The following is a 1,087,500-nucleotide window of genomic DNA, read 5'->3' as shown; positions in this document are numbered from 1 at the left end:
ACGACAGGTTGAATCGCTGATTCTGTCCAAGCAGCTATAGTCGGCCGCGCGGATACCCAGGTATCGATCCGGTACTGGTGAGACATCTGTCACGTTCCGTCCGCCAACCAAATAAACGCCTTGGTGTGACGTGTGAGCTTATATTGACAGCAGCATAGTATATAAACCTCGTCTCGCCCAGTTCTGAGGGAGTTACACCGCGTAAATAAAAATAGCGCTATTTTTATACGCACCTGAGAAATACGCGTTAATGTCTTTTTTTTTTGTGCCGTGTTTTGTTATCCTTCCTCAGCACATTTTTTCCCAGAGCTTTTCGAAGCCTCCTCTCTGGTTGACGGTACACCAGGTTTATTTTTGCTTTCCTCTAAGTAAAGCTTTTTTACCTGTTTGCATTGAAGTGACTCTTATTTTCTTTACGCACACGCAGTACACAGAGCACTGTCTTTGAAAAAATCCTGCTATCGATGCAAGCATCAATAAGGCTAAGGCGCCGAAAGTTTCATATTAGTGCTGACAGAGGTGGCGGTTATATTCTTTTGTGCAGCCTGCAGATGAACGATGAAATGTAATTCTCTTGAAACTGCTGTTACCTTCAAAGCTGCGCTAAAGTAAAATGGTTATACCGTGTTCCATCAAGAGGGAGCAAAACTTTGACGTTCACGTGTTTTTGCTCTCGTACTTTTCTTTTTTTTTCTTAGCTACCTACAGAAAAAAGTGCTTTATTCGGGCAGTATTTTTGCATTTTATAGAGATAGTGTTCATGCAGTGGTACCTGGTCTGCATACCATTGTGTGGTTTTTGTCCTAGCGGTAGCGCACTAAATTATACTTAGCATAAAACATCCCGACTAGAAGTTATTAATGGCTTTTGGTGCGAGCAATCCTGGGGGCTGCATTGCGTTTTAAGATTATTAATGGTGCGAGCGTCCCGTAGTTTGCTTTTTTTGCTGCGATATTCCTTCTTTGTCCCTACATCGAACAAAAGTCTCCATAATCTTTCTGCCCAGAGTAATTTTATGCTCTGGCCATGTGAGCCATCGCTGTGACGATGTATAGTTATGTAGTGTTATGCGGAAAACTTATCGTTTTGGTGGTTGTCGGCAATTTAGGGCGCGAAGTAATGTTTTCGCAATAACCGTCCCTGAATAAGTGTTGGCCAAGAGTCCCGTATCATTAATCTTGGTGGCGATGCGTCTACTTGAATTAAATACACACGATGGTCCGAATCGCTGGTTTAGTACGTACGTGAGCACAACGTGGCTGAATTCCTAACGAATCGCACCGTTGGGCGATTGTTTCTGGCACCCTTGTGTGTCGATTGAGTTAATCGGCTGTACTGAAGCACTCCTTGTTTGTCAGCAGACTGAATTAGTGATTTTTTTAGTGGCACGAGCAGCGAGTGACACTCTTGTTCATCTTGGAAGGATATCTGGCTGAGCACTTTCGGTTTTCCGAATATTCATAAATATTCTTCTAAAAAATAGAAATCGATGGTTCTGGTTCAGGCTAAGACTTATATTGAATACATAGGAGATCGGGCATGACTTAAAGGGGCCCTGCAACACCTTTCTGAGTTATACTGGAGTAGTCTCATTATTGACGTATGACTCTTCACGAGTCATATGCCGCAAACATTTTTCGAATCCGTCAAGTCTAAGTGGTGTTACCAAATTATAGAAATCACGTTCCGCAGCTTTCTCCCTCTGCTCAACGCCGCCAGCGCGCGGAAGAGAGAAAGAGATTCTTTATTTGGGAAAATTAGGTGAATAGTGGGGGTGAGGGACGCAGTAACTGTCTCTCAGGCGAGGACACCACAACCGCGACACCTGGGGGAAAGGGGAGAAAAGTATAGGGGAAGTTAGAGTTATAGTGGAGGAGGAGGCCTGGGGGAGTTAAACACATCACTGGGGGGAGAGGGGGAAAAAGAAAAAAAAAGGGGGGGGGGACACACGCGATAAACACATGACTGGGAAAAAAAAAAAAAAAACACGGAAGTTCCGTTTGTTGGGGGCTTGGTCGGCGTGGTTCAGAGAAGACGGTCGGCCAGTTGCGCGGCTTCGATGTAGTTGAGGACCGCGCGCAGGGCAGGGCGCACGCGATGGGCTGATCCTACCGGGTGCAGAATGTCATCTACCGTGGCAGACGGAAGTCCCAGCTGCTTGAAGGCACGAGCGAGCGCTTCGCGGTGGGTGGAGAGGGCGGAGCAGGAAAGGAAGAGATGCGCCACGGTTTCCCTCTCTCCGCAGTCACTGCAGAGGGGCGAGGGCGCACCGCGGAGGCGGTGCCGGCGCTCAGCAGGCCAGACGGAACCTGTCCGCAGTGCGAGGAGGAGGGACCGCTCTTTCCTGGTCAGCACGTTTTCCGATAGAATGCGTGGTGGAGAGCCGGCGGCCGTGCGCTTGTCGGGGTGGTTTCGCACGAGCTCTCGCCAAAGGTTTCGGCGCGCTGAGTCCACGGAGTCCGCGCACGTTGTCAGTGGAACAGCTGGGTCGTGTGCTGTCTTTGCCAGGTCATCGGCAGCCTCGTTCCCTGCGATGCCAACGTGCGACGGTATCCACTGGAGAGCCACGTCGCATCCGTGTTCGCGCAGACTGTGGAGTGACCACGCCACACGTTGTGCGAGTGGGGGGGGCGCGTTCCTCTTTGGCGAGCTGGCGGAGGGCTGACCTCGAGTCAGTGTAGATTGTCGCGCGTGTGACTTGCGGCGTTTCGCGGATGAGGTCGGCAGCAAGGTGTATTCCTACCAGCTCAGCCGTGGTGGAGGAGGCGCGGTAGGCGAGCCGGCATTGGCGCTTCAATGCCAGCTGTGGTGCCGCGCAGGCAGCGGCCGCAGAGTGGTCCCGAAGCACGGAGGCATCAGTGAAAAACTGTGTCCTTCCATCAAGGTCCTGGTCCATTCTGGCTGCGGCTTCCTGCGCGATAGCACAGGCCGGTGTGTTGCGCTTCGAGCGCACGCCTGAGAGCTCGAAGCCGATGGGGAGGGGCACTCGTTGGTGAGGGGGGGGCCACGGGGGAATCTCGGGTGCGGAGTCCACGACGATAGAGTCGAACGTGTCGAATAGTGTTCCGACACGCGAGTTGGGCAGTGCCCGCAACTGGGACAGGATGGCGGCCCCATCCGGTGCACGTTGGAGGCGCTCGAGGTGGTAGAGCGCGCGCAGTTCGCCTGTGAGTGACGCCGGCCAGGCGCCTGTCTCCGCGAGCGTGGCAGCCACTCTCGAACCGCGCGGGAGTCCGTGACACATGCGGAGAACTCGGCGATGGTCAGCGTCGATGGCACTCCACTGTATGGGGCGAAGGCTGCACAGAGGAAGCGCGTAATGCACTTTGGACATTGCCATGGCCTCGTAGATGTTCATCGCGAAGGAGGCCGGGCATCCGGCTCCTCGCGCGAGAATCCGTCGGACCGCACCCTCGACACGGCGTGCTTCACGTCTCACACGGCTCACCTCCAAGTTCCACTTTAGTCTATGGTCTATGGTGATACCAAGATAGCGGACGTGGGTTTTCCAGGGCAGCGGAACACCGTGGAGTGTGATGGGGCGGGTTGTACGCCGTTCACTGGCACGCGGGTGGACGAGGAGTGCCTCTGTTTTGGCGGCCGAGATGCGCAGTCCTATGCTGTCCAGGAACCCGGCGACGGCCTCTAGGGCGTTCTGGAGGCACTTACGCACCCTGGCGAGGCATCGGGTGGGGCCGCGCACATACAGGGCGATGTCGTCCGCGTAGGTGACCGCGTGCACAGTGAAAGCGTCTTGTTTGGGAAGGCACTCGGTGAGCGGTGCTAGAACCAAGTTAAAAAGAAACGGGCTCAGCACGCTTCCTTGTGGCACTCCGGTGGTGACAGGGCGGCGCGTACTGTTCGCCTTCCCCACACGGACAGTCAGTGAGCGGTCCGCGAGGAAGGCTTCAATGTAGCGCAGGAGTTTGCCCTGCACACCAAGCGCACAGACCGCCTGGATGATCGTCGTGTGGGGGAGACAGTCAAAAGCTGACTGCACGTCGAGCAGAAGTAGCAGGGCTGTCTCCCGGTCGTGTAGCGCTTGTTCCAGGGTGCCAACAACCGCGGCAATCGCGTCAGCCGTGGCGCGAAGGGCGCGAAAGCCGCACTGTTGTGGAGGGAAGGTGCCGCTCGCAGTGGCTATCCATTGGAGGCGATGAAGCGCCATTGCCTCCATGGTTTTCCCCGGCACCGATGTCAGGGATATCGGCCGGTATGAGGCGAGGCTGCGCGGTGGCTTCCCGCGCTTCAAAACCGGCACGACCAACGCTGTACGCCAGGTATCCGGGAGGGAGGCGCTGTTGAAGACCTCGTTGAAGGCGACGAGCAAGAGTTGGCGCTGGTCGTCGTTGAGGTTCCGCAGCATGCTGTGTGTTATGCCGTCCGGCCCCGGCGCGCTGCGGTGACGTCTGCGGTTGAGCACACGAGCGAGTTCGTGCTCAGTGAACTCGGCGTCGCACAGGCAAGCGAGTTGCTGCGAGACGGCCGCGTCTGTCGGCGCAGAGGGCGATAAGGTCGGACGGTGGCCTCCGAGAGTGCCGGCACTCACGCTTGGAGGCGCAGGGAGGGCTGGGGTAAAAGCGTCTGCTAAGAGCTCTGAAAGTTCCAGCTCCGTGATGCCGCGAGCCACCGCAATCGCGAGCACAGGGTGGCGAGGGGCCCTTGGGTTGAGAAGGGGGCGTGGAGGGAGCGAGCGCGGAGGTGCGAGGAGGTGCCCAAGAGTTACGTCAGCGCCGGCGGAATTTTTTTTCTTCATTTTTTTCTCTCTGGCGTCTGGGCGCAACCACGTGGTCTGTGGCGCCACTTCCGGTCGGCTTGCGTGGTCCTCGTCGAGCGGAGCCCATCGTACCGTGTATCGCGCGTGCTTGAAAACTGCGAGTCGGTTTGGTAATGTTGGGTGTGCACCTCGAACTGCCGTAGTGTTTTCATCGCTCTGCCAACCAAGGACGCAAACATGCGTGCTCGTTTGGAACGAATGACGCAAACATGCGTGCGCGTTTGGAACGAATGACAGCTGAGATGGGTTTCGACCCACACTCCGATACACCACCTCGTCGCACTGCTCGCGCTTGAATCGTATTCAACACGGCAAAGCTGCGTGCACCCTTCTCCCAGTGGCGGTACTGGATTGACAGCATTTAAGCCGGTGGGTGGGCACTTCGATGCTGTTTGCTCTTCGAATGCGGGCGCACGGCGAGTGCGGGCTGACAACAAAGAACTAAAGACTAGAAGAAAGGATCGTGGGGCATCGGGCTGGCGCGGACCCATCCCCCGGCTGCCTGCAGCTACCGTGAAAATGCGAGTCTGCTTGGTTGCTGTGTCGCGGTTTCTCAGGAACGTGAGACTACGGGGAGGATACGCCGAGGTACGGCTCGATGACATACTGAACAGACAGCGAACAGGACTCTCGCCATACAGCGAACACAGGTATCCTAAACTAGCCGGCGCCAGCATTGTTATCGGAAAAATGCTGCACCCCTGCCTCGGTCGGTCGTGAGAACGTTCCGACGACGCAGTTTTCAGCTGACGAGGCCACACTCGAACGGCTGCCACTCTCAACTGCAACCGGATATGGTCAAAAGCACAGAAATATTCACGATCTCGGCACTGCGCATGGTGAAGAAAACGCAACTACGAGCAGACGAGCTGTCGGTGAGACCGGAAGTGCTAATAATAATGTTTGTTCGGTGTTTTAACGGCATAACACAATATAAACATATATATTATCTACTTATTGAACTCAAAATTAACAACGAAGGTAATAATGAGGGTGTCATCGTGATTATAACATCAGCCAATGGTGGAACTGCCGACGATCGCGTCATATTTTGAGGACTAATACATCATTTGTCGAGAAAAGAGGGAGCGGTTTTCAGCTGACTTTGAGAATTTATTGTAAATCCAGACCGCTCGCTTCGCTATAATATTTGGCTCGTGTGTTCTCGGGAGCCTCGACTACCGATTGGCAGAGCTTTTTGAACCCTGCTCAAAAAGTGTTGCTGGGCCCCTTTACGATAAGGGCCAAGCATTGAATAATGAAAATAAATTGCTGGAGTTCATTGAACGATCGTGAGCAGTTGGGATTGCTGCGGAACCTGGCGGCGCAGACCTCAAACAAGCGCGCCTTTCTACGTGGCCTCAGAGATCCCCTTCATCAACACGAAGTTAACCCAAGGAAAACACCAGGACACACGAACGCCGACGTGCAGGTCGCCTCCCGAATTTTGAGAGCGCCGCTCTTGGGCGCCCGTTCCTGCGTTGAGCGGCGTCGCCGTCGGTGGCGTCACCGATAGACACGAAAAAAAATTACACCATCTCCCGCTAAAGGGGACCATGAGGCGATGCGAAGCCGGAGCACTTGCACGATCGCGTTCCGTTGGCGTTTGTTGGGCATGCTACCGACCTCGCGTCGTGGAATGCGAAGAGGGACGCTACGCGCGTCGTATCTTCCATCTAGCCTGGCCGTTAATTCTCACAGGGCGAGCGGGGAACGCGGTCGACAGGCGGGCGAGAGGGGGGCAGCGTAGGAGAGGAGAGAGAAGGGGAGGGGACGCGCATGCGCTCGAGCTCATCGCTGCGTTGCGCAGGAGAGAATTTCGGCATGTCTAGCCTGCGTTTGAGAGGATGAGTGGAAAGGGGGAGGGGAGAGGGGTATGGGAGAGGGAAAGTGGAGAGGGCAAGGGGAGAGGGAAGGCGGAGAGGGGAAGGGGAGAGGATGAGTGGAGAGGAGGTGTGTGGAGAGGGTATGCGCATGCGCAGTAAGGGTGGTCACGCCGCACACCACCACCACCACCACCACCGGATTGAGCTCCGCCTTAAGATACTTCGCATCTAAAAATAAAACGAGAAAGAAATACTCACGATCGAATGGGATTTGAACCGGGGCCCTCTGCGTGGCAGTCGAGTATTCTACCACAGAGCCACACTGGTGCTTGGGACTCATTTGCAAGAAGACCCTATACCGTCGTCATGCCGGGCAAGGAATCGCGTTAACCTATGTAATATAGCGTGGCAGAAGATTAATGTAACAACCAGTCATCACACAATGCTAATTGCGCAACAAGTGTGTGGTTTAATGCTTCCCACCTACTGCAAAGTGCTCAGCCATAATTCTTCATCGTCATTCAGCCACATGCAGCATCAACAAAGTGCACATAATACCTCACAGAAGTGTAGAGCTCGCTTATCCGCAGAAAGACGAATAACGGCGTAGTGGGGGCACAAAAATTATGATTTATGACGTAGTCAATACCTTGCGGAAAGCCAAAACTTAAAACACAGTTGGCCTTGCCCCAACATGAAGCATCGCTTAGAATTCGCATTAGGCAGTATCGTAATCGTCGGTGAATTTTCTTAAGAGAGCAAATCTTTGGGCAAGTTGGTGATCCATTATGTGACTAACAGCGCAAAAAATGGACAAAGGACTGTGCGCATGACCACCGCAAGTGATGTGGGCTGATAACACTGTGTTGTTTTTTTGCAAATAGTGCTTTGCAATCTCTTTTGTTCGCGTGCCGTTTCCTTATATTCTGTCTCGTTTCGGAAATAAACTTCAGTTGTAAGTTCAGCGCTCGTCTGCGTTTCTTCATTGTCATTTGTCCTTTCTTGCGCTGTTAGTCACATAGTGAATTTTCTGCTTCGTGTGAATACAGTGACTAGGAATTACTTGTCAAACGTATCTTCATAATTGATTCTGTCGATGAAAGCGAATTATTTGGTTCAGTAAAGGCCGCCTTTCCAGTATACTATTTGTACCCGCCAAGGTGGTCTAGTGGTTATGGTATTCGACTGCCGACCCACAGGTAGCGGGATCGAATCCCGACCATGGCGGCCGCATTTTATATGGAGGCGAAAATGCTTGAGGGCCGTGTACTTAGATTTAGCTGCACGCTAAAGAACCCCAGGCGGCCTAAATTTCCGGAGCCCTTCACTACGGCGTGTCTCATAATCATATCGTGGTTTTGGGACGTTAAACCCCAACAATTATTATTATTAGTATACTACATGTGGTGCACGAAATTGCAATGCTTAGCTTACTATTCTCCGTCTCGTGCATAGCGTGCAACGCTGTGGGGGCCGGCGAGACTTGCAGAAGCTGCGTTCGCAACAAGAAATGGTTCGGTGTTTTTACGAACAAATACGGAAAATCGTTCTCATTTACGTTGCGTAACGAACGAAAACAGTTCGCTACCTTAAACAGAAACGAACTGCTGTGTTATGCGATTGTTGGTACATTGTTTCTTGAAGATTTTGTCCTTTTCAGGTTCTTACTTAGAAACCTATCGAGGCGCCTCACGCAAGGGCACGCACGAGCATTCGCAGTCAAGAAAGCTATACTTTTCGCTCACCAAACTTCTTGCGTAGCTTGCACAGCGTCGCACGCTTTGTGTGAAACGAAGTATAGGTCGCAGTTAATTGACATTTCCTGCACACAACTGCACTGGAGCGTCTTCTGCTGTACAAATGTATTGGCCAGCTCAGAGACCTCAATGGGAAATTATTATACTCTAATTTTATAAACTGTCTCGCAGAGCTTCCCGGGCCACGTTCGCAAAACTTTTCCTTCTTAAGTGACTGACATTATGGGTTTGAACTTTTAAATCAGCTCTCAATATATTTGGAAAGTAGTGAAGGGCTGCGAGTAAATATTGGCGACATTATTTGTTAACGTGCATCTATATCGTAATGGGCGAGCGTTTTTTTTTTCATTTTCTTTCTTTTTTTTATACCGCCATCGAAATGTGGCCGCCGTGGCCACGATTCGCAGCTGCGACCTCGTGCTAAGCTGTGTATCGTAAACAGGTGAACTGATGAATAAGTGAACTTAGTATAATTATACTGAGGGACACTGGTGGTTTATAGCCCACCAGCAGGAAGACCGTGCATGTGATCCACTGTTGGCCTAATTGGCATATAATTCTTCACTAACGTAACGTTTTATTGAGGGTTAAATATTATACTATAGTAGGTTTGATGTCGTGAGACATTGCATCTAAAAAACCTCAAGCTTTTCGAGCCCAATATCTCTGCTATCTTTCGTGAGAGCCGCTTATTATATCTTTATTTGCCGCCTTTTTGAAGCTATTTATGTAGTTTTAAAATGTCATCCATAGAAATAGACAAGCACGAAACATCACACACAGAGAATAAGCGGTCCACTAGTGTATTTCAGACGACTTGCTATTTTTCCTAAGCAGACTCTGCTGCGACGCGCCTTTTTTTCAAAGTTCGTCACGTGAACTTCGGCCTGATGTAACACAGTGGCAGCATTTCCTGCACGTTCGGTGCACCCAGATTCGATATCGCCTGGATTGGGGCCTTTAATTTCGATTATTAATATCGCAAATCACGTGTTTTTTGGAATTTCTGAAGAATGAGTACACTATAGATTGTCACGTCCTGCAATGTTTCCATACAAACAAAATCCCCCAGGTTAATGATTCAGAAGTTAATTAACAAGTTTTTGTTAAGTAATCATTTCAATGTAACTTTAGACGCGGCAAAGTATTGCCGCCTCGACGTAGAGTTTGTGTGCGAAGACGGGATGTGCCTGACTATAATAGCATTCTTATAAAAAATATGCGGTGTCTAAAAAAAAAAATGCGCTGTATATGCAGGGCTGGGCAAAGATACTTTGAAATTGTATCGCGATACGATACAAGATACTCAGGCTAGAAGTATTTGAAATACAGATACAAGATACCACAACGCTGATTGTATCCGATACGATACATTCCAATTGTATCTTAAGATACTTCGATACATTCGGAAATTTGTTATTATATATCTGTATATACGGTAATATAGCATTAAGCGTCGATGTACAAAAATGTCCGCTTAAAAATTCATTACCTACGACCAATTTTGTTTCATCTGAATGAAATGCCTGTTAGTATCTCAAAAGCTTTGTATTCCTTTCTGAAGGTGTATTACCTTCGTTTAGAAACAACTTATTGAGGTAGCTTAGATGCTTAACATGACGGCTCTTTATACATTTCGCTGATAGCGGTTTTTGCTTGTCGCTTTTGTAATTGGGTGGAGTCGCTTCTCTGCTTGCCGATCAGCTAGCGGGTTGCCACCTAATCCCAAGAACTTCAATAAGGAGCATCCGCACAATGGTGCAAAAACCGCTGTGGAGTTCTACCTTGCCCGAAAACGTACCACGGTTTCTGCAATACCCGATCAACGGACAAGTGTACGTCAGCAAGAACGCTGGTAGCGACATTCTTTGCGACGCATGGCGTTTACGTAGAGGACATTAAACTGCAATGACTTTTATATTCTACTTATCTGTTGGCGAAAAGCGTTCGTTAGCGATGTACTCAGTAATGCGCGATCCTTTAACAATTTTTCTTCTATGAGAAAACACCTGCAGTATAGAAAACGTGTCAGACGTATTCTATAGTTGCACAAGGCGCCGAAAGACACCGCTGCTATTCACACTATCATTGCCATTTAGAGCTCCGATTACTTCGTGATTAGTGACAATAAAAATATTCAGGGAAGAATAAAAAAGAAGAACAAATATAACTAAGTAAAATAGAAAGGCGGTTCCGTATCAAACACCGCGAATAAGTATAGAAGCACGGTACAGGCGGCACCCCCAGGACCTAATAATAATTGTTGCGTTTTACGCCTAAGAAACATATGATGATAGAGCCGTAGTGCAGGGCTCCGGATATTTCGACCACGTCGTGTTCTAAAACCTAAATACAAACACACGGGCATCGAAATGCGGCCGCCGTTGCCTACGGGTTAGCAGTCCCGCACCATAACCACTGGGTCACCGCGGCGGGTAACCCCTAAAAGCTATGATAATTAGCCGTTTAGGGTAAGACCACAGAAATTCATTGCCTGTGTAAAATAGCGTAAACCGGCTCATTGGAACGCTCATTACACAAACGGAGCATTTTGTATAACAATGTTTCTGCAATCTCTTTGCTAACATCTTTTAGACGGTTCCTAATAATTTGTTATTATCATTAGAACTCAATTTGGCTATTTTACTGAGCAGTAAGCAGAATTTTTGTTACTGTATACTCCAAGCACGTGCAGATTATTATATACTTGTTCTCCCCGTCGCCTTGACATATCAGTAAACTCAAATGGTGTATAAGCTTGTAAACCGCAGCAGAAATTATGCAGATAAGTAATAGTAGGAATAAAACAGCTTACCTTGCCAGCACGTTAAAGGCACACTGCCGAAATCAGAACCCCCCCCCACCCCCCCCAAAAAAAAATAGATACAGAGACATAGATAATGTATGAGATGGAAAAGGACAGCTTAGAGAGAACTTGTGCTAGCCATCAAATTATGATTTTGAAAACTCACTGAATAAATGAAGAATAGACGTTCGCCAAGACAGCTTCTGGTTAACTAAATGCTTGTTCTGTTAGATTCAGCATCGGTACCGGTGGTATAACTGTTCCAATCTTGTTTGTATATAAGTCAATCTCATTGCATGTGAGTCAAACTTGCATCGACGAGGTCCTTCAATTCGCTGATGTGTGCTAGTCACAAGACGCAAAGCAATCCCTTTTCTTGCATTCTGCAGACTTCGTAACGAAGCACAACGCAAGAGAAACGTCGACAACGACGCTACAGCGGCATCAGAATTTGTGCGCACGCATTCGAGTACGCGGCACAAGACAGTGTCAAAGAGCCAAGTGTCATAGCGCTGACACAACTAAAGAGAAAAAAGAAACCGTGAAAACGAAAGGTCGTCTCGGCGTAGACGTTCGCGCGTTTGTCTGTCGAGACGACGCGAGCGCCACCACGTGACTCAGCTCCCTCAAAAGGGACGCTCAGATATCATCGCCTGCCGTCTCTGGAAAACTCTAGCGGAAAGATAAAATCATGTCACTGTCTTTAGTTTTAATCTGGTGGCTTAGTGGGAGCAGTACCAGCCTGAGAAGCCGAGATCAACCAACGTTTATTGTTTCGCAACGTGGCTTGCGATCGCAGTATCTTGTATCTTAAGATACACGATACATTCTTCAATGTATCGAAAATACAGATACTGGTACACGTTTTGCGAGACGTATCGCGATACAGATACAAGATACCCAAGGAGTATCTAAGATAGTATCTAAGATACATGTATCTTCGATACTACCCACCACTGTGTATATGTATGCGAGTCGTAGGCCCAATAACGCTACCGCATTCTACTCCTAAAGTGGAAGCTTAGGCGTCCTACAAGCCTTTTTTTTTACTTTCGCATCAGTTACGTCTAGTCGTGTCTTCATGCGTGTTCTAGGTACCCTAGTTCAGAGTAGAATTCCTGTACTGACCTTATTATCCTTCATATATCATCGATATTTCTGATTATGTTACTTTATCTTAACAGCATACTTCATTTTTTCTAACGGTCAGAACTAGGCACCGTTCTTGCTGATCTGGTAGTCAATATTTGCGTTGTATATTACATATTCCGGGTGTTGCTAACTTATCCCTTGTTTAACAGATTCGTCAGATGAGCGAATTAATATTCAATGGCCTCACGAAAAGCTAACAACAGCAACAACGACGACGACGACAACAAAAAGTCACGTCATATCCACGAAGTGAATGATATTAGAGGAGCTTGCTCGGAGATGATCGGGTAACCCGTGAATGCTCCGTACAAATTCCTATATCGTCATATAAAGACGTGACCACGTTGTTATGTATATACACATTATATACACAATGTTTCTTGGGTGTTCATGCTGAGTAGCTGTAGCGAAGTGCACTGAGTGAGCTCCCGGCGAAGAGAAAGAAAGCGCGCCGGGAGCAAGCGCTGTATATGGGCGCGGCCCTCTAGCAGTCACCTATCTAGCGAGAGCACGCGCCGAGTGTGCAGCGGAGTGTGCGGCGCCGCCTGAACGGCGACGCGCCATCTAGTGAGCGCGCTTGAATCACCGGAGAGAGCACAGCTGCGCCTCTAACGGGAGCTACGGCGCGATGGACAAGGCGCGAGCATGAGAAGCTTGGCGAGCTCCTAAAAGCGTGTACATCTTTGGTAGCCAGCCAGGTAAAGTAGTTAAAGAATACATTTATTTACGTCACTTCGTCGCAGTAGATCGATATTGTATAGGAACGAAAGCTCCAGACAAGTAAAAGTGGGCGTGCAACACACATGGAGGTACTGCAAAACGCTAAGCTAGGAGATAAAGGTTTCCACGGTAATCCGTGTATTCAGCCAGTACTGCCTCTCTATACCGATACCTGGAAACTTGAGACAAAGTATGAGGACCACGAAACGAAGTATGCAGTGGGTAAAAAACGGACATCACGCTAGGGGCCAGGAAGCGGGTTGTATGGATTGGAGAAGCCAAAGGGAGTAAATTCTAGCTAACTTGGAGAGTAGGAAATGAGGCTTGGCAGGACATGTACCACGTTAATGTATATAAGCAGTGTACTGTAATAACAAAACCAAGTGCCAACAGAAGGAAAATGCAGCCGAAGGCAACAGAGGATTAGGCAGTGCGATGAATTTTCGAATATCGCTGTAATTGAACGGACGTGGTGTATGCGAAACAGCGGTTAACAGGGATTGTTGTAGATGCCTTCCTCCTAGTGCAATGGGCATAAAACGGACTGTTATGGCCAACCATTGTTGTTGATGTTATTGTTGATGACACGACCACTTGCGGTGTCTGTCTCCTCTTGGCAGAACCTCTCAACCCGGGTACTTGGAGAATCAATCAATGAGTCAGTCAGTCAGTCAGTCAGTCAGTCAGTCAGTCAGTCAGTCAGTCAGTCAGTCAGTCAGTCAGTCAGTCAGTCAGTCAGTCAGTCAGTCAGTCAGTCAGTCAGTCAGTCAGTCAGTCAGTCAGTCAGTCAGTCAGTCAGATCAGTCAGTCAGTCAGTCAGTCAGTCAGTCAGTCAGCAGTCAGTCAGTCAGTCAGTCAGTCAGTCAGTCAGTCAGTCAGTCAGTCAGTCAGTCAGTCAGTCAGTCAGTCAGTCAGTCAGTCAGTCAGTCAGTCAGTCATCAGTCAGTCAGTCAGTCAGTCAGTCAGTCAGTCAGTCAGTTCAGTCACGTCAGCAGTCCAGTCAGGTCAGTCATCAGTCCAGTCATTCAGTAGTCAGTCAGCAGTCAGTCAGTCCAGTCAGTCGTACGTCAGTCAGTCAGTCAGTCTTAGTCAGTCAGTGCCAGCTCAGTCAGTCAGTCCGTCAGGTCAGTCAGTCAGCAGTCAGTCAGTCAGTCAGTTCAGTCAGTCAGTCAGCGTCAGTCAGTCAGTCAGTCAGTCAGTCAGTCAGTCAATGTCAGTCAGTCAGTCAGGTCAGTCAGGTCAGTCAGTCAGTCAGTCAGTCAGTCAGTCAGTCAGTCAGTCCAGTCAGTCAGTCAGTCAGTCAGTCAGTCAGTCACTCCAGTCAGTCCAGTCAGTGCCAGTCAGCAGTCAGTCAGTAGTCAGTCAGTCAGTCAGAGTCAGATCAGTCAGTCAGTCAGATCAGTCAGTCAGTCAGTCCGTCAGTCAGTTCAGTCAGTCAGTCAGTCAGTCAGTCAGCATCAGTCAGTCAGTCCCCAGTCCCCCCAGTCAGTCAGTCAGTCAGTCAGTAGTCAGTCAGCGCAGTCAGTCAGGTCAGTCAGTCCGTCAGTCAGTCAGTCGTCAGTCAGTCAGTCAGTCAGTCAGTCAGTCAGTCAGTCAGTCAGTCAGGTCAGTCAGTCAGTCAGTCAGTCGTCAGTCAGGTCAGTCAGCTCAGTCAGTCAGTCAGTCAGTCAGTCAGTCAGTCAGTCAGTCAGTCAGTCAGTCAGTCAGTCAGTCAGTCAGTCAGTCAGTTCAGTCAGTCAGTCAGTCAGTCAGTCCAGTCGTCGTCAGTCAGTCAGTCAGTCAGTCAGTCAGTCAGTCAGTCAGTCAGTCAGTCAGTCAGTCAGTCCGTCGCAGTCAGTCAGTCAGTCAGTCAGTCAGTCAGTCAGTCAGTCAGTCAGTCAGTCAGTCAGTCAGTCAGTCAGTCAGTCAGTCAGTCAGTCAGTCAGTCAGTCAGTCAGTCAGTCAGTCAGTCAGTCAGTCAGTCAGTCAGTCAGTCAGTCAGTCAATGGACCTTGGCTAGATGGCGCTGCTTTGTCTGGCTGACTGCATACAGTGCTCTGTTCTCACGTGTTCCTGGCCCGGTACAGGGCCCCACCCGGCTCTGGACAAGCTCACTATTCCTTTTAGTAGGCATCCACGACACGTGGACACCATACGAGTCCCGATCCGACCCCAGGCTGGCACCCCAGGCCCCTTCAGAAATCCGAAGCGGCGCGGCGCCGCGCTAACCCTAACGCGCCGCGCCTGCACCTCCGTAATGCAGCGTCTCGCCGAGCCTTCGGTACCACCGACAACAAATGATGCCCCACTGGTAAGCCCAGCCTCCTGTTGAGCCACTGCCGCTGCCGTACCTGCGCTGTCATTGTCTGGCGACGTCAGCAGACCCACGCCGACAACCGTCGATCAACCAGCAGCGTTCCCCAACAGCGCGCACGCTCCAGCAACGTGCAACGCTGGAAGCGTCCTTGAGACTCCCAGCTTAACCACGCTACCTCCGGATTCCAAGAGCGTTAATACTGCGTCGGCGTCGCAATCGGCCGCGCATGATGCTGTTCCCACCGTATCTACGCCTGGAATGCCCAATGAAAATTCTCTGTGTGCCGACAAGTCCGTTTTGCAGAGCGGCGTTCCTCTCGTCCCCACAGTTTTGCCCTCCACTATTGCGGCTGACGACTCTTCGACAGAAATGGACTTCACGGCATCCCAAGGAAACGAAGATAATACCTCAAACCCTGAAGGCAGCTGGAACACCGTGAGGGCCAACCGGAAACCTGCTTCGACCGCCCGACCTCGCACCGAGCTCATCACCGTCGGTATCCAACTTCCACCCGGGACACTCACGCCCAAACTACATCTGTACGACTTGCTTGCTTCCATCATCGCCGCCGCAAATCTCTCGCCCAAGACCAGCGCGGAAGTCACCCTTCAGGCCAAACCAGCTCAGAGCCTTGTGTTCCTGAAAGCACACTTCCCTCTCAGTGCCCACCTCCTCCTCTCTCTTACGAATATGGAACTTAACGGTAAGCCGATCACCATCAAGCCATATGCACCCAATCCTCCCATCTTATGCCTCGGCGTCATACACAAGGTCTGTGGTCATTTCACATCAGCTCAGCTCTTGCATGACCTCGAATCTTTCACTACTGACATACTCGCTGCACGTATGATGGGCTCCACTGAATCCGTTCTCATAACATTTGCTGGAACCGTCATCCCTCGCTTTGTATATTTTAAACGCGTCTCTTTCCGATATCGCCCACATAAACCTAAGCCCCCTACTTGTACCTGGTGCCTTGCTATAGGGCACCGTGCTCACCAATGCCCTCAGCACAGCGTTGCGGCCAAGTGCCGCCGCTGTGCAGCGCTTCTGCCCGCAGATCCTTCTGCTAACGTTTGTGCCCAACCCTGGTGCATCAAGTGGCAAGTCAATACTCATTCATCTCTCGACTCCACCTGCCCTTTCCTCCTTGCTAAGCAGCGGGAGTGTGCCAAAGCCGCTTTTCTCTGTCGCACAGCCTTGCGCCGAACCACCCAGCCATGCCCGCCCTCCTCTTCGACGCATGAATTCCGTTCACCCCCCGCAACATCCACCCCGGGATCCTACGCCGCTAAAGTGAAAGGCGCGTCAACGCTGTACCCTCCTTCCTCTAACAACACACCCTCACCATCCATGGGAAACGAGAGCCGTTCCTTCGATCTCCGGCTCGCAATGCTGGAACGCAATCAGCGCGAGCAACAGCGCGTCTCAGATGAGTTACAGCAGAAAATCCACGCTTTGACGCAGATCCAAGAAACCACTACCTCTTTTACCTCCGAACTCGCGGAGTTGAATAAGCAACTCGCCACGCTCACCACCCCGACCTCCGACTTCCATGTAGCCAAACTGGCTGACATGGTCGAAACCAACACCGCCGCACACCACACTCATTTGGTTCAACTGGAAACCTCGATTGTCCGGATTCTCTCAACCCTCGAAACCCAATCCAAGCGATTGGAATCCTTCACTTCTATGCTCAACTCCCTGCAAGACTCACTTCCCCGGCAAAAAAGAAGGAACGCGGTCGCACAAGCGCCTCCGCCACTGCAATGACTTAGATGGCGCGTGGACAGAACCTCGAGATTTTGCAGTGGAACTGCCGCAACTTTCGCCATAATAGGACCCCTCTCCACCAATATATGCTCACCCGCCCTTTCCTACCCCATTTTCTTCTTCTCCAGGAGACTCAGACGGCCCACACCCTCCCGGGCTACCGCGCCTACCATGCTACGACGGGCACGCCACTTGCGTCCATTTATGTACGCACCGACATTCCCGTCAAACCACTTGACATCCCCTCCACTCTCCTTAAATATTTAGTTGGTGTGGTCTATTACCAACCCTCTTCTCGTATCTTGCATGTCTTTTTACAATCCCCCTGCCACATCTTTGTTCAATGCCCTTGGCAAATTCCTCCACTCTCTTCCTTTGACTACCCATATCCTCCTTGGGGGTGACTTCAATGCTCCTCACAGGTTCTGGGGTTACCCCCAGACACTCAAACCAGGCCGCCTTCTGTACTGTCTTGCCCAGGAACGTCACCTCACCCTTCTTAACACTCCTGATACCCCTACTCGAGCGGGCACTGCCTCACAGCGCTTCACTACACCCGACCTCACTTTCTCTCGAGGTTCGCTTCCTTTTCATTGGCAGGTGTCAGCCGAAAACTTTTTCAGTGACCACTTTCTCAGACACATCACCACTTCCCTTTCCCACATGACTCGGACACACCAAGTCGTTCACACTGACTGGGAGGCATTCCGCACTAATCTCCTTTCTGACTCATATAAAAGTCACGACGACTGGACATCGCGGATCTCCACAGCACTGGCATCCAGCAGCCGTCGCGCTCGTTTTCGACACCCCATTCCTGACCCTGATCCTCACTTTCTCCGTTTATGGCGTCGTCATAAACGTTTGCAACGCTCTTTCCGCTCCCAGCCGCATAACGTCCAACTCTCCTCCCGCATTGATGCTCTACGTGCTGAAATCGTGGCTTACGGCGCATCCCTCGAGCACTCTCGTTGGAACGTGCTGTGTGACGGCCTCGACTCCGCATTGCACTCGCGATCCACATGGTCTCTTTTTAGATCTCTGTTAGGTACTAAGCCTGCCCTTGCTCCCACCCTAGCTAAAGCGCTTACTCACGGGACTCTGTCTGATGTCTTTGACAATTTAAGCTCTCTGTATCTCCCGCCTCCCTTAACACCTATCTACCCAGATTACTGTGGCGATACTAACCCAGACCTAGATCGCCCATTTACCCTCAGGGAGCTTGAAGCTGCCCTGGCAACTCATTCTAATCGCTCGGCTCTCGGCGAGGATGAGATAACATATACTACACTCCGCAATCTTCCCGACAACGCTAAAGAATTCTTCTTAAAAACATTCAACGAAGCATGGGACAGCGGCTGTCTTCCGAGCTCTTGGACATCCTCTCTCATTTGCATGATTCCGAAGCCGGGCAAGCCTCCATCCCTCTCTAACCTTTGCCCTATCTCTTTGACGTCGTGCGTAGGCAAGACCTTTGAGCGAATGGCCCTGACTCGCGTGTCTGATTTTATTGAGGCGAGAGAGTTCTTCCCCCATTCTTTTATCGGCTTCCGACGTCGCGCCTGTGCGCAGGACATGTTCCTCGTCCTCCAGCACACATTTCTCTCACCTTCTCGCAATCAGATTCATGGTCTTGTAACCGTTGATGTCCGTAAGGCATTCGATGGTGTTTGCCATGACCACATATTGGCTCAGCTCTCCTCCCTTTCATGTGGTTCCCGCATGTATTCTTACATCCGGTGCTTCCTTTCTAATCGAGTAGCTCGCTTTAGAGCGGATACTTATCTGTCCAACCCGCACTCCCTCACCCCCGGCACTCCTTAAGGTGCCGTACTATCTCCTACCCTATTCAATATGGTTATTGCCCCTCTTGCCTCCCAACTATCCGAAAATCCTGACCTACATCATATTTTTTATGCCGACGACATCACTCTCTGGTGTACGTCTGGATCTACCGGACAAGTGCAGGATACGTTACAGCGTGGCCTAGATCTTATCGCTTCCTTTCTTTCCACTGCTGGCCTGTCTCCTGCTCCAGAGAAATCTGAGCTGCTTTTGCTCAATCGCTCCGCTTACCAGCGCTCCTACAATGATTTCATCTCCCTGCATCTTTCTGGCTCTCCCATTCCTACCGTTCAACAATGCATAGTTCTTGGCTTCCCTTTGCATGCGGCCAAGAACGCGCAGGCCCTCCATCACGCTGTCAGGACCTGCCACTCGGTAACTCACCTCCTGCGACGTGTTGTCACTCGGCAGTCGGGTCTCCACGAGGCTCATGCGTGCCGTGTTGCCCATGCGCTCGCCCTCAACAAGTTCTTGTACTTTATACCTTACGTTCAATTGACCCAAACCCAACTTAACACCCTCGAAAGAGCTCTGTTAGGCCTCTACAAGGCAGCTCTCAACCTCCCTATCACTACCTCTACCACTAAGCTCTTTGCCACTGGCCTCTTCCATCCACTACATTCTCTTCTTTCGCTCCACCACGACTCTCAGATTGCGCGTCTTTCTCTTACCCGTCAGGGTCAATGGCTATTGGTCCAAGCGGGTATCCCTCACATTCCAGTTCCCGTTGCCACCTTGCCTCCTCCCGCGTGCACCCCTGCTCCCAACCTTCGTATCCTTCCTCTCGCGTCCAACATGTCCCCCATTCTGCACGCCGGCCGTCGTCACGCGGCAGCGCAGCATCATTTCCCTCCTTTTAAAGACGATAGTCTTTCTTGGGGAACTTAAACGCCTAAATTTTGGTCTGTCTTTCTGTTTGCCGGCACGTCCCTCGATTCAGCCACCCGGCCAAAGTTGAACCACTTGCCCAAGGGCCAGCCACCTTGAACGGATGACTAGGTTCATACTTGTGTACATTGTTGATCAAAAAGCAAACATTACGCATATCTGAGGCGCAACATCACTAGGTAAGTATTAGGTGCTGTGTTCATTTAATAGAAAATACATAGATACGTAATTCTAGAGACCCTAGTTTCTTAAGCTGCGCTGAAAATGCGACTGCGCTGAAACTTGTCTTTCTCCGTGCCCTCTGCACGAGCTCATTGTTGTGTTTCGGTTTCGGTTCCGTATTGCACTGTATGAATGCCATGGGGTGACGCTCTGGCATTCCTGTTTTACTCAGGCGACGTGTAAATAAAAGAGTGCGTGGAGAGCACTCGTTGAGTGCGGACGTTCCTTCTGCTTCGGCGCTTCCCGCCAAACCGCGTGTTCGGGCTGGCTGGCGTCCCCGCCGGTCGCGTTGCTGCTGCGCCGGGACTTCCAGCCCGCAACACAGCACTCATGTTTCCCGACGTATTGCCAGATGGCGTCCATATCTCACGCAGAGCATCTTCTGTCGTCTTTAGACGACATTTGCAGCGACGCACGCAGATACGCGGCCAATGTTTTCTACACAGGGAGTCGCCTATACGGATGCCTCGTTCGTGGCTCTTCGGGGTTAATGCGGCTACGCTATCTACCGTCCACACCTTTTGACACCTGAAACCCACACCAGCGGGCCATACCTGCACCCGGCCGATGTACTTTCGCTCGAGGTCCTTTCCATTGTCCATGCCTTACAGTCATTTTCTTCCCTCCCTTCACTCCCCGAGTACACGATATACTCTGACTCTTACGCCGCCATCCGTAACATACAGCACCGCACATTACCCCCATCTCTTCAACAGGAGGTTGAGCGAGCTGTCTATGCACTGCAACCTTCCCCTGTCTTCCTACGCTGGGTTCCTGGGCACTCGGGGATTGATGGCAATGAGCTGGCTCACCGGCTCGCCCGTGATATATTGCACCGGGCACCGTTCATTCCCTGGCCCACACCTTCGGAAGACAGTGGGAGCTCCGTCAAGAATGACGGGAAGATCTCCCTGCGCCGTACTATCAAGGAGGTATACCTACAGCTCCGACTCGACAAGCGTCTTTACCCTCCTCCTCATCCATCGCTCACTCTGCTAGAGGCTCGAATTCTACGGCACATCCAAATGAATTTCCTGATCACCCCCTCTCGCCTTTTTCTTTATAAATATAGATCGGACCCCTGCTGTCCCAATTGCCCATCAACATATGCAGACCTGTCACACTGCCTTTTCTACTGCCCAACTGCTCAGCAATCCAGCTCTTATCCTCCCCCTTCCTTTTCTATCACCACCTGGCTCTACTGGATCGGCGATGAAGGGGAAAAAGAACAGCGTCGACTGATCGCGCAGGCGGTCGAAATGCTCGGCCTATGAATTTGGCTGAATAAAAGTCTATTACTACAATAAATAAATAAATAAATAAATAAATAAATAAATAAATAAATAAATAAATAAATAAATAAATCAGTAACGTCCTCAGTAACACGTGTAATTTTTCTTCGTAATTAAAGCCATTATATTAGTTTCAATGATCGACATATGCAAAAGCAAAGTCCAAGCAGCACTCTTTCTTCTAAAGTAGACACGACGGCGTTCCGTAGAACGTCCAGCAGTATAACTTCGCTACAAAAACAAAGTAATGTGACACGCACTCTTCACGGTATTTTTGTAACACGAGTGCGCTCACTTGTGAAGGCACGCTCTTTACACACCGTAAATAGAGTGCGAACACTATACGTAGTCGATTTAGTCTCAGTAATAAAGCAGCGCTTTTGCAAAACATCCTAACCTTCATACTGTGCAGGCTAAGGACGAGTATATTGCCCTGCTTGTTCCTGCAAGAAAAATGACCCCCAAAGCCTTTCATCTTTATATTGTACATAGGTCCCGCTAGCCGAAGCACGCTGATGGGTGTTTCGTCTAGACAAGTCTGGGACAAGAAGTACGTCGTGTACTTTCATGACGAAACCAGCACTCTTTGAAAACTCTTAGCTGGCTTAATTCCGGCCATAGTCCGTTGAATTGGGTAACCCGAGACGGGACCTCGACATTCTTTCTCGACGACTAAGCAGCTTTGAACGCTGTAAAAACAAAATTACGCTCGATTGCACAGGACGCAAACGCTAGTGCTTTCCGTTTCGCAACGCGAACAAATGAACGCAGTTTATTCTCTAAATACCGGGGAACAAAATCGTGGACCTGAGTGGGCACACGTGGAGACTTGATAGATATTTGAGAAGCTGCTTAATATATATAAATATATAGTGCGTTGAGAGCTTCGTATAGGAAACTTGAATCACTGAGTGTTGTTTGAGCGATGTTATACGTCAGTAACGAGGGAATGAAATCGGGAGCGGAACATCACTTGCAATATGCTCGTGTCAACGATAAATGACTCCTTAAGAGAAGAGAAGGAAAGAAGCAAAATGTGACGCAATATTTGAGAGGACGCAGCTAATAACTTGCGGAATCGGTCCTTCGAAACTACTGCCGTATGTCTGTGTATTGGTGGCGTTCTAGGCCCCGTGGCTGACTGGCGTCTGAATGACAACCTATTCTTGCGTTGCTCTAGAGCATACAAACATCCCACACTGCTAATGTTACACGGCTACTTTCCTGCTCTGCTTGCACTGCTATATTACTGGTCCTCTTTACGGCTGCGCGGCTACGTCTACGTATACGAGCGGCTATGTTGTCTTGATTTCATTTAACGTGGCCAAACCGGCTCTTAGTATTTCTACGCTTATTCTTCGCATTATCTAAAATACCCCGACAAGTGGGTTTTTGCGTGGGCGGTTGGAAGCAGACATATCTTCAGTTTTCTACTCCAGTTACTCTATCTCAGATACTTTTCAGAGTATTCTGGTATTTTGAAAATATCTTGACGCAGAAGCATTCCTCGTACAACTGAAATGAACTTCTGAGCATCTTGCACTCAGTATGTTAAATACTTAGTAGGAAAATCCAATCTTTTAGGAAGAAAAATTGCCGCACCTTGCACTAAGTCGCACAAGGCTCGGTCACAGCATAGCTAGCTGGTGGGCACGTTTCAGCTTATCTTGTTAACCAAAGAGAGAGAAGAGGAAGGCAGGGAGGTTAACCATAAGATAGTATCCAGTATGCTAACCTGCACTGGGGTTGGGGAATAGGGGGTTGAAAGAGAGAGAGAGATAAAAAAACATGGCTGATCCCTCCGTCATAGGAATCGGTATAACACGAAAGTTAAACGTGTCTTCACAGAAGTAGTGCTTATTGTGTAGTGATACATGAGAGCTTGTACAATGTCTATTCGTGTTTGGCAGCTATAGCACCGTTTGACGTGGATGCACCCATGTCGACAGCATGTCTCTATCGCGACGACTAACGCCCATGATCATTATTAAACCGTTGTGGTAGCTGACGATGTGATATTTGGACACAGCGAATCGTGAATCCCGCGTAAGGATGATATCAACAAGCTCATAATCAACACTGGTACCCGGTATGCACTTCTTCAAAGCGTCGTCAATTATGGAGAGAAACGGCACGGTGTGCGCTTTCTAATAACGGGTAGCCGACGCCTGTGCTCATGCATACATAACACACACTGCGCTTCAGCAACACGGGAGGTAGAGGTTCGTAGCCTGAGCCGCAAACGCGTGCGTCCCGCTGGCCTCTGTCTCGCAGGCGCTGCTCTCGCTCCACCAAGGCACGACATTCGCCCGTCGAAATCGCGTCCTTTCTGCAACGCATATTGCAGCAGTTTTGTTAGTCGGTGCTCTCGCAATTGAAGCAGTCGGCCGCGGAGAAATCCCGTTGGTGCACGTGGAAGCTACTCCGATGAGCCGACGCACGCTAACACGAAGCCAAAGGCAAAGAACGTAACTGCGTCAAGCGTGCCTCGGCGACGGCAGCGCGGCCAGTCTACCTCTCTGGTATCGAGACGCTTTAACCATTACCTCCGATATCGCGTACAATCTCGGAGGAAGCGCTAGTAAGTGTCGATCGTGAAGCATTACTTCTTTTCACACCTCACAGACGGCGGCACCGCCCCGCTCCGCCCGCCGCGAAAGAGAATGTGCGAAAGATATAACGCGCGTTCGCGCCGTGTCCAGCATCTCCCGAGTTAGCTTCGAAAGATATAAGGCGCGTTCGCGCCGTGTCCAGCGTCTCCCGAGTTAGCTTACTCGGTAGCGCGTCGGGCGCTTGCCGTCGCGGCCGCAACGTCCTGGGTTCAATTCCCAGCGGGGTATATTTTTCTTGGTTTTTTTCTTTCTCACCCGTTGGCGTCCATTTTATCAACGTCATATCCGTGACGGATGTACTTGGTGGACCCCGGCATAAAACACTTTCGTGTTAAAAATAAATAAGGGGGGGGGGGGACAATCCCAACCACACACGCAGAATGCTTGGGCGGTCATTGATCGAGTGCCGGTTCATGATGATGATAATTTTCTATCTACGACACACGGCAAACCTCGACCATAACAGCTCTGTTGTAAAAGCACAAGACCAAGCCACCTGGCTCCTACAGGCACCATTCATTTGTTCAACATAAACCGGCTGTAAGGCTGCGTATAGACATTTTCACAGGAGCAGCCTCGAACCAGTGAGCTGCAGGGGTAGAGGGTATGCTCTCAGTGTTGCCATCGTGCTTTGGGCTGTGCCATTGCTGTGTTTGTGTTGCTTCGGTATGCGTTTGTGTCACTGTGTTATGCGCCTGTCTCCGATACGAAGTGACTGTCATTGTGCTGCTCATCCGCTGCCCTAGGTTCTGAAAACGCAACTGTGCCCTTCGCCGTCATCTGGCCCAACGCGGATCATCGTCTCAGAACACTGGGCAGCTACGTCACGAGGCAGGGTGTGGCAAGAAGATCTTGAGTTGAGCGGAGCTGAGTGCAGCGGCTGGTCGCACGCCACTGCCTTTTACGGCTAGAACTATGTAATCGAACTATATAACCAAAATATGTAACTGAAGAAAAAGTATAATCCGTTTATTGTAACTGCTGTACTAAATTAATTAAAAGTTTTGATAGCAAGTTCTGTCGTTATCTGCCAGGAACGAGGGTGTGCTTAGACTTCGTCGAGCGCTGCCTTCCAGGCCTGAACAGTAAAAGGCAAGGCTTCTACGCTTCGGACGCCAACGCGCAAAAGGCAAGACTTCCACGCTCCGAATGCCATTGCACGCTTGTGGACGTCAACGGGGCCTGTCGGACGCCTACGCAACGCACGCCAGCTGAGGGATACGTCACAACGGCAAGGTATTTCGCTACTTGTCCATGAGAATCGCCATCAGCAAGCACGGTGCACGCAACAGACGTCCGAGCTCCCGACGCGCAAGCAAAGCAAGGTGGGCTGACATTACGATCCCCGGGTGAAAACGCGCTTTCGAGCACGCGCGCTGAGCTGGAAGAGCACGCTGTATAATCAGTCGACGCCAACATGATCACGAAACCAACGCTCGAGGCAGCAGGCGCCGGTTAAACACTGAGTCCGGCGCTCGACCGCGGCGAGGTGCTCCTCTTTCTTTAAGGGCCAAAGAGAACTACGAGGCCAACCGTGAGAAATACTGCACAGAACTAGACGCAGCATGGAAGAGAGTGGAGCACGGTATGCGGGAGCTTTCGGCCACGGATAAGAAAGATGTTCAGACGGCCAAGAATACACTGCGCGATTGTTTCGAGCAGTACAAGGACGTGTTCGCCAGATACGAAGCCTTCTTGGTCAAGACGAACTGCCCCGAAAGTCGACAAGAGCTGGATCAACGAAGACAAATTGAGGAGGAGCGTCGCGTTCTCGTCACGAGGAGCCTAGGGGAGAGGAGTGAAGATTTAGGCGTTAGAGACGAGACAACATCGAGACGTTCATTCTCGGTCCACTCCACACGCTCTTCGTCATCACGGCTCACCAGTTCAACGATCAGCCTAGCTGCCGTACAAGCTCGTGCGGAAGCCGAGGCCGCCAAAACGAGGGCTCACTTCGGTCGCAAGGAGGCAGCTATGAAGCTAGAGAGGGCCAAGGTCGACGCCGAGCTCGAAATCCTTCGTCATGAAAAGGAGGTAGCTGCCTCAGAGGCGCATGCTGGTTCTCTCGAAGCAGCCGTGGTCCAGCATGGCGGGGAGAGCTTGCACGCACTACCGCTGCTACATCCCGATCAGCGCACTGCGGATTACGTACAGAGCCAAGAGGCCGCACACGCGCCAGCGCATCGACATTCTGAGCTTCATACAGAAGACAACGCTCCCCGTGATGACCTCAACAGCAGGCGGAACGACGGTGCACATGTTCATGACCACCAGACTGTCCAGCAGGTTAACCAGCTGTCCGTGAACACTACGGCCTCAAGTGACGCAAGTTCCGATCTGACCGGAATACTGAAGTTCCTCAGCCGAAGAGACCTCTCTACGAGCCTCACTAAATTTGATGACTGTCCGGCCAACTTTCGAGCATGGAAGTTATCATTTAGAGCAACAACGCGTTGCCTTGAACTTTCTGCTCAGGAAGAGCTTGACTTACTCATTGCTTGGTTAGGCCCGGAGTCATCAATGCAAGCTAATAGGCTAAAGTCAGTGTACATACATGACTTCGAAGCAGGGCTGAAGGCTGTCTGGAAAAGATTGAACGACACCTTCGGTAGCCCTGAAGTCGTGGAGGATGCGCTGATGAAACGCTTAGAAGCTTTCCCACGGTTATCGGGAAAAAATGTGAAGCTTCGAGAACTCGGCGACCTGCTACTTGAATTGGAGGCAGCGAAAGCGGACCCGTACTTGGCAGGACTGAAGTACTTTGATACTGCGCGAGGCGTGAACAGCATTGTCTTAAAGCTCCCACCGGGCCTCCAGGAGAAATGGATGACCGAAGGCTCAAGGTACAAGAAAGAGAACGAAACGGCGTTCCCACCATTTTCTTTCTTCTCGAAGTTAGTGAGAAACGAGGCTGAGGTGACGAACGACCCTAGCTTCTTTATATGTACAAACGATGCCTTGCCGGATCACCATCCGAAAAAAGGAAATCAGGTTCCTAGAAACTCCTGCGGTGGAGCAGTGTCAGCGAGGAAAACCGAAGCAGACGTCATTCCAGAAAAGAATGATACAGGGCCGTTGAGCGTCAACAGTGCTAAGGAATCAGGGGGCTTAAACAAGTGGTGTCCATTCCACAACAAACCCCATTCCCTCGAAAGTTGTCGTGCGTTCGCCCAGAAAAGCTTCGATGAGAGGAAGGATTTCCTCAAGAGGCAAGGAATTTGCTTCCGTTGTTGCAAGTCGACAAGCCACAATTTAAGGCAATGTGACATCCCTCTGAAGTGCTGGATATGTAATTCGGCTAAGCACTACACAGCGCTTCATCCATCAGACACGAGCACCTGCGATCCATCTGGAGCCGCGGAAGACGAGGCCAACGCTCAAAAATCTTCAGGGAACGTCACCACCACACGTACTGAAGTATGCAAAAGTGGTGATGAGAGCAAATCGTGCGCAAAGATCTGCCTTGTGAAGGTAACTCACAAGTCTCAGCCACTGAGAACGGTCAATGTCTATGCCATTTTGGACGACCAAAGTAATCGGTCACTGGTCAGATCTGAGCTCCTGGACGTCTTCCGTGTAGAAGGGTCTCGGACCAACTACACCTTGACAACGTGCTCAGGAACTACCGAAATCACCGCAAGACAGGCCGAAGGATTCTCAGTGCGGGGCGTTACAGAAGAAATCAGCCTTGAGCTTCCGCCATTTCTGGAGTGCAACGACATTCCTGACAACAGAACTGAAATACCAACTCCTCAAGCTGCCAAATGTTACCCACATCTGAGTCCCATAGCAGACTATATTCCTCCTGTGGATCCTCGAGCACAGATATGGCTTCTTCTCGGTCAGGACGTTATTGCAGCACACAAGGTGCGCGAGACACGCAACGGGCCACGGAATGCTCCGTTCGCTCAGAAACACGACCTCGGCTGGGTGATCGTTGGGAACATTTGCATCGGCCGTGCACGGAGGCCCAGCACTGCAAGTGTTCTGAAGACTCATATGTTGAGTAGTGGTCGACCATCCATCCTAGAGCCTTGTGAATCTCACTTTACTGTAAAGAAGAGCAGAGTTCTTCAGCCTCAAGGTGGACCATGGTCTGGGTAGAGTGCCTTATCGGTAGCGGAAGTCAGAGACAGGTTTGCCGAAACGCTGTTCGAAACAACTAAAGAAGACAACGAACTTGCACTGTCCATAGAAGATAGAAAGTTTCTTGAGATCATGGATAAAGAGTTCGTTAGAGATCGTTCGAACAGCTGGGTAGGTTCTCTTCCATTCCGCACGCCAAGGTGCCGCCTTCCGAACAATAGGCAGCAAGCTTGGTCTCGCCTCCTGGGTTTGCGTCGCACATTGTGCAAGAACCCCGAAATGAGGGAACATTTCGTAGCTTTCATGAAGGACTTGTTCTCGAATGACTACGCTGAGGTAGTTTCACCGCTCGCTGACTTGAGGGAATGCTGGTATTTGCCCATATTCGGTGTCTACCACCCGCAGAAGCCTGGGAAGATCAGGGTTGTGTTTTACTCCAGCGCGGAGTACAAGGGAGTTTCGTTGAACAATGTCCTTCTAACGGGACCGGACTTCACCAACAGCCTCATCGGAGTGCTAATACGCTTCAGAAAGGAGCAGGTAGCGGTGATGGCGGACATACAGCATATGTACTGCAACTTCCTTGTCCGAGAAGATCATCGCGATTTCCTCAGGTTCTTGTGGTTCAAGAACAATGACATATCGGAAGATATTGTGGAATGCAGAATGACAGTGCATGTCTTTGGAAATAGCCGCTCCCCAGCCGTAGCCATGCATGGGCTTCGACGAACAGCCCGAGAGGGCTCACGTGTGTTCGGAGAGAGGGCAGCGAAGTTTGTGGAGAACGATTTCTGTGTCGACGAGGCACTGAAGTCCGTTCCCACGGAGGAAGAGGCAGTCGAGCTACTGCAGAAGGCACAGAAATTGATGGAAATGGCGAACATACGGCTACATAAAATTGTCTCAAATAATGAGAATGTACTTCAGGCTTTTCCCGTTCGCGACCGCGCGGCAGACCTTCGGGAAATTGACTTCACCAAAGACACATTGCCTGCGCAACGTAGCCAAGGGCTACTGTGGAACGTGCGCGACGACACGTTCCTTTTTCGCACTCCACCTGAAGACAAACCATGCACACGTCCTGGTGTTCTCGCAACGGTCAACGGCTTGTATGACCCATTGGGTTTTGTGGCTCCGGTGACTGCACGAGCCAAGCACTTTCTACGCGAGATAACAGCCGACGGATGTGACTGGGACAAACCGTTACCACTTCACAGAGAGCAAGAATGGGAAGACTGGAAAAGCTCTATTCAAGCGCTGGAGAGTCTTCAAGGAGATCCACATTTTCTGCGATGCATCAACACAAGCTGTCGCAGCCGTGGCGTACCTAAAGGTCACCGACAATAGAGGAAGACATCACGTCGGATTCCTAATGGGGAAAGTAAAGTTGGCCCCCCTAGCTGAGCTTACCATTCCGAGACTGGAACTGTGTGGGGCGGTACTCGCAGTCGAATTGGCTGAACTTATCCAGGGGGAACTGGATCTGCAACCAGACATGCTGAAGTTCTACATCGACAGCAAGGTCGTGTTAGGCTACATACACAATGAAAAAAGGAGATTCTACGTGTATGTGGCAAATAGGGTGCATCGCATTCTCAAAACGACGACGCTAGAGCAGTGGAACCACGTTCACACTAATCAGAATCCTGCACACCATGGTACAAGAATGGTCTCGGCGACGAAACTCGGACACACATCGTGGTTGAATGGTCCTGGCTTTCTTCGACAGGGTGAAGAAACTGTGTTGCAGCCATCGACTTTCTGCTTGGTGTCTCCAGATGAAGATAAAGATGTGCGCCCAGAAGTTAACACCTTGACAACATCGGTTGTGACAAAACAGGGGCTTGGGGCTGAGCGATTCAGCAGGTTTTCGAGCTGGGAGAAACTCGTCCACGCTTTAGCACTTCTTTTGAGAATTGTTCATCGTGTTAAGGGTTACGTTAAGCGGACGGATGCGGTCGAAGATCTTTCCACAGCAATAGAGTCTGTGTTTCGCGCCGTTCAGCAAGATTCCTTTTCTGAAGAGATAAGCGCTCTTGAAGACAAACGACCTGTTTCCAGGAGAAGTCCACTTCGGAAGCTGGATTCATTTCTTGATGAGAAGGGCCTTCTACGCGTTGGTGGCCGCTTGCGCAGAAGTGATCTGCCGGAAGACGAAAAGCATCCTTTCATCATTGCAGGCCGGCACCACGTTGCGAAGCTTCTCATACGTCACTACCATGAACAAGTACAACATCAAGGCAGACATTTCACGGAAGGAGCAGTAAGATCAGCCGGGTTGTGGATTATCGCTGGAAAGGGACGCATCACATCCATAATAGGAAAATGCATCTTGTGCAAGAGATTTAGAGGTCGACAACAGGAACAGAAGATGGCTGATCTGCCAAATGACCGACTAACCACCGATCCCCCGTTCACCAATGTTACAGTCGACGTTTTTGGTCCATGGATGGTCGCTGCCCGCCGCACAAGAGGCGGAGTGTCTAACAACAAGCGTTGGGCAGTGTTATTCACATGTCTGAGCATTCGCGCAGTGCACATCGAAGTCATTGAAAGCTTGGACACATCCAGTTTCATAAACGCATTGCGGCGTTTTCTCGCGATACGAGGGACCATCAAGCAAATTCGCTCCGACCGCGGCACAAACTTTGTGGGTGCTTGCAGGGAACTAAACATCAGCCCACAAAACATAGATCGTTCGCTGCTGGCGAAGTTCCTATCTAAAAGGGGCTGTACTTGGGTCTTCAACCCACCACACAGCTCTCACATGGGCGGAGTATAGGAAAGGATGATAGGAATCGCACGTCGGATCCTCGACTCGATGCTGCTGCAATCCCACACTCATCGACTGACACACGATATCCTGACAACGTTCATGGCCGAGGTTTCCGCAATCATAAATGCTAGGCCCCTCATTCCCGTGTCTTCTGATCCGGAAACGCCCGTAACTTTGACCCCAGCGGCAATCCTGACACAGAAGTTGGGATGCACGACGTCAGGTTTGGAGGACGTTGCAATTGGCGACCTCTACAAAGGCGAATGGCGTAAGGTCCAGAATTTAGCGAGCCAGTTCTGGAAAAGATGGCGCACCGCCTATTTGACCACCAGCCAACAACGAAGAAAGTGGCAAATCAACAGACCAATCCTCAAAGTCGGCGACTTGGTGTTGCTCAAAGATAAGCAAGTCGTTCGTTTTGAGTGGCCAGTCGGCGTGATCGTGCAATGCCTACCTAGTGCAGACGGCAACGTCCGGAAGGCTGAAGTGGAGACGGCAAAGAATGGATCTGTTAATACGTTTGTTCGTCCCATATCAGACCTTGTGCATCTGATGACTCCATGAAATGATGGTGGCGCCCACAATGTGAATCGCCAGACGGGGAGTGTGCTGATCATCCGCTGCCCTAGGTTCTGAAAACGAAACTGTGCCCTTCGCCGTCATCTGGCCCAACGCGGATCATCGTCTCAGGACACTGGGCAGCTACGTCACGAGGCAGGGTGTGGCAAGAAGATCTTGAGTTGAGCGGAGCTGAGTGCAGCGGCTGGTCGCACGCCACTGCCTTTTACAGCTAGAACTATGTAATCGAACTATATAGCCAAAATATGAAACTGAAGAAAAAGTGTAATCCGTTTATTGTAACTGCTGTACTAAATTAAACGTTTTCATAGCAAGTTCTGTCGTTATCTGCCAGGAACGAGGGTGTGCTTAGACTTCGTCGAGCGCTGCCTTCCAGGCCTGAACAATCATGGCAGAAAATTTACTGCATTCGCATAGCAAGATATCTGGCCATGACTGTGTCGTGTACGGGTGAACGAACAAGCAGCAGAATAGAAATATTTTAGGTGCAATCGTGTGTCCGCAGCACAGTACGCCACGCGATGAGTGCAAGTGTGGCATGTTCACACTGAATTGTTTTCCTTCGTCGCCTGAATTGCGGCAGCAGTGGGTGGTTTCAGTAAATCTTCCGCGTCACACCTCTGTTCCCGGTATTTCGTTGGCGGCAAGAAAACCGACTAGAGCAACGTTGCCGTGTAGCATCCTGGACAGGAAAGAAAGGTACGCAAGCCACTGATTACTCACCTAGTAACTCGTTAAGAATGTTGCGAATTCGTACTTAATATCGCCCATAACACAGCGGCCGACACGGCTGCAAACTCCGCCTTGTCCGGTTACGCATGTGCAGCCTGCGCGCGCCGTACTTCATCTGAGGACCTCGAAGAAACCCACGCGCGATGGGGCCTACTGTTCACGGCTTGCGACGGTGTCACATTTCCCTTCACCAGCACGACTTTTTCCTTCACATTGTGCGCCAGCGGCTGACCCACCCAGTCAGACTGCACGTAGCTGTGCGGCCCCAGTGCCTCGTAGTTGCACACTTGGCGAAGACCCCACGCATTCGCCTCAACGAGATATAAGCAATGTTCACTCGCCCTATTTCTGGCCACTCACACGTGTCCTCGACCTAGTCTTCGACGTCGTCGGGGTGAATGTAGGTCAAGGTATCTGTGAAGAAGAAGGATTGTGCGGTGCTTACAGTTTACGGCTGACAAACTGCGCGCCGCAAACGAATATGAGCGGTGGTGTGAAAGTGATGGATAATGCGTAGACTTTTAGTGCGCCAATAAAGGAAATTGGTAGACAGCTGCAAGAACGCTGTAGTTACCGATTATTAACACTTCACACCGTGATCGACCTGGTACTGCGCTTGCTGCTACTGGTACCGACGACGAAGCACTGCCTTTCGCAGACGCGGAGCTCATTCTTGCGTCGCAAGCGCGAACAGTTCGCGCCAGTTGCCAAATCTAGCAAGCAGTACAGGAAACGTAGATATACGTAAAAACAATCACTCAAATGTCGCACTGCGTCGGTACGCTTTTGTAGTAGAAGTGTTGGTCTAAGAGTTGCCTAATCCCAAGTCAGAGCTCTGAAAATTTACCTTGGATCCTGAAAGGCGAGAAGCATTTAACACAACTACATCTTCGTTCCCGACGGCACATAATTGACGCGAACACTGATGTAAATATTGACTCACAAAAAATAAACCTTGAAGATGGCGCAAAAAAAAGCATATTTAGAGGTCGTTTGCAAAGCCCAAGCTAACGACTCGTATACAAGTCGGATCGGTGCTTGGACGTTGTTCTATTAAAATAGAGAAATGGATAATGTGATCGAAAAACTTATGAAAAAAAAGCTATTGCACACGGTGCAGTGCAAGTTCGCCATTGCACAAAAGAAACCGGGAAAAATATTATGCAGCAAGATTTCGCAAATCAAATATATCCAGTAAAGGAAGAGTCGGTCAAGCATATATAAGGCTGTGGTTACACATGCACATCGTATGAAGTGAGCAAGCCCTCCAGGGTTGCCACCTTCCGTTCCATTAATCTTTTTTTTTCTCTCACAATAGAAAGAAACAAGAGGCAAAACAATAGACGATTGCGAACCCTCGATTCTTGAATATAGCCACATTTTGAGGCTGCGACAATAACCACAACCAAAGTCTATTCTAACATAACCGGAGAAACAACCTCGAGCTGTCTCTAAGAAATTGTTCTGTGTTGGAAAAAACACTCATCTCTATTGGTAACCACTCTTTACCACGGAATTTACGGCACATTACAAATTATTTGCAGGACACCTGATGGCGGGGATCTTGCACCGCGACTTCGATGACAAAAGGGCAAACACCCTTAAAAACTTCGGCAGGTGTTACACTCTTGTAACACAAGAAATCGTTAGCCTCGCTGCGCTCATGTAAGGCAAACGAGCCGCGACAAGCAAGTACATGTTTTGCAATAAATCGACCTTTTGAACCCCTCATACGATCACTTTTGTCGGTGTATGTCTTTTTCAGAGGTGTGCACACATTAGCGAAGTACTCGCTACGCGTCTTTAAGACAATACGCGCACCTACGTAACTGCGCGCTTTGTTGATGCTGTGGCTGACGATGACGATGACGATTTTTGCTGAGCCCTTTGTAAATGGGTGGGGAGATTTATATTGCTAGGCGCGTTCATTGCTTTATTTTGATGTATTCGGGTTTCGCCCACAAAAACTGTTAGCAACGTTCGGCGCAGACCGCGCCGCAATGTTTCGGAAGCTTAGCGATTGTTTGAGATCATTTTGTTCAGATTACGCATATGAAGCGAATACTCAAGATTCGAGAGCTTACGCGAGCACCATCGATAACGCTGGGAGGTTCAATCACTGATGTATAAAATGCGACCCGTTCCACCGATGGTCAGATTACTCGACGGCCGACGCTGTTCTCGCCGCGATTAGTGTACAGCTTGAATTGATTGCACTTAGACCTTTCAATTTCCGGGCACAAGTTCACCCAAATGAAGAGCTCCATATTTCTGAGTCCTGCTGGAGCCTTCTTCACCGTCCCGGCCACGTAACAATATGCACCACTCAATTGTTACGCAATTCACATAGTGAAGTCTTGTGCTATACCACGCTTCTGCCACGCAATATTACCTCTGTTAACGTCGCTCCTCCCTCGACGTGACGCCTCTATAGGGTCTTTTTTCAAAGCAGTTTCCAGCACTGGCGTGGTTTTGTGGTAGAACACTTGACTGCCCCGCAGAATGCCTAGGTTCGATTCCGGCACCAAACCTGGCTTTTATTATACTTTTTATTAAGGTCACGCGAGTTTTTTGTACTGCGCGCCAGGCTTTCAAAGCAAGCTTATATTTGGGACTTAAGGTTTTCCACTTATTACTTACAATATTGAAACTTGCGCATTACGACTAAGACGGGTAAACAAAGTTAAGAAACGTAAGGTGGTTAAAAGGAACATAAATCTACGCGGTTGAGACCAAAGAATGAGGGGTCTTTAAGGTAGAGAGGAAAGCAAAAAAAAAAAAAGTCTAACGGAAGGAACGTCGAAGATGAAAGCCAAGGTTACTGAGCCCGAAGAGCGTTTTTATCGTAGCGGAAGTGACAGTCGTAACGAATTCATTTCTCAGCTCTCTCGTTTAAACCTGCTGCGTATACACGGAGACCGTATTCGTCGAGAAAGCGGACACGACGGGGTGGGAGAGAAAGAAAGCGCACACAAATATGGGCCTGGAGAGAAGAAAAAAGCAGAAAAAGTAGGTAGCTACGAAGTGGTAAGCGCGATACTCGTCGCAGAAACAAGCGAAGGGAAGAACTTTGACTAAGTCGCCGACTGCGGAGGGGGCGTGTCTCCTTATACCGACTCGGTCGTTGGCGTGGTCGTCGTCGTTGTGGCGGGGCGGTCGCGCCGTTGCGGCCCATGTCTGGCGAGCCGTCGTGGTGCGGTGAGCAGCCCGAGTAAGGGATGGCTTTCCTCATTTGCTTCCGATGCCGCCCTTTGATTAATTATAAAAGCGCTACGCCCCGCCATATCTCCTTCTTGTTAGTGTGTCAGTGCTGCTGTCGGCCTACTGCTGTCCTCCCCCCCTCTTTCTACCAAACTCTGTCGCGGACACACGGCGCCCCCCTCATGGTCTTAGCTTGCGTGAGCCGTTACGTTCCATCTTCTTTGTTCCTTACCTTCAACGGCACATCTCCTTTTGAAGTGACTCTTGGGAAGTAAGCCAACAAACAGAGAAAAGACAGAGGAATACAACAATAGAGACGTGCAGATAGGCATAGAGAAAGAGAGAAAACGTTGGGCTTTCGTGGGATACAGCAAAAGAAGCACGCGAGGGGAGACTTCAGTTCCGGCGCTTTTATTATTTTTGTTCGTCGCGTGTTTCATTTTCTCCGTTCTTGGGTGCGTTTTGTTATCTTTTGGAAAACAGGACAGTCCTCATTTTATACGACATACCAGGACCTTCATCTTGTAAGTTCTGGTCTAGGCACCGGGACTGCGTGTAGTCTCCTAATCTTCTTAGTTACTAGAAGATGATCGAATACATAGATTAAGTTACCTTGGTTAAAACATGCAATTAGGTTAGCATCTCAGACCCCAAAAAAAAAAAAAAAAGAAACAACTACCCCTACGGTCTTGTTTTCACTTTGTATGCCTTGTTTGTTTTGTTAGACCATAACTTGCACCCTTGGTGGTTTTAATTACTTAGTTATTTGTTTGCGCTCCTTAACTACCAAGGGGCACTGCCGCACTCTTCATTCTGCTCGCATGCGTGTAATTGCAGCTATACATCATGAAAACGGATCGGGCGGGTCTTGGCTATCTTGAAATTTTCACTAAAAGTACACCTCCCCCCAAACACACACACCTCAGCGCCTACAAAGCGCATGCAAAGACTGCAACGGTCGCCTTATAATTTCGCATCAGCCTCGTATACGGCAAGCACTGGATTTGCATGCTGGTACTGCCGGAAACTCTAGAGTTTTAATAGTGTTTAAAGGGGCCCTGCAATACTTTTTCAGCATGGTGAGAAAACGCTGCGGATTGGTAGTCGAAATTTCTGAAAACATGTGAGCCAAACACTATATAGCGCAGCACGCGGCCTGAAATTTACAGTTGATTCTCAAGTCAGCTAGAAATCACTCTCTTTTCTCTCGACAAATGATGCCATAAACCCAAAGTCCACAGAAATTGCTGTATTTGAGCATCTTGAGCTGTATATATAGTTACCTTGGCCGCCACGGGATGCAGTGACGTGCCCGCACGCTCGCTCGCGATCACACTGAAAGCAAGCAGCGCGTTCCAAGAAAACAAAGAAAAGAAAAGAAACTGCTCAAGGTCACGACGCGCGCTGACGAACGGGTGTATCCTCTTGTCTAATTGTCATGTAGAAATTTCTAGGCGTGGTCGATGAGGGCACCCCCTGTCCAGCCATGGCCTGCTATATGAAGTATTCGACGCTGCTGTAGGAGGCAGATTACAGCTGCTGCCGGATATCTACAAGTAAAATAGGTACAAGCGCACTTCCAGCCGGTTGCTTGACCATTATGGGGCCTCAGCGCTTGGGAAAGGGTGTTCCACAGCAACACCAGGGCGGCCCAACTGATAGGCGCTTTGGGACGCCACATGAGAAACTGCCTCCATGAGAACGGCCTGGACACCTCGCAACATCTACCTCGTCCGGCTCTAGCCATAGCCGATGGCATGCTCCAAAGAACGCAACGAAATACCCATTAACGAAGTGCTTCTCAAAGTATTTGCTATCAGCAGCAGTCGAAGATTATTGCTGACGGGATGCTTTGAACTCCCCCATTTGACCCAGACGTTGCTGGCTTTCTGCCACCCTCATGGAAGCATAACGTTTTTTTCAAGTCTCTTCGGCATGTTTACAGGCGACTTGGAAGACAGTGAGCTGGACTGGTTGGTACGTATTCATGTTAAAAGAAAGGGCAGTAGACAAGGGCGTGCAAACACGGACACAAGAAAGACGTCTTGTCTTTTTGTCTACTGCCCTTTCTTTTAACATGTTACAGGCGACGTTACTCGGTCAACCATTCCTCGCAGAGAATTGGTTTTGAAGGTTCTGCAGCGCCCTGTGAAACGCCGCCGGAAGATGAGCAAGAAAAAGCGGAAGAATTCGGCACACCAGCGCCAGTGCTCACTCCTCTTATACCTCGTCTGTGGCGTTGGTACGACGTCAACGTCTCCTTGACCAATCGGATGCACAAGTGAAACCCTTCTTCCCCGGGGACCTACTTTTCATAATCTCCCCTCGCCCCCTGGTTATACTCTTGCCACCCCTGGATGCCTCTCGTCTCTAGGTGTGACGTCACTCTGTTAGATACGAAAAACATCTCACAGAGGTAAAGAACGCCCGTAAACTTTATAGCATCAGAGCGCCCGATAGGCCTTAAGCAGTACCGGGACACGTGGAACCCAATAAGGAAGACCAGCTGAGCCTGAAAAGGTCACTCCTTCACCAAACCAGGAATTAGCCTCCCTTGCGGATTATTTACCTCTTTCATGAAAGTCGTAAGTCGCAATATATCATACAGGGTGTTTTTTTAAACAATACACATATTTTATAAAAATAATATGAAAGTGAGGCTGCTGTTGTTTTAGCACACGAACTCTATGTCGAGGTGGAAGTACTTTTCCGAAGCTAAAGTGACAATTTCGTGAATAATTAACAGACTCGTTAATTAAGTTTTTAATTATTGACTTGAGGGCCCTTGTTTGTATGGGAAAGTTGTAGGCCGTCGCAATTCATGGTGTACAATTTTTTTAGAAATGAAAAAGGTTGCACGTAATTTCAGGTATTCGTCATCGAATTTTAAGGCCGATACCGAAACTGACCACACTCGGGGCGCCGGAAACGCGACCGCTCTGTTAGGTCAGACCCGAACTAATCCTGACGAGCAAGTGACGAAATTTTAATTAAGGTGCGTCGAAGCAGAATCTGGTCAGGAAAAACGGCAGGTCGTCTGAAATACACAAGTATAGGCCGCTTATTATTTGCGTCCGATGTGTGGTGCTTACCAGTTTCTTTTAAACTACAAACACGAGCAAAAAGCTCTTTCGCCTGTCTGCAAGAAGCATCACCCCAGTGGCTGCCCTTGAGTGCCTGAGTTTTATACTGTACAGAGCAAGAAAAGGTGGATACTGCGATTTTCTTGCGCGCAGCGTGAAACAGAGAAGCACCAAACACCACGCGCAAAGGAAAGGCCATCACCTGGTCCAAGTGCCTGGCCACTTTCCACAACGCCATCCCCTGGTCCAAGTGTCTGGCCACTTTCCACAACAGGGCGGTGTGCCACCCCCATGGCTACGTCACTGTTTTCTCGTCATGGGAAGTTCTGGTGTGACTTAAAAGAGTGGCCGCTATCCCAGCGCGCTGGGTGCGGTCAGTTTCGGTGTCGGCCTTAAAATTCGATTATGAATATCTCAAATTACATGCAACTTTTGTCATTTCTAAATAAACGTGTATGCACAAATTGCGACTGCCTACAACATTCCCATATAAAAAAGGACCCTCAGGTCAACAATTAAAAAGGTAATTAACGAGATTTTGTTCATTATTCTCCTCAATGTCACTTTAACTGCGGCAAAGTATTTCCGCCTCGACGTAGAGTTCGCGTGCTAAACAAGAGGAGCGTGACTGTCATAGCACTACTATAAAAAATCTGTATTGTAAAAAAAAAAAAACACCCGCTATAACAAACGGCCACCTTTTTATTGCGATAGCAATTATATGGACAGTCTCGACGGGTTTTTGCCGTCGCCGTCGCCGTCATGTTCCTTTCGCATGAAGTCAAAATTGATAAGATCCCCCCGCGTATCGTATGTTCTACCGCGGGTAAAAGCGCGCGAGCGGGGGCGACGAACGCGGCCGAAGCAGAGATCAAACGAGCCGGCCCATTTCTGTCGCTCGGAGAGTGCATGCGATAACATCATCCCGCTCGGGAGGCCTGCCGTCGAAGCAGACAGGAAACGCCCCGCCCGTCTCTAACGGGCCTGACAACACGCGAAGGGGGGGGGGTCGCGCGAACAGCAACTTTGAACTTTGAATCTAAGGGCGCGGTATCTCGACAGCCATCACAGCGGGCGGCTCGTATACCCTTCTACGTGCTGCGCTCTCAACGAGAAGTGACTATGCGGAGAGCATCTCTCCCTGGAGCGGCCGTATTCTCTTACACCACCGTTTTGTAGTTACGCGAGACCGGATACAAAAAAGTTCGCTGCCAGCCTCACTTCGTATAACACTACAGTTTGTTGCCATCGCATTCATTGCTTCGCCCTTGCGGTGAAACTGTGACTGTTCTTTAGCGGTGATAGCTGGCCTCAAAGAAAACTATAAATTTGACTTCTGTTTCTCTGAAGCTGGCCACCGTTACCCAAATGACCAAGTGTGCTATTCTGGACCTTGTCAAATTCCGCCATTGGTCAACTCTGATTGGCCCAGAGGGCTGCTACGGCCTCTTTGATTGGCTTAAAATGCCGCCATTACGAAATTTGATAATATGGCTGAATTTGACAGTGTCGTGAATAGCACCCCAAGTTTTAAACGTGCAACGAATAGGGGAGCAGAATAGTGGTATGAGAGACATGAGAGAAACAGTGGTATGTCGGGACAGAATTGCTCTGGAAGAAGCAGACTCGACGTCCGTGTTTTTGTCGGTCACAAGAACTTTAGAGTTCCATAAAAAATCACATACAATTATGAAACTCCGCAATGCGAAATTAGAACGCAACAGGATTAGAGCGCAGCCTCTGCTCGAGAAAATAAACTAGAACTGTACGTGCGCTCTGCGTTGGCTTTTGAATTCGAAGCATGTCTTAGCGAAACAAAGACACTTTGAACGCATCTATCTATCTATCTATCTATCTATCTATCTATCTATCTATCTATCTATCTATCTATCTATCTATCTATCTATCTATCTATCTATCTATCTATCTATCTATCTATCTATCTATCTATCTATCTATCTATCTATCTATCTATCTATCTATCTATCTATCTATCTATCTATCTATCTATCTATCTAGCCGTGTACGTGTTGGCACTCTCGTGGTCGTCTCCTTAGCTTGGTACACACCAAAATTGATATAGGAGGATAACGTATGACGAACACAATTCTGAGGTCATGACATGAATAACGCGGCTTCCCTGTTGCGTACGCCATGAAATCTTTTCCACCAGTGACCAGTCACGTGCGGCGCATACCCGCATACCGCGGCCCATGGTGTGTGGGTATGCACCACAGGTGATTCTTTCTTTGTTTCGTACATTCATTGCTATTTTCTTTCTTTCTTGACATTGCCATTTGTTTGTGTGCCAACTATTGTAACACCGCGAAAGGAACGAACCGACCTTAACACGGAAGTTAAGCGTTTATCGAAGTAGGTTAATTATCCTCGCGTTGCATTAGCTGTTTTATCAAAACGCTTGAAGAAGTTCACCATTTCTTCCTGTTCTGACATGGTTGCAGAAAGCAATCAGAACAAGAAGACAGTTGCGGATATTTCGCGCATTCATTCATTTCGCACAGATTAAAGAAATTATGGTGTAGGGTTGCCAACATGCTTAAAGGGACCGACAACTGCCCAGAACACGAAATGAGATGACTGCACTGATGGAAAGATTGTCCGTCGCATTGACTCAAACCAACCCTGTTTATCTCGTGAGAGGTGGATTTGTATTTTTATTTCTTCATTGAAAGTCGCGAAAAGTAACCTTTGACGCATCTGGCGGCAAAATTATAAAAGGTCCGATGAAGGCGGTCACGTCACCATTGGTTGGTGTATGCGTTCGATGACTTTTCTGTTAGTACTGAAATATTGTTCATTTATTTATATTAAAAGGTATTACTCCATAAAAATGTACATATAGGCCTGCGTTAGTTGTATGCAGCAAAGTGGCGCTGCCTTCGCTTGGCGTAATGATCCCATGCCGGGGCAAGCCATCCATGTCACAGGCGCAGGCAACCTTGGGCGCAGGCGCACACAACGCTGTACAAATACCGAGAAGGTGTGTAAAGCCACATCATCTCATTGTAACAGCTTGCTATTTTCAAAAATGGTTGGAAAGCTCAAAATAAAGGTGGTTAAGCATAGTTACAGTAACTCCTGCGAAAGCAGAACAACGGTAGCTTTCACAAGGGCTAGCGGCATCGCTATCAATTCTCAGCGTTGCTGGAGCAAGCCTTCATGCGTGTTTGGAGCCTTTCAGATAGAAAAATACTGCTTATAAAATAACTACGTGCTTTTAGGATAAACCACTGCAGCTACAAACGCTACGAAGGGTAAGCTTCCTGTCGCGCCGTGAAAAACTGAGTCGAGAAAATCAGTTGTCGGTCCCTTTAAGAGGTTATGCGCTGCCGCGTGGAAGAGAAAACAGAAAACAATTGATGAACGACAAAAGGCCTAACATGTATTGTGCAATACACCTCAAGTCTTCTAAATGTCACACAGACACAGCTTATAACGTTCATTCTAGCTTTAGCTGCGATCGCCTCTATAGACGATTTTAAGTGAGACACATGGACGCCGCCACCTTGGGCTGTTAAACGAATGTTTTCTTTTTTGGTGTGTGTGTATCGCGACGTGAATGAATAAGGTCATGAAATGTTGAATGCACCTACGCAACCGTTTTTATGCGTATGCGTCTACCGGAATACTAATCGGTTAGTCGTTAAAGATGCAAAACGGCAAGGCTACAGCCCAATAGTGCGGAACTAAAACCCATCCGTAAAATAGTCTATACGCATGACAAACAAGCTATTGTACAATTAGCAGATAATTGAGCTTAGGAAATCATTGATGATTGGAGGAACATCGTCTAATTTTTCTTTTGAAAGGCTTTTGGTGTAGCGCGAAAGGAAACACGGACACGAGAAGGCACACAAGAACACCACACAGCGCTACAGAGCGAGGGGCGTATTAGGTTTTTAGACTTAAGTCTCGTTTGTTCTGACAACCAGCTATGCTGGGGCTACGAACCACGTGCTCAAAAAGCTTTACTCCCATTTGATTCGAATCATTCGAAACTAACCAAGTGAGGTATCGCAACGATGTGCCTCAGCAACGCTTTGAACAAATCTTGTGGCCACCTAACGAAGCATAGCGTCCAGAACCAGATTTCATGCCTGAAGGAATCTGGCTATCCAGATCATGTTTTAGTATCTGTCGCAGAGAAACAGTTTAAAAGAAGTCGCAGAACTTCAAGCCAGTGTAACGCACAAGGCCGCGTAACGACAGAAACGAGACGCACTGCTGTAATCCCCTATGTTCACCAGCTGTCACATAATCTCAAGAAGGTGGCACTTCGCGATAATATTAGGGTAGTCTGTTCAGTGCCCGATAAGCTCGGGAAACTGTGCGCCATGACAAATCCAGTTAGAGCAGAAAAAGTTGGTTGCACAAAAAAGCATGCAAACAAATTTGTTGATTGCAAGTGTTTTGTAATTTATCGTGTTCCGCTTTCTTGTGGAAAGCAATACGTTGGCCAAACCAGCAGATGTGTCAATGAGCGATTAAGAGAGCACCATTACAAATGGAATAGAGTGGCGCCTGATGGGTTTCTAGCACTCCACGTTCATGCATGCGGTTGCCGACCATTGTTTCATAACACCGTCATTGTTGGTCAACATAAAGAAGAGATCACCCGTCTTATAGTTGAAGCCGAGCTTATCGATGCGCTTGGTGAGTTGTGTGTGAGCAAGCCACCGATAACACTGTCACCTAAAGAGTTGGGGTTCTTGCGAAAGCGGTGATTTACAGTTTTATTCTGTCATGATTTTGCTTAGTGAAGTGGTTTTTTACGCATTATCTGAGTGATCCCACGTGTTCAGCTGTCTGCCTGATTTTGATGGTATATAAGCGGTCTGGTTCTTGAAAATAAACATGTTGTTGCTAGTAGCGCTGTGTGGTGTTCCTGTGTGCCTTCTCGTGTCCGTGTTTCCTTTCGCGCTACACCAAAAGCCCTTCAAATGAGTAACCAACAAGCCCACGTTGCAACCCTATAATTTTTCGTTGCCCTGTCACATGTAAGTGCACTCTAAAATTTAATGAAAGTTCGGTTTTACTCAGAAATAAGAACGAAGAAGCTCATCTTGAGGATGAAGCTTGGCATACCAACAATAGCGGAAGTTCAAGTGGCAGTACAAGAGCGTGCGTCTTAGCCGGTCTGCGATGAAATGTGACGCTTCAATCTTTTGCCTAGGCCCGCGAGTGTTGATGATCGACGGGTATCGCTGCCGGTCCTGAGCATGCGCAAACAAGTTTTGCGTCTACCTTCTGTTATTCTTGTCACCGTGCTACCTTTTAGTGCTTTCAGTTGATAGATGACATTTGTGTAGTCCGTGACCTTTCGCTTTTGTCCGTGCCTGCACGCCTAATTTATTTAGGCGAAAGCGTCATATGTCTCATGAGTAAAAAAGTCCGGCATCCGGTGTTGACAGCATGAACGATATCAAAATGAAGTCCGATCACGTCAGTGATCAGATTACATCTGTCACGGACAACAGCTGTCACGGACTATACCTTTTTTTTCAGCCCTAAATCTAGCGGGTTGCTTCAGATGGCGAAAGCGGAAATGCGGCGAGTACTCTGGTGATAAAATTTGATTCGCAGGAAACGCCGAATTCCTTGGCTGAGCGCGCTGCTGCTGCCAAATCAGACCGCACACGAGTACGCCGCGGGCGAACTGCCATACAGGCGACAGGCGTTGCAGCTTGTCACGCTTGCCTGTAGATTGCACGTACTATCGCGCTCAGTATGAGCTACATCACGCGAGCGCGTGGCCGAGCGCTCTGCAAAGTTGTACAGTGGCGCCTATCATGGCATATTTTCAAGGTATCAGGAGAGAGTTTGGCTGCTCGTGCGAGCGCCCCTACTTGCTTGCTTGCAAGTAGGGGCGCATGACATATCCACAGGCGTTGATGGTGCCTGTGGATATGTCATGCTGTAGAGTGCTGTGTCGGGTTTAATTTTCCCGTTATCTTGCCGCGACTCAAGTGAATCTTGCGTCGCACCTTATATGCTGATTGTTTTCTTGCGATAGCAATTATATGGACACTCTCGACGGGTTTTTGCTGTCACAGTTGCCGTCGCCGCCATGTCCCGTATAAAGTCCAAATTGATAACATACCCCGTACATCGTATGTTCTACCACGGGGAAAAGCGCGCGCGCGAGCGTGGGCGACAAACGCGGCTGAAGCAGAGGTCAAACGAGCCGGCCCATCTCCGTCGCTCGGAGGGCGCATGCGATAACATCACCCCGCTGTCGAAGCAAAGAGGAAACGCTCCGCCCCGAGCATGAAAAGACGCCCCGCCCGTCTTTAACGAGCATGAAAAGACGCAAGGGGGAGGGGTGGTGTCGCTCGAGCATCAACTTTGAACTTTGATTCTAAAGGCGCGGTCACGATCGCTGACGCGCGCGCTATCTCGGCAGCCATCATCGGGCGGCTGGTATACCCTTCTACGTGCTGCGCTCTCAACGCGAAGAGACTGTGCGGAAAGAGCATCTCTCCCTGGAGCAGCCGTATTCTCTTACACCAGCGTTTTGTAGAGTTACGCGAGCTCGGACCCAAAAGAGTTTTCTGCCAGCCCCACTTCGTATAACATCGCAATTTGTTGCTATGGCACTCGTTGCTTTGCCCTTGAGGTGAAACTGCGACTTTTTTACTAGAATTCCTTTCGGTAACCTTTGTGCGAGCACGCCTGTTTGTTTTCGGGCATATTTGTACTTACGTGCGCTTTTTTACGCTGCATCTTTGCACTCTCAATAGATGGATGGATGGATGCTATGAGCGTCCCCTTTATAACGGGGCGGTGACAAGTGTGCCACCAGGCCCGACAAAGAAAAAACCTTTACTCTTCTTTTTCTTAATGTTGGCCTAGTGTCTTTACTTCAATTAAAACTATCTTACTCCAGAAAAAAAAAACTTAAGTTTTCAGCTCCGTTCTCTTCCCTTTACGGCAGGATGTCCTTATTTTTTTCCAATATTTTTTTTTTCAATACAGGATGGATGCTATGAGCGTCCCCTTTATAACGGGGCGGTGACATGTCTGCCACCAGGCTCGAAGGCGAAAAAAAAAAAAGAGAAAGAAGAAAAAAAGCTTCCTTGTTTCATGTTGTCCTAATGCCTTATCTACATTGATTAAATCTATGTTATTATACCCTTTTCATAAATACGCCACCTGACGGTGGGCTTTTCGTCAGTTTCGCTTTGCGAAGGAGCGTGGGATAGCCAGCGCCATCGTGAGGGCATGGGAAGCGAGCCGTCAAATGCGTGAGTGCTGTGATGTTTGTCTTGGCGGCTAGTTCTCCGTGTCATCCGCTGAAATCTCACCGTTTGTGTGCTTGAACGAGCTCTTAGTACTCTCCGTTGGTCTTTCTGAGGTCTTCCGCTGCACAATGAGCAACATTTTGTACCCTTCAACGGGCTGGACGAGCAGTTTGGCTCGACTGCCGCGGTTGCGGGACCGTGACCACAGCCAACTCGCGTGCGCGCCCGGACCGGGAAAAAAAGGCTCGCCGAAGCTACAAACTTCTCACCGAAGGAAAAGGACGTCACTGTCGCGGAACTATGCGACCGCAACCGGTGAAAATCCTGTCTGCCGCAAGCCACACCACGCAACTATTTTCCGGACGCCACGCGTTGGGTATATTTGTATGCAGTGGCGTGCCAGGGGGGGAGGGCACACCGGGCCCGTGCCCCCCTCCGAAAATTTTTTTTGCCATGGCACACAGCACAAATGACACTCGACCACATCTGCCTGTCCGGCCCCCACTTCAAATCAAGGTGGTTTGAAACCCGCCCCCCCCCCCCTCCTCCGGAAAAAATTTCTGCCTTTGCCCCTGTTTGTCTATACTAAAAAATGTTGACACGTGGCTTACGATATGCGAGTACTGTCGCTACTAAATGAACGGTACGCAACTTAATTTTTATTTTTCTGACTGGCCTTATGAACCCTCGCAGTATTTCTGCACAAACAATCTATCGCAATTCACCGCATGCAGGCACTCGGGAGAAGACTATTCATTCGTAAAAACAAGGCTACACATGGCGCTGTGAAATAAGCACGTCCGTTTCCGTAGCGCGTTTACAAAACGGCGCCCTTCCGCACGTCAGTTTGACATCACGTACGGAGAGAGAGCACGTGTGTTTGTTGTTCACGTTTTATCGCGTGCCTTAACGCTGTTCTCGTCGCGATATCCTCGATGGTGGCACAAGGGAACGCAGCACGTCTGCACCATTGCAGCACGCCGTCTCTACGAAAAACGTTGATGACAGTTCACGATTCGGCGGTGCTGAAATGTCACGCACTGACACGTTGCCGAAGCCTGCGTCGTCTGCTGCGGTGCCCTCACAATGGCGGCAGACTGTAGTTTGCGTGCGCGGCGCTAGGGGCGCCCTTTTTCGAAAAGGGTCTATAAGCGTTTTGACTCTTGACAATAAGCGTTTTGAATCTCAATAAGATTTTTGTCACTGAAAGAAAGGGAAGCGCGGCAAAAGGGGCAAGGGGTTATAATTTTACATCTCGAAGGCGCTCGTTTCGCCATTGTTTCCATTTCTACAGCGATGCTTGTTCTGCATGCAGAGTATTCGCGCTTTCTCTTGAACAACGTGATCACGTGGTAACCTCACTCGGTGCCCTCCTGCCTGGTGTTTGTCCCTTGTTTGTTATTCCTTGGTGAGCCGCCGTATTTGCCCAGCTATTCTTGAGCGACTGCTTTCGCTTTGCTTTTTTGGGCACCTTTGTGATGCTTCGTCGTCTCTGTGTGTTAAAAAAATAGAATAAAATCTCCGCCCACACTGACACCATGGGCACGCAATGTTCGAGTTGGCCCTATCAACATTCGGGGTTCTTCTCTCTTTTTTGCTAAATGGTTATTCAGAAATAATTTGAGAGTGTGATGCAAAAGATCGTTACACAAAAATATCGCGATATTTTGTCAGTTACCAGCACAGAAAAGCACTATACTATGCTCATTGTTATAACTAATAAACATGTGTAAATGACCAGAGGTATGTGGACTGATCGCACTCTGCAGGGGGTATGTTGAAAACAAGATATTAATTGCGCGTCGACATCTTGAACACAGCAGAACACTGGACAAACGTTGACTTTGTTTTACAAGTTTTACGCTATATGTTTAAATGCTTCAAAGTATCACCACGGATACGTTTTTGGCACTTTATGCGTCATAGAAAAACAATGGGCCACTTTCCTTATACTGGATGTTTTAGCGATGGCTGTTTCGAATGGTCGAAAATAGTGGGCTTGAGAAACAGCAATAATTTTTTGAAGACTGACAAGGAAATCTTGCATTATTTAGCAGCGTGTAATGAAATATAGGAATCGCTACTTAACTTTTTACATTTATTTTGTCGCGTCGGTGTGACGGTGGAGAATGCAGTAGTGAAACCGTTAAAGGGGCCCTGCAACAGTTTCCCAAGTAATCATCGAATGGCTTCATGAAAGATGTTTGTTGCCCCACGAATCGACTGCCGCAAACATTTTTCGAATCCGTCAAGTACGAATGGAGTTACGGGGATTTGCCGCATGCTTTAAGCGCTTTCTCTCTCTTTTCGTACCCGCGAGCGCGCTGAAATCTACGCAGGGGGTATGGTAAGGGGGCAAGAAGTTATGCCCCTTCGTCAGCGCACATCGTAACCTTGAGCACTTTCTTTTCTTTTTTTCCTTCGAACGCGCGGCTTCTTTCAGTGCGAGCGCGCGCGCGAGCACGTGGCGGCATCCCACGGCGGCCGCGGTAACTATGCAGCTCGCGATGCTCTAATCAGCCGATGGCCGTGGACTCTGGGCTTATGGCATCGTTTGTCGAGAGAAGAGCAAGCGACTTTGAGAAATTATTGTAAATTCCAGGCCGCGTGCTGCGCTATAATGTTTGGGTCACGTGTTCTCAGGAGCCTCCACTACCGATCGGCAGCGTCTTCTGGCCATGCTGAAAAATTGCTGCAGGGCCCCTTTAAAGGTTGAACAATGCGGGGGGGGGGGGGTTGAACTTGTGCTTAGCAAAACAAGACTGGCAGTACAGCGATAGCGGCGACCACGTTCGTCGGTCGTCAAAAATCTTCTCTGCGGTTTAAACTCGTCGGCGCTGTGTACTACACGACTCATCGAACAGTCCAGCATAATCGTCAGTTCTCGCGTAAGTTTTAGAATGTACAGTACTCACGGATATGAACGCGAATAAGTTTAGGGCTAAGTAATGCACATACGTACTTTTGTTTCCAGCATCTACAGTTCGTGTCATATCGGCGTAATTTTGACACAGAACACTTACATCAGATCCAACGTTAGCTTTAGCGGCCAGGTTTGCAGCGACATGACGCGGTTATCACGAGCAATCGCTCATAGCAGCCGTTATATTAAAAAAAAAACCGATGCCGCGTTTTAGTCCGCGAGTATTTTACAGTGCCATCCAGTGGAGTAAATCATGGCGAGTCAGGAGGGTACTGACCCCCCTTGTGTTCAGGCTGGGATGGACTCCCCTTGCAAGTGTCCCCCCTTGAGATTTACCTTTCAAATATCATATTTTAATTGCTTGACAGTTAAGCATAACACACTCTCCTTAAAATCAACTATGAAATCTGAAGTCCTTCCAATGAGTAGAAATGAACTACAAGAGTGAAAGCTGTTTCAGATAGAAAGGCCCTGTAGAGGTCATGCTTTATGAAATGCTACGGGTGACTTCTGACGTGCCGCAAACGTTTATTATGCTGGCCTTTGAGGGGCGAAGTAAAGAATTCTCGATCATCCACCGTTATTTATTTATGTCGACAATTGGGTGGAAGCCATTGACAATGAAATATGAATGCGATTTCTCGAATTGTGTTATTTAAAAAATCAGTGGTGAATATAAACGCGCTTTACAAGAACGATTCTAGGGGTAAATCATGGGAGGCTAACAGGAATCACGGTTGGAGCTGAAGGTAAATAAAAGCATTTGCTTTACGCATTATAACAAGTGCTAGCATTTTCTGTTGATGGTTTAAGCCAAATGACATATCAGCTAGAAATATTCTAGAGCCTATACCTACGAGTTACACTTAAAAACTAACTTTGCCAACTATTCGCTGCTCAGGCCCATGCTCCTTTCCTTCTTAATTTATTTTAAAGCACGATTTTGATTTTTATATAATTAAAGAGGACGTATATTTATGAAAAAGAAGATGGCCGCCGTGGCATCAAGATTTGTGTCTCCCCTTGAGTTTTTTCTATATTTGCGCCACTGGTGCCGTCCACTTCTGCGCAGAGCCCACGAGCGGCCCGCTCTGCTCTGCACGGCGGTACCTGACGGTGGCTGATGGTTCCCAGACTGCACGTCTATATGGACATGCGCCGCCTAATCTACACATGTAGAAATGTAGAGCTGTTTTTCATGCGGGGCGACGATTACAGGCACCTTCGTTTCATCGAACATGCACTATACAGACCTGAGGGCTCTGTCAATTCATAATCATCAGCCATAGCATCAACAAAGTGTGCAGCTCCGTAAGTGCACACATTGCCCCACAGACGCGTAGTGAGTACTTCTCAACTGTAAACACTCCTAGGGTGCCTATAGGCACCCTATAGGAGTGTTTACAACAGCCAACTACTTCGCAGAGAAACAGGCACAAGTGCCCAGAAAAATGGGTGCGCGCGCACGGCGCATTGACGTCACGTTCCGTGGAGGCGGCGGTTGTCGGCGGTGCTAGTCGAAGGCGGGGAGGCGAGTGATGCAGCGTCCACCCCCTGCGGATCGCGGTCGGCAGCGCAAGTACACCACTACAGGAGAAGCTCGTGCTGCTGCGTGGGCACCAAAACGATGCCGAAGGCGAGGGGATGTCGAGTTAAGGATGCTGTGTCTGAGAAACTATTAAAGGTGAGCAAAAGTCTTCACACCTTTGAAAAAGATTCAAACACGTGCTCGCACGAGGCGTTCAGAGGGCCGATTTAATGCCTAACATATGTACTTGCTCGTTGCGGCTCATTTGTCTTACATGAGTGCAGCCGAGCTTTCGTCTTCTTGTCTTACAAGCACCTGCCGAACATCTTTCTATCCCTCATATGCGTTGTGTAGTCACTTTATTGGTTGTTATTATCTCTAATCACTGTAAACAGATGTAATTTTCTCATGCGTAGTGACGTGACAAATAGGACGTGTTATCAGCGTGCGTGCATATTTTCAATTTCCTGCAGTGAGACAGCGCCTCCGACCGTTCGCTCACCTGTCCAAACAAAAGCAGTTACAGGTATCACCTTTGGTTTAAGGCAGTGTACACAGGCCTGCACGCTTTTTAGGACGCGCATGCTCCAATGCGCAGTATCTGACTCGGCAATCACGGCAAGGCGTCGCCCCTTGGAGCGAAGCCTCTCGCGTGCTCTATGCGACAGTGTACGGCACTGTACACCGCTATTCGCGTCTCGCATGCAGTTGAAACCAATGCTGGTGGTAACTGCGTTACCGGTAACGCGTTACTTTTTTTCAGTCTCTTACTAACGTACTCGTTACCATTTCGGTACTGTAACGGGTACTTAATTACGTTACCATTTTTCGGTAACGTGAGGTGTCACATTACTCGTTACTATTTATTCCAGTTATCCCGGGAGTTTCACACAAAATTCCTTCGTCTCGTGGGAGCCGCTTTCCCACAGGCCGCCCCGACGTTATTTCGTCGCAGCGGCCGACTGCTGTCGGCCGCTGCGACGGGGTCGTTTGCTGTGCGGGGCAAATTGAAATGTGGAGCAAAAAAATTGCTGAAATTTTTTAAGTGAATCTTCTAGTTGCGACTATCTTGCTATTGAGGTTCAAATTGTCGTGGATTGTTGACGAAGCGAAGTGAAATGCAGCCCTCGAAACCATCGAAAGCGAGCTGTCGAGATTCGCTCAGCTTGTTCACATCAAGACTCGAGGTATAGCGTCCCGCCTGAGCTCCAGCACAACGGAGGATGACTTTTTCGGACAAGCCTTTTCGATGTCATCGCCAACTGAAGATGAACGACTGCCTCGGTACCTTTGGTGCCGCATGACATCGCGCAAAGTGGGCTCAAGGAAAACCTTCCGTGCGCTCCTCTTGAAAGTCAATATAGGAATACCATGTAGCGCGTCCTTCGAGCGCCTACTTAGCGTAGGTGCCAACGTATTCACTAAGAAGCGATGATGATGATGATGATCAAAACTTTATTTCTCCCAAAAGAGGGGACCGACTCAGACATCGGTTACGCTGCTTAGAGGAGGTCAGCGGGAATCCCTTGGGACGCCGCGGCCTCCAATGCGCGAAGCTGTCATCGGACAGCTTTTAAATGCATCTGTGGCTCACATTCCGTTACATTAGGAAGTTGTCCATGCAATACTATAGCACTGTTTAGAAACTTCGTTTTCAGAATTCGCTATTTAATTTTCGCTATCCGCAACTGCGACTACGTTTTTGGTTATTGAACTCATGAGCGAGCGAGGCTGGCCTTGAACACCTTAACATATACACACTCGCAATTTTTACGGTAGTTATGCAGGTTAAAATGAAAAAAATTTCCTTATGTGCACAAATACTTTTCCCCCAGAATTATGCCGTTTAAACATTTCTTTGTAATTTCGCGCATTGTCCAATGTCATGGGTAAGTTCATGCATATTCTTATGTTAGCAGGAGCACCCTTGACTCTGGGCTATCATCATGAATCGATCTGAACCGGTCGGCGCGTCAGCAGCTGCGGGTAGGGGTGGATATAGTACGGTAGTAGTTAAGCGGCATTTGTAAATAAACAAATTACCAAATGAATGAATGAATGAATGAATGAATGAATAAATAAATAAATAAATAAATAAATAAATAAATAATAAATAAATAAATAAATGAATGAATGAATGAATGAATGAAAATCACTGGGTCCCTTGTATGCATTCGCCTAGGACGGCACGAGGGTCAAAGCCATCTGGTATGGCTATTTTACCGCACGCTTTATATCACGCGAACGCCGCTTTACTATATTTGCGATAGTCACGCGAAAACTAAAGAAAAAAAAAAAGGGGGGGGGGGGGGAGTGAATGCGTAGCTTGCAATTTCAGCATTTATTTTGTTAGTAGAAGCACGCCGTTATAATTACTGCGAGTTTGTCGAGAGTTCAGCGATGTTTTCTTTGTGGAGAGTGTTGATGCTGAAATCTATCATTTTGAGTTTAATGTCTCATTGAGAAAAGTGGCTTCACCATGTGCCGCAGAGTTTGAAGCCATCACATGTAACTGTATACAGGCAAATTTAGGACACTGTAGTATTGCTAAGGTACGGCACCTTGCCTGGCTGAGCTAGCGGGACCTCAGTAACGTTCAGCTTCTGCCACTTTTGGACCACAATAAAGTTCTCACTCACTGACTTGTGCAAATTATTCTCGTTAAATCGGTATATCGGGGAAAATTGTTTTTTGAGCTAGAACATTTATGTGAAATATAAATATGAGCTTTATAAAATTGCTCTCGTTAGTTTCTGCAGCGAAGACGGACTGATTAAAATTTCTGACCATGGAGTAACGGTGACGGAATTGCGTTAACTTTTTAAGGGTAGCGTTGGTCGATAACGCGTTTGTTTTTCTTTAGAGTAACGGGTAACCTATTTAGTTACTTTTTTTTCGTTAACGCATAGAACACTGACTGAAACGCACATTGCGCCCCATGCAACCGTGAAATTGTGAACAAACCGTATTTGGTCGACAGCACGTTCCCAAGGCGGTCTGTTCCATTCAGCCAACGACGTTTGATCATTCCAAAGTTGTTGTTTGCGGCATGGCTTTCGCTAAGTGTCGCAACTTTATGGTGCGTTTGCGGGAGCTCCCAAGTACTCTGTTTCGAGTTGAAAATGAGTTCATACTCTTCGCGTTAGCTTGCTTTAAATATGGGCTGCTTTTAATTGCATCGTAGACCACACAGCCGAGTCTTGGGTCATCTTCACCGACTCAAGATCGGCGCTGCAGTCTCTGAAGTCCCCAAGCACGCAGGAACAGCTCGTAATGGACATCAAACGCCTATGCAAGAAAGCCTGCGAACTGAATCACCGCATTGTTCTACAGTGGATACCTGCCCACTGCGGAGTAAAAGGCAACGCCCAGGATGATGATGCTGCCAAAGCTGGACATGACGCCTCAAGAGAAATGGTTGAAATACCTTTCTCGAGAAAAGACGTGGCGACACTTGTATCGGCACATGCTTGGCGCTTCCAGCGATCCCTCTGGACAGATGCCAGTCACCAGTATGGGCCTATTTACAAAATTGATCCATTGTGCGCCTTCGATATGCCGCGAGACCTCAATAGACAAGAGGAAACATGCTTGCACCGCATCAGACTAAACGTCGCCTACACTCATTACTTCAAGAACAAAATCAAGTTGTCGGACTCACCGTTGTGCGTTCAGTGTAACGTCCCAGAAGACCTAAAACACGTTCTCTGTGAATGCAGGCGATAAGAAACAGAAAAACGATCTCTGAAGGCGGCCTTGCACCTTCAACGGGACTCGTGTTTAGAACTGCGGTACATTCTGGGCCCATGGCAAAGCAGCACCTGTGCGTTACGCGCCACGAAAGCGCTGTTGATTTTCTTGCGGGCCACGAGCCTGACCGAAACTTTGTAAACAGTGTAGTCTATGTATGTGTGTGTGGTTATCAGTGTATATATCATAATCATCACCCAGCACCTGGAGTATATGTCAGGCGAATAGCCAGGCAAACATCTCCAGCTTTTCATTAAAACATTTCTCTCTCTCTCTCTCTGGCTTCTGATCCATTTTTAATGCCGATTAGTTACGAGCTCGCAATTACCTATAAATGACCAGTTGGCTTTGGCGACTTAGCATCGATAACAAAAATGTAATTAGTGAATGAGGCCGCTAAATGATCTGACACTAAGTTTTACTTGATCTGCCCTCGTTGCGAAGTTTTTCCTGCAAAAAAACATTGTCGTGACTGAAGTGCGCTATTTCTGATAATTAGGGGCAGTCATCGCTGAATCGTCTAGGGCATTTTAGTCCTCGGAATATGGCACGCATCCGCTTTGTCATCAGTAAGCGTAGCGCGCTTTCAGTTCATGCCCCTTTGCTTACAAATCGTCTGTGTAAATTTAATCGAATTGCGTCATTATTCGTCTGCCATATGAATCTTTATATACGGCGCGTAGTTCATTTCCTTAATCGACATCTGTGGGTTTATATTCCGAGCTTCTCTCTCCATGTGGAGACACTACCCAAAATTTAGTTTATATATCTGAGCAGAATGGCGGCGAGAAAAGCCTTTCAGCTTAGGGAACTGAGCTTGCGCGTAAAACGGTCATTCGGGCATAAACGCGGCTCCGCTATCCTTTCGGGAAACGCAGTGAGAAAAAGAAGAAAAAAAAATATTAAAACACACCTCGAAATAATGGTTTGGTTGCGCGTACGAAAACGAAGAAAACGTCGGTGCGAATCGTTGTAATTAATCGACACGACGGCTTGGTAATAAATGAAGGCCAGATTGGGAAAAGAGCTCGAAAAGAAGATTAATGATCAAAGCATCGCTCACATCCTGCGCTAAGTGGCTTGGCGCTTTCTTTCCGCCCGCAACAAGAGCGGCTGCGCTGCAGGCGTGGCGCGGGACAACAGCTGGCTAGTCTTGGTCGCGGTACGCCGGTAGACGGTAACGTACTGCAGCGGTAGCTTGCCTTGACTGCGGCAACTAGCGAAATGAAGTCACCTTCCAAAAAGATGCAGCCTGTACCTACGCCCAGAAAAGAAGTGTGCGAGGCCGGATGAAACAAACGATTTCGCATGCCAGAACTAATTACAGCAGCGCTGTTTACTGCTGCGCTCAGCGACATTTACATTGCGCTCTATATTAGCCCAAGTTGACTCGAGCGGGGGGTCTTAGTGTCCCAATTAGATTGATTTACGATTGAGTTGGATGAACTTGGAAATGTTGACAGCTATTTTAACGTAAGCTTTACCATAGGATATAGATTATTCAGTAATTAAGGGATCGTAACGTATGACGTGACATTAGAAGCAAAAAAATAATAATAATAACGTTCCGGAAACATGACGCCTTTCTTTTGCAGACACTGTGCTACTGATATACTAGAGGATACTTCGAAGTTAAGCTAACGGCGATTTTAATGACACGATGCTAGCTACACGTAAAATGTGCTTGTACAGGTGGTGTACGTGCTTTGGTGGACATAACTAACAATTAGAGAATTGTCGAAGGCGGAATACACAAAAGCTTACTAATTTTCTTGCTATCTTGTTTTTGGCATATCTTCACAGATGAAACGTCAAGAACAATCATATTTGAGTCCAGCTTTACTTTTTTTGTCTTTTTTTACCCTAAAACGCTTCTGCTCCAAGATGTCTGTTTACAAATTAGACGCTCATTCAGCTAATTTCACATTAAGGAACCAGCCACTGATCCATTTTTTTTAATATCTCCATAGAATCGGTTATACAGAAAAAGTTAAACTGAATCTTTTTGAACGGGAATTATCCAAGTTATGCGTAACGTTATGTTTATTCAGCTTGCTTGCGCTGCTGCTGCGGCTTATGTGTATTGTATTAGACGCTGGCGCACAGGCCTTTGACAATTGACGACTTCCCATGGTAGGAGAGAGATAATTTGGTACCAACTTCCCAGAAAAAGCGTTGTCGCAAGTGACAATGTCGGTGGTGTACTGTCAATATCAACCCGAGCACTTGAAAGAACACATGTATAGCACACTAGCGTGGACCTGTTCGTCTTCTAGAAAAAGTCGCAAAAGTACACAGTCTGTCGCGGCATTTTGTGCATTCTTGGTTTGAACACAGCTCACATTTACTTTTGAATCTGTCAGCCCAAGGCAGCCAACCGGATGATTTTCTCCCACATCACCTCAGCATGTCCTTCTTTACCTCCGAGTGTGATCCTGCAGTTCACTTTTCTGCAGCGCGATGTATCGTCAGCACTTGTCGATCTTTGGTGCAACAAGTCGTTCGATCGAGCAGCAAGAACATGACGAGAGGAGGGCGAAGACGACCTTTGAGCCAGTGATATCGATTCAAGTCTTCTCTACGGATATCGGTCTATCGCCAGGTTTAGATCACACCTTCGCCTTTCAATAGCAGCTCACGTGGCACAGAGGTCATGAAAGAAACCGTTTGAGTGAGGTCTTTTGAAATTAACGCTGTATGGGTGACATCTGGCGTGGCCCGAGTCAGCAGACGCCGTGAGTCCGGCTGACACCGCAATCAAGCTCTGACCCATAGGATATCCCCCTCTTCTCCTTTATCCTCCGGGGAGGTGGCTAATGAACGGCGCCTAATTAGTCCCAATTAAGGTGGTCGGCGGCACACGGAAACGCACTGGCCACCGACCACGACCCAATTTCTGGCGCTGCGGGACACCAATTGGACAACGGGCCCCGTCCGGGCGTACAGGCACATCTCCGGCGCGGCGCTCGTCGGGTTGTTAGCAAAACGCGTCAACCGTGAGGAACGCCAACGGACGATCTTAATGGGGCGAATGGGTGAAGCGCAGGAAAGGCTCACTTTTTTTTCTTCACGTGTGTTTTGTACAGTGTTGTTCGAGGCCAAATGCCCTATTATAGGACGGAAACCCCTGCAGATTGTCACGCGACTACACCCTGACGCTATGTTGTCCTGCCTTAATCCTGGTCGCTTTGATCACGTCCTCCTAATCTAGCTTTGAAGCTACCTTTGTTATCACTTTCCATTTACGTTTGAACGTATACTGGAGTCGAGTTCGCAAAGGCTTTTCTTCGTAAACGCTCCTTGCTATTATTCGACTGCCTTCACTAATGATACGTCCACCGTCAGGCATGGCTCGAATTTCCTCTTACGAAGAAGTCTAGCCTAAGAGCATTTTGGGATTACAGGGCCTTAGGCTGAATTCACAACGTTTCTCATTAGTCAGGGATCTGTGTCATTGGCTGGCCGCTTTCGCTTGTAATATCTGGCGCCAGAATTGAGTGGAATTTTTGTTGCGAAGAATCCTAGTGTGACGATCTCTTTGTATGTGAGGTGGCGTGGTCTTTCGAATACACAGTTGGAAGAGTGCATATCTTCGAACTAAAAAGTTCAGGCAGAAACTCCCTGCTGGGACGAATTGTATAGCGCAAACGGGGTACTTGGACAGACAAAGAAAACGCGGACAGGCGCTAACTTCCAACTGATTTTATTAAACAGAATCGAACATTTATATATGACAAAACCCTGCTGGGGTTTTGTCAGGTACTATGCGTAGAATTAACATTACGCAAAATGTTTTGCGCCATCATGATTACGTACCTGCCAGACAGGAAGGCTAAACGCGCATACTGTGAGCACGCGACGCTCGCTACGCTCACCTTGGGATCGGCACAGTTTGCTTGGACATTATTCGCAAGGGGGGGGGGGGGTCGCCGATAAGGGTAGGTTTTTCCTGGAGATACTCTTGACTGTTGAGACTCTAAGCAAGAGCACCAAAGCACAAACTTGGGAAAGGAGGCAAATACATATTCACTTTACAAAAAAAAAAATAACAGTGCTCTGTATCACATATATTTGTTGCACTGAGTGCATTCAGGTACGATTTGTTTTACTGCTTCGTTCTGTAGAGAAAGTTGTAAGCCAGCACACCTATAGACGTAGCTAAGATAGGGCTATATACACGCCTCGAGTTGCACAAGAGCAGTATGATGCGTAACTTTCTTCAACTTCATCATATACCACCTTCTTCCTTCCTCTTCCCATCCTGTCCCTGCTGCTTCCCCGAATCCCTTTCCCACCGTGGAATAGCATGCTGGAGTCAAAGCACGCAGGCCGACCTTTCCGCCATTATAGTTCTGTCAATGAACGCCTTCTTGTATTATATAAATATATTTTTATAGATAAAAAATATATTTTAGTACTGCCAGGATACATTCCTTTCTGCTGGTATTTTCTTGTACTCGCATAGACTCACGTACCTAGTGTTTTCTTTCGCAACTCTTCATTTTTCTTTCTTTTTTGAGACGGACATGAAAAAGAATACCATCTTTTTCTGTTGGATCACCGTCCTCTGAACTGAAGACATAAAGCCAAGACAAGTTTCACTTGCCACAGATCTGGGACACGAAAGTGCAATTACGCTAATTAAGGTCTGTATTCTCTTGTGGTCGCTAGTTGGCCGTCTTGTTTTTTTTGTGCAATTATGCAGCGCTGCTTTTCGACTCTAGCCAGTTGATGCTTCGTTCGATTGGAAAGGTATAATGAAGAAGTTGGAAGCAACTTGTTTCTCCACTCATCCATTTTGTCAGTGCAAAGAAGCAGAATATGTTAGGAAACCTCGCGCAACACGCATTAGAAGTCATACATGTGAAAAATTGAGGCGCTACGCTTTTCTTTTTGCAATCATGAAACATTCCGTACTTTAGCGAGAGTATCTTCAGACGCGGTGTGTTAGTATCAAATTCAGCGTCGAATCTTTGATTTTACAAGCTGCATCCTTTGATCAACTTTGCTTGCTTTATCCGACGAAGCTGTCTCTACTTCACGGGCGGGTCTTTGTTGGACGGATGATGCTTTTAAGTTTTTCTTCTAACATGGACCATTGTGCACTCTTTCTCAATGTTATGAGAGGCTGTGTTGCAACATATCTACTGTTGTACCAATTTGTAATTCTAGAGGGCGTCATTAGTATGCAGAGAATCTTCGTCCATCCCACTACGAGTGACTAAGTTTGCGTTTGCTGGACCGCTTTAGGCAGCGAACACATTATGTAGATCAAAGTACCGCAACAAGCAAAGTGACGCCTGCAGCTGAGCACGCGCCAGCCACGAGAAGTTTATATGTACGTTTTGCGCTCGCACCCATATCTATCATTCGTGATGAAGGCGAGAACCCTGCTTTATATTGCGTGCGGTTGGGGGTGCTGTCGTCGTTATGTAAAAGCCGTATAGGATTGTGCAATGTCGGCTACAACTTGCGCGAGCTGATCGCAAGTGGCAATGGCGCGATGCATGTTAAAATTGTACATTTGAGAAGCAGTTTCATACAGGGGTGTGCGAGCAGCCGCGGAAGCCCGAATCTCTCCTTCATTTAATAGTTGTCCGTCCATGGAGGGGCAGGAACGTATTCGATGCTGAGGCATTACAGTCGCACAAATGTACCATGAATGAAAATTATCCGTGCTTAAACGGCGATCCTCACCAGACTTGCATACTGAAACTTTGAAACTTTGAAACTTTATTCATTCCAACATTCCATAATTTGGGATGCTGAGGGCCGGGGTCAAAAAGCCTCTTCACGGGCTTGACTAGGACCACGACCCCATACAAAATGGCAGGGATAGGCACGCGTACAGGTGTACGCGTGCCTATCCAACAAGGAAGCAAACAAGGAAGCGCGCCGCGTTGACCACGTGGTTGTGATCGTATCTGCAAAGTACGAAACAGCTACGTGGCGCGCAAACGGCTGTAACAGAGAACATCTATACGCATTTTGGCTGTATTTTCAAACAGAAGGCAGCGTGCCCTTCCTCTAGAGGGAGGCGCGCTTCGATCGAGAAGGCCATACGTAAAATGACCCCGCGGATTACGCACTGCTTGCAGCGCCACTAACCATGGCACGCAACTTCGGCGAACTATCCAATGTGGAAAGCACGCTGGCAATGTACTACGAAGCGGAATAGAAAGAGGAAAAAAGAAACGAAGAGGCGGGTTCGTAACGTAAGCCTGCCGTAGTCCCTGGGCTCCGGTATACATAAAAAAAAGCAGGGTAGGGAAGGCCTCTCACCTTAAATGAAGCAGAAGGAGGTATGGTTTTCGTTGGCATGGAAGCTCGCTTCTTATAGTGGCGTGGTAACAAGACAGTTCAATTTCTTCTAACTGCTCCAATTCCAAATCCGTATGAAACATTATTTAAGTAAAACGCTCTACAAATAGCGCCTTACAGCTTAGTGCATAACAATTTTAAGTGAGGCCTGTTGAGGGTTTGTTTAGTTAGATATGCGTAAGAAGAATATCTTGAATTGCGCCAGTTGGTTACACATATCACAGATTTTATGATTCTTAATTAAGCGTCTGATTTAGCCGGTCGGTCGCGCAGTCAGTTCGCACTGTTCCAGCAATACCGCAACGTGTATTACGATGTAATAATAAGATGAATAATTAGCGCGAGATTATTTTGAATATGCGTAAGCTTTTTCCAGCTAATTGGAAAAAGAAAGGGACAAAGAAAAGTGCCTCATGCTCCACTTAACTACGCGCCAACCTGTGAAATCAAAGCCCTGCTTTTTCCAGCACTCTTTCTCTACTATATACTGTGCTTGAGATCATGGGATATCATAGCTAAACGGAAATATCGGGCGCCGCGCTTCTCCCATGTAGTTCGACGCACCGCATTAGGATCAATGTCAGTCAACCTGCCCATTTTAAGAGCTTCGCTACGTTTAAATTCCGCGCAAACTTTAAATTGACGCACGCATGCAGAAGAGAACAATAATTGACACTGTAAAACAAAGAACCAAACGAGAGACGGCACGGCGTCTACGATGCGCCATTTGACGACGTAGACGAGTGCTGCGGGAGCACGATGCGTGTTCTGTCTCGCCGCCACTCTCTTGCTTCGTGCGGGACGCCAACCTCTACGAGACCCCTCGCGCTCGTTCCCAACCTTCTGAGGAGGAGAGCGAGGCCCGTTCGCAAAGTCTTCTCTCGTGTTGCCAGATAAGAGCCCTGATTCAGTGGGTCGTCTGGAAAACGTCTGGCTCTCGATAACCGCGTTCCTTAGTGGACCGGACGTTATAATCGCGCCGCGGGGCAATGATTGGGCCCGGCGCTTACGGAGCTGGTACAGATGTAGGTGTCGGTCCACCACGCGGTCCTTTATCGGTGCCCAGTAATGGAATTACGCGCCTCCGCAGCACCAGTCGATCGGCGACCGAGTGCGTACACGGACGCGATGCCGCTGCGGTCGTTTTTGCCCCTCCCGTGGCCGGAATGAAACAACCAGCGCGCGTTAGGCAGCAGCGGCGGGAAGGAGGTATCCGTAAGACAGCGTTGCTTCCATGTTCCCGTATTCTAGCAGAACTAAGATATATTTAGAGCGATGGAACATTTTCCGAGTCCTGCGCAAGATGGGAGGTACGGTAAGAAATATATGGCTGTAGATGTGCAAGTTATACAGGTGTATCACATTTTACGCTTATTTACAGAAGGACAGTCACGTAGTCTGCTTATCAGCGCGTGGAACTGCTGGCGCCATCTTCTCGTCGTGTTTTGGCTATGTCTCCTATCGGCTGCAGTAGAGAATGGAAAAAGAGATTCTGTTAATTTTGCTTCCTTGGTGAGACATACATGTTTCGGCTGCAAGAAATTGTCACGTATCGTATTCATTGCGTCCCAGCTATTAAGCACCAAGATTTATATAAAAAAGAGGAACTGTGTTACGCGAATAAAACTTAGTACATATTATTCCCTGTGTACTAGAGTAGAGGCTGGTAATTTTTTCGTTATTGTGATGTAGCTAGTTAATTATGATAAATCTTTAACTCAAGTAGTCACCTAATTATCAAAATGTCAATGACGTATTTGTAGGCACGTTTAAGTGACATGTAGCTGCGCTATTTCCAGCAATGTACTAATTGCTTGCTCATTTTCTTCGGCTGATAAAGCCCGCGAAACGTAAAAAAATCACGTAACAGTATTTATGGTATCCTAGTGGTTTGTGGGTCTTGATACCAGGCGGAAGAGCGTGTTGGGTGTGCCTGTGCTGTATTTTCAGTCTCTCTAATTATGTCCCCGGGGACACCACGTGCTATAGAGTTTCCTGATGGTATATTACCTCTGTGTTTGTAGTCTCCTCCATGATGTACACCGCTTGTTCCTTTGTTAATCTTCCCTGTGGTCCTGGGTAGCATTTCGTTTCCTTCTTGTCGCGTTCTAGGATGCCCGTGCATTTGCTCGGTATTCTGTCTGGTGTCACCACAAGGACGTTGACCCTGCGGCGTGATCTCGGGCAGCGGTGCGAAGAGCTGGGTTTCCCATCAGGGACGTGCGTATCGGTGTCAAGATGATCTGCGTTTCTCGGATTACTTTTCCCCTGAGCTAAATTAAGTACAGATTAATTAATTACTTTCATATTGTCTTCTGCAAGCTTCTTGTAGATACGATATCACGATAATGATGAAGAACGTCTTGTCAAATATGTCGACCGCGGCAACGAAGGGAATTCCTTCGTTGCCGTAGCATAATTAGCCTGCACGCATGCTGCGATGAGTTCCCGTTCGTGTTCGTCAGCCACACTCATTGCGCAATTTTAATACATGCGTCATGATCACTAGATTTGTTGCGTCCGTGAATCTGATGTATTCGTCGTTGCGCTTGTATGTTACCGTAGCAAGAAAGAAAGGAGAGGAAAGTAATTTATTTAGCTGCATGTAATCATAACCGTTATAAAAGATTTTGAACCCCTTATTCTCTTATCGGACTCATTTTATTGCTCTTTCACTTTCATCGCCAGAGGCACAGTGCTAATTGTTCGCGCGGTTCTTGCGCGGGAAAATGTTATTTCGTACGGCCAGAGCATTACTCACTACCATTGCAGTTACTTGCTGCGAGGTGAGAGTGCTAATACACGCACACGTGGGTGGTCATGTACCGTGACACCAACTGGGTGCAGTTCACGGCTGGCATCACATGTGGTAGGCGGTAGCGACAAAAAAAAAAGTGCCACTTCGGTTTCTAATTTTTGTTTTCAGAGTGGGCGACGGAGGCAGAAGTCGTAGCGAGCACTTCACACGGTAACGACGCACATAAATAGAGAATAGCATGATGACGAACGCCCGCCAGCAGGGCGGCTGAGTGTCTACGCCGCCGCGGCCACCGCGCCCTGCTGGCGTGCACCGTTTGCGTGTCGGGGCGAGAGAGCCAGCAGGTCTAAGCTCGCCGATAAATTAGACGCTGCTCAAATGAGTCCGCCAGCCGGGCACGTGCTGCCCCTAATGGGAGCGGTGTATCAAGGACTGCAGCCGCAAAACGCCGCGTTATGGCTTTCCTGCCGCTACTGCGCGGAACCCTTCGCGCGCCCGGGTCTGTGAGAGGCGCAGTTTTGCTTTGCTCAAGGGCTCTTTAATTCCGAGTCCTTCTCTCACCCTTTTTGTTTTTGGCACCCGCTTTACTTTTCGCGCCCGCACGCCGTAGCCGCTCGTTAACGCAAACTCACTCACGTTCGCTGGCTAGGCAGTCGCCTCCTCCGTAACGGAAAGACAGTGCGTCACGTGCGACCCGCGCGCTCTATATGCGGAACGGTGTGCTGCTCGCAGTCGTTGACACGTTTATCCATTAGACCGCCTCCCTTTTCTCGCGTCGCAAAGGAGCGCGGGCTCGTGTTTTTCTCTATTTGAGTCCGTAAAACAAGCAACAACGCTGATTCGCCGCTTTCTCTCTCTCTCTTTTGCTGCACGTGGCGCCTACCTTTTTGCACCGCGGGCAGGCATGCTGTTGCGGCCAACCTCGAATGGCGGACGCTGCTGTTTCGGCTGACTGCGGATTTCTCTCATACGTGCGCCTCTATTCCTCTACCCGATCGCCTCTTTTACAGCTCTTTTTTTTTCTTCTGCGACTCGTGCGATTTCTTACCTATAAAGTAAAATCTCGCATGACTGGTAAAGGGCAGTTGTTTCGTGCCGCGCTTCGTTTACATAAGCATGTAGTACGGTGGACTTTCACAATTAAACTGGAACGCGGCGATAACGCTGACGCTAATGAACTTTTCAGAATGCCTTTATAAAGAAAAAACATGGCTGATCCCTCTGTCATAGGAATCGGTATAACACGAAAGTGAAACGTGTCTTTAGAGACGTAGTTGAGCGTTTGTTGTGCATTCTTTCGCCCCAAGCGCGAATGAATCAATGCTTCAGCATCAAATTGTAATGTTACGCGAAGAACGGCAAGCCGCTCGAAACTTGCAATGCGCTGCTCAAGCAGAAAGGACGCGCGGAACGAACATACACAGGATGAGCGCGAACTGTCACAGTTGTAACTTACTTCTGTGTGAGCAGCGCGCTCCTTTCGCAAAAGCGGCCGCTGCAGTGAGCGAGGTGACCTTCGTGCTCTCAACGGAAACTTGCAGGCAGAGCGCAAGACGTACAAACCACTGAGATCACGAGATAAGCGCCCGCACGAGCGACCTCGCCCTGTCGAGGCGCGCGCTAATCCGCGTGGGGGACGACTTTTATAGCGCGTTCTTCGAGCTCTTCGCGCCATCTCGCTAGTGATAACGAAAACACGCTGTACCGCCGATCTCTGAGTACCGCCACCGGCAAATGGTGTACATAAATAGCTCGCCGTTAGCATAGCACAGAACATGCCGTTTGTGGCGGAGTCGTTTCGCGCTGCACGCTGGCGATCGAGAGGTCGTAAGTTCGACTCCCGGTGACGGAACTTTTTCTTTGCCATATGTTAGTCTTTATATTTTACAACGTCATATCCGTGACGGAAATGCGTCAGTGGAGCCTTGGTGGACCCCGGCATAAAACACTTTCGTGTTAAAAAAAATGCAGGTGCGATGCACTGCGGGAGAGTGAAGGAGAAAGGAATGAAGGAAGCGAATGCAGAAGGCAGGGAGGTTAACCAGGAAAGCATCCGGTTGACTACCGTACGTAGAAGGAATGGAAAAAGGGAATAGAAAGGTAAGAGAAAGAGAGGAAACAAGGAAATGAGTGGTGAATTCACTGGCGCGTGTGGAATCGCACTACTAGTCAATGTAGCAAGGCAGGAAGTTTAACCAGAGATAGTTGCGGCTGGCTAACCTGCACGTACGGAGAGGGTGCAGGGATGAAAAGAGGACAGTGAATAGAGAGAGAGAGAGGAGCACGAACTAAATAGCCGTGTGCGCTAAAGAGAGGTAGGATGCGGTGCTGTCAAAGTCTGAATGAAGACCTGTAGACCTCAGAAGCCTGAGTAGCGCGAATAAAGCTTTCTGCGCGGCGTTTCTGTGGGAGCACTATTCTTGAACATTTTTAATGCGATAGCGTTAAAGAGCCCGTGTAGCAGAAAATGCGGCGTCGGCGACGTTGGTAGTGCACCAGATGGAATCGAGATGAAATCCACATGGAAGCAAATAATAAATGTCACAGTTTCGTCGCAAAGGCGAAGGAATGAATGCGATAGCAACAAATTAGAATGTCACACGAAGAAAGGCAAGCAGCTCGATACTCCCAGCGCGCCGCTCAAGCGTAAAGTACGCAGGAAAACAACGCACAGAGGACGAGCGCGAACTAACAACGGTCACGGCTCGACACTTGCACTCGACGCTGCTCAAACACAAGCAAGGACGCTCGAAAAGGACACAAAGGTATACACAGGACGAGCCCGAACGAACAACTGTCACAATTGTTACTTCGTGTTTGAGCAGCGCGCTATAACCCAACGTTCTTAGATATTTTTATCTTTTTCTTGAAAAGTGCGGCGCGTCGAGTGATCCCTCCGCGTCTCCTGCCCCGCGGTGGAGTTCGAAGCATTGTTCACCCGGCATTGTTGCCCAGAAACCCGACGAATTGTTACCCAGAAATGGGCCACTTTTCAGTGCGCGTCTCAAGGGCAGTTTTCACTCTGAAGCAAAATCTAGGAGCGTTGCTTTAAAGCGCGCCCTTCGGGCAATCTCACTGGTGATGCAGCACACGCTGAAGCACCTCCGAGCTCGGCGTAACGCCAGCGGTAAATGGTGCATATAAATAGCTCGCCGTTAGTTTTCCAAAGAACGGATGGCGCGTGGCCTAGTTATCTAACGCGCTGCGCTGCGAAGCGAGGGGTCGCAGGTTCGAATCCCGGTGGCGCGCTTTGGAAAGTTTTTTTCTTCTGATTTATTTTTCTTTCTGGCTTTTATTTGTATATATATATATATATATATATATACATATCTGGGACATGACGGTGACGGCCGAGAGTGTCCATATAATTGCTATCGCTATAAAAGTCTAGGTTTGAACCGGCATCGAATCCATGCATTCCGCGTGGCAGTCAAGTGTTCTACCACAAAGCCACGGCAGTGCTTGAAACTGCTTCGAAAAAAGACCCGATACAGTCGTCATGGCGGGGCCAAGGAGTCGCGCTAACAGATGTAACATTTCGTGAAAGTAATGCCGAATTTGCGCTACTACACCAACCGTTAAAATGCAGAATCGCACCAGGCGTCGCACCAAGTGAACTGCGCAACGAGTGGGCGGTTGAAAGCTGCCAGCCCATTAAAAAAAGGCTCTGGTATAAATCGTGATCATATAATCAGCCACAACATCAACAACGTAGGCGCTCTATTGCCTTACAGACTGTTAGTGGATACCTCGCAAATGTAGTTGCAGTGGGCGCCCTAGGAGAGTGTACAACGGCTAATGTCACGCGCACAGACGTTTCTTTCCTCACAGCACGCTTCAGGTGTCCACTGATAAGCGAATAAAAGCAAGCGAATGAGAAGGCGATGCGAACGGGGCCTGATAACGTTATGGCAGTGCACTATTAAAGATGAAGCTTCAGCGTCCTCCATGTTTTTCCGGTATAGTGGACGACTGACGTGTTGATCGATCAGTCTCTGCGTTATACTGCGTGCACAGAGACATATAATGTGTGTGGGAATCTCTATTATTCGGAGCAGTTTGCAGGTAGCTGGCTATATGTGGTAGCATTTCGGTTTCCGCCGTTAAACCGAAACGCAGTTAGAAGATGATGTAATTAACGCGCGCGTGAAGGTGAGAACTTGCGTGCGTCACGCGAGAGTCGATGTAACGACAACGATGGCGTCAACACTTGCACGACGACTGGTCGAATAAATAAATAAATAAATAAATAAATAAATAAATAAATAAATAAATAAATGAAAAAATGCCTTTATTTTGCCTAAACAAGATGGTAGCAAAAAAGGCGTTGAATAAAAGCCAAGAAAAATGTAGCTTGACTGTGGCTAAATCTCAAACAAAACTACCTGGCAGAAAAACGAAACCCACTCAACAATCGTAGTGGTAACATAATACAAACATACAAAATTACACTTACAAGAAATAGCAGTTGAAAGAATAAACTATGACGTAGAGAGCTTTAAAATGTTTGAACATCGGCAAATAGCGTCACGTAAGGCAACATTTGCACGTACGAGTTACCATAAGTGAAGTCTTCGAGAGGTCCCTCGTCAACGGACTATATAAAAGAAAATGCATGTGCTCTGGATCCCACAAAATATTTTTTGGTTTCTTCAGAGAATAAATATATTTGTATAATTTGTTTCGAATGCGTTTAGTATTGTTCGTAGCAGGACATCCAAACTTTGATTACCATAACGCGTTCCAGTTTGAGGAACTATTCAATTTTCAGTGTACCTAGTATGAACAAATATATCATTTAAAGTTATGAGAGCAAAAAAAATCAGCAAATAAGCCTGGGGGGAACATCTCATTAAGTAAACTAGCAGATGTTTCAATGTAGTGGCAATACGAATTCTATAGCACTGAACAAATAAATCCCTAGCGTGTGCTTTATAAACAATACTAGCAATAAGCCTAACTGCCTTCTCGTTTGTTAAGGCTTAAGGGTAGCTTTTGTCATGCCCAGAACAAATGAAAGTAATTTGACATGAAAAAGTTGCGGGGTGTGACAGATTGTTAGCTTTGGTCGCGTGAAGTCATCAAATCGGCATCTAGAAAGAGAACCTATTCATTGGAACAACGTTTTTTCTTCTGCACGATTTCTTCACCGCACTGACGAATAAAAAAAAATAATTCCGAGTAATTTATTGCTTTCATTTATGCCCATTAGTTTACTGCAAAGCACAAGGTGTTTCGCAACAATCTACAGTTTGAAATAAAGCAGCTTTGTTTTCTCTTTAATGTTAATGTAAAGTCCATTTGCTTTAGACCATTCCCACAATGATTCAAGAATAAAGTCGTTTTTCTGTGTTAGCTCGTCATGGCCGTAGGTAAGTAAACTCACTCATGAGTCGACTCACTCAGACTCAGATCGAGCCGTGAGTCTTGAGTCTGAGTGAGACCGGGTGCGTAATATTTTGGTGAGTTTGAGTCCGAGTGAGTTCTGTTCAAATTTTAGTGAGCCTGAGTCCGAGTGAGTCCGATTGAGGAAACTGTTGGTGAGCCTGAGTCCGAGTGAGCCCTAAGGGCGAAATATATTACATGAGCGTGTCAGAGTGAGCTCCACATCTATTGCCGACCTATAGTCGTGACTATCGTCAGGTTAGTCTGCAAACACCTTAGACAAAATGGACTAGAATACATGACAATAAGGAAGGCTTGCAAGGACTGGTGCCAAGGTAGCCAGAAATTACACTTCTCTTCGAGCTGACGGAGTTGTCAACTATATATATATATATATATATATATATATATATATATATATATATATATATATATATATATATATATATATATATATATATATATATATATATATATATATATATATATATATGGTCATTCCATGCCAAATCATCCAGCGTTTTCCCGACCATCTCAAATATGGCTGACAAAATTTCCACGTTTTTCTTGAAGTTCGAAACTGGTTCTGCTCGTTTATTTCTGTTGCCAAAAATTTTCCCGCCCGTTTGTGAGAGTCTGTAGTTTTGCGCCAACTGAGCTAAAGGGCATCAAACAACAATTTTTTTTTCAAAGAACGTTTATGGGATGCACTCGATAAAATGGTATTTCCGGCAAGCTAATGAAGTGATGTAACTGTAAAAATAATCACTTATTTATGTATATCGATTCTTCGAGGGCTTTTCGCACGAGCAAACTTGAATAAAGTTGCAAAGTTTGATATTTTTTTACAGAAACAAGGCAAACTCAAAGGGTAGAAATGAATTATGTACTGGTGGCCTGTTCGACATACTACAAAAAAAATAATTCAGTCGTTGAAGGTGTAGCAGATTGTCTGAAAAAAAATTGCAAATTTCACTTTTTTTTTAGAAAAGCTCTGTATTCAGCATCAAAAAACTTGCCTTGGTGGTCGGACTAAAAATATGCACGATACTTCATTTGAAAGCTCTATGTATTAGCTGAACATTGGCAAAGTTACAAAAGGGTATTATTTATTTAACTTGAGAAATATTCTTTTTGAAATTTTGTATTTCCACCAACTTTTCGCCGACGTAATTCAAGCGGCATGAAGCACTCGCAACGGCAATCTTCAGTCCATGCCCACTGACCTGGGATGCAGACGTCAAACATGGTACTGTCTATAAAGCAATGGAAAAGGAAATGGGGTTGCTTTATAGACAGCACCATGTTTGACGTCTGCATCCCAGGTCAGTGGGCATGGACTGAAGATTGCCGCTGTGAGTGCTTCATGCCGCTTGAGTTACGTCGGCGAAAAGCTGGTGGACATACAAAATTTCAAAAAAATATTTCTCAAGTTAAAAAAAAATACCCTTTTGTAACTTTGCCTATGTTCAGCTAATACATAGAGCTTTCAAATGAAATATCCTGCATATTTTTAGTCCGACCACCAAGGCAAGTTTTTTGATGCTGAATACAGAGCTTTTCAAAAAGAAGTGAAATTCGCAATTTTTTTCCAGACGATCTGCTACACCTTCAACGACTGAATTATTTTTTTTTTGTAGTATGTCGAGCAGGCCACCAGTACATAATTCATTTCTACCCTTTCAGTTTGCCTTGTTCCTGTAAAAAATATCAAACTTTGCAACTTTATTCAATTTTGCTCGTGCGAAAAGCCCTCGAAGAATCGATATACATAAGTAAGTCATTATTTTTACAGTTACATCACTTCATTAGCTTGCCGGAAATACCATTTTATCGAGTGCATCCCATAAACGTCCTTTGAAAAATATTGTTGTTTGGTGCCCTTTAGCTCAGTCGGCGCAAAACTACAGACTCTCACAAACAGACGAGAAAATTTTTGGCAACAGAAATAAACGAGCAGAACGGGTTTCGAACTTCAAGAAAAACGTGGAAATTTTTTCAGCCATATTTGTGATGGTCGGAAAAACGCGGGATGATTTGGCATGGAATGACCCATATATATATATATATATATATATATATATATATATATATATATATGACGAGAGATATCAATTATGGCAGAAATTACGGAAAATAAATTATTTGTTTGATTATTTGAGAGAGAGAAACATTTTAATGAAAAGCTGGAGATGTTTGCCTGGCTACTCGCCTGACATGCTACTCCAGGTGCTGGGTGACGATTATGATATATACACTGATAAACGCTAACACATACAGCCACACACACGTAGACTACACTGTTTAAAGTTTCGTTCAGGCTCGTGGCCCGCAAGGCAAGAAAGTCAACAGCGCTTTCGTGGCACGTAGCGCACAGGTGCTGCTTCGCCATGGGCCCAGAATATGTCGCAGCTCTAAGCACGAGCTCCGTTGAAGATGCAAGGTCGCCTTCAGAGACTGTCTGTCTGATGCGTATCGCGTGCAGTCACAAAGAACATGATTCAGATCTTCTGGGACTTTACTTTGGACGCACATTGGTGAGTCCGACAGCTTAATCTTGCTCCTGAAGTAGTTGGTGTAGACAGCCGGTCGAGTTAATGGGGGAATTGGAGCTCTTCCTACGAAGAGCCCATTGCGGCTTTAAGATTTACAAAAAGCGGACGCTAGTAATTTTAGTAGAGTGATGAAATCTGACCAGTTTTGCCGGGGAAATTGAAACGTGGAAGAGCACGACTGCCATACTATTCCGAGACGCCCAGAATGAAGGAGAGTCGTACGATCGGTCGACTTCTCATCGTGCGTATGCGGGCTGTGCTTGTGATAATAGCACGCATGGCGCGCATACGTTAAGAAATGAAGAACTAACACCCCCGCAATCGTTGTCGTGAATAGTGACGTCATTCTGGTCGTCTGCTAGTTGCGCTGATCTGCGCTTCGGTTTTGGTTTCGCCGGTGGAGTTGGCCGAATTTCATTGCTCCGCAACAATTACCAGAGGCCGCTTTTTCGAAATCTCAAAGCGGCAATGGGCTCTTCGCAGGAAGTACTTCAATTCTCCGATTTGGTGTGACCACCTGTCTACAATAATTAAAAATATAACTAATTTTATTTAATTACTCCCGTAATTCATGTCTCGAGTCACCATAGGGTACCTGCAACTACAGCAAAAGTAATTATGGTGGCAGCGAGTACATATTCTATCCCCCCTATTTTTGGAATTTTCGGGCACACTTGTTGAAACACCTTGTATACACGAGTGCCCCAGCTACCTCTAGCCAGAGTTTAAAAATATGCCGACGCACTCTATCACGATGCAACCAAATGCATGTTGCTGACCATTGCCCGGAGTACATCACACTATTTTTGTGTTCTTATTAATTGCCGAATCAGGCATGTTTAATTAACTAACTTCTGAAGCAACGAAGCTGGACAAGAAGTTCCAACGAGAAAGTGGTATATCTGTTTTAACTTTATATCTGTTAAGTATTAGTGTTCTTCTGCTTACTACCAATGCCCGCGAAATACAAAAAAAAAAAAATACCACGTGAAATGCTCGCTTGCGTGCCTATGCGCGCCGTAATTACAGTGCTCCCTAACGTTCCGCGTGGAAACGATAAACAAGAGAACTCGATAAGCAGAGGCAGCGGTTATCGCTCGTGTTGCTGCTAGGAAGACGTGCGTCATCGCACAGCCACCACAATCGTCGCTGCATTCCCTGTCAAGGCGGCACACTCGGTCAAATGCTGTGGTCGTTTCCACGCGGAACGTTCGGGAGCACTGTAATAACGGCGCGCATAGACGCGTAAGCGAGCATGTCACGTGGTATGTGTTTTTATTTCGCGGGCATTGGTTGTTAAAAGAAAAACACTAACGTTTAATAAATATAAAGTTAGAAACCATCTAATCGGACGTTTTTAGAACTGATCTACAACTTTCTCATTGGAATATTTTGTCCAGCTTCGTTGCTTCAAAAGTTGGTTAATTAAACATGCTTAATTAGGCAATAAATAACAACACAAAAAAGTGTGACATACTCCAGGCAATAGTCAGCAACGTGCACTTGGTCGCGTCGTCATAGAGTGCGTCAGCATATTTTAAAGCTCTGGCTAGAGATAGCTGGGGCACCCTGTGTATAACAATGTTATGCGGAACGCAGGAAGGTTAGCCGGACGATAAATATCCAGTTTGCTACCCTGCACTGCGCAAGGGGCAAGGGGCGATAGAAAGGTAAGAAAGGTATGTGCCAAGCAGCTCATAGCATAGCCAAGTATAGTATATTATAGCAAGGGGGCAGGAAAGGAAAATGAGGGTAGGGAAGAGTAATGCGAGGGTGAGGAGGACAGAGAAAGAATGAGGGGAGAGGGTAAAACATAGCATATCCATGTACAGCATAGTATTGGCCTCGAAATCGAACAGAGTCGGCACCTAGCGGCGAGCGAACGAAACCCCGTAGTGTGGATGGCTCTTTGCGTCGTCTGCTAGCCACACCGTGTTCGCATGTGTGCGAACGGCGTGCTGCGCGTCCTCAGAGGGCAGCTTATTCCGTTGTGCTAGCACAGTATATCAAAATATTGTGTTAGCACAGTATATCAAAAGCAGTATATGTACAAGAATTTCGCCTTCCGAGGCTTGTAAGCACTCTAATAAGTGAGTGTATGCACGCGTCGTTATCGTCGCGTGTAATGATCGTGCTGTCGTCCATTCGCCAAAATCATTTAAATGTGGGTGCCACTTTGTCGTTCAAGCACATCAAATAGTGCGTTTGGCGTCGTCGTAAACGAAATAAGTACTAAATGTCGAGGTGTGAATGCAGAATTTTAGCCACACCATTTCGTGAAGTGCTGACGATTTCGAAATCCTTGTGATGCCGCAAAGCATGAACTCGCATCTGCAAAGGCCGGTTAGCGGTAAAAAAGACCCCAAGCCACGCACTTCTAAAGCGCTACACGTATACATGCAAGCGGAAAAGATGAGTGCACGAAGTTCTACCTAAACTGATTGAGCATAAATACAGACTTTTTTTATCCGCTAGAGCAAGAATTAACATTTAATTGGCTCAGTCGCGCAACACCATTGCTATTGTAGTATAGGCAGAAAACAGGCTAAACATGTACAAATAAAACAAGGAAAAACATCGAGCACAGTGCAAAAGACGACTGTCACCAAAGGCCAGCACCCTATTGATTGGCAAATTGCGCTACTCTCACACGCAATAGGAGGCTTCGTACATTAATGTGGCAATATATCACCATTAGGCTGCAGTCAACGCGCTTTATTCGCTGACAATCGGCTCGAACCGCTCACAGCGAAGCGCCGCTGTGTACATTTGGATGCGTGCCGCTGGCCGCTTATCCACACTATCGCGGCGATGGTGCTGCCGCCTGTAGCCCGATCTCACGGAAAGGGGTGGGAAAGGGAATTTAGGGTGAGGAGTAACGTGAAGATGATGAGGAGGGAAAGGAGAAGAGAGGGTATAGCATAGTGTAGCGGAGGCGAGTGGTGGAGGGAGGCTAGTTGGAGGCTGGAGATATGCAGGTGGTCAAGCGGAGAGAAGGAGGGGATGAGCAGAGAGGAGGAGCAGCGACGCAGAAGGTAGGGCGAAGTTGGGCATGGGAGGAGGCAATGTGCAGCCCGGCCGAGCGCATGTTGTTTGACGTTAGTGATGACGTCATCAACCTTCGCGACGTTAAGTCAGTGAGGCTGGCCTTTCAGCTCCGTTGTACATTGGTGTTTACGACGCTAAGTCAGTTAAAGGGGTCGTGAAAAGAAAATGAAGCTGCCCGGTTGTAATTTTCCCTGCTTTAACAAGGATTAGACATGCCGATTCCGAAATATTTCGGAGCAATATTCAGTCTGTAATTAATGACGCCCGTTTGAAATCGCAGTTTAATTGAGCTCCCAAACGACTGTGCGGAACTACCGGCCGCCTTAGACACTAACTTCTCTTATCGTGACGTCACGGTAAGGGAAGTTATAAACACTGCGTTAGCTTTGGTTTGCTCTAATGTAATAGATTTATAGAAACCTCGAAAAGAAACAAATAACAGAGCAACTTTTGCGCTCTGAGTTATATACTGTGCACACTGCACATACACCACGTGATCTGCTTGCTTCCGCTTTCAAGTACATCCGGGCTCCGTCGCGTGTGTATTCTTGGCTTCGCTCACTTGGTGCAGCGTCCCAGTTTTTTCTTTCTGGTTGCGTTGTGTTTTACGGCGTGTTTTGGGTGGCTTAGTCCTCGCTATGCCAACTGTGTGCGTCATAAAATCTTAAAGGCGTTACGGTGACGTCTTTACTGCGTATGATGCTACTGTGTGATGCTACAAACCTCGGCCAACTATGGCTCAGCAAACATCCTTGCGTCGCCATGTTTTGTCGACGACATAGACTTTTCATTGGCTGACTTAAAGTGACGTCAGCTGTATAGTTGAGGGGAACGTGAGAAGGGAATCGTAATTGTGCTTTTACAGCTATTAAATGAATCCGGATGATGAAACGAGTCGAGGTATAGTATTGAATGGACGGCCAGGATTCCGAATATACACGTAGTTGAAAATTTTCGGAATACGTTTCACGACCCCTTTAAGCCACGCATAATTTTTCGTGTTGCTGCTTTAGGTTTTGCCATGTTTGATGTCACTTATTGTTTTTCAATTTCTTTCCCCTTCCTTTACTCCTATATTCATTTCCTCTGTTTGCTCCCACCTCCCGAAAGAGTAGGCATGCATTGCGCCCTTTCTCGGTGGCTGATGTCAACCCGCTCCCTCCCTATTCCCTTTGTATCCTTGTATGTTTGTGTATGGTGACATATCAGGTAACAGTCCTGAGTAACTGCTTTTGTCTTATATTTTACGGGATAATATACTTTCTAAAGCTTCGACATTTTTGATGTCGGTTTTGATGCTCTTGCAATACAACAATTTTGTGGTATCTGAAAATATAGCGAAGACCATACTTTGTTCTGATGGTTGAAGCTAGTCTTCATACGACCCAAAATATACAGAAAAGTTGGAAGTGAAATAAGCAATTAGCTAAAAAGAATAAGTAAATAGGTGACCGCTCAAATAATAAATAAAAAAGGGACCAAATTGATAAAGTTTTTGTTTTCGTCGGAGCCATTCGGCATTGCGAGCCACTTTCGCTAACATATGCCTGAAATCAAGATTAGCTCGCCTCTGATATTATGGAAAGTTCTAGTGGAAAAATAACTGAAAAAAAAAATTAATGCTGTGGTTTCAAAAGCCAAAACAATGATATCCGCAGCAGGATTAATTTTGACAACTCAGGGTTTTTTAATATGAACCACAGGCGTTTCCGCATTTCGCCCCCACCGAAATGCGGACGCCGTGGCTGGAAATAGAACCCGCGGCCTCATGCTTAGAAGAGCAAAACAACAGCACTTAGCCATTATGCACACATCGCCAGTTTATGTTAGCAAGGACATTACTGTCCTTATAAATTGTTTGTACGAAGCAAACACTCCCAAATGCTGACAATGCGAGAAGGGATGTATTGACGAACGATTTATATTAGTTTTACATTCAGGCCACTATAGTAAACAATACAAAAATAGCCATTTCATCTCGCTGCGCTCATTGATGTCGCCTGCTGATATCGATATGCGATTCACGTTTTTCGAGCGCATCCTTGTATCTCGCTGAGGAGGAACCTGTTTCTTCGTCTATATAACTTTTCCAACGCGTGACGGCAAGGGTGAAGCACAGAAGCAGAAGAAACTTGGCGGACAGAGAAAATTAAATTTTTCCCAGGAGAGAAATCGCTATTGCATTTCTGTGTAAAGCCTTCCGGCCCGTTTTGTCTTTATTGCCGCTTCATTGCCTTTCTCTTCTTTTTCTTTTTTCGTGGAATTACCTCCGTTGTCATGACCTTGTTTTGGCTAATCCCATTTCACGGGGGCAATATCGCGGAAGCTAAATAAGGTCTACGCTTCCCTTTCTGTTCGATAGGGGGGATGATGCCACGACCGACGTTCGGATACACGAGACGGCCAGGAGAAAAGAAAAAAAAAGTCTAGAGTGCAGAATGTCAAGGGAATGGGCGCAGCGACACGTAGACACACGCACACTGCGAAGGAAATCATTGGGATAGATAACGGGGGCTGAAGACTCGAGACAAGGTCGTCTGCAGCTCTCCCTATTGCTCCCTTACATGCTACGCTCTCTTCTGATGGATGCGCGCTTCACTCACCCTTGGTCTGCTTTGTTGCCTTTCTTGCCGCGACAACGCCACACTTCTGAGCTGCGGTAAACACTGAGGATTGAATGTCACCCTCCTACGCCTCAGCTCTTTCTTGATTAATGCGCTCTCCCTATTTATTTTGTTGTCTTCGTATCTTCAGAGGCGCCGCGTGGGGCTGCAAACGTTTCCCGTTTTGGTTTCTTGGTTTCCGATTTGGCTGTGCACCGACTTGAATCAATGAGAAGAGTTAAGTTAGTTCTTTTGTGCGTTCCTCTAGTCAGCTGGCAGAACTACACTGAACAAAAATTACGGAACGTTTCGCGTAGACGAGCTGCGAAGGCAGCACGACCTGGCCGTATCTCGGAGCAACGGCAGCGTCCACGGCAGCGTGCCAGGCAGCGTGCCAGGCAATCACGAACGCTTGAAAAAAAGAAAAAAAAAAAGTGGAAAGGGCCAACAAAGAAGCCATGGGCAGTCTAGTTCCTGCATAAACACTCTTCGACATACAAGAAAAGGATTTGGTGCATCTACATCACGGAAGTTGTGCACGAATTGCGAAGGGAATGTTGGGATCTGTCGGCAAACATGACAACTTTTTAGAATGTGTGCGTGCGGCACATGGGCGTTCTTTTATGCTGTAACGAGATTGCTGTATGTACGCAGACTTTTTTTTATATGCCATGAGGACGAAGACAGAGGCGAGTATTCTGTATCATGATACGATGTTTCCATAATGCATTATGGCTCGTGCCAGCAAGCACTTTCACTTTGGACATGACATCGCAAATACCACTGCAAGCCATGTACGAAGCAAACACGATGAATATCATCCACTGCACTCGAGGGCCTCAGTCGAAGTATCACGACTGCAGGTGATCACATCCCGTGCTTTGATCGTTTTCGTTCCGTTTCGGTGGGCTTCTATGCCTTGCCGGTGTGAGCGTGCATCTAATGCTGAATTCCAATGGCGGAGTCGGAGCAAGCTTTTCTGCTCCTTTTGGAGCAAGTGTGTTCCAATGGCAGAGCGAGGACGGGAGTCAAACGTTCCTATGGGAGAGTCTATGGGAGTGGATTCAGAGCGGGAGTCACTCCGTGGAGGAGGAAAAGTTGCTCCGCCAAAATCGGCGGAGTCGACCGGAACTCGGCGTGACGTACTTCCTTTAACACGTTTGCCTGCTTGGGAGCGCTGCCGCTGTCGCGTGTTTTGACAGTAATGGCGGACGACATGGGCGTCTGGGCAAATCGTGTGGCATTGCTTCCGCTGATCGATAGCGACAGCTCCGGGTCAGAAAACTCCAGTTCCTGCATGAGCGATCCATCGGATAGTGACAGCGACGCTGAAACTGCCGCGTACGAGCGGGAATTCGACAGTGGAATTAGCAGAAGAGAATAACTACACGTAAGGTATTCTGGGCAACTCAAGCACTTCCGCTTCCTCCTTACTCCTATGCTTGCTCCGGCGGCGCGGATTGTTTTCCAATCGCGGATTCGGAGGCGTTGCTCTACGCCAGAGTCGAGTGCTCGCTCGCAGATTCCATCGGCTGCTCCGACTCTGCCATTTGAATTCAACATAAGCTTACGTCTCGTCTGACTACTAGCTGTTGTCCGAATGCTAACACATCTTGTTTAGCGCACTTGTGTGAGAATTCTTTTTTGTTTTTTATTTGTTCGTCCTGGTCTGACGCGTTTATGTATTATTGTAGTACCCGTAGTCGGGTTGAGGTGGAAATGAAAGCTGCCACGAACTCCATCTTTTTCAGATCTCGCTGTACATTTGTCGCTTAGCAATGCGCTTGCACAAAACGTAAGTCCCTGACAGAATGCGTGTGTATCGGAACTCAAAGGGTACGGTTCTACAACTCCACGAGTTGGGTATAAAAGTTAGCACGCATTCCGTAGCATTGCAATAATAATTGCAGAATTACAGACTCGCCGATTTTATGCTGGCGGAGTTCGCGTACGAGGTTTCAGGTTAGGCATTCCTATCGATAGAGGGAAAGAAAGAAAGAAAGCGGTGCCGAGCTTAGCTATTAGCACTATTAAGCAGCTTGCGCATTGCTTTATTTTACAAAGAACTGTATGCCTGCAAGACACCTGCATGGTTTCCAGGTCGAAAATGTGAGAAGCAGCCAAAAAAGTAGCCAGCTTTGCTCAGAGGCAGAAATGTACCCCCCCCCCCCCCAAAAAAAAAAAAGAGACGCGTTACGGAAACTCGTTCGATCTGCTTCCGTTGTTACTGTAAGGGCGTTATAAGATGCCAAGTTGCTTTCAGTAAACTTAAGAACACAAAAAAAAAGTTATGGAAAGCATATAAATGACTATTGCAAACAACGCTTTGATTAACACGTTATATAACTAAATATTTACCACACATAACAAATCTTTAGACAACTGCAGATGTTCGCACAACAAATGTTCACACAATCACAACTGCAGTTCAGATGTATACGTTTGAGTTCATTTTAGAAATCCTTTCTGAAGGGATATCAAGGCTGAAGTTGGTGGAGTTCCTAAGTCGCTGTCCGAACTTTATACTTATAATCGAGACTGGGAGACCATCAGACAGTCCGTGCGTAAGCTCAGTTTTGGTGAGGGTTGTCACTGAGAAAACTTGCTTGGCCTCAGCTTTTGCCTTCTCCAGCACAGGTTTTATTGCGCCCTCTGCAGAGGCCAAGCAAGTTTCTGCCGGACGAATCCTTCGGTCGTGTATTTTCATTCAAAAATCTACGACTGGTTTACACATGCTGATCCCTTCCACTTGAAGACACCGCAGCTCCTATTCTAGCTGAAGCTGTCCACATAAAAACGTTTGGATCTTTCGAATGAAATGAAATCGCCCGCGTTAGATTGGCGATGATGATGGACATGCTTGAAAAGTGCTGTGGTCGTTTAGTGCCCTAAATATTTGCTAAAGTTTGTGCATAATATGAGCTACACATGTTAGTTGTTAGCAGCGAAGCTTTTCTGAGTCGACCCTTCGCCGTTGTCGTTACGCAGCTCGGCGAAAGGAATGTGCCGATGCGGAGGAGGCGAGAGGAGGAGGCAGGGGCGTAGCCAGAAAATTTTTTCGGGGGGTTCAGCTACACTTCATGCATGATCGTGCGTGCGTTTGTATGTATGCGTGCATATATACACATGCAGAATTAAAAACAATTCGGGGGTTTGAACCCCCAACCCCCCTTCCCCACCTTGGCTAAGTCAGTGGGAGGACACGACTGATGAGAGGCACGCTGGGTGCGAGAAAGAGAGGCGCGGTGGAGACGAGGCGCCGGGCTATGGGTATAAGAGCGGGACTTTATGTGCGACGTGCCTTCTCCGTGGCTGCGCCCTTTCCGAAGATGGGTAATACATTTCGTACGCCCGAGCAAGAAGCCGCTCGTCGCGAGCGGCAGCGGGTGTCGGCACGAGAGCGCCTCGCGGTTTCGACAGCTTTCACTGCGTATAACTGGCTTTACTTTTATGGGCGATGCTCCTTAGGGTGTGGGTCGTTCCCTCCTCTGTAGTATGTATGTATGTAGCCAGCTCTAGTTTAATGAATTGCTCACTAGATGGCGTTTCATGTATTTCTTAGATTTGCTGTTTAAAGATGACAGATGGCGCTTGTATAATGCGAATGGCGCATGTCATTGGATGCCTGCGATCGTAAAAGGCGCTCGCTCTTGGCGCGCTTTCTCTTTCGCTCGGAGTCGACGGATGGAGGCAGACAAGGTGCTCGCTCTTGGCGCACTTTATCTTTCGCTCGGAGTCGACGGATGGAGGCAGACAAGGTGCTCGCTCTTGGCGCGCTTTCTCTTTCGCTCGGAGTCACCGGATGGAGGCAGACAAGGCGCTCGCTCTTGGCGCGCTTTCTCTTTCGCTCGGAGTCACCGGATGGAGGCAGACAAGGCGCTCGCTCTTGGCGCGCTTTCTCTTTCGCTCGGAGTCGTCGGATGGAGGCAGACAAGGCGCTCGCTCTTGGCGCGTTTTCTCTTTCGCTCGGAGTCACCGGATGGAGGCAGACAAGGTGCTCGCTCTTGGCGCGCTTTCTCTTTCGCTCGGAGTCGTCGGATGGAGGCAGACAAGGTGCTCGCTCTTGGCGCGTTTTCTCTTTCGCTCGGAGTCACCGGATGGAGGCAGACAAGGCGCTCGCTCTTGGCGCGCTTTCTCTTTCGCTCGGAGTCGTCGGATGGAGGCAGACAAGGCGCTCGCTCTTGGCGCACTTTCTCTTTCGCTCGGAGTCGACGGATGGAGGCAGACAAGGTGCTCGCTCTTGGCGCGCTTTCTCTTTCGCTCGGAGTCGACGGATGGAGGCAGACAAGGCGCTCGCTCTTGGCGCGCTTTCTCTTTCGCTCGGAGTCGTCGGATGGAGGCAGACAAGGTGCTCGCTCTTGGCGCGCTTTCTCTTTCGCTCGGAGTCGTCGGATGGAGGCAGACAAGGTGCTCGCTCTTGGCGCGTTTTCTCTTTCGCTCGGAGTCACCGGATGGAGGCAGACAAGGCGCTCGCTCTTGGCGCGCTTTCTCTTTCGCTCGGAGTCGTCGGATGGAGGCAGACAAGGCGCTCGCTCTTGGCGCGCTTTCTCTTTCGCTCGGAGTCGACGGATGGAGGCAGACAAGGTGCTCGCTCTTGGCGCGCTTTCTCTTTCGCTCGGAGTCGACGGATGGAGGCAGACAAGGCGCTCGCTCTTGGCGCGCTTTCTCTTTCGCTCGGAGTCGTCGGATGGAGGCAGACAAGGTGCTCGCTCTTGGCGCGCTTTCTCTTTCGCTCGGAGTCGTCGGATGGAGGCAGACAAGGTGCTCGCTCTTGGCTCGCTTTCTCTTTCGCTCGGAGTCACCGGATGGAGGCAGACAAGGCGCTCGCTCTTGGCGCGCTTTCTCTTTCGCTCGGAGTCGTCGGATGGAGGCAGCCAAGGCGCTCGCTCTTGGCGCGCTTTCTCTTTCGCTCGGAGTCACCGGATGGAGGCAGACAAGGCGCTCGCTCTTGGCGCGCTTTCTCTTTCGCTCGGGAGCGGACACTTTCCCTGCATTTCACCGATCACAAAGCGGTGATAATGAAGGGACCACGTAAACCAACAGTACAATAAAAGTTTGATGTTTAATATATACACCGTGTTTCACACCCTTTATATGATGTACTGGGCGAATTTCACGGAAGAGTTTTACGGTTTACCGATGATTCCCTCCGGAGCTTCGCCCCACTCATCATCATTCACCCCGTTGATATGCTGTGATTTTTTTTACTATTAAAGGGACACTAAAGAGCAAAACGATTTTTCTCGCATTAGTAAAGTAGTCTTCCACGATACCAGAAACACCACGCTTGCTGCGAGAAGACGCTTAATAAGCGAGAAAACGCGCAAAAATAAAATACAAGTGGCGACGCCACCTTGGAATTCCCGCACCATTTGCCGTGACGTCACATATTTTTGACGGGGCCTGCTTGCGCCTACGTAGTTCCTAATCGGTTAAATCGAAGTACATTGTCCTCTGAGGGGGCCAGAGACTTTACATAACGAGTTTGTGGAAATTTTGTCGAGCCAGTGGCGCCAAAATACGTTAAATGCTCTTGGAAATCTTTTACGTCACGAATTGCAAAGTTCGGCGCGAAATTAAAAAATGAAGCTTTTTGCTTGGTTTTCTCCTCTAATAATAAACCTATGGTGGTGAAATAAACTACACAAGAGTTCTCCGAGCACACTTTATCAAACTAAACCAATTCATTGTTTCTCTTTAGTGTCCCTTTAAAGGCCAACTCCGGCGATTTTTTTGCCATGTCAAAGTAATGGTGCTTTTATGTTCCTGAGACGCTCCTGTTACGGCCCCGATAGCAGAAATACTCGGCAAATTGGAGAATAATTTTAAATAAGCAAAAAAGCGCGACACCGAAACCGAAACCCAACCGAGTGTACTGTCTACGTATGACGTAGACGTTGTTACGAACGAACCGGAAGTCGTGCAAGGCATGCCGGTCACGCCGGGGCGGAGTATGAAAACTGTGACAGCGGGACGACCAGCGAAGCGCCGGCCAAACCAACGCTGTCTGTCGCCTTGTGCACAGCAGACGCTCGCTGTAGCGGCCTAAGCGCCGAAGTTAGCGGTGCCCTCGGCTGCGTCACTTCCGCCGCCTTGCCAACACTGACGTCACAGACGCAATGTTGCCAATAATTGTGGGAAGCCAGGAGGGCGTTTGCAGGCAATCTTTAAAATTCATTTGCAAACAATCTGCGCATGTCTCAAGCCTGTAATTTGGCATAAATGACAGAAACGTGCAAAGGAACGTACCCAGCGAATTTCACTGAGATCCATCGACCTCGAAATATCGCCGGAGTTGGCCTTTAAGTTTCGCGATAAGCCATGTGTTTAAAAGATAGCCAGAAAACTAGCCAAGGCAAAATACTCCCCCCCCCCCACCCAACATCCTGAAGAAATTAAGGCAGCATCGCACTATAGTGGTGCCAAGCCTGAAGGAAGTGCGGAGCTGGGCAGCCTTCTTTGTTTCTTTTTATTTCTCCCTTTCTTTCGCCCTCTGTTTCTTTTATTTCATCTCTCTGTTTTTTCTCTATATTTTTGTCTCTTCATTTTTCTTTCTTTCTCTCTATATGTATTTTTCTCTTTCTTGCTCTTTCTATCTTTCTCTCTTCCCTCTCCTTCTCTCTATCTATTTCTCGCTTCCTCTTTCTTCTCTTTCTGTCTTTCTTCCCTTTCTTTCTCTCCATTTCTCTCTTTCACATTATTTTTATGCTATGATATACTTTCTCCCCTCCTCATTTCCCTCATCCTCCCCCTTACTTCCCCTTCCCACCCCATTACTATGCTATACTATAATATACTATACTGTCTATACTAAACTATACTATACTATACTATACTATACTATACTATACTATACTATACTATACTATGCTATGCTATGCTGTGCTATGCTATGCTATGCTATGCTATGCTATGCTATACTATATACTATACTATACAAGACTGTGCTATGCTCTGCTAGCGTGCATGGATAGCCGAGTGGTCACGACGCTGGCCTTCAGATCGTGGGTACCCGGGCTCGAATTCCGCCTTGCCTAGAAACTTTTTTCGCCAATAAGAATTTCTCTCTTTCTCTTCTTTTCTATCTCTTTCTATCTCTCTCTCTTTCACTCTCTCTGTACTCGTTGTCTCACCCATCAGAGTTATTGGATCCCACGCCGGACATATCGGCGCACGTGTTCTGGGAGTGAATCAGAAGATGAAGAAGAGGGCGAAGAGAGCACGGGCCGGTTCGTGATGATGATAGTTTCCTGTTTGCTCTACACGGACTAACGGTTGGCTTAAACAGCTCTGCGCTTAAAAGTAGCCAATTTGGCGGAAAGTAGCCAGATCTGGCAACCCTGGCTACCTGCTAAAGGCTCATGAAGGGCAACGCTCCGCACTCGCGAAGAAAGCTCGTGCCCCATTGTCCCCGAAATACAAGTCCCGCTTCCTTGACAATAATTATCCAAGTGCTGCTAATTACCTCGCTTTCGTCGAGTCTCGAATGGCGGAAAAAATCCGTCTATTGTCACGGTCTGACCTCTTTTTCGCGCTATTTGTTTCTACCGAGGCATAAAGATATATAGAGGGAGACCTAGAGCTGTGCAGCAGTTTTCATAGATTCTCATTGCTTCCGCTTTCTTCCTTTACGACAGTCTTGAATTCCCCGTTCAATTTCCTCCTTACAAGTATTCTGTGTCTTTCTTCAGAGATTAATTTCGTGTCAGGTGATCGGCTTGGGTATGCATTGAAAGGAGCCCTGAATTGTAGCTGCCTCCCTCCCCCCCTGTCGCCTCTCAGTGTTGATAGTTTAATTAAAACCACCTAAGTTCCGCCTTCCTGTTTTACTTTCTTGCAGCCCCTACTTTCGGTATCCCACGACTAACAGCAGAGCTTTTTAAGCTCGAGGTTAGGCCGTGCAAAGCGTACAAAAAACTATCATCATTGGCCTCTACATTCTAGCGCTTCGCTCCGCCAGTGCGCGCTCTCTTCGCCCTCTTCATCTTCTAAAGACGTTGCTAATTAAGGTTAAATAAGGTTAAATGTTAATTAGGATTCTGCGATATAAGGTCTTACTAATTAAGAACGGCCAATTAAGAACGCACCAATGAAGAACATACTAATTAAGCCTTCACTTTACGTAGCCACGACGACATTTCGCCAAGCAATACAGCTCTGCGCTCTACATAAGCCTTGCAATGCCTAGCCAAACCTAGCAACGACTTAGTCGAGCTTGTAGAAGCCAACATAAGCTATGTCGGCCACAAGCTCCTCTCTCAGTCCAGCCTTGCACCACTATACTGCGTTTCATACATCAGGTGCAACGCTGTGGAGCCTAGCGTACTTCTTGCAGTAGATGCGTTCGCAAAAAGAAATAGTCCAATAATTTCGCTACTCGTAATATTTCTCGTCGTCTTTAGGCTGGGTAATAAACGACGATGCTTTGGCACCTCAGATATAAATAAACCCCGTTATACGGTTGTCAGTAAGTTGTTCTGAATCGCTTAGCTTCCTTTTGTTTTCGCTTTTTGGAGTTTCATTTGCAGCCCGTCGCGACACCTCACGCGCAGGCTTGTGCTTGACTCACACGAGCGTTTACAACGTCGAAAGGCAAACGCGAGATGCGCGGACTTGCGCATTTTGCTGACCGAAGTTCTTGCATAGCTTCCACAGCGTTGCACCTGATGTATGAAACGGAGTATAGTGCAAGGTGCCCGCATTTTTACAGCAGAGCTCTTATGCCCGCCGTTTGTCCAGTTCGCGATGTAGACAAGAAATTATCATCAGTCAAGCATAGCTGTGCCTAGTTAAGCCATCTTAATCATAGCCAAGCCTAATAAGGCCTAGTTGAGGGTGGTAATACCTAATTAGCTAAGCATAATTAGGCTAATTTAATCCATCTAATTAATCCAAATTAAGCTGAGTTGTGATTGCGGTGTGCCCATCCATGCAGAGCTCGGCAACATGAGCTGAGCTAAGCATAATTCAGGCTAATTAAGGCTGAACCTAGTTACTGCTAATTACAGTAACTATCTAATTAAGCATAGGTTGACCTGGGATGCAAGCTAATCGAGACCGAGCCTCGAATATGAAAATTAGATAAATTGAGCTAAAATCCTAATTAAGCTCATTAACAAAATTAAGCTGCTTGGCGCTGTGATTGCCAAGCGATCCTCAATCGAACCCGATCGATACATAACCAATGCTCGTGATTTACAATCTGATCACGTGAACACTTCGTGCATGGGCGTGCGAATGCAGGTGTGCAGTGCCTAGTCATGCGAGGACAAACTGAGTGCCGACCAGCTCGGCTCTGCCCCAGCTTTGCGCGACTCAGTGCAAGCTGTGCAAATTTTTAGTTGGTCGCTACATTTTGCAGTGCAGTAAGAAACTTTTGATGTAGCTTACATATAACACATTTACTCGAAGCACATAAATTGAAGTAATATAAAAAGCCAAAAAAAAAGCCTACAACGGCTTCGTTCCTCATCCAATAGTAGCTTGAGTTCGAAGAGTCCTATAGTGCAGACACGCCTGATAGTCTATAATAGCTAGCACTCTCCGGAAACGTATTCATAACAAATAACTGGTATGCCAACGTAGTTTATTTCAACGAGAGCTTCTTGAGTGAAGTGGAACTTATGAAGAAAGCGCGATACAGCGTCCGAAAAGGAAGACACTGATTAAAAACTGACTATCAGTGCGTCATATATGCCGAGACAACCATAAAGCTTCTTAATATTGAAAAACACGCAAGAGTGACAGAAAATTCCGAAATTCCTCTGCGTTGTGTCTTACAACACAGCAGTATATGTGCGTGCGAATTGGCAACCTAAGTTTTCATACTCGCTGTTTTAGAATATTTCGTTGTCAGTAAAGTATTCAACGAATGGGCTGCTTCTTGCCAGACGCATACAGCGGCTGTGTGCGCTCGAACTCCACGTTTCGCAATATACGTACATTTTGAACAGACCGCCACAGAAATATGCTTGTCAGTGCGTTTGGACATCTGACTCCTTTGTGGCAGAAATGTACTCGCATCGCTCAGAATGCGAAATGTACGATGATCATAAGCTGTGCGCCACAGTTCACACCGCGTGATTCGGGCTCTCAAACAAGTAATTTGACTGTCTCATGTACTGACCGCACGTTTTTTTTTCCCGCCTCTATGAACCTTAAGCGGCAGCCGTGATTACAGTGATAGCTCGCACTCCCAGTAAAGAGGAAAAAATGGTTGATCCTTCTTTGATGGGTATCGGTCATAACACGAGAGGGAAATGCGTTTTCGTAGTGGTTGCTGCTTTGTTGGACGTTACGAAAGACAAATGCATGCGCTTGTACCTACATAGTCTATTGGGCAAAAAAAAAAAGGCAGTAGATCAAGTGTGTACTTTTGGAATCTGCACAATGAAGTTGCTTCCCATCTTTGTCTTCCACCAAATGCTGTGCCCGACACCTATTCCTCCAACTTTCTGTAATTACTAATTGGTTATGATGTCCACAATGTCTACGATCATTTCCGACCAAATTTCTCTCAGAGGTGTTACTCAGCTTGGCTATAACGAGAACTATTTTGGTTAGCTGGAAGTGAAGCAAGACAACGGACGTTGAAATCGGAAGTGACTTAAGGAACCGGAAGTGAATGAAAATATATCTAGCGCTGGTGCTAGAGAACTTGCGTGCTGCTTTAGTAGCATAGTTTCCGTGACGAAAATGACGTCAGTAAAGTCTTGTTGGAGCTCGGCATAACACACGTGGGTATTAAAAAATAACGTTTTGTATTTTACGTGCCAAAAGAAGTATAAGATGATGAGGACTTGTGTATGTCTCCTGGTTATGTTGACCACCTGGTGGATATTAACATTTATCTAAAACACGGTACAGGGGTGTTTTTGAATTTCGCCTCTACCGGCAAAATTGCGACCACTGCACCAGGATTTCATCGTGCGACGTCGTGCTTAGCAGTTTGGCGTCATAGCTGATAAACCTCTATAGCGTGTTATCAGCAAAAAATTTTAAAAAGCCCAGTTTCTCTGCAAGTGTGCCGCAATGAATGCGATAGCAACAAATTTGACTATAATACGCAGTAAAGCTAGCAGCTTTAGGCCTCGTTATCTCCGCAAACTTGATCTAATCCGCCGATCGAACTGTCTGCTGCCCCGGCTATGCTTGCCTTCCCTTCCAATGCAATCTGTTACCTTTAATAATCATCCGTTGACTCGCTATCTTGTTAAATGTCCTGCCCATGCTCATTTATTCTTAATTTTCAGAAGGTATCATTAACACATGTTTGTTATTTTACCCATCCCGCTCTCTCTTTCTCCCATTATGTTACATCTATCATTTTCCTTTCCCTGGCTCGCTGAGCTGTCCTTAATTTAAGGTGAACCCTTTTCGTGAGCGCCTAGGCTTCTGCACCGTGGGTGAGTACCGGTGATATGCAGCTGTTATACTCTTTTTCTCTTTGCGGATACAGTTAAACTGGCGTAAATGATTTCAGAATGCCTGCCAAATGCACTCCACTCCACCCTTATTCTTCTATAGTTACATCAGTCTCATGGTTAAGATCAGCGGTCGCTGCCTGTCGTACGTATTGTATTACCACTTCCAGCACCTCGCTGCCTATCGTAAACGGCTTATCTGTGGACATTTAAGGCGGCGCTGAAGGCAAGCTTGAGCTTCACCTAGAGTGGTAGCTGGAGCACTGTGAGACATACCCTGATGCTATGACCGGGTTTCGGCGTGAACGGTCCTCCATAGATAACGTTATTAACCTGATTTCGTTTGTATAACATCAAAAAAGCCTAAAAAAGTTATCTGCGGCGATGTTCTTGGACGTGAAAGGTGCATACGATAACGTATCGCATAAAGCCATTCTGGATGTCTTGGGAAATGTTGAATTGGGAGGCCGTGTTCAGCCATGGATTAACAGCTATTTGAAGAACAGGACCTTCTTTGTACAGACCGAAGATGGTCCGACCACGCACCATTACACCTGTCGCGGCGTGCCTCAAGGTGGAGTTCTGAGCCCCACACTTTTAAATGCGAAGCATTTCTTAGCCAACTTCTGCGACTTTGAGCGTATCTATCTATCTATCTATCTATCTATCTATCTATCTATCTATCTATCTATCTATCTATCTATCTATCTATCTATCTATCTATCTATCTATCTATCTATCTATCTATCTATCTATCTATCTATCTATCTATCTATCTATCCGCCTACGACTTTGTGCTCTCCTGGTCGCTTGGTTAATCGAATGTACACCAAAATTGGTATGGCGTAACATGAATGTATGACGATCATCAATGACAAGTCATAACATGAAAATCATGACACGCATGTCATGTACAGCATGATTTACATGCCACGCTCATGGTGCCCTGGCGGCCGTTTCGCTAGCTTGATCTACCTCGAAATTGGTATTGCGCGACGTGACTGTGTGACGAACATAAATAACACACGAGTTAACATGAAAATCATGACACGCATGTCATGTACAGCATGACTTACGTGCCACGCTCATAGTGCGCTGGCGGCCGTTTCGCCAGCTTGATCTACCCTGAAATTGGTATTGCGCGACGTGACTGTGGCGAACATACAAACACGAGTTAACATGAAAATCATGACACGCATGTCATGTACAGTATGACTTACGTGCCGCGCTCATGGTGCGCTGGCGGCCGTTTCGCCAGCTTGATCTACCCTGAAATTGGTATTGCGCGACGTGACTGTGACGAACATACAAACACGAGTTAACATGAAAATCATGACACGCATGTCATGTACAGTATGACTTACGTGCCGCGCTCATGGTGCGCTGGCGGCCGTTTTGCTAGCTTGATATACACCGAAATTGGTATCTTGCGACGTGACTCTGTGACGAACATAAATAATAGGAGTTAACATGAAAACCATGATACGCATTTCCCTCAATGACATACAAGACGATGTATGCAGCTCTTTGCTGGCTGCTTCGCATTACATCGATTCCCACAATGCGTGGGATCTACCGGCTTTTTAACTTCGCGTTCCTCGGCCTCGTTGACGCACTTCCGCGGTCTGTTCATCCATAAATATATGCAGATGGAATCTGCATCTCGGCGTCAGGACTGATGCTTCTGCACGTACGTGCCAGGCTTCAGAGGGCGGTCACATTAACTTCAAATTACCATCAAGGACGGGGGCTCGAGCTGTCATCAGAGAAGTGCTCGCTTGTTACCTACACGTGCAAGGTGATGGGCCCGTATGTCATTAAAATAAACGTACACGCTATCAGTTATGAGAACACCCACCGGTTTCTGGGAGTAATAATTGATCGAGGCCTGTCATGAAGTCCTCATATCGCCTATATGAAAAAGAAGCTAATTGTGATCACCCACGTGCTAAGGTTTCTTGCTGGAAAATCGCGGGGTGCATCTGTTTCATACAAAAAAAAAAAAAAAGACGAAGACAAGAAAGTGAACACCACAAGCGCTTCAACTTCAACGAGCGATGCTTCAACTTTACACCGTTCTGTTGTTCGGTTTCATGCTCTACAGCTTACCTGTGCTTTGCAGGACTCGAAGAAAAAGCGTAAGTGTCCTCCAGTCGCTTCAAGCTCAAGCACTGAGAATATGAGTTGGCCTTCCGAGACGCACATCTACGGTAGTGACGGTCGTCATCGCGCGTGGTCATCCAGTCAACATACATCCGCGTCGATGCTTTGAGAATGTACATCAGCCATTTCGCTCGGATTCCATCGCACCATCTCGCCTCACTTCCTACGTCTAGGCCACACTCTGCATTCAGCGGTAGTGCAGCTTCTCATCGCGCAGTGCTTGCCTCGAACTTCACGCATGCAGCAAGACCGCCTTTACCGTTGTGGTGCCTACACCCACTCGAAGCCTTCCTAATTATGTAGCTATACAATAGGCCACACTACTGTTCCTCTAGGAGAAACACAGCGGACGCTTACACGGATGGTTCCGTTTCTTCTGCAAGCTCAGCGGCAGTGGTTATTTCCGCGAAGTCCGTCACCATAAAATTCAAGACCGCATTCGACATCATCGACGGCTGCAGAACTCGCCGTCATCTGTGCTTCTCTATAGTTTGTAGTTGAAGAACCTTCACAAGCATGGTCCATCTTTTCCGACTCTATAGCAGCTTTTCAATGCCTTATGTCGCCATAACGTTATGGACCTGCTGAGCAGTTAGTTGCTGATATAAGACTTCATCACCATGCAATCGAAAAACAACACAGCATAGCGTACTGATGGATAGAGAAAGAGAGAGAGAGAGAGAGAGAGAAAGAGAGAGGAAAGACAGGGAGGTTAACCAGGAATATACTACTGGCGGCGCTGACTGACGCTCCCACGTTTAAATGCACACATATACCTTATAAAGTGGACGGGGGGATGGCCGCCGCGGTAGCTCAGTTGGTAGAGCATCGGACGCGTTATTCGAAGGTCGCAGGTTCGGTCCCTGCCCGCGGCAAGCTATCTTTTCGTCCACTTTTCTTTCTTCACAATTACCTTACATTTATTACTAAAAACATCCCCTATACTTTCCTTGGCGTTATTGTCTAAAAGCATTGTGTGAGACCTGTCATAACTTTTCGTTCAGTTCGGTTTGCCGAAGAAACCGCAGCAACGCCCTTATAGCCGCTCGCGCTGAAGACCGGGTAGGATTTTGTCCTCTGTGACAGGCTGGTTGTCTAGCTGGTCCAATGCGGCTGAGAGGGCTGCTCTGTGGGTGTCAAAACGGGTGCATTTGCAAAGAAGGTGTGCGATTGTTTCGCTGCACCCGCAGAGTTCACACAATGGGCTATCAGCCATTCCAATGGTGAATGAATATAAATGCGAGAATGCCACTCCAAGCCAAATACGCACGAGCAGGGTAGAATCACATCGTGATAGGCTGCGTGCTACCTGTAATTGAAGATCTGTGTCTAAGGCATGTAGGCGTGGATTTGTAAAAGTCGGTGAATTCCACCGGTCCAGCGTTAAATGACGTGCTAGCACACGAAGGCGTTTTGCTGCGTCAGATCTTGATAGCGGGATGGCGACACTGCTGACGTCATCGTGGCTGGATCGGGCAGCTGCATCCGCTTGATTATTGTCCCGAATGCCGCAGTGGCTTGGTATCCACTGGAATATTATGTTGTGTCCTTTCCCTATGGCTTCATGGTGAACCTGCTTAATTTCGGCAAAGAGCTGCTCATGTGAGCCGTGACGTAAAGCGGAAAACAAACTTTGTATAGGGCTGCTTTGCAATCACAAAGGATAGACCACGAATTAGATGGTTCTTCTGTGACAAACTGAAGAGCTGCACGAAGGGCTACTAGTTCAGCAGCTGTGTAGTTGATGTTGCGTAGAGTATCTTCAGCTGCATTTTGACAGATATTGCCGGAATTATTACTGCGGTGGTCAACGTACGTAGCCACTGATACCCCCCGTGCGCATATTCGACACCTTGCCAGGATATCTTCCCACCATCTTGCATCGTTACCTGCAAAAAGGCCACATACGACGCTGAGTCACATTATTGCTACCAATAGCGATACACTGCCCTCAAACTACACACCTGAAGCAAGACCGTCCTCGCCTTTATGGTACCTACAGCGACCAGAACTGCGCCTTAAGATACCAGGAAGCACGAAGAAAACAAGAATGCCATCGGTTACCCTCAAGCAGGCAGCCCTACTTTATTTACATGAGGAGCACAATGATCACATCCATATCTACACCGACGGTATCGATGGATACCGGGCCATTGTCGTATATACGGTAGCGACCGTGCAGATGAGGCCGCCATATCTGCAGATGACGGTGTCCACTCTACAGCTGTACCGTTCTCCAGAACCGACGCAACTACGAGGCTCCGTTCGCTGGCACGGGAACTCACACTCGGCGGAATTCACCAACGCTCGTCTACACAGCTTGGATTCAAATCTCCAGCTCCGTCTTCCGTCAGGAATATCGCGAGCTGAGGAGACGCTTCTGTGGCGCCTGTGACTTGGCGTGGCCTTCACGAATGCCTAATCCTGTCTGATTGGAAAGGCCAACAGCTCTGCATGCAATAACTGCAGCTGTGAAGAAACGATCTCCCATCTTCTGTGTGAGTGTCCCCGTTTCAGTGCGCCAAGACAGGACAAGACAAGTGCTCTAGATAAACTTGATAATCACCGTTAAGGGTTTTGGGACCTTGGCCGAGTCCGTCCTCAGCACAGAAGGCGCTTAAAGCGTTGTTGCGCTTTTTTTTAAGGAAAACCGGCCTTAGAGACACTTTAAACACTGTCTTAATCTACTTTCTATTTTTTTTATTTTCGTTTTCTCATGGCTCTTTCTTTTCCCTGTTTAGTAGCGCCTCTTTTCACTTCTCTATCATTCCCCCTTTCCCCAGCGTAGGGTAGCCAGCTGGTCTAAGGACTGGCTAATCTGCCTGTCTTTCCGTTTGTTCCTTCCTTTCTTGTCGCATCAATACAGTGGTTCGTGCGGAATCAGGTAGACCTGAGTCTGCCCGCATGGGGCTGAACACCCACATGAAGACGCATTAAAATCTCGATATTTACCCCGCATGTTGCTGCATCATCATTCCCGATGCAGTTACATTCATAATGAATGCAGTTAAACGAGTGTTACATTCTAATTGGGCTATTACTGAGCAGTTATGTAAGCAGTGAGCATCACACGAAGCCGCAGTTCGGCCTGAAAGGCGAAGGATAGATTGCGATGTTGTATTAGTGGACAGCTGCACGAAGTACACTGCAAACGGGTTTGAGCCTTTTAGGGAGTTTTGGGCTCGTTGCGCAGCGTGCATCCTAAAGGTACTACGCAAAACCCCCTTCGAAAGGAGGTTCAAAAGGAGGGAGTGATTAGACAGAACTAAGGAGGTAAATTTGTGTTTTTATTGAACTCATTTTGAGGGCTTGAACGGAGCGCATTGGAAGTTTTTCTGGTTCTTTTGAGAGCTGTTAAAGCCTCCTTTGATACGAGGCCCTAAAGCGGTCGCGAAATGAAAAAAAATAGTATATTTTAGGCACTATATTACGTTTACCGGCCAATTTCCGCTACTATTCATCACTAGGACATAATAGAAAATGGACATCAAAGTATTTATGCACCACCATGACATTTGCATACAAGTACGCACGACACAGGAATCGAACTCGCGACCACACGCACTTAAAGCAAGCACTATAACCATTACACCACAGCGCCACCACTTGCAAGCTGGCTTTTTTCGTGGGCTTATATATGTACCAATGTATGTACAAAGCGGCTGCTAACCCGTCGGCACAACTTCGAACTTCTGTTCTTGTACCTTCGGCGTGTGCTTGCTCTTGCGGAAGGTCAATACATAATTTGTGGGGCGTCATGCAGGCCGAGCCGATCGACGTAAACACCCTCGGCTCCGAATTCTCCGGTTCACCGTGTCGTGCCGCTATAAAAATTATAAACGTGTGCCCTCTTCGCTCGCGCTAAATTCGTGAATACCAGCGTGACAAAGGTATCTTCAGATGAGCGAACGTATGTGCATTCCATGAGCGTATGCTGTGGAGCAATTTTCGTTATTTCTGCAGCTGCGAACTGCGCGCGTCCAGATGCGGCAGCGTGTTATGAGCGGTTCGAAGACCGCCTGCGTTCTCATATGAAAGTTACACACGCAGATGCCCGACTTAGAAGAACATTGTAACGCACCTACATTTTAAGTGCATTTAATGCGCGCGTACTGCCGCGAGCTGCACGCAGGGGCAGCAGCGCGCTTTGAGCAGCTGAACAAAAATCTGTTTCCGCAATTAGCGCTTATTCGCAATGCACTCTTTAGCGCGGACCGCCTGCGTTCGCATATGAAAATTACACACGCAGAAAATTCCAGAGTTACAAAGACATTGTAACGCGCCTACATAAAGTGCGTTGAATGCGCGCGTACAGCCTCGAGCTGCACGCAGCTAGGGGCAGCAGCGCTTTCTGAGCAGCTGAACGCTTATCTATTTCCGCAATTAGCGCTTATTCGCAATGCACGCTTTAGCACGGCATTCAGTGATTCTCTATAACGCATATTCAGTATTTATTTGCTTTCATACTCGGATACTACCTACATTTCTTACTAATTAGCTTTTATTGTTAAGCATCACGCCACCGCGTTAAAGCGAATGCCTAACGCGTGCCCCAATAGGGAGTTTTAGCTTGTAACGTATACTTCTTTACGTTACCGTGTTACCGGATACCGGATGGAATCTGCGCATGCGCGAACCTTTACGGAACGTAAACTACTCGCCGGATAGGCTTTACGTTTACGGCCCTATCTCGCAAATCCACCTTCGTTCGTGGCTACTCGCGATATCCGCTTTGTGGAGACTCCAGCCGCCGAGTCAAAATAAGCCGAAGTGCGAGCGCCACTTACGATCACCTTATTTCAGCCGGATTACCGAGCCTAGAGAATCCGCAAGCGCAAGAGGCCTAAAGACGCTGACAGGCTGGATAGGTGGCGCCATCTAGCGGGGCCAAGGTGTACCAGGCGAGCACAAAATTGTTATTGCAGAAACATCGGGCATTCTACTCGCAATGTAAATGCCTTGCAGCGGCATTATTACGAATGAGTTGCCTTTTTAATCATTTTTTCCCCTCGAGAACACTAAACAAAAACAAACGTGTGCATGATTGTGGTTGCGCGAAACGTCACAAGATGTCGACACCATCGCCCGGTAACCTGGTATTGCTACCACCTTCGCTTATACCGGGATACTGCACACGCTAAAAACCTCTCTTATGATTTTGCCGCAGCGTAATTCAATATTATCTAAATTAAATGTAGTTTAAATGCTGTTATCATCACCACTTAGTGGTTTGCGCAAACGTAAAGGTTTACGTACGTACGTAAAGGTTTACGTTTGGGCAGCTAAAAAACTGTACTGAAACTCGAGTTCCGGTAAAACGTTAAACGTAATCCGGCAACGGTAACGTAAAGAAGTATACGTTACAAGCTAAAACTCCCTAATGTCAAGGACAACCTCCCCAGTTTACCAGTGACAGGTCTCCCACAAAACAAAAAAGTTAATGTACTTGCACTTCTCTCTTGTGAACGTCCATGTGTACTTGGCCCTCCCCTCAGACAGATGATGCAGTACCCATTAAAAAAAAAGCATATACCCTCTTCCTCAATGGAACAGCTGTTCTTGAGAAAATATGGTTCTGTTGAATGACTTCACCACAGCAGCAGAGAGGTTGGCTTGTTTGCAATTCAGAATTTCACAATCGTAACACAGAAACGCGAGGACTGAAGCAAATATGCAGAAAACTGGAAAAAACGCCAGGCCTGCGCTAAAACCGCAGCACAGTCACAGCGAAAGCTGGAAGAGCGGCGTTTCTAGAGCCCGTTAAGCTCTCTTGGGGCTACAATACAAGTACACTAGAAAGGTACCCACTACGCCATAAATCACAATTTTTGTGAAGTTTGGAAGCACCTACTAAGCCATTATTCGTCATTCTGCGGAGAAGCGAGGCATCAGCTACACGTCTGTAAGGCATTATGTGCACTTTGTTCACGCGACGACTGATGACGATGAAGAATTATGGCTCAGCCCTTTGTAATGGGTTGGAATCTTTAAACGGCCCACCAGTTATGTAATTTGCATTGGGTGACGCCCGGTCGCTATTTCCCTCTCCCGTCATGCTGTATAACATATGTTGACGTGGTAAAGAGACGGGTGGGGGGGGGGGGGGAGCGAAGAACTTTGCTGAGACCCCGAGGAAATGGATCATACGCTTATGGGCTTCCTTGGCAACCAATACAAGTGCCCTTGCGAGGAACCCACTACGCTATAAATCATTGTAATTTTACTGAGACCCAGAGGAAGTGTATCATGCGCTTATGGGCTTCCTTGGCAACCAATCCAAGTGCACTTGCGAGGAACCCACTACGCTATAAAAATTGTAATTTTTGAGAAGTAGGCCAGCAGGCACTCTGCCATTTTTTGTCATTCTACGGAGAGCGTTGGTACCTGCTAAACCCATGTAAGGCATTATGCGCACTTTGTTGATGCTGTGCCTGATGATGAAGAATTATGGCAGGGTCCTTTGTAATGGGTTGGAAGCATTCAACAACCTGCTCGTTGCGCAATTCGCATTGTGTGACGCCTGGTTACAGAATTCGCATTGTGCTACGCTTGATGCTTATTTTACTCTTCTACCACGCTATATTGCATATGCTAATGTGGTTCCTTCCCGACATGAAGCCTGTATAGGACCTTTTAGCAAAGCAGTTTCAAGCACAGGTATGGCTCAGAGGTTGAATCCTGGGCTCCCACGCAGAGGACCCAGGTTCGAACCTCGTTCCATCCTGGAATTTTTTTCTTATTTAGTTTTTTTCTTATTTCGAGCGATGCTGGTTACGGACACCGGCGGCGGCGGCGGCGGCGGCGGCGGCGGCAGCGGCGGCGGCGGCGGCGGCGGCGGCGGACAACTACGGCGCCAAAAACGGCCGGTGAAATGATCTCATAACAGCTTTCGCTGTAAAACTATCATATGTGCACTCCCTCGTCCACCTGCACACTACGCTAAACTTTATTTATACAACAGCAACCTTCAAGTATGCTACTATTGATAAAAGATCACCCAATCTACGTTAGAACACAGTGATGACTTTCTGTCTAACTTTCTGTTGCCTATCTTCTACAACGTGTCATAATCTGTGAATCATCGGTTCAATGTGTTTGGTAATAAAACACAAGCAGTTACATTGAGCAGGCAGTGTTTCAGCAATTTGTTTTGCAAGCACAAATTCATTTCTTCAATTTGCATGCACAACAAGTAGTCATACTTCAATTGATACAAGAACCAGTGGTTGCAACATTTTATTGGAATCAAAACAGCAGCAGTTCTCGTGTCAATGTAAGGATATAGGTGTATATTTCTATCGTCGTGCACAGAACCTACTCCCAAAACTGAACACGTGGAACAACATATACAGTACGGCCTAAGCACTATACATAATTCACAGCACTAAAGCAACACGAAAGTAGGGTGTAAAATCTGATCATGATGCGCACTAACGTGTGCCCTTCACCGTGCCAGTATGTAAGTACAATCCAAAAAAATACGCTACGCAAAGAACTTGGTGTCAGCCTACACACGAAGGCAACTAATTAGTACAAGGCTAGCATCACTTTTGGGAAATATGAAACCGTGTAGACAGGCAGTTGTACAGTTTCTTATTGCATCAGTTTGCCCTATGGCATCAAAACATGTCGCACATGATTTTGGAGTTGAGTTTCCTACAAAAAAGCCCAAAATAGACCTGTGGTGTTGACTGTAGGTCCACTTACCAAGGTGCATAAAAGCATTCAGCAATGCCCACAAAATTACAAGGTTGCCTTCATTTGTTGCTGTACATATTTACTCACAGATACCTTGAAGCCATCGTAAATTTCTGGAAGTGTGCTTGAGAACTTGTCGGCATAATCACATGACTGCAACGTACCAATACTTCTATGCTTAACAAGTACAGCCATGCTTCAATGTTTTTATGCCAGCTAGTGCCATCTGTAACTCAAAAGTTCATCCTTAATTACTCACTTGACGGCTTACGCATAATTACCACATTAAAAATAATCCAAGCACCATGGCTGCAACGTCAACTTGCAATTAGGCAATCACACTCACTAAATTAAAAAATTCCTGTAAATAGTGACTGGTCGCTTTGCACATTGGATCCTAGGACTTGATATGCCATGAGGATGAATAAAAATTGACCACACATATATAGAGACTGTGAAACAGTCAGGAGTTCAGTTCATAGGTAAGGAAAACGTGAAAACGAAATCAGAACACATAGCAACAAAGGGGACGGAACGACGCACTACTAACAACTGAAGTTGAACATGTGCTTGGCTTTTTTAGTCATGTGCGTATATCTTTCTGTGGTTTTGATTACACTTCAGTTACTGGTAGCGCATTGTCCTGTCTGTCCCCTTCATTCCTCTATGGATGTGTGATTGTTTAGTCTTGTAATTTTTTCGTACTGTGTGTTTACATCTTTCTGTGGTTTCGATTAAACTTCAGTTGCTAGTAGCGCGTCATCCTGTCCTCTTCATTTCTCTGTGCTGTGATTTTTTTTGCACCCTCTTTAACTATGAATATACACCAACTCGCCCAACTGCCCCTGTTAAGACTTATGTTTGCTGAATAACACTGGGTCCACTCAGCGTCTTTTTAAACAATGCGAAATTTTCAAATGCACACGATATCAGAAAGGTTGCACGCAGTATTGCGCATAACACTCTGCATCAATACCAGTGTTGGCCTAAATGTGGTAAGATGTACGAGCTGTTCGACATAGTGTAAAGTGAGGCACATCAGGGTGTTCCCACAATCATGGGTGTCGACAGGGGTTTGCACAAAGGGCACCTGCCGCCGTCAAGACACACCAGCACTTGACCCCACCCAAGCTACACCAATGCTCTCCTGCTCACCAGGCCGACACGTTACGCCGCCTCGCACCCCCAAGGCAAAATCCTGCCGACACTCATGCCCACAATACACTTGTCTTGAACACAGACTGGTGGGCAAGCAACACTTGCTGCTTTGCCAGAAGTGTATTCCTGAAAATTACACAAAAAAGAAGTCCACTAAGATTTCTGTATACATAAAAATGAATGTCTTACCGAAGATTCGCACTTGACTATCCTTATTGCAGACATTTTGTCAAAACTCGGAAATTAATACAAAATTGAGATGCTGCTAAGTATTTCCTTGTGAGCGTTTCACTTCGTGTGCACAGGGCGAAAAACAAACGGATGTAAAAAAAATGCGAAACACCACCAGAAGTGTACTCTTGCCATGTTTACCATTATGTGGGTAGTTTTTGATGTCAGTAAAGTTATCACTATAAGTACACTTTAAAAGGGTTGTGAATGTTAGCAAGGTCTTGATTAACCGCACCTACTCTGTTTAGGAGTGAATATTGGGCAACTTGGCACTGAACCATGGCAAAAATAAAGAGCGCACTTCTAATGAGGATAAACTAAGGCCTGGGCACAATAACAGCGCTTTCACCTTGTCAAATTGTGTCAACAGTCATGATACTATGTATTGACCTTGAAAACTATGGCAACATAATGCAAAACAGCAAATTAACGAGAGGGAATAAACAAGATGATTCAACAATCTGGTTCAACAGACTCAACAGCTGACTTATGTCAATGCGATTAAATTAGCCTTGCACATCTCCTAATGGCTAAGAATATGTACATGTAACCTTGGCAAATTCCACTGTTGATACGTGACCAATGAAGTTGCATTCCTTCCATGCCGTTGAATGGTCGTTCCTTCTTTTCTGTTTTCACTGTTTTCTGATTTTCATTGTTTTCACTAGCGTAAACGTTTACCCTTTTTGATTTTGTCACTTTGCAGATGGCGTAGGTGTTTGCCTTTGAATGTGCACGTTCCTTCTGCTTTGTCTTTCCTGCTTCTTTTTGTATGCGTATATGTTTTGACTTTTAACGTGCACACGTTTCTGCTGCTCTGTCTCTCTTTTTGCTCTACTGGGCCTTGTGCACTTCTCAAGCTACCATTGTCGCTTTTCACTTGAGGCCCATTTTCTGTATTTTGCTAGAATAAACATTTATCCATTCATTCAATACCATAAAACGCATGTGCTTCACAATACACACTGCACTTAGCAGATGTCTGTCGCATGATATGGCCATCATTGTATAGCTTTAACATGATTTATTCGTTCTAGCTAAATGAATCCAAGCTAATGATGTTAATGTACCTTGATATACTATTTCACTGTTCCTTGATGCATATGTATGAAGGTACAGTGCTTATGTACCTTAATATGCTATTTCAGGAGACGGGCAGAGTGCGCAATGCAAAATTGTTGCTGAAAAGTCTTTTCACTTCCTGACAATCTGTGCTTCGGTGGGTTCTCACAATTGCATGGCGGGAGAAAGACGTCCAGGGTAGTTGACTGCATCCAAGGTAGATGCTGCAAAATGAGAGCGCACGGTCTTGTCACATGTCAATGTGCGCAAATTGACACGATGATGAAGGATTAAAACAAACAAATGAAGTTGGAGAAAAGAATAAATCGAAAACAAAGTTGTCCTTTATGCACATTCCTTCATGTGACAATGTGATAACCGTGGCCTTTTGCTCTAATGTATATTCCCTGAAAGCATCATGCCTCATTCATGCTTTATCGCAGGCAAGAAAATTATATCCTGCAAACAACTTTATCAGGGCGCACTCCTGGGTCGATTGACTGGTCGTATGAAGCATGAGTGATATTCACAGAAGTTCCAAAACAGGCATCACACATCATTGCTATCTGAGTTTAACGACTTAAATGCGAAGCATTTGTTAAACACTTCTACGACTTTGAACGGATCTATCTACCTATATATATAGCCGCCTACGACTCATAGCTCGTGTGGTTGTTTCGTTAATGGATGTATGCCAAAATTCGTGTGGCATGACACGACTGCATGAAGAACATGAATGATGGGTCTTAACTTGAAAATCATGCTATGCATTTCATTAACCACATGATTTACACGTCACTCCCTTGGTTCTCTTGCGACTGTTTCGTTAACTTGATATTTACCACAATAGGTATGGCGTCACAAGAGTGTATGACGCACATAAACGACAGTTTCTAACGTGCAAATCATGACACGCTTGTCATGTATGGCGTTATTTTGACAACATGGTCTCGGGGGCGCTAGTGACCGTTTCGCCTGCTTCATATACACCAAAATTGGTATTGTGCAGTGTGACTGTACGTCAAACATAAATGACAGCTGGCAACATGAAAATAATGACATGCAGGTCATGTACACACGCCACGCTCATGGTGCGCTCGCGGCCGGTTCGCTAGCTTGACATACACCTAAATTGATATAGCGTGACGTGATTGTGCGACGAACATAAATGACATATAGTAACATGAAAATAACGACATGTATGTCATTTACGGCATGGAGCCTGGTGCACTCATGTCCGGTTCTCTAACCTGATATCATACCAAAATTGGTATAGCGTGACGTGACTGTATGACGTACATAAATGACAGCTGGTAACATGGAAACAATGATTGACATGCGTGTAATGTACGGTATGGGTTACATGCCACGCTCATGGTGCGCTGGCGGGCATTTCGCAAGCTTGACATGCCGATTTTACTTTTCCTTTTTTTTTTGCTTTTCATTGCACTTTTCATGCGACGCAATGTGCAGAAGGTCATCTACAGGTGCATAAGCGACGATAAGGGCTCGCAAAGAGAGAGAACATCAGTATTCATCATCATCATCATCAACAGCCTGTCTACGCCCACTGCAGGGCAAAGGCCTCTCCCATGATCCGCCAATCAACCCGGTCCTGTGCTTTCTGCTGCCACGTAATACCTGCAAACTTCTTAATCTCATCTACCCACCTAATTTTCTGTCTCCCCCTCACGCGTTTGCCATCTCTTGGAATCCAGTCAGTTACCCTTAATGACCACCGGTTATCCTGCCGACGTGCTACGTGCCCGGCCCATATCCATTTCTTCTTCTTGATTTCAACTATGATGTCCTTAACCCCCGTTTGTTCCCTGACCCACTCTGCTCTCTTCCTGTCTCTTAAGGTTACACCTATCATTTTCCTTTCCATCGCTCGCTGCGTCGTCCTCAATTTAAGTTGAACCCTCTTTGTAAGTCTCCAGGTTTCTGCTCCGTAGGTAAGTACCGGTAAGATGCAGCTGTTATATACCTTCCTCTTGAGGGATAGTGGTAGATTACCATTCATGATTTGATAATGCTTGCCGAATGAGCCCCAACCCATCCTTATTCTTCTAGTTATTTCACTCTCATGGTTCGGCTCCGCGGTTACTACCTGTCCTAAGTAGACGTACTCCTTTACAACTTCCAGTGTCTCGCCACCTATCGCAAAGCGCTGTTCTCTGCCAAGATTTTTCCACATTACTTTAGTTTTATGCATATTAATTTTCAGACCTACTCTTCTACTTTCCGTATCCAGTTCAGTAATCATGAGCTGCAATTCGTCTCCCGTGTTACTCATCAATGCAATGTCATCAGCGAAACGTAGGTTACTGAGATACTCTCCATTAACTCTTATCCCTAACTCTTCCCAATCTAGGGCCCTGAAAACCTCCTGTAAACACGCGGTGAATAACATTGGAGAGATCGTGTTTCCCTGCCGTACGCCCTTCTTTATTGGGATTCTGTCGCTTTCTTTATGGAGGACTATAGTGGCTGTGGATCCGCTGTAGATTTCTTCCATTATGTTTATATAGGCTTCGTCGATGCCTTGATTCCGCAGTGCTTGCATGACTGCTGATGTCTCCACCGAATCAAATGCCTTCTCGTAATCTATGAAGGCTATGTATAGGGGTTGGTTGTATTCCGCGCATTTCTCTATCACCTGATTGATAGTATGAATATGGTCTATTGTTGAGAATCCTGTACGAAATCCTGCCTGGTCCCTTGGTTGATTGAACTCTAATGTCGTATTAATTCTGTTAGCAATTACTTTTGTAAATAGCTTGTAGACAACGGACAGTAAGCTTATGGGCCTGTAATTTTTCAGGTCCTTGACGTCCCCTTCATCAGTATTACTTACCATTTTTGTTCCTGACTGTGCCGAGCACGCAGGGTGCCCATCATCTGCTTGGTAATGCACAGCGGCACGCTCGCTTGAGTCGATAGGCCGTCGCGATTATCGCACTCGCAGCGCAGCATGTCGCACTGTCGTCAAACCACGCATATCACATCCAGCGGCGAGAACACAGTGAGGCTGCAGGCACAAAACGCGCACACACGACCGACACAGCTGATCACTTGAGAAGTGGCGTTGACAAGGCCTAGCTGGCGTAGCCGGCCTAGCTACGACGATCGCGCCGCCGCGGGAACGACTCCCTCCTCGCGTTTCTTTCTTTTTTTCTAAGTTTTTTTTTTCTTCGCGCGCGCATGCAGCGCGAAGCTTTGTCCCATTTCACTTCGGTAGCGACTCGTCTGGCTTGCTTTTGACCTGGCGGGGGCGGGCCGCAGTAGGCTGCAGCCGCCAAGGCCAAAGGGCTTCCTCGCTTCCTCTCCAGCCGTTCGGAGGGTCGCGTATATCCTTTCTCTGGGCTATCTGTGCAAGGGATTTTTAGTGCGCTGAAGCATGCCGCCTCTTTCTTTTACTTCTTTCCCCCGCACAGCTGCATACACGCCCGCCAGCACTGAGGGCATTATGGAAAGCTTCGGAAAAAATAGAGAAAACATGCCAGAGGAAATGAGATGGGAGTTTTTTGTTCTTGGAACTCCATTCGACGAATGGCGTCATATAGTGAATTTACCTCCTTTCTTCCACATAATTTCTTAACGAAGTAAAATTGAGGACGCAGAACTTTATTACACCCACCTCATTACACCCTAAGGGAGTACTGTCCAGATGAAGGTAGTATTAAGAAGGATTGTAGCCCTTAAAACGCCCAATTCGGCTAGTTTGCGTTTGCAGTGTAAGGGTACTATTCCATTAATCTACCATATAAACGTGGAAACAGTCGCTTAATAACTAAATAACGAGCATTGTGTCAGTGCGCACAGGCAAACATGACCACGAAACACAGGCGACGACCACGTACACTCGCTGTCAAAACGCTAAGGAAAGGAAACGCGGCTGCTGCAAATGCGAAATGCTAGAGGCCTGTTCACTGCGCGACGTCCGTGCACGTTAAAGAACACCACATGGTAGAAATTTCGGGAGCCCTCCTCAACGACGTGCCTCATGAGATATCGTGGTACTGGCAGATAAAACCCCGCAGATTATTATGATAAAACTGAAAAAATAACCCTTGTCTCTAAGCAAAATCTTTATTTTTTATTTTTTGCTCGGATGCTTGTAGCAGCAAACTTAGGTCACGCAGAAGCGACAATTTTCGCATCCACCTACTGGAATGTGCTCTTGAGATTCGCGCTCATTTTTCGTCGCGGAGTGACGTCTTTTGTGGAAAGATCATTCGCATACTCATAAATTTTGTATGATAATAATCTTTATGATGACGGCGATCTTTACTAGCATTTACTTTGAAACGGAATGACTACCAGTAATCATTTAGCCTGATCTTTACAATGATGTTTTACTGCACATATTACAGTCTAGCATCCTGTCTCACCTGTTTTTTTCTTCATACTAGGTTATGCTTTTTATACTGATCTGCTATCTACTCCTGTGGCGACTCCTGCTCTATCATTCTCATCCCTGCTTTTTTACACTAATATTTAAGGCAACCCTTATGTATGTCAACCATCGACTAGTTAATACTTCCATCCATTTAGAAGCCCAAAGCCTCTGAACGATTCACGCCTTCCGCGGTTGTTGCTGGGCGAATATCCTGGCATTCCGCTAGAATGTGTCTAGTATTTTCCGGATGTTTCTTGCAGCCGACGCATTTCTCCTCCTGTTGCGAATATTACAGCAAAACTCTTATGCCCGCCGTTTGTCAGGTTCGTGATGTAGACAAGAAATTATCGTCATCGTGTCGGCGTGCCACGTCAAGCCAAGCTAAGCATAGCTATGCCTAGTTAAGCCAAGTTAATCACAGCCAAGCCTAATTAAAGGAGCCCTGCAACACTTTTCCAAGTAACCATGGAATGGCGTGATTAAAGGAGTTCATTGCCTCACGAATCTGCCACCGCAAAATGTTTTAGAATCCGTCAAGTACGAGCGAAGTTAGACATTTGTGAAACACTGTAATTGTTTTCTCTCTTCTCTCGTCCCGACGAGCGCGCTGGAAGCTAAACAGGGAGTGATGGCACGGGGGAAAGAAGTTACGTCACGCGAGCGTAATGACCTTGACTACTTTTTCTTTTTTCTTCGAACGCGCGGCTTACATTCAGTCTGATCGAGAGCGCGCGCGGGGGCACGTGGCGGCCTCCCGCGGCGGCAGCGGCAACTGTGCAGCTCACGATGCTCAAATCAGCCAATGGCCGTGAATTTGGGTATATGGCGCGGTCATCTTGGCATATGGCATCATTTGTAGAGAGAAGAGGGAAAGATTTCTAGCTGACTTTGAGAAGTGCAAATTCCAAGCCGCGTGCAGCGCTATAATGTTTGGCTCGCGTGTTCTCCGGAGCCTCGACTATACCTACCGGCAGCGTTTTCCGACCATGCTGAAAAAGTGTTGCACGGCCCCTACCTATTGAGCTAACCATAATTAAGATAATTATTCCTAAGACGAGTCGCGATTCTGGTGTACCCAGTCATGCCGAGCTCGGCAAGATGATCGGAGGTAGGATTAATTAGGGCTAATTAAGACTGAGCCTAGTTAGTGCTAATTAGACTAATTAGGTAATTAAATTTATGTTGGCTTGGGATGCAAGTTAATCGAGACCTATCATAAAATATGCAAATTAGGCCAGATAAGTTAATTACCCTAATTTAGCCAATTTAGGTATAATTAAGACTAGGTTGGCTTTGGATGCAAGCTAGTCGAGACCAAGCCTCGAATCTGCAAATTAGAACAACTAAGCTAATAGGGCAAACTAAGGTTATTAAGCTGCTTGGTGCTGTCATTTCCAAGCTATTCCCAATCGAACACGATCGATACCTATAGCCAATACTCGTGATTTACAATGTGATCGCGTGAGCACTTTGTGCATAGGCGTGTGAAAGCACGTGTGCCAATAGTCAAGCCAGCGCCAGCCCAGTGCCGACCAGCTCTACTCTGCCCCATCCTCAGACGACTATGTATAAGCTGCGCAAATTTTTTTACCCTGGCATGTTTTTGTCCCCGCAGCCAGCTCGAGCTTGAAATAGCAAAGCGCTACGTTTTGTGTTATCGTACAGATTTGCCCTTCTGATTTCTTTTTTCTTTTTTTGCTGCCTTTAAAAGTCTCCATGGAATTTTTTGTTTCCATCCTTTGTGTTTGCCGTACTGTTTCTGTACTTTGTAATCACGATTATCACTGTAGCATTTTCTTCAATAGTGCCTTCTCTGTCCCCACTCAATGCACTCTGATGTTGAACACCGCCAGATCGAGACAGCTAGATCTGAAAATTTTAAATCTACGAAATTTTAAATCTACGCAGCCAGAAATAACAGGTAGGTTTCACAAGGAGCTTTGAACTTACGTTCATGTAATTGTAAAATTAACTGCATTTGCTACAATCGAAACAGCTCAGCCAGTACTCGAGTGGGTGTTTCTTGAGGCGCGCAGCTCTGTGTCATCACTTCCGCTAGACAATTTCACTATAAGCTCGGGGAAAATGTGTTGCAGGAACAACTATATGAAGCCGACAGATAGAAGTAATGTGGAAAGGCACTCTCTGTTACATCGTGCGCTGCTGGCTGGAGATTAGATTTATAGTGCTGCCGGTTTACTGCAGCATGGCAAGCTTCAGCACCCGGCGTAAAAGCATGACTATCACTGTTACCCTTCGCATATCTGCTGAAGTATACCGATGGTTCTGAGAGCTTCCGACATGCTTGTCAGGTACGATATACGGATATAGCCTGTTGGCAAAATATATTACGCGTTATTCAAACTTCTGTGACTATTTTACGGCCAGAGGGCTTTGTCGGGTGGCTGGCAGTGTCGGAGGACTGAGCGTTCATCTGCCGCGCAGCTTGTTTGTTGTTTCGAATGTAGCTTGTCTGTTGTACGGGCAGCCATGGTACGCAGCAAGAGCTAAGCCTTTTCGGGAACATCTAGAGCGTTAAATGATTGGCGAGCCGTTCGGCTGGCGTGATGGCCGTGTGTGCGATAGAGCCCAGTAGCAGCAACAGCAGCAGCAACAACAAACAAAACACGGCTTGGCTGGCGGGCGGCGTAATAAGCGACGCGTATAGTGTTTCTCACTAGCCCGGAAAGGGCAGCCGTGCAGAGACGCCAATGTTTGCACTTGCCCCCGTGTGCAAAGCCATTTTAATAAACAAACAACACACATAGTGCGGTGTTGTTGGAAGGATGCGAATCGAGCCCACAGCGCCGATCCACGTCGGGGTCCACCGTCGTCGCCATTTCAATTACTTTGCCGTCGGCCTGCCCGTGGCGGGGAGCGCGACTGTTGTTTACCCCCGTGGCACGGGTTAGCAGTCCGCCGTCGAACAGGGGGCGCGACGACGACGACGACGCCAAGCTCCCCGCGAGGCGGCTTTGCGAATGCAAATGATGTGCGCTCGCAGCTTTTTCTCGGGCCGCCGACTGCTCGCCCGCAAATGCCCGGGTGGATTTGTGCGCAATAAAGAACGCACAGTGAAGCGGCCGCATCGAATATCACCGATCGCCTCAACGCCGCCTCGCCCGTATATACGCATGACCTGGCGTGCAGCGACTGCGCCTGAAATCCCGCTTCCTTGTTCTCGGCTTCATCGGGCAGAAAAATAGCCTCGTGTACGCGACGACTTTATATACGGTTCGGGCCATGCGCTCTTGCTTACGCCGTCGGTGTTTCTCAGGGCTTACCGACGCAAGCCTGCTGACTTCATTGCGTTTTGCTGTTCTCAACGAGAAGATGCTATGGCTGTCTGTGCGATGATGATTCATGAGGGTAAATAATCACACGCTCCCGCCCGCCGATGGATTCCAAAAGTCAGAATTTGTCGTTTTCCATGTGCTTCGTGTGTGTCGCCGTTCTTCGTTCTTGTATTTCGTTCACTACAGCGCTACATTTAAGGCCATGCTTAGGCAAGGTATAAGTGCCGCATCTTTTCCAATCATTCTCTGTCTGAAAGCGTAATTTTTATACGTCTCTGAAGTGAGTGAAGTGGCTGTGACCCTACGCATACGCTAGGCAAATGCATCTATATACACTGTAAAAAATATTTTGTGAAAAAAAAAAACAGAAATTGTCTGGCAGCTCTCTTGCCACAAAATTTCTGTAAAGCTATGTTTTCTATTTTGAAGCTTTCTGTGTTTTAACAGACTTTTTCCGTTTTACTTTACAGAATTTTTCTGCATAAATACAATGTTCAGTTTTGTGTTACAGAAAAAACTTGGTTTTCTGTTTGTCTTCTTTCTGTTATTTCACTGTTACTTTCACTTTTACAGTACAGAAATTTTATGTTTAAAAACACGTTTCAGTTTTCAGACACTGAAAAAAACTGTTTTCTGTTCTCATTTATCTGTTATTTCGCTAATAGTGTCTGTTATCGTTTAAAGAAACGTTATCTATAAGTACAAGTTCGGATATCGAGTCACAAAGGTTGTGTTTTCTGTTACTGCCCTCCTGCTATTTCATTACTGCATTTTAATTCTGGAACATATTTTTTATGCATAAAGTTGAACTTATATATTTTCTTAGAAAAGCATTCCTCAGTACTAAAAAGCAGTTATGTCACTTGTACAAGCGATATGCAAAAATATTTTGTTTAGACAAATGCAATGGCAAAAATACCAATATATTGCGTTTGCATAATCCAAATATATTCCATTTAAAAAAAAATAATATCTGGGGTTTTACAAGCCAAAACCACGATATGATTATGAGGCGCATTGTAGTGGAGAGCTTCGGAAATTTCGACAATCTGGTGTTTCTAACGTGCACTGACATCGCACAGTAAATGAGCCTCTACCATTTCGCCTCCGTCGAAATGCGACCGCCGCGGCCGGGGTCGCACCCACGACTTTCGGGTAAGCAGCCGAGCACCGAGCGGACATTGTGAACTTCTTGGAGCTACACCCGCGAGATGAATTGCCTCCAGCGCTCTAGTAAATAACGCAATAAAAACAGGCACGTTTCAGTAGATTCTCCTTTCATGATAAAAGAAACAAATCTTTATTTAAGCACAAGAAATGCTGCATGTAAACAGCTTTAAAATAATGAAAACTGCGTACATGTTGTCACCGTAGATTCAAACTGGTTTGGAAATTGTGTACATATTCCGTATTTACTCAAACCTAGGCCGTTCCTGATTATAAGCCGACCCGCGAAATTCGCAAGGCCAGAAAAAAAAAAGAACTTAATCATTGTACTCGAATCTAAGCCGACCCCCCCCCCCCCCACACACACACACTCACTTTGGCACATCGTTTTTTCGAAAAAAAAAACATCGGCTTAGATTCGAGTAAATACGGTATATTCATAATGACACTGCAAATTTTGCGTTGTAACACTTAGCATTCATAGTCTCTCAGAGCTTTGATTCAGTTGGTCATTTGTGGTGTGAGGCGGCGCTGCTTCCTTGACTTCTCGACCTTGCTCCCTCTGTCAGGGTTGACTGCTGCGGCTGCCCTAAAAACGAATAATGATATTTTTAGGTTCACCAGGCTGTTGCATGACTATGCTGAACATAATGGACCACACAGAGAACAACAGTGATTATGTTGGTAGAGCGCTCAAGAAACCCTCGCATTGCCACTTTAGGGTGTGTGTGGAATCAGTTAAAAAAATAACCTCACGATCCAGATGGAGATTCATTTCTATAAAATTGCATTACGGTTCATACAATGTCACTTATTGCAGTGTAAGGACTTTAAAGGAAATAATGCTCCTCACAGAACAAGTTTCACGTGCTTTTAAACACTCACCCAAATACAAGAAAAGCTCATTAATTCGCATTTCACGGGTCCGAAAAAAACGTCTGAATTAACCGAATGCCCAATTATCGAGAGTATCAAGAAAAAAATAAACAAATGCCTATTATATCAATGCATTTTCTTTTTCTTGATGAATGCGCAAATCCGGTACCTGTTTTGCGCAAGAGTAAAAGCCACAATTTCTGTCATTAGGTTCATCGTTCACAATGAGACCGCGGCCCAAGACCCCGTGCATTAAGCCGAAACGTTTTTTGAACCCATCCCTTATTACGTACCTCCGCGAGCAACACCCCCACGCCCACGTCATGATCATTTTGTCGCCGAAAAATTGGTCGGCAACTGATCGTTTGTCCGTCGGAATGTAACAAGCGAGTTTTATGTGAACTTGCGGAGTGCCGCTGAAGGTCCTCACCTTCAGCAGCTTCCACCATGTATGAGCTTTGTGACATTGTGCGCGCATAGCCCAAAGTCGAAACAAAGCTACCATGCTATTAAACAAAACAAAGGTGTTATTAAACAATGCATGTGCTTGCTGGGACCAGAGAACACCGCCGAACTATCCGACTTTTTAAGTGCACACGCATGATTGCATGGTAGGCACTATGTGTTTGACAATTTAGATCTGCTAAAAATTACACTGAAACCATTGTAGCGCGATAGACCCGGAGAAAGTGGATGATGGGACACGAAGGGCACAATTTTCACCACGGATTTTATGGCATTGCCCCAGACAATCAGGAAAAGAACATACTCATCCTGAAGCGCATGCGTGCACATATTCTCCATTGCAAACAATAAGAGATATGATATTCTAGCCGCTTTCCTGTCTCCTTCACCGTTTCCTGTGTTCGTCTGTTTTCGGCTGGTATAATTCCTTGAAGAAGAGATATGAAAAAGTCGTGTGTAGCTATAGATGCCAAATAAACTTGTAGACGCGTTCCTGATGCAATCTGTGCCCATTTTGCTTACAGAAAATTCTCGCTTGATAGCACCTATCCTCGTCGGTCCTTTTTTATTGTCTCTCTCTCTTTCTGGCGTTGTGCTCACAATTATGGTATACCAACTAGCCCGGACACACACCTTGCTCCGGCAGCATAACTGCATAAAAAAGTGCTAGCTCTTATTCAATATAATGAAAACTGTCGTGTTACTTGGTGCCCCTTCGAAATGCTGATTAAACAGTGATAAAAATACTTCACACGTCAACCGTTCCATACACTAACGTTATTACTTAAAATCTTTCATGATCGCTCAGGATTCCCGTAGACAGTTTTACACTTAAGCTGAACATTTCCATTTAGTCATACCCTTCATCAGAACCCTCATTGACTTAGCCAAATCGGAGAGTAGTATCAGATATTGGAAATTCCCCAGTACTTGTCTACTTTTGTACTATCTAATGTGGCTTTACCGAAGTTAGTTGCGTGAATCTTGTTGAAAAAGTCAGAAAAATCATATTAAGTTTTACCTTTGTGTGAACACCAGGGTTAGGCTGACCTCCTTGCGGTGTTCAATAGTAAAGGCGCAGTGTGTAAAGAGCATCAACTTGAATGCCTGGCACCGTGTGGTGGATTCGATCACAGCATGGGTATCAATACAGATGGTAAATACCCCGGCAGTCAGAAAGTTCTCTCCTGGAACAAAATATTTCCTGTTTAGAAATATTCAGCAATATATTGCGAATATCCATAACAATACCTTTGGCAATGACGAAAGGGGAGCTCGGCACGTCTCCGACGTTATCTTCACTTGTACTTGCCTGCAATAATAAAAGTTATGAAGTTAATTATGCAATAAGTAGTCATTAAAACTCCTGTACCCTGGAGTTCAAACAAGCATACGAAGACAATTAAAAAGTTAGACAATATTTTTATTGAACTACAGACATTGTAGATGTGATATAAAATAAAAATAAATAAATATATTTTCTCAATAATAGAAGGTAAATTAAAGCAGCGAATAATTTGAGGAGCAGGCCACTGTCAAATTATTCTCTTACCTTCTGGTAGCTCGAGATGCAGCACCACCTTAGGGCACTATGACACGTTAGGGCTTCCATGACACAAAACCATATAAATCCTTTTGGACTCTTCGTTTTCTCTACAGTCCTATTTTCGTCCTTGGTATCTCGTAGCACTAGCTCAGAGAAGGAACTCTCGGAACACTTTTCTGTGCTGTTCCAATGGGCACTTCATGCAGAATAGGTTCATGTTTTTGTGCAGTGCGGCATACTTCATGAAACGTGGCACAGTCGTCTTGGTGGTGCCAGAGAGACTGCAGATATACATCGCTGAAATAAATAAAAAACTGCAATTACCGAAAGAAATAGAAAAGTCTGTTATAACGGTAAGCACTTCTGTAAAGCTCTAAAGAGAAAGGAAAGGAGGCTAATGCCTGACTGTAACAGACATTTTTGCCAATTCAGAGAGAATGAGTCTTTAACATTAAATGCTATACCTAATTGAAACATATTCCTAATGCTTTCAAGAAGCCTTTAAAGGCATGCGCATTTGCACGGACGTGAGGCTAAGCATGCAGACGAATAACACCAGAGCACGTGGGCGCGCTCAGTGAACCTCCACTGCAGAAAGTCTTTACGCAAGGAATCAACAATGCATGCACAATGACGTTCGCAATGACGGTTGCTTCGCGTCGACTATTTCATTATTTGGGCTAGCGAGCCACCAAGTTGCGATTTCTGTCACACTTTTTTCGTTAACAGGAATTCATTTATAAATGGCACGTGGTGGGGAAATTTGTCCAATGATCTGTATCAATCTGGGAAAACTTGCCACCTGAGATGGAGCAAACTGTCCTTCGTTTTATGAAAAGCAGAGGGTCAATTGGTTTATATTTTTACTGAAAAACTCCTTCAAGTTGAGCTAAGCCATTGGGCCAGAAGACGAGTTGCACTGCCTGCAGGGCCGTAGCCAGAAATTCTTTTCGGGGGAGGGGTTCAACCGCTCTTTATGTAGTATGCTCGTGCGTGCATATTTACACATGCTAAATCTAACAATTAATTGGGGGGGGGGGGTAGAACCCCCACCCTGGTACGCCAATTCCTGCCTATTACGTGCTGTAAACTATACATAGCATGAAATTTGCTTCTCCGCAAAAGAGCAACACAATATATATGTTCAAAATCTATAGAATATTGTGAATGTTTACAAATCGCAGAACATTTCTAATGAGCGATTCGCTTCATTCAAGGAGTGATGCGCTTAAAGAAGTAGATGTTATTTTTTCAGTGGTAATATTAGCGTAATTACAGTTTGTTTCGCATGGCGTCATTTGGCAGGAAACAACACCGTCAAATAAACAAAGCCCATCTGTCGCGTTAGCATGGCTCGCAAAACACACAGACCATTCCGTCATATGCCAGTCGTGTGAGCTGTTCGGGAGCCGCTGTTATCTGCCAAGCTGCTCTTTTTGTGGCCTACATGTCGATAGGGCGGAGGTATAGAACGGATGTCCTTCTAAACCTGTCGACCAAAACGTGAGCATGTTTTTTTTCAAACGCCCTAAACCTCACGCGCGACAGAACGTGCGCCTCAAAGAGCTAAAAAAATTTTCCGTTCAGCGGCGAACACATCTCGAACACACTTGGTTGCGTCATTCAAAATTTGTGTCGGAACTTTTGTTCAACGATGGAAGTGTAATAACTACTGCCGCCAAGCACTGGTGAACAAAACGGGCGAAAGCCAACGAAAGATTCATTCGCCTTTCAATACGCCACTAAAAACAAAGTCCGCCTCTCCGAAAACCGGGATTCTTTAAAGGTAGTCACGATCGATGTCCACAATAAGCCTTCACGCACGGCTAGAACAGCGGCGTCGGCGTTGGTGCTCACTGAGATCACATGTGACATGTGCCACGATTCACCGCCTGTACTACGAGCGCACTTGAGGCCACTTTCCAGAGCTGTTCACGGCTTCACGCCGTTGTGTGTAAACCACAGATAACAACCGCGTATCTAACATGAGCTTCAGCAGGGAACACGCCAATCCGAAACGCGCTGAGTTTCTCCTACCGAGGAGAAGACGTGCTCCACCGCAACGCAGGCGGAATGCGATGACGCAAGGTAGCGCGTGTACACGTCAAGCCCTAAGTGACTCTATCAAGCCCGTGCCCCATTGCCTAGTCAATCGAGGTATCAGTTTACCGAGTGGATGTGCCCCACACGTCCATTCGGTAAACTAGGTTTACCTAGGTTATCTATCTTCCGCCAGGAACTTAAAGCTTCGTAAGGAAGGGCATCCAATGATACTACGCCAAGAAGCTACGCGTTCGCACATTCCCGCCAGCAGGGGCGTAGCCAAGGGGGGGGGGGGTTGGGGGGGTTCAAACCCCCCCCCCGAAATTTTTCAGTTTTGCTTGCGTATATACACACGCACACATACAAACGCACGCACGAACGTACATAAAGTAAGGTTGAACCCCCCCCCCCCCCCCCGAAAAAAATTTCTGGCTACGCCCCTGCCCGCTAGCAATGTTCAAGATACACAGCATTATACAACCAAGCAGAACTTATCATGCAATGACCACTATAAAACACTAAACGCCGTACACCAAGCCACAACATCATTGCTCAGGGCCATGTTCACTATGCAGGAGAAAGCTACCTATTACACGTAGATAAACACACAAAAAAAGGAAACGTTTGCACTTTCACAAAAAAAGAAAGTATTATATGATCTGTAACGTCGCTCGGTTAGCTGAGTTGAGTTATACGCACTTCATTAGTTCTTAGAGGAAGTCGGTACAAGCATCAAGAAAAAAATAGGTGCAGAAACACAGAATACACAGGTTTGATGTAACAAAGAAACAAAGCGGGTAAGGTGAACAAATACCTCTCATTATTCTGTCCAGCGAAACCTCGTTATGGCTGCCCGCAGAGAACGCACATGAAGTGCGCTGCGAACGCTGTAGTATGCGCTCTGCAACCGTCCAAGTACAAATTCGCATACCTTGACGTACGCTGCCGCTAACAGCAAAGAAATAAATGGGGTACAACAGCAGGCGTTCCCTCAAGCACCCAATTACAAGACCTCTTCAGTATTTCTACGAAAGCATGGAAGGCATTCCGGCTCTCGCACAACGTTGTGGTCGCGCGCGCTGCCGACGCAGAGCAGAATTAGAAACTACGCGAGAGCGAATTTCGAAAGCGGGCAGGCATATCAACGAGTTTTTGTTGTAAGAAACCCTAGTTGGAAGCAAACCACTCACCTTTCAATGACAGACGCACAAAAAGCAGGAGCAGGACGGTGCCGTAGCCGCACTTTACACTGTAGCCATGCGTAGCCGCGCTTCGACATGAGCGGTAGCCATCTTGTAAATGTAGGGGCCCGCGAGGCATGAACGTAGAACCGCAGAAAAGGCTATGAATATTAATAAATCAAGATAGCATTGTGGGAATAACAAGAAAAACATGAAATGTTATTTCATGGACATTTGTCATCTTTGAAGTATTTAAAACTGTGGAGGTTCAATTTTGAGTCGTTTGTTTTGCTGAAGGTCACGAATAACAGGAAATTTCGGTTTCTCTTTTTAACAGATTTCCTTCATGGCACATTCGCAGAAAGTTTCTTTCGCGGTACAGAAATTTCATGTATTTTATCTGTAAATTTACAACTATTTTTTACAGTGTATGGCGGAGGAATTCATGGCACGTGTGCCCTGCACTCACTTTTAAAATTACTAGTGACGACGAACCTGGCGTTCTAATATCACATCATTTTCCCACCGTTTAGGGCAAGAAAACGCCTTTTATACATACGCGGAGTATTTTTTCACAGAATGCGCGAGAGGGATCCCAGCGTTTTTATTATTTTTGGTGCTGTACGTTCCCAATAGAACAAACATCGTGACACGAATCTTTCTGGTGCTGATATTTTATGTGCACATAAATTGTGACATTGATTCAAATCTTTTTATGCGTGTTTCTGAATTAAAAGGAGCCCCCACCCCCCTTTCCTTTACTGAAATATAAATAGTATCATGTTTTCACGAGAGAACACGAGAATAATTAGTGGTCTGCGAGCGAACGACCTTCGCTTTTTTTCTAAAAAGTAACATTAGACGAGTTTACCGTATTAACTGCTGCGATGTTTATAGACTGTACTGTACCTCATCAGGCCCTTCATATCAGCTTTATTACGTCTATCTTTTTTTATATGAATTGCCGACAGCTCTACCTACGAAGCAGCCTTGCCGGCTGTGATGAGACAATCGCGTGCCCAATGAGTCGTAAGCTGCGCGGAGAGTCGAAGTACTGTGCGTGAGACTCGGAAATATTCCGTTCCATACATCGCTAACCATGCCATATTTGTAAAGAGGTTCAGAAGGTTCCTTTACTTACCAAACGTTTACAATTCGTTCGCTTCATGTGCGTGCCAGCCTAAAAACTCTACAAAGGCTCGGCTTTGTTCAATTTCACGTTTCACTTACGGCGCCCACTGCCGTCATTATTACACCTGTTTATATGCCCACTTTATCCTTGTCGACGTAGTACGTCATTCGAGCGCGGTTCAGTTTAACTCGCTACTATGAATGTCTTTGCCAAAAAATTCAGTGCCCTCTTACGTATCGTCCGCATCTTTATTGGCTAGAACAGTCGATACCGTTATATTAGAAGGTCTGAAGCATCGCGTACGACAGTGCCCTCTGCCGGGGTTCACCGCCAAACTTTTGTCTCCGTAGATCTTGCCTGGCTACCGTGCTCTTTCTACTGTATCTGTAAGGAGAGTGCCGTCCATTCTGACGAAGGCAAGCACCGTTGTCGAGAAGTTCGCTCTAGGTTGAGACATTTATGTCGCCGTTCACCGAGTGTAAGTGAATGGATTGTTTCATCTTAACACGTCGATTAACAGTTTGAAGAAAACGACTTTTCCAAGATCCCTTTCTGAAGGTGCGAATAATCTTCTCTCTTCCAGTCAGGTCTTGACGTTGTTGATTTGGTTCGTTCTCAACCGGAGGTGCGTTCACGATGCCTTGTCTGATATCCTGCGTGAAGCAAGTAGGCTGTATATGCAAAATTGAATCTTTTTCCAGTTCTTAGTCGAAGTTTATTAATTATTAATTCACCTATACGCATGTATAGAAAAACTCGATTTCAACGTTTTCTGTAATCAGACAACTTTAATTCCTCAAAATATTTTAAAATATTCATCTTTGGGGCAGCAGCGATATTGACCGATCCGTGGGAAGAAGTGCCGCCGTTTCGTCGAGGATCAACTATAGCCCGACCAGTCGCCATCTTGCTCGCGCTTTGTCCAGGCATGTAGGCACAAACCTGTTTCGGCCACGATTGTAACCACCAGAGCCACCTTTGATTATGAACAGAAGTTCTCTAAACATTTCAATTGATTACTTTCGGGTTAATGTTCTCATTGTAAAACTGAAGTCAGCCTGTGATACAATAGTTGCTTCTTGCTTGATATTTTGTGCATAGAACAGGTTTCGAGGAACTCGGAGTAATATTATGGCATGTTACTTCTACGGGAACCCACAAAACCTTCGGTGGTTTGACCTATGAGGGACTTAATATAAGCCATGCAGTGCATAGCTATCCCACTGACCGCTATTCTGTATTGCCATTTTTTTTTTCAAAGCACCAAAACATGTTGACTAGAACAGCAGTGTATTTCTGTGCAAATATTACGCACTCATTTCTCGGAAGTGGCGCAAGGCACAGAGCTTCTAGCGAAATTTTATGGCTTAAGTAGCGACTAGTTTCAATTCTGCATTTCCAACATGCCACCCCCCCCCCCCCCCCCGTACATAAGTCTCATTTAGCAAAATGTTGCGACGTACACTCCCATTTGATGCCACATTCTCATTAATGACAAAAATCCATAAACAGGGGGCGGGGGCTCGAACCGACGTTTCGACAAGTGGATTTGCCTTCTTAAACCAGTTCCAGCCTTGAAGAAGACAAGTTCGCTTGTCGAAACGTCGGCTCGAGCACCCACCCCTTGTTTACGGATTTTTTCATCGCAAGCTTCCCTCTTCCACTTCCTGCCGTTTTTTGGATTCTCATGAATGTAACACGTATGCAAAAGAAACACGACATTTTACTAACAACAATAATGGTGTAATTTGGATTAGTCCTGTCGTGGTGCGCGAATGAGAACATGTATTTTTTTTATTGAAACGAGACATTAACCACGGTTTTCTTTCTCAGCGTAGCTCCCGGAAAGCGTGCGCTCGAAGAAATGAAGTGGTCGGGTTTTACGTGTGAAGCCTACATACAGGTCTTGGCATTGAGCGACGCAGCAGCGTGTTTAACGATTTAATTTAATCCCCCGATAAATATTCTCGAATATCTCGCGTTGCTGCTGCGCGTCGTAAAGAAGATTACAGCCTGCAACAAGTCGCTCCAGTGGCTCAACCGTTGAAGATGCACGGGCAGGAAGTGATGCATACGTGTGTGTCAGCAGCTGCCAACTTTTAAAATTGTCATTCAATGTATGTAATTGGCAATGCACGCAACTTGGTCTTTTCTTTACGCGTCCATGGTAGGTGGGAGAATTGTTGATGTCGCCCTGCTTCCCTACGTTGCGTATCATGCGTTGGCAACGTTTTTGTAGATTGTGCGGTACCGCCCGCTAATTGAACACGAAGCGGAATGCAGAAAGCGTGGTGCAACCATGCAGAGTTCTGTTGGGTTGGTCGGACTAGTAGCCGGGGTTAATTTATTGCTTTCATGAAACGTTCAGGCGAGCGCCCACGCAGGCATACGCGATCAAACGCAGATGCTTTTTAGCCTTCTCATTTCCATGCGATTGATTTTTCTCGTAACCAGCGTTTCCAAAGTCGGTAGTCTGTCATGAATTATGCAACCTTAACTGTGACGGCGTAAGAGTACTGCTCAGCCCCTATAAAACGCGGCGACGCATAAGTCACGTGAGCGCGGTGACGCAGGTTGGCAGCTCATTTTTCAGCTGATAATTGAGAGCTCCTGTCAAAAGAGCGCCGTAACAGGTTAGATTGCCATAACGAGGTGCGCGCAAATTTAATGAGGAAGCTGTCGAATGACACGCAGCTTTCATCTCCGTTTTGAGAAATTGCCCAATGTCGTGCACCGAGGCAGTAGCGCCGTGTTTGCTTGACAAGAACGCTTACTTCCATTGGCGGGAAGTGGATTCGAATCCGAGTCGCCGCTCTCTGGCCTTGTAGAGACTAGCGACGTTCCTTTAACACGATATCGTTCTGCAAGTATTGCAGTCACTTCATTGCAATCAGAACGCAAATATTCCGTGAACAGCTATTGTGACAGCTGTAAAGACGATGATGATAAAGGAAGGGATGTTGGGCACGTTGGTCATCCATATTGAAACACAGAAGACCTCAGTGCTTGTACGTGTGTAAATGCTTTATGGTGGGGCCAAATGACGTTGTTTATAATCAAATACAGAAATACAGTTGTGTGAACAGTAACAGTACTCCCGAAACTCCCGCGTTTTAATTTCGAACTGAAACGCACGAAAAACAAAAAGCAGCGTCAGTGCCGATATGCCTTTATTTTGTAATACACCTCAAACTTGGGCAAGGTGTAGATCAACAGCAGAACTAACTGTCAGGCTGTGGTGCTGTAAAGGCAAAACGCCAGTTCTACTCTCATACTTAATCTATAATGCTGCGAATTAAAACTAAACAGTTCTGGATCGTTATTAACCCCTCCCACTGTAAGTCCACATATAAGTGCGAGATAAACACAGCGCGCTCGTTCGAGAAGACAGTCATTCAGTGACTCAAATATTTCTGCTTTGCGTTCACCACCAAACACGATGACAACGTTTCAGATTTTACATTCTTTGACCGTTCACTTGAAATTACTTTTAGGCACTATTGAAAAAAGCCATTGATTCAGTAAAAACCAACTTCATCCCCAGGCATCGACGGTGCCAACGCCGGAGTTCTGACTAGCACCAAGTCCTTTTCGAGTACCAATCTGCGCCATGTAGCCTAGCTCTCCCTCTCTCTCCTGTAGCTGGTGTGGTGCGTGGGGTTGGCATGATTATCCCATCCGCCAAAAAGGGCGCGACATTTTCACGTTAAGAAAGGGAAAATAGACAACCACCCGTTTGTAGCACGAAGCCACAAGGAAATCCATACGGATTTCTCAGAAAGAAAGCCTCTTAGTTGCCGAAAAATTCGTCCTGGTCCGGGGATCGAACCCGGGACCAACGCCTATCCGGGGCGGTCGCTCTACCAATTGGTAGAGCGACCGCCCCGGATAGGCGTTGGTCCCGGGTTCGATCCCCGGACCAGGACGAATTTTTCGGCAACTAAGAGGCTTTCTTTCTGAGAAATCCGTATGGATTTCCTTGTGGCTTCGTGCTACAAACGGGTGGTTGTCTATTTTCCCTTTCTTAACCCTTCCGCCACCTTGCGGGTTTCCGCAGAACTGATTTGCAATATTTTCACGTTACTACCGTCCAATCTTAAAACAGCGTAGCGCTCGGAAGAAGGAGGAATAAACATTTTAATCGAAGGAAACAATCACTACGAAGTATGAAAGATGTCGAGATGAAAAGAGAGAGATACAGAGAGATTCTAAAATGAGAGAGAGGCAGGCAGTTCAACTGAAATCGCAGCAACGAAAAAACATTGCGCGCGAAAAAACATTGTCACGTGGTCGTGACGTCGACGAATACAGCAGCAGGCCTTTGCAGGGTGAAACTGTTCATTTGGCCGAACTTGTCGCCGGAAAATAAGAACTAGCACTACAGCAATACACGCTGTACAATGATAGCGGCGAACAGGGCGTCGTCCGTCGATCAATTGACAAGCGGTCATGCGCGTCGGCTTTTATACAGGCGCTATCGAACTTTCCAGCAATATCGCCGGTGGCGGCGTAATCTATAGACAAAGCTGGAACATTCGCGTGCGGGGCGCAACCTTAACAAACCGATCTACTACAATCGCGACGCTTCTAGAACACTACTTCGCGGACAGCGTCGAGCGTTGATAACCGTCCCTGCCGGTCAAACACGAATACATCAAAACAAGACAAGAAGTGGGCGTGGCATTGCCCGCCTCTGAAAAAGCATCGTCCCGGTGCTTGTGAAAGAACATAGAAGGGAAAAAAAAAGCAAGTGCATACACAAATAAATTACAATAACAAAGGGAAAAAATAGAGTCCCCAGGCTCGCTAACGCGCAAAAAACGGCTTAAGGCGCACGACATGGACGACTTCAGGTCGCGCGCGGCGCCGCTGAGAGTTCGTAATGCCGTCAGGGACAACCTCATAGTCGAGTACGCCGAGGCGTCGAAGTACCCTGTACGGTTCGAAGTATCGTCGAAGAAGCTTCTCACTAAGTCCCCGTCGGCGTATTGGCGTCCATACCCATACACGGTCACCGGGTTGGTATTCCATGTGGCGTCGTCGAAGCTTGTAGCGGCGGCTGTCAGTCGTCTGCTGGTTCTTGATCCGTAGTCGGGCGAGCTGTCGTGCTTCTTCGGCGCGCTGTAAGTAAGCGGCGGCTTCGAGATTTTCTTCGTCGGTGACGTTGGGTAGCATAGCGTCGAGCGTCGTCGCCGGGCTTCTTCCGTAGACCAACTTGTACGGCGTCATCTGCGTCGTTTCTTGGACGGCCGTGTTGTAAGCGAAGGTCACGTACGGAAGGACGGCGTCCCACGTCTTGTGCTCAACGTCGACGTACATGGCCAGCATGTCGGCGATGGTCTTATTTAGACGCTCGGTGAGGCCATTGGTCTGTGGGTGGTAGGCGGTGGTGCGGCGGTGGCTCGTCTCGCTGTATTTCAAGATCGCCTGAGTTAGGTCCGCAGTAAAGGCGGTACCTCTGTCTGTTATGAGGACCTCTGGGGCGCCATGACGCAAAACGATGTGCTCCACGAAGAACTTGGCTACCTCGGCGGCACTGCCTTTGGGCAAGGCCTTTGTCTCGGCGTAACGGGTGAGGTAGTCAGTTGCTACGACGATCCACTTGTTGCCGGAAGTCGACGTCGGGAACGGCCCCAGTAAGTCCATCCCGATTTGCTGGAACGGCCGGTGAGGTGGTTCGATTGGCTGCAGAAGTCCGGCTGGCCTAGTCGGCGGTGTCTTCCGTCGCTGGCAATCTCGGCAAGTGTTAACGTAGTGGGCGACGTCGGCAGGAAGGCGTGGCCAGTAGTATTTTTCCTGTATCCTCGCGAGCGTGCGGGAAAAGCCGAGGTGGCCAGCCGTCGGGTCGTCGTGCAGGGCCTGCAGAACCTCTGGTCGCAGTGCCGAAGGTACAACGATGAGGTAGTCGGTCCGGGCCGGAGAGAAGTTCTTCTTTACGAGGACGTCGTTTTTCAAGAGAAATGACGCCAATCCCCGCCTGAATACTTTTGGAACAACGGCGGTCCTGCCCTTGAGGTATTCCACAAGGCCCCTGAGTTCCGCGTCGGCTTGCTGTCGTTGAGCGAAGTCGTCGGCACTTACGGTTCCCAAGAAGCAGTCATCATCGTGGTCGTCCTGCGGCGGTGCGTCGACGGGGGCACGAGACACGCAGTCGGCGTCGGAGTGTTTTCTTCCGGACTTGTAAACGACGGTAATGTCGAATTCTTGAAGTCTTAGGCTCCACCGTGCGAGGCGACCTGAAGGGTCCTTCAAGTTGGCTAGCCAACACAAGGCGTGGTGGTCGCTCACAACTTTGAAGGGCCGGCCGTAGATGTAGGGGCGAAACTTCGATGTAGCCCAGATGATGGCCAGACACTCCTTTTCTGTTGTGGAATAGTTGACTTCTGCCTTTGATAGCGACCGGCTAGCATAACTGATCACCCTTTCCAATCCGTCCGTCTTCTGCACAAGGACGGCGCCGAGTCCTACGCTGCTTGCGTCGGTGTGGATTTCCGTATCGGCGTGCTCGTCGAAATGCGCAAGTATCGGAGGCGTCTGCAGGCGTCGTTTCAATTCTTGAAATGCCTGAACTTGCGACGTTTCCCACCTGAATTCGACGTCGGCCTTCGTGAGTTGCGTCAGTGGCTCCGCGATCCGTGAAAATTCCTTGACGAAACGTCTGTAATAGGCGCACAAGCCGAGAAAACGGCGTACGGCCTTCTTGTCGGTGGGCGTCGGGAAGTCAGCGATGGCAGCTGTTTTACGCGGGTCCGGGCGAACACCACTCTTGCTGATCACATGACCCAAGAACAAGAGCTCCTCGTACGCGAAGCGGCACTTTTCAGGCTTCAAAGTGAGTCCGGAGGTCTTGATTGCTTCAAGTACAGCTTCAAGGCGCCGAAGGTGTTCGTCGAAGTTTGGGGAAAACACAACAACGTCGTCCAAGTACACGAGGCACGTCTGCCACTTCAAGCCGGCTAGTACTGTATCCATAACCCGTTGAAAAGTCGCAGGTGCCGAGCAAAGAGCAAAAGGCATGACCTTGAACTCAAACAGGCCGTCTGGCGTTATAAAGGCAGTCTTTTCTCGGTCTCTCTCGTCGACTTCTATTTGCCAGTAACCGGTCTTGAGGTCCATCGACGAAAAGTACTTTGCATTGTGTAATCGATCCAGGGTGTCGTCTATCCGGGGAAGGGGGTACACGTCCTTCTTCGTGACCTTGTTCAGGCGACGATAATCGACGCAAAAACGGAGAGTCCCATCCTTCTTCTTCACTAGCACCACGGGGGATGCCCACGGACTCTTCGACGGCTGGATGATGTCGTCGCGTAGCATTTCGTCGACCTGTTTCTTCACGGCCTCCCGTTCCCGCGTCGAAACCCGGTAGGAACTCTGACGAAGTGGTCGAGCATTTTCTTCTGTTATAATGCGGTGCTTAGCAAGGGGCGTTTGTCGGACCCGCGATGACGACGAGAAACAGTCCTTGTTTTTCTGCAGAAGGCATCGAAGCTGTTGCTGTTGGCGAGCGGGAAGATTTGGGTTTACGTCGAAGGGTGGCTCAGCTGTTGGGGCAGTCGTCGTAGCTTCGTCGTAATCCGAAAAGGCAAATGCATCGCTGACGGCCAAAATTTCTTCGATGTATGCAATCGTCGTGCCCCTGCTCAGGTGTCTGTATTCTTGGCTGAAGTTCGTTAGCATCACGCTTCCTTTTCCTTCGTGCAACCGAGCAATGCCCCTTGCAACGCAAATGTCACGGTCTAGTAGCAAACGCTGATCGCTCTCGATGACACCTTCGATTTCTTCAGCTTTTACGGTGCTGACGGGAATTATGACGCTGGAGCGAGGCGGGATGGTCACCTGCTCTTCTATCACATTCAATGCATGGTTGCCTGGCATCGCGTGGGGCGGGAGCGCTTTGTCTGAGGTCAGTGTTATCGACTCAGACCTCAGGTCGATGACGGCGCCGTGGTCACTTAGGAAGTCCATTCCAAGTATCACATTCCTGGAGCAGTTCTGTATGATTACAAAGCTCGCAGGATAAGTCCGGTTATTGATAGTGACTCGCGCCGTGCAGACACCAATTGGCGTTATCAGATGGCCTCCAGCGGTCCGGATCTCGGGGCCTTCCCAAGCAGTCCTAACTTTCTTCAACTGTGCTGCGAACGGCCCACTGATGACGGCATAGTCGACTCCAGTATCGACGAGAGCAGTGACGATGTGGCCGTCGATCAGAACGTCGAGGTCGCTAGTCCGGCGTCTTGCGTTGCGGTTACGTCGCGGCGTCGGGTCACGGCTGCGTCGATTTGCACCGCTGCTTCCGCGTTGCGTCGTCAGGTCTGCTTCCGGTCGCAAAGTTCCGTCTTCAGGACGTCGTTCGGCGTGCGGCGGGGGCTCGGAGCTTCGTCGCGGCGTCGTCGTCGACGGCGGAGGATCTTCAGCATTTCGTTGTTCAGCAACCGCACCTCCATCGGTTGCTGCCCTTAGTTTTCCGGATACGGGCTAGGCGACCGGCCCAGATTTGGGCCAGTGTACTGCCGGCGGTGCGGTGACATGTACGGCCGGGCGATGGTGAGCGGGAAGGTCGTCGTTCTTGCCACTGTGTTCCGGTGAGGTAATCGTCGATGTCGCGAGGCCGTTCGCCTGGCTGCGGGCGCGGCGCGTTGACGGCGAATCCGCGTAGCCCCATCTGACGGTACTGGCAGCGGCGGTACGTGTGGCCGGCCTCCCCGCAGTGGTAGCAGAGCGGGCGGTTGTCAGGGGCGCGCCAGACATCGGTCTTCCTCTGGGTGTAGCGCTGGCCGACAGGTGGGCGGTAGGGCTTCGGTGGCGGCGGCGGCGCCTGGCGACGGTACTGCGGCGGTGTGTCGTCTTGGCGTGGACGTGGAGGAGGAGCATGACGGCGGGCTGCAGCAGCATAGCTCATAGCTTGCGGCTGCGGCTCTACTAGCTGAGGCGCACCGAGTGAATGCTGGATCTCCTGGCGCACGACGTCGGCGATGGAATCTACTTGAGGTTGCGACGAAGGTAGAAGTTTTCGCAGCTACTCTTCCACGATTGCTCGAATCGTCTCACGCAGGTCGGCGGATCCTAGCGCTTGAACGTCGGCGTAGCTTGTGGTCGAGAAGCTGCGGTTGTATTGCCGTGTTCGCATCTCAAGCGTTTTCTCGATTGTTGTTGCTTCGGAGACAAATTCTTGGACGGTATTCGGCGGATTCCTCATAAGGTCAGCGAAGAGCTGTTCCTTTACTCCTCGCATGAGGAAACGAACCTTCTTTTCTTCAGGCATGTTGGGGTCAGCATGGCGGAACAGCCGGGTCATTTCTTCCGCGAAGATGGTCACGTTTTTGTTCGGGAGCTGAACCCGTGTCTCCAGCAAGGTTGCGGCCCTTTCCTTTCGGACGACGCTCGTGAACGTCTCTAAAAATGCACTGCGAAAGAGATCCCAGGTTCGAAGCGTGGACTCCCGGTTCTCGAGCCATGTCCTTGCTGCTTCCTCCAGGTAGAAGTACACGTGGCGCAGCTTGTCGTCGGCGTTCCAGTTGTTAAATGTTGAGACCCTTTCGAAGGTCTCGAGCCAGGTTTCCGGGTCTTCGAATGACGACCCGCGGAAAGTTGGCGGCTCCTTGGGCTGCCGGAGAAGTATCGGCGCAGGCTGCACGGGGTCGGTCATCGTCGCTGCGGTCGGTGTTGGGACCTGGGGCTGCCTGGTGTTTTCGGGAAGGAGCCCGTACTCTGGCTGCAGTCCCTTCTGCCTGCGGCTTGTTCGACGATCCGGGTTTTCTTTGCCGTCGTCCTCCTCGCGGCTTGGGCTTGGGTCAGCGCTTCGCGGTGGCGTCCGGATCATGAAGCAGCACCTCCACCAGATGTCACGTGTTCGTGACGTCGACGAAGACAGCAGCAGGCCTTTGCAGGGTGAAACTGTTTATTTGGCCGAACTTGTCGCCGGAAAATAAGAACTAGCACTACAGCAATACACGCTGTACAATGATAGCGGCGAACAGGGCGTCGTCCGTCGATCAATTGACAAGCGGTCATGCGCGTCGGCTTTTATACAGGCGCTATCGAACTTTCCAGCAATATCGCTGGTGGCGGCGTAATCTCTAGACAAAGCTGGAACATTCGCGTGCGGGGCGCAATCTTAACAAACCGATCTACTACAATCGCGACGCTTCTAGAACACTACTTCGCGGACAGCGTCGAGCGTTGATAACCGTCCCTGCCGGTCAAACACGAATACATCAAAACAAGACAAGAAGTGGGCGTGGCAATATTAAAAAAACAAGAAAAACCCAGGAAGGTGCCGAGCGGGAGTACTACAGCCTATTCAACAGAATGAAATGAAAATTCGTGAGCTTGCTAGTGAAGACATAAAATTCTTGTGGAACGCACCAAGTTTACAGCGCACGCGACTGCACCGACTGTACCCGTGTTGTCGACTTCGGCCTCCGCCCGGACTCTCTCGACTCGAGGCAACGGGGCTTTGCCGACTGTGGCTTGGTGTCGCTTTCACCAAATCTTTTGCCTTCCGAATCAGCATGGAAAGCAGTGCTGCTTGCGACCGCTGCGGCAGCGAAGACACTATAGAGCACGTTCTTTGTCGCTGTCCTCGCTACAGCGCGCACAGACTGCCGTTGGCCCGTCTTGACGACAGACCTCTGTCGGAACAGTCAGTGCCAGAATGCCGACCCGAGCTGTTGTCGCACCAGAAATTAATTAAGGCCTTACCGAACATTTTTTTTTTGTCGAGATGAAGAAAATCAGCATTATAAAGCGCTTGTATTGTGTGGATGGTTGAGTGTATATAATTCACTCAAGTACACGAAAAAGTCTATCCTACAACAACAACAGCAACAACAACAACAACAACAACAACAACAACAACAACAACAACAACAACAACAACAACAACAACAACAACAACAACAACGACAACAACAACAACAACAACAATATTAACAATAACAATAAAAACAGCAAGAATAATAACAACAATAATGTTGTTGAATGTTCAAGCTTTTCTTTCACAGCCGGCAGGATTTTACTAATAAGCAATTAGTCCTGTGTTTTCGATCAGCTCCCTGTTGCTTTTGAAAATATTTGACATTCTTTCAGATTTATTGCATATTCTAAGCTAAATAACTGAAAATCAAACAAAATAACAGGACAACGTTTTGTGTCCCACGCGTCTACATTTTTCAAACGCTCTGCTAGGGGGCTTGCAATTTAAAGCAGCGCAAAATATATTCTACGAAAACCTTTATCATAGATTTTTCTTTCTCATCATAGACTGTACTGTTCAAAATTCCGCACAGATGTTGCCATGACGATGCCGCGCTGCGCAGCGTGTTGTGTGCACCAAAAAAAAAAAATAGAAAATTGCCCCGCGAGGAATAACGGATACGCTAATTGGATGTTGGGCAGGGGGACGTTTAACGGAAGCGTCTTTATTGACTAGCGCTGCGGCCAATGTATGCAGGCCAATCTCACGCCAGTGTAGCGCTCGCGAGGGGACAAATTATACCGCCGAGAAATGAGGACATGCATCTTTGGTCAACTTTAAGCCGATAAAACTTTGCTTCGCTGTCGATGCTCGCCTTTCCGCCACTATAATTAAATGGTAGCGCGAAAAATATTGTCCCACAAGCAAGAGCTACAGCGCGTGAAGTTCGAAATAATCGTTTTCTTTCGCAGTGTTGCCTTAGAAAGTGTTTTGTTTTCGTATACGCTACAAGAAGACGCGTTTTCAACGATGCACCGGGGTCTAAGGACTTCCGAAGAAATGATAAAATGCTTGACTTTTTTTTTTTATTCTTAAGTTCAGCATGCCTGCCACGAAGTGCAGCTGCTGCGAAAATTCCATCTTAGTTCTCATCATGTGCGGTCATGCAGAATTTCACCTAACCACATTTCCTCAAATCCATACACGTGGAAGACCAGATGGCTGAGCGAGTTGTTAAGGATTCATGGTTTTAAAGTTTGATTAAAGCTAGAAAGCACGGGCGCGACACGAACAACATGAACAACGCAAACTCCGTTTTTGTCGTTTTTGACGTTTTATCTAGCGTCTGTGCCTGCATATAGCCTTTAACATCATGAACCATAAATAGATTTGATCTCACGTAAGTAAAAAAATAGCTGAAGGTTTTCTCTTAAGAATACGCCTCAGCTGAATATTGACTAAAGTAAAAAGAAATAAAACGTGCATGATGGAAGAAGTTTCAACAACTGAAAACACTGACTTGGGCCCTTCTAATCGCTTCAGTAAGATGTTCACTGAAATTTTTCATTGATCGTGTGCGTCATGCTTTGTTAAAGAAATGCGCCACAAAAATTAAAACAGCTAGTTGGGGAGGGGGGGGGGGTTAAAGTGGAAATACAAAAGTATGGACTAATACTGTAGAACACGCGGAAAAGTCTAAAGAGTGTACGTATCAGAAACTGAAAGAAGAGAGAGCGATAATAAAACGAGAGAAAGGCAGGGAGGTTAACCAGAATTGTAGCATCCGGTTTGCTACCCTACACTAAGGGGAGGGGGAAAGGGAAAGAAAGATGGAAAGGACAGCGGAGAGAAGAGCAGGCGCGTGATAAAAAAAAAGGTATAAACAAAAGGAAGCTGTAGAGCGGGAGTGCTACAGCCTATTCAATAGGCCACTGGCACGCAAAAAGTTCAGTAAGGACCTAAATGATTTTCGCTGTGCAGACAGTTCGGGTCGGCATTCCAGCACTGCCTGTTCCGACAGGGGTCTGTCGTCAAGGCGGGCCAACACAGCAGCTAGCGACAGTCTGTGCGAGCTGTAGCGAGGGCAGCGACAAAGAACGTGGTCTATCGTTCGCTGTCACACTGGCTGCAAGTAGCACTCTCTGCCATGCCGATTCGGAAGGCAAAAGATTTGGTGAAAGCAACACCAAGCCACAGTCGACAAAGCACCGTTGCCTCGAGTCGAGAGAGTCCGGACGGAGGCCGAAGTCGACGACACGGGTCCAGTCTATGCAGTCGTGTGTGCTGTAAACTTGGTGTGTTCGACAATGCTTTTATTTCTTCATTGGCAACCTCTCGGATTTTCATCGCAGCATCCGTTCTTGATAACGGGATGGATTCTTGTACGCCGTCTTCGTGTGCAGTTCGAGCAGCAGCGTCGGCATGCTCGTTGCCCAATATGCCGCAGTGACTTGGAAGCCACTGAAAGGTGATGTCGTGTCCTTGCACGAAGAGGTGATGGAGCAGCTTTCTAATTTCCAACACGAGTTGCTCGTGAGGCCCACGGCGTAAGGCGTATATCAGGCACTGTAAAGCTGCCTGGGAGTCCGTGAACACGCTCCCTTTCTTGGGTGGTTGGTCATAAATTACTCTAAGTGCGCTACGCTGAGCAGCAAGTTCCGCAGCTGTCGATGTAGTCTGGTGGGATAGCCTAATCTTCACGGTGGTTGTTCTTGCAGGAAAGATCACCGACCCTGCAGACCCATCCACGGTAGTTGAGGCGTCAGTATATAGATGGCTATGCTCGCTGTACGTCTCGTACAACAAAAGAAGAGAAAGCTGCTTGAGCGCTGGTGACGAAAGCTGTGCTTTTGACCTTACACCTGGAACCGTGAGTCGAACTTGTGGATGAGTCATACACCATGGGGGAGTTGTAACTCTTGCTGGAGCTGTATATCCTGTTGGTAGGCGTGTACGGTAGGACAGGACTGTCTGACAAAATGAGGCACGAGGTCGGTCTTCAGGCAGAGAGGCTAAATGATGGGTAGGGGCGCGAGCAAGATGCCTCACGTGTGCTCTGAGCGCTTTCATTATAATATGCGTCTTGGCCGGGTAGTCGTTTGCAATCGCAATGGTCTCAGCTGTTGACGAACATCGCGGTAGCCCCAGACAAACTCTAAGAACCATAGCCTGAACGCTTTCGAGTGTGCGAATATTGGTTCTGCAGGTATTGGTCAGCACAGGCAGGCTGTATCGCAAATAGCCGAGAAAAAGCGCCTTGTACAGTTGCATCATTGCATGTACTGAGGTCACAATACAACTGAAAGAAAAAATGCGTTACAGACTTGCGTCGGAATAACACGCCAATATCGGTGCACGCGAGTAAGGAGGAAGTTGATTATGGTGACAAACACTGTCACAAATTAGCGTGTTATAAAGCGCGCGCGCGGCCGCTTTCAAGCAGCTGCGCGACAGAACGGCGCGAGTCGCGCGCCCAAGAAGCGCGAAAGACGAAAAAACAAGCATCAAAAGACGCCGGCGCGCCGCATTTTCCTCACCCACTCGAGCCAGACGCAGTCAACACGATCGAACGCCCGGCAAAGCCTGGATCTTTCTAGAAGGAAGGGGGGACGCAGCACCGAGCGATGCCGCCGCGATTCGAACCTACGAGAAAGCTCTCGCCCTTTCTCTAGCCTCAGCTGTACTGCACGCCGAAGAACTCTCCCGACGCTTCTAGAAACCGGGGGAGAAGGGATAAAAGCGTGCGACGACGACCAGGCAGCGGTGCAGACAGTCAGCGAAGGAGTGAGCGAGTCAGTCGGCCCGGATATGGTGAAGTTACGCTAAGTGTGGCTCCGTTAGCCAAAGAAGACGTGTTTATGATGGTGTGCGGTCAGTCGATCGTCGATTTGGAAGAATCCGATGACGACACCGTGTGAGCCGTGAGAAGTCACGACGACGGTTGAGCTACGACGATCAACGCTGGAGCTGGCGTGAGTGTTTCCTTGAAGAGAAGCATTCGATTACCGTCCAAGTATTGTGGACTGGATACGCCATTATCTATTCAGGACTTTAACTGTCGTTGAATAGTTGTAATGCATGCGATTGCATTCGTAGCGTGTGATCTGTTTGTTTAGCTCCCGTTGTGTAAACACCATCTGAATTATATTGTGAAGTTGTAACTGATACCAGCCGAGTGTGCATGTGTTTGTATTATTTGTATTGCCTTAACTGAGAATATATTTCGTTTTTGTTTGTGTTGTCGACTCTCGGCTCTGACTCGGTCTTTGTACCACAACCGGCGTTCGCTGGCGCACCAAAGGACCAACTCTAAATTGTCCGCGCTTTCGTGGTGCGTTTTCGGAGGGCCGTGACGCCAGCCCTTAGAATCCGCCCGGCGATTGCCGTCCCCATTAACGGGATCAGTGACAAACACATAAAGGGGCACTCTCTAAAAATGTAAAAGAAAATCTCGGTAGTCAAAGAACGTCATCAAGCAAGTAATTTTGTTCAAGACTTCGCTTATTTTTCTTGAAAAATGACACGTTTACCCACTGGTTAACTCTTCCTTCACCACCTACGTGGTATTGCCGTTCTTTTGTCTCTATTTTATCATTCATTATCTTAAAGGGGCCGGCAACACTCATGGTCAGGAAACGCCGCCGATCGGTAGTCGATGCTTCTGAGAACGTGTGAGCCAAATATAATAGCCCAGCACGCGGCCTGGAATTTACAATTAATTCCCAAAGTCAGCTGGAAATCGCTCGCTCTTCTCTCGACAAATGATGCCGTAATAAAAAAATGACCGCGTCATAAACACTTAGTCCCCACGGCCGTTGGCTAGGGTGGCTGTTTTGAGCATCGTGTGCTGCATAGTTACCGCGGCCGCCGTGGGATGCCGCGACGTGCCCGCGCGCGCGCTCGCGATCTCACTGAAAGTAAGCCGCGCGTTGAAAAAAAAAAAAAACAAACAAACCATAGTTGATCCCTACGTCATAGGAATCAGTATAACACGGAGGTGAACCGTGTCTGCACATGAGTATAGTCGATTGTTTCTTGTACATTGGTGTATCAGAGTTTGCACAATGTCTGTTGGAGTTTGGCAGCTTTACCATCGTTTGACCTGCCTGCCCCCACGCAGACGCCTAAGTGGCACATGTCCATCCCGACGACTAATTCTAAAGATCACGATTTAACCACTGTGTTAGCTGAAGTAGTTAACACAAACTTGGACACGGCATATGCTGAATCTCGCGCAAAGATGGCCTCAACAAACACACAGCTCGATATGCACTCATTCAAAGCGTCGTCATTTAACAAGAGAAACTCCAAAGTGTGCGCTCCACAGTAACTGGGTAATCTACATCTGTGCTCGTGCATAGACCACACCGCGTTCAGAAACGCGAGAGGCAGAGTTCGTAGCTTGAGCCATGAACGCGGGAAGGCGTTCCGCTTCCCGCTGGCGTGTCTCCCCAGCACCGAAAGGCTCCGTTGCGCTGAAACTATCGAAGTGCTCCCTGTCGGCGCTTGTTAGTGTCATGATGCAGTACTTCACTTCACTGATCCCAGACGGCGACGCCGCCCCCCGCCAACCTAGATCATTGTGAAAGGGAGTATAGTGTGTGAGGTGTAAGGCGCGTTTGTGAAGCCTCATGCATGTGCGTCGATAGCGCAGTGGATAGAGCGCTCCGCTCCTATCGGTGCGGACCGGGAGATAGTGGGTTCGACTTCCCGGCCATCCAAATCAACGAAACTTATTCTTCTGGTTTTTCTTTTTGCCATCTGTTCGTGTGCATTTTACCAACGTCACATCTGCGATGAAAATGATGTCACTGAAATATTGCTGGACCCCGGCATAAAACACTTTCGTATAAAAAAAAAGAAAAGATAGTGCTCCATATCACGACGTGCGCTGACGAACGGGCGTAGCTTCCTTCCCCTTGTCATCACCCCCCTCCCCCTCCGTAGCCTTCAGCGCGCTCGCTAGTACGAGAGGAGAGAGAAAGCGCTTCAAGCGTGCGACGAATCCCTGCAACTCCGCTCGTACTTGACGGATCCTAAAAATTCTTGCGGCAGTCGATTCGTGAGGCAATAAAATCCTTTAGTAAAGTCATTCGATGATTACTTGGAGAAGTGTTTTCCATTCCACCGGCCACTTGTCCAAACGCGTTTTACTATTATGGCTGTGCGGGTACGCAAACAGCGTTGCAAGCGCCGCTGCTGTGCATGACATACCTGCCTCGCCAAGTTTGGCGAGGTGTCATTTCATGTACACCCTCTCCACTTCCGAGCAAGCGTACAACGACCCTCCTCACCTTCTTCCCCTCCGAGTAAGCCTCTCTCGCCACTCTCGGCGAGGCGCAGCCCTTTCCCTTCCTACCGAGCCTTACTCTCGCCACACCGCAAGGCCCCGTGACCAGCGTGCCCCACTCCCTACCAGTGCCACTCTCTACTTGCCTCGGTCTCGCCACACTGCCGAGATCTGCCGAGCGTTACGACGGCTCACGGCGAAGAGTCGACTAAGAACAGCTCTGCTATTAAAAAGCTTCGCCATGAACTCAACTGTATGTATATCGCTTAAACCGGCTAGAACTCGTATATTTATTGGTTTATGCTGCCTGGAAATCTTTAAACAAACCAACGTCGATATAATGTGCAATACCGAATCAGCGCATGGCATGTGACAAGCTCTAGTAGACTTTAATGATGCTGAAGTGCTGCCCGAGTGTTCCCTGCAAAGGCAGATATGCCACCATTATCAACAGCAGCATGGAGATACGTTATAGGCACTTGTGAGGCCCTTGTACTTGAAGAGTGAGTAAGCGCGACTAGACAGGGACGAAGAAAGAAAACAGACATGGACACACACACTTTGCAAATCATGCCGGATGAAAATTTTTGCTGAAAGGCGACTCAATGACGCTGATCACGGGAAAAGTGCGTGCAGTGTTTGAAGCTCTAGGCAGCGCAGTGTCCAGATGGTTTCCTGTTGATAATCCTTACGTCTTTACACCCCCAATCAGCGCACAATTTTTATGCCACGTTCAGTGAGATGTTACTATAGGGGCGATTAGGCGGGGCGCCTTAGCAGAAGCATCCAAGAAAGTTCCGCTTCACCGGCCTGCAGGTAGAAATTGCACGAACACTTCGGAATTAAATGCCAGAGACGCCCCTTTGTATGTTTTCGGACATTAATAAAAGAAGTGCTTATCGCTCTTTAAAACAGGCAATTTCAAATTCGTGTTTATTATACAACAAAAAATGGTCATGATATTTGTGAATACATCTTGATAAAATATTTAAAATTCAAGTGTTTCTGCTTCCCTGCCGTGCTGTAGTTTGCCAATCTCTTTATTGAAAACATGCTCTGCGGTGATAACCGGAACCCTGCTAGGGTACCTCTTTGTGAACAGCAAGATACTTTCCAATACTTGACTTTCTCTTCGAGCACGTAGGCAGGATACTGCATGTTTGTGTGGGGTACTCTCCTCATTAGGTCGGCTCGCTTTTATGACTGAGCAGCTTGGTCTGGCTCCTAACATTCATATATTTGTTGGTTGGTTTCTTTATTGGGTTTTGATGTCTCAAAGCGATTCAGGCCACGAGATACGCCGTTCTGGAGGGCACCGCATCATTTCGATCGCCTGGGGTTATGTACGGACATTATGTAATTGACATTGTACAGTGCAAGCACGTTTCATTTTCATCCAAATGCGACTGCCGCTGTCGGGATCGAGCCTACGTCTTTCGGGTCTGCAGCCGAGCGCCGTCGCCACTGAGCCACCGCGATGGCGCATTCATAACTTTGTATGTGCCAGCCTCATTACAATGATTTGTCCCCTCTTTCTGACGTGTTCCAGGGTGTCAGAATTTCTAAAACTTCCAGCAGAGTACCTCACGTTAACTGCGACATGTAATATTATACTCGAGAGAATGACAGAGCAGTCCTGCGGAATCCCGCAAGGTGTGAGAGCGATTGTGAAAGGGAAAATTGGCGTCCAGCCATTTGTAGCGCAGAGTTACAAGGAAATCCTTATGGACTTCTTCGAAAGGAAAGCTTCCTAGTGGAAAAATTCGTCCTGGTTTGTAGTTCAATTAGGTCTTTTTCTTTTTTTTATTTCTTTTAAAAATGACATTTCAGATCACAAGTGAATATTGAAGTTGGGGACGATAAATTGCTGTGTAAATTAGCGGAAGAGAACTGAGTTCTCTCGATAGTCTTAACAAACGCAGTAAGCCAGCGCCAGTGAAAACAAGGGACCAGACGAGGAGGAACGACACGTAGACAGAGTCCTGTGTACGTGTCGTTCCTCTTCGTCTGGTCCCTTCTTTTCGCTAGCGCTCTTTTACCGCAAGTATGAACCAACTAGTCCAAAGATACATCTTGACTGCTAACAAAGCCGAGAGAGCGGGGACCCCGCATAGCAACGTACTTAGCGTGAGCAAAAAAAAAGTGTAAGGTTGCATCAAAGAGAATACCGAGATCATTTGATTTCACAAATATTACCCAACGATACAGAATTAACACAGTGTGAAAATGATACGCTTTCTATTTTGTGAGTGCCTGTCATGGCTTCGGCATTAGCAGTATTCATGGAGAGGTCATTCTTCTTGCACTATCCTGGAAAATAAAAGGAACCAGACTATAGGATGCGACAGTCATCAACAGTATGAATTTTCTCAAGTATTTTGTTGTCGTCGGAATATAGAAAAAAGGAAGTCTGATTGGCGAAAGAAACGTCATTACTAAAATTAAATAAAACAATCCTCAGATATTTTGTTTGTAACCCCAAACTAAATGTCATCCCAAGATTTCCCGCCCCCAAATAGAATGCTTTTTGTAAGGCGCTTTCTCCTCGCTAAGCGTAACTATAAGGTGAAGCAACCTTTACAGGACGTCAGCGACGGAACTGAGGTCACGCAATCAAATTAACAGTTCTTTCGTCGGTTCACGTTTTCTGATGCAGAAAATATCACAAAAATAGCTTAAGCTATTTTTCTATATCTGTAACATTCTCTGTAATTCACAATCATTTGCTGTTTTTTTTTCTGTCGGAGCTCCAGGATTTAGACGTCCTGAGTCATCGGCTGATTGCCAAGCCGTGCATGCATGCATTAGTGGGTAGCATGGGTCCGAACTCGCGCTTGGATACGCCCGTCTTACCCCTTTATTCATTCACGCTTTGCCTTGTCTACGGACCATCAACTACCGATACGCACTTTATTTCCCCTGCTCTCAGAGCTGAGCACGAAGAGTCTCTCTCAGGTTGACTTCATCTATTCCCAAATAGTGTTCCTGCTTCTTTTTCTTCGGTGTACTGTGGCGCACCATAAATTCGCTAAATTTACTGCTAATGGTAGCGGCGTTCTATGCTCTGCGCGAGAGCACACGTGAAATAAAATTACCCTCTAAAACATGCTCAAAAAGTCGGAGTTCATCTTAATAGTTTCTAGATAAATTAAGTTAGGTAATTGCGTTTACCAGCTTAACTCTCTTTTACAGAGTCGCGCCTCCCACGACTGTCCGAAGAGAGTGTAATAATTTCCAAAGAGAGTTAACGCGTATCTTTAAAGAGAGTTACATATGTGGCAATGCAAGACTCACCAAAAAGAGGAAGAGGGGATCTTCTTTTTTTCCTGAGCGTGTACTACATGAACTGAGCCCTTGTACTACGCTTGTTCTTTCTACCATGCATAAGAACTTCGCGTGAAAGGTTGTTCGCAGCTGACGCGTGAACGCTCTTTAGCAGCGCGTGCATGAAACAGATCAGATGAAGGTAAGATAGATAGATAGATAGATAGATAGATAGATAGATAGATAGATAGATAGATAGATAGATAGATAGATAGATAGATAGATAGATAGATAGATAGATAGATAGATAGATAGATAGATAGATAGATAGATAGATAGATAGATAGATAGATAGATAGATAGATAGATAGATAGATAGATAGATAGATAGATAGATAGATAGATAGATGGATGGATGGATGGATGGATGGACGGACGGACGGACGGACGGACGGACGGACGGACGGACGGACGGACGGACGGACGGACGGACGGATGGATGGATGGATGGATGGATATCAATTTTTGATGATATTCCCAGAGACGTAAGCCTCTTTTATCGCCTGGCTTGCTACTACAGGTGTCGGGCGATGACTATGACCACATATACACACAAATAATACGTAAAGTCATAGACACACATGTATACACAAAACAGTCATTGATAAAGTTTCGTTAAGGCGAGTAGTTCTCAAAACACCAACAGCGCTTTTGTTCTGCGCATCGCAATATCGCTGCCTTGCCACGGGCCCAGAAGGTGCCGCAGATCCAAGCTCAAGCCGCGTTGCAAATAAAGTGCTGCCTTCAGGTTCTGTCGTTCCACGTCGTACCGGGAATAGTCACACTGGACGTGTTTTGAATCTTCCCGAGTGTTACATGTCGTGCACGTATATATAGGTTAGTCTAGCTGCTTATAGAGAGAGATAAGATTCTTTAATGAAATGCCCGGGGAGGTTAGCCTGGTTTGTCACCTGGCTTGCTACTCCAGATGTCAGGTGATTATGGTATATACGATGATCACATATACACCATATACACAAAAACAGTACATACAGTCACAAACACACATATTTACATAAAAAGAGTCCTTCACAAGCTTTGGTTAAGCTGAGTGTTCCTCAAGAACGCCAACAGCGCTTTTGTGCTGCGCATCGCACCACTGCTGTCTTGCCACGGGTTGAGAAGGTGCCGCAGCTCCAAACTCGAGACGCGTTGCAAAGGAAGTGCTGCCTTCAGAATCTGTCATTCGGCGTCGTAACGGGAACAGTCGCAGAGTACGTGCTTTAGGTCTTCCCGAGTGTTACATGTGGTGCACGTGGGTGAGTCCGACTGCCTGATCTTGTGCTTGAAGTATTTCGTGTAGGCAACGTCGGGTCTCAGCCGGTGAATGCAAGTTTCATCTTGTCTGGTTAGTCCCTGTGGCATAGGAAAGCTACACGTCGGGTCTATTCTGTGCAGCGGTGTGTCTGCTTAATCTTCCGCTTAAAGTAGTTAGTATAGGCAACGTCGAGTCTCAGCTGGTGAATGCATGTTTAATCTTGCCTGGTTAGCACTTGTGGCATATTAAAGCTACACGACGGGTCTCTTCTGTGCAGCACACAGAAAGAGCGGGCGGGAGGTCAGCTGTTTTAAGCAGGGAATAAAGAAAGACAACCGAAAGTGTAGGCACACATTCGCGCGTCTGTGTGGCCCTTGTGCATGCACGTGGAAGGAGGAATTAAGTTCAAAAGTTGCGCAAGACGGGTAGCATCGGGACGGCTCATTCGATCTGTACACCGGGGTCGGAGAGCATGTCTGTGATGCGCAGCAGTGGGTGTCATTCGCACGCTTCGAATCTAGCGAGAACAGGTAAACGATCCGACGTTCTGCGCTCTATTGGCGGCAGGTCATACGCCTGCGCTGGCTCGCCCGTTTATCGACGCAGGCGGACCATAGCAACGCAAGTGCCTCGCAAGTGGACCGTGTGCGACGGGTGCATATCGCGTGCGGCTGCTGTAGTGTTGTCGGGTCCCGGACAGGTGAGCAATAAGTGGAGCGCGCGCGAAACCCGGTCGGCAAATGACGCGCCTCGTCGTCCACGTCAGCTGGCCGCGTGTACTACACGCATTCGGCCCATTATTCAGGCGGCGGAATGCGGCGGTGCCCGCGGCATTTCCATCGAAAGCCGATATTTTTCCCTCGCGAGCGTGTGTGCTCGTTTGGTCAGCACCAAGGACTCGCGTCGGCGCAACGCGAGCGTTGTTTGCCCAGTTGCCAATGACCAACCTTGGATCTCCCTAAATAGCAGAGTGCGTTAGTGCGCGTATTTAGCAACCCCCCGCTCAAAACTTCCGCGGCTCCGAGGGACGAGGGTGGAAAACTTCTGCTGGACATCGAGCGAAGAGCGCTCGTTAACGCTTTGCATGTGCGTGCTTGCTACAGATACTGGCATCGCACCGCTGGTAGCGCGCTATCACTCGAGACACTGAACACTATTATTACTGTTTAATTCCTTGTACAATGAATCGCTTGTGCGAACCTGCAGAAACTTGGTAGGCGAGGGAATGGGCGCATATGTGGTGAATTGCCGCTTGTCTCTGATCTCCGCTGCTTCTAAGGTTTGCGCTAAGTGCAGTAAAATGTCAGAGCATACCGAACACAATACAAGTTCTGTCTGAAAAGCATTCGACCATTTCTGATGTAGGCAATGCTGCAGGGGGTGAAGGTTGGCCACACAGCACGTTGTGGAAGTATGGCTCGTGATGTGTTTATCTTGTGGGTTGCGTGACTGTGATTTGGCGTCCTCTGTTTGTGTAGCAGCGGTTGCTTTGAGTACTGCAGTGCGACCTTTTTGCAGTGTTACAATGGTGAAAATGACACAAGTGAAAGAAAATTGCTGCACCATACTCTGTGCAAAGCTTGGTGATGCCGAAGCAGAAGCAAATCGAAAGATTGAAAATTCGTTTCGCGACGATCGAAGCTGTACGGGTGTGACTTGTGGTACAAACGCTTTTCGGTTTTTGGAGAGTGAGCCATGCTGCTGGACATTTTCAACTAGCAGTAATGAAGCGATTGTTGATGAAACGCAAACCTTGATAGTGCCAAATCGTTGGTTAACTGTGAGAAGAATTGCTGACCTGGTAAGCAGAAGAGGCCACGGATGACATTTTAAAAGACGCGCCCCACGCTTGACAGCAAAGCTCCTGCTCAGATTTTGGCAGAGGAGCACGATCACCGGACAACTGCAGATGAAGAATGCTCTGTTTCAGTGGCTTATGTGTTTCGATAATCATTGACAAAGCAGAATACTTCGGTGTTTGATCAAGCTCCTTTACTCAAGACCTGACCACATGTGACTGGTATATCACAGTAAAAGTGTTCTCTAGTGTAAGAAAAAAAAATCTTGCAAGAAATTTGTGGCCCAGGACACTTCTGCTCACGAAAGGACAACCCCATGATATATAGTGTCCAATAAAAAAAAGTGATACAACATGAAACTGCTTTCGTATTTGCGGAGCGGTTGATTTTACATAAGTATACTTCACATAATTTATCCATGAATCAAGCCCCGCCACGGTGGTCTAGTGGTTATGGCACTCGACTGCTGACTCGAAGGTCGCGGGATCGAATCCCGGCCGCGGCGGCTGCATTTTCGATGGAGGCGAAAATGTTTGAGGCCCGTGTACTTAGATTTAGGTGCACGGTAAAGGACCCCAGGTGGTCGAAATTTCCGGTGGTCGACACTTCTGCTCACGAAAGGACAATCCCATGATATATAGTGTCCAAAAAAAAAGTGATACAACATGAAACTGCTTTCGTATTTGCGGAGCGGTTGATTTTACATAAGTATACTTCACATAATTTATCCATGAATCAAGCCCCGCCACGGTGGTCTAGTGGTTATGGCACTCGACTGCTGTCTCGAAGGTCGCGGGATCGAATCCCGGCCGCGGCGGCTGCATTTTCGATGGAGGCGAAAATGTTTGAGGCCCGTGTACTTAGATTTAGGTACGCGGTAAAGGACCCCAGGTGGTCGAAATTTCCGGAGCCCTCCACTACGGCGTCTCTCGTAATCATATCGTGGTTTTGGGACGTTAAACCCCAGATATTAGTATTATCCATGAATCAAAACCCGAATGGCTCTGTGTTGTGAGCACTGTTGAAAACAACTTACTGCCTTAGTCAGCAAGGCGCATCCTCGTGGAAAACTGCGTCGCTATAACGTAACGCCATTTCATCTTTTACTACTACGAGTTCGGTGTAGTATGCTGTCCTCTCACAGCCGCTAACCATCCATGTTTCATGCATTATCGTAAGGGACAAACGGTAACTGCCCTGAGCCGCCCTAAGTTCGAAGGTTTGAAGTGCAGCAGCTGCCTTCGCCGACTTTACCGGGCATATAGGGAGCATACCAGCAACACGTAAGCTATGTCCTACTCCACCGCTCCACACAAACAGGGGGTAGAGCTTGCACGGCAGATTTTAAGAGGAAAGCTCTCTACGTGGAGGCCAAACTAAATAAGAAAACGGTGACAAAAAAAGAAAAAGATTTATTCACTTTGCACTACCTGCACTTATAGAGAAATTTTTAGTCCAGCGCCCACGGAATGCCAAACTGATCTTACGGACTTTTCATGGGACCATGAGACAGATGATCTTGTGGAGGAGCGTTTTTGTATTATGTTTCTAAGACGGCGGAATGCGGTGTTCTTCTCCGTGTTCACAAGCATGGTTTGCCAATTCGTCCCCATGTTCATTTACTACATGGTGGTATGAGAGATAACCGACCGAAATGCAATACCGTAATCGCGAGTTCCCCCAACGCGTGTCCGCTAAAAAGTTTTTCTATAGACTATTTTATTTCTTGCACTTTTCGCTCAAACGTTGACAAGGCAGCTCAACTGCGGACTGCGGAGATAACCCATTTACCGGGAGGCATGATCTTCCGCTTTATAAACCCTGTCCATTCCAGAATGGCGCGCACTTCCGCTGTAATTGCTGCGGTAACGCGACAGAGCTTAATAAATATGCCTTAATATCTTGTGGGTCCGTGCAGCAAAAAGACGTGCTAAACTATCCTTTGTATGCGGGCCTTATATTTGCGCGAGCTTTACTCAGCATTTTTGTTATACGTTTCAAACAACACTCATTGTACCGCAACGGCTAGTGAAATTTCGCACGTCTTTTAGATGCGAAGTATCTTATGGCGGAGTTCAATCCGGTGGTGGTGTGCGGCGTGACCACCCTTACTGCGCATGCGCATACCGTCTCCACTCACCCTCTCCCTCCTCCTCTCCACATCCACTATCTCCTTTCCCTCTCCCCCTTTCCCTCTGTACTTACCCTCTCCACTTCTCCTCTCCCATTTCTCTATCTCCCCTTTCCCTCTCTCCACATTTCCTCTCCCATCCCCCTCTCCACTTCCCCTTTCCACTCTTCCTCTGAAACGCGCGGGCTAGACATGCCGAAATTATCTCCTGCGCAACGCCGCGATGAGCATCAGCGCATGCGCGTCCCCTCCCCCTCTCTGCTCTCCTACGCTGCCCCCCTCTCGCACGCCTGCCGACCGCGTTCCCCGCTCGCCCTGTGAGAATTAACGGCCAGGCGAAAGGGAAGACAAGACGCGCGTAGCGTTCCTCTTCGCGTTCCACGACGCGAGGTCGGTAGCATGCCCAAACAACGCCAACGGAACGCGATCGTGCAAGTGCTCCGGCTTCGCATCGCCTCATGGTCCCCTTTAGCGGGAAATGGTGTAATTTTCTTTGTTTTCCCGACATTTACAAGTATTTGTATCCCTGGACATATCCATGACAACAGTGTTTCATCTTTGCTCCCCGGGAAAAAACGCTACCTGCAGCTACTCCAAATTTCATATTAGCCTAAAGCTTGATATTAGCCTAAAGCCTATGTCTCCAGCAATTTTCCCCCAGCAGAAGCTCCACCTTGATGGCCTGACAGATATGAAGGAGCACACCCTGCTACTTCCCCGCCCGCCCTCTTTTTTCCGTCAATTCATACCTTTGAAAAGCTCTATGATATGAGAAGTATGAAAATATTTAGAAGACCACCTGTTTATCCCGCACACCTCTACGTTTCCCATCATGGCTCATTTAACGTGCCCAAGATAATTTACATCCGCTCAATCCCGTAATGGTTTTCTCAAAATGATCTTTCGCGCGATTTTCTTTTTGCGCGGGCGTTTTGTGTAGCCGTTCTGGGCAGAGTTTCTAAATGAGCAGGTATTCTTGATCGCGTATATTCCCACTAACTGTTTCGCGTAGTTATATTGCACAAGCGCGTACTAAAAACTATCTACACGGCTTCACTGGCTTTTGTTGCTCTCGCAGACACCAGATACGCCTCGGTCGTTTGCAAAACTCGCACGGAGTTTGTCTCCGGCTCCTGGGATACTGCAGTGTCTGCACGAGAATACGGTATAATGTACCCGTTTTAGTTCAGAGTACGAGGCGCAAGAACATGATTTCATTATTGGACTTTTGAAAGCACTTTTTGCTTAGATGTGAACGAGAAAATGCTGTTACCTCAAGTAACTTACTTGAGGTCGAGCTGTGCCGCCGCTACGAGAGCAATATGTAGGCCATGCAGGTTGAACCAAACTGCATCACTTTTTCTCAGCTAGGGCTAGCATGTACTGGGCGGCACGCCTGTATTCTAAGGTGTGAAAGTTATCTTAGTTTGAGTCATGAAACTGAAATGCCATGCCCCTTCGCCCTCATCTTATTCAGTGGGTGCCACTCTCTGCACAACTACGTCTTTTTATTTTTTATGATACTTATCATTATAGGAGCTATTAGTTAGCACGTCACGGCTCAAACTTCTCACGAAACTTCTTTCTCTCCTTTTTGCCGTATAAGCGCACGGACGTTGTTTTGTGAAATAGACAGGAATCTCTATATATCTGCTGGCGGCTGTTGCCTTGTATGGTAGAAGCCACGCATGATTGATAATATGCGCCATCGGCGTAAGAGGACGGCGAAATTATCGAGAGCACCAGTGGCTAAGCCGCTAAACAGCAAGAAAACTAATTAGGCATTCAAGGCGCGACATGGCTGCTGGTGTCAACGCCTGCTTATTTGTGAGCGAGTCAGCGGCGTTTGCATAGCCTCGGTCGTCTATCAACTGGCGGAATGAACGCTGTTCCGCCGTCGCAACTGATTAATAACAAGTTATGTCAACGCTGCTCCTTTCGACAGAGTTCTCTGCAAAGCTTTGGTGGAGTTGAGACAACAGTGCCGGTGTGCAGCAAAAATCAGTACTTGTTTACCTACAGCGCGTCTATATTCGCAAGCAGCGTAAACTGACACTTCTTCTGCCTCTTGGTACCACACTGTCGTCATCGCAAAAACTTCACCCGCTTCTTAGTACTACCATGGCCTGAACGAACGCTTGCTTCGAATGGAGCATTCTTCCATAAGATGACCTCGCAAGTTGGCGCACATAAGCTTGCTTAATATAATAAAAGTAAAGAAAAGCAGTTGCATAAGCACTTAAGTCGCTAAGCTCAATTTCACTGTTGTCTCCGAATGTGTTCCTAATTTTTTCAGGAAATGAGCATAGCTGCAAGTTAGGCTTGGCTGTTAATCATGCAGGAAGAGGAACAAAGTACAGCAACAATAGCGTGTCGTTTGCGTTCGTTGCTTGCAAGTACACTCCATTTTCGTCCTTTCGTAGCACTCGTTTCGTAATGCTTTTGAAAGCATGAAGCGATTATCGCTATAGCGTACTGCGAGAGAACGTGCGCCGCGCGCCTTAAAAGAGAGCTTCGGTACGCTGTCATACACTAAGCGTCTCCTTTTTGTGGTCTCCTTTATTTTTAAACGAAGTTGGCAAAATTTAATAGGAAAAAATGGGTGTACCAATGTAATTCCATTTCCATGTGGTCGTCGTGTTGGCAGCATTTCTTAATGATGCGGTATTTTCCGATGCAGTGCGGATCAGTCATTCCATATTAGCATTAGGCATGTGGCAACGCATGACTCATAACGCGACATGCTGACAAGATCTTCTTTCTCACTGCCAAAGTGCACTGCCCTTACAATATGTGGAAAACTGCGCGAAAAACGTAGCCAAAAGAAGAAACGAACAACACAAGCGCATGTGCGCTTGTGTTGTTCGTTTCTTCCTTTGTCTGCGTTTTTCGCGCAGTTTTCCACATAATGGATTACCAACTCGCCCAACAGTCTGTTCTTCTATGTTATAACGCCCTAACAGGATGAAAGGAAAAAGGTGCACAAGCGACATCAGCAACTCTTGGCAAAATGTATTTGTTATCTCAAGGTGTGCAACTGAATCGGCATCATATTATTCCGTCATATTCCTGCGAGAGAAAGCAGCAAAAAGTAGCGATATCATAGGTCCTGTGTGAACCTGCGGAAAGCCAAGTTCTTTCCTTCACTTGTGCCTTGTTGGACACAAATGTCGATCAGTTTCCTTTCTTATTACTTTGCCAGGTTTCGTGGTGTAGCCTTCACCGTTAGAGCCCCCACGGGAGTGGCCTGTATAGCTCAGGCCTTCCACGTGTTTTCAGTGCGCTAGATGCAACCGTGGGGCTGCCGACAATCCTGCAAACATCCGTTGGGGAACGAATGCAGAAAGCGTGGCCGGAAGTTTGCGAGGACGTCGGTGTCCGTCGTACACTCGCGTGGCGGGGCTCTCGCATAATATCCTGATTAGATTCGCACAGCTACGACCCAACTCTCACAGAGTGCTGGGAGGCACCGTAGTTCGTCCGGCATGCCGCTGTGAGAAATAGCCGTACTTCCAAGACGGCGTAGTTGGAAAGAGGGCATCTACTTTTGCTATATGCTCGTATACAGATTGCACCCCTGCCATAGGTGTTCCTTAGAGGCGGTAGAGGTTCGCTTTCCTTTTAGCAGCATATGGATTGCGATTGCAGCAGCCCGTTCCGTGGATCCACCCAAGAGACATGTTACTTCATTCCGTGTCCGAGGTCCGACTTGTGGTCACGCGAGGGAATTGACTGACTGACGGATTGATTTTGTTCAGAAAGGTATACATAAAGAAAATGTACCATATCAACAAGATGAGGCAACAGGATACTGCAATGTCGCTTTTATGACGAGGCCTACATCGCGGGTCATGAAACGAAACAGCAGTGGTCTTGGCGGAACAATCATGAAAACGTTCTATACAGCATACAACAATGTACAAATGAAACCATCAGTAATCTTAGTCTAACTGTCACGATGACGAAGTGACAGATGAAGAATAAAACGGCGTTTAAGACGGGACGAGATGAGGGCAGAGACACGGCGCTGACCTGACAACCAGGGTTTATATCAAAACCCCTGCAATATATATAGGAAGCAGGTTATTGCGCATAACAAGGAAACATAAGCAGAAATGCACATACATGTTACAAAGGCCATACAACAAAGATGATCAGCTCGAGCTGATTATCTCTCATTGCATTGAAAGTCTACTCATTGCAATGCATCATCGCTCACATGAAGAGCTCATGGTAAAGATAAGGCAAGGCTACTATCAAAGACTAGGGAGAGGACGCACGATAACATTTCAGCTTTTGCCTAGTCATCGCGCCATTCCGGGAAATATCAAGTGAACGCAGCTGCCCGTACAAGCTTGGGCGAGTTGGCCCGATTTGCCCGCGACGGCGTCAGCTGTGTCACCATCCCTCTCTCGAGGTCCGAAGCAGCGAGAGAACTCTGCGTGTTGGTAAGTTGTCAAACACAATATTTCTGGAATTCGGCCCCGTTAACAACCACACGTCTTTACGCGTTAGACCCCATCCATAGGCGTGCGCACGGGAGGGGGGGGGAGGGAGGGGGGCGGCTGGCCCCCCTAGTCACCTAGAAGAGGGGGGGTCGCAATGTCTGCCCCATACTTTGACTTAATAGGGAGCGCTGCCACGAACCTTCGCCCCCCCCCCCCCTTCCTGAAGGGGAACCCTGCGCACGCCTATGATCCCATCTGCAACTACGTATCCCGTGCGATCTCTCACGGCGTCACTCTACTATTCTTGTCTGTCTATGACTTGGTGTGGCGTACATAAATGCTTATTTTTTTTTTAACCATGGAACGGCCACCACGTCTGCTCCTCGGTGTAACGAAAAAATAATGCGTCTGCTATGCGAGTACTCCCGCTTTAACCTCTAAAGAGCAGCCCTCTCAACCACACTAGGCAGGCTGGACAACCACCCATTCACACGAAGCAAAATTCTAGAGCACTGGCCCACATAGATTTAGCGCGATTTGCTGTAAAGGTGTGTCTGCATTTCCTTAGAGACACAGGATTGAACGCCAGATTGTAGCCGTGCATTGTTAATGCATGTGTGTTATAGTCACACATTACAATAGTCGTAATGACTTTGTGATGCCTTCACGTACTTTTCTGCTCTTTCATTATCTTTTATTCTTTCATATCCGTTTTCCCCCTTCCCAAATACAGGGTTGCCAACTGTATATCCTTGCTGGTCAACCTCCCTGCCTTTTCTGGGCCTTTCTCTCTATCTCGTTCCCAGTCCAACCACGGCGCAGATTTTCGGAATACGCATACGGTATTACTACGCTCTCACGACGATCTACTGGATCTCCAGCAGCCAAATACTTCGTGCAGACTAGATTAATAACGCAATTTATTTGAACCTTTCAGCCTCTGCGTTAGTCGAAAGACTACCGTTAACGGCAAGTTCGATCCACTTGCTAAAATAAAACGAGCCATTCCTTGCTTTGGAACTTTGACAACTTCTTGTTATTTTCACATGCTTCGATTGAGTTAAGAAAGCACACGATGCATATTCTTGAAGGGACAGCTGTTCTGTCTTTTTCACGGTGTCTGGTCTCAACACAGTGTACGCACGGCTCTTATAACAAAAGAGTGCCGCGCCGGTCTATCTTAAATCAGTATTCTATATTTGGCGCTGATTTTCGAGCGCATCGAAAGAACAATGAAAAGAGTGAAAAGGGCACAAAGACCACCACAATGATACCGAGCCAATGGAAACAAACGCACGTAAGGACAGAAAGCAGCTGCTTTGTTCTATGGCTCATGGAGAAACTTTTGCGCAATAACTTAATAACAAAGAAAGTCGATCTAATTAAAGATAACTCACTTTGGTTTATATGTCACCGAGATCCTCGAAATAAAGAGACATAATGTCTTGGCAAATTTTCTCATGTCGTGGCTTTACCACCAACTCGCTTACTATGGATGATATTTCGCCTTCTCATTTGTTCCGCGTTGCATTCTTCAAAGAATGGCGCTTGCTGTATGAAATGAAGCTATAGGCTCTGAAATAGCGGCTTCTTTGCTGCTTGTAATTCCGCAAGAGCGCTGAAAGGTCCGCTTCGTTTTCCGAACAATGAGTCAATTCTTTCCTGGGCTTCCTTTTGCTAAAATCTAAGCTTGTGTGAGTTTTTCCCGACGTCCTTTTTTCCTTGATTATTCCAGTATTGTCTCAAGACAACGACGGCGTCTTTCTTCTTGAGTGCTTTTCTGGTCCATATTTATAAGCTAGCGACTGCCCGTGACTTACCCTGCATATAATACAATACTCGATTTTCACTAGAGAAAGAGAACAGCACGAGCACTACAAAAGAGTTTCGAAGCAAATGCCATGGTAAAAAAAGAGAAAGTCGCTTGCTCAGGGAACAAAGTCGAAAAACCTTCGGGCCGCTGTTGTGTAGTGGACAAGAGCAAAGCAAAAAAGCTTATTTTAACTGTACAGAGGAGATGACACTGGCAGGATTTTGGTGATATTATCCCTATTTCCGACCTTTCTTTACTGCAATGAAAAGAAGCGCTGCAGTCGTACATTCGCTACGCCAACCTATATATATCCTTTTATTATTATTTTCTTCCCTCTTTTCTGGAATCTTTGCATCCCATTCCCCATCCTTATACAGCAGAGGTCTCAAGCTCACCTCAGCTAGCGGGCCGCAGTCACGAAATTTAGGCTAGAGGTCTTGTTAAGCGGTTATGTTTTAGGACACGATGACCGCATGGTGCGCCTCACGAATACATTGCATGAGATCCGTCACGTCTTTGTAGCTCATGAACATACTTATTAAGAAAATAAAAATAAATATGGGACAAAGACAGTCATGTGCGGGCCGGGCTGCTAGCAAGAGGTCGTCGGGCCGCATGCGGCCCGCGGGCCGGCTGTTTGAGACTGCCGCTATACGGAGTAGCATGCCAGCGGTTATATAGACGCCAGCAAAAATCTGTTTTTCTAAAAATAAAGAATCTCTCTCCCTCTCTCTCATATTCTCTTACAGGGCAGGAAGATAATGACAACAATAAACTGCAACAGTTTGAGCCGCAGCTTTAATATTTTACCGGCTACGTGACACGCGCGAAAGTCCAGAAATACGAGAAAAATAAACTGATGCGCAAAACATATGTATGCGCGAAGTAAAATGAATGAAAGAACTGTCGAAAACGGAGCCGTGCGAGTAGGCAGGCCAAACGACGTAAATCAGCAGGTCCTGACAATTCTGTGCGAAGTGAAATACTACAAAAAAAGTAAGAAAAACCACCTGCGAAGCTGTCAGAGAAGCCCCGCAACCGATGTTAGACAACCAACACAACAACTTCTGGTGTAATACATTTTTTTTACAATCTTTGCCACGTGGTTGCTTGCTATGGGGCGTTAGAACTCTAAAGTCCGAAAATTTTCTGTGAGGAACGACACAAAGCACCTCCGTTTGTGGCCATCGCGGTGGCTTAGTGTTTACGGTGCTGGGCTGCTAACCCGAAAGTCACGGGTTCGATTTCGGCCGCGGCGGTCGCGTTTCGATGGAGGCGGAATGCTAGAGGTCCATGTACTGTGCGATTTCAGTGCACGCTAAAGAGCCTCAGGTGGTCTAAATTATCCGGAGCCCTCCACAACGGCGTCTCTCATAGCCTGTGGTGTTAAAACTGACACAACCCGCTACCGTTTGTTTGCTTCTGGGATATCTACATTAAAATCACTAACTATAACAACCGGTATGCTTTTCTCTTGTCTAACGCAAGCAAAGTGTGTTCTTATAAGGTTTTTCAACGCCTACATCGGCTGTTCCTTGGTTGACATAGGTGCCGAGGTATGCGGGTATGGTTGGTAAAATGCGGCTATTGTGCAAAAATCACGAAAACAAGTCAGTTCGCAAGGAAGGGTAGTAAATGCGTCTTGCAGCCAGCGGGTCCTCGATTACGTTTTCGATGAGTGTAGCACTTTCTTTTTCTTCGCTATTTTCTCGATCGAGCTAGACCAACCAGATCTGCACACGGTGGAAATTTTGCTGAGGGCCGCTTTAGCTTTCTTGTCTTGGTTCGCAGTGTGCTGGTTTCACATAAGCCGAAGGTCCAAAATCGCGTCAATGAAATACGACCCTTCGCGTGGATTCGATGAGTAGGACACACGTGTTAAGTTTGAAATTGCCTAAGAGGCGCCATTGTCGTTGTTATTTGCCCCTCAGTGCCTTTGTGCCTGGACATGAGATTCTAACAATGTAACCGCCAGCGCACTTATCTAGAGAGAGAGGCAAAAGCGCACTTCCGCAATGTTGTTGTGCGTTAGCGTGGTCTGCAGTATGAGGCTTGTAGTTCCGATTTACTAATATGACCTATTAATCTCGAAACGAGTCTTTTTTTTTTTTAGCGAGCACTCTCTTGGGGAGAGGCCCCACTAATCGCGTTTTTGGCTGTGCAGTGAGCATTCACTTAGCTGCCGTCGATTGGCCACGTGTTGCGATAATGTATGGTGCTGCTTCAGCGAGGCTCTCGTGGCGTAGCGTAGGGGCGTATGTTACGGGGAAGCTGCGTGAGTCATTGCAGGCGCGAGAGGCGCGAGTGAGCTGAACTAGCGACTTATGATAGGCGCTTTGAGGGCAGTAGAACGCGGATAGCTGATCTATATAGATTGAAGTGGAAAGCCTGCATCTGGAAGTAATTCGGGTGTCGCTCTTTGTTTACTGTCAGTTAGACTCCCGTCACTCGAAAGCACCATACGCGTATGGAGCGTAATTCTGATGTGCATACTTTCGGCGATGCGTCGCCACATTGATTCCGCGCAAGGCTGTAATCGCCGACAAAATAAGACTTACTGCACTAGCGTTCTGATCACCCGAGCTGCTTGGTTTTCGATTGTAATGGCGCAACAGTGCAGAAGCTGGTGCGGGTGAACAGAAAAGAGAGAATGCACTTGACTTGTCTTAGGAGCGCATTGTCTCGTCTATTCACCCCTCCCGCAGTCTGTGCCGTTTAGTCATGTTACTCTACGGCGTCTCCTGGGAGCTACAGTCACATGGAACACCACTGTGTCCATACCCCCCGTTTCGTGAATATCGTTGAGCCCAGTAAGTGAATAGATGTACTTTAAGTGCGCAGACATGACGATGCCGTGCCGCAAGTGCGTCGAAAACTCTACTTTTCTGAGTTCTGTTTTTGTTTTACGCACCTGTTATCTTCGAATTTACGACATGTAATGCGACTGCATTGTCAAATCTTGGATTCGTGTATTGTTGAATCTTTAAAATTTCCACTCGTGTTTATTTCTGTTGTGTTTTTGTGGTGATGTGTTCATTTCTTCCTGCTTTAATATGTAAATGTTTCTGCAACCCCCTACTCTTCCACAATACTCCCTCCGCGGGGTCCTTGTCATTGCTGTGGATAAAGAAAATATAAAATTGAAGGTATGACGTAATCTCGTCGGGTCGGGACGGAACATAGTAAAACAAAACGAGACACCGACAACAAATAATTAGTGCAGTTGTGAAAGCAAATAATGAAAACACGCACCTTTATAAAGAATCGTTTAATATTCAGACACTCAACCGAAATTGCCCAAGTTTTTCACCAGTGTATGCTAGGTGCCCCGGACATGTCGCCAGGTAAATTATGCGAAAGCGATTGTTGTATCGCATTCAGGCTGCCGTATGAGATCGGGATCTGAAACTTTAACATGTGCTAATTGTTTTTTGCTCGAAGTTTTCTTTCATTTCATCACGTCCGAAACATGTACCGCATGGTTGCCAGCTTAGGGTTTTTGTTCTCCGCATAGCTAAACGGTCGAGTTATGGCCTTAGCCTTAATTACGGTCATGTTGCTGGTCGTTCGCTTCTTATCACTTTTACTGATGTCGGAACCAACGTTGCATAGAAAACATTAACAGCTCAGCCATCAGCTCAGATATCAGCTTCGAGACTGCCAACATGTTGAATAGTGAAGAGCGCAACGAAAATATACTTGTGGGGCTACGCTGTCTCTTCGAACCTGCTGAAATCGAAATTATTGGAGAGGGTTCATTTTTTCCTCATAACAACTTATCAGGCTGCCCGACTGCCCGATTTCAGCAAGTACATTTTACGTGGCAAAATTTTTTTTTAGTTCTTGCAGTAATTAACGTCGCTCATTCTCCTTTATGTGAGGGCTGTGGCTTTTTCGATATGTTTTATTCGTTGTTGCCGTAAATATTTGGAATGAAGTCCAGCAATGTCATTTGATTGCCCGTTGCCATTTTGAAGGTTCCATTGCAAACGTTTGATGGGTTAGGCAGCGCTTTTTGTTTGCGCTAATTATTCGCGATATTAGGCTTTTTCTGCTGAAAACACCGACGCCTTTCTCGTCATTAATAGCCTTAGTTGCGCAGGTGTGCATGCGCGCCTTCCATTTCTTCCTGTTATGTTATAAAGGGCTTTTCAGCAGTCATTTCAGCAGTCAGATGCAGGGCTATATAGTGGCCGGCAGCCGGTGTGTATGTGTGAGTTCATAAGCATTTATTGAGCTTGGATAGGCAGCATATAACTTCCACATTCACGCGGTAGCGTACCGTGTCTTCCTAATTGCAGTAAGGTCATGCGCCATTTCACTTGGACCATGCTTCATCAACGTTTCGTGCGATGGCTACTTCTGTATTCATCGGAATACAAGCATTATACAGACAGCGAATATGAGCATTTCACCGTCTCACTCAGTAATGTGGCCGCTGTTGAGATCCTCACATCTTTCACGCTTCCGTATAAATTGTACAAATGAAAAGAGATAGCAGAAACTGAAAAAAAGAAAGAAAATCTAACAGCGTTTTGATCCTCGCCAAACGCTGCTTTCACGCAGCAGTGAAGTTTTAACTAAGTACTGTAAATGCGTATGCTTTTAGATGGACGTATCCCTCGCGACGTTCCCAACATAAACTTGCTGAAAACTCAGCGGATCTTTCTAAGCAAAATTCTTTTTAGACGTTTCTCATTCAGTTAAGCTTTTTTATCGCGGGGAAGTTGAACAGATGGTGGGAAGAACAATGTCTTAAATTTCTGTGCATGTATAAAACAATTCCTCACAAAAGTTGAAGAAAAAAAAGAAAAAAAAGAAAAACACCGAGCGGTACCGTCGGTGTAAGAAATGATTTATCTCAAGAGTGCTTCAAGCATTTAACCAAGCCAGCAAAAACACAAAATTTTCTGATTAGGGGCTTTCATTCTTTTTCTTTTTATCCTCTTTTTAGGGGAAATACTTCTTCTTGAATGACAATGACAGTACTCTTACTCAGTTTGCGACGAAACGCGGCAGGGATTGAGATATTAATCGCCCACTTGGAACAATATCGTAAAGACGTACGATGAAGTATGTGCAAGAACACAGACTATTCGCTAGAAATGATTGCGAGTTAAACTTCGCGTAATCGCTTTTCTGGGAGCACAAATTTTACAAGAGAAACAAAACTAATTTTAACTAAGTGTTAAGGATACTTATTCAGCGCTGTGAACAATAACGATACACAAAATCTAACGCGTTCCCTCTTTCCCGTATGCGTAGGATGTGCGGAGTGAATGTGTGCTCGTTTCTCTCTTTGCAGCACCGTACGAAAGTGTTGTTTGTCTAAAGAAAACGAATACTTTAGACGTGAGCGCTTACTGCAGCACCATTTTCCTCTTCGTTGAAAACTACAGCGGAAGATTTTGTCATTTGACCTGGGATTTGGATTCCAAACCACTTGGACTCATAGAGAACAGAGGCAAAGGTCTGCGCGTATGCCTATTGCTTTCCTTCGCCAAAACGTTCATTCTACGATATTCTAAAAATCACCTTGACTATATTTAGCGCGCAACACACCTTCAGGCTGCAGTGATTGCTTTTTCGTTATCATGTACGGAGGGCCGACAACATTCGCCAAGTTTTTATTTGACCTCTGTAAAGCTCGTCGATTGTTGCCAGAACACAACGTCCGCGCAGAAGAGAATTCTGCTGCAGCTTCTCCGCGCGCAGAGTAGGTGATCAACGCATTGAACTCAGGATAAACTAAACTCACTTAAAGAGAAATGCTGGGTAAACGGAACGACAGTACGAACATTGCTTGACTGCCCGTGGGCGCATAGGCCAAGAACCAACTTCACCGATACTGAGGCCTCTTAACGTTCTCTTTTATTTTTGAGAACTTTCGTGAAACAGAGACGGAGCCGAAATTGCCACGTACTACATGTATTTTTATATCGCATAGAAATCTTGAAAAGTCCGACAACAATGTAAAGTAGTCCAATGTAAGCCGCAGCTGTTTTCAGCATAATTTTCAATGCCTGAGTTTCACTTTCCATGCCTCGTGACATATACTTCTTCAAAAAGCCAGAGCGCAGGAAGGAAACAGAAATGCAAAAGGAAGAGAGTTTATCCACGAAGATGTCTGGTTGGCTACCCTACGCTTGAGGATTGGGAAATGGGAATAGAAAGATCAGAGAGAGAGAGGGAGAGAGAGAGGAGGGAAGGGAAGAAAAAATCACTGCATATCCACGGGTGAATGATGAAGAGCATGAGCGAAGCTCCTGAAGCAATCATGGTTACACCGTGAAATCTTCAGTGGTTTCGCCCAGCAGTAATCAAAGCGATAGCCCAGTACATTATCAAAGACGTGACAAACACTGTATATATTTATACAAGAAATATTATTAATCGTAAGTGGTAGCTAGACGTGGCTTCCGTTCCTCCTTCATTATAACGGCTTTATGGTCGATTAAGTGATGGATCGGTGATGGGGGTAGTGGGATGTTTGCAAAGACGAAATAGTGGGCAGTTTGCAAAGGTGGTTACGCCGGACAACGGAGACGTGACAAGGTTAGATTAAGAGGAGCTTCGCCCCTAAAAACATGGCTGATCCCTCCCTCATAGGAATCGGTATAACACGAAAGTGAAACGTGTCTTCACAAAAGTAGTGCTTATTGTATAGTGATATATGAGAGCTTGTACAATGTCTATTCGTGTTTGGCCGCTATAGCACCGTTTGACGTGGATGCACCCATGTTGACGGCATGTCTCTATCGCGACGACTAACGCCCATGATCGTGACGAAACCGTTGTGGTAGCTGACGTTGTGAACATATATTTGGACACAGCGAATCGCGAATCCCGCGTAAGAATGATATCAACAAGCTCATAATCAACACTGGAACCCGCTATGCACTTCTTCAAAGCGTCGTCAGTTAAGGAGAGAAACGGCACGGTGTGCGCTCTCTAGCAATGGGTGGCCGACGCCTGCGCTCATGCATACACTACCACACACTGCGGTTCAACAACAAAGGAGGTAGAGGTTCGTAGCCTGAGCCGCAAACGCGTGCGTTCCGCTGGCCTCCATCTTGCAGGCGCTGGTCTCGTTCAACCAAGGCACGACATTCGCCCGTCGAAATCGCATCCTTTCTGCAACGCGTATTGCAGCAGTTTTGTTAGTCGGTGCTCTCGCAATCGAAGCAGTCGGCGGCGGAGAAATCCCGTTGGTGCATGTGGAAGCTGCACTGCTCCGATGAGCCGACGCACACTAACACGAAGCGAAACGAAAAGAACGTAACTGCGTCAAGGGTGCCTCGGCGACGCCAGCGCGGCCGAGACGTTTTAACCATGACCTCCGATATCACGCGCAATCTCGGAGTAAGCGCTAGTAAGTGTCGATCGTGAAGCATTACTTCTTTTCACCTCTCACAGACGGCGACACCGCCCCGCTCCACCGCGCCTACCTACACCGCCAACAAAGAGCACCGTGCGAAAGAGAGTGTGTGAAAGATATGAGGCGCGTTCGCGCCGTGAGCATTGTGTGCCGAGTTGGCTTAGTCGGTATGGCGTTGTGCGTTTGCCGTCGCGGCCGCGAAGTCGTTGGTTCGATTCCCAGTGGGGGATCTTTTTCTTTTTCTTTCTCACCCGTTGGCGTCCTTTTTATCAACGTCATATCCGTGACGGATGTACTTGGTGGACGCCGGCATAAAACACTTTTGTGTTAAAAAAAAACGTCAGTTTCGCCTCAAGGGCGAAGCAATGAATGCGATAGCAAGGAAGTGGAATGTCACAGGAAGAACGGCAAGCAGCTAGAACTTGCTGCGCGCTGCTCGAGCACAAAGGACGCAGGAAAAGAAAACACACAAGGCGAGTGCGAACTAACAACTGTCACAGCTCGACACTTATACAAAGAGCGAGCGCGAACTGTCACAGTTGTTACTTCAACTAACCCTTACTTTGGCTCTTCTGGCTAAGCAGATCGCTCCTTTCGCAAATGCGGCCGCTTCAGCGAGAAAAGTGACCTTCGTGTGGTATATAGCTTCAACTCAAATTTTGCGGTGAAAGCACTAGACATACAAAATTCCCCCTCAAGAGGTAATCGCGCGAGCACGGTCGACCACGTCGTGTATGTCAAAGTACAAGTCGAAGGCGCGCATCCCAACTCCGGCGAAACACTATAGAGAGTTTTAGAATCGGGGACCCAAGAAACATGCGAACAACCAGGGTGCATGCGCAGAATGGTAGCCACTCTCGGACCCTTGCGCTCGCGTTGTCCCAAGACCCTGCAGCGCCCTCATTTGGTTGGCAAACAAAACCGCAGAGCGCGTGACATCAAGAGAAGAAAATAAAGACAACGCTTGGCAGTGGTACGTGAAGCCACGGCTCACGTTCCCTGCGGGCGTCGATTCTGGTCACGAAGATAAAGCAACACTTCTTGCGCAAACTTTCTTAGACAACGGACGAAACAGACACGGATGGGTGCTGTTTCGTCCATTGTCCAAGAAATTTTGAGCAAGAAGTGTTGATCATGGAGTACCAACTAGCTCGAACCCACACCTTATTAAACTAAGATAAAACTTCATTTGGCTCTAGTTGGTACACATTCCTGAGGCTAAAATTGCAGCGCAAACGCACTTCTTCGTCCTTCTTACTTCTTCTTTACTTCTTTGTCCCTGCACCCATGTGAATATGAATCCATGTCTTAGCGTATGTAATACACCATCATCCTTGTTACACGTTTTGGTTTAGAGCTATTGTGTGCGCATATGCGGTAATTTAGCCTTGGGCTTATATGTGCATTGGAGTATGAAAGAGTAAAGCAGTCGTTAGTCAGCGCTTGTGTCGTACGTTTCATTCCTTCCTGGGTGTCTTCTGCGTTTGCGTTCTAATTTTAGCCTCAGGATTCTGGTCGCGGAGTAACATAAATACTAAGAAGCTGTTTCAGCCGTCTCGTTTCTTCCCTCCTCTGGCATAAGTCTACAAGAGCCAAAGTGTTCCCTCTAGCTCGCGCCACCACGAGCCACGGGATGCTCTTCTTTTTCCCTGGCCGACTGAGCACGATTGGCGTGGCACTAGAACCCCAAAATGGAAACGAGGCGTCACACACTAACACGATGCAAAAGGCAAAGCACGTACTGCGTCGTCACCGAACCCAATCACTACGAGCTCCATATTGCACCAACCGTACAGTTTCTTACAATAGACAGTTTTAGTGCCGTGCCCGAAGCAGATTCTCCTTGGGTGCGGCTGGGAGTACAAAGGAACGCAAGCGTACGTACGCAAGCCGCTTGGTTTTCCCGGCACTAAAACTCTCAATTGCAACGAAAGCCTCCGCTGCGCTGAAACTACCGAAGCGCTCCCCGTCGGCGCTCGTTAGCGTCATTGCGTGGCCTCCGCGATTAGCTCCGACAGAGCGCGCGTTGCACGAGCCAATCTCGGAGGCCACGGTCATGACGCAGTACTTTACTTCACCGCTCGCAGACTGCGACGCCGCCGCCGCCAACGAAGAACGCTGTGAGAGGGAGGGGTGAGAAATATGACGCGCGGTGATGTTTTGTATACTGCAGGCCTCAATATCACGAATATTGAAGGACGCAGATATTCGATGGCAGGAATGACAGCCTCTTAAAGGACTGGATGCAACTGCCTACCTTTCACCTTGAACGAATCGAAGAAGTGCTGTTCCAGTTGGATAAGAACGCGCGCAGCATCAATTTTTCTATCCGTTGCACCTGCGTGCAGCGAGGGATCATATTCGAAGCAGAGCACAGTAACGTCGGCTTTTCTACCACAGTAAAATTAAAACAGCCGAAGCTTTACCAATAATAGGATTGTGTTTGACTTTTGTGTCATTCGCCTATAGGAAACTTTGAATAAACGGTATACGCTTTCTTCACTGCATTCCACTTCCAGTTAAGCGTGTTCTACTATGTAGCTGAAAGCAACTGGCAGAAAAGTTTCCTGCTAATAACTTTTTAACTTACAGACCTTTCCACCATTTGCAAACATGGGCCTTGAGCGGCTATCGATTTTACCCACTGACGTAGCTCACTAACTTCAGCTAGAAAGAAAGGCAATGGCGAGTAGCAGGAGTTCGGAAAAACAGGAGCCTGCCAAATTTTCAACACTTCTCCCTGTGGATAACCACAGTTTTGAAAAGAAACATAGTCCCAAGACATGCGTAAGTCTGAAAGGGTCTTGAATCATTGTGCGCCTTTCTCTTATCTGAAAACTTGCGAAAGAGACGTTCCGTGCACTGAAACAACAGAAAGACGCTTTTTTTTTTCAGGCTGGGGCAGAAGATTCCTGGGGCCGCACGCTTGCTGTTGTTGTCACGATTATGGAACCATCGATTGCCAGCATCCTGTTAATCGAGATTGAACGTAGCGGTGTAACAAGTTTAAGAGCTGCTGTGCCATTAAAAAAAACGCGTTTATTTCTGTGGTCAATGCGTAATTTGATAAAACCTCAGAATGTGACAGCACCTACTTCAAGGTTCTGTTAAAAGGAAGGGGTCTGTGGTACAGGCACAGTAACATGACCATTGACACCCCCCTCCTACCCCCCCCCCCGCCCCCCAAACACACACTTGCCAAGAAAGAAAAGATACTTCCTGTTGACGTGCGTAAACATTGAATGAATGAGGAGACGAACGCTAAGTTTCACGCCAGCGTGAGAAATAGAGAAATGAAATCAGAACAATACCTCGAAGATAGACGTCCAGTGTGCATTCACTGTGGGTTCGTTCACTGGAGAAGGCGTGATGGGAGATAGAAAGATTAGAGGCAAAAGCACATGGAGAAGGAGAAAGAGAAAAACAAACACACTCTCACACACACTTAAAAGAGCGCAGCAGCCGTACAAATCGTTCAACTAGGTCACTTGAGTGAAGGAACTTAAGTAGCTCCTTCGTCGCCTTCTCGCGTTAGGATCGCTGAAGTGCTTCAAGACCATCTACTCAGAAAACAAGTGTATAGCCCAGGCGTATAAAAGCTGTCGCGACCGACTGTCCCTGTGTGCTGTTCGTGGACAACGGTAAAATATATTCTGGATGGTTCTCTCGTTGTCGGCACCAATGTCGACAGAGAACGCTTGCTTTGGTTTGGGATGCTCGATGCAGGGCACGAAATCGTAGAGACGAATGTAGTCTTTCCAAGAAAAAAAAAATGCTTGGTAAACGTAATCTGCAATGGAGCGCGAACGGAAAGCGAATTAAAATTTGCAGTAATATTGTTTTCATGCTCGTTAATGCGCGCGATAGTGCAACTATTTTTTCTGTTGTGCTGGTGTAAGACGTGTTTATCAACCGGGAAAGCGTCATCGCTCCATGGTCTTGTGCATACTCCTGGAAGGTGCCTAATTCGGTGTGTGATCGCCTCTCGAATGAGGCGGTGTGTTTACATAAAAAGAACCAAGGATTAAAAGAAAAAGTGGTTAAGCGCAATTGAACGAAACCAACGACATATGTTTTGCCGTCATGTGGCTCTCGTTAGGGCATTATTTATGTTGCGCTTAATTAGTTAATTAAGATCAGCTTTACAAAATTGTTAAAGTTCACTTTGGTGCCAATTGCGTTTCGTAAAGTTGTAGCTGGCACTCCAAAGCAGAGGACAGTTTATTGACAGAAAAGGGGAGTAGACGCACTTCACGTCAGCTCCGTGTTTCGTCAACGTTTTCGCAGCGAAAATCTCAGAGGATCACTGAGCTTTTGCAACCGTCTCATGCAGCAAGTTGCCGGGATTCTCCTGATACCAGTTTCAAGGTGGGAGTTCCATTTTTCGGACTTTAACGCCAAATTTTCGTCTGTGGCACACCGGCAGCCGCGGTGGCGGCCTGGGCCTAGGCCTCGGCGCACGTGAAAAAAGAACAAGAATACACGTGGCGCGCGCCCGCGCTCGCTCTAGACGGAAGAAATGGAGGTTCTCGTGCAAGGAGAGAACATTTCCCAAGAAGAATTTGAGGCCGGCACGGGCTGGAGTACCGTCGGCTCGAAAAAGCGAACCACGGAGAGACCCGCTACCAGCGATTTCGGCACCCACCCTGCCACCGGCAGTATGAAGCAGCAGCGTGAGCAGAAGCTGAAACAGCAGTTAATCAAGGCCAGCCGTATGCCATATCTACCGAAGGGTGATTTCAAAATTATCATTCGCCCAAAGGGAGGACTCAACATTGCCCAATTAGGAGCGGCCAGAGTGGCGTCGTGCGTCTACCAGGCTGCTGGTATACCCGCTGAGCACAGGGAAGACGACACTGTGTGCCTGAACGTACAACAGAACATTATCGTAGTGAGTACCCCCAGTGAATCCAACGCAGATAGATACCAAAGAGTCGAGCGTCTCGTGGTCAACGGCCAGGCCTATGAGACCAATGCGTATGAATCGGCACCAGACCTAACTTCCAAGGGAGTCATCAGGGGGATACCTCTCGAGGACTCCCCCCGGGATATCACCGCCCAAGTTGTTACCCCTAAGAATCCTACGGCAATTGCTGCGAAACGACTCAGCAATACCACCAATGTCATCGTGCTCTTTTCCGGACTGAAAGTTCCTACCTTCGTCCGCTACGGAGGCGCACTGATCAAGTGCGCGTTATACAGAAAACAATTGGACCTGTGCCACCAGTGCGGCAGACTAGGCCATCGCATGGACGTGTGCCCCAGCCCGCAGGACCGGGTCTGCAGAGGCTGTGGCACGGCCAACCCTGGTCCCGACCACCAATGCAACCCCTGTTCCCAGCTTTGCGGGGGTGAGCACTTAACGGCCGACAGGAAATGCAAGGCTCGCTTCAAGTTGCCGTATATAGTCAAACGAAGACGATGGGAAAGACAGCGACAACGGGAAGAAGAACTCCTAGCCTCGGAAGCTACGAGGGAAGCAATTGGACGCCCTTCCCGGGAGGCCAGATCCAGTTCGCGCTCTAGGGCCCGTTCAAGAACCAGACAGTCCAGATCACGGAGCCGCACACCCGCTCCGGCCCGACCCAGATCCAGGAGCCATACGCCCGGACCACCACCTCAAAGCTCCCGATCGCAGTCTCGCAGCAGAGGAAGCGGATTGGCGGCGGAAGATGCGACCTACAAGGTGGGCTGGGTAGACGTGGTCAAAGGCTCATCGCGCCGCGGCGGATCTGGGGAGACTGCAGCTTTTAGAGAAATGGCAGAAATGAGACGGGAAAATGCGCAGTTACGGGAATTAATCGCAAATCTCACGAGAGAAATTCAGGAGCTTAAGAATAATCGAAAGGCAGACGTATCCCCCCGCCCAAGTAGTTCACATGGAGGGGCCGCTGCAGAAACCCCCGATAATCGCATGGAGGAAGACGACAACCCTCCGCCACCTAAGAGAAAGGCTCCGGCAGTTATCAGCCAAACCGGATCACAGCTTACCGATCTAGGGCAGAAATTAACGGAAATGCAAAGTGCACTGAAAGACCAAGCAGAAGCCGTCGGTAATCTCACGTTGGCGATCTCGACCATAATGTCGAGACTTGACAAATTCGAAAATAACGTAGCCACCTTAAGTCTCAGGGTAGCCAAACTGCAGCCAGTTACTACTGCAGGGGCCCCCACAACTGGGGTCGCATCTAATCAATTCCAAAACGCCGCTACAAGCACTGCGGCAGTATCTGGGGTCGTTCAGTCCACCACTCCCCAGTCCTCCACCTCACGAACAGAACAAAATAGGCAAACGCGGTAAAAGAGGCGAGCTGACGATTTGGCAGTGGAATTGCAGGAGCTACGCCGCTAAAAAACGGATCCTGCAACAATACATTAAAAGCAAATCGAAACCAGACGTAATAATGTTACAAGAGACACACGGATTAGCCAAACTTCCAGGTTACCAAGCCATCGGTCCCTCCTCTGGGGAGAACCGCGCGGTAACTACTTTGGTCAGGAAAGGCTTAGTGGTCGTTCGTCATGACATTACAGTAGCGCAAGTTGAACATGTATTCGTAGAAATTATACCCAAAAGCAAAAACCAATCCAGCACGTTCATTCTCAATCTATACAGCAACCCTGCGCACATACGACAGCGCTTCCTAACCCTATTTAAGAGGGCCGCCGACCTTGCGGGCTCGCACCCTTTACTAATCGGGGGAGACTTTAACGCCCCGCACGGAGCGTGGGGTTACGCCTACACGAGAGCCAAAGGCAAGGCATTATGGCAAGACATACAGGAGACAGGCCTTACTCTCATCACCGACCCCAGCTCCCCCACAAGAATGGGAACCGGGCTGGCAAGAGACACCACACCTGACCTAACATTAGTGAAGAACACGAGAGGATCAAGTTGGAAAAACACGTTCGAAGACCTTGGTAGCGATCACAGAATTCTCGAAACTAAATTATCGGATACTTTAGAAAGAGAAACCAACAAAACGTTCAAATGGACAGACTGGGATAAGTTCCGTCAGAATAGGGCCGGAATGACGCACGAACCCATCACGGACATCAAACAATGGGCCGAAAAAATTATGGCTGACGTCAAAGATGTTACAAAGACCGTGGCGCCAGAACTTCCCATCGATAAGATAGACAGCCGCCTGGTGCACATGTGGGAGGCCAAACGATCATTACAGGCCAGGTGGCAGAAACAAAGACACAACAGGAAGTTGAGGAAACGCATTGCATTACTCAACAAACAAATTGAAGAACACTGCAGAACTCTTAGTAAACAGCAATGGGACGAGATCTGCAACACGATGGACAGACGGATTGGCACCGGTCACACGTGGCGCCTGCTCCGACATCTGCTAGACCCGACCAAGACCACGACAACACATAGGGAAACCATGCGCAGGATAATACACACACACACCAAGACCGAAGAAGAAATCCTCTCCGAGCTCTGCGACCGATACGCCCCTCAGAACCCAGTTATTCCACACGTGGAATACACGGGAAGACCCAACCCCTCTCTGGACAGAGACTTTGACGAGGCGGAAATCTGGGCCGCTCTGCAAAAGCTCAATAGCAAATCGGCCCCGGGACCGGATGGCGTAACCAATAAGGCCCTTCGTAACTTAGACAAAGAGACCATCTCCGAACTGACCAAGTACATCAACGAATGCTGGACCCGAGGATCCATACCTGACCAATGGAAAAGAGCGAAAATGGTGCTCATCCCCAAGCCCGGAAAACCCCCAAATCTTGACAACCTTCGCCCTATATCCCTTACGTCGTGCGTCGGAAAGTTGATGGAACACGCCTTCCTCAGTCGTATCAACGCACACTTGGACGACATCGAAGCGTATCCGGACACCATGCTCGGGTTTCGAGCTCATCTCTCCACGCAGGATGCAATGTTGCAAATCAAACACCAGGTACTTGACAACAAGACAAGAGGTACCAGGGCCATTCTAGGATTAGACCTCAAGAAAGCCTTCGACAACGCAGCTCACGCAGCCATACTATGCAAGATGGCCGCACTAAATCTAGGCAAGCGAGCGTACAACTACGTTAAGGATTTCCTCACTAACAGGAGTGTCTCGTTAACGCTGGGCAAACTCGCATCAGAGGACAGGAGTATGGGCAGCGTCGGCACCCCACAAGGCTCTGTCATCTCGCCGATGCTCTTTAATCTCGTTATGATCGGCCTCCCCGAACGCCTAAACGCCATAGAGGGAGTGCATCACGCCATATACGCAGACGACATTACGATTTGGGTATGCGAGGGAAGCGACGGAGAAATCGAGCAGCGGCTACAGACCGCGGTTGAGGTAGTGGAACAGTACCTCGTAGGAACCGGTCTTGTCTGCTCGCCAGAAAAATCTGAACTTCTCCTCTACCGCCCGACGCTTAAGGGAAGGCCCCCCAAGTGTTACATCCGGCATGCCGAGCACGAAGACATCTGCGTACGCACCAAAGAAGGAAACGAAATACCAAGGGTCAAGCAGATAACGGTGCTCGGACTCATCATAGAATCCAACGGCGCCAACGGAGCAACGATCAGGAATCTGGAGACTAAAATCACGAACACGATGAGGCTCATCAGAAGAATCACCAACAGACATCGCGGTATGAAGGAGGCCAGTGTCGTCCGACTCATACACTCCTTCGTCATTAGTCACATAACCTACGTGGCCGCCTACCACAACTGGTACACTGCAGAAAAGGCCAAGCTTAACACTCTAATTAGAAGAACACACAAGATGGCGCTGGGCCTTCCTGATAGCACAAGCACGGAACTTCTACTACAGCTGGGCATCCACAATACGCTCGAAGAGTTGATAGAGGCTCAACAGATCTCGCAACTCGAGAGACTAACCAGGACACGAACGGGCAGGAGCATCCTGGACAAACTGGGGATAGCCTATCACAAGCAGCACGGCGACAAGACATCCCTCCCAAGCTCGATCAGAGAAAAGCTCCAGGTGGCTAGCCTACCTAAGAACATGCATCCCGAACTCAATCAGGGTCGAAGAGAGAGTAGAGCCAGGTCTTTACTACAAGCATTCGGTAGGGACAAGGAAGCGCTGTTTGTAGACGCAGCAGAATACGCGGATCAACGTGCATTCGCAGTGGCAGTCCTCAACACTGATAAACAATTGGTCAGCTCGTGTAGTGTACGCGGAAAAAACCCTGAGGCAGCGGAAGAAGTGGCGATCGCCCTAGCCATCGTTTGCCCCGGTTGCAGGTATATAATAAGTGACTCGCAGGCGGCGGTCAGAAATTATGCACAAGGCAGAATTTCACCAGAGGCCGCGGCTATCCTCAAAGCGAACGCGAATTATATCACCTCTGAAGAGACGGAGGAACGACACATTATATGGTTCCCGGCTCATACGTCCCCCCACACCCCCGTACCCAACCTCAATGGAGAGGTCCATCGCGTAGCGCGAGGTCTCACGTTCCGCGCTCGTGTAGAAAGGTCCTCTCCAGGGGATGCAAATCCAGAGGAGGGCTGGACAGAGAGAGACAGAATGACTAGATACTGTGACATTACAAAATTTTATCAAAAATCCAGGTGTATTTATCCACCCCCAAGCCCCAAATTCGACAGGGCCCAATCGGTAGATTGGAGGCAATTACAAACCCAGACCTTCCCCAACCCCGTTCACCTCAGGAGGATATACCCAGACGTCTATTCAGACGATAACTGCAAATTATGTGGCTGGACTCACGCATCTCTTAGGCACATTCTCTGGGAATGCGCGGTTATAGGCGAAGAACATGCAATCTCCCCAGATGAAGCTGCGGCGCGGTGGACGGCCGCGCTGCGCAGCTCAAACCTGCAAGATCAACTGTGGGCCATCCAGCAAGCCCGTGAGGCGTCGAGGAGACAGGGTCTCCGGTCCTCCTCGGGGGCGGCCTAGGCCCAGGCCACGAATTTGCCGGAGTTCTGAATAAAGTTGTTACCACCACCACCACTCCAAAGCAACCGATCCAATTTTTTGTGGCAACGTACATACTGCGTGGTGATTCTTTATAGCTTTTAAAGAAAGCCCGCGATATATGAAATAAAAACACGTGACTGCGCTCGTGCACTACCCTATAGCAGCGCCCCCAAACGTGCTTCGAGCGAAACAACCGTGCGCTCTAATTAAGCGCAAGAGCTTGGAGGACGCTTAAGCTTCGCCTTCAAGAGTATATAGAACGCGATATCATAATCAGGCCCCCTTCGCATTGCCTTCTCAATCGCTAGACTGGCTTCGCTTCTCGGTGGACACCTCAACCGTGCCGCAAGAGAAAGAGCGTCTGTGCGCGTAACGTAGGCCGTTTCAAACTATCCTTCAGTGCCTACTGCAAGTACAGTGGCGAAGTGCGCACTGCACCGTAATTCTTCCTTTTGCGAATTGACCAAGTATACCCACTGCGCGTCCTAAAGGAAACACGCGCCCCTGCGCAGCTGCACACTTTGTTGATGCTGTTGCTGCTGATGACGATTAATTATGCCTGAACGCTCTTAATTGGTGGGCCTTTGAACTACCCACTCGTTGCGCCATTCATATGCTTTGGCGCAAGGAATAATTATACGCTTCTTCCACGCAATTAACACGGCCTCAGGTGCGTGCAAGGTTCCAAAAAGCCGCGATTTCAATATCGGCGTACATTAGTGAACAAGGCCTCGAGATTTCACCTCAGAAATCTGCGTTGGTCGCATTTACGCGGGAGTCAATGACAGCATATGCCGTATCAATCAATGGGCAAAATGTTTGTTACGCCAGGACTCACAGATTCCTAGGCGTCGTCATCGATAGAGACCTTTGCTGGAGTCCCCATGTGGCTGGTCTTAAGAAGCGCCTGACAGCCATCTCACATCTTTTCAAATTCCTCGGAGGGAAAACGTGGGGTACATCGGTGCACGCTGTGTTGCAATTATACCGAACTCTATTTCTCGGGTATCTGCGGTACAGTCTACCGGTGCTGACGAACACGTAAAAGCAACATACGTACACTCGAAAATGCTCAGGGTCAGGCACTCAGAGTTAGTCTCGGACTGCCACGTTGCGCATCAACAGCGGAGAGCATTGCCATTGCAAAGGAACATCCTGCTAGCATTCACATAACCTTGGAGCTGCTTAAGGCACACATTAGACACCTTGCTCGCGCACCTGCCCACCACCTAGCCTCACTTCCAGAAGATCGGCCCGGTGCCTCCTTTTGCAAGAGGATTTCGACTTTCCGAGAGTGCCTTCCAACAGGCTACACACCTCCTGAAAGAATCATGACACCCCCTTGGTGCCTGGAACAGCCTAAACTTCGTTTGACACTACCAGAGGTTCGGAAGAATTCGGAGCTCTCGTCGCCAGCTTTAAAGCAGCTGTCTCTGCTGATGCTGCACGAAGAATACGCAGACCACGTTAAACTTTACACGGATGGCTCTACAACTGTTAGGGGGTCTGCAGAAGCTGTTATCTTCCCTGCAAAAGCCGAAATCTATAATTTTTGAGCGTCTCATAGGACTACGCCGACTGCTGTGGAGCTTGCGGCACTCCGCAGTGCACTTAGAAGAATTGAACTAGCGTCATCAGAAAAATGGGGCATATTTACAGACTCGAAGTCAGCCCTGCAGTGTCTGTCATCAGCTTTACATCGTGGTGCACAAGACCAATTAGTATTAGAAATAAGACAAACCTATCAGCAATTAAAAGACAAAGGGCATTACATAACTTTTCAGTGGCTTCTAGGCCACTGTGGAATCGACGGCAACGAACATGCCGATAATTCTGCGAAGAATGCTCATGAAGGTGGCGTGAAGGAAGCCATTCCATTATCACGAACCGATGCAGCATTAAAGATTCGCTCGCTCGCACGTGATCTAGCGCATTTAATGTGGAATACGTCCGGTTTTCTGCATACCCGCCTTCACCGTCTGGATCCGTCACTTCAACTTCAAATTCCATCCGGACTATCCCGATCCGAAACAACAATCCTCTGCCGCCTGTGGCTTGGAGTGTCTTTCACGAACAGCTTTGCTTACCGAATCGGAATGGCAGACAGTGCTGCCTGTGCTCACTGTGGCAGCGAGGAAACCATTGCGCACGTCCTGTGTCATTGTCCTCACTATAGCTCCCAAAGACAACAGCTCTCAGCAACGCTAGCACGCCTCGATAACCAGCCGCTTCCTGAACAATCAATTTTGGAGTGCCGGAACGTTCTAGCTTCCAACCAGAAAGCGACGAAGGCGTTGAAGTTTCTCCGCTCGACCGGCCTCGCTAAATGACTATGATGCTCCCGTGCTTGAGTGTGTGTGCGTTTTTTTCTTTATTTATTTTTACTCTTTTTTTCCTTCCTTACCTTTCTATCCCCCCTTACCCCTTCCCCAGTGCAGGGTAGCAAACCGAAAAATTTCTGGTTAACCTCCCTGCCTTTCACTTAACCTTTCTCTCTCTCTCTCTCTCTTTCCACGCAACATCGCATGCATGCATTAAGGAGACGCCTTGCACTTGATGACATTCGTTTAGGTTTTCTTTTTTCCGAAACGGTGTCAAGCCGTTGCTTTGTGGTAAAACACCTGCTTGCAACGCAATAGGCCCGGGTTCGATTCTCATTCGAAACGAAGATTTTTATTATTTATTTATTTGCATCTATCTCAAATTTTCGTTCACGGACAACGACAATGTTTCGCTTACAACCAACAACGCCGACGTCGACAACGGAATTTCTGCAAAACGAAATCTTTAACGATATCGCGTGGATATGAAATGCACCCTAACGAGTGCCACATGACGGCAAACCACATTTCGTTGGTTTCATTCAGCTGCAGTTGACCACTTTCTTTAAAATCCTTGTTTTTTGTTACGTGAAACACCCTCAATACTGCTACGATGGCCTATATGCACTCCCTAGTACAAGTCGGGTTTCTTGCCCTCAATATCCGATTAGGCGGCCACATCTCTTTTGGGATTTAATGGTGCCCTGGTGATGTGACCCTCTATTTATCTTTCGTAGTATACTTGCAACAGCCTGCCTCATTGTATTTTGACGGCAGAAGTCGAGAATTTTTGGCTCATGATGGCGCTTTAGTTGGTATATACTGGGTTGTCGTTCGGTAATGATCACCCCGAAAGCTCTTCTAAATTCCTCGTTACCTGTTATCTGCAAATTTGACGCGCATGCATAATGTAGGCTAATATGAAATACCGCGCACTTTCTGTTCTTTTTTGAGCTGCATCCATGACGGGCCTAAATAACGAATTTTTATAGCTCCTAAACAGTTTGCAGTGTAGTGCGGGAACTTTCTAGTGGAGAGTTACGATCGGTTACTCTGCTTTTCGAGCTTCTGTAATGGTATAGAGCGCATTGCTAAAACTCTAAAGCTCACCTCAGTAAAGCGTCACCCGGCAAAGAAAAAATATCTCCTTTTTTTTTTCTAGCGCAGTCTAATGCTCCTCCATGTAGAGGTCACTGTCTGCGTACAAGTTAGTCTGACTACGCAATTATGTGGATTCTTGGAAGACGACTCGTTGCCGGAACTAACTAAGAGGTCCTAATTACCCTTTGCTAGGATCGCTCCAGGTATACAACACGTGACGCAGCCGCCGCGATTGCCTAGCGGTTACGGTGCTCGGCTGCTAACCCGAAAGTCGTGGGTTCGATGCCGGCCGCGGCGGTCGTATTTCGATTTAAGCGAAATGCTGGAGGCCCATGTAGTGTGCGATTTCAGTGCACGTTAAAGAAGCCCAGGAGGTCGATATTATCCGGAGCCTTCCACTACGGCGTCTCTCACATAGCCTGAGTGACTATGGGACATTAAAAGCAAAAAAAAAAAGAACCAACAAACAATACCCAACAATATGTGATGCAATTGCAACGAATCATTCTTGTTCGCCTTCTTCTTTACTGCGTCTGTTCCTAACTGGTGGTTACGTATACCATGAGAGTGCTATAACTTAGGAGGATTGCACAGCTCACCAGAAGCGTAACCCCGAACAATGAAAAAAAAAAAAACACTTGGCTGATCCCTCTGTCATAGAAATCGGTATAACACGAAAGTGAAACGTGCCTTCACAGACGTAGTTGAGCGTTTGTTGCGCATTCTTTCGCCCCAAAGGCGAAGGAATGAATGCTACAGCAACAAATTGTCATGTCACCCGAAGAACGGCTAGCAGCTCGAAACTTGCAACGCGCTGCTCAAGCAGAATGGACGCACGGAAAGAACATACACAGGATGAGAGCGAACTAACTGTCACATATGTAACTTATTTCTGCGTGAGCACAGCGCTCCTTTCGCAAAAGCGGCCGCTGCAGTGAGCCAAGTGACCTTCGTGCTCTCAACGCGAGACGTACAAACCGCCGAGATCACGAGATAAGCGCGCGCACAAGCGACCACGCCCTGTAGACGCGGGCGCTCGTCGCAACGGCGACGACCTTTCAAGCGCGCTCTGCGAGCCCTTCGCGCCATCTCGCCAGTGATAACGAAAACACGCTGTAACAAAGATCTCCGAGTACAGCCACCGGCAAATGGTGTATATAAAGAGCTCGCCGTTAGCATTGCGAAGAACGTGCCGTCCATGGCCGAATCGTTTCGCGCTGCGCGCTGTGGAGTGAGGGGTCGTAAGTTCGATTTCCGGTGACGGAACTTTTTTTCTTCTGGTTTTTTTCTTAGCCCACTGTTAGTCTTTATATTTTACAACGTCATATCCGTGACGGAAATACGTCAGTGGAGCCGTGGTGGAACCCGGCATAAAGCACATTCGTGCTAAAAAACAAGTTTCCAAGCCTAATTTTGCTGTGGTAAGATTTCACGAAATATGTACTTAAAAAAACATTTAATCTGGAGAAACTATCGGCGCCCCTTAACTGTTACGAACTGAAGCGTTAGTGGAAGGAGCTAGACTGAGTAATGAAAATACGGTGAATCTGTTCAAAAGCTACAAAACAAATCTGTATTCAGTAAGATGATAAAGACACCACACAAGAACTCATTCAGAAGCTCTTATTTGCAAAGGAGAGTCCTGCACGGCGGAACAAGAGGCGTTCTTTACAATTATGTATCTGGCAAAAGCAGTTGGATGAGTGCACCTGACATCTGCATAACTGTATTAAATATCTTTGAAGAGTACATTCCGAAGCCCACGGAGGAAGTAGAGCGAGAACAGGCCGATATCACCGCTGTGGCGTCTCCAATGTCGACGAGACAAGCGCTACAGCCGTTTCGTTTTCGCTGGCGTCTTTGGAATTACGCATAACTCCAGTTAAAAATCTGAAATAACCGGTTTTAAATATATGGAAAGCACTAAATAAACTTGAAATGTACGCTCGAACGCGGGCCCCATCTGTCCGGCGAATTCAATTGTGGATCGTTTGGTCTTTGATTTAGTAGAAAATACCCAGTCTTAGCAATTTCCGATTGTTGGGATAAGTATGAAACAATAATAAGAAATTTAAAATTACTGTGCAATATCTGAAATGCGTAGGTTGAATGAGAAAAGATAGATGAGAGAGCTATATTATGAAATAGTGGAAACTAAGAACGTGAAAAATCAAATCAAACCTAATTTGTTGCGAAAGCAAAAAAAAAAGGTTGGTTGATCCCTCCGTCATTGGAATCGGTATAACACGAAAGTGAAACGTGTCGTCACTGAAGTAGTTTGTTGTTTATAGTGCATTGGTATATGAGAGCTTGTACAATGTCTTCTGTTCTTTGGCAGATATAGCACCGCTTGATGGTGGACGCATCGCACTCACGTTGACGCCTAGTGGCACATCTCCGTACCGACGACAAACGCCCACGATCATGATGAAACCCTTGCGGTAGCTAAAGTTCTTAACATATACGTGAACTCCGCATATGGCGAATCCCGCGCAATGATGGCATCAACAAGCACATAATAAACTAATGTTCGATATGCACTCCTTCAAAGCGTCGTGAAATGCGAAGAGAAACGCTACGCGCGTCGTGTCTCCCCTCTAGCCTGGCCGTTACTTCTCTCAGGGCGAGCAGGGAACGCGGTGGCACAGATGTCACCGCCCCGTTATAAAGGGGACGCCCATAACATCCATCCATCCAAGGTCACTGTGAGAGGCAATTGTGAAAGATAAAAGGCGCGTTTATGTCGCCTCCGTAATGTGTTTGGCGGTAGCTCAGTGGGCTAAACGCCCGCCAGCCATCGTCGCAGACCGAGAAGTCATGGGTTCGATTCCCCTCAATGGAACTTTTTGTTAAGTTTTTTTTTCTTTGCCATCCGATCGCATTCATTTTGCTGACGTACCTCCGTGACGGAAATACGTCATGAAAGTCTTGGTGGATCTCGGCATAAAACACTTTCTTGTTAAAAAAAAACACAATATTTCAAACTCAATGTCTAAATCGAATTTGCCCTTTGAGAAAATCCTGGATGGCAGCGCGGCTTTCGCAACATGCGCGTCGTATACATCCTATCATCGCTGGAACCGTAAATCGCGTTTAATCCGTTCTTATACAAACGACAGTATTGACAGGAGAAGTAAAGAAAGCCCTAAAGGGAATGCAAAGAGGCAAAGCAGCTGGTGAGGATCAGGTAACATCGGACCTGTTGAAAGACGGTGGAGAGATTATGTTAGAAAAACTGGCCACCCTGTATACGAAGTGTCTCTCGACGGGGAGGATACCAGAATCTTGGAAGAATGCCAACATCATCTTGATCCATAAGAAAGGGGACGTCAAGGACCTGAAAAATTACAGGCCCATAAGCTTACTGTCCGTTGTCTACAAGCTATTTACAAAAGTAATTGCTAACAGAATTAATACGACATAAGAGTTCAATCAACCAAGGGACCAGGCAGGATTTCGTACAGGCTTCTCAACAATAGACCATATTCATACTATCAATCAGGTGATAGAAAAATGTGCGGAATACAACCAACCCCTATACGTAGCCTTCATAGATTACGAGAAGGCATTTGATTCGGTGGAGACATCAGCAGTCATGCAGGCACTGCGGAATCAGGGCATCGACGAAGCCTATATAAACATAATAGAAGAAATCTACGGCGGATCCACAGCCACTATAGTGCTCCATAAAGAAAGCGACAGAATTCCAATAAAGAAGGGCGTACGGCAGGGACACATGATCTCTCCAATGTTATTCACCGCGTGTTTACAGGAGGTTTTCAGGGCCCTAGATTGGGAAGAATTAGGGATAAGAGTTAATGGAGAGTATCTCAGTAACCTGCGATTCGCTGATGACATTGCATTGATGAGTAACGCGGGAGACGAATTACAGCTCATGATTACTGAACTGGATACGGAAAGTAGAAGAGTAGGTCTGAAAATTAATATGCATAAAACTAAAGTAATGTGGAACAATCTTGGCAGAGAACAGCGCTTTGCGATAGGTGGCGAGACACTGGAAGTTATAAAGGAGTACGTCTACTTAGGACAGGTAGTAATTGCGGAGCCGAACCATGAGAATGAAATAACTAGAAGAATAAGGATGGGATGGGACTCATTCGGCAAGCATTATCAAATCATGAATGGTAATCTACCACTATCCCTCAAGAGGAAGTTATATAACAACTGCATCTTACCGGTACTTACCTACAGAGCAGAAACCTGGAGACTTACAAAGAGGGTTCAACTTAAATTGAGGACGACGCAGCGAGCGATGGAAAGGAAAATGATAGGTGTAACCTTAAGAGACAGGAAGAGAGCAGAGTGGGTCAGGGAACAAACGGGGGTTAAGGACATCATAGTTGAAATCAAGAAGAAGAAATGGATATGGGCCGGGCACATAGCACGTCGGCAGGATAACCGGTGGTCATTAAGGGTAACTGACTGGATTCCAAGAGATGGCAAACGCGTGAGGGGTAGACAGAAAATTAGGTGGATAGATGAGATTAAGAAGTTTGTAGGTATAACGTGGCAGCAGAAAGCACAGGACCGGATTGATTGGCGGAAGATTGGAGAGGCCTTTGCCCTGCAGTGGGCGTAGACAGGCTGTTGATGATGATGATGACGATGATGATGATGATGATGATGATGATGATACAAACGACGTCCTTCTGCTAACGCACAACTGCAATAATCGAAGCCACCAAAGCAGTCGTAATCGGTGACATCAGGAGAGGCGAACGCAGTAACAGTGTAGTTTCACGATGAAATCTTTCCTGCATCCTCCCGCAGCGAGGGTCGTCCCGAGATCCTATAAAGCTATAATAGGTGATGGCAGCGAACTTCGAGACACAAGGGCTGAACACACAAAAGTCAAGACGGCGCTGGTCGCCTTGTTTTTCTTCGTACCTTCCGTCCTTGTGTGTGCATGATTGCACTGATTACTCAAAATCATGACCTGCCAACTAGAGCGCGAGTAAACCTAAAGCTATATAGCCAGTCACGCCGATGGCAGCACCGGCCCCTCTCCAGTGGTGTATCTGAAGGGATATACGACCAGCTTATAACTTTCACATAATGCAGGCTTCATGAAATTCTGCATCCAAAAGATTGTCCAAAAGATATCATCACAGTTTATCAGTAAAAACACACATAACAAATACGCCAATTATGATATAATTCATACATGTGCAAATTTTTATAGCTTATGCTTGTATATATACGTTCTTTGGACTCCGCAACATTTCTCGTTTCAACATTTCGCATTCAAACAAATTCTTGCACAAGGTCATTTCCTTAATGACCAGCATTCGGGATTCCCACCTCTCGTGGTAGCACTTCGGGGCGCACTGGCCCGTATTCACTAAATCCCGAAGATCTATCCTGAATGATACAGTTACTATGTTTTTTACGTTTATCTCACATAGTGTTCTTTGGTTATAACCTGCAGAGAGACGGACCGACAGATTAATGTTATGCGGAAAGCAGGGCGGTTAACCGGAAGATAAATATCCAGTCCTCGACGAGGGAAGGGTAAAAGGGAGACAGAAAGGTAAGGAAGAGAAGAATCAGTGTGTGTGTTACGCGTTTCAATAACCTGCAGAAGGCCTCATCACGGGTGGTACTTGTGTTTGCATGTATCGATCACCACCATACTTGCTTCTCGTGTCTAGAATTTTCAGTGCACATCACTCCCTACCGTTACTAAAAGCAAGATCACCAGGGTGATAATAGGGCATCACATGGGTGCCGCATTTCGATTGGCTGCGGATTCCACCGCTATAAGGCTATGCATTTCATTAAAGATAGCCTTGTTACCTTACGAGTATGTAATCGAAGAAATATTATGACTAAAGACACAGCGCAACGAAGACTGGATGCACAGAAGACACACACGGCTGCGTCTGTCTCTTCTGTTCATCCCGCCTTCGTCGCGCCTGTGCCTTTAGTCATGAATAACGAATAAACCCAGCTTTCCGCACTTTTCGACGAAATGTTGCTTCTTTAAATCGTACTGTAGACGCGTATTTTTGTAGAGACTCTCGTGGACATAAGTTTTTAACGCGCAAGTTTTAGCTTTGGCCCTTACGGACCTAGCGCGGGCGTTCTAATAGCAATTTAGGCAATGCTCAATCCATACATACAGGACATTCAGACAGTCGCGCAACGAATCACACGGACGGCGACAGATCAAGACGGGACACAGCGCTAACTAGCAACTCAGTGTTTATTGCACGTGATCACATATGTATGTACAGCCCTCACAGATTGAAAGAGGACAATTTAGGGCTAAGTAACGCACATATTTTCGTTTCCACCGTCTTCAGTTCGGGTCAGATCGGCGTAATTTCGACTCGAACGTGTAGCTCAGATCCAACATTATTTTTATAGACCAGATTCGTCGCAACATGACGGGGCTATCTTGAGCAATTGCGATTACCAGTAGTTATACTAAAAAAAAATGATGTCTCATTTGAATCCGTGAGTATTGTGCAATACCGCGCAAAGGAAAAGAGGGGGAGGAGGCACACAAAGCAGTGCTTTGTGTGCCTCCTCCCCCTGTAATTGTGTTTGAACAATGTCCTTTTGAAGTCCTGCCCGCATTTCATTCACAGAGGCTTTGATAACCAAGGCGCACGTTTGTCAGACGTGGGTTAACCATTGCATGTGTTGTCCGCTGTAGCAGGTAGCATAGTGAAGCATGTCAAGGAAGATGACCGCAATGCCAGTGACCATGTGACGCGTAAAAGAAAGAAAATTGTCTTGAAAGAACGTGAGCTTGGGCATGTTTTTCTTCCAATTTAACACCGATTGCGCACAAAAGGAACAAGGCACAGAGTTACGACGCGGACACAGCGCTAACTTCCAACAAATGATTTATTTTACGAAGCAGTACAAGTAAATATGGAAAGCAGGTAGCAACCACAGGTCGGCAAAATATGTGGCGCTCACTCAGACTCGCTCATGGAATGTATTTTGCCCTTAGGATTCGCTCGGATTCAGACTCACCAAAGTTTTCCTTACGAGGACTCACTCGGACTCAGACTCACTAAAATTTTGCTCGACTGGACTCACTCGGAGTCACACTTACCTAAATATTACTCACTCGGACTCATTCAGATTCAGACTCACGGCTCGATCTGAGTCTGTGTGAGTCTGAGTGAGTCGACTCATGGGTCCATTAGCGTTTTCAATCAGGATGTCAACGCACTTAAACGACAATATCTCACACAGTCGGTGCTCACGATACTCATTTTGACCTCCTACCTTCACATACGAGTCATCAGTGATTGCAATCAAGGACATTTTTATTAAAATATATGAATCAAGGACATTTTTATTAAAATACCGAGAACTTCCTTTGAAAAATGGGGGGGGGGGTAGGGGGGAGAAGGGGGGAGGGACGTCTAGGCACGCCTCTGTTGAATAAATATTGAGCTGGCGTATGAACGCTAGTGCGTTGAAGTAAGTGTGAGTAGAAGAGCGTATCAACGTGAGCCGTCATAAGGCTAATAGTAATGGTGAAGTTGAGTAGTTATCACGGGCACACATTGCAATTGTATTGAGGGGTGTCATAAAACATCGTCCGCAGCGTCGAGGCAATGTGCGTTATAGCGGTAGACGTCTGCATTGCTGTAGTATAGCCGTACGCCATCAGGGCACTTAGCGGCGTCCTCTTCGCTTGTCACAAAGCGACTCTGTCAATCTGACGTCATCATCTGTTAGCATGGGGAAAGCGCCCGGCCTCGTAAGAAATGAAGAGATTACTGCGTCATTCTGGCGGACCACGTGGACGAGTGGATGGTAGTCGAGCGTCTTCAAGGGGTCTTTTGTCTTCAGCTCCCTCACTTGCCTTGCGCTTCAGTGTGTATGCTCGCTGTTAATGTGTTGATTGAGACTGTGAATCATCTGTGGCGTATAACATGAACTGTGGTATGCGGGTATGCGCCACACATGAAGAAGGGAAAGGGTTTCATGACGTACGCGACAGGCATTTTGAGTTATTATGTCATGACCAGTGAATCGTGTTCATCGTACTCTGATCCCCTGCTATGCCAATTTTGGTATATTACAAGTTATCGAGACGACCAGGAGAACGTCCAGTCGTAGGTGGCTAGACAGACAGACAGACAGACAGATAGACAGATAGAGATAGAAACGACTGAGGTGCCTTAGGTTCTCTAAGATATTCTTCACATTTAAATGCCATCTTCGTCAAGTCACGCTTGGTATCACATTTAAAAAATCTAATTCCTTTTTGAAGGAAAGAAGCTGACTTTTTAAGGGCTCGTTTTTCTTTGTTAGACACAATAATAATGAGAACTAACAGACAATAATGCCGAGGAAAGTATAGAGGGTGTTATTTGTAGTAATCATGATGTAAATATGAAGAAAGTAAAGTGGACGAAACGTTAACTTGCCACCGGCAGGGACCGAACCAGTGACATTCGAATAACGCGTCCGATGCTCTACCACTGAGCTACTGCGGCGGTCATCGTCCCGTTCACTTCTGTGGGTTATATATGTGCATTTATTCCTAGGAGTGTTAGTCAGCGCCGACTGCAGCCATGGCGGCGAGTGTGTAACTCTTTTTCTGCCTGCTGGCGTCACGTAGCACGGGATCTTCTTACGAGCTGGCAGCTGACCAATAATCCCTCGCATACTACCTGAAGGCACCAAGTCTGCCAGAACGAGACCCTCGCTATGAATGAATGAAAGAAGACGACTTTTTAGGGGCTCGTTTTTCTTCGTTAGACACAATATTAATGAGAACTAACAGACAATAATGCCAAGGACAGCATAGGGAATGTTATTTGTAGTAATTCTGATGTAAATATAAGAAAGTAAAGGGGACGAAAAGGTGGTGGTGGTGGTTGTGATGTTGCAGCAGGCCGGGTTAGCCTGGCCTGCATGGCCGGCAGTTGTTCCGCCTGAGCATCTCCTGAATTGGAAGTGTCTGTCACCACGTGTTGGACAGCCCAGTGTCTCGCAGGAAGACCAGCAAAATTCCTCGTACGCTCCTCCTCGTTGCCGCGGGCCCTTCAGGACAAAATGACGTCTTCAACTGTCCGGTGCCTATGACAACCTTTTTGCAAGCTGCGGGCCATCGCTGCTCTTTCCACATCAAACTGCGGGCAAAGCCAAATAAAATGTTCAATATTCTCGATGTCACCGTAGAAGGCACAAAACGGGGAAGCGTATCGCCCAGTCTTCAATGACCAAGCCGGGGTGTATGCGGAGCCGGTTCTTATGCGGTACAACAGCGTTGCTTGTTCACAAGACCGTCCATGGATTCAAAGATAACTTGTTCAATTGAAGGCGTGCTAACACGTGCGTCTTCAGTTGAGCTGTCAAAAGAAGAATTAGATTTCGGTTTCGCCGTTGAACTTGGTTGAATTTCATTACTCCGCAATAATTACTAGAGGCCGTTTTTTCGATATCTCAAAGACGCGATGGGTTATTTGCATGGAGACCTTCAATTCTCCCATTGAACGTAACCACCTAACTCCACTAATTAAAAATTTAATTCAACTTTCTTAATTACTGTCCCAAACGATGTCTTTAACTATCTTAAGAGGCCTGTCGTTACAGAAAAATCACTTGTGAAGGCAACGAGCAAATATCGCATTTTCCTGATTTTAGAGTATTTTGGACACATTTCTTGAAACACCCGGTGTATATATGTGACCACGCACAATAAACACTGAGTTGTTAGTTAGCTCTGTGTCCCGTTTTGACCTGTCGCCGTCTGTGTGATTCTTTGGGCTACTGTCTGAATTGTGCACTACCAACTAGCCCATCAGTCTGTCCTTTAGAACACTGGGAGCTTGCGGTATGTAGTACGGAAATGGCTGTGTCTTTGGTATTGTGAGAGATGGGGACGTAGAAGAGATGGGAAAGCCAGTGAGGTTAACCATGGCGCAATGTTAGATCAAGGGATAACAACATCGTCAGTGCAAAATACAAAGAACATGCGACTAATGAGGCACTTGAACTTGTGAATATTCCAATAAGCTTTTTCGCAAGCGTACGTGTTAGTGGGAAGAAGGCGGTTATTGCTCTGTCAACTGATGTTGCAAGTTTATCTCGCGAAACACACGCACTGTCCGTCGTGGCCCTGAGCGAGTCCTTAATTCGTTTTGTTAGGCAAGCGAGCATCCTGCATCCATCTGCGTTAGCGCGATGTAACACAGGGAGTCTAATTGAGGCACACGTGCACTTAATTGTGGTGTGGTTCAGTTGGTGTGGGTTATCAGCAGGCTGGTTAAAACAGCAGAAGAAGACGTTGACCTGATTAGACTTTTCCATTGCGCTCTTTTGGCGCGTCACGGTGTTATTTCTTTGTTTTTCTGTTGTCTTTATATAGTACACTGTGTCCGTTGAATCAGAATTTTTTTTATGAGAAATTTAACGTGGGTTTGTTACCTTGTTAACAACAACCTCTCCTTGTTAACTCGACTCGACCTTGTTAACGACAACATTATTTGACTTATTGCGCGGAAGTAATATCTGTAAACGCTGTAATGCTGGTACATGCCGAATTGTCGCTAGTAATTCAATTTCGAAGCCAAATAAAACTCTAAGGTCTTACATTCAAAAAGCACAGTGTGACTAAGAACAACAGCATAGTGGGTGGCCATGTGCATGAGGTTTTAGAGGACAATGAATTCAAGTAGCTACCGTGGCAGGTTCTCTTTAAATTACGTTATCGAGTAATACATGAGGCAAGTTTTAAAATGTAATACTGTAGCAATAATAAAATTTGCACAGTATTTCTTTCATACCTCAGACATAAATTATGTCTCGTACGCTTTACGAGACACACATCGATGGTCTTAAAGTGTACCAAAATTTCTAATACGGTGGTCACTTACACAAGTGGTTTGGGTAAAACTCCGGTCGCCATTGTGCGTGGGAGGCGTGCAACCCCGTTCATAGCATTGCCACACCTGAGGCAGAACAAATCAGCGTTGTCGTTGTGCCGTACTGCCGCTAACGATGGTACAATCAGTAAATGTAACGGTGATAAAGGCTGTCCCGCTAAAAAAAATAAGAAAAAAGAGAGAGAGCGAGAGAAAGAGAAGTGTCAGTTGTCACTCACAGAAACCACTTAGCCGATGTAACAGAACTTGCTGTAGCGGCGTCAAGGATCTTTGAGTATAGTTTTTGTCCCCTTTTTCAATCACGTAAAGAACACATTTCTTTTCGGGCGAGGAACCGTTCTTGCACTGCACGTAACCAAGCAACTCAATGCTCATTTAGGGAGCAGCTAAGTGCACGCTGCGCACAGTGGGCAAGTACTTCGCTAATAGGTTGCCAGGAAAGTGCGTGCGAGCGAGAGACGTACAGCTCTCTTGGGGGGCCGACTTGGCTTTTGGAAAGATTCCTGACTGAAAGGGAACGACTTTCGCAGCCCTGTTCTCCACTCCAACCCTGTACTCTCTGCTTGGAGCTCGTATTCTCCCGCAAAACAGAGATAAGCTGCGCCAACTACAGAGACGGCAGGCGGGGGTATCCAAAACGCACGTATAGGAGGCGATAAGGAGGGTTCTTATTGGTCCGGACGTTGTCATCATTCGCGGACGCCTTCGTTATAACGTCGGGCGCTTGTGCATTATCCTACAACGCCGCCTACGAAGCAGTGCAGCCGAGCTCTTTTATCGGTCTTTGTAATGAAATTAGGGGCTCCCATAATATCTAGCTCTGCAACACACGTCGCTTGTCGTACAGGCGTTCAGCCAAGGTCAAGCTGGCGCGCTTTTGTATGAACCAGCAGTCGGGGCAATCCAGTTTGGAGTGCGGTAGCTGCAATTTTTCAGCTCAACTTAGGAACAAACAAATCCTAACAGTTGAGGAGAATTTAGAGCTGTGTGGCTAAATATGCGGCGTTTATCGAATCTATTAATTGCCTTACATTCTCAGTTGTGTGGTTTGAGCAAGAGACCGTGGCTAACGTTATTTTTGAGGGCATGACACGTAAGGTGCCCTGTGCATAACGAGCAAGTTCTCAACGCAAACGCAGATGCCGCCTCGTAACTACGCCGTAATCATGGGCTGTCGCTATTTGTTAAATAAGCGATGTGATTAATTGAGTTTTGAAGGGAAAAAGATGTGTGAGAAATCCGCATTCGAAGCCAAAAAAAGCATAAAGATGAAGAGGTGATAGCGATGGAGATGATCATATTATGTAAATGAAGCCCATAGCAAATGTCTATGAGCGAAGATTGAGTGGCAGCGGCAGAGTAAGGTGCCGCGGCGCTGCCTAGAGACACTGCAGCTTGTGTAAATTGCCGGAAACGGCGCAAAACGCACGTCCTCTGTCTGGAACGAAGTGCGCAGCGACCGCGTTAATTAAAATGAATTGCTCTACGAAGGCGGTTTCCTGCGGCAATCCCTCCTCGCAGGTCCCGCTCGAGGAGCTTGTCCCATTTCTCCTCTGGTAATGCTGGGGTGGCCATGTTTTGCACGAAATAAGTGCTGGTTGTGTAAGATGGGGTAATTATAGAAAATGAATAAAAGTACAACACAAAACCACTACGATTCCAGTGCCGCTACGATGACGTGCTAAACTTAAAATATTGCCAGTTCACCAGAAAATAGGTATTTTCAGGGACGTCGCGCGTAATTAAGCTAGGTTTGTTTTTTTTTTCGCTACCACCACAAGTTGTCAGCCTACTTTTCACAGCACAGCTATAAAGATGAAGAAATCCCTTTTGCGACGATGGCATTAGGAAACATACTTTTAGAAAATTAAAACAAAATGAGATACAATATTTTGGAAATGTAATAAAAGTAATAACCGCAGCCGGTCATACCTTCAAAAACATTTTCTGGCACGTAACTTATACGCAACATCGTACTGTAGCAATCAATAGGAGGTGTTTTAACAATGAAAAACATAGATACACATTTTTCCAAGCATGCCACCTGTCGGAGCAGTTACAAAACATCGCAAAAATTGTACCTGATGCCTTGCAGAAAATTCTTTTTTTTTAGCTTTTACTTGGAATGAGCGATACACCAGACTCCCTCGTACTTTACCGTTTTTTTTGTGTGTGTTTTGAAATTAGTTTTTTTTTTTAAATCAATACTACGCTATAATCACGCACAGTTTTTCTTAATGTTAACGTTCCTTGCATATAGTCCGTGTTTTGCATCATCATGACCGTCATACTCGGCCTATATCTTCCTTGTTTACTGCAAGACGAAGGCCTCACGCAATGATTTCCAGTTTAGCCTATCCTGCGCGAGCTGATTCTATTTTATCGCTATGAACTTCTTAATTTCAACACTTCATCTAACTAGCAACCGTCCTTGGCCTCTTTTCGCATCCCTTTATCCAATTCAATTGCCTTTTTATTTTTTTTCTCCTTGTGTTGTTTCAAAGAAAGCTTTTCCCTGTGCAGCTAATTTGTGCTCCCATTTCCGGCGTTGATTGGAATTTCTGATGTCTTGATTGAGTTTAGATTTTCCTTTTTTTTTTTTTTTTTGCAATACGTCTCCACTAATCATGTGCACATGGTCTCAGTACTGTATCCTGACTTTGGGCCCTGTTCTGCATGTTCTGCATGTTCTGCTCATGTAATCACGTTTCGAAAGCCCATAATAAGTCGAATCCGAACTTCAATCAATGTGCCTCGCATGTGAGTCTGAAGAATGTGTCGAACATCTGTTACGCAACTGTTTTCTTTAGGAGGTCCGCCCTAAGCCGACGAGAACGTTTCCTGGAACGAAAATTCCGGGGCCCGGCCGAAATCCATCGAACGCACGAAACGTTAATCGTACCTGCCTGCTTTTTTTTTTTTTTTTTGAGGAACAGTGGCTCGGCGTGTGATTGTAGCGCTGCTATGTATGTGTGCAGTGCTCACTCTCTCCCGCTCGTCCTATTTCCTGTCCTCATTTTCTTACATCCTGTGTAGGGTAGCGAATGGGATGCTCGTCTGGTTCACCTATTTTGTCTTCTTGCTTTCTCTTTCTCTCTGTCTCTCCTGACTTTGTCGTGTCATCTAGCAATTTTAGTTGGAACATCTAATAACTTCCGCGCTGCCATCAGACGTCATGCATGCTCGATCTCAATGCGTATGTATTGATAATGCTACGAACAAAAAAAACATTAAGATACGAAGGTTTTGTTTCAGCGACGTGTGACAAAAGCATAAGTCCTTGTTTATGTTCACAAGGGCCCCGCCGCGGTGGTCTACTGGATATGGCGCTCGACTGCTGACCCGAAGGTCGCGGGATCGAAACCCGGCCGCGGCGGCTGCATATTTGATGCAGGCGAAAATGTTTGAGGCCCGTGTACTTAGATTTAGGTGCACGTTAAAGAAACCCAAGTGGTCAAAATTTCCGGAGCCCTCCACTACGACGTCTCTGATAATCATATCGTGATTTTGGGACGTTAAACCCCAGATAATATTATTATAATATGCTCGCAAGGAGCTTAGCTACGTGACTGAAGCCGTGTGTACTCATGATTACAACCAGTATGTGTGCGTTACAAGTTATCCTTCAGTCTTGTTGGAGGCTCAAGCAAGTTCGCGATCATGTCGCTCACACTATGAAATGATTGCCAATGCTATGACGCCCACCTCCCGCCGCTGGATCATAAAAGGCGCTTGTGATGAGCTGGGACGATGAGCGCTTCTTTTCTCTTGTTTGGAAGTCGCGCCTCGACTGTGAATAAGTTACGAAAACCATGTCGCGAGCTGTCGACAAAATTATTACCGTCCTGTAAAGGTGGGCACGTGTCAGCTCATGTATTGCCTGTGCGGTTTTTTATTTGCCGCTGTTCGTATGCTACGTGCAATTGTTTTCCTCCCCATTGTTGTTGTTTACAGCGGAAGAGAACAGAACGCGGAAAACGAAGTGTCTCACGTATGAGCCGACGCCTGAAAGGGAAGGGCATCCAGTAAGGGGAACTGAGGCGGAGAAGGGGAGAACTGAGAACTCAGAGCCGTCATAGTTGCACTCGTTCTTCCTTTCGCGATAAACAAAAGAAACCGGCGCAAGCAGGCGATCACCAGGGGGGGGGGGGGAAGGCATGTATACGCATTATTTAAAAGCTAACAAAAAATTTAAGTCAGCTTCGTAATAGTGGCGCCAAGCCTGAAGGAAAGGCGGAGCTGGGCGGCCTTCCTTGTTTCTCTCTATTTTTCTCTTTCTTTCTTCATCTCTTTCTTTTCTTATTTTTTCTAAGTCGTCTTTGTCTCTATTTATATTTTGTTCTTTCTCTCTATATATATATATTTCTTTCTATGTCTCGTTCCTTCTATCTTTATTTCTCTCTCTCGCTCTCCATTTCTCGCTTCCTCTATCTTTCTATCTCTTTCCCTTTCTGTCTATATATTTCTCTCCCTTTCTTTGAATCTCTCTCTTTCTGTCTTTCTTTCTCTTTCTGTTTTTCGTCCCTTTCTTTCACTCTATTTCTCTCGTTTTCTTTCTATGCTATGATTTACTCTCTCTCCTCCTCCTTTCCCGCCTCCTCACCCTCTCATCTCTCCTCCTCACACTCACTTCCCTTTCCCAACCCCGTGGTATACTATACACTATACTATACAAGGCTATGTTATGCTCTGCTAGCGTGCCTGGATAGCCGAGGGGTCACGGTGCTCGCCTTCGGATCGTTGGTTCACGGGTTCGAGTGCCGCCTCGTCAAGAAATTTTTTCGCCAAGAGTTTCTCTCTTTCTCTTTCTTTCTATCTCTCTCTGTACTCGTTCCCTCAGCCATCAGAGTGATTCCATCCCGCGCCAGACAAATCGGCGCACGTGTTTCGGGAGCGAAGCACTAGATGACGAAGAGGAAGAAGAGGATGAAGATAGTGCGTAACGGTTTATGATGATAGTTTTCTGTCGCGGATTACAACCGACGACTGTCATAAAAAGCTCCGCTGTTAAAAAACTGTGGCTTCCTCGTGTCACTATGATTCCATACCCCTATAACATTTATTTAGCAGGTCCCTAAATTTTCTTGACGTCTCCGCAAAACACCAGCAACAAGTATCAGTATACATGAAGCAAACAAGACACGGGGAGATGAAAACGTGTGGTTTTCCTGAAACAGGTGACAGGTGGTAATAAATGGCGACTAACCTTCACACTGATGAATTAGAAGAACGAGTGCCACATTCTGGTTGCGATTTGATATCCACGGATCGACTGTTCAACAATGTCGCTTTGGCTGAAATGCCATGGTGGAGGGCATTCAGCTTGAAGGCGGCCGTAGAGTTGCCCTGGCCATCTGTCAGATGCGAAATTATTTAAGTTCCAAGGGCAAAATAAAGAAACGGTGCTCTGTGCCAGGCCTGAAGCACTATAGCACTTAAGTGTCCTTACAGGGCGGCGTCAGTGCAGCTTATGACAGCCACAAGTGAGACAAGATGCGCATTGATGGGCAAGAAGTATTAGCCTCGCTCTCATTGTGCTTTCCTGCCTACTCAAGACACAGTACATGCGGCGTAATACAATGCGCAGCCAATTAGCCCGGAACTTCAATCGACTTTGTCATTTACCTCTGGAGCTACCTCGCTTCACAATGAGGCCATTTTGTTGTATGTCGGTTTCCCTGAACTATGAATCGACCCAGACTTTTTTCTCGTATATCGACTTTTTCACTGCTGAAAAATCCTTGATTAACATGCGAAACGCTCCAACCAAGTGCATAATTCTTGTCTGTAACGCCGATGCTGCTAGGCAGACTTTTAGTTGCACAGGCTGCTATTGCCAAGTTCACTGAATCATTGTTTTGATGACGAAGCGGTGATACTACTGCCTCAGGGAAATATCGAATAGCCAATTTCGTTTTTGTTTTGTAGCTATATTACCGATAATATGAGAGAGAGAATAAGTCATTTATTTCAAACAAGTTAATTTGAGTCTCTAGTGGTTGGACCTCCTAGTCCGGAAGACCATTGGCTCTCGCTGCCATCCGGGCTCGGTCGACCAGGGCTTGTCGCTGCCCTGGGTCAGAGCTGGACAGCGATATCCTACAACACATTAGGCTGAGTAGACGCACTCTACCAATAATATGAAGGAAAAACATTTTTGTATTCCAATGGATGAAATAACGTGGGAAAGCATAAACACGTAGTTTTGCTGGTGTTCGGGAATCAAAATTGTGGATGCAGAATAATTAGTTTAACAACAAGTGTCCATATGTAGGATGACACAGCTAAAGGTAGCCAAAGTATCACTTGTTCTATATTTTAGTTATCTTTTCACATTAGCTAAGTTCCTGATGCGCAAAAATAGTATAGTTGGCGATAGTGGACATATGACCGAACACCGTTTACGTCTAATAACCTTATATTGTACGAGTTTTTTTCTAGTCTTTTTCTTAACACTTGGATAAACTTAGCTGGGATACCCCGCATGTTTCCGTCGAACATATATATCGGGAAATATATCAGATGGGTCCCAAATCACTGTGCTACCGGCAAAACGTGAATACGTCTATGTTATCATACTGCCACGCCCACTTCTTGTCTTGTTTTGATGTATTCGGGTTTGACCGGCAGGGACGGTTATCAACGCTCGACGCTGTCCGCGAAGCATTGTTCGAGAAACTTCACGTCTATAGTAGATCGTTCTGTTAAGATTGCGCCCCGCACGCGAACGTTCCAGCTTTGTCTAGAGATAACGCCGCCACCAGCGATATTGCTGGAAAGTTCGATACTGCCTGTATAAAAGCCGACGCGATTGACCGCTTGTCAGTTGATCGACGGACGACGCCCTGTTCGCCGCTATCATTGTACAGCGTGTATTGCTGTAGCTCTAGTTCTCATTTTCCCGGCCACAAGTTCGGCCAAATAAACAGTTTCATTCTGCAAACGCCGACTGCTTTCTTCGTCGACGTCACGACCACGTGACATCTGGTGGAGGTGCTGCTCGTTCATGTTCCGGACGCCCCCGACAAGCCTTGAACCCAGCCCACGTCGCGAAGAAGACACCGACACCATCAGCGGCAGTCGAGCCAGCCGCAGACTGGAAGGACTACCCCCACAATACGGACCCCTACCGGACAAGACCAGGATCACAACGAAGAAGACAACAGCCACAATGACAACCGCTGTGGCACCTACAACGGTCGTCATGCATCAACCGAGGGAGCCGCCGACATTCCGCGGATCACCATGCGAGGATCCAGAAAGCTGGCTGGAGGCATACGACCGAGTCTCCACGTTCAACAACTGGGACTGCGACGAGAAGCTACGCCATGTCTACTTCGCCCTTCAAGATGGCGCAAGGACCTGGTTCGAGAATCGAGAGTCCACGCTAACATCATGGGACCTCTTCCGCACCGGATTTCTCAACACCTTCACGAGCGTCATCCGGAAAGAAAGGGCTGAAACCCTTCTCGAGACCCGTGTACAGCTCCCCAATGAAAACGTCGGACTGTACACCGAAGAAATGACTCGACTATTCCGCCATGCCGATCCAGCCATGTCCGAAGAAAAGAAAGTTCGCTTCCTGATGCGGGGAGTGAAGGAAGAACTCTTCGCCGGACTTGTGCGCAACCCGCCGAAGACGGTCTCGGAATTCCTTTCAGAGGCCACCACAATCGAAAAGGCACTAGAAATCCGCACTAGGCAGTACAACCGCCGCATTCCTACGACGACCTACGGGGAGGTTCAGGCGCTGCAGTCTGATGACCTGCGTGACACCATCAGAGCGATTGTGCGGGAAGAGCTGCGCAAACTGTTACCTTCGCCGCAGCATCAAGTGCATTCAATCGCCGACGTTGTCCGCGAGGAAGTCCGGCAATCGCTTGGAATTCCCGAAGCACCGCAGGCTCAGCCGGAAGCAATGAGCTATGCTGCTGCAGCCCGACGCAACGCCCCACCCCCTCGCCCACGTCAAGACGCCGCGTCGCCGCAGCAGTTCCGCCGCCAGGCACCGCCGCCACCACCACCGACGCCATACCGCCCGCCGACAGGACAACGCTGCGCCCCCCGAAAGACCGACGTTTGGCGCACCCCCGACCACCGCCCACTCTGCTACCATTGCGGGGAAGCTGGCCACACTTACCGCCGCTGCCAGTACCGACAGATGGGACTGCGTGGGTTCGCCATCGACGCGCCGCGTCCACAGCGAGGGGAAAGACCACACGACATCGCCGACTACCTCGCGGGAACGCAATGGACGCCCCGACAACCTTCCCGTTCGCCGTCGCCAGGCCACTACGTCTCCCCCCAACGCCGACCATACACTGGCCCAACGCGAGGCCGGTCACCCAGCCCGTATCCGGAAAACTAAGGGCAGCAACCGATGGAGGTGCGGTTGCTGTACGACGAAATACCGAAGATCCTCCGCCGCCGACGACAACGCTGCAACGACATCTAAAGAACACGCCGCAAGCCGAACGAAGCCCTGACGTCGAAACTTCACGGCCCGAAGAAGACCTGACGACACAACGACGAAGCAGCGGGACAAACCGACGTAGCCGTGATCCGACGCCGCGACCAAATCGAAACGGTAGGCGACGAACGAGTGACCTCGACGTTCTCATCGACGGCCACAACGTCACCGCTCTCGTCGATACTGGAGCCGACTATTCCGTCATCAGTGGACCGTTCGCGACGAAGCTGAAGAAAGTCAAGACTGCCTGGGAAGGCCCCGAAATCCGCACAGCGGGAGGTCACCTAGTAACGCCGGCAGGAATCTGCACAGCGAGGGTCTCCATCAACAACCGGATTTATCCCGCAAGCTTCGTAGTCCTTCAGCATTGCTCCCGAGATGTCATCCTTGGTATGGACTTCTTAGGCCTTCATGGTGCAGTCATCGACCTCAGATCGAAGTCGATAACACTATCTACAGAAAAAGCATTACCGTGGTACACGCCACCAGGGAAGCATGCCTTGAATGTGCTGGAAGACCAAGTCACCATTCCCCCTCGCTCCAGCGTCATCATTTCCGTCGGCTCTCAGAAAGTAGCAGACCTGGAAGGCGTCATTGAAGGCGACCAGCACCAGTTGATTAACCGCGAGATTTGCGTCGCAAGAGGAATAGCAGAGTTGCGGGGAGGCAAAGCAACAGTGATGCTCACAAACTTTAGCAACGAGTATAAGCACGTAAGCAAAGGCACGACAGTCGCCTACATCGAAGAAATCACGGCTACGTCGATGGCTTTCACCATCGCCGATTCTTCCGAGCCAACACCGACGAACCAAGCTTCTCAACCAGTTTTCGACGTTAATCATGGCCTTCCGAAGCATAAACAAGAACAGCTCAAAACCCTGCTCTTGAAATACAGGGACTGCTTTTCGTCATCGTCAAGAATCCGCCAGACCCCAGTCGCAAAACATCGCATCATAACAGAGGAAAATGCCAGGCCACTCCGGCAGAGCCCGTACAGAGTTTCAACGCGAGAACGCGAATCCATAAAGAAACAAGTCGACGAAATGCTACGCGACGACATCATCCAGCCGTCGAAGAGTCCATGGGCGTCACCCGTGGTGCTAGTGAAGAAGAAAGACGGAACCCTACGCTTCTGCGTCGATTATCGCCGCCTGAACAAAATCACGAAGAAGGACGTCTACCCTCTCCCACGGATAGACGACACCCTGGATCGACTCTACAACGCGAGGTACTTTTCGTCGATGGACCTCAAGACCGGCTATTGGCAAATCGAAGTCGACGAGAGAGACCGAGAGAAGACTGCCTTTATAACACCAGACGGCCTCTTCGAGTTCAAGGTTATGCCCTTTGGTCTTTGCTCGGCACCTGCGACGTTCCAGCGCGTTATGGACACCGTGCTGGCTGGACTGAAGTGGCAGACTTGCCTTGTGTACTTGGACGACGTCATTGTGTTTGCCTCAAGCTTCGACGAACACCTCCGGCGCCTTGACACTGTACTACAAGCAATCAAGACTTCTGGCCTCACCTTGAAGCCTGAAAAGTGCCGCTTTGCATACGAGGAGCTGCTGTTTTTGGGTCACGTGATCAGCAAGGGTGGTGTTCGCCCAGACCCGCGGAAAACAGCTGCCATCGCTGCCTTCCCGCCCCCCACCGACACGAAAGCCGTGCGCCGTTTTCTCGGCTTGTGCGCCTACTACAGGCGCTTTGTCAAGGAATTTTCACGAATCGCCGAACCGCTAACTCACCTCACGAAGACCGACGTGCCATTCAAGTGGGAAACGGCGCAAATCGAAGCATTTGAAGAACTGAAACGACGCCTTCAGATGCCTCCTATACTAGCACATTTCGACGAATACGCCGATACGGAAATCCACACCGACGCAAGCAGCGTAGGACTCGGCGCCGTCCTTGTGCAGAAGACTGACGAGCAGGAAAGGGTCATCAGTTATGCTAGCCGGTCGCTATCAAAGGCAGAAACGAACTATTCCACAACAGAAAAGGAGTGCCTAGCGATCATCTGGGCTGCATCCAAGTTTCGCCCCTACCTCTACGGCAGGCCCTTCAAAGTTGTGAGCGACCACCACGCATTGTGTTGGCTAGCTAACTTGAAGGACCCTTCAGGTCGCCTCGCACGGTGGAGCCTACGACTTCAAGAATTCGACATTACCGTTGTTTACAAGTCCGGAAGGAAACACTCCGACGCCGACTGCCTGTCTCGCGCCCCCGTCGACCCACCGCCGCAGGACGACAAGGAGGACGACTCCTTCTTGGGAATCATAAGTGCCGACGACTTCGCCGAACGACAGCGAACGGATCCAGAACTCAGGGGCCTTGTGGAATACCTCGAGGGCAGGACCACCGTTGTTCCGAAGGTATTCACGCGGGGACTGGCGTCATTTTTCTTGCGCAACGGTGTTCTCCTAAAGAAGAACTTCTCACCGCTTCGAGCCGATTGCCTTCTCGTGGTACCCTCGACATTGCGGCCAGAGGTCCTCCAGGCTCTGCACGACGACCCGACGGCTGGACACCTGGGTGTTTCTCGCACGCTAGCAAGAATACAGGAGAAGTACTACTGGCCGCGCCTTTCCGCCGACGTCACTCGTTACGTGAAGACCTGCCGGGACTGTCAGCGACGCAAGACACCGCCCACTAGGCCAGCCGGACTTCTGCAGCCTATCGAGCCACCTCGACGGCCGTTCCAGCAAATCGGGATGGACTTACTGGGGCCGTTCCCGACGTCCAATACCGGAAACAAATGGATCGTCGTAGCTACAGACTACCTCACACGCTACGCCGAGACGAGGGCCCTGCCTAGAGGCAGTGCCGCCGAGGTAGCGAAGTTCTTCGTTGAGAACATCGTCCTGCGTCATGGCGCCCCAGAAGTTCTCATCACCGACAGAGGTACGGCGTTTACTGCTGACCTAACTCAGGCAATACTGAGATACAGCCAAACAAGCCACCGCCGGACCACAGCGTACCACCCACAGACAAATGGCCTGACCGAGCGGCTAAACAAGACCATCGCCGACATGTTGGCCATGTATGTCGACGTCGAACACAAGACGTGGGATGCCATCCTTCCGTATGTGACATTCGCATACAACACGGCCGTCCAAGAAACTACGCAGATGACGCCGTACAAGTTGGTCTACGGAAGGAGCCCGGCGACGACGCTCGACGCCATGCTACCCAACGTCACCGACGAAGAAAACCTCGATGCCGCTGCTTACTTACAACGTGCCGAAGAAGCTCGACAGCTCGCCCGCCTGCGCATCAAGACCCAGCAGCACACCGACAGCCGTCGCTACAATCTTCGACGACGCTTCGCGGAATACCAGCCCGGCGACCGTGTTTGGGTCTGGACGCCGATACGCCGACGTGGGCTTAGCGAAAAACTCCTTCGGCGATACTTCGGGCCATACAAGGTTCTTCGACGCCTCGGCGCTCTTGACTACGAGGTGATCCCGGACGGCATTACGAACTCCCAGCGACGCCGCGCACGACCTGAAGTCGTCCATGTCGTGCGCCTTAAGCCGTTTTTTGCGCGTTAGCGAACCTGCGGACTCTATTTTTGTTCCTTTGTTATTGTAATTTATTTTTGTATGCACTTGTTCTTTTTTTCTCTCTTCTATGTTCTTTCACAAGCATCGGGACGATGCTTTTTCAGAGGGGGGCAATGCCACGCCCACTTCTTGTCTTGTTTTGATGTATTCGGGTTTGACCGGCAGGGACGGTTATCAACGCTCGACGCTGTCCGCGAAGCATTGTTCGAGAAACTTCACGTCTATAGTAGATCGTTCTGTTAAGATTGCGCCCCGCACGCGAACGTTCCAGCTTTGTCTAGAGATAACGCCGCCACCAGCGATATTGCTGGAAAGTTCGATACTGCCTGTATAAAAGCCGACGCGATTGACCGCTTGTCAGTTGATCGACGGACGACGCCCTGTTCGCCGCTATCATTGTACAGCGTGTATTGCTGTAGCTCTAGTTCTCATTTTCCCGGCCACAAGTTCGGCCAAATAAACAGTTTCATTCTGCAAACGCCGACTGCTTTCTTCGTCGACGTCACGACCACGTGACAATACTTTCCTAGAGATACACTAGAGAAAACTCTGGCGCTAGTGTCTATGGGAGCTGCAACGCACGGCGCTTCAGCCAACATGGGAATGATGGGTAGTACACGGATTTGTCTGAACTTCGCTCTTTCGGCTCCGTTTGGCTCCGCGTCGCCCGCACCCGCTTTGTAGAAACACAATCGAAGTTCAGCAAAAGTCAGCAGTTCCACTTTACCACTTTAAACTTTTTAGGCTCACCACTTCTAATCTGGTCACGAAGTTCACAACAGTCCGTCCTTTTATCCGAAACGAACGCCAAAACACAGAAATAAACAAAGCCACAAGTGCGTTAGAAGCCGTAAGCACGAAGATTAGGCGAATCCGTGTACTGCCCATAATTCCCATGGTGGCTGAACGATTGCAGCGCCAGAGTTCCCTCTAGGTTTTTGTAGGAAACTCTCTGTCTGTTATAGCCAACTCGCAGTGAGAAGCCGAAGCGAAACAGCACGCACTGTTACCGTGGAAAAACACTGACCTTTATTTGTTACACTGACGTAACATGTGGCATATGCAATCTGGTAGTACACACAGCATCAACGCATCAGCGTGTGTTCCGGTGGCTATCTGTTAGTCTTTTTTTAATGTGAACATGTTTGATACGTCTGTCAACATGTCTTTTTTTTTCGGGACCAATTTGTCACCAAAAATATACGTCCATATGACTATAATAATCAACACTTCTTGGGCAAAATTTTCTCGGACAACGGACGAAACAGACACGGACGGGCGCCAACTAGCTCGAACCCACACCTTGTTAAGACTATAATGAATTGAGCCAATCTACCTGAATCAAAATATTTCAAACCTAACCACTTTACCCAACAGCTACCTTACCCTCCTACAAGCCGGATCATTTGAGGCCTAATGAAAGAATGAACAGGCACGAAATAAGTGCTGCAAATAATGTAACAGGTCACACAAAACGGGACAAAGAGATGTAGTACACATTATCTCCCCGCCCAGGCATTACAAATTCTTTCTTATTTTTTTCTTATCACTGAGTAATTTGTGCGAGTACTCCGGAACTCTTCTTTCCTGGTCTTGTTGGTGAGATTTGCTCTCCTTATACAACTTTTCCGTAATCTGACGGCAATGCACATATTTATATACACACACCCTGCGCCGTGAGCACGAGGCAACCCCCGCAAACATGAGAACAAACGCTGGCAACGAAACAGAGAGGAATTTCATGGCAGTCGACCCACGTTGCAAGGCTCTAACGAGGTTGCGTCATCTGGTGGCAGGAGATATAGCGTCGTGCCTGCGAATACTCTTAATAAATCCTTGTCTGGCCGCCACATCCGGTACGTTCCAAGTGTGCGGCCGAGAACTCTCTTCCGAGTGAGGGAAGGGCCCGGTGGCGATCGTTGACACCTTTTATTTGAATGCCTCAAGCTGATTTACGACAGACGCTTCACTGGCCGAAAGAAAAATGAAGGGAAAGGCAGGCCGGAAAGACCGGAAGGACGCAGTTGTAGTCAGCGAAGGACATTTCGTTTGCTGGCTTCGTGTGCCGTGAATAGCCATTTGCCTTAAAGTAAGTGCAGCTACATGAAAAATGAGGAGTGTAAATGCTAATTCCTTCACTAAAGCAACAATGGGGTAAATGACAAATGAACATGAAAGTTCAGGCGTTGACGATGGCTGTTGCTTATGCTGCCATTTCCCGTTTCTTAACGGAGACGCAACGCTTCCTTTTCTGCTGGTATGTGTTATCTGCGCAATATCAGACTTGAGTAACCAATAGACTCCCTCTAATACACTGAGAAGAAATGCAAGAATTTCGCAGAACATGGAGACATCAACTGAGCGATAGATGTTCCCTATATGTGCCTGCAGCCAATGTTTCGCCAGAGGCAACCGCTTGTCCTCGTCAGGAGAGCAAGTGATTTCCATGACAACGGTTTTATTACTCACTGTCACTCCTGGGGCGAAGACAACCAGCGTGTTTGAAATAGTAAAGAGTGGGTAAAAAGGATTTACTTGTGAGAGCACAATAAAAAAAAACTATGTAGATTGCACTCGCTGAGAAAATCCATGTGATCGAAGCCTTCAATACAACAGCACGAAGAACGTGACAACGAAATTGTACAAGTCTAATCCTCGCTGCGGCGGCCGCATTTCGATGGAGGCAAAATACGAAAGACCGTGTGCTTAGATTTAGGAGCATGTTAAAGAACCCTAGGTGGTCGAAATTTCCGGAGCTCTCTACTACGGCGTCCCTCATAATCATATCTTGATTTTGGTACTTAAAACCCCAGCAATTATTATTATTCAATTGTACAAGAGACGACATGCAGATTTTGATAACTGAAGCATATTTTAGTAATAGTAGTGCATAAATAAACGTCGCAGAAAGGGTTTAAGTTCTATTACGCATTAAAACGTGTTGAATCTCAAGATGACACGCGCTCAATCTTTCGAAAATGCGCTGCAGCACCGAGGCACAAAGGGTTGTACGCAGCGAACTTGGACGACGTGTTCTGTAAGTTCCATTTTAACTGAAGCTCTCGCTGGCACGCTCGTTTCTCATGTGCACTATGCGTTCTTAAATATGTGGAGGTGTTTTTGTTTTCTGTTTTTGAATCGATGTCAAGAGGCCGTTAAGAACTTAGTGAGGGTGAAAAAATACGCGCTACAGGGAATGTACCATTCTGTGTCATCAGGCAGGCGTTGCCCAGTAGATGGGATTCGTTTTCGTAGAGTGCAATAATATTTGTTTCACCAAGAGGTGTCCAGGGAAGCATAAAATGTGGTAATAGAAAAACGAAGCAATGGCTACAAGTACAAATATTTGTGGAAGGTCGATAGAGGACGAAACACTGTTCTTTCACGGCCCTCACTTTTAATCTTTCGAAGCCGCTTGATTGGCTTGATCTCCAGTACCCGGGAAAGAAAAGGGCCTAAGCTGTGTAAACACTTCCAAGAATATCGTGCCCTGACGAAGGCAAGTCTATCCGTCGAAATTTCGTCGACAGGCTTTGGATGCTCTTATGTGTCGGTGACGTTACCTGCCTGATGCATCGCTCATCTGTTGCGCTAAACAAAGAAATGTTATTCGCATTTAAAAGTAGCGGTGTATGGGGTAGATACAGGTTTCCAAAGCAACGTCGAGCGGTTCCACTGCTCTTATCGCAACTGGGGGCATCCACGGCCACTACACTGCCGCTCCCGCTTCCGCGCACGCGCAGAGCTCACGGATTGCATCAGTGGTGCGTCACAATGTAGCTATTGCTCACTAGCAGTGCTCTGGGCCGAATGAGGAGCACATGCGCGCACGTGTCCTTGCCGCCGCCGCTGGCAAATCAGGCGAGAAACCGCCTTCGCGGGCCGCGTCTGCCCCCAGTAGCGCATAGCTCAGCCGCGCGAGCATCGCGCCCAAACTTGAGCTTGGGTTCCTTATACGTAGGTGCTGAGTGCGGTATTTGTGATCAGCACCTACAGCACTGGCCGATTATTGCTTGACGTAGGTTTATATGTCGGAACAAACTGCGTTATTAGGATTGCGTGCCGCATTGTCGCTGAATCAGGCCATGCAAAAGGACACTGCAAGCGATTTGCCAATGATGAGGTTTGTTGTAGCTCAGCCACGCTACGCTTGCCAGCGCTTTAAATCAGCGATCCGGCTGGCTTACTATGTGAATCTAGATTTACCGCACTCACCAGATGACCATAAGTTTTTTTGTGTCATTCTTTGCACTTCGTATAAATATTGTATGTAGCGGCGAGCAACGTTTCATTCCTCTGAAAGACGGCAGTATAGAAAATACTGTGAATGAGACGCTACGTGTATACGTTTACATGCCTACAAGCTTGTAACAGCGTATTTCGTAGGTCAAGCCTGCAAGCTAAATTGTTAGAATTATACCATACCTTTTATGCGTACATTGCAGCTTATCCCCATATTTATAAAATAACTCAAATCTGAAGTGTATCAATAGGCTTCGAAGTGGATTTATTTCTTATATATTCGGCATATTTTGACGACAGTTGCGTTATCAGGCATAATTTTTGTCAAGCTGACTTCTCAACCTCGCATCTCTTGCCAGCACATCAGTGCTCCAGTCTGTGGCCCTACAATGCGAGATGAGAGGTCAGCCATTTAGAAAATAGCTCTGGCGTGACATCGGTTAGCGTATACAAATTAAGCCTATTTGCGAACGAGGTTGAGCACTGGAACTCTGGAATGTGTGCTATATTATTCTGTGCTGCGAGGTGCTTACCTGCACTTGTGGTTGGTTGCGTCAGTGTAATGGCCGCAGTGAACACTGGCGAGGATGAAGTGCGGCAGTTCCGGTGAGGTAACACGAGACGCGTTTGTGTGTCAGCTCATGAGCGCAAGTAATGTACGACACTGAAACGGTTCATAACTGCCTTTGAGTGCATGCTCTACCGGAGGCAACGCAATTTCCTCTAGCAAGCTGATGTGCGATGACTCCCTTTCTGTTCTTGTGAATAATTCTTACCCTGTTTCTTGTGATGTGGCACTCACAAACAAAGTCTTCCTATAGTTCTTGCTATATGAGACAAACAAGTTCTTCCTATAGTTTCGGAAAGATACGATATTAAATTCGCACTTTCGCGCTCTTTCTGAGCTTACTGTACGTTCATTGCTTGAACTCACTAATACGTATTGGCAGCGGTGTGCGAAAAGTAACGTTTAAGGTTGAATTGAATACGTATCGAGTTCTGCCAGAAGCAAATAGAATCGATTATCGGCGATTTCCCGAATAATGCGTTACCCCTTGACACCATTAATAACAATTTTCACGTTTATAGTATTGACAACTTTAGACTAAATTCTTCAGAAAAGGCGCCATTTTACGCTTTTTATGGGGCACCCTGAATGTTCCGCTGTGTAGATGTACAACCGCCAGAGATGCACGCAGAGTGACATCTGCAAAAAAAAAATACAAATAAAATACAGACAAAAACAATACACAGTGCTCTGCAATCAAAGTAAGCTTCCAAAATGCGGCTGTCTCGAATGCATTTGTCATCGTTAGCGAGAAGTGATGGAGACGAGTGAATGTAGGTGCTGTGCACGGCTGGGGTGGTGCAAGGGATTTGGCCCACGTGTGGCCGTAGCAAGCGGGTCTATTGACACGCTCGATGGGCTAGTAGAAGGTTTTGTCTGGAAGAAGTGCATTACGTTGCATAATCCTTCATCAGAGCGGGGCATCGCCGCATTCGTGAACGCGTCGAGATTATGGAGTAGATGGAACGCAAGGTGCCGCTGCGAGCGCCTGCACGCCAGCATTATGCGCGTGGGTGCCATCGAAAGGGTGCCCCCCCCCCCTTTTTTTATGTGGGAGATGAGAGGCGCGTGCGTTGTTACGAAAGACGGTGGCATCGCAGGAGAGATTGACACCTGGGAGTGCGCGGGGCGTGCATAATTTCTCCCCTTTTGTGCAAGCCGCGTGCGGTCCCCTTTGTTTACGCCATCGTCAGCTTCCATGCAACGCCCGCGGCGCGAGCGTCTCGAGTGCTGAGGGTAAAAGATGAGAAAGCGTAGCGCAAACTCGAAGTGTGTCGAAGTGTCTAATTACGTGTTTGCAGGCGGCTGAGTTTTGTTAGCCCACCTGGTTATAGGCGGGCGCGGGGAGCATACACGCAGAGCACGGTAAAAAGTAAGGGTGGCGGAACGGTACCAGGCCCTCCTATCCGGGCATAGTATAGGTGCATATACCTCATGCGAGGTTATCAGAGCCGTAACACCGGGGGCGGAGGAGGAGAGAGAAGCCAGCGATTAGAGAGCAAAGGATGTGCAAACAACTTTTCTTGTCGCGACACGAGCCGGAAACACAATGCCGAGTAAAGTGTACGTGATCGGCAAAAGAAGGACAAACGTTTAAGTTAAAAAGATTGGCGGCGAAATTTCCTAAGGGGAACTGCGGAAGTGTGCGAAATATTTAGTGGAGTGAGGGAGATGCGTGGTTGTACATACGTATTGTTTATCAAGGCGAAAACCTTATATGCCTCACTAAACAGGAAATTTTACCGTCGGCGCCCCGCGTCGTCGGCGGCGTCTCGCGTCCGTCCTGCGGCGTCGGGGAAGAGTGGTACAAAAAAATCATCATGGCGTGATGACGTCACCATATGACGTCGTCATGATGTCACAGCTCGCAAAAATTTTTGACGCCATCATGCTGTCACAAATTCTGGCGTGACGTCGTGTGACGTAACGCCACATAATGCCGTTGTAGCGCCCTGTTTTGGGCGGCGAACAAAACCGGAGTGCGCGCGAGCTCAAGAGAAGAAAATGAAGGCGGCGCTTCGCAGTGGCACGCGAAACCACAGCTCGTGTTCTCTGCTGGCGTCGATTCTGGTTCAGCCGTCTCGTTCCTTCGCTCCTGTGGCATAAGCCTACACCGTCATCACATGACATCGTAGCTTGGTCAAAGATGGGCTGATCACGGAGGCAGTGCAAAACCAGGTGAGGTGCCTCCGATCCTGGAGGCAGTGCGAAACCACGCTAGGTGCACAAATCTTTTGTAGGGCGGCGGGGCAGGATAAATACATCTAGGGAGCCTACATGACCGGCCGTTCATGTAGGCTCCCTAATACATGGACTGAGAAGAAAAAGATGACTTTCGCCTTCGAGTCGTCTTAGGTGAATACACAAGGAACCGTGTGATTTTTTACATTTTTATATCACTGGGTAGTCAACATTTTTAATTTCTTGACTTCGGTGTTCTTAGCCCTTGTTAGCTCCAAGCTGCACTACCTCTGGGATAGGCGTACGTTCTCTGCGATGGACACATTTCCTGGGGAGCTCAGCATGTAACGCTTCGCACTAAAAAAAAAAAAAAGGACGTGCGTGCAGTTTATAAGAACTGATTGACCGCTAAAGCGCGTTTTTACACATCAGCTTATTGGACATACGTAGGCTCGTACTCTTCTGGCACGCATTAAAACAGATATATGTGGAACAGAAGACTTATTTTCAATTATTGAAGGGCTTTTTGTACCACGAACTGATTAGAGTTCCGCTTCTTTTCCTGGACACTGTGACATGAATCCTACTGTAAAAATTATGTCGCTTATTTCTAGCCTGAATGGTAAGTAATCTCGAACCTTGAACAATGCTTGAAGCGGGTCTGAAGCGCAGTGGGTCAAGAGTCATTTCACGAAGTCACTGACAAGCCATCCTGTTGTAGGCCAGAGCATACAATGCAATGTGTAGCGTCTCTTGTCTAAAGCGTCGTGCACGCGACAGTTCTCTTTAGAAGTGCCTGATTTTTAAAAAAAAAATTTGCGCGGAAATCTGCACATTGGTGGTAGTGTCTGTGGACCACACTGAGCTGTATAGGGGCACTGGATAAATGTTTTGCCAAATTTCTTTTTTCGCTGAAGCTCGTTACATGACCGACTTTTTTTTTCCTACCCACAAGACTCGACGCTAACGAACGGTCCTTGTTCCGATTTTCGGGGCCATCAGAATTTTTTTTTCCATTTTCTGAGCGTTGTTCGTTGTTCAATATGGCCGCCTTCCTGGGGTGCATGATTAAAGGAGTACATGAAAGCACGTGCAGGTTTGCAGCATGCAAAGAACGTATCGCTCGTTTCACAGATTATTGTGCGAATACCTAAAGGTAAATAATGTCATCTCGGAAGATAAATTTTTCCTCTCTACGTGGCTCGGCGAGAGAGGCGATAATTGTTTTCATGTCTGTAACTTGTTAATGTGCTTCGAACACCTGCTGCTTGTAGAGTACGATGAAGAACAAGCTTCTTTAATATCAAAACCAGTTCCACCCCAAGTGAAAGCTGTACGAACTGCGGAACATTGATTAGCCTGTGTTTTCTTTGTGTTTATCTTGTGCTAATCTGCTCTTTTCTGTTCTTTTCGTGTGATTATGTGATATCTTATATCATTTTCTGTTCTTTTCTTGTGGTTATCTGATTTATTTTGCGATGATCTATTTTATGTTCTATGATCTCCATTCTACGGTTTTTGTTCTGTTTGCTGCTCCGAGCGCGGTGCGTTTAACTCCCGGCGCTGGCGTTTTGCCTCCGCTTCTCTCTTTCGTAGATCTGTGTCTAACTCCCGACGCTGGTGATTCGCTGTCGCTCCGCTGACTCGGACAGACGAATTAGCCCTTCGACGACGCTGGCGTTCACGGGCAAGCAAGCGCTGGCGTTCCAGACGGGCGGCCTGCTCGGCTTATTTGTATCAAACGTGGGACCTGCGTGACGCCAACGCGAGACGTAAGACGACGAGAGGGCGGTCCCTTAAACTGCTCCGCACAAACTAGAAGTGGCCCTCCATCGCGTTTTATCCCCCATTGATGCCGTTATGTTTGCATACCTCCCTTGCGATGGCTGGTAATGGCTGACAAAGTATGACTAACAAAATATGCCCTATCCGAGGCGTCAGCCACCGGGATGCTGGAGCCAGGAGATGTGCATCATAATTATCATGCTAATAAGGCGGCAACAGCGGCTAGTTGGTGCAATAGGGGCTAGTTAGTGGGCTTGTGGCAGCGCATCACAAGCATGATGGTTATCATGATAATCCTGTCTTATGTTCACTGCAGCTCCAACTGACGACCAACGGTTATCTGTCCGCATTATGTGGCCTGTCCAGGTTCATTATTTTTTTTTTCGTTTTTAAGGAACGTCGTGTACCCCTGTTGGTTCTCTAATCCACTGTGCCCTCTTCCTGTCTCTTAACGTTATGCCTAACATTTTTATTTGCGCGAGTAACGAGCGACATTCTTGTTTCTCTTGCAAGCACTTCCGGTCGAGCACTTCCGGTTTTCCGAATATTCACGAAAATTCGTGTAAAGAATAAAACTAGTACGAAATCGGTGGTTCTGGTTCAAGTCAGGAGTATAGTGTTGGACACATACGATATCGGAGCATATGTTTACTTAAGATAAGGGTAATTAACTGTCAGGACAATTAACGAATATTAATTGAATGAGCTCATTGAAAGATTGTGAGCAGTTGGGATCGTTGTAGCGCCTGGCGGAGCAGATCTCCGTCACGTGTTTCTTTCAACGTGGCCTCAAAGATTCGCTTCGCCAGTGCGACGAAACACTGCGTGTTTCGTCGTACCCAAGGAATACACCAGGGCACACGAACGCCGACGTGCGAGTGAAGCCACTACCAGACACCCAAGTCAAGGATTACGATCGCCTCCAATTTTATTGCGATAGCAATTATATGGACACTCTCGACGGGTTTTTGTAGCGTTAGCTATACTTGCCTAGCCGGAGCCGATTTCGCGTGGATCCTCATGAGCCGTGCTGCGCATGCGCGAGGATCAGTGATGTCACACAGCTGGCTCACCGCGCTCCGCGCTCTCCGAGACCGCGCTCTCTCTGCCACCACGAACTCGCGCGCTCTCCGCCACCGCCGCGCGCGACTCGCCGCTGCTGGTCTGCGCATTCGAGAGGAGTGACGTCGTAGCCATGGTAGAGGTGTGCGCCGCCGCCGCCGCCTGTTTTTGGTCACGCCGCTCGCGCCGCCGCCGCCGCGCAATAATTGCGGCGCGCCGCCGTTAGTCTTTTCTTTTAATTCGAATGGGGGATCTGGAAATAAAATACAGCACTTCGCCGGAGGCGCTCTTCTCGATGTGTCCATGTAATGAACTGTCAATTTCAGCGGCCGCTTAATAGCGGGAGCTCGGCGAGAAGCGCGCCCCCTGTTTCCGGTTCTTGTTCTGCAGCGATATCATCACATCACGAAGCTTTCAACCACTCTCGACACAAATGACAGGGACAGAATGTGCTTCAATGCAACGAACGCAGCCCTCAGAGATCCGATTTCCGGTGCACATGTCTTTTCATCGTGTTAGCAATCGATTTAGGTTTAATGCGGTCGCTAGTCTAACGCAGCTGTAAGGTCGGTACGCATTCCCTGCATCGTTCTCAAACATCTGGGGCACATTCATATGCAAATTCAGACTTGAAAAGTTCCTGTTTCTGTGCATTTCATCTACTCTCTTCTTACGCTAGGAATGTGCTGACCGGTTCGGTGCGGCGACGTGGTCAAGAGCGAGGGGACATCACGGCTCACCGCTTTTTCGAATCACTGAATGCGCTCTGCCAAAATGGACTGTGGACATCTACTTTGGATGAACGCATCGAGAATAGCTCCCCAGAAGTTGTAGTATCTTTTTCTTCTCCAGAAATATCACGAGTATTGCCTGACCTTAAAGGGGTACTGACACCTTTTTTCGAAGGCGAGTTTACTCTGCCATACAAATTTCCTGTATGCAGAGACGGCTCTGAGCAAGTGTGAACCTCAGTAAATGCTGATGAGATATTTTAATTTGATATTAATGTCAATTTTTCCATAAATCACCTACTGACATCGGCACTAGCTTGACGTCAGGCTGCAGTACAAATTCTGGTGACTTCACGCAGCAGTCTGGCTAGTTGTGATGACGTTAGGTACCAAAACTTCCAAGATGGCCGCCTGTGCGTCATCCAAACTTCCAAAATGGCCGCTTGTGCGTCGTCAACGGAGCCACGGTGCGGAGTGGGGCCGTGGAAACGTCACTACATATTGTGCGAGCACGTGACGAGAAGCTCATACCGTGTTGTGACGTCAGGGTACAGTAGGAACCGAAACTAGCTTTTAAAAACATACTGTAATTACTTTTTCAGGGCGTACTCGCGCATAGCACTACCTTTTCTAGGCTCTTGAGGGCTTGACCTTTCATTTGACGCAAAAAAAGATAACTGAAAATATTCGTGTCAGTACCCCTTTAACGCTGCCGCGTCCTCCAGCCTTAAAGGGCGACGACCCAACTCGCTGGAAAGCATAGTCTTGGACCTAGTACACTGTGCATAAATAAATAAAATAGATAAGTAATATATATATATATATATATATATATATATATATATATATATATATATATATATATATATATATATATATATATATATATATATATATATATATACCGGGTGTCCCAGCTATCTTTAGCCAAGGGTTAAAAAATACAATATTAGAGGCAGGCGAGTGAAATCAGTTGCAAATTGCTGACAGCCACCTTGCGCGCTACAGATAATTTTTTGTTTTGTAATTAACTAATTTGTTAATTAGGACAATTTAACTAATTTGCTAAATATTGACTTTAGGCAAGAAATGCTGCTTGCAAAGTTCGAGAGCGTCTTCAGAAACCCCAATCGCATCATTTGCGATAAAGAAAGTCTCACGTATACCATTTTTTCCAAGCTGCAAAGAAAGCCCGCGAAATACAAAAAGAACCACGTGACTAGCGCGCTCGCGCGCCGCGAGAATGCTGCCCTCAGCCGAGGTTTGAGCGAACGAAATCACCTGCGGCCGGGACTCGCCGGCTCCGTTGCAGCGGTAGGCCTATAAGTTGGCGGTGGTTTCTTGGCCCGTTGCCAGCCAGCTGCGCGCGTGACGGTGCAAGTTGTAGCGAGCGCGGGCCAAGAAACCACCTTTAACTTATCGGCCTACCGCTGCAACGGAGACGCCGAGTCGCGGCCGCAGCTGATTTCGTTCGCTCAAACCACGGCTGAGGGCAGCATCCTCGCGGCGCGCGAGCGCGCTAGTCACGTGGTTCTTTTTGTATTTCGCGGGCTTTCTTTGCAGCTTGGAAAAAATGGTATACGTGAGACTTTCTTTACCGCAAATGATGCGATTGGGGTTTCTGAAGACGCTCTCGAACTTTGCAAGCAGCATTTCTTGCCTAAAGTCAATATTTAGCAAATTAGTTAAATCGTCCTAATTAACAAATTAGTTAATTACAAAACAAAAAATTGTCTGTAGTGCGCAAGGTGGCTGTCAGCAATTTGCAAGTCATTTCACTCGCCCGCCTCTAATATTGTATTTTTTAAGCCTTGGCTAAAGATAGCTGGGACACCCTGTATATATATATATATATATATATATATTGGTGCGTTAGTACACTTTTTCCTTTCATTCTTACTCGAGTAAATCGATAAGCAAATAGAGAAGTAAAGACAATGGCAAACATAGAGTATAGCTCAGCTAGTTGGTAGGTATTCATGTTAAGAAGACATGACGTGGAAACACGGACATAAGAGAAAAGTCGAGAGAGTGAACAGCTATCTCTCACGTAGACCAATACTCGCACTTGATTGATAGGTATGGCCTCTTAAGGGGGAATGCGCAGATAAAAATTTGTGTCTACCTTCGGTTCCGCCGCTGTGTGATTTTTCATTTGTTAGCGGCGTTTCTGGTGTCTTGAGTACTCTCCTGTGTCCGTGTTTGCACGCCCTGTTTTTATAAAGGGCCCCTAACAGCCTCTGAATATACCAGAAAAAACAAAAACAACGAGCGCGTTATTCTCTCTTGGCGTTTTTTGTCTTTTGGTGCACTTCGTGATGCCAGAACAGTGATTCACGTGACATCATCAGGGTACATACCCTCGACTGGTCCATATACGCGAAATAACAGTTGTAAATAGTCTCCTATACTGCTTTGCTATGCACCCACCCACCCGCTCTTGCTTCTCTCGCATGACTATCTGCGCGATTAACTGATTTTGCTTCATTTTGTGCGTTTGCGACCGCGCATGCAGTGAGTGTATACGCAAGTGCGAAATCATGATAGGTTCAACGCTTAGTGCTGACATTGTAGGCGTGCTTTATGAAGAAATAAATGGCGAGGAGATGTCACCTGTAAGAAGGGTATTGAAGGCGAGAAAGAAACTAATGGAAAAGGCGCCGGATTATATGATTCTTCCAAGGACTCACTCGTTACAGCGGAGATGATGCAGCTTTCCAGGAAAAAGGCGAGCCCGCTTCGACGTATTTTTGTATATTTTTTATTGCGTTCGCAATTGTATGGACACTCGGGAGACAGGTTTTCACCGTCGCCGTCATGTTCCGTACAAACTCTAAATCGATAACATCGCTCCGCACATTGTATGTTCTACCCGCGAGTAAAAGTCGCGAGCGTTGGCAAGGAACATGGCTAAAGCAGAGACGAAACAAGCTGGCCATCTCCGTCACACGGAATAACATCAACCCGCGTGCGAGTCCTGCCGTCGATTGCTCCTCAAGTAGAAGGAAACGCCCCGCCCGTCATTTGCTGGGCGAAGGAGCAGGAAAGGATGTCTGGGGAGTGAGACTGCGTAACTCGAGCAGAAACTGTGAACTTTGGCTATAAGGGCGTGGTCGAGAGCGCTGGCACGGACACTATTTCGGTAGACATCCCCCAGCGAACGGCTCGTATACCTTCTATGCGCTGTGAGCGCTGTGACCTCACTGCTTCGCACTCGGATCACTGATACGACAAACTGACCGAAAACCGCTTCTCTCCCGGGAGCGACCGTATTGCCATACACCAGCGTTTTGTAGAGTTAAGTGAGATCGGAGCAAAAAGAGTTCGCTGCTAGCCCTCGTTCATGTAACATTACGGCATGCACTTATCGCATTCACTGCTTCGCCCTCCCCCCCCCCCCCTCCCCCCCGCCCCGCGCCGCCGCCGGTCCGATGAACCCCGCGCCGTTCACGCGCCTCCGCCGGAGGTGAAAACACCGGCGCGCCGCCGCCGGTGATTTTGGGTCCGGCGCACATGTCTAAGCCATGGTAGACACACTGGCGCCCACGCGCGCGCAGCTATTCGCCTTCGCTGTGCAGTCGCCGTCTGACACTGCGCTAGAGCCGATTGATAGCGCCTCTGACTGGCGTTTGCAGGTGGGTAACACCATGGAGAAGGAGAGAGCAAATGCTGTTCAACGGCGCAGGATAACCGAGAAGCTTATCTCATCGGATCCCGAAGTAGTTGCCTGACAATTAGCGGTTCAGCGTACGAAGAATGAACAGAAGAAAGCTAATAATCCTAGACAACCTGGAAAGATAAGAATAATCAGCTGAACCTTTGCTAATGCTACGTATACCATGGCATAGCCGAGCTAAGCCACGGAAATTTTTGCCGTTGCCGTCGCCGTCATGTCCTTCCGGTATGAAGTCCAAATTGATAAGATCCCCCCGCGAATTGTATGTTCTAGCGCGGGTAACAGCGTGCGAGCGGCGGCGACGAACGCGGCCGAAGCAGAATTCAAACGAACCGGCCAGGGTGCATCCGATAATATCACCCCGGTCTAGAGGCCTGACGTCGAAGCAGACAGGAAACACCCCGCCCGTTTTTAACGAGCCTTAAAAGACGCGAGGGAGACGGGGAGGCAGTGTCGCGCGAGGAGCAACTTTGAACTTTCAACCTAAGGGCGCGGTCGCGATCGCTGGCGCGCGCGCTATCTCGAAAGCCATCACAGCGGGGCGGGCGGCTCGTATACCCTTCTACGTGCTGCGCTCTCAACGCGAAGTGACTATGCGGACAGAGAGTCTCTCCCTGGAGCGGCCGTATTTTCTTACACAAGCGTTTTGTAGTTACGCGAGATCGGATACAAAACAGATAGCTGCCAGGCTCACTTCGTGTAACACTACAATTTGTTGCTATCGCATTCATTGCTTCGCCCTTGCGGTGAAACTGTGACTTTTTTCGTTTCGTTGTGCGTTGCGTGGTTCTTCACCCATTTTCACAGAGTGGAATTGTCTCCAGTGTTTTTAAAAGTCCCACTTTGTATATTAAGAGGCTGAGAACATATTACATTCTGCTTACTGGGCAATGAACCCTTGAACACCTTTATTTGTGGCAGAGGTGCCTTACAGTGAGAGTGCGAAGCGCATGATATTTAAATGAACGTACGACTGCTAATGAAAGGTGCGCTCCGGCGGTGCGCTCCGGCGGATTGAAGAGACATCGCAAGGCATTGAACAGACTCTTTCATCTTCGTTCTGTGTTGTGCTGGCGACCAGCAAAAGCATGTGTGACCATTCAAAAAGTTAAAAAATGAGGAAAAATGAACTTTACTTAGCAGCTTTCTGGCACTGTTTGTCAAGTTCGATTGCGTTGTGAGACATTTGACAAACATGCATCTATCGTAGCAAAAAAAAAGAAACAACAGAAGAAATAAAATAAAAAAAACCACCATTTCGTAAGAACGAAGGGGCCTTGCGTGCTTTTTTTCCTACGTCGACCAACTTACAGACTTTTCATACGAACAGGAAACGCGTGGCATTTGCCGGGAAGAAAATGTGTTGTGGTCTCATCGGGGACCGGCTAGCGTATAGCGCTCGAAGCTTATACCCTTGCGACGCGGCCGTCTCAGGGTCGCGGTATCGTCCGCGCCAAAAGCACACTTTGCAGCAGTGGATGGGGGCGGGTGAGTGCGGAACGATCGCTCCTTCCTGCGTGCTCCTTGCGCGCCTTATAACTTAATGCAGCCCTAACGCTTTATTAGGCAATAACGCCAGCGTCGCGGACATCCTCTGCAGAGCCGGGCGCTGCAACTCGGCGCCCCGGTGTTAATTACTCCTGCTTGCGAAGGTGAGTTGTTGGCCCAGCGTTCGGTGCGTCGCAGGGAGTGGGCGGGAGGCGCCCGGTTACCGGCGAGACCGCGTGTTGCTGGAAGAAGTTAACTTAATTAAGGCGCCACGAAAACAAGGCGACGCGTAACGGTCCCCGCGAGAACTCTCGTGTGTTTCCAGTGTTTCCAGCGCTGGAACGTGCTGTGCGCCGGCGGACAAACTACGCTGGGGGCTTCTTGTTACCTGGAAAGCACTTTTCTGCTTCGCAGCGCGCCACTGCGCGTGGCGTGAGCGCAGTGAGCTCTTTTAGATTTCAGCACGGCGCCGCGGAGTATACAGCAGAACGGGTCGGTACAGGGCCACCTCTGGGGAATGCCAAGCCTTGTTTCTTTAATGTTATCCCGGACAACGTCTTTGTCTTAAGTATGTAACTCTAGCTTTATTGGCGAATGGGGAGAACATTCCTGCTTCTAATCGTGAGAGGTGAACAAAGTAAAAGAAGTTAGCAAGAGTAAGTATAGACGATGCTTCAGAGGGGAAAATGGAGCGTACACAACAACTAATACTGCCGTAATGTACTATATATATATATATATATATATATATATATATATATATATATAATGAGACTATAAAAGCTGCTGGTTGACAGACCGACTAACTTGTCTCTTGAAGTGCCGGGATTTCGCTCATTAGTAATTTTTCACAGGTGTACATTCTGCGAGATTTAAAAATAAGATGCACAAAGTCTGGTAAGTTTCGTAAATTTGTTGTTTAGTATGAAACCTATCAATTAGGCGCTTACGGTCCGCTCTCCGTTTCACAGCGAATCAAGCAAAAGTTTCCACTGATGTGCTTCATATGAGCGACGTGAGACGTGTCGTCAACGGCCAGTATAATACTAGGAGCAGGGGGGTGGATACGTTATCATTCATCAGCTAATTATATACTGCGAGCCTGGGCTCCCCGGCTATAGGCAGGAGTGGGTATGTGTTAGTGTTATTATTGGTGAGACAAAAATACAACATAAAGCACCACCATTGCACAGCGATATAACTGAGAGTAACACTGCATTATTTACAATCACATGCATCATTCATTATACATGGAAGAAACCATGTGGCGAAGGTGATAAAAAAAAGTGGCGAAGGGAATAAATAAGCACTGCACCGGTTTCCGCAATGCGCGCAGCTTTGGCCATCATAGTTACGCTACACTTCGGACTACGGTGATCAAGGCGGGCAAAGGATATTTACTCAGACGAGCCCGCATGATCTGTTTAAGTGGCGCAGTATGGCTCAAGCTAATAGAAAACTCTTGCGCAATCTTTTTGAACTGTATTGAAGATCTTAAAAGACAGAACTAAAGCAATATAGTGCTATTCGTAACCGCCTCAGTGCAAGTCGCTGAAGAGGGAACGGAAATACAACAAAGTGCATAATTATTAATTTTTGGGGCTTTACGTGCCCAAACCACAATATGATTATAAGGCACGCCGTAGTCGAGGGCTCCGGATAATTTCGACCACCAGGGGTTTTTTTAATGTGCGCTGACATCGCGCAGTACACGGCATTTCGCCTCCATCGAAATACGACCGCCGCGGCCGAGATCGAACCCGCGCCTTTCGGGTCAGCAGCCGAGCACCGTAACCGCTGCGCCACCGCGACGGACTACAACAAAGCGATAAAAGGACGATATTTGATTGCCGATAACACCGCTTTTACCGAACGAATTCAAGAACGCTTTGCTGCAAAACATTATCAGTGTTAGAGTGTACTAGAACAGGGGAGTGCTCGGAACGGCCGCAGCACCAATGTACAGAAAGTGAAGCCCAAACAAGGTCAATCCACCTTCGGCGCTGCGATCGGTAGTCTGCAATGTGTCGTCATTTAAGAGTTGCGCGCGGCTCCTCCAATGTGGTGCAGTGGTAGAATGCCCGCTTCCCACTCAAAAGGCTCGGGTTCGAATCGCAGCATTAGATGGTGGGTTTTTATTCTTAGTGTCACCTTTTATAGCCGTGTTGGTTTTCCTTTGTTTCGTAAAACTAGCTTCTGTTGCTACGTGTTGCTACAAAAAGTAACGTAAACTGTGAAATCTCGTTTCGAGTCTCGTATTCACGAAAATCTCGGAGGCAATACTTTACGTTTTTGTTCAATCCCGGGCGGTGGCGCTGCAAACAACTGCGCTCACTGCCAAATTCTTCTATTTTACTTCACATTTTGCGTAACTTTTTGAACCAACACGTAGCAACTGAAGCTAGTTCTAAGAAACAAAGGAAAACCAATACAGCGATAAAAGGTGACACTAAGAATAAGAGCCCACCATTTACAGCTGCGATTCGAACCTGGGCCTTTTGAGTGGGAAGCGAGCATTCTACCCCTGCACCACTTTGGCGGAGCCGCGCGCAACTCTTAAACGATGACACATTGCAGACTACCGATCGCAGCGCTGCAAGCGGATTGACCCTGTTTGGGCTTCACTTTTCGAAGCTCGTTCCGGGCACTCCCCTGTTCTAGTACACTCTATCAGTGTCTCATGGCCTGTTTAAAGTCCATGAACTATGTTTTAGATAGTGTGTTTCAAACAGTAGCGAGAAAGTGATTGTTTTCCCTAACACACGCGGAGAAGAATGATGAAACTGACGCACACGAAAGTCATCTTCAGAAATTGCACTGCCACATATGCGTTGCTTTGCTTTTTGCCAGTTGTCGCTTTCATCAAGTTATCAATCTTATTCGCTTTCAATGTGAAATACACTCACTGTGCCGTTTGTGTTTGTACGCTGGTGCCGTAGCTAAAACGACAGGTGACATCTGGTTATAATACAAGCCTAACATATTTCATACTTCTTCCTTTCTCTTCAATCGGGTGGGCGTGCTGCTTTAGCAGACAACTACTAGCTCGTTTCTCTTGTGGTCTTTCTATGTGCTTACATGAACAAAAGCAAGAACAACTTGTGAATACTTGTGTAATTTCTAGAATCCACGCTGGTAACATTGTCAGCATTTGTAAGTTGTGGAGACGCATGTGCGTCTCCACAACTTACATATATTTGCCATATAACATATAACGGTCATATATTTGTACAGCGCTCGCAGTAGATCCAATGGGCATCAACCGCACAGCCAGTATGTCCATTATTGCGGCTGGGTTACTTGTTCGGTGAAATTTTTCCCGACAGTTATCTTTGTTCTTCCCACTTCGCCACCTGCCTGCTGTCCTACTCTTCGCTGCCCTGCCTGCGCTGTGCTCTCTGCCATAGAGTTTCCCACAATACTTACTAGAGGGAACTGCGGCGCTGCGATCGTTGAACCACCATGGTAATGATGGGTAGTGCATGGATTTGCCTATCTACGTGCTTGCGTCTTGGAACGCACTTGTGGCTTCGTTTATTGTTGTATTTTTGTTTTTGTTTCTGATAAAAGAATGACTCGTTGTGAACTTTGTGAGCTGATCTGAATTGGTCATCCTAAAAGGGTCAGGGTGGTAAAGTGGGACTGCTCAACTTCTGCTGAACTTCGTCTTGCGACAAGGCGGCTACAGGCCACACTGAGCCACACGGAGCCGAAAGAACGAAGATTAGGCAAATTCATGTACTATTCATGATTCCCATGCTGGCTGAAGCGCCATGCGTTGAAACTCTCATAGACACCAGCGCCAGATTTCCATCTAGTGTGCTGTTATGAAACTCTATGCTCTCTGCAGCCTGCCATAACCAGCCACAGTTCAGTCATAGTAAGCCAGCCAACTACACTACAGCCACATTCACAGTAAGCCAGCCAACAGGCAAGCTCAGTCAATGTCAGGTAGTAATACCAATCCGCATGGCTTGAATTGTGCGCTTCGTTTGAACGTACGCACATGCTTGCAAGCTTTTCTAAGGCCGCCACTAACGGTGGCGTGAACACTGCTTTTGGAATTCAAAAGAAAGTTTGGGAAATATATATAAAATTTGTCAGGCATAACACCTTGAGTTGTGACGATGTCGTAATGAGGGCCCTAAATTATTTTCTGGACCACCTGTAGCTCGTTAACTTGCGCCCAAAGCTTGGTACATGCGTTTTTTTTCTGCATTTCTACCGCATGAAAATGTAGTCGCCACCCACGGTCTGGAGACGAAGTCTCGACCCCATACTCTCTAGCGCAACGCCACAAATAAGGAGCCACTACGATGGTAATACGGGAAGGTTTACGCTGCACACGCACCCTGCACTGACAAAGGACACGTGAACATACTGCTTTCGTTAACTGTTGGTGGCCGGAGAGTTACGGAGTCGCCCTCTCTCGGACGCGCCTCGCTTGCGTGCTATGTTGGATAACATGTTGGATAACGCCGGCGCGCTCCTCGTAGGTTTGGCTGTCGGCGCTCTACGAACGCAACACGCGGACGCCCTCCTGAACATTTCTGTGAATACGTACTTTCGGAACGAGTGATGTTTTTACAGACAAAATAATTATACTGGACAAAAAGAAAGCACAGAATTGTTTACAGACGCCCTGTTTACAGGATGTGTACACTGAGAGCCCATTGTATGCGGTCGCCGTGGTGGAGTATCCCCAAATCGGCTTCTTGCGTGACAGGCAGGCAATCTCTGAGGGCGAACTATGTGTCATATGTTCTTACAGTGTCTGTATCACTAAACGGGGCTTACCAGAACGCATCTTAAATTCAGTGACCGCGCGGCCGCAACATATGAGCATTTAACTGTATAGATAAGCAACCGCTTTGCGTGGAAGTTATCAAAGTTTTTCGAAAATAAATTTTGTTAAAAATTTAGGGCAATTGGCACCTATGGCGACTTGTGTGCGCGGTCATTAAGATTCATGTTTTTCTTGTAAGTTCTTGGGCTTTTCATTATCATTATTTCTCAACCGACATCACACTGTATGTTTATCGGTTTCTTCAGATCAATTTCCCGCTGCTTTTCTTCTCTCTCTCGCTCTCCATTTCTCGCTTCCTCTTTCATTCTATCTCTTTCCCTTTCTGTCTGTATATTACTCTCCCCTTCTTTGATTCTCTCTCTTTCTGTCTTTTCGTCCCTTTCTTTCGCTCTATTTCTCTCGTTTTCTTTCTATGCTATGATTTACTCTCTCCCCTCTTCCTTTCCCTCCTCTTCACCCTCGCATCTTTCCTCCTCACCCTCACTTGCCTTTCTCGACCCCTTGCTATACTATACTGGATAGCCGAGTGGTTACGACGCTCGCCTTCGGATCGCGAGTACGCGGCTTAGAATCCCGCCTCGCCAAGAAATTTTTCGTCGAGAATTTCTCTTTCTTTCTTTTTATTTATTTATTTATTTATTTATTTATTTATTTATTTATTTATTTATTTATTTAAATACTCTCAATGCCATCGCGGCGTTACAGAGAGGAGTGGTTACAGGTTAGAGATGGCAGTCTTGAATGATGCATGATCAGGGTTGCTGGCGATGGAGGCAGGAAGGTGGTTCCATTCGGATGAAGTCTTCGGCACGAAGGAGTGGAAGTGTATGCTGGTATGGCAGAATGGCACATGGACTTTGAAGTTATGGTCGATGCGAGATGAAACGTAAGAAGGTGGCGAGAACAATGTGCGTTTTATTTCAGGATTCATGAAAAAAATTTTGTGGAAGAGAGATACGCGGGCCTGCTTCCTCCTGTTAGAAAGGGTAGGAAGGTCTAGAGAAGTTTTAATTGATGAAATGCTAGCAGTACGGGAGTAATTAGCGACAATGAAACGAGCTGAGCGATTTTGGATGGCTTCTAGTACATTAACAAGTAAACAAGAATGTGGATCTCAGATTGATGAGGCGTACTCGAGTTTAGGTGTGACTAGTGTTTTGTAAAGAAGTTTTAATGAAACAGGCGCTAATGAAAAGTTACGGCGCAAGAAGGCGAGAGTGCGGTTCGCATTGTTAATCACATAATTGATATGACTATTCCATGTTAAGTTGTTGTCTATGTGAACACCTAGATAATTGTAAATATTGACAGATGACAACTGAAAATTAGTAATGGAATAAACAGGGCTAGTGCAGTAAGTAATTCCTCGAGAGATCCTCAGTATTTTACACTTGTTGATATTCAGTTTCATTGACCAGAGTGAGCACCAAGAGGTAATGTTGTCAAGATCAGATTGAAGTAGTGATGAATCATGCGGGTTAGTTATTATGCGGTAGATGACACAATCATCGGCAAATAGCCTGATTGTTGATGTACTGCTGGATGGAAGGTCATTAATATAAATGAGAAAGAGTAAGGGTCCAAGGACAGAACCTTGCTGCACGCCAGATGTTGCGGAACAATTGCGTGAGTTATGACCGTTAGCTGTTACACGTTGGGTTCTATTAGACCAGAAGCATTCAACCTGTCATAATATGTTTGAGTCAATATTTCGCATGCTTAGTTTTAGTAGGAGTAAACGGTGAGAAACGGTGTCAAAAGCTTTTTGAAAATCAAGGAACATACTATCGATAGTAGCCAGTGTCAGATTCTGAAAATAAGTCAGCTGAGTCCGCGGATTTCTAATAAGTCCGCGGATTTCTCTCTCTCTCTGTTCTTGTTCTCTCGCCAACCCGGAGTTACTGCATCCCACGCCGCACAAATTGGCGCACGTGTTCTGGGAGCGAAGCAGAAGAAGGGGACGAAGAGAGCGTGTTCCGGTTCATTATGATGATAGCTTTCTATTCACTCTGCACGGACTAACGGTCGGCATAAACAGCTCCGTTGTGAAAACAAGGTGTAGAGACCGTATTGCAAATATTTAATCCGCAACATTTTTTTACCGAGTTCTCCAACAATGCTGGTGGCGAAATCGTGTAATAACGCAAAAGGCGTGGCACATGTCCGACAGTAATGCATACGGCTCCGTAGAAAACAAATAGGTTTGGAATGGGACAATTTCAATTATGGAGTGAATGAAACTTACTTTGAGGGCGTTAAGGAAGTGGACGACGTATGGGCCAGCTTGCGGAAGAAAAGTGTCATTAGTTGGGCAGCGAGCACGGGCGTGCTTCTCAGAGGGCGTTTGCTCCTAGCCACCAAGCATCGCAGTCCCGTGCCGAAGCAGAAACCTTCATGGCTGTACACACGAGTTGTAGCCAATGGCTGTTTACCAGTTCTAAGTTACGCAGGGGGGAGGAAGTCAAAGTGATTCCTGTGTGGAACGCTGGTTTCAGTCTCTGCGATTTTTCCCGTTTTTATTTTGTGTTTTCACAAGACGCCGTTCTTGTGACTGCGAAAATGGACGTGGAATCACCTGAGCCTCCACCCTTACCTTCCACGTCGTCTGTGGCCGCTCCAAGAAAGCGCTCCGGCCACCCGAGCGACGCCGACAGTGAGGACACTCTGATATACTCTACAGCCAGCGATGAGAGCTCGGATGAAAGCGACTTCGTGCCCGTGACAAGGCGTAAAGCGAATAGAAGGCTACTAACGACGTCTCCTTCAAAAAGTAAGGCTACCATGAATACGCAAGAGGCACCGGTTCACACTATTTTGTTTGTTCCGCTGACTGCTGCTGAAAGCATGAACCGGCTTAATCGTCGAGCCACATCTATGACTCTTGAGGCGCTCGTTCCGGGACAAATCAAAGATGTGAGAATCAATGGTCGCAAGAATGTTCTGGCGATAGACGTTACGCAACGTACTGCTCAGGACGTATTGAGCAAGGTCAATGTGCTGCGGAACATCGATGTATGTTCTTACATAGCAGACGGGAAGGACTCTACGGCAGGTGTTATTTACGATGTCGACACTTCTATCAGCGAAAGCGACTTTCCCATTCTCATCAAGCCGGTGACGGAAGGTTTTATTATCTTGCAAGCCCACCGTCTTGGGAGTTCGCGATGCGTAAAACTTGTTTTCAAGGGTGACAGTCTTCCATCCCAAGTCAGAGTTGGCCATTTTCGACACGCAGTACGGCCGTTCGTACCAAGACCTCTTCAGTGTCGGAACTGCTGTAAGATGGGACACGTCAGCGCCGTTTGCACAAATTCTGCTGTGTGCTCACTATGCTCAGAGTCCCACAGCACAGAAACCTGCCATGCAGAACATCGCAAGTGCAGCAATTGTCACGGCCCTCACGATGCGTCTCCTAAGGCGTGCCCAAACATGAAGAAAGAGATGCAAGTGCTGAGGCAGATGGTCAGGGACGGCTCCATCCACAGGGAGGCTGCTGCTAAGGTGCGACGTCGGCGGTCTCGTCGCAGGAGAACTTCTAGAAAACCTGCTACCGAGGCCAGAGATGCACGGGCTCCACAGACCGCGCACCCACCACAACAAGCGCCAATAAGTGCCAGCAATAAGCACCCTAAGAACGACACAAGAGTCAGCGGCCCACCTGACGCGTGGCCAGCGCTGCCGTCGATAAATCCGCCAGCTGAGCCGCAGCATCGTTCGTTGGAGGTTACTTCTGAACGAGTAGGTGGCGACAGTCAAGGTCAAGAAGTAATAGCCATGCTAAAAAGCCTAATGAGCACCATTCGAGTACTCCTAAATAATATTCAGACTCCGGCTGCTCGTAGTGCACTTCAAATATTGTATGCTCTAAAACCGGTGCGGTCAAGTCTGGAGAAGCATCATGGCTCCTCCTCTGCAGCCCTTCAGTAAAGAAGTGAAAGAGGCGTCAATATTCCAGTGGAATGCCCGAGGCCTTAAACCCGGCATTTCGGATATTCGGCCATTTGTGTTTAAAAATCAGTTTCCGATTATCGTCATTTGTGAGCCACGCCTTCACAGTGCGATACGATTGTCTAATACGAAGCTTTCAAGTCTGCTACCTGCAATGACAGTAGTAAAGTCATCGTTTTTATCAGGTGCGAACTCACCTATAGTGAGCATCCAGTACCACCTGATGACAGCAACCAATACGTGTGCCTGACTGCTAAACGCAATAACCTGACTTTCACACTAGTAAGTGTATATATTTCACCTTCAGGCCGCTTTGACAGTGCAAGATTAAGCGCTATTATATCGGCAACACCTGGACCGTGGATTCATTCTAAAAAGACAGGGCGTGCAAACACGGACACAAGAAAGAAGTCAGGACACCACAAACGCCGACTAACAACTGAAGAGATGCACAACGGCTGAAAAGAAAGAAGGCACGAAAACTTATCTGCGCATGCCCATGCAACAGGCGAACCTATCAATTATTACCGGCGATTTCAATGCTCATCACCCATTGCGGGGAAGCCTGAATACAGATCGTCGGGGACGACATATATCCTCGTTCGCGTCTGACCATGAACTATACTGTTTAAACGACGGCAGTCGTACGTTCTTACGGGGTCTGACGTATAGCAGTTGTCTCGACCTAACTTTTGTTTCACGTAGCCTAAGTGCCAAGGTACAGTGGTTTGCGGACAATGAAACCCATGGACGTGACCACATCTCCACCTATATTAAGATCAAGGGCCTAAGCAAGTCGCAGATCACCGTCCCTTCACGCATCGATTGGTCCAAGTACAGATCATCCACAGAGAAGCGGTGCGAGGAAAATCAAGAAGTTTCTCTTGAAAGCTTAGAAGACATAATCAAAGCGGCTACTCAAGACGCTTCATATAATTTCACATCTTCATCGCAGTTTTGCGAATACGAAGTGGAATTGGAGCGGCTCCGAGCAATCCGTCGTCGTGCTGAACGACGATATAGACGCACAAAATCCATCTATGACTTGAGGGAGGCGAGGCGCCTGCAAAAGAAGATTCAGCGTCGAATCAACGCACTCCAGTCGCTACGATGGAAATCATTGTGCGAGTCCCTTGATCCCCACAAACCCCTATCGCAAATATGGAGAATCGTCCGCGGCTTACGAACATTGCCACAACAGCATCGCCCTTTCAAATGCCTCGCTCTCCACCAAAGTCGACGCGAAATTGATGTGGCAGAAGACTTCTGCGCCAGAGTTGCCAATAAGGGGTCCGAGTTCACCCTGAGTAACCTAGGAAACGCGCCGATGTCCAGAGATTCCCGGATGGACAACCTGTTCTCTGCAGAGGAGCTTCAGGCAGCTTTGGCGGCATGCAAGCGCTCGTCATCACCAGGACCTGATGGCGTCACCTACATGGCCCTTTGTAACCTCGGACAAGCAGCTCGGCGTGCCCTCCTAGCGGTATACAACGACTCGTGGTGTAACGGATTAGTTCCTCCTTCGTGGAAGTCCAGCCGACTTGTCCCCCTGCTCAAACCAGGTAAATCTCCTCTGGACTTGGCCTCCTATCGACCCATCGCGCTTGCCAGCTGTTTTGGAAAGGTGATGGAAAAGATGATACTGACTCGCATAGAGTGGTACCTGGAGCATAACGAGATATACTCTGAAGCTATGACCGGCTTTCGGCGTGAACGGTCTTCTATAGTTAATGTTATTGACCTTGTCACGTCTGTGCAGCAACAAAAAAGCACAAAGAGATTATCTGCGGCAATGTTCTTGGACGTGAAAGGCGCATATGACAATGTATTGCATGAAGTCATCCTGGACGCCTTGGGTAACATTGGATTGGGGGGCCGCGTCTATCACTGGATTTACAGCTATTTGAAGGACAGAACCTTTTGTTCAGACAGAAGATGGTACAACAACGCAACACTGTACTTGTCGCGGCGTACCTCAAGGTGGAGTCCTGAGCCCCATACTCTTTAACCTTGCGCTCATCGGTCTTGTTGACGTTCTTCCGCGGTCTGTGCATCTGTCAATATACGCAGACGACATCTGCATCTGGGCGTCAGGGGTCACGCGTCTACACGTACGAGCCAGGCTTCAGCGAGCGGCTACACTGACGGCAAACTACATCCAAGGACGGGGACTGGAACTGTCGTCTGAGAAATGCTCAGTGGTTGCGTTTACGCGCAAGGTAATGACCCCATACGTCATCAAAATCAATGGCTGCACGATCAGCTACGTGAACACCCACCGTTTCCTGGGAGTAATCATAGATCGCGACTTGTCCTGGAGCCCCCAGATCGCCTACATGCAAAAGAAGCTCCCCATGATCACACACGTCCTAAGGTTTCTTGCGGGAAAATCGTGGGGTGCATCTGTACGAGCGATGCTTCAACTGTATACTGCACTTTTCCTCGGCTTCATGCGCTACAGTTTACCTGTACTGGGCAGGACCCGAAGAACAAACTTACGCGTACTCCAGTCGATTCAAGCTCAAGCATTGAGGATATGCCTTGGGCTTCCGAGACGCGCGTCCTCAGCAGCGACTGTCGTCATCGCTCGTGATCACCCCATCACAACACACATTCGCGTCGATGCTTTAAGAATGCACATAAGACATGCCGCCCGGATTCTATCACACCACCTCGCCTCACTTCCAGCTGCTAGGCCACACTCTGCGTTCAGCGGTATTATTGCTTCGCATAGCGCAGTGATTCCCACGAACTTCGCGCACGCAGCAAGACCGCCGTTGCCGTTGTGGTGTCTACATCCACTGGAAGCCCTAATAACCATTCCCGGTATACAAAAGAAAAAACAGTCGTCATATCTGTCCCTACAACAAGCCACTCTATTGTTCCTACATGAAAAACACAGTGGACGCCTTCACATTTACAATGACGGTTCAGTTTCTTCTACAAGCTCAGCAGGGGCAGTGGTCATACCCGAGAAATCCGTCACCATAAAGTTCAGGACGTCGCATTTGACATCATCGACGGCTGCAGAATTCACCGCCATCCGTGCTGCTCTATAGTTCGTAATTGAAGAAACGCCACAGGCGTGGTCAGTCTTCTCTGACTCCAAAGCAGCGCTCCAGTGCACTATGTCCCCATATCGTCATGGACCAAATGAACAGTTAGTCGCTGACATAAGACTGCTTCATCACCACGCCATTGAGAAACACCACAGCCAGGTATCACCACCAGGTATCAGTAGATACCGGGCCATTGCGGTATCTACGGAAATGACCATGCTGATGAAGCTGCCCGATCTGCCCATGATGCTCTCCATTGTGCAGGTATACCGCTGTCAAGAACGGACGCCGCAACAAGGCTTTGTTCCCATGCACGTGAACTGACACTGGCACAGTGGTACTCGACGGAATTTACCAACGCCCGTCTTCACAACTTGAACCCGAATCTACAACTCCGTCTTCCGTCGGGAATAACTAGAGCTGAGGAGACGTTCCTGTGCCGCCTGTGGCTCGGGGTGGCCTTCACGAAGGCCTACTCATTTCGATTTGGAATGGCCAGCAGCCCGATATGTGATTACTGTAGCTGCGAGGAGACAATCGCCCATCTTCTCTGTGAGTGTCCTCGCTTCAGTGCACCAAGAGAAGAACTGTCCAAAGTGTTAAATAGACTTGATAATCGTCCACTGTCGGAGAAACCATCCTCGGCACGGAAAGCTTTGAAAGCGTTATTGCGCTTTTTGCGCAAAACTAGTCTCATAGAAAGACTTTAAGCAGTGTCGTTTATCGTAGTATTGTTCTTTTTTTTTCTTTTTGTAACATCTCTTTTCTATCATCTTTCACTCCCCCTTCCCCTTCCCCCAGCACAGGGTAGCCAGCCGGTCTGAGAACTGGCTAACCTCCCTGTCTTTCCGTTTTTCTTCTCCTCCTCCTCCTCCTAAGTTCCGCAATCCAGGCTTCACGCAGCTTCTTGTCCAACGGACACGTCTGAAAGCTGACACCGGGCTCCGTTGCGTATACGTCCTGCACTGTGGCACCGAGCACAGACCCGCAATATAAGACGCCTTCAAAGACAGCAACTACATATAGTAGTGCTTTCAAGTGTTGTCAAGCGCACACCCGAAGCGGGAAAACCTTGCAACTTAATCAGAACCGTAGCGCCGGTGGCATTCTAAAATTTTGTTTTCAACTCGCTGCGGCGCTCGTGAAGCAGACGACGCAGCCGCTGTTAACACGTGATCCTTTATAACACATCCCACCGACAGCGGCGACAATTTTCGATCAGTGGGGGGCCTTGCCTTCAGTACAACTGCTTCTCGCCCCCAAAGCAACTGCTTATCTTAGGGGCCTTAGCTAACAACCGTAGTTCGCTATCACGATTGGTCCATGCCAAACCAGTGTAGCGTATACGAACTGATATGTGAAAACTGACTGAGAAGAATGAATACATCACCCTCCATGGATCTAATGTGCGGGTGCTACACCCACACGTAAGCATGCCGAGACAACTGCGTCTGCCAACACATATTTTAGAAAAATTATTTTCGGTGTTTATTTGATAAACGATACACCCCATGGTTGGATGCGATCATATAACTATGCGCCTAATAAGTGTTCGCATGTTAAAGGTGTACGAGCAACCTTGTTATCGCGGCCCGTCTTCATAAAAACGATGTGTTGCGCTAAATAGTTCCTAACAGAATATTTCAGCCAATCCTGACACTGGACATATCATCAGCGAAACCAGCCGGCCAATGAAAAAGAGCCCTTCCGAAAGAAGTAGTAGTAGAAACAGGAGGGAATTAGGGCGAAGGTGGGTGCATCCCCTAGTCCAGGGCCCCACTGGCCTCTGCGGCTCGCTGGGCCTGATCGAGCAGAGCTACTTGGCTCTCCCGTTCCTTGCTCGCAAGCCAAACCTACCACTGCCTCTCGAATGGGTTTCTCTCTAATAAGGGCGACTTAATTTCGGGGGGGGGGGGGGGCATGGGTCTACACGTCCACGTTATGTGGGTGAGAGATGGCCGCTCTCGACACCTCGGACATGTGTCCGGGCGTTGGTTGGATTTTGTTGAGGATTAATAGACTGGGTACGTGTTAGTTTGTAAACGGCGCCAGTCCCTAGCCTGCCCGACATCGAGTTTTGCCTTTCTTTTCTTTGTGCCCCCAGGATGTCGCGCGGGGTGACTGGAGGTTCTTCGAGGGTCTCGATCGTTGCCCAGTCTTGTATTCGGCACCTCGTATGCCCAGTGCTATAGCTGCTGACTCTGCCGTGCTAACTGTGGCGGTTCGTACGGCTGTTGTGTTTGTACTGTTTTGACTTGTGGCGATGACCGTGTATTTGTCTTTGGCTATTCTGCGCGCGTCTGTCCAGTACGCGTCTCGATTGTGTCCGAAATGCCGTTGCAAAGCTCAGGCCCTGGCCTCTCGTCTGCCTGTATGATATTTTGCACTCATGTTTTTGGGAATGGGAGATCCCATTATGTGTTCTCTGACCTCATGGGGTAGAAGAAGTGTTTGTTCTCCGCAACGTTGCGGTCTTAAGGGATACACTAGCTTTTGTAGTACGGCTCTGCCTTGCTCTGTTGAGTTGAGTCTTTCCCGCTGCGCGAGAATAAGTGACGTTGCGTGCTTTGCAAATGTGTTATGGATTCCCAGGTTTTCACGTTTGTCAGTGCTTGTATGTGTGGCAGTCCTAGGACTGTTGTGTATGCTGTGCGCATTAAAACATTTACCTGGTGGGTCTCTTTGTTTGATAGTTTATAGAACGGGAGGCCGTAAGTTACGCAACTTATGACGAAAGCCTGCACTATCCTGTTCGTTTCTTCTTCCGTGAGACCTTTATTTCTCGTGACTGGGTAGATCATGCGTGCTACGCTTGTCGTGGTTTTCCTAGAAAAGCTTTAGGAAGCCAGGCCCTGTACTTTATTTGCTATTGAATGCGCGCGTACACAAGGGACAACATGGAGACATTGCGCACAACGCTTGCAGTACTTTTGACAATGACTTCGGGAACAGGCGTTGCTTTCGACCATTTTTGAAGGTGCAAAATAATATACTAGTTATACAAATGCAACTTGAAGCCTAATAAAAGCTGTGACTAATGAAAGGGAATTTTTTTTTTCAATAAATGTTATTCGAAGTTAAGCACTCTATTTGTGTCATTTTGGGTGCTACGGGAGAATATGAGAGGTACTCGTTTAATTCGCTCTAACTACAATCGCATTGCTAGCATATCAGCCATGAAAGCCACCCTTTCTTTTCCATCTTTAAGCGCGCGTCCAAAAAATCGCCCGCTTCAATTTCTTTCATAAGATATATTATCATTCAACTCTTCACGATAAATTCATTCTTCCACCGTAGTATATGTTCCACCGTATTGATCATCGCCATAAAGTAGGCGTTCCATTTTCAAAAACGAAAACACTCTCCGAATCATTTTTACCACGCACCGCGATGGAGTGGAACCACCTTCCCGCTGAAATCGCGTCAATAACCGACAATCAACGTTTTCGCGAAGCACTAACCAACACCGTTTAAATAAAACTTTGTTTGACTTTATTGTTACTATTACTCACTGTATTTGTTTTGCTTTATGTATGCACGTTTTTTGTTCCTACCCCCCCTCTGTAATGCCTTTTGCCTTGAGGGGTAAAATAAATAAATAAATTCGTTCTTAGGTCATGACTACGCTTCAGAGTAACTTGCAGCTAGGCGGTTATTCCCCAGCCTAAACCTTATCCTGCGCAAATTTCAGCCGCAGCACTTCCTGTTCCTTCAGAGAGAAAGCTTGGGCAATGGGCCATACCCCAAGTGAGTATATTGGTGTCTTTTTTTTTTTACTTTCTGATATTCTTTACGAATACCAAAGTAGTCGCTCACACATCTTTTAGATGTCAATCTCGTTTTTTTTTTCTTCTCAGTGGAAATAAATAGTCAGCCCTGTACCCAGAATCAAATAAGTACTCTAAAAGGCTTGCGCTTTTCCCTACACCCGCTTCACAGAAAGGAAAAAAAGAAAAGAGCACGCAACGCTAGTGCGCAAGTGCGACTATGTGCCCACTAAAAAATAAAGGAAAGAAGATGGCTTTTAAGGGCTCGTTTTTCTTTGTTAGACACAATATTAATGAGAACTAACAGAAATAAGACACTAAACAAAACAAAAAAAGACGTCATGCAAATGGGTGAAATGGTCTTGGTATACCGCAAAGATTAATGACGACGGAGACGCTTCACGTGCAGACGGAGGCTCCGATCATTTGTATTCGGGTGCTTCGTACTTGCGCTGTAGCAGTTGCGGTACCGTACTTATACTACATTATGTATGCACTACATTGCACGACGCGCGCACTAGTATGGCAAATTAAATAGTTTTTCGCTAAAAGAAAGCAATCCCGATAAAAACCAACCATTGAGCACTACTGTACTGCAGGTATATAGTGCTCAGCGATTGAAATCTTTTTAGCAGCGTCGTAACCGTGCTGAATCATTTGAATGGGGTAATCTAAACTTGTATTTGTATAACGTGAAAACCCCCGAGCCAATCTATGGCGTGTTCACCTCAGCACGCTGCTCCGTAAGCAAAGAAGTACGTCAGGATAAATAGCACCGGAACGTCGCGTCGGCTGTGCAAATATTAATGCAAGCCCCGGCGCAACCAACGTCCGTATGCTCACAATAAAAATAAATGGGTTGTTTTTACTCGAACGCTTTGGTGGGGCAGGAAAGCCGAACTTTATCAACAATATCGTGCCTCAGGAGAAGCCGCATTGGAGACACACGCAGCCTCGGGGCAAAACTTTGCGAGCTGGTGCAGCTGGCATCACCGGTTTTGTCTCCATTGATTCCGAAAGCGCAGCCGTGCGTGCGTGCTTTCTCGCCGAGAGCGTCAGAGGAAGTCGGCTGGCTGCAGATCTGTTTGAGGTTATATTCAGGCGGCCCCTTGTGCTTTTGAAGGCTGTCGCGTATAGCCAGGAAGGCCGGGTGCCTGTCACGCTGGATATTGAAAAACTGTTTCAGGATGGCCCGATAGGGGAGCGCATTGAAAGCGAACGCGACCCCGGCGAGAGAGCAACGTGCGGAAGGAATTGATCCGGGACGCGCCGCGGAAGGCGCGTCCAAGGAACGCGTCGAACCGTGCAAACAGGTTGAGCTCGCTGTCTGCCTTGTTGGCTCTCTTGCCGGCGCGCCCTCTGGCGGCTCACTGGCTTGAATGTCTCGAGCTGGCGGATTTTTTCCCTTCGTCCCGTTTCAAATTGCGCCGCTTTCTACGTCTCTCTCGCTCAGGGGACCGTTGGGCTAGCCTCAGACACCGACCGGGCGACACGGGCGTCAGCTCCCGTCCGTCGCCGGCGCGAACAACAAGCGCTGCGCTTCAATTCCTCCCGTCTGCTGCTCTGCCCGCTTATTTTGGCTCGTTCTTCTTTCTTCGGGAGCAAAAGTTACGTTTCAGTGAACAATATCCTTATTTCGGGAGTAGATCAAAGAATTTCGTAAAGAAGAAAGGGCCTGGATAAGGGAGGATTTCGTTTTGAAGAGAAAGTGCTGGAAGAAGTCGCACACGTAGCAATAACAGCGAGAAGCGTGCGACTGCCAAACATACTGCGGCAATATTTTGTTCTCTAAATCTCTCTGAAGTCGTGGACGAAAAATATGAAGGACAGGTCCGGTCTTGGGCGCGGCGTGGGGTGTGCTTTTGAAGCTGCGAGTGATGAAATGAGGCGACATATTGATGAAGACCACTTGAGGCCTTTGGAATGCGCACGTTTAGTTAAGAATTAAAGCGATATTGAAACTTCTCAGCTTTGCTCAATGTTCCTCTAGAGAGGCAGAGAAAAACAAAAACAAAAGTGGGGTGAGGGAAAGAATAAATGCAAGTAGGGGAGGTTCACCAGGACTGAGCTCAGTTCGGCTACCCTGCACAAAGGAAAGGAAGAAACACTGAAGGCCACTGTTGATGTCGCCAACGTATACGATTCTGTGCTATATTTCACAGATGGTCAGTCAGTCTGGCAGCCCACAGAAATAGCAGCAGCTCTTTTGTGGCCCTTTCGTAGCTGCATTGCGCGAAAGATCATGCTCCCAAGATCTTCCTCAATGTGAAAGCTTTTTTGCGCTTAACTGATCTAGTGATTTGCGGAGATTTAGTTTTAGGGGCGAAGCTCCTTAGGGTGTGGGTCGTCCCCTCCTCTGTAGTAGTAGTATGTATGTAGCCAGCTCTAGTTTAATGAATTGCTCACTAGATGGCGTTTCATGTATTTCTTAGAGCTCTAGTTTAATGAATTGCTCACTAGATGGCGTTTCATGTATTTCTTAGAGTTGCTGTTTAAAGATGACAGATGGCGCTTGTATAATGCGAATGGCGCAAGTCATTGGATGCCTGCGATCGTAAAGGCGCTCGCTCTTGGCGCGCTTTCTCTTTCGCTCGGGAGCGGACACTTTCCCTGCATTTCACTGATCAGAAAGCGGTGATAATGAAGGGACCACGTAAACCAACAGTACAATAAAAGTTTGATGTTTAATATATACACGGTGTTTCACACCCTTTATATGACGTACTGGGCGAATTTCACGGAAGAGTTTCACGGTTTACCGATGATTCCCTCCGGAGCTTCGCCCCACTCATCATCATTCACCCCGTGGATATGCTGTGATTTTTTTTTTCATTTTCAAAGGACGCGTATTATCACCACAAGAGGTGGTCTGTACTCTACTCGATAGCGCTGTTTCTAATTCGGTAAATCGCTGTTCTTGCCGTGGCACAACATTACCGTTCGCTGTGTATATATGCGTCGTTACGAAAAAGTCTTTGGCGCTTATTATGGTGCGCTACCTCGCTTAAGTGTTCGGCTGCGTCGAGCATTGATAAAGATATGCAAAGTTCGTTTCTTCGCGTGTTCCTTCGGCTCTCACTGTCGGCTGTTTGCATAATGTTGCTCAGAAAGTTATTGGAAGACAAGCCTGTGCTAGTCTTCCACACTGATAAATGACTTGAGCACGCAAACGAGCCCAAATCTTGCTCGCGTCGAGTATAACCAGTAAATAGCGTTCATATCTCCTGCTTAGAGTTGGGCCACAATCTTGGTTTTCTTTTCGATATGACCATGTATCGCCGACTAAAACTGTTACACGAGTTATCGCTCGGCGCAAGCCTCGCCTTAATGTATCGGAACATTCTCGAATGTTTTCGATATTGTTCTAACCAGATTGCGGGGCCGACACGAACGCACGCGACCACCACCGATTGCGCTGGAATCTACCGTGACTCGAGTATAAAAGGCCGACGCCTTTAGATTGGTAGATCAGACTCTCGACGAACGCACTGCCGCTTCCACTGTACTGTGAGTCTTATCTTTTACTGGGAGCAGGTTCGCCCAGTAAGCATATATCTGTACTTACCGGCTTGTCTGCTGCGTTCTTCACCGTCACAACCACGTGACAGCATCAATGTGATGTAGCATTGAATGAAATGCGATAAATAGGAGTCCGGGAGTTCATTATAACAGTTACGAACATGGTTTGTTGATTGACTAATTGACTGTAGATGTAGATGTGGAATGGTCATAGAATTTATTGTAGATTAGTCAATTTGTCTACTGAATATAGGAGAGGCAGCGTTTAGGGCAATTTACAAGCGCCGGTCCCAACCAGCCGGTTTCGGCAGGCCTTTTGCAGATAAGACATGTTTATACAGATCAATAATTTAGAAAGGCACGTAAAAACATCGGCTAATACACTGTTAATATTTCTCTTTCTCCTGTCCTATTTTATGAGTACAGCCGTCCAAATCTTTAACTATAACGAGCGCGAGCTGCGGCGTTTCTAGTGTGTCAGCGTCATATCACAGAGCGAAGTTGCAGACAGGGTGAGGATAAGTGCATGCCCACAAAGAGCACTCAGTGGGGCCGATCGTCTGTTGGGCTGTTCGTTTTTAAGGACGTCAACCCTTATCAGCGCAATTCACACCAACAGGCACCGCGAATAGGCGAATGGTTTTGCTCGAATTTCGTGTCCCGACGGTGAACGGTGCAGCAAGCATTTGAGAAAATAAAATTTAACGATACCCCACGCGCCCCAATTCACGAGATAAGTCGAAGAACATGGTTCATCATGGTTCATCATGGTTTACAAACGGCAGTGAGATTACCATGGGAATGACTATGCAAAATTTATAAAACGTCACACCACAATTTGCCTCGATCGGTCGTATATGTTTTATTTATTTGGTCCATGACATTTATTCCACCCTAGTAAATAAGTACAACTAAAGAAATTTCGGCAGATCCCACGCCTTGTGGGAATCGGTGTCATGCGAAGCAGGCAGCCAGTAGTTCTATGCTGATTTATTTAGCTTCGAGCTAAGCGTTACGAGGTGGATCAACGTGTTTTTGTAAATGGAGGAGTTGTGTGCACACAGTGGGCTTATCAGGCACGCTGACTACACTGACATTTAAATGGTAACTTGTGGTCTGGTGTAGCATCAGCACACACTTTAGAGCACAGACATCTGTGCTATCGAAACGAAGTGCATGCTACGGTGCGATGACGCGAATATCATGCGTGACTTTCGTTAGCATATTCCCCCGGCGTCAAGCAACGCTTGGATATAGGCTGCTGAATCACAGGAACACAAATGTAATGTTTCATTAGACTGCTATGAAAGCGGAACCAACACTGGAACCACAATTGACGTTAACCCGACATGACGCCTGTATCATAGGAGTAGATATGTAGTATTTACTTCTTTGTTATAAAATTAGATAGCCAGCACAACGACCACAGTTTACGTTGCACGGACATTACGCCTTCATAGGGTCTTTTTCCAAGGTAGTTTCTAAACCTGGTGTGGCTCTGTGGTAGAATACCTGAATGCGGCGCCGAATGCTTGGGTTCGATTCCTGCTGGGATCCTAACTTTTATTCTTTGCATTTGTCGGGTCAACGCTGCCGGTGTCGTTTTTTCTTGACGCCTTCGCATTTAAATTACCAGTGTATGTTCTCGCTGTTCCTGGGTAGATGTAAACTGTCAATCACCTGTGGCGCATACCCGTACACCTTGGCCTGTGGTAAGCGGGTAAGTGCCACACGTGTCTAGAGGAAAAGTTTTGACGACGTACGCGACAGGATTTTCACGTTATTTATGTCATGACCAGACAGTTATATTCATCAAACCTTCTCACCCTCGCAAGCCAATTGTGGTCTACACTAAGGTAAGGAGGCGATCACGAGAGCACCCAGACGTAGGCGGCTAGATAGATAGATCGATGGACACGCAGATGGAAACGCTCAAAGTGCCTTGGGTTCGCTAAGAAATGCTTCGCATAAAAAAAAAAAAACCCAGGCCTGCGCTGAACCCGCAGCACAGTCACAGCGAAAGCTGGAAGAGCGGCGTTTTTTGAGCCCGTTAAGCTCTCTTGGGACTACAATACAAGTACACTAGAAAGGTACCCACTACGCCATAACTCACAATTTTTTGAAGTTGGGAAGCACCTACTAAGCCATTATTCGTCATTCTGCGGAGAAGCGAGGCACCAGCTACATGTCTGTAAGGCATTATGTGCACTTTGTTGACGCGACGACTGATGACGATGAAGAATTATGGCTCAGCCCTTTGTAATGGGTTGTAATCTTTAAACGGCCCACCAGTTACGTAATTTGCGTTGGGTGACACCCGGTCGCTATTTGCCTCTCCCGTCATGCTGTATAACATGCGTTGACGTGAGAGAGAGACGGGGGGGGGGGGGCGAAGAACTTTACTGAGACCCCAAGGAAATGGATCATGCGCTTATGTGCTTCCTTGGCAACCAATACAAGTGCACTTGCGAGGAACCCACTACGCTATAAATCATTGTAATTTTTGAGAAGTAGGGCAGCAGGCACTGTGCCATTTTTGTCATTCTACGGAGAGCGTTGGTACCTGCTGAACGCATGTAAGGCATTATGCGCACTTTGTTGATGCTGTGCCTGATGACGATGAAGAATTATGCAGAGACCTTTGTAATGGGTTGGAAGCATTCAACAACCTACTCGTTGCGCAATTCGCATTGTGTGACGCCTGGTTACAGAATTCGCGTTGTGCGACGCTTGGTGCTTATTTTACTCTTCTACCACGCTATATTGCATATGTTAATGTGGTTCCTTCCCGACATGAAGCCTGTATAGGACGACCTTTTTGCAAATCAGTTTCAAGCACCGGTATGGCTCAGAGGTTGAATACTGGGCTCCCACGCAGAGGGCTTAGGTTCGAACCTCGTTCCATCCTGGAATTTTTTTCTTGTTTCGTTTTTTTTCTTATTTCGAGCGATACTGGTTACGGACACCGGCGGCGGCGGCGGCGGACAACTACGGCGCCAAAAACGGCCGGTGAAATTATCTCATAACAGCTTTCGCTTGTAAAAAAAATCTGGAGCCCTTCCTCTACCGGGAAAATGGGGGCAAGCGAAGCTTGGTGTATGCTTGCCTGATCTACTACCTTTCTTTCTTTCTTTCTTTCTTTCTTTCTTTCTTTCTTTCTTTCTTTCTCTTTCTTTTTTTTCTTTCTTTCTTTCTTTGCGCAATGCTGCCTCCTAACTTTTCCCTTCCTCCGTGCCGGGAATCGGACCTTCATCCACGTGCTTAGCAGTGCAGCATCTCACTTGCTGCAGGCAACAACGACGGTCATGCGGTAATATCAAGGCAACAATGAAGTGTGCCAACCTGAAATGACAAGTGACCTCAATAAAAGATCACATTGCCCTATCAGAAACGGCTGATCGTGAGCATCAATCATTGGAAAACGGCGCATGCAAATACGCATGCGACCGACGCAGCTCCGAGGGCCGCATTTCTGTACACTAATCGGCGCCGGGTTTTTCGCATACAACAGCACCGCCGCCGCCGTCGCCGCTGCCGCCACCAGCGCAATCTGTAACTCATAACAGTCTTTGCTGGAAAATAAAAAGTTATATTTTACTAAGAGCACTGTACATTTCACTTTTTCATTTGTAAGATAACAGTACTTAACAAGATCTCGTCGCGTCGTCTTCTAAAAAAAAATAAAAAGAAAACAGAGCCCATATCATGCGAGTATCCCGAGCAAAGTAAACTTTTCCCAATAAGTGCGCGATCTACTAATATATATAGTGATTGTTTTGCTGCACAAAGCCGCCTGTGGAGAGTCTAAGAGTCACCGTCCATGCTGTTTCGATCATTTGTGTTTATGAGACTTACAGGGTGAGTGTTTTTACTTTCACTTAGTTACGTAGTGAAAAAAAAAAGCCTTACATTTTCGTACCGGTCACCTTTCCATGAATTTCTTCGGCGTACACACTTTTAAGTCGTTCCCATTTCTTGTACTCTAACATGTTTTACTTTTTGTTTTCTCCCATTTCCTCGGCGTGAAACAGGTTCTTGAGCAGGGATTCCCGGCAACTCATTTCTCTTCCGCCTATTTTACTTGTTTTCGTTTTCCACCTCGCGCTCAAGCCGTTCTTCTGCCCGGCGAAGAGCTCCGTCAACGCCGTTTTATCGCCCCGTCAGCGCGATGGAAATGGAGCGAACGTCGGTCCGCGCTTCTGGTCGTCTGGTCGTGTTTCAAGTGATGGATAGCCAGTTAGAATTACAGCGCCAACGTGACCTTTTATTTAGCTTTAGCTTTCCTGGCGCACTTGATGTGCATTTCATCTCTAATAAAGAAATAAAAGATGACGAAATACTTTCTTTTTTATTACTGCCCTTAGCAAGTTAGTGGGGTTACGCGGTCTCTTCGGCATGATAGCGTATGTACCAGAAATAATAAAGAAAAGACGGTGGCCGACAGAGCCCCGGTATCGGCCATGTGCAGTTCCAGGGGAAGCCGTATGGAGAGCTCACATTCCATCATGCAGCTTTATATGCCGCTGAGTAAGCAGCCGGAACGGTGCAAACAGAATAGTATATGTGGTCACTTTAGCCTTGCCTAGCAGCCTTCAACCTTGCGTTAGCAAAATATGCGCTGTCACTGCATTTTTTTAAACAGTAGACTTGCACGCACAGTGCAACACGTAGTTTATTAAACAAGTGTGTTCACGATCGGTGAACGGCAGCACCATATGTTTGAACTTGTCGTAAACGCAGCCGTTAAGGCTGCAAATGACTGCTGATACCCTTCGCACGCTTCGTAAGACTTATGCGCAATGTGTCGTTATGGACTGGCTAGTGCCACTCGTCTTCACCCGGCACGAAAGAGGACCGTAAAATCACGTACATTGAAGTTCAGTCCTCTCGCCGTATCTCTTTGTTCATCTCACTTGCATCCGACTCTGACGCGTTGACGAGTGCAAATATGACTGCATAGCAAAGCGTGTAAGGCGCCACCTCAGCTTCAGCTTCGAACTATCTCATTACTAATCTGTGCCACGATGCTAGTTCAAGTGCTGTCATTTTCAAGCAAAGTTTGCATTGACTGACCTGTGTAGCTGGTGATGGTGTTCCAAAAAAACATCCTCACCCGCAGCTGGCGCGCACCAAAGAAACAAGTAAAACAAAATAAATTTTCTTTCCGAGGCTGGGGTTAGAACCTGCGTCCCCCCCGGTCCGAAAGCTAATGCCTTGAACACTGGGCCACGCGCCCACGCTTGCCCAATGTGAACTGAACTGAATAATGCGTTCTGCCGACATTGCAGAAAATCATTTGTAAACAGTACACTTCATTGAAATATTTCGTGTTGGTGGACTAAAAGCGATCTGCTGGACAACGCGCGAGGTCGATGTTAGGAATTGCACATTTCGGAAAAATTCCCACTTCGAGAAAATTGAATTCCTAAGCCGCGGTTCCATGATCGCGTCCATTTGTTGGTCAGTTCTACAGGCTGACGAACGTTGAACGAACGTGAAAGACGCCATGCCGATTGAGCCTGAAAACAGCGTTCCGGGGACGGCCGCTACATAGAAAGAAAGAGAGACAGAGAGAGAAAAGGAGAAAAGCAGTACGTCAGGCACCGCCAAGCTTCACTTGTCCCCATTTCCCCGATCGGGAAGAGCTCCTGCATTTTTTCCTTGTACACTTCTCGCAAAAGCAATACACACACACACACACACACACACACACACACACACACACACACACACACACACACACACACACACACACACACACACACACACACACACACACACACATATATATATATATATATATATATATATATATATATATATATATATATATATATATATATATATATATATATATATATATATATATATATATATATATATAATGGTCAGTGTAGGGTAGCAGGTCAATGGGCCAGTTCGTTTCGGGTAATGGGTTATAACACAACGGAGGCGCTGTCTTCTTCAACAGTGTTTTAAATATGTACTTCGCAACAGTTTCGGGAGGGGTCCCGGCTTTCGTGCGAGAAGCGTTATGTTGGACACGCTGGGCGTTGTGTAAGTAAAACGCATTATATGCTCTTTCCTATGGTATCGTACGGTAGGTTTGACATGGTCCGCAATATTTTGCTCGCCGACTGAGGTTTGCGTACGCAAGGAAAGCGCACTCGGTGCTTCATACATTACTTCAGTCTTAACACAGAAGTAAATGCAAACCAGTACGCTGCCGAATCATCAACCAGTAGTCATTTACATATCCAAATCTCTCGCAAATTTCCTTCACAAAAATTGCTACCATTTAAATTGGCTAAACCTTAAATGAAATTAACGAAAATGTTTTAATGCAGGCGACACCTTAGGTTCACTTTCGGTATAATTCGGATTCAATTTTTTTACGGAGTAGTGGCCTATGCCACAAGTCTCCCGTTCTTCGCCTCCCCCCCCCCCCTTTTCTTTCTTTTCTTGTGTGTGCGTGTTGTTTGACACTTTATTCGGGATAATGAGGGCCGTGGTCAAAAAAGCCTCCAATGGGCTTGATTGGGACCGCGACCCCTTACCAATGGGCAGCATCGGCAATATGTTTATTATAGTAAAAATGTACAAACTGAGCAAAGAATTTTAGTGACATAGTTACCACAAATCTAATAAAGCATAAAAATTGAAAAAGAGCACATTGAAGAGTTTGTTCCAGCCGCCTGCTCCTTCTGTGTTCTTCCCGCCTGCCGTTCTTACTGCACAACGTCACAGAGCTGGATAGAATCAAGGTCCGTTCCTATACCCCGGTGGGCTCTAACGTCGTCCGCGATGTTATACACGACGTTGCCACTGCGATTCCCAGCACCGACTTGGATCTCCTTAGCGAACCAGCTAATGAAGAAAGCGTCATCGCCAATATTGCTCGCTTGGGAAACCAACGCTGCTTGAAAATAGTGTTTCAAGGAGGCTCCCTAGCTTCGTATGTAAAGCTTGACCTTTTCGATATCCTGTGCGACCTTTTATACCAAAGCCACTACAACGTCCCCACTCTATGAAGCTAGGTCACGTGAGAAGTGTTTGCGAGTATAAGACAGCGTGTTCTCGCTGCGTTCAGACCCGCAGACAATTGCGAAGGCTCTGTTGTCAAATGTCCGAACTTTAATTGATCCAACGGATCTTCATCAAAAGAGTGCCCAAAAATTAAATGGGAAGTAGGTGTATTGAAACAAATGGGAGAGTCCATTCATATCATCGTGAGGCTGCCCAAACCGTCAAAAACTGGGGCCATCGTCGCCGAATATCTCTGCATCTCCAACGCCCCTTCCACGCCCTGCTTCACAACCAACTTTGCCCGCCAGATCCTTGGCGGCCGGTACGAAGCGGAATACCATAAAAGGCACGGTTGCTGCGGATTCAGCTTGGCCAAAGCCACAGTTACACGAATCAGCGGCGGCTGGCACATACCAGAACACCTAGGAAAGCAGGGACACCGCTGACGCAGCTTGGCCTGCGTTGCCGAAGTCACAGCCACATGCAGGTTCACAGTGCACATCGGACACATTGAACTCTGGACCTCCGACTGACAAGCTGCCTGGAGAGGACAAAGAAATAATCATAGTGATTCAATCATTGTTGGGGACATCGGCAACCTATCACCATCAGCTCAGCATGACAACAGGTGCTGGATGCTCTAAATCCAGTACTTTCAAGCCTTCAGTATGCACCATTTCTTCTTTAATACTGTCATTTAGTAACGCGTCAATTTTTGCAGTGGAACGTGATACGCCCGAGATCCCATGTCTAATTCAATCAAACTCTCAACATAATCAAACTCTCAACATGCGAACCAATTCTTTTTTTTTTATTTTATGTAACTTAACTAGCAGTGTTATGTAACTTAACGCGAGTTTTACGCATGCTCAAAGTTTATCTTAATGTTTGTACAGAGTGTTACAAGGAATATGTCCGCAAATCTTCAAAATTCAGGGAAATGCGATGTTTGCTCGCTGCCTTCATAATTTTATTTTCTGTGGCGGCAGACCTTTTAAGATGGCTATAGACAATAATTACAGCATAAACCACGTAAATTACAATAACTAACATTTTAATTAGAACAGACGCATGGTCGGATCAAATAGGAGAATTGAAGTACTTATTTCGGAGATCTCACTGCCGCTTTGCGATTTCCAAGAAGCAGCCTCTGGCAATTAATGCGGGGCAATGAAATTCGGCCAAATACGCCGGAGAAACCGAAACCGAAGCGCCGATGAGCGCTAGACGATCAGAATGACGTCATTGTTTATGTATATTAATTGTTGGTGTCATAAGATCCCAAAACCACGATATGATTACGAGGGACGCCATAGTGCAGGGCTCCGGAAATTTCGACCGCCTGGGGTTCATCAACGGGCACCTAAATCTAAGTACACGGCCCTCGCCCATTTCGCCTCCATCGAAATGTAGCTGCCGCGGTCGTCATTGTTTTTGACGATTGCAGAGGTGTTACCTATTCTGCATTCGTTAATGTATACATACGCCATGTGCGCTTTACTTGCAATCTCAGCCCGCACACCCGCAAAATGAAGTAGATCGACAGTTGAAAGAATGACGCTTGCTCATTCGGGATGTCTGGAAGCGTATGGCGGTTGCGCACTTCCGAGCTGCAGTTTCGCCGGCGAATATGGTCGGATTTCATCACTCCGAAAAAATTACCTGGGACCGATTTTTGGGAATCTCAAAACGACAATGGCTCTACGCAAGTAGGGCTCCAATTCTCCTATTTGACCCGACCGCCTGTCGCCACAAATTAAAAAGTTAATTAAATGAATGTCGTCGCCAGGGCCAAAGAGGCAGCGAAGGCCAGAGGGTTCCTGGAATGAGGAGACCTCCCACCTAGGGTAGACGCGGGACTAGCACCGCGACACCGTTTCGTGCAATAAACGTTTATTCCTCCTCCTTCAGATTACTGCCGGAATCGATGTCTCTACACATGTTAAAATGTTGACCGCTACAAAAAAAGTAATTATGAATGGAGCGAAACAATTTCGCATCTCCCTTCTTTAGAAGCATTTCGGACAGATTTCTTGGAACGCCCTGTGTAATTTCATCCTTTAATGTCCTACACTCGCGATAGACAGCGAACCGGACGCGTGTCTGGTTGACCTTCCTGCTTACCTTCCTTTCCTCCTCATCATCAACTCGCAAATGTCCACTCACTCTACCTCTCTGACGTTTGGGATAAAGTAATAACTAATGAGTCAATCCATAATGTAAGCAATATCTGAAAGCTGGGCGTTAGAACCGCTACCGCTGGTCAGGACGACGATATAGAGCGAGGCTGCCGGTTAATAAATGTGGTTATGCATGGCGGTGGCGTGCTTAGCAAGTCTAAACTTATTTGGAGAACAATCCAGACCGCCGCGGTGGTCTAGTGGTTATGGCGCTCGACTGCTGACCCGCAGGTCGCGGGATCGAATCCCGGCCGCGGCGGCTGCATTTTCGATGGAGGCGAAAATGTTTGAGGCCCGTGTACTTTAGGTGCACGTTAAAGAACCCCAGGCGGTCTAAATTTCCGGAGCCCTCCACTACGGCGTCTCTCATAATCATATCGTGGTTTTGGGACGTTAAACCCCAGATATTATTATAGAACAATCCAGGTGATGCCTAATGTAGTCATAAACTATCGCTCGTTATTGTTCTGGAATGAATACCTCACTGGGAGCTGAAGACCGTTTGCCGAGCTGTTTTAGATTTTCGTTTAAACTTTAACGGATGTGAAAATTGGCGCATGACGTGCAAATGACAAATTAGGTGTTTACTAATATCTGGCGCATTTGTCGTCGTCCAAGTTTGTGCGGACGTCGACTAATCTCTGTCGATCTTTTTTGTAACTGCCTAACCACGCTTTTGCAGGTGACGACGTGGTAATCAATTATTTATCCATGTAGTGAAATAAGTCATAAGGAACACACTGCGAATCGAAACAGCTAACAGCGCAGGCGAGCCGCCGTCGCCATGGTGAGCGTAATTGTGTTCCAGCAACCGCATTCATGCTACGTCCAAAACACGTAGCAGAAAATAGCCCTCGGGACAGCATGCGCATTCAACAACTTCAGCACAACTAGAGTGTACTAGAACAGGGGAGGGCTCGGAACGGCCCCAGCACCAATGTACAGAAAGTGAAGCCCAAACAGGGTCAATCCATCTGCGGCGCTGCGATCGGTAGTCTGCAATGTGTCGTCGTTTAAGAGTTGCGCGCGGCTCCGCCAAAGTGGTGCAGGGTTAGAATGCCCGCTTCCCACTCAAAATTCTCGGGTTCGAATCGCAGCAGTAGATGGTGGGTTTTTATTGTTAGTGTCACTTTTCATAGCTGTGTTGGTTTTCCTTCGTTTCTTAAAACTAGCTTCTGTTGCTACGTGTTGCTACAAAAAGTAACGTAAAATGTGAAATCTCGTTTCGAGTCTCGTATTCGCGGAAATCTCGGAGGCCATACTTTACGTTTTTGTTCAATCCCGGGCGGTGCCGCTGCAAATAACTGCGCCCACTGTCAAATTTCTTCTATTCTACTTCACATTTTGCGTTATTTTTTGAACCAACACGTAGCAAATGAAGCTAGTTTTAAGAAACAAGGGAAAACCAATACAGCTATAAAAGGTGACACTAAGAATAAAAATCCACCATCTACAGCTGCGATTCGAACCCGGGCCTTTTGAGTGGCCAGCGGGCATTCTACCCCTGCACCACTTCGGCTGAGCCGCGCGCAACTCTTAAACGACGACACATTGTAGACTACCGATCGCAGCGCTGCAAGCGGATTGACCCTGCTTGGGCTTCACTTTTCGAAGCTCGTTCCGAGCACTTCCCTGCTCTAGAACACTCTAGCACAACTATTGCTCCTTTTGGCACAACGCTATTTCTGATAGGCGTCTTCCGATGCGTAAAGTTACCGGCCGTTATCTACAGGTAATTGAAACATTGATGTCAAGGTAGGTTCGTTGCTTACGCAAGATGACTGCTTCCCTTTGACTGGTGATTTTGTTGTCGAAGAGTTTTTGTATTTATTTGTTAGCAGGTTTCACAGATACATGGCGGCAGTTTTATGTTGCAGGGGAGCGAGACCACATCTGGCATAGATAATTGATCGGACTTGTTGTCCAACCGTCTTCACACTGCGAGTGGCTATTCTAATAAATGAACTGATTGTATTGAACATATACTGCGTGTTTATTTCTGATTATCCGAATATAGATTTACAATGACACGTGTTTTCTTTCTAACTTCAGGGAGGACACTGCAGATTGTGTCTATATTTTTTAATATGGCGAACGCAGACACTGCCAAGCGATAACTCTGTCGCCAACAATAAACGAGAGCCCGTGTACTAGGGGACCCCCCTTTCCCCCGCCCGTCTCTTTCCCCACAGTTTCACTGAACTAAACGGACGAACGAACAAAAAAGAACCGAAATAACGAGATGTGCATGGTTCAATGCACGCGCAAACTACTCCTCGGGGCCAACTTATTCACTCGTCTTCCTCGTGCACAAAGGTCACCTCTCCAAGTGACGGTAGCTCGTTATTGCTGTTTGCTTTGGTTCTCCGGCTCTCGGCCCGTAAGGCGGCTGCCCGAGTCCCCATATCGTAGCACCAAGCGCTCCACTAAATCTCGCAGCGGGCTTCAGACCTGGATGGGCGCTAAGCCCTTCCATTTCCCACGACCTTCGGCCCATAATGCGGATAAGGCTTCGCCAGAAGATCGCGCTGCATTAGGACTGCCTCCGAATTGATTCCGCACGTCAACCACCGCCTCTGCCCCAGCTGGGAACGGCGGTCGTTTATTTTTTGCCTTTCTCGCAACACAGGAGTGCTCTTCTTCTTTCTCTTCGTCTTTTCCTTTTCTTTTGCGCCAATCATCGGTACTTCAGACGGCTCGCTTTTTTTTTTGGCTCTACTCCGTCTGTCTTGGCTGGCTTCTTTCTTTTTCGTTATTTCTTGCCTGCCAGTTCCTTGTCCTTCCAACTAAAGTTGTGGTCGTGTCTCTTCCCTGTTGGGAGTATCTTCCCCGAACACTCTCTGTGAGTCTTGTGCCTCTGTCTGCCAACACGCTTCGCCTCATTCCTGATGAGCGATTAGGGATGACGATATGGAGGAAACTGTCCGTCTAGCCCAGTTACTGGGGAAGCCAGGAAATAGAGGAGACGCAGCTCGTGGTGTAGGTAATACGATTACACACGCCGCACGAAAACATTGCCTTCCGGTCTGCCATGCTACCTCGCAGAGGTGTTGACCCCGGATGCCCCGCTAGAGGAACCAAGGCCGCTGGCGAGATGGGCAGGTCGGTGAAACCACCAGCTTGAAAGCAGCGGGAAAGGGCAGGGGCCGCCTATAGTCACACGAAAGCAAGCAACAACAACAACAACAACAACAAAAAAGAAAGTCGCAAACTGACAGCAAACGCGAAAACATGATAATGCTTATCAATATTGCCGTCCGCTACTTATGTTTGACAGAGTGTTACAAGCGGGATTTTTTCCGTCTCCTCGAAAGCACACCTTGCAGTTGAACAAGAAAAAAAAAAGGTTACATGGAGCAGGATTAGTTTCTTTTGTTGTTTATAATTCACTCGCAAAATTTCTGTAAATTATGCGGAACAGGACAAATTTTGATGCAGGGAAAGAGAGAGAGAGAGGTCTTACCTTTTGGGATGCCGGCGTATTGCTGCATAGGACGAAACCCATTCGAGAAACTTTTTTAAATTATGTTGCGCGTATATGGATGGATTTGTGCGTTCTCATGTCTTTTCTACACGACCTCAAGACGCAGTCAACTCATATCGGATCATTGAAGTTGTCATTGCTGACTGCTTAGGATATATTTAAACGACCGCCTCTCTTATAGATAAAAATGCACATCAAAGACAGAATACACAGAAAGGCGCACAGATACAGCGCTGATCACACAGCGCTGAGTGTTCTGTCTTTGTTGCGCTGTTTTATCTTCCCTAAATATGAACTAACCCGCACAAGCATTCGTTTTTGCTGAGTCTCTCTTACTTTGCCTACGCTTAACCTAACTTGCAGTGTTTAATAGGTTTTGTTCGAATATAATAAATAAACTGCTTTCTCACCTGCATTCTTGGTTAAATATACCCAAATTCTCTTTCACTATACGTTCCGTCTGACAGCGCTCAGACTAGGCTCTCGTAAAAATATTGCAAGCTATAAAGAAGACACCGAAGCGCGTTTTCTGTTGAAAAAGAGCGACAGAACAAACGGGAGAGGTAAAAATGTCAGCAGAGAGAAGGCGAGGGGAGAGAACGAAAATGTTTGGAGGTTATCCTGACGCAGCACCGGTTTGATAGTCCACATAGGATGAGCGTCATACAAGGACGAAGATAGAAAATGAACACGAGGAAAACAGGCGCTGCTTCCGTACACAAGGAAACAAGCGCACTGATCTGTGAATGGACGTGGAGGCCGGCTGGTAGTAACTGTGTAGTAATGCGGCTATTTCCTTCTTCCCTTGCAACGCGCACGGCCATGGTCCTTCGTATCTGAAACCGGTCTCGAGCCTTGCGGGTCAAGGAATAATTTATAAATAAAGCCATGCCTACAGGAATCGTAAGAAACGAAGCCTCCATCTCATTCATTGAAGCCGGTAATCAAATGGGTCCTCAGTGATACATCCTTAAACACAGGCTAATGAGATGGAGCCACCAAACACGTTCTCCTTTTCTTGAGCTGCGGTCTTTCACGTCGGACAGGTCGACCTGACTTGTCAACGCAACTAGATGGCATGTCGTTAAAAAGCGGTCAACGCAAGTCCACCCGGAAAAAAAAAAATATTATATATATATATATATATGTATATACATACCAGGTGTCCCAGCTATCCTTAGCCAAGGGTTAAAATCTACAAGATTAGAGGCAAGCGAGTGGAAACAGTTGCAAATTGCTGACAGCCACCTTGCGCCCTTCAGACAAATTTTTTATTTTGTAATGAATTAATTTGTTAATCGGTACGGTTTAACTAAATTGCTAAATATTGACTTTAGGCAAGAAATGCGACTTGCAAAGTTCGAAAGCGTCTTCAGAAACCCCCATTGCATTATTTGCGATAAAGAAAGTCTCAAGTATACCATTTTTTTCCAAGCTGCAAAGAAAGCCCGCGAAATACAAAAAAAAATCACGCCATGTCCATGAAGTGAATGATGGTTGAGGAGCTGGCTCGGAGATAATCGGGTTTTGCCTGCGTTAATGTCATCATCAAGGCGCTCGAAGAACAAGAGGAAGAAGACTTCTCTTTCGCGTGAGCGTGCGCATGTTACAGTTGGCTATATGCTATATGTGGTTTTGCCGGCGTTAGTATCGTCATCAAGGCGCTCGAAGAACAAGAGAAACAAGTCTTTTCTTTAGCGCGAGCTGCGCTTGTAGCGGTCGCCTCTGGAACTAAGGTTACGCTTACGGCGTGGGACTTTACCCCAGCTTAAGAACCTGGCGAGCCAGCTCCTGAAAGAGCCGCGTGACTAGCGCATTCGCGCGTAGCGAACGTGCTGCTCTCAGCCGTGCTTTGAGCGAACGAAATTAGCTGCGGCCGCGACTCGCCGGCTCCGTTGAAGCGGTAGGCCGATAAGTTGGCGCTGGTTTCTTGGCCCGCGTCAGCTAGTTGGCGCGCGTGACGGTGCAAGTTGTAGCGAGTGCGGGCCAAGAAACTACCGTTAATTTATCGGCCTATCGCTGCAACGGAGCCGGCGCATCGCGGCCGCAGCTGATTTCGTTCCGCTTAAACCAAGGCTGAGAGCAGCGCATTCGCTACGCGCGAATGCGCTAGTCACGTGGCTCTTTTTGTATTTCACGGTCTTTCTTTGCAGCTTGGAAAAAATGGTATACGTGATACTTTCTTTATCGCAAATAATGCAATGGGGGTTTCTGAAGACGCTTTCGAACTTTGGAAGTCGCATTTCTTGCCTAAAGTGAATATTTAGCAATTTAGTTAAACCATACCGATTAACATATTAATTCATTACAAAACAAAAAGTTGCCTGAAGGGCGCAAGGTGGCTGTCAGCAATTTGCGACTGATTTCACTCGCGTGCCTCTAATATTGTATTTTTTAATACTTGGCTAAAGATGGCTGGGACACCCGGTGTGTGTGTGTGTGTGTGTGTGTGTGTGTGTGTGTGTGTGTGTGTGTGTGTGTGTGTGTATATATATATATATATATATATATATATATATATATATATATATATATATATATATATATATATATATATATATATATATATATATTGATTTTTGAGACCTGTTGTGTTCATATCGCGACAGCCTACACGTGTCGTAGTTGTCAAGTTGCGCTGATAAGTGAATGGTCGCGACTGCGCATGTGTAACCTGGAGCCATTTGTATATATTGGCGTGTGCCCTACGTTACTGTGTTCGTTGTGCTGTTTTGAGGCTGCCCGTTGGCATGCCTCAATAAAGGATTCGAAAAGCATGCCCTGGTTCTGAAGTTACAACAAGACCGTTTTCCTTTAATTAGTGGTTACCTTGCATAGTTAACGGCAAGTACGGTAGTTGATGTGTTTACTTTCGTAAGGTTAATTGTATGGACGTAATATTTATCGAATGCTATAAATGTTTTGTGCGAGTTGTGAAAAGGCACCATGTGCTTCAACACGCACGAAATAACAGGTTGCGGCCGACATTAACTTTTTAGTCTCTCGTAACTACAGTCCCCAACGGTTTTCTTATATCTTTCGATGGCTTTCGTTCTCGGTCCCAATAACTCACTAGTGACCAGTTCCCTGCGCCCAAGTGTCAGGCACCGAGCTGTTGCCTATGTTTGCTGCCTCTCTGCAAACCTCCGGGTTATTTCATTTCACTTGCTTGCCGTTGTGTGTTCAAAGTGCTCTGGAATAACCGCGTCCTTCAACCATACTGCAGAGGCTTGGGGAAATAAATCGTGCCCCCTCGGGTTGCCACAACGTTGCGTCTGACGACGGCGCATCATGTTTATTTGCTGTGTCTTGATCGGTTTCCCCTGCTTGACGGCAGGACTCGTGTTTGCTAAACAAAAAGGGCCGAACGACACCTTCCCACGGTTTTCTTTAGATTCTGTCTATGCTGTGGCAATCCACCCGTATCGTTTGGCATCGTTAAGCGGTGTATGTGGAGTCACCTGTTTGGATGAATGTCAAAAAAATTTTCTGAAGCACTATATTTTCAGCTACATTACTACGAGTTGAAAGTTATGAAGCTGCTGCAAAGTGAATGCAGTCTGGCTTTTCAAAAAAAAAAAAAAATTACGCCATCTCCCGCTAAAGGGGACAATTAGGCGATGCGAAGCCGGAGCACTTGCACGATCGCGTTCCGTTGGCGTTCGTTGGGCGTGCTACCGACCTCGGATCGTTATTAACGGTGTTATTCGCGTGCCCTTCGCTTCGCAGCTTTGTCTTGAGTGGACGCAATTGGGCTGATGCTGACGCGTGCTTGCGTCAGCCCACTCATTGACGGGACTGTTGCTTCCATCACGCTTCATCGGAAGCACCAATGGAGTCAAGCGGAGTCAACCAAAGCAAGCGCTGCACTGAACGCGCGCTGCGCTCTACCACTTGAAGGAGAGGAGACTAGAGGAGGAGAGTAGCGTATGCGCCGTGAGAGCAGAAGTGAGAACGCAGGAGAAGCGCAAGCAGGTGCTGGTAGAGAAGTGGAGAGAGTAACGCACAGCTGTCGGAGAGAGGGAAGGAGGAGAGGCGCGCATGCGTAGTGTGAGTGCGGACTACCACGGCGCGTGCGGATTACCACGCCGCGTTACATACCCCCGAGCAAGAGATGCGTCGCATCTAAAAAGAAAGAAAACGGGCCCTGCGAGTGCTTTCTGCCTGCTCTGAGTTAACATGCAACGGCCAACCTACTCTGTTTATACCGATTGTATTTGAAGCTGCCCATGAAACGTAGATTTCAGTTACACTCGGTTGTTCACAGAATTGTTTTCTCTCGCTCAAAACAGAATATGTAGGTAGTCAGCGGAAGGAAATGTGGCCTAGTCTTGAGCCTGCAAGGCAGTATTTTGAACGAACTAATTTAACTATCACGCATTCAAAATTACGAAAGCTACTTGCGCTCTCTACATAAAAGTTTATGCTACCGCGTTATTTAACATGTCTTTCCTTTATATATATATATATATATATATATATATATATATATATATATAGTTAGCCGTGGCTGGTCTACTACAGAGTCCTTAATGAAGAAAATTCGTACCTGCATGTTGTCTCGTTTGCCCATTCGCCACGTGTCGGACAGCAGCTATAGTCTCCTTCCTCTAGTGCCGGGTAGGAGATTCCATGCGCTTCTGTCTTTACTGTTTACTGTTTTCTGTCTTTACTTTGTTCTCTATCGCTTTCCTCCTCTCGTTGAAAGTTATCTTGTCTCAAGCGTTGCGCAAAGGATCTAGATGAGGATAAAATTCATTCCATCAGTACATAACGTTTCCCGAAACAAAACGCGGGATATTTCGGATATCTGTTGCTTAGACTCTGAAAGGTCAAAGCAACGCTCAAATACACAACTTCAACAAATGAACAAGATTAGAAGCCCACTCCTGTGATACTGCCACGTGGCTCACCAACTCGCTATAAATGTATTTTTTTCTTTGTCATCGAACGCAGTTGGGACCACAATTCTTGTAAGAGACTCTTTCATATCAACGCGACAGCTTGCTTATTTGTCTTCCAATGGCACCTAGGCAAAATGGTGGTGTCGTCGGGCTTTACTTGGCACGTGCTTCTCAATCAAATTAATGCGACTCCGCGCACTTGCCGACTTCAGCACGGTCCTTCGTGTTTCTCTTTTACCTTACGGGATATTCAGTTCGAGCAACACAACGAACTCTTGTAAAAAACGACGATCGTGCCGGCTACGTTTGTACAGAGTGTTTCGTAAAATTGTTTTATTAATTCCGCGGATTATTCTGCACTGAAATTGCAGCAAGACACTTTGACGGAAGCCAATAAAACTTCCGAGATGGCCCCGTAAATGTCCATGGGTGTTGTTTTCTTCAAACGACCGCCTTTCGTGCTGACAATCGCAGCTTCCACACTTCTTGCCATGTAGACAAAATATTACATAGACCCACAAGCACAAGTACTCTGATTCAAAGGAAAAAAAAACTTAATTTCGTTGTTTTAGATCGGTGCACCAAGCACTGTTTCAAAAGAGCTTGACTAGGTCGGACACGAGTTCAAAAGGACGTGTTTTTTTTACGGTATTTCACAAAGCAACGGAAACACCCAGATCACCTTTTGTACGTATTCAGTTAAGCTCTATGTAAAGTGAGTAGATCCACTTAAGCGTCGATGCCAACGACTCAAATTGAATCGCGAACCTTATGGCATTGCGTCCGTGATCCAATTGACACACAGTGTGTTAGTCGTTCTCTCCTGTAGCTTGTGATGAAAAATTCGTAAACAGGGGGCGTGCTGGCGTCGACGTTTCGACACGCGGACTTGTCTTCTTCAAGGCTGAAACTGCAGAATCAAGAATGAATTTAAAGAGACGCTGCCAAAAACAGAATCTAACGGACTGTCCCACGGACCGGAGCACCACGCTCCACACGCTACAAGCACTAGCTGCAATACACGCCCTACCGTAGCTAAGAATCTACTCAGACGGTGGACGTGATAGTAACACCACTAACAGAACCCACACTACAAGCAGAGGCAACAAATACACGCACTTCCCTTACAGAGACACCTGCGAACGCTAGCAAACAAACAGATCACAAACACTCATTGGATCAGACCTCACCGCTAACACAAAGAGTAGTGAGAAAACACCACCTGAAAACGTTGTGCCCCGGAGGTCTGCCCATCGTAATCACAAATGACTAACAAACGCCAAGGGCAGTGCAGGCAACAGTAAATATCGTTCTTTTTTCCAATCTCGTGAACTCGCCGCAAAACAAACTACAAAATGCATTGGAAGAAATACTCTAGCTACATTAAAGAAAATAAAATACCGAAAGGTCATAAAATTAAGATCAGATGTGCTCTGGGTGTCCTAGCGCCTAACTTATTAACAAAATGGAACAGTATTTTAGAAAGTGCATCTTTGTCATTATTAATATTTTAAATGAACATTGAGGAAATCAGCTTACTTTAATAATAGCATTAGGTTTTTGAAGAGGAAACTGAAGAACTTGCCAAATTTGTAGAACGTAGAGAAGATTAATTGCTCATCACGGAAAAGCGCACGAAAAGTCATGCTAGGAATTCTGCCCGGAATAATTTGATGAAAACAGCAGAAAGCTCTGCAGCCCCAGTCCAACGCCGAGAACGCAGTAGCGAAGTGGTAGACATACCACAGAGCTTAAGTCCAGTCGATATAGGGCTGGTCAAGCGCGGCCTTACATTTTGCCTCGCAAACAATGCAGTGAACGAGTACGAGTTCCACAATGATATAACTGAGTTTTCAAGACGTTTGCGCATCAAGCAATTATTTTTTGATAAGGCAGACACAGAAGACGTAAGCAATAACTCTCTGCGACTGCCAAACACTTGAGCACCAGATACAGAACAATGCCAAGAGTTAGACCAACATATAAAACTAGTCTCAAAGGAAATTCTGAAGTTAGACAGAGTCGAAAGCCGAAGAACTTAACTTATGCACAGCATGACGTCTTGAAAGAACTCGCAATCAGCAAGGACATTGTTATAAAATATGCGGACAAGGGTGGTAGTACAGTAATCTGGCCTATAGAAAAATATAAGAAACGAAGCTATTGGGCAACTCAGCAACACCCACTACCAAAATTAACCTTTGACCCGACTCAAGAATATAGTGAGACCATACAACATATAACGGATTTTCTAGCCAGGGAATTAATCGTACCTTCCGAGTACCGCTTCTTGATACCTAAAAACAAGCAAGCATGCAGGCCGCTTCTACCTTCTTCCGAAGATTCATAAGGCTTCCGTAGATGGACTACTTATCGCGCAAACCCAGGGCAAACCTATAGTATCCAACAGGAGTACACCTACTGAGCCGCTATCAAAATGTCTAAATCAGCATTTATCTAATATACCATCTACCGTTTCATCCTTTGTTCAAGATACACCTCACTTGCTTCGAATAATAGATTCCATTAACGAAACACAAACACTTTCGGATCAGGCAATTCTGGTAACATTAGATGTCTGCTCCCTGTATACGAATATACCTATCACTGAAGGGATTGAGGTGGTCTGAAAGTCACTCGTTGAAAGCAAGCAAACGCATGATGCTGAAGCTTACCTCTCGTTACTAAAATTAGACCTCACGCTAATTGTTTTGAATTCTATTTGTCCTACTACACCTACAAATTTTTAGCACTAGTATGGAAACCCCTTTAGCACCAATATACACAAACATTTTTATGAGACAGTTAGAATCAGAGCTTTTGGCATCATCTCCGGCAAAATCTTCCACATGCGTCCGCCGCTACCCTTACTATACGGAAACATGGCCATGGCATAAACGCACTATACACATTCATTGACCCTTGTAACAAATTTCACCCTAGTATTAAATTTTGATATATATATATATATATATATATATATATATATATATATATATATATATATATATGCACCATTCGTCCTATGAAATTAACTTCCTAGACACGATGGCATTTATTGAAACAGGAAAATTGAAGACGACGCTCTACAGAAAACAGATAGCCAACACTAACTAGATTACACTAGTCATCACCCGCGAAACTGCAGACAAGGAATATGTACCGGACAGGCGAGGCGTATAGGAAGAATATGTAGCGACGACGGTGACTACGTTCACCACTTAGGCAACCTAAAGAAAATATTAGTTGAAAGAAATTACCCGCACCACGCTCTAAGCAAGGTCTAAAACGAAGCATGTAGATTAGATAGGAAATCAACACTAGCTAAAAGAGACTCCGTAGCACAGCCCAACCAGCCGCTAGGATTTATAGCCAAATACTTAAATACGCTCCCAAACATAAATAATATCATCCGCAAATATTATCTAATAGTAGCAAGCGACGAACGCCTTAGAAGAGCGTTTCCCGAAGTACCAAAAGTCGTGTGTCGCCGCAATAGGAACTTTAGGGACGTGCTAGCGCATGCAAAAGTAAACCCTCATTCTACTTCCCACACAATATCTTGTTCTCGTCCAAGATGTAAGACTTCCAAACACCTTAAAAAAAGGCCTTATAGTTAAAATCACAGGAAGTGATTATGTCCATCATATAAAATCTAGTTTTACCTGCACTAGTTCAAAGGTCATATACATGATCGAATGTTCGTATTGTGACAAACAGTACATTGGCGAAGCAGGACAGCCTGTTAACGTTAGATTAAACGGGCATTGCGCGGACACGGCGAAGAAATTACCGAAAGCAGTGGCAAAGCATTTCAATGTAGCAGGTCTCAACTTCGATGATCTCAGACTTTACATACTTCAGTCAGACTTCCGGCCCCCAAGAGATAGAAAATATAAAGAGTCATATCTTATTCATAAGTTCAACACACATCAGCCTGCTGGTGTAAACGTTAAAAAGGGGCGGCTTCTGAATCCATCCGATATGGTAAATACATAACGAAAGCCAATGAGAATTAAGCCCTTTTAGTAATTTCTGGCCGCGCTTGTCCCCGTGAAATTATCATTTTCAAGTGGTGCTTCCTTCTACGCTAATTCAGCGAAACGTCTAGCCCCCCTGCCCCCGCTCTCATTCTTTTCCCGCTTTCGCAGTTGCCCTCTCTACTCCTTTGCTTAGATTGGAGCTTAGATTGGAGGAGAGGGCACGAAGCATATACACACTCGCGCTAAGGGAAACAGTTGCAGCCTTGAAGACAAGTTCGCTTGGCGAAACGTCGGCTCCTCACACCCTTTGCTTTCAAAATTTTCATCACAAGCTTCCATATTTCCTTGACTCCTGCCTGACACACACACACACACACACACACACACACACACACACACACACACACACACACACACACACACACACACACACACACACACACACACACACACACACACACACACACACGCACGCACGCACACACACACACACACACACACACGCGCACACACACACACACACACACACACACGCACACACACACACATGCACACGCACGCACACACGCACGCACGCACACACACGAAATAACGCACAGACGCGCACGCACGCACGCACGCACACACACACACACACACACACACACACACACACACACACACACACACACACACGCACGAACGCACACGTTTGCGGTAGGTGTTCATAAGAGCAGGTGTCAGCAAATCGTGATGTACATATTATTTAGAAAGGCGGTCGTCCAATGGAAAACAGCTCTCACGGACAGCAGTCTTGCTTTGTGAATAGCTTTTTTTCGGCCTCTCGTAGGGCTGTGTCTAAACGTGCGTATACAGCCGCCAGCACGCTTAACTCGAGCGCTCCGCAGCGTGGTCTGGACTGGTTTGACTGATGGCAGCCGCGAAGTGCTGGGCGCTGTTGCTGATATAATACCTCGGTATGCTTGGATAGTATTTCGGTATGTGTTGGTCACATCTTGGCAACAGAACCCAAAGCTACACGGCGCTGGCGTCAATCAAACCGTTTCAGGCCACGCTGCGGAGCTTTCGTGTTAACCGTGCTGACGGCTGTACGTGTGTATGCGTGCATGTGATTCGTGAATGTTTGTGTCTGTGTGCGGCCACATGTGTGGCTTGTGTATGCGAACGTGCGTGTATTTCTACGCAGCGCAGTGAAGGCGCAAATCTAGTACATTTTCCAATGTGATGCATCTTCATTTTTCTACCGTCTTTACAACCACTATTTCATCCATCCTAATGGAGGATAGCAAAGTGAAACTTTTCGTCCGGTTAACCTTCCTGATTTTCCGCTTTCTCATCTATAACTCTTACAAAGTGCCGCTACAATGGGATGTTGCCGAATATTATTGTTTCGTTAGCTACAAGCCGGGGTGGCGCATGTCGCGAAGCGGAGAATGCTGCACGAAAGACCCAAGTACCATGCTGCTCATTTGGAAAATTTGTGCATGCATCCTTGTGAACCTCCCGCATGCACTCCTCAGTAGTTATAGTGGTGTTTTTCAACATCCACTTTCGCAGGGCCGGGATGGCAAGTCAGTTTCTTTTTCTGTTCGTTAAACAGCCATTACAAACAGTAACAGTTATCAATTGCCCGGGAGAGCTCGCAAAAGAAGCGTCGCTTTAAAAAGGTACAATTGGTTTTAGCCTGGCCATTGGCATCCTGTTTAACAGTATTTTTCTTCTTTATCACCCTGTTTGTACGAGATGTTAACTGTACTCATTCTTACTTGGTTCACTCCTGTTTTGGCCTTATATTAGCCTGGAATATGCACAAACAAGTAGATAAATAAATGACAGCAATCCGGCCAGTCGTTCGGGTGCGGGTGTATGCGTTCGGTTGGCCTCGGTACAAGACTGGCTAGCACGTGTTGGTGTATGTAAGGGGTACTATGTGTTAACGGTCCAGAAAGGGGGCCTTTATAACAAACAAAAAATGAACAGCCGATTTGGCACCACACGACCGGTACGACGAATGGAAGGGTAGGGCCGGCCCTGTGTGATAAGTCGGGGTCCGATGAGCAGAAAGGTGTAGAAAATATTGTCGCACACGTAATAGTGGGGCAGCTGGACAACTGTATTAAAAGCGGGACGTGTCCCCCTTGGTGGGCACGGGAGCAGTGGTCTTCGCACCACTCTGATCCACTATTTCTTCACCATGGAGGCCTCACTTGCGATTATGCTGCCGTGGCTATCAAATTCCTCAGCTGGCTTGGCGCATGTAAATGCGCCGCTACCGACAGCAAGCCTCGTCAGTGGAGCCGATCAACTCATGCCGAGCATTGAAGCCTCTTGGGTACTCTTTGATGATCGACTAGACCCATCGACAACGACAGCCATCGCCACCGACAGCTTTAAGAAGGAACGCCTGGACGTCGCCGTCAGTGGGCACGGGAGCAGTGACCTTTGCACCGCTCTAAGCCACTATTTCTTCACCATGCAGGTGTGTACTCCTTCACTACACGCTAAAAAGTTCTAACCATAGAGTTTCCTACAATACTTACTAGAGGGAACTCTGGCGCTAGTATCTATGGGAGCTGCAACGCATGACGCTTCAGCCAGCATGGGAATGATGGGTAGTACACAAATTTGTCTAAACTTCGTACTTTCGGCTCCGTTTGGCTCCGCGTCGGCTGCATCCGCTTTGTCGAAAAACGAAGTTCAGCAAAAGTCAGCAGTTTCACTTCGCCACTTTAACTTCTTTAGGCTCAGCGATTCAAACCTAGTCACGAAGTTCACAACGGTCTATTCTTTTATCCGAAACAAAAGCCAAAACACACAATAAACAAAGCCACAAGTACGTTTGAAGCCGCAAGCACGAAGACTAGGCAAATTTGTGTACTACCCATCATTCCCATGGTAGCTGAACGATCGCAGCGCCAAAGTCCCCTCTAGTTAATTTTAGGAAACTCTATGGATCTAACAACCGCTGTCTACAGCTGTTCCCGCGCCGGCGGGTGTTGTGCGAGACTTTGATCGAACGTTTTTCAATGGCATATCTTTTGCTTTTTTCCTGTGACATTGAAACTAACCCGGGACCCAACACCCGCACCGCAGTGCAACAAGAATTTGACGACTTACCCAAAAAATCTGCCGGACAAATGAACGTATTATATTCCGCATGTTGAAAGGTGTGCGCTCGCGTCGTTTACAGAGCTCGAAGTGTCAGTCTGAGCTTGTTGTTGATGCCAAGGCAATTAAAACCGCACAAAGAAGCATCCACGCAGAAATTACTGGCATACGGAAGCGCCTTGACGAATTGGAAGAGAAATCTAAAAAAACTGGATGATATGAGGGAAGAACTAACAAGTATGAAAAAACCATGGAAGATAACTAACTGACGAGAATTACCATGTGCAATCTCGACTAGCTGAGCCAGAGGACAGGTCGAGAAGGGACAATTTAATATTTCACGGAGTTCCAGATTCTAAAGAAACCTGACAAGAAACCGAAGCAAAATGAACGAGTTCTATTTCTGCTGTTCTTGAGTTTTCCCAGCGAGTCGTCTCAAAGGGTGCACCGTTTAGGTAGCCACTCACCGACTAAGTGCCGCCCCATTGTCACTAAGTTCACTAACTTAAAAACAAAAGAGAAAGCACTGTCGCTGCGCAATCAACTAAAGGATAAGCACATCTCAGTCAGCGAAGATTTTCCTGTTGAAACACGGCAGGCCCGTAAAAAACTTATTGACTTTGGGAAAGCTCACCCCGGTCCATCGACACTTAAGCTGCGTTACCACAAGTTACTATCGTAATCGAGAGTTCGACGGAATACCGTCTGGTCAGGTAAAGGCATTGTTAAAGCGCAGGTCACTGACCAATGCCAAAAAACAAAACGACGTTTCGGGGTCTGTACGGATCCCTTGTTCACAATGGAATGACGGCAGAGCAGTAGGATCTTAAGCAGCGTTGAGTGCATGACGCAAAGTCCGGGAGCACACGTGGTTTAGTGTACCAGATGATCTATTGATTGTGTTACTCGTTGTATGAATTATTAGTGATTCGAGATTAAGCCTCGTTGTACAATTATTCTTCGTGGCCTTGATGCACGCGTTGTCCCAGCTTATCTCGTGGCCCGTCTTCTCGGAAGGCTCTGCTAGTGCATTTGTCACTGTGTGGCCTTGGCGACGTCATCCTTGTGCTGCTTCAAACGCCTGCAGAAATTTCCGCTTTCGCCAACGTACACTGATTCGCAGTCGGCGCATGGGATCTTGTAGACCACGCCAGGGAAACGTTGCCGAGGGAGAGGATCCTTCACATTTAGCAAGTCACCCTCAAGCTTGCTTGCTGGCACATGCGCGATCTGCACACCACGTTTTCTGAACACGCGAGCAAGGGCTTCGCTTACACCTTAAATGCACGGAATCGCTGCGCGCGGGTGTGTTGACGCTGTATCATCAATGGCTTGACTGTTTTTCTGCTGGTTATGCATGATGAACATAGTTGTCTTCTTAATAAAATGTTTAGGATATCCATTCCTGATGAGGCCATTTTCAATGGTATGGAGCTGCTTCTACAGGCTTTTTGCATCGGAACATGTGCGAATAGCTCCTTCAACTAAAGAATGAACCGCTGAGCGTTTGTGGGCTACCTGATGAACAAAGTCGTAGTCAAGGTATCTACCGGAGTGAGTTGGCTTTCGGTACACGGCGTAGTTCTCGCGAATTTCATTCCGGCGTTCCGCAAGGCTCTGTCTTGGGCCCCCTGTTGTTTCTCATTTACATTAAGGATCTCTCATCAGTTCTATCGTCTAACATTCATCTCTTGGCTGATGACTGTGTTATTTTTGGAGAAATTACTAACGATCATGACATTAACATATTGCAGCCTGACCTTAACGCTATATCTAACTGGTGTGAGAAATGGCTAATGGACCTAAACATTAAAAAGTGCAAAATCATGCGTGTATCCAGACCTTCCACTACCTCCCCTCTTTACTATCTTAATAACATTCCTCTGGATTCTCTTAACTCTTATAAGTATCTTGGAGTTCACATATCGACTAATCTAAACTGGTCACCACATATTGAATACATTATTAACAATGCTAACCGCATGCTTGGCTATTTAGGACGTAACTTTTTTAATGCTCCACATGGCTTAAAACTGCAGCTTTATAAGACACTAATACGTTCTAAACAAGAATATGCTACAGCCGTGTGGGACTCCAGCTGTGATAATCTAGTAACTTCCCTTGAACTTGTCCAGAATAACTCCGTTTTTTATTGTCTAATTATAACAGAACCGCGAACATCTCAACTATGAAAACTTCCCTTGCACTCCCTCCTTTAAATCCCGTAGAAAAGTTTGCGGTTTAACACCATTTCACAAGATGTATCACCATCCCTTCCTGCATGACCAACTACTTCTTCGCCCACAGCACATATCCCGCCGCACTGATCACCATCACAAAGTAGGCATCCCTTCATGCAACACAAAAACTTTCTTCAATTAATTTTTGCCTCGTACATCAAAGGAGTGGAACAGAATTCCCTGTGACATTGTTAGTATTAATGATAACCACTTGTTCCGTGATGCATTAGCTAACATTGTATAATAAGACTTTGTTTTTGCATTAACTGACATTATAAGAGATTTATTTGTACAATCTAACCGAATTCACTGCTTTTTGTTCAATTTCCTTTTTCTTCTTTTTTTTTGTAATAACCCCCCTCCCCCCTGTAATGCGATTTGGCTCTGGGGGTAAAATAAATAAAATCGGGTCAGCTTTTCTTATCCCCCGCTCCTCTGGGTGGAGCTGCAATCCGCAAACATAAATAAATAAAATAATATGACTTTCCATGGAAGCTGCGTGTTCCTTGTTCACTTTATGAAGATAAGCACGAAAGAACGTCCGAATATTGACGCGTTAGATGATGTAGAGTGCGAGTGTATATCTCGATAAGACTACCCAGCGTCCAGTTTATCGCGTCTGTGGACATCTGGATTTGCAGTGACTCCAAGACAACTATGTACATGTAGGCGGATCTCAGTCTTCAGAAAGCGCTCATTTCGTAAGTGATCTTTTGCCATTGGCTGCAGCCGGCTTCTCTAATGATGTGTCCACAACCACGATTGACTGAACTTCTCTCATACGAGCAATTGTAGCGTGAGGTGCTTTTGAGAAAACGGGCCCGGAATCCGTGTCAGGAATTTGGTTATAAAACTTGCAATAGTCCACTAAGGCGTTCGTGATTGCGTTTCGTTGGTTTCCTGGTTCTGGAACTGCTGAGTACATCTTGTAATGTTTTAATTCTCGCCAGTTGCAGAGCGCGGTTCCTGCCTTTGCTAACACATGTTCCCTTGTCGAAACCTTGGCCCCAGCGGCATTTGCTCGGGCCAAGCCATCTTCGCGTTAAGTTTTGTCTTCCGAATGTACGATGTGTCACATTCTCTGCATGGAACCTTGTAGATTGCAACTGCAGACTCCCAAAGTGTCTCTCATTCGTACTAGCTGTTTTCTTTTCTTACTGGTATGTGCGTAAATTTTACACCGCTTGCGACAAATAATCTTGCTAATCTGCGGCTTACACTTTGTTCGTAGCGGACCGCCCCGTGCTTCTGCTTCTCTTTTTCCGTATCCCTTTCGCGTTTACCAAAAGAAGAGCGCAGATGTGCCATCCTCAGTTTCCTACGTAGTACGTGCTACATGAGGACCTCTCGTCATAAGGGATTGTAGCTTATGATCCTTATGGCAACGGTAAGGTGTCGTACCAAAGTAGTGCGCCAGGAAATGCAATGCTCATTTCTGCCGCCTCTATACAAGCACGGCTGGTTCCGTTTTCCTAGTCTTTGATTGGTGGCTTTATGAGAAACATTACACTTCACGCATTTTTCTAGTCGTGCTTTGTACTGTTCATTACCGGCCTGTATGTGAAGCGGTGCCGTTGATTTGTGTGTGCCTGTGTGTGTGTGTGTGTGCGTGTGCGTGCGTGTGTGCGTGTGCTTGTGGATCGCAGGAACACAGCAACGCTATATCTTAAATTTTTGTTTAGGGGAATGCGATGACCCTGCAGGAAACTACAGACCCAAGTTAAACGTCGACCACACAAACATATACTTGGTGTATTGATTTTTCGGCTCTTGCCCGCGGTGTGCTTCCGAACGCATGCTACCGTGCAGGGGAAAAAAAAGTTCCCCTCACTGATAGGCTTGAGATTTGTTAGCACCGGCTCCGTCGACTTTCTTTACTGGAAGTTGGAGCACAGCACGAGTCCGGAAGCTAGCGTGGTCGCTGAAGGAACGCACTTGACCCGGGTCCCAATTAAATCGACAAAGCCACGCTTTCCGCAGGAGTGCGCGCCACTTGGGCGGTACTGGAGGGCCACTTCTTGCTCGGAAGCCGCTGCAGTGATGGCGCGCAGGAACTCAAGTGGCGATGTGCTATACTTTTCAGTCTTCGCAGCCATCTTTTTATTCTGCTTGGGTTATATATCACACGCGATTTCGTCTTCTTCACACAAACTACTTGTTCATCGAAGTATAGTATAATTTTAAAATTTTTTCTCGTTTTTTTGTGCCTATGTTTTAACGTCATCAGACCATTACAAGAAAGATCTTGTGATGATAAGTTGACTTTCGCCAAGTTCAGATATGTCTCGATAATCCAGAGCCCAGTCTAGATGGCAGTCTCGTCAAACATAGATCTTTTGCTTCGTAAAAGTGACGAAAATCAGAGCTCAACTCAAGTTCCCAAAGATTTTTCGCGCGTAACTGCTCTTTGCAATTGGCCGGCCACGATCGCTGTATACATAATATGTTCAGAATCCCAATTGGCTGGCATCTGCTCTTAAGAGAGACTCTAGTGGTGAATGTGATCACAATAAATACAAAAACTGTACATACAAAATCCTTGGGGCCGCACATGTACCCACAACCTCTGGTGGATGGCAATGTGGCTGGTGAAAAACAAATATGAACAAAGCAACGCGGTGTCAATTCGTGTTATTTTCTTCGCTTCATAAGTGCGTCCTGTTGTTAGCGAAGCGCAGAGAAGAAAAAAGACGTGTTACTGTATTTTCTTGTTACTAGAGATGTCCTTTACGCAGTAGCCACCACGCTCTGGAAACACAATGTTTGACATTTTCTGCTTTTGTTCTAATAAAATTGATGTAACATGTTTTTTCATAATATCATTCTGCAGTCCTTTGAGAACATTTTGGGGGACTTTGAACAGAATTGAAGTTGGGCTTTTTTTATTATAGATATTTGTATCGAGGAGCACTTTTGTCTTTTTGGTGTTTCGAGCATGAAAAGTTACTACTTTGAAAATTATTAGAGAAATACAAATGCAGAGGTTCATTATTAACATAAAGGCCTATTCATACTGCAAATATGAACATGCTAAGATGTTCACAGAAGTTGTCATAGCGTCCCAAATTTGACAGATTTTCGTGAATTTTTGAAAATACATAATTTTCTCAGAATTCCATGACATGATAAGAGCTATTTCCTCTTTATTTGTACTTCCGCTAAAAAGAAAGTGTAATATATAGCTTCAGTAGCTGCCAGCATGGTTCCGAATTTACGAAAACGCACTCTTCGTAAAATGGTCGTCGTCAACCAGCGACACTTGTCGAATTTTCCTGTGTTGAGAGAGAGAGAAATAAACGTTTATTTTCGAAACAGTGTTCCGAGCGATGCTCGGTATCACCCTATGGTGGGAGGGCTCCCTAGTCCAGGAACCCTCTGGCTTCAACTGCCCTCTTGGCCCTGATGACAAGTTGTCGCTGGCCTTCCAGGTCATCGAGGGCGAGCTTGGCCTCCCACGTTTCGGTTAGGTGGTTGTCGTTCGTGTTTAGTGCTGGATTGACGTCCGTCTCCGGTTGCATATTGAGGTCTACATGACACGGGCATTTCAGGAGCAAATGCGCCAGGGTGTCCGGTACGCTGCAGAGCGGGCACATGAAGCTATGTTTCGTTGGGTAGAGGCGGTGCATTAATATTCTATGTATGTGTGTGTTGCTTTGCAGGCGTCTGATGATCACGCTTTCTTCTTTAGTCAGTTTTGGATGTGGTGAGGGTACACCCGTCGCTCCAGTCTGTAGTGTTGAAGTGGCGACGAATAGGTGTTCTGTACAGCCTCCACCTCTTCAGCCATGGGTCGGGTATCCCGTGGGTCCAGGACAGCCCGGCTGACGTGCTCGCGGGCAGCGGCATGGGCCGCTTCATTTCCCTGTAGACCCTCGTGTCCTGGCACCCATATTATACAGGTGTATGGGAGTGGAGTGCTTCGCTGTTTTATGATGTTAAGTGCATCGGCTGAGATGCGGCCCTTCGCATAATTCCTGCAAGCTGCTTGCGAGTCGGTGAAGATCACCGCGGCGTCTGTACATGTGGTTGTGGCGAGAGCGATTGCCGCTTCTTCCGCTGCTTCTGCGTTGTGTGCCTTGACCGTGGCCGACGCTAACTCTCGGCCTCGAGAGTCTACGACGCTGACAGCATACGCGTTCCTGCGCGGATACTTGGCCGCGTCGGTGTAGCGGGCGTCCGGGTCTTGCTTGAACTTTCGTTTAATAGCGTCAGTTCTAGCCTTTCGTCTACTTTTGTGGAATGTCGGATACATGTTGCGCGGAATAGGCGCGATGGAGAGGGACTCTGTAACGTCCAGCGGGATGTGCTTTTTCCGGTCTGCATCGGCGATGTACGTCTCGCTGTAGTTGAGGTACCGGAGCATTGACCTCCCGGTGGGCGTGAGCTTTAGTCGTTCCAGCTGGCTGTTCTTGTGAGCTTCGGCGAGCTCTTGCCAAGTGTTGCGGACGCCCGTTTTAAGAAGACCTGTGTTGAAAAAAATTTTTATTGGAAAACGAACTGCGATTTCGTGCTGTGCAGTCATATGTGCACAACATACAAAATTATCAGGAAAATCGAAAACATCAAGTATACATCTTTTTTTTTTTTATCTTTCGTGTAATCGACCTATATGCTTTACCCCCTCCCATCTTCCTTTCCCTCCTCGTCCCCCTCAATTCTCTTACCGACCCCTTGCTATACTATACTATACATGGGAATGCGACGCAGTTCGCCTTTTTTCCCTCCTCCTTCTCACCCTCACTTCCCTTTCCCACCAGAAACGCATTCGTATGTTTCCCATAAATGCTTGTACTCTGCAGTGAGGCTTGCCTAATTCCTGTGGCACATACCCGCCAAATGGCTTTTCTAGTCCACGGACTACACCTTACGTCCGGCTTTAACAGCCCCACTATTAAAAATTTCTTCAACCCGACTATAGGATGAAGATGTACTAGAAAACTACCGCTTTATCCTTTCCTCCAGTGCTGGGTAAAACCAGACGTGCGTCTGGTAAACCTCCCTGCATTTATTACGTTTCCTCTCTCTCTCTTGCTCCCTCTCTCCCGCATACACAGACAGAAAGCTTTACACTTGAAGACCCGCCACGGTGGTCTAGTGGTTATGGGGCTTGACTGCTGACCCGAAGGTCGCGGGTTAGAATCCTGGGCCGCGGCAATCGTATTTCGATGGAGGCGAAAGGCTAGAGGCACGTGTGCTTAGATTTGGGTGCACGTTAAGGAACACCAGATGGTCGAAATTTTCGGAGCCCTCCGCTGCCGCGTTTCTCATAATCATATCGTGGTTTTGGGACGTAAAACCCTAGCAATTATTAATTATTCACACTTGAAGAACAATCCCTCCTGGTACGGGACTTGACGCCGGAACCAAGACTTTACTGTTTCTGTTGCTATGCCATGTGAGCTATCCAGGAAGCCAGCAAATCGCAGAGTGAATCTGAATTAATCGACAACTAGGAGCATATAGGCATATAGGGGCACTGAAGACTCGTATGACCTTCACTGTTCCATGGGGCTCATATGGGTTTCCTGGTAGAATCGTGCTATAGTCTAATGGAACACAATATCCTTGCGGACTTCTACAGCATTATTTGCCAAATTCTTGGAGTCTAAAGAAGTATACATGAAGTCTTAGAAACCTTTGAGGAAGCGCCCATCCCCTCTAATAAGGCTCACTGCTAGTTCGGCCATTTATTTTCGTCTTTCTGTTCTCGCTACGTAATCTCGGAGTGTTGCCAGCATCTTTGCAAAACAAAGCCTTCTTGTACTGGTGGGGTTGCGCTCTAGAGGCACGGATACAGGCGCAGAGATAAATGAACTGTAACACGCGAGTAGCAGCACTCTTGAAAGACTTCTCGGCTCCTGCTAAGTTTCAGCTTAATGTGGTTTATCGTGTGCTGGTGGAAAGTTTATAGGCTTGTTGTGATCCCAGTCGGAATGTCATCCCAGTCTCCTGCTGCTGTCGTTTATTGAAATATCAGTAATTATTTAGTGTTAAGAATTCATGACAAGCAAAGGTCAGGGCGTTATCAATATGTACCAAAGTTCAACTCTGCACTGACAATTTGTGGCTGTTATGCGCATTCGCATCAGCATGTAGCAATCAATGAAAGTCGGTTGCACAGGAAGGAGACTTTCCAAACTTACTGAAAGGAGCACAAAAATAAGCGTCGTGTGATGGTAATTCGAGATACTGTCACGTGCACGGGCTTCATCGGAAACGTAACTGGCTGCTTACAGGGTCAAAGAAACAGGGTACGTTTGCAATGAGTGGTCTTGGTACAGTTGTGTTCAAAGTACCACACTTAAGCTTTGTACTGTGAACTGAACAGGTTTAAAAGCCTTCGGGTACATAAACTAAAGGATTAGAAATACAGACGGCCCAGCGATTTACTCATAACGGGAAAGCTGTGAATGAAGCGCTGTTCATGCTCTGAACAGAACTTTCACCGAACTTGAACCGAATCATAAGCTTTGACCTACCATCGCGTCGGCATGTGAGGACTCTTCTACACCCAACGGAACCGTTAAAGATTACGAACTGTACAGACCCTTTCGAAGTTTGCAGACAGAGGCCCTGCATGGCTTCCGCTTCTAGCTATTGGTATAGAGCGCTTAATTAAGCGGGATTTCAGAAAGGTTGTGAACACCGGTGCCAAAAAGAAGGAAACACGCAGAGTTCAACCATTTTTATTGCATCCAATCAGTTTTTTTTTGCCCCTACCAGTTTTGCTCTGAGATATAAGAAAGTGAACATTAGACTTGCGGCATTTTGTGCCTCCTCACCCATTTGAAGAACAAGTAGACTTTCCAAACTCTCACCAAATTTCACAGCGTGGTGTCTTTCGCACAATAGTCGACGAAGTATACACGCGACAAGATGTTACATTCGGTAGCAGGTTCACTATTTAAACAATGCGCACTGAACTGTCTTGTACACAAGGTCTCCCAGCTATCTGGCACGAACGTTTAAAGCGAAAAAATTCGGGCAGCTGTGCACTAGCGGTGCGAAGGCTGAGGAAACGGCGGAGCTGGGGGCGCTCCCCTCCTCGTTTCCCTCCTCCTCGTTCTCACTTCCCTTTCCCACTCCTCGCTATACTATACTATACTATGCATGACTAGGCTGTGTTATGCTTCATCCTATCCCTTCCTCCTTTCCCTCCTTGTCAACCGCAGTTCTCTTTCCCGCCTCCTTGCTGCTACTATGCTATACAAAACTATAGGCTATGCTCTCCTAGAGTGCCTGGATATCCGAGTGGTTACGACGCTCGCCTGACCGAATCCCGCCTCGCCAAGAAAGTTTTTTCGCCAAGAATTCCTCTCCCTCTCTTTCTTTGTATCTCTTTCTCTCTCTGTGTACTCGTTTCGGAGCCGGCCGAACAGTCACCCCTGAGGAAGGCACCGAATCGGTCCCGAAACGTCGGGTCAGTTTATACCTTTAAAGTTTAACTTAAGCAAAGTGGCTGGAGAGTTTATTATTTTTCGTATGAATTTTCACCCAGCCAGACAGATCTCTGTCGAATATATTCACATTTAAATCAGAGTTTTTGTATCCCACGCCAGACAAATCGGCGCACGTGTCCTGGGAGCGAACCAGAAGATGAGGAAGAAGAGGATGAAGAGAGCGCGTGCTGGTTCATGATGATGATACTTTTTGCACGCGACTAACGGACCTTCTCCGAGCGTAAACAGTTCCGCTGTTAAAAAAGGATCTGCGTTACGTGAAGAAACTCTAGTACACATTGTTCCCCGTATATGTATTAAAGTAGCAGCCATTAATTTTTTTCATTAATTGCGCCTGATAAGATAATTATAATAAAGTTCGTAACTCTTCGAGTACTCGCCTAATTACCAAGCGCGCAATGGCGCATTCAGGCATTCTCAAGAGAGATGTATGTGCTGTATTTTCAGCCCACTAATTGCGTGCTACTTCTGGAAAGCGAAAGCCCGCGAAATATGTAAATATGTGCGACTACAGTGGAACGCGCATAATAAAATAGTGATCTTGAAGGGGAACTCCGGTGTAATTTTTGGTCATGTTAGGATGCTGCCGTTTTCAAATGGTATTGAGAGTCCTGCAATAGCTAAGGTGCTTCATTTTGCTTAGAGACACGTCAGTAATCTTAAGTAATCCAAAAGCGATGTGTTAAAACCGAAACCCGTTTCAACACATCGCTTTTGGGTTACTTAAAATGTCTCGACTGGTGTCTGAGAAAAACATATCAATCGTCTCACGCAGTGTCGTATAAAAGCACAGAAGAAAGCGATGCCTGCGTATTCTTGTTGACGCCATCTCAAGAACGGAAGTGCAAGCCTCGTCCCACCGAAGGCGCGCCCGCAAACGTGCCCAGACCCCGTAACGCAAGCCATGAGCGTTTGCCGCACTTGATTTGTTGACGCTCGAAATGTTCGGGATCATTCTTTACTGTTTCTGACCGACAGCGAGGCGGCTTGTCACTTCTGTCTAGTAAAATTCAACGCACGCAGTGTGGTATGCCGCCGAGCTCTCCATACGCTGCCGACCGGTAATTCGAAGAAGGCTCAAATTTCGTAGGAACAGAAAATATACACGTATTTTTTTTTATGAGCTTACATGGACTAAACAACACCTTATAAAAGCACCGACCTAGCCGACATTCTACTCAGTAAAATGTGGAGTTTCTAGTTCGGTATAAATAACGAAATAACCGTGCCAGCCGGTTCGACAATACCATCGGGCATTGTTCGTAAGTGATGCACTTTGTTTCCTTTTGCTCTAAACTTTGGCTGCTCCAGTGGTGTGCTCAAGCGATGTCGTATCATGTTCCGGGAGTACACCAGCACTGCTTTTATCATGCTTTCTTTTACGTTCGCCCGCGTTCCTGATCAATGTGAACGAATTTAAGTAGATCTTCCGGCGCGACAGCCTGAATACAGATGCAGTTAAAATATGCACGAAACACCGTGATTAAATCACGTAAATTCGACAGCGGACGTCGAGAAGTGAATCGAATGGTGAAAATTGAATTTTCTCTTGTCTTACTTAAAAACAAAATAAAACAAAGAGGGATAAAAATGTGCAGAGTTTCGCGTCAAGCTTCTCAATCGCATCATAAGAACCGTCGTCACGCTATTCACGTCTCTTGTGTAGTGTTTCGAAAAACGCATTTCAGCTACATTGATATTTTATGAAGTTCTGTAAAAGGAAAACTGGTACCATAGAGCTGTCAAGAGTTTGCCGTGGGATCACTTGTTTTTTTTTTCTGCCTCACATGACATATTGAAGAATCCGCAGTAAACCAAAACGAAGTATTCATGACCTGCGGAAGCAGCTTCCTTGACAAGTACAACCACATTTTTACGTTTTCGACAGCTTTTGAGCAGCGCGGTGAATTTTGCTCGCTCATAAATGTCCTTACACAGTAAGATAACCTGCAGAAATCCGAGGCAGCTTTCAACTTCTAGGGCTACGCTGTTATTTTTACCTTGACTATATTGGAAACAAAAACTAGACACTGGTTAATACAGACTATTGCAAGCCATTGGCTAATCCTGCATGAATATAGTAAGAGAAGTGAGCTATGTATAAGAGCGATGAAAAGGGGAGGGGGGAGGTGCTCGAAGAAGAAATGGCACGTTCAGAAACAAAGGCAAGTTGTATTGCTATCATAGTTTAAAAAGTGCCGGTTATACCGTTGTGCGATCACCGATGACGGCCTGTTTCGTTTATGAAAGTGCGGTGTGCAACAATATTACTATTTCAAGTATTAACTGGAAAGGGGTGGCCATATACGGCATATTTTAATGATTGCGTGTCCGAAAAATCTTCCCATACCTCGTTATTCGTCCAACGTATAATGGCGTTACTTGTATAAGAGTTAACCTATTTATGCTGCAAATATGTCGGCATCACATGATCGGAACATGCATGCGCTTAGAATCTTCGCCTACCGGAGCACGAGGCAAAAAGCGTTTAAGCTAATTGTATTCTTAGGGACATCATCTCATCTGTTGCAGAAATGAATCAATTTGTTAGCCTGTGTATTTTCATTAAAAAATACAGTTTTGTTTTTTCTGAACAAATAAAGACCGCGAGAGATTATGCATGAAATTGCCCAGTCACGCCATCAAGAAGCCGGGCGGTTTTAGGGCCAAACGTGAACTCCTATTTCAAACGAGCGAAGATGTTGCCAGTTTAGAAATAAAGGAAAGAAAAGTATATGGAAGAAGGCAACAAGACCTTCAGAAAGTGGGAGGAGTGTTAAGTGGTCGCACATGTGAGACTTTCCTTTGTTTAAAGGCGCGGTGCTGCTGCGGCAGGCTTCGTTTTTTTTTTTTATTCGACTCGGTCGCCGAAGAGCTCGGTCAGATGAGCGTTTTTGCATACATTAGAGAGGTCTAGCAGTGTGTCTTGTTAGACGCACGGCTGAGGTGAATAAAAAAGGTTTGGTCTTTTGGTCTTCTTGCTTTTGTGAAAACGGCTGCCCAAGACGTAAGCACCTATTTGCATGGTCGTAGCCTTGCTGCCGTGCAGTACCACAGCTGTGTTCACCTGTTATGTCTAGGAGAGCGGTATTCTGTAATGACGTGGCGTGAAGACTCTTTCAGACATGTAACGACTTCTTTAAACTTAGGGAATCCTTAAGAGTTAACGAATTTAAGGCGCTTCAAAAGTTTACGTCACACTTTGCCGACCAATTTTCATTATTTTGGTTTAGTATGTGCAGATAAAAGCAAAAATCGATGCTCACTGTAACCATAATCACGCATACCTTTACTTTTCGCGTTTCATGTCCATGTAAATGGCTTTACCCTGAGAATCTGCATTTACAAACGGTCTGTGATGTGAAAATGAATTAATAGGATATTCTATAAGCGTAGAAGGAGGCAGAGTAGCCAGGCTGAGCTTACTTGGATTCTCTGCCATGACGAAAGAGAAAAGGTGACGAAGAAATGGGAAAAGGAGACCAAAGGTTAGTAGCATGCGCACACGCTCAAGCATTCGTCACTTTTCACTCAGAGGCATTTGCACAGACTGGTTAATAATAAGAAACGCAACAGGGAGCTTTTGTATTTTTGCACGCTCACAAAGGCACGGTACTATTATGTATTACTCAGTGCAAAGCCTATTATCTGTCCGACGTTATTTGTCTGAAACTCGTAGAAGGTAAGTATACGATAATTTTCTCAACGAAGAGGCTTTTTAAGTTTTTTTTGCTGAACTACATGCGTTGCAACTGAAAATGTCCACTACTTCAATGGCGAATATCAAGAAGCTATACCGCAAGACGAACACCTCTTTGCAAACGACGCGGCAAACTTACTTTCCGTCGAGTAAAAGCAGGCGGCAGGAGTTCCGGTTCAACGCACGAGTTCATTGCATAGGCACGGGGTGAGTTTCAGTGCCCTCGGACACGAGTCAGAGATGCATCGCGCACTTTCGGTGTGCGCATTATGTCGTGAGATTGTTGTTCTGAGCGACACCACGACATACTGTCCTCAGCACCATGATCCGTCGCTCTACGGGGTTGAATGCACAAAGCATTTTTATCGCCAGTGCTACTATTATTTTTTTTCACAGCCTTTCAGAACATTCAGCCTGCGGTAATATTTGAACAGGTTATTTCAGCACGAAAAAGTTGGAGCCATTCTATTCTGCGAACGTGGGTTAGCAGCGGAGCGGACGGGCGCACTCCCGTCTCTGCCCTCGCCGGCGTTCTTCATAGGCGTGCTGCTCCTCAGGCGTTCCCACAACGCGCGGTCGACCCATACTTGCCACGCACGACCGCGCCAACGCAGAGCCTAAACTCGACTTGGCGAAACACGTATGAAACGCGTGCGGCTCCGCTGAAGCATTCTGCACCTCACGTTGTGGACGTTGCACTGCCTCCGGGATCGGCCCACCTTTGACCGATCGACGATGTAAATTGAGGTCGTCATCATGTGACGTCAGCATGATGTCACAAGATATGGTGATGTGTGACGTCATGATTACGTGACATAATGACCTGATCACGTGACGTCATCGCTCGCTCGGAGTCGCTCACGTGTTTTTTTTTTTCTATGCGATAGCAATTATATGCACGCTCTCGGCGGGTTTTTGCCGTCGCCGTCATGTTCCGTATGAAGTCCACATCGATAACATCCCCCCCGGGCATCGCATCTTCTACTCGCAAGTAAAAGCGCGCGAGCGTGGGCGACGAACGCGGCCGAAGCAGAGATGAAACGAGCCGGCCCATCTCCGTCTCTCGGAGGGCGCATGCGATAACATCATCCCGCGTGCGACGCCTGCCGTCGAATGCTGCTCAAGCAGAGAGGAAACGCCCCGCCCGTCTTGAAGGAGCATGAAAGCGCGGGTTGGAGCGGAAGGCAGAGCGGAACGGGGCTAATTTTCAATTGCCATATTCCCCCATGTTTTCCCAGGTTTGCATGCACGTGAATACCTGATAAAGTAGACGGGAGGAAGGCCGCCGCCGTAGCTCAATTGGTAGAGCATCGGGCGCGTTATCCGAAGGTTGAAGGGTCGGTCCCTGCCGGCGGCAAGTTTTCTTTTGTAGCGTTAGCTACACTGGCCTAGCCGAGCCAGTTTCGCGTGGATCCTCAAGAGCCGCGCTGCGCATACGTGAGGATCAGTTATGTCACGCACCGGAGCCGGCAACTCCCGCGCACTCCGGCGCCGCCGGTCTGCGCTTTCCAGAGGAATGACGTCGTAGCCTTGGCAGACGTATTGGCGCCGGCGCACGCGCAGCTATTCGCCTTTGCTGTGCAGTCTCCGTCTGACACTGCGCTGGAGCCGCTTGATAGCGCGTCTGGCTGGCGTTTGCCAGTGTGGTTTAGCCATGGAGAAGGAGAGCGCAAATGCTGCTCAACGGCGCAGAAGAGCGGAGAAGCTTAACTCATCGGATCCCGAAGTAGTAGCCTGGCAAAATATATATGTGCCACATATGTATACCGTGTGTGTGTGATTGGAGCAGCAGTAAGCATGATAATCAAGCTAATCCTAGACAATCAGGAAAGCTAAGAATAATTAACTGAACCTTTGCTAACGCTACGTTATCCTGGCATAGCCGAGCTAAGTCACTGCAACATTTTTGTCCACTTTACTTTCTTCACATCTATATCGCAACAATTACACTACACTTAAAACAGTACAATGAACGTCCCGTATATCTTCCTTGTCTTCATTATTTGCTGGTTTTCATCCAGGTTGCGTAGTTATATACAGCGGTTCAAAGTAACAGATGGGGACCGGCTAATGGAGGGGGAAACGTGCATACAAAAATATTTTGTGAATTTGGTTCCATGTATATATAATGACAGTTTATCTTTCAGTTTCCTGCGAGGACGCGTAGAATGTGCCGTCTAATACGCGCCTAAACATTTGAAAGCCTGCTTGATAACTTGAGTTGGGCGCCCGCTAACAGTCGCGCTGTGAAATTCCGCGAACAAACGAATACGGTTGGCCGGAATGTTGCACGAACTGGATGGAGTTAAATCCAGACGCTCTCGTGGTGATGGAAAGGGTGGGAAATAATGAACTATCTCCGTTTGCGGTAATGGGTGGGTGTTTCCAATTTCCAGTGTGAAACTGTTAAACGATATCGAGCCAGCCGTTAAAAACGTTGTGCAATTGTGCAGACATTGATATGATAGGTGTCTTCAAACGTCTGTAACGACGCATTAATCTACTAAAATTAATACACAGGAATAGATCATGGTCCGTCTAGGTGGTACGGTGGTTACGGTGCTCGGCTGCTAACCCGAACGTGGCGGTTTCCATCCCGGCCACTGCGGTCGCATTTTGATGGAGGCGAAATGCTATACTCCGTTTCATACATCAGGTGCAACGCTGTGAAAGCTAGCGAGACTACTTGCAGTAAATGCGTTCGCACCAAGGAATAGTTCAGTGATGTTAACGCCCGTAATATGTTTTTTTTTTTTGGCAGTAATAAATGAAGTTGCTTTGTGCGTCAGAAATAATCAAGCCCCGTTATTTATACGCTTTTCAAAAGGTTGTTCTGGATCGCTTAGCGTTTCTTTATTTTCGTATCGCGGCCTCCACGATCAGTTTTAGTAGCGCGCAACCGAAGCCAATCGCGGAGGCCACGTTTCCAACGACGAAATCCGAGCGCGAGACGCGCGGACTTGCACATTTTGCTGACCGAACCTCTTTCGTGGCTTCCAGAGCGTTGTACCTGATGTATGAAACGGCGTATAGAGGCCCGTGTACTGTGTTACGTCAGCGCCCGTTAAAGAACACCAGATGGTAAAAATTTCGGGAGCCCTCCACTACTGCGTGCCTCATCATCATATATATGTATACCGTGGTTTTGGCACGTAAAACCTGAGTTATTATTATTATTATTATTATTATTATTATTATTATTATTATTATTATTATTATTATTATTATTATTATTATTATTATTATTATTATTATTATTATTAATACCTTATATGTGATTTGTGGTGGTATATTCACAGTATTACATTCTCAATTGTCCATGCGGCATTCGGCGCCCGTTCTTACCAGAATCGGCGTATGGTGAACGGTCGTTTACAAATTCACTGTCAATATAAAGAGCAGGGCCTTCAGCTGCGAGTTCCCTGTGTGCCTCAACGTGCGTCTATTCGGCACCCGTTTAAACAGGGGATATACTTTCCATAGAGAAACTTTTCAGCCTTGCCTATAGGAAAAACAAAACAAAAAAAAGCAAAACAAGGATAGCACCTTATTATAGTGATTTCATTGGCACGATGCATTTCCTCCTTGCGCATTTCAGTAGAAGCCGTTTGGTAAAAGGTGGGTTCGAACAATTAAACTTTTGCAACTATTTATTTATATATTTATTTTTTTGCAGAATACCTGCGTTGCCTCAAATGCATTATCGCAGAGGAGATAGTTTGAGAACAATTTGTGATATTCTTTGCCCTAATAAACAAGAAAATACAACACAAGGTTCACATCAAGGTAATAAATAAATAAATAAATAAATAAATAAATAAATAAATAAATAAATAAATAAATAAATAAATAAATGAATAAATAAATAAATAAATAAGGTGAAACACACAATATGTTAACATTCTCAACGATAACCGAAAGTTCAAGCAAAACTAGGACAATAATACATGTAAATTTATATAATGCATGTAAATTACATAAAAAATATGTTTTTTTCCCAAAACTCTAAAAGACGAAAATAGAACGAAAAATGGTGCTGGAGAGGGCATTATATTTAATGGAATACGAGCAACACTACTTGAAAAATAAGTTCGGTAGAGCAAGTTGTAAAATATAAAAAGGTGGTTCGCTTCAGTCCGTTGCTTGGGTGCAACGCCATGTTGAAACGTGGTCAAATGTTACATGGGCGTCCGTCTTTTTGATTGCGATAAGAATTATATGGACGTTCCAGGTGCATTTACCCATCGCCGTCGGCGTCGCCATGAGGATTCTTATAAAGCCCAAGTGCGATAATATCGTCCAGCGTGCTGTATGTTCTACGTGTGAGTGAAAGCTTGCGAGGGCAGCCGGCGATCGCGGGTGAAGCGGAGATGAACGGCGCCGGCCGTTGTATGGCTTCCGGCATGAAATGTGTACTTTGAGCGTCCGGGCGCTGTCGCGCGCCTTACCTTAACTGAGATCATGAGATGGCTCATACCCTTTGAACGTTTCTGTTCTCTACGCAGAGTTTTTGTTGAGGTCATAGACACATCACGAAGATCGCTGCGCTCGCCGCAGCGGGCGCGTTTCATTAGTTACTCCAGGTCGATTTCGAAATGAGTTTGCTGTTAGCCTCACATCGTATAGCATTCCAATTTATTGATATCGCATTCAGTGCTTCGCCCTTGTGGCGAAACTGTAACTTTTTGTTCCTGTGCTGCACTGTCATAGCCAGAGGGGGGTTGGAAACCCCTCCGCTCCCCCGAAATTTTTCATGTTTGCATGGTAGTATATTGTAGGTGGTAGTATATTGTAGGCATGGTAGTATATGGCATACAAACGCACGCACGAACATACATAAGTATGGTTGAAACCCCCTTGCCCCCAAAAAAAGACAAAAAGGAAAAAAAAAGTTCTGAATACGCTCCAGCTGTGCTGCATGTGAGTTTCACTGATGCTATATTTCGGACCTTCAACAGTAGTCGAATATGTAAGTAAATGGAATATCAACTGAACCATTTGAAACAAAATATTTTTAAGGGTGAAAATGCTATCTTCATACTTTGGGCACAGAAGACAAAGTTGTATGGTTTCGCGGGAACGTCAAGCTGAGAGGTAAACATTGGCTGAAACATGGTGCTGGACTTGCCCGCCTGTTGCGTGTGCGGCCAACAATTTCTGTATTCTGTAAATGTTGCTGTTCTTACTTTTTTTGTCTTCGTTTCTCATCATCCACTCCACCGGGTGGCTGACCTCGATGCGAGTGGGGACGCGGCTTGCTCTGTTGTCTGTCTGTCTGTGTGTGTGTGTGTGTGTGTGTGTGTGTGTGTGTGTGTGTGTGTGTGTGTGTGTGTGTGTGTGTGTGTGTGTGTGTGTGTGTGTGTGTGTGTGTGTGTGTGTGTGCGTGCGTGCGTGCGTGCGTGCGTGCGTGCGTGCGCGCACCAGCCTTTCTGCTACAATCGAGACAACTTTCACTGGCGCCACTTGCGCAATCCGCACGTCTCATTAACTGGAACCGTAGAAATGGCCATCAAAGAAAGCGTCCGTGTTAGCGTTCAGTTCACTTTCCTTCTGTGCTGGCCAGACAGTCCAAAATGCCCCGCAATTGACGTCTCTCGTCGGTATCGAGCTGGTTGGAACGTATCGTCGATGCGTGCATGGCGCGCTCTTTAGCAAAAAGGAGCCAGGGAGTACGACGTTCGAGATTGTGTTGCTCCATCGAGGTTGAGCGAGCATCGCGCAAACTAAGTTTCCGTTTCTGTTTTTCAACTTTCTTCGAACTGCGTGACACAGCAGCGATCACAAGCCAGCGGTCACGAGCCACGCCGCTGTTTTGCTCGGCCAGGGAGGGAGTGAGTGGAAGGGTGAATTGGAAAGCGAAGGCGGGAGAGCAATCTTCGCTCGGTCTGCGCAAATGACGCCCCGCAGCCCGAATCGGAGCCAGTCACTAGGCGAGAAAGTTTCCGCCGGGAGGCAGCCGTTATTCAGGTGGAGAATGCGGCGAGTGGCATTTCCATCGAAAGCCGATATTGTTTCGCACCGAGGCTAGTTTTGTGTGCGTAGTACGCGCCGACAGGCGTTCTATTTGTCTAAATGCTACTGCAGAGTGTTTTCACGTTCGCAGGAAGGCAGCTAGCGTGCTTCCCGCGGTACATTTTGCGAGGACCATGAAATGCGACACGTGCAGGCACACCCGCGGGCACAACCTTCGCGCTTTGTTCTCGATTCCCGCCCGCTTGCAATTGCGGTGGAATAGGCGCCGATGTTGCCTTTTGTCGTCGGCGCCCTCCGTGGCTGCGAAAGTGAGTTTAAAGTTAACTTGATTGCTCGTGAAGCTATGACAAATCGGTCGGCGTACGGCAAAGACGTATTTTGATTTTGTTTTCCTGTGTTTTTTTTTAATTTTTGGAGGGGGAGGGGCACTAGGGGACAGTCATTGCAATGTTTCAAGTTCGCGTGGGAAAAGTAGCTATATTTGCCGCCACTTTCGCATGCCTACCTACGTAGCTCATGCCCGTTCATTTGTCTTCCAAACTAAGCGCTGCCGTATTAAGTGACATTGAAGTGAGAAATCACTTCAGCTAGGGTAATCAGAAAAGCGCGCCTGTATTTCACGGGGGGAGGTTATTTTATCTCGCCCTTTTAAACTGCACTGCGTATCGTACTTATGTGGGGCTCAACTTGGTTTCTCTGATTTAATCTGTTCCTGGAATGTCCCATAGAATCGCCAGAAAAGACCGGCCTTAGAACGTATCATTTCTTTCTATACGAATGAAGACGCGGGAGAAAGTTCCCTGAATGACAAAAGACGCTATAAGAAAGATTGGGCACCGAGGAGGCTACGGAACCTCTAGAGCAGCAAAACTATCCAAGATGAATTGATCGCACAAAAGAATTAATTTAAAGTTGGGCTGAGGAGAATCCCGCGCCAACGAAATTGATTTCGATATCTGTATTACTGACGCAGCGCGGACTCCTTTCTGCGACGGGAGGAAAAAATAAAAAGCCGAAAAGCGGAGCCAGCGTAGGAATTCGAAGGCTCCCAGCTGTTTCTTCTACACGACGCATGAATAAGAAGAGAAACCAAGGCGTGCCTTCAGTAAGATAAAGGAGACACACAAGTGCAGAAAAATTATTCCGCCGGACGGAAGAGGCGATACTTAGGAAAGCCATCGAGAGAGAAGGCCAGCTGAAGAGAGGGAGAGCTGTGAGGGTGCCGCTCTCCCTTCTCAGTACAAGACTGGATTCGGGTTCTTTCGCGCCCGGCGTTCGATTGTCGGAACAAATTTATTTCTCGATCCGCTCTTCTCCAACCTGGCCGAAGTAGGGAAGAGCGTGGATTCAGCGTAGCGAAGGGTGACTCCGAAAAAGACACGGGGTGAGACGGAATTACATGCAGCGAATTAAACACGGCAGAATGGCAGCGGACCGTCTGAATAAGTCGCGTAACGCTTCCTCTTCCTGCCGCGTCGTTTCTTCTAACGGGTGCATTTACTCTCGCTTTTCTGAACCAGCGGTGATGAGGAACGGTGGTTTTTAGCAGACTGGTTCGGCACTGATCGTCGGGTATGGCGGAAGGTGGCGAATGAATTCTGACCTCCCGTTACTGGCATCCCGACGATGGTAAAAAAAGAAAAGGGAAAAGAAAAGACATGAGTCTTATAGAAAGCATGAAGGAGAGGATCCCCCAAGATGCGTTACATTCCGTAGCTGCTTGATCTTTTCGTCGCCGCTTGATTTGATTAACTCTGCAGAGAAAACGTTTACACTGCTGTTATCGTTCGGCGTGAACAACTGAAAAAATGCTCCCGTTAGAATTTGTTTTATGAGCTTTCTTTAACCGACGACGGCAGTTCTGCAAACATCGTTACCGTTCAAATCATAATACTAGTGGTTGGGAACATGAAGGTAACTTGAATAGGACATAATATGCGGTTGCAAATATTAATCTTGCTGGTGGTTTCTATTCGTGAAAGCTATATTGATATTCTGCGTTTGGTCCATAATAGAGAAAGGGAGACGTTAGCCATGTATACGACGAAGATATCGCACATTGGTATCGCTGTCGTCGTCAGCGTCGTCCGATTGTATGCATTCGTATCACGATCGGGCAACGGAGAAAACGACTGCATACCATTCATATATCAACGTAACCATTACCCGTTACGAATGTTCCAGTCTGTTTTGTTTGAATAGCATGATTAACCGCTGCAAGTTCACATATGCTGCCGATTGCTTATACCCAACGTGCTTTTCATGTCTTTAAGATGAGTAATGTCGCTGCTTTTGTCGCCGACAAGGGGCCAGGGGAAACGTTCAGGAGATCGATCTGGATTGTAGTCCAGTCTCCGCGGGAGTAGGCGACGGTGGGCACGACGTCCGTACATGTCCCAGGAGATGATATATTGTTGCCTTTGTGGTTGGGTTGGTACAGAAAGCACATGGATTGGAAAGAAGCTGCCGACAAGACGTCCAAATCATTGAGATGACGTGTAATCGCGGCTGCCACGCGGATACTTCTGAGGATAAGTTAATCCAGACGAATTAAGGCATTACAAAAAAGTCTAACTCATGGGGACAGATGTCTGCCACCGGTAGTGCGAAAGTTTGGCTATGTCTAATACATAATCTACCTTGAGCGCTTAGAAAATGAAAAAGCAACGGCAGACGTGTCATCTCTTTTGGATGACTGAGGGAATGTCCATCATGTTGTACGGATGTAGCCAGAAGGGCCCATGGTGTTCGTCATCGACAGGTGCACTATTCGGGGGACGGGTGCATTTGAGAGTTGATATAGAAAGAGCTGGTGAGTATTCGTAGCTTTCGTGCTGCCAGCGGGGAGTTAAACGTTATATCTGGCGACATCCAGTGAATCTGAGGTGCCATGACGAATAAGCTGCCCAGTGTACTACGACCACCGACGGAGATGGAAGTGGCTCCTCTATAAAAAAGGGGGAATGTTTGCCGGACACTCTGTAGTAGGAGGCATGTGAATCGAACATAAAGGACATGACCACCAAAACCCCCGTCTACGTTTGCTTTTTGTGTCACGTAGAAAAAACGACTGCACCACTTGGACCCTTCACTTCACCTTTGCATCTCACAAGGAGAAAATATTCCAAAAGCCAGGAGAATTCATCTTTAAACTTTCAATCACCGGCGAACGTCTATCTCTTGATATGTTTTCATGTTGAGTACAGCCGGTGATTGAAAATTTTAAGATCTCACAAGGACTCCACCAATGGTTACTACCATTCTATGTCGGCTTTGGCCAGGAGCAGTCGTTAAGTATCTTCTGCTTTTCATATTAGGACCACGAAGGTTGCCAGTAATGACTGTCGTCTTTAGGAGACCCTTGAACGTGCTTTTCTGCAACCGTCATCGGTACAGTGTACAGGGACAGATGTTGGCGACTGCGCTTGGATGAGCTGACGACAGACCAGTATTAGAAGAAACGATTTTATTAAAATGCCGACCTCATAAACCATCGGAGCAGAGGGCTACGGGTGCACTATTTCAGTTCTTAGGAACAAATCTCTATAAGCATAGTTCTGATGATTCTCATCCTGTAGTACCTTTACTTGGCCGAGTTGGTTCATACTCGGAGCAATGCAGCGCGACTTAAACGAAGATAGGAAACACAGATCTAGATCGTCTGTGTCTATCTGTGTCTCCTGTCTTCGTCTAAGTCGCGCTGCATTGCTCCGAGTATGAACCAACTCGGCCAAGTCTTATACGGTGTTGTTGACAGCGGTGAGGACACGCATGTTCTCTCTTTCTATCTCCCGTGGTCCGTGTACTTTTGCTCACGAGTGTAGACTTTCACAAACAACATGTCAGGTCCTGGTGTCAACACATTTTTCTTTGTGGGCAGTGGATGTAAAGGCTCCCGAACTCGTAGCAAATTAATAGTGAAGAACGGTAGTGGTCGCCTACTGCTGTCTGCCCTAAAATGCATAAAGTTTGAGGCAGTGTGCGTCTTTGTGTGTGTGTGCGTGTTTTCATACCCTATGAATGCCCTAAATAAGTACCATACAATGTGGACAAGAAATGACACATAATCAAACAAAATGCAGAGTCCTTCCACTACTGCGAAGATGGAAGCCATTTCTAAATGTGAAGTGCCACCGATACACGACGCTAACATTACTTGGAACATAGTTTCACGGCAAAACAAAGCCATGGAAGCTCGCCGAAACCAATTTCGTCTGAAATAAAACGAAAATGTTATTTTCAGACCAAGTTTCTGAAAGCGTAATACTCGCTGCTCCTAGGATTCATGGGTTTAACCTCCCAAAACAACATTATAACATCAGTGCGCTCCGTGTGTGTCTTTTTGTGTTCCCTGTCTACATCTTTCACGCGCAACAGTTTACGATGATTCTTTAGCGTGCTTCTTAATCTAAGTACACAAATGTTTTGTCGCGTCCATCGAAGTGCTGAAGTGTTGAACAACGCCACCTGCGGGGTTGAAACATCTTAGTAGCAGTACACTTTATCAAATAAGCCACCGTGTAGGCTGCAAGCGCACTCTTCTTAGATGCTGCTGGCTGACGAGTTACCCAGCGTAATGTCTCAGTTTATGGGTCATTATGTCAACAAGCTGAGAAAGGTATTTCTTGCGCGATGTTTGCATTTCAAACTGTACAGTGGCGTTCTGTATGGGATGGGAAGTTGGTATCTTATTATGTTATTTCAAAATACCTAACAGGCACCATTTGGAGCATTGATTAAGGGGGCATGAAAGAGTAAAAAGAAAACAAATGAACCAAAAAGGTACAAGACACTAGAACTGTAAGAATGCTTGTCAACATTGTTGCAAGACAGGGTTACTAAAAAAATTCCCTGTACGCGATTTCTCTGCAAAAAAATGTTGAGTGGTATCGCACAAACATGGGGATAATTCAGTACACACATTTCTTGCCCACGAAAGATGTTTAAAAAAAGTGTATTTACGGAATGATTACGACAACGATGCTACTTAGCTGTTCTTGCATTACATTCGCTGCAAGTAGACATTATTTTTTTGCAAGGTGGCAAAATTAGGTCCTCGCTTGTCACAAAAGAGGTTGTGCAATGTTAAAGGACTTTAATGTAGTCGCGACGTAAAACGCTGTGCACAGCGAAAGCCAGCCATGGACTATGTTGTGCCAGTGAGCTCTACGCTTTCGTTCACCCGTCCGCTTCTTTAGGATAAGGAAACACTCAGGCGCAAGGATTTGAGCGCAGTAAATCTACGAATGAGCGGCGACCTCTCCGCGAGGACCACGAGCGCCTAGTTTAGTGCAACGAAACACGAGATCCTGCACGTATAGCTGCACAGTCACTGCAACTATACGTGCAAGCCGGGACCTCTTACAACACCAAGATGGCGGATCAAAATCCAAGATGGCTGCGCATTTTTGACCGGCGCCAGAGCTATTTCGCATATCCCTTATTACATTTTGAAGGAAGGAACATGACCTTTAAGGGCTCGTTTTTTCTTTCTTAGACACAATATTAATGAAAACTAACAGACAATAATGCCAAGGAAAGTAAAGGGGATGTTATTTGTAGTAATTAGGATATAAATGTGAAGAAAGTAAAGTGGACGAAAAGATAACTTGCCGCCGACAGGAGCCGAGCCTGCGACGTTCGAATAACGCGTCCGGTGCTCTACTTTCCTTGACATTATTCTCTGTTAGTTCTCATGACTATTACACTTTCACATTTAACAACATCTGCTGTGGCAGAAATTGCTGCTCTAGAAGTCGCTATAGCAGATAATTGACAAGGACGACCACAAGAATTTGGTACAGCCAGGAGACAAAGAATTATCACCATCAAGTTTTCGCGAAAGCATACGACGGAATATTTCACTGGGTACCAGCACAAACCACTATTACTCATAGTTACTTCTCCAACAACGGCGACCGGTACGTTTGCGAAGTTACTCGAGTGCTGCCGATCCCATTATCAACGACAGGCACTGCAAGACCACTTACACAAACTTAAAGGGGCCCTGCAACACTTTTTTCAGCATGTTCAGAAAACTCTGCCGATTGGTAGTCGATGCTCCTGAGAACATGTGAACGAAACATTATAGCACAGCACGTGGCCTGGAATTTGCAGTTAATTCTCGAAGTCAGCTAGAAATCGTGCCCTCTTCTCTCGATGATTGATCCCATAAATCCAAATGACCGCGCCATAAACCCAAAGTCCACGGCCATTGGCTTACTTGAGCATCGTGAGCTGCATAGTTAACGCGGACGCCACAGGATGCCGCGGGCTCGCTGGCGATCACACTGAAAGTAAGCCGCGCGTTTGAAGAAAAAAAAAGGGAGTGCTCAATATCACGATGCGCGCTGACGAACTGGCGTAGCTTTCCCTTGTCAATACACCCCTCTCCCCCTGCGTAGCTTTCAGCGCGCTCCCTGGTACAAAAGGAGAGAGAAAGCGCTTCAAGCGGGGGACAAATTCCCGTAACTCCACTCGTACTTGACGGATTCTAAATTTTTTTACGACAGTCGGTTCGTGGGGCAATAAACTCCTTTAATGAAGCCATTTGATGATTACTTTGAAAGGTGTTGCAGGGCCCCTTTAATGGTTGTCTCTAAATTTCCGAAGATATCGCCTGAAGGAACTTGATCCTCCTCCTTAAGCTGTGACTGCTATAACAGATTTCTCATTCCACTTTAACGTTTTATAGCGGCCCGGCTTGTCGTCCATCCATCTCATGTGGCGTGATCACGCTCACAGTAAAGCGCTCAATACAGGCAATAACAAGGCTTGCAGCGCTCAAACCCGGCTTGAAAGGAATGAACGAGATCTAAAATAATATAATTAACAGAAATAGCCAAAAAGTATTCGCATTAATTAACTTAATATCGCTAAAACGTTTCGGAAACATGGGGCTGGCTCCGGCGGGGCGCAAGAGAGGGCGCCACCGCCTCGCCGAGTGAGCGAATGCCCCTCCCCCTGCGCCGGCGCGGTGCTGCGTCGCTACGTGACTACATCTAGTGCGGGAAACAACCTGACGGAACTCGCTGCAGACGACCCGTATCTCAACTGCTGTATCAAGCAGGAAGTCGATTTTCTTTACTTTCCTATCTCCTTTCCTCTTTTTCTCCTCCTAACTTCCGTTCCTCTGTCTCTTCCCTCCTCCCGAAAGAGTAGGTAGGCGTTGTGCGCCTCTAGGTGGCAGTTGCCAGCTTGCTCTCTCCCTCTTTTCTCTGTGTCCTTGTGCATCTATGTATGGAAATCAAATAAATAAATAAATAAATAAATAAATAAATAAATAAATAAATAAATAAATAAATAAATAAATAAAGCGCAACAAAAGGTAGCGCACATGTCGCACACCAAGCTTGTGAATCTTCCTAACAAGATCCTGCTCGGTCCGGGGAAACCCCACATGCTTACTTCAAGCATTGGTGTCATTGATGCTTTGGTAAGCGGTGTAGTGCAAACTCTACGAACGGGAATCGCTGGATGCCCGTGCGAGGCATTTCCTCAGGTTTCACAGTAGTGGAGCTGTTTATGCCGCCTCTTGATGGACAATGCATTCACGAAGGCTCACTCGTCCCGCATCGCAATGGCTGACGCATGTGTACATGCGACTCCTACGGGACCGAAGAAAGCACTGAACATGTCAGTGCTTTTGTGCTCGCTGTGACATTCAGCACCACCCTCACAGGTCAACATTACCCTGCTGGAATCGAGATTGTTTTCAGCAGCCCCGAATCTTGGATCGCAGCCGCTTTCGTTTACGGAGCAGACGCCAAAGAAGGTACTGCTAGTGTGCCAAAAGTCGACAGGGGTCCGCGAGCACTTGTGTACATGTGGCCACCGTCAGGTGTGCGATCGATTACTGCTCTCTCTTCCCTTCTGTCTCTCTTTTCATTCCGTAGGCCTTTTCCCCCAGTGCAGGGTAGGAAACTGGATGTTCGTGCTGTTAACCTCCGTCTTTCCTTGCTTCTCTCTCTCACTGTTACACACGCACAGACACACGCACGCGCGCGCGCACACACGCACATATTTAATATTTTTTTCGTGAGCATGGAGCTCATCAGCCAGTCGCAGAGCCATCGTGTGTGACAACCGCCTTCTCCCTCATGATGTACTAACACGGATGCCCCCCGCGGGTTTCTCCCTCGTGTAAATACCCCTAAGGTGTATTCACACGAGTGCGAAATCCGCGGGGGACACGGGGGTTCAACTATCACCACCTAGCGGGTGCAGCGCTCGACACGTCAGCACACAAAAATGTGACGTGCTTCCGCGCGGTTCGCGAGCTACTGCCGAGAAGTAGGCTGCTGGAGCGAACGCGGCAAAAAAAAAAAAATGGCGGCTATGACGTCATCATAACTTGTTGCAGCCTGGTCACGTGAGGGAAGTAGGGGGTCACCGGCGGTCACTTTAGAGGGTGTCGATAGCGCAAGGGTGTCGATCGCTCACGCAAACTTCAAAATTCATTTAGAATACCTTCCAAGCTATATTCGCTGTTGATATTTTGCAGATGATATACTTATGTTCACGAAAATCTATCCCGCAGGCTATCTCGGCCGCGAAATTTTGTGTCAGTACCCCTTTAAGAGTTATGTCAGCCAATTGTGACAGGCAAATTATTGGCGAAGGTCGCCGCTCAATGGAGAAGAGCACTCACGAGCTAAAAGCATTGTATGTTCATCTCCTATAGTTGTCAGGGGTGTAAAGCGACACGCACGGCAGCATACGCCTAGACGTATAAGTTTTATTCTTTTGGGAGAGTAAACAGACGTTCATCAAACGCGCTGCAACTGAATTGTTTCAGGAGCCACCATACTACCGCCACAGGGTTTTTTTTTTTTTCTAGGGACAGAAGTTTATGCATATAACTGCACAATGAAAGCATATATCTTGTGGATAGCCACCGCCGAGGAGTTGGATGAGTAAGGAGAGTTTTCCAAAGAACCGTCTAATGAGGGGCCAGTGGCGACAGTCCATTTGCGGACGCCGCGGTCAGTGGGACAACAAATGACAATGTCAAACGCGCTCGTTTATCAGCTGGCACAGCCTGAGCGGCGTTGTAGCCCTGGCGTTTGATTAATAACGAGCGGGCTGGTCCCGGTCCTCCAAGCACAACCGTGCCTCGACCGCAAACCGATTCTTTGAAATGAGCGAATACGCGTGTCGCTGAGTACGCTGTGCGCATTGTGCGGCTTCACGACCGACGACGCCTCTCAGGTCGAGCGAGTGCTCCGCCGCGTGCCGCGCTCTGTATGAAGCTGGCCTTGGTCTCTTTTACGGCTAGCGATGCACAAACATCCCCTCCTTTGTCGCTAATTAGACCGCGGCATACGTTCGCCGCGAACACCACTGTAGCGTATGCAAAAGGGAGCTCTGTCGCAGCCTACTAATTAGAGATCTGTTCCGGGTTCGGCTCGTTTTGACCCACAGATAGGGAGAGGCGGCGCGATGTTACAGTCGTTTCAATTACTAGAGTGTTTCGCTAAAAGCCTGCGTGAGAACGTTCGGCCGACTGGTTTGGATCACATGGTGGGCATGGCGCGCACTAACCCAAGTATGGCGGCGATGTTCATTTCTCGGGCACACCAGCCTGATATCTTCTGTGATACAATAACTTGTTTCTTTCTTTTGCGGGCCGAATTACTGCTTTTTTGTGTACAGAGTTACAATTCGCTGGAACATATTTTGGTCGCTGTGATAGAATCGAGAAGTTGAGTACAGGGTTTGTTGTGGAAGTCGTTTCTCTCACGTATAAAAGGACTGTTGTCGTTGTCATTCTTCCTTGGTCTTCGCCAAGCCACTTCCTAATCCTTCCCATATGACGAAGAATGACTGCGAGCGTTTGTGATATTCGAGCACATATATTTGCAGCAACTTGCATCTGGCTTACAATGCGTGCATGCAGCTTTGCCGCTTGTTAAATTGTGCGGGGTTTGTCGCGCCATATACATATAACCTGAAGCGATAATGGCTCTGCATATAGCTTTAAGCCCATAGCAGGCTATGCTGAAGCAAACGATGACGCCGACGTCGTGCGCGTCTCATTCTTGAGAATACGGCTCGATTCCTCACCTACTCGCTTCGGTGTGTTTATGCCCGCGTTGAACAAATTGTTATCCTCTTCAGGAGCACGACGTCTGTTGTCAGAGCTCGTTGGAAGCCGTCGTAGTAAATCAGGAAGAGATCGACAGGCCCTTCACCAAGAAATGCAACCTACTATAATGCGAAGCTCTTAGTACCCCTTGTATCAATTTTTTATTTGCTCGTACGCCTACTACGCATTGTTAAAGTAAGCTTTATTCCGACAAGAGGTGTGCCAACAGTAGTTCTTGACGCAGGACATTATTTGCATTTATGAATAGTTATACTCTGTTTGAAGACAGAGTCTAGGACCGTAATAGATTCGCTATATAAAAGTTCTGGATATTGTCACATTCATAGTTGTCATTTTCCTTCGATCTTGTCGCATTCTCCGTAATGCTGTTATATGCACACAGACGCACACAAACACACACGCAAAGAAAAAAAAAACTTATTCCTAGACACCTTCTTTTATCGATGTCTCTGAGATACTTTGCATGCGGGCTATACGGTGAATGATGAGCCTGCGTCATTGTATACGGGATGTGTGCGTCGCCACGCGTTCTATGTTGTCATGTTGTACAGATAGCGTCATCTCTCTCTCTCTCTCTCTCTCTCTCCAAGATCCCCGATCAGACCTAGTGCATACGTTTTCTGCCTCTGTCGCTTGTCGGTTGCCGAACATCGCGATTTATCTACGATCATTTAGAAGGGGTGTTTATTCGACCTTTCCCACAAACTCTTTCCACGACGTAAATGTCGTCTAGTCACGCACAGCGGCATTCGATCGCCCAAGCCCGAGCATACTGCTCACTCACTGTCGCTGCTGTGTCCATCCTTATCTGCCCCATGTTTGCGGTTTTCGCTGATCGTTAGGTGCTTTTGCTGATTGAGCTGTACTTAATTTCTTCGCTTCGGGAATAAAAGTCATCGATCGCATTGCCCATGTTATAGTGCACACTTATTTGTGCAGTGAAATTCAGTTACAGTGTACAGGTGAACACCTCATTAGTATTCAAGCCCCTAAATCTAGAACGTTTATTGCTCTTCACGAGGGAAATGTCCGTTATATGGCGTCTAATTATGGCGTCGATAAGCGCAATAATATTTCTACGAATTATGTATTAAACATCAGCTTCTATGAGGTCTTGAATACTAATTAATAAAATTGATGGGGTTTAGCGTCCCAAAACCACGATACGATTGTGAGGCGTGGCGGGAGGTCTTGAATACTAATGAGATGCTCACCTTAGATGTGGACGATCCTGTACACCCTGTACAGGGTAGTTATGTAGTCCCTATCTCGTCCCCGTCTCGTAATACGAGCGCAAGAAGAAGTCATGAACCTGTACATCGGCTACTACATTTCTCTGTGATCTACACCAAACAAAGGCGTATATTAATAACAATAGAAACATAACGGACAAATTAATTAAAAAAATAATTACTGGAGTTATTTTGCAACCTTAGTGCATGTGTTCGAGCGGAATCAAAATCACCTAAAAAACACTTTTCATATCGAACATTGACAGATTATATGAAAAGCTCACCCCACAAGTGTTGGAGATATTTGTCAGGGTCTAAGTCACTAATTGTTTGTAAACAATCAGTGCAATATATTGAAGATAATAAACACTTCTACAACAATCAACATGGCTTTTGCAAACGCCTGTCAACTGTCACCCAGGTTTTCGAAACAATACACACATTCGCAACTGCACTTAACTCTAGAGAACAAAGTGATATGATCGCGATAAATTTGTCAAAGGCATTTGACGCCGTTTATCGTGCAAAACTGATCGAAAAAAGTGCATGAGATCGATGTTTGTGGAGATTATCAAGTGGGTCAATGTCAAAGCCTATTTGCATAATAGGGAGCCATTTGCAGAAATATCCGGAGCGCGGTCACACACATTGCCTGGTACGTCCGGGTTACCACAAGGTTCGGTCTTGGGACCTATTTTATTCCTGTTATATATCACCAATATTGCAAAAGATGTTGACTCTTCTGTTGATGTGGGACTGTTCGCGGATGACTGTGGGCTATTTACTTGTGCAAAAAGTGTTGCTGACCAGGTCTTGTTCAATGATGCTTTGTGTGCTGTTGACGAGTGGTGGGAAAAATGGGACATGAAAATTAATTTCGATAAGACTGCATGTATGTAGGTCTTGCGAAACGCTGTCAAACACCTACACGTTGGAATGATTACTCAAACGCACTGCATGCATATCGAATCGCGTTGAGAAGCGAAGGTCACCTTCTTTAATACATATCTACCTTCCCTTCTTTCAACTAATCCATCGAAATTTTGGAGCGCTATTCAAATAAAAAAATAAATAACATATCTCTTACAGATACTGGTGGTTGCACAATGAGCGATGAAGAATGTTGCAGGGTTCTAAATGACACCTTTGCGAAATCATTTTCTGACTGCTGTACTGACATAGTCCCGTACATGTGCAAAAAGGATTTTTTTCCCATGGATCCACTTGTTGTCGATTTTGCGGGGATTTTAAAGTTAATTCATAATTTAAAACTATCCTCTTCCTGTGGCGCGGACGAAATTAATTCCAAATTTCTAATAAATACTGCTGTGTACTCCTCTGTGATTTTTATGTACCTTTTCACCCAGTCTATTGAGTGCTCGACTTTGCCCGCAGATTGGAAGGTGGGGAAGGTGGTGCCTCTGTTGAAATCAGGTAACCCGCATTCTCCTCTCAATTACAGACCCATTTCACTTACCAGCATACCTTGCAAAATCCTTGAACATGTCATATTTTCTAATCTCGTTTCATTTCTTGAATCAAACTCTTTCTTCATTTCATTTCAGCATGGGTTTCGCAAGAACTACTCCTGCGAAACACAACTAATATCGTTTATACATAGCATTTCTTCCTCTTTAGACAAAGGCCAAGTAATTGATTGCATTTTCTTAGATTTTGCTAAAGCTTTTGACAAGGTGTCTCATCGCTTACTACTTCTTAAACTCAGTACTCTTAATATTGACCCTAACATTTTCAATTGGATAGAATGCTTTCTAACTAACCGTACTCAATTTGTAACTGCTAATAATGCTGCATCCCAGCGCTGTGACGTAAAGTCAGGTGTTCCCCAAGGCTCCGTCTTGGGCCCATTGCTATTTTTAATTTATATTAATGACTTACCTACTGTTATTAATAGTTCTATAAAACTATTTGCCGACGATTGTGTTCTATACCGTGAAATAACTAATCAGCATGATAACTTTATTCTTCAATCAGACCTAGATAACATATCTAAGTGGTGCTCACAATGGCTTATGTTCCTAAATCCCATTAAATGCAAAATCATGTCTGTTTCGCGTCGCACTGACTCATCCACTTCTTTCGGCTATGCTATCAATAACATCAACCTTGATTACGTAACTTCATATAAATATCTCGGAATACAGCTAACCAATAATCTTTCATGGCATGCGCACATCGAATACATCACTAACAATGCCAACAGATCCCTCGGCTACATACGCAGAAATTTTTCTAAAGCCCCCTGCCATTTGAAGTTAATGCTGTACAAAACACTAATTAGACCTAAGCTTGAGTATGCGTCATCTGTGTGGGACCCCGGTCAAAAAACATTATCAGCTATCATCGAGTCAGTTCAAAATCGGTCAGCACGTTTCATTAATTCAAACTATACCCGCACATCTAGCGTTTCACTAATGAAATCAAACCTTGGACTAATTGATTTGCAAACTAGAAGAAAAAATTCGGCAGATCCCACGTAACGTGGGAATCGATGTTATGCGAAGCATGCGCGGGATGGTGACTGTGGCGTATTTTTTTTACATTGAGCGACGCGTTACGGAAGGACGCTGAGAAATGTGGAAGTGGTATACGCACACTCATATGTTAAAAAGAGTCGCATATGTATTATATAACCAGTTGTTTACAGTTGCGTAACGATGCCAACAGCAACATGGGTGTTACCAACACCAGACGCGGTAAGCTGACATGTAGTGCTTATATTCTTCAATACTGGATAGCGCGAATTCTAACAGCACAAAGAAGAAACACCTATGCACAGGACAGGCGTTACTCGCAACTAAGCGTCATTCAGGAAAGTTTCCCTGGATATACACACAGCCGAGTGGCACGCGCAGACGCACTGCACGTACATTACAGTCACACTTGCAGTTGTTGCAGTTGCGCTACAGTTGTTATGCTTATACTTGTCCGTTATGACGGAGAAAGCACGCACGAACCCGTGTGTAGAAGGGGTTCTCGACAGTGCTTGAACAAGGTCATCATCACCGTGATCAGTGAGCACCAGCAGCTGAACCGGACTTGTTAATCGGATCCGTTCGTGGTCACGGCTACGAGGGGTCGAAGTGTAGTGAAGTGCGGGGTATAGCACAGCTGGTAGAAATCCTGGATGCCTCTTACGATGAAACGATCTATGTTGTCTCCGGTCCTGAACGTGGCAGCGAGCTTTCTTGATGCCCTATCCATATTCAAGCCTTCTTTCACACAGTATAAAGACCAGGCGTTGTTGGGTCTTGACAAATCAATGTTGAAGTCACCGGTAATGTTGAGAGGTCTGGTTCTCTCGGCAGGTTTATTTGTAGGAAGCACTGACCCCAGATTTTGCTTATACGGCGTGGTCCACGTTGCGGACCACGTGAACTAGTGTATGGCAGTTGAGCGTTTTCCAGGGGTCTTCAGTCTTCAGCTTCCTCACTATCCTTGCGTCCGGCGCGGTGGTGTAGCGGTTACGGTGCTCGTCTGCTGACCCGAAGGTCGCGGGTTCGATCCCGGCCGCGGCGGTCGGATTTCGATGGAGGCAAAATGCTAGATGCCCGTGTACTGTGCGATCTCCGTGCACGTTAAAGAATACCAGATGGTAAAAATTTCTGGAGCCCCTCGATACGGCATCTCTGATAATCATATCGTGGTTCTGCAGCAGAAAACCCCAACAATTATTATTATTATCAATTTCCTTGCGTGTCAATGTGTGTGTTCGCTGTTACTGTGTTGGTTGAAACTTTTTATCACCTGTGGCACATACCCGAATAACATGAACTCTGGTAAGGGGGTATGTGCCACATGTGACTGAGAGAAAGGGTTTTATGACGTACGCGACAGGTATTTTGCGTTATTCATGTCATGACCAGTGAATAGTGTTCGTCATACACTGATCCCCCACTGTGCCAATTTTGGCATATTACAAGTTATGGAGACGACGAGGAGAGCGCCCAGACGTAGGCGGCTAGATAGATAGATAGATAGATAGATAGATAGATAGATAGATAGATAGATAGATAGATAGATAGATAGATAGATAGATAGATAGATAGATAGATAGATAGATAGATAGATAGATAGAAACGCCCTAACTGCCTGAGGTTCGCTAAGAAATGCTTCGCATTTAAAATTTCTCGCCTATGTCTTTTTCATAAACTCATTTACCAAAATACTTCACTTAAACAGGAACTCATCTCCGAGCCTTCATACATATCGTCACGTCTTGACCATCAGCATAAAGTTTTTATTCCTTTCTGCCGTACTAACGTTTTTTCAGACTCCTTTCTGCCAAAAACCAGTGCCGAGTGGAACCACCTTCCCCCCTCCATCGCCTCCATTGAGGACGTGTCATCCTTCAAGACTGCACTAACCGATCATATCTTAAGCCTCGAATAACTGAGTATTGTTTGAACATGTATTCTAATTAATTTGTTGTATTATTGTGTTCTGTTTTTTACTACATTTTTGTTATATTACCCACCCCCTCTGTAACTCCTTTATGTGCCCTGAGGGTAATGTAAATAAATAAATAAATAAATAAATAAATAAATAAATAAATCAAATAAGAGCCACTGGCGTTTACGTATAAAATAAAAAAATAAGGAAGTTAAGCGATCTAGTCAGATAAATTATCTCGGCGTTACAATTACTTCGAATCTAACCTGAAACAAGCATATACAAAAAAATATTTGGGGTTCGGCAGAACGTAAGCTGCATGGGTGTTCTGAGGCGAAAGTTAAGAGATGCCATGTCTGAAACAAAGCTGATGGCTTATAAAGCAGTAGTGCGCCCAGCCCTAGAGTATGCTAGTGTAAGCTGGAATCCACATATTCAAAAGCTAGTTGATAAAGCTAATGGCAGCGAGGTTTATTTATTCGTGCTACCAGAGGACGCAATCAGTGACCGCGTTACTTCACAGAGCTAACCTTCAGAAGCTATCGACGCGCAGAAAAACCGCACGCTTGAAGTTCCTATACCAACTGTTTATTAAACACTAAACATAGATCCTACTTTGTACTTGTACCCTCCAGCCCGAGTGTCACCGCCTGTCAATCAGCCGTATGCTATTTTACCCTATACCAAAAGAATTTGTGTATTCAAGCTTTCCTTTCTGCCTCGTATAGTTATCAACTGCAGCAAGCTTGATTTCAGTGTGTTTGTTGATTGTGAATCAGCTGAAGTTTTTCAGTGACGTTTGGAACTGATTTGTACATAGTATTGTAAAATGTCCTTTCCCACCCCTGTAACAGCCCGCGCGATTTTTAGAGTATTATAAAAAAATTAAAAGAAAAGAAAGAAAACACCGGGCTTCTTGGGGGTAGAACACACAAAGGGGGCAATGAACGTTCGTTGTGCAGTGTGTTTTTTCCCTCCAGTCCGGCCGTGTCTTACTTTGCGCGATACCTCGAATGTATTTAACGCTGCATATTCTTTCTTAAGAACGACTAATGATAGAAACTTATGGGGGCACTTAAGCGAGTCTTATAACGCGTAAACGCAAGAGAATTACTTGTCGCTGAGTGCGGCGCTTAGCCATGTCCTTAAGTTTAGTACGGCTGCGTTATGTTTCAGAGTGTCATGTCGCTGCTTAAGAGGTTGCAAAAACGCAAGACGACAAACTGGCCGTATTACAATCTCTGAGTTGAGTTTTATTTGCGGAGTTCTCATTAAAGTAGTGTTTCACGGACCTTGCGCGGAGTGCACTTAGCAATGACATTACTTTTCCGAGCGGCACCATAGTGGTGACACTACATTTCTTCGTCAGTTTCGTAGGCGAACGCCACCTTGTACTCCACAGGGATGTCTTAGTCGACGTCAGACGCGTATCTTAAAGGCAGAGCGAGTGGCTGCAGATCGCGTACGGCGAGCTGCAGCGCCATCTAGTGAATCGCCCGCCAGGCAGAGTCCAACGACATGCACAGTGTCTGACAGGTTCACCGCTGTCACTTGCTTCAACAGTGCCTCCATGTAACGATGGCGCAGGGGTTAGCGCACTCGGCAACAGAGCATTAGCAGTGGTAGTGGAGCAGACAGTCAAATCCTACCGTGGACCCCTCTTTTCATTTAGATGAAGATGGCGCAACTTGTGTGCCATTTTTCTGTCATGGCTTTCTGATGACGGCGGGGTTTCACACTGAGCCGAGTAATGCCGTCGCATTAATAATTGGAATAATGATACAGACACGACACTAAAGAGTTCAGTCGACATGTATAACTTGTCCGCGACGTTATCTCAATACTCTGCACACTTCGTAGCTTTTATTCGTTCGGTCAATATTGACCTGTATGGTAGTTCTAAGCATAAATCCCAGTTTAAGTATAGCTTACAGTGCAGATGGTAAGTGCGTCACTTCGTACACAAGTACATAGATAGGACTATATTTAAAGCATGTTGATGTAAAACTGTGTGAGCCAAGAAGCTTAACACCGTTTTTTGCACCTTGGTGCATATTAGTCGTTGGCCACGGTTCAAATAATTTGTGTATTGCAAGAGGGGAGTGTGTGTGTGTGTTCCTAGTGAGCAATACTGAAGGACGTCTTGTCTAATGACAATATGCCAAAGTGTTTCGTATAATGTCGTCAGTGAAGTGTGTGGTGCGTCTTTGTTGATAGTTATTGCGCAAAAGCGTTTATTATTTTTTTCCTGTTTTTTTTTTTTCCGAAGGATGCAAGGCTACATTTCGCAGCAAAGCAACCATCTCAAACATTGCCGTCATATTTCGAACTTTTTCGGTGACAACCTGCATTAAGCATGGCCTTAATTTCTCAAGGTAATTTATCTTCTATAGGTGTTTTGTTCCACGAATGAATAATGACAGGGACTGCCTGCGCAGTTCTATTATCGAATAAGCAACATTGTAACTTTTAAATTTGTTATCAAAGAAGCATTTCGGTAACTATTTTTTTGTTCTTTGCTCTTGCGTTAAGGGTTTAGCATCGAGTCGGACTTCCTCCTGTAACATCCTCTGAATTTGTAGGAAACTAAGAGGGACAAATTTACGTTCTTTTAATAATTTTTCAGTGTTAAAGTATTTACGTTTTGTGTTCAATAAAACCGTAAATCAAATAATATACGCAGCGCTTCAAGCGCAGGGCACGTCGGTTAAAACTGAGTTTTCAATTGTTTTCACAAAGAGTGCTGTCCGCTGTGATTGCAATGGAGGGACGACGATGGCATGATAACGAGAAAATGACCACAAACAAATGATCACAGTGGTTAGAAGGCGATGAATTGACGACAGTCGCATCACAGCGGGCGTCGTGCTTCCGCTCGAACTCACGTTATGGTATTGTTAACTGCCCATCACCTGTCGCCCGAGGCGGTACGTGGTTTGCCCGATATTTGGGGCTCGGCAATTGTACACGAGAGCAGCCAGCAGCCACGAAGTGCGAAAGGCGAGGAAAAAAAGACTAAGACGACGGAACTTCGTCCGCCGCGGTGGTATAGTGGTTATACGGTGCTCGGCTGCTGATCCGAAATACGCGGGTTCGGTCCTGACGGTGGCTGTCACATTTCGATGGAGGCGTATGCTGGAGGCCCGTGTACTGTGCGATGTCAGAGCACGTTAAAGAAACCCAGTTGGTCAAAATTTCCGAAGCCCTCCTCTACGGCGCGCCTTATATTCACACGGTGGTTTGGCACGTTAAACCCCACAAATTACTATTATAATAACGACGAAACGTCGGACAGTATTACCCATCGCTTTGACATATTGGACGAGGATGTCAATGACCCGTCCCCATTCTACTGCTTGGGAGCGTTTCTTCACCGGCCCCCATTAGAGCGCCAACCTCGGATGAAAGCGGTGGGAGTGAAAAAATACCATTTTCGTGGCTACAAAATCTCCGGGCTGTACTTATGTAAGACGTCTTGCGGATGAATATTTAGGTTTAGAATAATAGAGAGCTGAGCTAGTTGGTTGGTAGCTGTAGTCCTGACTTCATTCTTGTCTTCGTGTTTGCAAGCCCAGTCTTTTAAAATGAATATTAACGTTCTGTAAATGTTTTAGGCCCCGTATTATATAAAAAAAAACGCTGGAATTGTTCGCAAGGAAAAAATGTCAGGCAATCCTCGTGCCAGACATATTAAAAACGAAGACAGCCTACTGACGGGAAAGGACTATTACGAATGACAAACTTCGTAAATTCGGCCCCAAGTTAGCACCAAGTCGCAGACTCATTCCTTCAATGGTGTTTAACAATTATTACAACCTCACCAGAAACAATCCAGGATTTGGGACTATTTCCAAAATTGTATCACGATAATACTGTTCGTAAGAGGCGCGCGAGAGCGGAATTATTACAGAGCCTTTCGTTGGTAAGTGTTGTCTGCTATTGCCCAGTTAAGAGGTTCAATTCGCAGGTCTTATCTCGCGAACAGCAGCGCAGTATTTAAGAATACATGGACAAACTAACAATGATACACACAGTAATGCTGGGATACACACAATAGTGGGGACGACAGTGAGGCAAGAAGATACGTCCGTTCGTCAGCGCGCATCATGAGCTTGACCACTTTCTTTTCTTTTTTTTTTCTTCGAGCGCCCGGCTTACTTTCAGCGTGATCGCGAGCACGTGCGCGGGCACGTGGAGGCATTCTGCGGCGGCCGCGGTCATTATACAGCTCACGATGCTCAAGTCAGCCAACGGCCGTAGACTTTGGATTTATGGCGTGGTCATTTGGGTTTATGGCATTATTTGTTGAGATAAGAGGGAACGATTTCTAGCTGACTTTGAGAAATAATTGTAAATTCCAGGCCGCATGCTGCATTCTAACGTTTGGCTCGCGTCTTCTCAGGAGCCTCTACTCCCGATCCGCAGCGTTTCCAGACCATGCTGAAAAAGTGTTGCAGGGCCCCTTTATGGACCACAGAAAGAACGATAACAGGCTAGGGTGGCTGATATTTCACTTCGTACGAAGAGCGAAAGGTGAAGTTGGGAAGCTCGTGTAATTCGTAAATTCGATAAGCTGTGGCATAGTATCGTAGCTCAATAGATGTAAGAGAGATGCATTGGAAATTGGCAAAAAATTGGATGCGCCTAGGAGGTGAGAAAATATGTCGGCATAAAAGATGGAGTCCGCTCCTGCAAGACACAGGTAATTGAAGGTGGCCAGGGGAACTTTCGCAAGGTAGTTTTCATAAATAGGCTAAATGTACCTTACTTTTAGCCTCTCCGGAAAATGCTGCTGCTGACGTCTCTCGCTGAAGAATTACTCTTTTTGCACGGCTTCTTATAGGTCACTTGGGAAGCAGGTTACTGTAACCGAGGCGACTGGCGTTAGAAATTATCCCACAGTGTTTACAAGGCTAAAGAAATTAACGAGTTAAGCTCCTTAGTTCGCGGCAGCCTCGATAACGGCCGGCCTGCGCAGAAACTTTAAGTGGATTTCGATGTATACAACTTCACCGTCCGACATTGCATTACTGAAAAAAAGAGAAGTGAATGTAACGATACTGTGTGCAGAGAAAATTGTGGATTTGCTTGTTTTGGTGGTTTAAAAAACCAGTGGAGAGGCAGAATAAGTAAAATTCCGGACAAATTTCCTTTAGTTTTAAAAGAGCCCTGTCCAAATTTTTGAACACGTGGTGTCGCTGGAGCCGACGTTTCGACAAGCGGACTTGTCTTCTTCAAGGATGCAGGTTACAGCCTTGAATAAGACAAGTCCGCTCGTCGAAGCGTTGCTTCCAGCAGCGACCCGTGTTCGCAAATTTTTCTTCTCTTCAAGCTTTCATCTCCCCCTGGACTTTTGTCCAAATTTTGCCGCTTCCAGTTTTTAAGGCATGTTTCACTGCAATAGCAATCACTATGTAAGGATGCACTCTTCGCAGGATACGCCTTGAAGAGCAAACGCATCCGCCAAACAAAACTAAGACTCACCGCATGCGGCACGTGCGTAGACAGAGTTCCTATATATGCTGCTGCATAAAGTCTCCTTTGAAGAAAGCTCCTTTCTGGTGTGCCACGGTTCCACTGGTCATAGTTCTTCCGTCGATGGCAGCTTTTGGTGAGTGAACGTTTCGCTGCACGTCTTTGCGTTGAGCGCGCTGAGCGCCCGCTGTTGCAATCCTAACAGCCTTGACTTCTTTGACGCGTTTTTGGAAGTGGAAAGACCACTTCGCGTACACAAAGCCCTTCCTCTCTTTGGCTACGTAAAAAAAAAAGACCGACCAAAGTGCGTGAACACGGCAATGCCTTAACTCTCACCAGCAACTGCGGCCGGGGGTTGTCTGATCGGGGTTCTCCAGGACCAAATAAAGTTCATTTCATCATCATCATGAGCAAAAGAAAGATACAGTCGTACATTACTCCGGTTTTTCTCCGTTTTCGTGCATCTAGCCTTTTACTTCTACTGTAGTCGTTAATGGACGAATTGACAAGGGCCACATAATGTCGTCGTCGACGTCCCCCCCCCCCCCCCCGGAGACAGTGCATACCATATGGGAACTTCTTTAGCGGAAATTATTTTTTATTTCCACGAAACGAAGGGTTGAACCGCATAACGATATTCTGTCGTTTAGGTGGATAGCCCGAAGGGGCGGAATTCGTACCGATCCCACTACCATTTATACCAATTGCCGCTTGTTGCGTGATCTTAACTAAGTGACACATCAAGATTTCGATGGTTGCCTTCTTTTTAATTGTTCGCTTTCATTTTCGCCAAGGAATGAGTGGTGTTGACAGCGAAACTGAATAGACGGACTGACTGACTGATGGACATCGTAAACTGAGTTTTGAGCTGAATATTCATATTTGCAGTGAAACATAAGCATTGTAACAAATCGATGATCTGGCTTGCTGCAGCAGTGGAAATGCATCATGGAATTGTGTTCCAAGTGCACTTTTTTCAGTCATTGAGATAAAACAAGCTGTAATCATGATTGTTGGGGTTTTACGTCTTAAAACCACGTTATGATTATGAGAGATGGAGTAGTGGAGGGCTCCGGAAATTTTCGACCACCTGGGGTTCTTTAAAGTGCACATGGACCTCTGGCATTTTACCTCCATCGATATGCGGCCGTCAAAACAAGATGTATTCTGTAAGATAATACACGCACGATTTTACAAGGAGCGTGCTGACAAGGCACATTTCAGGAGCTACTCCAGCTCAAGAGCACGGCAATCTCAAATAAATTCGGTGGAATGGAGGTCGACCTCATCTGGGACACAGGCGAGTTTAAGGATGCGACGAGTGAACAGGAGGAGGAGGAGGACGAGGGCAAGTTATAACGTTTTTGCAACCGTGTGAAAGTGACAAAGGCTGTTTTTCGCTTTTTCCAATGAAATTGAGTACTGCAGTTCAATGAAGACAAGAAGCTGAGAGCATGTACGAAAATAAAAGTTGTGTTTTTCTTTATGTAATAGCCGCACCCGCGATTTTCATCCTAAATCTCGGAAAAACGCCTGCGGCCATTACACGAGTATATACAGAATGGAAGAGCATTGTCGTTAATATAGGGTAAAACTAAAGCCTTTAGTCATAGCCTGTGCATGCATTAATGATTAATTAACGTGCTGCATATATCTAAGTTTCGGGGTCTCCGTTTAAACAGATGAATATATATGTGATATACCTATTTATTTAACAAAAAATATGCCATTGGACTGAGTCTGACACAAGATACAATGAAAACTGGGACTCCGGGCGAAACTTGGTACCATATTACAAAAAAAAAAAAGTGGTTCTCTGAAGGCTTCGACGAAAACAAAAAAACGCTAGAAAATTATGCCATACCGCATATGTATGAAGATGAATGCTCTAATGATGCGAAGTTAAAATAAAGTTGACTCACTTAACCTTGCTTTTTAATACATCTTAGTATATCACTTTTAATATATCTAGCTTCGCAAAATAAGGTAATTGGCCCTGAAGTGTATGGAGCTTTTGCAGGCCCAGCGTAATGGTAAAACATTGGTCCACAAAGATGGACGTATAGTCCTCGCATGCACATGGACGTTACCAAGTGGACCTGGCAGAAGTGCATTGCTTTGTTTCTACAAAAGTACTTGAAGTTGATCTCTCTTAACGATCCTTTTTTGGTGAAAAAGTCAGATCAGGTGCTAGATTTTTTGACAGCCAACGAAAAAGCGAATATTTAAGCATTTTCAATCGATGTCAAAGATCTTTATTACACCCTTCCTCAGGCCAACTTGATGGCGTGTGTGTCCGAAGGTATTGACAGAGTAGATGCGGTTCAATTCCAAAATGCTGCCGGTGTATCAAGTGAACAGTTTTTGGAGCTACTTTCCTTTTATCTGAACTCAACCTATGCGACGTGGAATGGGAACACTGTGAAACAAAAGAATGGAATATGCATAGGTTCCTGCATCGCCCCATACTTGAGCGACCTGTTTTTAGCAACACGAAACCAGGTTCTTGAAGAGCGTGTAAAGCACACGGATGTTGTTGCTGTTTTTAGGTTTGTAGACGACTATCTGATAGTTGCTAATAATGATCGTAACAATTTTGACGCGGTAGTTTCAGAAACTCTAACCATGTTCACGACGGAGTTATCTCCCCTAGTGCTGACGCATGAAGTAGCTAAGGACAACTTCATAAGATTTTTAGACCTCGGGCTATATTTTTCGCCGGCAGGAGTGTGCTGGAGCTATGAACCGCGAGGAAATAAACCGGTTCTTCCGTTCACATCCGCTCACTCAAAATTGGTAAAGCGTACTGTGATAAATTCCTGTTTTCAAAATGCAATGATGAAGTCCTGTCACCACAAGCTTGATGCAAGCTTGTGGGCCCAGGCTAAAAGTTTAACAGATTCTGGTTATCCCACGCGCCCGTTGACAGCCGTCGCCGAAAATGTGAGCAAGAAGGGAAGGGCAAACGCCGGGGAGCAGGCAGCCGCTACTAAGGCAGCCAAGGTTGCTGTAGTGCCCTACATGCACGCCATTTCGCATAATTTGCGAAGGATAGCGAGGAAGGCCGGTGCGGACGTGGTTTTTTCTGCTCCCGTACAATTACAAGGGATGTGCAAAAAGGCAAATGCAGAGAGTAGCGGGAAACGGAATTGTATGACGAAGCACCGGGAAAAATTTGTCAATTGCAGTCGAGGAGTTGTGTATTTTATCACTTTGACACGTGAACGCGTATACATAGGCCAGACTGGAAGATGTGTGAACAAAAGACTTAGGGAACACCAGTACAATGTGGAAAAAGCTGTATCTGGTCATTTGGGAATTCACTGTCAGAGGTGTGGTTGCGCCCCAATGTTTCCAAATACCCGTATTCTCGATAGGGCCCGCGGCAGAACCACGCGGGAAATAATTGAAGCCTACAAAATCGACAAAAGGAAAGGAAAATGTGTGAATGTGCCTTCTTTGGCTCTGTCAGCTAAAGAAAAGATGTATCTGGAATGTTCGCTTTGACGTTGGCGGGTGCAGATTGTTGTGATTAGTGATGACACGTGCATGCTTTGTGCTGTATCTTTACATGTTACATGTTGTTCTCTCGGTTTTATCGATTCACTGTTATTGTATAAAAGGCATGTGTGATCGCAAATAAAACCATTAGTTGCAAGTTCTGTCTCTGTTCTCTGTCGTGGTGCGCTACGCCATACGAATTATGAAGCATAAGAGGATCGTCGCGGATTTTACGCTCTCCTAACGTCACTGCTGCTGAATTTTTGTAAACATTCGCATTATGGGTAAACCGGCCGCCTGTCTACTTAATACTCAGTTTTCAAGCTGTAAAATTAGTGCTCCAGTGATCGTTGCTTGTAGAGTGCTTGTTTTTGTTTATTCGTAGTATATTAACTGTTGACAAGGATTTAAAGTTGAGTTTCAAAGACACTTCAAATTAGGTATAAGATTGTATTGTTTTCACAAAAGTAGAGGTATAGGATGTTCATCGAGATCGTTTCATGATGAATAGACTGTAAGCATACTTGTAAAGCTGGATTCACACGACAGTTGAAATTCGGCGCGTGACGTAACCGAGCCGCAACGAATCTCGCCGCCAGTCGCTTGCCTGCTACGTTCTTGCGGACAGAGTGACTGAGTTTCGCTATACCGCGTGATGCTCGTAAGCGGAATTTGGTCTATTGTGTAAAGCCTGCTTGGAACTAATGGTGCAAGTGTCGACGATATACGTCATGCTGACACGTGTCAGCACGCTGTAAGGCAAGGACGATGTAGAGTAAGCGAAAACCGATTAGCTACCGCAGTGCGGTTACTCTTGGAGCCGTATTTTAATTGTCTTTTTGTATTTTCAAAAGGCGTTGCCTGCCTCATCATCTCGCAGTCGTGCACTCGCAGCCGCACCCACAAGTATTGGGTCTACATGGAAAGCACGAACCTAATGTTCCTACATCGAGAGCACTGCGCCGACAGGAGAACGCCATTGTTTCTGTCGCGTTGTATCCGATATCTAGAGAGCATTGTGTCATTTTCTTGGCTATTCTTGCGCAGGACGCTGCGCGAGCATTATATTACTTTCTCGCACACGCTTATATACATACATCGCGAGGTCATTCGATACGGTGAACGAAATACTGACGACGCCCGGTCGTCCGAAGCATTCTTTTGGTACTTGAAGACGGAAAAAAACAGCGACGAGAAGAGCAATAAACAAGAAAAGCAGTCTCTGCCTGCAGGGCACAAATGCGATTTTGATGATAGAGAAGAAATGTTATCTATCGCTGGTAAAGGCTCGGCGCGGCGCCAGATTGCTTCGGCCGTGGAGATGATGGAAATGACGCCGTCCAAGCAAAAGTTGACAGCGTCAACTCGGCGCACGCACCCCAGCGACGCTGGCGGCAAACACGGCGATCGGGATCGGCCGGGGCGTCGTGGGAGGAAGAGCGGCGTTCTCCGGGAGACACATAAGCGCATTTGCCGGACACATCCGCCGGCCAGTGTTGCGCCTTCGGTAACAGCTCCCTTATGAGATTGCAGCTGCATTTGCGGGAGTGGAAGGAAAAAACAACACGCCTTCGGATCAAAAACAAAAAGACGCCCATCCGATTTCTTTCTCCGCCTCTTTCACTCTGGCCAAAACACCGACGCCGGCACCCTATCTTACCCATTCCCCGCACATTTCTGTAGCATCCATTGCACGCTCTGAAAAACAAAAAATAAAGGCGCAGGGTCAATCCGGCGACACATGGGCTGCTTCTTCCTTCTTGCCACGGGTCGCCTAACTTCTTTCGCACTCGCTCGGTTTTTGTAGACTCGCACACTTTCCTGTCGTTCTTTTTTTTAACTTCCGGTCACTTAAATTTTTTTCTTTTTGTCTTTCCGTCATGATTCTTCCAGTCGGTGTTTGGCATTCTTCGCGTCTGAGCGGAAATGCTCTCACCTCATTTACACTTCAGCGTGTTCTCCTCTCCATAGCTTTTTTTTTTTTTGCCGGTTTTCCTTGCTTTCTCCGTTCTTTGTTTATTTTTTTTTCGCATCCGTTAGTCATGCGTTGGCACATGTATTCCGGTCCGTCTTCCCAGTCGTCGACGAAAAACGAAGCTTTCGGGCGAATAGTTTTATTTGCACGATCTCTATTCCTTTCATTTCACAAAGAAAACTGCTTTGTCTGAGGGGTGCGGTTCGGTGGCGACGTCCACGTACATACATTTTGAGCTGACGAATAACATCTAGTAGGCTTTGTTTCACAGTCATCGAATACCAAAGCTTTATTTTATTTCCAACTCATGGCTTCTCGCGGCAATGACACATATCTCACGAGTGGATCTGGACGCACAAAAATAATGATGAAGGCATATCGTGGCCTTCTTTTTTCGTGATGTGCGCACCAGTGAGGTGTCCATGAACGACTGGTGTTATTCTTCGTTGAATATACCTAAGCCACCATTCTGAATGAATAAAGAATAGGCAGCTACCTATTCCCCTTCAGCTTCGTACAGCCAATGCCTTTGTATGATAAATAATCCGCTGTTTCGCAGATAGCCATCCTCACACACGGAGGAAATTAGCCACAGCGCCGGGCGGAGGTCCTGCGAAGGAAAAGTTGGGCAGCTCGACACACAAAGCCCTGGCGCTTGCTTCTTATGCACTCAAGTTTTGGGGCCGAGTTGAGTCTGTTATATTAGTTATAGGGGTGTTTGCAGTTAGTTGTCCAACTTCGTCAATAAAATGTCCAACATCACAGTTATCTGCGAACTCGTTTTACAAAACAGCTCTAGCGCAAAAAAAAAGGAAAAGAAATTAACGCAATAGAAATTTGACTCGAGTGTCTGTCTGTCTACGGTGTCGCCGTAGGCGGTGCCATGCCTTCGCGTCTCGGCACGTCGAGCCAGCTGGGCCCACGCATCGCTCGCACAATCAGCAGTGGGTGCACGCGTAAGCAAGCATTCGAGTGTTAGCGGAGAAGAAGACGGCTTGACGCACGCCGTAATCTTATAATAATAATATCTGGGGTTTAACGTCCCAAAACCACGATATGATTATGAGGGACGCCGTAGTGGAGGACTCAGGAAATTTTGACCACCTGGGGTTCTTCAACGTGCACCTAAATCTGAGTACACGGGCCTCAAACGTTTTCGCCTCCATTGAAACTGCAGCCGCCGCTGCCGGGATTTGATCCCACGACCTTCGGGTCAGCAGTCGAGCGCCATAACCACTAGACCACCGTGGCGGGGGTTGCGCCGTAATCCTGGAAGCCAAATATTGGATGCCGAACGCACATGCGCCGCATGCGTCATGTGCTGAAATCAGCGATCACGATAGCGCTGCCGGGTCATTGCGGCACCGTTACGAACGGGAGGGACGGCGAAGCAGCGCGTTCTGCCCATGAATAAGTCCAGTGTGCGTGTGCGGTTCTCAAGACGTAATGCGTCAATAACTGCGTCAAAGTAAAATACCTTTTGTCAAAAGTTCGTGTCTTTTAGCTGCCATGAGATCACTGCCCTATAGTTCTTTCGACCTCTGGTGCTGGTATTTGTCGTAGAAATTCAAGAGCGTTTTTCGACAGCTTCATGCAGAATTAAAAAAAAAACGGAGTCGCCAGGCTCAGATTAAAACATTGATGGAGCGGCACCCGAAGTTTTTACCTCTCAGCAACTTTTTTTTACGGATATATTGAATTCAGCGAGCATGAGACTGCATTCGAGTATTGCACACGCAAAGTGTAATATATTACATTAAAATGAACGTTAAAGTGAAGAGATTGAACAGCCGCTGCGGCCGGGTTAGCTAGACGAAAATACGCACGCTCCCTCCCCCCATCCCGATCCAGACATCCAGATACGATGCAGTACGCGACAGATATTTCCGAAATTTATATGAAACATCACACGGCGACGATGACAGCGGAGGTTTCCATGGTGTATTTTTTATACCACTTTAGTATTGGAATAATATATGTCCCGTACCTTCTAAGAAGATTCGCTAAGAACGAAATTTATTGCTTTATTTTGCAATGGAAGAACGCATCAATCTTTCATGAAAACAGGTTGCTTTTGCGCATCAGCAAGTGCTTACTCCGATCGATACTTGGCGAAAGAGTGCTACGTTTTCAACGTACAAAATTGCCGGCAACTATAATGTCACGGCTTCAGTTTATTGCCGAATCTGCTGCTTTTTTTTGCTTTTTGTGGCTTCTAATGTATGTCATCGAAGCTACAGGAAAGTAGTAAAATTTGTTTCCTAGAGTATCAGTGAAAATTTTCTTCATTGAGAGGCTTAGCAATGCCATTATTGTAAAAAAAAGGTCAAGAGCTTCTGTGCACTTGCATAATTTTACTTTCAGAATTTTGTCTTTTTTTTTTTTTCAAGAACAAATCAGAATCATTATTCCTTCTTCCAATAGGAATGACCCCACAGTGGGCGATTATGGTGTTAATTACATCCGGGCGATTTCTTTGGGCACGATAGAACATTCCATGAGAGGTCTTGAAGATGGCCCAATATTGCCGTCTTTTCGCATGGAACTCGGGATGCCCGGCAAAGCCCGTCTCCTTGGCCTCTACGGAATTGCGGCGTCTCTATACTTGTTGGCGGAGCCGTTACTGGTGGTTTCAGGAAGCGCACATAAAGAAGAAAGGGAGGGAGGAAGGGGGGGGGGGGGCTCGCCGCACGAAGAGCACTCTAGGCGACGTCTCGCCGTCTTTCACAACCGGGACAATGCAAGCCGTAGAGGAGCTAGACCTGCCCTAATTAATTTTGGGACCTGGAAGAAGAGAGCCTCTCTGCGTTTTCTCCTCTGCACGCGTTGCCGCGAAAGCCGGCGAGAGACTTCGCCTCCGTGCGTGCTCTCTCAGACAGAGTGCGTTTCTTGTCCGTTGCATTCTCCACGGCGACAGTGCATTCACGTATACCCGCAAATCTGCTAGCAACGCGTGCGTTTCTGGCGCGCGTGCGGCAGTGGCCCACCAACGTCTTCAGGCGCTTACCTCAATTATCTCGTCTTTTTTTTCCGTTGAAAGGAGCCAATAGGAAAGTGTGCATGTCACTGCGTGTTAACTATTCCATTTAGCTGAATTCTTGTCAAATTACACTTACATGGACACACGCGCACCTATTTATTTCTTGCAGATGGCTCTTCGAAGCTAACAAATTGCTTTAGAGCAGTGGTTATTTCGGCAGTCCCTTCGATCTCTCATCTCTTTCACCTATGACTTCAAATGATAGAATCCGCCTTGTGAATAAATTCATCGCTGCATATGTATACAAGTTGCACCGCGGTTTTAGTAGCAAAGATAAACATACTCAATGAATGGCATAAGAAACGAACAGCCAAGATATGCCGAAGATACAGGCCAAGTGAATATCGTGTTATAATAGGAAGTTGTTCCATACCTCCTTTAGGAGCTTCTTTTTTTTTTTCTTGCTAAGATTTTATAGCAGCTTTCAATGTTATTTACATAGTGCGAAAAACAACCAGAAAACGTTCCTCATCTTTTTTTTTTTTTTAACACGAAATTGTTTTATGCCGGGGTCCACCACAACTTCACTGGCGCATTTCCGTCACGGATATATGACGTCGGTAAAATGCACACTAACGGATGTTCGCGTGCATCTTACCGACGTAATATACATGACCGTCATATCCGTCGTCGCGTTTTTCAACGCGTAAGTTACTACAGAGCCGTCAACCCACTTCCAGCTTGCATCTGACATCTGGGATCAGAGTACTTACATCTCAAGTGATATGGCACATTTTAAATGGGAGCTGGAGCCTGGCGGGTGCTAGATGGCTTTGTTATAGCTCATGCGTTTAGAAATGTGGTGACAAAGAAAAGTATTAGAAATGACGCGAGAAGTTTTTCCACCGGTATAGAGTGCTGCCCCGGAGAGAACCGCTACGCAGTAAAAACAAGCTGAACAAGTACGTTAATTATTTCCATGTCTCAGTTACAAAAAGAAACTCGGCCAATATTCACAAAAACATATTAGGGAGTTTTCGAATAGGGGCCCCAAAGCACTTTGCGTGTGCTCGCTTTGGGTCAAGCAGGAGGTAAGAGTTTTCGAACAGGGTCTGCGGCGCTTTGGACACTCCACCTATTCTAGGTCACTCTAGTCTTGGCCAAGAGCCGTCGCTTCAGTGGGTGCCGTCATGTTCGTTTGACGCGAAGCTTTTGGGGCAGGCTTAGGGATTCCCGCTTATTTCGAGAAATAGAGTCCCCAACACAAAACCCAAACGCTGTTTGGGTCTCGCGCATGCGCAGTGGCTTCAACGCTGTTTATTTGGGGCCCCAAAACGATTGGGGCCCCTATTAGAAAACTCCCTATTAAGTTGAAATTGTTCGTAAGTGAAAATTTCAGCCAGTCCTGATGTACATATATCAATACCGAAGGTAACTGTGCAATCAAATATGACACTTACGAATGAACAGCTTTGTGAATTCGGATGGCATGCGCAGAAAAAAAAAGCAGAGAAATTTTTTATGCTGTCTTTCGCAGATTGTGGATACACTGACAGCTGCTAAAAAATTTAGAAAAAAATGTACTTAAAGGACGCGTGTCATAGTTTTTCTTCTGTAACTCAGATATCCCCTTTGCCAATATTTTCAGTATCTCTTGACTACTCCTTTCTTGGACCATTTATTGAGTGCCGATATGTTTACAACTGAAACGGCCGGGTAACTTGTACATATGCAGCGATTAATTTATTTGCGAGGCAGATTCTTTCGCGTAAAGCCAGAGATGAAAGATCGAAGGGGCTGCTGAACTGATTACCTCACCAGAGAAGCTTGTTATCTTGAAGAGCCATCTGCAAGGAATATGTATTCGTTGTGGCAGTGCGTATCGTGCACTAGTTGCAGAGTGGCTTGTCTCATGCCGAAAGTCAGCAAATGGAACTTGTTTCCAACTGCTAGAATGGAAGAAGCACACTTGTGGTTGCCGGAGTCACAACAAAGCAGGGGCGTAGCCAGTATTTATTTATATATCCGAGAAAGACGACATAAACGGCAACGCAAATGCGCATATGCTATATGCAGAAGCTAGAAAGAACTAAGAACAACTCTTTGGCACGCGGTATTAAAAACACCGACCTGCTGCACGACCTCCGACTTGAAGTCGCAACAATATATATATATATATATATATATATATATATATATATATATATATATATATATATATATATATATATATATATATATTGAAAGACGCAGGAAGACTTCACCAGGCAGGGCCAGCAGCAGCGTTTATTCCGCGATGTCTGCCTCGGCTCAGAACAGCAACCAACCAACCTAATGGCGATGATGATGGTTATGTACAAGTGAGAACGATGAAGTACGATAAATGTGCTTACAATATATATATATTCAAGTTTTGTGTATCTACTTGCAAAAATTGCATGTTCATCGGGTATTCTTGCATCAAACCCGCATCTTCGAGCTTGGCAGAGCGACACTTGACCTGCTAAGCTACCACGATGAGTAACCGCTACTGCTTCAAAGAACTGGAATTTCAGTCTAATTTGCAGTTGAAAAAGCTTTCTGTAACGTGTACAGACACTGATTCTGTATATTTAAGCACTATATGACAAATACTAGACCTGTCGACTGAGTCGACCGCAGGCTGTATTTACCTTACTGCTTAATCTACTTGGATCGCTTTTCTTTGTAATAATAGTGAATCTTGTTTTTCCCTTCCAATGGGAGAAACAGAGGCCAACGTTCTCAGTTTGCCCTTAAGACGTCCTTTGTGCCATAACTTTCAAGTTGTAAATTACTTTATCAAAACACCATAGCCCAGTAGAGGAGCCTGTCGTAAAGAGGTTGTAAAATTTGGAGCTTGCGTTTATCCTTGTTCTTCTCCTCCTTGGAGCTTGCAAGTGTCTCTAACTATCGAAGCGATAAATACCCCGATATTCCCCACGCTACAGCATTATATTTCTGTGCAGCTTTTCTCCTTTTTTCTTCGTTTGCGAATGGCGTGCGCTGTATTCTTGAGTTGGTCGCGATGAAAGTTTTCGGCGCGCACCGTACCTCATGCGGTGCAGTTATCAACGTATACACAAAAACACTAACCAATGGAATACGATAAGGGGCTGTCCTGTGCTTTCAGTGAAAAAGTGAAACAGATGAAATGTGGCACAATGTGAGTGTTGCAAGGTTGTCGTGATCCGCCACTGACTGCACCCAGTCTCTGCTATAAATTGACGCGCGGGCGCGCACGGCCGCGCAGAGCGCCGCTCTTCAGTCCATCGCTATCCAGGCGCAACACGTCGTAAATCCATTGGCCGAGGCAGGCCAGCCCACGCGGTCTGCTTCTTCTCTAAGCTTGTGCTTGTTAAGTGATGCGCCGTCGGCGCTTCTTAGTTTCATCGCCTGTTTGCTGCTTCGCCCAAAGTTGCGTATGCAATCTTAACTCAAGCTGACAACATTGAAAGATTCGGGGCGATGCAGCACGCGTGCACTTGATTTTATACATTGTTTCTTCCCGGAAGTTTGAAAGCGTCTCGGCGCCAGCTGCTTCTGCTTCTCGCTTATGCTTATGCCCCATTTTCTATCAGCCATCATTGTGCGCTCTCATCTCGCTGTTCTTGTTTTTGTGTCAACAAACGTGTTCGTAGCACGATGGCCTTTAAAGAAAAACTGAACGTAAATAGAGGCGCTCGTTGCGTCACAGCGCGAAAAGTAAGCACTGTAATCCGTGCAAGAACCCACGCCAAGGTAGCAGAAAATAAGGCGGCAGAGCGCGTGGGGAAATATAAAGTTTTGTTATCGAATTGATAATTAATTATGAACGACAGTAAAACATGCAACGAGCCTCATGCGCGCTGACTAGCAGACAAAGGGAGGAATGGAGAGGGATGCGAACTTGCCGGTGGTGCGCGCTAGACTCGCAAGATAATTTAAAACAGGTTAAACTGGAATAATGCTAAGGTGTGCGGAACTTCGTCCAGTTTCTCCATCGCCCTTAAAACATTGTTTTAACTACAGGTGCATTGCATAACATTCCAGGTAATAGCTACAAGCACGCAGGCCATTTTCAGGATCACAGCCGTTATGTCAGTGGTTCATTGTTCCGCATACCTATAGTCATTATAATGAACACAACTGCAATGTCATTGCACTTGAATGGCTCAAAAGTTTATAAAACTATACCGCTTGTAGCTGCTACGACGATAGAAAGAGAATGAGTGCAAGATAGTAGGCCATTCAAGCAACGACGAATATGACTTTGTAAACTTTGTAAACGCGATAACAAATCCCATCTGTAGCCAGTGAATGTAGGCGACTTTTACAGCGAAGCCGTTAAAGCCGAGTTGATTTGGGCACAAAGATGTTTGCATTTATGTGCCACAGAAATCGGGCAAGCCCCACTGCCCACCTCCGGGTGGGCACAGCGATGTTCGCAGCGTAGCCAAGCCGGGAGAGGGCGAGTGGATAGCGAGAGGGAAAGCAGCCGAGCAAGTGCATAGCCGATATTGAAGCAAATGGGTTGTATCATCGCATATATGTGATCAGCAGTGGCCAAAAGTTCATTTGTGAAATTATATGTTGAGGACTTCACGTGCCGAAATCACGACACGATTATAAGGCAAGCCACATTGGGAAGCTCCAGATTAATTTTGACCGCGTGAGGTTCCTTATCGTGTTCCTAAATCTAAATACAGGGGCACATTTGATTTCGCACCCATTGAAGTGCGACCGTCGGAGCCGGGAAGGGAACCCGCACCCTGCTGAGCAGCGCTAAGCCGTAGCTTCTAAACCGCCGTAGTGGGCAATTGATGAAAGTAATTATTTGCTAATTAAGGAAAATTCCCCATTTAGCTTTTATATAGAATAATTTCAGGTGGTTAATTATATGAGAAATTGAAGCGTGTTCTCCGTAAAACTTGTATCAGCTTTTGGATCCGCGAAGATACAAGAACCGTGGAACTGTGGCACGCCTAATTGCCGGCTCTCTGAGCGCACGAAACTGCAGGAAACCGCGCCCAAGGCACTGAAGCGCGCGTGGTGGCTGCACCTCTCAAGGCAACATATCTGATGACGTAATTGAGCAGCAAGCAGGCAGTCAGCGGTGCACCGCTTCGAGGCGCAAACGACTAACCCCCGAATAAAAGTGTACGTATAGCGATACTCGTTTATCGCGCCGCCCGAACCGACTAGCGATGGCAGACAACGAAGTCCGGTGCTTATCCGCGCCTCCGGTTTGATGGAGTGGAGTGACGTGGTTGAGCTCGCACCGTTGCCGCGGTAACAAGCGAGCGAACGTCGGTGCGCGTGTCCAGTCGACCCGCTTATTTCATTGGTTTGCTGTTTTGACTTGCTCCGGCGCCATGAAATTTGCTTGCGATCATGAGGCAGCGCCTGCGGCGATCGCGTTGACCCTGGATCCACCTATCACGGTGATCGCAGCACAATTGCCACCGTCAAAATGAGTGAACTGCAGCGGCGTGAAAAGGTGCGTGCGGCGAAAAGTTCAGGAGTGGAGAGATAAGTACAGGAGGCTTTCCATTTCTTTCTATTATTCGCGGGGGTGTATGAATGATTGGGGGAAACGCCTGCCTCTTACTGGCTGCTGTTCGATGTCGTGAGCAGCAACGAGCGGTGAAAAAGAGGGTGGACCGCGCGTGCGCGCTTCAGAATCGCCGGAATCGAAAAGCGGGAATTCGGTTCCGCGGGTAATCGCATTCTAGAGATCCAAAAGGTCATGTATAGTTTGTACGGACAACACAGAAGACACCCTAATTTTTATGTTATTGTGAGTCGCCAAGACTTATTAACTTAAAGGAGTCATGAACCACCCCTTGAGCTTGGTGAGAAAACACATCCTGCGGAAAGCAATCGTGCTCGATAAGGAAAGTTGCCATTTCCTCAGGCGCCCTCTTTTCATACACAACCTTGTACTCACTCTCTTCGGAGCAGCCCGCGCCTGCTGTTAGACGTTCTATCACACAACTTAATAAGCCTTAGTTAAGGTTAGGCATAATTAGCACTAAATAGACTTTATTTGGCTTAATTAAACTCGACTCGGTCTGTACCAATTAGTATCGTCCTGAGCTCGGCCTCACTAGCTTCACGGAGAATTCGACTTGGATTGCCCGCCTTGTGTGGCTCATACCCGTTCCTGATGATAGTTCCAATTCGAACCTCCCCCCCCCCCCCCTCCCAGGACTTCTTTTCGTTTTGCATCCGCTCCCCGCGGCATACATTTCTCGCTACGCCCCTGCCGAGAGTATTCTTGCGTGCTGTTATGTAGTACAGTAAAACCTCGTTAAAACGAAGTAGCATCGGGGCCATAAATTTGTTCGTTATATCGGATATTCGTTGTAACGATAGAAACAACTATCTTCTCAGGTAATCAGTAATTTTGCTCGCGCAAAAATCCTAGGCACAAAAACGCATTATTCTATGCCTCGAACCCTCTATAAACGAGATAATCCTTACCTGTCTCCTTGTGACATTCCAAACTAAATAAACCGGCACATGAGAAGGCGAGATTACAACAAAGCAAAGTTCGTTTGACAAAACAGTACTGCGTTTACAATTACTTGAAGGATGTGATCCCTGACTTCGTCTGGTGGCTGTTAACGCCAATTCACAAGCACGTATAAAAAAATGTAGTCGTGAGTTGTATTTCAATATTTTCTTTTTATGCTACATATTTCGAGTTTTTAGCCTCGCGCGAACCGAATGTTCATTCCTTACAGCCTATATCGCGGCAGCTATCACGTTTTAGGTTTCGTTACAGAAAGAATAAATGTCACTGAAATTAATTAAGCCGGTGACCAACCAAAATTCATATTTAATTCGCTGTAACGATAATTTGCTAGACCATTGTTCGTAATAACGAAGCTCAGTTGTACATGCGCTAGATACGAAGAGTTGGGAGATGTTATTCTATCGTTCCCCGATGTTAGAGAGCGAGATAAAGGGAAAGCACCTACACCGCGTGTTTTTTTTTTTTTTTTTTTTTACAGAACACAGAATTTTTTGAAAATCGGCTTTGGCAGATTGGATAATTATAGTCTTTCAGCTCTCGTACTCCAAACGGCGAACATTATTTGCATGAGAGATTCAAATACATAAACGGCTAATTAATAAACAACCACTAAATCTATATTTAATAATTACCTTATGACATATGTGACATATACTCTTGTATTGTACATGGTGAGTTTGCAACGTACTCGCATGGTGAAACAAGTTGTGATATATTCATCACAAAGTGCACGATGGAGGACATGGGCATTCCAGTATCTACTGTGCTTCACTGCATAAAAAAAAAAGAACTTTCTTAAGGCAACTTTGATGGCGCCTATCTCGTAATCTGAGCCTACCTCGGATTTTGTTCGAAGTCGATAAATCTTACAAACTCCCCGACTACAATTTAATTGCGATATCTACCCTAAGGCAATCAACTGAAGTGTCTAGAATATCTTCGATTATGTATTTATATTTCTGGCGCAAGTGATATCCTTCGCTTCGATAGGCGACCACAACGACAACAATAATGCGTTGTTTCAGGCTATCTTTCAAAAAATTTGTATTTTCTTAAAAAAAAGATAGCGTAGCTTGCACTGGAGGAACAATGGTAAAGAGGCAGCGAAACTGATGAGCACCTAACATGATCATAATATCAGGGGTTTAACGTCCCAAAACCACGATTTGATTATGACCGACGCCGTGGTGGAAGGCTCCGGAAATTTCGACCACCTGGGGTTCTTTAGCGAGCACCTAAGTCGAAGTACACGGGCCTCAAACATCTTCGCCTCCGTCGAAAATGGAGCCACCGCGGCCGGGATTCGATCCCGCGACCTTCGGGTCACCAGTCGAGCGCCATAACCACTAGACCACCGTGGCGGGGCACTGATGGGCACCTATGTAGTCCTGGATCTTGCTGTTTTGCTTAGTTTTGCAAATTTTCTCTTTCCTTGTTCCGCTATTTTTTCTTCTTCTCTCTTTTTCTTGTCTTTTTTGTCTGTTTATTTCTATTTATTTATTTCTCTCTCTATTCATTTCTCTTTCTTGCTCTTCCTATCTTTCTTCCTGTTTCATCCCTCTCTTTCTCGCTTGCTTCCTCCTTCTTTCTATCCTTTTTTCACTCTATCTCTCCCTCTATTTCTTTCTTTGATTCTCTCTCTTTCTCTTTATGCATTTCTTTCTATTTCTCTCTTTCTATGCTATGCTTCACTCTCTCCCCTCCTTCTTTCCCTCCTCCTCACCATCACATCTCTCCTCCTCGCGCTCACTTCCCTTTCCCACCCTCTTGCTACACATACTATACAAAGCTTTGCTATGCTCTGCTAGCGTGCTTAGATAGCTGAGTGGTTAGGATGCCCGCCTTCGGATCGAGGGTACGCGGGCTCGAATCCCGCTTCGTGAAGAATTTTTTTTCGCCAATTTCTCTTTCTTTTCCTTTATATCTCTTTCTCTTTTCTCTCTCTCTCTCTCTCTCTCTCTCTGTACTCGTTCTCTCACTCATCAGGCTTATTACAGGCCACGCCGGAAAAATCGGCGCACGTGTTCTTGGAGCGAAGCAGAAGAGGACGAAGATAAAGAAGAGGATGTAGAGAGCGCATGCCCGTTCGTGATGATTATCATTTCTGTTTCCGACAGACAAATTACGACGAGCTTAAACAGCTTCGCTGTTAAAAAAACAAAACAAAAGAAAACCTACGGACCCACCCCTAAAAGTTCGAGTAGGCTATCTCATGGCTATGCAGATGGCGGTATGCTTGCCAAATTTTCACCGAGATGAAAAGGAAACGTAATTTACGGGAACGTACATAATTTCGCGTTTTTCTCTCTGAAGGCGACGCGCTTTAGCTGAACAGATGTGCAGCTTAACCTCTCAATTAAGTTGCTTCGCACGATCGTTCCGTCTCATTGGAAATGTACAAGAGTTTTGCTTTTAAGCGCGAGTCACGAACGAACACGGCTGTGCCTAGCTTAACATGCTTTCGCACTAAGACGATTAACGAACTAATGGAATCAGTTATGGTATTCAGCGCTGCATTGGCCCCGCAATTAGCGCGCGTGCGAGTGGCGGAACATGTTTCAGTGACAACAAATCTTGTATAACATACCTCGCTCAAGCGTTCTTCAGTATCTGGTTCACGCTCCTAATGCGATTGTCGGCTCTATTACGAAGAATCACTGGAAGCGCGAAGTAGCAGCTCCCGGTAAGAAAAAAAGCTCACTCGCGTTAGTGGAGGACCGTTCGGCGTTTTCGCTGGCTTTACTTAAACGCACGCACATCATAACACGATGTAGAAATTAATCATTGACGAATACTTACTTGCGTCAAACTGTGAGCGCGTCTAACGGAGTGCTTGTTTAAATTTCTCCACTGACGAGCATGCGAGCGACCACGTTGAGTCGTATCTTTTCACTACCTGCTGGTAGTGAAAAAATGGCAAATTAAATTGTTCACCTTTAGGAATACGCCATCGTACGGGATGCATGCTTATGTTTCTGTAGCTGAACTTTCGGTATCCTGACGCTTAAATCTGTGAAAGCATCGCGGAAGCGCACCAAAACGGTGTCCAGATGTATGCTTGCACGACATACCTTTGGAATAACAGAGAGCTGAGCTAGGTTTTGGGTATTCATGTAAAGAGACAGGGCGTGCAAACACGGTCTCAAGAGAGAAGTCAAAACATTGCGTTTGTGGTGTCTTGACTTCTCTCTTGTGTTCGTGTTTGCACGCCCTGTCTTTTTAACGTGAATACCTTTGGAAGCGCGTGTCACCAATTCCAATTGCCAGTCTTTACTCTCTTTTCTGGCAACAAAGTGCTCGGCCAACAGAAGACGTTCGTCTTAAACAAGACACCGCGATTTATTATCACCATCGAGGAAAAAAAAAAGTGATAGAGCGAAGATTGCGTTGGCAGAGTCCTGTATCTAGATGTGTGTGCGTTACTATATAAGTCGTTAACATCTTGAATGAAAAAAAAATACAAATGAATCCTAACCACTTATAATGGAAAGTAGGTATAACGAGGTACACTAACCTGTGAACTTGAGAGTTATTTTGCTCAAAGCAAACCTTATGAGTCAAGGCTGAGAGGTTTTATCTTACATCGACATTAAAGACGATTAATAAAGATGTATGTATTGTGTTTATACTTCGTCCAAGCTGCACCCATCGAATGAAAATTCCTTCTCCGATTTTTGTTCGCACTGTTACAACATTAAGCGTAATACATACAAATAATTGAAGGCCTTCCTGCAGAAAGTCCCGCAAATTGTATACGTCAGAGACATTCAGCCAAGTCTTATGTCATCGCATTTGCGTCGTCACCTTCATAAACATATTCACTACGAATATGGCCTATCTGGCCGAGACACTGGAGGAGCACTTGTCGATCAATGCTGCACTTTTCGAAGTAACCTTTCGATTTTTCATCTTGACACATATTGTTCGTGTAGCGTATCAAATGCACCACATTTGGATGCGTTCAATAGTTCAACATCATCGGCCGAATCGTGTGTCAACACGATTATGGCACCGTGCTCCGCATTGCCATCGACACAAATACAGAGGTCGATGAATGGCTGTTCTGTTTCCTCGGCCACAGCGATTGGGAATACTGATAGCCCTGCGAAATCCGCCGTGCGGTAGCAATGATATATGCAGCCGTAATGGCCCAAACGTTTTGTAGGTCGTTCTGAAACGATTTTGCGCTGACAAACTCGAGAGCGCGGGTTCGACTCCCGGCCACCGCGGCCGAATTTCGATGGGAGCGAAATGTAAAGACACTCGTGTACTTAGATTTATAGGTTCACGTTAAAGAACACCACTTGGTCAAAATTAATCCGGAGCCCCCACTATATGGCGTGCCTCATAAGTATATCGCTGTTTTGTAACGTGAACGTACGCAACTGCATTGCATTGACGATATTGCGTGCTTGTCTTCTCCGCGACGCCAAGTACGCCTACGATGACGACGGTGACGACGACACGTGGGCTCACGTGTCGCGAATGCAGGATCAAATCTCTGACGCGGAGTGCCGTAAAGCTGGGCCGCCCACTTCTACATTGTCGCGATAATGCATCGCAGCTGTGCAGACACGGGCGCAGGAGAAGAGGTCGAGACAAGGTAAACGCTGACTATCAACTGAACAGGCGCACTGCCGCAAAAAGAAAAAGAAGAGAAAAAAAAAGAAAAAAAAAGGAAATAGCCGCAGAAACTTGTCTTCGCATGCGCAGGTATGAAGCGCCACCTGTTAATCCGGCGCATGTGGGGGTCTACGCGAGAGATCACTATAGTGAAATGCAAGTTAATCGACGGCTGGCTCACTGCGCTTGCTATATATATATATATATATATATATATATATATATATATATATATATATATATATATATATATATATATATATATATATATATATATATATAGAGCAAGCGCAGTGAGCTGATATGTAGTGCTTATATAGCGCGAATTCAAATATTACAGTGAAGGAACACAGATGCACAGGACAGGCGCTACTCGCAACTAAGCTTTATTCATAAATATATATATATATAGAAAAAGAAGAGAAAAAAAATTCGGCAGATCTCACGTACCGTGGGAATCGATGTTATGCGAAGCATGCACAGGAAGTTGAGTGCGTCGCAATTTTCACATTGCGCGAAACGTTACCGAATGACGATAGAGAAACGTGCAAATGGTATACGCACACACGTATTTCGCACGTGTCTTATATAAGCAGTTCTTTACAGTTGCTTAACGATGCAAACAGCAACACAGGTGTTACCAACAGCAAGCGCAGTGAGCTGATATGTAGTGCTTATATAGCGCGAATTCAAATATTACAGTGAAGGAACACAGATGCACAGGACAGGCGCTACTCGCAACTAAGCTTGATTCATAAAAGTTTCCCTAGATATATATACACAGCCGAGTGGCACACGCAGGCGCATTGCACGTATGTTACAGTCACAGTTGCAGTTGTTAAGAGTTGCGTTACAGTTGCTATGCTTATAGTTACTCATTGTGACGGAGAACGCACGCGCGTTTCACGAACCCGTGTGCATATGTGGAAGGGGTTCTTGGCAGTTCTTGAAAAAGGTCATCATCACCGTGATCAGTGAGCACCAGCAGCTGGGCAGGACGTCTTATCGGATCCGTTCGTGATCGCGGCTATACGAACGGTCTAAGTGTAGTGAAGTATGAGGTATAGTACAGCTGTTGCGAATTGTGAATGCCTCGGTCATTTCGTCGACAAATTGCCTGTCGATATAGGCCGTCGATGCTGGTAGGCCCAGATAGTGCTCCGTAGAAGAACATCAGTGGATGGCGCTTATCGTATTCGTAGACTACCTGGGCGTATGTGGCCTACGTAACCTAGTCTACAGAGCGGCTGTCAATCAATCTGGCATCATCCTCGGTCAGCATGAGGCCATCGCCCAGCCTCGTAAGAAATGAAGAGGACACTGTGTCGTTCTGGCGGACTAAGTGCACTTTACGGCGCGATGATGTGAATATCATATCGTAACTTTCGTTATTGTATTCCTCCGGGGTCGAGCAATGTTTCAATATAGCTTGCTGAATCAAAGGGATACAAATGTAATGTTGATTAGACTGCTATAAAAGCGGAGCGAACACTGGAACCACCGACGTTAATCTGATATGACGCCTGTATCGTAGGAGTACACATCGTAGGAGTATCATGTAGTGTTTGGTGCTTTCTCGCAAAATTAGATAGCTAGCACAACAACCACAACTGACGTTGCACCGACATTACGTCTGCATAGGCTGTTTTTCCAAACCAGTTTGTAGATCTGGCGTGGCTCTGTGGTAGAATACCTGACTGCCACGCAGAATGCTTCGGTTCGATTCCTGCTGGGATCCTAATTTTCATTCTTTCCATTCGTAGGGTCAGCGCTGCCGATGTTAGTTTTCCTTAACGCTCTAGCATTTAAGTTACCAATGTCTGTTCTCGCCGTTCCTGGGTAGATGTAAACTGTCAATCACCTGTGGCGCATACCCGTACACCGCGGCCCGTGGTAAACGGGTATGTGCCACACGTGTCTGGAGGAAAGGGTTTGACGACTTACGCGACAGGATTTTTACGTTATTCATGTCATGACCCGACAGTCATATTCGTCAAATCCTCTTACCCTCCCATGCCAATTTTGGTCTACACCAAGTTAAGGGGGCGATCATGAGAACACCCAGACGTAGGCGGCTAGATAGATAGATAGATAGATAGATAGATACGTAGATAGAAACGCTCAAATTGCCAGAGGTTCGCTAAGAAATGCTTCGCATTTAAAAGAAAAAAAAAGAAAATAGCCGCAGAAACTTGTCTTCGCATGCGCAGGTATGAAGCGCCACCTGTTAATCCGGCGCATGTGGGGGTCTACGCGAGAGATCACTATAGTGAAATGCAAGTTAATCGACGGCTGGCTCACGCATATATATATATATATATATATATATATATATATATATATATATATATATGTGTGTGTATGGCGTTTTTTTATACAATACCGATATTTTTATAAGAGAGAGAAAGAGCAGATGAAGGCAGGGAGGTTAACCAGAAGTTTGCATCCGGTATGCTACCCTGCACTGGGTTTGGGGAATAGGGGGTTGAAAGCGAGAGAGAGAGAGAAAATAAATAATAAGAAAAAAACAATCACAACCACACACACACAAGAGCGTTCCGCTCAGAGGCGCTCTGATAGGCCAGTGGATCGCAGGAAGGCGAGTAGTGCTTGTAAAGCCTTCTTCTGCGACGTTATGTCCGGACGATGGCGTAAAAGTCTTTCTTCTGATAGAGGCTGGTCGTCTAACTTGTTGAGAGCATGGCAAAGAGACTGTCTCTGTGTTCTATACTTCGGACAGTCACACAGAACATGCCGAATCGTTTCTTCGTCGCCGCAGTGTTCACAGGCGGTGGTGTCGGCCATCCCTATGTGAAATGCATACGCATGGGTAAACGCGACGCCCAGCCATAATCTACAGAGAACGGTGGCGTCACCTCGGCGAAGTCTTGATGGCAGTCGAAGGCTTAACGTGGGATCAAAGGAGTGTAGTCGTGCATGCATGAAATGTGGCTCATTCCAATTTGACATGGTGCATTGGCGAGCGAGCATGCGGAGCTTCCGAGCAGCGTCTGTCCTAGAAAGAGGTATTGACAGGTCGCGGTCCTCTGTATGGGCTGAACGGGCAGCTTGATCGACCCGTTCATTGCCGATAATCCCACAGTGACTTGGTAGCCATTGAAATGTAATGCAGTGTCCTTTCTCGGTGAGGTGGTGGAACATCTCGGCAGTCTCAAATGCCAACTGTTCGTGCGGACCGCGGCGTAAAGTCGACAGTAGAGACTGCAGTGCCGCCTTGGAGTCGCAGAAAATCGTCCACCTTTTTCTCATTTGGTCGTTAATGAAAAGCAGCGCGGCGCGAAGCGCTGTGAGCTCTGCTGCCGTCGATGTTGTTGGGTGAGCCGTCCTGAACTTGATAGTTGTGACGATCGTTGGAATCACGACCGCCGCTGTTGAACTGCTCGGTAGGACGGAGCCATCAGTGTAGACGTGAGTCGAGTCGTGATACTTCTCGTACAATAGAAGTAAAACGAGCTGTTTAAGAGCTGGTGCTGACAGATCTTGTTTTTTCTGGACGCCTAGTATTGTCAGGTTGATGACCGGTTGTTTCAGGCACCATGGAGGAACCGAAGGTCTCGCCGCCGGTGTGAAGCCAGTCGGTAGAGATTCGCCGTGTGTTTACTGTTCGGCAAAGGGAGGTGCGTGGTCTGTCCGCTGGTAGAAAGGCTAGGTGGTGGTGTGGTGTCCGGGCAAGATGCCTTATGTGGGTCCTCAGTACTTCAACCTCAATATGAGTCTTTATGAGGTGGTCCTTGGTGATGGCTATGGTCGCCGCTGTTGAAGCACTTTGAGGCAGACCTAAACAAATCCGGAGGGTCTGGGCCTGAACACTCTGCAGCATGCGTCGACTTGTCTTGTTTGCTTTAGTTAATGCAGGCAAACTGTATCGCAGGAAACCGAGAAACAGCACCCTGTACAGTTGTAACATAGCACTGGGCGACATTCCCCAAGTCTTTCCAGCGAAAAACTTGAAGAGGTGAGAAATGCCTGCCAACCGCTTTTTCAGGTACGAGACGTGAGGACTCCATGATAGTTCTCTGTCTATTATGACGCCCAAGAACTTGTGTGATCGACAATACGGTATACTTTGACCATTGATTGATACACTGTAGTTAGACATTGGTTTGCGCGTAATTGCCAGAAGAGCACACTTTCAGGTAGAAATTTCCAGGCCTCGATCACGGAGGTACAGAGCAACTTGAGTGGCTGTTCTCTGGATTCTCGCTCGCAGCTGCGGGCGAGTTACCGCAAATGTCCAGACGCAGATATCATCTGCGTAAGTTGATAAACAAACAGTGCTTGGCAGGTGTGCATCGAGAGCAATCAGCGTAAGATTGAACAGCACAGGGCTGAGCACACCGCCCTGGGGAACACCACGATAACTGTAGTGTAGGGAAGTGTCCCCGTCCTCCGTGATCACAAAAAAGGATCGCATGCAGAGGTAACTGCGTATCCATTTGAACATGCGACCGCCCACTCCGACGTCTTCTAGCGCGGCAAGGACGGCTTCATGAGTAACGTTGTCATAGGCCCCTTTGACGTCGAGGAACAAAGAAGCGCAAAGACGCTTGTGGCCTTTCTCGTGCTCCACGAAGGTGATTAGGTCGATGACGCTATCAATTGATGATCGACCACGGCGAAAGCCGGCCATGGTGTCTGGGTAGATGTTATTGTATTCCATGTACCACTCCAGGCGTCCGAGGATCATCCTCTCCATCACTTTGCCCACGCAACTTGCCAATGCGATCGGTCGATAAGATGCCAGTTCCAGCGGTGACTTGCCGGGCTTCAACAGTGGTACCAAACGACTGGTTTTCCAACTTAAGGGGAGTGTGCCCTCCTGCCAAGATTCGTTATATAGCTCAAGCAGAGCAAGTCTCGCGCGCTCACCCAGATGACACAGCGCTCTGTAGGAGGTTCCGTCAGGTCCTGGTGCTGACGAACGTTTGCACGAAGCGAGCGCTGCCTTCAGTTCTTGGATGGAGAAGGGGAGGTCCATGCGGGGGTCACGTGGTGGTGGACAGCTGTTCAAAAGTTGTAAACTGTCGGGTGCTGTAAGTTGTCCAGATAATCTGGCGCAGAATTCTTCTGCTACGTCAATATCTGGTCGCTTTTGGTAAATGCCTAAAGCCTTGAATGGAGACCTCTTAACGGGGGATGACCGCAAACCTCGTACCGTCCTCCATAGCTGCGATAATGGTTACGAGGGTCGAGCGACTCGCAGAAAGCAGTCCAGCGTTGGAATTCGACCTTATCCAACCGGCGCTGGATCTTTTTCTGCATACGTCTAGCAGTCCGTAAATCGTCAATGGCCTTCGTGCGTCGGTACCTCCTTTCAGCACGTCGCCGGATTACGCGAAGTCGCTCCAACTCTAGGTCGAAGTCCGTGAATTTCGAAGAGCAGGTGAAGGTACGCACAGAGTCCTGTACAGTGCTCTTGATTGCCTTTTCCAAGTCTAGTATGTGGTATTGACATTGGTCTTCCATTCGGGACTCAAATTTCGTCCAGTCCACTCTTCGTATCGTGTCGTGTATCTTGGAAGGTGACAATCCTCTAATCTTGACGTATGTGGGAATATGGTCACTCCCATGCGTTTCTATGTCCGTGAACCACCCTGCATGCCTCACTAAGCTTCGTGAAACAAAAGCCAAGTCGAGACAGCTGCTGTATGTGGAACCACGTAAAAATGTAGGACTGCCATCATTCAACAACAAAAGTTCATTATCGGAGGCGAAAGACACCAAATTTCTGCCTTTCACGTCGGTCTTCGGGCTTCCCCATAGAGTATGATGGGCGTTAAAATCCCCGATGATAACACATGGATCAGGGGCTGATGATAGGATGTCTCGTAATCTTTTATGATCAAACCGACTTGATGGTGATAGGTATGCGCCCACAACTGTAATGGTAAGTCTCTTCTTTTTCACTCTTAAACATACATATTGATTATCATCATGAGGTGGTACAGGCTGAAGGATGTGAGATCGCGGCGAATGAACACCAGAAACCAGAACACCAGAACACCAGGTCCGAAATGCAGCAATATTCAGTGGAATGCCAGAGGACTGAGATGGCGCATTGCTGATTTTTGGCGATTCGTGTACGCCAATAAGTTTCCCGCAATCGTCATCTGCGAGCCGAATTTACCCAATGCAATAAGACTTTCTGGATACGAACCTTTTATATCGTCTGCCATATTTTTATAAAAATTTTATAACAGCCAGGCGCTTGTCGTTTTCGCACATGAACACTGTGTCGAGGCGGAAATACTTTCCCGCAACTAAATGACCCTGTTGCGACTAATTAACAAAAACTCGTTAATTAGATTTATAATTATTGACTGGAGGATAGGTGTTTATATTACAAAATTGTAGTGCGTACCAATGTATGACATACCTATTCTTTAGAAATCACGAAAGTTGCACGTAGTTCGAGATATTCGTCATCGAATTGCAAGGGCGAAATCGAAACTGGTCGCGCAAGGCGCGCACGAAGCGCGACCGTTCTGTTACGTCAGACCGGAACTGCCCGTGACATGGGAGTGACGAAATTTGAATGACGGCGCGCCGCGACCGTATGCTTTCGTGAAAAGCTGCAAGTCATCTAACTTGTACCCGCGCATCGCCTTACTTTTGCGCATATAGTGTTTGGTGCTTATCTGTTTCTTTCGAACTGTACACAAGAAAACAGCAATATCAACCTTTGTCTGGGAAGCATAAAAATCAGGGGCGGCCACTGCGGCGCTTCTTCTTGCAGACAGGCTAAATAGTTTTTCGCGTCTCTTTACAGTTTAACAAACAGATAGGCACCAACCATCGCACGCAAACATTATGCTGTCTACTACTGTACTCCAGAATGCTTGCCGATTTTTGTGACCAAATTCTGCTTTGGCGCGCCTTCATTCAAATTTCATCACTTCTCTGTCACGTGTCATTCCGGTGTTCCGCCGCGCTTGGTGCGCGCCGGGCGCGATAAGTTTCGATTTCGCCCTTGAAATTCGATTATGAATATCGCGAACGAGAAACGTTTGCGATTTCTAAAAAAATAGGTATGCCATAAATTGGCACGCACTACAACTTTGTAATATAAACACCTGCCCTGAAGTCAATAATTAAGAAGATAATTAACAAGTTTTTGTTAATTAGTCCCGTCAGCGTCATTTTAGCTGCGGGAAAGTATGTCCGCCTCGAAGAAGCGTTCATTTGCGGGGACGACAGGAGGCTGACTGTCAGAGAATTTTTATAAAAAATCTATATTGTTAAAAAAAAACGCCCTGTATATATATATATATATATATATATATATATATAGTTGAAAAAAATCAAGCACGTAGGAAAAATTGTTCAGTAAAGGACTGACGTTTCGGCCGCGGGACCGGCCTTCGTCGGAGGCCGGTCCCGCGGCCGAAACGTCAGTCCTTTACTGAACAATTTTTCCTACGTGCTTGATTTTTTTCAACTTTTACTTCCGGGTCCTTTGTTAGCACTTTATTGTTTATATATATATATATATATATATATATATATATATATATATATATATATATATATATATATATATATATATATGTGTGTGTGTGTGTGTGTGTGTGTGTGTGTGTGTCCAGAAAATTTGTTTTCTTGATAATATTGTGTAGAACATACACATACAGCATATCTACTCCGCGATTGAACCATAAAACCCAAGATGAAGTCGCCGTTATTTCCTGTCATCATCTTTTGTCTGCCCGCGGTGTATCATAGGTAATTTTGGTTGCATTCAGCCATATATAGTTTTACGCAAGCACACCGGCGTTTTGATGCTGTCCTTGAACGCTTTTGCATAGGTTTTTCCGCAGACTAAGTTTCGCACATTGGTGTAGGCGTAAACGTGACGACAGAATTGCCAAGTTAAATGGTTAAATCTAATTTATTCAGAAGCGTCACCAATCTCCATGGACGGAGGCTCATAATTGAGTTACATCGAAAGCCAGACTTTGCCGCGCACGTTGACCGTTAGCATAATCGTAATCATGATCCGAATAGGGCGATTGTAGGGCCTACGGCATTCTTACCGAAGATGATGACACTAAGAAGCACGCGTTGTGACAAGACAGCAGTAGTATTACCATGTTTATTTAATAGAGATGCCTCTTCCTTTGTTTGAACATTCAGTTAATAAAGAGCCATACCAGGATGAGCCATATCAGGATAAGATTCAGAAACCCAACAATGAAAGACTACTCGAACGCATTCGTTTGTGATTCACACTTGCACGGGTACATACTTAATTATGTGTAGGGCAGTCTTCCTGCCCGAGTGAAAACGAGACGACGAAGGAAAGAAAGCGGGACGCAACTGCTCTAGCCATCCTGCGTTTTTCTTCTTTTTGCACGTGGCTGGGATTGCGAATGCATTTCTGTGTACTGCCGGAGCTTATCTGCTCTGCTGGCCGTTAGGACGTGCGAAACTGGAGGGCCAGGGGCGATCGCGCTATTAGCGCAGCTCCAGGCACGTGGGTCGCAGCGGTGGTCCCCTTTTCCTGTTCCGCCTTCGGAGCCCGGCCCGCAGAGGGATAGCGGCTGCTCCGGTTCCCGACTGCCGCCAGCCGTCTCGTTAACTACCGCCCGTTCGACGAACGCTGTTCACGATTTGTCCTGGCGTGCCTGCTGGTTGTGTTTCCCTCTTCTTGTGTGTAATGGCAGGGGAAGAAACGGACGTCCCGGCAGCCTTTCCCCACAGAAGAATCGCTTTCAACTAGCACGACGAGGTGAGCAGCCTTGTGTGGTGGGGAGGTGGGAGGACCGCGGCAACTCTGCTTGCGGTCACCCCATTTCTTTGCCCTGTTTATTCGTTGCTTTTTTCTACGTCCGACTTCCTTCTCTGGTGCGGAAGGCTTCTTTGCCGCACTTTTGTGTCATTGTCCAGTTTTTCGCTTTGTTAGCCGCGAGAAGCGCTTGAGAGAAACCTGACATGGCACGCTGACAAGAAATGAGTCGGCCAGATGAGCTTGTTTTGCGTTGTCAATATGTGTTTTCTCTGCGGCTTTCGACCTCACTTTGTTTGCGTCCTTTATCGGTCGTTGTCTTCCGGAAAGCGGGGTAGAGCAGGAGTACAGAGCGAATAGCGCAGAGTTGTGTGATTAGCCCTTACATAAAAAAAGAACTTGTACAGGTAGCGCATGCCTTTCAACTGTCCGAGATTGATAACTTTAGTACAGCATATTGCCACGCGCGCTCCTTTTTGTCATTTTTATGTAACTAGTCCGTTGCACGCGTAGCCGCCTCCTTGCGCAAGCCGCGCCATTATGTCTGGGGAGCTTCCAGATTATCTTAAAACCTTCTTATCGCTTGAGCGCGCAAACGCGAACAGTTGAGATTATTCTCGAACTAACACGGCCATCAGCGATAAGGCTCGAATGTTCGATGCGGCATGTATAAATACCGACGCTTACCGCAGGGCAGTTTATCGACGGCCGACGCCCTGTTCGCCGCTATCAGTGTACAACGTGTATTGCTGTTGTTTGAGTTTTCATTTCCCGGCCACAAGTTCATAATAATAATATCTGGGGTTTAACGTCCCAAAACCACGACATGATTATGAGAGACGCCGTAGTGGAGGGCTCCGGAAATTTCGACCACCTGGGGTTCTTTAACGTGCACCTAAATCTAAGTACACGGGCCTGAAACCTTTTCGCTCCACCAAAAATGCAGCCGCCGCGGCCCGGCTTCGATCCCGCGACCTTCGGGTCAGCAGTCGAGCGCCATAACCACTAGACCACCGTGGCGGGACCCGGCCACAAGTTCGGCCAAATCAAGAGTTTCATATTGAACACGCCGACTGCTGTCTTCGTCGATGTCACGGTCCCATGACATCTGGTGGAGGTGCTGGGTATTAATCCCAGTACCTCTCGCAGATGTCAATATAGAGCGGCCCAGGCCCTTCCGCAGTGTCTAGGTAACCACTGCGAAATTCGCTTCTCAAAGCAAAGCAGCGCTATGCCGCTCGTGTTCGTGCTCGGAACTGTTGCACAATTATGGGGCGTACTTATAGCCGTGCCTTTGGAAGAAACTGTACTGTGAACAGTGCAAAGTGACGAAAGGGCGAAAGCGAATGCAGGAGCACTGCGTGATTATCCGTTGCGCTGTCGCTGCTGCCTTCAGGTTCCTGTGTGTTTCGCCTGTTGCGGTGCGCGCGATTTCACCGAGACTGCATGGTGTGTAACGATTTCGCCAGCGATGTTTCGAAATTGCTCGCATTAAAATGGGTCGTAAAATGCGCAAGACGTTGTTTCCGTGGCCCGTGGACGAGAAAGCAGGCCTTTACGACTTTCTTCAAGTAGTCAAGCAGGGACGTCTGGATAACTGCTTCCAGCAGAGAGCGCTGACTGAGGCATTCCGGTTATTTGCCGTCACCCACTTGCTGGCGAAATCAGCCTGGTGCACGTTGTGTTCTGGGAGGACAATGCTTTGTCTCTTCCTCCTCTTAAACCAGGCTACAAGAGCACGTTGTGGCTTGACTTGGCTAAGGACTCAACTGTTTGGACATCACACCATTTCTAAATGGCATTAACCCAAGCTACTCCCTACAGTTCGGGCAAGGTTATGTGTTTGAAGACACCTACACCATGCCTTGCTGCGGTTGTCTGGCGTTATGTTTGCCTACAATGAGTGTTCGTTCTACCCGCAGTAGAACTGACACTTGAGTTCACCGTCTGTGATGAAGCAAAGTAGGATATATCCGTAACAGCTGCTAGTTTTATAAGTGAGCTGTCTTTCGCCTTCAATCAGGCGCTGATTTATCTATTCATTTTTTTCTCTATCTAGCCAGCCCAACAAGGGTTGACTAGACAGAGGAAATATAAGTCAACAGGGCTTGTTGCTGAGCTGGTTGGTTCATAACTTGAGGAAAAACGTGTCTGTCTGTTCGCGTCTTCGCTTCGTCCCCGTCTTCTTTGCGTCATTACAGTTTTTCCTCTAGACAGAGGAAGAGACGCATGGTCACACGCCTCCCCCTCTCCATCAATCTGATACCGTAAGTACCATCTATCTTGACTTCCCCTTGAGATCTTTCCCTCGTACCCATGGCGTACCGCGCGAGGGAATCACCCTACTTGTACTTTATACAGAACATGACGGCGGTGTTGGTGATTTTTAGACAGGGCGTTCCCATAATTGCTACCGCAGTCGTACTCTGAAAACGAGGCCGCTAAGAAGTTAGCTTTGAATAGATGATGAAGCGCTGGTTCAATAAAAGAGGAGCAGAATTCATCCGGCGTCATTACCTGTGTGGGGTAATGTTTTCAGGTATATAAATGGTCGGAAAAACTCCCTTACAAATTATGATGTCAATCATAAGTGGAGGCACGTATCCAGCGCTAACTCTTCCACCTTGAGAAATTTAAAGCAGCGGAAGCGGTGTGAATTATATTGTACCAACAATGCCTTATCTCACCGACATTGTGCATTGGAAATTGCAGCGTAGTGCCTATAATTTTGTGACGTTATCTGAAGCTGTGGTGACGTGCTGCTAAGCTTGAGGGTGCGGGTTCGATGTCCGGCCACGGCAGCCGCATTTTGTTAAGGGCGAAATGCAAGAACACCGGTAAACTTAGATTTAGGTGCGCGTTCAAGCTAGGACCCAATGGATGAAAAGTAATCTGGATTTCGCCACTAGAACGCGTCTCATAATCACATTTGCCACATAACACCCCATGATTTAATCAATTTAATATTGTTTATACTACTAGCCCAGCAGCAAAACGAAGTAGTCCTTTATAAGTTGTAAAGGTTTGCCACTTTGATTGCCTTACAATTAATTTTTGTCCTCTTCTTTTTTTTTTTCATTTTTTTTTTCATTCATTTAAGCTTGTCAATTTATGCCACAAGCCGGAAGATGACAGGGAAAGACGACACCTTTCAAAAGATGGCTACATTACGTTCCTAATGGTCTGTTTCCCATTTTTCTTTCATTCCGGATATTATCAGAACGTCTTCTCAGGTTGCACTCGGTCTGTTTCGCGCTTTCATAATGCATGCTTGTCTATTTCTTGCGCAAGTCACAGATAAGTACCCTGTATGCTTTGACTTAATATTTTAATACTTTCTCTTCAATGCAGCCCTTCGACACTGTATTCGTCGCGCATATCCGAGGCGAACTACAGCATGCGAACGATAAAAGTTTGATGAATGAAGAATAGCAAAAAAAAAAAAACGAGATTGTTTGGGGTAAAGCAGTGTGCTGGCTATACGACCTTTGAAAACGTAGCTATTTCCGGTGAGCAGTGTAGTCGTGGATGCGCTGACAAAAGGCTTCTCGCTTTCTATTCTTACCGTCTTCATGAGGCTTGTCATTCTGCATCTATTGAAAGGGAATAAGAAAACACCAGGAACAACAACGACTTTCTTTTTTTTATTATTTGTGTGTTGGGTTTCCTTCACTGGCTACTGTGGTTTTCTTTATTTTGACCCGCACTTTGCAGTCGCACTCCATTGTCTTCTATACCGCCAAACTGATGTCTCAAGCATTCAGAGGCAAGCTCTTCGAAAAGACCCCCCGCTTTTAGGTTCTAAACGAGGCTATGCGCGCGCCTAGAAAGCAGTGTGTTGTCTTCTCAACCAGAAGACAGATGGCGGCGAAGACAGCTTTCGGGGAACCTCAAGAAGATGCAACAAAAGGGTGCACCCATTGAATATGGCTAGACAGGAAGTCGCTATAGAAAGAGAGCCATAATATTGAGAAACAAAAAAAAAGCAAAAGGGAGAGAGGGGATGCTGTCGGGTGGGGGCTGAAGCGGACACTAGCTGGGACGTTTTTGTTCCTTATGCTAAAATGAATTGTCTTCCTGGGACGCCTCCAACACCTTGAATAGCCGTGAAAGAGACCGGCTCTCTCAATCGTATTAAGGTTTAGACAAAGGAAGCATTGGTTAACTAAGGAATATAGCGCACATCACCATGCTATCGGGCTGCTGCATCTAAATGCGTCTTGATGGCGTAAGTTTTGTCGCGCAATTGATTACTTACTTATAGCTTATTTCTGAATTACTTTTTGAGGCTATGCCACTACGATGATGAGATTTTGTGTGTGTGTGTGGGTGTATGCGCGCGCACGCATGTGCTGCCGAATTTGTGATCACCAAAAGAACAATGGTGCCTGCGAATATCTGGCAGCTCGGCATCGTCGGTGATGCATTAAATCGCTCCTTTCGCTCAGGGGGGTATTACTGTAAGCTTTTGAGATATCTTTATTCTCCTCCCTGTTCGGCACTTATCTCTCAGAAGACACAAAAGCAGTCTCAGCGGCTTAAATACTGCACTGAATGCGTGTCTTTTGTCGGGATTTCTTGAAAATGCCATTGCTAAATTATTTAGCCATGTCATTTTTGTTTAAAATTTTTCGTCCTACCGACTCTATGTGAATAAATTTCCTGTTCTTATTGACGTAATTCGGAAGCTACTCTTTCGCGTTTTCTCTTTTGTCCGAAGCCTAGGGACTTCCTGAGTACTATTTCAGTGCAGCCGAAGCTCCAAAATGGCGTGGAAAAACGCACTATGTCTAATTAAATTATTGTTTTAGCTTTAATTACGCGGATATAGATAGTCGTCAGGTGTTTCTGCCTTGTCAGTTGATGTACCGAGGATCCAGCGCTGTTTTTTTTTTTTTTTTGCAGTCTGGTATTTAGAATAAAAGAAATTAGTTGAGGTGTTTAATACGCCGACGTAAAACCTTTGAAACTATAAAATCTGGTCAATGCCGTTAGCGATTATTACGGAAGTGCGTTATACATTCGCATTGCATGTCTAGCACAAACTCATGCTCTCTTGAAAAGCGCGGAATATTTGTACGGCATGGTGACAACACTATTCAGTTGTTACTATTTACATCCAAAACATGCACTAGAAAGATTCACAAATAGTAGCACTAGCAACAGTTATGTCTAAGCTTCTGCGCTATAGCAAATATCGATGGTGTCGTCTTACAAGAACTGCGCGTGACCAGAGTGTATCATTTTCTCGGTGTTGAAGGTAACAATAACAGTTGTTGGGGTTTAACGTCCCAAAACCACGATATGATTATGCAAGAGGCCGTAGCGGAGGATCCCGCGACCTGCGGGTTTGGTGTTGAAGAGTAATGTTCTTTGACTTAATCATCGGTCTTCTTCGAACACACCGTCCCTATCCGATGATGGGACAGTTTAGTTGCGTCAGTGGTACTTATGGCACTGCCATCTTATTGGGGCAGTATAGGAGCTAGTGAAGTCATACAGAGGACAACCCTCTCATTATTTTGAATTTCGCATCGGAATGGCCGACAACCTCTTGTGTGATAAGTATGGCGAAGGTGCAACGCTTCAACGCATTCTGTTTGATTGTCTTCGCTGCCGCGTACCGACTAAGACGATCGCTCGAAATAACATTGCCTCACTTTGATTAAAAAGTAATGTCAGTGGAAGCCATTTAGACATGTCGACCTCACAAGTCATCGCAGCTGAGGGCGGCAGAGACATGGCATTGTTCAGTTATTAATGATAACAGTTCTCCACAAGCGTGGACTGACGTCTGTTGCGATATACAGGTGACCTAGTGTGGTGACCAAGTGTCGTGGTGTGTGTTCGCTGTTCTTTTTTCTCTCTCTTTCTCAACCACCTCCTCCTTTGTCCTCGAGTGTGGGGTACTGTGTCGGATTTTTCCTCTCAGTTAACTCTTTCTTTCTATTCAAAATTAGGACTGGACGACTCTGAGCAATAGTTGTCGCAAATGTCATGTTCACTTCTTTTATAGCTTCAATTTATGTTGCTCAGTTAACGCGCCTTTCTTGACACACTGTTTTCGTGTATGCGTGGAAAATCATCGCAATGATGCATTCTTTGTCCCTTTCGATATAACAACAGTTAATACCGACGCTGATTTTGTGCCACGTGTTGTGTGGTTCGCAGGAATAACGAAAGCATCCGCCACTATACACCGGCAAACAGTGGTTCTTACCATAAAGCCTTCGGCTTTGTTGGCTGAGGGGATTGAGTTGTTTGAGGACGCTATGTGGCAATGTCCGCAAACGTCCACGAAGTACACTGATAAATGTTTCTGCACGCGCCTGCATGTTTACCTCGGCACACAAACGACGACGCCGAAAGCAAGCAGAGGCTTCGCCGCATGCGGTTCCGATGGCTCTCTGCTCGCTCCGTATTCGAAGCACGACATATAATGCAAGTGCTTTTTTTTTACTGCTGGTGTTGAGATTGAAATGCGTTTACGTTCTTTTGTGGGCTACAACGTAAAATGCAACAGGCTTTTGAATGAAGGCAAACACTACAGAGAGATACCCAAATAGTTCCCACTAGCTCGTGTCTGACTTGCGCATGGATTTTACATCGAAGAGGTCGTGCACGTACACTATGAAAGATAACTTTTCTTTGTTAATGTCACCGCGATGCATAGATAGATAGATAGATAGATAGATAGATAGATAGATAGATAGATAGATAGATAGATAGATAGATAGATAGATAGATAGATAGATAGATAGATAGATAGATAGATAGATAGATAGATAGATAGATAGATAGATAGATAGATAGATAGATAGATAGATAGATAGATAGATAGATAGATAGATAGATAGATAGATAGATAGATAGATAGATAGATAGATAGATAGATAGATAGATAGATAGATAGATAGATAGATAGATAGATATGGGATTGGGGTCTACTACAATGTATCTCGTATATGTGGAAACTTCGCCCTTGGCACGCAACTTCTCATGCGAAAAGTTCTGGTTTCGGGTTAAGCAGAGCAAGTACAGTGTTGTTGCATTTAGTTTAGTTTAGGGCATAGCATAAGAACGACGATGCGACAAAAGCCCGGATCAAACCATTGTGATGACCAATATTGGTCGTGGAAACTCTGGCAATACAGACTTTCAGTCGCCATCAGAAGGATTCTCAGCGCACGGATGTCTTCTTCTCCTTCTTCTTCTTTTTTTTGTTTTTTGAAGTTGGTGTTACCTAACTAAGGAACCAGACTGAAGCTTCTTGCATTGCTTTTTTATAAATCTGCTATGTCATATGCTGACCTAACAGTTCCTTGCAGAGACACGGTTTTACATTGAGAACTGCATCACTTGTAAAACTGCACATGCAGTTTTATTCGGACCACCTCGTAACGACTGAATCAGAGCGAAAAATCCGAGATGGGCTGCTACTGCCTGACTGCTTCGCATGAAGTTGATTCCCACAATGCGTAGTATCTGACGGATTTCTTTTTTTTTTTTACATTGAAGACTGCATCACTTTGTTATGCAATTTAACTCAACATAGGTCTCGCGGAATAGGTCTCGACATGTCTGAGTATGCGTGCCACAGCGGATCTGGATGGCTTTCGTGCGATGACGGTCACCGTGTGACGTATATAGAATTTAGTTATGTTGAACTGTCCTTAACTTATTACTTTTCAATGTACCTTCAACGATATAATGGAAGAAATCATAGGTTAAATAAGAATCATTAATAAAGGTCGCAATATTAGGCTAAAACAAGAACACTAAAGCTTATATCGGGCCAAGGGGACGTAGTTTAGACGCATACGTGTTGCTGTGCGCCATTTCATTGTCGGATAATGCTTTGTAACAGCGGCACGCACACGCTCGAGGGCGCGTGTTCGATTCCCGGCCACGGCTGCCGCATGTATATATATATATATATATATATATATATATATATATATATATATATATATATATATATATATATATATATATATATATATATATATATATATATATATATATATATACGACCTTGGAATCGGTAAGAATAAGCGATGATTGTCCCAGGGTATCCTTAGTTTTAATAGCTAGCGCGATGGCTGAAGCTTCTGCGGTATTCGCGGACGCGGCTCGAGCAGTGGCACATGAACAGAAGAAGCCCTTGGCTCGCGGCCGCTCCCACGACTGCGAGGGCGTACTTGTTGGTACCGCATCGGGCGACATCTGTGTACACCGTGTCAGGAATTCCCCCGAATCGCCGCTGTAACTTGCGCGCTCGAGCGCTTCTACACGACCTTTGTGGTATTGTGGGCTCATGTTTTTGGGAAAAGCGGTTACTACGATCCTTTCACGTACCTGTTTAGCCATGGACTCGAGTTCTTCTCCCGCATACTGAGAACGATATGGGTAACCTACTCGGCATAGCAATTTTCTCCCAGGAGTGGTTAGGCTGAGCCTTTCCCGTTGAGAAATGAGCACTTCCGCGCGTAACACCTCGTAATTATTGTGTATACTGAGGGCTTCCAGACGTTCAGTGGATGTTCCGAGTGGTAGGGCGAGAGCCGCTTTGTACGATGTTCGCGTCAACGCATATAGGGCCTTTAGATCTGTTATTTTGGGGTCCTGTAAAGGAAGACTATATGTGAGCCGAGTGAGGACAAAAGCCCGAACAAGCCGGAGCGTCTCAGCTTCCTTGAAACCTTTTTGGTGATAGGTGGCTCTGTAAATCATACGGGAGATCTGCTTCACCGTTGTTCTGAGAGTGTTGAATGTGTGGTCCACTCGCTTGTTGCTTTCAAGCCTGTTGCTTTCAAGCCAGAGTCCGAGGATTCGCATTTTCTGGACCTCTCTTATCTGGTGGTCTCCTATAAAAAGAGGTTGAACGGCTTGTGAATTCGACGGCCTCGGCCTCGGATTCTGATAAATTCAGACCACAGCGGAATGATCTGCGCCCCCGATAAATCCGAGAACACTTGTAAACTTAGATTTAGGTGCACGTTGAAGAACCGCAGTTGGCTGAAACTAGTTGCCAGTCCCTAAACAACAGCGCGTCTCGTAATCGTATCGTTGTTTTGGCGCGTAAAATCCCAGAAATTATTAACAGCGGCACACGAAGACACTATTGCGATAGATGGTTAGTATAAAACTACGTGCGCGAAAAAAAACAAGCAAAGAGAGAAATGCAGTCACGTGTTGTTTTTCAAATCAAGCATCCGTAGCAGAGTCAACGTTGTCATCGCACTTACATCAGTCATCTGCGCACTATGGCGGGTCTATTTTGATCAGTTTTATCTTTTTAAAAATGTTTGAGCCATGCAATCGTTTCAGTAGCTGGTTAAAGTAACGAACAAAAGAAAAAAAACACTAATAGAACATCCATCCCATCCAAGCGCCCTTTACGTGCACCTTCCCTGTATGTATATTCATCTAGGTCTGCAGGCACCTGGCGTGGAGGTAGTACCCTTACTGCGAGTTGAGAGTCCCCTTCCTTATGCCAACGAGACTTTTGCAGGCAGAGCAGGCAGACGGCCGGGTGCACATCAGCAATATTCCTGGATGATTCGTAGTGCCGTTAATGGTCTTTTACCAGAGGCTCAAAGGTTTCTTCAGATGCAGGCTTCTCAGAAAAAGAGAAAATACGTTTTACAAGGTGCTGCACGTGCGCACAGTCAGGAATTATAACGTACTACTTTATATGCGCGAAATCATCTTTATCGCCGAGCAAACATTGCGCAAACATTTCACACCGATAGGTGTTCAATCTCGACTTTATCACGGTAATTAGAAGAATCTTAAATTGATGAGGTCTGCACCCATCACATTCAAACCTGCACGTATTACCCTATACTGCATGCACAGATGGGCAAACTTGTATTACGTTATAGCGAAGGCCAAGCGGTTTATTGCTGGTCTTCGACATCGTGCGCAAGACGCACAGCGATGCTCGACAAAGCAAAGGAAAATAGCCGAATTACAAGAAAAGCAAATGGCACCACTGGAAAAGTTGAATTTCAGCCAGTCTGTAACAATTCCAAGGACGGTGAACTTACCGATAAGGCTCCGAAGACATAGAGCGATCGGTTAGAAGATGCGTCGAACTATACCCGTACATGTGTGCTTATTTTGAGCCGATGGACATTGGTTGCTTTATATCAGAAAGCTATTGTAGCACATAGGGAAATTAAGAAATTTCTCCCCGAACATGAGATTGTTTCCTATAGCTTTAGATGTGTACCTTACAACGCAATATCATTTACTGGCCCTGAACAAGAGCTTTTACGAACAGTTGACAGAGACCCTCTGTAAATAGCGGCGCCCGTTAAATTTGTAAGAATTCTCCGCACATTATTTTGAGAAATTTCATACGGCTTTTCAAAGCAGGCTTCTTGTGCCTTTACACAATTGATCGCACAATACTTTAGAGTAATACAAGTTGAGCATGTATTGCTGCGATTGTAGGAAATTCGTTCTCTTTCGCAACCGTTACTCTACCAATATGAAATGCCTATTATATGTGCGACCGGAAACATCTCTTATTCTACGGCCATTGCCTGTACCTTAACAAATAGCTTATCTGTGTAAACGTGACGTAGGTGTATAATTTTCATAAACTGTGATTTAGGAAAGTAATGTCAATGGCGATTGTTTTATGGGGTACTCGCCTTCGTGACTTACGTCGATGAGCCTCGAGCTACATTAAAAAACAGGTAGGCGACGAGAAATTATTTGATTTTCGCAGTGCAGCAGTCGCTTCGGAATATGGACGTTGAGGTGCGGAGAGTGCTAAGAAATCAGAAATCAACTATATCAGTTCATAAAAAATTTTTGCACAGCACAAAGAGGAACCTTCTTTGTCTAAACTTCATTTTATACTTGTTCAGGGCAGTTTGTAGATCGTCCTTTTGGCATTACAAGTCTGCACGTAGTATACACGTTGACACGTCGTCCGATTATTGAAGGAAGATAGTATCGAGGGTTACTGGCGAGTTGCCACTTGAGAGAAATCAGGGCAGTGATAACAGTATCTCAGCTGGTTCGGAGCCTTCTAGTATTACACACTCTCTAGTGCTTCTCTTAAAGATTCGATACGAAACAGTGTTCTCAGCAGGTCGTCATAAGATCCCGTTCACGTGGTACAGGTAGCAGTTCTTGCATGATGCGAAGTAACGCCGGGTGCCGAACGTTCCGAGGGCTGCGGAGGCTTACAGGGCTCGTGCGTCCATGACCCATGCAACTAGCAGCCACGATGTTGTATGAAACAGTGCAAGAAATCAACAATAGTTTTCCGGTGACAACACTGTATGAATACCAAAGACCACACGCTGATGCAAGTTCTAGCCAGAATTCAAGTATACACGCTCTTCACATTAGAACAAGCGGCGAGTTGCAGTGCCTGAAAGTGAGCGAGGCGATATGTGGTCCAAGGTTCATTGAGCAATCTAAACTCGCCCGCTTTATCTGAAACTGTCCATTAAGGGGGTATTTTATACAGGCACGTAGCCAGGATTTTTTTTCGGGGGGGGGGGGGGGGGGCAAGGCCTAATTATTCGAAAGAAAGTCTTTTCATGGTAAAAAGAAAAAAAAGTTGCCCGGGAATATAAAAGGCTGGACGAACTTCGGGAGGGGGGGGGGGCGGGCCCCCCGGGCCCCCCCCCTTGCCTACGTGCCTGATTTTATATATTCCATGAAACATAGGCCTCAAACACTTGAAACCGAGGCGGCAACAGAGCCAACAAACTCATTCCTCTTGAATCCAAGATGACATTATTTGTTATCTGCACATCTGTGAGTTGTGCCCTAAGCCTTCATACCTTCTTCAGATTGGCATTCTCTAATGCTTCAGCATTTAAACACAGCTTATCGAGGTTAATACTTGCATGCATGCACGCGAGCATCGCTCAGTGCTGTTAAAGGTTTCTGCGCTGTTGGATTTAGGATCACTTCGTTGGTGTAAGCTACGAACAAGTAATGTTTATTAGTCCCGTGCAAGCGAACTTTCCGCGCGAGGTGGGAGACTTCCTCATTACAAAAAGGCCTGCCTTAGCTAACCTGCCTGTCCTTCTTCATTTCTTGTGGTCTCTCTCTCCCCCTTTACTTCTCTTTCTCCCTTTCCCGTGTGGGCACATAGTTTTGTTGATTCGACTGCCTGGTCATGTCAACAATATTGGAGAGTGCTGCTGTTGCAACTACGTTATTTCAGCCTGCAAATATGTGCTGCAGGAAATGTCATCGTGTTAATTGAAGCGAGACCTGCTCCGCAAACTCTGATTCAATAAGCGAGTTTGACATCTCAAAGGAAAACGTGGGCGATGAGTGAAAACGTAGTAGACGGTGATGTGATTTTAGTGAGCATTAATAGAAGTGCACAAAGAAAGACACACACGTGTATTTTTCTTTAAGTTCAGGTTTCCTATCACATCACGATGCAAAGCCAATTAGCCAAGAAGTACACGTTGCTGGGCTAGTCGGTTCATGTAACGAGGGAAGGGGTCCAGGGGAGCGCTCCCCTGGACCCCTTCCCTCGTTATTTCCTTGCGCAAGCACAGCCATACCTTTGTGGCTTGTACTTGAGCTATAGCCAAATCTGCCACCTTAATAAGCAACGGAAGTATCCGGCTTCATTTTGACTGTATATCTGGTTCTTTAACGCGTTTGTCAAAGTACGGTGCCCTGAGCGTTCTTTCTTCCTTTTTTTCCCTTTTCTTTTCTCTTTTTGCCTACATCGAAATGCAGCCACCACGGCCACGAAGCAATAGCGCGACCTCGTGTTCAACGGCAGGACGCCGTAGCACCTGCATAACTGATTAACGTGAAAGTTTGGGCACGTTGGTGCTTCTTTGCACAAGAAATTTACCACGCGAAAAAAAGAAACGAACGGACGAAGAGAGGCGCACGGCGACACGCGCTTGTCCGTGTCGCCTCTCTTCGTGCATTCGTTTCATTTTTTTTTCACGCTGTAAATTTCTTGCACAGTACCTGCACTGCCACGCTTGGTGATGTTAGCCAACTCTCCCGTCGAGACTCTTAATAAATGTCGATAATCGCTGGACTTCCTCCGACTTGAAAAGTAAAATATGTAAGGTCATCTTTCAATACATACGTTCCCGTGTTGGAATCGATGGTAATGAAAGAGCCGAAGCTAAAGCCAAATACTAATACTAATACTAATACTAATACTATTAATGATAATAAAGGAAGCGTTTTCCAATCAACCAACATTCAGAGCTTCATTGAGCCAGCGGTTCCGAAAGACGCAATTTGCCACCAGATTCGGCCGTTTTCTCCCGGCCACGAGATCCTTGCGCAGTAAATGGGCTTCATTAATAAAAGGCCACTGTAATTTATATGGCAAGAACATGATCAACCCACACTCAAGCGTTGGGATTAAAATCTGCGTGACCTTTCGCCATATTACGTATAGGATTAAAAAAAACTCGAGTTGCGAAACATCCAGTTTAGTTCAGCGGGCACTTCACATTGAAAGGTAGACTTTACTGAACGACTCGCAATTAAGACACTTTCTACGTTCATGTTTGCAACAGATAATTTCCCTGCCCGAGCAATCGACCGACCGAATGACCGGGCAGCCATCAATTACGTGGTTTGAATACGGGAAACCACGATAGTAGAAAAATGAATGAGCTGAGAACAGCGCGTTATTACGGCATTAAATAAAGTGTGCTGCCTTTTGCACACACTGTCACAAATTATAAGTTGCAGCTAGTCGATCCACACATGAAGAGGGCTCGCAAAGACCCACCCCACTGTTAAGAACACATGCAGCTACGAAACTTCGCCTGCTTGCGAATGTTGCCGAACGTTTCTTACGCAGCACACCAAGTTTTCTCATACACACCTCTCCTCTATCACTTTGGCTAATCTGTTGGATTTCGTCCTCCACCTGGACTGGCACGATCCAAAACAAGAACACTTCACTGACTGTCAGGTCGGTGTCGCTTTCAAAACATTCCAAACTGCGTGATGACTGCGGCATGCGACGGAATTATCGAATATGTTCTTTGCCGTTGCCTTCTATATACAGCGTACGCAGCCACTCACTCAGGGCCGCGTTGACCTTTCTCAACGACCAGCCGCTTTCAAAACAGACGACCCTAGAATGGCGGCCTAGGTGGACGTCAAACCAAAAATTGTGGAAGGCGCTGAAGTTTCTGTGTCCTGGTAGTCTACTACGCAGACTGATACTCCCAAGTGTTCTCCACGCCCCTACTTCTTCCTTGCGCATTTTTTTTTTGTAGCCTTGTAATTATGTGAAGACAAGTCGCATGAGTCAGTATATAATCTGGACCATTTTGATTCTGAAAGCCTCATACTCGTTACGCCGTGCGAGATGCACGTGCTGGATGCTGGAAAATTGTGAGCGTTACATCTGTTGGTAAGTCGGAAGCGCGACAAGGGAATAGCGATGGCAAGGCTATAGGTATATCGCACGTGGTATGTATGCGCGCGGCTGGAGCTACTCATACGTAGTGCATGAATATCGGAATATTTATTTAATTTGCGGGACCTCAGGTGCACTCACAATTTTGCTAGTTCAGGCTGAAGGGACCGCTAAATACAAGCATTAGGGACTGTTTTTTCTAAGCCCTATATTTTGAAATTTGTGACTAATACAAGTGGTAGCTCACACCGTACACATCTCTGTGTTATTCGCTTGTCTTTGCGAAGTGTCAAACTTCGCCTTCTTCAATTTAGTCATCACTGATATGGCGCGTCGTGGTTATTGATAACTAAACAGTTCTGATTACACAGTTTTGTGAGATTTAGAGCTTTGTAGCGTAGTTATAACATCTTACTACTTTTTTTGTGTGTGTGACGATGTGTTTGCCGGAGAAGGATTGGTCGACGCAGATGATGCGTAGTTTGCAAGGCCACTGCGTGAGGGTTAAGAGCACGCCGGAAGACTGTTTATTGTTGTCCGCCGCGGTGGCGCAGATGTTAGTTTGCTCGGCTGCTGACCCCGAAAGATGCGGGTTTGATCCCGGTTGCGGCGGTTGCATTTCGATGAAGACGAAATGCTAGAGGCCCGTGTACTGTGCGATGTCAGTGCACGTTTAAGAACCAGGTAGTTGAGATTATCCGGAGCCCCTCCACTGCGGCGTACACTCTTGGAAAAAGAAAAAAAAAAAGGTGGCACTTCCTAACTTTGAGGTACTAAATAATTGCCACAATATTTACTACCTACGTAGTGACTGCGAAGTTAGGAACTTTACTACCGTGACTCTTACTGCGTACAGTTACTACCTGCAGGGAAGTAGTAATACAAAGTTAGTATACTTAGTGCCTTGAAACGCTTAAATAAAAAAAGTGGCGGTATTGTCTCTTCATGTGATTACCTTTGTAAGTACACACCGCAATGACATCCTCAGATAACAATGTATACATAGAGGCATGAACGAACCATAAACGAAAACACACACACACATATAGCCACGCACAGAATATTAAGGCTTCTACGCGACACTCTGTAAAGCAACCGAAAGGACATCTATAGCCCTACTTTGGGGTGGCACACGTTGTACAGGTGAGCTAACCATGAACTCAGGCTTACATTTGATCTATTGGACCGGGATTTTTATACCTCACTACTTGCATATGGGTGCGCCATGACATCGCATAAAACTGTTATTCCAACATACTTAAGAAAATTATAATTTTGCTAAAGTTTTCATAACACTGTCACAGTTACAGCATAACATACCGCGGCCGATAAAGGTAGAAACGTTTACGAACACATCACGCACGCAAGTAGTTACTTCTACTAACCCTGACACGCTAAGTAGTAACTACAGTATTTACTACCCTCTAAAGGAGAAAACGTTAGCGAAAGGCAGTAAACACGTTAAGGAAGTATAGTAAATGCTTCAGTTACTACCTTTTCTACAACCTTCTTTAAGAGGGTACCCCATAATCATCTCTAGGTTCTGGAACGTAAAACCGTAGAAATTACATTTTATTTATTGCTGTTTCGCAATGGAATTACCGCTAGTTAAGCTGTGTACGCTCGTGAGTGCGGTGACAACAAAAGGCTTTCGCACTTGCGCCTACTGCTGGGCGTGTTGCGGCAGTGTTGAACGGGCCACCCCCGAGAATGACCATATGTCTGAATTCCCACTTTCATCCAAACGAATAATCAGCTAACGCGGCCAGTAAAAATGAAAAGCTCGTTGCCTTTATCAGACATGTTCCGGCTGAACTGTGTCCTTCTTGGGCATTTATCCTTTTATTTTCTTACTTAAATATGATAAAGCGCGTCAACTTTTTCAGCACTCGTTATGACCTTTGCTCCCGTTTGCAATTATTCCACTCTTGTTGCAGTTTTCGGGCTTCTCGTTTCCTTCCTTCTTCCGTTCCACATAGAATACGAAGAAGAGAAAAGGTCCGGGCACGAACAATGCTCGCCAGACAGCATCGTCGGCGCAGACCCTTTGTATAAACACCAAAGAAAAATGGCAGTTTCCGCCGTTGCTCTCGTGCCACTCATTAGTCTTCTTTTTGCCAGTTTTGCGAGAAATTACTCAAATAACGCATGTAGTATTCAAAAGCGTGTATGAGAGAAATGGCAAAAGGCATTCAGACTTCAGGCTATCAAGTGGCCCCTGAATCTCAGTTTATATCGCTGTAGGGAACTGAACGCTTCTAGTGGTGAACTTATTATTATTATATATATATATAACGTGGACCTGTGAGTTTTGTGAAATCTAGGAGAATAGATTTGTGGGCTAGTTGGTCCTTTGCAGTAAGTGAAGTGAGGCCATAGCGCTGAAATGACAGGGATGACGTAGAAGACGTGCCGTCGTCTTTCTCGAGCCTGTCATTTCATCGCTATGGCCGCACTTACTGTTTGTGGCATCTGCGTGCGCTTTATAAGCGCTGGTTGTCGAGCTATGATATACGTGTGGCATATGCGAGTCATGGCATACGTGTCCTTTCGTGTTCGTGTGCCTCGCAGTATGCACGCTTAAGGTGGGGCCGTTTCTGACAGTAGAGTGACGTCTGCTCGTCACTCTTGTGCCTTTCAGCTCTGAAGTCTGACAATGCGGAGAATGTTGGTGCCTATGATGTTACAGGCTCAACTTTCAACCGCAGGAGCGTTTTCGTTTGACACTCGTGACGGACGCTCTACTGCGCTGCAGCGCTCCAAGCTGGCGCCGTCTTCCCAGGCTCAGTTTCTTGACCACACTGTTGTCTCCCGATAGCGCTCCTGATGCACTACATAGCTGCAGCGCACCAAGTTCGAACCGTCATCCCGATGAAGATGATGAATCGCTTGGAGGAAGGAAATATAGTTGGCGTTGACCCGAAAAAGTATGCGTGCGGTGGTGGCCTCTTGGGTTGATCATTGTGGCTGTCGTGTTGGGCAGCAGGGATTCAATTCCTGGATCGGCACCCAGGTAGAAATTTATTTTGAAGTGTTACATAATCGGCGGCGGCAGCAGCATAGACCTACTCCCATCGCTCTCGCTCAACCTCTTTGTGAGGATGATCAAAAGGGGTCGGTTTTAGCCGCGCACGTAGATAACGAGAACTGTGTGGTTTGCACACGCTACTCCAATACGGAAAGTTATTTCAATAATACGTACTTGAATACTCGTGCACAAGGACATAACACTACTGACAGGTGAATTGAAGTAGATACTAGGGAAGTTAAATGAAATCAAAACAAATGAAAGCAAGAACAAAGCAGGCACCAAGGAGACAAGGACACATGTCTCCTGTGGATAAATGAAACACCTCTGTCGGTGATCTCGTGCTGCTGCTATTTGAGTGGCATCCTTGATGATGGAAGCTTTTCTTATATGATGACGTTGTGGATGCCTTCACATTTATAAGTATAAAATGCGAGGCACATCTATGAGGATATGGGAATGAGCCTTTTCCGGCAACCAAGTCGAAGGCTTACGAGTTGGCGAGACTGTTCCGGAGAACGGTGAAACTGTGGGATACCGCCCCCGTTAGCGTGGTGTCAAAGCTGCTAGTAACTACGCAAAAAAATGGCCTCAAAATTCGTACCTCAACAGAAACACCAATGGTAGAGACGTAGATCTCGCCCGAAGCAACATCCAAACGCTGTAGCTTAGCGGCTGTTATGTTCTACTTAGCTAGAGGTCGTAGATTCAATACCGACCACGGCGGTCGTGTTTCATTGGGAATGAAATGAAAAAGTGCTCGTGGTCCTAGATTTAGCATTATGGCAACAATTAATGCGTGGCAGTTCATTATGTAGTGTCTTATAATAAGGTTTCCGCATGTTTTGCCACAATTTTTTTTTTCAATTTTTAGCCGGACGCAAATATTGCCTGAAGTGATTCACGGTGTTGGAGTGATGCAATTTTAGTGTATAACCAAAAGAGCAGCAGCCTGTGAGCCATTTGTGGCAGGTGTGCCGATAGGCTAAGAAAGGTGACGCCCCACAACCCGAAAACCAATCTTTGGAGCGGACCTTTGGGATTCTGGGAGATCTATGCAACTTTAACAGCTACAGCACATTATAAACGGAAATTGACTGTCACTGCCACTTAATTTCGTTCTTCTTTGTGCTTATTTATTGCAGTTAACTTTTTACTCTCCTCCTGTCACCTCGTTGCTTGTTTAACATTGTTTTGTGCAGTGTGGAGAGAACTACAGCGGGGCCCACCGAGAGCAATGACATCTTGCAGCGCTCGTGGTCCTTTTTTACTATACAATGATCAGCTAAATTTTAGCCCAGATTTAGCCTTCCAAAATGAAAAAGAGAGACGAGGCACACCTTGGCAGCTCGCTTGATGTGGATTTCATTAACTTTGATATTTCACTTTATTGTGAACACGATGCGATCATGATCATGTCTTAGCGAAAACGTGGCCAAAGCTTAGACGAATAAGGCTTTCGCTTGCAAAACGTTTTTTTTTTTTTGCGTTTTCTGTCCCGTTGGTATAACCTTATGCTTGTATTGTACTACTTCTAGGTACAGAATTGTGGGTTAGATCGTGGATTCGAGGTCGTGGCTACCGTGGCAGAATTCCAACGGGAAACGGATGCGGACACGCCCACGAACCATACCTTTTGTGCTAGAAACCCAGAAGTTCGAAATTACTATGGACTTCTGCAGGCCATTCATCTACTTTCAGATTTTAAGGCCCTTAACTTTAAAAGTGGTCTGAAGAAAGTATATTTCTTAACTATACCTTCCTTGGTTTTATTGTCTGTTGGTTTCATTAGGCTGTGTCCGCAAAGAAAAACGAGCCCGTGATTCATTCTCCTTTTTTCGTTATTTCTGAACTATGTCATATTCGACGAACGCCATTATGCTGTCGGGGAGGCAACTTGACCGTGACTATACTGTCAATCCAAATTTGTTGTACGCAACGGGCGTCCTTGAGACACCGTGTTCTTAAGGCGGTATTCACACGGGGGACAAATCCTCGGGGGATAAAGGCGGAGCCTAGTGACGTCAGCTCCCAAGGAGAATCCCCCACAAGTGTCCCCCACTCAAGGGGTATTCACACGAGGGAGAAATCCTCGGAGGAGATGGGAGGATTGCGGATCACGTAACCGCGACGTCACGGAGTAGTGAGTAGGCGCGACGCCCCCGCGTCTCCTCGGGGGACACGGTGATCTTTTCCCCGACAGGACAAACCATCCCCCGGCGATGGTGGATATAGCGGAATTTCGAGCTCTTGTTTGGCCACATTGTTGCACTTGCTCCTGCAGAGAGCGGCAGTAGGTGTCCAGTCTGCAGCTGCATGATCGTCTGCAGCTCGTCGTCAGCAGCTCATCAAACGGGTGGTGCAAGCCATCCGTGTGAGAGGCTGACATTTGTGGAGACTTCTCCTCGCGAGCTGACGTCACTAGGTTCCGCCTTTATCCCCAGAGGCTTTGTCCCCCGTCTGAATACCGCTTTATATGCGTTTGTTTTTTCTCTGCCTGAAATTTGAACAGCATCGCTTCACTGTACTGACAATGTGTATGCGTGTTTAATTCGTAGCTGCATTTTCTACGAACCTGTAGGAGAGTGTTACTTCGTCCTTAAGCGAGATGCCGTGTGTGTTTCTGCTCGGATTCATATTTCTGTTACTTTTAGATTTAATTTCTCTCTTTTATTAGTTTATAACTATTTGTACTCTTCTACGTACTTTTGGGCTCGCCTTACGTCTCATTAGCGTGTGTTGGTTGTGTCAAGACGTTGGAATTTTGTGCATATTGACAACTACTTAACGTAAGATCCGGAAATGAACGTTCCCAAACTTACGCACCGATCTATCATTAATCCCGCTTCTCCCTTAGCAGTGTGGCTACCGTGCGCGCTGCAGCAGACATTTCTAGCTTACAGAAAAACGATGGGTGTTTAACCTCACTGCCATTAAAGGAGAATAATACATCGAAACAAATAAAAATCTACTATTTTCTGTATAACCTTCTTCAGAAAGTGTGCCCGCCGGCATTTATTTTGCGTTAAGTTCCCTACTCATCGTTGTACCAATAGAGGTCATTATGGATACGGCACTAGTCAATTCGGTTCCCTTTCCCTTGTAGTTTCTTGTTGCTTTCCGGGAAAGCTTTTATGCAGCAATCGAACTTGTTCTGACGAAAAAAATATCAAAAAACCGTCCACAATTAAACGATCTATATTTTTTCGTGCTTTCTATTGGCATGCGTGTGGACCATAAACTTCTCATGCGTGACTCGATGAGTGCACGTACCAGGCTGATGCGGCAGTACGTCCCTAGGAGTCAGCATAAGGCAATCTTACCCTTCTGCTGTGAAATTTTCTTCTATGTAGTTCCCCTTTGGAATTTTATTTTAATAATTGATTTCCTATTATTGGTTAAAAAGCTTAGAGGGCGCTTGAGCTTCTCTTTCAAGAGCAGAACGCGATAGCGTAATCGGACCGTGTTCGTATCGCCTTCCTAATCGCTAGCCTAGCCTCGCGTCTCGGCGGTTACCTAAACCGTGCCGCAAGGAAGACCAAAGTGCGGACGCCGTCCAGCTACAATGTCTATGCATGCGGGCCGACGAAACACGGCTACACGGCGGGGCGATGCGGTTTAAAAGCGCGCCCCGTGGGCCTTTTGCGGCGTCTCGCGGGTGATAATCAAGCCGCTGAAGAACCTTCGAGATGCGCGTACCACCAACGCTAAATGGTGTATATTACCACGCGCGCTTCTTTTGTTATTTTTATGTAACTAGTACGTTGCACGCGTAGCTGCTGCCTTACGCAAGCCGCGCCCTATTGTCTGGGAACCTTCCAGATTATGTTAGAATCTTCTTGTAGGCTTGAGCGCGAAAACACGAACAGCTGAGATTGTTCTCGAACTAACGCGGCCACCAGCGATAAGGCTCGAATTTTCGATGCCGCATGTATAAATGGCGACGCGCCTTGCTGCGGATTAGTTTTATCGACGACCTTCGCTCTGTTCGTCGTTTCAGTGTACAGTGTGTATTGACGTAGTTTGACTTTCCGTTTCCCGGCCACAACTTCGGCCAAATAAAGAGTTACATTTTGGACACGCCGACTGCTACCTTCATTGACGTCACGACCCCGTGACAATATAAATAGCCCACCGTTATCATGCTAGAGGATCTATACACGGGGGCCGAGCGGCTAAACGCATCATGCCACGGAGCGAGGGGTCACAGGTTTTAATCCCTGGTGCCCCTCGAACCAAAGATTTTTTATTATTTCTTTATTTGCATCTACCTGAAATTTTCACTCACGGACACCGCTGATTTTTCGCTCACAATCAAAGACGGCGCCTCCCACAACGCTTTCTGCGAAACGAGCTCTTTAATGCTATCGCGTTAAAAGTTTGTAGTTTCTTTCTAGACGCGTAATTAACTTTCTAATGGTATTCAGCTTGTGCTTTCTAGCAGTCATATTTTTTCGCGTATATTATCTTTTTTTTTGTCCTGGTTGTGAAAATTGATACGTTATGAAAGTTTTCAACACTGTACCTTAAGGTCGCGCGCAATCTTACGTGGTTGGCACTTGAAACTCGTAGAGGCCGTTATGAGTTTACGGGCCAATCCTGTTCGCTTGTTAGATTATTCCGCTATAAATCGCTCACGTTACGTCAACCTTTAATTAATTTACTGAGCATAACAGTTAGCGGTTCCATGATAACAGCGACGTGGGTACGTTTAAATGTATTGAAGAGATAGGGGAACATGGCTGCGGTCCGGAGAAACTGAAATAAGGTTCACTGAAGAGCCACTTTAGTTTGAAGACGTTTCGAATTTGTATGTTACACAATGTTCGACAGCGCAAAAGACAATGACGAAGCCAGACGACAAACACGACGCTTAACAACTGGAAGTTTATTGAAGAAGAACAAAATGTATCTATATACGCAAGCACACTGCGCACACCACGTAATTTCCATTCAAAACTTCATCCTCAAGAAGTGCCTATGAGCAGCCTCCCGCCCTACAGACATTTATATTGACTAGTACAAGTCATTTATACCACGGTGACAGCTGTTTGCAGTGAAGGGTAATTTTTTTAGCAGTATTTATTTCATTCCCAGCGGGGGCATCACAACCCGTGTCAAATCGAAATTGGCAATTGGAGTTTCCGAGTGAAGGGGAATGATGATTTTTATTGAGTTCTGCTACTTTTCCATGGAATGTGACGAAGTTATACGCTGCAAAAGAAAACACTAAATCCGTTGGCTGCAGCGAACGCAGACGGTATAAACTCTAGTTAATGAGAGATGCTTGTAGTATTAAGTGAAAATTATAGCGCCAAAGGACGAGTACCTGAAACACCCTGTACTGGACTCGTCTTTTTGCGCTCGTTTAATGTTTTTTTTATATTATAGTTTCCAATCGTTCGTTACTTACCAACTTGCCCAAGCAAACATTTTCACAAGAAGGGAAACTATGAATCAGTAATATGAATGGAATAGAAGGCCTCCTGCCCATCGCATAGTCATGCGAACCGATTTCGCTTCTGCAGTCGTTTAAAATATTAACTGGAGACATGCAAAAAAAAAAAGGCGGGGGGAGGGGGGACGAAATCAGTTCGTTTGGACCGCCTTTCTATAATGTGGAAGCCTTTCAATAGAACCATAAGGAAAATCTCACGCCCTCGGTTTACACATTTGGCGATGACGCCGTGCCGAGCGTTTGAACCCATAATTCATGCGTCGTTACTCTTCTAACCTAGGACGCATACCCCACTGCGTGAAGAGCAGCGTGAAATCGCGAAATCATTCGTAATTTAAAAGCAATGAAAGGCGCGACGACTGCGTCGCGCCTTTCATTGCTTTCATTGCATTTTTTGTTTTTTTAAGCCTTACATGATGGCGACGGGGATGTCTCTATGCGTCGATAACCGAGGTGTGGGCAGTTGGCGTACGAAATAAAATGCAGCTTGCGCGTATAGTACATTGTCCGGGCGATACCTACGAAGAGGAAGGCGTTCTGTTGCACCATGGAAGTGTTGTGATCGAAAATGCAGTGCCATTATTGGGGACATTTTCAAATCTCGATTAGGGCAGCGGACGAGACGCGCTTGGATTTCCATTTTCCTTCTGAGAAAGCCATAAATAGAAGGGAAAATCTATATCGATTCTCGATATGCATAATAGATCGCCGTTGGTATTCCCTGTTTTCATCCTCTTCCTTCCTAGTGAACCCTCCACGCCTGTACCTCGAACCCTCCGCTTTAAGAAGTAAAGAAAATGCTCTGAAGTTTCATTTTTGGCGACGCTCACTTCTCTTAAGACAAACGTCGAAGGATGCGAGGGAGACGCGACCACGCCAGAAACATCGAAAAAGAGCAAAAAAAAAAAATCAGTAATTGAAAAATTTTGTGCCCCTATTCCTCGGGCACATTTTTATTTGCATCTCTTAACATATATCCGCAGGCACGCCGCGTGCCCCGTTTTACCCGCCCTTTCGTTTCCCCTCCCGATCTGCCCATTTTTCCCTCGCTCCTTTCTTCCCCACCCTCTAAACCCGGCGGCGGGCCCTCTTCCCCCGGCGATGTTCCGCCGATTCGAACTGCGCGTGCGCAGCTCGAGCTTGCGCAAGCGCGAAGGGGGTCGATCTCCGAGAAGGTCTCACGTGGGTATACGGCTTTTTTCGGAGCACATCGGTGTTTGGCGGCGGAGCCAGAAGCAGGCGCGCGGAGCCGCGCAGCGCGCTCGTCGTCTCGGCGATGGAACTCTGTGGTCTCAGCTCGTGCCCGGTGTCGCGTCTTTATTTTGCCCAAAGAATGCACGCCTCGCTGCTCTTCGCGGCTCTCTTTCTCGCGCTCCCAAACGCCTGCGACTGCATGTTGTCGGCGCCGAAACATTGCGTACCGGACCGTCGTTGACGCGCCGGCGATGTGCTAACTACCCGCGCTCACGTGCCACGCGCTCGTCATCAGGCGACTTCGCCCCGTTTCCGGAAGGCGACGTTGTCTCGTCGTGTCCGCGGCGTGACAGTCTCTTATTTCTGCTCCAGACTGTGCTACATGGACAGACCTCCTGTCTGGGACGAATACTGGGAACTCTCTTGCGAAGAAAAATTATCCTCGCTGCTCTGACACTCGCGACAACCGTGCAAACTTTCGTGCGCGTGCCTCTGAAACTTTCCGAGTGCGAACTGAGTGCGGACTCTCCTCACCACCCGGTTGGGCTCCTGCTTTTCTGAACGTTCGTCCGAGACCATGGAAGCGTCTTCGGTCGGCTGGCTCCTTTGTATTCCGCTCCTTCTTTGGACAAACCTCGGCGCTGCCGGAATCGAAGGTAAGTACCGACATTCGCCTCCTCCTTGCCACCTCCACCGTTTCGCTCGCTTCTATTTTAGAAACAAGGGCCGGTTTCTCTTCAGAATGAAAGGCACGTCCAACTTTTCAAAGACGCTGGCATTGCTTTTTCTTCTTGAAACACTGTCAGCGTCTTCAGTTGGGTGTGCTAGCTTCTACCTATCGGTCAAAGAAACAAGTGAGTAAAAAAGACACACACAGTATAATCTTCGATAAAGTCACAAGAGGAACTTCGTAAACTGAAGGACTCTGGGCGTCTTTCATGATGTGCTACAGATATCGGTCTTGCAAGAGTAATAGATGCAACTCCTATATTTAATTAAAGTTGAGTATTTCGTGAAGTATAGGGCGTAAAAGACTATACTAGGAAGAAGAGATAATGGTTACACACGGCGGAAACGAATGACAAAGCATGGAAGAGTCATGTGTTCATGTCTAGTTGAAGTGGTCACACCCGATAATATAAGGAATTATTATAGTACTTTATATTATCGGTTGTCAGTGCCTAATCATTGGGCTCTGAATTGAAATGCGTAACTACGGCCCGGATTATATGCCACGTCCAAATTATTTTGCAAACTCCGCGACATGCGCCTCGCTCACGCGCCTGCGACATGCGCCTCGCCTCGCTCATGCGCCTCTCTTTGACATTCTTTACACGAACGGCGGCCAGTTAACTTGTGTGATGCTCTCCAGTATAAGTGCTCATCTCTAGTTTTCACTGGGGGCTTTCACAACGTAGCCTTGGATTTCCGAGGAGCTTTATTGGCATTATCGGCCACTTCGCAATGCAGAGTCGCTTTCTACAATACTGCAGTGTTATCTCTTCGTTGATGCGTTAGGCATGGTATTAATTTCCATCGCTGTTCACCGCAACAAAGATAACACTATATCATCTCAACGCGTCACTTTCTTATCACGAATAATACGGCACAAATGCGGTCTCAGTATGACGTCATCGTCACAGAGGCGAATGTGAACCGCGTCGCTTGCACCACATGGAAAAAACCAGTGAAGTTAACCCGCCACCCTTGTATGCTGTATTTACACATATTTTATCCTTTACACGCAGCTTAGGAGTGTCATTATGCTTAGTCAAGGATAGCCACAAGTATTTCGAATCGCTTTTACAAAACTTGACACGTCGTGTAGTATTCATTTTATAGTATACGTGCTCATATATGTAACTGCTCAGCGCTGTACGTTCACCACATTCCCTATTATGTGAGCTTGTTAGTTGCGTTACTGTTGTAGCTTTACAACAGATCACAAACTTATGCGCAAGTCTTAAAGATAAATAAACTTAAATATGGGGTTTCACGTGGCAAAACCAGGATATGATTACATTGCACACCACAGTGGGGGATTCTGCATAAGCTTTGATCACCTGGGATTCTCTATTATAACGTGCGCCTACATCTAGGTGCACGGGCGTTTTTGCGTTCCACCCCTGCCGCAATGCTGCCGCCCTGGCCGGTAACTGAACTCGCGCCTTCCAGCTTAGCTGCGCAAATACCTTAGCCACTAAGCTATCACGGCGGGTCTCACGTGCATTTCTGAATGACCTGTATGAAGTGCATTAGGTGCTGCTTATCATAAACGGATATCTTCGAGAAGTCGGCTAACTGCTGCAATTAACGCAGGTATAAATGTCAGTTCAAACCGTAGTCTCTCGGGACGTTGGGGAAGAGACGTGTACTTTCTGCTCAAGCACCATAAACTGGAGCAATATTTTGCCATCTTAAGTTGGTTAAAATAGGTTGGAGGTGATTGCTTACATTGTCAGAATAGAAATGATGTTTTACTGTATAAATAATAATAAATGTTCGGATTTTACGTACTAAAACCACGATGTGAATATCAGGGACGCCGTAGTGGAGTGCTCCGGAAATTTCGACCACCTGGGATTGTTTACCGTGCACCTAAACCTAAATACACGGGCCTCTAGCATTTCGCCTCCATCAGAAGGAGGCCGCCACGGCCGAGCTTAGATCCCGGGATTTTCGGGTCAGCAGTCGAGTGCCATAACCGCTAGACCACCGCTGCGGCTGTTTTAGTGTCTTACAAAATGTGGCGCATAAATGAAAATACAGAAGACGATCGTTGGTTAGTGCATAAATCAAGTAGCGATATTAACCGCTAGGTAAAATGCACTAAAATAGCAAAAAAAAAACAAACAAATAAATCAGAAATACATAAAAGAAATGCGTCGTGCGAAATGGCTCTCATATGCAAAATATTAATACGGATGATTTTTACGAAACAGTAGCAATAAAACCAAATACAAATAATATAGGCTATTTACAACTGAAATTTACAAGAATGAACTTGAATACACAACATTTGAGTAACGTCTGGTATGTTACGCAAAGCACCAATCAGAATTTGCTGTGTATTTGTTTGTGAAAAAAGAGAAGAAAAAATTATCCATGTATTGAAAAGGAAAATTTCCTTTTCGAAATTAGACAAAGTACAGTATTGTTTGATATGAGTCTCTAGGGGATACCAAAATGATATGCTGGAAAGTAGGTTGCTTTTCTGCCGTAATTAGATCGAACTAATGGTAAAGGTAAGCTATGACTGAAGCTAATCTAGTTGAATTATTGTTCACAAGTTCGACTCCGCTTAATATTCTATATATTGAAATATTTAGGACAGAATGACGTAAAGTCTTTTACCACAGGCATAAACATCTCTTTAAACAAAGAATGTATTCCGTGATAGCTTGAGTGATTAGCGTACGAGGTCGAATCGCTGTAAGTACGTGACTTTATATGCTCCGCTGTGCCGAACAACTTATTTATGGTCTTTAATTAGCAATTAGGCGCAGCAATGATTGAATAAGTTAATCTTGCTCATCCATATTACGCTTGCATAAATTAGATATGTCCTAATGGTAGCTAACCTAATAATAATGTTTAGTTACTACCAAAAAACATGTAAAGTTGATGCAAGTACTTTTTACGGTCTCTTTCGCGTACTGGAATAACTACTATCACTCGAAGTGCCTTTGAATCAGTGAAAAAAACAAAGGAATAAGCCTTGTGCAACACTTGAACACAGATTACGCAAAAAAAAGTGCAATGAATAGTTGGTGTCAGTAGTAATTTCCCGCAAAAAAGCAACTTGGATACTTGGGAGTCTGCACAAATCCCGTAATACTGTCTTTCTTTTCCTAAATTTTCTTCTCATCGGACAAGGCGCACCCGGATTTTGTCCAGCTATTTTTACGTGATGAGAAAGATGAGAAGATCGGAACGCGCGAAAGTGCTGAAATATACAAAAAATCGCCGACGTTGCTCAATGATTACGGTGTAGGACACGAAGAAATGTCATTGCGCTGCCTAATAAAAGCACACGTGTCGCACGTGGTGTTCTTTTAAGAACTTTAAGGAGTCTCCGCTTCCCTGTAACAACGTGGGCACCTACGTAAGCGGCGAAGCCTTTGTTCCTTTTCCGCCATCAGAATTTGCCACTTACGGATGAGGTCAACACGATCGCAGAAATCCTCTTTGTTAGTAAGGGAACAAACCGGAGAAAGAATAGAAGCTGCTGCATTATGGAACCAATATGTGGAGCTCAAAAAGGACGTCTGCCGGATTTATGAAATATTTTATTGCCAATAAAATGTGCACTCGTGCCGATTGCGCTGGCCGGCGTTCTTGCGCGGAAATGTAGCGCCATGTCTCTTTCAGGCATGGCATACGAAAGTTTCTTTTCCACATGAACTGAAGGAACGTGAAGTCGCTTAGCACGGACGCATTAGGTTGCGTAACGGGCCGGGGTTTCGAAATATGCGGAACGAAGCTCCATGCCAGTTTTCATATAGCGCTAGTAATTGCTATTCGCGCCATTTCAGCCGCGGAAGTCGAGGACACTACATTTTCACAATCCGTGCGTCCCCGAGAGTTCTCTAACATGGCACATGTCCGAAGACATGTTAAGCAAAATGAGGAACGCTTCACGCATGCCTCCCTTTTGTATTTCAGAAGCTTCGTTTGCATAATTTGCTGAACAATGACTGGCAAAGCGCGTGATTTGGCGCACACAACGCGAGTCCTATTATAAAAATGCTCCTGCGATAGTCGATGAAACTGCGCAACGCAGACTTGACGATCTGCGTTTGCATAGGTAAAATTTTCTTACGTAATACCGGTTCCTCGGGGTGACCCGCCACTCATGACACCAATCTTCATGATAACTAGACGATCGTTGAGGTAAGGGTCTATCACAGACGGCGCTGAGATGAAAAAAGTTTTGAATATATGGATATGAACATTATAAGCGTATTAGCTGTTCCTTATTACTCTAGCAGTGGTTTTTGTCTGAGCCTCAGCAGGGACGGAGTGAGACTGCGATGAAACTAAAGTAAGCTCGCAACCGATATCCCCATTCCTATATATTCGTACAAACAGGAGTATTCTGCTTCAAATTGCGGTTGTTCACTGTCCATGGTGTTCTACCACTGAATATGAAGTCGCGGGTGCGATTTGCTGTGACTACGTTCAAACAAAGCAAACTTAAAAGCAACAGAAATGTTCGACTACCTTGGTTAACTAAACGTTGTAATACCCCAAGTTGTCGAAAATAAACCCAAGTGCGCTGCTTCAGAACGTTTAACCCCACAAGTTATAATGTTCTCGTTTTGAGCAATGCAATACGCAACGTCAAGTACTAAGACAAGCCAGCAAAGGCCTTGATGAGGGAAGCTGACGCTTCATTATTGCAACTACACATGGGTGCAGTGTGCCGTTTCGCAGTGCAAATTCATCGTTGTAGCTCTTCAGAGTGTCATCCACATCTAACAGAGGAATAGCGGTATCATCTGGTGTCCACCTTATGTAAGCTAGCCGAAGCAAATGTTTGTATCAATAACAAAAAAGCCCCAACTCAACGACATGATTACGCAGCCGCAGTGAAATGTACCCTTTCGCATGTACCCCCCCCCCCTCCGCCCCCACTTTCGAATCCTACGACTGACTTCACGTTTACACGGAAAATACTGAGGACCGGTCTTAACATAAATGTGACATTTCTGCATTTCTCAGTCTCTGGTGTGACTGCAAGACATCGCGAGCTTGTAGTTCTCCGGTCTGTCAGATGTGCAAGTGGTGAATCTCCAGAAACGCAGATATCAGCAATGGGAGCATGTAGAAGGGATTGTAGTAACCAGCGTTTTCGTGAGGGCTTCAAAGGAGGCACGTGAAGTGTGTACGTTTTAGTCACGTTGCAATTTCTATATAGGCAAGCGTCGGCACGACGTATACATCTCGGTGTACTAACTCTTGGAAGCTATATAACTGGCTAATGCTCCTCTGTGCTCTCAACTCGTTAACCTAGCAGATTTGTTCATGTTGCAATACTTTAGAAGTTTAATTTGAATAGCAAAACGACTGCACACTTCTGCTATCTTAAATACGACCCACTAAAAGCATTTGTCTGAGCGCAGAAATTTCATCAAGCCATATTTTTTTGCGAGATGAAAAAGGACAGGAGGAGGGGCGTGGTCTGTGCTCGTTCGGCCTTTGGCGCTTTTAAGGTTGAAACTCAAACGCAAAAGATAAAAAAATTACACCATCTCCCACTAAAGGGAACCATGTGGGGATGCGAAGCAGCGCATGGGTCGACTTAAAGTTCCGTTCATCACGCGCACCTTGCCCGATGTTAACGCGTCCTTGCAAGTGGAGCACAGCATGAATTCACTGTAGTTGCTGTTGCTGTTACTCGTCCCGAACTCTTGTTGGAGCACGCCACGCGGGTTCATCGCGCGTCTGCAGAATCTCTTTGCCCGGCGCCATCACGTGATTGCTGAGAGAGTGTAAGGGGGAGAGGCCACAGCGTCTTACCCAGCCCCTTACACAGGCCCGAACGCGGTAACGTTCTGACTAGGATACAACGTGTTGGTTCATCGCGCGTCTGCAGAACCTCGTTCCCCGACGCCATCACATGATTGCTGAGAGAGTGTAAGGGGAAGAGGCCATAGCGTCTTACCCAGCCCCTTACACAGGCCCGAACGCGCTAGCGCGTGCCAGCACATACGGCAGCCCGGGCTCCTAAAGTGCTCTGCACGTATCATCATCAAGGCGCTCGAAGAACAACAGGAAGAAGACTTCTCCTTGGCGCAAGCGCGCGCTCAGATGGCTATGCTAGGTGGGACGGTCGCCAATGGAACTACGGACACAGCCCAGCGCGAAAGCTGCTTCGCATCTAAAAATAAATATTTTCAGGTATCTTATGTGATAGCTTCAAGCAATTTTTGTTACTTTACAACACAAGAAAGCTCATAGCGCCGTTTTTGTTCATCGCTAATGGTGGTAGTAGTAAAACGCCAGCTTCACAGCTTAGGGGCTCTTGTATGTACCCAGGTTAATTAATCAACATTCTCTTTCTTAGTCTTGTTTCTGGGGTTTCGAGCGGGCGTTGTTACGAAGAAACCTCATGTTACAAAGATACCGCGATCACTAACTCATGGCTGCTTTGCCCAGTTATAACAGCAAACGCTTCAGTAGAGTACTCTTGAAGTGAACCCGTTCAGGATAAGGCCAAGTTTAGGCAAATAATTGTTTTGCGGACGACTAGCCGTTATGAGCTCAAAAGCGTACACTGGATTCCGTAAACGTCTGCTCAAACTAATATATGGTGAAGAGGTTGCTGCAGATAGTTTCACGGTCGTAGCAGTTTTACTACATGCATTGACCGTTCAGCTCGAAATGGTTGTCTTTGCACGTTATCAGTAACGACGCTTAGCGGCACTGAACACGCGCCTTGTCTTTCAAACAGGTGTTTAAGCCGTGACGCCGGTTGTAACCATCATTTTATGCACTCAACGTGCAGAGAATTGATCGGGCAAGATCAGTGGATAGTCTTCCTACATGGGGCCCATAGCGGATACGTTTTCATACACTAGTTATTCATCGCTGGACAACCAACTGCTACCTCGGTCCTCTAATTAAGAACCTCGGAGAGCTGGCGCTGGCATCATCTATCTAACGTTCTGGCTTCCAAAAGTAACGATCATTATATATGTCGTCAGTTCTCGCATACATGAACAGTAAACGAATACGTATTCATTTCGTACCGAGTAGTCGGTATGGGACGATGGTTATTAACCATTCTTCTCCCTTCTTTTCCATTCTTTTTGCTCTTCGTCATTGGTTTGCACGTGTCAGCTACTGCAGAGATCGGCAACTCGGCAAAATAGATAGTAATACATGAATATTATCGCACAAAGAAGCCTATAAAATAGCAGCCATTTATTTAGCACCAACACGTCAAAAAAGTATAGGAAATTTAGAGCAAATTCTTTTATCGCTAGGAGGCACATTATGCTTCAAGAGAGATATATATGTGAAAGCATTCAACGAATACGCTCGTTAAAATTTTTTATTATCGTCAAAATGATGACATGACAAGCTCTCGGAGTGTACTTTGTGCAACTTATTCAACCCAGTCTATAGATGTTCACTGAAATCATGATAGAAGCGACTCGCAAAGACTGTACTACTGCAGAGCTGATGAAAAATGACTATTGTGTGCTTTCGGATGGCGCTCCGAATAAAAACTGCTTTCAGAGGACCTGAACGGGTGATATGTATCTTCACATTCATGTTCAGTGAGCCCCGGGGGAGGGCAAAATGTACTGGTGCCCCTCGTATATTGCCCTGTCAAATAAACTCCACCAGCAAGCAAGTCGCAATGCCACAGAAGAGGGTTACCGTGATTGAGATGGCTCTTGTAGCATTTCAGAGAACTTTGGTAGGTGGATCCAGTGGCATCCCGGCAGCCGAAACAATGCCCAGACGCACGTATTGCCTGAGATGACAGTCTGTACAACTCGGAGGCTCTGTGCCTGTTGCCTAATCTCGTACGTGTGCGGTGGTGCCTTAGGAATGCAGTATCATCGTTTTTTTCTTTTGGTTTTTCAAGTGTATGTGCAGGCAATGCACAAGTCATGGCTGTTCTATGAGCCTCTTAGGCTTTGCCTTTTAAATGCGGAAGCATTTCTATGCCGATTCAACGAGAAAACCGTCTGTCCCTCTGCCCACTCTGCCCGTAAGACGTACCGTCGCCTTAAAGAGATAAATGAATAAAACAAAATAAATTTTCTTGGTAGAGCTGGGTTGAACCAGTCCCCCCCCCCCTCCACCCCCGCTCCGAAGGCGGGTCTCTTAACCACTGGACTACAAGTCCACACTTGTTGCAAGATGTGCATATATCTGAACTATATGAGAATGCTTGTACCCGCGGTGAAATGTGAAAGAAAACTTTCTATCTAGGCTGCATTGAACTTCGTGGTAGCAGAATAACAGCCTTCTGCAGGACAAGGTGTAAAGCCCGTTGGAGGATTGTACACATCGGCAAAATTGCAACATTGCGAAAATTTTATGCCGAACACGCGTTTCGGTGGTCGCGGCAAGCGCGTGCCATGAGGCTGTACCAGACGCTGACGAGGACTACTAAAAAGATGAAAGACATCATGCAAATATCGCATGAAAAGCAACTTTATGAGGAAGGATACAGCCTACAATAAAACTCTACGCTTACGCATGACTTAGACAACTCCCAAAGGAGAGTTTGCGGGGATTTTTTACGCGATCAGATGAAAAAGGCCGACATGTCTTGTTAAAGTACGATTTCTTTGCAGGACTTGTTCCGGGCCAAGAAGATGCCTAAGTTAAGAGAAAATCGCATTTCAAGGGTTCGAATACCGCTAGCGCAATCCATATCACCACCTCCGAGTAAGGATGTGTGACGTCGCATACGCCATCACTGCTCGACAGCGGCGCTGCATAATTTCTATGTGAAACACAAAAACATGGTCATTATTTGAGCCGACGATATCACACGGAAGTGGCATAATCTCTTGCTTGCAGTCAAGAGGGAGTTCTGCATTCGGCTAAAGCCAGCGAAGCACCATGCGTAACTGAAATACGAGGGATCTGCCGTGGCAACTCAGCAGTTTTTGCACGTAAAACCCCATAAATTATATTATTTAGATACGTGCGCGCAGTCGACGAAACCTTTTTGGCCACATCCGTCGTCCTCGTCATTATCTTAAAGATGGCAGCCGTGAAGTGTTTCTGGCTCTCGCTATTGAACCTGTAGCTCGCAGTACCATAAATCTGTAGCGGCATCATCATCATCGCTCATGATCATCATCATCATTTACCACTTACGCACCGTGCCTCTCGCGCAGCTCATGCTCAGAGCTCGAGGCGCGAGCAGAAGAACGAGCTCACGCTCCTGGCAGTTAGGACGCTTGCAGCCGCCGCTCCGCTTCGGCAATCGCATTCCAAAATAAAGTGGCGAGACCACGACACGGCCACGTTGGCCGCCGTCACGTCTATCTCTCTCGCTACAAATCTTTCAGATTGGTTTTTCAGATTTCAGATTGGTGGTTTCAGATTGGCAGTCTTTCAGATTGGTGGCTGTCGCTCAGAGGACATCGTCACCGGGATGGGAGTTTGATTGCCACCTGGGCTAAGGTAAAAAAAAAACTATATTTACTCCAAGAATCGGATAGAAATGCAGAGCTAGCATTTTATGCCGTCTAACCATGAACGGTAGTAATCCTTTCAGCATGAGTGGTTGAGTACAAGTTATAGATTTACGCACACTGAGGAGGTCCTGCGTCATCACTCTAATGCTAGAATGTCCCGGTGAAGTCGCCCGTCGTGTCCTGCATTCACTTTTATATCTCGATTAGCAAGTCGATGTTGTTGATAACATTGAGATTTCAGTCGTACTTAAATATTTATCAGTGACTGCATCACGTGTGCAATAGAATGCCCTCAACGGGTTGTTGCTGCACTTGCTAAACTTCAAAACGGAAACGTCTGCATAAAAAGAATACGACAAATCCTGCGGGAAAATTAGATTGCACAAGAGACAGAGAGGTTGGCTGCATGTTGAATCGGCTAGAACACAGCATGCGGAAGAGATTTATATAGAGGGCGAGCTGCATCCGCTTATGCTCAGACACGCGCGCTCCTCTGTGAGGCTTTGCTCGGCGCCATTGTCGAAACTGTTGCGTGGCATTGCCGCCAGCAGATTACTTGGAATCCTGCTGTCGACAGAAGTCGATTTCATTTTTGTCGTTCCGTGATTTACAAGCACAAGGCTTCATGTTTGCTCTACAAACTCTAGAGCAATTCTGGATAAACTGGAGCTCCGCGATCGTTGGCCATTCCACGTGTGTTTAAAACGCTTTTTAGTACAGGTCACACTTGTTGGCGAAGTATCCAGACTATTGAAGGTGACCGCGAGGGAGAGAAAGAAGCAAGAAAAAACAGCGAGGTTAACCAGATGCATTTCCCGTTTGCTGTCTAGCACTGGGGGAAGGGTAAAGGGGCGAAAAGAGGGAGATTGCCAGAATCACCCGCACACATGGGGAAGCACATGAATTCCACTGGCGATCGCACAGACCTGTTGACTTCCAGTACGTCAGCTTTAAGATGACAACAAAATTTGTTCTCATCCTACCACTCCTCGCTGCTCTTTGTTTCAGTCTCTTCGCAGGTTGAATAGACGAGTAAATTATCCTTCGTCACAGAGCCGGCTAACATTTCTTATCATCAGAAAGCCGAATACTTGTAAGAAGCTACCACTATCTTACTAAAGAAAAGAAAACTGGCAACCACCCGTTTCTAGCACGAAGCCACAAGGAAATCCTTACGAATTTCTCTGAAAGAAACCTTCTTAGCTACCGAAAAATTCGTCCTGGTCCGGGGATGGAACCCGGGACCAACACCTTTCCGGGGCGGTCGCTCTAACAATTGAGCTAACCAGGAAGATAGCAATTGGACACAGAATACCGCAAGTCGGTTCTTCTGAATCCCGCAGGATAGCGGAAAGGTTAAAAAAGGAAACCTTGCCTTTCTTAACCCTTCCGCCACCTTGCGGGGACCGATTCGCAGTATCATACTAAGGACTGCAATATCACGAAGTCTTATTTCATCGAGGCAGTTAAACTTCATAAGAAACTATAAGTTGAACGTTCTTAAAAACGTGATTTATTTTTTCGCTTTAGTTTAATTGGCGTCAAAACCTAAAATGTTGACCTCCTTGAGTGCTAGGAATCCTTTTTTTTTTTACACCGACAAGAAGAACATGGAGCGCGTTACACATTGTAAAATGATTCAGGCTGGAATGGTGTGTCAACTGCAGCAGAACATAAATATTAGTTTTACCGATAGCAGCTTCAATCTATCTTCTCTGCAGAAAAGCATTCTCATCGGCTCGACGACGTAGAGTGTGACGGCATGTATCCTCGCGGCGACCCGGATGTCTAAGATCCCATTACCTGTTTCGTTTTTAGAAGTTTGTTTGGAGATGTTGACAGCCACAATCTTAATATGCGGCCACGACGCGATGCAAGCCTGAAAGCTTATTGAGCCGGAATGAAACTGTTTTGAAGAACTGAACTTCGTTGCAAGTCTCGTCTCGGTGAAACACCATCCGCGCAGCGCCGTAAGCTGCCGACGTGGTCAGAGAGCCTGGTGCCATCTCTCGAAGGAGGCGGCGCAAAACCCGCGCCGCGATACTCATGGACCGCTGGCGTAGAAAAGAGCACAAGCAACACTTTTTTTGAGCGCACAAAAGAACGGGGACGAAAAACGACGCGGACACAACGTTGACTACCAACATAAGGTTTATTTTCTACAGTGGTACATATACATATATACAACAGAAAGCAACGCACGCAGGCGCATTGTAAAGGAAGGCTTCATGTAAAACCACAAAAAACCACAAATAAGTATGAGTGCTAAGCAGTCAAACAACCGATACCGGATTCTTTCTTCTTTACAAGATCAAGAGGTCATCCCTCAACGTCACTATCGTCGAAATCTTCCTGTACAATGCGCCTGTGTGCGTTGCTTTCTGTTGTATATACAGTATATGTATACCACTGTAGAAAATAAAGCATATGTTGGAAGTCAGCGCAGTGTCCACGTCGTTTTTCGTCCCTGTTCTTTTGTGCGCTCAAAAAGTGAAACATGAATTACCAACATGCCCAAACATACGCTCTTTCAAGCACAGGTAAACCTGTCTTAGCGCCAAATGATGAAAATCAAGTGCATGGTGCCCTGTATCTGCCTTTGAAACTTCGCTGACAAGTGACACTTCAGCGTACTCGACGTTACAGCTTCAGTGATATTGTGAAAAAAAAAAAAAACATTATGAAGAACTCTGAAGCAATATTCCTGGTAACTTGTTGGGCAGTGGCTAGCGTATGTAGTGCGGTCCTGTACAAAGGGTGGGGTTCCAGAGAGCGCATTTTCTTAACTTTAGAGTGTTTGCCGGGAGGTTCTCGTCTGAGGGCTCGTATAACGACTCTGGCTTTTGGCTCAAGGTCCCTTGAAGATCGCCCACAACAGTAGTTAAAAGCATTTAGTGCTTAATAGTAGCAATGACTTCGGAAGTGCCTTGAGAACGCAGAAAAGCTGAAATTCGCCTGTTTTTGGGACCAATACACAGCGCTATACTTCAGATGACGGCAACGAGTACGCCCCTGGCATTCGCTTAACAACTACCGATTGTTGTCAAAGCAAATGCGCTAGTTCTCAAATTGACAAACCTTTCAGTTCGTAAGTTCTGTTTGCCATTGATACACCAGCTGCACTAATATGTCCGGCATCACGATTGGGGGAAATTTTCGCTTAAGGTAAAGTTTAGCGTAAGACGGCTTTTCTGTACGTGGGCCCAGCTTCTTGTCTACTTTCTTAGAAAGAGGTCAACTTATCTTTCCGCTGTTGGACTTCACGCGTCCCGCACGACTACAAAATTACCTTATATGTTGAGAACTTCGTCTTCTATCCACGGAATGGGTTTTTTTTTTCATCAAGCCCGAGTGGTTGTTTAGCGCTTCGTTAAGTTGAAGATTCAATCTTTTCAGGTATTCGGGTCTAATGTGTCTTTTCTCCAGATTCTTTTTGCTCTCCTGTAACCACAGAACCACTGCCGCGTCGTGACTAATTGCCTTAATGTTTGCTCCCTGCGAGCAAGAGTTATTTTTTAAATAAGCCCCAACATTTATGACTAAGAATGTGTTATAATTCGATTTCAATAGACAATGCCCAACAGCATTTTTGTGCGATGTTTAATACGTGTTCCTGCGATGGTGATGATGATGATGATGATGCTTCTGCTGCTGATAATAATAATAATAATAATAATAATAATAATAATAATAATAATAATAATAATAATAATAATAATAATAACAGCAAATTGATAAGCTGTTCTTGGGTGATATACGACGGCACAAAGAAAGTTATATTTTAATGCATGTAAGAAAGCAAGCCGAGAAGACAATGTGCACATGTATTTACCTCATCTTTATTCATTTCATGACTACGAAAAAAAGTTATTAGTCCGGCTAGTTATGGTGGCCCGGACCTCTTGATTATCGCAGCGTACGTCTTTTACTGCCGTTCTCTAAAGAGCAGCGACGAACGTACAATTGTTTGAATGCACACGCGCACACTAACGGACCAACAAGGACAGGAGCATGCACTCTTAGCAGCGGAGGCCTTAATAGTAGGAACGCTCGCAAATTTGAGCGGGGCCGCAAGAGTGACAAGTAAGAGGCAACACTGGCAGCGCTTCGTAGAATACGGCTTAGCGCCAGCCGTAGTAAGGGTGTCTATAGACGTTTGGCAGGAAAACAAGATAACGCCAGTCGTCAAAGGAAGGCACGAGGAGGACGCCGCGATGGGAGCGTGAAAGGCGACACACTCGAGAACTGGAGCATTCGGCGCGCGTGCTGTCGGTCCAAGCGTGTGTGACGCGTGGCGGGAGAGGCTCGCCGCCGCGCGCTCTCTCGCGCGCGCGCGTGTGTGTGCAGTGCGCCCGAGCGCCGCATCTCTTGCCGGCCGAGGGTTGTGGCGGCGCCTAGTCATGTGGAGAGCGCGGCCGCCACTCCGGCAAGCGTGGCTGGCACGCTTTTCTCGAGAACGACTCGCGGCTGGTCGAGGCAGCTTTCCGAAGTCAGGCGCACCCCCCACCCTTGTTCCCATAGCCTGCCTTTAACCCCTCCGCCCGGCGTTCACTCGTTGCTCGCCATTTCTTTCCGCTTTTACTTTCCTCTCGTCGTGTCTCCATCCTTTCCCACACACCCTTTCGAGTCCCCAGCCGCCGGCGTGAAACGCTTGGGCGGGTCGAGTTATTTGCTGCGGTTGGTGTTTGAGAGGCAGCGAAGCTGTGCGCCGCCGAAAATGCCCGAGAGGTTGCTGTGGCGAATCTCGATTTTGATTGTGAGTAGGTGATGGTGGTCGCGGTCCCCCTTCTTCTGGCGTGGTCTGGCCGTCGGAGAATCGGGAGTGCGGTACTCGGGCTCCCGCTTCGCAGTCGCCCGCTTGCTTACTTTATTATTTCATCCTGCGAGGAACGAGGAATCAACTGCCCAAGCAAAGCTCAGGAGTGCGGACACTCTCTCTGCTGTTGGTGTAGGCCGTTTTCTTACGCGGCCTAACTTGTGGGTACTGTCTGATATTCTAGGACTTCGAAAGGCACATCGAGCCCAAATGTTCGGGTCGTTTACGTAAATACGGCATATCTGCCCGCACTCTCCGAAGTAAAGTTTCTTATTCTGTTAGTCGGAGGCACTGGGCTTTCATTGTAACCAGAAGTCAATCGAAGTGTTCAGGAGTAGTTTAACATTTATTCAGACGTGATCACGAATAAAACAGCTAGAATGTGTTGTTGGTCTTCGATATTTTCTTGCATTTGTAGCAGCGGGTAACTTGATTCCTGCTTCGAAACTTACGTTTAGAAAAGCGTCAAGCTTAGAAACCGCACATAACACTGTAATGTACTTATGTATTACATAAGTTATGACAAACTTGTTTCGGTTCGCGTTTCAAATAATGATGATCGTGCGTACTCGTGTGTATCTTACGTGACATAAACCTATGGTGGCGGCCATTTAAGGAAACTGCATACAGCCAAGGTTCCACCCTCTGTACCAGCAAAGTGTTTTCAATGCGAAGCATTTCTTAACAAACCAAAGGTACTTTGACCGTTTCTATCTATCTATCTATCTATCTATCTATCTATCTATCTATCTATCTATCTATCTATCTATCTATCTATCTATCTATCTATCTATCTATCTATCTATCTATCTATCTATCTATCTATCTATCTATCTATCTATCTATCTATCTATCTATCTATCTATCTATCCGCCTACGTCCTGGTATTCTCGTGATCGTCTCCTTAACTTGGTATCTACCAAAATTGGCATTGGAGGACGTGAGTGCACGACGAACACGATTTACAGGTCATGACACGTATCACGTAGTTCCTTGTCGCATAAGTCATGAAACCTTTTCCACCAGTCACGTGTGGCATGTACCCGCATACCGCAGCCCGTGGTATTCGGGTAAGCGCCGCAGGTAATTTACGGGCTACGTCAACCCAGATTTTGGAAATCTTAACGCAACAGCGTAAAGGAGCCCGTGTCGCAGAAAATGCGCTGGCGGCGTCGGCGGCGTTGTCGATGGCTGAAATAATCTTTTTTGTTCCCCTTCTTATATCCTTTTTTTTTGTTTTCCATACTTTGGCTAGCCCACAATTATGTCTTCATCCGCTATAAAGGGCGAAGCCACACGATCATCATCATCATCATCATATTCAGATGGATGCTAATTATAAAAAATCACTGCTCGAGCCGGAATTGAACCTAATTTCTTCCGTATCGCAGTCAAGTGCAGTTAAAAACTCGATCCAACGAAACCCGACTTTATGAAGTTGCAAATCTAACGAAGAAATTTCCATTCCCCGGCAAATACCCATAGGGTTCAGTGTTGCCATCAACCCGAATTAACGAACTAATGCGGCTATCAAAACCCGATTTAACGAAGTTTTTGCCGAGTGGAAAAAGCGGTGATTTCCTTATAATTTTTGACCGAGACTGGTTTTTTATATGAGCGTGCGCTCTATAGCTATCGCGTTAAAAACATCTAGGTGCCATAGCTACCGCCCTAGCTTTTGCTTTAACGAGGCTGCAGCCGCGCCAATGCACGGAACAACGGACTTGACAGCCGGTAGCATTCTTACGTACCGGATGGCGCTAGAGGCGGCGGTGGATGCTTTGGTTATTTCATGGTTTATGTGACGGATAACACTGACCATCGCCTCCCATCTTTCTCGCTCGGCCTGTTATTATATGGACACTCCCGGCGCGTTTCTACCATCACCATCGGCGTCGGCGCTGCCGTGAGGTTCCGCATAAAGCCTAAATCGATAATTTCGCCCCGCGCGTGGTATGTTCCATGTGCGAGTGAAAACATGCGAAAACAGCCGACGATCGCGGCTCAAGCGGAGAGGAGACGCACCCGCCGCCGTTCGTCGCGCGAATAGCCCATGGGGGAAGGGGGAGCGGGTGTTGACTCAGGCCTACAAGGTTGGCACGAAGCGAACTCTGAGTAAAAAATTCATCAATTTCTATACAATGTGGGATATGCGCGTATTTAGCGAAACTCTGACGATGTGCCGTTTCATGATTTCTTTACAGCGGAACTGTTGTGCTGTTCGTTATGCCGTTACGAGTGCGCAGAAACTATCATCATCCCGAATGGCATCTACCTTTCTAACGCATGCAACGTAATAACTCGGTCGACGCGCACTCTCTTCGTCCTCTTCATCTTCAGCATCGCTCCTCGAACATGTGTGCCCGGCGCACGCTCTCCCGCTGCACCGATTTGTCCGGCGAGCGCTGCAATAACTCGGATGGGCGAGAGAACGAGTTCAGAGAGAGGGAAAGAAGGAGAGAAAGAGGGAGAGAGAGAGAAACAAAAAGATAACAAGAAAGAGGAAGAGAGAAATAGAGAGAAAGAAGGGGAGGAAAGAGGAAAAGAGTTAGAGAAATAGAGAAAGAAATACACAGAGGGAGAAAGAGATAGAAAGAAACAGACACAAAAAGGAGATAGAAAAAACAGACAGCATGACTAGGAAGAGAGAGATATAGAGATATACACAGAGAGAGAAATAGACAGAAAGAAAAAGAGACAGAAAGAAGGAAAGGAAGAAAGAGAAAAAGATAGAAATATCGAGAATGATAGAAAGAAATTGAGAGAGAGAGAGAGAAAGAAAGGAATATAAATAGACAGAGACAAAAAAGACATAGTAAAATAGAGAGAAGAGAAAAAGGAGAGAAAGACATGAAGAGAGAAAGTGAAAAAACGTGGTTGATTCCTCCGTCATAGGAATCGGAATAACACGAAAGTAAAACGCGCCCTTTCAGAAGTAACTGAATGTTTACTGTGCGTACATTGATATAAGAGAGTTTGCGCAATGTATATTGACTGCTGGCAGCTATAGCACCGCTTAACGTGGATGCACCCACTTTGTTGCTTGGTGGCACATCTCCATCCCGACTACTAACGTCCATGTTCAATGATTAAACAAACCCTTGTGGTAGCTGTAGTAGTTAATGGTAAAGGCATAATCAGAGAACGAGGTGTGATAGCCAGAAAAGCGTCGCATATTGGACGCAGAACTTCGTCGCCATCCCGGTGCATGTTAAAATGTGATTGAACACTACGGCCGGACTAGAGGAAAACGCAAAGCGCGTCGTGCCGCCCCGGTAGCCCGGCCGCGATTTTTCTCGGGGCGAGCGCGTAAGCGGGGAACGCGGTGTTACAGCGAGGTGAGGCAGGCGCACGTCGCAGAACTATTTTTGGTTTGAATTAGCGTGATGCTATGAGCGAGGCCGACGCTTTTATGACGCTTGGGCTAAGGTCGCCACCTCACAGTGTGTTAAGACATTGACAAAATTGCACTTCTATTGAAAACGCGCCGAATGGGACGGACGTGTAACGCGTTGCAGGTGCTAATCGCGGAGGCCACAGTAATGATGAATTACAGTACTTTACCACTCCCAGAGGGCAACACCACCCCGCCGACCGGGAGAGTGGGAAGGCGCGTTTGTAATGCCTCTAGAGTCTGTGACCGTGGCGCAGTGGATAGCGTGCCCGTCATCTGTCGTTGCGGACCGAGTGGTCCTGGGTTCGATGCGCGTCGACAGAACATTTTTTTCTTCGCCATGTGAGCCTGTGCATTTTTCGACGTCATTTCCATGACGGAAATACGTCACTGAAGTCTTGGTGGACCCCGGCATAAAACACATTCGTGTTAAAATGTTGGAGCGCGCTTGAGCCTCGCCTTCAAGAGCAGAACGCGATAGCGTAATCGGGCCCCGTGCGCATCGCCTTCTCAATTGCTAACCTGGCTTCGGTTCTCGGTGCATTTCTCAGCAGTGTCGTAAGGAAACGAATGACTGTGCGCGTAGCATTGGCCGTTTCAAACTATCCTAGAATGCCTACTGCGAGTACAGTTCATAAATGCCCACTACGCCGTAATTCTTCCTTTTGCGAATCAGCGAAGGGCCATATACGCGTCCGTAATGCAATACGCGAACCTACGTAGCTGCTCACTTTGTTGATGTTTTTACAGCTGATGATGACTAAATATGTCTGAGTAAAAAGCCGTTCAGTGTGTAGTGCTCGGTGACGACAGCGCAGCGCTGCAACCCTTCGTAATGCGCGCTCGCAAGCTCCAGCCGCTTCGCGCGGTACGTTGGCGCAGTGCTTTGAAGCTATGGCAAGCAGCGCTCCGCTGGATCTACGACTGAGCGGTTGTCTACCGGATGCAGTCACCACGCGTCACGAACGTTCTCGCCCACACCGTCGCCCCTACCGTCACCCTCACCGTAAGCAGCCACGCGCTTCGAGTATCCCGTTTCAATCACCTAGCACTGCACAGCTTTATTAATTATTCTTCATTCATCCATCATTTACTTTACCACTGAGGGTCCCAACAGGGACATTGCATAAAGGGCATTACCTAAAGGACGTGGACTAACATGAAACAAAAGCCAACTTTTTTATTTGTGCAAATATAAGTAAGGTTACATTTCTGTAATAACGCGTGCAAGCGAATTCCCACAGAGCAGCGTTACAACAGTCCTTTTTTATAGTAGTTGAGTGAACAGTAGAGCAAGAATAGTACCTAAATTTAAAGACAAAATGTCAAGCGATATTCTACTAATTACGAAAGTATAAAGTTGTCAATCTACAACGTTTTTTTTTAGCATCAGTTTCAAAGAAAGTGCAGTTTGGTAGGCTATTCTACGCTTCGACGACATTGGGGGAAAATGTTTTGTTAAACGCGCTGGTTTTGCCGCAAAGATGTGGAAACTCATTGACTTGAAGAGGTGAAGAGATGTCTATGTGGATGGCATTAGTATGCGACAAAAATAACGTAGGCGACAAAAGTAATGATATACCTGGTAAAGGAAACAAAGTTGCGAGATGTTTCGTCTGAGAGCTAAAGGCTGAAGTTTCATGGCGTGATTTAGCGTCACTGACACTGCAGTTTCTTCCGTAATGCTGGGCGATAAATCTGTCTGCGCGATTCTGAATAGAGTGCAGGGGCCGAATTTCCAAAAAAATATTTCGTAAGTTTAGCGTGGTTGAAAGGTCTCGTACGTATGTTTTTGGGGACTGATAGGCTAAAAATACTCTTCTGAAGTAGCCATTGGATCTTTGAAGCATTAGCACCAAGCTTCAAAATATGTTTCGACAATGTTCTTATTGTAGTGCGCAGTACTCCAACTTATCTGTATGGTTAACCCTTGCACGTATTGATACGTATGATGAATTAAACAAGCAGTCGAGAAATTGAAGGTTCGAGAAATTGTTTAAGTGATATGTCCATGAAGTTGCACTTTGAAACACTAACTTTAAGCTCAAGGAGTATCATTTATTGAACTGTTTGAACTGAGGTGGCATTATCAGATAACCTCGTCTTCACTATTGGAAATCGGACAGCGCCGAAGAGGCGATCGTCTTCAGAATCGATGGAAAGATTATATTCTCAATGAAAGTGCACTTACAAATGTCAGATAAACAGAAAGTGGACTGAGAGCAGAGCCTTGCGGTTACTTCGGATGTTACATTTGTAAAAACAGAACTCTGGATAGCGAAAACGGCGAAGTGAGCGCGATATGTTAGAAAGCAATTAATTCTCGATAAAACTAGAAGGTCAAAGCTTGCGAGATTATTCATCAGCTTATAAGGTTACGCCATAGTTTTAAGAACCCTGATCTCGTCAACGTAAAAATCGAGAGCGAGATAAAGAAAAAGCGTGTGAAATGCTTAAAACAAATCGTGAAATACTCCAAAGATTAAACATTTTCTTCACATTGCGACGCTCCTAAGCCTTAATAGCGTTCTTACAATGCACTCCAAACGACCTACGAAAGAGGCAGTTGCATTCATGAACTATTGCAGAAGTAGCCATCTCAGCTTTGTTAGTGACTGATAAGATGTTCTATTCGCCTGCCAGACTCAACTTCGGATTGTATAGAAAGCACTGTATGAGGTTCTGACCTCCTATCAGCGTTTTAGAACTTTAGTAAAAATTTCGCGAAAAAAAGCGCCTCCTCCGCCTAATTACGGTGAAAGTCGCGTTTGTCGCCAAACAAAACCTGGCTCCTAGAGAGATCAATAATAAGCGCCCGACAAGAAGCCCTCCACTTTCTGGCAGATAGAAAGAAGGACGAAGGCAAAAATTGCAAGTAATGTGTGCGCTTCTGTAAAGCAATTCTGTTTCTTTCATACCGTGCACGACGAGCTCCCCTGCTGTCGTGCTTTTTTTTTTTCTCCTGGTTTGATGGATGACTCTCCGGAGAGCGAGCGTTCGCACGGCGAAACATCCAGGAAGCAAAGTTTTCTGCATTAAACACAATGCCTTAGAAAAGACACAAGTTAGCGGTGCAGCTGTTCCATTTCCTGTTTCTTTTTCTCCCCGATCTTCACTGTATAAGCACACTGTTTTTTTGAAACAGGGGGACCCAGAGAACGACGTACCTAAAATGCACTCCTCGCCTATGTCTGACTAACGGAAAACGCGAGGAAACCGAGAAAAAGAAAAGTTCACTCACCCCCTCCTGAGGTCACATCTGTTTCCTGGCCCTGTCGTGAAACTAACTGCTAACAGCGCACGAAAACAGCATTATAATACAATTAAGCCTTCGTCATTCGCGCGTTCGCTTGTGTAGGGTGGCAAACAAAATGCCCCAGCTTGGACGAACCCGATTTGTTCGTCGCTTCGGCTAGTCCCATGGAGAAACGAAAACCTTTGCACTATATACTATATTATTTCGCTAAACTCTTTGCACATATGTTGCTTCCTCCTGTCGCCTGTAAATTAGCACCCGTGTTGTTTTCACTCGCTAAAAGAAATAATCAAAGTGCCACAATTGTCCGATATACCATTCAGCAATTCCTAAAACAATTACCTTGGATAGACAAGACACAGCGTCACGTCCACTTGTCTGAACTGGCGAGAACCTTACCGTTACAAAAGAGACCTGACCTCTCTCTTTTCATCACGTAAGATTGTCGTCCGTTTGACGTGCGCACATGAAACGCTCGAGGAGGAACGTGTTCTTAACACAATCATTATGCGATTCATTCGCAAAATACTACTAAAATTTTTCTTACTTAGTGCATTTTCTGCTAGTTTCCTGTGTTTAAAAACTTCGAAAGCGCTTACAACACAGACTTCTATCAATCATTAACAGTCCTCGAGCAAGGAATGTCTCCGAAGGCAGCATTGCTGCAAGGCGACTTGATGTTTGTCGTAACGTTGGTCACTGTTTGCCGATCAAAGCCTCAGTCACCGTGGTGTCTTAACAGCCAAAGTATACTTAGACTCAGGTGGACGGTAAAGAGCTCCAGGTGGTCAAAATTAATTCAGAGTACCCTACTAGGGCATTCGTCACAATCATATCGTCGTTTTTGCACGTTAAACTGCACAAGTTAGGGCCAATCTTATTCTCCCTGTGACTACTTCTTTTTGTAGATATACATGCGTGTGTGAGCTTGTGAAAATATGAGGTCTCGTATTACTGTGAGTTGACAAAGATTTTCATTATCTTGGGAGTAACGACGCGAGTGCGGAGGCGACTATCCATCGAAAGCGCAATTAGTGAAAAAAAAAAAAAAAAAACGTACGACATAATGTCAACTTGTCCCAGGAGAGGGGCATTACTTCTCTTGGAATATCAGACTTATTTGTGTCATGAGTAGAGGCCGGATTTTTAGGCATTCATTAAAAAAGCGCGTTTTAGGCGCCAAAAATGACCAGGCAAAACAACGTTCTGGGTGCCAAAAATAGGCGGGCAAAAGACGTTTTAGGCCTCCGACGTCGTAAATGTGGGCACAATAATTTTATACGTAGATGCAAATACTTTCAACCCAAACACGTGCCCGACCTGTATCTATGACAGGAAAGCAAAAAGTGTTATTCTTTATGATAGCACAAAGACACCAGCTGTTGAACATAGCCGTGCAATCGTCCTTCTTCCAGCGCAGTTCGCAGAACACGGTCCCTCCTTTTATTAACGCGATAACGTCATAGAGCTCGTTTGGCCGAAATTCCGGTGTCGTTGGTTCTAAGCGAAAATTTGAGATAGATGCAAAGTAATTAAGTAAAAGAATGCTTTATGTGGGTGACAATCGAACCCAGGCCTTCTGCGTGGTAAGAAGGTGTTCTACCGCGGAGCCACAACAGCGCTTGATAATGCTTCGTAGAAAAACTCTGCAAGAATGCGATGAATTGGGTGGAGTATCATCAACGCATATAATATTGCGTGGCAGAACCGCAGAATCGCACCAGGCGTCAAAACAAGTGAATTGCGCAAGGGGTGGGCTGTTATTATTGCTGCTGTTGTTGTGGTCCTCTGTGCATGGCACAGAGTGGGTGACTTGAAGCCGCCAGCCCAACGTGTGCAGCTGCGGAGAGGTCTCCGACTTCCTCGAAAGACGTCCTCTACAGTAACAAAGCTTGTTGCAATATTGCAAGCCTCAAAATTTATTGCTGAAAGCGAGCGCAGTCGCCACTGGATAATACATTCTGGCTCCAAAGGAGCACTGTGATTCATAAAGGAATTTCATTTTCATATAGATAATAGCATCATATATGAAATTCTGAAAACAATGACCATCGCTTCTCTGGCGGCTCACGAGATCTGTTTTCAATGGCTACCGAGCCACGTAGGAGTGCTAGGAAACAAGCCTGCAGACAAATTAGCTACTGCAGCGCACAAAAAGAGTACCTTGACAGCAGCGACCGTTTCCTACTCAGAGTGCAAGAATGTTCTTTCCGGCCTGTGTCACAAATTGCGCAAGGACGAATGGTTTGATGACCATGCAGGGTCTTCACTATTGTACCAAGTAGATCCGCTTCTGCGATTTACACCGAATCAAAAGATAGATCGAACCTTTGACACACTCCTGCATCGTGTACGATTAGGCGCTGCGTACACACCTCATTTCTCGTGCCGCATCAGAAGATGAACGTCCCCACATTGCGACCACTGTGATAATCCCGATGCATCAGTGGAGCATCTCATTATAGAATACCTGCATATTCAGAACAGCGTGCATGTTCTACTGAGTTATCGGCTGAACAGACTTGATAAACGACCACTCTCAATTAGCAAAGTGCTTGGACTGTGCCCACATACCGACAATCAAAGACGCGCAGTGAGTGCTGTTCGGGATTTTTTAATGCGCAGAAATTTATTTAATTGTTTATTATTATTATGTATAGGTTATTGCTTCCTTTCATAGGTATTAATGAACATACTTCATAATAATGTCATATATAAGTTCACAGAAAACTATCTGTACGGACTATATCCGCCGTAATCTATGTGACCACCTTCTAGGTATTTGACTCTGCCCTTAGACTCTGATAATTCTTTATACGCCACATCTCGCATATGCACGTAGTGCTTCTGATTATTTTTCTCTGTTCTTATCCTTTTATTTCTTCTAGTTTTCTTGTTTTGGTGTGTTTCTTCAATACTACTGCCATGTTGATTGGATAGTCGGCTCTAAAGTAGCCTACCTTCCCATGTCTTTTTTTGCTTTCATATTTAAATTTAAAAAAAAAATATGCGCGTGGCACCTTACGGACGCGCAGTGGCTACCTCGCCAATTTGCAAAAAGGAAGAATAATAGCGTAGTGGGCACCTAGCAACTGTACATCCAGTACACATACTAGGATAGCTTGAAACTGCCAATGTTATGCGCACAAATTGCGGCACGGTTGAATGCGATGTGCACAGGGCCTGATTACGTTATGGCGTTCTACTCTTGAAGGCGAAGCTCAAGCGTCCTCCAAGTTTTTCTGTAGCTAGGTGAGTCAAGTGTCCACTGTTGAATTAACACACTCCTGGGTCTCTTTCTTTTCGGCATGGCTGAGAAGGGCAGAGCTGGAGCAAGTATCCAGACCGCTAAAAGACCAGAAGGTAGGAATGCCTCGTATTGGCCGGGTCTAATCGCGTAGGGTCAATTTCTCCCTTGTCGGTGAACACCTTAAGAAGTAAATGACAACAAAACAAAAGCCGCGTGCGCATCACATTTTCTTTCCCCTGATCACTCTTCTTTCCCCTAACGGCTTTCCACAGTTTCGCATTCGCCAACCGCTCGCGCCATGTCAGCGCGGCAGCGTATGGTGGCCGACGCGTCCCATTTCAATGCTGCTAGCGTTTGCCCGGTGACATGATTAACGGCGTCAAACTGCCCTCGAAAGCGAAATTTGAGGCTAAATAGTGTTCCTATAGGCGCCGATTTTGAAAATAGGCATTTATATGCACTTATAGGCATTTAGGCAAAAACGCCAGAAATAGGCATTTATAGGCACTGTAAAAACACTATAAAAGCCCTTCTTAACCTCTAATTCTTGCTCATATATCCAAATGGGGCAATAGGAACGCCAGGAAACAAAATAGGCATTTGCCTAAAATCCGCTCTCTAGACATGAGGAATGTTTCATGCTGTTTCACAGTATGCTTAACTGCTGTCTCTGTACTGCAGCTATACGAGCTTTCTGATGCAATTTTCCATGCATACTATTCAAACGTCCAGGGGGCGAGGAAGCGGCGCTCACAACAAATGGGTCGCATTTCATGCAGTGCGGATTTCAAGGCAAAATGTTACTCGGTAAAAAACAAAAAATAAAAACCCAGCACATTGACGCCACACAGTCATGCAGGGCTGATATACTGGATATCCAAAAGAATTCTGAATAGAATGCACGAATGAAAATCGAAAGAAGCTTAATATTAAAAAAAAATAAAAAAATTTAGTCCAAGTTGAGCGTGAGATCGAACTCGCAGGCTTAGTGTTCACAGGTCTTTATTGCGCCTGTAAAGTTCTGTAAAATTTTGCCTTTTTTTTTGCAGATGACGCTTTTTATAGTATTCCACTTATTTCTAATTGACTTCAGTGAAATGTATTGATTGCGAAATATAATCAAGGTTCTCCATAACATACTCGCAGATAATACTTAATGGCTTGTACAAATCTTTTGATTTATCATGAATTCGCATTCACATAAAGTTACCTAAACACTCATCCTAAATCGGAAGATGACTGACTGATCAAATGTTGCTATACGAACAAGTCGTTACCAAAACAAACAGTGGCAGTACGTAAAAAAGACGCTGCAATATTTTTGATTAAACACCAATATCTGCTAAAGGAGAGCATGAAACAAGGAAAGCACTGACCTATTACAGGGGTGCCGCAGCGTCTCCCTTTTCCTTGCTGTCTGCCCTCGCATAAGCCTTAATCGCTTGATTTTTTTTTCTTTAAAGTGTGCATTATCGGGCGAACGGCGCATCCTTTAAAGCAAATCAACTGCCTTTGAAAACATGCAGTCTGTAGGCTGCTCTTTTGGGTAACTGGAAACTTATCTGCTTTTCAAGACGTAAGCCTTGGAATGCTACGGACTGTAGCTTGTGATTCGTACATACAGCGAAGGATGAAGCTCACGGACCGTTCTGATGCACAAACGTTTCGCATCCCGCTGCGATACGAGCTGCTAGAATTTCTGCTTTATGGGCTTGTGTAAAGACTTCAAAAAAAGTCAAAGCAAGAATCTGTAGGCAGACAGCCTCTTATATTGATCCGTTTCTATGAAAATATCCACATCCCTCGATATTATATGTCTATTTCTAACGCTTATTCATGGACGTTTGACATATATGGCAAAGACGTGCGTGGTCGATGCATCGCCTGATCTTTCTTTATGAAAGTGTACGAGACAAAGCAGGCGAATAAAAGCAGCGAACTTAAATGTTATGTCGAGATGTTGAACTCTTTATGATGTGCTAGTTATATTTTACTTTTTAGACGGTTTCGGAAGCTTGTATTGCCAACGCTTCTTGTCGTCTCGCAGCTTGTCAACATCGAGCACTGGACAAAAAAAAAAAAACTGATCCTATTTCGCGCCTTCTTGAGCTGCAGACTGGGCTTCTCGGCTTCAAACAATAAAGCATAGTTGCGCCCGGCGCAATTTATTACCGATATTGCGAAGTTCTCGTAACAAGAAATTGACACATTGAAAAACGAAGCACGGGAAATGTTTTCTCACAACACCACTGATCAATCGGAATACTAATTAAATTGCAACTCCACCGGCCATAGGCTGTGCATGCGGATAAACTGTGGTCATTTGTTCGATGTACGGCGTGAATCATGTAGGAAGAATTAGCAATGACGAGAAAAAAGCGTGAACCACTGATAAAAACTTATGGTGAATGGAAGCACAGATGGCAGTGGCGGAAGGAACGAAAAAAAAAAACTGTAATATATGCCTACTGGCGAGTTCAGAGCGCATTTCCGAACGACGAAGGCGAAAAGCCAAGCCTGTCAACACCAAACGCAGACCATCCTCTACCAGGTCAGCCAATTAACGCCGCGATGTTTCAGAAAGGTTGCCTCATTTGTCACCTTCAGGGATCGCGCTACCTACGGGCACGTCAACCTCTACCTGCCACCGCGTAGGTATACCTGACACACTACATCCACTACCGTCGTCATGGCTACATGACATTAGGGATGTGCGAATATACGTAATTTCGAATACGAATCATACATTTTCCTTATGCGAATCATATTCCATTCGAAAAATACATATTCAGATATTCCCGAATATTCGGCCACGGCCGACTATGAGGTTAAACGGGCAAATATCCGGACAAGTTCGAATGTTCGAACAAGTGACGACTTACGAATGCTACGCATTCTTATCTTTTAAAGCGAAACATCATTATACGTGCACGTTAGAGTATACGTTGTACTTCGCGGTTATTGCATACTATCGTTCAGTGCATACTACGCTGCGCTCTAAGCAGTTGGCTATGTTTTACTGTAATCACTGAGAAATACGCATGACGCACGCGTTACCTTCGTGCTACGTTTCAGTCAGTCTAGCACGCAGGTGAAAGGTGCGGTTTCTTTTTCCACCAAGCATTATTGCGCAGGTCTCTTGTACAGTAATCACGGATTGAAACAGGACAATTTAAGGATAAGTAACCCACACACTTTCGTCGACACCGTCTTGAGATTGAGTCGTGTAGGCGTAAATTCGACTCGATGGCGTAGATCAGAGCCAACATTATCTTTAGAGCCCAGATTCGTCGAGACATGACGTGATTATTTCCAGCGATTGCGAAAACCAGTCGCTATACTAAAAAATTTGATGTATCATTTCAATCCGTGAGTACTGTACATCATGTGCTGTGATTTCGCGTTCTATAAACAGATACAATAAAATAACCGTCAGAAATGTTGCCTAAGCAATGCTTATGCTTGAAAAAAAATGGCAATGTGTGGGCATCACATTGCATAAGGGAGAGGGCCTTTTTTCTTTTTCGGAGGTGTTGTTACAGCACGTGAAGAGCGTTCAACTTGTGAACATCTCAAGTAACTTTTACTGCATGGCAATTCGTAATTAGTGCATTAACAAAAGTGCCTTCAACGGGCTGAAGCCTAAGGATATGCAGCTTCATTAACTTGTCTTAAGACAGTAATGAAAGCTATTGTTACTTCTTGTTTTGTAACTTTTTAACGATCCACACGCTGCTGAGGACGGGAAAGGGTGAGTAGAGTGACGAAATTAAGAAATTCGCAGGTATAAAATGGAATCGGCTCGCGCAGGAGAGGGTGGGTTGGAGATCCTTTGTCGCGCAGTAGACATAAGATAGCCTAACGATGATGATGATGACATATTCGATATTCAAATGAGTATTCTAAGACAGTTTCTGCCTTACTTGCATTCGATTGGTATTTGAATATTTCAATATTCGCACACCCCTACATAACATAGTGTATATAAAATCTCCTCAGAAGTAAACCTCTAAGACAGAATCCTGGCTGTACATGCAAGGGTCTCGCAGTAGATATAAACCACTTAAGCTATTTCATATTATAGCACTCGGATGTTATAGATATGGACGGGAGTGAAGGTTATAATAATAATAATAATAATAATAATTTGTGGGCTTTTACGGGCCAAAACCACGATATGATTAGGAGGCACGCCGTAGGGGTGCACTCCGGATAATTTTGACCACCTGGGGTTCCTTAACGTGCACTGATATCCCACAGTACACGCACCTTTAGCTTTTTGCCTCCGTGTAAGTGCGACCGCCCCGGCCCATATCGAACCCACGACTCTCGGGTCAGCAGCCGGGCACCGTAACCACTGTACCACCGTGGCGGACGTTGAGTAAAGGTAAACGTCGTGGAGTACAGTCGAATAAATCCCTACCATAAAACTTTGCCTACCTCTGCGACTCGTGTTGGAACTGAAGTCATTGTCATATGTAGCGTCCCTCATAATCATATCGTGGTTTTGGGAAGTGAAACCCCAACAACTTTCAAGACGAAAGCCTTTAATATCTCATACTCGCGGTGTCCGTCCGTGCCCTGGAACGGTGCCAGCTGTGGTCTCTCCCCCTCGCACTCTCTCAGCAATCACGTGATGACACAGCGGTGGATAGCAACAGTTGCGCCGCCACAGCTGTGGCCTCTCCCCCTTACACTCTCAGCAATCACGTGATGGCGCGCGTGCGGCAACGCTCCTTCGTCAGACGTCTCGTTGCAGTAGTCGAGTTAGTCAGATGGCTCCGAAGCGGCCCGATGATGATTCCGCGGCAAGCGGTTCGGAGAAGCGCCCCAAGAATGTGGATTCCCCCGATACCATTGCATAGTCAGTCGATTGGCCACAGGCTCTCGCCGAACAGACTTTGTGATTTACAAAGTGTCCTTCAAGTTTATTACTGTCATATGTATACAAGGGCACGTGGTATGTGTGCGCTCTAGTATGTGCACATATGTATGCTCACATCATGTACATGCACAAACCGCTATGTGATAGAGAAACAATAGCGCTCGGTATTTTGTCCAAGTCTTTTCGCTACAGACGCTGCGAGTACGATGGCGCCTGTAATGCCGTAAGCGACGATGCTTACGTTTTGTACATAGTAGTCTTCCATGAAACAAAAAAAAATTAAACGCCGCGAGAACAACGCCAACAGCACGAGGTAGAAGTAGGTCAATTCCAACCGTGGCGCATTCCCATAATATAGGGCCCGTGAAGACAGGTGGCTGGCAGGGACCATTGAAAGAATCCATTGCGTCAATGAAAAAAAAAAGAAACACAAAGAGGACAGCACCATACTGAGAAGACTACAGAGCAACACTTACACCCACGGTATACTAATGCACAAACTTTACCCAACGGGCACGTATATGTCTGTCCAATTTGCGGCGTACCTGACATTTTGACCCACCTGATCCTCTCGTGCCCGTGCAATATACACACCGACACATCGCCTTTGCTGAATGTCTGTAACGCCAGTCAAGAAAAGCGAAGACCTTCTCGAAATGTGGGAGGCCAAGCTCGTCTCAGATGACCTGGACCAACAACGACGTCTCATCGCCAGGGCCAAGGAGGCAGGGAAGGCCAGAGTTTTCCTCGAATGAGGGGAGATACTATTTCGAAAAATAAACGTTTCTTCCGCCTCCTCCACATGGCAAGACCACAAATCTCTATATTAGAAGCGCTCAATATTTAGGATTATATGTAGATGCTAACTTAATATGTAATTTCTTCTCTTTTTGCTTTTAATTGGTGCATCATTCTCTAACTACAGTGACAACCCCCCCCCCCCCCTCTCCCCCGGCCTCCATCGCACCGATCTCTCCGTTCCTCGATACTGGGGGGAGCATAGCTATCTGGAAAACAAGGAGGCTTGCACTCGAATCAATGCCTCCACTCAGATAATTGTATTGCTATACTGTCCACAAATCATTAACCATGGGCATCGCTTAAGCCTCCTTTTCTAATTATCGCTGCTATATGAAAGCTGATAATCAAACGTTATTTGTGCAATACGAGTGCAGACTTGCGTAGACTGCCTATCTGCCAAGCTTACATCACCAATAATACAGAAGTCGGCATACTAACTGGTTATAGATAAATGAACACGTTAAAAAAGCGCAATCCCGGAACGTTACGTTCTTTGCAGCACAGAAGCTAACGCACCGATGTAGGTCAGGAAAACAGTCGAGCAACAGTAAGCCAGACATCGTCAGTCGGCGTCAGCTCTACCGATATTCCCAGCTGTACCCAATAGCAGTAAAGTGACACTTTGAAAACGTAATTGCGATGCGCTCTCTAATTAAGACGCGTTTCTTAAGATCTGTTTTCTTCCACATTTCCCGGAAAGGAGTTCATCGCTTTGCGATATCCTCACGTGCACCTTTTTGGCTACGCCGCACGCACTCGTTGGATGCCCGAGTCATTATTCTTCAGCGAGTCGCTCGACGAGCAGAAGGTACTGGCACCTGCAAGAGGCGAAGCAGGCCCTCACGCGTTCGCTTCTCGCCCGGAAAAGCGAACAAAAGAGGAGAAAGTAAGGCAGAGGCTCGACCGAAGTTGCACTTTGGCGCTCCATATATGAGGCAACCTTCACGGGCGTGTGCAACTGCGCGGGGTGGTGTTTATCGCTGGCTAACCCCTTTTGGGCGGTTCACGCGAGCGCCGGCGCAGGGACGAGGCCTTCCCCTCCTCCGGAGAACTCCTTATCATCAATTTGTGCAGACAGTGCTGGAGGCGTTGAAAGGCGAGGTGCTGGAGGTGAGCGATGGCAACGCGGGCGCGTTGCACAGTGCACGGGGCCGCGCGCCCGCAAGCACGGGTTGCGCCGCCTTGCCCGCTCCACCTACTCGTATACACGTTATACGGCTAACACCCAAAGCACCGGTGGCTGCTCTTTGAAGGATGGCCGCCGCGGGGCCCCGAGTTCGCGGGCCGCCGGCGGCTGCATGCCGCGTGTCGCGCGTGGGCCCGCTGCTGCTCATAGACGGCGTGATAAAGTGGCTCGCGTGAGGGTCGGTGCCTTTGTGCGACGCGAGGAGGCGGTGCTCCTAGTTGCTCGAAGGCCTCTTAACGTGGATTCCTTGCGTCCTTTGTAAAGTATTAAATTTGTTCAGGAGTTCTCCGAGCGTCTTGATGGCTTGGAATATACCGTTAAATTGCACGGAAAGTCTGTCTCTGCAGATGTTATGTGTCGGCTCACAGCTGCAAAGGCGTTCTTCGGAAACATCGGCTAGTACTGAAATCTCAACGCCATCCCGGAGTTCGGTTATGAAGAAACAGACCTTATGCAAGCGGGAGCCAGTGCTGAATAAACGAGTCAGCTTCGTTAATTTCTTGGGTACCGCATTACATCCACTGTCATATAACTGGGATCATTGGTTCCGAATTTCCTTTATTTAGTTGACCTCCATGTCTGTTCCCTCTTTTTCATCGCTCCATGTCTATCCGAATGCCAAGGCGTTTAATATTTCAATAAGACCTTCTGTCAAATTTCATCTATAATGCCATCCCGTAGACGCTTTGTACAACAGGAAAAAAAAATAAAAAAAAAGGTTTCGCCAACAATGCCCTGCATCTCTTCGGGGATCAGATAGGCGACAGCACCGCAGTGCTATCCTAAAGTTAATTTATGTTGTCTACTTGTTTGCTTGTTGCCCCAAGATTTTCACATGAACGCAACTGTTAGGTTACTCGCCCTTAGGTTTAAACCCTTCATTGACTTTTTTCTTCTCTGGCGACTAGAGGGCTAAACACGCGTTACGTCACATACCCAGACACTTTAGTTTGGATGCCGCGAATCACACAATCAGTCTACGTAGCTTAACGCTTAAGCAGAATACATAGCGCAGAACCGAACAGAGGCCAAGAATACGACGATGCTTATATATGCGCACAATCTGCAGTAAAAGTTTGTTGAAAGTAGAGTGGCCTAGAGTGGATAGTTAGCGCTCCTCCCGTCGTCTTCTTTTCCTGTGTTCGGTTCTGCTCTATGTATTCTGCTTAAGCGATAACTAACCAGTACGCCTAAACCTTATGCTTTCTACGTAGCCCAAGTGCGCTAATTTTTTGTCACGTGTAGTACAAGGTTTTCCGGATATGCTTAAAATATTGTCTAGGACGAGGAGGAGAGACGAAAGAAAACAAAAGGTGGTGTGGTCGCCACTGCTCAGTGCAGTGAACGATAACTACATGCGCCAAAACTTCAAGCGAGCTTCACGCACACGTACGGCACGAACCCCCCACGCAATATTAATTTCACGTAATTTTTAGCTTCAAAGCTGTGAAATAACCAGCACTAGACAGTGCTCCTCTCAAAGTAACCTCAGTATGGCGGAACCGCGGTCAGTAGATAGTAGTTTGGAAGTTCATTACTAAAGAACGTAAGCATAACACGCTGACGGAAAAGAACGAGAGACGAGAGTTAAAGTCCAACTTGTTTTAAGGCTTGTTTTGTAACTGTGTAAATAATGAGAAGTATCTCTCGTAAGTTTTGCTATGAAAGCACCACCATGTCCGCACGAAATTTTGTGCAAATACGTGATAAACACAAATTTGTCAGGCGTCCACTCCAAATCTAAGCCAGAAAATCACCAGGAAACTACGACTGAATGCAATCTAGAAGGCAAAGAATGATTTGTGCGTGGTGTTCTCACAAAACATTTATTACTGCTTACAGCAAATGATTTACATGATTAATCCGAAGAGTGGTATCAAGTCAACAAGCATTACAACACGAGAAGCAGTTGTCGATATTGGCACAATTATGGGGCTTATAGAAGACAGAAAGCTAAGGATAGTCCACGAACCGAGTACCTGTGGTCCGCTAACCCATCACAAAAACAAGCCCCTGGAGCAAGGCTGTGATGGTAAAAGAAAGAAAAGATGAAAGTATGGCGTTCTTTTTTTTTTTTCGCTATGTACGATAGTACGTCAAGCACCATGTACAACGGTGACATATATACAGCAAATTTGCCAGTTTCTTGACTGAAACAATATTTATGTGGCATACAGACTAACAGGACACACATGCCTGCGTCACTGTACTTTCCATTCTCGCAGTCCGCAGCAAAGTGACCTAATTACCTAACCAATAACCTTACTCTATTTACATTCCAGAATGTAGGGACTCCACTATACGTAAGAGCCCTTGTTCCTTACGTGAGCCATTTTCTTATAAAAAAAATAGGAATCGGAATAACACGAAAGTAAAGCGTGCCCTTACAGAAGTAAGTGAACGTTTACTGTACATTGATATAAGAGAGTTTGCACAATGTATATTGATGTCTGGCAGCTATAGCAACGTTTAACGTGGATGTGCCCACTTTGATGATTGGTGGTACATCTCCATCCCGATGACTAACGTCCCTGCTAAATGATTAAACAAGCCCTTGTGGTAGCTGTAGTAGTTAATGGTGAAAGCGTAATCAGATAACTAGGTGTGATAGCCAGAAGAGCGTCGCATATTGGACGCGGAACTTGATCGCCATCCCGCAGCATGTTAAAATGTGATTGAACACCACGGCGGGACCAGAGGGAAACGCAAAGCGCGTCGTGCCGCCCCGGTAGCCCGACCGCGATTTTTCTAGGGGCGAGCGCGTGAGCGGGGAACGCGGTGTTACAGCAAGGTAAGGCAGGCGCGCGTCGAAGAGCTATGAACGAGGCCGACGCTTTTACGACGCTTGGCTAAGGTCGACACCTCGCGGTGTGTTAAGGCATTGACAAAAATTGAACTTCTATTGAAAACGCGCCGAATGGGAGGGACGTGTAACGCGTTGCAGGTGCTGATCATGGAGGCCACAGTAATGATAAATCACTTTACTTTACCGCTCCCAGAGGGCAACACCACCCCGCCGACCGGGAGAGTGGCAGGTATAAAAGGCGCGTTTGTAAAACCTTTAGAGTGTGTGACCGTGGCGCAGTGGATAGCGTGACCGGCATCTGTTGTTGCGGACCGAGCGGTTGTGGGTTCGGTGCCCGTTGACTGAACTTTTTTTCTTTGCCATTTGATCGTGTATATTTTTTTGACGTCATTTCCGTGACGGAAATACGTCACTGAAGTCTTGGTAGATCCCGGCATAAAGCACTTTCGTGTTTAAAAAAAGCGGCTCACGTAAATCTGTCACGTTTTATCGCGTTTTCATACTACGAAAACGGCTCACAAATTCGTTATGAGAATGATATACATACACACTTTAATTTTGTAAGATAAGGAGGAAGAGTGAAAGAAGCACACTTGCACGCGCGTATGTGTTGCTAATCTTCAAGAGAAATCTTGCAGTTGCTGGGTGCACACATCATACGGCAAGCAGATTTACGATTGACAGTCATTGGCTTCGGTAACAGTTTCCCACTCTTTCCGTGGTGTGAGTCGGAAACACGCAGTTTAAGCAGTTTAAAGATGAAGGAGGCTCTCGTCCCGTAACAAAAACCGGTAATGTTCTTGATGAACTGCCGTGAATTGACCGAATGTCCAGGACACCCTTTGTGCACAAAAAGAGCTTTATCGTTTTAATAAATTCGGGAGTTGCAAGTGCTAAAACCCTAATATGATTCGGAGGCACGCCGTAATGGGGGCCTGCGAAATAAGGCTTACCACTTGGGGTTATTTAATGTGCACCGATATCTAAGTTTGCGGTTCTGCTTTTTTTCGTTTTTTTTTTATTTTTTGCAATTCGCCGTTTCCTAAATGCTGCCGCCGTGGGCAGGAATCGAACATGCACCCTCGTGCTTAGAAGGTCAACGCCACACTAAGGCGGGTCGCTGGAAAGCAACTAACAGATAAGATAGCGCGATCCTTATACAAAAAAGTTTTGTTAGCTCTTTAGTGTTCAGACCAGAAAATGGCTGGTTAAGTTCACGAAATTTATCGGAAAACCTTAGCAAAAGTTTACATCAAAAGGCTCTGTTTAAATTGCAATTTAACTGATGTCGTTATTGTTTAGGTGAATACTGGAAGAGTGCTGGGTGACGTCAAGGAAGTTGATGTAAAGATAGATGTTAATTTCTTCAGTAAACCTTCACAGAAATGGCCCTAGTCCACTGAAGCAGTTCGCCCTTGCACCAGCTTCGTACAGTTTCCACTGCACGAGCCATATGTAATTACAGGTCCCAACCGCATCGAAGCCGCGCTCTTTGTTGTATATAGAATACGGACAGCACCTACATTCACTCCAACGTGGGCGTTCAATATAGGGAGGTGTAATTCGCCAATGCGTATATGCTGAATGCAACAAGGCGAGAGAAACAGAACACTATATCTGGCATGTGAAATATTACTTTAGAAATTTCAAAACAACAAGATCTCATTCGGCGCGCGTACAACATATATAGCTTTCCCGGGTGGAAAAAACCCATCAGTGCATAATAGGTGGCGTCGTGTAGGCTTCTCGTACCTCTTGTAACTTTGAGAGTTTCGGTTTTGTTGTGAATTTTGTGTGTTGGACAGCATAGCTTAAACAAAGTAATAAGGAACACTGAGCGCACGGCGAACACTGACTGCAGCAACACCACCGCATATGATATGCTGTGTCATTCATGTTCTTTTATAGTTTTTTATTTAGTGCTGCTTTTTTTTCTGTCACTACTTGAAATTCTGGTCGGACAGGCCGCATTTAAGTGGGGGCTAAGTACAAGAATGCTCGCGCGCTTAAATTTTTGTGCACAATAAAGAACCACCAAAGGGTCAAAATTAATACGCAGCTTCATCACTATAAAACGTGCATCATAATAAGGTCATGCTTTGGACATAAACAAGCCCATAAAGCCAGGGAGATTCATCAGGCAAAACCCATATGGCCGCCTTTACAAATATCAAAAAGTGTATATGCAAGACACGTAACAGAGACAGTGCTTATTTAGGCGAGTTGCTTGCGCTAGACTTGTAGAAAGAATGTATTTGTTCTGCAAATCGCTGCGTCTTCTCCGCCCGTAGGCATGAAGCATCTTCTGATTTATTTGTACTCCTAATCAATACAAATCATCATCCTCATCATAATCATCATCCTTAGCGTATTATATGCCCACTGCAGAACGGAAGGCTGTCCCAGTGATCTCCAACTTACCCTATCTTGTGCGAGTCCATTCCATTTTATTCTTACGAACCTCTTAATTTTACTAGCCCGCATACCTCGCTGCCGTTCTCTGCTGTGTTTCCATCCTTTGGCATCCATTCTGTTTCTTTGAATGACCACCATTTATCTGTCCTAAGGACTACGTGGCCCGCCTCGGTCCATTCCTTTCTTTTTCTTTTTTTTTCTTTTTTTTTCTTTTTTTTTGGGGATAGCGTCAATGGGAACGTTGGCTAGCCCTTTTTGTTCTCTGATTCGTTCTGCTGTATTCCAATCTCTTAATTTTGCACCAATAATTTCCCGTTTCATCGCGCGCTGCATGGTCCTTAACTTTTTCTCGACTTTGCTTGTTATCCTCCGAGTTTTTGCTCCATATGTAACTACTGGCAATGGGCAATGTTATACACTTTCACCCTATGGACAGCGGTAAGTTGCCTGTCAAATTTTGGGAATGTATGCCGTACACTGTCTAGGCCATCTTTATTCTTCTGTGAATTTCCTTTCATTGAGCAGGCTCCCCGTTTGTTTTTATCTAAATATACGTATTCTTTAATAGATCCTAAAGGCTGGTTGCTAATTCTGAATTATTTTTTCATTCGACGGGCTATTGAGTATCTTTGTCTTCGGCATATTCATTTTTGCCTTACCTTAACAGTTTCTCGGCATAGGTCTTCAGCAACTTTTTTGCAATTCTTCGCCATCATTACTGAAGAGCACAATGTCATCTGCAGACCGTATGTTCCTGAGATATTCTCCGTCCATCTTTGTTCCTATTTTTTCCCAATCAAGTTGTTTGAATACTTCATGTAAGCATGCAGTGGACAACTTATGAGAGGCAAACAAGATATGAACACATTTCCTAATATTTTTTTTTCCTGTACGACTAGCGTCAGCAGAATTTTACAGTGTAGGCAGGAAGAGATCTAGCTCATATTTACTGCACATAATTTAAGGCTGACCTGATTTTTTCGAAGAAAATTTTAAAGACGATGAAACATGGAACTTCATTTCTCCTCCTGCATGGCGCCTTGTATGTAATCACCACAGTAATGATGTTATATCCTTTCTGATAGGCTTAAAGACTTTCGTGAGTAGCTTTGGAGATTTGCTCCTTTTTTTGCGTGATCGCTGTATAATTCTTCTAAGATTCAAACAGCGAGGGTTTTAGCAACGAGGAAGGAGGTGGAGGAGGGAAAAATTCGGAACTCTAAACACGAGAATAGAGGCCAGCTGGTTCGAGAATTGGGTCGCAGGGAGCGGCATTTATGGAAATTACGCCTAAGCTATTGGCCCTCGGCCGGCGCTTTAACTGGCCTCCCAGGGCTCAAGCGTCCCAGCATGGGTCACTTGATCTAAGCCTTGAGCAAAGGAATCGTTTTCCTTGGGAGTGCTTCACAAATTCCAAATGCCTATCTCAATTTTCTGTCGCCGGAGTGGTCGCTATCCTACCAAGGGAGCGCCGTCTTCCACACGAGTCTGAAGAAGAGGGCGCTTATGGGGCTTGGAACACAATAGAAATGTCGAATATCGCTCTCCTCCTAAAGTATACAATTGTGACCCTTCTCTAAGATCATGTCCCGCAATTCAGTATATAGCCAATCGAGTATATTGGCAAGAAAGATAGATTTGTTAGCCACAGTCTGTTTTCTCTAACCATCAACTCGACGATATGGTGAAAACGAGAGAAAGAAGCTTAAATGTGGGGATGCTACGGGTACGGAAAAAGAAACGTTAGAAATTAACACGCCCTTTCGGCGAAGGAAAGCCGGCCACCCAGTTATTTCGATGTTTCCAGAGAAAGCTGACAAAGCCCCCTGCAGCGTGACTGTGACCACGGGGAAACGGCAGCGTGTTTTGATGGTGGCCGGCATCTGGGCCTCTGGCTTTTGTCGAATGTCGGTGCGCATGCATACTGCTGGCCGAGTGCTGCCGAGGTGATAAATCGCCCATAAAACGCTTCAGCGACCTGGTTCACCGAATGGCCGCTTGAAAGCGACAGCAGCGCGCAATCGGTTCGTCACGTGACTTTTAATATTTCGCGGGCTTTCTTTGCAACACAGAAAAAAGAAACGCGGAAAGGAAAAAAAAAAGACTCATCGCACAGGAAACAATTCAATCGGTGATTTCCGAAGGCACTCTACAACTCTGCGACCGTATACTTTGCTTCTTCAGCCAATAATTAACAAGTTGGTTAATTAAGCATAATTAATCATTTGTTTAGGCAAACATAAAAAATAGCCTGAGTAACTACAGGCTAGCGCAAGTAGTATGCGTTCGATTCAATTCCCTTCCGACGTTTTTAAGGTATTGGCTCAAGTTACGTGCCCCGACGTCTATATCAAGCAAGCAAAACAAAAATAATACCGAAAGCTACAGGCAGCCCAGTAAGTAATCCCCACACTTTCATTTACTTCAGTCGCAAAAAAAAGGAGAAAAACGAAAGACTTATGACCTTTTTGCGTCCAGGAAAAAAAAAGTGAAGGATACACATTGGTTCAGAACAATCCAGTATCTGTACAATGGTTTGCTGTTGGTCTCAGACGACTTCAACGTACGTCGGTCTAAGATTGTTCTCGGAGAAAGAAATTGGCTCAGAGCTCTCTCAACGACCGAAGCGACTTTCCGCGTACATCAATATCGGCTCCCGCCCAATCGTTCTGCTCCCAGACTGGCCTTGCTCCCACGTAGCACAGCGCATCAGGCAGCGCCGTTTACGAAGCTCTAGAGTTTCTCCCCAGGGAAATGCCTGAAGTAAGAACTGCATTTCGCCTGGACGAAAGAGAGGCAATTGCGAGTCTTTGAGTCAGAAAATTGTGAAATGAGAACTCTGTTGGACATCTGCTCTGGTCAGTGAAGCCATGTAATATATTATTATTCTTTCAGTGACGTGGTAACTATATTTACGTTATTAGAAGAGAAAGCTGTAATGTTAGGCGCTTTGAAACAACCATCCGCTGATGTATAAGTCTGCTTGTAAAGTCGCTTGAGGAGGTTATTCAGCTCGAGTTAACGCTCATCCCTATACTGAAACGTTCCGTATGCCATTCAAGTAATTTCGTATAGTTTCCATGAGAATCGCATCGCACGGGAAACACGCGGTATTATGGGAATATAAGTACAAATATAATCCATCGAAGCTGCGAGAAGTTTTCACTGTTGAAAAATGTTAGCTTCAAATGCCAAAAATAACTATTACACTGCTGACTAAGGCTCGTTCTTTCAGGATGCCACACTAGAAAGAATAGAGGCCTAATTCACAAGGCTTTTTGTTCGTAAGTGTTCTTTCGCATTAGCTGACAGCCCTCGCTATGATGTGTGTATTGGTTTAAATGATCTCTTACGAACGATTCTTGCATAGTGTCTTTTTGTGCATTCGGGCCCAGGCGTATGAAGGCAGTTGATAACGATTCATAGTGTATGCTACCAGCCTCCTCGTACTTCTTATTGCGTATTTGATTACCTACCAACAACTTAAAGGGCCCCTCACCAGGTTTGACAATTTTGAGCTAACGAGCGCAATGCATACATTGGGCGTCCACGATCACGTCTGCCAAAATTTGCGACGCTACGCGCCGCGGAAATGGGTCAAATTTCAAGGTGAACGCTGCTTGCCCTTCCTCTCGCGGGCGCGCGCTTTAGAGAATGAGGGGATGACGTACATGAGAAAATGGCCCTATGTCGATGGTAGTGCTGTGACGTCGCTCCTCTACGTAGACGACTGTGCTCTGACATCGCCAACAGTAGCACGTGACATTGCGATAATTATTTGACACGACATGTGTAGTTTGTGTAATTTGTTGCTTGAATAGATTAATAAAACTTGAGAGAAATAATGAGACACACAAAGGGAATGTGTGCGTCTTTTTCATTTTTTTTTCGTGAATTGCAGCGACATGCGGGGCTAATGTGCCTCCCTTTCCCATGCGTTCGTGTCCCCGCGGTTAGCGCATCGAGCAGACGCCAGCCCTGGAAACGAAAGTAATGTTCTAGCGCGTTCGAGCACTCATTATGCTCGTTTATTCTACGGCGTCCAAGGAAACGTTAATGCGGCACTGGCTCATGATACCGCCACTCTCGTGCCCGTACAAATGTCTCAACTTTCATGCCCGTCCTGCAGAAACAGGCAGTACACCACAGAGAACGCCGACAAAACGCCCATGGCCGCTAGATAAAGAAAAAGGTAGCGGCCGTGCAACGCCGCTCGCGTGCTCCGGCTGGCTCGGGCACGTCATGCGCACGTGACCATGCATGTGCATGACGTGTTCATGCGTATGTGTCAAGTGAAGAGGGCAGGGAAGGGATTTGGCTTGCGAAGGCTACACGGGGCGAGTGGCAAGGGTTCGAAACCCGCCTCCTCGCATCATGGTTTCACGCCGCTACAAATTATTGTTTTTCTCAGCTCGTAATGAACCGATTTGAAAAATTCTTGCGGCATACTGCTCTTCATTCGGCACACAACAACTTCCAGCGTCTGACTAAAATTTGCTATGTGGCCTGGTGAGGGGCCCTTTAAGGGCCTTTGCAACAATGTTCTAGTGCACACAAAACATACTAAACTGTAGTTACAGTACCGTAGGCCGAAAAATTAAACAAATAATGCGAAATAGCTGTTGAAAGCATTAGCGTCAACCACATCGTGTGGTAACGTGCGCTATTAGTACCTTGCAGCGATATTAGTTGAAACGCACCATAATCACTGGCTGGTCAGACATAATTAAACACAACTTACAAGCAAGACGCGAGGCCGTGCTGAATTGGGACATGATAAACAAAAGTTAGTTTAAAACGTACACGTCAGGACACTCGCTGGCTTCCGTTCATGGAACTTGACTCTGTAACGATACCAGTAATTCAGAAAAAATACATGCGACTTGTTCCTTTCAGGTTCCTTTGAGAAGCATCTATATCATCTCAAGCGCAATTCATATAATTTCCTTCTGCAATATATATATGGCTGCTTTCCTTCTGTGCTTCGCATGTCTATTTTGTAAAGCAAGGAATGAGCTTACAGAGCTTTTCTTTCTTATAAATGGTTCTTTAGTGCCTGGCCGCCTCAGCTATTTGGGTTGTCTGAAAAGTCATGACGTGGTTGATGGCGACCAAATAAAGGCATTGATTGGGTCGAACCATTGTTACACGACACGAGATGTTACATAAACGCTGACCACCCATCGTTCAGTTCACGAACGTCTGACGAAACCGTGATACATAAGCAAGTTCGATGCGTCGGTTCCTCGTGAACACAAGTTCATCTGATGGCACGGAACATGCGACATGTTCCTTAAACGTGAGGAAAACGATCCTGTTTTGGAAGCGATTTGTAAGTGGTGATGAGAAAGAAGAAGGTCGGTGCAAAACAATGTGGTGCGCTAACGTTCGTGGTCCCTGAGGGGGGAGCCGTCTCATGCGACATCGACGTAGACCTGAGTCATACATTATGCTCTCCGTGTGGTGGGATCTTAAAGGGGGCATGCTTTTCGAGCTTGCCAAACCGGGTGCAACCTGGTAAACCTCCCTGCCTTTCTTTCGCTTTTATCTCTCTCTCTCCCTAGGAACCGAACAATCAGTTCCGAAGTGCACCGTCGGCAAATGAACACTTTGAACGAAGCCATTATCCAGAAACTGCCAGAACTCGTTAATCGGAGAGGGGTCGTGTTCCATCGCGGCTACGCGAAACCGCACACAAGGTTTGTTACCCGTCAAAAAGTTTTAAGCTCTGATGAGGTGGGCTGCCACGCCTACCATACTCGCCTGGCTTCACACCATCACACTTCGACTTGTTTCGCTCTCTGCAACAGCACTCGTCTCGTGTAGTATAACGTTCAATTACGATGACACTGTAAATAAGCACAACTTTTTATCGAATAAAGACAGGTCTTTCTAAGAACGAGTAATTCTGCAGCTTCCTGACAGATGGCTGGAGGTTATTGAGCAAAACTGGCAACATATTAATGACTGATACGTATTCTTTGTGTCGTGAAATAATTGTTTTAGAACATACGCCAAAAATGTCATGACATTTCCGACAACCCCAATTTAATGTTACGTTTGCTATCATAGTTGTCCTGAACCTGTCCTTGTGCCCCGCTATACAGGGTGTTTTAAGAAATGTGTCCGAAAATTCTCGAAAATAAGGGTGATGAAATATTTGCCCACCGCCTTCACAATTACTTATTTGTAGGAGCAGACATCATGAGATGACCAGATACATAAATTACGGCAATAATTAAACAAAGCAAATTAATTAATTGTGTAGTAAGTGCGGAGACGCAGTCGAGTTAAATTAGAGAATCGTAGCCATTCCTGCGAAGAGCCCATTGCTGCTTTGAGATGCCGAAAAAGCGGAAGCTGGTAATTTTAGTATAGTGATGAAATCTGACCAATTTCGCCGGCGAAACCGAGACCGAAACGCAGATGAACAAAACTAGAAAACGACTAGACTGACGTCACTGTTCACGATAACGACTGCAGCGGTGGTGGTTCTTCTTCATTTATTAACGTATGTGCGTCATGTGTACTATAATCGCAAGCCCAGCCCGTACACACGCACGAACCGAAATCGATCGATGGTTGATGCAACGGGTTTCACTCATTCTGGACGTATCGGAAGAGTATGGCAGTAGGGCTTTTCTGTGTTTCGGTTTCGCCGGCGAAATTGGTCAGATTTCATCGTTCTTCTCAAATTACCAGCGTCGGCTTTTTGAAAATATCAGAGTGGCAATGTACTCTTCATGGAAAGGGCCCCAATTCTCCCATTTGACTCGACCGCCTGTCTTCGCTAATAAAAAGATAATTAATTATTTTTTTAAATCACCGCCGTAATTGATGTCTGTAGTCATGTTGCTATGTCTGTCGCCACAGAAAAAGTAATTATGATGGAGCGAGTAAATCTTGCATTTCCCTTATTTTTTAGGACTTTCAGATACGTTTCTTGAAAAACGCTCTATAGCGTATGATGTGCTTTGTGTACACACAAGCGACCGAGTTCACGTATAGATTTCCGTTCATACGTAACGTTGTCGTCAACGTGTGCTATAGCTTTCGCCAATCATATGCACACTCATTGAATTAACCAAACCTTTTGTAGCGTTAGCTACACTGGCCTAGCCGAGCCAGTTTCGAGTGGCTCCGCAAGAGCCGTGCTGCGCATGCGCGAGGATCAGTGATGTCACACAGCTGGCGCATCGGAGCCGGCACCTCCCGTGCACTCCGCCGCTGCCGCGCGCGACTCGCTGCCGCCGGTCTGCGCTTTCCAGAGGAGTGACGTCGTAGCCGAGGTAGACGTACTGGCGCCGGCGCGTGCAGCTATTCGCTTTCGCTGTGCAGTCGCCGTCTAACACTGCGCTGGAGCCGCTTGATAGCGCCTCTGACTGGCGTTTGCCAGTGTGGTTTAGCCATGGAGAAGGAGAGCTCAAATGCTGCTCAACGGCGCAGAAGAACGGAGAAGCTTAACTCATCGGATCCCAAAGTAGTTGCCTGGCAAAATAAATATACATGTGCCACATAATATGTATACCACGTGTGTGTCATTGGAGCACCAGTAAGCATGATTATCAAGCTAATCCTAGACAATCAGGAAAGCTAAGAACAATCAGCTGAACCTTTGCTAACGCTACGTTATCCTGGCATAGCCGAGCTAAGCCACTGCAACATTTTTTGATTTCCGAACCGCTCTCGTCAGAGTTGCCTTCATTGAGGAACCAGACACGTATTGCTGAAAAAATAAGCTTCACATTCCTGTTAGTTAAACGAGAAATAATCTAACTTGAGGCATTCCCGCTCATGAAACATCACTCACAGCAATAGGAGCAACTGCAGGATCTCACAGCAGACAAAGCAATCAACCCAAGAACAACATTTTTGCGCTGCCAGAACGTCGTCGTCGCCAGTAACAGTGGCGCCAGCGCTGCAGCCGTCGAAACGTTCCCATACATTATCACTCTCAGAGCCTACGAAACGCGCTAAGCCTTGCGCAAATTGTCAATCGCGTATGTCTCGCGATAGCTTAGTGGATAAAGCATCCTACTACGAACCACACTCTATACTTTAAAGACAGTTATATATTGTCACATCGTCATGACGATGAAGAAAGCAAATACTTAAGCTGGTAAAGCTGAAACTCTTTGTTGGGCGAACTTGTGCCTAGAAAAAGAATGACACTCAGGTTGCAACGATATCGGCGCACACCCGTCGGTCGTCGATAAACTTCGGTCGCCGAGGCGCTTCGGCATTTATACATATACAATCGAAGGCTCCAGCGTTATCGTTGGTGGTCGCGTTAGTTCCAGAGTGAGCTTGACTGTTCGCGCTATGAGCGCAATCTTATGAGAAGGAAGAGAATAAATTGCTAGGGAAGGTTCCTAGACTTTCCGGAGCAGCCTGCGCGCAGAGAAGTGGTTACATGTGCAAAAGGCTTATTACATAAAAATACAAAAAAGAAGCGGGCGTGGCTCCTATATATATGTGTGTGTATATATAATAGTTGGAATAATGCTGTGTGGTGGAGCCGTCGTGGAAGGTAATGGAAAACATGTTGTGAACCCGGTTCCATTCCTGTTCGAGATTGTCCGCGAAGGGAAGCGTAATTAAAGATGAAATAAAATTCACACGGAATTATCTCAATGTTTCATATCTACTAAAGCTACTAAAAAAATTCGGGAAGTTTGCACTTAGTTGCGCAAAGCTTGGTACAGCGAAGCACGGGCCCGTCGCCGCTCGTACTCCCCGTCGACCGACACGTCTAGCATCGATATGCGCGGCTTCCTCCTCGAGAGTACGCACTTTCTTACGATGCCCCATGGCTGTCTCGGCACGATCGGGCGCAGCCAGGCTATGCATTGTAGAGCGGAGGTTGCGCGCGATGCGCGATGTCTCCGTCGGTGGGCGTGGCTTAGCTACCGCACGTGCGTGGTTTGGCCAGGTGGTGCGGTATGTGGTAGCGATGCTTGCTTCCTCTTTCTTTCTATATTATTTTCTCTCTCTTTTCGTCCATGGCTTTACACTGCCATGGGATGCTATGCGCGGCGGTTTCCATCGCAGAGTGCGTGCTGTGCTCGCTAGACAACGGCGTAGCGAGCTTTAGATGCGAAGTATCTTAAGGCGGAGCTCAATCCGGTGGCGGTGGTGGTGGTGGTGGTGTGCGGCGTGACCACCCTTACTGCGCATGCGCATACCCTCTCCACACACCTCCTCTCCACTCACCTTCTCCCCTTCCCCTCTCCACTTTCCCTCTCCCATACCCCTCTCCACTTTCCCTCTCCCCTTCCCCTCTCCACATTCTCTCTCCCATACCCCTCTCCCCTCCCCCTTTCCACTCTTCCTCTGAAACGCGGGCTAGACATGCCGAAATTCTCTCCTGCGCAACGCCGCGATGAGCTCGAGCGCATGCGCGTCCCCTCCCCTTCTCCCTCCTCTCCTACGCTGCCCCCCTCTCGCCCGCCTGTCGACCGCGTTCCCCGCTGCCCTGTGAGAATTAACGGCCAGGCTAGATGGAAGATACGACGCGCGTAGCGTCCCTCTTCGCGTTCCACGACGCGCGGTCGGTAGCATGCCCAACGAACGCCAACGGAACGCGATCGTGCAAGTGCTCCGGCTTCGCATCGCCTCATGGTCCCCTTTAGCGGGAGATGGTGTAATTTTTTATTTGTTATCGCGATAGCGATTATATTGACAGTCTCGGCTGATTTTTGCCATCGCCGCCGTCATGCACTATATATATATATATATATATATATATATATATATATATATATATATATATATATATATATATATATATATATATAAAGCCACAAAGAAAAAGAATTCAGAAAAACTTTCCGACGCGCGACCTCTCGCTTCGCTGCGCGCGGCGTTAGACGGTTAGGCCACGAACAGTACCGTCTTTCGGCCTGCTAACGGCGAGCTATTTATATATACCATTTACTTCAGCATGCTTTCTTAGTCACCATTTCACCAATCACTTCCTTAGTCCCACCCCTCATGTAAAACCCTGTGTACAGGGTCCTTGAGGTATTTTCCATAAATAAATAAATAAATATAGATGGTGAGAAGTGCGCGCGTGGCGCGCTTTAAAGATCGTCGCCCTGCTCCTGCGAACGCCGTTGCTCTTCGCCCTACAGGGCGTGGTCGCCGTTGTGCGCTTATCTCGAGGAAAGAAGGGGGCGGCCAGGGGGGGGGGGGAGCGGGGGGTTGTATGTCTTGTGCTTTCCCCGCGATGTCCGCGCTGAAGTCACAGAGCGTGCATGTGACTTCAGCGGCCGCGTTTGCAGCGGCGGCGTTTGCGAAAGGAGCGCGCTGTTCAAACAGAAATAAGTAACAACTGTGACAGTTTGTTCGCGCTCGTCCTGTGTGTACCTGTTCGTTCGTTTCGTGCGTCCTGCTTTATGTTTGAGCAGTGCGCTTCAAGAGTCGAGCTGTGACGCATGATAGTTCGCGCTCGTCCTGTGTGCGTTCTTTTCGTGCGTTCTTTTCGTGCGTCGTTCGGGCTCGAGCGACGCGCTGGCAATTTCGAGCTGCTTTCTGTTCTTCGCGTTACGTTCCAAGTTATTGCTATCGCATTCATTGCTTCGCCGTTGCGGCGAAACAGAGACTTTTTTTTTACTCTTTGATGGTCTCCATCGCAGAGCGCGTGCTGTGTTCGGCGGTTGCTAGGCAACGGCGCGGCGAGTTCTTTGCAACACCACTGGCCTCTTTATGGTTTGATTAACAGCTTCGCTGTTAAAGTTACGCGTGTTTTCTTTAATATCCCCACCCAATTTGTATACAAGCAACAAGGGAGGGGGAGCGCAGCCGAGGACAGCCGAGAGTTAGGTGGGGTGGTGAAATTTAAAAAAAAAGAAAGAAAATTTGGAAGCATAAAATGGAATCGAGCAGGACAGGGTTAATTGGTGATGATTGTAAGAGGCTTCGGTCCTACAGTGGACATAAAATAGTCAGATAATGATGATGGTGGTGGTGATGACAATGAACAATGCAACATGGTTAAGGAAGACCGTTTTGATCGACCGCATGACATTCCTTAAAATCTGAAATTCGAAACCTTACACTTGTTTGTTTGCTTGCAATGTAAACATAACCGTCAGAAGACTTTGACTGTGAATCTCACTGGGAAACACGGATTTCACAGCAAAATAGCTTATCTCGCTTCCGGTAGAAGCATCTAGATGGTACCAAAATCCAAACCTATAGCACAGCTTGTTTCTGTCCTTTTAAACAGACTAAGCACAAATGGCGCGCTGCGCAACGCGTGTTTTTCTCGTTTATAGAAAGAGCATAGCGCAATGTTTTGATTTTGAGACGCAGCAGATGGCGTATTATATGCGATTACAGGTTCTTCACATCTACCGCGTCTGTGCACGGTGGCCCGCAAATCAAAGAACGAACAGAAGGAACAGGCAGGCATGCACACAGAGGAAGTTAATAAGATAATGGATGAAAGTCTCGCACAATGCCTTATAAAAATTGTGAAACGTCCCGCCCAGTTATTCATAATTTCCTTACGATTCGTTTTCCCCCTGCCCGTTTACTATATGTTCTCGAATGGGGAAAGACTGAAGCCATCAGGGAGCTGCTATGTTTTAATATTTTCGGTTTTGCTGCGATGGCAATTTTTCCAGCGGTATTAGTGACTCGGACCGTGTTCACTTTCTACATTTTTCGCTTTCCCCTCACCCTCCATGTTCTGGAAGTGTTCCAAGAAGGGAATTGAAGTCTTCGCTCCCCTCGGTCGACCGGATTGAGCGGGAAGTGATTTATCGTATTCGTCGATGCGCACTGCGCCTCCGGTGTCCGGGCCGGGGAAGGATAATAAAGTTAAACGCGCCCCGCTTAAATTTGTCTGAACGACAAACCATTCGTTTGGAGTCTGGGAATCCGAACCGAAGCGTATTGACTCTTCAACAACGAGGCGTGGGCTTTTCTGCCGTGGTCGTCGTCGTGCGACCCGGTCTCTCTGGAGGGCTCCTTATCGTTATCTTTTGCCATTGCCTCGACTGATGCAGGCGCACTCGGTTGCACCACATCGTGAGTGCAAAGAGCTATTGCAGTCCCTTAATGAGCAAGAAGTGGTATCACTGTTTCTTTTTACCTCTAGGCAACGGCTGAAGGTAATTTTAAAAGTGGTTTTCGGAGATTTCTTTTCATGTTCATACATGTAGGGGTTTCTTCAAGAAATTTTCTGCATGCTGGAATCGAACTTGGGAAAACTTCACCGGCTTATCGCTTATAAGACTTTTCCAGAGTTCTTTGTTTTCTTACTGTCGTTTCGTCGGCTTCACAGCGGATGTTTCTTAACACCTAATTAGTTATTTTGCTTAATGTGGACAATAATCGGAGAACGTTCCTATTTGCAACTCTAAATTCTGCTGCTTGTGCTGGCAACACTGATCAGATAAATAGCGATGGCTACACTGTCCAGTGTTACGGCGGCTCTTTCGGTTAGCGCCGGCCATGCTGAAGTTTGTGGGCCGAGGCGTTGGATCTTGGTGTTTCTTCAAAGTCGAAAGGGTGCTTGCTGACGATCACGTTGTGTTAACCGGGCTGAAGGATTTCAGCGATGAAGGAGCGAAAATAGTTGCGCTGTGCCTGCGAATGTCCAGCTTGTTCGGCGAGCTGGACATGATTTTTTTTTGTCTTTCAAGCGAGCCGGCGGTTGAAGAAGCCGAATGTTCGTGCGTAACAGCCCTCTATAAAGGTGCAAGCATTCGTGCGGCGCGGGAGATTCTGAGTTGGGATAGCAGTCCTTCCTTTTAAGTCGTTTTCTCCCACACTGAAAATCCAAGATTTTCATGTTGTATTACCCAATCTCCATTTTACATACAAAAGGCAGCTATTAAACACGCCGTTCATATAAGAATGAGCTGTGCATTTGCGTGAGTCATGAAAGCATCAGGATTGCGTGAGTCATGAAAGCATCATTAAAACATGAGGTTTTAATAACTAATTGGTGCAAATAGCATTGTCTTTCAATTAACCGCGTTAGGTTTCCAGAAATTAGCGTTGGTTTATCTTGCCCGCATTCATTTGTATCACTATGAACGCATCACTTGGAAACGAATCTACTGCAACACAATTGAGTTGCGTGCAGTGTCGGAAAGCCAGCTAGCAGTGCGGTGCATAGGTCGAATGCTCCAAAAGCTCGAACAAGCGCTATTTGCAGTTGCTCATAAAGTTCTTCCATGCCGATAAACTGCCAGCAAGCTGAGTTGAATGAGAGTGCAACATTGCCTGCATGCAGCGCAGAACAAGAGGCAGACATAAAGTAAGCGTGTCCATCATAAATCTATTTCAGGCGCCATTACTACATTGCATGCCGACAGTACGTCAACAAAAATACTCCTGCTGTTTAATTTGAGCATCAGTAACGCTAAGGCTGGTATATAACTCAAAACATTACCGATTTTTTGCGTACTACTTGCCTAATTTGTTAAAGCGCTTGTCTAAACGAAAGTACGCTCCCCTTTTTGAGAAGTCCGCATGATATTAAAAATAACACACATCGAAATTATTTGTCTTACTCTCCGCGGGGGAAAGAAATCGTCTCGAATCAACTGTTTCAACCAAACCAGCAGTGTCAGCCCATTTTTTTCCGCCAATGCTCAAGTTGCTAATAAGGCTGCAATGGGGGCTAGTTGGTACGACTTCATCTTGTAACGCGCTGCCAGGAATCGACAAAGACCGGACCAATGCACGCACAGGCCTCGCTCATCACCCTGTGTGCGTCTTTCGCTTCCTCAGTCATTCTCAATATACCTGGCGACATGAGGATCAAGTTACCAATCCACGTCGTTCTCTACTGCGCGTCGTCTGCTTCTTTCGGGAAACGACGAAACGATGCGTTGCTGTCTTTCCACCGCAGTGACACGCACCTCGGTGCACGAGAAATGTCCCGCGATATCACTTTCTTCTTTCCCTTTTCAGGCTTGTGGGGGGTGGCATTACAACAATTTGAGAATACAGGAACCCACCGTAATGTGAGAAGTCGTGTCGCTTCAAGGTTGACGCTGTTTAAGCTGCTTCCAGCGCGCCCACCAGGTGGCGAGCGCTAAGTTGCAGTCGCGACTCGAACGCGGCCTCTCGAATCTAGCTCCGTAGCATCCACATATTTATCACTACTCTCTAATACGACCGTACCTACTCACTCGCAGATATGGAAAAACTTTAATGAAAGAAACCAAACGCACCTCACAATTGCTTACTTAGTCTAACGCTAGAGTATCGCAAGCCGGCAGTCTTCGTTGGAAGCGTCGGCATGAAGAGACTGGAATCAATCCCGTTTCCACAACATTGGTTTGTGAAAACCGAGAAGCATCGGGTTCACACCTTATCACGAAAACGCATATCGATCGTTCCTGCCTTCTCTCTAAGTGGGAATCTTTAAAAAAAATTAGAATGAAAACGCTGCGACCAATTAATGCCCGTAATGATGATGCTGATAATGAATAAGAAATATTTTAGCTTGCTTTGTCTACAACATGGCAAACAAAAGATATAGCGAGATAGCTTTCAGCTTTTCCTATGCCATGCTCAGTAGTATGGAAGGGTAGAGCAGCAAATTGAAGGTCTTCCGTTGCACATCGCTTTTGACTCCGAAACTCATACGGTGTATCAAGAGAGAGACGTAGTAGGAAGTATAAAACGAGTAAATAATCTGCCTCTCTACACTGGAGAATGGGAGAGGTTGAAATATACGAAGAAAGTAGCAGGACAGGACTACTACACACTTTCACTGTAGGGTTGGTCGATTAAAATTTTTAATCGATTAATCGTTAATCGTTAATCAATTTAGTCTTTAATCGATTAATTGCTTTCGATGGAATCTTTTAATCGATTAATCGATTAATCGACATTTTTAATGGGTGCTTTAAAACCGATATCTCTTTGTTTGAGAGGCATCGTTCGTGTTTAATATGGGCCCAAATCTTTTCATTAGACGCGCTGACAATCCAAAATTCCCACTTTCAAAAGTGTCGACGACGGGCCCCTTGTGTGCAGTGTGCGAAAATTCACACTTTCGCACACTGGACACAAGGGGCCTGTCGTCGTTGGTTGATGTCGCGGATTCAAGCATCTGTGGCTATCATCCCTGGACTATTCGGCAGCAGGTCGTATTTTCTCGAAGCCTGCCTACTCGAGCTCATCGAAACCAGAGGCGCGTTCGGGGACCACACTGGTTGGAAAGTCGCAGTTGAAACATGCAGTGTGGCGGAGGGTGAGGAAATCCCGAGAAAGGTAAAAGAGAGACGAGGAGAAATTAAATAAGACGCTCGCTCTAGTAAGCAAGTCATCTTTTCTCGGTTTGTCGGTTAGATATTGTGGAAGCCCTACATAATACTATAATTGCGGACTGACGCGATCTTTTTCTTGAGGTCACCTATGCAGAGATTACACAGAAATATACTGGCCTCAAACAGACCATCCGTACAGGCAACTGCGGGAAATAGAAGGAAAGAAGATGACATTTAGGGGCTCGTTTTTCTTTGTTAGACACACTATTAATTAGAACTAAGAGACAATATTGCCAAGAAAAAGTATAGGGGGTGTTATTTGTAATAATTGGGATATAAATCTGAAGAAAGTGAAGTGGGCGGAAAGATAACTTGTCGCCGGAAGGGACCGAACCTGCGACCTTCGAATTACTTTTAGGGGCTCGTTTTTCTTTGTTAGACACAATATTAATTAGAACTAACAGACAATAATGCGAAGGAAAGTATAGGGGAGGTTAAGGGTGTATGACAAAGAAAAACGAGCCCTTAAAAGTCACCTTCTTTCCCTCATTCATAGCGAGGGTCTCGTTCTGGCAGACTTGGTGCCTTCAGGTAGTATGCGAGGGATTATTGGTCAGCTGCCAGCTCGTAAAAAAAGGTCACTTGCTACGTGACGCCAAAAGGCAGAAAAAGAGTGTTGCACACTCGCCGCCATGGCTGTGATCGCCGCTGACTAACACTCCTAGGTTTAAATGCACATGTGTACCCTATGAAGTGGACAGGGTATGACCGCCGCCGTAGCTCAGTGGTAGAGCTTCGGACGCGTTATTCGAAGGTCGCAAGTTCGGTCCCTGCCGGCGGCAAGTTATCTTTTCGTCCACTTTACTTTCTTCACATTCATATCCCAATTATTACAAATAACATCCTCTATACTTTCCTTGGCATTATTGTCTGTTAGTTCTAATTAATACTGCGGGAAATAGTGACATGAGTTTCTGCCTCCCGGCTAGAAAAAACAGCAGCTGCGCCAGTATACTCCGCAGGTTTCACCTGATCTTTGCCGTAACACGGTGTCACTCACACCTTTTCAATTGTGCGTACATCCTGAACTGTGAGCGCTATCTAGTGTACCAGACATTACAACATAAATTGCGCGACTATCCTTTCTTGTCACAGCAGAAGACGGGGGCCTCTAGCTGAAAGCTGTATTTCTCCCTAAACATGCGACCGTATACAGTATTACTAAGTGCTACAAGGTCACTTCAATAGTAATGCACTGGATGCTAGACGTTCGTTGCGTAAAGTTGCGGATTACATAAAGGGTCCATAAGGGCATTTTCACAATTCGCGAGTGCGCATTCCTGCACTACATTTTCTCTCAACTAATGGCAGCAACTTTCGTGCTCCAAGAGAAGACGAGGCCGTAGGTGCACGTGCTGGCGTTTGTCTATTATGCGTGTTCGTGTCAAGAGAGCCGAGTTTACACTTTCCGCGTCCCAGCGCAAGCAAACCACGCTTGAACACAATGCCATTAATTGGGCTAACTGCATCGTAGGAAAGTTAGCTCAACAATTATGAAAATGGTATATATACCCTGTAAGACGGACAGTTGGGCTAGTTGGTATACAGCAAATAAAAGATGGTTACTAGCGTCGTTGTCCTCTTTACGCTAGCAAACGTATCTTATTATGTATATACGGATTACCTAATCATCTCCCCATCATCGTACTTCATCACTCTTTTTGCCCCGTTGCGTTTTCCCCGGTGCAGAGTAGCAGGCAGGGGCGCACTAGCTCAGGCCACCCTCTCTGCCTTATAATACATTTTCTCTCTCTGTTTCATTGGTAAACAATATATTTTATTTGCTAAAGAGTAAAACAGAACGGCACTAAGAACCAGTGAGTAAATAAGTAGCGCATATTACAATGCCGCACTTGCACAAGAAACGAGTAAAATCTGAGGGTTGAATAAAATAGAAAGAAAGTTGCGATTGACACTACAGGTGACGAAAACTATAGTTTTCGTCACCTGTAGTGTCAATCGCAACTTTCTCGTTTACCAAATGTAAGCAGACATGCGTTTATGCGGCAACACGGTGAAACAGCGCGGCAAAAAACAAACACGAACAAAATAAGCTACAGGACGATGCGCTGGTACGTATGAAATTTACAGAAAAGAATAAACTTCTCTTGTGAAAGTTGGCGAATCCACATGCTGCGAACCACACGCTTTTTTCTGCTGAGCGAATAAATGTCAGTTGCCCGAGATGCACGGGCGACAACCTACACCTCCTTTGGGTCGCCACACATCCAGCATGCGAAAAAAGGCGCTCGGATGCTACTGACGTTGCAGGAATTGGCAAATACTCCATTGCAACGTCAAACACATGATCTAGGCCAGTTCGCATGCTGTGCCAAGTCTCAAGTTGGTTCGGATTGGTGCGGCAATCGACTACAGGGTTACTATAGTATGTCTTGAACTGAGAAGGCATTTAGTTCATCGGATCGTACTCCAGCGCAACGCAATTGCGTAGAAGTGCGCGATCGACGGCGTCCCAAATAGAACCAGAAAAAGTAGTTGTATTCGGCTTTGCAACTTCCTGCGTCTAAGGATAGCGTTCAGGGTCTGCGTCTCAGGATAGCGCGCCTCGCAGTCATGCGCTCCGGCCAAGGGGCGAGGTTGGGGGCAGGAGTGGGGGATGCCGTAATCGATTAATCGAAAAGCACAAGTCGATTATGATTAATCGATTATTTGTGGACATTTAATCAATTAATCGATTAATCGTTCATCGATTTTACCATCCCTATTTCACTGCATAGTATTTCATCTCCCTCTTTGCCTTTGCGACCACGGGACAGTTCAGGTGCCAGCGCAACCACGAAGCAGTTACAATTCTATGCGGTATTTTATCAGCAACAATTACAACACCCAATCACGTACAGTGCAGTGACATAGAGAAAGGCTGAATTCCTGTTGTTTTGTTTATTTTTGCAGGTTCCTCTTAAAGCCTTTAAGGGTAACGTCGTTCTGCGATTTCACTCCCGCGAGGCAACGGCTGCCTTGTGAGTCGTTTGCTGTGCAGAGAGGTGTTCTATACGCCCAGAAGCTAGAACACTCATAAAAACTTACCACAGTTCCGCCCACTCTGAAACCTGTAAAAACAGCTGAGCTGTGTTTCTCCTATGTTTCCCTTGTGTTCACCGCTTCGTCCGCGACCGACGCCATCTATGGGTGCATCCGGGAACTGGAGCGTGACCAAGGCGGACACTCGCATGTCGTCATTCCCAGCCCTTGAACAGCTGCGCTGGTAAAAGGCGTATAGAACGACCTGTCGCCTTGCAAAAACTTCATATTCGGGCTTATTGTCCATCTAAGAGCCTATAATGTGAGCGTCAGCCAAAAAGGCTATAATGTGAGCGTCAGTCTGCAAAGCCTATAATGTGAGCCGAAGTTGATAGCGAAATGCCGCTATTAGTAAGTGCGTGTGTGTTTTCTTCTCTCCAGGAGCGACGTGCGTGGTCTGCGCACACGTGCACTCTTCCTCCTTGCGTGTCCTTTATTGTATTTTGTTTCGAGGTCCGCCTTTTGTGCGAGTGTCCGGATCTGGTGTCTTTGACCAGATCGGAGGGAAGTCCGTGGACCGGGCGGCCGCTTTTGTTCTTCGCCGGCCAGCCGTGTTTGTGCAGGGCACGAAAGAAGTGAGCGCCGAATGGCGTTGGCATGGCATTGATATTCCTCGACACGCGGCTGATCAAGGGCGCCTTTTGTCCGGCGCCTATCTTCCTTCCTTCACCGTCGCCGCCGTGCGCCTCTTCTTTATTCTTAGCCCAACGGGCTTCTCTTTCGGAGTCCACCTCGTGGGACGGGCTGCTTTGTTTGATCGACGCAAAAACAAAAAAGTCCCCCAATTTCGCTTCTTCACTCTGCAGGGTGGACCTGGCGGTGCTAACACGCTCTTCTAGGGAACACCTACGAGCACTCTACGAGAGTCGACGGGGCGTAAAGCAAAATCAAATTGTAGTACTCCTCGCGCGGTACGACCGACTGGCGCTGGCGAGGAAGTCCCGATGTGAGTTCCTCAAACAAAGGAGCGACTGAAAGAAGACCGCGACTCTGGATGCTGCGAGTCTTCTATGTATGAAAGCCGTGCCTGCGACCAAGTGGGCGTGACCCGGTTGCTGTACCTGCTGTAGCAGCACGGCGCACCCAATTCTTTTTTTCGTACCCTTGCATAACGAAATACCGCGTGCCAAGGAACTCTTAAATTAAACAGGGCAGTATGTTGGAAGTCTGGTACGCACAAAATGCGGACTACGGGACACATTCGCGTGCCTGTTTGTTGCAGTTCTGTGTACCACATAACAATAATAAGAAGAATTGTTGAGGTTTTACGTCCCAAAACCACGATATGGTTATGCGAGACGCTGTAGTGGAGGGCTGCGAAAATTTCGACCACCTGGTGTTCTTAATGTGCACCTAAATTTAAATATTTAACATGCACGGGCCTCTATAGCATTTCGCCGCCATCGGAACGCGGCCGCCGCGGCCGGTATTCGACCCCGCTATACCTGCGGGTCATCGGTCAAGCACCATAACCACAAGACCACTGCGGCGGTTCTGTGCGCCACAGTATAGCCCGAAATTTAGTCTTGACATATTACGAAAGAACGCGTAAAAAAATAATAGTAATGTTAACGAAACTGGAGATCATTTCTGCAAAGCAATGGTTCGTGATAAGTCTTGATAAGCTGAGTGGTCGTTGGAGAACTAGGCGAAGCTTCGAGCCGACAGATGACGATTTTTTGCTTGCATGCGCCGGTAAACCATATACCGACAACTCCTTTCAAGAAGCTCGCTGCACGTAAACACTGAATCACTGCTAAGAGTGACATCATCTCTGTGTTTTTCGTTTCCTTGGTTTTTGTCAATTCCTGGCAGTGCGTTACAAGTCGTACCAACTAGCCCCCGCTGCAGCCTTATTATAGTGACAGTAGTGGATCTCTTGTAAGGTGAGTGAGCAAAAGCACTTCGCACATACACAACCGCGCGTAACTGCGTGCGGACTAATTAGGGAATACTGTAGGGAAAAACAACGACGCAGGTGAGGAACAATTAAGGAAACAACAAATAGGTAACATGGCAAATGAACAATACACTTGGTTCTGGGCCTTATAAGGGCACAAAAAAAAACTGTGACATTAACTCTATAGAACTATGTAAGAAGAGCGCCAGGTATAAAGTGCGAGCCTGTGGTCACATACAGCGTGCGAACTTTATACCAGGAATATGCAGTCGAAGGCAGCGCCAGTAATGAAACATGAGACTAAGAAAGACGTCTCCTGCCGCTTCTGCATCCACACCAACTCACGGGCATTGGCATATGCTGCAAAGTATTCTGCAAATTAGTGCCCTAGACATACATTTTTTTTTCGGACGTGCCGAGTGCTAGACACAGGGTTAGTCGGGACTTTTGCTCGAAGCATTAGTAAGATGCATGGTTCAGCCTTCCTCTGAACCTTCTCAAGAGCAGACTTCCTTCGAAGCACCACTCGATGTGTCTTCATTCGCGGGCTATCTGTCACATAAATATTGCAGACCAAGGGAAACACGAGTCGATTACGCTCTCTTGATGCCCAGAAATACGCATGCGCACGCAGACACCGAGAATATTTGAAGGATTAAAGAATCCAAGAGAGCCATTTTTTAGTCGGGTACACTATGGCTATAGTTATCCGCTTTCACTTCACTGCATTTCAATTTTACTACGCAAGGAGTCTATAGAATATTTAAAAATTAAACGAAACACCGCATAAAGGCAGCGGCAAGTGCTTTGGCAAGCATCGCGACTGCGTGGTGAGGCGTGGCAACGAAAGAGAAATTAATTACCCGGCGCGCGAACTGAGGTGTGTGCAATGCCTGGACCCCCTGTCAATATTCACGCAGCCACCTACATACACGCAAAGGTGGAGGCGAAGAAAGGGCGCTGAAAACTGAGATGCGCCTGTTTACTAATGCAGCCGCCGACCCATGGCGTGCACATGGCCTCTGGCGAAGATTTCAAAGCGGGAGAGAAAGTTCCAATAGTGGAGCCTGTAAGCTCGCCATGAACGGGCCCTGAGCAACATCTCGCGAGCTATGAATTTTTTGGTCACGCAGGCAGGTCGACTTGCAGAGCATGAAGGAAAAGGGGCTGAAAGCTTCGCCTGTCGTTCTCTATTTCTTGCGTTTGCCTTCATTCTTGTTCAGGGAAACAAAGGGTTAACACAGGTGAATTTTTGTTTGTTTGTTCTCCAGGTTGGTTGTCGATGGCCACTACTAGACACGCCGTGAAGCCACAGTGGACTGTATAAGTATTGTGGGACGCATGCGGCTATAGTGCCACTTTGAAAGGGAAAGTTTCCGGCGCTTTGTGTGCATAGGCTGCTCGCTGAGGCTCTCTCGTGGCGGTGGCGACTGTTGCCGGATAGTTGGGCCATTCAATATTCACGCGTTGAATTATGAAGCGCTCGGCCGTTACCTTTGCCTATTTTATACGTCTATTTTGTTTAATCTTAGGATCTTGAGCTCCTACGCGTGGCAAGGCCTGCGTCCTATCGCGCGGACCTTGCGCTGAAGACGAGGTCGGCACCAAAGACCTTGTGGTGGTGGGAGTTCTCTGGGCGTACTGCGCCGCCGTACTTCGTCGAATTATTAAAGGCGCTCGACAAAAAACCGGGCTCGAATTTTGCTTGAGAAGCAGCTCTTATTTACGGAGTGCTCTGCTACCATCAGACTTAGCCTCCGCCCAAGTATTGCGACCACACAGAGCGTTCAATGTAATCGCATAGATCATGTTTCATGCACGAATAGAACGAGGTCGAGACCTTGGTTCGGTACGTTGTCTACAAGATTAACTAGCTTGCTTTGGTTTTGACGTCATTCGCTATTCCTTCTTCAGGCATGGTACTTGTTGCTGTCTATTGGAAGCTCTTCGCCACCATAGGATTACTCTGAACGCATACGATACCCATGTCGTTTTAGATGGTGGCCTCAAGGGAGGTCCGGGGTGCTTTCTTTTATGGTTTTCTTTCATCTTGGATTCCTCTGAATTATTGATGGTGTTTCACTGTTCAAAGCTAAACGGGGTTTCTAAGAAGCTTTGTAACAGATGGCACTCGATTAAATTTCGATACCATGAACTTTTTACTCTGCTGAAAGCCTTAGGCGAGCACATCTTTTCTTTTCTTGTGAATATTTTTCAGTCCACTGTGCTCACCCAGGCTATAGACATCACACACTGGACTTCATGCTCATCTGCAGAACGGTATCTTCTCAGCGAATATGCCACACACTGCTTTATTTCGAAACGGACGTTGCTTTCAAAGAACAAGGGACCGCGTTCGCAAAGCTTTTCGATCGTACGTGCACTTCGTCATTGGTCGGCTGCTCTCACTAATGACATATCCTGCATCATGACTTGCTAAAACATTCTCTTGAGAAGAATTCTAGCGTAAGACCTAATTTATGATAATGCGCCAAGATGCATACTTAAATAAATGTTGATGTCAAGGTACTACCAACTCTGCACGCGGTAACAAAAGCGTAAGAACAACGGGCCGACTTCACAAATCTATTCGTTCATGAGTTGTTTTTTTTTTTTTTGTGGGCCGGCCGGTAGCTTTCACTAATACTTTCATCGTCAGCCCTATCGGCTGGCATATATAATAACTGTTGGGAGTTTAACGTCCCAAAACCGATATATTATCAGGGACGCCGTAGTGGAGGGCTCCGGAAATTTTGACCGCCTGGGGTTCTTTAACGTCCACCTAAATCTAAGCACACAGGCCTCAAGCATTTTCGCCTCAATCGAAAATGCGGCCGCTGCAGCCGGGGTTCGATCCCGCGACCTTCAGGTCAGCAGTCGAGCATCATAACTACTAGACCACCGTGGAGGGTTTTCGGCTGGCATATGCTATTAGGAACAGTTCCTGTATCTATTATCTTTCACTCCCCCTTCCCTTTTCCCCAGCAGAGGGTAGCCAGCCGGTCTGAGAACTGGCTAACCTCCCTGTCTTTCCGTTTTTCTTCTCCTCCTCCCTCCAGTATAATTAGTGTTAAGCGAATAAGGATCAATATTATTGCTTTGTTGCAGCGAGCACTAGCTTTTGCCTATAACGATTAGGTCAAAACGTCACCAGTGTCCATCAAGAAAGTCTAGAAACTTTTGAATGCAGTCTTTCATGGATCCAGGAGACGGTGTTCGTATATAGTAAAACCTCGCTGATACGAATCTCGCGGGGTTAAAAAAAAATATTCGTATCATCCGAAATTCGTATCACCAGAAAACATGGAAAATTAGTATGCAACAAAAGAAAGTTGGCGTACATTTTAATTCAGTGTTTCTCAGGGCCGCAGCGACGTCACGAACAGCTCTGAATGATTGCCAGTAAAGTTTTTAGACGTCAACGATCATAATTGTACTCGTAAATATACGGTGCATGCGCGCGTGTGTAATTAATGAACCAGATGTGTTGTGCCCCGTGACCGCTAGTAGCCCCTTCCTAATCTTACTACGCTTTTCTGCATGACAGCAGAGTACTGCGGCAAAAGTGACTTAAGAGGCGCTTTGCACATGATAGATAGAGGCCAAGCGCCTTCGTCAAGACCGTCCGCTTCGTTTCCTGGGGTCTTCGTCCACCTTTAATGGGACTTCATGACGGACCCGCAGCCCAAGTTTCAGTCTTGTTTCAGAGAACGTCTCATTGCAGGGACATGGCAAGCACGTGTCAACACAGTACAAAGACGCTGCTGCCTCGAGCACAGGAGCACGCGTCAATGCGACGGAAAAAAAAAAAAGCGTGACGTCAACGTCATCTGTAATCTAAACGCGGAGGCGCCTAAAGGCCTCCAAGATTCGCGCGCACTATCTCGGAGGCAACGACGCACCGTCGATGGTCGCGGAGCGCGCATGCCCGCGCCCGCGTGTGACTGCCGCGTCTTCCGCGACAGCCCGGGCAGCACCTGTGCGCTAGCGTACGTTCGTATCAAACGTCGCGGTGTGCAAATAGTTTCGCTACAACCGTACTCCAGTGCTTTGCAGGCTAATGGGCTTTGGCCGGGACCACAGAAAAATTCGTATCACCCAGAAATTCGTACGAGCCGTGATCGTATCACCGAGGTTTTACTGTATTAAGCTGTGCTGCCCGCATGCTAAGCATCCTAGTTCAGTGTCCTTATTGATACATGAAGTTTAACGTCCCAAGCCAACGCTGAGGCTGATCACCTGAAGTTCTTAACCATGCATGCGCATTTTCCCGTATTCACAAGAAACGTCTTATACGCTAAAAAAAAAAAGCTCGTAGCAGAGCCGTCACCTGAGGCACCGCCATAATTATCGACGGAGGGTGGGACGGGACAGGGGTTAATCTCCCCTCTCCCCACCCCACCCGAAAGAAACTGCCGGACGGACATCAATTAAAGTTTATTCATTCAGCAGAAACTTGCAGCCAATCGTGATGCTTTCGCCCAGTCGTAAGCACATATTGACTACGCCGACTTACCAAGGGCAAAAAGTACTTACGAACTGAAAGCTTCTTGAATGCGGCCACTGACTATAAAGTTCACGTGCGTTTCCGCATTCTGCCGCCTACAGAATATATGTGGTCGCTGAATTTGAGAATTCAACCTGCTACCTCGTGTCAGCAACAGAACGCGATAGTCATACTCAGCCACCACCGGCGGGTCTAAGTTCTTTAAAGAATACATTTCGACAATATAATTTACATTACCATAGCATGTATAGAAAGAAATAGACGCGACACCTCGACTTTCAGTAGCATGAATACCGAAACTTTCCGCTAGTACGTCCCGCATTAAAATATCGCTAAAACAACGCGTGAACAAGAAGTTGGCCGTGACCTAAACAATATTCTGAATGCCCCGGGCACGTAGCCTGTGCAGCGGCACTGTCGTGACAGCAAAATTGCGATTTGTACTGGCGTAGAGTCCTCTTTCTCATTTTGTCGTGAAGCTCCGTTCCGAGTTAATGCCTCCATCGCTACCTCGTAAATTAGGTTGCTGCGCTGCACACGTTAGTACGCGCCTGCTGTGAGGTGCATGCTCGCCACGCTCCTTGTCTCTGCTGGCGCCCGTGGTTAACAATGATCGCTGCCGTGGCTGTAATCACCGCGCAGCAATACGCTCGCTCAGCAGGCGGTGACTTGCGCGCTCTGTGGGAGGCCTGCGGGCGGTGTGCGGCGGCTGAATCAGCGTCCTTGTGCACGCGGAGGCGGGCAGGTCGCGGTCTCTAATTGCTTCGCACTGTAATAATCAGCGTAACTACTTTTAAAAGAAAAAGCGTCACTGCATGCGACAGAGAGAAGTTATTTTCCAGTATGGGCGGTTGTGGTCATGGCGGTCGTTTAACTAAATGCTTGGACTGCCTATCAGTCTGTGGCAACAACTGTTCTGTCTTAAGCGTTTATTGGCGCGTCACAGGGGCATCTGCGAGAAGCCCATTGTTTTCATCGCTCATACAATTTAGAGTGGAATGTGCGACACCTTATTAGGCACTACACGCTGTCCTTGCGAAAAAGAACTGGCTTTTCTGCACACGCTTGAGGGAAGCCCCTCCTTTTGAGATTGTCTCATTGTTTGTTCGTTTTTCCATACAGCGCGGCCTGCACCATTTCGTTGCAACCAGTAAAACATGGCGAAGGAGAACGCCAGACCTTAAACGTGTACAGCGGAGTGTAGGCGGCTCTTGTTCTCCCTCTATTCTATACAAGTGTGTCTTCAGTGCGCACAAGTCTTTCTGCAACACAGCATAAAGGCGGAGCTATATCTAACACCATTGAAAAGTGACTGAGAATTGTCTCTTTGGGCGTTTGCGGTTGCCATCGGTTGCCCTCGCTGTGCGTTAGGCTCCTTGAAAACGCTCAGTTGGTAGGAGCGTCCGTTCCTATACCAACACACAACATCGTCAGCGATGCGGAGGTATCGCCTGCAACGACTTCCTTCCTTTGTTATCGCTATAATTAAGTGAATCTAGCGAATGACTGCAAAATTTTTTTAATGCGAAGCCTTTCTTAGCGAACCTATGGCACTTTGAGCGTTTCTGTCTACGTATCTATCTAGCCGCCTACGTCTTGGTGCTCTCATGGTCCCCTCCTTAACTTGGTGTAAACCAAAATTGGCATGAGAGGGTAAGAGGATTTGACGAATATTACTGTCGGGTCATGACATGAATAACATGAAAATCCTGTCGCGTACGTTGTCAAACCCTTTCCTCCAGACACGTGTGGCATATACCCGTTTACCACGGGCTGCGGTGTACGGGTATGAGCCACAAGTAATTGACAGTTTATATCTACCCAGGAATGGCGAGAACAGACATTGGTAATTTAAATGAGAGCGCGTTAAGGAAAACCGACATCGGCAACGTTGACCCGACGAATGGAAAGAATAAAAATTAGGATCCCAGCAGGAATCGAACACAAGCATTCCACATGGCATTCAGGTATTCTGCCACAGAGCCACGCCAGGTCTACATAGTGCTTTGGAAAAACACCCTATGCAGACGTGATGTCGGTGCAACGTCAGTTGTGGTTGTGGTGCCGGCTATCCAATTTTACAAGAACGCAATAAACACTACATACATATGTAACTCCACGATACAGGCATCATATCAGATTAACGTCTGTGGTTCCGGTGTTGGCTCTAGCAGACTAATAAACATTACATTTGTGTTCCTATGATTCATCAAGCTATATTGAAGCATTGCTCGACCCCGGAGGAATACATTAACTAAAGTTAGGTATGATATTCACATGATTGCAACGTTGACCCGACGAATGGAAAGAATAAAAATTAGGATCCCAGCAGGAATCGAGCACAAGCATTCCACATGGCATTCAGGTATTCTGCCACAGAGCCACGCCAGGTCTGCATAGTGCTTTGGAAAAACACCCTATGCAGACGTGATGTCGGTGCAACGTCAGTTGTGGTTGTGGTGCCGGCTATCCAATTTTACAAGAACGCAATAAACACTACATACATATGTAACTCCACGATACAGGCATCATATCAGATTAACGTCTGTGGTTCCTGTGTTGGCTCTAGCAGACTAATAAACATTACATTTGTGTTACTATGATTCATCAAGCTATATTGAAGCATTGCTCGACCCCGGAGGAATACATTAACTAAAGTTACGTATGATATTCACATGATTGCACCATAAAGTGCACTTAATTTCGATAATACTGACGTGTGTACTCTAGCGTGAGGGCTGACGTTACGTCGCACTATAAGTTACCCTTTAAACGCCAGTGTTGTCGACGTGCCTGGTAAGCCCACGATGTGCACACAGCTACTACACTTACAAAAACACGTCGATCCACCTCGTAACGCTTGACTGAAAGCGATAAAATACAACATAAAAGTACTCGCTGACTGCTTCGCATAAAACCGATTCCCACAACGCGTGGGATCTGCCAATTATTTGAAGCGACGCCTCGAAAAAGACTGCTGAAATTATTTACATTATTAACTGAGGGGGTTTTACGCGCCAGAACGCCGATCTGACTAGGCTTGTCGTAGTGATGGTGGCTCCGAATTAGTGTTGACAAATTGCGAATTCTTTAAAGGGCACCTCAGCCTACGAGCGTGAGTGAGCTCTCTTGCATTTAGTCCCCCCCGAAATGCCGTCGACCACGGCATTTCGGTGGGGACCACGTGCAGAAGATTGCTTAATCGCTGACTTTCAGTCCGATCCGACAGTTTAAAGCCATTCTTCCCGGGTCCGTTTTCCTGTCTACGAAAACGGCATAGAAACAAACCAATCGACTGCTGATACAATCATCCGGCCATTGTTGAACTTTAGAAGCTATAGTATTATTTACGTCGATAGTCTGCCCGGATGATCGTTGAAGGAGGCGCGTTCCTGAGTGAAAATGAGCGAATCGCAAGCCATTATGAAGAACGAAGTATTTCCTCCTTCTTGCACGCACAGATAAAAATTCGGGGATGCATTATAACGCTAGTGGGATAAATTTTACTTCTGCAACTAAGCTACGAAGGGCTTTTTCCCAGAACACCTGGTGCGTACAATTTCGCTGATGCCTGTATGGGCGCTAAAGACATAATTACAGTCATGCAATGGCGGCAATGGATGGCTAGATTAACAGATGCATAGTTCTGCCGGTGTTTCATCATATTTCCCTACATATAATACATGAAGGCCTTCGCAAAGGTACGCATCGTTTGTCCTGTTTTCGCATTTGTAGTTTCCAGTTTTTCGTCTCACTTTCAGTTTCATCACGATAAACAATATTAATTGTTCTCACTCACTCACCTATTTCCTCTCGCGTGCATACGCCCTTGGCGCTTAGTAGCAATTGATTTTTCGCTCATATAATCGCCATCTTTATTTAAGCACTACCGAGAGAGAGGCACGAAATGTAAGGGGGATGCTAAACCCTCGGCTGTAGCGCAATCGCTTTGAACCATACAGTTTCTTCATAGTACACCATAGGGAAATCTGGCGCTAGCGTCTATGAGAGCTGCAACTCATCACGCGTGAGCCAGCATGGGAATGATGGGTAGTACATGGATTTCCCTATACAGTGAACTCTCAATTGAGTGAACTTCAAGGGACCCAAGGAAATAGTTCACTTAACTGACAGTTCATTAAACTGAATATTCACTAGAATATGGAACAACGTTAGGCACGGCAGACATTAGAGTCAAAAGTGTGAAATGCAATTTATTTTGAAAAGAAATCTGTAATTTTCATTTGGACTGGTGCCCTTAAAGCGCAAGAAGAGACAAAGCTTTCCAGAGAGTCTACATTTCTGTGCACTGCCTCTGGCACAGCTTTTTGCTAAGACACGAAGTCTCGCAACTTTCTAACATACTCTACCGCCTCGGCTAGAGTTACAGGATTTGAACCTGCCTTAGCCGTTACGACTTCCTCGTCGCACTCTTCTTCTTCTGGTTGATGTTACAAGAGCGCACGGCGCGTGAAATGCGCTGTTGTTTCCCGAAATGAAGATGGCCGCACAATACCGATGATGCCGATGAGACAGACACAAAAAGAAGGGGCGAACTGATGCGCACGTGGCTCGTTTTCGTCACCCGCACGGCCGCTTTGCCTCGGCGGCGCCGCATGCACAAGCGATGTCGCGCCGCCGCCGATGGATGAGCGATTAAGTGGCGGCTCGCATCGGCTATGCCAGTGCTGCAGTGCACGGAACTTCGTTGAATTGATTTAAAAAATGAGCCTGGGTCAAGTTCGTTCAACTGAAAAATTCACTATTCTGAAATTCGTTTAACTGAAAGCTTTTTGCATAGAACGCATAAGAAAATCGCCGGGGATTTTCTAAAAGTTCGTTATTCTGAAATATTCGTTAAACCGACGTTCGTACAAGTGAGAGTTTACTGTACTTCGTTCTTTCGGCTCCACGTGGCTCTATGTATGACCCGTAGCCGCTTTATCGCAAGACACATTTCACCCAGAAGGTCAGCATTTTCACTTCACGACCACGACCATTTAAGGATCACCAATTCAAATCAGCTCACTAGGTTCGCAACGAGCCGTTCTTTGATACGAAAGAAAAGCCAAAACACAACGATAAACAAAGCCACAAGTACGTTCGAAGCCACAAGCACGAAGACTAGGCAAATCCATGTGCTCATAGGCGTCCGCACAGGGGAGGGGGGGGGCGGTTTGGGGGGCGGCCGGCCCTCCTAATCACCTAGGGGGGGGGGGGGGCAAAATCTGCCCCGTACATTGACTCTTCTTGTCACCTAAGAGGGGGGGGGGGGGCGCAAAATCGGCCTCGTACATTGACTTAATAGGAGGGGTGGGGGAGCTGCGATGAACCTTCGCCCCCACCCTGATGGGGAACACTGCGCATGTCTATGCATGTACTACCCACCATTCCTAAGGTGGCTGAACGATCGCAGCGCCACAGTTCCCTCTAGTAATTATTGTACGAAACTCTATGTTTTGAACCAATAGCCGAGGCACATGACTGCAGCTCAGCGGCACGCGTCATCCCTAGGGGGTGATCGGAGATCTGTTCGTTCCGCTTGTTCGTTCTCCTGGGGAAGAACAAGCGCGCTGATTGGCTGAAGCGGGAGATGCCACTCAAGGCCGGGGGGTGTCGCCATTTCTTTTTTTTTTTTTGCTTGATCTTTTCTTTTTTGGTGACGTCATATCGCGGCATAACGAGTGGGGTGATCGGAGATCTCTGTTCTGCGCCGTTCGTTCTGTACCCATTCTGGCGGCGTACGCGACTGGCCGAAGCCGGAAAAAACCACGTCTCTGAGGGACGTAGCCATTTTTCTTTTTGCTTGATCTTTTATTTTTTGGTGACGTCATACCGCGTCATAACGAACATGTCGTCTGCTACAAACGAACGGAGCGCGAGACCGTTCGCACGCGTTCTCTCGAGCGAACAAACGGCTTCGCACGGCATGATGCGGCGGTTGCGGCTGCCGCAACAGCTGATTTTGGGAAAATGGCGCTTGAGACGTGTCCTTCTCTTGCGGTTGGAGGTGCGAGATGCGTTTGAAGACATGAGCGAGTGCGGCGTCGCTTTCTGTTCTCGAAACGAACAGTGCGAACAAAATGAACGGGCCTGCCTGTGGCCTTACGCGCAGGGACTTCTTAGTTCAAAAGCGCTACCAGCTACTGCCACGTGTCGTCCCGGTCCTCACTCGTGAACGACGGCCCCAGTGGGCACGACGGCGTAGGTATCTGTGGGTGCTCTTTTATAAAAGCCAGCAGAAGCTCCTTTTGACGATTCGACACCCGGGAGCCAAGCCAGACATTCCGGTGGGACGACATCTTGAAAAACTGCGCCAACCGCTACTTCTCTTTTTTTTTTTTCGCGTGCGCGACTTCAGATAGCGAGCACGTTAGAAAAACTAACACCAATAAATATCAGCGCTCAAACCTATTGCTGTTTCAGAAACTGTTTGAGCTTGAAAAGAAAAACAATATCTTTTCATATAACAACTGTATTTATTAGAAGGCGAGAAACACTTCGTTTTGAAATATACGGTCCCCTTGCCGAGGACAAACGATGCGCGTCTACTTCCGGAAAGCTCGCCGCTCACCGCTTGACGATTGGCTGTCCTCTTCCTCTCGGCGGAATAGAGCTGCGGACCGCCCACTTTTGTGACGTAACACCGCCAGAACGAACGCGGAACGAACAGAGATCTCCGATCCCCCCCTAGGACGCTATGTCGTTCGTTCCTACTAGTATGCTGAAACCAGCCGATGGGCGAGAAACGAATCAAAAATCCCGCCTTTCTAGCTCTTCCCAGCCGGCACAAGCAGCAGCGGAAGGGAAGGCTGACGCGGCTACTTGTGGCTTCGCGGTATCGCCTTGTTTTTTTTTTTTCTTTTTTTGATAAAACGTGCTCTAGTGTCTTATCGTCTTCCCCATTTTAACCTTGCAAATCGAACTTTTCTTTTTTTCATTTATTTTCATTGCATTACGGCATTACGCCTTCGTGTCAACTTTCCAACGTCGAGAACAGATGGATATTCGATATGAATCGGCCGAGAAGAAATGAAAACGAATAAATGAAGAAATAAAGAAACGGCTTCTACAGCGCGTTCTGGTAACATCTTGCACGGTCCAAAACCTGAAATGTCAGCAAATCATCCTTTTTTTCTTTTGGGCACCGGGAGCACCCGCTACCTTCTTCCTTTACTTGTAGCATCGCTAAAAAAAAAAAAAAACGAATATAAATGCGCGCTGAGCCGTGCAATTCACAGTCGTTGCGGCTGACTGTTTTTGCAGCGGAAATAAGAGACCTTTTGGCAGATACACCTGCGTAGCATTTTTCCTTGTTTTTGCTTTTTCATATGCGCACTTTACGGTGCCGCTTTAATGATTCGGTTCCTCCGCGGCGATATTACCATAGGGCCCAGTCGTCTAAAATAGCTTTCGCTAAGCACATATGCGCACATATTCGCGCTGCGACAAACGGGGTCGAGAGGCAGCCGGTTTTGCTGTATTGGCAGAAGACGCGTACTGTTGTTACAGGGGCGGCCGCTAAACTCGCGGGATCATGCGTGCTTGCAATGGCTCAACCACTGCCTTTCGAAAGTGCCCGTTGTTTTATAATACGAAGCAAGGCAAATAAGTTCTACAGCGCACAAAAGAGGAATAACGGGACCGGTTACGAGAAGTAGCGTAAGTATAGTAAATAGCTCTTCCTTGATACTAAGCGGGTCTGCTGCGGTGGCGCAGTGGTTACGGTGCTCCGCTGCTGACCCGAAAGACGCGGGTTCGACCCCGGTCGTTGTGCTCGCATTTTGAAGGAGGTGAAAAGCTAGAGGCCCGTGTACTGTGCGACGTCAGGGAAGGTTAATGAACCCCCAGGTGGTCGAAATTATCCGGAGCCCTCCTCTACGGCGTGCCTCATAATCACGTCATGGTTCTGGAGCGTAAAAAGCGTAAAGCCCCAGAAATTATTGTTATTGATACTAAGCGAGAATGAGAGGTGCCGTTTCTATGCGACAAAAAATTAGCTAAAGACGGGCGGCCATGACACTTAGAAATCTATGCGACAGTTTCACGTAACCTCGCAAATAATGGCAACGCGCCTGCGGGCTATATTTTACCGTTGATATATCAATAAGTCTCACGTGCAAACATGCAAGGGAATTTAAGCTTTACGCCCGATGATTTTTTTCTGTGCCTTTAAGTAAAAGCAACACACGCGTGAATTACATGATGCGCGCTACGCCAAATTGGGAGAATAAATAACAGATAAGCTTTGGCTAGAAGCTTGCTTGCCCCAGGCATTCGCGGACTTTATTACAATAACTCTTTCACTTGAACTCGCCAAATGCAAGACTTTTTCTTTTAAATTTTATTTTTTACTAATAACTGAGCCGATTTAAATAGCCGTTGCTAGGAAATGGCGACAACTCAACCGCTTATTTTTATTCCAAAAAGAAAAAAAAAAAGAGGCTGAGGACGGCTCAATGAACGGTGGAACGCGAGATGATAAGCGTAACATCAAGAGAGATGGAAACGGCAGCCTGGATCAGAGAGCAAACTTGGGTAGCTGATATGCGAGCTGATAATAAGGATGCGTTGACTGGTTCGCATCTCTTGTGTCCGTGTCCCCACACCTTACCTTCTTTCGTGGTGAAGGAATGGAGTTGGGCAGCTCATGCTTGCAAAGAGCGGATTTGAATGTCAGCACACAGATAAACCATAGTCAAAAGGTGGAAGGAGGCTAGGTGTTGGGACAAGGTCAAGAAAATAGCGGGCTTATGTGATAAAGTTAGCCGTTGCAAGACGCCAGCGATCTTAGGTTTCTGGGAGGGGCCTATAGCTCCATTCTGCAGTATACGCAAAAGACGGGTGGCCGATCACGATGATGATGATGACCATGCGCCCGGTGAATCGAGTGTTAGACAGCCCAACTTGCGACTATGTTAAACCCCGCGTTATTATTTTTCTTGCACATTTATCCGTTACAGTGAGGATGTTCGGGTACCGCTTGTATTTTTACTGCGTAACCCCACAGCGACCGTGTCGTGAACTAGCTCACCTATAGAGGTAATTCAGATGGAGCTGAACATAAGGCATACAAGCCTCGAGGGGTATACGTTGTGTTATGGGCTTCTTGTTCTACAAGAAACGAAAATTTCGGTTGATCCGACTCACAGATCCCCGGGATACCATAGCTAAAATATGCTACGCATTAATGAAACCGTCGAAGTGACCTTACCATGAAGCTAAGGGACGTCTATGAGGAAATGCCTCTTACAATTAAAAGCTAATCAAGTACAAATTTGTTATGAAATATCTCTCCGTGCTGCGGATATACGTGGGCGGCAGTTCGCAAGTGGCTCTCGTTCGGCCTAATACCGGATTTCTGCTCTTCGGCGTGATTGATTTGGCCTCCGAAATTGGGGTCGTTAAAACAACGCGCACAGCCGCGCGTGTCGAGTGCACGAAGCCGCCGTCGTCAGCTTCCGAGGCGTTCTCCCGCAGATGGGCGCTCGGTCCACGTCGTTACGGCATCCTTCCCCTCGAGCCCGACTCCACCGAACCGCCGTCACCGACGCACTGTGTGGCCGCACGGCGACTCGTTGCTCAAAGCTTAAACTGGCCGCTTTGTTCTCTCAAGGAGACTGGTTTCAAGACCTTCAACAACACGGCCGGTATAAAATAGAGGCATCGCCGAGAGGATCGTCGGTCCAAGTTGAACGGGCGCGCCTTGGAGAGCTACAGGAATGTGGAAGAAAGAAAAAGAAAAGGAAGCAAGGAAAGTGCGCCGGCTGAAAACTGCAGCGCTCAGCAGCGGAACAAAGAAGAGAGACGGGCTGTAGGGGAGAGAGAGAGAGAGGGGGGGGGCAAAAACGCGAAAGCTCGGCAAAAACCGATACTCGACTCCTCCTTAGCCGTGTTGTCCTGCAGCATTGTGGTGGCCGCTACAACATTTCTTGCCTCTCTGTCTTTTCCTTTTACCGCACGTTTGTTGCCGGGGAAACAGATATGTTGTAAGTCCGATTCTTTTCCGAGTCGCAATTTCGCTTCCGCGAGGAGGAGGAACGAAGCGGGCGGGCATGAATAATGCAACAGGTATACCGCGTTGTCGCATTTCAAGATAGAAGAAGCACCGCAGCGAGAGGAGCGCCGCAAACGAAAGACGTACACGTTGCACGACGTGGTACACCGCGCACCAGGCGTAACATCTTTTAGGCCCGTCTAATCGTGTTCCGTTTTCCTTCCTCCTCCCTCTGTTGTTTGCGTAAGTATTTCTACTTAGTGCAGGCACACTGCAGCCAGTCCTGTTATAAAGGAATGTCAGGAATGGCCGTAATCATGATAGTAGAGGCATTTCCGTAATGAAGAACACGAAAGGAGGGCACAGTATTGATGTAATGTCATCGTACTTGACTGCGACAAAACAGCTCAGTTGACCGGTCAGCTATCAGTATTCCTTAACTGTTTTTTTTACTTGATCTCTGTGATCGGAAACCTATTTACCTACCACGTCATTAAGGTACAAGCACAAACAAACCATTTTAATCGAAGACGAACGACACGAGCTGGCCGTGTCTCGATTAACAAAAATTTCTAGGTCACGATATTAACTTAATGCAATCTGTTTGTATGAAAGCACATATGACCTCGCTAAGACTAATAACACAATGAAACTTCGAAATACCTTTTGTATGTTTGTACCGCGTAGTTAAATCAATGTCTCCTTTTATTCTCTAATAGCAGTTAGGTCATTCATGATCAGCGAAAACAGGAGCAATATTTATTTTTGTGCTGGACATTAACAAGAACGCGGCCCTGCATAAACGTCTTCTAACGTGTCAGATGAATTGTCATCGCAGGCTCCCTTATTAACCACTCCCTCATTAACTAAGCCCAACTTCGTTTCCCGCCTTGCCTGAAGCTAACGCAGACGCGCCGTGGTAGCTTAGCAGGCAGAGGTGTTGCGCTGCTAAGCTCAAGCCTGCGGATTCGGTTACCGGCTACGGCGGCCGCCTTTCGACGGGGGCGAAATGCAATAGCCCCCACGTATTTAAATTTGGGTGCATGCTGAAGGGTCTCTGCAACATATTTGCAAGTCATAGCCTGAGTTACTTTTGCGCCAAAAAAACCGACTTAACTAACTTTTGCAAGTAATCATCGGATGACCTAATTTTTGTAGTTGATTGCTTGACGAATCGATTGCAGCAAACGAATATCGAATCGGTCCAGTGCAAGCGGGGTTACAGGAATTTGTTGCACGCTTTAAGCGTTTTTTCTCTGTTTCGTCCCGATTAGTGCACTGGAAGCTACGTAAGGGGGTGATGACGAATAGTCGTGAAACCACGTGATGAACTTGAGCGTTTTCTCTCTCACTCTCTTTTTTTTTTTTCTTTAAACGCGTTCGCTCACTCCGGTGTAATCACGAGAGCGATAGAGCGGCGCCGGCACGTGGAGGCACTCCGTGACGGCCGTGGTAGATATGTAGCACAAGACACGGCCGCTTGGATCATCGGCGCGCGGCGGTGTTGCTACACCGCCGCGCACAAGAATGCTCGTTTGTGCGAAAGTCTGGCCGAGCTATGTTAGTACCTGGCACACACTGGCATTGTCCTGCGTCAGCTTGACCGAGGGAGCGCAGCCAAATCCAGATAGCGCATTATCAAGCGAATTCAATTAGCTAAACACCAAGGGATGTGTGGCAAGGTGTCTTGCTCGCGAGCCGCATTAAAAGACAGCGTGGAATGGCAAGCTTACCGGTGGTTTTAGAAACAACGATATGCATCGGTCAGTACTGGGGTAGTGGGCTGAGTAAAAGTTTTTAAACCAACATGGGTGTCGTCCACAAGAGATCCGTGGCGTTGGAACTTCGTAAGGTTTGAGGCCACTTTTGGTAATCAAAGCTAACTGAAGTAAATGTTATGCTGTTCGAAGGCCGACGTTAGTTTAATTAGCATTCAAACAATGTAGCGACACACTTCATTGCCACCACTGAAACGCTTCATGCAGGATCGGTAAGCTCCAGCCAGGCTCCCCTCTTGCGCTTCTCTGCGGACACGTTGCGGCAACTAGCGGCGGGCGCACGAAGTCCTCCCACTGTTCATGTGTGGCCTTCGAGATTGCATCAGTGGCGTACCGGTGCGTGCTAACGCTTAAAATTAAGAAATCGTTGCCTGTGGCATTCGCGGAGTGATGCTAAGTCGTCGAGCTGTTGTGTTCGCAAAATTCCGATGAATCGGTGTACAGAGGCTAGATCGAGAGGTCAGCAGAAATACAGGCACACAGTGGCTGCAGTAGATGGACTAGTACAGCCAATCGCATAATTATCTCAAATAACGTGCGTCGTAAAATTATGGTTGGGAGCATTACCTTCTTTTTGCCCCACAAACGCCACGTACTCTAGCAGAATTTATCCGGCCTTCGCGCGGCGATTTATCTTTGTTTCTGTTCTTCCAACTGCGTTTGGCGTCATTCCTGCCGAACCATCCTTGCAATACAGCGTAGCGCTTCCTTCTTTGGTCATTGCTTTTCTGCCGAGCGTCATTCTTTTATTTTCCATCTAGTTAGCTTCTATATCCCTCCGTCATTTTCTGGCTCTTTCACTGTACGCGTGTGTCTACGCGTGTAGGTTCTGTCCTTTGTATAGCGGCTGCAGCAGAGACGAAATTCCAGCTTAAATTGAGACCCGCCGCACGTCCCCCCACTCACTGCTGTTTTCAGCCGCCAGGTTGAAAGCACGCCCGCTCTCTAAACAGGGCGAGAGTCTCCGCTTCGCCGCGTAGAAACGTGCGAGAGCGCCTGCGTTTGATTGCTTTCGGTTCAATTTTCTGCGCTCACGCTACGCGACCGTTGAATGCATAAATAAAAGAAACTCGCAAGGGGGGAAAATGAGTCGCAAGGAAAGGGAGGCGGATGCCGGCAGTACTTATGCATACAGCGGCCGCAGTAAGGGAGTGTACCTGAGTTAAATTTAATTAGGTTTTACTGTAGCCAGGATAGGCGAATAGCATATCCTGCCACTGGTTGCGGTTCTTCAAATTTGCGTTTGCTAGTCAGGTTGGTGGAATGATGTTGGCACAAGCTTTAGAGGCAGCCACCAAGTAGAAGATCAGCACCGGCTTTACTGAAGGCGTAACTGAAGAACGTATTAAGCCTGTGCGCTGGCTCTCGGTGTTGTCTGCGGGTTTCATCTCCTTCGGTTGTGTTGGTTAGTTGCTGAAATTTTATTACATAATTAGTTGGATAGAAGTAAAACGCTGCATTCATGGAACGTAATCATGCCAAAACAGGGTTCCTCTGATATGCAACTCATATCCAACATAAGTATATCAACAGCATAGGACGTTAACATGCACTAACTGTACTCACTCATTATTTGCACTAAGAATACTCAGTCATTATATCAGAGTACGCGTCAGTGCACGGAACATTACAGTCACATTCGGGCTGAGCAGACCACATACGTATGCACATTCATTTACCCTATATTTGTTGCAGAAACTGCATCTACGAATGTGCTACAATGTGAAACCATATGTGCATGAAACCTTTGATGAAGAGGCAAACTCTTCGTTAAATTGAAATGCGAATTGAAATGCGTTAAATTGAAATAGAGCGCATGGCAATGTGCGCAAGCAGAAACCAAAATACGTACAGGCATAGAGGAAGAAAGAGAGGTAAAGCTTTACGTGCCATGCCTTTTGAAATGTGATCGCACATGCTTCGAATACTCTTAGTGCAACGAAGAACTAGACCGGACCAGCTCTGGGTCCAGCGCGTGTCCTGTCTATTGGCCGCGAGATCGAGCGGAGTCGCCGCCTGGCGTCTTCTGGCTGAACCGCGCCTAGTGTGGATTGCTCCATGCGTCGTCTGCTAGCCACGTTGTGTTTGCATGTGCGCATACGTTATGCAGGTCCTGAAAAGGCGGTTTGTTCCGTTGCGCTAGCGCAACTTTAACCGCTCGTACGTATGCCTAACACGATGTAAAAAAGCACTTGGCCTTGATCGGCTGTATATGTACTGTAATAAGATCTGTGAGTGCACTTATCGAGAGTGCTGTGTGTGGTCGTCGAACCCTCCGTTCACAAGAGTCATATCAGTCTAGGTGCAGCTCTGTGGTCGAAGCACATTGCAAAGTGAACTTGGCGTTGTCCTAAAAATGAGAAGTACTAAATCTCGTGTTAATATAGCCTTTTAGCGGCTCGGTGGTAAAAAAAGGCTCTCATGCACTTGAGCGTTGGGGTTAGGTGTATAACTTCGGGACTGTCGTTTATAGGTTACGCGACGAGCTTTAGTTACGTACGGTCCTGGTCATACTACAGAGAAATATTTCTCTCAAGTCACGTCGAACACTTCGGTACTTAAATTGTCCCCTCAAAAGAACAGAAAATGGAATCACACAGAAATCGCAAAACTGGGTTGCCTTGCGCAATTATAACTTGTGGCGAAATGCATACAAAGACACCTGTGTGCTTGCATTAAGGTACGCGTTAAAGACCCCTGATGGCCAAAATTAATCCAAGACGCATACTTTACATTTATGTCGTAGTAATTTCACGCGAAGCCACAACTTTTTTTTTACATTATCTTGAGCGTTTGTGTTACGTTGTTATAGTAGATTGACGGAAGGCAGCGGACATTATTCGCATGAAAAGAACGTACTTTGGTCCCTTGAAATAACCGGGCCTTTGTTCCATTACTGTCGTGCAAGTAATCAATCGAAGAAATTTCCGTGCTGTACAGTTACGTTTGTGTACTGTTACTGGAATAAAAATAAACGTGTGCGTGTTAAACGTCTCCGTAGCGCTAAAGCGTTGTCAGCCACGTAGCTTTCCTCAGTAAACCTATCAACAGTCCTACATTTCATGGAGAACTGAAATATAAATGCGGATGAATATTTGAGCACGCAGTATACATAGTGCTATTTGAACTCATCGTGCAGGAATACGAGCTTTCTTTTTGTGGGGAGGGGTATCCAGTTGAACAACAAGTAAATACTTAATGCAGTCGCACTACAGCAGTGCGTATAGCAGGCAGAACACAAGCTAAACATGTACAAATAAAACAAGAAAGCGTCATCCACTGCGAAAACGCCGACTGTTGCCGAAGGCGAGCAACCCGTTCGTTGGCCGAATGCGCTTCTCTCAGAAGTAATAGTAACGTTCAGTGTGCTTCGTGCATAAATTCGGGAATGAAGAGCGCACATATTACCATAAAGCTGCAGTCAACGCTTTTTGTTTGCAGGAAATCGGGTCAAATCGCTCACAACGAAGCGCTGTTGTGTGCCTTTGTATACGCGCCGACAACCGCCTATCCACACTAGCGCGGCGACGGTGCTGCCACCTGTAGCCCGATCTCGCGGCGAATAGTTGTGTTCGTTGTCCTCGTTTTTACAGCGAAGCTCTATATGAGTAAGATCCGGGATTTCCCGGCGTTCGCGTGCAAAATATCTAGTACTCTCAGGCTCCCCGAGATGGCGGTAGCCGTTCAAGCTTGAGCACGATGAAACCAGCAGCTGTCGGGTCCGCACTCAGCAAGGACACGCGCGCACCTCGGTATAGCAGCAAACAATCCAAAATTAAAAAAAAAAGTCCTAGGGCCGTCATATCTTGATATGTGACGGCTTATATTACACCTGGAAAAACGTCTTCCTAACAATGCATTTTTGTTTAGAAGTGAAGCCGACTATAAGGGGATCAGTGTTAGCTTGGGTTTTGTATCCTGGCTTGCCCAGACTTTGTGTTGCAGTAAAACCTACGCATAGAAAAAGTCGTGCACGCATGTCGCGAAGCGGAGGAGCGAATAATGCGGTCTTGTAGTTGGGCTTGGCGAGCAAACGCTGTTTAACGGGCACCTGGGTGGCGCTGTCGTCGTTCATGTGTCGCGGAAGACTTTAATGTCTGCTCAGTCGTTTGAACATTAATGGGCCCGTTCACAACCTGACCTTTCATACTGAACTGGCCTCCACCACGTCCTCTTTGCCGTCTGCTAAACAGCTTCGCTGGTCATCCACCTTCACAGAGTGGAGTGGCTCGCAGGTTCTTTCTTTTAACATGAAAGTGTTTTATACAGGAGTTCCCGAAGACTTTAGTGAAGTATTGCCGTCACGGAATGACATTGATAAAATCGACGCTTACGGATGAGAAAGAAAAAAACTGCGAGAAAAAAGTTCCCCCACCGGGAATCGAACCTACGACTCCTTGGCCGCGACGATAAGTGCCCAGCGCTCTACCGACAAAGCTACCGGGGCAGATACACGCCGTTATATCTCTCGCACGATGCTGTCTGTTGGCGGCGCTAGGCGAGGCGGGGTGGTGCCGCCGTCTGAGCGGGGAAGTGACGTAATGCGGTATGACACTTACTAGCGCCGATTGTATGATGGCTACCGATAGAGAACGATTCGGCGACGACGCAGTTAAAGCATCGCCTCGGAGACTGCGCGCCGGTGCACAGTCTTGAAGGCCATGGTTAAAGCGTCTCGATGCCAGCGAAAAACACTGGCCGCGCTAGCATCGGGGCAGTCGCCCTATACGTAGTTACGTTCCCTGCCTTTCGCTTCGTGTTAGCGTAGGACGGCTCGTTGTCAGGGTAGTGCAACTTGCACATGCACCAATGGTGTTTCGCCGCCGACTCCTTCGAGCGCGATAGCACCGGCTAATAAAACTGCTGCAGTAAGCGCTGCAGAAAGGAAACAATGTCGACGGGCGAATTTCGTGCCTTGGTGGAGCGAGAGAGGCCAGCGGGACGCGGGACGCCTGCGCGTGTTCGCGGCTCAAGCTACGAACCTCTGCCTCCCGGGTTGCTGAGGCGCAGTGTGGTAATGTATACACGAGCACAGGCGTAGGTTACCCCATTACTAGGGAGCGCACACCGTTCCGTTCCTCTCCTTAATTAACGACGCTTTGAAGAAGTGCATGTCGAGTACCAGTGTTTATTATGTGCTTGTTGATGTCAACTTTGCGCTGTATTCACGATACGCTATGTCCAGGTATATGTTAAACAGTTCAGCTACCAAAACGGTTAAATCATGTTCATGGGCGTTAGTTGTCGCGATTGAGATATGCCACTAGGCGTCAACGTGGCTGCATTCACGTCAAACGGTGCACCAATAGACATCGTATAAGCTCTCATATATATCGCCCCACAAGAAGCACTACTTCTGTTAAGACACATTTCACTTCCGTGTTATACCCACTCCTATGACGGAGGGATCAGCCATGTTTTTTTTTGTCGCTGGTTTTCTTTCATTTACTATTATGAACCAACTCGCCTAACAAACAACGTTATTGATTTGTGTGGTGTTGGCGGCGACTGTCCTAAAATTTTGAAAGAAAAACTGAACAGAACGGTAATGACCGTAAGTGCTATGGGAATGAATGATGAAAAATTTATATTGAAATGTGTAAGTTGAACTAATATGTGGTCATTTAGTTTAAAAACGAAGTGTGAAGAACCAATATTGGGCCTATATTCACTAAACTTTTCTAATTGCACTGCTCGATTCCGAAGTGATCGGCACGCTGTCGCACCGATTACTGTTATAACTGCAAGATGCCCGGTCAAACAGGAAAGTATTTTACGCCATGGAAGCCATGGGCAGGTATGCAATACAATGTATCATTTCTCATAAAAATATATTAAAGTATAAAACTATATCTTGTGTTTCATATTCAAGAGAATTCACGACTGACGAAAGTTCTGTCGTGCGTGATAGCGTAGAGTATGACCACTGGACGTTGACTTTCTCTGACCTGGATCTCTTGAGCTATCGTTGAAGTTAAGTTACATATTGATCTGTTGATCGCCTACAAGAAGGCATAATATTGTCACAAGCCATCACGAAGAAAGCATGCTCGTACAAGGCGATGAGCACGACGATTGGAATAGAGCTCCTGGTGTTGTTGTTGTCCCGCCATCTTGGGCTGCAGCTGCTTTTCCCTGTGTATATTTTGTAAACACATTTATTTCTTTCTTTTGAATACTCTTACCCCCGTCCCATGACATTTTGGTAGAGGTGTGCGTGGTCATAGCAGCAGGAATCATATTATAATTTGTCGCACAAGACTAATGCGTTTGTTACTGCTCTTTTTCATCGCATACCGCTATTCTGTAGAGTGATCAAAGTAGCCCATTCTTTTCTTTTTTTAGTCTGCTCTAGTTAAAAAACACTCGCATCGCTATCATCATCGTCATGATAATCGGCCTATAGTATTTTTCTTGCAGGACAAAGGCCCCTTCAGTGATCTCCAATTTGCCCTGTCCTGCGCGAGCCGATTCCATTTTACGCCGGCAAACTACTTAATTTCATTGCCTCGTTTAACCATTTGCCCTCGTCGGTTGCGTCTCCCACCACTTGGTACTCATTCCCTCGTTCTAACTGACCATTGGTTACCTGTCGCTCGCATTACATGACCTTCCCAGGCACATTCTCTTTTTTCTCCTAATGCCAACTAGGATATCGCATACCCCTGTTTGCACTCTGATTCACTATGCCGTATTCCTATCCTTTAGTGTTACGCATATAACTTTTCTTTCCATTAAGGCGGTGGTGCGTGCTAGTTGGTTTGAATCACTTGTAATCATATTCGTAGCGCAAAAAACCAGACGCAGACAGAAGTAAGGAACACATCCACAGGACGGGCGCTAGAGATCAACTGATGAATTACCGAAAAACAACATGAAAAACCAAAAAACCGTCGGATGTCAGCGCATGCGCACCATCACACTTCAGGTGCTTTCTCATAACAGCATCCCCACGTGTTACCACCTTACGTGTGTAAGATTTCTTTCCATCGCACGTGTCGTGGTTCTTAATTTATCTAGTTTTGTTGTTATTCTCCCAGTTTCAGCTCCATGTGTTAGTACTGGCAGGATGCCATAATCCGCCTTCTTCGTTTTCCTGTTCTGCCCTCTGCCGTATTGGTAGGGGTTTGGTAGGGGCCGGGGCAACCGGTATTGCCAGAAGCAAAGCCTCCGAGATCATGAGAGGTTTCGCGAATTTTCCGCTAGGGGAGAGCGCATGGCCGGGGCGTCGTGAAAAAGGCGGATTGTATACTTTCCGCTTTTGTGAGAGCGGTAAGTGGCCATCCATGATTTGCGAATATCTTCCGTATGCGCTCCAGCCCATACTCATTCTTCGGTTTCCTTCCTTTACATGAGAACACTTCCATGTTAGTAACTGACGTAGGTATACATACTCTTGTCCCGATTCTAGGCTTTGATTGCCAATTGCGAACACTTCGTTCTTTTGCCGGGCCTCCTAACATTACCTTTGTCTTCGACCACAGTTTAAAACCATAGTTATAGTTATAATCATAATATCAGCGTTTTTCCAACTGAACAGTGCGTTTGTGGCCTTAAGCCATTGTGTGTAGTGTGTCGCAAGGTTCATAAATACAAAATCTCCATCTCTGATCAAATCGACTCATGCCGTCTCAGCCGGCCGCTTTCCGCGGAACATGCCTTGTAGAGCCTTATAACCTCATCGACAGATACACATGGAACTTTAGTGACCTGTTCGACTTTGATTTTACTCAAGGTTGGATTGGTTGGATGTCCTGTTTTTGAACTATGCAGTTCAGAATATAATTCTGCCACCTTCACTATGTCATTGAAATTGCTTACAACATTGTCCTGCTTATCTTTCGCTGCATGAATCTTGGTTCTTCGAAAAAATTCGTGGCGGCGCTTAAAGCCTGCCCATCATTTCATCGTTTACGCATCAAGGAGTGACAGTAATTATTGCATGTCGAAAGCTAGAGAATTAAAATGACACTCGCTCGCCTAAATTAAAGAAAAGAAAGTTGTCTTTGAACGCAGTGAGAATCGGGCCATAAAAAAAGCACGGTCATTGTCACTGTGACATTTCATTAACTCGACAAAATATAAGGCGCAAGTTTCTGCTTGCGTGTTTTTAATGTGCCATTTTGAACAGTATATGAGCGAAATATTGGCCAAGAATAAAGCCCAAACGCTGTATAGAGTAAAGAGTAACAGAGGTATACAGTGGTAAGAAAACCAACAAGCAATGACCTACACATGTGCGTAAAATCACGTTGAAAAAAAGATGACGAGCGAAACCAGCGAACAGCGAGCGTGCGTGTCGGAAATATCGCGCCCCTAGCTTTTCCGAAAGAGCGCGACTTGTCTATGGAGGCATAAAACCTATCTTCGTGCGCGCTGGTTGCGCCGTTCTGGCCGGCGCCGTTCTCGCGAAGCTTCAGCCGGAAGAAAGCTGTGTTCTAAAACTTGAACCACTCTTTTTCTGACCGCCTTCTGAAGCTCGTCTTTCCTCCGCTCTTCCCATTTCTTTTAAACTATTTTTTCCGGCACTCCCTTATTTCTTCCGGTCTAGGTGGCAGTGCTGTGCTTTAGCACCGCCTTGCGCTTCTTTTTATCCTTGCTATTTTTTCCGTTGTCGTCTCCTCCCTTGTCCTGTTAGCGAAAGGACTCCTTTTTCTCTGGTGCTGCTCTCCGTTGGCAGCTCGTTTTCGGGGTCTCGTGCGCAAACCGTCGTCTACAAAAATAGAAGTCCCCTCGCTTCGCTGATGGGGATTTGCGCGTGTGCTGAACCCGCTTTAAATATTTATAGGGATACGCCTATTCTGTCCTCTTTACTGCCGGTTGAAGGAATGAAAATATGGCACTATTTTGGCCCGCAGCAACGCTGCAGGTAGCAGCCATTCTCTCTCCTCGAACCTGCCAACTTTCCTGTCGTCCCTTTCTTATTCGCTCCCGTAGAGCGTGCGCCGAGATCTCTTCATTTTCCGCTGCCATCGTTTTGTTTTGTTCCTCCAACTTCGCTGGCCGTAAATGTCCCGGGCACGCTCTTATTCTCCACTTAATCTTATCCGCACGAAAGGAGAGAAATCGACGTGAAATCAAGTCTGGCAAGCTGCTAAATGCCCGGAAAATGATCGGGCCCGAAAAACTCCGCACTCAAATGACTCACTGTGCTGTCTGTCAGTGAACTGCTCACGTCCAAATTTATCTTGTCAGAGACTTGCTTAGATAATAAAAGCTCATGAGAACTGCGCAGCCTGTCGCCTCTCTAATTTTTTGTCTCGGTTGCTATCATTTGCCCCTAGCCACCAACCGAGAACCTCCTGAAAGGTTCGTCGATGGAAGAGGGAAAGCAGGCTTTTTACAGCTTTTGCACAGATAGAACTGAAAGAGCCACATTGTTTCATTCATCCATAAGCAAACATGAACTGATGTGATGTCGAGATCCGCCTTCGTTTATTCACTGTGATCATATAGCTTCATACTCACCTTGAAAAACATTGGCCCAGGGTTTCCAGTTCAAATTTTGTCGCTTTGGGTAGTTCTGGTCTGGCATAATAGAGCGGCTACTTTTCCTGCGCTCCCGGCGTGTTCGGCTTCGTTCGACATCGTGTCTTTGAAACGATCAAGAATATCTGAAATTACATGCAATTTTTTGTATTCTTAAAACTTATTCTGCCATTCACTGGCGTAGCCAGGGAGGGGGGGGGGGTGTTCAAAATTCTCTCCCCCACCCCGACTTTTTTCAATATTGCATGTGTATATATGCACGCACACGTACAAACGCAGACAGGAACATCAACTGAGCGCAATCAACTGCACCTTCAATAGCCAGGTTTCGAAATGTTCTGGAGGCTAGATAAAGCAAGAACTACAAGTGGTTCCAAAGCAACTACAGCTGTAACTTGCGAGCGCACGTTGAAGTGCTTCATTTAAAGGCGTACTGACGCGATGTTGAGGCACCGCAAAAAGGACATATTTCGTTTCCTTGGTATGCAGGGTTAACACTCTCCACACACCAGAATCGGACAACGCGTATAAAATATTTTACTTCGATTTTAAAGTTTTCGCCGCCCAGCATCTGCAAGCCAGCACCACTGCAATGGACATTATCATGACGAGTCAACGCAGTTCCACTGAGTTAGCGAACTCTGCGTCCTTCATGCAGCGAGAAATCACTGTAGGAGTCGCATGACGACAATTCACTCACCGTTGTTTACTTTCACCACGTGAGACTGACAGCAGATGGCATAGCTGCTGCTTTAATGAAAACCAAGAAATTTTCGTTAAGGTTGTATCAAGCGAAGAAACATCCCTCAACTTTCCCTTCTTTCATTAATTCATAGCTGCTGCTAGTACGTCTAGAGTTGCTGTCTCCCCGTGAAATCAGACTGTGTTTACACGTCATTGTGAAACCACCCCTTCGATATCGAAATCGAAAGCGTTCCTTTAAGGTAACGGTATTAAAACTATATAAGTTGCGTTCCCGGGCACCACGATACTCTATTTGGGGTCATCAACAGCAATGTTTTTGTTTACAGCAACAATCCGAAAATATTTAATGTTTCTTTTTTTTTTATTGATATGATATATAAGGAGATGTGGGGCGCACGATTATGTTCGTGTCAGTACTCTTTTCCTTTAAGGCGAAAGCCTTAAATGCCTCATCAAATGTGAAAATTGCCCGTCGGCGTCGGCGGCGCCAACACGAGTGATGCAAAAGATCATCACGTGATAACGTCACCACACAACGTCATCATGACGTTACAGATCGCAAAAATTTGTGACGTCATCATGAAGTCACACAACGTGATGTCACATTATGGCGCCATTAAGTGACATCGTAGTTTGGTCAAAGGTGGGCCGATCACGGAGGCAGTGCAAAACCAGGAGTGGTTCACAAAGCTTGCAACGGCTCCCATCCTAGAGGCAGTGCAGAACCACGTTAGGTGCAGAAAGTATGTTTGCGCCTGTATTCGTCTTCTCCTATCTGTTGTGCTGTTTCTTTGCGCTACTTGCGATGATATTAGGTAAAGTGCAGAAGGCTTTCGGACCCTGTGCGTTTTTGTGAGGTGTGTGTTGGGGGGAAGGGGGGGGGGGAAGGGGGGGGGGGCAAGCCTGCGTGCGTTTTCTCTTCATTGCGTGTGTAGCAGCCAGCGTCAAAAAGGATATATAAGATCGCAATCACCAATGCTTGAGTTAATTGATTTGCGTTAATGGGCTTTTTAACATCGTTAATAACTGGTGGCTCTTTTGTGCAGACGACACGACTGCGTGTACTTTGTTTTATTGGTTCCATTAGACTTCGATTTTCCATAAATAATTTGAAATGACGCTGTAACCTTTCAAGGACTGTCTCATGATGTGCCGTTCAACCTGCACTCAAGTTAATGTTGCGGTTAATGAATACTTGCGGCGTGAGGATGTTACTCAGAGCCCATCAACGTTTCAAAACTACGATTTTGTTTTAGACAACGTATTGCATTCTATACATACCCGCGTGAAAAGTTATATCACCACATGGTTTAATGCATCTTTCTAATTAAAAATTTTGACGTCACCTGTAGAGATAAGCCATTATATGTAACGCCTCGCTTGTATTGTAGCAGGGACTCTTAGATGCCTTATAATTTCAATATTTATGTAGTTCATCACTTACTAAAATTGAATTTCGTAATAATACTTCTCAAGTGGCGAGTCAATTATGAAACACTATCAAGATAAATTTATGTTTAGTTCTGATAATACGAACGGTTGTTAATAACTAAGAGCTCAAAAGACTTTCTTCTGATTCTGATATATGCTACTTCGCTTACTTGACGAACTTCTTGCAGCAACCACGTTCCTGGGGCCAAATTCACACAGATTGTTACTCTTGAGGGTTCTTTGCCATTGGCCGATAGCCTTCGTTAATGATATATCCAGCATCTGCGTTTGCTGAAATTTCTTCTTATTGACAATCCTAACGGAACTGACTTTTGAGAATTTGGGTCCATATGTGTAGATTTGAAATGCTTCGAGATCGATCAGTGCCCTGCTTCACATCGTTACCACTGCTTCGTCCAAATCGAAACGCACGCTGGAGATATTTCAGCCACATTGAAGTAAATGTGTACGTTGGGCTTCGGAAATACAATAGAAAAAAAAAAAGATGGAACGGAAAAAAAAAGCGAGGAATGTGGAGAGGCCAAGATCCAGACGGTGGAGCTAGTGTCTCGCGCGGTGCGGGCGACAATTCATTGGTTTAGGGAGTGCGGTGTTTCTCTCCGTGTCCCCGCGGCGACAAATTGAAGCCGCCGAGCAGTCGTGATTAATTCCGAGGCGTTTGGCGCAACTCTTTTGTTCTTGCTTTCATTGGTAGCCTTTGAGAGTAATGGTTCTTTAAATTAGAGCCGCGTTCAATGATTTGTTTTGCGCCGGCTGATCGCGAACGCTCGTACGCTTCGGGAATTGATTAGGAAGAGCGCAGTTATGTATGCGTTCTACCCGTCCGTGCCGTCGTTCGTAGCACTTTGCGCTGTTGCTTTCGTCCTTTCTTCTTTGTCTTGTCCGTTGTGCTCTGGTGCACCTACGCGATCAGCGTTCGGCAATGTTCTCGATCCGTCTTCGTTGGTGCCGCTCATCTATTGTGCCTGCATGATGGCGCCGATGAAGTGCACGCTGCGCAAGGTGTCGCCCGGTTGCCCATGCATCAAACGTGGCGTGCTCGCTTGTCACACAAACTATGCGAGTGAGCAGCGCCTAGCTGTTGCTACAATTTTCTTTCTTTCTTTCTTTCTTTCTTTCTTTCTTTCTTTCTTTCTTTCTTTCTTTCTTTCTTTCTTTCTTTCTTTCTTTCTTTCTTTCTTTCTTTCTTTTTTCTTTCTTTTTTTCTTTCTTTCTTTCTTTCTTTCTTTCTTTCTTTCTTTCCTTCTTTCTTTGCGTAAACTGTCCATGTGTAAGAAACACTAAAACACAACGTGAAGCGTTGTTACTCGCCATTCTTTCTCGGTTGCGAGAAAAACAAACGCAGCTGCCATATCACGCGCGTTTCGTTAACAAAGAAGTGTCTCTGCACCTCGATGGCCAGCTCGGCTTATTATAAGCGGATTTGGACTTGTCACCCAGGCATTGTGCGAAAGTTTTCTGTTGTTTTTGTCGTGCTTTCTTTTTTTTTGCAAGAATGACAAAAGAGAAGCGATGTTTGGGTCCATCTGTTAAAAAAACACTCATGGTGAATAAACCAACATGTGTTCTCGACTGACATCTTGATCTTTGTCTTTTCCTGTTGTCAACGTTACAACAATTGTAGACGATATATTATGGTTGCTGTAGCACCGAATAAATTCATTGCCGTTCGGATAAATGAGAGTAAAAAAAAAATATATCCGCACGAGAAACGTGGCAACTTTTTTTTTTACAATTACAAGTTTCAAGCAGATTAGTTCTTGGAATGAACAACAGTTTCTGAGCAATTCCCAAAGCACGAAATTTTCACGAAAATAATTGAAAAATAATAATTGGCCAATGTTACACCTATTATCCTAAGTGGCTCATCGAAGGCAGATACCTTTGTGCGAGCATTTAATTGTTATAAAGAGTAGAAGGCGGAGATAGTGTCACTGTGTCAAAAAAAAAGGCAGGCGCAAAAATAAAACTCGCAGAGAAAAGAGAAGAACTACCACCTGAAAAAAAAATGTCACAGTTTCACCGCAAGGGCGAAGCAATGAATGTGGTAGCAACAAATTGTAGTGTTGTACGAAGTGAGGCTGGCAGCTAACTGTTTTGTATCCGATCTCGCGTAACTACAAAACGCTGGTGTAGGAGAATACGGCCGCTCCAGGGAGAGACGCTCTCCGCATAGTCACTTAGCGTTGAGAGCGCAGCACGTAGAAGGGTATACGAGCCGCCCGCTGTGATTGCTGTCGAGATACCACGCCCTTAGATTCAAAGTTCAAAGTTGCTGCTCGCGCGACCCCCCCCCCCCTTCCCCCTCGCGTGTTTTTCAGGCCAGTTAGAGACGGCCGGGGTGTTTCCTGTCTACTTCGACGGCAGGCCTCCAGAGCGGGGTGATGTTATCGCATGCACCCTCCGAGCGACGGAAATTGGCCGGCTCGTTTGACCTCTGCTTCGGCCGCGTTCGTCACCCCCGCTCGCGCGCTTTTACCCGCGGTGGAACCAGTGCTGTACACGTTCCTCTAAAACAGGAACGACAGCTCGTTCCTCGTTCCTTCTCAATCTTGGAACGAGTTCCCGTTACAAGTTCCTTCAATGCGAAAGGAACTCGTTCCAGTTACATTTCGAAAATTGGAACGTGTCGTTACATTAATGTTACATTTTAATATTTAATAAACATATAGTGCCGGATAACCCTGAAGCGACATAAAGTGAGCGATTTACAGCTAACATTGAGCTACATATATTTTACGTATTTGGCACCGCCGGCAGTAGGTTATATGTAGATAAAATGAAAGACGAATTTTTTTAGAGACCACCCGCCATGTTACAGACATGTCTATCTGCAACTTTCGTGCTCGTCTATTACAAGTCCGAGACATGGGGCCCTTTCCACGTCAGTCTTCAAATGCGTCGTCAGAATACTGCGCTTCAGATATTCAAATAGAAATTCCCACACATGCACTAATATAAATATATTAAGTTTCTTGCACAGGAAACCACATCGAAAAGAACAATACATAGCGTTTAATGAGTGCTGATTCGATATCGCAGTGTGAGTAGAAAATAATGTCCAGGATACATATTCGCAACCTAGTAAAGTCCCTCGTTCGCACTCAGCAAGAGTCGCATCTCGATGTTGGTATCCGACCGATGAATCTGTTTTCTCTTCAGCACTTGGTTGGCAATGTTGAAGAGCCGTTCCATCAAGTGCTTGATAGTACTGCCGTGTTGTACACAAATAGTGGCTTCCCTTCTCCCCTGGTGGGCGCCTTAAAGTGAAAACCAACAGCATAGTCAATTGATGGCGAGCGGTAGATTCTTGCGCCTCACGCGGTCGCCCATCCACCCTGTTTTGCATGATGCGTTGTGTGCGGGCGCCTGTTAAATGCCAAGCAGGGGCGTAGCCACGTTAGGGCACACCCGGGCCCGTGCCCCCCCCCCCCCCCCCGAAATTTTTTTTTGCCATAGCATACAGAGCAGAAAATGACACTCGACCACATCTGCCTGCTCGTCCCCACTACAGATCAAGGAGGTGCTCCCCCCCCCCCCCCCCCCGAAAAAAATTTCTGCCTACGCCCCTGATGCCAAGGAACGTTTACAGAAGGAACGCCGTTCCCTATGCCGTTCCTACGTAAACGTAACGAGTTACCGTTACAGTTCCACCGATCCTCAATGGAACGGTGGCGTTCCTCCGTTCCTCCAAAAAGGAACTAGTTCCTGGAACGTCGTTCCTTGGAACGCCGTTCCGTACAACGCTGGGTGGAACATACAATGCACGGGGGGATCTTATCAATTTGGACTTCATACGGGAGGGACATGACGGTGACGGCGCCGGCAAAAACCCGTCGAGACTGTCCATATAATTGCTGTCGCAATAAAAAATCGACAGAACGTCATGCTGACGTCACAACAAGAGGTTTCCTCTCCACACGCCGCTCGCCCGAAGAAGGTCACGTGGGTTTTTATACCACCACATTTGCCTGCCGTACGTGTTTGGCTCAAGGTCACCGCGCGACGCTTTCGCCTTAAAATTCTGTTCTGGTCGCAATCATCATAATTATGCGTTCTATATCTTTGCACGTAAAGTTCATAATCTGTTCACCATTGCTTCGCTCTTTACTAGAACTTCCTTGTGACTGCGTCAGGAGCGGTAATGACGCCTTCGAGTAGATGTTGATTTCAGTAAGCTCATGGCTTATTCTAATACAAAACGCCGGTTCCAGCAGATAATCTTGGGATTTTAAAGGGCCCCTCACCAGCCTCTTAATATACAAAAAAAAAAACCAGGGCGTCCTTCTCTCCTGGCGTTTCTCGTCATTGTAGCGCACTTCGTGACGCAAGAACAGTGATTCATGTGACGCCATTACGGTACATACTTTTCGATTGGTCCATATACGCGAAATATCAGTGGTGAATTGTCTCCTACCCTGCTTTGCCTTGCAGACACCCACCTAGCAAGACAGGCGACAAACCAGGCTAACCTCTCTGGGATTTTCATTAAAGATTATTATCTCTTTCGCTCCCTTGTCTCGCATGACTATCGTGCGTGATCAACTGATTTTACTTCGTTTTGTGCGTTTCCGACTGCGCAAACGGAGATAACAGCGTGTAGCCGACAAGCGCGAAATCTTGATAGGCTCAACGCTTAGTGCTGACATTGTACACGTGCTTTTCAGAAATAAGTGGCGAGTAGGAGATATCGCCTGTAGGAAGGGTAGCGAAGGTGAGAAAGAAACCACTCCCTCATCTTTGAACGCGGGGTGATTAGGGGCCCTTTAATAAATGAGCAATGTGCCGTGTTTTTATTTCTTAATTCTGTGATGATGAATAACAGGTCACTTCAGTTAGACTACGGTCAACTGCGCTTCGCGCTTTTGAGAACAAATGATTATAAGGATAAAGCTCTGCAAAGCTTTATTTCATAATACTCCGATGCAAGGAGCAGCCAGAAGTTCACTTATATTCAAATGGACCGTAATCTATAAAAATGAATCGATGATACTCAAACGATAGTTCTCGCTGGAGCCATGACTACAGGATGGTGACAGCAACTAGAACATTAGGCAATGTTTGGTTTAATTATTGAGATCACGGCTTAGTGGGTCTTTACATTGTTCTGGAACTTTTTCATGCAAACAGCCGTAAAGAGAACTATAAATAGGTAAGTTAAGTCAAATACTGAACATGGTGCGTTTCCACGTATAATAAATAATTCGGTATGGTAATTTACGGCTATCTGCACTCGTTAAATAACCAGTAACATAAGATACGAAAGTAAAGAAAACTCAGTAGAATCAATAATAGGATTAGCAGGTATGAAGAAAAGAATAAGAGAAGCTAGAGGTCACTTGCAGAGGCCTTCGTCTTACAGTGCACACAAATCAGGGCGATGATGATGAAATTAGACTCGAGAAAGTTTACGAAGACACATCTCGGGCCTACACTTTGTCATACATTTGGCGAATGAGAAGACTTGTGCTATGGTGGTGTATGAATGCGTGACGTATTCTAGTATTGAGGGCACACTCGTGCGATTAAGTGTGCGCGAGGAGGCAGCTTTCTGTCTTTATTGAGGAATCCACGCCCTACAAAGGGCGTCCGTATACATCAACAGACCGACACTGTATACCTGGCACGTCGTGCATGAAGGCTGTACGAGAGCCACGTGGAGCACGAACTCGCTCTTTCGTCGGAGCAATCATGGTCTCCCGGCCGCGTTTCAAAGAAGCGTTTTCTATGCCTACGACTGCTCGCCGGAATGTTTTCAGGTGCGCTCCGAGCTCTCACAGGCGGTGCGCTCAGAAGCGGCCCTTTGTTTCCACGCGCGTACCATGCTTCTTTCGCACGAGCCCTTGATGAACGCATAGATCAGTGGGTCCACGGTGAATTGCACCGCCTTGGCCAGCAATTCAGCGTCGATGTTGTGACGATGCGCACATGGGTCTATGGATGCCGTACATAGAAAACGGGACTCTCTTCAGAACTTTCTGGAACTCGCGGAAATTCATGAGCTATGGTACTCTCGGCACCATAGTTTGCGGAAGCCCGTGTCCATATCGGCATTGCTACCTCCCATCGGACAATTGGTGCCTTCGGTTCAGTACTCTGTGTGTGCGCACAGTAAACGCACTGTTCTGCGCCAGGTGCCTCGCCGTCTAAGGGCCGTTCGCGGCAATTTCTTGTACCGTAGTTCGACAGAGCTCTTGCACGGACGACTCGTTTCAATAGGCTTTCATCAGCAGTGATTTCGCGCTGATTAGGCTCTATTCAGAGAGAGTGAGTAGCGCGTGGCTTTCGTCATGCCCGCGTGTTCTCGCGGATGTTTCCATGCTATCCGGCCTGCGCCCTCCTCTTGCGGAAGATAATTCCAGGCTGACGATTATAGACAGGGTTTTGAACTTGAATTACTATAGTTTAATTAGAGCTCAGTTCATTGAATAGTACTCTTGCGAGAATATAAGCCAGCAGTTGGAGCCTAATGAAGCAACACATTGGGCGCTGTAGTCAAATGCATTGTTTTTTACCTTTATACAGACTCCTTTCAAAAGCATTTCATGAAAGTGACTGGGAAAATTTATTTTTAATGTCTAGTTAGTGGTGTTTACCACGGGAAAACCACAATATGATTATGCGGCGCGCTGTGATGGTCGACTTCGGATTAATTTTGACTACCAGGGATTTCTTAACGCGCCCCTGAATCTAAGCATACGGGTGTTTTTAACAGCGGGGCTGTTTAAGCCGAGAATTGAGCCCGTGATGGGTGAACAGAAATGACCATCACCATGAACCGGCACGCGCTCTCTTCGTCCTCTTCTTATTCTTCTGCTTCGCTCCCAGAACACGTGCGCCGTTTTGTCCGGCGTGAGTTGCAATAACTATGACGGACGGGGGAACAGCACAGATAGCGTGAAAGAGAGATTAAAGTAGATGAAACCGACGATTACGATACTGCCTAATTCTGAGCGCAGCTTCGCGATGGAGCAACGCCGACAGTGTTTGAAGTTTTGGCTATCCGCGCGATGCGAAGGTGAGCGTCCTAACCACTCGGCTATCCAGGCACGCTAGAAGAGCATAGCATGGCCTTGTATAGTATAGTACAGCAAGGAGGTGGGAAATGGAAGTGAGTGTGACGAGGAGCGATGTGTGAGTTAGGAGGAGTGAAAGGAGGAGGGGAGGCAGTAAAGCATAGCATAGAAACAATTAGAAAGAGGCAAATAGATAGATAGATAGATAGATAGATAGATAGATAGATAGATAGATAGATAGATAGATAGATAGATAGATAGATAGATAGATAGATAGATAGATAGATAGATAGATAGATAGATAGATAGATAGATAGATAGATAGATAGATAGATAGATAGATAGATAGATGCAAATAATGAAAAGAAAGAGGAAGAAAGAAGGAAAGAAAGGGAAGAAAGAGGGAGAAAGATAGAAATAATAAGAAAGAGAGATATAGAGAGAGATATATATAGCGATAAATAGATGGAAATAAACCAAGAAAAAAAGACATAGAAAGAACAGAGAGAAGAGACAAAAAGAAAGAGAGGAAGAAAGAAAGAGAAAAGTAAAGAGAAACAAAGAAGGTTGCCCAGCTCCGCACTTTCTTCAGGCTTGGCACCACTGGTGCGAAGATGCCTTAATTTTCGCCTTCCCTTTTTCTTTTTTTTTCACAGGCGTTGTGCTGCTTAGCTCGAGGTCTCCATTTCGAATCCCAGCCGCTGTGGCTGCATTTCGGTGGTGCCGAATTCCAAAGAGTGGTTGTGCACTTTGATTTCGATGCACCATTGTGAATGGCCCGAACATGACGCCATGAGACACATAACCTGAAACTATGTGGTCAAACGCCAACGATTTACATAATTTAACATGCGTCTTACACACTTCTTTCGGTGTCAAGAGTACCACCTAATATAAGTTAACGAGGTTGACTATGCTGACCAAATTATTAACTTCTGCTGCAGCGAATTCGGCATACATATAAGCATATTATTGGGGCCCCATAATATTTTGTTTATATTAACGCGAAGTTTCTTTGTCGCACTAAAGCAGTTCTCGCGGCGTGTAAAGTGTACTTATTTATTTTTCATTTTCAATACTGCTGCTCTCATCTCAGAGCGTAGCAAGAGGGCATTACAAAAAGTCAGTACAGTATATAAAAGGTTTACAGAACAATCAATTATGCAAACGAATGTAGGAAAAAGGAGGTTACAATAATATATTACAACAACAAGCAGTGGTTACATGAATACGTACGATGAACTTGCATACATTTATTAAATCACTCAAGTGAAACTGTATAAGGTCGAACACCATTTGTACAATCAAACAGTAATATCACATCCCATTAAAAGTATTTGAGACAAAGAAAAGCGGGAATTAGCCTGTATGTGTTCCTGGCTGTGCCAAGGGGAGGCAACCGACAAGTGTTAATGGAGGACGGGTGTAGGCAGTATGACATCTGAGTAGGACAATACTAGTTCTGTGTACCTTCAATTTTATTGGCGAATTCCGAGAACGATTTGGTGTTTGTGATAAATGGGTGTTGTTTATTCCATTCCCTAATGACAAGCGGAAAAAAGGAATGTTTAAAAGTTTCTTTACTATGCGAATGTTCTGTTAGTTTATTTGCATGCTTTTGAGGTGTAAGTCGAGATTCGGAAAATGAAATGTACTTCGACGCGTTTATCCTGAAGCAGTTGTTAAGAATCTGAAACAAAAATTTTAGGAGGGCTTCTTTCGCTCTTTCTGATAGCGTTTTTAGATTAGATGAGTTTAGAAGGTTAGTTGGCGAGTCTGTGCGCCTGTACCTGTTGTGGATAAATCTAAAGTCATTATTAACCCAGTGTATTTACAGCGACTATGAAGCAAAGCGAAGACTATCCACCTACATGCATGCAAGAAATGCCGACATTTTCAGGAATGAACTTCATTCGTAAGAGCTCTTGAGCTCCGAAGCACTTACGCCTGATATCACAACCTTGATGTTCTCGCGTCTTTTTTCAAGCGCCATCGTGAGCACATGTCGTAGTCTCCACGCGTATATTTAGAAGGGCAGATGACGACTAGCGGAGACCGCGGTGGCGATCACGTAACCTGCACGCTATTGGCCTAGTCGGGAGGGAGGGAGTCGCTTCTGCCCCCATTTAAAAACAAAATTCACTTCGTCCCCGTCCTTTTTGTGAAATGCCCATTTTTCTCAAGTAATGAACCAACTAGCTCAGCAACAAGCCGTGTTGTACATTTTCAACTTTGCATGTATGTATATACATATATCTACACGCACACATACAGACACAAGCACGAACATACATAAAGGTTAGTTTAACACCTTCCTCACCCCCTCAAAAGATATTTCTGGCTACGCCACTGCTGCACGGCGCTCCAAAATGTTGAGGCCTCCCGAGCGTGGCTTCGTCTCCTCGCGCCTTTCCATACCGCAGCTCGTGCGCGCCAAACAGACGCCACGCATCAGGCGACCGCATCATTTCGCTCTCCCTAGCGGCTTCGCTCGCTGACCGCACTTCGAGTGCGGGGACGGAAGCGACGGCTGCCTATCCGTTCCGCGACACGGCCGCTGCATGCTGCTCGAGAAAGAACAGCGGGGGCTCTTAGCCGCTGCGTTCAGGTTGGGAGGAGGCGGCGCGTATGTAGATTCGCCTGTCGTCTTTTGGCTCGCATCTCACGGTGTTCTCTGGCCAACATTGCCGAGATTGGCCCGGATTGTCTGAGATTGCCAGGGTGCGCCGATGGGAATCGAACCGACAAAAACGCAAAGTATTGCACGCCGCGGCACTGCGGCGCGATGGGGAACGCCGAGTGAGGGAAAATGCGCGCGTCTGCGTTCGACACGAGGCGTGCACGGGTATAGGCGAGACCGGTCGGGTGTGCCCCGCAGCAGCCAGCTGAAGGGGGGAAGCCTCTCTGCGCGACCCAGTGGCCCGCCTCGCCAACGTTTGCTGGCTTTCCCCATTTCGCCCGCAACGGCGAGGCGTCTCAGGCGCATCCTTATATGTATACGCTTTCGATGCCGGCCCGCTCATTCGAGTGCGTCGGTTTTCGATTAGCGGGTTCCACGTGAGTCTATGCTCCTGTGAAACTGTTTCTTTCAATCTGTGCCGTCTCGCAATTTTTTTTCTTCCTTTTTTTTTCGCTTACGAGGGTGCCAGTCGCCGGCGGCTGGAGCAGCACATCCGCTGCGGAGCTGTCGCCGCAGCTTTGATGGAAACGAGGTCGCTTTATTGAGGGCCCAGATTGCATCCAGGAGACAGATACTACGCGCGTCCACCCGGCCCGCGTAGCTTGCAGCATCCGGAGAGGAGCGCGCGCTTTGCGCTGCATGTGGTTGTGACCTGCAGGGGGATTGAGGGGGGGGGGGGATGGACTGCTTCCGTCTCCAGAGGCACAGCCCTTCTTCCGTCTCCTGATCGATCGTGTTCGCTGACGAAGGGCTTCTGTTTGCCGGTGGCGAACCCGTGCCCCTCTTAGGCCCCTGTCAACGTGGAGCACACTGTGTGCCATTTTATATTCGCCAACCGGCGCACTTTGTTTGCGCGGCCAATGTTTGTATTCGCTCGGCTAAGTACTTAACCGCGCGAGCCTTCAGGACCTCGATTAGTTCCTGCGTTACGATTACTTTTTCTTTCATGCTTACGTGGAATGCTCTGTAAGTTCTTTTCCAGTGACGCTTTTTCGTATCCACTTTTTTTTTTCGCCATAGCAGCGTAGTTTACACAGTGATCGACATCGATGTCAACTGTGTCACTTGTTCTGCCATGTATAGCTTATTAGGCGGATCACGCGAGTGCATACGCCCTCGTACTGCGTAAGCTGTACTATAATATGAAGGCATGAAATATTTTTCGATTGCAATACAAGCATTGGGCTCCGGGTATTTAAAAATCGTCTCTTTTAAATGTGCCACCAACAAATGCGAAATAGCGGAAGGGGCTCAAGAAACGTGAATTGGCCTACTGAATTTCATTCCATAGTGCAGCAACACTTTATACTTCGTTGCTACGGACGAAAATACGCCCCTGACCTAGCGTTCTTTTTTTTTGCAATTGAATTGAACACGCCCATTTGTCCACCCTAATATTCATGCGTTGTCCGAGTCAGGATTAAATGAAGGAGCGGTCACGGATCACGGTTTCGGAAGCGTTTAATGCATCGCTCGGGAATATTCTTAACAAGATGCTGTGGTTGAACGCGGTTAAACCAAGTTTGATGAGCGGTAGCTCGGTTTTGCTTGCTTTAGGGAAGAACGGGACCATTCGCTTCAGATATTTAACTTGATTGCATGTCTTGGTTTAGGCAAGGACAAGACTCTGCGCTCCCGAACTGCAGGATCCTGTAGACAAGCCTCCGGCGTTGAGCTGTAGCATGCCTCATGCGCAGCTGCACGTTGTTTCTGCTTGGGGACACGCATGCGAGCGCTCTTTTCCTTCAGCGCGCCTAGCGTTTCGCTGAAGCACCTTGGCCGGCGTTGCGACGGCACGCGGTGCGCACGGAACGAAGCACGTAATCAACGCGCTGACACTCTGGAGAAACGTCGGTGCGAACTCATGGGCGAGCACTTCGTGCCATCTCGCGGGTAATGTGCAAACAATTTTCTGCGCTGCTGGTGCAGCTCAGGGACGCTGGCATGACCTTGGCTGAGCTTGAAGGTAAGATTCACGGAACGAGGCGTTTCCCGGGTTTATACCTGCAGGAGTAGAGCTATCGCTCTAAAGATAGGTGTGGTAACGTACCAGCAAAACAAGCTCGTGTCCGATGTAGTAGTGGGTCTTTCACTCGGCAAACCAAATGATTATGAGAAAAGACGAACTTGTATCGTGCTGCACGTAGCGCATACCGAATGTGCGCAAAACTATGAAGCGACTCGCTGCAAACGAGCAGTAATTACCGATATAACGTTATTCTCTTAATAAATATTCAGGAAATATCTTCATATCACCTGTAGGACCTTGAAGCATGGCGATATCTACTTGGCCGAATTGACCACATAAGTGTAATGGACTATTATCGTTGGTGCGCAGTTTTTTGCTGTATTTTATCTCCAGAGCAGCAGACATATTTAAATGAGGCGGCCCACTCCGCTATGGAAGCGCATTTTGCTTTGTTTCCGAACTTGATCAGAGAAGTTAATAATCCGCATGAGCAATCGATAACCTGCCTTAATCACGTTTTCAGTCCAGGTCACTGCTCTGCGAAGGAGCAGGCGCTTCTATGGCCGTGCACTAAGGATAAGTTGAAAATCTGCTCGACTTATGTTTTCGCTCTGACTGCTTCTATACGTACTGAAAATCTCGATGGAGTCGTTATAATGCTCGAGAAATAAAACTGGCCCGTTCTCTGGTACCAAAGCTAGCTCTACGTGAAACAAGCGTTTCTTCTGGAGTGTGCTTCCGGGCATCTCTACTGCCTCCTCGCGAGCTCTTTATTTCAGCTGCCGGTAACAGCCGTCCGAGGGCAGTTTATGGCTTTCTCCCAACGAGAAACGAGAATGGGCCAGCATTGAGATGTATTAGTTGTTCACACTGACTCCAATAAACTGAAAGCTTTCCTGAAACACTTTTCCTTCGCCCCCTGGTGTCGATGCCTTGGCGCTTACGCCTGGCTTGCAATTATTTCGATCGCGGTATATTGCCGTGTGACTCAGCGGCCGTAACTGTCTTCGCCTTCCCTGCTCTCTCTTGTTTCCTTCGGTGACCTGTTTCTCATTTGAACAGATACACCCGCTGCTAAAAAAATCATTGCTTGCTTTCTTCATAACTGCTGGCACGCTCCTGCTGCCGTTGGGCGGTGACGCAGTCTGGCTGTCTCCACTCATGTTCGCAGCGACGGCTGACGGAAGACGAGAGTGTGACACCCCTCTCCCTTGGAGCTTACCGAGTTCAAGTTGTAGAACGCCTGCTGCTTATTTTGTTCTGTAGGAGCTATGTTTATCGATTTTGACTAAGTACGGAGGTACAGTGCTTTCGGATTGGAACGTTACAATATAGCGCTAAGTATAATCCACGTACTTTCATTTCCACCGTCTTCAGTTCGTGTCGTATCGCCGTAATTTCGACTCCAGCATTTGCATCACAGCCAACATTACCATTAGCGGCCAGATTCTTGGCAACATGATGCGGTTATCTCGAGCCATTGCGCGTACCACTCGTTATACCAAATGTTTTGATTTCGCGTTCCGATCCATGAGTCCCTTGCGTAGATTTAACAGGAAAAAAGGGAATGTCAGTTGGAGGATTTGTACCTTTTATTTTCTAACTCCATGTCTCTTACGGAGGCTAAAGTTGTCTGAGCGAATAAAATTTCTTAAAGGGGCTGAAAACCAATTTTTATGGTGTCTGCATTCTTTAGTGCAGTGGAAAGGTTACCGGTTAGAGTGTCTGATCATGCGCTGGAAACTCGGAAAACGCCAGGAAACATTTTTTTAGGGGCGAAGGTCCTTAGGGTGTGGGTCGTTCCCTCCTCTGTAGTAGTAGTAGTAGTAGTAGTAGTAGTAGTAGTAGTAGTAGTAGTAGTATGTAGCCAGCTCTAGTTTAATGAATTGCTCACTAGATGAGCAGTTCACTAGATATCATAATTTAGAAGACCATCTCGTAGTGTTCCTTGATTTACACTAAAAGACATACTTTGCGGGCGATATACTCTAGTGAGCTTTCAACTTTTCGTCTTAATGTACATGATAAAGAAATTATTTCTACGAAAAATACAAAGCACACCTTGAGCAAGATGTTTGGTTTTGGGACGCTTTATGTGCAGTAAACGCCGTGCATTGTTCGAAAGCGGTGATAATGAAAGGACCACGTAAACCAACAGTACAATATAAGTTTGATGTTTAATATATACACGGTGTTTCACACTCTTTATATGATGTACTGGGCGAATTTCACGGAAGAGTTTCACGGTTTATCGATGATTCCCTCCGGAGCTTCGCCCCACTCACCATCATTCACCCCGTGGATATGCTGTGATTTTTTTTATCCGAATTTTTCTATCTCAGCGCCGATGAGGTCGTACAGTCAAGACATGCGGCAAACAGTGGTAGGATAGCGCGATATTGCTTATACGCCTGCAAACAAATGATTCCCTATCGCGGCGGTTCGTGTTAACGCGCTACGATCCGCCGCGCATGCGTGCCGTGGCTCGACATAGACGACTTTCGGAACCCCTAGTTGCCGCGAAGGCAGTGCCGCTTCTCAGCGTCAACTGCTTTTACATCGTAATAAGTATAAGATAAAGCACGGATTACGCAGTAATATACAGACTAATTTTAAGTACGAATTATGGTGCGCCTATTATGTACAGCATATCATACAACTCCTTTGCCCAGTTGTAAATGGGAAAAACAGCACAAAAATTGGGGGACGCTTAAGCTTCGCCTTTAAGAGTTGAACGCGATAGCGATCACCTGCCCCTAGTGCGCACTTCGCACACTACGAGTGTTTAACAGAATGCGCGCACTAAGGTGTGTGCCTTATGTAATGGGTATCATGCTTTTAACCAGGAGCAAATATGCGCGAGAAACTTTTTCGAAGTTGCGATGCACCCACTACGTGGTCTTAAGGGAATACTCGCAGTAATGTGTGGACTTTTGTAATGGGTGATTGTCTTTAAACCACCAAGTCGTTATGATATTGACGTGGTGTGACGCCCGATGGCAATGTACGCTTGTACCACGCAATATTACTGCGACATGACATCTCGTACTGTGACACCTGTATACAGGACGCGTATTTTGGGAAGTATGAACGTTACTTTCAGTGCAGCTCCAAGCAGAGGCGTTGCTGTGTGGTAGAACACCTGCTTTCCACGCAGACGGCCTGGGTTCGATTCTCACTCGGACCCAACATTTTTATTATTTATTTTATTTGCAGCTTTTTCGATTTTTCGGTCACGGACAGATGATGATTTTTCGCTCACAACCAACGGAGCCGACGCCAACGGCGGAATTTCTGCGATACGAGCTCTTTAACGCTATCGCGTTAAAAGGAGACGAAGCACCAGCGGAGGAACGCATAGGGTGAGCGTTGTTCATTCCCTTACAAAAGTGAATTTAGACAGTGTATAGACTGTCTAAATTCATTTTTTAAGGGTTCGCTTGTGCTTCGTCTCCTTTTGCGCTGTTTTTCCCATTTACAGATTTCTGACCAATTATCCCAACGAACCACACTTCTGCAATTCCTTTTCCCAGTACCAAGCAGGTCTACTGCATGGGCAGCGCGACGTATACTGTTTAATTGAGGTAGACAAGGCATTAGGTCGGGTTAAAAGAAAATAATAATGCTAATAAATTTTTTATAGCTTTGTGGGGTTTAAGTCACCGCCCCGTCAGAGACTGGACGCTCGTAGCATTCATCCATCCATCCATGTGACTTTCAAAAGCAATTTAAAAATTCAAATCCCATTCCAGTCGTGAAAAGAATACTTGATTCTGTCACCATAATTTACTGTTTTTCCATATCTTCTAGGATCCACTCACACGCTCTGACCGATTGTCACTCCCTTTCATGCAAAAAGTAAAAAATAAAATAAAATAAAAATGTAGTACCAAGTGTCGAAACAGTCATGGAGTCTAGAAATGGGCGCGTTAAACGCATGGACGTGTTACCTCCAAAAACGTGCAGTTATGGCCGATTACTATTCGCGTCATGCTTACAGGTGGGATAAACCGTTAAAAAAGAGGCAGGAATGAAAGAAAGAAAAATTGTACGATTATGACATCACACACGAAACGCGGTATTTCGGAATGAATTGACACGAATTGCTTAATAGATGACGGTTCTGACGCAGGAGGTTATCCGCCTTTATAGGTACGACAAAAATCGGAAGAAAGCCCGCAGCGGGATTCCAGAGCTCCGGCGAGCTCATGCGCATACCAAATGGTTGCTCAAGAACTCTCCAGTAGCTACCAATGCCAGCCAGAACACTGCTGCCGCAAGGGCGGCTACGTGACCGGAGACTTATGGCTAAACAAGGACATTCGCGTGAGGGCGCATTGGTTTGCAGAAGAAAGGAGTCTCGAAGCTTTTGCTAAGATGGCAATGACGTGCCCGGATCCACACAGTGTTGTGTTCACCACGGTTTCTTCATCCCACGGGTGCATCGTAGCAACGGGCTTGTCTGCCTCTCGGCTGTTACCTTGAATATCATGTGGCTGTGACATATTGAAGATCGAAGAATCGCTTATCAATATCTGGAACAAGCTGGTCGTATTCAATCTTTTTTTTTTCTCATTGCACTCCCTTTTCTGCTCTTTTTTTTTTCAGCGCATTATGCAAATACGTGGACTTAATAAGTCGCCCCTCCATATATGAATAATATTTACGGGCAGCCAAAATTATCTGAACCTAAATCTTTACCATTGTACCACAGAAACGTGCCTCTCCTTCTCTTAGTAATGTCCACATTGGTTACTGCTCTACAGATGTGGACTTAACCGCAATTTGGTCTTCGACCGCTTACCCTCGCGTATACGAGCACACTACTGAGGAAGCAAAGGTTCATGCTATATGTCTTTAATCTTCTAAGGCTGTCTTATTTTTTCAACAAAAACTTTAATAGAACCGCATAATTTTGATGCGATTGAGGCAGGAAATTTGAGTGGTATTGGGAATTATTTTTTTTTTCTTTTTGAACAAGGAGAGATGTGGTAAGTAAGCTGCCATGTCATAACATTTTAGAATGTTCGCAACGCTAGGCTTTATTCACGCAAAGCAGAGCAAGGCGAATAAAGTGAGGTAAACAGCGATATCAGTGCTGATGGTCTTCAATCTGTCGCCCGAATAAGCTTTAGAGGCGCGTTGCGATGTATTTCTGAGTATTTCTTTTTTTCACTCCACAACAGACGATATGAAAAAGTATGTATTTAGATCTTTCACGCGCCAATTTTTCCAGTCATTCTGTAAGCACTGTTGAACCTGTCATATTTTTTTTTGTTTTAATGCATTTAATGTGCTGGACACCTTCCAGTGGCAATGTTATAAAACTTACCCTAAATCTATTACGTCTGAAAAGCGTAGGTCGCGTCTCAGTGTCCGTTAATTTAATGTATAAGCTTTTACGTATGTTGTATCTTCCTTATCCCGTAATAGTGGCTTTTCCTTACAGTCCATTTCATTTAGGGCATGAAAATTCTGATCCATTATAGTTAGGACATTGCACCGACGTCAAGGTACGGCTATGTAATCTAAGTAAATATTAAGCATACCGTATCCACTGCAAGTATAGCATCCAGTTGGGTGCCTTTCTAAGGAGCTGAGCATGAGGTAAATGCAAATTCGTAGTTTATAATATAATTCTACCGGAGCCTTCATTCTACCGTACTGTTTTCGCCACTTTGAAAAAACAACAAGGGGGTGAAGGCATGCAGACGTCCTCCTTTCCTCATGCAATCGGATATTCGGTAAACCATGTGACATCGGCTCTCCCACATCAGTGTTTGACGTCCCAGTTAGCGAGCGACTTTGCTGCTGTATGGGACACAATAATAATGAAAGGAAACAGCCATCTACAGGTTAAAAGTAAGATAAAACGAAAGTAGTGATGGTTATTAGACGCCAAAACAAGGAAGAAATTGCATTATTAACTCTTATTTACAAAGCGATGGGCTGTTGAAGGTTCCGATAACGAGGTGAGCTGTATCGAAGAGGATTTGCATATAGAATCGCAGGGCGGACAAATGCGGGACGATCAGTCTACGGGAACCCCTGCTTTATAGAAGATAACGAGGACAAGTAAACGTCCACCACCAGCAACATCAAAAAGCCAAGAATTAAAAGCAGCCACGGTATATGAGTGTGAAGTAACAAATTTGTTGTCTCTGCTGTAAAGAAGAACTCTACATTCTAATATTTGAAGTGTCGATAATGGTGCATTTCCTGGCCCACAGGAACGTAACATGCAGAAACACAGCCTTCTTCCTCTCTATTTTTGTTACAAGTGTTCTGACCTTCACCGCCACGCACTTAGGTCGGAACGATTTGCAGGGTTAAACTCGGAAACGAAATAGCACCTCAGGCATGACTCTACTGCCCTGACTTCGGGATGACGGGCCTTCAATGTCCATAAAGGAAAGTGGAGAGACACGGAGAACGGGCACTCAGATGCGGCGCCCACAGATGCTCGCCGAGACATCTGCTTGCTCGCAGAAAGAGACGGTGCGCCATTGGGTCGGCGAACTTCCCGGCAGCCGTGCGGTGCGCGTAGCGACGTCGCGCACCGCCCGAGATTAGTGCTCCGCTTCTGTCGGCCGCGCTGCTCGTTGTCGCACTTCAATGTGCCCCGGCAGCGGCCTTCGAGGATTGTCCAAGGCCCCCGGTAGCACGGGTGCGCAATCAATTTCTCTGCCATCCAGTGGCGCGGAGCCACGGGTGCGCAACCGCACTTCCTTCTTCGATTTTCGCAAACTGCTCGGTTCTCTCTCCTTCATTACCCGCGCGTACGCGGCTATAGGGACGCTGCCAGACTCAAGCGAACGGTGCACCCGCGGTGGACACCTCGTTTGGGTCCTCGTTTTCTTCACCATTGCTCCGGGAGCGGCTGCAGTCGCCGTTTTGTCCACGCTGTCGCAGTACACTGTATACGCTCGAGAAGGGCGGGGCTGTTCTGGAACGTCTGTCTGCGCCTCACTTCCTTCTACACGTTTTTTTTTTTCTCTCAGCGAGGCTTATAACATTGTTGTTTCTTGCTCATGAATAGGATTTTTTTTTATTTCGCCTGCGTTTACATTACTTGATTTTGTCAATTAACTATACGAAACGTGGTAGCAAGTAGGAAAGTCATTCATGCATATATGTATGCCGTTAGTTTCGATATTGTTAAACTCTGTCCTCGGCGTTAGTTGTTCGTTCTTTGTGTTGTGATGGGCTTCAGACTCTATAGCACATTTGGTAAGTGGTGCACGGGGGAAGCATTTGCCGGCTGCTTTTACGAGGCTAAGTCCGCCTGGAGCTTTCCTCCTTGTTGGCCATCGAATTAAAATTAGCCAGGACGCCGTTGAAGTCATCTTTCCCTCGGCGCCCGTACACGTCGGAGTGGGGCGATCTAGACGAGTACAAGTACTTTTGCACGTGGAGAATGCTTGCAGGCCTGAGCGCCAACTAAGTTACCCTGTCACCTAATGCTGCCAGATTTTATAATCGATTTTTTTTTTTTAAATATGTGACCTGACGCACAGAATGTCTGACGAAAGAACATATACAGTACACCTACATATTTAAAGTCATACAGTTGTTTCTGCTGCTTGACCCTCGACACAACGTAGCTCTAATTAGTCAAGGCGCCAGCGAAAGCGACATTTATAAATCGTGCCGTCAGTACATAAAACAGCCAGAATCGTCCGAGAACACATGTAGCAGACGTAAAAACTAAAATTTATTTCGGTTACATCTCCGAGGTCGGATTTCCGCGTGATGCGTTCAAGATAAATAAGCACGAAAAAAATGTGCGATAGTAAAGTTAACCATTCCAAGAGGAATAATGAGGGAGGATAAGCACAGCGTTATCTCGCATGAGATCTCTTATCTATTCGTTGCCTCCAATTGGTTCCCTCACCAGAGCTCTCTGTCGTAAATAAACTGCATAGTTAACATAGTGTATACAGCATCTGCTAAGGATTTCTCTCAGGATTGTGCTCGTTAGTTGCCGTAACCAAACCACGAAAACGGAACCGGAATAGCCCTGTTCTCCTCTAAACGCAGTCCACGCCACACCTGCACATCACTGCGCTTTCGAAACCAACTGCCCGAGCGTGCAGGTGTGCTCAAACCGTTTGAGAGGGTTCGCGCGCCTGGTTCTAGCGCCTATATACCAGAGTAGCGTGAAACCGCGCGCACGTACGCTTGTGGTTTCAAAGCCACGGCTTTGTGGCAAATCCCTCGTGCGCCAAACGCGCGCCAGCTCCCTCTCCGTCTGGCGGTGTTTCCTGTCTTTGTATTTCTTTCTGTAGGCCGGGAGGAAGATATGCCCGAGTGTGCGTAGTCGAGTCGTTCTTCCGAGACCGACCCGGGTAACTTCCAACACAAACCAGACGGCGTAGAGTCCCGAGTCAGGGCTGCGGGTGCAGGCACCGGCAACTGGGCGCGGAGAAGAGCGCCAGGCCATGCACGAGCGGCGCCGTCGGGGAGCGCGCGTCTTAGTGCTCGGAGGAGGCCCACTGACCGTGTCGGATGGACGGCGTCCAGCAAGAGCGCTTTCCCCTGGTGCGAGCGATAGGCACACGCGGCCGAGCAGCCCCCTTCCCTGCCTCTCAGGGCTCTTTTCTCCGGCCTATATCGCCGTCGGGATCTGGCTAGTGGAGAGAAAGCAAGCAAGCTCGACGGGCCCGCGTGCATCGGCCGTCTCGCTCGCCCCACTATCGCCTCGCTTTACGTCCCTGCTGCGGCGACGTGATTCGCGGCATTGAGGTCGATGTGCGGCCAGCGTTGCTGCCCCTTGTGTGACGGCCGCCTTTTACGCCACAGCGGAGATTGTGGACCGGGCGCGGGAAGTGTCTTTCCTCTGCGGGAAAGAAAAGGAAAGCCGCTTTTTTTCTGCGTGCGCACGTGGAAATGAATGACCGGCGCTATGACCAATATCGGAAGAAATATATGTCGCATTTCGCGGTGGATTTGACGTCGTGCCTTTTGTGAGAGAAATAAAAGCACTTCCTTGGGATCTGAACTCCACGCCCCCTAGACTCGGAAGCCGTCGCTTTGGCCAAGCACAGTAGCGGCGCATGTACACGCTTAAATGTTGGCCATTCCATAGACTTTTTAAAGCAGAAGCACTCGGCCTATGTGAGTCTACTTCTGCCAGGATTGTCCTAAGAAAGCGGATATGTCCTGATTATGCTTTTGACATATACACGTTGTCAAAAAGCAAGCGAAAGCGAGAATAAAGAAGATATGTGCGCAGTGGCTAACGAAGTAGAAGAGTAGCGTCTGTTCTTGTTTTTTTTTTCAGACTTCAAGTAGATTTTTTTTTTGTCCATGCTGTCATTCTTGCCCGACAACCAGTTTTGTTATATCCAGCTTTTATGAGAATGTCTGTGAATTGCGCTTTATCTCATCAAAATCTCTCTGTCTCCTCAGCTAGCCAGAATGCGATATGTAAGTAACGTAAGTAAGCCGACGTGACATCGCAAGTCGCCATTTTTTATCTTTTGTTAAAGAATCGAATTTATTATCTTCATGAAGAAAAAAATAACATTAAATATATACAGAAGAAAGTCTGAGAGTATTAGGCAGTAAGGCACTCTAAGAAAAAGAAGAAGAGTCCTTTGACTCTTCTTTGTGAATCCTGACTTGCCACGTGTATGAATGTTTTTTTTTTTTAAGAGACACACGAACTTTCAAATTGAATTGACTTAGTCACACAGTTACGGCCTTCCCATCAATTGAAACCATTGTCGAACCTGCGCAATCTATTGTTACATCTGTTGCGAGCATGCGCATAGGTGTACAATCGTGAGCAATATGAGCTGGAACACCGAATCGACGTTTATTCAACGATTGCTTCTAGCGTGCTCATATGAACGTGGCGTGTTGAAAGAGAGAAACGAAGAGGAAAGGCAGGGAGGTTAACCAAGCTTGGCTCGGTTAGCTGTCCTACACGTGTGGTGGAGGAAAGGGGCAATAACAGATAGGATATAGACAAGAGAGAACAAGTGTCAATAAAAAAAAGAAGAGATGAACAGTTAGCGTGAGCACACACAGCACGAACTCGCGCTAGCAGTTCACAGACGCTCGTGGTGTCCGGGCGTCTTCAAGTAACACAATAGGGCTTTCGTGGTCTTGCCGCATGCGCGCAACCGTGGGCCAAGGACCCAGGATCTTCTTTTCTGACAGTGGTATTGCATCAAGACGGCGGAGCTTGTCTCCTAGAACACGTCGTTGAGTCTGGTAGTATGGGCAGTGGCATAGAATAAGCTCAAGCGTCTCATTGCCAGAAATACCTTTCCGCTTGAGCACTTAGTGTCATGAACACTTTTGCGCTTGCCAACTACGTTTAGCCGCTATGGCGTTTAGGAGGCAATTTTGACCGTTCCAGCTCACGTTGATCGCGACTACACGTGTACGTGGGTTGTATTAGTCGTGAAGTTTCTTGACGAAGGAGTTTTCATGCAGTGAAAATAAGCAGCCAGAAGTTTTACTGTGCTTCGATCACATCCCTGTAAGTCTATAAATGATCAGAGGGGGGATGCCCAAATCCATTTGTTGCTTTTAATGTGCACTAGCTCTAATGTGCTTGCTCTCTAATCCACACAGATGCATTCCTTCTCAATTACTGTTGCACTACATGGGAATGCTTTTCGAGTATATATGCACTTGCTTTGACTGCACATTTCCTTGCTCGTGTACACTTGTGTATATTATTTAACTGTCTTCGTGCGTCTGCCAAATTACTATTCTCTACTTTGACCCACTCCTCCTTTAGCCCTATCACACACCTGGAGGGTAAATAAACAAATTTCTTGAAATAAACAAATTTCTTCAGCGATGAGCGAATAGTCACGTAAAATTTATACAAGGAAATGTTCGGTTTATGGCGAATGCTTTTTGTCTTTAACTTGTGAGGAAGCTTTCATCGGGAACGCGCGACGTTCGAGCCGTTTAAATTATTATGTCACCGCAGATTAGCGAATCTGAAATAGCCCGCGGACTTTCGTCCGAAACAAAGAAAGATGACGATAACGTTTCTGAATCCCTCGTCGTTCGCTAACCAAATTGGATTACACCTTGATTCGGTAAAAGCGTTTTCGGCCCCGCAATTTATTTGCGCTCGGCCATTCGAGTAGCTCCGGGCACTTCTATTCCTCCAAATCAGGATGGCCAATTGCTCCGGAACGAGTAACGCGAAAAGACTGGCCAAAGTCAAACACAGCGCGCGGAGGCGTTTCGTGGGAGGGGTTGGGGGGGGGGGGGGGGGGGGCGAGCGCTGAGCAAAAGGCAGAAAGTAAATAAATGAAAAGGGCGCCGCCCAGAGAGCCGAAGCGCGATAACTATAAACACACAATCGTACCCTACCCGAAAACGTTGTTTCCAATCTCCGGTAGTGGCAGCCTAGTTTGCTTTGCACTGCTGTGCTTTCCAATTTACTTTGATGAGGCATTATAACAGGGAACCGAGGGAAGAGATGGCGCGGAAGAGGAGGGGTGGCAAACCTTGAATGCCGGGCCGTAATTGCTTTTAAGCCGGGCGCGACTCTTCCTCCTGCGCACCCTTAGCCGCCCTTTCCGGCTTCCTCGTCGGTTTCTTGCTCTTCTCGCCCTTCGGCTTCCTGGCTGATTTGGCTTGATGGGAGAAGGACGTTTCCGAACGTTTTTCTCCGGCCACTCCGTGCTCTCTCGCGCCGGTATTCTGTTCCGCCACTGGCGCTTTTCTTGCGGCGCGCACCTTGGCTTTCCTCTCGGCCTCATGGATGCAGGACCACTGTGCGGCCGCGTGTAAGAGCCTGCAAAGCAGGCCGTGCAGTCGGCTCAGCGCTTGGGGTGGTGGGAGTCAAATCTCCTAATGCGTGCCGCCAGCAAGAGTTATAGGAGACGCGATAGGCAAATGCCACGCGAACCTGAGCAGATGTTTTCCCCCTTGACGGTATGGAAGCCAAAATACGTTTATGCGCGCAAACAGACCGTCGCGCTCGCTCGCAGCCTTAAGTCGCTTTAGGGCGTCTAGCCCCATAAGCCAGCCAACCTTCACTTCACATTGGAAGACCAAGCGAACTACGTCCTGGTCATCGCATATGACAGCGTCGTCACATTTAAAGCAAACTTTCTTTACAAAACTCGCCAGGCTTCACGGACCGTGGCAGCAGCTGCTGCTGCTGGTCCCGTGGTTAATCCCCGATTGATTGTGGAATCGAATCTCTGTCTTCGAACACAGCAGCCTGATGCGATAACCTTTACGTCGCTACCGCGCGCGTGCTTCTTGCTCGTCAATGCCAGCTATACTTCCTTACTCCACCGTCTTGATATGGATGGCGCAGTCATCTAGGAGCAGCGCCAAAAGTACTGCATCTTGACGCTAAACAACGCCTACAGTTAGCGCTTCGGGACTGCCTCAGGGAAGAGCTCCACCGCCGTACCGGGCCTGCATTCCTCCCGCAGGACTGTTAAGTGGAGGTGGGAAGCCGGCTTGCTCAAGCGCTGGCGAGACGCCTCCGTAACCGCTGGTGGACAGACTGAGACAGACTGGCCGCGACGGCTGAGAGCTGCACTTAGGTGTAACAGAGGGCATGGGAGGAGCTGGCCTCGCGTTGCACATGCGTTGTGCTGCCATGGACGTCGGCAGCCGCGAGGGCGCTTCCATGTGCGCATCCAAGGGAATGCCGGGCACTACGAATGGCGCAGAAGCCAGCTTGCCTCTTTGAATTCATCTAGGGTTTTTGGGTTCAAAAGTGCATTACAGTTTTTGCCATCATGAGCCTAAATGAAACCTGGCGGAGCTACAGAAAGTGGAACAAAAGAAGACTCGTGCCCAGCAGGGACGACTTCGATATGCCGGGAAACGAAGCCTCGTTGTATGCAGATTCCAAGAATGCACGTTGTATCTGCTGCCAATTTTTTATAGAACTGTGATCCGCCACCTTGTCTCAGTGACTGCGGCGTGACGCTGCGGCTGTATCTTAGTGACTATGGCGTGAATCTGCGGAGCTTGAGGTCGCGGGTGCGATCCCGGCAGTGATTGCAGAATTCTGATGAAGGCGAGACAATCTGAGCGTGCGTCTCTGGGTTAGTCCCACCACGCGGAGGTCAAAGTAACAATAGATCGTAAAAAAAAAAATGAGACGTGCGCCCTGTGTTGCAAATGATCCGCGCCATTTCAAAGGGTTGAGCTAGCCGAGGAGGCTGGCAGGTTCGCGTGACTGTCTTCGTCGTCATCCCTGAATCTCCGTGTGCCTAACGTTGCAGATCGCGGTATCTCAAGAAAAGGAGGTGCAACTCAATGCGTTTACTCCCTTGTGTTTGCGCTGTTCATCGCTCCAGCGTTGTGGAAGTCAGTGTTCGGGTTCATCGAGTGAGAAGTGTTCGTATTTGCCTGTGCGCGCACGCACCAGGCTCCTTAACTTAATTAGTTCGCCAATGTTTACTGCAATATATAGGGCAGATAAAACTACGAACCTGTCTATAGCTGCACGATGCACTGCAATCGCGATCAGTGCGTCGCCTTTCATGCGAAACTGACTTTCTCATTCCGTTATTTAAGAATATAAAGCATATGATCGCCTTAATAGTAATATGCTAGGTTAAAAGCGGAATAAAAGCTTAGAAAACGGAGCATACATTATATATATATATATATATATATATATATATATATATATATATATATATATATGTATGAATAAAAAGAAGACACACGTCGAAAAACAGAATGGTTTCTTTACGTTTGGGCCGTGGGACCGGCCTTCGTCAGAATGGTTATTCTGACGAAGGCCGGTGCTACTGTTTGTATGTTTGTTGTGTTGTATGTTCGATCCATTCAAAAACTGAGGAGTAGCCGGCGCCTTTATGTGCGCGAACGTCTCCTTCTGCATCATATCAATAAAAAAAAGCAGCACTCTTTTTATTACTTTCAACATTTCTCGCACGCAGTGAACCGATATAGTTGCGTTTAAAAATATATGTTTATTGATCAGCTGTTTACTATTTATTACTCTTGGTTTCTGCGCAAGCAGAATACTTCAATATCTAGCGCGTTCGGCGTTCTCTAGCGCGAAACACAACTGAAGTTGGTCGCAGCAGCTATTTCGAGGATCGATATACCTATCAGCCATCTTTCACAATAGCGTGATCGATGAAAGCACGATTCAGCACTGTTGAACGGCGCAGGAACACGCCAGGCGGCATCCATCAAGGAGCGGCTTCCCTGCGTATGAGGCGCGCAGCACGCACTACACTTCAACAGTCACACGGCCTCCTTTCTGGGCCCTGCTAGCGCAGCCGACGCTCCTTCCTGTACGTCCGCACCACTGCTGGGCACGTGCACAGACCCGGCTAGCCAGCGTGGTAGTCCTCAACTTGATCTCGACCACGGCCGCGGTCTAGGTCCTCTAGTGGGTCGTCGTTGCCAGCGTCCTTATCTGGCGCATAATGCTGTTTGGAGACCGTGACCGGCGGAGTGGACGAAGCCCACACGAACTTTTCCGGCGTTTCGTGACCTCGCATCGCGGCCCTGCGCGTCTCCGTACACGCGCATCGTCACGCGCTTCGGAGACGCGGGAGGAGAAGAGCGGGCGCGGGGTGTAACGGGCCGAGGCCGCAACAGCGACCATCGCCGCCACCACCGCTCGAGTGTGCTGTCGTGAAGCGTGGCTTGCGGGAGCGAGAAGGAGAGGGTTTTTCTAATCTCGAGCCCGCTCCAAAACGCACGTACCGCATATAAATTCCAGCCTCATCAAAATTGGCCACTCGCCGCACCAGTCGCACCGCAGCGGCTCTCTCGCCGGGGCTTTTATTGAGCGCGTGCTGTGCCCCGCGAGCTCTATTTATACGCCAAGTGCAGCAAGTGCGGGCACTACTGTGTAGGGGAAGGTTATCTGTCAGTCCGGCGCCAAAATAATCGCGAAAACCAAATAAAGCTGGCAGCCGAGCTTGTATACCTACGCCTATCTGCGCTGAGTCGGCGGCCGTTTGCGGTAGTGCAGGGCGCGAGGCAGAGGCCCACGTTAAAGGCTGTCGTAATAGACCTCTGGCAATAACTCGACGCACGAGCCTGGAAAGCCGCGCAATGCCGCGATATCGGTGCCGGTGGCTTTTTCGTGCCATGCGCAGGCGGCAACGCGCGGGCATGCTTCGGCTTTGTTGTTTTGTTCTGCGTCTTCTTTTTTTTTAACTCATGAAAGCTGACAGAATGTAGCATCTTCATAAGGCATCTGCGGCGCTGATTAATTAAGAAATGAGAATAAGTGCGACAGCATGGGCGTAGTAGAGAACGACATATATTTTGCTTAGAAAAGATACTTGAAGCAGAAAAATATTGTTACAGCATCAGTTACCGGAACAAATAGGCGCGCGCACACACACACACAAATATATATATATATATATATACATATATATATATATGTATATATATATATATATATATATATATATATATATATATATATATATATATATATATATATATATATATATATAAACATACAAACTCACGCACGAACGTACATAAAGTGTTGTTGATCCCCCCGAAAAATATTTCTGGATACTCTACTGGCGTGGGGTATTTTGAGATCTCTTCTGGGCCGGCGCGAAAACTCCCGACGGCGCAACACGTGTTGCACTGAAGGAAGGCATCACCTGTGCAGAACTCTCAGAAAAGGCGGCAGGCATCTTTTTTCCACAGACAAATGGTGCCACGGACGGAATTAATGCGAGGGATGACGCTCAAGCGAGAGATGACGATTTAAACCAACCTTTGACGGTTATCGAATTCGCAGACGCCTTGGGCAGAATGAACACAAGTGGTGCGCCATGCGCTGACGGAATTATGGTAGCACACATCAAGAACCTCACCGCAGGATGCAGACTGACTCTTCCAGCGGAGATTAATCGTTTATGGAAAGGTGGAAATCTTCCACTGGATTTGACCCATTCAATTGTCAAGGCTATTCTGAAAGCGAAGAAGTCGCCGAAATGTCTCAGTAATTTGAGACCGTGGTTTCTCTGACGTCATGCCGGTACAAGTTTATGGAGAGCATGGTCAATGCAAGAATAATATGGTGGTTAGAAAAAAAGTCACAGTTTCGAGGCAAGGGCGAAGAAAAGCGGCCCGTGATGGACGCGCTGCTACGCAGCAGAAACATCTGCCCCCCGGCAGCAACTACCGCGCGAGCAGACAGCGGAAGGGCAAGGTTCTCCCTGCGCAAATATTAGAAGAAGCGAGCGAGCTGGCCGACGACTTTTAAATGCGCCCGTTGCGCTCCTCGCACCATCTCGCTGGTAATGAGCAAACGCTTATAAGCGCCTGTTGTCTCTGAGTCCTGCCAGCGGTAAAGGGTGTGTATATAACGCTCGCCGTTAGATACCTGAAGTATTTGCGCTTTGTGGCGTAGTGGTTAGCGCCGCGCGCGCGCTGCGGAGAGAGAGGTCGCTGGTTTGATTCCGCGCTTCGGAAGCATTTTTCTGAAATATTTTTCTTTGGGACTTTTATATATATATATATTTTATATATTTTATATATATATATCTCGAGGGCCCGTCTCGTCCGTGTACAATCACTCCCGAGGAACTCCAGGACCACTGGGGGCGTACATGGTCAGAACGGACTGCGGACACGTCCTTGCTCTTCCGGCGAGCCCCTGCCCACACCGGCGTCGACACTTCTCGGTTCACACCAGAAGAGGTCTACCTACGCCTCCGGAAATCCGAGAACACGGCCCCTGGAGGCGACCGCCTTACGTACCACCACTGGCGGTCCGTAGATCCCGAAGCACGCTTCCTCTCGGCACTCTTTAATGCGTGCCTACATCACCGGAGAACACCCGACGCATGGCGTACATCGCGCACGGTGCTCATCTACAAGAAGGGAGATGCTCAGGTGCCCAGCAATTGGCGACCGATTGCGCTAGGCTGTACAGCCTCCAAGTTGTACGCGAAATGCCTGGCTGCTCGCCTTCAAGCCTGGATCATCGAACATGGCATTCTGTCACCCTGCCAGAAGGGCTTCCTCCCTTATGACGGAGTATTTGAGCTTAATTATATCTTCCAGCACCGCCTTGACGCGGCCCGGACCGGAGGAGCTGACCTATGCGCCGCCTTACTCGATTTTACAAACGCATACGGATCTGTTACCCACCAGGCCTTGCTCGCCGCCCTCCGAGGAGCGGGTGCTGGAGACCATTTCACCGACCTCATTGGGGACCTCTACGCCGATAACCGGACTTGCATCATCGCGGCCGATGGGACCACCCAACCCATCCCTATCCAGGCTGGGCTCCGCCAGGGTTGTCCCCTTAGCGGACTCCTCTTTAACCTCGTAGTGGATCCTATCATCCGTGAGGTGCAGGGTTCTGACGAAGATCATAACGTGCTTGCGTACGCCGACGATCTTACAGTCCTGGCGACGTCCCCCGAGGCCCTCCAGATGCGCATCGACCGTGTGGAAGAACTCTCCACCAGCCTCGGCCTCACCCTCAACCCCGGCAAGTGTTCGGCTCTGCATATGAGCGGCATCACGCCCGTCGGCATGCGCCCGATCCAGGTGACCGTCTCAGGAGTCTCCATCACCGCCTTACGGGACCACGTTCCTCAGCGGTTCCTGGGTCGCCCGGTCGGGTTCCGCCTGGTGTCTTCGGACAACACAGTCGTCGACGATGCCATCTCTCTCTCTCTCTCTCTCTCTCTCTCTATATATATATATATATATATATATATATATATATATATATATATATATATATATATATATATATATATATATATATATATATATATATATATATATGCGGCGGCAAAAACCAGCCGAGACTGTCCATATAATTGCCGTCGCAATAAAAAACAACCTTCTGCCGCACACTCAATAAGGATGCAGACTTGGTACGTTTTTCCACTGAAGATATTATGCTTCGCCTAAAGGAGAACGTGCTAGACACCTTGTCTTTATGCCCTCGCATAGTTGTTGGGGTAAGCGTCCGAAAGGCCTTCAACAGCCTTCCCCTTGCTTCAGTCATGCAAGCTGCACGCGAAATGGGCATCAAGGGCCATATGGGCAATTTTATTGCACCTCTGTTACAAGACAAAACGTTTCATGTTCAAGTTGGCAACGAGCGCAGCTCTTATCTTCACAACCGGGTTGGTGTTCCACAGGATGCCGTAATCTCCCTTGCATTATTCAAACTCTTCCTAGCAGCTCTTCCTCCAAGACTGGAGAAAACTGAAGGCATTGAGCACGCTATTTATGCCGGCGATGTGACGCTCTGCCCTTACAGAAATGTTGTGGACCGTCTATAGACTGTCTAAACACATTTTTAGAAAGTATATAGACTGTCTACATATATTTTTGTAAGGGTGGACTAGAACGGGTTCCCTAGAGGAGCAAGAGGGGGCGCTGCAAGTGACGCTAAATAGCATCGATAACTTCACCAGAGAGACTGGCCTCCAACTTGCCCGAGATAAGACCGACTTTGTTGTCATTCATGGGGGTGGAAGGTCAAAGGCAAAAGACGAAGAAAAGGCCAGCGTTCATCTCTCCATCGGACAGGCACCAGTCTTCATGAAACGCGTCATCCGCATACTCGGAATGTTCTTGGACGAGCAGTGCATATCCACGACACGGTTCAATCAAACAGTAAAGGCTACAAAGCAGGTCACTCAAGTTCTTCGCAGTATCGCCAAACGTACGAGGGGCGTGAAAGGGAAAGAAATGAGGCACTTCGTGCAGGAATTCATACATTCTCGTTTTGTGTGTGGCGCCTTCTTTCACCCAATCACTCAAACACAGTTGCATACCCTGGGGCGCCTCTATAAGCAGGACAGGAGAGAGATCACAGGGCTGCCAAAGGAAACGTCCCTCCCTGCACTTCAAAGCTGTTGTGCTTCGGGAGACATCGCTGACCTCATGTCTACGCACGAGGTGACGCAGACCACAAGACTGCAGTCTACGCTTGCAGGTAGAGCCACCCTTTCTAAAATTGGGCAGGGCGTATCTAACCTTCCTGTGCTACCGCACATATCTCCTCCTTGGGAGCACATACAAATTGCAGACCCCAAACCGCTGCCGAAGAGCATGGGAAACGAACACTCAGCAAGGAGGCAAGCCCATGCGAAATACACGCAGCAGACACGCAGTGGCAACCACCCCCATAGCACCTGTAAAGTAGTGTACGTGGACGCCTCCATCGGACAACAAGGGCAACCTTCGATGTTCGCTATGGCGTGGACCAACGGGCCACCGAAAGGGGAAGCAAGCTCCATCTAACGGGCCAGGTCATTCACACATCTACGGCGGAACTCTATGCTATCCTAGATTTTGCCAAACATGCTGAGTCCACCGCTCAGAACTACCAAGCGATAAGAAATTTCGCTACAGAGTATTTACAGACTCACAAGATGCTTTTCGCTCTTGCAAACACACGCGCACGACCACTCCTGCTGTTCAACAACTCCGTTTCTACGTGCGTCGTCTGCGGGAACATGATTTACATTTGCATTGGATTCCGGGCCACATGGGTATACTAGGAAATGAATGGGCGCACCGACTAGCACGCTCAGCCAGGCATTCAAAATCACCCGAACACATATTGTGCAACACACCAGAAGAAATGGAAGCACACAGTGATTGGTGCGATCCCAAGGAAGGAATAGCCTAGGCAAAACACTACCGGCGCAGCTATCTTCTCGAAATATCCAACCCATTGGACATACCTGCGCTTCCTTCGAACGCCGATACCCGCCGGCAGCAGGTATTGCTGCGGCAGGTACATACCGGAGCACTTCTCACCTCCTTCCTCGTACAGCATTTTCGAATCGTTTTCGCAGGGTTTTCGCAATGTTTTTGTAGTTGCGCTCATCGGAGCTTCGGTTTTGGTTTCTACGGTGAAGTTGGTTGAATTTCATTGCTCCAAAATAATTATCTGAGTCCGATTTTTCAAAATCTCAAAGCGGCAATGGCCTCTTCGCTGGAAGGACAACAATTCTCCCATTTGACCCGACCGCCCGTCTCCAATAATTAAAAAGTTAATTATTTATTTTATTTAACCACTGCCGCCATTGCTGTGCCTAGACCTCTTAAGATGTCTCCTACCACCGAAGAAGTAATTATGAAGGCAGCGAGCAAATGTTTCATTTCCCTTATTTCTGATGATTTTCGGATTTCTTGAAACGCCCTGTACATGATAGAACTCACTGCGTAAACATTGTGTGACTCATAAGACTTCGAGTAGCGTTGAGCAGTATTTCTTGGAGTGTAGGCTCCACAGAGCGTAAATCTTCATTTGAAGCCCTTCAGCGCGTTCCTGCAGGCTCACATTACGCCTGAGCGTAAGATATTGGGTTTCTGTACCAATACTGGACATTCAGGAGAAAGGTCTCCCGCCTCGTCCCGAGGTTGTTAAATGACGTGTACTTAGCTCATGATTGTTAATTATTGACATATTGATTTTAGATCTTCATGTCCGGGAGTGGACGGTTCTGCACGGCATCGTGCGCGCGGTAGCTCACAGACGGCGTGCTTGTGAGCTGTTCCGAATCGCTCTGTGCATTGTCTCGTTATTCCTTCTCGTGCTACGCTTCCGAATATATTGCAATTTGCACTATAATTTCCAGTGTTATTATTCAGAATATTTTACAGGTGTATTTTTTTCTTAATTGTTGACTACACGGAACATGTGGTAAATGCAGGATTTCAGCCAGGTATCTAATACTTTAAGTATAACCATCTGGCTGAAGTATCTCCGACTGCATATCGATGATCAAGTTCAATCTGCAGTCAAGTTCAAGGAATAAACGTTGCTTTTGTTCCGCATATTCCTGAAATCGTCCTCTATGCAGATGATACGAGCGCTTTCGTTGCTTCTCCTTGTATGCCTCCACCATTTATAAAAGTTGTGTTCAGTATAGCCGCTATAGACTCCTAACAAATCTTCACGACAGAAGAAAAAGCGCTCGCCCACTTTCCTATGCATTTCTTTCTGTTTTTTTTTTTGTAATAAAAAGTAACTTTGTTCGACTCACTCATTTACTTGTTCTTAAAAACAGCTTGGAAAGGAAAAAAAAAACAAACACTAATAATCTTTCCATTGAAGCTGTATATAGAACGCACCGCATTGAAGAGGTGCAAAAGCACGCGAGATTGCGACGGACCGCTTCCATGCTCTTGTCTAATCCCCGCAGTATCAAATCTGAAAAGCGAGCGTTCGGTATCCCTCCCAGGGAAGATGCCGTGCGGAGTTGCCAGCTCTCGCGCGTAGATCGAAATCAGTTGCCTTCTATGTCTCTTTTCGGGCCTGGGCGGCTTAATGCCTTTTCACTTTCTTGCGCGCGTTCTTTATTTATTTCTTTCGTTTTTTTAAAGACATGTTCCCGATACTCTTTTTTTTGGCAGGCGCGTCTTTAGTTCATTCGCTTAAGTTCTCTCCCCAGTTCCTTACGTCTTTTTTTTTTTTCGTGCGGGTTCCCGAAAGTTGTATTTGCCGAAAAACAAACAAGCTATGGGATTTCATTCTATACGGGCCACAGACTCTTCAAAGCGAAAGTGCGAGCCAAAGTCGCCTCTTAAAGGAAGTCGATTTGCGTCCATTGAGATGACAACCGATATCTGCGTCCGTCCGCTTACATTTCTGCTCGGAGTTCGAGACCTTTTTTTTTTTTTTTCCCTAGCGGTGTTCCCAGCTTCCTTTTGCATCATTTATAAATAAACAGTTAAACGTCAATTTCCTTTTTTCCTCCTCTCGTTCTCTTTCGCTCGTTTCAACTTTTTCGTTCGCTCGCAAGTGATAAAAAGGGCCAAAATTAAAAGGAACGTGGCCGCAATGTACTGAAGAGACTCGGATTCTGCTTCCGACCCACAGCCGAACTGCCTGACACCGTTCTTTCTTTTTTTCTTTCATACGTTTACCTTAACTTTCGGTGGTAAATAAAATCTGAAAAAAAAAAATTCTAGAGAAATCGTAACCCCGGTAAGGTATAAAGCAACGGACATTGGAACGGCATCATCCATTTTATTTTTCAGCTGAGCTTTCAAATTTCAAACTCTTCTAAAGAAGCGCCGATTTCGAATCCACACGCGCGCGAAAAGAAAAGAAGAAAAAAAAAAGAAGAAAAAAAGAGGTGCTGAACCTTTCGTCACCGCTGGATCGCCCCACTGTGACCTTTCGCGTTTCTTTTTTACTCTTCGTCAGTTGCAAAAATTTTCCTCTTGTTTACTTTGGAGCCGCTGTCGCTTTGAAGCTGCTCTTTGAGGCGCGGAGAGACGCGCTTGTTGGGCCGCACAAAAGGGATTAAAGTTTCAGTCACAAAGTGCGTAAAAAAGACACCACAGAAGAAGAAAAAGTGGAAGGCGAGGGGCGGAATAAACACAGCGCCCAATGACGATGCAGTCAAGGAAACGAAAACTTTTCAAGCTTGAGTCGGCGACTTGCTTCTCAAAGTTCTGATGCATTTCGTAGTGGTAAACTAACCGAAGCGCTGTATGTACATTCACATGAGAGTTGCTATTTTTTAACAATTTTCCTTGGTTCCCAAAGAAAACAAAACAAAATTAAAAGCCAATTTCATTATAGTTTGTGCAACTTTTGTTAGTTTTGGCAGCTAGATTTTTTTATAATGAGCGTCTATTGACATTATTAGGGTCTATTATATTATTCAGTCTACATTTCCGTTAACTCAGTTGGCGAAACGCAGCGCCATATTGAGAGAAAAAAGAGAAAGAAAAGCGCAATGAGAGAATTCTTTTTTTCGAGCCAGAGTTAAGAGGGCTCAGTGTGATTTGACCGTGTAATATGGGTTTCAACACATTTGCTCCTTCAAAAACACAGTAGATCAAGCAGAGTGCTCAAATGGTTGAACGCTTTCGCTCCGCCATTCGCTGAGCTGGCGTACGCCATGCACAGCTTTATGACTGCTTTGTGTGGATGAAACTGTTTTAACTGGACCTAGGTTTGTCATCGTTAATGATACAGATCGCCGGTCTGGCAAGGCACTGAAGTGTCTACCAGCAACACGGGCGCAATCTGTGGCACGGGTCTTCGTTTTCCTCTTCCACGTGCGCAAGCAGCTAGGGGAATCTATTCACGGTCCCGTTTCTGTGTTAGACACAATATAATGAAGCCAAGGAAAGCATAGGGGGCCTTATTCGCAGTTATTAGAAGGCTAGAATTTATGGCATAAAGGAAAATAAAACGAAAAAACAACTTGCCGTCGAACCCACAACCCCCGAATTACGCGTCCGATGCTCTACATAACACAGGGGCGCGCCTGTTTCATTACACAACTAAGTAAGCTCTAACCTACAGACAGTGCGCGACTTTTTGAATGGAGGGCGCTGATGGGTGTATGTGTGGAGCTGAAAAGAAATGGAAAGTTTGAAACGACTACATCCCACGAGTGGTCAGTTTCGCGGGCATTGCATCGAAACTTAGGGCAGACTGACATGCTTTCAGCACGTACTAGGAAATACCGATAGGTACAAGCACAAGAAAGCTACACCTATCGACTCTGGTGGCAAGAGAATTTCAGGCAGGTTAAGAACTGGTAGAAAGACCCTGTTACTTGGAAGGTTGGAAGAAAAATACTGAGAAAGAGTGAGGGGAAGTGCGAAGATGGAGGTTACTCATAAAAAAAACAACTAATCGCATCGAAATAGAAGTGGCACATAGCTGCCTCAATTATTGGACAGAAAGCGAATTTAGATTTTATTTAACATCGTGTGTATCTCAAGAGCTTTCTGAGCCTTTAGCCGCCTATGGATACCGCCCCGGCTGTTTCACTGGCTTCGTTTGGCTATGCAAATAATCCTTGCCGTGAGACCGCGGTCATGAGGAGGCAAAGGATGATTCAACAACGCAAATGGAAACGCGCCTAAGTCAAAATCGAAGTATTCTTTGCGGTGGCGTTGCGCGCCGGTGCAAGGGAGTAGCATTTGCTACAACGACATGCCGGCGTAAAGTCAACTTCTGGCGACATGGAGGCTTCACAAGGAGTTTCGTCAGTGCCTCTCCTGAGCTTTCACCGTAAGCAAGACGAAAGCAGGGCACGTATGCTTTCCAATTTCGTAAGCTTGCACAAGACTTGTGACGGTCCCCTTTCTCATTGTCTTGGCACATCGTCACACACACACACACACACACACACACACACACACACACACACACACACACACACACACACACACACACACACACACACACACACACACACACACACACACACACACACCACACACACACACACACACACACACACACACACACACACACACACACACACACACACACACACACACACACACACACACACACACACACACACACACACACACACACACACACACACACACACACACACACACACACACACACACACACACACACACACACACACACCACACACACACACACACACACACACACACACACACACACACACACACACACACACATTTCTTTCATTAATTGTTGTGCACTAGCCTTGACAGTACTAAAAACACACCCCTGTGCATGATTTGATGACATCAACGGGGATGCTAATGAGGCAGCGAGCGATGTCACTTGCTTAATGCGTGGTATGCTTATTTCAAGCTATTGTATGTACATTTCATAAACTTGCTGTATACCTGTTTTGTCCAACAGTTTAATCTCGAATGTTGTGGCGGTGTCCGCATTGCGACGAGCGACACAAAAAAGGGAGCTTAAAAACATGTCGGCGCACGTTGAGCAACCCCATGAGGGTTTCATAATATATGCGCAGTCCTACATTGAGGTCTTCCTTCTATACCCTATTCACACTTAGGCTGTGGCACTGAAAGCCCAACATTTACCATCCAGGGACATGTACAATTTCGCGGCTGAAATTAGGAGCCGTCACTAGATTTGTGCTAAAGCGATGATAGATGAGTCAGCAATGTCAAGTCAGCACACAGTTGCTGCAACACAAAAGCTCTCAAGGGTTGCCTAATCAATGTGTCTGGCATTTTCCCCGTAAACACGGCTTAATTATGCATTACAGGACTAGCACCTCTGGCTCATGTTACGAAAGGGCAGTCATTCCAAATGTCTTTTGTGTCTGCTTTGATCAAAGTGAGGAGAACAGTGAGTCTTCATCGCACTAGCTTCGAATGAGCACATATGCTTGCGTTATACGTGAACCTTCAGAACCCATGAGACTCTAGTAGCATAAGGTCGAACGAGAATTTCAGGTAACCAGGGTAATTATGAATGAAACTTTCGTTTCTTCAGGATAGTAAAGCTGAAAACATTGACATGCTTGAAAAATGAATGCAGGAATATCTTCAACAATGAAGCTTTGTGAAAAAGAACGCTTAGCTCTGCCCCTGTTTCTCTCTCTCTCTTTTGCTGATACGAGGAGATAAAAGCACCAGAGAACAGAAGCATATACAATAAAAAAAATTCCAACAAGCATGCACTTTCTCCATCGAAGCACATCCGAGTTTGACTGAAACGGCTTTAGTCTGCCAGTCTGGCACCCGGACGGCTGTATCTCAGAGGGGTTTCCCGAACGCAGATCGCAACTGAGGAAAAACTTGAAAGCGTGAAATCGGTTGGGTGGCAACGCATGAAGGTCCCGAAGTATTCAGCTGTCAGTCGCACGACATAGCGCCGCCTCTTCGCAAAGTGAATTTCGATCAGCTCAGCCGACTTTCACGAAGATATTTCGTATTCTACACTTTGACTTACATTGCTCGTGACGTCGTCCTTGCTGCAGAAGTATGAGTGGACGCACGCCTGACTATTGCGGATATTACCCGAAAATGTTCTGCCGGTTAATGCGGAAAACTGGATGCATGCTTCTTCATATGCGTGGTTGCGCCAGCGTGTCTGCCAGCCAACAAGTAAATTTTCAATGATAATAAATAGGTAATTAAAGAGTACATTTTGTAGCCTTATAAGGCGTTGCGCCATGTGACACCTCAGCCTGCTAAAGTGTATTCTTTAAATGCATTGAACAATGGCTTGGCTTTCTTGAATGGCACTACACAGTATACGCCAGTGAGAACTAGGGCAGTGCGACTGGCTGAAACTGAAGTTGTAGTAGTGTACCGCTTAAGTGGCTCTTACAAATTTTCGAATATGTATATCAGAGAGCGCACATAGGTGAAGTACATTTCTAAGGCGATAGTTGCTTTCACACGAAAATCAATGAAAGTATACCCAATATCCATTAATGGCAATCCTATTTAATACAAGACCACACATCGATTCTTAGGAATTACTGCCGATCGTTATTTATCCTGGAGCACTCATGTAGCCTGTCTAAGGAAGCGTCTACTCTCGATCAGTCACTTTTTCAAATATGTCACTGTAAAAAACATGGGGATCATCGGCGTACTTTATGCTTCAAGAAAATGCAGCGCTCTTTATGCGTTTGTTGCGCTGCAGCTGCCATTTGCTAACAAACATCAGGAAGTTGAATCTCGGAGTGCTTGAGAGCATGCAAGCCCAAGAGCTTAGAACCTGCCTTGGTCTTCTGCGACGCGTATCGACAGCTGCAGCCATCGACACCACCAGAGCACTCCACATAAGCACTCCATCAGTGCTTATGTCACCACAGATACCCCCAGAACTAATCTTCGGCACCATTCCCCCGGCTCCAGTCACAACGTCTTTCTTCTCTTATAAAAATTAGATCGGAAGCAAATCTTTCGAGCATTGCAGCATTCTACGGTTCTCCTCTTCCATCCGACCTCACGCCTGCTGCATGGTCACGTCCTCCGTGGTGCTTCCGGCAACCACAATTGGGTCTTTCCATTCCGAGTGTTAGAAGAAAGTCCGACTTGCCTGATTTTGCGCTGAAACTAGTTGTTCTCCATATACGTACCGCGTGATATGCATTCCAATCGTGTTCACATTTATACACGTGGCTATTTGACTATAACCATGGAGCTTTACCGGTGCGGTATAGTCATTCCATCAACATCAACCTGCAAGAAATTCAAGTTAAGCCACGTCACACCAACAGGCTCTAAGCTTGTCGCTCCTCGTAGAAACAGCATTTATGTTAAGCTATCATCAAGAGTTCAAGACATAGCAAGACATAGTGTTTTAGTGGCTACGTCTATATTGCAAAAATATTGGTGATAGAAAGGCCGACAAAGCTGTTCCTTGCGCACGAAGATAGAAAGAGAGAACACCTCGATACCTTTGTCGAGAACACATGCAACGCGGTGTTTCAGCGGTCTTGTCCATACCGTAACTCTAAGGAAATGGAATACTCTAGGATTCATCAAGCGGCCCCTAGACCAAGACAAACAACTGCGACTATTTCGTGGTTCTACTCGACGGCATGAAACATTGCTATGCCACCTACAACCAGAAGTTGCATTTACGAACGCCTTCTCATTCCTACTTAAAATAGCGAATAATGCCAACTGCAATACCTGTGTCGTAAAAGAAAGTGTAGAACATTTCCTGTGTACTTGTCTAGCATATAAAGATGAGAGGCTTGCCCTTTGGACAACGTTACACCGCATAAATGACAGGCCCTTAACACGAGAGACGGACTCCCTTGTGTGTCTCGATCTTTCTCTGGGGATTTCAGTTGTACTTCGGTGCAATAGAAAGGAGAAAAAAGGCAAATCGCAGAGCGCCGAGGTGACACCTGTCGCATATCAGCTCTCGGCGACACCATCAGGCTGTCGTTTTTCTAGAGGTTTCCGCTGAAAGAGACGCCACCAGACGATGAATTTTTCAAAGCCACTTGAAGAAATAAATGCGTGTCCTCGAGCTCCTCTTCTACGTCATCCGAGTTCCGCGAACAAACTTCCGGAGGAGGCGTTCATGTTTTTCGAGCATTCCCGAACGTGTGTAAACGGCACGCATGCACATCGCCTGCTGGAAATCGGTATAAACCGATGCAAACACGGCGTGCAGCTCACGATATTGGCGCCGAAAGAGTGCGAGCACACACAACGCGGAGTGCTCGCGAGCAGGTCTCGACGCCACGCACATTACCGACGTGCACTATATAACGAAATCGTATAATCCGCCATCAAAACATCACAAATCACGTCTGCCGAAAGCACGGGCGGCCCTTCATGCGCACGTGCGCTCATCTATTCTATGAGCCCTCGCTCGCACGCCCCGCCTCCACGGTTGCCGAGATGTGGCACTAGAAAATGAGAGAGGGGATGAAAAAAAAATGCAAGACAACTTCATGACAACCAGCGCACACTCCCGCCTAAATTTATGCTATTCAAAAGTTGGTCACGTAGGGAGGAAGGCAGGGGCAGGCGCATATACGCACGCACGTGAAGCGCGTAAGCCCGGCCGCGTTCGCGGGCTCAGCAGGTCGTCGTCGTCGACGGCATCGAAGGTGGCGCGCTGGAAGGAGGCCGCGGGTGAGAGAGAGGTACCGTATTTCTCGCGCTGCTCGAGCTTCAGGAACGTCGAGCTGATCGACAAACACGAAGCACAAACTTGGTGACGTTGAGCGATGACCCTTCGGTCCTCCGCAGCGCGCTGAGACGCCCCGTGAGCCGAGCGTCTTTGTTTAAGGTCTTCTATCCATGGCAGCTACTTCGGCGTCAGCAGAAAGTTTTCGATATCATGCTGATGAAGATTGGTCTCTTTCGGCCTTCTCCACCGTCGTGAAGGCCCGCTCTCGCCCCCCGCTCCGTCAATGGCCGATGTCTTTCTCCGTTCATACTGCCTTGTACGCGCGTCCTCCGAGTATGTGCTTGCGCAAGATTCACCTCTGTCCTTCGAGTGAATTATTTTAATGGGTAAAATTTATTTGTCCTTTTTTACTACCTTTAGAAGAAGCCATTATTTCGCTACGGCGTCCCCATGCTTCAATGTCCTATCCGCAGCTTAATGTGAAGCCATTCCGCGAACACGGTTATTTGCGAGAGCGTATGTTTTGCAATGAATGGCAGACCAGAGCAATGAAGTTACCAGTGAACGCGGCATCAAGCGTTTCAACGGTATCGTAATTAGCGCTTCTATATGTATGACGGCTTTAGAGTTGACTTCGAAAGCTTACTCAGCCTATTGCGATGTACTCCGCCAAGTGAATATTTTAGTATGTATGACTGAACTGAAATTTTAAAAAGAAAGCTTACTAACTTCATAGCGGAGCGGCAACTTTTTTCACATTATAATCATCTAAAAAATATTCTTTCAATGTTTAACATATAAGTGTTCCACATATGCTAGTAAAACTGTGCTTTGCCAGACACGTACTGTTGATACGTCTTCTTAAGGTCCCCACGTAAATGCTTCGTGAATTTCTTAAACGTTATTGCCAGGAGGTAGCACTGTTCCAGACCTTGTCTTTGTACTACCCAATTTATTGATATTGTTTTATAATTCTTTTTTCCTTGAGCCCTCTATTTTTGAAACTTTTGGAACTGTATGCCTAGAGCCCGCTATATGGCGACAGAACAAGTCTGGCTCAGACCAATGGGCATAGAATACTCTTCTGAAAACAAAGCACACTAAACGCAAACGATCGAAAGAAAGAACGCAACGGAAGACTAAGCATAAGAACAAACGAAGGAACGAACAAGAAAGAAAGATAAGGACGCGAGAATCATAAGTGCTTAGATAAGGACATAAGAAAACAAACAAGCATGATTACCTAATTAAGAAATAAAAAAAAATTCAGCCACATCGAACGACGCATTTAGCAGTCGCATCTTTTTTAACAGCGACGCTGTTCTAGTTCAGCGTAATTTCATGACCCAAAAACTATCATCATCACGAACGGGTGTGTGCTACAGAAATTGGGCAAATTACGCCGATTTGTCCGGCGTATAGCACAGGGGGGGGGGGGGGGGGGGGCGTGAGAGAAAAAAAGAAAGAGATGGAAAGAAAGAGGAAGAGAGAAAATCTTAGCGAAAGAAAATTCCACACGAGGTGGTGGGATTCGAACACTCTTACCCATGATCCAAAGGCGAGCATCTTAACCACTCGGCTATCCCGGCACGCTGACAGAACGTAGCATAGCCTTTTATAGTATTGTATAGCAAAGGGGTAAGAAAGAGAAGTGAGAGTGAGGAGGAGAGATATGAGGGTGAGGAGCGAGGAAATTAGAAGGGAGAGAGTAAAGCATAGCATACAAAGAAAGAGAAGAGAGAATAGAGGGAAAGAAGGAAATGAAAGGGAGAATGAGAAACAAAGAGAGAAAGGGAGAATCAAAGAAAGAGAAAGAAAGAAATAAAGAGAGAGAAAAAAGATAGAAAGAAAGAGGAAGCAAGCGAGAAATAGAGAGAGAGTGAGACAAAGAAAGGAAAGAAAGAGAAAGAGAGAGAAATAAAGAAATAGAAACAAACAGAGACAGAAAAATGCGGGAAGCTTGCACTAAGTCGTACAAAGCTTGGCACAGTGAAGATGGTCGATCCTCAAGCAAAACCTTGTTACAACATAGTAAAACCTACTTACAACATAAAAAGAACTAGCAAGAACCAGTTACAGCATAGCAGCAACCGGCGTTAGCCTAAAGACTTGAGGATCGACCAGCCTTTGCTGTGCGAAGCTTTGCGCGACTTAGTGCGAACTTCCCGCATTTTTTCCTTTGGTCTAGTTTTCTTTTGCTCCAAATATAGTAAAGATATCCACAGACTGTACAGTGCTTCTAGAGATTGGTCCCTGCAAGCTGCTTCCGAGAATAAATGGCCTTTAAATCATCGGGCAATAGGCTCGTGCAGGCTTCATACGTACGAAGGTTCGATGGAACTTCTTGCAGACAGACAGTTGGACCAAACCAAGGTCTGTATAGTGCACCTAAAGCTGATAACGACGATGTGAGGTGTGCTCAGTATACTACACTTCATTATCAGCGCTACCTGCGGCGCAAGTGATCGATATACTACTACATTAGGAGGGGATGTATGCGATAGTAGGTCACCATGACGCTGTCAGCAAGATCCCGTTCTTTGAAGAACACGTGCATCGACACCCAGCTGTTTTAAGAAAAAGCCTTAGGTGCCCCATCAAACGCTAAAATTGACCGGCGTCAACACGAGTGATGCAAAAAATCATCACCATGTGAGGACGTCACCTAATGAAGTCATCATGAGGTCATAGATCGACAAAATTTGTGACGTCATGACATGGCATCATTGCTTGGTCAAATTTGCGCCGATCCCAGAGGCAGTGCAAGACAACATTAGTTGCAGAAAGCTTTCGGAGGCAGGCGCAGGAGGTTCAATACATCGACATAGAAGAAATAAGAGGATGGCTTTCGCCTTCGAGTCGACTGAGGCGGATGCATAAGGGATCCTGCGAGTTTTATCTCGAAACGTCAGAGACATATTGTGGGCCGCGTGCGAGCCGACCCCCGCTCACGAGCGACCGCCTAGACAACGACGAATAGTGCGGTTCTTTGCGCTTGCGGCGACAACTGACAAGCAAGAATCAAGCTCCCTTGAAGGTGCCAACATTTTATGACTTCTGTGGAAGTGCACCAACCTTTGCTTTACGATTGCTTTGTGCTTTTCTTTTGGGCGGAAAGAAAGTTGCGACAATGGGAACAGATTCCCATGAGCAGTTCAATGCTTTTGATCAGCCGCGGCCGAACAATGTCGTCGTATTTTCTTGCCTAGGAAAACTTTCTTTTAAAGGATGCTCAAATGTGTATCGAGGACACTGACTACAATCTGATAGTTGATGCAAGTTAAAAATAAACGTCTTTGTTTTTCTCTCTCCTGTATTGTAAAAGGACAACCTCATTTTCTATGCCCGGAGGGTTCTTGGCCTGACCGCAATCCTGAGTCGCTACAATCTATCATTATACAACGGGACACTTGTAGCATACGTGCCGTCTGCAAATGCGCCTCCCTCATCTTACAATCTTTATGATGGCGCCGATTATTGAGATCAGTCGCCCTGTGTCTGCCACTGCATCCTTCACTCCATGTGGTATATGTGGTCTAGCTGATCCTATTCTCTGATTGGTAGACACGTGTTACGCTTATAAAAGGACTAACAATGTGACGCCCATATCACACGCTCGAACCCTCAGACAATTCGAACATATTGCAGGCTGAGAAACTGGAACTTTCAAGCATGTTTATAAAGGCGAAAGGCTCATATCGCTCATGAGTTTTTAAAAAATTTGGGGAGGGGCGAAGCATGTAGGGAAGGGTGTTTCAGCTTCACTAACGTGAAACCTGTGGTGGGGCGAAGCATGCAGTGTGCGCCGATGTTTCCCACAGCAAAGTCACTGCTAATGGGTAATGAGACAGAAGAAAGATGAAACACAGAGTCCCGCAGCCCGCTTTTATTTAACGTGCACGCTGCGAATCTTTATTGTTCAACTACGCACAAGAGAAATCTCTTACCGGCACTACATTGCAGGTCAAGATCCAGTGCCTATATATACGGGGTGGCCGGTGAACGGTTGTGCAGCGCGAGTAGTCGGTTTTGTCAAGAAAGTCGCTAACAGACGCTGCCTGCGTCGGCGTTGTCTCTCGCGGGCGAGGGCAGCTTCTCGTTCCTCGAGAGCGGGTAGGTCAGTGTTCATCGCCGTTCGCTCTCTCTCGCCACACGGTGAGCGCCGAGGCGGTCGCGCCCTCTCTTGCGCTCAAGCAAATGGACAGGACACGACGATGCAAGCAAGCAAATGGGTCACGACGATGCACGCGGCGACAGCAGGCGACGATGCACCATCGACAAGCCGAGACCCAAAGTTGCTTTGCTCCTAAAAAGTCTGCGTTCGACGTCGGCAGCGTGAACAGGAATGATAGTAAATGTCAGTAATTTAGTGAGTGCCATATGTGAGCATAGATTTCCTTCTGTGCTCTACTAAGCGTCAACTAAAGGGAATGTCAACTTTTTTCTATGAGCAATTACATGTGGCAAGGTTTTATATATGAAAGGTGACTTTTTTAACGGATGTCATCTATCGGAGTTTCTCATTCAGACTCTTCCACATTTCAACCAACATGAACGCAACACAAACTACTTAATTGAAACTACAAATTACTGAAAAGTGCGCGAAAAACGTGGACGAAGGGAGACAACAATTTTTCGCGCAGTTTTCATGATAATCGAATACGAACTCGCTCAACAGTCCATTCTTCTACAAATTACGTAGCATTATTAGTCTTTTAATTGCTATTCGTGTTTGTGCCATTTCTCAGTACCAGCAAATCCACCTTTAATGGCAGTCTATAAAATTGCAGTCCCACGATCAACAATCACCAATGCAGGCGTTTGCTTCGTTTCGTCGTTTCCACGGGCTACTGCTGATGTGTGTCACCGCGAAACGCCTTCTAAAGTTCGTCTTTGGTCATGACACTTTGTCTTGCCTGTTCACTAGAAGTATTCCTCGCCTCACGCCAAGCACATTCAAGAAGAAGCGAAGCAAAAGAAAATGTTCGTTGAAGAGAAAGGAGGCGAGGTCGGCCTGGAGAGCACTTTAAGGTACGCAGATCGGTTCCTGTCGAGCGTCGTGTCCTGTTCCTTCAATTCAAGCAAACTTAGCTTGCTATGGCGTGAGATTCGATCAGCATCCCGACTACAAGAGTCGCGTGCTGGACTCAGTAGGTCAGAGGTGGACGGATACTTATTTCGTGGTAACGCTACCAATAGCGCTTTAAGAGGATTGGCGCGTGCGTCATGTCGCATAGCAACGATTTGGTTTTGAGGGGTCCTTAACCATTGCTCGGGCTAGGCATTAGAAACCCCCGGCATGCATTTGACGCTTTTCAGAAATGTATATATACAGTCGAAAGAATTTTCCAAAAAGATGCAGTCGGAGCGTCGATACTGTGACCCTTTTATTTCCCTTTCTCATTTTCTCTCAACGCGTTGCGTTGCCACGGAGCAACGCTATGCGACGCTGTTGAAGGTCTCCTGCTCTCCGCTTTTCGTCAAATTGGTGCAACGTTGTGTTCTTTTCTTTCCGCGCATCTTAACGGTACTGACGGGCGCTGTTGGCCACACTTTCAGAGGCCTGCTTCTCGCCGTGCGCGTCGCGATCTATCTGTATTGTTTTGTTCCTCCGTTCGTCGCACGCGTACACGGGCTCGGAGGAACGTGCGCTAAACGCGCAGTAGGCGCGTATACCCTACTACGTGTGCTTGGGTGCGTCTTCGGTGCGCGGGTTGTTCTAGATCGTTCGTGTGCGTCAGCAGCAGGAATAACATGACGCCGATGATTCCCGCGCTTCCAGCTTGGATTAAACGTATATATATATGTCTCAAGAAGTGGGTTTCGGCCCTCACGGTGACAGACCACGAAGGTGTGCAACTCGTGAACCAGACGTCGACAGGGCTGTTGCCTTCAGATGAAAATGTGTCCAACTCACGTCCGTGCCCCACAACAGTTCCGGATCGTAAAGGCAGGAACTACGTGCGAAGTGCCTATCGCTAACGAGCTTGATTTCTGCGTCTCCGTGGATGCAAAGCCGATGTGCTGTAACAACCAGACAGCAAGACGTCACCTTGAGGTAGCTTATATGGGAACTTGACACCTTTTCTGTCGCTGACTTTGGGTCCGATGACAGCGCAAGACGCCGCCTGTGCGAGAACGGTAACGGTGGGAAAGCCGCGTCAGACATTTTCTGTCTATATGTAAGGTCGCGCTTGCGTGCGTGCGCGCATACTCGTGGTATGCAGCATTTTCTTGTTCATAGAAAACAATTCAAAACAAAAGCGTTCTTGATGAGGTCACAGATGACTTCAGGTAGTGGTTCTGATCCTACCGTTGAACTTGAATTTATTGGCGCAACGTCGGGGTCTCCGAAGTGAAATATATTATTCAAACTTTAAAATAGGTTAACGCCCTTTTGCGTGCTCTCTCAAAAAATTGTTAAAATTGTCAGTTATATTCCAATCCTCATGTTTCACGAGGAGCGATGCGTCGGCCTTGTTACTAAATAATCCGCTTTCAACTCGGCGCGCTCACTGATCAGCATGCACCACATCCGCAGCGTTGGAACCACAGTGGTTGGAACTCGGCGCTGCACACAAGCATCCTAAGCGTTCAGGCCACTTATCCCAATCAAAACTAATCGGAACAAACAAGGCCCATAGGCCGCGATGTCGAAAATGGAGCGTATGTGGCTAAAGATTCCGTCGAACTGAGCGGGCCCGCTCAGTGGAGCGTGGCCGCGCACGTTGACCAGACAGTTGTTTTCTGCCGGAAATGCGTCATTCATATCAACGCATAAAACGATACGATTTCAGCCTGCTTATCTAACTACAACATCTACTGTACACAGTGATAATTACAAGAAGTGCATCTAATTTCAACGACGCTCTTTATTTATATCAGCAATCGGCCAATAGCAGCAGTCTGCTAAATGACAAAAACTGGCAGCTTAGAAGAGAGTGAGGACGGGCACCTATGTGAAGAGAGGGCGCTCGAAAAGGTGGCGGCTCGGTGCTCCGCTTGTGAACTCTCCGTGCTACGCACGGCAAAAAGCTTTGGCTGAGCTGTCCATAACAGTGTTTTCTATCCGTAGAATGTGTTTTGACAACAAACCCGACTTGTGGTTCAGTACCCTTTTAAAATCCGGCAACATGTCCGCGCGCACCAGTTTCAGTTATAATGCAGAGATGGGCGTATCGAACTTCTACCGTCATCCGGGCCGGCCCAGTGGATCGTAACGCTTCTTCAGCTACAGCACAATAAATCAGCCGCCTCTGCAGTGGCGCTTGGTTACGGTGTTCGGTTGCTCAACCGGAAGGCATGGGTTCGATCCCAGTCACTACAGTCGCATTTTTATGTAGGCGAAATGCCAGAGACCCGTATACTATATATATGCGATGTCAGTGCAGGTTAGAGAAGCTTAGATGGTTGAAATTATCCGGAGTCCTTCTCTACGGCGTTCTTCATAATCATATCATAGTTCTCGCACGTAAAAACCCAGCAATTATTGTTATTATTAAATCAGTCGTCACTTCATCGCCCTCACCATCGCCTTGCTGCTATCCTCCCAAATGCGTTCCCGTAGCGCACCTAACTGCTTGCCCTATATGGACGGGTCGGTCCACACAATGAGGTCTTGCAGAACCCTGAGTAAAGATGGATAGCAAACCTGCAATTTGGTTCTAGTGACATCAAATGTCCCGGTGTGTGCCGTCCGCATAACTTTTACCACCTTTTCTTCAAGTGGATTAGTACAGTTTACATTGTAGTCAATTTGTTTGTTCGTGGTATAATTTCCTCCCCTTTTCTGCATGCTCAAGAAAGCAAGAAAGGTTCATGTCCTTTGTTTTTGTAGTTGATAAACAAGCCCTCGCAATTGCATCCACGATCTGCAAACGAGGTTGGTATGTCTTTGTCGTTTGAGTGTAGACGCCGTCGTATCTTAACATGTACTGCTATGGTCGCTAGAATTTTGTTACAAGTTAACCGTTAACCGCCGAAGAGTCCGCAGAGGATGATAACTTAAAAAAAAAAGTGAAATAACTTCCAGCCCCTCACTAGTTTGTGAACTTCAATTCAAAGCCCCCATCCACCTCACTTTTTATACAAAAAGCGCGAATGGCTCGAACGGCGTGAGCTCTGCGCCCAGCGTGTGCTCAAAGCCGGCGCGTCAAAAATTTCCGGGACTTGAGCGACGCGAGGATGGCTGCGCTATGCTCGCCAAAGAACGCGCGCGACGACTTCGCCGGCCGGCGATGCAAATGAGGAGACGACGAGGATACGCGGCCGCACCAAGGAGAGCCCGACGTGACGGCACTTCCGCCAAAAACAGCGGATGGCTTTTAGCAGGAATTCGCTGTCTGCTCGTGCGAACCGTCGCCGAGTTAAACGCTAATGATTCCTTCTTTAAACACGCGCATATACTTTCACTTTCATTTTACACCCTTCCGCTGGTGAATACAACATTTTAAGTTCTCCATGCGTGGCACTTTCTTTTCCTACTTCGTGCCTGTTATTTCTCTTACATCGCTTCATTTTCCTTTTTTTTTTTTGTCTTGGGCGCGTTCTCGCTCCTTAGGATTCGACGCACCGTGAGTACATCTTTGCACTACTCACTTCGAGTTTCTTGTTGCTTCTTCCGCCTAGTCAGTTTCTGTAAGTATACGACGATGTTAAATGCATCCGCGCTTACCCGTGAACTTTTCGTTGTTCGCTAAGAGCACAGTCGTGTCTTTCGTCCCTGATTCGCCCCGGCGGCATAAATTTTCATCTTGGCAGCTTAATTCCGCTTCGTCTCCACGGCTAGCCGCATGCAGCCGCCGACGGCGTCCTTTAAAAGCTCGGTTGGTGTCGGGGTTTAGTTCATCAGCGCTCCCGGGAGCACGCGCTGCAGTGCAGTTCTAAATTATGGGCTTAGACTGCCCCATTTTCTTTAACTCTGTGCGGCTCCTTAGTATTTCTCGAGGGAAGATCAAGAAACCGCATTTTCCACTGACGATGGAAAGTAGCTGGAGAGACTTTGATCTTGCTTCAGCCGGGTCTCCGCGTATGCGATCTAAATTTGCGCAGTTTCTGTCGTTAGCTCCGAAACGTTCATTTTGTTGAGTAACTCAGTATCATGGCTTCGGTGGGGTACCATTACATTCAGTTGGCCTAATACCGTCGTAATAGCAGAATAAATAAAAGCTCAGTAAGATAGTTCCGTTCCTGAAGTTTCAGCCAGTGTCGCAGTAATGCAGCAAGTGGCACAACACGCAAGGCATTTCAGTGGACTTAATGCACGTGACAACACACGCTGAAAGGCATTAACTAGTACAACGTGCAAATTGGCATTTATACCAGGCAAAAAAACAAAACAAAAAGAACGGGACAACAAAGGTCATACAGACGGGAACGTTGTGCCGTTTCTTGCGCTTCTTCTTACCAAGTATGTACCAAGCATGTAACTGGCCCGAACTTCTACTCTTCTAAAGTGGGATTTACACTACATATCGCATTTCTTCAGACCGCGTATACTCCTGAAGAATACCTTTTTTTCTATAAATGTGGAGAAATATGAAACTTGCATCACAAACAGAGCCGGCTATATGAAAGTCATAGGCATAAAAGGCAACCACAACAACAAGAAAGAACTATGAAAATGCAAATAACTATCAGAAATCTACACGAGAATGGCAAAGCGCTAACAGACCAAGTCATTATGTAAGGAAGGCAAAAGAAAAAAAAAGAGTTCGACTATCTGAATCACAGATGTGGGTATACAGACAATGTAAATACCTAATGAGGGAAATGGGAGCTTCAATGAAATCGCTCAGTCACGCCACAACAACGACGGGTGATGCATTCTTTTCAACGCAAGCAAATGAATGACTCTTAGTTACGTTGGCAACAGTACACACATGTGTACGATACACACATGTGTACGAGGTAATGAACTATATGAAATATTATCGATAGGTGTCTGCTTGCATGCGTGTTTGCGGAGGGTAGGATGAGGAGGAGACAGGTTTCGAAAACGGTGCAAGTGTCGTAGATACGAGCATCTTTATTTTTCTGCGCTCGCTTCATCAGCGCAAAATATATCGAACGCGGGAGCGAATGCCCGGGCACATCGCTATACGATCCCTTCGAAGAGCTGCGGATGTGGAAAAGATATAACAAGGGTGGCGTGAACGAGAAATTGCCATTCTTCGGCCTCGAAGAGCTCGCTCCTGGAAAGGCCGGTCCACTTTGTGCCCGCGGTGCTGTCGTTCGGGTTCTCATTTTTGGGAAGACCGCGAAAACAAGCCATAACTGTCCGCGATACGAAGCCGAGCGTGTACAAGAATTATAAAACGGGTATGGGCGCCAGCAACCGAGAGCACTGGAGATCAAGATCTCTGGCTCGCCCACCGGGAGATACGCGCATTTGCCCTTCCTTCTTTTTCTTTCTTTCTTTCTTTCTTTCTTTCTTTCTTTCTTTCTTTCTTTCTTTCTTTCTTTCTTTCTTTCTTTCTTTCTTTCTTTCTTTCTTTCTTTCTTTCTTTCTTTCTTTCTTTCTTTCTTTCTTTCTTTGCTCTTCCTGACGACGCTGTAAAGGCGACCGCGAATGGACGCTTGTAAAACAAGAGCGGGGACAGCCGATTGGTCGATACATTGGGCTGCAAGGGCCGTCAAATGACTAGAATCCGCGTCTTCCTTGCTTTCACTTTTGTTTGCAGGTTTTTGCTGTACTCCTTCATTTGCCTTTACTGCCACTGCGGCTTTACGAGTTTTACGAGAGACGCTCCCCGACATCGCCCCTATAACAATAAACTCGTCCTCTGAGCGCACCTTGCTCATGTCCCGGCCCGCGGCATGTCTGTCGGCGCACGCACCTCCAGCGCCTTGCAGGAGTTCAGACTCACTCTCTATAGATAGGGGCCCGTGCCCCCGTCTCGATAACGCGCCCTGATCTAAAGGGGACACGGCGCCGCCCACATCACTTCCTTATTTTACACTCGCTAGTAAATGAAAACTGCTTCAGACTTTCATGTTGTCCCTCCGTGATTTTTTTTTCTAGAATTTCCTCGAGGTTAAAGCTTTTCATTGCCTTCGTTCACCATCGCGCTATTCGTTTACTCGCACCGCCTGCAGCACCAAGCGCGCCATTTGTCTATTTCCGTTTATCGTACTATTGTTCTTTTTTTTTCTTTTTGTAACATCCCTTTTCTATCATCTTTCACTCCCCCTTCCCCTTTCCCCAGCACAGGGTAGCCAGCCGGTCTGAGAACTGGCTAACCTCCCTGTCTTTCCGTTTTTCTTCTCCTCCTCCTCCTTGTCTATTTCGGTAATAACTATCCAGATTGTACAAAAGAATCAAAAGCTTTCCAGTCTGTAGAGCGTCGCCTTTACCTTTTTTTTTACCCTTTAAAGTTAAAACCACTGCTCAAGCAATATTTCAACACTTTTTCGCTAAAACTTATGATTTCACTTGCGAATCTCAAGGAATTCAGGGCAATAGGCAGTAAAACCAGAACAAGGGAGCAAATTTTCAGAGCCTTTTTTCTTATGTGTTCCCATTGGTTGGCTGCTTCGCTAATAATACGTCCAGCATAAAAATTGTCTGGAAAGTGCTCTTGCGAATGGTTCTAGCGTAGTTGAGTACCCGCCCAGAACTAAAACGATTTGCTGTTGCGGCCGTAAGAGGTACGTGTATTACTGTTTATTTGCTTAATCCTACCTTTGTTTAAAATGAGGTAAAGGAACACAATTTTGTGGCCTATCTGTGAAGGAATAGCGCGGTGAGCGCTTGGGCACGAAGAAGCCGCAATATTTGTTTACGTCTGCTACAGTTATTTATTTCTGTTCTATAGTTCGTTTATACTGGTGAAATATAGGCGGCGAGATGTATTTTTCGTGCTTGCTTGCCGGTCTCTGACAGCGTTCGCGCATAGTTCTGTTTGTAAACGAAATTTCGAAGGAATTGCCGTTTAAACAAAACAACCCCTAAATTAGTCGGTTTCGTATTTAATTGATGTAAAATAAATTGCGAAGAAATTCCCGCAGCTCAGTGTAGACGAGTTAGCTATAATTTTTTTTTTAGATGAGAAAGAGGCAGCTTCTGATATATACCTTTTTACGACACCCGTTTTCTATTTAGGAAGTTCAACTTGAAAACAAAAAATGGGGGCCAATATTTGATAGATATCTAATAGGTTTTAGATGCTCTAAAGGTGGATGTTTTCAGTGACGCACAGGAAAGGAACAGCCGTATACAGCTTCGCTATAAAGTCTGTCCCGGTCCGGGACTTCAACCCAGGACCCACGCGCCTTTTTTGGGCCAGTAACTAGTTCAGCCAATCTGAGCTAAACAGGAGCCTAGAAGATTTCAGTACGAGAGCGAATGAATCACAAATCGAAGTGCGCTGACACAATGTGGCAATTCGGACTTTCTCTGCTCGACCACGTTTCATGCGGCCGTCGAACGGAGAAGAGCCACGCGGATTGCACCTCCCGAATGCAGAAACAAGCAAACACGGGTCAATTCAGTAGCCTTCGACCGCGCCCAAGCCACAGGACTAACTTGTAGCTGCTACATTGCCTTGCTTATGCTTTACATATGCAGAAGTGTTGAAAAGATGTACGACATTGAGTGCTATGCAGGCATTTCTGCACGAGCGAAATTCCGGTTAATCGGAAGATATTTTTGCGCCTCCTCGAGTGTTCGTTTAACGAGATTCTGTACTGTTCCGATATGCTCGGCGGTACTACTTTGCAAATGTTTAAAGGGTCACTGAAGAATCTCCGAAAAAAAAGAAAAACGAGCGCGTTATTCTCTTCTGGCGTTGCTCGTCTTTTCGACACAATTCGCGACGCCAGCAGTCTGTTCACGTTACGTCGTGAGAGAGTAAGCTCTCGATTGGTCCATATACGAGGGATTTCAGTTGTGAATTGTCTCGTGCCCGGCTTTGCCACGCAGTCGCACGCCCGTTCTGCCTTGTCTTGCATGACTGTCGTGCGTGATCAAGTTACTTCAGTTCGTTTTGTGCGTTGTCGACTGCGCAGGTGAAGATAACAGCGTTTAGCCGAAAATCGTGGAATCCTGATAGGCTTAACGCCAAGTGCTGACATCGTACACGTGTTTTATGGAGAAATAAGTGGCGAGGAGGAGATGGCGCCTCTAGGAAAGGTAGTGAAGTAGAGAAAGAAACCACCCTTTCGTCCTTGACCTCGGAGTGGTTTAGGGGCCCTCGAAAGCCACTGGTTCCAGCAGATTCTCAGTAAGCGCGCGGCATACGAACGGGCCAAATGTTTCTACCCATGTTGTGTTGTTCATTAGCCATAACGTCAAAATAATTGGGCGCTTTTTCAACGTGTACGTATTGAAATATACGCTCAGGGTATCCAATTTATGACATTAGCCACGCTATTACTAAAGGTTGGACTTCATTGTTATATAAAGTCTACAATATTTGGTCATAAATGCGCTTTCACCATTTTTCCTAGAAATCTTTTAAATTAACATTAAGCACTCTCTGCATGTTTCTAATTCGTCAAAATTCCCGTGTTTGATTTATATAACCAATATTACAAACACTGAATAGCACTAATTTTAGCCGACCTCTAAATAAATGCAAAGGCAACAACGAAAACGGCAAGGTAATGGCGGTGTTCTTGTAGTCCGTGCTCTATTGGCCTAGCGTTTTCTATAGAATCTGTGCTAACTCTATGCTAACGTCTATCACGTCAGAACTGATCGTTCGCTGGCATATGTTAGATGCTTGACAGCCTCACTGTCTGATGAGGTTGTGACCATGTTTAGAAATAACTTACTGAGGAGCTCTTTTTGCCTGGTTATCTGCCGAAAACTTCTCTTAGTGTACAGAGCAAAAAAAAAAAAAAAAGCCTACTTGTAGAGTTGCGCTTGTTGATGACTTTTTCCTCTACGCAACTATGCAGTAAAGCTGTGCAAAAATATTCGTCCCCTCATCAGCAGCACAATTCCTTTATTACGCAATAAGCTTTCTTTACAAGGGTTTCATCTTTGGTACGTCTTATTAACGCGGGTGAACCGCTAAAAGGACGACGTGGACTAGGGCGGACAAACGACAGGCGCTTACATGCAACGTCGTTAATAATGCAGCCCTCGTTAATAATGCAACACAAACTATCCCAAACTACCACCCTACTTGGTACGCCTGTTATAGCCGAGGAACGTAGCCAGCGATTCTATCAGATGTGTCTATATTCTCTCGGATGTGTGTCGACACCTGGTGGTTTCGTGATAAAATATTGCGTCCGGGTTTTGTGCGCTCGCGAATACGTGACGGGAAGTAATGCCAAAGCTTACGGTTACGGTTACTGCACCTTTTATATCGGTTACGCGCCTTTTATATCTACCACTCTCCCGGCCGGCGGGGTGGTGTTGCCCTCTGGGAGCAGTAAGGTAAAGTAATTCGTCATTACTATGGCCTCCGCGATTAGCACCTGCAACGCGTTACACGTCCGTCCCATTCGGCGCGTTTTCAATAGAAGTTCAATTTTGTCAATGCCTTAACACACCGCGAGGTGGCGAAATTAGCCCAAGCGTCGTAAAAGCGTCGGCCTCGCTCATAGCATCACGCGAATCCAAACCAAAAATAGCTCTGCGACGCGCGCCTGCCTCACCTGGCTGTAACACCGCGTTCCCCGCTCACGCGCTCGCCCCGAGAAAAATCGCGGCCGGGCTACCGGGGCGGCACGACGCGCTTTGCGTTTCCCTCTAGTGCGGCCGTGGTACTCAATCACATTTTAACATGCCGCGGGATGGCGACCAAGTTCTGCTTCCAATATGCGACGCTCTTCTGGCTATCACACCTCGTTCTCTGATTACGCTTTCACCGTTAACTACTGCAGCTACCACAAGGGTTTGTTTAGTCATTTAGCATGAACGTTAGTCGTCGGGATGGAGATGTACAACCAATCATCAAAGTGGGTGCATGCACGTTAAACGGTGCTATAAGCTGCCAGACATCAATATACATTGTGCAAACTCTCTTATACCAATGTACAGTAAACATTCAGTTACTTCTATAAGGTCACGCTTTACTTTCGTGTTATGTCGATTCCTATGACGGAGGGACCAACCATGTTTTTTTTTTTGTTTATCATCGCTAAAACAACACAAAGAAAAGAAGCTTCTTCCTTTTTTTTTCAGACAAGGAATGAAGGAAATAAAGTCCTCGTAATACACGCATTTCCCGCGTCTTTTGCTATGAGACAAAGCGCTGACTACTACTACTGCTCGGCTGTAGTTCGTCATAACAAACGGAGGCAAAGTGAGCGACCCAAAAAAGAAGTCGCTAGGATAGCAAGTGAAAGTGTATTGATAAAAAAGTGAAATTGTTTCCGAACACTGATCGGTTACTATTAAAGGCTCAAGAAATAAATGGTCTGAAGCCACGTTCAGTGTTCGTGGCTGTGATGTCCAAACACCGTAATTCTCCGCATGTCTGAGGCGATAAGCTGGTCATTAAAACAATTCCCTTTCAGCGCCATAGAACTCGCGCGGGTTTCTTAGACTGAGAAGTGGGTACACTTCATCCGCAAGGTAAAAGCAAGGCGAAAAGACGGCAACGCGAAACAAAGAACGACGCAGGACAGGCGCTGATCTTCATCGCGGGTTGCCGTCTTTTCGCGATGCCTATTTTACCGTGGAGATCAACCATCTCGCGGAGTTTTGCACGATGTCACGCTCAATCCGCTCTGATCAGCGGCTTAAGAAGAAATGGCGCTACCTGCCCTTGTTTCTTCTCGATTCCATTTTAAAATTTAGCGTCTTTCAACGAAAGCCAGCAGATGACGTGAGTATGGCAGGCATGGAAGAATCAGCACAGTGATTTTACGAGCACGCTTTTACATTGCTGGGTCACTGAAGGCACGAAATGTTAGTGTTTGTTATGTTATGTTATTGATTTATTTATTTATATTTTAACTTTATTTTGCTACTTTTTTTATGACGCTGGGGTACAGCGTTGCATCGGCGAGATTGAGAGGGCAGAATGAGGCACCTGACGTCAGCCGGCCAAATATAGGCCCGGTGTGCTTGTTCATGTGGCTTCCATGATCTGCGTGTAAGTACCGTCTAACAGACACGAGTACACGCTCGGCTCTTCAGCAGTTTTAATTGGGCGCCCGCCGCAGCTTTGTGCACGTAGGGAGCCATCGGAGGCGGCAGCGTGCGTGCACAGTACGCAGGAGCACGTCGTGCGTCCTGCGCGGTCCCGCAGTTTTTCAGGCGCTGCGTGGTGCGCGTGACACTATAGTGCGTTCTCGCGCAGCCGCGAGAGCGCATTTTTCAAGATGTCTCCGAAAGAAAGAAGCCGCGAGAGTTCCAGCGGCATCAGTAATCGGGTTCTATTCAACAAAGCAATTGACATGGACATGCCGCCGTACTTGAGCAACGTGAGCCCTCCCCACGACCGCCGGGAATGAACCCACATTGCTGTAAAAATGCAGAAAATCACGAATTGCTCACTCACTGTAGGCGACGCATGCACTTATCCGACGGTTCTCCGCAAGTATCGTGTCGGTGAGCTACACCGAACACAATCTCTCGAACCCGCTTTTAGATCGAGCAAAGAGGAGTATATGGTAGTGGCGCTGAGCAACACGCGGCCGGATCGCGCGCGTGTCGATGAGCAATCCATCACCACGGCCGTGCCATCACTTACCACCTGCGTTTGGCCAGCTGTTGCTGTTTCGTAGGTACGCGCTTCGTAACGTACGCATGCTGTCGTGCGCTGGGTTCGTGGCTGGTGACGAGTGTCCATGTAGGAGTGTTTGTTCGCAGTTAGTACGTCTGTATGACTCGGTGCTGAAGTGGCCGATATTTTACGGTATTATATATATATACAGAGTTCAAGATGTCAAACAATATCCTTCCACAAAACTCGCTACACAGAAGTTATTGCGCCAACCTGTTAGGCGGATTAATATAAGCCCCTGCCGGACGATTACCAGCCCCAGCTGTAATAGTCTAGTCAAATCGGTTACGTATTAATCATACTGGTATGTAATAACTGCACGACTGCCCGTTTGACGGAGCATACTCAAACTCGCACACTCACATTCTGCCTTGCTATGCATGTGCCAGGGACGTAGCCAGAAATGTTTTTCGGGGGGGGGGGGGGGGTTCAACCATTCTTTATGTATGTTCGTGCGTGCGTTTGTATGTGTGCGTGTATATATACGCAAACAAAATTGAAAAAATTTCGGGGGGGGGGGGGTTCAACCTCCCCATCCCCCCGCTGGCTACGCCCCTGGCATCATCTGCATATTGAGCAAACATTATATATATATATATATATATATATATATATATATATATATATATATATATATATATATATATATATATATATATATATATATATATATATATATATATATATATATATATATATTTATATATATATATATATATATATAATTTACTGTAGAGCATATCACTGACACTACCGTGCACTCCTTCGGCCTTTGTCTGCTCTTTTACTCGCTGTATAGTGGAATAAACCACGAAGGTGTGGTGAAGCAAGTCTTCACTTTTTAACTGCCTGCTGTACACATTACGTGTACGCATTATGCAGAGCAGCACAAACCAATTTCGCGATTGCCGATCAGGTTTCTCTTGCCCAAATGCCCCGTAAAAAGTGAGAAGTTGGAGTATTCTTCTGTACTGCAACTTAGGCAGTGAGTTTGCTTTGCCTAATGACGAAGCAGTTTTTTGTTTCCTTTTCAATGTTATAAATCTAGCCAGAAGGACAGTAAGTGAGCCTGCACAGAGCAGAAATGCATCCAGTTCAACTCATTCGCAGAATTTAAAAATGTAGATGCTCTACACACACATCTGTATTATCATATTTGCAGCGAGTTTTCAGCACTGCCCTTGCTATGTCTACGTCATATCATCATTTTTTTATATATCAACACTTCAGATTCTGATATCAACTGAGACTAAACAAACGTGCCCTGTTCTATAATTTTAGGTGGGATGGGCGCTCTTTAAGATCATATCATAACCATTCATAATGCTAATACAGCGCCACACGAGGCCGATGCACGAAACCATTAAATTCGGATAACATCTTAGGGATGAAGTGTCCGTCAAATCACCGACTCGAGTAATTTCTGCAGCTTGCCTTCATTTATTGACGGAGTGTCGATGCGCAGGCGTACATACGTACTTAACGAACAGAATGTGGGGTCTGCGCACTCAGGGAAAATGTGTGTGCGATGTAGCTTAAAAAAAAGCGCCCGAGTTGTAATCGGTGCGTCACCATATGGCGCAGTTTCGCTTGACATTTCGAGGGTTGTTCCTCAGTCGCAACTTCGTCCTCCCCTGTCGCCTTCTTTGTCGGCGCTCTTGTGCATCGCGTAGTGCGACTTCCATGGTTCTCAGCAAGCGAGGAACTCGCTTCACCGGATCACCTGAGCACACTCGGCGTTGCCTGTACAACTGCTTCACATATAAGATTAAACAATCGAACTACTCAACGTGCACAACATTTAATACTCGGGAAGACTTAGAACACATCCCGTGTGATTGTTCCTGATATTACCCAGAGCACAGATTCTGAAGACAGCACTACATTTGCAACGCGGCTTGAGCTTGGAGCTGCGGCACCTCCTCGGCCCGTGGCAAAGCGCCGGCTGTGCGATGCGCAACACAGAAGCGCTGCTGTCTAGAGCGCGCGCGCGCGCGTGTGTGTGTGTGTGTGTGTGTGTGTGTGTGTGTGTGTGTGTGTGTGTGTGTGTGTGTGTGTGTGTGTGTGTGTGTGTGTGTGTGTAACACGTTATTTTTTTCGGTAATTTAGTAGCGTATAATCGTTACAATTTCTTAACTGTAACGGGTAACGTACTTACGTTAACATTTTTCCGTGAGGTGCCACGTTCCTCGTTACTACCTATTCCAATTATTCCGGAAGTCTTACACACAACTCCCTCGTCTCGTAGGCGTCACATTCCCAGAGCTATCCTTATGTCGCAGCGGCGGGTCTATCCATCTAAGAAACTTTGAATACAATATCGCAACAAACCACACGGGAAACACAAGGTGATATCATCATCTTGTTAAATCTAAAGACCGCACGCTGTATGCTCAGCATGGGTCATTTGTCCTCGCACGCAAGTGCCGAGCTGGTATCGTCGATACCCCTTCGCAAACTCGTCCTGCCGTCGCTCTGCCGCTACTTTCTTCACTTCTGAAATCGATGATCCGCATCACACTAGTTTTTTACACGCAGTTGTTTTATAGTAAGGTTCATCGAACACTGCTATTTCGCTCATAGAAATGACTTCATGAAAACGGAACGCCAATAAGAAACAAAGAAATATAGTCGGAAAGAAAAATTCGTCGTGAGCGCCTTATTGAGAAATAAAACGTCTGACACCTGCGTCATGCAGCAGAGGAGGCCGGACGGGTTAACCATTAGGCCACGACCGCGTTATTAGGCCATCAAGCCAGCGCCCGAGCGCCAGCGTATTTATTTCGTTTTTCCACGCCCTTAATAGAGCGCAGCAGTCTAGGAGCGGTGCCTCGAAGTACGGCATCATGACACAAATGTGCGCCGGCGGTTAGCGCTGTAGAAGCGTCTCAGCGCGGCGGAGGCATGTTTTCTAGTAACGACGCACTTTGGCCACATGGATTCTCTTCCGCGTCATATAAGCCTATGACGCCTGGTTGGCTCTAGTTCAGTTTGGTTGGTCTAGTTCACGACCTTCGCTTCACGTAGCCCGTGATCCCTGCTACGTGACGTCATCTGGCAAAAAAACAAAAGAAGAATGTTCCCCTCGCCGCCCTGCGTATGAGTTGCGCTGGCTGACACTTCCGGGATCACGCGTACAGAAATACTCAATAAAGTGGACGCGTTACCGACCGCCGTCGTATACAGTTCGATTGTTAGAGAATCGGACGAGTAACTTGAAGGTTGTATGTTCGGTCCCCATCGACTGCGAGTTGTTTCTTCCTCTAGTTTAATTCCTTCCAATTCATGTCAGAATTACTACACTACAATTAAAAACTATGAAAAATGTTCCCTGTGATTTTGTGGGCTTCATGGCCTATTGGCTTCATTAGGTTGTCTCACAAAGAAACGGGACCCTCGATCACTTTCCATTTTTCATTCATCAAGGACAGCACAACGCACACGCGCGTACCGGACGCACACTACAAACTGCGCCTTTTGCATTTGTGAAGCTGAGCGCGTGGCAAATTACCGGCACGCCACAGACACTTCTGATTAGGGCTAGAATGTTCGTACCATGAGCGAAGCCGCTCACCAGCGGTATGCAGCGCGCCAAACGAAGCTGCAAAATGGCCCTCGACACCTAAATAGTGCGCCTTTCGTGTGCATTTCTTGGCGACGAATTCGCGAAGCGTTTTACAAACAAACACTTCATAATTGTTGGGGTTTTACGTCCCAAAACCATGATATGATCATGAGAGACACTGTGTAGGGGGGGGGGGGGGGTTCCGAAAATTTGGACCACCTGGGGTTCTTTAAGGCGCAGCTAAATCTAATTACACGGGTGTTCTTTGCAATTTGCCCCCATCGAAATGCCGCCGCCGTGGCCAGGAATCGAACCCGCGCCCTCGACCGTAGCAGCGCGACACACTACGTGCTAAGCTACAACAGCGGTTTATGGACAACCACTTTGGCTTCGCTTGTACGGTTTCCCAATTGCGGCATTTACCATCCGCAGCATCCAGCTCTTATACATCCAGCTATAACGTAAAAGTGAACGAATCTCCGTGAAGGGCTGCCATGCAGGTCACACATACTGTGCACACTGTATATCTTAAAGTAAAAAAAAAACAGCTGCAACTACTTCTATGAATAGACGCTTCACTTTGGTGTTGCTTCCGCTTCCGGTCAGGAAGCGGAAGCAACACTTTTTTTTTCATAACGGAAGAATAACCATAGTTATTTTAACACGAAAGTGTTTTAGCCGGGGTCCACGAAGACTTCAGTGATGTACTTCCGTCTGGGATATGACGTTGATAAAATGGACGCTAACGGATGAGAAAGAAAAAAAAAACTATAAGAACCGCGGGGAAGCGCCTGCCGCTCTACTGACTAGTGACGTCGAGTAATGCGGCATGACACTTACTAGCGCCGATAGAGAACGATTCGGCGACGACGCAGTCAAAGCATGGCCTCGTGGGCCATGGTCCTCGGAGGCCATGGTTAAAGCGTCTCGATACCAGCCAAAAACGCTGGCCGCGCTAGAACGAGGGAGTCGCCCTGGACTCAGTTACGTTCCTTGCCTTTCGCTTCGTGTTAGCGTGTGACGGCTCGTCGTCAAAGTAGTGCAGCTCCCACATACAGCAACGGTGTTTCCCCGCCGCCGACTGCTTCGATTGCGATAGCACCGACTCATAAAACTGCTGCAATAAGCGCTCCAGAAAGGCAAAGATGTCGACGGGCGAATGTCGCGCCTTGCTGGAGCGAGACAGAGGCCACCGGGAGGTGGAACGCCTGCGCGCGTTCGCGGCGCAAGCTACGAACCTCTGCCTCCCGTGTTGCTGAAGTGCAGTGTGGGTAGTGATAGCGATGCATGAGCACAGGCGTACGTTACCCTATTACTCGGGAGCGCACACCGTGCCGTTTCTCTTCTTAATTGGCGACGCTTTGAAGAAGTGTATATCGAGTACCAGTGCTTATTATGTGCTTGTTGATGTCATATTTGCACGGGGTTCACGATACGCAGCGTCCAGGTGTACGTTAACAACTTCTTTTACCGCAACGGTTAAGTCATGATCATGGGCGTTAGACGTCGCGATGGAGATATGCCACTGTGCGTAAACGTGGGTGCATCCACGTGAAACGATCCTATAGCTGCCAAACACCAATAGATATTGTACAGGCTCTCTTTTATCGCTACACAATAAGCACTACTTCTGTGAAGACCCGTTTCACTTTCGGGTTATACTGATTCCTATGACGGAGGGATCAGCGATGTTTTTTTTAATGCGAAAGTGTTTTATGCCGGGGTCCACCAAGTACATCCGTCACGGATATGACGTTGATAAAATGGACGCCAACGGGTGAGAAAGAAAAAAACCAAGAAAAATATACCCCGCTGGGAATCGAACCCACGACGTTGCGGCCGCGACGGCAAGCGCCCGACGCGCTACCGAGTAAGCTAACTCGGGAGATGCTAGACACGGCGCGAACGCGCCTTATATCTTTCACACATTCTCTTTCACGGCGGGCGGAGCGGGGCGGTGCCGCCGTCTGTGAGGTGTGAAAAGAAGTAATGCTTCACGATCGACACTTACTAGCGCTTCCTCCGAGATTGCACGCGATATCGGAGGTAATGGTTAAAGCGTCTCGATACCAGAGAGGTAGACTGGCCGCGCTTGCGTCGCCGAGGCACCCTTGACGCAGTTACGTTCTTTGCCTTTGTATTCGTGTTAGCGTGCGTCGGCTCATCGGAGTAGTGCAGCTTCCACGTGCACCAACGGGATTTCTCCGCGGCCGACTGCTTCAATTGCGAGAGCACCGACTAACAAAACGGCTGCAATATGCGTTGCAGAAAGGACGCGATTTCGACGGGCGAATGTCGTGCCTTGGTGGAGCGAGAGCCGCGCCTGCGAGACAGAGGCCAGCGGGACGCACGCGTTTGCGGCTCAGGCTACGAACCTCTACCTCCCGTGTTGCTGAAGCGCAGTGTGTGTTATGTATGCATGAGCACAGGCGTCGGCTACCCATTACTAGAAAGCGCACACCGTGCCGTTTCTCTCCTTAATTGACGACGCTTTGAAGAAGCGCATACCGGGTACCAGTGTTGATCATGAGCTTGTTGATATCATCTTTACGCGGGATTCACGATTCGCTGCGTCCAAATATTACATCGTCAGCTACCAGAACGGTTTAATAATGATCATGGGCGTTAGTCGTCGCGATAGAGACATGCTGTCAACATGGGTGCATCCACGTCAAACTGTGCTATAGCTGCCAAACACGAATAGGCATTGTACAAGCTCTCATACATCACTACACAATAAGCACTACTTCTGTGAAGACCCGTTTCACTTTCGGGTTATACTGATTCCTATGACGGAGGGATCAGCGATGTTTTTTTTGTTATTATTTTTTATCAAGCCTTGTACTCTGGGCGTGAGAATAGAAATGAATTGTACGAGAAGAAATTGTCAGTGTCACTTTCTCAATTGCTACGCTGCGCTACATTCGCTCGCCCACTTCGCGAGGCGACTGTAGCTGTAAACGCGTTGCAACTATAGTCGCAACACTTTAAGTATAATGCGCCGCACTCCCGTACGCGCTTGGTGATATACAGTTCCAGTGTTGCAGGCCCACTGGCGTGAGCTAGCGTGAGCGGGGCATGCTTGCTTGGGCGCTACGTTGGTCGTGCTTGCAGCCCCTATAGACTGACCGCCGGGCACATAGCGGGGCCGCTCTCTAGCCGGTGCACCTCCTGACTTCAGGAGGTTCCCTGCGGGTCCTCCGTTTCTCAGGGCCACTCGTGGCTCCCAAGCAGTTGGGCGATGCGGGCCACGCGCCGGCGCCATTTGTCCGCGCCAACAAATGGTTTCGCCAAAGTGATGGATGCGGCCGAGTGCGTCTCTCCACGAGCTTGAGCGCATGTGTCCCCTGCGCTGGACGCAGACAGGCTCGGCCGCGTTCAGCCCTCTTGTCGATGTGCTGATTAAACTTGATCCCTGTCTCTAAGTTTGCTTTTCTTTTTTTCCTTTCTCCGTAGAGCGCGGAACCCGACGAAGGAGTAGTTGAAGAATACTCGAATACATCTTCCTTTTCTTTTTGCGATGCAAGACAGGGAAGCATACGTGCGTGTCCGCCTTAATGCGCCTGGCAAACCGGGTTTAGTCTATCGTCATCTCGGCTGAGCCTTGCAATGGCATGCTGCTCCATTTCACGGCATCCAGGACACAAGGACGGTGGAGCTGTGGGGCTCCCTGGATTCTGCACATGGTGACTGCAGCAAAGTCAATAAGCTAGGAAACCCTGAAAGACGTTAAGAAAACACTTTGCGGCTCCATCTTTTCCTCCGGTCGAAAATTGGCTTTGAACGCGTGCGGAAAACCTGCACGGCTATTAAAACCATGATAATGCAACGTCGCGTTGCTTATTTACCATGAAAGTCGGGACAACAAGAGAAGCGTACACTCAGACGTCTGTGCGTTATCAATTCTCCTTTACATATAAAAAACAATTTCAGCACGGACAAAGTTTGGGATTACAAAAAAGAAAGAAAAACAAAAAAGAAACTTAGGCCGCTGTACAAAACTTCAAGCTCGCTTAAGAATTTAATTCCTTGTGAAAGCCACAATCTGGCACTCTTGCCGGCGCAAAGAGCTTCGGCGCGCCTAACTTAGATAATTATATTAAGAGTGTTATCTTTCACAAGTCCGATGATTCACTTAGAACGAGGCTTAAAGAAAGGATACAGCTTGGAAACAGGCCCACTCCGGGATATGGCTGCAAGCTTTATGTAGCGCCCCAGACGCAGCATAGGTTTTAAGTTATGCGTCGCAGCGGGCTTACTGTATGTATCGCAGACTTTTGTGTTTTAGTTAAAGGGTGACTCGTATGTGTTGCAGAGCAATGTCGGCTTTTATTCAGGCGGGCCGCATAGCCTGCAGCCTTAGCAATCTACTAAGAAAGTGTTGTTACATAGCTTTTACTTCTTCGCGAATAAATGGTAATTCATCCTGACTAATTTCGGAGCGGAACAAACAGTGCAACGACGGGACTCAGAAAAGACGAAAGGCACAACCATTATTTACTGCTATTATTATTATTATTATTATTATTATTATTATTATTATTATTATTATTATTATTATTATTATTATTATTATTATTATTATTAAACAAATGCTTCTAATTATCGCCCGATTTCTCTACTATGTGCCACATCAAAGATCTTCGAGCTGGCTCTTCACAACATATTGTCTTTTAGTGTGAAAAAATTGATTCCAAATCAACATGGTTTTCTTGCTGACCGCTCAACTGCCACAAATCTTGCTAGTTTCATGACGCAGATCTCCACTCCTATTTCTCAGAGAGTACAGGTTGACGTAATCTACTGTGACCTGAGCAAGGCTTTTGACGTAGTCAGCCACACCCTGATTCGGGTTACACTTACGCACTTTGATGTTGACTTGTCGGTTGTGAATCTCCTGCACAGCTATCTGCTCAATACATCTTGTTTTGTTGCCGTAAATGGCCAAACCTCTTCTTTGTATAAAGTGACTAGTGGGGTCCCTCAAGGGTCGGTATTAGGCCCACTCCTATTTTTAATTTATGTTAATGATGTTTCTTTTGCCATTCGTAATTCTTCTTTCCTCTTGTATGCCGATGACATCAAGATATTTAAGGAAATTCATTCAGTTAACGACTGTCGCTTGCTGCAGCCAGATTTGTGTTCTTTTTTCTGAATGGTGCAACGGCAATAACCTTTCTCTGAATACCTCAAAGACAAAATTCATGTCTATCACTCGCAAGACATCTAGCGTGTCATTTCAATACTCTGTCAATTCTGTGTCGTTATGCAAGGTTTAAGAGATCAGTGATATAGGTGTTGTTGTTGATAGCACGTTAAATTTTTCTGCTCACGTTAAGCGGGCTGCTATGCGGGGCCTTCGTTCTCTCGGATGTGTTTGCAGAATACCTTGAGAATTCAGGTCTCTATAGCCCTCCAGAAATTGTACACCGCAATATGTCTTCTAGAACTTGAGCATGCGTCCGGGATATGAAATGGCATTGCTAAATCACCATTGAACGAGTCCAGAAAAAATTCCTCAGCATATATGACCATCGCTTTGGTAGAAATCACTGTGGATCTCGTTCAAATGCTGCTGGATTATTATCATTGCCATCACTTCACTGCCGACGAAATTGTTCTGATCTGTTATTTCTTTACAAGCTAGTTCATAATAACATATCCTGCCCTGTACTTCTTGATAGTGTTAATTTTCGAATTCGCGTCAGTTAACTAGAGAGAATAGACCGTTTTATGTACCCGCCTGCTTCTTCCAACACTCTACCGTTCACAGAATACAATGTCTCTATAATGTTAATTTTCTTGATCTTGACGTTTTTCATAGTCCACAGTCTTTGTTTTTATCCGAGCTTTGCACTGTTTTCACATAGTATGGCACAATGTACAAAATCTTCCCTTCTCCGTCTTTCAGCATAGTTGTATATATGCAATCAAATTTTTCATTCACCTTCAATATTTCTCGTGTTGTCTTATTTTACTCCTCCCCTTTTGTGTTGATTTCTCTTTGTCTACGCGTTCTTGCTCTTAATATTTCTGAAGGCTGTCTGTACTGTATTGTTTATTAAATGCGAAGCATTTCTTAGCGAACCTCAGGCACTTTGACCGTTTCTATCTATCTATCTATCTAGCTATCTATCTATCTATCTATCTATCTATCTATCTATCTATCTATCTATCTATCTATCTATCTATCTAGCCGCCTACGTCTGGGCGCTCTCCAGGTCGTCTCCATAACTTGTAGTACACCAAAATTTGCATAGCAGGGGATCGGTGTATGACGAACACGATCCGCTGGTCATAACACGAATAACACAAAATACCTGTCGCGTACGTCATGAAACCCTTTCTCTCAGTCACGTGTGGCACATACCCGCACACCAGAGTTCATGTTTCGCGGGTATGTGCCACAGGTGATACAGAGTCTCAGCCAACAGAGTAAACGCGAACACACGCACATTGACACGCAAGGAAAGTGATAATTATAATTGTTGGGGTTTCATGTCCCAAAACCACGATATGATTATGCGGGACGCCGTAGGAAAGGGCTCCGGAAATTGTGACCATCTGGTATTCTTTAACGTGTACCGAGATCGCACAGTAGAAGGGCATTTAGCATTTTGCTTCCATCGAAATTCGACCGCCGCGGCCGGGATCGAACCCGCGACCTTTGGATTAGCAGCCGAGCACCGCAACCGCTACACCACCGCGGCGGCTGCAAGGAAAGTCAGGAAGCAGAAGACAGAATAGCCCTGGAAGACGCTCAGCTACCATCCACTCGTCCACGTGGTCTGCAACGTCGGCCACGTGGATTACGCAATAACCGGGATCAACGCTTCCTACAATAAATCTGCCGAAAGAACCAGGCCTCTCATTATTACCGGTGACTACAACATTGCTTTATCAAGACCCAACAACTCCTGGTCGTTATACTGCGTGAAAGACGGCTTGGATTTGGACAGGACATCAAAAGATCTCGCTGCCACGTCCAGGACAGGAGGCGCCATAGATCATTTCCTCGTACGTGAGACCTGCCAAATTTTTTCCATGAGCTGTACTATACCTCGCACTTCACTGCACTTAGACTCCTCGTAGCAGCGATTATGAACAGATCCGAATAACAAGTCCGGCCCAGCTGCTGGGGCTCACTGATCACGGTCATGATGACCTTGTTTAAGAACTGTCAAGAACCCCTTCCACACATGCACATGGGGTCGTTCGTGCGTGAGGGCGTTCGTTCTCCGTGCGCGCGCGCGTTCTCCTTCCATAACGGACAAGTATAAGCATAACAACTGTAACAACTGCAACTGTGACTGTAACGCACGTGCAGTGCGCCTGCGCGTGCCGCTCGGCTGTGTATATATCTAGGGAAACTTTCCTGAATGAAGCTTAGTTGCGAGTAACGCCTCTCCTACGCATCTGTGTTCATTCTTTGGCTTGTTCGGGTTCGCGCTATCCAGTATTGAAGAATATAAGCAGTAAATATCAGCTTACCGCGTCTGGTGTTGGTAACACCCATGTTGCTGTTGCCATCGTTACGCAACTGTAAAGAGGTTACATAATACATACGCAACTCTTCAACACATGAGTGTACGTATACCACTGCCACATTTCTCTAGCGTCATTCTGTAACGTTCCGCTCATTGTGAAAAATTACGCTACAGTCACCATCCCACGCATGCTTCGCATAACATCGATTCCCACGGTACGTGGGATCTGCCGAATTTTTTTATTGTTTTATTTTTGAGTGCGCCTGCACAAGGACGTTACGGTTGTTCCTGGGCACATTAAATAAATAATTGATTGATTGATTGATTGATTGATTGATTGATTGATTGATTGATTGATTGATTGATTGATTGATTGATTATTTGGTTTGGATACATATAAAACACGAAGACTCAAAGGAAATAGGCAGGTAACAGGCTGACAACTGCCACCTAGGAGGAGGAGGAGGAGGAGGAGGAGGAGGAGGAAGGAAATGAATGAAAGGCAGGGAGGTCAACCAGACGCGCGTCCGGTTTGCTACCCTGCACTGGGGAGAAGGGATTAAAAGAAAGAGGGAAGAAAGCACTGTGAGGGTACATGTGCGCCGGTCCATTACACTCCTACAAGCGGTCGCTTAACTCGGTCGATTTTAAAAATAGTAGCAATGCTTGCGTCGCTTTGCCGGCCTGCGACGCGTAGGGCCACGATCTGAGCATATTCTCTTCGGAAAACGGTCTGTCATCTAGCTTGTTCAGCGCATTGCGCAGAACGTTTTATTCGTTCACAAAATGTTCACAGAAACACAGTAGATGTTCTATCGTTTCGCCACCATTGCACGACTCGCATCTGGAGGTGTCTGCCATTCCTATGCGAAAAGAATACGCCTTCATGAAAGCTACTCCTAACCACAGACGGCAAAGTTGCATCATGGCGGGAGAGGGGAGATGGAAATTGGAGCTTCCTCGACGTGTCTAGTTTATGTAGGGGACGGTTCCAGACACTGGGGTCGCTCAACCAAGTTTGCGACATTGTGCCAGCGAAAGAGCGAAGGCCCCTTGCAGCGTCTGTCTTCGACAAGGGTATTGGGGCTGTCTGGGTATCCTCGTGGGCGGATCGGGCAGCATCATCAGCGAGGTTGCTACCCACAATGCCGCAATGTCCCGGCAGCCATTGGAGCACAATGTCATGTCCCCACCTAAAGGGGCACAACGCCTGCCTGCTGCTTCGGGAAGGGGAACATAGTGGCAAGAAAGACAGAAGGAAAGAAAGAGGAAAGAAAAGAGGAAAGAAAAAAAAACACAGACGTAAATACAAATAAGTATTCACATGATAAAATTTCTATAAACGCGAGGCCAAATCGGTATTTTTAAGAAAGTTAGTAGAGCTTGATGGGCCTGGTAAGGCCGAGCAGTACATCCTCCCGGGAACAGGCATTGATCAAGGTTCGTACACTTAAGACCAATAAGTCTACATTCCTTGATGAACAGTGCTCGCTGCATAACGAATGCGGGACACTAAAAAATTGTGTTCTAGTGTCTCACAGGAGCCACACGACGTACATAGACTGTCCAACCGTCCTTGACGGTATAATCGCTCACGCACTAGTACAGAGCCAACTATTAGCTTATATAAGAGTCCTGTGTCACGACAAGGCAATCCACGACCACGAATACGGAAACGTATATCGGAAAAATGAGCTGCACAGAGAAAAAAATCCGGCAGATCCCACGCACCGTGGGAATCGATGTAATACGAAGCAGCTAGCAAATAGCTGCCTATATATAGCCTTGTTTGTCTTTGAGGCAAATGAAGTGATTCATGTCATGACATCTAGTTCACTATATAGCATGTTTGTCATACGTGCATGCATGTACACTCTGGCATATACCATGTCAATGAAACGTATATTCTGGTATATACAATGTAAGTTGTAAGTTATCTTCGTCACGCACTCACGTTATGCCATACTAATTTAGCTATATATCCAGCTAACAAAACGGCCGAAAGTGCACTGAAAAAGTGTAATGTAAATAATGCCGTACATGGCATGCTTGCCATGATTTCTGTGTTAGGACCTGTTATTTACGTTCGCCATACAGTCACGTTGCACCATACCAATTTTGCTGTATAAAAAGCTAGCGAACCGGCTGCGAGTGCGCCATGAGCGTGGCATGTAAATCACACCGTACATGAAATTCATGTCATGACTTTCGTTGACACCTGTAATTTATGTTCGTCATACAGTCACGTCCACAATACCAGTTTTGATGTATATCAAGTTAGAGAAACGGCTGCGAGTCCACCATGAGCGTGGGATGTAAGTCATGCCGTACATGACAAGCATATCATGATTGTCATATTGCCACCTGTCATTTACGTTCGTCATGCAAGCACGTGGCGAGATACCAATGTTGTATATCATACTAGCGAAATGGCCGTGAGCGCACCATGAGCGTGGCATGTAAGTCGTACTATACATGACATTCATGTCATGATTTCATGTTACCACTTGTCATTTATGTTCGTCATATATCACGTCACGCCATACCTGCTTTGGTGTATATCAAGCTAGCGACCCTGCCACGAGCGCACCATGAGCGTGGCATGTAAGTCATGACGTACATGACATGCATGTCATGATTTGCATGTCAGGACCTGTCATTTATGGCCGTCATACAGTCACGCCTCACAATAGGTGTATATCAAGCTGGCGCACTGACCGCAAGCACACAATGAACGTGGCATGTAAGTCATGCCGTACGTGACATGCATATCATCATTTTCATGTTACCACCTGTCATATAATTTCGTCATACAGAAATGTCTCATCATACCAATATTGGTATATATCCATTAAATTAAACGGCCGCCAGCGCCCCGAGACCATGTCATGTAAATCATGCTGTACGTGACATCCGTATCATGATTTGCACGTTGGGACCTGTCACTTATGTTCGTCATACACTCTTGTCACACCATAGCAGTTGTGGCATATATGAAGTGAACGAAGCGACCGCAAGAGGACCAAGACTTGGCATGTAAATCTTGCCGTTCTTGACATGCATATCATGAGTATCATGTTATGACCTGTCATTTATGCTCGTCATACAGTCATGTTATGCCACGCCAATTTTGGAATACATCCCATTAACGAAACGGCCAGGAGAGCACAAAGTCGTAGGCGGCTAGATAGATGGATACGGTCAAACTCGCAGAACTTTGCCAATGCTCCGCATTTAAAGAAAAGCGTTCTGGAACAAGCCACTGCTGTCCGCGGGCCCTCGTACGTTTGGTAGGTAGCGTAATTCGCAATGTAGCAAAGATGCAGTGGGCACACCGACACATGAGTCACCTCGTTAGTGTATTTCGTACGCATCACAAATATTTTGAGCTCGTTGCTCGCGGTTTCGTCCTATGATCGTGCATCCATAGGTCGGCAAAAAATTTGGAGCTCACTCAGACTCACTCATGAAATATATTTTGCTCTTCGGGCTCACTCGGACTCAGACTCACGAAACTTTTCCTCTTCAAAATTGGCTAGCGCGAAAATCGACACGGACTAAGAAGGAACACTGATGTACAGGACAGCGCCTGTCCTGTACATCAGTGTTCCTTCTTAGTCCGTGTCGATTTTCGCGCTAGCCAATTTTGAAGATTATGAACCAACTAGCCCAACAACGTATACTCTTAAACTTTTCCTCAGCCGGACTCACTCAGACTGATACTCATGGTTCGATCTGAGTCTGAGTGAGCCTACTCATGAGTCCGATAGCGTATAATTAGATTTTCCACGATGGTGTCAAAGTTCTTTAGCACCAATATCGCGCAGAATTGGTGCTCTGCTTGGCGCCTTTTGATCTCGTACCTTCAAATGTGAGTTATCAGTGATTGCAATCCAGTAAGGACATTTTTATTAAAAGAGATGACTCACACGAGATATTTTATGAAGAACTTTCCGTGAAAGAGTTTGAGTGTGGATGTCAAGGCACCTCCTCCCCCCGCCCCCCCTCCCTTCGTAACTCGTGCATCTGATCAACAAATACTGAGCTGGCGAGCGGACGCTAGTGCGTCGAAGTATGTGTGAGTAGACGTAAGTATAAATGTGAGCCGATATAAGGCTGATAGTAATGCTGAAGATGAGTAGATAGGACCATAGGTTGGCAATAAAAGGTGGAGCTCACTCAGACTCACTCAAGAAATATATTTTGCGTTTAGGGCTCACTCGGACTCAGACTCACCAAAATGTTCCTCAACCGAACTCACTCGGACTCAGAATCACTAAAATTTTTCTCAACCAGACTCACTCGGACTCACTCACCAAACTATTATTTCCCCGGACTCACTCAGACTCAGACTCACGACTCGATCTGAGTCTGAGTGAGCCTGAGTGAGTCGGCTCATGAGTCAATTTGCCGACCTATGCGTGCATCTAAGAAAAGGTTCGTGATCGCGTTTCTTTTTTTTTTTTTCTTGCAATGATCTGCCAAAAGTCTTGCAACTTAGCCTCTAAAGTATTAGGCATGTTCACGAACACAATCATTAACACAACAGCCTGTTTGCGCAATGTAACAACACCAGCATGAAAATTGTGTCTTATAAACAACGGCACCCGTGCACTGTATAAATCTTCGCTCGTGTTTGTTTTTTATATAAGCTATTATATATTTTATTATAAGCTATTACGGGCACAGAACACTACTTTGACTCCTATTTTCCCTACAAACTGTTTCAACCGGTGGGATACCACATGCACGAATGGAATAACTGCTGTACAAGAGCGGGCGTTGTCCTGACCACTTCGATCGTTCCTGTCATCGTTATTGTTCTATCTCGTGGTATCTAATAGCCATTCTGCTATGGAAGTCAGCAATGGAAGTGGACGACCGGCTTGCTGCAGCCGTTGTATTTGGCTTAGGAAACTACTTGCCATCTTATGTTCACATGAACGGCTTAGTGCTTCTCTATAGTCAGGTTTGGGCGTTGCTGCGTTTTACGAGTTTACATTGTGCTGACGTATAGGCTAGTGGACATTTGCGTGAGTGGTTCGTTTGTTTTACCCGAGCACATTTTCCCGCTTTGTCCGCACCAGCCCAGTTCAGTGCTTTCCTGCAGTTCGTGACTACTTTAATACGTATAGGTCACGTTTGTGGAACGGAGCGGTAATTTTGTTGTAGCCCGGCTGTTTTTCGCACCGCGGCAAGTATTGTGAAGTTATTTTTTTTTCTACTTAGGAATGAGGGGAGTTGTGACTAGAGAATTGAGTCAGGGTCCATAATGACAAGTCTAAAGAGGGTGAGCTAAAATGATTTCAAATGCGTCACTTTTGTTTCTCATGGTTCTATCCCATCATAATTATGAAGGTTAGTACTCAGAAAACTCTTTTCGGGAGCCTAGTCCGCTACTGTCCAAAGTCGTGGCGACGGCCTTGTTATCATGCTTGTCGCTGTTGCCTATTATGGACACTAGGACATTGGACATTAAATAAACGCTCATGAACCAGAAATATTTTGCGCACAAGGGTCCAGGAGCCTATTTCCTATTCTAATTGCAGTTACATAGTAACTATAGTAATTATAGTTAATTAGAGTAATAGTTACAGCGCGGGCAGTACAGAGTATAGATTCATTGCCGCCACCTATACAACCGTAATACTTAAAACACTGCGCATCAGCTCAGCACCTAGATTTCAGAGATCTTGCCGACAGTGTTGTTAGCGCGGTTGTAAAGATGTATCAAGCTTACGTTAAGTAAATCATTAAAAGGAAACCAGCTAACAAACTAGGTGAAATGCGCTAATTGTGTCTACGCTATATTCCACGAGAGGCGACGGAATCCAGATTACTATTAAAAAAAAGAATGTTAGGCTGAAATATTGATGTCATTGAGTCAATGGACTCTGGGACCTATATGTCCAGAAGAGTTTCTGTGTGTCTCAGAAACTGGCCTTTTTGCAAACTCTTTAATATTAACGCCACCACGACAGAGAACAGAATGTGAATAATTAAAGAAAAATACCGGTAACGGCTCACTCGTTTCGTGCTTGTCTGCGTTCTTTCAGCATAAGCCTCAGGCACCGGTCCATCGTTTATTTCACTGCGAACGTCACACAGTTGTCGACAAGGGCTTGGGTGCTCAAGGCATACGCTAACGCAAAACGATATATTATTCACACGTTTATCGCAGTAACACCAAAGCAGAGGTGTACACCCAACATTTATCTGTGAACGGCCTTCGAGAGCGCACTCTTTGCCAGTGCACACAACAGGAAATCGCGTTACACCTCTCCCAATCATGCTTCAGCGTCGTTATTTGCCTTGATTGCCAACAATATTAATGAACTGTTTTTTTTTCCTCGTGGTATGTTATTCGTCCATATAAACTGAAAAATAGGGACGGCAGGCTTGCTGCTGGTATGAATGCCGCAGGTTAATTGAACAGAAAAAAAAGAAAGAAAACAGGAGGCGAGCAAGTGCGAGGCTTCCAGCCGCACTAGTGTGACTGAGTGCCTGTCCCTGGCAACCACATTAAACGTGGCCGGTGCACAGATGGCCACATGAGAGGAAGTTTCTGCGGAGCTGTAACCTTCGCGCATCTCCACATCTGCCCAGAAGTTGCAGAAGCGACCAGCGCGCTGGTGCGTCCAGACCATTGCGGTCAGCGATGGTAACACTGTACACTCATCCCACTTACGAGCTCAGTTTTTGTGGAGCCGCGCGTGTGGGCGTGCGCCTCGCTGCTCCCTGTCTAGCGCGCCTCCAAGAAGGGGCAGAGAAGCGAGAGGGTGAAGGCAACCGTCGCTGAAGTCTGGACGAAATAGCCTGGCGCGGGAGACGCTGTGGGCAGCGAGAGGAAGAAGGCAGGATGGCGAAGGGGGGCGTAAACGGAAGGACGAGGACGACGCGGCGGGCCTGATAAAAAATTTAGAACTGGTCGTCCAACCCGGGGCTGCACAGCACAGCGCGCGCGATGGGCGTAGGACCCGTATTCGACACTCCAGATTAGCTTGAGAGGAGCTTCGCTGTAAGTACGCAATTAGCGTCCTGCCATTTGCAGGCGCGCGGAAGCTCTTCGTTCGTCCACCTTTATTCATGGGACGACGCGGCGCCGACGAGTCGTCGCAGCACGAGTGTTTTCGCTGAGCTCGGGATTTTGGGCGTAATGCGCGCCGTTACCGAGAGACAGCCACGACGCCGCATCGCACAGGTGGCGCGCCTGCGTGAGAGGGACGCGTTGTGAAATTTGCATCGTTCCCGAGCGTTTTACGACGCTGCGCCGCGCCGGGCAACAGGCTCGGGATTAGTGAGTGCGGCTGCGTTCCGAGCGCTTGCATTACAGAACTGATCGGGTTTTTTTTCGTCTTTTTTTTGTTTTACTCTTTTATGAACAATTCATGAACGCGCGGCCGCAACGGCGCAAGTTTTTTCTCCTGGCCTCTCGACCGTAAGAGCGATCAATTATTTTGAGCGCTGAAAACGTCCGCGAACTTGTACGTCCTGTCACATTATTTAACAGTGATTGAGTCGACGCAAAGGAGCGCCGGCAAGTTAAGCACAGCGTAGCTGTTGCGGAGCGAGGCCACACACTCGCAGTTTTATTTGGGTCTGACTGCATAATGAGTCACTACGCTATGCATTTTAAATACATGAATAAGAAACGACTTACGGCAGCCGCGGCTGACGTTAAAGACTTGTCGTTTAACTTCCAGAAATACGTTAAATCTTTAAGCACGCGTGGCACTAGCCGTTAGATCTAACACACATTTTTTAAAGTGGCGTACCGTTGGGGATTACACAAGCATTCATTACTCAAGTATGATACACTTTTAACAGAAAGGATGTCCAGCACTATGAGCGCTTACAAGACAGCAAGCGAAGGCAGCAAGTGAAGTAAATAAGAATTTCAGTGTGTTTTCTTTGTTTTTGTTTTCTGTGTTTCACTGTTTTGTCTTTGTTTTACATAGACATATGAAAAAAATCCGTAAACAGTGGGTCGGTGCTCGAGCCGATGTTTCCACAAGCGGACTTGTCTTCTTCAGGGCTGGAACTGGCTGAAAAACTAAGGCAGAAACTGGCTGAAAACCCTTTCAAGGCTGAAAAACCAGTTCCAGCCTTGAAGAAGACAAGTCCACTTGTCGAAACGTCCGCTCGAGCACCCACCCACTGTTTACGGATTTTTTTTTTTCATATGTCTATGTACGATAAGCATGAAAAACAAAGAAAACACAGTGAAAGGGGGACGGCCGTTCTCATATTCGTAGCGGTCTTACAGCTCCATGTAAAGCATATAGGCTGAATATTGCAGTGAAAGTTTCAGGAAACAATTTAGTCACAATAGATTGATCGTGCTGCTAAACTTGAGACGTAAATAATAAAGAGGATTTTTCGAGAGTCATTAGTTCATAAACCTGTATTATACTGAAATGTCCAGCAGACATCGTACCCCTTGGTAGTCATGCTGCAAAAGTGATTCCGATTTTCTTTTCTTCAGCCTACGCGTGCGCATCATGCCGCGTCCTAGATTTGGCACAGCGAGGCAACACACTGCGTTCAAATTCTTATGATAGCACTCAAGGTGCCCCATAGCGCAGACAAAGTGATGACTAAAAGCCCTGTAGTGATGTAGTCTGTCCAGAGAAACGATCTTTGTCGGATTCCCCACTAATGCGTATCCGCTTCTCTCGACTTTAGTGTGAACTGTTTGCCAAAGCAGGACTTTGTTTCGCACTATTTGCAATGCCTATTAGAATAAAACGGTCTGAAATATTGTCTTTCTGAAATCAACTGAAGAGCAAATAATCGTAGTTAGAAGACAACCTACAGTTTACTTCACAAGGAAATGCGGTTTTTCTAGAAGTCACATCCACATGACCAACACAACAATATGATGATTCTGTGTTCTGTAAAAAGCAACGATATTTTTGTCCGCACTCTCCTACTAGAATGACACCCGAACTCGCAATATTTTCGCCTTCTCTACGGCCGCGAAGTTCAGACGATGTTAGACGCTATGCTTCCTTGTGAAGACGCCGATCAGTTAACGACTGACGCCGAAGAACTTGCAGAGCGTGCCGAGGAAGCTCGCCAGCTCGCACGGCTGCACATCGGTCTGCAGCAACAGGCAGATGCACGGCGCTATAACATCCGCCACAGAGACGTGTCCTACAGTCCAGGAGACCAAGTATGGGTGTGGACCCCTGTTCGTCGACGCGGCCTCTCCGAAAAGTTGCTAAGCCGCTACTTCGGTCCCTATAAAGTGCTACGCCGCGTGAGTGACGTAAACTATGAAGTGGTTCCGGACACTGCGTCGTCAACACGAACACAACGAGGACAACCGAGCTCCGACATAGTTCATGTCGTACGCATGAAGCCATATTTTGCGCGTTCGTAATTTCTCCTACCACTCCTTTGTTTGTTTTCTTTTATTTGTGTTGATGACATCGCCTCATCGTTCATTGACTGTGCGCGCTTGACATTTCACCATTATTGTACTTTCGCGTTGTCTAAGCTACTTCAATTCATTTTTTTTTCTTTCTTTACGCCTACCCTGGAGCATCGCGGCCATGCCTTTTTTTTTCGCGGAGGGGGGAATAATGCCACCTGTAGTAGTGGGTGAAATGCATGGGCGGAGGCACAGGTCACGAAAGAAAGAAGTGCGCGCGCTATCTCTCGGGAGAGCGAGCTTAACGGACGCGTTTACCAAGAGCCCTGCTGCTCTGCGACCAATAAACCTCGCCTGGACCTCTGAAGCGACGTGACAATATGCTGCACTTGATTGCCTGTGATATTTGCCCGCTCAGCTTTCTCGGCGCAGCAGAAGTAGTAGCTCTCTTAAAGTCAAGCTATCCGGCCCCCAAAATTATAGTCTCGCACATTTTAAAACATCGCGCTGAACTTCTTCAGGCGGAATTGGCAACGCAATCGTATCGTTCCTTTTTCCGGAACTACAATATGTCTATATATATATATATATATATATATATATATATATATATATATATATATATATATATATATATATATATATATATATATATATATATATATATATATATATATATATATACATATATATATATATATATATATATATATATATATATCTGTGTGTGTGTGTGTGTGTGTTTGTGTGTGTGTGTGTGTGTAAGGCCTAGGGTGGGTGGTTATTTTATTAACGTGGACGCTTCTGTTTCCCTGGAAAGCAGTCTATAACGTGAGTTTTTATATACTAACAAATTTACGTGAGAAACATCAAATTATAGGCGTAAGTAAAACGCAACTACCGTTTATTCAGCAAGAGAAAAGAACCACATAAATAGAGGAGAAACGATGGCTTCCATTGATGATTTCAACGCTGATATGGTGTCCAAGATACTCAACGCATTAGCTTTTCAAGCGCGTGTTCAGAATATCCCTCTCGCTCAGATTGGACAATAACTGCCTAAAATCGGACGTAAACAGCGCTGTTCATGCGTGCCTTTCTCATTTTCTTCTTGTATCCACTTATGCGCTGCTTCTGTCGCAGGTATAATAATAAGAGAAAAATGTATTTTTTTTCCAGTTTTGTCTTTGAAATGGTCGCTTATAGCCCGAACTGTGAGTTCCTATATTAAAGGGGCAGAGGTACACGGCTACTAGGTGATCTCTGAAAATTGCGCTAATATTTTTAACTAGACATGATTAAAACTGCTTCTTTAGCAGTTAAATAATTTGTGCGCCGAAGCGTGAGCCATATAGCGTAAAACTATTCATTCCTGTCTCCATTCCATTCTGCGCCTGACGCCAAGTTTACGCCACTGCCGCATGGGACCTAGCAGCCTTTTCTGAAGAGCCCAATCAAATGTTCCTACTGTTTGCAAAAAATTCCTTTTCCTTGAACACGAACAGCATTGCTTATTCTGACACTGTTTCTATCTCCCCGTCTGACATGAGTCGATAAGCGCACAGAAGTGTAGAAGGTTTTAGGTGAGCGAAGCTTCCAGAGCTCAAACGGAAAAACCACATCCGTCGTCCACTAGTCCGCTTCCCCTTGCTTATCTGGTGGCGGCTTGCAACGAGGCATTAAAGAGAATACATCTTCAGCAAAGAAGAATTTGCCGAGTCATGTACTATGCGCATTGAAACGGCTGGACATCGTTGTACATACGACACAATATAACTATCATGCGCAAGTAAATCCATTCGCGCCAGCAGCTAAGAGTAGCCGGTACGTGCATCATCGGTGGGCAGCCATCTACTAAGTAAGGTAAAAAGTTGGGCGAGTTGATACTTGTTCATGATGACTCAGGGGCGCGAGAAAACGGCACACAAAGAAAAGAAGTACACGGGACGACGCGCTACTAGCAACTGGAATATTTTTATTCAGGAAAGACATATTTATACCGCAGTGAAATCAAATCTAACCCAACGAGTCGACGAAAAAAATATAAAACCATATGCCCGGCATACCTACGTGAAGTAGCGTTGTAGATAGGCTATCTCCCCTTCCTGCACACTGATAGAGGGGTGACTGATGCAATCCCACCCCTCCCTCTGGATAAAGAGGGCTTCTATAATCTCCCTCTCCGCGGAGCCTCTGTGCCTGTAGATTACAGTTGTCTGCTCAAATGTAGGCTTGCAGCTACCCTGATCGCACCCTCTGCAATGCATCGCCAGATGCGTGAACAGCCTTCCTATTAAGGAACTGCCGTGCTCTCGCAAACGCACGTTGAGGCATCTACGAGTTTGCCCGATGTATGCCTTGCCGCACGACAGTGGTATTCTATACTATACAACACCACGTGCGCAAGGTACGAACTGCCCTACGTGCTTAACGGCACAACCTCTTTTTTCACACTGCTTTTGCCTACCTATCTTCCCAACGGCTGAGCAGATGCGGCCCACCTTGTTTTCTGCGGAGAACACGAGATCCACCCCATACCTGGAAGCCACTCTCTTAAGGCCGTGCGAGTGCCAGTGGACATACGGAATTTTCGACACTCTTTTTCTTTCCTGCGGTACATTCTTGGAACTGTCCCAGGCCGTTGCTTAATGGACTTTTTTATTTTTTCGCAAGTGGCAGCTATGACATTATCAGGAAACGCGGCGTCTCTTAATCTTTCCACCTGCGCGAAAAAACTTGCCTCCATAAGATGTGGGCATGACCTGTCCAACGCCGATCTTAGGCAAGTCAGCGCAATGCCGTTTTTTACCAGGCGAGAGTGCCCAGAGCTGTAATCAAGAAGCGGCTTCGCGGTCCTAGGGGAAAACATCCAACACACGTGTTTTTGTTGGAATGACAGCCGCAAATCCAGAAAACGCAGCGTTCCATTCTTCGGCATTTCACACGTGAAAGTCAAGCCCCGCCCCTTGTTACCAAACACACGTAGCACTTCATCAACCCTGCAATCAAAGCTGGCTGAGAGTGGCTTCCAGGTATGGGGTGGATCTCGTGTTCTCCGCAGAAAACAAGGTGGGCCGCATCTGCTCAGCCGTTGGGAAGAAGATAGGTAGGCAAAAGTAGTGTGAAAAAAGAGGTTGTGCCATTAAGCACGTAGGGCAGTTCGTACCTTGCGCACGTGGTGTTGTATATAGAATACCACTGTCGTGCGGCAAGGCATACATCGGGCAAACTGGTAGATGCCTCAACGTGCGTTTGCGAGAGCACAGCAGTTCCTTAATAGGAAGGCTGTTCACACATCTGGCGATGCATTCCAGAGGGTGCGATCAGGGTAGCTGCAAGCCTACATTTGAGCAGACAACTGTAATCTACAGGCACAGAGGCTCCGCGGAGAGGGAGATTTTAGAAGCCCTCTTTATCCAGAGGGAGGGGTGGGATTGCATCAGTCACCCCTCTATCAGTCTGCAGGAAGGGGAGATAGCCTATCTACAACGCTACTTCACGTAGGTATGCCGGGCATATGGTTTTATATTTTTTTGGTCGACTCGTTGGGCTAGATTTCATTTCACTGCGGTATAAATATGTCTTTCCTGAATAAAAATATTCCAGTTGCTAGTAGCGCGTCGTCCCGTGTACTTCTTTTCGTTGTGTGCCGTTTTCTCGCGCCCCTCAGTCATCATGAGCCATCTACTATTCCGCTCGGAACGGGGCACTGTCCGGCTTTACCTGGAAAGGTTGGATTTCGTTCGGCATATTAACGTGATGGCATTAAAGAGTCCGCGTCACGGAAATTCCGGTGTCGGTGTCGGATCGTTGGTTGCGAGTGCAAAATTGCGGTTGTCCGTGAGCGAAAAATCGCAGTTGAAGCAAATAATAAACATTCTGATATTTGAGCGCTAATTCTGCGGTTAATGTAGCAGTAATGTAGTTCTTTTGTAGGTCTTGGCGTAGTTCTAAGTCCCACGCTAAATCCTGCGCTAATATTGTTCTCGTGTAGGTCTTGGTGTAGTTGAGAATCTTACGTTTAATGCACCTCCACTTCCGTGAAACCTGAGCAAGTGTGTAGCACGGACAAACCAGCGATTCCCTTGGCAATCGCGCGCATGCCACCACCTCGGCAATCGCACGCTTGCCGAGGAGGTGGCGCCCTCACTTGCACGGCGCGGGTATCATCCGGATGTATCAGACGCGTTTTTCGCGATTTTATCTAAATTATTGTGATTAATTCTTGGTTATTTCTGTAGTTTAAATTATTTTAGACCTTGTCAGTTTATTCTGCACTGATTTTGAGCATTTTTATCATCCTTGTTCTCGGCCTGTATTGACCACTGCGTGACCATATGACATGAGACAGTGGATGAACGACAAGCCGGGCCCCTAAAGCTCCAAGAACATAAAATCAGAAATAATAAAATCGGGCATTCGAGCCGGAATCGAACCCAGGCATTTTGCGTGACACGGAAGCGTTCTAGCGCAGAGCCAAACGTGCGCTTGAAAGTATTTGGAAAAAAAAGATATACAGGCGTCAGTTAGTGCGAAGAGTCGCGGTAAGATATGTAATGTTGAGTGGCAGAAGCCTAGAATTGAACCACGCGTCACGCCATGTGAATCGCGCAACGAGTGGGCGGCTTAAAAGCTCACCCATTACAAAGCGCTCAGACGTAATTGATCATTACCATCCCGTACAGCATCGACATCGTGTGGAGCTGCGTAATTGTGTGTATTGCTTTACGGACGCGTATCGGTTACTTCGCTAATTCACAAAATGATGAAATATGGCATAGTGGGCACTTCTGAACTGTACTTGCGGTACGTACCCTAGGATGGTTCACAATGGTCAATATTACGCGCACGGACGTTCCTTTCCTCGCGGCCCGGTTGAGGATTCCACAGAGAAACGAAACATGGCAGGCGAATGAGAATACAAGTTTTTAATGCGCTGTTTAGTGCGCGTGCGTCATTTTGAGGCGTCTCGTGGCGTCTCGCGGCAAGCGAACGAGTGTAGCGCAGACCCAAAGTTTCTGAGCAATAGCGAAAGCCTAATGACAAGAAAGATGCGGTGTCGGAAATAATTTATAACCTCACGTTTAACCTAATCGTTTACAAGGAGCCAATATGCGATGGAACGTTTTCGTAGCTTTCGTTCTATTATGTGACACGCAAGCGTTGTGGGCACGATCTAGAAGAAAGATTTCAACAACGCGTCGAGCCGTTATGCCAGATAAGGAATAAAAACTTCACGAACCATTCCACTCCGTGAAGGTGGACGACCAGCGAAGCTGTGTAGCACGCGCCAAAGAGGTGATCAAAGGTAGAGAAAGTTGCTTTTCCATATAGCGCATGCTCCTTTAAAGTTTTACATTTCAGCAGCATGCGTCATTTTGTGGCGATATGCTTTATTTTGTCAGGCTAGCCGCATGCGCTTGGCTTTTTGTGCACAATCTTGAGTAGGCATTTGAGCAGCATGCGTCTTTTTGCCAAATTCTCCGCTTCGCGACATTTTAGTGCACCATTGATGAGTAGTGAGGTTTGCCCGATTTCTGTGGCACATACCTGCCCTAGGGGTTTTCTGTTCACATGGTTACTGTTTCTGGAGATATGACGGGACTAGTTACATACAGCTTCGCTGGAAAACGCAATTCCACCTGTATGTCCCAGCTGTTGCATAACGCCTGTAGATGGTACTTCGCCTCAAGGTGAGACCTATTGAGGGAAAGGTATCTTGTGGGAGGCAATGTGCTCAAAGGGAGAGGAAAATTGTCTAAAATTATGGAACCACAATGACAATAAGCATTTTCTGAAAATATTTTCGCCTTTACACATAACATAGGCAACGATAAAAGTACGTGAACTTATTATCTTTCTCAGTCATCTCATTAGACATGCCGCTCTTATACATTATTCCGAGCAAAGAGGTAGCCTAGTCCAAAAACTCTTGCAATGGTGATAAACGGATCACCATTTCCGGAAACCTTTGTAGCGCTGTTTCAAGAACCGATGAGTTGAGTTCTCAAGTTTGAAATAAGAGATGGAAGATATGATTGTGTAATCATCGTTAAGCAGTGCTACGGTAACTAGGTACGCAGACCTGGAATAATGGGCTGCCCATTAAACAACAACCAATATCTATCTATCTATCTATCTATCTATCTATCTATCTATCTATCTATCTATCTATCTATCTATCTATCTATCTATCTATCTATCTATCTATCTATCTATCTATCTATCTATCTATCTATCTATCTATCTATCTATCTATCTATCTATCTATCTATCTATCTATCTATCTATCTATCTATCTATCTATCTATCTATCTATCTATGAACACGCGAGTTTAGCGATCACCGAACATTTTCTTCATTTTTAGAGCCCCAGAGGTGAGTAGGGGGGCTTGCCCAATTTCTGTGGCACAAACCCGTTAGGAGCAGCGGACGCTCCGTACAGATTTTCCACTGACCTCGACCTTAAACAGCTCCGCTGTTAGAAAACTGTAGGTAGATATTAAAAAATTGGGGGACGCTTAAGCTTCGTCTTTAAGAGTTAAACGCGATAGCGATATCCGGCCCTATCCTCATCGTGCTGTGTTTCGCTTGTCATTATGTTCAGTCGCCCGGTCTCTCTCTCTCTCTCTCTCTCTCTCTCTCTCTCTCTCTCTCTCACACACACACACACACACACACACTCCACATACCTATAGTAAAGGTAAATAATGGTTTCCGCCTTCTTCAACAACACTTTTATGACAACAGTTTAACCACTATGTGTGTGTAAGAGAATGCGCGCACTAATGTGTATGCCCTTTGCAATGGGTGGCGTGCATTAAACCAGCAGCAATTACGTGCGTGATACTTTTTCGAAGTTGTGATGCACCCACTACGTGTTCGTAAGGGAATACGCGCAGTAATGTGTGTGACTTTTGTAATGAGTGGCCGGCTTTAAACCACCAAATCGTTATGCACTTCACATGGTGTGACGCCCGATGGCAATATACGCTTGTACCCCGTTTTACTGTGATATTACGTCTCGTACTGCGACGCCTGTACACAGGACGCGTATGTATGTGAAGCATTAAAGTTAATTTCAGTGCAGTCCCAAGCAATGGAGTGGCTCTGTAGTAGAACGCCTGCTTGACTCGCAGACGGCCTGGGTTCGATTCTCACTCGAACCGAAGATTTTTTTATTATTTATTTTATACAAGATGATTTTTCGCTCACAACCAATGACGCCGACGCCGACACCGACACCGGAATTTCTGCGGAACGAGCTCTTTAACGTTGTCGCGTTAAAAGATAACTGCTTTGAAAGCAAAGTCAATACTACTTACGAAAGGGCAGATGGACAACAATAAAAACTGTTACATTATGACATAAAGTAAATAAACATTCTGATCGTGCAATGCTTCGTCGGATTTGTTTGTGTGTGCATCAGTAGTTGTAGCTAGTTTCTTTACCACTATATTTCTCTAGTTTCTGTGCTTCGAGCTGATTTTCGCACAAATCATGGAGGACGAGGCGAGCAGGCAATCTGCAACACAGATAACTTCAAACTAGCTCGTGAGCCAAATGTGTGGGATCATGCCGGCGAACTCCACATCCGCCTGCGGTTGTTTCGGAGGAGCCAAGCACGTAGCCCAACAATGGTCGGCGGGTGCACCTCTTCATCAGCAGTGGTCGAGTCTGAGGCTCGCACTCACCACAGGGGCGCCGGATGCACCGCCGCTCCCGCCGACGTGGTTCTCGATTGCGCCAGCACAGTTAGTCGAGGGCAGCCGCTTTTGACTCCTAGCGATGCGGTTAGTGGCGCCACTGCGCGTGTCTCTCAGTGCGCGCCGCGCACGCTTGCAGCCCACCCGAAACAGCAGACGCATCCGAAGCAACAGCCGCTTATACTCCGAAGCGCCCTGGTGGCGCTTCTTAATGGCCTTCGTGCGCGCCGTGTCGCGTCTTCTCCGGCCGTCTCTGGGGGCCTTGTAACTGGCCGCCTCCCGGCCGCCGATCTCCTCTGGCCGCCCCCTCGGGCTCAGATGCCGTGGGCGGAGGAAGGGAGGAAAGTGCTTGTGAGCCTCTGCAAGCAACTTGCATCCGCGGAGTGGGAGCGCATCATCCATCACGCCTTCGTGGACACCGGCGACACTGCATCGCGCTGCTCTTGGCTATAAGCAAAAGTGGACTAGTGCCCGGTGGGAAGGGAAAACCGCGCTGCCGGATCGAGCTTTTCTTGCCGTTGTTTCGCCTGTTTTCTTGCTGCTCCAGGTACGGGCTTTGTGCACGTCGGGCTCTCGCTTCGCACATCAACGTTTCTGCGTGGTTTTCTTTTTATATTCGTTTTACCTTGTGAGTACCGTCTATCCTCTCCGGTCTATCCACTCTCCTGTCTCGGCGGTTCTCCATCTCTGCTCAGTATTGCGTCCTCTCGCATTTCTACCTTTGGCACTGACCAAACTTGAAAGATGAGAGCCCGCTGTCGCGGCAAGTTCTTGGGGCTCGCTTGAGGATAAGGATGGCCATCATTGGGAACAAAGTTTCTCGACACGCGCTTGCGCTGAGAGCATGGTCCGCAGGTAATCGTGGAATGATTACACCGATGCATAGTAAATATGTTGCTTAGTTCGTCCTTATTTCTTTCAACAGGGCGCCGAGACAACAACGTATCACTTTTCTTTCCTATATTTTACTGCCGTTTCTGCTCTTGCCTCATCAATAAGGCTACGTCGATACTCCCGGACCACCGTTTAGCGCGTATTTGAAAGCGTCCTCTTCATTCACGAGCATAGGTGCTAAAGCGCGCTTTGATAATCTTGAAATATATTTTAGTAGCTTGGTCATAAAATCCCGAGAGATACTGGCTGAACTACTATAATGTTTAAAATGACTGCCAGTCAGGCGTGTTTGTATACGTTCATGGTGGTAAAGCGCTACTAAGAACGCCTTAGCATCATGCATAGAATGTTTAATTTGTTCAATTTGAAGAATTGTTGATAAAGGTTGAAGAAAAATGCCAGAACCATCTTCTTTATTTCATCGAACGTTTTATCGCGAGTACCTTATCAGACACAACATAAGGTGCACCATAAGTTTATGCTCAGAGTTGTGGCGGCCCAATTTTATTTGGCTAATAAACAGAAAAGAAATCTTTTGAGTGCCCCATGTAACGTGTTTGCAGAATCTTACACAGTAATCAAATTCGTCAGCTAACCCCATGCCTAACAGGTGGCTTAACAAAACGCGTTGCGGGGCTAGTTGGTGATACATTCTTAGTGTGATGAAGACAAAAAGATAACTTGCCGCTGGCAGGGACCGAACCTGCGCAGGTTCGGTCCCTGCCGGCGGCAAGTTATCTTTTCATCCACTTTACTTTCTTCACATTTATATCCCAATTATTACAAATAACACCCCTACACTTTCCTTGGCATTATTGTCTGTTAGTTCTCATTAATAATAAGTGTTGGGGTTTAACTTCTCAAAACCACGACATGATTATGAGGGGCGCCGTAGTGGAGGGCTGCGCAAATTTCGATTGCCGGGGATTCTTTTAAGTGCACCCAAACCTACGCACTGCACACGGGCCTCAAGCATTTCCGCAGCCATCGATCTATCATTTGTTTTCTATCCTTTGCTTTTGAGCGGAGTGAAAGACAACTCATTTATGTGTCGGGCATTGCGTTCATGTTAGCTCATGAAAAACTCCTTGACCAAAAGTAGAGCGAGTGATTTATTTGGAGAAAACTGCAAATCTTGGCAAGCGTGGCACCTATGGCTTCTCCACAAATAATAAAGTGTCCAGTTATCAAAGATAAGATAAGATGAGGGATATATGAAAATGTTCCAGCTGTAAAGCTTATCCCCTATTTTCCGCAACTAAGTGCGCATCAATAGAAAATAAAAAATAATATATACACACGGGCATAACTAAGTTTGAATGCAAAGTTAGGACATCGGCTGGAATAAAGGAGGTTATTCTTTCGTATAAATTTGGCCCCATTCTATTGTATGTGCTGCAGCTGGCTGCAACATAAGCTTTGTTATCCATCCTCGCCGTTTCCGCGTGACGCATACAGGCAGGAAGGACCAGTGGGTCTTGCATAACGGTTGAGGGGAGTTTTCGCTAAAAAAGACGCACACACAGGTAAAAGGTACGAGCACATTCGCCTCGTCGTTTTTTTAAGCCCTAAGACTTATCGCACATCCTCTTGTGCATGTAATCTGAAGTATAGTAACGACGTTTACAAGCCCATCGAGCACTAGGCACACACATACCAGGGCCTTCTGCGCACTTTTGCAGCCACCCAATTGTTTAACACTTGCGTGTATACGTACTTTGCCCCTTGGTAGGTTATATAGGCGTAGGGGGGGGGCAAACAGAAGCAGCGTAACCCGCTCTTGTTCCGCGTGCCTCACCTATAATCCCACGGCTAAGAGCCGATCGGGCGCACGTGCTTTCTTTGCTCCTGCACCTATAGAGCTCGGTGTTGGTATTCGCAATGCTTTACTGCACGCTTAGTCCTTATCCAGCGGCACTTTTAGGGGCGTTTTTCTTATTTCTTTTGCTTTTTTCCTTCGAGACTCGCCTCTGTATCAACGGTAAATGAGCTCCGATTTCTTCTCTCTTTCGCGGTGGCGCAGGCTAGCGGCCGTGCTTGCAGAAACCATCACCGCCCAGCCGGGGCGACGGCAAATCCGGGAAGATCCCGGTAACGAGCCGATGTCTTATGCAGGCCGGCTCTGTGCGCGCATAGCGGAGCGGAAGAGGCGCGGCGGCACGTCCTTTGCCGAGGATTAAGGGAGCCCGCCAGACTCGGACTTGCCCTCCTTTCTTTCTGCGTCCGGCCTGATCGTCGCCCCACAAGTCCCGTCCGGCCGATCCTTTTCCCTACGCTGTCGGCCTCTTTCCGCGCCCCAAAGTGCCTCTATTATCTGAGGCTCTGTGCTCGCGTTTGTGCGCCACTGCTTTCCGCGGGGCCCGCTTATCTTCACTGGCGCCTGGCATTTGCGAGGACCCGCGGCGGGCGCATATATGAGCGTTCGTACACGCTAATAGGCGGCACCCGTCGTGCAAGCTGTATGCGAGAAGAAAGTGGCACGAACGGCCGCGGTGCTCCTGAAGGCCTCGTTACGCGTGCCCAAACATTTGCTTCGCCGTCGTGCGACAGCGGGCGCGCCCAATTAACGTTACAAAGCGAGTGCTGGGGGAAAAAAAGTTGCCTTGTTACAGGCTGCAGCCGCCGCTATGCGCGGCAACTACGGTAAGCAAATCTGTCACGCAGTAGCTTGAGTCACCTGGCTCTGATTGAAAAGTTGACAGTTAAAGTGTAACTGGGTAAAAATAAAAAGTGTTTGCCGTTTTGAAATCACATTGTGTGTACCCCGGCAATGCTGCTTTTGTCTAAAATGCCGTTTCTGATGAGGAAAGAAGACGGTGTTGTCGCTTCTGTAGTTGTATATCGATAAATTTCTCGACAGGCAGTTGCTTTTAAGCTCTGGAACTAACTACGCTATTTTAAATGTGCGCGACTATTCATTGTTTAAAGGATTTTGAGCGCTCGTGGTCTTGTTTTACACAGAGGCAGTGAACTTATTATTTTAGGAGCTGTGGAAGAAAAAAAAGAGTTAGAAGAAATTCCACCTCTATTATCGTTGTTTCGTGTATCTCTCCGGCCTTAAGCGCATAGGCGTGCGCACAGGGGAGGCAAGGGGGCGCAAAATCTGATCCATACATTGACCCCCCTAGTCACCTAAGAGGAGGGGGCGGGCGCAAAATCTGCCTCGTAAATTGACTTAGAGGGGGGGGGGCGCTGCGATGAACCTTCACCACCCCCCCCCCCTGATGGGGAACCCTGCGCACGCCTATGTTTAAGCGTATACTTTTGTTTAGCGTAAAGGCTTTTTGTTTTGGAGTGTTGGAGTTCTAAAGTCAACTTCTTAACTGTATCTAAACTATGCTTTCGCCAATTGCTTCTACTAAGCTGGCAACTTCATTCGTTCTTTTTTTTTCTTCACTTACTTCGTGAATGTAGCGAAGTAAAGGCTGTTGAAGCAATATGAATGTGAACCGCAAATGTGTTCAATTATTTGCGCCAAAAAGGAGAGGGGGAACTTGTTATATCGCGCAAACTATCGATCAAGAACTTGCAATTTGCCTCAAATGCGTTTAGGTAAATAAACGCAAAGAGGAAGCAGGTCGCGTGGGAAGTTCGTTCAAAATACTACAGCAATCATGCCTAATACTCTAAGTAAATCATAGGATATGTTTCGCCTAGTAATATCGCGCCGCTTACACGCAGTTTCGCTGCAATAGCAACACATGTGACCATCGTAGAAAACGTAATTAGAATATGCCGACCATCGTCATATAAAGATCCTACGAGTTGTAGATAGTATGACGTAGAAAGTGGGTGTTTCGCCGGTGGCAGCGCATACTACAGCATAGTATAACTTTTCGCTTTTACAAGCGTAGGGAGGTCATGACGCTCATGTATGAGATGTGAAGAATATTCTGAAACTATTAACAAAGCAACGGTTAATCTCAGAGTCTACTGCGAACATTATGAAAAGATTCGTTGTTGTTCTTCTCATATGCAAAATCTGTTTGCATGCCTTTAATGAAATCAAAAATGTGAGAGTTTCTCCGACCGCTTAATTTTTATGTCAATCATAATGACGATTATTCTGCGTTATAGTCAACAGTTTGAGTGCGCATTGATAACGTGTTTGTGTATTAGTTGGACATTGACTGTATAGTAATCATAACGACTTTGTAGTGTCGTCATACACTCTTATTTTTTTTATTATTTCATACCATTGTCATTTTACAAGTACAGGGTAGCCAGCTGGAGATCTCATCTGATCTTTCCTTAGCCTTTCTCCGTCTCTCTCTAAATAAATACCTTGTAAGCTTGCCACATTCAGCGTCACATGCAGCGTCACAACGTCCACTGCAAGGGGAATGCCTTCTCCAGCTGCCCCGCCAGCAGATATGCGACAACGGTTTTTCTTTTTCTACAAGTGTCGCCTTCATTTTTTCTTCTCGGCTACGCATTAAAGGCTGCGCGCTTGCAAAAGCTTCTTCTTTTGTACTTACTACATTCCGTCTTGAGAGTGCGTGCGCACGCAGGTATCAGCAGTATAAATATCCAAATAAAAGGGCTCAACGAGAATGTTCTTTCGGCTCTAGATTTACGGCGGGCTCTATATTTCTCTATCCGCACGCCGCACTCGTTGACGAAGAGAGGGAGAGAGGGAAAAAAAAAAGACACCAAGAGGTCAACGAAATAGCATCTGGGGACATCGCTTCATCAAAACCTCTTTAGACGGCACTGGTTGGAAAGAACGCGTCGGCGCCGACTTCCGTTTCCGCTGGGCCGTCGCCATCCCAAGCACAAGAACGTAAACACATCCATGCCGAGGCTTGGGTGGACGAATGTGCGCGCCATAACGCACCACAAGCCCTCCTCGTAATCTTTCCGACTGACCGAATGACCCCCTTGCCTCACGTCCATACGGAGCGGCGCTATCCATTGCCATCTATCCCGAGTAAAAGAGAGGGAGATAAAAAAAGGAAATTTCCACAGCTGTTTCTGCCGGCGGTGCTCGCTTGCTGTTGCTGCTTGATTACTCACGCCGCACTGCGTGTTCCTCTCTTTTCTCTTACGCGCGCCAGCTTTGCCGCTGCTCATGAAACGTCGCTGCGGCCCACTTTTCTTCAGGCCCTCCTTGTTTTCGTTTGACTCTCTGCTTGGATCACGGTGGGTCCGTTACTCTTGTTGCTTCTTGCGGGGCAGTCTTTTGTCGAGTCGTGCTTAGGAGAAGAAAAAGCAGGACTGGCAAAAGTGTGAGCGACCATGAGGAGGCGTTCTGGCGAGAGGAATACGCGAAGGGTGAGGAAGTGGGGTAAAGCATGAACGTGATAAGCTGCCGTTGTGGGGTCGGACGATTATGAAGCGTTCGTCTGTTGATGCTTGCTTTCGTGCTCGGTTGTGTTCCCTTTAACAGCCACTTATCAAAACACTCGAGAGAAGCGAAGGGTGTTCGCAGCACCCGCGGTAACATGGACATTGAAGGAAAAGGCCGAAGACGGTGAAAATAAAGCCAGCGACAATGGCGCATATATTGTGTATACAGTACAAAACGCAAAAAAAACGCGCAAAAATATACACGCTGGAAGCTGTCGAATGTCCGCGTAAAAACAATCCTTTTACTCTGCGTTTGTTCCGCTTATGCGTGTGCGAGCGAAGGCGCGTGTGTGCGCACGCGCTGTATGCGTTGTATCCACACCCTCCGCGGTTATGTAAAGCACCTGCGTTTTCCAGCATTCTTTCATATGCAAGTGTGTTTCTCGGACTCTGGCATAGCGCCGTCTCGTTTATGCCGTGCTTGTGAAACGGAGTCAAAGGCGCGGAGGAGTGAGCCGGCGCAGGTTGCGTATGCAGGCGAAGCGGAATGCGCGCGAGCCTCGCGTAGGCGGGAATGCGAAGTGACGCAGCGTCAGCGCCACTCGCGAAAGCGGTATAAGCGGACGCAAAACAATAAGGGCTGTCACCGAAACAATTTGGATACCAGACCAGGAAACGGCGTTCGTGTTACATATTGCTTCTTTTCTTTTCCTGTCTCTTTACTTTTCCTAATGTTCTCTGCTTGTTGTTTACAGCATGCAATCGCGCTCACCCCATACACAGCAGAGAACAAAGCAACATTTTTCCTTTGCTACGAGTGCTTTTCTGAACTCCGCGTCATTCGAATACCGTCTCTCGTGGTGTTCGGTATTGTTTCGTCTTTTATTTACTTATTTCTATTGCCCGTGGTGAATATTAAAAACAGTAGAGACGGAAAGCAGTCCATGGTTTCTGAGAAGTGGTTTCGCCATTCTTTTTCTCTTCTCCCAGCCAGTCTGCTTGCGAATGATTAGTGAATCGCAAACAAGATTTCTCATTCGGAACTGTGATTGATGAAGGTGTTTCTTCCTTCTTTGTCCCACTGCTATCCCCCTTTCTTTTTTTTTTCTTTTTCATGCTGCTTTGGCTCGAATTATCCGAACAATTCGTCGTGTTTTTGCGCTTCGATTCTTCTTTCTCGACTCCATGTCTCGTGTTGCTGCTCTTAATTTAGGGCCGTTAATCGCTGCGAATTAATAAACGATTCGGTAACAAAAGCTTGTTACGGTCGGGTGCCTGAATTCGGCGTGTGTGAAAGACTGTTTATCAATGTTCCACTTCCTAATTGCTTCATGGCCTCTTGTTTCGCGGCTTACACGGCTCCCATTTTGCGCGCACGTATTGCGTTTTTGCTGCGAAGCCGTCACTGCTGTCTACTCCATATGCCCATGAAAATTCATATAAAGAGAGAGCCATTCAAACTAGCGCAATTCAATTTATAGGGGATGTCGAGCGTGTCAAGAATAGTGTGTGCACTGAATAAGTGTTGAGCTAATTAGGGTAGCCGTGGGAAATTACTAAAGTTGCGTTGATTTCCCCTTGAACGTGTCGGCAAGTGTCGTTTCCGAAAGACGGGCGTAGTAATAATGAAGCTTCGCGGAAGCAGATGCCGAGTAAATTTTTTTTTCAGAACTCCACGCAGGATCTCCTTTGGGAGTTGTCTCAGTGATGCGTAAGCGTAGAGGTTTACTGTAGGAAACACGATAGTTGCGGCTTGACACGGTGTTGACGGACGGCATCGGCACAGGCGACTTCCATCTTCTTTCCAGCGCTCGTCAGTGTCTAGAATTGCTTCACGGAAGGCGCAATCCGCTATAACACCGGAACGCGTGTTTGGCATTAAATTTTCGCGAAGTCGGATTTTTCTCGATGGATACTATTCTCCATGTCGGCTTTACATCTTGACCTAGAGACAGCTTTTTATTCCGCCACCAACACCACGGAATATTTCAATGACGCTTTCATAAGAAAAATTCGGGAGCCCTTTCCCTATCGCCAAAACGGGGCACGCGAAGTTTGGAGTGTGCATGCCTGTCCATCCCCGGTGGAAGCGAAACGGCTCTGATTGGATGCGAACGTGACGTGAGAGCGCGCCTACGCAGTGGGCATCGTGCCTAATGACTCACGCAAAGCGGTTCATGTCCGGGCAACGTGAAATGACAGGTGACCTCGATAAAAGGTCATATTGCCATATCAGAAACGGCTGATCAACTACGAGCCCACATCGAGAGAGCATATATTATCGGACAACGGCACGTAAAAATAGTGATGTCACCTGCGAACCTTCGATCGAGGGCCGCATTTCGGCACCCGGCCCGTTTTTTTCGCCTACGACAACGCCGCCACCAAAATCTGGAACAAGCTTTCGCTTGAAAAGTGCTCTCATTTTACATTTGCATTGTACTGCCTACCAGGAAAGCGCATTCATGCAGTTCACATTCTGCAAGCGTGGGCGTGCAGCCCAGTGGTAAAGACACTCGCCTTCTGAGCGTGGGCTGTTCTAAACCCACCACCGTCAAGAGAACTTATTTTGTTTCACACACTTATACCTTAAGGTGATTCGTCTCACGTGACAAGGGGACGAATGAGTGGACAGTTTTCTCGTTGAGTCGGCATAAATATACTTACTAATTTAAAAATTCTAGGACGTTCGTAAATTTGAAATGACTCCTGTTCTCGCCGATGTTTTCCGCTTTCAAATTAATGGTCAGATAAAAACTAAATTTGGCAGAAATGAAAGGCGTGTTTTAAAAAAAAGATTGACAGAAAAGTCTTGGTTGTAGATGTGAAACAGCGCTGTAGGAGAGAGAGAGAGAATAAGAATAAAAGAAAGGCGGGGAGGTTAACCAGGGCTGAGCCCAGTAGGCTACCCTGCACTGGGGAATGGGGGAAGGAAAGTTGGAGAGGAGGAGGAGAGAAAAGTCACTCTTTCAGCCGACGTAAGAGTTCCGCGTTTGACATCACAAACGGCGAATCAGTCCGGTATTCTTGAGAAAACGCAACAGCGCTTTCGTTGCCTTTCGGAACTGTGATGGGCAGCCCCATGGTCCCAATATTTTCGCGACAGTGAAAGCGCTTCCGTCCATTTGATTTAGTGCAGTGCTGAGGTGAAGCCTCTCGTTTGCGTATGTCGGGCAGTAACACAAAAGGTGCTCAATAGTTTCCTCAACGGCACAGTCGTTGCACTCGGCGTTGTCGGCCATCTCTACCTTAAATGAGTAGGCGTTGTAGGACATTTGGAACTTGCATCGGGAACATTAAAAATGATATTTCGAGGAGCAGAACAAGTTTTACACTTTGGTGTGAGCCAAAGTTTTAGGATCTACATCCACATCTTCTGCAAGCAGTTGTTTCTGTGAACTAGGCTACATACCGTAATCGCGGCATCGAAACAAAATGTGTACCTTCATATGATTTGCTATAGCTACTGCAGATAAACAGCGCGAAAAGCACGGCTAATGAAAAGCAAGCACACTGCAGGACAAGCGCTGTCCTGTGTGTTTGCTTTTCATTGGCCGTGCTTTTCCGCGGTGTTAATCTTCAGTATGAATAACCAACCAGCCCAGTCAACTACACTGCTATAGCAATTTCGTCGGTGCCAGAGACAGAAAGTGTATACGGTGAATTTAATGAAATCTTTCTACAAGTCTGAAACACTGACTGACCCAACAGGTATTAACATTTCAAGTAAAACTATTGAATACATGAGCAAGCTAGCGCATAATTTCAGATTTCGGAAGCGGGCACTTGATTTCAATCACCATTGCTTCATTTAATGCACATTTTTATGCGACTGGGCCTGTCACCGTCTTCCCCGATCTGAAGAAACAATACACGATGTCGCTTACGCATTAGCGGTGCATTCACTAATGCACTCTCGCTGATAGAGTGATTGCAACGACCGATAATGCCGAACGCAAAGTCTGGCGTGGCGCAACGACTACTCAACACCTTCAGTGCCTTTCTTATGAAAGCTGAAGCCCGCCGTCTCTGACACTACGAACAAGTTACATGGAAGCCTTTTCTATAGTCTAGTGATTTATACTGGGATGATCGAAAATATACACATAACGTTACGCCTATGACCTGCAGCTCACCCGTATGGTTAAGAATTCTTCAGCGCTTTACGTGAAGTGTCCTATCAGAAGCCTACCGGAATGAGTCGCTTGCGAGTGTTGGTTGAAATGAATATATGGTGATAAAAGAGATGGTCATTAAACATTACAAGGTGTTGTTCATTGCATCTTACAGGTTGTTATTTTGTTGGTGTGCTATAATTACTATCGGATTCTGACATCGTACGCGAGCAACTGTGAAGTAAATTACGCTGGTTGAGTTTTTCTTGCTTTAATTAGCTGCCACACGGAACGTTTTCCCGCGCTTTTCGTACACGTATACTGGTCTCTCGCACGCGCCGTCTTTAACCATCCATGTACGCAATATGCAGGTGACCAATGTTCAATAGAATGAACTTTACTGCGTGCCATCCTTCCGGCGTTTGCATTATGTGCCGCGGCCGAGGGAAACAGCTTGCGGGAGGAAGAATGCAGGAACCTCAAAACAGGCGGCGAGCATTGGGGAACAGCTTTTACTCGAGATAGCATCCTCGTTGCAATGTCAGTGCTGATAGGGAAAAGCGCCGAGAGAGTTGTTTTTTTTGTTTCCTTTTTCTTTGTCTTCCTCGACCGAACAGGGCACAACAAAAATGGAGCGAAAAGGGAAACGTGCCGCCAGGCACGAGCGAAGAACCCGGAGCAACGACTCGGTAACTGGTCACCTCTTTGCATTGACGTTATACGCGTTCGCCTCACACGCAGAACGGCGCCGTTGCTGCTGTCATTGTTCCGAAAACGAGTGCATTTCGCGCGCGCGATTGGCGCTAGGTGAATATTTTTTTGCGAACAAAGAGGGAGGCGCGGACGCCCAACGTGGCTGTCAGGAGCAATCTTTGCGGATAGCGCACGCGCCCCCTTTCAAGGGGAGGCGAGGGGGCGGACCCCCCGTGACGGGCTGTCTTCCGGTAGCGTCGCCCACGCCGCAGGGCCGCGTGCCGTCGACCGGGACCCGCGTGCATTATCGGCGATGTGATTAGTGCGGCTTGGGACGATTTTGAGGCGGCGGCAGTTTTGCCCAGCCCCGGAAACGTCATTAGCAGTTCCCATTAGAGCAGGAACGGCGTCCGCTGGATTAGCCAGAGCTATCCCGTCTCCCGAGGAAAGAGAAGCGCACAACGGGACGAAGAAAAGCGAGAAGGCAAGAAGGCTTCCGGCCAACTTCCTGCCACTCGGTGTGCATGTCGATGTGAATGCGCACCGCAGGCACGCGCGCTCTACGCTGTCCCACTGTCTAACGCGAGTTGCCTGCGCGTACGATTCTCTCACGTTATGAAAGACGAATAGAGCGAAAGACGTTAGCTCCCTGTCGATTTACAAAATGCGCACCGGTGAGGTGCGTCCCCCTTTGTTTTATCGAATAATCAATAGCGCTTCCCTGTGCGCTTTCCCCACCCGTCATGTGTGGGGAAAAGAACTTTTCGCTGTCGCCTGCGTGTCGCCGCATTGGCGCACGGGCTCGGCTTAGTGTCGCCAAGCTAGCGTTAAATACTTTTCACATCATCATCATCTTCCTTGCAATTAGGACCGAAGGAGTTACCCTAACAATCTACAAATACCTCGTCCATGCTGAAGCTTATTCCGTCTTATGCTTGCATAATTCCAAATTTCCTCACACCATGCACCTACTTCACTACCGTCATCGACTGCGCTTCCGTGCCCTTGCCGTCAGTTCTGTCGCTCAATTAAACCCGTGGTGATCTGCCCTGCCCATTGCATGACCTCCTCAAAAAGGAAAATATTCCAATAACATGAGCTTGGGATAGCGTTAAGCTGTTTGTAAGGTTCGCATTCTTCGCGTCATTTTCCGCAAATCTTTGTTTCAGTGGTCAGGAGGAAAACGAGAGAGAGGAAAGACAGGAATGTTAACCAGTTTGGCATAACCGGTGTGGTCAGGGTGGCTATATTCCTATACGACGTAAAACAGCTCATGGAAGATAATCGTTGTTTAAGTTGGCTCTCCAGTGTATCACACACTCGTAATAACGTCTAGTCTCCTGAATGATTCAGTATTAAGTAGTGGGTACATAAAACTTTTTTAACGAAATTCATGGACACTAGCGGACACTGCTACCAACTTAAGCTCACGCCTAGCGTTAGTGGAGTTTGTTATCTCGGCGATTGCGAGCAGGTTTGGTCGGTTGGTTGGTTTATGGAGCTTAACGTCCAAAAGCGAATAAGGCTATGAGAGTCGCGGTAGGGGAGGGCTGCGGATAATTTTCACCTCCTGGAGTTCTTTAACGTGCACTGAAATCGCACAGTACATTGACCTCTAGCATTTAGCCTCCGTCGAAACGTGACAGCCGGGGCCGGGATCGATCCCGCGTCTTTCGGGTCAGCAGACGAGCCCTGTAACCACTAGGCCACCACGGCTGTTGCGAGAAGGATTGTTTATTTGTTTATTAGTACTTTTAATTTTAGAAAGGTCAATATAGGAACGGAAATACAGTCACTACATAAAATACAATCAAGACTCGCACACGCAGCAATGAAGATGAAGGTAGTAATAGTAAAGACAATGCTTATTTCATACATATTTACAGTATTAATGAGCCGAACGCAATGGAACTCGTCGCGACCACTGCGTGGCGTTAAACATTGGTGGATGAAATCGCCGCAAAGACCCGACCTGTAGTTACCTACGTCGGTTGTGATGCCGCATTTATAAATAGATACTATTTTGGCCTGTTTTCAAGCTCTAGAAGACGCTTATTTGCTAATGGGTGAATGAAAAATGATCGATAAATGGTTTAGGTACCAACTCAGGGTGCCAGTATAAGAGCTCATTAGTAAGGCTATCTGTATCGATACTTTGCTTAATTTTAATACGAAACGAAATGTTTAGGATGCCAGTGTATTTCATCACGATATCGTCAGCAAAAAGGACGCTCAGAAGAAACATGCAAGTTCGGTACCGTTCCGTCCTCACGAGTGAATACAGGAAAGAAAAATGAATTGAAATATTCTATGCACTCCTCCGTAGCTTTCCGATTAAGTGAATAGTGAGATTTAGGTAATGGGTTAACAGATCACCAGAAAAAACCAGATGTAGCCGAACAAAACTTGCGCAATGTCATGTTGTATAACTTGTGTCTTTCATACCCGACGAGACAAATGCGTTCCTCATTTCGCGTAGGGTGTTCGACATATCCGGGCTGAAGTTTTGGGAACTTGTCTTGCTGCAGATCTGGATTCTTCGTTTCACATAGTATTTCTCTATTAATCCATGGATGGATTTTTTTCTGCTCTCTTTTCTTCTTTGACTTGCGAATAAAATATTCAATGCAGTGGGACACCACAGGAGAAGTATTCCCAGAAACTCTCCGCACTACCCTCTGATTCCAATATTGTAGTAAACACATCAACCGAATGTTGAAAACAGTCCAATATCCTAAAATCCTCCTCGTCATGAAAATTCAACATCTGCTTCGTTAATTCCTTATAAAAAGAGGGTGGAGATAGGTTAAGAGAAAGAATAAACGTTATATGATCAGCTAAACTTTCAACAGCTTTGCATTTATTTATATAGCCAGTTAAGGAATTATGAACAACGATAAGATATAGAATTACAGATATTGCTGCCCATATTGGGCGTAGGATCATTTATAACTTGTGCTAGGTTATAACGCAATAGTAATTGTAAGAAATGCTCAGTGAGTGCCACATATGTTTCATCAGGCAAATAGGAATTCCAGTGAAGACCTTAAAGCTTAAAATATCCCCCAAAAACAACATTATTACCCTGTTTAAATTTTGAATCCATGAAGTTACGAAGATGGGGGTCTGTTTTGTCATCGTACTAGAGCCCCTGCACACGCCCGCGGTAAAGGCACTGCGATTGCTTAAGGCTTTCTTGATCGAAACTGTTTCGATCTCACTTGGGACTGCTACAGGTAGTGAACGCTATATTTTCCTAAATTAGGGTAGCGAGGCCTACGCTATACTCCGGGGGAGTAACGTCTACGTCAGGAATGCTGCTACTTAGCCGTCTCTCCATAATTACAATAAGCTACTCCTTCCCTAGACCGTGGTAGTAAACCGGGCACAATTTGGTTACCATTTGGGTCATTCCATGCCAAACGTCACAGCCCTTTTGGGGCACCATATGAAATGTATTCGAAAAAAAAATAATGATGATTTATTGCACTGAAAACATTAATTTGCTAGAATATTTCGGAGAGCGAAAAAATTTTTTTTGTCACGTGGGTGCCTTCCGAATTTTCCAGAATGTCATCTGTGTGTTGTTTGTAAGAAAATTTATTCTGAGCGTATCGCTTCTTGTTTCAATACAAAATTGGGCTTACATATTAAGCAAATGTGTTTGCGTAAGCTGTTTAAAGCTCAATAATATTAGTGCAATTTTTCTGCATATACGCCTCCAGGAATTGCGACAATCTATATTTTTAGCAGTGCTTCATGTATTTTTGTTCTCTCCTTTCGCAGGTAAGACACGACAGTACCTTGCTGAGCGGCTCCATTCTTCGATGAACCCTGTATTGTCATGGTATGTAGCTGTACTAGAAGCTTCCAGTTGTTGCGCACAAAATAACTTCTGTCTGATTTAGGTCATGGCTAAACAATTAAATACAAGCATAAACAATAACGTCAAAGCAATAAAACCCTTCAATGTTGTGGCTTCAGAACATTGTTTTGCTGTCAAAACTAGTCAAGAACATGGCTGCGAGACTCTACCACAGAAGGAGTCTATTACACTAAACAATTTAAGAGTAGTCTTCTGCTTATATGATTAAATTTAAGGCGATATTTAAGACGATAATTAAGTTCAGTTGCCTACTTCAGACCGGAACTTTAAAAACTTTTGCTGTCAGTGCAAATATTTCATCTGTTACGCCGAAGCGGTGTAGCTATTTGTTTTACATTGTTCTGTAGAGTTTCAGCGCTGTGAATGCAACTATGGGTGAGAATGTATATTCAACAGCGTATTTATTGAATTAGGCGTTAGTAAGGCATACTGCTGTTTATGAAACTGAAGGTGAAATATTAACATGAGCAACTAAATATTTTTTTATGACTTTCAATACAATACAAAGACAGGAAAGCTACAACGGGGACCTGGCGCTGTTGTAATGCGCTCACGCATTACAAAAAATAAGCGTATTTTTATGCCCAGAAGAAATGGCAAATGTAATACAAAATCGTCTGAAGCGTCAAGGCGGCAACGACATAGTTGTGTGCAAAATTAGCAGTTAGCTTAGCTACCACTTGGTTAATGATGGATGAGGTTTACACATGGTTTGAATTCTTTCTATAGAGGGGGTGAGACAACAAAATTTGCATGTGAACTTAGAAGCATTATGTTGCTCACGCGTTATTCCAAATGAACTGGAATAACACATTTCGAGCTAAGTGTTTTATCATAATAAGGAAAAAACAGCGCATGCTTTACGTGGGTGGACAGAAGGAACACGCAGCGCCTGTGCCTCGTGTTCCTTCTGTCCATGCTCGTAAAGTGTGCGCTGTTTTTGCGTTATTCCAAAGCCGTTCAATCTCTGACAAAAAGGCTATAAAGGAATTTCGTAAGAGAACCGAAACTCCAGCGTGACAAAAGAGTCACCAGCTTATCGTTCTTGCAGTATCAAATATCCCTTTCCTGTTCATGGCCTCTCGTTAATTGTTGAGCCGCTACCCCGCGGAGCTGCAGAGAATAAGGTCTCTTCCTTGCTACAGTCACATTCTCTCTCTGTCTCTCTCTCTTTTTGCTGTACTGAACTTGTAAAAGGGGTACAAAACAAAACAAGAGGTTCGTGTTTTGAAGCAGCAAGCTTTACTCAGTTAAAGCTTTCTACTTCAAAGCACCCTTAAGGAACTCCGATCCGGCTGGTCACAAACAAACACACAAACAAAACAAACAAAAACGAAGAGAGAGGTAATAAGGTTTGCAGTTTCTGTACGACCCTCAACGATTGCCTCTTTCCGAGTGGGTGTGCTTCTCGTTGCGACCAGGCTCATCGTCCCCTGCTAACGTTCCTTCACGAAAGCGACTTGGCCTCGCGTTTGTACATATTTTTTCTGTGTTTTGTCTCGTATTCTTTACTTTCTGTCTGTGTTTCCCGTCAGTTGGTCTTTCCTCTTTATTTTCTTCTATCTTTATTTCCTTTATTTATTCCATCCTCCCTAAAGAGTAAGCAGGCGTTTTGCCCCTCTCCGTGGCGGTTGCCAGCCAGCTGGCTCCATATTTCCCTCTTTGTTCTCTGTATTTGAGTTCATGTGTTTTATTGGCATGTCGGATGATATTAATAACCTGTGACAAAATCTTCTACGTTCCGACTGAAACTCCGCAGCGCTGAGTGGCTTAAGGTGCATGATCTTCTTACCTTAGCATTGAAAGAGAGCACGGAATTTGTTCCTGAAAGCGAGAAGCTAATTTTCTGTGTATTGAAAACCGTGTTTCGAAACAAAACTGTAAACCGAGTGCGAAATATCCCTTGCACGAAGCTACAAAGCACACATTCTGGACATTTGGCAGTAGCTGTGAATCTTCCAAAGGCAGATGAAAGTCTTTATTAATGACAGCGGAATTGCCAAGAAAAAGAAGATTGATGGTGCCATACTTTCTTTGTACGAAAGGTGAATATTTAACTAAACAGTGCAGGAAAATGCCTAAACAATCAACGCACTCCTCTTTGCCCGCTTGCAGCTCTTCCAGGCCTCCTCTTTATATTTTTGTCCCATCATTCTTTTCCTCAAGCGCAGGGTAGAAAACCGGACATGAGTATGGGTGAACTCTTTAAAAAGATAACGGTAAACGTAGGAATAGAAGGGGTCGTATGGAACTCACAAAGGATGAAAAAAGAAAAAAACACTTTTCAGTTAAATTTATATGCTGCGCACATCGCTTCTACTATAGAGTGCACTAGTAAGCCGGCTGATCATCCTGTTATTCTTTCTCATTAAAATCCATAATAATAGTTGGTGGGGTTTAATGTCCAAAACCACGATAGGATTATGAGGGACGCCGTAGAGGAGGGCTCCAGAAATTTCGATCACGTGGGGTTCTTTAACATGCACCTAAATCTAAGTACATGGGCCTCAAGCATTTTCGCCTCCATCGAAAATACGGCCGCCGCGGCCGCGATTCCATCCCGCGACCTTTGGGTCAGCAGTCGAGCACGGTAACCACTACACCACCGTGGCGGGGAGTAAAATTCACGTGCGCGACTTTTGAGTAAGCGAATGTAGTGCGGTCTCATGACACGGCGTCGAACTTTGAAAGCTCGTATTTTGGGGACAGATTAAGGAGAGCATTGTGTCTGTTTGGCACGATAAATTCGATGTTTGAAAGGTCAGTATAGAATGAAGCAGGAATGATCAGCACTCGTGAAAGCTAACGCGCGCTTGGACTAGTATAAGTCGATGTCATTCACAGATTAGGTGACCAGTATGCTAACTCCACCTTCGTTCTACAATGTCTTAACTTGACACTTTCATGGACTTCCAACTAAAGAAATATCTCGGTCGTAAGAGAGACTAATTCTGAATGCTCTTTCGAAGCGAAGGTAATCTGTCTAGGACTTTCTTATTGTTGTCATGTCATGAGAGCTACCAGTTCAATGCAGCGGAAGTTAATGCTAGCCACAGAGGAAAGTAAGAGAGGACGAGCCCGGCCACGCACAATATAGTTAAATGATATGCCTGAGGGCGCAGGGAAACCTCCAAATGTGCTTAAAGAGCATGTATAGGTCTCACTGGCGCTCCTATAATCACAGTGTCACCAGGAGTCTCCAACGACTCGACAGTACTTAACAACGAAAACAAATTTCTCAGAACAGGCTTCAGGCGTTGATGGTAAACTGTTAGGTTGCTGACAAGCTCAATGCATAGATTGTCAGGAAATGTGTACGGTGTTCGAACTAATCGGCTAACCAAGTGATTTTAAAGGGGCCCTGCAACACTATTTCAGCATGGTCAGAAAGCGCTGCCGATCGGTAGTCGAGGCTCCCGAGAACACTCGAGCTAGACATTATAGCGCAGCACGCGGTCTGGGGTTTACAATAGATTCTCAAAGTCAGCTAAAAATCGCTTCCTCTTCTCTCGACAAAAATGATGCTTACTGCGTCACTGACGCAGGTTCCACGCCACTGGCTCATTTGAACATGGCGCGCTCGGTAGTCACTGCGGCCGCCGCGGGAGGCCGTCACTTGCCCGCGCACACGCGCTCGATCGCACTGAAAGTACGCTGTGCGTTCGAAGAAAAAAAAAAGAAAAATGCCCAAGGTCACGAGGCGCGCGTAGCGTATCTTCTGGTCGATTTGTGAGGAAATAAGCTCCTCTATTGAAGCCATTCCATGGCTACTTGAAAAAGTGTTGCAGGGCCCATTTAACAGCGAAGCTCTTTCAGGTCGGCGTAAAGTGTCTGTCGTGACCAAAAAACGTCGCCTCGCGTTGCCTAGCAACCAGCCGCGCCGCAGCTGGAAAACCTCTGCCATAATCTCGTCAACCCATGCATGCACAAAATAGCAGCAGTTGCCCCTAAGCCACACCCACTGAGGGAGACATTGCGTGCGCCTCACATCACGTCGTCTACCAGATACCGCGCCACCTGACCAAGCCGCGCATGCGCAGTAGCTAAGCCACGCCCACCGACGGAGACATCGCGCGCAACGTCCGCTCTGCAGTGCATAGCCTATGCACGGTTGAGGCATGCACCTATAACCGAAGCAAGGCTAGCAATTGAGAAGGCGAGGCGCACCTCGCATCGCGTTACCTAGCTATCATGGCCACGTCAAAGCTTTGCGCGCAGATATATAAAAGGCTGTGCCCGATCGTGCTCAGGCAGTCATGGGGCGTCCTAAGAAAGTGCGTACTCCCAAGGAGGAAGCCGCACATCTTGAAGCTATAGGTCTCGGTCGACGGGAACGGCAACGGCAGCGACGGGCCGATTCAGCCTACTTGGCCGGGGGAAGAGCCGCGAAGAGGCGGCGACGAGCCGATCCTCACTACGCTCGACGAGAAAATTCCAGGGAGGCGGCGAGAAAGCCATTGCTCCGCGAAGACCCCGACGTGATGGAAGCCGAGTACGAGCGGCGACGGGCCCGTGCTTCACTGTATGAAGCTTTGCGCGACTTAGTGAAAACTTCCCTCATTTTTTAAAATTAATATTATTAACACAAAAGTGTTTTATGCCGAGGTTCACCAGGACTTTAGTGACGTATTTCCGTCACGGATATGACGTTGATAAAATGGGTGCTAACGAACGAGAAAGAAAAAAATGTCGCCCACATCTTCCCACGGGGGGAACTCGAGTAAATGCGTCGCAGAGTGGTGGGGGTATCGCGTGAATGTTGCGTAATTGGGTTTCGCGGAAGCGTCGCGCTGCCCGAGTGATGGATCCGCTGCCCGACGTTCACGAACGGTTGCTGCTTCTCGAGCACGACGTTCAGGATCCACAGCCCGCCGTTGCCGTTTCGCAGCTGCTTCTCGTTCCCCGAGTGAAGGATCCGCAGCCCATCGTTGCCGTCTCGCAGCAGCTTCTCGTGCACGAAGTTCCGGGTCCGCAGCCCGATTCAAACGCTTGCGTTCAGCGTCGTATGCTCGTCTCTTCGCAGCCTTGTCTTCTGCGTTGCTTGCTGTTGTTGACGCCGACGACGGTGAGGGTGGGGTAACGTTGCCTTCAACGAGTGGTGGGACGCTGATTGAAGGTATACTGTTGCTTCCATGGCATCTACTCGAGTCACGCAAAGCGTCAAGTCAAGCGAAAGCCAAGTAAAGACGCCCTTGACTGAATTCCGAACGCGCGCTCCGCCGCTTATATACAAACCGCCCGCGTTCGATCGAGAGGAGGGAGGGAGGGAGAGAGGGAGAGGAGAGGCCTGCTGCCGGCACGAGACGAGCCGATCATGCGAGGGAGGGAGAGGAGAGGCTTGCTGCCGGCACGAGACGAGCCGAGCATGCGCAGTGGAGGTGTGGACGGCGGCCGACGCCGCAGGTGCGACTAAGAAATGCTCCGCATCTAAAAAACTACCGCCGCCGGGAATCTAACGACGACCTATCGGTCCGCGACGATAGGCGCCTGGCGCTCTGCCGACTAATCTACCGAGGCACATGCGCGACACCCCACAAACGCGCGTTATTATATCTCTCACACATTCTCTCTCGCGCGGTGCTCTCTGTTGGTGGGGCTAGGCGGGGCGGTGACGCCGTCTGTGAGGGGTAAAGTGAAGTAACGAGTCATGACACTTACTAGCGCTGATAGGAAACGATTCGGCGACGACGCAGTTAAAGCATGACCTCCGAGATTGCGCGCAATCTCCGAGGTCATGGTTAAAGCGTCTCACACCAGCGAGGAACACTGGCCGCGCTGGCATCGGGGAGTCGCCCTACGCAGTTACGTTCTTTGCCTTGCGCTTTGTGTTTGCGTGTGATGGCTTGGTGTCGGAGTAACGCAGCTTACACAGTCACCATTATGTTTCTCCGCCGCCGACTGCTTCGAGTGCGATAGCAGGGACTAATGAAACTGCTGCAATAAGCGCTGCAGAAAGGCAACGAAGTCGACTGGTGAATGTCGTGCCTTGGTGGAGCGATACAGAGGCCAGCGGGACGTGGAACGCCTGCGCGCGTTCGCGGTTCAAGCTAAGAATCTCGGCCTTTCGTTTTACCGAAACGCAGTGTGGTGTGTGGTAGTGTATGCATGAGCACAGGCGTCGGTTACCCTATTACTCGGAAGCGCACACCATGCCGTTTTTCTGTGTAACTGACGATGCTTTAAAGAAGTGCATATCGACTACTAGTGTTTGTTATGTTTTGTTGATGTCATCCTTGCGCGGTATTCGCGATACGTTGTGTCCGGGTATACATTAACTTCAGCTACCACAACAGTTAAATGATCATGGGCTTTAGTCGTCGCGATGGAGATATGCCACTAGGCGTCAACGCGGCGTGAAACGGTGTTATAGCTGCCAAACACCAATAGACATTGTACAAGCTCTCATGTATCACTACACAATAAGCGCTACTTCTGTGAAGAGACGTTTCACTTTCGTGCTATACCGACTCCTATGACGGAGGAATCAGCCTCTTTTTTTTTTCTTGCTATCGGCCAAGTAGTCATTGCGTGATAATTACGTTCGTGGCGAAGGGCTCAGACGACGGAACAAGTTGCATATCTCGTATATGGTGATTTCGAACTAAAATGACGCTGTGGTGTCGTCTTTGCCTTAGCCTCCGTTTTGCGTGCGCGCTTTTTTCTTTCAGTAATGATGCACCAAGCTATCATAATTTGCTATCATAATTTACTATAAACCAGCTTTCATAATTTATTGCTTTCCCTCCAAAGCTACCTCTAGGGCCAGTAAGTGCGGCTGTCATCCAGTGCTCTTCAGTACCTGTAACTGTGTGTTCAGTCATTTTCACGCCATTTATGCATAAGCTTATTATCTTTGTTCTGCTTTTATTTCACTCGTATAAGTGGTTGTGTCGCGCGCGCAAGAGCGTACTTTTCAATATCTTTTTTAAATTACGAATGTAAGCACATTATGTAGTCTCTAGAGACCGCACGACATAACAGGACCGACAGCCCTACAGCACAGAAAGTGCAGTAGTCAAGCGCGGTTAAACCAAGCTTGTCGAGCAATAGCAACAACTCCCGCGGAAAGCATGCCGCGGCGATGTCCCGCGCGGAGGCATGAAAAATGTACCTCGTAGATGTTCCGAGTTATTAACTATAGCAGATAGCATAGGTTTTGTCGTTACTTGACTTTCTTCGCTGGTAATATGTCTAAATTCGATCACGATTATCTGGAATACGATCTTACCAAGTGTTGTACATAGCGTAGGAACTTTCCTGTTAATGCGGCGCCAGTTTTGTTACGTACGAGAATAATTTCGCGCAGTCGAAGACATTACCGCTAAAGACCGGCATGGTGGACCTGTACCTAGTTGCAACTACGTTGCGCGCTTGTGGGATGTAGGCGCAGAAAGCGTCTATTTGCTAAGAACGAATTTGTAATCTTATCCTGTGTCAGTGCTTCCTCTTTGTTTAGCAATCGATGAGTACAGCGAGCAACAAAAAAATAATAATAAAATGACAGACGGAAAGAGAAAGAGTTCGCAACTCTCACAAGGGTTGAGGCTCCGGTATTTTTCTGCAACATCCCTGCTGTTTTGTTTTTGTTTTCGTTTGCCTCGCAGACAAATGAGCCTACTTTCACGGAAGCAGGAGTGCTTAATGATTTGGCAAAAAAGGAACCCTGAGAAAATTCGAGGTTGTAGATGAGAAGAGGAAAGAAAGATGGGTTACGTCCCGGCGGGGCGCAACGACGAATGAAGGCCGTTGTTCCAGTTGACAAGAAAACAAATCTCGCAATGACACTGCTATTATCATTTTCTGTACTCGTCATCGGCTTCTGTCGTAGATGGCGGTCTTGTTTGCAGTTGACGCTTTGAGCGCGGCGCGCGAGTTTGTCGCGTATACGGCGCTTAATGCGCGCGCTGTAGGAGCTGTGAATGTAACACACACGGCGTGAAGAGAGAACGAGGCTAGCGGAGCGAGCAACGACGGCAAGAAAAGAAAGAAATGTGGAGGACGGTACATTGAAAGCTGAGGAGATCGCTTTCGAGACATAACGGAACGGGGCGGCCACTTTTTCTACCCCCGCCATTTTTCTTCTTCTTTTTTTTTCTCTTCCGACTCGGCTCACTCGTAAGACTCCGTCCCGCCAATTTCGCTCAAATCGGAGCGATTCCTCACAATCGTTCTTCAATCTCGGCGATTACACGAGAGGCAAGCCTGGTTCCCGGCCCTTCTCTCTCGAAACCGGAAAAGACAAAGAGGAGGCCTCAAATTGAGAGGCGAAAGAGAAGGGGTGAACGACGTTGCGATGAACGGCACATGGGAGAATATCAGAGGAAAACAAAGAGAGACAATGTGAACGAAGAAAGGACCAAAACCAGTGCAACAACTAATTCCAAGAAGATCTCTACGGGAGTCGCCATTTCTTGTCCTTCGCAGAGCGAGAAAGAAAAAGAAAAGATGGAGGGTGGGGGAGAATATCTCGTCTTTAATTCGTTTTGTTTCCTCCGCACGTGCCTTCTTTCGTTTCATTGCGATCATTTTTTTTTCACGTTCTTTGGGGCCCAGCCTGCGCACTCGTCTTTGTTCGCTTCCCGCCGCCGTCTCGCACTCTGTGCCTTTGTGTTATGAGCGCCAGCGGAGCTCCATTCCCTTTGTTTTATTGCCTGGCCGCGAGCGCTGCACGGTCGGTCAGAGCAGAGCTGGATGCTGGGGCGTGCGATGGGCTTTGTAGGAGCGTTAGCGCAGAGGAACTGTTAAGCTCTAATGGACGCATGGGCCATCAAAGCCCCGTTTGAACCTTGAAAACTCTCCTCGACTCCACCGGGGAAACCTGACAAGCTCTAAACGCCCTACTGCCGCCGGCTCCGTGTTGTACGTTTCAGACAAACGAGCCAAACGGCAAGTTTGGTGCTGTCGTCTCTTTTGTACTTTTATTTTTTTCGACCTTTCTCTCTTCTCGTACTCTCTGTATTTGTCGTATTTCTCTTGTAGATGGGGGGGAGGGGGGGAGAGTGAGAAGAGGTAAAGGAGGATAAAAGTGATTTTGAAGGCGGCATTTTTCACGTTGCTGCTGTTTTGCGCCACTTTTTTTTTTTCTCCCTACCCCTTCTCTCTTTCTCACCAATTTTTCGATGACATTACTCTGGTCGGTGACACTGACACTCGCCTCTCCTAATTCGGAGGAGCAGAGTCACGACCGTAATGTTTGTCTGACGCTGAACGCTTCTTTCTACTCGCCCAGGGCGGCGCTCATTTTGCGATGTTTATTTGTACTTATTCGGAATACTAAAGTTCATCTTTAGCTTTCGGAGACGACGAGGAACACGCGGTGGCATAATAAGCTGCAATAAGCTTATTTAGCAGGGTGAAGTAATTTCAAACTGAAGTCAAGGTCTTTCTTCCTAAAACAGTTTCCACCCTTGCATGATATTCAAGGTTAAAAAGACGGTAAAGAGAATCATCGAATCAGTTTCAACTGATACATTAGTATTTAAAAATTCTATTGTTGCTCGTTTGGTGATAACAGGTTTATTATCAGAAGACAAGATGAGGGTCAAAGTTTAATTTTATTAGTTTCATGACGCTTAATAAAAAATTGCGGTACTTGTCGTGTTCAATGTTTGGCCTTTTTAAAACACATTGTAGCTTGTTTTTACCAATAAGTTAACTGGGCCTGAGAAGATGTCGCCAAGATGACTGACGTCACGGGAAGATGGGGCTGGAACTTCAACGACTGTGTCATCACCCTTGTTTTATTTATTAATTTTTTGCACATCTCCTGGCTTACCAAGCGTAATGTGCAATTATGACGTAATAGTGTGCGCAGATCAGAAATGGACAAAAAGAAAAAAAAAAGAACAGACGCGGACTGGCGATGACTTTCAACTGACTTTTATTGCGAAGGCACATGAAAAAGTAATATCGCGCAGGTGATCACACCAAACTTGCCCGGCGCATGACGTCAAGGTTAATACACGAACGAAAACAGCAAGAAATTTAACCAAGTGGGATTATGACGAAGCTGCACTTGCAGATGAATCGAAGTAAGCTATTTCTTTGGCGCTGAAATCGATAGAAGCTTTACTGATCCATTCGCCTCTTGCGATAGCTGCGGCTTCGGAAGTTTCTTTTTTTTTTAACTGGAATGCATGCACATTCAGAAAAGTGAATAATTGCAAGAAAACCTACCGCTTTTTTCTGCGCTTCTTCGTCGTGTTCCTGCAGTCGTACATTAAGGCACCCACCTACTTGTCTGTCCGACGTAGGGCTGTTCGCGCGGAAAGAGTATGGTGTACACCACACCTATGGAGCAGCCTACGAATTTTCTTCTGTGCTTACTTTTGCATGAGCTCAGATTCCTGTTGACCGGACTCGTCCTAACGCACAACTCGGACAGCCTATGCGGCGCTGAAGATACAACAGAATTACCCGCCCTTTCATCTGTCTCGTTTAGCTTACGCGAGATGCCATGTTTGTATGGCATACCTGCTACATTCTTTCGCACTGTTGCTCGTAGACCAGAGCGAATGTCCGAATTTTTCGACTTCTTGCACAGTGCCTCAGAAGATGACTTCTTGCACAGTGCCACAGAAGATGGCGGGGATAACAGGCTTCCTAGAATTTAACAATCTGGGAGCAGACGCTCTCACGATTCGACTAGTAACTAGACTTAAAAAGGGTGTTGTGCCGACATGCTTGCACAATACCACGCTTGACCAGCTTCTTATGCGCCGACGCGAAACAAAAGAGAGGTTTTCCGGTGCGAGTCTCATACCTCCAGCACACGTGTTCGCCAAGAAGGGCAGTCTTAACTATAGTAACTGGAGGGAGCCGTACTGAGCACGCTCGTGTGTGAGAACGAGCGGACCATTCCTTGAATAACGGCAGTGTGCGCTCAAGGGAAGTTTCAAAGGCGGCATGGTTTCAGTCCAAAAGGACTAGGTAATCGTCCACGAAACGAAAGCTTATTACCACGTTAGTACCTGCTAATCGTGCTTTAAATGCGCTGAAAATGCGCTAGAAACAGGCTACTAATTATGGGGGCGATGCATCAACCTATGCAGACGCCTCTTTCTTTCTTTTAGTTATTTTTTACAGCGAAAGCTGTTATGAGGTCATTTCACCGGCCGTTTTTGGCGCCGTAGTTGTCCGCCGCCGCCGCCGCCGCCGGTGTACGTAACCAGTATCGCTCGAAATAAGAAAAAAAAAAACGAAATAAGAAAAAATTCCAGGATGGAACGAGGTTCGAACCTGGGCCCTCTGCGTGGGAGCCCAGTATTCAACCTGTGAGCCATGCCGGTGCTTGGAACTGCTTTGCAAAAAGGTCCTATACAGGCTTCATGTCGGGAAGGAACCACATTAGCATATGCAATATGGCGTGGTAGAAGAGTAAAATAAGCACCAAGCGTCGCACAACGCGAATTCCTTAATCAGGCGTCACACAATGCGAATTGCGCAACGAGTAGGTTGTTTAATGCTTCCAATCCATTACAAAGGGCTCTGCCATAGTTGTTCGTCGTAATCAGGCACAGCATCAACAATGTGCGCATATTGCCTTATATGCGTTTAGCAGGTACTACGGCTCTCCGTAAAATGACGAAAAATGGCGCAGTGCCTGCTGCCCTACTTCTGAAAAATTACAATGATTTATAGCGTAGTGGGTTCCTCGCAAGTGCATTTGTATTGGTTGCCAAGGAAGCCCGTAAGCGCATGATCCATTTCCTCGGTGTCTCAGTAAAATTACAATGATTTAGAGCGTAGTGGGTTCCTCGCAAGTGCACTTGTATCGGTTGCCAAGGAAGCCCGTAAGCGCATGATCCATTTCCTCGGGGTCTCAGTAAAGTTCTTCGCCCCCCCCCCCTCCCCCCCGTCTCTCTCTCACGTCATGTATGTTATAAAGCATGACGGGAGCGGGAAATAGCAAGCGGGCGTCCCCCAATGCAAATTACATATCCGGTGGGCCGTTTAAAGCTTCCAACCCATTACAAAGGGCTGAGCCATAATTCTTCATCGTCATCAGTCGTCGCGTCAACGAAGTGCACATAATGCCTTAGAGACGTGTAGCTGGTGCATCGCTTCTCCGCAGAATGACGAATAATGGCTTAGTAGGTGCTTCCCAACTTCACAAAAATTGTGATTTATGGCGTAGTGGGTACCTTTCTGGTGACTTGTATTGTAGCCCCAAGAGAGCTTACAACGGGCTCTAGAAACGCCGCTCTTCCAGCTTTCGCTGTGACTGTGCTGCGGTTTCAGCGCAGGCCTGGCGTTTTTTTTTTTAACATGAACACATACATTCATTCCATTGAGCAAAAGGAGAGGTGAGGTATACTTCAAGCAAATCAACAAAGCCGGTTACCGTTATACCGGTTTCACTCTGGAACAGGGTTGCTATTGGGTGGATTGGAAAAGGAACCAGAACTCACTCTAAAAGTAGCCAAAATAGCTATGTCATTTAATTTTATCGCCATACTTGTAGCCAAATAGAACAAAAGCGGTAATCTGAGGATAGTTTATTATTGAAAAATAAATAATAGCATATAGAATTAGAAAGACTATAGAAATACGAGCACAATTTTTTCCCTCTTGCTTGGTCTTCAACCCACAGATAAGTTGCAAATAAACGAATAGCTTATAACAAATCCCATGCGCTGGCATATAGTTTGCGTAGAATAGAGCTCTTGGCAGGTACCGAGTAATTTTAGAACATTCCAGCCAACGATCGCGCAGGGACATTAAACGTTGAAGCAGTTTTGCCTCGAAGCCGCCAACCGAATTTGATTAGAAGAGTTTACATAACACCAGTCCAGCTACAGATAGTGAAATCCGGTTGAAAATGAACAGCCAAGTTTCATTTTGCTGCCCCAAGCTGTTTTTGTCAAGTTCACACGAGAACACGCGCTGTGCGTGCTTCAACATTAGAAACTTGCGCGTAGTATCAGCATAGACGGCGGGCAGCGTGAGCAGTTTGCTAGAAATGCGTTTGCCAGCATGCATGCAACTTCGACCCTCTGTATTCGCAGGCGCGCCGCGCGTTGCGTTGGGGTGCCTCGAGGTGCACCAGCCAGCAATTGGGGGCAGGACGCGCGGGCGCATCGGCTGACACACGACAAAAAAGCTTGGAAACAGCGTAACTTATTTTCAGATAATAAGAAAAATAGCTATTAAAAGCGTAGATACAGAAGTTGAAAAGTAGCCAAAAAGTAGCCAGGCAACCAACCTGAAATTTTTGTCGCCAGACAGGGTCGTAAAGTAGCCTATTTATCGCAATGTAACCGTCCACGTGAAGCAATCTGGAACGCAATTGCGCCAGGTTCAAAAATGGCTGGTTCAGTGATACTCATAAGAGTTTTGTGTTGAATGGAATAGTATAGAGGTATTTTATGTCAATAGACACTTCCTTGTACGGAACAATATTTTGCTCATTAGGATGGTGAATGATTTGATATGAATCAGTAACTAAAAAAGGATCATCAACCTGTAATATTTTTAAGTGACATTGTAGCCTCTGTTTCTGTTTTGCGAAATTATAACGCACAAAGGCGTTCCACTCTCGTGAGTTTTAGCTTTGAAAAACATTTGTAGGGCCAGTTTCTCCTTCTTTCAAGCGTGTTGAGATTAAGCTTGGTTAATAAGAATTATGCTATTTTCTTGGCATTTTTTTGAGATCGTCATCTGACCCGGTATTAAAGGAGTGGTGACACAAAATTTGTGAACCTTTGTTTTTTGCTCTTAATCAGTGGCTACTGACTCGTTAATAGCGGCAACAAAACTCATGTGGCCCAACGAGAGGAATGTTTAATTATGTGCTTGTATGCTACGACCGGAGGCAGTTTCCATTTCGAAGAGGATTCGGGGGCCCCGTGACGTACTCGGCCTACCCGTGAACAAATACTATCAGGTGACCGCGAATACCAGTGACGTCACTGGCCACCTTCTGCCATGTTGTCAGCGCTGCTGTTTCGTCTGCTATGTTGAGCGCTACGAGTGCTTATTTCCGCGATCATCATACTACATTGCTTATTTATAGTGCGGCGATTGACGAAGGAGCTGGAAAGAGTGTAAAAATCAGTCAGAAAAGCTCGATTCACTTCGCGAATCTCACCGGTGGCTGCGATTGTGTGTTCTTGTCGTCATCGTCCAACTGAAACGACGATTTCCGTGAGGCGTGGAGCAGCCGCAATATTAGGCGTGCTGAAACAGTTTCGCTCCGATCATTTGTGAAGTATCAGCCTGATAAGTGACGAAAGAAGCCTAGAATTCACAACATTGGCGCCCTGTAACAGTGTGTATGTGTAACATGTAAATGGCGTGATGTAAGCTTTACTGACTCGTACTTAGATCGGCAATGCTGCGTTCTGAAGGCATATCTCCTGTCCCCCTCTTAGCCCCTTACCCCTTCCGCAGAGCAGGGTTGCAAACCGGATAATTTTCTTCTCGTTAACCTCCCTTCCTTTGACTTGACTTTTCTTTCTCTCTCTCTCTTTAACGTTTGCGGATACCCGGTTACCAGAGCCGTCGGCGGCAGCAGCAGCAGCGGCGCTCGCGGTGTTTTGTCCAACTGCATTATACGTATATGTGTATATATGTATTTTTTTTTCTCAGTCGCGCTGCTGTTCTTGTTGAAAAAAATTATGAGAATACTGCAAGTTGATAATTATCTCGCTGCAATGCTTTGGCTCTGCATCATCAAGTGTCGCTACCAGCGTAGTCCATCTCGTACACGCCTCCGGTAACCCGGCCACAACTCGTGACGTATGCACATTGTTTACAAGGAGTTCCCGCATGATGACCTCAACACGTATTGCTTCAGTTTCCGATTCGGTGCTTTCACAAGCTTCAAAACTCAATCAAAAGACTTTTTAGGCTGTATTTGTGGCCGATATTGTACAGATGGCACCTCTATTTTCCCATCAGTGCGATGTAACAGTCAAATTGTGTTCGAATTTCTGTGTCACGACTCCTTTAAGCATAGCATTGATGGAAGCTTGAGCTTTGCTAATGTATCACGCGTTGAGAGCAACAAGGAATCCACCTTTCTTGTCTGAGACCAGGAGTCAAATGTTGTTTCTAGTGTGGTAATACACGACTCTTACCACGGGAACGCATGTCGCGGCGGGAATATTGACAGATCACGTTAACACCTTCAAATATACGGCGTTCACCTTCATCCTCCAAAGCCCGCTTTGTTGTCCTCGAGGAAGGTGATTTTGACGAGAAAGCCTGCTCTGCTATTACCAATGTTTTTAATGAGTGTAACGATGTGTCTCTAAAAAAGATAAAACTAGAAGCGAAGCGTCTCTGCAAAAATGTAGGTCTTAGTAGTTTGTTCCGTGAAATTGACGACGCGAAGACAGATAGCCTTCAAATCATGTTTAGTGCAAAGACGCACAAACCCGAGTGCCCTTTAAGGGCAATAGTTTCAGAGATAGGGTCTTGGCAGAAGAAGTTAGCAGTTTTCTTGCAAGAAAGGCTCGGCATTCTTAATATTGACGACCCATTTTTGGTGAAGCGTTCCGAGGAAATCGTAGATTTCCTGAAGGGTAATGCAGACAAAAGCTTGTTGGCTTGCTCATTTGACATAAAGGACCTGTATTATTCCTTGCCTCAAAACAAACTAATAGCATGCGTAGAAGAGTGCATTGATGACTATGGCGCGGTGCCTTTTCAGAATTCGGCTGGGATATCAGTTCAATGCTTTTAAATGCGAAGCATTTCTTAGCGAACCTCAGGCACTTTGGCCGTTTCTATCTACGTATCTATCTATCTATCTATCTATCTAGCCGCCTACGTCTGGGCGCTCTCCTGGTCGTCTCCATAATTTGTAATATACCACAAGTGGCATAGCCGGGGATCAGTGTATGACGAACACGATTCACTAGTCATGACATCAATAACGCAACATATCTGTCGAGTACGTCATGAAACCCTTTCTCTCAGTCACGTGTGGCACATACCCGCATACCAGAGTTCATGTTATGCGGGTATGTGCCACAGGTGATACAGGGTCTCAACCAACACAGTAACCACGAAGACACACACACTGACACGCAAGTAAAGTGCTAATAATAATTGTTGGGGTTTATGTCCCAAAACTACGATATGGTTATGAGAGAGGCCGTAGCGAAGGGCTCCGGAAATTTTGACCGTCTGGTATTCTTTAACGTGTACCGAGATCGCACAGTACACGGGCATCTAGCATTTTGTCTCCATCGAAATTCGACCGCCACGGCCGGGATCGAACCCGCGACCTTCGGGTCAGCAGCCGCGCACCGTAACCGCTGCACCACCGCGGCGGACGCAAGGAAAGCGAGGAAGCTGAAGACAGAACACCCCTGGAAGACGCTCATCTACCATCCACTCGTCCACATGGTCCGGAACGTGGACCTCGTGCATTACGCAAAAACCGGGATCAATGCTTCCTATACTAAATATGCCGAGAGAATCAGGCCTCTCATCATTACCGGTGGCTTCAACATTGATTTATCATGACCCAACAACGCCTGGTCATTATACTGCGTGAAAGACGGCTTGGATGTGGACAGAGCATCAAAAGACCTCGCTGCCACATCTAGGACAGGAGACATCATAGATGATTTCATCGTAAGAGGCATCCAGAATTTACACTAATTGTACTATACCTCGCACTTCACTGCACTTAGACCCCTCGTAGCCGCGATCACGAACGGATCCGATTAACAAGTCCGGTCCAGCTGCCGGGGCTCACTGATTACGGTGATGATGACTTTGTTCAAGAACGGTCAAGAACCCATTTCACACATGCATGCGGGATCGTTAAACGGGCGCGCGTTCTCCGTCATAACCGACAAGTATAAGGATAACAACTGTAGCAACTGCAAATGTGAATGTAACGTACTTGCAGTGCGCCTGCGCGCGCCACTCGGCTGTGTATATATCTAGGGAAACCTTGCTGAATGAAGCTTAGTTGCGACTAACGCCTGTCCTCTGCATCTGTGTTCCTTTGTCTTCTTCGGATTCGCGCTATCCAGTATTGAAGAATATATGAGCACTACATATCATCTTACCGCGTCTGGTGTTGGTAACACCCATGTTGCTGTTGGCATTGTTACGTAACTGCACGTAAACAACTGGTTATAAAATACATATGCGACTCTTCAATATATGAGTGTGCGTATGCCACTTCCACATTTCTCTAGCGTCCTTCCGTAACGTTTCGCTCAATGTGAAAAATTAACCATAGTCACCAACCCGCGCATGCTTCGCATAACGTCGATTCCCACGGTACGTGGGATCTGCCGATTTTTTGGATTTGCTTCGTTGCTACCTTCGTTCGACTTTCGCCACTTGGAATGGGAAAGTTTTCCTTCAGAAGCAGGGCGTCTGTATCGGCTCCTGGTTTGGCACCGATACTAAGCGATATTTTTTTAGCCCACCCTAACAGGAATCTGGCACGCGGCCTGTCGGAGCAAAGGGTGGTCAAAGTTTTCAGGTACGTGGACGACTACCTCGTCATGTACGAGCCGAATGCACACGTATCAGTAGATGAGCTCAAAAAGGTTTTTTCTGCTAGCGTTAGTCCACTCATTCTAACAGTTGAAGAGCCGTCTGATAAGGTGCCGTGGTTCTTGGTCATTGAGCTTGAATTCACGGATCAGCACACGTGTTGGGAATATAAACCCAGAGCCAATAAACCCCTGTTGCCGTACAGGTCCGCTCACTCGAAGCTCGTTGAGAGGAGTATTGCTAATCTGTGTTTTGGAAATGCGCTGAAAAAGTCCTGCCACCATAAGATTCATGAGAGTCTAATGAATCAGTCGGTGAGGTTATCGGCAGCAGGTTTTCCGGAGTCGGTACAGGTGTCTGTTGCCGAGAGTCTTCTTAAAAGATGCCGCTTGGACGTTAACCGCCTGGACGCACAGGCGAAGAGTAAGAGCAGAGTGGCAGTAGTGCCCTATCTGCACAGAACGGCGCACAACCTGAAGAAAATGGCTAATCGTGTGAACATTAAAGTAGTGTTTTCTGCGCCCGAAAAACTGGGCAGGATATGTCGACTAACAGACCCGCATCGTAAGCCCGCTGTAGGATGTTCCAAAAACCATCGCGATCCCCTCGTGGACTGTGTACAAGAGGTAGTATACGAGCTCCCGTTGACCTGTGGAAATAAGTACATAGGTCAGACGGGAAGATGCCTTAACGACCGACTTCGCGAGCATAGGTTAAACGTTACTAACAAGAATAATTACGGTCATTTGTCTGTGCATTGTTTGGAGTGCGGTTGGGCACCATTGTATGCTTCATGCACTGTTCTGGCGAAGCACAAAGATAAAGACGTGCGGGAGATTATTGAAGCCCAAGCTATCTCTCGCAATAGCGACACGTGTGTGAGCGCACCGTCAATTGATCTTTTGGATAGGGAGAGGGCCTTTCTGGTTGGCTAGAGTGTAGAATGAGGTGGCGCACTGTGCATGGATAAATAGATTGCTGTTTGCTGGAAATAAAAGTGTTGAAGTTAGCGCATTGTGGTGTCGTCTCTCCTTCGTCCTTGTCTGCTAGCGCTGAAGATGGTTTCCAATCCCGCTTGAACACGCATGTCACCGGTTTAAAATGCTTGCGACCTGCTCACTGATGTTCATATGTAAGCTTTACGTACGGGCTAGACGCCACACACTGCACAAGTTGTTACAGTGACTATAGTAGTGCTCGAAAGCGTTATACACATGCTTTCCGGATGCTCTGAAGGAATTGAGTGATGAGTTTGAGCTTGACGGAATGGGGACTATATTAGGGAATAATGTATGGGTGAAAATAAGGAGCACCCTTTAATTATGCGCTAATTGATAATTCATAAATGCTCGTGTTCTCCACTACTGTAGAAACATGGAAGATTTGTGTGGCGCAGTTCAAGTGACGTGGTGCCAGCGCTCACTAACAACGTGCACAGGAATGAGTGACGCACTTCGTTGTGTATAGCAGGACTTGCCAACGCCCTAAGTGTGTCTCGTTTCATCTATGCGCATGGTGTGAACGCTGTTCCTATACATTATTTCAACCGTTCCCTCCCCTATAAGAGGTGATATACACTCTAAGAAAAAAAGAGTATGCGTGACTCTTTTCGGAGAGTTCTGACTTGCCACGTATAGGACTCTCTTTAAATAGTCACGGTGACTCTCTTGGTGGGCCAGGGTCGGCTCGCTCTAGGAGAGTCCCCTGACCCTCTAGGAAGAGTGCAAAGACTCTCATCGGGAGGATCACGTTACCACTCATAGGGAGTCAGACGACTCTTGCCGGTAACGTTCCTAGGGGAGTCAAGGGACCCACACCGAAGCATCAAGCGACTCCACAAGTATTTTAAGCTACTCATTTGATCCTTGCTCTACTTTTGCGCGACTACTGTTGAAAATAGTGGAGTATTCATTTTAAGCAAGTCCAATAATACTTGCCGTTCTGCCCAGCGACTGTAAAAAAGGAGTAGTTCAGTTTTAGCATTATTTTAATAAAACTCGTCAAAACAACACATATTTTCCAACAAAGTTATATAGAAAGCGCGAAAAGATGGTCTGTGATTTCCAATTAAGAAGTTTGGGTATTCCTCATTTACATGCTTCTATGAGTATAGCCAACTAAAATGTGTGACTGTGATGTGCACAGTGTCATATGGTGCTAAATGAACAGCAGAAATCGCCATCATGTTTCCATATTTATTCCTTGTGATTAAGAATAAATAAAAAAGTGGTGACGGCTTGAGGCATCAGACTTGTGGCTTGCTAGGTTGTCGCTCCTGTCCAGCGTGAGCACCACGAAAAACGGTATCTGAAAAGGGGAACGTGATATCATGATGAGAAAATGCAATTGCAGTAAAAGTTTGCAAAACCTACACAATAAGTGGTTCACACAGACATAATAAAGGCTAACAACAAAACGACAAAGCACATCCTCCGGCAGCCAGGGGCATGCCGTGAGCGGTTATTGACCGCACGTTTTACAAACGTAACCCATCCTTAAATACTCAGATAAACAGATGCGAGTACTAGGGCCCGAACGACACCCAGCGCGTGCGTACGCCGTCTACGTCGAGATCAGACATGTCATATGCTAGAATTAGCGCACATAACTCCCACAATCACGTACACTCACTCGATTCTGTTATAGCGCCCAACGTCATCGCAGTGTATGCAAACCACGAAAACAGCAAACAGAAACGAAGGAAAAGAGTGCACGCCGGCGGCCGCAACAACGCGCGCCGTCGAAAGTCTAGAGCTTTTTTCACTTTACCGGCGAGGCGTGTCCAACTTCAATGACTACCGCGTACATTCTGGAAGCCACCGTACTATATCTGCACCTCGAACTACCGTCTTTAAGCCAACAAAAACCATTACATATAGTGCGTCTGAGCGTTCTGTACACAGGCTTTTTTTTTGCGTTCCCACGCGTGGAAGCACGCCGCACACTCAAGGCCGATGGAAATGTTATTATGAAGTAGACTAAAGTGCACCTCAAAACGACATCTTGCACCTTCAGTAGTGCAGACACGACGTGCGATCAGCAAGAAATGACCCTCGATTATTGTTTGCATCGCTCACTTTATGGGAGCTTGTACAGCAACGCGCATAACGGTGGCAACTCGTTAACTGATAGCTTTAGTTGGGCATCCGCAACAGCACCGCGGATACAGGCTACTGTTGGAAATGGCGGGCAGATTCCGCAGAGCTGCAGCAGACGCCCAGCTAAAGCTGTATAATTAGTACCTACGAAAGCAGCACACTCACCGTTTACTGGCGCCCGTTGTCGGTGTCTGCAGCTCCATGAATATTCCGCCCTCCAAGCGTCACTTCGTGCACGGAGCCGGCTTCAATACCACCGAAGACGCGCAACCAACTCATCCACGCAACGCATTCCAATCAGGGTTGCCGTTGGGTAGATTCGAAAAGGAGCCAGAATTCAAGCTAAAAGTAGCCAAAGTAGCCACATCTTTTAACCTTATCGCCAAACTTGTAGCCAAATGGCAGAAAAGCGGTATTATGAAAAGAGTTTTTATTATTGAACAATAAATACCATTTTGTGCCAGCAATAAAATAGCATACGAACACAGTTTTTTTCTCCTCATGCTTGGTCTTCAAGCCATAAGCAAGTTGCAAATAAATGACCAATTACCTGCATACATAGAGTAATTGCCAGAGACAGAGTAAGATTGGAACATTCCAGCCAACCATTCAGTAGGAATATTAATCGTAAAAGCAGGTCGTGCTTGAAGTCTGCGACTTCAAGCACGACCAGCTTCAAGAAGTGATATCTGCTCGAAGATGACCGGTCCAGCTTCATTTTGTATCGGATCTCTGTTTTTGTCAAGGTCACACGAGAACACACGCTGTGCGTCAGCACTACAAAACTGGCTCGTATAGCGTCGGCACCATGGCGGGCAGCGTGAACAGCGTGCTAGCCACGCGTATGCCAACATGCGCGCAATTTCGTCAATTTTGATCTTAGGCAAAAGGCGTACTTAAATTTCATCTTTAATTTGTAAGTTACATGTCCGATTTCCTCATTTTTATTTCAATTCATAAAACCACCGAATTCTTCGCCGATCCTCCATTGTGGGTGTGAGACACTGACTAGGCGAACAAGAGCTTCATCATTCCGTCTCGGCAGGCGCACCGCGCTTTGCGTTCAGGTGCCTCGATGAGCACCAGACTCATGGTGGGGCTAGGACACGCGCATACACTGGCTGACGCGTCAGAAAAGCTTGGAAACAAAGGGTAGTCGTCAAGCTTGCTCGGTATTTTATCTGCAGATAATGAGAAAAAAATGGCTACTGAATGCGCTAAAATAGAGGTTCAAAGTAGCCAGAAAGTAGCCATGGCGCCAAACTAAAATTTTTGTCGCCAGACTGGGTCGTAAAGTAGCCAATTTGGCGCAAAGTAGCCACCAACGGCAACCCTGATTCCAATAGACCAGGAGACTGAGACGACTGAGACATGGGTGTTCTCTGATTGAGAGAGGAGAGCGGCGCGCCACCCCGGCGTCAACCCCGTCTGCGTCTGCGTCGCCGAGCAAGGCGCCACAACGGCGCCAAAGGGCAAGCGTGCGATATGTATGGCGTATACGGCGGCTCTTCCGTATACCGAAGCCAATCGAAACGCGCTTCAGGAGGGTCCAGTGACTCCTTCCCAAATGCGAACTCTTTTTTTCTGCCTGTACCTTCCAAAAGGGGTCAGATGGACATCCGAAGGGAGTCACGGTTCCATGACCCTCTTTTGACTCTCTTTTTTCTTAGAGTGTACCAAACGCTTCGAACGTTCTTCCGGTGTAACGCTACAACAAACATGAAGGCGATATTAAATTTTGGGAGAATGAAGTAATAATATTCAGGATGGCACGAGATCGAAATTTAAATAATGTGCCTGTGTTCACTGCGGAATTTGTGAAAAACCACTATGTGGCCGATTTTTCCCTACTTATATGGCGGGGTTTGTATGCCTTGTATTTTAAGACAAGATGGGGCGCTTAATTTCAAACTGTATGAGGATGAATCACTTCTAAGAAATCACTTACTTGCAACCGAATATTAAACGGTATACTAAATGCGTTCTTTATAGAAAAAAAAGTTACTTTCAAGCGAAAAAACTAGACGGCATTTTTTTTTCTTTTACGAATCGCATAGAAAGTTTAGAAGCTGTATACACTCTAAAAAAAAAAGGCGTCCTCTGACTCATTTTATACACGTGAGAGTCGCATGTGTATCACTGTCTTTAGAGAGGCACAATGACTCTCTTTAGGAGAGTCATGCATTGACTTTATTTTGGAAAGTAGTGCGTCCCACGACTATCCTAAAGGGAGTCAACGTGCCTCTCTAAAGGGAGTGCTGCACATGTGACTCTCACATGTATAAAATGAGAGTCAGAGTTCTTAGAGTGTAGGACCAACTCCTTCACGGAGTTTATATTCGTCAATATATTGTGGGCACTTTGTGCACGATTGGGGAATATGCGCGTTTAGAACAGGCTTTAATGAAGAAGAAAAATTAATACGAGTACTCCACGGCAAGGTGTTAGCTGAAAATCGGATTTTCATTTGGCAAGATTGCCAGTCTGTTGCGTTTTTCGCTTACTACTTTTCTCCAACTGTCGCACGCACGAACTGCGGTGTTTTCCTTTTTAATTTTAATTTTCCGTGCTTGTTGATCCCGTCGTAAACTCAATGTAGCGTGAGAACCAGGTACACTGTGTGAAAAAAAAACTTTCAAATCCTGTCTGCTGCGCTCACGAAAGCACGCAACGCAAACATTTTGGCGGAGATAGCAACATATTATGAACTACGAAATAAAAGAGTGAGCGCACTTTTCATGACCCCTGTCTTACTGTCCTCGTCTGCCTCCTCTCCGCCCTATAGCGGAGGGAGAACGCGCGAGAAACGGCGTATGAATATTCTGCTCTAGCTAACCTCCCTGTCTTTCCCATCCATCTCCGAGAACGAGCAGGAAGCATCTCCGCTTGTTTGCGACCGAGAAAAGGGCACCTGCCCATAATTGGTACCTTGAGTGGCCATGAAATATGGCAGACTAAAAATTATATTTCGCAGTAGCAATTTTCCACTTGCTGCTTCCCTGACGCTGTAAGTTGCGTGCAAAGTCGGGGCGCCTATATTTTAAGAGCGCTGCCCGCGCTCGCGGCATTTACTGTGGCAGATATTCCAAGCAGGCCCTTTATTAATCACGCTCATACTGGTCGTCATGCCGCTGCTTAGCGAGAATATGTGTGCTCGCCACTATTCTATATGTATAGGCAAGCGGGAAAAACGGCGGGAAAACGGAAGGGTATCCCGCCTTTTTATGGGTATTGAAACTGCGACCACTGTTGTGTTCCCAATATAGCAGATCCTCAGCTAACTCTCACACTCTCCACGAGTATTTCGTCTTTCTTTGTATGTAGGACGTTCAAACTGGCGGAGAGTACGAGGTTCGTTCTAAGGTATCCTTGCGCACGTCTACAAATATGGCGTCGTCGGCGCCCTTGCCCTTGGCGGTCGCAAGCTGTACGCAACAAAGCCTTTCTGCGCTAAACAAGGAATTCATATACCGCGAAAGCCGTAGATCGTTTAAAGAGCCCCCAAACCACTCCGAGTTTAATGACGAGAGGCTGGTCTCTTGCTCGCTTGCACTGTCCTTCCTACAGGTGCTGTCTCCTCGTCTCCACTTATTTCTTCAAAAAACACGTAGACAATGTCAGCACTAAGCGCTGAGCCTATCAGAATTTCGCAATTATCAGGTACACGCTGTAATCTCTTCTTGCGCCGTCGAAAACGAACAAAAAGAAGTGAAATCAGTTGATCGCGCACTATAGTCATGATAGACAAGGCGGAATGGGCGTGCGGCGGCATCGCAAAACAGGATAGGAGACAATTAACAAGCGATATCCCTCGTATGTGGAGCAGTCGTGAGCTTATTTCCTCACGACGTCACGAGAACAGACTGCTGGCGTCACGACTTGTGCCAAATAGGCGGGAAACGTCAGGAGAGGATAATGCACTCGTTCTTTGTATGTTCAGAGGTTGTTTAGGGCCCCTTTAAAGCGTTAAATATCAACGCTGTATGTCCGCTCGTGTCACACGTTCTCCCGTCATTGCGCGCCCCATGTTATTCACCATGAACCAACCAGCCCGACAAACCTATATTCTCGTGTTTGTAAGAGCAGAAGCAAACCAGTCCCAATGCCGGGCACATTATTAGCGAAGGTGAGCTGCCAATGGCAGGGAGCACTTATGGACAAAAGGCTTTATGACGCTAGCCCTACATCTGATTGGGCGTCCAGGGCGCAGAGACCCGTCCGCGGAGACGCCATGTCCCAGCGAGAGGACGCATCGGACACCGACGTGAGAAGGCGTTCTTTTCCATTTACGCCGGATGGTGGCGCGGCAGCTCCTACGATGTGCACACAAACCACGACCACCGCCAGTCGGGCTCCTGTGCGTCATGACGTACACCGCGCCGTAAACTGAGGCCCAGATTGTCCCTCCGGCGGAAGATGATGGGCTCCGACATTGAGGAGCACCCTTCCAGGCTCGGCATAGCTTCTCCTTCGCTGCTGACTCGCGCCGGCGTCTCGTCTTTTTTTCCCTCGTGCGTGCCATTATTTCGCTCGATTCACTTGCTTGTTTGTTTGTTTCCTTCTCTTTTATTTTCTATTTTTCTGCGTCAGCGCGCCAGCTCTGCGGCGGGCCCAGCCGTCGGATGAAAACGCCTGTCGCCACGGCGAGCTCTTTATAGCTGGGCTATCCACAGCTAGCCGAGATGTTCGCGTATGCACGATGGAGCCGTATATCTATATTTACGCACGCACTATACGTCTCGTGTCTCGGTCCTCCGGCAGTCAATTTCATCGTTATGTATATAACACTCGACGCGCCAGTGTTTTGCTGGCCCGCACAATGTCTACTTTATTTGCCCTCTCGACCCCGCTGGCGGCTGCACACAATAGCTTCAGAAGCGTGCCGCGCCTGAACCTTCCGCTTCGAGCACGATGACGCAGTTTGGCGGCTGATTTCTCTTCTTCTCCTTTTTTTTCTTTGTTACCGCGGGCGTGGCATGGGTTATTGTGAGGAACGAGCGATATTGTTTGATAGGAGTGCTATATAGTTTAGTGTGCCCGCCACTGTCGCTGCGCGCGCTACGTCCGTTGACAAGCGCGAAACATGACGCACGCGCGTATGCAGGCACATTTTCATGCATGCATACCCATGCGCTGGCGCGCATGCGCACATATAGGCGTCGAGTAAAAGTTGGCATGATACTGCGCCAACACACGCTACTGACTATTTTTCGCACCAATAGTGGTGGTGCCTTCAATAGCCAAATCACGCAAACTAGAGAACTTGCTACTACGATTATTATTTTTATTATTATTATTCATTTGTGCGTGGATGCGTCATAAGTTATTTGGCATAGAACAGTCTTAGGAGAGGACTAAATTAAACACTCTCATAAGGAAAAGCATCAAGAGAGTCCTAGGCCTTCCTGTGCGCACGACGACAGATAACCTGATGAATCTTGGAGTCCATAATACCCTTGGAGAAGTCATCGAGGCTCAGCAAATGACACAGGTCGCCAGGTTTTCAGCTACATCAGCAGGGAGAAAGATCCTGATTGACACCGGACACAACCCCCTCACGCTCGAAGTGCAAAACACGCATCTCACTGATAACATAAGATCTTGCATCAAGGTGTCTCCTCTTCCTCGAAATATCCACGCACAGTACAACGTGGGCAGGCGTGTCGCTCGAGCATCTTAGCTCACGCTCACGTCAACTCTTCGCTTGCATGCTTTGTAGATGCCGCCCAGTACGGCGCTTCTGCTCACTTTGCTGTAGTATCCATAAGGATCGAATTCTATCTTTAGCGTCGGTGCGAACCTCTTCTTCTTACAAAGCAGAGCAGATGGCCATTGCACTCGCTCTCCTTGATCCGCAACTAACTGATATTTACACTGACTCTAGATCCGCTGCTAGGGCCTTCGCTTCTGGGTCCGTCTGCAAGGAAGTTTTTAGAATTCTCGCTCACAAGGAACTTACACACCACACAATTACTTGGTTCCCTGCTCACCTTGGCTCGAAGGTCGGGAGCTTTTCCAATGTCAACGAGCTAGCCCACTCCAAGGCGCGAGGTCTCACTAACCGCGCCGGGATTTGCGCGGCTCCGACGCAGGAATCAGACCCCAGCCTCCATTTTTAAGGACATTTTGACAACTTTCAATGAGGTCACAAAACACTATCAAATGGGCCGTAGGTCCCTCCCACTCCCGCACGAAAAGTTGTCTAGGCCACAGGCAATCTCTCTTCGCATGCTTCCGACGGAGACATACCCTATCCTTTCCATTAATAGTCATTACTCCGACATATCAGCACTTTGTCCGGACTGTCAAGATCGCAGTGATTTTAGACGTATGCTCTGGAGGTGCCCCTCTTTACAGGGACGGTATCAGAATTCTCTGAAGATCAGTTCTATTCTATGATAAAGAGCCCGGTCCTACTACAACAACTCAAGGCTGTCCAGAAGGCCCACGACGCGGCGGTGAGGCTCGGCCTCCCCATCCCTATACGTGGAAGCGGCCCGCGATCCTCCCCCTATAAAACGGGGGTGGATTCCTTCGGGACCTAAATAAAGTTTTTTATCTATCTATTATTAATGAATTTCTCTTGCACGTTTGATAAAACTGTGTTATGGCTGTGACGCACTCATTTCAATTAAGGTTATCCTCTGACATAGTCATCATGAAGCTCATGCCTAAGCAATCTAAGTTTAGTTTGTGAGGAGACGCGGCCAATGAAGTTCCAACCAAATATCGGCTAAATCCGAATAAGTCATCTATACATTTATTAACTGGCTCATTCGTTACGCTCATTTCCGACGCAAATGTACGGCTGGGCATTCTAACACCCTGCTTGTTAGTGTTTCGAAAAAGGAGACAAATGAGAAGATTTATAACATGAGAACCAAAAAAATTAGTGCAGCTTGCACTGGAGGTGCAATGCTAAAGAGACAGCGAAGCTGATAGGCACTTAGACAGTCCTAGCTGCTGCTTAGAAAGTTTTGAAAGTTTATAGAAATAAAGAGAAACTTTCTCTTTATTTATTTCTCTAGTTCTGTCTTTTTCTCTCTGTTTTTTTGTGTGTCTTTTTTTGTCTCTATTTATTTGTATTTCTCTCTCCATTTCTTTCCCTTTCTCGTGCTTTCCATCTTTCTTTTTCTTCCCTTTCTCTCAATCCCTCTCACCCTCTATGTATTTCTCGCTTCCAATATTTTTCGCTGTCTTTCTTTGATTCTCTCTTTCTCTCCTTCTTTCTCTTTCTGCCTTTCGCTCTCTCTATTGCTATTTCTATTCTGTGCTATGCTTTACTCTCTATGTCCTCCTCACCCTGACTTCCCCTCCCACCCCCTTGCTATACTACGCTATACAAATATATGCTATGCTCTGCTAGCGTGCCTGGATAGCCGAGTGGATAAGACGCTCGCCTTCGGATCGTGGGTACGCGGGTTCGAATCTCGCCTCGCGAAGAAATTTCTCCCCCTAGAATTTCTCTCTTTCACTATCTTTATTTCTGTTTCTTTCTTTCACTCTCTCTCTCTGTACTCGTTGTCTCGCGTCGGAGTTATGGCATCCCGTGCCGGAGAAGTTGGCGCAAGTGTGAGACATTGCGATATTTCTATGCTTAACTTCTCTTAAGCTTTCGAAGAACGGAAAGTGGCCATGTTTATGTACCACATGCCTGTTACCAAAAGGAAAGTTCCTGTTCTGCTGTTTTATGGTATCGAATGAAATTTCACACAAATATTCACTATTTGCAAATTTCTGTCGCATTTTGCCCCGTCTTGCCCAACTGGTTAAGGAATCGACCATTATCCTTTCCATGTTTAGTACGCACACGCATATCCTCCACGTTCAACCAGCCTACTGTCATCAAAATGTAGACTAAAGAGCTCCTTCGTGCATTGCATCGCTCGAAAAAAAAAATTGAACTACAATATCGTGAAAACACCTGCCTCAGTGAGCGATTGCAGGGTCCTCCTGCTCCTCCTCCTGCATACACTCCGCGTTTCGTTACGATAGCATTTATATGGACACTCGAAGCGCACTTTTACCGTCGGCGTCGCCGTGAGGTTACGTATAATGTCCAAGGGGGATCACACCGCCCCGCGCGTCGTATGTTGTGCGCACGAGTGAAAGCCTGTGAGGGCAGCGAACAATCGCCGCTGAGGAAACGTGCACGCCGTCTTTAAGAAAAGGGGGGGGGGGGTTCCGTGACCACTTTGTCTAAATTTTACCTCCACGCTTTCCCCTCTTCTTTTCTCCAAGGAGAAGCTTCCAACATATAGCTTGTCACCTTGTCAGATCACGAAATAAAGGACACAAGTATCTTATTTTAACAATATCGTAATAAATGTACTCCTACGGATGAAACGCGCAGCTGGCCACATCACATTTAATTCTGCGCCATTCTGCTGCGTCCCTCTATGCTTCGAGCTCCAACAATATATATGGTGTTCCCGTTATCATGAGATCATTATTCTAGCAAGACGAGGAAGTAACGTCATTATTTGAAGTTTTTTTTTTTCTCTCTGATTTTATGCTATAACCTTTCAAAATATCTACGTGCTTCTGGCGCAAGAACAAAATTACGACAAACAAACAATGCGAAGTCGTTTGTGTAAGTTGTACCAGATGCAAACCATATACGTAAAGTGATCGACAATACAGGGTGAAAATGCACCCAAGGCGTTGAACCAGTGGTGGACTAAGTGCAAAGCCATCAAAATGGAAGCTCATCATGCCGTCCATTATAAATTTCCAGAGATCTCGCGATACTGACTTCACTTCAACTTTCAGAAAAGCACGCAATGAGTTTCGGCGACCGACCTTTGCTTTGACTCATAATCTTAGGTGCAGACGTGTTTTGCTTCTTTCTTCTTCTGCGTGATGGTGGGAGAGTTCGTCGTTCGTACTTAGTGCGCCGCTTTCATTTTCCTCAATTTATGCCGCGTCGAAAAGAGTAAGAAGTGAAACAATGAAACAAGAAGGCGCGAAACGAGCGCGAAGCGAGAGGAAAGGAGTGCGGGAAGAACTTTTCGCGCGACACCCTTTACGAGAATGGCTTCCATTACGCGGACCCCGGGACAAGAGAGAAGAACGTCGCGGTGATCGCACGTGTGATTAGAAAAGGAGGCCGCTCCCTCTTTCACCGGATCCGTCAACTCAGCAAATGAGGATGCGCCTTCCCGGCCGCTCCCAACAGCAGGTCTTTCTTCTTGTTTCTCCTCGGCAGGAGGCTATTCTTTGGTCATCTTTCGCCCTTAGTCGAGAAAGGGACGCTCCTGTTATTATATGTGTCTCCATTTGGGTCATCCGCTCCCTACTTCGCTCCCTTACACATTTTGTTTCTGCGTTCATTTTTTGCCCGTCCGCTCGTTTGAAGCTTTCAGTTCGTGCCTTCGCTGTTTTTGTTTGTTTGTTTTTTTCTCTCTTTTTTTTTCATACAGTTTGCCGACCGCGCAGTAATCCGGATATCGGTACTTCGATCCACGTCCTTACCTCTTCTTCTTCTCTGCGTTGGTCTTGCTTCGCCTCCCGTGTTTACGTTCGTGTTTGTTGACATCTCTTCAGCGGTACCTTATTTCCGCTCAGCAGCCTTTTCGCTCGTTCATGCGCACTTGCCTTCCACACCAGAGCAGTGTACGTATTGCTGTATTTGAATTACACCTAGGTATACAGGCAGTCTGCTGTCTCTCGTTAAGTCTGGTACTGCGCGATTACCACGTTTACCACTCTCCCGGCGGTTCGCCCATCGCGAGTTTGTGACATCGCCTGATATGGGCAATAGGGCGCACGTCTTTCCGGCCGATACTGTGTACATTCAGGTGGACCTGACCATGTTTTTCGCCACCGCTTTGTGCTTTTGCGTCGTTCTTCGCGACCAAGTAATTTCCGGGGATGCGCACTTTTCGCTCACTGCTGATCTTTCATTTCTCTCTTTTCTCTTCTCTGCTGTCTTGTCACCACACAGGCTTCTATAGACAGTTTTGCCTACTCTTTTATCAACTTCCGATCACTTCCCTATCCTCTTCCTCTATACACGCTGCCCCCCCCCCCCTCCCCCGCTCTTTGGCGCGCTCCTTGTAAAACCACCTCCTGCTTTTCGCAGTGACCTCCGTGAACATTCCTGTCTTTCCTCTCTCTAGTTTTCCTTCCGCTGCATCCTCCGCGCTGCATTGGTTAGTAGAACCGCAGCGTTATTAGTACGCAGGCTTTTTGGCTAGCACCACTGCCGCTTTCTCCGAACGAAAAACAATAAAAATTGAGCTTTTTTTTTTCTCTAAAGAAAAAAAAAGTATTTATGCGGTACCGGGAAGAAGAGTATGGATTACTTCTCAAGATACTATACAATATTGCAGGCATGCTCTTTCAATCCTTCATCCCGCCGTAGTTTACCTTTCAATGGCCTCAGAAAGGCACGGAAAGAAAGGGGGGGGGGCGGAAGTAGCGCGGCTTGCATGCGCCCTCTGCCACGACCGCGCTCTTTCGAGCCGTGGCTCTGGCTCCTCCTGCGCCATGTATTAGGTTGCCAGTGCATCCAGCATTTTTTACTGCCCGGCGGGCGCCTTTCTTTCTACGCGCTTGAGCATTGCGTATTTTTGCGCGCGTGTGTCGCTGAGTGCCGAGCCGAGACGATGGGGTATATCGCCGACGAGCCAGGGCACTCACGGATGGTGTATGGCAGGTCGATAGCGGGCACGTGAACGGTCTCGGCGTGGCATAAAGAGCAGCTGGTTCGTGAAAAAGATAGCGAGCAGAAGCGCGCACCCCCGCACGGGCAGGAAAAGACAACGCGAAAAAGCCACATATAACTTCCGCTTCGCAACAGCGGTCCCAAATACGCGAGCCCAAATAACAAAGTGGGACGTGTGCTACGGGATACTATAGGCTGAAAGGCTCCTACTCGGTCAGTTAGAGGACGAAAGCAATAATAATAGCAAAAAAATGACGGCAGTGCATCCACCTCCAAAGAGCAGACAAGCTATAGAATTCTTGTGGCGTTTGTTTGTTGTTGTTCGGTCATTACATCAAGAGCACTTCTCTGCTTTTGCTTGGGGCGTTTTTGGAAAGAAATTTGTATAGGCCGTATTTCATGTCCTCAGTTGTTGCCCTTATCGGTATCTGACATTATCGCAATATCAACATACTTCGGTGAGTAACTTAGCTTGACTACGGAGGACAGTCTTCGTGTTGTTTCTTTGCAGTAACTTTCTGTCACCAAAGAAACTGCATAGATAGGAAACAGCATCGTTCGCCGTTTTAGCTGACATAGAACGCTTGGTTATAAACATAGGACATAAAACACACCACTAAAGGTATGTTGAAGTATTTAGTCATGTATAATTCGTCTAAGCTAAATAGCACAGAATTCAGCATTTCTCTCTGTTTCGGTACATTTGTCTTTGCTTTAACAAATTTTAACTTAAGGCATCTTTTCAACGCGGTTCTTGAAAGAGTATTCGCGTGAGGGTTGGTCTTTATTTTCAAGTGGTAAATAAAACTCCTTTTCCGTTCATGTCGTGACGTTTCTTTAGTTTTTTACTCCAGCTTACAAATGTTACGATCATGAACACCCACTGGCTCGAGATGACACGCTTGAAAAATAGAAAGAAGAAGAACACTGTTTACCGAATTTGGTAACCAAGTTTTTGCGGGGGTGCTAGACGTGTACTGTTACAATGGGATTCCGTTTACGTCCCTACAGTGAAAGAAGTTTTAGCTTTTACCTTAGTTTTCGCTTATATATTGGTGTCCGTTAAAAGCCAACGAAACCATTTCCACCCAAGATTGCGATCAATCAATGGAAGTCAAAGCGTACTTGCAACGTGCGTTCTGTGCCTCCTCTGCCACTGCGCGTCGAAGCTTTCGCAATTTCTAATGCCTCTGGGGAGTGTGCAATTTGTCTTCTTTATAAATAGAGGCGCGTTACATATAGCTCATCGGAAGTCAGCGCTGGGCGCAGAAATACGGAACCGTTTCTCTTCCTTAAAAACGGCGAGTAAACCGGGTGCATTCTAACTACGACCTCCCATTTCCGACGGGATGCCGGGATTCTTGCTTCGCCACTCCGTGGCTGGACTTTCCATTTGCAATCGGCTGCTTTCTTAGGCTCTGACGATTACCAAAGGCACGGAGTGCATTAGCAATCAAGGGGGCTCCTTGCACGACAAGAGCCTCGGCGTGGTATGACCACATCTGTGCGTTTGGCAACGGGAGACAGAAAGAAACAAACAAAAAAAAACATGAAATACTGGGAGAAGATAGGTTGCTCGCAAAAGTTTTGCTTTCCTAGGCGCGCAATGTTTGGAATGGGCACTGACGGGGATATATGGCGTTCCGACTGACGCTCTTGTTCACCACCTAGTTGTGTAAACACTCGCGCTAGCGAGAGCTCCGTCCCGAAATGAATTTTTTGCTTTTATCACTTTCATTGTTGCTTTATGGCTATGCATATGTAAGGAACGCTTCCATAGTAACAATTTCTAATTTGCAAGTGTAACTACAGAGAAAGACAAAAGGTCAAGTTGAGTCTCCTTCGCTACTTTCTGGGATTAATATGAGGCATTTGTGACCTACACATTTGTCTGTCTTGATCTCCGCTTCAATGGACCTTTTTGCAAACATGCAGCGCCACACCTTCCTCTGATGCTAAGTCTGGCGAGAGGGCGCGCCGGCCAACAACCACTCCTCCCCCCCCTCCCCCCACATCACGATACTTCTCAAAATGATGTCTTACTAACTAGCCCCCCAAACACACGCTCCTTGAGTCCCCACTCCCCTCCTTTTTCCCTTCTTTCTTTGGCCGCAGTCATGCGTCCACACGATACAAAGGGTACAGCCACAGGTCATCACTGTCGTCGTCGTCCTCGTTCATACACTCTAAGAAAAAAATCGAATATTTCGGGAGTGTTTCTGTCACACAACTATAATCGTCATCTACCTCACATACTTACGTTATCACCACGGTCCCGGCATTTCCCGGTCGCTAACGGCGTGCGGCTATAAGCGTGACATAGCATTCTTGATAGAACAGCGGCGAAGAGCCGGGTTTTAAAGAAAGGAAACGCGAGCAAGTCAGATGACGATTATAATTGTGTGGCAGAAATACTCCCCAAATACTCGATCTTTTCTCAGAGTGTAGGATTGCTAAGGCATCGGACGCCTTCATGTTCATACGCCTTCACATTTCGGTGGGAAAAAAATGCACTTTTTTTCCGAAATTTTCGCCTACCTTTCGCGGTGATCGGTTGGGACACGCTATAGTCCCTATACTGTGGACCTTCGGAAAGCATTTCACGAGGATTTTACAGCCCTCGGCATGCGACAGGAGCAGGAAAAAGGTGGTCGGCGTCGGCAAACCTGTTATCGCGAAGGCTATCACCGCCCTGAAAACGGCAAAATATAGCATGGCTCTCAAACTCAGCGCGGCGATCACTGACAAATATAACTGAACAGCACCTTAACATCGAATCTTTTTTTAAGCTTTTCGTTCCGCCGTTTCACGTGACCAGCTGCGCCTAGCGCGTGCAACGCAATAACTCGGCTCGTGCGCGCTCTCTTCGACGTCTTCTTCATCTTAGGATTGACTATATATAAAATAAAGGCAGTTAGCTCTTGGCGATGTACATCCGAGAAATGAGAATAGTTATAGTACACTTTTCTGTATCGCCTAGTAATGTGGCGGATGGTCGCGGGATCGAATCCCGGCCGCGGCGGCTGCATTTTCGATGGAGGCGGAAATGTTTGAGGCCCGTGTACTTAGATTTAGGTGCACGTTAAAGAACCCCAGGTGGTCGAAATTTCCGGAGCCCTCCACTACGGCGTCTCTCATAATCATATGGTGGTTTTGGGACGTTAAACCCCAGATATTATTATTATTAGTAATATGGCGGATAATAAGACCTGTGGGCAGCACGCCCTTTGAGGTTCACACGATGGATGGGTAAGCTAGGACTTCGTTCTAAAGAAAACAATAAAGGAACGCAGAACAGATAAACTGAGGAGAAAGGAGAAAAAGAAACAGGAAATAGGCGGAGAGAGAACGAAATAGACAGGAACAGAGAGAGAGAGAGGACCTTGTTATTTAGAAGTTTGCTAATTAAGACAGTGTTAATGAGAATCTTCCTCATCAAGACCGTGCTGATTAACACCATGCTAATTAAGACTTCGCCAATAATTTAGGTCAGCCACGAGCTCCACTGTTAGTCCAGCCTTGCACGACAGCTGCCCGCATTTTTTATTGCGATAGCAAATATATGGAAAGTTTCGACGAGTTTTTGCCGTCGCCGTCGCCGTCATGTCCTTTCGGTATGAAGTTCAAATCGATAAGATCCCCCCGCGCATTGTATGTTCTACGCGGGTAAAAGCGCACGAGCGGGGGTGACGAACGCGGCCGAAGCAGAGATCAAACGAGCCGGTCCATTTCCGTCGCTCGGAGGGTGAATGCGATAACATCACCCCGCTCGAGAGGCCTGCCGTCGAAGCAGACAGGAAACGCCCCGCCCGTCTTTAACGACCATGAAAGGACGCGAGGTGGGGGGCGGGGGGGGGGGTTGTCACGCGAGCAGCCACTTTGAATTTTGAATCTAAGGGCGTGGTGGCGACCGTTGGCGCGCGCGCTATCTGGAAAGCCATCACAGCGGGCGGCTCGTATGCCCTTCTACGTGCTGCGATCTCAAAGCGAAGTGACTACGCGGAGAGCATCTCTCCCTGGAGCGGCCGTATTCTACCAGCGTTTTGTAGTTACGCGAGATCGGATACAAAACATTTAGCTACCAGCCTCACTTCGTGTAACATTACAATGTGTTGCTATCGCATCATTGCTTCGCCTTTGCGGTGAAACTGTGACTTTTTTAAAAATGGAATAATTAATTGTATTAAGTGTTACGTGGACCGATTCGAAATATCATATGCAGATTTGATGCAAATTCTGGCAGTTTTTCGCACGTCTGCGTATTTGCACTGAGACAATGTATCGCCTTCGAGAGTGGCATCCAGAAACTGGTTGAAGGTGTTGGCGACGCACCATCGAATACAAATTCCCAGTACTATCTTGTAAAACCAGGCAAGTAAGGATGCAACGTGCTACATGGCATGGTCATGACTATAATATGGGAACTTTCTGCAATTTTCGAGCACGAGCGGAGCTGCCACAAGTACAAAAGCTATCTTGCACTGAAAAATGCTTGCCCCTGCGACGAGCTTTCAGTAAGAAACGACGTAAGAAACTGCTGACTTGATGTTTCGAGCCTCTAAGCCCGATGATTGAACATTCGCACTCGTAGGAAGAAATCAGGAAGCTTGCATACTAATTGGTCATCTAAAACAGCAAGAAAACGCTTCATAATACTGGCGTCCTCATGACAGCCACTCGTATACGTGGCAGTAGCAGACGATAGCAACGCTGGTGCGCTCTCATCCGGGCTATACGGCCGGCCGTTGCTACAGGGTCCCGTGACTTCGAAAAAAAAATCCATAGGATGTTTGAATAATTTTTTTTTAGTGTCCCGGAGCCCCCAATGATATTCTTTCCTATCTGCTAGACCACCCTGTGTAATGCCGGTGCGAGTTGTCCGAAAGGCGTGATAAAATTAAAACATATAAAAATGATGGAATGGGTTAAGCCAGTGGTTGTCAAACGGGCGTCCGCGAAACCTATCCTCGAAAAAAAAAAACGTGTTTTTTGGAGGCACACCATGTCCTGTACAGCGGCCCCTTATTGTTTTTTTTTTGTGTGTATGCTTCGCCGCATAACACTTTTGTATTACGGCGGAGCTGACTTGTTTCCCCTTCTCCGTGACATAACTGTAAAGCTTTTGTTGCTGTTTTCTACAACGTATGCCGCGAGCATGCTTTTTCCGGGCTTGCATATTTGAAGAGCAAAGATAGCTAGAAACAGGTTGAATGTGACTGCAGACCGCTCCTCATACAGCGAAGCATGGCAAGCGAATGGGAAAGCAATGCGAACAGTGAAGTGGCGATAAGGCGATAACCTGTCGGTGAATTAATTAGAGAATATTACGTGGTTCTTACAGAACAACTGACGCACACTTCGTGAGTCGAGGAAGGAGTATTACTTTTAGGGAATGATGACGCGTCAAAGGGTTAATTACTGGTATACTGATGACCACATATATACGCTGGCTGATAAAGGTGAAATAATGACGCACTCAGTTTCAGTCTTAGATCCCCGCAATAAAAGCGTTCATTTTATAAAAGTTAAAGCGGGTCGCGGTATTCTATTTACACATTATCGACCTCGTCCTCCCTTTGCGAGCGTTTAAATATCGTTTAATTTCTTCTCGTAATCCGTAAATAGACGCTGTCTCAGCTGATATTTAAACCATGACACAGCAGCCGGCATATTAGTTTGCTCCCAGATTTTTCTTTCAAATTACAAAAGTTAAGCTTTTATACCCCAATCAAGTTCTCTTTGCGCTGGTTGCCGGAAAAAAAATCCCTGTACAATATATAGTTAAGGTTAGTCGCATATACCATGCCACGAGCATAAGCAAGCACTTCTGAAGCAGATTCCCCGTTAAGGCTCTGTTGTTCGTAGTTCCCTTGCGCGACGAAGATTGAGTGCGAGCAGAGTTGGAAAAATTCAGGACTGCCATCATAGCGAAGCATCATGAACGCGGCCCTTGCGTGCGCATGTTTGCGAGCCCGGCATTAGAGCAGGAGCAGCCAGACGTATGTTACTGCTATTACGGCGCCGTACTCCTTCGCTCAGCACTCTCTGTAGATGAAAAACCGCACATGAGCAGGTTCTCGCTTTTGTGGTGTCTGCGTGGCGCTTTGCTTCCAGCGTGCGAGCTCTCCTGTGCCGTGCTCGCTGCGAGCGGGAAGTGTAGGAGTGAAGCACGCACCGTCCTTAGAGTTTGAAAGCGTTCGCGCCCGACTTTCCGAGCATGTGCGCGACCTTGCGAGGACAATTTTTGTTTACCCATCCTTATACCTCTCTACCGAGTCGCCATGGAGGAGCCTGCACGAACTCGACTGGCACAAAAGATGCGAAACGCAGCCGCTCGCGTGTTTATCTAAGCCCGGCCCGCGAGGTTTGTTTAGCTTTCACAGTTTTTCAAGCGTGGCCCCCTCTGTGCACGCGCGAGTTGAGTCTCGAGTTTCCCACCGTTTGTTGGCTCAACTTCGCGCGCTCGCCCGCCCGAGATGGCGGCGCGTGCGAGCGAACGGCTCGATTTGTTTTCGGCGCTCTGCGGCAGGCTGAGTTTTAAAACTGGAACGCGCGACGTTCAGCGCGCGAGCTTTTTCCGGCTCGCGCTTTCTCTTGGGCGACAAACGCTCACGGCTTTAGGGTTGCGCTGACATCACGTAGGGAACGCCGCACACGGAGACACTGGGGAGCTCGGTGGCGAGGCCTCTTTCTCCCCCCTTTTGTCTCTTATTCGCGCCAGCCTAACGTCATTTTCTGTCTCTCTCTCGCATTTTTTTTATTTCAAAGCCGAGTCTCTCGACAGGGGAACTGGATTCGCGCGAATCGATACCGTTCGTGGGAAATCAGGCACGCGTAAAATGCAATGTGCCGCTCGGAGACACTCGATTCCGACTCAGCGCCGCAGCGGACGCAAAAGGCTCACCCCCCGGTCGGGAAAAAAAAAAAAAACTGAATGCGATGGATCCACTGGCCGGATCACGCCAGGCCAAGTGTAACACTCCGGTGCTACTGTGCAGAGAGATGCGCCGACTGGTGACGAAAAGAAATAAACAAAGGAAAAAGCTAAGACGAAGTTGGGATTCTCTGTTCGAGCAGGTGACCAATGATAACGTCTCGAGGCCCCCTCCGCGCAGCAGCCGACTGCACGCCTCATCGGAGCTGGTGAAAAGAAGTGGCAAAGGTCCCGTCCAAAAAACAAGTAAAAATACTTGCCCTGCAGATATCACGGCACGAGAGTATTCAAAGCTGGATGCGCGGTGAGACGCCAAAACGCTCGAATGACACGTCGAGTGAACGAAAGGGGGGAGGGTGGAGGGAAAAAAAGAACGCGGAAGGAAGGCGTTCGAGGATAAACATGGCCAGTGTGCTGAGAAAAAGAGCTCCAGTAATACAGCATGAAGAAATCAAGAGAGCGTTCGCAAGGGGAACAAGGAGGGGTGTTGAGCCGAGTCGACGTTACTTCTCCCAGAATGTTTTCCGCAAACCCTCTTGCGAATGCACAGTAGACACTGCGTTCTTTTCTACTGCGTCCTCCACTTCCGAATTTCATCCCCGCCGCTCGGATCAGAGGCGCCGATGTCCCTCTTCTTCTTTTGTGTTCTGCGCCAAGGGTTTTTTTCTTTTTTTTTTCTCGAATGCGAGCTAGTTTTTACTGAGTGCTCGGCCAACAGCAGCGGCAACAAAGACATAAACGAGTAAATGGAGATCAGAAAAGGAGAGAGAGAGAGAGAGAGAGAGAGAGAGAGGTGGAAGATGGTGATGCGGAGAACAGAAAGTCGGTGGCGCGATAGGGAAGCAGTGCTGGGGGACGGTGCATCGTTAACGAAAGAAAAAGGGGGGGGGGTGAGGCTGGAAGGAGGGGGGGGCGTAGTCAAGGAGGGAGAAAATGTTCTCGTACTATAGTTTTCGCATTGTTCAGATGTGCACATTGGCGGATATAAGTATAAATATGAAACGAAGAAAAAAAGCCGTAGAAACAAGCAGTTCCAAAAGAAGTGCGAAGGGACAGTTTTATTCTACGTCCTCGTAGGAGAGTCGCCGTGTGAATTACAAACGCGTTTTCTTCGCCCGGGTTTGGGACAAGAAACAGAGAAGAAAAAAAAAAATGAAACGGAGGGGCGGGGCGGCAAGAGGCTGAAAGAGGTAAGCACCTTAGCAGAGAAGTGAGACGAGACAAAAAAAAAAAAGATGCAGAGGACTAGCAGCGCGCGGAAAGTTAAAATCGCGAGTGTGAGGAGAAAAAAAAAAGAAACAGGTCAGAAGCTGCGAAAACGAGGGGGGAAAGCGGAGAGCAAGAAGCACGTAAGAATTCTTTTTTTTTTTTTCTGAAACCTGGAATTGTGTGTGTCGCTGAATTGCGGATTCTGAAATCACGCGCCCCTACCCGCGCGTATTCGGTACTTTTCTTCTTTCTTGTTACCCCGAGAATCTGTGAAGAAAGAAAGGGCGGAAGCCGACGAAAGCATGCGTAGCGAGAGAGAGAGAGAGAGAGAGTGAAAGAAAGGGCGATATGAAACGGAGGGACAGGCAACAGCGGCTCAGGCGTCGTCATAAAAACAGTTTGCCAAGAGAGATTCAAAGCTGAAATAGCAGCATCGTAAGAAACACACAAAAAAAAATATTAGGAAAAACGAAAAGCCAGTGCAGCTCTGAGAATATTTTTAGTGCCTCGCGAGTAGGGGACAACAAAATGTGAACGAGCGAAATGCTTCGAGAAATTGTAAAGAAACCTCTCTTCCTTTAACACAAAATGTTCTGGATATATCAAAAGCGTTGAGGCCGACTTAAACAGAGACCGTAACGTCCGCAGAAATTACGAGCAGGCCGCTGTAGTGCACATGCGGAAAGAAAAAAGAAAAAAAAACGCCAGTCGTCAAGAGAAGCACACACGCCATTTTATTGCATTCGTATAGTTGGCTTGCTCGCAAGGTTTCGTTTATTTTTAACTCCTTCGCATGCACTGAGTTATTTTCCCAGTGGTCGCACAGATTCTTCTTGAGCTTTTGTCGCGCGCCTTCCGCGGCCGCGTTGACGTGCGGTGCCAGAAGGCACACTTTCTGCGTGATGGGAATAATGTATCCGGGCGATAGTGTACCACACTACAAGTCCCGCTGTAAATTCGCCACCGGAGAGCAAATACACTTTGCCGCTCTCGTCGCCAGTATAGACCCGAGCAAGAAAGTTCAGTCAGACGAAGGCTTGAGGTGATCGACTGCCGTGATCGGACGTTGAATATCACTGGAAGCAACGTTTTCCTACAAGGAGCTTATTCTTTTGCTGCCTTGACGAATGGCAAACCCTCTTGAATTCGGCGACATTTCCGGTTCGGTCGTTGTTATTTACCAGTATGGAGGCGCACGCAACTCGGAGATGTCCGTCACAAACAGATCAAGCTGAATGGCATGCCGTGCAGAGACCCTGGGTGTTTCGTAGGAAATTTCTAGCGTTTCCCTTGGCATATTCCAGCGTCGCAATTAATGACCCGCGAGCGCAGTACAAACTTCGACTTCATGCGTATATATCGACGTTGAGCGTTGCCGTGGAAACGCTTTTTCCGTACCAAATAAGCTACAGCACAAACTAATTTATTGAATCTGGCTTTCCCTCACAATCAGACTTCTGAAGGAGAAGCCAGCCTGGACATGTAGTACACTGGCGTGATAATCAGCCACGGCAGTGTAACGGCTGTATTGCAGTACCTTTGCAGATCTGTAATATGAGTGACCCTCCGCCTACCTTATTAGCAGCTGCCGTCTGCGAAGGGTGGATGATTAGAAAGGAACTGAATTGATCGAAAAAGGCCCGTTACATTATACGAGTCCTCGTTTATCTCTTCAGCAAGGCCAAAAAGCTAAAGATTAAAAGAAACGAATGAGGAAATAGGAGTATGTTGTTTGCGACGCTAGAAATGAGTGGGACAGCTAGTGGCCATTGTGGTTGTTGTCATTCTTGTGTCTGCAGAAGCTACTCATCTGATGAGCACTTGCAGGTGCCATCATGAACTATACGGTGCGCCTAATTATAAATGATAAAAGCGTAAACACCTTTTCCAGCCGCGAAGTAGGCCAACACGCACGCGTAATGTGTGAATGCGAGGCTTGGTGTGAAATATAGAAATAGTATACACCATGGACTTATAGAACATGGGACATGATCATACTTAGATTTACCTATGGCTGGGAAGTAACATTTTAGAGGTGTTTTACTCCGTATATTTCTTACCAGTTCAGAGTATTATTCGCATAGGAGCGGATATATTTTTTGCAGCTATCACCATTAAGTTCATGGTAGAGTGTGTAAGCGCGACTTCACGAGGACGTACAAAGAAACAGAAACAGACGTTCTACGTCGTCGTGAAGTCGCGCTTACACACTCTACCATGGATTCTAACCAACTAGCCCGCCAACGTGTTCTGGCCTTGGTAGGAGGCCTACATAGCCGTATAAACGCATCTGCGTTAAATCGGCGCTGAAGATCAATGCAACACAAAATATTTCCCTATAACTTTGATCAGACATCGCTTTTTATGATTTCTTAGTTGATCCTGGACACCCTCTCACTCTGTCGCAATCTTTGTTCTTTTACCACTCTGGCCATTGATGCAGCATTCGATAGGAAACGGGGTCGTCATATCGCACTTCGACAAACAGGCGGGAAACGGAATAAATGTGAGCACATTCTCGCTCCATAAATAAGTTCCCGTAACGACCCGACAGAGGCCTCACCCATGTCAGCGCGTTTTATTGAGACACCGGCGGAGGCAGCGCCGTAGCCGGTGGGAAGTAAAAACGAAACACGATCAGCCGTGCCGAGAGGAACAATGGTTACGGGACCCTCGGCGAGGCGAATAGAGCGCCGCGTCAGCAAAAACAGACGCACTGCTGCCGCCAGCGACAACGCGGAGGAAAGGTCTTTTTTGGGCGCGAAGATACAGGGCCGATTCGAGGCAGGACGGTCACTTCATAGGAATCGCATTACGGCCAATCTCGGCGTCTTGTGCGACATCGATGCCGCACCTCGCGGATCGATTTGCACCGCGTTTTGTCCCCGCCTGCTCCATGGTTCTGTCGATCTCCTGCCTATGCGTGTGCCGCCTCGCAACCGGGGAAACGAGGCCGAGAAAAAAAAAAAGAAGGAGCGAAACAAAGCTGTCCCCGGGACAGGGCTTTCTCTTGTTAGGCTCGTTTATTACCCTTTACTTATCCATGTGCTGCGCTCAACGTATTTTCTTTCTTTTCTTTTTCTGCCGATCCTCCTGGATGATAGCTAGCTAGCTAGCTTTGTTGTACTGCTAATGACCCAGGTGTTACATCGGAGGGAAGGCTTGGCAACAAGCAGATAAGGGAGGAATGAGAACTTGTCTTTTCATATGATGATTTACCGAAAACAACCGCGTGAATCGAGAACTACATTCAATAAAACTCACTGCTGCAATAAAACACATCGTATCTTTTTAGAGCAAAGAAACACGAGGACGCAGCGTTACTAACAACTGTGGGTTTAGTGTCCTCGTGACTTCTTTTGCGCGCTCGTGTTTCTAACCATAAGATGACAACTGGAGCAGCAAGAAACTATTTTTAGGTATCCTCCTTCCGGTCTATGAGGCAGGCGGTGTATTTGTCTTATTGGAAACTATGAAACACATATTTGCCGCTAAATGCAAATACGCAAGAATACTTGAAACATTCTTGGCGTTGTTGTTGACGTCAGCGTTTCTACATTCCTGTGTGCGTGCTTCATGCATTTCAATATTGATTCTTGTCTACCACAACACCGTAAACAATATAATCACTGTCACGCACAATGTACTTGGTCACTCTTATTTCTATTAGCTTGGAGTCTAGCTACGTAAACCTGCTGATTCAGTAACAAGACCCTCCTAGCGAACAGTCTCCAGTGAGTGGCTGAAGTCCTGGAGCCATAAGCAGGCCCGTGGAATAGTCTATGCGTAAAGCAGCCACAAAGCCTGCATAAGGGCGCGCGTGTTGATATCCTACCTCCACTAGACGTCACTGCTCGTCCTTAGAAATTGCGCTGCTGGCCGTTTTGGCGCGCAACCTGCAGTAAAAACGCAGGATAAAAACTCTGCGAGATAATCTCTGCACCGAGTCAACCACAGCGGTACGTTGCTGCAAGCCCCGGGGCGATCACGGCGTGATGAAAGGTCTACAGCGTCCGTCTCGCAGTTGTGGGACGGACTGTAAGAAAGGAAAGCGTCGCACAGCGAGGCGAGCCGAATTGGCGCCGCACACGAAGAGCACCATGAGGCGCGGTGCCGTGCCCTCGAGGCAGGCGCCGTGCCGCAGGATCGCCAGGGCTTTCGGACGGTAGCAGTGATTACGAGGAAAAAGATGTGCGCCAACAATCCGAGGAACCACATCAGTAAACACCCAGCAAAGTCAGCGAAAGCAAAGCTCCAGGAAATACTAGCCTATAGAAAACGGCGCCGAAGAAAGGAGGAAGCGTAAAGCAAAAAAAAAACAAAGAAAGAAATCGATAGAGTCAGCAAAGAGTGCTCACTCCAGAAGCCCTGAACCATCGTGTGAGCGTGAGACGAACACATGAAAAGGAACAACGTTCTAGAATTGCAACGGAAAGCAACCACTACATATATTTAGTAGGCTATATATAGCCTACTAAATATGTTCAAGATCCCACTTTACCATATGTGGTTGCGGTGCGGTGACGTGGGCAACAGGTGACCATTCCTCCGAAGCCACACTTGCTTGCGCTATCTTATTTAAAGGCCTATATGAGCCGTTTTATAAGAGGATCGTTTCCCTCCGATTCTATACGTCCTGTACCACAGAGTAGGAAAACTCTTAAGCTAAAGTTTTTAGTAAGAGAAAAATATACGCAGTCCTGATGCTCAACCTATATAGCACTGCAAAAGCGGTCGTGCAATGGAAAATATCATTTCCTTACGAAACGCTTCGTAGATATGGCACCTGTAACATGTTTATATCGGCTCGCGTAAGGACGGGACAATGAAAAAATGAACTTTCACAGAATACACAAAGGATGTGCGCCCTTCGTGTATTCTTTTTTTTTTTTTTTGTCCCGTCCTTGCGCGCTCTGATAAGACACTGTTCCACCAAACGAGTAACCAGCTATCCCATCTTAGCGTCCTAATTAGCCCATGTACTCTATATTGATGAGAGCTTTTCTTTTTAATTTTATTTTTCACAGCATAAGCTGCTATGATCTCAGAAGAATCGATTTTGATGGCGTATATATAGCTTTCCGCCGCCGCCGATGTTTCTCGGAGCTATCGCACATGAGAAAAAAATAAACAGATAAAGGAGGGTTCGAGTGATATTTGAACCCAGGCATTCGGCATGGTAGTCGAGTATTTTACCACACAGCCATGGCGTTTTTTTTTTTATTACCTGCACTTCCACATCAAAAACTGTCATAACACAGTGCATAAACCAGTGGGGACATGGGAAAGAAGCAGTGGAAGCTCACACAATAGTTAGAATTCATTTATGCCCATAAGCGGCGCAAGTTTCGCGCGCCACTCTGGTACTGAGTCCCTAACTTTAGAATCTTCAACAAAGTTCGAGATCAGTTGGCGGAAATATTCACGAAGAGGCTGTATATTGACATCGCCATGGTGAAATGTCATTTGTTTTTTCCAAACACTGTAAAGACCGAGCCACATTATAGCATGGCAAGGCACTCCGTCGCCCTCTTCATGAACCGGTGAAAACCCAATCCCGTAGGCATGTAGAGAAATATCTTTTTTTGATAGTTCTTTGTAGAATGTCCCAAAAGAACTCGCCTTCCCAAGAGTCCAGAAAGAGGTGTTCTATGGTTTCAGGATTACGAGAGAGGAAACAGTGTGTTCCCCACGCTACAGATACACCCCTCTCTTGCATCCACGTTTTAACTTCAAGTGTATAGACATAAAAGAAAAAAAAAGATTTTGAACTAGATGGTACAGCCATTGCTTTGACTATTGCCAGTACATTTTGCCCACGTCCAGCATAATACAAACTCCTAGTAATAATATCTGCCGTTTAACGTCCCGAAACCAATATATGATGATGAGGGACGCCGTAGTGGAGGGCTCCGGAAATTTCGACCACCTGGGGTTCTTTAACGTGCACCTAAATCTAAGTACACGGGCCTCAAACATTTCCGTCTCCATCGAAAATGCAGCCGCCGCGGCCGGTATTCGATCCCGCGACCTTCAGGTCAGCAGTTGAGCGCCATAACCACTAGACCACCGTGGCAGGTCGTAATACAAACTCCTTCAGTGTGGTACCAGTAGAACAAGGTCAACAAGGACTTTAAACTCCTTATAGTCTTTTTCGTTTTACTTGCCGAGGAAGCCGCCAGGGTTCAAGGACTCCTGGCCGTCTCCTAGGCGGGGCCATCGGCCCGCCCCACCAACTCGCAGGACTCAGAATAAAGTTATTTCCTTCCTTCCGCTGAATACTCACTAGATAAACCACACAGCCAAGCCGGTGCTTGAAATTCCTTCCCAGAAAGACCATGAAATCAGAAGTGTTGAAGATTGGGCGAGTTGGTTCGTCGTACTTGAAATGGTATAGCGCATTACGGGGAAGAAGAAACGGCCTAGCAGACCGACACAAGAGGACAGAGCGCTCTGTCCTCTTGTGTCAGTCTGCTAGGCCGTTTCTTCTTCCCCGTAATGCGCTATACCATTTCAAGTACCGTGAAATCAGGCGATAAATCACGTTAACAGACGTAATATTGCGTGGCAGAAGAGTAAAATAACGCCAGGCTCGTACGACCAACACGTGTGGCTATCCTGAAAGCTTAGGCGAAGATCAATGAAGCGAATAGGAGCCGTGAGCTAGCAAACCACTTTTGCCGTACACGTCCGCACATTCCAAGCTTGTTAAGTGGGCCATTGTCAGTTTCTGCTTTAAGAATACCCTCAGAAATATAGCTGCCACGTGGTGGGCGCAAGTTTTGAGCAGCAAACTGAACGTTTGTCCTTGGCAGGGTATCCCAAACTAGTGCTGCATGGTGTCTGTCGCGGAACAAATTTTAAGAGAAGCGCGACCCTGCGCGCAAAAGCCGGTTGGTGATGTTGCTTCCGGCAAGCGCCCGAAAGTAGGTGTTGTACTCTACATGCACGGGATATCCCATAACTTGAAGAAGATAGCCCAGCGGGCAAACGTCAACGTTGTGTTTCTTGCTCCCAACAAGCTCGGGAAGCTATGGAAGCTAACTGATCCCAATGCCGTCCCGCCCGAGAAGTGCACTAAGCGGCACCGAAAGAGCTTCGTTGAGTGTACTGACAGAGTCGTGTGCAGCCTCTCACGTTCATGTGGGAAGCAATACATTGGGCAAACAGGGTGGTGCCTAAATGATCGGCTACGTGAACACCACTATAACGTAAGAAATGGCACCGGTGGTTTCTTGGCGATTCACTGTCGGGGTTGTGGCTGTCAAACTTTGTTTAATCTTTGCGCGATTGCATCCCGCGGCAGGACGCAGCTGATTCGCGAAGTCACTGCGTCGATCGCAAAATTGGGTGATAAGTGCGTTAGTTTACCTTCACTGGTTCTCACTGACAAAGAACTTGTATTCCTGGCGGCGGCACCTTCCAACTCTTAACTGTTGTTTTATTGAATGTATGCACGCATGTGCAGTCTATATTGCATCAATGTATAACCATGTACACGCATGCGTAGTCTATCCTGCGACAATATATAAACAGATTCAGTGGCACAATAAATTTAGTTGAAAGTTTGTGCTAATTTGTCTTCTTCTTTGTTGTCCGTGTATTTTTTGTTGCGCAGTCGTACTGATGCCCTGAGAGAGTTTACGAAGGGCCTTAGAAGGACCGCTCCTCCAGCTTACGCTGTGACTGTGCTGCGTGTACCGCGCAGGCCTGTCGGTTTTTTTTTTTTGTAGCGTTAGCTACATTTGCCTAGCCGGAGCCGATTTCGCGTGGAGCGTCATGAGCCGTGCTGCGTATGCGCGAGGATCAGTGATGTCACACAGCTGGGTCACCGGAGCTGGCATCTCACGCGCTCTCCGACACCGCCGCGCGCGGCTCGCCGCTGCTGGTCTGCGCCGCATTCGAGAGGAGTGACGTCGTAGACACAGTGGCGCCAGCGCGCGCGCAGCTATTCGCCTTCGCTGTGCAGTCGCCGTCTGACACTGCGCTGGGGCCGCTAGCGCCTCTGACTGGTGTTTGCAGGTGGGTAACGCCATGGAGAAGGAGAGCGCAAATGCTGCTCGATGGCGCAGAAGAGCCGAGGAGCTTATCTCATCGGATCCCGAAGTAGTTGCCTGGCAATTAGTGGTTACTGTGTTGCGGCCATAGAGGCGGCAGCGAGTTACTTCACTGACCACCGAGTCGTCTATGTGGCAACAGAGAAGCAACCTGACGTTGAGCAAAAATAAATATGCATGTGCCACATAATACGTACACCGTGTGTGTGTCATTGGAGCAGCAGTAAGCATGACAATCAAGCTAATCCTAGACAACCTGGAAAGCTAAGAATAATCATCTGAACCTTTGCTAACACTACGTTCATCCTGGCATAGCCGAGCTAAGCCACTGCAATTGTTTCTTTTCATTGGGTGTCTACATTTGCGAATTTTATGGCACCTGCTGTAATTCGTCAACAATTCGGCAATTCGTCAATTAGAAATTATTAGTGACCCCCAAGCCGATGGAACCCACTAGGTCAAAATTAATACGTGGTCCCGCACTACGTCGTGTTCCACAATCGTATCATGGTTTTGGCAGTTAGAACGGTAGCAATTACTAGTGACCACCACGCCGTTCTTTTGTACTCTCCCTGCGTTCTTTTGCTCGCCAGCAGGAGGGCAAGAACGTAATAGCAATGGAGACCCTCATGCATTAACATTACTTGTCTCGCATGAAAGCGCCATCTGAGTGCAGGCTCGGCCAACTTATGATCCTGATCACTATGACAACGACATCATTTCTGCGGCAATGGCCAGCCGCGGGACGGCGTTTTGTAGAAGAAATGTTTGTTCATGTGGAGGCAATGGTTTCCGAAGGCTAGCGAGCATAGTCGTCAGTCATCGACGACGTAGTCTGCAAATCTAAAGCATCAGCTATTTATGCATGGCTCACAATACATTCCAGTACAATCGCCGGTGGTCGCGTGCTTTCTAGACAAGCTGACCGTGGTAGTCGAATACATCCTTTTGCAAAGGTGCCTTCTACAGCGACCTCTCTTCCTCCCTTTTCTGAATATAACGAACTCATTATATGGGACTACTGAGTAAAACAAACCTTGTAATAATCTGCGTCGCCACAAGGCCTGTTAACCGCACACCATTAAGGGGTTAAGTTGCTCAATGTACTAGCATTACATATTCGAACACAATTTTCTCATGCACTCAACGAACATCTTACTGACGCCACTTGTACAGTCCCAAACACGCTACATCCAGTCACCACGTGTTCAACTCGGCGCCAAATAAACTCGCCGTATTAGACAAAAGATTTGGCTGCGCATCTAGACTAGGGCGCGAAATTACCGCCATGTCGGCCTTTCTGCAACGTACAGCGGGGGAACCGTCACGACGCGCGCCCAACATCTCTGACGGGCAACAAATTTCATCGAGTGATGAAGCAGTTACGCTGAGCTGTGCAGTCGGAGCGTCTTCATGCGTCGGCCCTCGCTCGCTTCGTTCGGCTGCCCCGTCAAGTAAAAGCTAGGAGCGCGCGCGCCAGTCGGGAGAGGTTGTTCATTATGCAAATGTCTTAGATACGTCGTTAGACAACAGCTCCCCCGAAATGCTGCCGAATTAACGACGACCCCATTTTCTGAAACGGGCGCGATCTACGAGAGGAGGCGGCGGCCGTGTCTCCTCATCCATACATGAGCCGCCGGAAAACGCGAGTCGTTACACCGATCGACGGGCGAGTTTTATGCGCGACAATCGGGGATGATCAATCTCCTTGGGCAGCGCTGTCGCGGGACGCAAATCGTACGTCGCGGAGCAGTCGTTTATAGAGCATGGGCGATGCCCGCCCGCGAGGGCCGCTGCATCGATTGAGCCGTATAGTTGGTACAAGCTGCTTTGTGTGTGCGCGGTGTGCCGCCGCTTGTTCGGGGTACCGAACCGTATACCTATCCCTCGACGGCAGCGCATTAAAATGCGAACTCGCGAGGAGACACGGAGATTCCGATGGCGCATTTTTTATGACCGGGCCAAGATTTCGAAGGGGGGTGAGCCGTCTCCACGGAGGAGCTCGAAAGGAACCACCACGAGAATAAAACTCAACGGCGGCACGAGAGCTCCATCGTTTGCGCATGCTCGGTGCGCGGATCAGGGAAGAATACTTCCCCCTTACAAGTCCATTGCGTGTTCTCGTTCGAAATTTATTCTGAACTTCGTAGGATGGGTTTCGCTTTACCGACGCTCAGTTGCTCGGATCTTGCGTTCTTTCTGTTACGTATAGCAGGCATGCAAGATCTCTACAATGCAGCGTTTCAAGCTGATCGCTGAGGGGATTTTCCATTCAATTTTTAAAGTCATGGAGGGAGCGTTGTAAAAATCGCATCTCCCGCAGACAGGCTTTATCGCTCTTTAAAGTAACCCTTAGGAGGCGACCCACCTTTGGTTGAGCAAAGACAAAACGGGGGAAAATCGCTATTTTTGAGGAGCACTGCCCTAATAATTTATTCCTGCTTTACACATTTGCCACTATCGGCAGAATCGAAATGCAACGAAATTACTCAATAACACTAATGTTTTTTTTGTTTTATTTTTTTCTGTGAACTGCATAAACGACGAAGCAGTTCGCTTTGTTGTGACTGCACAAAGCCACATAGTGTTACATGTATGCACAGAGTTATGTGGTGCTTCCTTTGACGGGGTGTTTGGTACTCGTTTGTGCGCTTACGGCTTTAAAAGAAGTCAGGCTCTATTCTTCCGCACATCGCATTCCTTGCTGTTCTGCACCAACAGCTGCCTGCGATCGAAGTCGCCAGCTAAATGAAATTCTCCTGACGGACTGTTCGCGGTGATGCGCCCCTGTATCTTGTATCTTGCGTATCTTACGTATCTTGTGTATCTTGTGTATCTTATGTATCTTGTGTATCTTGTGTAATTCCAAAGAACATAATTGACTGGATAAGCAGCTGTTTGCGAAAGCTGTTTGGCCACAAAAGAAGCAGAAAAAAAAATGAATCGTACCCTTTGGGCAGGATAGTCACGGAAACCCCTGACAAAGCTACGCTCTTGGTGTATAGTTGCATCAAAGGTACTGTTTTTTCCAATGGTTTACCAGACGGCGTCCCATCTTGTAAGCTACTGGGTAGATTTACTGCGCCTATGTCTAATAGTCTGTACAGCGCTGAGCTCAACGGAGCACTGAATCAAGTCTTTCGCCACCACTATCTCTTCATTCACGTTTTTTACGGTCTTTTCTTTTCCTCCATCCTGCATTTTGCTGTGTCTCTTGTAGACAAGTGGACTGTATTGGCAGTTGGATTCATTTCGCAAGGGGCCACTACTTATCGCACTCGTTTTCGGCATGAACGCTTTCAATCCAAGACGATTGCGCGACGAACTTCTCTTCGTGATGGGATTTTGTCTAGAGGCTCTTGTCGGTAGGTTTTTATCTTAATCCTATTTACTTTTTTTTGTTTCTTAAGAGATCGCCCTCGGAGCATGTCCAGATTGTTTTATCTTCCTCCATTGAGCTATCGTGTTTTTTTTTTTTCTGCTTCTGCCATATCAGCCCTTATACACATGCAAATACTGCTAATTGCGCATTTTTTACTTTTATACAGGCATTTACGAACTTGAAAAAGTCTTCTACGTATTATCAACCCAGAGGAGTTCTTTATATTATCGTGTACTTCGCTTTCCCTAGTTTTCATAGCCTGTTTATGATTGTGACTAAAAGAAATCGATCACGTGGGCTTCTCCCTATTCGTAAATATATTTATATAGAAGCATTTCGGGTGACCCTTTTACAAAAATGTTAGGCGTTTTAATTCTGAGGAAAAAAAGAAAAATGTCTTCAAATGTAAACTGTGAGGTGCGGCGGGCGTCCATAGGTATTAAACACTAATTTTGGTTTAATTAACTAAAATTACCTAATCTTAGGTTTAATGAGTTACCTCACGATACATATTTCAATTTATTAATTGCGACCGGTGAGCTTGCAACGCATATTCACTTAGAATCAAATGTGAGAGGAGCGCGGATTTCAAGATAAGCGCCGTCAAAGAATGCACTGCTATCCTAGTTACTTTTGGAACAACGCCCGCTTTTGTGGATCGCAGTTCAAAGGTAACAGCAACGCCCATTTATTTTGTCGCACAAATTTGGCTCGAACATCTAGAAACTAATATGACCTTAAAAATTCGTTTAAAATGAATACTCCTTGCAAACTTGCGAGCTACAACTTGTCGATTACGATTTGGCGAAAATTAATTAAATAGTTAATTAGCTAACGTTACTGAATTAACTTATTTGAACATCCATGAATGCCCACCGCACCTGATAATTTACTTTTACATAAATTTTCTTCTTTTTTTCTTGCCTCGGAAACCCCATTTTTTAGAATTTTGGCCGTCGCCGCAAAAACACCTTGTACATAATAAAGCAAACAGAAGTGAAACTGGATGAGAAATTTGCTTGCCGCGTGTGAAATCTCAACGTGGAACCTATGCATTCACATTACAAGTGCGGCTCTCTTAATATGTGGTAACTCTAGGTATTGTACGCATGCTAGGCATAATCCTGGGAAGGCTAGCCAGCTTAACGACTCAAGTTCACGGCATTCTTTCTACTGCAGGCGCCGCGTAGTAACCTAAACTCTGGGTGAAGAAAGCTGGTGAATAAGCCCTCCCATGGTATACTTAAATGCATCGAAGCTGCCCGGGTACAGACCTACGCTGTATAATGGACGAGAACGAAATCAAGAGGGAGGGGGACAACTGAAGGGGAGGAGGGCAACTTTTTTTTTTTTTTGGACGCAGGCACGTTTGTAGATTGAAACGAAAAAAGCGCGAGCTAAACAACTCGTTCTAATTGAAAGTTTTGCAGAAATAAGAACGTTAACCACTTACCTGTCTGTGGAATTTTCAGCTAAACTGGCGGCTCGTTACTACGTCAGGCTAAAAGTAAAGAACGAAGGGAATGAGTGTTTATTAAGTGTAAAGTTGGAGAGCTTCGACATGCGTCGTCCACTGTTAAGAAGATGGCCTCTCCGAATTATCTCCGACCCGTCCTGCCTTGCGTGAGCCGATTCCATTTTATGCCTCCTAATTTCTTAATTTCGTCGCTTCACCTACACCTTTTACGGCCCTCGACCGCGCCTTCCATCTGTTGGTATCCATTCCGACGCTCTATTTGGACACCGGTTGCCTGTCCTTGCCTTCCCAGGTCCATCTTTTTTCTCTTAATGTCTACAAGGACATAAACTATCCCTGTTTGCTCTCTCATCCACTCTGCTCTCTTCCTATCACTGTTACGCCTATCATTTTTCGTTCCATCACACGATGCGCGGTCCTTAATTTCTTCGAGTTTCTTTGTTATTCCCCAGGTTGCTACCCCGTACGTTGGAGCTGGTAGAAGGCGATGGTTGTACACTTTCCGCTTTAGCGGCAGTGGTGAGCTGCCCGTCATGAGTCTACTGCATGCGCGCCAGCCCATCCTTATTCTTCGGTGAATTTTAATTTACAGGAGTAGGCTCTCCTGTTGTCATTTGGCCTTAAAATACCTGCTCTTTTACTGACTGTTTGCTTTCTTGCTTTTGTGTGTCCCCGTGCCGCTTCCCTGATGCAGGGTAGCGAACCGGCTATTTGTCTTCCAGTTGCCCTCCCGGCCTTTCCGCGAACTCTCGCTCTCTCGCCGGATCACGCAGCATTTTCTTTGTCTTCTGCGTATTCCTTTTTGGACACTCCTTTCACGCTTTCTCGGTTTAGGTCTTCCACCGTTGTCTAGCAATTAGTCGCCGTCAGTGCTGAAGACTACGATATTGCAGTTGGCTAAACTTCATTTTCGTAAAACTTTCAATATTGTCACTTTATGTCGAGCATCTTGGCCTCGTCAAGGATAAATCCTGTGCACTTCTCGGTATCTTAAGCCGATACCGTGACTTCATTCAAGCGCAGAACGGCGTCACTGTCACTCCCACACCTCGACGTATCAATGTGCGATTTCTTCACGGAAGCATAAAGTCATGACAAAGGCCACGACGCAGCCGTGTTGCTATATTCAGTTTATCATTGTAACTCAAAGTAGAGAGCTCAATGTGGCTATTCACGCGCGAAAAAGGAAAGATCGCTGCACGCAAATATTAACTCGAAATTTCAGTTTAAAGGGACAGCCAACTGCTCAGAACACAAACTGGGATAACCCCAGTAATGGAAATATTGCTTATTGTATTGGCTAGAACGAAGCCTGTTTTTATAATTGAACGCGGATTTATATTTTTATTTCTTCCCTAAAGTCGCAAAAAAACGAATTTCGGCGCCCCACGCGGCAAAGAAGCGAAGATGCATATTATTCCCATCCCGTGACCTTTTACTGGAGCACGTGGTTAATTGAATCTTTATTAGTGTTGAAATGCAGTAAAACTGTTTTTATTATATAATCTTTTTCCAACTTAAAAAGTGCATATATGCCATCGTTTGTACTGAGAAGAACAGTGGCGGTGCCACTGATGCTCATGAGTGGTAGCATAAAAGTTGTTAGTGGATGGCCTAGCGGCACCTACTGACGAGTTGGAGAAGTACGAGAAGCGCCTGACTCGCGAGGCGGCAAAGGGGCTTAACGTGACTACGAGCGCTCGGAAAACTTATTCTACCTGCTTTTTACATCAAAAAACGTCTGAGAATGTCAAGATGAAGTTGTTTAGGGACCCTGCAACACTTTTCAAAGTAACCATCGAGTGGCTTCATTAAAGGAGTTTATTACCTCTCGAATCTACCGTCGCAAAGTATTTTTAGAATCCGTCAAGTACGAGCGGAGTTAGAGATTTGTCGCACGCTGTAATTGCTCGCTCTCTTCTCTCGTCCCGACGAGCGCGCTGGAAGCTAAGCAGGGAGGGATGGCCCGGGGGAAGGAAGTTACGTCACGCGTGCGTCGTGAGCGCCTCTTCTTTTTTTTCTTCGAACGCGCTGCTTACTTTCAGTGTGATCGTGAGCGAGCATGCGGCGACCTCTAGCGGCGGTCGTGGTAACTATGCAGCTCGCATGCTCAAATCAGCCAATTACCGTGAAATTCGGGCATATGGCGCCGTCATTTGGGTATATGACATCATTTGTAGAGAGAAAATGGAACGATTTCTAGCTGGTTTTCATAATTGACTGTAAATTCCAGGCCACGCTCTGCGCTATAACGTTTGGCTCGCGTGTTCTCAGGAGCCTCGACTACCGATCAACAGCGTTTTTTGACAATGCTGAAAAAGTGTTGCAGGGCCCCTTTAACCACAGTTGCACTCACTCCCGTGAAAGCTGAACGTTGAGCGTAACGAACCGTTTGCGTGGAGGGCTATTGACATCGCTATTTCTTCTCATTCTTGCTAGAGGAGGGACTTAAACTTTTTTAGAGGCTCCTCGGATCGAAAAATTTTACTTACAAAATAACCACGTGCTTTTGGAAGAAACTACTGCAGGTTCAACCACTACCCTGGGGAGCTTTCCGTTGCGCCGTAAAAAACTGGGTCGACAAAAATCGGCTGCCAATCCATTTAAAATAGCTGCCTCGCAACTCCTCCCACCAGCAGCTGCCGCCATTTCAGCACGAACTGTGTGACATTAGGAAATGCAGAGCCGCTGCTCTATAATCTGCTTGGTAACAATGTGATGTCGCACTGAACGTTTTGCTCACCACGCCCTGCCACCTAATCATAAAGCAAGAAGTTATCGTTGAATTTCGCCCACAATTCCTGTACTCGTACGATAGAAAGAATCAACAAACCGCTGAGACGCACCGGAAAAACCAAAACGGCGCATGGCGGAGGTTACGTTTGCAACAGACGTGCCGAAAAGACCAGACAAGTTCCGGGTGAACGACGTTTATTGACCCATGCTTGTGGGTTCGTGGCTACGGCAAGAAAGAGCGCCGATAGCAAGCGGCACTCCGCTTTTTAACACCTAGCGGCGCATGCGCACTTCGCAGAGTGCTCTTATCAATGGAGCGCCAGCCGACACAACACCACCTCCCCTCCTTTTTAATAACGCACACCAAGTCATTCAGAGTCCAGCTTGGAATCTATCTGGTGGGCGACGATTTCGCATGGGGTAGCGTCTTGCATCGGCGGGTGCTGGTGTTGCCTGTGGCGTAACCGGAGTCGCCCTGGATGGTTGTGGAGTCGGAGGAACTGGTGCGTCGCCAGTCTCAGGAAAAACCAGGAACTCGCTGGTCGTAGCTTCGCCAGCTGTTCCATGCGTAGGGTTAACGTCCTCTGCAGGTCTGTGCAGCAGTTGATCCTGGTGGCGACGCCAGGTGAAGGTGCCCCTCTGTGTGGTTGCACGCACTTTGAAAGAGACAGGACCTGTTTGAGCAACAATCACAGCGGGAGTCCACTTTGTTTTTCCACAATAATTACGTGCTAACACGTTGTCGCCTACCAAGAAATGACGTTCGCGACACGGACGACTTAGTGCCTGAGTGCACTGTCTGTGGGCTACTCTTTCCCCCACGGAGGGCTTTACGGCATCTAGCCGACTGCGTAAGCGTCGTCCCAGGAGCAGTGTGGCTGGTGATTCACGCGTCGTCGCATGCGGCGTGTTGCGATACGACAGCAAAAATTTATGCAGCTTTACCTGTAGTGTCTCTCCTGTGCCGTCTTTGCGGAGGGCGTTCTTTAAGGTCTGAATGAAACGCTCTGCCAGCCCATTGGAGCTGGGGTGGTAGGGAGCCGTGAGGACGTGCCGTGCCCCCATTGCCTGCACGAAGTGCTTGAACTCCTGCGAAACAAATTGAGGTCCATTATCGGAAACAATTGTTTCAGGGAAACCAAAACGTGCGAAGAGCTCGGTCAAACAACGAATCGTGCTTTCTGCAGTTGTCGAGCGCATTTCGAAAACCTCTGGCCATTTGGAATGTGCGTCGACCACTACTAAAAGCATGGTATTCTGAAAGGGTCCTGCAAAGTCTACGTGAACACGCTGCCACGGTGAAGTCGGCCATGACCACGGGTGCAGAGGTGCGCTGATTGGCGCGTTACGTTGCTCTTGACAACTAGCGCAGCTTTTGATGCGACGTTCGAGGTCCGCCTCCAGCGTTGGCCACCATACGTAGCTGCGCGCTAGTTCTTTGCTGCGCACGATGCCGGGATGGCCGTCATGGAGTTCGTCGAGAACGAACCCTTGCAGCTTTGCAGGGACGACTACTCTTGTGCCCAGCATGACACATCCCTGATGCACCGTCAGCTCGTTGCACCTGCGAAAAAAAGGCTTCAAGTGCTCATCCGTGATCGACGTGGGCCATCCAACATTTGTGAATTCCTTCCCTTGACAAAGAATTCAGTCTTTACTCGTGGCAACCGCGACATCTCGACTAGAAACAGGCAACGAGTCCAAGCGCAACGAATAAAACGCTTCTTCTGTTTCTTTGGTTTCCGCTTCACGATCTGGCAGCGGCAGACGCGAGCAGAAATCGGCTTCCGCGTTCTCGCTTGATTTCTTGAAGATAAGATTGTACGAGTACGCTGCCAACGTCACGGCCCAGCGTTGCAACCGAGCAGCCGCGATGGTGGGAATTCCAGTTGTCGGGCCCAATATTGTTTGAAGAGGCTTATGGTCTGTGACCAAGGTGAATGAGCGCCCATAAAGATAGAAGTGGAACTTCTTTACACCAAAAATGATGGCTAACGCTTCCTTCTCCAGTTGACTGTATTTCTTTTCCGCTTCGGATAGCGTTCTTGAAGCGTAAGCAATGGGTCGTGCGCTGCCGTCATCGTAGACATGAAATAGGACAGCTCCTACACCATACTGTGACGCGTCGCATGCCAGCCTAAGTTGTCTTTCAGGCTCATAATGGGCGAGCGTAGGTGGTTGCGCCAGCATAGTTTTCACTTGGTTGAACGCTTTTCGAGCATGCTCATCCCAGTGCCACGCTACCTTTTTCTGCAGAAGCCTGTAAAATGGTTTAGCTATCGTAGCTAACTGGGGCACGAACTTGCTGTAGTAGTTGATAACGCCCAACAAAGATTGAAGCTGCTTCTTAGACTTCGGCTCTGGTGCCTGGAGAAGTGCGTCAACTTTATCAGACAACGGGGATATGCCTTCAGCGCTGATTTTGTGGCCAAGGTAGTGAAGTTCGCTTCGGAAAAACGAGCACTTCTCTTTCTTTACTCTGACGCCTCGGTTTTGAAGACGCTCTAGCAGCGCTTCGAGATTGGCTAAGTGGTCCTCTGTTGTTTTCCCCGTCACCAGAATATCATCTAGGTAGCAGCAAACACCCTTGAGGCCCTTCAACATAGTGTCCATTATCCTTTGGAAAATTCCCGGCGCGGAAGAGATTCCAAAAGGTAATCTGTTGACAACGAACAATCCCTTGTGCGTATTCAAGGTTAGGAATTGCTTTGAGGCATCGGACATCACCACTTGCTGGTAAGCGCGGTTCAGGTCGATCTTTGAAAAATGTGTGCCTCCGGACAGAGCCGCGAACAAGTCATCGACCTTCGGTAGCGGATAACGGGTGACGTCAAGGCACGGATTCACTGTCACCTTATAATCGCCACAGAGGCGTATGCCACCGTCTTTCTTGATAACAGGTACCACTGGCGTAGCGTAATCTGATGTCGCAACGGCTGTTATGATGCCCATTTTTCCATCTTGGAAAGCTCAGCCTCGACCGCCTTTTGCAGCGCGAACGGCACGTTTCTTGCTTTGAGAAACTTCGGTGCCTGATTGGGCTTGAAATGCAGCTCGGCCTTTTCTTCGGTAATCATGCCTAGCTCATCTTTAAAAAGAGAGTCGTACTTTCTGTTCAAAGCGTGTAGCCTTTCTTCTAAACGACAAGAAATGGGCAGCTCTGACCTTGGCAGATGGTGGACGTTCCAGATTTTGCTCCACTCCAGCCTAATTGCCTGAAGCCATTCCCGACCTAGCAATGCCGGTCCCTCCTGGTCGACGACGTATAAAGGCAGGCGCGCCTCGTTGCCGCCGTGCTGCACCTTGACCTGTAGGACGCCTTTTGGTATCACCAGGGCTCCTGTGTAGGTGCGCAACTTGACTTCTGTAGGCTCGAGTCTGGTTGATGAAAAAAATTGGCGGTATTGTTTGAAAGGCATGACTGTGACGGCGGCACCTGTGTCTAGCTCCATAGACACTGCCACATCATTTACTTTCATCGGTACCATGATAGGCTCAATACTGGGAGCAGATACACCCTTTACGGCTACCACTTCTGAGTGGGATACCACCGCTAATGTTTTTACAGGGCTCTTGATGGGGCGTTTCCCCCGCGCCGTGCCGGAGGCGCTACGGCAGACTCGTTGAAGGTGCCCCCTTTTGTTGCACTTATAGCATTTGTCGTTTAAGTGGGGACACGCTTTGCCGAAATGTTTCGGCGACCCGCAGCGAAAACATGCCTGCGACTGGACACTCGAAGCCGCCTCTACTTTATGTATGGCGTTGGCTGCAGGCACACCCGTGCGGGCTTCAGCCGTGCTTTTAGTTGCCGCCTCCATAGCCAGAGCGCGCTCTACTGCTCTCTGAAACGTGAGTTTGCTGTCCTCAGTGAACAACACTCGCTGCATATCCTCTCTTAACAAACCGCATACGAAGCGATCCCGGAGGGATTCGTCTAACGAGCTTCCAAAATCACAGGTTCGTGCTAGCTTCCGTAGCTCGGCAACGTAATCAGAAATGGACTCGCCTTCGACTTGCTGTCTCCTGTGGAACTTCGCTCGCTCGCCTATGACCGAAGGTTTCGGCGACAGATGGTCCCCCAGGGTCTTCTTCAGTACCTCGAAGCTCTTCGTTGAAGGCGGCTCCGGGGCGACCAGCGATTTCAGAAGACTGTAGGTTCTGGGACCGATGATGCTCAGAAATGCATGTACTCTGTCACCTTCGGGAACACGGTTGACGATTAGAAACGACGTTAGCCGCTCTTCGTACGACGCCCAGTCATTCGTGGAAACGTCGAATGGTTCCATCTGGCCCAGTTGAGCAGCAAACTGCGTCGAACCTGCACTGGCTTCTTCGTTCATGATATCAGTCAGCGAATAAAATGCAGCACTCTTCAATCGTCGATACTGAACAGAGGCTGAATGCCGAGAACACTTGCCTTCCTTGACGCTGTGCAACTCTTCAAAGTCCCACCCTCGTCGCCAAGTGTTACGTTTGCAACAGACGTGCCGAAAAGACCAGACAAGTTCCGGGTGAACGACGTTTATTGACCCATGCTTGTGGGTTCGTGGCTACGGCAAGAAAGAGCGCCGATAGCAAGCGGCACTCCGCTTTTTAACACATAGCGGCGCATGCGCACTTCGCAGAGTGCTCTTATCAATGGAGTGCCAGCCGACACAACAGCGGACATGACGTATATTCAGCTCTTCTAATAAGTTACCTTTTATAGAGTGTTCAAAAACATCGCCTCACACACTGGCTGCGGTTATCCGAAAATGTGGTTGAATCGGGGGGTGTCAATTCAATTTTAATTATATCTGGGGTTTAGCGTCCCAAAATCACGATATGATTATGAGGGATGCCGTTGTGGAGGGCTCCGGAAATTTCGACCACCTGGGGTTCTTTAAAGTGCCCCTCAGTCTAAGCACACGGACCTCAAACATTTTCGCCTCCATTAAATTCATTTTCTCAGTACTCTGCGTTGCGACTCTGCCATTTTATTCTACTTGGACATTAAGAAACACGTATACCAATTTTCTACCGCACCGTATGCGCTAACATTTTTCAAGCTTGCTGCGGTACGCCTAAAGCTCAGCTTCACACAAAATTAATCCTGCAGGCTTTAACAATTTTATTCTGGCCTTCAAAAAATCTGAAGCGACGTCATAAATGGGGGGTCAGCGAACTGGGGGTCAGCGAGTCCACGTCCTTTGGTTTTTCGGTGTGCTGTTCAAAGCATAAGTATGTTTATTATTGTTTGAAATAATATTGAAGTAACAACAACGTATGCCAAGTCCCAAGTTTGAGAACCAATACTCTGCTTCCGAGGCACAATCCTTATCTTCAAATAATTTGAGAAAATGTTCGCTGAACTCATCTTGTGTTTGCGAAACCCGCGAGCAATCTTGTGGATGATTGAGCGAAGTGTATTGTATTATTTTATAATAAAGACCCAGTCATTGCAATGTCCTCGGGAATGTTGCAATTGCCGAAGCAGCACAACAGCTAGGCGGATGAGAAAGAACACCTAATATGGAGGCCTCGAAGCATTGCGCGGTAAATTGCACCATGCTCTCAGGCAGGCTTTGCCTGGCGATTGCAGAAAAAAAAAACATTATTTGAGCAAATCCGAGACCTCCAAAAATTTTTGGGCTGTTCGACCTATTCCTTCCTCGAATTCAATACCGGCGTTCGTCTCATGTAATGGCCGTAATGGCCACGAAAGTCTACTACACAGTGACTCAGTTTCGGTTATCGCACGTTGTGCTATCGTTTTTACAGCAATCGCCTTTTAGAGTTATCGTTTTATCGCTATGCGCGTCTGGAATGTTCGAGAATAGAAGAAGGCGTGAAGAACGTCTCTATCATTCAGCTCCTATTCGTCTATATGGGATTCCTTCTAGACGATATATGGCCTTTGATCGAATGAGACGGCTCTCGGTATGTATATCGGTGACGAGAACGTGGGGCGAGTCTAACCCGTCTCGCTGGAGAGTGTTTCTGTTTTTATTATTTGTGTTTAGCGTGTGCCAGTCTATAAGATGTCGCCCGGTGTGTTTGGTAACGTTGTGGAATGCGCAGAGATAAACAAATCGCGCAACAAGGGGTGAAGCAACCACCTCCTTCCGACGAGGGCGCGCCGATTCGGTGACAATGACAAACTTATTTCATGCTAGGCATTGCGCAAAGGAGGAATAAAAGCCTAAATTAGCCAACCAGGCAACACAGACATAAAAAAAAAAACGATGGCAGAACCCTTTGTCGAGATGCGCAAGCGCCTTGCCCAATTTTCAGAAGATCCGTGTCACTAAATGATGCGTTCCAAGAAACCTAAATTCTAGCAGAGACCAAGCAGTACATACAACTCTTACCCGTTTGCCCCACTCCAAAGGAAACATTGCCCACGGTGTCTTTCTATCATTGTGAGTGGCACTTTCTGTCACCTGTATTTCTGGTCACTCGAGTGAGATATTAGACATGCAATATCCGTATAAAATATTGAAAACTTGAGCTTGTTGGTGTAGCATTCCAACCCAGCGGCGGGCAATCACGACGAGGGCAAGAAGGAAGTTCCGTGGTGTGTTCGCGCTGTTTTGTGTTCTTCCTTTTTGTGCCTGTCAGGATTGCACGCTCGTGGGTTGCAATGTCGGCATACATTTTCCCTGACCACAAAGATAGTCTTTATTGCTAGAGCATATCTATTCTAACATGTATTCAAGATTTTATTATGTTTGCTAATATATACTGGGTACCGGGCACGCAGAAGTGGCATATTACAAATGAATTTTATGGCACGGCCGTGAAGATGCAGCCAGCGCACTCCCTTTTATGTGTATGAATGACGTGACACGCCGTCCATATATACGTAAATAAAACGTTTAATATTAAACTGATCCGTCTTGTACAAAGGCTTTCGGGAGGCCGCGAGCCAGAGGGCTTTATTCCGGGTATAGCCCGCCTGCAGTCACGGGTTAGTTGGCATAGACAGTACGAGTTTCGTGCTTTGACCTCGCAGTCGGAACACCACCGAAGTCTCTACTGGAAATACGACCCAGCTCATTGATATATATATATATATATATATATATATATATATATATATATATATATATATATATGTGTGTGTGTGTGTGTGTGTGTCCAGAAATGAAAGTGACTTTTCAGGGCTGGTTTTTGTTTGTTCGACACATTTAGGAGAACTCATTAAGATTATATATATATATATATATATATATATATATATATATATATATATGAAGGCAAGAAGTGTTAATTTCAAGGGCTCGTTTTCTTTGTTATACACAATATTAATGAGAACTAACAGACAATAATGCCAAGGAAAGTATAGGGGATGTTTTTAGTAATAAATGTAAGGTAATTGTGAAGAAAGTAAAGTGGACGAAAAGATAGCTTGCCGCGGGCAGGGACCGAACCTGCGACCTTCGAATAACGCGTCCGATGCTCTACCAACTGAGCTACCGCGGCGGCCATCCCCCCGTCCACTTTATAGGGTATATGTGTGCATTTAAACGTGGGAGCGTCAGTCAGCGCCGCCAGTAGCCATGACGGCGAGTGTGGAACACTCTTTTTCTGCCTTGTTGGCGTCACGTAGCACGTGAACTTATTACGAGCTGGCAGCTGACCAATAATCCCTCGCATACTACCTGAAAGCATCAAGTCCGCCAGAACGAGACCCTCGCTATGAATGAAGGAAAGAAGTGTTAATTTCAAGGGCTCGTTTTCTTTGTTATACACAATATTAATGAGAACTAACAGACAATAATGCCAAGGAAAGGATAGGGGATGTTTTTAGTAATAAATGTAAGGTAATTGTGAAGAAAGTAAAGTGGACGAAAAGATAGCTTGCCGCGGGCAGGGACCGAACCTGCGACCTTCGAATAACGCGTCCGATGCTCTACCAACTGAGATACCGCGGCGGCCATCCCCCCGTCCACTTTATAGGGTATATGTGTGCATTTAAACGTGGGAGCGTCAGTCAGCGCCGCCAGTAGCCATGACGGCGAGTGTGGAACACTCTTTTTCTGCCTTGTTGGCGTCACGTAGCACGTGAACTTATTACGAGCTGGCAGCTGACCAATAATCCCTCGCATACTACCTGAAAGCATCAAGTCCGCCAGAACGAGACCCTCGCTATGAATGAAGGAAAGAAGTGTTAATTTCAAGGGCTCGTTTTCTTTGTTATACACAATATTAATGAGAACTAACAGACAATAATGCCAAGGAAAGTATAGGGGATGTTTTTAGTAATAAATGTAAGGTAATTGTGAAGAAAGTAAAGTGGACGAAAAGATAGCTTGCCGCGGGCAGGGACCGAACCTGCGACCTTCGAATAACGCGTCCGATGCTCTACAACTGAGCTACCGCGGCGGCCATCCCCCCGTCCACTTTATAGGGTATATGTGTGCATTTAAACGTGGGAGCGTCAGTCAGCGCCGCCAGTAGCCATGACGGCGAGTGTGGAACACTCTTTTTCTGCCTTGTTGGCGTCACGTAGCACGTGAACTTATTACGAGCTGGCAGCTGACCAATAATCCCTCGCATACTACCTGAAAGCATCAAGTCCGCCAGAACGAGACCCTCGCTATGAATGAAGGAAAGAAGTGTTAATTTCAAGGGCTCGTTTTCTTTGTTATACACAATATTAATGAGAACTAACAGACAATAATGCCAAGGAAAGTATAGGGGATGTTTTTAGTAATAAATGTAAGGTAATTGTGAAGAAAGTAAAGTGGACGAAAAGATAGCTTGCCGCGGGCAGGGACCGAACCTGCGACCTTCGAATAACGCGTCCGATGCTCTACCAACTGAGCTACCGCGGCGGCCATCCCCCCGTCCACTTTATAGGGTATATGTGTGCATTTAAACGTGTGCATTTATATATATATATATTATATATATATATATATATATATATATATATATATATATATATATATATATATATATATATATATATATATATATATATATATAATCGAGCGCTCGCTCCTACACGCATTTCACATCTTCTGCCGACGAATAAGCCGAATAGGACATTTTCATATTTGAGCTCCCCTTCGAAGGGGTGCGTTAAAAGGTCTCTTCAAAGGCGTCCTATCGTTAACTGCGTTAGTGAAATGCCACGTACAGTGCGCACGTATCAAAACTTTGTTGTGCTATACAGAGAGACAGAAGATGTGTTCTTTTTTTCGCTCAGACACGACATATTCCATTGGATACAACATTCATTGACATATAACAAACTGTTCACGCTTCTTCATATAGTCTCGCGCAACAGAAATGTCTCGTTACGCAAGGAGCCATTCGGCAGAAGATATTGAGATCTTTAAGCGGTCGAGGTAGGAGACGACAGCCTGCGCTAATGGTACGAAATCAACGATGTACTGAAGAAGAAAGGAGTAAAAAAAAGAAGAAGAAGAAGAAGAAAGACAGTTCACGCGAAAGGGCGTTTTCGTTCCCTTTATTTCTTGTATGTCACTGGCAGACCCCTGCGAGCAATAACTGAAATGTGCGACAACGTAGCGGTCACCTCACAAGCGCATTTATTAGCTTCCGTCGTTTCGTAACCTCTTAGACGTTCGCATTCCAGCGGCTCAACGCTTTTGTTCCACGGTGTCCCCACGAAGCCTCTTATCACAGGAGCCGCTCACCACTTGTATGACGCAAAGTCGGAGGCGGGAAGATGTGCGACGCAGGCCACTCCGCTTCGCCATTACGGGGCACAGCATGCGGCGCCGTTTCTTCGGTAAATGTTCCGGAGGAGGCCGGCCTCGGTTATTCTCTTTCTTCCAAGCACTATAGTGCCTTTCTCATAACGTCTCCGAGAATTAACGATAGAAGTAAGGCGCGAGGAACAAAAAAATTCATAGTAACTGGTTACGCAAGCGGGGGAAAAAAAGCCATACTCCTATATAGCTGCCATAGAAAAGAAAATTTAATGATGGGAGATTGCTGGTATCACACCGTTCTTGTTCTTATTATTTGTCTGCACCTTTATTATTATTATTAATATTATTACTATTATTTGTCAGTTTTATTCTCTGTTAATTTTGTCTCGTTTTGTGTAAACTTTGTGAGATCAATGATCTCGGTGTTCTATTTGATAGCATGCTTTTCTGCTCACGCTAAGCGCGTTGTTATATGCGGGGTCTTCCTTCTGTCGCCTTTGTTTTCAGACTATCGAGAGATTTCAGTTCTCCTGTACTCTTATGAAAATTGCACACCGCAGTATGTCTTCCTCAACTTGAAAATGCGTCTGTGATCCAGAATGGCATTTCTAAGTTCAGCAGTAACACCGTCCACAAAAATATTCTCAACACATATAACCATCGCTTCGCTGGCAGTGACCCTGGATCTCGTTCTAGCACTGTTGGGCTAACTGTCGTTGCCATCACTTCACTGCCGACTAAATTGCGCTTATCCGCTATTTCTCTTCAAGCTCGTTCACGGTATATTGTAACCTGCCCTGAACATGCTCACTTGTACTAAATTTCGGGTTCCGCGTAAGATAACCAGAGAGCATAGACTTTTTCATGCACCCGACTGCTTCTTCCAACAATATACCGCACAAAGAATACGGTGTCTCTATAATGTTTAGTTTCTTGATCTCGATGTTTTTTCTAACTCACAGTCATTGTTTTCCTCCCAACATTTCACTGTTGTAAAATAGTGTCGTGCGTTGTACACATTTTTTTCTCCGTTGTCTTTCAGTAAACCTTGCACATTGCTGTATGCGATAGTATTTATCATTGTCCATCTGTATTTCTCGCGTTGTGTTACTGTATTTTCTCTTTATATATATATACGTGTGTGTGTGTGTGTGTGTGCGCGCGCCGTCTTTATTGTATAGTTCGTTATTAGCATATATTTCTTTCTTCACGCACCAGCACAAGTACCTTCCGGTTGTTCCTGGGCCCTTTAAATAAATGATTGATCATTATTATGAGATGGAACTGTAAGTTGGCGACAACACTGGAAATCTAGTCTCGTGTGTTTAGCGTTACGTTTGTATATTTTTTTAAATCTAACTTTACGCTGACGTATGTTAAACAACTAGCGTCTGACTCCCTGATAACTTGCGGTGTAGAGGCAAAGAAAAATGCTGCAAAGAAAAAAAAAAGAAATATCTTTCTTTGCACTGGATAGGCTGGAAGAAATAGGTTACTTTCTAGCGCAGCTGCACAATTTTTTTTTCCTTCGATAATATTAGCGAAGAAAAAGAAAAAGTGACACCTCAGCGGTAAAATCGAACAACCACGCTCCGCTTCGTTTCTCTTATACGCCCTCTTATTTTCGTACGTTCATTAATTCTCCTCCATTCTTCCCACTTTTCTCTTATTATTCTCCAATTATCTTTGAACAGTGTCTGGAAGCCCGCGGTTCGATAAAGAAAAGAAAGAGCGGGAGTGGGTTGCCGGGAAGGGAAGAATAAGAAAAGCTCTACAGATAGATGCACCCTCGAAAGGGGCGTATCACATCGTGGCTGCCATCAATATTTCTCAAGCCTTGAAGCGCGCGAGAAATGCCAGCAAGTAAGGCGAAGACAAAAAGCAAGAACAAACAGAAGAGAAAAAAACGCCGCAACTGAAGGTTTTCGGAATCTTTTGAATTCGCTCTTAATTTCGCTTTGCTCTCTCCCTCTCATCCCAACCTCATCGGCTGCCCGAGGCTGCCCTTTTGTGTCTCCTCTCCTCCTCTCCTCACATGGGCCTTTTGTTCATCGCAGGCACCGAGTTTCTAATTTGGCGTTCGTGTATCTCGCGCTGTTATTTCTGGGTTCCACGACGACGGGGCCCCGAGGGATGGTGCGCGAGGTATAGGAGTCCGCCCTTCGCGCTCCCTCGTTGCAGCAGCCAACAGCGCACCACGGCAAAGACGGAAGGGTGGGAGGAAAAAAAAAGGGGGGGGGGGAAGGGCGTCGCTCCTGCCTGCTTGTACATATAGTGGAGGGTAGCGAGGAAGAATCGAGGCGCGAGGCAGGTGACAGATTGCGCTGGCGACGATGCGGAGGCGCGTGGGTAGCAGCAGTGTAACGGCGCCGGGGCCATCCGCGACGACCTGCAACCTATCCTCGCCCGAATATACAGGCCACTCGCTTCGCGTCACTTGTCTCTGTCGGCGCCCCATCAGCCTTCTTCCAAGGATGTATATATATATATATATATATATATATATATATATATATATATATATGCCTTCTGTACGTACCTTTTTTTTTTTTTTTTACAAAGCGACGACAGTTACGCTCGCCTGTGACTCGACCCGTAGATCACTTACTGCGACAGACTGCACCGCTTCTCGCCGAAGCGATGTAGTGCCGGGGAAAATATACATTTCTGGTCATCCAATGTGGGACCGAATGTATAGGCGAGAAGCAAACAACTGGTGATAATAATAATAATATCTGGGGCTTAACGTCCCAAAACCACGATATGATTATGAGAGACGCCGCAGTGAAGGGCTCCGGAAATTTCGACCACCTGGGGTTCTTTAACGTGCACCTAAATCTAAGTACACGGGCCTCAAACATTTTCGCCTCCATCGAAAATGCAGCCGCCGCGGCCGGGATTCGATCCCGCGACCTTCAGGTCAGCAGTCGAGTGCCATAACCACTAGACCACCGTGGCGGGCGAAAACAACTGGTGAGTCGCTTACGCACACGCATCGTCAAGTCGCTGGTGCATGTCATGTGACTTAGGGAGGTGTGCCTACCAGTCGTGAGCCGTTGCTGCGCGCGAACGCCTTTTAGAATTTATCCTGCATTTATCAGCGTCAATGCTACCTTGCGCTAGGGTGCACTGCCTTAATTCAGAAAGAAAAAAAAAACGCCGCTTACGTCTTCATGAACTTGATAATATATTAAGGAAAAAAAAATAAAGGGACGGGGTATAACGTGCGCGAGAGTTTAACAAATCAGAGGGTCGAAAAGCTGAGCGAGTGAGTGAGAGAGAGAGCGTGTACGCAGAGCGCTAAAACGAGCGAGTAAGGGTAAAGAGTATGCAGGGGCCCCCCATATACTCTCAGAATGGAAGCAAGTAAGGTGAGAAGAATGAGCCAAAGTGCAGAAACTTTCTCGCTTCAGTGGATCGCAAGAGAATAGGGTGGAGCGGCGCGATGAAAGCCATCAAGTCACTTCCAGCTACCGTCCATCAACATCGCTGATTTCGGCGAGGGGGGCAGTATTTGGACCCTCCCGGCCCGCTCAGAGAGGAAAATAATAAAAATCCGGCCACCCTTCCCTTCATGTGTTAACAGCTCTTCTCGAGTGAATAAGAAGAGTACGGGCATAGGTGTGAGTGCTCAAAAATGATGGAAGGTCAGAAGGAGGAAACAGAGAGAGAGAAACTCCTAAAACAAAAGCTATATCAGTATACAGATTAGAAGGAAAAAAAAAATAAAGAGGAACAGGCGCGCTTAACAAGCTCGTCGCCTGGTCCCCTCCTAAGAACTGAGAGAACGAAAAAAAAAGCATAAACGAATCTAGGGAACAACGTTGCCAATGCACTGTGCGCACACTTGCCTCATTCTCTCCTCTACTTTTTTTCACACGCTCTCTCGCGCTCTCTATTTTTCCTTCACCTCGTCCTCTGTTTCGACATAATTCCCCCGTTTCTTTCTACAAGCCCTCCATTTCTGTCTCATCTCTCTCCTAGCGCCTCTTTTGGATCGTTTTATTTCCCCGACCGGCCCCGCTCCCTCGGTATCATCGTTTATATTTATTTCGCTTTTTTTTTTCCTTCCCGAAAACGGGTACTCCGCTCGACACTTTCCCGACGGCTAATTAATCCATCGCCGAATATTAACTGCAACCCCAGCCTAAAAGGGTGTCGGCTTAATGGAACTAGACGGCGCTCAGAAAAACGCCGGACGCGCGCGCGCACGAGAGGCTTGGACAGTTAGGCGATGAAGAAATAAACATCCCAGGAAACAGCGAACGACCGCTGCGGCGGAAAGCAAAAGCAAAGAGCCGTAAAGGGGAGTTAGTGACGAAGGTCCGAGAAACGAGTTTAAAAGGCTTCATTTAGGAAATGAAAAAATTAAAAAAAGAAGAGAGAGAAGGAATTGTAACGCACAAAGAGTACCGGGGTCGCCATCAAGAAAGAGGGAAGTTGGGGGGAAAAAAGTATTGCCCGGAGAAAAACGCCGAAAGATTCAAAAGAGTGACCTTATTGCCCTGCCTGAAATGAAGATTGGAACACCGTACTTAGATGGGAGAAAGCGCGAGACGTGCTAGTTTTTTAAGCTCGAGACGTGCTAGGATGGGCGTGAAAGTAAGAAATGTCTGTCTTGCGATGGAAAGCGTGGAAGTAAAGATACTACTTTGCACGCCGTGCCCATCTCTCTTTGAGGCACTTTCTCTTTTTTTGCCTAACTCTAGCGTAAAAGAAAAAAAAGAAAAAAGGATGCTTCGGCCATTTTGAGAATGGAGCCCAAAAATTAAACAACGAGTCGCGACTGTTTTTGAATGGGTGAGCAGGGAGATGCGCAGGCAGGCGCTTCCCTCGCCTTCTTTTGAGGCTGACTTTGGCCGCCGATAGCTGTTCTCATTGAGACAGGAAATGAATGCGCAGTTAACGGCCGAAACACCAAACGAAACACCTCCATTTTTGCAACCGTTGCCGTTCGCTGGATACTATACGTACAATCAACGGTGCTAATGCTCTTAAGCCTTCGACAGTCAGCTATGTAGCCCTCGAGAAGAAAGCAAAACCCAAGTGTCTCAAAAATACATTCCAGGAAACACGGGAGGCCACGGGAACAGCCCTTTTGGGATTCCTTTCTTTCTCCTAATATCGTGAGCGTCGCATTAGTTTCGAGGCAGTTCGAGAGGAAAAAGGGCCTGACGGGAAAAGGTGGCGCTCCGGAAGAGTTATTGACAAATGCATTAAGCCTCAGCGCGACGTTTGTCTTGGCGTTTCTTGTTTCTTCTCGCGCGCCGGCAGCATCTCTGCCTTCTCTCTTCATGAAGGCGGCGCAGGCAGGGTGCGCGGCGGGGATATTGGAAGGAACGTTCCAAAGCGCTCATGCGCGAGTTGCTTGTTTGCCGGCGAACCGAGGGAGCGCGGCGGCGCCAGTTCTGGCCGTTACGTAAATTGCGCACCTCGTCAAAACCTCACGACGAGCTCTGCAGCTGGCCCTGCTCAAATACGGCACTCTTTTCTTTGCCTGCAATTTTCCGCCTTCCACGGACTATATAGCGGAAAAAAGTGAAGCGTTTACTTCGTGCCACACCTGATCAATTTTTTTTTTGTCTTGGCTTGCCTGACGCCTCTAAGTGCCTGACGCCTGCGAGCTACTCAAGGTGGTAATATACAGGAGCTGGGCGCCAAGACGTCCTCGCGGTTCTCGTTCCGACAAGGGCGCGAGATGCTTCCTCTTCCCGCTCCCTCGCTATACCCCGCTCTTAAAACACCCCTTCTCCTGACTCGCGGAACGTGATCGTTTTTGGGCAGCCAGCATTGAAATCGCGAAGAGCGGACGTCGGCTGTAAACCTACTTGCCCAATTGCTTTAAGATCAGCGCTCACTGCACGCAGAGAGCTTGTGTGCCGGAATCGGCCGTTAAGCCGCATTCACACTTGGCCTCGAAGGGGGTGAAAGCGGCACAACTCACCAGAAATCTTCTTGCTTCGCCGCGTCAGCGGGCGGAAAACCAGGCGGCGAGCCTGATCGGTCACAGACCAACTTTTTCGCCACGCAATGGTGAAGCGCCATTGGGAATCCATTCTCTGGCTACACTAGGCACTAGCACAGGGGTCTCAAACTCACCTCAGCTAGCGGGACGCAGTCACGATATTTAGACCCACAAAACCCGGCGGGTCGTGGGGGTACGCACTTGGTACGCGCGCGTAAGCGTTGTCCAGATAATGGACTGAGTGCTGCCGTTACACAGAATCTGCTTAATCACGTTTACGATAGCCGCGGTCACGTGTGCACGTCCAATAACCGAACTGAGCCACTCAGGGGAGATTACCCGCTCTGTTTTCTACTGGCCTTTACTTGCGTTGGAGAAGTCGGGGGTTGATACGCTTCTGGACAAGATGAGAATAATGTAAAATAATAGGTACGCGGTTTTACAAGCCAAAACCACCGTATGATAATTAATCGAGCTGTAGTGGTGGACTCTGGATTAACTTTGATCATTCGGGGTTCCTTAGCATGCTCCTAAATCTAAGTACACGGGTTTTCTGGCATTTCACCCCCTTCGAAACGCGACCGCCATGGCCGGGAATCCAACTCGAGCTCAACAGCGCGACGCCTTACCTGCTAAACTACCACGCATGTCCGCCTCGGAGGTTCAGTGGCTTTATACGGTGCTCGGCTGCTGGCCCGCAAGTCGCATGTTTGATTCCACTCGTGGCGGTGGCGTTTCGATGAACGCGGAATGCTCGAGGCCCGCATACTGTGCGGTGTCAGTGCACGTTAGACAACACCGAATGGTCGAAGTTTCCGGAGCCCTTCACTAAGGCATGCCTCATAATAATGTCGTGGTTTTAGCATTCGAAACCCCAGATATTACTATTATTATTATTAAAGCGTTAGCGTTAAAGGGTTTCGCAGAAATTCTGAGGCGCCCACCAAGAAGCGAAACCAAGCTGGCGAATGAGAAGGCGATGCCAACGGGGTTCAATTACGCTGTCCGCTTTCTACTCTTGGAGGCGAAGCTCAAGCGTCATCCAAGTTTTTCACTGTTGGATGGATGAGAGAGAGAGATGAGGTTGAGGCTACTTCTGCCCCTCTAGAAGAGAGTATGTCTCAGCGTCCGCAGAGCGCAACTGCTGAGAAGGAGGCTCTTCTAGAGATGTGTACGAGTCACGTAGAAATATCATGATGGGTCGTGGTTTGTTCTTCACAACGCAAAAGGTCTTCTTCGAAGAATCAGCGCTGGACTGTGACTGAGGTTAAGGGCTTACGGCGCAGAAAAAGCACGGACAAAAGAGTAATGATGACAACAGACAAAGCGCTGGCTTACAACTGAAATTTATGGCAGAAATGCAACAGAATATAAATGAGATGTGACATCATGGAAAACAAAAGCAAAAGACAGGACAAGGCAAATAAAAATATCGAAGGATATGAAGAAAAATATATCTACTATTAACCTACATTATCTGTACCCGTCATGCGTACGGTACAAAAAAAAAAAAAGATGTGGCTGATCCTTCTGTCATAGGAATCGGTATAACACGAAAGTGAAACGCGTCTTCACAGAAGTAGTGCTTATTGTGTAGTGATAGATGAGAGCTTGTACAATGTCTATTGGGGTTTGGCAGTTACAGCACCGTTTGACGTGGATGCACCCACGTTGACGCCTAGTGGCACATCTCCATCGTGATGACTAACGCCCATGATCATGATTTACCCGTTGTGGTAGGTAAAGTTTTAACACGAAAGTGTTTTATGCCGGGGTCCACCGCGGCTCCACTGACGCATTTCCGTCACGGATATGACGTTGTAAAATATAAAGACTAAGATATGGCAAAGAAAAAAACTAGACGAAGAAGTTCCGTCACCGGGATTCGGACTAACGACTCCGCCACAGACGGCACGTTCCTCGTCATACTAACGGCGTGCTATTTATATATACCATTTGCCGGTGGCGGTACTCAGAGTTCGGTGGTACATCAGGATGTTTTTGTTATCACTAGGGAGATGGCGCGAAGGGCTCGAAGGGCGCGCTTTAAAGGTCGTCGCCCCACGCGTTGAGATGAGCGTGCGCCTCTACACGGCGTAGTCGCTCGTGCGCGCGCGCTTATCTTGTACGTCTTGCGCTCTCACCGCAAGTTTGCGTTGAAGTTACAGAGAGCATGAAGGTCACTTCGCTCACTGCAGCGGCCGCACATGCGAAAGGAGCGCGCTGCTCACAAACAAATAAGTTACAACTGTGACAGTTCGCGCTCATCCTGTGTATACTTGTGCGTTCGTTTCGTGCGTCCTCCTTTACATTTGACCAGCGCGCTTTAACTGTCGAGCTCTGACAGTTGTTACTTCGCGCTGATCCTGTGTATGTTCGTTCCGTGCGTCCTTTCTGCTTGAGCAGCGCGTTTCAAGTTTCGAGCTGCTTGCAGTTCTTCGAGTGACATTACAACGTGTTGCTATAGCATTCATTCCTTCGCCCTCGGGGCGAAATAATGCACAACAAACGCTCAACTACGTCTGTGAAGAAACGTTTTACTTTCGTGTTATACCGATTCCTATGACAGAAGGATCAACCATGTTTCTTTAACATATACCTGGACACAGCGTATCGTGAATCCCGCACAAAGATGACATCAACAAGCACATAATAAACACTGGTACTCGATGTGCACATCTGCAAGACGACGTTCATTAAACAGAGAAACGGCATGATGTGCGCTCCCGAGTAATAGGGCAACCTACGCCTGTGCTCATGCATACACTACCACACTGCGCTTCAGCAACATGAGAGGCAGAGGTTCGTAGCTTGAGCCGCAAACGCGCGCGGGCGTTCCGTCCCGCTGGCCTCTGTCTCGCTCCACCAAGGAACGACATTCGCCGACGATATCGTTGCCTTTCTGCAGCGCTTGGTGCAGCAGATTTACTAATAAGTCGTTACTATCGCACTCGAAGAAGTCGGCAGCGAAACACCGTTGGTGCATGGGGAAACAGCACTACTCCGACATCGAGCTGTCACACGCTAACACGGAGCGAAAGACAAATAACGCAACTGCGTCTAGGGCGACTCCCCGATGCTAACGTGGTACTATTTTTCGCTGGTATCGAGACGCTTTAACCATCGCCTCCGAGATTTCGCGCCGACGCGCAATCACGGAGGCCATGCTTAAACTGCGTCGTTGCCGGATCGTTCTCTATCGGCGCTAGTGTCATGCCACATTACTTCACTTCGCTCACAGACGGCGATACGCGCCCCGCCTCCACCCACGCCTAAGATATAGGGATTTTAGCCCCGCCTAGCCCCACCAAGAGGGAGCACCGTGCGAGATAGAATGTGAGAGGTAAAAGGCGCGTTTGTGAAGTGTCGTGCATCTGCCTTAGTAGCTTACGGTAGAGCGCGGGGCGCTTATCGTCGCAGGCCAAGAAGTCGTAGGTTGGATTCCCGGCGGGGGAAACTTTTTCTTACAGTTTTTTCTTTCTCATCCGTTAGTGTCCATTTTATTAACATCATATCCGCGACGGAAATACGTCACTAGTCATGGTGGACCCCGGTATAAAACACTTTCATGTTAAAATGTTCCTATTCACTCATTGTAACAGATGGCACACTTACGCACTGTGTACCCAATCTGGCGATCTCATTGGCCTCAAATCTCATGGGCCACTAACTCACCCAAAGAATTATCTTCCTAAGGGTGACGAAATTGCGCGGCATCGACGGGCTGTGGCAGCCCTCTACTCGTATACTGGACTTTCAAAAAGTCCAGTACAGCTCTTGTGTTGGTTCGTCCTTCGCCTTAGTCCCGTTTTCGCGCTGTTTCCCCGCAGTCTCAAAGAATGCGCTGTCCACTTTCTGCTTTTCAACCTAATACCAAGAATGCAGGAAGATTTGCCGAGTTGGTAGGTTTCTATGATAAATATAAAGCAGCACTTAACACACGGAACACAGCCTGAAGTGACATTGCGCTGACTAAGGTTTTGAAGACATCTAAGACTGTCCAGTGCTTACATCCTTACAAAACAAACATGTGACTTGACTAGCACATTTGACGTGACCGACGATTTAATGCTATGCGGCTTCGTCATTGCATTGCTCCACGAGACTGTTGCCGCCAGCGTAGCATCCACTTAACAATGATCTCTCACCCTGAGGAATTGATGTAGATTACCATATTATTGAAACAAATATTCGGAAGCTCTGCTGAACACCAGTTTCTGGAAAGAGATGGACGGAAGAAGCTGGTAAAATGTTTCGCGCATGCTTGATTGTTCTTTTATTGCGATTCGCGCGACAAACGTGAATTTTCGCCCAGAAGAGTGGCCGCGCAGCGCGAGAAGCTCCGAATACATGCCGGTAATTCCTCCCCAAAACTACGCACTTTATATGCGGTGATGAACTCAGTGGGGGGAAAAAGCGTAATAGAACCCTGCAGAATCCTGGAGGGACTGCCACGCCTCAATGTGCAACCTCCCCGGAGACCAACTTGTTTTCCATCTTTATACAACTCTGGCGGGCCCAGGAGCCGGCCCGGAAAACGGGCACGGGGACATGCAAGAGAAGAACCTCGAGAACGAGGCCGTGCCCAGAAAAACAGGGGGGGGGGGCGCTGGGGAAAGAGTTCGGGAGGCAACGAGGGCGAAACAAAAATAAAGCGGCACTTTTTCTTTAATGCTTTCTTTTTTCAGCCTCTTTTGTGAAATGAGATAGTGGACGCACATGCTGGCGGGAGTGCACTCTAGAAAAGAGACGCCTCGCGTTCCGGGACCCGCCAAGCGCGTTAGAAGAGCATCGCCGCCGTTTCTAAGCATTTGTCCCGCTACGAGATTAGGCCGTTAACATTCCGACGCCGAGGCGTGAAGTGGATTGCTTCCCTCCTTTCCCTTCCTGCGCCCTCCTGTGATCTCTGTCTTCTTTTATTTCGCGATTTCGCTCGGCTGACCCGCGGTTTTACTTCTGCCCTCGTCCTTCCTTCATCTTCCCTCCTTGCCCCGGTGTTCCCTCCTAACTCGGTTGCTCGCTCCCCTCGATATATATAATGTTTTCCTTTGCGTTGATTTTTGTAGTGCACGTGTCGCTGCGCTCACAGTTAGAGGTCGCCGTTAAGTAATTCCCTGGGTACGTTCTCCACTTGGGGAGAGGGGCAGCACGGAGAGCGGGAGGAGGAAGAAAAGGAAAGCCCGGGGAGGAGGTCTCGCCGAATGCCTGACCTCCATTGCCAAAGAAAAGGTAAAAGGAGGCCGCAAGAAAGCGGCGGCGCGCGAGAAAAAGCTCGAGAAATAGGGAACTGGGGACCTGAATGGAAAGGGATCCCGCTAACGCAAGCGCGCATTCTCGTGAAGTGCCTTAGTTTGCCTCATTACCATGAAAGATCACAGGGGAAAGCGCAGAATGAAAAAGCCATTAAACCGTCACTGGCTTCCCTCGCTTTCTTTCTTTGTATTTGTTTGTTTGTTTCGGTTCCCCATTTTCTCTCTCTTTCGCTTCCGGTCCCTCGCCCAGTTGCTATTTTCGCCGTTAGGTGGTGCTTTATGACTGCATTCGCACATATATCTCCCTTTATATAGATGTATGTACGTATATATAAATGCCTCCTCGTCGTACATTCTGCATAAAGTGTCGTCGCGGGGGCATTTAAATTGGAACCTGATTTTCAGGAAGGCTCTCACACTCTCTCTCCTACAGCACTTTTCCGGTCCGCCTCGCCATTCTATCCATTCGTTTTTTTTTTTTTCTCCCTTTTACTAATGCGCCGGTTCCTCGTGCGTGCACGCGTTATTTTAAAACCTAAATCTTCGCGCTTGCTAGTCCCTCGTTCCTTTTTTTTTCTTCTTCTTCTTTTTTTGTAGAAATGTCTTCTCACGACAGCAGGAACAAGTCTTAATGGCCGCCGAGTCTGCCATTTCAGACATTAAATTCGCGCGTTTTCCCAACTCTTTTGTTTGCCACAATTGTGAAGTCTGCACATGCTCGCGTCTTTCGTTTTCTTTTTTTTTCGCTTATTTTTACGCCGCCAATTTGTTCTTCTGCGCAAACCAGTTCGCGCTTTACGCAGCTGTACTGTAGAAGGCTTCAAGTTAAGTCGATGTTTTTCTCTCTCTCTCTCTCAAATTTTTCACTGCTGATTTTGTTTCCTCAAGCGCGTGAGACTAAGTTCGCTTTTGTGAATATGTTATCTCTCTCGGCCTGTTAGACTTCATGGCGAAGTACCACGTCGAATTCTGAGTCCAAGAATATCATGGTGCTGAAAGTACTTTTTGAATTTTCGAGCCTTCTCGTGAACAAAGCTAAAGCATGGGAAGGTACCTTGTGTACTCCGCTCGAATACGTTTCCAGAAACAAAAGCCCTTTGTTTTCGTGGCGCCGTAACGCAAGGCCTAATTCTAAAGCCATGCGTGCGTCTCCGGCACTTCCCGAAATTAAAATGTCTGGTTCACAATGACGTTAACATGGGCTGTTCTCAGTTTGTTCGTCTGGAGACTCAGATGAACGTCGTCGACGCTATTGTCTCACGTCTGCTTAGCCTATCTCCCACGTGCTCTGAAAGCACACAACTAAGTTGCCTTAGTTTTAGCTGCATACATATGCATGCAGGGTGAAGACACCTTCCTCTGGTGTCACCTGCTCCATGACACTTGGAGGCAGCTTTCAGATGTATGCATATAAATGACCGGCCAAGTCGGCATAAGTAGTTCCAATTAAGTCGAATAAATGTCTGAGCAATGAACTTTGCAAACGATTATAGTCTCGCATTCCTAAATGGAGTCACTTTCGTGAAAGCAAAGTGCAAAAAAAAAATCTAGAGGGGTAGATATATTATCAGGGTGTTGGATGGAACTTGGGGAGTGAAGGAGCTTATTATTATTATTATTATTATTATTATTATTATTATTATTATTATTATTATTATTATTATTATTATTATTATTATTATTATTATTCGGTATGAATATACACATGCAGATAGAAAAGAGGGAAATATAAAGAATGGAGGGAGCAGGTGGGTAAATTGTATCACTTCTACCGAGAGGGTCACAACCTACTCCTGCCTATCCCTTAGGAATGAAACGAACTCTCGAGCGATTCCCCTTCCTTTGTTCTTTCACTGCCCTGCGAGGAACACGGTAAGAGCAGTAAGTCGTTAGCAGTGCGTTAGGAGCCATGCCATTGTATTTGCTACGTGCACACTATGCCATCATACGTTCACGTAAGCGAGTTTTAACGCTATATGACATTGAGGCCTGGCTCGTACCTCACAAAACTTCCCGGTCATTTTTTACGTTCTAGAAAAGAATATTGTGTTAGCCTAGTGTTTAAATTAACAAAATATTTTATTCGCAAGTACTCTTAATTTGATTTGGCCGCTTCCTTAGATAATGTTATATCCAGTATCAGGGTTGACTGGTTATCCTTTTACGAAGCAGCCTAACGTCAGAGCGTTTTATTGCGGTAGCAATTATATTTAAACTCTCGACGAGTTTTTGCCGTTGCCGTCATGTTCCGTATAAAATCCAAATCGATAACATCGCCCCGCGAATCGCATGTTCTACACGCGAGTAACAGTGCGCGAGCGCTGGCGACGAACGCGGCTGAAGCAGAGGTGAAACGAGCCGGCCATCTCCGTCGCACGGAGGGCGCATGCGATAACATCAACCCGCGTGTGAGGCATGCCGTCGATTGCCCCTCAAGCAGAGAGGGAATGCCCCGCCCTTCTTCCGTCGGGCGAAGCAGCATGAAGGGACCCCTGGGGAGGAGGGGTGCGTCGCTTGAGCAGCAACTGTGAGCTTTCATCATAAGGGCAAGGTCGCGAGCGCTATCGTGGCAGTCATCAGCAAACGGCTCGTATACCCTTGTACGTGCGGTGCTCTCGCCGCTTACTTTGCGTTGAGACGACAGACAGCACGAAAACCACTTCGCTCCCTGGAGTGGCCGTATTCACTAATACTAGCATTTTGTAGAGTTGCACGAGATCAGCTCCAAAAGAGCCTTACTTCGTATAAAATTACAATTTGTTGCTATCGCATTCATTGCTTCGATTTCATTGCTTCGGCGAAACTAATTTTTTTTTTGTTAATGCCGGGAACCAAGGTTCTCAGAATGTACTTTTTTCGAGAAGTGTGGTTTCTCTTCGTTGTACAGTGTCATGTCGAGGACTCTTTTTTTTGTCACGCCTTTATTGTCGTCCAAGTGATACGAGGTACTGTGCACGAGAGACAAAGTGGTACTTAAAAAAACAGAACAGAAAACGAAGCTTGGCATGCGCCCGCCTGACCTTCTACTTTTCTTTATTTCTTCCTATCGCGTTGAGGAATACTCTTTCCTAACTTTTTCCTTCCTCTCTCCATGCCGGGAATTGGACCTTCACCAACGTGCTTAGTAGCGCCACACTTCTGTTGCGACAGGCGACAACGACGGTCATGCGTGAAGCAATGAAAAGCATCAGTGAATGGCAACAATGAAATGTGGCAACGCGAAATGACTATTGACCTGATTATAAGGTTAGATTGCCATATCAGAAACGGCTGATCGCCGAGGAGCCCATGGCACGATCGACAGAGAATCGATTACTGTAAAACTGTGCATACAAAAATGCGCATGTGGCCGACGATCCTTCAAAGATCGCATTTATGTAAACCCGCTTTTCTGGGCACTCGTCTGCGCCGGGTTTTTCGCGTGCAATGCTGCCGCAACCGAAATCTGTAACCCATATAGAAGCTTCGCTTAAAAAACTGTACAGGTTTGCCTGTAGGCATACCCATCACCGTATCCCCTTGAGGTTCCGTGCCCGCATTTGTGGATGCAACTTTTTTCCAGTTCCATCGAATGGTGACCAAGAGAAAGCATGACACATTAAAGCAGTACAGACACGAACTTTAAATATTTGCGGATTATTGCTCTAGATGAAAAAAAAAAACTGGTATCGAGAACCTTAAATAGAGTATTGTGCTGCCTGGGAATGCATCGAATGTATTTTTGATACCGCTACCTTAAAAAAACCCTTTCGGTTGCGATATCGAGGGAGCGGCTTCTCGGTGACGCGTGATTGCAGTGTGACGTCACGTGGAGACAGCAATTCGCGACGTACCAGCGGTAGACCTGTCATCTGTTCGTGATGCACCTTAGCAACGATGAGTGAATTGTCGTCAAGTGACCCTGAAAGTGATTTCTGTGATTTAGGCTGCATGAAGGACGCATAGTTCGCAAGATCAGTGGAACTGTGTTTCACTGAGCTTGCAGATGCTTAGCAGCGGAAACTTTAAAATCAAAGTAAAATATTTTATACGTGTTTTCTGACTTCGGTGTGGGGCGAGCATTAACACTACATACCAAGGAAATGAAAAATGTCCCTTTTTCGATGTTTGAAAACCGTGTCAGTACACCTTTAAGCTTCGGAGGAAATGAACTTCCTGCATATTCAATGTGTTCATGTAACTTCGAGGTACTGCGTGTTGCGGCAGACGATCCCGAAATTGCATTCTGAAGCTTGTATTACTTCATGGTAATGGAAAAAAATATTCCATGGTGTTTTCCTAAAGTGCTGCTCCAAACGCAATCTTGGTGGATATCTGCTTCTCCTCGGATCAAACATATATACATGAAAACTTGTGATCACTCAGGCATGCGCAAATGTGGAAGCATCAAGGAATGATAATTGTTTTCCGGTTAAGCCAATGACGGTGCGCTGACGCAATCTTGCCCTAACTTATCTATCGTAGCCATTTATTCATAATTATAGGGTCCTGTATCGCGCCCATTCTTATCGATTTGTTTTTAGGCAGTCTCAACAGAATCCTCTTGACTCGTCTCACTGTTTTTAGATGTTTTAGACACGTTGACGATTATCTGTTTTTTTATATATATAAAGTGTGACAAGGGTTTTTTTTTTTTAATTCTGAGGCTTCTAACCCAATAACACTTGTCAGTGACTGCCTACAGCCTCTGGTGCTGACTCATGATGTCCCTGGAGAAGATTCTTCCTTGAAGTTCTTAGATGTACGATTTTATTTCCACGACACGCATACGTGCTGGGTGTACGATCCAAAGGGAAACAAACCTTTGCTGTCGTTTTCTTCCTCCCACTCGAAATTAGTTAAGAGGAGTGTCGTGAGACACTGCCTCGAGAATGCGCTAAGCTAATCATCTCGTCATTTAATGGGGACCAGCCTTGACTGTCAAAAGGCTCACCTTGCACAAGCAGGCTACCCTGACCATCTCCTGGTGTCAGTCGCAGAATCCCAGCTCAAAAAGCCTTCAGGTTGCCAGGGGAATGCCGGCAGCGTTATGAATGTCCGAAAGAAGTTCACTACGATGCCCTACAAGATTTCCCATCACATAAAAAAAGTGGGCTCTCGGTCAAAAAAAAAGTAGCCTGATTTTCACGGCTCCAAACAAGCTGGGCAAACTGTGCAGGCGCAGGAACCAAACTGCACGCAAAGCACGCGGCTGGGATAAAAAGCACAGAACACGTCACGTGTCATGCAAGGAAGGTGTTGTGTGCCAACTGCCGCTAGCGTGTGGAAAATACTACGTAGGGCAAACGGGGCGGGGCCTCAATGACGGGCTTAGAGAGCACCGAAACAATGCAAAGGAGGGTGGCGATGGTTTGCTTTTCGCGCATTGCAGCACGTGTGGGTGTTTGCCTGTTTTAGATGCGAAGCAGCTTTTGCGCTGGGCTTTATCCGTAGTTCCTTTGGCGACCGTCCGCTTTCTAAAACCTACCATAACCATCTGTAACATATTGAGCGCGCGCTCGCGCCAAGGAGAAGTCTTCTTCGTCTTGTTCTTCGACCGCCTTGATGATGATACGTGCAGAGCACTTTAGAGGCCCGGGCTGGCGTATGCTGTCCTAGCTTGGCGTAACGCGGAAAAAACCACGTGTGCTGGCACGCGCTAGCGCGTTCGGGCCTGTGTAAGGGGCTGGGTAAGACTCTGTGGCTTCTCCCCCTTACACTCTCTCAGCAATCATGTGATGGCGTCGGGGAACGACATTCTGCAGACACGCGATGAACCCGCGTGGCGTGCTCCAACAAGAGTTCGGGACGAGTAACAGCAACAGCAACTACAGTGAATTCATGGTGTGCTCCACATGCAAGGACACGTTAACATCGGGCAAGGTGCTCGTGATGAACGAAACCTTAAGTCGACCCATGCGCTCCTTCGCATCCCCACATGGTTCCCTTTAGTGGGAGATGGTGAAATGTTTTGATGAGTGCTCGGTTGTACGCATGCACAAAGATAGAACTACGCGGTTGATTGTTGAATCGGGTACTATGCATAAGTTAGGGCAAGATTGCGTCAGCGCACCACCATTGTCATTATCCAGAAAATAATGATCATTCCTTGATGCCTCCACATTTGCGCATGCCTGAGTGACCACAATTTTTCATGTATATATGTGTGATCCGGCTTCCAGTAAATCATTGTTGAAAGTTAGCGTTTGTGTGTGTGTTACTCGCTGTCCAGTCTTCGTCATTTCAGTTCCGCACTTTACAATATGAATATGTCGCACCAGCAAGGCCAAATATCTACCCTTGCCGAATTTTTAGGCATTAAAAATGCGCGTTTTAGGCGCCAAAAATAGGCAGGCAAAACCCCGTTTTAGGCCTCCAATATCGTAAATATAGGCACAATAAATTTTTACATAAATGCAAATCATTTGAAAGGAAGACGTCCGCGACCTCTATTTCCGGCAGGAAAGCAAAAAGATGTTATTGTTTAAAGTAGTACACAGGCAAAAACGCACGCTTTGCATAACACAGTCTTTCCGCTTATTCTGTAGCATGGTGAGTCAAGTGTCCACTGCCGAATCAACACACACTTATGTGCTTTTCTTTTCGGCATGACTGAGAAGGGTAGAGCAGAAGCAGACATACAGATCGCTAAAAGGCCCGAAGGAGGGGATTCTTCCTATTGGCTGGGTCGAATCGCGTAGAACCAGTTTCTACCCTGGCGGTGAACACCCTAAAAAGTAAATTACAAACTAAACAACAGCCGCGTGCACATAACATTTTTCTTTATTCTTTTGCTCTTATTCTTTTGCTCTGCACCGGTAAGCGAAACATGAGAGAGAGAAGAAATAATAGAGAAGGAAAGGCAGGGAGGTGAACCAGTATAGGACAACCGGTTTGATACCCTACACATGGGGACAGGGTGGGGGAGATTAAAGATGGAGAGGAAAGAGAGAGAGAAAGATAGAAAGATAGCACACGACACTGCACACACAGAATCAGTCGGTCACTCTTGCGTGGTACGCGACATTTCTGTCACAGCCGCTTGTCCAAGTTCGTCTCTCTTAAAAACCTCAGCAGTGCCTTCATCGCCTTCAGCTGTTATGTCTTCTGTTGACGGCATGCAAGAACTCTTTCAACAGACATTTATCTACTGTCAAGGCGCGCTAGAACGGACGCCAGTGACTGTCTCTGAACATTATATGCCGGACAGTCGCACAGGACGTGGTGTAGCGTCTCCTCGCAACGACAGGCATCGCAAAGAGCGTTGTCGGCCATTCCAGTCCGAAAGGAATAGGACTTCGTAAATGCCACGCCTAGCCATAAGCGATAAAGCAGTGTGGCCTCTCTTCGGCGGAAGTCGGAATGTGGCGGAGTCCTGTTGGCATACAGAGATGCATCAAAGAACAGGTGGCGTTGACGATTGGTCCGGTTGGTTCGGCTGCTTGGTAGGCACCATAGAGCGAGCGTTATCTCATGTGCAAGCCCTCGAAGACTGCTGGCAGCGCCAGACTTTGAAAGTGGGATGGTATCTTCCTGTGTGCTTTCATGAGCTGCCCGAGCGGCATTATCGGCGTGTTCGTTTCCTATGACGCCGCAGTAACTTGGCAGCCACTGAAACGTCACGTGGTGCCCTTTCTCATGTGAAGTATGGAGAAGACATCGAATTTCAAATACGAGCTGTTCGTATGGCCCGCGACGCAGATAGCACAGATTGTAGGGCTGCCTTTGAGTCGCTGAAGATAGACCAATGTTGAGGTGGTTCCCGATTGACCAAACAAAGTGCAGCGCGCAGAGCAGCTAGTTCCGCCGCTGTCGACGTCGTGGAGTGGTCAGTCCTAAAGCTGATGGTAATAGCTCTTGCTGGGACAACCACCGCACTGGACGAATACTGGATGTTTGTAAAACCATCTGTATATATATGTACACTGTCTGCATACTTCTCGTGCAAAAGAAGCAGAGACAGTTGTTTCAGCACAGGTGACGACAGCTCAGATTTCTTCCGGATCCCTGGTACACTGAGTGGAACTGCGGGTCGAATAAAACACCAAGGAGGCATCGGTGGTTTAGATGCAGTGGTGAAGCCCGAGGGAAGTTTGTCTTTGTACTTGACGATATTTTTAGAGAATGATGCTTGGCGCCTCTCTGAAGGCAGTGTTGCAAGGTGATGACGGGGAGCACGTGCAAAATGTCTGACGTACGTTCTCAGGACTTCCACCGTAATGTGAGTTTGCATTGGATGGTCACAAGCAATCGCAATAGTTGTCTCTGTTGACGTACATCTGCGCAAACCAAGGCACGCTTTGAGTGCTTGAGCTTGTACTGCCTGCAGAACACGAATATTAGTCTTACAAGTATTGCTCAGCACGGGCAGGCTATATCTAAGAAAACCGAGAAAGAGCGCTCTGTAGAGTTCCAGCATTGCGTCTACTGACATCCCCCACGTCTTTCCTGCCAAGAACTTGAATAACTGGGAAATTGCTGTCAGGCGCTGCTTCAGGTAGGCCACGTGCGGGCTCCAACAGAGGTCCCTGTCAATGATGACGCCAAGAAACCTGTGAGTTCTGGCATAAGGAATGGGCCGCCCGTTGATTGAGATGACATAAGTCTTCATTAGTTTCCGAGTGAATGCCACCAGTGCGCATTTTTCTGGTGATATGCTAAGACCTTGTTTACACAAGTAGCTAGCTGTCAATGTTGCTGCTCTTTGAAGCCGCGCACGTATCTGAGGACGTGTGACTGCCGAAGACCAGACACAGATGTCGTCAGTGTATATTGAAACCTTGATGGTAGCTGGCAAGTAGTCAGCAAGCCCAATAAGTGCGAGGTTGAATAGCGTCGGGCTGAGAAATCCGCCTTGAGGAACGCCCCTGGAGGTATAGCGTGGTGTAGTTGGGCCATCGTCTGTTAACACAAAGAATGACCTTGCAGCCAGGTAACTTGCAATCCACGAAAAAATTCGACCACCGAGGCCCACCGCTGCAAGTGCATCGAGAATGGCTTCATGTAATACGTTATCGTATGCACCTTTCACATCTAAGAACAAAGCTGCAGATAGTCGCTTATGGGACTTTTCGTGCTGAACATGCGAAACGAGATCAACTACGTTGTCGATGGAAGAGCGGTCACGTCGGAAACCAGCCATGGAGCTCGGATAAATCTTGTAGTGTTCAAGGTACCACTCCAGGTGGCCAAGGATCATTCTTTCCATCATCTTTCCTACGCAGCTGGCTAGTGCGATTGGGCGGTACGAGGCGAGTTCGAGTGGCGATTTGCCCTGCTTCAAAAGGGGCACCAAGCGGCTTACTTTCCAGTCGTCGGGAACATTGCCATCCTGCCATGAGGAGTTGTAGAGGCTCAACAATTCTCTCCTTTCGGCTTCTCCCAGGTTGCACAAAGCTCGATATGGTATACCATCTGGACCCGGAGAGGTAGAACGCCTGTAAAGAGCTAGTGCCGCCTCGAGCTCCTCCATTGTGAAAGGGAGGTCCATGCGGCAGTCACGGGAATGGGGGACGTCATCTTGGGCTGGAGAATCTGGACGAGTCGTTTGGTTGGCGATCCGCGCACAAAAATCTTCTGCGACATCGATGTCTTGCCGCCCTTCAAAGTGTGCGAGCGCTTTGAATGGAAAACGTTGTTCCGGAAGGCAACGCAGACCTTGCACAGTTTTCCAAATGTGAGAAAGTGGCTTTCGGAGGTCTAGCGTCTGGCAAAACCTTGTCCAACGTTCCGACGCTAATCTATCCATGCGACGCTGAATCTTCTTTTGCATCCTCCTTGCTGCCCTAAGGTCGTGAATTGATTTCGTGTGCCGATATCGACGCTCCGCCCGGCGTCGCAGTGCTCGAAGTCGTTCCAACTCTATGTCGAGCAATTTCGATTCACGAAGATTAGCGGATATATTGAGTGTTTGTCCTGCACCATGGGTTATCATAGGAGATTTCAATGCGCACCACCCTGCATGGGGAAGTCCAAGGACAAATGCAAGAGGACGAAGATTAGTTCCGCCTACAACTGTGGCCTTACTCTCCTGAACGATGGTTGCCCCACTTCGAGGCGTGACATACGGCAGCTGCCTCGACCTTGCTTTCGTCTCCAACTCTCTCGCCAGATGTGTCAAGTGGTTTCCAGATGTTGAGACACACGGGAGTGATCACATTCCCATCTACCTTAGCATCAAAGGCTTGTCTAGATCTGGTCCACGGAAGACCATTCGAGCGACTCAATGGACCATGATAAACAGAAGGGCGCGATAAAACGGTACACAAGGAAGAAGATGGACCACCTTCAAATCTGACATGGAAGAAGCTTGCAGCGAGGGCCTACGATATGGGTTACAGCACACTATTAAGAGTACAATGCAAAACGCCACTCGCACGTTGACAATCTCTTCCACGCGAAACATGAGGTTAAATAGTGTTCATATAGGCACCAGTTTCGAAAATAGGAATTTATAGGTACTTATAGACATATGGGCACAAAGGCCAAAAATAGGCATTTATAAGCACTATAAGAACACTATAAAAGCCCTCCTTAGCTTCTAATTCATGCTCATATATCAAATTGGCGCGACAGGAGCGTAAAGAACAAAATAGGCATTTGCCGAAAATCCGGTCTCTAGTGATGACAGTGTACGTTGAAGAACCCCAGGTGGTCGAAATTATCCGGAACCCTCCACTACGGCATCTCTCATCCCCTGAATCGCTTTGGGACGTGAAGCTCCAGAAGCCTACCAACCAGCCAGATTTGCAGATAGGGAAAATTAATAACAGTTCAGCAAGAACTCCCACGACGTATTTGAGGCAGCCAAGTACCGCACTTTTTGTTTAGAAAAGCAACGAGAGCATTTCCTTTTTATTTTATCTTTTCTCTTTTTTTAACCCCAAGTCAGGTTCGAGTCCATTAGTCGTGTTTTCTTCATTATTATTCTCCCCCTCCTTCCTGTACGCTGGTGTGATTGTGCTTATCTGCTGCGATGCATCCAGAAGGTAGGCCGGCGGCTTCCGCGGATTCTGCCGAAATGCGCGTCCGCGAAGGCTGCGCAATTAGTGCCGAACCGGCGTAATTAGCCACCTGGCTTCACGCGCACTGCGGCGTGTATCTTTGTTACAGAACGCATTGAAATCTCTTTCCCGTTGCGTGGCGTTCCGAAAGAAGCCCAGAATGACTTCACAACAACGACAGCCCAGAGGCCGTTTGCCGCAGGAAAAGGCAACACCAGCATACCGAGCGCTTCAAATGAGTCGCGAAACGCGGAAACAGCTTCCGCTCTCCTTGGTTCCTTCCCTTCGTTCGATGTTCTGGTCGGGGCGCGCGTGCCGCACCAGCCTCGACGCCGCATTCCAGTTGCTTTCGAGCCTGCCCGCCGTTCGAATTTGTGTTCGCTTAACTCGGCCGAACAGCGCCACCGCCCCGCGCGAGGCGTCGCGTCGTCGGAGGGTTCGCCGACGACTCCGCGCGATTGAAATTTACGGCGCGCTCCTCCCACATTGTCGTCCGTCCGGTGCCCTCGCACGGCAGCCAGATAACTCGCCCTTCCCCGCCGTATTATTCTTGCCGCCCGTTCTCTGTGAATGAACCCATTTCCTAAATACCTTCGTGCGCTGTCCCCACTGTGATCTTTATGCGTCAATCCTTTTTTTTGTTTGTTTCCGATTCACACATGTTCGTTCACTGTCGTGTAAAGTTTGTTCAGCTCTGAGCGGCAGAAGTACATGTACGGTGCTCCGTCTGGTTGTGGGTACTGACGTTTCTCTTTTCTCGTCTCCCTCGGAAATTGCGCAACCAAAGAGTGAGAGTGCTTGCTTTCACAACCTAACGCAAGTTTGTCATAGCTGGAACCGCTGTTGAACTGCATCAGAACTTGGGCAGGTTTTATCTAATCAAGTGAAGGGCAGATATAGTGGTAACCGGGTTTTTTAAATGTGTGTTCGGACAAGCTTGAGCTGACAGATGCGTAGGGGACAAAAATGAGCAGAACAGAAGACAGCCTATCCCCACAGTATAGTTTTTCATTCAGACGCGATGCTTTTGAAGAACACAATGACATTCTTAAGAGCAATTCGGGCTGACGGCGGCCGTGACGAGAGTTTCCAGGGAATTTCGGTTTCCGTGAGTTTACGATTCTAAGCTTTGTCGAGCGTGGTACTGTAGACCTTTCTTTGTGCACCGAAGCGATGACAATAGCACAGAAGGTGAGCGATTGCTTTTTGCGCCCACATGCTTCACATTCTGGGCATCCGGCTATTTAGGTGAGGTTTATAAGAGTAGGCATTATTAAATTCTTTACTCCATGATTTAGACGACAAGTAAGCACCTTCTTCAAGGCTTAAGGCTCCACCTTCCGGATGACGTGCCCATCGTGGTAAGCCGCGCGGAATTGTGGAGTCTTAAGTGGGGATCTAGTGGTAAGATAAATATAACTAAAGGACGCTGCTTTCTGAAATCTGTCGAATTTCTTTTGGGCCAGTATAAGCTAACGTGCAAACGCGTGGTGCCTTCTTGACGTCACAGTTCTGTACATTGCGATAGCCACACAATAGGTATTACGGTACCCCGAACAATGTACCTAGGCACAATACACTCCGATATTTGAGAATCTCAGCAGGTGACTGAGGGTAATTTCTACAGCTCCTGATCTTTTCGCTCTTTTATTTAAGTGCGTAGCACTTTAGGGACGCGGCTTGTCGTCCGCCGTCTCACGTCGCATGGTCACGCAGTGGTCAAATACAGGCCTAAAGCAAGGCTGACAAGGTTCAAAACCAGTGCAAAATAAACTAACAAGGTCTAAAATAATATAAGTCATAGAAATAACCAAGAATTAGTCGCAATAATTTACCTAAAAACGCGAAACACGCTTCTGAAATATGCGGCTGATACCCGCGCCGCGCAAGAGAGAGCGCCACCGCCTCGTAAGCACGCGATTGCCGAGGCGGTGGCATACGCCATGGGAATCGCTGGGTTGCCCATGCTGCGCACTTCCTCGGGTTTCACGGTAGTAGAGCTGCATTAAACGCAGGATTTAGAACTATGGCAAGGCCTACGCGAGAACGACATTTTTTCTTTATACTCTCCAAGCAGCCGTCGCCGCTCCGCGGAAGCTTTCCATGACGTCTGCTGCGCCAGGGGATTGGCTTGTTTATATTCTTCTTTTTCGCCTCTTCTTTACGCTTTCGTAAAGAAGTGAGCGCGCAACTCAAGTGACTCGAGCCACGCTTGAGAGGATATTTTGTACCATTTCTGTGCTGACTGTGGCTTTTCCTTCAAGGCTACCTTTGCATGACACCTACAAGGTTTTCGCCTCAATAAGGCAGATGAGCATGCTTCATCTACAAAACACATGTCTTGGCTATTACACAACCATGACTATTACATAACCTACGCAGCCTTTAAGAAGAAAAACTTGTTTCCTTCCTTTTCAGTCATACAAGCGTTCTAAAGAACACGACACATCCTTACTGTTTGGTGAATGCTCGGCAGACAAATATTAACTGACAACGTATAGAGCAAAATTCGGAGCAGTCAGATCCTTCGGTTAAAAAACACAAAAAAAGAAAACTCAGATAGATAATCTCTACAGACCCGATTGCACTGATAGCACATCTGGTGGTGTCCGCATTGAAGTATCCCTTCAGCTGCAGCTATATTTTAGATGCGAAGCATCTCTTGCTCGAGGGTATGTCCCTCGGCGTCGGCCTGGTAGTACGCACTCACACTACGCATGCGCAACTCTCCTCCTTCCCTCTCTCCAACAACTGCGCGTTACTCTCTCCACTTCTCTACCAGCACCTGCTTGCGCTTCTCCTGCGTTCTCGCTTCTGCTCTCGCGGCGCATGCGCTACTCTCCTCCTCTAGTCTCCTCTCCTACAAGTGGTAGATTGCTGCGCGCCTTCAGTCCAGCGCTTGCTTCGGTTGGCTCCTCTGAAATGCGGGCTCGACATGCCGAAATTCTCTCCTGCGCAGCGCCGCGATGAGCGCAAGTTCATGCATGTCCCCTCCCCCTCTCTCTCCTCTCCTACGCTGCTCCCCTCTCGCGCGCCTGTCAACCGCGTTCCCCGCTCGCCCTGTGAGAATTAACGGCCAGGCTAGAGGGAAGACACGACGCGCGTAGTGTTCCTCTTCGCGTTCCACGACGCGAGGTCGGTAGCATGCCCAACGAACGCCAACGGAACGCGATCGTGCAAGTGCTCCGGCTTCGCATCGCCTCATGGTCCCCTTTAGTGGGAGATTGTGTAATTTTTTTCCACAATTGTCCGTTGGAAGTTATCTGCAAGCACATTCGAATAGATCAGTATTATATGGTTGTGGGCTCGCTACAACACCCCCCACCCCTTACTTTTTTGCAATGATTTGCATTATAACGTACACAGCTTTGTGGTTTCAATGGGCGATTTTAATTTTCCGAACATTGCATGGAACAGAAGAAGGAGAGAGAGGGGAGGGGGCATAAGAGGATTAAAGGCTCACAGTTGATATCCGTTCACACATACAAATATCTTGGTGTGCACATTTTTTTCTGACATAACACGGCATGAGCATGTTAATTTTGAATAAGTTAACAGCGCACACCATATGTTTCAGTGCTTTGCACTGATACTCTCCTTTAGCTCCGCTCTCATTAAAGTTAACGCTCTACAAAGTATTTATTATATCCTAACTTTCGTACGCCTCGTCATTCTGGGAGCCGGCGTCATCAGTGCTAATTTCTTCTCTTCAGACCACCTAGAACCGTTTACATTGCTTTAAAGCGAAGCTATTAGTTGTACATTGGTCAGAATTTTTCGTGTCGTTGTTCGTCAGCTCAAAATGTGGGTCTACTCCGGAGACAGCGCCATACCGGGTTGACCTACGACAGAGGTAAAGTAGGCTTTCCGTAATTTGCTCTCATTCGCCGCTCGTAGAGGCCCACATCTCTTTCATCTTTTCTTTTCGTTTTTTTTTTGACACCCTTTCGCGACACTCTTCCCGAGAGTTTATCATGCCCGTGGAATAATTACATAATGATGCGTTCACTTTCAAGAAGCAAGGGCTTACAGTGAGATTATTACAGTGCGACGACAACTATACTCGACAACTCTCTCACAATAAAGTGTATCCCTATTGCTTTCGTCAATGCACGTGCGCCTGACGACAACAAGGGCTTTTCTCCCGTTCCATTTTAAGCTTCCAGGTAAAGTGACAGCGAAAGGAGTCTCCAACTGTTGAGCACTCCCGTCTCGACGCATGGCACCGAGGAATGCGCTAAAGAAGAAAGAAAAGAAGAGAAAGCAAGTGAGAGCTGTTATCGTATCACATAGTGTCTGTCTCAGGTATTAGGCTGAAAGTGCGGGCTTTACTCAAAATTCTCGTTTCGAAAAGGAACTCATATAACAAATAGGATTTGCTACAGCCCAATACCTTTCAGTAAGAAATAGCATGAGGCAAGAATCCTTATATACGTCGTGATTTCAAGCTCAATGCCCCCTCCCCTCCTCTCCTAAAAAAAAAAAGAAGCGAGCCTCTAAGGTGATTTCTATTTTCATTATTTCACCTTCACGCAGCTTAAATTCGTTGGGCTTGTCTCCCCACATGGCGTATAAGTTCTTTATAACGGAACAGCACCGACGCTTATCGTTTGCACTTCAGCTCGCAGAAAAAGCGCACGCGAACGCGTTGGAGCGTTCGACACTGCCGAAGAAATAAGCAGCCATTATACTCAAACTTCAGAAAGACGAAGTAAAATGCACCATAGACGTGGAAGGCTGTAAATGCTAAGAAGAGGAACAAAGGTGGTGCTGTCTCGCCCGCGTGCTTCTCTCGTCTTGCTTTTTTTTTTTTTCTTCCTTCAGCGACGCGCATACCCCTTTCTCGATTGCTCGTCTCCATGGCTCGCTCAGCTCGTTTTTGAACGCCCTGTACGCGAGGTGGCGCAGCTGCCATCCATCAGCGATGGACGTGCTCGGACGGGCGTGTAAACGAATAATGTCTGGCATCCCCGACCTGCTACCGTCCGTCCGGCGTGAACCCTAGCATGTAACGCCTCGGGAGGTTTGAGAGCGCCGCGTCGGAGCACACGGCTTCGGCAACAATTCTTTAACACCGGCGCTCGGCTGTAAGCAAGAGACCAATCTTTCGCTCTTTTCCGCCCATCTGATTCTTCGCGGAGCATATTCGTTTACGCCTGCTGCTCTATCCACTTGCTGCTAGTCTTTTTAACCACTTCGTGAAAAGTTCTGTTGCACGAGCATTTTTTTTATTTCCTTTATTTCCGGCATGCCGGAAACATTTCGTTGCATGTTTTTGTGTAATATGTTGCTGTCCTCTTTCAATAAGTGGAGTATAGGCTATATGCGGGCGAAAATGTAGCAGCTGAAACAACAGACAGGAAGGATACACGGTGTCATTCCATAGTTTCGGCGCATAATAACGCGTATTGCCAAGTGCGACGCATGTCTTTTTCTCATTTAAATTGCGATAAGTCAGCCTGAGTAGAGAAGCGTATATAACTGGCACAGCGAAGCGCTCAGTCGTGGCAATCATACAAACTTTATGAAAGTACGCAAAAAGATAATTTACTTTCATTTTTCTAACCACCATTGACATTAAGAAAGGAACCTTGGATATATCTGGCAATGGCTCAGAAAGCACCTGTCATCGCGGGATTAGTGAAAATGGTACTTTCTTCAAAAGAGAGAGAGAGAGAGAAACTTGATTCTAACCGATCACGCGAGACCGCGGGCGAACTGTTCGCTTTGTGGGTCGTTATAAGATCACCACCCTTACGTGCTGTAGTCAGCAAGGATGGTGAGTTGAGCGTGTTACATGATTGGCGTATATACGCTGAACGTATAAGAGTACTCGCAAGAATGCGCTTTAGGAGAGTGCGTTGGTTGGAAGTTTGAATGCTACAACCAGATTGGAACCAACTGTGCATCCGGTATGAACCCGTTGAGCTACAAATACGATACGCCTCAGAATTTTCACGCTGTTGCCCTTTTACTCTGTTTACGCATTAACCACCGTGCCGATCTTTCTTTCTTCTTTCTTCTTTCTTTCTTTCTTTCTTTCTTTCTTTCTTTCTTTCTTTCTTTCTTTCTTTCTTTCTTTCTTCTTTCTTCTTTCTTTCTTTCCTTCTTTCTTTCTTCTTTCTTCTTTCTTTCTTTCTTCTTTCTTTCTTTCTTTCTTTCTTTCTTTCTTTCTTTCTTTCTTTCTTTCTTTCTTTCTTTCTTTCTTTCTGTCTTTCAGCGGTCCAAAAGCTGGACTGGTCGACAACCACCGCAGCTAGAATCATTGCTTCTCGATTTTTCGACGCCTTACATTCCTTCATCACACTGTCAGCTTTTTCCTTCCACCCTTTTGCTTGTAAGGCAGACGTGTTATTACTCGCGGTCACTGAAGACAATCCCGCTTTGAAAATTTATGACGAGAAACGTGACTCTGCAAAGAGCACGCGTCGCCATCGTATATTCTTTACCACGAAACACTCACTTGCCGATTTGGACGCCCTCTTGTGCCCGGTGCTGCGAACGGTCCAGTGGTTTCATATTCCTGCTGTTAGCGCTTCTATTTTATTTATTATGTCTTTTTTTTGCCGTCTCATCCGGCTTACACGTCCTCAGCGTGAAGTCAGAGACGCGAACGTCGCTCTTCACGTCGGGAGGAATGGCGCCGCAACAAATCGACGGCAATACGCGCGAGTACCTCAATTTTTCACAGAAAGAAACGAGCTCGACGCGTGTAAACCCGTACACGTCCGGCACATCAAATGCGGCCTTCACAACCGCCACCGGTCGTGACGTCGTCGTGCGAAGATGCTGTGGTCTGTCTGGGGCCGCGTTTTGAAAAACGGCCACATCTCGACCGGTGGACGAACGCCGGCCCGAGCCGGTGGCCGCTGCAGACGAGGGGCCCGTCGTCGCCTCGGCTCTGGCGCAGGCGACGCGTCGGGCCCCATCCTGGCCCCGACTGCGCAGGCTGGGTTTCACGTCGGCTCCGCCAGACGGCCCACTCAGGTGAGAGAGGAAATATTCCGCCAGAGCGAGTGGAACAAATTTACGCTCTCCCTGAGTTATGGCGACCGGGGTTGCGGGGCCCGACGTCCATATCTATATCAGTGGCCTTCGAAGGAAATGGATCCCTGTTGCGCTTCGTCGACTTTGCGATTCGCGCCATCTTTCCTGGGATCGGCCTTCTACAGCCCGCCGCTGCCGCCGTATGGCGGCCCCTGCAAGTGCCTGAGTGTCGGTGCCCCCTCCTCCCTTCTTTGGCAAGACTTTTGCGCCAGAGCTCCACGAGCCACGGGTATAGGTGTAACGAAGCTGTTCACGAGCTGTGCGCTGCCTCGAATCTGAGATGGTGATAAATTGGGAAACACCGAGATCGGCAGCACTGGTGGCGAATGAATCCACTCCTGCGTTCATCCGCTGCAGACGTCTATCGCAGGCAGCTGTGCTTTGCTTGTCTTGCAGACCTCCTGTGTGTGGAAGGCGTGAGAGCTCCTACTTCTTGGAAAGCCGATAGCTAGATTTCCATTTACTCTTTGCTTAGACCTAAGTCTGCCTTGGTGCCACAGTGAGCGTTTGTGTAAATTCGGGATTGGTTTCTCCATTAAAGCCGATATACGTATAGCGCCGAATGTAGAGCTGGATGTGGCATAAAAGATAAGTATAACATATGGAACGCAGGCCCGCATACAGTATACTCCCTTTTTTCTCTAAACTTACCCCTCCCCTTCTACAAGGTGCCATACGTGGTTCCTAAAGAGCTGGCAGAAGTTAGTGTGTCTTCCTGTTTACAATCTCTCCCTGTTCTTATTTCTCTAATAACTGAGTAGGTCTTAGTAAAATTTACCGTCTTTTTTATGTCAGCGATAGAGACAGCGCTGTAATACATTATGACGTTCCTACCAACTCGCCCAACTTTTCATACTATTACAGAACTGTAATGATTACAACAGAGAGGTTCGATTTACTTTTAGGACTGACAGAGTTTTATCTGTGACCCTGTATAGACTTTGTACCTTCAGCTGGTATTACCTGCTCTTAATGCGCTTGTGTATGTTCACGCATTAACTTTCTCGAAGAGGATAAATGAAATGGGTTGTAGATCGCTGGTTTGGGAGGTGGCTAATATGGAACACTTCATCTCGTTGTGTCCCGCGCTATGTGAAAACAAAAACGCTGCTTTATAACAGTCAGAGCAAAGGCAGTACTGCATTCTTAAGAACCATGGGGGATCATGAAAGGAGTTCTACCGCTGTTAAACTTCCTTCCTTACAGATAAACAGAGTTTGGTGAATCACTTGTGTTAACAAACTAAGAGATGCTGAGGCGAATGAACAACCGGCCAAAAAAGTCGCGCCATATACACGAAGTGAATGATGATTGAGGAGCTGGCTCGGAGGAGATCGGGAAAACCCGTGAATCTTCCGTACAAGTCCTCTACCATCATATAAAGACGTTACACACGTTGTTATATATACATTTATACACATTGCTTTATTATTTACAATTTTGATGAACTATATACACAATTTACAATTATATACACATTGATGAAGTATATATACAAGAAATACCTAAGAGCGTCTGATTATCCATTGTCGACACTTGCAGACACAACGCTCCTAATGTTCTTTCAATTTGAAAACTGCCCTCGAGACGCGCACGACAAAGTGGCCCTAAAAATAGCTGTCCGACGCTCGCCTGGCTGTCGACCGCGTTCCCCGCTCGCCCTGTGAGAATTGACGGCCAGGCTAGAGGAAAGACACGACGCGCGTAGCGGCGTTCCTCTTCGCGTTCCACGACGCTTTGAATGGATGGATGCAGGTTACGGCGTGGGACTTCGCCCCAGCTTAAGAACCTGGCGAGCCAGCTCCTAAAAATGTTGGAGGACGCTTGAGCTTCGCCTCAAGTGTACAGAACGCGATAGCGTAATCGGCTCCCGTTCGCATCGCCAGCTCAATCGGTAGCCTCGCTTCGCTTCTCGGGGAACACCCTTGTGGGTGAATTCAGCGTGAAAACACCCTTACTGCACAATCACTTTCCCTAAAAAAAATACTTTGAAAATGGGGGTCTTAACTGCTGGCGAAATTTTCTAATTGGACGCTAAGGGCGTACCGGAACGGCCGCTTTCGGAAGTGCCAGGCGCTTGTGCGTACACCTCTCAACACGAACAAGTCTAAAATATACTATTTCTGTGCTTCCAGTGACTGTGCAGCGCCAGTTTTAGGGGCAAAGCTCCTTAAGGCGGCACCCGTTCGTCCCTCGTAGTCGTAGTAGTAGTAGTAGTGCGTAACCAGTCGTAACGGTAGTACCAGATCTTGACCTCCAAGGTGGTGCCGGTGGGAGATTTTTCCTGTGCGTTGTTGAACAATAAAAAATTCGCAGCGTGCGCGTTAAGTAAAAGCCGAATTCTTCTTTCTCTCATTCCCCATTAGCAGCCATTGGCATGTTCCAGTAGGAAACGTTAGTAGAAGTGTAAGTGTTAGCTAAAAGCCGACTTCTTCTGTCTCTCATTCCCATTAGCAGCCATTGTTTACCTCCAAGGTAGTGCCTGGTGAGATTTCTCCTGTGCGTGAATAAACAATAAAACTTTTGTTCAAAACGCCGTTGATTGATGAAATAAACCAACGAAAGACGCCAGGTGTTTTCTAAAAGCAAAACGAAAGAACGCCAGATGTTTCTAAAGCAAAACGAAAAGACGCCAGCTGCTGAACGAAAGACGCCAGATGTTTTCTAAAGCAATGGTTTTCTAAACAATTCTACGCGTTGCCTCATTTTGAAACAAGGGGCAGCATAGGCCTGATTTAAACGGACAACAATGAAATTCCGAGCGCAGTACAATCGCGCCAGTTTGATTACAGCCATAAAATAAAAGCACTACATGCATTTCGAATAAAACGAGGGTTCCTAATTTTTGTATCATTCGATCCAACGAGATTCAGAATAACCGGAACACCTTTTTCTGTCCCTTCAAGTTCTTTTAAGCGGATTCTGCTGTATTACAAAAAGCGTGAAGTGTGACGCGACGGGAAAGGCCTACCTACCTGCCGACCTCCCGCAACGTTAATGGAATGAGGCGAACAGTGTTTCGCACTAGGAGACAAAGAAAAAAAAGGCTGACCTCGACAAAGAATTCTCCCACTCATAATTCACCTACTGTGCAACCTTTTGGCACTATCACGGCCAACTCTGCAATGTTTTCAAGAACAACTTATTTGCGATGTACCCGACGTCACCTTCGTCTGCTACAGTAGTGTCTGCTGTGGACTCCTAATTACGTACAGAAAGCATATGATCCCTTGTGTTGCGAGTTTGCGGTGTTCCTGCACAATTATCGATATCAAATTTATTAATGCATTTATTTAAACATGCTGCAGCCCTGTGGTAGGGGTTGGACTATGGCAGGACTGGGAACGGTAAAATAGCGTAAACGAGATAAACAAAAGCAAATAATTTGAAGAAGCTAAGCCCAAGCCCACAAGAGGAAAAAAAGTTGAGGCACAGCACGCTATATATATCTGGAACAGTCATAGAACGGTCAGTGCCGGATAAGGGAGTCCATAGTTGTGCCTCAAGCTGGAAAAAAATCTGCATTTGAACGTGTTAATGTGACAAAAAAGGCTATTAGATTAAAATCGTTTAAACTACGAGGACACTTTAGGTGCAGAAACTTCAATGATTCAATTTGGTAACGCTTCAAGAGTGGTTGGAGGTACAGGGAGCTCAATACCTCTGTCGGTGAAAAATCGTGAGTGTAATTATGGCGTAGAGAACCAACAGATTTTCTTTGTACAGATTCGGCTGTACTTATTTCGCTCTGCTTGTATGGGAACCGAACCACGGATGCGTAATGTGCGTGATAGTGCAGTAATTAACTCATCCAAATGCGTTCTGCACCAGGGAACTGAGTTCGGATCCCGGTGCGTGGCATAGGAGGGAAGTTTTGTGTTTCCTGGCCTTGCGAATAGAGTGAAGTTTACAATGAGCAGGTGGCATAACGACTACATGTACGATAAAGGCGGCATAATCACTGCGAAATAGGGCAGCCAAATAAGAATAGTTGGGGTTTTACGTCCCAAAATCACGATATGATTATGAGGAACGCCGTAGTGGAGGACTCCGGAAATTTTGACCATCTGGTGCCCTTTAACGTGCACTTAAATCTAAGCACACGGGCCTCGCGAGCATTTCGCCTCCGTCGAAATGCCGCCTCCGCAGCCGGGATTGGATTCCGCGACCTTCGGGTCAGCAGTCGAGCACCATAACCACCAGGTCAGCGTGGCGGTTGCGAATTAGTGCAACAGTTCTAGAGAACGCAGTTCGTAGCATTCGATGGCCTTGCGAGTAAACGAAACAGAAAAACCGAAATACTGATATTCGTTACACCGCGTTGGGACATTGATTGGCATTCCTGTACCATATTGTACTCTGCAGAGACTATCATTATTTAGAAGATGCCTGCAAACTAAATAGAGATGGCTTTCGTTTTTGACTTCCCTGTTTGATCAGTTGTGTTCGTTTTGGTTTTTGTTTCTCGATTGTAGGTTCTTCACGTGACCCCTCGTGCACATGAGGTATTATGTTCGGCTCGGTGAAAGGAATAAATGAGCTGCTGTTAGTAGCGTGTACCATGCCTTCTTTCTTTCTAATTTAGTGCGCTCGGCCACCTTTATACGATGATGTCACAACGGACCCACATGCGACCCCTGCATACTCTAACTTAAAGCAGGGTCCATAAATTCAGCAGAATGACGTAAACAGATAACGACAGTGGTTTCATCAATAATTTAATATCTGGCCGTAATGCTCGTGTGCGCCATTTTCTTATCTTTATTTGTCGCACTCAAGGCATGACAGAAATTCGCATTTATTTTGTACGTTTTTTTCCTCCGTGCAAGGTAGCAGAATCGGATCAGTAAGCAGAGCTCTTCACTGTCGTCGAACCTTTAATAGCGTCTGCAGTGAACGCCGGTCAACAGGACATCTAAAATCAAAGACTCTCTCTTAGTTCTACATTGCATGGTGATCTCGGGCGGAAATCACCAGAACTTTACTATGGACAATGTCTCGCAAACAACAAAACAGAAAATCAGAAAAAATAATGACTGCACGAAAACCGATCTATACGCTATGAAATGTCGAGACATAACCTGCACCCACACACGTGTTTTCAAGGAAACTAAAATAACTTCCGCTTCCGGAATTTTCAAAGGCGCTTAGCTGTCTCCGACAGCAAAGTTTCTTCCAACACTTTGAGAAAAAAAAAAGCGAGTTGAAATAAAATAAATATTTGAGCGTGACTCCAGCGGCATCAGGTGTCGACGACGTCTGGTCGATGGATTGTGCTTGGACGTGTAAACTTTCTAAAGCTGCGGAAACTTTTCGCCAAGACAGATCGCCCCCCTTCCTGTGGTTAAATTGGAATGTTCTTGTATACGCCGTCGCCATGTTTTTCTTTTTTCTTGGAGTGAATACGGCCACGATAATGTCATGATTCTATTACAGTTCTTTTTTAGTGCTTCGTAGTGGTCCGAGTGGCGAACTGCTTATGTTTTCCCGAGGATCGGCCTTTTGGTTTTGTTGTTATTGTTGCTTATAAACTGCGTACATATGTCAGAGTATGCAACATGAGAGCTGGCTACCTCATCATACAAATTGTTTTCGGTGAATTATAAAAGTAGTATCGAGTCGTCACGACATAACACCTTATTTGCATTTACTTGCGACACTTGAACAGTTGTTCATTCGTTTCTTTTCGCTTTTTTTTTTTCGTTGCCATTCCAACTCCTAACAGAACCACTCCTAACGGAAAATGTGAACCCGTGTCCTTATAGTCCGAACGCGTTCTGGTACTGCCGATGAATGTTGACTCAAATTAAAAGAAAATTGCTTGATCTGTAAACATTAATGTTGTGAAAGGTACCATAGCTAACTGTATAGTAGCGCTTATACTCGACAGTTCGATGTTTACTGAGGCAGTCCCAGACAGTCTCGCAACATTGTTGTTTGTTTTGTTCTTGTCCACTTTTTTTTTTCGTCGTGTATTCTCTGCACAGGACGAACACGCGTTCTTTGTGTTGTAAACAATTCGGGGAGTAAACGCGTGCCGCAGGCTGTTTTCATATTTGCCAAGGCGCGATCGCAAATCCCGCAATCATTATTATGGCCCGCAGATGCCTGTTGGCAAGATGTACAAGGTGGTGCACAAAGAAACGGAAGGGTGTGCACAGGACGTCCCTTATAACGGGCACATGCACAGAAGAACTCTAGTGCAGCGGCCAGCTATGGAATGTCCAAACATTCTTCAATGCTTTCCTTGGAAACAAAAAAAGCGGGGAAAAAAAACACGCCCTTATTCTACACTTGCGTGATCGCAATGCATTAGCATTACGAGTGTGACAGTCTATCAGACGATGATTAGCCTGAGAAGAAAGCCTGCCAAGAATCGCGCCGCCATTATAACAAAAATTGGGAGCCTTTTCCCTATCGGGAAAATGGGGGCAATGTGCGTGCCTGACTTTTTCTTTCTTTCTTTCTTTCTTTCTTTCTTTCTCATTGCGCAATGCTCATTCGTAACTTTTTCCTTCCTCCATGCCGGAATATGGACCTTCACTCACGTTCTTAGCAGCGCAACACTTCTGTTGCTACAGGCAACAACGACGGTCATGCGTGAGACAAGGAAATGTAACAACGAAAGGCAACATTCAAATGTGGCAACGTAAAATGACAACCCTCGATAAAAGATCATATTTTCAATCAGAAATGGCTGATCGCCAGCAAATCCACTATCCAGAAAGCACCAGATGGGAAAACGGCGCATACAAATACGCACGACACCGGCGCACTTTTGATGGCCTATTTGCGTACAACCGCATATTCCTAGCCTCGCGGGCGCCGTTTTTCGTGAACCAAGCCACCGCCACCACCGAAATCTGTAACTCATAGAAGCTTCGCTTAAAAAAAAAAATTTGCAGTGGCTTAGCTCGGCTATGCCAGGATATACGTAGCGTTAGCAAAGGTTCAGCTGATTATTCTGAGCTTTCCAGAATGTCTAGGATTAGCTTGATTCTCAGCTTACTGCTGCTCCAATGACACACATTCGGCCACATCGTTCAGAACCGGTAGACCTGGCGGCATGGCCGGGTAACGATACCCATTGGTAACGCTAAAGAGCGGAATGTTCTGCTTAACGAGAAAGTTCTTCACGTTGTACAAACCCGCGCCACGCTTTCACCCCACTCAGGCGCCGCCACTAAACTCAAAACGTTTCACGCATGGCACTACTTAGCGGCGTCAAGTCGTCTTTCATGTGCCATAGTCTTTCACACACGTCGCACATCGTATCCAAACGGATTGTTTACGAAGTCCGTCTCGAAGGTCCGAGTCGCACTGGCGACTGTCGCTAAGTTTCACAGTATAGGCAGTCGATCGGCGACCCTTGACGTCATCGACGGCGTCTTGTTGTTGCTGCTGCAGAGGTGGTCGGGCACGTCGTTCAGCATACTGGCGACGCCGCTTTGCTAGACGTTCCTCCCTTTCCTCCAGTGTCTCCGCAGAACGTTTAGCCTTCTGCTGTTCATTCTTCGTACGCTGAACCGCTAATTGACAGGCAACTACTTCAGGATCCGATGACATAAGCTTCTCGGCTCTTCTGCGCCGTTGAGCAGCATTTGCGCTCTCCTCCATGGCGTTACCCACCTGCAAACGCCAGCCAGAAGCGCTATCAGGCGGCACCAGCGCATTGTCAGACGGCCACTGCACAGCGAAGGCGAATTGCTGCGCGCGCCATGGCTACGACGTCACGCCTCTCGAATGCACAGAGCAGCAGCGGCGAGTCGCGCGCGCCGGCGCCAGTCTGTCTGCCCGGCCGACGCCACTCCTCTCGCTCTCCGCCACCAGCAGCCTCAGCAGCGGCGAACCGTGCGCGACGGTGGCGGAGAGCGCGTGAGATGCCGGCTCCGCACTCATCCTCGCGCATGCGCAACACGGCTCATGATGACCCACGCGAAATAGGCTCCGGCTAGGCAAGTGTAGCTAACGCTACAAAACACCGCCCAAGCACGCCGTATAGACATGTTGGACCAGCGAAGATGAAGCGTGCCATCACGGTGTTGGTCACTGGGTCAGTCCCGGCTGTTCATTAAAGTCTTTCTGAATTATTGGTTACGTCTGTCCAGAAATCTTAATTGTCGTTTGCCGACTGTATGTTCCCCTCTTCATTTTTAGTGTACCAGTGGTGAGTAGTGGTATTTGCCCATTCTCTGTGGCACATACGTTTTTGCCCGCGGAAAGAAGAGCAAAAGGAAGAAATAAAGGGGGCAGGAAGAATGCGACACATGCTTCAAGTCTGCCTCTAAGAAAGTCGTACGCAAGAAACGCAACAACGCTTTCAAAGCCTTCTGTGCTGAGGGCGGTCTCGGCCAGTTTCCCAAGATCTCTTCCTCCGGCGATGGGCGATTGTCAATTCAATCTAACACTCTTGAAAGTTCTTTTTTGGGCGCATGGAAATTGCGAACGGCCCGCCATATGCCATATCCGGGAGTATCCCCGCTTCAGTTTCGAGGTGTAGTTGCACATACTAACACGGCAGCAATGGTCGGGCTGATTGTGGTGCTGCAGAAGAACAAAATTAAGCCCCTTTGCACACATTGATATGACACATGCATACCGGTAAAGAAAACTCGTTGCTTAGTGTCCTCTTTCATGCTGAAACACCGCTGGCAGAATATGTCTCCTTTCTCTCTCTCTCTTTGCCAAGTAAGTTCACTTGTTCGAGGCCCCTAGCGCTCTGCATGTGCGCCACTTTCTCTCTCTCTCTCTCTCTCACCCCCTCCGCCCTTTTTCCCCTTTATTTCATAAGGTTTTGCCAATACATTATTAAATTTTTTACCCTTTTCGTGCACGTACAGTGCTCGCTGAGAAATCGCCCTGGCAGCGCGAGGCGGACAGAAAACGGCTCTCTGCGTTGGCCGATGAAGAAGGGCAGGCAAAAGAAGATCTATTTTGCGTTCCGCGAACAATTCACCGCTTGGAATATTTCGTCCAGCCGCCCGTGCATGCAAGCAGCGGCGCGTGCAGACTTCGTAGACAGAGAAACACAATAGTGGAATGGGAAAACAAGTTGCGTCGCCTTTCGTTAGCGTCAGAGTCACTTATTAAACATGAGATTTAAAAGGAAGGTGGGGAGCGGCTAAGATAAAGAATATAGCGGCTCGGAGAAACATCTTTTCTTTATTTTTTTTAAATAAAAGATAAGAAAGCCCGCTCCGCCTATGAGCGCGAGGGAATAGCGCCGAGACAGCCACTGGCGGAGGGAAAGTATAGAAATTAGAAAAGGCGAGCGAGCGATAAGGAAGATAAAACGGGGAGGTGGGGAGCCCGTCTTGAAGGAGCGGCTCGAACACCGCGAAAGGCGGGCAAACGTTTTAATTGAATCTCCCAAAACGAAAAGCCCACTTTAGGCTTTCGCTGCAACGTCGAGACCTCAATTAAGTTTTCTTCTTAGCGCGCATACGGCTTCTCTCTTCTCTCTCTCTCTCTTTCTCTCTGTCTCTGACTGCTTGTCTTTCCATTGCCCTGGCTTCGTCTACTCGTCCATCCAAGACCTCCTGGTTTCCTCCACCATATCTTCTCTTTATATTTCTCTTTTCTAGCCCCCCCCCCCCTTTTTTTTTTCTTTTTCGTCCAAGCACTCAATTCCGCTACGCTGTCGAGGTGTCTTTTCTTCGTATAGCACCGCGCTCCAGAAACCCGTCTTCCCTGTCCTGAGCGACGAAGCGCCGGACGAGACGTGGCGTCCGCCCCGAACTGTACGTGTGTGCTCTGGTTACTGCAGGCTTTACCGAAGGAGGCGCTTCTTCTGTACAAGGCGGCGGCAGACCTTTGCGGGTCCCGCGAGCGTCGTATACAGCGTACTATAGGGCGGGCGCCTCACGGCGAGCACTGTCCGGAACACAGGCGAGAGGAGGAAAGGACGGCGGTATGAGAAAATAAAAAAAAACAAGGCCTGCAGTAAGCGCGTAATTTTATTTCATTTACCGAGGCCAAACGGGCTTTATTTAGGCGAAGAACAAACGCGCAGGCGTCGGAACCTCGTTACAGGACTGAGCCCTTGGCGCAAGCGATCCGCTCACTTTGCGAAAAGAATTCTTAATTCCACGAGAGGCTTCTTCGAGGCAACCAATTATGGTGGCCTGCGGTCGACGGGCCACGGGGATAACGGTCTCTCTTCTTCGTTGATTCCTCTCTTTCCTTCTACTTCTTTTGGATTCTTTACTGTCGAGTGCGCGCGCTCTTAAGCGTTACTTCCAAGGCGCTCTTCGCATAGTCTGCTGTTCCTTCCATACCCCGTCGCGAATATCGCCTTTCTTCCCGCGCTTATGTCTAATATAGAATAATCCGAGAGCACCGAAGCGAGGTTTGACCTCCCTTCGAATGCATCCACCTTGGTAATCTGAAGGTACAAACAAGATGTACCACTTATACTATATATTCTACATATTCTTGGTTTAACCTATAGACGCTTAACGATCTTCCGAATATAGGCGGACTCGTGTCGAACGAAGATACTTGAAGAAACGTACGTATCTGGTACGAATCTTCAGTTACCTTGAATGACCATAGGTTTGTTAGCCTAATAAATGCTTCGCATTTAGTACCTTCATAGAGGAATGTGGGCAATTTCACCTGCGTTGCAATAACAGTCCTGCGAAAGTCGAGACAACCTTAAATTCTGTGTCCCTTCGATATCGTGTGACTGTAAGTAGTCTAACCTTTTTCGATGATAGCGTTTTTCATAATTCGTAAACGCGATCGATGACACAGCGATCTATTTGAAAAGACAACGACGAGCGATAATGCAGTTACACGCAGAACGGCAACGCGATATGGCCTGTAGGCAAAAAGAGTGCGCAATAAGCCATTTACGTATAGGAAACATTGAGAAATATTGCGGTATGGTTTTCTTTCGTAGCGATGGGGTGAAAAACAGGTAGACGATCATTTTCCCCTTTTAATAATAAATGCCACTCTTTCCTTAGTGCTCTTTTTTTTCTTGCGCGCAGCCAATAGAGCTCCACAACTGGTTCCATCGACGCGACTCCTTCCTTCCTTTCCCGCCCTCTAAGTTTCGCTCTTGTTTCTCAATTGCAATCAAGCTCATCATGTCCAACACAGTGCATGACTAGCAGCAATAATTTTTCGCTCACTCAACTTATGACTTCGATATTGCGTTTGCTTAGTTAGTTCAAGAAAACCATAACATTGATAACGCTGGTAGCGGTTACTTACAGAATGTTAATGGCACGTTCAAATAGATTAAAAGCGCTGGTAGCGGTTAGTTACAAACACTAAAGGCACGTCAAGTGTATTGAGTGAATTACCGATAGAACCGCTGGAGATCTTTTTTTTTTCTTTCCTGGCTTAGCATTCAGGACGTCGGTATCGTTTTAGCTAGTTTTCAATGCTCATTCTGGCCAGCGTAATTATACGTGAATGTCGTGCTACTGTTGCGTGCTGGGTGTCCGTTTCCAGGAGATGCATTGCCCTCCCACCGGCCATCACACTACGCCGGTCCATCGAGACGCGTGTGTTCACAGTGCAAACAAGGAGCGTGCGCCGCTCCACTACGTACGCCTCGGTAGAGCTATATAAGGTTCACGTCGTGTGGGTCGTCCTGGCCATGTTCGGTCGTGTAGGCCACCATGCACGGAAGTCGGCGCCTCCATGGAAACGACAGATCTGCGTCCCATACAACTACCATAGTCAAGAGAAGAGAAAAAAACTTCAAGCTCCACGATATCACCAAACAGCTTAAGAGAGAGAGATGAAAAAAAGGAAGGCCGGGAGGTTAACCAGATATTAGCATCTGGTTTGCTACCCAGCACTGGGGAGGGGAAATAGGGGCAAGAAAGAGGGTTAGAGAGAGAGAGGGAGAGGGGAAAAAAGAGGAGAAAAAAAAAAACGCACGTACACACACAAGATAAAAAAAAAACAGGGACGAAGTTCTTCTTACAATCGTTCAAAAAGGCCGGTCGATCGCAAGAAGCGCAGTAGCGCTTGCATGGCCTTCTTCTGTGACGTTGCGTCTTGTCGATGGCGTAGAATTCTTTCCTCCGACAAAGGTCGGTCGTCCAACTTGTTCAGCGCGTTGCAAAGAGATAGTCGCTGTGCACTCAAGTTTCTAACTTAAGCTTAAGTTTCTAACGGAAATATACTAACTGATCACCCCACAATTAATGACATGAATATGAGAGGCCATTATGAACGCGATCTGGTTTACTCAACACTATGGCGACGGAGGTCCTGATTTTGCGCCATATATGTTGTAATGACCCTTTCCCGCGACCAGTAGCCGGATATAGCCTACAGACTCGAGTGCAGATGCCTAAACTGCAGAATGTGGAGGAGGGGGGGGGGTCGGCCGTTGTAGATATGAAGTATGTACAGGACAAGGAAGTGACTCCTCTTCGCCGCTATTTTACAACGAAGATGCTCAATTAACTTATTTTAGAGCGACATAAAAGAAAAGCACGTCATTGGCTTACGCTGACGAAGCATTCAATAAAAAATATGTTATCGAGTACGTCTTTGTTGGACGAGATGTTGATAAGATAAACGCCGTACTTTCCATTTTTATGGAATTTTGCGCTCTCACCGCGGCTTCAGTGACGTCTATGCGATGTCAGGGACTTCATCGCAGTTACCTGTGTTACAGAAGTTTTAAGATAATTCAAATTCTCGAATTTTACATAGGAATCCTGTGGTCGGAAGACGAGGCAAGCAGGCGTAGTTTAGAGTCCTACGACCTGGTGTTCTTTAACGTGCATTCTTTGAAAAGTGCACGAGCATGTTTGCGAATCCCCCTCACCTGAATGCCGCCGCGGCTGATACCAAATCCGTGACCTCGTGCACGCTCAGAAGCACAACGCCAGCCTCTAAAGTTACCGAGGTGGGCAGTCTAGAGTTTTCACGAAAGACATGGGTCCAAAAGTTGCTTCAAAGGTGAATGTCATTTTCCTTAATTGGTGCCCACATCTAGAGCCAAGGGTATATCAAAAGCCATTAATGTCAAGCGTATATCTATCGAGAAAAAAAACGAATGTGGCAATGCCACCCGTCTTTCCTTTCTGTCTTGCGAAACCTCTAGTTTCACTCAGGAACTGAACTATTTGATATTCAAATAGTATAATCGTGTTATCTAGTTCAGCCTAACTGCTTTTTAATGTCCTTCTTAGATGTAACTAAGTTACATCTGTAGCTACAACGTATATTTAAGGAACTACTATATAGTATAGCCTTCATAGATTACGAAAAAGCATTTGATTCGGTCGAAAACTCATCAGTCATGTAGGCATTACGGAACTAGGGTGTAAACGAACCGTATGGAAGAAATCTAGCGCGGCTTCACAGCCACCGTAGTTCTTCATAAAGGAAGCAATGAAATTCCACTAAAGAAGGGTGTAAGGCATGGAGATACGGTGCCTCCAATGCTATTTATCACGCGTTAACAGCACTTTTTTCAAAGCCTTTTTAATAATTGTTAGTAATTCTCAATTAACACTTTTTAATAAGTGTTAATTGAAAATACCTTAGTAAACTGCGATTCGCTGATGACATTGCCTTGCTTAGTAACTCAGGGGACGAAGTGCAAACTATGATTACTGAATTGAACAGGCAAAGCAGATTGATGGGTCTAAAAGTTAATATGCAAGAACACTAAAGTAATGTTCAAAAGTCACGGAAGAGAACAACGGTTTGCTATAGACAACGAGGCACTGGAAGTTGTAAAGGGGTACGTCTACACAGGGCGGGTAGCAACCGTCGATCGGAACGATGAGTCTGAAGTGACTAGAAGAATAACAATGGAGTGGAGCACATTTGGCAGGTATTTTCAGATCTTTAACAGCGTGAAAAACTGGGCTAGTTGGTTGATCTTCATGGTAGGGCAGCGCAAAAAGACAGCAAAAAGACGTTCTTCGTCTCGTGTTGTCGTCTGTTTGCGCGTCTTTTACCATGATTCTCAGATCATGAATGGCAGTTTACCAGTATCCCTCAAGAGAAAATTAATAACCGCTGAAACTTGCCGGTGGTAACTACTCGGCAGGAACGATGAGGCTTACGAAAAGGGTTCAACTTAAATTGAGGACGACGCAGCGAGCCACGGAAAGGAAAATGATGTGTTACCTTAAGGGATAAGAAGAGAGCAGAATAGGCCAGGGAACAAACGCGTGTTAAGGACATCTTAGTCGAAATAAAGAAGAAATGGGCATGTAGCCAGAAGGCAAGATAACCGCTGTCATTAAAAAAGACTGCATTCCAAGAGAAGGCAAGCGTGCCAAGGGGATGCAGAAAGGCAGATGGGCAGATGAGATTAAGAAGTTTGCGGGGATATCTTGGCCGCAGCAAGCACAGGGCCGGGTTGATCGGAGAAACATTCTACAGGCCTTCGCCCTGCAGAGGGCGTAGTCAGACTGATGATGGTGATGACGCATGTTTCGACACGGGTATTCGAACATTCAGACTATGGCCAAGTTCCCGTAAACTAGAATGCACCGGCGCATAATATTGCCTTGTGACCGACGGTATGGAGTCGCACATCTGTTTGACGGCGGCATTTTGGAGTGACGCCATGAAGTACGCGCCGTAAACACGGGACGTAATTCTCTCCAGCTTTCGGCGCGTCTCTTTTTCCGGTGCGATATACCGAACAACACACGTCTTTTTCCACGGGCATTAGAGCCGATCGGTGGTCGAGCATCTCGCGGTCGGGTATGCGCCACGAGCCGCGTGTTTTGTCGGCGCCCCTCGCTGCGCCAACGACGCTGCTGGCGAACGTGATCTCCGCGCAGCGCAGTCTTCCCGCGGGACAAGCGGCGGAGCCCTGAGTGAGAAAAGCGGAGCACGAGGAGACAGACGCAGAGCAAACATGTTTCCCCGCAGCACGATGAAAAATACACAGACGTCAGCGAGCGCGGGTCCGGGCCGCGTGAGCGGTAGCGCTGGCAACGGCAAAATTCTGGCGTATCCGGGAAATGAGAAGGTGCACGAGGCATTCAAGAAAGGTCCCCGGGCGAAAATGACCCTCTTTGTGTCATGTGCGCGTCGCTGGCGTTCTCATCAACGCGACGCCTCGAAACCAGAAGCAGCCTATTGAATTGCGACTCGTTGGCGGTGTTACACGAAGCCTTCGTCGACTGCCGCTTCTCCCGACGTCGCTGTTCTCGAGCACGTGCTTCTTTTCTGGCCTCCTTTTTTCTCTGCGTTTTCGCTTGCGTAGACATGGGGAATAATTTGTGCTCAGTCAAGTGCCTGGAGTTGAGCGTGCCTTCTCGCATCTGCGTGGCCGTTCAGCGGCGAATTTCGATGCTTCCCGCGGCAAACAAGCACTGTATCATGTACCCCAGCGAAGATAGCAGACATGCTTGGCAATGAAAGTTGCAAAAATACTGTCGACTCCTCTAACCTCGGTTAAGCACTTTCTATTGCGAGCTCAGAGCATGAGCCTTCGTTTCGTTCTCGTGGTACCCAATTTTCTGCATGTTTTGAACCATTACGTTATTAATTTTGAATTTCTTTGTCCTAGAGGTTTTATCATAACGTGCAAATAATAATAATCAGTGCACATGGTTAGCACTTAAACAGATATAATCTTCGGTAGGATGACGTGCTTCTGTCGTTGCGGTGCACTTTTGAGATTTTTAAAGCAACCTCTCCGCTTATCACCGATTGTCGTTGGAAGCAGCTCACCTGAGTTAGAAGTGTCCTTTGACAACGATTCAATTTTGTTCTATGGCCTCTGGCAGGTGGCTTTTCTAATATAGCCCTCTGATACTGAATTAGAATGTTAGAATCCTGAACAATGCGCTAACAAATTCGCGCACAGAACACAACGCAATATGCGCCAAGCGTGTATCTGAAACACATGAAGTTCACTGCCCAGAATGATAAACTTTTTTATTCTAACCAGCAGCATTGTATAATCACCTCTACGCAAAATTTGCCATTCCGAAGACTTTTGGGAGACTTATTCACTCTTTAGTTCACCGAATGACCATTAGAATGACCATGTCTTTCTTTCTGACTACGCAGGAAGTCAGTAACAATACTAATACAAGAGCTGGGGAGACAGTGATGTGACGCTCAATTTCCCATACTTCTGTATTTACAGAAATCACCCACCATGGGAATGATGGTTAGCACATGAATTAAACGTGATTCTGGCTTCAAAGGCTCTAGTGACACTAGCTACTGCGCTTTAATGTCTTAAACGTTTATGCACCTTGCTTTCTAGTGTCACAGCAAGTATCTGAACACGCGTCTCATCATCGCACATTTATAACTCAATACTATGTTGAAAACGGTGAAGACGACCACCGTCAGATATATGCGCTGCCCCTCGCTCTTATGTCTGCTGAGTCGCTGTTCTAAGAGCACCCGCGCCAGAGTTTCCTGCAAAATGTTTTTCTTTTAGAAAACACGCATTTGTCGCTCCACCCAGAAGTGATCGCCATCTTGGCCACCAGTGATTGTACTATACGTTGTCGGAGTATAAAATTGTGCCTCTGGACTTGGGCAGCCTTGCTGTCATGTGGTAATGTTATATAAATTATTTATTATTGGTCAGTTATAATTTCCTAAGTGCTACTCCTCACCCTCGTTTTAAAGAACGTTCCCAACTCATTGCCGTAGCCATCAGCGACGTTGGCGAACATGAACACTTTCAACGCTAGCTAAACAAATACTGTGCACGGAAAGCAAAACGAAGGAAAGCCGCCGAAGTAAGGCAGCTCAGTTATGGAGCATCGCACGCGTAATGTGGATGACGCCGCTTGGGATACCAACTTCAATTTTCATTTTCGTGTATTTCGAGTTCACTTTTCTTTGTGATATGTAGCAATATCCTTCTCTCACGCTCGCTCACTCGCTCTCTTTCTCTGTCACTCTTGCTTACCTTACCATGTCCCTTTACCCCTTCTCAAACGCAGTGTAGCAAACTGGATCTTTGGATTAACTTCCCTGCCACCAACATGTCATTTCTCTCTCTTTCTTCTTCTCTCTTTCTTTCTGTCTCTCGCTCGGTAGAGAAGAAAAATAAGTAAGAGAGGCACCTGACGTCATCTCTTTCAAGTCGAAAGGGAAACCCCACCTTGGTGTTCCACCTCCCTTTGTCTCTAATCAGCTCACCGTGGCCAATTGGTGCGAGCTTCGAACTTGTATTGCGTTGAGGCGCTGACAGTGTGCGCTGCTGACGCTAGTCAGAACAAAACCTACCGAAATTTCTCTAACGGCTTTGAAGAATCCTACGCGCCTCTGCGTTTTTCATTTCACGTTGAAAAGGACTACGAAAACGTGCGCCGTGATTATATATGACAGGCTGTACCAGGTTCGCACTCGCAGCTCACAGACCCACAACACAGCTTTGAAGCTCACACTTGACACGACAAACCCGGGAGTCTCGTCTCGACCGCCGAAGAGAGCGGACGTGTTTTTCAGCCGGTCTCCGACAGGTTTTCGCGGAGGAGCACGCGAACGTCTGTTGAGGCGCCGTGCATTGCGGGCGCTTCCGTCCTTCTTTTTTTTTTCTTTTTTTCCCCCAGTTTTTATTTTGATAACTTTTGCGCACACCCGTGCGCTCTTTTTTTTTTCTTGTCCTCTTGAGCCACATTTGGTCTCCAGCCCTTTTCAGGGTTAACAAGATTAAGAGGAAATGTAGAGCCCCCTCATCTCCCTTTAGGTTTTTTTTTTAATGACATCGCCCCGTTCGGCCCATCGCCTCTACCATAATGGCGGACACCCCTTCTGAGGATGCCCCTGACGAGATCACCGTCCGCACGAGCCCGCACGCAACCGCAACGAGCCGCCCCAGCGCACCCAGAAAATCGCCTGCGGCCCCGATGCTGACCCGGGCACGAAAACTGAAGGCTGCTGCGAATCGTCTTCAAAAGGGCTCATCTTCCAGCACCCCAACTTCTCGGCCCCGTGTACGAGGGATCGGGAAACTCTTGACCCCGCGCCGGCGTCAGGCACCAAAAGTCAAGGCCGCCACCGCGAAAAACGCGATGCAAACGGCCGCAGCCGCAGCCGAGGAGGCCGCCGCCACCATTCCCTTGGCACCACGGCCTCCCCAACTCCATCTTGTACCCACACAAAAAGAGGGAAGCAAGGCTGAGCTGCAGGACGACCAAAAACCGGTCGCATCAACACCGGCAGGCAGCGAGGAACAGACCAGTACCGACTCCTCCTCGCCCACATCGTCTTCCTCTTGGGAGCACAACACGCCTCTGACCTCCTCCCCATCCCTGTCACCCTCCCCAAGAGCTCTGGCCTGTTTCAGAACCGGAATCTGCGCTGACAGACCGGGCCGCCAACGAGCAATACAACAGGCGTTGTTTGCAGCATCCCTAGTACACTGTAGCATCCCCCAGGCGAGCGCGCACTCACTCCGCGCCGCCGGCAACCAGTTCTTGCCCTCGCCTGCTGGCTGTACAGGCCTGCCGCGCCGGGCGTCAGGAAGACGTGTTCGGAGAGGGGTGCGCATGTGGTGCTGTCTCCCTCTTTTCGCCAGGCGAGGAGAAGCGCGTGACCTCTACTGGAAAGGCAACTTTGGACTCTCTTGCGCAAGCGGGAGTCTCCCAGTCTGTTACGGGTAACCCCACCCTCCTCGAGCCTTCTCCACTTTCTTCCGGGGACGCAACCCGTGCTCCAGATAGAGTGGCCTCTCTGCTGTCAGATGGGGTGGTTTGTTTACCTCCCACCTCCTTGCCACAACCACAGCAGCCCCCTCCACTCTCCCACTCAAAGGAGCGCACGGGCGCGTCGTCTGCTACGGCCGGAGCTCCTCCGAACTCTGCCGCCAGCACCGCGCCACCCCCTCCTTCCGCTTTCGGACCCATGCGCCCACTGACGGTGCATGCCTTTACCGAAGCAGATTACGAGGAGGCCCGACGCAAGCATCGGCAGAAAAACGGATTTCCGTGCCCGGCATCAACAGCTACAAGTGCCCCTTCCAGCAGGCAACCCGCCAGCGCAGCTCCCCCAAGCAAGGGAAAAGGGCCACGCCAGAAACCAGGTCGCCGCCAGCACCAACTCGATCTTATTGGACACCTGGTCGCGAATGTGCCCCGTGGCACCTCTGCCACCATCCTCTACCGCCCCAAGGGCAGGAAGAACAACTTCCTCTCCCTCAGCCGAGACGCAATTGCAGCACAGCTCTCGAAGGTGCCCGGCACGAACCGTGTGCGCGTAAACTTCCGTGGCAATGTTGTTGCGGTTGACACCACACCCGGAGCTGACACCTCCAGTCTCCTGGCAGTGGAAAGCATCGGGGAAGTGGCTGTCAACGCCAAGACCGCCAACAAAGGGACATGTACCGGCGTCCTTCATGGTGTTGACGCTGCTTTTGACGAGGAGGTCCTCAAAAAGAACATTGAGAGCTCCGCTCCCATCCTCTCTTGTGCCCGTACCGGACGCAATGTCCTTCTCCGATTCGCGGGTAACGCACCGCCAGCTGAGGTGGCGTTATTTAAGCAGACCCGCCCTGTGCGTGCTCGTCGTCGCCGCCCTCTCCAGTGCGTTGGCTGTGGCGCTTTCGGACACACTCATGCGACGTGCACCAGCTCCCCACGCTGTTCGCGCTGTGGCGACGACCACGCCCGCGCCGACTGCGCTGCAACCGGCCCCAAGTGCCTACACTGCGGCGGCCCCCATCCCGCTACCGAGCCCCGATGCCCTCGCTGGCAACACGAGAGGAAGGTGCTAGAAATCATGGCCTCTGCGGACCCGCCCCTCTCTCGTCGTGAGGCCGAGAGGAACCTTAAGAGCGACGGAAAAGCCGCGCCTGCTCGAGCACCGTACACTGGCATTTCCTCGGCGGTGCAACCGGGCCGATCGTACAGTGCGGTTCTTTCGCCCCCTGCTGCCGCCGAACCCTCGGCCCCCGACAGCGAGGTGCAAAAGGACATGGTGATTGGTGCCCTGGTCGCTGCCGTGCAGGCCCTCATCGGAACAATACCGAAATCCAGCCCTGTGTTCGAGCTGTGCAACGCGGCCCTGGCCGCACACGCTGCCCTCAACCAACATGGCTAGCAGCAAGGTGTTTCGGCCGCGGATTCTTCAATGGAACGTTCGTTCTCTCCGCTGCCGTCACGCCGAGCTGTCTACCCAACTCCTCCGACGCGAGTACGACGTCTTGCTGCTGCAGGAAACCTATGCCCGCGTCGGAACACTCAACCTGCCCGGCTTTGTCGGCTATCACAGCACCACGCAGTGCGAACTTGAAGAGTGTCGCGCCGTTCGGTGCAGCACTGCCTCGCATCCTCCCGGCACGTCGCGGGCTTCGGTGTATGTGCGCGCCGACCTTCCTCACGCTGTGGTGGACATCGAGGACATTGTGACACCCTCGAAGCCGTCGCCCTGACTGTGCGCATCGGGAGCACGGACACCAGTGTCGTGAGCGTGTACGTGCGCACATCGAACTACTCGGCACGCTGGGACACCAATTTCGTGTGCCGCCTCGCAGACAGCCTAAACCGCGACGCGGTCATCGGTGGCGACTTTAACTCTCACCACACCTCGTGGGGCAGTGGCGTGACGAACCATCGTGGGCGCGACCTCCTCAGTGCCGTGCAACGGGCCGGACTGCTCGTTATAAACACGAGTAGTTGTACTCTCGCGCGCCGTGGTGTGTCCGACAGTGCCATCGACCTGACTCTCGTGGGTGGTACGTGTAAATATGAGTGGCAACGTGCACCGGACTCTCAGGGCTCCGACCACTACCCCATCGTGGTCAGACCCCCCACAGCTAACATCAGGTGCACTCGTACCTACAGTGTTGTGAAGTGGCCGCGCTTCAGAGAACTGTGTGCTACAGTGCCAGTCTCTGCAGACTTCTTCACCGCGCTGGCCGAGTGCCACAACGCAGCTACCACCCGCTGCACCGTGCCTGCGGGCACCCCCGCACCGGACATCTGCCTCCTCAACCTTAGTGCTGCGCGACGCAGGGCGCAGATTGTGGCGGTGCGATCGCAAAGTGAGGAACATTGGCGGGTGTACAACTGCATTGACGCGGTATGTCGTATTCACGCCAGACGTCGCTGCAACCAGAGCTGGGGGAGCCTCTGCTCTTCTCTGGACGACCCACGGAACCACGCTCGCACATGGCGAATCTTTGCAGCCATAGTCCGCATCAGAGACCGGTCCTCTGCGTTGCGGTTGCCATGAAAATCACCACACCGGAGCTGGCTGAATTGCTGGCGGACAAGTTCGCCCCTCCGGCCTGCCCAGTTCCATCCCAAGGGCTGCCCCCTCTCCCCGCAAACAACAGGCCGGCGCTGTTTAATCCTGAGCGGTTTTTCCCCACCGAGGGCATCCTCCTCGAGATCCGTGCACTGTGCACTGAGGATTTCACACTTAGCGAGCTGACAGTGGTGCTCAACAGCCGCAGGAAGCGATCTGCCCCGGGAGCGGACGGCATCACTTACCAGGCGCTGCGGAATATTGATCATTCCATGTTGCCCCGACTGCTGGACGCCTACAACGTGGTATGGCGCACTGGACAGCTCCCTCCTGGTTGGAAAGAAGCACTCGTGGTGCCGATCCAGAAGCCGCGGAAGCCGGCGATGGAACTCTCTTCCTACCGACCGGTTTCACTCACTTCGGCTGCAGGAAAAGCCATGGAGGCCATGGCACTACGGCGCCTTCGTTGGATAACCACCGCGACCAACGCCTTTCCACCCGAGCAGAGTGGATTCCGCCCAAGTCGCTGCACTTTTGACTCGCTCGCCGACGTGGTTTCCACCCTTGAGGAGGCCCAATTCCGCGGGGAGTACGGCATTCTAGTGCTCCTCGATGTGAAGAGCGCTTTCGACAGCCTGCCCCACGCATCGATTTTGGACGCTCTTCGCGACCTCGGTGTGGGTGGGCGGATGCTATCCTACGTTGAGGGATTTTTGGGCGACCGTTCCCTTCGTGTTCGTGTGGGTTCCGTATTTAGCGGCCCTCGTCCCGTCACTGCTGGCGTCCCTCAGGGAAGCATACTCAGTCCCTTCCTGTTTAACCTGGTGCTGGCCAAGCTGCCGGATTTTATCCCGTGCGACACGCCCTGTGAAGTGCGTTCGGCGATTTACGCTGATGACATTGCGCTGTTTGCCTGCGGCCCCGGCTACCATCGTTCTGCTCTGCTCAGGTCACTCCAGGTCGCCATCGACGCGGTCGACGCATTTCTCAGTGGAATTGGACTGACGCTCGCCGCCTCCAAAACGGAGGCTCTGCTCGTACACCCGCGAGCGTCGACACGCTTCAGCACACCACGGCTCTCGCTCCGGGGACTTCCTATCGAATGGAGCAAGACGGTGCGCTACCTCGGAGTGACATTCGACAGCCGTCTTAGCTGGCGGCCCGCTGTCGACGACCTGAGGAAGGGAAACCGCAAGGTACTCATCGCAGCTCGTAGTCTCCTTGCGCGCGGCCGCGGCTGCACCCCGGCTCTTGCCCTACGCGTCTACAACGCCGTCGCTTCAGCCCGGGTTCTATACCGCGCACCGGTGGCTTCGCTGAGTGCCTGCCAGCTGGCTGCCTTGGACACCGATCATCGGAACGCCGTACGGGAGTACTACGCACTCCCTCACAACTCCCAAATGGGCCCTACCCTTGCTGAGGCAGGGGAAACGCCCATCTCTCTGCGGATCACCAAAACAGCTCTCAACCACGTGTGGCGCCTGAACAACACGGCGCAAGGGGGTCGCCTGGTCGACCGGCTCCACTCTCTCCCTCACTCATCTCTGGGGCAGCGGGTGAGGGAGTACATGTCGATCGTACCGGACACGCCTTACCGCAGCTGGCCGGCCATCCCTTCGTACCGCCACACCCCCCTGGTCATACACAAGACCCTCGCGGGCATCAAGGCAAAGGCGCGCACCCTCCTAGCAGCAATGCAGTAGGAGTGTTCCGCCCTCTTGCACGATCAGCTGGCCGGGCGGCTGCTTGTTTACGTCGACGGCTCGGTGCTCCCCGACGGCTCCGCCGCCGCTGCCTGTGTTGCGCCATCGGTTGGCGCGGTTCGCAAGTGCCGCCTGCCCTGCCTGGCCTCCTCCACGGCGGCGGAGCTCGCCGCCATCAACCTGGCAGCCGATTTCCTGCTGGAGCAGTCATCGATCAGTGCGGCAGCCATTACCTGCGACTCCCGCGCGGCCTTGGCTGCCATCTCTCGCGAGGAGGACGGTAGTCTTCTGGCGCAGAGGGTAGCCAGGCAACTGCACGCCGTGAAGCAATGCGGATGCGACCTCTCGCTGCACTGGGTCCCTTCACATGTGGGTATATCAGGGAACGAGGCAGCCGACCGAGCTGCAAAGGACGCGCACGACCCCAGCACCGCGGTCACCGACTGCGTGAGCTTCTCGGACGTCGGTCGTCTCCTAATAGCCTGCTACGTGCGCGAGCGACATCCAGATCTTCGCGTGGCAGCCGGCACGCCGCCGCGGCGGCTCCCTCTCAAGGGACTCTCGCGAAGGGACCGCGGGTTCCTTCTCCGTCTCCGCACTGGGGACAACTACACCGCCGAGCGCAAGCATCGGCACTCCGGGCGTGGCAGTCCATACTGCATCGACTGTGGCGACTTGGAGACACTCGACCACCTGCTGCTCGAATGCCCTGCTTGTGACGCGAGCAAGCAAGTGATGCTCGCCGTGTACAGCCAGCTTGGACTTCCTCGGGCAACAGCACAGCACCTTCTCTTTCCGGCGTGCCGCCGCGAGCACGTCAAGCGTGCTCTCTCTGCCCTGCTGGACTTTGTTGACGGCAGCGGACTGCGTGAGCGCCTCTAATTAGTTCTCGTTGTGTTTTTTCTTACCGGTAGACAGCCTAGTGAAGCCCCACCCCACTTTTTTTTTCTCTACTCTCGTTCCGTCCTCTCCCTTTTGTACCTCCACTCTCTTCTTTTACCTCCCCATACCCCTCCCCCTGTGCACTACTGCTGAGGTGTCCCACTTTGATGGAGACAGTTGCGGGGTGCACTTTTCTCTTCAGTTCTTTCTTACTTAAAAACCACTTCCCCCCCCCCCCCCCCCCCCCCCCCCCACTACAAACCCAGCTTGCCTGGCGAACGGAATGTGCTGCGAGAAAAGTCGGGGACAAAAACTCTTATCTTATTTCGTGAAATCCGAGAGGATCGACCACGGAGGCGAGAGCTTCACAGTCGCAGTTTCCATAAACACGTCGACGGCTGAACTGCCGTTACTATTGTTCCTTTGTGAAAAACAGCACGTGACTTCCACACCCTTCAACACAGCCGAACTTCAGGGGCCTCGCCTAAGCTTTTCGTCCTCCATGGGATGTCTACATTTCTGTGCAAGAGAACACTTATTTCCTGCAAGAGCACTTTGACTTGGGCGAGATGGTTCATTCTTGGTTACGTGCAGGGTGACAAAGATGAAGACATGTGACGCGTTGACAAATACGAGTAGTTAGTCAGCGCTCGCATGCAGTGGCGTACCAACTCGTTCGCGAGTTGCTCACTCTGTCCACCGTGTATATATATATATATATATATATATATATATATATATATATATATATATATATATATATATATATAACTAAATGAAGGGAAGGCACGACAGGTCCGGGTACTTTCTATATTGAATGAACTTGTAGGTAGCACATTTTAAAAAGGAAAAATGCCTTAACTAACGTTACGGCCGATTCAATATATATATATATATATATATATATATATATATATATATATATATATATATATATATAGAGAGAGAGAGAGAGAGAGAGAGAGAGAGAGAGAGAGAGCTGATCAGATGACTGGCTTTTCAAAACTGTTTGTTTTAAATCAAGGAAAAATCTGCACAAACAGATTGTGCAGGCGGGGCCGCCCTATACCGCGACAACACCGCAGTGTTTAATAACATTTTCAAAATATTACCGTGAAGTTTAAAACGTACACCCAAATTTAACCTGATCATCTGAGCATTCCATCAGCAAACTTCCCAGTCTTAGTTTGGTGTTGCAGATACGATGAGTATGAAATATTATGCCTAAGGGCAGACTTTCGAAAAAAAAAAAAAAGAGCCTGCTATGACTCTAGTACCTTAAATTCTCACTTATTAAACAAAACATGTGGCTGACAAAGCAATGTACTTCGCAGAAGTTTTCAGGATAAGCCTAGTGCCAATTTCTTTACTGTTCGAGCCCTCTAATGTGAAGTCTTTCTTAAGAAGAAGACGAAGTTCAGTCGATTAATACTTAAGCAAACCACATTGAACTGGTTGTGTATAGTTATAAGATTATAAATGACTACGAATTTATATACTAGGGGTCGTTTCTTGCCCTCCTACTTTTCCCAGCTTGGTTGTGGTGTGGACGGAAAAGCGGGGAAGTGGCCCTTTGCTCCTCCCCTCCGGTTCGCCCAAGTAAATAGCCTACGTAAACTGTGTAAGCTCAAATTTTCCTTGAAAAACTGTGGGCGATTATAGCGTTAAACTAACCCGCATTGTTTTCTTTCGTATAGGTCGTTAGCTGTTAATGACTGGTCAAAATTTTCTGGGTCATGCTCACAGCACCTGCTCGTAAAACGACGCAACAAATGACGCGTAAGTGATCCACCGCGTAATTGCCACGAACGCATGACTGCGTAAAAAATAATAATAATGAACCATGTTCAATAAGGTGTATTGTTCGTCATTGGTTCTTCGCTATTCATCAAAATTTTTCAATGCGCCATAAAATCGCCGCCAGTTGTTACGCGACGTCACAAGTATGCGAAAACTCACGGCTTTAAAATGAAGTGTGCACAATAAGCAGCACATTACTGTGCTGCACAATAACTCTTTTTTTTTTTTGAAATAGCCAGAGAGTGTCTCTTTCTGAACGTAATTTAAGAAGGCTGCCCGCCAATCAAATTGGCAGCGGCTGCTTATAGCAGCGAGCGAGATGGATTCATATGTGTAATCGATACTTTCAATTTTAGTATAACAATGCTGAGCTGTTTTTGCGCGTGTACAACTCTCTATGAACTCATCGTTGCTGACAAAGAGGTAGAGAGAGAAATAAACATTATTAATAACACACACAATCTTTTACAGGTAGGCAGCTTTCTTAGTCCAGAAAACCGTGGACGCTGATCATCTCCCTGGTGAGGTAAATCAAGTAACGGGGCAAACTTGAAAGCTGGGCTTCTCAATGTACTCGAGTCCACTACCTTGTTACAAGCTGCATCGATCGCTGCAGGCTACCATATGATAAGCCATGTGAAGCAGGCTAATCGGAGACTAAAGTGGGAATCTATTTTAGCTGCCCTGGCTAGGCACAACTAAAATACTGGACACTTCTGCACACTCATCAACTCACAGCAGCTTGGATATGGAGCAGTGGCGATGCTATTCGTTTTTAAAGAAACTGAATTTCCTGAATAAGGAGCATTTGATCGGGCTGTAAAACGTTTACTGGTTCCCGCCCAATATTTGTGCCACGGATTACTTAAATTTCAGGCCAGGCAGGACAAAATAAAATCATGACAGATCGCTGTAATGTTATAGAGCCCCTGCTGAGCGATAGCGTCCTCTGCAATGCTCGAGCACAAGACACAGAAGTGTGGAATAGGCAGCCCGCACCGCAGGTAGCCTACAGTGCGTGGTCATGACACACGGAGGACAGTCGTCACAGCAGAACCGTAGGACAAATTTCACTACAAAATTACGTTATTGCTGCGTTCAAGTAAAACTTTGCCTGACTAGTTAGTTTCCCAGTCTGCAGCCGACAATCACCACTGTCGAAAGTGGGGGGGGGGGGGCGGAGCCCACCCATCATTTTCACTGGGGGGGGGGGGGGCAACCCCTCCCCCCTTGCCCCTCCGGTAGATACGCCTATGCTCGCATGTGTGTACGTGTCTTTGGTCTTCTTCTCAGTTGTTCTGCATGCAACAATATTAGTTTCCATTGCGTTTTTCCTGCCTTCGCCGTCTTAGATTCTGTGGCCACAGTTAACAAAAGAAGGACCCTCGAACTAACTGCGCATTTCGTTTCATTCATTCCTGCAAGGAAAATCGTTTGACGTCTAGGACGATGCTTTGTTTCCCGGGTTTTATACACAAAACAAGATCTCTAATGATTCGCTCTCTGATGTCTATTAAAGCGACAGCGTCAAGAGATCGTCAAAGTGAGCAGCTGCGTAGGTTCACATGTTGCCTTACGGACGCGTAGTGGACCCTTCTCTGATTTGCGAAAGGAAGAATTATGGTGTAGTGCGCACTTAACAAGTGTGCTTGCACAAGAAAATTCGACGGCGCAAACCACCGAGAAGAAAAGGCGAAAAGAGAGAGCGTCAACTCGCAACTAACTTGCGGGTTAACCCGAGAATGCTTATTTGCAGTAGGCATTCTAGGATATTTTTAAACGGCTAATGTTACAAGCGCAGTCGTTCGTTTGCTTACGGCACTCTTGAGGAATGCAGCGCGAACCCAAGCTAGGCTAGCACTTGAGAAGGCGAGGCGCACGGGGCCCGATTACGCTATCGCTTTCTACTCTTGAAGGCGAAGCTCAAGCGTCCTCCAAGTTCTTTACGCCAATGTAACAGCTGATACCTGTTAAAGGGACACTAAAGGGAAGAACGATTATTCTCATATTAGTAAAGTACTCTTTCACAATACCGAAAGCACTCTGCTTGCTGCGAGAACACGCTTGGTGAGCGAGAAAGCGCGCACAGAGAAAATTCGGGTGGCGACGCCACCTTGAAGTTCCCACACCAGGTGCCGGGACGTCATAGATTTCGATGGCGTCTTCTAGTGCCTGAGTAGTTCCTAGTCAGTAAAAATGAAGTACAACGTTTTCTGAGGAAGTACTTATAATACCGAGTTTCAGGAAATTTAGTTGAGCCAATGTGGCCGAAATACGAAAAAACACGTTGATATCCATGACGTCACCATCGAAGATTTTTGGCGGGAAATTTTTTGCCATTGTTTTTTTTTTCATCTAATAATAAACCTATGGCGGTGAAATTAACCACACAAGAGTTTTCAGAGTGTAATTTATCAGTCTAAACTAACTTAATATTACACTTTAGTGTCCCTTTATTACCTGATTGGCAAAGGGACGAGGCTCAACAGCGTGCTATAATATATGACCTTGCTTGACAGGTAATGTGAACTATGGTCATATGTTATTCTCACAAATACCCAAGGCCATAAGAGCTCGGGCCCTGCGCCTTTTCCTAGACGTCCTTCACGACTACAGATAATCACCCTCTTGGTGCATTGATTCTGTGTCCACGTTAGCGTTGTAGAGTGGGAGAAATTGTAGCTCAGCTTTTCTGCTTATTACCGAGCTGAAGCAACAGTAACATAATGTATTCACAAACGTGTTCAATTTCTCAAGTTCGTTGCTTTAAATCACTTGCTTCAACTTAGGACTACTGCTATGTGATTATCGCTATTTCCATCTGCAGAGCGTAGAAGAATGTGGAATCCACGTTCGCTCATGTACACACTCGTCCAACATCCAGAAGTCGTTTGAATGTTGCCTGTAGGCTCTCATTTTGGTGATCTTTAGTTCTCGGGAATGGCTGTTCAGTCTTCCAATGGCGATCACAGAAGGAAAGAAAATAAAATGACAGTCTTCGTGCGCACAACCAGTTCCTGTCACAGGCAGCTGTCCTTGACAGCATCTAGTAAAGCGTGCTAGAAATTGGGGCCCTGCAGGCACACCCATCGTGACGGAGAACTTGAACGCAATGAGGAACAAAACTTGCGTTCCTTAGGGGTGAAAAACGAGTGCTTGGAATTTTGCGCTAACACACTGCAGGCAACTACAGCCCTTCTGCTCATTCAATAACACGAAATACGCACCGAACATTTCGGCACTGATTCTTGCAGAGTTTTACCATATCAAGCAGCTGGTTGTGCATTTTCTGAATGACGGACGAGTACAAGTATCACTGCAGATACGTGTGTGTGCACTAAAGGATAAAAAAAATTACACCATCTCCCACTCAAGAGAACCATGAGGGGATGCGAAGCAGCATTTGGGGCGCACACCAAGTTTCCATTACGTTCACTCGGCGTTTCCGTTAGTGTGTGAGGTTTGTATTCAGTGTTTGTGTTATCATTACTTTGTGCTTGTGCGTTGATTTCCGTTAGCGCCGAGTGAACGAGTGGCGCCGACGTTGACGTTACAACTCATCTGAACGGGAGCGAAGCGAGAATGACGGAAGTCGACCGAGCGCACGCGCTTATATAGACATGAAATGGGGGAGGGAGAGAAGAGAGTGAGTTACAGGCTGTATTTGGCTGCGGCGCGGCTGCATCACGTGGGAAGAGAGGCTGCGCTGCGGCTGCAGCGCGGGAGAGGAGAGAAGGCGACCGAACACCTGCGTAAATGAGGAGAGTGGGAGAGAGAGAGTAGGCGCATGCGCAGTGGAGCGCGGACGCCACCACCTACGACGGACACAGCCTCGTGCAAAAGCTGCTTTGCATCTAAAAGTGTTCATTTGATTCTATTATTCTTCCTGGGGTCCTGCCCAGGTCCTCATAAAATGAAAAGCACGCTGGTGTTCCGAGCTAAGTTTCGATATCGTTTAGCGGGCGGAAAATCTGTGTTACGTGAGCGTGACGTCGCGTACCATAATGTGCAGAGAGTTCCGGCCAAGAATGCTGGGCTAACTCCGCCTGTGGCACCCCCAATTCCACTGTCGGACATACATCATGCCTATAAATATAACTCCACAACTTCGGGCAAAGCCTTCAACGTTGCAACATAAGCACGTAAACGCTCTCCGCGGCTCTAGCTTATTCCTGCTTGCTTTTTGTGTGCGCGATGACGTAAAAGGGACACTAAAAAGAAAACCGATTTTTCTCGTATTAGTAAATTACTCGTTCAAGATACCAGGAACACCACGCTTGCTGCGAGACGACGCTTGGTAAGCGAGAAAACGCGCAAAAAGTAAATGCTGGTGGCGCCGCCACCTTGAAGTTCCCGCACCAGGCGCCGTGACGTTGTAGACTTTCATGGCCTGCATACTAGTCCCTAATCCGTAAAACTGAAGTGCAAATACATGTTGTTTGAGGAAGCCAGAGACTTATCATACCGAGTTTCAGGAAATTTCGTTGAGCCAATGTGGCCAAAATACGAAAAAAAAAACACTTTGAAATCCATGACGTCACCATCGGAGGTTTCGGCGGGATATTTAAATGTGAAACTTTCGACATTGATTTTCTCATCTGTTAATAAACATATGGTGGTGAAATTAACAACACTATAGTTTACTGGGTATAATTTGTCAATCTAAGCTAATTTATTGCTTCACGTTAGTGTCCCTTTCAGATAAACCTCGGACGCTGCGAGGTGCCGCCTAAGCATGAATACATTAATATGAATGGATGATGTAAACGCTTACCTAAAAGACGTAGGCTTGCGTGTTTCTGGCGCGAACTTTCATACTGCAAACGCCACGCTCACTTACAGGCGCCCAGGTCACACAAAAAAACTAAATTTGAAAGCTGTAATGGTAAGTATAACCCTACAATCACAGAACGTGACCGATTCCTGGCTATAATAATACAAAATATATTCACAACTAGAACATTTAGGGAGACGAAAAATCAGTGGAAGCATTCAATAGCCTTTCAAAGTTTCTGGCTTCTACAAAGGTATACAGAAGCAGATATTTTTTACTGCCGTAGATCGAATGCATTTTTAAATAACTTAGGCCTCATCATTGTCAGGAACTTACTTTTCTGAATGTCGCCACCACCTACTAAACATCAGATATAAAAAGACTCTTTCTGCCGTTGCAAGAAAAACTTTCATACGCCTCGCACAATCCAGGCTACAAATGATATCTGATTGAGTCATATTTTAGTTTCGCGTCGCTTTAGGAAAGCACTTAAGCATGACGCATTTGTAGGTTCACTTTTATTTCGAGTGAATCACGCTGAGCCGGAAAGCACGGTTCAGAAGTTTTACGCATCAGGAATCGCATTAACCGATTTGGCTTGTGTAACGTTGCTACGCTGTGTAGTGAACTACGCAGAGTCAATGCAAAACCAGAGCGCATCGTGAGATCGCCATGAAGAGTCTAGCGGGACAGACGAGGAAAACGATAATCGCTGATGAACGATGACGCGGCGGGAAAAGTGTGCGATTGAACGCTTTGCACCGAGCGTGGCGCAGACGCCATCAGAGATGAAGCGTGGAGACCGAGATGGCTGTTTTGCAAACAGTCGTTACGCCTAGAAACAAGGAATGCAAGAGAGCAGAACAATGGGGGAGGGGACGCGTTCGCCGATACCGAGGTCTAAACCACACCGTAGGCGCATGAACGAGTTGTCGTGCAATCAGAAAACCATTTCAAACTCGGACTGCGCTTGGGGCGGAACGCATTTGCGGCCGAAATGTCATTATGGGAAAACCAAACGTATACACAAGGGATAGCTATATGTAGAGCTGTGGAGAAGAGACATAAACTATAGTGAACTATAAGACCGGATACCGGGTGTAGCTCATGAGCAAAACGTTTGCAGCAAGTTGTCTCTATACTTAGAGTGGAGGTTCAACAGAAATGATACATCTTATGCTGACTGCACGCGATCGTTTCGCGCAACCAATACTCCCAAGGACCTGCCGTTTGTTTCCCACACTGAATATTCCTATATAGTCTGTAGATGTAGCTAAGTCACATAGAATAGTGCGATGACGTGGGACTCCTTGCAATGCGTCGTCTGTGTGTGGAACGCTCGCGCGCGCGCGTTTCTTTGTTTGTGTGTTTTTGCGTGTTTGTGTTTGTGTGCGTGTGTGTGCGTGCGTGTGTGTGTGTGTTTGTGATGCTATTGTAGCGTCCAGAACACAACTATACCTGCAACAAAGGCTCAAACTAACTCTCACTTGGAGTAACTAACTATCGCGCTCACTTGTGAAACAGGTACACATATGATTGGCCGTCTCTTTTGTATAGGTTGTTTCCAAATAAATGTATTACGCTTTTTTTGTTTACTTCGAAACGCAAAGAAATCATTTTTACTGAGGACTTGGGGGACTCAATTGCAAAACAAAATGTGGTGCACCAGTTTTTCGCCAAATAAGTCTTTTGCCGTCAATCCATCGTACATAGCGCATACGACATAACTTAGAGCGCTTTCAGTGGCTTCATAGACGTACCAAGAAAGGGTAACCTTCGGCGGTTTAAAATCGGGTCCGTGCTTATACAAGGAGTAAGGCGATTGGCAACAAGCAGTTTGGGCGTCCCTTCGCCCTTCTTACGCGTTAACCCGTGCGTTAGGCGCAAACAATATAGAGTCGCTCAAGCGATTAACTAGTATATTTGTGGGTGCTGCGTCTTATACGTGCGCTGCTTTATATCACAAAGTAAGGAACCCACAGAAGCCCGGACATGCTACTAGCTTCTTGTATTTTGGTTCGTGTGTGGTGTTCATCCTGGTCATCGTGCTGCAAGGATAGAAGACCCCGTTGTTTGCCGTGGGAACCAGCTGCTTTGTTTTTAACTGTACGAAAATATGTCCATCCGTCTTGTAACGTGGCCAATGCGGCAATGACTGATACAATATCTGACCAGATCAACAAGCTTACTGCCTTGTAAATGATGTACACAACTAAAGCTCAAACAAGCCGCAACGCCGTCATTAGCATGTGATTACAGCAGTTTCTCGCGGAGGTTATTTAACAGGGCCTAATTCATGAAGCGAAGGGTTCTTTCGCTTCGCCCAAGGAATCATGCTCTCTGTGTAGTTCATCGAGTCTCTTGGATTGACTCATTTGATGACGCATGAAGTATTGGAAATTTTCATCGCCGATTTTCGTACAACACTTCTTTCTGCATTTGCGATGGACCAGGGGCCACAAGTGTTATACCAACGCAATCCATGCGCTAGAGCACTTCATCAGAGCAGGCATCTCTCAATTATGACATGCAACATGATAGTAAAGGCTCCCGGTCAATGACAAGCTGTTTGTACAAAATAGAAAATATTATGAAGTCAGTCCCGCATTATTATGTGAGTAAATTGTTGATAATAACGCGCACGAGAAGGAGGCAAGATAAAATGTACGCTAGACCTCATTTAACCAATCATTTGAGATACACTGACGTGACGTCATCGTTTGAACGTCAAATGTCTTGATCGTGTGCTTCGGTTTGAAATGGCGAACGTGTTCGTCATTAATTATTTTGGATGATTATAGTAAGACGGGCGGGCTCATACACACTCAGTCATTAAAGAAGCGGTAAAAAGGAAAAAAAAAAAGAATCCTCGCTTCCATTCGCAGCGCGCTGTGGCCCTTTCTCTTCAAGGAGAGCGCACATTCGCGTAGGAGGGGAGCGCGCTTTATAGGGAGTCTCAAATCTTCAGGATATCCTCGCTGCTCCACTTTTCCTCGAAAAATGTGCGCGACGAAGAGGCCTTGTCATTCCATACACACGAGCGCTCAAGTAGGCGTTCCCACCCTGCCTCGGCCGAGAGGTGTCCTAATGCCTCTTCCGGCCGCACGGCGCGAGTAAGACAACTCGCGGGAGAATTGTCGCCTTCCGCGTCGACGTGAGTAGAATTGCGCGCGTCCCCAGGAACGTCAGCGTGTTATCTCGTTTCGGTGGTAGCGAAGAAAAGGAGGGCAGGCAGACAGACGCTCTTCAAGGCTAGCGACTGCGCCAAGTCTGCTGCTGCCCACAGGGACCGGAGAAAGCTGCCATCTCCACTTAGGATTAGAGCGCCGTAGACGTGAAGAAGTGAAGTTGCCGCCTCTTGAGGAGCGCGGAAATTAAACTGATGAGCAAATGAGGCTCGCTTTGCTTTCCTGTCCAACTACCGCGGATGAGAGAAACTAACGAATAGAAAGATGAAGAGAAAACCGGTGCCGTTTTATAGCAAAAGAGAACGTGTTTTTCCCTGTTTTCCAGCTTGTAAGCTGCAAGGAAAAAAAAGTGAAAGAGCTTCACGGCCGTGTTATCTGGTTACCGTCTTTCCACGAGAGGAAACTTCGGTAGAATGCGTTATAGAACGTACGTGTTTAATGAATCAACAGGAACCCGAGTGCTAAGTTTGAGCGAACTTATATCCCCAGTTGAACCAAATATTTTTTTCAGCCCTACAACTACTTCGCATAAAGTAGATGGTACATACTACTTCTCGTGTGCGTTTATATAGCCGGAAACAGGATAAGGAAATCAGTAGTGACACCTGCCTAAAACGCCGTGCTCAACGTTTTATGATTCGAAAAGCCGTGCTCAGACTTCCGCAGAAAGAAATTAGGACATATCCCGGGAACTAGATGAGGCTATCTCACGTGTGGTGTTTACATGTGCACGTTAGGCAATTCAGAAGCTAGAGCTCCTTGTCAAATTTAAAAAAAAAAACGGTGTCCTGCACCTTTTCATAGAGACTTCCTGAAGCGTGCCGTTCTGCATCTACTGCAAAGAGGACATTATGTACTGTGTGGATTATTTTTCCTACAACCTAGACAGCAGATATTAACAGTGTGTTCGCGTTCAAACTTTTTTTTTTCATTCTAGAGATTGGTTATGACATCAAGTCATTAACAATACTTTTCTTTTTCCTTTTCATCGAAATAATTCCCTTCAAACAATTATTAACAGTTTGAAAGCTCACTGACGGCACCTTTAGTTTACTGTTACTTGTTGTAGTCTATACGACCACTGTTAATTCTACAGTTAATCTAGATCTCTAGATGTTTCGTTCCTTCACGTTCTAGAAGGGACACTGTGGGCTGCCGACAACAATTCTTCTGCCAAGCACTCATATTAGAAGTACCCTGCTCTTTACGTGCCCCTGCAATAAAATAATTACCAGAAGAAGAATCCGCAGCTCAGAAATAAAAAGAAACGACTGGAACAAAAATAATGTAAGCAGGTCGGGCGACCCCCTCGCTTTCAGACGCAACTCTGCGCGGAGCGCAGCTGTGAGCAATAAGCGAGGACTACGAAGAGAAGCCGTCGTACGGCACACAATGAGCGCGCAACGGCTGGCTTGAGCAAAGGCTTCACCTGCAAGAATGGCTGGCCGCCACGAATTCGAACCATAAGGCGGCGCTCCTTATCATAGTATTGGCCGTCCACCTGCCGCGGCCTTTGGTCCACGTCGTTCGGGTACCGAAGGCGTGTACTGTTGAAAGAAAACGTGGAGAAGTGCGGCGCCGTCGGTTGAGGTAGCACCTTTCGTTGCAGGATTTAGAACGATAACTCACGCCAGAAAACCAATCTTTGCTCTCCTGCATTCTTTCCTCTTTGTTACCACCCTTCTTGACCCGCACCTTCCGGCTGCCCTCTTATTCGCTCTCCTGCGCACAGCCACATATTCTCGGGAGCTGAACTTACTCTCCCAGAATTTTTGTCTTGCTTTTTTTTTGTTTCGTTTGCCGTCAGCTCTGTCGACAAACTTGGCGCTGGCCGGCCAGTTCCGACATACAGTGTTTATTTTATGCGTCGTCATATATATATATATATATATGCGCGACGCCAGGTCGTAACTCCTGCCCCGGTATGGTCGCTGCGGTTTGTGCCATCTGTTCCGAACAGAGGCAAGGGAGGGAAAGAAACGGTGGCTCCTCGGCGACCTGTCGTCGCGAAGCCAGTGCCGAAATATGGCCACATGCGTTTCGGCGACAAAGATTGCAGCATGGCCTCTGCTGCGAACGTATCGATATACTTGCACAGCCGTTTCCATAGAGACGCGAACAGAAAGAATTCGGATTGTCGTCGCGACCTGCCCACGGATTTGGCCAATAATGCCTCCCAAATTATTGTCTTCCACGCGCGGTCCCGCGCACTATGGCTGTCTTGCCCTTGTGCGCTCTCGAGCCGTGTTTTGCTTTCCTGCTTCCTTTTGCGGCGCTTTGCTTTGTGTCAAGGCACCACTGCGTTCTTTCCCTTCCCGTGCCGAGACAGGCGCGGTTGTTTGGGGATTTGATCACATACATTAGATATTTCGCTCGCATTCAGCTCTTCCAACTTTTATTATTTCGTCGTCTTCAGCACGATTCGGCTGTTCCCCACGGTTCAGTCAGCATCAGTACGCAAGCACGGAATCCTATGCTCACGAGCGTTGTTTTGCCTTTTTTTTTTTGCTACACTGGGTGCTGTTTAGGCACGTTGCAATTGTATAAGAGAGTTGGCAGCCCGCACGACAAGAGAAGGAAAGATAAATCGTGTAAATCTGCGCCTGGTTGCTATACGTCTGTTCTGGTTCATCACGAAAATTTTCATTTGTCGCTTTTGTGCGTCAAATGAAAGGCCAAGCCCTCAAGAGCTTGGAAAATGTACTGGTAAGCGTCAGTGTGCCCTTGAAAATTAATTACAACATATTTTTAAAAGCTAGTTTTGGTTCCTAGTGTACCCTGACGTCACGACACGGTATGAGTTTCTCGTCACGTGCTCGCGCAAGATATCGTGACGTTTCCATGGCAGCTCCACTCCATGGCTCCGTTGGTGACGCGCAAACGGCCATTTTTTCGTACCTGACGTCACCACAACTGGTGCGTCACTCTAGGGTTAATGTCAGTAGGTGCGCACCGCGCACCTACTGATATTAAAATAAAATACCTTGTCGGCCTCTACTGAGCTTCACACTCGGTCAGAGCCGTCTGCGTATGCAGAAGATTTGTATGACAAATTTTACCAGCGCAAAAAAACGGAACACCTAGGGATCGGGACACACACACACACAGATTTGTATGGCGGAATAACATCAGCTTCGAAAATTGGTAACACTACCCCTTCAAAATGCTACGTCAGCAAACAATGTCGTCTTGTTTCTTCTTTAGCAGTATGCGTCTCTAACTTTTGGAGCACCGGATGGTCATGACTATTAAATTGGCCAGAAATCAACTCATGTCCATGGAAGTTTGCAGCAGCAGAAGTCCTGCGCACAGTGATGCCGCACACCTTGTGGAGCTGGAACATCTCTAGAACTAGCAAGGCAATGTTTTTCTTTTTATGAGTGGCGGGTAATAAATTTTATTTGGCATATGAGTTCCTTATTCGAGCCGTAAAATTCGCTCACTTACAAAATGCCTGTCTTCAAGCAGGACGACGACCACTGTTGCCGCAAAATGAACTTTTGCAGCTTCGTAACAAAAAATCCAAGATTTTCAGTCACTGCAGGTGTCACGGACTTCACAGAGTAAATATCGACTTCCCTTCTCACCATCGGAAACGCACTGGAGAATATCCAGTTTTTTTTTTGTTTTCTTTTTTTTTTGCTGATAAAGAGTCACCAACATATATGTGCCAATCTTCAACTCTGATGCCATCTATATGGTACTCGCAAAATTGGTTGTTGCGTGCGGAATAAACAATGTGATGAATGAAAGTTCTGCGACAGCGGCCGAATTATTCTTTTCAACTGCACAAGAAAAATGATCTTTCTAATACTCCATGTTTTGAGATCAAGCGAATGTAAAAGTTGTAACTACTATGCTGTAACATCAAGCCTTACGACAGTGTTTTGCAATTTATTGCTACGAGTGCCTCATCAATATTAACCTAATGAAGCCAACAGACAAGTCTTTTGGCTTTATTAGGCTGTGTACAACAAAGACACGAGCCCTTGATCCATTCCCCTTCTGTTGTTCATTAGCATTAAGGTATTTATGCCCAATGGTTTACGATTCTAGAGAGCGAAAACTTCGTCTTTTCAAGCAGGCGTAAAGAATAAATGGATTAAAAAAATAACATAACCACAGGAGTACAACCTTCGAGTACTACTGCTGCTTAACGCCTGACATTTAAAAAATGCGTATTTCGTCATCTTTGTTCCTCAAAGAAATACCTTGCTTCATATCTACGCTCTGTTATTTGCCTCTGTACGCAATTTACGTTTTTTTTCACTAATCATCTGAGACTAAAGAAAACTAAAATGTCCGTGTGCACAGCCGCCTTATAGCTGAGGGTGCAGAAGATACGGCCATTAAATGTCTGTGTTCCGTTCGATGTGAATGCCAAAATGTGGCGACGTGGCCTTAATGAGAGAATGAGGGAAGCGTGCGCTCACTCCAGACAGGCCGTTGTTAATATAATCCTTTCTTCAATTCCTCGTGCGTCGCATACCCGTGCGAATGTTGTTTTCAAGTTGACCTTCAAACATTCCATAATTTATATTACCCTCTTTCGTTCTCTCTCTCAACCTCTAGTTTGTGAGCAGGTTAGTTCTGTACTTGAGCCCATCAACTACGGCTTTAGCTCTGGGTTACATTCAAGACGATCTAATAAATATAATCCATGTCACCCAAATGCTCTACAGCACACCCACGACAATGACGCGTTAAGTCACCTCATGCACCGCCACGATGGGTCGCACGCTTTCCCCGTGTGAATGAAGCATGGGAAAATGGCTTCCGACCCACGAGGCCCCTTAGGCAAGCAAGGTTAGCACAGTGGAAGCACGACTCGACACAAAGCTTGCTTCATGAGTCATGACTGTCTTTGTTCAACGATTTTCTGTTTGCCTATGTGGCGTTGTTGGTTCTTACCACCTGTAGAGAATACTTTGCCTCAATATTATACTTATTGAGGAGAAGTTACTTTGTAGGAGGCAATGTGTTCAAAGGCAGAACAACAATGTATAGTACAAAGTTATGGAACCCCGATTAGATTAAGCACTTTAACAGCGTAGCTGTACCTAGTTAAGCCAAGTCTAATTGAGCCCAGTTGAGCATGGTAATAAATAATTAGCTAAGCATAATTAAGCTAATTATGCCAAAGTCAATAGTCCTAATTAATCCAAGGTGAGATTTTGGTGTTCCCAGTCGTGCAGAGCTCGGCAAGATGAGCCGAGATAAGCCTAAATAAATCTAATTAAGACTGAGTCTAGTTAGTGCTAGTTAGGCTAATTAGTTAATTAAGCCAAGGTTGACTTTGGGTACAAGCTAACCGAGACCAAGCCTACAATATGCAATGTAGATTAATTAAGCTAATTATCCCCATTAAACTAATTATGCTCATTAATGTAATTAAGCTACTTGGTGCTGTGATTGCCGAGCGATTCCCAATCGAACCCGATCGATACCTAGCCAATACTCGTGATTTACAATGTGAACATTTCGTGCTTCAACGTGTGAATGCACGTGGGCCCAGTCAAGCCAGGAATAGCCGAGTGCCGACCAGGTCTGCTCTGCAAGCTAAGCGAAGCTGTGCAAACTTTTGTCGAAAGGTTTCTCAGAATTACACATACCGAAGGCAATGATAAAAGTTAGCTTATTATTTGTTCAGCCGTTTGATTAAACATGCTGCATTTGTACAGTATTCCTTGCAGAAGGGTACCATAGTCTGGAAACTATAAGAAAAGGTTATATATATATATATATATATATATATATATATATATTGAACGCGACCTGTTTCTTAATGGCCTAATGATTTTTGCTGAGCGCTCTCCCGTGATCTCATACTGCCAATGAGTCTTTTCTTCAACGACCGGCGTTTCTCTCCGGTTGCAGTGGACAGTAGTCCTACGGGCAGGACTGGCGTATCGGGACCGGCCAGCGCGTTGCCTTCCGGCAGCGGATGTCGTCGGCGCCTCTCCGGGCGGCGGGCCCCGGCGGCCACGCGGCTCCTACGACGTTCGCCGCTGGTCGTAGACGACGTCGTGCTGGTGGCGGGCTCCGAAGAGGACGACCTCTTTTTGCCGCTGTCCAAAGGACTGCGTGTCATGCGCGACGTCAGCTCCGTCACGGCGCTCAAGGGCAAGTCGGTGAGCCTCGTGTGTCCGCTCTACGTCGCCGCCTGGGCTTCCGTCTCTTGGGAAAAAGGTAAGGTTTTGATACACACATATATATATATATATATATATATATATATATATATATATATATATATATATTATATATATATACAAATATATATGCAATTTGCAATATCGTGAGCGTTGTCCCTGACTGTTCTTTGCCTAAACACGTGGGGCGCGTTCGCCTCGTCACCACCTCTTATTACGTGCTTTGGCCATTCAGAGAAGAAATAATCAGCGTTAATTCCAACAACATTGTGGATGGTGACGTGCTCGTGCTACCTTACGGTCATACCCTACATCGAGGCATTCTCATTAATCCAGTGCTTATTCGCTTCTCTCACGCGTCTGCCTTGCTTGCTAGAATACATAGCGGAAAAAGGAATGCAGCACAACAATACGACAAGTTTCTGCGCTATGCATTCTGATTAGCGATGGCCAACCAACACGCCCAAACCCTATTCTTTCTGAGAGTTTTGCTGTCATACAAATTCTTTCTCGTTTAGCCCGTTCATATTTGCGCTTCTTTGCAGCTGCTTTAAACCATCTGCGATTTCCTGCGCAGTCTTCTTGTTGCTCGTGCATTCAACTATACGAGAGTTAACTCCTACGAGCGGGAAGAAATTTTCGCTGTCACACGTAGCGCAGGCAACATGCAACTGATTGTTACGAGCTGGTGTACATCATAAAAAGATCATGCTTGCTCGCAAAAACGCTTATACGCGCATGCTTCTCAATGGTAGCCGTTTCGACATGGCATTGCGCCGAATCACGGAACGGAACACTCGGTGTCACACACTCCGAGCATGTTTCCTTACATGACGCACGCTTCTTATAAGAAGCAGCTAATCTTGCCAAGCGTACTGTTATTCTAAGCGCAGTTCAGAGTTTGACTTGCCTTTGTTGCTTTTTAATGCATCCTCGCTTTGTATCGCGTTGTGGTGATAATCTTGTGGTCTTTACTTTTATTGTGCCCTTAATTTGTTCTATAGGCACCTTGAACTGAATCTGTCCACAGTTTACAGCTACGCCAAAATACATAACCAAGCTAGAGTGTACTAGAACAGGGGAATGCTCGGAACGGCCGCAGCACCAATGTAGGGAAAGTGAAGCCCAAACAGGCTCAATCCGCTTGTGGAATTGCGATCCGTAGTGTGTAATGTGTCGTCGTTTAAGAGTTGCACGCGGCTTTGCCAAAGTGGTGCAGGGGTAGAATGCCCGCTTCCCACTCACAACGCCCTGGGTTCGAATCGCAGCTGTAGATGGTGGGTCTTTATTCTTAGTGTCACCTTTTATAGCTGCATTGGTTTTCCTTTGTTTCTTAAAACTAGTTTCTATTGCTACGTATTGCTACAAAAAGTAACGTAAGATATGAAATCTCGTTTACAGTCTTGTATTCGTGAAAATCTCGGAGGTCATACTTCATGTTTTTGTTGAATCCCAGGCGGTGGCGCTGGAAATGACTACACGCTCACTGTCAAATTTCTTCTATTTTACTTCACATTTTGCGTTGCTTTTTTAAGCAACACGTAACAAGTGAAGCTAGTTTTAAGAAGAAAGGAAAACCAATACAGCTATAAAAAGGTGGCACTAAGAATAAAAGCCCACCATTTACAGCTGCGATTCGAACCCAGGCCTTTTGAGTGGGAAACGGGCATGCTACCCTTGCACGACTTCGGCGGAGCCGCGCGCAACTCTTAAACGACGACACATTGCAGACTACCGATCGCAGCGCCGCAAGCGGATTGACCCTGTTTTGGCTTCACTTTTCGAAGATCGTTCTGAGCACTCCCCTGTTCTAGTACACTCTAACCAAGCTAACGGCGGAAAGGAAATTGTAGGAACTCGATGCATCTTCATCGAGACACCTCAGAATCCTTAGCGCGAGGGGAGAGTTTTCAATGCCTGAAGCTTTCCGAGCGCCCATGCTCCGCACGAAATGGGCGCTGTCACAGTCTATGTAAGAAGTATTAACATCGCTAAGCTTGAGCTTAGCAAAGCTCGGCATGTAATTACTACACAAGCGATAAAGCAATTGGCACAAGGAACCTCAACACATTTTCTTCGCTTCCCTATATTGGCTAAATGAAAGTGGATAAATGAAAGTGTCGTCGTAGCGCCACTTTGACGCTGTAAGCTGCGTCTAATAATTTCAATTCGTAACACCCGCTTTCTATGAGTGAATCGACAAAAACTGTTGAGTGACACTCCTGCCGGCTATATATGTCACACATTTTTCTTAAATTTATTACTGGATTACTGAAGCGTCATTCTTTAGAAACCGGTTTTTCTAGCACTAAAGCCGAGCTCATTGCATGAGTGCTCTGGGATATTATTTATAAATTTGCTTGTTGTGTCGGAGATGGTCTGAAGCACTTACACGCTATAGTTTCATGTTTTTAATTAATTTAACTGTAGACAATGGATTTTACCAGCACTTCGCATCTGAGTACTCGTATCACAACTAAAAATAAAATGGTATATTTGCTCCTTTCTTAGGTATGGGCAAACTCAACGTTATGTTTCTAGGTTATCTTTGTTTCATTAGTACAGCTAATGCTAAGCATTAGTAACATTATTTGTCCTTGATGGTGCTTGCTGTTTCATGTTGCCGAAAGGAATACCCTTTGCGATTCAGTGCATATATCAAGTGTATACAGCAGTAAAATGCACTAAAATATTCTGTCCTTGCAAGCAGCACACAAGTTTTTAGTTTGCGTTACACATTTCAACCACTTCCATGCTTTTTCAACAGAATCCCTACTGCATTAACTATAGATAACCCACATGGATGCATAAGGCAGACGGTCAATAGTTTGCCGTACATGGCTTTCACGTACACTTATGATCTTTCTGCTCACGTTTCAATATGAAACACAGCACAATTGCCGAGTTAGTTGAAGCATGCACGGTGGTAAATTTTGCAGGAAGCAACAAGATTCCATTCAACCACCGGCAGCGTGTCCAGCCAGATGGCAGCCTGTCAATCAGCAACGTACAGCAAGTATCGGACGACGGCAACTACGTTTGCAGATTCACGGACTCTCGCAACCAGAAGCACACGGGAAACGTCCTTCTAAAAGTGATCGGTGAGTACTCCCACAGCGTCCGCGCGAGAACCGCCTTTCTGGAAAACCAATGCTACCACGATTTTTAAGCAGGAAGGATTCACAGATTGTGTATTGAAGAAAGCAAGTTCATTGAGCCACACTATCGCATATGTGAGTTTCAAGCTAAGTTTTTAAACACGTAATATTCTTCAGCGTGGAACTGACACGCACAACATATTCATTTAGGATCTCGCAGCCGGATATCCTTAGCGGCACAATGTCGGACAGAAGGGAGCGAGAGAAAAACGAAGGGGAAAGGCACGGAAGTCAACCACGTTTTAGCTCTGTTGGCTGCCCTACACATGGGGTGGGGGAAAGGGGGAATAATATATAGGATAGAGTAGAAAAAACAAGAGTAACTTCGTCCTTGTGGCCGAAGAGCCACCACGGTAAGACAGGGTATGATGATGATGAAATGAACTTTATTTGGTCCTGGAGAACCCCGATCAGACAACCCCCGAAGGGGGGTCCGCCGCAGTTGCTGGCCGCGCCCACGCCGGTACTGGAAGACCGTGGCCCTCCGCCCGTTCGCAGGCCTCCTGGACTGCCGACAGCTGGACTGAGAGCTCGTTGCTTTTAAGAGCCCTCTCCCAGTCCTCTTCTGTGCTGAACTTTGCGCTAAGTAACGCCGGGCACTGCCAGAGCATATGAGCGAGTGTGCAATTATCCGCCCCACAGCTAGGACATCCTGGATTTATGCCTTCAGCAAAGTGGCTAAACGTGCTGCGAGACGGGAAGGAACCTGCCTGCAGCATCCGGAGAACCGACGACTGCGGCCTAGTAAGCTTGGAATGCGGGAGGGGGTATCGCCGCCTTGACAGTTGATAGTGCGAAGTAACTTCGTTGAAGGTGCCAAGTGGATCCCTGAAGCTCTCCGTGAAGCCGCCTCCGGACCCGCCCGCACCGCCGCGGCACGTGATTTCTCGCGCACGGTTATGGGCAAGTTCGTTGACGTTGGGAACTGTCGGATGAACCCCTGAGCCCATGTGGGCCGGGAACCAGGTAATTGTGTGAAAGCCTCCTACAGCCCTCGAACTGAGAATAGCGGCAGCCTCTCTTGAGACCACACCCGAAGCGAAGGCCCGGAGGGCAGCCCTAGAGTCGGTGAATATCTCAGGACGAAGAACGTGGTGAGCTGCAAGCAGAATGAATACTCGGCCTTGCTCTCCTCTTTTCTGCACTTATTTCCAAGCCGCACTCAGCGGCTTGAAAATGACTGCGTAGTTAGGAATGAACTGTCTGAATAGCAACCATAACGAGAAACTGCTGGAAGCCTCTTGTTTTTTTCTGTAGGTAGATATTCAGTGACTGAACGAAGCTTATCGGGATTCAGCTTTAGCGTGCCGTCGTCTACAACAAAACCCAAAATATTGACTTTTCTAGTCGCGAGCCGAATTTTCCCAGCGGGGTGAACCGTTAAAGCTCTGTCGCACATGCGCTGCAATATGGCAATGAATTGCTCAAGATTCTTTTCAAATGTACGGGAGAACACAGTTATTTCATCCAGATACCAGGAAGCGTACTGAAACTGCAACCCAAAGCAGCATGTCCATCATTCGCTAATATGAGCTGGGGCTCTTACAGAGTACTCTTACAGTGCTCTTACAGAGACCAAAAGATGTGCCAAGGGACTCGTACTATCTACGCTGAGACCGAAAGAAAGTCTTTTGGCTCGTCGCTGGGCTCGACCGCTATTTGTAGATAGCCGGGAGAGCAGCAAAGAGTGGTAAAAGATTTTGCATTACCCAGTGCTTACGTAATGCTGTTAACAGCAGGTAGCGGATATAAATATCTCACGGTGACGCCGTTCGACGGCCGAATCGCTCCAGTGTTGGTCATCCCATCAAGTACTTTATCCAATATGGCTAGTTTGTGTGCGCTGAGGAGGCGTGGATTACACCACCATGGGCGCGCATTGCCTGTGTCGACGTCGTGTGCCAGCACCTTCGTCTTACCCGCTACGGCGGTATAGCGGTTATGGTGCTCGACTACTGACCCGAAGGTCGCGGGATCGAATCCCGGCCACGGCGGCCGCATTTTCACGGAGGCGAATACGCTTGAGGCCCGTCTACTTAAATTTAGGTGCACGTTAAAGAACCCCAGATGGTCGAAATTTCCGGAGCCCTCCTCTACGGTGTCCCTCATAATCATATCGCGGTTTTGGGACGTTAAACCCTAACAGTTATTATTATTAGTAGCATCTTGGTCTTCCCAGGTCGCTCGGTGACCATCTCTACGAACGGTTTTAGAACGCTGTGTAGTTGTTTCCGATTGCGAAAAATATCATGAAAGTTGTTCAGTGCCCCCATTACAGGCGCTGTAAGGGCGGACTCGAGACCTGCTACACCGCAGGGAGCTGTAGCGGCAGCTACGGTTTCTTCAGCGGGAGGACTAATTTAAGACTCCCCTTTTAGGCCGTGATCTCTTGCAGGCAACTCCATCGTAAAACCTGCATTTTTGGAAAAGTAGCAGCCGAACAGCATTGTGACAGACAAACCAGAGAAGCAAACAAAACGTGGTCTCTGTGTTTACCATTTAACCTGATGCGCAAGCGGATACACTCGCCAACCTCGGCTCTATGATTTGACGTCATTTCTAGATGACGCGTGCGTGACGTCATTTCATTTATCTTCGCTTGAACTCGTTGACGAAAAGTCACCGCAGACGCTATTCCTCAGCCGGTATCAAGAATAGCAAGGACAATCTGTCCCATAGTCGTTACGCCCGTGTTTGGTTCTACTGTCTGAACAGGTGTAATGCCACATGCTGTAGGAATGACTGTCGACTCGCCGCCTTGACTGCTTTCTTGTCTGACCTCAGCAGCGCTTCTTCGAGTAGCATTCTCGCCTTACGTGGCCCGCTACCGTAGTTAATATTCCTTATCTGCGCTTGAGAATTCTGCCTATTGCATCTGCCTGAACTCGCCGTAAAATCGCCGGCAACCTCTGGAGTCAAACCCGATACAGGAATGCATTCTGCTTTCGTCATTTGAAGGGCTTCTGTGTGCTCTAACCAGACGGGGTCCTGCTGAGTGAATCGAGTATGGAGCGAACTGTATGCACCTTGCCGTTGCTCGGTCCACTCCCATTGACATTGGCCTTCACCTGGTATGGGGTCTCCAGGCGCAACACGCAACCCCTGACTGTAGGCGAAGGTGGGGTGGCCACCGTAGCGAAGGGGTCCAGTGCGCGTGGGGAACCGGCCGACGCAGAGACGCGGCTCGTCTCGTTGTGCGCTGAGGGACAGGCAACGGGAGCTCGCCAAGGCAATTTGACCGTTCAAGGGCAGCGTTTGGCGGTGGCAGAAGCAGGTAGATGGTCTCGAATGTGCGCCTATATAAGATTGGTATAAATCAGGGGTAACTCTGTCGAATGATGCGAGCAACTTTGCCGACTTTGGGCACGTTTGGTTCCGTAATGCGATATAGTTTCTGCATTGTCCGGAAGTACTCGAGCAAGCTTCTGTCCGGATGCTGAATTCTTAATTTGATCTCACGCAAGACTCTGAGTCCGTAACCCGATGGCAGAAAATTCTTTCCCGAAGCGTGTCTCGAATTCTTTTTCCCATGTCGGGAAGAAGGCTAGAGCATCGACCAACGTCCTGCGTTTTACCGAAAAGCCAACGGCAGGAGTCGAGCCACAACATTGGCTTTGGAGGCGCCAGCGGGATTGCCGTTGAGTAGATTTGAAAGGAACCAGAACTCAAACTATAAGTAGCCAAAAGTAGCCATGCCATTTAGTTTTATTGCCATTATTGCAGCCAACTAGAACAGACGCGGTAATATGAACATAGCTTTTATTATTGATCAATAGATATCATGATTTAATCAGCGAGAACATAAAAATAAGAGCCACTATTTTTCCCTCTCGCTTGCTCTTTAAGCCGAAAGAGAAATGCAAATAAATTAATGAATTATAATAAGTTCAGTGCGCTTGCATGTAGGTTATATAGAACAGACACACTTCTTGCCAGTAAGAACCATAAACGTTGAAGCAGTTTTTTTTTAAACCGCGGACCGAAATTGGTCAGTACAGTTACCATAATACCAGTCCAGCTTCAAATATTGAAACCTGGTTAAGGATTAACTGCCCAGCTGCATCTTGTTGCGGATCTTTTTGCCATGCTCACACAGGAATTCGCGCTGTGCTATAAGCATTAGGAACTGGTGTCGGCACAGACGGCGGGCAACCTGAGCAGCGCGCTAGCTACGCATTTGCCAACACGCATGCAACTTCATCTCTACCCGCTAAGGTGGTCTAGTGGTTAAGGTGCTGGAGTGTTGACCCGCAGGTCGCGGGATCGAATCCCGGCCGCGGCGGCCGCATTTTCGGTGGAGGCGAAAATGCTGGAGGGCCGTGTACTTGGACTTAGATACACGTTAAAGAACCGCAGGTGGTCGAAATTTCGGGAGCCCTCCACTGCCGCGTCTCTCATAATCATGTCGTGATTTTCAGACGTTAAACCCCAACAATTATTATTATTATTTACTTCATCACTCCGTGTTTGCATGCGCGCCACGCACTGCATTGGGTTACCAGCCTGCTGGCGAGAAGAGGACATGAACGAGCATCGGCGGACTTAACAGAAACGCTTGGAAACCTATATATTTTATCAACAAATAAGAAGACTGGGTACTAAATGCGCCAAAATGCAAGTTAAAGGTAGCCGATTTGGTGCAATGTAGCCAGTAATGCTCCAGTGGCATTGGCGTAAGCATCCAGCTTAACGAGAAAGTCGGCCACTAAATGCGACTCACGATATCTCGGGTATTTATAATGTTCCACATGGAGCTGAATCTCTTCCACGGAAGAACATGTGTTGCACACACACACACACACACACACACACACACACACACACACATAGGGGTATGAGGTTTACACTTCAGATGAGAGTTAGGCATACACCTATCCGCTACACAGAGGTTATGTCCTTTCCTGTGAAATATTTGCTGGTAATGATAAGAACGAATGTTTCTGAAAAATTTTATTTAAAAGAAAAATATTAGGGCATATTCGCACTAATGGTGCCAAGCCTGAAGGAATAGCGGAAGTGGGCGGCCTTCCTTAGAAAATGTAGGCTGAACTTGGACTGCCAAGAAAGCGCCACGACCTGGCTAATGCAGATTACCTTCTTCGTTCAGCTTCTTCTTTTTCTTTAATCTGTCTTCCTTTCTTTCTGTGGCGCGTACCCGCTTTCTGTGGCCCCCTCCTCCTTTATTCCTACTCATCCTCACTTTCTTTTCCCACACCCTTGCTATGCGATATTATGCATGACAGTGTTATGATATCAGCTGCTCGGTACATACCCGCTTTCTGTAGCGCATACCCGTTCCTGTCCCTCTCACCTCCTCCTTTCCTTCCTTCTCACCCTCACTTCACTTCTCCTCACCCTCACCTCCCTTTCTCACCTCGCACTACATGACGCATGTATAGCGTTGTTTTTTTCGAAGCAGTGTCAAGCACTGGCTGTGACAGTTGTTAGTTCACGTTTGCCCCGTGCATGCCTGTGCGTTCATTTAGGGCGTCCTTCTTTGTGCTTCAGCGGCACGCTGCAAGTATCGAGCTGCTTCTGGTTCTTTGTGTGACGTTTCGATTTCTCGCTATCGCATTCACTGCTTCGCCCTTGCGGCGAAATTGCGACTTTTTTTCTCTGTTTCCGTTTTCTCTGTCTTTTCTTCTCTCTTTATATCTATTTATTTATTTCTCTCTATCTATCTGTTTCTTTCTCTTGCTCTTTGTATTTTTCTTCTCTTTTAAATGGGAAGCATTTCTTAGCAAACCTTTGGCACTTTGAGCGTTTCTATCTATCTATCTATCTATCTATCTATCTATCTATCTATCTATCTATCTATCTATCTATCTATCTATCTATCTATCTATCTATCTATCTATCTATCTATCTATCTATCTATCTATCTATCTATCTATCTATCTATCTATCTATCTAGCCGCCTACGTCTGGGAACTCTCATGATCGATATGCGCCACAGGTGATTGATAGTTTATATCTACCCAGGAACGGCGAGAACATACATTGGTAATTAATGCGTGAACGTTAAGAACAACGGACATCGGCAACGTTGACCCGACGAAGACAAAGAATAAAAAATCACAGCATATTCACGGAGTGAATGATGATGAGTGGGCGAAGCTGCGGAGGTTCATCGGTAAACCGTGAATCTTCCGTGAATTCTGCCCAGTACATCATCACCGACGTGAGATCGGGCGCGTTTATACTAAAGGTTCGATGAGTTATGACGACTTGCAGCTCACTTTAATTTTACATGTAGGCTGTGAATTTTCATTGTTTAGAAAACCATTGCTTTAGAAAAATCTGGCGTCTTTCGTTAAGCAGCTGGCGTCTCTTCGTTTTGCTTTAGAAACATCTGGCGTTCTTTCGTTTTGCTTTTAGAAAACATCTGGCGTCTTTCGTTGGCTTATTTCATCAATCAACGGCGTTTTGAACAAAATTTTTATTGTTTAATCACGCACAGGAGAAATCTCACCAGGCACTACCTTGGAGGTAAACAATGGCTGCTAATGGGAATGAGAGACAGAAGAAGTCGGCTTTTAGTTAACGCTTACACTTCTACTTCTACTAACGTTTCCTACTGGAACATGCCAATGGCTGCTAATGGGGAATGAGAGACAGAAGAATTCGGCTTTTAGTTAACACGCACGCTGCGAATTTTTTATTGTTCAACAACGCACACGAAAAATCTCCCACCGGCACCACCTTGGAGGTCAAAGCGTAAGACTTGTTACGGACTACGACTACTACTACTAGTACTACTATGACAACGACGACTACGAGGGACGAACGGGTGCCGCCTTAAGGAGCTTCGCCCCTAAAATCAGGATCCCAGCAAGAATCGAACCTAAGCATTCTGCGTGGCATTCAGCTGTTTGGAAGAGCAGCCTATACAGGGCGTAATGTCGGCGCAACGTCAATTGTGGTTGTGGTGCTGGCTATCCAATTTTACAAGGGGGAATACATTAACGAAATTTACGTATGGTATTCACATGATTGCCCTATAAAGTGCACTTAATTTCGATAATAATGACGTATGTACTCTAAAGTGAGTGCTGACGTTACGTGACACCATAAGTTACCCTTTAAACACCAGTGTTGTCGACGTGCCTGGTAAGTCCACGATGTGCACACAGCTACTACAGTTACAAAAACACGTCTATCCTCCTTATTACGCTTGGCTCAAAGCCATAAAATACAGCACAGAAATACTCGCTGACTGCTTCGCATGAAACCGATTCCCACAACGCATGGGAACTGCCGAATTTTCTTGCTTTTCTTTCTCTCTGTCGCTATCTCGCTTGCTTCCTCTTTATTTCTATATTTTTTTCTTCTCTCTATTTCTTTCTCTCTTTTTCTGGCTTTCTTTCTCTCTATTTCTCATTCTTTTTATGCTATGATTTACTCTCTTTCCTCCTGTTCACCCTCACTTCTCTTACCACCCCCTTGCTATACCACACCATACAAGGCTATGCTATGCCCCGCTAGCGTGTCTGGATAGCCGAGCGCTTACGATGCACCTTTTCGGGTCGTGAGAATGCGGAAGAAATTTCTTCGCCAAGAATTTCTCTGTTACTCTTGCTTTCTTTCTTTCTCTCTCTCTGTTCTCGTTCTCTCGCCCATCAGAGTTATTGCGTCCCACGCCGGACAAATCGGCGCACGAGTTCTGGAAACGAGGCAGAAGATTAAGAAGAGGACGAAGAGAGCGCGTGTCGGTTCAGGATGATGCTCATTTCTGTTCACCCGTCACTGATCAATGCTTGGCTTAAACTGCTCCGCTGTTAACATTAAACTTTTATGCACCGCCTTGCAAGACGTAGCACGGCATGCGTTGTCGTGAAATGATGTAGAAACCTGTAAATAGACGCAGCACTCTTCTTTCTTTCACACGTGCATTTACCAACTAGCACCCTCGTAATGTAACAGCGCTACAGGACTCGGCCTGAAACCAACGTTTTCTCCCTATATACTTCCTGCGCAGAAACCTTTATATATAGTAATGCGTGTATTGCACTGTAAGAATAGCAACTTGCGCTCATACATAATGTATGCATATTACTTCATTTATGATCGAATATCGGGCATATGCAGCCTACCATTGTCGAGGACATCAGCACTGTTATGGTGCTATTTCTACACTGCCCTCACTGTAGGCGTACAACCGCTCACAATTGTCAACTATATGCACGCTAATGATGAACACGTCGCTGATATACTCTGATTATCGGCTTCACAGAATGCCTGCTGCACCTAGCCCCTTCTCTGCCTCTTTTTTTTTACTAAAGGTCCCATGAAAAGCAACGCAGCGCGCCCCGTTTTCGTAAAAAAGCATCGTGATTGCATTATCAATCGAGCGCAAAGGGCAACGCATGGGCAGGGCACGCCGTTTTGAAAGGTGCCCATCGTTGTGTAGGCTGCGAGAAGAGGAGCCGCGCAGCGGCTGTTTGCCGGCGATATGGGCCGCCAAGGCGCATCCGTTTTTTGCCCCTTCGCTGAGCCCGTTTGCTTTTACTAAATGCGCCTCGGGAATCGTTAGCGGGCCTCCACGTCGACGCACTTGTGTGTGTATGTTCTTTTTTACTTGCTGAGCGAGGAAACGAATAGAAAAAAAGCCAAGAGCAGCGCGGCGAGTTAGAAGTCGATTCATCGACATTCGCCGTTCGCGAGGAGCGAGCCTTCGGTTTATGCGCTCCGGAGGTACACGGGCGTGAAAGGCACTCGGCCCGCTGAACGCAGTAAACCGGTGCGCTCAGAATGCGGACCAAGAGGCTGAGGCGCCGGGCCTATCGTCGCAACATCGCTGTTTTCATCTGCTCTCTAGCGTCAAGTACAAGAACTCAGTCTCTTCTTTAATACTGCAGTTTTCTTTTGTCGTTGCAAAGAACGGAGAAATAGAGACAAGGAACACAACTGTTCCGGGTCCGATACAAGAAGCATGTTTTATTGCCTTCTCAAGCGATTTAGAGAAATAAATAAATAAAGGAAGTAAGAAAGAAAGGCGGAGAAATGTAGATAAGCTTTTCTCGAGGGAGACCAGCGTGAATACTTCGTTGTATGCCTTTTCTTTTTCTTTTTTCTGTAGATGGCGGTACGTTGGCTGAGTCGTTAAAAACAGGGGTAAACAAGCACCTTCTGGAAGTGAATCTGTCCGTGCATAATCGCTGCATTTTGTATGCACCTATTGCTGAACGATAAAAAAAAAAAATACGAAGAAGAGAAACCATGAAAACATCACCTGTTACCATATCTTCGACGAATTCACTAATGCCCGCCGCGAAACGGGCTCAAACGATCCCATAAATACGTCGTTGTGCTTAGTACAACTTGCTATAGGAACACGTCATATTTTTGCTATAGGAATACGTCAGTAACATTTAGTAACGCAGGTGTAGCACGACTTCCTTAACAGAAAAATTAGTAAGCTTTAATAATAGTGCTTAGCTAATAGGAAACTTGGCAGCCGTTACTAATCTAGTCTACTAGCCAAAGCACGTTGGAATATCAGTGTTGTCTTAATGACAGATGACTGGTTTGCTTGAAAGAACCAAATCAGAATGTCCATGTTTCCTACTCTTTTTGAGCGCGCAGTTTCTGTGTGCCTGTGGTATCACACCATCAACTAATTTTATATCATGGTCATATCAGTAACGTCAAGTATGGTGTGACTACATCGCAGAAGCAGGAACGAAACGAGAACGGTGCATCGCTCGATACAACGAAACGGCTGCGATGCAAAATGCCTCCAAGAAACCCCTCATAATAATTACAGCGATAACTTGGGACCACTGAGCGCCTAATGTACACGTTAGCCACGAGGTGAGCATCAACGCTAATCACACAACTGTTAACCTAATGTAAAAATAGAAGCTACATTTCATCTGAATGGTGCGTTGAGTTCGCCATTAACCCGGACCGTGTTTGCGTGAAAGGTGAGACAGTCGCCTTTACATAATCTGAACCTGCATTCACAAACGCATATATTGCCAGCAAAGACAGAGATAGCTACCCAAACGTTATAATAGTTTGTGAGAGACAGCTTCTTCAGCAATTACTTTTTAGGGCGTTTTCAAATAATATCAAGCTGGCAGATAGATTTTTTTTTTTTGCACTTGCAAAGCTAGGCATATCAGGTGTTCGTTCCAATATACCTCGCTAGTATAAATTATGCCATATTCTCTGCTGAAAACATGTTTCATGCTACACAAATAACATGTTCTACGGTCGTTTCATACGTTCCCGTGAACAGCGCCGAGGAAAAATGATACGGGAATACGGGGAAAGACAAAAAACTTTCCATTTCAAGCACTCAATGTCATGATAGATAACATATAGCGTTAGTTATACAATATTTTCTGCTTAAAACACGTTTCATGCTAGAGAAATAGCATGTACTACGGTCGTTTCATACGTTCCCGTGAAGTGCGCGGAGAAGTAATGATACGGGAATACGGGGAAAGAAAGAAAAACTTTCGATTTCAAGCACTCAGTGTCATGATCGATAATATATAGCATAATTTATACGATATTTTCTGCTGAAAACATGTTTCATGCTACAGAAATAGCATGTTCTAACGTCGTTTCATACGTTCCCGTGAAGAGCGCCGATCAGAAATGATACGGGAATACGGGGAAAGAAAAAAAAGCTTTCCATTTCAAGCATTCAGTGTCATGATCGATATATATGGCAATAATTTATACGATATTCTCTGCTGAAAACATGTCTCATGCTACAGAAATAACATGTTCTAAGGTCGTTACGGGAATACGGGGAAAGGAAAAAAGCTTTCCATTTCAGCACTCAGTGTCATGATCGATAATATATAGCATAATTTATACGATATTTTCTGCTGAAACAGTTTCATGCTACAGAAATAGCATGTTCTAACGTCGTTTCATACGTTCCCGTGAAGAGCGCCGATCAGAAATGATACGGAATACGGGGAAAGAAAAAAAAAGCTTTCCATTTCAAGCATTCAGTGTCATGATCGATAATATATGGCATAATTTATACGATATTCTCTGCTGAAAACATGTCTCATGCTACAGAAATAACAGGTTCTAAGGTCGTTACGGGAATACGGGGAAAGGAAAAAAGCTTTCCATTTCAAGCACTCAGTGTCATGATCGATAATATATAGCATAATTTATACGATATTTTCTGCTGAAAACATGTTTCATGCTACAGAAATAGCATGTTCTAACGTCGTTCATACGGTTCCCGTGAAGAGCGCCGATCAGAAATGATACGGGAATACGGGAAAGAAAAAAAAAGCTTTCCATTTCAAGCATTCAGTGTCAGGATCGATAATATATGGCATAATTTATACGATATTCTCTGCTGAAAACATGTCTCATGCTACAGAAATAACATGTTCTAAGGTCGTTACGGGAATACGGGGAAAGGAAAAAAGCTTTCCATTCAGCACTCAGTGTCATGATCGATAATATATAGCTAATTTATACGATATTTTCTGCTGAAAACATGTTTCATGCTACAGAAATAGCATGTTCTACACGTCGTTCATACGTTCCCGTGAAGAGCGCCGATCAGAAAATGATACGGGAATACGGGGAAAGAAAAAAAAGCTTTCCATTTCAAGCATTCAGTGTCATGATCGATAATATATGGCATAATTTATACGATATTCTCTGCTGAAAACATGTCTCATGCTACAGAAATAACATGTTCTAAGGTCGTTACGGGAATACGGGGAAAGGAAAAAAGCTTTCCATTTCAAGCACTCAGTGTCATGATCGATAATATATAGCATAATTTATACGATATTTTCTGCTGAAAACATGTTTCATGCTACAGAAATAGCATGTTCTAACGTCGTTTCATACGTTCCCGTGAAGAGCGCCGATCAGAAATGATACGGGAATACGGGGAAAGAAAAAAAAGCTTTCCATTTCAAGCATTCAGTGTCATGATCGATAATATATGGCATAATTTATACGATATTCTCTGCTGAAAACATGTCTCATGCTACAGAAATAACATGTTCTAAGGTCGTTACGGGAATACGGGGAAAGGAAAAAAGCTTTCCATTTCAAGCACTCAGTGTCATGATCGATAATATATAGCATAATTTATACGATATTTTCTGCTGAAAACATGTTTCATGCTACAGAAATAGCATGTTCTAACGTCGTTTCATACGTTCCCGTGAAGAGCGCCGATCAGAAATGATACGGGAATACGGGGAAAGAAAAAAAAGCTTTCCATTTCAAGCATTCAGTGTCATGATCGATAATATATGGCATAATTTATACGATATTCTCTGCTGAAAACATGTCTCATGCTACAGAAATAACATGTTCTAAGGTCGTTACGGGAATACGGGGAAAGGAAAAAAAGCTTTCCATTTCAAAGCACTCAGTGTCATGATCGATAATATATAGCATAATTTATACGATATTTTCTGCTGAAAACATGTTTCATGGCTACAGAAATAGCATGTTCTAACGTCGTTTCATACGTTCCCGTGAAGAGCGCCGAGGAGAAATGATCGGAATACGGGAAAGACAAAACTTTCCATTTCAAGCACTCAATGTCATGATAGATAACAGATAGCGTTAGTTATACAATATTTTCTGCTTAAAACACGTTTCATGCTAGAGAAATAGCATGTACTACGGTCGTTTCATACGTTCCCGTGAAGTGCGCGGAGCAGTAATGATACGGGAATACGGGGAAAGAAAAATAAAGCTTTCGATTTCAAGCACTCAGTGTCATGATCGATAATATATAGCATAATTTATACGATATTTCTGCTGAAAACATGTTTCATGCTACAGAAATAGCATGTTCTAAGGTCGTTTCATACGTTCCCGTGAAGAGCGCCGATCAGAAATGATACGGGAATACGGGGAGAAAGAAAAAAGCTTTCCATTTCAAGCACTCAATGTCATGATAGATAACATATAGCGTTAGTTATACAATATTTCTGCTTAAAACACGTTTCATGCTAGAGAAATAGCATGTACTACGGTCGTTTCATACGTTCCCGTGAAGTGCGCGGAGCAGTAATGATACGGGAATACGGGGAAAGAAAGAAAAACTTTCGATTTCAAGCACTCAGTCTCATGATCAATAATATATAGCATAATTTATACGATATTTTCTGCTGAAAACATGTTTCATGCTACAGAAATAGCATGTTCTAAGGTCGTTCATACGTTCCCGTGAAGAGCGCCGAGGAGAAATGATACGGGAATACGGGGAAAGACAAAAAACTTTCCATTTCAAGCACTCAATGTCATGATAGATAACATATAGCGTTAGTTATACAATATTTTCTGCTTAAAACACGTTTCATGCTAGAGAAATAGCATGTACTACGGTCGTTTCATACGTTCCCGTGAAGTGCGCGGAGAAGTAATGATACGGGAATACGGGAAAGAAAGAAAAACTTTCGATTTCAAGCACTCAGTGTCATGATCGATAATATATAGCATAATTTATACGATATTTTCTGCTGAAAACATGTTTCATGCTACAGAAATAGCATGTTCTAACGTCGTTTCATACGTTCCCGTGAAGAGCGCCGATCAGAAATGATACGGGAATACGGGGAAAGAAAAAAAAGCTTTCCATTTCAAGCATTCAGTGTCATGATCGATAATATATGGCATAATTTATACGATTTCTCTGCTGAAAACATGTCTCATGCTACAGAAATAACATGTTCTAAGTCGTTACGGGAATACGGGGAGGAAAAAAGCTTTCCATTTCAAGCACTCAGTGTCATGATCGATAATATATAGCATAATTATACGATATTTTCTGCTGAAAACATGTTTCATGCTACAGAAATAGCATGTGCTAACGTCGTTTCATACGTCCCGTGAAGAGCGCCGATCAGAAATGATACGGGAATACGGGGAAAGAAAAAAAGCTTTCCATTTCAAGCATTCAGTGTCATGATCGATAATATATGGCATAATTTATACGATATTCTCTGCTGAAAACATGTCTCATGCTACGAAATACATGTTCTAAGGTCGTTACGGGAATACGGGGAAAGGAAAAAAGCTTTCCATTTCAAGCACTCAGTGTCATGATCGATAATATATAGCATAATTTATACGATATTTTCTGCTGAAAACATGTTTCATGCTACAGAAATAGCATGTTCTAACGTCGTTTCATACGTTCCCGTGAAGAGCGCCGATCAGAAATGATACGGGAATACGGGGAAAGAAAAAAAAGCTTTCCATTTCAAGCATTCAGTGTCATGATCGATAATAGTATGGCATAAATTTATACGATATTCTCTGCTGAAAACATGTCTCATGCTACAGAAATAACATGTTCTAAGGTCGTTACGGGAATACGGGGAAAGGAAAAAAGCTTTCCCATTTCAAAGCACTCAGTGTCATGATCGATAATATTAGCATAATTTATACGATATTTTCTGCTGAAAACATGTTTCATGCTACAGAATAGCATGTTCTAACGTCGTTCATACGTTCCCGTGAAGAGCGCCGATCAGAAATGATACGGGAATACGGGGAAAGAAAAAAAGCTTTCCATTTCAAGCATTCAGTGTCATGATCGATATATATGGCATAATTTATACGATATTCCTCTGCTGAAAACATGTCTCATGCTACAGAAAGAACATGTTCTAAGGTCGTTACGGGAATACGGGAAAGGAAAAAAGCTTTCCATTTCAAGCACTCAGTGTCATGATCGATAATATATAGCATAATTTATACGTTATTTTCTGCTGAAAACAGGTTTCATGCTACAGAAATAGCATGTTCTAACGTCGTTTCATACGTTCCCGTGAAGAGCGCCGATCAGAAATGATACGGAATACGGGGAAAGAAAAAAAAGCTTTCCATTTCAAGCATTCAGTGTCATGATCGATATATATGGCATAATTTATACGATATTCTCTGCTGAAAACAGGTCTCATGCTACAGAAATAACATGTTCTAAGGGTCGTTACGGGAATACGGGGAAAGGAAAAAAAGCTTTCCATTTCAAGCACTCAGTGTCATGATCGATAATATATAGCATAATTTATTACGAGATTTCTGCTGAAAACATGTTTCATGCTACAGAAATAGCATGTTCGAACGTCGTTTCATACGTTCCCGTGAAGAGCGCCGATCAGAAATGATACGGGAATACGGGAAAGAAAAAAAAGCTTTCCATTTCAAGCATTCAGTGTCATGATCGATAATATATGGCATATTTATACGATAGTCTCTGCTGAAAACATGTCTCATGCTACAGAAATAACATGTTCTAAGGTCGTTACGGGAAATACGGGGAAGGAAAAAAGCTTTCCATTTCAAGCACTCAGTGTCATGATCGATAATATATAGCATAATTTATACGATATTTTCTGCTGAAAAACATGTTTCATGCTACAGAATAGCATGTTCTAACGTCGTTTCATACGTTCCCGTGAAGAGCGCCGAGGAGAAAAATGATACGGGAATACGGGGAAAGAAAAAAAACTTTCCATTTCAAGCACTCAATGTCATGATAGATAACATATAGCGTTAGTTATACAATATTTTCTGCTTAAAACACGTTTCATGCTAGAGAAATAGCATGTACTACGGTCGTTTCATACGTTCCCGTGAAGTGCGCGGAGCAGTAATGATACGGGAATACGGGGAAAGAAAAATAAGCTTTCGATTTCAAGCACTCAGTGTCATGATCGATAATATATAGCATAATTTATACGATATTTTCTGCTGAAAACATGTTTCATGCTACAGAAATAGCATGTTCTAAGGTCGTTTCATACGTTCCCGTGAAGAGCGCCGATCAGAAATGATACGGGAATACGGGAAAGAAAAAAAAGCTTTCCATTTCAAGCACTCAATGTCATGATAGATAACATATAGCGTTAGTTTATACAATATTTTCTGCTTAAACACGTTTCATGCTAGAGAAATAGCATGTACTACGGTCGTTTCATACGTTCCCGTGAAGTGCGCCGGAGCAGTAATGATACGGGAATACGGGGGAAAGAAGAAATAAGCTTTCGATTTCAAGCACTCAGTCGTCATGATCAATAATATATAGCATAATTTATAACGATATTTCTGCTGGCTGAAACATGTTTCATGCTACAGAAATAGCAGTTTCTAAGGTCGTTTCATACGTTCCCGTGAAGAGCGCCGAGCAGAAATGATACGGGAATACGGGGAAAGAAAAAAAAGCGTTCCATTTCAAGCACTCAATGTCATGATAGATAACATATAGCGTTAGTTATACAATAGTTTCTGCTTAAAACACGTTTCATGCTAGAGAAATAGCATGTACTACGGGTCGTTTCATACGTTCCCGTGAAGTGCGCGGAGCAGTAATGATACGGGAATACGGGAAAGAAAGAATAAAGCTTTCGATTTCAAGCACTCAGTCTCATGATCAATAATATATAGTCATAATTTATACATATTTTCTGCTGAAAACATGTTTCATGCTACAGAAATAGCATGTTCTAAGGTCGTTTCATACGTTCCCGTGAAGAGCGCCGAGAGAAATGATACGGGAATACGGGGAAAGACAAAAAAACTTTCCATTTCAAGCACTCAATGTCATGATAGATAACAATATGCGTTAGTTATACATATTTTCTGCTTAAAACACGGTTCATGCTAGAGAAATAGCATGTACTACGGTCGTTTCATACGTTCCCGTGAAGTGCGCGGAGCAGTAAATGATACGGGAAGACGGGGAAAGAAAGAAAAACTTTCGATTTCAAGCACTCAGTCGTCATGATCAGATAATATATAGCATAATTTATACGATATTTTCTGCTGAAACATGTTTCATGCTACAGAAATAGCATGTTCTAACGGTCGTTTCATACGTTCCCGTGAAGAGCGCCGAGGAGAAATGATACGGGAATACGGGGAAAGACAAAAAACTTTCCATTTCAAGCACTCAATGTCATGATAGATAACATATAGCGTTAGTTATACAATATTTTCTGCTTAAAACACTTTCATGCTAAGAGAATAGCATGTACTACGGTCCGTTTCATACGTTCCCGTGAAGTGCGCGGAGCAGTAATGATACGGGAATACGGGAAAGAAAGAATAAAGCTTTCGATTTCAAGCACTCAGTGTCATGATCGATAATATATAGCATAATTTATACGATAGTTTCTGCTGAAAACATGTTTCATGCTACAGAAATAGCATGTTCTAACGTCGTTTCATACGTTCCCGGTGAAGAGCGCCGATCAGAAATGATACGGGAATACGGGGTAAGAAAAAAAAAGCTTTCCATTTCAAGCATTCAGTGTCATGATCGATAATATATGGCATAATTTATACGATATTCTCTGCTGAAAACATGTCTCCATGCTACAGAAATAACATGTTCTAAGGTCGTTACGGGAATACGGGGAAAGGAAAAAAGCTTTCCATTTCAAGCACTCAGTGTCATGATCGATAATATATAGCATAATTTATACGATATTTTCTGCTGAAAACATGTTTCATGCTACAGAAATAGCATGTTCTAACGTCGTTTCATACGTTCCCGTGAAGAGCGCCGAGGAGAAATGATACGGGAAATACGGGGAAAGACAAAAAACTTTCCATTTCAAGCACTCAATGTCTGATAGATACATATAGCGTTAGTTATACAATATTTTCTGCTTAAAACACGTTTCATGCTAGAGAAATAGCATGTACTACGGTCGTTTCATACGTTCCCGTGAAGTGCGCGGAGCAGTAATGATACGGGAATACGGGGAAAGAAAAATAAAGCTTTCGATTTCAAGCACTCAGTGTCATGATCGATAATATATAGCATAATTTATACGATATTTTCTGCTGAAAACATGTTTCATGCTACAGAAATAGCATGTTCTAAGGTCGTTTCATACGTTCCCGTGAAGAGCGCCGATCAGAAATGATACGGGAATACGGGGAAAGAAAAAAAAGCTTTCCATTTCAAGCACTCAAGTGTCATGATAGATAACATATAGCGTTAGTTATACAATATTTCTGCTTAAAACACTTTCATGCTAGAGAAATAGCATGTACTACGGTCGTTTCATACGTTCCCGTGAAGTGCGCGGAGCAGTAATGATACGGGAATACGGGGAAAGAAAAATAAAGCTTTCGATTTCAAGCACTCAGTGTCATGATCAATAATATATAGCATAATTTATACGATATTTTCTGCTGAAAACATGTTTCATGCTACAGAAATAGCATGTTCTAAGGTCGTTTCATACGTTCCCGTGAAGAGCGCCGATCAGAAATGATACGGGAATACGGGAAAGAAAAAAAATGCTTTCCATTTCAAGCACTCAATGTCATGATAGATAACATATAGCGTTAGTTATACAATATTTTCTGCTTAAAACACGTTTCATGCTTGAGAAATAGCATGTACTACGGTCGTTTCATACGTTCCCGTGAAGTGCGCGGAGCAGTAATGATACGGGAATACGGGGAAAGAAAAATAAAGCTTTCGATTTCAAGCACTCAGTTCATGATCAATAATATATAGCATAATTTATACGATATTTTCTGCTGAAAACATGTTTCATGCTACAGAAATAGCATGTTCTAAGGTCGTTTCATACGTTCCCGTGAAGAGCGCCGAGGAGAAATGATACGGGAATACGGGGAAAGACAAAAAACTTTCCATTTCAAGCACTCAATGTCATGATAGATAACATATAGCGTTAGTTATACAATATTTTCTGCTTAAAACACGTTTCATGCTAGAGAAATAGCATGTACTACGGTCGTTTCATACGTTCCCGTGAAGTGCGCGGAGCAGTAATGATACGGGAATACGGGGAAAGAAAGAAAAACTTTCGATTTCAAGCACTCAGTGTCATGATCGATAATATATAGCATAATTTATACGATATTTTCTGCTGAAAACATGTTTCATGCTACAGAAATAGCATGTTCTAACGTCGTTTCATACGTTCCCGTGAAGAGCGCCGAGGAGAAATGATACGGGAATACGGGGAAAGACAAAAAACTTTCCATTTCAAGCACTCAATGTCATGATAGATAACATATAGCGTTAGTTATACAATATTTTCTGCTTAAAACACGTTTCATGCTAGAGAAATAGCATGTACTACGGTCGTTTCATACGTTCCCGTGAAGTGCGCGGAGCAGTAATGATACGGGAATACGGGGAAAGAAAAATAAAGCTTTCGATTTCAAGCACTCAGTGTCATGATCGATAATATATAGCATAATTTATACGATATTTTCTGCTGAAAACATGTTTCATGCTACAGAAATAGCATGTTCTAACGTCGTTTCATACGTTCCCGTGAAGAGCGCCGATCAGAAATGATACGGGAATACGGGGAAAGAAAAAAAAGCTTTCCATTTCAAGCATTCAGTGTCATGATCGATAATATATGGCATAATTTATACGATATTCTCTGCTGAAAACATGTCTCATGCTACAGAAATAACATGTTCTAAGGTCGTTACGGGAATACGGGGAAAGGAAAAAAGCTTTCCATTTCAAGCACTCAGTGTCATGATCGATAATATATAGCATAATTTATACGATATTTTCTGCTGAAAACATGTTTCATGCTACAGAAATAGCATGTTCTAACGTCGTTTCATACGTTCCCGTGAAATGCGCCGAGGAGAAATGATACGGGAATACGGGGAAAGACAAAAAACTTTCCATTTCAAGCACTCAATGTCATGATAGATAACATATAGCGTTAGTTATACAATATTTTCTGCTTAAAACACGTTTCATGCTAGAGAAATAGCATGTACTACGGTCGTTTCATACGTTCCCGTGAAGTGCGCTGAGCAGTAATGATACGGGAATACGGGGAAAGAAAGAAAAACTTTCGATTTCAAGCACTCAGTCTCATGATCAATAATATATAGCATAATTTATACGATATTTTCTGCTGAAAACATGTTTCATGCTACAGAAATAGCATGTTCTAAGGTCGTTTCATACGTTCCCGTGAAGAGCGCCGATCAGAAATGATACGGGAATACGGGGAAAGAAAAAAAAAGCTTTCCATTTCAAGCACTCAATGTCATGATAGATAACATATAGCGTTAGTTATACAATATTTTCTGCTTAAAACACGTTTCATGCTAGAGAAATAGCATGTACTACGGTCGTTTCATACGTTCCCGTGAAGTGCGCGGAGCAGTAATGATACGGGAATACGGGGAAAGAAAAATAAAGCTTTCGATTTCAAGCACTCAGTGTCATGATCGATAATATATAGCATAATTTATACGATATTTTCTGCTGAAAACATGTTTCATGCTACAGAAATAGCATGTTCTAACGTCGTTTCATACGTTCCCGTGAAGAGCGCCGAGGAGAAATGATACGGGAATACGGGGAAAGAAAAAAAAGCTTTCCATTTCAAGCACTCAATGTCATGATAGATAACATATAGCGTTAGTTATACAATATTTTCTGCTTAAAACACGTTTCATGCTAGAGAAATAGCATGTACTACGGTCGTTTCATACGTTCCCGTGAAGTGCGCGGAGCAGTAATGATACGGGAATACGGGGAAAGAAAATAAAGCTTTCGATTTCAAGCACTCAGTGTCATGATCGATAATATATAGCATAATTTATACGATATTTTCTGCTGAAAACATGTTTCATGCTACAGAAATAGCATGTTCTAACGTCGTTTCATACGTTCCCGTGAAGAGCGCCGATCAGAAATGATACGGGAATACGGGGAAAGAAAAAAAAGCTTTCCATTTCAAGCACTCAATGTCATGATAGATAACATATAGCGTTAGTTATACAATATTTTCTGCTTAAAACACGTTTCATGCTAGAGAAATAGCATGTACTACGGTCGTTTCATACGTTCCCGTGAAGTGCGCTGAGCAGTAATGATACGGGAATACGGGGAAAGAAAAATAAAGCTTTCGATTTCAAGCACTCAGTGTCATGATCGATAATATATAGCATAATTTATACGATATTTTCTGCTGAAAACATGTTTCATGCTACAGAAATAGCATGTTCTAACGTCGTTTCATACGTTCCCGTGAAGAGCGCCGAGGAGAAATGATACGGGAATACGGGGAAAGACAAAAAACTTTCCATTTCAAGCACTCAATGTCATGATAGATAACATATAGCGTTAGTTATACAATATTTTCTGCTTAAAACACGTTTCATGCTAGAGAAATAGCATGTACTACGGTCGTTTCATACGTTCCCGTGAAGTGCGCGGAGCAGTAATGATACGGGAATACGGGGAAAGAAAAATAAAGCTTTCGATTTCAAGCACTCAGTGTCATGATCGATAATATATAGCATAATTTATACGATATTTTCTGCTGAAAACATGTTTCATGCTACAGAAATAGCATGTTCTAAGGTCGTTTCATACGTTCCCGTGAAGAGCGCCGATCAGAAATGATACGGGAATACGGGGAAAGAAAAAAAAGCTTTCCATTTCAAGCACTCAATGTCATGATAGATAACATATAGCGTTAGTTATACAATATTTTCTGCTTAAAACACGTTTCATGCTAGAGAAATAGCATGTACTACGGTCGTTTCATACGTTCCCGTGAAGTGCGCGGAGCAGTAATGATACGGGAATACGGGGAAAGAAAAATAAAGCTTTCGATTTCAAGCACTCAGTCTCATGATCAATAATATATAGCATAATTTATACGATATTTTCTGCTGAAAACATGTTTCATGCTACAGAAATAGCATGTTCTAAGGTCGTTCATACGTTCCCGTGAAGAGCGCCGATCAGAAATGATACGGGAATACGGGGAAAGAAAAAAAAGCTTTCCATTTCAAGCACTCAATGTCATGATAGATAACATATAGCGTTAGTTATACAATATTTTCTGCTTAAAACACGTTTCATGCTAGAGAAATAGCATGTACTACGGTCGTTTCATACGTTCCCGTGAAGTGCGCGGAGCAGTAATGATACGGAATACGGGGAAAGAAAATAAAGCTTTCGATTTCAAGCACTCAGTGTCATGATCAATAATATATAGCATAATTTATACGATATTTTCTGCTGAAAACATGTTTCATGCTACAGAAATAGCATGTTCTAAGGTCGTTTCATACGTTCCCGTGAAGAGCGCCGATCAGAAATGATACGGGAATACGGGGAAAGAAAAAAAAGCTTTCCATTTCAAGCACTCAATGTCATGATAGATAACATATAGCGTTAGTTATACAATATTTTCTGCTTAAAACACGTTTCATGCTAGAGAAATAGCATGTACTACGGTCGTTTCATACGTTCCCGTGAAGTGCGCGGAGCAGTAATGATACGGGAATACGGGGAAAGAAAAATAAAGCTTTCGAGTTCAAGCACTCAGTCTCATGATCAATAATATATAGCATAATTTATACGATATTTTCTGCTGAAAACATGTTTCATGCTACAGAAATAGCATGTTCTAAGGTCGTTTCATACGTTCCCGTGAAGAGCGCCGAGGAGAAATGATACGGGAATACGGGGAAAGACAAAAAACTTTCCATTTCAAGCACTCAATGTCATGATAGATAACATATAGCGTTAGTTATACAATATTTTCTGCTTAAAACACGTTTCATGCTAGAGAAATAGCATGTACTACGGTCGTTTCATACGTTCCCGTGAAGTGCGCGGAGCAGTAATGATACGGGAATACGGGGAAAGAAAGAAAAACTTTCGATTTCAAGCACTCAGTGTCATGATCGATAATATATAGCATAATTTATACGATATTTTCTGCTGAAAACATGTTTCATGCTACAGAAATAGCATGTTCTAACGTCGTTTCATACGTTCCCGTGAAGAGCGCCGATCAGAAATGATACGGGAATACGGGGAAAGAAAAAAAAGCTTTCCATTTCAAGCATTCAGTGTCATGATCGATAATATATGGCATAATTTATACGATATTCTCTGCTGAAAACATGTCTCATGCTACAGAAATAACATGTTCTAAGGTCGTTACGGGAATACGGGGAAAGGAAAAAAGCTTTCCATTTCAAGCACTCAGTGTCATGATCGATAATATATAGCATAATTTATACGATATTTTCTGCTGAAAACATGTTTCATGCTACAGAAATAGCATGTTCTAACGTCGTTTCATACGTTCCCGTGAAATGCGCCGAGAGAAATGATACGGGAATACGGGGAAAGACAAAAAAACTTTCCATTTCAAGCACTCAATGTCATGATAGATAACATATCGCGTTAGTTATACAATATTTTCTGCTTAAAACACGTTTCATGCTAGAGAAATAGCATGTATACGGTCGTTTCATACGTTCCCGTGAAGTGCGCGGAGCAGTAATGATACGGAATACGGGGAAAGAAAATAAAGCTTTCGATTTCAAGCACTCAGTCTCATGATCAATAATATATAGCATAATTTATACGATATTTTCTGCTGAAAACATGTTTCATGCTACAGAAATAGCATGTTCTAAGGTCGTTTCATACGTTCCCGTGAAGAGCGCCGATCAGAAATGATACGGGAATACGGGGAAAGAAAAAAAAAGCTTTCCATTTCAAGCACTCAATGTCATGATAGATAACATATAGCGTTAGTTATACAATATTTCTGCTTAAAACACGTTTCATGCTAGAGAAATAGCATGTACTACGGCGTTTCATACGTTCCCGTGAAGTGCGCGGAGCAGTAATGATACGGGAATACGGGGAAAGAAAATAAAGCTTTCGATTTCAAGCACTCAGTGTCATGATCGATAATATATAGCATAATTTATACGATATTTTCTGCTGAAAACATGTTTCATGCTACAGAAATAGCATGTTCTAAACGTCGTTTCATACGTTCCCGTGAGAGCGCCGAGGAGAAATGATACGGGAATACGGGGAAAGACAAAAAACTTTCCATTTCAAGCACTCAATGTCATGATAGATAACATATAGCGTTAGTTATACAATATTTTTCTGCTTAAACACGTTTCATGCTAGAGAAATAGCATGTACTACGGTCGTTTCATACGTTCCCGTGAAGTGCGCTGAGCAGTAATGATACGGGAATACGGGGAAAGAAAGAAAAACTTTCGATTTCAAGCACTCAGTCTCATGATCAATAATATATAGCATAATTTATACGATATTTTCTGCTGAAAACATGTTTCATGCTACAGAAATAGCATGTTCTAACGTCGTTTCATACGTTCCCGTGAAGAGCGCCGAGGAAAAATGATACGGGAATACGGGGAAAGACAAAAAACTTTCCATTTCAAGCACTCAATGTCATGATAGATAACATATAGCGTTAGTTATACAATATTTTCTGCTTAAAACACGTTTCATGCTAGAGAAATAGCATGTACTACGGTCGTTTCATACGTTCCCGTGAAGTGCGCTGAGCAGTAATGATACGGGAATACGGGGAAAGAAAGAAAAACTTTCGATTTCAAGCACTCAGTCTCATGATCAATAATATATAGCATAATTTATACGATATTTTTTGCTGAAAACATGTTTCATGCTACAGAAATAGCATGTTCTAACGTCGTTTCATACGTTCCCGTGAAGAGCGCCGATCAGAAATGATACGGGAATACGGGGAAAGAAAAAAAAGCTTTCCATTTCAAGCATTCAGTGTCATGATCGATAATATATGGCATAATTTATACGATATTCTCTGCTGAAAACATGTCTCATGCTACAGAAATAACATGTTCTAAGGTCGTTACGGGAATACGGGGAAAGGAAAAAAGCTTTCCATTTCAAGCACTCAGTGTCATGATCGATAATATATAGCATAAGTTATACAATATTCTCTGCTGAAAACATGTTTCGTGCTTCAGAAATAACATGTGTTACGGTTGTTTCATGCGTTTCCGTGAAGAGCGCCGAGCAGAAATGATACGGGAATACAATGAAAGACAAAAAGCTTTCCATTTCAAGCACTCAGTGCCATGATCGATAATATATAGCATGTTCGTCAACACACTTGCCTAATGGCTGCTCTTGCGAGCGGCTCTATCGTTCAGAATTCCCTTTGAATATGTTTTCTTTTTCAATTCACTAGGCAAGCCCTTGCTTGGAACTTTCCTTTCCCTCCCCTCTTCCCCAGTACAGGGCAGCCTACCGGGCTCAGCCCTGATTAAGCTCCCTGCCTTTCTTCTTTTCTTATTCTCTCTGTCTGCCAACAACGGCAGAACGGCGTGTCCAGAGGTAACTGGCCTCTGCGCACGCTTCTACAGCGGAATATTGGCCTGAAGCGGTGAGAAGTGTTCCCTAACCATTCAGCCACCGGTTCGCGTTTCTGTATTTACTTGTAGGCTGAGAGCATCATAAGGGCATCTCGCTTTTGATGATTTTACATACTTTTGTGCGCGCGCGTGAGTAAAGGTACGTGCAAGAAAGACAACTTGACTAACGACGGTCCTTGAAGATTTGAGTTTCCTTACATACTACGGTCTACGGAGTATAACACACTTTACTCCGTTCGCTTACTAAGCCGAGCTTTCTGACAGCGGACAAGTTCACCGTTTGTTTTCTGCGGTTCCGTGCCAAAGCACTCCGCTCATGATTGAAAGGTCGGCACGTGGTTCAACTAGCGTTCGATAGAGTTTTTTTTTTATTTTCTTTAAAATATTGCTGCGTTAATCAGAATTTGCCTGCTCGTACCATTGAGGCTGAAGACACCGCAATTCGCTTTGCAAACGCGTTGGTGTCGGCGGCAGGCGCTCTAGCGTCTGTCACCATCGATCGTGGCACTGGCAGCTGCATGTAGTGGCGCTGGCGAAATAGTAAGAGTGTCAGACGCCAAAAAAGCTGCTGCTTTGCTATTACGGATTCGGTATCGGCCGCTTCGTTGGACTTTTCTCGCACGCATGATGTGCTCCGTACTGCAGGAAGATCGGCAAGAGACGAACGGAGTGAACGGCGTTCTGCTCCGTTATGTCTAAATAGAAAAGTAAATCTTCGAAGAGAAATCCCAAGATATACACTGCAGGCTCTCGCTTTTGAAACCACTTTTCCTCGCGTACGTGCGAAAAAGGCCGGGCAGGCCCGCACGCGCGTACAAGTAACGTGCACAAGTAATGGCATCTTGCTTTCATAATGTTTTGTTACATGGAAAGCCCAACGCCAATAGGTTCTCCCATTGTACAGTTGACTTTAGCGGCTGTTTTTTTTTTCAGCGAAATGTCCATACATTCTTGCTTTTGGGCTAACTGTAGTGCAACCGTTCAAACTGTAGATCCATGTTTCGCAGCGGAGCCGTTCCTCGCCGCTACGCGTGTTTTATCGCCTTCCAAAAGGGCTGTGTACGCTGCACAGCAAAAAACACTAGTAGCTGTTGTTATGGGACTAAAAATCACGCCACACACAAATTTTTCTCGACTAAATGAATCCCAGCCGATAGTACAGACCGCTTTCTTGGGCGTATTATGCCGGTCTGCAGACAAACATGCTGGGGGTTGTGCACCTAACCCTGGTAAAGTTCGAAGTCCTTTCTTGTCGCTCTTCTTGAGCTGCTGATATTGCTTTACTCTAGCTTCGGTTGCTTTACTCGAGCTTCGGTGACATGAAAACTAAATTATCATTAGGAATAAACAAGCAAAATCAACTTAATGATACGAATGAGACAAGTTCATATAGCACGACAATTAAAGCGTCACTGAGAGGGGCAAGGGCAAGGCATTGGGGCCATCCGCAGTTCTCTCCCAGGTGCGCCCTTGTCTCTTGATTCTGTCACTTCGATAACTCCGCCTTATTGGATTGCTGCTGTTTAAACTAGCAACCGGAAAGGGAGAGGGCGACATGCAGACATTTGAGACTTCAACGTGAGGCTTTTCAGGAACATTAAGACGCTTGAAAATTCGAAGAACTAGAAGAACCAGGGCCAGCTACTTTATTATTAGCACATACGGTGGGCTAGTACTATTTAAAGACGAACATTTCGTATATTCGTTTAAGTTCGCGCTGATATCAGCCCACAAAGCGAAACCAGCCCCTCCTGCCGTGCACCTTTGTTAGTTGTGAAGAAAACGTCTTACGACTTCGTTCCCACAAACAAAAGACACAATGGTGGGTTGGCCCAACCTGTTTGTGCCATTCGAACAGTGCAGAAATTTCCTTATTTCTCTCAAACAAATTTCCCCACTTTGTAGCTTAACTATGGCCTGCTCCACACTACGATTGCAACGAGTCTATGAAAGAAGGCCCATTTCACAGCTACAACTGTTTCAGGGCACTCCAAAGAACTCCGTTCCAACACTGTGCATAGCTACTTACGCGTAGGATTCCTTATTGTATGACATTAAAGCTAGCGCCGTTTTGAACTCGGTCTTGGTTATTTAGGAACAGATGCGCTGCTTCCGAGCTTTCAGTTTTCCGAGGAAAGATTCGTAATGAAAGATCAAATTTTCGCCAATATGCTTGGAGCACGAAACTAGAAAGGAAAGCTTACGCGGACGTTTCCGAGAAAAAAGCTTCGCAGTTAAAGAAACATTCGTCCCTTTCCGGTATTTGAAACCGGGACTAACTAACACTTTTCCGGGGTGGTTCTGTTGTGCGGGTTTCAACAAAACTATCTGGAAATTAATATTCCGTGAAAGGGAACACTTCCACTAGTGACACCTGCAATTCAAAGTGTTCCTTCACAGCCTCAGTAAGAAAGATATTCTACACACAACCTTTTATTGCATACTGTTCCCCGAAAGGACCGCAGTAGTTAGGAGGGGCCGGATGTCTAAGACTACATATTACCTTCCTTTACTGCACGGGGTCGATCGATATTTGTTGACGCATCCTTGCTAATTAAAATCTTACGCGATGATCAGGCGGTAAAACTGGCGGCGAGTTCGACTACATTAACACAGACTCGTACATTACAATGGGAACCAATTTGGTTGCATGCAAACAGGCTACTATACCAAGGAAGCCCCTCTATGTGCAATGTCAGAATTTAAAAAAAAAAGTGAGCGGTTTTAAGAAGTATAGCTACCATTCGACAGTACCCTTCGGCAAGAAAACTGCCGGAGGATACGGAGATGAAACTACCACAAGTCTCACGACTAGCGTATGACGATGGCACAGTGATGATTCTGAAGTGACGACGATGGTATAAAGACGACAGGACATTCTTTCTCTCTCTCTCTCTCTCTGTGCGCGCGTGCGTGCGTGTGTGTGTGTAACCATCATTTAAATCTCGACGTTCCCCACATTCACGAATTTGATTCCCCACTTCATAAGAAGTTCATCCCATTGTCATTGGCTCATATTTTACGGAAACGCAATATACGCCCACGGCACGAATGCGTGAGGACAAAGGAGAAACACATGAACGGATTCCGTACAAACTCAGTGCCCCGATTCGCGCTACTTTTTTCGGTACTTGGCCTGTTCCATCAGTTGTATATTGTGCATCAAATTTAGTGCATTGCATCGAGGCCGAAAGAAGAGAAGCCTGAGAGCTCGATTATGATAGCACGCCCATTTTTGCCATGTGAAAATAGAGCGGCTACAACTCAAATTCACTTTTTAAATGATTCTCGCGGAAGAAACGCTCAGTCTGTATCACCAGTCACATAGAGGGGGAGGGAGAAACGAGGAGGAAAATGCAGAGAGCTTAACAATTCATGTGCCCGTTTGGGGAAGGGGAATCGGGGAAGAATAGATAAAGTAAAAAGAAAAAATTAAGAAAACAATAATAAGTCAGGTAATGTGAGCATACACACGAATATTTGCTAACCGACCGCACTAATTTAAAAGACGGAGCAAAAGTTCGGTCCTACTGGGCACTGCAAGTAACTGCTGCGAACCTCTGGACGTTGAGCGACAAGGCTTCTCAAACAGATCCACTGTTTAGTTGCTCTAAAACTATCGTATCGTCTGCATGGGAGTTACAAGGACCGTATTCTCGCCTGTCCAGGTTTACCTATAATTAACATAAAGGCTTCAAACGACTAAATGCCACATTGCACTCGAGAAAGGGCTTACAGCTCGGTTTTTCAGCATCCCGTAGGACAACCTCTGCTGCTGCTTTCCGCTATAGTTTCTTTGGTGCGTATTGAAACCTCTGTTCGAGAGAACGTTGGTGATTGTACAGTATAAAAAATAACCATCAACTGCTACTTTGTCGATTCTTTTTTTTTTTTTGCAAACTGAATTACAGGCTGCAACTGCATGTCACGATGACGTGACGCATTCGATGTGCGTATACAGTCAAAGCCCCTCTTTTCTGTTTCGTTAATACTTCGGTGAAGTTCTATTTCGTTCTATTTCCAACTTGAAGTTTCCAACTTAAGTACTATTTCCAACACTCGTCTTGAAGGTTGTTGCCGCCAGAGATGGAATACCGGCGCAGGCTTGATTCGCTTGCTTGGCATTCATTCAGTAATTGTCATTAACAGTTCAATGTGGACATTATAGTGGCGTACTACACACTCAACTTTGTATCTTTTTTCTAAGAATTTTAGCGCCGCCAATGGCCGTTCAATATTCCGGGAAATATAGAGACAAAGAAACCGCTGCTAGTCAGGTTTTAATTTCGTCGTCGTTATTGCAGATTAAAAATAACGCATGCAACTAAAATCAAAGCAGATTATTTTTTTTAATATCGTTTATCAGTACCAACACCCCGATATTTTTTTTCTTGCTCTAATACTGAGTGTGAGCGTGGAAGTTATTTATCAGGGAGGAAGAAAGCAAAAAAAATAAATAAACAAGTTTCCGGCGTAATGTTAACACATAGCCGTAATGCTTCCCTCGCTGCAACAATTAAAGTCGGGACGCTAAAGGTTCGCGTGTCGCGTTTGCGATTTACTTTGGAAACAGCGGCCGGGACAGGACGCATTAAGCTTTCGTTCGGTAGCGAGCTGCCACTGGAGGCGCGAATGCCTTTCCCGGGAGAAACTTCGCGCAACATTGGAGACGACTGGCGGCGACGTCGCCCAACAAGCTCCGCGATACCGCGAGGCACTCTTAGAACGGCTCGAAATCTGCACCGCTATCGAGGACGCTTTTTCGTCCTAGTCGACGTTTCATTCTCCCTCTTTTCCAGCGTCGCTAAACCCCTGCGGGCCATAATCTGGAGCGCTCACCCTTTAAGGGCAGGGTCATTAGTCGAAGACGCCGGGAAAAACACATCAGCCTAATAACCAAATTGGTAACCACTTTAGCAAAAGATACGAGGACAGCCCCCCGCGGGGGGCTAAAAAGAGCCGCCGCCGCTCCTCTTCCCGCCGGGCGAGACCTCCTCGGTGCTGCCCTCTCGGGAAGAGCAGCCATTGTTAGCCGCGGTGGCGCCTTAGCGCTTCCACCGCGGACGCTGGACGCGTCGCCTCCCGTGAGCACAGCGCGTGTGTGTAGCGTGTGCCCTATCGGTCTCATTAGAGAAAAGTGCCTCCCCGTCTTAACTACACGGCGCGCCTGGCAATGTAATTAGCACACGCGCCTTTAAACTTAAATATCTGCGAAGTGATCGCGCAAAACGGCCAGGCGACCAAGAGAAAAATGACCGGGGCGCAAGTGCGAGCGCTCAAAGATGAAAGCATCGCAGCTTCTTGCAGGGACCCTTTCTCTTCTTTATGTTCCTTGCTGCCTTTAAGGTATTAACGCATCATTAGCCATTTTCCACTACTTTGCCTCTGGAGGAGAGAGTCGTTTGTGTTCGCGCTAAAAATTGCCCTTCTGCCGTGAGCCGGCGGCGCCCGGAATGGAGGCCCACCTGTACTCGGGTCTGCCAGTGATCGGTCTCGCGCGTTGGGATGACAGGTACCTCGCTGTAAACTAAAGCTCCTGAACTTCCTTCGGCTTGTCCTTAGCATGTTTTTAGTGACCACGTGTCAGCATGAACGAGTCTTCGTGAAGAAATACATCGCGCACCTGATCCTATAAGAACCAGCAGATTATGTTGAGCAAGTGCGCATTATCTGCTGCGCAAGAATTCAGATAGAATTTTTAAAAGAAACCAACACCTATCCACGACAAAACGTAACTCGGTGGTTCGATCCGACGTTATATGCGTCTGAATAACATGCAGATACCTTGCCAGCAGTTATGCTTAATTTTGTTCTCTCTTCGAACGGCGGCTCATTTGCTCATGTTGTTCTTACTGTAGTGCATTAGTGTAGCGGTAAAGCGTAGTGATTCGTACGCATGGGTTTTTCGTTGTTTTTTATGAGAACTGGTCAACATTAATGCCGGGCCAGGTACAGGCAATCTTGCAAATTAAATATTCTTGTTACGGCGCCCGCATTCGCCGCACTTGCTCATCTCTTCCTGTCCATGATGATGATGATGATGATGATGATGATGATGTGTGTGTGTGTGTGTGTGTGTGTGTGTGTGTGTGTGTGTGTGTGTGTGTGTGTGTGTGTGTGTGTGTGTGTGTGTGTGTGTGTGTGTGTGTGTGTGTACATAATCTTGAAAAAGTAACAATGTTCTGAGCGAGTGAGCGAGGTGCGCTTAACAATGCTGCGGCTTTGCTCATGATTACTACTAATACAGCTATTATTATTATTATTATTATTATTATTATTATTATTATTATTATTATTATTATTATTATTATTATTGTTATTATTATTATTATTATTATTATTATTATTATTATTATTATTATTATTATTATTATTATTATTATTATTATTATTATTATTATTATTATGCTTGCTATGCTCCTGCCCGTTTTTCGGTAAGCAGCAGTTTTTCCGCTGTGAAAATTGCTCTAAACGTGTTCATGAGAAGTGTGTAACCTGGCCTGATGGAGAGCTGCAACTCCTGAAGTCTGGATCGCGCTCGTTTTGCTGCAATTTATGTGATCTGAGCCGTGCTGCTGGTAAGCCTAGCGAAGACAACTCGGCGGCGTGCATCGATGAGCATTGCAGCTCTCAAACCGGTTCCCTCTCCACGTGCACCCCTCCGGATGGCGATCTCGCCGGGCTGCGCCGCCTTCTCCTCGACGCTTTGGAGGGAATCTCGTTCCTCAGCGACGAGGTATCCCAACTACGCGAAGACAACGAGCGCCTCCGTAAGGATCACTCCCGCGGTGTTGAACAACAAGCCCGCGTGGTCGCCTCCCTTCGTGAAGAGGTCCGCTTCCTGCGTGAGGAGCTGACGCGCCGCACGGCCGGAGTGGCAGTGAAGGCACCTGTGATCCCCCCAGCGCATGTGATCGTTGAGCGATCAGTGACTTCCGAGCAAGCTGCCTGCTCTGAACCACCTCTCTCCAAAACTCTTTCATCTTCGAATTCGCCGCCAGCTGACGTAGACACGTCCGAGCGTGGCAGTGTGATGCCTGCGACAGCCTCTTATGCAGCGGTGACTGAGGGGGAAAGAAAGAAGAAACCCGCCTCTTTTGGAGCTATGACAACATCGAATATATCTGTAGCTCAACGGCCACAACGGCCACAACGGCCAAAGGCCATTTTTGTTACGAAGCTGAGCCCGGACACCACTGTTGCTGACATCAAAAAACATATTGCTTCATTCGATCTGTCTCCCATCTCCTGCCGGCGACTTCAAACCAAATTTCAGTCCTATTCTTCGTTCTACATCGAAGTCGACAAGGAAACACTACCACGCCTGAATGACCCTTCGATGTGGCCCCTCGGATGCCTCTTCAAGCCATTTCGTGGGGAGCTGCGCGATGACATGCTTCATCCCTCTGAGCAAGTGACTGGAATCGAAAGTGCCGTGTAACGTAGACATATTCTACCAAAATACTCGTGGTCTACGTACCAAGACACGAGAGTTTTTCTCTAATGTTCTTTCGTCTTCTTTTCCTATTATTGCTATTTCTGAAACCTGGCTAGGCGCTGAAATTCCCTCATCTGACTTTTTTCCCCCGACCTACACCACCTTCCGCAGTGACCGAGATTTCAGTGAAACCAAGCAGAAAGGCGGTGGCGTGCTGATTGCCATTGACAATTCACTGAAATCCGTTAGACGGAAAGACCTAGAAACTATCGAAGAATCCATTTGGCTAGAAACCAACCTTGAGCGCAGTGAAAAATTGTTGATTGGATGTTTCTATTTACCGCCCAGCATGTCCCCTGCCTCGTTTCATGATGTCATGTCTTCCATTGAACTTGTGGTATCTTCTCATAGTGGGCACAGAATTATTGTTCTTGGGGATTTCAATGCACCTGGAATTGACTGGAGCACGCTTACTTTTTCTCATTACAATCATTTCATAGAGAAAAGGTGCAGCCTGCTCTTGGACTTTCTGGCCTTTAATTCCCTACTGCAACATAACTCAGTCGTCAATTCCAGTGGCAACGTCTTAGACCTGTGTGTGTCAAACGATCAACCCCTTGAAGTTTCCCGCTCCGACATCTCTCTTGTACGTCCGGACAAATTCCACCCACCACTTAACGTAAGATTATCCGCATCAGCCGAAACAACGAGCTTCAGCAGTTACGTAAACAAATCTCCGAGATTTGCCTTCAAGCGAGGTGATTACACGGGCCTCTATCATCACTTGTCTACCGTTGAGTGATCACAGGTTACTGACAAACCAAATGTTGATGAGCAGGTTGATCGGTTTACGGAGCTTGTACTGAGCAGCATGCGTAATTTTATTCCCCAATATACACCTAAACAACGTAAATATCCCCACTGGTTCTCATCTGAACTTATCAGTGCACTGAAGCATAAAGATCACGCATACAGGAAATCTAAATGTTCTCCATCCAGCGAGTGGAAGGAAGAGTTCAGCTTCCTTCGAACTCTCTCTAAACGCCTATATAAACGGGATCATAGTTCGTATATTGAATTCTTAGAAAAAAGCGCCTCTGACAGGCCGGCTGAGTTTTGGAAGTATGTACGTAAACGGTCCAGCAAAAGCGGAGAGTCCTTCAGACTACTGGACTCAAATGGGGTAGAAGTGCATGCCGTCGCTGACTGTTTTGCCACGCATTTCTCATCCGTTTATAAGGCCTCAGACTCTAGCACTGATATCAGACAACAGCCCAAGGCGGTTAGCTCATCCAGTGCTTTGTCGCTGGATGAAAATCTTATCTGTGAATGCATTAAGCGCTTAAAACCATCCTTATCATGTGGGCCAGATGGCATCCCCTCCGCCATACTAAAAGCTTATGGTAGTATATTTGGCCCAGTACTAACTACGATATTTAATAACTGCCTGGACACTTCCACATTTCCAAGCATGTGGAAAACTGCTCGTGTTTTTCCAGCATTTAAGTCGGGCTCTAAAACAGATGCTTCTAATTATCGCCCGATTTCTCTACTATGTGCCACATCAAAGATCTTCGAGCTGGCTCTTCACGACATATTGTCTTTTAGTGTGAAAAACTCATTGATTCCTAATCAACATGGTTTTCTCGCTGGCCGCTCAACTACCACAAATCTTGCTAGTTTCATGACGCAGATCTCCACACCTATTTCTCAGAGAGGACAGGTTGACGTAATTTACTGTGACCTGAGCAAGGCTTTTGACGTAGTCAGCCACACGCTGATTATGGTTAAACTTGCGCACTTTGATGTTGACTTGTCAGTTGTGAATCTCCTGCAGAGCTATCTGCTCAATAGATATTGTTATGTTGCCGTAAATGGCCAAACGTCTTCTTTGTATAAAGTGACTAGTGGGGTCCCTCAAGGGTCGGTATTAGGCCCACTCCTATTTTTAATTTACGTTAATGATGTTTCTTTTGCCATTCGTAATTCTTCTTTCCTCTTGTATGCCGATGACATCAAGATTTTTAAGGAAATTCATTCAGTTAACGACTGTCGCTTGCTGCAGTCAGACTTGCGCTCTTTTTCCGAATGGTGCGACGGTAATAACCTTTCTCTGAATACCTCGAAGACAAAATTCATGTCTATCACTCGCAAAACATCTAGCGTGTCATTTCAATACTCTGTGAATTCTGTGCCGTTATGCAAGGTTTATGAAATCAGTGATCTTGGTGTTGTTATTGACAGCGCGTTAAACTTTTCTTCTCACGTTAAGCGTGCTGCTATGCGGGGCCTTCGTTCTCTCGGATGTGTTTGTAGAATATCTCGAGAACTCAGGTCTCCCATGGCCCTACACAAATTGTACACGGCAATATGTCTTCCGCAACTTGAGTATGCGTCCGAGGGCCCAGGTTCGAACCTCGTTCCATCCTGGAATTTTTTACAGCGAAAGCTGTTATGAGATCATTTCACCGGCCGTTTTTGGTGCCGTAGTTGTCCGCCGCCGCCGCCGCCGCTGCCGCCGCCGGTGTCCGTAACCAGTATCGCTCGAAATAAGAAAAAAAACTAAATAAGAAAAAAATTCCAGGATGGAACGAGGTTCGAACCTGGGCCCTCTGCGTGGGAGCCCAGTATTCAACCTCTGAGCCATGCCGGTGCTTGAAACTGCTTTGCAGAAAGGTCCTATACAGGCTTCATGTCGGGAAGGAACCACATTAGCATATGCAATATAGCGTGGTAAAAGAGTAGAATAAGCACCAAGCGTCGCACAACGCGAATTCTGTAACCAGGCGTCACACAATGCGAATTGCGCAATGAGTAGGTTATTGAATGCTTCCAACCCATTACAAAGAGCTCTTCCATAATTCTTCATCGTCATCACGCACAGCATCAACAAAGTGCGCATAATGCCTTACATGCGTTTAGCAGGTACCACGGCTGTCTGTAGAATGACGAAAAATGGCACAGTGCCTACTGCCCTACTTCTCAAAAATTACAATGATTTATAGCGTAGTGGGTTCCTCGCAAGTGCACTTCTGTTGGTTGCCAAGGAAGCCCATAAGGCTCCCATGATCCATTTCCTCAGGGTCTCGATAAAGTCAATTCTCTCTCTCTCTCGCTCTACGTTTCTCTGGTTAAAGTGTGTTATAAACCGTGGTGGACAGTTAAATAACGACCGGGCGTCACACAATATGCATTACGTAACTAGTGGGTCGTTTAAAGCTTCCAACCCATTACAAAGGGCGCAACCATAATTATTCATCGTCATAAACCGCCGCATCAACAAACTGCACATAATCGCTTACATATGGTACCTCGCTTCTCCGCAGAACAACGAATAATGTCGTGCTGGGTGCTTCCCAACTTCCCAAAAATCACGCTTTGTTGCGTAGTGGGTACGTTGCTAATGTACTTGTACTAGTAGCCACGAGAGAGTTTATAACGGGCTCTAGAAATTCCGCTCTTGCAGCTTTCGCTGTGACTGTGCTGCGCTTTCCGCGCAGGCCTGGCGTTTTTCTTATTTAGTTTTAAATGCGAAGCATTTCTTAGCGAACTTCTGCGACTTTGAGCGTATCTATCTATCTATCTATCTATCTATCTATCTATCTATCTATCTATCTATCTATCTATCTATCTATCTATCTATCTATCTATCTATCTATCTATCTATCTATCTATCTAGCCGCCTACGACTTAGTGCTCTCCTGGTCGCTTCGTTCATCGAATGTGCACCAAAATTGGTATGGCGTAACATGACTGTATGACGAACATAAATGACAAGTCATAACATGAAAATCATGACACGCATGTCATGTACAGCATGATTTACATGCTACGCTCATGGTGCGCTGGCGGCCGTTTCGCTAGTTTGATATACACCAAAATTGGTATCTTGCGACGTGACTGTGTGACGAGCATAAATAACACGTGTTAACATGAAAATCATGACACGCATGTCATGCACAGCATGACTTATGTGCCACGCTCATGGTGCGCTGGCGGCCGTTTCGCTAGCTTGATCTACCCCGAAATTGGTATTGTGCGACGTGACTGTATGATGAACATAAAAACTCCAGTTAACATGAAAATCATGACACGTATGTCATGCACAGCATGACTTACGTGCCACGCTCATGGAGCGCTGGCGGCAGTTTCGCTAGCTTGATATACACCAAAATTGGTATCTTGTGACGTGACTGTGTAATGAACATAAAAACTCGAGTTAACATGAAAATCATGACACGCATGTCATGTACAGCATGACTTCCGTGCCACGCTCATGGAGCGCTGGCGGCCGTTTCGCTAGCTTGATCTACCACGAAATTGGTATTGCGCGACGTGAATGTGTGACGAACATAAAAACACGAGTTAACATGACAATCATGACACGCATGTCATGTACAGCATGACTTACGTGCCACGCTCATGGGGCGCTGGCGGCGGTTTCGCTAGATTTATATACACCAAAATTGGTATCTTGTTACGTGACTGTGTAACGAACATAAATAACACGAGTTAACATGAAAATCATGACACGCATGTCATGTACAGCATGACTTACGTGCCACGCTCATGGGGCGCTGGCAGCGGTTTCGCTAGCTTGACCTACCCCGAAATTGGTATTGCGCGACGTGACTGTGTGACGAACATAAAAACACGAGTTTAACATGACAATCACGACACGCATGTCATGTACAGCATGACTTACGTGCCACGCTCATGGGGCGCTGGCGGCGGTTTCGCTAGATTTACATACACCAAAATTGGTATCTTGCGACGTGACTGTGTAACGAACACAAATAACACGAATTAACATGAAAATCATGACACGCATGTCATGTACAGCATGACTTACGTGCCACGCTCATGGGGCGCTGGCGGCGGCTTCGCTAGCTTGATCTACCCCGAAATTGGTATTGCGCGACGTGACTGTGTAACGAACATAAATAACACGAGTTAACATAAAAATCATGACACGCATGTCATGTACAGCATGACTTACGTGCCACGCTCATGGGGCGCTGGCGGCGGTTTCGCTAGATTTACATACACCAAAATTGGTATCTTGCGACGTGACTGTGTAACGAACACAAATAACACGAGTTAACATGAAAATCATGACACGCATGTCATGTACAGCATGACTTACGTGCCACGCTCATGGGGCGCTGGCGGCGGCTTCGCTAGTTTGATCTACCCCGAAATTGGTATTGCGCGACGTGACTGTGTAACGAACATAAATAACACGAGTTAACATGAAAATAATGACACGAATGTCATGCACAGCATGACTTACGTGCCACGATCATGGCGCGCTGGCGGCCTTTTCGCTAGCTTGATCTACCCGGGAATTGGTTTTGCGCGACGTGACTGTGTGACGAACATAAAAACACGAGTTAACATGAAAATCATGACACGCATGTCATGTACAGCATGACTTACGTGCCACGCTCATGGGGTGCTGGCGGCCGTTTCGCTAGCTTGATATACACCAAAATTGGTATCTTGCGACGTGACCGTGTGAGGAACATAAATAACACGAGTTAACATGAAAGTCATGACACGTATCTCATGTACAGCACGACTTGCGTGCCACGCTCATGGGGCGCTGGCGGCCGTTTCTCTAGCTTGATCGACCCCGAAGTTGGTATTGCGTGACGTTACTGTGTGACGAACATAAATAATAGGAGTTAACATGAAAACCATGACACGCATTTTCCTCAATGACATACACGACGATGTATGCAGCTCTTTGCTGGCTGCTTCGCATTACATCGATTCCCACAATGCGTGGGATCTGCCGGCTTTTTTTTTTAACACGAAAGTGTTTTATGCCGGGGTCCACCAAGTACATCCGTCACGGATATGACGTTGATAAAATGGACACCAACGGGTGAGAAAGAAAAAAACCAAGAAAAAGATACCCCGCTGGAAATCGAACCCACGACGTTGCGGCCGCGACGGCAAGCGCCCGACGCGCTATCCACTAAGCCATCTCGGGAAATGCTAGGCACGGCGCGAACGCGCCTTATATCTTTCACACATTCTCTTTCGCGGCCCGCGGAGCGGGGCGGTGCCGCCGTCTGTGAGAGGTGAAAAGAAGTAATACTTCACGATCGACACTTACTAGCGCTTACTCCGAGATTGCACGCGATATCTGAGGTCGTGGTTAAAGCGTCTCGATACCAGAGAGATAGAGTGGCCGCGCTGGCGTCGCGGAGGCACCTTTGACGCAGTTACGTTCTTTGCCTTTGGCTTCGTGTTAGCGTGCGTCAGCTCATCGGAGTAGTGCATCTTCCACGTGCACCAACGGGATTTCTCCGCCGCCGACTGCTTCAATTGCGAGAGCACCGACTAACAAAACTGCTGCAATATGCGTTGCAGAAAGGACGCGATTTCGACGGGCGAATGTCGTGCCTTCGTGGAGCGAGAGCAGCGCCTGCGAGACAGAGGCCAGCGGGACGCACGCGTTTGCGGCTCAGGCTACGAACCTCTACCTCCCGTGTTGCTGAAGCGCAGTGCATGTTATGTATGCATGAGCACAGGCGTCGGCTACCCATTACTACAAAGCGCACACCGTGCCGTTTCTCTCCTTAATTGACGACGCTTTGAAGAAGTGCATACCGGGTACTAGTGTTGATTTTGAGCTTGTTGATATCATCCTTACGCGGGATTCACGATTCGCTGTGTCCAAATATATGTTCACACCGTCAGCTACCACAACAGTTTAATCATGATCATGGGCGTTAGTCGTCGCGATAGAGACATGCTGTCAACATGGGTGCATCCACGTCAAACGGTGCTATAGCTGCCAAACACGAATAGACATTGTACAAGCTCTCATATATCATTACACAATAAGCACTACTTCTGTGAAGACACGTTTCACTTTCGTGTTATACCGATTCCTATGACGGAGGGATCAGCCATGTTTTTTCTTATTTCGGGCGATACTGGTTACGGACACCGGCGGCGGCGGCGGCGGCGGCGGCGGCGGACAACTACGGCACCAAAAACGGCCGGTGAAATGATCTCATAACAGCTTTCGCTGTAAAATGACTCTGGATCTCGTTCAAGTACTGCTGAATTATTATCACTGCCATCACTTCACTGCCGACGAAATCGCTCTGATCTCTTATTTCTTTACAAGCTAGTCCACGGTATCATATCCTGCCCTGTACTTCTCAATTGTGTAAATTTTCGAATTCCGCGTAAGTTAACCAGAGAGAACAGACCGTTTCATGTACCCGCCGGCTTCTTCCAACACTCTACCGTTCACAGAATACAAAGTCTCTTATAATGGTAATTTTTTTGATCTTGACGTTTTTCATAGCCCACAATCATTGTTTTTATCCGAGCTTTGCACTGTTTTGACGTAGTGTGGCACAATGTACAAAATCTTCCCTTCTCAGTCTTTCCACATAGTTGTATATATGCAATCTAATTTTTTATGCCCCGTCAATATTTCTCGTGTTGTCTTATTTTACTCCTCCCCTTTTGGGTTCATTTCTCTTTGTCTACGTGTTTTTGCTCTTTTTATTTCTGAAAACTGTCTGTATTGTATTGTTTATTTTTATTGTGTTTTTTTTCCGTGCACCAGCACAAAGACCTTACGGTTGTTCCTGGGCACGTTAAATAAATCATTGATTGATTGATTGATTATTATTATTATTATTATTATTATTATTATTATTATTATTATTATTATTATTATTATTATTATTATTATTATTATTATTATTATTATTATTATTATTATTATTATTAATCTGTCTATGAGCAGACTTCGTAGTAATGTCACCAGTCGCATGAGCGGTACTTCGCTACGCAGCAATATTCGCAGAGTAGACAGCATTTTCAAAGCACTGTCTCCGGATACATCGAGTGCCTGCGATAAGGCACGCACTCCACAAATTTAGCGGCTCCCTTTGTACGCGATGTCAAACAGAATCACTCGTGTTAGCACTCCTTTGGCATAGTTTTCCTGACCATAAGCACAACTAAAGGCCTCTGAACTCTCTAAGGAAAAAAGAAAGCTGAAAGTCCTAGTGCTGACAAAGCGAAACAAAAAACAAGGCAGTGCACAATGCATTCTTACGTCTACGCTGTCTAACATAATGACGCATTTGAAGAGAGTATAATACTAAGGCTATCGTAATTTCTAAGTAGTGCGGTAAATACCGCATAAAGGGTAAGTCTGAGCGCCTCTCCAAACCGCAAATTCAGGAGGGACGCCTTAGTGGTTAACTGCGAATTAATTTTGACAGTCCGATGTTCCTTAATGTGCGCCTAAATCTAAGAACATGGGTGCTTTAAGCCACGGCCTGGAGCATTTTTCATCTTACTACGCTTGGTTTCTTTTTACGCGGGGAGCACTTTATCCTAGATTTTTGAAAACTGCTCCTCATATTCTTGCAAATGACTCGTCTGACAATTCCTCGAAATATTCTGGCATGCTCGCATTCATCGTATTTGCTTTAGAAGAGAACACTTTTCGTTCTGAAAATCAAAAGTCGGCAACAGCCATAAGAAACTGTAAAAACGGCAATCGTAAATTCGAGCGTTTTTCAGTCTATTTCCTTGTGGTTCACAATGAGATTATTCAGTTCTTGGCGGCAGTGCAGAAAATTACAAAGAAAACATTCCCAGCACTGCACTGCTTGTTATTTTCGTAGCTAGCTGCCTGAAGTGGGACGCTTGAAGAGGCCCTCAAAAGTCACCATCTGGAGGATCATGAAAGGAAAGCAAGCAGGCATGGGGTGCCAGGAAAACGCGAATTAAAATGCGCAATTACGTTACCCTGAAAGTGCAAGAAAGAACAAAGAAAGTGAAAACAAGGCTGGCCAGAAGAGGACGTAACGGTTGGCTGAGCTGACCCTGCGGTTGGACGCTTGCGTTCAAGACCAGCATAATCTGCGCGACGATACGGTGAAGCCAGCCGTAATATACAGACAACCTATTCTCTCGCCATCTTCAGCCCTCCATCTGTAAAGCACTGGAGCCAAACTCACTGGTCAAACTCTCGCGCTCTGCGTACGATTGTTCATTATCCGCTCATCTTTTTAACTGTATCATTTCGGCCTTGTCACTCCAGTTCTCTTTATGTTGCTGTTCTGTATTCTGCTTTAGTCGTCACTCACTATTTTTTTCAGCTCTTTCTGCCCGGTTCGACATAGTTCTTAAATCTTTCTTTTGCCTCTCTATGTCGTCATACTCGTAACTTTGACTCTTTTACGGCCGTTTTAACACAGATACGTTCTCATATTTAGGTCGGGGGGTTAGTTAGAGACAAAGCGGTGTTTTGCAGTCAAAAGGGCAAGCCGGTTGCTTCCGCTACTTTTATATTCATTCCACTATCACATTCATTTCGGGCTAGAGCAGTTGTCTGACTCAACAATGGATGCGAGATCAAGCGCTCTGATAACACATGCACGTGCTTAATACATGCGCTCTTTGCTTCAAGAGGCCCTGAAAGCACTGCTGTGATTACGTGCGAGCACTTTTTATTGGATTCAGAAAAAATAATTATTTTACTTACGAGTGCACATAAGCAGGGAAGTCGCGTATAACGCGTACAGTAACGGTCGTGATTTTCTTAAAGGTTTCATCACCACCACGACTGCTTTCTCCTCTGAGAGTCACTTTTGAAGTGTCGGATAGATCATTTAAATGTCAGGAACACTCAAGGTAACGGCGCTATTTTATTTCTCGTTCGATTCTTTATTATTATTATTTATTGCACGCCTCCTCGCCAAGGAATTAGCGACTGTTAGTGTGAATTTGCGCCTGAATTAATCTAAACGAACAGTTAAGAGCAGGTATAATATTGTGCAACTAATATTGTGCGACAAAATGAAACCGTAAGCCCAAGATTCCTGTCAAACCAATAAATAAATAAAACGCGTGCGGCTTAGAGAATAAACATGCGTACGTGATAGTGCGTTGCTATGCTTATGAAGTATTCACATGCACACGCAGGACTTTTCTAGCATAAAACAGGCAACGGGTGTCCCGTTAAGCTATTTAACAAAATGGATCAAAGAAAAGCTACACCAGAGGAGCAGGAGGGAGGGGGGTGAAAACGACTGTTTATCTTTCGGGTAATTTCGCTGTCTTTCGCATCTCATTTCCTTTTCACTCACACTCCCTGTCATCTGTTCGAGCGCGATAGTTTAATCCGAACAGCCAATTTCCTGTGTACCATTCCTAATTCTAACGATTATTGTAATTCGTTCTAGCTTTTAGGGCGAAAGCCTGACATGCTTCATCAACGCGAAAATTGACCGGCGTCGTCGGCGGCGTCGGTGCCAACACGAGTGATGCAAAAAAATCATCACGTGATGTCGTCACAGATCGGCAAGATTTGTGGCGTCGAGATAACGTCACAGTGACGTCACATGCTGACGTCATCACATCACATCGCCACTTGGTCAAAGGTGGGCCGAGCACGGAGGCTGTGCAAAACCAGGTGAGGTGTACAAAGCTTGCAACGCCTCCGATCTTGGAGGCAGTGCAAAACCACGTTAGGTTTAGCATCGACTACATCGACTGAGAAGAAAAAAAAGATGGCTTTCGCCTTCTAGTCGTTTTAGGTGAACGCATGAGGGACCCTGTGATTTTTTTACGATGCTTGCTCATTTCACGACGGTACGATGACGACGATAATTTCGTATCACCCGGCCACAGCTTTATACCGTCGCAACCAGGACCTTCCGTTTGTCCCGCACAGTCCATAATAATGCAGCTCTTTTGATTATCGGCAGGTTACCACATGGAACCCAAGTCCTTCGGAGCAAACCTGCCGCGGTGGCTCAGTGGATATATGGTGTAGAACAGCTGAGGATGAGGTTCTCATTGGGGTGGAATGCGAAAATAAACTCGTGTGCCGTGCGTTGGGCGCAAGTGAAAGAGCCACAGGTTGTAAAATCATTCCAAAGTGCCACTCTATACGCCGTGCCTCATAATGGAATCGTGGTTTTAGCAAATAAGTCTCATAATTTATTTAAATGTATGCTCACAATCAATTCAAGGCGCGCCATCGTCGATGCTCATAGGGCTGGACCGTCCAGCGCTCGCGCCATGGTGGCAATTGTGTGGCTGCAGCTTGGAACGGCAAATACGAACGGAATTCGACGATTGCAACATAGACACAGCGCTACGTGAAATAGACGCGACCGGAGGTACGCAAGAAGTAGGAAAATACTTTGTGGCTGGCTACCACCCGCTTTAAAATTACGCAATGTTACCGTTAATTCGTCAGCTGCTCAGATATTGGACGTCGGCCGCATAGCAACATACGCCTTTTTATTTTCCTTTATTTTTTCGGGGGGAGGGGGAAGGGGCTCCACAATCAAAACGACTTTATGCAGGACACATTATTTGCAAAGTATTTGCGCGGGAATTCAGACTTTGTTTTGACACAGCACCGTAATCGCCAATTTTATATTCCATTTCTGTGATGACTACCTTTTTTCTTATCTTCTCCTTTATATGTATTACCAATACCGTTCTATTCGCCTCTGCAAATACACGTGAGAACCGAAGTCATTTCCCCGCACAGGTTGCCATGGTCCCGGTCGATGCTTCCTTTTATGACAGCCCTTCCTATTTTTTTATTCTTTCTTTTCTTCTCTTTCTGCTGTGCTCTAGGTGCGCCTGGTGCCCTACATGCACGTTGCCTCATCTGTTGTGCATACATCGTGTGTATTTACCGTTGCTCCCTCTGCAGCGCGTCGGTAGCACGCCGCGGTACGCGAAAGTATAAGGCAAACATCTATAGCTTTGTAACTTTTATTTGACCGTACTTTTTTTTATTCGTGGTCATGCTTTCCCTGCTGTCTGACGTTTTTTTTTTTTTTTCACTTTCTCAACGTTATAAAGGACTCTAAAACTCTATTTAAGGCAAACGTCTTTTTGCATACCCGCTTTCTGCCTCTCGGGCATTAATGCTTACGTAGATCTCTATCGCCTGGTAACTACAGCTCGAAAGGCTCGGACAAACATCTTCAGTGGACAGCGAACAACGTGAACGGTCTAACAGCGCGAAGGGACACGGGCAAAAGAGGAGACCGGACGGCACGAGCGCTCGTCCTCAGCGCTCGTGCCGTCTGATCTCTTCTTTTGTCCGTGTCCCTTCGCGCTGTTAAACCATTCACGAAATCCAACTCACCCAATTTTCTGTCCTTATTGAACAACGTGAAACAGGTTTGAGGCAAACACGTCCTCGAGTCTCGTGGAGGACGCCGCTAGCCTTTTTGGGACGCCTTTCAGTTTCTCCATGTAGCGTCGCCTGATAGCAGGCAAGGGATGCCGCGCAGAGAGCGTTCCATGCGCTTCCCTAGAGAGGACAGCTTTCCTGCGAGCGAAGACACGTGTTTATTGATCCGCTCGAAGAAAAAAAAAGCCGCATGGTTGTCGCGATTTTGCCGAAGGACGGTAAAGTTAAACGTTAAAAGAAAACGTGACATCCTTGGCTCTGAATGTGGCTGCGTGTTAAACATGTATCGCTCAAGACGGTGACAGGTTTCCTTTTTATTATTTTTTTTTTGCGTAATTGAATGCTACCGAAGCTCTCATCATGGCGACTCGAGGCAGCTCAGAGGTGTTTTGTGTACACTGTGCAGTCCTTTTGTTTGTTTCTGTCAGTTGATCTTCCTGTTAACGTACTGCCTTCGCGCGTGAAGGTTTTCTGCTTCTCTTCCATCGCTCCTTTCCTATCAAAGGCACCTCAATGAAACTTTAACAACGGGTGCGTCGAAATGTGCATAAAGATTGCTAGCCCGGTAGCAACATGAGTATACCGCTAGTATGGTGGCTGATAAAAGCGTGTTTCACATCGGTTCGCTAATTATGATAGTGCCTTTTTCCACCTTTTCAGACTATTTAAAAGATAATATGGCACAGATCAAAACTGCACCATCGGCGTTTTACTGGCGTTCATAATGTGTACCTGTACTGAAGACAATGCCTGAAGGCGTATGTGCGTCAATCCCATTACCGATGCATGGTATGCGTCCGTGCAAAAGTTTCAATGTAATATCATTTTTTATATCAGAACTTGGTCTTCGGCAAAATGCGAAGATGCATGTCATATGAGATATTGCCACGCGGCTGTTAGGGTGACAATGTTAGGGTGACCCAAAGGATTGAACTCCTTATTGCACGAACTTGTGTCCAACAAAGCAAAGAACACTCGCAGTATAATGATGGCGCTGAAGACAGTCTTCAGTCGTCAAAGGCGTGATCTGCGGAGCTAACTCTGCAGCTTGAAGGTTTCAATGCATTCAATGCATCGAAGCAGCGCAATTCTGTTATTGTGACTGCTTGCAGTAGCCAAAATAACCGCATTTGGTACTAATCGTGTAAGCACCGCATCCCTCTCCTTAACAGATCAAGAATTGTTATTTCGTCGTGTAACATAACACGTGCATTTGGTAATGCCACTGTGATTCAAGTTCGTTTTTAGTGATTTGTATATTCTTTGAGATGATATGATTAGCAAAAATCTAGACAAGATAGAAAGAGCGTAACCATGCGCATAGCAGTTGCCGTGGGAAATGCCTGAGTCGTGTATGTACCATGTATATGTGCTTCTATTTTCAAGCAAAACCACTTGTTAAAAGTTAGCGCTCTTGTTGTGGTCTCCTCTGGCATTATCTACTTAAGCGCTTTGCATTATCGCTAATCCGAAACGTGTCGATCAAGGATCAAGGACGGACTCTAGGCGATAAAAGAATTATGCAGAACCCATGCACTGTGGTAATTTGTGCGAAGCTTTCATCAGCCAGCAAAACAAAGTGACGCACTAAGACAAGTGACGTGCTGCAGATATTTTTCGAATACATTATAGAGGGACTGCATGTCCCCGCAGCTAAAGCGAATCGTATTATGACTGCCGCGCCGAAAGAACGCGATGCAAGCAAGGTACGCTGGCATGGCAACTGCACGACGGCATAAAAAAAAAAATAAAAGGAATCGGAATAATATAACCAGTCGTCTTCTGGCCTCGGAATTATTATAGAGGGTTACCCTAAATGATTCATCAGGTTTCAAAGCACTGTTTACTTATAAGTGCACGACGTACAAAGACGGGTGATGCATGAAGAGTGAGAGAAAAAAACTTTATTTATTACAAAACTAAGAGCTCGGGCGGGCCCTCTAGTCCGGGGCTACCGTTGACTGTGCCGTAGTTCCGATGGTCCTGTCCGCTGGTCACTTCTGCTGGCAATCAGGATCCGGATTGAGCAAGGTGACCTCCCACTGAGCTATATTTCTGTTAGTGCCTGTCATTCTTTTTAGTGATGGATTGGATGAAAAGATATACACTGGACGAGTTTAAAAAGCCTGCCTCGTGCCTCGTGTGCGCACTATATGGAAAAGCACCACGTGATAGCGTGTCTCAGAGGAAATCCAGCAGCGCGTGAGAGAGAGCTTTGTGTACAGCCCACAAAAATCAATCATCCGTGTAAGCCGTGGACTGGGCATTTCGCAGAACATAGTGCGGAGTGTTCCGAGGCGGCGTTTGCATTTCAAACCCCACCGTTTGCAACTGTTGCAACAGCTGACTCCGAACGATTGTGTCCGCCGACTGGAGTTTTGTACCCGATTGTAGCAAGCTACGGAAGATGACGGCGATTTTGTGGGGGAATTGATATTCAGCGACAAGGCGATTTGTCATCTCGTCTGGAAAGGTGACTCGTCACAATGTGAGGGTGTGGGGTGTTGAATTGCGCGTGTCCGTGTGGAGTTGGAAAGGCATTTGCCAAAAGCGAGTGTGAACGTACGGTCGGATAACCGTTTAAGTGTGCGCCGGAAGCAACAATGGCGCACACACTGAGCATTTTCAAAATGTATCAGAAACTTTGTCAGTGTATGTAGCTTCCCATGTATCCCCCGTCTTTGCCCGTCGTGTACTTGTAAATAAATATCGCTTTGAAACCCGATTAATCCTTTACGGCTAACGCTGTACTTCTTTAAAGAATTCAAAGCGCCAATTCTTGAACGAGTAGAGAGAAGAGGAACAGATGAAAGGGCAAGGACAGGAAAGGAGATCAGAAAGAAAATCCGATACGCTGCCCTACAATGGGAAACAGTGGAGGAGGAGAAGGTAGAATGAGTAGAGAAAAGGAGAGCACGGATGGTCGGTCAACAACTTTTACGGCGCGGATATCACTTGTCTATCGCCACAAACACCGACTGCCAAAACAAAAAAAGAAAAAGAAATAGATGAAGACAAGTGCTCAATTTCGGCACTAATCTTTATTGCGAGCGAAAAATATGTGTCCTTGTGTCCAACGAGCTTGCTCTTTTTCAAGGAGTCGCGCTGGTGCACTTTGATTCATGCACAAACAACAAGCCCCAGTCTTTGACGGTACATTATGGATACATGGTACATTCATTGCAGTCGTAACGTTTCATCTTTTTGCTGCCTAATGCGCACCATCAGTGCAATGACTTGAATGTGTTTTCACGGAGTTGTTATTGTCAAAAGGACACTCCATTGAAAACTTACGTTTCTTTTTCTTTTTTTTTGGCAGACAGCGCAGGCTGTACCTGCACTAGCGCAGCCTAGCTCTTTCATTTTATTTATTTATTTATTTTATATCAATATACTGCGGACCACAAGCAGGAGTGGTAGTACATAAAATTGTTACAATTGTGTCGAAAGTGACGAATACATTCCAGAGAATAGTTCAATGTTGGATGGCGTGTACACAACAGTTTCAAAGATACAGTTGTTAGATCACATGCGAGCACAATTCAAAAGTGTAACACACTAGTTAGAAGAAAAAATATCGCCGATTTCTCGAGCAAAAGATCCTACTGTTTCACAGTTCACCGCAGATGATGGTAGACTATTCCAGTATGCTATTGATGATGGTAAACAGAGTTTTGATGAATGTTGTTGCGACTTTTAGGCAGCCGTATTGTCTTGTTGTGGCTAGTTCTTGAGGATTGTCTGTGGGGTTCGAGGAGGTGTTCTGTTCTAGATATTTTATAATGCTCATGACACAAATTACACAAAAATTTCAGTTTGGAAATTATTCTGCGTTGATCAAGACAACACAGTTCAAGTGCTATCTTGAATTGCATTGGTAATGTGAGGTACCCTCGACATAGCGCTACGTGAACTAATAATTCTTTCATGAAATGTCGTGTTCGGCACGCTAATGCATGAATTCCTATCTCACAAAAGCTTTTTCACCTTAGAAATGAAGAAAGCCCGTTTCGTGAGTTAGATGAGCTGGTGACGGTGATAAAAAAAGAACAAAGTGGCTGTGTTCTCTATGTGTCCATCTGTGAGCTTCCGCCAATAAATGCGCCTTTATCCGTGCTGCTCTCGTCACGAAGTCCCGCTGTTCCTTTTATATACTAATAAATGTAGTTCATCATCACTCTATCTATACACCTGCATTTCTTTTTTTGCGTTTTGCAAGGGCATTTGGTAAGTCTTATCATTAAAGTTTAAAGCTCTCAAGTGCGAACTCAGTCATTCAGCTTTGCTCATTTTATCTATTGCTTTCTTCTCGCGTATTTTTTTTCTTGTCTCTCTAGTCTCCACTTACAAACGGTGTTTTTAAAAATGGAGAGGGAGAGAGAGCACGCCTCCGCGTCTTTTAGAATGATATTACGAAATTCAAGGTCAATGTATTCAGGTGCACCGACCAATATGCTGGGTGCCATTACGCCATGTTGAGGCTTCGGTTTCTCGCCTTTCATGTCATGTGAAACATAGTATACGTCGTGCTTCCGCTCGTCCATGTCATAGATTCTGGGTTTCTGCATATATGAATTGTAATGATGCACGTTCGCTGCACTTGTTTTTTTTTTTAGTGCTTTACCTGCACATGCCTAGCTCAATATGCCATAGCACTTTTTTTTGGTTGAGCAAGCCGGGTATACTCCGCCATTAAGGGCTATAGTATTTCACATACAAGACTCTCTGAAACAGAGCAGCAAAAGCTAAAAAAAAGGCGAGGAGGGAAGAGGGTGGGCTTGACATTCCTAGTCAAGAGAGTGCTTGATACGGTGTTCTGATGATGGCTGTTTTATGCCGGCCTTGTTGCATTGTGACAATGTTTATTTAAAGGCATCGAATATGAACTCTGAATATAAGACTGCGCAGTGCGACATACCTATATAAGAAGCATTACCCTTGGTGATTACTTTAGCTGCTTGCACAACGCTGGCTATACACGCTTTTAAATGCGGAGCATTTCTTTGCGAACCAAAGGCACTTTGACCGTTTCTATCTATCTATCTATCTATCTATCTATCTATCTATCTATCTATCTATCTATCTATCTATCTATCTATCTATCTATCTATCTATCTATCTATCTATCTATCTATCTATCTATCTATCTATCTATCTATCTATCTATCTATCTACGGTTGGTCAAATTTTATTAACAGTCCTGAGAGACGCGACTAGCGCCGCAGTGGGCTCCTCACACGTTGGGACAACACACTATAATTGGCATAGGAAAGTGCGAGTGTATGACGAACATGACTGAAAGCAAGAGCACCGATTTTTTGGGCCAGGTTGTTTTGCTTAGCAGAACACTTAAGCGCGCACAAACAAGGGCAGAGGGAGGCGATGACAAGACAAGCGCATACTTCCAACTAATAATTTATGCACTAAACTGCACAATATGAACACTTTCTCTCATCACATCACAAGACTGAAATGCCGACATTAGGTGAACATGCTCAGAAACTGTTTCTTTAGACGACAAAATAATGGAAGGTGCGCTGACGCACGACTAACCCGCCTTTCTAATCAAATCACCTTCGATTATCTTTCTGACAACGGAAGCCTTGTAAACCGTTTTATAACTTGTGAAGGGTAGTGGCGAGGAACAAGAGCCAAGATGTCGGGGATATAATTGAAGCTCATTTGATTAGAGATGCGGTCACTCGTGCGTCAGCACACCTTCCATTATTCTATCATCTAAAGAAAGAGTTTCTGAGCAGGTTCACATGATGTCGGCATTTCAGCCTTGTGACCTCATGAGCGAAAGTGTTAATATTATGCAGTTTTGTGAATAAATGATTAGTTGGAAGTAAGGGCTTGTATTGTCATTGCGTCCCTCTGTCCTTGTTTGCGAGCGCTTAAGTGTTCTGCGGTGACCGCTGACAGGTCGTGAGTGAATAACGTGACACAGGCACGTAGCCAGGATTTTTCTTCAAGGGAGGGGGGGGGGGGGGCAGGGCCTAATTGTTCGAAGGCAAGTCTTTCCATGGCAAAAAAGAAAAAAAAGTTGCCCGGAAATATAGAAGGCTGGACGAATTTCGGGAATGGGGGAGAGGGGCGTGCCCCCTGCCCCCCCCCCCCCTTGCCTACGTGCCTGACGTGACATACCTGTCGCGTACGTCATGAAACTCTTTCTCACAGTGACGTGTGGCGCATACCTGCTTACCACAGCCCATGGTACGCGAGTATGCGCCAAAGCTGTTCCACAGTCTAAAGTCAACCCAGGACAGCGGAAATAGACATTAAAAGCTTTATAAGGCACTTAGCGTAGATTGAACAAGAGAAATACAAACCGTTTATTCGTGACTTTTAATGTGGCACACAAACACCGTATGTACTTCTATGACTCAGCAAGCTATAGTCCAGCGTTGCTAGTCTCCGCAGGAATACGGCAACGAATACTGCTTACACTTCGTTTCGATAAAAGTGGTGCCTGTGCTGCACTGTGAGCGCCGGCGTTGCGTCAGACAATGAGCTAGCCTTTAGACTCTAGTGCGGTCAACGTGCCTAGTATAGGCTCACGATATGCACATAACTACCCAAATTACCCAAGGACGTCAATACACGTCGTAAGACTTGGCTCCAAGAGTGGCAAAAGCAGCTACTCGCTGAGTGCTTCACATGAAATTGATTCCCACTATGCGTGAGATCTGCCGGAATTTTCCTTCCCTGAGGCACGCAATATGACCTATATCAATGCGTGTCGTGTCGCTGTGATTTTTAAATTTTAATGCTGACCCAACACGAAAGTGCGTGGCCGTGTCGCTGTCACGTAAGCCGAATCGCTATAAAGATAGAAATATATTAAACAAAAGAAATTGGCCGCGTATCTGCGTGCTACGCTGCAAATGTCGTCGAAGGACGATAGTCTTCCACCAGCCGCCTTTTTTTTCATGCCGGCCGTTTCTGCGCCGTTTCAGCGCAGCCTAAGAAACACTAGCACTTTCAACGCAGCCTAAGAAACACCTAAGGTCTTTAGAATCACGTATCCATTGTATTTTCTAGTAAAGGAACACACCACCTAATACTTACGTATTGATGTTGCGCCTCAGACATGCGTAATATTTGCTTTTTGATCGACAATGTTCACAAGTATGAACGCAGCTACCAGTTCAAGATGGCTGGGCGTTCAGCAAGTGCTTAAACTTTGGCCGGGTGGCTGAAATTGAATCGTGTGACAGACAGACAGACAGAAAGACAGAAAGACCAAAATTTCTGCGTTTAAGTTCCCCAAGAAAGACTACCGTCTTTAAAACTTTCTTCGCTGTGGTGGGTTTAGAATCTACGGCCCCACGCTCAGAATCCGAGTGTCTTACCGACTGCACTACACACCAACGCTTGCAGAATCTGGATATATCTGGATCATATTAATGAGTGGTACCGGCGATACAACAAATGTAAAACGGTAACCCTTTCTATGAAGGCTTTGGTGAAATATTTTTTTATAGTGGAATAGTGTAATGAAATCCCTCCCTAGGACAGCATTTAAAGCCGACATGGAGCATTGTACGCATCAGGAAAATTCTAACTTTGCGAAAATTTAACGGCAAACACGCGTTTCGATGACCGCGGGATGGGCCGTTCCAGACGCTCACGCTAGCAACAAGAACACGCTGCGGCGATGCCGACCGAAAAAAAAATGTTTCACAGAAGGCCGCGACAACCGTAGACTTACTTTCCTACGGTGAAACTCGACACGAATGCATCACTCAGTCAACTAGGAAAAAAAAATTCTGGGTCATTTTTCTTTCGGTTAACTTCGAAGCGGTAGCTCACGGTACTTCAGAAGGAACCGCAGACGCTCACAAGCCACCGTTATTGCCGCCTTTACGTGCCGCCATACGTGCATTCTGCAGCGTGCAAGCAGCCTTCTCTCTCTCTTTATGTGGGCCTTTTTCCTTTACCCCCACAAAGAGACACAAAAATGGATAATCGTCTGGTTGACCTCCCATGCCTCTCCTGTTCTTTTTTTCTTTCTCTCTGACCGTTGCGCTGTAAAATCAAGATACAATAAACGAGAAGTGCCGGAATACCAGCGCCAGATTTCTAATTCTTCGAACTTCCGTGACTGCATTTGATGCGTTTCCTACTATCCATAGTCAAAGCTTTAATTGAACTTATTGCAGCTAGAGCACAGTGACTTAGTGTAGTGTGGCAAGTAGAAAAACGAGCAAAAAATAAACAAGCGAGCTATTTTTATTAAAAAGATATTGTCTTTCAACCTGTACTTGGCCTTACCAATTATATCTTCTCTGTCGAACAATGTGTACGATAATGCTAGCTTCAAATACTGACAAACAGCCTACTTACCAGCTTCGTTAGAATTCTTTAGGAAGTGGTTTCTAACGTGTGGTCCACTGTCATGTTTCACGCAGAGCCTCCTGTCATCTCGCACTATGAGTTCCGCAAGGACATGCAGGTTGGCATGCGCATCAAGGTGTTCTGCACTGTGGTCCAGGGCGATCCACCGTTTCTATTCACGTGGCTCAAAGATGGCGTGCCGGTGGTGGAAAACGGTGCTCCCAGCTCGCAGGCGGCACTCAACGTGCACAACGAGCGTGATTACAGCATGCTGTCCACCGACAGCCTGCAGCTCGAGCACTCGGGCAACTACACATGCGTGGTGAAGAACCAGGCGGCAACAACTGCCTACTCCGCAGTGCTTCGTGTGAATGGTACGTAATTTGGTGCACCGTTTCGGTGCTACATGTGTACCACGTAATTCATGTGGAACAAGTAGAGTCAGCGCTAGCATAGGATTGGCCTATATGAAAGCTATCGCACCTTATGTTGTCCCATGGTAAGCTCACAAACGAGGCCTTTTTTTATATTTGCTGCCCACCATTTTCTACCACATATATTTTTGTTTCGTGTCTGCGTAGATGGGTTGTACGAATGCACCTTTTCGTCATTACCTACCAAAAAATTAAAAATGGCGAGTTCTCCCGTAATCGAGAGTAGACGTAAGAAGGAAATGGCTACCGGCAAAGCAGATTGGCTGGAGTTGATACTTGCCACAATCTCGATATACAGCCGCGCTTAGTACTGAGCGGAATGAACCTGTTTTGAACTGAACCCCATTGCAAGTCTCGTATCGGCCAAGCACCATGCGCGCCGCTCCGGACGCTGCCGGCGTGGTCACGCAGCGTGCTGCCATCTCTCGAAGGAGGCGGCGCAAAACCCACGCCGCGAAACTCACGGACCTCTGGCGTTGAAAAGGGCACAGGCAACCCTGTCTCGGTGTAACAAGATGACAATGAAGTGTATACTGAATAGCGCCCTGCATCTACCTTTGGAACGTCGCTATTGCAAATGACAAATAAAACTTCAGCGTACTAGAAGTTACATTTTCCATCATATTCTGAACAAACATTGAGACCTCGGAAGCAATATCTTTTGTAACTTGTTTGGGCAGTAACTAGCGTTCGTAATGCGGTCCCGTACGAAGGGTTGGGGGCCAGAGATCGTATTTTCTCGACTTCTGGCTGGTTGCCCGGATGTTCTCGTTGGACGCCCTAATAACGGCTCTGACTTTTGGCTCGAGGTCACATTAAGGTCGTCGGGCACTGGAGGTAATATGATTTCATGCTTAAAAACCACAGCGCATACCTTGTTTTGTTCTTTCGCAAACCGATTAAAGCCGCTTATGAGTCACTCCAGCTCGAGCGTGGTGACGGGGTCTGAAGCATTGAGCTAGCGTGTACCGCCCAAAGCTTGCGTGTAAACGTATGTATGGGTCGCTGGTCCTGTGTACTTCCTAGTCTGTGTCTATACGTCGCGCTGTTTTAGATGCGAAGTATCTCTTGCTCGTGGGTATGTAAGGCGGCGTGGTCATCCGCACGCAGCGTTGTGGTCCGCACTCACACTACGCATGCGCGACTCTCCTCCTTCCCTCTCTCCAACAGCTGCCCGTTACTCTCTCCACTTCTCTACCAGCACGTGCTTGCGCTTCTCCTGCGTTCTCGCTTCTGCTCTCACGGCGCATACGCTACTGTCCTCCTCTAGTCTCCTCTCCTTCAAATGGCAGGGCGCTGCGCGCGTTCAGTCCAGCGCTTGCCTCGGTTGGCTCCTCTGAAATGCGGGCTCAACATGCCGAAATTCTCTCCTGCGCAGCACCGCGTTGAGGACCAGCGCATTCGCGTCCCCTCCCCCTCTCTCTCCTCTCCTACGCTGCCTCTCTCTCGCGCGCCTGTCGACGTTCCCGCACGCCCTGTGAGAACTAACGGCCAGGCTAGAGGGAAGACACGACGCGCGTAGTGTTCCACTTCGCGTTCCACGACGCGAAGCCGGTAGCATGTCCAGCGAACGCCAACGGAACGCGATCGTGCAAGTGCCCCGGCTTCGCATCGCCTCGTGGTCCCCTTTAACGGGAGATGGTGTAATTTTTTTCACTATGGTATGTATGTGAGCGCGTGCAAACATATACGGGGTGTTTCAAGAAATGTGTCCAACCTTCTCAAAAAAACAGAAAATGCGATATTTGATTGCTGCTTTCAGAATTGGCTTTTCTGTAGTGGCAGGGATATTAAGATGGTTAAAGAAATAATTTGGGACTGTAATTAAAAAAGTTAAATTAATTAACTTTTCAATTAGTGGAGTTAGGTGGTTGTGTCAAATGGAAGAATTGAAGATCTTCATGCCAGAAACCCAACCCATTTTTGAGATTTCGAAAAAGTGGCATCTAGTAATAATTACGAAGTAATGAAATTCAACCAAATTCAATGGCGAAACCTAAACAGAAACATGGAAGAACGCAACTGCCATATTCTTCTGAGACGTCCAAAATGAGTGAATGACTTTTTCTGTAGCGCTAGGCATCTTAAGATGGTTAGAGACATGACTTGAGACAGTAATTAAGAAAGTTAAGTTAATTAACTTTTTAATTAGTGGAGTTAGGCGACTGTGTCAAATTGGAGAATTGAAGTTCTTCGTGCTAGAAACCCATCCCAACATTGAGATTTCGAAAAAGCGGCGTCTAGTAATAATTACGAAGTAATGAAATTCAACCGAATTCGATGGCTTTCGCTGTGAAAGCCGGTGCATTTCGTTGAATGTCGTTACGCCACAACAATTACTACAGGCCGTTTTTTCGAAATCTCAAAGCTCTGATGGATTCCTCGCATGAAGAACTTCAATTCTCCCATTTGACACAATCACCTAACTCCACTAATTAAAAAGTTAATTAATGTAATTTTTTAATTACTGTCCGAAATGATGTCCTTGACTACCTTAAGATTCCTGCCGCTACAGAAAAAGCAATTCTGAAAGCCCCGAGCAAATGTCGCATTTTCCTGATTTTTTTAGAAGGTTGGACACATTTCTTGAAACACCCTGTATATGTCACCTTCTTAATTGGTTCACACACACACACACACACACATTTCAGAGCCTAACCCTTCTAATTCGTTATGCAAAATGTCCACTCCTTCGATATGCAATAGCAGCAAAAGAACATGTTATAACGTAAAGCTTTCGGCATCCAGGCTGAGCTCTATATTTTATGTAGTAGAATCACCGCAGAAATCGCGCGCTATGCATCCATGGCTGCAGTAATGAATACGAAGGCTTTTGGTGGCTCGCTAAACCCGGTTTTTGGCAAGGCCAATTAGGCTTTGCCAAATTGTGAATTCTATGCTAAAAGTGACTTTGAAAATGCAAAGAACCATATAAATTGATTTAATAAAATAAAACAACGTTGGTAAAATAATTATATCTCCTTTCTGTCTTTGCGCCAAAACAGTGACTGACTGTCAAGCCTGAAACTCGACTGAACCGTAGAGCAACAGGTGTTCCGCTAAGCGCGCATGTATCGTGGCATGTGTCACCTATAGCTTCACTTATCCTGACCCCTTTTTGTAAGTCTGGTGTTATTTAAGTTATTAGTTACTCACTTTGTCTTGACCTCAATAAATAAACAAACCAATAAATAAATAATAAAAAGCGAAAGAGTATATTTCTTAGCGGACACGGAGAAAACTTGCGTTAACTCGTTAAACAGTGTAATTAATCCACAAATACCAACGGGTCTACGGAGCGCATCAACCCCAACGCTTTTTTTATCTGCATACTTAATGCGTTATCGTACCCTTGCAAACACTGTTCTAGATCTCCAGTATTGCCAGGTTCAGCAAAAAGGGGCTATTGTAATACTTTACTGTTGCGTATAACGCTATCCTATCATGGCCTGATGCTGCTAGCAAACTTCTAGCGATCACGCAAGGTATTAGTACGCCACATATCATGTAGCAAGTCGCCAAAACAACCGGCACCACCACCTAAACATTCTACTGCGTTTTAGAATGCCAACTTGACTCCGCCGAAGAGAGGCTACTCTGATTTGTCGATTGTGGCTAAGAGTAGTTTTTATGGTGCCATTTTCTTCTGGTATTATTATGGCCGATAATACTCTTTGTGACAACTGTGGTAGCGAGGAGACCTTACAATGCAACTTCTTCGACTGTCCTCGCTACAGTGTACAGAAATGATCCTTCGTAATCGCTCTTGCTCGCTTTGACCACAGACTGATGTCGGTAGTAACCAATCCGGAATCTCGTCCTCAAAAGTCACCACGAATGAAAGCGACAAAGCTATTGTTAGAGTTTTTAAAGACAACAGACTTGCACAAGCGGCTACAGACAAACAGTGATGTCGTGCACCACACAAGGCTGACTGACCGACTGTTGTGATGTCTTTACGCCACCATTCCCCCTCTCTCTCTCTCTCTCACTTGCTTTTTTACACCTGTAACTTTCAAACTTCTCCGTCCCTTTCCCCAGCGCAAGGTAGCACACCGGTTATTCTGAACTGGTTAACCTCCCTGCGTTTGCCCTCTCTCGTTCCTTCCTTCAACATGCTTACGTTTCCAGATGGGTGACTGAAATGGAAAAAGTTATATTGTATTTTCAAATAGCCTTCTCTTATTAGTACGATATTACGATGTGTTCCCAGCTTTGCCAGAAGGCAAGACGCACGGTTCACTCTATGGAACGGCTCGTTGTGTTTAACAAAACAAGGCGCTAATAGACCCACAATCTGTCTCCCAGAGAACCCACCTCGCATTGCGCTAACCACGCAGGCCTAGTGCGTGCTTGTCCGAACGTTGAGCGGAGTTGTTCGCTCTACCTCCGCCACACTGACACGACGGCCGGAGACAAAGCGGCCTGGGCGCTGCTAGACTGAGACAAGGCGCGCAGAGCGGACACCGCGTCGAGACGAAAGCCGACGCGCGTTCTCTCTCGCGTGACATTCGGGAAGGCGAAAGTAGCGGACACGAAAATGCGCGAGCTCTCGGAGGAAAAGAGTGGCTGTCCTGGGAGCTCGCAAAACGCCGTCGCTCTTGCTCCGCGCGCGACAGCCCGCGATGATGGCAGCTGCATAAACAGAGGCAGAAAGACGCTCGGGATGAAGACAAGGTGGCGTCGTCCGAGAAAGCGCTCAACTTGGCCCGCAATGGCCCCCTTCCGCCCAGCCAGGGCTCATAAACCTTTCTGTCGCCGTGCGGCAGGACTGACGACGAATTCTAGCCTGCGCCTCTTGAAGCACGAGTCGATGTAGCTGTGTGCGCTCGGGCTTAGCTAAGGTCGTATAGGAGAAAAGAGGCGCACTTGGGACAAAAAAAAAAAAGTGAAACGAGGTGCGTAACGTGACGTTCACGGCATTTGCGCTCCCTACACGAGGCCGCGTTATTGTATGCACAGCGTCGGTAGAAAGGGCAAGCGTAAAATGGAAGGGAACTGAACGCCCCGTCCCGTTCGTTTTACCAGTTCAGTTCTCGTGAAAGGAAGCCTTCGCTGAACAAGCAATACGTTAAATCCTACACTTCGCCTACAGAGGGGCAACAAACGAGACAAGGAAGCAAAATACACTGAGGCCGCACAGTTTGCGATCGATAGTTCTTTCACAGGTTAGGTTGAGGCACATACCTTTAATACCAACTCGTGAGCACGGGACTAGTATACAAGTTAGACGGCAACGTTAGCAACCTCACGTTGAGGTTTCTCTTACGTATAAAGTCGATGCGATAGTACGACACGTCATGTATACCTACATGTCATCTTTAAAGTAGCGCGTAACGCGCAAGACATCCTTCTCACACGACATCTCTACATCTTCGACAGTGGGCAAAGATTATTCGAGGCCGCCGTGTTGCGTCCTTATAAAACAGCCTATCACGCGCTAAACATAAACGGAGCGTGGCGCTGGAAGTAAAGCACTGAAAGGCTCAGGCTCGGTCTACAGCCATTCAGTGTGGACAGCCAGAGAAAGAGAGAGAGAGAGAGACCCGCACCGCAAGCCCTTTTATATTGGGCCGGTGCTTGCCTCCGACGACCCGGCTTGCGGGCAGGTTCCCCAGCGAGCGTTCCGGACGTCGTCGGATTAAGTTAATGACCCTGGGGCAGCTCCGGTTCCGTTCTAGAACCGGGCCGCTCTTGCTTTCTTTAACGACTCCCGGCGCACCACGCATCGGAGCGCCGCCGGCCGACATGCTGGTGTGTGGCTTGGGCGTGATTACACGCGGCGCTTCAACGTGTCCCGCGGGAGATCGCGCGCGGAAACCGCGTGGCGGCCGCTGCTGGTGTTTTCGGGCCCGCCACGTCCGCCGACGGAACGCCCACCCTCGACTGCGCGCCGCGTGATGTCTGCCGTGGATTCGCGCCAAAGGGTTCGCCCTTTCGCCGAACGTTGAGCGAAAGAACATTTTGGAAATAAAGAAAAGCGCGCAATCTGAAGGGGAAATGATTTCAACATCCTTCTCAAGGCCGGGAGCTTCGTGACGTTGCTCCACCGCTGTCTGGGCGTTGTAAAAAAAAAGGGGAAAAAAGGGGGGGGTGCGGGGCTTGTTAATGCAAACGGTGGTGCACTGGCTATGGCGTTGCGCAGCTGAACACGATGTCGCTGGTCGAATCCCGGCTGTGCATGGCAGCTTGATTTCGATACCCTATAAAAGCGGCATGCAAAAACACTCATATGCAAAGCGCACTTTGGTTTCACACTAAACGACCACAGGTGGCGTAAATTTATCCGGAGTCTCCCCTCGCTAAACTAAAGGAAAATTCACAGGCAAAGAAAACGCGAGAATTGGAAGAAAACAAAAATGCTATACGTATGGTTCCACTGCAGGGGCGCCCGAGCTGCAGACAGACGCGTCAAGCTCAAGGAGGTTGCACGCAGCTGTCTTCACGTCTCTGTTAATGATGGTCATCATCATCATCATCATCATAATTATATTATTATTATTATTATTATTATTATTATTATTATTATTATTATTATTATTATTATTATTATTATTATTATTCGGGGAAAGTGTTATCATTACATTAAAATGCTCCTCATTCAATTCCCGGACCGGTAAAGTGTCGTACTTCAGTCCGTGCTGCCTCAAAGCAAATGAACGTTGGCACAGGTAGCGGTACCTATTATCGATGCGTACACATCGTATCCTCTGAATTTCACATGAGCGTTATAAGCACGTGACCTGCTTTTTTTTTTTGTGTGCTGTGCGTAGTTAGGTTAAACAGCGACGATAAGCTTACGCGAAGTCAGACACTGTACGCACGTGCGTTCTGTGAAGAGCGAATGATATACCACTGCATATACAGAGTGTCCCGACTATCACGCAACGCGATTTAAAAAAAAAAAAAAAGGAGGGACAACGTTACGCGAAGCAAACGCAGCAAATATTGTTCCCAGTGCCCTTAAGTGGCCACTACTAATTTTTTTCGTTAATGAGGTCTAATTAATTAGTAATAGTTACATTTGCAACTCGACAACTACTCACCTAATCGTCAAAATGTCAATCAGGCACACTTAAGTACGTTTAAATGGCATCTAACTGTGCCGTTTTCAACAACGTACTAATTACGTACTAATTTTTTCCAGCTGATGAAGAAAGCCCGCGAAATCTAAAAAATAACGCGGGACTACGCTCCCACCCGCAAAAGAAAGCAGCGCCCCCAAATAAGCTTACTGCAAGCAACCGATTTGCCTGTTTTCCGCAGCCAGAGACAGCGTTCCGTATACTTTGGCAAGGGACGAGTGCCAGCAACGTGCGTCGCAATATGGCAAGGGTTACTTCCGGTCGATTGTACGCCGCTATCATTATCCGTATATCACGGCACACTGTCTCACTGATAATGCGGCCGGGACACTCTTCTGATTATGGCTGACCCTGTAAGGCTAAAGTGACGCGTTTATTCTGCAGGGAGTGGCAGATTGGGTGATTTATTTTTTCTTTCTGCATTTTTTCCTTGATACTGGCTACCTCGCACTGAGCTTCTTCGAGGGCGCTGCTTCCTGACGCGCCCTGCAGTCTAGTCACGTGTCATTTTTCGGATTTCGCGGGCTTTCTATTTTTAACCGGAAAAAATGGGCACGCAGTTAGTACGTTATAGACAACAGCGTAGCTAGATGTCATTTGAAAACGGCTACATATGCCTCATTGACATTTTGACGATTAGGTGAGTACTCGTCTAGTTACAAATATAATTATGATTGATTAATTAAACCTCATGTTCCAAAAAATTAGTAGCGGCTACTCTAGTATTCTGGGAACAACATGTACTAGGTTTGCTTTGCGTAACGCCGTTCCTCTTTTTTTAAATCGTGCTGCGTGATAGTGCTGCGTGAGGGTGCTGCGTGACGCCCTCTCTATACACGAAATAGGAAAACGGTCGCCCACCGCTGCCTTCTTACCGTTATTGGTGAACGTGGCACGGTACTGACATGTTCTCTTTCATTGGCCAATTGTCGTACGCAGCAAATGCAGTGGCTGATTAAAAGAGACATTTATCCTCATTTGCCAATCTAAGCATTATTCGGCCAATGCTATAAATATACGTATACGTCGAGCGCTTGCAAATCGACACGTGGTCGCTTCCAAAGTGCCCCAGTGCGTCCGAACAGCAGCGAAGATTTCTGGCCTTTATTTCGGTCATCTATGCCGGTTTCTTCATAAATGAGTTACGCTAATACTGGAAGATGACATGGAAAAAAAAAGATCAAGAAAGATTACCCTTATTCATGAGTGCGGTGGCTATTTTGAACAGGGGAAAGCCTTGGGTATCTATGTTGGCGGTTACCTTCGGCGACGACCGTGCACGTAGGCAACCGAAAACCGCGCCGTCTCCCCCCCCCCCCCGACCCCCCCCCCCCCCAATCAAAAAACAGGGTTCGAGCCGGAATCGAAACTAGGCAGTACACGAGGCAATCAAGTATTCTACTACAGAGCCACACTCCAGTACTTGAAACTGCTCCGGAAAAAGACCCTATACAGGCCGTCATGTCGGGCGAGGAGGCACGTTAACAGACGTACGTAATATTGCGGGGCAGAATCGTGGAATTGCATATAGAGTTAGTGGTGTAAGGCTTCCCACCAAGTTATAAAGGCCTCAGCCGTCATTCACCATCATCATCATCATCAGTCACAGTATCAAAAAGCGTGTAGCTACGAAAGTGTGCGTATTGCCCTACAGACGCATTGTGGATACTTCGCTAAAAGTCTGCAAACCTTTGAAAAAGACATAAAAAGACCAAAGTGCTCGCACGAGGCTTTCAAAGGGTCGACTTAATGCAAAACATATGAACTCGCTCGTTGCGGCTCATTTGTCTCACACGAGTGCAGCCAGACTTTCGCCTTCCTGTGCTACAAGAGCGTAACACCGTCCAAATTTTTATTTATTCGAGATTCTGACACCTCCACTCTGTCACATTTATTCTGACACCTCTAGACAGAGAGATCTCATAAATATAACGGACAGCCAGAACGTACGAACGCTTCGCGTACATGGGAAAGTTGCTTATTACGCAGTCCCGATATGCAGCAGTCTTGACGAAGCGCGGGATACCACGTGAGCAGCCCTCGTGTACAAAAGTTCCGCTATCGGTGTTTCAGGATCATTCCATCCTAGAGCATCGCTTAATTCAACAGTTTCACGATTTATTTGCTACCTTGATTACGTTAGTTTTGAAACTGATTAGTAGATCAATTGCATTACTTCTAATTAAAAAAAAAGGATAGTGCATAAGCGGAAAGGCGGCAAAATTTAATAGCTTTCGTTCGAAGACCAAGTTTCGACAAAGGTACTTATTTTATGTCGTAGCAACAGCTGCTTTCCTTAACAGGTTTACACAGCCACTTCTTTCAATATTAAGGAGCCTAAGCGAGTAGAAAGAGTAACGTAAGGAATGGCTAGGGTGAATGAAATTTGCTGAAAAGTGGGGATTTGTTGCGAAACCTTTGCGAGTGATTCTTTAGCGTGGGGGTGACAGGCGGGTCTTCAGATTTGGGTTATCTTGCGAGGGAAGAAAAAACAGCGACTGCGATGGGATTCAATGAATAAAAGACAAAAAGAAGCCTTAAATGCGATCAATGGTTTCGAATGTTCTGCTTCCAACTTCTCAGAAAACAGGAAGTAAAAAAAATCGATCTCGGACTGGGTGAACAAACAAATAAAACAGCGAATTTAGGGGAAAAGGGGGAGGTATAGATGTATCAAGCGAACGGGAAAAATGTTCAATTGGAAAAAGAAAGCAATAACAAATACCTCTTCAGAAAGCAAATAAAAACGTGAACAGGAAGAAAAGCAACATAAAACTGCTAGTATATGAAAGAAGTTTCTCCAACGCGCTTGTTGGAACCAAAATGAAGCGAAGATTTTCTGGAATGTTTCAATACAATGCAGGAGACACATAATCGGCACAAATCATGTAGATCCTAACGGCAATGTTGGAATTTTTCTCGTCAAGATGTTGGATAACGTAATTTGTATCCCATAGATATGGTGGTTATCTCTGTTCTAAGCAGATGGATCTAAGAGAGCAAACCTTAAGCGCCCTTGTTTGAATTAATCTCATGGAAATAGATGATAGATTCCAGTACTTCCCTTAATAAAATTAAATAGTGCGGACATCTCCCTGAAAGCGTAAAAACCATTATTGTTTGGAAACGGCTCTTTTGCTGATGAAGACGAACAGTCTGGAATAAAACTTGTCTCCGATGTCGTGGTCTTACTTGTTCTCACGCTAACCAAGTATGAAGGTATCCGTTCTCACAGAGGTTTCTTAGGAGTTTATTCGGTCTGCCTTAACCGAAAAGCTATGGGCACTCCGACGTAGCACACATTGTTCATGATGGTCTTCAAACATGAAGTGTACCAAAATTGCAGGGAACATGGGACGTAAACCTGGGGTTTTGAAAAAGCGCAATAATCATTACAAATTAAAAAACAAAGGAAATTGAAAACTGTAAAATAAATGACAGCGCGTAACAGCACGTAAACTGTGTAATCAAGGAAAATAATGCATAATTAAAAGAGCGATACAAAGAAACGAAAGCTTTAGCCAACTGATCCGAAGAAAATAATTTTGAATAAATACTATAACCACACTAATGGAACAATGCGTAACTGTGAAGAAATTGATATGAATGTCCTTAAGAACGCGGAGTTCAAAGAAACGATAAGAGAATAGCAAAGCTGCGTCAGTGATGACAATCAAGATATTCAAATAGAGTGTGCGTAGCACGAGCACAATTGTCGAAAGCTGAGATGAGTTGCTTAACTTCCTCTTCCCCATGACAGAGCCACCAAAGTGGGATGTCGAGCCGGAGAGCGCAGCCGTGGTGCAGGGTCGCAACGTGCAGCTCCAGTGCAGCGCGTCTGGAACGCCGCAGCCCATCATCACATGGATGATCGCCTCCGGTAATGCAACGTCACGGTCGCGCCGCCTGCCCTCCGCTGCGAGCCTGGCACTTTCGTTCTGCTATGGAGACATCGTTGCCTCCTTTAAGACAGGCAGAAACACTAAAGCAACGTTGTCGTTCTTGTTGTCGTTCTTTTATAAGCAGTTCTAAGGCAGCCACTATATATTATCAGCACGGCTGTTCGGAAAATTGTATGCCTCGTGTTTCATTGGCAAGGGTAATTTCAGCCGACCCTGTAAGACACATTCCAGTTATACACAAAATAGCTGTAGTATTTTGATATAAATTTGCTGTCATGTGGATCACTTCATAGTGCACGAAATTATAGACATCGGTCATTACTTCTATCACTGGTCACAGGAAACTCATCACGCCTGTGCAGAGTTCGTCCGTTCCTGAGATACTTTCTTGAACAGAAAGGTAGATCGCCCGTTCGACGCGCTGTTATAGGCGGAAGCACACCCAATTATTCGCGTATACAGGTGGTAGGTAATACCAGCGATAGCGAGGGTTCATGTGGACACTTTAAGATATGTTGCCGGAAACCACAGGCAGAAATCGAGAAACTTCGGCTTAATTGTCTTTAGACCGCTAGACCTAATCTTCTAATCTTCTGCACTGCGACACTAACCGGCAGCTTCTAAAACGACGTCCCAGAGCAAGATAAAGCTGCGCACAATATACGTGTGCGTAGGTTTGCAAGTAGGCGACAGTAGCGACGTCGGTTTGGGGCTATACTGATGATAGACCTGGCTCGGTGGGTGCAATCTTTATAAGTTACATCCGAAAGCTGAGGGAGAATTCGGTAGAGTCCCGAATAACGCGTCAGATATATTTTCTATATACCGATACAACAATATGGTGATTACAGCAGCATGAGGGAATTCAACACTAAATTTCCCTGCGGTGTCCATCCTATCATGGCTTCTGGGAATCCTGGTAAGGAGTCGGGGCAACGCTGGCATTCTGACGGACGTGAGCTTCTAGAAAGATTGCTTCGATAGTTTATGTGGTGGGTGAATGTAGTCCTGATAGTAGTAGCCTGTACACGGACAAAACAGGACCACTGTCAAAGAGACTAGAGGCGTCATGGCGGGGCGAGTAATACGCTAATGCGGAGTGGCTTGCTCATTATTGCAGTAGAGTTTTTGGCTCATGGCAGAGTTTTCAATGCTCTACCACATATTCCCCTTCGAATTTTATTAACAACTAAAGATCCGAAAAATCAAATTTATCACAACGCGCAACTAAAAGACGCAGAAATCATACTTTTGTTTAATTGAGATATGAACAGTTTCAAAGCATTTATCAAGTATGATTTATCAGGCGACTGGCACGCGGCGTGTCTGAAAAACGATGAAGAAGTGCTAAAATGCAAGTAATAGAGTTATCGAGTTTTACGCAGCTGTTAATTAAGCCATGTGTGGACTTACGTTTCCTGTTAATAACAATATTCTCTTTCACATTAGCCGCTGACTTTTCTTTACGCAGACTCCACTCGAGAAGAGTTCCTACCGCTCTACAACAGTCACAAGTACGGCTTGTTTCCGAATGGCACTCTATCAATCCACCAGTTGGAGCCTGAGGAGTCGGGGTACTACCTCTGCAAGGCCTCCAATGGCTTCGGCGAAGACCTCAGCAAACTTGTTTTCCTAACAGTCAAACGTAAGTTGTTTTTGTTTATTCCTTCGTTGTTGTTAAACTTGTAAACTGTGTCACCCAGTTATTTCGCAAATATGCACAGCGTGCGGGTCTGCACGCATTGCATATTTATTAGTACTACCTTAGGAATATAGTCTTTTTGATGTTATTAGGATGTGATCATAGAATTGTGCAGTGCTCCTCCATGTTTCTTTTACAGCGTTACAATGTTTGTCATTTGACACGGCCCCGTTAAGGCACCTACAAGCCCACTTTACAATATCTTGCATTCATTCTCCGTAGACAAATTTCATTGTTTGCGCAAGCATGCAAGCCCCAATTTTGTCCATCATTTCTACCCGCAAAGTCTTCGTTCCTCCCGCTAAGAGCTCTTTGAACGTTTTTCACTAATAGTATCAGTAGCAGTTAATTCTAGTGCGCCCCAGTGATAGGCCGCTCAACCCAGATGGGCTGCCTACTTAAGAATGCAGGATGTTCAACAGTACGCCGCATTGCTCCATTAACGCGTTTCCGCAAGACTTTCTTACCTCCGCACGGTGCTGTCTCTGGCATGCCGTCGATTAATAATGCACAGAGCGCACTTAAGACATTGCGCAACTTCAAACGCTTCCAGCCCCGAATGTCTCAAGCACCCCGCTCACCCGGTTCGCTCTGAACACGAAGCCCACCTCCTTTTCGGTAAACAAGGCCTTGTGTATTTGTATAACGACCAGGACATTCATTCGCCTCAAGAAAAATCGTATATCGCTGCTCTTAATTTCACTACGCATCGCAGCCACTTAAAGAAAGGAACTGGGCGTATCTTGCACTAGTGGCGCAAGGCAATAGACACAGCAGAGCTGATCGGCACTTAACTGGTCCTGGCCTTTCGAGGTTTTGCCAAGTTTTGTTAGACAACGCGAGGTTTTTTGTACGCGGCGGACGGACTAACGCTAGGCTTAAACAGCTCTGCTGTCAGGAGTGATGACAGCTATGCAGGCATGCGCCTGCTTTTGACGTCAATGAACATTTTGTATTATGCCACACTGCACGCAAGTACCGAATGTCATTGTCAAAAAAAAAAAGAAAAAAAAGGGAAGCTGGAAGTCGAATATCCTAAGATCAGTGCAAAGATATGCCGTCACGAACACGGCCCTACGAAAGCATTTCACCGAACAGCATTTCACATAGGAGGCTGCCTTATTATAGTTGACTCGTTTGACCTAATCGAATAGTAAAGTGTCAGATTTCCCTTCATGTGTTTCGAAAGGCATATTTTTGATCAATTTAATAGCTGTGCGGAAGTGAAAGCTATAAACTTACACAACTGCCGAATACTGAGAAACTGAACTGTCAATCACAGTATCACAATTGAAGAGGTAAAAGCACCTGGTAGTACGAAGCGCCTTTGATATGCTGTAAAAACCGCACCACAGAGTCGCACACTGCCTCCAGGACGTCCGTTAATAAAACGGAGGCAGCATTACCCTTTCTCTCTGTCATAATACCCCTCTCTTTCCACCGCAGCGCCCTCGGCGCATTCCAATGTGGAATAAACGTGGTTTCATTCATTCATTACATGCAGATATATGGCGTATTTCTTCGTTCAGTGTTTGAGAATCATTGCGGTTGAACATTGCAGGCACTAAAAACTACGAACATTTTAATTCTTGGGAGCTGACGACGTGTAATGGGCGACAGTCACATGGAATCCGTATTTACTCTTGCGAGAACGCTTGCACCCGCACTTCGCAACACGACCGCAATTTACAGTTTGTTGACAACATACTCGGACGTGTATGAACTACCTCACGGACTGAAATTGCTGCTAACAAGTTTTTTTTTTCAGATTTATTATTGAACACACGGGCCCTCATGGTTGCGCACACAAACAAATCTGAACCAACCTCCAGTACCATGTCCAGCGCTGCATTGATTCCAGCGCCAGGCTTTCTTTAGCGACAAGTGTACACTGGCTTTCTACAGAATATTTAAAGCTCAAAATACGTTATATTCTATAGAGCTGATTACGCCAGCTCGGTTAAAAATGAATTTCAACGTAGTAGTTAGCGTTCCAAGTTAATGGTTTCTTATCGTGGAAAGCACAGTGCGAACGGACGGCAAAGCAAATAATGAACGCAAGAAGCTGTAATGCGTTGTGCCCGCCTCCTCCCTGTATAATGTCTTCTTTGTTCGCACGCTGTGTGTAGGGGAGCTGCAATAGAGTAAATACGTGCTGCATAAAGAGTTGGCACTAATTATTCTGCACGCGATTCCAGCAACACGGCGACGGAAGGCGACCAGTAACGAATTACCCTCGCGGTATACCTGCCTCCACGCCCTACTCGTTCTCTCTCTCTTCTTGTCGTGATAGGAAGGGCAGGCAACCAGCAAAAAAAGAAAAAAAAAACTCAGAGGGTCCCTTATGTATTCGCCTAAGTCGACTCGAAGGTGAAAGCCATCCGGTGTGGCTATCTTACCGTCCACTTTATATCGACGTCCAGCGTTCACTAATTGACTTCCGCTAACTGAACTTTCACTAATGTGCTCTAATTCACTACTCGCTTGATTTGCTTTTGTTATCCTCATATATATGTAAAGTCACGCTTCCACTCGCTTTCGTATGGCTTTCTCTCCCGTAGACCTCACTAAGCGGAGTATCGCGAACGCCGCTTTTTTAACAGGGACTGAGGTGTTAATGCTCGCAGAGAATCGTCCCTGCTCTGCAAAAACTATCATCATCATGAACGCATATGTGCCACAGAATTTAGGCAAATCCCACTACTCACCGTTCCGGCGTGGCCTGTAATAACCCTGATGGGTGAGAGAACGAGTACAGAGAGAGATAGAGAAAGAAAGAAAGAGACAGCAAGAAAGATACAAAGAAAGAGAGAGACAGAAATAGTTGACGAAAAAAATTCTTCGCGAGGTGGGATTCGAAATCGCATACCCCGGATCCGAAGGCGAGCATCCTAACCACTCGGCTATCCAGGCACGCTAGCGGAGCATAGCATAGCCTTTTATAGTATAGTGTAGCAAGGAGGGGGAAAAGGGAAGTGAGCATGAGGAGTAGAGGTGTGATGGTGAGGAGGAGGGAAAGGAGGTGGTGAGAGAGTAAAGCGTAGCACAGAAAGAATGAGAAAGAGAGAAAGAGAGAAGATCAACGAAAGAGAGAGAAAGAAATAGACAGAGAGAAAATAAGACAGAAAGAGGAAGCAAGCATCGCGCCACCTAGTGATACCGCACCACCTGGCCAAGCCGCGCATGCGCAGTAGCTAAGCCACGCCCACCTACGGAGACATCGCGCGCTACCTCCGCTCTACAGTGCATATCCTGCCTGCGCCCGATCGTGCCGAGACAGTCATGGGGCGTCCTAGGAAAGTGGATGCTCCCGAGGAGGAAGCCGCGCATCTCGAAGCTAGACGAGTCGCTCGACGGCGAGTACGAGCGGCGACGGGCCCGTGCTTCGCTGTGACAAGCTTTGCGTGACTTAGTGCAAACTGCCCGCATTTTTTTGCCGCTCTCCAAGTGGCTTCGCGGAAGCTTTCCATGACATCTTCTGCGCTAGGGAATAGTCTTTTTTATCTTCTTCCTTATCGCCTCGGTTTCAATCCTTTGCAACGACGAAGTGAGAGACGCGCGAACGCCGTTTTAGGAGCTTGCTCCTTATGCCCGGGGCTTGTCCATTGCCGTAGTAGCCGCTAGTTCTCATTGCTCCCGCTAGCTTGGCTCAGCGCACGCTCGCGCGAAAGAAAAGTCTTCTTCCTCTTGTTCTTCGAGCGCCTTGATGATGATATTAACGCAGGCAAAACTACATATAGCATAGCCAACTGTAGCATGCGGCGCTCGCTCTACTCCGGCGCGTGCTCTAGTTTAATAGGAGACCGCTAAAGGGCCACAGCTGCGCGCTTTCTCTCTCTTTCGACAGTCGTCAGTCAGTGCACTTCGATAGTAATAACATGAACGAAGAAAACAAGGTGGTGGAGCGGAGGGCTCGCAAGGCAGCAGCAGCGTGGGCTCGCCGCCAAGACCCTGCGGTGAGAGCTCGCGAGGCCGCAGAGAGACGTCAGCGTCGTGGACCCCGAGATACAAGCCGCGAAGTCGAAGCAGCGCGGAAGCGGCGGCAAGAGAACCTCCAAGAGGTACGGGCGCGGCATGCAGTGGTCAAGCGCCGAAAGCGGTCGCTACCTGAAGTTGGTGGCGCCGATGCGCGCTTCAAGCGCGATTTCCTTGACCACACGTTCGGCCACAGCTGCAAAGTATGCGACCGCTTGTGGTTCGACAACAACCTGACGACAATCGCTACTATAACAACGTGTCACGCGTTTATATGACAGTAGAGGAATTGTACGGAGCATGCACAGTTTACCCTATTATCTCCGAGAAAACTCCTCTAACATCATTCACTTCGTGGTTATCGTGGGGATTTTTTTTAATCACGCGAACGCCGCAAGTATGAAGTGTTCGCGCAGTCCGCGCGCCTCGATCCACGAGGCTGGCGGTTTGTTTTCTTGTTATCCATGTGCTTTTTTGTACTACACGCCGGCTTGTCGGGCAGGTCGCTACATTAGCACACATGCTATGGGAGTGCGGGTCGCTCGGCCCGACTTACAGCAAGGCCGAGTGGGATGCGCTTCTACCCAGTCCAAACCTTCAAGACCAAATCCTGGCCGTCCAGTGCGCCCGCGACAGGGCCGTTAGGCTAGACCTGCCGGTCTCCACATGGGAGTAGCTGGACTTTCGTAACTTCTGTGTAGCACGAATGAATTTGTAGCATACCGACGAATGGCCGTTCCATAGAATGATGAGCCAAGGTGTAGCGGTGAAAGAGCGAGGCATTCACCAGTGGGATCATCTCTTGGTGCAAAGGCGCGAGCGCTGATCGCGAGCTGTGGTTGCGGATCCTGCTTGTTTCTCGCTAGACCTGCGGTCTGCCTGCTACGAGACGTCGTCAATAAACACCCTTGCAAAGTGGGTAGTTAAATCTGGAACTTCGAAGCCGGAAGCTGCCCACTGCGCCGACAATGCCTGATCCAGACCACCGAGCAAGGCACCGCCCAACAAGGCACGGCCCAGTCGCCGCTGGTCATCGTGCCTACCACCCTGCGCCAACGCGATCCTCCCTTCTTCAACGGCACCGAGGACCAAGATGTGGAAGATTGGCTGCTGTTATTTGAAAAGGTGAGCGCCGCCAACAAGTGGGACGACCCCTCGAAATTGGAGTATGTCCCATTCTACCTCAAAGACGTCGCCAGCCTGTGGTTCCACAATCACAATTCGGAATTTTCCACGTGGGCCGCTTTCAAGACCATCTTGGCAGCTGTGTTTGGTCGCCCCGCAGTACGCAAGCTCCGTGCCGAGCAGCGCCTACGCGGACGTGCGCAAAAGCAGGGCGAAAACTTCACCAGCTACATCGAAGATGTCATCGATCTATGCAAGCGCCTGAACCCTGAGATGACTGAACAAGACAAGATCCGACATATATTGAAAGGCATCGACGATGATGCTTTTCAAATGTTGCTGGCGAAGGACCCACGTACCGTGTCCGAGCTTGTGACTTTGTGCCAGAGCTTCGAAGAACTTCGTAAGCAACGCGTCTCAGTTCGGAGGTCTATGACAGCAGACGACTCCCTCGTCGCTTTGACCGTCGGTGGTGATAACACCCTGTTGGCGCAGATAAAAGAATATGTACGCGAAGAAGTGGCTCGACAGCTCTCGTGCCTGTCGTATTTGCCGACCACCGAAGTGCCCACGAACTGCCTATCGCCGACTATCACACAGGCTATTCAAGAGCAGGTCTCCGAGCGTTGCCGTTGCCGTCCGCCTCTTCACCGACACCTGTCGCCGCACCACTGACTTATGCAGCTGCCGCAGCAAGGCCGCCGCGTCGTCTGCCGGTATCGCCCCCACAACCTGTGCGACCGTCCACCATGCCATTTTCTGCTACACCGCAGCACTACGGAAATCCTGGCGCACTGCTGACAACCGGCCCATCTGCTACGCTTGCGGGAATCCCAGGTCACGTTGCACGCCTATGTCGTCGGCGCTTCGCGGTGAACCCGGAGGCACCAAGATATCACGACTACTCGTTTCGGCCGCCATACCGCGCGCCTCACACGCCACCTGAAGTTTACGAACGCGACGTGCAAGCTGCTCCCGATACCCAAACCTTTGCTTCTCGATGCTCTGCTACCCCTTCACCACGTCGTCGTTCTGTGTCCCCTATGCGTCGACGACCTACCCCCACTGAGACGGAAAACTGACTGCCGCAGCTCCGGAGGCACGAGCTGCGTCATCGTCCTATTCGTGTAAGTCCTCGCCTGTCCCCCGCCAATCTTATTGATGTAACTGTCGAAGGTGTACGAGCATTTGCGCTCATCGATACTGGTGCCGCAATATCCGTGATCAGTCAAAGACTCTGCCGCTCTATTCGTAAAGTAACGACGCTTTCTCCCGTGGTTTCCCTCAGCACTGCGAGCGCACAAAAAATTGAGCCCGTTGCGGCGTGTACAGCCAAAGTGGTAATTCGGGACGTGTTGTACACCATTGAATTTCTCGTGCTGGCTTCATGTTCCCACGATATCATTCTAGGATGGGATTTCTTATCACGCCATCACGCCGTTGTCGACTGCGCTCGGGCCGAAGTGGAACTATCTGCGTTTCGTGAAGCGCCTTCTGTCGATGTGACCGTATCTGCTGTGACCAACCTTGTCGTCGCGACGGACATTGACCTCCCTCCTTTCAGCGCCGTATTTGTTCATGCCTACTGCGCTTCCCTTTCTGACGTTACTGTTTTGTTCACGCCATCTGACATCTTCGGTAGCCGCCACCACACGTCGCTGCCATTCGCCGTTCTGGCGCTTCAGTCAAGACACCACCGGGATATTTATTTCTAATCCCAACTCGTGTCCTCTCAATTTGCGCCGCAACGAGACGCTCGGCCACATTCAGCCTATCGATGAAGGCGTTATCGTGCCTCTTGATCTCTACGACACCAAGTTGAATCCGGAACTGAACGCGTTGGTTCCTCACCTTGCGTCGGACAGCGTGTCCTCAGATGCATTTCACCGTTCCATCGACAGCCATCTCGCTCCGGCTCAACGAGAGCAGCTTCTTGCCCTGCTGCATGAGTTCAGACGTTCGTTTGACTTCCCCCAAGCGGCGCTAGGTCGAACAAACACCATTGTTCACACAATTGACACCGGGGACAATACTCCTTTGCGCCAGCGCCCCTATCGTGTGTCATCAGCGGAGCGTCGTGTCATTACAGAGCAAGTTGACGACATGCTACAGCGCGGAGTCATCAAGCCTTCTTGTAGTCCTTGGTCTTCCCCAGTTGTACTCGTCAAGAAGAAAGATGGTTCCATCCGATTCTGCGTGGACTACAGGCGCCTGAACAAAATTACGAGAAAAGATGTTTACCCTCTTCCCCGCATAGACGACGCCCTCGATTGTCTCCAAGGTGCCGAATTCTTTTCTTCGCTAGACCTGCGTTCGGGTTATTGGCAGGTCCCAATGGCCGAGTCTGATCGCCCGAAAACAGCGTTCGTCACACCGGATGGCCTCTACGAATTTACAGTAATGCCTTTCGGACTTTGTAATGCGCCCGCAACGTTCGAGCGAATGATGGACGGCATTTTACGCGGTCTTAAATGGAAGATATGCTTGTGCTATCTTGACGACGTTGTCGTTTTTTCACCCGATTTCACCTCGCATCTCACTCGTCTCAAGTTCTCCAGTGCCTTACCAACGCAAACCTTCAGCTTAACCTGAATAAATGCCACTTCGGGGCTCGGCAACTCACCATACTTGGTCATGTCGTTTCAAAAGACGGCATCCTCCCCGACCCTGACAAACTTCGCGCTGTTGCTGAATTTCCCAAGCCGACTACAGTTGAAAGAACTACGGAGCTTCGTGGGCCTGTGCTCATATTTTCGTCGCCTTCCCGGAACTTCGCTTCCATCATCGCCCCGCTCACCAAACTCCTTGCTGGCCCGGCGGATCTTTCGAATTGGACACAAGCCTGTGACGAATCCTTCACTACTCTGCGCCAACCTACTTACTTCGCCGCCCGTCCTGCGCCATTACGACCCAACTGCGCCAATCGAGGTACACACAGACGCCAGTGGCGTTGGCCTTGGTGCAGTACTCGCGCAACGCAAACCTGGTTTTACGGAGTATGTGGTCGCCTATGCCAGCCGTGCCCTCACTAAGCCGGAAGTCAACTACTCTGTAACCGAAAAGGAGTGCCTCGCGATTGTGTGGGCGTTAAACAAGTTTCGCCCCTATTTGTACAAACTTTCGACGTGGTGACTGACCATCACGCACTCTGTTGGTTGGCGTCGCTAAAAGATCCTTCTGGTCGGCTTGGACGTTGGGCACTTCGCTACAAGAGGTTCGACATTCGCGTCGTCTACCGATCGGGGCTGAAAGCATTCTGATGCAGATGCTCTCTCACGATCACCCGTGAAATCCGATGAAAAGGAGAGCTCAACCATTGACTTCCCCCTCGCCGCTGTTAGCGTCACCGACATGCCATCTGAACAGCGGAAGGACCCTTGGATTGTCTCTCTTGAATATGCTCTCCGACTCCTCAACTTCCGGATACCCGCGGGCTCTTCGCCGCCAGGCAACGCATTTCGCAATACGGGATGCCCTACTATACCGTCGCAATTATCAAGTGGCGGGTCGTAAATGGCTGCTCGTCATACCCCGCCATATGCGGTCTGATGTCTGCGCATATTTTCACGCTGAACCGCAACATGCACACGCTGGTGCGCTATAAACGTATGAGCGGATCCGCCAACGTTACTACTGGCGGGGTATGTACACATTTGTGCGAAAATACATTCGCTCATGTTCCATGTGTCAACAGCGTAAGACATTTCCTCATTCACCCGGTCAACTGCAGCCTCTACCATGTCCTGCACGCCCATTTGACCGTGTTGGGATTGACCTATACGGCCCACTTCCGTGCTCTATTGCTGGTAATCGATGGGTGATTGTAGCTGCCGACCATCTGACAAGATACGCCGAAACGGCAGCGCTACCTTCGGCTGGTGCTCGTGACGTTGCCACCTTCATCTTGCATCGGTTCGTTCTTCGTCATGGGGCACCACGGGAGCTACTGAGTGACAGAGGTCGCGTGTTTTTGTCTGAAGTTCTACAACAGCTTCTTCACTCATGCCGTACAGTGCACCGCACATCAACGGCCTACCACCCTCAGACGAACGGCCTAACGGAACGTTTCAACCGCACACTGGGAGACATGATTACTATGTATATTGATTTGGACCACTCCAATTGGGATGTCATTCTCCCTTTCGTGACGTACGCATACAATACTGCGACGCAATCCACAACAGGCTTTTCCCCATTCTTTCTTTTGTATGGCCGCGAGCCATGCAGCACCCTTGACACAATACTGCCGTACAATCCCGATACCTCAGAATTCAGCCCAGTTTCCGAAATGGCCGAATATGCTGAAGAGTGTCGTCAGCTCGCACGCTCATTCACGGCGGATAATCAAGCCCTCCAAAAAGATCGCCATGACCGTGATGTGGCCCAGGACACTTTCCCCGTCGGCTCTCTCGTGTGGCTTCGACTGCCTTTTCACTCTCCTGACCTGACTCCCAAGTTTGCACCGAAGTATACCGGCCCTTACCGCGTCATCCAGTGCCCCTCTCCTATCACCTATGTGATTGAGCCGGTCCAGCCGTCCACGGACAAGCGCCGTCTTGGTCGTGAGACGGTCCACGTCAGTCGCCTCAAGCCCTGTTACGACCCTCCTGTCCTCTCGTCACCTTGAGTCGCCAGGATGGCTCCTCTTCATCGCCGGGGTATTGTAGCGGTGAAAGAGCGAGGCATTCGCCAGTGGGATCATCTCTTGGTGCAAAGGCGCGAGCGCTGATCGCGAGCTGTGGTTGCGGATCCTGCTTGTTTCTCGCTAGACCTGCGGTCTGCCTGCTACCAGACGTCGTCAATAAACCCCCTTGCACAAGGATGAATTTAGCGAGAGATCTACTGTCTATCTGCAGTGATTTCCCTCAATATTCCCCCGATAATTCTACTTGTCACACAATAAAGGTTCTGAGCTAGTTTAGTGTTTTTGCATGTGTAACCTGACTTAGAAAGAAAATTCACGAAGAACGATATATGCTGTTTTCATTATTTATTCTATTCCTTCACCAAATTTCGTAATCACCAGACGCGCTAAGAGCAATTTTTAGTTCTGTGCCCTTTTGAACACCTACTCTGTTTGTTTAGAAGTGGAGATCCTGTCCTTAACGCCACACAGCTAGTTCTCGTAATATTTTTTTTTCGTCTTGACTCTGTTCACTTGACAAATAGACATACGGGAGGCCGTTTTAGCAGCCGTGCGTTTAACGTTCGGTTCAGCGCGGAGCGGGGATTAGCAAGGCGAAATGTCTCCATAGCGATGGCCGTTCACGCTTTCGCGATCACTGCCTATGGGGAACAATTTTAAGCGGCCGTCGTTCTTGCGCGCCAAGTGACAGGAGGAGCGTCGCTTCACGGACGCGCCTCCAGCGATACGTTATATATTAGATGCTATTTGGGGCGCTTATTGCGGGCCGAGAGTGGGTTTAACCCTCAAATGGAACGCCACCAATCACGTTCGCGAAGGAAAGCCCACCCCTGAGGCTTCTGCCATAAAGCGCGGCCACCAAGCGCGCTCCAGTAATGGAAGACAACAAAGCCGGGACGAGGAGAGACAAGTGGGCCGGGCAAGCAATGGGCGCTCGATGGGCGACCGGGCGCTCTTCTCGGAGGACCCAATATAGCTCGAACAGGACGCGCGCTCCCATAGCCGCTTGCACCAAGATCAACTCGTCTCCCTGCCTATTCCGCTCTGTTTACCCCCAATAAGACTGAAACCTTGGGCGTGTGCCCACTGCTGTCTGAAGACACTACGTAGATCGCGCGTATAGATTTTCGCATGCCCTTCTTCTTTCTTTCTTTTTTTTTCTTCTTGGGTCTTATTCTTTGGCATACCTGGTAATACGCTATTATCCTGCCTGCGCGTTTGAGACGTCCTCTATTTTCCAGATTGTATTTTTTTTCTTTAGCGTACGTTTGTGTTCAAATCATCGCTACATTTATCACATGCTGTCGTCTTCGGGGGTGCAGAAAAAATAATACACGATACGACAAGTTGGTTATGTCCCCGAATGCTAAATCAATAGAAGTGTTTTTATAACTTTATTGAAACGCTGTTGGAACGCGTTTTGATTCTCAGCCGGGATAATAAGATTGGCTGTTTCTATTATGATTCGTGTTTGATAACACGAAAAGGAATGCTGTTTACGGAAGTTAAAGGGGACGCTTCGAGTCCTCTTTAAGCGGCTGTAAGCACTGTCTGTTTCTGCGCTAGCAAAGATCAGTTCTACCAGTTTTAAAGACGATAGTCTTTCTTGGGGAAGTTAAACGCAGAAATTTTGGTCTGTCTTTCTGTCTGTCTTTCTGTTTGTCGGCACGTCCTCGATTCAACCACTCGGCCAAAGTTGAACCACTTGCCCAAGGGCCAGCCATCGTGAACGGCTGACTAGGTTCATACTTGTGTACATTGTTGATCAAAAAGCAAACATTACGCATATCTGAGGCGCAACATCACTAGGTAAGCATTAGGCGGTGTGTTCCTTTAACAGAAAATACATAGATACGCAATTTAAAGACCTTGATGGTATGCGTTTAACGTTGAGACAGTAACGCGTTTATTAAAGATTGCCACAGCTGAAGCGATCAGCGCTCCAAGCCGAGCAAGCGCGAGCGCCAACAGCCACCGTCTTCGTCTTCTTCTTTCGCAGGCGTTCTTGTCTGCGCCGTACCATGTTACAAATCACTCCCCCGCGGAAAAGGAGCCATCCTGGCGACCTAAGGAACAGGTACAGCTGGTGGGTCATAATGCGGCTTCAGTCGATCGACGTTAACAGTCTCGCGGCCGCGACGACGGCGGCCCGTAGATGATTGAACAGGCTCAATCATATAGTTAACTGGGGATGCTTGACGCAGGACGCGGTAGGGGCCTTCGTACTTAGGCAGTAGCTTTGTGGAAAGGCCAGGAGTGGAGGAGGGAACGCGAAGCCACACCAACGTTCCAGGCGAATACGACTGAGGAGGCAGGTTTTCGTCGTGACGGTCCTTCTGGCCCTACTCGCCCTACAATGTTACAACCCTAGTTTCTTAAGCTGCGCTGAAAATGCGACTGCGCTGAAACTTGTCTTCCTCCGTGCCCTCTGCACAAGCTCATGTTGGTTTCGGTTTCGGTTCAGTATTGCATTGTACGAATGACAGGGATCGCCGCTCTGGCATTGCTGTGTTACCCAGGCGACGTGTAAATAAAAGAGTGTGTGGAGAGTACTCGTTGAGTGCGGACGTTTCTTCTCCTTCGGCGCATCGCGCCAAACAGCGTGTTCGGGCTGGCCGGCGTCCCCCACCGGTCGCGTTGGTCACCGCCGGTCTTCGCCTGCCGCTGCGCCGGGAGTACCAGCCCGCAACACAGCACTCGTGTTTCCCGACGTATTGCAGATGGCGTCCCTTTGTACTTTTCTTCTTTCACTGCTCGGAGAAAATGTGCAGCGAAGGCTACAAGATGCGTGTGTGTGTTGTCCACCGTGTTTTTATTAGACAGCCTCAATCCGTTGTCCGTTAGCCGAACCACAGAAGAATCAGCCGCACCTACACTGCGCATTAAACAAGCACTGCTAAAAACCTATTTTTGGTGTCCTCTGCCATAACGCGGTTGATAACACCATATATTCTTGTTGTGGGCGTCACGAAGAAACTGAAACGATTCAACCAGGATACCTGAAATGAGTCAACCAAGACATAGTTCAGAAATCATATGATGGTAGTGCTCGACATGTCAATCTTGCGATCATCAATCATTGTCATGCGTGGGCGTGCTTCTGCTGCACCTGGCACTGCGTGTAATTCCTTATTTGTCTCATACATGAAATGCTTATCTAAAGAATTGGTCGGCATCCACTCAAGAACTTACCTTCAGAATGGTATTCAACACGCGTTTGTCAGCGTCGCTTATTTGATCCAACGGCCACCGACATTCTATGGTTGACAGTGGCGTGGCTCTGCAGCTGTACGAGGTCGATCGCGTGTTTCCCCAGCCGTAGGAAATCTCTTCGCAATCTTGGGGAAAAAAAACGCTATGAAAAATCCTGGGACGTGAACGTTCAGGCCTCAGAAGGATATAGTTTGCTGGGCGAGTTCGTAATGCACCGTGACGTGACCAGTGGTGTGTTCGTGTTGTTCGTCATAGTCGTTTTCGCGCTGGTCACGTCGTATCAAGCTCCAGCCACCTCTGGCGACACACGCTATAGCGCTTCGTCTCGCAAAACTGCCTGTCGGAACTCATTCAAAATGGCCTCTGTGTGGTCAGATTCAGAAAAATCAGGGAGGCGGGACAAAGTTGGCAACGTTTGCTGCCGCCTTCTGACATTAGGTTGATTAGAGAACAAGTTAAAAAAAAACAATTTGGAGGTGGGAGCACGCAACCATGCTATAGCGTGTGGATAGACGCCGTTCTCATACATGCGTTGGGGCGGGGCACGCCACTGGTCAGGCATAGGCGCGAGAAGATAAGCACAGAACTGAGAAAGAACGCCTGTCTCAACCGCTTCTTTGCCAATTTCAAGTAGGACTGGATTTATATGGCAGCTGCGGTAAGAAAAGGAGGCTGACTTTATATTTGAGCTGTCAGCAGGTAATGTTTCCCGATGTTGATGGGATTCTGCGATCCACTCGGATACCGTCGACCCAGCCTTCTTTCGTGTGCGGATCGGGGTGGCTTCGTCGATTCTCAAGACAGTTACCGTGCAGTCCGAACCCAATTTCCTCTCCTTTCCCAGAAGAAACTCTCTGGCGTCTTACCAACTGGTGCCGCGGGACCCCAGAATATTTTAAAGAAGTATGATATATGACGGCTCTGCGACAACCTATTCATCTGTTATGGTTGAGTGGAGCACGTCGGAAGGTGTGTCTATTTCCGTGTCGCTCAGTCACAGGAGCTCTGCCAACGCCACGGAAGAAACTGAGCAGGTAGTGGAGGCATCTAAATGCTGAAGTGCTCTGCTTTCCTAGAAAACTGAACAATTTACCATGACTTTCTCAGGGGTTCTTATCATCTTAAGAGACTGCCTACGCTGTCGTTAGCATCAGGGTGCCTTCTCAGATATTACGAGAGCTGAATACTGGAAAGCGAGAACGGCCTGAAGCAACACGTAAAAAGTTAGAGCCCTTCTAGAAAGTAAACTCAATTGGCCGCTCGAGCAGTTCAGTAATGAGTGGCGAAAGAGTTGTTCGTAATATCGCTTGTACTGTTTATGTTGTATTTTGTTCGCATTGCTGTCATGCAATCCACCATGCTCCAGCTTTCCATCATGTTGTATTGTGCGCCGTTAGATTGCAACGACTTCAACAAAGCATCCTGGTAGTTTTGTTCGTATGCCTACCACTCTTGTCTTCAGGCTTTCTCGCCTTGAAACATCCAACATATAGATGTTTTCCATGTACCTCAAAGCCACAACTTCGTTTCTATTCGCTTTGTGCTTCGCTTGAGTTCTTCGATGCACTGAACCGCGTTTTGTTACAAATAACTTGCAACCGAGCCAGCAAGCTTGCTGCGTACCCTCAAATTCTATTCCAAGTGTATACGGTCTGTGAGCTGTAAGGTAAATAACTACAAAGTAAGTGACTCTTAGTTACCCGAGGAATGATTAACTTGATTTTAACATTTATGAACGTTCACCGCACATGACTGTATGAGAGACAAAACCGTATGATGCAGAGTGATGAGAAGCCAATGAAATTCATAGAGCATAGGAAACGCTTTTTTGTTATAGTGTGCAATTGAGGTATAGAAATTATCATGTACAAAATAAGTTCCTCTTTGCTTTTCAATGATGTACTGCCTGTTAACCTTGTGTGGTTGTGTTCAACGAAAAGGGACCCCTGCGTTCACGTATTGCTATACGTGCGCTAGAAGTAATTAGTTTAAAAGTTGCTTAGTGAAGCTTTGCTAATTGTTTCATTTTACAGCGAAGCTGCATATGACTAGGTCATTCGTAACTCCGCGAACAGTTACCTACTCAAAAGAAAATTATAATGGTCATGTACGGTATCTATACCTTCAAATTTGAGAAAAAAGCGACCGTGGCCACCCAGACAGCTCAGACGGCATCGGGCGTAATGGGCAAATTGGTTGACGTAACTGCGACCCTCAGAGTAATGAGAAGTGCACATTAAGACATCGCACTCCGCTAAATTTTACCTAGTCAAGAAAAACCTATACTCAACAGAAAAACTCTAGCCCGTATGTGCCACCGAAATTCGCCAAACCCCACTACTCACCATTGGTCCACTAAAAATAAACAAAATAGTAAGCAAATAAACATGCAAATCACTAAACAAATAAATCTACATATAAACGAGATTAGTCCATAATGAAGAAATAAAGAGGTAACTAAATAAAAAAATTGGCCGCGTATCTGCGTGCTTCGCTGCAAATGTCGTGTAAAGACGATAGAAGAGGCGCTGTGGGAGATATGGACGCCATCTGGCAATACGTCGGGAAACATGAGTTCTGTGTTGCGTGCTGGTAGTCCCGGCGCAGCAGCAGGCGAAGACCGGCGGTGACCAACGCGACCGGCGGGGACGCCAGCCAGCCCGAAAACGCGGTTTGGCGCGAAGCGCTGAAGCAGAGAAACGTCCGCACTCAACGAGTACTCTCCACACACTCTTTTATTTACACGTCGCCTGGGTAAAACAGGAACGCCAGAGCGGCGCCCACAACCGGCAGCCTGAAGGCCGCCCACAACGCTGCTTTTTCATTTTTTAAATATTTTTTTCACCTTCTTGGCCTTCTCAAAACTAAAGTTTTTCAACACCAACCCATGGGATTCGTACAGTGCAATACAGAACCGAAACCGAAACACAACAATGAACGGAGGAAGGCAAATTTCAGCGCAGTCGCATTTTCAGCTTTGTTGAAACAGCGCTCACTAGACGACGACGAAGTAAAAGAAGGCACACGACAGGCAGCGCCTGTCCTGTGCCTTCTTTTACTTCGTCGTCGTCTAGTGAGCGCTGTTTCAACAATGAACGCATACCAACTCGCTCAAGCTTCCATTCTTATGCATTTTCAGCGCAGCTTAAGAAACTAGGGTCCTTAAAATTACGTATGTATGCATTTTCTATTAAAGGAACACGCCACCTAATGCTTACCTAGTGATGTTGCACCTCAGATATGCATGATATTTACTTTTTGATCGACAACGTTCACAAGTATGAACAGCCATACCAGTTCAAGACGGCTGGCCTTTGGGCAAGTGGTTCCACTTTGGCCGAGTGGCTGAATCGAGGGACGTGCCGACAAACAGAAAGACAGACAGACAGAAAGACAGACCAAAATTTCTGCGTTTAAGTTCCCCAAGAAAGACTATCGTCTTTAAAAGTATATAAATAACCTTCGAGCTGCATTTCTGGGCCACGCCAATCGAGATGGATTTGGTTTAAAGGAGGATACACCAAAGTTAAAAACAATATAAATAAATGTTTAAATAAATTAATGAATGTACGAAATAAATCCGTGTGCTACACATATTCGATGGTCGTTCATCTTCACGGAGTGGAATGGCTCATGCCTTTTTTTTTCATAATAATTTCTTCTGTAATAATGTCTGCCTTTCGAGTAATGTAGTTCTAAGAGTGACTACACGAAGACCAGGAGTGGGCCGTTCAGCGGGTTAGGGTCATCGCCGGGGACCTCGGAAGGTGTTCCTCGAGCGATGGACTCCTGTCAGCCGGGTAACAGTAGCAATAACCGCTGGACAAATAAAGTTTATTCAACTCAACTTAAGTTACGTCTTACACGTGTCACAGTTTATATCTAAATATTCATTTAACGTTAACATTAAACACTATATATATATATATTATAATATATATATATATATATATATATATAATATATATATACTATATATATATCATAATATATATATATATATATATATATATATATATATATATATATATATATATATAGAACGTTAACTAGAACCAAGTATCTTAGAAAAGTGGTTAACCTTAACGGAATGAAACCAACGGCATATGGCTTGCCGTCATGTGGCGCTCGTTAAGTTTTTTTTAAATATTGCGCCTAATTAGGTAACTAAGATCATTGTGCAAAATTTTTCTTGATCTCTTTAGGGCCATGTGCGTTTCGTTACGTTGTAGTGGGTTTGTTTTACAAGTAGCATTCTGTTTACCTGTTAAGTACCATCTGTTTTACAAGTAGCACCTGCCGTGATAGCTTAGCACGTGGGGTGTCACTGCTGCTAAGCTCGAGGCGCGATCTCGATTCCTGGCCGCGCATTTCGATGGGGGCGAAATGCAGTGAACGACTCGTGGGCTTAGATTTAGGCGCGCGTTAGAGGACACCAGGTGGTCGATCCGGAGTCCCCCGCCACGGCGTGCTCATAATCACGTTGCAGTTTTGGCACGCAAGACGCGAGCATTTATTATTGTATTACTGTTTTACAGGTGATATCCGCCACTTCCAATAGCGTTCCTGAAAAGGCGGAACCGCTGTATCTCCAACTGGAGATAGCAAAAGGAAACAAATGAAATTCTTTATATACGGAAAGTAAAAAGTTGTCTGACTGTACCAGTGCGTGCGACCATGTCCATGTTTTCCGAGAACAGAAAAAAAGGACAGACATCCTCTCATAAACTACTCGTTGCTAAAAACAGAAAACGTCACTGACACAGATAGGGCGCACCAGTTTTATTAAAGAGGCATGGTGTTTTTTTTTTTTCGCAGGTTTTTTTTTTTTCTTTACCCGCTTTTTTCTCCTGGTAAAGCTTTTTTCGGTGACCAGCACGTTGCTTATGCTCGAGCAAACTATATCTTCTGCTACGATGACAACCTATATATAGTACCTGCTAAGGTTCCTTGGTCTGGAATTCACGATACCGGTGCTGTTCCCACGCTAACAGACGTTCAGCGTTGCTTAATATTTGGCTCTTACTGCCGTCTGTGCGCGGTGAACTGTAGTTTCCTAGCTGTAGCCACGTTCTTCAACAAAGGCAGCAGAGCATTTGTACCCCTGTACTTTCAGAGCCAAAGAAAGTCCTCAACCTCCTCCTCGTTTGTTCGCATTGTCGTTGACCCTACTGACATTTTAGTGGCTTAAGCAATACGCGAGACTGGGTCGAGGATAAATAAGGCTGTTAAAGGTATTCCCGGCAGGGAAGTCCGAGCAGCTGGTGTGAGCCCGAGCACAGTCTCCATGCGTCATTAGCTGCAATGTCAATGCGACCTTAATAGCGATTCTCTGTCTCTGCGGTTTGTTCGTTCGCTGTTGAAGTTCCGCACTTAATCGCCCTCTGCCTTTCTCGACGTAGCTGGCTTATTTTATTATGCAAGTCCTTGGACCGGAAGGACGTGCGCAAATGTTCATTGCGTCGCAGTCACGTAAAATACTAGCCGCTCTTGGTAGCCTTCCTTTCGCTTGAAGTACCGTTGCTCTAGATTTTTTATTTCTTTTTTTTTTTTGCCGCTCTCGTATGCCGCAGGAACGAGTGTGCTTGAATTGCATATTGGCGTGATTCTGACAAATATAAAAAAAAAACAGTGAACAGCGTGTCTTAGTTAACATTCTCGGAGACTAAGCCTTTCAAAAGCGGCTGTGCCAAATATAGAAAACTGCCATACCTGTAACAGCTAATTGTAACATCTCGCAATTAGTTACTTAATTTCGTTGGCCAGAGCAAATGCGTTATCTGAAGTAAGCAAAAGAGCTACAATACTCATACTGCGTGCACCTGTACTCATCTTGGGCGAAGTGCGCTGGGGCCCCTTATTTTTCAACAGTATAGAAAACGTTTTCTAATTGTGAAAACAGTATAGGAATGCCTCATCAGCTTCGGTGAGCGCTGTTACCGCTTTCATAAATCTTAAATGTTTGCTTTTTTTATTAGTTTTGTCCAGTTTGCATTTTTTTCACTATCCTCCAGGGGAACAGGAGTTAATGATAAGAGAGTGATAGCACCATAGCTGTTTTCTTGCGGCAATTCTGTCTCCTTGTTGCAAACTTGATCGTAAGTGATTACTCTCCATTAATTCATTCAGCGCTAATGTGTACCGTGGGACTTGTATATGTGTTATTGTTTTGCTTTTTCTCTCTCTCTCTCGGATATCTTAAGCTCCTGCAAATCGGGACATTTCATTTTCTCCTCTGCAGGTTCGCTTTGGTCTCCACAGAGTCGGTTTCTTTTCGGCGGCAACAACGGCAATCTTTGTGTCGCCTCGCTGCTCGCGTTTGTCCTTCCGCGTACTCTGAACGGCTCGCACGCGGATCCCCCCGGAGACGCGTCCATCGGTTCTCTCGAAGGCCCTTCATTAAATGCTAACGGAAATTAATCGTTCGCATTCGTTGCGAGCCCTCGGCAGAGTCTTGTTACTGCGCGCGCCCTCTACCCAGGGCGGCGGGGCCTCCGCGAACAAGAGAAAAGCAGCGGAGGAGAAGATGCTAAACGACCTGGCGAGACAAGAAAAAGGGAACACGGGGAAAAGGGAAGCTTGCTTCAAAGTGCTCCTTTCCGTCGGGACATGATGCCCCCTTTGTACAGCGTTAAGGTCGGCCCGTCCCTTTCCGAGAGCCCCGAGCTGTCGAGAATCAATTGCGCGCCACGGGGAAAGAGCGGCGGCAGTCGCTTTCTCGTGTTTCTGCCGTCTCGTTTTCGTAAGTGTTTCCAGTGTTTCGCCTTCTTGGCTGAATGAAGAATGGCCAGTGATGTATGCGCCCGAGAACTTCATGGCGAAGAGTCATTTGCCTTCTTCTTCTGCGCCTCGCGTGTTCGAGAAGCTTCTCGAAGTGTTCTTTGTTTTGCCTTTCTCTCTCTCTTTGAAAACGAGTAAGTTCATTCCGCGTTCGGGGCGCCAGATGAATCTCCTTCGTACGTTCCTTCTTCAAGGCGGACCCCAGAAAGCGTTCATTGCCCATACTTTGGCTAAAACACGTTCTGTCTTTCTACGGAGAGGTAACGACTGGGACGCCCACGTATAGGTGCGGTGCATGTAGCCTTTTTTGTTTGTTTGTTTGTTTTTGTTTGTTTTGTTTTGTTTTGTGTTTTGTTTTTTCTTGCTCATAAAACAGCGATTCGCAAATACCGTTAAGTGCTTCTATGACAGGGTTCATCATTCAGCGCCTCCTTGGCACGCGTCGACTTGTCTTGCGAATTTAATTACTCTCATCTAATTAACGAGGAACAATGTCGCATCCTTCTTGTCTCATAACACGTGTGCACCAGAAGAGTGTCTCCTTAACTTGTTTACTGTGTGTGTGTGTGTGTGGTGTGTGTGTGTGTGTGTGTGTGTGTGTGTGTGTGTGTGTGTGTGTGTGTGTGCGCGTGTGTGTGTGTGTGTGTGTGTGTGCGTGCGTGCGTGCGTGCGTGCGTGCGTGCGTGTGTGTGTGTGTGTGTGTGTGTGTGTGTGGTGTGTGTGTGTGTGTGTGTGTGTGTGTGTGTGTGTGTGTGTGTGTGTGTGTGATCTATTAAACCCATCCCATTGCTTCTAACCCCAAGTTCTGCTGGTATCTTAAGAGACGAAGTTTGCGAGCTGTGTAACAGTTCTCAATAGAACTTTGAGTATGCAGGGGTCAGCTCTGTCATTTCTAAACCCTTCGGAAAATGAACCTAGGAGAGGAAGAGGCTGTCTCACTACTCCCGTCTGCTCTTCGGTTTCCGTTGCATGCACGCGCCTCGTTTTTACTCAGTATTGATTTCTCACGCAAGACAGATTGCAGCGCTGCAGTAACATTTCCCTAAATTAAGGTTGAGGGGTGACTTATCGAATCTCAGTTAACATTTTGCTCTGCCTCTGCTAAACACAATTTCAGTGCCTGCAAAACAAGTCCTTGTTTTCTTTCTCAGGAAGAAAAGGAGGGAGTGCTGGCACTCTCTTAATCACGTTGATATAATGGGTGTTCGATTTTACTGACGGCCTTAGACTGCGGCGGTACACGCTAGTACTGTTTGCGTAGACCGTTTCCACGTGATTTTTTTTTTTTTTTTGCATCGAAGCAAGGCTAACTGATCATCAATCAACAGCAGGCACTTGGGTGTCAGATGCGGCCAGTATGTTTTTCCTCGCTCGTTTCAACATGGGCATATGACTGAGCTATCGAATAAACATCGCAGAAACCAAGATAAACCTGTCGTCAGCTGAAACCGCCCGTTCAGACACGACATGTGTTTGTGAAATATAGGGTTTATTCCCACACTTTTTCGCTATTCTCGTCCTTGCACCACTCTAGGAGCACAGTGGAATCGCGCCGCCGATATATACGGCCACCCGAAGCGCAAGCATTTAAGTGAGATTTCTGTCCTAGCTATATAGAAGAAACTGTTGTCAACCTGCGCCACCGCTGGACATGACGTCAACACTAACCCTTTAAAACTAACATGCCAAGGATGACAAGGCGCCTTTGACAAATATAGGTCCACCTATCGAAACGTCGGCCAGCCTGTTCTGAGGCACTTTCTCCTGTTTGAAACCTATCCCACTCCGTGTATCCATCTGTCGGCTCCCTGCTTGATCTTGGACTCCGTCAGTTTTGTTACTTATGGCACTAAAAACAAGAAATGCCTGTCTCATGTGCTCATCTTGAAGAAAAGACACTGGCTCCTTGGTTTACAGTAATACTGCGGTAACTGGAAAACATTGCTATCTATATATACTTAAAGTACGAGGGAAAAGGCGCAACACACGCAATTGATAGACCTCCTGAATACCTCGAACTTGAGCTACCGAAAGTCACTGTTTAATCTGCAAATGTCACGCCGATCGACAGAGTTGCGCATCCACTGCAATCGCTAATATTACGCTCTGGTAGGTATTACCCAAGCCTTATACGGACGCGTTCCAATTCCACCAGCACAAAAGACTTGGCGTACTTTGTCGCGCCCATTTCATGCGTTGTTCTACTGCTGAGCCCGAAGCAACGTTACACAAATTGGGGCCCTACTGGCGAGCTCCAAGAATATATATATATATATATATATATATATATATATATATATATATATAAGATATATATATATATATATATATATATATATATATATATATATATATATATAACCAACAGCATATGGCTTGCCGTCATGTGGCGCTCGTTAAGGTATTTTTTGTTAAATATTGCGCCTAATTAGGTAACTTCTTCTTGATCACTTTAGGGTCATGTGCGTTTCGGTACGTTGTAGTGGGCATTCCAAAACGACCGATCCAAGTTTTTGTGGTAACGTATACAGTACGGTACACTCTTACAGGGAACACGCGAGCGCGTGACCGGCTGTCCGCGGAGCGCTAACTGCTAGCGAGATTTGTAAATGCAGCGCATGCGTATAGATTTATGAGGGCGGTGCGTGCCCCGCGTCGTCTGCTATAATTCTATGCGTCAACGCTCGGGGTGCACTGCGAACGCTGATCCTTCCCGCTTTTCTTTTCGCAGTTAGAAGCAAGTTCGCGCTTGAATTTTCTAAGTGATACCAACTTTGCCTTCTGCTTGTTGAATAGGCAGTTATTTTATTGTCGGAAGGGCAGGCTTAGTATGCTCGCTACATCGGGCTCCAATTGCCTTGTCTGTTATTAAAAGTGGCCAGTTGCTGTAGCAGTATGTGGAAATTGTAATGCCCGCTTATCGGTGAGCATTGAGTCAGACTTGCGCAAGCTCTCGGTGCTGTTTTCCTTGCACAAGTTGCATTTTTTTAAAGGTATAGGCGTGTTGCAACACACCAGCTTTTGCATCCTTCAAAAGTCTTTTCGCTAGTTCTCGCCCCCCTATACCCTCTGTCGCAAAAATGTAGCTACTGAGATTTCTCCTCCGTTTACTGTCATGTGTCGTTCTGTGCACGCCTTATTTCATTGTGCTCATGTGTTGTTGTAACAGATAATTTTGTTGTAACAGAATATTTGATCTTAGGAGTTTCTGCGTACGTTGCTTCAGCGAGCCTAGAAACCACAACAAACGCGGATATTTGTTTTTCTGCTTGCTAAATAGCCGACAAGCAGCATAGTGGCGACAAGCAGCATAGCGCTCCCCGGCCATTGCTAAGCGCATGGACGGAGAAGTAGCAGACGACGCCGGGCGCGCGCCGCCCTCACCGTTGTATGCGCATGCGCTGCATTTTTAAATCTCGTCGCAAGTCAGCGCCGCGCGGGCTGTCGGCCACGCTGTGAAGGTCGTGGGCCCAGAACTCAGACGTGCAGAGCCAAGACGGTAGAGAGAGAAAATTACTTTATCATTTAAGACAGATCACAACTGAAAGACATAGACAACTGACACAATACGCATAAACTGGACACGGCACTAACGACGTAACTGTCAACCTTGATGAAATACCACACATGTTCTTCCACGGAAATGTCTATGCACGCACCGCACGCTCGTGACCCAGTGCTTAGAAAGTCGACGACCACTCGTGCCGTTGCGACGAACACAGGCGCCGGGCAGCACGATGAATTGGTCATGTCGGACTTGCAAGCAGCCGCGTCCTGGAGACGTCGACATTCATACCGTTGCGGTGAGCACAGGCGCCGAGCAGCACGATGACCTGGTTGTCTCGGTCTTGCAAGAAGGCACGTCGCAGGTGCTCGTGATGACTACTTCTGCTGTGGTGCCGGCGGCAGGGCGCTACAACGAGGGCACTAAAACGGCATTATGCGGCGTTACGTCACATGGCGTCACGCCGAAATTTGTGATGCCATGATGACGTTACAAATTTTTACGCCGCGTACCACAATGCGGGCAGCGATTATCGCACAAATTGTGATACCGCTCTCCTACGTGGTGCAATTCGTTACGAAATCTGAAGCATGGGGTTGCTTATCGCCTCGTGGCTTTCACACATCAGCGATTTGAAGAATATTGTGAATGTAAGTTTACTTACATGCGATTGACTTTAGTGCAAATAAGATTCTAACTATAGCACCACCGGTACCGATGCTAGATCTAATAAAGCAAGCGTTTACATAATAGAAGATATCTTGGTGAACCGTATTTTTTTCTTCGTGCTATCGATCGAATCCCGGCCGCGGCGACCGCATTTACGATGGAGGCTAGAATACTTGAGGCCCGTGCACTTCGATTTAGATGCACGTTAAAGAACCCCAGGTGGTGGAAATTTCCGGAGCCCTCCTCTAAGGCGTCCCTCATAATCACATCGTGGTTTTGGGGTGTTAAACATCAACAGTTATCATTAAAATTACGCGCAGGACGCGAGTACTCTAGTTTATTCGGGAGCTTACGCGAACTGCAGCGGTAACGCTGGAAGACTCGATCTCTGATGTATAAAAGACGACGCGTTTCGCCGATAGTCGGATTACCGATGGCCGACGACTTTTATTGCCGCTACCACTGTATAGAGTGTACAGCGTGCTCTGCTTCTACTTTGAGTTACTTGGCTTTCTGGGCACAAGTTATCCAAGTAAAGAGTTCCGTCTCTACCGGAGTGACTGCCGCCTTCTTCATCGTCACCACCACGTGACAATAGGTCTGAGGCGTTTCTGGGGCGCACATGTTGAAGAAAAATTGTGAAAAGATTGCACGTTAGTGAGTATATCGGTAACGAACGCTTTACGCCACCAGATATGTAGAATATTAATTGTCATTGCAGTTTTATATGCCCTACGTATATTCAATGCGTCACAAAAAATTTCGCTACCAATTGTTGTTGTTGCTGCTGTACACCGCTGATTCGGTATTGTGTAAACGGTCTTTTACGGAAAAGGTAAAACTCCACACGGGTATTTGCGCCATCGCGCGGAGGCTTCATATTGAAGTTCTTGTGATTAGATGGCAATCCGCTAGGTGGTCGACAAGATGAGCAGCGACTCCCATCGATTACAAAAATGACAAGCTAGAACCGCGGTCAGCGAAGAGCTGACCTGTTAAGGAGCTAAAACAAACCCCTAATAAGTTCTTTCGGAAGTAAACTAATGTACCCTGACGAAGAAGGGCAAAACTTTTGAGATACTAACAGATATTTCATTATTAGGAAACATAACTGGTGACATTTAAGAAATTTTCAAGCAGCCCTTTTTGTGCATAGGCGTACGTTCGCTACTACATTATGGGGGTCTATGGGGGTCTATATATGATGACAAATTTGCGAATGTATTGAAGTATCTTAAGATAAAATTTACAAGTATCGCATCGGATACAAATATCGCGATAGTATCTTATATCTGCATCTCCAATACTTCCTGCATGAGTATTTTGTATCGTCCCGTGATGCAATTTCAAAGTATCTTTGCCCAGCCCTGCATAGGAAAATCACGCACATTAATGGCATCTTCGACAAATCGCACTGGTGCGCACAGGGGCGCCCTGGTGCGCCGTTTCGTCCAATCGTCGTAGCGCCTGGGTGCCCCGGTGAGCACCGGTGCGATTCGTCGAAGATGACATAAGTTTATACGGAACATCACGGCAACAGGGGCCGGAAGTTTTCACTTGGAGTGTCCCAGTGAATGCTATCGCAATAAAAAGTGTCTTGAATAATTCTGGCAACTGTAGAGGGCCTACTCCTCGATAGTTATGTACGTATAGTCTCAGATCGGCGATGTCATAGGAGCCTGGGTTGGGGCAAGCCGTCTGCCGTCATGTTCTAAACACTAAACTCTAAACGCTACCAGTTGAGTAGGCGGTCTTTTCCTCCTCCGCACAGCAAGATGTCTAGACCTCAGGCCACCACGTTTAGAATGCTGCAGACCAGGTCTTATCCTAGTCTTTCCTCAGCATCGTCTCTTCGGAGGCTTTCGAGTCTACTTGCCCTGACTGCGGCGAGGTTAGTAACTTTGAACATATTCTCTGGCGGTGCCCCTCGTTACGGGGCCCGAATCGGCTCAAAGAACAGGATCGGGACTCTGCCTTACGAAGTTCACGGTTTCTGACACAACTACGGGCGGCTGTCCAAAGAGCCCATGATGACGCGGTGAGACTCGGCCTCCCCGTCCCCAGGTGGCAGCGGCGCGCGGCGTTGCTCTAAAGGAGTAGCGTTTCTCAGGACCCAAATTTCTGTGCCTGCCAGTTCCTCCTTGGCACCAAGGTGTGCGCGCGAGAGCTACGTCGACGACGTTCAATTGAAGAACGATTCCAGAGAGCACTGCTGTAACTCTGGCTCACCTCGACGTTCTTGAAGGTTGCGATGGACACTGGGCATTTGAAGAGTCCGAAAACTCCACATAAGCAACAGGGACAATACAAATATTTAAATTCAGTGTAGCGCGCGGTGGAAGGCGAATGCAGGTGAATAATGCATGTCTCTCCTGCTTTTGTCAGCCCTGCCGGGTGCGGCGGGTCGTTTCCCCGCGCAACGACCGCCGTAAAATGCGACACGCGCACCCTATCTCGTTAGTGATCTGTGGCGGCTCGAAAAGCTAAACAAGCCGAGATGGCTGGCCGCATCTTGTGCTCTTTCACCGCACGTCTAACCTTACAGCTCATATTACCTTGTAAAAAGCAAGAGGCAACGCGATGTATTTCACGCTTCACGAACACCGAGTGATATTTGTTTGCATTTACGCGCATAACACCATACTCGTTAATTTAATTAGTAAGCGAATGTTTAATGCATCATATAGATCTAATGAAACCACTTACCTTACTAATAGCTGTGGAGTGCAATGCTATATTAAGCAGTGCGTTGCCTTTCGGACAGAAATATGACCTTTTTTAGACACTCGTGCGATGTTCGCTGAACAGCTGAACATATGTTGCCTTCATCGCCGGGACTTTTGTGATGTTTTTGTTTAGACAAGCAAAATTAGTACAACTTGTCGAGACTCGGTCACGCGATCGATTTCTCGCTTAGGGTTGACACCCTTTCAAACTCGCCAAAATACTAGTTAGCGAGGCTCACGGACTCACCAAAGTTATATTCGGAATGGCTTACTCCGGTTGTACGTAAACAAAACACCACTCAGTCGGGCTCACATGAACTCAGCAAGTTCAATTGAATTACATCCAGCCAAACCCACTTATGGTCAATATGGGCCTGAATAAGTAGATTCATATGTGAGTTTACCGACCTATTCTGGCATATTATTTCTGTAAAAGCGGTCATCCAGTCCTACTGAATCATTTACAAAGGAAAAGCTTTGTGAATTCGGCTCCTTGTTCAATTTGTGAGCACGCCAGCTAGCGTATGAACTAGTGAAATAAATGCAGAACGCGACGTTTCAAAGGCTCCGCAATAGCAGCGTCAATGTCGAGAACGAAAACACAACTTTTGACCCCTGTTCCCGAAAAGCGCTGGACGAACTAGCATGACAGGTACCATACTTGAGGTCAAAGGAGCTTTGACAAACCTACAATGGCGCAGCGCGCCCCTACGCAGCTGTTATCATTTCTTTCTTTTGTATGCGTATATCTGTTCGTGCTCACTTCGAGCTCGTTCAAGCGCTCAACGAGGCCAGCTGGCGGCCCTTAGTGCTCAAAGCAGAAAGCGTCCAATTGCCAGAGCTTATACGACGCGTGCCGCGAGTCGCTCGGTCTCGGCGCCGCGAGGCGTTTCTACGGCCCTCGAGCGGTTTGAATCCGCTTGTGCCCAGCACGCCATGTGGCTCCGGCTATAGTATAGCGTGGGCCATCCTCTCGGAGAACGTGCCTGGCCTGCTTTCCGGAAAGACTAAGGTCGGCTCGAAGCTGACAAAGGTACGCCCCAGCTGTGCTCCGCGCCACGCAGAGCCTAGCGGCGGACGATCACGATTTGAAATTCGAAAATCCAGGCTACAGCGCGAAGAGCCGGCCCGCCGATTCGACCTTACATCACATCACGAGTGGGCCGAACCGCTCCACGCGCGTTTCAGACCTCCGAACGTTGCCTCAGTTTCCTCGGGCTCTCCTGCTGCTGGCGCTTCTGCTACCCTTCCAATTCGCCGAGCTTTCCAGAAAAAAGGAGGAGGCTTCCACGCTTCGGTGTTCGAGCTCATTCGGACCGACTTGATGGCGGCAGCGAAACGAGAAACTTTGAATTCATTTGAATGTGAATGACACTCCCCACTGCGCGGCACCGACTTTCTCGCGCACTAGTTCTGCTAGTTCCCGCGCCGTGTCTGTCATATATACTTTGCGTCCATGCTTCTTGTTCGGTATATGGTTGACATTATATCTAGTAGTTTTCTTTTTTCGTTCCCTCACTGCGGCTGTCGTCTTGTTGGCTCCACCGAGGCGGATAAATGAAATGGGCAGCAGAAATCCGCAGAATGGCCAGACAAAAATATCGCACTGATTAGTTTCGTTCACGTGCGCGTGTTTTTTTACAATTTCACTCTCGTTTTATTAGCAGAATACTACTCGTAATGAAAGCACAATGGATATTTAATTAACTGATCGATCTTGGAAACTGGTATTCTCGTTTCTGGATGCTATATAACGCAGAAAGAATGATTAATGCAATCATAGCAGTGTGTATGATTTTATTCTACAGTAATATATTGATGTGCATGTACGCATAGTACATAGAGAAGGCTGCGCTACGGTAGTGTCTGGGGGAGGGGGGGGATGGGGTTGCGCGCATGCGCTGGAGCACTCATGTATTATTGATAATTGTGAGAGTGAAGGCACCATTAACTTTTTACCTATTCATTTCATTTATGTATTGTAGATACTGCCGATTTTGAACGCATATCCTTGAACGACTTGTGCAATAAAGTGACATTGACGAAAAAGTTAGTCACAGAAACACTGTATCATGTACATATAACGCCAATAATAGGAACTCGAAATACAAAGTCAGCGTTAAACAGAACGCTTGAACATGTTGCAGCTTATAAATCCCAGGTTATCCTGGGTGGCTGAAAGGGATTGCTCCAGCCATATTGCTATGAGTGCAAATCAGCGCAACCGACAGGAGGGGTACAGAAGAAAGGACACAGAGCGCTATATTGTGTTCGTACAAGAAAGGCTTCTGTGTACCTCCTGCTTTATTTATACATGCTGCATAGAAAAAAAGTACCAAGCAGTATGAGCTTACAAAAAATTAGTAAGACGTCAGCATTACATCTTACGAACTTCTTTTCAAGGAGCCCGAAACATATTCCACGCCTCGTGTACAAAATATGTTTTAAAACTGCTGAAGTGATGGTATATGCAGATTCAATCTGAGGTCATAAGCATTCACAATGCAATGTAATTGCTCTTACGAACTAAAGTGCGCGTTCTGTTACGGAATAGCATCAAGAGGACCAACATAAGGGGGAATAAGTTCCGATTCATTTCGACGGGTAGTGCGAACAACGAAGACGGGAAAATAAGCGCACAGGACCAGCGCTGAACTTCACCTGCAGATTATTTACAAAAATATCTGCAATGAAAATCAAGTAACCGTCAGTTCCGTACGTTCATGCATGTTCTTCTTCGAAGAATATTGGCATAAATTATAATGTGGAGGTGTATTTGCCACGTCGCAAACTTGGAGGGATTTCTTCAGCACGTGGAACACGTGCTTGCAGTATAGTGCTTCTGAACGAGCGCTTGCAATGTTAAGCATCACAGGCACTTTCTGCCATGTAAATCTGGGATGATGTACCACTTACATTGGTCGAGTATATGTAAGCTAAACCGGAGATAAGATTAAGAGAGCGTCATATCTTTTTGAAAAGCGCTGCGCGCTCTCACTTTGAATTCCAGCGCAAGCGTCATGGTCGCGCAACGGCTTTTAACGACACTGATTTGCTTTTCCAGCACGAACATCAGAGAAAGTGCATGCTGCAGCCAGACGTCTGTGTCACCTTTATACAGTAAAATAACCTTGCTAGAAAAGGGATGGGCATGCGCGTAGAGACGGAAAATTGATTTGGAAGTAGCGGGTCACGATTTGAGCGATGCAACATCTGTAACTGTAATGCACGCCATCCGTTTAGTGTAATGACAACGTGATCCGTTTGCTTTTTTTTAACACGAAAGTGTTTTATGCCGGGGTCCGCCACGGCTCCACTGACGCATTTCCGTCACGGATATGACGTTGTAAAATATAAAGACTAACATATGGCAAAGAAAAAACTAGAAGAAAAAGTTTCATCACCTGGAATCGAACTTACGACCCCTCGATCTCTAGCGCGCAGCGCGAAACGACTCCGCCACAAGCGGCACGCTCTTCGTCATACTAACGGCGTGCTATTTTATATACACCATTTGCCAGTGGCGGTACTCAGAGATCAGGGTAAATCAGCTTTTTTTTCCTTATCACTAGCGAGATGGCGCGAAGGGCTCGAAGCGCGCGCTTTAAATGTCGTCGCCCCCCGCGTTGAGATGAGCGTGTGCCTGCGTGTGCCTCTACAGGGCGTTGTCGCTCCTGCTAGAGTGCTAGCTTCTGCGCGCGCGCTTATCTTGTATACGTCTTGCGCTCTCACCGCAAGTTTGCGTTCAATTTACAGAGAGCGCGAAGGTCATTTCGCTCACTGCAGCGGCCGCTTTTGCGAAATGAGCGCGCTGCTCAAAAACAAATAAGTTACAACTGTGACAGTTCGCGCTCATCCTGTGTATACTTGTGCGTTCTTTTTGTGCGTCCTCCTTTACATTTGACCAGCGCGCTTTAACTGTCGAGCTCTGACAGTTGTTACTTCGCGCTGATCCTGTGTATGTTCGTTCCGTGCGTCCTTTCTGCTTGAGCAGCGCGTTGGAAGTTTCGAGCTGCTTGCAGTTCTTCGCGTGACATTACAACGTGTTGCTATAGCATTCATTCCTTAGCCCTCGGGGCGAAACAATGCACAACAAACGCTCAACTACGTCTGTGAAGACACGTTTTACTTTCGTGTTATACCGAGTCCTATGACAGAGGGATCAACCATGTTTTTTTTTTCTTGTTTATCTTATCATGTCGTCTTCTTTTCTGTTATGAAGTTGGATGGCTGAAATTACGTCTCTATCTTTCTTTCTTTCTTTCTTTCTTTCTTTCGTTTTGTCGTTGTTGTTTTCAAGCAAGCCATTTTTGTTACTGAGTAGACCCTGTGTTGATGTTTTTTTTATTCATCCTCGTCGTTCTCTCCATCAGTTGCAATGTATAGCGTAATGGAAAACAGACTTTTTCTTTATCCTTAATACGTTTATTAAAGCATATTTGCTAGATTTAGAGGCCATGTGCCAGTCTTCTCCCTATTTAGGGGGCGTAGCGCGCTTATCAGTACCTACTGTGTGATCGTCATCCAAGTTAATGTTATTGTAAAACTTGCAACGATTAAGAAATTATATTATAGTGACACTGATTCTAATAGGAGAAAACCCTTAAGGCAACGTCGAGATACTCCGGAAGTAACGCGAGCTGCAGGAGCGGCTTCACAGAAACGGCATAAAGGAGAGCAAATTCTTGGGTAACACGGCGCAGAGACGCGGACAGTTTTTTGTCGTCCCCGTTTCAGTTTGTTCTGTGACACCCAAGTTGACCAAAACGTCATCTTTAATTTTCCTTTGGAAATCTGAAACGAGCCTCAGGCCTCTAAGCCTGAGGTTGCACCACACATTCATAAACTTTCCCACAATCTCAAAAAGGAGGAAAGTAGGCACGGTGTCTCTATTTCTCTGCCCCCAATAAGCTGGAAAAGTTGTGCCCACGTATTTGCAACACTAGTAACCGTGGATGCCAGAACTACAAAAAGCCCTTCGTCAAGTGTTCCGCCAGAGGGGTTTGTATCGCATTCCCATGTCATGTGGGATGTTCTACGTCGGCGAAACTGGACGCAGTGTCAATGACCGTTTGGGGGAACACGCGAAAAAATTTGGACTAACTAGATTAAAAGTGCGCACATTTAGTTGTTCACCTTCAGGTTGTGTGGTCGGGTTTGAAGGGACGACGATTCTAGGTAAGAGTAAAGACAAGACTGCGCGCACGAGTTTAGAAGCGCACCATATCAAAACATTTTGTAAGAAGTGCTTTAGCACCCCTTCACTTGCTCTCTTTGATGCTGACTTTTATCTTCTGGATGCCACTATTTGGTTTCAGATTGCAAAGGAAAATTAAAATTGACGTTTTGTTCCGCTCTTTCCTTCGTTGGCTGTTTCGCGCGTTGCATTGTTGGCGCGCTTTAAACCTTGTTATCCAACAACAATTTTTTCTCGTGGGGTTTCTCTCATTTGCCAGTGGATACTTTCGCACGTGGGTATTGCAGGGAATGAAGAGGCTGATCACCTCGCTTCAAGTTGTGCCTACAATGAGTGTGAGTGCCAAGAAATTTTATATAAGTTTGACAACGCTCGTCTGCTAATCCGCCGCCACCTGCTAAAGTAGCACCCCGACCGTCGTGTCACAAGGGGATCGTTCCCTCCCCGTGTTCGTGGTCGTGGATTGCCTCGCCGTGACAGAACCCTCTTATATAAGCTAAGAGTTGGTTCTACATTAGTGCGTGAACGATTATATCGTCAAGGACGTGTGGACAGTCCGTTATGTAACGTCTTGTGGCACCTGCGACACACTTGAACACTTTATTTTAGAGTGTCCCCGCATTCGTTGCTCAGCGCGCACTGCTCATCAAGGAATATGGACATCATGGGACAGTGATACAAAATGTCTGATGAGTCTGTATAAAAGCCTCATACGCACGTGCCTAGATTATGGAGCGATAATCTATCCGTCTGCGACACCAAGCGCCTTGAAAATGCTTGATCCTCTCCACTATTCGAGCATTCGTCTTTCTACGGGTGCTTTTCGCACCAGCCCCGTAGAAAGCCTCTACGTCCTGTCGAACGAGTGGTCGCTCCATCTGCAGAGATCTTACATGTCCTTTCTATATTATCTCAAAGTGAACGCAGACAAGGAACACCCCTCACACTCCACAATCAATGCCCAGTTCTGCCCTGTTTGACAACCGTCCTTCGCTGAGGCAGCCCTACTCACTTCGTGTGAGGGGCGTAGCTGAGGAAACGGGTGTGCCGCTTTTTGAACACCGTTTGATGACTCCGGCCGCACATCTTCCGCCGTGGTAGTGGCAGCTCATAGAATGTGATGTATCCTTTGTGGAAGTTACGAAACACGTGCCTATTGCACATATCCGCACGTACTTCCTGGAACTGCAACACAAATACACTTATCCTGAATTCTTTACAGATGACTCAAAGCCTCACACTTCTGTGTCGTACGCTGAGGTCGGTCCATCCCTTTCGGATGCCGGCATTCTGCATCCTAATACAAGCATATTCACAGCAGAGGCTTACGCGATATTTGCGACCGTGAAGCAAATGAAACAATTAAAGCTACAGAGTGCAGTAATATACAGCGATTCGCTAAGCCTGGTAAAAGCCTCAAAACTCTGAAAAAGCACAAAAACCCCGTCCTTGTCTCGCTCTACTCACTCCTATGCACGGTGTACACACTCAAACAGCATGTCGTATAGTATGCTGGGTGCCAAGGCACCGCGAGATACAAGGAAACGTGTTGGCGGACCAGCTATAGCTGCATCCGTCAACGAAACCACTGCCAATACATCCACAGCTATCCCTGCGCTTGACCTGAAACCTTTCCTTAAAGGAAAGCTCATGGCTTATTGGCAGAGCACATCCATGGGATAGACACACACAAAATAAACTGCACGTTATCAAGCCGCAACTAGGTAATTGGCCGGCAGTATCAAAGTCACGCCGCACAGAAGTGACACTCACCAGGCTGAGAACAGGACATACACACACTCATACCTTTTGACCGGTGGTGATCCAACTTTGTGCAAGAGATGTGGTGAAGCACTAACCGTGCTTCACATTTTAATCCAGTGTAAAGAATTAGACATGCTTAGAAAACAACACTTTCCATTACCCTACCGACAGCAAATACCATTTCACCCATCAATGTATGTACATCTGTAGGGAACCACTTTTCAAACATGACTCATTGTTCGCATTTTTAAAAGACGTGCGTAGTTTTCCACGTCACATACTCAGGCAATCCGTAGCACGACCTCTCAACAGAGGTCGCTGCTGCGGTGGCTACAATAAAGAAAGCATCTGCCTCGCGGCCCTTGGCCTCAAGGGCGTGCATGAGGCATTTGTGCTAATGCCACATATCTCCACCATAGTTTTATTATCACGACCACTCGCCCTTCATTCTCACTACTCAATTCACGTCGCTCCCATGATATTAATACTTAAATGTTTTACCCGCCTGAGCGCGCGGAAGTTTAAGGCCTTTTTACAGCCACTTACCATAATCATTGTTCGCATCTTCTGCCGCATGACCTGGCGCTCTTTGGCCATCTAATGGCCCTTGAGCCATGAGACACCATATATCAATTATTTTGCCAATAAAGTCAGTTGTCAGTAAGCATTTGTGTGTAACGTGACGTTTCTCTTGTGGGTGCCTGTTCGCGCTGCTACTTCCTTCTCCACCATGAACCAGCTCGCGCAAAAAGCATTGATATGACACAAGGTTTCAATGATTTAGCGTATTACACGCATTACTTCTGTTATGCAGACATTTTATTTTATTGCGATTATATGGACAGTCTCGTCGGCTGGTTTTTACCGCCGCCGTCATGCACCGTATATATGTATATATATATATATATATATATATATATATATATATATATATATATAAGTCCCAAAGAAAAGTAATTCAGAAAAATGCTCCCGAAGCGCGGAATCGAACCAGCGACCTCTCACTCCGCAGCGCGTGGCGCTAACCACTGCGCCACAAGCGCAGATCCTTCAGGCATGGCACGACTCAGAGACAGCAGGAGCTTATAAGCGTTTCTTCTTTACCAGCGAGGTGGCGCGAGGAGCGCAAAGGTCGCATTGAAAAGTCGTCGACCAGCTCGCTCGCTTCTTCTAATATTTGCGCAGGGAGAACCTTGCGCTTCCGCTGCCTGCTCGCGCGGTAGTTGCTGACGGGGGGTAGATGTTTCTGCAGCAAAGCAGCGCGTCCATCACGGGCCGCTTTTCTTGCTATCGCATTCATTTCTTCGCCCTTGCGGCGAAACTGTGACGTTTTGTTGCTAACTACACTGTGCTGATCTCTCTCGGCCTCTGTTGAACTTCCGCGTGGATATAATAGGACGGGCCTTTAGAGCGGGAACCAGAGGTTGCAGCTACGACTATCGGCACCTGCCTGCGAACACTTTCGTTTAGGGTCCTCACTCTGGTTATTTCGCTCTAATATGCTGTACACAGAGGGAAAGTGTTTCGACATGCATCAGCATTTCATTAGCGCTCACAATTATAAAATATCCCCAGAAATGTCTAGCAAAAGTCGGCGTACAGATTCGCCGGATTGCGCTCAGTACCTGTGCCGCAGGATGGCCACAGATATTCAAGTTATTCGAAGCACGCCGCGACGATCGACCTGGTTTTCTTCATAAAAAACTACAAGAGCTAAACGCCTTGAGAACGAGGCGCTCATCCGACGAGCTGAGCGAATGCGGTTTTCAAATGTAGACGAGTCTCGCAGTCTGTCGTTTCCGTATTTGTTGGGATATATATATATATATATATATATATATATATATATATATATATATATATATATATATATATATATATATATATATATATATATATATATATATATATATATATATATATATATGCTTTCTCATATTACTTTTATGCAAAAGCGATGGCTTCCTTCCTTCCGCCTACTCGATGGCGACAGTTGGACAGTTGCTAAAGGGAGAGCACAATGGTGCTTTTGGGATCTGTTCACAGTATGCAAATGAAATGTTGCAGCTCGAATATAAAGAAAAAGTGACAAGATATTCATCTGTCAAATACACTACAACACACACTGTCGGCTGAACATCCTCGTTGCTTGCGCCTGGAAGCAAGTTACGTCTGGCAGCTGCTCTAGCTGATCTGTGTTTTCTAAGATACATAGAGCATGTAAAACTGGTCAGTTAGTCAGGTTTTCCCAACTGTGCTGCACAGTTACACTCAGTGGCTTTCTTCTTCTTCTTTTTTTTCTATGAATGCTAGCGTTTTTATTTATTTATTTTGAAATACTGTCAATCCCTCACTGGGATTATTACTGAGATGGGAGTGAACACATAATTACCTTTATACTAACGGCCGTCCCCTGAACGCTGTTTTCGGGCTGAATTGACATGGCGTCTTTCATGTGCTTACAGCGTTCGTGAGCCTCTAGAACGGCCCACCGAAAGAACCATCAGACGATTTCCGAACGCGGGTTAGGAATTCAATTTCCTCGAAGTCGGAAGTTTTCTCAAATGTGTAATTCCTTGTATCGACTTCACGCGTTGTCCAGCAGATCGCTTGTAGTTCGCCAACACGAAATATTTCAATGAAGCCTCCGTAGCAAATGTACTGCTTCCCATTTGTTTTTTTGCATCGTTGGTAGGAATGCATCCGTGTGCTTAAGTTCAATTCTCATTGGGCAAGCATCGGCGACTGGCCTAGAGTTCGAGACACTCGCTTTCGGCCACCAGGAATCAAACACAGCTCCGGAAAGAAACTTTATTCCGTTTTATTCATTGTTTTTTTTTTTGGTGCGCGCCAGTTGTGGGTGAGGAGGATTCTTTGGAACACCGCCATCACCAGCTTTACAGGTCTGTCAATACAAGCTTCGCTTGCAAAACCAGACAAAACTATTAGAGTAATCTTTATTGAACTAATAATGCCAACAACCAGGCAACAACAGCGAGAAAAGAAAGACAATTCACAACATGATATATGCCAGAGGCAAGCAGTTTCTTCCACGAGTTCAGTGAACGATTCCAGCGTGGGCTGAACAAAATTAAATTCAACGAAGGAATTTCAGCCGCTAACTGCTTGTGGGAGAAAGGAGAAGCGAATACATTATTAGTGAAATAAAATTCCTCTAAGGTGAATTTATGTTTTGTGGCGGTTTTTTTTTTTTTTTTTGAAAGAGTTGTACCTAAATAACGAACTTGGATTTAGCTTGAAACTATCGCGTAACAATGAATACACGAAGTTAGCCTGTGCACTTTGGCTCAGCCAGACAAAGTCTCGAGAACAGCGAGTTGAAGCAGTTCGGTTGGGGAAGCAAAGACCCTACCATGTTCCGACTACGCAATGCGCTTTCGCTGCGCGACTTCTGAAAGTTCCTTAACCATCTTCTTTTCATTATCGCTCGAACAATGATTCACGATCGCAAGATTCCCTGCTAAACTGACACTAAACACTGCGTGCAAGCGGTCGCTCTGCGAGGCTCCCAAGAGGATTTGTGACAAACTTAACTATAAGCCTCGCATATTATTGAGGCGAAACAGCCTGAGCTGTTCATATTGCAGGACCCCTGCCTGGGAAAGCCGGTGATATCGACACGAAACGCGCCGCGACGAAAAAATCCCCTCACGAATGTGTGCGGAAGCCGCTGTGAGCGAGTGAAAAAAGCCTATGCGCGCGCAATCGACGCCTGCTCTCGGTTTCTTTCTGCAGAGTAACAAGTGTTATTGCGTAATGCTAGACCTGTGCAGGGCGACGAAGCGTTCGTTCTTAGGGAGTTATGTTATGTGTATACATTCTTTCGTCCCGCCTTAGCCACCTTTAAGTTGATTCATTTCATAGAAGAATTATCGTTGCTAAGCGATAGCTGGACGCGCGTCACTCAAATATGAGTGTCGTTATAGCGAGTTGACTGTATTTGGCTTTCCGACAAAGCTTCATTGGTGTCTGAACCTTTCCGCTCTTTTCCTCTGTCTCTCCATTGTCTCACTCACTCACGTTTTTTCGTTCTTATTCAGTCATCAAGATATTACTGTAACTATTTGGTAGCGCAAACAAACAATGCAGAGTAGAGCGAGACACAAACAAGCGCTTGTTTGTGTCTCGCTCTACTCTGTCTTGTTTCTTTGCGCTACTAAATAGTTACAATGAATCTGGCCGCCTGTCTATACCCCGCTGCATTAAACTGTTACGCTGACCTCATTACACGTTCCTTTTCACAAACGTTAATACACGTGTTGTAATGAGAGAGAAAAGTCAAAGGACATTGTGAGTGAACCATGTGGTGTTTTAGTAATAACCAGTTACTTTACACGACCCGTGTGCAAGCTCTCGCGAGTACTTAACTGAAGGTTTCAAAAGTCCTGGCTTGACAACGCGGCAAGTTTCAACGTCTGAGCACACGTGGCTTTAGCAGTCGCTTCTACGATTTTCTATTTTTCATTGTAATAGTTGGCTGCAGCGGAATAGGCCTTCTAAATGTTTCAGGATATCACAGACCGAGAGAATTGGCTTAGCTGTAAGGAATATATGGCGCCCTCGGGTGGCATTCCGCCACGGCATTTGGGGCACTCGGAGGAGTAGATGCTGAAAGCAACTCACAGTTTAGTCGATGCAGCCAATGGCCTTCAAGTCTCGGAATGCTACTCGGGGGCACCATAACGAGGGAGAACAGCTTTTCCAGCCGGCAGTTTTTGAACGCGGCTACGCGCGCCGCTATAAGCCCTCTGGTGTAATCCAGTTTTCTTGGTGCGCATATTTTATATTTATTATGTGATGTCGCCTCCAACGTCAATGCTTAAGTTAAGGCCCAGAGCGTAACTTTAATACCATGTATATTTTCCATGCACGAGATGCCAGTTGAGTTGAAGTGGACGACAGCCCGCTGGTTGGTGGTCCTCAGAACGAGTCATTTGGTCAGGATGGCAACGATCGTAATGAAGCGTCCAATAAAATACTGTCTGGTAAGGTAAATGAAGCACGGAAGCACGTCCCTGACGAATGACAACGCTCGAAAGCATGCATGCTATTTGTACTTTGTGCGCTAGCGTTTCACACTGACAGTCAACTCTGCTCTGAATTAGAGGCTAGCTGTGTGGATTCTTTCGCCATGTTGCTACCTGTACGTGGTATGCGAATAACAGCTTTCATTAGAATTATCTCGTTCGGGTAAATACCAACGTCAGTAACGAAAGAAGTCACTACTTTGCTCGAGACCTGGCCAAGTAATTTAGGCTGCGATAGCACCAAGGAAAGAGTTTCCCTCCTGCGCAAAACTTGTCGAATGAAGTACTGTCGATGGATTAGTGTCTAAATGTCGCCTGTTTGAACTGCGTGAACAAAAAAGATCAGGCCTGCGCGCAACACGTAGCACAGTTACAGCGCATACGCTGAGGGAGTGATCTCCTAGAAGCCCGTCGAGCCCTTTGTTAACCGTTTGAGGACGCTTCCTGCAAGCATTGAGCATGGAATTTAGTGTGCCCAGGTTTATAGAAATATTGAGCGGTGAACAGCTTCAAAGTGCTCACCCGATACGCACTATACATAACGTGACACCTGCTGCGATGGTAATCAACTGCAACGCAACGAGTGCAACTACGTAGCTGCACACATGACTCTTCGCCTGATAGGAGGCCGATAATTATGATGATGAACTCTGGCTAAGCACTTTATAATGGGTGAGCAGCTTTGAAGTGTCCACACGTTACGCAATTTGCACACCGTGGCACCTGGTGCGATACTGCGCTACTGCAATGCAACGTGTGAAACTACGTAGCCACCCACGTGACTCAACGGGCAATAGGAGGTCAATGGTTATGATGAATTGTGGCTGAGCCCTTTATAAGGAATGAGCATCTTGATGCAAGGCGCCCATCCCCAACGCAACAGACATAACGGGACACCTGGTGTGATACTACCCAACTCCAACGCAACGTGTGCAACTACGCACACATCACTCCTTGCGCAATGTGAGGCCGATAATTATGGTGATAAATTGTGGCTAAGCCATTTATAATGGCTGCGCAGCTTGAAAGCGTCCAAACGTTACACATGTTGCGCGCTGCAACACCTGGTGCTATACTACGCTACTGAAACGCAATGCGAGCAACTGTACGCAGCTGCACATAAGACATCTCAGAAAGTATGAAGCGCTAACACGGTAACAGCGCCACCTTCGCAAAAGAACCGGTTCATTCGGCACTCTGCTGACGCAGTGTATGTATAATCGGAGTTGAGTGATCTTTCAACCCCTTGTTGCTCGCGGCGTTCGCGCTGCATTTTGTTCAACACCGCGTAGGTTGTTTCGGAAATGGCATGGTGCAGGGTATAGAGTCTGGTTTCCACCAAACCATCCGACGCGGTGCACATTTTTCACGACATAAAACACCAGGACAAGCTTCTACTGCACCCTTCAGCTTTATACACGCCACTGAACAGAATAAAGACGAAGAAGCAATAACAAGCGCAAAGTGTGCATCGCATGTCGGCGAAGATATCCGCAACAATGAGCTTGATGCATACGCTGAATTCACTCAAAAATAAAACACCATGCTTAGGAATGTACCAACAAGAAAATCTACGCAAGCAGAAGTTCTATTGCGCGTTTTTTCGTGTCGTTTATTGAGCAAAAAATATGCTAAAAATTATTCTTAGGCATCTCGTCCTTACATGTTTTTGTCGTTCTTTTTTTTATGATGAAAAACGGTTAGTATTAAGAAGAGTATCACATCTCAGCTACAGTTTTAAATGACTGATGCACAACGACCGTCACATGCAAGGGAATATATAGAAACAGGAAGTTATATGACAACGCGCAAAACAAAGTCTCAATAATATCTACTCTCAAACTGCGTACATGTTAAAGTTGCTTATATCACAGTACTACTGACGCCCTATTTGTCCACTACAGGCGCCCTGTACGCGTGTCTCTCTTTTGTCCGTCGTCGTCTTCGCCCCTTTTACCTCGAATCATGCAAAACCAACACGCCCAGTTCTCCACCCTAATACTGCTACCGGCTCGCGTAAGGCGCTCCCGCTTCAGGTACTCGCTGACTGCGGCTGCTAATTGCGGAACTTAACCATGAGCTAGCGTTTTTAATTTTCCGAAATGCAGATCGGTCGGTCGGTGGGTCGGTCGGTCGGTCGGTCGGTCGGTCGGTCGGTCGGTCGGTCGGTCGGTCGGTCAGTCAATCAATCAATCAATCAATCAATCAATCAATCAATCAATCAATCAGTCAATCAATCAATCAATCAATCAATCAATCAATTTATTTATTTACCAGGTCATCGCTCCTATAGCGTTTAAAAAAATGGGGGCAAAAGCTTGGCGTGTGCGTGCCTGACCTACCATATTTTTCTTTCTTTCTTTCGCATTGCGCAATGCTCCCTCCTTTTTCCTGCCACCATGCCAGGAATCGGACCTTCATCCACGTGCTTAGCAGCGCAGCGCCAGTTGCTACAGGCAACAACGACGGTCATGCGTGAAAAAATGAAATGCAACAATGAAAGGCGACAGTGAAATGTGGCAACGTGGAATTATAAGTGACTTCGATAAAAGACGAGATTTCCGTATCAGAAACGGATGATCGCCGACAAATCCACGATAGAGAAAGCATCAGTTATTGGAAAACGGCGCATACAAATGCGCATGTGACGGGCGCACCTTAGAGGGCCTATCTGTTTACACCCGCATTTCCGTACACAATCCGGTGCTGGGTTTTTCGCAAATAGGGCTGCCGCCGCCACCACTTACGTCTCTAACTCACAGAAGCTTCGCTTTGCAAAAAGAAGCTGCACCTAACTATGTGCAAGGTTTACGCGCGTGTCTGTTAGTTCTCCCTCGTTGATCCTGAAAAGGGGAGCCAATGTAGAGCAGATGGAGAGCAGTACGCACAAAGTTCTCAAGCCTTCTCGCTGCGCACGTGATGGCGACTCGATTTACTGCAGCAAACACGCGAATAGGTGGATAGCAAAATGACGTCTTCCGGTTCGATGTCTATCTCTTCGCTGTTTCAAGGTGTGTGCCGTTCAGTGTAATCGGGAGAAAACACGTACTTTCTGCGACTCGGTTGTTACCAGTTATCTTGCCTCCTCCTCGATTACACTGAACCGCACACAACTTGAAGCAGCGAAGAGCTGAGCCTTGAACGTTCCGTGAACCGGAAGTGCTGCAGCAGACGACGCGCCGTTTTGCTATCCACCTATTGAAAAATAGGCGATTTCACTTAGCCGACAGCTCCGTGCCTGTTTATCACTTGCCAACTTCTTGGAAGTCTATAACTTCAGGGCCAGTTCAGAGGCTTTTTTGTGTTCTCGAGGCCATTGCGACGATGAAAGACGCATGAACAGCTCACGAGGCTTGCAGGATGTCGAGTCCGCTATTTTCATCGTGAGAAGTGAACTACCACAAGCAGGCTTTTTAATGGAGATGGGCGCGCAGCCGCTGAGACGAGAGAGGACACGACTTTCTATGCTCACAGCTGACCGTAGTAGACCGGCGCTGGCGTCGCGGGCGGAAACTTGAGCTTGCTTAGTCTCTGGCAACCGGTACAATTTTCGTTTGTTGCAATGTACTTGCAATACAAGAGAGACTGCAGTCTTTCACCAGGTGCAAAAGGAACACGAAAAGGGTTGGTGCTCCGTAGTTTCCCGCACAGGAACGCAAAAAAAAAAAAAACAATGCGAAACTAGCAATATCAGAACGCGAAATGGACGATACGACATAAGGCTCGTTCACACTTTCGACTAACACTGGTCGCGCGACCAAATTAGTCGCACACGATTTGGTCGTAAAGCGACCGCTTTGGCTTAGTCGCTCGCTGCTCGATTTTTCAGTCGCGCGACTGCAGTCGCTAACATCTGAACCAATCAGATGAGCAGGAACAGGACCTCAGCTTATTTTACTGGGCAATGGCAATGCGAGCGGACGTGAATTCTGTGTGGCGACGGGTGTGAACGCACGTAGGTGTGAACGTACGCAGGTGTGAACATCGGTCGCCTTGAGTCGCTTTATTGGTCGCCAGTCGCAAATGGTAGCGCAACCGTTGCAAGTCGCAGGTGTGAGCCTATACTCGGTGTTCATACCCTCCCCTTATGAGATTCGGTAAGCTATACAGCGCACGCAAATATACTTGGACCACCTACATCGAGTCACCTACAGCATTCGGGCGAACACTGCTTACAAGGCTCTTCAGAGGACATGGTTTTAGACAGGGCTGGGCAGAGATACCCAGAAAAGTATTCCGGAATACAGATATCGAAATACATGAACTGGAAGCCTAAAATACAGATACTGAGATACATTTGCCTTTCACGTAACGGGATATTTCGGAGATACTTTTGCAATAAGACGAAAAAAGTATTCCGGAATACAGTTACAGCGATACAGATACTGGAATACTTTTTTTATTTGAAGGATGCTCATACTACGCAAAGACACTCATTAGTGCAGCATAATGTTGTAATTAAAGTTACAGCGCATCGAAACGTTCAGTTCATTAGTTATTTATTACAGTACCTTCAGCGCCATTAAGACATTGCAGGGGAGGGGGGTAGACAAAGTACATAATCACTAATAATAACATAATTACAAGTATCAATTGCAATAAAAATACACTATTTTACAGGAACAGTAACAGGGATTGGACACCAAAATCGATATACTTGGCGAACAAACTAAGCTATGCTAGAAATAGCACATTTTAAGCAAATCACTCAAATCACTAATAAACACCAGTGAATTGAGAAAAAGCACACATTTATTTTGAAGATCTGCTTTGCTGAGAAGTTTGCTGTGTAGGCTTCTCAAATAGGCTGTCTTCTAACAGCGTCGGTTCAGCCTCAGCACAAGACTCGCGAAAGAAAAAAAGTCTGCGTATCGCTGAAGGCGAGCACAACTTCGTGCTATAGTGAATAAATATCGCCTTCATAGCCGGATTGCCCTGCAGCGTGGCGATATCTCTTCTCGGGTCATCTAGATACCGAAACGCTTCCGCCCTCACTCGGGTTGTTCTGACTGTTCAGAATCCGAAGTCTGTCCCCATCTTCGGAATCCTAAGCCGTCTGACCCTGTCAGCTTCAATGAAGCTGTCACTACCACCGACGCTACCAGCACCCATTTCAGAAAGCAGCAACAGGCGAAGTCGGCTCCGGCGGTGGGGGAGCCTGCTACCACAAAGACCGTTTCACGCATGTAATCAATTAGGAACGTACCCTGACATATGAGAGGTGGCTGAAAGCGCGTCAAAGATAGCCATCTTCTAGTCATATCCGCCGCGACGGGAACTGCTTTTGGAAGTGCCGCCGCTTTGAGAACTGAACGCCCGCGAAGCATTTCAAAGCCTGTTCCAAGGCGGTATCCGTGCGGGGGGTCACGAAGTAATGGCATGGCACCCGAAAAAAATTAGGCGTGCTGCACTGACCTTGAGAGACAGCGACTTTTGTCGGCAGGGGCTGACAACACTGCCCCCGCGATTCTGCCGTCTGCGGCGTCGCGCGCTTTACCACATGGACCATTCTGTGCTTGAGGGGACACCATCGCCGCCCTATCTGTCGGTGACCGGCGGCGCGCCTTTGCTTGTCTTGGCACAAAAAAGAAAAAAAAAACGCCACTCCACCATTGGAAACACGCCTAAACTCATTTCCGACACAAAAAAACAATGTAACGAGATACCCATGTCCTGCATAGTATCGCGATACAGGCGATACATCGAAAATATATTTCACTACTGAGATACAAATACATTTTGGAAATGTATCTCGATACAGAAATACAGATACTCAAAAGTATCTCTGAAATACTATCGCGATACTCTTGTATCGCGATACTGCCCAGCCCTGGTTTTAGACAAGTGTATGCGACAAGTGGTAGTTAGTTCTGTGTTGTACTGTGAGCTGCGCTTGAGTTGGACTGTACGTTCAGACCTGCGTTCAGACCTGCTTTCTAGATAGATTAAGCGGTTGGTGACCGAACTATCCGTCCTGTCATCCTTACCTTCTTTAAGATTGCGCTCATTACTACATTTTGCACTGTTATTTCAAATAATACGTTATTTATGCTCTGCAACAAAGAGAAGTGATGTGGCTGAAGCACCTTCTGCCTCAATTCAGCTGAGCAAGCGATTTATAACAAAACAAAACACAATGTATTTTTCACCCGTACACATTCTATGGTCACTTAGCTATGCGACCAGTGACTCTGACGGCTGACGTTTACGAATGACTGCAAAGGAACAACATATACTGCTATGTCGCGCTTTATAACATGCGCGAAAGGGGGGGAGAGGGGACACACGCTTTGAAATTCTAAAATAACATCTGGCATTTTCGATAACGCAAAATTTGCGTTGTGGTGCAAGATTTTATGTTCAATTTTTTTCTATACTCTCAGTGGCTTCGCGGCTTTTCAAAACTATAACACAATGTCTCGCTTGTTTGCTTCCTTCGCTTTTCATCATCATCATCATCCTCAGTTTATTTTATGTCTACTGCGGGACGAAGACATCTCTAAATGATTTCCGATTTACCCTGTACTGCGCAAGCTGATTCCATTTTACGTATGCGAACTTCTTAGTTTCATCTCTCACGTAACTCTCTGCCACCCTCGGCTGCGTTTCCCATTCATTGGTGTCTATTCCGTTGCTCTTACTGACCACCTGTTGTCTGTCTTGCGCATTACATGACCAGCCCAGGTCATTCTTTTTTTCGTTTAATATCGACTAGGATATCGGCTATTCCTGTTGTTCTCTGATCTATTCTATCATCTTTTGATCTCTTAATGTTACACCTATCATTTCCCGTTCCATCGCACGGTGCGTGGTCCTTGACTTGTCGCGTTTCTTTTTTTTTTTTATTATTAAATGTGATTTAAGGAGAGGTTGGTGCCTATACATGGCTCCGGCTACTCCTCTTCCCTTATTTAATAATTTGCGTCAGAAACTTATAAATAAAAGTAGAGTATCGTAAAACTCACTCGCGGCAATGACCTTTTAAAACGAATGTTCTCACGTCATGCATATTGTCCTCGTGTCGACAACAATGTTCACACACAAGACACACAAAAAACGTTCGCACTTTGCCGAAGAGTTCATCTTACAGTCCTCGCGATCACACAACAGTCACTGGGCCCTTGCCCGTACTTTAAACACAGCTGTCTTGAATTACAGCAAAACTTTTGTTGGGTATAGTTGGTACATAGCATTTAGGAACATAACTTCAGCGCAAATGAAGACGAATCACGAAGACGTGAAAGACAGGGACTGGCGCTTACTAACAACTGCTTTATTCTTCTCACAGCATCGCATATATATGCCACAACCACAATCATTGCATGCGCACGCGTAGCTTCGTATTGCATACGTAACATAGATATTTAAACAAGATACGCCACACCCACAACCCTTGCATGCGCACGCGTAGCGTCGTGTTGCAACCGTAAAAACACAGATGTCTAACCAAAATGCGCACGCATAAATTCATGTTCTGATGAGTACAAAGAAATAGAGGTGTCACTGATACAATCAGCTCCCCTTTTCCTGATGTGATATGCTTCCAATGCAAGCCGCGCATGTTCATTATTACTTCTGCCGAGAATCAACGTTTCGCGAAATCGCGTATCAGTGACAACTCTATTTCTTTGCACTCATCAGAATATGAATTTATGCGTGCGCATTTTGGTTAGACATCTGTGTTTTTACGGTTGCAACACGACGCTACGCGTGCGCATGCAAGGGTTGTGGGTGTGGCGTATCTTGTTTAAATATCTATGTTGTTACGTATGCAATACCAAGCTACGCGTGCGCATGCAATGATTGTGGTTGTGGCATATATATGCGATGCTGTGAGAAGTATAAAGCAGTTGTTAGTAAGCGCCAGTCCTTGTCTTTCACGTCTTCGTAGTCCGTCTTCATTTGCGCTGAAGTTATGTTCCTAAATGTCTTGAATTAAAAGAGGCAACGCGATTCTTTGTTATCCTCCGAGTTTAAGCCGCATATGTTAGTGCTGGCAATATGCAGTGACCACGCAATTTTCGCTTTAGGGACAACGGTAAGCTGCTTGTCAAGATTTGGTCATGTTTTTTTTACTAACTTTTTTAATAACTTTTTATTTAGTGGAGACAGGTGGTAGGGCCAAATGGGAGAGTCGTAGTTCTTCCTGCGAAAAGTCCACTGCTGTTTTAAGACTTCCAAAAAGCGGGCGCTTGCAATATTAACACAGTGAGGAAATCTGGCCAATTTCACCGACGAAACCGAAATGCGGAAAAGCGCAAAGCGCAACTTACCCACTCTTCTGAGACGTCCACGAATGAATTACATCAATTATCGATCGACTGCGCTTCGTGGGTGTCTGGGCTGTTCTTGCGATTATAGCGCGCACGGCGCACATACTTTAGCAAATCCAGAACTAACACAACTGCGATGATTGTCGCGAGCAGTGACGTCATTCCGGTCGTCTGCTAGCTGCGCTCACCTGCGCTTCAGTTTCGGTGTTGCCGGTGAAATTGGTTGAATTTCATTAATACGCAATAAGCCCCTTTTTGGTAATGTCAAAGAGGCAATAGGCTCTTCTCAAGAAGGGACTTCAATTCTCCCATTTTACCTGACCACTAATTAAAATATAATTAATTTAATTCCCGATTACTGTCGTAATTGACATCTTTAGTAATATTAAGATGTCTGCAGCATGCATGGAAATTATGAAGGCAGCGGGCATGATATTCAATTTCCCTTATTTTTGAGGATTTGCGGACACATTTCTTGAAACTCTCTGTATGTACATACTCTCGCACAGATTCTAGAGGCAGGTTGCTGAGTTTCGACTCTAGGTAAATTTTAAAATCAAGTTCTAAGGTGTTACGTGCCAAAGACCACAGTATATATTTATGAGGTACACCGTAGTAGGGGACTCTCGATTAATTTTGACCATCAGGGCTTCCTTAACTTGCCCGTAAATCTACGTACACGAGTGTTCTTATCTTTCACGTCCGTAATAGTGTGGCCACCGCGGGTGCGAAGTGAACTCGGGACCTAATGCGTAGCAGCGCCATGGCGTATAGCTGCTGCGCCACCACGGCACGGGTCCGTTAGTTGGTAGTAGTAGTTTCTAGTCTAGCCGCTTTCCTGTCTCCTTTACCGTTTCCTGTGTGCATCCGTTTTATTGCGATAGCAATTATATGAACACTCTCAGTGAATTTTTGTCGTCGCCATCACCGTCATGTCCCGGATATGTATATGTATGCATATATACATAAAAACCACAAATAAAAATAATTCAGAGGAAAAAAATTCCGAAGCGCGCGACCGGGGACTCGAACCTGCGACCCCTCGCTCAGCAGCGCGCTGCCCTATAGACAATCACGCCATGCGCCATTTTTTTTCTTTAATTCATGGAAAGATGACCTCTTATTGCTGTGAACAGCGCACTACATAATTCGTCACATTAGAATTACCTTAACAGACACAACACCCACATTGTTCCCTACAGTAGGAGGCATTTCAAAAGTCAGGCAAACACACGCAAGCGTCCAGAAGTACAAGCCACTCCGGAACGGGCTCAAAAGTCTCAACCAGGGTGTCGGAACGAAATGTTTTTCGTTTCGGTTTTAGTTTCGTTCCACCGCAAAAGTTCCGTTCCGTTTCTGTTCCGGAACGAAAAAAAAATGTTCCGTAACGGTTCGTAACAGTTTTTTTACGCAAAAAATTTGAAGGTAATCATAAAAAACATTGGGTTTGTGATGTAGTTACTTGCCCTCCTCTTAGGAAAGTGGGACAATGGTAAAACACGTTCTTCAGAGGAGCGGAAGCAACTCTACCTACGAATTCCTAATTTCCTCTCAACTCGCACAAAGCAGTATAATTACAAAGTCATAGTACTTATTTATTTTCTCAAAAGACAAATACGATTTTTTTTTGTGTGGGCTCAATGCTTTCTGTCAAGGGAATGAGCACGATCTCAGAAGCCGCACGTCACTGAGATTCTCTTGGGGCAAATAATACAAGTACACATACAAGGTACCCACTACGCCATAAATCATCGTAATTTTTCTCAAGTAGCGAAGTTCCCACTATGAAATTTTTCGTCAGTTTTAGGAGAAACGTGGTACCCGCTACACATCTGTAAGGCAGTGCACTTTGTGCTGTGGTTGATGACGATGAGGAATTATGGCTGAGCACTTTTCAGTGGGTGGGAAGCAGTGTTGCGGAATGGGAGCCTCCATATCATTCCAGTTCCATTCCGGGGAATTAGGACTTGCCGCAATTCCATTCCTTTCAATTCCTCGGAATGAAAAAAGATTAGCCCATTCCCACTGTAGGAATGGCCGGGCAGTTCAATTCTATTCCTGTAATTTCTCAAAGCAGGAAAGGCATCTTTATAATTTGATCGAGTTAAGAATGAACGCCCCATAAAGCTGATGCCGTCAGATGCATTAAGAACTGCAAAAGTACGCAAAACACGTTACCAAGGTTGAGGGATAGTAGCTTGGTGACATCTCGTGCAGTACAACCTACCGTACTAATTCCCATAGGGGCAGTTCTTCCGCTACCTATAGTATTTGCATGGTCAGCATGTTTTAACGAATGACAGGATGTTTTAATAATGTTTAAGCCTAAATGTGTTAATTCTAAAACGATAACATAGCGTATTTTTATGCTGAAAAAAGTAGTGTTCAAGAGGACTAAGCAGTTCTACCACACGTCTGGAGCGGTCGTGAATATGGAGAAAACTAAGATTTGGTTAATGGGGAACAAAACCCTCTAGATCTGCTGGTATTAGTTGGAACAGTGCACCTTTCGGGCACATTGTGCCTTTGCATCGAATACGGAACACTGGGTCGCAGTGCTTGTCAGCACTGATGGTTGTCAAGCGAGCCTCGCAAGCATAAATGTGGTGAGGAGAACTTTCTGCGTTCGCCTGTGCGCAGGTATGCAGTGTCTTCCTTGTCGCAAAGGTTATTTACGTGTGTCAGGTACTGAACTGCTCGTGATATAAAGATCAGGCTGTGCGTAGAGTATTCGCCACTTTCGTGTGGGGGTATCAATGCGAACCAACGCGCAGGCGTAGTTTGTTTCTCCCTTCAGTATCTGCTGGGATAATGCATTTGTACACTAACTTATGCCTCTGTTTGTAGTAGGCGCGTCGCTTATAATATACCGTCCTTGTAATCAGCGAAGCCATTTAAAAATACTGCTTTATTGTTAAATTCGAGGCTCTGACTTACTAATGTTTGAAGTCTGAAAAACAGCACGTAGACGAAAACGTGCTCTATTTTCGGAAAAAGACGTAATTCCATTCCCATTCCATTGCGTGCAAAAGGAGCTTCATTCCATTCCCGTTCCGTTTCCGGAGTCGCGAAAATGTGGAATGATTTCGGAGTCATTTCACTTCTGGAGTGGCAACTCCGCAACACTGGTGGTAAGCATTAAACCACACACTTTGCGCTCTTAGCATTGTGTGATGACTGGTTGTTATTTTACTCTTCTGCCACGCTATATTACATATGTTAACACGACTTCCTTGCCCGACATGATGCTGTATAGAGTATTTTTGCGAAGGAGTTACAAGCACCAGCGTGGCACTGTGGTGAAAGACCCGACTGCCACTCAGAGAGCGCAGGTTAAAATCCCATCCTACCCTAGAAATTTGTTTCTCATTCAATTTTTTTTTCTTATTTCACGCGTTAGCGGTCACGGGCACCGGCCGTGGCGGACAACTATGGCGCCAAAATCAGCTGTTGTGATCTTATAACAGCTTTCGCTGTAACAAACTTCAGCGCCGACAATGCCCTCTCCACTTTGGCATGCGTGACAGGCGCGCAAAAGCCCACTTGGGTTAATATAAACATCTCTGGTTGCCACTGTTTTCGTTTTTCGCACAATTTCAACATATATTTTCTTTGGAATTCCTGTCTGAGGTACGCACTAATATTGTAACCTGAGATATGCTCACATTGCACGAGCTCAGTTGTTCCGGATCGCGAAGTTTTCTCGTGAACCGAAAAACGATTGAAAATATTTCGGTTTCACTCCGGAACGAAATAATATATAAAGTTTCGGTTACGTTTTCGTTCCGGTCAAAAATATCGTTTTTTTTTTTCGTTTTTCGTTTTCGGGTTTTCGTTCCGTTCCGACACCCTGGTCTCAACAACACTGCGCACTTGAGCAGCCTTCTTCTCGGAAGACAGACCTCGTCGATCGTGGTGGTTCGGCGTGTCTGTCTATCATGCGACTTTTCCATAGCAAATCAAGTCCTAATAACATCAATAAATCATATTGTGTATTATTGGTGGGGCTCTTTTTGAAGGGGAGGAACCTAATACCATGAGCTGTGATAGGAGCTGTGTGTGTGTGTCCCAGAAATAAAATGCGTCATGACAATGTATGAAACAATGCTCTATCGTCTCAGGTTGGTTACAGAGTCTACAATTTACAGTCCAGGGCACGTATATTGCTTTTTCATTGAGCCATGTCATCACTGGTAGAGCGGACGTGTGCAGTTTAAAGAAAAAGCGTTTTCGCTGCTGGCGATATACACATTCTACGTACACGGAATAATACATCATGACCAGGCAAAAGCAAATATGACAGTCGGCATACAGGTTCTGGGAAACGGTTATCCACAAGTGCAGCGGTTAGCGTTGTTCTGTCTATATTATAATGTAAATCTGGCTTTCAAAAAGTTGACAGTATCAACAATTTCTTTTAAGAATCGCGACAGCTGCGATCCCTTAGCAACACTTGTCGTGACAAGGAAAAGCAAGGTGGTAACTCGTTCTCCAGGGTACTAGCGGCAGAATACAAACGCACGCGGCGTTGGGTGAAACGCACGGGATGCCACACGTGACGAAATTAAAAATTATGCGAGACGCGGGCCATGATGCATCGTTGCCCGCGCTGCGTTTGCGTCGTATCGCTGGCGACCCGGCCACGCTAGTTTTCCATTTTGGCGTTGTAGCGCCGCGCCACTCGTGGCCAGTCGCCCAGGGAACAAGAAGAGCGTCCCGTGGCTCGTGGTGGCGTGAGCTAGTGGGAACGTGAAATCATATTCAGATGGGTGCAGGGACAAAGAAGTGAAAAAGAAGTGAGAAGGACAAAGAAGCGCGTTTGCGCTGTAAATTGTAGCCTGAGGAATATGTACCAACTAGACCCAAATGAAGTTTTATTTTAATGACCGAAATTGACGCGAGCAGGGAACGCGAGCCGTGGCTTCACGTGCCACTGCCAAGCGCCGTCTTTATTTCCTTCTCTTGAGGTCGCGCGTACTGCGGTTTTGTTTGCCGCCAAAAGGATGGCGCTACAGGGTCTTGGGACAACTCGAGCGCAAGAGTCCGAGAGTGACTTGCGTTCTGCGCATGCGCCCTGGCGGCTCGCAAATTTCTTGGGTCCCCAATTCTAAATCTCTCAAGCGTTTCGCCGGAGTTGGGATGTGCGCCCCCGACTTGTACTTTGACATACAGGGCGTGGTCGACCGTGGTCGCGCGCTTATCTGTGGAGGGGGAGTTTTGTACATCTTGTGCTTTCACCGCAAAGTTTGTGTTGAAGCTATAGACAGCACGAAGGCCACATAGCTTGCTGCAGCGGCTGCGTTTGCGAAAGGAATGAGCTGGGGTGCTACGCAGGATAGCCCGAGTTTGGCGAAACTCGAAATCTTTTTGAGCTCTGGCGACACCCCCTTTTGAACGAGCTAATAGTACGATAAGGTCAAATCCATTCCTCAGTGCGCGCTGCGTTCTATTGGTTACGATGGAACGCGGCATCATGTCAAGGACGTTTGACCAAGTTGGGTAGTGTCTTCAAACTAGAGGCATCTTCTTTCATTTCTTTGTCGTTCCACCGAGTGCAGAAGTGCACCCATGCAAGAAAACTGTCAGAAACTTTTACTAACGATATTTTGTAGAGGTACGGGCTATTTATTTTCCTTTTGAAGCGTTTAATGTCTGCACTAAGTATCCTTTAGAATAATCAGCTCCGTGTCCTCTGAGATTAGCTCCGGTCTTACAACACCGCGGCCGGGGCTAATCGCCGAGGCCACGTGTGTAGTCATCATCGTCGGCCTGTACATTCTAGCTCGTTGCTCGGCCGGGGCGCGCCCTCTTCGTCCTCTTATTAATCGTCTGCTCGCTCCCTGAGCACGTGCGCTCGGTTGATTAGGTAATTGGCTGGGCGGTATACGTACCTAGCTAATTAGGTCGGGACATGATATGATCAGGCTAATTAAGCCAAGTCATGCTAAGACCGATCTACTTAAGCCGCATCTTACTTAGATCATGCTAATGAAGCCGGGTAAAGCTTGGACTGAGCTAATGAAGAGCATGTTCATTAGCACGACGCAAATTAGGTTGCGCTCATTAATATCAAGCTAAATAGGACCTTACTCACTAAGGTCACGCTAATTAGTATTGCGATAACCGGTATTATGCAAATCAAAGCCATACTAATTAGAATGTTGATAATTAAGTTTGTATAATTAATGTGGTGTTAATTAAAACATTACCGATTAGGACATTACTATTCAATATCAATAACATCAAAAATGAAACTGAACTGACGTGTTCTTCACACCGAAGCAGACCGGGAGCAGACTGAGTAGACGAGCCACGTAAAAAGCTGAAAGAAGCTAGGTGATCACAAGCTCCTCCGATGGCTCCAACCTTGCACAAGTAGTGCATGCTGACCAAATTATTTATATGCAAAGAAGCTGCTGCTTAGCGTCCACCGCATGAAACGCTTGACAGGCTACCGACACTATGGCAGTTACGAGTTGAACTGGGGCCTTTTCAGAATCAACGAGTTTATACCCAAGTTCTCGCGTGAATCAAACTTCAATTTGATTGACAGACGCCCACCGCGTTTGCTCTTGCCGAGAAACAGTGCTCACGCTGCAACGCCAGCGAGCGGCACGATTCATCTATGAGCTTAATCGTACAGACTATGGAGACACGCACGAAGAACTACGGGTTATATCGTCACGTGGCTGCAATGTCTCGCATTCAGTTTCACCGCACTCACGACGCACTACTCATGGATGGATGCTATGAGCGCCCCTTTTATAACGGGGCGGTGACAAGTGTGCCACTAGGCTCGACAAATAAAAAAATTCTTTTTTGTAGCGTTAGCTACACTGGCCTAGCCACTTTCGCGTGGATCCTCAAGAGCCGTGCTGCGCATGCGCGAGGATCAGTGATGTCACGCACAGGAGCCGGCAAGCCGGCAACTCCCGCGCACTCCGCCGCCGCCGGTCTGCGCGCGAACGTATTGGCGCTGGCACGCGCGCAGCTATCCGCCTTCGGTGTGCAGTCGCCGTCTGACACTGCGCTGGCGCCGCTTGATGGCGCCTCTAACTGGCGTTTGCTAGAGTCACTGTATATGCTACCTTTAGGTAGCAGAGTAGCGCATAGGTCCGGCTAGCAACCACAGCTATGCGGTGAAGTCGCACTTCGTTTTTGCAGGCGACATGCCTACTGTGTCGCCGATTAACCTGTCTGGCGTGTCGAAGACCGGCGATGAACATTGGCTGTCGATGGCTTGTGTTAATTCAGTTCGCAGCAGCGGCGGAGTCGAGAAATAAAAAAAATTGGCCCAAGCGGCAGCTTCTCCGCAATGCATGGTTGCTAGCGGCGTTGGAAGACAGATGCACAACTCTGCTACCTAAAGGTAGCATATACAGTAACTAGCGTTTGCCAGTGTGGGAGAGAGCAAATGCGGCTCAACGGCGCAGAAGAGCGGAAAAGCTTAGCTCATCGGATCCCGAAGTAGTTGCCTGGCAAAATAAATATACATGTGCCACATAATACGTATACCGTGTGTGTGTCATTGGAGCAGCAGTAAGCATGACAATCAAGCTAATCCTACACAATCAGGAAAGCTAAGAATAATTAGCTGAACCTTTGCTAACGCTACGTTATCCTGGCATAGCCGAGCTAAGCCACTGCAACCTTTTTTTTATGTTGGCCTAATGCCTCTCAGCTGTGTGTGCGCCCTTGTTGCCTTCGAGAGTGGAAATTTCCAGGCTGCAGGTGGAACGAAAGAACTTGCCCGAAAGAGGACAAACGCCCACGAACACGCCTGTGGGAGACGCGATGTTCAGTTGGCAAAAAGATAGCGCGACAATCACGCTAACGTCGCTGCAATATTGAAATGTTGACTGAGTGGCGGCGCTGACGTGTTCGCACGCGGTGTTCCTTTGAAAAACGCCGCAAATGTCGCACACGCGTTTGTGATGCCATGCTCGTTCTTGTAGCCGTTTTTATCAACGCTGCTATCGCGTGCTTCGCACTGTATTCCTATCATGACCGCCATAGTGCGAGCTCGGAGCAAACTCGTGTTCCCGAGAAGCTCGGGCCATCCTGCATAGGGAACCCAAGCTCAAGTTTGGGCGCGATGCTCGCGCGGCTGAGCTATGCGCTACTGGGGGCAGACGCTGCCCGGGAAGGCGCTTTGTCACCAGATTTGCCAGCGGCGGCAGCAAGGACACGTGCGCGCATACGTTCCTCATTCGGCCCAGAGCACTGCTAGCAAACAATAGTTACATTGTGAAGCACCACAGATGCAATCCGAGAGCTCTGCGCGTGCACGTGCGCGGAAGCGGGGGCGGCAGTGTTGTGGCCTTGGATGCCTCCAGTTGCGATAAGAGCAGTGGCGCCGCTCGACGTTGCTTTGGAAGCCTATAGCCCCCCTGCTAGCCAGAAGAGCCAAAGTAGGGGCTAGTTGAACAACTGTGACAGTTCGCACTCGTCCTGTGTATACCTGCGCGTTCTTTTCGTGCGTCCTTCTTAGTGCTTGAGCAGTGCGCTGCAAGTGTCGAGTTGTGACAGTTGTTAGTTCGCACTCGCCTTGTGTGTCTTCTTTTTCTGCGTCCTTTGTGCTTGAGCAGCGTGCAGCAAGTTTCTAGCTGCTTGCCATTCGATCTTCCTGTAGCATTCCAATTTCTTGCTATCGCATTCATTTCTTCGCCCTTGAGGCGAAACTGTGACTTTTTTGGCTGGATATATTTCCTTGCACCCGTTGGCTATAGGAATGTCTTGTTTGTTCCTAAATATATTTTTAAAATTTCCCTTCATACTCTCGTTTGGCGAGCTTTCTGTTCCATTTTCCCTAACACTGGCCGAAAATCCGGTACGAAAATGTCGTCTGCAGCCATGAAAATTGTAGAGCGAGAATGACTGATGACCGTGGACCATGACGGAAAAACGTGAAACTACATTAAGACACGAAAGCGCGGCAACTCTGAAAGCGCCAAATGCAAAACATCGTACAATGCCGTCGAGGGGATTCATAGCGTATCTCTATAAAAGGTGATGACTGAGTAATGACACGTCGCTCCGTACTGATCCAGAGTGGCGAAACTTTTCGTAGCGCCGCAAGAATAGCGTCGCTACAGTGCGAGTCCTGAATTATCACTAAGGCGCACTCAGGTCACCAGCCTATCCACTTAGTCATTTTGAATACTTATTCTTTGCGGCGCATTATCACTCATTCTGAGCTACCTAGCGTCGTGTCATTGAATATTCCGTCGAGTATAACGAGGAAGCTTACGCGCTGCACTAAATTACATATACACTCATCGAATGAGCCAACGTTATCGTCGCTATTTGTGTATGAAGGAGGACATTTATATGTGTCTGCATGTATACGTATATATAATTCTTCATTAATGCTAGATACTCTCAACCGAATTCGCCGATGCGTTTCGTCCCTTATATATCCTTATCATTTAATCATTTATGGTTTCCTGCACCTAACCTAACGCAAGGCCATCGCAATGGATGCAAATAAGTCTTTCAGTAACCATGACGCAGAAACATAGCACTGAAACGAAGCAGGGATAAGAAGAACGTGAGCGATGGGCGATGCACTGACTTTAAACTACAATACAGGGTGTCCCAGCTATCACGCAGCACGATTTAAGAAAAGAGGAACAGAGCTACGCGAAGCAAACCTAGCGAACATTGTTCCTAGTACACTGGAGTAGCCACTGCTAATTTTTTCGTTAATAAGGTTTAATTAATTAGCTATAATGATATTTATAACTCGACAAGTACTCGCGTAATTATGAAAATCTCATTGAGGCATATCTATAGGCATGTTCAAACGACATCAACAGCGCCATTTTCTACAACGTACTAATTACGTGCTCATTTTTTTCCGCCTGATAAAGATATTGCGTGACGTGCCTGTATGACGAACACATATCACAGGGGATAAAATGAAAATCATGACATGCATGTCATGTACGGCATGACTTACACGCCACGCTCATTGTGCGCTTGTGGCCGTTTCGCGAGCTTGATGCGCACCAAAATTGGTATTGCGCGACGTACCTGTAAGACGAACATATATGACAGGTGGTAACATGAGAATCATGACATGCATGTCATGTACGCCATGGCTTACATGCCACGCTCATGGTGCGCTCGCGGCCGTTTCGCGAGCTTGATGTACACAAAACAGGTATTCTGCGACGTGACTGTATGTCGAGCATAAATCACAGGTCCTAACATGCAAATCATGATATACATGTCATGTGCGGCGTGATTTACATGATGCTGTCTTCGTGCGCTTCCGGCCGTTTTGTTAAGTGTATATATATCAAAATTGGTATGGCATGACATGAGTGCATGACGAACACATATGGCAGGTCATGCAGTGTATATATCATAATATACGTTTCAGTAGCATGGTATATACCAGATCGTACGTGCATGTATGCATGACAAACATGCGATAGTGAACTACATATCATAACACGAATGACTTCATTTGCTTCAAAGACAAACAAGGCGATATATGCAGGTCCTTGCTGGCTGCTTCGCATTACATCGATTCCCACAGCGCGTGAGATCTTTCGGATTTCTTTCTCTCTCTTTCTATATCTCTGTCTTTCTTTATCTCTTGCTTCTTTCTCTCTCTTTCTCTTTATTTCTCTGTGAATCTTTTTTTCGTATTCTATCTCTCCCTCGCTCTCTTTCTGTGTTCCCCTTTCTTTCTCTTTCTCTCCTTTTCTATATCTTTCTGTCTTTCTATCTTTTTATGTCTTTATTCCCATTATTTATCTCAATTTTTCTCTCTCTCTTTATTTCTATACTGTTCTCTCCCTCTTAGTGAACCAGTGGTGAGTAGTGGGATTTGCCCAATTTCTGTGGCACATACCCGTTCATGATGATGATAGTTTTCTGATAGGCCGCACGAATTCGACAGCTTCGCTGTTGAACCAATAGGTGTAACGTGAAGAAAGGAAAACTGCAATATGGATCATATAGCAAAAATGTGTAGCTTATACACAGTTGAATTTAAAAGGAGCAAGTAGAGAATGTCGATCAATGCGTACAGGTTAAAACCAGTGCGCATAATGCATTGGTTGCTAAGGAAAAATGAGACGCGGCCTAGAACATAACTGACGGGATTTGCAATCGTAGGATTGAGTCAACTGGTGCAAGTCGTTGGGAGAGGCCGTCTCGCGGTATTCGCAAAATGGAGTCATTGCTGTTTCTGTTGCCTCTGAAAAACATGCGTACATGACGTAACTCTGGGGACGTAACGCGCATACTGCAGCTCGTGCATGAGTTAATGCGCTGTGAACTCCCACGACAGTCCAGTGGTTCGCGATCCCCGCTAGCCTGTAAAACTTCCTGATACGCTGTCGTTTTGTGTTTTCAATTCCATTCCACTATGTGCTCTGCTGGCTTATTCCGGGTGATTTTCCTTACAATTGTTCCTCGATCTTTGGAACCAGACTTTCAAGCGCGTGAAATGTCTCGAGCCATCAGCATGCCATCAGGGATATAGAAGTCTACTTGTGCTGGCTTGTGCCCGACATGAGATCATCCATCGAGCGAGTCGGGCATCTTTTACATATATGCTTGCTCCGGTACGTCCCATTAAATCAGCACCTATAGCGTGGCTCTATCAATTTTGTCTGTCGGCGTCATCGTCATACCGTTGTCGATGCCGCGAGCGGCGAGAAAGTCGTGTATGCACAGTGTCTCCGCCAATCGAGCGCTTCCGTCAGCCGGATCGGGGCCGATGCGTTGTCGCTGCGTTCAGGGCCTGTACCCGCGGCACGTGCTACTCGGGAGACCCATGGAACGGAAGGGGGATGTCCGATACTAATGGGACACCGTTAGAGACGAGCGCTCGGTGAGGGGGATCGAACCTTAATTAAAACGACTGGCAGCTTCGTTCGTCGTGCCTCCGGCGCACGTTCTCCACAACTGCGGAACGCGAGCAAAGCGCCAAATTAGTTCACCTATTAGTAGGGCTAACGGAGGACTTTGCCGAGGCCGAAATGGGAAGGGAATGGCGGAGAGAGGCGCGTTGACTGCTCTTCTTGGAGCGTGCGTGCTCTCCTTGGGACCTGAAATGTTCCGCTTAAAATGTTGGCCATCGCCCAAGACTCCCGATAAGCTACACACACAATGAGAATAGCTTAAAGCAATCGCAGTCCCTTGGCACTACTGCTACAGTCAGTGTGTAATAATAGTAAACATAGAGGTGCCAAAAGAAACGATCATATGAAGTTGTGATGCACCCGCACGGCCATCGCCTGTGACGTAATTGTTTATATATCGCTCTGCTGTCTCGCATGTTGCTCACTAACGATTTGCCAAACGTTTGTACGTGTCGTTCCATTGTTTATTTTGGCATGCGGACGTGATTACGCAAGGCATCGTTTGTTCACTTCGGCCTCCAAAGTTAAATCATCAATCAATTGGACTCATGGATATACGAATACAGCGCTGTTCTTTTCATTTCTACAGATACATCGCGGAGGAAACTGTTGTATTTTAAAGCGTAGCTCTTAGGCGCCCGTTCCTGCGTAGGGCGTCGGCGTGCCTCGTCTCTCGACGTCGCTCGCCGTAACCGAGCGAACGAGCACAGCGAAAGACGCCTCGTGTGCAGCGTCACGTGCGCGTCCGCCAATCAGAGCTCATAACGCCGTGTCGTACGTCGCGAGCATTGTGGTCGTCGAAACTTTTTCTCGGTGGAGCCTGCGCGCACATTGGACCTTTCGACGAAAAGACATAATACTGGCGCTAATGTACAGTATGTTCGAGCACCGTGTCCATCTTTGGCTTGTCACTCTCACTTAGACTGTTCAAAATGGATAGAGCAGCATTCAGAGATTACTCGACGATCATTCACATGCCACAAGGCTTCCTTCATGACCCGAGTAGCACTGACAATTGGACGAGTTGGTACGGATATATGGATTTAGAACGGTGCAACAAGGCAGGCGAAAAGACGAATGATCACACGAACACAGGCGCCAGCCTTCGTGACCATCAAGAACTTGCAGAGGTGTGTTTCTTGAAGATAAACTACGTGTGGAAAGTAAAAGGTTGTCTGCAGCTGTATGTACATACATGTCTGTCAAATTTCTCATTAGGGAGCATAGCCTTTTTTTTTATCCGCCGTCATCATCGACAGAGGGTGGGAAGGGACAGGGGTTAATCCCCTCTTCCCCTCGCCTTGCCCGAAGGAAAACTGCCGGACCAGCTTTAAATAAAGTTTATTCACTCACTCACTCATGCTTCCATCATTTTTCATCGATCGCATGTATAGAAAAAGATACTCTTAATGCAATTCCGCTTTGCAGAGCTGATAGAGAAAAAAGTTACGGCGTTCAAAAAAGATACAATGCGTCAATTAGCTAATAGTTACAAACACGAAGAAATCTAGACTCACTTAGCCTAATTGTAATATACTCAAACTTCTGAAAAGCTTTTAAGTCCAACGTTACTTTTCATTGCACTCGCTATAGAACACTTCCGACACATATAATAGAAAATTGTGTGCTCCCAAACGCTACGTTTGAAACCTATTTATGGTTTCTTTTGTACCCTTACAAACGCTGCACTAAATGGACAGCTAAAAGCAATAATTTAGCGCGAATTTACGCTATCTGTTTTTATTAGTTCAACACGTACTTGTCGGTTACTATATAAGTCATTTTGAGAAAATGAAATATACGAACTCCTTTGGCCCAGTATGACCGAGAAGCCGTGTTGGTGCGGTGAAAGGCTTCCTTCGCGTTTGAAAAGCTGTCAGCAGTTTTTACGAACACGCTGCTGTCTATGCATCCTATATTTACATATTTGTCAAAGGTAACCTCAACAAGAGGTAGCAACGCTGTCGCGACAAAAAAAAAGGAGAAAAATTGTGAGACGAGCGGAAGTCAGTGTCGTTAGATTGGCATGCTGTGCACCCCACGAGTAAAGACGGAAAACTCGTTGTTGAAAGAAGGAAAAAAAAATAATAATAACACGACGAGAGACGAAGGAGAAAGAGAAAGCAACATTTATTTTTCAATCTCGGACCCTCGAAACCCAAATTTAACTATTGCACTCCGCAAAAAAAAAATTGCTTTCAATACGTTGAAATCGAACTTTAGTGGCATACCACACATGTGGTTAAAACGTCTCGTAACGCTACCGAGGGGTAAGTAATACATTGCGCAGTGTAGCTATGTTTCTTTCTGGTGTCGCAACCTGTGCGGTAGCGCCGCAAATTTTTATAGCCGTGGTTGCACCGTATAATTATCTCGGAGGAAAAAAAAATTGTACATCTAAAGGACCGGCTGCTATGCGTGTTACGTGCCACGGATCGTATCAGTTTTCGCAGCTCTTCGCAGAGTTCGAAACCGATTTTGTCGAGGCCCCCACACGGTGGAGCACTCTGTGCCAGATTAAAAAGAAAAAGAAACTTCAATGAAAAAAGAATAAACGCTTAAATGCACTGTCGAGGTTGCGGCGAATCCGCGGGTGCGACAACAACAGCACGCTGGCCCAACCTCATTCTCTGCGGACATCGAATAATTGCGTAATGCACTACGTGGCCCCTGAATGCCGGAAAATGACAAAAGTAGCGGCACCGAAAATCCCTCGTGGCCGCGGTCTTTCCCATCTCATTTTTCTCTTTCTTCTCCTGGAAATGTCGATGTTTTGCAACGCCCATTTTTATACCCCGCATGCACATGCTTGCGGCATCAGTGTTGCGTAGTTGCAATAGCGGGGCTTCATATTGCCCACGCCATTCTTTTTGAATGCAAGCTTATGTATTGTACGAGTAAAGCTACTACTGTGCTTGGCTATGGGAAGAGCTTACCGAGAGGTAACGAAAAGCAGGTTACGAGCGCTGCCATGAAAAGACTTCAAAAGACGCCGAATCAGTCGGAAATAATGAGCGGCCAAGGAGGCAGCATCTGCAAAAGGCGTGCTTCGTTTGAAGTTTTCTAAGGCAAATTAACCGCAAACTTAGCTTTCTTTCTCGAAATCAAGGTTCGCGATAGCTCAAGCTCGGCAGTCTGAAGATTCATCTAATAATAGCACTATTCGCAATATTCTCTGTTACGCGCTTGACGGCGAAGTAATCAGCGCAGAATAGTAACGGAATTCACCTTTTCCTAACACACGTAAAGCGCTCATTCATATAAAGAGGCGGGCTGTGTAATCTCAGCAGGAACGTAATTGGCACCGTACTGTTTTGTTTTAAATGCGAAGCATTTCTTAGCGAACCTCAGGCACTTTGGCCGTTTCTATCTACGTATCTATCTATCTATCTATCTATCTAGCCGCCTACGTCTGGGCGCTCTCTTGGTCGTCTCCATAATTTGTAATATACGAAAATTGGCATAGCAGGGGATCAGTGTATGACGAAGACGATTAACTGGTCATGAGATGAATAACGCAAAATACCTGTCGCGTACGTCATGAAACCCTTTCCCTCAGTCACGTGGGGCACATACCCGCATACCCGAGTTCATGTTATGCGGGTATGTGCCACAGGTGATACAGAGTCTAAATCAACTCATTAAACGCGAACATACACATTGACACGCGAGGAAAGTGATAATAATAATAATTCTTGGGGTTTTGTCTCAAAACCACGATATGATTATGACAGACGCCGTAGCGAAGGGCTCCGGAAATTTTGACTATTGGGTATTCTTCAACGTGTACCCAGATCGCACAGTACACGGGCATCTAGCATTTTGCCTGCATCGAAATACGACCGCCGCGGCCGGGATCGAACCCGCGACGTTCGGGTCAGCAGCCGAGCACCGTAACCGCTACACCACCGCGGCGGACGCAAGGAAAGTGAGGAACTTGAAGACAGGACACCCCTGGAAGATACTCAACTACCATCCACTCGTCCACGAGGTCCGCAACATGGATAACGAAAAACCGGGGTCAATGCTTCCTACAATAAATCTGCTGTGAGAACCAGGCCTCTAATCATTACCGGTGACTTCAACATTGATTTATTCATACGCAACAACGGTTGGTCCTTATACTGCGAAAAAGACGGCTTGGGTGTGGACAGGGCGTCAAAAGGCCTCGCTGCTACGTCCACGACAGGAGGCATCATACATCATTTCATCGTAAGAGGCGTCCAGGATTTCCACCAGTTGCACTATACCTCGCACTTCACTACACTTAGACTCCTAATAGCCGGGATCACGAACGGATCCGATTAACAAGTCCGGTCCAGCCGCTGGTGATCACTGATCACGGTGGTGATGACCCTGTTGAAGAACTCTCAAGAAACCATTCTACACCTACACACGGATTCGTGAAACGTGCGTGCGTTCTCCGTTATAACGGACAAGTATAAGCATAACAATTGTAACTCTGACTGTAACGTACGTGCAGTGCTGCTGCACGTGCCACTAGGCTGTGTGCATACCTAGGGAAACTTTCCTGAATGAAGCTCACTTGCGAGCTAAAGGCTGTCCTGTGCATCTCTGTTCCTTCTTTGGCCTGTTCGGATTCGCGCTATCCAGTATTGAAGCATAAGCACTATAACCAGCTTACCGCGTCTGGTGTTGGTAACACCCATGTTGGCATCGTTACGCAACTGTAAACAATTGGTATTGTTATAGAATACATATGCTCTTCAACAGAGGAGTGTGGGTATACCAATTCCACATTTCTCTAGCGTCATTCCGTAACGTTTCGCTCAATGTGAAAAATTACGCCACAGTCACCATCACGCGCATGCTTCGCATTACGTCGATTCCCAGGGTACGTGGGATCTGCCGAATTTTTCGAACGAGCCGGCTCGAGATCTTTATTTTTTCTCCTGTGCGAGATCAATCATGTGCGAATGAGAAAAAAACATTGATTCTATTTCGGCCCCCTGGTCTGGGCACTATAGGTGTTGGGGCGATGGTGAGAGGCTGCGAGAAACGGGGCTTTGGATGTAACAAGAAACACTATACCCAGGAAGTACACGGCGCAACAAAATTTTCGCTTCGCGCTTTTTCTTTTCTTTCCGACGCACTCTCTCGTTGGTCTCTTGTTTCTATACGCTCTCTGAAAGTTCACTTGTATTATTTTTATCGTGTCACCTATACGTATGAACCATAAGCGTCCTATTTTGCAGCGCGCCTTTATAGTATATGCCTTCTGAGGTAAGTGAGCATGACGAAGTACTGTGAAGTCTGTCGACTTCGCACACAATGTCAAATTTCAGGGCTTTTAATAAAGCATTCGCTTGTAGCCATTACGTTATTGCGAAGTGCCCTTTCCTATACACCAGGCGACCCAACCGCTCGCGGCATGCGGCTGCGTTATCGCAGGAGGCACACGTATTGTCACACAGAATGTGAGACTGCGTGCTCAGAGGACACGCTTTAGTCCCGCGGATACGTTACGGAAGCAGACATGTTTTACGAGTCCGTACGGTGGTGAACTCTCTCTGCTTGTGTTTCAGGTCCCCCGAAATTCGATGTGAAGTTTCGAGCCCACGCCGTCAAGAGAGGCGAGAAGGCCCGATTGCAGTGCACGGCCATCGGAGACCTGCCCATCGCGATAACCTGGTCGAAGAACAATGACAGGGTTCCCGAAAAGAACAAGTACAAGTACGTGTCACTTGCCTCTTTCTGTTGTTTTGACATTCCAAACTATTTTCACAGCCCAGTGTAAGGTAGTAAACCGGAAACTCGAATCTGGTTGTATTTACTCTCTCTTTCTTTTTGTATTTCCGTGCTCGAAGTGTGCGCACACATAGCTCACACGTAACGGTGGCGACGCCGTCCTGCGTCTTGTATCGTAAAAAAATTTTGTATCCTTCACGTATGGAATTATTCGTTTAGGTCATTCACTTCTCTTCCAAAGGGAATCATTGTCAGCTTAACATACGTGTCAACTCTTTTGTCTTTTTTACTGAGTCGATCTCGCATTTAAGTTTTTAGCACATTGCTGATATCATCTAAAAAAAAGTTTTTTAGCTCAATGCTGATATTTTCATGCATAGTACGTTCGATTAACGTCGCTTGATTGCTCAGCAGCAACGTATAATTGTACCAATTAGCTTGAATCAATGTCGCAAATTTTTCTCACGGTGCTCTCACGAACTAATCAAACTACCGGTGAACCCTATTATGCATTTCAGTGTGCTCGTTTCCTTTCTTTCCCTTTGTTGTTGTTTATCACGTGCGTATTGCTTGTCTATGTAACTTTAATTATATTGTGACGCTATTCATCTTTTGTATAAACTTACCCCTTGATTCACCTAGACGAGCAAACCAAGTACTTCCCAGCATTCCCTCTTATTCTCCTCTCTCTCTCTCTAGTTCGTGTAATACCGTAGCGACCAAGCACTAGTAAATGCTGAGATTCAGACTAGTCATTTTTTCCTGCCCTTGCTGCTCATATAGTTTATCCATGCAACTTTTCACGGCGTTCTAATTAAACGAAAAGTCCGATTAACCGCGGCTGACTTAGCGACAGTCTGCTTTATTAGTAAGCGACTCAACTTGCACTTGTCGTGCTCGGCAGCTACGGAATTAGACAAACTAGAAAGAGAGGAGATTAAGGGACGAATGCTAGGAAGTATTTGGCTTGATACCCTGCATGAATAAGTGATAAGGTTATACAAAATACTCTTAAATCGGTCGGGGTTAATTCGACCTTTCGTTTAAGTTCGAACGCGGTGAAAACTCGCAGGGAGAAACTAAACACAGTTAGGGATAGAAAACTTGACTAGTGCGAACCTCGAAAACATGTCGCATCAGTTTATTCTACACCTACCTTTTTTTTTTTTTCATTTGTTCGATCTGTGCGGGAAAAAAAGAAAAGTGCATGTTGTATCTAAAAACAAAGTGATGGTTACAGTGTTTCTTTCTTTCTTTCTTCTTTCTTCTTTCTTTCTTCTTTCTTTCTTTCTTTCTTTTTGTACGAAGCAGGCCGGATACTTCCTACGCATTAGTTGAGATCAAGCCACGCAGTCTGTGGCCGATACGCTGGCACAGTTCACAAGCAAAAACACGGTACGCCTTATCTAGCGTCGGTTTGCGCCAGGTAGCAGCCGTATAAACAGCGCGTCGATATATTTCCGTTCCCGCAAGACGAACGTAGTACATGCCACAGGTATAGGTGCTTGTACCATCGACGCGCCATATGTGGGGCGTAGGACGGCCGTTCTGTCTCCTAAATCTATACACGTGCAACTCTCCATTCACTCTCGGGAACCAGCTGCGTCGATATGGCGGCGTCGCCAATGATGGAAGGAAAGAGAGAAGATGGCGACACGCGCTAGGTTTATAGCCCGCCTGATTGATTCGCGATCGAACGACTCCTGCTTGAATCCCAGTGCACGGAAAGTCGGTTTCTCCCTGCCCTTCCCTCCATGTGTCGCGGGCTACATTTGCGAGCAGGTTGTACGTGTCAGGCGGGCAATCGACTCCAGACGGCAACTAGCTCAACCTAATGGAAAATGTCGCAGCGAATTTTTTCACGGTGCTTGCAGCACGTCCTTATGCATTGAACGATTCCAGAAACTTGGGATTGCATCGAAAGCTGTCACTTTGTCGTGGCTAATGCGGGATTGTAGCTACTCTAGGTTGTGATTAGCATCACGCCAAGTTGAAACGGGGGCGCTTTGATGTTATCAACGAGTTCTTGGCGTGCCACGTTTCCGTGCCGGCTTTGTGGTGACTATAGACAGATCTACTCTACTGGTCAGGTTTTTTTTTTTTTTTTCGTGTAGCGATGTCGCGTCGACAACAAGTGGCTTTTTCTACGCCAGTACATGCTGCCAACAGCAGCCTCGTTTTCGGGCATATAGTTATGCGTCTAAGGATTGGTACGAAGCCATCCTTAACACAGAGTGGCTAGGCCGAACTGAATGCCTCACGACGATTGAATCGGTAAACTGTACAACTTTCCTTTTGCTCAGCTCAGTTATTCATCCAAAGAAACCGGCATCAAAAGGTACCTAAATACAGCTCGAAAAGGCTAGCTACTAAGGTTGTTAACCCAACTTCAGGAAACGTCACAGCAAGTACATCAGGTAGCAGTTATGTGCGCTTAGACGCTGAAATCTCGCAGATCGTATAGTTGAAATGTGTTGCTTTGACACATCGCACAGATGCGGCGTTACTAGTCGTCCAAAGACACGTTGCTATAAATATATCTTAACAAAATGGGGCTTCCGGCTAATGGGTATTTTATGACTAAATGTTTTTAGCGCATAGACCAAAGGCATAAGAAGACATATGGAACGCGAAATGACGCGCCTACAACATTACAAATCTAGTTCCCAATGTGTTGTGATGATGTCAAAGTGGCTAAGGCATCCTCCATAGGCGTTTGTGTTAGGTGTCCTTATAATAAACACCTTGACGGCTGTGCACGATCTGTAGACGAGATTTATGCGGTCAACTTGTTCGGAACAACGAAGGTGCGTGTCTAGCAGATCGGTTGCAGTCTGCAGAAGCAAACATTGAAGGCAGGGAGAGGAACACTCATTAATAAGTTAACAGTTTAAAGGCACTCTGATCGGAAAGCCATCTACATCTGCATCCATCTACACGAAAATTGAAAGGTCGCTTAACCCTTTGAGAAGCTATGTACACAATTGTGTACACCACTTGCTTTTGCTATTTGTATCGACTAAGGGCTAAGAAGGAGCGAGATACATTGAAATGAACCTCCTGCATCATAAATTTGTCTCCATTTAACTTCATTTTGCAGTGTACTGTTGCATATGATCACATTGCTGAAGACACTACCATATTCGACGAGTCGTTCGACGTGCTGCTTCCCGCGACCCACGTCAAAAGTGTAATGTTTCTTTGCTTAACACGGACATAACCAAAAACGAATTTGCACTCTTTTTCTAGCCTGAGAGTTCATTCAATTTATGCAAAAATGCAGCATGAATGTCTTCAGAATAAATAGATAATTAATTACAAAGTAACTAGGAATGATTGCTTTGACACACATAAATTAACTTATTACGACATTACTTTCATTGCAAGATAATATCGAGTGTCTTGCAATAACATTGTATTGATTTAACGCACTTACAGACAGTTCTTCATAGGTGGCGTCTGAAAGGGTTAAGACGTGTTGGGGATAAACACAAAGAAAACTCTACCCCTTTACTTTTTGCCTCTAATCTGATTGGAGGAATGAGAATGCGTATAACGAAGTTCGCATGGGTGGCGCAGATGGCGTTAAATAATCTTAAATATGCATTTATATTTAAAGTCAAAATGCATCGTGATAAATTAGCCAGTTTGATTTGGATTCGGGTTTGGCGATGAAGCTGAGCTACGCTGCTCAAGTCGTCTTTCGTTCACACAATCGACAATGGTGGTGTAGATCTAAATCCGCTGGGAAAATCACTTTGCTAAGGCACGTAATGAGTCGATAAACCCGTGTGATTACAAAACTACACTTTGTCAGCACTTGGGCTCTGTGAGCTCAATCTGGGTGACTCTTTTAGAATCACGAATTTTCGCTTCATAAAGGCACCATTTCTTATGTTAATTTATTTATTAGTAGAATTGTAGTTTATTAGTAATGCATGAAACTAACGTATCACGCTGGTTGTAAGACTTAAATCGGTAGAAAACTTCCAACAAGACGGCGTGTCTGTTGAGGGTTCAACTAATTTCGCTTCCTGTTGCCCTTCTGTGCCGTATAGACGCGCTATTCTGTTTGGATGAAGCTATACGCAAAGATACAACAACATTAAAGGTTATCAACTCGCCCAGACCAGTACCATTCTAAAGGTCGATATTTCACCCTTCCCCACCTCCTCCCTTCACCTAACAAGCGTATTATTATGTTCTGTCCAAACAACATCACAGAGATGCTCGTAGCGTCATTTTACGCCACACTTCTAAAGAACTTATATGTCACTTCTCTGGTGGGATCGTAATTATTTCTCATTCATAATTAAGCTGGAATCTCTATGTAGAATGAAATTGTATATGTACACGTGCCGTCGCGGCATCGCAGCAAAAACCGCGCAAAGGAGCAAGCCATTCGTTTTAATCGAGGGTCTTCCCGAATAAAGTTGAAACGTCTCATTCGTTCCAATTTATAGAGATTTTTAAAACGTCGAGGTCACTCCTAAGAAAAATAAACAGACTGTGGAAAGAAAAATGCCGCGCAAATACAGCGCACCCACGTGCACAAACTGCGGATCGACGAGGAAGCAGAATGTTGCGACATTGCTCTTCATGTCCACTTTTCCTGTCTCATCGCGAGTTACGTCCTTCGGAAGGACTCTAAAGTTGTTTTCGATCAACAACAAACCTACCAAAGAAGGAAAAAAAGCATCATCAGCGCCATCCATCGATGGCACTGCCTTCTTCCGTTCAGGACATGGCAGCTCGACTTCTCGTCGCTGCTACTCCTCTATATTTGAACGGCAAAACGAGAATGGGATACGATGTCGAACTCTTTCATGGCGTGCATGTGGCTCAGGGCTACATAGGCTGAAAATTTTATGAGAGTTATGAATGCACGTCCGTCTTGGTTCTTGGTCAGGATACGAGACACCGCCCATTTGGTTACGAGTTGGGCTGCCGCAGCTTGCTCTCATTTCGTTTTGCTTTCCCGCGTTCGTTCTTTCCGTGGCAGCCATAACTTTATTATGCGACAGCAATTCGTCATGTACCGCGCGGGTAGCTATTCCTTTTTGAACTTCAGTGACCGCTCACGTTTGCTACAACAATCAAACGAAAACGAGTGCTGCCCGGAAAGCCTATCTGTTTTCGGTACGTCTTGAAAGTACGGCCAAGGGATGTCCGCTGGATCCTTCTCGCTCAGCATCGCTACCTCCCATCGGTGCGTGGTGCCCAGTGAGTTTTCGATGGTTGTTGACCGTTTAATCAATATTCATCGGCGTGCCCAGAGCTCGTTATAGTTCGCTGCAGGCAACACTGGACACGCATTCTTTTTTGCCTCATGTTTACTTTGTTTTTCAGGCGTGTGAGTGCGTGAAAGCAGAATATCCACTGGTGGAAACTCAAGGCATTCGAATGGAGCAAGTGGGTGTGTTTGCTGTGAAATTCATCGCGAGCTATGGCAACCGTTTGTCTTGACAATAACTATAGGCAAACAATATCCCCATCGTCTTCGACTTGCTGCTTTTATTACCGCGAACCTGAATTACTGTACCGCAAGAACAAACGGGAGCTTTCCTATTAATTACTTATTAAACGCTACAGCCATCTACTAAAAATGACTAGCTGAAAGTAGCGCGTTCAGTGTGTATCAAATTACTGCAGATGAAGTTAAACGTATGCGACCTGGGGTCAAAGTGGAGCAAAAGAATTAACAGATCACAACCATCGGCTTGACTTATGACGACGTCTGAATCGACGCAGATATAGGAATGAAAAAACACCGACGGCTGATTACTATTTAATTTCTAAAAAAAAAGCTCCTGTGCTTCGTAAGGAAGCACGTAGTGGCCACTCACGCGTAGAAGCTTTTCTTTCGAAGTTTATCACTTAAATACGGGGCCACTCTACGATAATGTATTTTCTCATACTTTCGTCACCTTTAAAGAGTATACCACAGAGTTTGCGTCTAGTTCTCTTCGTATGGGAGAAAATCATGAAATAACAGCACATAAATCGACTTGAACTGAGTCGGGCTGCCATCCTAACCCTCTCGATGGAGACGAAAAGCAGGAAATTGTACACTGTCAGCAGGGGCGTAGCCAGAAATTTTTTTCGGGGGGGGTTCAACCATACTTTATGTATGTTCGTGCGTGCGTTTGTATGTGTGCGTGCCTATATACGCAAGCAAAACTGAAAAATTTCGGGGGGGGTTTGAACCCCCCCAACCCCCCCCCCCCCTTGGCTACGCCCCTGACTGTCAGACACGATAGAGACTCAGACGAGATGGCATGTTAAGCTATGACTTATGGACGGACACTCGATTTGATTAGCTGCAGAAACTGCAAGAGTGTTACGATGCTGCATTGACAAAGGTCGTGATCACAACATTCAGCATTTAAAGAAATATCTTTCATCATGCTCGGTCGAGGCGATCCGACGCACACATTTTTGATCTTGTGAAGCGCAGTCATATTTTCAACGCCACACGAGGATTCTGCCACACGAGGATATGGTGTTTTTGAATGCAACAGGATAAGACATGCAGTTCCACCACTGGTGTTGTCAAGCGAAGCATTTAGTGGAACCATAGAAAAGTAATGTTATGCCTAACGGCGATGCATACAATTGAGTATATTTCTATCCTACGTATCCTGTGATCTCATGCGGTGTTTGTACTTACCCACCTTAAATGTAACGTTCATTTCATCAAATGTGTATGTGTGTATATCACACTGGCTGTTAATCAGTTACGATGAACAGCCAGTGTGACATACACACTATATAAACACCGAACCAAGGGGACGCACAGTGTGAAATGCCGCTAGACCGAAAGAAAAGTAAAAAGTCTCAGGGTCCCTTGTCGCGTGCTAAGACGACTTGACAGTCGAAAACCATTACGTGTGCACTATTTTAACGTTTGTGCTATTTCGACATCATCTTCAATTACTCTCATTTACTTTTTAGTACGTTCAATCACTTCAAATTACGACGAATTAATTCTTAATTACGTTCGGTCGTTTTCGTTCCTTCTTAAGGGTCTCAATTACTTCTCAATTACTCTCCACCACTTCTCACTTCACTTCGTAGTACTTTAATGGACGTTGGGACGTCTTGTATGACGCATGGAGCCACGAGGCGCGCAGCTTGCTTTTTTGCTTTGTTTTATTTTTTTCAACTACCCATGCTGACTACGCCAACGGTCACTCTTCGCGTTTGATGAGGCATGTAAGGCTTTCGCTTTAATATAACATGAAGGTTTGGAAAGACAGCATTGAAGTCGTAGAAATTTCGCAACAGCTTTGCTCTCATCCTAATGACAAGGCTCGCAAGGACAGAATATCCGAAATTGAAAGGTTCAGTCCAGTTATATGAGATGGTCCTTTTAAAATATTTTATTGCGATAGCAATTATAAGGGCACTCCAGGCGAAAATTTGCCCTCGGCGTCACCGCGCACTGATGTCATGTATATAGTCAAAGGGCAAAGATCTCCGCGCGCTACGCTGAAGGTGGTGACTTCATGTGCGCAGTGATCCAAGAGGCGGACGGGTGGGCTGTGGTGCGGAGAACAGGTGGTGCGCACGGATAGCGGGTGATAATACGTTTCCTCTAGTCAGCCCGGCATGCTTGCTCCGCATAGCTGAGCGTACAGGCGGCCCGCGCCCCCTATCTTGCAAGAGGTCTGAGGCGATCAAAAATGGCCGCTCGCTTCGTGCTAAATGACTTCCCGTGTGCGTAGTCTATGCGGTCACGTTACCCCAGGTTCGAAAACACATCCAAGCGTTTGCCCACCTCTTCCTGCGCTCTTCATCCCACCAGAATTGTGACAGCGAATGTTAGCGGTCATCATATGTGCGTGACACCATGCTTGTTCGATTATCAGTGAGCGAGTGTTCACTGCAGTATATCCGACCGATCAAACCACGAACCTTACTTTGTGCACTTATCTAATACATTGCAATTGTTATCAAGGCTTCGCCTTTCGTCTGAAAATTACTTTCAGAACCACGGACTGTCCGGCTAGTTGGTGCATGATACGAATGGGCTTGTTGTTTGGGTTGTCCCGTCTTATTTGGTTTCTTCTCACGTCATTCAGCTCAACAGCGCAACTCATACGAAACTGCCTTTTTTTTCCTTAATGATGAGAAACGGCAGCATGGTAAGAAGTAAGTGTTCAGGTCGTCTTATCGTTCAGGTCGTCTTATCTTACCACAAAATGAGCACAATATAGGCAGGGCGTCCAGACCAAATGTATGCAAACAATACTTAAGGAGAGATACTCGACAGCTGGAATTTAGTGAGCAGGGCTTAACTTGTTCGAGTACAGCAGAAATTTCTAGGTCAAGGGAAAACGATGATCTTAATATGTCAATGATGGATTGCATTGCATAATCGATGTATTGTACAACTGATGCTTTCGTAAGTGACCTGGGCCGGTTGCTCAAACTCAAACCAGTGGTCCAGTGATCGAGAGCACATTCTCGCAGGTTGTCTGCAAATACGGGCTCACGTGTTCTCCTTCCTGTATCATGCATAAATCCCGCAGGCAATGCCCACTTCGCAAGTTTGTCGGACTATATATATATATATATATATATATATATATATATATATATATATATATATATATATATATATATATGTATATATATGTGTGTGTGTGCGTGCGTGTGTGTGTGTGAGAGAGAGAGAGAGATACCAAAGTGCTACAACCTTGCAGGTCGATACCATGACTCTTCCTCTGTTTTTTCTTGGCTTCTGTCAGCCAAAATAGGGAAAAGAACAGCCCAACTTCCGCTGGCGGGGCGCTCGCGGCGGGAGCTTTTCACGTCCCGGTCAGTTTTCTCTCCCTTCATCCGTTCATCCGATCGGCCTCGTCAATTGCAGGGGTGGGGGTGTAGTTGGGATGGTGTTGTGAGAAGGGGAGGGAGGGTCACCTCGGGCCTCGACCTCTGTCTGCCGACAATCACTCTCATCGGGAGAAACGGGCTAGGGTGGCCCTCCTCCTCCGCCCTTCGGTATTCCCACGTGACCTCTTTACCGAACGACGTCCGAGGATCTGGTCGTTTATCGGAAGGCTCTTTGTTCGCTCCTTGTTGCGCATTTCTCTCTGTTCGTTTCTCCTCCCTTTGTTCTGGACCCTCCTTCTTTTTCTCTGACCCTTTAACGCTTCCCCCTATTGCTCGACCTCTCGTATACTTCTGGCTAGCAATACCCACCGCGCTTGTTTAACATTTTTCCTGCCTCCCATCTGCAAGCGTACTTCCGAACAGCGAGACAAAAAGATAGGAATAAAACCGGCTTCTCTTCACCTTTTTACTTCGTACGTTGCTCTACAACCGCTCTCATGTTTCCTAGAGCCGCGCTATATAGGAACGTATCGCAAGTCTACATTTTCGCCAGGTTGTAGGCATCGCTTATCCCCCCCTGACCCCATTCGATTCCCGGTGAGCACAGCAAAGAAGGCGTCTGCCTTCCCGGCAGAAAGCGTGTTGGAGCAAAGGCGCTGGTTTGGATGCATATTAGACGCGCAGCAGCGCACAACACGCTTGGAAGGAGCGCACGTGTCGCATCTTTCCTGCTTACGAGGCTCGTTCCACCAACCTAATCCTCCCCTATGCTCCCACTTTTTCCCATTTTTGTTCCTTTTGCGCGTAATGCTGTAACCTTTGTCGCCGTCTTCTGTTTGCATTGCAACAGTTTGGCATAGGTTTAAAGGGACACTAAAGAGCCAAACGATTTTTCTCATATTAGTAAAGTACTCTTTCACGTTACCATAAACACCACGCTTGCTTTGAGAAGACGCTTAGTAAGCGAGAAAACGCGCAAAAACAAAATTTGGCTGGCGACGCCACCTTGAAGTTTCCGCACCATTCACCGTGACGTCACATGTTTTGACGACGCCTACTAGGGACTACGTAGTTCCTAATTGGTAAAAATGAAGTGCATTGTCCTCTGAAGGGACCATAGACTTAACATACCAAGTTTGGGGTAATTTTGTTGAGCCAATGGCGCCAAAATACCATAAATACACATTGAAATCCCTGACGTCACGCGGGAACATTTCGGCGCGAAATTTAAATATGAAACTTTGAACTTGATATTCTCCACTATTGATAAACATATGATGGCGAAATTTACGACGTTAGAGTTCTAGAGCACAGTTTATCGATCTAAGCCGATTCATTGTTTCGCTCTAGTGTCCCTTTAAACCCCGATTCACCCGCTGCCTGCCTGCCTGCCCCTCTCTCTCTCTCTCTGTGTGTGTGTGTGTGTGTGTGTGTGTGTGTGTGTGTGTGTGTGTGTGTGTGTGTGTGTGTGTGTGTGTGTGTGTGTGTGTGTGTGTGTGTGTGTGTGTGTGTGTGTGTGTGTGTGTGTGTGTGTGTGTGTGTGTGTCTGTCTGTCTGTCTGTGTGTGTGTGTGTGTGTGTTTGTGTGTGTGTGTGTGTGTTGATGATGATGATAATGATGATGAATGGCTTACAACTGGATTTTATAGGAGCTGCTTGCATAGCCTGCCTTAAACGATAATCCGCAATTAAAAACACTCAACTGTCTGCTAAAACGCAGTAAGCAAAAAAAACAAAAAAACATTAAAGCTATTTCCATCCCAGGTGAAACCTATACAAACTAACTGCGAAGCATTGATTTGCCTATTGTGTTTGTGGGAAAAGACACTTCTGTCGGGTTTATTGACGCAGAGCGCTAAGCCGTCCCAACATGGTGATAACAGATCGGTCACAAGCCACCGTCCACGTTCTTCTTGTCGCGCGCATCACTTCTTTCTCGTCTTCATCCAGGCGCCGCGTGAGCATGATTTCCAGCAGTGTTTATCTGCTTTCTTCTGTTCTTTTCGTGTTATTATGTGATATTCTATAGCCTTTCTGTTCTTTTCTTGTGACCATCTCTTTTATTTTGAGATTATCTATTTTCTGTTCGAGGTATCCCCTCTATTGTTTTTTTTTTTTTTTACAGTTTCCTGCTCCGAGCGCTATGCGTCTAACTCCCAGCGCTGGCGTTTCGCTGTCTCCTCGCTGGTTTGGACAGATGAATTAGCTCTTCGGGAACGCCGGCGTTGAACGGTCAAGCGCGCGCTGGCGTTACAAACGTGCAGCCTGCTCGGCTTATGTGTATCGAACGTGAGACCCATGTGATGCCAACGCGAGACTTGAGACAACGACAGGGCGGTCCCTTAAACTGTTCCGCAGTTAGAGAAAAAGGTAGACAGAGCTTTAAATAACAGGCGAAAAACTGGCACTTTATTGAGTATTTCTTTCATATATACGTCTTCTTACAGCGAATGTTTATTCAGAAATAGTTGTGCCTATTTTGTTATGCGAACTAAATGCTGAAAAAAGCATTTCCAGCCTCTCTTATGTACCGCTTTTTATATGTACATATATATGCCGGCAGGTCTTGAAAAGCAGCGAAATGTAAAATTTTATTATTTTTCGCGCGCGAATCAAAAGAAAATAGGCATGTACAACTTCCTTCAAATTTCCGCAAGGCTCCCAACTGTCACCGGCTCTTTGTTATCCACTAAAACCTGCAGCACTGCTTTGCTCCGAGTACAAAAGAAAGCATCGAAGACAGGCCTGTCTTCTAGCATGTAGCGAGCTTCACAAAACATCAGGTTTAATGACAGCTTCCCTTTGTGCAATGATCTACATTAAGGAACATCAAGTGCTCCAGGGGAACACAGGTGATGCTTCTTTTTTTTTTAATACTACGAAGGCATGGCTAGTAGTAACTCAGATGACTCAGCGGATATGGCGTCCTCCCGCTGAACGCGATGTCATGGCTTAAATTACTTCAATTACCTACCGAGGGGTACGTATTAGTACTTAGATTTAGGCAAAGGTAAGGTAGAATAGTTGGCATGTAGTATCCACCGCGAAGCTTCTCATATCTCCGGGGTGTCGTCATCAAACTTCAGAGTTCAAAGTTGCCCAAAGAACCTTTTGTTTTTAAATGCGAAGCATTTCTGAGCGAACCAAATGAACTTTTGCCGTTTCTGTCTATCTATCTGGCCGCCTACGTCTGGACGCTCTCATAGTGGTCGCCTTAACTTGGTATACACCAAAATTGGCATAGGAGGATATGAGTGTATTAAATGAATAACACAGGTCATTACATGAATGACGTGACTTCCGTGTCGCGCACGTCATGAAATCTATTCCACTAGTCACGTGTGGCACATACCCGCACGTCGCGGCCCGTGGTGTGCGGATATGCGCCACAGGTTATTCACAGTCTACATCAACCCAGACATTGAAAACCTTAACGGTACAGCGTGAAGGAGCCCGTGCCGCAAAAAATGCGATGCCGGCGTCGGCGGCCTTGTTGACGGGTGAGATATCCCGATGGAAGCAAAGAATAAAAATGACGGTGCGAGTAGAAATCGAACCCAGGCATTCTGCCTGGCAGTCAAGTATTCTACCTCAGACCCACGCCAGTGCATAAAAGTGCTACGGGAAAAATTACACATCATCTCCCCCTACGGGAACCATGGTGGGATGCGAAAGCATCGCGGAGGGTGCGCATCGAGTTTCCGTTTCTTTTATGTGACTCGGGAGACGGTGCTGGTCGAGGCGTTTGGATTACCGCTTGCCGACGCTGACGTTTACATTCGGCTTCCCAAGCCTTCCTCTGCTCCACGGTGGTGGCGCTGCCGCTGCAACTAGAGCCGACGTTGACGTTTTTCATGGCGTTTCGCACACCGTTGCACAGAGAGAGAATGACGGAAGCACAGCGAACGCGTGCTTTCGCAGCCTCGCAGCTTCGAGATTCGCTTGCCGGCATTGCTGTTTACGTTCAGCTTCGCGAGCGTCCATAGCGCCGTTGCGAGGGAGAGTGCAACGCTTGCCGGCGTTGCCGTTTACGTTCAGCTTCGCCAGCGTCCATAGCGCTGTTGCGAAGGAGAGTGCAAGAGGAGCGAGCGCGCGCCGCGATATATATACGAGCGAACAGTTGTGGCGGAGGGAGAGAAACGGGAGAGGAGAAACAAAGCGGAGGCAGCGCTCACGCCACCTCCTCCCACCTCTCTCGCGTGAGCGCGAGGAGATCATGAGCTGTAATTCGTCTCCCGCGTTACTCATCAATGCAATGTCATCAGCGAATCGCAGGTTACTGACATACTCTCCATTAACTCTTATCCCTAATTCTTCCCAATCTAGGACCATGAAAACCTCCTGTAAACACGCGGTGAATAGCATTGGAGAGATCGTGTCTCCCTGCCGTACGCACTTCTTAATTGGGATTCTGTCGCTTTCTTTTGGAGGACTATAGTGGCTGTGGATCCGTTGTAGATTTCTTCCATTATTTTATATAGGCTTCGTCGATGCCCTGATTCCGCAGTGCCTGCATGACTGCTGATGTCTCCACCGAATCAAATGCCTTCTCGTAATCTATGAAGGCTATGTATAGGGGTTGGTTGTATTCCGCGCATTTCTCTATCACCTGATTGATAGTATGAATATAGTCTATTGTTGAGAAGCGTGTACGAAATCCTGCCTGGTCCCTTGGTTGTTTGTGGAGATATTGTTTCTACCGATTCGTTACTACAGAAAAATCTTCAGGCGAGTAATGTAAGTATAGCAGTAACCTATCCATTTATTTATCTGTAATATTCCAGAGAAGCGAAACGAGCTGCACCAGAGTGCTGCGTGTGCGCCCTTGTTGCCTTCGAGAGTGGAAATTTCCATGCTGCAGGTGGAACGAAAAAATTTTCCGATAGAGGACAAACGCCTACGAACACGCCCGTGGGAGGCGCGATGATCAGTTGGCAAAAAGATAGCGCGACAATCACGCTGACGTCGCGGCACTGTCAAAATGTTGACTGAGTGGCGGCGCTGACGCGTTCGCACGCGGCGTTCCTTTAAAAACCGCCGCAAATGCCGCACATGCGTTTGTGACGCCGCGCCCGTTCTTGTAGTAGTTTTTTTTTGCGATAGCAGTTATATGGGCAGTCTCGACGGGTTTTGGCCGTCGCCGTCGCCATCGCCGTCATGTCCTTCTGGTATGAAGTCGAAATTGATAAGATCCCCCGCGCATTGCATGTTCTACCGCGGGTAAAAGCGCGCGAGCGGTAGCGACAAACGAGCCGGCCCATTTCCGTCGCTCGGAGGGTGCGTGCGATAACATCACCCCGCTCGGGAGGCCTGCCGTCGAAGCAGACAGGAAACGCTCCGCCCGTCTTTAACGACCATATAAAGACGCGAAGGGGGGGGAGGTTGTCGCGCGAGCAGCCACGTTGAACTTTGATTTAAGGGCGCGGTCGTGATCGCTGGCCTATCTCGAAAGCCATCACAGCGGCGGCTCGTATACCCTTCTACGTGCTGCGCTCTCAGCGCGAAGTGACTATGCGGAGAGCATCCCTCCCTGGAGCGGCCGTATCCTCTTACACCACCGTTTTGTAGTTACGCGAGATCGGATACAAAACAGTTAGCTGCCAGCCTCACTTCGTGTAACACTACTATTTGTTGCTATCGCATTCATTGCTTAGCCCTTGCGGTGAAACTGTGACTTTTATCTACGCTGCTATCGCGTGCTCCGCACTGTCTTTCTGTCATGACCACCGTAATGCGAGCTCGGAGTAAACTCGTGTGCCCGAGAAGCTCGGGCCATCCTGCATAGCACCGCTGGCTCTGTGGTAGAATACCTGACTGCAACGCAGAATGCTTGGGTTCGATTCCTGGTGGGATCCCGATTTTTATTCTTTGCAGTCATCGGGTCAACGCTGCCGATGTCGGTTTTTCTTAATGCTCTCGCATTTAAATTTCCAATACCTGTTCTCGCCAATCCTGAGTATATAAACTGTCAATCACTTGTGGTGCATACCCGCATACCGCGGCCCGTGGTATACGGGTGGTATACGGGTGTGTTCGACATTATTCATGTCGTGACTAGGCAGCAACATTCGTCAAACCTTCTTAACCTCCCATCCCAATTTCGGTCTGCACCAAATTATGTAGGTGATTCTGAGAGCACCCAGACGTAGGCGGCTAGATATATATATATAGATAGATAGAAAAACGTAGATAGAAGCGCTAAAAGTGTTTTTGATTCGCTAAGAAATGCTTCGCTCTTAAAGGCCTTATGCAAGCTTCATGTAGGGGCATCGCCAATTGCGTTTTTAGTTCTGGCTGTCCGCTTTTTTAACAATGCAATAAACATTACATATATGTACCTATGACTCAGCAAGCTGTAGTCACACGTTGCTCTAATGCGCCAGCTACCGTCACTTATGATATGCACATCATCGCGCCGAGTACTGAGCACTTCGTTGCGACAAAACACGTCTCTGCCCAACGTGAGTGCCGACGTTACGCCGTGCCATTAGCTACCATTTGCATGCCAGTGTAGTCGGCGTGCCTAGTAAGCCGACGATATACTCACGACCTTAGGTCGTCAAAGTCACTCATGAGTCGACTCACTCAGACACACTCAGACTCAGGTCGAGCCGTGAGTCTGAGTAAGCCTGGCTGAGTAATGTGCTAGTGAGTTTGAGTCCGAGTGAGACCGGTTGAGGAAAAGTTTAGTGAGTTTGAGTCCGAGTGAGACCGGTTGAGGAAAAGTTTAGTGAGTCTGAGTCCGAGTGAGTCCGGTTAAGGAAACTTTTAGTGAGTCTGAGTCCGAGTGAGCCCCCGTGCAGAGCAAAATATATTTCTTGAGTGAGTCTGAGTTAGCTTCAATTTTTTTTGCCGACCTATGCTCACAACTACTCAACATACACAATGAAGTCGACCAGCCTCGGTGGTCTCGGGGTTATGGTGCTCGACTGCTGCCCCGAAGGTCGCGGGATCGAATCCCGGCCGCGGCGGCCGCATTTTCGACAGAGGCGAAAATGCTTCGGGCTCGTGAGCTTAGGTTTAGGTGCACGTTAAAGAACCCCAGATGGTCGAAATTTTCGGAACCCTCCACTATGGTGTCCCTTATAATCATATCGTGGTTTTGGAACGTTGAACCCGAACATTTATTATTATTATACAATGAAGTCGATCCACCTCGTAAGGTTTGGCTAAAATCAAAAAGTCCCACTTAGCTATTCGCTGACTGCTTCGCGTGAAATCGATTCCCACAATGCGTTGGATCTGCTCAGTTTTACTTGTAAGAGCCTTAGTTTAAAAACTCTGGGTTTAATATATAACAGCGAGGTGGTAAGCGATCGTCCTAACGTGACAACCCACTCGTTCGCTTCCCTCATGACGTCATGCGCACTGCATGTCTTCTTCGTTTTTAGTTCAAAGTGCACTTCCCTGACTCGGTCTTTTCGACATCTGATAATGCACTGTATCCAGTATGCCATTTTCACGTCTGTAGTAGATTGGTTATTCTCATTATAGGGATATCGGCTCAGCCTTCGCTGCCCGCTTGCATCATCTGCCCAACCTCCCGAGTGTCGTGCTTTTTTAGGTGGTGTTTGTGCCCAGCGCTATTGCATGTAGTACGCAGGTTGACCTTCTACTTCACCTTTTACACCATGGCCTTTTAGCTCCGGAACACATATTGCTTGCCCGGTGATGCCATGCGGCTTTTCTCTCTCGCTCTCGCTCTCTCTCTCTATTTTGTCGGTGTTTTCGCTTCGTTTAGGAGCCTATACTGGGAGCTGTCTGCCTATATGCTATTTCGCAAGTACACGTTCTATATTTAAATTTTCCTTTTTTTACTTTCTGAATACTCCGGGCTGCATCCGTTGTGCTCAGCGTGGCGATGCACGAACTCGCGGTTCACGACGCCCCCCAGCCTTTCTCCGAGTGCCGCGTGCAGGCGTCGAGCGCCTCGCCGCGAATCAATCGTCCACATGACTGATGCACGCACTTCTGCTTTGTCCGCCGAACGAAATTCTGGTATTGCTTTGGTGCAAATTCTTCTTCTTTATTGTTCTTCTTTTTATATTTCCTTTCTCTTATTTTTTTCTCTTCAACCGCGCATTTGGCCTCTTCGGTGTTGCGCAAATACAGCCGAATTCATTTTAGCCACTTTGCATTCGAACCGCTCCTGACATTTTTGCCCTTTCGTCTACTTTCTTTTTCTTATTTATTTACATTTCTATCATTCTGCCACTGGAAATGTTTTGCGAAGTTTCACGAACTCGATCAGCGCCGGCGTACAATAATGGCGTGATACAACCGGCAACTTTGAGAGCTCTTCGTTTCTTTATTTTCTTTTCTCCTGTAGCTTGGCTTCCTATCCAAAAGAGCCCAAAGAAGTGCGTTTTTGCACGTTGCGCATTGCCTTCTGTCTTCTCTTGACACGCGAAGTGTGATCAATGTGCGAGAATTTATCTGCGACTGGGTTAAGCAAACAACCAGACAACAATAACCAGTAGTACCACCTCGCACATTAATGTCGCTTTGGTTAAACAATTTCGCTTTGGTTAACTCTGTCTGGAGATTCTTTTTCGTTTGCCTCGAATTCGCTTTGGCATTCTGAGCTGAATTTTTTAAGTAGTGGTGTAGCAGAAATTCGAGCGGCAGCATGAGTAAAATGTCAGAGTTTCGCCGCAAGGGCGAAGCAGTGAAGGCGATGGCAACAAATTTGAATGTTATACGAATCAAGAGTATCAGCTAACTCCTTTAGGATCCGATCTCCTTTAGGATCCATCGAGCGAAGCGGTTACATGCGGTCTATCGTTTCAACGGGAAGTAAGCGGCGTCTGATCAAAGGTCGCAGAGTCTGCCCAAGCACCGCAGCCCTCCCCCCCCCCCCCCATCGACACTCATTCGTGCTTCTTCGCGTGACGGAGCCGGCCGGCGCGTTTTATCTCTGCAAAAACTCGCCTCGAGCGTCCATATACAATTGCTTTCGCCATAAAAATGCTTTTCCAGTCAGGACGCTTTTCGTTTTGACGAGCCAAGAGATGCAAATTCGTTAACGCTCCGGCGTACCCGTTAGCCAACTCTTCTCAGTGTTCCATTCGTTCCCCCTCATTAATGCATGTAAAGTGAAGGAGTTTTCTCATTTACAGTAACATTGAAGACATTGCGGTTGAATCCACCTTCTCCGCTAGCAGGTGACGCGTCGCAACTTTCACTGCCATGCTTAGGCCTCCACAATGCAAAATAACGATTTCGGGAGAAACTGCAACAGCACATGACTGGGCTAGACGCCTTTGACGAAAACATTGGCGTAGCTTTCTGGGTGAGGTTAATGGGTCAACAGGTTAGGGACGCACCTATAATGTTTTATGTTGTACGGCAGTAGCTACTCAGGCAAGCTAACTCACGTCCGCCTATCCGCTAAACGAGCCATGACGTGGCTGAGAACTGCAATGATCTTCTTCATACGTTTTAAGAATCACTACCAAGAGAACTGCAAAGAGTGAAAAAGTGTTCAGTTACTCGACGTCTCATTCTGCATAACGCCGCTGTGCCCACCCCACGACACAACGCCTCAATATGAGTGTCACTCATCACCAATCACATGCGAGGTCTGTAGCGTTTAAAAACTTCAAGAGTCGACGCGGAACCTCCTCTCTGAATGTCCAGTGTCCGTGAAATAGCTCACGGGTTACTGGCATGTGAATTACTGCGTCGCGCTGCGAGTTCCTTCTTGTTCGTCTGCCCGCGCTTAGCTCTTAAAGGGGCCCTGCAACACTTTTTGAGCAGGGTCAAAAAGCGCTGCCAATCGGTAGTCGAGGCTCCCGAGAACACGCGAGCCAAATATTATAGCGAAGCGAGCGGCCTGGAATTTACAATAAATTCTCAAAATCAGCCGAAAATCGCTCCCTCTTCTCTCGACAAATGATGTATTAGTCCGCAATATATGACGCGATTGTCGGCAGTTCCACCATTGGCTGATGTTATAATCACGATAACACCCTCATCATTACCTTAGTTGTTAATTTTGAGTTCAATAAGTAGATAATATGTATGTTTATATTGTGTTATGCCGTTAACACACCGAACAAACATTAATATTAGCACTTCCGGTCTCACCGACAGCTCGTCTGCTCGTAGTTGCGTGGTTGCGTTTTCTTCACCATGCACCGTGCCGAAATCGTGAATATTTCTGTGCTTTTGACCATCGCCGGTTGCCGTTGAGAGTGGCAGCCGTTCGAGTGTTGCCTCGTCAGCTGGAAACTGCATCGTCGGCACGTTCTCACGACCGACCGAGGCAGCGGTGCAGCATTTCTCCGATAACAATGCTGGCGCCGGCTAGCTTAGGATACCTGTGTTCGCTGTATGGCGAGAGTCCCGTTCGCTGTCTGTTCAGTATGTCATCGAGCCGTACCTCGGCGTATCCTCCCCGTAGTCTCAGGTTCCCGAGAAACCGCGACACAGGAACCAAGCAGACTCGCATTTTCACGGTAGCTGCAGACAGCCGGGGGATGGGTCCGCGCCGGCCCGATGCCCCACGATCCTTTCTTCTAGTCTTTAGTTCTTTGTTGTCAGCCCGCACTCGCTGTGCGCCCGCATTCGAAGAGCAAACAGCACCAAAGTACCGCCACTGGGAGAAGGGTGCACGCAGCTTTGCCATGTTGAATACGATTCAAGCGCGAGCAGTGCGACGAGGCGGTGTATCGGAGTGTGGGCCATCTCAGCTGTCATTCGTTCCAAACGCGCACGCAAGTTTGCGTCCATGGTTGGCAGAGCGATGAAAACACTACGGCAGTTCGAGGTGCACACCCAACATTACCAAACCGACTCGCAGTTTTCAAGCACGCGCGATACACGGTGCCATGGGCTCCGCCGCTCGACGACGACCGCGCGAGCCGACCGGAAGTGGCGCCACACACCACGTGGTTGCGCCGAGACGCCAGAGAGAAAAAAATGAAGAAAAAAAATGCCGCCGGCGCTGACGAAACTCTTCGGCGCCTCCTCGCACCTCCGCCCTCCCTCCCTTTACGGCCCGCGCAGCTTATCGCGCGCTCGCTGCGTTGAGTTGAGGGAGAAAGCTGCGGAACGTGATCTCTATAATTTGGTAACACCACTTAGACTTGACGGATTCGAAAAAATTTTGCGGCATATGACTCGTGAAGAGTCATACGTCAATAATGAGACTATTCCAATATAACTAAGAAAGGTGTTGCAGGGCCCCTTTAAAATGATGTCTCAACATAATTTGAAAGAGGCAATTGCCTACGTATTTCGCAAGGCTAGATCCGCCTGCAAACCACAAGATCCTCCTTCTCCTGCTCATTCTGCATTTTCTCTGGCTGTCCAAATAGCAAGACTGCATTGCGGCGGCACCATCATGATGTAACCTATGCGGTCACATTAACCATTCGCCTAGGCGAAGCGTAAGCTTACCTGTATTCACCTCTCAAAGGACCTAGAACACGTCACAGTAGTACGAAAAAGGCAATCTAATTGCAAGGTGCAAAGAACTCCAGAGCAACTGCTTCACGCAAGGCATCACATTTTGCCGCGTTTGCAGCCAAACTGGGATACCATCAATAATTAGCCGCAATGACGCCGGAAAAACAAGACACTCCTAAACGTCGTCTCCTGCCTTCTGTGTTAAATGAAATACTGTCTGCAGCGCGCTTTCCAGAGTTAACAGACTCTCCTCTATTTTATCTTCTTGATGATGTGTTGTTGAAGTGCTACAACACGTTGTTCCGCGCCTACCACAGCCCGATAATCCAGACTGAGCTTGGCGAATTATCGGGAGATGTTAGTGGAACTCACTAATAGATCGCCACTAAGCCCAATCTATCACTTTACAGTAGCCGCAGCTTCTGTAGTGTTAGGCAACATGACAAAGGCAGGTTTCGGCAGTTTTTCGTCTGGTGAGCAGTGTTCTCGCCCAGGAGGACTCGGGTAAATCCATGCTATGCGTACGCGAAGACCTTTCCCGGTACACCACTTTGTTTGTCCACACTTGGTACACATTAAGCGACGTTTATTAATGAAGTGTCAGAGACAATGAAGTGTTGCAAACAGCTTTTCACTTGTGACTACTCGAGCGAGTACGACGTAACGTTCTCTTGATTTGGCTTGTACGTTCCGACTGGTATATTTTAGAGATAGATAGATTGAAAGGGCCGATTAGTTGCCACGTCATGCGGCTCGCTATCGCTTTATATACATGTTGGCCGCTAATGGTTGGCTGGTTGGTTTGTTCATGGGGTTTAAAGTTCCAAAGCAATTCAGACTATGTGAGACGCTGAACTAGAGTGCTCAGAATCATTTATACCACGTTGCGTTTTCTAGCGTGCACTTAAATTGCACAGTACTCGAGCCTCTGAAATTTCGCCTCCATTGAAATGCGACCGCCGCGGCTGGGATCGAATGCGCGTCCTTCGGGTAAGCAGCCGAGCACCGTAACCACTGGGCTACCACGGCGGCTGTTGGCCACTGATGATTTGTTCATAACGGTGCGGTAATGACAAGGAAGGTATAGAAATTTCACTGAATGAACATGTCGTATTTTAATGTGCGCACACACCTGCAGAGCAGTAGCGCTGTCATTTTAGCAGATCCTCTATTAAGTAAGTGAGGGTGAGGAGGAGAGAAAGCAGGAGGGTAGAGAGTAAAGCGCGGCATAGTGGTCAAACGGAGAGGAGGTTCCTTCAGTGCTAAACCATGCCCATGTTCCCCTAGCTTTGCATCACTTTGCATTTCATCGCTGAGGCTTCCCCTCAGCTCCGCTGTACATTACGCGCATAGGCGTGCGCAGGCTTCCCCATTAGGGGGGGGGGGGGCAAAGGGTCGTCGCAGCGCCCCCCCCCCCCACCCTTCTAAGTCAATGTATGGGCAGATTTTGCGCCCCCCCCCCCCCTCTTAAGTGACTAGAAGGGTACAGGGCAGATTTTGCGCCCCCCCTCTTAGGTGATTAGGGGGGCGGCTGCCCTCCCTGCCCCCTCCCCCTGTGTGCACGCCTATGGTTACGCGAGATCGGATCCGACAGAGTTAGCTGCTAGCCTTACTGCGTACAACATTTCAATTGGTTGCTGTCGCATTCATTGCCTCGCCCTTGCTACGAAGCCGTGTTTTTTTTTTTTTATCGTAAGAGTTTGACGGTCTGGTGCGTTTCTGCAAGTTTCTTGAAAATAAATCTTTGCTATATATATGCCATTTAGAATGCTCTTATAAGTTCCCTTTTTAGTTTTCGCGTACTAGGAACCGTCACACACAAGTATTGCAATGACTCTATACCTGAATCGCCGCCGATTCTGTTAACCCTCTATTGCATGGTGCCCCATATTTAGCTCATACCGATTAACATTTTTTTATTGTGGGCGCAAGAGACCCAGTTGACAATGTGACGCAGCCTGAGTAATCCCCATAGTTATGCGCACTATATATAAAAAGAAGCGCTGTCATCCCTGGAGCAGTGTGAAAAACAGACATGAAGTGGATTTCACAATGCACGTGCAAGCTCAGCATGCGAACAACAGCGATTGCAGTTTTTTTCTTGCAACCTTTTTCTCACTGCAGAAGCATGATAAAATTATTTTGGCATATCTCGTGGCTTTAAAAAATCATGCTTATGAGTTTTCTCAATTCCCTTTCCCACTACGCTATACAGCGGGAAATCGGTATGTGCCATATTTGGCACAGTATGCCTTTCAGTGACAAAACGTGCAGTATGATGCGATCTGTGTTTTGTCACACAATACAAATATAAACGAAGCACAGCCTCTGAGATCATTCAGCACAGATTTGTTGCGCAGGATTTAGGTTGTGGTGGTAGGTTTTGAGATGCTTCACGAAAGTGGGAGGTGCTAGCAACAGTACCTGGAAATTTTTTGTTACATTATTGGCGTGTGTACATGAAAATATTATGCGAGGTCCAGCCAACGTAAGTCGATATTTAGCTCTTTAGATTTCCTCGGCAACTGACCCTCCCAATCACAAGTCAGTGGTTGGTAATTCGGGCAGGCAGCACCATGCGAACTGGCAAGCGTGTAAGCGACCGCCTTCGCACGGGGATGTCGGCGGCCAGATGCACTAAGTGAAATATTCAATCATGCCTGAATACAGAAAACAATTGCTTTGCTTTTTTTCCACAAATCACGTTAAAAAGACCACAATCAGTAAGATTCTGTTTTTCAACTGGGCAGCGCCATAGGAATTGGGCAAGCCCCACTACTGAGTGCAGCAGGTGCGAGCGTTAAACGAAAACGAACACGTGAAAGAGAGAGAGAGAGAAAGCGATGGAAGGGAAGAGAAAGAGAAAACAGAGAGAAATAAAGGGAATAAAGGCATAAAAAGATAAAAAGACAGAGAAGACAGAGACATAGACAGAGAAGAAAGAGATGGTAGTAAACAGACACATAAAAGGGATAGAAAAAAAAAACCAGAAAGCAAGGCGGAAAGGGAAAGAGAGAAATAGAGAGAAACAAAGAAAGTGAGGGAAAGAAACAAGAGAGAGAGAGAGAGAGAGAGAGAGAAAGAAAGAGGAAGCGATGACTAGTGAGAGAGAAGGAAGGAGAAGAGAAGACAGAGAGAGAAAAATATAGATTGAGAGAGGAAGAAAGAAATAGAAAAAAAAACAGATGCAAATGATGAGACAAAAGAAAGAAAGAGAAAAATAAAGCGAAACAAGGAAGGCGGCCCAGCTCCGCTCTTCCTTCAGGCTTGGCACCACTAGCGCGAAGCTGCCATATAATTTTTGTCGTGTTATTGTTCTACATGCAGTCTTTCGTGCAATTATGTCTATTACCCAATGCTGACACATGTTCTCAATGCAAATTTTATCTGGCCGTCCGGTCGTCAGCAGTCACGGGTGCAGAATAACAGTTCATTTATTTTAGGAGGGGAATATATATAATATACATATAATAATATATAGATAGATATATATATATATATATATATATATATAGATATATATATATATATATATAATATAATATATAGATATGTGTCACGTAAATAATGTTGTAATTGTAAAAACATTCTTACATCGTGGATGCTACGGCTCAAAGGTACAGTAGTGCGACAGTTACAGTGAGGGAATGTCATAAGGAATTAAGGAAGACATCGCAAATCGTTGTTTCTGTCGTTGTAATTTAACATATATAGCGAAAAGTGGAGTGTTTCTCAACCATTGATATTTTGAATTGGAGCTACTATTACAGTATATCTGTGATACCGTTAACGCTGCTCTCGGTTGCTTTTGTTATTTTATTGGTGCATTTTCTAAGGGATATTGGCGCCTTACTTGCACTGGATACTCCTCTTCCCCCGACCAACAACGACAAAAAAAAAAAGAACACGCTACGAGTGCACAAAAAAAAAGAAAATTGAAAAGCACGAGACAGTAAAATATCACTAACATGATTTTGTAATTTTTTATCGTTCTCATTAGCTCAACACTGGCATTTGTTACACCCGTTTTTATCTTCTTTACTGCTTCCAGTTTCACGTAAAATGGAAGAGCGAGTGATGTGCTTCCAACGTCCTCGCTCAGTGCTCCACAAAACCACAGTGCATGTGCACATTTCATGCACTACCGCCGTTTTGAGATAGACGCAACTAGGTCGACCATACTGCTACTTCTATTGCTGAATTGTGCTAGTTGGTAACAGGCATTAGGAAACATGGTTAAAAGAGCTACGACGAAGACGTGAAAAACCAAATGCACAGGACGGGGACCGTCACCGGTTGTCCACGGACACCGGCTGAACGACGTCATTGCGCAGTTATTAATATACATCGTACGATCAGTTTCTCGAGAAACATACGCGCGGTATACCAGAAGAGTGTCAAGAAAGGTGCGAACTCAAAAGAACCTTCCCGTCATTCTCCTCCTCTTTCTTGTTCTATAAGTAGGGATGATCCTGCATGCGCGTCGACCAGTGGTAACCATGACCACTCCTGACGACTTCATCGCACAAGTACCGGAAGCGGAGCTCGGCGCCTTATGCCTTAATCGTAATTCGACAAAAGCGGTTTCCTGCGTGTTCAGGACTCTATTCGACACGTGGGGCATCGATAACGGTCTTTCGGGATGCATTATGCCCAGATAGACGGACAAAGGGGGCACTCGTTAAAACTTCATAATGGCAGATGCTTTAAGGCTAAGCCGGAGTTGAGCGACACTCCCTCCCTCCTTCCCGTCGCTCACTGTCGGTTTTTCGCTCCTGCTCCCGAGATCGGCTGCTCCTGGCGAAGGCGCGCTACGTCATTCGGCACCACCGTAGGCCTATATCGGCTAATGGACGCCGTCGCTCGCCCGCCCGTGCATCCCGGCTGCTGCTGCTGCTGCTACATCGCGAGGAAGCGACCGAGAGATGCGAGGCGATTGAATTAGTCAAGCCACGGCGAGCTGTCGCGCGCAGCGGACACATCACCCGTTCTCGAAGCTCTCTGCTTTAGCCGCCGGCGGGCTCTTCTTGCTCCTTCCTCTCTCTCTTCACCGTGGCTGTTGGTGGGTTCAGCGAGCACCTTCCCTTCACGTCTCCTGCCTTCCCGACCCCGTCCCGCACGCCTGGGCGCGCGGCGCTGACGACTCACCTGCACCGCGGGGTTTCTGTGGCCCCTTTCCTACTGCTGACGGACCGCGGCGCTGAACGGCACGCCTGTCTCCCCCCCCCCCCTCCTCCCTGTCCTCACCGTTCTTCGGATGAGTCGCATTTAGAGCAGTTCCGCTTAGTGGTTTGCCGTGCTCCCATCGTGTTACTGTTCGCTCGGATGCCCAAAGTTTGCATCCGCTTTGGTCAGTGTGAAAAAAATAAAAAAATATCAGCAAACGAGGGAAATGGAAGCGTCATATATACATATATATATATATATATATTATATATATATATATATATATATATATATATATATATATATATATATATATATATATATATATATATATATATATATATATATATATAAACAAAATGATGTTTGATTTGACTAAGAGCAAAAGAGAAGCTGTTTTGCAAACTGGCCGATGAGCTGTTTTATAGGTAATAGCGGTGCACTCTTTGTGCCTTCGCTCCTCTCTTGTGTGATTGCTAAGGTCAAATGAAATTTTATTACATAAACTAAGAGTGGCTCGCTGGAGCAGTGAACATGTAATGGGAACAGGCTGTTCTTCAAGAATTGTGGCAAATACTTACATATCCTACTAAAGCTGCACAATGTTCAGTGGTGAATTCACTACTAAATTTTGATGCCGCATACGTTGGCCTTTCCCTACAGAGTGTCGACAGGGGCGAACCAGTCCTTGTCAAGCGTGTCTTCGACCCTCGTCGTGTCTACGGAGACAGTCGAGGATTCGGGCATCTACAGCTGCTTCGCCAAGAACCACTACGGATCCGACGAGACCAGCATGCGCCTCCTTGTTCAAGGTAATTGAGGCCAATGGTTAAAGGGCGCAGCATGCGGGATTTCTGACGCGCGCCGTAACTAGTGGCCTGCAGATATATTCTAGCTCCAGGCCTGTTCAAACGCTGCTGCAGTAAGAAACGGTGCATGGCAGTGACGTTGAAGATTCCGCACTTTATGTTGCACTACATGAGACCAATGGAAAAGTGTCGGTGTTTGTCAGCGCGCGATGACGTCAGCGTCTGACGTTTACTACCCGTTCCTCTCAGCATGTATGCGCCAGGTGTCCGTATGCACAAAGCTCCTCAGCAGGAACGCTGACCTATGTGCGTGAATCACTTATGACAGCAACTAAATCCAGAACGCTGCCCTCACCCCGCAGAGCCGATTGAAAGTGACGGTGCATTCATTTCGCTTCGTGGATGCACCGGGGAATAATGTAACATTAGAAGAGCACCGACGGCGACCCCAACGGCAACGGCTCGTGTGCGTCTCGAGGGTTGAAGACGCGTGCCTGCTTCCACCCAGTCTTAAATGCTGGGTTTCTTCATCGTGGAAAATATTTTTCTCAAATGAACTTTTGGTCAGTGCACTTGAAAAATGCTGTCGATGAATTAGACTAAAAAAAAGTACCGCCTTTGCTATTCATAGAGAACTCTATCAATTTAAAGTACATGGTGGCCTTTGGTTAATCCGAGGTCCAGGCTACCTGCACATAATCTACTCCCGTTTTACGCAATTTTAAATGGTCTATTCCCTTCATCTATTGTGCAAGCATCATCATGAGCTATATGAGTGTTCTACGAAGGAAGCTCTCAGATGCAGAACAAACTGCAGAGCAATGGTGTTTTCTTTCGAATCCCTGGAATACGTAAGTTTACGAGTAGCCGGGGACGATTGTTTTCAAAATCAAGAGCCGCGACTTCCCCGAAATTTAGAATTGAAAGGAAGGTAGATGTTAGTTTTCCCATGCTCGAACCCTGTCTGCTGAGCAGTCGCTCAAAAAGCTTCCTGCCGTCGTGGGTACGATATAAACAATTTATGTGGTGTAAAGCCCCTTCCTTGATCAGCTTGTAGACGGAAAGGTAGTTGTCGGGCTTCGGAAAGTAAAACATTTGATTATGCGCACTTTAGAAGAACGGGTATTGCTCGAAAAACCACTCAATGACCTTTGCCTGGCTGAGGCATTGATCGAGGAAGAACATCAATGAAAGGTAAAACAAACAGGGCTTTTAAAAGGACTATTCTTTAATGCAGTCGTGGGACCGTTACTGATAACAGCCACTGCAGCGAGCTATCAGAGCTATCACATATTTTAGAAGAAAGCAAAATGATGTACCCACCGCTCTGAGAACAGACCGCCATGCGATGCGGCGGTCAACGATTACACCAGTGTATCGATGTTGTTTTACCCGTAGTGTAGACGAATCATTAGTACCGAAGTGCTTCAGGGATATTGTGCTCTCTGTAACAGCTTCCAACTTAGACGGAGAAATCTGTACGCCGATAACTTCGAGATTTTCCGAAGTTGAACCAGTGTCGCTTGCGATGTGGCTCTTAGATTTGGTCCAACGCTTGTAGGGCCAGTAATCCAGAAGGCGATACCGTCCGCATAGGTCGCTACTCATACCGGGTAAATAAACAAGTCTCGCTAATCGCTTTCTTTGGCTTCGCTGTCTATTGGCATCGCATAGACCTTCTCCAGAAGACGTCACAGAGATAGCTGCCGACCATTGTCTGCGGCGCATCTGCTTGTTCTGGCAGACGCTCGTGATTTTATCCATAATGAACAATTTATTGTACAGGAAAAGAAGCTTTAAGATACCGTGTACTGCGGCCACGAGCCGAAGCGGCGCTAAAAGAAAAACACGCCGAAAATGCAGTGTTTGTTGTTGTTGTTTTTTATTCTGGCCGTACAGCTGTGCGCCAGAGACGTCATCAATTTTTCACTTTTGTGTGTGTGTGTGTGTGTGTGTGTGTGTGTGTGTGTGTGTGTGTGTGTGTGTGTGTGTGTGTGTGTGTGTGTGTGTGTGTGTGTGTGTGTGTGTGTGTGTGTGTGTGTGTGTGTGTGTGTGTGTGTGTGTGTGTGTTTACAGAGATGCAGCATGCCTACGCATATATGCAGTATACGATTTTCTTTCTAACCTGCAGAAACGCCCGTCTTGGTTCTTTACGCTGTTATTGGCTTTGTCAAAAATCTCCGAAAACATCTCCCACAACGGATACATATCACTCTGCGTCGCAGAGCTGACACGCAAGCTGCTGAGGAACGTAAACATGTAGTCTTTTCCCCCCTTGTCAGTTATGTGCCTTTTTCGTGCTTTTGCTTCACGGTGGCAGATTGGTTGTTGCTGTCGCCTGATTGAACGATGCAGCAGGGTAACGAAGGCGATGTCCTGTTTCGTACTAACATCAATACCGGAAATACGAATATGTGTCACAGACGTGTTACCATAGCTCTTTCGCGTATGAGTGCATGCATGTTCTTTTCCTAAGTTAGTAGCCTTTATTTCTTAGGACGGAAAATTCGAGCCTGTCTGAGGCACTTTCTCCTGTTTGTGCAACTTATCCCGCTCCGTGTTTCCATCTTTCGGCTCCCATCTTGACTTTAGACACACAAAAAAAAAATAGTAATAAGGATGAATGATAGGAAGAGACATCTTTCTGTCAATACGCAAAGGACGACGAAAAAAAAGCTTGCTATTTTCAGCTGGCTTTAAACATGGAAAGCGAAAGTCCTGAATGCATTTTTTCCCTTTCATTGTCACTCCTAAAACATACGAGCCAGCAATCGCAATAGAATAGCGTGACTTAAAAACTGTACGTAAGTTATATATACCTATTCTATCAACTGTGAAACTTAGTTGAGCTCTCTGGCTCGTCCGCATAGGTAGCTTCCTTTACCACGCTAAACATGACGTAATAGTTCCGTCTGGTTTAGGTGTTCACTTCAGACTGTCTTGTCCATTTACTGCTGTGTAGGTCATTTAGTGACCTTCAGTAACTTTCCTGCGGGGGTTATCATCGACAAGACTTTTGCTGCAACAACTCAGCTGCATCCATTGTATCCAAGTATATTCTTTCAATTTGTTTGTTGCTTAATTTCCACCATTTTTGTAGGTGGTGACTACTGATCACGTATGAATTAGCCTTCTATTCAAGAATCGCTCTAGGAGAATAAAGCTTAAAGAGGATTTTGAACATATTTATTACCCGAATGCCATGGCGCACAAATAAAAAGGTTATATTCGTTTTGTTACATGAGCTATTGAACTGTCATTTAGAGGGAAGTCATACGTGTCAATAAACATAATTTTCTAAAAATGTACTGTTAATTACAACGGGGTTATTTAAAAGCCTATGTTTTTGCTATTTAACATGCTTCATAATTTTCTCTTGCTTGTTTTCGTTATTCTTGCCTGTATAGTTGAATTCATTAAATTATTCGTCCATCCTGCGGGGAGTACACCCAGAAGCCCGAAAATAACTTTCATTTCACGAAGCATGGAAATCATGTTACAACTCTTTACCATAAGAAGCTACAATTCGGTAATATGGTTTTACAACTGCGTCATTCAACGTTACAAATGAACAGCGGCACCACAAAACCAGAGGAATAAGTCCAATGTCGCAGCCGGTCATTATTTCCACGAACCTACCACCATGTATATATAGGTCTGCAACATGCCGCCTTTGCTGGTTTAGTAATTTCCGGTAACAAATTTTAGCGACATGAGTGTAACGTTTGCGCTCACTGCCTGTGCAGAGGTACCCGGGCCGCCGCTGAACGTCACAGTAGCCAACGCAACTGGGAGCAGCCTCTTCCTGATGTGGGGAGAGCCCTTCCGGGGAAACAGCGCCATCACCCGCTATCTCGTGCAGTTCCGTGAAGCTGGCTCAGGTAACTATGCTATAATTAACGATCGGCGAGTACACTCGTCCGATGATTATATCGCACATCGTTGTGTGTTTGCTCACGTTGAGTTGGTAGCTCTGAAGCTCCGTTTCGCTAGGTTGCGCAGCAACCATTCAATAACGTACCGCAGGACACGTATTACACGGGCCGCCGGCCTCGCGGCCTGTTTCACACAGAATCCCTCACTATCAGCACTGGCCTCTAGTGACGTACCGGTAGCCCGCACGTTCAAGGATAGAATGAAATGTGCATACTTTGGTATCGACTGTAATAACCGAAAGAACCGCACCCTTTGACATCTTCGGACACACTAACGGGGGAAAGTTCTTTAGGGGAAAAAAGCCCTTGACTGTGCTATATGTAGGGGAACTGGCCAATCGTCCCTCGTCGGAGGAGGAGGACGCGATTATGGGACATTGGCTGAGGCTGGTGTCTTAACGTATTTATTTGTCTCAAACAACGCTTTCCTGCTATTCTCGAAAACATCAGCAGAGTGTGACAAGGGAGAATATAGGAGTAGTTGAGTATAGTCGCGCGCTAACTCGCGTTTATGTGCAACGTTCCCACATTTCCATTCTATTATTATTATTATTATTATTATTATTATTATTATTATTATTATTATTACTACTACTACTACTACTACTACTACTACTACTACTACTACTACTACTACTACTACTACTACTACTACTACTACTACTGTAGCGGTCGCAATTTTGCACACAATCGAAGCGCAATGACGCTCCTGTCACAGGGTTAGATGTCAGCTCGTTTGTCGCCAGTAGCACGAAAGTCGCTGCTCTCTCCCTTTCTCTTACTTGGTAATAATGAAGTACACATGCATGTTGCGTTTACGTACAGCTGCTTCTTAATGCAAGATATACCGATTCATTTCGCATCACCTTCTTTTTTTTTAAATTAAGTTGTGCCAACGCGCCAAAATCATAATTTGATTAAGAGAGACGCCGTACAGTGATGGACTTCGGGTTAGCACGACAGATAGTGCATGCATTGCACGTGAAATGCGAACGTTGTGGGTTTTGTGCCACTGACGGCATGTTGTTTGTTTCGTCCGCTTCTATTTCCTTTAATTTCATAATTACTACACTTCCAATAAAAGCTAGAAATATTTATACACTATATTGATAGATATACAAATTAAGGAAAGGGTTAAACGAAAGAGAAGCTTCTGGCTTGCTTCCCCACACTAGGAGGAAAGGAAATCGGGAAAGAAAAAGGGGAAGGAAATCGCGAAGATGGTCGCGAACGGGAGAATTATAGTGTCTTAAATAGGCCACTGCCACGTAAAAAAACCTTATCTGTACTTCGACCGCCGTCTGGTCCGATGACAGATCAAGCCTGCATTCTAAGATTGCCTGTTCAGATATTGGTCTGTGGTCATATACGGGCCAACACATCGCTGACTCTTGCTTGTATGCACAGTAAACCAGTTTACACCCTTAAGTGGTTTTACTGGGTCTATAACTAACACCCTCACGCCCTAGGAAATAGGCATTTTCACGAATCAAAACACCCATATCACGGGGAATTGCCAGTCGTCTAAACACCCTTATCGCTGAAGAACAGTAAAAACTAAAGTCTACCAGTAAGGGACATCTAATTACATCAGCATGGCAGGCGCACACACGCGCCCCACCATACACACCTACATAGCATATTGTAAAATACCACATGGATGGACCGTTCGCGCTAGACAGCCTTACACAGACCATCTAGTATATATCGCCGTAGTATTTTGAGCAGCCGTTCAGTGCCGGTGGGGGTATTCCTGTTCTGCATAATTAAATAATAAGCATTCACAAAACACGCGTAAATTGGTGGTGTGCTTGTAGATAGCCCTAAAAGAGACAGGTCTATTAATCTAAGCTCACATAATACTCAACGCCTTTATAACCAGCGTGTCCCAATTATCAGCCTGCACTCTGTCGTGTAGGCCAGAGGTGTTTCGATAACCCATAACACCCTTAGCTCCTAAAGGTTGTTTTAGGGAAAACATTAACATTTACGCAAAGAAAAAGGCTATTTCGGTAAGAAAAACAACCTTACATCCCAAATTTAGCAAATTCTTCTTAGGCAGTAGGGTGTTTTCCTTGTTTGAAATCGCTTCAGGGTGCGAAGTTGTTTACACTGTGCGCAAGGACAACAGCACACAACACGAGCTGTAATGTCCTCGTTGCTGCAATGATCGCAAGCAGCACTGTCTTTCATCATTATGCGGGAGGCAATCGATTTTGTAAAATGTGACGCCAAGCCACCGCAGACGGCGAAGTCTTTATACTGTGTGCCCATCTGTATACCACGGTTATGAGTATATATATATGATATATACCCTACGCAGTGTTGGATCCCACATGCGTAAAGGTAGTTTTTATGTTCGTGCGCGTGCGTGGATTACTACCAGTCAAGCCACATTGATTAGTCTTCCATGGTTAAAATGTTTTCGTGGATGCCTCAGTATTGGGCGCGAGGCCCACCACTGGAGACGCGGGTGCTGCAATCGCTGTGACGTACAGGGTTGGATCACGTGACCTCGCCTCGCTCTGGCGAAGGGAAGCGGACGGTTGAATGCGTTGATGTAACCGCGATTTCGCTTTTGAACAGCGTTTTTTTGCTCTCACTTCTTGTGTGTGGACCCCTAGAGGCTACACAATCCGCAAAAATGCAGTAAAAGTTATCGACGGCATGGTACTTTTCTGCTCCGTGTCACAGTGCGCCACGTACACGAAGGGCCCAGGACGTGAGCTTTCACTTTTACCGCCACTCTACTTTTCACGAGCATGATGCCGCTGTCACCTGTCTTTCTTTTTTGTTATTTCAAGCCTGTGGTGTTCAAATTGACACCGACCACGAATATTCACGGCAACATTGTTCACAGTGAGAAATGAATGCGCAAACAGTCCGGTTATGAATGTTTTAAAATATGACGTAGGCATCGCGCGGACATGTGTGGGAAGTTGTCGTCATGACGATGAAGCGTGTGCGCCGTTGTCTAGATTGCCAGAGATTCAAGATAAAGCCGAAAAATCCAGTTATTTTCTCTTTCCGTTATCTTTGCCTTATCCTAGTCTGTTTCGTGGCCAGTTGCTTCTGCGTGTTCGGCCAGCGCGTCCGATGAAACCTTACGTCATACATGTGCTGCTTGAGTCTTTGCCAGAAGTTACCTGTCTCGCCGACGTAAGTTCCACCACTGTTTGACCCCCACCCCCTCTCGCCCTCCCGCCCTCGTGTTTATTTTAATTGTCCTCGTGTCTTTTCCCGACCACACGGGTTTCCGTCAGACTCTCGACTTCAGCCCATCGGGTTCCTTGCTTATAGATTATTTTAAAGTGAGCCCATAGCTGGTGTCCCTTGTTCTTCCCTGTGTTGTTTTACGCTACAGGCGAAAACGTGGCCAGCTTCAAATACTGATTAACCTTCTAGCAGCAGCCGCTAAGTACGCCATACTGCTTATCAATGAAGCTTTATAAATGCTGGACGCTGGCATTTTCACAGCAACATAATATAGCTACGTAGCTAACCCATCAAGAGCCAGACATTCTGCGTACAGAAGACGACAAAGAGGACTGGCCTGTCTGTCGGCTGTGGGTGCTGTCCTCCATCTTGATCGATGCTGTGCACATCAGTGTAAATACACTTGTAAATAGTCCACGCCTCGTGTCATTTTACGTAACATCTTTGTGGTGGAGGTGCTGGTTGTTCCCTGTACCCATCACGAAGCTCCGCAATGGCCGTATCATCGCGGGTCCGACCATGTCACAAGTTGACGGAACATCGTGTTCACCGCCTGCCCCTCCCGTGGCTTCTCCTACGTAGTCCTACCTCCTGCTCGTGATCCTGGCGTATTTTCCGGACAGGATGGCGTGTTGGGCCACCTCGTTGACGCTTCCGGTGTACGACCAGACCCGGCCAAAGTCCGCGCTGTAACGAACTTCCCCGTTCCTCGCTCTGTCCATGACGTTCGCAGTTTTGTGGGCCTGTGCTCGTACTTCCGCCGTTTCGTGAAAAACTTTGTGGCACTCGCACGCCCACTCACTGACCTTCTCAAACAAGACGTCCCGTTTTGTTGGGGTCCTCTCCAAGCTGACGCCTTTCCTCAGCTAATCACCGCTCTAACGACACCACATATTCTTGCACATTTTGACCCAGATGCTCTTACAGAAGTGCGCACAGACGCTAGTGGTCACGGCATCGGTGCAGTATTGGCCCAAACTCAGCGGGGCACTGATCGTGTTATTGCGTACGCAAGTCGGCTCCTCTCGAAGTCTGAACGCAACTACTCTATAACAGAACGGGAATGCCTTGCCCTTGTCTGGGCGGTTTCAAAATTCCGCCCTTACTTGTATGGCCGCCCATTCCGTGTCGTAACAGATCATCACGCGCTCTGTTGGCTTTTTTCACTGAAGGACCCTACTGCACGACTGGGCCGGTGGGCGCTGCGTCTTCAGTACTACTCCTACTCAGTTGCCTACAAGTCTGGACGCCTCCATCTGGACGCCGATTGCTTGTCTCGTTACCCTGTTGAAAAGCCAGACGGATCGGTCATCCAGCCTAGCCCCAGCGTCATGTCCATGTCTCAGTTTCTTCAGATTGGTGAAGAACAACGTCGCGATGCTTCCTTGCGATCACTCATTAGCCGTCTCGAATCTGCCCCTATAGCGACGCGTCACTCCGCATGTTCGTCCTCTTGAATGGCACGCTGTACCGTCGTAGCGTTCTGCCCGATGGCCCCGAGTTACTTCTCGTCGTGCCTAAACATTTGCGTTCAACGGTCCTGCATGAGCTTCACGACGAGCCCACTGCCGGCCACCTGGGCATATCTCGCACGTACGACCGTGTCCGGCGCCGCTTCTTTTGGCGCGGTCTCGCCCGGTCCGTTCGACGTTATGTGGCCTCCTGCGATAAATGCCAACGTCGGAAGCGACCTGCCGCACCCCCTGCTGGACTCCTTCACCCGATCTCCATCCCTACCGAACCTTTCTTCCGTGTTGGTGTAGACCTTCTCGGCCCTTTTCCTGAGTCCAACTCTGGCAACAAGTGGGTCGCCGTTGCTATAGACCATGCGACCAGGTATGCCATCACTCGAGCGCTCCCCACCAGCACTGCTACTGACGTTGCAGACTTTCTGCTCCACGACGTCATTCTACACCATGGCGCTCCTCGTCAACTGCTCACCGATCGTGGCCGCGCATTTTTGTCACGAGTCATTGACGATCTTTTACGCTCTTCCTCAGCGCAGCACAAGTTGACCACTTCCTACCATCCTCAAACAAATGGCCTCACCGAGCGCCTAAATCGCACTCTCACGGACATGCTCTCCATGTATGTCACATCTGACCACCATGACTGGGAGCTGGCGCTACCTCACGTGACCTTCACTTACAATTCATCGCGTCATGATACCGCCGGTTACTCACCTTTTTATATGCTCTATGGCCGTGATCCGACGTTACCACTGGACACCCTACTTCCGGCTACTACATCTCCGCCGACCGAATACGCACGGGATGTTATCGCTCGTGCCGACCACGCGCGTCAGATCGCCCGCTCTAGGCTGTCGGCTTCACAAGCAGCTCAGAAGACCCTCTACGACAGCAGGCATGTCGACGTTCATTTCTCGCCTGGTTCCCTAGTTCTCCTGTGGTGCCCGGTTCGTCGTGTTGGCCTGTCCGAGAAGTTGTTATCCCGCTACATGGGTCCATACCGTATCGTCCGCCAGGTAACGGACGTCACCTACGAGATCGTTCCCGTCTCCGAGACTAACCCGCCTGCAAACACGCCCAGTGACGTAGTGCACGTCAGTCGGCTAAAACAATACCGCCCTCCTTCTGAAGAGCATGGTTAAAGCGCACCGAGACGGCGCTTTTACCGCCGGGGGTAATGCTACGTAGCTAACCCATCAAGAGCCAGACATTCTGCGTACAGAAGACGACAAAGAGGACTGGCCTGTCTATCGGCTGTGGGTGCTGTCCTCCATCTTGATCGATGCTGTGCATCAGTGTAAATACACTTGTAAATAGTCACGCCTCGTGTCATTTTACGTAACAATATTGCCATTTAAACCACGGTAAGTTACACCTTGCAGCATCGTCGAAAATTGTCATCCCGAAGTGGCTTGGTGGCGATCGAAAATGCACCATGTGACAACCTTAGAAAATACGCGCAACGAGAAGTAACAGGTAGATATTAAAGTCGTGCCGCAGACAAACTCATGTGAAATGTTATCTAGCTACAAGCACGGTATATCTTACACCGTGGCTACAACACTGAATGAGGCGCGCGCGTACATATGGCTCTCGTGCGTTTGTCTGCAATCACGTGAGAAGGGTTGCGGCTGCATGAATCTCTAAGCATACTGGATTGCTTCCCACAAAGCGGAGTAACCGCTTTCGTCGTGCTTCATAGGGCTATGTGTACCAAACAGGAATGTAAATTTGCGCATGCTTGTCGTGTCAACCGCGGCCCGTTTTTATACGCAAACCTACAACGAATGAAGTTACACGGTTGCCCGCATTTCTTGCAGTAAAAAATATGTTTCTTTGCCGCAAGCACGCGCTAAAGCCCATTCGACGCAAAATGATTCGTTACCTTTTACAAAAGCAACGTGCGCGGCGCCCGTGGTTTCCATATCGGTGGCCATAGCAGACGATGCCGGCAGTCAGGACGGTTTAAGGCATTATGAGGACGTAACATTTTTTTCTGAGCAGTTATTTAGCATTTCGTACAGTCAGTAATGAAGCCGCAGCAGTATTTTACTGATTTCTTTGAAGAGAAGTACAACAATAATAATAAAAAAGCAGATGTGAAAGCGGCTGCGGGCTGAGCGGGAGAGGGCTGGCGGAGCAATCCAACCTTGCACGTCACAGGGATGCCTCCGCATGGTGGCGCCACGGTATGTCCTCGCGCCCAATAGTGAGTGAGAAATAGGCTCACATGTCCCGCTGTCTCCTCCGTGACGAGGAGCGCAGTTGAGTTATACATTATGATGTGCAAAGAACGGTCGCAAGACATAAACTGGCGCAGAGGCGTTGCTGCCCTGTCCAGTGTATATTTCGTCCACATTATCCACGCTATCCAAACCAGGCGCAAGAAACGAGGGCGCAACAACAAAACCACACGTGCTTTCGGCCGACTTCTTCGTCGTGCTTTATTTTGTATCGCTATTTACGGCGTCTATCATGTAGATTATTTGTTTATTTATTTTATTTATTTAAACACTATCAACGCCATTTGCAGCGTTACAGTGTCAAAATGGCAGTCTTGAATGGTGCATGATCAGGGTTGCTGATCAGGGAGGTGAATCAATTCAGGTGATGTCTTCGGCACGTAGGAATGAAAGTACATGTTGGTTTGGCAGAACGGCACTTGAACTTTGAAGTTATGGTTCACGCGAGATGAAACGTAAGAAAAGGCGAGAAGAATGTGCGTTTCAGTTCAAGATTCAAAGAAGATTTTATGAAAGAGGCATAGGCGGGCCTGCTTCTTTCTGTTAGAAAGGTTAGAGTGGTCTGGGGAAGTTTCTTATTGAAGTGATACTGGCAGTACGAGAATAATTAGCAACAATGAAATGAACTGAACAATTTTCGATGGCTTCTAGTGCGTGTATAAGTGTACAAGAATGAGGATCCCAGATTGAAGAGGCGCACTCGAGTTTAAACCTGTCTAATGTTTTTTTTTTTTTTTTTTTTAAGAAGTTCAAAGGAAACAGGAGCCAAGGCAAAGTTACGACACAAGAAACCGAGAGTGCGGTTAGCATGGTTAATCACATAGTTAATGTGAGTATTCCATGATAAATTGTTATCTATGTGAACACCTAGGTATTTATAAGTATTGACAGATAACTGAAAATTCGTAAGCAGGGGTAGTACAGTCAATATTTCTCCGGGAGATCCTCATTATTTTGCATTTGTCAATGTTCAATTCAATGGGCCAGAGTGAGCACCCAGAAGTAATGCTATCAAGATCAGATTGAAGTTGAGATTAATCATGGGGGTTAGTTATTACACGGTACATGGCACAATCGTCGGCATATAGCCTGATGGCTGATGTAATGCAGGTTGGAAGGTTCATTAATGTAAATCAGAAAGAGTAAGGGTCCAAGCACGGAGCCTTGCGGTTCACTTGATGTGACAGAACAATTGCACTAGTTATGACCGTTAGCTGACATGCTGGGTTCTGTTAGATAAGAGGCATTTAATCCACTGCAGTAAGTTCGAGTCAATATTTAGCATGCTTAATTTTAGTAAAAACAAACGGTGAGAAACGGTATCGAAGGCTTTCCGGAAATCAAGTAAAATGCAGTTTATGCTTGACACCAAAAGTGCACAGTTTTCTGCGCTATTGCACATAGAAGTCCCTGCACAGTGGCCCAATGTGGAAGACCTCCAGCAAACACTCGCGTAAACTTCGTCGTGCTCTTTCCCTCCCTATAGCATACTGTAAGGTGTAATCTAAGGTGTAACGTTTACTCTTACCTGCAAACGAAGAGTCAACTAAAACGTATACTAAAGGGTGTAAACGGAGACGCAGAGCAGCACAGAGATTTTTTTTTTAAGCGTGTTTTATATTGATCGACGAAAACAAAGATATTTGAAAAATTGCGTTATGATGCTACTCGTACAAATATAGTCCGTCGTTGCTTCGCTGATTGCGTCGGCGAGCTCATTAGGATTCAACGTGCAATGTCTCTCTCTTTCTCTCTCGTTTTACTACCCGTGCAATGACGGACGCATCGTCGCGGTGCATCTTCGTGCTTTTCGGCTCAGCACGCGGATACCTCAAGAGGATTAGGAGTGTTCGTCGTTTTCACTCTAATGCGTCGTTCCACGCACGCTCAGTGTGTGCCTCCGCATGTACCTGGCTCTTTTCTCGTCTTCCGCGTTCACCGTTGTCGGCCGCGTTACACCACTTCCCTTAGATATTTACGACGCGGCGAGAGCGCTCACGTCCAGACACATCTGTCTTCACCGTCGACGACGTGTAACGAGTACACAAGAGCCCTCGTCTCCGTACACAATGCCCCGCATGCTGCCGAATGACGCGGTATCTTGTAAATTTCATGAGAGCTCGTCGTTTGAACTGTCTCCTAAAATATGCGTCAAAAACCCGGAATCCCTCCCGGTCATCCTTTCTTCTTTTTTTTTTCCCGTGTATGTGGTATTCTTGTTTCGCTGAAATAAAAGGCGAGGGAGGAGGGGACGTTCATTAAGCAAGGAAACAAGAGCGGATGGGGAGATAGAAACAGCCCAAAAAGCAGCAGCAGCAGCAGAATATTAACAACGCAGAGTCGGTTCCCGCGCATGCATGTTTTATTCGGCGTAATGGGAAATGCGGACGGCGCCACCAAGGCACTCAGCGACTTCAAATTAGCTTTCGCTACATAATGAATCATAGCAGCGGGCACACCGCGACGAGCAACAAATTCTCGGGCTCCCCCCGCGCCACCTCTCACGCCGCCCCTCTCGTCCTGGCGTCTGTTCTGTCCCAGCTCTCGTCGCAGTTCGGCCTACATCATTGTTTATGGACGGCTGCCGGGAAGGCAGTGTGAGGAGCGGAAATAACCGCCGCGTCTCGCCACGCCGGCAAGCCGACCAGAAACGTGCCTGTTAGCGCGGCGTGCTAAGTAGGCAGCCACCGAGCAGACCGAGCCAACTTCGGCCCGAAGGACAGCGAGAGGATGGCAAAAAAATGAAGAAAAAGAAAGTTGTGGAAAGAGTTAAAAACAAAAAGGAAGCGAAACAAGCAAACTACGTCGGGAGGATCGATATTGATTTCTTTGTTGTATTGCTTGCTTGCGTTCCGTACGAGTTAACCTCATCTCGCTAGGCTCGAGCCCTGTCGCTACTGTGCAACTTCACCTACCATGCGTCTGTTAGAGTATTCACACTACCTCGACGCGTAGACGTATCAATTAAAAACGCTGGTAACTATCCAGGTACTCTCTATCGCCAATGTAAGCAACAACGCTGTGAGCATTAATCGACATGCTTATTCTCGTAGGAGTGTACATTGGCGAAAGATTAGCGCTCGCAGCTTGCGTAGCCGGAGCTTGTATTTTCCTCTGTACTTCTTCTCTCTCTCTCTCTCTCTCTCTCTCCTTTGCTCTTTGCAGGCAGAAGCTTGTTCCGAATCACGATGCAATGGCATGCAAACCCTGCGCAATGTTCCGCTTATTACTTTCAATTGTGTTAACTAATTTTGCCGTTCTTTATCTCTTATTGTCTAGTTTTCTTCATTACGCTGACAGCCAATGATATTCATTGTCCTTTCTTCGACAACAAAAACAAATATGCTGTCCCTCCAGAGGTAGCCAGGCCGCATCATTGGGAAGAAGAAAAAACAAAGAGAAAACGCACGAAGTAATACGTGCTTCCAACACAAAATAATGAAAATCGGCAACACTTCTCAAGATGCACACGGAGAAACATTAAACACGGATGTATGACGTCGTCGTAATATAAAGAGTGAAAGCGGGATAGAATATACAATATGCAACGATATATCAATGATACGCATACAAGGTAGTACATGCTTGCAGAAACAAAATTTGAAATGTGGAAGTATCAATACTCTGACAAGCTATAGTATGCCCATGCAGATGTAAATGGTTAAGCGAGCTACACTATGCCAAATGCACACAGATGACGATTATAAGTGCACGATATTGTATGCACATTGAGATACAAAAGGTGAAAGTGGGCTACAGTGTACTAAATGCATATAAAAGTGCAGATGATACACATAAAAGATAATACGAGCATACAGATGCAGCTGGCGAGAGCGGTCTACTCATAATAAGACATCATTGCTAGCGTAACGAGAGCAAGGACTGAGAGAAAAAAACACGGGAACACGCTAGCGTTCCGTGTTCCTCCTTCTCGTACTTGTCCCCTTTTACGCTAGCAGTCATGTCTGGTTGCGCTCGATACCGACTAGCCCAACTGTCCGCCTTAGCGGTCTACGCATACATGCATACTCTTAATTTCGCAACCGCTATTGAAGGGCACATCTTCAACCTTTGCGCACTTATAAGTAAAAGGTAACGTTTACACGTTTACTCACTCTAACTACTATCAAACGTGCACAATAACTTGCATAAGTTGCGAAATAGCTCCTGTAGCATGGCTTACTCAGAAGCTTTCGGTGATGTACCGTTTAGTAAAAGTGCAGACTTTTTCTTTTAATGCTGATATACCTTCAAGTGTTATGGAAACTTGTGCATCGGAGATACGAAATAAGGAGGGGTGTGCGAATATTCGAGTTTCGAATTCGAATCCAATAATACCTACTCGAATAATTCGATTCGACTTTCGAATAGCTAGTATTCGAAGTATCGAATAATTCGACAGGACAAATATCTAACACGTGAGAAAGGCCAGTGGTGCAACTTGGTTGGGGTGGGGTGGCTAAAATTAACGCTAACACAAAAGCGAGCGCATGTTTATTTTAAACAAGATTGTCATTTCCGCACGTAAAAAAAAAAAAAACACATGAGAAAACCGTCAAGCCCTTCACAACTTCGCTTCTGAAACGAAGGCAAGGACTTCTTGCGTAGTTCGGTCGCGTACGCCGCAAGTGCCGTAAAACGTCTCGCCGTTTGCCCGCGAAACCCGGTGATTGGTTTCACATGTGAAAAGCTGTTCACGCTGTGCAGTCGCCACTGCCGCACCGCACCACACGTTCAGAAACTCCCATCGTTCTGGCGCGCACTTAAAACGCTGCTGTGAACGTGCGTCCGAAGATTTTTGGGCCCGGTGCACTCAAGACAACTGAAGCACAAGATTACCATTGTCACATAAGCCGTAAACACTGTAACATGCCACAAAATTTTTCAGATTCTATAATGTACGAGCGGGGATACGGGGACCTGTCACACGCTTTCAGAGCTTTCTCCTCTATCATTTCGTACCAGCGAGGCGCTGAAAGCTACGCAGGTGGGAGGGGAGATGCTGGGGGTTGACGAGGGGGCAAGGAGCTGCGTCCGTTCGTCAGCGCGCGCCAATTCCTTGAGCAATTTTTTTATTTTTTGTTCTCCGAATGAGCATCTTACTTTCGGTGTGATCGCGAGCGAGCGCGCTAGAGTTACTGCATGTGCTACCTCGAGGTAGCAGAGTTGCGCGTCTGTCTTCCAAACGCCTCTGGCAACGAAACGTTGCGGATAAGCTGGCCCTCGGGCCAATTTTTGTGTTTCTGGACGCCGCCGCTGCAGCGAACTGGATTAATAAAACGTGTTGTTGGGGGCTGTTGGTGCATGCTTACTGAAGTACAAAAAAAAGACGCGTAACCACCAAGGAAGGACTCCAGACAGATCAGAAAAGGACGCCCTTTTCTGCTTTGCCTCGAGCCGTTCCTTGATGGTTACGTGTCTTTTTTGTATTTCAGTGAACTGGTAATAACACAAGTAATCAAAATTCAAGTTAATCACCGCGCTTGACACTCCAAACATGTCGGTTGGCAACGCGTTTAACATGTCGCCATGCAAAAATCAGAGAGCGGCTTACGTCGCATAGCTGTGGTTGCTAGCCAGACCTAGGCGTAACTCTGCTACTTAAAGGTAGCATATACAGTATATGCTACCTTTAGGTAGCAGAGTTGCGCGTCTGTTTTCCAAACACCGCTAGCAACTATGCATTGAGGAGAAGCTGATGTTCAAGCCAATTTTTGTATTTCCCGACACCGCTGCTGCAGCGAAGTGGATTAACACTAATTATTGTCAGTAAAAGTTCATCGCCGGTCGGCGACACGCCAGGCATGTCGCCTGCAAAGACGGAGTGCGTCTTCGCCGCATAGCTATGGTTGCTGGCCGTACCTAAGCGCAACTCTGCTACCTAAAGGTAGCATATACAGCAACTCTATAGAGCACGCTAGAGTCACTGTATATGCTACCTTTAGGTAGCAGAGTAGCGCATAGGTCCGGCTAGCAACCACAGCTATGCGGTGAAGTCGCACTTCGTTTTTGCAGGCGACATGCCTACCGTGTCGCCGATTAACCTGTCTGGCGTATTGAAGGCCGGCGATAAACATTTGCTGCGGATGGCTAGTGTTAATTCAGTTCGCTGCAGCGGAGGCGTCGAGAAATAAAAAAATTGGCGCAAGCGGCAGCTTCTCCGCAATGCATGGTTGCTAGCGGCGTTGGAAGACAGATGCGCAACTCTGCTACCTAAAGGTAGCATATACAGTAACTCTAGAGCACGCGGGCACGACGCGGCATCCCGCGGCGGCCGTGGTAACTATGTAGCTCACGATGCTCAAATCAGCCAATGGCTGTGGACTTTGTGTTTATGGCGCAGTCATTGGGCTTTATGGCATCATTTGTCTAGAGAGGAGCGAGCGATTTCCAACTGACTTAAAGAATGAAATGTAAATTCTAGAGGCCGCTTGCGACACTATAATGTTTGGCTCACATGTCCTCAGGAGCCTGGACTACCGATCGGCCACGTTTTCTGACCATGCTGAAAAAGTGCTGGAGGGCCCCTTTAAATTGTACTGCCTCTACTTTGCTGCCTCGCTGTGCGTCAGCAAGTGCTGCGCAATCCACAGGTCCACACACCGGTCAACAGCAGCGCTTCCTCTACCCAGGAGAGGATGTCAGCAACCGGGTTGGCCTCGCCACTGATTTGTCGGATGATAAGTGCACACTCGCACATAATGGTGACTTGGCAGATCTCACGTGGAGTTCAGGCGCATTTAATAGCCGTCAAAGCGTGCGTCGGCCGCAAGGTACGCGGTTAGCAATAAGTTGAGACTTGATAAAATGCGACGAAAACATTTACTGCCAAATAAGCCGTCAGCAGTTGGCGACCGAAGGCTATAACGCTTTCGTAAAATGAAGGCGACAGGTTACCCAGGTCCATCGATCAATTTCTTCAGAGCAGCTCCGGCACATCTGAGGCGTCAACTATGACTGACATGAGCGCGTCGCAATTTGAACGCGCTGGGTAGCTGCGCTAGCGAGACCTTCCTTGACGGATCGGAAGGTTACCTCGGCTTCGTCTGTCAGTGAGATGGAAGCGCGTGCCTTCGCCTGTGCGCACAGCGTATCATGAAGAGGGTGGAAAATAGTGGCAGATCGATGAGGCGAAGCCTGCTAATTCTCGCCATTCCCTCGCAGTCAACGGATGTTTAAGCTGTATAGCGGCTTCCACACGAGCCGTAGATTTGACGATCTTCGTCGCACCGACCAAGAACGCGTAATATGAAAACGCCAAATTTGCTTTTGAGATCATTCCCAACAAGCTCTTGTTTTCGTAGTATAGCGCAAAACTTGAAGTAGAATTTCGCGGGCATCTGCTGAGTTGCTAAGACCAAGATATTGCCTGCGTGCGCGAAACAACAGGCAAGATTATGAAGCGCTTCGTCGACGAACCGTTGAAACATTTTGGTCGTGTGGGAGTCTCACAGAGCGACGATTATAGGGCAGAATGCTGCATGGGCTTGACTTCACGCAATAATGTAGCGGGAAGGAGTGGGACGACGAGCATTTGCGAAAAGGCGCCCTCTGATTGCCACATTATGGCGCACTGGGTCTTCGAGAGAAGAGGCTTAGGAGACGTCAGTGAATTGTCAAAAAAAGTTCACCGGCGATCATAGGCGTGCACAGGGGGCGCCCCCCCCCCCTCGTCACCTAAAAGGGGAGGGGCGCAAAGTCTGCCCCATACATTGACTTAATGGGGGGGGGGGGGGCTGCGATGAACCTTCGCCCCCCCCCCCCCGAAGGGGAACTCTGCGCGCGCTTATGCCGACGATTACGATACTGCCTATAATGCGAATGCTGAGCGCCGTATCGTGTTGGGGTAACGCCAACTGTGTTTGAACTTTTGCCTTTCCGCAGTCGCAGCAACGTAACAGTCGTTACATATTGCCACAGAAACTGCCGGCGCTCGAGTGCTACGCACACAACTACACAACCCTGTGCATTGCAGGCGTCGCGAACCAGCGAAAGCGGGAAGAGCGGCCTTTCTAGAGCCCGTTCTAAGCTCTCTTGTGGCAACTAATACAAGTAAATACCGCTACCCCATATATCATAATTTTTGTGAAGTTGGAAAGCACCCACTACGCCATTATTCATCTTTCTGCGGATAAGCGGGGTACCCGCTGAACATCTGTGGACTTTGTTGAGCACGTCTGTGCACTTTGTTGATGCAGCATGTGGGTGATGACGATGAAGAATTATGGCTGAGCACCTTGCAGTGGGTGGGAAGCTTTAAACCACACACTCGTTGCACAATTAGCATTGTGTGGTGCCTGGTTGTTATTTCACTCTTCTGCCGCGCTAAATTGCATAGGTTAACGCGATTCCTTGCCCGACATGACGCCTGCATAGGGTCTTTTTGCAAATGTGTTTCAAGCACCGTGGTTCTGTGATAAAATACTCGACTGCCAGACAGAGGGCCGGGGTTCAAATTCCATTCGATCCTGGTATTTCTTTCTCGTTTTATTTTTCCATGTCTACCGGTTATTTTTCATGTCTATCGGTTACGCCGCTCAACGCAGGAATGGGCGCCTAAGAGCTGCGCTCTAAAATGTAGCCCTTGGCGGCGATACATTGGTGCGATTAAGTGCAAGGCACAATGTTGAAAACTGCGATATCCCGCCATAAATCACTAGGCGCGTCTCCGAGTCTCGAATATGCATGGTCATGGGCGAGGTGATCAACAAATTTGGACTGCAAAAGCAAGTCGGCACCGATGATTGACTCACGAATCCCAATGAAACTTTCTCCGTAAGCCAGCGTCAAGCGTGCCAGACTGATTAGCAGGTCAGAATGGTCAAACGATTCACTACAGTGACCGGTCCTTCTCCAGCAAGGGATAAGGCCTAAGTAGATGTGAAGACATTCATCTGAACTCGTTGACGCACGTCAGACCTGTTCAGTGCGCGGCTCAGACGTTTTCCAGCGAAGGCACAGCTCTGGCGACTCCAGAGGGAGTATAAACCATGCCAGTCTTGACACCCATGACTGGTGCATGAGAGGTTGCAGAGCAGATACGGCGAACTGAAAGCGTTGTAGCGTCCTTGTGGGCTGCAACGTTCGTCTGCACTGAGTGAACTAGCATCGACGGCTTGATTTTGTGGTCGATCGGTTCGTTAGAGGTTACGGTGCTCAAAGCGGCCGTCGTGCCTCGATGCACTAATTGTGGCCGAGGACGCATGGTATCCTAAAGGCAGATATAATGGGCGCACCAACGTCAATGATCTCGTCACCCTTTTGTTGAACTGACCTGAAGAATTCTGAAGAGGAGACACTCGTATCATGCGCAGCAGCGGAGATGGTCGCTGTATTATAAGAATAGATGAGTGCAGCAAAGCTGTATGGCCTCCTATTAGACGCCTCGTGAGACACAAGGCACCCTAATGCTTGCGGTCACGGAATTCCTCTGTGGTGAGCAGCTGGTGCAGCCGCTTATGTGGCTCCGTTGCGCACAATCTCCGCCTTCCATACACCAGAGTTCCAAATGCCATAGCCGTATAGTGAGCGTATGTTCCGCCCGTCTTTGTATTAACCATTTTCTTTTTATCAGCATCTGTCAGGCGCATAGAGGGGTCTCTCCGCAATACATACACAATATTAGTTATACGAAATGCTAGTTAATCGAGCGAGACATTTCTCTACACAAATACACTGTCTCTTTTAACTATATTTTTTATCTTCCTTTTCCTTCTGCCAACGGCCTGGCAATTTCGTTTCGGTTTTCCTTGCACTTATTCTCCTTTCTGTCAGTTTCTGGGAACGTGTTGCACTGCAGAACGAAATTGCAACAATAACGATCCTATTGATGACGCACTCCTTTGGCTCGCGTAGTGTCCTTTTTGCAGCGTCATACGCCATCCAGTAAACGTTTTAATCTGCTATAACGACTCTTTCCATAAATTTTTTTGCGTTCCTCGTTCTTCTACATCGACGTGTTTCGTTTGCTTTCTCTCTCTCTCTTTTTATTTTCCTCGGCGATCTTCAATGGGCCTTCATTCCACCAGGAAAGCCTCCTGAGTGCTGCAGCGCGCGCTGTCGTTAACGATCGTGCCACCCTGGTTAATTAATTTGAGTGGAATGCGTGGTCGGTATGTTCAGTTTGGAATTCAAGCCCTGCTCGATAGCTTCAGCATTCCTGGAACAGCACTGTCTTGACAAACGTCTAAAGCGCGCGCTCAATTCTCCTCTGTGCCAACAATCACTATCCTTTTTTTTTCTCTCGCTCTTCCCCGCTTTTTCAATTTTCCTTCGGGCTTGCCAAATATTGCGCTTTCTATTTGTTATTGCAATGAGTTCTGCGAAAATAAAGAGAAATACCGGTTCTTTTCTTGTTCTTTTTTGCGGACTGCCCTTTTTTCTTGTTCTTCTTGAACTGGCGCTTTTGCCGAAACAATCGCAGGAAGTGCAAGGTATAGCATTCCGCAACACAAATATAATATCACGAGCGTGCCTGCGGAATACACATAAATTATTGAGACTTTTTTTTTCTGCTCTTTCTTTCTTTCTTTCAACGATTACCTTCTGCAAAAAAATTAATATCGTGCTTCTGGCTAGTTACACAAAGGCAGATTCCTCTTTTCGTCCCATTAAATTTTAGACGCACAGGGACAATAAGAAAGTAATACTGTCGAAGGTTGGAAAGTAATATTTGAAGGTTGTGGGTTCAGATCCCACTGACGAAAAGGGTGCTTTTTCGTCCACTTTAATTCCTTTCAATTGAAGTCATAATTACTACACTACAGTTAAAGATAATAATTAACGTCCCCTATGCTTTCCTTGGCCTAATTGTATGTTGGATTCATTCGGTTGCGTCAACCAAAGAAACGGGCCCCTCGAAAAAAAAGTTCCCTTTCTTTTGTTCTGTCATTCAGTAAGTGACTCTGCCGTGTCAAAAAAAAAAAATAACGAAAAAAAAAGAAACATGACTCATCCCTCCGTCATATTAATCAGTATAACACGAAAGCGAAACGCGTATTTACAGAAGTAGTGCTTATCGTGTAGTGATAGATGAGAGCTTGTACAATGTCTATTGGTGTTTGGCAGCTACAGCACCGTTTGACGTGGATGCATCCACGTTGACGCCCAGTGGCACATCTCCATAGCGACGACTAACGCACATGATCATGATTTACCCGTTGTGGTAGGTGAAGTTTTTAACATATATACCTGGACACAGCGTATCGTGAATCCCGCGCAAAGATGACATCAACAAGCAATAAATAACACTGGTAATCGATATGCACTTCTTCAAAGCGTCGTCAATTAAGGAGAGAAACGGCATGGGGTGCGCTCCCGAGTAATAGGGCAACCTACGCCTATGCTCATGCGTACACTACCACACTGCGCTTCAGCAACATGGGAGGCAGAGGTTCGTAGCTTGAGCCGCGAACGCGCGCAGGCGTTCCACGTCCCGCTGGCCTCTGTCTCTCTCCACCAAGACACGACATTTGCCCTTCGACATCGTTGCCTTTCTGCAGTGCTTACTGCAGCAGTCGTTGCTATCCCGCTCGAAGCAGACGGCGGCGAAACACCGTTGGTGCATGGGGAAGCTGCGCCACTCCGACAGCGAGCTGTCACACGCTAACACGAAGCGAAAGACAAAGAACGCAGCTGCGTCTAGGACGACTCCCCGATGCTAGCGCGGCCAGTGTTTTTCGCTGGTATCGAGACGCTTTAACCATGGCCTCGGAGATTGCGCGCCGACTCGCAATCATAGAGGCCATGCTTTAACTGCGCCGTCGCCGGATCGTTCTCTACCGGCGCTATTAAAGGCCAACTGCAAAGAAATTGGACTTGGACAGAAATAGCTCGGAATGCGTTGTATATGTTGGGTATGTAATGATAATCACAGTGAAAAATCTTGCAGTCGCGTATGTCATTTATAATCGGTGCTGTAATTGTCAGCTAGCAGACGACGCGGAGCCCTAGCGGTGTGCCCGGGCAAATCGGACACAAACGGAAATGACGTAAATCACAGTTCACGGCCGCTCGTGAGCAGAACTCTCTGCAGCCGCATCCCTTCCTTCTCTGCGTCACGCCCCTCTACGAGCGGCTAATTCAGAAAAGTTAACTATTTTTCAGGACGAAATGCAGGGCCGTAGGCTGCTGGAACACGTATGTTACGGACGGGACTAGCTTTCACGCTTTTCCGAAACACGTAAAGCTCAAATAGCTGCGGGTTATCGCAGTGAGGTGAAAGGAATGGGAGCTATCGAAGAACGTGGTACTTTTCGCGGCGCACTTCAAAGACGACGACTTTATGTACGACCGGTCCCTTTTGGATAAATACTGTTGAAACTGAAAAGAATGTTAAATCCTGACGAAGTGCCTTCAATATTCAGCCACTACAAACCCAACAGCGGGAAGCTACGGCCAGTGTTTGGAGAAGCACCGACGACAAGAGGTATTCGTATTAGACAGCTTTAGTATAGCCTAAAATGCTTGTGTCAGCGTGTTTCGCACGCTAAAATATAGCGTAACGTTATTTGAAAACACTAGTATAACGTAAAGCCGGTAAAACGACGTCCCGCGAAGCGCTAGACTAGCTGCGCCATCTACGCGCAAGTAATGAAAGCTCCAAAAACTGATCGGCTCGTTTCTAGTTGCTAGTAGTCAAAGCAGCAAAGTTCGACAGAAATGTAGTCGTGCTGCTCGGTTCAAAGAAATTCAAGCACGTAAACGTATTTTAAGAAAACAAATTGTGCTATGTTGGTTTAATGTAAAAGTTCTGGGTGCAATCAGACAAGTGTTTACAGAAATGCAGGGACGCTTTCGATAGACATGGGAGTGTGCCAAAAACGCTGTCTTACCGTCCGTAGTCTATAAACGAAGCGAGAATACGCGATGTGTAAACCAGCAGCATCATTTATTGCGAACCAGCGAGTTCTCCAAGACAGCAGGGCGAGACGACAGGTGCGAAGCGGGCAGCCGTTGCTTAGAGAAGAGCTTTATGGGCATGTATCCGTGTTTCCTTCACGGTGGATGTTTACATACTTTGTTTTTTTTCGTTACCATCTAAAAAGAAAACTCTGTGGTGCGGCTACGGTCCCTAGAATATACCGTAGTGCGGCCGCGAAGCGAATACTTCGGAGCGCAGTGCAAACGATTCGCCTGCATCGGTCGGTCAGTCGGGCTGCAGTCTGCGTCACTTCCGGTCAGCTGTAATGGCGTCGTTTTTCAAGTTTCGGTATCAAAAATTGCGTCTTCACTTCGCTCACAGACGGTGGCACCGCCCCGCCCCGCCTAAGGTCCCGCTTAAGTAGAGGGATTTTAGCCCGCCTAGACCCACCAACAGGGAGCACCGTGCTAAAGAGAATGTGTGAGAGATATGAGCGCGTTTGTGAAGTGTCCTGCATCTGCCTCGGTAGCTTAGTTGTTTTTTGTTTTTTTTTTAATCCGTTGAAGCACATCCCAGAGGAAAATCGCGTCATGACAGTCTTTAAGCATATTCGGGATTCGCTACTTGCCCTGCGCGGTAGGTGATGAAGCGCCATGCGATATGTTTATGCTCATGTGCATGCATAGTGTCTGGCGTACAAGAATGGGCGTCAGACATGCCAATTTGAATGTGTTTCCGGCAAATCATTACTTTTTGCAACAGGTGATCTATACGAGAGATGTGTTTAAGGCGCTAAGTGATCCCCCAGGGCGGATAACAGTTCTAGGTGAACTTGTTAAAGCTAAGTACTTTTTATTATAAACGATCTAGCCGAATGGCTAGTGATCTGATCTATTTGTGTTGTTGTATACCTTCTTTTTTCATGTGCTTTGTTTGAGTCAAGGCAAAAAAAAAGAAAATAAAAAGCCTTGGTAGCTTAGTTGGTAGAGCGGCGAGCGCTTATCGCCGCAGGCCAAGAAGTCGTAGGTTCGATTCCCGGCGGGGAAACTTTTTCTTAGTTTTTTTTTTTTTTCTTTCTCATCCGTTAGCTTCCATTTTATTAACGTAATATCCATGACGGAAATACGTCACTAAAGTCTTGGTGGACCCTGGCATAAAACACTTTCGTGTTAAAAAAGAAATCACTTCTCGTTTCGCAGCCGAGTTATTCTAATAAAAGATGTACCCGATGTCGCATGGAAGCCGAAAGCAAATACTTCGCTCAGTGCTAGTTTCAAAACTAAGGTATGCGCTGACAACGTTGGCACGTTTCTGTTCCATAGTTTGTGCGACATTTCAAGCTCCCACAGCGCGAACAGACGGACAGAGAGCAAGAAGTGAGACCGGATGGTGCACCAACAATCGGTGGTTAATAGCGTGAATTGTTATTTAGCGCCAGCACCTGTAGTCGATTCAGGCTCTGTCTCTGTGAGATCGCGATGTTCATTTTAAATGCGAAGCATCTTAGCGAACTTCTACGACTTTGAGCGTATCTATCTATCTATCTATCTATCTATCTATCTATCTATCTATCTATCTATCTATCTATCTATCTATCTATCTATCTATCTATCTATCTATCTATCTAGCCGCCTACGACTTTGTGCTCTCCTGGTCGCTTGGTTAATCGAATGTACACAAAAGTTGGTATGGTGCAACATGACTGTATGACGAACATAAATGACAAGTCATAGCATGAAAATCATGACACGCATGTCATGTACAGCATGACTTACGTGCCACGCTCATGGGGCGCTGGCGGCCGTTTCGCTAGCTGGATATACACCGAAATTGGTATCTTGCGACGTGACTGTGTGACGAACATAAATAACACGAGTTAACATGAAAATCATGACACACATGTCATGTACAGCATGACACGTGCCACGCTCATGGTGCGCTGGCGGCCGTTTCGCTAGCTCTATATACACCGAAATTGGTATCTTGCGACGTGACTGTGTGACGAACATAAATAACACGAGTTAACATGAAAATCATGACACACATGTCATGTACAGCATGACACGTGCCACGCTCATGGTGCGCTGGCGGCCGTTTCGCTAGCTTGATCTACACCGAAATTGGTATCTTGCGACGTGACTGTGTGACGAACATAAATAACACGAGTTAACATGAAAACCATGACACGCATTTTGCTAAACGACATACAAGACGATGTATGCAGCTCTTTGCTGGCTGCTTCGCATTACATCGATTCCCACAATGCGTGTTTTAACACGAAAGTGTTTTATGTCGGTGTCCACCACGGCTCCACTGACGCATTTCCGTCACGGATATGACGTTGTAAAATATAAAGACTAACATATGGCAAAAAAAACTAGAAGAAAAAGTTCCATCACGGGGAGTCGATATTACGACCCCTCGATCCCCAGCGCGCAGCGCGAAACGACTCCGCCACAGACGGCACGTTTTACGTCATACTAACGGAGTGCTATTTATATACACCATTTGCCGGTGGCGGTACTCAGAGATCGGGGTACATCAGCGTGTTTTCGTTATCACTAACGAGACGGCGCGAGGAGCTCGAAGGGCGCGCTTTAAAGGTCGTCACCCCACGCGCGTTGAGATGGTGGTGCGCCTCTGCAGGGCGTGGTCGCTCGTGCGCACGCGCTTTTCTTGTACGTCTTGCGCTCTCACCGCAAGTTTGCGTTGAAGTTACAGAAAGCACGAAGGTCACTTCGCTCACTGTAGCGGCCGCTTTTGCGAAAGGAGCGCGCTGCTCACAAACAAATAAGTTACAAATGTGACAGTTCGCGCTCATCTTGTGTATAGTTGTGCGTTCGTTTCATGCGTCCTCCTTTGTATTTGACCAGCGCGCTTTAACTGTTGAGCTGTGACAGTTGTTAGTTCGCGCTCGTCCTGTGTATGTTCGTCCCATGCGTCCTTTCTGCTTGAGCAGCGCATTGCAAGTTTCGAGCTGCTTGCCGTTCTTCCCGTGACATTACAACTTGTTGCTATAGAATTCATTCCTTCATTCCACAGACGTAGTTCATTCCACAGACGTAGTTGAGCGTTGTTGTGCGTTCCTTCGCCCTCGGGGCGAAGGAACGCACAACAAACGCTCAACTACGTCTGTTAAGACACATTTTACTTTCGTATTATATCGATTCCTATGACAGAGGGATCAGCCGTGTTTTGTTTTTTTTCGCACTACGACTGCTTACATCCGACTGCTTCGTGTTAACTGCACTGCATGACTTCAACATAGCCTACATGTGCATTCATTTGTAAATCAAACAAAAATGCTATCAAAGCTTTCGAAGAGTTTCCATGGTACGATTGTGGTCGACTGTGAACGTAAACTCCCCGCGCTGTTCATGCTTTCTTTGTTAATACCCGCCGCGGTAGCTTAGCACGTCACGTGTCGCGTTGCTGCGCTCAAGGTTGCGGATTCAATTCCCAGTCACGGCGGCCGCATTTCGATGGGGGCGAAATGCAAAGAACACCCGTGTGTTTACGTGCACGTTAAAGAGCCCCACGTGGTCGAAACTAATCTAAGGTCCCCCACTAACGCCTTGTGTCATAATCATATCGTGCACTCTTAAAAAGGTTAGCAGTTAGTGAGCGCATGTATTTACTAGTTTCGAGCGTATTTTACTACCTTCAAGACATCCATTTACTAGCCAGCAACTAGTAAAGCTAGTAAATTTTGCCGTTACTAACCATGGAGGCTTGTTAACTAGGTAATCATTAAGCCACGTTGCTAGATGCTTCGTTGATGACGCTGTATGTTATGCCGTAACCGTGAAAGTCTTATGCAAAATTTAGAGAAACTTTAATTTTCTTGATTACGTTTCTCTCAGTCACGCGTGGCACATACCTGCATACCAGAGTTCATGTATTGCGGGTATGTGCCACAGGTGATACAGAGTCTCAACCAACACAGTAACCACGAACACACACACATTGACACGCAAGGAAAGTGATAATAGTAATAATAATTGTTGGGGTTTTATGTCCCAAAATCACAATATGATTATGAGAGACGCCGTAGCGAAGGGCTCCGGAAATTTTGACCATCTGGTATTTTTTAACGTGTACCGAAATCGCACAGTACACGGGCATCTAGCATTTTGCCTCCATCAAAATTCGACCGCCGCGGCCGCGATCGAACCTGCGACCTTCGGGTGAGCAGCCGAGCACCGTAACCGCTTACACCACCGCGGAGGACGCAATGGAAAGTGAGGAAGCTGAAGACAAAACAGCCCTGGAAGACGCTCAACTACCATCCACTCGTCCACGTGGTCCGCAACGTGGACCACGTGGATTACGCGAAAACCGGGATCAATGCCTCCTACGATAAATCCGCCGAGAGAACCAGGCCTCTCATCATTACCGTTGACTTCAACATTGATTTATCAAGACCCAATGACGCCTGTGCCTTATAATGCAGGAAACACGGCTTAGATGTGGACAGGGCGTCAAGATACCTCGCTGCCACGTCCAGGACAGGAGGCATCATAGATCATTTCATCGTAAGAGGCATCCAGGATTTCCACCAGCTGTACTATACCTCGCACTTCGCTGCACTTAGACCCCTCGTAGCCGCGATCACGAACGGATCCGAATAATAAGTCCGGTCCAGCTGATGGGGCTCACTGATCACGGTGATGATGACCGTGTTCAAGAACTGTCAAGAGCCCCTTCCACACATGCACACGGGTTCGTGCGTGCGTGCTTTCTCCATCATGACGGACAAGTATATGCATGACAGCTGTAACTGTGACTGTAACGTACGTGCAGTGCGCCTGCGCGTGCCACTCGGCTGTGTATATATCTAGGGAAACTTTCCTGAATGAAGCTTAGTTGCGAGTAACGCCTGTCCTGCGCATCTGTGTCCCTTCTTTGTCTCTTCCGGATTCGCGCTATCCATGTTGAAGAATGTAAGCACTACATATCAGCTTACCGCGTCTGGTGTTGGTAACACCCATGTTGCTGTTGGTATCGTTACACAACTGTAAACAACTGGTTGTATAATACGTATGCAACTCTTCAACATATGAGCGTGCGTATACCACTTCCACATTCCACATTTCTCTGGCGTCATTCCGTAACGTTTTGCTCAGTGAGAAAAATACCGCCACAGTCACCATCCCGCGCATGCTTCGCATAACATCGATTCCCACGGTACGGGGGATCCGCCGAATTTTTTTAGTTAGTAAATATGCCGACCTTTTTTTTCCAAAGATTGTGATTTTGGCACGTAAAGCACCAGCTGTTATTATTGTATTTATTTGGCAATCGTCTTGGGGAATGATTGCTTCTAGTGCGACGCCGACCAATCGCGGCTCGTTTTCGATTTCCCCTGCTTAATCTCAGTGATTTTCTTTCATGTCTCCTTCAACGTAGTCTGTGAAGCGCAAAATAAACCGCCGCCAGTCATTCTTTCTCGCCCTTCTCTCTTTCTTTCTTCCATAATGCAGACGATGAGGCGGCGCTTCGCAACATAACTACCAACAGCTCCGTCACGTCGGCGACCATTGGCCCGTTACGTCCGGCCCGAGTCTTCAGCCTGCGAGTGAAAGCTGAGAACGGCATCGGATGGGGTCGCTTCAGCAACTGGGTCACTGCCAACACAGAGGAACACAGTGAGTACGCACCTGGCAGCGCTTCCTCGCAATGTTGCTCTAACAGTCTATATAAACCTACATAGGCATTCGACTTCTGGCGCCGGGTTGATAACGCCTTCCAGCAGAGAAGGACCAATGAACCGCGAACACCAATCGCAGAGTCGGCGCCGAGCTTCAAGGACTATAAGTATACTTTGCCCTCGGCGCAGCTCGCGGGGCCCACGCCGAACAAGTCGAACCATTCTCGCGAAAACAGAGCGTATTTTCATCGCAAACGGTGCAGCTTCGCCGCATGAAGGCCTCTTTCGTTCTTTTGTTTGCTTGCTTTTGTTTTTCAATTAACGCGGCGGCTCCGCACACCTTTTCTCAAAACACGTCGTCTCCGAAAGCACTATACACTCTTCAATGAGACCCGCAGGAGGACTATGGACTCGCCTACCACGAGACGCCTTACCACTCTTGGCCGCGCGTTTTAAAGACAGGGGTGGGCGTTTGCCACCGGCCACTCTTTCTTTTCTGTCCAGCTCCTCGTTCGCGCAAAATGCGCTCGAGAATTTCAGACACGGGGCGGGCGCGAAGGCCCTTTCATTTCGGCTGCTTCTTCATTAAGCTCTCTCGCAGCTCGCCGTGGGCATTTTGTCACTCGCAGAGACAAAAACGAACTCCGAAGCGTCGCACAATGACGTTTTCGTCGATTAAACTCTCCTGCCCCACGCGCGAGCCGCGGTGCCGTCGGAGGCTGCGCGTGACGCGGGAATAGGAGCGAGAGGCGCGCGCGCCGGGCGCGTGCCGCCGCTGCTGTCCCATTGTTGCGTTTCTCAAAACTCAGAAAGGCGGATGAATGAAAAGAAGCCTCGGCGGGCACAATGCAGCGGCGGCGGAGCGATAGCGCCCAAGGAGTCGAAGCGAAAAAGGAAGCTCCGGGCGGCGTCATTCGAGACGAAGTGCCAACGCTTTGAAGGAATCCTTGCGGAAGGAGCCGGCGACAAGAATGAGCGGCCCCGATTTTCGGCAAAAAAAGAAGTGCAGGCGACGAGGCGCTGGCATCACCACTACACTCACCCCCCCCCCTTATTTTTTTGCCACCTCGCGCGGGCGATCCGCTCGAAACGCGCGCCTTCCATCCAACTAACTTGCGCGCGGACAACAAAAATAACGCAAAAAAGAAAAAAAATTCGTCGGTAACGAAGACGGAGAGGGTGTGCGCAAAAAAAAATCTTTTGTTTCACCTCTCAGCGAGTCCTCCTTTGTTTTCTGGCTCGCAGCTATGCCTCGTTTTCTCCCTCCGTTTTTATTTTTCAATGTTATTCTTTTATTTTTCTGCCCGAGCTCTCTCCGTCTCTCTCTCTCTCTAACGCCTTAACATCGTCCTGCCCTTTGTTGGCTCTCTATGAAGCCTCTCTCTTTATTTCCTTTCTTTTGCTTCTTTTCCGTCTTCACTGCGTTATACCTATTTCTCTGCTCTGTTGGACGCTGTTTGCTACTCGACAGGACGCCGCCTCTTCCTTATTTTTGTTTACACCAGCTTTTCCTCTGCGTGCGTGGTGTCGAGTGCGCGTGTGTATGCCCGTAAATGAGCAAGCTCCCGCAGCGACATTTCGCGCCTCGTCTTATTTGTACGCCGTACCCTTGTTTTCCTGGTCTTCCACCGTTGCCTGCCCGACGATTTCCTCTCTATCCTAACGCCTTCCTCTTTCTTGTTTTCACAAACGGCGCACGAACGAAATATAACAAAAGAAGCTGGACGCTGTGCGCGGCGCGCCTCCTCTCGTTCTTTTCATTTGGCGCCCACCACTCGCCGACAGTTTTGTTTCCCACACCTTATCGCTCTTTCGTCTTAATCTAAAGTGAGCATCCTTGAAAGTTGTGCTTCCTTTATTTTCTTTTTTGTTCTACCGTTCTTCTTTCGCGGTTACTTCTATACCAAACGTCGTCGTTCGCTCTTGGATGGTTCGTATATACCCGTTCTTTCGGCTGACCAAAGAGAACCGTTCTGTATCGCTGCCTGCCTTGTACGGCGTCCCTCCGCAGTTACACCGCACGCATCCCTCTTTCCCGGATGTTTCATTTCGAGCGCCCCTCTTCCTCCCAACGACCCTTCTCCTTCTTCCGTATCGCATCGCCGGGGCATTTTCGGCGCGCGCCGCTGCCCTCTTCCACGGAAGCGCGCAGTTACATTCGGTTCCTCCTCGCCGCCGATATCCCGCGTCGTCCTTCCGCGAGAAATGCTGGCAAGTTCTCCATCATACCGAGTAGTAGGCCGAGAGAGAATGTAACGAAGCGGAAGGCAGCCTGGCGCCAGCCAATCGATGCACAACGTACACTCAAACACCCAAGCTTCGCGAATAAAATAAAGGAAAACAAAAGGAAGGAAAAAAGCTCGAGGAGCGTGCGGCGTGCGCGTGAAGTGTATAGCGTAGGCAGCCTGCGAGTAAAAGTTAACAAAAAAAAAAGAATGTGGAGGACAGGGAAGCCTTCAGAACACGGACCGTCGATCGGAACCATGTTTTCGGCGCGAACACCGAAGGAGCCGCCGATGGAAGTGCGGCCATATTCACGCGACGTTGTAAAACGAAAGCATAACAAAAGTATGTATATGTATGAGCGTATGTCAATGAGCTTTCTCCTTGTTTCCAACCTTTTTGAAGCCGTGAAAGCAAAAAAAAGAAATTGCGGGAGAAAAAAAAAAGAAAGCAGTAGCTCTACCAAAGCAGTTTTCTAAGATATTTTTGTTACTTCTTTTCTCTTTTAAATTCGGACGCTCGTGAAATCTCAGGTGCCAGATGGGTACGGCGAATTTTGGATGCAAGAAGCTTCCGTCGCAGTCATTCGGACTCGAGGATTTCGATGGCGTGCGGAAATATCGTACATCACGAGCCTAAAAAATAAACAAGAAATAAAAGCGCGCTTTTAATTTCGTGCTGAAGTAACACCGTTCGTGTGAACTACGTAACAAACAAAAAAGTTCACTTTTCAAACATATATATATATATATATATATATATATATATATATATATATATATATATATATATATATATATATATATATATATATATATATATATATATATATTCATACGAAAGGAACATGGAAGACTGATGGAGTTTTGACAAAGCAACACGAGCAGAACAGCGGAAAAAATTGTAATATTAAGAAAAAGGTCGACTTATGATCGGCGAGCAAAGTGGCGGGGGAGGTGGCGCGCGTCGCGAGGAGACACGCGATACAGAACTTATCGGGCGAGAACACGGGCAGTCCGAACGCTGGGGAAAAGAAACGCGGGCTCTGCCATTTTCTCTCGCATCGCGTTTTTCCAATTACGCTTCGCTCGAGCGCGCTCTTGTCTTCCGTCTGGGTGCCGCGCGCGAGAGAGTCATCGCGCGGGACGACGACGTCGGAGCCGGCGGGCCGTTGTCTCGAGGACTTCGATCGCGAAGGCGCGCCTCGGGTGTATCAAATGCGCATACGTGATGGATTTGCACTACTTATACATGCATCAGCGTGTACGGCCGATCATGTTGTTGCCCGATACAAAGTACCGCCGCCGTCAGCCCTCCTTCTCCCACCAGAACTATTCTTTCTTTACTAGTTTTTTTTTTTTTTTCCTTTTGCGCACATCACGCCACCGATGTTTCGAACTCGGGCGTCTTCGACGATGCTCGCGTAACTGGCTGCACGCCGCACTATACGGTGAGAGGAAGAGCGCGGATAGCGGTTCAGTGACTCGGGTTGTTGTGCGAACGCGGGTTGAGGAGGGGGGGGGTTGCTTTTTGGTAACGCTAACGCGAGCTGTACGTAGTGCAGGGAAGCGCTGTGAGCGCCAGGTGGCCGCGTTAAGGCTCTTCTAGCACAGGCTGCTGTTCGATGGCGCGTGAGAAGAGAGAGAGATATCTATGTTCTCCGAGGCACGCTGAAACGAACCTTTCTGAGTGCACGTTGCGTAGAACGGAACAGCGCAAGAGGCGGTGAACGGAAAAGAGGAAAGCTTTTAGCGTGCGCTTGGATGATGCGCTAGAATGCCGTCCGCTGTTCCCACACGTCGCAATGTAACCTAACGCTGAATGTTATAGACCTGGAGAGAGGAAAACTTAATTTAATGTAGGGCTTTAGAAAAAAAAAAAATGAAGACTCGGTGTATAGACTGCGTTATAATACACAGCACTTCGTTTTCTTGCAACTTTTAGACTATATACTGTAGCAGCGGGCTTTAAAAGCAGGCTTCCGGCCGTATAACCTTTCCCAAAATGACTTATTCAAATTTTTCGACTAGGTTTGCTTTTGTTACAAAAGAAAAATAAGAGAGAGAGAGAGAAAGTTTTCGGCAGAACCCATGCACGATGATTGTCTAAGTCGAAGTTACGCGAAGAGCATTCGCGTAACTCATAAAGTTAATTTAATTTCGATTAAACCGTATTGAGCGGAGCGTTATTGTGCTTTCGTTTGCCTTCGTCTCTTTGGCAGCCACACATAGTGCGCGTCTCTATAGACCTTCTAATCCTCAATACGCAAGCCCACATGCGCGTCGATATTGTGACAACACGACGACGGAAGTGCTCAACAAATCAGCGGTGTCCAAGACTGCTATCTGAGTATGGTGCGTGCTGAGGCACGATATTCGTATGTAAATGTTTTCAATCGTGTCCGAACATACGATACGTGGCTCATAAGGAGCGCCGTGACGGCGACCCTTAGCGAGGCGATCCGCACCACTTTCGCGCGTATTCCGTACTCCCTCTGAACGGTTGAAGTGGCGCCGTGGAGATACTTTTTTATCATGTTTTAGGCCCGGTTTCCTCGTAGGAGGTTAAATTTACTGAATTCATTTGACGGTGGTCATCGCGTCGAATCCAGATATATTGAGCAAAGTGGGCTATGATAGCAAAAGGAAAAAAAAAACTTGTCCTTACAAGACAAGAAAGTTAGAAAAATGGAGATGTTCTATGATCAACGCTATCTTGCCGATGAAAGTGAAGCGTTTCGACAAAGTGTCGTGTTTTGGTCGGAGGTTACGACCGAGTTATAGGTTTTTCTTTCCTTGTTTTGGGACTACTGATCGTATTCCTTCATATTCCTTCATTTCAGATATTCAGTTGTGCCTTGTACGTGTATTTCTTATGTTGTCCCTTGCTCCTCCTGCTTGGGCCACATGGCCTGCAGTAAAATGTAAATAAATAAATAACTGAAATATTACAGTCGCCACCTTTTCTTTTAACCGTCTGTCTTTTTTAGTGGCACTCTTCATTTTCCCCGATGTGAAAAACTTTTAAATCGCGGATCACATCGCTTCTTCCGGGACAGCGTGTGATACCTGCGAACGCTTGTGATAGCGTTCGCAATGTGCCCTTTTGTTCGTCTCCTTTTGCAATGTGCTGCAGAAATGTTTTCGTCTGTCGTAATGAAATTAAAGGAAAGCGTTTCTTGTAGGTCCTGCAAGCCCACCGCTGAATATTACAGCTCGCCCGACCGGTCCGAACTCGATCAAGATATCCTGGGAGGTGAGCATTTTCCGACTGTAATCTCTTTCGCAGGAGCAGTCGGATCTCAGAACTTTCGATAATGTTGTATGTCTTTCAGCAGTGCTCTTACATAAGCGTTTGTTTTTCATTCACATGATCTAAGCGTCCTGTTTACTCAACGTCGTCTTAAAATTTTGGCGCCCTATTATAGTATAGCGTTGTTCTATGAACAGCCATATCTATGTCAGCCGCAATCGGTTAAGCTGGACCTTTGCGTATGCGCGCTACAACGTGGATGCATTGGTTTCGTTCAGTTCTTGGGTCCCGCGGCGTTGAAATAATGCATAACACAACCACTTCTGTGTGCATTCAGCAGCCAAGAGAGAGCGAACGAGACACGACTATAATGCTTCAGTGACTCAGATGTAAAGTTGTAAACGCTTCTAAACAATAGTTTTTGCGCGGAATGATTAGACCCCGCAGATTTTTTGTATCATTATCGAAGAAAAAAAGAAGAAGCTTCGCTTGAAGTAAGTTTTAAGTCTCGAACGTTATATGGCGGTGGCAAAGCACGCGAAAACAATAACGAAAACAATTCTGGGTGAGTATAACGGTCTTACGCTGTGTGCCGCAATTCCCTTCGCTAACGAACGCTTTCCGACATATATGCACCAATTGCGGTATTGCGATCGTTAAGATCCCCAGTGAAACCACTTCAATTTTGCTATAAATTTCTCGATTCTCCTCCATTCAACTTGCTCCGCGAACAGTGCTCCAGAAATCGCTTGTGACAATGATAGTAGCGTGTACTGCGTTCGAAGACTAAGGAAGAACGAATCAAAGGAGCCTACCACAAGAGACGTGACGACAGGAAGAGTGCAGCGTCCTTACGTCATCTGTCATTTGTGAACAAATCATTTAATAACTGTGGAGGTTTAACGTACCAAAACCACGATATGATTATGAGGGACGCCGTAGTGGAGGGCTCCGGAAATTTCGACTACCCGGGGTTCTTTAACATGCACCTAAATCTAAGTACCCGGGCCTCAAGCATTTTCACCTCCATCGAAAATGCAGCCGCCGCGCCGGGACGCACGAAAAGAACATACATACGAAAAGAACGTCCCGGCGCGGCGGCTGCATCTTCGATGGAGGTGAAAATGTTTGAGGCCCGTGTACTTAGATTTGGGTGCACGTTGAAGAACCCCAGGTGGTCAAAATTTCCGGAGTCCTCTACTACGGCGTCCCTCATAATCATATCGTGGTTTTGGGACGTTAAACCCTGGATATTATTATTGTTCGTGCGCCCTTTCTGCTTTAGAGCGCGCTGCAAGTTTCGAGCTGCTTGCCGTTCTTCGCGTGACATTACAATTTGTTGCTATAGCATTCATTCTTTCGCCCTTGTGGCGAAACAACGCACAATAAACGCTGAACTACCCCTGTGAGCATAGGCGTGCGCACAGGAGGGGCAGGGGGGGCAGCCGCTCCCCCTAATCACTTAAGAGGGGGGGAGGGGCGCAAAATATGCCCCGTACATTGACCCTTCTAGTCACCTGAGAGGGGGGGGGGGGGCAAAATCTGCCCCATACATTGACTTAGTAGAGTGGAGGGGGCGCTGCGATGAACCTTTGCCCCGGCTCTGAGTAACTACCGAAAGGGAAAAAACGAAATAAGGAGGAAATGGTTTCATGATAATTCAAGGGGAATAGCTTTACTGTTTGAAGCAAGGTCGGGCTGCCTTAGAACGCGTAGTTATAAAGCGAGATTCAGTAACGAAGAAGAACAATGTACATGCTGCGGGGGAACTAAGGAAACAATGGAACATATACTGATTGAATGTGGCGATATTCACCCAGGTATACTTGTGGGCACGAGTCGACATGAAGCATTGGGTTTTAGGGACAACAATGGAAAGCTGAACACGTCCGCGATAGAAATAAGTAAGAGACGGTTAGAGTATTGATGGCAGAAAAGTAGAGATAAAGTACAAAAATAAATAATGGGGGAAAATAAGGTCATTCTGCCTTAAGAGGCAGAGAGATGGACCGTGAATTTATATTTTTTTGGCATAATAACATAGATTTAATCAATGTAGATAAGGTATTAGGCCAACATGAAACAAGGAAGTTTTTTTTTTTTCTTTGAGCCTGGTGGCAGACATGTCACCGCCCCGTTATAAAGGGGACGCTCATAGCATCCATCCATCCAGCCCCCACTGATGGGGAATCCTGCGCACGCATATATGCCTTTGAGGACACGTTTCACTTTTGTGTTATATCGATTCCTCTGAAAGGAGGATCAGCCATGTTTTGTTTTTGTTTTTTACTATATAAACCCCTCTCTTTCATCGTTATTTATTACTGCATACCCGCCACGGTGGTCTAGTGGTTATGGTGCACGACTGCTAACCCGAAGGTTGCGGGATCGAATCCCGGCCGCATTTTCTATGGAGGCGAAAATGCTTGAGGCCCGTGTGCTTAGATTTAGGTGCACGTTAAAGAACCTCAGGTGGTCGAAATTTCCTGAGCCCTCCACTACGGCGTCCCTCATAATCATAGCGTCGTTTTGGAACGTTAAACCCCAACAATTATATTACTATACCGTTATCGTCCTTTCGAACATGAACCGCTGGTCGGCTTCTTATCATCTATTAAATTTACTGAGCCTCGTGCCCAATTTTCGTGAAGACAGCAGTTCTGCGCCCTGTCTAATATCTTTTCTTTCTTTTTTTTGAAACTTTCTCGCACATAAACTTCAGCCTATAGAGGGAGCCAAGAAGTCCAACGCCGATCTTTGGAAACAAAACTCACAAGTTGCCTTATACAACAGGTCTGGCGCTTATCAAGCCCTCAATTGAATAAACGTCTTTCTCCTTTGGTTAAGTTTTGCAAGCACAAAATGAACATTGACTTACCCGCGTTGGCCTTTCTTCCTTGCTTCGAACGAGGACGCACAAAAGAGGGAAATGGAACAACGGAAGTTCAGAGAGGAGGCAATACGTGGTACGGACTTAGCCATTTTGACCCTTTCTGACACCGACGGCAGCCTGCAACTTCTGTCGCGTTTGTTTTTTCGTTTCAATGGATGGCTACAACACAATGAAACATAATCCGAAATTAATATTTGCGCAAAACTGTATTTGTCGAAGAACTGGTTTCAACTAAATGTCTCCTGTCATCTCACTTATTTAAAGGTTCTCGCTACAACGAGAATGTTAACACGTAAACCGGGCGGCAAAACGAACAAGAAAAAGCAAGAAATATGGGCCCCGGACGTGTGGAGCGCTGAGTGGAGAATTTTGTATGGCAGCAGAACACTACGTAATATTCGCGCCAAACATGCTATGGGAAGTAAACTGGGCGAGGCAGTTTTTAAGTCAGCATAAAAAACACATTTTCCAAGCCAAAATTGTGAAAAAAAAAGATCTTTAACGATGTAAAGCAGGACACACAAGTTACCATGCAAAACATTGATCAGTATGAAATATACACTATCAGATTAATTGTTTTTTTGAAAAAATAAAGTGCGACGCCTATACCATGTTTTCATTTTTTTAGCACAAAACCAGCACTGCTCAATGTTGACTGGTGTTGGCTGACTGTTGACTAATGTTATGCCATTGTTGACTAATGTGGACTATCCGCTGCTGTTTAACAATATACCGCAATAGTACACGTGTACTACTACGTCTCAGCATCGCTCCGTTAAACGCTTCTCACAATATACGACAGTTCTCCATATAGAAAACTTCGCCGCAAGTTTTTAAGAGCGGAGCCCTTTAAGCTTTTCGTTGCGCCGGGCAGTGCGAACAGTAATCCTTTTCAACTTCTGCTTCGCTCCCAAAACACGTGCGCCAGTTTCTCCGGCGTGGCATGCAATAGCCCTGATGGGTGAGAACGAGTACAGAGAGAGAGAGAGAGAAACAGACTGAGACAGAAAGAAAGATGTAAAGCAAGAGAAAATCATGGCGAAATGAAATATATGATGAGGCGGGGGGGTTTCGAACCCGCATACCTGCGATCTGAAGGCGAGCGTCCTAGCTACTCGGCTATCCAGGCACTTTTTTTTTCTCTCTTTATTACAGGGAAGGAAACCGTTGCACTTAGATTGGCATTTCAAAAATTAATCTTTCTTATTGGTCTGCATAGTCTCTAGAAAGCAAGACTGATTGACAGAAACACTCAACCTCCGCGATCAACAAAAAACATCTTCCAGGAACAAATAATTCAAATGCGCGGCATATATGAACATTCTATAGTGACGCTCTAGCTAGACAGGTTTGTTGTGTTTGATTTGTGTTTAAATATGCCTGATTATTAACTCCGAGCGACTTCCAGCAGCCTTGTCATAGCCGAGACTCGACAAGCACCCTTTCCAGTCATGAGAACAATCGAAACATGCCGCCATTTTTTTCGCTTACAGACGCAACACGAGGACCACCCATTGGCACTGGAGAATTTACGAAGGGACAAAAGCAATGCTCTTGAAGAAATACAGAGTAATGTACATGTATTACCAAGAAATGAAATTTGGAGCTCTGAAATGGACTATCCTCCATGGCTATTTGCAATACCAAGCATTGAATTCTCAGTAGATGGCATTATCAGAAAGAGAGACATGTTCATCCAAGTTGCTCAACAACTAGCGCTTTATCAGATACACATGCGGTATCCAGGGTACATACAGGTTTACACAGATGGCTCAAGTATCACAACGTCTTCAACATCGGCATTTATCATACCACAGCTCAATATTCAGGAATCATTTAAATTATGTCGCACGACGTCATCTACTACAGCTGAGCTTTTCGCTATTCTGTATGCTATAAAGTTTATAAACTCGGCAGCAGACGCGAGAAAATGGGTACTTTTCAGCGACTCACAGGCCGCATTAAGATCACTCTCGAGTACAAACACGACAGTAATTAGTGATAGCATGACATACGAAACGCTGAAAGAGCTCACCAAAGCAAGCAAGGCGCAACATGAAATCAAATTCCAGTGGATACCTGGCCATTGCAACATTCCTGGAAACACAGCTGCCGATGAAGCGGCACGACAAGCACATCGTAAAGATGTTACTATTTCTTTACCAATTTCGAAAAATGATGTTCCTCACACGGTCCACGTCACAAGATACTAATTTTGGTGTATATCAAGCTAGCGAAACGGCCGCCAGCACCCCATGAGCGTGGCACGCAAGTCATGCTGTACATGACATGCGTGTCATGATTTTCATGCTAACTCGTGTTAGTTATGTTGTTTACACAGTCACGTCGCCCAATACCAATTTCGGGGTAGATCAAGCTAGCGAAACGGCCGCCAGCGCCCCATGAGCGTGGCACGTAAGTCATGCTGTACGTGACATGCGTGTCATGATTTTCATGTTAACTCGTGTTTTTATGTTCGCCACACAGTCACGTCGCGCAATACCAAATTCGGGGTAGAGCAAGCTAGCGAAATGGCCGCCAGCGCTCCATGAGCGTGGCACGTAAGTCATGCTGTACATGACATGTGTGTCATGATTTTCATGTTAACTCGTGTTATTTATGTTCGTTACACAGTCACGTCACAAGATACCAATTTTGGTGTATATCAAGCTAGCGAAACTGCCGCCAGCGCTCCATGAGCGTGGCACGTAAGTCATGCTGTACATGACATGCGTGTCATGATTTTCATGTTAACTCGAGTTTTTATATTCGTTACACGGTCACGTCGCAAGATACCAATTTTGGTGTATATAAAGCTAGCGAAACGGCCGCCAGCGCACCATGAGCGTGGCACGTAAGTCATGCTGTGCATGACATGCGTGTCATGATTTTCATGTTAACTCGTGTTATTTATGTTCTTTACACAGTCACGTCGCGCAATACCAATTTCGGGGTAGATCAAGCTAGCGAAACGGCCGCCAGCGCCCCATGAGCGTGGCACGTAAGTCATGCTGTACATGACATGCGTGTCATGATTTTCATGTTAACTCGTGTTTTTATGTTCGTTACACAGTCACGTCACAAGATACCAATTTTGGTGTATATCAAGCTAGCGAAACTGCCGCCAGCGCTTCATGAGCGTGGCACGTAAGTCATGCTGTACATGACATGCGTGCCATGATTTTCATGTTAACTCGAGTTTTTATGTTCGTCACACAGTCACGTCACAAGATACCAATTTTTGTGTATATAAATCTAGCGAAACCGCCGCCAGCGCCCCATGAGCGTGGCACGTAAGTCATGCTGTACATGACATGCGTGTCATGATTTTCATGTTAACTCGTGTTATTTATGTTCATTACACAGTCACGTCACGATATACCAATTTTGGTGTATAGAAATCTAGCGAAACCGCCGCCAGCGCCCCATGAGCGTGGCACGTAAGTCATGCTGTACATGACATGCGTGTCATGATTTTCATGTTAACTCGAGTTTTTATGTCCGTCACACTGTCACGTCGCGCAATACCAATTTCGGGGTAGATCAAGCTAGCGAAACGGCCGCCAGCGCTCCATGAGCGTGGCACGTAAGTCATGCTGTACATGACATGCGTGTCATGATTTTCATGTTAACTCGTGTTATGTTCATTACACAGTCAAGTCACGAGATACCAATTTTGGTGTATATAAATCTAGCGAAACCGCCGCCAGCGCCCCATGAGCGTGGCACGTAAGTCATGCTGTACATGACATGCGTGTCATGATTTTCATGTTAACTCGAGTTTTTATGTCCGTCACACTGTCACGTCGCGCAATACCAATTTCGGGGTAGATCAAGCTAGCGAAACTGCCGCCAGCGCTCCATGAGCATGGCACGTAAGTCATGCTGTACATGACATGCGTGTCATGATTTTCATGTTAACTCGTGTTATTTATGTTCATTACACAGTCACGTCACAAGATACCAATTTTGGTGTATATCAAGCTAGCGAAACTGCCGCCAGCGCTCCATGAGCGTGGCACGTAAGTCATGCTGTACATGACATGCGTGTCATGATTTTCATGTTAACTCGAGTTTTTATGTTCGTTACACGGTCACGTCGCAAGATACCAATTTTGGTGCATATAAAGCTAGCGAAACGGCCGCCAGCGCACCATGAGCGTGGCACGTAAGTCATGCTGTGCATGACATGCGTGTCATGATTTTCATTGCGTGGTATTATAAAGGCTACAACTTTCAGAATGAGCAAAACTGCTTGGTTTGACCAAAGTACAAAGAGCTGTGATTTATATCACATCGATCCATTCATTGAATTCAAAATTACGCTAGCATTAAATAGAAGTATGGAAACTCTTATTCACCGATTGAGGCTAGGCACCGCTTACACAAAACATTTTTTGCTCAGAATTGGTAGAGCTGAAACTCCCGAATGGGAATGTGGATTTATAGATGAAGACGTATGTCACCTTCTCATAGACTGTCCACATCATGACACGCCGCGACGCCGTCTTAAATCGGAACTGTTGGCATTAGACCACAGACCGTTTAGCATGAGGAAACTTCTGGGCCCGTGGCCAACTGGAGTTTTACAGACGCACGCTTTAAAAGCGTTAACACGTTTCTTACAAGACAGCGGCATTGCTGACAAGTACTAAGAAATAACGAACTCTCATTTGTATAACACATGTCGTACTTATTATGCGCAGCCTCATATGACACCCAACATATGTGTGTGCTGAAGTGAATGACGTATCGACTGTTATGTACACACGAGCGAATACATCTTCTTAAAGACCAGACGTGTGCTCTACTGTTTTTGTGCTGGTCGGACCAAATATTAACGACGGACATTATCAGAGACTTCATTCGCTGAATTTGGAACATTTCTTTATCATTTTGTTGTGATATGTGCCTATAAGTGTGTTTTTGCATATGTGTGCCCGAGTGTTCTATTTTCCATGAACTGCCTTGTATGTTTTACTTTAAGATATGTGTTCAAGTTTCACTCAAGGGCTAAGGAGTAGCCGGCGCCATAATTGTGCGCCAACATCTCCTTATATATCATATCAATAAAAAAAAACTCGGCTATCCAGGCACGCCAGCAGAGTATATCATGGACTGTTATAGTGTAGTATAGCAAGGTGGCGGGAAAGGGAAGAGAGGGTGAAGAAGAGAGATGTGAGAGTGAGGAGTAGAGAAGGAAGGAGGGGAGAGAGCAAAGCGTAGCATAGGGAGAAAGAAGGGAAAGAAGGAGAAACACACAGAGAAAGAAAAAATAGAAATAAACAGAGACAAAAAGACATACAGAGAGATGAAAGAAAAAGAAAGATGGGAAGAAAGAAATGGAAAAATAAATAGAGACAAAGAAGGCCGCCTGGCACCGCTCTCCCTTCGGGCTTGGCGCCACTTGTGTGAAGGATCACAAAATAACTAGACATGTGACAAAAATCACGTAACATCTAGTCACGTGACTAAAATCACGTAACGTCCAGTCACGTGACTAAAACCACGCAACACTCACGTGACTGAAATCACGTAACATGATCTAACTAGCCACGAGACTAGAATAATGTAGCATCATGCAACTACTCGCGTCACTGTCACGACTCGGGGCCGAAGCACAAGCTTCTCCCAAGATGTGGCATGGGGGTTGGGCCTCTGGTGTACGGCTTGCGCCAATCGCCGCTATGAAAGAGCCAAGGGCCTTCTCCAATCAAATAACAACAAGCTTTAATAATGTGTTTAAACAAAGATAAAGATATTTTCACAATAACCGAACATTTATCTTGAAAACAAAGGTGAATTAGTTATACATTCCACAATTATTCCGAATAGGTGCCGCATGCATGAAAGTCGAAATATGTAGCGACAATGAGCAATATCGGATGGATGACCAAACAGCAAGAGCTGAACCAACAATTAGAGTTCGCAGTCCACTAAGTCAAGCGATTGACATACGTAACCGGGCGCAGCAGAGTCCTTCAACACCGGCACCGAGCAAAAGTGACCCTTGAAGCTGGCGAGACGGGTCGGCGGCGGCTCCGCGATGCCTCGGGGTGTTGGGTTTCCGGCGTGTTGCTTGCTGCGCTGTGCCCCGGGAGTCCCCCAGCGTGGATTTCTTCTCCGGCGCAGAGCAGACTGTCTAAGCATAAGATGGGGCCGTTATGCGTTCTCCGGGCGCCGGTCCAAGCTTCTAGTGTAGTTTCGATGCATCCTTGAAACGGTCACGTAGGCACTGGTTGCTACCGTGCCCGGTTCTCACTTCACTTTCGGTGTCCTTCACGGGCGAACCATTAAGTCACACACAAAACACCAGTCACACACAAACACCACACGGTCTAAGATGTAGCTCGGATACAACGTCCCGTGGTTCAGATTCCGCTGTCGGTGACTTTTACGGCAAGCCGTTTAATAATAGACAAAACAAAAGCACATGATCTGAAACGTAATTCGGATGCACGTCTTAAGGCTCAAGCTCTGCTGGCTGTGAACTTCACGGCAAGCAGTTCAATACTAGACAAAACAAAAACACATTGTCAGGCACGCAGCTCGGATGCTCGTCTTACGGCTCACGCTAACACACACTAAGCGGTGCACGTACGCTCACGGCACACCATTCTTAGAGCAGAATTAGAGCGCTTTCGCCTTGGGTGTAAGTGAAAAAAAAAGAAACCCTTTTCATGGCGTACCTTAGGACCAGGGCTGGGCAAAGATACTTTGAAATTGTATCGCGATGCGATACAAGATACTCAGGCAAAAAGTATTGGAGATACAGATACAAGATACTGCCTCACTAATTTTATCCGATAAGATACTTGGCAATTGTATCGTAAGATACTTCGATACATTCTCAAATTTGTTATTATAGATTCATACAATGTAGCAGCAAACACCTATACACAAAGATGTCTCCTTGAAAATTTCTGAACTGTGACCTATTTAGTTTCACTTGCATGAAATGTCTGTTAGTATCTCAAAAGTTTTGCCCTTCTTGCTCAAAGTACATTAGTTTCCTTCCAAAACAACTTATTGGGGCTTGTTTTAGCTTGTTCACAGGACAACTCTTTATACACTTCGCTGACAGCGGTTCTTGCTTGTCATTTTTGTAATTGATGGGAGTCGCTGCTCAACTTGCCGACCAGCTAGCGGGTTTCCATGTAATCACAATAACGTCAATAAGAAGCCTTCGCACGACGGCGCAAATACCGGTGTGTACTTTTACCTTGTCCGTAAAAGACAGCTTGCACAATACCGTATATGCGGACAGGTGTACAGCAGCAAAAACGCTAATAGCAATTTTATTTCTTCCTGAGGGCGGGGGGGGGGGGGGGGGGGGGAGTGGCAATGGGAACGCATGGTGTATACGGGGCTTGCGACCGTTCGCTAGCGGCCCGGCCGGCACACATGACTGTCTCCGTTCCATTTGTTTTTGTTTTCTAAATAAGTATGTTAGTGCGCTACACAGACATGACTGGTCTCAAGCATTTCTTTCGTGAGGAACACGTGGTCACCATGTGCTGAAACATAACCGTGGAACAAAAACTCTATATTTCAATCCGCGTCCAGATTTCACTCGTTATGTACATCCGTATCGTTGTTTCTGGAATCCGGACTCAAAATCCCCTTCAGAAATGACCTATATATGAGATATGTCAAAGGACTCCTTTCAAATGGCAACGTCTTTTTGTTTAAACTCTCTCCGACCCCACCATCTTCACTGTCCCCGGGCCTTTGGAGCTAAATTTCGCGACTGCGGCCCGCCGGCTATAGGCTGAGTTTGAGACCCCTGTTGTATATGTAGATGACGTAAACCTGCAATGAATTTCCATGTTCTCCTTAGCTGCTGGCGTAAGGGATTCTTTGTTGATATACTCACTAACGTGCAAGTTTATAGCAATTTTTCTTGAACGAGAGAACATGTGCAATACAGAAATGTCTCAGACGTATTGCGTAGCTGCACGAAGCATCGCAGGACACCGCCGCTATTCGCGCTATTGCCGCTTATAGCTTCCTTTACGTAGCGATTAGTAATAAGAAAAATATTTAAGAAGGCCTAAAACCGGACAACAAATATAAGTAAAATAGAGAGGTGTTTGTTTATCAAACATTCACATTGAATGAGTACAGAAACACGATACAGACGGCGCCCTTAACAGCTATGATCACGAATTATCGTCAACTTACCTGTTGAGACCAGGCCCGTAGCCAAAAATTTTTTTCGGGGGGGGGGGGGGGCACTTGCTGAAAACCTTGACTATTTGAGAAAGACACCTACTTTCATTATTTATTTTGGTATAACCACCTACTTCACCAAAATTTCGGGTGGGGGTGGAGTGGCCCGGGCCACTACCCCCCCCCCCCCAACCAAGCCCTTAGCCGCCCCGCCCCCCCGGCTAAGGGCTTGGTTGAGACAATGTGAAATTCAGTGCCTATGGAAAATTGCCTGAAACGGCTCGTTGGGACGCTCATGAGTAAAACGGAGCATTCAGTAATACGTTTCTCGAATCCCCTTCCTAACAACTTTAAGATGGCTCTTCATTTTTATAATGCAAACTCAATTTCGCTATTTTCTTAAGCGGTAAGTAGAATATTTTGTACTGTATACTCAAGGCACGCCCACATAATAATATATTTGTCTTCAAAATCGCCTTGGCAACGTGTAAATGTGTAAACAGTAGTAGAAATAAAGCACACAGTTAGAAGAATAAAGCAGTAATCTTTTTTTGGGCGCGCGTTACAAAAGACATACTGCAGATACCAGACCGGAAAAAACAGTGCAGAGACCTAGGTAATGCATGTGACGCAAATTTACAGCTAAGAAAGCACTTGTGCCTTGTGCTAATAATCAAATTATGATTTCATAAATTCTTTGAATAAATGCAGATGGAAGTGAAAAATACCGTACGCCAAGATATTTTTTGTTAGGTAAACGCTTGCTCTATTAGATCTAGCATCAGTACCTGTGGTGCTAAAGTTGTTAGAATCTTATTTGCATATAAGTTAATTCATTGCATGCAAGTCAAACTTATATCCTCGAGATCTTTTAAACCGCTAATATGTAAAATCCACGCGACGCAAAGCAACCCCATTCTTGCACGCATCACATTTCGTTACGGATCAAGACGCAAAAGAATATGCAATAACGACACTGTAACAACATCAGAATTTGCGCGATAGACGCCGCACGCAGTGGAGTACGCGGCGCAGGACAGTGGCTATGAGCAAGTGTAGCGGCATTGGAGCAACTAAAAAGAAAAGAAATCGAGAAAACAAAAGGTACGTGGGCTGGGCGTAGACGTCCGCTTGCTTGTCTTCCTGATCGACTTTAGCGTAAAAATAACGTCACTGCCCTTAGACTTATTCAGATCGCTTAGTGGCACCAGTACCAGCTTGAGAAGCGGAGTTTGGCCAGCGATGATTGTTTCGCACGGCTGTGTTGCGATGGAAGTATCTTGTATCTTAAAATACACGATACATTATCGAATGTATCGGAAATACAGATACAGATACTCGTCTTTCGAGACGTATCGCGATACAGATACAAGATACCCAAAGTGTATCTAAGATAGTATCTAAGATACATGTATCTTCGATACTGCCCAGCACTGCTTAGGACATTGTGCGCAGGCAATGTTAAGCATATGCGACTTTTGTGACACTGCCCCCCACTTTTAGAATATTATTACATAATATTCAACAAAAAGCAAAATGTCGCATTTGTAAGCACACACAGTTCACCTCCCTTATATGATTACCTCGGCTGACAGCCCCGTGGGGACTCTCTTTTACAATCTGCTTAGATAATCTGCTCCTACGTTTTCTCTCCCTTTGATGTGCTTTACAGTGAATTCGTATTCTTGCAGGAGCAAACTCCGTCGAAGCACTCTACTATTCAGTTGTTTAGCCTGACGCAAATAGCTAAGCGGTTGGTGGTTGGTTTGGACTACGAATGGAGTCCCATAGAGGTACATCGAAAACGTTTGGATTCCCCACTCGCAGAAAGCTTTTTTACCAAGGCTTCAGCGACCCGCTCTGTCTCGACACTTGGTAGTGCGACAGCATCTGGGTACCCTGCCTTTCAGTGTCGTTCGTTGGCAAATGTCGCAGGAACTAACGAATCTCTTGACGTCGGCAGTAAGCCCTGGCCAAAAGAATTCGTCCAGAATGCGGAATTTCGTTTTCTGTGTTCCTAAGTGTCCTGCCAATACTCCATCATGGGCAATTTTCAGTACCGCTTCCCGATGTGCCCTCGGCACAACCAGCTGCTTCACGTATCTCCCACCTGGCTGTGAGAATGTGCGATATAAGATCCCCTTCTCAATTCTGAGTTCGATGGCGCTTTTCTTATCTCTGCACGTTAGCTTTTTGCCGATCTGCGAAAAGCAGTGGCGCAACGACTCGTCCTTTCGCTGTGCTTCTGCGTACGCACTCGTTGCTTCGGTGTCATCTCCAGCGCCTGGCGTTTTCAGCCTCTCAAATTTCTTCGCTGCTCTTTTCGTCTGTGCTCTAGTCACGGCTGCGGCTGTCGCCCTTTCTTCCGTCGGCTGTTTCATCAGTCCTCCGCCGGCGGCTGCCGGGTCGTCCGCAGCTCGCACGCCTTCTATGTTCCCAAGAATTACATCGTACAAGGGCTCCTGCATACAAAGTGCGGTGATGGTGCCCGAGTAATAGGGGGTCTCGACGTAAACTCGCGCTTCGGGCAGCATCCTCACGGTGCCGTCCACCAAATATACTGGACTGCTGTCCCCTGTGAAATCTTCGTCTTTGACGAGGCCCCTCCTGACTATCGCTGTATTGCTTCCCGTATCGCGCAGTACAGTGACCGACTTCCCGGAAGGAGTGCCGGCAACAACTGGCATTCCCTCGACTAAGGATTGTGGCCGTGTCAGCATAAGTGTGTTCACCACCGGAATCTTGTCTCCATTCTTCAACTCTACGTATACATCGTAGATGCTTTCTCTCTTATCTCCCCTGCCGGGTGAGTATAGACCCTTTCGCTGTTTACAAACAAAGCTGCTGGACGGCTTCCGGTTTTGTGCGCCGGCGTAGCCGAGTAGCGTTGGCGAGGAACAAAAGCCTCAGCGAGTAACCGGCACATTTTCAACACTTTTCTCCTTGTGTCTGGTCAAATAATTTAAATAAATATTTTTCTAAGCTGCACATACAACATTATAAGAGTTAGTCATTCACTTTAAGCGCCTTCTTTTTACCTGAAAGCAGAAAAAGAGTCTTTCCTTACTCTGCCACAACTTCAAAAGCACGCTTTCTGCTTCGGCGTTAGAGAGTGATAATTGAAGTGACCGGAAGTTTCTTGGGTGCAACACCTGCTGCTGCTATTGCAATCTTGAAACCGACCGAAAAGGCGAATATACATGAAGCCTGAGGCTTTTCCTTCGCTCTTTGTTGACACGCATCTGCTTTGTGCCCTTTCCTTCCACATTTAAAGCAAACCGGACCCTGGGTACCTGCAAAGTTGCTCTTGCATTGTGCCGCATGGTGTCCCAACTTACAACAAAGATAGCACTTCGGCGGTGCTCTTTGGCTGCCCTTTTTTCTGTCTACTTCATAGCTTCCTGCTTCTTCTCGTCCATCTCTTTTTGCTTTCGCAAGGTTAGCTCCCCCTTGTGCATCTAGGAAGCGATCAGCCAGCCCTAACATTTCTTCAAGTGACTCAGCCTTTCTCTCTTTGAGATACAGTGTCAGATCTGGGTGGCAACTGCTCAGAAATTGTTCCTGAATCAAAAGTTCGCGGAGTGACGAGTGGTCCTTCGCTATCCCAGCCATTTCCACCCAGCGGTCAAAGTAGTGAGTCAACCTAGCCGAAAACTGCGCAGCGGTCTCGCCATCCGCTGATTTTGCAGTCCTAAATTTCTATTTGAAGCCCTCAACGGTAAATCGAAAGCGCTTCAACAGAGCGGCCTTGACCTTGGAGTAGCTCGACGCGTCTTCCGGTGATAATCTCCCCAAAACGCTTAATGCCTCCCCGCTTAGGCATGTGCTTAAAACAGTTGACCATTGGTCTTCGGGCCACCTCTGACTCTTCGCAATCCCTTCAAAACGGCGTATGTACGCGTCAAGATCATCGTTCCTTTCATCAAATGCGATGAGGAGTTTGCTCGCATTAAACCGCAAGCCGATGTCGGCATCCCTCTCTTGAGTGCTGCTAACATCAGTAACATCATTCCCTTTCCTCAGCTTTTGAAGTTCCAGTTTAAGACGTAATGCTTCTACCTCACACTCGCTTGCTTTAAGTGCTGCTGCGTGCTCTCTCTCCGCTGCTTCTCGCTCTCTTTCGGCTGCCTCTCGTGCCAAGGCTCTTTCCTCACGCTGTCTCGCCTGCTCCTCCTCTATCCACTTTCTAAGTTCCGCTCCTGACAGGCCAAGCTGAGTGCCGATAGATGCAAGCTTTTCCAGCTCCATAGTGAAAGAAAATCTTAGGCACACAAATGAGCGATCATGCACTTATCAATGCAGGTTTTTCACTTTGTTGCCGTTGCTCACAATGCAAAACTCTCAGTGCACAAATAGGATAATTGGCTAAGGTTCCTGACCCGTTCAAGGTGGCTGCTTTGCACCAGAGGTCCTGTCGCGGACGCCAGATAATGTCACGACTCGGGGCCGAAGCACAAGCTTCTCCCAAGATGTGGCATGTGGGTTGGGCCTCTGGTGTATGGCTTGCGCCAATCGCCGGTATGAAAGAGTCAAGGGCCTTCTCCAATCAAATAACAACAAGCTTTAATAATGTGTTTAAACAAAGATAAAGATATTTTCACAATAACCGAACATTTATCTTGAAAACAAAGGTGAATTAGTTATACATTCCACAATTATTCCGAATAAGTGCCGCATGCATGAAAGTTGAAATATGTAGCGACAATGAGCAATTTCGAATGGATGACCAAACAACAAGAGCTGAACCAACAATTAGAGTTCGCAGTCCACTAAGTCAAGCGATTGACATACGTAACCGGGCGCAGCAGAGTCCTTCAACACCGGCACCGAGCATAACTGACCCTTGAAGCTGGCGAGACGGGTCGGCGGCGGCTCCGCGAAGCCTCGAGGTGTTGGGTTTCCGACGTGTTGCTTGCTGCGCTGTGCCCCTGGAGTCCCCCAGCGTGGATTTCTTCTCTGGCGCAGAGCAGACTGACTAAGCATAAGATGGGGCCGTTATGCGTTCTCCGGGCGCCGGTCCAAGCTTCTAGTGTAGTTTTGATGCATCCTTGAAACGGTCACGTAGGCACTGGTTGCTACCGTGCCTGGTTCACACTTCACTTTCGGTGTCCTTCACGGGCGAACCATTAAGTCACACACAAAACACCAGTCACGCGGTCGCGTAGGCACACGGTCTAAGATGTAGCTCGGATACAACGTCCCGTGGTTCAGATTCCGCTGTCGGTACTTGTCGGTACATTGTACTTTATTTTTGTCGCTGTATACAGATTAAGTAACTTGCGCAGGATTGAATCAGCTTTGCAAGGAAAAGTGCTGACTGTGGGCAAGAAATTTAGGTGCACGTGAAAGAACCCCAGGTGGTCAAAATTTCCGGAGCCCTCCACGACGGCGTCTCTCATAATCATATCGTGGTTTTGCGACGTTAAACCCCAGCAATTATTATCTGGTCACATGACTAAAAATCACGTAACATTTTGTCACGCGACTAAAATCACGCAATATCGCGTAATAGCTAGTCACGTGACATATCCCCTCCATAAACCACGTAACAGCTAGTCACGTAACTAAAATCACAACATCACGTAACAGGTTGTCACGTGACATGTCTAGCCTAGTCTAGGCTTACTCAGAACTACTAGCAAAAACGTAGCCTCTCTGCAAAAGCTTGGCAATGCTAGCAAAACTTGGCTAGGTCGAACACTAGCTCCGCTGATGGTTCAAGCCTTTCGCCACTAGTGCAAGCTGCGCGTTTTGTTTCGTTTTTTTTTCTTGTTTTTTTCTAATCTGCGAAAATACGAGGGAACGATAAGTAATACCGAATGCTGACGAATATAATATGGGATTTAGGTACGCCCGTGTTTGTCAGAAAAGAGCAGTGTTTCTCCTTCCGCGTTTTCTGGGACAGTTGTAAAAAGTCCCCACTCCCCTCCCCCGAAAAAAGAAAGGAAAAACAGGATCTGCTTCGTCAGTTCATTCGTTCCGTCACGTTGCGGGCTCGCTCGTTGTTTTGTTATCGGTATGTCTTTTATTCAGCGTAGGATACGGATACCGCACGCAACATTTTACGGCAACAGCGTTTGAGCTGTGCCGCCATTCTCGGTCGGTCGCGGCTGTTGTCGACGTCTCGATGGCAACGACGACGACGTCGTCGTCGTCGTCGTCTCTATTGACGTGTCTTTATCAACATTGTACTTTTTTTTGTCACTGTATCCAGATTGAGGAACTTGCGCAGGATTGAATCAGCTTTGCAAGGAAAAGTGCTGACTGTGGGCGAGAAACCAAGCAAATAGTGCCGGTTTAGAGAAAGCTCTGAAATCTTCTGCCTGCCTTTAATTTTTGTTTTCGATTGAAAAAAAAAAAGAAACTGGAAATCGAACCTACCTCAAAGAGAAAAGTTGAATCGAAGACGCTATAGATCAACGTCCTCTCTTGTTCTATGGGACAACAGACTTAACATTTAAACATATATCTGTTTCGGCTCTCACGTCTGACAGCTCATAAACTCTGCTTAAAGGCCCGTTCGGTGACGCCGTCGCCAATCGAACCAATGAAGCTTTCCGTCACACCAGTAAGCGACACCGGTTTTCGCGCGCGGTACAATAAAGCAGCGAAAGATCGCTGGCATTTCGTAACCATGGAGACGCGTAAGTGCCGCGAATGAGCAGGCCGGTCGCATTAGGATTATACGCGACGTATCTTCTTCCCGGACTTCTTCGGCAATCCTGTTTTCTTCGACTAATTTCCCAAGACTTTGAACTGAATCATCGTAACGTTGCTACATCCCACACATTTTTTTTTTTTTTCAGCTCAAGTAAAAATAAGCGGGCAATAGCTGCAAGTGCGAAAGAATCGATGATATTTCTTTTCGCACGCCTCGCATCGATGGTTCGAGTCTTAATTGAAGGAGCTAATTAGTGTACACTGGACAGCCATGATCGATAACAGCGACGCGGCTTTTAGCCAGCCGAGCGTAAGTTGGCCGAAAGGGGCCTGATATATATATATATATATATATATATATATATATATATATATATATATATATATATATATATATATATATATATATATATATATTTTTAATCCCACTCGTTAAGTCCCCCAATTCCACATTACCAGTGTTAGAAAATTGTAGCCTATATAAAATGCATAGACAGGGAACGCTCGCCTTTTGACAACCTTAGAGTGAGAATAAAATTAAAGAAGCGAAGCAGCTTTCCCCTTAAGCTTGTGTACACAAAGCCGACGAGAATGTGAGCGACCGTTGTGAGACGTGTCTATAGCTATAGCGCAGGTACATAACATATACGATAGAAACATGGAGGCAACTTTTATCATCTTAAACGTTTCATTTTCTTTTTCGTTAGTGAACGTTTCTTCAGTTCCAATTTGTAATAAGTTCTAATTTCTAATGAACAAAACAAACCATGAAGTTTCCTATGTGTGCTTCTTTGTTTTGACTCCCTTTCGGCACCATATGGCTGCCGCCATGTTAAACTAACACCCATCGGGGCTTCGTTACAAAGCACACTCGGCGAAGCTGTGAACAGCTCAGCGAAATTTCCAGCCGTGCGTGGCATTTGAAGTTCACAAGTTCACAAGTGGGGCGGGAATTTCACCTCATTCCTAAACGCCCTCTTTTCGAACAGCTCTCTGCTCCCGAGGATGGACCGGCTGCTAGTGACAATCCCCTAATGACGTCGCGGAGATTTACCGTAGAGCGCTACCACTGGCGATTAATTGGCCGGTTGTTTGTATCGCCGCGCTTCGTCCTATTGTTACTGTGCGCAGCGGAAATGTCGGAATTGACTATAACAGGTTGTACTGGTCGACAATCTCTTTTTCTGATTTTGACAAGATCTGTGCCTTCCCGAGAAAAACCTGTTGTCGTTTACTCGAAAGAAATGAAACGCAACGTTGTAGGCGAGGCTCCGCCACCGACGCCTCCCCGTTTCCTCGCAACGGAGGACGTTGGAGGCGCCTGGTTAAGGCACTAATTTCACTCGTGTCCATTCATGGCTTCGCTTGCCCCACGGCACAAAAATTAAGAATTATTATTATTATTATTATTATTATTATTATTATTATTATTATTATTATTATTATTATTATTATTATTATTATTATTATTATTATTATTATTATTATTATTATTATTAAAACCGTGAATACCTCGTAACTTTACGAATGCGATCGAAGATTTTTTTTTCTCCCCTTGGCTTCTTCCGGAACCTTTCTGGTACAGTCGTCAAAGGCTAGGTGCTGCAAAAAAAAGTTCTGTCACCTCGAGTTCATTCGTAGCGCCGCCTTAGCAATGCTGGCGGTGGTGGTGATTGCTACTGCAGGCGGGATTAGCCTGGCATACCTGGCCGGCAATTTCTCCGCCTGATTTACTGCTTGAGAACGAAATTTGTGTTTCAGCCTTAATAACTTTAGTGGAGCAAGACGACAGGTTGCGCTGGTTACGTTCTGGATGTGAAAATACTGCCGAAATATTATGAAATGCAGCGGCACTTTTAGTGCAGACCGCAGAGCGCCGCTCTGTCGCCGTCGCTGAGGCAGAGACGGTTGGCGTCGCGCATTCAGGAGACAGCGTTTATCGTGCATCGTGGAAACCTGCGAACTATTGGAACGTCTAGAAAATGGCGTGCAGGGTTTTGTAAGTGAGGGAAAACGTATTTTCAGACATTATTCATGAATCATTCTCAGAGCTTTTTCACAGTATAATTCGTCCTGTTCTAATCACCATTTCACAGCAGCCTGGTAGACTACATTATGTATATTTTCTTCATGCCGTAGAGTTTTTTTTTTCTCCCTATGCTTACTTGAGGTCAAATGTATGGGATGCCGCGTGTCTCCGGAACCCAGAATAAAAAGAAACACGCTTAAATACAGACAATACGTGCACTGCTTTTGTGCAAAACCGCAAATGTAGCCTCGCAACATCACAACTCCTCACATGAGTACGGTCTTACTTTCTAAGAGCTTACCGCCTACGCAAAATGTTACCATCCTCAAACAGGTATACGATCGTTCGGACAGCACTTCCTGATGAGACAGAAATGATCAGTTTAGATAAACAACGTTCGATGCATTTACCGTTCAACCCACAAAGCTTTCAGCAACTGCTGATTTCCTTCAACGGTCCCGTTCTTGCTGTAGTGAAGAGCAAGCAGGGAAAATGAAGCGGCTGCTAAGACAGGGGGCGTGACGCCTTGCACGCTGTCAGGACGGCGTCGTAGCAACATTTGTTTAATGCCGAGTTAAAACGCGCGGACCCTTTGTTTGCCACGTTTGGCGGTGGACGGGAGGGAGGAGCCCTCGGGGCACGTATTGAGGCTCTGCGCACTATCATTACAGTGGCGTGCTCTCGACGCCGCCGCCGCGCCTGTGTGGCGCATTGTGAGTTATCCGCGTGCCTCTGCTGTGGTCCCCGAAAGCGGAGTGCTCACGCTCTTCCCACAAAACAAGCCTTGCTTCGCGCCAGGCACCGCTCGGCTATCGATTTATTGAACGCTCGGACGTGTTCATGACTTCTCGTATACCGCACTGGTTTGTTGGTCCTTTTGCCGCCTCGCGCTTTCCTCACTTCCGCGGTTTGTACGCACTGTGCATGCTACTCTTCCCCCCTGCGTTTACGGAAGACTTTAAAAAGACGGCGGATGAAAACTTCTAACGATGGCAACTTCTCTTTGTATAGAAATTGACTTTATCGAATGGCATACTTTCTTCAGTCCTGATTGAAAGCGCTTCGGACGCATTTGGCATTTCATCTGAATACCATTGACAAGTTCAACCACCCTCCGCTGTCCCCACGATTGGCGAAGATAATTTTTTAGCGTTTTATCGAACGGAGCCGCGCACATCAAATTTATTACGTTGGCATCATGTTGATTGTTTCGCGATAACAATCATGTGCCAAAGGGATAAGCTAGAACCTTTGGCTTTGGCTTATCTCTGATACGTGATCCTCCTGAAATGGCGCTCGGTTATTTATTTATTTATTTATTTATTTATTTATTTATTTATTTATTTATTTATTTATTTATTTATTTATTTATTTATTTATACTGTCAACCCAACAAAGGGTCATTACAGAAGTGGGATTAGCACAGTGAAAAACACAAAATAAGCGTCGCAGTTTCTTGACAGGATGTAAAAATAAAAGCGCTACAAGTGGTATAGGACAAACAACCATATGAATGTACTCGTGTTTATATTGTCTCGTAAGATTTAATGGCCGTTCTTTAAGAGCGCTGTGACCCATGCAAAGAGCAATGACACGCGTGTTACAAGCAAAAATGTCAGTGAATGCGATGGACTTCGTACTAGCATTTTTCCATTGCCGTGACCATTGGATTGATTGGCGTGTCATTTCGTTATTCCGGTGCAGGCAGCTGCTAGACACCATGGCAGACCGGATATTTTATTCTCGCATTATGGTTGGCAAATCTGAAAAATATGCAAAATTCATACCTGAAACGCGTGAAATGAACCTTCTGCAGGCGTCTTTATCGTGGTCGTCAACCTTCTGAGATCACTTTTTTTTTTATCAGATACAAGATGCTCTCCGCTCCCAACCGCGACCTGATGAGCGATAAATTGAGAAAGAGCAAGTGCGGCCAAGGCGACGCAAGATAAATGAACAAAAGAACCTCGATTATCTTTTAACCTGTTCGTCCAAAGAGCTGCATAATATGTGTGATGAGCGTTTTAGCGCTAACATTTTGGTTACACGCGCGTTTGAAGGGCCATTAAAGAGCAGCAATAATTCTGTAAGGAGGGGAGAAGTACTCTTTTGACACTTTCATTTTATTTTATTTTATTTATTTCGCGGGAAATGGTTGGCTGCAGTCCTGTAAAATGGAGAGCGATTTTCTTCTCCTCTTGAACTTAGCCCGCAAACCGAGCTTCACGTCAAGAATTTCACGCTACATCCACGTGTTCGGGCCGTTTCTGTGGCCCGGCAGAGAAAGCGTTGAGACCGCGCTAGAATGAACGGTTGGCTTCTTTAGGATGCAATGTAGTCATGCTCGATATTCTTGATAATTCTTGATAGACTTCATGGACTTAGTGGACGAAACGTTTATTACTTCAGAGCAGACGCTGTACAAATCCACAACGCCAAGGGCAGCTCAGCAGGCAGCAACCCTTACAAAAATATATTTAGACAGTCTATAGACTGTCTAAATATATTTTCTAAGGGAAGGTCGACTCATTTTTTGCCTTGCATCGTTTCTGGCTTGCTAATTTACCGACTGACGTTTCAGGATTACTTATGCAAACTTCAATTTCATCTTTGATGTCTTCTTTCCTTCCTCTTCGCTACACGATGTTATTGAGCCACACCTCCGCTCAAGGAATGAAATAAGAGGAATGGATAAAAGCCGCGTTTCTTCGTTAGACACAACCGCATATGAAACCAACAGACAATGAAGCCAAGGAGTGTACAGGGGACACTCCTTTAACTTTTGCGTAGTAATTGTGACATAAACAGGAAGGAATTAAAGCGGGTGAAAAATCAACATTGCCGCCTGTAAGGACCGAACCTACAACCTTTGGATAACGCGTCAAACCGGCATGGCAAACAAGATGCTGCAAGGAAGAAGTCGAGGCGCCACATCTTTCTCCGTGGTACGGTCTCTACTATTTTCTGTCGCAACTTACCAGAATTAGTGTAACCTATCTCTTTTTTTTTTTCTTTCTTAAAAGGGTGGTGAATATAAATTTATCACGAATACCAGTATATCACGAAAGTATAGGGCTCTAGCAAGACATCTTTTCGCGCATTTGATAAATTTTTGGCTGCTCAGTGTATACTGCCGGAGGCTCCATTGCTGGCCGCCTATCAGGTGGCACTTGAGCCAAGTCAAGAATTGACACCTGTGCGGCGAAGCATCGGCGGCGCAAGGTCCTGACTAAAATTTTTCTGAAGGAACCAGCGTATATACAATTTCAGCTTTCGCGAGCGTACGCAGCGGCTGAGAGTTACCTCGTGGCATCACTCCCGTGACCTTGTCATTGTGAGTGGTCGTCACGTGATGCGAGAACGTTTAACAAGGTGGCTGATTCGTTCTTTGCTGTTGGTGCATTTTACGAATGACAACATTCGCAGCCGCCTAAAGAGGAGGACTGGAACGGCCATCTCAAGGGCTACTACATCACGTACCGGCCTGCCGGTTCCAACGAGCAGCATTACCACAAGACGGTGGAAGTGCACAACCCGCATCAGCGCCAGGAGATACACCTGACCAACCTGCGGCTCTCCATGTCGTACAGCGTGGCCATCCAGGCCTTCACCGGCAAGGGCACCGGCCCCATGTCTCGCGAGGTGCTCGTGAAGACCCTCGACGATGGTGAGTAAGCCTCGCATGGCTGCTGCCCGATCATGTTTCCCGATATCGCTCTCAGTGCGAATGACCAGCAGCTCTTTCTGCCAAAGTTCTCCTGTGTTAATCTTCCACGGTTCACGTGGACGCCTACTCAGCAATAAATCCACATATTTCATTCCAACCGCAGTAAGCGTCCCGTATAAAAATTTGAAGATCGACGCGAGACAAGCAGGCCAGTTGCTTCCGTAAAGGACTTCAACAATATATTTGTTCCTATATATAGTAGAATCCGTTTTTCACACATTAGGGCAAATATTTCTCGCCTCATTCTGCCGATGGTCAAAGGGCCCTTGTGCACGACCCAGCACAAAAGCTGTTGCAAGTGGACGCAAGCAGAGTACATTAATTTTTCAAGCATAGATGAATGTTCGATTTTCGCTTAGGTGCGTGCTTCCTGGCGAAATATTAACATGGGAAGCCTGAAAAATCAGTATTGGTGCAGAATAATAAATGAAATCTTGTGAAGGGAGGCGGGAATGAACTTTTAGTGCCAATTGATTGCGGACGTCTAAAACGTTAGATTTTCAGACTGTGTGAGCCCTGATAGCTTATTGAATGAACATTAAAGCGCAATTAGCAGTTTTTCAAAGCGTCTAATGCGGACACAGAATCATTAGTTAGAGAGAGAAAACTTGCTGTGTGTGTGTGTGCGTCTTGAGCTTAAGAAAACTCGATGGCAAAGATGCATTTACGATTAGAGACAGACAAAATCATTATTCATTAAATTTGCTTTCGTCTTTGTGGGATGTAGAAAACGCTGCGCAGCATACAGGCGCGACCTTCTATGCGTTTTAGCATTGGTTAATTGCCGTCAGCCACTCATTTATTATCTTTAGGTGGTGGGGGACGGAACAGGTACGTGAAACTGGCTTTTACAAACGTCGTTCACATTTGGTGGAACAACCACAAGCACCTCATATCCTATCCAAAAAAAGCGTTGTATATATCGCATATTTTCCATATGTTACAGTCGCGTACAATCACGTGAGAAAACGTACGTTTCATATGTGTTCTCCAATGATCGCACGAGACGGCTGAATATGCCGCAAATGTGGCATGATATTTTTGCATGTCATAGTCTGATTTTACGATGTTCTCGCAAACAGCACGCTGTACTTTAGCTTTTAAAAGCGATTGGGAGAGTAATCTCAACGGCGTGGGGCAGACGGTGGCGTGAAATAAGCTCACGCGCTTACACAACCATGCTGACATTTCAATAATATATGACGCGCTTCATTTTCTTTTCCTGGGAATATGGAATGAGCTTTTGTGCTTCCCATGCGCTGCAGAATCGTTGCTTCCACAGAATTCATGGTTCAGTCGTTTCATGACGCATGTTCGATATGTATGCGTGTCTTTACAAGGATAGCAAGAACCACTGCATTTTATTCCTGAACGTCAGGAAAAAAACGGGAACTGTATGAAAAGCTGAACGATTTAGGTCTCGCGAAGAAAAAGAACTGCATTATTTAAGTTTTCTTTTAATCTTTTTAGGCAGTGTAACGCGTTCTAAATCGGGTTGCCGTGGCGCCCTCTGCTATACCTGTAGCAATACGTACCTGTGTACCTTACGTATGTATACATATAAGGTACATAGGTTGCATATAAACACCAACGAAAAGTTATAAGAGTACAGGTTCCAGCAGTGGAACTGAAAAAAGAGATAACGAGGGACAAAGGGAGCATGGACGAGGACGTGGCTGTTTTATTAACTGAACTTTATTTCTGCACTCGCGGCTACATAAAAAGTCGAATACGCACAGGCGCCAACAGATACAATTCTGACAAGAAAATAAATGTCATATCTCTCTGACAGTTAATCTCAATTCGTGGAAACGACACGAGGCGCAAATCAGCGCCGTGTATCTGTTGGTGTCTGTGCCTGTTTGGCTATTTTTTTAGCCGCGCAGAGAGAAATATAATATTCAGTTAGCAAAACAGCGACGTCCTCGTCCCGTGCTCCGTTTGTCCCTCGTCCTTTTTTTTTTTTTCAGTTCCGCTATTCGTACCAGTATTAGCTATGAACCAACTATAGCCCCCTTTAATACCGTTTTGAAGTTACAAGATCACTGCTAAACAAAACAAAAAAAGGGCTGTGTCCTCGGCGACAAGTGAGAAGAACGTGGCATTTGCTGATATTACGCGTTTCTGCCGAATTGTCGTCAGCGTATCCTCAGTATTTTCGCGTGATGCATAATAACTCCTTTGACGCTCGCACGTGCTTACCACATTGCAGTCCCACCAAGCCCTCCCACCCTCGAAGTGGTCTCAGTGTCAACGAGCTCGGTCACGTTGGGCTGGTCGCTGAAGACTTCGTTCGGGAACCCCGTCACAGGTAATGTCCGCGCAAGCCATGATGGGCGGGGCACTCTCTTCCTATTGCTACGACGCATGAACGGGGCGTTGCACACTGTTGCCGAGGCAGCATGCAACAGGCTGTCTGTCGATATTGCCTTTTTTTTTTCTTTTCTTTCAGCGACGTCTTGCCGTATGAGTCATTTTGCATGGTTGCCAGTGGTGTGATGTTGGCCGTATATGTCCCAGACCATCGCATATCCTATAAGTTCAGAATGTAGCCGTAGCGCGCAAAATTCAAGCCCGTGCCTGTAAATGACGATACCTTAACCGCTACGGCATTTACAAGCATCCGAATGCTGAAAGCCTTAGATCGTTTACTGTAATAACAATGTCCCCATCTTCGGCCTCTCTCTTCCGTCATGCCCTTCTTCTGATACACTTGACAGCTTTAGTAGTCTTCGTCTTCATTTAATTCCGTTGCTGACCATAAAGTGTGGTATGTCACAAACACTATCTATTTTTTCTCTGTTTATATGTCGAACTGCACCCAGCGTCTTGTGTATTCTTAGAATACACAAGACACGTGTATTCTTGGGCGTAACTTGGCACTCTCTTATTCACACACACACGCACACGCACAGCAATGTAGATCTCATTTGTACGTGCGTGGGTGGGTGTCAACGTCAGCAATCAGTAAGTGGAACACAGTGGGAAGTATATCAAATAATTCGAGTGCCGGAGCTTCAACAGCTACATGTGCCACTACTGCTATGTTTTTCCAATTTGACATTAGCTAATCATGTCACTGTTTCGCACTTGAAGCAAAAAATGGAGTAGAATAACGCAGCGATTATATTACATCTGTTTCGTTTTTCCCCACTTCACTGATATAGTCTGCCTCACTTTCCACTTACGACATCGCCTGGATCAACCGCAAGAATCGAGCGAAAGAAATAACAATAATTGTTGGGGTTTAACGTTCTGAAAACCACGATATGATAATGATGGGCGCCGTAGGCGGGCTCCGGAAGTTTTGATGATCGGGTGTTCTTTAACGTGCACCTAAATCTAAGTACACGAGCCTCTAGTATTTCGCCGCTATCGAAACGCGGCCGGGATTCGATCCCGCGACCTTCGGATCAGCAGTCGAGCACCATAACCACCAGACCACCGTGGTGGGTGAACGAAAGAAACATTTCATATAACCGTTATCCTGACAGTTTATCACCTTGAATTAAAATGCACGCAACTCCAGAATGCAATGAGTACAATGCGCACTATTTCCATTGGAGCAACGGTCTTTTCTTAGTAACGTGTTACCACGTCATTATTGTTTGATCACCCCACAGCCTGACGTTGTAGAGAGACCGCACACGTATGGTAGAGCTGCCCAACATTTCCAGTCAATCAACTGTCATGCGCTTCTCACGTGAACTTCCTCCTCAATACTTCGTGCGCAGAGTACGTGCTCCACCAGCGCAAGGAGGCCGACCACTGGCAGGAGACGCCCATCTCGACGATGCAGCCGGTGTACACGGTGCGAGATCTCGAGTGCGGCACCACGTACCAGTTCTACATGACGGCGCACAACTCGCTCGGCCGCAGCGAGCCCAGCGACGTCATCCGCGCAAAGACCGATGGCGCCGGTACGCAACGCTGCTTTCGCGCTTAGAGCGCGCGTGACGCGCACGTAAGCTGTGCACGAAGGGAGGCCTTAGGGTGCAAGGGCCGCATAGAGATAGGGCAGATGGGAGTATCGCAGCTGGGGTTGCTGTCCGCGAACTCTACAGAGCATCCGTGGCACGCACATTAAGCACGCCGAAACGATACCACGATAAAAGGGTGCGACATGCCATCCGCTTATATATATATATATATATATATGTGTGTGTGTGTGTGTGTGTGTGTGTGTGTGTGTGTGTGTGTGTGTGTGTGTGTGTGTGTGTGTGTGTGTGTGTGTGTGTGTGTCGTTCCACTAAGCAAGTAAAATGATTTTGCAGTATTGTTCCACTTGCTTATAGAAACACACATTTAAGATAGTACACGTGCCTTCTGTACAACCAGTATACAGCAACAACAAAATAGAAAGCAAAATGGACTGTTTGTACTTTCAAAGGGCATATTCCACGTCTGAATTTCGCTCTGCATGTGTGCGTATTGGTAGAAGATAACGTTGGGTGTCGTCAAGAGACTGCGCATTAAAATGTCGAAATGTCATATGTGGCTATCAGTCATCATGTCAGCATGAGTCACCCTCGAAAGAAATAGATGTCGTTCTGAGTCCACGTTCTGCGCTTCAAGAGCACAGAGGCGATGGGGAGCCGCAAACTTAAGCCACCGGTAATTCTAAAGCTGTGACGATAGAAGCAGCGCATTCGCAATGCATTTTCGCACCTTGATGCGTTAGCTGGGCACTATACATGAAGAATGAAAGATATGTCGCCAACATCTCGGCAAGATAACTTCTTAATAGTATACGTTGCTGGGCTAGTTGGTTCATAATCTTCAAAAGTGGATAGCGCGAAATCGACAGGGACTAAGAAGGAACACTGATGTACAGGACAGGCGCTACTCGCAACATGAGTTGCGAGTAGCGCCTGTCCTGTACATCTGTGTTCCTTCGTAGTCCTTGTCGATTTCGCGCTATCCACTTTTGAAGAAGATAACTTCTATTCGTCAGGCCGGAGCCCGATCTTTCTCTATAGACAAAATTTTGTCTTGGAGGCCCTGCTCAGACCTACGAAGACATGTCTTCTCGAAACGTCCGAGCCAGTGGCATCCCTTGTTCCATCCACTGTTCAATCCACTTCACGCATCCATCATACTGCGAAGCATGCTTTCTGATAACAACCGACTTGCGCCAGTGCCTTTGACTGTGTGGCCCTGTTCATGCGTCTGCGCACATACTCAGCTTCAACTTTTTTATTCTTCTAGTTACAGACTAGCAACGTCCTCCGGAGCTAAAAGCTGCCGTCAGCAGTTTGACTGGACCCAGGAGGCGTTGTACATGACAGCGCGATAACAGTAAACGTTTCGGTACAAAAACTAAAACGTAAATTTGACACTCATATACATGCTTTACGACAGGATGTTTAACATTCAACAAGAGACATTGTTGTGCAAATAGCGAGGCAGTAAAACAAAACATGGTCATTTTATATACATCGTTATACAATAATATATGTTTTGCATGTTAACGAAACACATCAATTCCTTGCGAGATAGATTAGTAGCGTTAACATGACTATTTAGAATTTTCGGCAAATTGTGTTTAATGGATTGCAACATATATTCGGTGCGAAATCGTGGTACAAACCAAGGTTCAGGGTTTCTGACGTGCACAGGTATCTCATGGTGTTGCAAGCTCGCTACTGATGCAAGGAAATTGCTATATTCTTTTTTTGCAAAATAAAATACTTGTAAAACACGGCATTCGTAGCATCGATCTACCCATATGATTAGGTATTTTTGTGACAATGTTTATGTTGTTTATCGGGGTTCAATATTAGCCATGTGCCGGAGAAGCGCCTTCTGTAATGTAATTATTTTATTTATGTTAGTTCGCGTTTTGGTTGCCCATACTAAACTACAATAATTATATTGCGAGGTGAACAATGCGTGGTAAATTTGTAGCTTGGCTTTTATCGGCATGAAAGCTCTACAGCGAGATAGTACACCGGCAACAGCAGAAAACTTTTTCCGAAGGTTATTAAAATGAGCATCTCAACTCTAATTACATGAAAATACAGTCGAAACCCGCGATAACGAAATCCCGAGGGAACGAAATTCTCACCGCAACGAAATATTTTCGGAGCACCGGCGAACGCCCATAGGTGTCAATGCATTTCGTAACTCGCGACTATGAAAGATATTTATACCGCAGTCCCTCAATAACGAAATTTTTGAAACACGAGTGCGCAAATAATCTACTCTCGCAACATTAACGACATTCGAAAACTGCTGAAATGCATTCATGCTACACTTAAATTGTGCAAAACTATCGCTACAACGCACTTTAGAAGCAGCCGCCATCATTGTTCACAAAAAAACATAAATCTGGCGACAATGATTATGATGATGGCTTGCCGAAACACCTGCTCGTTATCGCGGACTACACTCTTAAAAAAAAGAGAGTCAAAAGGGAGTCACGTCTGCTTGACTCTCTTTGTGGCAGCCGATGACCACCTTTTTTTCTAAGGGGAGTCACAATGCTTTGGTCGACGCCCCTGAATGAAATAGATGACTCCCTTGCTCCAAGGGAGTCAGTGATGGTTCTGCATATACAGGGTGGGTTTTTTTTAAAAAGAAAGCTTCAGTGGCTGCGACCAAGATACAGTTCGCTGCTTTGGCTTGTGGTATACCGAAAAATTTTGGTTGAGAATATATAACATGGATTCGTAAAATGTGGAATTACGCACGTATTGTGTTATGGCTTCAGTTACGATATTGCTGAAACGGCGCTTCGAAAACGTCTACAAGTAAACAGGGTTCTTAAAAAATCTTGCCCCCAAGCGAAACATTCAGAGTTATGACAACGTTTAACAATGGCAGCGCTGACAAATTTGCGAATCTTCGCACGTTTGCAAGCGAGGTTTGTAGATTCCTACGACAGCATGTATGGCAGAAAACATACATTTATTAGTGAAATGGACGTGCATGGTGTTGAACGCACTGGCGATCGGGAACACATCTAACTCGACGGCCGTAAAAACATGTGCCGCAAAGCTGGCATGATAACCGCGCAGACCGGTTATCAAGGCGACGCTTTACCGCGTCTCCTAAAGAGCGACAATACTACCAGAATTATAGCTCGCGTGGTCATCATTTCTGCCCGCCACAGCTAAACTATATCTTCACGATAATCCCGCGCGGGCCACCAAATCGCTCAGCAAACGTTGAGCACAGCTAGGCACGCACACACGGCCTCACCGCACTCTCCCTAGCCCCTAGAGCAGGGGATGCACGTTCACCTGCGCCCCCTCCCACCGTACAGCCCTTACAGACACACACAGGGCACGCTTCGCCTCCTCCACCCTGATATTATTCAATAGAGCTTTAACTATGCATGGATGTGTGTTCTATAGCACCAAAACAAAACCGAAACCATTTAGGCGTTCGTGGAGGCTACTTTAATCCAAAGCCGAAGCCATCAATACGAGACAGCCATTTTGGCCTGGCGTCGTTTGATGGTGTTCGTGATCCGTCTCGTTGTGGTCGTTCTTTAGTCCGCCAGAATAATCTGTGTCGTCAGGCGTGATTGCAAGTGATAGTTTTGCGTGACTTTCCTTCCGTGCTATGCATTCGTGGCGTAGTATCGTGTCGTCGGCTCACGCTTGCCGTGACTGGCTGAAGCAGTGTCACTCAGTGTTTGGGAAAAGCAGCCTCCGGACGGAGAAGTCCCTGCAGTAAGCTTCGTTTCGTCGTGAACTTGCCTGAGCAAGATGGCAGCGCATGACGGATCCCAGTGGCACCGACAGACGAAGCCTGTGGACGACGCTCCTACGGTCGTTATAGATTTCAGGTGAGTTCTGCCGGCTTCTGCCTACAACTCTTTTATTCGCTTCACACGTAGCTTTGCCACTTGTCTTTCTGATGTTCCAGTTGCACGGATTTTGCTATCGTGTTTCAATGGCTTGGCAACGACGAAAACCGCACTGGACTATCCAGTAGCGGGTAAAACGGAGTGGTGCGCGCCAATATCGTGTTTCCTTATTCCATACATGCCAGAAAAACATGAAATTGCGAGTTGAAATCTCGGTTGCAAGTCGAGTGTGGTGACACGTAGAGCAACGTTGCACCGATATATATTTGAAGGGTAAGTAAGATCAGCTGATCAAAATCAATCTAATGCACCCGGCCCGAACATGCCTGATATCCAGATCATGATTTTGGCTCGTGAAACTCTAGAATTTAGTGTTTCTTTCCTTTGCTACCCAGACGTTGAAACACGTTTAATACGTATTTATTCGCTGCATATTCGAACTTCTCGCCGTGTTTGCTTGTTTGTTTGTTTGTTTGTGTGTGTGTGTGTGTGTGTGTGTGTGTGTGTGTGTGTGTGTGTGTGTGTGTGTGTGTACGCGCGTGCGTGCGCGCGCGTCCGTCCGTCCGTCCGTGCGTGCGTGCGTAACTGCTATAAAACTTTGATGCAATAGCTTTTGTAGCACGGTTTCATTTAATTGAAACAGTGGTGACTTGATCTTATGATGCTAAAAATTATCATTCAACAAAGGTAAATGTGAGTTCACTTCAAAGTTGTAGTTTTTTTTTTTTCCACAAACTGCATACGAGCATAGCCTCATCCTCCTGTGATACTTGCTTTGTCTAATGTGGTGTGGTGCTAGTACCTAATAGTAAACACAACACCGGCTAGTAATAATGGCAGTAAACATACTGCTCAAACGCTGTGTTTCGTGGATATTGGATGCCTTTGTTATACCAGCCGTGGTTCAGTTCGTTATTATTTTCAACACAAAGATACAGTCTACAGTGATGTTGTGGGCAGTGGACAAAAATCCCTTAAAATGGACTTGGAAGCGTTACGCTGCGAAGCCCAAGGACGCGGGTTCTATTCCTGACCCCGGCAGCTGCATTTAGAAGGGGGCGAGATACAGAAACTCCCATGCCCTCTGATTTGTGCACGTTGAAGAATTCCAGGTAGTTGAAATTAATCCGTGATCTCCCACTATGTAGCACCGCTTAATCGCATTGTGCTTTTCGCTCATAAATCTCTAGCAATTATTACTTCGTCATTATACCTCGAAACACTCGCTGTATCCTATTGAATTCTGTTCGCCATAGTCTGCAATGAATATTTAGCACTTTTTACAGCAGGGTACCTCATTTGACATTCTTTTACAATGCACCTTAATTGTCCCAATTTCGTGCCATAATCAGCTGTTGTTTTTAATATGTATATAAGTCACTTCAGCACTGTTCCTTTTGTTTGACCGCTTCTCATCACCTCAGTTGTTGAGGTTTGAGGTGATGTTGGTGCTGCACAATTTGCCTGAGTTTGCTCCCAACCCTCTATACTGGTCAACGCTGGCTGGTGGGTTGTCCTTCCAGACAAACGGAAAAAACGAGACCTTTGCCTGTTGATATAGATCTGAAGAAAAAATGGCACATTAGGCCTTTAGAATAGCTGCACCTTCGTGCAGCTGTTCTGAAGCCAGGCACTAGAAGGGCACGCTCACATGATGCGACAGAAAGAAGGAAGTGAAGGCAAGCCTAGTCTTGTCTTACATTCGCCATATTTCGTGTAGCTGTATACACATTTTGCCGTTTTCTTCGTTAAACTAATAATAACATTTGGCGTTTAACATCCCAAAACCACGATATGATTGAGAGACGCCGTAGTAGAGGGCTCTGGAAATTTCGACTACCTGGGGTTCTTTAACGTGCAGCTAAATCTAAGTACACGGGCCTCAAACATTTTCGCCTCCAACGAAAATGCAGCCGCCGAGGCCGGGACTCGATCCCGCGACCTACAGGTCTTTGTTAAAATACTGCTAGTCTAGTGGTTATGGTGCTCTACTGCTGACCCGCAGGTTGCGGGATCGAATGCTGGCCGCCGCGGCCGCATTTTTGATGGAGGCGAAAATGGTTTAGACCCGTGTGCTTAGATTTAGGTGCACGTTAAAGAACTCCAGGTGGTCGAAACTTCCGAAGCCCTCCACTACGGCGTCTCTCATAATCTTATCGTGGTTTTGGGACGTCAAACCCCAACAATTATTATTATTATTAAATACTGCTGCCATGCTATACAGGGTGATTTTTTTTTCAGACAGTACATATCTTTTATAAAAAAACTCTATGACAGTCACGCTCCAGTAGTACTCTAGTTCGAGGCGGAAATATTCTGCCGCAACAAAAAATGCGTTGACGGGACTAATTAACAAAACCCGTTAACTAATTTTTATTTATTGACTTGAGGGCAGTTGTTTATATTAGAAATTTGTAGTGCGTACCGCTTTATGGTATACCCATTTTTCAGAAATCATGAAAGTTTTACGTAACTGAGATATTTATTGTGAAATTTTAAGGGCTAAATCAAAACTGATCGTGTCCGGCACACAGAAAACGCGGTTTTTCTGTTACGTCAGACCGGAGCTGCCCGCGACAAGGGAGTGACGAAATTTGAATGAAGGCGCGTCGTGGTCGTACCTTTTCGTGAAAACTGGCAAGTCATCTAACTTGCGTCAGCGGATCGCCTTACCTTTGCATGTGGCGTTGGTGCTCATTTGTTTCTTTCGTAATGCGCGCATCCGAAACGGCAGTAATATCAACCTTTTCTTTCTGTGTTTACAGATAAGTACCACACATCGCACCCAAATAATAAGCTGTTTACTTGTGTATTTCTGAATGCTTGCAGATTTTCTGATCACATTCTGCTTCGGCCCACCTTCATTAAACTATCATCACCTTCTTTTCACGTGTAGCTCCGAGCTTACGTAACAGAGAAGCGACGTTTCCTGCACGTCAGGCGCTATCAGTTTCGATTTCGTCCTTGAAATTCAAGGATGAATATCACGAATTACGTGTAACTTTCGCGATTAAAAAAAATGTGTATGCCATAAATTGGCACGCGATACAACTTTCTAATATAACAACTACCTCCAGGTCAGGAATTAAAGTTAATTAATGAGTTTTGTTAATTAATCTCTTCATTGCCATTTTAGTTGCAGCAAACTATTTCCTTCATGACATAGAGTGTGTGCGCGGAAAACATCTTGAGCATGACTATTATACAATTTTGATAAGAAATATGCGTTCTCTAAAAAAACATCCTTCTAATTGTACGGAGGTCATGCAGCGGAAACAGTTGCAGCTGGCTAAGGGAGTAACAGACCCTCAAAGTACAGCAAAGTTAATGAGTATCCCTGGTTTTGTTCATTGCCATGACACTTCATGGAATCTGGTGTGTGAGCGCTGCCCTTGTCAGATTAAAAGGTGATCGATCTGTCTATCATCATGTGTTTATTTTTGTGCACTTGACTATTTCAGGTTGCTTCAAGACTGCACATTGAAGCTCTACAGCTGCATTTGACCAGGAAGCCTCCTTGGAAACTTCGTGTCTCGAGGTAGTCAAGACGTGTCCAAGAATTCGGAATAGCCACGCTTAAGGTCTGGCCGTGAGTGGTCTCGAATCAGTGCAACCTGCTGTCCTTTTCGCCAGAATGCCACCTGACCCTTACATGGTCTGGGAACACGACACTGCCCAAGCTCATGCACGCAAGCTGTGTCACCTATTGGGGTCCTGTATCTCAGATGACTACATGAGAATCCTGTACTACATGAGAACTACACATGTTGCATGTTTTGCGCTGTATGCCACATAAAATATGCAATGGATGTCGCAAAGAAGTGCTTGATGGCTGGCCATTGATTCCTATTCATAAAAACTGACTGCTGGCTATGCTAATGTTTATGCCAGGTCTAGTATATTGCCGCATTTGACAGTAATGAACGATGTTAGCGAAACTATTGCTTTTCATATCTCACTCATTCTGACAGTAATGTGTCTCGCTGTATTTCTGGACGGTGTTTCTGTATTTCAGTTCTGTACAGAACTCTCCATACCACCGCTAAATATATATATTTATATATATCATACCTTATATATATAAGGTACTTGACACACGACGTACGTTTTAGCATTAGCATAGTGCTAAAACGTACGTCGTGTGTCAAATGCCTTCCTACAGTATCAGGACCTTCGTGATCTTTCTGTAGCTCTTATATTTAAGGGTCATTCCATGCCAAGTGTCCCAGACGTGGCGCTCGCACATCGCAGCTTTTGCTGATAAAATTTGTGCCTTTTTCCTGTGCCACATGGAGTATTGTGGCAAAACATTCTTGCTCGAAAAAATTTTTGACGTTCCTGGCACCCCCTCGAATTTCGCTTCTATTTATTAAACTGTACCTAATAGAAAAATGTGTATAAAATCTACTTTTGTCTGTTGAGCTTCTAAACTGCGCTTGCGCTATCGCAGAGGTTCTGTTTAGTTGTCCCATTCATTATTTCCGAATTTCTGTGTTTCACTACCAGCTACGTAGCTTCAAAAACTACAAAAATCTTCAAAGTTCGTGAATTTTTCTTGAGCTATCTGGAACTCACCCTAACCAATATTAATAATAGCCTGATTTCCAGGAAAGTGTATTTTAGTACAGAAATGTTTAGGGGTAAAATAGACTTCAGATCTTTCCGAAAAAAATTGTGAAATTAGAGAAAATGTACGATTTGTTGCATGTTTGACCATATTTTTCATACTGATGCGGTCAAAGTAAAAATCCTCGTCATGCGGCGTTTGATAAAAGACTTCATCGTTAAGTAATGAAAAAAGTCTTATCAAATCATTTTTTTCTTTTAAGGAAGAAAATAATTTTTGAATTTGGCCCTCCGAACGCGCAGTGCATTTCATTTTGTTGCCACTTCGCCGCAAAGCACGTGGTAGCCCTTGCAGCTGACACTCGTCACAGGCAACGGCCAGATGCGAGATGTATGTCAGTGGCTCGTGAGTGGTCGAAAGTCTTGTCACGTTGATGTCAGGGCGACGAGTAATGAATTCGCGTTACAATGTGAGCTTGCTTGGCGGGCCCAATGGGAAGTATGGACGCCCGAGAGCAGCCTACGGCGTCGTTGGCACATTGTGCTAGAGGCCGTCTGTACAACATGTATACCCTGAGAAAGAAGTGTGTACAGTGTGCATTATTTCTTTCAGTATGTGTATGCTAGTTGTGCAGACGTCCCTCTAGGACATTGTGCCAACGACTCCACATGCTGCTCTCGGGCGTCCATATTTCCCATTGGGCCCGCCTAGCAAATGCTCATTGTAACGCAAATTCATTACTCGTCGCCCTGACAGCGCGACAAGACTTTCGACCACTCACGAGCCGCTGACATACATCTCGCATCTGGCCGCTGCCTGTGACGAGTGTCAGCTGTAAGGGCGACCACGTGCTTTGAGGCGAAGTGGCAGCAAAATGAAATGCACTGCGCGATCGGAGGGCCAAATTCAAAAATTATTTTCTTCCTTAAAACAAAAAAAAATGATTTGATTAGACTTTCTTCGTTACTTAACGATGAAGTCTTCTATCAAACGCCACATGATGAGGATTTTTACTTTGACCGCATCAGTATGAAAAATACGGTCAAACATGTGACAAATCGTACATTTTCTCAAATATCACAATTTTTTCGGAAAGATTTGAAGTCTATTTTACCCCTAAACATTTCTGTACTAAAATACACTTTCCTGGAAATCAGGCTATAATTAATATTGGTTAGGGTCAGTTGCAAATAGCTCAAGAAAAATTCACGAACATTGAAGATTTTTGTAGTTTTTGAAGCTACGTAGCTGGTAGTGAAACACAAAAAAAATCGGAAATAATGAATGGGACAACTAAACAGAACCTCTGTGATAGAGCAAGCGCGGTTTCGTAGCTCAACACACAAAAATAGATTTTATACACATTTTTCTATTAGGTACAGTTTAATAAATAGAAGCGAATTTCGAGGGGGTGCCATGATTGTCAAAATTTTTTTCGACCAAAAGTGTTTTGCCACAATACTCCATGTGGCACAGGAAAAAGGCACAAATTTTATCAGCAAAATCTGTGATGTGCGAGCGCCACGTCTGGGACACTTGGCATGGAATGACACACACACACACACACACACACACACACACACATATATATATATATTGAGAGAGCGTAGGCATCGGCAAGTTGGTAATTCATGTTTGACTTTTTGAGCGCGCAAAAGAACAGGGACGAAAAACAACGCAGACACAGCGCTGACTTCCAACATATGCTTTATTTTCTGCAGTGGTACATATATATATAGACAACAAAAAGCAACGCACGCAGGCGCATTGTACAGGAAGGCTTCATGTAAAACCACAAATAAGTATGCATGATAAGCAATCAAACAACCTGATACCGGATTTTTTTCTTCTTTAAGAGATCAAGCGGTCATTCCTGACTACCACTATCGTCTAGTCACCCCGTGGGCCTTGCTTAGAAAGTCTAGTTGTTTTTGGATAGGTCAATTGAAGGTGCACTAATGCACATGTCTCCCAAACTTGCAATCTTCGCCGCTTCAATTATCTCACGTGTTGTTTGTGCCTGGCTCCTTCCTGTCGCAGTGCACTGCGAATACATGTGATCGCACCCACACTTCCTGCAGTGGAAAGCCACATGTCCCACACCTCCAGTTCGCACGTTATTTGCGTGCTCACGCAGCCTGTCATTGGCACACCGTCCCGTCTGCCCTATGTATTTCTTGCCACAGGACAGCAGTAACTCATAAACGATATTGTTCTCACATTTAACAAAGCTTTCTTTGTGCTTTTTTGGCACCTGGGTTTTTCAGAACCACTGTAGGAGGCCTTGCACAGATTATAAAGCTTGTTTGGTGCTGAAAGGACGACTCTTACGTTGGCGTTGTTTCCTATATTTTTCAGCCAATGTGAGACATCGTGAAGGTACGGTATGACGGCGCATTTCTGCTTGACAGGCTCCGTTTCTGGTGAAGCCTGCTCCTCACCCTCGCGAGCATGTTTGACAGTCTTGAGAAGACCCTCCGCCACAGATGTGACGACATACTGAGGAAACCCCGCCTTTTTCAGGCAGTCAGCTTGCGCCTGGAAACTACACGAACACTTGTGAGGACATGAGCGGCGAAGCGCATTCATTAGGGTTAATTTTGCAATACCCCTTTTAACTAGCTTGGAGTGGCCCGAAAAAACGGCAGAAGCGGCTTATTGGCCCTAGGCTCGTACGACCAGCAGACCTGGTCTCGCTCAAAGAATATTCGTAAGTCAAGAAAACGCAAGGCATTGTTTTGCGGCATTTCATGCGTGACTGCGAGCGGTTGCAGGAAACGCGTGAACAGATCAAGTACGTTTGAAGAATCATTGCCAAATTCGCCTGGACTTGATTCTAGAAAGACAACGTAGTCGTCTACATATCTAAACACCTTCTTTACATTTGTGCCTGTTACTAGAAACTAGAAACAGAGCTAACAGGCACAAATGTAAAGAAGGTGTTTAGATATGTAGACGACTACGTTGTCTTTCTAGAATCAAGTCCAGGCGAATTTGGCAATGATTCTTCAAACGTACTTGATCTGTTCACGCGTTTCCTGCAACCGCTCGCAGTCACGCATGAAACGCCGCAAAACAACGCCTTGCGTTTTCTTGACTTACGAATGTTCTTCGAGCGAGACCAGGTCTGCTGGTCGTACGAGCCTAGGGCCAATAAGCCGCTTCTGCCGTTTTCTTCGGGCCACTCCAAGCTAGTTAAAAGGGGTATTGCAAAATTAACCCTAATGAATGCGCTTCGCCGCTCATGTCCTCACAAGTGTTCGTGTAGTTTCCAGGTGCAAGCTGACTGCCTGAAAAAGGCGGGGTTTCCTCAGTATGTCGTCCAGCTGTGGCGGAGGGTCTTCTCAAGACTGTCAAACATGCTCGCGAAGGTGAGGAGCAGGCTTCACCAGAAACGGAGCCTGTCAAGCAGAAATGCGCCGTCATACCGTACCTTCACGATGTCTCACATAGGCTGAAAAAGATAGGAAACAACGCCAACGTAAGAGTCGTCCTTTCAGCACCAAACAAGCTTTATAATCTGTGCAAGGCCTCCTACAGTGGTTCTGAAAAACCCAGGTGCCAAAAAAAGCACAAAGAAAGCTTTGTTAAATGTGAGAACAACATCGTTTATGAGTTACTGCTGTCCTGTGGCAAGAAATACATAGGGCAGACGGGACGGTGTGCCAATGACAGGCTGCGTGAGCACGCAAATAACGTGCGAACTGGAGGTGTGGGACATGTGGCTTTCCACTGCAGGAAGTGTGGGTGCGATCACATGTATTCGCAGTGCACTGCGACAGGAAGGAGCCAGGCACAAACAACACGCGAGATAATTGAAGCGGCGAAGATTGCAAGTTTGGGAGACATGTGCATTAGTGCACCTTCAATTTTCCTATCCAAAAAGAACTAGACTTTCTAAGCAAGGCCCACAGGGTGACTAGACGATAGTGGTAGTCAGGAATGACCGCTTGATCTCTTAAGAAGAAAAAAATCCGGTATCAGGTTGTTTGATTGCTTATCATGCATACTTATTCGTGGTTTTACATGAAGCCTTCCTGTACAATGCACCTGCGTGCGTTGCTTTTTGTTGTCTATATATATATATGTACCACTGTAGAAAATAAAGCATATGTTGGAAGTCAGCGCTGTGTCCGCGTCGTTTTTCGTCCCTGTTCTTTTGCGCGCTCAAAAATGTCAAACACACACACAAAGATATATATATATATATATATATATATATATATATATATATATATATATAATGCTTAACAAGTGTGGTGACGTGGCTAAGGACTACGCATTATTCGCAGCATGTTGTGCCTATAGTTTAGGTGCTTACTGATAAAACAGTAGGTTGTCATTACAATGTGAACATGTATGAAATGGCATGAAGTGTTTAAAACCGATTCAAAGAAAAATTTTACGAATCGCAGAAATTTCAGTTTGTTTATAGGATGAAGGCATGCAGACGTGAAAGAGAAGACACAGACAAACCAAACGCTAGCGTTTGAGCTGTCCGCATCTCTTCTGTTTCCGTGTTGCATGGCTTACTTTCTTCTAGAATCAACATTTTTTGTTGTTTTACGCGAGCGGAAATTGTTCTGAGACTCATCTATATAAACTTCGAGTAGTATTTTATTTCCCCCAGAGGAATCGAATGCAGCACTGTAAAGTTGCTTACAAAAACTTGTTGCGGCTGTCATGCATCCACCACAGTGTTCCTGTTTGAGTAAACCCGGTGGAAGTGCCTTGTTGAGTAACAAGAGGTAGCGGCACCAACTTTCGTCGATTGTCAGATAAAAACCCTAATGGTGTTCGCTCTGATTTGAAGTTCTTTTGAAATTCTTGATCAATCTCTATAAAACTTGTTTAGTTTATGTGTATTTGTACGCCGATTTTGAAAATGCAAATATTTTTCTACTATTATATGTCGTGTTAAGTATATCAAACATTTCATGTGCCATGTTAGGCCTGCACGAGTTACAAAGTAAGCATATCACAATAATATGAAATGGGAACTGTATGCAACATAACCAGAATGCATGTCCTAAACCCACTTAACAATAGTCATAGTATGCTGAGCATTGACCAGTAAGTGTATGTCTAGCTGGTGATTCGCTCACGAGAGTTCAATATTACGTAACTTTTAACTCAAATGGGTTTAAAACGCGAGTTCGTATGTGGGCTAGTGGGTTCATGAACATTATGCCAGAACAGCGCAGTAAACTCCTTTGCCAGAACAGCGCAGTAACCTCCTTTAAAACTATTGCATACAGTTTTTATCCCCTAACTATAGCGATATGTCGATTTACTTTGTAACTCCAAGTTTGGAAAGGCTTGCTCGTCAAGACACATGAAATTTTTATGTGTAAAAACTGCGTTTTCTTCCAGATAATTGCATATTTGAAATCGCCACATAAGTAAACCAGAACTCAGCAAGTTTCATCAATATCGACCAAGAAGAAAAATAAACGCATTATTTGTTGCAGAGTGTCTCATTGAGTACCACGAAGTGGTCACACTGACTCTTGCCAGGGGAGTCATGTACACCACTGTCCTTAAGGACAACGGAGTCAAAGGAACGCTCCAGTGGGGGTCAGCGTTACCATGGCAAAGGGGTCACCCTGACTACCTAGAGGTACTAGCGGGAAATAAAAGGTAGTCATGTAGACTCCTGCGTTGGGAGTAACGTAGACTCTCTGCTTGTGAAGAAGGGAGTCGTTGGTCTGAAGAACGAAGGGAGTCGTTTGACACCCCAAATTGTGAAGAAGGGAGTCGTTGGTCCGAAGAACGAAGGGAGTCGTTTGACACCCCAAAAGGTCATCATATGTGTAGCGAGGCGATTACCACCCAAAGGTAGTCAGTACAGACACCCTTTTTTTTAAGAGTGTACGTAGCCAAATCCACATTCCTCATGGAGTTTCGTTCGTTGGCTTGGCTCAGTGCTTGGCTTTGTCGGCTTTGCGCGCACATGGTCGCATGTGTGGAGCCATTTGTGGAGCGTTTGCTTGGTACCTTGGTACGCAACGTGAAGTGTGTGTAGCGATTGCTTCGTCCGATTTCGCTGCCTGCTAAGATGCCGCCTCCAACGAAAAAGCGGAAGTTCATCACGCTGGAACATAAGGCTGCAATCATGAGTGAGGTGGAAAAGGGCAGGAAAAAAATGGACATCGCCAAAGAATTCGGCGTTGCGTGCAGCTTGCTGTCCACGATACTGCGCTGATCCGCACTGATCCAGCGGAGCCGGAAGAAGGTTCGCCTGTAGGCGCACTTGATGACAGTACTGGTGACAGTGCGGTGCCGCCGTCGCTGACCAGTGCATGGAGCGAACTTTGTACCGTGGCAAACGAGATTCCCGATCGAGAGGCATGAAATTGCTGCATGGTAAGGCCCGCCATAGCAAACTTACTGACTTTTGGAAATAAAATGTGTTTTTTGTAAATTTCATGTCTTTTCTGCCGCATTCTCGCGCCAACGAAATTCCCGCAAGAGCGAAATTTTGTGCTTTCCCCGCCGATTTCGTTATTACGGGTTTCAACTGTATTACCCCAAGGATTTTATGTTCATTGACTAGTTCTTTATTTTGACCTGAATAAGTGACTGAATGCTCCGACTGAAAAGGTTTATTTCTGGCTCTAAAAAGAATGGCTTTGGTTTTGGTGGGGTTAATGCTGATCACATTTAAAAGTGACCAATCAGCTAGTTTCATTAGGAGTGCATGACATCTGATAATTAGTTCGTTTGCGTCCTTTCCAGTAAAGAGTATGGTGCTATCATCCGCATATACAAAGAAATCAACTGCAGGATCTATATTTACTAAGTCATTAATATACAGGTTAAACAATAGTGGGCCCAAAACACTCCCTTGCGGCACTCCATTTTTAAGTGTTAAGAAAGAAGATAGGGCATTGTCGATACACACACTGAGTTCTATTTGCAAGATATGATTTTATCAAAGCGAGTGGATGTCCGCGTACTCCGTACATTGATAGCTTGTATGTAAGAATGTCATGGCTGAGGCAATCAAATGCCTTGCTAAAATCAATAAAGAGCCCGAGGGCGAATTTTTGGCTGTCTATGCTTTGCACCATACTTTCTTTCAAGGATAAAAGGGCTGCCTCAGTAGATCTACTTTTGCTAAAGCCAAACTGCGGGTTTGTTATTACATTATGTTTGTCTAGAAACTTTGTCAGGCGTGCAGCAATACTTTTTTCTGGCACTTTAGAAAAAATAGGTAGGACAGATATCGGCCTATAATTGCAAATATTATTTATATCGCCGTTTTTGAATAACACAGACACCATAGCTCGTTTCATGCCATCTGGGAAAGTCGCCGATTCTACTGCTAAATTGAATATATGGACCAACGAGCGAATAAATGGAAAGTAATCTAAAACGTATTTTATCGGCTTAATTTGTAAATTGGCGACATCTAATTTGCTGTTATTTAAATTTTTAATTGTTGTAAAAACCTCGTGTTCGTCAGTTGGCTCCATAAATATGGCTTCTGTAACGCATTTATCTAGTGAATACCTGACTTCGGAGTCATGGGTGTGCGTAACAGCTGCATTCACAAAATGAGTATTGAAGTGGTCTGCCAGTGCTTTGCCGCTTAATTCGCAAGTTTTATAACTTATCAATTTTGCTACATTACTTTTAGTTTGAAGACTTAAACGCTATTTATTACTTTCCAAACTGCATCCGGACGCTTCTTGTTAATTTCAGAAAACAGGCGTTGATAGAAATCTATTTTTGCTTTTATTCAGTCTATTTCTTCACCACCTTAACCTTTCTTTGTATTTTTTGTTTCTTTTCCTATTGTAAGGCAGCGCATCAAGACGCTTTTTTAGTTAGCACTCCTGCCCCCTCTTCTTTTTTGCAGCGAAAGCTGTTATGAGATCACAACAGCCGATTTTGGTGCCGTAGTTGTCCGCCGCCGCCGCCGCCGCCGCCGGTGTCCGTGACCGCTATCACGCGAAATGAGAAAAAAAATATCGAGGATCGAGCGGGATTTGAACCCAGGCCCTCTGCGTGGCAGCCGAATAATCTACTACAGAGCCACGCCGGTCTTTAAAACTCCTTCGCAAAAAGACCCTATACAGGCGTGATGTCGGGCAACGCGTCACGTTAACAGATGTAATACAGCGTGGTAGAAGAATACAATAACAACCAGGCGTCACGCAATGCCAATTGCGTAACGAGTGGGTGGCTTAAGCTTCTCACCCATTACAAAGGGCTCAGCCATAATTGTTCATTTTCATCAACTACAGCATCGAAGAAGTGCACATAATACTTTACAGATGTGTAGCGGGTACCTCGCTTCTCCGCATAATGACGAATAATGGCATAGTTGGTGCCATAGAGTTTCCTACAATACTTACTAGAGGGAACTCTGGCGCTAGTGTCTATGGGAGCTGCAACGCATGACGCTTCAGCCAGCATGGGAATGATGGGTAGTACACAAATTTGTCTAAACTTCGTACTTTCGGCTCCGTTTGGCTCCGCGTCGGCTGCATCCGCTTTGTCGAAAAACGAAGTTCAGCAAAAGTCAGCAGTTCCACTTCACCACTTTATCCTTTTTAGGCTCACCAGTTCAGATCTGCTCACGAAGTTCACAACGATCCATTCTTTTATCCGAAAGAAAACCAAAACATAGCAATAAACAAAGCCACAAGTACGTTTGAAGCCGCAAGCACGAAGACTAGGCAAAATTGTGTACTACCCATAATTCCCATGGTATCTGAACGATCGCAGCGCCAGAATCCCCTCTAGATAATTTTAGGAAACTCTATGGTTGGTGTTTCCCTACTTCTCAAAAGTTATGATTTATGGCGTAGTGGGTGCCTTGCGAGTGCCCTCGTTCAAGAGAGTTTACAACGGGCTCTAGAAAGGCCACTCTTCCAGCTTTCGCTGTGACTGTGCTGCACGTTCCGCGCAGGCCTGGTATTTTTTTTTTTAAACATCGAAGCTGTTTAGCAGATCGTTCCTTGTCCACCCCGCACCGGAAAGGTATCATCATAAACGGTTATGCGTCACAGAAACTGGGTAAATCCCACTGCTCACCGCTGGCCCACTAAAAATGAAGAAGAAAACTGTCGTCACCAAACGGGTATGTGCCACTGTGCGGAAACTACCATCATTATAAACGGGTAAGTGCCACAGAAATTTGCTAAATCCCACTACACGCAACTTCCACTAAAAAGGACGAAGGCAACAGTTAGCCCAACGAATGGTTGCGAAGCGACGGCAGCGAGCCGAAGAACCCGAGTACGTACATGGAGAGAATGCTATAGGGAACGGAAAAGGCAACGGCGGCTGCGAGAAGATCTCGAAGCGATGGAAGGCCTACGCCAACGACGACGTGGCCGTAGATCTACGAAAGGTGCGACCGCTTGGTTTCAGCGCAAAGTTTTGTCTCTGGAGTTTGGACATCCGTGTCGCGTTTGTGACTGTCCGTGGTTTAACTCGAACCTCTCGGCGCTGAGAATCAACGCAGAAACAACCGATCATCACCTATCTAAAGCCTAGCTACGACCTAGAAGCAACCTAAAACCTGCATCGCCTATCTAAGGCCTAGAAACAATCTAGAAGGAGCCAATTAGTTTTCAGAATCGTCCAGTTCCGCTGTTTCAAGCCTTGCGCGGCTCAAGTTTTTTTCGTGTTTTCCTGACTGCTTCACGTTCTAGCAGTTATGGTACTCTCATGTGGCTGAGGCCTGTCGCCGGCTGTAAGGAACATTTGAATCAAGAGTTTAAGCAGTGTGCTTCATCGGGGACTCGCTTAAATAATGCACATTCCGCCGGCTGCCGTGTTCAGCACTAATCGACGTCTGTTTTACCCAAGCAGTGCGCTTTTCTTCTCTGGGAAGCGTATACATTAGCAAGCACGACACAAGGGCTGCAGGTAATCGCCAACACTAAAGAAAATAATAATAATAATAATAATAAAGCTGTGTACACGGCCTCTCATATGTGTAAACATATAGATGGAAACGTCCACTGGACGCACTAGATTGCGCGGGTTTTTCTTTTACTTTCGCTCTCCCGTGAGTAACGGCTAGAACCATGATCCAGGTTCTAACCATGTGCGTGCGTCTTTCTGAGTTACGATGTCCTTGCGCCAGATCTCCCTTGCGACCTTACAGAAATCCAAACTTGGGACAGCCAACCTTCCAGATGACATTTGAGGAAGAAAAAAAGGGAGTCATTGGAAAAAGCGGGCCACCATACGGAACAGGAACAAAAAAAAATTGTACACATGGCTCGCAAATGGAACGGGCTGATGAAAAGCGACGCGCAGTCAATAATACAATGCCGAAAGGATAGAAGGCAGACGCGATGGCGGCGCCCGTGTCGCGTGTTCTGCCCGCTTCGCCCCAGACAGCCACATACACTCTACTCAACTGCCAACACCGGACCTAGTCACCGCGAGTCCCAGTGCGGCGGCATACGGCACGTCACCCGCCACTGTGTGCGCCAACCAATCTAGACGGCTTGGGTCGATGCTCCCTCGCCGCGCGCGTCGCGAATCGCTCCGCGGACGATGGGCAGATATAAAGAACAACAAATCTTGACACTACGCGCAGGTTTTAGTATTATTTGCACTTATTCATCGTTTAATTCTTAGCTTACTCCGCATTTGCCGCTGGCCGAGCGGCATGGGAAGACGTGGGGAAAAAAAAAGTGTATAGGGGGGATGCAGACGCGAAGGAAAGTGTACGCTCCTGCGGTTGCATGCGGACGAGGCTTCGATGCCTGCATAATATTAAAAATGAAAGAGTTAGGCTAGTAATCATTCGGCCTGTACCTCAGCGGCGATTCGATTCCATGTGTTCGCACCTTAATTTCGCTTGGCAACGAAAGAGCGCGCTTGGTCGAACAGCATCAGAGGAAACGCAGTGTTGGCAGGCGATCGATGCAGCTGGGATATTTATTTGCGACGCTCCTTCGTTAGGCGTTGCACTGATTTTTTTAATCGTTTCGAAGGCTCGTAATGCCATGTTCCCGCTTTTTTCTTTTATCTCACCCACGCAGACTTATACTCGATTTCTCTCGATCCTTCCACCTTTCACGGCCCGCAGCACCTACGGTAATGAGAATGCAAAATGTGACGATACGAGAGGGCGGATAACAAAAAAGGAAGCAGATTTAGATTCTGTACGAGCAAGGTGAAAGGAAATAGAAGTCGTCGGGTTTGACGTCCCAAAAGAACTTCGCCGGCTGTGAGGGGGGCGCGTTAGAGGGTAGGATGTCCGTTTAATTTTAGATCATACGCGTGGAGTTATCTTCGACGTTTACAACGTTTTTTTGGACGGATGAAATGTGAAGTGGGTGAAACATGACTTTTAAACATACGTATGTTTTCGTATATATATATATATATATATGTGTGTGTGTGTGTTTAAACTCTGGCTATAGAGTTAGCTGGGGCGCCCTGTATACTGTGTCATACTGAGTCTGTGGTGCATAATGGTGATAAAATTTGCATACACACAGATATAAGATAATCGGAGGATTAGCTTTAAATTCCTGCCTTTCTATTATAGTGTTCAGTATTATTCCAATGGCCGAAGTCTGCCATTTTCGCCTTAAAATTGAGACAATTTATGCTTTGACAACTGCGTGGCTGCTCGTCCTAAGGGTCCCCTCACGCAATATTCTTGCAAAACATGTTATGCGCCTGCCTTTGCCCATGCAAGCATTTTAAATGTTACCTCAACAGCGCGTGCTCGTTAATATTTAATGAGGAAAAATTGCTGGAAGAGGAGTGAAAGTCTGCAATATCAAAGAGGGGGTGTGTTAGAAAGTGGTCATTAATTACGCGCCACTATAGGAACTAATTTCTTACGTGAAGTTTATTGGCCCTGCTAACAGTGCTAAGCTTTCTACGTGTATGCTCAGGCCTTTTTAATGAGCTTTAACCGAGAGTGAGATTTAGAAACTTCTAAACTACCCAGCGGTACAGAAACTACCTCATTGTGCCTTTAATTCGTAGAATAACCTGGGATTTACTCCATTACGGAAACAATGGCATTTAAGCGAACGATGCAGCCGTGAACCACTTCGCTAAGGGGCATCACTATATCTTTATTCTTTCTCGACAAACAGGTTATTTATTAATCTCCGAAAAACAACGTCTCGCCAATTACAATAATAAAACGGAAAACAGCTTTGTAGTTATAAAAAGCTTTTGAATCAGTCTACCCATACGTTCGTTAAGTACTTTCTGCAGAAAGAAACCAGTGTTTTTTGTGTGTTTTTTTTAGGTGTTCCAAACAATCTTGGTTGCACCGGTCCACTGGTTTCGCAACACTTGCATTATGTTGACAGCACTGCGCTTGATTTTTTCATTACCATCAACTTATGCTCTGAAAGGGCTTCTTATCAAAGAGCAAACAATCAATAACGCAGATTTGGCCTTTTCCAGGCTGTTTTCAGCCAGGTAAGATAGCACACCAGAAAGCCTGAGCCCCGAAATCGCATCCCCGTTGCTGAGAATCAAGATTCAGTATTAATCAAAGGTACGTCATTGCTGAATCGTTGTCGTCGAGTATGCAAATGAGACGCAGACAAAGCGTGTTACGCCACAGATTTGTGAACTTAGCGCGCACAGCGAAAACAAAGGAGATGCAGTGAAACGAGCTGCTGTCCTCGATGCTAAAGACTATACGCGGCGTGAAATTAACGTCTCATCTCTTTGGAGGTCTGGTGGACCAGGCACGGGCCGCGGCATTAGCTTGTAGGAACAGTTTCGGTTTCGGTTTCACCGCCAACGTCTGGCAACCACTAGCGACTCTGGTGGGCCGCCGGAGGGTGCGGTCAATATAAAACATCAAAAACATCGTCTCGAGTTACACCCGGGGTCACGGGAGAACACCAGATGCTTCCGAGGGACGAGACGCGCTCGTGGGGCCTCGTACAACTCAGTCATATATACGTAATAATAAACAGTTAATCAGCCACCAACCTCTGGCGAAGAATTCTTTCTCGCTGTTTCGCGCAATAAACGTTTATTCCTCCTCCTGCTCTTTCGGTTTTGTCGAGTGTGATAAGTAAGCGCAAAATACCGCTTCGGTTCTCTAACTCTTACGTGCTGAAAACCTGCTCTTTGTTCAGTTTATTCACAGAGCAGATGGAGGGACTATTGAAAACTCTCTTATTTACCTCGGCCCTGCAGGTAGGATTACCCCCGTTATCCGCGATTTGTTCGCTGGCTGGCACTAGAGTCACTGTATATGCTACCTTTAGGTATCAGAGTAGCGCATAGGTCCGGCTAGCAACTACAGCTATGCGGTGAAGTTGCACTTCGTTTTTGCAGGCGACATGCCTACTGTGTCGCCGATTAACCTGTCTGGCGTGTCGAAGACCGGCGATGAACATTGGCTGTCGATGGCTAGTGTTAATTCAGTTCGCTGCAGCGGCGGCGTCGAGAAATAAAAAAAAAAAAAATTGGCCCGAGCGGCAGCTTCTCCGCAATGCATGGTTGCTAGCGGCGTTGGAAGACAGATGCGCAACTCTGCTACCTAAAGGTAGCATATACAGTAACTCTAGCTGGCAGTAGCTACAAGCGATTTTTTTCCTACTCGCTGACGTGAAATTTTCGTTGAAACTCCGCGCCAACTGTGCTCTCCTGTGCTTTATCTCCAATCGAGGACTAAAGAGAGTAGAAGTTTGCAAACTTGGCATCGGGAGCCCCTTTTCTGGCCTTTTAAGATTACTGCAGGGTCCATTCAAGAAAAACGACTCAGAAAAATGCTGCAGGCCCTTGAGGAAGTCATTCTTTTTATCTTTCGATCACCGCGTGACATCCTCTGGCTGATTGGCATCTTAAGCTGACCCTAATTTGTATTTCGATGACTACGTTAGTAGTGAATGCCGTCGCAGTCACACCCAGCCTCTAGGCAAATGACGGCGCTCCACCAGTGTGGCGAGGCTGATGTTCGTATGCACCTATGCAGCACCGCTGTCCCCGAGCAAGGAGGAGTTCATCCAGGCCTCTCAGCGGCACGCCAGCCTCAGCTTGCGCAGCTGGAAGAGCGGCGGCTGCGAGCTGCTCGACTTCACGGTGAAGCTGCGCCAGGGCGCGGCGCTGGCCTGGTCCACCGTGGCCGAAGGGTTGCCAGCCAACCAGACGCAGCTGCTGCTGCGTAACCTGACGCCCGGCGCCACGTACCACGTACACGTGGTTGCCGCTCCACGGCGGGTGCTACCGAGGCCCAATACGAGTTCACCACGCCCAATGGCACTGCGCGTGAGTCTATATCCACTCCGAGACACGATGTCTCGTGCTGCCGACTCTGAACAGGGCACACTGTCTGTACACGCAATTGCTTGCTCTGAGAGACGGACGACTGACCGTCCTCTCCATCTTAACTAGTGGATCGGGAGGCACAGCCTGAAAGAGAAAAGCATTTTCCATTCGCGTGCCGGCAGCATATTCCGCTGCATCCAGCATTGTTGCTCGGTGGCGAACTATTGTTCGACACAAGATCAGTTGCAGTCTTTTTGCGTATTGTTCAAACACTGAACGTTGTCAGTCCAGGTAATTCGTATCACGCCATATTGTGAAAGTTCGCTGTTGCATTGGTATCGTTTTTTTATAGCACATTTTACCGGGCCTATCCACTCAAGGGCCCTGGTGGGGCAACAGTGCTACCGATACATCGCTTCACTAAATTCTTACCACAGCTCTCTTAGCACTCGTTGACGTATGCATCCCCCTTGCGCCTTTGAAACACAAAATAATCTTCAGTGTTATCATGGAAGTGACAACTCTACTCGTTGCAGTTGCCATCGCTCACGCATACTTGGTTCCCTTTGCAGACGTGGCCTCGGTAGAGGCCACCTCGTCGCAGCCCAAGCGTTCGTCCCTGCCTAGCATGACCGACCTGGAAATCCTGGTGCCTATCCTCGTCTCCAGCTGCGTGGTACTCATCGTCATCGTCGTTGGCTGCATCCTCTGCTCCAGGGAGTCCCTATGCGCCGACAGGCATTGTGAGCACTGAACACTGTCTTTTCGCCTTGTCGCGTAGCATTCTTGTTCCGCTGACGTGCATTGCGCTACCGTTATGGAGGCTACGGCTGGTCGTGGAGTATTTTGTCACATACGGAATCAATGTAACTTGAACGTGTTGAATGTCTAACAAATTTGGACACTCAGAACTGGGTGGGTGTTGCTTAGCTTTGTTGCGCTACTTCCGTATTCCCACCGCATAATGATGACGTTTTCTTTTACCTGGTAAAAGTTGATCGCGTTAGGTGTCTCGCATTGGCTATAAGCGAAGAGGATCAGCCTTCTGTTGCCGGCAGATTCTTTCACTATCTTTTTTTCTTTCAGGTCGTCTGCCTGTAGATGATACCACTTCTGTAAGAGTCATTTATTGCGAAGAAGAGCAATCATAAAAATAGACAAACAGATTATTTGGGAAAACGTACGGCATAACGCTTCAGTTAAAACATGTGTTTGCCAAAGTGCTTCACTACGCTGGCAAAAAAAAAAATCTATAAGATATTCAAACTTAAGTTGCTTTTCTGATCATTATATTTGATTTGTTCTGAGGGCATCAATTGTTATTGCTTTTTTAAATAGGTTAATGAAGCGCGTTTTTCGCATCATGTTTGCGTAAAAAATGCTCCGTGATCAATGGATTCTTTGCGATATCGCTAGGCATGTGTTATAAATCGACTCCCTTCACTATTTTTAACGGAACCTCATATTGAACGCATCCTCTGTAGGGCAACAGGGTGTGAAATATAGTAGGAAAAAATAGATAAATGGTCGCTGCTGTCGCTGCCTATTGTTCCAAAAACACATATCTCTTCATTAGCTGTAAATGAAAAAAAAAACAATCAGTTAGGATCTCTTATCTGTTATTTATGCGTTTAAACACTATGACATAACTATGAGATTCAACAAAAAAAGAATGAACTGATCCCTGCGCTGTTTCAGACGAGCAAAACAAATTAATAATAAAATACCCTCGCCAAAGAGCAATCGTTCACTTTCATACGAAGGCAAACGAGGATCACACAAAAGCTGTCACATACACTTTTGCCTATAAACTTGCCGCATACGCGCACCACTAGAAACCATTCATTCAGCTGTCTAAAATCAAGAATAAGACAGTTTCCCAATGATTTCAACACAATAATTAAAATTCACTCTCTTTGTTGGTGCTCTGTCGTGGAAAGAAAACGATGCTGGTATTGGAACGAAATTCGCTGAGCCGTGCGTGCGTCATTGCGTAAACGAGGATTCAGGACTAAGGCGGCTTCGAGGCGAACATCAATTCCTTCAGACTCAGTTTCCTTAGCATATATGTGAAAAATGACGGAGCTACGCTAGTTGTCTTCGTTAGCGCTATAGTAACTTTATAGGGGCCCACGCAACGCTCAAACTTGAAAAGTTGATGAAATATTTTTTTTTAATTTTGCTCTTGAATTACGGCTTCACAAGTCAGAAGAGCTTATAGAAGCTCAAAGAATCGCACAATTTGATAGACTGACGCAGAGTAAAACAGGTAGATATATACTAGAGGAACTGAGCATAAGCTACACAAATCAATTTGGCTCCAAAAAGGATATCCCTTATGAGATAAGGAAATGCTTGGTAACCTCACCGACACCGAAAAACATGCATCCCGTACGTCATCAGGCAAGGAGAGCAGAAAGAGCGAAAAATATACCTAAGAACTTAAAAGGTTACCCGGAAACCACCTACGTAGACGCGGCCAAATTCAAAGGAAATGACAACGTGACTATGGCAGTAGTGGACTACAAAGGAAATCATAAGGTCAGTGGTTCGGTGAGAACGAGCTTCGCAGAAGAAGCAGAGGAAGCAGCCATTGCACTGGTCATAGCATCCACCTCAACTACACTAATCATTAGTGACTCGCAGACGGCTGTGAGAAACTTTGCACGAGGGCGTATATCAAAAACAGCGCAAAGAATATTGGCTGAACACAAATACCAGCGAACAATAGATATAATGTGGCCACCCGCTCACTTCTCCTTAACCGGCAATGAGGCCGCACACCAGACAGCTCGAGGACTCGCAGACCGAGCCTCTGGACTGCCCTAGTCGAGCTGGAGGAAAATGAGAGATTTGAAAGGATGACCAGTTACAGAGAGACCACTCAGCATTATAGGCTAAGCAGGAGAATTTATCCTTCAGCACACGCGTCATTGAACAACGGACAGGCGATGGCGTGGCGCCCACTTCAGACACATACGTTCCCCAGTCCGGTAACGATGAACCACTGCGCGCCGGAAATTTATTCGAACAACTGTAAATTTTGCAATAACAGGGCGGACTTGTGCCACATGCTCTGGGCGTGCCTGGAGGCCCCCATGAGAGGCGAATTGCCAGACTGGCGTGGCTGGAAGGCCGCACTCCTCAGCTTCGACCCACAATTACAAGCGCGCTTAGAGTACGGCAGGCCGACGACGACGCCAGGGCCCACGGGATCATTGCCGACGTCCAGGTTGGCCCCCTCCCCCTCCTCTGAGAGGGGGAGGGTGGATCTTTCTGCTAATTAAATAAAGTTTGTTCATCATCATCTCCATCAAGAGAAGGACGAAAAGGTTACCTTTAATATTGTTGACAATTGCGCGCTTGCCGTCTTCCTCGGAACTAGAAGCCATTCCATTTTCTCTGCCGTGCATAACTAAATTTGTTTTCCCGACTGTAGCCGCTGTGAAGAACGCCCGCGAACATTTTGTCGTGTTATCTATCAATTACACATGCCGAGACGATGGCAGAAGACTCGTTTTCTTCCTTCGTACTTCCTCCCTAGTCTCTTGCCAGATAAAGTAGACGGTGATGCCACAAACTTCGCCAAGGCGTTTGCTTCTCAGACGACGTAGGTGATTTATTACTCTTAGGTCCACGTAGTTATTGCGAGATTCAGGTGTCGGTGATAGGTGAACGACATACGGAGATCCTGTCGTCTTCAAGACCACATTTCCGCGAAACTGTATCGTATGCGCGTAGGGGATGTGCGGTGCAAAAGAAAAGTACTAGTAAGTTGAAAGAATTTCATGTCTAATGAATAACGTTATATGTGTGGGATGCGGAGTCGGTGAAGGACGGATCCCAACATAAAACAAAACGATGTTTATTAACGTAATAGCAGCAGCAGGGCAAGCATGCCGATGCTGCGCTTCGGAAGGTTAGAGAAACAAACATGAAACCAAGCTTGGTAGCTTGGGTTATATAGCCAGCAGTGGTGACGTAAGCCTCCGGTGAAACTGCGTGGCGCTGTCTTTTATCGGAAGCGTGTTGCAGCAAGTAGCTGTGTCACGCCGGGCTAATCAGTGACGAGACGGAGGCTGCGTAGGTCTGTGCGCAGTGGTCGCCACATCACCCCCCCCCCCCCGCGGAGTGCAGAGCCCTCAGGGTCTGTAGAAATCTGGGAGGCGTACCAGACGTCCAGAGCGTGTCGTGAAAGGAGCGGGCTGCGACGTCGGTGGGAGGACGCCAGTTGAAAGAGTGGCGCTGCCAGGTTCGTTCGCCGCGATGTACGCGGGCTTGAGTCGGGCCTGTCCTGGTCGGTAACACGGAGTGGCGAACGGGTGCTCAATTTTTTCCTGGGGGTCGGGGCTGAGAGTGGCGTAGAGGACGGGTGTAGACACCTAGTGGATTTTGCGAGCCGTTCCGCTGACGGGCGGCGCTGCGGAGAGACGCTTCAGGAGGGCCAAGTGGATCCGCGAAAGAGCGGTCGCACCGGGCGCGCTTGTGTACGTGGGCGCTTTCACGGGCTTCTCCGCGGCTGGTGGCGCCGTTGTAGTAGGCGCCTGTGGCTGGTGGTGTATCGTCGCCGACGTCATGGGCTCCGAGATAGACGGGGAGATGTTGCGGCGGCGCCGGATGCAACACCGTCGTGGTGGTCATGACGGGATGGTGGTGGTCCTGCGCCAATATCTGCGGCTGGGTGAACGTCGGTATCTACACCAGGGACTGGCGCTGGTCTGTCTGGAACGCACCCAGCGTGGGCTGGGCCAGCATGGTCTGCACGTGCAGCATGGCCTGTAGCTATTGTAGTGTCAGGGGCTGTCCTCGGACTATGGCAAACGAGGGGGGCGGCGTCATGCACGGCGGCGCCAGAATGATGTTGGGCCTTGGCCCCAGATTCTGCGGGATGACCAGGGTTGGGGTGCCAGGTGTGGCCTTGTGCTGGTCCGTCCGGGGAGACTGGGACCGGGTGGTCGCGGTCGGTGCGGGCGTCATCTTGTTTGCGCTGCCGCTCGACAGCCTGAGCAGGATCTGCGGTCGGGACAGTCTGAGGTGGCTCGGTTAGGGTGACATCCGTGGTGCCAGCGAAAACGTGACAGGCAGCGCTGGTTTGGGTGTCGCACCCAGGATCAGTAGGCGCTGATGCCGTCATGCTCACCGAAGTGTCCACAGGCGTTGACCACTCTACCAAAGGCCGTTCGTCGGCGATGGCAGGAGTGGCAGGCAAAACAGTTGGCGGCAGGCGATACTCAGTCGTGGCACGTGACGTGCACTGTGTCGTCCTGTGCGCCGCGTCGAAAGCGATGTCTTGCAATGGCTCTGTGGTTACGTGTAGCGCGGCAGGGAGTATGTGACGTGGCGCTGCCGGTTGCGGTGGGGCTAGCACGAACCCTCGAAGTTGGTCGTATGCCTGCGGCCCAGGAGGAGGCACAACGCGTCGCAGAGCAGGAGGAAGCATAGCTACCGTGATGGCGTACTTGTCCTGCTGCGAGACGATGTTACGCAGGGAGAAACCAGCCTCCATCTTGATAAGCCAGATGGCTGGACATTGCGGCCAGAATTCGGGAAACTCCGGCGGCAGCAAGATGCAGTGCGCCGTGGTTTCATCCGGTTGCAGCGCCATCGTGATAGGTGTGTCAGAGGTCGGTTGACTCGGCGTGAAGGTCCCGTGGAATCTTCTGGAAGGTCATTCCAAGGTCCGGGTCATGGCGATGCGGTTTGTTCGTTTTCCGGGTCACCAGATGTGGGATGCGGAGTCGGTGAAGGACGGATCCCAACATAAAACAAAACGATGTTTATTAACGTAATAGCAGCAGCAGGGCAAGCATGCCGATGCTGCGCTTCGGAAGGTTAGAGAAACAAACATGAAACCAAGCTTGGTAGCTTGGGTTATATAGCCAGAAGTGGTGACGTAAGCCTCCGGTGAAACTGCGTGGCGCTGTCTTTTATCGGAAACGTGTTGCAGCAAGTACCTGTGTCACGCCGGGCTAATCAGTGACGAGACGGAGGCTGCGTAGGTCTGTGCGCAGTGGTCGCCACATATGATAAGTGTAGTATTTAATGGTGAAAAAACAAATGGATACATTATGTAACCCGTGCTCAGACGGTCATGTAAGATTCGATTGATACGAGATACACTTTCTGAGTACACTAATATATTAGTGCGGTAACATTAATTTCAAAATAAATTATCCTGAGTGCCATATTGCGAAAGCACTGTAGTTACTCTTTGATGTAGTTAGTCCGTACTTTGAGGAAGACGAGGTCCTGTGCAGTAAGTTTCGTTTAGTGAAGAAGACGGAATGAAAGCAAAAGAGAATCGAGTGTTTATTAGATGATCACCTACTGATGCTGTTCGAAAAACAAACTCGTCATGATTATAATTATTAAAGTAATTTAGATAAAGGGTTATACGTTTCTCAGTTAATACCTAGCAGCCTTATCACTCGCATAATCAGTGATCTTGGCGGCAATCCCATCACCGGCTGAGCATCTTGATATAAGCGAGCTGTCAGTATAGACGAGCGTGTTATGGCTGTATTGTCGATATAAATAACATAAGTCTCATTTCTGAAGCTTTGCACTAGATAAACCAGGTAGATCTATCCACCGAGTAGACCTTTAGTGAATAGTGGATACACGCCTACCTATTACACTTAGGCCTCGGGATACCCTATACAATTTTTCACTCCGGAGCTGTTAAGCTTCTAGTTATGCTGTTTCGCGTCGACAGATAATTATCATCATCATGAACCGGCACGCGCTATCTTCGTCCTCTTCTTCATCTTCTGCTTCGCTCCCGGAACACGTGCGCTGATTTTTCCGGCGTGGGATGCAGTAACTCTGACGGGTGAGAGAACGAGCACAGAGAGAGAGAAAGAGAGAAACAGAGAGAGAAAGAGATAGGAAGAAATAGGAAGAGAGAAATTATTGGCGAAAATATTTCTTGACGAGGCGGGATTCCAACCAGCGTACCCACGCTCCGAAGGCGAGCACCGTAACCACTCGGCTATCCAGGCACGCTAGCAGAGCATAACATAGCCTGGCGTAGTATAGTATAGCAAGGGTGTGGGAAAGGGAAGTGAGGGTGAGGAGAAGGGAGAGGAGGAGGGTAGGGAGCAAAGCATAGCATAGAAAGAAAGAGAAATATAGAGAAAAAAAGAGGGAAGAAAAGCAGAAAGAGAAATATATAGACAGAAAGAGATAGAAAGAAAGAGGAAGCGAGAAAGAGAGAGAGAGAAAGTGAAGAAAGAGAACGAAATCTATGGAGAGAAGAAAAAAAAACAAAGTAAGAGATGGAGAAAGAAAGAGAAAAATAAAATGTAAACAAAGAAGGCCGCCCAGCTCCACACTTCCTTCAGGCTTGGCACCACTAGTGCGAAACTGCCTTAATTTTCTTTCTCGCATTATTACATGAAAAATACACAATCTTCATGCGATATTGTAGCACAATGGAAGTTTCTGTTGGGCACTGTCTCAATGAGTGGCCCCACCATGGACGACAGCGAGTGATCTTTCAGTCCTCCAAACACTCGATGTCCGCCGCGGTGGTATAGCGGTTACGGTGCTCGGCTGCTGACCCGAAGGTCGCGGGTTCGATCCCGGCCGCGGCAGTCACATTTCGATGGAGGCGAAATGGTAGAGGCCCATGTACCTGGATTTAGGTGCACGTTAAAGAACACCAGATGGTCTAAATTTCCGGAGCCCTCCACTACGGCGTCTCTCATAATCATATCGTGGTTTTGGGACGTAAAACCCCAGATATTATATTATTATCCAAACACTCGAGATAGGCGCCCTTTCTTTGAGCGAAAAGTACACGGAACATGGTCGTATCCCAACAAAAGTCAGCTCGTAAGTCGGTGCGATATTTTCTCGGAGATGTCCTGAATTAAACTTTTTTTTAAGAGTAGTTCATATGGATTTTTTTTTTCTGTTGCCCATGACCTAGCCATGCTTGCGTTGTTCTTGTACTCTTAGGAACATTTATCTCTCTGTACAGACTTTCAGCGTTTACTTGTAATTTTGTAAGTGCGGAGCGCTTTAGGGGCCCGGCCTGTCCTATGCTGTCATCGTATGCTGTCGTAACATGGCGTAACGCAGGCAAAACCACGAATACCATAGCCATCTGTAGCATATTGAGCGCGCGCGCGCAGCAAGGAGAAGTCTTCTTCCTCTTGTTTTTCGAGGGCCTTGATGATGACAAGTGCGGAGCGCTTTATAGGGGTCCAGGCTGTCGCGTGCCGTCGTATGCTGTCGTCACTTGGCGCAACGCAGGCAACACCACGTATATAAATAGAGAAAAGATGAAGCAAGCGAGAAATAGAAAGAGAGAAAGAATGGGAAAAAATAGGAAGAGAAAACCGAAGAGAAACAAAGAAGGCCACCGAGCTCCGCACTTCCTTCAGGCTTGGCACCCCTAGTGCGAAGCCTGCCTTAATTTTTTTATTCTATTTAGTTTTTTTTTGTTTTCTTCAGCTAATATTTTGAGATAGTCAGCCCTTTCTGTGGTCAAATTTCCCAATTTCACTTGTAATAAGGAAGACGGAACCGCAAGATGTGTGTAAGGTCGTCTGAGGAACAACAGTGGAATAGAATGCTTTACTCTTGACGATAAGCCCTATGTAATCGAAGAACAATTTGTAGAGAAGGTCGTAGTGAAAGCTTTGGCGCTTTCTTCTTGAGTACAATGCTAACATAGTAATAGAACAAATGGGGTTAGATGCCTCACATCCACTTGCGTTATCTCAACAGCGAAGTGCATTGTAACTTGAGGGTCCTAACGGATAGTTAGTGTTTCTGCCCGTTAGTGGTGGTCAGCGGCAAACAAAGATTACAGTTACTGCATATAACTGCCAGAGGGAGCCAGACTACTGAAGGTCCTCTATCTTACGACCTGATCTTGCGCGGTAAAGCCACCTCTCGTTCGCGCATGATCAGGGCAGTTCAAGAGTTGTTGATGCGTTGTGACAAGAATGACACGGCATTACCGGAACGACGTGAAACGTAAGCCATGACGTGAGTGAGATGACCGACACTCCCATGCATGACAAAAACAGCACATGCATGTGCAAACTGGCATGAGCATTGTGAGCACTTGGAGTACAGTTGTTTATGCCTCACAAAACACGTACGTAGGGTCGAGCGTCGCAGTGGATATTTGGAGTTGCTCGTGACTGCGCTTGGCCAATGCCAGCTGGGTGGCATAGGGCAAAAAAAAAAAAAAAATTGTGGCAGCTTCGTAGTAGTGTTGCCAAGCCTGAAGGAAGAACGAAGCTGGGTGGCCTTCCTTGTTTCTCTTTCTTTCTTCTCTTTCTTTCTTTCTCTCTGTTTCTTGTATCTCTTTTTCGTATCTGTTTCTGTCTATTTATTTATTTCTCTATCTATTTTTCCTCTTTCTCGCTATTTCTATCTTTCTTTCTCTTTCTTCACTTTCTTTCGTTCTCTCTATCTCTTTATTTATCGCTTCCTCTTTCTTTCTATCTCTTTTTCAGAGCTCTCTGCTTCTTTCTCTCTCTCTTTCCTCGTTCCTCTTTATTTCTCTCTTTCTTTCTCTCTTTGTCTCGCGCTCTGTTTTTTCTATCTCTTTTTCGTGTGTTTGTTTCTATCTCTTTCTCTCTCTTTCTCTGTCTTTCTATCTTTTTATGTCTTTATTCCCTTCATTTCTCTCTATTTTTCTTTCTTCCTATCTCTTTCTTTCTCTCTCTCTCTCTCTCTTTCACGTGTTTCACGTGATCCTCTTCGCCGAGCAGAGTTTTCGTTTAACGCTCGCATCTGCTGTACTCGGCAGTGGGGCTTGCCCAATTCCTGTGGCGCATGCCCACCTGACGAGTTTTTCACGACGGAGCACAAGTTGCCGACAGCTCAAACAGCTTCACCGCAAAGAGAACGAAGAGAGCGCTTGTCGGTTCATGATGATGACAGTTTTTTACGACGGGGCACGCGTTACTGACACCTTAGACAGCTTCGCTCTTAAAACTTGCGGGGTCCTGTACGCATTCGCCTAAGACGAGCCGAAGGCGAAAGCCACCCGGTGTGGCTATTTTACCGAGCACCTTACATCACGCGAACGCACCTCGAGGCACCAGGCGTATGGGCGGTCATGACTTTTTGTACGATTTCGAGTCGACGCCGGCTTTTAGCTCGTTTCGCATAAGACAGATAAGGATTTTGCCTTAAAAATATGCGCGACTCTGGCTCTCCTTAAAAGCCTGTGAACCATACAGAATAACTCGTAAGGAAAAACTCTCAGCGCTTGAGCTTGGATACTGTCGATTATGTGTTAGTTCCACATGTGCCAAGTATCACCGACAAAGCCTACATTAGAGAGTGTATAAAATGCACCCACCGGATAGAACTACACCATAGCCTATTCGAAAGGACCCCGAAAATTACGAAATTTAAAAATCGCTGTAAAGTACCCCAGTCTTGCTGCAAAAAATATTTTCGAAACTGGAAAATTGCTGTGATATCTGCTTGGTATACTTGACCCGTAAACTCTACGTAGGAGATGTTTGTCGCTTATAATGCCCACGAATCTTTTAACTTAACATACGACAGCATACTCAACTATTGATGGACGTCACATATGGATTCATTGGCCAGTTAGTAACTTTTGTTTGGTCAGGAAATATCTCCACAATCTTGATCGCCACTGTGCGGATGATGGGAAGCCAGCTCGAGCATCGCAGCAGCAGATGTGTGTCGCCATCTAACGCCGACGGCTTGAAACGATTCACCGCGTGCACGGCCACCTGGATCGGGGCGCGCGGCGGTGTTGCTCCGGCCGTCCCATTCGAACGGAGGAGGCGTAATTGCAGAAAGGGGCGTGACCGCTCCTTTCGCCGCACCGCGGCGCGCGCCTACTACCCCTCCATTCCTTTGCGCTCTATGCGGGAAGGTTTGCGGCGCCTTGAAGATATCGGTGTAGAGTAACCGTGGGTTAACATAGCACTTACCCCACCCGCACAAAAAGCACATAAAAGGATGGATGGCGGCTATCGCTATATTCTTTATTTTGTGTGTGTGTGTGTGTGCGCGCGCGCCAGTCCTTGTCGTGATGATGGTGACCGAAGCGAAAACACCCGTGAGTCACTTTTCAAGAAAATTGTTTTGGTGTTCTTAAGTGCAGCATATCAGTAAAAAGTATACATGCGAAGGAAAGCACGAGATTTATTAAAAACTCCTTTTTTTTTCTGAGTGCTTACAGAATAGCGGAAACGATCCGAAGGTTGGTTCCGCTGCTTAAAGGAGGTTGGCGGATTTCCCTTGGGATGCTGCGGCCTTGAGTGCGCGAGCTTTACCTGCTCGAAGGAATGCCACTTTGGCGTCGAGGCAACGTAATCTTTCTTGGTATTGACTTACAGTAAGGCACGCAGCAGTACGGCACGTTTCTGAAAAACACGGTAAATTACACAAGGAATCCCAACCCAGACTAAAAAAAAAAAAAAAAACAAATTACTTGCCTGAAGTCAATGTGGTATGACAATGTGAAAATGCATATGAAAACATATATGCTAGTCGCAGAAAGCCTTATCAGCAGCCGCTCAGCCAACGAACCGGTAGATTAGTTCGAATTTTAAAGGGCAAACCGCATGCACGCAATAATGGAGGCGGAAATTGGGGGACCCTTAAGCCTCGCCTTTAAGAGGTAAATGCGACAGCGATATCTGCGCGCATACACACACGCACGCGAACGTACACACAAACACCGCCGCCGACGCCGGAATTACTGCGAAACGGGCTCTTTCATGCTGTCGCGTTAAAACGACAAGCGATACCAAAACGAAAAAAAGTGGCCATTGCGCGACCGACCCTTAGCTAATTCGCAGGCGACAAGCGTCGCTCATCGCTTTCGCGTTCAAATTCGCCTACATGCGGCCTGCGCTTAAATAAGAACGTCGCATTCACATCACTGTCGTATTGTGGGAACTTCAGAATGCAAGAGACGTGCCCACAACAAAATGTTGCCTATCATCGGCAAGGTGAAAACACACTACAGCAGTATCATTACCGCAATTTAGTTTTCCAGCAACGTGATGCTCTTAAGACAGCGCTCGACCGCAGAAGATAGCTATGCAGTGCCGACGACTAAATGTATTTCCTTTAGAAAGAAGCATGGCGCGCGCCGGTCCAGGCGGCCGTGGAAGAAACGAGCGCCAAACAAGGAACGAGAAGCGCGGCAAATCACGTACTCGGCACAATACATGTCTCATGGCACTTATGTAGCGGCCGTGGTCATGGCATATGAACGCACCGCGCCACACGAAGTCTCCTAAGCACGCTGCTTGGCTCTATCTCGATCCTAATATGCTACAGAGAACAACACTCACTGTGTAAAGCCCGATTAACAATACATAACAGCGTACCTTCATTCCAGTCACCACGTGCACGACGTCCAGTGTGCATTTTTCCAAACACATCTGCGGTTGTCTACGGCGCGGCCAGCGTGGCGTCATCCGCAAGGGGGTGGGAGGAGAGCGCCGCGTCGCGGCGCGCGGCTGAACTACCTCAATTACATTTTTTCAAAGGGGCGCGCGCCGAATGGGACGGCCGGAGCAACACCGCCGCGCGCCCCGATCCAGGTGGCCGTGCCGCGTGTGAGACTGGAACGAGAATAGACTTCACGCATTAGCGCATTTTCGAATCCTGGATCGGCACATTATGCCTCAGTCGCTCAGGATATTAATGAGCGAAGCAGCGAAAAAAACGAAAACGTCGGTTGCAAGCGAGTGAATGTGTCGACGCTCGATGTTGTCGTAGGAAAGGACGGTGCAGAAAGGACGCCCTGAATGCGCTCAGTGAACGAAGTTACCAAGGGTATTGTCATGAGTTCATCAAATAGATGTTATTGTGTTTCCAATAATGAAAGCTTATTTGCTTTTGATGTTGTTTAATCGCAAATGCGGATGCAGGCTACACTAGACCCGGCTTTCCCAATACATACTTTAGTAGGTTTAACTACCCGTATCCTCAGAAATACGCAAACACTTGCCATAATTCAATAAACGTACTAATTCCATTTTAAAAAAACAAATATCAATAGCAAAAATACACAAACGAGTTGAACGAAACGAGGAGAGGCGACCAATGTATACGTACATCTACTTTAATGAAAACTTCAGTGACATTGCTCAGTTTAAAAAAAAAATGCTAAGTTACGAGCCAATTCATTTCATTTTCGTTTATGCCATAATGACTACACTACAGCTAAAGACTGAAAATAATGTCCCCTATATTTTCCTTGGTCTCATTATCTGTTGGTTTCATTGGGCTGTGTATAAAAAAATAATAATAATAATCAAACACGCGCGCCCGGCGCACGCTCTCCCGCTTCGCTTATTTTTCCGGCATGGGATGCAATAACTTGGATGGGCGAGAGGGCGAGTACAGAGAGAGAAAGAGAAATAAAGAGATAGAAAGAGATAAATAGTGGGAGAAATGGAAAAAAAAGAAAGACGGAGAAAGAGATAGAAAGAAGCAGACATAAATAAGGAAGAAAAACAAAGAGCAAGACAGAAGGAGAAAGAGAGAGAGAAACAAAGAAAGGGATGAAAAAAAAGAGGAAGCGAGAAATAGAGAGAGATATAAAAAGATAGGGCAGAAAGAGAAAAAGATAGAGAGAGCGCGAAAGAGAGAGTTCAACAAGACCGATGCTATTCATTAACATAGCGGTAATCACATCGAATACAAAACCTGTAGTAAGTACTGAAAGCCAACATTAATTTTTTTCAGTTCATCATATGTTATTCCACTATGCACGTGCACTACGGTGTACTCAACTCGCATCCCAGCACACGTACACTCACTTTCGCACTAACCATTCACAGCGGCGTCAGAATTGAGCATATGGAAGTCAGTCTTGATAGCCGGTGACACTGCGTGTACAATTATCCGGGTTATACTAATCGCTGACGGGAAGCGTGCGTGGGAGCGCTGATGAACGAGTCGGGCCTCACTCGTTCATCACGCCTGCGCGGGCATGTTTGCGGATGATTATGAGCCGTGAGGGATTCGATGACGATCTGGTATTTAATCTTCCAGCAAGCGTTACACACATTAGAGGGCACTCCCTCTTATAGTCTTGCGACTTTGGTAGCGTCGTGGCTGCGGCGGTTCGACCACTTTTTGGTTTTTGCTGAAAGTAACTGACGAGACGAGACGTGTGTGTAGTATAATATATATATATATATATATATATATATATATATATATATATATATATATATATATATATATATATATATATATGTGTGTGTGTTGTGTGTGTGTGTGTGAAGACGAAGGCCGGGGGTCCAGACATCAGCGTCCCGTTTGCTACACTGCAGTCAGTTCCAGAAGTAGCAACCCTAAGTGATCTTTGCTCACCAGAAAACCTAAACTTCTTTGTACTCCTTTTGCTTTCTTCGGCACTCTCTCTTGGTTCTTTTGTACGCCCAGGCAACAGCGTCCCGCAACTTCGCTCGGGTCTCGTAAATTCGCGAGTAACTAGTACTGTGCCGCCGCGTCCCGTAGAGCGGCTCATTTAGCACTACGAGCATTCGGAAGTCTAGTCATTCAGGTACTGTACTCTACACAAGAAACATTGTAGTAATGAAAGGTCTCCATAGGAGCCCCAGTACGCAAAGCTTGGCTTCAAAATTTTTGTACATTTAATGACAACGCCGCGTAGGTAGCACGGTGCAGCGACAGCTCGTGCATTCCCTTAGAGATATCGGAACTACGGACATGCAAATATTCAAATATCGCATGCAAATTGAATAACCCGCGCTGTTCCATGTATGTTTCGTTCAAGAATACACTAGCTAGAGTTGTCAAATGTGTGCTTCTTTTAAATATATAAGGAGCAACAATACTTATCGGAATCCCGAAGGATCGAGGATGCAGTGGATGCAATGTATTGCTTCTTCGGCAAAGCAGTTGCACTTGTTGCTCAGGGGAAGCAGTTTCTTAACGAACGTATGGTGCGTATAACTATACTGCCCAACTCCTTTTAGTCTTTCAATAATAATAGTTCGTTTCTATGCATATACCTCGTATACATATTTGTTCCGAACTACCGATTTCGTATTTGACCAGTTTCATCACGTTTCGCATTGTTTAAAAACAATCTGCGCTCCTGCTGTATATTAAGCTTATCTCCTTTAGCGCATAGAATACTGAACGTACATGTGGTAGCATGTTTCAGTAATGAGATTGGTAAGTTGTCCCAGGTAATTCGAGACAGCTTATTGTTTACAGGCCTTTTAGCTATTCGGCACATGTAATTGTAAACGACATTATGCATGCATTTGTCACTGTATACAAGCCTGATTTTTCTTTTTATCAAGTGGACCCTGCTGAGGCCTTTTATTTGATGTCATTTTAGAAATAAGAACGTTTCCGATATTCAATCCCATATTCGAGGCAAGCATTTTTTTTTAAATATTCGTATTCGATTCTATTCGACCATTTTACTACGAGTACACTGGTAAATTTGAACCCCTTTTGTATCATTGCGTTGGTAAGTAGGCAGTGTTGCTCCCCACCCTTAATCTCAGGGTTACAACTCTTGTCATCACCCCGCTGCGTTTTCAGAACGCAAATCAACAGGATAATCACCAAAGTGCCCAACAGCACGCCTTAGGTCATGCGCAATGTGAGCCGGGAACCTTTGAAAAGGGCCGCACTTAACACCGGTGTGCTACAGGTTCTAGTGCAGCGCAACCCACATCGAGATATAGGAAAAGTGTGCAAATGATGGTACTCACCGTAATGTACCCAGTCGAGAGTACAATAAGCGCTCCCCCTCTTATAGGCACCATTTCCAATTTACTTTTAAGGAAAATGCAATACATATTGTTACTTTCGTGACGAAATCTCTTATCTTCGGTCATTGCGGGGGTTTTTATTGTTTGTTTTTTTCATTGCACCTATTACGGCGTATGGACGTCTGTTGCGTTTTTTACACTTAGCACGAGATTACGTATTCGAGCTTTCGCCTCATTTGCATGATCGCCTGATGCAGAACATCTGCGTGCTGAAATTTATGCGCTGAGTTGAGAAGCCTCCAGGTGTTGCGAATGGGCAGAAGGTCGGCGCGGCTCCAAGCCTGAAAATGCTGCCTTGATACGCCCCCCCCCCCCCCCCCAAGCTGAATACATTACTAATAAATAATTTTACTTTGTGTTTTTGCAAGCACTGTTGCTCCCCACTAAGTCTGGAATGTGAAAGTGTCCGCATTACGCAGGCGGGCAAGCTACCGCGAGCTTGCCTGAATGGGATTACTTGGAACTCGTTATTAATTGGCACCTTCGGGCCCTCCACGAACGTTCGTTAAATCAATGCTGTGGCCATACTGTGTACGTTTCTCAACACGTGAGCACACGCCTAATGCGACAAAAACAATATCCCAACGATCTTTTGGTGTCGTTCTATAATTCTGATTTTCCATTTTATTTTAAAATAAAAATACGTTCGCTCGTTTATGTGATTTTTCTCAGTATTAACTTAACCATACAAGTGAAATGGAACGTCTGAAGGTAAAGAAAATGTGGCAAATTTTGAAGTGTTCATCGGTGAGTATTGCGATGTAGTTATCTGCGACAGCCTTTGATCTTCGCGGTTCTTTTACGATAAGTGCCTATTACACATACGAAATCCTGCGGAGTATAATGAAAAGAAATTAAAACACTGGTTGGGTCTCTATAAGAGACCAGTTCGACGATCAGAGTGCCTAAAGACACTGCGGTCGTTTTTATTTTTACTGCACGAAAGCGAATATATCCCGCAGCTATACGGTGAAATTTATTAGGTGTGTGTCGCACGTGCACAGCAGGCCTCACGAACAGTACATCGTGTAGAATATGCTACCGCAACGTTCTCCACCCAGACAAGTTAGGCGAAGTTCTGCGCGATTATGTCCATGCAATGCATCTAACTCCAATAGGTTCAACTGCACTCTGTCACGACGTGGACACATAACTGCACCCACATATATCTGTACATGTTGTCATATTTTGACTAAGCTGAACCACGTGGCTGAACTATCTGCTTAGTTGAGTTCCACGACGCTTCAAGATGACCTCCACGCAGAACGTTTTCACGGAAAAATCAGCGCGAAACAAGTTCTATAGTGATTGTGAAGGCGGTGGTGTGGCAACAGACGATGTTAGCCTGGTGTTTGACCGGCAACTGCTGCTCCTGGGCATTTAGCACATTGTCAACATAAATGCTTTTCCAAACTTCGATGAACTTGGAGCCCCAAATGAAGGTAACCGGCAGGCGTAAAGCTACCCCATCGATCACTACGAGATTTCGAGAGAACATGCTTGGAATATGGCTTAGAAGATACCCTTGACTCGTAGACTGTGGGTCAGCGTTTTTCTATACACATCCAAACGTGCGAATATCTCGACAAAGTGTTACACGTCACCCATCTCATATCTGAAGACACAAAGAGAGGGAGCAGATCGGCGCAGCCAGCACGAACGCGGTACAGGTGAATAGCGTCTTCCCAAGTAAGACTTTTAACCACTCAATGATGATATGGATATTCGTGAAAGCGTCAGAAGACGGTCGCGGGTCATGTCAGTTGTGTACTTAAAGTTTTCCGGGAGACTAACCAGGACTAAACAGGGTTGACTGCCTTGTGCTAGGGAAAGTGTGTGTAGGAAGAAAAGATTTAGAAAAGAGAAGGCGCCAAGACATGTGCACATACGTATAGGCTTTAAGTTTTCGTAGCGAAGCTACTATGGCAGCACACCCGCCACGGTGGTCTAGTGGTTATGGTGCTCGAGTACCCGAAGGTCGCGGGATTGAATCCCGGCCGCGGCAGCCGCATTTCGATGGAGGCGAAATGCTGGAGGGCCGTCTACTTAGATTTAGGTGCACGTTAAAGAACACCATATGGTCAAAATTTCCGGAGCCCTCCACTACGGCGTCCCTCATAATCGTATCGTGGTTTTCGGACGTAAAACCCCAACAGTAATTATTATTATTACTATGGCAGCACTGTCTAGTTTTCGTAAAATAACAAAGTGATCTACCTGACCAGATCTTCGCGCTATAATAGAATGCATACAGAAAGAAACACTGCTACTGTCAGCGTCAAAGGTCGCCGCCCCGTCTGTGTAGACCGACGTCGCCTTTTATACGCTTCACTAAAGTGCCATCGAGCACAGGAAAAAAATTGGGGGACACTTAAGCTTCGCCTTTAAGAGTTGAACGCGATAGCGATATCCTGCCCCTAGTGCGCACTTCGAACGCTACAAGTGTTTAAGAGAATGCGCGCACTAAGGTGTGTGCCTTATGTAATGAGTAGCGTGCTTTAAACCAGGAGCAATTATGCGCGAGAAACTTTTTCGAAGTTGCGATGCACCCACTACGTGGTCTTAAAGGGGCCCTGCACCCTCAATTACGCACGTTGTTTTTATCGGCCGTTTGCTTTCTATGGGTCTTGATGACTGCTGTGGCACCAACGAAAGCGGCGAGAACGAAGCGTTTGATATTTTAATTTGCTTCCGAAATGGGTTTCCGCGCCGATTGCAGTGTCGTACAACAACAATTTCTGTTACAGGAAGTGAGGTATAGACCGCGTGACTTATGCTGTTCGTTTTGATTGGTGGGAAATAAATAATATATAGTACACGCTTGCGACACACTCAGTATGTGGAATGTACTCATTTTAATGTGTTTAATGCTCGTTACAGCTGCGAAAAGGACACCAATTTGTGCATCGATTTTAACTTATCAGAAACTGCGACACAGATGGCGCTGCCGAACGGTCTACTCAAGGCGCAGCCTTCATCAATACACTGTGCTTTGCATTTCTGCCTTACACAGATTTTCCATGTGCTCGAGGTGTCTAGGTGTGTTTGCGTACCTACCATCAACTGCTGGTGTCGTCTTTGGTATTTGTCACCTGCCAGCATTGTGTTGAGTAAACTTGATTGTGTGCACCGTCAAAGGAGCGGCGCCCGCTTGCGACTAGAAGGCCACCATGTGCTGCGGGGTTCCGGTATGGCAAAATGTAAGTCGCGTTTTGATTGGAAGCAGACAAAACTCCAGTGACACGTCACTGGGCGAGTGAAATATGAAAGGGTACGCCAATTTCTGTCGTCTGCTTTTATTTTGAATTTGTAAGTTCAATAACTTCCGTTTCCGTGCGTCTACCTCCAAAATTCTTTTTGCATTCATCTCAGGACGATACAAGGAACGCGTTCCGATGTAAAAATCGGAGGGTAAAATATGGGTGCAGCGCCCCTTTAAGGAGATACGCGCAGTAATGTGTGCCTTTTGTAATGGGTGGCTGTCTTTAAACCACCAAGTCCTTATGATATTGACATGGTGGGACGCTCGATGGCAATGTACGCTTGTAGCACGCAATATTACTGCGATATTACATCTCGTACTGTGACACCTGTATACAGGACGCGTATTTTTGGGAAGCACGAGAGTTACTTTCAGTGCAGCCCCAAGCAGAGGCGTGGCTGTGTGTTAGAACACCTGCTTGCCCCGCACACGGCCTGGGTTCGATTCTCACTCGGGCCCAGCATTTTTATTTATTTTTTGCAGCTTTTTCGATTTTTCGGTCACGGACAAGATAATGATTTTTCGCTCACAACCAACGGCGCCGAAACCGACGGTGACGGCAGAATTTCTGCGATACGAGCTCTCTAACGCTATCGCGTTAAAATGAACACCGATGCAACCAACAACCCAAGCTCATCAAAAGGAAGAAATCTATAGCTAGCGTTCTCATGGTGCCTCACCGTTTCACCGGTTTTGGTACGTACTGACACTGTCTGCTTTTAGAAGAATCACCATTTACATGTGCCTATATATAGGATAATTACATTGTTCCTGGCAGCGAGCATCGGTAAATAGCACGAATGAGTGTCTGTAGCTTCTGTGGTCACAGTGAGAGTGCAAAAAAGACACAAATTTTCATCTAGGCATATCTCACTGAATGTTCTAGCCGGCCATCCGTAACACGAGAATTCTATCATCCTGTTTTGCAGAAGAGGTTTCGCTTTGGCCTATGGCGCCTTTAACAGTTGTCATCATAAACTCATAAATTTACTCATGAAAATATTTATGGCACAGATGTTTTGCGATTGCTTGGCCTGCAGTGCACAAGACTGCCCGCATATGGTTGAATCTGATGCCTTAAACACGGTTTAATAATGATGATTACCTACAACAGTTCAGCAATAGAACTTTCGTCATTTGTCAAATTCCTAGGTGTCATTGTCGTAGAAAACTTAAATTGGACCCCTCATATCAGTAAAATTCACTGTAGATCTTTAGATCTATAGGTATACTGCTTAAAATTGGACACTTCGTTCCAGCATGGCTCAAACGTCAATTTTACTACGCACTAATGCAATCTTAGTACATTCTCATTTGCTAATCGGAGGCACCGTATACAGAAATTCGTAATAGATAGTCGTAGCGTGTTTTTCAAATCATTCTGTTGCGATTGCAAATACATGAAGATTAAATTTTCTACGGTGCCCGCAATAAATCAACAACTTTTAAGTTTTCTTCAGCATGTTACCCATAACTCAAACTTTATTTTGTACGAACTATTCCCATCTATTCAAACACCGTAATCATTCGTCAAACATCGAGAACACGAAGTAGCATAAGTTCTGTCGTTGTCTGAGGTGCCATCGACGAACCCAGAACTACGAATTTTTTTTAAATATGTTCTTATCAAGATACTCTTTATTTCTACTAAGACTCAAAAGCGAAACTTAGAGAAATTAAGTAATTTCGTCCGCATGCCTAATTAGCTACAGCAGGCACATATCCGACATCCTCTGCCATCTCACTGAGCGACTAACTTCAATGTTTCTGTTACTGAACTTTCGTCCACATTCGGAGTGGTCGTTTAACCACCACGTTTTCGAACGAACATTCTCCACCGCATCTAGTCACAATTACAGCTTCGTAGTTAAGTAAAACTAAGCTTCTCAGTTCACCTGGACTTAAATCAGAGCACTTCTGCGAATATAACTGTACATTAGCGAATGATTGATGACATCGCTAAGTGTGGCTGTGTTTGCAGGCGGCCGACCAGACCTGCGTGCCACGTACTCGGAGGAAGTGGTTGACATGAAGGACCTGGCCAACACGGCCGAGTGCATGGCCCGCTGCGAGGACAGCATGCACCACTCGGCCTCGCAGATGAACAGCCGCTTTCCTCCTGCCGGACAATCCATTTATGCGCAGAGGCCTGGTAAGGTCAGCACCACGCTTCGCCCATACACGCGCGGTCATTTGAGTCACTCCTGTACACGCACGCGAGGCGGAGAAAGTTTTCAGCAGGCTTTCGAAGTGACATTGCTGGCAAAAGTATACACTGCCCGATATACAAAGGCGGCGGCTCCGGCGATAATGTATTTGCTAAACAGAGCATATAATTTAACCGTGACGATCTTACGAGTCCTGCATTGTGCTCCTTGAAAGGCCGTGCAGTAAATCCAAGTAGCTGCACCGTCTTCAAAACAGGGGAAATGCAAAGGCCCGGGAACGTTCCCCTGGTTGGTCGGCTATTCGCAAAAAGGAAATAAGATAGTGCTGCTGCCTTGACGATTCTATAAGGCGTACTTTCCGGCAGTTATTGCCACAAAGCCGCTTATACCTTCCTTTTTCTAATATTCTCAGGGTGATTTTACTGACGCGCCACGCGGTAATGTTTCGCTTTTAGTAATTTAACTATTCTTTTCAAAAACACATGCACTGCCTTTGAAAAAACATCGTTAACATTGGCATATTCAAGCATTTTCTCTTAGTTGTTCCATTTGGGGGTACGGTGTATAGTAACAGCACAGATAGATGCTACGAAAGCTATCTGCTAGCTATCACGCATTGCAGTCTGCCTTTCTTTCAGTTTGCTGACTTCGTGCAAAACTTTTCTCGCTCTATTTCTTTCTCATAGCTCACATCTTCTTTCTTCTGCGGGAGGGGGGGGGGGGGGGAGGGAGAGTTGAAGATAGTTATTCATCCTCGACTAGGTCATTTCGTAAAGTCCTCAAAACGAGCGCGCGCTCCCGAAGTGTCACGGTCGCCATGTATGGGTGTCACTTCATCACATAGGCGGGCCACGTGCCCCGGTTCTGACGTGATGGCGGGAGGGATCGTACCGCTAATGTTCGCACGACGCTGTGCCCACATTTTCAGGAGCTGATAGCGATTTTTCATTCGACCCGCTAGAAGCAATGTGGAGGATAAAACTTCCCGAGTTCACCAGCGTGGCAGCCGATGTGTCGCGGACGATAGCCGCGCATGTTTTCGCATATGATCTCCTCTTTCACCCCACACTGCCGCCGCGCCTCATCACCTCCAAACGTGCGCCGCCCTCTATGCACGCCCTTTTAGATCAAACGCGTCGATGTTGCTCACCCACCTGTGCTTCGCCTAAGCTCAGAGGTTGTGTGGTTGTGTGCACAGACGGCTGTACCAGTGTGCCGAAAGGAGGCGCTGGAAATCGTGATGAGTGTGCACCATGCGGAGCGCGTGCTGCGCACCGCGTCCTGAGAATACTAAACTCTGTGACCATCACCTTCGGGGTGAAATCATCTTCATGTGATCGACAGGTGTTGTATATGTTGCGCCCAGTCATTTACTAATGGATAGAGTTGTTCACATGCATGCGACAGCCAGAGGGAAAAAAAAACAACCGAAACCGTCAGACATGTGGTCATCGGTCATGTCACGCTGAACACGCCGCTTCTCCTCAGATCACCGAAGCTAAGCAGCATCGAGGTCAGTATAATTTCTTTCGGTGGAGGAACGTGTTGTAGTAGCGCCGATTGCTAGTGGTCTTTCGTCTGCCCAAGCCTTCAGCAATACTTTCATGACGATATTTTCGTGTCAGCCGCAATACTCGGGCGTGAAATGCCTTGCGGCGCTTTTCGCGCATTTTATGTTTTAGTAGGGCAGTTCCGTGGGAGCTCGTATTCAATGAAATTGTAAATCGCTGCTTTGCGTCGAGTGTTCCCAGAAATCGACAGTGATAAATGCGATGGATTAATTCTATTTGTTACAATATATAACCGAGGGATTTGGAAGCAGTGAACTGACGCAGTGGGAGAGTGGCAGCCCTGCAGGCCTTCGAAATTGTATGCTCTTATGCCTATTGTGTTATATGTTTTGAAATAATACGTAAAATCTGTTCGACTGCACTCAGGTTCTATCGCCTTTCCTACTAGCACCGCTGCAGGTTTGTAGCGCAAACAGTCACCCCAAACAATTTTTTTTTTATCTGTGTACTGGGCTTATTCTTACAAGCATGCGCATAAACCGTGGTATACTATCGGGTCGTAACATACGCCCATTACTTCTAGTGGCAACATGTATTTAACTATTAATCTACTTTAATTATTTTCACTCGTCAACAACAGTTTAACGAAGTCAATAAAAGGCCTCTCTGCTGTACGACACGATGTCGACAACCTCCATAAAACGTCGCCGAGCACCACCAATGTAGGCTGAACTATTTTCGACGCGTATAATTACAAACTAAGAGCGTTTTTTTTTTTAACAGAACATTGTGCACCGCCTTCTTTATTATAGAATTTAAGACTAAAATTTACGCTGTACTGACGAACCAAATTTTAATGAAATAAACTCTGCCATCCACGATACGTGGCATCGAGTCAGACGTGTTAGTATGCTATAGGTATAGCCTTCCCGATGAACATTTATTCTCTATCAACATATTTGCTTGGGACATTTTGCTTTAAGCCTTTGTGGCCAACGGAAAGCAATGTCGCAGATCTGCACCGTTTTCAAGAAATGTGTAGCTTAATAAATGAAGTCACAAAACCTTTCAATGCCGCATTTTATACGCATATATTAATCATCATTCCCAAGAACAACACAGCGTCGGAGTTCCCTCTTTAATTTTTTTCGAAGTGTCTATATGGATGCAACGGCGGTGTGTGCGCTTTGCGTGTTTGATTCCCGGGAGGCTTGAAATTAGCTTCGCGACAAATGCGTTTTTTTGTTGTTGTTGTTTTTTTTTTTTTTTTCGTACGCGCAGTAGTGGAAACCGAGGACGACCGGCACCCGTACGCGATGCCGTACGACGTGCTGCATGGTGGCGGCGCAGGTGGGGCTGCAGAAGGGGCCGCGGCGGAAGACGGCAACGGCGCGGACGGTGCGGGGTGCCAGAACCACCTCGACGGCCGAAGCACGCTCAAGAGGCGTTCCGACCTCAAGGATCACCGCTCAAACAACATCTACATCAGCCGCCAGGTGCGTGTCATATACTGCCATGCCACGGTGTAACTCGCGGTTCGAATCAACCGTGTTCAGGTGCAGTGTATATGGGACGATCCTGCATTTTTTAAAGTGCAGTTTAGGAATTTGGTTAATGAAGAGACTAAAAATTGAGAGAGGAATAAAAGGCAAAACTAGGGAAACTGGGAACGTGCGAGTGTGCACTTTCGTCCAAGAAGCATGCAACAATCGTCTTTACAGGAATTTTCGCCCAACAAAATGTGGACAAACTTCACTTGTTGAACCGAAGCACTTAAAAGTGTGTCGCTGAACGTCACGCAAACACTCAGGCAATGAAACGAGTCGTGGCAGCTCTGCACTTGTTTGGTAAATGCTTACAAGCGCAATGGATTAAAAGCTTGCACTTACTTGTGAATCGTTTCTCGCGTGATGTTTCGTTCGTTTGTTCGTTACTTTGTTTGTTACAGGGTATGCGGTTAACTTTCCAGTTTTCTGAGCTTGCGTTATCAAGTTCCCAAAATTTAGGACGTAACGCTGCGCGCATATGACTGTCCAATAATACATGAATATTTCAAGATCACATCTTAGTTAAGCGCTTTTGGGGGCAAGTTGACGAGCTTGTTTTCTTCCGTGTGCATGGGCACTTTATTTTGATGGTAAAACAACCATGCGCAAGGCTCACAAACAAACGAAATTTTTACTTCGGCCACCCTGAAACGTAACTGTGTAGGCCACGTGGTGCGCAGGAGGCGTCTGCTAAAACACCGAGTCCTAAACGTAATTCGAAGCATCAGAACGTGTCTCGCACTGCACACCTATATGCGGTGGCTTTCTTTCTTTGCCTCCATATACGAAACCTTCGATTGTGAGCGGCCCTGCGTGCGAAAGATACTGTCCGCAGAGGCAGGTCGATGGCATAAGGATGGCCGACAGCGTATCAACCCACAAATCGCTCGAGTTGCTCCGTGACAAGGTCACGAAGCCAGTGATGCGACTGGGTCAAAGAAAAAGAAAATGAAGCTTGCAGGCTGTCTTGCTGCAATCGGAGCGTGCGAGCCAATGGATCGATTCCACTGGCTTTCTCCAGCCCGGCAGCAGAGCAGGCGCTGAACCGTTAATGGGCGAGGCGCGATAGACCCGTGCGTCTCGCCGAGCCTCGGCTGCAGAAGCTTGGCGCTAATATATCTCGAAAGGTGAAGGGTGAAGGCTATATACCGAGCCATCACTGCGGGGATGACGAAAACTTCCGCTCGGTTAGCGGCATGGCACTGTTCCAAGCACGATCAGGAGATTTCCCTTGTAATTCGTCACGTATGGGGCTAGCGGCCGTAACGACCTTCCGGTCTCCCCGATTCGCGGAGGGCTGCAGACTTGGACGGCAGCTGACCGCAAGTAAACTGCTTGCGGCGGATACAGGGCGAAAGACTGCGAGCAGGCAGGCGCGGTGCCTCCCTTGACAGCCTCGGCTTAACACACTTCGTCAAGCACCTTTGCTCGCATTAGCAGAACGGCAACGCTTACGTCATGACAGCCACTCTACGCAAACGAAGAATGAAAAAGAAAGGTTGGGGACAAAACTGCCGAGCTGTCATTTAAAGGTTGTAGCTTTAGTCGGGAAGAAAAAGCGCGACGAGTAAGGCTGCATTAGCCGAAACCATGCTAATACCTTACAAAAACTAAACGGCTACAATCGAACGTAAGTGAATCATAAAAAAATAAAAACAAACGGTCAATGAAAGCTGTATTCAAAGAGGATTTCTCCCTAGAGTTTCCTTGAAGTGCACTGCACAGCAAATGCCTTCTTGCATCTTACAGCATTTTCATTTGACTGCAGCCACGAAGACCTCTGATTGCGTGCTCTGTAGCTTGAAAATTTATTACAATAACGATTTGTCGAACATGCAAATGCTGTTTCAGGAGCTGTTTGGAAGATTAACGCTGTGCAAGGTGCACGCCTCACGACTAAAAAGTCGAGTTGACAGGACGCAGAAAATCCTATGCGGAGTCCTTCTTTAGTGAACTCTTTTACAGAAGGAAACATTGCCCCCTCGCCACGTCAAATTTCCTTTTAATTATGGCGGGAATGCCTCCGAGTGTGTGGGCGTGCCCATCACTGATGGGCACTTACTCTAATTCGCCTACTTTATACCTCAGAAGTATTCGAGGGAGTTTGTTTCGTGCACCTTTTGACCCTATTCTATGTCATTATGTGCCCGGTGTTGATCGTTCCTTCTCTTTTTTCCTTCCCCGCTCTCTCATCTTCCCCACTTCCTCTCTTTTTCGACTGTAATTCACCACGGTGTTTCACGCTGCTGCCGCCTGGAACCGTCGCCACAGAGCCTGTCAAGGACGAAGCCACGAGAGCGGCCTTACGAGTCCCTCATGGTGAACATGAACCCGTACCCAGCTGACGGCACCACAACGTCGACGCTCTCTAGAAAGGACCAGGAGGACATTCAAGTGTGACCCGTGGACGGACGCTGAACTTCCGCAGCCGCTCCTGCTGCCTCATCCCGCGGTTCGCTCAGAACTCTGTGCTCACAGATATGGTCACCTAATGAACTCGACGCACCCGTTGAGTGAAGTGCAGCGATCAGGTTCCACCCCCCTTCGCAGAAATCATCATCCGGCTTCGGTTTGCTCCGTCCTTTGTGGTGGACAACAAAAGGAACCTACTGACTTCCCTTAGCTGCGCAAAAGAGTCATTCGCTGACGTCACTTGCTGCGCAGGACAAACGTAAACTTCGTCGCATTATTTTTTTTTTCAGAAGATCGCAGGTGATGGCGGTAGTCCTTGGACATACGCCGGTGTCAGTGTTTCGAAGGTACGCATAATTATGGCAGCGAAATGCCAGTCAACACACACCGGGAAATAAGTGAAATCTACTAACTGACCAGTGATCGTTCGAGCGAACACAAGCTCTCATAAAGTTAAGTATTTCTTAAATACAAATGTTCCTAGCATTCCCTCTCCATTAAAGAAAAATGCAAGGAATAGTTTAGCAAAAATGAAAAGCGAGACAGAAGACTCCGCTGCAAAGGCGCGAAAGAAGTCGGAAGGAATCACAAGTGTTTAACACTGAAAGCAGTCCGCGTGGTTCTTACCGTTCGATACGTGTCATATGCGCCTCCCCTGTAAGAAACGACGCGGGTTGAACCTTGGCATCAAATAGGCATATTCATACGTACGACTGCCGTTTGGACAAGAAGTCGGGGTCGCCAGAACAATAGCTCATTTAATAGAGATATGAATGCCAAAAGCTGTGTCTCCGCCTCTGGCACATTTTTGTCCCTCCCGCGCCATCATAACTCCATGATATATGGCGGTTCAGCATTTCACACTTAAAATGTTAGTTTTATTACAGTAACTTCTATTCTCCAACTCATGCAATGCTGTCGTAATTTCCAACCACGTGTTACGGCAATTCATTCGCGACGCCCTGATTCGAAACTTCATGTCGTCTTTATCGTTCGGCAGAACTGTTAGCTCACTTAGGCATTTGTGCCAATACCAACGTCGCAACATGAAGGAAACAAGCCTCGTTTTACTGCATTTTTCTTTCTCGGTTTACTTAATCCACTTTGCTTCTCTCACTTGCTTCAAGCCAGCACAGTTTTGTCGTCTTCCATACAACAATGAAGTCGCACTTTCTTCGAGTCACCAGTTTTCTTCTTACCCAGGGACCAGGGCAAGCCTAATAAAAATTTTATTGATTGCCCGTTCTGCCTATTTTTTTTATTATTATTATTATTACAGCTTTATTTTCCTAGCGTAAGCGAGTAAATGAGGAATCCGATCGCGCTTTCACTGGTCATGTTGCGAGTAAGAGAGCAGTGAAGTGTTTACGCTAATGGCGAGGCGTTTTTACTTTTTATTTCGCGCGCGTTATTCGAACATGTCGTGTTTGTGTCACACAGTGTCGCAATATATGACGGCAGGCTCGTCATCCGCTGCATTCATATATTATTGACAGAAGCGGGCAAAACAAGCACTTGCGTGAAGTAGATATCTTCGAGTGGAGCCACACGCACATGAAAAAAAAAATTAAAGAAGAAGAAATGAGGCAGAAGTAACCTGTCTCAATCAAACGCATCTTGATCCAGAGAGGCAATGCGCCAGGAAATTTAATTTAAGAAATTAAGAATAGATCTTTATCCTGAAAGGGGATCCCGATGGCCACATGCACTGTACCCTATACTGCCCTGCACCATCACAAAAGCCCAAGATTAACGCCCTATACTCCCATGATTGCGCTCGTCGGCCCCGCTATAGCGCAGAATACCTGTCAACGTGACTTGATTTCATTTTCAGAAATGTTTGTGCGAAACGTACGCGTGCGAGAGAGAAAGTTACTCAACTTCTGCCCAAACAAATGGCAGTCTTTAATTGGTAAAACTACCCAAGATAATCATTTTGCGCAAAGAGGAAGAAAAACACGTCGGCGAGCAGTATTGGTGGCGCAACCCACTGCCAAGAATCCCACGTCATCTCTCGTACTTACATCCGTGTAGTTGAGCTGCTTTACAGGAATGTAACTTAACGAAATATTCCCTGCACTTATACTATCTGGCCGTTCTATTTTTTATGATTTTTTTTTGACGCCTGGTTTTGAACAGCCTGAGAGTAAGAGTGCGCCAGCTTCGTGGGTTGATCTGAGTGAGCCAGCGGATGAGTGGAACTGCGGATCCGCCGTGTTTACATGTTTTCCTTCTTGTGAAAGTGTTTCTGCCATCGTGAGCTGTGATCTCGAACAGTGTTCAACGGCGCCCCGTTCCTCCCCTCCGCGTGTGCCACGGACGTCGTTCTCACGATTCACTGCTTCGTCATTAACAGTCCGCGTGTGTTGAACATGTCGCTTTGGTTATCGGCGCCTGAACACTAATCAAGTGAACGCGCCCGAAGACTTTGGAACCAGAGACCATTCGATTACAGTGTGCAGCCACGTGCTTTGAACTATTTTGAGTTACGCTACATATAGTTACTTTAGAGAAACTATTTCCTACCACTGTTAATATACTCCCTGAATATTAAAGATGGTTTTATACGCGGTTGAAAGACATAATAAAGATATATTCGACAAGGCGTTCATGCTTGTTTGACCCAGTACTACGTTTCGCTGCAGTGTCTATGTGCTTCGTGGACACTACAACGAAAGTGGTAACTTTTAAGTCATAAAAGTGCTCATCATGTTGATGAAAGAGTAAAGTTTTTGTTTTATTAACTTTTCGTTGTATGTGATTTCCGCTAGGGAACGTTGGTATCGCGCCTGACAATGACAGATGCACAAATTTGTAAGAACTCTTTTATGATACATTCTTGCGCGTGCATTATAGGGGTAAACGAATGCCTGACACTCCATCGCGAGCCAGATGTCGACGTGCGGTGAGTCGCACGGGGTCTCGAGCCTTAATGCGTCAATGTGTCCGTTAAGAAGGGCTTAACTAACTAGTTGTTTAACATTTTGCTAGGCTTAGTCATTCCCGTTCCATTTCGGCAAGATGAGCGTCGATAAAATTATTTTTTATATTTTTTATGTGTGATTTATACACTAAGTGGCTGTGTAAAATACGACGCCCATCCAAACAGCTGCGTATATATACTTTGTCATGTGTCATCAGTATATCACTTCACAGTCCGCGCGGTGGCCGAGACAGTGCGGTAGAGTGACATCACTGGGTCCAAGGGGGCGTCATGAAAACCACATACTAGCAGCAGCAGCAGCAGCTAAATTTTGGTCTCTATTTGCAGAGCTTTGGATACATGTGCCTCTCGTACGCATGTGTTTCCTCGCTCTTTAAGCTATATGCTGTACGGGTGCACTTAATGATTTATATACCTTTGCTCTCAGAATGAAATGGCTTCCCGCATAATCACTGTTTCTTCCAGGGTAAGGACCATTAAAGAGTCTCTGCACTCGAGTCAAAAGAGTTCTGCAAGGCGCCCACCAAGTAAGTTAACCAAGGAGCGCATTCTCATTGTCTCCCATTATATTTCGCATATGAATGTACCTGTTCTAGGTCAGCAATCAACGCATATGTTACTTCTCTTTTCCGTATCAAACATCTCTGACTAACAAGTCCTGGAGACATCTGACAATGTCGCATACGAAGAACATAAGGTCGCGTCACTCATGCCGATCCTCCATGAGCTTGCTGCCCCTTGTTTGGTATGCGGTCACAGCGGGGCCCGCCGGCGTTGTCCTCGGCACAGGCCCTCGTGGCCGGCCGCTGTTTTGTCGGGCGAAAGCTCGCGGCCAACTCTGCCCTCTCGCCCACTTTCGCAGAGTCCGGACGCCGCAGAGGGCCCCCTTTTGTGCGTGTTCGTATACACACATCGCGCACCGTGCACACACGCACGTCGCGGTGTCCATTCGCGGAGCTCTCGTTAACTGTACGCACGGCCGGCGCGCGCTATGCATCGCGGAGCAGCAGGCTTATGTGCACCCGCGGGGCCGAGGGACTTGGCCTCAGCGGCGGCGGCGGCGACACCTTTAGCCCGCGCTGACCTCTCGGCGCGAGCGAGGCGACCCCAATGCGCCCTTGCCCTATTGTTCATCACCAGTGAAACGTCCGAGGTTGCCGCTCCCAAGACGTATATCGAGCAGCGAAGTTATATATAAAGCGGACCGTGCCCGGCAGCCTATTGCACATTCATGAACGGCTACTGATTCGGCGTGTCGCCACCACCGCGCTCGAGTCTCCGTGCCAGTGCACCCCCACCCTCATTCGTGTCGCGAGCCTCTCCGTGCATCGGCGAGTCATGTGAATATCGCCTCATCCTTGGATGCCGCTGGCCGACGACGAGGAGATTCGATGGCTCCCTTCTGGCTACCGGTGAGCTTCCGTGCAATTTACTCCTCATCGGAAGAACATCTATTAGGGGGGGGGTGGGGGTGACTTCACAGTTTTTCGGCATCTGAGGGTGTCAAAATAGACTGCTCTCCGAGGAGTGCAATGTGGCTGACCGTCACGTTCCATCCAAAAGCATTTGGAAGGCACAGATCGGTCAGCACGCTTTCTTTCTTTCGTTCGTTCGTCGCTTTTGAAACAATTTCTCTGGGCTATCCGCCCATCACTACGCTTTGTCATGTGCAGGCCCACTACACGTAGTCTTGCAAATATTTATTGCCGCTACAGCAACTCCTGTGTGGGACCCCCAAACAGATATTTTAAACAGAACAACAACTCGGCGCTAGATTTTATGCTATGGTGTAATTTTTCATGTGATCTTTGAGCAATTGCGAATGCGTGTAAGAACAAGATCACTGAGCTGGTGTGACCCAGATGAAAAAAAAAATTGACGAAAAATGAGAAAGGATTCGCGATTCACCAGACGTCATTTGGCATACTAGCGCAAGTTGAACAATTGTACTGTGCTTGAACTAACTCGGAGATGCCCATGGCGTAGCTCCTTCTACCTACAATCTCTCCTTGCATTCAACTTTCTTCTTTTTTATGGTACACGCAGCTTGCCTGTATGATTGTCATTATATAAAGTTATGGTGTGCACTTGAGTTTTTTAACTTCGCCGTTTGTTGACAACATTAAAAACGTTCATAAAGTGACGGTGGTACTAATTACTCCCAGAATGAAATACATAACAGAACCAAATATTGTTTCTTTTAAAGTCTGACATTTAAAGGAAAGGAAAGAATGTTTGTTTCTGAAGGGGCGTATTAAGCATCATCGCCACTGCGAGAATTACGTTAATTTGCTGTTGGATATAAAAAGGCAGGAATGGCCGAAGAAAGTCTTCGAATGACTTGAATTCGAAGGCTTCTTTCTTCCATCCATGCCTCTTTATACCCGACACTTCAACCATGTCGACTTGAATGCCCCCTTCATTATTGCGTACGTGCACACTAAGTGGAGGCTGAATGAGGGGCTACTAATGAGATATTTGTGATGTCGTCAAATGGATGTGATAGCAAATGTGATTGGATGTGTTTCGATTATAGAGTTTTAGCAAGTCGCCACCTTACCTCCTGCTCCGCTCACATTTAATGCGCTGGGGCCCTGCATGGCAATACGTTGACTTCGAAGCTTTATAAGTACGTCCCCTAGAGACGCAAGCCATGCGCGGCCGTCTTGTCTGCAGATCCGTTCACTCGCGGTGCCCTCGAGTTTCCGCTGTGCGACTCTGTGCAAGTTATCAGAATACAACTATTAACGCGATAGCGTTAAAGAGTTCGTTTCGCAGGAATTCCGGTGTCGGTGGCGGCGTCGTTAGTTGTGAGCGAAAAATCGTTGTTGTCCGTGAGCGAAAGTTCAAGATAGATGCGAACAAATAAATAATAATAATGTTCTCGAACCGAACACATTCCGCATGGCAAGTAGGCGTTCTACCACAGAGCCATATGCCAACTGCTTGAAACTGATTCTGAAAAAAAAAAATCCTATACGAATGTCATGTAATGGAAGGAGTCTCCTTAACGCATATAATATTGCGTGGCAGAAGCGTATAATCGCACCGGGCATGTAAACATGTGAATTGCGCTACGAGAGGGTGGTTTAATGGCCCACAGTTCTCGGGCATAATTAATCATCATCAGCAGCAAAAGCCTCAACAAAGTGTGCAGGTGCGCGTGTTCACTTACGGACGCGTATACCGGGTACTTCGTCAATTCTCAAAAAAGGAAGAATTATGGCGTAATGGGCACTCCCCTTCTGTACTTGCAGTGGGCATTCTAGAATTGGTTGAAGCGGCCAATTTTACGTCCACAGACGTTCCATTCCTTGCGGCATGGTTTCCGTCTCCACCGAGAAGCGAAGCCAGGCTAGCGAATGAGAGGGCGATGCGAACGGGGCCCGATTACGCTTATACCGCGTTCTACTCTTGAAGGCGAAGCTCAAGCGTCCTCCGAGTTTTCAAGAGAGCAAAGCGAGCCGTGAATGCACCGCTAAGACCATATCTAATGACGGCGCTTCTCGCATTTGACGGCACTGGTTTTTACAGTTTTATCTGAGCGTTGTATATATGATTCGGTCGGCTCCCATTTCACGCGCTAAGGGTAACTGCGAACTGCGTTACTGATGTTTATTTCGCACTTTTTATAAGCATTTATCCCATAGTCGACACGCATTCGCTGTACTGCAAAAAAGAAAGAAAAAAATGCCTCCAGACCCTATAGCAGATGCACCGTTCCGCTCAGTTGACTCGGCGGAGCAGTGCAGGCTGCCCTGCTGAGCCGACATTAAATGTTATTTTTTTTTAAATTAAAAGGCACAGAAAAACAAATAGAACCAAAAAATGGTGCAGACGTACAATGCGCACATAAGTTGCACGAGCTAGCATCACATCAACACACTCGTGCAACGGTGCACAAAGTAAGACTTGTCTTGATACTTTACGAAATGTGCGTAGTAGTTTTTTGCAGCCTTATAATAGGTTATTGCTTTACTTCCTGCTTTGTAGTCAAGATGATAACCTCCTTACATTTCGCTTCTCTCGCTGCCTCTCCGATATGCTTGTGCAAGCAGGCTACATCCGAGTAACTCGGTATTTTTATCTACCACACCTGTTTTGCCTTTTCGCCTTTCATTGCTACAGCAATTGTAGGGACACTCCTTGCGAATTCGTGCCGTCGTCGTGGTGTTCAAGATAACGTCCAAGTGCGATGCTATCGCGTCCCTCTCACCGAGTGCTGTTGGCGCGAGGAAAAAAGCCAAGAAGGACTGTGGCTTTTCGCGTGCCCAGTGTTGGAGGTCACGTGATCTAGCACGCGTTATGAGGAAAGGGGGTTGGGGTGTAGAGTAATCAAGCACACGTCTCCACGTCTCCCTCATCTATCCCGATTACGGCTTTGTATGGTGCGGCTTCGTGAGCGCTCGCGCGCCCTAACTTGGGTGTAGTCTGTGGCGAATGCAAAGAATGGGCAAGCCGAGATGGCCAGCAGCTTCACATGCACTGTATTCCCGTGCGCCTGTAGTGTTGGATGGCACGTTATCTCAAGTTTCAGAGGCGTATCGAAGCCAGAGGCAGCACAAAGCATTCGCTCTTCTTCACGGCAGTGTTGTGACAGCGAGCGTTCGAATTCTCCTTCAGGACGATTTGTTCATCTTTGTCCATGCGCACGAGAAAAGATCATTAACAAATTCAGTTAGCGATTCACACAGTCGATAAAACTACGAACCTTACTTAGCGTAGTTGTGGGATACTTTATTGTCCCAATCAGTGTTTGGTCTTTCGTACGAAACCGCTGCTTTTTCTTAAATTCTTTATTGCCTAAGGAACTTATTTTTTGATAATTTGGATAGCTAGCCTAACTGTGAACACGCCGCGGGGTTCCAGTGGTTATGGTACTCAACTGCTAGTCCGAAAGTCGCGGAACCGAAGAATCCCGGCCGCAGCGGCCGCATTTCGATGGACAAAATGCTAGAGGTCTGTGTGCTTAGATTTCGGTGCACGTTAAAGAACCCTAGGTAGTCGAAATTTCCGGAGCCCTCCACTACGGCGTCTCTCATAACCATATCGTGGGTTTGGGATGTAAAACCCCCAACAATTATTATTATAAAGCCTTACGGAGGCCTATTTTCCGGAGATCCTATCATTCGATAAAGAACAATTACAGGTTTAGCTGCCTACATGTTCATGCGCGTCGACTTTACAGAAAAAAAGAGCTGGAGAAAAAACAATTTTTGTCGGCTCATCGAACAGTCAGCGAAAGGTAATGTTTGTGCGTGTACCCTCAATATTATCACCGAAGTCTTCTTTTTCAAATTTTTCGAAGTACTTGCTCGCGCTTTAAAACAATAATCGAAGTGCAGGTATACGTAAGGTACGTACAGTTCCTCCATGTCATATTTTGTCCCTCCTCCCTCAACTGTGGCGTGAAGCATTGTTCTGCGCCTTGTATCCTTTTCACAGTCTCGTCAGTTAAATCGCTTTGGGATCCCCATTTTGTTGCCTCACTAAAGACTTCAACCTGCATAGCCGGGTTTTCCTCTAAGTGGAAATGAACACATGTCGCTTACGCTTGAGCGTCTAGGCCTACCCGTAGATCGACTAAAAAGAAAGCATGAGAGTGCAACAACAACAGCGTGATGGTCACGCTTAACCGGCCGAGCACTGCGGGGTTTCTATGGTCTGCCTCGTCCTTGCGCCATCCAATGTGCTTGCGACGACGAAAGGAGGCTCAAAGCACTGAGAGGCACAGCTGTGACACGGGGCGTTGCAATATCTCCGAAGAACATTTATGACGACCCTACATACATTCGAGACGAGAACATGGTTCTCACTCATGGCGTAGGTCTAAGGAAGCGATCGCGGGTAGGAGGAGTACTCTGGCTTTCTTGTCCTCATATTGAAAAATGTCTACAATTGCAACCACATTATTTTAGCCCTGCTTGAAACTTCCCAACACCTGTAGTAACAAAACACGAGAAAGAGAAGGTTTACAATAAAGTACAGTTATCAGATGTAGTGCGGCTATATGCAGTTAAATAAGGTGCTTGTTGAAATAAAGGCAAAGAGGAACATTAGCGATCGATTTGTTGACTACTTGAACGCGTATTTCTTAGTTTCAATACGTCGAAATATCGTCCTTGCTTTTTTTTAATTATTTTATGTGATTCCTTGCATCTCTAATGCGGTGAAGTGACTGACACAAAGTATGAAATTAAACAAGATTCAGTCTTCCAACTTGCAAGACTCGTCAATAAAAGCGAGATATGCGACAGGAACAGCTCATCAAATAGGAACTTGTGCGTCTGGACCAGTAACGTTCTGCAAGCAGCACAGCATAACGACACTCCAGAAGCCAAGGCTAATTTGCTAGCTGCTCTAGCTCGGCAAGGTTGCTTAACAAGTAAGCTGTCGCGCTGCTGAGCTTGAATATGAGGGTTCGGCTCCCGGCGACGGCAGCCGCATTTCGATAGGGGCGAAGTGCAAGAAAACCCATTGTACTTAGATTTAGGTCGCGTTACAGGGCACCAAGTGGTCAAAATTAATCCTGCATGATTTTCCCACTACGGCGTGTTTCATGACCATATCGCGGTTTTTGCCAGCAAAACCCCAAAATTACCATTATTTAGCGAGGCGCTCTACCAGTGATAAAGATGCACATGTAGAGAGAGCGCGATTTTCTGACTTGTTCTCCACACCATACCTCACAACGCATTCATACAATGTACGAGTGTTACGCATTCATATAACAACTAAAGAACGTATGTGAACTCATTCTGTCGTGAACTTCAGGCATAGCAGTTATTTAACGCGAAAATGATGTGTGCCGGGTTCCACCAGTAATTGAGTGACGTCATTTCCGTCACGAAAATGACGTCAGTAAAAGGTCAAGCGGAGAAGTCCCGAAGAAATATATTCGGAAAGAAAAGGCTTGGCCGAGGCACCCGATCGGGGAATCGAGCCTCCGGCTCCTTTGTCCTCGAATGCGTAAGTCCGGCGCGTTAGCCACTTGGCCACCTAGTTTGTTTTTAACAGCGCAGCTATTTAAGCTTGGCAAAACTCCGGGATCATCCGCACAAAACTGGGCGGGTATGCACCACAGAAAGCGGGTACGTGTCAAGCAGCTCCTAGCATAGCATAACCGTGCATAGTATAGTACTGCAAAGGGGTGAGAAGGGGAAGTGAGGGTGAGGAGTGTGGAAGAGGGCGAGGCATTGCATAGCCTTGTATAGTATAGCTTAGCAAGGAGACGGGAAAGAGGAGTGAGGGTGAGAATTGATGATAGGGTATGGAGGAGGGAAAGGATGAGGTGAGAGGGCAAACCATAGCATAACCATATACAGTATAGCATAGCAAGGAGTGGGAAAGAGAAGGACCAAGCAGCTCCTAGCATAGCATAGTCATGTATAGTATAGTATACCAAGCGGGTGGGCAAGGGTAGTGAGGGTGAGAAGCGGATGGTGGAAGGGAGAGGGTAAAGCATAGCATAGCCTTCTGTAGCATAGCATAGCAAGGTGGTGGGAAAAGGAAGTGAGGGTGATGAGAAGTGATGTGCAGGTGAGGAGGAGTGAAAGAAGGAGGGGACAAGGTAGAGCATAGCATAGCCACGTATAGTATAGGGGTGGAAAGAGAAGGGAGGGTGAGGAGGAAGGGAGAGGGTAAAGCATAGCATAGGCATGTATAGAAAGAGGGTGGGAAAGGGAAGTGAGGGTGAGGAGGAGTGATGTTAGGGTGAGAAGGGAAAGGAGAGGCGAAGACCGCCAGCTCCACTGTTTCCTCAGTATTCGCACCACTAGTGCGTAGCTGCCCCAAATATTTTATTTCAATAACTAAAGGCAGACACACAACTCACAGTTCGGCAACAGCAGAAACTAACAAACTAGTAATGCGGGAGGACAGTTGATTCTCGAAGCTAGCAACCCAATCTGGAGCACACAACTGAAGGCTGAATGACTCAGTGATATGGATGCTAAAGTAAGCCTGTGCAGCAGGGGCGTAGCCAGATTCTTTTTTCTGGGAAGGAAGGGGGTTCAACACCCCCCCCTCCCCTAGATGCGCCAGTGCTGTACAGATCGCGCGCCGATTGTCATGGAGCGATGGCATACCATGTGGTATGCCGATGTAAAAACAAAACAATGTCAAAAGGTGCGCCGTGTTAATGGCCTAACGAAAAATTCTTCTTCCTTAAAATGCGGGGGTGTATATCCCAAAATAGCATTACACCTTGAAAATCAGTTAACCCATGCTCAATGGTTTCGGGTTTCCTTCAAATAAAACAACGCGTACCCCTCGCGACAAATAATACTATTTCCTCTCTTCAGGTTTTCACCGGCAGAGTGTCGGCATGGAGTTTAAAGGGACACAAAAGAGAAACAATGAATTGGTTTAGATCGATAAACTGTGCTCTGAGAAGTCTAATGCCGTTAATTTCGCCATCATAGATTTATTAATAGAGGAGAAAATCAAGTTCAAACTTTCATTTTTGAATTTCGCTCCGAAATCTCCACGCGTGACGTCACGGATTTCAAAGTGTATTTATCGTATTTTGGCGCCATTGGCTCAACAAAATTACCCCGAACTTGGTATGTTAAGTCTATGGACCCCTCAGAGGAGAAAATGCACTTCATTTTTATCAATTAGGAAATAGGTAGTCCCTAGTAGGCGCCGTCAAAATATGTGACGTCACGGCGAATGGTGCGGAAACTTGTAGGTGGCGTCGCCACCCACATTTTCTTTTTGCGCGTTTTCTCGTTTACTAAGCGTCTTCTTGTAGCAAGCGTGGTGTTTTTGGCATCATGAAAGAGTGCTTTACTAATATGAGAAAAATCGTTTTGCTCTTTAGTGTCCCTTTCATGAAGGATGACTTAGTTCTGGATGGACGAGGCATCCGTTTGTTGTGTGTAAGGACGTTCTTCCCCTGCCTGTTACTGTAGAGAAACCGATGAAGCGCAACCGACAATACCGCGTAGTTACGAGGCTACACGTATACCACTCGGCGCTAACGCAAGCTATGCCATTTCTCCCCAACGGATAGAGATGGCGACGCTATCTAGGAGCAGTCAAGCGAAGTACTACATCACGACACTTAACGAGCGCCTACAGCGCAGTTAACAGTGCCAGAGCGTCTAAGCGCAGCGGAGGTTTGTTTCACCGTCTGAGCTTTCTGCTCTGGCGGTGCCGTAACGACGCAGTTTGGCCACATGAAGTCTCTTCCGCGTCGTTACGCCACATCAAATCTCTATGACGCCTGGTTGCCTCCGAGGTGCAGTTAAACGTGCAGCAGCAGTGTTCACACACTGCCCAGTGCATCGCTTGAAATGGCGCCAAAAAAAAATAAATAAATAAATAATGACGCTGCTGCGTTTAGCGTTGCTGAAACGTAGCGACATGGACAGAAGAATGTCACGAAAGTGACGAAAGTGGCCGCGTTAGAATCGGCGTTAGCACGCCAGCGGGAAGCTCAACACTTCGCGCTTATCAGATGCGCAGAACAGTACCTCTCGCATTGTGATGTTCGTGATGTTCTTGATTCGTGCCTGGCTGCCACAGACAATTCATATAGCGGGATATTAGCGAATCCACACGTCAACAGGTCACCGCGTGCCAAGCGATGCCTCAAGACGGCCGCCGCCCTGCAAGTAGTTTGCCGTAACGCTTTAGTTTGGGCCAGTGTCTCGAACTCGAGGTCCCCCGACGTGAAAGGCGTCCGAGGACCTCGAGTTCGAAAAGCGTTTCACGGACAACCACTTCGCTTTCACTTGCATGGTCTGCGAACAGCCTGGTCGCGGCTTCCATATACCGACCGCTGCGTCCAGCGGTGACATCAATTACTGAACTACCACAAGGGGTTGCTGATGGTTGTCGACGTTAGTCGTCGAGATTTGGGAGATGTGGCACTACGCGTCAGTGTGGGTGCATCCCCGTTAAAGGCTACTTGTCCTAATAGCAGTAAAGTCCGTGTAAAGTCTATTTCTTAACGTCCGACGAAGCTACAGCTACTACGAAGACACGTTTCATTTTCGTGGTATGAACAATTCCTCTGAAGGAGAGGAATCGATAGTCTGTTTTTTTAATAGCTGACCCAAATCGCAAAGCTAAAGCAACTACGGCCATTATATATATATATTATATATATATATATATATATATATATATATATATATATATATATATATATATATATATATATATATATATATATATATATATATATATATATATATATATAATATATATAATATATATCACTCGTCTCCGGTGGTTCGAGAAGGAAAAAGCTTATGTATATCTGCAGGTCTCATGCATTGGGGGAATCGACGCAGGCAAAGTTTTCATGGGCAAGTGAGTCAATATGCCGCATTACGACGGATGTGTAGAAAATATAGTAGTAATGAGATTGAACGAAAAATAGCTTGCCCCTGCGGGAGCCGAACCCACGACTTCCGCATTTCACGTGCGTCGCACTATATATATACCATACGGAGGTGCTACTTTCTCCTCCGTCCATTTCCTTAGGTGCTGATGTATAGGTACAATATTTAGCCATGGTAGTGCTGTGGCAATGCCCTGCGTTGCGCGAGAGCAGCGAGTCTCCCTCTACGGTGGCGGACTGGAACTATCTTCTCACTAGCCAAGACAAAGGAGACCAGCTTAGGGCCATCCAGAGGGCCCGCGACATGGCCGTGGAGTTTAACCTCCTCATCCCGTCGTGGGAGTGGCCCATTGACACCCCCTAAGGGGGATTGAGCGCCGCCTCCGGATAATAATAAAGTTCTTTGCCTGCCTGCCTGCCTGCCTGCCTGCCTGTTGTTAGACAGCGCCACTTGCGGCTATGCAGGCGAATGTAGTACGTCTTTTTTTTTTTCATGGCATCGCGTAGTACGTGAAATGTATTAGCTTACACGTAACCTACAAACCCCTCGCATGCGGCCTGAAGGCATCGAAGTCTGAAGGCCTGGGTTGTGACCTTCGCTATACAGTGAACGAGGTAGAAAACGATCTAGAGGCCTGATTTTCGTAGAGGCCACCATAGCACGACTGGCACATATGTATAGTGAAGCACGCGCATAATGCGGATGATGTGGGTTCCGCTCCCACCTGCGTCATGTCACCTTTTTTTTTCGTCCAGTTTCATTTCCCTTTCCTTCCTATTTTTACGTTTCTGTTAAGCCCAACCAATAATTCCTCGCGTGGTTTTCTTGGCTTCACTCTGTTGCCCAAAGAGATAACTGTAGCGCGAAAAAAGAAATGACCATGGCGCAGAAGGAGACAGGAATAAGTAACATGATCTCTTCTTCTGTTTCACAGGCGTTTTTGCCTTCCTGCTGTGTGGTTGCTTTTTTTTTTTTTTCTTGTTGCGCTATAGTTAGGTCTTAAAACTTAAACACCAACTCAGCCAGTAACGTGTCCTCCTGCTATATCTTTCGGCTTCATACGGCCGTTGCTAATAAAATCGGGCCCCTCGATAGGTTCCCTTTGTTCTCGTTTTCAGTACATTTGAACTTTCTCCTAAGTGGGAGTAATAATCGGACTTGTCCAGTTTCAACTGTCACTGCGTTACCATGCAGGTTAAACAGGAACATTGGGCGCGAGGACATACCGTGGCGCCGCCATGCGGAGCCATCCTGTGACGTGCACGTTTGGATTGCTCCGCCGGCCCTCTCGCGCTCAGCCCGCAGCCGCTTTCGCGTCTGCTTTTTTATTATTATTGTTGTACTTCACTTCAACGAAATCAGTAAAATACTGCTGCAGCTTCATCACTGACTGTACGAAATGCTAAATAACTGCTCATAAAAAAATGTTACGTCTTCATAATGCCTTAGACAGCGTCCTGACTGCCGGCGTCGTCTGCTATGGCCACCGATATGGAAACCGCGGGGGCCGCGCACGCTGCTTTTGTAAAAAGTAACGAATCATTTTGCGTCGAATGGGCTTTAGCGCGTGCGTGCGGCAAAGAAACATATTTTTGTTGCAAGAAATGCGGGCAACTGTGCAACGTCATTCATTGTAAGTTTCATATAATAACGAGCCGCGGTTGACACGACAAGCATGGGTAAATTTACGTTCTTGTTTAGTACACATAGCCCTATGACGCACGATGACAGCGGCTTCTCCGCTTTGTGGGCAGCAATCCAGTATGCTTAGAGATTCATGCAGCCGCAACCTGTCTCATATGATTGGAGACACATTCACGAGAGCCATATGTACACGCGCGGCTCATTCAGTGTTTTAGCTAGATAACGTGCCACATGAGTTTGTCTGTGGCACGATTTTAATATGTATCTGTTGCTTCTCATTACGCGTATTTTCGAAGGTTGTCACACGTACGGTGCATCTTCGATCGCTACCGAGCCACATCGGGATGAAAATTTTCGACGATTGACTCCGTTATCCAGCTTGCACAAAGGGGCCAATCGCGATCGAAAAATACGGTCCCGATCGGGTTCGATTGCTATAGCAAATGCACCGTGTGTCGGCCAGCCGTATTACTTTCGCACTTAAATGGCCATGCTGCAAGGTGTAGCTTACCGTGGTCTAAATGGGAATTTTATGTTGCAGTGAAAATACCAGCGTCCAGCATTTATAAAGCTTCATTGAAAAGCAGTATGACACTTCGCGGCTACTGTTAGAAGGTGAATCAGTGTTTGAAGCTGGCCATGTTTTCGCCTGTAGCGTAAAACAACATAGAGAAGAACAAGTGACACTGACTATGGGCTCATTTTACAGAAATAATATATAAGCAAAGAAACCAATGGGCTGAAGTCGAGAGTCTGAAGGAAACCCGTGTGGTCGGGAAAAGACACGAGGACAATTAAAATGGACGCGGGGGGGGGGGGGGGGGGGGGGGCGCAAACTGTGGTGGAAGTTACATCGGAGACAGGTAACTTCGGCAATAACTCAGACAGCCAGGCACGTAGCCAGGATTTTTTTTCGGGGGGGGGGCCCAAGGCCTAACTGTTCGAAAGAAAGTATTTCCATGGCAAAAATAAAACAAAAGCTTCCCGGGAATATAGAAGCCCGGACGAATTTCGGGGGGGGGGGGGGGCGGGCCCCCCGGGCCCCCCCTTGCCTACGTGCCTGCAGACAGCACATGTACGACGTAAGAAATGTTTCATCTAACCCGCTGGCCGAACACGTAGAAGCAACTGGCCACGAATACACCGGGAGAAGGCAAAGGTAACGGAAGAGAAGAACTGGACTTCTCGCTTTATCTTGAATCTCTGGCAATCCAGACAACGGCGCACACGCTTAATCGTCATGACGGCAACTTTCCACACAGGTCAGCAAGTTGCCTACGTCATATTTTAAACATAACCGAACTGTTTGCGCATTCATTTTTAACTGTGAACAAGGCTCCCCGTGCGGGAGCCGGAACGTCTTGCTCTTATAAATATTCGTGGTCGGTGTCCATTTTAACACCATAAACTTGAAATAACGAAAAAGAAAGACAGGTGACGAAGCATCATGCTCGTGAAAACAGGGTAGTGGGTAAAAGTGAAAGCTCACGCCTGGCCACTCGCGTACGTAGTGCACTGTGGCACGGAGCAGAAAAGTACCAGGCCGCCGATATATTTACTGCACTTTAGCGGATTGTGTAGTCTCTGTGGGTCCACACACAAGAAGTGAAAGCAAAAAAACGCTGTTCAAGAGCGAAAACGCCGCGAAATTGCGGATAAAAACAACTAATTCAACCGTCCGCTTCCCTTCGCCAGAGCGAGGCGAGGTCACGTGATCCAACCCTGCACGTCACAGCGATTGCAGCGCCCGCGTCTCCAGTGGTGGGCCTCGCGCCCAATAGCTCGCCACTGCGGTGTTTCGATTCCTCGGGCGTACTATTACATGCCGCAACAACAATTTGCGTTACCAGTTGCAAACACACGCTGTCCACCGCTGACTAAGTGGTATAGACAGAAATTAAAAACCCCGAATTTATGCTTTTGATCATCATAATATATTTTGCACACAAGTTAACGCAACACTGTATTCTAGTAAAGAGAAAAAAGAACTAGTCCTTGTTTAAAGCTGTGCGCGTCCCAACTTGTTTTACTTGCAACTAGTATACGAGTTGAGCTATGAGCTAATAGCGACAAAACGTGTTCTTTTTTTTTTTTTCGAAGCTCTATTGGCATTAAAATGTACTGATGGGCTAGTTGGTGAGCCATGATTCTCGAATAGGCAGGCACAATGGCAACGAACACGTACACCAAAAAAGACGCAAACACAGCGCTTGTGTTTGCGTCTTTTTTTGTGTACGTGTTCGTTGCCTTTGTGCGCTGCCTACTCTATTGGCATTTCGTAGTATTAAGAATATTTATACCTGTTCGGAAAGCTAAAGTAAAGCTTTCCCTTCTAGAATTTCGAGCTCAAAACTGCAGTGCCGTGGAAGCTTAATTGACTTGCATCATAAATTTTACTGACATTTCGACGTTACTGTGCCCTCTCAAACCTTTACTTAATCTTTACAAACTTTCGAATATGTGCACTCTAATTACTACTAGTTCACGAATACTTTGTTATGCCCAAGCAGACGCTGCTAGAAAACGTGATCTTATACGGCGCTGGTGTGGCAATTGTAATCTGGCGTCGCCTCTCACTTTTTAAAATTTTGTGCTTCCTTTCTGACTTGTCAAGCTTGTTATAGTACCACTGTCGGTTTGGCAGACCTAGGTATGCGATCAATCAGTCTATAGGCTAACTTAGCGTTTATACTTAGTTTCCGTATAAGTCACACCTGCTTCTTTCATTCGCAGGTTGGGATCGTGTGCATGGCGTTGGTTCAGCACGCACATGGTGGCCAGCAGCGTCAGCCATCGCCATTCGAGATGTCGAGCAGCGTCAACAAGAACCAGCTGGACCTGGCTAAAGAGCTACTACGTCTTTTCAACCTTCACCACGTGCTTGCGTCCATGAACGTTTCTCACAGTGTGCGAATAGGGTCGGGTAACGAAGGTTCCTCGTTTGTTCCTTCAAACCCCTATTGGATTCTCATGAACCAAACGCAGCGACGGCAGCCGGTTCGGCCAAGTTTCGTGCCGACGACGGTGAACAAAACTAGTGTACTTAAACCGATGGGACACGACTGTTAAGGTCACTACAACTTCCGGCAAGATAAACTACACTCAAAACAAAACATCCACATCTTTCTCCACAGTCACAGCCCTGGTGTCTGAAAAATCTCCGTCCTCAAGCCGTAGCCTCGATTCAACGGCTTCGAAGGCTTCTCATACTAAAAATCATAGTTTCGTTGCACCATTGCCAATGGAGAAATTCACATTCGAAGACGCTCCCAAAAGCAGGCCTCTCCTGCACACGCTTCACAAGGAATCACTGACTGAGAAAATCGAACGGGCCAAGTCTTCGTCTTTTCCTACTGAGAGTATGCGCGGCAGCCCAAAAACTAAAATGAGAAGCACCGAGATCGACAGTGAAGTCGCTGCTTCAGACTTCAAGCTGCAGCCCGCCATGAGGATCATAACGTCTCCGAGTAGCAGCGTCAAGCACGAAATACCGGTAGCCTTTAACCACGCTTTTATTGTTCTGGGACAGCCCGTAGAGAGAAAAAAGGCTCTGGCATCCGATTACGAAGTGTCGGTCCTCGGGGCCGTTCTGGGAGACCTCATCGACCAGTCTGAATCAGCTCACAAGCGTAACAGGACACGCATGTACAAACATGTGTTCAATATTGGAGACAAGCCAGTCATTCAAATTACTGAGGTATCAAACACACCTTCAGAACCAACACCGAAAATGAACAGCTCTGTTGTTGGTGAAGATGTCGCGAGTAGGTCAGCAGTTTACAAGCACCGGTCAAGCCCCCAGACACCCTGTCTATAAAAAGGTGACCAGTGAACGCGCTGTCGCCCGTTCATCTCTAACCCGACCTCACAAGAACAAAGAACATAATTTTGAGCAGCCTTCGAACAAGCTCATCACACCAAGGATAGGGGAACTTGTACCCGGTGCGAGTGCATCTGAGCTACAGGCTACGTACAAAACCCGTCCACTTTCGTCCACTCCACTTTCCTATCATCCTTCAAGGCACAGAGGTTCTGGTTCGTGGATGTTCACCGCTAGGAATGAACAGGGCGCCCCATCGTCGCAGTGGATTCCACTCAAGAAAAGCCTTGTCAAGAGAAATGCCCCTTCCAAAAGTAAGACCAAAGCCGATGCAAAAGCACAAAACACTAGTGCGCCCCTGAGCGCTCTTCTCGATGATACTAACACAATAAAACCTGGCAAAAAATGGCGCGGAATTCTGAAGCCAAGGTACTTCGAGACGGTGAACCTCACCGTTCCGCAACTGCTGCCGGGTGTCATATTCACACCCGATATCCGCGGCACCCCGATTTCGTCCATATCGCCTTTCGATGAGGCTCCCATCGGAAGCGTCCATCGCGTTGTGACCATTTACGGGAAAAAGACCAACCAGAAGCCATTGGCCCCTGTTGCAGTCGTCCTAGCTGAAGGCTCACAGCCATCCTCGACTGTGATGCAGCAGGCGTCGCTAGTGAAGCGGCGCCACGACGAGCCGGAGCCGCCGAAACCCAAGTACCTCCACGGCCTGTCGGACAAGTATGGAGAGCGGCCGCCTCCTCCGGACCGAAAGGACGACTATCTTCTCCACAAGGGACCCAAGGGTTTCCGGGGGGAAGGTGAAGGAAGGAGGCCGCCGCTCGGCGGTGGTCGCCACCCGCCTTCGTTGGAGCCCAAATTCGACCCAGAGTTTGAAAGGTCGCGCTTCTTGAAGCCGCCGCCCTTGTTCCCGGAAAGGGACCGACCGCCGCATCACGGACGCCATCCGGACGATCATCCCCGTCACCGTGATGGGCCACCGTACGGTGTGTATGGGCACAGGCACCCGGACAAGGGGCACTACGGAAATGGCGAGCACCCTTATCGTCCTGGGAAAAGACACCCACCGTATCACGACGTGCCGGACAGGAGCGAGGGCCTGCCGCCTAGGGAGGATGGCGAGTTCGAAGAGGATCTCGACCCGTCCCGTTTCGATGACTACGAGGCCTGGAGGCACCTGACGAGGCCACCGCTGCCGGCCGGCGGCTTTCCACCGCCCTTCATGCCAGGCTTCGGCGGCTACCCTCCGTTCCGTGGCCCTCCATTCCAGGGCGGTGGCCCGCCTTTCCTAGGTGGCCCAGGCATCGGTACTATTCTGCCCGGGAAGAAGATGGAAAAGTTCAAGTACCTGCTCAAGGGTGGTTTGCGTGGTGCCGGTGGTCTCCGACCTTCATTTTTTGGTGCACCGCAAGGCTGGTACTGCCCGTGCAATTACTACCCTCCGGCGGGACGTTTCGTCACTGCAGGCTACCCCGGTTTCTGGGGGCCTATGCGTGGAGATTAAGTCCCTTCTGCCCCCAACATGATGAGTCGCGCACAAATCCCGCCATTCAATATCCACTTTTCTCTCCGTCAAGAATTTCATCTCTCGTCACTGCAAATGCGGGCGAGCACGGTAAAAAGTGAAAGCTTCTACTCGTGTTCAATACAACGGAGGGCATTCTTCCTTATCGCAACCATCTACAGAAATAACGCGCAACCATTTTCACCCTTTCATAGATTCAACGATGCGCTGACATACCGTCCACGTGGGAGAAATGAATGACACCCATATTTATTCACATCAGACATTTAGCCTCGTGGGAACGCATTTGGGCCCAACATTCATGGAAGCTCGTGTGAATAAAAGTCGCAGGATAAACAGTTGTCCTCCTTGATTGAGCTCAAGGGTTGTCGTTCTTGTTCTTGTTATTATTATTATTATTATTATTATTATTATTATTATTATTATTATTATTATTATTATTATTATTATTATTATTATTACTAAAGTGTGGAAAAATGTGAGAATCAAATTTAAGGATTATTATTCACAAGTGGCTATTACGTGCACACACTAAAAAATGGCATACATCTTGGCGGGTGCATTAAACCGCACAAGTGTAGTCATATTCTACGTATATAGTGTTCACAAAGTCACGCGAAATTTTGAACGGTTAGCGATTATGCTGTCAAACTGGGGAGGCGGTTCCAGTCTTTTGGGGTATATATATGCGAGACGGATGACAGATGACAGCATTTCGTACGGCGCATCATGCATCCGACGTCGTGTGGAAGGTCGATACGAGACAAGATGTACAGTCGCTCAAATCTTTAACTATAGCGTGCGCGAGCGGCGAATTTTTTCTCTGTGTGTTCGCCATATGACTGAACTAAGTGCCAAAAAGGGTGAGGGCAAGTGCATGCCCACAAAGCACATGCCCACAAAACAATTTCTTGCAACTGCGTTACATCGTATGGCGCTGACACACAGAAAATCGCCGTTGCGCACGCTAGTTAAAGATTTGGGCGGCTGCACAACGGGATAAGTATTAGGCTATTGTGCAAAACTGCGCAGTAGTAGATAATTTCATTTCTTTATTTTTCTTTTAGGTAAGCGTTAGTGTCAGAATTTGCGGCGGATTGCGAGAGAGATTTTTGTATACCGAGTTTTTTTACTTAGGTTATGTTGGCTGTGTGGGGACGGTTATTTAGAACTAAACAAGTACACAGTTATCATAAAAGATTTCAAGCGCACATTTAGACTACGTAACCTGTGTTAGGATCCCGGATAGCAGTGACGTTCTTTACACCGAATTAAGGCTTTGTAAAGGATGAATTTAAGAGACGTCGGGGCGGAGTAGAATTTTTGACAAAAATATCCCAATTTTGCTGCTTATCGATTTGTTAATGTGAACTGCCAAGTTAACGTGCGAAGTATAATCTGGAGGCCAATTATACCGGTAGCATTTTCAGATTAGGGGGAGTAGTGAAGTGGACATGAAGCGATAATCGGCCGAACTACGAGGTATATGTAATACTGTGTAATGACGTTTAAGTCCTTTCACCAGAGGCCGCACCACTTGGCATGACATAAAAACTTGTTGCAATGTGGTATAGTGTCGTTGTGGCCGTTAATAGACACTTTTAGCTGAGCGTTTACGATCCGCTCCGGTCAGACCTGCGTATGCTAGCGATATACACACAAACATGTAGAAGAAACTGTAGTGCGCGTGCGCAGAACGATCGTGCGAGCAGCGGAACGTAGAACGCACCTCTCGCTCCGCTGTGAAGTCAATTAAGCGGAGCGTGCAGGTGCGCCTGCTTGGTTTCGCCGTCGGTTTGCAGCCAAGCCGACCACGTCTCGACACGAAGCGCCTGTCAAAAACGCGAAATCTATGCAGTTCTCTGCATTCGTTCGGGCCGCGATATCTGAGCGGAGCAGAGCAAGCTACGCTCAGCTAAAACTGTTTAATATTTTCCTAAGTAACGCAACGGTCCACGAGTAAGTGAATGTCCGAAGATGCGAGCCAATACGAAAAAAAAAAATGCTCGATCTGAGTTTAAAGCCTAGGAACTTACTAAGCTCAAATAGCCGACTTGTGACAAACGTTTGAAAATGCTTCGCTGAAGCCAATTAATGTGCAATCAGCAGATGAGCGACGACCAACAATTACACGAAGGCAATGGGTGAAGGATGGCGGTAGTATTTCTCATTAGAATATCTTGAGAAAATCATGCTGGCAGGGCAGGAAATTAAATTTGATTCAAGGAACGTGAGAATGTTTAAATAAAGAACGTCTTCAAATATTTTGCAAGGTATATAGCTATAGCTAAAGAACACTGAACAATGAAATCATAGAGGTAGGATTGCCTGCGAGGGTCAGATTGAAAATATTGCTGGTGACAAGGCGAACTTGCAGTCGAAATTCGCTGCGCGTATTTCATTGTACACTGACGCTTTGGCCCATTTCTACAAGTTCGAAAAAATCGTGCCTTGTGATTAAACGCGTTTTAATGCTAAATAAAACTTACACTAGCTCTGCAAGGGTTACCATCAAGGCGGAAAGACATGTTCGTCGTACGCTCGTCATTAAAAACCTTTGAAACGTCGTAATGCGCCATCTTACCTTGCGTGCTTTTCCTTTTCTTTTTTTTCTTTTTTTGCCACTGCTAGCGACAGACAGCGTTCGTCCACTTTTTTGGATGTGTTTATTTAAGATGTGGAGATTTTATGTGACAAATCGCAATATCGATCACATTTAAAATTAATTGATTCGGGAACAACTACATAACCTATATTCGTACCAAATAAGAACTCACATGCCTGCGCGGGTGTTCGGAAGTAATTTAGCTATACTGTTACATCCCCTGAAGGAAGCAAGAATTTTAAGCAAGAAATTAAGTTTCTTTCGGCTTCTTATCCTAATAATGACTGCTGGGATTTTTCGTGCCAAAACCACAATATGATTATGAGGTACGCCGTAGTTGGGGACACCGGATTAATATCGACCACATGGGGTTCTTTGACGTGCACCTAAATCTAAGCACACGGGTGTTCTTTGCACTTCGCCCCCATCGTAACGCGGCCGCCGTGGACGGGAATTTAAACGCAGCTCTCGAGTTTGCAGCGCGACGTGCTGAGTACGACTTCTCACCATACCGTCCGTTCACGAATCGCGATAGTTACTGGCATAATTAGCGTTAGGCGCCATCAAGCAACTACAAGTTATTGTCAGATAACAAAAAAAGAAAAAAGGCACGCTACAGGAGTGAACCCCAAATGTGCTATGAGTGTACATGAAGCTCGCGTTGTGTTCTTTGAACTTTTGCTCATCGCAATAACCTAAGAATAAGTACAAGCTCCGCCCATAAAACCGCGGCGCGCTTGTCAGTTGCCTGTGTAAGAGAGTCGTGCAAGCTGGTTTCCCTTCGAACCGTGAGTACATTTTCCGTGCTAATGTAAACACGCATATCGAAAACTAAAGCTGCATCTTTCCTACCTAAAATATGACCTTTAGCTAAGCAGTGATGTCAAACTCTCTGATGAAGTTTGCCAGGATGTTCAAGTTTTCTACTTATATAACCAGCGACAAGAACGTGCGTGTGTGTATATGGGAACACCGACTATTTGAAACCGCGAAAAGTGCTTGACGTCACGGAAATTAGCAAATGTGATTGGCATATAGGTCGACCAAAAATGTGGAACTCACTCAGACTCACTCAAGAAATATATTTGGCGCTTAGGGCTCACTCGGACTCGGACTACTTGCCAAAATATTACTCGCTCGGACTCGCTCACACTCAGACTCGTGGCTCGATCCGAGTCTGCGTGAGTCGACTCATGAGTGCGTTAACGTATAATTAGTTTTTTTAATCATGGTATCAATGCTCTTTAACGCCCATATCTCACAAATCGGTGCTCTACGTGGTACCTTTCGATCTCGTACAGTATATCAACGGAAAAAGATTGGACACGCGGCGCTGCGTTTTCCCCGAGCGCACCGACATCGAGAGTGCCAAGCATATTCCATTCTCCAAGGGGCGGAAAGCACTCCAACAAGCAGCTTTTTCTGGGCAACTGCGATAAAGATACGGTTGCTCGCAACTTCAGCCAAAAAAGAAAAACAAAAAGGATATCGTGTACATAGCCACATCTGGCGATAAGCAATGAACAAGCGTTTGTTCAAGATATATGGGCTTCCGGATGGACTAACAGCAAGATGGGCTGCTTTCCGCCGGTCGGCCGGCCACCCCTGCTTTGAAAAGTGGAACCGGCACGCGCTGTCTTTGTCCTCTTCTGCATCTTCGTACTCTTCTTCCTCTTCTGCTTCGCTCCCAGAACACGTGCGCCGATTTTCCCGGTGTGGGATGCAATAACTCTGGTGGGCAAGAGAACGAGCGCAGAGAGAGAGAAAGGAAAGGATAAAGGCAGAGAGAGAGAAAGAACGAGATAGAAGGAAAGAGAAAGAAATTCTTGGCGAAAAAATTTCTTGGCTAGACGGAATACGTAAACCGCGTACCAACGATCCGAAGGCCAGCGTCCTAACCACTCAGCTATCCAGGCGCGCTAGCAGAGCATAGCATATATCTTTGTATAGTATAGTGTAGCAAGGTGATGGAAAAGGGAGGTGAGAAGGAGGGAAAGGAATAGGGAAAAGAGGAGGGAAGAACGAATATATATATATATATATATATATATATATATATATATATATATATATATATATATATATATATATATATATATATATATATATATATATAGAGAGAGAGAGAGAGAGAGAGAGAGTGAAAGAGAGAGAACGAGATAGAAAGGAACATACACAAAAAGATAGAAAAAAATAGAGTAAGCATCTAGTACAACAAGGGGTGGGAAAGAGAGAGGTGAGCGGGTACAAGCCTAGCCAAGCCAAGACCAGCTAGGTTCCCACCAGCTCTGCCGTGACCAAGCCTTGCGCGACTTAGTACAAGATGCGCTAATTTTCTTTTTACCAAGAACTTCGCATCAAAGAGAAAGGTCAAGGCTCCCCCCGCCTCCGTAACTTACGCCTCTGATCAATAAGTATTGAGGTGTCGTATGAACGCTAAGGCGTTGAAATATGCTTGAGAAGACATGAGTATAGTAATTCTGAAAATGAGTTGACAGGAGTCAGACTGGATGGAACGTCTATGCAAATTCTTTCTGAGTGGAACAGCGATGACAGTGGGTGGAGCTTGTACTTATTCTTAGGTCGTAACCGACTCTAGTAAATTAATTCCACATGACTGCAGCCTGCAGGGTTGCCGTTGGTGGATACTTTGCGCCAAATCGGCTATACCTTGAGACCTCGTCTGGCGACGAACATCTCAACCTACTTCCTGGCTACTTTTTAACTTCCATTTTGGCACGTTTAAGCCAATTTTCTTATTATTCGTCAATAAAATAGCAAGCGATTCCAAAGACTACCCATTATGTCCAAGCTTTTCCGTCGTGTCGGCCGATGTGCGCACATTTCCTCAACCCCCCCCCCCCCCAGCAGGCTGGTGCGCATCGAGGCACCCCATCGCAACGCGCGGCGCGCCTGCAAAGACGGAGTGGCGAAGTTACATGCATGCTGGCAAAGGGGTGGCTAGCACGCTGCCCGCCATCTGTGCTGACGCCAGTTTCTAACGCTGATCAAGCATGACAAAAAAAAGGATCAGCAACCAACTATAGCTGAATTGTTCTTATTCAACCACATTTCACTACCTGAAGTTTCACTGGCATTATGACAACTTCACTTATCAATTTCGGACAGCGGCTTCAAGAAAAATTGCTTCAACGTTTATCATGTGTTCCTATTGACTTGTTGGATGGAATGTTCCAAATTACTCTGTCTCTGGCAAAACCTGTATCTATGCTACATAAACTATATGCAGGCGCACTGAACTCATAGTTGCTCTGTCCAAGTGGAGTAAAATATGGTTTATTGAACTAAATGTCAGAATGGGCAAGGTTATGCGTGTCGCCTGAAACTCTAACAGTCTGGCTATTCACCTCTTGAACAGCGTTCCATTAGAACCCGTCACTTGTTATAAATATTTAGGAGTTCATATATCACGTAATCTAAACTGGACAACAAACAGTGAAAACATTATTAGCAATGCCAACCGTATACTTGGATACTTGAATGGCAACTTTTCCGCCGTTCCTTCTTAAACTAATATTTTACAAAACCTAAATACGACCAAACCTTGAATACGCTGCTTCAGCATTGGTTCCTATATGCATGTAAAACTAATCACTGCTCTGGAACTTGTTCAGAATAATTCGGCTAGCTTCATTCTTTCTAACTATGGTCCCACCGCTAGCATAACAGCTATAAAAGCCAGCCTATTCAGTGCCCTGCTTCGAGTTGTCAATTAGTTGATTATCGCAAAGCCATCTGTATGCCCCTGGTCAGGCCCGTAGCCAGGAATTTTTTTCGGGGGGGGGGGGGGGCATGAAAACCTTGACTTTTTGAGAAAAACACCTATTTTTATTATTTATTTTTCGTAAAAACACCTACTTCACCAAAATTTCCGGGGGTGGGGGGGACTGGCTACGGGCCTGACCCTGGTTAGCTTGGTAGGTATAGGTTTGAGGCAACGTCCGTCTCTGGTGCCTTCCTCCCATCCAATCATAATAATATATGGGGTTTAACATCCCAAAACCACGATATGATTATGAGGGACGCCGTAGTGGAGGGCTCCGGAAATTTCGACCAGCTGGGATTCTTTAACGTGCACCTAAATCTAAGTACACGGGCCTCAGAGATTTTCGCCTCCATCGAAAATGCAGCCGCCGCGGCCGGAATTCGATCCCGCGACCTTCGGGTCAGCAGCCGAGCGCCATAACCACTACACCACCGTGGCGGGGCCACCTAATTCCCTTCCTCCCACCTAATTCGGGACCCTGCGCCCGCCTGTGTCCACATGTTCGGAGCAACGTCTATTTGGACCATGAGGTGGACACGGTATTCTTCAACTGTATTGGCCTGGTGTGCGACCGATGGCGGCGCTGCGAACGGCGCCTGTATGACGTCAGAGCGGGGATTCGCGCGCTTTCGTCTGCTACGTAGGCCCAGCGCCGTGTTGAAACCACCGTTGTGGTAAATCTCAACAAAATAATTTGTTCAGTTGGTTATCTTGCGTATGGTGGCTACTGACGCTGTTCGAACAACCGTTGGTCCGCTTTTAACGTTCATTTAGAACTACAGCTCTTTGTTTCGTGGAACTGCGGCCGCTTGTCTCGGCGGCGAGTGCTGCGCAATGGTGAAGTACTACTCTCAGTGTACTCCGTCCGCTCGTGAAAAAGGCGTTAGCTTTCACAACTATCCTAAGGACCCGAAGCTGAAGAAGCGGATAGTCAAGTTCAGAATGGGAAAGCGCCCCACGCCTTCATCGACAGTGTGCAGCAAGCACTTCGCGGACAGTGACTTCTGCTACCCACCGTATACGCGCCACTCTTAGGTAAGCTTGTGACCACATTTAAGCGCCTTGCCAATACTTCAGCCGTTTATTGCACGCAGGCTATAAGCATAGACGACGTACACCAGGTATGGTGCCGTCCCACAACCTGCCCCTAAGGCCCCTAGAGAAGGAGCCAACGACGCGGCCTCCGAATCGCCTTGAAGGGAAGCGCGCCTCGTGAGCTCAGCTGAGCGGTGCTGGATATGAGACTACGGCTGCATTTGGATGGTGTATATGCGTATTTTACTTATGAAGGCAAGCGCGCGCCTAGCGGACTGCTTATCATAAATTCATAAGCGAAACCTGTGGCCGCTGTTTAGTGTACATTCTCTAAAAGTTTTTACCTGAGCCAGCACAGACACTTTTTTAAAAGCGGAGCTCTTTAAGCTTTTCGTTAGGCTGCGTGGCGTGAAACTCGACCCAGCTTGCCTTTGCCAAGTTAATCTCTGTGGCCCTGTGCGTGATATAATCGGCGATTAACTATTTGTTGTATTCTAATACCCATGCGACGGCGCTATGCGGTGTTAACATAAACTACGACGTAATATCGTTGTCACTAAAGCAACATTACGGGACAAACTGCGATCATGGGCATCGGCAGGGGGGTGTGCAACAAGGCGGCACTTGCGCACTTGTTTGCAGGACAAGGGCTGCGACGGTGATGCGATCTCCGTTGGCGGCCTCGACCGCGCATTCAACAACGTGGCCTGCGTCGTACACCGCCTCGCCCTCGATGAGGCACCGCGACCTTTCACAAGCTTTATCTACATACTTGTAGATGCTGGAGAACGGCACGCTTACTGAAATATCGAAAGAAACACTGAAACTAATTAGTATCGTACGGCGGAAACAAGATAACGTGCGAGAACACTCACACATAGTTTCACTTTCTTATCAGCAATGCGCTCGGTGGCATCGGCGCACTCGTCGGCCATCCGGAGGATTTCTTGGCCCTGTCGATTGGGCCGCAACTAAAACAAGTTCAAGATTACACTCTAAAACATTCGTTGCAGGCGTTAGTTGACCGTCACGAGGCTGTTCGTTCGACAAAGTTACCGTTTGAAGCAGACGATTCGCATACAGGAGCAACGGCGGCTGCAGCGCGGTTGAGAGCGGAGTCCCCGCTCTGATGTCACACGCGAGAGGGCGCCACTCCAAGATCTCGAGGCCAACGCCATAGGTTCCATCGTTTCCTGTAAAGCAGTGAAGATCCCGTATAACTTACCAAAGACCTGTGAAACACCTTTTTTTTATCAAGAATAATGCTGAAACCAGATGACAGTTCCTGTCCCGGATAGTAAACGAGGATCGTATTTCGCTTTTTGCATGTAGGCGCCTGCTTGTACTCGTGGTTGCTGCACGCCGTCCGGCGTCAACTGTCTGTGAGATGCAGCCGTTCTGTTGAAGGGGTGGAACGAATATCGCTGACAGCCCAACGGCAACCCGTGCAGGGTTGCATTTGGGTGGATTGGGCCAGAACATATAAGCTTCATCAAGTACCCAAAGGAGCCATGCCATTTAATTTTGTCGCCGGATCTGTAGCCAAAAACAACACAAGCGGCATTATGGGTAGAGTTTTTGTATTATTTAACCATAAGTAATACCATACTAAATAAGCAAAACCACGGAGGTAAAAGCTTATTTTTTCCCTCTTGCTTCGTCTTCAAGTCGCAGATAAGTTGTAAATAAATGAACATATTATCATAAATTCACTGCGCCTGTGTATAGTTTACGTATAGAATAGATAGAGTCAGAGCCGTATATTCCTTCGGAGAGTTCGGCGGAGGGGCGGAGCCAACAACCATCCAAATTTAGCGGCGGCGCGGCGCTGTCCGCCATTTTGTGCCGCGGCACTGTAAGCTCGCGTTGGCGTGCGCCCGCAACGCTCCGTCTCTGGCGAACCCTTTCTTCAGCGACCGCGCTGCAAGCCCTCATTGCGACGTCCGTGCAGGTCCACGATGTTCCACGCAGCCGACACGTGCACGATCAGCAGCAAAGACACACCAGGTCGGTCACAGAGGAAGCATAAATGCCGACAGCGACGTCACGGGTACAGCATCACGAGAAACCTCGGCACGAAATGGCGTCGGCGGCGCGGAAGCGCGCTGTTGCCAGACTGGCGGCGAGATCAAAAGAGCGCCGAACTCTCCCAAAGGGAATATACGGCTCTGGATAGAGTTATTGTCAGATATAGAGCGACTTTGGAGCATCCCAGCCAACAAGTCAGTAGGAGCAGTAAATGTTGAAAGAGGTTTTCCTTGAAGGCGCAAACCGAATTTGATTAGTAGAGTATTCCTGTTAGCATTTAAATACATAATATAGCGGAACAAAACAAGGACAGAGAAAGATACACACAGGACGACCGCTAGACTTCAACTGAAAATTTTACTCTGGACACGTCACATATAAAGTGTAAAAAAACAACAACGTCTAAACTAATAGAAACGTCCCCATTCAGCCTTCAAAGCAAGCTGCACGTGCCAAGCTACGCGTAGCGCATGCGCCCTTCTAAGAAGCCAATCTCCTTTTTCGTTAGGGCAACTGAGGGCACACTTCACCTATTGCCTCCCTGTGTATATACATGGCCTCACAGATCTCACGTCGCGTCTGGTCATGACCCCTTCCCAACACCCGAGTTGCAGCAAATGGTGGGGCGCACCCACACCGCTTACAATAATCGGCCAAGTGGCCCCCCGCATGTTAGCAGTCCAAGTTCCGACAGCGAAATCTGGTTGGAAAATGAACAGCCCAGCCTTATCTTGGCGCGGATCTCTGTTTCTTGTCAACTTCACACAAGAACACGCGCTACGCATCAGAATTATAAACTTGTGCATAGCATCAACGTAGACGGCGGGCAGCATGCTCGCCACGCGTTTACTAGCATGCGCGCAACTTGAGGCCCGCCGCGTGTTGTGTCGGTGTTCATCGATGCGCAGCAGCCTGCTGGTGTGGGGTGGACGCACGCGCATCGGCTGACCGACGGCAGAAATGCTCGGACGCAGAGTATTTTATGCGCAAATAACAACAAAATTACCCACCTAATGCACCAAAACAGAAGTTCAAAGGTAGCCATAAAGTAGCCATAGAGCCAACCTGAAATTTCCGTCGCGACACGGGGCCGTAAAGTCGCCAATGTGGCGAAAAATAGCCACCAACGGCAACCCTGATCCTACCTCGACGCGTTCCGTATAGGTGCTTAGTGTTGGCATCAAAAAGTGCTGGAGCCGTACCAAGACGTACTCAGTAGAACTACTCCTGCGCTATCCTCTGACAACCAGACGCTATGGAATATGCAAAATTATCACCAAGTTCTCTGTATCTGTGAAGAATATATTTTTAGTTGTTGTTTTTATTTTTTTTTTCTTGCCTGTCTGCTTAGTTGCCCGGTCCGATGCCACACACGCGACGCCCACCCAGCTAGCGGCGAAACAGATCTATTCGGCATATAGTTTTACCACCCGCGCTTGCATTCCCTAACGCCACACCCCTTTCCCTACCCACGGCCGCTGGATAAAAAGCGAACGGGTACGGCCTGCCGCGTGCTCCGAAACCGGCGTGACGGGCCTAGTTTCCCGGAGCACCGCCGCGGCGCCACCGGGCGGGGACGGGTTTCGCGGACGCCCGCGGGATCACATGCGCGGCGCGCTTGCGGCAGTTATGCTTGGGCGCGTGCGTCTTCATGTGACGCCCGAAATCCTCTTCTAAAATTTATCTAGCGTGTACACATCAGTTAATTACCGATATTTCTTGTTCATTCTTGCAGCGCTTGGGAATTTTTGTTCTTGCCTTGCCAAAGAAGCACCTTCGCGCACCGATCGCTTTTTGCGGAAGTAATCGCGTGGGCATATTTTTCTGGTATCCTAGAAGACCGCAACTAACTAACCTGGAGGCGTTGCACCTTTCTTAATGCATCGAAATTCTTTATTTTGGCTCTGAGTATGTTGATTCAGATTTATTCATTTCATTTCAAAAAAGTGATCTCAGAAACTGCAGCGGCCACTGTTTATTTGACACGAAATAAGATAAACTTCTTCCTTCCTCCAAACATGTTTATAGTACACATACGGTACGGTATCGCATGCAACAGCCATGAAATAATGCTTATCATATGTGCGACCATCTCATAGAAGGAGATTCGAGTCACTTTGAAATTTCAGTGACATCTTCAACAATCTTCAATACTGACAATTGCGCGAGCTGTTATGGATTAAATAATATGAAAACGGTCAGACGGAAAGAGTGATGAAAAGGCTGAAAAACACACGAACACAACTGCTTGCATTCCTGCGCTTTTCAGTAGTTATGTTTCTTCCCCTTACGCCGTTTTCATGATCGTGTAACGAATTCAACAGTGAACATAAAATCTGGACACAATGTGAGAAGTTATTTTATTTATTATGAATTCAGGCCTGATCCCTGCCAACTGCAAACGGCGGCTTGTTGCAAACGTCGTTGAAATCCAGCGGCCGTGACACCACCTTCCCGTTTTCTCTTATCTCTCGTTTTTTTTTTTAGTTCCCACCTTTCAGCCCGCGGCACCTTTGCAATCGGTTCCGGTTGTTTCCGAACGCTGTCGCGTTGCGGTGGCATGCGTTGCCCCGCAATGCCATGTGGTACTGATGTTGGTTGCCGTGAAAAGCATGTGTACTCCTTTTATTCAGGGAGTTGGGTTGTCTGTGGTCATTAGCGGTACGGGCCACAGACTCAAACTTACCTCAGCAAAACATGCGGAGACAAAAAAGTGCATAAAAGCGGCTGGTGGACGACGACAAGATTTCATTTCAAACAAATATACGTGGCAGCCAGCACACACATTGCGAGCGACTCACAGGGACAAAGTTAAGGTGGGTCGCTTTTGACAGCTATACGATAAAAAACAACAAAAAAAAAGGATAGGGGGGGGGGGGAGGTAGACGCTTTCCTTATACTCGTCTCTGTTTTCTCTTCTTATTTTTTATTATTGTTTTGTTATGCCTCCAGCTTGTGAGCTCAAATTTTGGCGTCCCATGTCTACTTCCAGTCCTGTGCAGACCATAAAACCTTTCGTTTTGGTCCTTTGACGTTAGCCGCTGTACAGGCACTGGCGAATCTTCGTTGCACACGAACGTGATTGTCTTCTTGCAGTCTCCGTCATGTGGTCGTCACTTCTAATGAATACATAACTTGCAAGTGACGTCAGTTCCTGTCTTCCGTTCGCCATCACCGAGCACATACGTCTCAGTGACCGCGCTGTGTTTACGTGCGTGCGCGGATCGTTCGGCGTAGTGCGCGTGTTTTGATCGTTTGCCTTGCGCTTATGACGAACGAGAATCGTTCAGGACATGATGCAGCCTGCAGTGTCGTCAGTGGTGTCGCACGTAATGGTTGAAACAACTTCGCACGAGTCACCTACAGCGGCGCTCTTCGCCGCCTACATTTTGCGGCGCTCAAACTGCACAGATTTCGTCGCTGATTTCTGCATGAAACCATGGGCCAATAACATCTTTGGCGCCCAGTCGGGGTTCCTTTCACCGAAGAGCTAAGAGAGCCTCCCGAAAACCAAGGCGCGCTGTGTTAGTTCGGTGCTTCACGTTTTGACAAAAATTTACCTCGCGCATAACTCCGTGGTGATACACTCGGCGAAAACGTGAGGAGATTCGGAAGCATAACTTGCCTGTTATGAAGTGACGCCCGCACACACAAACGTTGTGCAACGTCTGAGGTCCTTCCTGTTTACGCGCGCATAAGCCATGTGCTCCGCTTCTCGGACAGCTCTTTCGTGCGGTACATCGCACGGGTTTGTAATCACGTTTGGCAAACAGTATGTCCCCCGATTCTGGTCTTTTTTTTTATTATTGATTTACGCACTTCTCGTGCAGCAGCCAAATATCGCACAAATCGCCGTTGCGATGTGTAGCGTTGACGGGAATTACGAGAACCGCACAGCTTGAGTCGGTGTCGTCTGCTGCCATGTGCTCGGTAATGGCGGCGCATGTCGCGAAATCGTATCCCAGAGTTCCGCGGTGTGACGCAGTTGCAAGTTATGTATATATAATTCCGCAGCCTTTTCAACAAAGTTACGAGGAGGGCGTCACTATATTTGTAGAATCCGCTAGTATCAAGCATCCGAAGCTGAATTACTTTTCGGCACAGTACCATGTATCAGACATCATGAAAAAGATTCAACGTATGTTTTTACATGCACTTCCTGTGTATAAAGAACATGAACGTGTATTGCCAGATGTTTCAAATAAATACCTGTCAAGCATTTTCAGAAAGGTGCCGAAGAAATGTCACGGAAATCAATATGTTAAAATAACAAACGATGCATTCATTACACGCACATAAATATAACAACCACTTTTTCACACATTCAGCACATATATAATGTTGCTACGCGCATTGTGGAATATTCTTTCAGACACAAAGCAAAAAGTTAGTCCTGGAAAAAAAAAAAAGTGCCAGGAGCTCGGCACGTACACGGAAACTTAAGTGGCTATTTAACCAGATTACGCGAACCGACTCAACTGAATGCATGATATGTCGTGACTGCGATAGATGAGATGGAAAAAAACCGCTTGGAACAGCTGAGTGAGATCGCTGTTGCGACCATCACCAACTAATTTGCTGCGGCTGCTGCCCCAACGGAGCCGCCGGCACCCGTTTCCCCTTCCCCGCCCCGTCGCGCCGCAGCGGCCGCAACTGCAACTAGGACCAACACGCGCTCTCCCATAGAAAGGCGCCTGACGCGGCAGGCCGTACCGTGCGCTTTTTATCCACTTCCAGAGCACCATGAGCAGGTCGACCCCGCAGCAGGGGCGAAGGCAGAAATTTTTTTCGGGGGGAGGGGGTTCGGCAGGGGTGGTGTCAGAGGAGGTTGGCTTGCCGAGGCTAGCGGAATCACGTGACGCTCCCGCCTAGTTTTTCAAGCAAAGCTTGTGTTGGTTAACTTGCGTCGGCGTTGTAGTAGTTGTCACGCCGACATACGAGTTGCCCCTAGAACAGAGCACGTGCGGGAATAGACCTGTTGGCCGGGTATCCAGCAGCGCTACCGCCGGATGGTGACGTGTGACTCGCGCAGAGGGAAAGGGAAGGAAAGGGGGTTCGCGCGCGCTCGGCAGTGCTAAAGTGGCTAGCAGGGTTTCTTTTGCCTCAGATCTCCCTACCACTGAGACCGGGGCCCTTGCCACCCCTATCATTGCTGCCGGCCTGCTGCTCTTCGTACTGATGACCTCTGTGCCTCCACACCTCTAACCTTCCCTCTCCTGTCCACTGTCATCCCATCTCCCCATCCCGCTGGCGCTGCGCCGTGCTCCCGACCGGGCTGCAGAAATTAGGCGCCTTTTCCTTTTCAAACCACTACCACCACCAGATCTCTCTCCGATATGGTATGGCACGGCCGCGCGTTCCGCCGAGGAGCAGGTGGCGTTTAGTCAGCAGTACGAACTCTCCCGAGGAAAGGACTCGTCGCCGACGTGCAGGCACCATCGTGACGGCTGCTCATACGTCAACGAAGAGCTGCGGATCCCGAGTTGAGGGAGCACGAAGCCCGATGCGACGGCCAAGTTTCAACAAGACTTTCTTACCACGAATTTCGGGGCCAGCTGCAATGTGCGTTACCAGTTGTGGTTTCATCACAATGTTTTGAACGACAGTGCGATTCGTTCCGAAAAACGACGACTCGACACGTTTGAAGTTTCTGAAGGAACCTGAAACGGTTTTTTGACATTTGGACAGCGTTTAGCCTACAGCTTCATCAAATCATTCGCGCCCTAAATTAAGCGGCGCACCTTGAGTCAAGGAAGCTAGGGACAATTATATGTTGCCTTCCTTCTCAGCTCTGCCTTTCCTCAACTCGTCGAACGCGCAGCTGCTCGAGGGGTTGAGCTGCGCTACCCTCTCCGTGGCCTCCGCAATCAACTCCGTCGCGTGCCGTTGGGCAGCGGAGACAAAACGTCATAGGCATGCGCAGGGTCCTCCATTAGGGAGGGGGGGGGGGGCAAGTTTTACCGCAGCGCCTCCTCCCCGTTGGTCGAGCCCGAAAGAACACAAGGTCCGCAATAGATGCAAGAATGAACTGATGCCGTGCTTTTCACAACCGCCTGCCATTGGTCGCTGGCTTTCCTGGGTAAAAGTGGGAAGTAAACAGCTCTTGGAATGCAACGTCGAGGTCCCTCTGCCGCTCTTATCGTCAAAAAACTTGCGTGGCCTTAACCCCGCACATTCAACAATGACGTGACTGGCCCGACTGGGTAAAGGTATGAGGTAGAATTGGCGCCCTCTTTTAGATGTTTATTGAGGACGGCCGCCCCCCGCCCCCACCCCCCACCCCTCACCCGCCTTCCCTGTGCGCCCGCCTATGCGTAGTGGATCGCGTCCGTCAGTTACCGCTACTCTACCAGCCGTTATTATTTTAATCTCCTGTAAGCCGAGAATCTACAAACGCCAAGAAGTATGCGGACAAACAAAAAGTATTTGAGAACGATCACCAATAAGCGTAAACTCGGGCAATGTGGTTGTGTCTTCAGGGGTGAGGTTACAGCGTTGCAGACACGTAGATCCTGCCGTTGATCGGATAGCGAGAGCCAGACGCTCACTGCACCGACGAGCTGACGCGACTCCGCTCGCCAGTTGCCTTACACGGTGTCGCAGTTTTACAGGTCACCAATATCGGAATAAACACAGTCGCGCACCTCAGGTCAACACGGAGCACGTTGCAACACAAGTAGACGACGCTCGTTGTGCACCGGAGTTTCAGTGAGGTAGGCTAGACATATCCAATCAAATCGGTCTCCGGTGTTACGTATGATGGAACAATGCTGCATAGAATAGAAGAGGGAAGTTGAAAACTCGTTCAGCTGCGATATGTAGCGATTCGGATGTTTAAAGTCTTCTAATAAATTCCACACTTGACGCAGAGAGCTTAAATAATTAGCTAGGGTCCCTAAACCACCTCCGATAATTTTGAACATTTCAAGTAAACGCGCGCATCGAGTTCAGAAGGCCGTCACGATCAACAATGCCAAACGCGGCAGCGATACGAGCCGCGGCTCGTAGAGCTTCCATATTCCGAGAAACAATGCCTTCTCCTCTCCGGAACTTTCGGCAATCATCAGCCCCCAGCGTTCGCCGTGACGTCAACATTCTTGTCTGCTCGGCATCCACAAAACCTGTTTGTCTGCGCGCAGATAGGTGCGCTCACCGCTCTTCCTCCTCGCGCGGTGAGGATGAGCACTCGGCCAAGACGGTAGACGAACGTAGCATAGCGAAGGAAAGAGCGAAACAAGTGAGGGACTCTTTTGTATCATCAAACGCGTGTAACTCCGCTATCACGGCACCGTTTCGAAAAATTCTCACGTCTACGTGTTCGTTGTAGACTCGTGCACAACTGCAACACAACAACTAAATTTCGACCTCTGGGTGTGTTTTGACGTCAGTCGAGTGGCCTGCTTGCGTGCTCACAAGCTACTGATGCCTGCGCATGCACCAAGAGATAGCGTGTGTATACATACAGACCACAGTATCATGTGGGCGGCATATTCTGCGTTGTACTTCTTGTGTTTAGGGGCCCTATAAATGATCCTTACAGAGAGCCTAAAGGATCCTTAGAATATGCTTTACCGGCTCAATGCGTTTGTACAAAATCGTGAAAACTGTTTCAGGGTACAAGCTTCGCTTACTCCCATTTTCTCAACAAGGAAGTGCTTGTAATTTTTTCCTTGCTCGCTTGTGGCCACACCCCGCTCAATACCGCCGGCAGGGGCGTAGCCAAGGGGGGGGGGGGGTTCAACCCCCCCCCGAAATTTTTCAGTTTTGCTTGCGTATATAGGCACGCACACATACGAACGCACGCACGAACATACATAAAGTATGGTTGAACCCCCCCCCCGAAAAATATTTCTGGCTACGCCCCTGACCGCCGGACATATTCAATAAAGTTTTTACTCACTCCAAACAGGGAAGTCGGACACCCCCCCCCCCACCCCCCTATACGGAAATAAATTTCTTGCTACAACCTGGCTGCGCTGTACCCAACGTTTCCAAGTTCAATGTACCCAAGCCCCGCCACGGTGGTCTAGTGGTTATGGCGCTCGACTGCTGATCGAAGGTCGCGGGATCGAATCCCGGCCGCGGCGGGTGCATTTTCGATGGAGGCGAAAATGTTTGAGGCCCGTGTACTTAGATTTAGGTGCACATAAAAGAACCCCAGGTGGTCGAAATTTCCGGAGCCCTCCACTACGGCGTCTCTCATAATCATATCGTGGTTTTGGGACGTTAAACCCCAGATATTATTATTATTATTAGTCAATGTACCGAACGTACCCAAGTTCTATGAACGTTGGCTGTACCTACTTTACTTGGAAACACGATCGCTTAGCTAAACAAGGACTACGAAATGACAAGAACAAGCTCATGTAACATGAATCAAGAACTTGCCTACTAATCAGCCATTCTGTACCTGCGATACTTAGTATGTGAACCAACTCGCCAAAATCTGTTGATATTTTCAGACAGCCATTGGCCAGAACTAAAGAACTATAGCGGTTTTTTTTAAATGACTATAGTGGCTATGTGCTCCAGCTTTTTATATGAAAATGCCAAACGAAGGAGATATCGTGCGCTCCGTGAGAGGCAGAGGTGCAGCGGTAAGCGTAAAATATTTTTCTGAAGTTGCCTGACGATCTTTACCAAATATGTGCGCCAATGAGCTTTTACTCTCGTTTCTAAAAACAGCTATAGTGACCCTTGATAAAACTGTGAACATAATTTGTATTCATTTGTTTCAAATAGCATTCGCGGCATGCATGTGCATATACTTTGGGGGATTCGTAAGATGGTTCGACCGCTGTCCGGCATTACTTTTCTGTGAGCTAAAGGTCACGTGGAGTGCTGCAATGTGGAGTATCATACGCGTGATTTCATTTCGCTGGCGTTCCAATTTTCCGCATTCTTTCCAAAATTTCCGGAAAAAGAGCTGTTTTACAGCCGCTCTTTTTTTAAGCGTGCAGAAGCTAAAGTGACCATATTCCGCGGACTCCAGAGCGGGGATGGGGGTTGGCGGTGCGGAATGACGGAGGGAAGAACATGTCATGCAGTTCATACAGGAAAGGAACGGAAACTTTCTTGTCAAATCAATGAGACTTGAGTCCGGCGTCTTCTTAGTGGGCCTGGGCACCCACCGCGGACGCGGTTCTGAGACCTTGTCTCGAAGCGGCTTCCTCGGCACGCTGGACGGCCCAGAGTTGTGCTGTCAGGTTCGAGCTGAGCAGTACACGGTTCACTGCCTTCCTTCATTAAGGTGGTCAGTGAACAGGCAGCTGTGTTTTGGATGCAGTTCATACAGAAAATTCCACTTTTAAAAGCGGAGGTGTTTTAGGCTTGGAGTAAGGCCGTGTAGTGTACGCAAGAACTCGGGCCTCACTACCGAGTACAGAAGGTGCGAGCGAAAGCGAAGATATCAGAGGGAGAGAGCGGAGTGAAGAGGAGGGATGAAGAGCGGTGGAGAAGGAGGTTGGAGCGTAGGATGGGAGAGAGTAAAGCCTAGTAAAACGAGGAGTGTTGAGGCAAGGAGGAGAAAGCTCTACTCGGCGAAGAGGAGAGGAAGAAGAAGGAGAGGAGATGGAAAGTGGAGAGGAGTAGGAGACCAATTAAAGAAACACAATAAAATTTCGACGCGGGATTCTAACCCGGGTACTTATACTGCCCGAAGGCGAGCGTCGTAATCACTCGGCTATTCAGGCGCGTTAGCTGAACAAGCATTTATGGGAACCATATGATTGCGTTGCTATGGGCGACAGAAGAGGAAAAAGATAGAAAGAGAAAGAAAGACAGAAAGAAAGAGAAACAGAAAGAGAAAGAAATAGAGATAGATAGAGAAAGAGATAGAAAGAAAGCAGAGCATAGCCATGTATAGTATCGTATAGCGAAGGGGTGTGGTGGTCATGCTAGCTGACCGCGAGTGCGAAACACCGTCCCGCAAGCAGGTTGGCGGGACAGCGGTAGCCCAGCCGCAAAACCGGGACATGTTCCGCCTAAATCGGGACGTCTGGTCAGTGAGCAGACCAGGGGCGTAGCCAGAAATTTTTTTTCGGGGGGGGGGGGGGTTCAACCATACTTGATGTGTGTTCGTGCGTGCGTTTGTATGTGTGCGTAAGCTAAATTGAAGATTTTCGGGTGGTGGGGTTTGGACACTCCCCCCCCCCCCTCCCCACCTGACTACGCCCCTGGAGCACACATATATACATTTTCTTGTTTCCTTGCAAGCAGACCCGAACGGGACATGGGAGAGCTATCACGCCGCCATCGGCGTAGCCACATGGGAAAAGGGGAGGGGGTTAAACCCAAGGAGGTTTTTTCAACCTCCTTGGTTAAACCTCATCCCCCTCCGAAAATTTTCAATTTTGCCTGTGTTGTATGCACGCACGAACATACGTTTAGAATTTGGCTGGACCCTCTCCCCTCACCCTCGAAAAGATTTCTAGCTACGCCCTTGCACGCCGCGGGGCGGTAACAGCCCATAGACTCTGGTAACACCAGCCAAACTATGGCTACCATAGTTCAGCCACCATAGCTGAACCCCATAGAGTTTATGCTGAACCCCTAGCTGAACAGTCGATAGAAAAACGTGCCACCCGAGAGACTAAAGTCAAAATTTGCCGCCAACTGAACGAGCCTGCAGACGTATCCACATCCGATAACTAGCCATATCCACATCCAGCCGCTGTTTATGGGATATTTTTGTTTTGTTGTTCGCCCGCTGCGCTGCTACAGCCGCTACAGCGGTAAAGAGTCACGTAAATGATGCGGATGTGCCCTGTTAGCACCCGCTACTACTTGCAGTAAGGCACTCTTGATCAGCTGCTTGTGCAATGGGTGCGTATTCTTTACGAAAGTGGCAGAAAACTATTGATTTTGGTTATCAGCTGTTGCGAAGTGGCATAGGCAGTTGACAGCCCTGGGAAGGGCGTGACAGCGTGCGCGAGCTCTTTCCTACCAATTGGAGTGGAGAATTCATATGCAAAAGTTTGAAGACGAGCCTGCTCTGAAGTTGCCTATGTGCTCATAGAATATGGAAATTTTTTTTTTTCGCCCCCTTTTTTATGTCTAGTTATCATTGCTTAGTTATTGCTTCAACCATTTTCTTCTCACTCGCATGCCTTATGAATCGCATGGAAGCGTTCGTCATGTACTTTCTGGCGTAGCATTTCTGCCCGTAACACGACTGCATTGTTTTCAGAAAACATTACAGAAATACTCGACGGACTTAAGCTTGGCGTTAGCGGAGAGCAAAAAGCGGTCGATGCCGATTTATGTCTTCGCCTGAAGAGTCTCTTGGCACTCCTCACAGCTGATGGTAAGAGTTCTCTCGCTCCAGCACAATGCAGCGTTTGTTTTTCGCTGAAAGACCGTGTTAAACTGAGTAGTGACGCACCTTCGTGACTGAGGGATCTACGTTGGGCTAGTTGGTGTTGCATATTAGGAAGTGAATACCAGCGCTAACGACACAGACAGAGTGAAAACGACACCGCGAGTTCTGTGTGTTGTGTGCATGCCTGCTTTTGTAGCTGTATTTTGTATAGTGTGCAGTTTAGTATCTAACTGTTATGTATAAATTCGTCTGTGTTGTGCAGAGCAACCTTCTAACTCGGAACCTAACAGGCAGCAGGTGTGTGAGTGTCTCTTGAAGAGTACGTTTGTCAGCTCCACAAAAGATCTTCTCAAGTCTTCCTCAGCCATCACTGAAGAAACTTTGACTCTGCTTGTTCAAGTGATAGCCGAAGCGGCCAAATATGGTTGGTTTGGCTTTCTTATATGCTTGATATAAAAAGAATACAGACGGAGTGATTGACAAATAATGCAGTTGTGTTTCACCAAATATCTGTCTTCAGAATTTACATTTTCATTTAGGTTTTTTGCCACCTACTGAATTTCACTGGATGGGATGGCGGCTCCTAATAAAGCACCTGTCTGCATTTTCTTGTAGTTTTTTTTTTTTTTCGTTTAATGAAACGCTCGGCCATTGCACCTGCCTGGTGTACCAGACAAGGACGTGATGTGAGAAGTATTCACAAGCGCAAGGGCGTCCGCAGAACTTTTTGCAGGGGGTGCATACGCAGGGGGGGGGGGGGGGATTCAGCACTGGCAGCGTTTATTTAACTGCCGTGACATGACAGGCAAGATTAGTCAGTAGTTTGTAAGTTGCGAAATTGAATGGCAAACCTGCAGGCCAGGACCTGAGTGTGCTAATCCAGCTGTGTAGCTTATCGCAACTGCATAGAAAAATATTATCCGAAATTCCAAGGGGGGGCAGCTGCCCCCCCTTGCACCCCCCTCCGGACGCCCATGCACAAGCGTGGTAACCTCGCATGACAAATGTAGATTACTGCATTGAGTGTTGCTAATTGCATCATAGTTTGGTGTCTGCAGGACTTTTGTTCATGCTTTCTTGTAGATGTCACAGGATTCTGGGGAAGCAGTATAATGGCTCTAGTTTCTAGCAGGTGCCTGAACATTTTGCGGTGCAGAGGAGTACGAGACCCTGCAATGCAACTTTCCTTTTCCGCAAAATTTATATTTATTGGTGGTATGGTCAGTCCTCATTGCAATTGCTGTTTGCAGCATAGCACGTGACGTGTATGCTTCTGTAAATTCCTGTACTTCATGTCTGAAGCAGCTCATGGCAGCCATTCAAGTAAATATAACGAAATCTAAAGGGCACAAAGCATCTATGGAAGGCCTACAAAGGTATTGAGTTTCAGTATTGAGGTTTTTCTAAAAGCCAAATATGGGCTAGCAAATGTTGAATAACGCCAAACATTTGCGACAAGAACAGGCTCTGCCACCATTGTGCATAAAATTTCTTTCGCGGTGCAACAAAGCAGCCCTGTATGTTTTGCAACTCACTGATATCCCTGTTTCTAAATTGAAATATAATCGAGTTACTTGTTGAAATCACTAAATTTTAATCATCCATTGGTTTCACAAGCATTGTAACACGACTTATGTAAATTAAGCTGGGGGAATTTTTTTGCAAAGTTTTCTTGCATTTGAAGAGCATAATACTGTGGAGACTATTAAGCTGTACTGTCCACATTAATTGCCCTCTAGCATTGATTGGTACACAGCTTAGTAGAAAAAATATTTTGTATGAAGTTTTAAAACACTTGCACACTATAAAAATGAAAAAAAAAGGAACTACTTTAGAAAATTATTTTCAGGACTTGGCAGTTTTCCTAAAACACTTTCTTTACAAGTGGAACTTTGAAATAGTAACACATCTGTCAGATATGTGAAAATTAATCTGAAAATTGTAGTTATGTAAATAAATGTCTGCCTATTTCATTATTTGCATAAATCAAGTAGAAGTGATTTCTCTAATACAGTTGTATGCTTTGTGGCATCCTTTTTCTGGAGAATTGCACATATGCAATAGCATAATGATGCTTTGAGCATGCCCAGCGTTATTCTTTATAAGCCTAGAAAAATAATCTATTCGAGAGTACAGTAATTTTTGTTATTAATGTCTGAATTTGAGAAACTCAATTCACTGAAAATAGCCTTTGGTGACCACAGGAGCAGTGATGATGATGATGAATTAACTTTATTGATTGCCCTGCGAATTGGTGGGATGGGCCTGGATCCCGCCTAGGCTTCGGCCAAGGGTTGCTGGCCCTTGGCGGCTTCCTCGGCTCGCTGGACGGCCCAGAGCTGTTGCTCCAGGTCCGAGCTGAGCAACGCAGACTCCCAGCGCGCGCGGAGGCTGTCGCTGTTTAAGGCTGCATCACAGCTATTGTTTATCAGTGTTATCTTTTTTTTTTTTTAATGCACAAAATTACTTTTTGTGAGCTAAATTCAATAATGCATTAATGTGGTCATAATTGGAGATGGTGACCTGCGCTGTCTGTTTTCTTTTATCTAGATGCACCTGTATGCAACTTCAATCTTCACTTTATACACTGGTAGCATTTTTTTTCTCTTATTTTTTTTATATGCCTACAGAAGTGTACAGGACGTTTAACCATTTTGTTAGGGTTCACAACATGAGAACACTTGCTCATATCCCCTAACAGAGCCTCTGAGAAAACAGTTCACAGACGCAGCAGTTGTGGATCCTCTCCTGGGACTTGTATCTCATAAGAACTATGCAGTCGGTGCTCCAAGCTTGCCGGGCTCTTGGAAACATCTGTTATGATAATGGTAAGTGTAATATCTTAGGTTCAAAAATGTGGTTGTGACCCTTGTCGATAGAAAAAAAAAAGAAAACTTTGGCACTGAAAGGAGATAGTTTATATGTATGTATACATTGAGCATAACATATGTCCTTCATCTTCTTTACCTGTATATACTCAACTCTGTCAGTGTCATATTTGTTCAGAGTGTAGCCCATCCTAAAAAGGCATTGAGGTAATGGCTGTCTTACAAATGACTATATATGCAAGAGTACAGACAAAATGGAAACAAATTTCAGCAGCACTACATCAAGTACAGACCTGGCATGGCTGAAATTGATTTAAAGGTCTAGGATAAGATTTTGCATGCATTTAATATTTGTATCAAGGCAAGTTCGTCAGAACAACCTCGTTTAAGGGGAGAGGTGGGTCTTGAGAAAAGTTTTTTTATTAGTTAGGTTAACTGAATGACATTCAGTACACTTATTCAGTTTTTCTTGCAGATTCCGAATCTTCAAGCAGATTTTTATTATCTGCATTAGAACAAAAGATATGCAATTCCTGAGAGGATATTTCTTACGGCACATTTTAGCAACTTCGCTTTGTCAAACACAAAAACAAAGTATATGGCAACACTGCCAGAGAGCTCGTCTAGCCGATGATGCTAATTTTATTGTTTTCATCGAACTTTGAATGCAAAATAAATGCATGCAAATATAAGTGAAAATTTTTTTCTGCACACATTTTATGATTATCGAGAATTATCATTTGGTAAACAAGATTATAAGAAAATAAATAGCATCATCGGCTAGATCAGCTTTCTGGCCATCTTGCCACATACTTTGCTTTTGTGTTTGATGAAAAGTAGTTGCCAAAAATCCCCGTAAGAAATGTGCTAGAAAACGTTGTCGAAATAGCATATCTTTTGTTCTGATGCAGCTATTAAAAATCTACTCACACATTTGGAATCTGCAGAAAAAACTGCATAAGTGTATTAAATTTCATTCTGTTCACCCAACTATTAAAAACATACTTTTCAAGACCCACGTCTCCCCTTAAGGCAACAACCTATGGAGTATTTCTGTAGTCCAAAGCGGTGTTTGGGGGGGGGGGTGGTCAGGAGGATGAAAAATCTGCATTCATTTCACTCGTATAGTCAAATCAAGTTGCTATAAAATGTAACCAGCAATGTGCAGACACTGAAAAGTTCATAAGAGAGAAGGCAACATTGCATTTGTCTCACAGGAGAAAGTTCAGCAAAAAAAAAAAAGTGAAAGTATAGACTACTCGGTCTTAAAATAGTGAATAACATGACAGTTCAGTAATAGTAAACTCTTTGAGAAATTAGACGTTGAATCTCTTGGTGAAAATTTATTTGCTTCTTGTGTATGAATATGCTCAACAGTGTTTGTGCTACATGTACTCATTTAGAGAGAGCAATTAAACTGAAAAGTGACATGCCAGTGCAGTAGTCAAACTGGTAACCAGCATCACGGAGGCAAAAAAATTGGTATGGCAGTGGAAACCTGACCCTCATCAACATCTTTCCATTTTGATAGGAGGAGGTAGAAGGGAATTTAATGAATACAGAGAAAAGAAAAGCAAGTTATTGACGTCCAAGATTGTTTTGGTTTTGTTACGTCTTAAAGGTCCCCTCACCAGGCCCCTCACCAGTTTTATTATACAATGGAAATTGTAAGGCACCTTCTCGGGAGTGTTTTACTGAAAGAATTTTATGATTGGTTCATTACTAGAGGAGCTAAAGAACAGAAGCTGTCCTGTTACCATGCCAGCAGGAATTTTGCTTAGGATAACAGAGAGCTGAGCTGGTTGGTAGTTATTTATGTTAAAAGACTGGGCGTGCAAGCACACAACACAAACGTGCTTGTGTTGTCTTGACTTTTCTCTTGTGTCTATGTTTGCATGCAAAGTTAAACATAGAGGCATTTTGCACAGGGACATTAGTGTGTATGACATTGACCTTCACTGAAGCACGGTTCCCTCAAGAGAAATGGGGTACAACCTTGTGTTTGAAATTTTGGCTGCTTTTGTGCTGCACAAATGTTCCCTACTTTGCGGATACAATCACCACCACATGAGCTCTGTGCTGTGCTTGTTTGTTGGCAATGCTCAAGCCTGGTAAGGGACCCTTTAATAAAGCAAGCTTATATTTTGAAAATTATAGAAGTTATTTTTAATTATGCTTATTGTTTTTCTGAAAGCTGTTTATTCATTTCTTTGGCCGTCATTATTAAAACCGTTTGCACCCCTGCAAAGTTATAAAGGAGTCCTGACACAAAAATTTTAACACAATTTAACTGCTACATCGTACTGCTGGGAGCACATAGGTGTCATCTGTACAATGTCAGCCACAAATTCAGCCTAAAACATATTTTAATTGAGTTTTGAAGTTTGTCCTAGCATCATATTGGAAAGTGAAGGACCTATTGATGTAGTCATCACGCGGGGTCTGCTTTGTCAACAATGTATGTGACGAGTTTTGGCCAGGTTACCGAAGACGTGTGGGTGATATGCAACGCTGGTAGCGACACCTGATTATTCAGAGCCTAAGCAGAGAGCCGCAAACCTAACATTGCAGCGACTTATCCGCTTACCAACTTTGTGTAAAGCATCGACAGTGATGTAATAATCAACTCACAGTATTCTCATTATTTTCTTTCAGCAAGAACACAGAAGTGACTGAAAATAAGAAAAAGTTCTAGTATCTTGTAGTTAGATGAATCGCCACAAGATGTCTCTGCTGGCTCCACCGTTGTATGCTGCTGCCATCAGTGGCTCCGGTAACAGGTATCCACAAGCGTTGGGAAGTCTACGGACAAACTAAAGTTCTCTACTGCTGGGATTGTACTGTGTAGTGGACATATAACTGTTCAGGCATTCTCCATCACATGGCGTTGTCCGCATTGACACGTGTGATTAGTGCAGTTCCACATCCTGCTGAATGAACTTCGACGTGTGCGCCGCATGTACGGGGGATTTGTATACCTTTAAAACTCAGCGTTGCTTGATCTGAGTATGAGTCAGTAAAACGTTACATCACGCCACTTACATGTTGCGCATAAACACTTACAGAGCCCACAAAAGCAGGCAAACGTATCGCAGCAAATTGCCATGAAGTGCGATTTCAGTGGCCGGTGTGTTCCATTTAAAGGTTGCGCCAATATTGTGATGTCACTGCTTCTATCGTCAGTTCTCGACATTCTGCTTTACAAATGATCAAAACAAAAATGGCTCAGCATATCTAATACTGCGGTTGCTCCAAGGCTCACGGAAATCGTCTCATCTGTTGGATGACGACGACGACAAGAACAAAATCGCAGCCACTGGCAAGTTTCGTGCAGTGAACCAAACTTTTCTAACTGATATTTATACTCTTCCCGGCTCCCTCGCCAATCGACATACTAGATAAGTGCCGTCGCTTGACGGTCGAAGAAACGATTAAATACTTGCAGCACTCAACATAACAGACGAAACAGCAGCACTGACGACATGGCAGAAGGTGGCCAGTGACATCACTAGTATTCGTGGTCACATGATAGTATTTGTTAACGAGCAGCGTAGAGTTTCTCGCAATAATATCTAGAGGGAAATCTGGCGCCACCGTTGCCGCGATGGGAATGACGGTATATGTGTCTGCTAGGCTTGTGTTGGGCTGGTGTTGAGCGAGGCTTCGGCTAAAAAGCGGATACGATTGTGGAAATAAAGCTACTCTAAAACAAAACTTTTATAAATAGATCTCATTCACGTTCATTATATTCTAAAATAAAAGTCTACCCACCTGTACGGCATAACCAAACAACGAAAAAAAGAAACGGACGACTGAGCAGTCGCAGAGTGAATGCTGGCTTTATCATCTGCCTTCCAAGTTTAGCGGCCATTCGTTACTTTTTACGCTTCATAAAATTTTATATCGATGTATAAGTTTCCAAAGTTAAGTAAAACTCGTTTCTGTGTAATGATGAAAAAGAAATAGCTTACAACGTGCTCCTTCAGTACGAAATGAACCACTTTGACTCAAGGAACGCGTTGAAGCCAGGCTCGTCTTCGGGTAGTCCGGGCTCTTTGTAAGCGATACCAATCCGAGCCAAATCCGAAGCTCACATATACCGTCATTCCCATGCATACAACAGCTCACTAGCGCCAGATTTCCCACTAGGTAATTGTGAGAAACTCTATGACGAGCAGGCTGAGTATGTCACGGGCTGCCAAGTACTCTTTGCTATCGAAACTGCCACTGCTCGTAATATACGAGTATATAATAAAACATTCGTCTTGCGCTAGAGCAAATGAATTGCTTTGCCATGTTTAATGAGTCAGTAGCCATTTTTGTCATGACCCTTGCACAATAATTTTAAGAATTGGAACTAGGTATGAGTGAATGTCACTTTTTTGGTTTGAAATAAAGTGGAAGCAGCCTTGAATAGTATGAAGATTTGAATAGCAGTAGGGTGCAAGTTATAAGTGGTGCAATATGTTACAATTTAAAAATTACTGTACTTAGTGCATATAGGCCGATATAACACGCTTTTAAACTTGAAAAAAATATGTACATTTAACCTTGAAGTGTGGCTTCGCGGCAGTGCAGATTTCCACTGGATGGGTTGTTTCACGGCACAGCAACCAGACGCTGCAGTGAAACCACGTTTACAGGTGGTTATGTGGGGTCAAATGTATTCGTTCATTTCGAATACTTCGAAATTTCGAATAATCTAAATTCGTATCAAAGCGAATTCGAATGCTGTAATATTCGTTCGAATATTCGAAACGCCCGAATATTCACCCATCCCTAGTGTAGATAGATTTCAGCGAACTTTAGAAAACCTCATAAAGTTAAAAAGCCTGGAGACCTCCACCATTGCATCTCTTAAAGCCTCGGTGTTATTTTGGGATTTTAAGCTCTGTGAACTTATTCTGCAGTCCTTATTGCCTCTACTTTTGTTGATTGATCTCATAGTGGTGTTGTGACAGCTACAGCTATACATAAAGGAAAATCTGTTGATTCAAGTATTTCAGTTAAACATGTTCGCTTGTTCATCCAAGAAGCCCCACAGTTCCTCACAAACTATTTTACTAGATAAGTAAACTGCCACAGCAGATGTTTCTCTATTGCAAGAGTAGTGTGCTACATGTAATAAAATAATCTCTCAAATGAAGTGGGTCTGCAGGTTGTAATGTCTACTTTCATTTGTAGCCTGAACTTCCACACTGTTTCAAGATATCAGTTATTATAAAATGTTCAGGTAAATTCAATGATTTTTTGTTCATTTATAGGTGCATATATTGTGTATCCAGTGTCTTGTCAATGCTGCTTTGTTTTCAGGGACGCATAGTGATGGTGTTATCCTGTGGTGTGATTTTTTATGTATGACCAAGTCTGTGTAAATACTTTGTCCTTTGTGTTTCAGATGATGGCAGGGACCTTGTTCGAGCTAAACAAGGTGTAGAGCAGCTGCTGCAGCTTCTTCAAAATGTTCTTGAAGTTGACTCTGCACCAAAAGATCTGCATACTGTTGTTTCAGGATGCCTCCTAAACTTGACAGATATGCAAGGTGACTACTTTTAACCATTAAATGCATATTTTATGTTGTGTGCTTGCAAGTTTTAAGGACAACTTTTTAGCTTTCCCCATTGAACAGCTATATGCAGGGGTAGCTGTATAACCTCTGCAGTTACCCCTGCATGACCTTGTAGAAATAAAGCTGAAGAAAAAAACTTCATGGAGCATGCTTCCTAGAGTGTGTTACCTCAGAGCCGCCCTGGTGTAGGAACAGCTGTCTTTGCATTGCAGTGCTGACCCTCACATCACATGGTCGAATGTGCAGCTGCTTTATAACAACTTGTGGAGATGAAACTGACAATAAAATTTACAACACAGAAAATGCAAGGCTGATGAAAGAGTAGATAGATGCACAGTGAGTGCTCACTTCAGTCATGGTTGTTGTATTTGTTGTAAGAATAAATTTTTTGCACGTCAGCACTGTGCACATCTACTCTCCTGTCAGTCTTGTGTTTTCTTGCTTTGTGTTTTTTTTATTATACGTCACCAACAAGACTACCCTCCAATCCTCCTAGATGAAATCTGCTTCCCTAGGCTTATAAAAAAGTGCGAAATTGCAACAAGCCCAGAGAGTCTGAAAAACATTGCAGCCATCTCATCATAATGTGCTATGAAAGTTGCACTTTGTCACACTGGTTTATGTTGGTGCCATTTCAGAAATACAAGAGGATGCTCTCCGTTTGGGTGTCATTGATATCTTGCTCAAGTACCTCCAAAAGTATTCGGATGTTGAAGATGTCGTCATGCACTGCGTCTTGGTGCTCAACGGCATTGCAGATTCAGGTAATGCTAAAACATTCAGCCCTGTATGTACTTCTTTAGTCAGAAGAAAGTACAACTGCCTTTGTTCAGTCAGCATTGTCGTCCATTTTTCAAACACAAACACAATCTGTTTCTTTTTCTCCTTTCATTATATGGCACTCAAAAAAAAAAAATCTTGGAGGACACTTGAGCTTTGCCTTCAAGAGTGGGATGCATAATTGGGGCCCATTTGCATCATCATCTCATTTGCTTGCCACGCTTCTCTTTTCGGTGGACACCTCAGCTGTGCTGCGAGGAATGGAACGTCTGTGCGCATTCCATTCCTCAAACGTCTGTAACACTGACCGTTTTAAAAGGCCAGTAAACAGGCTCAGACTTTTTTTTTTACATCTCCCAAACAAGCTCGCTAATTCGCACAGAAGGCTGCAACGATCACATTTCGTGAATATTGCAGCATCTGTGTGCTGCGCAGATGCTGCATTTTAAAAAAACAATTTCTGCATCCCCTTTCCAGCGGCTGTCCAGTATTCTTCGCCTGCAAAGTGACGTAATGTTGCCAATGGGCAACATGACGTAGTACCGACTTTGTCGATTGGTCCTCTTACTACGAAGTGGTGTCTTGGCCCTGCGATGATGCAGTTTTTGGCTGTGCAGTTATCACGTATTTGTTTACCTCGCCAGTGCCTCACACCACGCTTCCTCACCGCGCCGCTTAGACACGAGCGACACATGCTCGCTTGTTGGCTGCGCGCCGATGACGTAATCGCTGACGTCGTGTCACGTTGCCGATGTGGGCGTAATCATGAAGATGGACTGTGCCTACCCCTCTTCAAGGCAGAAAAGGGTGGTGGGGCAGAGCGAGAAACTGAAACCAGCTGAAATTGTTGTTCTATCCCCTTTAACTTCATTATTACGCCACTTATTCGCTAAATTCTTCTGGCAGCACATTCAGATTGTACAAGTGCGAAGTTATCTCTTCATTGCAAATTTTGGACCTTTAAACCCATTGTAACTAACCTTCTTAATCTGCCTGTATTTCGCTCATGTAGAGCTTTGTGGCGCTGCTTCTAAACGCATGTTTCCTGCTCCCATATGGATAATTCCTGCTTCAAGCCTTCTCCAAAGCGGCACATTTACTGTTTCCCAGAGCTGCTCCAAAATATCATTGGCTGCTTCCATCACTGTGGAAACTACATAGAGGAAGATGCCAAGGGGGCAAGAAGTTATATCAATCTGAGCCACAACTTCTAACCCTTTTTTTTTTTCATTTCTTTCTTTGAATGTGTTGGCCATCACTTCCGGTTCAGACAAGCATATGGCAGCACCCTGTGTTGGCTGCAGTGGCTGCACGTCTGTAGTGTACTATTCTTTAGAAGGCAGCAAAATTTCCACCTCGAAGGGAATAGGAGCCTGTACCATTGGGCACTATAGATTTATGTCATGAGCCGGATGCCATCTTGATGTTGGAGAACATGGCCAAAAACATGAGTGGGACTATTTCCTTAGTTGCTGAGGTAATTGAGTGCCATGCTTCAATCATCTGGGTAGGGCCTCTCCTGCCTTCTTACTAGGGGTTTGCAAATATCGTAAATTTCAAATACGAATGGAATATTTTTCTTATTCGAAGCATATTCGATTCAAGAAATGCATATTTGAATTTTCTCTAATATTCGACCACAGCCAAATATGCAGTCACGGAGGTGAATAATTGGGCAAGTAATAAATTACGAGTGCTACGCAGTCTTATTTTTAAAATGAAACATTGCTAACACGTACCCGTATGAAACTAATTACGGTTAAAATTTAATTCTGACAAATCCCCAACCACAGAGCCCAATATATTCCCTGCTGTCGCAGTGGTCATCCTTATGCCAACTGGTTTGCACGTACTACGAGCACAATTTGTCACCTGAAGGTTAACCGTTCCCCTGAACTACGTAGTGGTGTGGCCCACGCCACTATAGGCAGTTTCTGAATAGGGTACCCAAACCTTTGCGTCTGCAATTGCTTGCGTTTGTTGACACTGCACATGCGTCATATGCTCTCTTGGGTACTCACATTATTTTAACTCGAAATTGTTATGGCGGGGATTCCGAAATGAAGTTGTGTTGAAATTTCGCAGTGAATGAGAGGAGCCACACAGGTCAGCATGGAGGGGGCATTCTCGGGGATGAGGTTTTTCGTATCAGAACAGCAATCTCGCATATCAGCAAGTATGCTCAAGGAGCAAGGTAGCTATTTGGGCGAGTTGTTCGAACGTTTTCATAAAACAGCGCACACGCACAAATACAAAAGAAGGAGGTCGTGTCGTCGGTTCTTCCATCTTTTGTATTTGTGTGCGTGCGCTGTTTTATGATGATGACATACTCAGTGACTTGTTTCTTCTGAGATCATGCCCACTACCTTGACTCAAAGCATTCAGCCTGCTCAGAGAATTGGTACACTTTTCTTATCTCGAAAATCTGCTTATCTTGAAATTTTTCCTGGTTTTTACTACTCCGAGTTAACGAGGTATTACTGTAATTCACTTTTGAGCTAATACTGTCTTTTTATTGTTACTTTGGCTCGAAAATTTTTGCATGCAAATAAAAACTTTTATGAACCATTCTGGACCTTTTTTTTCGCTCCAGGACAGAAACGGAGCGGAACTTTTTTCAGCAGAATGAAACTAGAACCACTACGAAAAACATTTCGTTCCGACACGCTAGTGAGGGCTGCCACTGATGGGCACATCAGTATGACACAGCCCTATCAGGATAAGAATCTTAAAGGGGTACTGACACAAACTTGCACGGCCGAGATAGCTTGCAGGATCGATTCCGTGAACATGCGTGTATTATCTGCAAGATATCAACTGCGAATACAGCTTGGAAGGTATTTTAAATGAATTTTGAAGTTTGCTTGAACGATCGACACCCTCGCACTATCGACACCCTCAGAGGTGACCCTCGGGGACTTCTACTTCCCTCACGTGACCACACTGCAAGTTATCACGACGTCATAGCTGCCATGTTTTTTTTTGCCACGTTCGCTCCAGCAGCCTATTTTTCGGCGGCTGCTCGCGAACCGCGCGGAAGTGCGTCACAGTTCTGTGTGCTGACGTCATCGAGTGCTGCACCGTGCTAGGTGGTGTTAGTTGCACCTGGAGGCTTGTCGTTCTTGAAACCGAAACTGACACTGGTCGGTAATGAGGAGCTTGTAATTAATTATCTGTCATGCGCTGCAGCAAACGATGTGCCGTGTTATGACTAACAGGCCCCCAGCAACACACTGCAGCAAAAAAACACGAGGCCAGAATTTTTGTGTCAGTACTCCATTAAGCACTGCGCTATTGGAAGCATGCCACACGCTTTTAAGAAGCAGCAAATCAAGCGTACCGTGCTGCCATTTGCTCTCATGTCTTTCCTTGTGCGGGACCATGTAGTGCACTGCGGGGATGCATCACTTGCAGAAACAAAAGCAGCTTGCCCTCGCTCGTTGACCCATTGAGATACTTGCCACACTTGTGGCATCTGTACACGAACAAGAATGGAACAAATTCATGTTCAATTCGCTTTAACAAATATTAATATTCGCTTACCCCTACTTCTTAAATTGCAGCTGACTATAGTGCTATAAACTACTATATACACGACGCAGAAGGAGTGCTGCGCAACTGCTGTGCTAAAGTCTAGCTGAGCTACATAAGTGCTTAATGTGCATCTACTTTGTCCTGTGTTAATTTGACTGATGGATAGTACCATATCTACTCATGTATAAGCTGCACTTTTTTTGCACTCAGGTGCAGGTTATATATGTGCCAGTCTTATAGCCACACATTAACACACTCTAGTACCACTGCAACTACTGTGTAGCATAGTGGAATAACTTGTAACAGATTATGAACATTTTATTTGACTATCCATCGCCGCGTTTGCTTTCATCATTGTCAGACGAACTCGGCTCATCGGAACGTTCACCACTGTTGGACGAGTTCACTTCATTGGTGTGCTCCCAAAGCTGATCATCTTTTGTGCCATTCATTGCATTTGATAGTCTCATGACTAAAAAGCTCTTTCTGAAAAGCTGTTCCACTTGTTCGTGCTCGAAATTATGTGGCCTGCTACACAATGGTAGAGAGACCCTGTGAATGCAAAACGACAGACTCCACCTGAAAACAAAGGTGAAATGGTGCTGGCAAGTCGGCATTGCTGTGGAAAACGCAAGACAGGAGCAATGGAAGTGTCAGGTTGAGAAAGATCATGATGATGATGATTTGCGGCAAATGGCAAAAACTACCTGGCGCCATCTTGTAGCACGTTCCATAACTGTAGACCATCAGTGACTAGCGAAACGTTGCTTTTAGGCGACTTTTGTGTGTGTGTGTGTGTGTGTTTGTGTAACAAACACACACACAGTGTAGGCAGCTTTGTGTATGTGTGTTACACACACACAAAGCTGGCACACATGTTACATATTAGATTTTTGAATCCAGAAGTGGGGGGTGGGTGCTGGTTATACACTAGGGAGGCTTATACACGTGTAAATATGGTAGCCAAAGACAGATTGTGTATTTTGAAGCACTTTCAATTGGCTAAGCGTCAAGTGGTTTCTGCCAAGCCATCTAGATATGAGCCTGCAGAAAAGACGTGGCGTAAAGGGTAGGCTTACTGGTGGCTTCATGGTCATCGACCCTCGCGTTATAATCGAATCCCGAAATAACAATTTTTTCTTCCTGGACCCAATGAAGAGTCACCCTTCGCATTACAATCGAGTAAATACGGTGCTGTCGTAGCTGGCTCAGTACGAGACAAGTGACCAACTCCTGCACATAGTGTTTGAAGAGCAGGTGTGTAGTACTTGAGGTTTCACCTCACATGAATGTAAGAGAAAAGAAAACGTAAAGCAGGAGAGCATTGATCATGGCCAGAAGAGATGATATACTTTTTCGGTGTTTAAAAAAAATTAGCCATTGCCTGCATCAGGTAATGGCTGTGTACATTGCCTGCATACTGCAACTATACTGCATTGCCTGCAGTATAGTTTGCCAAGGCTAGACCAAGCGATTTTTTATGGTCTTTGACATGAAATTAAGTTGTCCGCTGCATGCATTGCATTAATATATGGCTTGCGTGTTCACAGGAGCTTTAACTGCAGATTCTCTGTGTTTTCTGACTATGTTAAAAAAATGTTGCAGGGCCCCTTTCATAGTTCTGTGTGCATTGCCGTCTCCTCTGTTCTGCGATGAATACAAATGCCGAACCTTGTGTATTTTTACCGGTTCTGAGTCCTCTGTGTGGATGGAATTCAGGCATAAGGCTACAATGGTTTACTGTGATTGGTAGCAATGTGTTAATGTTATGGCACCTTGAGACTCTGTGCAGTCGTTAACAAAAGATTTAAAACACGCTTGCAATAGGAAAAGGAAGTGCTGAATTTTTAGCGTGCAGCATTAAAATGAGATAAACTTATTCAGTAATGTAAGATGCACCTTTAAAATCAAAGCTTGCTTGCTTAATCTACAAAAAAAAGTTTAGTCTTTTGTGAGTTGCAATGTTCTGTAAATTTTTGGGCCTAAATATCAAGGGGGCCATATAAATTCATATGAAAAATCAGATGAGTTTCTCTGAACAAGCTGAAATGAGTACCATGACCTTTTTAATATAGTGTGGAAATGTTCAATTAGTTTTATTTGCATTCTTTGCACATTATACTTCCATGCATCTTTTAATAAATTGCAGGATTATCATATTTAATGTGTGTGTAGAGAGAAAATGTAGTCAAGTAAATGTCAGTGTTGCTGATTGCAGTGTTATATTGTGGTAAACAATGATAGTAACATTATAATACGTATTTCTGTTGTAATATGTATGGCTTGAAATTAAATGCCTGTTCTAGGTCCCCTGGAGATTTTAAATTTGAAAGGTACCCATGAATATGTATTAAAATTTAAAATACAAATTTTTGTTGTTTGGTATGCCAACATGTCCCCCAAAAATACATGTCACTGAATAATTTTGTAAGTAACTCAGTGAAAGCAAGAAGCCCAAATATGGTTATAGTGCTGCGCAAAATAAAACTGGTTGTCATGCTGATGTTGTATTTACTCTCTTATGCAAGCTTTAGCCTCACCATCAGATGCTATTTTTTTCTTTCCTGTAGACGATGGCCGTAAACGGCTTACCGAAAAACATACACTGTCCCTTCTGCTTAGTAATCTCGACAAAGTTTTCTCAGAAGAAGTGACGGAAGTTTTGCTCGAGTTGTTTGGAAATCTTGCTGAAAGTGGTGAGTATTTTATTTGCCACTCTGTAGTTTGTGTGCCACATACAACCTTTATGTGCTAATAAACTACAGTTTGTTTTCATTACTGTAAGGCAGGGGTCTCGATCTCACCTCAGCTAGCGGGCCGCAGTCACGAAATCCCGCAAGGGCCGGGACTGTGAAGAAGGTTGAAGGGGGGGGGGGGGGGGTGAACAAAATGTCATCTAACGCTGCCATAGAAAAGGATGAATTTCCCATATCTGATACATGGAACATTTCTGAAGGGGATTTGGCATTGGGATTCGAGAAACATATCGATAGTGATCTCCAGAATGACTCTCTGGACGCCGATTCTGAAACATAGAGATTTTGTTCTACGGTTATATTTGTAGGGGTTCGTGGCCGTCTGCTCCAGAGAAAGCCGTCGGAGACTGCTGCACAACTAGAACATCGTTTGTTAGCTAAAACAAAGTCGACTGTTAGGCAAAATTACCACAAAGCTACAGGCCCCTAACATTGGCCCCGGTGGGGCGCACGCCGCGTGCACGAACACTCCCTGCAACAATCTGTCGGCTACACCCCCATGGCTGCCCACGGTCTCTTCTCATATGTTCTTCCTGACACGTGGAACATGCGCACTGCCGTCGGATCATGCCTCGTGTCATAGCCATTGGGGGCGAGGGGGTTTATCGGCGGTGATTCCCACATGTGTCAACACACGGTGACCACATAAGGTACTTGAACAAAGCATTATTAATTGCAATAGGCATGTAAATAATGCGAGTACCATTTAGCAAAGTCACATACATTTTATTCCTTGTGAAGCCGCGGGCCGCTAGCAAAATGTCTGTGGGCCGCGTGTTTGAGACACCTGCTGTAAGGCCTCTGATTCTGTTGCACAATAAAAGAAATTTCCAGGGCAATGGATGGCACACTGTGAGAGCACCTCTTAAAAAGTGTGGACTTGAAACCTGGAGGCTTTACTCAGTGTCCTGAATGATGAGTTATTAAAGGCTTGAGAGCTTGCAAGCCATAGTGCCCTTCATCTTTACCTTTAACTTGATTTGTCTGGTTTTTCTCTTTGTGGCATTGTCTAGATGAAGTAAAAGAAGACCTTGTGGAACTGGGCTTTTGTGAGAAGCTCATTGAAGTGTTGAAGCGATTTCAGCCTGGGCCTGAAACTCCTTCATCAGAAGAGAAACAGAGCGTGATAAAGACCATCTGTGACCTTACAGTCCTTGTCTTAACTGGAGGCAAGTGCAATCAGTGGCATGATTGCATCTACATTATTCTGCACAATTTTTTTGCATTCAATAGCACATTTACCGATTATGGCAAGGAGTAGTTTTCCTGAATGTATACTACAAATACAACTCCTGCTGTAAAAAGCTCAGTATAGCATGCTAACTTTTATGGCACACAAAAAGAACAAGGGCTGAACGTGCTGTGTCTATGTTGCCCCTTTCAGGCCTTGTTCTTTTTGTATGCCATAAAAGTTAACATTTACCAACATGCCCAAGCATATGCTGTTGAGTGTAACAAACTAAATATTGAATTTTTTTATCAGTATGCAGTGAATATATGCTTGCAATGAATACTTTAAAACCCTGTAATCTTACAGCCCCAGTTGTTCGCATATCAAGGATTCTGGTAATTTGGAATTGGGGACATTGGTTGTTCCATAGGGCTCACTTGTGCTGCATCACTTGCACAGCTCAGCCGCGTGTGTTCTTCATGCATAACTTCTCGTGCATCACTTGTCATTCAAGAGATGTGTTGGCTTGCCTGCACAAGTTTGTTTTTTATGTCTGGCAAAATGCAAGCTTGCACAGTCAAGTGAACAGTCCGCACCACATTTTGGGGTCAACAAACAAAGTTAAAGGGGTCATGAAGCACCCCTTGGGCTTGTTGAAAAAACACATCCTGTGGAACGCTGACACGGCTATGAACTGCTCTGCCAAATATTACAGTCGTGCGCGCCGCTTAAAGGCCACAAGCGGAGCGCGAAGTTGCCGTTTCCCCAGGCGCCCTCTTTTCAAACAGAGGCCGGTTCTCACTCTCGTCAGTGGGCGGGGCGTCTGCACGTTGACATCGCGGATCTGCCAGTTTCAACGCAAGAGACATAGCATGCTTATTGGCCGATAGCCGACGTAGATCGAGAGCGGCGTTCGGATCAGATGCGCTTCTTGCCACGGGGTGCCGCCACTTGCCAGCGCCGCACTCCTCAGTACACGGTAGCCGCACTCGCGCACGCGAATCACAGCGGGAGAGCGATCGCGTTTCATGGTGCGCGCTGACGTAACTTCTTTCCCCCGTGCCATCCCTCCCCGTGTAGCTTCCAGTGCGCTCGTCGGCATGAGAAAAGAGAGAAAGCGCTGAGAGCGTGCGCCAAACCCCCATAACTCTGCTCATTCTTGACGGATTCGAGAAATTCTTGCGGCAATCGATTCGGGAGGGGCAGTAAACTCCGATACTGAGGTCATTAGATCATTACTTGGAAAAGTGGTTCATGACCCCTTTAATTTTTAGTTTTCTGCATAGTGTTCATATTTTTTTCTCAAAACTTATTCATGCCACACATGTAGCAGTGAACAAAGATGGAAAGGATGAAGACAGAGACAGAGTGTAAAGAGTGTGATTTCACTATGTTTTCCAATAACAAAATTTCTATAAATTAAGGATGTGCAATAAAAAGTGTTTTACAATATTTGACCTACAGTGGCATCCTCTTGCATTGATGGGTTCCTAATCTGTGATAGCTAATTACTGTATTTTCATGATTTAGCAATTCTGACCTAAAGGGGCTTTATCAAGACAGTCAGATTTTGGCATAGTATTGTATAGCTGTCCAGCAAACATAAACAAAAGAAAAGGCTGGTATGTTGCCATCATCCACTTATAAAATAGTGCTCCACATATGGACTTTCTGACAACACTGAACATTTCAAGAAATTTGCTTGGGTGCATACAGGCACATAGACGGCTGTTGTGAGCTCTGCAATACCAACAGTTTTACTGGCTGTCGTCAGTTGGTAGATGGTTGGCGTTTGCTCTCTATGTCAAAGTATGCACAGTGAGGTAATTTGGAAATGTAAATACATGTCTAAGCACTTTTGCACTGGACACGCATTCCATTTTTCACAAGAAAGCCATAATTATTGCACTTGGTTAGCCAATAGTTCGAATGTAATGCGGGGATGTCTCAAGCTTGCTTAAAAATAGCCTTAAAGGGAACCGAACAACTGATTTTTCTCGACCCATTTCTTTACGGCGCTACAGAAAGCTCACCCTTCGCAGTGTTTGTAGCTGCAGTAGTTAATCCCAAAAGCACGTAGTTATTTTACAAGCAGTATTTTTCGATCTGAAAGGCTCTAAACATGGACGCACCTTTCCTTCAGCAACGTTGAGAATTGATAGCGATGCCGCCAGCCCTTCTAGCGATTTGTGAAAGCTATCGTTGTTCTGCTTTCGCAGGAGTTCCTGTAACTATGCTGAACCACCTTTATTTAGAGCTTTTCAACTATTTTTGAAAATAACAAGCTGTTACAATGAGATGATGTGGCATTATACACCTTCCCTGTATTTGTACCGCGTTGTGTGCGCATGCGTCCAAGGTTGCCTGCGCCTGTGTCATGGGTTAATTGTCCTGGCGTCGCTACTCTCTAGATGCACGAGCCAAGCCAAGTCATCGAAAACATCACTACGCATATGGGCAGCCGCGCCGAGTAGCAGCGTGCGTAATTTTTGAGACGAAGTGTAGGTAGCAAAAGCTATGTCGCTCCAAAATCTTAGCGACCTGGAAACTGCGTGCACGGTCTACGGAACCAGTGGAAAAAACACTGCAGCAACAAGAACGGCGGGAAGGACGATGGAGAGGGAGACACCACCAAAGAAAGTCGCTAGCTTTGGAGCCGGCCGAACAGTCACCCCTGAGGAAGGGACCGAATCGGTCCTGAAATGTTGGGTCAATTTATAGTTTTTAAAGTTTAACTTTAGCAACTTTGGACTATAAATGGCTGGAGAGTTTATTATTTTTCATATGAATTTTCACCCAGCCAGACAGTTCTCTGTCGAATATGTTCACATTTAAAACGGCTGCATGAGCACGCTGAAAAGTTGCTCAAGACGTGGTGACGAGCATGGGATCATTACGTCACGCTAAGGCAGCGCCACTTTAATGCATACTGCTGACGCAGGCCTATATGTACATTTTTATGGAGTAACACCTTTTAATATAAAGAAACGAACGATATTTCAATACTAACAAAAAATCGTCGACCACATACAGCAATCAACGGTCACGTGGCCGGGTTCATCGGATCGTTCATGTTTTAGCCGCCAGAGGCGCCACAGGTCATTTTTCGCGACTTTCAATTAAGAAAAAAAAATATATAAATCCACCTCTCACGAAAAAAACAGGGTTGGTTTGAGTCAATGCGATGGACAATCTTTCCATCAGTGGAGTCAGTGGAGTCATCTCATTTCATGTTCTGTGCAGTTGTCGGTCCTTTTAAGTACAACTCAGTTTCTTTTGAGGCAGTAAAGTTTTGCCATAGAGGTTACAGTTTGTCATGAAGGCTGTAATAGTAAGCAGTTCATTTCTTTCTTTTCTGCGGGGCAGATGCTAGCATGCGGCATGTCTACCAAAATGGTAGTGGGCCCATCTACAAAGCCACCATGGCATGGCTCCAGGCAGATGATGACAACCTTCGTGTGGCTGGAGCCCTTTCAGCAGGCAACTTTGCCCGCAAAGGTCAGTCAAGTGTTTACTGTGCTCTCAAAGCACATTGTGAAATAATTGGTTGAAACTACTTTTAGTATCTAATTGAATCGAAATGTTCTGAGCCAGAATTAATGTTTACTCTTTTTTTTCTTTCATCCTTATGATGGAACTGGTTTCTGGTTTTGCAGGCATGTTTGTTTGGGCATGTACATTTGTTTGGAATCACAGAATGAAGATGAATAGTTAATTCTACTTTTGAGTGTATTGTTGGTGACCAGCTAGCTTTCATCACTCATCAAAGACCTCCAGCCCAAAACTTAGTCGTTGAACATAGCACATTATGCCTGTCTTAGATAGGGGGACCACATTTAATGGGCACATCAACAGGCAGACAGAACGAAAGCACATGTCAAGAAAGATTAGAATTGATTGTGAAATGAGTCATGCCATATTACGTAGTGCATAGTGTATGGTAATCAATGGTGCGTAATGGTGCACAATGAAAACTAATGTACAGTTAAGCCTTTTTATAGGAGACATGCACTGTGGAGCAGTTATTCTCCCTTATATGAGGAGTCTTTTTGATCGATCGATCGATTGATTGATTGATTGATTGATTGATTGATTGATTGATTGATTGATTGATTGATACCACATTCTCTTTTTCTGATCAGCCCCAGTTTTGATGCAGGTGCACTGGTGTCTAATACACAGTTGTCTGTTACGTCAGTGTCCTTATAAAGGGGTTCAACTGCCTTAATCTTTAAAAAGAAAACAAAAATGAAATAAGGTTTAAATTAGAGCTGTGCGAATAGCAAAATTTTGGGTGCGAAGCGAATTCGAATAATAAAGATTGAGTGCGAATCGAATCGAATAATTTCGAAGAATTTTCGAATATTTCTTAAACATTTTTCAAATAATTCGAAGTGAAATTACAGAAAAAGTTGCAGAGAATCCCTAAGTATGTTCTTGTGAGATCGCAACATGAAAGTGTTTCTTTTCGCTAGGTTGATGAAACGCTGGTGGGGTCATATTTCATAGTTGCCTTTCTTATCAAGAGTGAGGCAATGTAGAGGCCGAATTGCATTTATGTACGTGATTTGGTGCAACCAAAGTGTTGCCGACAACACTTTACACGTGATAGGCAAAGATGCCATTTCCTCAGCCTCTCCTCCTCTTTCAACTTCTGTGGAAGCCCAATTGATGTGGCAGAGAAGGTTGTGCTCCCTTCAAGTCCGGAGTTCCAAATCTGCCTCGTAGGTGTTGATATATAAGAACATCTGAAATTTTGGATGCTAAGAAGCTTCGGTGTCAGATTTTTCGGACTTCCTGCCCAAATTTCAGGTCCAAAACAGCATTAATTGAGCCCCCAACTCTACCACATCTTTCATCTCCATATTGGAACCAGCGTTTTCTTGAGTTAATACATTTGCGACCGTAGCGGAGCTTGAAAGGCAGCTTTGCCGCAATGCGGGGGTGTGATGAGGTGAAGCATATTGAAAATCTAGGGACCACTTCCAATCGGACGTTGACTGTCTCTTGCCTAAGTTCGACCGTAACAAGCTTGAAAGGCAGCTTTGCCGCAATACGATAGTGTAATGAGGTGAAGCATATTGAAAATCTGAAGGGGTCACTTTCAACCGGACGTTGACTGCATTTGTATTTGGGAAGTTCGAATAGTTCGAATAGTAAAATTTCAGTGCGAATCGAATCGAATAGCAAACACTGTTCGAAAAATATTCGAAATTTCGAATATTCGCACACCCCTAGTTTAAATAAGAATTATAAATTTTGCCATTACATGAAGAAACGTTTTTCAGATAATTGATGACTTTATCTTTTTTGTGATCTGTATGCAACTTTCTTTCGATCCAACACAGTAATAAATATTGTGAAATCAAAATGTTTGAGGCTCGTTATCATCATTGTCAGGTACACCTTTTTTACCATGAAGGGGTTCTCACAAGCATGACAAGGAAGAATTGCATGCCAACACACAACAATTTTTTTCGAGAACAACTTTCTGTGTGACGTGCACTGTGCAATCGCGCTGTGCAGTACTGCTTGTTGTGGCCTCTGAGATATATTTATGCACACCACTACTACTCTTAGAGCCTGTGTTGAGTGCAACACCTTGCACTAATTACCATTTGCTATTGTTGCACAATAATATAGCAGGCAGCGTGTCCAGCTACTAAGTACACATTGCTGATGTGCTGTGAGTTCAAATCTTAGTGGCAACAGTTTTGGACAAGGTTTTCTTTTTCCTCATTTGAGGGCAGTAGTGAAGCTCAGTATAAGAAGGTAGCCTGGCAACAACAGCATTACATTAATGACAAAAATCATTGTAATGGAATGGTAGACAGCCAAGTTGACGGATGGGCTAAGGATATAGAGTTTCAAGCAGTTTATGCTTTTGCAATAAGATATTCTAGGGAGTCTGTGGACTGTTGTAAAAATCCGGCATTGATGAGTATTTTCTATTTAATGAAATACTCATCAATGAGACTGTATTTAATGAAATACAGTTCTCATACTAGTGCCAAACTAATACAGCTCAGACCACTTGTAACTGCTTACAGCACAGGGCAGTTGCCTAGGCAGTGGAGAAGCCTTTTCTCCTGCTTGGCGTGGCCACTTCTTGGCTGCAAGCCAAGCGCTTCACGAAGAATGCGTACCCGCATCAGCATCAAGTGCACGTTATTGCGCTGTTTGGCTCTTCAGTTTGCTGTCAAAAAAATAACTATAGTTGCGTTAGGGTGGCTAGAATCGGGAGGTGTGAAAAGCGGCTGCGGAAACCGGTCCACAAGTTGGGGCACTGTACGCAAGGGGCACTGTATGCAGGGGCGCGTGGCATTGAGCAGACGACGTACAGCGCAGCTCTGCTTACGTCCAACGAATATGGCTCGCGCTATTTTTTGCGTGCGACACTTTGCAGCATTAATCGTCTTCTTTTTCCCTCAGTGATTTTACTAATAAAGGGTAGACTTCCTCTGCTCATTTGAAAAACAGGGTTCGTATGCATCATCACGGTAGCAGGCTGCATATCGAGTAGCACTGCGCGCACCAGAGTAATATTGCTCGCAGCATTTCGCGCAAGCCACTTTTGAGCACAGAGTTTGTTTTTTTTTTGGGGGGGGGGTTCGCTTGCGTCCTGCCGTTTTACCAATTGCCATTATGTATCACTGCAGCTTATTCAAGTCATTTTTAGTGCTTCTTCACATTGTTAAGGTATGTCTTTTTTTTTTTCAAAAGAAGTGAATTTTTACTTTTGATGTTCTAAAAAATGTACGGACATACAGAATTGTGGTTCACAAAAAATTACGCTTCTGTTTGGTTCTGTTCGAAAGTTATGGTCCTTTTTTTGTGACTACACTCAAATTGAAAATGACGTGCTTGGAGAATTTAATTCTCATTTTTCTCGAAACTTGATTTTCAGTAGGTTTTTGTTGCGAAAAAGTTCATAGCTATTGAACAGATCAATATTTTTTCATGAAACTTTCCATGCTTCTTGCTTAGACATTTACCTGTGCCTGTGCGATGAACTAGAATCATTGAAACGATGAATAAATTTTAATTTTATAATACTTCACTTGAAATGCAACCTTCTGAAACGACACAACTTTTGATGGTTTTAGGCTATGATATACCTAATAATAATGATAGCGCAAGGATCCTAGCTCATCGAACAGCCTATGTACACAGCTATAATGCTGCAAAGCCATTTTTTGTTTGTATGGTTGGATTGGTAGTTATGACTATTGCCGTGATGGCCGTATTATGGGTAATATTGGTAATTACATTATGTTTACCTTCCATTTTTTTACTCAACACACTTGCAGAGCCTTTTTAAACTGTTCTCCCAAAGGCAAACACAAAACAATCAATTTTGGGTCAAAATCTAAGAAAATTTCTAGAAAGGTGGCAACATACCTAAAAAATTGCCTGCTTTCGCACTTGTACCCATTACTATGCAAAGCTGCTGGCCAAAATGTCATGTGTATGTTTTGTCGGCAGTTTGAAAGATTTAATAGTTGAAAACACATTCGTACGCGAAGCAAGTTTATTTGAACGCTGCAATAAAAAGCTATCTACAGAACACAGGTCTTAGCCCACTTGGCTTTCTTTTTTTCCTCCTTATGGTTGACCCCTTTTAAAACGAAATGCACCCAAGTTAAGGAATAAAAGTGTACAACAGATCACGTTGTACACGCTGTTGTTCACTTCAGACTACGCAATACCAACTAGCCCAACGTCGTTCCCTTCTACGTGCCTTGCGTCAAAATGCTTCTCGCATTGTGCTGAGTTCTCTGTCAGCTGCCTTCCAGCTCTCGGTATCACATGAGCTTACTTCTAAAATAACTTTTTTCACGCCAGTACTTTGAACAAAGATGCCTTTTCTGTTGACTACCAGTACCCAGAGTTGCAGCCAGGAATGAAGCAACAATGTCCAGTTTTCTTCTTCGGTTTATAGGGCATTATTCTCACACCTCAAAAATTCATGACCCTCTAACAATAAGCACCACTTGAACGGTGACAAATATGACGCCGCGTTGCCAAGTGCTAGGCTTTCCTCCGGTAATCTGCAACGGCAGCGGCCATACCATGCAGCGTCCCTGGCGGCATCGGCGCACAGAGGGACCCTCTCTGGCAAGGGAAACACTCTGCGCTCAGCGCACCTCCCCATTCTAGCCACCCTTGTTGTGTCATTGTAGAGTGCAGACATCGTGCATTCGACCAGGGACCAGGGGCCTCAAACTTGCCTCTGTTAGAGCGCAGTCACGAAAATTTACTCCAGCAAGGGCCAAGTCATGTGAAAAAGTTAAGAGTGAGGATGGGGAGGGATAGTTTGTACATAATGTCAGCTCACGTTGCCATTTGAAAGAAGACCTTTCCCATATCTGATATAATGGGTCATTTCTGAAGGGGATTTGGCGCCAGGATTCCAACAGCAGATCGATGCCTATCTCCAAAATTATTAAATCCTGGACGCCGATTCTTAAACACAGAATTTTGTTTCACGGCTATGTATCAGCACATGGTGAGCAGAGTGGGTGCTTCAAGAAAAAAAATGCTTTGGACCAGTCGTGCCTGTGTAGCTCATGAACGTATACTTATTAAGCAAATAAAACCAGAAAGTCTGTGACGAAGACTGTCATGTGCGGACGAAGTGAACTTTACAGTGCGATGATGGGAATATCATAAATAACTTTCGTTAGTGTACTCCTCCGGGGTCGAGCAACGCTTGAATATAGCTTGCTGAATCATAGGAATACAAATGTAATGTTTATTAGGCTGTTATAAAAGTGGAGCCAACACTTGAACCAACATGATGCCTGTATCGTAGGAGTATATATGTAGTGTTTATTGCTTTGTTATAAAATTAGATAGCCAGAAGCACAACCACAATTGACGTTGCACCGACATTGTGCTTGCATAGGGTGTTTTTCCAAAGCAGTTTCTAGACCTGGCGTGGCTCTGTGGTAGAATATTTGACTACACTCAAACCTCATTATAACAAAGCCACATCTGCCACAAAAATAACTTCGTTATATCCGAAAATTCGTTATAAACATTTATTTTTAACACTGTGGCTATGACAAGACTATTTTTCATTTACTTCGTTATAACCGATAATTCGTTATATCCGTGTTCGTTATATCGAGGCTTGAGTGTACCACGCAGAATGCTTGGGTTCGATTCCTGATGGGATCCTAATTTTTATTCTTTGCAATTGTTGGGTCAATGCTGCTGACGTCTGTTTTTCTTAACGCTCTCGCATTTAAATTACCAATGTCTGTTCTCGCCGTTCCTGGGTGGGTATAGTCTGTCAATCACCTGTGGCGCATACCTGTACACTACGGCCCGTGTTAAACGGGTATGTGCCACATGTGTCTGGAGGAAATGGTTTGACGACGTATGCGACAGAATTTTCTCATTATTGATATCATGAAGAGACAGTCGGATTCATCAAATCCTCTTACCCTCCCATAGATAGATGGATGGATGGATGATTGATTGACAGATAGACAGACAGACAGACAGACAGACAGACAGACAGAAAGAAACACCCAAAGGTGCCTTGGGTTCGCTAGGAAATGCTTCGCATTTAAAATTTCTAGGAATGGATGGGATTTGAACCCCGGCCCTCTGTGTGGCAGACGAGTATTCTACCACAGAGCCACGCTAGTGCTTGAAACTCCTTTGCAAAAACACCCTGTACAGGTGTCATGTCAGGCAAGGAATCATGTTAACATATGTAATTTAGCGTCGTAGAAGACTAAAATAGCAACCAGGCACAACACATTGCGAATTGCACAACGAGTGGGTCTTTGAATGCTTCCAACCCATTATGAAAGGCTCAGACATAATTCTTCATCGTCATCAGCCACAGCACAAACAAAGTGCACATAATGCCTTACAGGTGTGTAGCGGGTACCTCGCTTATCCATAGAATGACGAATAATGGCATAGTGGGTGCTTCCCTACTTCGTGAAAATTATGGTGGTTTATGGCGTAGTGGGTACCTTGCATGTATACTTGCCTCAAGTTGCCTCAAGAGACTTCACAACGGGCTCTGGAAAGGCCGATCTTCGAGCTTTCACTGTGGCTGTGCTGCATGTTCTACGCAGGCCTAGTGATTTTTGACATTGCACACACACACGAGAAATCAAATGAGGTACCGTACGGGCATGAGCATTATCAGTCGCTGTTCGACATAAGTAGTTTCTGCGCGGCACGGTTCCGCTGGAAGTCCACATAATTGAAGAGGTCTGAAATTTGGTCGGAGACTTTCCGCTATAGCACATTCTTTTGTTAGCTCCCTTTTTATTCCTGTGTTCATTTTGTCGGCAACATGGGCCCTTAGATTTTAACCTTTCGACATTTGGAAATTTAAAAGAGTACTGACACAATTTTGAGGCATCGCAAAAGAGAGATTTTTCATTCCCTTGACATGCAAAGTTGATGCTCGCCACACACCGTATCCAGGAAACACATACAAAATATTTGAGCTCGATTTTAAAGTTTTCGTCGCCCAGCGTCTCCAAGCCAGCCCCACCGCTATGGACATTATCATGATGAGTCAAGACAATTCGCTAAGTTTGCAAACTCTGCATCCTGCATGCTGTTGAAATTGCTGTCTGAGTCGCTGGACAACAATTCACTCATCATTTACGTGCACCGTTTGCAACTGACATCACGAGTTGAGTTAGACCTATGACCCTGTGACTTAGACCTTCTATGTCAGACTGCTGACAGATCATTGTGAAACTGCCTCATCGATATCAAAACCAAAAGTGTTTTTTTAAGGTAGCGGTATTAAAAGTATATTCAATGTGTTCTGAGGCACCACAATACTCTTTTTAGGATTCTCAACGGTGGTGTTTTTATTTAGAGTAACATAAAAATTTCTAAAATTCTTGTTGGTACTCCTCTAAATGGATGCGGATGCCCCATTCACAAGCCACAATTCAAAGGATACACTCAGCTGCTTTGCTTGCTAAACATATTTTGCACATGTGCAGCCTTTCAAGAATGTTTTGGTTGTAGTACGGTACCACTTATGGTGTAGATATTTGTGACTGCCGTGACTTACATTATTATTGGTTTGTGCTGTAGTGCCATCAGTCCGGATACCCACATGCTCTAATAGGATCAAATGCCTTATGTCACGTCATGTGATGTGTGCCTAGTGAGGAATAAAATATTCATGCAGTAAATGGAGCAAAGCTGCTGGCATGAAACAAAGCACAGATAGTAATGCACACAAGTGCCAATTGCAGGTTACAGCAGTGAAGTGCAGAATTTTTTGTTCTCCTTACACCTAAAATTTGCTGCTTCATACCTTGTCGTAACCTTTAATGTTTTAGGCCATTGTGTTTGTTTTTAGGTTGGCTGAAGAATTCTTTGCCTGTGTATGCGTACTTTGCTACTTGATGAAAGCCTGTATGCTTAATTCATCTTAGTGGTACTGTATAGTATTACTTATTGTGTATTTCTCAATGTGAAATCTCCAGATGATCACTGCATTCAGATGGTCAGAGATGGTGTTGCTAAACGTCTGCTGGACCTCCTTACGGAGCACACAGGAACAGATGGAGACATCAGACTGCAGCATGCCTTACTGGCAGCATTACGGAACCTTGCCATTCCATGTAAGCGAGATTGAATTCTTAGGATGGGGTGTATCATTTGGGGCTTTGTGTGGGGGGGGGGAGGTGTGGCTTGTGTTGTGTTGAAAACAGATCTAGCTTTGCACATATTTAGAGTCACTCCAAAACATAATTTTATTGTTCAAGGCAATTTCTGAATAAGTGCTTACACACCATGTATCCATACTTGCTACTTGCAATGGCTGTATTCCACTGGGGGCATAATGTTTAAACACTCTTGTACTAAGATTTCAATGTAGGTTAAAAGAACTTCGAACAGTTGAAGACACACTGTATGCTCATTTATGTCCATTTTTCTTTAGTGGTACATATTTCAACTTCAATTTATTTATTTATTGCACACAGTCTAAGGACATTTCCATGTATATGTTATGTAAGGGCAAGACCTCCTGTTAATAAACAGTAATGGAAAAATAATTAACATTCATATAACATCAGAGAGCAAACTGTTACATACAACATTGAAATGTGAGCACTAATACATAGCAATGAATAAAGCAGCACATGTGTTATGAGATACGATGTGTCCTCACAGTCCCAGCCTGCAGGCCTCCATTATGGCTAGCCACAGCTGTGCTATCGCATGCAGCATGGCACACATGTGCACTTCCTCATCTCCTCTGTTCTTTACCACTGCTGTTGGTGACACCAATCATGGAGGCCACCAGGGATACAACAGCAATTCCCACACGGCCCCTTCCTCTGCAAAGGGGATGACACTGGACAGCAGTGCTTGCAGCGTTGGTACAGTGCTCCACTGTTAGGTGTAACCTTACGAGCTGGTGCACCTAACGGATGTTTGGGAGCAGGCAGTGTATGAGATACAAGGTCTTGGAGGTGCCCACAAATCCTAAACCTGGCAGGCCTCTCAGAAGTACCTGGTGAAGTTGCAGCAGACCACGTAGTGCAGCCTCCATATTTTTGAAGTCCTGCAGGATTCCACAGGTCCTAGATGCTCAAACATACCTGGTTGTTTTCCCCAACCTTGCTGTGCGAAATGCACACAGCAGGTAGCTGCTAGGTGCAGTTACCTGCTCACTGCCATGAGGGCCTGCCACTCAGCTCAGGTGCATAGGTTATATTAGGGAAAAGTGGACACATACTTCCAATAGCAGCACCAGAAGCCTCAACAGGACATTGGAGGCAGCGCATGCAGGTTTGACATGAGGCCTGATGATGGCAACCTAGGAGATGCTGTCGGAAGAGCGCCCACCAATGCGCATGGTGAAGGTCACCTCACATGCAAGGGTGGCAATCACAAAGGTGCTGTTGAACAGGTGACATGGCCTCCCCTATGAACGTGATTGGTCCCCAAATGCAGCTGAGGCCCCACATGGTGGGGGCCAGTGTGGAAGGTGACACGTCTCCACAGTCCTGGCCCACAGGCCTAAATCTGGCACAGCTATACCCCAGAGTTTTTCAATCATACCAGTTGTCAGACACTCTCCCGAAACCTGGACAGGCACATGGACAAACCTGTGGAGATTAGTGAACCACCACACATTAGTGAACCAATGTGCCAACACACGTTGGTCCACTAAAACACATCGTATGGCTGCATTCTTTGCCGTCATTGCACAAATTACTGCGGTGAAAATTGGGAGAACTACTTTCGAGTAGTTCTCCCAAGTAGTTTCAAGTTCTGTGGCCGCAACATAATGTGCAAAAAGTAAGCTACTAACACAAACCCACTATTCGCCTCATCAAGCTTGTAGTCCTTTGCAACGTGAAATGCAAGAAAATGCGATTTAGTACTAATTTGCTTCTCCGCTGACAGCCGGTACGACAATCAGCATACCTTTGCAATTTTGAGCAACGCCATGTTTGGATTCTAATACATAGAGCCTATAAGGAGTTTCACAACTAGTATTGTTCAATAACTCGAACCACACCCATTAGTGTCCAGCCATAGCTCAGTTACAGCATGTGCCATGGCACACACATGCATTCCCCTGCTTCCTTGTCTTTTAGCACTGCTTTCAGTGATGCCAATCAAGGAGCCACCAGGGATACTACGGCATTGCGGAATAGCGCAAAAACACACAGGGACACAGGCAAGTGAGACGACACAGGCGCTTGCCTGTGTCCCTGTGTGTTTTTACGCTATTCCATAATGCGTTCATACCAACTAGCTTGGCTTTCCTTACTAATACACCAGTTTTCACAGTAGGAAAAGAAAAAAAGTATTATGCCAGGATACTAGGAGTACATACAGTACTTAGTAAGCATGTAAGTCAAATTTATATACTACTTAACCAATAATATAAAATTAATTAATCTTCATTGATAGGATATTCCATAAGGAAATTGAAGTGAAATTGGTGACAAATTTCCCAAAACTGTTTCTTGGTTTAGGCAAGAGAAAGCTATTCTGGGATACGAATCTTCTATAAGTGACATATGGAAACTGACTTGGGTTAATAATGGCTGTAGGGAGCTTTTCATTGATGCATTTGTAAAATAAAATGCTGGGAAAGTATTTCTTTAATTTATGAAGTGGTAGTTTGTTGTGAGTAGAAAGCAACAAGCAAGCATTGGTTTGAGAGGGTTGAACATCGTGATTCCTTTGTCTTGATTTTGAATGTGGTGCAACAGGGACAAATGTGCGGGGTTAAGTGTTGCCACGCTAAAAGAAGCGTTTGCGGGCGACACAAGTAGGCTACCCTAATTAATTTTGCTGAGTTCTCTTTGGCTTGAACAGATGGTGCATTAAAAAAAATTCAAAAATGCGCTCAAAGCAGGCATTTTGGCAGAGAAAAGACTTCGTTCTGGTGACTGGAATTAGAAAATGGCATCCTCCTTTGTGCACGAGCGTGCTGGCAACAGGCTCCATTCAGAAGAAAAGATCCACTTGTTTGCCAAAGTTTCGTGCAATGAAGAAGAATTCAGCGCTTGTGTCGTGCACTTCCTTGTGTTTTCGTGTTCCTTTTTCGCGCTGAACATGGCAAGAATTCCAGTTCTCCTGATAGTCTGGCAGCGACTACACAGAGCGCTATACTTTCTCTAAATGATCGGATTCGGACGACAACTGCGTCTCACCGTATCGGCAGCGGATGCCGATAGGCGCCCCTTTTTTCACTGGCTCTCTTGATCCTGCGTTTTATTTTTAAAATTTTAAAGAGTCATTTTCTGCACCGAAGACTAGAGAGGTTGGGGCACTTTCCATGGTGCAGTGCAGTGAAGCCAATCTGTATATTTTCAAAAAATATTTTGCTTGTATCTTGCGAATAAAGAGCCTTCAAATAGTTTTTTGAGTTCCTTCAAGACACGGGGAATCAAATAGGCAAATAAAAAAGATTGGTATTCTTGTATCATTTTTGGCCAAAAAACTTGGTAGGGAAATAGTTAATAGAATCTTAATGCCACATGTTGATTTCTTCATTGGTGAGGATATACGTATTGTTAAGGCTATACGGATGTATATCTAATACTACCTCCAAGAACGTAGTAGTATATTCTAAGAAGCAAATAAATCATTACCATTATGGATACAGTAGATAGAGAACCTGGGCTATGCTTATTGTGTAAAGAGAAGATAATAAAATTGAGCTTGTTAGTGTTAGTGCTCAGTTCATTATTCTGGCATGAATTGAATTAGCGGCATCTATGTTACAAATTACGCCTTTCTTCGCTACCTTCTAGATCTCTGTTGTTCATTCATTGTTCTTCCTTGAAAAGTCATATGGCTTGCCAGAGCAGCTGCCTATTATAAACTAGTGTGTGTCCTGTTGTGCAAGGATTGAAGTACAACTGAAGTAAGCATAAAATGTAGCTTAGCATCTATGAGAGACTGGATTGATGGACTCACGGTGACCCAATATTCAGGACATGTAAAGAAATGCTCAGGTGGAGCAGTTGTTGGCCAAGTCTGCCAAGCTAACTCCAGCTCAGCAAAATCCCCACCACCACCACTATCATAATTCCAGAACTGTGTTGCCAGATATGCCCGCGTTAGCCCAATGTGACAAGCTGCTTTGTCACTGGTACTCTCCACATGTCACTGGCACAATGCTATTTTAAAAATTGTTTTCTTAGCACACATGTAAATTTTAAACATTTTTGTAATGGTTGGTAACAAAAGGAATGTGCTGCTCTTAACCATGGGCTTACCATAACAGCAAATGCTGAAATGGACTGGCAAGCGTAGATTATTTCTGGCTAAGTGTGATAGACTAAGGTGTGTGGGCCCAGGACTGCTTGCTGCAGTATGCAACTGAAACTCAACTGCACATGCAACACAGAATGTATTAATGCGATAGCGTTAAAGAGCATCAATACATCGCATAAACAACGGACGAACACAAAGTGACATCCGTTGTTTGTGCACTGTTTTGATGATTATGAACACCAACTAGCCTGAATTACCATTCCTGTGAGCGTTAAAGAGCCTTTGTCACAGAAATTCTGGTGTCGGCATCAGCAGTGTTGATTGTGAGTGAAAAATCGCGATAAATGCAGAATAAAACTCTGGGGTTCGAGCCAGAATAGAGCCCAGGCATTCTGCATGGCACTCGGGTATTTTACCCCTGAGCCACGCTAGTGCTTGAAATTGCTTCGGAAAAAAAAAAACTCTATGCAGGTGCCATGTAGTGCTAGGAGTCGCAATAACAGATGTGTAAAGGCTTTAATTGTTCGATAGCACCTGAGCCAACTGTCAGGTGAGGGAACGAACTCTGAGCACGAGTAGCACTCTTGAGCCAAGCGTTGAAGACCTTGACCCACTAGCTCCTCTCTAGTGTTGTACTGGAACGGCGTTCCAAGGAACGAAGTTCCAGGAACTACTAGTTCCTTTTCGGAGGAACGGAGGAATGCCACCGTTCCATTAAGGATTGGTGGAACTGTAACGGTAACTCGTTACGTTTACGTAGGAACGGCATAAGGAACGGCGTTCCTTCCGTAAACGTTCCTCGGCATTGAACAGGCGCCCACACACAGCACGTCATGCAGAACAGGGTGGATGGGTCGACCGCGTGAGGCGCAAGAACTCTTAGCGCTTGCCTGTCACTTGACTATGCTGCATCCAGGGGTACAGGGAAGCACGCGATGTCAAGACCGACCACGCGCGAGGAGAACAGGTGACTTTTTTTTTTGTCTGAGCCAGTCTGACAGCAATCATCGGCCGTTCTGGAGTGTAGACACACCTTGGGGAACTTTTACTTGACATTCGAGAATCATCGAACCCCATTGTAAGGCTGCCGCCAAGAAAGGGCCGCACTTTTTTCACCTGGGTGACTTTTTGTTCGGCCAACTCAGAACGTAGCTTTTTTGTGTGTGTGTGTGTTTGGGGCGGGGGGAAGGGGGGGGGGGTCGAGGAATGCTGTGTATCCAGGCGGTTCTGCTTGCAAACATTGCCAACGACGTGCTGATGAGAAAACAGGTTCCTCAGTCGGATACCAACATCGATATGCAACTCTTGCTGAGTGCAAACACGGGACTTTACTAAGGTGTGAATATGTATCCAGGACATTATTTTCTACTCACACTGCGATATTGAAGTAGCACTCATTAAGCGCTTATGGATTGTTCTTTTCGATGTGGTTTCCTGTGCAAGAAACTTATTCATATTGGTGCATGTGTCGGTATTTCTATTTGAATATCTGAAGTGCATTATTCTGACAGCGCATTTGAACACTGACGTGGAAAGTGACCCATCTGTTGCTCTTGTAATACACGAGCACGAAAGTTGCAGTTAGAAGACATATGTCTGCAGCATGGCCGGTGGTCTCTAAAAAATTCGTGTAGGAGAGTTTCTTTAGATTCATTTTATCTACGTTGCCGGCGATGTCAAATTCGTAAAATACATGTAGCTCAATGTTAGAATGACTGACTGGGCTAGTTGGTGATTCATTCTGCTTGCTTGAAATGCGAGCGCTTAACGTAGACAAGGACGTGAAGAAATAACACACGGACAGGCGCCTTGTCTACGTTAAGCGCTTGCATTTCAAGCAAGCTCAGTGTTAGCTTTAATTTGCTCACTTTATTTCACCTCAGGGTTATCCGGCACTATATTTTGATGGAAAATTCAAATGTAACATTAATGTAACGACACGTTCTAGTTTTCGAAATGTAACTGGAACGAGTTCCTTTCACGCTAAGGGAACTTCTAACGGGAACTCGTTCCAAGATTTGGAAGGAACGAGGAACGAGCTTTCGTTCCTGTTTTAGAGGAACGTGTACAACACTGCTCCTCTTTCTACAATTCTCTTTGCTACAATCATAACATTGTGTTGCACAAGTGTAGAATCGTACATGGCATCACACCTTGTGAATTGTGCAAAGAGCGGGTGGTTTAAAGGCCCACCTATTTCCAAGCGCTCTGCCATAATTAATCATTGTCATCAGCCTCAGCATCAACAAAGTATATACAACTGCATAAGTGCACGTATTGCGTTAAGGGTGCATAATAGGTACTTCACAATTTTACATAATAATGAATTATGGCGTAGTCGGTACTTCGCAACTGTACTTGCAGTAGGCATTCTAGGCGAGTTTAAAATGGCCACTGTTACGCACACAGATGTTCCTTTCCTTGCGGCACGGTTGAGGATGTCTCCACCGAGAAGCGAAGCATGGCAAGCGAATGACAAGGCGATGTGAACGGAACCCGAGTACACTATTGTGTTCATTCTTGAAGGCGAAGCTTAAGCGTCCGCCAAGCTTTTCACAGAAAGCTAAAAAATATAGATACGGGACAGACGTAAAGAAACTGAAGTTCAACATGTGTATTACAGCCTGCAAAGATGATGTCTTTACAGTAACAATATAATTTCACTATGGTCTTGCCCATGGTACTGCATGACAAGCAGCCCCTGCATGGCAGCAAAAGCTAGCAGTGGTTGCAAAGCTAAAAGTAGTCGCAGCTGTGGCTGCTAATGTCACCACTGGAAGCAAGTCTTTTGTCATGATGGCTGAGAGCAGTGGCTTACCCCCTTTAATGGACCATTCGTCCAGCAGGGCTGTCCTTTATGGACAGATGGCCGAGAAGCCTAGCTGAAGCACAGACCTTTCAGGCACTTCAGAGTGGAAGATGACGGGGCACTGTGGCAGATGCTTTGCTGGAATGAGGACCTAGCGCGAAAATCAGCTGGCCTTGAACACTGAGCAGCAGACGGTGCCAATAGGTGCACATGGGCCTACCACAAGTGCATCAAACTTAGTCCTTGCCCCCACAAATCAAACGCCACCATTTCTTCCATGTGATTCCTAACAGTGTAGGTACTGACTCTGTTGGGTTGCTGATAGGGTGTTTTCACAGCATGTTTCTTGTGTGTTCTGTAAACCGGCTTTCACGTGGGACAAGGCCAAGCTGAGATGGTGCCATTGTTCCCGTAGTGTTGCCACCTGGCAGCAAAGATATATGGGGCCATGAGGAACGGTGCTGTTCCTCTTTGACCTGCAAGCTTGTTGCGTGGGGTCCTCTCTCGGGCGCGTGATAAGCAGCTCCGTGGGGATGATCCTACGGAGCTGCTTATCAATGCAATGGGACTCCTTCCCATTCCCTCAACTGCGCCTTCATTCAGGAGACATGACTCGTGAATGACATAGGCTGGGACTTCTCGCAGGAGCAAACATTATTTGCTTGTTGTCCTGGCATTGTGAGTAGAGCTTGTCGATTCCGCAGCGTGTTACATTGGCAGGCTATTATTTGTATAATTTGGCTAGCAGGCTTACTGTGTAAAAAAGTGCAAATAAATGCCCTTTTTGTTAGTTTGTACAATGGTGTATTGTGTCCTCTATTCCTTGAGCATGAGAAGCTCCACAACTGGTGGTGCGAATACAGGCTCAACTTTTCATCATAACCAATGGGACTTTTTGTTTTCTGTTTAGTGGACAACAAGCCTCTGCTCGCAGAACTTGGCGCTGTTGACAAGTTGCTGTCAATGCTGGCTGTGGAGACATTCCCTGTTGTCTTCAAGCTTCTTGGCACATTACGCATGCTAGTTGACAAGCAAGGTATGTCTTGGCTTTTCTGCTTGTGTTTTCTCTATTACATTTTTGTCGTTTTAAGCAGGCTGCATTTAACAATCTACCAGGTCTGCTGTAGATGCATTGCATTCATATGCAGTAACAGGCTCATCTTTTTTTTTAGGCTATACTTGCTTGGACTATATTTTCTCTGGCTTCAGCATTTTGGATTTTTGCAACTTCTTAAACCAACTCAATTACTTATACCTTATCAACTTGGCCAACTTTCGCATTGGCGTGTCCTTCACAGGACCGGAGGTGTGAAAATTAATAGCCTTTGAAACCGCGCCTAATAAAACATTGAATACTTTTTTTTTGCTAGTTTTCAAATATTGGACATCGTCTTTTCTTAATAATGTAAAAAAAATGTTTGCATTGCTGTATTGACTGTACAGTTGAGCCCGACTATGTCGAACCCGTTTATATCAAATTATCCCGCATATCGAACAATTTCTAAACATGGTAAATTTACATTGAGAATATATAGCAAAAGTTACTGTTACATCGAACGAAAATAGCAACGACAACCGATATATCAAACCCCATGTGCCTCAAAAGTGCCCCAGCAAGTTGGCTTTCCCTCGCGGTGGCGGGGAAAACTGCCGGCGCCACCCTAGAAAAAGTGGTTTAGACCCGGTTGTGCACAAGCGAACACCCCCCTGCAAGAAATGATCCTGGCCCGCTCGCAGCGCTTACAGCCAGTCAGAGGCCGTCGTGCTTTCTCCGAGGCGCGGAGGCGGTACAAGTGAGCGCCATTTTTTCTTTCTTTATGCTTGTGTGCCTGCTGCTGCCTGTTTTCCTCGAGTCCTCATTCAGCGTGGTCCGTGCTGGTGGTGTTGCCTGTTGGTGCTCTGTGAACTTTATTGGCGCGCTGTCGTCATGGCTTGTGCAAAGAGGCAGAATTTGCCGTTCGCCGCGAAACTCGAAATCATAAATCGGGTCGAGTGCGGTGAAAAGAAGTCCGACGTCGCCGCCGTGTACAAAATTCCAAGGAGCACCTTGAGTACTATCCTGAAAAACAAGGCAGACATCAGGGCCAAGTCGGACAAAAGGCCAGGTGCCCGTGGCGCCCGACGTGTGCGCACTGCTGTGTACGAAGATGTTGAAGCGGCCGTTTACAAATGGTTTGTGGACGTTCGGTCGCGAAACATCCCGGTGTCCGGCCCTATGATCGAGCAGAAAGCCAAGGACCTTGCTTTCCTGCTTGGCAGGAACGATTTCCAAGGCGGTTCAGGCTGGCTCCAACGGTTCAAAGAACGGCACGACATCGTTGGCAAAGCTGTTACAGGTGAAAGCAGAGCGGCGGACCTGGACAGCGTAGACAAATGGCTCGAGGAAAACTGGCGAGATATCGCAGCAAGATATCAAGCCCAAGATATCTTCAATGCGGATGAAACCGCTCTATTTTGGCAAATGTTGCCAAACAAGACACTTGCGTGTCGTGGCGACAAGACTTGCGGCGGCAAGGCAAACAAAGCTAATGTGTCCGTGCTGTTGGCAGCTAATTTAGACGGATCGAAAAAGCTTCGACCTCTGGTTATCGGGAAAAGCACGGCACCGCGCTGTTTTCGAAATGCGCTGTCGCTTCCAATTACCTACCGAGCAAACTCAAAAGCGTGGATGACCGGGGAGCATTTCGGCAGGTGGCTATCGTCGTGGAATGATGATTTGGTAGGCGAAAATCGCAAGGTGTGCCTGCTCGTGGACAATTGTTCATCGCACCACTGCAGTACGACCTTCAGCAACATCGAGCTGCGTTTTTTGCCCCCAAACACTATGTCTGTACTGCAACCACTGGATCAAGGCATTATACGCGCACTGAAAGCCGGCTATCGGAAGCGCCTGGTGGAGGGGCTGCTGCAGAACCTTCGTGTCGGCAGGGAGCTTTAGATTGACTTGCTCGGAGCTCTTTCTGTGTTGAGTAGATCGTGGGCAGATGTCATGAAGGAGACGATCCAGAACTGCTTTAGGCATGCCAGCTTCCGCATGCCTGGTGATGACACCCCAAATTCCGATGACAGCACTGAAGACACCGCAGGTGTTTCCGCCGAAGTTTGGAGCGAGCTGGCAGAGTTCCCGGGAGCTATCGACGGATCGACATTCGACGAGTTCGTCAGTGCGGACGATGATGTCGCCATCATGGGTGAGCTACAGGATGAGAACTACGTTGCAGACGTCGTGCCGACCACGAGCCAAAGCGACAGCAATAAGGAAATTGACGATGGCCCATTGCCTACATCCTCCGAAGTGATTAGTGCACTTGCGTTGGTCTGGCGCTATTGCGTGAATGTGGAAGGTTGCGGCCTCAGCTGCTCCGACTCGTTGGACAGCGTGGAGGCGTGCGTGCTGTCGCAGGCAGCGAAGTCGTTGACACAGAAGAAAATGCAGGACTATTTTGTTGCAAAGTAGGGCACGCAAGTAAGCCACCATATTAATAAAGTACTTTTCTTATTGTTATGTGCCTTTGTGTCAAAATCCTATAGCGGGCCTATATCGAATTATGCCATATATCGAACTAATAAACGTTTTTTGGCGAGTTCGATATACCCGGGTTCGACTGTATTCGAATATTTCTGTCATTACCGTTGACATTATAAAACATGCTTTATCAAAAGCATAATTAAAGCATTAGGAACAATTAAACAGTTTATTCGCCTACATTGTACAGCACACGTGGTCATACATTGTTGCAATGAAATTATGGAATTCGACACATTGAAAGAGGTAGTGTTATGAACCTCTTAGCATTTCTATGTGGCTTCATAACTAAGTTACAAAATTTTTCTCAACTTTGGTGTTGGCGTACTGTAAAAGGCACCCTTTCTCTAGTTCAAGCGGCCGCAGATGGCGCAACATTTAAATCACGTAATTTAAAAAAATTTATTTAATCCAAACATACGCAGAGAGGTGCAGCATTGTTTAATGCCTGGCCACAGGCACTAAACAAGGCTTGGCCACGTTAACCGCAATTCGATGTGGGCGAAATGCAAGGAAACATGAGAGCAGGACAGTGCTACGTTTTGACACTCGCAAAGACTTGCTTGGCTATCTGCTATTGCTGTTACGTCAGCCATCACATAAGTAGCAGCATAGGAGGTGTCCAAATCAGCCACAGTGGGTGGCAAAAACATTGCAACATGTCAACCTGCAACATGTCAACATTGCAACATTGCAACATGTCAGCTGCCAGCTCGTAATAAGTTCACGTGCTACGTGACGCCAACAGGCAGAAAAAGAGTGTTCCACACTCGCCGTCATGGCTGCTGGCGGCGCTGACTGACGCTTCCACGTTTAAATACACATAGGTATATACCCCATAAAGTGGACGGGGGGATGGCCGCCGCGGTAGCTCAGTTGGTAGAGCATCGGACGCGTTATTCGAAGGTCGCAGGTTCGGTCCCTGCCCGCGGCAGGCTATCGTTTCGTCCACTTTTCTTCCTTCACATTTACATTACATTTACTACTAATAACGTCCCCTATACTTTCCTTGGCATTATTGTCTGTTAGTTCTCATTACTACTTCCTGCATCTTGAGATTGCAACACAGTAACCTCTTGGGAGACCTTACCGATGCTTCCATAGAAAAGCTATTGAATAGTAAACTATCTAGGGCCCTCTGAGGCTTTCCAGTATTTCCTCTAGGTTTTAAAGGCCACGCACTTCCGTTCAGTGCAAGTTTTAAAAAACTAAGAGGTTAAAAAATATGTCAGTGCTCTTTCAGATCAAGCCCTCCGTGGCACCATTCTTCACAGCATACTGTTCAGTTTTTCAGCATCAAAAACGTCATAAATGAATGGCCTTAGCAGAAGCTTACCTGCCATAGCAAGTAAGCTTAGTACATGTTGGCTCATATGTAGCCTTCCTACAATTAAAACCATTTGGCTAGCCTAACCAAGTCAAGCTGTCAGGCGCTGAATGATTGACACATGTATGTTTTATTAATAAAGCTTCTTTTTGGGCAAGTTGCTACAATTTGGAAAACATTATTTTAGGGTGCTAAAAAGACACAAGAAGGGACACACACACACACATGGTGCTCTGTGTGCCGGTGTGTTTCCTTTGCGTGTCTTTCTAGCACTCTGAAATCATGTTCTGAATCTGTGTTTGTATGCCAAATGACCTGCACCATATCGTGTCTAAGAATTCTCTTGCATGAATTTTGGGCATTGTTTCCCAAGGTTGATTGCACTGTACCCTTGCAAATAGTTTTGGAATTAGTCATTTTCGTTGTGATTTTGATAATCTGCTAAGTGCTGCATATGTAATATATAAGCTTTATGTGGATACAGATGACAGTATTAGCTCGAACTGCCTTATTTCTGTGCTGTGCACAATGACTGAACGATGGCCAAGTCATGGTCAAGTTCTCCCCTATGAAAAGCATGAAGTATGTTAACTAATTGTCTCAAACAGTTTTCTAGACATCACCACCAGTTACTGCCTCAGAGTTTGTTGGAAAGTGTTGTTTGAGCCGCATTGCCTTTCTATGTATCTTTTCCTTTAATTTTCTCACGGCTGTATTAACCTTGTTGTGCAGAAGCTGTTGCTACAAAGTTAGGCATGAATGAACAGCTGGTGAAGCATCTTGTGACATGGTGCAGCATTGAAGACCACCCAGGTGTCAAAGGTGAGATTATATGTTATGCTTTTTTGCTACTACCAGGGGTGCAGCAGCTGCGCCAATTGCGGCAGTTTGATACAATTCTGTATTTTTGCACCAAGCCGAGCCAAAACCGTGAAATTTGTTGAAATGGCGCCACGCTGCACCAAAATGCTCGACCAGCCTCAATATTTTCTCAGTTGCGCTAATTTTAGCTGGAAATGGAAGTTGCGTTGGCCACCTGCAGTTTGGGCATCGTAATCCAATCAAATCCAATCCAGATTTTAACCCTAACCCCACTGTGGAAAAAAAGAAAAAAAAAATGACTGTTCTAAAATTTTCTGGCCATGTTCTCTGGCGTGCAGAACGAGTGCTGAGTGCTTTTTAAGCCACTTTCGCCACCGTACACCGGTGTCGTTCGGAAAGGCACAGGGCCATACCCAGGAATTTTTTTCGGGGGTCGCTGTGAAGGCATGCAAATATTTGACTATCACTCGAAAAGTTAAAGAATGAAAAAATTTCGTGTGTCAGAACCCCCTCAACCCACCTTAGTTACGGCCCTGGAAAGGCATACTAAGATTTAGAAGTGGCTAGTACTACTAGCTGTCATGGGACACAGCCCAGCGTGCATGCGCCCCATAAATAATTCTAATATGCTCACTGTTGTCTAAAGAATTACTGGCAATCATTTGGAGCTGTGTATGACGTTTCTGCTGCCCTGAGAAACAATAAACAAGAACGTACGGCAGTTTTCTTTTTCACTACTGCCACTTACTCCTGCTTTACAAATGTCCCAAATTTCGAGGTCGCCAGGTTGGCAGGTCCACATTAGCATTTGCAGCACCTGTCAAATTATTTCACAGGTGCTACAAATGTTAATGTGGACTTCATTGTTTGCCCTGTGAGGTGGTTCAACACGCTGCTTTTGTTCAAATAGCAGTGTGCACGAGTTAGGCGATGTTGAATGGTTTTTACATATTTTTGCTTTCTTTTCTAAAAGCCTTTTTTGTTAAACTGCTTCAAATTTAGAATATTGGGCTAGAAAATTGATGTTTTTTTTCCCATAACCTGCTCCAGTAGCGTGATAAACGTAGACAAAAGAGCAGAGAACCACACAGGACAGGCGCTAAACGTCCACAATTTTTTTAGTCACAGAAAACACTTGCTTGGAAACTAACATACAAAGCAACCACGGCAATCACAAAGCCTGATAACACAAGAAACTACTATACATTCTACTAGCTGATTAGAAGAGAAGAACACACACCATCAGAGTGATGTGTCACTTTGCAATCACTTTTGAAGCACTTCTGTCTTCTTTATGTTAACTAAGCGTGTTTTTGTGCGCTGCTTTATCAGTATCATGGCTCACCAACTAGCCTATCAGTATATATTATATCTTGGCCAAGAGTGCATTCTGCAGATTTTGTGAAAATCCTGTATTGTTTAGCTCCCAAGGCAGAAGTTGTATGACTAGTGTTTCAAACATAATTACTGAAAGCTGATGAGGGCGCAGCAATACACCAAAGTTAATACAGTTGACCTACAATAATTAGACTTTGATTAAAGGGACTGACAACGAATTTTTGTGGTATCTGTTTTCTTTAGTGCAATGTAAAGCTTACCAGTCAGTGTCTAATCACGGAATAGTAACGCGGAAAAGGCCGTGAAACATTTATCTCGAGAATTTTTCAATCTGTGGCAACTGTGAAGTTGTATGCACAACAGATGCTGCAAACAGTGGGAGGTGAGCGTGACAGCATTTCATGCTTGTGCGCTGTAGTTTGCTGCGCATTCATGCACTCCACACACATGTGCCACGTCTCAGCATGTTCCGCTAGTTGCCGCAAAGGCAACGCCGCTTCTCAGCGTCAACTCCTTTTACCTTGTAAGCAGCACAGGATGGAGCGGGAATGGATAATAATAGTACATATATACCTACTCTAATTTTGAGTACTAATTATGTTGCGCATCAAAGCATCAGACTTCATACAGCAAACAGAATGACACTATAGTGCAGCATCAAGGCTCTCCTGCTAAGCTGTGCAACATAACAGTTTTTTTGGGACCAGTTTTTTTGGGACGAACATAGTTGACACAATTTAAAAATGTAATCTTACTCAAATCACAAAAAAGATGTTTGAATCTGTCGCTATAATTCATGGTCTTTTCATTTCCACCAGGATCTTATCGCACATTCTTGCCACTTGTCAGTCTCTAATATTTTGGGAGGTAATTCAATCCTATCCAAAGGTCCCTCCAAAGCCCATGCATTCCTGTAAACAGTAACTTTTATTATTTCCATTTTGAAATTGGTCAATTGAAAAGCTCAGTGTATGACGTCTAAAACGGCAGTATTATCAACAGCAGTACGCCACGAGGTAGACTTACGCACGCATGCAGCAGTGGACAGGACGTGGGAGTTAAGGGAGGGTGCAGGAGAGTGCTCCCTCTCCTCCTCTTGAAGAAGCAGTTATTTTAGGGGAACAAAAAGTTGCTGCCCACTAGAAAGCACGGCTGACAGGGAACAGAGTGGGGAAGTGAGAGAAAGAGGACATATAAACCAACATGCAGAGAAAGTGTTGGCATGTCTACGAACATAGTTGACCAAGCTGCGAAAGCGGTGTCCACTCATAACAGCTGCCACAGAGCTCTCCTGACCATAGGAGAGTGCACTATGGTGAAATGGGCAGAGGCGAGAGGGAAGGTGCAATGACTTTGAAAGGGTGCAAATGTGACAGAGCAGTAGGCAGAAGGGGGAGGGAGGGGGTTCAGCCCATCCATCATGCATGCCTCTCCTTTCATCTCCCTCTTCCTTCATTCCCCTTTCCTACTCGTCCCCCCAAATATGCTGCGCCATACTACCCTATATGGGTTGCAGAAATGAGCATTGTTCCTCATCTGAAACTACTACTATCTCTCCCTGTGACAATGGTCATAGCAGCTAAGTGCATAGGCAGCTTGCGTTCCTTATCTTGCAGGTAATCAGTGGCAGGTGCAAAAGCTAAGCAAGGCATGATAACTTGTAGCTGCATGTGCACCCTCTTCCTGCGTGCCTTGTGTAGGCAGTTGCATTATTTGCTGTATCTAAGTTTTGGAGATTTCATTGATGCAAAAGGCAACGCGATGTGAAATTTTCCAACAGGGTTGGTACGTATAAAAATGTCTGAAATAACTGTTTGGTGGTTTTCAGAGTTCGAATTTGCAGGGGTCTTTTTCCTATTCAGATACATACACAAAACTTTGCCAGGACCAGCTGTGCAGTTCAAATGATCTGTCATTTCGGATTAAGGGACTTCAAATTATTGAGATTCTACTGTATCTTTTTTTAACACGAAAGCGTTTTATGCCGGGGTCCAGCAAGACTTCACTGACGCATTTCCGTCACGGATATGACGTTGCAAAATATACACAAACGGATGGCAAAGAAAAGCTAGAAGAAAAAGTGCCGTCGCTGGGAATCAAACCGATGACCCCTTGCTCTGCAGCGCGCGGCGCGAAACGACTTGGCCACAAAGCCTATGTTCTTCAGCGTACTAATGGCAAGCTATTTATATTACTGCTGGCGGTAGGCAGAGCTCAGAGGCAGTTATTTTTGTTATCACCAATGAGATGGCGTGAAGGGTGCGCTTTAAAGGTCATCGCCTTGCTTGTTGCGATGCGTGCGTTCTTTTCGTGCGTCCTTTGTGCTTGAGCAGCATACTGCAAGTTTCAAGCTCCTTGCCGTTCTTCACATGACATTCCACTTTGTTGCTATCCCATTCATTGCTTCGCCGTTGTGGCGAAACAATGCACAATAAGCGCTCAGCTACCTCTGTGAAGACACGTTTCACTTTCGTGTTATACCGATTCCTATGACGTAGGGATGAGCCATGTTTTTGATCTGTTGCACAATTAATTTACTTTTTTCTTGTTATACACTTTCACTCACTGGCATTCACTCATGTTCACACCTTTATTCATTCACACTTATCAGGCACTCATGCACTTGCAAACTTGCATCTACTTACACTCAAAGGTAGTCAATCAATCATGTGTTTACACTTACAGTTAAACCGCCATATAATGAAGTCAGTAAAATCGGCAATTTTCTTCATTATATTGAAACTTTGTTAAATTGAAATCTGACCGTTTAAGCAGGGTGCAGTAGCCAAAAGCTTCTTTTTTGCACAAGAAGTGCCAGAAGAGTGTTTTAATAATACGACAGTACAAAAGACTAATTTCAATACTGGACACAAAAAAGTTCAGTTTTCTTGAACCTGACGTTATTAAACTGCGCAAAATAACGAGAACACAAGTAAGAAACATACAGAACACCATGAGCACAGTAATACCTTGGTTATTCTTCGGACGTGGCCCCAGGATGAAAGCAGATAACCAAATAATGTTTGCACTTGTGGAGGGGCAATCCTGCACTTCAGGCAATACGCACTGTGGTAATATGGGATAAGTGTTGACAAAAACTGCTTTCAAACAAACCATACGACCACTGAACCCGGTAGAAGTTTCAATTTTTTGCCTGAGTGGTCCCCTGGGGCAGCACTGAAACTTCGTTATATTGAAATCATGGATAACATGCTTCGTTATATTAAGGTTCCAAATACATGGCGTTCTATGGACATGAAGTTGTGAAAAGTGAAATACTTCTTTATATTGAGAATTTCCTTATACTGAAGTTTGTTATATAGAGGTTTAAATGTACTTCCATTCACAGCCAGCATCACTTTCCATACATGCATGCATCCACCGATGCATACCCGTACTTATAGTCACATTCACACTTATAATATTCATACATTTGTCCACTCACACTTGCTAACATACATTTATACTTACCTTCACTCGCTAGCACTCACATTCTTGCTCATGTCCACTCACACATAAAACCTTGCATTATAACATGTGCCCACTCACTCGGCACCATTCTATGGCATTCATAAGCTTTTCCATTCACGCTCACTGATATTCCTATCCACGTTCATTTTTTATATACATGTTCTTTAATGCTAGCAGCCACTTGCTCATGCTTATACCCGCGAAATGAATACATGAAGTGAGTGAATTCATCACTGAGCATGTCAGCCTGTGCTGTGGTGCAGAATCGGTTGTCACATGGTGTTAATACAGTAGAACCCCACTGTTACGTTCCTCACTGCTGCGTTTTCCCGGCTGTTACGTCGTTTTCCGCCGGTCCCGGCATAGCTCCCATAGGATACAATGTATTGGGAACCCCGCTGTTACGTCGTAACTGTCGGACCGTTCCCGTATGATACGTCGCGAAGTGCGCCCGGAGCCGACCGAGTGACTACCAAAGAGAGCGGCCATGGTGCATTTTCACGCAGCTTGGCCTCGTTTGACCGTAATATTAGCCGCATGAGAGGCGCAAGCAACAGAATCTTTCAATTGATGCAAACAAAAGCATGGCCTTCGAGATTCAAATTGCAAAGATGGCGTCTATGACGTAACTGCTCGCGAAAGCAAGGCCTTCGAGATTGGCATTTACTATTGACAAAAGCATAGCCTCTGAGATTTGCATAGCACAAACATGGCGTGTATGACGTAATTGCTTGCGAAAGCAAGGCCTTCGAGATTGGCATTCACTTCTGCCATCGCGTTGGCGTAGACTCATCATCATCGTTATTTGTTGGAGAACGGGAGGAGTTCGAGCTGGTTGGAGCTCGCATGGTCGTGCGTGCGGTTCGCGGTCGGACTCGCCGCGCCGGTCGTGATTGCGTGTGCTTAGTTCTTTCATGCCTACAGCTGTTGGTGTTAAAAAAATCACATACGTTGATTACATTTCTGTGGATAAGGCCGTCCTAAGCTCCGCGTTTCTATCCATCGACTAGATCGCGGCTGAGCGCGCCAATTTTCGTGCTGCTCGTAAGAATTGAAATAAAATTCTGTACCACAAAATATTTTGCCGTTTTTCCTGTTTTTCGGCTCTTACGTTTCCCGTCTCTTACGTTTATTTCCTACGGTCCCTTCAAAAACGTATCAGCAGGGTTCTACTGTAGTAAGAGTGTGCAAATATTCGAACTTTCGAATATTTTTCGAATAGTTTTTGCTGTTCGATTCGATTCGCACTGGAATTTTACTATTCGAACTATTCGAACCCCAGAAAATAAATATAACGACGATAAATCGGCGTGCAGCGTGCTTGGTCTTGCATTTTGGGGCGCTGATGTGCGAAGCTGCTAGCCACTTCCACCAGTGCTCTTAGCGGTCGCTGTGCGACGAGCTTGGCAGGGGGGTCCGCTGCCGATGTTTCAAGTGCCCATCCACGATTCAGAGAAGCCAGCGGGTGATGCAATTCGTTGCTTGCGACGAAGCACATTGCAGCTTCTTCGCTTTCGCGAAAAAGCTGCAACTAGCGTGAGTTAGGCCTAGCCACGACTTCGAGCAGTAAGCTCGGTCGCGGTGTGCGTGGTCGCGGTGCCCAATGTTTCAAAGTACGTCATGCACGATCACGAGTACAAAGAGTCGTCCAGCGTTGGTCTTCGTCACGAGGTCCGAAGTGCTGAGAAGCAGAACCTCTAACCGCGGGTCTCAGAGTCGGTTCGAGACGTGCATCGGCAATGTTCGCAACGAGCGCGGTGCACTATCGTAATCTGATGATTGACGTTCTGCTTGCAGCTGCCAAAGTAAAGCGTAATTATATTCTAAGTGATCGTCGACCCGTGAACACAGAACGAGCAAACGCATCACTAAGTAGCGCGATTGTCGACAACCGTGTCCTCACGACGCGCAAGCAGCAGATGACGCTCTCCCGGAGCGAGCACCGGACCAATGGCGAGGCGTGCTGGAGCAACATCGCGGACGCGGCCAATGAAAGACCCCCAAACGAACTTTAAACATTTGCTTTTTGTACGCTTGCTTCTGAATGGAGGACCTAGCTGAGGCGGGAAATTTGAAGACGGAGAAATGCTCTTTCCGACGAGCCCAAAATGGCGGCACCCGGTTGCGCCACTGCAGAGCTTTAATGTTTTTAGAATGTAATTTAGAATATGCTTAGGAATCCTCTGCAACTTTTTTCTGTAATTTTGCTTCGAAGTATTCTAAAAATATTCGACAAATATTCAAAAATTATTCGATTCGATTCGCACTCAAAATTTTGCTTTTCGCACAGCTCTAGTTAATAGTTTTTCACTTATTTCCATGGCAGGTGAATCTGTACGGCTGCTTGCCTGGATAGCAAAAAACAGTGCATCACCCGAAGCCAAGGCAGTACTGTGCCGTCTGGGTGCATTGCCTCACTGGGTGTCCATGCTTTCCTCTGAGCACAGTCTCATGCAGGCGGAAGGGCTTTTGGCTCTCACGCTTTCCCTTACGTCACCACCATCCAGTGAGTACTCCAGCATTATACATTAGCCTGCTTTTACATCTCACTTGGAGACTTTTTACAGTGATTGCTTTGTGCAAAACACACCACAGGCTGCCACGTGCTTGTGCTGCCTTTGAATGTCTTCAGAATTGGGAGCAGGCATGCTTCAGCTGCCTCAGCATTGTTCCACTATGAGGTCAGAGATCGCCTAGCACTCTTTGTTTAAAATGTGAATAAGCAGAAGGGACATGTTCCGTAATGAACTACCGAAACTCTACTTCATGACTTCATATGGTGTGAGACTGTGTGGGAGCTTCATCTGCCTCAGATGCAGGAGTGTCCATTCATGACAGTTCACCATGTACACCTTCCCACAAAGTGAGCGCGAGCTGAACTGGCAGCGCTTGATAGCCATTTGTCAGCAACGACTGGCAACGAATTACCAGCAGTGACTGTCATTTTAACAGCACCTGCAGCAACAGCACGATGTTACTGCCAACGTCTGCACAAAATATAGCAAAATGTTCAACTTTTATAAGAATGTAAGTCATTGCTGCATCTGCCTTAAGGTAGCACAGCTGACTTACTCGAGCTACTTTACTTTCCATGACAGTGAAGTCAAACATGGAAGAATAGGTAGCTTCTAGGTCTCAGAACCTTTTTTCTATACTAGTAGGCAGAGTGATGAGGTCGGTGTTTGCATAATTCCTTGTGTCATACTGAAACCATTGATACCCTGCATAGCAAAATCTAAGGAATGGATATTTTCCAAATATTTGCAGAGCATTAAAGGAAGCTTTCTTAAAATCAGAACTGTGGCAGATAAATAAAAATGAATCTCATGTTTGAAATAAGCATGTAGCATTGCATAAGTTTGCATTCAGCACTATATGTCGAAGAGTAAAGATTTCTAATAAGTTTTGGTATAAGGCCCAACTAGCCTCTTCTTTAACTTAATTTACATATATACAGTGCTGTTAGTACGCAGGAAGCCCCAAAGTTGGGAACAGTCAGGGGGACTCCCATGCATGAAATAAACTACATCAAGCAATGATACTAATTAATTTATAGGGCATTTGAATAAGGGCTGTGGTAGAGTAAGCCTTTATGGTAGAGTAACCGCAGCAAACCTGTGTAACCCGTGTGTCTGATTTTTCTGATACCTCTGTTATTCTTGTGATATTTCCGTTATTCTTCTGATACACTGTTCTGAAATCTCCATTATAAACATTGTATTGGACTGCATTGTCAGGGGTCAGGAAATAGAAAGACTGGCAGATTGCATCTGATGGCTCCTATTGATTGAATTACATTTGTGTCACAATGGAATAAAGAAATAACAATATACAGCTGCCAAAAACTTTAGCCTCCAAGCTAAACACTTTTTTCTGTTCAGCTAGGTGAGGTGAGTGCCATTGTCTTTAATAGTGGGGTCACCCGCTTTGGTGGCTTTTAAATTACTATGACACTGTGCTGCTAAGCATAAGGTCATGGGATCAAATCCTGGCAACGGTGGCCACATTTTGATGTAAAATTCAGAAATTCCCACTTACTCTGCATAGGGTGCACATTAAAAAAAGGAATGCCAGGCAGTCAAATCTAGTCAGGAATCTCCTATTACAGTGTGCCTCATAATTGAATCGTAGTTTTGGCATGTGAAACCTCATAATTTTTTGTGTAGCAGGGTAATAACTTGTTCTTCGAAGTCACAGGATATGTCATATTCCGGGGAACTATTCTTGATGTGTCCATCTAATGGACTGTCCATTTCAGCTGCCACTTATTGGCTGGAGCTTGGCGAGCAGCGCACTCCCTGTTTGCGGTTTTTCTTCCACAACATCATTTTGACGTCGCGGAGCTTTCACAGCTCTCGACACAAATGGGAACGACAGAGTGCGCTTCAGCGCAACCAATGCAGCCTCCCAAGATCCACTTTTGGCCGCGAGAATCTCTGAGGCCGTGCAATAACTCTGATTCTGTGATCGCGTTAGCCCTCGAATTAGATTTAATGTGGCCGCCCATTTAACGCACCTGTGAAGGTCAGTGTGCATTCCCTGCATTGTTCACAAGCATTTGGGACACACTCATATGCAAGGCAGACTTGTCAAGTTTAAGTGTTCTGTGACTATACATTTCGTCCACTTCTAACTCTGGGAGTGTGCAATGCGGGTGCGGTGCGTCGATGTGGTCAAGAGTCCATTAAATAGACAGTTCAATAATAGCTCCCTCTGAATATATTTTGTACTGAGTTTTATATTATTTTCTTGTGTGGTTTCCTCAAGGTTTTTTCTTTAACAAGGATCTCGTGCTTTTGTGTGCTGCCTTTATCACAGGTACCACACTTGAAGAGTTGAAGAAAACTGATGTTCTTCCTCTGCTGCGATCATTGCTCGAATCGCCAGAAATATCAGCCGAAGCTCTGCAGAACGCAGTTGCTTTCACTACTGCACTAGCCAGCCTTGGTGAGTTCTTAATGCCATTTAGGAAAGAACTGGGGAAAACATCGCACATAAAGCTAGTAATACACAAGTAATGGCTGATATGTCTTACAAAGCGTCCTCTTTTGCAAGGTCATCTGTTTACAGAATTTTCAGCACATGAAAAAGAGTGCCACTTTTGCTGAAAGTCTACCTTGCTGTTTACATGGCAGGTTCTGACTCTTGGTTATGTAGTGTGATTTTATATTGTTTCCCCAGCATTCCAAATTTTCAAAGGGTGAGGAGAATGCCCTATTTCGACCTTAAAGTTTTTGGAGCAAAAGGTAGTAGTGCTTCACTAGTCGGCACAGTAGCAGCCCTTTCAATGTGCACACTGACCTGGCAATGTAAGGTGGTACATGACTTAATAGTACCATGTTCAGTTTCATAAATTTCATTTATGTATTGAGCTCGTGAGTTCCTTAAAATGAACCGGGAATCTGAATCGTAAGTACATACTTCCTTAACTTCAAGAAAACGAGAACGTTAATCTTCTAGCTATTTTGTGCAGACTCTTTCAGGCCACTTCTACAGGCGGAAGGCTATGCAGCAGTCCTCACTGACCTGAAGGACCACAGTAACCATGTGCTGTCAAAATCTGCAGCACAGGCCCTGCAGATCCTCGAAAAAAAGGCATGAAGTTACAGACTTGAGCATTTGGGGCATTACCGCTGCTGCATTGGCAAAAATAATTTCTTCGATGTTGCTGTGTGCAGCATATGTAATTAATGTTCAGGCCTTTGTATACACCTTTAGCAAAGATTGGTGTTGGGGGGGACAAACCTTGTTTTGTCCGCTCCTGAAAATGAGTCCTATTGTGAAAACTTCGGGGTGACAACTCTCCTTTCTTCATGGCATGACCACTGCTTGAGAAATATTGACATGAAATGTCCATAAGGATCTTTCTTATAAATATGGCGAGCATTCCTGCTCTAGGGCAGAATACTACCGTAAAATTGCGAGCAAGCGCCACCTCCAATTTCACTGCTAATTTCAAATTTCTGCACCGTTCTGGGAAGGTGCCACCACACCCCTTCCCGTTCTGCACCCTGATCACTGATCATTCACCACGTCCAGGCGATATTAGCCTGCGTGAATCCGACCTGATCTCTAAGTGCCTGCACATGAAATTTGTCGCCAAAATTTTTATTTGTTTTCTTTCTCGCATAACGATTGCACCCGAACTTGGTGCACAACACCCATGACGATTTTCAGTTAGCCATGAGCAAAGCGTGGCCTTCGAGATCTGTATTTGCAATTGTAAGGTGCTACCTATGATGCATGTAACTTAGCAAAAGTAAGGCCTTCGAGATCTGCGTCTGTTGCCCGGAGCTCATGCGTTGGCGTGGGCTCATCATCAACGGTGCTTCCATGCTATGCTTCCTGCAGTCTGATTGCACGGCCTTTGTTTTTCTTGTGTTTGGAAGTCGCTGTCGTAATGCGCCGTGCCACGAACGAAAACCAGAAGACTTCTGAGGAAGTCCAAGTGCACTCCGCTTTTTTCTGGCAGGAAAATGTTGCCGGCACCATCTTGAATTTTGGTGCCATTCTGGGAAAGCACCCCGCTCCATTCTGCCGGTAATATTGACTAGATGAGGGGAGGGCACTTGTTCGGAATTTTACGGTATATGGTACCTCTCTGGGGGGGGGAAGGGGGGATATAGTGCAGGCATGAATTTCACGTAATGGCACTGGCAGGTTCCAGCCCTTCTGATGCATGACTTGGTTTGTGTCTGATACGTAGCATTGAAAATTCGCAGTCTTACAAAATTAAGTGCACTGTGAGGTGTGTCATAGAGAAGATATAGTGAAAACAAGACTGACAACCACCAGCCATAATGTCCCCTTTCTTTCTTTGCCTCCCTTCTTCTGTAAAATATTTTTATATGTAGCATTCAGTGTGCATTCAACATAATACCATCATTATATATAATATGTTATATGTAAACATTTATTACACATAAATATCGCGGATAAATATTATCAGATTTTCTTCTGTCAAGCAAAATTTCTAGGGGTGTGCAAACTTTCGAAAATTTCAAATAACGAATCGGATAGGGCATATTAGAAAAACCAAATACTTTTCGAATAATTTTCAAATAATGAGCACCGATGAAAAAACCTCAAAGGAACGAAATGTTGGAACAGAAAGGCATAACGTTTCTTGCTTTAACCAAGATGCATGCAGCCCAAGGTTTTACGGGACTATCGACGCTAGATTGATGACAGGATGAAGATGTTTTTGCTTAAAACTTCAGTGTCGCCGAAGCGACAGAGTCACCAATCCACAATCTTCATCATGACATTCAAGATGATTTTGACTCATGAATATTGTTTTATATTTATATATGAGTTTTATTTAAAATCTGTTGACAAAGTGCTACGTTGAAACCTGCAGTTATACTGGTACTGAGGAAAGAACACCAATGTGGTTAATTTTGTCACAAAGCATTTCAAAACTGTTCATGCACTGCCGTTTAGATTTTTTTTTGTGTGTGTGTGTAGCAAAGACAGGCCTGAGATAAGTTGCTTGAATTGGAGTGAGCCAAATACTACTGTCACATATGATCATCGTCATCATCAGTCTGTGCTATGTCCACTGAAGAAAAAAGGCCTCTCTCACTTATCTCAAATTTACCCTCTCTTGCACAAGCTGATTTTATTTTATTCCTGCAAATTTCTTAATTTTGTGGTCCCATCTAACTCTCTGCCATCCTCTACTATGTTTCCCCATTTCTTGGTGTTCATTCTGACGTCCTAATTGACCATCAGTTATCTGTCCTTCACGTTACATTACCTGCCCAGGTCCACTTTTTTCTCTTAAAGGGCCAGGAAACAAACTCGCGGTCCAAAATTTGTGATGTCGAGATAACTGTGTACTTGTACGATGTGAACATGCTGCCGCAAGAATTTTGCAAATAAGCTCTGTAATAAGGAAGTTACAGGGTATAGAACAACCCACTTTGGCTAGTTTCGATTTCTTGCTTGGCCTTCCCACTCTTCTCAGCAGCAAAGAGGGGTAGGCGTAGTCCTTTGTCGTGACTACGCCCGCTCCGGCAGTGTGACGCAATGTCAGCAATTACGTCATCGGCACACAGCCAACAGCCGAGCAAGGCTTCCTGTAAGTGTCGCTCGTGTCAGAGCGGAGCGGTGAAAAAGCACGGTGCGAGGGGTGCAATGCACTGGTGAGGTAAAAATATACAGGGTATGTCTGAAAAGTAATGTCATTGAGTGTATTAAAAAAGATGTATTGATCAGATCAGTACAACACTTAAAAGGTTTCAAGATATGCTCCTCTAGCGCCGATACATTGCTTCCATCGAGATTTCCTGGCATCGAAGACGTCACGGTAGACCTCCTTTGGAATGGCCTTTAGACTAAAGTCTTGGTGCAAGCCTCTTTGACTTTGTCAACTGTCCCGAAATTATGTCCTTTCATGGGAGTTTTCAAGCATGGAAACAAAAGTCTGGGGGAGCCAGGTCAGGACTGTGAGGGGGCTGGGGAACCCTTGGCACCTTTGAATCGACCAGGAAGTGGATGCCAATGAAGGCGGTGTGCGCTAGCACATTTTCATTGGTGATGGTCGTTGACGGCCATCCAGCACAGGCTTCATCGCTGACCTCATTAAGACCTTCTAAAAAGGCCTTGTGCCACCGGTACAGTTGACGTTTGGACAAACAGTTATCACCAAAGGCCGTCTTTATCATAGGAAAAGTTCCCTCTACGGTCTTGCCGAGTTTCACAGAAAACTTGATGACAATCTTTTGTTCCAACAAGCACTGCATTGTGCCTAGCACGGGAAATGAAAACTAGTTTCACGGAAAAGCCTGTCTTTATTCTCCCGATGGTAGCAAACGACAGTGCGACCACGCGTGCGTAAGCTGACTTCCCCCTCCACCAATATCAACCGGTCCCACTGTGTTGTGAGGTATAGATGCTTTACAATATAATCACTAACATTACTTTTCGGACAAACCCTGTATGCCACAGTGTGTGCGCCCTTCTGCCAGCGGTAAATTAGTGAGATGCCTCTTGATCTCAGAGGCTTTCGTTCTGGTGATACTGCTTGTCCCGGTAGTTTCTGCTCCACCAAAACAGCAGAGGGCAGCAGAGGAAAATGAAAATGTGGACTGCGTGGCTAAACCTGCATCACTGCAGGGACAAGGCGCCGTTTCGTAGTGCAAAGGACCAATCAAAGAAGTCAATGCTACATAAAGTTGCCCATGGGCAAGATTAGGTCACTGCACGGGCAAAAAGGACTGGTCAGGCGCAGGAGGGGGGTGAGGGAATTGTTTTTCAAAATGGAGCATCTGCATGGTGCACAGCGCTGTGATATTCGCAAAATGTGATCGCCGCAGCCTTCTGCACAAATTAACAAGCTTGTTTGGGAGGTGTAAAAAAAAATATCGGAGCCTGTTTACTGGCCCTTTAATATCTGCTAGAATGCTTGCTACTCCTGTTCGTTCTCTAATCCACAGTGCTATTTTCCTATTTCTGAATGTTACACCTGAATCCCGGCTCTCGCAGCCACATTTTGATGGAGTCAAAATGCTAGAGGTCCGTGTGTTTAGGTTTAGGTGCACATTAAAGAACCCCAGGTGGTGAAATTTCTGGAGCCCTCCACTAAAGCATCCCTCATAATCTTATTGCTGTTTTGGGATGTTAAATCCCAACAATTATTGTTATAGTACTAATGTTACACCTACAGTAAAGTCTCACTTGCGTGAACTTTGAGGGACCCAAGGAAATAGTTAACTGAAAGTTCACTAAACTGAATATTCACTAGAATGTGGAACAGCACAGGGCACAGAAGACATCGTGTCAAAAGTGTGAAATGCAATTTATGAAGTTCTACACATTAAAAACTTGGAAAACGCCTAAGCTTCGCCTTTAAGAGCGGAACGTGATAGGATTATTGGGCCTAAAGCTCACTAATGTATATAACGACCTGAAACACTACAACCAAGAGTCATGGCTGAGAGCGCAGGATAACCAGGTGGTGGGTGGCAGACATGAAGCGCCCCAGCCGCTGGTGGTATCTTTAGCCCAAGTTCGGTTTGATTCCACCTTGAACCTTGCCTTTTATTCCTTGCACAAAGACTCAACTTTCCAAGCGACCTCTGCTTGGTCCTCTGCTCTTTCTCATCTTCATAAACGACCTTCCTAATGGCGTTTCATCTTCCATCCGATTTTTTGCAGATGACTGCGTTCTTTATCGTCGCATCGCACACCGAACTGACCATGATATCATTCAAAACGACTTACATCAAACCGAATCCTGGTGTTCCATATCATTAATGAAAGTCAATACCTCGAAATGCAAAGTTATGCAGATGTCCCGTAAGTGCTCCAACAGTAATTACATGTACTCCATAAACTCGATAGCTTTGTCCTTCGTTGAATCATATCATTGTCTTGGTGTCACAATAAACAAAAAGTTGACATGGTCTGATCACATCACAAAATTAGCAGCCGATACTACTAAATAACTTGGTTACATCAGACGTTCCCTTTCCTTGTGTCCCTCCTTCACGCAAAAACTTCCTTATGAAACATTTATATGAAGTAAGCTTGAATATGCTCAGTTATTTGGAGCCCTCATCAAGCATACCTCATTAACGCTTTAGAATCTATTCAGCACCGTGCACCAGATTCATCTCTTCTAGGTACATACGGCCGCAATGAAAGCATCAGTGCCATAAAGTCATCCTTGGGACTCGAGGCATTGTCGTTCCGTTGGAGGATTGCAAGGCTGTGCTTGTTTCATCGGATTTACTATAACTTCCAATAACTTCACGGTAAACTCCTTAACCCGCCAAGCCGTACATCCCGTCGCCTTATTAACTCTTGCAGCATCCAGCGGTTGCACAGTTCTACGTCTTCTTTTAATCAATCTTTTTTGCCAATAGCCATTACGGAATGGAACATTTTGCCAGACAGTGTTGTCATTGAGCGTAACCCTATTGTATTTAAGCAGTTGCTCACTGATCAGCTCACGCTGTAAAATTTCATTTACACTGTTCTTTTTTTTTCTTTCCGCCTTTTTTATGCCTCATTCAAATTGTACCTTTTTGTTGTGCTTCTAAACAAGTTTGCTTTTCTCTGAGGTATACGTTTCAGTATTGTGATCCAATATGTTTCATTTTCACTCCCTATATAACCCCCCCCCCCTTATGTAATACCTCGAGAGAGGCCTTTAAGGGAAAAATAAATGATGATGAATGATGATGATGACCTACAGCCTCGGCTAGAGTTACAGGATTTGAATCTGCCTCGGCCATATCATCTTCCTCGTCACGCTCTTCTTCTTTGGGACGAATTCAGCAAACAATTTCCAGGTGTGATAGTTCAATGCAGGTGGGACAGCTTACTGTCACACTGCACATAGTCGTGAAACATGTGCTGGTGTAGCCAGTGCACTCTGCATCAGCTACGCCAGCGCTGCAGAGTGTGAAACTTCGTTGAACTGATTTTAAAAAATGAGCCCGAGTCCACTGATAGTGTTTTCACCTGAAATATTTGCTATTCAGAAATTCATTTAGCCGAACTATTTTTGCATAGAATGCATAGGAAAACTGTCAGCCATTTTCTGAAAGTTGGTTATTTTGAAATATTCGTTAAACCGATGTTGTTAAACTGAGAGTTTACTGTATCATGTTTCGTTTCGTCTCACGCTGTGTGGTCCTGAACTTATTCTCGAGTTTATTATCCTCCAATTTTCTGCCTTCAAGACAAGACCACTTGTTGAAACGTTGGCTCCAGCAACACCCCTTGTTCAAGGATTTTTCAGAAGTTTCTGCCCTGTAAGTTCGTACTGGCAATATGCAATGGTTGTACACTTTCCATTCCAGGGATAATGGTAAATTGCTTTTCATGATTTATGAATAGCTGGTGTAAGCGCTCCAGCATATCATTATCCTTCAGTGAATTCCCTTTTCATGAGTAAGCTCCCCTTTTTAACACGAAAGTGTTTTATGCTGGGGTCCACCACGGCTCCACTGACGCATTTCCGTCACGGATATGACGTTGTAAAATATAAAGACTAACATATGACAAAGAAAAAACTATAAGAAAAAGTTCCATCACCGGGAGTCGAACTTACGACCTCTCAATCGCCAGCGCGCAGCGCAAAACGACTCTGCTACAGACGGCATGTTCTCTGCTTTGCTAACGGCGAGCTATTTATGTACACCATTTGCCGGTGGTGGTACGCAGAGATCGGCGGTGCAGCGTGTTTTCGTTATCACTAGCGAGATGGCGTGAAGGGTTCGAAGAGCGCGCTTTAAAAGTCGTGCCCCACGCGGATTAGCGCGCGCCTCGACAGGGCGTGGTCGCTCATGCGGGCGCTTATCTCGTGATCTCGGTGGTTTGTACGTCTTGCGCTCTGCCTGCAAGTTTCCGTTGAGAGCACGAAGGTTACCTCACTCACTGCAGCTGGCCGCTTTTGCGAAAGGAGCGCGGTGCTCACACAGAAATAAGTTACAACTGTGACAGTTCGCGCTCATCCTGTGTATGTTCGTTCCGTGCGTCCTTTCTGCTTGAGCAGCGCATTGCCAGTTTCGAGCGGCTTGCCGTTCTTCGCATAACATTACAATTCGATGCTGTAGCATTCATTCCTTCGCGCTTGGGGCGAAAAAATGCACAACAAACGCTCAAGTACGTCTGTGAAGACATGTTTCACTTTCGTGTTATACCGATTCCTATGACAGAGGGATCAGCCATGTTTTTTTATAACTGACCTAGGTACTATACTGTAATGGAGAGGAACGCTAGTGGATCGAGATCTCCAAATGCTCGGCTCAGGAGCACCGCCCGTGCTTAGAGTTCATGCCCTGCCCTGATGGTTGTCTCTAGCACTGTTTAGCAGTAAATGTCTTCACGAGACGTTTTTGGCCTGGAAACTACTTCTGCATAACTTAGTGGTGCAGCTGCTGGAAGATGTTGCTGGTGCAGGGGCACGACCTTGGTAATTTCTTGTTCAATGGCATGGCAGAGGGTTGGCACAAAACTTGACTTGTGCTGTTGTACAGGCTGCGGCCATCAAGAGAGTTAGTGTGCAGCTTCCTCACGGACAAACGCCTCCATGTATGCGAGCAACATAGACAGGTCAAAAACAACAGACAAAAAAGTGAGACGTTTGTCACACGATGAAGGGTGACGGGTCAGCGATTGCTGCCTGTGTAGCTCTTCCTAGCTTTGGCACAGTGTTCTGCCACTGACTAAGGATTCTTGGCAAACAGCATGTTGAAGTCATTGTCTTCTTTTCCTTTCATTGTGTGCCTGATTTGGTCTGACTCCGACATTCGTCGCATTGACTCTCTTACACAAGTCCAAAACATCATTAATGTAGCTGGTGAAAGATTCACCTGGCTGCTGTGCTCATTGTTGCAACCATAGGTTGTCAAACTCACTCATGAGTTGACTCACTCAGACTTGCTCAGATTCAGGTCGAGCTGTGAGTCTGAGTCTCACTAAGTCCGGGTGAGTAATATTTTGGTGAGTTTGAGTCCGAGTGAGTCCGGTTCGGAAAAATTTCAGTGAGTCTGAGCTCGAGTGATTCCGGCTGAGAAAAATTTCGGCAAGTCTGAGTTTGAGTGAGCCCTAAGTGCAAAATATATTTCATGAGTGAATCTGTGTGAGCTCCGCATTTTTTTGCCGACCTATGGTTCTATCTAAACAACTTCAACATTAATATCAGCCTTATGTCGGCTCACGTTTACACTCCCGTCGACTCACACATACTTCAAAGCGCTAGTGTTCATACGCCAGCTCAATATTTATTGATCAGAGGCATGAGTTACGTGGGAGGGGGGCAGGTGCCGTGACATCCCCCCCCCCCCCCCGCAATACCTTTCACAGGTAGTTCTTGATAAAAATATCTCGTGTGAGTCATCTGTTTCAATGAAAATGTCCTTACTGAATTGCCACCACTGATAACTCATATCTGAAGGTACGAGATCAAAAGGCGCCAAGTAGAGCACCAATTATGCGAGATATTGGCGTTAACACCTTGGTTGATAAAGCTTATTATACGCTAATGGACTCTTGAGTCGACTCACTCAGACTCAGATAGAGCCATGAGTCGGAGTCTGAGTGAGTAATAGTTTGGTGAGTCTGAGTCCGGCTGAGAAAAATTTTAGTGAGTCTGAGTGTAAGTGAGCTCTAAGGGCAAAATATATTTCATGAGTGAGTCTGAGTGAGCTCCACATTTTTTGCCGACCTATGCTTGCAACCGAGGTTCTGCTTGCAGCTTATGCAAGCACAGCTGCTAAAGAGGTGTTAAAGGTGGACCATGTTGAAAATCTGCCTCATAGTTGTGCCAAAGGCTGGCCACATCCGCGAGGTAGAACAGCTCGTGACTGAGTTTGGCGGGATCGTCCCACTTGTTGTTCGCACTTACTCTCTCATACATTGGGAGCCATTCCTCTGCGTCGCTGGCATTCGTGCCACTGAATATAGCAGGATCCCCGTGGCAAGGCATGCCAGAGCACACGATGGATGGAGGAGGAGGAGTCTTCAGGCACGGTCGATAGTACGGCACATGGTTGTAGTGCCAGGATGGGTGATTTGAGGGAGCAGCAGACTCTACCACTTGTAAAGATGTTTATTGCTCGGCAGTGCTGGAACCAACCGTCAGGGCAGGGCATGGACTCCTAGCACAAGTGGCGCTCTCTAGCCAAGCACTGGAGATCACGACCCGCTAGCATTCCTCTTCGTTGTAATATATATTGTTGCGAATATATATATGTACCCAGCACCTCCACCAAAGTGTTGCAAATATATTTGCAGGTTATACACAGGAGAAAATAGTCCAGTAGACAATATGGCACTTGGTCTTCAGAGCACCCCCACGTCATCCTCCTCTTATTCCCTACCTTCACCGTGAGCATATATGAAACACCGCAGCGATATTCTTGTGCAGATTTCTGGGTCCGGTTTCCCATGGCAAACTCTCATTCTTTTATCAGGCCTCCTAACATTATCTTTGCCTTTTGCTCGTTTATCCTCAACCCTTTCTTGGTTTAGGTCTTCAATCATTTTTGTAGTTCATCGCCATCATTGCTGAAGAGCATTATGTTGTCTGCAAACTGTAATTTACTGAGATATTTTCTTTTTATTTTTATTCCTATTCTTCTTAACCTAGTCACTTGAATACTTCTAAGCATGCAGTGAACAAGATGGGAGGGATTGGATATCCTTGGCTGATCCCTTTTTCGATTGCAGTTTTTTTGCTTTCCTTGAGGACAAGCAGCTTGGCTGTAAAATTTTTGTATGTGTTGGCTATATATATGTCGAATGCTCCCTTGGTGACGCAGTGCCTTCAAAACTGCTAGTGTCTCTGCTGAGTTTAATGCCTTTTTGTAGTGTATGAAAGCCGTATAAAGGGGTTTGTTTACTCAGCAGACTTCTCAATTACCTGACTGATTGCATGGCTATGATCCATAGTAGAGTACCCTTTCCTGAAGCCAGCTTGTTCTCAAGGTTGATTAAACTGAAGCATTTCTCTTATCATATTTCGAAGTCACCTTCGTGAATAATTTGTGTAATTCTGAGAGTAAGCTGATGGGTCTATAATTCAACTCTTTTACATCTCCTTTCTTATATGTTAATACTGTATTATGTTGGCATTTTTCAAGCTCAGTGGTATTTCTGAGGTCTTGAGACATTCTGTTAAGAATGTCATAATTTTCTTAAACATAGATTCCCCTCCATCTGATTATATGGACTGTTATGCCACCTTCTCCAGCCGCTTTTCCACAGAACATGTCTTGTATGGCCTTTCTAACCTCATGGATAGCTACCCATGGAACTTCAGTGTCCTCTTTAGCTTTGATTTAACTAAATAAGGTTGAGTGACTTGTCTGCAAGCTGTACAGTTAAAAAAAGAAGTCTTCTGGCAGTTTCACTATGTCATTGAACTTGCTGATAACATTGCCCCGTTCGTCTTTTAATGGGTGCATTTTTGTCCTTCCTGTGCAAAGTTCTTTTTATCTGATTTGATGCTGCTGCCCTTTTTAACTGCTGCTTCTGCCTCTTTGACATTATAATTTGGTATGTTTTTGGTATTCTGTTTGTTGATCAGCTTTGATAGCTCAACAAAGTCTATTTTACCTCTTGTGGTAGTCAGCTTCATCTGCTGTTTTTTTATTAAGTCTTTTGTGGTTTCAGAGGCCTTGCTTACGTCTTGTGTTGGTGCTTTACCTCCAACTTCAATTGCCGCCTCAGAAATCAGTCTAGTTATTACGGTTTCATTCATTCCCTCTGTGTCGTTTGTTTCTTCTTGTTCTGAGGCATCGTATTTGTCCTCAAGAACAATTCTAACTTCCTCTGCTTTTACCCTGACAACATCTAGGTTGGCCTGCTTTTTAGTAATTAATCTTGTTCTAGTTCTTTTCAAGTTGAGGGCAATCTTTGCCCTCACAAGCCTGTGATTGCTACACTTCACCTTGCCCACTACTTCCGTGTCCTGTACTATGCCTGAGTCCCCGCACATTATGAAATCTATATTAGAAATCTACTTCATTTTTCGTTTTGTTTCTCCATGTGAAATCCAACATTTACTCCTGAATACCGGCGTTACTAGGTTATCCACATTTTAATTGCAGTGCAGGTTTGAGGTGCTTTGATGACATGCACACGCTACCAAAAAATTGTTGGAGCAGGCGCATATTGTTAATAGCAAACAACTGTGTTCTTCTCTATTCCACCTAAAGTGGATTTTATGTATATAAGTGATAGCTCTAGACATACTGCATTATTCTAGATTTGTGGCACAAATAGCTGTATCATTGTTTCTCTCTTAGCTATTGCAGACTGGAGTTTGAGCAGTTAGTCTTCAGAGCTTCGTGTGTGTGTGTGTGTTTTCACTAATTTAAAGGTTGTCAACAGTGTGTATGTCGCAGCACAGTTCCCGTGTTGCTGTAAGGTGGAATAAGTCTGGAAGTGCCAGTGCCATGTAGACCTTCATTTGCTTGCAAACAAGGTGCCATGGTGCCATGGTGCCAGGTGTATTGCTTAACCATGTCAAACGATGGAATATATTTAGTGTAATACGTATCTGCAATGAAACTACATGAAATCTTTTTTGAGTAACATGCGTGGGAACATGCTGTTGACTCGTAACCATGCTTTAAAGTGATTTTGTTTCATTTGAATGTTTACATGACTTGTAGGTGTTGCCTTATATATTTTATCTATTCTACTTAGTCTGCTTGTAATATTTTTTTTTTGTGAAGTTATGTTGTAAGACACTTAAGATGTGTAGATTTGCGACTACTATACACTGAAGGCCAAACTCTTTTGCTTTTGATGATGCTGCTAACTGAGGCTTTTCTTTTTTCTGTATGCATATTTACACAATTTTACCAGAAATTTTATTTATTATTGCTGTGCTCCTTGGTCTTGCTATGTGGTCAGAAGAGTTGCCCCTAAAAAATGTGTTAAAGCAATTTTGGTGATGTTTTCTTCTAGATAGCGTATTTTTGACTTGAAAGGTTTTGTTGCCTTTGTAGCCATTCAAGCTTTTATAAGTATACTGTTTTGCATAAGCATTGTACATGATCGTTTACTGGATGTAACATTCCTTGTCAATCATTGTATATTTTTTAAACAAAAGCATTGAATGTTGAAGATGACCAATAATTCTTGGTTTAGCCTTGCAAGGTTTTTTTGGGAAGGTTATCAAGCAGTCGAGCTTGAGAAACCCTCAACAATATTGTAGGCATTTTCTATGCAAAGATGTCAGTGTATGAGCAGTTTCTCTCCCCTCCCCCTTTTTTTTATCCCCTTAGGGTACAAAAGCATCTCTTGAATGTGCTCACCCATGTTGGCTTACTAAGCAGCAAATAAAATGAACGCCTACTCAGAAATACACAAGTCTTGTCAGACACCCAAACTTATGGTATTTATCAGATCAGAATAACCACTATTTTGATTGATTTCGGCTATAAATTTAGGATTTCTTTTATCTGCACTTGTCTTTCTTTTCTTCTCATTGTTTTTGTGCAAATTCATGTGGCTGGAGGTTTTAATTTGGGCCTGTACTTATGACAAAATCATCTTCATTGACTGTATTTTTTGTTAAAGGGAAACAAGTTCTGCTAGTACAGTTCAGACTACTTTAATATATTTGAATGACACATTCTTAATGCGTCTCAGCACAGTGGTTGTCACCAGTAGCTTACCTAACCTGAACACTGTTGAGATTAATCTAGTTCAGGAGCACAGCATGTATGTAAGAATATGAAGCTTTTTGGCAGTTTCTCTGCCCTGTGCTATCATGTGAGAGTGCTCCCTCTTAATGTGCAATGTGTGCTGCCTCTTCTTTTGCACGCATTGCATTGCAAAATTATGTCTTGTGCACTTGTTACTGATTGTGGCTGTTTGGTATGTATTAAGTGTGATTCATTAACCCACAGTTGTAGTTGTCCAATCAATTTCAGTCTAGCCTTCATTGAACAGATTTGTCCTTGAGAATAAGTATGTGGCCTCGGTTTTTGTAACAAAAATTTCACAATGGATACTCCTAAGCCTGACTTCATGAGCTTTTGTTTTACACTCTGTGACATCACTTAAGTCTCAGTAGCTCTATGCAGTAATGCTGCAACCTCCTCGTGTGCATAGAGCGTTTGCCAGTTTTTCCCAAGCAATGCAAGCTTATACTATCTTATTAACAGTTTCAAGTATGAGTTCTTATTTACTGGTTTCTGTGGGCATGCACAGTAACTAACTGAGCTTGGCCATCTGCACACTACCGCCCAGGCTTCGTGACCATAGAATGCGGCTTAATCAGGTTAAACCACAGTTGCTGATGCCTTTTGTGACCGCACTGTCGCCCCATTTCTTACTTCAGGCAAGCATCGCATTAACAGTGCACCTCAAGATTACAGCAAAAATAAAGGAATAAACAAACAAAACAAAAGTTAGCATCCTGCACAGACATATTATATCAGCACACATACATCCCCTCTTAAAAAGGTTTTAGTGCCAAAGCATCCATGACCAGAACAGACAAATATTGCATTGGCAATGTACTTTGCAGTAGTTAACAGTGGTGCTCTGTGTATGAAAGAGTTTTAATGTTGTGCTTGTTTTTTACATTTCTTAGTGACTATTTCTAAAAAGCCATTTCATTCTCTTTTCTTTTTTGTTTTCCTTTCTTCACTCCATACACTTTTGTTGTGCTTACAAAAGGTTTATACTAATAATTGTTCCTTTACTACCTCCTCTTTATTCTTGGGTGTCATGTCTTAAGTACATTTCAGTTACGTAGTTGTCCTGGGACTTTTTGCTGTTGGCACTAAAAAGAGTGTGTAAAAGAAAGATTAGCTATTTGTCATCAGGTTGCCAAGATGCAAAATAATCATTGTATGCTGTGACAAAATTCAGAGGGTGCTGTTTTAACCCATAAGTTAACCACTTTGAAAATCATTATGGACACCCCGTGCCAGCATGCAGCAGACCTCTGAGTCAGAGGGAATGGAAGAACCAGCAGTAGTTACATGCAAAAGTAAAATCTGGTCAACTCCAGCATTTTGTTAGAACAACATAAGCATGTCCCTCAAACCTTTTAGCACTACAGTGTGTCGCGATAGTAATGTGTGTTGTCTTGTTAAAGGGACACTAAAGGCAAATAACAGTTTGTCAGAGTGAAAGCTCAATATGTGAGAACGTCTAAAACGTCAGTACTATTATCTAGGGATGGGCGAATAGTGAATTTGAGGTTCGAAGCGAATCCGAAGCGAATAGTGATTTGGTCGAATAATTTCGAATCGAATAGTTCGAACAGTAATTACCGCATATTATTAAGAAAAATTAGCATTTTTGTCATGACCCTTGCACAATATTTTTAAGGATCGGAACTATGTATGAGTGAATCTTACTTTTTTGGTTTGAAATGAAGTGGAAGCAGCCTTGAATAGTATCAAGATTTGAATAGCAGTAGGGTGCAAGTTATAAGTGGACGTTACAACTTAAAAATTACCATGCTTAGCGCATATAAGCCCATATAACACGCTTTTAAACTTTAAAAAAAATATGTACATTGAACCTTGAAGTGTGGCTTCGCGGCAGTGCAGATTTCCCCTGGATGGGTTGTTTCACGGCACAGCAACTAGACACTGCAGTGAAACCACCTTTACAGGGGGTTATGTGCGGTCAAATGTATACATATATTCGTTCATTTCGAATACTTCAAAATTTCGAATAATCTAAATTCGTATCGAAGCGAATTAGAATACTGCAATATTCGTTTGAATATTCGAAAGGCCCGAATGTTCGCCCGTCCCTACTATTATCAATAGCAGTGATCTACTAATCGAGAAATTAAGATAAATGTAGAGCACGATGTGCACCATGAGTGGCACATTTTGGAAATGATTCCGATGACGTCAAGAGTCCCGTGTCCAAGTAACCACTAGTAATCAAGCTAGTTGCAATAAAAAAAAAGAACCTTCCGTGCATCACAAGATACTTAGTAGCGTTTGCTGTCGGGCTAGTTGGTACATGGCTGAAGTTGAATTGATGGCGCAAATGCTTGGACAGAGTGTATTACATCACAAGATGTAATAAAATGCTACTTTCTACTTGTTCGTTTATGTTTGATTCATGGAAAAAAGAACATCTTAACGTTACCATGGGGAACGGCGCGAGTGGTTCAAAAGTTTCATTTTCGCTGGGCTGCGCGTCTGAGTGGTAGTTTTGGTATCGCGTACTGCTTCATGTGCTTGGCTCTCGCTATTTTCGCACTGTTGATACTCTACTGCTGCCTGCTGGCCAAGCTAAGCTCCGTTACAGCGAACTATACTGTTTCGGAGTGGCCCGTGGCTGCGTTTTGGCGAGGTTGATGGCCGCTGTTGCACTAGAAACCGTAGCGTCGGCGGCGGGGCAGTAAAGGTGGGCAACGTTGGCCACGGCAACTGCTACGTCAGAAGGCCCGTTCAGGCGGGTGATTTGAGGTGCACTAACACCGTGTGGACTGCTAAAACGTGGTTTTCTTTCAAAATAAGCTGTCCCTTGGCACGAAACAAGCACTACGAGGTTTCTGGAATGCTATTTCAACAATCAACATCGACATAATATTTGCCTTTAATGTCCCTTTAAGTCATTAACTTTATGTTGAAAACTACTTAAAGGCTTGTGGCAGCATACACTACTTCTAAACGATGTCTGCACCTGTAAGCATGAGTTTGTGCACCGCAAAACCGCAGTATCATTTACAGGGGCCCTGCAATGTCCACAAAAAAAAACGCCCAGTACCGATTACATTACTGCAAAGGGCCAATTTTCCGCACAAGAAGTTCCGCACAGACAACAGGCCATGGTGTTACAGTGGTTGGATGGGAGCATGTAGCGTAGCTTACGCTCATGTGCTGTCAAAATTACTTTGTCCAGTCTGCAGAAAGTTGCTCATTCGATTGAAGAGAATACACACACTGAAAAAAGAAATGATTCCAAATAAGATTTTCTAAACCTTGCACATAAGGGCACTGAAATTATACAAGGTGTAAAGGCTATCATGCACTAATTTTGATTAAAAGCGAAGCTTTCTATGCAGGTGAAGCCAGTAGATTGTTGCTTAGTATATCCTTCTAAAAAAGCCTTCAGTGTATTTTATGTTTATCCTGATTAGTTGTAGTTTCTAATGAGTAACTTACTAACTTAAATTGTTTATTGTTTTAAAAGGACCCCTTGTTTTAAAGGGTCCCCACAATACTTTTCCAAGTAATCATCGAATGACTTCTTTGCAGAAGTTTATTGCCTCATGAATCAGCTGCCATAAAAATCTTTATGATTCCGTCAAGTACGAGCAGTACAGAGATTTGTCACATGCTTCAAGTGCTTTGTCTCTCCTTGTGTACCAGAGAGTACGCTGAAAGCTACGCAGGTGTGATGACAAGGGCGCAAGAAGATATCTCTGTTCGTCAGTGTGTGTCATGACCTTCAGCACTTTTTCTTCTTTTTCTTCGAATATGCGGCTTACTTTCAGTGCGATCATTAGCATGCTGGTGTAATTCTATACTGTGCATAATTCTAGCACTATAGAGTGCAGTGCAGGCACGTTGCGGCATCCCACGGCGGCCATAATAACTATGCAGCTCACGATGCTCAAATCAGTCAATGGCCATGATCCTTGTGCTTATGGCATGGTCATTTTGGCTTATGGCATCATTTGTCGAGAAAAAAGTGATCAATTTTGAGCTGACATTGAAATTTAATTGTAAATTCCATGCCGCGTTCTATGCTGTAATGTATGGCTCACGTGTTAGCAGGAGCCTCGACTGCCGAATGGCAGCATTTTCTGACCATGTTAAAAAAAATGTTGCAGAGCCCCTTCAATTGTTATTTATGGCAGATATGTCAACACAAGGCGTTAGAACTCATTGGAAACCATCAGTTTCATCTCTTCATGGCTTAGTATAACTTGCATGACTCTCTTTCCTGCATTGCAAATAAAAGCCTGTGAAATATTTAAAAAACTGGCCCAGCTGGCTTGTGTGCCACAGCAGGGGTACTGTAAGCATTCTGTAAAGAAACTAAGTGCACCATGCGTAACCCAACAGTTGCATCTCTTTGACAGGACATTTATCTTGGCACAACTGCATAATTCATGCTAGTGCCAAGCTGTCAAAAATTTCAATGGACTATCAGTTTGCAATGCAATGGTAACACAAACAAGCATAAATGTAACAGCAACCTTAACAAAAGGCAGCATATGATATTTAGCGTTATTGATTCCTTACTCTAGCAGAATGTTGGCTCGTTGTTTGGAAGTAGTACTGCTGTAGCATTTCGGGGGATACCTTTCAAAATTTCACACAGCTTGCAACGGATGAATCAGCTTCTACGAGCGATAGTGTTTTTCGTGCATTGCCAAGCATGCCATCCTAGTTCAGTGCCACAAATTCAGTCGCCTGGTGTTTTTTGCAAAAATATTTCATGAGGCTTTCTTAGACACAGGAAAAGTAGCCAGACACGTGATGGCACACTGCAAACAAGTTGAAAAATTGATGTTTTCAAATTTAATCTGTAACATAGTGTTGGACATATCTTCCGTAAATGTAACACTTGAAAAATTCATCACTGCAAACTAATTACAAATGGAACAAAAAATACCAGACCCTTCTTAAGGTTGCTGCTAGCAGCACAGTTTGTTTCAGTCGCATAGAAGGCTTTCCTGAAACTTGGTGCACAAGAGCTAGGACACCCTGTGTAAAGTGTCTACTGTCACAATCACAAAGGTCTAGCTTTCATTCACAAAGAAGCGAAAGCAGCATTGGCACTAGTATTAGCAAAATATTTGGCCACCATGGCTCAGCTACTTGTGTTTTTGTGGTAGTGGTGGTGGTGATGTGACTTGCAGCATGGAATAAAACATCAGTTGGGAGTGGAGTGGGATACTTAAGCTGCCATAACCAAGTTGAGAGCAGTTTTTTGTTTGTGTTTTGGAAATCCTCAGTTTTTTGTGTTTACCTACTCAGATGCCTTTTTTTAATACTTGTTGCACTTTATCTGTGTGTGCGGTGCTGAGAATAGATCTTGAGCAAACGGCTAGGTACTTGTTTGTGTTAATTCCCATATGTTCTGTGTTGTGTGCTGTTATGAGCCTATGTTGTTTTTTTATAACCCCTTAATTTCTTTGTGTTTGTTTTCCCTTTAGAGTAACTTTCCTCTCCCCTCTCTCCTTTCCTTCTGTATTACCGTTTCCATGGCTGTAAGAGAGTGCAGGTGACCACAAAAAGGTGAGAGAGCTACAGTTCTTGCAGATGTTTCCTGTGCTAATGAATACAATAAACTGCTACTGGTTACACTCCAGAGTTGTTGCAGGGTCCCTTCATTATTGTGATTTTTTTCTCTCATTACCATGTTATTGATGTACAGGTTAGTTTTTCCAGAAGGCCATTTTCAAGTTCATATAATCTCTCTTGTAGTTATTCAGCAGTCAAACTGCTGTTCACCCTATTAAAATTAAGGAGCTCTGTTCATTTGCAAAATTTGCAATTTGTTCCACTGATTCAAACCAAATACCGCAAAAGCTTTTTGATGATAAATTTATTAGATATCTTGACTGTCTTTTTACTTACCATATATTTTGGTAGCCCACAGTCTTCTCATGGGTAATGTTACATTGGTGATGTGATACCAAAAAAGATGTAACCACATTGAAAGTAATGGGATCTTTTGTGTTAGTATGGAGACCACATACTCTTGGGGCAGCTTGTTACACACACTGCACAAAGTGTAAGTTAGCTTGGTCACTCTTTAAATTGATCACTAACTCTACACAACAAAGTGAGCTCAGCTTATTTTTCTTCATATATTTTGAAAACTATATACACAAGGCCTTTTGGCAATGATCAAAGTGTGTTATGAGCTGATTTGTTGGAATTGGTATGCTTATGTGGTTGTGGCATTTCAGGCACTGTGATGTGCTAAACCCCCTCCCATGCCTATCTGTGAAAAAAAAAGTACTGCATAATGAAATTTGATTTGGTGTCAGTGTCCTTAATTTTGAAGTGCGAGTTTGGCGTGTCAAGCCTTGTATATGAGTGTCACTGCAGTGCAACTTTGCGCCACATTTGGTGTTGTTTGTATGCTGCCTATCCTGGTAATAACTTGTTGTGGTGATGGCACATATTCATAGTTGGCATCTCTTATATCTCTGACATTGCACTGTCCTGTTCCTCTCAACTCAAATTTTGTGACCTGAAATAATGACTCCAGTGCTGTTGTGGTAAGCCGTACTTGTGGGATGTTGTCTGAGTCAAGTGAATTACAATAACTGTTACTGTGAAACTATATTGGTTGTAGCCTTATCTGCAGTCAAACAATTTTGAATTCATTGAAGCTATTTATAGCCAGTTGCACCCTTTCTGTCTCATGGACAAGTCTCACTCCTATGCAGACTCTGCATTGTCTCTTGGTCACCATGGGCAAGTGCCAGCATTTTCTTTGGTCATTTTTATTGCACAACTAAATGACATAAACCTACATAACAATAAATATTTCACACCATTGACTTGGGGCAAAATAGGCAGTGGGCATGCAATTAGGGGCTATCTAGTCTGTGTTCCACTGTATTAAAAGCACTTTGTAAATACACATTCTCTCTCTAGTGATGAACTAGCACAGGAAAACTGCACTGAAGTGTCCTCCAAAGTTGAACTTAGTTTAGGTCAAGGAGCAAGAACTCTTGAGGAGGTGAAAGAGCGCTCGCTTGGACATCCCAAGAAAGTAACGGTGTCGGGCATCGCGCCAACGTGCTCTCTGCCGTGCGAGTCGGTTCATGTAGAAGGCAAAACGCGCGCATCGCACTCTCCATAGCTGCTTTCCAGCAGCGCTTCATCGGTAGCACTTTACACACGAATGGACATGTCACTTTCACCTCCACAACAGCTCCTAATGCTATGATAAATTTACGAAAAGTAATGTATCATTTACATGGCACTTGCCTGCTAGATGTATTTTTTGAAGACGTAAAATCTATAATCTATGTTTTTTTAAAACATGAAATTGATAAGTATCATTGGTTCCAACTAATGATAGTACTTGCCCTCCATGCTATTATTTGATATTTATCTTGGTCTCTTAACAGCTTCCCCTCCATGTCTTTGATGATTAAAAGCATCGTTAATGGCCACTGCTAGGAAGTGCTTACTCCTGTCATAGTATTGGTTCAGATGTTTGATGATTCATTGGACGCTGGTGAAAAACATAGTGCATGGAATGTACTATGCCGCCTCTCCAAGAAGTGCTTCTCGTAAGCATAGTATCGAGACGTGAGCTCTCTATTATTCTTTGGGATTGCTCGAACCCACACTTTCAACCGTACTGGGTCAGTCAGAACTGTAAGGGGAGATGCTATTAGAAAAATGCACGCTTTTTTTTCTAATGCAGATTTTTTTTACTTGTTCTATGGAGCTGCATTTCTCTACTTTCATGACAAAAAAATCAGTGTTGTATCTGAACTGGAAATGGGTTAAAATTGTATGCCCAAAATGGTTAAAAACTAGAAGCGCATTGTCTAAGAGTCCTGTTGGTCCACATGGCTGCATGCCGTTGCAGTTCGTGTAAGGTGTTCACCAAAGCCGCATGCTCAAAATAGCAATGATTCTCGAGCTTTCATGAAGGTAGAAATACTTTTAAAAAGCATATCTTTGCCACATAGACAAGCTTTTCATTTTACCTTTAAAATGAGTTTTTCTCAAGATGCAATAACTTCTTGTGTTTGGACTTGGTTTTGTTAATTCTGATGGCTGGATCCGGACAAAGTTTTTCCCATGTATTCCTTAACATGTGAAGATTGCCATTATCCTCTTTAAAATTTGATATCACTTATATGGTTATCATGAATTTTAAATGAGCAATTACTAGGGTCTGAACATTTTAAGACATCTCAGATTCTAATTTTTCATGTTCATTAAAATATTTTATACACACTTTCTAGTAAGTTTACGGCATTCTACAATTATTTTGCAGGAATATGAGCTGTTATTGGCTTGTAAAAGTGCAAGGTTAGTGGCAGAAAAAGTCGATGCAAAAAGAGCTACATTTTACACATTGTCACTATACAGTACAGAAACTGCGCAACTCACTGTAAAACCGATGACATATTTGAAATCAGCATAAACTACTATTCAAACAGCAAAATTTCATTGCCCTAGGCCAAATAATAAAATAAAGATTATTTTGGAGTAGCAACTCCAAAATAATCCAAAATAGCCACAAAAGCATGGGTGGAAAGCACTAGTCTTTTTTGCAACGTGAAAAGCTCACGCAAATCTGAAAAGCCGGCGCCACCGGCACAATGCAGAAGTCCACTAGAGCTCTAAAGAGAGACAAGACGCATGGAAATAGCTAAAGAAACCCTCCTAATTTCATCCATGCACTTGCGCGCACTACAAGCAAACAAGTGACCTGTGTTGTTGGCAGACATCATTTGCTCCTGGATTACTCCTAATAGCTCATTTGATGTGCCGCACAGCGTGTAATTAAGGCAGTATTCATTATTAACTGCACATGAAAGGTCAGTCAATTCTCCTTATTGACTTGGGGATAGTCTGAAAAAAATTTGCAGTATATGAGACAATATCACCATTTTTGTGCATTGCGCCTGTAGAAGAACATGTAAACAATGGCAACGCTATCGACGCGTCATCTGCTCTGCTGCGGCGAAAACCGTATTTTCTCCTCGCTGGACCGTTACGTTATTGGGCCAACCGTATGCGCTGTCACGACATACCAGATTTCTCTCCTCAAATACTTCTTTCTCCGTGGTTTAGATGTAAGCAGCAAATGTTTTAACTGAAGTTTCAACAGTGCCAGGTGTATGCTGACTTCACTTAGTGCTTTTTTTTTTATCCAGAATGACCTGTACTGTAGAACATAACTAAAATGCATACAACAGGGGGCTACATAAAACAGCATAAAAAAAACTGAAGCAAGTTGATTTTTTTTTAACTGGTTGACTATGTTTATACTAAGCAAATTGCCAACAGAAATTATACTTACAGAAATCTGTGAATGCCAACTGGGGACAGCATGCTGATCTCAGCACAAACAAAATTTCTTGTGAACAAATTGGATGGGAAAAACGATCAAAAAGTCCAGTCATTTCTGATAAAAGGAAATTTCTCCTAGAAATTGATTAGCCGAATGGGTTTTGTGATACACCTGTGACACACACTGTTTGTGATGCCCTGCTTGCTCTGACCATGGCACATGACTTCAATTCGTAATACAATGCAAAATGCCGATGCTGCCACTGGAAATTTGATCCATAAAGCAAAACAAAGCAGAAATAAAGAAGGGATACATGGCATGTCACATGAACATAACATAGTGTCCCTCCGCCCTGACACATGTGAGAACGCAGGGAAAGAATGCCCCTTGCTACAGCTGCTTGAGGCAAAGTTTCTGTTAACTGATGCTGCCCTCCTAGGAGGCAGCAGGGTATCGAGACAGCTTAATTTCCTCTAACACCTCCGAATATGAACTGATTTGATCAATTTACAACTCCCATTATATTACCAGAATTTGCAGTGGTGCCTGGTAACGGGCCCTTTAAAGAAAGTGGACAGAACCGCGCATTTTGAATCGCACAGGTGTGTTAGAGTCATGTCATGTCATTGGCAATGTGAAATTGAAAAATCAATCATAGAGTAGCTGGTATTTGCGAAGTGCCCATTTTTTTTTTCTTTTCTAGCATTCCAGGATTGAGGTTTTCATTAGGACTGTGTGCATAGTGAAATTTTTATCTCCAATCAATCAATAACGAATATTTTTGTAATGGCCTGTGAATATGGAATGGAATACTATTGAATAATGTCACATTGCTGAAATGATGTCAGATACGAAGCTTGTGCAGAGTTTGTTTGATACGAGAAAGATCAGGCTTATATAAGTTGACACGTGTATGCATTAATACCATTCACAATTACATGTCAAATAACATGAAAGCTTGTTAAAGATAAACAGCTACTTTGAATTATATCTGGGGCAACATAGTAATGATATTACCATGTTACCAGATGTGCATACAGTGTTGCATTTGAAGAAGGAGGCTACAACACTGCATGATGCCTTTAATGGATGGCATCATGGTGGCAATGGTGAAATAATAAATCGCAACAAATTCGTATATAGGTTATGTACTTAAAAGCAAACCATTGTTATTGAATCACTGCAAATTCTTGAACAGGAGTTCTATATCTTGAGCGTTTCTCAAAGGAGTGCTGTTCGTCAGCAGCAATTTCGGCCTTCATGCAGAATAGTAATCCCAAACAGTCCTCAGATCTGTCGTTCTATTTCTCTATTCTAAGGGCTCCGCTTCAGAAAGTGTTATTCCTTATACATTTGAAAGGAAAGTATTCAGAGTATTTAAGAACTTGCGCTCCGTCCTGTCTGTCGTCTCTACCTTGTCTGTGGTTTTATGCGCTATTCAGTCATGTCTGCAGTTAATACGCACCAACTAGCTCACCTTACTTCTCTAAAGAACTTTTCACTAGTGAATTGTTGAATCTGATATGAATACAATAGCATGGGCTATCCAAGTAATGTTTCAAAATTCAAATATTCGCACACCCCTAGTTTTTTATTTCGATCATCAAGTTTTGCACCAGCAAGCAAGGCCTCCTGAAGATAGAAAATTTGTAAAGAAGCATACATGGGAGTTTTTAAAGACTCATGTAATTTGGCTCTAACAGCTTAGCCACCTGGTTTTGAACATTATTCATTTCTAAAGGGGCTTAGCCATCCTTTGGGCTTGGTGATGTTACACATTCTTCAGATTGAATGGTGTTGTAAACATCTCGGTAAAGTTTTTACTTTTGTACGGCATGGTGAAGCTAATGTAAAGATTGTTCCACCTCCTTTCAAAAGAGGGCCCATGCTCTTCATTTTTCAAACTGCTCCCTGTCTGCCAGCTGCTATCAGTCAACAGCAAACCATAGCCACCCCTTTGTCGCTTTCGGACGCCATTCACAGAAACCCAGATCAAAAGGCACTTCCCAAAATTTAAGGACCCAAGGAGTCGCCTCTCGTTATTGATGTTGACAGGAGTCATACGCCATCGTAGCACCCCTCTTCAAATTTTGTGATTGGTGCCACAGGCAGCTACTTAAATTGTGAGTTATGATAAGCATGCCAAGAAAACAAAAACAAAAAAAAAACCTTCAAGCCATGTGACATAGGCATGATAAGGAGGGCTTTCTGCTGTGCCGCCCCACAGAGACAGGCAAAAAAAGACTTAATATCAATAGCTATAATGATCCGTTTCCCTATTCCCTCTTATCTAATCTGTTCCCTACCGACCAGATGAAAGGTAATAAGTAGGGGTGTGCGAATATTCGAAATTTCGAATATTTTTCGAATAGTGTTTGCTATTCGGTTCGATTCGCACTGGAATTCGAACTATTCGAACTTCCCGAAAACAAATGCAGTCAGCGTCCGATTGAAAGTGACCCCTTCAGATTTTTAATATGCTTCACCTCATTACACTCTCGTATTGCGGCAAAGCTGCCTTTCAAGCTCCGTTACGGTCGAACTTAGGCAAGAGTCAGGCAACGTCCGATTGAAAGTGGTCTCTAGATTTTCAATATGCCTCACCTCATCACACCCCGGTATTGCGGCAAAGCTGCCTTTTAAACTCCGTTACGGTCGAACTTAGCCAAGAGACAGTCAACGTCCGATTGGAAGTGGTCCCTAGATTTTCAATATGCTTCACCTCATCATACCCTAGTATTGCGGTAAAGCTGCCTTTCAAGCTCCGTTACGGTCGAATTTAGCCAAAAAAGAGTCAACTTCCGATTGGAAGTGGTCCCTAGATTTTTCAAAATGCTTCACCTCATCACACCCCAGTATTGCGGCAAAGCTGCCTTTCAAGTTGACGTGAACAGCGCGTGTAATGCACAAGGACAAAGAAACGACGAGGATCAGCGCTAGTCCTCGTCGTTTCTTTGTCCTTGTGCATTACACGCGCTGTTCACGTCAATATGGAATACCAACTAGCCCGGTCCCACACCTTGCTTCAAAACAGCGCTAGTCCTCGTCGTTTCTTTGTCCTTGTGCATTACACGCGCTGTTCACGTCAATATGGAATACCAACTAGCTCGGTCCCACACCTTGCCTTTCAAGCTCCGTTACAGTCGAACTTGGTTAAGACAGTCAACTTCCGATAGGAAGTGGTCCCTAGATTTTCAATATGCTTCACTTCATCAGACCCCGGTATTGCGGCAAAGCTGGCTTTCAAGCACCGTTATGGTCGAACTTGGCCAAGTTACAGTCAACGTCCAATTAGAAGTGGTCCCTAGATTTTCAATATGCTTCACGCCATCACACCCCGGCATTGCGGCAAAGCTACCTTTCAAGCTCCGCTACGGTCGCAAATGTATTAACTCGAGAAAACGCTAGTTCCAACATGGAGATGAAAGATGTGGCAGAGGTGGGGGCTCAATTGATGCTGTTTTGGACCTAAAATTTGGGCAGGAAGTCCGAAAAATCGGAAGCCGAAGCTTTTTAGCATCCAAAATTTCAGATGTTCTTATATATCGACGTCTACGAGGCAGATTTGGAACTCAGGACTTGAAGGGAGCACACCCTTGTCCGCCACATCAGTTGGGCTTCCACAGAAGTTGAAAGAGGAAGAGAGGCTGAGGAAATGGCATCTTCGCCTATCATGTGTAAAGTGTTGTTGGCAACACTTTGGTTGTATCAAATCATGTACATAAATACAATTTGGCCTCTACATTGCCTCATTCTTGATAAGACAACTATGAAACACCACCCCGCCAGTGCTTCATAGACTTAGTGAAAAGAAACACTTTCATGTTGCTATCTCATAAGAATATGCTTAGGAATCCTGTCTAACTTTCTTTTCTGCAATTTCACTTCGAAGTATTCGAAAAATATTCTAGAATTATTCGACAAATATTCGAAAAATATTCGACTCGATTCGCACTCACACTTCAATATTCGAATCCACTTCGCGTCAAAAATTTTGCTATTCGCACAGCTCTAGTAATAAAGAAACGGGGAAGCCTGCTCATGTAAAGGAAATTCAACGAAACATAGGAATGGGTTGGTGTGCAGATGGCAGGCATTCCCAACTCCTGACCTGTAATTTACCCCTGTCAATAAAGCAGAAAGTGGACAACCACTGTATTATGCCAGTTCTAACATATGGAGCAAAAACCTGGAGAATAACAAAAGAACCTCCAAAAGAAGCTAAGGTCCACCCAGTGTTCATTGGAACGAAAAATGATAGGTGTGACCCTAAGAGATAGGAAGACAGCAAAGTGAATCAGAGAAGTAACAGGGGTAGCCAATATTCTCGTAGATATTAAAAGAAAAAATGGACTCGGGCAGGTCACGTCATGAGAAGGACAGATAATGGACTGTCAGTTAGAGTGGATACAAATAGATGGGAAGCGTGGCCGAGTACAGCAGAGGGTTAGGTGGAGCTTGGAAGCATAAAATGGAATCGGCTCGCGCAGGACAGGCTGGATTGGAGATCATTGGGAGAAGCCTTTGTCCTGCTGTGGACATAAAACAGGCTGTTGCTGATGGTGATGATTACGAGGGAAACAGGTCATTATAACTATTGATTTTAAGTCCTTTTTTTTCTGAAGTTATTTTGGGAATAAATTTATTTTAAAATGTGGTGCTTGTTCTGTGTTCCTCAGATTTTCAGAAAAGGTAATCAGAAGGTTAATCCATCTGTTCTGTTGTAGCTACAGCTGATTGCATTTTGAGGCAGTGTACTACTTGGGGAAACCACAATTTCATTTCACTGCTACACTTTTTATAAGTCTGAAGAGGCTGGTAGTGCCTACTTTTATAACTGATTTCTGGTCTGCTGCTCCTTTCAGTGAATGCAATTTCATACAAAGCGTTTTAAAAATTCTTACACGGTGTTTGTGCAGTCACAGGTCACAAAATTTGCACTTCACCTTCTTGTTATGTATAAATCTCTGCTTTCTTCGCATTAATAACAAGTGGATGTTCCAGCTAGGTTTCTCGCATAAATGCAGCTCTGAACCAATGCAAAGCTGCTTCATATAATGTACTCAGTCGTCATATTTTATAAAAGGGCTTGTATCTTGTGAATGGTAATGGCAGTCTCTGCAACTTTTTTCGGGCAACTGTTCACTCTTTAAGAATCCCTTTGTATCCCTTTAAAAATCCCTCTGCACCTTGTGGTGCACCTTTGGGGACATGGTTGAAACAGAAATGTTTTCATGCTAAATTCAAGACACGCGATGTGGATTTTAAAAGAAACCTTTTTAAATTGACATCAATGCTCTCCAAAATCTGTGTCTTGGACACTAAGTCTTTTATTGCTGGTCTATTGAATGTTGTAAATGCATAGTTGTTTGGTTCTGCTCATAATCACATTTGAAGCTATGGTGGTGTCTGGCTTTGTCATAAGCCTATACTTGTTCCGAGAACATTTGGAAATTTCATTAATTTAGGCTTAGCTTATGATGCATGCAAAGTAATTTTCAGATACAAATTCTAACATTATTGTGGCACATAGAACGGTATGTAAAAATAGTTTACTACATCGATATTTGTTTTAGATTTTTGCAGCGCTGTGACCTTTGGTTGTACTAAATAATTGTAGTTCTAATTCGAGTGTCTTGTTATGCTGCTTGCCAATGATAACTAGTTATTTTTCGTCTAATATTTGGCAGTGACTTTTGGGATTGTCATTGCAAGTGGATTTTTTTTTACTCAAACTGAAGCCCATATTGGGAGAAAAGTAATTACACTACTATGTTCATTTTGTACCAGCATTTTATTTTATGTATACATATGTTTTTTAATCTGTAATTAGAATGCCGAAGTTAGCTCATCAGGTAGTATTTTTCATTATAGTACATCGATTTACACATTTTATTATAGAGTTGAAAACCATATATTCTCAGTGATTCCACTCCTGCGCCAACTGCGCCAAATTGTATTTACTGCGCCATCCTGATAATATCGACGAAAATTGCGCCAAACTGCGCCAAAGTCTCGGGTTTGGGGGCGTCTATCACCGGCAATCGCACGGCCGGCGCGTCAGAACATGTGCAGCTTGATCTTGGGGCTGCCAAAGTCGCAACCATGGACCAAGAATTATTCCGCTGAATAAATAGCGCTCGCGCGTGCGTCCCGAATAAGCCACGATGCCATGCACGGTGCCGACGCAGCTTCTGTTCTGCAAGTCGGCTCGACAGCAAAACGCGCTCTCCGCAGAGGCTCGTGACGTCCTAGGCCTCTCGGTAGCGAGGAAAGTGCGATGGCGATTCATCGGCGGACGTCGTCTGTTCTAGAAACGCTGCTGATAGCTCGTTTCAAGCGTCGCACGGCACGTAAGGAAAGCAATGTTCAGTAATAACTACATGTGTGCTGCTAAAATGTCTGTCACTTCTGTTTCCGGACATCGCGGAATGAAATCTGGGATCGCTAGCAGTATATGTATGGAACAATATCGAATTTTCCTTGCTTCGCGTTTTGGAAGCGCACGCGAACGGTGGAAATGCGTTCACACTTTTTCTCAGATATACTTTATCCATGGATCTTAATTCGGAAGAGCTTTTTCGTAATTGCTTATACCAGCACGTCCGAGTTTAATCACTCTGCGGTAAATAGCCCCTAAAAGGCCCTGCCCTTTCGAGCTCACGTGCTAGGGTTCCAATTCGAATTTTTTGCTTGCTTTTTAAAAATGTCATCTCATTAATAAAAGCATATATCCTGGTCGGAGGCAGCCGCAAATGCGCAGCTGTCAGTAGCGGGCCCGTCGCTGACGGCCCACAGTGAAGCGGCTACCCCATGTTACACGTCCGCCCCTCGCTTTCGGGGGTCAATAGCTGACGGGTAAAAAAACTCAGTTTCGCTTAAGGGCGAAGCAATGAATGCGATACCAACAAATTGTATTGTTAAACGAAGTAAGGCTAGTAGCTAACTCTTTTGGATTCGATCTCGCGTAACTCAACAAAACACTGGTTTAAGGCAATATGGCCGCTCCAGGAACCGAAGCGTTTTCTTGCTCTGAGTTCTCTAAACACGATGTAAGCGTTGAGAGCACAGCAAGTTTACGAGCCGTCTCCTGATGCCTCGAGATGGCGCGCGCGCAAGCGACTGCGCCCTTCGAACGATGCGGTCCCTCGCCCCTCCACCACCGCTCCCCTGGCGTCCTTTCATGCTCCTTACGAAAGACGGGCGGGGCGTTTCCTCTCTGTTTGATGAGCAATCGACGGCAGGCCCGCACGCGGGAAGATGTTATCTCATGCCCTGTCCTACGCGACGGAGGAGGACAAGACGGCCGGCTAGCTTAATCTCCGCTCAGCCGCGCTTCGGTCGGCCAGCGCTCGTCGATGCTTTAACCCGCGGCTAGAATGCGCGTGGGGTGAATGTATTTAATTTGGTCTTTATTACAAAAAATTACGGCAATTGGCGACGGCAAAAATCCGCGGAGAGCGTCCATATAATTGTTATCACAATAACATTTTAAAAAAGTTGAACCATTTCACTCTGTGAAGTGGATGATAAGCGAAGCTGTTTCAGCGCAGGGCAAGGAGGTGACATGGTGGAGGACAGTTTGGTATGTAAGACCAGGTTGTTAACGTTTCAATACGCAATATTATGCGAAAGCATCAGATGCTTTATCAGACACGAAAATTGACCGTCGGCGGCGTCAATCGATTGATGCAAAAAATAATCATGTCATGGCGTCATCATCACACGTCATATATCGTCAAAATTTGTGACGTCATCATGGCAATAATATATCGTGATGTCACGTGATGACGCCATCACGACATCGTCGCTTTACACTGCTTCCGTAATCGTGGCGCCGATCATGGAGCTAGCGCAAAAACCAGGTGAGGTGCAGATAGCTTGCAGAGAAGGAGGGGGAGGATCAACCCGTCGATCGAGAAGAAAAAGAACCTGGCTTTCGCCTCGGAGTTGTCTTAGGGGAATGCATTAGGGACAGTGTGCTCTTTGGCATTGAGGCACTGCTGTACATCACGGCGTTTGTCTACAATGTCTGCTGATAACCACATAGATGTATTTAGAGTGTTATTTCATAAGTGCAATTTTATTGATCTGGTATTCTGTTTATTGCTAGTGTCTAAGATAATCGCCGAAGAGGTTAATTCAGAACACTCAACTGCATGAGCCCTTATATTTTCATCAGCGAGTGAAGTATGGAGTCCTCCTGAGATGATTTCTTCCATGAGATTTGCAATGAATCGAAATATTTCTAGCCTTCATAAGAGCCCCCTAGTAGTATTCTGGTGCTTGAATTTGTATTGCAATATGCTTCTGTAGTGGCACTCCAGGATGTAAAATTCGCTGCTCCAGATAAGTGCTCCCAGATGCCAATATTATCATGCTTCCAAAGTGCTCCAAGATGAAAATTTTTGCTGCGCCAAAGGTGCTGCCAAACGGAAATTTTTTGCTGCCTCCAAAAATTGCTCCAATCAGAAGTCCTCGGTAGCATCACTGTATTTCTTTATAGGGATTGTTGAAAATCACTTTGAATTTCTTATATTGAGTGTTTTTTTGTTTCATACCCTGAGAGCTGCCTCCATATTGTTTGGCTTAAGAATAAATTTTGTAGCTTTAATAAATGCAGGTGCTTTTTTTTCTTCAGCCTGAACTGTAGTGTATATTAGAGCATCTATGAAATGTTCATGTACAGGAACACTGCCTGAATATTTTAGCGTTTTCTGCAGTTTTCTAATGCTAAATGAAAGGTCTGTGTAGCCTCTGTAAATGATGAAGGTTCAGTTAAGGGCGTTGCGATACAACATCCACTGAGCCTTCTCAGCACAATGGTAAGGTTTATTGGGAACATTATCTGCTTGGCAACATGTACTCTCACACTTGGCTGAATGGAAGTCAAAGTGCTCTTCTTATTCAGAAAATCCTCATCATAAGCTTGCATTCCTTTTGTATAAGAATTTCCATGCAAACGTTTTGCCATGAAGTAGTAAATATGAAGTGCTTGATGTTAAAATTGGTGGTCGTTGCCATTGAAAAACCTTGCTGTGTGTTTTATGCATTGTTAGGTTGAGTCTTATCTTTTGCATCCTGCTACAAAAATCAACCAGCTTGCTGGGGACCAAGTTAGCATGTAAGCTTTCTGAGGCAGTCGACACTGCAAAGCTGCTGTAATAAATGATTTCCAGACCCAAATGTATTTGTTGTGCTTGTTTACTCCATGCATCCAACTGTTCTGAAGCAGTTTAAAATCATAAAATGAATGAGAAGAGAGTGAACTTGCCTGAAATTGCATTGGATGCAATTTTGCAGTATTCTGAAAAATGGCAAAGTTGCTGTCAGCCACAGTTTGGTCATTTTGTTGTACAAATGAAGCAGCAACACAAACACATCGAATGGTTGAAAAGAAAAGGCGGAGCTGCATGCAGTTGTAGCTTTATTGGCATCACAGCTGATGAATGTGTGGACAAGAAAGCTGTAGTGTCACTATAGATTTAATGATGCAGCATACTATAAGCTTTCTAAAACCTCGCAGCTAAACGTGTTAAATGCTTTCGTGTTGCTATCAGAAATGGTGTTCTCGCTATCTGATCCTTGTTTGTATGTGTCTAGCAGAGTAGTCTGCCGGACCTGCTGCTCAAGACAAGCTTCCTATAGACCCTACACAATGTCTTTAAGTATCTGTGAATGCGTTCATTCTCTGGCCACGTCTAGTATTTCAACAGGGGTGATGAGCCTTATAGAGCTCTGAAGGAAAGAAAAGTGAGGATGATGTCGGGCAGTCAGTTGGCCTTTGCAATGCGATCTCCTCTGAGGCCATTTTCAGTCTTTTGCTTGTCAAATACACTCGTCGTATTTGTACTTGGTTGAACAGGAGCAGCATGCATTAGTACCGCTCACTGTTGGATTTTGCCACTCATCACATTTAAGACGTGTGGTTCTCAGCCTCACTAGCTTCAGAACATTATCCACGTTGCTCTTTGTGTCACCTTTGAAAAGGTGATGCAAAGAAGGAAGGGGGAGGGGGTGCATGCATGACTGCTGATGGTATCATGTAAGTTTGGGCATGCTGGTATTCCATTTCAGTATCTAGCGCACACACAAGACAAGCACCTGACAATTGACGAAGACAGCTGCGCAAGGGTTGCGCAAGGTTTGCGAAGACAGCTGCGCCCGATGTGCCCCCCCCCCCCCTGGCGACGCCACTGGTCAGATTGAAGATGTGCTCAAGCATGCATCCCCTGATCTGCTACTAATTTTGACTGCTGGGATCCCCCGCGTCAGGTACAATGGTCATGGTTTCTACTGATGTGCTGATAGGAAGATGGACGACATTCTCAAAGGGTTCATGAACCACCCCCTGAGCTTGGTGGAAAAAAAAAAACACATCCTGTGGAAAGCAGACACTGCTGTGAACAGCTCAGCCAAATCTTGCAGTCGTGCATGGCAAGGAGAGTTCAGAAACGGAGCGTGCAATTGCCATTTTCTTAATCACCCTCTTTTTCATAGAGAGGTCTGTACTGACTCTCTTCGGAGCTGCCGGTGCCTGATCTTTGACGTCGAACAAGAGATAGCGTGCTGTTGGCTAATAGCTGACATAAATCAAGAGTGCCATTTGGATAAGATGCGTTTTTTGCCACGGGGTGCTGGCACCACACTCCCTAGTCTGCTAAAATTACACTAAAGCCACACTCGCGCACAGTACTTACAAAGGGTGAGAGCGGTAGCATTCCATCATGCACGCCCAAGGTCACGATGTGTAACTTCTTTCCGCTGTGCCAAACCTCCCTGTGTAGCTTCTAGCGTGCTCGTTGGGACGAGAGAAGAGAGAGAGCGCTTAAAGCGTGCAACAAATCCCTGTAACTCCGCTCGTTCTTGACGGATTCGAGAAATGTTTGCAGCAATCAATTCATGAGACAATAAACTCAGATATTGAGGTCATTTGATGGTCAAATCGCTTGGAAAAGTAGTTCAGGACCCCTTTAAGATTTGGCGGTTTTGGGCTAAATCTGTCGGGTGAACTTCAAGGAATAATTTAGTGTGCTCAAGTAATTTGCAATGAAGGCTTTGTGCTGCGCGGCAAACCTATAGTGTTGCCCGCAGAATGAAGATAGACCACATGTAGTGGCGTCTTCGTAACACTGGGCAGAGATATCATAGTTTGCTGAGGGCAGCGCGACCCGGACTGAGAGACACGTACACAAACAAGCGCTGACTGACAACTGATTTATTTCATCACACATGCAGTAAATAAGTACACACAAAAAAATTATCATGTGGCACGTGTCTGTCGTGATAGGGATTCATTTGATTACATGTTTCAAAAACTGCACTTCTTTATCATGCAGAGTCCTCAGTCCGGGTCGCGCTGCCCTCAGCAAACTATGTTTAACTACCAACTTGCCGTTTTGATTCAGAGATATCATGAGCATTTCACTGTATACACATATACAGTCCTGGGATTGCACATTTTGCAAAGCTTTAACAGCTTGTTGCGTGCAGAAAATAAGATCGCTGCATCGGAATGTTGTGCAGCCTTGTTGCAGAGTTGAGGAATGAACATATATCTCCAGGCTAATATTTGTAAGAGCGCTGTAAAAGGCAGAATACATACGCGGGCCCCACAGCTGTCACACATTGCCTTTTGAGCTTATTCCCCAGTAAATGCACATGAATGTACATATATGTATGTATATACGTATACGTATATATACATATGTACATATATGAACAATACATGGCATTTCCTTAAACTAGTTGAGAGTAAAGCACCTCTTCCCCCTTTTTATTTTATGCATTTGTTGGTCAATGTCTCAAATTAACATGTATGCTGGCAAGACAGCAAGTTTTTTGGTTATACATTGATTTCTCTATCTATTGTCTAATCATATACATGTCCAGTACACACAAAGTGGAAGCGCTGCAATGAGTGTGCCACGCACACCTGTCTTTTACCATTCGTGTATTGCTTCTTTCTGGTCTATATGAAACACTTGGTCTGATATGGCCTTTGGAGGTTTGTGTATGCATTACCAGGAGAGTACAAGACACAAAGCTAAGGAGACAAAGGAGGGGCATTACATTGAACTGAGGCAAGAAAGTTAGCACTTACCCAAAACCAAAACAGCAAAGGAAAACAATTTGAAGCAGCTTCACTAATTGATGAACATCGCAAAGACGGGTTAAACAGCGGAGCTGGTGGCATCATATTGCGATTTCATTTAGTAGCTTTGCCACCGTCTGCAGTGTTTAAGCAGTCTTCACGACGTAAAGTCGGAGAAGCTTGTTCAAATTTCCATACTGCATAACCGTAAATTTTTTTTAGAACATGACTGCAGGTATAGTTCAACGCAGTAACAGTTAATTACATGTGGCTCATTGTCATGTAATTATTTTTCCATCATAGGTTGCTGCAGAAGGCCTCTCTCAATGCTTTCAGTGTGACCATAGTGCACACTCACAGGACCACCCCAGCATAAAAATCAATGACTTCAATATACAAAACTTAAGCCATAACAATATAATATGCATGTGCTGATGATATACATTACCCCAACGCTTAATGGGTGCAATGCTGATGATATATCAAACGGAAGTTACCACTTCAGCAGGGGCGTGGCCAGGGGGGGGGGGGTGAAACCCGCCCCCGAAATTTTTCCATTTTGCATGTGTGCATACACGAGCACATACAAACGCACGCACGAACATACAAAAAGGATGGTTGAACCCCCCCGAAAAAAATTTCCGGCTACGCTTCTGCACGTGAGAACCAAGACCCCATCATCAGAGCAAGACTGAAGGTTGGCCTAGTTGGTGATACATAATGACCAAAAACAGCGCGCAGACGGACGGGACGAAGAGAAGGATACACGGAACAAGCGCTGACCCTCAACTGTGATTTATTGGCATATGAAGGTTATTTATACACAAACGATAAGCATAAAGAACATGCGCAGAGGAGCTGCCAAGCGACCAACCCTATTAGAGAGAAACAGCCCTATTAATTATCTGCGTAGCATCCATACTCATATCGATTAATTGCTCTATTCAATCAAGGCAATCCAGGCATTTATACACACCCCTCTAGTAGACCCCACCCACCTTAACCGCGTTCCCCTAACACTCCCAAAAATCAGATGATGAAAAAAAAAAAAAACTGGCTAATCCACTGCAAAAAAAAAAATAATAACAAAGACAGCGCGGATTCGAACCACTGCCCCCAAACTAGATACAACGTGGACATGGTGGCTGGTGCACCCTGCCACCGCGACCTTTCCAGAACGATTTATCCTGACAGCGGTAGTTATCTGCAACGCCTCCAACGCCAAAATGTCCGCAATATCGAGGTTTTGCTGATTTCGAATGGTAGGAAGGCTATAGTCCACCGCGAACTGTGACTGGCGCCTTCCCACGCGTATTGCCGCCGGTTATGAACGCTTGCACGATCAGGGTGCCTCACCTGTGCTTTATAATGTGAGACAATGGTGGAGAAAGCGGCCACCGATGGGGTACCAGCTTCAAGCTGGTTGGCAAATCAGTCACCGCATGTACTTTGCACATTGGGTGGTATTTATGACAAGCGCTGGTAGTATCACATGTTGTGCACCTAAGATGCTGCACATGCCGTTAACTGTAGCTTGTCGACGTCGAGAGCTAAAATCACGTTGGTGGATATAAGTAGTCTCGTAAAACGGCTCCTACTGCCATCGGCCATACCATGCGCATTCTACTTCCGGCCGCGCTAGCGAGCGGACGAAGAATGAACGGCTCCGATGGAGCGGCGATAGCGGCCCGTGCCGGCCGCGGCAACAGGATCACCGTCGACGACGATAAGGATTACGAGATTGTACTGCCTACTTTGCCCACCGGTCGTGTTGTTAACAACACCTTGTTCTTGCACGGAGACGTGCGTGAGAGGCCCTACAGGGTCGAAGACTTCCGAGACGCCCTTGTCACTGCTGGTGTGCTCTCCGACGTTCTGGCGCTGGGGGCGTACCAGATTAACCATGTCTGGGCGGTCACCCTGAACACCGGAGAAGCCACAAAGAAACTCGCCGCCATGAAGGAGTTGAAGGTGAAAGGGCGTCGGTGTGTCATTTTCGACCCCGAAGACCAGCAGGTCAAACTTCGTCTGCATTGGCTGCTCTACGGCGTGCTGGACGAAGACATTCGGACAGCTTTCGCGGCGTTCGGGAACGTAACCGAAGTGACCCGAGAGCGTTGGCGTGTCCAAGGCATGCGTGAAAAGGGCTCAACCACGAGGAGCGTGCTACTCAAGCTGAAGCCTGGTCTCAAGGTGGACGACCTGCCCCACCAGGTTCGTGTCGCCGGCGAGTTGGCCCTCGTGGTGGTTCCCGGGCGAGCAATGCAGTGCCTGCGCTGCCATGGAACGGGGCACGTACGCCGTGACTGCAGGGTGCCCCGGTGTTCAAAGTGCCGGCGCTACGGACACGCGGACGCGGACTGCGTCCGTACGTACGCGTCGGCTACCGGGCTGCCAAAGGCGGATGACAACGAGGCGCTGATGGACGTCGCCGAGGCGGAAGAGGCGGCGAGGGGCACGGAAGACGCGAGAAGGCAGACGGGACCACCAGACACGTCGGCGCCTACCGGCAGTGACGCCCCGAAAGGGGCTGTGCCCGTCGGCCTGGAAGCCGTAAATGACTCGTCAGGGTCACCGGCGAACGATCCGCTAACACAGGTCCTGCCTGCAGCGTCGTCAGGAGGAGGTACCGGGACAGGCGCCATCCCAGCGCTGCAAAGGGCGGCGGTCGACTCGGCGGCGTCAACCGAGACGACTGGGACAACGACGAACAGTGAACCAGCTGCCAAGGTCGGCGACGTTAAGACCTCCAAGGAGGCACTGTCGGAGAAGAGTGGCACACCCACGCCCACCAATGCTGCCGCGGCGTCCAAGCGCCCCCACCCACATTCCAGCAACGACGGCAGCCAACCGGCTGCCCCTGGCGTCGAGGAGCCCCCTGCCAAGGCAGCCCAAGTACGGCGGTCGTCCCTGCGGCCGCGCCCGAACGTGACTTTCGAGAAGCGCGGCGGTAACGCCGACCCCGTTGGACAAGCTCCAGCGGTTGCGCCGGATGGCACTGCCGGCGATGGCATCGTCTAGCCTCGTGCTAGACGTGAGAGGTGAGCACAGTGCTGCTGGTCTCCTTTCAGTTCGGTAAAATGGCACCCGCGTGTTCGTTAAAAGTGGCCACCCTTAACGTTAGAGGACTGGCAGCCAAAAGGAAACAAAGCCAGCTGTATCGACTTTTAACGGAACGCGACATAGACGTCCTAGCGGTGCAGGAAACTAAAGTCGATGGCGAAGAGGAGACCGGCAGCATGGTGCAGCGTTTCACGTCTCGCTTTTTTGCTGTAGTTAGCCATGCAGTGGGCACATCGGCAGGCTGCATCCTATTTGTTAAGAAGTTGCCGGGGCTGCAGGTGAACGCCCATTTTACATGTGAGGCTGGCCGATCTGCTGTGCTCGACTTTTCTCTGAACAACTCCGAGTGGCGTGTAGTGTGCGTGTACGCGCCCAACAAGGTCGACGAAAGGGCCGTGTATTTTCATAGCCTTGAACAACGGCTCAGTGCAGGAAAGCAGTTAATAGTGTTGGGCGATTTTAACTGTGTCCTTAGTGCGCACGACAAAACGAGCACTCGGAGTTTCAGAGACAAGAGCACCGACATTTTGACGCGTATTGTCGAAAGCTGGGACCTTGAGGACGTAGCTGAATGTATTCAAGGTACGAGTGCAGTAAAGTTCACGCGTTTCGAAGGCCCTAGCCATGCAAGACTTGACCGCGTCTACGTAACTGTAGACATCCTTCCGCAATGTACCAGCTACGATGTAGTCCCGGTGTCGTTTTCGGACCACTGCCTAGTACAGTGCTCTATCGGAATTACCAAGCGAACCACCTCTTTCTCGTGGGAAACATGGAAATTAAATAGTAAATTATTGCAGGACGAGGAGTTTAATTTAACTGTAAATGAATGCATCTCCAAATTAGACCCTAGTGAAAACCTTTCGTATTTGGCAGCAGTGGGAATTATGTAAGAATCTTTAAAATTGAAAGCAATTGAAAGGGCTACGTGTATTCGGCACGAAGAGAAAAGGAAAGAGAAGGAATTAAAACTGCTGCTTATAAGCTACTCGAGCAGGAATGCCGAGCCCCGGAAAATGGTAGAAGACATCAGAAAAGTAAAACAAAAGATTGAGCAACTGGACGAAGAACGTTATCGCGGTGCGTTGGTGAGGGCAAGGGCAGAGGACACAGCCGCGGGTGAAATGCCATCGAAGCGCGCGCTGTGTTTGGAAAAAGCACGTGCCGAAAGAAACCACATCCACGAGATAGAATGGGGCGGGTCGGTAACAACCGATACAGAGGAGATTAAAATGGCTTTCACTGAACATTATCGGGCATTGTTCGCCGCGCACGACGTAGACCTGGAAAAATTTAAGAACGAGTATCTGCCTGTTTTGCCCCGCGTTGACGATGAAAGAAAGGAGAGTTTGCAAAGGCCAATAACCTCAGCCGAAGTCGAAGTAGCAATAGACAAGTTAAATTCTGGAAAATCACCCGGTCCTGACGGATTCACCGCCGCTTTTTATAAACAGTTTAAACACGAAGTAAGCCCTATCCTCACAGTCATATTTAATGAAGCTTACAAACTTAATACACTACCACCGTCATACCGGTCTTCCCACACAGTACTTATACCCAAAACCGAAGATCCAGATAAGCTAAAATTTGTTTCAGGGTATAGACCAATAGCCCTCACTAACGTAGAATACAAAATCTATATGAAGGTTTTGGCTCGCAGACTACAGACTGTGATTAAGGACATCGTTGGGCCTCATCAAACGTGTGGTATCAAAGGACGATCGATTGTGACCAATATTCACATAGCGCGCAGCATACTTGAATGCTGTGATTATTCAGATGAGCGAGTCGCCATCTTACAGATTGATTTTCAAAAGGCGTTCGACTGCGTTGACCATAGAATTTTGTTTGCTCTGTTAAATTATGTTAACCTTGGTTCTGTTATTTGCGAGGGAGTGGCCCTGGCGTACCGAAACTGCACTACGAAGTTGATCGTGAATAAGAGTCTGGGGGCCCCCATTAGTGTGCAGCGTTCGGTTCGTCAGGGTTGCCCCCTCAGCCCTTTGTTATTTTGCATGTATATTGAAACTTTGTGCCTCAAAATTGTCAATGAACGTAGAATCAATGGTTTTGAGTTACAGGCAGCACAAGTTAAGCTGCTTGCATATGCGGACGATGTGGCTATTTTTTCAAGGGACAAACGTAGTATCGAACAGGCTGTCGAAACCGTGCGCGATTTCAGCCAATCTACAGGGAGCGGAGTTAATTGGTCGAAGTCCCTGGGGCTCTGGCACGGATCGTGGCCAACCAAACCTGACCACTTCGCTAACGTGCCTTGGGTGACGACCCCGGGCAGGTATTTGGGCGTCCCGCTCGATGGTTATCGCGACAGCGATCATTATTGGAAAGGCTCAGGCGAAAGACATACGGGAGAAAGCCGACAAGTGGAAAGGTGCCGCCTTATCGATCTTTGCCAGAGCCACAGTTTGTAACTTGTTTTTTATCAGCAAGTTGTGGTACGTAATGCAGGTGCTGCATTGCTCCCGGACTAATGTGCAGAAGTTTCACAGAATATTTGCCATATTTGTCTGGGCTTCTGAGTGGGAGCGATGCAGCCGTACCAACTTGTTTCGACGGGTCAAAGATGGGGGACTGGGACTTGGTCACCTCTTTTTGCGGCAGCTTGTTAACCGTTTTTTGTTTTTTAGAGACGTCACTGATCCCTTCCTGCGCACACTGTGTCAATTGCGACTTGGTAGATGTCTCCCAGAGTATGTAGTGACCACCGAGGATTTTGTGGGAGGGATTGGGGCTTTCTTTAAAGAAATTGTTTTTAGTATCAGGTTTCTCACTGTAAGATTTTCAAGGGAGTACCTTTGGAGTGTAAAACGAAAAGAACTTTATTTTGCCTTATGCGACATCGTCCTTCCAGTGCCGTTGTACAGGTCCTTGTACAGTGGAGGCCCAGGCAGCAATGTTTTAAAGAGAGTAAAAAAAATGAGGGTGCAGCCGGGAACAAAGACCTTTTTCTTTAAACTGCATACTGGAACGTTGCCTGTTAAATCTTTTTTGGAGAAAAGGGGTTGTTTTTTGCCATGGGGTACTCATTGTTTAATTTGCAAATTGCCGGAAACCATAGATCATGTTTTTTTGCACTGTTGGGAGGGGGTTTATTTTTGGGACGTTTTGCAGAGATCAGTCAAGAAAGAGTTCCCGCTGCACCCGTATGGCATTCGGTTTTTGTGCGTAAACAATGAAGATGGGGTTCCTTTCGATGCAATTATGCTCCTGGGCCTCCACTCCTTGTGGAGATCGCGAATGGCAGGCCACCATTTCGACAAAGATGCGCGGCCTGCACGAGCGTACTTCAGGGAGAGTATTGATTGGTTTATAGAATTATATAAAGCGGAACCGGAACCACCCGAATGGCTGTCAAGACTACAGCCACTGGTGACATTGCCCGAATTTTAACTTGACGATACCAGCACCATGCTGGTTGATTACACAGTCACCATATGTACCTTGTACATCGGGTGGCTTTTACACCAGTGTTGTGTGTATTATGTGCTGTGTACCAAAGCCAGGTAATAAAGAAAAAAAAAAAAAAAAATCGGCCATACCATGCTGAATGCGCCGGTTCTCGTCCGATCACCGAAGCTAAGCAGCATTGGGCTCGGTCAGTACTTGGGAGGGAGACCACCTGGGAACACCGAGTGCTGATGGCACCTTCTTTTTTTTTCCTTGCGTATTTATTTTCTTCTTCTTTTTTATTTAAATTGATTTCTTTTTCTTTCTTGCTTCGCACGTCGTTCACCATTTCTACATCATTCGTCCCTGATATTTCTTACGCCCACTATAACAGGCTATAGCGAGTCCAAACTTGGTGCGCGCGCGCACGGATTCAAACGTGGCGCGACTGGCGGCACGCAGCACGTTGGTGTGATTGGATAATTCATTTCGATGTTGTCTGTACTCGAGAAATATTTTTGCCTCTTGGTACAAGAACATTAATGGGCATCCAGTTACTCGTGCATGTATTTCGATCACGCGTGCACCGCTCAGTTATAACAGTTCGCACAACAAATGCATGGCTGGTACATACGTCAACTGAATAACGCGGATGGGGGGCGTGGCGGCAGCACGTCCGCACACACACCCATACGTGAAACTTGCGCTCGTGTACTCATGTGCGCCCCAACGGCAAACATTTTCTGGCGGAGAGCATCAGACGGTAGCCACGCACATACGACCGTTTACCGTGCTGCAACAATTGACAAATGCTGCACATGCCGTTAACTGTAGCTTGTCGACGTCGAGAGCTAAAATCACGTTGGTGGATATAAGTAGTCTCGTAAAACGGCTCCTACTGCCATCGGCCATACCATGCTGAATGCGCCGGTTCTCGTCCGATCACCGAAGCTAAGCAGCATTGGGCTCGGTCAGTACTTGGGAGGGAGACCACCTGGGAACACCGAGTGCTGATGGCACCTTCTTTTTTTTTCCTTGCGTATTTATTTTCTTCTTTTTTTTATTTAAATTGATTTCTTTTTCTTTCTTGCTTCGCACGTCGTTTACCATTTCTACATCATTCGTCCCTGATATTTCTTACGCCCACTATAACAGGCTATAGCGAGTCCAAACTTGGTGCGCGCGCGCACGGATTCAAACGTGGCGCGACTGGCGGCACGCAGCACGTTGGTGTGATTGGATAATTCATTTCGATGTTGTCTGTACTCGAGAAATATTTTTGCCTCTTGGTACAAGAACATTAATGGGCATCCAGTTACTCGTGCATGTATTTCGATCACGCGTGCACCGCTCAGTTATAACAGTTCGCACAACAAATGCATGGCTGGTACATACGTCAACTGAATAACGCGGATGGGGGGCGTGGCGGCAGCACGTCCGCACACACACCCATACGTGAAACTTGCGCTCGTGTACTCATGTGCGCCCCAACGGCAAACATTTTCTGGCGGAGAGCATCAGACGGTAGCCACGCACATACGACCGTTTACCGTGCTGCAACAATTGACAAATGCTGCACATGCCGTTAAGTGTAGCTTGTCGACGTCGAGCTAAAATCACGTTGGTGGATATAAGTAGTCTCGTAAAACGGCTCCTACTGCCATCGGCCATACCATGCTGAATGCGCCGGTTCTCGTCCGATCACCGAAGCTAAGCAGCATTGGGCTCGGTCAGTACTTGGGAGGGAGACCACCTGGGAACACCGAGTGCTGATGGCACCTTCTTTTTTTTTCCTTGCGTATTTATTTTCTTCTTCTTTTTTATTTAAATTGATTTCTTTTTCTTTCTTGCTTCGCACGTCGTTCACCATTTCTACATCATTCGTCCCTGATATTTCTTACGCCCACTATAACAGGCTATAGCGAGTCCAAACTTGGTGCGCGCGCGCACGGATTCAAACGTGGCGCGACTGGCGGCACGCAGCACGTTGGTGTGATTGGATAATTCATTTCGATGTTGTCTGTACTCGAGAAATATTTTTGCCTCTTGGTACAAGAACATTAATGGGCATCCAGTTACTCGTGCATGTATTTCGATCACGCGTGCACCGCTCAGTTATAACAGTTCGCACAACAAATGCATGGCTGGTACATACGTCAACTGAATAACGCGGATGGGGGGCGTGGCGGCAGCACGTCCGCACACACACCCATACGTGAAACTTGCGCTCGTGTACTCATGTGCGCCCCAACGGCAAACATTTTCTGGCGGAGAGCATCAGACGGTAGCCACGCACATACGACCGTTTACCGTGCTGCAACAATTGACAAATGCTGCACATGCCGTTAAGTGTAGCTTGTCGACGTCGAGCTAAAATCACGTTGGTGGATATAAGTAGTCTCGTAAAACGGCTCCTACTGCCATCGGCCATACCATGCTGAATGCGCCGGTTCTCGTCCGATCACCGAAGCTAAGCAGCATTGGGCTCGGTCAGTACTTGGGAGGGAGACCACCTGGGAACACCGAGTGCTGATGGCACCTTCTTTTTTTTTCCTTGCGTATTTATTTTCTTCTTCTTTTTTATTTAAATTGATTTCTTTTTCTTTCTTGCTTCGCACGTCGTTCACCATTTCTACATCATTCGTCCCTGATATTTCTTACGCCCACTATAACAGGCTATAGCGAGTCCAAACTTGGTGCGCGCGCGCACGGATTCAAACGTGGCGCGACTGGCGGCACGCAGCACGTTGGTGTGATTGGATAATTCATTTCGATGTTGTCTGTACTCGAGAAATATTTTTGCCTCTTGGTACAAGAACATTAATGGGCATCCAGTTACTCGTGCATGTATTTCGATCACGCGTGCACCGCTCAGTTATAACAGTTCGCACAACAAATGCATGGCTGGTACATACGTCAACTGAATAACGCGGATGGGGGGCGTGGCGGCAGCACGTCCGCACACACACCCATACGTGAAACTTGCGCTCGTGTACTCATGTGCGCCCCAACGGCAAACATTTTCTGGCGGAGAGCATCAGACGGTAGCCACGCACATACGACCGTTTACCGTGCTGCAACAATTGACAAATGCTGCACATGCCGTTAAGTGTAGCTTGTCGACGTCGAGCTAAAATCACGTTGGTGGATATAAGTAGTCTCGTAAAACGGCTCCTACTGCCATCGGCCATACCATGCTGAATGCGCCGGTTCTCGTCCGATCACCGAAGCTAAGCAGCATTGGGCTCGGTCAGTACTTGGGAGGGAGACCACCTGGGAACACCGAGTGCTGATGGCACCTTCTTTTTTTTTCCTTGCGTATTTATTTTCTTCTTCTTTTTTATTTAAATTGATTTCTTTTTCTTTCTTGCTTCGCACGTCGTTCACCATTTCTACATCATTCGTCCCTGATATTTCTTACGCCCACTATAACAGGCTATAGCGAGTCCAAACTTGGTGCGCGCGCGCACGGATTCAAACGTGGCGCGACTGGCGGCACGCAGCACGTTGGTGTGATTGGATAATTCATTTCGATGTTGTCTGTACTCGAGAAATATTTTTGCCTCTTGGTACAAGAACATTAATGGGCATCCAGTTACTCGTGCATGTATTTCGATCACGCGTGCACCGCTCAGTTATAACAGTTCGCACAACAAATGCATGGCTGGTACATACGTCAACTGAATAACGCGGATGGGGGGCGTGGCGGCAGCACGTCCGCACACACACCCATACGTGAAACTTGCGCTCGTGTACTCATGTGCGCCCCAACGGCAAACATTTTCTGGCGGAGAGCATCAGACGGTAGCCACGCACATACGACCGTTTACCGTGCTGCAACAATTGACAAATGCTGCACATGCCGTTAAGTGTAGCTTGTCGACGTCGAGAGCTAAAATCACGTTGGTGGATATAAGTAGTCTCGTAAAACGGCTCCTACTGCCATCGGCCATACCATGCTGAATGCGCCGGTTCTCGTCCGATCACCGAAGCTAAGCAGCATTGGGCTCGGTCAGTACTTGGGAGGGAGACCACCTGGGAACACCGAGTGCTGATGGCACCTTCTTTTTTTTTCCTTGCGTATTTATTTTCTTCTTCTTTTTTATTTAAATTGATTTCTTTTTCTTTCTTGCTTCGCACGTCGTTCACCATTTCTACATCATTCGTCCCTGATATTTCTTACGCCCACTATAACAGGCTATAGCGAGTCCAAACTTGGTGCGCGCGCGCACGGATTCAAACGTGGCGCGACTGGCGGCACGCAGCACGTTGGTGTGATTGGATAATTCATTTCGATGTTGTCTGTACTCGAGAAATATTTTTGCCTCTTGGTACAAGAACATTAATGGGCATCCAGTTACTCGTGCATGTATTTCGATCACGCGTGCACCGCTCAGTTATAACAGTTCGCACAACAAATGCATGGCTGGTACATACGTCAACTGAATAACGCGGATGGGGGGCGTGGCGGCAGCACGTCCGCACACACACCCATACGTGAAACTTGCGCTCGTGTACTCATGTGCGCCCCAACGGCAAACATTTTCTGGCGGAGAGCATCAGACGGTAGCCACGCACATACGACCGTTTACCGTGCTGCAACAATTGACAAATGCTGCACATGCCGTTAAGTGTAGCTTGTCGACGTCGAGCTAAAATCACGTTGGTGGATATAAGTAGTCTCGTAAAACGGCTCCTACTGCCATCGGCCATACCATGCTGAATGCGCCGGTTCTCGTCCGATCACCGAAGCTAAGCAGCATTGGGCTCGGTCAGTACTTGGGAGGGAGACCACCTGGGAACACCGAGTGCTGATGGCACCTTCTTTTTTTTTCCTTGCGTATTTATTTTCTTCTTCTTTTTTATTTAAATTGATTTCTTTTTCTTTCTTGCTTCGCACGTCGTTCACCATTTCTACATCATTCGTCCCTGATATTTCTTACGCCCACTATAACAGGCTATAGCGAGTCCAAACTTGGTGCGCGCGCGCACGGATTCAAACGTGGCGCGACTGGCGGCACGCAGCACGTTGGTGTGATTGGATAATTCATTTCGATGTTGTCTGTACTCGAGAAATATTTTTGCCTCTTGGTACAAGAACATTAATGGGCATCCAGTTACTCGTGCATGTATTTCGATCACGCGTGCACCGCTCAGTTATAACAGTTCGCACAACAAATGCATGGCTGGTACATACGTCAACTGAATAACGCGGATGGGGGGCGTGGCGGCAGCACGTCCGCACACACACCCATACGTGAAACTTGCGCTCGTGTACTCATGTGCGCCCCAACGGCAAACATTTTCTGGCGGAGAGCATCAGACGGTAGCCACGCACATACGACCGTTTACCGTGCTGCAACAATTGACAAATGCTGCACATGCCGTTAAGTGTAGCTTGTCGACGTCGAGAGCTAAAATCACGTTGGTGGATATAAGTAGTCTCGTAAAACGGCTCCTACTGCCATCGGCCATACCATGCTGAATGCGCCGGTTCTCGTCCGATCACCGAAGCTAAGCAGCATTGGGCTCGGTCAGTACTTGGGAGGGAGACCACCTGGGAACACCGAGTGCTGATGGCACCTTCTTTTTTTTTCCTTGCGTATTTATTTTCTTCTTCTTTTTTATTTAAATTGATTTCTTTTTCTTTCTTGCTTCGCACGTCGTTCACCATTTCTACATCATTCGTCCCTGATATTTCTTACGCCCACTATAACAGGCTATAGCGAGTCCAAACTTGGTGCGCGCGCGCACGGATTCAAACGTGGCGCGACTGGCGGCACGCAGCACGTTGGTGTGATTGGATAATTCATTTCGATGTTGTCTGTACTCGAGAAATATTTTTGCCTCTTGGTACAAGAACATTAATGGGCATCCAGTTACTCGTGCATGTATTTCGATCACGCGTGCACCGCTCAGTTATAACAGTTCGCACAACAAATGCATGGCTGGTACATACGTCAACTGAATAACGCGGATGGGGGGCGTGGCGGCAGCACGTCCGCACACACACCCATACGTGAAACTTGCGCTCGTGTACTCATGTGCGCCCCAACGGCAAACATTTTCTGGCGGAGAGCATCAGACGGTAGCCACGCACATACGACCGTTTACCGTGCTGCAACAATTGACAAATGCTGCACATGCCGTTAAGTGTAGCTTGTCGACGTCGAGCTAAAATCACGTTGGTGGATATAAGTAGTCTCGTAAAACGGCTCCTACTGCCATCGGCCATACCATGCTCATTCTACTTCCGGACGCGCCAGCGAACGGTCGCAGGATGATCGGCTCCGATGGAGCGGTGATAGCGGCCCGTGCCGGCCGCGGTAACAGGATGGCTGCCGAAGAAGATAACGCATACGAGATTGTGTTGCCTACTCTGCCCACTGGCCGTGTTGTTCACAACACGTTGTTTTTGCACGGAGACGTGCGTGAGCGGCCCTACAAGGTCGAGGACTTCAGAGACGCCCTCATCACGGCTGGTGTGCTCCCTGACGTCGTGGCGTTAGGGGCATACCAAATTAACCATGTGTGGGCGGTGACCCTGAACACCGGCGAAGCCACGAAGAAACTGGCAGCGCTAAAGGAATTGAAGGTCAAAGGTCGTCGGTGCATTGTGATCGACCCTGAGGACCAACAGGTTAAACTTCGACTGCACTGGATGCTTCATGGCGTCCAAGACGAAGACATCCGGACGGCATTTGCAGTCTTCGGCAACGTCACCGAGGTGACGCGTGAGAGGTGGCGCGTCCAAGGAATGAGGGAAAAAGGCTCCACAACAGAGGAGCGTGCTGCTCAAGCTGAAGCCGGGACTCAAGGTGGACGACCTGCCCCACCAGGTTCCGAGTCGCCGGCGAGTTGGCCCTCGTGGTGGTGCCTGGGCGGGCAATGCAGTGCCTGCGCTGCCACGGCACGGGTCACGTCGCCGAGACTGCAGGGTGCCCCGGTGTTCGAAGTGCCGGCGCTATGGACACGCGGACGCGGACTGCGTCCGTACCTACGCGTCGGCGACCGGACTGCCAAGGGCGGACGACAACGAGCTGATGGACGTCGCCGAGGCTGAGGAGGCAGGGGGGAATCGACGAGGCGAAAAAGCAGGCGGGGCCACTGGACACGTCGGCGCCTTCCCGGTGACGCCCCGAAAGGCGGATGCTGCCCGGCGGACCACCAGGCAGCAGGTGACTCGTCTGGGTCGAAGGCCAAGCAGCCGGAAACGCAAGCTCTCTCAGAGGCTACAAGTGGCGACGCTCGCAAGGGCGTCACACCAACGCTTCAAAGAGCGGCGGGCGACTCGACTGGGTCATCCGAGGCGACAGTAAAGACCACGACGAGCCCACCACCACCCAAGGGCGGCGAGCTTAAAAGTGCCAACGAGTTGCCGCCGGAGAAGAGCGGCGTCCCCACAACGACCAGTGCCACCGCGGCGTCGAAGCGGCCCCACCCCAGGCGAGCAACGACGGTGCTGAAGCAACAGCGCCTGGCGTCGAGGAACCCCCCGCAAAGACTGCCAAGGGTACGGCGGTCGTCCTCTTCGGCCGCGCCCGAACGTTACGGCCGATAAGCGTGCCGGCAACGCCGAGCCCGTAGGGCAAGTCCCGACAGTTGCCGCCGGACGGCACCGCCGGCGATGGCGCCGTCTAGCCCCGTGCTAGACGTGAGAGGTAGCACAGTGCTGCTGGTCTCTTTTCTTTTTGTTAAAATGGCGTCTGTCTCCCCGTTAAAAGTCGCCACCCTATAAACGTTAGAGGACTGGCAGGGAAGAGAAAGCAAAGCCAGCTTTACCGACTTCTAACGGAACGCGACATTGACGTCCTGGCAGTTCAGGAGACGAAAGTTGACGGTGAAGAAGAGACCGGCAGCATGGTGCAACGTTTCGCGTCTAGATTTTATGTTGTCGTTAGTCACGCAGTGGGCACATCGGCTGGCTGCATACTTTTTGTGAAGAAGTTGGCTGGGCTTCAGGTGAATGCTCATTTTTCGTGTGCGGCTGGCCGGTGTGCTTCTCTTGACTTTTCACTGAACAACGTCGATTGGCGTATTGTGTGTATATACGCGCCCAACAAGGTCGAGGAAAGGGCCCTCTTCTTTCTCGGATTAGAAGAACGAATGGCTGACGGCAGAAATTTAATAGTGCTCGGTGACTTTAACTGCGTACTCAGTGCGCAAGACAAAACGAGCACTCGTACTTTCAGAGACAAAAGCACCGATATCCTGACACGCATTGTGGCAAAGTGGAACCTAGAGGATGTTGCGGAAAGTCTCCAAAGTACGAGTGCAATAAAGTACACTCGCTTTGAAGGCCCTAGTCACGCTAGACTTGATCGTCTTTATGTTTCCCTCGACATCCTTCCGGAATGTAGCAGATACGAAGTCGTCCCCGTTTCTTTTTCAGATCATTGCTTAGTCCAGTGCTCTATTGGAAGGTCAAGGGAAAATAGGTCATTCTCCTGGGAATTATGGAAATTTAATAGTAAACTTCTGCAGGACGAAGAATTTAATTTATCCGTAATGGACGAAATCGGCAAATTAGACCCCAGTAAAAACCTTTATATTTGGCAGCAATGGGAATTATGCAAGGAATCCTTAAAATTAAAAGCAATCGAAAGGGCTACATGTATTCGGCATGCTGAGCGAAAGAAGGAGGCGGAGTTAAAGGCGCTCCTTGATAAATTACTAAAGCACGAGTGCCGAGCCCCCGGTAAATGGATTGAAGACATAAGAAAAGTGAAACAGACGATAGAGCAACTAGACGAACAGCGTTATCGGGGCGCGCTTGTGAGGGCAAGGGCCGAGGACACAGCTGCCGGTGAAATGCCACGAAACGTTGCCGTTGCGCATGGAACAAGCACGAGCCGAGAAAAATCACATTATCGAAATAGAATGGCGTGGCACCGCCATCGACGATACAGACTGCATCAAAAGAGCTGTTTTTGCAGCATTTATTCAGGCGCTATTCGGCTTGCACGATGTAGACACTGAAAAATCAAGACGAATTTCTACAGTTTTGCCCCGCCGGACGAGGAAAGAAAAGACAGTTAGCAAAAGGCCAATAACTGTTGCTGAAGTTGGAAGTAGCATAGAGAAGCTTAACCCTGAACCGCCGCGGCCAAGAGGATTTACCGCTGCCTTTAAAACACTTCTAAGAACGAAATATGCCCTACTCGCAGTTATCTTTAATGAAGCTTACAAAATTAACACATTGCCGCCGTCATACAGGTCATCCTACACCGGTACTTATACCAAAGACAGACAACGCAGATAAGTTAAGATCCGTTTCTGGGTACAGGCCAATAGCTCTTTCTAACGTTGAGTATAAGATATATATGAAGGTCTTAGCTCGAAGACTTCAGACTGCGATTAAAGACATCGTCGGACCTCATCAAACTTGTGGGATCAAAGGACGGTCTATTGTTGTCAACATCCACAAAGCGCGCAGCATACTCGAATGGTGTGACTATTTAGATGAACGAGCTGCCATCCTTCAGATTGACCTCGAAAAGGCCTTTGACTGTGTCGATCATAGCATTTTGTTTTCTGTTTTAAATCATGTTAACCTTGGTTCCGTTATCTGTGAGGGAGTGGCTCTGGCGTATCGAAACTGCACGACGAGGTTGATTGTAAATAAGAGTCTGGGGGCCCCCATTAACGTGCAGCGTTCGGTACGTCAGGGTTGCCCCCTAAGCCCTCTGTTATTTTGCATGTACATTGAAACTCTGTGTAGGAAAATTATTATTAACAATAACATCCTTGGTTTTAAGTTACAAGCAGCAGAAGTGAAGCTGCTAGCCTATGCAGACGACATAGCGATTTTCACGCGAGATCAGCGTAGTATAGCAGAGGGTGTCGAAATTGTTCGGAATTTCAGCCAAGCCACGGGTAGTGGCGTCAACTGGTCTAAGTGCCTTGGGCTCTGGCATGGATCGTGGCCAGCGAAACCAGACCACTTCGCAAACGTGCCTTGGGTAACTACCCCGGGCAAGTACTTGGGCGTCCCGCTCGATTGTTACCGCGAGAGCGATCAATTTTGGAAATCGCAAGCTAAGGATATGCGGGAAAAAACGGAGAAGTGGAAAGGTGCCGCCTTATCGATCTTTGCCAGAGCCACCACTTGCAATCTTTTTTTATTAGCAAGCTCTGGTACGTAATGCAGGTACTGCATTGTTCACGTACAAATGTCCAGAAGTTCCATAGAATATTTGCTGTATTTGTCTGGGCTTCTGAGTGGGAACGCTGCAGTCGTACCAACTTGTTTTACCGGGTAAAGGATGGAGGGCTGGGACTGGGTCACCTGTTCCTACGGCAGATTGTAAGCCGGTTTTTGTTTTTCAGAGATATTACCGACCCGTTCCTCCGCACCTTATGTCAATTACGGCTAAGCAGACTGCTCCCCGAGTATGTCGTGTCAACGGAAGACTGTGCTGGAGGAATAGGTGCTTACTTTAAAGAAATAGTGACCAGCGTAAAATTTCTTACGGTACGTTTTTCAGCAGAGTATCTTTCAAATGTGAAGAGAAAAGAGCTTTATTTTGCTTTGTGTGAGATGGTATTTCCAGTGCCTTTGTACAGATCCTTGTACAGTGGAGGCCCAGGTAGAAATGTTTTAAAAAGAGTTAAAAAAATGCAGGTGCAGCCTGGAACAAAAACCTTTTTCTTTAAACTACATTCAGCTACGTTGCCAGTTAAAGCTTTTTTGGAAAAGAAGGGATGCTTTTTACCATGGGGCACTCATTGCTTAATTTGTAATGCTTCCAGAAACAATTGATCATGTTTTTTTTGCATTGTTGGGAAGGGGTTTACTTTTGGGATGTTCTGACAGCGATCTGTGAAAAAAGAATTTCCTCTAGATCCGTATGGAATTCCGGTTTTTGAGCGTACAAAATGAAGATGGCGTTCCTTTCGACGCAATTATGGTCCTGGGCCTCCACTCCTTGTGGAGATCGCGAATGGCAGGCTACCACTTTGATAAGGATGCGCGGCCTGCTCGAGCGTATTTCAGGGAAAGCATTCATTGTTCCTAGAAACACATAAGCGGAACCGGAGCCACCCGAGTGGCTTTCAAGACTAGAGCCGCTGGTGACCTTAGCAGAGTTTGAACTTGACGATACCCAGCACATGCTGGTTGACTACAGAGTCCCATCATTGTACTTTGTAACATCGGGTGATTTTTATACCAGTGGTGTTTCATTATGTGTTGTGTAGCCAAAGCAGTGAATAAAGAAAAAAAAAAAAAAAAAAAAAAAATCGGCCATACCATGCTGAATGCGCCGGTTCTCGTCCGATCACCGAAGCTAAGCAGCATTGGGCTCGGTCAGTACTTGGGAGGGAGACCACCTGGGAACACCGAGTGCTGATGGCACCTTCTTTTTTTTTCCTTGCGTATTTATTTTCTTCTTTTTTTTTATTTAAATTGATTTCTTTTTCTTTCTTGCTTCGCACGTCGTTTACCATTTCTACATCATTCGTCCCTGATATTTCTTACGCCCACTATAACAGGCTATAGCGAGTCCAAACTTGGTGCGCGCGCGCACGGATTCAAACGTGGCGCGACTGGCGGCACGCAGCACGTTGGTGTGATTGGATAATTCATTTCGATGTTGTCTGTACTCGAGAAATATTTTTGCCTCTTGGTACAAGAACATTAATGGGCATCCAGTTACTCGTGCATGTATTTCGATCACGCGTGCACCGCTCAGTTATAACAGTTCGCACAACAAATGCATGGCTGGTACATACGTCAACTGAATAACGCGGATGGGGGGCGTGGCGGCAGCACGTCCGCACACACACCCATACGTGAAACTTGCGCTCGTGTACTCATGTGCGCCCCAACGGCAAACATTTTCTGGCGGAGAGCATCAGACGGTAGCCACGCACATACGACCGTTTACCGTGCTGCAACAATTGACAAATGCTGCACATGCCGTTAACTGTAGCTTGTCGACGTCGAGAGCTAAAATCACGTTGGTGGATATAAGTAGTCTCGTAAAACGGCTCCTACTGCCATCGGCCATACCATGCTCATTCTACTTCCGGGCGCGCCAGCGAACGGACGCAGAATGAACGGCTCCGATGGAGCGGCGATAGCGGCCCAAGCCAGCCGCGGAAACAGGATCACCGTCGACGATGATAAGGAATACGAAATTGTGCTGCCCACTCTGCCTACCGGTCGTGTTGTTCACAACACGTTGTTTTTGCACGGTGACGTGCGTGAGAGGCCCTACAGGGTCGAAGACTTCCGAGACGCCCTGGTCACCGCTGGTGTGCTCCCCGACGTGGTGGCGTTGGGGGCGTACCAGATTAACCATGTCTGGGCGGTGACCCTCAACACCGGAGAAGCTACAAAGAAACTGGCCGCGTTGAAGGAGCTCAAGGTGAAAGGGCGCCGGTGCGTCATTTTCGACCCTGAAGACCAACGGGTGAAACTTCGCCTGCACTGGCTGCTCTACGGTGTGCAGGACGAAGACGTACGGACAGCTTTCGCGGCGTTCGGAAACGTCACCGAGGTGACGCGTGAGCGTTGGCGCGTCCAGGGCATGCGGGAAAAGGGCTCAACCACCAGGAGCGTGCTCCTCAAGTTGAAGCCTGGACTGAAGGTGGACGACCTGCCCCACCAGGTTAGAGTCGCCGGCGAATTGGCCCTCGTGGTGGTGCCCGGGAGGGCAATGCAATGCCTGCGTTGCCACGGCACGGGTCATGTTCGCCGAGACTGCAAGGTGCCCCGCTGTTCGAAGTGCAGGCGCTATGGACATGCAGACGCGGACTGCGTCCGCACCTACGCGTCGGCGACCGGACTGCCAAGGGCTGACGAGCACAACGAGCTCATGGACGTCGCCGAGGCCGAGGAGGCAGCGAGGGGGACTGACGAGGCGAGAAAGCAGGCGGGTCAACCGGACACATCGGCGCCTTCCAGCGGTGAAGCCTCGAAAGGGGCTGGCCCGGCTGAACAAGAAGCGTCAGGTGACTCGTCTGGCTCAAAAGGCACCCCGCCGATAACACAGGTCCTGCCAGCGTCCTTAGGAGCTGACACCCGCCAGGTTCCTGAACCGACGCGCCAACGAGCGGCGGGTAATGCGGCTGGGTCGAGCGACACGACGGGCAAAGCGACGGAGAGCTCGCCAGGAACCAAGGGCGGCGAGCAGAAAAGCCCGAGCGAGCCGCAGGCGGAGAAGCCTGGCGGCCAGACGTCTATCAACGCCGCCGTGGCGTCGAAGCGCCCGCACCCGCAGACCAGCGACGACGGGACTCAAGCGACGACGCCGGGTGTCGAGGAACCCCCAGCAAAGACTGCCCAAGTACGGCGGTCATCCCTTCGTCCGCGCCCCAACGTTCCGTCCGACAGGCGAGGAGGCAACGCCGAGCCAGTCGGGCAAGTTCAAGTGCCGGCGCCGGACGGCACCGCCGGCGATGGCGTCGTCTAGCCCCGCGCTAGACGTGAGAGGTAAGCACAGTGCTGCTGGTCTCTCTTCTTTTCGTTAAAATGGCTCCTGCATGCCCGTTAAAAGTTGCAACCCTAAACGTTAGAGGACTGGCGGGAAAAAGAAAGCAGGGCCAGCTTTATCGACTTTTAACGGAACGCGACATAGATGTGCTGGCGGTGCAGGAAACGAAAGTTGATGGTGAAGAAGAGACCGGCAGCATGGTGCGACGTTTCACGTCTAGGTTTTTTGTTGTGGTCAGCCACGCACTGGGCACATCGGCCGGCTGCGTACTTTTTGTGAAGAAGTTGCCGGAGCTCCAAGTGAATGGTCATTTTTCGTGTGCGACGGGCCGGTGTGTGGTTCTTGACTTTTCTTTGAATAATGTCGAGTGGCGTATTGTGTGTGTGTACGCGCCCAACAAGGTGGAAGAAAGGGCCCTGTTTTTTCACGGCCTAGAACAACGACTCTGTGCAGAAAAGCAGACGATACTGTTGGGCGACTTTAACTGCGTTCTCAGTGCACACGACAAGACGAGCACTCGCGGCTTTAGAGAAAAGAGCACAGATGTCTTGACGCGCATTCTCGAGAACTGGGATCTTGAGGATGTTGCAGAATGTCTTCAGTATGCGAGTGCGATTAAGTACACGCGTTTTGAAGGGCCTAGTTATGCGAGACTTGACCGCATTTATGTATCCGTTGACATCCTGCCGGCATGTACTAGTTATGCTGTAGTCGCGGTGTCCTTTTCTGACCACTGCTTAGTGGAATGCTCTATCGGAAATAAGAAGCGAACCAATTCTTTCTCGTGGGAAACATGGAAATTAAATAGGAAGCTGCTGGAGGATGAAGAATTTAATTCAAGTGTAATTGAGGAAATTGGCAAATTAGAACCAAGCAAAAGTCTGCACATTTGGCAACACTGGGAGCTGTGTAAAGAAACTATAAAATTAAAAGCAATTGACAGGGCAACGCGCATTCGGCATGATCAGAGAAAGAAAGAGACGGAAATGAAAGAGCTTCTTGATAGGCTACTAAAGCATGAATGCCGAGCCCCCGGAAAATGGTCAGAAGACATCAGAAAAGTAAAACAAAAGATTGAGCAACTGGACGAAGAACGTTATCGCGGTGCGTTGGTGAGGGCAAGGGCAGAGGACACAGCCGCGGGTGAAACGCCATCGAAGCGAGCGCTGTGCTTGGAAAAAGCACGCGCGGAAAGAAACCACATACATGAGATAGAATGGGGCGGGTCGGTAACAGGCGATACAGAGGACATTAAAATGGCTTTCACTGAGCATTATCGGGCATTATTCGCCGCGCACGACGTAGACCTGGAAAAATTTAAAAACGAGTATTTGCCTGTTTTGCCTCGCGTGGACGATGAAAGAAAGGAGAATTTGCAAAGGCCAATAACCTCAACCGAAATTGAACTAGCAATAGACAAGTTAAATCCTGGAAAATCACCCGGACCTGACGGATTCACCGCCGCTTTTTATAAACAGTTTAAACACGAAATAAGCCCTATACTCACAGTCATCTTTAATGAAGCGTACAAATTAAACACATTGCCACCGTCATACCGGTCTTCCCACACAGTACTTATCCCTAAAACCGAGGACCCAGATAAGCTAAAATTTGTTTCAGGGTATAGACCAATAGCCCTTACTAACGTAGAATACAAAATATATATGAAGGTTCTGGCTCGAAGACTACAGACTGTGATTAAGGACATCGTCGGGCCTCACCAAACGTGCGGTATCAAAGGGCGATCGATTGTGACCAATATTCACATAGCGCGCAGCATACTCGAATGTTGTGATTATTCAGATGAGCGAGTTGCCATCTTACAGATTGATTTTCAAAAGGCGTTCGATTGTGTTGACCATAGAATTTTGTTTGCTCTGTTAAATTATGTTAACCTCGGTTCTGTTATTTGCGAGGGAGTGGCCCTGGCGTACCGAAACTGCACTACAAAGTTGATCGTGAATAAGAGTCTGGGGGCCCCCATTAGTGTGCAACGTTCGGTTCGTCAGGGTTGCCCCCTCAGCCCTTTGTTATTTTGCATGTATATTGAAACTCTCTGCATGAAAATTGTCAACGAACATAGCATCAACGGTTTTCAGTTACAAGCAGCAGAAGTTAAGCTGCTTGCGTACGCGGATGATGTGGCTATTTTTACAAGGGACAAACGTAGTATAACACAGACAGTAGAAACCGTGCGTACATTCAGCCAAGCTACAGGCAGCGGAGTTAACTGGTCGAAGTCTCTAGGGCTCTGGCACGGATCGTGGCTAACCAAACCTGACCACTTCGCTAACGTGCCTTGGGTGACGACCCCGGGCAGGTATTTGGGCGTCCCGCTCGATGGTTATCGCGACAGCGATCATTATTGGAAGGGTCAGGCGAAAGATATACGGGAGAGGGCAGATAAGTGGAAAGGAGCCGCCATATCGATCTTTGCCAGAGCCACTGTTTGTAACTTGTTTTTTATCAGCAAGTTGTGGTACGTGATGCAGGTGCTGCATTGCTCCCGGACTAATGTGCAGAAGTTTCACAGAATATTTGCCATATTTGTCTGGGCTTCTGAGTGGGAGCGATGCAGCCGTACCAACTTGTTTCGACGGGTTAAGGACGGGGGACTGGGACTCGGTCACTTGTTTTTACGGCAGCTGGTCAACCGGTTTTTGTTTTTTAGAGATGTCACCGATCCTTTCCTGCGAACACTGTGTCAATTGCGACTTGGTAGATGTCTCCCAGAGTATGTAGTGACTACCGAGGATTTTGTGGGAGGGATTGGGGCTTTCTTTAAAGAAATTGTGTTTAGTATCAGGTTTCTCACTGTGAGATTTTCAAGGGAGTACCTTTGGAGTGTAAAACGAAAAGAACTTTATTTTGCCTTATGCGACATCGTCTTTCCAGTGCCGTTGTACAGGTCCTTGTACAGTGGAGGCCCAGGTAGCAACGTTTTAAAGAGAGTAAAAAAAATGCGTGTGCAGCCGGGAACAAAGACCTTTTTCTTTAAACTGCATACCGGAACGTTGCCTGTTAAATCTTTTTTGGAGAAAAGGGGTTGTTTTTTGCCATGGGGTACTCATTGTTTAATTTGTAAATTGCCGGAAACCATAGATCATGTTTTTTTGCACTGTTGGGAGGGGGTTTATTTTTGGGACGTTTTGCAGAGATCTGTCAAGAAAGAGTTCCCGCTGCACCCGTATGGCATTCGGTTTTTGTGCGTAAACAATGAAGATGGGGTTCCTTTCGATGCAATTATGCTCCTGGGCCTCCACTCCTTGTGGAGATCGCGAATGGCAGGCTACCATTTCGATAAAGATGCGCGGCCTGCACGAGCGTACTTCAGGGAGAGTATTGATTGGTTTATAGAATTATATAAAGCGGAACCGGAACCACCCGAATGGCTGTCAAGACTACAGCCGCTGGTGACATTGCCCGAATTTTAACTTGACGATACCAGCACCATGCTGGTTGATTACACAGTCACCATATGTACTTTGTACATCGGGTGGTTTTTACACCAGTGTTGTGTGTATTATGTGCTGTGTACCAAAGCCAGGTAATAAAGAAAAAAAAAAAAAAAATCGGCCATACCATGCTGAATGCGCCGGTTCTCGTCCGATCACCGAAGCTAAGCAGCATTGGGCTCGGTCAGTACTTGGGAGGGAGACCACCTGGGAACACCGAGTGCTGATGGCACCTTCTTTTTTTTCCTTGCGTATTATTTTCTTCTTTTTTTTATTTAAATTGATTTCTTTTTCTTTCTTGCTTCGCACGTCGTTTACCATTTCTACATCATTCGTCCCTGATATTTCTTACGCCCACTATAACAGGCTATAGCGAGTCCAAACTTGGTGCGCGCGCGCACGGATTCAAACGTGGCGCGACTGGCGGCACGCAGCACGTTGGTGTGATTGGATAATTCATTTCGATGTTGTCTGTACTCGAGAAATATTTTTGCCTCTTGGTACAAGAACATTAATGGGCATCCAGTTACTCGTGCATGTATTTCGATCACGCGTGCACCGCTCAGTTATAACAGTTCGCACAACAAATGCATGGCTGGTACATACGTCAACTGAATAACGCGGATGGGGGGCGTGGCGGCAGCACGTCCGCACACACACCCATACGTGAAACTTGCGCTCGTGTACTCATGTGCGCCCCAACGGCAAACATTTCTGGCGGAGAACTTGGGAGGGAGACCACCTGGGAACACCGAGTGCTGATGGCACCTTCTTTTTTTCTGCTTTTTTAGTTATTCTCTACATGTATACTGCTGTTTTTTTATTTTTATTAGTCGCACTCATTAGTCACACTTCAATAATTACACATTGATGTTATTGACAAGAGCACATTGGTAGTTACAAGTAGAGTCGTAAAGCGGTGTCTCCCGCCATCGGCCATACCATGCTCATTCTACTTCCGGACGCGCCAGCGAACGGTCGAAGGATGAACGGCTCCGATGGAGCGGCGATAGCGGCCCGTGCCGGCCGCGGTAACAGGATGGCTGCCGAAGAGATAAGCGTACGAGATTGTGCTGCCTACTCTGCCCACTGGCCGTGTCGTTCACAACACGTTGTTTTTGCACGGAGACGTGCGTGAGAGGCCCTACAAGGTCGAGGACTTCAGAGACGCCCTGTCACGGCTGGTGTGCTCCCGACGTCGTGGCGTTAGGGGCGTACCAAATCAACCACGTGTGGGCGGTGACGTTGAACACCGGCGAAGCCACGAAGAAACTGGCAGCGCTAAAGGAATTGAAGGTCAAAGGTCGCCGGTGCATTGTAATAGACCCTGAGGACCAACAGGTTAAACTGCGACTGCACTGGATGCTTCACGGCGTCCAAGACGAAGACATCCGGACGGCATTCGCAGTCTTCGGCAACGTCACCGAGGTGACTCGTGAGCGGTGGCGCGTCCAAGGAATGAAAGAAAAAGGGTCAACAACCAGAACCGTCCTGCTCAAGCTGAAGCCGGGACTCAAGGTGGACGACCTTCCCCATCAGGTCCGAGTCGCCGGAGAGTTGGCCCTCGTGGTTGTGCCTGGGCGGGCAATGCAGTGCCTGCGCTGCCATGGCACGGGTCACGTTCGCCGAGACTGCAGGGTGCCCCGGTGTTCCAAGTGCCGGCGTTATGGGCATGCGGACGCGGACTGCGTCCGTACCTACGCGTCGGCGACTGGACTTCCAAGGGCGGACGACAACGAAGAACTAATGGACGTTGCCGAGGCCGAGGAGGCAGCCCGGGGAATCGACGAGGCAAAAAAGCTGGTGGGGCCACCGGACACGTCGGCGCGTCCCGGTGCTGACGCCCCGAAAGCGGATGCTGTGGCGGACCACCAGGCAGCAGGCGACTCGTCTGGGTCGAAGGGCAAGCAGCCGGAAGCGCAAGCTCTCTCAGAGGCTACAAGTGGCGACGCTCGCAAGGGCGTCACGCCAACGCTTCAAAGAGCAGCGGGCGACTCGACTGGGTCATCCGAGGCGACGGTAAAGACCACGACGAGCCCACCACCACCCAAGGGCGGCGAGCTCAAAAGTGCCAACGAGTTGCCACCGGAGAAGAGCGGCGTCCCTACACCGACCAGTGCCACAGCGGCCTCGAAGCGGCCCCACCCCCAGGCGAGCAACGACGGTGCTGAAGCAACAGCGCCTGGAGTCGACGAACCCCCCGCAAAGACTGCTCAGGGACGGCGGCCGTCTCTTCGGCCGCGCCCGAACGTTTCGACCGATAAGCGCGCCGGCAACGTGGAGCCCGTGGGGCAAGTCCCGACAGTTCCGCCGGACGGAACCGCCGGTAATGGCGCCGTCTAGCCCCGTGCTGGACGCGACAGGTAGGCACAATGCTGCTGGTCTCTTTTCCTTTTGTTAAAAATGGCGTCTGTCTCCCCGTTAACTGTCGCCACTATAAACGTTAGAGGATTGGCAGGGAAGAGAAAGCAGAGCCAGCTTTACCGACTTCTAACGGAACGCGACATTGACGTCCTGGCAGTTCAGGAGACGAAAGTTGACGGTGAAGAAGAGACCGGCAGCATGGTGCAACGTTTCGCGTCTAGATTTTATGTTGTCGTCAGTCACGCAGTGGGCACATCGGCTGGCTGCATCCTTTTTGTGAAGAAGTTGCCTGGGCTTCAGGTGAATGCTCATTTTTCGTGTGAGGCTGGCCGGTGTGCTTCTGTTGACTTTTCACTGAACAACGTCGATTGGCGTATTGTGTGTATATACGCGCCCAACAAGGTCGAGGAAAGGGCCCTCTTCTTTCTCGGATTAGAAGAACGAATGGCTGACGGCAGGAATTTAATAGTGCTTGGTGACTTTAACTGTGTACTTAGCGCGCGAGACAAAACGAGCACTCGTACTTTCAGAGACAAAAGCACCGATAACCTGACACGCATTGTGGGAAAGTGGAATCTAGAGGATGTTGCAGAAAGTCTCCAAAGTACGAGTGCAATAAAGTACACACGCTTTGAAGGCCCTAGTCACGCTAGACTCGATCGTATTTACGTTTCTCTCGACATCCTTCCGGAATGTAGCAGATACGAAGTCGTCCCCGTTTCTTTTTCAGATCATTGCTTGGTCCAGTGCTCTATTGGAAGGTCAAGGGAAC

General features: G+C 46.5%; 2 protein-coding genes, 1 long non-coding RNA gene, 8 other non-coding genes and 4 pseudogenes across 11 annotated transcripts; all 15 read left to right on the top strand.

Annotated features, from left to right (window-relative positions):
- The first annotated feature begins 344,401 nt into the window (after window positions 1-344,401).
- Window positions 344,402-935,563, top strand: LOC119405178 (Down syndrome cell adhesion molecule homolog; annotated as a pseudogene).
- A 3,145-nt stretch (window positions 935,564-938,708) lies between these two features.
- On the top strand, window positions 938,709-952,696 carry LOC125757012 (uncharacterized). The gene is made up of 2 exons (XM_049412079.1): window positions 938,709-939,040; window positions 952,361-952,696. The coding sequence occupies exons 1-2, from the start codon at window positions 939,020-939,022 to the stop codon at window positions 952,694-952,696; spliced, it is 357 nt and encodes a 118-aa protein (XP_049268036.1). The 5' UTR covers window positions 938,709-939,019.
- A 19,761-nt stretch (window positions 952,697-972,457) lies between these two features.
- Trnas-gcu (transfer RNA serine (anticodon GCU)) lies at window positions 972,458-972,529 on the top strand. The gene has a single exon. It is a non-coding gene; the product is annotated as a tRNA-Ser (tRNA).
- Window positions 972,530-975,169: 2,640 nt separating this feature from the next.
- LOC125759632 (uncharacterized) lies at window positions 975,170-976,359 on the top strand. Its single transcript, XR_007417266.1, has 3 exons — window positions 975,170-975,266; window positions 975,631-975,747; window positions 976,025-976,359. It is a non-coding gene; the product is annotated as an uncharacterized LOC125759632 (long non-coding RNA).
- A 201-nt stretch (window positions 976,360-976,560) lies between these two features.
- LOC119405171 (rap1 GTPase-GDP dissociation stimulator 1-like) lies at window positions 976,561-1,046,505 on the top strand. Its single transcript, XM_037671983.2, is given in 14 exon segments — window positions 976,561-976,567; window positions 978,464-978,534; window positions 978,536-978,590; window positions 983,989-984,132; window positions 984,798-984,923; window positions 991,044-991,169; window positions 992,243-992,398; window positions 995,767-995,898; window positions 1,003,887-1,004,024; window positions 1,011,870-1,011,995; window positions 1,016,545-1,016,634; window positions 1,023,770-1,023,949; window positions 1,026,262-1,026,390; window positions 1,031,605-1,046,505. Coding segments are annotated over 14 exon segments (1,770 nt in total). The 3' UTR covers window positions 1,031,895-1,046,505.
- A 21,103-nt stretch (window positions 1,046,506-1,067,608) lies between these two features.
- Window positions 1,067,609-1,067,727, top strand: LOC119379651 (5S ribosomal RNA; annotated as a pseudogene).
- A 643-nt stretch (window positions 1,067,728-1,068,370) lies between these two features.
- LOC119379647 (5S ribosomal RNA) lies at window positions 1,068,371-1,068,489 on the top strand. The gene has a single exon (XR_005181268.1). It is a non-coding gene; the product is annotated as a 5S ribosomal RNA (ribosomal RNA).
- A 640-nt stretch (window positions 1,068,490-1,069,129) lies between these two features.
- On the top strand, window positions 1,069,130-1,069,248 carry LOC119379646 (5S ribosomal RNA). Its single transcript, XR_005181267.1, has one exon. It is a non-coding gene; the product is annotated as a 5S ribosomal RNA (ribosomal RNA).
- A 641-nt stretch (window positions 1,069,249-1,069,889) lies between these two features.
- On the top strand, window positions 1,069,890-1,070,008 carry LOC119379665 (5S ribosomal RNA). The gene has a single exon (XR_005181277.1). It is a non-coding gene; the product is annotated as a 5S ribosomal RNA (ribosomal RNA).
- A 641-nt stretch (window positions 1,070,009-1,070,649) lies between these two features.
- On the top strand, window positions 1,070,650-1,070,768 carry LOC119379664 (5S ribosomal RNA). The gene has a single exon (XR_005181276.1). It is a non-coding gene; the product is annotated as a 5S ribosomal RNA (ribosomal RNA).
- A 643-nt stretch (window positions 1,070,769-1,071,411) lies between these two features.
- Window positions 1,071,412-1,071,530, top strand: LOC119379663 (5S ribosomal RNA). Its single transcript, XR_005181275.1, has one exon. It is a non-coding gene; the product is annotated as a 5S ribosomal RNA (ribosomal RNA).
- Window positions 1,071,531-1,072,171: 641 nt separating this feature from the next.
- On the top strand, window positions 1,072,172-1,072,290 carry LOC119379657 (5S ribosomal RNA). The gene has a single exon (XR_005181269.1). It is a non-coding gene; the product is annotated as a 5S ribosomal RNA (ribosomal RNA).
- A 643-nt stretch (window positions 1,072,291-1,072,933) lies between these two features.
- Window positions 1,072,934-1,073,052, top strand: LOC119379645 (5S ribosomal RNA). The gene has a single exon (XR_005181266.1). It is a non-coding gene; the product is annotated as a 5S ribosomal RNA (ribosomal RNA).
- Window positions 1,073,053-1,078,707: 5,655 nt separating this feature from the next.
- Window positions 1,078,708-1,078,826, top strand: LOC119379650 (5S ribosomal RNA; annotated as a pseudogene).
- A 5,651-nt stretch (window positions 1,078,827-1,084,477) lies between these two features.
- LOC119379649 (5S ribosomal RNA) lies at window positions 1,084,478-1,084,596 on the top strand (annotated as a pseudogene).
- Window positions 1,084,597-1,087,500: the final 2,904 nt, after the last annotated feature.

Source organism: Rhipicephalus sanguineus, chromosome 1 (genome assembly GCF_013339695.2).
Source record: "Rhipicephalus sanguineus isolate Rsan-2018 chromosome 1, BIME_Rsan_1.4, whole genome shotgun sequence".
NCBI lineage: Eukaryota > Metazoa > Arthropoda > Arachnida > Ixodida > Ixodidae > Rhipicephalus > Rhipicephalus sanguineus.
The sequence above is the reverse complement of the archived record's forward strand: the minus strand, read 5'-3'. Positions and strand labels throughout refer to the sequence as shown.

Excerpts from the sequence above, each read along its gene's own strand:
- LOC125757012 (XM_049412079.1), top strand. The coding sequence starts at position 939,020 with ATGGCTCCCTTCTGGCTACCG. Across the intron at positions 939,041-952,360 it reads TGGCTCCCTTCTGGCTACCG|GTTGGGATCGTGTGCATGGC; the intron begins GTGAGCTTCCGT and ends TTTCATTCGCAG.